Raw genomic sequence first — 1125050 nt, 5'->3', positions numbered from 1 at the left:
TTGAATTTGATCACGAAGCTAAATTTTATTTTTTTACTTTTACTTCAGTGCACTTAAATAATGTAACTGATTACTGATAATATGGTTTATACAATTATTAATATTGTACTATTGATAATGGACTTGGTGCATTAGAGTATCTAAACACAGTAATTTTTTTGTCGGGAGAAACTAAAAATGCGTCCTTCTGAAATGTTCGGTGCAGCCGAGAATCTTTTCTTTAGTGATCTTGAAGTTTTTTCGTAATCTTTTTTTTGGAATAGTGAAAGATTGTTATTGTTTGGAACTTTTGTCTCGCCCAGTCATAAAATTCCCGTCGATCACAGGATCAACCTCTTAACTGCGTGAAAAAGCAATTTTGGGGGGGTGTTTTTTGAGGTTAGGGACGAACGCTTGAGGTATCGGTAAAAAATACCGTCGGATTCTTGTTCAGCCGCTCAAAATACATGAAAATAGTCGTTGCTTAGAATTTTCTGAGCCCCTGTAATTTCTGACAGCTTGATAATTTCGTAAAGTAGTAATTTTTTAAGGTTAGGGAACGCGTAGCTCCGCCTGGGAACAAAATAAAAAAAACGCCCCTCACTAATTGAAAGTACATAAAAAATGCTAAAATATCCATATTTTTATAAATTTTTAGATCAAAAGGAATTTTGGGCAGAGCTTTGTTACGTTTGAGGTGGAACGTCCCATTATAATTTATATACAGTTATGTACATCTTCGTACACTTTTTTAGAGTTCAATTTTTAAGGCGTCGTTTTGGCAATATGTGCAAAATGTTTTGCTATCGACTCGGAGTTATAGAAAAGTATAATACGTGATTAACCTTTTTCTATAGTCTTGGTCACAGGTTTGTGGACAAAGCTGACAAAAGAGAAACATCGGATATTCCAAGCTACGTTTGTTTGCAAGCTGAAAGATTATCCGTTTTCAGTAATTTCAAACCGAGTTGCAATCGCGCTAATTGTTGGATTTTGTTAAATCTTCGTAAAAAAGTTTTACAATAACACAAGCGCTGATGTTTAATTGTATCCTACACAGTAAATTGGAGCTTCATTTAATATTACGTAATAAGGCTTAATGTTCAACATCTGACTCTAGAACTCAAACGAAATTTCGATGTGCAAATTTAACTTATACCACCGCATGACTTCAAACTTCTCTACCTAGCATACATCAACAAAATTTTCTCTGCAATGGCAAATAAACGCCAGTGGTCTGTAACTCCAGCGCGTAAATTCTCACTCATAATATCCAGCCACTGGTTGAACATTCGGGAACAGTCGAAAATTTTCGTTAATCCAGTGAGACTACTGTGTTATACCCGCAGACCAACTCCGACTTGACGTCGCGCCCCGAAAATCGCAGTAGATTAGATTAGATTAATTAATTTTATTTTGCGTACATTATGTTGTACGATTCAATATGTACAGCAGAGTAGTAAAAGTACAAAAATAATAAGTTTGAGGTATCTGTTTTAGTAGGTGTGTAGTGTGAAAGTATTCTGAAGTGAAGATGGGTTAAGCGAGAGTGAGCAAGTGTGTTAGTGTGCGTGACTGTGTACACGATGTTTATGTGTTTATGCGTTTTCGAGTTCGAAAAAGTAATCTTTAGCTAGCTTCTTGAATACTGCGATGGATGTAGTGTTACGGAGGTGTGATGGCAGGTTGTTCCATAGGTATGAGGCGCTGATATGAAACGAGTTTCTCAGCGTCTCCGTCGTGAAAGTAGGGATATTCAGAGGTGTCAATTCTCCCCTAACAGGCCGGAGTGCTACGCGAAAATCGAAGTAGGCGAGTACGTATGATGGTACGGCAGTGTTAAACATTTTTCGTAAGAAACAAGCAGTGAAATACTTCCTGCGTCCGGCAGTGGTAAGCCAGTGCAGCTCCCGCCTGTATGGGGAGATGTGCTCATATCTCCTTACACCATAGATGTACCGAATCTCCGTGTTCACGAGCCTCTGTACACCCAACCAGTAGATTCAAAGCTGACCTGGGCACCCCCAATGTTGATTTGAGGTGTTAGCTATTGAAGGTAGTGCATTTATGTAGTAGGGGAAGCCCAGGACAATTGCTTTGGTTTTGTTAACATTGAATTTTAGCCTGTTCTGTGCAGCCCAGCCCATTATCCTCTCGGCATTAGCACTCATCCTGTTTGATAAAGAATCGAGCTTCTCAAGGAGGCATTGACTGTAAATTTGCAAGTCATCCACATAGATGAGATGGGAAACATCGGAATCAAAGCAGAAACCGATGGTATTGATGTACAACGATAATTCTTAATAATTAAGCAACTATTTGTTAGAAAAAGGAGGAATATGCAGAGGAAAATTTCTATTTTTGGCTATATAACAGCGGAGGTAGAGTGATTTGAATATTTATTTGAGGGACAAGAGGGAAAGCATACCGATTTTCTGTACACGTGCGCGGCTGTAGGCAGATAACATCTCCCGATTTCCGCCCCGTCCGAAATTTTCTCAGCACTTTGGGTCGTAAAAGTTTGAGCGGTCGGGCCCTATCTGGATTTTTATAGCTTGCAGCTGGACCTGTTAACTTATAGTTTTAAGAAAAAATAGACTCAGTGGCAATTCGAGTGGCGCGTCTTCGAAGGAAAACGGCGACACTCGAGCTCCCACTTGATTTATTATCATGTTTACTAAGAAAAAGGTCTCTGGGAACGGAAAAGCCGAAAACCCAAAAACTTGTAGGTATACCGCGCAAAGATTATTTTGATGTGTGAAGATTACTTTTTTTTTGTAGGCAGACGGGACGTGTGTGCATATACAGGGTGACCCAATTTAAACGGGCACCGCTCATAACTCGTCAGGGACAGCCACAATCGAAAAAATGGTAGAGACCAAAGTTGTAGGATATCGAAGGGGCAACCCGATGGTGACCTTGGATTTGACCTTGAACGCGTTTTTCAAGGTCATTTGAAGGTCAACTTTGGATTTTTAAATAGGAACCCCATTCTTTTATTGCGGGAATGGAAAGAGCGGTAAATTTTACGTTCAGAATGGTATGTTCGGTTGCGGCACTGAAGGTCATCGCAAGGTCATGCAGCCAGAATGAAACCCCGCCTACGTAATTCCTCTAGCAACGCCAAATTAAAAAAATTGGTAGAGATTAAAGTTGTAGGATATCGAGGGGACAACCCGATGGTGACCTTGGATTTGACCTTGAACGCGTTTTCAAGGTCATTTGAAGGTCAACTTTGGATTTTTAAATAGGAACCCCATTCTTTTATTGCGGGAATGGAAAGAGCGGTAAATTTTACGTTCAGAATGGTATGTTCGGTTGCGGCACTGAAGGTCATCTCAATGTCCTGCAGCCAGAATGAAACCCAGCCTACGTAAATCCTCTAGCAACGCCAAATTAAAAAAAAGTGGTAGAGACCAAAGTTGTTGTATAGGGGGGGGGGGGGGGGGGGGGAGAGAATTGTGACCTCGAATTTGAGCCAGTCCTACAAGGTCATTTCAAGGTCAAATTATTTTTTTTCAAACAGCACCCACTTTTTCGACTCCGGATCCTGAAAGCGTGTAAAATGTTGCACTTTAAACGAAGTAGTAAATTTAAAATAGAAGAAAAGATTTTAATCATTTAGCGTACCATTTCCTGCGTTTTGTCATCATTATAAAACTTGATGTCCAGGACCCACGACGAGGACGTAGCAGGGTGGATTTTCAGGTCCCATTTTGATCCGGCCGATGAAGGCAAGACGTGAAGACACCGGCCGATTAAGGCAAGAATCATAGCCCGGCCGATGAAGGCAAGACGTGAAGACACCGGCAGATGAAGGCAAGACCATGAAAAAATCACTTTATAAATAGAGTTTAAGCTTTACCTAATTAAGTGTTCAAAAATCCCTCCATGATGTCTAATACATAGTTGAATTCTTCGCTCAAAGCTTCCAATAGTCGACAGAAGCACATGCCTTGGTATGCCTCTGCAAGTATTAATGATTTTTTGCATCATATTTTCTCTAGTAGTAGGGGCGTCCGCATACACGCTGTTTTTCAAAAAGCCCCATAAATAAAAATCTGGGCTCGTGAGATCTGGGGATCGTGGAGGCCACTCAACATGATCTTCACCACGTCCAATACCTATCCATCTATTACGGTATGTTTGATTTAAAAAATCTTGAACATCTAAACTTCTATGCGCAGGTGCACCATCATGTTGAAACAAATAATATGGCGCGAAATATGCCGTTGCTATGGAAACGTAGTTTCGCAAACGCTACGCAAAAGACGAGCCCCGTGAAAACCGCATTTTTCGCGTACGTCGTGTTAAAAAATATGGTTCGATACGTGTGCACGGAGTAAGCGAGAATCGCTTACTTCGCGCACTTGTATTGAAATATACTATTCACCGATTGTGGCTTTTTCGCAAGTGTCTATATGGTTTTACCAGAAGCAAACAGCTGATCCTATTTTCGCCTCGGCTCATACCTTCTGCTGCAGCTATTGAAGCTTGTTTCCATTAACCGCCGCAGTAGCTGAAGCTAATGGTCATGCCAACAGCAGCGGATTGTTATGTCCATCTTATGAGACTGGTATTTGCCGACTCTGCTGCACTGCTTAATTTTACAGGTGTATTTCAGTTAGCCCATATTTTTCTGATTAAAAATAAAATATCCTTGGTAGCTTCTTTTCACTCGCGCATAGAGCAATCACGACTTGCTTTCTGATATTTCCTCTTGGACTCTTCGGGATGGATCACGGATCGTGTGCTTTGCTCCCACTCTCGTGCGCGTTTACCCTCGCTTTCGTAATAACCCTCGATAAATTGGACGATTAAACTTTCAATTAACCCCTGACGCGTTCCGTCGATGCGCCAATCTCGTCAATTTCCTCTACCTCGGGGTACTATATGTATACAGCTAGATATAATGCAAGCGTGCGGGCTTATCCAGGTCAGGATATTATAGGTACTTTTAAACTGGTAATTTCAAAATTATGATTTGTTGCTGCGAAAGCCCTGTGCTTGAATTTTCACGGTTGGGGTCTATTGAGATATTGATACAATTTAGCCCGGCATTTTTTCCTTCGAGAAAACGCCGTTTCGCAAATGTTTTTGCAAAAAAAAACCCTCTGAGTTTAGTTGCCTAGCAACCTGATGGCCTTTAAATGGCGGCGCATTAGGTTGGGGATAATGACGCAAACTCTGTGGTTATAACATCTATGTTACGAGCGACAAATGACAGGTTTTTGGAGCCGCCGCATGTGGTGCGTTAGTAAGTTGTAAATCTCCATTTAATCAAGCACTCAACTCGAACAGCATGCGTGTGCTCGAGACGCTTCGGAAAACACACACACACACAATGGCTCCACGCAACCAAATGTTGCAGGTTGCACTCTCAGCTCCGAAATCGAAAAAGCGACGTCACAGAACAGATGATATTCAAATAACAAAAAACATATTTATTAATTCAAGGCTATTTTAAGATTTACAATTTGAAACGTTGAAAATTAAACAATAATACTATCCATTAAGTTTGATATTGCTCTCAGGCGTGCACTCTTATTCTTTTTCGTTATTTGACGCATATGCGTTTTCACTATCGCTTTCTGGCGTGTATGGGTACTCCTGGTTTTTACAAAGAAGGTAGCAAACTGATGACAATTTTTTTTTATTCCTTCTAAATTTTGATTTATTTTCTGCAATTTCAATCGTGTTTTCCTGTTCTAGTGCCTCTATTTCGACATCAAATAATAGCACATAAGTCAAACATCGAAGAACCTCTATATTTTCTTCAGCAGCGCTAACTGCTAATTTAGCACTACCAGTCACATCTTGGAATCAAGAAGATGTGTTTATATGTAGCATATGTAGAATATATAAAATATATAGAGCGATATATGTACAACGTTTAATTGGTTACATGGAGCCGTTGTAAGCACTTGATTAAATAGAGAACAACTTACTAACGCACCAAATGCGGTGGCTCCGAAAACCTGTCATCTGTTGCTCGCAACATAGATGTCACAACAACAGAGATTGCATTTTATTTGCAAACAAAATTCGCGACAAGTCGTTTTCTCGGAGGGGGGGGGGGGGGGAATGCCGGGCAAAATTGTATCAATACCTCAATAGACCACCAGTTCAAACTTGCTTGATGGAAATTTGAGTTTTAGAGCCGACTAGATCGCCTCATAAATTTCACGCTACTGATATTTTTGCGATCGGTGTTTATTGCATCCCCCTTGAATCTAAGCTTCATTGAAATTAATGCTTGTCGAATGCTTTTATATTTCCGCTAAGTATAGTTTATCGCGCGCAAAGTATCACGCTGTACCAAAACAAGAACGAATTAACTATAAAACTACTAAACAACTCATTTGCGTTGCTAATTAAAATAGTTCCAATAAATGTCATCATAAACTTCATCTCTTAACAAATACTGGAAAAAAGAGCCTGGCTATAAATGGGTATCTTATGACGAGCATTATGGATGTAATTTAGAATAGAACTGTCAGTTATATACTCACTTTAGGTAGGTATGTATAAGAAACGAGGACGAGCGGAAGAGAATTTATTTATGTCTTTATTATGGTTAGACTAAGTGCACCTTAATGGCTTTAAGCGACTGCATAACTATAGAGATACAATCGAGATAAGCGTGAAATTTTTATCGACAGATAGATCCTGCCGAAGATGTCTCTTTTTACGATGTAAGATATGATACGTAAGAAAGATCGCAGCCTCTGTTATTTTATTCTATTTTTTTTTGTTTCATGAAACACTCGTCTTTAGGCGTGGAATGCACGACAAATATAAATTTCTAACGAGCTCAAGAGGTAAAAAGAACAAAGTAATCCATCAAAACGAAAAACTGGCTGAGTGACGATAAACAATTTGAAAAAAAATTAGAAAGGGTAAAGATTCTGGATGTAGAATTTTTAAACTGAGATTTAGAAATAGAAAAATTTATAAAACGAAACCGTTGAATTGAAATATTGCAAAAGGGATATTTTTAGTAAATTTAAACAATTTTAATTTAAATTTGGAAATAAAAATTTAGTTTTTTAATATTATACCTCTCTAATATTTCAAGACTCAAACTTTTAACTATCATTATAAATCATTTCGTATTATTTTCTAATTACAATTTTTTTTCAAAATTTTTGTCTCCATTTGAACTGCCCTACTTCCGTTGGTAAAGAAAATTTCCTCGTAGAAATTGACTGCACACGATTCGCAGATACAGACTCAAAACAAACAGCCGAGAGGCGGATTTGCAAGTGCCGGATCTATGATCAAGATAATAAAATCAAATGCGAATTCTAGGCGCAAAGAGGCTATGCAATGGACCGTCGACTACTCCACCTCCTCTCCATCCTTCTCACTCTGTGGCGGCGTGACAAGCACGAGAAATCCACGTAAAGCTCACGCGTCTCCGTTTTTGACTTTCCAGCCAGCCTCCCGCAGACGTTAGGCCGAGAAATGCGTCGCTGTCGCCTGAAAATAAAGCCGGAATTTTAATAATTGTGAGAGCAATGTTTTACTATAACGACATGCAAAATGTGAATAACATTTATTTTGCCTGGATTTAAGTAGAAATGTTCGGATCTAGCCAGCCGTGTCTTACATAACCTGGAATAATGTCCTCCTAGCGGAAGTTTTATAATAGTAAAAATTTGAGTTCCGTCAAAACTTCTAGAAAGTACTTTTTGGTGTGTTAGAAGTTCAAATCGGGTGTTTTTAGAAAATGTCCGTATGGATGTGTGTATGTATATTGTAATATCTTTGGAACTACTCCGTTGATATCAATAACATATTTTTTATTTTCTCAACTATTTTTTTTTAGTCATTTTTTGATTATTGAAAAACACTATTTTGCGTTTTTTTAAATCATCTCATTGTTACAAACAATTCAGCTATAATGTATTTAAAAGCGAATAAAATTACATACTTTTCCTCGTTTGGTCCTCGGGATCGACCGCTTTGTTCGGCAGATAAAATAAAAAAGGTGATTTTTTATTTAAAATTCATATCTCTGAAACTAAACATCATAACCTCGCGAAAAAAATCATGTCGATGGGTCACGTGTTAAACTATATCCCATTAAAATTTCGAGTGATTTAAAAACTTATTTTTTCAGTAATAAATCGAAATCTGAAAAAAATGAGTTTTTTTTGTGCCTCGATTACGGTCGTAAAAAGTCCTTACTGCGCTTGAGATTTCGTAAAAAAGTAGATTTTTTATGTATTTTGGCTAACTTCATTGCACAGCTTTTAAACCCCTATGGTTCTTAAGATATCAAGGTTTAAATTTTTGTTTGAAAATGTTTTGATTCCTCATATCTCTAAAACAATGTAGTCAAATGCTTCAAAATTTGGTGATTCACCATAAAAAAAGCTGTCTGCTGCTAAAATTTTAAATGATTTTTTCGAGCGGTACTCAGATAAAGAGCTAAAATGTAAAACCCTTTATTCTGAAATCTTTTGCTTCCTCTTAGAGGGGTCTAAAGTCCCTCCCTTGAAAATTTTGCGAATTTTCTCCCACCCCACCCACCCGCTCATGTACGATAAACTTCTTTTATACCCCTCGTTCTGGTAAGTACCATAGTATTTTGTTAAGAAAATTGTTCCTTCAGCAAAATAATTAAAATTAATAATATCAATTGGTAAACTTTTTGATTTTTTTTTGAGTTCAGTCAGTTCATTATTGTAAAAAATAGATCAGATCCAATATTATAAAAAATAACATTTTTTAGCACACCCCAGCATAAAGTTAGTACTTTATCCCTGGCGAGTCAGGAGCCAAGAGCTACATGTATGTATATAGAAACGAAAGATTCAGAGGAATAACAAGAATCAACGACGAATTTAACATCGGCTACTATATCTATAGCTATGGAGAGCACTGAGCTTATTCCTCGTTGTTATAATATATGCGACAGCATATATTATAAGACGTAATATATAAGGCGATTGTCCTTGTGCGTCTCGACTTGGATTTTAGCATTTTTGCGTGTGTGGATTATTTATTTGAAAACAATAATAAAAGCATTAACATTACTGTATATTCAAACAATATTTAATTTATTGAAACTACGAATTTAGTTGAAGGAAGGTACGTGCCAATGAATTGGCAGCGGTTTTTTTTTTGTTTATTCAAAGGTATTGTGCCCCCTCGATATCATAGCATTTTTGAAAATCGATCATCAGAATCGACCTATCTCGCGTTTCTTTTCAAAGAAAGTGAAAAGAAACAGTATATCACGAATTCTTTCAAAGCCCGTTGAAAAAAATAACGCGTTGAATAAAAATGCCTCGGCGGATTCTGCAGTGTCAAGCTTCTTCTCTTTCTCTCTCGGTCGCGTTTCTTTTGAGACCGAAATCGCAGTTAATACCTGGGTTGACTGTCATTACGTGGTCGACTTTGTTATTATTGCGCCCCACCGCGATGTTGTTGACTTTGTTTTCGTAAAAGTTTGAAACGATCTTAATGCTGTCGTTCAATGCACTCGATTTGATTGTGATTTTATAAGGTCTCTACTGATTGCATAGCGGCGTGTTGTCCTATGTAAATTTCTATCCCATTTTACAGATCGCTTCGTTAGAAGGGATACAAAAATATCATTTGTATAATGATGTTGAAACTATACAGTCCTAGTTTAATCTATAATCACTGTATTATGAACTATGCAAGGAAATCTTAAAGCGCGTTGGGATACATTTCGCATTCGAATGAATCATCCAACTACTCGTAGATTGTAAATCACAGGTTTTATTTTCACACTTACTGTCCGCCTCCGTTTCCGAACTCTTTTTATTGCCAACGTGCACTCGCTCTGTTATATATATTTTTCTTTTAACTACTTTCATTTTCCACGGATGTCTTTTTTCTTTGGAGTCTGGCCCCGATCCTCACGTACAGCGGTAGCAGCAGGGAGAGAGAGAGAGAGAGAGAGAGAGAGAGAGAGAGAGAGAGAGAGAGAGAGAGAGAGAGAGAGAGAGACAGCTCTATTGTCGCTGATATTACTTTTTCAGAAGCAAGTTCTGCGAGAAAAGAGGAAAAAGAGGGCAAAGTTTCTGCCGCTGCAAACTCTTTTATGCATTCGAGCCTTCCTTTAGATGTAAACTGCATACAGATACGTCAAGCGGTAATCGCAATTAGAGATGCGAAACGAGTTATCACTTGTCAAAAATAATAACAACTTTGTCCCTTTCTATTCAAACCGATTCTTTTGTTATAAACACGCCCTCTTGATAGGGTCTAGAAGATGCACTTTCTGTGTATGTGATGGCTAGTTTGCGTCAGAATAATTCATATGACGATTTATTTCTTAAAAAATGACGTCTATTATTGATGTTTCAGATTATTATTAATATTTTTATTATATTTCTGTAGTTTTTGTGAATAATTATATCGTAATTTAATAATAAAATTATTAAAATAGTGGGAGAAAATAACCTGTTTTTTCCCGTAGGGGAGAAATTATCATTTTCCCTGCTCGAGTTCGAACTTATCATAACTCAGGCATGAAATGGGCCTCTTTTTACGCCAGAAAGTAGCGTAAAAAATCGTTCATTCCAAGTGTGTGTAAAATACGTCGAACTCGAGCCGGGAGAAATGACCATTTTTCCTGAGGGGAAAGATAAGCCATTTTTCCCCTAGAGAAAAAAACCGGTCATTTTTCCCAATTATATGCATATACGTGTTTTTTAAGTCTTTGCAAATTTTATAAATTCTTTAGAATTAAACTTTAAACACATAAAATAACTCTACTATGCACGACTTGAAATGCACGATTCTTTGCGTTACTTTCCGGCGTTAAAAGAGGACCTTTTATGCCCTTGTTGTAAAAATACGGTGTGTACCATTGGAAGAAAGGATATCATAGACTCGGATAAGTGATTTTAGCACACGTCTCGTGCTGAACACCTTGTCCTCGCTTGAAATAGCCTATTTTCTCCCCTTGATGCACAATGTACTATTATGAGAAAGCGTGTTTGTGCCCGAGCGAAGCGAGTGTTCCATTCCCGCATGCTCACTACTTTCCTGCACGCTCAGGTACTTTTCCGCACGCTTACTACTTTCCTGCATGCTCAGATACTTTTCCGCATGCCCTTTTCAGCGTGTAGAAAAGTGACACTTTGCGCACGCAAATGCATATGCAAACTTGAACTCTGTGCACTCAAGTAGGAAAACAAATACTAAAAATTCACATAGTCAAATATTCAGAACTTAATTTGATTATGTAATATTACATCTTCGAAATACTTGAAATTATATCTTCGAAATTTGTAACAGTATTTTACAAAATCCCACACTCACTCCGTAGAGAGATATCTAATGAACAGAACAAGCCTTGGTTTGGTACAATTCATTGATCCGTTTAGTCTGAATTCTGCGGTACTCAAAGAAAAATACAGGGTATTGAAACAAGCATTATTAGAATAATATTTAAAATAATACAAAAACGTGTTTTTATTATTTTTCTGAAATTTGCATCATAATTCTATATTAAATATATTACAATATGTTGTTCTACTACTTTTTTACATTTATTTGGAGTTCTAGCACTACACTTTAACTTTAGTAGATCATAACCTGTAAAACAAAAGTACGTGTAAATTGCAATATGTTTTACATATCATTATAAATACTTATATAAAAATGTCTTATAATATACCTGTATTTAATAATGTAACTGCAGTTCTGTAAAACTTTTTATAGGTTATACTATATTACTGTGTATACTGTATACGGTTTATACTGTAACGAAAAAAAAAATGTTTACATCTACAATACTAGATTATTTTGAATATAATTTAGATACATTCATACATACCAATTTGATTAGAAATAACATTTTAGTGTCCGCCACTGACATATGCACCATCATCAACAGTTGAAATGCGTAACAGTCTTCTCAATTTTCTTGCCTCTTTTGTATTACACTCTGCTTGTTTTTCAGCATCTTTGATACGTGCTTGATCTTTTGTTACTGCAGCGAATAAAGCATTTTTGCCAGGCTTGATATTCAACTCTGACATAAGATACAGTAATCCTTTCCAGCTACTTGAAAACATTATACAAGCTAAGAAGGCAGATATTTGTAGAGTCTGAAGTCCAACAAAGTCTGTTTTAGGAGCAATATTCCACAAAACATTATTAAAGGACTCATTAGCATTCTGCGTTTTTCCACCCAAACATTTTCTTAGAAGCTCTGGCTCCGACAATTTTTTAAATACAACCTTGATCTCGTTAAAAATTTCTTCTGGTAGTGTTCGTGGATGAACATACGCATCTTATTTACCTTCTGCTACTGCTTTTTGGTATTTACACCAAGAGTCGGATCCAGGAGGACAGTGCATGTGCTGAGGATTTTGATCAGTTGAGGCTTTGTGATAAAAAATTGCCCAAATTGCTCTAGTCATGTCTTCTATTGAATCCGGGTGTGCTCTAATAGCATTGCCATAGTAAGTTTGTAGTGTATCTATAATGTTATCGGTCAGTTTTCCTTTTCCTCCAAGTTTTTTGTTTTTCTTCAAGTTTCTGAGCTGCGTTCCAAAGCGTTTTTGAACATGACCACAATACTCTTTCTTACTTATTGTCACATGAGTTACATAAGGTTTAGAATTTATAATGTTTGAAAATGTTGACGAATCTCCATCTCCTAAGTACGATACATATTTTACATTATATTTTTCTATTGATCGACTAAAAATATTCACAATCGCTAAAGACTCCATTGACCCAGAAGAACCCCAGTGGTTTTTTGTACATGATGGTAGGTGTGCGCTGTACCAAATTTCCCATTTAGTACCTTCTGATCCATCAACATAATATCCTCTTCTAAAGAATTCAGATTTTATTTTGAAAATAAACTCGATTTCTGTATATTAGTCTAATTATAGAAATTTCTTACCTGGAATAAATACTTCATAAATACTATGAATCGATTGAGAAATAATATCAAATACTTTTCTTCTTTCTACCATTATATTTAGTTTACATTCGAATTTCTTGTCGTATACAACTGGATTTTCTTTTCTATAGTTACGATTATAGAAATTAATAACAGGTTTCAGGCACTTGAAGAAGCAAACACATCGCTGGAGGGGAATGACGAACCGAATAGCTTATGGGGGGACATCGAAAAAACGGTAAAAGAGGCCGCGAACAAAGTACTGGGTAAAAAGGAAAAGCCAAAGAGCAAACCATGGTTTGACGAAGAGTGCGAACTCTGGTTTGAAAGGCGTAAAAAGGCTAAATTAGATAGCTTACAAAATAGAAGCGATAGGACCGTAGAAGAGTATTCTAACGTAAGGAAACAGACGAGCGCGATCTACAGAAATAAGAAGCGGGAGTATCAAAAGAATCTTATTAGGAGAATAGAATCTAACAGTAAGGAAAATAACCCCCGCGAAATGTACAGAGGGATTAACGCCATCTGAAAGGGTTTTAGGAGTAGAGCGCAATTGATGAAGGACGAAAACGGGGACCTCGTAACAAATGACAACGAATTACTGTCGCTGTGGAAAAATTATTTCGATAAATTATTAAACGTGCACGAAAATAGCGAAGAATTAGGGGACGAAATTCACACTGCTGAACTCTACGTGGAGGAACCGAGCTACCAAGAAGTAGAGGCCGCGATTAAAAAACTAAAAAACAACAAAGCCGCGGGAAATGACTCTATAGCAGTTGAGTTACTTAAATATGGGGGCGTCGAGCTCACTTTCAAAATCTATAAACTAGTATGTGCCATCTGGAAAAATGAAACAATACTCGAAAATTGGAAGGAATCTATCATTATACCGATTTTTAAAAAGGACAGACTGCAATAACTATAGGCGTATCTCACTTTTAGTAACGTGCTACAAAGTTCTGTCAAACGTAATACAAACTAGACTCACTCCATTCGCGGAAGATATAGTAGGAGATTATCAGTGCGGATTTCGGCGCAACAGATCGACGAGCGATCAAATGTTTACCATAAGACAGTTGTTAGAGAAAAAGTGCGAATTTTGCGAAACCATACACCAACTATTTATAGATTTTAAAAAAGCGTACGACTCTATTAAGTGAAGCAAAATGTATCAAATTCTAGTACTTCTCGGTGTAGCGAAAAAACTCGTGAGATTAATTTAAATATGTCTGAACGGAAGCACGGGAAAGGTCCGAGTAGGCGGTAATGTATCAGAACCCTTCATGATACGCGATGGTTTAAAACAAGGGGATGGGCTCTCTATGGTGCTGTTCAAGTTAACGTTAGAGTATGCCGTTAGAAAAATGCAGGTTAGCCAGCTGGGCGCAACGCTTAATGGAATAACGCAGATACTAGGCTACGCAGATGATTTGGATATACTGGGGGATTGTAGGGAAACGGTAGCAAGAAACACGAAAATCCTCATAAAAGCGGTGGAGTATACAGGGTTAGAAGTGAGTGAATCAAAAACAAAGTACATGATTGTGGATAAGCTAGGCATCTGCAGAGGGGAGGAAGATCTCAGAGTTGGGAATTTTACTTTTGAAAAGGTTAGCGAATTCAGGTATCTGGGTACGACCATAAATGATAGAAACGAGATTAATGTCGAAATAAATAAGAGACTCCATTCGGGTAATGCTTGCTTCTACGCCGTGAGTAATTTACTTAAATCGAGGCTGTTGTCTAAAAACGTTAAAATAAGAATATATAGGACAATAATACCGCCGGTGGTTCTGTACGGGTGCGAAACGTGGGCTCTCACTAAGCATGCGGACAACCGTTTTAGGGTATTTGAAAATAAAGTCTTGCGAAAAATATACGGGCCGAAGAAAGATAAGGAAACCGGGGAATGGAGGAGACTACACAATGATGAGTTACACAATCTGTACGCGTCACCGAATATTAACAGAATAATAAAATCGCGCAGATTGGGATGGGCAGGGCACGTAGCGAGAATGGGAGACGACCGTACGGCAGCGCGTGTCATGAAGGGCAGGCCGATGGTAACACGACCTCTAGGTAGACCTAGACGTAGATGGGAGGACAACGTAAAAGCGGATCTAGTAGAAATAGGACGGTGTCGATCGGAGAGGTGCATCTTGGGTGGTTTCGAGTTCCAAATGCCACGTAAAAAAAAAAAAATAGTTACGATTATCTCATCAAGAATGTCTGCAATCGAATCATTTTCATCATCTTCTTGTTCTGACTGATTTTCTTCTTCACGTATAATGTCAGATTCTTTTAATAAACTTAAACTAGAAATTGCGTTGTCACTCATTTTTGTAATTGAAATAATCTTTTTATAAATACAAAATTTTAAAATATATCTGAATCAAAATCTACAAGCTGCTTATATTCTAACAATTCTTCGTTTCTCTTCGTCGCTTTCCATTATTTCTGTAAATACAAATCAAATTATGTGTATTTCTTATAAAAAATAATTTGTAATAATGTATAAAATGTTAATAAATCTTCATATATGTTAAGATTTTTGACATTCCTCATTTTTGAATGTCTTTCCATTGAATGTGTTTCTGATTGCAACTATCTCGTCTCGAACATTCATGCAACGGCCAGTTCCTAATTCTCGATTATGTATAAATTTATGAGCCATTTTTTCAAATAGATTTCAATACAAAACGAATAGATGCACGCTTTAACGAATCCGTGTACGAGAATCATCGCGTCTTTTTTGTTTTATGAAAATAGTAAATAGGTACTCTTTGTCAAGCCAGATCGTCTTTTATTTCAATAGATTGACGCGATCCAATTTCGAACTTTGTCAAATTTTGTTGTAATCACATATGCATTCAAGTATTTAAAAAGTTATAAAATGGAAGTTAGCAAAGTTAATGAATTGACTATTTCTATGGTGAAATCATATGAATGTTTGTATAACAAAAATCATGAAAAATCGAATGTAAACAAAGGCACAATTTTCAATAGTATTGCTGATAAAGTGAATGATAAGTTACACTTAGAGAACCCATGTACGTAGTAATAAAAAAAAATTTCATGATAACAAACCTTAATTCATTTTATTTAATGTTTAATGATTGTCAATATTCATTTGCATTATTTCATGGATTATATATAATAATAATAAAAGTTTTAAATAAATAAATTATGTATTGTCTTTTTCAGTAACAGAAGCAGACGTGAAATAACGCTGGGAAAATTTGAAAAAATCTTTTATAAGAGCCCACAAAGATAAAATAAACGGAAAAAAGATCACCTACTATTTATATCAACATTTGGATTTTTTAGAGTCTCATATTAATCGTATAAGTTCATCTAAAACAGATTCTTCACTTAAAAAAAAAGTTATCGATCAGCAAGTATGTGCGAACACATTCAATAGTCATGATTCTACAACCAATCCGTCTACAAGTTATACTCATAAACAACAAACTTCTTCAAACCAACAAAATGTAATGCTAGAAGTAGATAAAGTAGTAAAAAACAAAATAGAATATCATAGAAAACTAAAAACAGAAATATCCGATTGGATTCAAGAAAATATTAAAGCTACCACCAAGTTACTAATAGTTGATATTGAAGATGTATGCTACATTTTGCCAATTCAAGAAGCTTTACAAACAGTCGAAAATGACAAAATGTTAAAATGCGTTTATGGAATACTTAAAATTATTCAATCTTGCAGAAAAAATACCGAGTAAACCTATTTTTATTGTATTTAATTATTTCAATTGTGTAATGTAATTTAATCAAACAACATTCAATGGTGTAGCATGGTTCTTATAAATAAAGATTAATAATAAATAAAATATTGCATATGTGTTAGAAATTCTTTAATAGAGTACTAATTAAAATTTGTTTACATATTTTTATAGAAAATATAAGTATAAAAAATAAATATTTTGAGTAAATCTTGCAATCCGTTGAAAAGCTATATATATTTTTCCTGACATTCCACTGCACCTTCTGGAGAAGAAAAATACGTTTTGAAGCGATTTCTTATAATGGTTGGAGACGTGGCATTTCTTACTTCCTGAGTGTAATTATAATGTTCTTCAATAGACTATTCTTCTTCAATATTATTTTCACATAAAAGAAAATTATGTAGTCCTATGGCGGCACATACAATTTTTTCAGTAGTTCTTGTATCAAAATATATTGGTTTTTGAAAAATTGCCCACTTTTCTTCTAATATACCAAAACAGCATTTAATAATTAGTCATGCTCTCGATAACCTATAATTATAAATTTTTTCTTCCTTTGTTTCGAATTCCAAAAATTTCGTCTGCGACAAAAACAAAAGTTGTCTGAATGTTACTGTTTGGTAGCACTCTTGGAGGCGGTATGTTGGCTGTTTGATTTTGTAGTTTCATTGATAAATCTGTGGTTCCAAAGCTACTGGGATCACTAAAAGACCCTAGAAAAACATAAATGTGATTTGCAATAACTTTTAAATTTTACTCAATCAATTTGTAAAACATAACAAAGTTCTGTAAGCTGTAAGCTCATGCATTCATAAAATCTACACATTGTATTACTCTTACCATAGTCTCCAAAAGAGAACCAAGTAAATCTTTTGAGATGGTCACACGTTGCGATTAGCAATAAACTATGAAACTTCTTGTAGTTTTTGAATGCTGCTCCTGCGTGTGCTGGTTTTTCAGTTTCTACATGTTTACCATATAGTGCTCCGATACAATTAGGAAAATTCCATAATCTTTGGTATCCTTTAGCAATTTGTAACCACTGCTGTTTATTCGGAAATTGAACATATTTTTTTACTAATGCTACACTCAATATTTCGCATACTTCTGCAATTAATTGATATGCAGTGGATCTCCCCAAGCGGAAAAGCCATGCTTCATTATTGACACATCCACCATGAGCAAGGTAACTATAGCATAAACACAAAACTAGTATTATTGCTAAAATCTATTACAAATTAATATTTTAAAAGAATTTTTTCATACTTACTGTAATACTACAGCAAGACGAAAATCTGCAATCAGTGGCTTTCTTCGACTCAATTTCACTAATTTAGCACCTACCAAATGATACAATGTTATGAAATTGTCAAAAGACATTCTAACAAATCTGAATAACTTTTCGTAGTCATTCAATGCAAAATAAATAAATAACTGAGAAAATGCTCCATATTCATCCCCCATGAGAGGATGCAAATATGTTTTTGTCCAATATCTTCTTATACGTTTCTTTTCAATTTTCTTGAGTAACATTGACAATATTGTAGTACTATAAATCAAGCTCATTGATAATAAAAGTTTTCGACTTTTCATTTTGGATATTTTGGAGCACGTACATAACCAAGTATAAATGTTTACAATGAATACAATCACGAAATACGATATGTAAGATGTAGATAGCCGACCCTGATTCTGGAACGTTAGCACACAGAACAGAACAAGAACAAGAACAGAACATGGAACAGAACGTATTGTGGACAGGCTCCGGTAGCGCATTTTTTTCGACCTAACGCTCTGAAGTTAGCTCCTAAGCTTGAATTCGGAATAAGGCCGTTACCGGTCACAGTCGAAAAGGAACAGGGAACAGATATACAGCTTAGATAACAGCTCGCTGTTCCTCACTTATATAGATACACTAACCAATGTTATCTTCTTGTATATGTTCCTGTATCTCTATTTGTTCCCTGTTCTTATTTGCCTGTAACGGCCCCAACGGGCCTTATACATAGGTAAGTATAACTATAGATATGAGGAACAGCGAGCTGTTCCTTGTTCTGTATCTGTTCCCTGTTGTGGATATAGGTTGATTTATTTTACTTTTATATTACATACACACACACACACGCGCACATAAAAGAAGCTAATAAATAATAAATATAGTAGATATATGTATGTATGTGTGCGTTAGTGTGCAAAAAGTATTTGACTTGAAAAATTATTAATTTTGCTATACATTATTTATATAGGTTCTTTAAACAATTTTTTTTGTGCAAATCTGATTACAGATTCGTAATCAGCGCACTCGGAAACCTTATATTACATAAATTTTACGGCCCATTCATATGTTTTCAAAAAAGTGATTTAAGGTGGTTAGGTTCCCTTAAATCAATGGGGTCAGTTTATTTATGGCGATAATATGCGTCAGCATATTAATTTGTTTAAATAAAATTTAAAAGAATTAGTTGTACAGTATACGTAAGAAAGATACGTTCAAATTCACCGTCCTGATAAACCAAGTCTATTAATTATCCTTCCTGTTTTGGGCGCAAACAACAAGACCTAATTTATGCGCGTATTGTTCGGGATATTCTTAGTACTCGTTAATGAGTGTAAAACCCAGGTACCGTTTGACTGTCTCGCTGTCTAGACGGCCAGGAACACCCCTTAACCTTCCGAGAAATTATCCGTCTGTCACTTAAACGCATTGTGTAATATTTCTATTGCGGCATTTATATTGCATTATAATTGTATATTATTAGAAGACTTCATTAAAACGGCTTGACCTCCTGCTGGTTTATTTGTATAAGACGGCGTCAGGATATACCACTCAGGTAGTGCCATAAACATAGCTCTCTTGGGTCGGCATATACCTGATATCCCCACCATAACGTCAGCCGATCCTTGTCGCCTTCAAACCTTTCAGAAATGGAGATTTTTGGGTAGGGGTACAAATTTTCATAAATAAAGATTTAACATGAGAAAATTGAGAATTGATTTATAATAAAAGGAAAGAATTTTATATATCATAGAAAAAAGTACAAATACAATATAATTCACAAAAACTACATAAATATAATAAAAATATTAATAATAATATGAAACATTTATAATAGACGTTATTTTTTAAGAAATAAATCGTCATATGAATTATTCTGGTGCAAACTAACCATCACATATACAGAAAGTGCTTCTTCGGCCCTATCGAGAGGGCGTGTTCATAACAAAAGAATCGGTTCAAATAAAGAGGGACAAAGTTGTTGTTTTTTCTGACAAGTGATAACTCGTTTCGCACCTCTAATTGTGATTACCGCTGGACGTATCCGTGTGAATTTTATATCTAAAGGAAGGCTCGTATGCATAAAAGAGTTTGCAGCGGCAGAAACTTTGCCCTTTTTTTCTTCACACGCGGAATTTGCCTCTGGAAAAGAAATATCAGCGACAATAGCGCTGTCTCTCTTTCCCTGCTGCTACTGCTGTACGTGAGTATTGGGGCCAGATTTCAAAGTGGGCTTTTTTAGACCGAGTTCAGAGTTTGCAGTAAGAGTCGAGCATTTTTCCAGCAAATTCCTTTGCAGAAAAATGAGGAATTTGCGGGAAAAATAAAAAAAATTGCGAGTAAAAAAACTTTTGCTTCCTCCTGGAGGTAGCATATAGGTTGGTAAAAAGGGTGTCAGGTTAAAATTGGAGGGTGATGTCTCTTGAAGCTTAGTTTAACAACTATAGCTATGCGAGATAAAAAGAGAGAAAGAATTATAATTAATTAGGAATAATTTTATTTATCAAAGGAAAAGTACAAAAACTTTATAGAATTATTTATAAAATAATAGTACATTACACAACTAGGGGCGAAAGTTGGCTTTTGCAAGTGAGGGTGATGAGTACACGAGTGCTCAACCATCATCCGAGTCTGAAAAAGTTGCTTTTTATAATTAGGGCATCGATAACGCTCCTTTTAACCTGCCTGAAAGAGCAGAGTCGTCCAGTATCTCATAGTAGAATTTCGTTGTAAATCTGAATTTTGTTTGGTGTCACACGGACCGATGATATATGTGCAAATCCAGAAAAAAACCGGACACTTCAGGGGGTCTGAGTGAACAAATTTGAAATTTGAGAGCACACCTACCAGATCAACATATTTGGGTTCCTGAGGCCATTCAGAACACGAAAAACCTTGGGTTTCCAAGATTAAAAAATACCTATTTTTTGTCGGACAGTTTAAATTCTCTTATGGAAATTTAACACGGGGAAAATTATTGAAAACATGCCAGGATTCAACTTTACCCACTCAGTGTATGAAGGTGCAATCCAAAAATGTGTATTGCTAGGATCAAAGTATCAGAAGAGAGCTTTATTTTAAGGGCTGGTGAGTTAAAAATGATTGCCTGGGTAAAAAGTTGTCTAAGCTTGAAAATAGTAAAAAGTCACGAAGAGTAAGATGTTTTACGAAAATCAGTGATTTTTCTTTTATTTTTAAGATTCTTATAACTTCTGATTCGAGCAGCCAATTTTAAACATCCAGGGCTCTTTTCTTTTATTTTCGTTTAAAAAATTGGATTAACATTTCAATTTTACGAGCAGCTATATATATATGCTTATCAATTATGGCCGTTTTTTGGCCGTTTTCGTCGTCATATATATATATATATATATATATATATATATATATATATATATATATATAGCTGATCGTAAAATAAAAGTGTTAATCTAAATTCTTAAACCGAAAGCGGAAGAAATGAGCTACAATTTGAGCCTTAGATCGTCGAAATTGACCGCTCGGATGAAATGTTATAAAGATTTTAAGAATAAGAAAAATCGATAATTTCCGTAAAAAATCGAAAAATTGGTGATTTTTTCCATTTTTAAGCCCAGAGAACTTTTAACCTAGACAATCATTTTTAACGCACCAGCCCTCGAATTAATTCCTTTTTTTTAAACTTCGATTCTATTAAAACACATGTTTGGATTACGCCCCCAGACTAAAAGTGGCAATTTTCTGGTTTTCGTTAATTTTCCCCGTGTTAAATTCCCATAAGAGAATTTGAATTGCCCGACAAAAAAATAGGTATTTTTTAATCTTGGGAACTCAAGGTTTTGTCGGGTTCCATATGATCTGAAGAACGAAAAATATGGTCGGGTAGGTGTGCTCACAAATTTCAAATTTGTTCACTCAGACCCCCTGAAGTGTCCGGTTTTTTTCTGGCTCTGCATGTATAGATAAATGTACGAGATGTATCACGCACATACACACGCGGAAATGCAAATATCTGAGGCGAAAATGTTTTTCCCTAGGGGCGAGAATGAGTACTTCCGCCTCAGATATATGTAAATATGTATGTGTGGGTATGTTTGTACGTATATAAATACAAACAAAAATACTAAAAAGGCCTTTCGCCTCAGGCTTAAATAACACTACTTTTGCTCCACATTTTGTAAGCAAAAAGCGCGTTTTCGATGCACGTCTTATGAAAAGTATTTACAAACATTAAGGGGAAACTCCACTAATTATTACAACTATTTTAAACTATATATCAATTTTCATAAATCAGAAATGTAATTTATAATTATAAACAGATTTTGATTTGTATAAGGAATAAGAAATATTTTACTTTGGTAAAAGTGCCATTTTTATTGTTTGATGGCTTATTTCATCGAATAACCAGTTTTAACAAAAAATGTTCTCTGCGCATAGCCTAATTATGAAAACTTCTAAACTTATGGTTAATATTTATGTTTTAACCATACAAATAAAAGTTAGTATTTTTATAACTATAAAACTGTTGGTTGTAATATCTACTTATAAATATTATTAAAAGTTATTAAAAATTGATGTATTTACATAAAAAATTATTATCATAAAAGAAAATTTTGTTTGAAAATACTAACTTTTATTTGTATGGTTAAGACATAATTTTAACCATAGGTTTAGAAGTTTTCATAATTAGGCTATGCGCAGGAAACATTTATTGTCAAAATGGGTTATTTGATGAAATGAGCCATTAACAGTGAAAATATAGCACTTCTACCAAAGTAAAATATGTCTTTTTCTATAAACAAATCAGAATCTGTTTATGATTATAATTACATTACTGATTTATAAAAATTGATATAGTTTAAAATAGTTGCAATAATCAGTGGAGTTCATCCATCTTAGAAGTATTGAAAAAAAATTTTAATTTTTAAACTCACATAGAAATTATTTATTAACATTAAAAGTGACACAAAAGTTTTAATTAAACTTACATAAAATGCTTTCTCGATGCAGCTAGCCGATAATCCAGTCCAGGCTTGGTGCATAGACTGGGCGTTATCGGTTATTAGCCGTAGAACGCCCAGATCCATACATCTCGCGTACTTCTCTTGCTAGCTGATCGTTTGTGATCGGCTGCTTAGGTACCATGAAGGATGCTCTCACTTGCCTCGTGATGTCTTCTTGCTTCTGTACGGCTGGTTGGACTTCAGTAATTTTTTCTCCACTCCCTTGAATTTGCCGGGTTGCTGACCGATCTGGATGAACGTCCTGTTTTTTCACCTGGATCGTCGGAGGTTGACGCTGCTTATTTTTTTTATGTTTTTTTAAATTGGGGGCGTGGATCGGGAGGTAAGGAACGTCGTCCTCTGAATCCTCGCCAAAAAGTTCAGCGAACTTCTTCAAGATTCGCTCGTCCCTCATACGTCGTGCCAAAACTACGTCTGCGCCTGCCATTTTGACTATACAGTTGTGTGTCTTGGGCTGTGATTTCATCGATACTGACTGAAAATGTTTGTACCAAACCTTTTATATGGTTGGTGCAGCTGTGAGTAGGTTAGGGTAGTCTAATCAAGAAGGTTGGGGCCGGATGAAATTCGTTGAAAAGAGTGGGGGTGGGTAGACCTCATTAAGAGTATTAGGTGTGGGTCAGACAGTATAGAAGGCGGAGTATACAGATTTCCGAAATTGCTTTATGGAATAATGGTACCACAGCACTTAGAAAAATTGTTAATTTTCTCCATACTTAAATGAGTATGATTTTATTAAAATATAAGATTTATTTGGGACGAAGAATATTTATGCACAACATAGATATTGAGTTTTAATTTTTTTATTCATATTATACTCAAAACTATATATTTATTATATAATATAAATTATATTATATTACATAGAAAGAAATATTAAAGCTGCTACAAAAAATCTATATGTGTCAATACATATTTTACACATTCAAAGTATTAAGAAAATTCGAATTTACAAATCACCTAAAAAGTATTTACACACATTAAGAGGAATGAAAAATTTTAATTCGCGAATTTGAATAAAAGTGATATTATTAGAATATGAAATTTACATTTACAACAAATACACACACACAGCACTATAAATTTGCCGTTCTCCTAGGGCGTTCTTCAAGCAGCAGTTGATATAGGATTTGTTCTAAAATTGAGAAATAACCATAAAATTTCCATGAAATCGACCATGAGTCATTACTAAATTTTCCGATGTCAGAATCAGAAAATATATATGCACGTCAAATTTTATTACGATTGGCCGCGTACTCCCAGAATTATGACGTACATACACATACACACAGACACAGCACGGACATTATCTAAAAACGTATGATTCGAACTCCAAACACCTCCAAATACGTTTCTATGAAGTTCGAACAAAACTGAAAATTTTACTACTACAAAGCTGCCACTAGAAGGAAGCAAAAGTTTTGTTCTCCCGTAAATGGTTTTTTATTATTCCCGCAAATTCCTCATTTTTCTGCGTAAGGAATTCGCTGAAAAAATGCTCGACTCCTACTGCAAACTCTCAACTCGATCTAAAAAAGCTCACTTTACGCCTTCGGTACACAATGTACTCCTTTTTAACAATCTTACTTTTCTAATATTTTGTTTTAAGTTTAAAAATTTTACCTTTTATTATAAATAAATGCTAAATTTTCTCATGTTAAATCTTTATTTTTGTAAATTTGTACCCTTACCCAAAAATCTCCATTTCTGAAAGGATTGAGGGCGACAAGGATCGGCTGACTTTATGGTGGGGATATCAGGTATATGCCGACCCAAGAGAGCTATGTTTATGGTCCTACCTGAGTGGTATATCCTGACGCCGTCTTATACATATAAACCAGCAGGAGGTCAAGCCGTTTTAGTGAAGTCTTCTAATAACATACAATTATAATGCAATATAAATGCCGCAATAGAAATATTACACAATGCATTTAAGTGACAGACGGATAATTTCTCGGAAGGTTAAGGGGTGTTCCTGGCCGTCTAGACAGCGAGACAGTCAAACGGTACCTGGGTTTTACACCCATTAACGAGTACTAAGAATATTCCGAACAATACGCGCATAAATTAGGTCTTGTTGTTTGCGCCCAATAGAGACAGGATAATTAACAGACTTGGTTTATCAGCACGGTGAATTTGAACGTAACTTCCTTACGTATACTGTACGACTTGAGTGCGCAGAGTTCAAGTTTGCACACGCATTTGCGTGCGTAAAGTGTCACTTTCCCACACGCTGAAACGAGTATCCGAAAAAGTACCTGAGCGTGCAGGAAAGTAGTAAGCGTGTGGAAAAGTACCGGAGCGTGCGGGAATGGAACACTCGCTTCGCTCGGGAACAAATCCGCTTTTTCATAATAGTACATTGTGCATCAAGGGGAGAAAATAGGCTATTTCAAGCGAGGACAAGGTGTTCAGCACGAGTCGGACGAAGCACGAGAAGTGTGCTGAAAAGTTATTACCTAATAAATGGCCAGTTCTTAGGGTCATTTCTACCAGGGTTTGTAATAGTAAGATCTTAAATTTCGTCAAAACTTCTAGAAAATACTTTTTGGTATGTTAGAAGTTTAAATCAATTGTTTTTAGAAAATGTCCGTATGGATGTGTGTGTGTGTGTGTGTGTGTGGTGTGTATGTATACCGTAATATTTCTGGAACTACTCCGTCAATATCAATAAAATTTGACACGCATATCTATTTTTGGATTCTGCATTCGGCAAAAACAGTTAATTTTATGTTCTTAACTATTTTTATTTTTATGGTCTTTTTTTGATTTTTGAAAAACACTATTTTGTGTTTTTTTTTCAATCATACGATTGTTACAAACAATTCAGCTGTAATGCGTTTGAAAGAGAATAAAATTACCTACTCTTTCTCGTTTGGTCCTCGGGATCGACTGCTTTGTTCGGCAGATAAAATGAAAAAGGTGATTTTTTTTAAATCCATATCTCTGAAACTAAACATCATAACTTCGCGAAAAAAATCATGTCGATGGGTCATTTGTCAAACTATAAATTATTTAAATTTCAAGTGATTTGTAAACTTATTTTTTCAGTAATAAATCAAAAACTGAAAAAAAAGTTTTTTTTGTGCCTTGATTACGGACGTAAAAAAGCCTTATTACACTTGAGATTTTGGAAAAAAGTAGATATTTTATGTGTTTAGGCTAAGTTCATTGCGCAGCTTTTAATCCCCTATGGTTCTTAAGATATCAAGCTTTCATTTTTTTTTTTTGAAAATTTTTTGATTTCTTATATCTCTGAAACAATGTAGTCAAGTGCTTCAAAATTTTATTTGGCGATTCACCATAACAAAAGTTAAAATGTAAAAACTGATTTTTCTCAAAACTTTTTATTTATTGGACCTATAAATTGAGTTGGAGGAAACTACGTTCCAATGAATTGGCAGCGGTTTTTATTTAAATAGTTTTATCAATTTTCCAAAGTATGACTTCTAATTGCGGTTTGGAGCATTCCGTTTCTGTTTTTTTTTCATTTAAAAAAAAAACACTATTTCAAAAGCTTTTTCTTATACACGAATGAAAAAATCATCTCATTGGAAATGCTTACCTTTCTCAAACTTTTAATTCATGCATGAGCATTTTAATTCTCATTGACCTACACTTTTCTTAAGGGGATATGGGAGCTGAAAACACTGTTTTTCTGTTCCATATAACTTTTTGAATAAAGCTTGCAATGAAAAACCAAGACTAGAGCGCCATAGTGTTGAGTTTAGTGAATCATTCTACCGAAAAAAATACGAATCGGACTTTTGATTTTTGTAAAAGTTGTGAAATACGAGCAGGTATTTACGCGTGTTTATGCGATTACAGCGCCAACCTCAAACACCAATTTTACTTATTAACTTTTTTTAATTTGAAATTTCATCAATATAATGAACCGAGCGCCATAGGTTTGAGATAAGTGAATCATTCTACCGAAAGAAAATGGCAATACGGCTTTTAGTTTTTTTTTTTTTTTGGCATTTGAAATACTAAATACCCCATGGCGGATTCGCGAAGCTATAGCTCCCACCTCCCCCTTAATTGCAATCCAGCCCACTCTACATTTTTTTCAATGATACAGCAGCTGCTTGAAATTGTATTCGGGTCGGCAATCTCAAATATAATTTATTTTTCCTAGCTGCTTTCGAAAATTATGAACTAATATACGAAATACAAGTAGTTTAATTTATATCCGAAAAAAGTAGCGCACGATGTTATAGCCCGCTCAAATTGCATACATGTTACGGACTATACGACGCACCTGAATAAACTTGAGTGAGAAACATCTTCTAATATAAACGCATAGGCGAGCAATCGTTAAAAACGACCCTCTATATCGAAAGTTGTAAGCAATTTAAAATAGTATTTAAAATACAAAACGTCGAAAAAGCGAAAATCTGAGAAAAAAAGTGAAAATTCTGGCGATTCAGGCATGTTTCCCTATTTTTGACGATTTTCACTTATTTTAAATTGCTCGCCACTTTTGATAGGGTCGGTCGTTCTCAACGATTTTTTTAAATTCAAGATCTCGGGCTCGGACAGGTAATTAATACCCTGGGCGCAACAAAGGCTATTTTTTGGTAATTAGAAATTGGCCCGTAATTTTTTTTTTTTTTTTGGCATATAATTTGGAGGTGGCACCCATGTTTTTTACATATTGTATGTTCAAGCGCATGTAAAAACTTGGTCTGGTAAGTGTGCCCTCAAAATTGCAAGAGCTCGATTTTTCGACCGTGAGTGTCCGACTTCTCGTAGAATGCCTCATATGCACCTTGGATGTTTCACTTTAGCCAATTGGCGCCATAGCCCTATAACGGGCATACATCGAGCTCAGTCAACTCAAGCGAAAAAAGTCGACTAGACTACTTTAGTTGCGGTACATCATTGGCTGCCTGATAAATTCATACCGAAAAAAGAGATTACTCCGAACTTCGTTGACCCGCACAAATACGGTGAAACTAAATCAGCGTTATAATCGATGACGGCGCGACGGCGGCTGCACAGACCCCCAAGTGGCAATAGAGGTCCACAGGCATAATCTTCGTGCTGCTGTCAAATCTGAGAATTAATCACCACCAGAATTTCTAGATCTAGAGAATCATTAACAAGTCATGTCTATCCTCATTTCAAAAATTAAATTTCATCACAGTAGTGCTTGCACGACGAGGTATTTTAAAGAAAGTTCTCACTCGCTTCCGTGTTTTCTCCGCGACTTTTCATCATTCTATACTCTTTTCCATTCTTTGTTTTTCTCTGTGTTTATTCCTACTGGTTTCAGGCACCCGGGTTTATGTCACGTGTGCAGAGGCAAATACAAAAGCCATACCCGTGGGAGAATGTAGCTGCGATGAAATGCTACGTAAATACCGACTGAAAAAGTTTCGCAATGTTGGAATTAAATCGTTTGCAAGTTTTATTAATTGTTGAACTTCCTAATTGACAAACATGTAACAAAAAGTGTTAGAAAATATAAGCACAGAGAGAAAAGACCGTGGTACCCCGTGTAAAAAGAATTAATATGGCATGAGTATGGCGTAAGTATGACTCCAAAAAGTATTGCAAACGTATGCCGAATGTATGGAAAATGCCACTATGCCATACTAGTTTTTTTTTGTGTTAATTATACAGCCAGATCAATCGCCATACTAAATGCGAACTTATTTTTTTAGTGTTAATGGCTTAATCGCCATACTAAACGTCATACTATTTTTGTTCGCGTTAATTAAAAGCCAGATCCGTCGCTATACTAAACGCGATACTATTAATTGACAGATATTTTTTCTTTTCATAGTGTTACTTACATATTTTTGCTAGATGAAACGCTATTTTTAAGCGATTCGGCAAAAATGATAAATGAACTACTAAACATGAAAACATGATAATGTATAAGTATTCTATAACCATGAAACTATTTGATTTTATAAATATGCAACTACATTCTTCGTCTTTTTGCAACAGACTGGTGTTTTTTCGGATTTCAAAGAGTATTGCACGTTAATGTTAAAACTCGTGCGTATTCCTTCAATGATATTTTTTGCCATCGCCAGGAACTTTGTTGTTAACATAAACTGAAAAGAAGAAAATGTCAAATGAAGCAGATTATCAGCAATTAGTTATTAATAGGGAGTGTTTTTACAAGTATTCATTGTACCAAAAACAACTTCAAAAATGTATTTTGAAATACTTTTACTTCCTGCTTTTCCAGTTGGCGTCATTGTTTTTAATTATTTCTGCCTGATAATCAGTTTCATTACTTCCTCCGTACTTCCTCCGTAATTCTCGAGGCTTGGAAAAAAGTGAAATTATAAGGTTTTTATTTAATGATACGCGTTGTATTGGATGTATATACTCACTGATATAAAAGTTTTCGTACTACTTCGAGCCCCATTTAGCCGTCACTTTCTTCTTACCAAGCTTTACCTCGCGATCTTTCAAGATGCTCGTTGTTGGAGGATCCCCTGTGATCCACAGTACCAAATGGCATAACTCAGAACTCATGTTTATGTCAAGCACTGCAAATCTTTTATTTTTCACTAGTCGTTATGAGCAACACCGATCACAAATAAAAGGTTAATTTATCTGCAGCGTCAATGTTGCAATGAAAAAAGTGTGTTCGAAAATTTCGTAAGAAAAGAGTCAATTTTACGCGAAAAACAAAAAAACTTGAACGCAAATGTCAAAGCGTGTTCATCGAATGTTTTCGTAACCTATAACCATGTTTGCATTTACACATTCGCATTATACCGAATAAAAGAGTAAACAGTTTTTTAAAGTATAGAAAATAGGCACAGTACAGACTACAAAAAAATTTCGTTTAAATGACGAAAATTCTGATTCGTCAAGTGTAGAGAGCGAAAATGAGCGAAGTCGCGATTACAACTCCTCGCTAAATCAAAGGTCACGATCCAGCGCTGAGGATGAATTGTCTGAAAATAAAAACATGAGTTCTCCAGAGCATCGCCAGCCTACCAATTTTGAGCCCGCTTTTGAATTCGATTTGATGCACGAATCATCAGTATCTTTTATGTATTTATGTATGCGGAATACAAATTTATATGTACAAAGTGCAGTTCCAGTTGAAAATATTTAACAGATTTTGTTGGAAATAGTTATAGATCAATGTACGTATGTGATTAAACCCGTAAACAGTATTGAGAAGCAATGCAATAAATAAATACATTTAATAGTATGGCGTTGAGCGCTGATTAGTCTGTCTATTTAATTAACGCAAACAAAAATAGTATAGCGTTTAGTATGGCTATTGATCTGGCTCTATAATTAACACTAAAAAGAACTAGTATGGCATAGTGGCATTAGCCATACATTTGGCATACTTTTGATATACTTTTTGGAGCCATACTTATGCCATACTAATTTTTTTTACACGGAACAGTTACGTAACCTGTCATTGTAAAAGCGCGCTTTTGTTTCGATCCTCGAGACAGCCAATGTTCCCCCGACACTTTCCGCTTCAAAACGTTCGAGGATCGCGAGCAGAGTCTTCGATTTCAGGATTTATCCAAGTGTAAAATCGTGAAGCATTTACCCATCGATCATCGGAGAGAATAATAACAAATCTCTGACGAGCGATCCATTCCTCCACTTCGTATATAAAATTCTATGCTTTCTTTCAAAATTGACTGTACACAGTAAATTCAAGGAGTGGATATCTCCAGAGTTGTTGCGACGCTACACACATTCTTTGTCGAAAGCGTCGATGTCAAAAGGTGTCTGGCTTCCGTTCCCACATCAATAAAGAAACTCGATGGCAGCTTTGTGTGCCTGGGGGACTTGCCACACCTTCTGATCTACGAGTGAGCATGTGTAGAGCTTCCGAAGAAAATTGGCAGTCCTGTGCTGCGAAAAAGAAAGATCGAGAAATGATAACGTTGAGAATGGAGCTCTCTATATACGCCGCGAGCTGCTACTCATGTTTTCTCTCGAACAGTCGCTATTGTAAGCTGGTGACAGAAGAGCTCTCTCTCCTTTTTGCGAGTCTCTGGCTTCCACTCGTCTGTGTAACTATTTGTTATACGTTCTTGTAGATTTTCTCTGAATTATTTAAGCTATACGCGAAGGTATTTCAAATTTTAACAATTAAAACAATGCGTTGAAAATTAAAGGTTTAATAGAGTCGGTAATTAGCCGATAGTTCAATCCAGCAGTACACAGAGCCGCGCGAAGACGTTCAACGGTTTCACTCGCACGAGTATCGATTAAGCAAGAACTCGCCATTAGTATTCAGGGTCGTCTGCAGCAGCTCTCGCCTCAGCCGCTTTGCGAAATCAATGAGACTATTTAGGTCGTTTCGAGACGCCCTCCTGCTCTGTTTTCGCTTTGTCTCCGCGACTAATATTACCACCGAAGCACTTTATCCCGCCATAGAGCTGTGCGTCTCTTTGAGCTTTTATTGTATTGATCGACGGTCAATAAAGAAATTTGTTAATTGTTTCAATGTTTATAACCGTACATTAATATATCGAGACTATGGCGTGTGCTAATTAAGCGGGTCCCATATACATGCACTTGGAGCGGGAGTCAGTGCGGTATAACTAATTCGAGAAACGACCGCAGGAGAAGACGACCTCAAACTAGAATCGTAATATAGCGACTCAGGAAGTTCATAAGTATGCGCACTATTACTCCGGAGGTTGAATATTATTCACTGGCACGTACGAGTCGTATACTTATGAATACGTAGTGCTGCTCCGATGCACATTAGTCCGACGCAATAACTTCTTAGTGGAACTGTTTGATAGCATCAGCGATAAGATTACGCGGTAGACTTGAGTTTCCAATTATAATACCACCGAAATGGCATCAAATGAAATATTAAGGTATGCGCCGTTGCTTTTTCAAAAAAAAGGAAAAACATGGCGACGAAAAATCGAGCAGTCAAACAACGCAGCCGATAAATGTCGAGCACGACATCCCTGCTCACGGCTTATGAATTTCAGCACCGTTAACGGGACGCGAGCGACGCAGTTAAAACGAAAATCATTACCCGCTCGCGAAGATAACATTATACCTGTCGAAGCAAGTTATCGCGTTGTGTGTGAGACTGGCTGGTATTGACGAGAACGACTGCGTGCACGCGTTTACTGCTGCCGTAAACAGGGCTAAAGGGCCCGCTTTTAGTCGGAATCATAATAAAATATACGTGAACAAATGTTTTTACTTTTCTTTGTCATGGTATGCGCTGATTTTTACGATGATGCATGGCTGACCTTATACTACTTAGCGATATAGCTGTGTCTCGATGTGAAGAGTAAAATTTATTTAATATTAATGAAATATTGATGTATAATAGCGCAGAATAGTCCCGATCATTCCGAGCCGAGCGGATGTTCCGCAATCGTAGCTCAAATAGCAATAGCGCACGCTTGAACTGCCATAAAACAAGGCAGCTGTCGTGAGAGCGCCATAACACTCATACTGCTATGAGCCGCTAGGGTAGGTATACAGGAGGTCAGCGCTTGAACTACCCCTATTCGACGACATTAATTTATGCGCGATCGTAATTGGACCGTGTATGTCGTCGTCGAGTGAATCTCTCGACGAATTAGCGTTATCAACCTCGTCTGTTGTTGATCGTCTGAGCCGTGTATTATTACCCGGAAAATTTTCATGAAATTCGACCGAAAAAGCTCCACTGTGTGCTCGAGAGTAACAACGATTTTTCGTACCGAGCGCATACAGCAGCCGAACATTATGAGCGAGTGGAACACCAGAATCCTCGGCTGGCCTCCGTTAAATATTTGATTTCGTCTCTGTGTACCTTTTTCCATGGAAACGCGCTCGTGCGCTTTGCGTCTGGCTTTTGTATTTTCCCATCGCCCCTTTTTTTAGCTCGACGTTTTTTTCTCGCGCCCGGACGATTTTATTTTTTCAGCGTAATGCGTCGAGTACGGATTTGATGTTTGAGCTTTACACGAGAAAGAAGCCTTTTTTTTTGTTTTCCGTAGCACTACGAAAAAAGCGATTAAATATAAATAATGAACGACGGATAAAGTTCACCCTTTCAGGGAGCAGAGTGATTTTTCGACGGTGATGTAGATTTCAATTTCAAAGGCAGGAAAATAAGGACGACTACGACGACGGCGAAGAAAATAAGAAGAGAGAGAGAGAGAGAGAGAGAGAGAGAGAGAGAGAGAGAGAGACGGCAAATCCCGAGTAAATCGGGACGATTTTCGTGCTCCTTAGCTCGGAAGCAGCAAAACCTAGCCATGGTAAACACGGAGGCGAAATAGAAGCGCGCAGTCTCGAGAGGGTTTCGTCGACAATCGCCGACGATGACTGTGCGCGCACTTTAACGATCTCTCGGCTATATGCAGAGGGAGATGCTGCTCTTTCTCCTCCGCGGAGAATCCGAGCCTCCTACGGTAGACGTCTCTACGCGCGACGAGCGATTACAGTCATGAGAAGGAGATGGAGATGGAGGAGAGCCACTTGCTCGGCCAAAACTGTTGAGGTATTTCTTGAGAGACTCTTGTGAAGCTCGCTGCTGCTGCTACTGCCATTAGAGAGATTTAGTTTCGCGTGACTTTTGCCGAGGGTTATGTTATCGCGCTAGAAAGCTCGTATTGTGCTGAAACTTTAGGAAAGAAAATCGATGAATATGAACTTTGAATGGACAATTAGGTAATAAGCGGCCGAATAATTTTACACGCTGGAACTTTTCCATAAAATATTTCCGAACATATTCGACCATGTAGATTTAAACTATCCCCCTACGATCGTAAAATCACTCCTGGAAAGTAGACTTTATTCTTTGAATGGACAATTAGGTAATAAGCGGCCGAATAATTTTACACGCTGGAACTTTTCCATAAAATATTTCCGAACATATTCGACCATGTAGATTTAAACTATCCCCCTACGATCGTAACATCACTCCTGGAAAGTAGACTTTATTCACGTCTACATCCTTTGTCGAGCATGAGTTTTTATTCCAAACAGAGCTCTTGACTCTGTATTATACAGAGCGTGGCCTCATTAATGTATTCCGTGTATAACGAGCGCATTATCAATTAATGGAAATACCCGCAGCGAGCAGACACTTGGCTCCGTTTACAAGCTTAAGCTTGCTTTGCTTCTTTCGAGCGTATGAATATTTAGCAGGCCGCGTCTTAACTTGGTAAGGTGCTTTATACTTGCCGGGGCAGACAAGCAACGCTTAGTTGCATACATTCACACCAAAATTATGTCCTCTTGCGCATCAACCCAGATCCATGAATTAGACCGACAGTATTATACAGTTTTTTTTTATATAATCAACTCATTCTGACTAAAATTTCAATATTAGAGCTAATTTTTTGTCCTTATTTCGCTATTTTTTAGAGTTCGTAAATCTGAAAGCTTGTCTGCAGTTTCGGGATTCCAAAGAGGATGAACTCTACTATACTACTCTAACTATTTTGTAATCATAAATCCATAAAAAATACACAATTTCAACGAGTGCGTGGGTGCAAATGAATGAAAGCCAATACATGCAATTCAAAAATAAAATATCAAGAAAATCTCTCTTTTACGCGAGCTTTTGCAGCATCAGGTTCTGACCCGCTTCCGAGTAAATTATAACGGGGATATTCCCAACAGAGATTGTTCCTTTTTATCGATCCAAAAGTGGAAAGTCGCTCTTGGTTAATTTTGTCCCTCCTGTACGCGTATGCGGGATATAGGAATTCCCAATGCTCGAGCGAAAGAGCGGATTATTCAGTGGAAACGTCTGATCTCAGCGAGACTTTTACTACTGGGCGCACTGATATTCTCGAACGCCTCTGACACTCGCGCGCCGTTGCTCCACAATAATTTACGTCCTCTCCTCCCTTTGCTCCCGATCCTCGCCTGGGGAGGGACATGCTTTATCTTCTTTTTCTCGATCCTTTTTTCGATATCCTTGACGAACTCGGCAGGCATAACGAAGTTCTAGTTGCAGGTACGTCATTATACGTGGTTCCCCGAACGCCTCGACGCTGTCTTTTTTTTCGCTGCTCGCTCTGATGGAAATTCGATCCCGCGATGGCTGGTAAGTGGGGGAAACTTGATCAGTGAGAAGCGTATTGCAATTTTTCAAAAAAGCTTACTCTATATATGCGAGTATAGAAAGCGATTCCAATCGAACAAACTTTTCGAAGTTCGATTAAGGGCTCTGGAAACTCAAAAAAAAATTCGAAAGGGGAAAGAAAGATAATCGAAAGTTTTTTCGTCTGCCATCTGCTCGACGTGTTCCTTTAGAATTTTCTCATTTGTCTCAGTCTCCCATCCTACCTCTTGGTGGAACTCACGAGAACTTGGTTCTAGTTTCTAATTTTCTCTTTCTCTCCTGAAATTCCCTAGCTCCCTTCTTATGCGGAGAAAGTCCGCCGCACTAATTTATCCCTGAGTGATTCGCGGGGCAATTTATCCTTGAATTAGTGCGATGGCAACTTTACAACGAGTTGGCAACTAAAGCGATTTATGGTATGCAAGACCAAAAAAGAACCACGTTTGTCATCAGTTTTGCGGCTGAAGCATTTGCCTGTCGAACCCTTGAAATGAAATATTTTTAAAGGCACCAAAAGCTTCCATCTACTGAGCTATCGGTTACAATGGAACTTGAGTTTTCTCTCCTTGCTTTACAAGAAGTTTGATAGCTACGCTAGGGTACACATAGGTGTATCCCTTTACAAACAGGCAAAAGCATCTATCGGATTGCTTTGACTTCGAGAGTGCAACGACGTATCTTTTGTCCTCTTATTTTTTGCCGATGCGGTTGATGAAAAAAGTACAAAACGAAGCTGTGAATTATATATTATATAGTCGTTTACCATATTTCTTATATTACGTTTCAAGACATAAGAACTCCCTTAATGCCTGCACAACCATAAACACGCTTTTAAACTTTTATTTAAAAAACTAGCGTACTTAGTGAGTGAAAATGTGTTGTAAAAGCTATATACACATATCATGTACCTCTTACAACCGTGATAAAAATTATCTCCCAACTTTTTTTGGTGCAAGTAAGCAAATACGGAGTTTACCAATGCAGTGACAGAGAGCTACGTGAATATTAATAAATAAATTGCTCCGTATATAACGTCTATCTATAGACATATAGATGAATACACCATCAGAATGGCAAAATCGACAAAATACACACAGCCATCAGCCAGGTAAATATGTCAAATCAGGGTGTTTTGGAAATGAGGGTTCAGTAGATAGACAGCTCACTATGAATTAGAATGTAACTTATGCAAAAAAATATTTAGATGTTAATCTTATCGAGCGCTAAGCCGGATAACAATCAATTTTTGCTAGTAAATTAAAAATACGATGACTTAGACTGAAAAAAAAGATATGACATTAGGATCAGAACAAATCTATATCGTATAAAAATCATTGATTTTCCTTTTTTTTTGACAAGTAATAAATTAATAAATTCGACGTCTTATTTAATTTTACGTACTAATGTACATTATTACAAAAATATCAGATCAAAGATTTGAAAATAAATTATGCTAAAAATACACATGGTCAAATATTCGAAAGTTATTTTGACTTTGCAATATTACAACCACGTAAAAATTATATCTTAGGAATTTGTAACAGTCGTATTTATGTTTGCATTACATTTAACTATAGTTCTATCATACATAAAATAGATTGCTTTTTTTGAAAATTCGTGCATAGTTTTATCAAATTTCTGTATAATGAAAATAACGTCAATTAGATCAGTTGATCAATTAAAACAATTAGAAATTAGTATAAATTAGAAGGCCACAGCTGAGCAGCCAGCAGCAGCACAACATCAGCAGCGCCGCTAGCCAACAGCGGCAACAGTAGGAGCTACGGCGGAGCGGCAAGCATATAACTATATATATCTCGAAGCGAGTGGCGCGGCGAGCGCACATATGTGAATGTACAAGAGTAGGATTTAGATGTGATGACGCAGTAGCTATGCGGCGCGCGCATCACTGTCCGTGTGTATGAATGGATTTTGTAAATAGGTGTGTACGTAAGTGTGGATGTATGAATGTGATAGTTTTTTCGGCGGCTCGATCCCCGCTGTCAGGAGCCTTTATAAGGCCATGCGCAGCCTATGGCTAGTCATTAGCTCCAGCACAACTTAAGTGCCTAGTCTCTACTCAAGAGCAACTTATGTCTTGTGTAGATAAAAACGGTTTTACATTCATATCATACTCAAAACTAAATATTTGCTGCAATAAAAAATCTATTTTTGTCAATAAAAATTTTACACGTTAAAAGTGTATACAAATTTACATTAAACGCTTTCTTTTTGCAGCTAGCCGATAATCCAGTCTAGGCATTGGTGCATAGACTAGGCGTTTTAGGTTATTTGCCGTAGAACGCCCAGATCCATACATCTCGCGTACTTCTTTTGCCAGCTGATTGTTTGTGATTGGCTGCTTCGGGACAATGAACGGCTTCTGTCTTGGAGCTCTAACTTGCCTCGAGATGTCTTCTTGCATCTGCGTCGGTGGTTGTACTGTAAAGATGCTATTTCCGTTTCCTTGAACGTCCGGAGCTGCTGGCCGATGGTCTTCCTTTTTATCCCGGATCGTCTTCTTGGTGGTTGTTGATTCGCGCGATGGCTTTTTCTTCTTCTTAAATCTCTTCAAATTTGTCGCGTGTATCGGGAGGTACGGCACGTCGTCCTCCGAATCCTCGCCAAATAATTCAGCGAACTTTTTCAAGATTCGCTCGTCCCTCAATCGTCTTGCCAAAACTATGTCTGCGCCTGTTGTACTGGAGAGATTCCATTTCCGTTTCCTTGATCGTCCGGAGCTGCTGGCCGATGTGGGTGATAGTCTTCCTTTTTATCCTGGATCGTCAGAGGTTGACAGTGCAGAGATTCAGGCTCAAACAAACTTGTCAGCCGTTCCTTGCGCTGAATCTTGGAGGTTGTTGCTTCGTGCGATGGCTTTTCGCGTTGTCCGTCTGTGGTCCCCCGGCGCTGCTTCTTCTTCTTATATTTTTTCAAATTGGGCGCGTGTATCGGAAGGTATGGAACGTCGTCCTCCGAATCCTCGCTGAAGTAGTTGGCGAAAGAACGGGATAGTAAAGGGATGGTATAATCAAGTGATAAAACTCGACGATATACTTGTTTTGCTGGTTTATATTCTCACTCACTTGTAGGCCATCGAGATTTTCTCGTTTTTAGCCAAGAGGGGCCATTTAGTCACATTGAATTTTCTGAAAAATTGTAAGGCAATTGACCGCGAGGGAGACCGTTTTCGGGATTGTCATGTGATTGTACGTAATGCCAGTTTTTTATGTTGGTTATAGTTTGAATTTCTGCAACTTGATTGGCGACAAAGGCTTTTAAGAGATTAGGAGCAGTGTTGATCCAATTTAATGCTATGCTTGAATCAGACCAGAAATAGCAATTATCAAATTTGATATTTATTGCTTTCGTAACAAGCAAGGTATATATTGTGTATACTGGTATAAAGTGAGATAATTACCCTCCCCGCCTTTTGTTAGAATATAAATGCAGGCTCCGTAGCCTACTTTACTTGCGTCGGCAAAACCATCCCAACTCAAATTCACGTGATTAGTACGTGTCGATTGAAAGTGATTTTATCGATTGAATTTAATTGCGTGCAGAAATTTTGCTTCCTCCAGAGGAAGCTTTGTAATAGTAAAATTTTGAGTTTCGTCAAAACTTCTAGAAAATACTTTTTGGTGTGTTAGAAGTTCAAATCATATACCGTAATATTTTTGGAACTACTCGGTCAATATCAATAAAATTTGACATGCATATATATTTTTGGATTCTGGATTCGAGAAAAACAGTTATTTTTTATAAAAATATTTTTAGAGAAAATGGTTTTTCTATATTTGATGTTGTCCCTCGGTGGTGATCAAGAATATTGGTTTGTCTCTATCGGTCTTCCCGAGGCAGGTTGTGTGGTGAGAAAGGAGAGAAAGACATTTTCTCCTTTCTTCTCAACGTTTCGACGGACAATCCCGCCCTCATCAGGAGACTGACGTGAAAAAAATTTTTATCAAAAACTTGTTGTATAACAATATATGTATAGTGTGAAGAATAGAACTTACAATTATGGAGAAGATTGGTACAAAGTTTTGTCGAGAAGGCGCTTCCCCGCCGCGCGGCGGGGGGAACGTAGGTGAACAGTGTTTCTCTCTCAGCTGTTGGATTCTAATTCGCGCGAGTCGAGATTTTCGTCGTGTTTATATAGCGCGGTGCAGTGAGAAGATAGTCGAGCGGCCGTGTTGACAATTTCTTCCGCTATTGACGTCAGAGCCTGGCTTATGTTAGTTTTGTTTTCAGCTGGTGTATAAGGTGTGTGTATACTGTATTTAAATTTTTAGTGTCTTCCTTCTTATTAATACCGTTTTCTTGTAGGTGTATGTGTAGCATTTCGGAAACTAGTCTTTTATTTAAATTGATCTCTCTGTCTTTAATGTGGTAGTTTTCAAAATTGAAAGTGTGATTCAGATTGTTGACGTGATCGTGATTTTATTATTGTAATAAACATTAAGAGAATAATTGACTTAAAATGTGATTATGCTTTGCTGACTTTAAAGCCATTTTGTAAGGTCAAAAGTGCAAAAATGCAATATCAAATGTTATGTGAAGTCCATATTTATATCCTAACTTTAGCGTTACCCAGGAACAACGACGTGGACGTAATAGGATTGTGTTCCCTTTGGGGTGCTTGATTAGAGTGAGTCCCCTTGCCTCTCACTTTTCGGGGTGCTTGATTAGAGTGAGTCCCCTTGCCTCTCACTTTTCGGGGTGCTTGATTAGAGTGAGTCCCCTTGCCTCTCACTTTTCGGGGTGCTTAATTAGAGTGAGCCCCCCTGCCTCTCACTTTTGCTCAAAATTCAACGCAGGTGCTCAAAGACACCACCATTTTGTTGGATACACAATTCAATTCGCTGCTGAAAATGTTCTACTGTTCTGAGTAATACAGCTCTTGGGATGTTTTCACAAGCGGTTTGAATTCTGTGGATCATATCTTCCCTTGTTGTAGTTTCATGTTCATAAACAACATCTTTCAAATACCCCCACAAATAGAAATCGGGTGATGTCATATCTGGAGATCTCGGTGGCCATCGAACACCCAAATCTCCACGTCCAGTGCGTCCAATCCACCTGTCACGGTAATTTTGATTAAGATATTGTGCGCAGGAGCTCCATCTAATTGAATCCACATTCTTGCTCTTGTGTATAAATCTACTTCTTCAAGAAGTACTGGAAGACGTTCTCTCAGGAACTGTAAAAAATTATGGCCATTTACATTTTCATCGAAAAAGTATGGGCCTACAAGGTATCCGTTAACAATTCCACACCAAACATCAAGACTCCAACGATTTTGGTTATCTATCTGCCTGTACCAATGCAGATTAACATTCGACCAATAATGACAGTTGTGTCGGTTAAGCTCTCCATTGCTTTTGAATTTTGCTTCATCAGAAAACATTACGTATTGAAAAAAGTGACGATCATTAGCAATCATTTGTCGTGCCCATTGGCAAAACTGTAGCCTTAACCTCATATCAGCAGGTATGAGATCCTGAGTTAAAGTAATATGATATGGATGATAACGTTGACTTCTCAGTATTCTCCAAGCAGTAGCCATAGGTATACCACTTTGCCTTTGAATTTCACGGGTACTAACGTGGGGATTCAAATGAACCATTGCTAAAACGACCATTACACGAAGATCATCTTCGTTTTAATTACGACGTTCTCTAACCCGTGCTAGTTGCCCTTGTTGAGCTCTACGGTAAATCTCACGAATGGTTGTATGACTTGGATGTCTTCTATCGGGATATCGAATTCGATACAAGGCTGCAGCTTGTCGATAATTATGTCTAGATTCACCAAGAATCAATAAAATATCAACCCTTTCAGCGGCTGGATAATCAGCCACTGTTAAAAATTTATAACAAGTTCAATAAAAAATTTTGTTTTTACCAAACTGAACAAATTAGATAGCTTTCGATGAGTAATAAATTTTAATAGAAAAAATAAAGGTCAATGAATGAAAAAGAGAAAATGTTAAACAAACGATATTTCATTAGTTTGGCTAATCAATAACTATTCAATAACTAGTAAACTATTGAATACTAAGTGTAAGTAACAATGAGTAGAGGATAAATTCATATGAAAAGAGATCTCTTATCTGTGTCGAGTTTGGCGTTACCTTGATACTATCCGGACACTGTTTTTCCGTGCCGAACGGTATGATAATTACGCGGCTATCCAAGGCTCTCGTTTTTCAAAAATAACTGCAATCAAAACAACAGCTTGCCACATCTCGGCATTACACGAGCCCCGCTAATACCGAGGAAAATAATTGTGTCGTAGGCTCGTAATAGCCGCATTTTAAGTCGAGAGCACGTGACTAAGCAAGCCGCTTATGAAATCGAAACTTTACGAGAGCGATTTTATACGGCAGTACGCAAGAGGTCGGCTATGAAAAATCCTTTAAGTCGATTTAGGTTTATATTGCAGCAAAGAAAGACACTCTGCTGCTCGATTTAGCCTTATAACGCACTCTGCTGAGTGTATGCATAGTGGCGTAAATTTAAATCTTCATCCGTCTTTTGCCTAATATCAGATCAATATTTATAATTCAATATTTACGCACACATTTTCTCTCTGTGTTTACACGGGCTTGAGACCGTCTTGATACCTATTTTGTAGGTACAAGGCCACATTAAAAATGTGTTGCTATATTTTATGTCCCTGTATAGCAACAGTAACCTTATATTACGTTAATTTAGTTTTACTTACCTCGATTTCTACTGGAATCTGTCTCAACGAGGTTCGATCAGACTCCTATACTGATTCATAGAAATACGCGTTCTACTTGCCAGTAAAGATTTGGCTAGAGCTAACTTTGAATTGTCAATCAATCCCAAATTCTTACAAAACTCGATATGTTGAAAACTTGGCTCACCTTGATTGACATTGTCCTCAGCTCCAGGATTCTGCCAAACTTCTTCCTCTCGGACGTTGTTGTCGACGCGTCGTGTCCTTCTTCGCTGGCTCTCCTCTCTTGGTCTCATCTGTGGTTGGTTTCGCGGCTTCTTTATATTGCTGAGCCACCCGCGTAGAGTCGACTCACGAACATTGAGTCGACGCGATATAACGCAATTCCTCATTCCTCCAAGGCAATAGTTTCTGGCTAGTGCCTTGGTTTCCTCGGAGCGGTGCTGAATTACTCTCTTCTCCTTTTGTTGACAAGCCATTTTTACGTCTTAGAAACAAAAGTTAATGGAGCTGTCGAGGCGGTTGATGCTCGAATGTCGGTTTGACGGCTCAAGCACTTATTTTATACCAAAAATAAAGGGCGGGGCAGCGTGGTTTCTACAGTGATCAGGTATACCGTATAGGAGTGGGGAGAATGACGGCGGGGGGTAGTTACAAAGTTAGTGAAAGCTCGAGCCAGATGGCGCCAGTGCGCATACCAGGGTAATATTTCTAGAACTACTTCGTCAATATCAATAAAATTTGACATGCATATACATTTTTTTATGGACATTTTTTGATTTTTGAAAAACACTATTTTGCGTTTTTTTCAATCATCCCATTGTTACAAACAATTCAGCTATAATGCATTTGGTAAGTAACAATGAGTACAGGATAAATTCATATGAAAAGAGATCTCTTATTAGAAAAATTGTCTATTTCAACAATGAGTCGCGGGAAAATTCAACATGAAAAATCATCTTAACTGAATAGAATCCAAAAAAATGGTGGTGTCTTTGGGCACCTACATTCAAATCTGTACATAATAAAAGTGAGAGGCAAGGAGACTCACTCTAATCAAGTACCCCAAAGGGTACACAATCCTATTACGTCCACATCATTGTTCCTGGGCAACACTAAAGTTAGGATATAAATATGAACTCCACATAACATTTGATATTGCATTTTTGCACTTTTGACCTTACAAAATGGCTTTGAAGTCAGCAAAGCATAATCACATTTTAAGTCAATTATTCTCTTAATGTTTATTACAATAACAAAATGATAATTCTACGAAAAAATTGAAAGGAAAACAATCTTAGGCTGATACTTCTTATTTGACCTTGAATTGACCTTCTCAAGGTCACTAAGGCAAACTTGAAATGTCATTTCCGACGTAATTTTTTCCGCTGCTCCGTATTCCGAGGTCAAAAATAGGGGTCCCCGTTAAAAAAATACAATGACCTTCAAATGACCTTGAAAATCGAGTTCAAGGTCAAAGGTGTCGGTGTCATTAGATGGCCCCTTTTGATCCCTTCAACTTTTGTCAAGGTCATCTTTCGACATCAGTAAAATAAAACCAGACAAACAGCTGTTTAGCACATTTTTTGTTATTTGACCTTGAATTGACCTTCTCAAGGTCACCAAAGTAAACTTAAAATATCCTTTGCGATGTAATTTTTTCCGCTCTATCCGATTCCAAGGTCTAAAATAGAGGTTCCTATTTAAAAAATCACAATTACCCTCAAATGACCTTGAAAATTGAGTTCAAGGTCATAGGTGTTTGTGTCATTCGATGGCGCCCTTTACCCCCTTCAACTTTTGTTAAGGTCATTTTTCGTTAAAATTAGTTTTTCCATGGTTTTTTGTCGTGGTCGGATTAAAATGAAACATCCTGTATATAAATATAGGTATATGCATCATATATAGAACGAAATACTTTGTGGTACCGTATAAAAAAAGTCACCTAAGTTCCGCTTATAGGGACAAAAAACGCAGAGATCAATACATGCGCTACAAAAACTATGGTGTGCAACATCGGCTAAGCAGGCTTTTTGACCTCGTATGGATATTGCAGTACTCGTCTGCGGCTCGTAAACACAACCACTCGTCTCGACTCGTACTACAATCTCCACACTCGGTCTAAAAAAGCCTACTTCACGCTCTTGATAGACAATATACTATTTTTACCCGCATCCTGAAAAGAAAAAAATTAACATATATGCAACGCAGGCTTCTGGTCTTTCTTTTTTCTAGTCTCCCACGAATAATAGTTACCTTTTTCTGGTCTTCCAGAATTTTTTTAATGATTTTTCTGGTCTCAAAGAGAAATTTTCGTCATTATTTCTGGTCTTCCAGAAAAGTTCCTACTATGTTTCTGGTCCAAGAGATAAATTTATTTTTGTGGTCCCCAGAAAAGTTTTTAATTTTTTTTTCCGGTTCTACAGCATATGCATTACACTTTCTACAATCACAGGTAAAAACCAGCTTTTTCTAGGGAGGATTATGTTTGAGTGCGAGAAAAATATAAGCCTGGAAATGCTACTGGTTCCTAGAAGTTAATCGGTGTATCTGATAAAAAGTTTAAGGTACAACGTTAAAAAATAGTTAAATTATTATAACTTTTATTCCGAAAACTTTTGAATAGGGTAAGTAATCATTTACATGTAATATTTAGTCTTCTTCTTCTCCCTGTTGGAAAAGGACGATAGAAGTCGATTAGATCACGTATCGACTTGAATTATTGAACTCAATCGCAGTGTTGGCGACAGAAAGTGCAGAAATCGCACCCAACAGCTAATTTCAGAGGGCACTGAGTAGAAAGATACAGTGATAGAGTCTAGTTTGCGGGAGTTGATCATTGCTCTTCTTTTCTGTTAGGCATAAGCATTCGGATCGGTGAATTGACTTTGGTCATGACACGGGCCGCGGAACAAAGAACTTATTCCTCATTTAAAACCTAAAATAAAAAAAAGTGTATACCTAATGATCGCATTTTGGAGGCAAAAGTTGTAATGGCCGATAGCAACAGCGCATATACAGCAGCACGTGTTTTTAATACTGAAGGTTTGTTTATTTAATATAATATGTTTTTATAAATAAATGCAAATAATGTTATTAAAAATTAATTTATTTTATGCTTCAGGAATAAAAATTTGCACATAAACTTTGCAAATATTATGCTCAGAGACGCTTCTATTTGAATTAACTATCGTCCACGTTTTAATTCTGCAGGTTTGTTAAATTATTTAAATATTGTTAATCATATATCGTTGCTACGGGCTACGACCTGTAATTCGTATAAGCTACCCATACATACTAACTTAAAACTAAAAACTTTAAATAAATTAACTTATTAGTTATACTTATAGTACATACATACTTATAGTATCTTCATGCCCTCACATATGACTGCGGTGTTTTTGCTATAGCATTTATCTATTGTATTTAATATTTTCCCATGTAATGTACAATTTCATATTAGTAAAATGCAAGAACATTTGATTAGAATGTATAATACATTTACTTATCATTTTTCCAATATCAAAAGATCCTAAAAATAAAATAAATTTTGACACAATTGCATGAAATTCCAATTGTAAGAAACATTATTGACGCAATAAAATTTGCTGAATTTAAATCAAATTTCGATAAAATTAATATTGACGAACTTGATATATTTTTGTAAATCATCCTCTATTAATCCCATATTTAATGCTGTTTCTTTATGTTTTATATAATACATTTTCATGTGTTCTTAAATGATCAAAGGAAGTTGCTCCTTTAACTCTGTTTAGTATTAATTAAAAAAAAAAAATGTTCTTTCTGAATCTTGGGTGATACAATGTTTAACCTTCCAATTGTATAATTCTTTTGTACGCGTACTCTTCTTACCCATGATTTATTTTCCGATTAAAAGTGTAATATTTTGGAATGTTAACGTATTTAATATTTTTAGCAAATTCATCTTTTGAATTTAATTTGAACCATGCAGTCAAAGTAGTATCAACATTTTAATATATTGGATCTGATCTAGATTTTTAGTTTCTTTTTACACAACTTTTTAGACACCTTCGTAACTTTGAGATCATTACTAAGTTCTTTTATAGCTTCTTCTTTTGTTCCTTGGGGGTATCGTCGAGATGCGTTAGTTCGCATGCTCAACCATGTCCCAGACTTTTATAGCTTTATAGTAGTTGTTTTTCTCAATAACAGCTTTGCGTGCCTTTGGAAAATGTATACTTTTGTTCCTAGTATTACTAAATCAGCAAACAATTAATATAAATCAGCAAGATACTTATAATAATAAATCACACATTCATACGCAAATATTTATCAGAGTGATAGTGAATTATCTATTAAAAAGTTGTTTCTATTAATTATTTGTGTATGTACCTCCCCATGCAATATTACCATAGCTGATAATACTATGGAATAGCACATAAAATAATAGTTTTAGCATATCTATTTGATTTAAATTTTAATATTTTATGAAACATATATATTAAATAATTTTGTATAATATTAAACCTTATATCGGTATGATTGCTTCCCCGTCAAAAGCATAAAGCTGTGAAAAATAGCTATAAATATAGTTACACAAATTCAGCTATTATTATGTGGATGCCAGCTGTATTTATTTAGATTTTTTAGACGTAAATCTATGTAAAAATCCAATTCTTAAAATCAGCTAGATTTATTATAAAGAAACCGATTTTGACAGTTGGATTATTACATAGATGTACAGCTAAAAATCCAAATAAATACAGATGGAATCAGGTAATAATAACTGGATTACAATTGTATTTATAGCTGTTTTATACACGTTTTTTACGGTTTTGGTGTAGAGTTGCATTCATGTCGTTTTACGTATGCTATACTGCTACATAGTGTATAATATTGTGTGTTAATCGTATAATATATATGTACATATTAATTATCAGTTGCTAGTCAGTGACAGTATATTACAGGCTTATGTAGCTAATAATGAGATTACCTTTAATCCATGGAGCTATAACATTCATTTGTTATTGGATGTTGCTGCAAGAGACTTGTTACCTGATATGCTAAAATTCCCTGAAACCCCCTAATTTAAATATTGATTACGAGGTTCAGGTTGTGAGCACTGTAGTTTTTGGTGTCTAAGTGTAAATAATATTTATTAAGGATTATGCTGGAGGCAATAAATGAATGATTTAAGTAATTCGTGACAATTACTTTATTAAGGGGATACAACACCTTTAAACACTAAGAAAAAGAATTATAAGTAAAAATCAGAAAATTAAAGTACATCATTTTAAATTTGTTATCGTGCTAAAACCTTCATTATCCCTGCTGGCCCATTGTGGCACTAGGTGCAAAGATTTGTGAATTTTTTCAGTGTCTGTAAGATTCCAAGTGAACAAATGGTTCTTTTGGGCTCAAATTCAATGAGGATTCTTTGTACACCTGTAGTTTTAGTATGAAAGCAAGGATTTTGATCAGAACGCTTAGAAATGATTTGGCGATAAAAAAACTGAATTTTTAAATTTTTTTCCGCTTATTATGCCACTTTTTGTGTATAAAACATTTTCTAAGCATTTAAATCAAAATCCCTGTATTCATACCAAAACTACAGGTGTACAAAGTATCCTTCTTGAATTTAAGCCCAGAAGAATCATTCGTTCACTTGGAATCCTACGGACAGTAAGGTGTAATCAGTAAAAACCACATGTAGAGAAAATCAACATTAAAGTTTATGATTATTGTTGAAAGTATAAGTTAAATTAGTGCTTACCAAATCCTTTAGGACCAAGTTTTCTAATGAGGTTGAAGTTTGCACCGTTGCAACGCAACGAATTTCGTAAATTCGTAAGTCGTTCCAAATTTGATTGCTAAGGCCGATTATGCATGAGTAAACATATTTGCAACATAAATAAACTATTTTTAACCCTCAAACTACCCCTACATGGGGGTTGCGAATTTTGGATAGCTTTTGCGCAGTCATTGTCGCATCAATGCTTTCCAACAATGGCACTTTTCAAGTTTCAATTACGATACGTGTGACTTAAGTGGCCCATTATTTTACGGCATATATATATATAGCTCCCGAGCGTAGCGGCATATATATAGCGCCAGAGTATTCACGCCGTGCAATGGGCCACCTAAGTCTCGAGTATCGCAGAGAATGTTGTAGCACTGCCTACCTAAGCCCGCTGTCACGTCTATTCGTGTCATAAGCAGTCCTCTTTTGCACCGTAAAGTTAGCGCACGAGCATAGCGAGTACGATAAACACGGTGCAAAAATGGACTACTTAGGTCATGCTTATTATTTTCATAAGCAAATTAGTTGCTTGTTTGAATTGACTTTTGGACCACAACAAGTACCTTATGATAGAAATCCGGAAATGAAATAAAAATAGCTAGTTCATATGTTCGTTTGTATACTAACCTGTAAACTAAAAGATTATACATAATCAAGAATTACGGATTCGTACACAATTGTTTTCATTACATAAATTCTGAAAACTATAAATAAATGGACCAAACAAATTAAACTCGACTTTCTACTAAAGAATCATAAAATCCTACATATTTAGAACAATATTATTTAACCGAGCGACGTCAGGAGCGAGATGAATCATTCTAGTTTTTATTAAGTAATACAAAAATTATGAATACTATAAAAAAATGAAAAACTAAAAGACCTAAATTTCCTTCATAAAATCTTATATTTAGTCAATACATTTTTATTAACAAATAAAATAATCTTAAATTTTAGTTCCAATCATGGAGAATGATGCAGATGATTGTGTCGACGATCTAGAAAGTCTTTTTGAAGAAGTGGAAATAGGTACTCCACTATAAAATTTTATAAATATATATATAAATTTCGATAAATCGAAAGCGTAGACATATCAATGGCATACCTAGTGATAAAAGGTCAAAACTCAGAAAAAAACATCAGGTTGTATATAAAGATTGGACCGACAGTTTTGAGGAATCAGTAGATGAGTCGGTATACATTCCTACTACCTCTGGTTCAAGTGATGAAGATGATTCTGATGGATCAATCAAAAATAATAAGATCACTAGTTTAGTACCCCAACTTCCTAATTTTGATGATGATTCAGAAGTGGACGACACATTTTTTAACTACAAAGTTCATCCTAAAAAAAGGAAAGTATTACAGCTATTAAATACTGAAGAAAACGTAAATTCAGATAAAGAAGTATCAGGGTCAATGAGTAATGTTGGTTTCAGTAAAGCGTTGGTTGATTATGACTCATCACTAAGTGATGTATCAATGACAGAACCTTTCAAGGCAGCGCAAAACCATAAAATCACAGCCGTTTTAGAAGCAAAAGCTTCTACACCTGAAATCTTTAAGCTAGTAGAGAAAAAAAAAGTTAAATCCACGAAAACAACCAAAGCAGTCACTTCAAAAATACCGCAGTCAGTACAACGACATGATGAAAATATAGACCTAATCCAACAACATAAAGACATCCAATCATCGCCAAATAAATCACAGTCACCTACAAAACAACCAGCTGCTTTTTTGACTTGCCTGATTCTCGAAGGAGATCCTTCGAAAGTCAATTTTGCAAAAGATGTTTTTTTAATGCGTCGACACTTTTTGCAGATATTGCAAAGTCGAAGAGTAACTCCTTTTCCAATCGCGGCTACAAGACATAATTGAGTCATCGAAGTAGGATCCACTGCAACAATTTTTATTAAGTCTTGCTTGTTATCTAGTTCTAGTTCTAGTTAATTAATTAATTCTATAATATTTTAAACTCTTAGCATCTTGCGTTTTTTATCACATGTTTAGATTATTGTAAAACGCGATTTTCTTTTAATTTATATTGATAATGATTAAGTAGCATGATTATTTTTGAAATGTAATAGTATATTGTGTACCAAAGACGTAAAGTGGACTTGTTTAAATCAAGCGTAGAGTTTGCAGTACAAGTCGAGGCTAGCTAGCACGAGCCAAAGACGAGTATCGCAACAACCACACGAGGTTAAAAAGGCTACTTTTAAGAATTATAGAAATGTAAAATTCAATTTTGTTTGTATATAATAAATAACGCGAATAAATAAATTCCACACTTCTTAAAAAATCCTAGGGAAAAACTTTTTTACCCTATAAGGCGGGAAAAATGCTCTGAAAAATAAAGCTTAGGTAAAATATATTATTAATTTAGCTCATATATGAAATTGCATTTATCAAAATTTATTGGATTCTATCATACTTAATATAAGTAGTGATTAGTAACGTAACTTTGTTATCAACGTAACATTTTTTATTCAGAATTTTGGTATTTTTCATTTTGAAATCATCATATGTTTATTGACACTTTACATAATTTCCCATAACTCCTATAAAATTAGACTTATGAATAATAGATTTCCGTGGTTATATGGCTCTTGGCGATGATTCCACGTTTATTTTTATTCTATTATATAAAAAATTCTATTTTCAGAAAATTGATAGCTGTAAATTTTTCATTTACGAAGGCGTATTATTAAATTCAGAACAAAATGTACATTTTAGAAAAATCACAAATCTCAATATTGAATTTTAACCAATCAAAATCAAAATTATTGGAATTTTTTATACAATAAAATAAAAAGAAGTAAAACAAAAATCAACGCACCTGAAGCACATTATATTTCATTTATATAATGTGTTTCCGACAGTACCTCTTGGGTGGTGTGGAAAACTGTCATTTTTTGTGAAAAATAGCTATTCTGACACGTTTTGTAATTAAGACGTACACACATGAGTAGATAGGCTATAGGTATACCAAAACATAGGCATACTAAAACACCCCCTCTCCTCTCAGAGTGTTTTGGTATCCGATGGACGAGTGGGAATGGTTCTCCCTCTTTCCCCATACCAGAAAACTCCCTTTCCTCTCAAGAGTGGGATGGATCTCCCTCTCTCCCGCACACGAAAACACTTCCACTCTAAGTGATTTGCCAACCGATGAAAAAGTGTACTCCCTCTCTCAAATATGTTTTTGGAATGCCTATAGCGTTATCTAATTTTCTGTTTCACGGATTAGAAATCAATCCTTATTGACGCGTGTAAGGCATCCTCGAACCGATGCCAATTTCGGGATTAGCTTTTGAGGAAAATGTGGGCGTGTACCGTAGAAAAAGATAATCCTTTGAGGTGTTTGCTTTCTTACACACCTGTTTCACGGATTAGAAATCAATCCTTATTGACGCATGTAAGGCATCCTCGAACCGATGCCAATTTCGGGATTAGCTTTTGAGGAAAATGTGGTGTACCGGGTGCGCACACCGACATCCTTTGCTCAGGTGGTTGACAATGCAGCATGGTATACTGATCGATGCCCTTTAGTTTTAGAATAAGCGTTACACCTTTCATACGAATGCTGCGTATTGCTTTGGAGAAAAAATGTGGGCGTGTGCAGGTTGATGCGCACGCCAAGGACCCCGCTCAGGTGGTAGACAATGAAGCATTGTATAGTGATCAGTTAAACCTCTCATGCGAAAGCTTCATATTCCTTTTGAGAAAAATGCAGGCGTGTGCAGGTCGAATAAGAAATTAATCCTTATTGCTGTGTAAGGCATCCTCAGACCGTTGCCAATTTTTGGAATGAGCGATATGTTTCTCTTGAAAACGTGGGTGTGTGCAAGTTGGTGAAGTGATGAACCCTCAAAGCTGTTTTCCACGTTAGAGATAATTTTCGCACACACTTGAAACTGACGATTCTTGAAGAGATAATCTTACGCTCAATCTCTCTCTCTCCCTCCAAGAAAGCGTAGGTGTGCACTCGAATGATTGAGGGATGGTCAAATTTTGTTGAGAGGGAGGAGATTTTGAAAATTCCGGTGGGAAGTGTCTAAGGGAGGTTCTATGAGAAGAAAGTGGAAATTTTTCGGCAATTCGAAGGACTTTTGGCAATTGAAGTGGAAAGGGAAGCTTCGCTGTCCACCGTATTTAAGGACCCGGTGCATGCTTCGTCAGTCAATTCACTCCTCGTTTCCAAGTTCATTCGGCAAAATAGTGAAAAGTGTTCTCCCGACTTCGAGTATAACCCCTCAAGATACACCGGAGTCAGGATTTTTCTTGCAAGCTGACAAGAAAATGTCACCGAAGAAGCTAAATTCATCAATGCAGCCTTCTCGAAGCCGACGGAGTCTGCAGGTCGCCCAGGAGCGTATACGTTGGCTGGTCGCCAACGCACCAACTCTCCTAACAATGCTCGACTACGTCTCCTGGGCAATGGACGTGGTCGAAACACGTAAGTGAATTTTTTTTTTTATTGTACTATTCAAAAGTTTTTTTCTTTAAATTAATTTATTAAAATTTTTTTAATGTTGCAGTGCCACAACCACCAAATGCTGCTTTGCAGCAATTAGCACCGCGACGATCTCCGACGGCTGACCTGCCACGACGATCTCCGGCGGCTAACCTGCCACGACGATCCCCGGTGGCTGACCTGCCACAACGATCCCCGGTGGCTGACCAGCCTCGACGATCCTCGACGGCTGAGCAGCCGCAGAGATCTTCGACGGCTGAGCATCCTCGACGATCCTCGGCGGCTGACCCGGCGCAGCGATCTCCGACGGCTGACCCGCCACGGCGATCCCCAATGGCTGAGCAGCCTCAGAGATCTTCGACGGCTGAGCATCCTCGACGATCCTCGGCGGCTAATCCGGCGCAGCGATCCCCAATGGCTGAGCAGCCTCGGCGATCTTTGACGACTGAGCAGCCTCGGCAATCTCAAACAGCTGAGCAGCCTCGACAATCTTCGGTGACCCGAAGAAGACGGTCTCGGTCGAGCTCAAGTTCTAGCTCGAGTTCGAGCTCGAGTTCGAGCTCGAGTTCGAGCTCGAGTTCGAGCTCTAGTTCGAGCTCTAGTTCGAGCTCCAGCTCTAGTGGAACATCATCTAGTAGCGCATCATGTACATCTGTTAAAAGTATACGCGATCTCAAGCCGATTCCTAAGATCGCGTCCTCGAATATGAAGAGAAAAGTAAATGGTAAAAAATATTAAATTTATTCTTAAAATTATATAACTTTATTTAAAAAAATGCTAATCTGTTTTTTTATTGTTAAAGATCAAAAAGGCAACGAGCAGAAGAAGAAAAAGGCAGGAGAGAGAGACGTCACCAAAACCATGGAACATCTACAATGACTTCAGGTAAAAAAATGCTTTAACTATAAATTAGTTTTATTTTGTATACAATAAATTTATTTTTTGTTTGCTTTAATTTTTCAGAGGTTACGAGACCAGTACCGAGACGTGGTATTTTGCAATTAAAATGGACTGATAGTAAACAGCAGCAGCAACACCAGCAACAGCAGCAGCAACAGCAGCAGCAACAACAGCAGCAACAACAGCTGCAGCAACAGCAGCAGCAGCAACACCAGCAACAGCAGCAGCAGCAACAACAGCAACAGCCCAGCAGCAGCCACGGCAACAGCAGCAACAGCAGCAACAGCCGTCACAGCAACAACAGCAACCTCAGCAGCAAGAACAACGCAATTTACCGCGGATTATAGATGATGAGATAATAATAGGTCACATCAATGTAAACAAAATTTATAAAAAAAAATAAATTTAAAGAACTGTGGACACCTCATCGTTTATTAAAACTTTGAGTTTTCCCAAATTTATTTAGAAAAGTTAAAAATTGTAAAATATTTCAGAAAATTTAGATATGATTTTTAAATTGATATACTCTGCTCTTTGTCTTCCTTTTAGTAAATAAATAAATAAATTGACTATATGTTAAGATAAATTTCAATCCCTTTCCAACATTTTTTTTTTGTTTTAAAAGATATAAAAGAATCGTAAGAATTATAATTCTGCCAGAAAAGATCTCATCAGCAATCTTGAAAGATCAAGAACTTTTCAATAATCTTTCAAACACAGCAAATAAACTTAGTTTATTTATAACATATCAGGATGGAACTTCTTTTAAGTTCACCACATGCTAAAATAATGAAATACAAAGACTGATAATTATTAAATACTATTTATTTGTTAAAACTACAATTCACATGAATAAAAATACATTATTAAATATAATAACAATTGCTTTCTTATTTTTAGAACCTTGAATAATTTATACAATCTCATTTTTATCTATCCAACTATTGTGATCGCTACTGAATCCTAACCATTTAACATATACGCGTTTACCACTTTTCTTTAAAACTTTTTCTACTAAATAAATTTCCGGATACATAGTTTTATGAATTTCCGTTTCATAAAAGCCACCAGAGACGGGTTTATCATAATAATCTTTGAGGTGGTAAGTTACTGGATCTGTTTTTACAACTCGCGTTATTGTGAAAATTTCCGTAGACCAATTTGGTGTGTAACCTTTTTCAAAAACATTTTTTAACCTACTTATTCGTACTTTATCTCCTACTTTGAATTTCGGTTCTTTCACTGACGACTTTTCAGTAGGAAAACGTCTCTTGACCTCTCTCTCATTTGCCTGTGTAACATTTTCAGGCTCGATTCCTGTTGTCCGATGTTTTCTCGAATTGTATGCTTTGAGCAAGTTAGGTAGAATATCCAACCATTTATAGCTTCCTTGTTTGCTGAATTCTGTCCACATTGCATTTTTTAACGTTCTATTGAATCGTTCGCATATACTTGCATGAAGATTACTATGTGAAGAGTATAAGTGTATATTGTGCTTCTTCATAAGTTTTTGAAAAATTGAATTGTAAAATTCTTTTCCTTGGTCAGTTTGTAGATTCTTCGGTACTCGTCCTTCTTTCAGTATTGACTTCATAGCTGCAGTAACATCCTGGCCACTCTTCGACTTGACTGGCACGGCCCACGCGTACTTTGAAAATATGTCTATGACAGTGAGTAAGTAGCGGAAATCTTTGTTCTCGCTAGCGTAAGGAATCATTTCCACAAGATCACCTTGCCAAGTCTCATCTATTCCGCGTATATCATATTTTCTTCGCTTGTACCTGCGGCGTGCAGCTTTATGCAGCTCTTCAGCTACTTTTTGCTTTTCCATCTTCTTTGATTATAAAATTATTCAATTGACCAATAATATATTCAACGCTTGCGAAATTACGTTGAGAAATATCATTAAGATATTTTAATTTTTTGTCCACATCAGATTTAAGGCTTTCAACTTGCTCCCTATATTGGTCTATAAGTTCACCAATTCCAGTAATTTTAGAAGATATATAATTTACTTCCGTCTGCAGGATAACTTGCAGTGAATGCAAAGTGATTGCATCTTTTGGATTGCGTGGCTCTCCGAGATTACAGAGTCGCTTCTCCTCTAAGTCAAAATCGCCGTCTGATGTAAAATTAAAACCATTTCCTGGAGGCCCGCGACTCACTTGCTGCGAGCTCCCAAGTTTTCTTCCGAACACATCGAGACTCATGGTAGTACTGATGCAAAGAAGAAAGATGCGTATCAATATATATGCCCAGCTTCACGCAATTCTTCAATAATTGAATGAATTTCGTTGGTGTGATTGTTATTACCAGCAGATCGTTCGGCAATCAATAATCGAAGTCGTTCGACAAGCTCATTTGGATCGTCCCAGTAGACAAGATCTATGGAAGAATTTTTCTTAGCTATTTTATATTTAGGTACAAGTCCTCCTCCGCTGCTGTTGTTCTTTTTACGTGGAGTGCTGCGGAACATTGGAGCTAAAATATTCTTTTATTTATTACTTCTCGACATTCTTATAGATTCATCTTTGCTGAATTTTTTCCGATGAGCATTTGATGCTTCCAGAATCTTGCGATAATTTTCACGATCTGCTGAACTCAGAAGAAGATCATCCGGATATTTTTTAAATAGCAATTCCATTAGTCCATTCGTTTTAGGATAACTTTCATTTCTGACTTTGACATATTTATCATCAAACTCTATTTCTGAATCACCAATCATATACACTCCATCAACCTTTCGCACTCCGTATATATTGTCAATTGTTCTACGGCTTTTATCTAACAATGATAAAAAATCTTCAGCTGATTCATTTTTTCCACTCGTAGATTTAAATGTAGAATTGGTTATTGTGTTAAAAGCATCATCATCATCATCATCATCATCATCATCATCATCATCATCATAATCACAAACAGTATAATCCAATAAACTTGATTTATTATTATTATTATTTTGATCGTTGAGCAAACTTGATCGATCGATTCTTGTTCGTTTTTTCATTTTCTTACTGCTGTTTTTAACAAAAATGTGATTGGATGGTTGCTCACTAAGAACATTCTTCTCTTTCTTGAAGTCTGACATGCTGACGTGGCGATGTCTACAACTGAACTGCAAGTTTGAGACTCATAATTCCTTTTTTATTGCAAAACAGTCAAATCCTTTTCTGTATCTACCCTCATTCATCGGCCTATCTTTGTCAATGACGATGAATCCATATCTATCATTCTTCCAACATTCAGAACAAAGATTCCGAAATTCATTGAAAGTTAAATCAGTATTCACATGATCTTCATAGATATGTTTAAGATTTACATCATCTTGTCGATAAATTACTAACAAATTGACATTATCCCTAATGAGATGTTTTCCTATATGAGCATAAGATTGACATAGATAGAAACTATCTACACTCTTATGTCTTCCCATACAGAAGAATGCTCTGACGTTATCCTGCTTCTCACATGCCACATCATCAAAAATCATAATTGAATTTGATAGGGCTTCATCTGGAGATACTACAGATTCATGCTCACTAAACGGAAGATATGATACTCCTTCAATCGGATCCAAGACATTTTTGAGAAATTGATACTTTGGCTGATTCAAGGATTTAGAGTATACATATAAATTCTCAAATCTAAGACCATTGGGGTGTGTAATTAGAGCCAATAAACTATTTGTTTTTTCACAGTTTGATGGACCACAGAATACTGCTCGTATACTATCTGGTAGTAATTCCCCATGACGCTTCTTTCTATTCTCTTTTCCAAAATCAAAATTCGTGACAGGGAGTTTGACGTTTTGCTCGGTAAAATCCATGTTCACGCAACAAAGTCACGTTCAACATTGAGCTCTTGAAATATAAACGCTCGTTTTATACCATAAACGTCAGTTGTGAATCAACACTCGAAGAGAGATGATCATACACAAATCTCAGAAACAGCCGAAAGGCTATGGATTGCTTGATAAAGTTATCAATAACTTACCTGTTGAAATGCATCTTCCTGGATATCAATACTGCGGTCCCGGAACCAAATTAAAAAAGCGAATGAAAAGAGGAGATCCTGGTATTAATCCGCTTGATCAGGCATGTAAGAAACATGACATAGCTTACTCCGATAAAAACGGAGATCGTAAAGCTGCTGACAAGAAGCTTGCTGAGGAAGCTATGCAGCGTGTCAGAGCCAAGGATGCGAGTCTTGGTGAAAAAGCGTTTGCTTTTGCTGTTAACAGTGCTATGAAATTAAAAGGAAAAACTGGAATGGGACTGAAATTTAATAAGTTAGTGACTGTAGCTAAAAAATCAATGACAGCAAGTAAACATTCTCGCAAGGTTATTCAATCAGCGTTGAAGGGTGCACGTCAAGCTGTTAAAAGTGTAGGAGGAAAGAAAAAAGTTATCATTCCACGTGTTCTGCCGCTTCCAGCAAAAATTGGTGGAGTTCTTCCTTTTCTCATTCCATTGTTCGCAGGACTAAGTGCCACCGGTGCTCTAGCAGGAGGTGCTGCTGGAATAGCTAAAGCTGTTAATGATGCTAAAGCCGCGCAGAAAAATCATGAAGAAAGTAAGAGGCATAATAAGACCATGGAAGTTATTGCTTTAGGCAAAGGACTCCATCTTAAACCCTATAAAACTGGGATGGGATTATTTATGACACCTCATATTGGTTGTGGCAGCAATCAAGTGAATAGAAAAAAAAACTTCGATTTAACTTTGCCGAATCGTCCACTGACTGACTACGATCTAAAAAAATATGCTCATATGATGAAAATCTCAGATTTCCGAGGTGTTTTCATGAGAAATAATTTGCCTCCCAATGGTCCATGGTATAATGAATCTGCAGTGGTTAACTTGGATGACTATCAAAATAGAGGTACTCACTGGGTTTGTTATCGCAAGCAAGGTTCTGAAGTGCTTTATTTTGATAGTTTTGATGATCTCAAACCTCCCAAGGATCTCATGATGTATTTTAACGTGAAAGAAGTGAAATACAATTACAAAAGATATCAAAATTTTGACTCATTCATATGTGGCCATCTTTGTCTCTACTTCTTAGCTGGAAGACTATAAAAAGAGGTGCTCGCAGCCGAATGAATTCATTATCATCCGATCAGTCATGGAAGATAGTTTCACTCTAAGTCTAACGGGAAAATCTTCTGTTCTAGAAGCACAATATTTCCCTTCAATCGAACTACCAGAGCATACAAATTTTGTTTTGGGCTTAGTTAAACTTTTAACATTCAACTCTATTCCAAACGTTGACTCATCAAACAATAAAGTTCATTTGAATGGTGAATTTATTACTATTCCAACTGGCAGTTACGAGATTGATGCTCTTGATCAATTTTTACAAGCAGCTTTGAAAGCTAAAGGAATGAATTTTTCCTTGAAAGCTAACAACAATACTCTCAGAAGTGAAATTACTTGCAGTCATCCCTTAGATTTCAGACCACACGATTCAATAGGTCGTCTCCTTGGCTTCACTCCTCGTATTCTCAAAGTTAAAGATCTTCACAGCTCTGATTTACCTGTGAAAATATTGAAAATCAACGCACTGCGAGTAGAGTGCAACATCACTGCAGGTGCTTACATCAATGACAAAAGAGTTCACACAATCCAGGAGTTCTTTCCCCGCGTGCCTCCAGGATATAAAATCATAGAAGTTCCGTCTCATGTCATATATCTACCGCTCAGTGTCAAGTGCATAGATCATCTACAAATTCGAATCGTAGATCAGGATGGAAATTTGGTGAATTTTCGAGGAGAGGAAATCACTATTAGACTCCACATCAAATCTGTATAATGGGCATCGTTTACAATTCTGGATCATATATAAGTCAGTCATCATGGCAACCAGTCATCAGTCGACCGAAGAAACTCAAACCGTTAACACGCAAGAGCATTCAGTTTCTGAAAAGTCTAGGACTAAAAGTTCGTGGAAAAAATTCACGTGTATAATTTTTTGCTGCTTCCAGAAAAATGGACGAAATTCTAAGCATTCAATCAGGTGTCGTATTCGATGAGTCTATTGCTCATTACGAAGTACACGCACATCAGCCATACTCATCATTAAGCTTTGACAACAGCGATGAAATTCGTATTTCTATCCAACATCAAGATCTATGTCTCCTGCCATCACGTAGTTCTATCCATGTATGTGGAAAATTGAAACTCAAAACTGGTTCATCAGCTCCAGCTAAAACTACATTCGTGAACAATGGCATTTGTCATCTGTTTGATGAAATTCGTTATGAAATTAATGCTGTGGAGATAGATAAAAGTAAAAATGTTGGTTTGAGCAGTCTTATGAAAGGATGGACTTCATTTAATTCGAATCAGAATAATATGCTAGAAAATGCAGGCTGGCTTGGCAATGAAGAAAACGTCAAATCGTTTGTCGATGAAAAGGGAAACTTTGACGTTGCGATTCCGCTGAGTATGATCATGGGCTTTGCAGAAGACTATAAAAAAATTATAGTTAACATGAAGCAGGAGCTCATTCTTACAAGATCGAGAAGTGACTTGAACGCAATAATCCAGGAAGGTACTACGACATCTGGTGTAACTGCTTATGAAGATTGTGAAGTAAAAATATCGAAGATAGAATGGTTAATGCCATATGTCATTGCATCTGATAAACAAAAAATTCAGCTATTGAATTTCATTGGTAAAGATAATCCCATCACTATGTGTTTTCGTTCTTGGGAGATATTTGAATATCCTCTTCTCCCAAGCACGAATAAACACGTCTGGACAGTGAAAACATCAAATCAACTGGAGAAACCTCGTTTTGTAATTCTCGGACTACAAACAAAGAGAAAAGCTGTAAGAACTGCAAATGCGAGTAGATTTGATCATTGCGAGATAAGTAATGTGAAACTTTTCTTAAATTCACAATATTATCCATACAACAATATGAATCTCGACATATATAACAATCAGTATGCGATTCTCTATGATATGTATGCTAATTTTCAAAAATCATACTATGGAAGAGATCCACAGCCGATGCTGACAAAATCTATGTTCATCGAGAATGAACCGCTAATAGTTATTGACTGTTCACGACAAAACGAATCTCTCAAGAACGCTCCTGTTGATGTACGTCTAGAGTTTGAGGCTAAAAAGGATTTTCCCGCACACACTTCAGCCTACTGCATGATCTTACACGATCGTATGGTTCAGTACAATCCCATCAGTGGGGATGTCAAGAAACTCGTCTAGGTTGCACAAAAAAAAAATGGAGTATGCAGTAGACATGACTGGTTTCAAGCAAACCGGAGAAGATTATATTCTAAAGGAAATTGCAATCATTCCTCTCAACGATAATAGTGAGCCTATTGTTCTAATATTTAAAAATCCCTTCCCCTGGAAAAAACTCTCTGACAAAATACAAAGGGAAAACAACTGGCTTAAACATAATCATCATGGCATGAACTGGAAAACCGATGGACATGACTACTCTCAAATTGGAAACTTGCTTCGTGACGCTTTGCATGATGCATCAAAAATTTTTGTCATGGGTACAATAAAACAGAAATGGCTTCAACGATTCAAATTTCCACTGCTCGAATGTGCTCTTCACCGTGATGCGTCGGTTCATATAGCCCATTCCCCACCAAATAAGAGCATGGTTATTAAATTATTTGTCTGGAAAATTTAGTCAAGACGAAGTTGATTAAAATGTATTATGAAAAAAAAAAAAAAGATTAAATAAAATAATTTAAAAAAAAATTATAATTCTTACGATTCTTTTTTATCTTTTAAAACAAAAAAAAATGTTGAAAAGGGATTGAAATTTATCTTAACATATAGTCAATTTATTTATTTATTTACACTAAAAGGAAGACAAAGAGCAGAGTATATCAATTTAAAAATCATATCTAAATTTTCTGAAATATTTTACAATTTTTAACTTTTCTAAATAAATTTGGGAAAACTCAAAGTTTTAATAAACGATGAGGTGTCCACAGTTCTTTAAATTTATTTTTTTTTATAATTTTTGTAAATTTTGTTTACATTGATGTGACCTATTATTATCTCATCATCTATAATCCGCGGTAAATTGCGTTGTTGTTGCTGCTGAGGTTGCTGTTGTTGCTGTGACGGCTGTTGCTGCTGCTGTTGCTGTTGCCGTGGCTGCTGCTGTTGCTGCTGCTGTGGCTGCTGCTGTTGTTGCTGCTGGCGTTGCTGGTGTTGCTGTTGCTGTTGCTGCAGCGGTTGTTGCTGCCGTTGTTGCTGCTGCTGTTGCTGGTGTTGCTGCTGCTGTTTACTATCAGTCCTTTTCAATTGCAAAATACCACGTCTCGGTACTGGTCTCGTAACCTCTGAAAAATTAAAGCAAACAAAAAATAAATTTATTGTATACAAAATAAAACTAATTTATAGTTAAAGCATTTTTTACCTGAAGTCATTGTAGATGTTCCTGGTTTTGGTGACGTCTCTCTCTCTCCTGCCTTTTTCTTCTTCTGCTCGTTGCCTTTTTGATCTTTAACAATAAAAAAACAGATTAGCATTTTTTTAAATAAAGTTATATAATTTTAAGAATAAATTTAATATTTTTTACCATTTACTTTTCTCTTCATATTCGAGGACGCGATCTTAGGAATCGGCTTGAGATCGCGTATACTTTTAACAGATGTACATGATGCGCTACTAGATGATGTTCCGCTAGAGCTGGAGCTCGAACTAGAGCTCGAACTAGAGCTCGAACTCGAGCTCGAACTCGAGCTAGAACTTGAGCTCGACCGAGACCGTCTTCTTCGGGTCACCGAAGATTGTCGAGGCTGCTCAGCTGTTTGAGATTGCCGAGGCTGCTCAGCCGTCGAAGATCTCTGAGGCTGCTCAGCCATTGGGGATCGCCGTGGCGGGTCAGCCGTCGGAGATCGCTGCGCCGGGTCAGCCGCCGAGGATCGTCGAGGATGCTCAGCCGTCGAAGATCTCTGCGGCTGCTCAGCCGTCGAGGATCGTCGAGGCTGGTCAGCCACCGGGGATCGTTGTGGCAGGTCAGCCACCGGGGATCGTCGTGGCAGGTTAGCCGCCGGAGATCGTCGTGGCAGTTCAGCCGTCGGAGATCGTCGCGGTGCTAATTGCTGCAAAGCAGCATTTGGTGGTTGTGGCACTGCAACATTAAAAAAATTTTAATAAATTAATTTAAAAAAAAAACTTTTGAATAGTACAATAAAAAAAAAATTCACTTACGTGTTTCGACCACGTCCATTGCCCAGGAGACGTAGTCGAGCATTGTTAGGAGAGTTGGTGCGTTGGCGTCCAGCCAACGTATACGCTCCTGGGCGACCTGCAGACTCCTTCGGCTTCGAGAAGGCTGCATTGATGAATTTAGCTTCTTCGGTGACATTTTCTTGTCAGCTTGCAAGAAAAATCCTGACTCCGGTGTATCTTGAGGGGTTATACTCGAAGGCGGGAGAACACTTTTCACTATTTTGCCGAATGAACTTGGAAACGAGGAGTGAATTGACTGACGAAGCATGCACCGGGTCCTTAAATACGGTGGACAGCGAAGCTTCCCTTTCCACTTCAATTGCCAAAAGTCCTTCGAATTGCCGAAAAATTTCCACTTTCTTCTCATAGAACCTCCCTTAGACACTTCCCACCGGAATTTTCAAAATCTCCTCCCTCTCAACAAAATTTGACCATCCCTCAATCACTCGAGTGCACACCTACGCTTTCTTGGAGGGAGAGAGAGAGATTGAGCGTAAGATTATCTCTTCAAGAATCGTCAGTTTCAAGTGTGTGCGAAAATTATCTCTAACGTGGAAAACAGCTTTGAGGGTTCATCACTTCACCAACCTGCACACACCCACGTTTTCAAGAGAAACATATCGCTCATTCCAAAAATTGGCAACGGTCTGAGGATGCCTTACACAGCAATAAGGATTAATTTCTTATTCGACCTGCACACGCCTGCATTTTTCTCAAAAGGAATATGAAGCTTTCGCATGAGAGGTGTAACTGATCACTATACAATGCTTCATTGTCTACCACCTGAGCGGGGTCCTTGGCGTGCGCATCAACCTGACACGCCCACATTTTTTCTCCAAAGCAATACGCAGCATTCGTATGAAAGGTGTAACGCTTATTCTAAAACTAAAGGGCATCGATCAGTATACCATGCTGCATTGTCAACAACCTGAGCAAAGGATGTCGGTGTGCGCACCCGGTACACACCCATATTTTCCTCAAAAGCTAATCCCGAAATTGGCATCGGTTCGAGGATGCCTTACATGCGTCAATAAGGATTGATTTCTAATCCGTGAAACAGGTGTGTAAGAAAGCAAACACCTCAAAGGATTATCTTTTTCTACGGTACACGCCCACATTTTCCTCAAAAGCTAATCCCGAAATTGGCATCGGTTCGAGGATGCCTTACACGCGTCAATAAGGATTGATTTCTAATCCGTGAAACAGAAAATTAGAGAAATTCCAAAAACATATTTGAGAGAGGGAGTACACTTTTTCATTGGTTAGCAAATCACTTAGAGTGGAAGTGTTTTCGTGTGCGGGAGAGAGGGAGATCCATCCCTCTCTTGAGAGGAAAGGGAGTTTTCTGGTATGGGGAAAGAGGGAGAACCATTCCCACTCGTCCATCGGGTACCAAAACACTTTGAAAGGAGAGGGAGTGTTTTAGTATGCGGAAAAGAGGGAGAACCATTCCCACTCTTCCATCGGGTACCAAAACACTCTGAGAGGAGAGGGGGTGTTTTAGTATGCCTATGTTTTGGTATGCCTATAGCCTATCTACTCACATGAATTGTTCTGGCCAATTATTTTTGTATCTTGCTACCTATTTATACTATCGTCTATCACTGTTATTGAATTCTAAATTTTTTCACAATCTGTCTAGGAAACCCTTTTCACGTAAGTGAACAATCTTACACGGAAGTACTCAAAAGTCTCCATTATAATTTGTTCCTTTACACGTACAAAGGAAATTTTTTTATAAAATTTTTTGCGCATAAAAAAGCTTACGAGTTCAGCTTAAAATTACATAGCTTACCGAAAAAAAAGTTACTATGCATAAATATTACTTACATGTTAATTTCATGTGCGAAATTGTGGGATGAACATCATGAATACAAAGGATTTCCTCGTTATTTTTTTTTTTTGGGGGGGGGGATGGGGCGCTGTCGCGTTTTTTCTTACGACGGTACAAATTAGCGCAGGGACAGCTTCAGCGAAGGCATCGAAGTTTTCTCGAGTTTCTCTGATGCAATCGAACTATTGTGTAGGAGTGAGAAGACGGGTGTGTCTGTGTGTTTTCTGTGGTGTAGGCAGAGCAAGCTCTGCACAAGTTGCTCTTCGACACCGAATTCCCACAGGTACTATCGTTAAACAATACTTCCGTAGGGCACGTTAACTAGCCTATTTGTCAATTCCTTTGAAGTTTGACATTTTCATACGTCCTTCATCCACCAAGGTAATTAGGGGTTCGGGATTAAATGCGTCTTTTGAAGTGAATACTTTTATAAACTGTCGTGTACACATTTTACTGGGAAGTGAATCGGCGAGCGGCGGCCGTCACGACGGTGCGACAGACCGATCGTCACGAAAGCAGCGGCAGTTCTCTCCCCCCACTACGCACTCTTGACCGCGCATATTAGCATGCTTGCACAGCTTAGCTCTCCCTTGCTTATCAACCGTACTTATTTACACACGCTGCCAGTGGCCATCGGGTTTTCTCGGTTCTTCCCGTTGGATTTCGGATGCGCTAATATAGCGGTACCTTTTATGGTACTTCAATTTTTTTGCGTCAACTAGACGACGTGACTTTTTTAATATGCGCTAAACGTTTGCAGATAAACATTATTGACTTATTGCGGTTAACATTTTAACATTATCACTGTATGACACGCCCTGGCGTAAACCTCGATTTACCGCACGCTCGTCGTGCAAAAATGCACTCTCTAAATCTCGGATTACGCACGTTGTGTTATAAAATATCGTACGATACTATTATTCTTATTATATTTTCTTTATTAGCATTATATTTTACCTATCCTAAATATACTACTTGATCAATGATTACTTAACCTAAGATTTTTTAACTCTCTGTCAAAGTTGCGATTAAGTTGGAAAAATAAGAAAATGGCGTCGATTTACGCATCAAAAACTTATCAAAAAAGTCACAATTAAATTCATCCCTGTAGATTACTACTTTGCACTCAACGAAGACGCATTTGAATTTGTGTCAAAGACTAATGTATTTTCTCCAAAGCCTCTTTATAAGTTTCTATAAAAAGCAATTATAAGTTATTACAAATAAAATTTCATTAAAAAAAGTTATTATAAAAATGGTGTGACACATCGGCCACGCTTTTTTTCAAATTCCATACACTTACTGGGTACAATATCAATTTATTCAACATCTTTTTTGCGTCCTTTGTGAACAAATTTCACGAGTGCATAGTCATATAGATCAACAACATCCGAGTCTTTACTGTCACTTATCCTGTAACAATTAAGAGCATATTTATTAAATTAAAACATTCTCACATGCATCCACATAATATGCAGGTTATTTAAGGTTATTTTTTAAGTATACAAAATCAAAAAAATTAACCATAGTAGAAATACTACCTGAGTAGAAGCACTACTAGAACAAAATTTTTATGAAACTGTTCAACAAAATATCTTTGTTTGTATACTTAGAAAATCCTCACAGTGACTCGAGTGTATAGAACTTTTCCGAGAGAAACAAGCGCGCGAAAACAAACGAGAAATTTCAAACGCAGGTTAGGTTAGAGAAGGTTAGGCACAGGTGAATTTGAATTTTCAAACAGGATAAGAAGTTTATTGGCTTAGTATTTTGTATTTACATACCTTTTTAAATAAAAGTAGATTCCTAGTGAAGTAATGATACAACCACATTTTTTATAGATTCCGTTGTTGACAAATTGATGTGAAAATTTACAAATTTCTGAACAATTTTTTCCAACGGGATGTCTGTGGTAAATTTTGATAAGTCATTCACTGCCCATATATTCATCAATCACGAATTCACATATTTCAGCTACACTTCCATCTTTTAAAAGAATTGTACTGTTAGGAAAAGTTGTAGCCAGTATCATTCCGTTGAATTTCAATTTACAAATCACATCCTTCATCTTGATCATAATTTTTAGCTTCAAATCACATGATACTGCTTTTGTAAACTTTTTTTTTCCAACACCCGTCTACAATATTGGGTTGCAATGTGATCTCAGCATACGGCTTACAGATCCCAAATATGACTCGAAACAAAAAGCATTCAATTCATTAAAATTACAATTTTTATCTTTACCCCCCAAATCGGAGACGAATTGGGCACACCCCAGGTTTCAAACTCTAAATACGTATTCCGATATCATTCAAAACAGCCGTTTATAAGTAACGTACGGAAGCTGTATCTCCGAGGACGCGAAAAACGTTTATGGAGCAAGAGCAACATTACTTATATATTAGTTGGAATTCTCCGTGGGGAATACGTACCGCACTCTTTATTTATAATTTAGCGTCGAACTTTGCGTGTACGGTCCCGTCCAAATGGAATTCCCGTATGCCATTATCCACGCGCATCCGCATACTCTCGCTCGGAAATAGTGTAGAGTCGAGGCTTGAAGGCGTGTGATAAATTTCGTTGGAACCTCGTCGACCTCTCTATAACAACGTGTCTCGTATCGTGTGTTCGCACATAGCTTCACAGCGGAGCGAAAGCTTTTGATTCTGTTCTTATATATTGTGAGCACGTAATGCAGGAACTTATGCTCACTTTTAAACGAGTTGTATAATTATTTTCTCTAACGCCACTTTGTACACTTTTGAACGTTGCGTGTAGGATGTGTGTAGAGGAAAAGTTGAATTTCTGAGAATCCATTCGTCCATCTCTCAAAAATGTAAGGATTTTGATTAAACTTTTTCATATTTAGAAAAATAAAATTTAAGGGTAACATCTATATGGACAAATCTCGTTGATAAAACGAAGGCAAGATGAATATTTCATCATCGTCTCGAAGCGACAGTTGATGTAGGTCGACGAGATGAAAACAGGCTTTAAAAGTTCGTAGGTGTATTTAATTTTCAATATCTTATTTTTGAGTGCAGAAGTGCGAAATGTACTAGTCTTCGACGCAAAAGAGCTCAATGTCGAATAGGCTTCGATGCGAGAAATGCAAAAGTACTAGTTTTAGCACCGAGAAATGCAAAATCTGTAGTTAAAAGCAAAACGAACACATAACTCGTATTAGGCACATTAAAATGAACTAAAATTATGTATAATACACTCACAAGAAAACTTTCTAACATTTACCAACGTCTACAAATGCGATTTTCAGCAATTTTTCACGGGTTTACACAATATTTAAGTTTTTTCACGGTTTTCCGCCATTTACTCAGAGTTTTGAGGGTTTGCGGGCAAAATAAACACTGGATTCACATTCAGAGCGTCAATATACACTGAAATCATGTATAATACACTCATAAGAAAACTTTATAACATTCACCAACGTCTATTAATACGATTTTCAGCGATTGTTCACGGTTTTTCACGGTTTTTCGCTATTTACTGAAAATTTTGGAGGTGTACGAGCAAAACAGATACCGAATTCGGATTCAGCGCGTCAAAATACATAGGGACATATGGGTCTAGTCAAAAGTACTCCCCATTTTTTTTTCTTTGTGTGCCGGATTATCATCGCAAGCTGAAAGGACCCTTTAAGTATATAATAACTTCTGTACAGGTACAGCGCACGTATAAAAAAGACGTCGCAACATACCTATATATATCCTAACCCCTCGCTTGGTGGAGGGGCTCTGGGGCTGAAACGGGCGAGATTTCACATACCTATACAGTTTCCACTGTCGGCGGTGGTGGTGGCTCCTGTCTGGCCACGCGGTCGGCGCTTGCACTAGCGGCAGTATCCCCTCAAGCTTCGCGCCGAGAATATCGCTCTAGCGAGTTTCGAGCAGTTGCACGTGATTTTCGCGCCAAGTGTGTACACTCATATAGCGCATCGCATACATATATAGTACATAAAAGTGCATCTGACAGTGTGATGAGACGACTTGGGCCTAGCGACGGTCCGATCTTGATGAGTTGTGATTAGTGGTATTATTGCAGCTGTATTGGTGTAAAGACACAACATGACCAGAAATCTTGGGTATCCGCTTCCAGTGCTTTTTCTGCTGTCCTTTGCCCTCTTCGTTATTGGTGAGTTTTCGGAACGACTATTTTTACTCTTGAGTGTAAAGCATGTATTGTTGTCAGTAACCCTATAAAGGTAAAAGAAGAAAAGTATTCGGCAGCGTTTTGAGGTTAGATTAGCTGTTGAACAATTAGTAGCGTTGCGTTTTCACGCTGTCGAATTTTGATGAAAGCTCGTTTGTTTTCAAAATATTGCAAACTGATCTTTATTTTCGAGCTTCAAACGCAATGTTTTGTAAAGCCCCATTTATCATTTTTTCGAACGCGTATACTCGTTCTGCCGTCGGCTATTCCAATTCGCGTTTGATGACAATCGCACGTTGTATACCCAAAATTCCGTCCAAAAAAAATATTTTCATTGCCGGTGGTTTATTATTTTTGTAATTTAAACTGAAAACAGCAGGATTTTGTTCGAGTTTCCTTGTTTTTGTTTGGCGTTGCTGCTGTCGGCATAGGTATATAATATGTTATACATAACATCTACTCATGTTTTCACTTTTTCAAGCGATAGCATTATTATACATACTAGGTATTTCGAAAGAAAAATGTGACAGCTGCGAAAAACATTCGCGTTTGCTTTGAAAGTATATTTATTTACTTTTGACGTAATAATATATTTGCGTACTTATGAGCATATACCAAGAAATAAATAACCCGCGTTCCACACAAGAGCTCTGCAAAGGTTTAGTAATTCATAGTGGGAGAGAATAAAAGCTGATGAAAAAACAACAACAATAACAATCGATACTCAACCGGCAAACAGAATGAAATCACGTACGTGTATGCGGTGCTAGCATGCATCGTCCCCATTATTTATTGACAAACGCTATTCATAGGAGAAAAACGCGAGGAAATTACTTTCCTCCCACAGCTATATCCACTATCGCGCACGGGTAAACTCTTTTCTGCTTCCGCCGGCGGCGTATACTTATTCTTTTCCATTCAACTTTGGAGAGGGGGAGACTTTTCGCGCGCGTATAGAGACAGAGAAAGTAAGTAAGTGTCCGGTCTTGGTGTATATCCAAAAAGTCGGTCGGCCATAAATCTTCTGATGTGCGCAATTGAGAGAGGACACTAGTATCGGAGAGTTGGACGACACCGCGGAGCTGCGAGATGGATTTACCGGTTACAATCGGTCGGCTGCACTTGTCGAGATGTACTGCGCGCGATGACCTCTGCAGACGCATGCAGACAGGTGGGCTTCGCGCCCGACCGATCGATACTCTCCGTATATAACGTGTTGTGTACGAGAGGGAGAAAGCTATGCTGTTGAGAGATGATGCATAGGTATTGGTGCAAATCCACGGCTAACGGGAAATTACTTGGTATAGGTATACCTGGAAATTTAAAATTTGTTTTTAAGGTATACCTTGATATTAATACCTAATCGTAAAATCATGAACTAAGTTTGTTAGGTGGTGATTTTTTTTCTGAAGGAATCACTATATATTACTTAAAAGATGAGATTGCTGGTCGGCTTACATCACGACATCCGTGGAATGGAAAATGATTGTAAAAACCTTAAAGTTAAAAAAACTATCGGCGATTGTTTTTACCGTCGCAATTGAATGAGCCTTTGACCTTCCAAAAATATAAAATCCAGCATATTGAATAACCTTTACCTTCTTTTCAATTTGCACACTTTTCTCAGAATCATCTATTTTGAATAACTTCTTTCACAAACTAACATTTTTTTCCTCTACTATTACTATTTTCAGGTAGAATACCTCCAACCAAATTACGTACAAGTCCTGTTGGCCGTGGATTTGCACAAGTATATGTTTCGTAAAATATCAGCTGATCCTATATACTTGCGATTTTCCGTGTGTATATAAAGTTCTTAAAGACTCTGAGCTATCCTCTCCTCCTCGTCTCTCTTTCGCGTCAGTCGAGGTAAGAACTTTTTCGGAGGATATACGTTGGCTTGCACCCGTGGATGTTTGTACGTATTCTTATTTCCGCAGCTGATGCGATTTTTCATTTTGCAGTGTGAACTTTTTCCTGTATCCGGTTTTCTCCAATCTCCATATGCATATACCTTAGCTGACAGGTCACCTATTCAGTGAATTTATCCCAAAAATGAAACGTGTCCACGTTAATATCCATTCGGTTATGCATAACAACACGCGCCGCCGCAAACAGCCAACTGGTCGTCGTCATCATGCATATACATATTGACGTACACGCACAGAAATGTGTACACATGCTGTTGGTGAAGGGATGCGTAAGCATATGTGCGCACGAGTGGACGGCACAGAGGGACCTGCTGTTGCAGTACACATCGGACTGAGCTTGCGCGCATGCCTCGCGGATTCTCGCTGCTGCTCCTACTCTGGCGGGTCCACGAGATGCACTGCTGCATTCTCGCACGGCTGCGCTGGAGATTGCCTCATCACTCCCTTCGTTGCCACTGCTCGTGATAGCGGTATTTATGCGCCGAGGGTGGAGATTTATTTTTCCAGTCAAGAGGCAACGACCAGTGCGGGAAAAAAGAGGGAATGAGAATGTAATCGCGCTTTTCTGAGAAGAGGAGTATAATGTTTCAGGAATTATATTTATGATGGATATATTGGACGTAGGAACTCGTTGCTACGGAAGAAGAGGAATAAAGATTTATTTATATAGAGTGGTAGATCCGGGGTTATGACACCAGCTTGATGGCTGATTGCCACTCGATTTGCGAGCGATAATTGCCTATGCTGGCACATTCAGAATTGATTTTGATGAGGATGATATTTCATCGGTTTCTCTAGTTTATTTTTAATTGAAAGGTCTGCTGAATGAGCTGCTAAATCTGTGAGACAGGAAGTCCCTGATTTGAGTTTAATTAAATTCTGTTAGAAACTGTTTCTGGTTGATCGATTTCGTGTATTTGTCCTAAATGGACATTTGATATCCTTATAAAATATCCTTGATTTTATTTTTTAATGTAATCATTGTAAGAACCAAAACTGATTTAACGCTGCGTACAATATTTCGGAGTAAATGACGAAACTAACAGCTTCCTGCTGAAGCACTTTTGATAAGTGTGTCCCCAACGCACCTTGCCGTTCTTATTTGTACGACTACGTATGCAAAGCTTAGCAGTTTTTCGTTCAAAAAGTGCAACTCGTTGCTTTATTTTCCCCCTAGGCATTATTAAATCTGCGTAGAAGGTTGACTTTATTTTCAAATTCTTCTACTTTTTTAATAACAGGTATTCAAATTAAAATTTATTTAAAAAGAGTGAAAATATTTGTTTCTAATCATCGGAGATGCATATCAGCCAGTGCTAAGGATTTCTATCAAGAGCATGGAAACTAGATTTTTATTGCTTAAACGAAATTAAAATTTGAATGTGAGTTCCAATTTCAGTAAGATAACAAAAATATTTAATAAAATTCTTAGTATTAAGAGGCGCGCCGACGATATAAATTACTAATCATCAATTTAGCTCAGTGCATTGCTCAAACTTTTCAGCTCACGCTGAATTGCAGAAGTCTAATACGTCTGACAAACGTTTAAACTATTTTATCTAATTTTTTGTAATCGTATAAGGCTTCTGACATAAATGAGCTTTTTCAATAGTACTTATATTGGGTCATACAAATTTTCACTTTTTAGTGCGGTGTTAACTGATCTTCAAATTATCAACGAAAATGATGTTGTCAAGTCTTTGCAAGTACCTTACCTGCAACATGACTTATCCCGACGAGCGACAACCGCACCAGTTTTTTTCTTGAAAGCAATTGGTATTGGTGTCGCCCAGAAACAGTAAAGAGAAAGACTTTAGGACAGAAAAGTAGTCAGCTCCGCGATCGCTCGTTAGAGTAAAACTCAAAATGACATTACGTAACTGGGCCGAGTGCCAGTTCCGCGAGCTGCTCTTTCACCGACCGCCACTTATCCCCCTCAATTTTGCCCCTCGCCTCTTCGAAGTTTTTATTACGTCTCTCTTGTTCTCTTTCACTTCGTATCTCTCCCCCGTTGCATATATATTTCTTCATCTTTGCTACGGTCTTCTTTTCTGCTGTTTCTTTGTTTCTGCCCGACGTCGATTTATCCTGTCTGATTTATCGCCCGATCCTGACAATTTTTCCTCGGAATTTTCAAAACACCGCCGCAGCTACTATCATACGTCTTACATGTATTCAGCCACACAGTATTTTCCATCTTCGCTGTCTTTTTCATCCGCCAGTGTATACTTCGCGTTTCTCCGTGCAACTCTACCTACCTATGTATGCTGTTTCGTGAAATATTACTCTTCGTGCTTCGCTGCAGTTCTGTGTATCGCATCGGTCTGTCTTTTTAGATAAAATCTTGATTCGTGCAGACAAACCCTATATCTGATATTGATAGCAGTTAGTCGGTCAAGGAAAAAATCAGGAAACGTATAAATAATAGTTTAGGGCGGAATCCACTCTAAAAAAGTAAAATAAAAAGGAAAGTAAATCTTGATCAGGTGGTTACAGCATTCCTGAGTAAACAAATCTCTGATGAAAATATCTCAGCAGTACAAAATTGATGAAAAGATTGATGTTAGATGTTTCAAAAAATTTTCTTCGGTGCAATGTAATACAAAATTCTGCTTTTTTATTAAGAAAAGTGAAATTGATGTTCCTACTTAGTTACATCATAAGATGCTTTTTCGTATAATGAATATAAAGAGAATTTTATAACGACGCAATAAAAAGCAAATGCGCATAATAGCGTGACCTAATTATCATTCTTCATGGCGTACTCCAGCAGCAACTACGTCACTATGAATTGACCAAGCTCGTCTCAAGCTATAGTACGTATGAATAGCATTACGATCTTACTTAGACCTGCGCTTCGTGTGTTTAAACAAGACAAACAAAGATGAATGATCGGTATCCATTATTTTAGTTACATAATTTTTATCTTTAGAATATGACATTCTTGAGTCATCCTTTTTCATCGCACAGGCCGTAGTGAACAAACTGTATGTCTGAAAATTATGTGAATAAATATCAAGTTCTTTATATTGAGTATGAAAATATGTAATATATGCACGAACCTGATTTGTTACATTCATTGATGCATATTAACGAGTGCAAATTTGCATATGTTTCACCGTTCGATGCGCAAACTGGCACAAGATCCGGCACATCCGCACATCTTCGTGCTATGCAAGACTTTGCATCTGGAGAAGCCTCATCGGTGTTTACCACTGTGAATATGCTCGCCGACGCATACAAAGGGGTTATAGAGAAAAAAGACCCTTTTTATCAAGGGAATAATTTAAAAATTTTCTTTGAAAAAACGTTATGCAACGAAGTCTCACCAATTAATGCAAGGCCGATAAATAATAATTTGAGCATTCTGACTGTGCTGAGAGCTTTGGCTATACTGCGAGAGATAGACTCAATATTCCCTCGCGAAATACTCTTATCTCATTTTTAACTGCCGAATAATCCAAATATAGATGCACACACTATCCGCGTCGATAATTATGCCGATATAACTCTAAATTGCATCAAATCCATTACAATTTTTGCATCTTGGCCAGTGTGTAATCAGAAGAGAATCTCAGCTAAACTTAATCCAAGTTTTGCAGAGTCCAGACGCAACGGACCGGAAGGCAAACATCGTAGACCGATCGCTCGCTGTACGGCGCAGATGAGAAACGACGCTGGAGGGGCTTTCAAGTCGCCGGGTCGAATTGATAATGGAGAGAGATAGCGCGCGCACGGCACATAGTAAACATGCAGCCGAGCTGATTGGCACGTCCCTCTCACTCGCACGTTGCGATGTAGTGTGTATATGCGTCCTACTGGCTCTAGGCAATATTCGGCTTCCTAATCTAATAAATCTCAGAGCTTGCTCTGTGTCCCTCTGTCTCTACGCTGGTGCATCCTCTCCCTCAGCTCGTCCCCGATAACACCCAGCTATTTGCCCTGCGCATTTCGATCCGGAAGCTTAAGCCAGCCTCTATACAGTCTATTGGATTTCCTTTGAACAATCGAGCTTTGCATGCTCAAGGATGATGGACACACTGACGGAAATAAGACACAGGACCAGCAGGAGTACATGCAGTGTAATCCTCTATGTCTATACGTGTATGTGTCGTAACGTAGCAGCCCTCGTGAATCCTGCAGTCTAATCATGCGCTGTACTTCGAGCTTGCTCTCGGGTATCTCTTTCCTGATTAATCATCGACCTACTTCTTGGATCATTAGCCAATGGCGTACTGACGAGCATGTAAAACGACCGACGACAGATGTATGCGCATGTGGAGGGCTTTGGTTTCAATTATAGGAGAACACTATATCCACGCGTCTAATCACATTAACGGATTGTTCTAAAGGATTAACCTCGTTTGCTCAATTCTTTGGAGAACAGTTTATTATAATTATCAGTATAATTGCAGCATTTGAAATGGAGAATATTTTTGGTTTCGCAATAGAAAACCGATAGCCCTAAAATGACATGATATGAATTCAGCATAACCAGTAATATAATGTCGTAATTGAGTGTATAAATAGAGTATTTACAGAGTAATAATAATTTAGTCATAATTTATATTAAAGACAATTAACTGTAGTTGAGATGTTAAAGTTGCACCAGCAATCAAAATTCCTGATCGGATTACTCCCTCCCTCACTCCCCGTAACATCGAAATAGAAGCTATAACACGTTGATTGAGGTAGTCAACTACGTTGGACTGAAGTATTCGACGTTAGTAGCCGCGATGAACGAAGCACATCGAAGCCTGCATCGGCGTTTGGCATAATTGCAGCTAGCGAGTGGAGTTCATGTTGGCAATGTGCTTGAACGCCGGTCCTTTTCATCAGTTCGGAGCAAAGTCAAGCTGTATGCATAGGAAAGAGAGCCTTTATATCTTCCTCTTCCTGTTTGCTATGGTCTGGAACGATTCAAAGAGCTTTTACATCAATTCAAATTAGTCGGAATTTCTTTCACTGTGGCGTGCACTTTTTGGGCTCAAAAGCTGCGTGCGGCTTATATTCATTAAACTTGGATTGGAAAACGAATCTGTGATGCTCGAAGTCATTGATTAGAGAGCAAAAAAAAATCTGGATGAAATATATATTTATACAGTCACGAAAAAGGATTCAGGACATCTTTTTGCATTAGCAGATCTCCCCTCAGCGGCAGTCTGAAATCTGTTGGCTTTGCGACTGGTTGCAAGAAAATCCGATTTTAAGCGGTGCGGCAGACGTGAGCTGCAAAGAAATATGTATAACATAGGCTTTGTGTCATCGTATTCGCGGCTTTCGTTTGCAAATCTAAAAGTCAGTCGCCGCCACGCGTGCGAGAGAGTGTCTGCCCGGAACTTCCGACTTTGCTATAAAGACTGCGCCATGGGGAAATTACTTTGGCGAAATCATCTACTGGCTGAGTGTCTCCGACTTATTTTCTCTTTCATGAAGCTTCGCAGCTGGATTGAATATTGGAAAAGAAATACTTCCTGTGTGTCTGCGTATGTGAGCTGTAGTCGAGTGTGGCTAGACATGTAAAATATAAATTAGAGTCAGGTAGAAAGAGGAGAAAAGTGAAAAGAGCAAAAGTAAAGTCTGCAGTGATACGAAACCGTACGCAGCTATTTCATCAAGTGTCTCGAGTGTCTGGATTTTTTGAGTTCTCTCCAAACAGATAAATGTGTTGAATATCAAACGCTGCAGCTCCCTACACAGTTTTTTTTTTATGTTTGCAAGGGAGACTTATATTTTAATCACCATGAGTTATTAGATTCAGGTATTTGTGTGTTAAATTAATCCTGAGGATGGAAGAAGCATCGATTATTCACAAAGAATATTTTTGATAAGTTTTGTGATTTATCGGCTTACATATAAGTAGAATTTTCTTTTTGAGATGAGAATGTTATAAATTCCTGAAAAAAAAACATTGCTATTAGTATTACGTTCGAGTTTTTTATTCATAAGTTAACTTAATAATGTACACGTTACACACCGAAAATAGGTACATTTGAGACATCGGTACATTATAGGTACATAGAGTCGCGCGCGTAACAATAAAAACACGCGCGAATTCGGGGGCGAGAGATTAGATTAGATTAGATTAGATTTATTTGCTGTACAATGTGTTGTACAATACTTGTATATATCGATACATAATTTAAAGTTTAATTGGATTGAGGATATGTGTGTAGGTGTGCTTGAAGGTGTGTGTGTGTGTGTGTGTGTGTGTGTGTGTGTGTTTGTAGTTTTGTTTAATGATGGTGATGTATGAGACTGTATGAGAGGTAAGTGCTTGGTTTGCTATGAGGATGATTACGAATTACGAATTTTCAAGGCTAAAAAAGTATTTTTTAGCCTCGCTTTTGAAATGATTGATGGGTATGATGTCTCGTAATCGTGAGGGTAATGAATTCCAAACGTATGCGGCGATTATGTGAAATGAATTCCTCAGCGCCTCCGACGAGAAAGGAGGTATGTCTAGCGGTATCGCTTCACCCCTCACAGGACGGAGCGCGACGTGGAAGTCAAAGTAGGCAATTAAATAAGATGGTTTAGCATTGTTAAAGAGCTTTCGCAAGAAGCAGGCCGCAAAGTACTTCCTACGTCCGGCAGTGGTGAGCCATTGCAGCTCGCGCCTGTAAGGCGAGATGTGCTCGCCCCTCTTAAGACCATAGATGTAACGTATACCTGTGTTAACCAGTCTTAGTAGTTTAATGTCGAGTTCTTGTGTCAAGTTGCAGTAAACCAGTGAGCAGTAGTCTATGATCGGGAATAGTAGGGCCTGGACGAGGTGTTTACGCAGACCGAGGTTCGTGCTTTTCCTGAAAAAGTATAGCCTATACATAAGAGAGTGAGCACGCCTACACATTTGTGTTACGTGTTCTTTCCAGGTTAGTTTGGAGTCAAGCACGACCCCCAGGCTGCGCACAGAAGATTCAAAATCAACCCGGGCTCCCCCTATATTGATGTACGTGTTAGCCATTGTAGGTAGAGCATTGATATAGTAGGGCGAGCCCAGGACGATCGCCTTAGTTTTGAGGACATTGAGTTTTAGGTTGTTATGCCCAGCCCAGCACCTTATCCTCTCGGCATTAGCTCTCATTCTGTCGGAACAGGAGTCAAGATCCTCGAGGTGGCACTGGGTGTAGATCTGCAGGTCATCCGCATAGATCAGATGTGCAATATCCACGTCCAGGCAGAGGCTTATGTCATTGACGTACAGTGCAAAAAGTAGAGGGCCCAGTACGGATCCTTGTGGGACTCCCGTATTGAGCGGAAGGTAAGAGGATAGTTGATTGTCGTCACCAATGACGGCCTGCCGTCTGCCCGTGAGATAAGATGCAATCCATCGGATGACCTGCTTAGAAAAGCCGAAAGAGGTTAGCTTTCTAAGGAGCTTGGCGTGACACACAGTGTCAAACGCCTTGCTAAAATCAAAAAGAAGAAGAAGTGTGACCTTCTTTTTGTCTATTCCAAGCCTGACATCATCAGTCAGCTTTATTAAGCCGGACTGTGTGCTGTGACCGGTACGAAAACCTGTCTGTAGGTCATCAAGGAAGAGCCTAGTTTCCAGGTAATGAGAAAGCTGCCTATGTACCAGCCACTCCAGCGCCTTGGATAGAAAACATAAGAGTGAGATCGGACGATAGTCAGTAGTGGATTTTGGAGAACTGACTTTGTTGAGTGCACGTACCAGTGACCTTTTCCAGTCCGAGGGGAAGCATGACTCGCTCAAGGACAGGTTAAAGATACGACATAATATGGGCGCCAGTACTGGCATGGCCTTGGAGACAACAACCTGTGGGATGCCATCAGTTCCCCTGGCCTGAGAGGTGAAATGCTGAACTGCGGCCAACACGTCCGATTCCGTAATCTCACTGAAGCTGAAGTGGACAGGATATTCCAGACTATCAAGTGATTGCAGTTGTTCGTCGACAGAAGGGGCGAGTGGATCATTGGATATCCCGCTGAAGTATCTGTTAAGATCATCTGTTGAGAAGCGAGATGGAGTGGTTTCCTTGGAGGTGGTGATTCCAAGTTTCTCGAGTTCTCTCCAGATTTCTCCTACATCTGTTATGTTTGATAGTCGTGAGTGATAGTAGTTCAGTTTGGCTTCCTCGACCTGCTTATGTGCGTTATTTACTGCTTGTGTATAAAGAAGTTGATCTCGAGGATGACGTGTCCTGCGAAATATCATGTATAGTCTGTCCCGCTCAGTCACAAGGTCTCGAAGAGCCGAGGTGAACCACGGGTGTCGTGTGGGTCCTGGCGTTACAGTCCGTAATGGGGCGAGCTGATTGATGGCGTTTGTTAGGTTGGTGTTGAGAGTGTTGATGCATGCGTCAAGGGATGATGTGTCGATTGTAGACCAGTCACATGTGTTGAGGTAGTTGTTTAGTTTTTCAGCACTGATGCCTTTGTAATTTCTATAGGAGTATGTTCTAGGTGCTTGTCGTGGAATTTGCACGTCGAGTGTAGCCGTAATGAGGTCATGTCCGTTTATGAATGGTGAGTCAGTCTTCCAGTGTGAAATTAGGCAATCCTGTTCGTCGACCAGGCAGAGGTCGAGCCATGTGTCAGAGTTTTGCTTGTGGTGCGTAGCACCATAGGGCACCGGTTTGAGGGAGTTCTCTTCTATGAGGGCCTGATGAACTTGGCATCTTCTGAGGAGGAGAGTTGATCTGCGTTAAAATCTCCCATTATAACTTTCGTGGAGTAGTTGTGCATGTGACTATTCAGCTGTTCAATGAAATTGTTTCCTTGTAAGAAGGGCGCGTGTGGTGGCCGATACACAACCGCCACGAAAATAGGTGGGACTCCCTTCGCAGTGATCTCACAGAAGAGATACTCCGGGTAGCCTGGCTTTCCCGTCCAGATCCCGTCGGATGAAGATATTATTGTAGCAGTCAGCGTGTTGTGGATGTAGAGGGCCACTCCTCCACCGTTTCTGTTTCTGTCTCGTCTGTGTAGCGTATAGTTAGTCAGTGTGGGAATCGAGGTTACTTTATCATTGAGCCAGGTTTCTGTTACAGCTATTACGTGAAAAGTGGGACGAGCAGACAAAAAGAGTCTTATCATTTCAATGTGCCCCGTGAGAGAGTTCGCATTGAAGTGACAGACCCGCAGTCCTTCTGACAGAGTTACCTTGGAGTGTGAAGATTTCGCGATCGATGAAGTTGATGATGGTGGTTTGGGTGGAATGAGGTGTATGTATTTTAGTTGATGTTGTTGTTGTTGCTGTTGTTTGGTGGTGTCCGAGATAAAAAATTATCTAGGTGTTCCTCGGTTTCGATGACGACGGCGCGGTTGTCGTTGAGGCGGATGTAGAGCTTGCCATTCCTCACGTATGTACGACATCCTTCCCTCCTCTTGACCTCCATCCGCGCTCTGACCCTCAGCTTGTGCACCTCTGGGGGAAGGAGCGGATTGATGTTGATTAGCCACTGGTGGTCTGGAGCTGGGGCTCGCGCTTCCTCCAGTAGGTCTGCATCCAGCTCCGCTGTGTGGAGCTTGCGCTTTCTGGCCTTCGCAGCTATTATTGAGCAGGCGAGGGCATGTGACGCCAGAGTGACAGCAAGAGGTGGCATTCTGGCTGAGTTGTCAGCGGCTGTGTCCAGTCTTCCCATAACCCTCGCTCTTACTACGTCTCGTTGGAGAACTGTGGGGTCCAGCGCAGTGAGCACCGCATAAGCCAGCAGCCGCAATGAGGATTCCTCAGTGTATCGGAGCCCCGTAATCACAACGACATTGTCGTTGTTGGTGTGCTCCTGCTGCCTTTTGATGACGGATATTTCCCTGCGGAGGTGAGCCAGTTCGTTGTAGTTGCCGTCGTGAGGTGTGCCGTTACTGCTGTTGGTTGGCTGCGGGATAGCAAGATTCCTCGATGCCAGGTCTTCTAGCTTTGCCTGCAGCTCACTGATGTTTTTCTCAGCATCATTAATGCGAGAAGTAAGCTGCGGCAGGTCATCAAGGGCCTTGAGCCTCTGCTCTAGGGGAGCCAGCCTTTGCTCAATCTCGGTCATCCTCTTCGCCATCTCGTTTTGAGTCTTCAGGGATGCCTCCTGTTTCTTGCGGATGTCAGCTAGAGCCTCTAGGATATTTTTAAGGGAGCTCTCGATCGTCGATGGTGTTGTTTGACGAGCAGGAGATCCATTTCGAGATGGGGCGCGAGATTGTGGTGCAGAGCTGTAGGGCTTGGTCGTTGCCTGCTTAGATGTAGATTTAGGCCCTGCCAGCGATAGATTGAGCTGCGAGGAGTTAAGCCTTTTCTTGGCCTGCTCCCTCTCCACTTCCTCCATACAAATCGCGCCGTCGCAGGTCAGGACCGCCCTACCTCTGACCTTTGAAGATGTGAATGTAACACACTTGGAGTGGTAATGTGTGTTACATATATCACATTTCTTAGGGGCCTTGTTCTTAATGATGTTATTGCATTTTCCGCAGGTCTCGTATCCCGCATCGTCGTTTCCCGCATTCATTGTGCTCATCTCGTTGTTTCTCACCGTAGTTGGTGATCTGTCCTCTAGGTGGAGCAATGGTGAGAGAAGAGAGAGCGTTTACCGACCTTAAACTGAGTGGCGCCGCGATGGTGTTCAGTCTGCTCACTAGATGGCAACAGGTGGTCGAAACGTTGAGCGAAAGCCGTGCGGGAAAAGAGCCAAACCGTGCGAGGTGTTTTGAGGTTAGAAAATTACGGCAGATGTTCTCGGAAAAAGCAGGCAAGAGTAGAATGCAGCCTCCAGCAATTTATTAATTGGCCTGAAGGTTGCAATTAGTAGCGTGCAACACTCTATAAAAGAAGACGCCCGGAGGCAGCGTGCGGCAGTAAAAGAACGTGAAAACAGGAGATAGCAGGCAAAGCAGTTGTACTCACGTGATCGCAGCGCCAGAGAGAGAGAGAGAGAGAGAGAGAGAGAGAGAGAGAGAGAGAGAGAGAACGAGCGAGCGCGCGGGCTAGTCCTGCGAATCCTCTTTAAAAGTAATACCAGAAAATTGAAGTCGAAAATGAATTGGTTGATTATGATGAATCGAGAAATGTGATTGGTTAATGGCGGCGCTGTAGCTGGTATCTAAAAACTCTTCATGATAATGATTGTTTTAATGGCGCTAAATTTAAAAATTATAACCTTAAAATGTAGCGCGCGCAAGGCGCGATTAAATCCACCCAGTTGGTTAAAAAACAAATATCTGGTCTGAATATAGTCATGATTTTAAACTTCTAATTCTAAGAAAATAGAGCGCGCGAAGTGCGCATTGGATTTAGCTGTGTAAAATAAATTAATCAAGGTGCTTATAATGAATCCAAATAAAAATCCATTTATATTCTTTTCGTCCCTTATGCATAACACGTGAGCGGATGGAAAATGCGTCACTTGAGCGAATCAGAGAAAAGGAAAGCATTCCAGTCCATTAATTATTAATCCTGTAGAGAGGAAAGGGAAGTCTCGCACGATATCGCCGGAATTAGCCGCACGAGAATTAGGCACACGCGTAAGAAGATCCCCGAGCGTATGTGCGAAGCACGTGCTCAAGGGCTTGCTGACGTCTGACTTCCATTGTGCAAGTAGCTACTGGGGCAAACTGATATTACCGCACACGAAAATTGCGTGTATTTATTCGCTTGACGACAACGATTGTTAAGAGAACGAAAATAGCTAAGCGCGTTTTGGCTCTTATCATGTATGTGAGATCTTTTATATGTTTAATGGGTGGCTAGAGTGACAGTGGATAATTATTTCGCACGTCAGTAATATCGCGTGTCTTACATTCTTTGTTGCTATACGTGTAATTCATTGCTTGACTATATGTATTTTGATTTTTTGTTTCAAGTGAGTGTCAAGTAGTTAACGCTTTTCTATAGTAAGTCGTATACACCTCAGTCGCTCGTTAAGAATTTATTCGCTCTTCGTCGCCGCATTGCATTAAGAAAACTGAACAATGCACATTAAGCATAATAGCATATATCGCTCGCGAAAAAATATTCATACCTTGCATCAGACAGGGTGAAGCAAACCATTAATCTCGAAGGCATTTTTTCCCTCGGATATTCCCTCTTGAACCCGTTGCTACTCACACCGGCGACGGTATACGTCACCTATCGCACGGACGTTCGATTGTTTTTCGTGGCCGGTCGTGGCTCTCTCGGGTTATCGCTGCCGAGCTTATCGACCTAGATTTTCACGCGGCTGTTTTTTATTTTTCCTGCGAGCGTGTACGTACCCTCGTATATTTTCTTCCCCCCTCGACCTATGTGGGCAGTATAGGTATGTGTGCACTTATAAGCTTTCTCGGGTTGAGCAAACTCGTTCTGGTAATTAGCAATGAATTAAATAAATATTTATAGTAGATGAAAGCAGGCATTTTAAAAAAAGCGATTATCGGAAAAAATTTGTGCGGCTTATCATGTCTTTGACCTGTGCATTATAAACTTGACACACGTGTATTGAAATTTATTATTTATAGCGTCGACATTAATTTCTCGTGCAGCTCCTCGCAAGAAAGTTATTTGTTTGTTATTTTATTTAAAAATATATATTTAAAGGCTCGCACGCATTAATTCCAGTTAAAAATTAAGCTTGCACACCACTTCCGCGAAGAAAATCTGAGGCTCTCCTCGACTTCCGGGAATTTTCCGTGAATACATGCAAAAACATACAGCCATGTTCACTGGCGTAACGATTTCGCTATAGACGCACACGTGCGCGCGCTTGTGTCTCTTTTTATTCCGAACAGGGCAGTTATACGATAAAAAGCGAACTTCGGTATATTTCAGCGCTGCGCGTGTCAGTGATTTCACTGCGCTCTTTAGTCCGAAACTTTTCTGCTTATCTCGTGAAAGAATGAGGAAGAGCGAGAGAAAAAAGGACATCGCGCGCTCGCAGTTTATTCGAACGATCGGACGAAATAAAAGAGTCCCAAGCTGATTGCTCCATTATTTCCTCGAGATTCATGCGTATCGTCAAACCTGGCTAGCTGGCGCGCAGAAGACCGAGGATCAAGGAATGGCCTATTTTACTTTATATCGGCTATTATTCGTCATTTTATTTCCATTGGATCCAACACGGATCGCTACTTTCACACACAAGTTTCACAGAAATTGGTATTATGACTTTTTGTAAGTTTATTCCTCGTATGAATGGACAAAAAAGGTTACTTATTTTGAGTACAGGGATATATTGATGCGGGTTTATTATATTAGCCTTTGATGCATTTTCACGCTGTTACCGCGCAAATGTCTCTTGGTCAAGTGAACTGAATTCGTAATCCTGACTCATTATAAATATCTCAATAGATAAATTTACCACAGCCAGTCACGCTCATATAAGGGTTATCGAGTCACTTTTCACTAAAAATTCACATGGAATTCTCCTTCAAATATTGTTACAAGCAGAGACTTGAGGACTGAAAACAATAAATCTCCAGTGATTCTCTATTTTCGTATTTTCTCTATCTCTCCTCCCGACGTTCGCCGAATTAATTATCTCACTGTGAAGCAACGTCGCCCAGACTTTTCCACGCGCTAATGGCGCTAATGACACGAGAGGGTGTCCATAAGGGTATATGACGTCCTGTGTATGGCATAGAAACGGCCTCACGCAGAGTATGTAGAACGCGTAGCTTCAAAGGGACAAGAATCCATTAGCTTTTAGCGATGCAATAGGACTCGGCTCGGTAATCCTGCCCGATGTCCGATTTTCCGATGTGCAAACTCACACTACTACCCACTACTTCGACTATGATTTTAACGTCTCGTCCTAGAAAAAATAGCACGACTCAAAGTTTTTGCTTTTATTTTTTCATGGTTAAAGTTTTTTTTTAAGGAAAACAGCAAAACATTTAGTTGCTCTAATATTCGTAGAATGGGACGTTAAATCATCAACGAGAGTGGGGATAGGGTGGCTCTCTACATAGACGCGTGTTTTTACGAGTCGCCCTCGACGACGACGTCAACTACTACTACTACACCTGTGTCGCACTTTGCATTAGGTGATTGCCGATGAGCGCGTGGGTAAACAAGCTGGAATTGAGCGAGTGCTGTGCGTGGGCATCTGTGTGTGTGTGTATTCTGCGATCGCTCTCTGGAGTATTTTTGTAATGAGAGCATGTTTGCCGAGGGAGTTATGGTAGGGAATTAGTCGAGCGGTCGAATGATCAACGTCGGCACGGCCTGGATTAAAAATGAAGAACGATCTAATATCGATCCTCAGTAATGCCTATGGCCGGAGACAAATACACGTTCCACTGGGCTTTACATTTATTATCGAGTGATCCTCCTTTACGGCTCGAGCGTCTATATATATATATATATATATATATATATATATATATATATAGTCTCTTTACGTCGTTTCCGAATAGCTCTTCGGGATATCACACAGAGGACGTGATGGTTTTCGGCTCGGATCATTTACGCTTCGGTAGTACGCGCCGGACAAACTCGTCCGCCGGGAATATGACCGGACGGGACGCGGCAGAATTTGTTTTGATAGGAATAATGCGCGGGAGACGAGTTCGCTTCAAAAGTTCTATGTATATGGGAGGAAATCAAAGTCTGGGAAAAGTTTCACGTCTCGATGAATACGTTAATGCGCTTGTTTGATCTGCGTAGATGTAAATTTGTGCTGAGAAAATATTATGTTAGATCCGTCCGCTGTATTCTGCATGCATATTGGAATTGTTTGAACGACGTGTATACCTAGTTTCTCAGTCCGAGTGTAAATTCGTCATAACGATTGAAATCTGTCGATAATCTAAGAAGCAGACCCAAAAATGATTTTGGCCCCTTTGTCATCAGCTTTTATTCAACTTATAAGTAAATTTAAGATAGGAAGCGCGAAGGCTGAAGGAGAGTCTGGAAATGCGCCTTGGCCTGCTTAAAAGGGGTCTGCACGCGAAACCAAGTTAACTTTCCACTTCCAGACATCTCTAGAGATATATACAGAATGAAGACGGGCTCAGTGGCGCGCCAGGGAGTTGGCGCATATATAGCTGCGCCACAGTAGATAGAAACAGGGAGATAAGAAAAGCGCGACGCTGGAGAAAGTGAGAGAGGGAAAGGCGTATAAATAGCGAAGGAGTCCAAAGATAAGCAGAAGAACCTAGAAGAGAGAGGGTATATTTTCGGTTTCACCCGGGATCAAGCTGTCTCTCGTCGCGGCTTAGGAACTGGCGCGGCGTTTCGATTATCGATGAAAAATTTTTCTGCTCCGCGATCTTCCTATCTTATTTACGTCCTTTCCATTTTCTTATAAAGACGATTGGTTATAGCTAGTCATGACGCAAACTTCTCTACCGGGTCAATCGATTGGGGAATTTAATCCCGGTAATGGAGGATTTTTCATTTACGAAGCCGGATTTATGCGAGGGAGGACATGACTCGATTATTCACGTTAAGTCTTCGGCGCAAATCTGCCTTTTACAAATTGATAGTCTGACACCACCGTGAATGTCAATGGCATAGATTTATAGATTTATATGGATCGTCAGTTATTCTGGATTTGCTGCTCTCAGGGCAAGTTTATCGTGTTTTTTTTTTGTAAATTGAAAATGAAATAAAAGTGTTTTTAAGCGATTTGATTTTAAATTATCTACAAATGTACTCATTGAAAATACTTTGCAATCGCTAGATAATCACTGCTGAACTAATACTTCGATAACAAGCAATGGAGTCATTAAGTTTATTCCAAATAAGGCTCATTTCCAGGAAGTCTTAATTATTTATGTAAAAAATTGAAAGCTTCAGCTGAACTCGCTAAAAAAACGATACACGCTTGCTTGTTTATCCAGAAGCTTTTCCAAACCAAAATGTCAGCCATCGGCGAGGTATTTGCATAGTCGCATTGAAAGCGCTAACCGTGTCTGTTTTTATCACTTTCCCTTCGGTCGCTTTTATTGCAGGTGACGCCAGAGCTGACTTTTTTGCACCTATGCATTTTTCCGGACACTATTATTTCCCCTTTTGTGCGTTACGGGTATTCTTCTATTTCCGCCTTTCACGACACCGGCAATATTTCGTGTTATTTATGACGTGCCCCAGCATATTCTTCATTGGAACAAACCCTCGACAAAATTAAAACTAAAACAGATGAGTTTGGCGTCCAGTTTCGTCTGTTTCCCTTTGAATTATAATTCATAATTCACCACTTGGCCATAGCAATAGTTTTCATTCTCGTTCAAATAGTAAACCTTCGCTGAACTTGACAGAGCTTCGAATAGACGCCCAATGGAGTGATATAATACCAATATGAGATTTGAAGAGGAATATACATATAGCGTCGTTAAAAGTTCTTTCGCCGGATTCTTCTTTTAAAATGTATATAATATTCCATCATCTTGCACTTTCACCAGGCCATTATCTTCGCTCGGTCTGCTCCTCCCCGCTTGAAAACTCGATTTTCCGTTCAACTTTGCCAGCAACTAACTCGACGGCTCCTTGCCTCTCTTCCCTTTTATTTATAAATGCATCCGCGCTGGCCAGGTAAGCGCGTTATACGGACTTGCTTCTCCTTCTTCCCGAGAGTACGATTCGGGGAAGAAAAGTAGAAGGTGCAGAAGAAGGAGAAGGAGAAGAGGGAAAACGTGGGAGGTGTTTTTCTCTTTCCGCTTGCTCGAGTTTCTCTTTGACTTTCCTATTTTCCTTCCCTTCAATTTCGTGGTTTTCTCATTTCTATCATCCCTCTCTGCTGCTGTCTCTAGAATTCTTTAGCTTCTCGCTAGACCATTGTTTACCACTATAACAGCCTCTTATTATTCCGTTTCTTCTTTTTTTTTGCCTTGGCTTGCTGATGTATCCTGTACATTGGCTTGCGTACCAGTCTTATATTTTCTCCTGCCAAAAATCCAATCGAATTGGTGTACGAAACAGAAATAATAGAAAGAATTTAATCGCAAACCCGTCTATTGTCTTCTAAATGCCCAGTGACGGTCGATTTGGATTATCTACATCCCGAAGCCAAATCCTTCCCTAAAACCTACGGAGAGGCTTCTTTCACCACATTGTAAGGTGTAGCATTCAACCAGTGGCTGAGAAAGTGTAGCTTCTATCTTTGGTTTCTCCTTTGGATGAAAATATAAAGAAAAAACGCGCAATCATAAATTACGAAGCAACGGAGCCTCCGCAGTACGAGCCGATAAGTTGCTTGTATTGCTAGCGCGCACTGCCGCAATATGAGCTCGAATTGCTTTGTGGCGGAGAAATGATCGCGTCGGCCATTCTTCTGGGTACGCCGAGGGATACTGTTATTGGGCGATGCTACTGCAGCTCCGTGCGTCTCATTTTTATCCAGTAATTTGAGGCGATTTTTCATTTTTCCTGCTAAGCCCGTGCTGCAATTATTTTTTACCCTTCAAAAGTTAATCGTCCACAATGGATCGTTGTAATTGACGAATCCATCGAGAAGCAGCGCCGAGCTGAGTTATTTTTTCGGCTCATCTTCTTCCGAGTAGGTATACATCTCGGGCTTGTCTCTTCTTCCTGGCGCAAAATCGAGAATCGCGAGAAGCGTCGGGGCGATAAATCAGGACGGCCGAGGCAGTCTCTCATGTAAATAGACTTCTAAGCTACAGTCCTCGGACTAAAAGATCGCGGCTGGGAATATCTTTCTCCCTCTCGTCCTCGAGAATTATTTCGCTTCTTCGCGCGCGATTGTTGCTCTTTTTAACTCGGGCTTTTATAACTTCAACGAGCTTACTCTTTCTTTTACGTTCTTTTGAGATTCGTACTATGCCTTTTTACGTGAAATCTGTTATTGTAATTAACTCTTATATTTTTATGCGCTTTTTTTATAAGCTGAGAAATTAAAGTTTCAGGATATTCTTTCGGAAAAAATTAATTGCATGCATGCGTTCGTTACACCATGCATCGATGGTTTTAATTAAAAAATTTAATTATTTTCGACAACCCGATGCAGTAGCTATGGCCAACAACAAAGGCAAAAAATATTGTATTAAAAATTGATTGAAAAATCAACTTTGAAAATCAGTGTAGCAGAGAGTGTTTACCTGTCGAAATGAAACAGCGCAATTCAGGAAAATTTAATTTCGAAAATTCATGAAGCGATGGTATAAATAAAAGAGCCCGCTGTTGATAACGTAGAGCCTATATATACCTCGAGCCCAGACAAAAGTATACGCTAACATCAATGATGCCATAAGCTTGAGTAGCAGCGTCACCTGGTATTACGTTTTTGTAAAATCAATAATTATATAATCAAGTTTTATTGTTACCCTTAAACAAGCCGCCATCTACGCTAAAATTAGCTTCTTAGAAAGAGCACCTGTCGTCGGCTAGACAGTTATTAAATTCGCTACATTAAAGACTTATTGTCACCAGTGGCGCGATAATGATATTATACACTCTTTTAAAGCATTCATTCGGCGCCGAAATTTTGGTCGCTTTTTAATCAATTTATACTTTTATGGTTTGTACCATAACGTCGGCTTTCCCCGATGATCCAAAGTTCATAAGTTTTATATAAAAAAAAGGTTACGACAGGGTCGCCTCCACAACGTCAAGTTTAAATTTTCGTCGTAAAAGCTCCAAATTGCCGCCATCAGCTTCGTACACGATATTACTGCTGCTGATGTATCAATATTAGTTTAAGTTTATACGTCAGCGTACTGGCGGTGACAGCTTGTTTTTATCAGTTATATTAGTATAAGCGAGTGTTGAAAACGCCTTAGAATTTAAAGCAGCTGTTCTGTTCATCCTGCACGCTGTAGTTTTTCTATCGAAGGCATAAAAGTGCCTTCTCCATATGAGTAGTTAAAAAATATTTTATTCTTAAGTATACTTTAACCAAGGAAACAATTCTTTAAGCAAGAAATTAATTAAATTTCACATTAATACTATTTTCAATGAATTAAAATTATTAAAGTAATTACTTTGCAAAAATATTTTAAAAAAGCATGCAACACCATTTTTTGGCCCAGTTTATCACAATTTTCATTATCCCCCACTGCTTGCGAGTTCAAAAATTTTCAAACACATTTGGAATGCATGATTTTCTACCCCACTTTCAGACATAAAAACGCCCATTTCAGAATCTAATGAAGTTTTAAGTTCCATGACCAATAATAGCATAAAACCGCATAAAGCGTCTATCATAATTTATGCAATTTTTCTGACAATGAAGGGAGTTCGATTTGTATCTGCTCAAATCCTCCGACAGTCCGCAAAGAACGAATAATGCATATACAAACAGTATAGCATTCATTACACAAACCGAAGCGAACGCAGCGAAACAAATACAGACAGCGTATTTTTAAATTCTGCATGCAGCGCGCTGCAGCCAAAATCATCCAGTTAAAATGACTTTCTTTGTGAACGTATTTCTGCGCATAGGTGATCAATAATTTATGTGCAATACGCAGCCAACAAAGCTTTGAAGATATACAATTTTGTTATAAATACGGAAAACAGAGCAGAGGCAGCGTATCAAGAACGCGAGCTCTGAATACTAAATTGATGGGTATTATGCTGCTATTTCCAATTGTATTGCTTTTGCGGGACGAAAAAACGGCGAAATTTTATCGTAGCTGTAATTCAGGCAACTGGAATACAGGGGTATAGCTTACAAATACGTTTCGCTAATCTATACGACCGTCTAGAACACGCTACTCACGGGCACTAAACAAATGTCGTAACCTTTGACCGCGCTTGACTCGAAATTGCTCTGTTAATGCATTATTGCGAGGTATTCTTTGTTCTTAGCAAGTTTATTCTAAAGCTGTAAAAATATTTTTTTAGGACTGTCTTTATTCTCAAATTGTGAACCTGACTGATGAACAACCACTGCCAACACTCATTCATCTGAAATATACATCAAATAACCTGTCGAATGTACACTTCGAACGACTTACGAAAATTGTATATCCCAGTATAAAACCGTGATCCTATCCCCCTCACTGCATTTCATACATTAAGCTTATTTCGTTTTCTGCCTCGTAAATTACACGAGCATCGGGTCAGAGCATTCTAGTGTCGAATACGTGTAATCCGTCGTGGTACATAAACTCCGTCGCGGCATGTACTCGGATTCCGCTTTACGGTTAACCTGCAAATCTGCTCGTAACGAACATGTGAGATCGATTCCAGCCATGTCAGATGCTCACAGCTCACTGACTCGAGAAATTCAATTATACAATCAAGTTTCTTCTTACACGAGCTGTCGATCGAAATCTAATGAATCAATTCTGTAGATAATCTTACATTTAATCCGCACTAGGAACGTAATGTTTTCGCCAAAATCTTTGTCATCATCGGCAGCAGCCAGGGATAAGCGTAAGTAATATCTGCATCGCGTGAGGTGGCAAAACGAGCAATTATATAACAAGGCAGTAGCAGCAAAGCACGACTGCAGATACAGCGCAGGTACGCATAAGCCTCGCTCGCACTCGTAACTAACGGGAGCCACGAGATCGCACGCATAGCGCATATTTATCCGAAAATCGATGCGGGCATTGATTAGAGCTAAGCCTGGCGTGTTCGTGCCGCGTAATGGAAGCGCGATGATAATTGGTCATGCGTCATCGATAATACGTTTGCGAGCGTTCGTCCTTATTTTTATTCTGCTATTATTATACATTTACGTCGTGTGCGAATGCAACGCTGCAGCTAAGTTGTCTATCCTTTTAGACGTGCAGAAACATTTTATTCGCGTCGACTTTTAGCGGAGTATGGAGAGCTTTTTACATTAGCCTATGCTGTTGGTGGCACTTTTTGCCGCGCAAATTTTCAAAATATTTCCAACATAATTTTGTCTACCCGTTCCTCATCAGCCCTACGCTCAAAGTCTACAAATTGTCTCTTAGCCTCGAAATTCACCAAAGGGAAAGAGATGTTTGAGCTTTTTTCGAGTTTTCCAGAAACGAGAAACGTAAGAAGCGCTACAATTATTATCTCCGCAGTTTTGCAGCAAAAATTTAGAAAATAAATTTATTCACGTCCAAACTATAATAGCCACTTCATTTCCTGAAAAGCGGGACTGAAGTAGCTTTTTATTTCTTTATATATATATTTTTTTCGCGAATGCGTGGATAATATTATTTAGTGTGTCAAGGGCGCAAAGTCAGCTTTTATAGGCCGAGTGTGGAGTTTGCAGTACGAGTCGAAGACGAGTACTACAACCACACGAGGCCAAAAAGCCCACTTAGCCTTTGGTGCACATTATATTTATTGTAATGCATGAATCATACTGATTTCGGCATTTACACATACACACAGAGAAATAGACACAAATACAAACAAACACACACACACACACATCTAAGATTTTCCCTAATACCTCTTTCTCCGAGAGAAAAAAAACGCTCATACACATACATCAAGCGGCTCGTAAATCCCCTCGCCTTCGGCTCGGTCTTTCGCCTCGATTCGTACTGCAATCTTCACACTCGGTCTACAAAAGCCTACTTTACGTTTTTGGGTCACAGTATATTATTATTCCCACAAATGCAAGAGTGTACATTGTTTAAAAAGGGGTAAACGTAACATTTTTTGGAAGTAGCATAGTATAGTATAGGCGAAAATATGCCGCTTTCGCTCTGCTTATGAGTGGGCAAACGGTTGAATTTTCGGTCATGTGTGAAAGAAAGTGACTTAATTTCTGCATTGCTGGGAGAAAAATATACAAGGTAAAAAAACTAACTTAGTCGCGCTTTTTAGGGAATGAAGTGGTTTATATAGCTCAGTCGTAATTAAAGAAAATATTTTTCATGATACGTGCACGAAAAAGGCCACTTTCCATGCATGTAAAATGAATGGAAAATCAAGTTTTTCTTAGCAGCGGGAAAAAACTACTCCCTTGGGAGAAAATAGTACATTACACAACGGGGGGCGAAAGTTGCTTTTTTCAAGCGAGGATGATGATTGAGCACGAGTGGTAGTGGAGGACGCCACAGCATATATATACACACACACACACACCTTTGGCCCCCAGGCGAAAGTAATCGCAGCGGGCCGAAAGTACTTTCGTCCCGCTGCTCCAAAAGGCTTGAAAAACTCGATTTTCGCTCCACTTTTTCGTAGGCGAAAAGTCTTTTTCTCCCAAGGGAGTAGTTTTTCCTCACTCTGCAGCTTATCCGATGGATGTGTGTGTCTATATAAGTATTTTCAAAATTTTTAGTATTTTCAAAATTTTTGAAATTTTCGAAATTTTTGAAATTTTCGAAACTTTTGAAATTTTCGAAACTTTTGAAATTTTTGAAATTTTCAATATACTATTGTTTTACGTTGAAAAGTCCTTTTATAAGATATCCCATTCCTTTTATATGCATGATTAGAGGCCTATTCGTGCACTTATTATTATGCATAATATACTATAAATGACCATCTTATAGACGTAACAGGTAATTTTTGTTAGTAAATCAGAAATACGATGGCTTGGACTGATAAAAACAATTTAACATGCAAATGAACAATTTTTTTGACAAGTAATAAATTCATTACTTATACATGAAATATTAAGAACTTAATTTGACTACGCAATATTACATCCTCGAAATACTTGAAATTATATCTTCGAAATTTGTAACAGTCGTATTTATATTTGCATTACATTTAACTAGTATTCTATATCATGCATAAATAAGTTTGTACTTTTAAAAATTCGGGCATAGTTTTATCAGATTTCTATACAATCAAAATAACGTCAATTAAATCAATGGGGTCAGTTTATTTATGGCGATAATATTCGCAATCTTATTAATTTTTTTTTAATATAAAATTCGAAAAAATAAATCGCACAGTATAGGCGTACCTTAGAAAGTTACGTTCAAATTCACCTTGCTGATAAACCAAGTTTATTAATTATCCTCCCTGTTTTGGGCGGAAACAAAAAGACCTAATTTATGGGCGTATTGTTCGGGATATTCTTAGTATTCGTTAATGGGTATAAAACCCAGGTACCGTTTGACTGTCTCGCTGTCTAGACGGCCAGGAACACCCCTTAACCTTCCGAGAAATGATCCGTCTGCCACTCAAACGCATTGTGTAATATTTCTATTGCGGCATTTATATTGCATTATAATTCTATGTTATTAGAAGACTTTACTCAGGCGTCAGGATATATCACACAGCTATAGTGCCATAAACATAGCTCTCTTGGGTCGGTATATACCTGATATCCCCACCATAACGTCAGCCGATCCTTGTCGTCCTGAAACCTTTCAGAAATGGAGATTTTTGGGTAAGGGTACGAATTTTCAAAAATAAAGATTTAATATGAGAAAATTTAGCATTTATTTATAATAAAAAGTTAAATTTTTAAACTTAAAATAAAATATTAGAAAATTAAGATTGTTAAAAAGGAGTACATTGTGTACCGGAGGCGTAAAGTGGGCTTTTTTAGACCGTGTTGAGAGTTTGCAGTAAGTCGCCTCAGAGCGCAAGATAAGTACTGCAACCACGCAATGTCAAAAAATCCACTTAGCCCTGGTAAACACTATATTTTTTGTAACGCATGTACTTATTTCAGCGTATTTTGAAGCTCCAGAGATATACACTAAATACTTATAGTATATAAAAATATGTTAATTTTTCCAAATGTGAACAGAAAAATTTGTTTGTGCGTATTACAAGCGTGTTTTTAAAAATACTTATTTTTTACTTGTTTAGAGGTGAAAACTAGGCCCATTAAATTAATCGCATATGGAATATAAATAACGTATAAAATTCTTGAAAATAATCTTGCGCCGAGATTAAGCTTTCTTGAAGCCGCGGCTGAGATAGGACGTCCTCTCAGCGGTCGAAAAAGATTTGCTTTTTTTTCAATAATATGATTTATACAAAAAATGTAGCAATCATGTTACTAAAAGAGCATTACATTACCTACTTTTCCCGCAAAATTTTTAAGATTGACCGTTCTGTTTAATAGTTATGATAAAGAAGGTGATTTAAAAAACAAAAATTAATATTTTCAAAACTAAACTGTCAAACTTTTTAAAAAAATTTATGACAGTAAAAACGATAATATATATTTGCTGTAACAATTTGAAGCTATTTTGGTAACTAGTTTTTGAGCTAAAAATCGAAAACAAGAATGACTTTTCTATGTCGTACGATTACGGGAGTAAAAAGGCAATAATCAAGTTTAAATTTTAGATTTAGTTAGCATTATATAGCATTTTGATCCCTTTCTTTGAACTGTTTATGAAAATAGTTAGTTTCATAGATATTGAGGATCGAAATTATTTATCATAACATCTAATGGAACTGACATCCTGTTTACAAATATATAGGTTGATAAAAAGGGTGTCAGGTAAAAATGGGAAGGTGATGTCTCTTGAAGCTTAGTGTAACAACTATAACTATGCGCGTTAAAAAGAGAGAAAGAATTATAATTAATTAGGAATAATTTTATTTATCAAAGGAAAAAGTACAAAAACTTTATAGAATTATATATAAAAAAAATAGTACATTACACAACTAGGGGCAAAAGTTGGCTTTTGCAAGCGAGGATGATAACTGAGCACACAAGTGTGCTGTAACGCTCTTTTTAACCTGCCTGAAAAAGCAGAGTCGTCCAGTATCTCATAGTAGAATTTCGTTGTAAATCTGAATTATATTTGGTGTCACACGGATCGATGGTATATGTGCAAATCCAGAAAAAACGGACACTTCAGGGAGTCTTAGTGAACAAATTTAAAATTTGAGAGTACACCTACCTGACCAACTTTTTTGGGTTCCTAAGGCCATTCAGAACACGAAAAACATTGGGTTCCCAAGATTAAAAAATACCTATTTTTTGCCGGACAGTTTAAATTCTCTTACGGGAATTTAACACGGGGAAAATTATCGAAAAAAAGCCACGATTCAACTTTACCCACTCAGTGCATGAAGGTACAATCCAAAAATGTTTATTGCTAGGATCAAAGTATCAGAAGAGAGCTTTAACTTAAGGGCTGGTGAGTTAAAAATGGTTGCCTGGGTAAAAAGTTGTCTAGGCTTAAAAATAGTAAAAAGTCACGAAGAGTAAGATGTTTTACGAAAATCAGCGATTTTTCTCTTATTTTTAAGATTCTTATAACTTCTGATTCAAGCAACCAATTTTAATCATCCAGTGCTCAAATTAAAGCTTTTTTCTTTTATTTTCGTTTAAAAAATTTGGATTAACAGTTCAATTTTATGAGCAGCTATATATATGCTTATCAATTATGGCCGTTTTTTGGCAGTTTTCATCGTCATATATATATAGTGAGACGGCAGGCCCCGGCCGGGTATACAAGAGAGCAGCAATGGATAACTTGCCTGGCGTAGGCAAGTTACCGACCGAGGGGCACTAGTAGCTACATGTAAATAGTCTACCTACGCGCTGGTAGATGGCGTGCGCGCATGTAACACAGGAGAGAGGGAGCAACTCGGGTATATAAGAAGCACCGGAGCCAGCAGCGAGCATTCATGATCTGGCTCTCAACTGAGCAACGTGCGAATGGTAGTACTCGCTGCTTGCTCCGGTCTCCACCATACCCAGTAGTCCAAGAGCCCCAGGCTCTCGAAGAGTATGCGTGCAGTCCACTCCCTCTCCATGTAGACTGAGATCCAGCATCGCTTATAATTGTGAATACTAAATGATTAAATCAATAAATGAAAGACATTTAAAACATATAAACCCTTGTTTAGCATTACCCATTCCCATCCCCCCAGCAGTTGTGTCACCGGTATAGGATGGTAGTACCTCACACATCAGTCTAATAGCTGCGTGGTTTACCTAAGTGTGCGGGATATGCGTAGTGGGAATACCCTACTCATCTCCCTCTACACACGAGCAGTTCTCCTCTGGTAACTCGGCCATTACAGAGGATAGGGAGGTAATGTCCACTCAACAGATATTACCGGGTGGATCAAAGTCTGCTATCGCTCTTCGAATGTGCTTCTCCCCCGCTTTACTAACTTCGGTACGGAAGCCGGGTGACGACATCGGTGCACACACACTGTGTGGGCGTGCATCGATGCTCCGAAAACGAAAAAAAAGGCTTAAACTCATGTAACGGCCGACGTGCTAGTGCGACTGTGAACTGTGATGTGCGAAGAATAATTTTGGAAAGGATTAACAAAGATATACAATAATTATTTATACTTAATAAAATAATTATTTCATTTGTTGTATATTTAAATGAACGATTGAGAGTTCGAAATTTTTAATTGCTGTTTGAGTACTGTGTGTCATTTTCTAACCTCAATTCGTGATTTCTATAAATGATTCTGCAACTTAATTTTATCATAAAGGTATCATTTGTAATATAGTTGAATTTCGTTTTTTATCTAAATTAAATTTTTTATTATATTTTTTCAGCTTATTTTTTTCACACGTATACAAAAGGATTGAACATTTAAAATCTTTAAGTTAGCTCTATGGAATCCAGAGAAGAATGTATTAACTATTATTTTCAAAGAGGATATACATACAAAGAAATTGTTGGTTTGCTGAGAAATCATAATATAAACATAACAGTCCGTCACCTACAGAGAATCTTGAGGAATCTTGGATTAAGAAGAAAAGGTATCATCGGAAGTGACCTAGAAGAAGTTTGTAGTGCTATTATCAGTGAATTAGACAGTAGTGGATCAGATTTAGGTTACAAGACTTTGTGGCGACGGTTGAAGTTATTTTATAACCTTGTTGTGAAACGAGATACCATCTTAGATATTTTACGGATAGTAGATCCTGATGGTCTTGCTGAACGGCTAAGACATAGATTAAGGAGACGCAAATACAATGTACCTGGGCCAAACTTTATATGGCATATCGATGGGTATGATAAGCTAAAGCCTTTTGGGTTTGCTATCCATGGTGGGATCGACGGGTTCTCTAGAAAAATTTTATGGTTAGAAGTGGCTAGTTCTAATAACAATCCAGATATAATTTCTTATTACTATCTAAAAACTGTGCAAAAATTCGATTTGCTTCCAACTTTGGTAAGATCTGATAAGGGTACTGAAAATTGTATAGTTGAATCTCTTCAACAGGCTTTACGATATGATCATGAAGATTCTTTATCTGGAGCAGATAGTTTCATCAAAGGAAGAAGTACGTCCAATCAAAGAATAGAAGCTTACTGGTCTCAAATGAGACGGGAAGGTGTTAATTTTTGGATTAACTTCTTTAAAGATTTAAGAGATACTAATCTGTTGAATGATTCTGACGTAATTGAAATAGAATTTTTAAGATATTGTTTTGGGCCTTTACTTAAGTACGACTTAGAAGTTATCCGTAAAGAGTGGAACTCTCATAAAATACGAAGACAGAGATGTCAGGAGACTGTATCGGGTAAACCAAATTGTTTATTTTACAACCCAGAAAATTATGATGCTACAGACTATAAGAAAGAAGCTGATCAAGATCATATTAAAATATGTTTGGAACAATTTAGTATAGAACCTAAACTCTTTGATTCCTATGCTGTAGACTTAGTGCAACTTTTAAAACCTGGATGTAACCACACCAACTACCATAGAAGAGGCTTTAAATCTCTTCATAGAGCTGAAAGAGCTTAAAAGCAATTATGAAGACGTAGAAAATTAAACTTAAAAAAAATCATATGTCATTTGACTTTTCACTTTTTTATAAATAAGTATCCTTTTGAAAAAAAAATTAATAATCTAATTTATAACAGCCTTTTTTAAAACACTTAATTGTCTAGAAATACTTATTACTTTATTATTTTCCTTAACGCACTGTATACCATTTCAGAAATTTTTAGAAATTCATGGTTGCCAATTCAGCAGTAAGATAATTTCATGATAAATTAAAAACAAGATTTGTTCAACAGTTAATTCAACAGTTTTACCATTCAGATCGACAGATTCGGAATATCCTGGCTCAGGTACGCTGTAGATCCTCTTCGACGTATGCTACTCCAATGCTGGTTAAATACTCTTTAGGGTTTGCCAGATTTACTTAAATCTTTTTTTTTCCATCGTTTACGTGCATTTTTCAGAAACATAGTGGATAAGAATAGCAAATTAGCTGATCCTTGCTGCATGATTTTATCAAATATAACACGACCACAGATGTTTGCTGACAGAATCATTATTTTAGCAGAAAAAACAGGGATAGCATGGACTGCATTATTAAATTGATTTACAACCAATAATTATAATACTACAGGAGAAAAACTACATTATTTAGGACCAGTTATTAGTAATCTCAGTCAAACAAAGAAAATGCAAAAGTATGTATTCATTCTATTACAAGTCTCAGATTGATTTATCCAAGTATTTTTAAAGAAAACAAGTTGAGTTATTTTTTAGATATTTGTTGGACAAAGATCAATTTGTATTTCAACGATTACTCCCCTTTGTTGAGTATGAAGAGAGTAATGTAAGACGTGGTGGAATTGTTGGAACAATAAGGAATTGTTGTTTTGATGTTGAAAATCATGAATGGCTCATGAGTCCAGATGTTGACATTGTGACTTACTTATTGTTACCTCTTGCTGGACCAGAAGAATTTACAGATGAGGAAAATAATAAGTTACCTATAGATTTACAATATTTGCCAGAAACTAAAAAGAGGGAGCGAGATCCTGACATCAGGTACACATATTCCCTGCAATTTCATAAATGTAGCATTTTTCAAATGAGGTTTGATTTAATAATGGAAATGTGTGTTCCAGGATTATGTTGTTAGAAGCATTAGGCCAATTATGTACTACAAAGGTAGGACGAGAATCTCAGACACAATAATGCTTATGTTATCCTCAGGGAATTGCATAAATGGGATAAAGACAAAGCTTTTTTATTAGCTTGCGAAAACGTCGTTGACATTTTGATCAAGAAGAATTTTTCCATTACTAAACGTCAAACGTACATCAGTTTGCTAATCGTGATTAATAAACTTATTATTCCAATCATTTTTAGAACTGAAAAAGAAATAGGACTTAATAATTTAAAGGAAGTTGAAGTGCCAGAAGAATACAAGGAAAAGTTCCACAAAATGGACAAGGATTACCTAGAAGAAGAAAGCGATGAGGACAAAGAGGAGGAAAAGAAAAATGAAAATATAAAAGCTGTTGAACAGTAAATAAACCAACTTTGTACATATTTTACAATACTAGGTCAACAATTTTTTGAATAATTTGTGTAAATATACAACTGAATTTCTTTTTACTTCACAGTAAGACATTTGTAAAAGTTTTTTTTTATAGTTAAAATATAATAATGTTAATTATTATAAAGCCCTTGTAATGTAATAATTATTATTACCGCTAATTAATACATTATTACCAAAAAATTCTTGTTTTTTTGACGATTTGAGTAGTGAAGATATTTATTTCAACTCAAGCATTTGATCATATTTATTAGTAGCATGTGGTCACTATTCAATGATAATAACCTCTTTTATTTAAGTTTGATTTTTCAACTATTTTTGGTCGAATAAAACAGAATCAATTATTCATAAATCTTTATTTAATGAATAAATTAAAGTATTACATATTGCTATATGCAACGAACACAAAATTTTCATATATTATTACAAACTAAAAAATATTAATCATACAATGGTCTTTTATCGAACATAAAACAAAATTTTTCTTTTTTTTTAATCATCGGTCATATTAACTATTGGTACTTTTCTTAAAATCTTTATTAAGTATCTGTGAAATTAGAATTTAAATCTCGTGCAGTAACGTAATAGTACAAATAAACTTTTTCATACATTCTTATTATAAAAATGTTCAACTTTTTCATATATTCTTGTTATTAAGCTTAACTAAGCATTGGCGTCTATAAAACATTCAACTAAATTTTCCATTTTTTATAATTAATCATTGGTCTCTTTCTTGAAATCATTATTGAATTAGATAATTATAATGACTTTAACGCTAAGTTTGCGCATTTTTTTCTTATAAATATTTAGAATATTATTAAATAAATAAATATTTAGAATATTTTAGGTTCACAGCTCTCATTCTTAGAATACTTAGGAACTTGTCAAATATCTCATAAAATACTATAAACATCACAAAAATGTATGCAAATTTTTTCACATAAAAAAAAATTGAACTATGCAATAGTCCATGCGTCTTTTATCAAAAACTAAAATAAATTACTGTTTTTTTTACTTAAGGTGACTCTGGTCAAAGTTTACTTTCTTAAAAATATTTAAAACATAGTTAAATAACATTTGGAATATTTAAAAAAATACTATTAGCTCTCATTCTTAGAAAGCTTAATTAACTGAGCTAAGCTCAGCTTAACTTAGAAATTTGTACGGTATCTTATAAACTACTCAATCAATCACAAAAACGTGAACTCCAAAATGTAAACACGATAGTTAACAATTCATACGTATAAAATGTCACTAAAAGTCATTTAATTGCCATATGCGTGATTGCAAATTATTTCACAAGACCATCCAGCTCCATCGTTGGTTGTTAATTGAGCATCATCATACCTGTATAAAAATTTACCTTCCTTCATTGTTTTTCCGTTCTTTTCCAACAAAAAATTGGCTGTCAGTCATCATTGCAATATGGAATAATTCCAAGGCCATAGTTTTTTTCACAGAATCCATTGAGCACACTGTAATGATGTAAAATGGTATGCTTAGCTTGGAAGTACAAATCTACATCAGGGAACTCGTATGATTTTGTGCAGTCATCGTTTACTGAGATTTGCAATAAAACTTTGCCATCCATTGTTATACGGCTAATGAAAAATCCAAAATCTAAAGGATCAAATTCTTTCTTGTTTATGATTGTTCCTCTCATCTCGATTTTCAGATGACGATAACAATCTTTTTTGCTGAGTTCAATCACAGATGGCAATTTACTGTACTTCGAAACAGTAACTCTTTGATATAACACTTCTATTGAATTGGCTACTGCCTATTCGTCATCAGTCTCACTATCCTCATTCATTTCCAACATTTCATTAAACATTTCTTCTGACTTGTAGAATGATGACATTTCCTCATCTGGATCGTCTAGCCATGGCACTTTTTCATCTTCTGTCATTTTTAAGTTTGTCGCTTCAAAGTCCTTTAGATTTTCCAATTTTTCACTTTCCTGCACATCATCATTTTCTTTATTTTTATTATGCCCATCATCTGTTTTCTCATTTTTCTGTACATCAGCCCTTTGTTCATTTTCCTGTACATCATAGGTTTCTTTGTGTTTCTGAACATCTGTTCCTGTTGCTTTGTTTAAGATTGATAATAAATACAACTTTAGTCGGTACAACGATTTACCCTGACTTGCACAGTACTTCCAAAAGTCGCATGCGTTGCCATCTACATCCAAAAAATGTGGTAGTGGCGTACCATTAAATAATCCTAACTCCAGGCGACAATCTTTGAATAAATCTTGCGTAAAGCTAGTATTTTTCATAAACTCAGTTGTGGCCAAATCTAAAATATCGGTTGCAGTGTACGTGCTTCTATCATTTAGAATCAAGGTTCTCATCCCACCCATGGGAGCTTTTATTTGTATAAATATATCTCCTTCAGATTCTTTATGGATCCATCCAACTTTCAATTTTCTATCTTTTGATGGCACGAGCTGTAATTATATAAGTTTATAAAATTCTATATTTTTTTGTCTTGCATAAAGGTATCGAAGCTATGCAATTTAATAATTTTACCTTCGCTTTTTTAGGTGGTGGACAACTTGCTTTGTTCGATGCACAGGATTTATTTTCCTTCCCTTTCTCTTTACTCCCTTTCAACGCTTCCATTATTTGCATTACTCTTTGTTTCTTGAGCCCCTGTTCCTCGAGTTTTACCAGATGGCTTGTTCCAGAATTGCAAAAAGCAATGACATTATAATTATCAACTTCCTTGTCCAGTATGAATACGTCAGATACTATTGTTGAGGCATATTCTTGTTTATCCTTTTTGTATGTTAAGCCCTGGGCATTTGGAAAATATATCCGTAGTAACGGCAATGGTAAATCGCCTTCATTGTTTGTTTGAAGCTTGAGTGTTCTGCCTTCACAGGTGACGTTGACGTAACGCTTGTTACCAGACATTGTACCTAAATAATAAAAATTATACATAATTAACTAATCTATATTTTATATCAAATGCAATGATGTCCATGCTGTGTATTTTCCAACCTAACCTATTATTCACAATCCCTAAATAAAATTACCATCGGCTTTCATAACTAATTTAAATTTTAAGTATATTTTTATATTTTAATTGACATTCCTTACCGCTGTAGTGTTAACACGTTGAAGAGCCTCATTAAAAAGGAAGTATCCCGTAGGAGTCGAAGGAGTATCCGGTAGTTATAACGCACACACACAGTGTGTCCGACAGATGTCCGTACTGCATACTTTGGTATATGCACGCGCACACAGTGTGTGTGCGCCGATGTCGTCACCCGGCTTCCGTACTTCGGGTCTCGAATCCTTCACGTTCGCGTATTAACCCTTCGCGGACCGTTTCAATAGCTGATCAAAAAATAAAAATGTTGATATAAATTCTTAAACCGAAAGCGGAAGATAAGCTACAACTTGAGCCTTAGATCGTCGAAATTGACCGCTCGGATCAAATGTTATAAGGATTTTAAGAATAAGAAAAATCGCTGATTTCCGTAAAAAATCGAAAAATTGATGATTTTTTGCCATTTTTAAGCCTAAACAACTTTTTTAATACTTCGATTCTATTAAAACACATTTTTGGATTACGACCCTAGACAAAAAGTGGCAATTTTTTGGTTTTCGTTAATTTTCCCTGCGTTAAATTCCCATAAGAGAATTTGAACTGCCCGGCAAAAATAGGTATTTTTTAATCTTGGGAGCCAAGGTTTTTCGGGTTCCATATGATCTGAAGAACGAAAAATATGTGGTCGGGTAGGTGTGGCTCTCAAATTTCAAATTTGTTCACTCAGTGTCCGGTTTTTTCTGGATTTGTACGTATAGATATATGTACGAGATGTGTCACACACATGCACACACACATTTAAGTGTTTTTCCCTAGGAGCGAGAATGAGTACTTCCGCCTCAGATATATGTAAATATGTATGTGTGGGTATGTTTATACGTATATAAAAACAAACAAAAACACTAAAAAGGTCTTTCGCCTCAGGCTTAAATAACTCTACTTTTGCTCCACTTTTTTGTAGGCAAAAAGCGCGTTTTCAATGCACGTCTTATGAAAAGTATTTACAAACATTAAGGGGAAACTCCACTAATTATTACAACTATTTTAAACTATATATCAATTTTCATAAATCAGAAATGTAATTTATAATTATAAACAGATTTTGATTTGTATAAGGATTAAGAAATATTTTACTTTGGTAAAAATGCCATTTTTACTGTTTGATGGCTTATTCAATCGAATAACACGTTTTAACAAAAAATGTTCTCTGCGCATAGCCTAATTATGAAAACTTCTAAACTTATGGTAAAAATTTATGATTTAACCATACAAATAAAAGTTAATATTTGTATAACCATAAAACTGTTGATTGTAATATTTACTTATAAATATTATTAAAAGTCATTAAAAATTGATGTATATATATATAATTAATATCACCAAAGAAAAATTTGTTTGAAAATACTAACTTTATTTGTGTAGTCAAAATGTAACATCCAACGATGCTACAGCGCTTATTTAATATAAATTACACCTTTAGCCTGCACTTTCGTGCAATAGCTGGGTGCTTTGAATGCTTGTTTAAAAAGGATAGAAATGAAAGAAATCTTCTAGAAAATAACCCGGACGATTTAAGTTCTAGAAGAGTGAGAGAGGGATAAATGACCCGGTGTTATCGGTTCATTTACCCAAGCGATAGTTTTAGGCAGGGGTAGAAAAGGTTAGGATAGATAACTAATAATTACTTACTTTTATTTGCTGTTGACTGGACCTCGTTGAAAGATGTTGGGTTCGACAAATAAAAACACCGAACACACGCAAATTCTATTCGATTTGAGTTATATTTTAATAAAATTTATGCGACTTAGCGCAAATACAAACAAAAATTTATATATACGTGACTTAGCGCAAATCTAATGCTACGCGTACAAGCGCATGAATCTAACTATTCGCGTACTAGCACGAATCTAACCGTGCTGACTGAGAGCCGGGACCGAAGTGATCTTGAATACTGAAGTTCGGCAGCACGAAGGGCCTAGAATCCTCCCTCCTCGATGTTGTTGGGGTCTCGTTCCGCCTAGATGCCGAAAATTAGCGAGTGAGAGAAGCCGTTATATTTCAGCTTTCCCTCACTTACACCGATTTTCCGCATCTCTTCTCCTACGTATCGTAGGTCAGGCCCTTCGGTCCGCCTACGCCCTCTCCTCTACAACCGTGGTTCACGCAAATACCGTTGCTAACGCGCACGCCAATTTGTGTCGAATTTTCCAAGCATTCTGTTTATTGTAAATGAAGGTTAAATGAAATTTTGTGTGAAATAATCAATGTTAAAATGTTAGTGCTTGTAAAATTCTCTACAAACCGATACCAAATAACTATACTTAAACTTACAAGTAAAGGCTTTATGCGCATTATTCTTAAGAAAAATTATAAATAAATGAATTTATTATTGAATTTACTAATGAAAATTATACATTTTATCTGTCCGCAGCTTCAATATTTAATTTAACTACTTTATTATTCTTAGAGTTTAATAAATTTGCAATGCATCGTTATAACAATCGTAGCTTCACACCGACCGACGATTATAACTCTGCCAAATAATATAGCTTACTGTGACAATCGTAGCTTCACACCGACCGACTATTACAATAAAATATAAGACAGAAATAAACAAATAGACATTTGATCCATTCATAAATTATGCACAAGAAGCGAACTGTATAAATCGAAAAATATACAGTTTAGTGCCAAATAATAAATAAATAGATCGCGTTATCAGTTTGTTGTTTGAAAAATTATAATTATACTACAAGCTGCAAACAAACTATGCATTTATATATATATATATATATATATATATATATATATATATATATATATATATGTATATATATATATATATTTATGTAGAACTATCCCACCAAATCTGTTGCTAAAAGCGAACGTATGCAATTAAAAAAAAAATGCATAGTTTATACAATAGCCTGATGTAAAATAATTCTAAATAAATATTTCGAATTTTAACAAAATAAGTTTTCATACTTTGACAAAAAGCGGAAAATTCCGGGATCAGTACACAGCTGCAAGCGTGCGTACTTTCCGAAACTGTCCCTGCAATAAAAAAAAAGGTCCGAGCCTCGTAGGCTGTCTTAATTACGGTCGCTCTAGACGCTGCCGATAGCTTGAGCAAACGCAGCTGCTCGTCATAAAATTGCGCTCGGTCCGACGTGCCGAAAATTTTCTCCTGCCGACTAATGCGCAGAAAAACTTACTATCGCTATCCTAATGCATCCGCTGATGCCTCGCGTCGATGCGCGCAGCTCAAGAGATTTACGATAGGGATATCTGTCCCTCGCTTTCTCTCTTCAGGCCCGCATTTTCGAATCTATTTTGAAAATGCGTCACGTACGCATTTATTCATTTAAAAAATAAAATTTTAAGATTTTGAAAAAAAATTGGAAAAATCGCACGACGTGACAAAAACATACATTTCAACCATAGATTTAGAAGTTTTCATAATTAGGCTATGCGCAGGAAACATTTATTGTCAAAATGGGTTATTTGATGAAATGAGCCATTAAACAGTGAAAATAGCACTTCTACCAAAGTGAAATATGTCTTATTCTATAAACAAATCAGAATCTGTTTATGATTATAATTACATTAGTGATTTATAAAAATTGATATAGTTTAAAATAGTAATAATCAGTGGAGTTCATCCACCTTAAAAGTATTGAAAAAAATTTTAATTTTTAAACTCACATAGAAATTATTTATTAACATTAAAAGTGATACAAAAGTTTTAATTAAACTTACATAAAACACTTTCTCGATGCAGCTAGCCGATAATCCAGTCCAGGCATTGGTGCATAGACTGGACGTTTTCGGTGATTTGCCGTAGAACGCCCAGATCTATATATCTCGCGTACTTCTCTTGCTATCTGATCGTTTGTGATCGGCTGCTTAGGTACCATGAAGGAAGCTCTCACTTGCCTCGTGATGTCTTCTTGCTTCTGCACCGCTGGTTGGACTTGAGTAATTTTTTCTCCTCTCCCTTGAATTTGCGGGGCTGCTGGCCGATCTGCATGAACGTCCTGTTTTTTCACCTGGATCGTCGGAGGTTGACGCTGTTTCTTTTTATTATGTTTTTTTAAATTGGGGGCGTGGATCGGGTGGTAAGGAACGTCGTCCTCTGAATCCTCGCCAAAAAGTTCAGCGAACTTCTTCAAGATTTGCTCGTCCCTCATACGTCGTGCCAAAACTATGTCTGCGCCTGTCATTTTGACTATACGGTTGTGTGTCTTGGGCTGCGGTTTCATCGACACTGACTGAAAATGTTTGTACCAAACCTTTTATATGGCTGGTGCAGCTGTGAGTAGGTTAGGGTAGTCTAATCAAGAAGGTTGGGGCCGTATGAAATTCGTTGAAAAGAGTGGGGGTGGGTAGACCTCATTAAGAGTATTAGGTATGGGTCAGACAGTTTAGAAGGCGGAGTATAGAGATTTCGGAAATTGCTTTATGGAATAATGGTATAAATAAAAATGATATTATTAGAATATGAAATTTACATTTACAACAAATACACACACAACACTATATAAATTTTCCGTTCTCCTAAGGCGTTCTAAAACGTATGATTCGAACTCCAAACACCTCCAAATACGTTTCTATGAAGTTCGAACAAAACTGAAAATTTTACTACTACAAAGCTGCCACTAGAAGGAAGCAAAAGTTTTTTTCTCCCGTAAATTGTTTTTTATTATTCCCGCAAATTCCTCATTTTTCTGCGTAAGGAATTCGCTGGAAAAATGCTCGACTCCTACTGCAAACTCCCAACTCGGTCTAAAAAAGCCCACTTTACGCCTTCGGTACACAATGTACTCCTTTTAACAATCCTACTTTTCTGATATTTTATTTTAAGTTTAAAAATTTTACCTTTTATTATAAATCAATGCTAAATTTTTTTCATGTTAAATCTTTATTTTTGAAAATTCGTACCCTTACCCAAAAATCTCCATTTCTGAAAGGTTTCAGGACGACAAGGATCGGCTGACGTTATGGTGGGGATATCAGGTATATGCCAACCCAAGAGCGCTATGTTTATGGCACTACCTGAGTGATATATCCTCACGCCTTCTTACACAAATAAACCAGCAGGAGGTCAAGCCGTTTTAGTGAAGTCTTCTAATAACATAGAATTATAATGCAATATAAATGCCGCAATAGAAATATTACACAATGCGTTTGAGTGACAGACGGATCATTTCTCGGAAGGTTAAGGGGTGTTCCTGGCTGTCTAGACAGCGAGACAGTCAAACGGTACCTGGGGTTTACACTCATTAACGAGTACTAAGAATATTCCGAATAATACATCCATAAATTAGGACTTTTTGTTTGCGCCCAAAACAGGGAGGATAATTAATAGACTTGGTTTATCAGCACGGTGAATTTGAACGTAACTTTCTAACGTATACTGTGCGACTTATTTTTTCGAATTTTATATTAAAAAAAAATATACATATATATTAATAAGATTGCAAATATTATCTCCATAAATAAACTGACCCCATTGATTTAATTGACGTTATTTTGATTGTATAGAAATCTGATAAAACTATGCCTGAATTTTCAAAAGTACAAACTTATTTATGCATGATATACATATAATACTAGTTAAATGTAATGCAAATATAAATACGACTGTTACAAATTTAGAAGATATAATTTCAAGTATTTCGAAGATGTAATATTGCATAGTCAAATTTAGTTCTGAATATTTGACCATGTGTATTTTTAGCATGATTTGTTTTCCTACTTGCGTGCGCAGAGTTCAAGTTTGCACACGCATTTGCGTGAGCAAAGTGTCATTTTTCCACACGCTGAAAAGAGCATGCGGAAAAGTACCTGAGCGTGCAGGAAAGTAGTGAGCGTGCAGGAATGAAACACTCACTTCGCTCGGGCACAAACCCGTTTTTTCATAATAGTACATTGTGCATCAAGGGGAGAAAATAGGCTATTTCAAGCGAGGACAAGGTGTTCAGCACGAGTCGGACGAAGCACGAGACGTGTACTGAAATGAAAACACTTACCCGAGTCTGAGAAAGCCTTTCTATGGTACACACCTTATTTTTTACAACGGGAGCATGAAAGGACCTCTTTCAACGCCGATAAGTAACGCAGAGAATCGTGCATTTCAAGTCGTTCACAGTAGAGTTATTGTATGTTTTTTAAAATTTAATTCTAAAGAATTTATAAAATATGCAAAGACTTAAAAAACACGTATATACATATAGTTGGGAAAAATTACCCGTTTTTTTCTAGGGGAAAAATGGTCTGTTTTTCCCCTCAAGAAAAATGGTCATTTCTTCCCGCTCGAGTTCAAAGTATTTCACACACGCTTGAAATGGACGATTTTCTACGCTACTTTCTGGCGTAAAAAGAGGCCCATTTCATGCCTGAGTTATAAAAAGTTCGAACTCGAGCGGGGAAAATGATAATTTTTCCCCTAGGGGATAAAACCGGTCATTTTTCCCCTAGGGGATAAAACCGGTCATTTTTCCCGCTCTTTCAATAATTTTTTTATAATTGAATGACGATATAATTATTCACAAAAACTACAAAAATATAGTAAAAATATTAATAATAATCTGAAACATCAATAATAGACGTCATTTTTTTAAGGAATAAATCGTTATATGAATCGTTATATGAACCATCACATACCCAGATGCATCTTCTCGGCCCTATCGAGAGGGCGTGTTCATAACAAAAGAATCGGTTTAAATGAAAAGGGACAAAGTTATTGTTTTTTCTGACAAGTGATAACTCGTTTCGCATCTCTAATTGCGATTACCGCTGGACGAATATGTGTGCGGTTTACATCTAAAGGAAGGCTCGAATGCAGCGGCAGAAACTTTGCCTTCTTTTTCCTTTTCTTTGCGGAACTTGCCTCTGGAAAAGTAATATCAGCGACAATAGCGCTGTCTCTCTTTTCCTGCTGCTACTGCTGTACGTGAGTTTTGGGGCCAGACTCCAAAGAAGAAAGACATTTGTGGAAAACGAAAGTAGTTTAAAGAAAAAAAAAATAACAGAACGAGCGCACGTTAGCCATCAAAAGAGTACGGAAACGGAGTTGGACAGTAAGTGTGAAAATAAAATCCGTGATTCACAATTTACGAGTAGCTGGAAGATTTATTTGAATACGGAATGTATCCTAACGCGTTTTAAGATTTTTTTGCATAGTTTGTAATATAGTGATTATAGATCAAACTAGGACCGTATTAGGATGTTCGTCCTGCAAACTCGGCCCAGGTCGCGCCAGTACGCGTCTCAGCTATCTTGGCCGCCACGCACTAATAGAAGAACAGAATGCTGAGTGCCGCGAATTTAAATGTATAATGTGGAGAGCATGGAGGGGAGACGCCAATTAAACCAATATTTTTTTTTTTTGCAAAATTACTTCGAATTTCGCAAAACCCAAGGCACTTGTAGAATCCACAATTAAATTGCAAACGTTTTATGCCACTCTTATGCCAATATAAGGCTGTTTCTAGATTTTCGCTGGAGAGAATAAGTGAGGTAGCCTATTTATACGATATAAAAACTGTACATTGGCATAAGAGTAGCTCAAAACGTTTGCAATTTAATTGCGGATACTAAAAATGCCTTAGGTATTGCGAAATTTGCAATAATTATGCGAATAATCATATTGGTTTGAATGACGATCCCCCTCCACACTTTTAGCGCTAGGCACATCAGTACGCAGCAGACTACTACAGCTATGTTGTAGGTGCGGCGGCCATGACAGCTGAGACGCGTACTGGCGCCATCTGGCTCCAGCTTGCAGGGCAAACATTTTCATAGTTTCAACGCCATAATGCAATATATATATATATATATATATATATATATATATATATATATATATATATATATATATATATATATATATATATATATATATATATTCTAACGAAGCGCACTATAAAATTGGACAGAAATTTACATAGGAAAATACGCTGCTATGCAATCAGTACAGACCTTGTAAAATCACGATCAAATCAGAGTGCGTTGAACGACAACATTAAGATTGTTTCAAACTTTTACGAAAACAAAGTCAACAAAATAGCGGTGGGACGCAATAATAACAAAGTCGACCACGTAATAACAGTCAACCCAGGTATTAACTGCGATTACGGTCTCGAAAGAAAACTTTGCATAAGCCCCGTGCTCTGTGTGTACAGTGCTCGACTAAGAGAGAAAAAGGATAAGCTTGGCACTGCAAAATCCGCCGGAGCATTTTTATTCAACGCGTTCTTTTTTTTCAACGGTTTTAACGTGCTTGGGAAGAATTCGTGATCTACTGTTTCTTTCTATTGTCTTGGCAAAAGAAAACGTGAGATAGGTCGATTCTGATGATCGATTTTTAAACATGCTATGCTATCGAGGGGGCAGAACACCTTTGAACAAACAATAACAAATTTTTATCAAAAAGCTGTTAAATGATTATGAGAATAATCTTAATTTTCTCTACTATTAGTAGACATATTTACTTACATTTTTACTGGTGTAAAACCTCTTTACACCCCATGATCCATACTTATAGTAGGAGGTATTTATGAACCCGTAGTTCACTGACGTAATATTTTAAGAAAACGGATGGACCAAATGAGCTTAAACTCAAGGATGTTGTTTAAAAGTACATTGCTTATTGTATAGATTCTATATATAGGATTCAAAATTAAATATGCTGTGAGCTATGGGTTCGAAGTCACCCCCTACTATTAGTATGGATGATGGTTGTGTAAAGGGGCTCTACACCGGTAAAAATGACAGTAAATATGTCTACTAATAGTAGAAAAAATTTTGTTCATTCCCATTAATATTGAAAAATTTTTTACGAAAAACTTTAATTGTTTTGCCCCCTTCAATATCGCATCCTCTTTGAGACAAACGCGAATTAATCTTGACTTTATTCTGTTTGAAGCATTTTTACACCGCACAATAGCATGTTTCTGCGACAAAGTCCTAATAGCGGGAGAAGTTCGCTTGTCACGGAAAATTAAAAGCGCAATTCACAGAATTTAACGTAGCAAGGTTCTCGCGCTTTATCTTCTTCTGTTGTCGCGGCTTCGTCGAAGACGGGGCTTCATAAGTATTCTAATTACGCACTAAAAATGCATATTTAATTTACCGCGGCTCTTTGTAACTGTCTTTCGTGTAATTAATGAACTGCGAAGCGCGTCTTAAAAGAGAGATTAAACCCTAGCTCAATTTCCAGGGGATGGAAACTTTTGCCTCTATCAGCCGCGCGCCACAATTTTCTCTGCTTTGTTCTTGGAAAATTCAGCCGTATACTGCGGGCGTGTGTGGTTACCTTTTTTATCGTGCGCTGCACGTAAATATTTTCAAAAACGAGCTTTTATATAAATAAATAGCTAAATAAAATCGCAGAAATATTCAGAGGTGCACATACTTTTGGATATAAAATGTGAGACAATAAATAAAGTGGACTTGTTTAATGTATCGCATGTTTGCATTGCTGTTCATCAAATAGTTCGAAGCAAAACTTTATGATGGAAAAAGTCATTACAGAACATCGTCACGAAAGTGAAATGAAAAATACATCAAAAGCATCGCATTACGGTAAATCTCTTGTATGAACTTTGAAAAGCTCTTTTATGAAAGCACGCCTCCAGGGCATCGCATAAACGCGCGCAAAAAGAGCCCCATACGGCAGTATACATCGACAGCTGCAAAAGAACTGCGTGATCTGCTCTGTTTATACACGTCCTCGACCACACACTCGCCAAAGTTATGGCTTATCAGAGCAAGAACTTTTCGCTGGCTCTTGAATTTTAATAAATAATCTCCTTGCTTTGAGATCAACTGGTCCCCGATTATATGACTTTTACACAGAAATCGATTGCCAGAGGCTGCGAAAATCGTAGTTAGTTTGGTCATTCATCAAAAGTAAAGGGATGGGAAAAAGCTTATTTTCGTTACCCGCGAAAAAACGCCATATCGCAACAATCCAACCCTTATCCGATGTGCCCCCGAGTAAATAAATTTTCGATATAATCGAATGTATGCGCGTTTTTCTGCTATCTTGCGGTAAATATCGACAAGGCAGCACACACTGCATTGACGAATCGATTTTTTTCGCTTCCAGCTGGTCAGATTATGAACAATAAATAATCGTGGGTTATTCTTCTACCGCAGAAAACGTCACGCGCAGTATTCCGAAGCCGGTATGGTTTTTTGGGTGCAATAATGCGAGATTCATGGGGTCGCGATAATGGAAATATTTTTTATCATTTCCAGTCCAAGCTATTCTCTGTATGATAAGCCGTAGGAATTATTCATGCCGTAAATTTCGTAACGTTTATTTTTTAACGGTATATGCACGCTGTGTTTGAATTTCCGCATTTTTAAAATTCGCAATAAAGCTATATCGCGAATCCTTATCATTGACATTACGTATACAGTATCTGTTAAAAATAAAGTCACTGTACATTTTTCCAAGACTGCAAAAAGAAAGCAATAGCCGATTGATCACGCGTATATAAGAGGAAAAGCTTGAGTAGCCTGCGAATAGCGTCTATTACGCGATAACTCGGACTGCGCCGTGCATGAATTATGGCCATGGCTGCGAATCGAAAATCGATAGACGGCGAGCGAGCGCATCGTCCGCCTGCGGCTACAGCGAGCTCTCTTTTTTTACTGTCAATTCCACGGGCTCGGACGGCTCGGGCGCTCGCGCGATAAGATTGACAATGGACCGGTGCATAAAACGCGGACATAACGAGAGAGAAAAGTCGTTGCAGCTACGTCATCACCACGGTCTCTCGCGTTGCCCTGATGGGCTACTTTAGCTCGTTCGGAAATTACATGACTTTGATTAAGGGCTTGATTGAAAGATTAGCGGTATTGTATTATTTTCTACAATTTTTCTACGGTAATAAACAATTAACAGCGTGGAAAATGGAGTCTTATGTTCTTGCGCATAATTTAATTTTAAACACAGTTTAAACCGCAGTTTAAGCGCAGAAAGTTTGGATGCATGTTAGTCAACTTAATTAAGCCAAGGTGGAAAAACTCATCTGCATTAAACTAGTAGAACAATCGCTGTTCCGTCAGCCGCTTCCTTGCGCTACTCAATGAAGCTTCGGGACTATTAATTGCATCGAAACGTTAGAAATAAAAGTTTAATTTCACAGCTCTCCGAACTTCCCTTCGGCGTAATTATTTCGAAAAAGCTCCGTCCTCGATCGTCTATCGAAATTATAAGTGAAGAAAGTTCGGCTTTGTCCAATGTCATTTACATCTGGGAAAGAATCTTATACGTACCAAAGAAATCGTTTAGGAGTTTCATTTGCACTTAAATTGAAGATAATTGCTTTAGAAGAAACGTGATGTTCAGGAATTTCAAATGACTTTTCAAGATTTAAATTTGCATTATTTGGCAAAAAAAAAAAGAAATTGTTAAAGGTGTATAAAGATGAGGGAGAATGAAAGCTGCACACCTCAAAATTACAGCTTGTGGAATCAAGTAAATTATTATTATATGTATATATTTTTTTTTTATAAAATTGCCAAAAATTTTTATTTTTGCGTGCATAACCAATGTCTGAACATCGCACAATCGTTCTTCTAACTTACATCAATAGAATTATTCTGATTGAAAATGCATCTTGCAGCAAATGAAGCCACGCCTGAATAATAAAATAGAAACCGTTATTCAATTTCAGAGAATCTCTACGTTCCATCTCCATAAATCATATGAAAAATTCCGCTTTATTACAAGTCTCCACCCTCGCATCATCCATTCACTATATAAATGCCATTTCATTATGGAATCCGCTCCTGGAAGATGTATGAATAGCGAGTCACTCTGCATTTTTAAAACCATAAATCTCGCCTGCCGTCGTCGCGCCTTTCTTTCGTAATAAAGATTCGAGCTGTGTGACTCACCCTCCCTCTCTCTTTCTTGTGATAAAGTTACGCCTTGTGTTCTCATTACTCAAACGAAACTCCTAACCCAAAGCGCGCGCCGATTCCCAGCGCAAAAAAAAAAAGAATATTTTGTCACATGCTTGAAATTCCGCGCTCACCGGTATCAGAGCAGTGTGCCTGGCGCCGAGATTAAGCTGCGCGTCCGGATGGAACAAAAGAAAAGGGCATATAGCCAGACGAACGAGTGGCAGTGCCATTTACACCGTGGAACGGAGCGACTAATTTTTCCGGGCTTCGCGGCTGCCATGTTTCAGTGTAATGTCCGCCCGCGAAGCCATAACGCCCGTGATTATTCTACCTCTGCTCGGTCGAGCGAGCGCAGTAGCTTTTGCGGCTGCCGATGTGTGTACGATACCATCTGGCCGCCCTTAGCTCTTTTATGCATCCGCGTATCTCTCCCTCTCTCTGTTTTTGTCTCGCAGCTTCTTTTATGCGAGCGTCGATTTTTCCGCAGCCTCGTTTTACGACCGGTACTATACTCGCTGTTGCTTATTGTCTTCTTTTTTGCCTTTCGCGACAGTTTGAGCCTAGCGCGGGATTTTCTTTTTCGGGCTCACTTTGGAGTTATTATTATTTTTTGTTAAGCTCGTCGCGTTCTTTTATTTTTCTTGCATTATTTTTTACGAAGTGATTATCTTTCTAGATGAAATTTGCTTTCAGAATGTGTTTTTACAGACACATAAGCGCGACTGGATGAAACCACTTGCGCACGACCCGCTTTTGCGGTGATTTGGTGATTTACGTGCTGGGGAAACAAAAACGCCTGGTGAATTTCATCCGAATCCGCGTGTTCTTGCTTCTGATTTATAAGAGTCAAGCCTCGGAAAGCGAGGATTCTTCGGCATAGCCGAGGCGTAGACTTGTGAAGTGCCGCTGAAAAAATAGGCAAAAAGTTTCGGCGTTTGAACGGAAATAATATTTGTTTTTTACTAGCTTTGTCTTCTGCGCCTTTAATTGAAAATCGTAACTTTTCATTTTAACATGTTGAACTAATTTTGTTTTTTCCAAGAGTAAGCTTTGTTTAAACAAATTTATAATAACGACACATTGCGTGTAACATAAAATAAATCTTATTCATAGAATAAACTATTGTGCAAAGTAGCAGACCTATTTGCATATTTTTAAAGTTTTTGATCGAATGCGCTCATACAGATAATACAGTTCGTCCATACGCTTTATCAAGTTCTCGTTAATACGGTTATTTTCGCCGCTGCTTTTCAAATATTATATCAAGCAAATTGGTTATCAAGCACGCGTTCCGATGTTTATTCGTTCGTGCATTTGTTTTAGCAACAACGCACGGCTGCAAGTGCTCTTTCCGTTTCGATCGATCGTGCACGATGAAATTAATTGAAATCCCGCAGCGAGTCTCATTCTACGAGTAAATATTATTTTTAAATCTCGAATTCACGCATTTAAATTGGTTCAGGGAGATTTTATCTTTATATCGCTTGATGCACTGCTATATACCAGTCTGCATCCCGTACGGATTTTCGAGAGTGCTTCTGAAACAAAATTTATCAGAGGTAAAATTCTCGGGCATAAAAAGCCTGACGCGGCTGAGAAAAATTTGTGAATTTCTCAAGTGTCGAAAAGGAAATGCGGAGCATCAGCTGCATGCGCGAGATAAAGTGCGCGACTTTTGATTTCGACGAGGGAAAACGATCTTATGCATTATTTATCTTCCGAGCAGTTTGCTCCTTACGGGACGCGTTGAAACATGAACTTGGAATTGCATCGAGATATCTTATTTTCGCCATCGATTGGCACTTTCATTTCTGACTCGTTGAGAGAAAAATTCTTGTTTAATTTCAGTTGTTTATTTCAGCTGGAAATTTCCTGCGAGCTGTACGTTTTATCACGATACATCATTGTTACGTAAAAAAATAATAAAAAGTCTTTTACAAAAACTAATAGAAGGTAATTACCATACATAATATAGAAATGAATTAGAATGACTTATTGGACGCTTCTTGCTATGAATAGGCAAATATGAGCTTTTTATGCAAATAGCATATGATCGCGAATAAACCTCTTGCTTTCCACAGTATAGTCTTGTTGTTACATTTAAATATCAAAGAGGTTCTCTTTAAAATATCCCCAAAGAAAGTCAGATTAGTGAACAGACATCATTTTGAATAATTAAGAGAATTGAAGGTCTGCTCTGATTTCATTTTGTTGAACTAGAAATAAGATAAGGTAAATTTACTCGAGAGTTTCTACAACTGACGTTTGGACATCAATTTCCAATGTTATCAAATCATTTTCGAAAAATGGTACATCCGAATCCATTTGCGTTCACGACAGCGTCTGCTAATGTATGATACAAAAGGGGGTGAGACCTTTGGTAGAAGACGTTGAAACAGAGATCAAGCGTAAAGAGCGGCATTTCCGTAATTAAGCCAAATTTTATCAAACAAGCTGCATCACTATTTCCGTCTGCATAAGTAAGTAATATAGCGTATCAAAGCGCTTTGTCACTTACTGGAGTTAGATCGAAAGCCAAGCTATTAGAGAGCGACGCGTACAAGCGGCTCTATCGACACCTGGCGTCACTTGCTAGGGTATCATCCTGTCTCTCGTCGAGCGCATCATTGCTCGGTCGTGTGTGCAAAAGCTCAACGTCTAAAGTGTTTCGCACAGCAGCAACTTCTATAGGATTATCCGGATCGTCTTATAATCTCCTTAGCTTCTATCTGCTGCCTTGGCTCGCTTGTCTGTATTTTAACCGCTACTATATAGTCTTGAGATTTGACCTCTGAGGAATATGACGAGCGTTTAAAATTTTTATAGTAAATGTACATAGCGCAGTTGAGGTAGCTAAATAGTATATTCTTGCGCGTTAATACTAGTATTAGACAATTATGAGATGAAATCAATCTTCTCTGATGAGCTGTCGTACGTGCAAAGTTGAAAGTTTTGCGTATATGTGACACGTTGTCCCAGTCATTCTCCTTGTATAATGTAAAATACCTACCTCGCGAAATTTAAATGGCTTGACGGAGCCAGTATAACGTTAGCTCATTGTTTAGGCCGTTACAATTCAAAAGTATAGTCTATGTTATTGTCGAGGAGTTAGCCCCTCTCTTATCGTCGAAATATCGCGTGATTGCCACGTCGAGCTAGTCAGTTGCGCCTGCGAGTCTCTAGTGAACGGACGAACTAAAATCAAGCTTTTATTCGCGAGTCCGTACGGCAAAATGTAACTTGAATCGTAATTTTAAAGACCTACAGAGAACTCTCTAAATTGTGTGTGAATGTGGATTTTAACATTAAATATTATTTTTATTATCAAGAGAAATTACTGTTTTTATTTCTGAAACCTCCTCATCCCAAGATCGAGCCTTTTCGTATGTCGCGTTGCTTATAACTCTGCAAAAGCACGTACATTCATAAACCAAGCCGAAATAGCTTAATCGACTATTGTTAATAACTCAGGGCTAGTTGGTAATCTGTGCAAATTCTAATTTATGAGCCAAATTGTTTACATGAAATTCCAATAATTTCGCTTTTAGAGAACAAAGACCGGTGCGCTCGGAATATTTCGTCGCTCCGTACGAAGTCTAGCACAGATTAAATTTTCAGAAATGCGGCCAAGAATAGCACAACTCGCGACTCTATATTACTTAAAATGTGAGTATTTTACGTTTTTATTGGGTTATTTTGTTGGTTAAGTTCATGAAAATCTTGGACAAAGACAGACAAACCTCAAAGTGTTAAAAGGTTTCGGAAATTTTAGAAGATTTCTAACAAAAGTGAATAATTTAAAAAAATGTTTGTAAAAAATTATTGTATTTGTAAAAAAATGTTAAATTTAGTAAAAAGTTGTAAATTGTGAATATTTAAAAATGTTCATTAAAGACAGTTTCGCAAAAATCGGGAAATTTGTATAGAAATTCGTTGTTTAAAGTTTGAGTTATGCTAGTTTTCGCGGGAAATATTGAGTTGTGCTAGTCTAGTGTGCGTCAAATGAGTTGTGCTACTTATGACGGAAATTTGAACAGTGCTACTCTTCGTATGGAGCCACGATTTAGTCAAATGTCAGCTCCAGGTAAGCTTAACTATCCCCACCGAGTCATTAATATTCGGGTGTGTGCGCATTGCGTATAAATATGATTTTAGCATTTATATTATTCAGAATATTAAAATCCGAACGCATTCAGTTACACGAAAACCAGATCGAGCGGATATTGTTTCGAGAGATGAATCATTGATAGTCCAGGCTCACCAATCCGCGTTTAACGATGCAAATGAGCTTTAGGTGACCATGTTGATCTCTGAAATGATTTTGGTTATCGTCACATCGCTCAAATTTATTCTCGATAAATATATTTTTAAGCAATATTATTTACACGTTTAATAATTCACATTAGAACCCAGGATTACAAAGGCATTAAAATGACGCGTCTCATTAAAATTGCATATGTATAATAATTGAAATGCATACGTGCGAATTTCATGCATAAGTAAGTTATCATCAACTCCAGCAAGACTAGCGATGAAAAAATGCCGCCACTCGTTTTAATTTGCGCGCTGTCGTTGTGGCATTTTTACCCCCTTATCGTATTTAATTTGTTGCCGCCCTTGACAAAATCATCCAACTGGGCTGTCGCGTTATAAAAGCTTCAACGCATATTCTCCCTCGGGGCTGTTCGAGCAGACAAAATAATGTGACATGACGATTTAATATGGGAGCTGGTGGAGGAAAAACTTCGTGTGGGTGTATTTTATTTCAGGCATGACCTGATTTAAAAAGTCCAGCCGTGTTAGCGAATTTCCGAGCTCAGCTGCAGTTAGTACATTTCGAGAGTATGTAACGATATTACGTTTGTTAAACTAGCGTGTACCGTGCGTTATGATATTACCGCTAATTCCGCTACATCACACGTGTCCTCTCTCTGAATTTTTATCCTGAAAAAATCGTCACATCGAAACAAAACGATGCCAATATAGAAACATAGTCAGTATGTAGAGATATTTCTGAAACTATTACGACAATATCAATAAAATTTGATACACATTTATGGTAACGTATATTCTTTCTTTGTTTCACCGAATTATTTTTATCTCATGCTTATGAGTTCTTAATTTAAAAAAAAATTAAAGTTAAAAGAGGAACCAGAGGGATAAATAATTCTTCGCGCGCTTGTCGAAGCATCGTGGAAAAAAGTAAGCGAAGCTATAATCCCCGAGAGAGATATGGATCGACTGCTGCAGAGTCGCAAAAAATTTCGAAACTTGATTAGCCAAGAGGTGCCTGCTGCTGTAGATAAAGCTCTCCGCAAGAGTGCTAACTTTTTTACGCTCAAGCGCGCTGCATTAGAGTATCCTTTGAAAAAGTTGCGCAGAGGCAGCAGCTGCCGTAGGTGGAAAGTTCGCGTCTGGCGGACAATATGCAGTGTAATTTAATCATAGCGTATATGTGTGGCGCTGAAATTATCGTCGGTGAAACTTGCCATGGCAAAGTGCTCACTCGTGATGCGCCACCGGCCGGTCTTAATGACCCAGAGCCCGAGCGCCTGCTCTCGATAAATTACAGCCCCACACGACATTGCTCGTGTATGTCATGATTTTCTTGGCTGTCTATTTGCTTCATTCATTGATGCTTACAGCTGTCTCCTTAATATTAAAGTAATTTAAACACCCTGTCAGCGATAGCTCGAATGCATAAATGAGTTGATGCTGTGTTGATATTTGAATCAGTGATTTCTTCGATTACTTGCAGGCAGCTGAGTCGATGAGTATTTTGCATACATTTATAGCATCAGTTATTGAAATAACATTAATTAGTCTACCCTGGTAGAAAATTTACCCTATTTCTGGGCAGAATGTATGGCCAACGTGTGTTAAAATGAGGTTTATCTGAAATTACTGGAAATAATCTGAAACGAATTTCTGGTAGTACTTTAGTTTAAAAAAATTTTGACCAGAAATTCTGCTCAGACATAGGGTCAATTTTCTACCAGGGTAGTATAGATTATTATTATTATTTACAAACTAACTGAACTGCAGTGCATAACTGTTTTTTATGAATTATTATACCGTAGTTATTTTTAAAATGGTTTTTAAAACCTTTTGAATTTTAATAAATAAAACAGTATATCACCCCTAGTCCATTATAAATAATAAATATGTCGCAAAAGGACACTTTTACAGCCGCAATTAAACCGGGCCTCGGTGTCAACTTGATTCATTATTGCCAGAAGATTTACTAGATTTATTAAAATATTTTACATTGATGATCATTTAATTAAAAATACTCGGAACCCTTTTGACAGACGGTCGTTCAATTCAACCGCTTCATTCATGATCCACTGGCGGATTGTCAAAAAGAAAGCTGATGTTGTGCACAGTCATGGGTACACCAAGGGATCGTCAGGAAAGAGAAGGCAGCGAAATTAGCATCACCAACCGAGAGAGAGAGGGAGAAAGCTCGTTCGACACAAGTTTATACGAGCGAAGATTACGAGCGCGGCGACAATTCATTTCTGAAAGGGCGCGAGATAGAGGGCCGCGCTAACTTTCGTCTCGTCGACTTATACTACTTCAGCAATAGTAGTAGTAGCAGTAGCAGCGCAGCAAAGCGAGCTACAGTTTTACGAGCGTTCCCGCGCTCACTCCTCCAACATATCGGATACTTTTAATTGCTTTTAATTACTCTCGACTCAGTGAACACGAATGCGACTTCGCGCGGCTCTTATCGCTTCTGTTTGCCTCTGCTTCGCTGTACGACTACGTACATGCACATGCTGTAGAAAGAATGTCCAGGATATCGGATAACCATTTTCTCCTGTTCTCTTCTGCCGTTGCCTCTTTTTTCAACCTTGTGTGTACTCGTCTCTACGTCGTGTTTTATCTCGCTCGATTGCTTGCACTAATTGTACGAGCGAGAGCTATTGGCTTCATCTGCATTGGAGAAAGTAAACGTTCATTGGTACATCGTTCAAACGATTTTAGACAGTCCGATGACGATGAGCTGATAAAAAAGTCGCTCGATCGCATCGATTGCAGGACGTAATTGGCATGCCAACCGAGTACTCCACTTCTACGAAGCGTTGATTCTCGAGAGCAGGGCAATCAGCAAACGTCACAATGTGATCGATGACTGCCTTTCATTCAGGTCCACGTTTGATTAAAAAGAATTAACGTAAAATCGAACGAAACTATTGACTTATTATTCGTCATGCTGCTTCGTAATTCCTAATCATATTTAATTATCTTGAAAATGCGCCAAAGAAGGTACCCCTTATAAGTACTGATTAATTGTTACTATAGATAAACGCGACTTCTGTAATATTTGACCATAGAAACAACGCATATACCTTAATATTTATATAAATATAAATGTTATAGCAGCCACAACTTAAGTCTTGTTACTAGGATAGAACATTTGTTTCAGTATAGGTTTTTGACGAAAGGGTATGCGAGTATTATACATGAAGTAGACTTTGCGGGTTCGTATAGAGAGTAGTATAAGTTGTAGCGGACAGTTTAACTTTATAAGGTCGAATATGCAGTGGAGTTATGAGAGACGGATAGCAGAACGAGAGGAGGATCGTTCTGGAAGCCAAAGTTCTTCTATATGTGCGTGGGCTGCCGTTTCGTGGGAAAATTTGAATATCATTTTACGAAAAGTTTCCACGTACGAAATTGTTTGACCGTTTCATGTGGCTAGGGTTTACCTCGAGGATACATTGATTTTTTATTCATTATGTGGCTATTCAGGAATTCGCCTTCTGATACCTTATATAAAGTTGAAGATGGAAAATTCACTGGAATATAAAACCTTAATTGAACTTAAATAGAGTTTATTGTAATAAATATTTATTGCATAAATTATCTCGATTTATTCCGAGTTTCGCAATTTTTTTCCATTTCATCATTGTATGGTCTTCCAATTGTTCTGCTTCAAAAATAAAGACCTGCACAATTGCTAGCATTCAGAAAAGCGCCAGATGATCGTGTGATTGCATTAAAGGATACTGGGTCCATTTCGTTCGGATTGTCAAGCATAAGGAAATTAAAAAACGCCACGCTGTGTAAAGTATAAATATCCAATCCGCGAGCAGAGCATTGAGCATAAAAAAATCGTCCTAACAAAAGAAAAAAAAACGCGAGAAAAAGATCGACAGGAAAATACAAAAGCCAGACGCAAAGCGCGAAAGCGTTTTCATTAAAAAGGCACATAAAAGCGAAACCAAATATTCACCAAAGGCCACTCGCGTCAACTCGAGAGTTACACTCGACTGCTGCGAAAAAAATCGTTGCCGGTCTCAAGTGGGATAAGAAGTATTTTTTATTTTTAGTTAGCGTTTTTTGAAAGTAATCCGTAGGTGGAATACCCGGATCATAGATTGCGCAGATGTAACGCACGGCTCAAGCAATCAACGTCCAACGAGGCTGATTATGAGGCCATTTGTTAGGAGATTCACTCGACGCCGGCGTGTATGATCCAATTACGATCGCGCATAAATTAATGTCCCGGGATAGACGCAGTTATACTGCTGACCTCCTGTTTATACACACAAGCCGAACATGATAGCGAGGGTGTTGAGGTGCATTCACGACGGTCGTCTTGTTTTATGGTTGTTTGAGCGCGCTATTATACTGCTGATCTACAATTGTGGAAGCTCAGCTTTATACTGTAATGGAATGCACTGTCGTAATTTTCTGATTATTATTTTATTCATAGACAGAGCACTGACAATATGGTTTTTTTTTTAATTTTATATAAATTGAAATGTTTTTGAAAAACGTTTCCTTCCACCGTTTCATGAGTTTATCAAAGAATAAAAAAATTAGCTTGAAAATAATTTTCAAATAAATTTACAACACGTCAACATCTTAAGCAATTCTATATTTCAATGTTAATTTCAAACTAACATGATTACTAACTTTTTACGACCGTTAAGTAGTAAGATCACGTATCCAGACAGCCCAGCATTATCATAAAGCTAGGCATAGTAAAAACATTTGGCCCTTAAATGCAGAAAATCGAACTTTCCAGCATCGCTCCCAATCCAGCCGGCATCACCAACTACGCAATAACTCTTCGGCCAATAATGTTATCCAGGCGCACGAGCGTGATGATTTCCGCTCGCTTGCCTCCTGTTAACGGTGTTGAAATTCATGGGCCGCGAGCTATCGCATATTCATGATTTCGCGCGTGCGGGTCAAGCATGCTCGACGTTTTTCAGCTGCTCGAACTACCGCAGCCCTGCGTTGTTGTGCTCGACTGCTTAATTGTTTACTGGCGCGTTTTGTTTTTCATTTCTTTATTCGAGAAGCCAAGTACTCGAGCGAGTAATGGAATATCATATGGTTTTGATTGAAAGGACTATCACTATTACGATTTTGGTTTAAGGTTGTCCACGAAACAGTCCTCATATATTTATCTATAATAAAAAACTATTACAGATATAATCTCAAAGAGACGCAGAAGAAGAGCTACGGCAGGCAATATCAGTCGCGGGAACTAAGAGAAAATAGAGTAAGAGGGCGTCTTGAAACTACCTAATTAGTCTGATTGATTTCGCAAAGCGACCGAGGCAAGAGCTACTGCAGACGACTCTGAATACTAATAGCGAGTCCTCGCATAATCGATACCCTGCTGAGTGAAACCGCTAAGCCGATACCGCGAATGTCTTCACGCGTCTCTGTGTACCGCTGCTATACGTTTGGTTCAACTGAATTGAACGAGCTAATTACTGACTGTATTCAGCATATTAGAAGGCGATATTTTATTGATTTTTTTAACGCTGCTCTATATATTTCTATATTTCAATACTTCGTTTGCATCTCTATAGTTGTTGAAATAGCACGATACTTATAAACATTTTCTTGGAAGAAATTTTCTGAAAACTGCATACTTATTATTTTTGTGTGTAAAAAGTTTACTATCTCAAACAATTCAATTTCTGGAACACCTACAAGAACGCACAACAAAATCATGCAAAGAATAATAAAAAAGTAAAGAAAAGAAAGCCAAATGCACACGGAGAGTGAAGACAAAGATTTTCTGCCGCCAGTTGATAGAATAGCGACTGCTCGAGAAAACATCAGCAGAAGCTTGCGACGAGTACATAGAAAGCTCGGTTCTCGAGGTATCGTTATCATTTCTCGATCTCTCTTTTCTACAGCACAACACTGACAATTTTCTTCGGAAGCTCTACACACGCGCACGCTCGTAAATCATACGATGTGGCAGTAGCGTACAGGTCCCTGAGGCACAAAAAGCCGGCACCGAGTTCGTGTATTGCGGAGGAAGCAGAAGCCAGGCACCTTTTGATATCAACGCCTCTTTCGACAAAGTCTGTGTCACGTCAAAGGACTCTGCATGAAACATCAGCTCCTCGTAGATATGCAGACAATTTATAGGTATAGATGATTCGAAATTTTACTGTAGGGACATAAAATTGTTGAAATCAATGATTTTCAAAAATCAGGGGCAAGAAAAATTCGCTGTTTAAAAAATTTAAATTTAGAAATCACAGTAAGAAGTACACTTTGCGCGAAAAATAACACTTATTCATCAGTTCGGATCGTTTCTGAAGAATTAATAAATCGCGTGGACAATTTCATTCCGGCATTATAATATGTTTTCGCTCAATATTTACGTAGCATTTCATCGCAGCGACTTTTCCCAGCGGGTATGACTTTTGAATTCGCCTCGGCACATGCGTACACTCATAGACGCTTATAACCTGAGGGAATATAAACAAACGGGAAGACGACGAATGAAAAAAGAGTATAGAAAGATGAAAAGTCGCAAAGAAAACATACAAGAAAGCAAACTTTCCTTTGCTATACCTCATCGTCATATGGATCACTGTACCTATGCTAAAATTTAATTTTCTAAAGCTGAAGGGAAAGCGTGACTTGTTAACGATTCTCTCGCTCGAGTTTTTATCCCCGAAATTTCGTCGGCGATTAATTTTCAGTTTCGACAGCAGCATACCAGCCCCGACGATTGTGCCTGTTGACCTCTATTGCCACTTGGGTCTGCGCAGTAGTCGCGGTGATCGATTATAGCGCTGATTTAGTTTCGCCGTATTCGCCGAGCCGCGGAAAAACGAGACCTTGCGAAATGTCCTTTTTCAGTATAATATACTCACTTCGCTAACATTTTTTTATTAAACCACGTATACAAGTAATGAGAATTTATGATACAATAATATTTACAAATATTTCGATGAATTAATTTATTTAACTTAAAAATATGTACCAAAATAATTCTATAAATAACAAATGCACGATTTCCGTTTGCACATGTAGTTTGCTGTATAGTTTCTGGCACTGTGGCAATATAGTCGATCGAGTACATAATATAATAGCTGTTGTAATTGTAGCTACACAAATTTTCAATTGTTCCACTACATCGCTAAACTCTACACAATTGTGTAATAAATTGTTATACATTGTTGCAAAATTATAGGTAGTACGATATCGTAGAGTCCATCGGTGTAGTAAAATCACGCGCGTTAAATTTTTGCCCCAAAAATTTCAATTTATAATTCTTCCATTTTTCCGTGCGATATTTAATCGCTCTTCATTTGCTTTAATGGAATTATTATAACAACGTCAATAAGAAGATTTAGAATACTATGTTTATCGCTGTTGATTTAACAATTATGGTCGTTTGCAATTTGACATGCATAATGTGCGCCTAATCCAAACAATCGCATTATTATTTCAAAATATGCATGTCGCGTGTTAACGCATAAACGTGTGTTCGTTAAAATAAGACGCAGGGAAAGTATAAAATCTGTTAAACTGCTTTGCTTCACCCACAAAAATGTATTCTTGTGATTAGTCTTAAATACGGCTCAAGAAGAAATCAACTTGGTATCTAAAGATTCTGTAGTTGTATTTAGAATCGTCAAAAGTTTGATTTTAATGGAATCTTTTTGGTTATGGAAGAATCGTTTATTACCATGTGAATTTCTTTTTGAGCCATATATTTGAGGCGAAATCCGGTAATCACAAGAATACATTTTTGTGAGTGTTGACTTTTTTGAGCCTCGTGAATTTTTTTATCGTCTTCTATGTTTACTTACCAACCGTTTTACCTCATTCTAGGCTCCGCGAATATTTTCCAAGCTCAAACCCCAAAGCCGCATTTAAGTATTTATGAGAAAATAAGAATTGAAAGCCATCACTTTCAGACGAAATCGAGATCCCCCTCTGAAAATTTTACAGCGCAGTCGTAAAAACGCTAAACATTCCAGCCAGTATCCTACTATACACAACGCGAAAATCGTCAGGCCGTAAAGCTTTATGAATAAACATTAACGGGATCTCCGGAGAATGTATACCACTGCTTCGCAAAATATCAACGCCGTAAAGTTTCAATAATAAAAGAAAAGGCAGCAACGCTGCAAAATCACGGCGATCCTTCATAAATCGCAAATCCTTTCATCCCCCGCAAAGAGCAGCGTGGTACGGCATTCATTCGCGGAACGCAACACCAGCGCATAAACTCACGACTTCTGGGCCAACGGCGCCGATTGACCGGAGCGGGAAATCCCTGGGATACCTTAAAATTACGATGTGTGTGTATGGCGTCGATCATCTTTTTCTTTCGAGGTGAGTATAGAATTCCGAGTCCGGTGCGCTCGTAAAACTTCTCCCTCACTCTCCTTTTCAGCCCCTCTTCGTATTTCTTCTTCACGCTCGCGGATCTCTTTTTTATTTGGCCTCAGCCAACGAACGCGCTTTTCTATAGTTTCGCCTGCGATTTGTTTGCCCTCTTCTCTTCTTTTCCGCATTTTCTTTAGTTTCCCCTCCATTTCCTTTCTTTCTCAGCAGTCGTTCTCTTTTTGTCCACTTTCTGCCTCGTCGGCTTATTCAATTTTTCACCTCCTATTCTCATTCTCTATTTCGTACATCTCTTTTCATTGTTCCATTATTAATCGCACTCCATCGAGTCTAAATGAAAAATGTAAGACGATATATTTTTAGGCAGCCATCTCATTGATTACTCTACCGTATAATAAAAGAAAACGTCAGTTCTCCAAAATTAAACTTTCTTTTTGACACACGTGTATCTATATGTATAGAACAGTATTATAACAGTGGAAAATGAATGTATCGAAGGGAGCCAGGTTCTTTGTAGGTGAGGTCTCACCTACACCTCGAGGCTCCGTCTCATTCAGGGAGTTTGTTTTTCTTCCCACTTCTGCTATTACGTCAGCGTCACTTCTTTCACTTTCTTTTACTACTCCTCGCCGACTACTTCTTCCAGTTTTTCTCATCTGACCCGTGAGTATTGAGCCACTTCTCAACTCTGTTTGCGCAGCTGATGATGCCTTGACTGCTCACCCATTTCCGTTATCATACCAGAAGTTGTTTTTCCAGTATGTTTTTTTAAAACAATCTAGCGAAAATAATTTTCTTTTTAAATTCCTGACCCGAATGTAATTTCAAGCAGCAGCTTTATTCTTGGAAAAATATGAAGAGGGACTGGATTCCAATTAAAAAAAATCTAGGTCAAACAGGATTTGAATGCTCATACGTGAACTGAAAGTTTGAAAAAGTTTCCCATGGGATACGCTTTTCATTCGTGGGAAAAAGCTTTAGTAATCGTCGGAGAACGTTTTTCAAAATAAAAAAAAAAATAATAACGGAAAAGAAGTGCTATTGACTGCGTTAGAAAATTATATCTGCAACCTCGATAACATTATTTTGAAGAATGGATTATTTCACGTGGTGTCACGCACAGCTGACTGTATCCAGGCGCTTCTACTTAAATCCCGGAAAAATGCATATTATTCACATTATTCAGTCAAGTATAACCACATTTCTCTCAAGTATCCAAGATTTTCCAGTTCATGAATTTTTCAATGCAGAGCCTTAACTTTCTCGACCGTAAATTACAATTTCGAGACAGCACATCGGGCAATTATTGAAATCCCGGCTCTATTTTCAGCACCGTATACACATACCCACTCGTCGAGCGAATAAAACACCTCGTCGGAATGAAGCGGCAGCAGCGACGGAATTCCCGGCATAGCATCTGCGAGAAGCTAGCTGGAAAGTCAGTAACAGAGGAGTGTGGGCTATGCTCCTTCTATCCGCGGATTTCTCCTGCTCGTCACGGAGTGAGAGGGATGGGGAGGGAGGTGGAGCAGTCCTTTATGTAGTCTCTTCGCGCCTAGAATTCGCATTCGATTTTATTATCTCGATCATGGATGGGGCGCTTGCAAATCCTCCTTTTGGCTGTTTGTTTTCAGTCTATATCTGCGAATCGTGTGCAGTCGATTTCAACGAGGGAATTTCCGATACCAGAGGAAGTAGGTCAGTTCTTCGTTTAAATGGATTACTTTGTATCTTTATACCTCTCAAGCTAGTTAGGAATTTTATTTTGTCGTGTATTCTGCGCCTGAGGACGAGTATTTCAAGAAAAAGGGGGACGAGTAAATTTGCATAACCTTTCTTCAATTTACCCAACGCCAGAGACTGCGAGCTTTTTTTACGTATCGTATCTTACATCGTAAAAAGAGACATTCTACAGCCTGAGAACTGACTGTCGATAAATTTCACTTTTATCTGATAGTCTGTATCTCTGTAGCTCGTAGTAATACAGCCGTAAGACATAAATAAATACTCTTTCTCTCGCTCTCATTTCTTACACATCCATCCACACACAGTTCGAAGACCCGCGGATTCCAATTAGCAACGCGAATAAGTTGCTTTGTTGCTCGCACAGTTGGCACTGGTTAATTTGTACTTGTTTTGGTAACGCGATATACTTGGCGCGCGATAAACTAGTTCGCGGGAATATAAAGGACTAATTTAAGGAAGTTTCTGATTAAAGTCGGAGTAGAGTTTACAAGTAAGTTTTTAAATCAAGAAATTCAGCACCGAGAATTCCCACGAGTATGAAAAATTTCATAAAACTTCCCTCGCTCTTAGCTCACAATGGCTATACTCCTACGTGTCGTCAAACTAACGCTAATAAGCTGCAGCAGGAGATAACAGCGTAGCATCCAATGACACGCAACCGTGAGTTTGATGAGCGTTAATTTCAATGAAGCCTCGGCTAGAGGATCGTTAACGATGATCGCAAAAATATACGCAGCGTGAAATTCACGAGGGCGTCGAGTAGGCTCTAAAAATCAGACTTCAATCTAGCAGTTCGAACTGCTATTAAAATTGAAGCGCAGCGCTCTCAGAGCGAAGAATCATAATTTTGAAATCGCTGGTTTAAAGTACCTAATCACCCGGTCGGATAAGCTCGTGCACGCGCGTTATATGGCTCTATATACGTATACCTATTGTAGCCGCGGGGTGGGAAATTGACGAGATTGGCGCAACCCTGTAACGCGTCGGAGGTTAATTGAAAGTTTAATCATCCAATTTATCGAGGGTTATTACGGAAGCGTGAGAGTGGGAGCAAAGCACACAATCCGAGAGCTGCCCCGAAGAGCCCGATAAAGAGGAAATATCAGAAAGCCAGTCGCGATTGCTCTAAGTAAAAATTTTATTTTTAATCATAAAAAAACTGAGTGACCTCGATACATTTGTAAAATTTAGCAGTGCAGCAGCGTCGGAAAATACCAGCCCAATAAGACGGACATAACAATCCACTGCTGCTGGCGTGAGCATTACCGTTAGCTGCAGCAACTGCGCCGGTTCATGGGGAGAAGCTTCAATAGCTGCAGCAGAAGGTATACGCCGAGGCCAAGATAGGATCAGCTGTTTGCTTCCGGTCAAACAATATGGCTGCTTGCCAAACGACTACAATCGACTCGCTTCTTACGGATCCCGGAGTTTACAAGAGAAAGAAAGGGAGACTTTTTCCGCAGAGCTGCAATACCGCAGTTTTTCCTTCTGCTCGTACACTTCTTACTTCCAGCTTGAACTTGCGAATAGAGTCTCGGTATTCCCGGAGATTTGAAAACAATCTCGTTTCCAGTATTTCACGAGGAAACCACGAGGAGCAGCATCAGTCCTTGTCGTCGACAGTAACAGAAGACCCCCCGTGTAAGAAATGGAGTTGCCCGGGTTATCGAGCCATGTATGCATACACGGATCCCCGTAGTGATGGGGAAGCCACTGAAGCGGACGCTCGACTAGTCAGTCTTAAGCCCGAGCAGTGGATGTATAGTCGAGGAATCGACTTGGCATCTCTCTCACTCGAGGAATAGCCGACCACCATGCTGTGCTCCTCGGTGCTTGATAAATTTACCTTGCAGATGCGCTTGCGGATCGTGCTCAGTCACTTGAGGGAAAAAGGAGCTGCTGCTGCTGCTCCTGGTCGTATTAATTCAGAAACTGATTTCCGACACACTTTGAAATTCAAACATAGGTCAAGAATAATTTTCAGTGGAATTGCCACGTTTGCATCAGTTATTATGGAGCATAGAGTGTTTACTCTCTAATGAAGCGGAGAGAACGAGCGAAGTGAAACTACACGTGATTATAACGCTGAAATTTGGAATTTTTACGTCAGAATTACGTCTGAATTATTTAAAATTTCATTTAATTGACCTTCTCAAACATAGTAGCCGAGTAAAAATTAGAAAACAGGCTTATTTTTCATTGGCCTTCACGCAAACGTCACGACACGCTTTACCGAATTATGAGAACTACCTCTCGAGCTTACTTAATTCCATTCGACGTAATTATCACGGAAGGCGTCTCCCAGAGATTCCTCTTCGGCAAAAACGGCAAAGGACTTTTTCTCTTTTTAAATAGTTTATTAATTAAAAAGGACTTTTTTCTTCCGTTATTTGCCGCGAGAAAGGTTCGCAGTTTGTTCGCTTAATTGCTACTCTCACAATTAGTACACATCACTTATGTAATAAAGGACGAACATTTGTTTTAAAAGGTTCTCAAACGAGAAATACGTTGAATTATTTGCAAGTGTTGATGTTGTCGCGAAATGCTGTATACACCCATGTTACATATAGCTATGTAGAAGTGCATTTCCGGAAGTTTGCGTTACCGAATCGTGACGATTAAAAATAACGAGGACGATGGAGCGCGCGTACACCTCGACATCCTCTGAATTTTTCAGCCACTACATAATGGTGTTATATAATGGTTTTTACCTTTTCCTGATACGTACAATTAACGTCAAAATTCATTAGCGAGCACTTTTGACGCGCAAAATTTCGAAATCGATATAAATACTTGAGCCTCGGTGCAACGTTTAAAAAATTCCGCAGTGAGAGAGACAGCGCACGCGCGCGAGTCCGGAAAATAATCGTTGAGCTGGCGAAATGCGAGTTCCAACAACAAAATAAAACACCGAGAAATATAAACGTTCGCGAAAGCAGAGTAGAAAAAAATAGTGCGTAAAAATGGCTTTTCGCGCGTGTACAGTAATGAAAAGCGAAAAAAAAACGAAAAGAATTTTTGCGCGCTGACAACAGAGGGGACTTACGACTACGGGAATAGCCCAGAGTGTTGAAGCCAGAACATACGTTATGATTCATGCGCACAGCTCAGCGATATTTCACTTGGTTTTTTTCAATCTTCCAGACGGCCGCTATTCGTCAATCCGGTCAGCAGCGTATAATTTACGCGCTACTTTATTGGCGAACGCATGAAGTTTAGCGCTTTTATTGCCCGATTCGTCCCGATGAGGCGACGGGTTGAAAGCAAACGCTGCACGAGTCCACGAAAATTGCGAGGAAAAAATAATATTCGATGGTGATCTGTTACAACGGTGGAATTTTTCATCAGGGCAGGTTTTCCGGAAAAGAAAATTAAAAAAGGGAAAAATTTATCGCGTCGGGGGTGAAATTGCGAAAGGAAATTTAATCAAGCTAAGTACACAGGGTAGAGGCTGTTTAATTTTGCGCAATGGTCATCTTTCTGAAAAAGTTAATTATGAAAATTGTATCAATGTAAATATTTACGACGGATAAAACATCTGCTACGAACGATTTGAGCTAGTGTAATGTAGTCTTTGCCTAAGTTAGGTTAGGCTGCTGGCAGTTACGTTATCAGAAAACGATGGCAGACTAACCTATAACTTACATAAAGATCGTTGCACTTGCAAATTTTCAAATTGTTCGTCGCAGATGTTTTGTCCATCGAGTGTACTTCCGGCTGTTTTATGAAATTTATTCGAATGATAAATATGCATTTTGAAAAAGAAATAAACGTGACTTTTAATCTTTTTTTCTCAACTTTGTTGTTGGAGCTTAATTTCTATATGAAAACTTCTTAGTGCTAAAGTTAACCAAGTTTTAGTTCTTGCAGTAAATGAACTAACGTCTTAATTAAATAACTGCTGGTAGAAGAATTTCAAAGTGTTCCCACGATTTATAGACGACGAAGTAGTAGCTGATCAAAATACTCTCCATGGAGTAACATTATTATGGAATAAGTAGTCTCTGTTGAACTAGAGTGTGGATATAACTTTTCAGCAAGACTTCCATATTATTCTTTGTTATTCAGCGCATTCTGAACTTTCAAGCATCGTTTACTCACACGAAGTTTTCTCAAGCCTAGCCGCCTTCCGCACACTGTTGCTGCTGGGGAAATTCTTTAATGTGCATGAAAACGAACGCTGTTATCATAAACTGTGCGTAATGTGAGGTGTATAAACTTTGACCCCTTCGTTATGGTTAAAATGCTTACCGAACGTTCACCCTTACTTTGCTAATTCGAAACGTTAAAAATAAACTTCATTGCGTAGTAGTACGAAATTCGAATTTTTTAAGATTTTCAGACCACCTGCTTTAGCAGCTACCGATTCAAAATTAGAGTCAATCACATGGCAGCCAAACATTTGAAAAGGAGCTTACAAAGCAAAGATGTACGCTCAAGAAGTGCTCGATTAAAGGGAACTCACGAGTAACTCTACACAAAAGGAGCGCCTTTGTCGATTTCCATATTTGCGAGGGAGCTTAATGACTCGGCTGCCATTGTGTGTTGCCTAATTCATTCATGTACGAGAGACACTAACGCTATACGGCGATAGTGCCCTAGATGCAAGGATCGCCACTGGGGATGTTAATTATCGTCGAATCCTCGCGGGAAAACAAAGCTCCCTCGTCGCATGATGCTAATGCTAATCAGTTTCAAAATTGCAGCAACAATTACTTTTTGAAGCGAATTTAATATGTTGTATTGATGTAGACTTCGCAGCTAGCTTTGCCTATGAATAAACATGCGGTTGGCTAACGCACACTGATCCGCGTGCAAATGGGTAAATTTTTTATTTTTTACTGCACAACTACTTTTATTTATAACTGCACAATGCGTCATGCGTATATGATACGGTTTTTCAATTTACAATGCTATGACCTACATAATCCATCAACAGATATTTACATCAATCGTATAAATATTCGCGGGAATGAATCGACGTCGATGAATGATAAACGGTATAGCGAGTTCATTCTTTCAGTAAACGTATTAAAAAAATACGTTAACCTGCATCGCTGCGTTAAAGTGTACGTAACAAAATACACTCCCGGCAACAATACAAAATCAAAACACTCGTATTTACACGGGAAAATTCGAAAATGTTGTAATCTCTAACTGAATACAATAGCTTATTTAGTAACACATCAGCTGTGAGCTTTAAATTACGCAAGTCTGTAGTACCGGCATATAGGTATTCCCATTGGGACTCGCTTTACATATACTAGGGGAAAGAATTTCTTCTATGTGCTACGCTTAGTCTTATACGCTTTTTCAAGAGCTTGATTCTAAGCAGCAGGTACTTTATATAACTTTTAATTACGCACAGAACATCGCAACGACCCCTTTGTTCGAAGAAAATGCGCGCTTGCGTAATCCTCACAAAGTGACTGGAGCTACAGAATGGTTGTTTTATTTAATTGAGAAGCGCTCGTACCCAGAGGGTTATATAAAAACACGAGTAAGGATTATTTCCAAGAAAGTTTCCTTACTCGTGTCTTACTACTCTATTTCTATACAGCGCGATTAAAAATTCAAAATTAATCCTTGCTACGCAGAGGCGGGTGCTAAGAGAAACGAAATTTAAATCCCGCTCAATCAAAACTATGGAATCTCTGAAAAATGAAAAAAAAAAATAACCCAGCCGCTGCAGTATATATTTTACATAGTGCTTGTAACGGCTTCTGCACATCGTTTTTCCAATATTCCAAAGGGGTAGTGTACCATAAAAGAGGATAAAGAATTTCGAAGTAACACGTCCAGAATTCGAGATATCGTATTGCCTATTTTCGATATACAAATCGAATATGCCTTCGCACGGCGAAGCGGAGAACTGCTGCCGGAGGTGAAAGGGGAAACGAAGCCCGTGCATAGCGAGAGAGAAATAGATAGAGGGGCGCGGAAAAGGCACGTGAGAGTGATGTTCGGCTGTATAATATAAGAAATAAGGATAACGAAGAACACGTGAATCAGAAGTAGATATTAAATAAATCGAGTGTAGTATAATACATGAATAGGAAGAAGCGCTCTTGCATCTTTTTAGTGTTTATTTCACGCGTACGTAACATTCTCTGTGTCGCCGTTTATAGAGTAAATCTTCATATAGATTGTTAGAGAAACGCCACTGTACTCACCTATGCTTTTTGTATAACGAATTAATTTAGCTCGCAGTGTAGAGAGTAATTAATATGTTCGCTTGGTTATGCTACAAGCCCACACCAATTATTAATAATTACGTATTAGAGAGTTTGCGTCCAACACTCGTGAGAGAGGAAATTTCCCTGGCGTACTCAAATTCGAGTAAACAAAATAACACCAAAAAACTCGAAAGTACTGAAAGCTCGAAAAAAGACGGAGAAATCGGAATGTGTCTGCAAAGGGCGTAAAATGTTGTTCAATGAAAATAGCAGAGTCTGTACAGACGCTATGCAGAGGGGAAAAGGCAGCAGAAGACACATGTTGAAAACCAGTATTATGAATTATATAAAGAGCGTTAGTTATTGATATTTAGTCGGTTTGATAAAGTTGACTAACTGAAGCCTGTTGAATGTTTTTTGGCGTAACAGGATCTGCCTAATCATTCCAATGGGTTTTAAAATACAAGCAATCAAATAAACGCGTAAGTTTTGACGAACGCATCGATCTACATGAACGGATTTGAAGAAAGACAATTCCTGGCAGAAAATTAACGGTTGAAATTCGTTAAAAAGTCAGTTTTATCAAATTTTAATGTAAAAAAATTAATTAAAATATTGCTAATATTTTAATGATGCGTATCCATAATACCACATCAGTATTATTATTAAGTTAAAAATTGTTTTTCCCTTTTTTTGTCATTAAAACGTATATATGTCTTATTACGAATATTTAGATTTTTTACGATTGTAACGTATTTTTCTATAATTTTTGGATTGTAACAGTCATTTGACAAATTTCAAGAAAAAGTTTCGTTTTATCGTGAGTTAATGCGTCATATCTATGCATTTATAACGGTTAAAAGCTTATTTAGTTAAATCGTTAACCACAACTTAGCTAAGTGTCTTAAAACTTAGCTTATTAACAGTTAACATTTCTACCAGGGATCAGTGGTCGAGCTGTCGAGCTATGAATCGTGAATCTGTACAATAGTACAGTTAAATTTGCGGCTTGAAAAAGCGGAAGAAATAATGCAAAGAGGAAGAGATACGAAGGATAAAATCTTGGATTAAGGATTTGCTGTTATGCGCTATATTTATGAACTATGCCGTCAATACTCACATTCATACCGGTTCATTGCATTATAGATTAGAAACCCCCGCTGTGTTATTCAATCGCTACAGCGTTGAATGATTGGGAGTGAAGTAGGCGCAGGAGAGCGACAGGAATATAGTGTGGGTAAAGGTGTCGAAAATTATTCGAACACTTCTTTGTGTGAAAGGTGTTTATTCTGTCGTTGGTTGCGTGACAATGCTCTGGAGTTCAGCTTGAGTTGAACTGAACTTACTCGGCTCCAGCGTCGGCCGTCGACGATCTCGATCGTTCCGTCTCCTACATCGATCAACTAATCGGACTGGCATGGCCGGGGCGTGCGCGGTCCACCGGATATCGCGACGGTGGCGGGAGCGGCTGGCCCAAGCGGCCAGCCGCTTGCCGTTTTACGACGTCGAGCGATTTACCGAAGCTGGCGCCCTTCTGTGGGCCCCGGCCGCTCATGATTTTTTGATGCCGGGGAATCCCCGACACCGGCGAGCGTCAGCCGCCCGCATCGAGGTGCGGAGGGCTGCAATAAAACGTTCGAGCGCGGGCTTGGTGTGCAGGACTAATCTGTCATAATGCACTCGGACGGGCTGGAAAAAATCCGTGTTCTAATCCGGGCCGCGACGTTAGCGGCATGAACGCTGTAGTCGTCGCGTGTTTGTGTGTGTGGCCACCACATATGTATATATCCAGATCCAGCCGAACCGTTATTTTCGTCATACCCAACCCAAAACGAGCTAACAAAGCTACGTAAGCCAATCAGAGTTTTAAACAAATAGAAACTTAGTAACAACAGCCTATATACTAATGTTTATTATGATTCATTAATGGGCTGACATGTTTGCCTTCAATTAAGTTTGCAATAACAAACAACGTAGTACACACGCTATTGTTGAAACTGATGCACTTATCAGAAAACGTGCGTTACCCATCGATTACCAAGTATAATTCAAATCAAATTAAATCATCATTACTAAAATGGTATTTTTGATGATTTATTGTTATTTTTTTTCTTGCGTAAATAATATTTGTGAATTCTTCTTTCCTAATTATCAATCAAATATTATTGCGTCTACCGATACATTTTTTATAAATTTTAACTTCGCTGCTTTTATAATTAAAATGCTTTCATGCAGTTATAATATGTTTACAGCTTCGATTAAAAAATAAGTAAAATCCTGCATTTTATATTAATTACTAAAAATAAGCTTAAAATCGCTACCGATCAAACGTCCAGCATTTGTTGAAAGAAGCAACATAAGTAAATAAAACTCGGAGCCAATTCAGAGGCTATGCATTTTGTCGAATCGCCATCATTCCCAAATCGCCAAATGTCGAAGCTGCTGCTGGAACAAAAGAAGCGTGCGTCGATAACAGATTCGTGCCAAAAAAGTTCCCGTTGCGCTTTCATTAACGAAAGTCAAATAAAAAGAGAGACAGCTGATGGACTCGATCAAACACACAAAGCAATATAAAGCTGAATTTTTTCTTTGATGAATTTTTGTGTATTAATTGGATTAACTCATATTGGGAAAATCAATATATTCCATTGGCTATAGTAAAACGATATTATCGCATCCTAGTTTTAGTCGCAGTCAACGTTACTTCCTCCAACTTTCGATGTAAATGTCAGACATGCACTATACCGCAGCGCTAACACCTCAAAGCCGATTTACTCAGCGCCACGTGAATGCGATTAATAAATCAAAATGCATAATCTCGGAAAATCCGAATAAATTCGGAAATTTGTCTTGTCTCCGCTTTGAGGATTATAATGACTTTGGTTTACAAACACTACAGCGTAAATAATTCGATTTTACAACTTACAAAAAGAAAATTATAATTAACAGCTATTTTCTTTATAATTTATCCTACTACATGTTTTAATGGTTAATTATTCTATTAAAATAGAATTCTTCATAAATAGATTCCATCCAAAATGAAGCCTAAAAGCTCGAATTAATTAGAATGGTGATTAACTTAATTACGCAGGAAAGCGATGAAGTAAAAATGTCCGCAAACAGTAGCCTGCTTTCTTCTTCCTAAATAACCCAATCAATTGCGTCAAAGGCTTTAGAGAGGAGCCCCGACACAATAGCATTAATAATAACACGGCCTCCCCGTCATTGAGAATACGCAATTAATTTCTCATCATAGCTGCGCTTGCGCCCGCCGGAGGATAAAATTGGCTGCGGGGGTAGAAACGCGCCCGTGTAAATTGAATTGCGGACGAAATAGGTCGACGTGAAGCAGCGCAGAGCGAAGCGCTTCTAGCGTAGGAAGAAACGGAAGAAAATTTGGCGGGGCAGAAGCCGAGCGTAAGGGATTGGATCGCGGGAGTCCCATTCGAAAACAGCGTGTCCTCGTCGACGATTCGCGGAACTCGAGCAAAATCGAACACTCAATTTGTCCTCGACTACAGGCGTTTTAACGTCGTTAAAGCTGGAACCCAGCACCCTACGATGAATAGTCTAGATTCCTGGACTGCTGTGACAATCACTAACGAATATCCGAGCAGAAATACTCATTTCAATTGAATACGATGAAATGCCGCACGCTTTAAAGGATTTGCCAGGATCTAATAGTTATACACTTTGGAATTTACGTCTTTTTCATTGACTTCGAACGATGCGATTTCCGTTGATTCAATAAAAATTAGAAATTACTTTATTTTTGCTCTGTCTATGTTTGTTGTATTTCTGTTAACTGTTGTAAGCTAAGAAATTTATTGAGTCTGGACTGATGCATCTGAAAGCGTTACACAAAGATCTAAATATAACTACAATGCTGCCGATGGAGTCGGATCATGTAAGAGTATCATACATTTTTACAAAACATTTGACAATTCAGTTTTAGAAATAAGAAATTTCCTCACGATTTATATATCACAGGAAATTCTATTAAGAACATAATAAAATAACATAATTTAAGGTGGGTAGAATAGGTAGCAAGACTGAGAGACGACTGTATAAATAATACGATATCTCCGGTAGCACGTGCCATTATAAAAGCCAAACGTAATGTACATACAGGATGACATCTGTTATGAGTTGGCAAAGATTCAGATAAAAGGACAGCGTAAAAATAAATCAACTCAGAATAAGGCTGCGTGAAAGCTTATTGCGTATAATCGATGAACGCACAAGAATAAAACGTAAGTTTCACAGAATAACCGCAATCTCGCAAAACTTTTACGTGCAAACTCCTTCCTCAACCGAAGGGAAGTAAGAGAAAAATCTTGTACAGAAATCCGATAGAAAAACTTGCGGCGAGTAGAAGTACGCTTCCCAGAGATTTCGCAACGAGTGTAATTTCAATATTAGGTACATCACACAATCCACCTTTATTAAATCCAACGGGATCCTTATACTGTTCTATGTAGTTTGTTCGCGCTTCGCTCTCTCCGAAAGTTTGTAAATCTTAATGCGCGCCTGCAGCCGCATCGCATCGGGGAATTTCCGATCTGGATTCCACAGAGGACTAGCTCTCGCTATAAATTATGGATGTAATAATTTCACCGTGGATTCCTCGTACGGACTTTTGTAATCATAAATCCGTATATACGACGGTATAAAATATTTTCAGCGTATATACGACACGTCAGGCAATTTTAACGAAAATGCAGGGTAAAATATCGAAAGTAAACACGTACACATGTACACAAAATAGAATTTCTCTCTTATCTCTTTCCGAATAAGCTCCGAAAGCATCACGTTCTCGCGTGGGACTCTATTTCGGAGTAAATTATAACGAGGATATTTCCATCAGCGATGGCGCTTTTTAATCTGTCAATAGATGAAAAGTGGCTCTCAGTTTATTTTCTCTATGTACACGATACACCAAATCTCTGCGTTGGAAACATTCTCCGTACTGAAAAGGAAGTTGCACGTTGGTAAATGTAAGCCCATTCTGTGGAAATGTCTGATCCCAGCGAGGCTTTTACTACTTGGGGCTGACATACTCTCTCTATGTATATGAGGCATTCTAGGAGAAGTCAGATACTCCACGTCGAAAAATCGAGCTCTTGCAATTTTGAGGGCACAATACGGGTCAATTATAACTAAATGCCAAAAAATAGCCTTTATTACGCCCCACGTAATTTATTATCTGGCCGAGCGAACATTATTTTTTCCGGCATGGAGGGCTCGGTTCTAGTTTCTGGCTTTCTGTTTCTCACCTAAAATTCACTTGCTCTCTTAAAAAAGTCCGCCACAGTAATTTATCCCTAAGTGATTTGCCGACCAATTTATCCTTAAATTAGCGCAGTGGCAACTTTACAACGAGTTAGCAACTAAAGCGATTTGTGAAATGCAAGACTAAAAAGTAACTTCTACTCTCCCCTGGGCGACCTGCTATACTCGACGACACAAAACTTACCTTATACTTCGCACCAGCCTGCGCTGCAAGTTTCGACGCGCTTATATTACTTAGTACTTGAGCTTCAAACCACGTTTATTATCACAGTAGGTGAGCAATCTTTTGCGGCCACAGCCTTTGCATTGTCAAACCCTTGAAATAAACTGTATGTAAAAAACAGAAACTGTGCAATTTTCCACCCACTGAGCTATCGGTTACGTTGAAACTTGTATTTTCGCTCTCTGGTTTGCAAGGAACCTGATAGTTACGCTTGCGATTATAGGTATCCCTTTACAAACAAACGACAGCACCTATCGAATAGCTTTGATATCGATAGTGCAAAGACGGATCTTTTGTCTTCTCATCCTTCGCTAGCGGTATGAACGAGGAATAGAGACATACAAGTCGTTAATGAAGCTATAACATACTAGTGCATATAACTATGTGGGCAAGCTTTTCTCATGGAGAAGTCTGTCAAAATTGAATAAATGCTTATAATTTGAAATCGATGGTTTCATCCTTACTATTGTGTGCTTCAAACACTGACATAGCCAAGGGTATGATATTGGGTAGACATTGAAAGGCTAAGGTTAACACTCGAAAAAATTTCCAAGCAGCAAAATATATCGCATAAAAGTTATCGAACCATTCAAGTTTTACTTCTGATAAAAATAATTATTAACCTACATGTCTTGTTTTTGTTCCAGGTAAGCAACTTCGGATCAACCAATGCTGCGACCAAGTAACCGATTGCATTCGATTCCTTGTGAAAAAACATAACACTTCTAGGCCTAGTGAGTCGCCCGGAACGTACGAAAAAGGGTCCAACCCGATTACTTTATCCGGTAAACCCGCGATATTCGGAAAATCTTTCATAACTTTTCTCGCGATTCGATTCCTTACGAACACAACTTTCTAGACCTGATGTGTCTTCCAAAACATGCACAATAGAGTTCGGCCAGCCCAATTACAATACCGGTTACATAAATTCCCTTATAGGTAGTTATCAGTTATACTAGATGTTCAAATTGGCTTCAAAAAGCTATCGTCGGATTTTGTATGAAATTCGTAGTTCCACTGAGGAAAAAGATATAGCAGCAGCTCAATAATAAAGTTTTGAATCTTTAAACGCGCAGGTAGATTAGGATCGAAATTGCTTCTGGTCGTTCGACATTTTGACGACGTAATCAGCCGAGTTAGCGATGCCCTCGTAAACCTAAGGGGCAAAGGGGGGGGGGGGGGGGGGTTCGAAATGAGGCGACAACGGTGGCCGCACGTGTCTTGCGACACTCCAACTTTCCCGAACCGCAAGTTTGTTCACACAGTCTCTCTCAAGCCAAGCCGAGCGTACACTTTGTTTTCTTCGTACACACAACTTTTTCAAGTTACTCTCTCGCGAGTTATATGCCTCTTTTTACTCGCAACGAGTTTACTTTTCGACTCATTTTATTTTTAGACGCAATATGGCGCTATGAACTTTTTTATGCTACCGCAACTCCGATTTTTTATGCTGTGCTGTGACAGCACTTATATACGTTTCTAGAAGTTCAGTACAGGTATACCTACACTTAGCAATATTTTAACTTAGGTTTATAAGTTTCACCAGCTTCCGTCATCCGATACACACAACGATGGTTTAATTTTCTGAGCGACTTTGCAATATCATCGCAAATAAAGTACGGAAAATAGACTACGCACATTATTCTTCATTTATAGATCTAGTAGCTCTACGCCCATAGCACATATCGTCGCTCCCGTACGGAGACTAGCACAGTTCAAATTTTCAAACGGAAACTAGCACACTCACGATTTGCCGCGAAGAGTATTTTACGTTTTTATTGGATTATTGAGTTGGTTAAGTTCATGAAAACATTGGACAAAGACAGACAAACCTCAAAGTTTTAAAAAGTTTCGAAAATTTCTAAAAAAGTGAACAATTTAACAAAAAATTATTGTATTTGTGAAAACAATTTTAAATTCGGTAAAAAGTTGTAAATTGTGAATATTTAAAAATGTTCATTAGCGACATTTTCGCAAAAATGGGGAAATTTTTATAGAAATTCGTTTTGTAAAGTTTGAGTTGTAGTTTTGGCGGCAAATGTGCGAATTGCGCTAGTCTTCGCGGGAAATGTTGAGTTGTGCTAGTCTAGAGTGCATCAAATGAGTTATGCTACTTATGACGGGAAATTTGAACAGTGCTATTCTACGTAGATAGCGACGATATATAAACATTCAAAGCACGGGCGTAAAAGCGCCGGCAGAGAGTGTCGTAACCGAAGCCACAAATGATAGGCAGGGTCGATCGTAAAAATTCACAATCCACTATTACCCACGAGTGGCAGTCGCATCTCCGATACACAGGAGCTAAACGCAAATGAAATGCGACGTGCAGCCCCTAGTGGCGTTTAAAAAAAGATCGTAACACCGACGCGTCTCTCCAGTGGCGGGTCTCAACGTTACGTCAGGCATAACCCTTCGATTGCCGGGCGTTAAGGGCGAAGCGTATATTTTTCCTATTTTCGCTTCGAATGTGGTGTGGCATACGCGAGAGGATCAAAAAAATGGAAAACTTGAAAATTTTATTGATGGCTGCAACTTCGACAGTCGATGCATATGTAAAAAAGCTGCGATAAATTGTTTGGTCGAGCTTGATCATGGGTGATTTTTCTAGTTTTTTGGAGAAAGTGGAAGGTGGGTATATTTATAAGGCTCGTGCGAGGGTAAACTTTGACACAAACATTCTTATCTCTTTTCTTCCGTCAACACACATTGTAAGGACAATTTCAAGTCACATTTTTATTCATGGTGGCGCTGCAATTTGCTGCGTTTGTACTTGTGCTTTTTAAATTTCGTGTTACTTGCATTACTTTTTACGATTCGAAATTCGGTACACGTTTATTAACACTGAATCTTACCATTCAGGCCGATGCAATCATCAAATTTCTTATTCTCTCAAAAAGGGCATGTGCCTGTGCATATTGAGACAGCTTGAGAAAGTATAATGGAAGATGAAAGCGGTGAAGTATCGCGAAAGCCGGAGCAAACAAAGGCTGGTATTCTGTCTACTGGCATTATTGATCAGATCGAATGTTGAGACGTCTGATGTACTTATTTTAAAAATACATCAGGGCGATGACACGATACTCAGAATCGAAGAGTAGCAACTTATTTTTCAATAGATCCAGCATAACTGCGATATTTCTTCATTCGTTCCATCAAGAGCTGTTCCAATCAACATTAAATTTATCGCAAATCCTGAAGAAATAGCCCATACTCCAGCTGCCCGAACTTTCCACTCTCGGTTCAATGTAGCCCCTTATAACTGTATCCGCAGAGTCGCGAAATTTTTCGCGAGTTCAGGATAAAAGCAGAGCAATAGCGCGCAACATTACTTTCATATTAGTTGAAATTCCTTTCGAGAATATTTCTTTCGATCTTCGTTTATAATTTATCGACGAACTTTGTGGGATTGGGTCTCCAGCCGTCGAAGCGAGGAGACGTGTTAGACGACCAGTAGTGTTTACCTAAGTTCCCGAATAGTCCGATGCTACAACACAGCAATCAGATATTCTATTCTGCTTCGTGAACAGTGAAAGTACATCAAATAAGCAGTGCAGTCTCTCCCACCAGCTTGCAAGCTGCAATTGCAGCCTGCACAGCTCCTAGCCTCAACCATGGCTTCACAAATCCAAAATCTCAACTCTCAAAGCCATCAAACCACAAAGTTCTCTCAAAACCCAAGTACCAACCCACCTCAAAGTTCGAAAACATACGCTAACGCCATGTCTCTACCAAAAAAAGAACATGCTATAGTCATGGACTCCCTGGAAGGCCTTTCCATCGACGGCCTCGAAAACCTAATAGAAACCAGTTCAATTCTGTTTTTATCCAAAATATCGGGTAATCGTGTCTGTGCCTTTCTTTCAAACAAATCTCTAGTTGAAAAAACAACCAACAAAACCATCAAAGTCAAAGACTGTGCATTAACCATCAGGCCTCTTATGGAAAAAAACAAACGTGTAGTGATTTCTAATGTATGTCCAGTGATTCCACATGAAATTCTCTTACAAGCTCTAAAAGCCAAAGGAATAATACCAGCATCTCAAATGAGTTATATTCGTGCAGGCCTCAACAAACCTGGTAGATCTCATATTCTGTCTTTCCGTCGGCAAATTTACATAAAAGAGGAATCAGTCTCTCTCCTTCCAAAAATCCTCTAAATCAATTTCGAGGATACCACGTATTGGGTTTATCTAACTACCGATTCCACTAGCTGTTTCATATGCAAACAAACAGGCCACATAGCGAAGCTATGTCCGAAAAACAACGTAATCCCAAGTTCTACACCACCATCTCAGCCAGACGCGAGTGAAAAATCAGATAATTCCAGGAACTCAAATCATCAACACACCGACCATTATACCAGATCTTCAAGAAACTCCAACCCTCAGTTCCAACGAACTCAAGAGACCGGCTCCAGCCTCCACAATCTCCGAGTCATCTGTACATAGTTTTCCCACCCATCTCAACGAATCGACTCAGCACAGTCAAAATCGCGAATCTGCATCATCAACTCCAAATAAGGAAGAATTTAAACTTCCAACAAAACCCAGCAAAAAGAAACCCAGAAAAGAAGAAACCCTCCAAATATCAGCAACCAATACGTACGAGAATCAAGTTAACGACATTCTATCAAAGGTCAAGCCATTATTCGACGACAATTCCTTCGACCATCCCATAAATTACCAGCAATTCAAAGAATTCATTATAAGGCACCAAGGTCGCGTAGATTCCGTAGAAATATCCAAAGATTATACTACAGACATCGAAAATCTAATCATGACAACAAATCTAGTGTACGCACAAATTGAAAATCAATGAATTGTCAACAAACTCAAAACCACAATAAGCGGTGATTCAGGAACTGATTCCGAATTCTCGCAACACAACGAATAAAATTTACAATGGATAAATTCTATAACAAGGATTTCAAAATCATCTTTTGGAACGCTAGAAGCTTCGCCAAACGAAGAGAAGAACTCCAAAAACTCTCACCGACATCGACATACTGGTTTGTGTTGAATCCTGGCTACCCAACAAATTTCTTCAAGATGGCCAACTACACTTCAGCGGCTTCAAGACCTTCAGAAAAGACAGGCAAGACTCAAGAGGAGGCGGTATTCTGATTTTTATTCGCAATAATTTAGCATTTATCGAATTAAAAAATATAACGGAAAAAAGCGTCGAACTAGCGGGATTAAAAATTAACAATGTCAAACCACACCTCGAACTTATTGTTTGCTACCGACCCCCAGGTCTCACCTCATCCCAATCCATATGGGACGAAATTTTTAATAACGTCGATAAAACTAAATTTACCATATTCATGGGCGATTTCAATTCCCACCACGAAAGCTGGAACTGTAGAAAAAACGACTCTAACGGTGAGCGATTGCTTGAAAGTTTCAATAATTCTAACTTATTTCTGCATAATTCGAAAAGTCTAACCTATATTCATTCTCATAACCAAACAACCTCCAATTTAGATCTTATATTCTCCTCAATTAACCTATCGGATAAAATAAATGTTAAAGTTAACGACGACACCTGGGGATCGGACCACTATCCCATCTTCGTAGATGTAAGTTTAGAAAAAAGTATGTATCACAGGCGGTCATTTAATATAAAATCTATACGCACCAATTGGGAAAAAGTAAGCGAAAACTTAGATGAAAACTACGATAAATTTCTCTCTATAGACTATGATAACTTGACCGCTTGCGATAAATACCTATTTTTCACGGAAATAATTTCAAACGCCATCACTAGCAACACACCGAAAAAAAGAATAATGAAAAACAGTCTACATCGCAACCCGGCCTCCTGGTGGGACACCGAATGTGACAAGGTAAAAAGACTACGCAATTAACTTCAAAACTAGCAGAAAATATGTTTGGGACAAAAGCAAAATTTTAAAAAACAAATGGACTAAAATAGTACCTTCTCACAATTCGGAAAACCACCAGGACCAACAGAAAAAAGAAGAAGCCTTGAATAAAATCAGCCCTCCATGGAGCGCTAATAACCCTAACTATTCTCCCACCTGTAAAATTAACGTCTTTCTAAATTCAGGCTTCGACTTCACTGAATTCAACATTGCTCTGGATAGCAAAAACACGCGGTCAGCTCCAGGAATCGACGGAATCGACTACGAGTGCCTATTTAACTTACCGTTAAAATATAAACTCATTCTCCTCGATATATATAACGAAATGTTTACATCCAACAGCTATCCAGAGCAATGGAAAAAATCCTACGTACATTTTATTAAAAAATCGGATGGTAAAAATGTGCGTCCTATCTCCTTGACATCCTGTCTATGTAAACTATTCGAGACTATGCTAAAAAATAAATTACAGTGGTGGCTAGAACACAACAATTTATTACCGATAGAACAGACAGGGTTTAGAAAGGGCCGATCCACCACGGACAATCTTGTCAAGCTAACTTTGGACATAGAAACGGCTTTCAGCGAGGACAGAGATGTTATCGCCGCCTTCCTTGACGTTAAATCCGCCTTTAACGACGTAGACGTCAACATTCTTCTAGATCAATTAGCCTTTGTTGGTTGTCCAGAAAACGTCATTAACTTTATTAAATTTATAACTTTCCACAGAACAATTTTCACTGATATCACTGGCAACGAGCCAAGATTAGTACATAAGGGAGTCCCTCAAGGCGGGGTACTGAGCCCTTTACTATACGCCATCTACGTTTCCAACATCACAAACAATTTACCAAAAAGTGTAGCCACACTGCAATTTGCAGATGACATAGCCCTTCTTTGCAAACGATCCCCACTTAGCACCACTAAAAGACTCTTAGAAAAATCGATCAACTCGATTCATGATAACCTTCACAGCTTAGGCCTCGAACTTTCTGCCCCCAAAACAATACTCATCCATTTTAACAGACGAAATATTGAACCCGGAAAAACAGAAATAAAAATAAAGAATCAGTCAATAAAATCCAGTGCCACTGTTAAGTTTCTAGGAATCACATTCGACTATCGACTAAACTTCAAAGAACATACTAAAAATGTTAAAAACAAAGCTTCAAGAAGTTTAAACATTTTGAAATTTTTAAAAGGTACCTGGTGGGGTTCGGATCCCGGGACGTTAATACAGCTATACAAAAGTCTAGTCAGATCGGTTCTTGACTACGGTATATTTGTTTATTATCCCACGCAAAAAATAGACAGTAACAACCTCGAGAAAATCCAATACACTGCTATTAGACTTGCCTTAGGCTACCGAATTAGCGCTCCAACTAACGTTTTATTAGCCGAGGCCAATCTTTCCTCAATTAGCCAACGCGCCAAATTTTTATCTTCAAGCTACTTAAGCAAAGTATACTCAAACAAAAATCTATCCGTACACAAAGCAATCAAACAGTTTCAAGCAAAACGAGCCAAAGGAGTCAGAAAACACAAACTTCCTAACCGCATACTAATAGATTCCATAGACTTGGTAAATGACAAAGTTGACACAATCCACACAAACCAAAATTACGGACTCTACATAACAGACTACGAAATACTAATACACACACCTGACATCATTCTAGACATAGGTCCCAAACTTCAAAAAAGCAAAAACTCCAACCTCCTGCTAAATCAATTTCTTCTTAAAGAAAAAGGCCACACTATCTACACAGACGGAAGCAAAACCCCCAACTCACAGTCCTGGTAAACCCTGGTATCAAAGCAAAATCTTACCACGTGAGATCATCACCACGATAAACCGCATCAGATCTGGCCACTACAACCTAGGCGCATCCTTGTCTCGAATCAACGTCGTGCCAGACCCAAAATGTCAATGCGGCGACCCCCATCAAGACGCTAATCATGTATTCTGGCAGTGCCCACTTTACGATGAGTCAAGAACAAAATTCATAGAACAACTACTCAAAAGCAAACTTTGTGTGTACGGCCACATCCAAATGGAATCCATGAGCGACTGCATATTCCCACTCGGGAATAGTGTAGAATGCGCGATAAATTTCGTCGCTAACTCGACCTCTCTATGACGACTTGACCCGTGTCGTGTGTATTCACATAGCTTTGGGACACAGTAAGAGCCTTAAGCGCTTTTTCAATGTATAATGAACACGTGATGCAATAGCTCATGCTCGCTTTCAAATGTGACAAATGATTACGCATAATTGTGAACGATCATGTAAAGTACAAAGAATAAGCAAAAACTAGAGTTTATGAGAATCACATTGAAGAATATGCTCAAGTGACAAGAATTAAATTAAAAACTTATATATTAAAGGAGATAAAATACGTAACGTCTGCAAACTCTAAAAAAAGGAAGACGAGTTAAATATTTCATTCTCGTCTCGGGGACAACTATATAGGTCGATGAGATTGGAACTCATCTAAAAAATTCGTGAGTGTATTGAATATTGAACTTCTGATATTATTTTCAATTTACAAAGGAGAAAAGTGAGTCTTTTCGAAAATTTATGCTGCACCAGCATGAGGCATCTATATTCGAACAAACCTAGTTATCGTCTGGAATCATCGTTTTTTTCCGATTTGATTTTAATAATTCTGATCGCTGAAGCTTTTCTGGAAAGCTTGAGCTTTGTTTCTTATTTTTTATTTTTATTATTTACGTATAATCATTATTTAGTTATTTATTATTATTTTTAATATAAAGGATCTAGATTCTATGTTGATAAGTCAATTTTTCCTTTGCTGACATTTTTCGGTAGAATAAAAGCATCAGCAAAGGGCAAATATTAGCAACAGGTTAGGAGAGACGTAGGGAGAGCGTAAGCGGTTTGGTTATCAAATCAATAGCGAAGGGCCAAGCAAAGCAATATATAAATAGCACGTATGAAATTCTGCTGGCACCGATTATTGCCATGCTTTTTTCTGGTCTATCGAACAAGAAATTAAATTTTTGTTCGATAATTCTAACGCGATTGGTGTTTTATAAGTTCGGAACTGCAATATTGTTTTTTTTATTTTGTAATGCATGGGATAGAGCGATAATGACGCAGGGTAGAGAACAGTTATAATAATAATTTTCATTTTTCACTCCATCACTTAGCCATTTTTATAGATCCGCTTCAAACACACGTAATTTCCGTGTCAACAAAATATCAATTTTTAGAACCAACATTCAATTAATCATTTTTCAACAATCTGTCCGTTTAAACAGTAGAAGTTCAGCGATCTCTTTCCTTACCACAGCGCGCGCGTAAAAGCGACGTTGTTGCACACCTACACAATCTAACCTCTCTGGCTTGGTAGGGGGGTTGAAATTGGAGGGACAGCGCGTATACTTATATACATAGCTTTCACTGGTTGCAGTGCTGGTGGTGGTGGAGGTAGTATAGCTCCTGTCGTGCCACGCGGCCAACAGTATCAACTTGAGATTCGCGCCGGGAACATCGCTTGCGCGAGTTTTGACCAGTTGCACGTGCTTTTCACCAAGTGTACATAAGTAATATAATACAATGTATTGTATAAATACAAGTGCGTAGGTCAGTGTGATGAGACGTCTCGAGTCAATGAATTGTGAGTAGTGTTTCTGGAGCTACTGGTGGTGAGGACGCGACATGGCCAGGAGTCTCAGGTATCCTCTGCCGGTGTTTTTGCTGCTATCGTTCGCCCTCGTCGGAATTGGTAAGTTTTTGAACCGTTGAGTGACGAGTAGAGTAGATTAATTCAGCGATTTTAGGTTAGGTTGCCGATTGGTAGCATTGTTGCGTTTTCGCGTTATCCAATCTTAATTAGCGTGTACAAATTGTTTGTTTGCAAAACATCGCTGTGCGTTACATATCGGCGATGTTCTGAAAATCTGAATATTCATAGTTATTTATACAACATCACGCGTTATTCCAAAACCATGTCTGCCGGAGATTCCAATATGGACTTCATGAAAATTGCGCGGAATTTTACCAACGATTCTGTAAACAAGAAAATCAAAGGAAAATGAAAAACCACTGCACTGCCGGAGATTTATTGTTTCATTAATTCAAACTGAAGACAGTAGGATTTTGTTCGAATTTGTTTTTCTTTTCGCGTAGCTATACTATCGTCTGTGTTTGATAAGAAGCCAGTCACGTTTCGGCGTTCTCAAACAGGAGCATTTTCATAGGTATTACGTCAACAATTCTGACACGACATAACATTTCGTGATGAAAATGCAGGAGCTGCGAAAAATGTTCACGTTCGCTTAAACGCTGTGTTCATTTGCTTATTTTCATGAGCCAAGTCGCACTCTGTCATTTCAATTTGACTTTTTATAGATGAGTTTTATATTTGTAAGGGTTTCGTATTCTATATGTGGGACATTCCGTATATTATAACCGTAGAACTACTTAATACTCTCCGATAAGTTTCTCAAGAGACAGAGAGGAGAGTTATATACGGCCACGGCACTGCGTACATAGCCATCTGATTGAATCAAAACTTGTGCAATTCACGTTTGTAACTTTGACTTCAGGAAAATGGAATCGCGGAAGTATCACCCTAAGTCGACTTACGCTGATATATTCGCTCGGTTCCGCTGCTCTTTTCTGTTATGAAAATTTCCGAAGTACAGAGTCCGATAATTACATGGCTAGTACGGATTCTAGTATCTGTATAGGACTCTGAATACAGGCTTACGAATTCAAGGAAAAAAGGGCAATGAATAATGTCAACAATAACAATAAATACACTCAGCTGGTGGTGCACTGTATAAAATCGCATACGAAAGTCCCTCGCGGTGGCATCGTCCCCATTATTTATTGACAATCGCTATTTATAGAAAAAAACACGGAGAAATTACTTTGCTCCCATATAGCTATATTCACTATTGCTTTGGGCGAACTCTTTTCGCCCGCGGCATCTGCACGCTGAGATAGAGAAAGTAAGTGACCGGCGTATCCGAAAAGTTGGTTGGCCATAAATCTGTTGAGCGCAAAAATCGATTGGGAGAGGGCAGTAGCATCGGAGCGTCGGATGATACCGGGCTGCGAGATAGATTTACCGACTACAATCGGCCGCCACTTGTCCAGACGCATTTCACAGGTGGGCTGTGCTCTCGGCCGATCAATACTCTCTGAATAGAGTGATGCCGCCGTGATGATGTGCGCATACATGTGCCGCGAAATCTCAGTACTTTTATGTACCTGCGCGATCTTCCAACACTTTCGTATACGGTATGTGTGCTGACAGGCATGTAGTTTTGAAACTCTCGACTTCGCCGACGAATTTCGCGCATCGAGGAGTTATTCTCTCTCTATTCTGCGCCGTCTGGGCAAGAACTTTTTCAGAGCGAATACGCTGACTTGTATTCGTGGATGTTTGCGTGTAGTTTTACTCGCGCAGCTGATGCGATATTTTTCATTCTGCGGGAGACATCGCACTCCTCTGTGGGTATAAACTTTCTTCCTCGCTATCCTCTTTTTTTATCTCCTGGAGAGGAAAATCGTCTCCACCGAGAGAGTTTGCGGATCCAGTTTTACTGTCTGATTTAATTTACCGGCGATGCTGCATTTTTCGTATAATTAATATTATTACGAAGGATATAGGTAAACCAGCTAGAGTGAAAATTTGTTTTAAATAAACTCCGACGAGGAAAGGATTTAATTAAAGAGAATAAGAAACGTGCTATACTTGAAGCCCAAGCAATTACCTTAACATTTTAAATAATTAAATGTATCATCCAAAGATTAAAACTTCGTTAAAAGCATGCAATGGATCTCCCCGACGTCCGCGCTCTGTCGAACAATGATCAAGACTTCATATAGGTTTAAAGTAATGAGAGTTTCTCGAAACGGCATTAGAGTTAGCAGAAACAAAATGTTGAGGCTGTGGGTGACGACGAAAGAGAGAGGGAAAGAAATTAAGCGGATGCGTGTTTGCAGAGCCGTTTAGTTGGAGGGGAGGCTCTCCAAAGCTCAGCCGAGTCTCCCATTCAGCGCATTTAGCCGAGATTATGAAGTGACAGCCTAATGCAATTTAACCCGCCTCTCTCGTGCGCACACGTGCACTCTCCCCAACTAACAAGTGCTCAAATGTGGTGCTATATGAGGAAATCCATGAAAAATATGCCGTTATGGCGACCAAAAACTTGGGAACAAACATTAAAGACTATATCACTATTACAGGGCCGAAAAATACGGTGTTTTCACGAAATCTATTCAAATTCCACAAAAAGTAGTAAAGCTACTTCTAGCGAGGGTGATGTGCTAAGCACGAGTCAAAGCCAAGGGTGCCGAAGGCTTAAGTAACCGAGCGCTTTTATTACTAAATTTTTTTATCATCCGTCTACACAAATAAGATCAGTTAATCATCAGATTAATCATCAAACGCTAAATCTAGAAGAAACTATAAACTCGGTACCTTCAATCGTCTACCCGATTATGCACACATGCAGCCTCGCAAGTATCCCAACCGGTCCTCGTCATGCATATACATATTGAAGCACATGCACAGAAAATAGTGTTTACGCGTTGCTATCGCGGCAAAGGGATGCGTAAGCATATGGGCGTACGAGGAACCTCCTGCTACAGTACATCGCACGCCTCGCGAATTCCTAGTTGCCGCTGCTGTGCTGCTACTTCAGGTCCTCTATAGAAGCATTGCGTTCCCGCACGGCTGCACGAGAGATTGGCCCAGCAACCCCTTCGCTGCCAGTGCTCGTGATAGCGGCGTTTATGCGTTAAGGCGCGAGATGTATAGCTATACAGGCAAGGAGTAACGACCGTTGCGGGAAAAAGGAGGATAAAATAAAAAATACGCGCTGCTGCAGCGTATATATATCAGAGAGGAGGAGTAATGTCGCCGGATTGAAATTTATGGCGGTGAGATGGAGAAAATAGCGAGGATGTTATGCTCGCGTCGCTCTGAAAGAAGAATGATTGTGATTGATATATCGAAAGTGATTGATGATGTACCAGTCATGAGCAGATCCGGGGTTATGTCGCTGCTGGCATTTGCTTGATGGCTAAATGCCACTCGATTCACGAGAGATAATTGCTTATACTATGGCATACTTAAATTGATTTTGATCAGGAGGATACGAAATCAGCTCTTTATCGTTGCACTAATTTCTAATTGAAATTCCAGCTAAATATCTGCGACAGGAAGTATCTCCGATGCGAGTTTAATTAAATTTGTTCAGGGTCTGCTAATTCTCTGTTCTATCGATTCAGCATATTTATCGAAGATAAACCGTTTTGAATTATAGAGAAAAGGAAATTTAATTTAACATTTCGATACATCGCAAAATATAATTTACAGTAAATTTATTATTTGAGTCAAGCTACTGTTTCTTCTTCAGATTACTTTGCGAATTTCGAGGGTCCATTTCGATGTATTTGTTATCCATATCTATCGTACACGATTAACAGGCTGCAAAGATCAATTTTATGTTTAAATAGAACACTCCACAGACCCTCCAGTGGTGTAGATTACCGAGCATATCATGGGTAATTTGATACAGATAGAAGTGCCGCCAATACTCGACTCTACAGCAAGCATCGAGATAATGGATTTTCGTTTCGCATTTCGATCGCTAGATATATTCGATATAGCGTAAAGTATCTACTTACATTATGATTAATATCATTTCAATCCAAATCAATGATTTAAAATGGTTATTATATTCACACGTTTACATATACTTTACTTCATACACTACCAAAACTTAAATGCGCTTGTGCATATGCGATAAATGGTTCTCGCGCGTCAAGATGTCTCCTACAACGTTTCGTTAAAAATCGTTTCCATTGGCGTATATTGTTTGCACACGACGAGCGCACTATCGAATTCAATCAAACCGTGGGTATATTAAGTTATATAAACAGAAACGTTTTTATACAAATGGTTTTGATGTTTGGTATTCCAAACGCGTCGGCTGTGAATAAACGTAAGTTTCATTTCATGCAATCTATGGCGCTTTATATTTGACTTTTGTGATATACTAAAATAAACTCCACGGCGCACACATCGTTTGCAGGGCTAATTAATAACCGGAGGAAAGTTTTAGAAATTGTATTTCCTTGAGCTAGAGTATCCGCGTTTCCAGCTACTCCTGCGAGAGTCGCAGTATTTTTATCGTTGAGAGAACGTACTTGGTCATTGTTCAAGTTGAAAAATAATTATAATAACAAATCAGTTGCGTTAATTTTTATCGCATAAATCTGCGGGGGTGAATCGTTCACGGGGAAAGTGGTTAAAGTGCGCGACTTTTTGCGACTCTCGATTTTGAGGAACTTCAAGAAAGTGCCGAGGCTTGTCTCTCCCGCGGGTAAATTCCGAGGTTAATGGAAGGCAGAATTCACAGACTTTGAGCGTTGTCGATGCGAGACGACGACAACGACGGTGAGGGAGAAGTATGTTGGAAATATGTTGGAAATTTCGCGGCTAAGGCGAACTTTATGAGTAATCCAAAGTGCCGTGAATATGGTAGAGGCGAGGATCGCTTAATAAATTAAAAGCTGTTCATTAAGAAAGCTGACGTAAATAAAGCGTTTTTCTGCCTCGCGTCTAGACAACTGCGCTATTTGAAGCTTCCTTGCGTTTAAACTCTGCTTCTATTATGATCATAATGTGCATAAACGACAATTGTATTTGCATATTATATAGTAATATCGAAATGAATATTCAAAATTACGCATTGCGAACACGTTGAAGCTATTGGCTCTAATCAAGTTCGCGTCGATTTTCGGATGTATAAATACACACGTTATACACGTTCCACGAAGCGAATATTGCTTTTGATAAAAAAGTGAAATGCCTCATAACACGCCTATTTCTAACACGTTTTCACAAGCACTCCAAAATGAATCATTACAAAGCGTCCTCTGGAAGAGAATAGAAAAAGCTTCCTTTACCTTCGCTGTAAACTCTCTTTTATGGTTTTCGCTGGTATATAGAAGGAAAGAGTAGTACGCACGTAATTGTAAATTAACAGAGTAATCGCGAGTCAAGCGCGTTTAAGGTTACGAGGTTTGTTTAGTGCTTGAGAGTCGCGTGTAGCAGACAGTCGTAGATTTGCGAAACTGCGCTTGTGGTCTACTGCCTCTGCAACATCACAGTTTACAAAGCCGCTTTAAACGTTTAATCAATTCCACTTGTCTGAATTACGGCTGCGTTGAAATTTCGCTTATTTTTCGCCCCGAAAAATCAATACTGCTGCTGCTGTATTCCCGGTACGTTGCTTCTACTTTTGTTTTCTCACATTTATCATAAAACCATGCATCTTAATGTTTTGTTAGCTACATGTTCGTAAGCAGTAATATCGTATTGTGTACGAGGTCGATGGTGGCGACTTTGCGTCTTTACTGGGAAACTTTAAGTATAGACGTGGCGGCGGAGAAAATAAGCTCAGACAACTGACGTTCATAAAATTTTATGAACTTTAACTCGTTGCGGAAAGCCGACGTTTTACGATGCTAATTAGGAGTACATTGTCTTAAAGGAGACAGGTATTTCGGTGTCAATCGAATTTGTTCTCTGAATAGTGTATTAATATTATAATCTTTTCTCTGATAAGGTCTTTATCGTCGTCTTACACCGACGACGGCTTTCCATAAGAGAAAGAGCTAATTTTATCGCAGACGGCAGCTTTCTTTAAGCAACAACCGCCGCAAGCGCAACTGGGTTAACTATCGATTTTACAGAAAAAGCATACAAGATGCCGCCGCTGGGCTTATGTATCGTCGTCATTCACGTAAACATTTGTCGGGACTCGAGGTATAACACACACGCACACAAGACTACATCGGCGTTGGCTTGCTCTTTTCCGTCTCCGCGCCATGAATTTCTGATGAAGCTCTCTTGAATTACGCTGTTACATTTTGACATCAGGCAAGCGCTCATTACTGCCTTTTGAGATTAAAATTTTGTTAAAATTTTTACGTAAAGTTATATACCGTTGCATCTTCTACCTCGATGCCTATCTCTCTACCAGAATATCGAAAATAATTAAAATTGTATTTTTAATTAAAATAATCGCCTCACCGTGAAAGAGGGAAGTAATCATGTAATTTTGCTAAAAACAACTTTTCAGAATTGAATTCCTTAGCTTGTGCAGAGGCGATATTATCGTTCATAAAAAAGCACGAGAAAAGCTCGAGGTTAATTTTTAATTATAAGAAGAGATTATACGCGAAAAGGCATCGCACGGAGCTCAAAAGAGCGGAAGAGTAGGAGTAGCTTTATAAAAGCCCGAGTTAAATAGAGCGAGAATCGCGCGCGAAGAAGCGAAATAATTCTCGAGGACGAGAGGGAGAGAAAGATATTCCCAGCCGCGATCTTTTTGTCCGAGGACTGCAGGCTAGGAGTCTATTTACATGAGAGACTGCCTCGGTCGTCCTGATTTATCGCCTCAACGCTGCTCGCGATTCTCGATTTCGCGCCAGGAAGAAGAGGCAAGCCCGAGATATATACCTACTCGGAAGAAGGTAAGCCGAGAAAATAACTCAGCTCGATGCTACTTTTCGATGGTTTCGTCAATTACAACGATCCATCTGGACGGTTAACTTTTGAAGGGTAAAAAATAATCGCCGCACGGCCTTAGCGGGAAAAATGAAAAATCGCCTCAAGTTACCGGATAAAAATGAGACGCACGAAGCTTCAGCAGCGCCCAATAACAGTAATCCCTCGGCGTTCTTAGGAGAATGGCCGACACGATCATTTCTCCGCCACAAAGCAATTCGAGCTTATATTGCGGCAGCGCACTCGCAACTTATCGGCTGCCGTGGCTGTGGAGCCTTTGTTGTCTTGTTATAATTTACGATTTAGAGCTTTTTTATTAATCTCTACTCTTATTTTTCTTTCTATTTTCGTTCGATCTATACTGGTTAAATGTTACTCTTTTCCGCCGATTGTGACCTCACCGTGTGCCGTAGTTCTCATTATTTGCTATGAATATTGGCAACTGAACGATACTGCAGCGCACAAAACTCTGTGTTAATTTCCATAATGTGGCGAATTTCGGAAGCAGTGGAGACGAATTTATCCTCCAGGATCGTGGCAATATCGTTCAATTGCCAATAATTCGAGTCATCGAAAATCAAATCGATGAACATTTCAACTAATCAGCGTGGCTTCAACATCCCTTCGAGGAAGAAGACTCGAAATGTATAAATAATCTGCGCCAGTCATCACTCGATATTCTGAAACCTGATAGGTCTACGACTGGATTATTATTGAAGCGAGAATCAATCTTTTTGGTATTGATTTGTAACCGAGAATAGATATAAATTGATTTCTATTGGAATTTCAGTAGTACAACTCAATTTAAGAGTCGACCGAAGTAAATGAGATATTTCTCTCGATTTATCATCTCTTGTCAAAAGGCGCAAGAGAGCTCTATTTCAGAGCCAGAATCCAAAGCTAATTTCATTACTGTCTTCATTTATACTTACATATTTTTAAATTATTATATTTTGGAATCTCGAGCAATCAAGCTTGTTAGAAATGCTTACCTTGATGCAATTGCATCATAAGCCATGTAAAACAAAGAAAAAGCGAACTGCGCATAGTAAGGATAAAAAGCGGTCTAACAAGAAGATAAAGATTTCAAGGGAACGAAGAAAGGGATGAAAAGTAGAGGACACCGCAAAATTGAAGGAAAGGAAAAGGAGCAAGACAAAGAGCAAAACATTCGAGCAATCGGAGAAAGGGAAAGCTCCTCTCACTCTTTCTCTCTTCCTCTTCAGCTTCTACTTTTCTTTCTCGAATCGCACTCTCGTGAAGGAGGAAAAGGCTGGTATAACGTGCTTAGCTGACCAGCGCGGATGCATTTATAAATAAACGGGAAGAGGGATAGGTTGCCGGCAAAGGTTAAATGGAGAATCGAATTTTAAAGCGGATAGAAGCAGACTGAGCCAAGAAAATCGTCTAGTGAAACTGCATGATAATGAAATATTACAATAAGTCTAAAAAAAAGAATCCGCCTATGAAAGAGCTTTTAACGATGTTTTTAGCTCTCAACTTTGATTGATATGCTTTTTTTTTACGTGGCATTTGGAACTCGAAAGTTCATCGCTTCATCTACGCAAGCCTTCCACGCTGCCCTATCTTGTGTCAACCCCACCTAAGATGCACCTCTCCGATCGACACCCACCCGTCCTATTTCTACTAGATCCGCTTTTACGTTGTCCTCCCATCTACGTCTAGGTCTACCTAGAGGTCGCGTTACCATCGGCCTGCCCTTCATGACACAGGCTGCCGTACGGTCGTCTCCCATTCTTGCTACGTGTCCTACCCATCCCAATCTGCGCGATTTTATTATTCTGTTAATATTTGGTGACGCGTACAGATTGTGTAAATCATCATTGTGTAGTCTCCTCCATTCCCCGGTTTCCTCATCTTTCTTCGGCCCGTATATTTTTCGCAAGACTTTATTTTCAAATACCCTAAAACGGTTGTCCGCCTGCTTAGTGAGAGCCCACGTTTCGCACCCGTACAGAACCACCGGCAGTATTATTGTCCTGTATATTCTTATTTTAACGTTTTTAGACAACAGCCTCGACTTAAGTAAATTGCTCACGGCGTAGAAGCAAGCATTACCCGAATGGAGTCTCTTATCTTCCTCCCCTCTGCAGATGCCTAGTTTATTCACACTCATGTACTTTGTTTTTGATTCACTCACTTCTAACCCTGTATACTCCACCGCTTTTATGAGGATTTCCGCGTTTCTTGCTACCGTTTCCCTACAATCCCCCAGTATATCCAAATCATCTGCGTAGCCTAGTATCTGCGTTGTTTCATTAAGCGTTGCGCCCATCTGGCTAACATGCATTTTTCTAACGGCATACTCTAACGTTAAGTTTAACAGCACCGTAGAGAGTCCATCCCCTTGTTTTAAACCATCGCGTATCATGAAGGGTTCTGATACATTACCGCCTACTCGGACCTTTCCCGTGCTTCCGTTCAGACATATTTGAATTAATCTCACGAGTTTTTTCGGTACACCGAGAAGTACTAGAATTTGATACATTTTGCTTCGCTTAATAGAGTCATACGCTTTTTTAAAATCTATAAATAGTTGGTGTATGGTTTCGCAAAATTCCCACTTTCTCTCTAACAACTGTCTTATGGTAAATTTGATCGCTCGTCGATCTGTTGCGCCGAAATCCGCACTGATAATCTCCTACTATATCTTCCGCGAATGGAGTGAGTCTAGCTTGTATTACGTTTGACAGAACTTTATAGCACGTTGCTAAAAGTGAGATACCCCTATAGTTATTGCAGTCTGTCTTATCCCCCTTTTTAAAAATCGGTATAATGATAGATTCCTTCCAATTTTCGGATATTGTTTCATTTTTCCAGATGGCACATACTAGTTTATAGATTTTGAAAGTGAGCTCGACGCCCCCATATTTGAGTAACTCAGCTGGTATAGAGACATTTCCTGCGGCTTTGTTGTTTTTTAGTTTTTTAATCGCGGCCTTTACTTCTTGGCAGCTCGGTTCCTCCACGTGGGGTTCAGCAGTGTGAATTTCGTCCCCTAATTCTTCGCTATTTTCGTGCACGTTTAATAATTTATCGAAATAATTTTTCCACAGCGACAGTAATTCGTTGTCATTTGTTACGAGGTCCCCGTTTTCGTCCTTCATCAATTGCGCTCTACTCCTAAAACCCTTTCTGATGGCGTTAATCCCTCTGTACATTTCGCGGGGGTTATTTTCCTTACTGTTAGTTTGTATTCTCCTAATAAGATTCTTTTGATACTCCCGCTTCTTATTTCTGTAGATCGCGCTCGTCTGTTTCCTTACGTTAGAATACTCTTCTACAGTCCTATCGCTTCTATTTTGTAAGCTATCTAATTTAGCCTTTTTGCGCCTTTCAAACCAGAGTTCGCACTCTTCGTCAAACTATGGTTTGCTCTTTGGCTTTTTCTTTTTACCCAGTACTTTGTTCGCGGCCTCTTTTACCGTTTTTTCGATGTCCCCCCATAAGCTATTCGGTTCGTCATTCCCCTCCGGCGATGTGTTTGCTTCTTCAAGTGCCTGAAACCTGTTATTAATTTCTATCTGGTACCTAATTCGCTCTGTTCTATCTCGTAGTTTCTCAATATCGAAGCTTTCTACCTTGTTTGCTCGCTTACTATTTTGATTCGCTACTAGTCTAGCTCTTAATTTGGCTACTACTAGGAAGTGGTCCGAGTCGCTATCTGCCCCTCTGTAAGCCCTTACGTCAAGAACATTAGTATGACGTCTTTTTTCAATGAGGAAATGATCAATTTGGTTCTGTGTGGCCCCGTCCGGCGATGTCCACGTTGCCTTGTGTATGTTCTTGTGCTTAAAACACGTAGTTTTGATTATAAGATCTTTTGCCGCCGCGAAATTTATGACCCTAATACCGTTATCATTGCTGGCTTCGTGCAGGCTTTCCTTCCCTATAGTAGGCCTAAACATTTCCTCCCTACCTATTTTAGCATTGAAATCGCCTAATACTATTCTTGTGTCGTAAGACGCGAACTGGTCGATTACCTGCTCTAAAGTTTCGTAATAGAGATCCTTAGCTTCTTCTTCTTTGTCCTCCGTAGGACAGTGTACATTAATAAATACATATCTATACCATTCCCCTTCGATAATGATGTACGAGAGCCTATCATTGACGGATTTGAAACTTTTAACCGAATGTATGATGCTTTTGCTTACGAGAAATCCGGTGCCTAGAGATCCCCCACTCCCGGCCCCATACAGGTACGTGAAGTTACCCGATGCTAGTACTCCGCCATCTGGCCACCGCGATTCCTGTATTGCTACCAAATCTAGATTGTACCTATCAGCTTCCTTTACGAGTTCTTTAAACGCACCTGCTCTGTATAGACTGCGAACATTCCAAGTTCCGACCCTTAAGTCCCTTTTTGTTCGGATTTGATTTTGTTGAGCCATGATGTTATGTTAAACCCGCGCGCTTCGGATCCTGTTCCGATCGCAGGTGAGTCCACCGTTCTAGAGGTGATAACCCCCATACCTCTCTAGAACTCAGTATGAGAGCTTTCCGACTTTGACGAGTGTCAACTCGTCGTCAGACACACTACGGTTTCATTCTCGTATCCTAACGCCCCCCTGCAAGGCAGCGCGCCTTCGCTGGCATCGTTACCGCGTAAGACCAGGTGACGAATCATTCTACACATCCCCTTTCGGGGCAGTTGTCATCGCTCCCGCATCCTCCTCGGCAGCAGGATTTTTGCCCATTTTTGTAATGTGTGATGAAAGAGATAGATTGAGAGATAAGAGATAATGTGAAGTGTTTTTGTTGTTGTGGTGCTTGCGTAGTGTTTCTAGATAAATGCGTTCGACAGTGTGGGCTCATCACACCCACGCCTGTTCCTATCGGCTGTCCGCGGCTGCTTATTCAATTTATTCGCAGCTAACCTCTTTCTCAGGGGTTGTTCCTCTATCCGCAACCTAAGGACGCGCTGTGTAGTGATGATAGGCACCCACCCGTCCGATCTGGACGACAACGCCCAAGACCCGCTTAGGGTAGCGGCATTGTAACAGTTGATTGATATGCTTATGGTGATAAAATTTAACTCTCACAAACGTACACTGCAAATCTCCGTCAAATTAAACAGAAGTTTCATCGGTTGAGCAAGAAGAAAACCGAAACATGACTAAGTTAATTATAATAAGAGAGAGAAGGTCGCGAGATGAATTTCGCGGGGGATAATTGTTTAGCTATAGCTTTATTTAGATTTAGCCATAAATAATACAAAAATATCGCCGGTGCAGCTCAGAACGACAGAATAGAAAATATGCATGCGACTCACAAAAGGGGAAATAATAGTGGCGGAAAAAACCCCAGGGATCACCTGTAAAAAGGCGAAGAAGGGGAAGTAATAAAAACAGACACGGTCTGTATAGCTTTTAATGCATCGATGCAAATAGCTCGTCAACGGCTGATATTTTGGTTCGGAAAAGCTTCTAGATAAACAAAAACAGCATCGTTTTTCACTCCGCCACGTTACGAGGGATGAAAAAAAAATCGAAAAAGGCCTCGGCTGATATTAATCTCAACTGGCTTTGTCGGCTGAGTGGAAATCCAGAGAGTTTCGCGCGAACTTTGTCTCTGTTTGTTTCCGGCCCTGTGATCCCTACTCGTCACTTTATTTACAGTGTGACGAGAGCCTCATTGCTTTGTTTTTCTTTCTTCAATTTTAATTTTCAAAATAAATAAACACGTACTAGGGCAAACTTTGTAAAATCATTTCTAATTACTGTGCACAGAAACAAGTATAGTCGACTACAAATTCACTTGATCAGCCCTCGCGGTCGCGACCGACTTATCAATTTGCAAATAGCGGATTTGCGTTGAATAATCGAGTCCTGTTGGGTCGGCTCGCATAAATCGAGCTTCATGAATGAAAAATCCTCCATTACCGGAATTGAATTTCCCCAATAATCGATGTCGACCTGCTCGAAGCTGACTTCACGCCTAGCTATAACATATCGCCTACATAAGGAAATGAAAGTGGAAAACAGGGATGAAAAGAAAATAGGAAGATCGCGGAAGAGAGAAATTTTTCACCTATAATCGAAGCGCCAAGGCACCGGTCTCAAAGCCCCGACGAGGGACAGCTTGATCCCGGGCGAAATCGAAAATATACGCCTTAGTTCTTTCCCTTATCTTTGCGCTCCTCCGCTATTTATAAGTCTTTTTCTATCTCACTTTCTCTTACGTCGGCGCTACTCTCATCTCGATGTTTCTATCTGATGGCGTATAGCGACAAACTCGCGCGCTTGAACTCATCCGAACTTATACAGGTATACACCTCCGGAGACATCTGTAAGTGAAAAGTTAACTTGGTTTTAAGCTCCTTCGGCCTTTCTAAATCTTCTCTTAAGTCTACTGTTACCTGCTAAAGCTGAATAAAAATTGATAACGTGCGCAGGAAAACAACATAACACTTCATGCCCACAGTGTGCATAAGCCAGTTAATTTGGTTCTCGACGAATGTCACGCTAGATCAGCTTGACGATAATTTAAAAGGACTGACAGTAACAATTATGCCAATTTCTGTGTACAGAATTTTCACATTCCCGCAGACCATGAAAAAAAAAACACATTAGCGTATAATATTCAGCGAGACGTGTGGAACTTTTTCCAGATTATGATTTCCTTCCATATACATAGAAGTTTTGAAGCGAACTCGTCTCCCGCGCATTATACCTATCAAAACAAATTCTGCCGCGTCCCATCCGGTCATATTCCCTGCGGACGGGTTCGTCCGGCGCGTGTTACCGAAGCGTAAATGATCCGAGTCGAAAACCATCACGTTCCCTGTGTGATATCCCGAAGAGCGATTTGGAAACGGCGTAAAGGTGCTGCCCTCGATCTCGTATTCCGTGGTGGACGATATATACATATAGACGCTTGAATCGTAAAGGAGGATCATGCGATAATAAATGTAACTCACAGTGGAACGTGTATTTGTCTCCGGCCATAGTAAAGCGCCAAGCGTATGTATTCCTTCGCTCGGATAGATTCCCGCATTAGAGGATCGATATTAGATTGTTCTTTATTTTTAATCCAGGCCGTGCCGAAGTTGATCATTCGATCGCCCGACTCATTCCGTACCATATCTCCCTCGGCAAACATGCTCTCATTACAAAAATACTCCAGAGAGCGATCGCAGAATAACACCCAGACGCCCACACGCAGAGCTCGCTCAATTCCAGCTTGTTTATACCCACGCGCTCACCGGCAATCACCTAATGCAAAGTGCGACACAGGTGTAGTAGTAGTCGACGTCGTCGTCGAGGGTGACTCGTAAAAATACGCGTCTATGTAGAGAAAGACATCCGTACCTTCGCTCTCGTCGATGCGGTATAGAGTAGTACTGGAGCGAGTGAAAATTGTCATTGAAGGTATAGTAGTACGGAGGATATACACATCGGAAAATTAGGCATCCGACAGGATTACGGAGTCGAGTCCTATAGCATGGCTAAAAGCTAATGGATTCTTGTCCCCTTAAATGTACCCAGCATGGGGCTCTTTCTACGCCATAAACAAGATACCATGTCCTCCCGTGGACGCCCTCTCGTGTCATTAGCGCCATTAGTGCGTGGAAAAGCCTGGACGACGTCGCTCCGCAGTCAGCTAATTAATTCGGCGGACGACACGAGCCGAGAGTGAGAGAGAAAGTGCAGAAAGTTGAAACAGAGAATTAAAGCTGGATATTTATTGCTTTTATTTATGTTTTTAAATTTCTGCGCAAATTTTAATGCCAAATTCTATATGGATGCTCGATGAAATTAGGAACGCGATACGACAGACTGCGATGAATAATTAGATATTAGAGTTCATCAATTATTAGTGTCTGAATTATCAATTCGAACATTTAACGACTATAATTCAGTGAACACATCTTGACTTAAAAAAATACATCGTCATTGCAAAATCTGACGAAAATAAAGGGCTGAAACAGCCGATATAAAGAAGAATAGCCAATTCTTCGATCCTTCAGAGTCTGCACGCCACAGCCAGCTAGGTTTGATGCACACATGAGTCTCGACGGAATAATGGAGCAATCAGCTCGAGACTCTTTTATTTCAGTCGAACGTTCGAATAAACTGCTAGTGCGCGCGACGCGACCTGTGGCCTTTCCTACGTTTCCCTCTCGCTCTTCCTCAATTTTCCACGAGATAAGCAGAAAAGTTCCAGGCTAAAGAGGACAGTAAAATCACTGGCGCGCGCGACGCTGAAAAACAAAAGCTCCCTCCAGCTTTTTTCGCGCTTTTTTATCGGTCCTGCCGCGTTTGGTACAAAAAAATGAGACTCGTGTGTGTGCGAGATCGATACGCCAGAGACCCGTCTGTGTGCTTTCACGGGACGTCACACGGGAAGTTCTAAAAGTCGAGGAGTAGGCGTCGTACTTTTTTCCCCGTCTCTCTATGGTCTGTCTCGGTTGAGACGCTCTTCGGTGCGGAGAATTCAATTGGAGAGATTCTATTTTACGGCTTCGGCTCTCGCGCTCGACCGCACTCAAAGGTGATAAATATTGCAGCCGCGGGCTGTGACTGAAATTCGCGCGCTTGCGAACAGGAAGTCGGTATTTATTTTAGTACATGCGCCCTTTGATTTCTGTTCATTCCGCAGATGTATAAATAAAGGCTTTGCTGTTTGCAGCCAAAGAAGAAAATCCCTTTTTCGCGCTGCAGTTGCAGATTCTTTCTTCGTACACAGCCGAGTGAATAATTTTCAGATTACACGCGTGAATTCAGTTTTTTAATTTGAAATATTCCATTCGCCGAATTAAATTTTTCTCGTTGCTTTGCGTACTGTGTGTGTGCCTGGAATAATGAATTCGGGCTATGAAAAATGCAACGGCGGCTTGCGAGAAAGAGCGCATTCGGGAAAATTCGCGCGAAAAAGCAAATAGGAGACGCGCAAGATTTTCTCAGTTCCGCCGCGCAATAATTGGAAGATCTCGACTAGTTTTTAAAGCTGAAAAAGCACAAGCGGCAAACGTGTTTCAAGTGCGACGAGGAGTTGCACGAGCGACCGCAATTTGAAATCCAAATGAGTCGCTCGCTGCGGAATTCCAATTAGTTGCGCGCGAGCGCGCATTTCTGAAGATGTAACAAAAGAACAAGTTGTTTGCAAATCTGAAAAATATTTTCTAAGTACGATACTTCTCAGCCCGAGTAAATGTAAGTACAACAACTCTAGACACATGGCAATCGATGCGCAGGTGAATACACGGATCAATGGATAAGCTTCGTTGTAAGGCTATAGTCCGCTATAGCAGCAACTTTTAACGCTAATTACCATAGAGTGTTTATGCTTATCCAAAGAAAGCCTATAGATGTATACCTACCGCCCACACTTGGTCGAGAGAGAAAGAGAATATATACGATGGCTAGTGCTCGCTCGCGCCAAGAAAAAGAAAACAGCCGCGCGAAAAATTTAGGTCGATACGCTCGGCTGTGATAACCTGAGAGAGTTACGGCCGGCCAAGAAAAACAATTGACCATCCGCGTGAAAGGTGGAGACTTCATGTATTTATACCGTTGCCGGTGTAAGTGTAACAAGTTCGAGAAGGAATTCTGAATGAAATTTTTTTTAATGCAATGTTTCTCAGTGCAACGAGTCGCATGGATAAGCATATCTATATGTAGTGGGTATCGATTAAGGAAATACAATGTAGAGCTTTCATATCAGTGTACAGCGGAAATTTTTCTCATCGATCGAGTCCATTAATTTTTCAGTCTCTTAGACAATTACATCTGAAGGATACAGTAGCAATAGATATAACTTACGTATAAAAAAGCGCTGACCACTTGAAACGAAAATAAAAACAGTTGCCAATTCTTTGGCACGTAGCTTTCTCCAACAAAATTTATAGTTCCAATAGATGAAATATTGTACAAATATATAATATACAGACGTATATTAATGATTTTTAAAATACTTTCAATCTCAATTATTTTACTGCAAGAGCACCTGTCACCATATCAAATCATATAATTTTCTCAAAACACTCTGAACTTTAGTTAGCGAGTTATAAGGTTTTACAAAAATAGTAACTTTCAGTTATACAGGGTGTAGAGGACAAAGAATTTGAATCTTAATACCTTTCAAACTAATTGGTTTGATAAGCTGTAAAAAGAACTTAGGCGAGGTTAGCAAAATATCTTTTCTCAAAATTTCATCTTAATTAAAGTCTTTTTACTCCTGTAATCGTACGACATCGAAAACCCATTTTTTTTGGTTTTCGATTTTTAGCTCAAAAACTAGTCGCCAAATTGGTTTGAAATGTTTGCAGTAAATAGATGTTACCATTTTTTTATTATCATGAATTTTTTCAAAACGGTTATGCTTTTTTAAATACACTATTGTTGAATATATTGTATAAATCATATTATAAAAAAAAAAAAATATATTTTTGTAAATATCGAAAAATCACTATAATATGACCATAAAATGGTCACACTCATAAAAAAAATTTCTTGAATTCAAAATTACATAACGTATATGAATGTCAAATTTTATTACGATCAGTTACGTGGTTCCATAAAATCATAACGGTATAAGTACATACACACACACAGCCACCCGCACTGATATTTTCTAAAAAACACATGATTCAAACACCTCCAAATGCGTTTCTACGAAGTTTTAGCGAAACTGAAAATTTTACTATTACAAAGCTCCCTCTAGGAGGATGCAAAAATATACATAGTCAAGCAATAAATTCGCACGCTGCAATAAAGAAAGTCAGCGGAAATTTTTCTATCGCTGTCCAAACTCTCCGATAAGCGTGAAATACGCCCCGTTATTATACCTGCGTTTTCTTGATTTAATCTTGAGATTACTGACGCACAAATTATAATTACTCCCGACCACACAAGGCGCGTACGTCATTAAAAATATGAAAATAGAAAAGAACTCGTGCGTGATAAGATTCGAAACACGCGCAGCTATTTTCGTCACCTTATCAAACGCATCGCACTTGATGAAGTAAGCTACAGCAGGTACGTACGAATTTGCGCAGACTTCGCTTCTCTTCTCTCTTTCAACAATACGCTAATTTATATTTTGAATGTCTAACAATGCCCGACTTCGTCTACTGATGCGACTTCCCCCCGAACTTCGTCTCGTCTCCGCGAATCTTCATAAAAAAGAAAGTAGTCGGAGGCAAACAATCAGGCAATTTCGTCAAAGCAATTTCCTTCTGATGCTTCCTATAAATATATATATATGGCGAGGTTTCGCTTTCTCGCAAGCACAGTAGCAACTAACTTTCAGATTTATAGGGGGAAAGAGGGTAGGGGGGATAAAGTGATTAGTGAAAATATTCTTTGTTTAAAAGCTGCAATTATAAAGCTATAACTGTATCAGGAACGCGTAGGCTGCACACGTGCTATCCTTGCAGACAAAGCAAGGTCTACTAGAGCAATGGACACACATGTAGAGAGGATGACCGTATATAGCAGTCCTATGCAAGCCCTGTGTCTCATTTCTGTCAGTGGATCCTGAAGCTTGATTGTTCAAAGCAATCCATTAGACTATGGAGGATGGCCTAAGCCCCTTGCTCGTAATGTGCTAAGCAAATAGCCAGGTGTTGTCCGGGGCGCAATGGAGGCAAGGAAGTACCAGCATAGAGACGGAGTTATATACATCGAATTCTGATTTATTATATTAAGAAGCCCAATATAGCCAAGAGCCCAGGTAGCATGTACACACTACAGGAAAGTGTAACTTGAAAGCCCCTCCAGCGTTACCTCTCATCTGCGCTGTTTGCTTCCTAGTATGCAGTGGACTTCGATCAAATCTGAGACTTGCTTTAATTGGTAAGACATCGTTGAGTAAACATTTCTTAATAAATATTTTAAGGATTTGTTCTTGCTTTATATAGTCCCCTTGTGAACTTCGGTAGGGATATCCAAACATAGTCAACACGGATGAGTCTCTTCCAAACACAAGGTTTTGCATCTCACAAAGATGTGCAAATGTGCTGAGATCTTTTGCATCGATCGGTGGAACATATGCAAATTCGCATTCGTAAACATGCATGAATCAGCGAATTTAACAAATTTAGTACACGCGTAGTAATTCCGTTCGTGTAGTCAATAGAAACAACTGTATAAACTATTTTTTTTTTGCATTTTTAAACACACAGCTCGTTCATTATGGTTTGTGTCATTATAACTTTAAGGACCTAATATTCTGATGATAAATTACGCGTGACTGAACTTTTGTAAGGGAATGTGATGAACAAAACAAAGAGTAACGATCATCCATCTTTGTTTGTCTTGTCTAACACACGAAGCGCGAGCCTAGGTGAGATCGTAATGCTCTTCAAACGTAATATAGCTTGAGACTTGTTTGGCTAATTCCTGGTGACGTAGTAGCTGCTAGAGTATACGTCATGGAGAATCATAATTGGGTCACGTTATTACGAGCGTTTGCTTTCAACTGCATAATTATACTATTCTCTTAATTTTTACAGCATTCGTGTCAGCCATCATCAGCTCAGCTGATAACGCTTACGATATACATATATATATATATATATATCGTAAGTGTGAAATTTCACCAAGGCTAGCAACCAACGCTAGAACCCGTACAAGTGAAGCGCTGATCGCTTAAAATTTTCCTGCTGAATCGTAAACTCAAAAAGTTTTCACATAGTTTGTCTGCAGTTGTTGGCACTGCAAGAAGAAATGCGAAGCTAATGAATTCCTATCTGAGCAAAAGTAAAAAACTTTTGTATTGTTTGAAATTCAAAGTTAGAGCGAGAGAGACTAAGTTTTGGATTATCTTATCAACTTAGGCACCTTAACTTTGCTTCGCGAATTCTAAGTTCAGCTAACTGAACTAAGTAGCTCCAACAAATCAATTTAAGAGCTTTTTAATAATTGCACATTTGTCAGTTACACAACTACATTGTCAGAACTATGCTCGTATGATGAATCTACTCTGGTGAAGTCGGGGAGCACTCCGACTTTTTAAAAAGTATTCATTTACATTTATAACCATCCGCTAAAATATTTATATTGTCAAATAACAATGCTGTATATTGTGTGCAGAATTAGCTAAGAATATTGGTTGCCAATGGTAGAATCATGGGCTCTAATACGCATCGAAAGAAGAAGTTAATATCAGGAAATAAGAAGCCAGTCAAATTAGAAGTTATGCCCTCCGCAGCGTTTGAGAGAAGAGTTAAAACGAATCCATCAGTGCAGTTTCTTCAAGAAGACTCAAAAAGTGCTATAAACATTTATAGCGCTGCTACTTTTGCTTCCTCCTAGAGGAAGCTTTGTAATAGTAAAATTTTGAGTTTCGTCAAAACTTCTAGAAAATACTTTTTGGTGTGTTAGAAGTTCAAATCACGTGTTTTTAGAAAATGTCCGTATGTGTGTGTGTATGTATACCGTAATATTTCTGGAACTACTCGGTCAATATCAATAAAATTTGACATGCATGTATATTTTTGGATTCTGAATTCGGGAAAAACATTTATCTTTTATTTTTCTAACTATTTTTTTTATGGCCAATTTTTGATTTTTGAAAAACTCTATTTTGCGTTTTTTTCAATCACCCCATCGTTACAAACAATTCAGCTAATATGCATTTGAAAGAGAATAAAATTAACTACTTTTCCCCGTTTGGTCCTCGGGATCGACCGCTTTGTTCGGCAGATAAAATGAAAAAGGTGATTTTTTTTAAATTCATATCTCTGAAACTAAACATCATAACCTCACGAAAAATCATGTCGATGGGTCACGTGTCAAACTATATCCCATTAAAATTTCAAGTGATTTGACTACTTATTTTTTCAGTAAAAAATCGAAAACTGAAAAAAATGAGTTTTTTGTGTGCCTCGATTACGGAAGTAAAAGGCTTTATTACACTTGAGATTGTGGGAAAAAGTATATATATTATGTGTCTTGGCTAAGTTCATTGCGCAGCTTTCAAACCCCTATGGTTCTAAAGATATCAAAGTTTAAATTTTTTTTTGAAGATGTGCAAATGTGCTGAGATCTTTTGCATCGATCGGTGGAACATATGCAAATTCGCATTCGTAAACATGCATGAATCAGCGAATTTAACAAATTTAGTACACGCGTAGTAATTCCGTACCTATGGTTCTAAAGATATCAAGGTTTAAATTTTTTTTTTGAAAATTTTGTGATTCCTGATATCTCTAAAACAATGCAGTCAAATGCTTCAAAATTTTATTTGGTGATTAACCATAAAAAAAGCTATTTGCTGCTAAAATTTTAAACGATTTCGTCGAGCGGTTCTCAAGTAAAGAGCTAAAATGTAAAAACTGATTTTTCTTAAAACTTTTTCTTCCTCTTATAGGGGTGTCGTTGCACGTCGTTAAATGTCCCTATTAATTTATGTCAAAATGATATATATAATAGTACATGATTGCTGCCAAACCTTACGCAGATGGCTTGCTTAAACGCAGTAAAAATACTTTTTGGAAATATATTGAATTCAAATTATATTCCATTAACATATATTGTATGTTTATTAAAACAATACATTTAAAATTTTTGAATTATAATTTTAATCTTTTTCGACGCTTTCATCCGTTTCAGATCCACAAGATTTGGAACCTGATAATTTGATTGATTTGGTATTCGGAGTTCTGATATACGACACAATGTATGAATAATGCAAATGGTGAATCAACGTTCTAAAAGAAGTGGTGTAGAGTAAAAAAAATAAAGTCTCAAGACATTCACTTGTTTTTTTTTTATTAGAAAAATAATAAAATATACATTTCTCTTTTGTTTATAATTTTTGTTGAACATAATACACTAGTTTTGTTAGTGAAAGTTTATCAATATGATTATGTATAATTAAAGAGGAATGGGAATGAGTCGTTGAGTTTTTGAAATAAGAAACACATCAATTTCGCGGAAAAACTAATCATGAAACAATAACTGGCTTAGGCGTAAAAACCCTCACGGTTTCGAGAGAAAAGCCTGAGCAAGCTATTAAGATAAATTATGCTTTATTTGTTGAGTTGATATACATATTGTCACGGTGCGAAAAGTGTAAAAAATATATAAGGAGTGGATCAATGAAACGGCACGTTGCTACTTGTGGTTCAGTTTGTACCATTTGTGATCGAAAATTTACGTCTAAGAGATATTTGATGCAACATATTAATCACAAACATTGACATATTGTAAAATATTAATAATACAATTGAAATATAAATAAAACTTTTCTTTTGTAGTTGTCCTGTACTCAATTCCAACGTATTCAGATTCACAATATTTTGTATTATTTTTTAATTGCTCCTTCAGCAAAATAATCGAGATTGAAAATATTTAAAAAAGCATTAACATTGTATATTTAAATAATATTTTATCTATTGGAACTATAAATTTAGTTGGAGGAAGCTACGTGCCAATGAATTGGCACCGGTTTTTCATTTTCTTGAGTAAAGCTCCTGCGTGGAAACGTTCGTAAGCGTCGAAGAAGCCATCGATTTGCACGAGTATTTACTATACGCTGTGTGCGGAACTTGATACGCAGCGCTATCTAGTGGCATATCGGTGGCAAATTTATGAACTTTGGGACCCATGTACTACGTTGTCGCTTATGGACTTTGTAAGGGAAAATATTATTTATATATTATTAAGAACTTGAATTGTAATTAAACAATTATTCCCACACAGTACTTATTAAATTATTTTCTTTTTTTGTAAAATGGTATTTTTTCTCTGACAAATTAAAGAAGAGTCTATGTGAGGATTCTGATGTTGTTTTAAATGATCAGCTGATCGGTGTTTTTGAGGGAAATGAGAGAAAAATGATGTATATTATGAGTTATTATTTTCGATTTGTTTTCTTCCTCTTATTAATTTAAAATTTTGAAAAAATTTTAAACAATATAATTCAAATGTCTTGCTTAATAATCCATTTAAATCTATCCTTGTTTCTTGCTTAATACTTAAAAAGTCATGAAAATTTGAAAAACAGCTCTCGATCTTTTCTGCTGCTTTGTCTTTTTCTTTTTTGTCACTTTTAGCTTATCTGCTTGTTTCGATGTAAATAATTCTTACTTTGACAAATAATTGAGGGTTACGTTACTGCTACATCTATTGCTCATTCTACAGTATTTGCTAACTATTCAGAAATTCATGATCTGACTATTTATCATATAAAAATAACAATACACTGTTTCTCGCTAACGTGACGTCATTTTTTGAATGATGCAATGATTAATTTTATTATTTTTCGCTCCTTCGAGCGATAACTGTAATGAATGTATACAAAAAATGCAGCGGTAGAATACTTTGCCCTCGTTTTGATTCTTCTTCCGTAAAACTTGCCTCTGGAAAAGTAATATCAGCGTCAATAGCGCCGTATCTTCTTAGCTGCGCTGGCGCTGCTGTACATGAGTATCAGGGTAAAGCTCGAAAGAAAAAATACATCCTTGAAAATGAAAGTAGTTAAACGTAACAAAAACAGAAGAAGCGCGTGACGACTATAAAAAGGGTTCGGAAGCTAAGGAGTAAGGTTGAAAATAAAACCTGGGATTTATTCTTTGTCAGTAGCTAAAAAAGCTCTATTATGATTGTAATTACAAAATGTATAAAGTTTGTAATTTTATAAAGTCACAATTATTAAATCGGAGCGTAGTGTACGACAACTTTAAGATCGATAAATTCGAAAAAATGCCGATAGCACAGAACCATAACAAAGCCCACCACGTAATGACAGTCGGCCTGGGTATTAACCGGGATTGCCGTCGAAAGAAAACTTTACATAAGCTTGGCTCTCTGTTTGCCGAGCGTGCGACGGAACGAAAAAAAGAGAAGCTTGACACCACGGAATCTAATGAGGCATTTTTATTCAACGTGTCTTTTTTAGCAGTTTTCCAAAGCTTGAAAAGAATGCGAAACATATCAATTAACGCTGTTTTCTTTGAAGCTTTTTTACACCGTCTAACAACTTTTATTCGGAAACTGGGAAATGAAGCTGCAGCAAAGCTTTACTCGCGGGAGAAGCGTGTCGCGAAAATTAAAAGCGCAATTCGCAAAGTTTAATGGACTAACATTCGTTTCGCACTCGCGCTTTATCTTCGTTCGCCGTCGCGGCTTCGTCGAACATGGCACTTGGGAAGTATCCTAATTACGTACTAAAAATGCATTTAATTTACCTTAGCTCTTTGTAACTGTCTTTCGTGTAATTAATGAACTGCGAAGGGCGTCTTAAAAGAGAGATGAAACCTGAACCCATTTCCCAGGGGACGAAAACTTTTGCCTCCATCGGTCGCAAGCCACTACTTTTTTCCAATATTTAAAATTTCCACTCTGTTCTTTTTTATTGCACGGTGGGGGTGTGAAATTTTGAAAACAGGCCCAAAAGCAACGTATTTTTCGACCTCAAAAAGGAATATGTGCATTCATAGAAATGAATAAAGATACGATTATATATTCTGGATTGAATAGTACCGATTTTGCCGTTTAGCGCGAAACTTGGGTGCTTTTGAAAATGTTTATGAAAATCTGCGTCCGCAGGAATATTCAGAGAAAATAAAATCGAGAGATTACGGATAAGCCTTTCTGATTTTTGATATCGCATATGTGCATCGCCGAATGCATTCGCGTTCGATTAATCAGAGGTCGTTTGAACTTCTATATTATCTCTCGATGAAAAAAAAAATTGAAAACCCCATGAAAGTAAGATTGAAAACATTAAAAACGTCATTGCAGTAAATCTCTCATGACAAACGTTATAACCCTGCAACCGCGACATATACTTTCAAAAGCTTCTTTATACAAAAGCACACCTCCGAGGCATCGCTGCAGCGCGTTCGGCCATTCATAAACAGGTCACAAAAGAGCCCACACAATATCATCATACACACGGATAGCCACAAAAGAACTGCAGAGACTGAACTGTTTACGTCCTCGGTCACACGTTCGCTAAAATCATGGCCTATCCGAGTTAATACGTATCGCGCATCGACGCACTGCAACGCGGATATACAGCTTTTGCAATGAACAAAGAGAGGAAGAGAATGAATGCGTTCATTTGCGGCTAGCCAAATCGACCACGCATTATTAAAGCCACGCAACAGCGGCTGATTCGGCGCCGAAGCGGTTATCGACTCTGGATGAACGTAATGAAAGGTAACGCTGAAAAAAGGACAAGGTTCACAAAGAAGCTTCGAGATGATACGTGGAATTTGTTTGTCCATTCGTATATCCGACGCTGCTATGTAGTTGCGAAATCTGAAATTAGAAGGAATACATAGAATCATAATCATGTTTTTTTATATAGATTTAGATAAAATGTTTAAGAATCTCAAAAGCTTTGACTGCCATTACGGCCGCTCAGTCAAGAGTTGCTCCCAATCAATTACTACTTTGGCAGATAACATTTGCAAATAAAGCTAATACGTTCAGCGGAATTATTACTGCTGCAGTTACGCGAATTGTTGTAAATTCGCTCACTAACCAATTCTACCCTTTCAGCTCGCGGATGTACAGGGAAAAAATTGGTTGAACTATTAAAAGTGAAACAGGAAATTAAAAACCATGCATTTGCTTTAAAAAGACGAATTTATTAACAAGCTACCAAAAATGACATTTTCCACACCACCCAAAAGGTACTGTCGGAAACACATTGCATAATAGTTATACAATGCGCTTCAGGCGCGTTGATTTTTGTATTACTTTTTTATTTTATTGCATATAAAATACCAATACCAAAGTTAAAATTAAATGTTCGAATTGTTGATATTTTCAAAAATGGATTTCGTTCTAAATTCAACAATATTCCGTCATGAATGAAAAATTGACATCCATTAATTTTCTAAAAATAGAATTTTTTATACAATAATCTAAGAAAAAATGTGATTTTATCAGAGTTATGAAAAATTATATAGTGTCAATACAGATATAGTGATTTCGATTAAAAAATTACAAAAAATATGTGCCGCCGGAGGTATTTATCGCGCGCTGCGAACTTCTACCCCGTCCGGTCGCGACGGTTCTTAAAATTCCCCGTCGGGCTTTCGGATCGTCGAAACATTTTATATGGGACAGTAAAACCAACGCTCACAGGTACGTGGTCGGAAAGGATTAGCACTGGCCCTTCTAAGTACTTCATACCTGCGCCAGTCCCTTGCCTCCTCAGTCCTGACGTTGCGTCATTGCCGCGTCCAATTGTCTACACTATACTTCCTATTTCTAAGCATTTTCCCGATTATCTGAAGTCTAACCTTCGGTATCTTATCATATCCGCGACAACGCTCTTCTGGACACGTCGAAAAAGCCACCTGACTTTTGCAAAACCGAGGCGAAGTCAAGGATTTCGCTGCTTGAGGCAGGCGTAAAAAATAGAAAATATGCAAAAGTTGATGAAATCTTAAGGATTGAAACCGTTAATATTAAAATCACAATAATGTAGAACAAAAAAATATGACTTAAATTTTAATCATTCTACTTTTAACAATCGTGCATTTTCAATATTACTTCTTGTAGATGCGACGAAAAAAATTACTCATGAAACGAGGAAAGTAAAAAAATATGTGAACGCATAAATAAGATGCCTATTATTTTTAATAATCGGTGTATTTATTACTAGTAATTCCATAACCTGCAAATTCATAAAATGAGAAGTATAAACAGTTGAACTCACTATCAACTACTTATACATTCTTCTTTTCATTATCGTTTGCATGTGATATATATTATTTATGCCCACCCTGGTCATATACGCAATAATACAAGTTAAAAAGCGAAATAATGCAGTGTATCAGGCAGCATCATGGTCTGATTATAAGAAATGCAATTCAGCTCAATATCTTATTTCTATTACTTCAAGCCGCACAATAAATTTTATTTCTCAAGGTTATGGTGGTAGAGCCAGTGATACGTTTATCGTATAAGATTGTGGATATCTTGGAGCCCTTCGTCCTCACACAGAAGTTTTAGCAGACAAAGGTTTTAAGCAGATTAGTACGCTTATTCAAAGCAAAAATTGTAAACTTGTTTGCTACACAAGTGTGAAAGATGGTGAAAAGTGTAGTGAACAAGAGGTTCGACGAAGTAAACAGATATCCAGCTGTCGCATACATGTAGAGAGAGTAATAGAAAGAATCAGAGAATTTAGATTTCTTGATATTCACAGCTGCGTTGACAATAATTATTAAGATAAAATAGATGATATAGAACTGATAGTTTGTGCTTTGATTAACCTTCAAGATAGAGTCATCAAACAGTAATTAAAAAAACAGTGGCTTTCGTATACAGTTTGTATAGCTAAATAAAAGAATTTATTATTATTATAAAATGTTTGAATCATTTATTGCATAAAACCTCATCAATGTAAAAAATACATATTGACTTAAAAATAAGCATTATTAATAATCATTTTTCAACTATCAAGGTGAAAATATTGTGGTTCCAATATTCCTGCGCTAATTCCATTAAGGGCTCCAAAAAATCTAAATCCAGATCTTCTTCAATTACTTGTACGTTACCAGAATTTTCAAAATTTGGAAGAGCAATACAAAAATATGCTTTTTTCCTATTCGCAAACAACATCTGTAATTGTATTTGTCCTCTGAATTTACTTTTTATTTCTCCATCATAATAATTTTTAAAAGTAGATTATTTTTTAGGGCATTTCACTTCGACAATATGTGTAGAAGTTATATCAACTGGAGAAGCACCAAACACAGGAAACTTTTTACTTAAAAGTAGTCCATTTTTATTTATTTTGCATTGCAGTTTTTTTTTTAATTACTTTGATTACAATTGGCTCCAGTTCTCTTCCTCGTTGCATGTCAGCAGTGTCTGGAGTACGGCTACCCATGATTCTCTCCATCAAACTTCCTGTATTGGTCTTACATTTTGCAACTTTGTACAGTATAGATGCTGTTATCCTGCCATATCTCAGTTCATACCGGATCAAACTGTTTGACTGGAGTCGAGTTTCCTTTTCTGCTTCTCTAATACAGCTTTCTGTCATTTCACTCTCACAATGATTTAAAAATGATTGCACGCTTGAGTTATTTGTACAAAATGATTGACTTAAGGGATAATTCGAAAGGGCATAAATAGCAGAAGGGGGTTTATAATCTGATATAATCTGTCCAGTGCTACCATTTGCAATACCTTTTTGTAAAAATTTATTGAAAATGTCATGTAAATGAGTCTGTTTAGCAGTGTCTGGAGAAACTTTTTCGCACACTTCTTTACAATGTGTCATGCTCTTGATTGGTATTTCTTTAACTGTTGTTCCTATCTGCGATAAAGCTGATTTCTTCCAATACCTTTCCACTGATGTTGGTGATGGCTCTTCAGTTCTTCTATGAAGCCAAGCTACGATAGCTACAGCATGTTTGCACCCTCCAGCACTTGCAACATAGTTATGACAAATAGCTGATTGAATCAAATTTTGGTTTTCATCGATCACCACTGAAACAGCATAAGCCTTCTTATGGAATTTATGCTCTGGACATATAGTGGCACGAACAATGCACAAGTTATTCATGCGTTGAATCTGAATATTGCCAATAGCAGTATCTCCATAGTTAGCACGAGCTGATCTAGAATTCAATAACACTTCAATTTCTTGGTATTTATTTTGATATAAAAGTATTTATATGATGAACCATTCTCAATTCATAATCTTTACTGCTCTCATTTCAGAAATACGAAAAGTCTCGTTATTAACTATAAAATCCAAAAACATTTCCAAGTCAACTTGAGGTAAATTTTGTGATGTAGCTTTTTCAAAACCATTATCTACTTTTTTTGGAGGAATTGCTGATTTGAGTTGACATTGATCACTCAACTGTTATACACTATTTACAAACGAAATTATTAAATATATTAACATATTAAAGTTTCAACTGATTGACACTTGTTTACAAATAAGCTTTGATATCCCAATACACACGAACGCGCGTGTACATTTAAATATGCCGGTACGTTAGGTGAGGTCTTTATCCTTCGGGCCGTCATATTGGAGAGCTGCCGTTTTAAAACCTACTAAAATAATCAATTTTCAATTAATTATTTTATAGCCTACAGGTCCTAATTCAGCAAAAAGGAGATATAATATATTCTTATGCTGTTTTCTACTGTATTTAAGTATTTATATGTATATAGAAAAATCATGTCTGTTCCCTATTACACTTAATAAACATTATCGCAGTGGGTCCTATTTTGATGGCTCAATTACTTCATGTAGCAGCGATTGGAAAAGGAGTTACTCTTCGACTCTGCAATATCTACAAAAAGTGATGTCTCATCAATAAAACATCTTTCGCAAAATTGACTTTCGAAGGATCTCCTCCGAGAATCAAGCAAGTGAAAAGAGCTGCCGAGTAAACTCCACAGCTGTATCCGTCAGGCTGTTTAGTCACGATATCAACAAAGTCTTTTCCTCTTTGACGGGTTTTCCACCCGTGTAATTAGGAATCGTGTTATGTATGCGCACTGTTTGTCCATCATAGTACCCAAAGCGGCAATGCCTTGTGCATGTACCTCCAATAATAACAACAATGGATTTCGTTTTTGCAGGTTGAACGCAATGTGGATAGTACAAGTACATCACACTTTGCAGTTAAAATTTTTGATGATTTTTTTTTAACTACGCCAAGAAAAGCATCGACTAAATCGTCATTCAACCATGGATTCCGTGTTGTTATGATTGGCTGTATTGCGCTCAAGTCGTATTCGAATAATTTTCTATCAAAATATGCACTTATATTTGTGCACAATTATCGCGCTTTGTACTCGAGCATACAAAGACAATATCATCGTCATCGCTATTAGTGAGATTAACAACACTAACAGTATGACCGGCTCGAGTTTCTTTTACATTACTAATGCAAAGCCGTTTCGCTGATGGACTTACTTTACCATCAGATAATCGCCTTCGTCTTTTTGACGCATTTATATTATTGGATATAATATCCCACTCACCTGGCCGTTTAGTTGAACGCCTGAATATCATTTTGATAGCCGGCCTTGTCTTAGTGTCCGATGCCACTTGTTCAAAAACGCTGTCAACGCTGCCTTGCATAATTAAGGCCATTTTTCTATTATTAATATACTAATTTATATAATTATTTATCAATATATTAACTTATTTACTAATAATTAATATTTATAAACTGCACTAACTGTAGACTAGACTTACTTAAATAAGCACTTAATACGTTATAAATTATTGTGCGTAAAATATAGGTAAAGCTAATTTATTAATTATTAAATTAACTGATTGGTTAACAATTAATATTAATAAACTAATTCATTAAAAATCAGATAAGCACGAGAAACTTGTATGAAAGTCTCAAATACACTTATGTTAGATAAAAACTTAATTTTAATTTTGTTATAAATCGCGACTGATCGATATATGGATTGAGCAAAAACCTAAGGACACAAATTACTTTTTGAAACCCTTTGAGCTGCACTCTCCACTGGTTCACTCGAAAATAATTGCTAGTCGTAGATCGGTGGTGTTTAATATCACAGCGTTGGTGTCGATCTTTGACACTAGCGCTACCTGTTGATGCTATTCTCAAGTTCGTCAAGACTAGCGCCACCTACTTGATTCATTCTCAAGTTTATCGAGACTAGCGCCACCTACCGGCTTAATTTTCAAGTTCACCGAGATTATAGAATCATTGTAACTTATAATTAGTAAAAACGTACAATGTATTAGATTTTATCGTAAACTGTTCCTAGTTATAGTTAATTTATCAATTCGGTGATATTTTAAACTTTTGACTTCTTAAGTTTCTCATTACATGTTAAGATGATTGGTTGCGACATTTTCGTGACTCACAGCACAGAGGCGCTCGCTTTAGCGTCTGTGTTCTATAACCTATGACCAAAGTGGGCATAAATAATACATATCACATGCAAAAGAAATGAAAAGAAGAATGTATAAGCAGTTGATAGTGAGTTCAACTGTTTTTATTTCTCATTTTATGAATTTGCAGGTTATGGAATTCGACCATCAACTATACTAGTAATAAATACATCGATTATTAAAAATAATAGGCATCTTATTTATGCGTTCACATATTTTTTTACTTTTCTCGTTTCATGAGTGATTTTTTTCGTCGCATCTACAAGAAGTAATATTGAAAACGCACGATTGTTAAAAGTAGAATGATTAAAAGTTAAATCATATTTTTTTGTTCTACATTATTGTGATTTTAATATTAACGGTTTCAATCCTTAAGATTTCATCAACTTTTGCATATTTTCTATTTTTTACGCCTGTCTCAAGCAGCGAAATCCTTGACTTCGCCTCGGTTTTGCAAAAGTCAGGTGGCTTTTTCGACGTGTCCAGAAGAGCGTTGTCGCGGATATGATAAGATACCGAATGTTAGACTTCAGATAATCGGGAAAATGCTTAGAAATAGGAAGTATAGTGTAGACAATTGGACGCGGCAATGACGCAACGTCAGGACTAAGGAGGCAAGGGACTGGCGCAGGTATGAAGTACTTAGAAGGGCCAGTTCTAAGCCTTTCCGATCACGTACCTGTGAGCGTTTGTTTTACTGTCCCATATAAAATGTTTCGACGATCCGAAAGCCCGACGGGAAATTTCAAGAACCGTCGCGACCAACAAGAGTTTAAGCGTCAGGGTGGCGGAAGCGCGGACCAAACGCACTGACGAGGTTAGAAGCTCGCAGCGCGCGACATACGCCTCTGGCGTCCGCTTGCGGCCGCCAGTTGCCTAGGGCTTAGGTAACTGGAGGGAGCCGAGAGCGGCGTCGGACGTGTCTCGCGATTTCCCGCGGGCTTGAGTCATCATTACGGCACGGGTGCAAAATAGTCACCGTGGCCGCCACGTCATACAGCTAGGGGTAGCTACGCATCCTCTAGGCTGCCATCTGACCCCTAGAATGGAGTTACATTCCATAGGGGTGGATCAAAATAGTTGCTCGGGTAAGCTGCAACGGCTATACCAGGCTTGCTCGGTGGCCTGGTGACGCGAGACTTGATGGCAGGGAAAGCGAAGGGGTCCTGCCCCGAGTCTCGAGGGTGGGTGCAGTAGGGGGCGCTGTCACCGAAATACACCTAGACTATGCGGGGGTATCGTTGGGACCGGCACTTTTTGGTCAGCACTTGACTTAATATAGCTATAGTAAAATAGCTTTAGTCGCCAGTATTTGTCAATCACTTCAGTGAAATCATTTTTAGTTTGTAAAAAGAAAAAAAACTACACGCATACTATAACCTATTTGTTGTTTTTTTTTTTGTCATACGACATCCGGAACAAGCACGTTGACGCAGGCCAAGAAAGAGATCATGGCCGCGCGCGAGCTAACAGTCGACAATGCTTCTCTATTAATTAATATTAATTGTTGAGCGTACTTTCGGCCTGGGATAAATAAAAATAGTATACGAGACGCAGCCAGAATATTGGAAGCCCTGGCATTTCACGCATGTCTGGAAATATAGCTTTCTGGCCTTGTATCGTAATGTACTATTCCAGGATTTCCAGAAGCTGCATAATATAGTAATAAGATGATGCTAGGAATTTCCAATTATGTATCGGACCACAAGGTAGCGAAACAAAGCATTGAAATTCACGCGCGAACTTTAGGTCATTCATCAATGGTGAAGGGGTGAGACAAAGCTTATTTTTATGGTCTGGGGAAAAGCACCATATCGCAACAATCTCACTCTACCTGATACGCCCTCGAGTAAATGAATTTATGGTATAATCGAATGTGTATATCAGCAATGCTTATACGTTCTGCATTGGCGAATCGATAGTTGCGCGCATTGATAATCTTAAGATGTATGATGATTTTTTCATTTTTATTTCAAGTACATTATACATCAAACGACATAAGTTGCGTCGTTTAATTTTATAGCAATATGTGCTCTGTACTGCTTTAAAATTAGCCAAAGAGCTTCCGCGAATCGATGTTACGATGTCGGCAAAAAAAAGGACTTCGGCAAAACTCGCTACATTCTAAATATTGCCTCAGTGCATTCTCGAGTGTGTCTCTCGGAAAAGCCAATACCGTGAAAAGAAACGGGTAGCTGGATAAATCACACGCATAAGCGGGATAGTCCAGTATACAAACTATGCGAATACCGTAGATCAGTCGATAATTCATGAATTATTACCTCAACTGTGAATTTAAAACCGATAGACAGGGGACGAGCGCGTCGTTCGCCTCTGTAGCTATAGCTAGGCTCTCGTTTTTTATACCATCAATATTCCAGGGCTTGGGCGGCTCAAGCGCTAGCGCGATAAGATTGACAATGGACTGATGCATGAAACGCGAACATAACCGCAGAGATTCGCGGATAAAATCAGCAGCGTTGCCACATTGCCTTGTTTGCTGCTTTAGTTCGTCCGTCATGTGATAGCATAGAAATTAGAAGACTGCTAAGGCTCCATTGGTAAATTATCGGATGATTATTTTGGCGCGCTATTTATTCTTGATTTAGCGGATATCTGCCTTTTTATCCTATTTTACCAAGTTTGCTTGAAATTGCTGGCTAATGAGCGATTAACAGCGCGCAAAGGCGAATCTTTGAGGTTCTCGCGTAATTAAATTTTAAACATCAGGGCAAAGCTCAGGAAAGTTGGGATGCATGCGATTTAAGTTAATTAACTCGGGCAACGTAGAAAAGTTCATCTACATTAAACTAGTAGAACAATTGCACTTTAACCAGGCACTTCCTTAACGCTACTCAATTAACTCCGGGACTTTTAATTACATCGAAATGTCGAAAATAAAAGTGCGTAATCTCACAGCTCTCCAAAATTTACTCTCGTGTAACAGTTTTGAAAACGTTCCTGTCTCGAATGTTGTATGAGGAGCACAGGCAATTCAGCTTCGTTATATCTTTTAAGGATCTTATAGACGAACTTATATTGCATTTACATTGAAAATAAGTGCTATGAAAGATATGCGATTACATTCTAGTCTAGAATTTTAAATAAGTCTTTAAGATTCAAATTTTCATTTTGGTCTAAAAAAGAGGGAACGTGAAAAGTTGATCATAAGGAGTTCAGAATGAAGGCTGCTCAAGTAAAACCATTATGCAGATGAAGCGTGCTGTAGCGCTGCGTAATATTGTTGAATTATTTATTATTTATTCACGGAACTTTATTATGTTAATGACGGTCTGTTAATTTCGAAGCGACCGTGTAAAGTGGCTCAAGTTATGCAGTAATTGTTGTTGCGTCATCATCTACGCCAAAACTAATCGAACCAGTCTGAACTTTACAAAATTTTTTTTTCTTGACTAACCTTTCCAAGCGCAAAGTTTTCTGATAGGGAGTAAGATTATTTGTATTTTTAAGCGAAAGGCACCTGCATGTCGTCGGAGATTTTCTTTGGTACGGAATTTATAGATGTTTTACATAAAAAAAAGTTTAGCCGCGATTTACATCTTCAGGACCATCAAGTGACAGTTTCTTTTTACGCTTCTGCAAGTAAAGCAGTACTTGATCTTGTTTTACACGTTCAGGCGCGCGCACGCACACACACACACAAATACTACTGGGTAGAGGCACATACCGACATGCGCGCGACCCCGTTTCACGGCGATTTGGTGATTTACGTTGCAAGAGTATAAGGGGAAATGAAGCAACTGGAAAAACGGCGGGCGAATTTCATTCGAGGCCACGTGCACGCACCTCTGATTTATAAGACTCAAGCCTTGGAAAGGGAGGATTCATCGGACCAGTGGTCTTGAAGAGTTATATAGCGTTGCTTTGAGACTAAAAAAAATGTAGCCATTGAAAAATAAAAAACATTTCTTGTTTTTACTTCGTTTGACACCTGCCTTTATTTTATACTCGGAACCTTTGATCATAATATCTTTGTATTTGTATGTTAATTGATAATATTTATTCACAATTTTACCGAAAAGAGGAAACTTAGAATTTTTCCGCTCTTACAGATATTACAGTCCGTCCATACGCTTTATCAAATTCTTGTTACGGTCATTTCCGTCGCTGCATTTCAAATATTGTACGAGGGAAATTGGTTATCAAGCGCGCGTTCGATGTTGATTCGCTCGTGCATTTGTTTTAGTAATAACGCTGCGGCGAGAGCTCTTTCCTTTTCGACCGGTCGAGCATGATGGAATTAATTAAAACCTCGCACCAAGTCTTCTCAAACGAGCAAACATTATTTTCAATTCCCAAACTAACAGATTTCAATTGGTTCAGGAGTAGATTTTCTGGGATGCATTTGAAACGAAGTTAGAATAAACTTGGCAGCTGAGAAAAATTCACAAATTTCTTCAAGCATCCAAAAGGAAATTTATCGCATCAGTTTCATCCGCGAGAAATGTGTGTGACTTTGATTTTGACGAGAAAAGACAATATTATTTATTATTCCTCTTTCGCGCACTTTGCTCCCTCCGAGACACGTTCAAATATCAAGTTATTTTCATCATCACTTGTTACCGTCATATTTTTAGCGCGTTGAAAGAAAATTCTTCTTATTTATCTTAGTATTAAATTTAGATAGGAATAATATTATAATGATAAATACAAGGAAATTTGTCTAAATTTGACAATTATATTACATTTTTTAAACCGCAAAATAAAATCAGTTCTATTAATTTCAGACGTATCTACAAAACAGTCATTGATTGATTATGAAATTTTCATTAGTGCTAAGCTAACGGTTCTTATTTCGCCTATTATAATCGAAAAAATAATGAAAAAAAAACTTATTCGCAAAAACTTGAACCAGATATAGCTAATGCGTATAATTTAGAAGGAAATTAGAGCAACATACCCGGTTATGTCTGCTATTAGCGCGCCACGTATGACCATCGCGAGTTTTTGATGCAAATAACACGAGGCAGACTTCTTGTTGCTGCGTCTAAAGAACGAAGGGTCTGCCACGAGGATACTAAGACTACGTGGTAAGATTAAATTGATAATTGTACGAATAAATGCAATGCATAAGAGAAGATCCAGAAGGTTTTATTCAATTAATGCTATTTAGATCACTTTGAAGCTTCCGCAAATGAAAGTTGGAAACTGATTTCCTATGCTCTGTAATTATTTCCGATTAGCTGACGGAATTTCTCCATTTCTCCTATTATTTCCGTTAATTTTTTAATACTAAGTCTATTCACAGCTCAGATTAATGTCGTGCATACTTTCTTCTTAAATAAGAGTGTCAGGAACACTTTTGTATTAGAATAAAATGATGTTCCTGTTCAGTCATCATCCTTGTGTTAGTGTACTCCAATTTTCGGAAACGGTTGTAAAATGAATCCGATATTATTTGCGAGATATTCGACCAACTCGCACAAAATCTCTTTGTCAAAAGCACAGCGCTAAATGCATCCTATCCAGTAGCCAGTGCATTTGCTGAATTCTCGCTCATAAACCGGACGCAAAGTTTACCCATAATCATATTGGCAAATATAATGGGAATTTCCAGTGTGAACTATTGTTAATAATCTAGAGCTAGTTAGTAATTTACTGATTCATCCGCTAAATTGTTTGCTTTACTTGGGTTTATATAAACAATTTCGGTTTCAAAGAGTCTATATTACGGAATGGTGCACTGCTCGTTTGCACGATTGTTCGCAATGTAATATCAGTTCTAGATATTAGACTCGAGTCATTAGTATTCATGTATATCCATACGCGAATATATAACAATTCTAGTGATCGTATGTAAAATTTCTACGATTCTTTTATGTAAAATATTTAATCTCACAAAAGCCGAATCGAGTACACGTTCTTTCGAGAAATGAATCTACCCATACAAACTCACTAATTCATATTTTACAATGCAAACCAGTACTAGGTTACTATGGGAATTTGACCACCAAATCAATCACATATGCCTCCTTTATGAATATACCACTAAGCATATAATTTCACATATTTAATAATTCACACCGAATCCAACGAAGCACCACGTTTTAAATTAAATTGACAGCGGTGGCATCAAAAACGCATAATAAAATTCACGCGCGCGAATTCCACGCGTAACTGAATTAACATTAACACCAGTCGGATGAACAGCGTAAAAATGTCGCCACTCGTTTTAATTTGCGCGCTGCCGTCGCGGCATTTCCATTCCCTTATCGTTTTTAATTCGTCGCCACCAACGACAAAATCATCCAGCAAAGTTGTCGGCGCATTTTGTTGAGAGCTTGCGCGCATGTTCTCCCTCCGTGGCTGTCAGCACAGGCGAAATAATGCGACCCGACGATTTAATATAGGAGGCTAGCGGAGGAAAAGTTTCGCGTGGGCGTCATTTTAATTGAGAAAAGCCTGGCTGTGTTTGCAGATTTTCGAGCTAGCTGCAGGGGATTTCGAAAGCATGTGGGGATATTAGGTTCGTTAAACTGGCTTGTACCGTGCGTTATGAAATTGCCGCTAATTCCGCTTCGTCACATGTGTTCTCGCCTGGGGCGGAAATTGTTGACCAAACCTCGCGGCGAGCGAGTATATTGTGCCTGTTCCGACTTTGGACTATCGCATCTGGGAGAGAGAGGAAAAGCACCAGACGATCTCTCCGTACGAAGACGAAGTTTGGCGGGAAAACGTCCGTCCCAACGAACATTCGTACTACGTATAACTACCCGTGTTCTGCTGTGGCGTTCGTCAAACTTCTGTCGCTCCTCCTCTGAATTTTCCGCTCGATATTTGCTGTTCTGATTAGTTGTGTGCAGTTAGAGCATCTGCATTGTTAGCCCGAAGATATCGCCACCTGTACACAAAATACTGCCGCCTGATTTAGTGCTATGTGCTTTTTCATCGGATTATTTTAAAAATATTGAAGATAAAAATATAAATGAACTAGTGGAATATAAGATATTACTTAAGGGATGAATAATTTTCTATAATGCTCCGTACAAAGCACAACCGGGACAAAATAAGAGAATGCCTCAGTACCCAAAAACTCGTAAAAAAAGCTCGCAATACTTCGTTAGCTAAGAGACACTCGCTGCAGATGAAGCTCTCCATAAAAGTGCTAACTTTTTTACACGCTGACGCGCTGTATTAGAGGTCCCTTCGGAAAAGTTGCAGAAGCTGCAGCCTCTGTATGTAGAAAGTTCGCGTGAGGCGAGCAGTGTACAGTGTAATTTAATCATAGCACGTCGGTGAAATTATCGTCGGCGAAACTTACCTTGACAAAGTGCTCAACTCCTGACGTGCCACCGGCCGGTCTTAATGACCATGGGACCAAGTGCCTTCTCTCGATAAATTACATCTGCACACGAGCTTGCACTACTTCGCTCATGTATACGTCATTTTTCTCGACTGTCCACTTCTGTCATTCACTTTGATAACCTTGGCTATGCTTAGTACACAGGAATCAGTTAAAATCGTCTGAATAGCTTTCCCTATTGAAAAATCTCAGGTGAGATCTCACGTGAGATCTCATGACAAAATTTCATCTGACCATGTGCGTGAATTAACTAAGTTCCGCAGCTGAAAACATTCAAAGATTGGTCACAGACGATTGATTTTCACGTTTTATTCGTGTATAATCAGGCTACGCGATCACTTTGGGTCAGTTGTACGAGCTGCACGAAGTGTTGTACGCCGCTGGTGCCCCTTGCAGTTCCAGAACTCAGGGCAAGGTATTCGTTTATCAGTTTCCCAGCCGTAAGAATAGCCAGCTGCTAATCGAGGACATACTCGATGGCGAGCAATACGGCGAGTATTTCGACTCAGCGCTGACGGCTTACGACGTCAACAGCGACGGCAGGGATGACCTGATAATTGGTGATTCTCTTTGGTCCAGACTGCCGGACAAGGGTAGAGTCTACGCTTACGTGACCTGGGTAATGACGCGAGTTGTTTATATCTTTAGTAGTATTCAAGCAATCGAGTTGTGCAGCAACGTTTTTCACGCTTTCTCGCACTTGTGCTAAGCTGTACGTGTTGTGTCCATTTTTAGAATCTTATTGCGAAGTGTGATACATGATATAAAGGCAACATAAATATGCGAACCCATATTATACGCATACAATTAAATTAGTGCACAAACTACAGGTGCGAATGAATCAGTATAAAATTATGGCTAATTCATTGAGATATTGAGTCTGTATATTGCGCGCGTCACAGCGGTGCCTGGATTGCGAGTCAATAAGCGTGAGTCAAAAAAGTATCCATACCTATGCTGTTTCAGAAAACTTCTGCTTACACTATACAAGTTTACAGTTGCGTTATTGCGTAACTTAACCTTGGGCTTTTGAATGTATTGCTACTCACAGCATGAGAATCATAAAATTGAGTGCGAACGTACATTTGTCAAAAAGTCTTATCATATGTATGGTGTTTATCGAATTCTTCTCGTTACATCAATCACTGTGGTTTCATATATATCTGATACATATATTCATCTAGATATATAACGAATAATGTGCCAATATGCCACGGCGAACAAGGATTAAATATAATGTTTCTCCGCACTAAACAATTTCGAAAAACATTCCTGCCGTAAAAATATATTTTATAAACAAATGTTACAATTTATTATTTTGTAAATTAAAATAAAATACAGTTAAAAGGTTAAACATAATTGAAATTAGCGCCTTTATATACACACTCATGGCTGACGCATGCGTATCGCATCGATGCGGAGCTTACAGCGAACTAGCGACCGCCAGGTGGCCGACGGGAACCCCAAAGTAAAATAGCGTTCTGATAGTGTAATAAGCGAACGAAAACGATGAATTGGTAAGGGGTCAAACTCAGATGAATTCGACTAGCTGGTGGTGGAAGGAGGTAGGGCTCCTCCCTTTGGGGAGTCTCGCTTTCTCGGTCGCAGGACTGAACGAGGCCCTTTTTTCCTCCCAAGGGAGTAGTTTTTTCTCGCTGCTAAGAAAAACTTGATTTTCCATTTATTTTACATGTATGGAAGAAAGTGACCTTTTTCGTGCACGTATCATGAAAACATAATTCTTAAAAATTCATTGAAATCAGACACAATTTCAGTTATTAATAAAAATGTAGTTACATTAGAGGACTGTTGCAAGAACCTTTACAATAAACTTATTGTATGTAGAGATGTACCGGAAACTGCTATGATTACCAAAGATTCAATAATGGAGTGGAAAAAGGAGAGGAAATACAGAATTACAGGAAGCAGGTAACGTATTAACTATTTACTTGTTCAATTTGTCAAGTATGTATTAATAATAACATTTTTTTGTGCTTACAGATGTTATCACTTGTACATATATTCACTAGACAAAGATTGTAAGGAAAAAGCTCAAAAATATTTTTGACCTAGGGAGTTCAAAAATAAATATAGTGTACATGGAAATTCATATGAAGGTCCAGCCAGAGAGTGTTATATCAAACAAACAGGTTCCTATGTCCAAGAACGTGGTTTCATCGTATCAAGCAGCGAGCCCTGGCTAGGATATTCAGCGGATGGCATTGCGATCAAAAGTGGCAAAGTGACAAAGTTATTAGAAATTAAATGCCCGTATGAATTAGAAGATACCAAAGAAGAAACTTTATTATCAAAGTGTAATTTTCTATGCGTCCAAAATCATGTATTAAGTCTAAAAGTTAAACATCAATACTATGGCCAAGTCTAATTTGGCATGACATTGTTAAACCTACAAAAATGTGATTTTGTAGTATATTCGAGTACTTCTGGCACTATCAAGATTATAAATGTTGATTTTAATCAGAAATTTGCAATCCAATTATTAGTTAACCTTAAAGAAAAGTACTTTAAAAAATGTTGCATGAAATATGTTCCAGTCAAGGGTGCAGAACGTAAAATAAGTTTGTTGATACACGAGTCATATTTTCTAAGTATATAATCTTATTCTACAACTACAAAGATAAAAAGTGTAAAATATAAATTAATGTGAAGACATGTTGTGATAAATGATCTAGTGTTTGAATTAATATAAGTTTATGCATGTATTTATTTCTTGATAAAATAAAATTACATTACATTTCAAAATTTGTTGTCTGCTAGTATAGGGTTACCCAGATTAGCGAGTCCACAGCATAGTGTAAATATGTCATCCACATAGTTCAGGAAATACCAAGGAATTTTATTATTTAAAATCTGGAATAACTTTATTCGCTGGTTCATTCGTTCAATGTGTAGTCGTGCACTTGCAATATCTCTGTTCTCAATTGCTTCCTGTTTTGACAACTGTGTTTGGTTTCTCAAAAATGGAGGTCTAATGAGTTTGACCCTTTTCTGCATACATTCCTCGTCAATTAAAAAACCCTTATCAACCATTACAGCATCTCTAGTGCTTAGTATACCACCAGGAGATACTTTAGTCATAAATTTTACTGTCAAATCACCTTTGTAATATGAATAAAATTTGATGCGACACTTCAAACAGCTTGACTTCTGTATTTTAATTTCTGTACAGTCCAGATGTTGTGGAACGATAGTTATTGAAACACTTGGGCATGTTTCTCAGAATCTCTTCCTTGGAAACTCTCATTATAGTTGATTGTAAAATAGTTGCTAACTTTTTTACTGTGTCATAAAATGCATTCCTCACAGTCACTTCAGACACATTATTGTAAAATAGTGCAAGCACAGTGAATGAAACATCCAATTTCAATCTTGCAGTTGTCAGAACAATACATTCTAAAGTGGTCAATGATTGTTTTACATTTCGAGGGTAGATTTTATTCATTAATCTTACTAATTCGTGTAAGATTTTGAAACTGCGTATGCCACACATAGTCAGTTTTATGGTTATCTACAACATTTAATTTTCTTAGCCAGTTGCTGCGTTTATCCACTTGCTCATATAATTCGAATAAATTTTTTCGAGTCAATATCGTTCCTTTGCTGGGTAGTGCGGGAAAACTCAATGACAGATTTTTTTGCGTTTTGGAGTCACAATCCTTAGCACAGCAGACTCTTTTTGTTAATACTCGAACGAGAGTATTCTCGCGCAATTTGTGAGGAAGGATGAATAATTTGAACACAAATAGAAAAATAAAACTATATTCAAAATAAAAACATTGCGAAGCGCACTGCTCGGAGTTCAGCTCTCGACTGACTCCCCCGCAGCCGCCCTCCTAGACGATCGACGCTCGACACCACCGCTAGCCGCCGATCGTTTACAAAAACTGGGAATTCCCCAAAATTCCCCTCTCCACACTTATACATACAAAACTGTAAAACACAGCACTCATTGTCTAAGCTGTCCCCGCCGCCTACGTTAATCCGACCCGCCATAAACCCCAAGCCCAACATCCGCGCCGCACAGCTCGGCTCAACAGCGCGGGCCCACACTCGAACCGATGCTATGATTTCCAGATGCGCGTACTCGAGATTCGGATTCGAGCCTACGTACTTTTCCTACAAAGAAAAGCCATAACTCGAACCCGAAAACAGCGCGGCCTCACGTGCGCGGCACAATTCGTCCGTTGTCCTTCACACTTTCTGCAGCCGAAAAAATACACATAAATCGCGCGCTTGCTGTTCCCACATTTGTCCAGACCGAAGTCTGTGACGTAGGAAAAACTCCACGTATTGTCTCACAAGGAGAAAACCTACGCCGAGAACAGCAATTACAAAATATATTATAACTATACGCGAACACTATCAACCAAATATTACCCGCGACATCTAAAATGCTTCCTTCGTAAGTTAGCTGTCCCCGAAATACAAGCGAGCCGCTACTACAAGGCAGGCTACCCTTCCAGACGACGTATCTCCCTAGGGCAAACTGGCCACAGCGAAACCCTCCCAAGTTTTCGTCTGTTCCGGGCCTCACCAATTAATCAGCCGTAACCGGCTGGGGGTGAGGGAAGCGGCCCCGATCGATCCCATTTGATCGTCGTGCACGCAGCCTACGCTGCCGGTTTCCATAACCGTAGCGCTGAGATGCTCGCCTATAGAAGTTTGTATTTCAGCAAGCTTACGTCGGTAACACTTTTTTAGTCGGTTTTCTGTATTCAGTACAAAAATCTATTTTGCTCTGGATAATAGTCAACTCTAGAAGTTGGTTTAACGACTTCACATACAATTTACAATAATTGTTATTTAAATATTGGTTGAAAATATTGAACAACCATGAGACTTTGCTGATGCCATGTTTATTAATTCCCGAAGCTGCCGCTAGTATCGCATTGCAACTTTAAACTCCCAAAGAACTTCCAAACATTGTAACTTCTTCAATTTCGAATAATTTTTCAAAAATTGAAAATTTATACTAAAAGTAACAATGCATTATAAAACCGACATCCATAAACCTTATACATCATTATATCGCCAACGGATTCACTGCAAAAAAATATAATACTCCGTATACAGTAGAGAGCCGACGGATTCACTGCAAAAAAATACAATACTATAATACAGTATAGAGCCGATAAAAAAAGTCAAGAACATCCGATGTGCGGGTGGTCATTTATACCAAACGGCTTCTTGGCAGGATGTCAGGAAAAAAGGAGCGTTGCGAATAGATATACACCAAGAGATCGCACGGAAGCGCCAGAAAAAGCTTTGGGAATGAAATTGGCATCTCCGACTGAGAAAGGGAGAGCTCGTTTACACGAGTTTATACGAGCGAAGATTACGAGCCCGGCGACAATTCATTTCTGTGACGGCGCGAAAGACGAGGGGGGGGGGGCGCAGCAAATCCAGTTTCACCGACTTATACTACTTCGGCAGTAGTAGTAGCCTAACACAGCGAGCCGCTGCTTTACGAGCGTTCTCTCCCTCACTCCTCCGACATATCGGATACTTTTAATTGCTTTTAATTACTCGCGACCCAGTGAATCGCACCAGCGCCTCGTATACGAATGCGATTTCGCGCGACTCTTATCGCAATTCTCTTTGCCTCCGGTACCCTGCAGTGCGACTACGTGCACACACAGGGAGAATGCCCAGGATATCGGATAACCATTTGCTCCTGTTCTCTTCTGCCGTCGCCTCTTTTTTCTTTGACCCTGTGTGTAGGCGTTTTATCTCGCTCACTTGCTTGCACTAATTAAATAGAACACATCTCGCTCATTCGAGAGCTATTTACTGGTACGTTCGAACGACTTTTGGCCACATACGATGACAATTCAACGATATAAAAAAATCGGTTGATTGCCTTGATTGCAATTTGCATGACAGCTGCGAGTACTCTAATTCCGCGTGGAGTCAGTCTCGAGAGCAGTGCAATCAACCAGCGTCACAAAGCGTTCGATGAGTGTCGATCACTCGAACCATGAGGATTCGCTAGAGAGTTCGAGTCCTTGCTTGGTTGAGAAGATACGAGAAAATGTAATTTTAAATTAAACTTTTGGATCTTTGCCAACTCATTGGCTATACATAGCAAGAAATTAAAAGGACTTTGTCCTTTTGTCGGTGCAAGCTTCTACTTCTTTAATTTCTGCTGCTCAGCCTTCTGGGACCTGCATAAATCAGACTGATTTTATTTTTTGATAAAATGCTAATCGAGCGAACGTCCCGTCGAGTCAACACTCTTGGTGTTATCGACAATCGATACCTGCAATTTACGCTATTCATTTTTCAGGGGAATTTCTCTCCATAAAACGTTGTGAATTCGAAAATAAAGAAATTAGTTGTTTCTAGGATCTTCATTCGACTTACAACGACTTACGATGCTACGCTGATGCGTGTATTTTTTCGGTCCTAATACAACAAACTTAGGCAAATTAAGATGTGAGGAGTCTATGTGCAAAAGGGCATAATTCTGATGTGATTGTATACGATTAAACGTTGCTGGTGTCTGCGATCAAGTATAATGTGCCAATAAGTAAAAAACCAAACAGCTTTGCATCAAGCGGACAAAGAATCAACCGGGAAAAAGGCTGGAGATCGAGAACTGCTGTGGTCGTCATGGATTTGGAAAGAAAATTGTAAAGAGCTAGTGCCTTTACTCATAGATTCGAGCTTCAAAGCTTGCATATAACCTACTTTTTCTGTATAAGGAAGTTTGACGTAGAAGCTTGATCCAGATGACGCCAGTACGTGTCACGGCTGCAATGGCCACTGAACTAATAACACGGCAGAACGCTGTCAGAATGTGAATGTATCTAGTGCATAGTCCCATTAGCCAGATGGAAAGACAATGGAATTCGTTGTTGTCATAGATTTCATTCTTGAATCTCGTTATCTCTCGATGTAGATCATTTAGAGAGCAGAAAAAAACAATGTAATATAATGACTAACTTAAGCTCAAATTTTCAATTGAATTAGGCGCAAAAAGCTTTTTCCCTTTTAAAAAGAGTGCATTTTCTTCATTCGCGACGAGGAGAGTCCGTGATTCGTTGGCTTTTCTCTTAGTACACAGTACTAATGCTGTTAGAAGACGAAAGTTTCATTTCTGAGAGCTCGCGCTTATTTGCCGAAATGAATGCGGATTTACCTCGTATGCTGACAAAGCTTCTCGGAAAAATCGAATAATAGCACTTTAAAAGCTTTCCCGGGAGAAATCCGCTGAATTATTCGCGGGTTTTGATGTTGCCGCGAAACGTTAGAATACATTATAGATATAGAGAGACAGCGTCGATGCCCGAGTGGAACTATTTCGAGAGGCGCATTGCCCGGAATTAGCATTACCCAATCACGCTGATTAAAAATTAATGAAGAAGATCCGTGAAATTTCCCTCAGGACTTCGCTGAACGAAATTAAAACCACCGAGGCATGTGTATAGGTATACGTTGACATTGTTTTAATTTCGCAGCTGCTGTCTAATAGCGCATGTACTGTTTTCCGCTTATTCGTTCTCTCTCTGATACCCGTTATGTATGTACATGCACACTGGGTCAAATAGCCAGGTAAATGCCGACGTTTATGTGGAGATAATAAAATGAAAAAAATTTGCGTAATTTGGAAGCAGCAGATGCAGAGTTTATGTGTAACGAATATAAAATAGTGCGACACTTGTTGGAAAGTTATTTTATTTGTTTATTTGTACTTTATTCTGCGCAGTATAAATTGGTGAAATAAACGAGCTTTAACAAATGTAAACTATATTGCGATGAATACTTTTAACACATGAAATTTTGATATCGGAATAATCCGCATCGCAATTAAGCAAATTGAAGCCACAACGATAGAAAGCGCACAGCAGTACTGAGAGCCATTGCGCGTTAAAGTGGAAAACATAGGCATTCCATGAACTGTAAAATAAAATAAGGGAAAAATAAACGCTTGCTGAAATGGAATAGAAAATCTTGTATTCGAACGGCATGGCGAGTTTTTGCATGTACACTGATGAAAATGCGAAATAGAACGCTACGAGTATAAACTTATAGCGTTACAGGCAAAATTCAAGATATAAATCATACACGCAGAGCAGTGATATTTCCCCAATCCAAGTTCTCCATCTTTTAGACGGTCGCAATTTTTCAATCTGGTTGACAGCATATAATTTATGCGTTATACTTTATTAGTGCCGCGCATACGCACACGTACGTAAAGTTCAGAGCTTTTGTTGCCCTATTCTTTCCGATAACACGGCGGGTTGGAAGCAAACTCTCTGTGTTCATTGTGAGCTCAAAACAATGTCCAATGGAATTCTAACTGTTTTTTAGACGCTGGTGCAATTTTTCACTAGCAGCATCATGGGCAAAATTGTGAAAGGAAATTAATCAAGTTAAGTACAGGATCAGCATTTTAATGAAACACTGTGTTAGTGTTTGTATTTAAATTGTATTATAACGCCTATTTTGCAAATAAAATTTCATTAAAAAACTGCTAGCAGTTTAAAGTGGCGAGTCGATGGATCTTAAAAGTACTCTTAAATATCTCTTTCTCTCTCTCTCTTCGCGTAATAGTAATATATCAACATAATCAGTATCTAATGGCCTAGGTACGCAGACATAACTTTTTGGCGGAAGCACCTATATCCCTTGTTATCCGGCGCGTTCTGAACTTTCAAGCATCGCTTATTCACGCAAAGTTTCTTCAACCTTAGTTTCACCACTGCTGCTGAAGAACTTTTTCAAATTAACCGCATAAAACTATTATTCCTTTTATGTAGATGAAAAAGAATGATGTTATCTGTCTTGCGCACTGTATAATTTCATCTAGCGTCATCTCTAACTCCTTCATCGTCAATCCATTTTAATTCGACAGATAATGTGGTCAGCTGATTTGTTTAGTAATTAAAACCAATAGAAGATTAAAAGTTATAAAACGTGTTCCATATTGAAAGAAAATCACTTGAAAAAGTTTGGTCATCAGGGGCATCAAGAAATAAGTCGGTAATTCTATTCCATCCAAATTAAGAATATCGTATAGCAAACACCTGAAAAGTAGCTCACGAGGTAAAGTCGCTCGAATCCAGCAGTAGCAGCAAAAGCAGGATGTACAGCGCCGCGTGGGACGTGCTTGATTAAAGGAAAGGCACGAGCACTGGAGGAGCGTCTTTGTCGATTCCTACATGGAGACTTGATGGCAAAGGCTGCCATTGTGTTGCCTAATTCATTAATCACACGAGAGGTCTACTTGCATAGTCGCATACATACGAGGTACTCTATACTATACGTGTTCTGCAGTGCCCTCGTTGTAAGAATTGTAGCTGAAGGTGTTAATTATCGTTCAATTCTCACGGGTAAACAAAGTCGTTCCCTCGTTGAAGCTGACGCCGGTCAATAACTGTACTTCAACATCGATGGTTTTTTTTAAGTGAATCGATGTAGGTGTATTGTAACCTTCAATACACTTTATACCAGCTTCGAGGTTGAATAGAATCGCGGCCGACTAAATCTTTTGTTTTGCGATGCTATGATTGACACAATGCGTCATGTGTACACGTAGCCATTCAATTTACAACGCGATGACCTATACATGATCCGTTAACGGATATACATCGTATGAATATTTGCAGAAATGAAGCGACAGCGGTGAGTGATGAAACGCAAATTGTAAAATCGATTTGCTGTATTGTACGCGAAATATTTCCGAAACGTATCATTGTAACGATGGAACAAAAACCGTTAGCGCGGTTGCCACAAATATAGAATATGTCTCTGAGCTATTCTTAGATATACAATACACGCTACGTAGTTCTTGCAGATACAAATAAGTATCATCTTACAAATATTCCGAAAGGGGGGTACCATAAAATGGAATGAAGAATTTCGAAGTAGAATGAGAGGGCAGAGCCTGGCGGTGTGCTCCTTCCAGAATTCGAGATATCGTATTGCCTCTATCTTCGATATACAAATCGAATGCCTTTATACGGCGAAGCGAAGAACTGCTGCCGGGGGAGCCGCGGAAAAAGAATTCCGCGAGTAGGAAGAGAGAGATAAGTAGAGGATGATGATCAAAATATAGATAACGAAGTGCACGTGATGTAGAAGTAGATGAAATACAATTCATCAGAGAAATCTTGATATGGATCATTCCAGAATCGCTACTGTACTCTATAATATGCTTCTCGGCTTAAATTATCCGAAAAGTACGCGCGTGTACTTCCTACGTATTTGCGAATGCATGCATAACGAGTCCGATTAAGCTCGCAGTAGAGGATGATTAAAATAATATGCGCTCGGTTATGCAGGCTCACGCCAATTAATAACGACGCGGAGAATTTGTACGTGGCTCTCGCAAGAGTGGCAATTTCCCCGGAATACTCAAATTGGAATAAAAATAGCAGAGAAAAGCTCGAAGGTACTGTAAAGCTCGGGAAAAAAGACAGAGGAATCGGAATACGGAGGGGGCATAAAACGCCGTCCAATAAAAAGAGCGGAGCTATACGGACTTCAGGCGGAGAGGAAAAGGCTGCAATAGACTCAGGCCGGAAATCAATATTATGAATTATTTATGCCAGGAATTGCACCGCAGCCATGACACACACGCAACATTGATCGTGAGACACGTGTGTACTGCTCGCCTGTACTATAACATCTACTCGCCGATAATGACCCCATGTGGTGTGTGCCACGTATCTAGCCGCGCACTCGAATGCTCGTGCCGAGGCAAGAATTACCCGTCAATTAGCATTTTAAAGTGAGAGAGGGAGCTGTGTTTCCTCCCGCCGCGTCGCGGTGCGAACGTTAACCCCTCTATGGTGGGTATTAGCCCTCGCGGCGTACGTGGTTCTGCAGGGGGATGCGATTGCATTGTGCGATATTTCTCGGTGAGAAACTGGAATTGACGGGTCGGGTTGTTGGTGGGTGAAGTACCCGAGCGACGAGATTGTAAGTCGATGCAAACAGATGAATTTTGTTAATTATGTTTTTTCTTCTTTTATTTTTAAAAAATTATTAAATATTCTTATCGGAAGAAGCAATTATCTCTTAAATTTATAAATTGTCGCATACAGCAGAACCTACGACACACACAAGGACGATCAAAGGAGTCGATCTCCGATCGATAAACACTTATACAGAGCATCATCGGTCTTTCTCGATTTATTTATAAGTGCAATCTGGCCTCACCTTGCAGTCGAATTAATTATTAGTGCTAAATTTGTTGCTTCTTCCCAATGAAATTCCGTTATGAAAAATTAAAATTTGTTATCACTAAATAAAACATAACTTTCTCGAATTTTTATTTTGCGAATTCGACTCTTTTTCTATAATAAAAATACCTTGGCAAGTTAATGAAATTTGTATTTTAAAAGTAATAAAAGAAAATCAACGTTACGTAAATAAAAGACCAAGAATAATACAACTATCAATGTTTATTAAAAAATGCATATCAGTAAACAAAGCGCGCATAAAATGAATTTTGCGGATACATGTATTTTGTTGGCCACCTATCAAACGTCGAAGCTGCTGCTGCAGGAACAAAGGGAGCGCGGGTCAACAAAAGAGCCTCGTCGAAAAAGGGCCGCCCGCGCTTACCAAAAGCCAAATAAAGAGAAGATTGGTGTATAAACAAGCAAAGCCAGGATAGCGACAGTGCATGATATACCAAAAAAAGCCGGCTTACTAACCACCACCTAAGTACGAATAATAAATCAAAAAGCATAATCGCATCGTCACTCTTCCTAGTAAATCAATTTTAATCTCTCGAAAATAATTTAAAGCCAGAGATGATTCCATCTGAGAAAATCAGTTGATCCACGCTAAATGAAGCGTGTGCGGCCACGTAGATGTGCTATGCCGAAGGGCAACTGCAGAGGGAAAAAGTAGTCGGTGGTGAAAACGAGCAAGGGGGATTTTTCACCTCGATTCCGGCTAACGAGCTGCGGTGGCGAGAGCGCGTAGCTACGCGGACCAATCAAGCTCCGGCCAATGCCCGACGTGGTCGTGAGCGTAGGTGGTATACGTGTTATACAGTAGTCTTGTGCTCAGCTACGGTTTAGCATCGTAGCTCGGAATCACGGAAAGTACGCCCCTTCCTCGAGCTCGTTAAACAAGTCGGATGGGCCGACTGGATTCGACCTGGATTATGTTCGACGAGTGTCTGGACGGGCGCCGAGCGGCGAAAATCACGTCGATGCTGCAGCGCCGAAGAAACTCCTAATTATTTGTCGAGGGAAATTGATCTTGTGCGCACGCCTTGAAGATTGTGATGTCTAGTAAACTTTCGATAATTCTGGGAGGAGTGAATGCGAAGCAAGCAAACGTCGATACGTCTGGTTGTTTTAAAGTGACATTTTTAGTTTTGTAGGAACACATTAAAAGAAGCTTAGTTCTTTTTCATTTTATTTTATTATTTACTTTTAAACAATATTCAAGTATAAAATTAGCAATTGATATCACATATAGTGGCGCTTGTACTTGCCCAAAAATATCAAAATTGTCTGGAGGACTGTGGTGGGCTAGGAACGCGCTCGTCTAAATTGAATCACAAAAGAAACGGCTCGACGAGAAGCAATACCAAGCAGCTGCTGTAGGAAGAAGCGGAAGAAGATTCGGTGGCGGCAGCAACCAAGCGTAGAGATTGGACCGCGCAAGTTCTATATTTGAAAAGAGTGCGTGCTCTCGTCGACGGCTCGCGGCAGACGAGCAAAACCGAATACCGAAAAAAAAAACACTCAATTTGTCCTCGAATAAAGACGTTTCAGGGGGTTGTTAGAGCCAGCATCCGAGAACGATGACTAGAATATTATCCTAGACATTATGGCAATCACTGCCATAACGTCTAGGATTCTATTCTAGTAGAGATAGATTTGTGGAATGTTAAACAATAAATCTTTGCCTCGTCGAACCCTTAAAAAAGAATATTCCCAAAAAGTAGAAGCTTCTTCCGCAATCTTTTATCCACCGAGCTATCGGTTACAATGCAACTTGAGTTTTCTCTCTGTGTTTTGCAGGAAACCCGATAGCCACACTCGCGTGTATAGGTATCCCTTTACAAGCAGCCAAAAGCACCTATCGAATTGCTCTGATATGGAGAGCGCAGCAACGTATCGTTCCCGCTTATTTACCTTACTGCAGTCATGAAAGAGCTTTTTTATATATGTTAGTGAAAAATCGAATGAATTCCATACTTTATGTCCAAGAATCCATACTGCAAGCCTTATACGCTTCAAAAAGTTTTCAAAAGCCTACTTTGAAAATAAATGCAATATGTACGTCAAAAATAGAGAACACGGTAAGAATAGCTACAGCAATAGATAGGGGGTTGGTGTGTAGCAATCGAGTTAATTGCGCGGTTCTGTTAATGGCTCTGGACCGCCTTAAAATACTCCCCACAGGACTCTACTCTATAGCGACGACCTTTCCACCACTTTGATTCTCCATTTCACTCGTTGCCTTTCAATTCCCTACAGGTCTCAACTCGGGCGACTTTGCCCACATTGTGCCTTTGTTTCTCTCGCGCAGACTTGACTCCTTTAACCGCGAATCCCACTCGAAATTTCTTACAGTTTTCAGTTACTTAATGACCCACTTAACGAAGCTTTAAAACATTACTGTAGGATTTTGGATACACACTGGTAAAAAGGTGGCAACGTCTTCACGAGTAAGTTTCGAATCTTCAGTCGTGCAACGGTGTTAGGTTAGAAATTGCTGGTCATTCGACACTTTGACGACGTAATCGGCCGAGTTAATGACGGCCTCGTAAACATGGGGGTAGAAACTAAGCGGCGACGGTGTGGTCGTACGTGTCTCGCGACACCCAAACTTTCGCAAACCACAAGTTTGTACGCTCTTGTAAGTCGAGCGTACACTTTGTTTTCTTCGTATACTGAACTTTGTCAAGTTACTCTCCTGTGAGTTATAATTCCCTTTTTTGCTAGCGGCGAGTTTGCCTCTCGACTCGTTTTATTTTCAGACGTAATGTGTCGCGATAAAATTTTTTATACTGTTTAGGCAGCACTTGTATACTTTTGGGAGTTCAGTATCGCTGGGGCTATCAATATCTTTACAGTATGGAAGCAAATGAAAATCTGAAAACGCAGAGTGTGCATAATTGAGACCGCGAAATCTCTAATAGAGCCGAAAGTTTTTCCCAAGTCCATCTAGAGGTTGATGGACGGAGAAAAGTTTGAAGGTTCACCGACACACAGCCGGTGGTCGCGGCTTGGAACTTTGGGGCAAAGTGCGCGAAGAGCAACTTAAGCCGCTGGTGTAGCTTTAAGTTTCAAAATAGCAAAGTTGCAGTACCCACTGTCAACCGATGTACACCATGATGGTATGATTAATTTACTGACTGAGACTGTGCTTTCGCGTAACGTATATAACATTAAGGTAATCGCAAATAGAGTAATGAAAATATATACGACACCTCACTCCATATTTATAGATCCAATAGAGCTTTACGCGTACGCGTCGCGTACAAGCATTTCAGCTTGGGCGTAAAATTGCCGCGAGAAAGTGTCGTAAAAATTCGCGATCCGCTATTACCCGCGAGTGGAAGTCGCGTCTCTGATACACAGGAGTTGAACGCAAATGAAACGCGACGCGCAGCCCCCTAGTGGCGCTTTAAAAAACGTCATATAACACCGATGCGTCTCTCCAGTGGTGGCTCTTGATGTTACGTCAGGTATAAACATTAGATCGTCTGACGTTTAAGCGATGCGTATTTTTCCAGGTATACCATGATAGGCGAGAGAATCGAAGAAATAATAACAAATGGACTTGAATACCAAACATGGGAATGTTACCGATAGGTGCAAAATTTAAAGAAGATGCGATAAACTTTTGTAGATATGTCATGTGCATCCCTGAAGACTAGCACAACTCAAATTTATTGTTCTCATTTCTTCAGTATAAGTTCTTTTATCATAAGGATATCGACAAACAATTCAGTTGTGCTAGTCTTCAGTTTGTGCTTCACATCTTTAAAGTTGAGTAACAGGCAAAATATTTCGCGAGATCTGCAGATGAATAAAAAGAAAGAAGAAAATATAACGAGCTTAAACGATTTGCATTGTTCGAACTTCTTAAAATTACGCTCGCGACTTTTCAGACACAAGGGCTGCTTTGCATGACTTTTAAATCTTAAAAGCAAAGTTTTATAATTCTCCATCTAATGACAACGAATTTTAATCGATCAAAAATATACGGCCACTACACAATATTTCTCTACCCATTCTATCGCAATATCTACAATCTCTCCCGAGCTTTTTCGATCGAAATTAAATTTATTGCGAATCTCGGACAAATTGCGCACACTCTAGTTTTTCGAACTTTTCACTCGTTCCGATATCGTCCAAAGTAGCCCCTTATAACCCCAACGGACAGCCGTATCCCCGAAGACGAGAAAAATTTTCACGAGTCCAAGAGAAGATGAGCAAAAGCGAGCGCAACGTTACTTCAATATTAGTTGAGATTCTCTCCCTGAGGGTATGTCCTGCACTTTTCGTTTATAATTTATCGTCGAACTTTGTGTGTACGGTCCCGTTGAAATGGAATTTCCAAGCTATTATCCACAAGCGTCCGCATATTCCGCGCGGAAATAGTGCAGAGTCGAGGTTTGAAGGCGCCATAAATTTCTTCGGAAGCTCTATCTCTCTATAACGACTTGTCCCGTGTCGTGCATGTGCGCATAGCTTTAGGAGACGCGGCGAGAGATTTTAGCGCTTTCTCTATACATATTGTGCTTACGTAATGTATACAATCTTATGCTAATACTTTTAAACTAAATATTTAATTTTGTATGCCTTATAACGTTTAATTGAACGATTATCCCACAAAGAGTTATTAGAATTATTTTTTGTTTCTACTTTCATTTTCCTTTTTTCATTGAACTGCTGCTTCTGAAGCTGAAACTAAAGTTTTTTTTTATATCAATGGAAAGAAAATGTATATGCAATGTGAAAAAAGCGAGATAGATAATTCATTCTTGTCCCGGAGACGACCGATATGAGCTTGAATATAAGTCGATAAGATTGTACGTTATTGAGAAGTTTGACGAGGATTTTTATTTCAAATTTATAACTTCCACACAGACAACAAAAATAATTGATGTTATTATTGAATTCCCTAGTTAAAGAATTTTAATATACGAAGAAGAAAAGCGAGAATTTTTTGTAATTATTAATAATTTTTGTAGCTATATCCACTATTGCAAAATTATTCACTTTACTTATTTCTTATACGATTATTCTTGCATAATTCAGGGTTCCTAGATCATGCTCCTTTTTATTCGACTTTTACTACACCCGATTTCATCATCTATTTTTTTATAATTCAAGAGTTTTTGAGAGTAAAATAAAACGACGTACAAATACATTTTTTCTGCATTAAGCGGCGGCCAATCTCGGCATAGTATTCGAAAGAAATTTCTTTAGCTGATATTTTTTCGAGGGAGAAAAGCATTAGCAGAGGGCAAAGGTTCGCAACAGGTCAGGAGGGACAAAGCGTGATATGCGTAGGTGTTGCTCGACGCGGTTACGTTATCGAATTAATAGTATATAGGGAAGGGCTGACGCGAAGCAATCCACAAACGATACAAAATCTTTGCTGGCACGGAAAATAATAGGCGTTTGTTTTTGTTTTTCTTTTGATCAGTGTTTCGAGGTATTACCTTGTTTTTTGGTTACCATTCTGATAAAGTTCGTTTTTTGAGCAATAAAGGATGCGTTGTGGTTCACAAATATACTTGGAATTGATAATAAATGTTTCTTCTGTGTAGTAGCAATCCAATTACGCAAGGCAAACAAAAGTTATTCATATCCAGATTTATTTATAATCCTTTATAATCCAACGTCATTCGCCACATCTTCCAGCGATTTTCTCTTCCGAGAATATCCCCTGCAACGATGTGATAATTAATTCTTTTTAAAAGTCACGGCCTTTGTTATGAAACATACAATACACGTACGTGATTACGCGATGATGACGTAATACGGTAAATAGGCCTGGTCCATTTTTTAATTCATGAATTGTTGGATTACTTTAGTAAATATTATAAAATTATTGTCCGATTACAGAATTATTTTAGATCGTGTTACTATTTTTTCACCTCAAAAGTAGACGTAACAATCAAAAGCAGTTCGTAGCAATTTTTTTTTATGAATTCGTCTCCTAATTAGCAGAAGCCCAGTGGTCTCTCACCTCTCCGCAACCCGCAACTCGCGCGCGGGCGCGTAAAAGAGACGTTACAACGCACCTATTATAACCGACCCCCTCTTTCACTCGGTAGAGGGGCTGAAACCGGAGGGGTGGCAGGTACCTATATAGCTCGCTGGTGGTGGTGGTAGCGGCGGTGGCGGTGGCTCCTGTCGAGCCACGCGGCCGGCAGTATCACCTTGAGCTTCACGCCGGGAACATCGCTCTCACGAGTTTCGACCAATTGCACGTGCTTTTCGCCAAGTGTACAACATAAGCAAGGTATTCTATACCATCGGTGTGATGAGACGTTTCGTGCCTAGTGAGGGCTCGATGAATTGTGAGTAGCGGCATTTCCGCAGCTACTGGTGTGAGGACACGAGATGGCCAGGAGACAAGAGTATCCGCTGCAGGTGCTTCTGCTGCTTTCGTTTGCCGTCTTCGCGATCGGTGAGTTTTTGGAAGTGTTGATTGTCGAGTGTAGATATAGCTTCAGTGGTTTTAGGTCGGGTTTTCGATTGAATTAGAATTAGAGACGCATTGTTGCATTTTCACGCTATGAAATCTCAATTATGGCACTTGATGAAAATTGTGCGCGTAATTATATACGATGACTTGGTGTAAAACGAAAAAATTCGGAAAACGAGAAGGACTACTGCGTCGCCGAGGTTTATCATTTCAGTGATTCAGACTGAAAACAGGCAGGATTTCGTTCGAGTTTTTTAACTATGATTTTCGTTTCGCGTCGGCGACGCTGCTGTCAACGTCGGTCTTCAACAAACAGCTAGTCACGTTTCGGATTTCTCAAACGAGAGCATTTTTATAGATACTGCGTTAAAAATACAAAGGCAACGTAAAATTACGAAAAAAAAATACGGAAACTGCGAAACATTTGCACCTTCGCTTTATGAAGTATCTGTTTACTTTTTCGCGTGTCAACCTAACGATCTGTTATTTCAATTCGACTTTTGATCGTAGGGTATATCCAGAATATAGCCGTAAAATTATAATACTCTCCGATAGTTTTCTCAAGATATACAGAGAGGAGAGTTATACACGGTCATGGCGCTGCATACGTATAGTCATCTGATTGAATCAAAACTTGTGCAATTCACAGTTTGTAACTTTGACTTCGGGAAAATGGAATCGCGGAAGTAACATCCTAAGTCGACTTATGCTGATATATTTGCGCGATTTCACTGCCTTTTTTTCTGTTATAAAAATTCTAGTATCCGTATATGGCTCTGAATACAGCTTTACAAATTCATAAAGTAAAAAGTCGATGAAAAATGGCAACAATAACAATCGATACCCTCAGCTAGTGGTGCACTGTATGAAATCGTATGTATACGAAAGTCCCTCGCGGCGGCGGCATCGTCCCCATTATTTATTGGCAAGCGCTATTTATAGAAAAAAAAAACACGGAGAAATTACTTTTCTCCCGTAGCTATATCCACTATTGCACCGGGCGAACTCTTTTCGCCCGCGGCATCGTATTCTTTTCCATTTGAGACTTGGCGGACTTTTGCACCGCGCTGAGATAGAGAATGTAAGTGTCCGGCGTATCCGAAAAGTTTTCCGGCTATAAATCCGCTGAGCGCAAAAATCGATCGGGATAGGGCAGTAGCACCGAAGCGTCGGATGATACCGGGCTGCGAGATAGATTTACCGACTCCAATCGGCCGCCACTTGTCGAGACGCATTTCACTGCGTGCGATGGCCTCGGCAGAGGCTCAGACAGGTGGGCTGCGTTCTCGACCGATCAATACTCTCTGTATAGAGCTTTGTCGCCGCGATAATGTGCGTATACGTGTGCCGCGGAATCTCAGCTGATCTTATATCTCTGGGCCATGATTTTCTGATGCTCGCGTATGCGTGGGCGTATGGAGTTTCGAAACTCTCCACTACGCCGACGAGTTTTGCGCATCGAGGAGTTTTATTCCACCGCCACCCCCCTTCTCCTGCGCCGGGCAAAAACTTTCGAAGAGCAAATACGTCGACTTGTGCCCGTGAATGTTTGCGTGTACTTTTTCACCCGCAGCTGATGTGATTTTTCATTTTGTGGGGGACATCACGGTCTCTGTACGAGCATGAACTTTCTTCCTCGTCTCCCTTTTTTCCTCTCCTGGAAAGCAAATCATTTTCACCGAGAGAGTTTGCGGATTTGGTTTTATTATCTGCTTGGATTTTCCGGTGATGCTGCAATTTTCGTATAATGTTATTACGAAGTTATGGAGAGAAGCTGTTTTTTTGAGCAAAAATATTTGTCAACAAATTTCAAAGGAAGGATTTAATGCATTCGAGGCTGACCGAGATACATCCTCTGATTCCTCTAAACATAATGAATCTCGAAAAGCAAAGCTTTTTTTCCTGCAAAAAGTACATGTTTGCAAGCTCTAATTACGCTTACGATTTATAATCCTGTTAATGTTTTAAAAATTGCGCGCAAAAAAAGCTGTCGAATCTGCCTGACGATGATCAAGGTTAGGGAAATAAGATTTTCCGTAAAAGTCGACGTGAGAGTTAGCAGAAGTAAATTAGATATCAAATAGAGGTTGTGGCTAACGACAAAAGAGAGATGGAAAGAAATTAAGCGTATGCGTGTGCAGAAGGCTTCGTTACCTCCGCGAAGGGAGAGCTGCGTTTAGTCGGAGGGGAGGCCCTCCAGAGCTCAGCCAGCGAGTCACCCATTCAGCGCATTTAACCGAGATTATGAAGTGACAGTCTAATGCAATTTACTCGGCGCTCTCTCGCGCACTCGCATCCACTCTTGCGAACTAACAAGTACCCGCGTGTAATGGTATATCAGAAGATTCCAAAAAAAAACATTTTTTCAAAGCTCTCAAAAAAAAAAAAAATAATTAAGGGTTACATCGCTGGGAGCATTGTTTTCTTATTCAGGAATTAAAAAAAAATCGAACTCGCCCCATCGTTTTCTCGGCTTCTTAAGTGAATAAAATGAATAACGAGATCGAGAACAGTGTTTGAAAAATTTTGAGATGAGAAAAAAATGGTCCCAGTAATGCGGTCCTTGCTCTATCTTTTCTAAGCTATAGATATAACTGAATCCCTGGTAGATAATTGACCCCATTTCTGGGTAGAATTTTTGTCCAGGTGTGTTAAAATGTGGTTTATCTAAAATTAATGGAAATACTCTGAAACGAGTTTCTGATAGTACTTTATTTTAAAAAATTTTGATCATAACGAATTCTGCACAGAAATAGGGTCAATTTTCTACAAGGGATGTTTTTTTTAGAATCATCTAATTTATGCACACGCCTACACGAAAAAGCGCAACAGCTCGGATATCAAGTCAGTAGCTTATAACCACGTAGCACTGAATTCGAAAAAAAAAATTAAACGCCTACCTATACATCAAACACCTATATATTATGCATACATGCGCGCATCATCGCAAACGGTCCTAGTGGTCCTCGTCATACATACATACCTAAATATTAATGCATACACGCACAGAAATATCGACCCACGCCGTGTGTGAAAGTATGTGTTAGCATATGCGCTCACAAATTATAGACGGCTGCACAGAGAATTACTTGCTGCTGCTGCTGCAGTATACATCGCGAATTTCCCGCTGCTGTTGCTGCTACTGCGAGTCCTCTATGTAGAAGCGTTGCGTTCTCGCACGGTTGCGCGAGAGATTGGCCCAGCAACCCCTTCGCTGCCACTGCTCTCGTGATAGCAGCGTTTATGCATTAAGGCGCGGAATACATATAGCTATACAGGCAAGAGGCAACGACCGCTGCGGTAAAAGGAAGGGTTAAAAAATACGCGCCGCAGCAGCGAACGTATTCGAGAGGAGGAGTATAATGTCGCTGGATTGAAATTTATGGCGTAGAGAGGTGAAATAGCACGCCGCTCTCAAAGAAGAGCTATAGTGATTGATTTATGGGGTGATCGATGATGCATTAGCCTAGAGAGAGAGCGCGGATATCCAGGGTTATGTCACTGGCACGCCCGCTTGATGGCTGATTGCCACTCGATTCCCCAGCGATAACTGCCTGGGCTGGCACACTCGAATTGATTTTGATAATAAGACTGGTATTTTGTAGGCGCTCTCTCTCTCTCTCTCTCCCTCTCTCTATCATCGCGCGGATTTTTAATTAAGAGGCTCGATGAATTGCCGTGACAGCACAGTCTCTCTGATGCGAGTTTAATTAAATTTTCTCGAGGGCTGCTTCTGTTCGCTCGATTTTCCGTATTTATCTTCAACTTTTTTTAATAATATGTAGGCATGTACCAGAATGAAATAAGAAAACTATTCTTAATTTACTATTTCAATGCGTTGTCTTAATTAACAGAGAACATTTAACGCTTCGCACAATATTTCGCTGCAAATTACGAAAATATAATAGCTGCGCGCTAAAACACGTATTTTAATAAGTGTATCACCTACTCAAGCTTTACTGTCGTCATTTGCACAACGTACCATGCAAGTATAAAACCTCGTTGTTTTTCCTTCAAGAAAAACAACTTGATCACTTTATTTTTGCAGTTTCATATAAAAACCGCGTTTAAGGTACACGCTTTAATTTCAAATCTTCATACATTGTTAAAACACGGGTATCAAAATGAAAATTCTCTAGCTGTTAAACTGTGAAAATTACTTTTTTAAATATTGCAGATGCCTGTGAACCGGAGCCGACAGTTTCTGTAACGATCATCACAACTGGATTTTTATTGCTTAAAAGAAATTATAATTCGAGCGGGCGAGTTGTAACTTTAATGACATAAAAAGCAGTTCGAGAAAAGTTCACATCGCCAGGAGAAAACGCGCGAATACATTCGAACGGTTGAAATTTAAAACGCGAACGTTTTACGATACTTTTGCGAGCTTCATCAGCGAATCGAAATTATTAACGATTAATGCAGACAATTTGCTTTGGCGTATTACTGTAATGACTTCTCGTGCACTATGTTCATTAAGCTTCGGAAACGTTTCATAAGTGTTAAAATTATTATCAAATATGAATAATAGCACTATCTCAAAATTGTATAATACCAGCAAGAAGTGATAATTATGAAAAAATAATGATGCCAAATTTGTGTGACACGTCCGAATTCTTTCAATTCCTATTCGCATCAATAAACCTGACAATTTTTACGATATCGTCTGATGTACAAATTGTTGGCGGAAATACTGTACCCAACACAATGTCAATTACATTCGTCCTTCCCGCAACAGAACGTGTCCGACGCATAAAGCGGCGAGGAGCGACACCAGCACATAAGCGAGCTTTTCTGTATTAAAAGCAATCGGCTTTGATGTCGCGCAGCAGGAACAGTTGAAATAGAGAGAGAGAGAGAGAGAGAGAGAGAGAGAGAGAGAGAGCCGACCGAGAAAGTAGTCAGCGCTGCAGGCGCTCGTTAGACCAAAACTCAAAATGACATCACGTAACTGGGCCGAGTGCCAGTTCCGTGCGCCGCTCTTTCGCCCGCCACTTATATCCCCCTCGATTTCGTCCTCGCTCTTCTTCTCTCTCTCTCTCTCTCTCTCTCTCTCTCTCTCTCTCTCTCTCTCTCTCTCTCTCTCTCTCGCTCTCTTCGACGTTTTTATTACATCTTTCTTGCTCTCTTTTGATCTCGTATCTTTTTCCTTCTCCCGTATCGCATGTATATTTCCTCATCTCAGCTGCACTTTTCTTGGCTGTTCCTTTGTTTCGGCCCGAGGTCGATTCATCCTCTTTGATTTATCGTCTGATCCTGTCCATTTTTCCTCGCAATTTTCAAAACCCTACGCTGCTGCTGCTACTATTATGCGTCTCACACACACACACACACGTCTACAGCCACGCGGTGCTTTCCATCTTTGCGATCTTTTGCATCCGCCGCCAGTGTATACTTCGCCTGTGTACGCTGCCTCGTGAAATATTACTCTTCGTGCTTTGCTGCAGTTTGGTGCATCTCATCGGGCTGCCTTTTCGAATGAATTCCTAATTCGTGCGGAGGCCAGGGAAGCTTTGTTTCTGTTCTTCAAATTTTTAATTTATTTTGCGAATGTCGGATGATTCCCACGCACGCGGGGATGCATGAATTCGATGCATTTGTTATTAATCGATCGTACACAAAGAATAAGTTAACAAAGGCCAATTTTACTATGTGTAGTAACTCCACAGTGGTATGTAGATTGCCAAACATATCGTGGGGAATTTAATATCGATAAAGTGCTAACATTACTCGATAGTGTAGCAAACGTTGGGATAATGGGTTTTCATTTTGCGTTTCGAACTCTAGATTTAATAAAGTGAAGTATCTATAGTTACATCATGATTGGACGTATTATTTGAATTTCAATGATCGATTTGATAATTAGCTAGACGTTTAAAGCAAATATATAATTATTATATTTGTTTTAATTGCTAACGTCACTGAATTACACTTTTTCATATTATGCTTTACTTGATACGCGTATAAAACATTTACTAAACAGTTAATCAGTCGTAGATAAATCTAATTAGTAAGGATGTATGTACGAATGTAGCGGATAAAAAATACATAAAGTAAAGCACCTCGCATAATTTAATGTATCAACATAAAAAGTTCGAATTAACCTAATTAGCTTGAATTTTCAAGAACTTCACTCTTACAAATGCTTAACTTCACAAGCGCAGTTTTTAAAAATTTTCAAAACAAGTAGTAGAAATGCTGATGACTTGCGCTTGATATAGACTTGAATTGCGCATCGTAGCGTCTTGCGCAAACTTGGAAAAGTTTATCCCCGCTTAACAGCTTAGCTTCTACAGAAGTAAACACTCGCGCGAATTGATGGCTTCTTCGACAGTTAAGAACATTTTCATGCTGCAGTCTCACTCAAGAAAATTAAAATAGAAAGTAATAGCATAATAAATATTTGTCACCGTCTAAACGATACCACTGGCGCCGTTTTGATAACTCTTCTCTCAACCACTGCGGAGAGCTTAAGTACTTCGTCGACTAGCTTCTTATTTCTCGATAACAAATATTTTTCCGCAATCAAGTTTATTAAATCCTGCATTTTTGTCATTTATCAAATAAATTATTTTGTTTAGCTACCTACGCCATAAAACTGCATTATTCATTAACCATTCTTATTTGTAAGTGACTTATTTGAGAAAATCGCAAGCTAATATAAGATAATCTGAAAATTAGACTCTCTCTCTCTCTCACACCCTTTCTCTCACTTTGAATTTCTAACAATAAAAAAGTTTTTTACTTTGCTCAGATTGGAATTCATTAGCTTCGCGTTTCTCCTTGCAGTGCCGATGAATGCAAACAAACTATGTGAAAACTTTTCGGGTTTACGATTCAGCAAGAAACTTTTAAGCGATCAGCGCTTCATTTATACGTGTTCAAACGTTAGTGGCCAGCTTCGATGGAATTTCCATAACCATATATGGCATATTCCAAAGAAACGTTATCAGCTGAACTAATGATGACTGACACGATGAATCGAAAGTTTATGTTCCCGATTACATCGTGACAGGATTTCCCGTACAGTTACAACAAGGCGGTAGACAGCAAACAGACCGAATAGCATGACCTACTTACCATTATCCATGGCGTACTCCAGCAGTAACTATGTGAGTAATAATTAACCCAGCAGGTCTCAAGCTCTGTAACGTTTGAAGAGCATTGCGATCTCAGCTTTCGCTTCGTGCTTCAGTTCACGTCTCGGTTGAAATTTCTAAAAGAGAGTGAGAGAATCTAAGATGAATTCAATTCAAATCCGACTGCAGACTGGAGAACAAACGACGCAGTCCAGTCGTTCATAATTCAGCGCAGACGAGAAGTGACGTTAGAGAGGCTTTCAAGTCGCTGAGGTGAATTGATAATAGTGTGATAGCGCAGGCGAGCACAGTAAACATGCAGCTCAGCTGAGATTGGCAAGTCCCTCTCTCCTGTACGATGCGATACAGTGTGTCCGTGTACCCTAGCTTTTGGCTATATTCGGCATTCTGATCTAATAAATCAGAACTTAATCTGCCTTCCTACAGTTCTATGCTGGTGCTTCCTGCCTCTCTTCACGTCCCTGATAACGCCTAGCTGTTTGCCCTACACATTTCGAGGCAGACCTCGAGGCAGAGGCTTAGGTCATCCTCTACAATCTATCGGCTTTCCTTTGAACAATCGAGCTTTGCACACTCCAGAATGTAATAACGAAGTCAGACTTCATAGTAGTCTTAAACTAGATTCAGAGCAGAAATCATGCGCTGTAATCTCAGTCGACTTTCGTGTCTATTTTCTGATTATTGATCACCTTCATAATATACAAAACTCGATCTACTGTTTGAATTATTGACCAATAACCAGGTTTTCGGTTTCAATTAACGAAGAATACTATGCGTACGTCCAACCACGTTAGCGAATCATTTGAAGGGAGTAAAGTCGTTTTTCCAAAACTTTAGCAAATAGTTCACAATCATTGTGAACATAATGTACTTATCATTAGTAGTCCGGTTGTAGCTATAGATATGCACAATTACATTGGAATAGGGAGAGTATTTTTAAAGCTAAACGACGAAATAGGTTGCTCTGAAATTGACCCACATAGATCTATCAAAGCCATATTATTATCGTAAATCAATTTATAGATGCAGTAGCGCTAGATTAGTACGACAAATGGAATGTATAATTCAATCGTTCAATATGTTTATTTAAATTGCTGTTTCGCAAAACTCTCCAGAGTTGATTTGTAAACGTTACATTAGCTTTTACAAATCCGATTAATATCGAAACAGAAGCAATAACTCGTTGCTCTCTCTCTCTCTCTCTCTCTCTCATTCTCTTTCCGCGTGAGACTTATTTATTAGGGCGAACCACGTCGGACTAAAGTACACGATGTAGTATAAGTTGCGATGAACATAGCATCTTAAAGTATACGAAGCTTGCAACGGCAGAGTTCGACACGCTTGCAGCGAGTAAAGTGCACATTGGTGATGGGTTTAAGCGTCGGAGCTTTTCATTAGTTTCGAGCGAACATAAATCGTATGAAAAGAGAGCCTCTATACCCGCACCCTCGTACTGTTTGCGAAAGTCAATAACGATTCAAAGAGCTTTTGCATTAATTAAAAATCTCTGGACTTTTTTCGCATTGCAGTATGCACTTTTTTAATCCAAAGCTGATTAAAAGCAGATTATTAATTTTCAGCGATGAAACAGTCATTCGTAAATACCTCATTAGCAAACCAATATTATTTAAATATAGAATACCGATCATCCCTGTGATCTTGTCCTGTGATCCTCTAATTAACGAATTAATTGAATTTAGGAAAAAATAGCAATAGAATTTCATTTTAAAACAAGCGCTTTATATTCGTACCTAAAATTGCAAGTTTACTCTTGCAGAGATTGGAAGCGTAATTTTCTATTCACCCCAACGTCCGTTTCATCATATAGTAGCCGTACACGTATGTATAATAGTGACTTACATAGTCAGAAAAAGGGATGAGCTGGACACATTTTCACAACAGCGGCTTTCTGCATCAGCAGAGCTACTGCGGCTTCTTTCCGAGCCGCAAGAGAGTCCGGTCTGTCTCTCGGCTTTGCGACTCGTGTGTGAGAAAATCCAAATTTAAGCGACACGCGACAGACGTAAGCTGTAAAGGGATGACATGTATATGTATAGGCTTTCATTCGTGCGAATCTGAAAGTCAGTTACCACCGCGCGTGCGAGAAAGCGCCTGCCGGGGTCTTTCGACTTTGCCGTGTAGACAGCGCCACAGGGAAATTACTTTGGGAGAATTGCTTGGCTGCGTGCCTTCAACGACGTTTTTTTCATAAAGGTTCATGAGAACGTGATGGAATTCATCTGCTTGTTGTTGGATGGATGTTAAAAGAAGAGCTCAGCTAACTGAATTTGTTGGCTTTTTTTAAATTTATGCAAAGTTTTAGATCTTCACCCTTTGCTTTTAATGAGAATATGAGAGTTTCTCACCAGTTTTCCTATCTTGTCCTGCATACGAAATCTGAATTATTTGATCAAAAATAGAGTAGATCTAGCTGATATTAGATTAGATAGAACTATTTTGAGATAAGCTTAATATCTCCTATTTAAGTAACTGCACTCGTATAATACAATCGTTTCCTGTAAGCTATCTCATTTCCCTTTTTTACGTCTTAAAACCCGAATTTCATACTCTTTGTCAAATTGTGCTTTGTTCTTTGATATTTTTTTTCCATACGTTGTGTTAGCGACAGTAATTATTAAAATACGAATTCATTTACGTTCTATTTTATCCCTGATAATAACTCAGTCGAACAGGAAGTGCGTCACTGAAACAAATCAGAGAAAAGAAGAACATCCAATTACTAATCCCTCAGAGAGGAACCAACGTCCCACGCAAAATCGCCAGAATTAACCACACGAGAAAATAGACACACGTGCGAAAAGATCCCCAACATTAGGTGGGAAGCACCGGCTCAAGGCCTCGCTGACGTCTGAATCCCATTGTGCGAGTAGCTACTGAGATCGACCAATACACGCGACCTTTTTGGCGAATACTGCCTGTATTTTTATTTTTTGCTTAAGGGCAACGTTTGATAAGGGGACGAAAATAGCCACCCTTTTTTCAGATCTTATCACGCTCGAGTTCTTTTCTATTTTTAAAGACGCGTGACCTGGCGTGGTCGGGGGTAATTAATCGGTGTGTCAGTGATCGCTGATCTAAGAAACAGAGCGAGAATATAGGGGGACGTATTTCACGCTTATCGGAGGGTTTGGGCAGTGATAGAAACATCTGTATGTGATTCATTCCTTGACTACATGTTTTATTTTTTGTTTCAGGTGAGTGTCAACTGGTTAGAGAATTCTTACGCGTGCGTTATACCGACAAGTTTTTCGCTCATTAAAAATGTAAGTAAGTTTAGTTCTTGAAGAACCTGAAAAATTAATGTAGACTCAGTCGATGAGGCAAGTTTCCACTGTACACAGATGTAAAAGCTCTACATTGCATGAAAAAAAAAACTTATCCATTCTATACATCCAAGCGCTTTTGTTTCCCTAATCAATACACTGTACGCACATACTTATCCTCGCGACATTGCCGCATCGCAAGCGCGATACAGTGCATATCGCTCATCGTGAAATATTTATTCCTTGCATAAAGAAAGCGATACACCATCAAACTCAAAGGCATTTTTTCCCTCGAGATTCCTTCTTGAACCCGTTGCTGTTCGAACCTGCGACAGTACACGTATATGTATAGAGCCAACAAAGTGTTCACTTATCGAATGGGCGGTCGATATTTTTTCATGGCCGTTCGCGAATCTCTCGGGTCATCACCGTTGAGTGTATCGACCTATATTTTTAGCCTGTCTGTTTTGATTTTCTCGCGAGTGAGCACGTGCCACTGTATATTTTCTTTCTTTATATTTTCTCACACTCGATCGATACAAGCTTTCTCGGAATAAGAAAAAACTGGCTCGAAAGTAATTAGCATTGAAGGTTGCGAGTAACGGGCTATGACCTCGCTCGAATACGATTTAATGCGAGCAACGCACATTCCTTCCGTTTACACATGCGCATCGATTTCAATGGGTGTATAGGAGCTATTGTATTTACGCTTTAACTTATACCTATACAGAGTTTAGTATTTAGAAGGTGTTTTTATATTAAGAATAATAAGGTCAGATTATAATGAATTTTGTATAGGAAGGCACGCGAAACTAATTGGAATCCTGCAGCGAGTCATGCAGATTCCAGATTGCGGTGGCACGTACAACTGTTTATGCTTGAAACACGTTTCTGGCTTTTGCTTTTTCAGCGTTGAAATCTAGTCAAGATTTTCCACTTATTACGAAGCAGAACTTAGAAAATCTTTTGTTTTTTCACGCGAATTTTTCAGACGATGAATAGATAAATCTTCTCTATAGAGAAAAATTGAAAATTTCATTATTACAAAGATTCCTCAAGAAAAAAGCAAGACATAAACAAACCACTGATTCTCTATTTCCACTTTCACCGTCCTCAATCTCTCTCTTCCTCAGTCCGTCGTCCGCCAAATCAATTAGCCAACCCTGGAGCGTCGTCGTCCAGGCTTTTTCACGCGCTAATGGAGCTAATGACACGAGCGGGATGTGGTATCCTGCTGATGGCATAGAAAGTGCTGGTCGTCGCGGCGAGTGTATGGCATGCGCACCTTCAAAGGGACAAGAATCCATTAGCTTTTAATGTTGCCATAGGACTCGGGGCGGTGATCCTTTACTTGAAGTCCGATATCCCGATGTGTATACCTTACAACTACTTTGACGACGATTTCCACTCGGTGCGCAGGTGCCATGACTTGTTTATGCTATTGACGCGATGAGATGGCTATACATAGAAGCGAGTTTTTTTGAGTCGCCCACGGCGTTACCGATACTACTACACCTGTCGCACTTTGCATTAGGTGATTGACGGTGAGCGCGTGAGTAAATAAACCGGAATTATAAGCGAGTGCTGCGCGTGGGCGTCTGTATAGCTACTCTGCTGATCTGACTGGATGCGACTGACTTTGTTTTGATGGGTATATATAATACATTGAAGATAAGCAGTTTGAATTATCTTCTGTGTACTCTCGATGAAAGTTGATTCTGGTGTAACAGTTTTTTAAATGATCCAACAAGAGTACTCAAATTGAAGTAGTTAACCAAATGTGTGCAATCAGAATCAGTTTTTGTTGCGCGATAAAAGAGTTTAGCGTCCAGTTATAACATTTGCAACTTTTGTCTCTAAAAAACGATTGTATTCGCTTCGCTAATATTATATTTAGTCACAATAGGTACGTCCATAAGGGACTTAAGAAATGGTGTCGTTTTAACTCTTCACGGGATTCTTCTTTTCAAACATAATTCTTATTTGATTGTACAGTTTTACCGAGTCATTCTTTTAGCTCAGGCCATTCTCTGCCCCTTTTGAAAATTCAATTTTACGTTCAACTTTGCGGGAAACTATCTCGGCGGCTTCTGCAACTCTCTTGTCCTTTATTGATGAATGCATCCGGGCTCTCCTTAGAGCATAAACCTTTTCATCTTCTGTACAGATGCGATTTAAAGAATGAAACTAGAAGATGAAGAAGAATTAAGGGAAAAAAATGGTAGCTGCTTTCCCTTTCTCCGATTTCAAGTCGAGTGTTTCCTTTTCTTTTTCCTTCAATTTCACGGTCTTCTACTTTTCATTCCTTTCTGCTGTCTCTAGAAATTTGTAGCTTCTTGTTAGATCGTCTTTTATCGCTGCAACTCCTCACTAATAGTTTTTCCCTGAGCTTACTAATTTATTCTGCCCATCAATCCATGAGTCTTGCTTATTGGAGACAGTAATGAAATGAGGTTTGAAGTTTGACGCTGATATAAATCTTTTCTAATAAGTGAAGTTCTCTTGTTCCCGTCGACAAGAGATGATGGGTCGAGCAAAATTTTATCGGATTCTCTTCGGTCTTCCCTTAGATTGAGTTGTACTACTGAAATTCTAATATGATCCGATTTCTACTGTTTTAAATCGAATCCAAGATTTTCTAAAATAAACCATAAGAACTAACCGTTTGAAATAGGATTATTCGATGCAAACATTTTCATTTCCGTCCCAATAATAATTTTACTGCTGCTAATAATAATTTAATTAAAAGTTCCTTTCACTAAAAAGTATCATTCAACCAGGGGCCGAAAAAGTTTAGATCCTATATTTACGGTTTCTCTCTAAAGAAAAAATAGGTGTAAAAAGAAAAAAAAATTAAAAAGCGCGCGCAATCGTAAATTAGGAGGTATTGGAGACCCGGCACTAGTAGCAGCCGATAAGTTGCTTGTGTTGCTTGCGCACTTCCGTAATATGAGCTCGAATCGTTTTGTGGCAAAGAAATGGTCGCGTCGACCATTATTCCGGGTACACCGTGGGATTATACTGTTATTGGGCGCTGTTGCTGCAGTTGTGAGCGTCTCATTTTTATCAGGTAACACGAGGTGACTTTTCATTTCTTTTCTCTAAATCTGTGCTGCAATGATTCTTTACCCTTTAGAAGTCAATCGTCAACACAGATCGAATGAGATATTTTTTCGTCCAATCTTTTTCCGAGTATGTGTATATTTTGGTTGCCTCTTCTTTCTAGTGCGAAATCGAGAAACGCGAGAAGCGTCGGGGCGATAAATTAAGACAGCCGAGGCAGTCTCTCATGTAAATAGACTCCTAACCGGCAGTCCTCGGACAAAATAAAGATCGCTGTCGGAACATCTTTCTCCTTTACCCTCGAGAATTATTTCACTTACAGTCTTCTCGCCCTATTCAACTCGAATTTTCGTATCTTTAACGAGCTACTCCCATTTTTGTAATCCGCTTTTTTTAAAAAACGATGATATCGTCTGTTTTAATTAAAAAATCAATTAATTATTTTCGATTTTCAATACTCTTTCAGTGAGAGTTGTTGCAGCAGATTATAATCGATACGATACAGTGCAGTAGCTTTGATGAATGAGGAAAGAGAGAAATATCGAATCAAAAATCAATTTTAATTTTAAAAAGCAGCAACACATGCGGTTATCTGTCAAAATGTAATAGCGTGATTCAGCAGAGCCTCATCTGAAATTCATGGAATAGAGACGAAAAAGAGCACGTCGACGACGAAGTGGAGCCTGAGTGTGTGTGTGTGTGTGTGTACCTCGAGCTCCGACAAATGTTTACGTGAACGCCGACGATACATAAGCTTAGCGGCGCGGCGTCTTGTATGCTTTTTCTGTAAAATCAATAGTTAACCCAGTTTCGCTCGAGGCGGTTGTTGCTTAAAGAAAGCCGTCGTCTGCGCTAAAATTGGCTCTTCCTGTCTCTCTCTCTCTCTCTCTCTCTCTCTCTCTCTCTCTCTCTCTCTCTCTCTCTCTCTCTCTTCTGTTGTCGGCTTGGAAGCTATAAGCACGCGATAAATACTTATCATTATCAGAGGCGCGACGATATACACTCTTTAAGGAACGAATTCGATCGACGACGAAATGCCTGTCTCTTTTTAATCAATTTCCTTCTAATTAGCATCATAAAGCGTCGGCTCTAACCAGTACAGCAAAGTTCGTAAAGTTTTATGTACGAAAGCTTACGGCTGTAGATCTAATATCCGCTGCCGCCACGTCTACTTTGAATTTTCGCAATAAAAGCGCCAAATTACCGACATCAACCTCGGACACGATGCTATACTAATACAGCTCATGCATCGATATTGATTAAAGTTTAGATAATATCAACGTGCAGTTGGTGGAAGCATAACACACACGACGCAAAGTAAAAGAAGCGAATTAAATTCTCAGCTTAAGGAGTATCTCCGCATTTATATAGCCCATTGAGTGCATATGTATACCTCGATTCATGGCCAAATTAACTTGTACCACATTGGTCTGCACATATGTAGCCGCACCACGTCTCTCGGAACTAGGACAAGCTATTGCGCGGTGCTTTCTCGCTTGTATAGATCTACTGCTCATAGATCTAAGGACGAATCGGGATTGCATTTATGTGCGTCTCCTGAATTCTCAGTCGTTTATACAGCATCGCGGCAAAAATTAATATATATATTTAGGCATTTTTATTTATGTGTGTAGCGATTTAGCTACATAAGAGAGATGTGCCCAGTATGGATGTCTTTTTTAGTTTCCAGCTTCTGACAGTACGCAGCGTCACTTCAGGTAGGTCATTTGGTGTACATTAATGGTCTTTTATATACTTCGTCGTGACCAGTATCTCAGTTGGATGATGAAAACGCGCTTTTGCTCAGCTTAATCACTTTTCGGTCATTTTGTTTTTCGTCTTGTTTATGACACGGACATCATGTTAGCATTCTAGCGTCGAAAACGCGTAAGCCAGCGTAGTACATAAATTTCGTCGTGGCGTATACCCCAATACCGCTCAATGGTTAACCTGCACACGTGCCTGGAACGAACATGTGAAGTCGATTCCAACCGTTTGAAATTCTTGCGGTCCACTGGCTCGAGAAATTCAATTTCTTAATCAAGTTTATTTTTACACGAGCTTTCGCTATCACTATAAACCGCCGCTCGTAAATTGTAGCACCCTCCAGACTGATTATTTGTTTTGCATTATCTAAAATATAAATGTTAATTTTCTCATGTATAAGTTAGTATTTATCAAACTGGCCTAGCATAATATCCATGATACCAACATATTTTTTTTAATTTTTTTTTATTAAAAGTCGTGTCATTATCAACAGCAGCAACTTCGCCAGGATGATCGTAAAGACCATCAGTAGCATACAGCAATATCCGCATCACGGCAGGTAGCAAACGAGCTATTATAACAAGGCAGAGCACGACCGCAGACAGCACAGCTGCGCGTAATAAGCCTCGCTCGCGCTCCCAACTATTACGGAAGTATCACGTGACCGCGCACATATTTATTTGGAAATCGACGCAGGCATTGATTCGACCTGAGCTTCAACTTGTTCGCGACGCGTAATGAATACTTAAATAGGCCTCATTTGTATAGCCATCTCATTTGTCTTTATTTTCGTTTTGAAATTACTATATACGTAAGATTGTCGTGTACGTTATGATTTCAAAGAAAACGTGTAAACGCGGAGAAGCTAATTAGCCCTTTATATTTGCGTCAACTTTCCTGATAAAAAGCTTTTTAATTTATTAAGCGATACTCGCCTACGTCATTCACAGCGCTTCAAATTCACCACGGAGTTTGCTTTTGCAGCGAAATTTCCAGCATATTTCCAATGTACTTCTTCCTACCCGTCGTTGTCATCATCTCGCATCGACAACGCTCAAAGTCTGTGAATTCTTTCTTCCTTAGTCTTGGAGTTCACCCACGAAGAAGAGAAGCCTCAGTTCTCTTCTCAAGTTCCTCAAAAAAGATATATTTTTCTCAATACGGATAATCTTCACAAAAAATTCAGGAGCCGAAAGCTTCAAAACTTTTTCCCGGTTATCGGTTAGCCTTGCATACGAATTGTGCACCCCAGAGCTATGTATACATTTAAAGTCCGATATAAAGCCATCGATTGAAGGTAAAACTGATGCGTTTATTTGCAGCCAACGCGTTTTAGAAATCAATCCTCAATCCTTTTAGGCCAATTTCGGATCGGTCGGAAGAAAAACCATTTACATATATGCATGCATGTAACTTTATAGATCGATCGATTATAATTGAGTTTTTAAATGGTACGTTTGCCTAGTATGAAAAATTTACATCAATGAAAACAATTTTAAGCGAGACGTTATCAAAATTATTAAAAATTGCATCATTTTGATCACGTTGAAAGAACGTTTTAATGGCAGAAGAATCGAGTTGAATGAACAGGGAGGAAGTTTTTTTTCAACGAATGATAACTCGTTGTGCATCTCTAATTGCGATTACCGCTGGGCGTATCTGTGTGCAGTTTACATGGGAAGAGAGACTCGAATGTATAAAAGAGTTTGCAGCAGCAGAAATTTGATCGTTTTCCTCTTTTTTCGTGAAACTTGCCTCTGGAAAAGTAATATCAGTAACAAAAGCACCGTCTCTCCTTCGTTGCTGCCGCTGCTGTACGTGAGTATCCGGGGAAGACCCGAAAGAAGAAAAAAACATTCGTGGAAAATGAAAGTAGTTAATGAAAAAAAAATAACAGAATGAACGGACGGTGGCAATAAAAAATGGTTCGACGAAACCGAAGTGGAACGAAATAAGTTTAAAAAATAAAAGTCGAAATCCATGCATGACAAGGCATATAAATCAATCAAATGTATGATAGTGCTATAACAAAGCCCTGCACCACGTAATGACAGCCCACCTAAATTTTGACCACCTATTGCGGTCGAAAAAACTTTGCATAAGCCTAACGCTCTGTATGTACAATGTGCGACAGAGAGAAAAAAGAAGAAACTTGACACCACGGAATCCGACAAGGCATTATTATTTAAAGCAAACTTTTTTGTAGTTTCTAGTACCTAGACTAGGATAAAGCTAATTTTAATAATAATACAGTGTTTGAAAAACGCTGTACTCGGTGCGGAATAGCTTTTTGATAGGACAACTGATATTCAATTTTCCATAGTTAATGTGATTTGACTTACTAGTATCCATCTGTGCAAAAAAAAATTCAAAAGCGAGATAATTGAGCAAAATCTTAATTATAAAATAAGCCCGTAGCGCGTGATTCGCAGAGTTCAATAGAGTCGTGTTCGCCGCGCTCTTACACTTTATCTTCATTCTCCGTCACGGCAGCACTTCGAAAGTATCTTAATCACGTACCGAAAATGCATTTAATTTACCGCAGCTTTTTGTAATTGTCTATTGTGTAATTAATGAACGGCGAAGAGCATCTTAAAAGAAAGATTTTATATATATATATATATATATATATATATATATATATATATATATACATAGTGCCTGTGCTAATTTTTGAGGGAATAAAAACTTTTACCTCAAAGTCAGGGATCACTACTTTTTTTATTTTTGAAAATTTTTGTAATCCTGACCATATACATCTTCTTTGTCACACGCTGCGCATTTCAAAAAGCAAAGTTTCAGTCTAAAAGAAGAATATTTTTCGACCGTAAAGAGGAAGGTTGTGCATTTGTGCAAATAAATAAATGCACGAATACGTTTAAATATGCACGTGTTCTCGAAAATCAAATTCGGGATTAGGGATAAGCCGTCTTCGTGAAATATCACATGTGCACGTCGAATGAATTCACGAACGTTTCACCAGAGGTCGTTCATACTACAACCTCGATGAAAATAATAATTTAAAATTCACACGAGTTAAATTTGAAATACGTACTTACATCCTCGCAACCGCGACAAAATTTGAAAAGCTCCTGTATATAAAAGCATGCCTCTGAGGCATAACAGCGTAGTCGGCTATTCATAAACAAGTCACAAAAGAGCTCGAACGATACCATGCATCGACAGCCGCCAAAGAATTGTGGAGGTGGAACTGTTTACGTCCTCAGTCGCACACTCGCTAAAATTTGAACAAATTCGAGCTGAATACGTATAGCTAGCTGTGATTTTCAGATGAATAAAAAAGAAAAAAGCATGTAAAAGTTACGATCATAACATTGATGTTTTCGACAAATCATGAAGGCAGAAATTTTTTCAAATAATCTAATCATCTAAGAGTAAAATTCAAAATGTTGGGGATCAAACTTTTGTGTCTAAGATATTGATGAACTGGATAAAGTTTTCTGTAGCAGCTACTTTTTTATTTGTAGGCTATCACACGCCGAATGAGCTAAAGTGTCCGTTCCATGAAAACTGAACAGTGACATTGACATAGAAAGGATTGAAGCATGCAGATTCTATCCGTAAATCGCTGCGGGTTCCTCGGCGACTTCTCTCTGCCGTAACGTCCACGTTTTATGCACCAGTCCATTGTCAATCTTATCACGTGAGCCCCCGAGCCGTCCATACCCCGGGAAATTGACAGTAAAAAAACGAGAGCCAACTATAGCTGCAAACGATGCGCTCGCCCATGTCTATCGGTTTTCGATTCGCAGCCGAAGTTATAATTCATGCATGATATATTTTGAACTATCGGTTAATATACCGTATTCGTATGATATGCTATTAGGCTTTAACGCGCGATCCATCCAGCTACTCGTTCCTTTTCGATGTCAGCTTCTCCATAAGAGATTCAAAAATACTCCAACAAGGAAAATCCGCAACCTTGGGGTTAGGGATTTGGCTGAAACTTTAGGATCGATTTTTTTATTTATTTCGGGGTTTAGTCCTATTTTTCGAGGTGTGGCCATTATATATATTTAATAAGTGCCAATCGTCCGCCAAGCAGCCCCTTGAATAACCGTTTCTGTCGGAGTCACATTTTTTGAAGTTAAATTGAGCACATTAAAATAAATCTCTTGCAATAATAATTATTAAACCTTTTTCCGACCATCATAGTATTAATATGAAATTGTAACTCACAAATTAATTATGAAATAACAATTGTTTAATGAAATTGCATCATACAAATATACACTTTGTGTACATAAAATGTATTTCTCGTGAAATAAATTATATTTCACATCTTTTTCGATAGGTGGCGAAAGAGATAAAACCATTTCTCACATGTAAAATAGAACCTTGAAACCACTTATAAGAGTCAAAGGCCAAGTTATATCGATCTACCAAATCATAGTTCTGCACTGGTTTTGGTTCTTGCAAGTTGAATGCAATGCGGATAGTATAAATACATCACACTTTGCACTTCAAATTCGGGATGATTTTCTTGAACTACGCCAAGAAAAGCATCTAACGAATCGTCGTTCAACCATGCATTCCTTGCCGTTATTATTGACTGAATTGCGCTTAAGTCAAATTTGTATAATTTGCTGTCGAAATATGCTGTTATATTTGCAATATATTGATAGCAATTATCGCGCTTTGTACTCGAGCATACAAACACGATATCATCGTCATCGCTATTAATAAGATCCACACACTAATAGTACGAACGGCTTGAGTTTTTTCTATATTTCTAAAACAAAGCCGTTTCGCTGATGGACTATCAGACGATCGCCTTCGTCTTTTTGACACATTTATATTGTTCGATATGATATCCCACTCACCTGGTCGTTTAGTTGAACGCCTGAATATCATTTTAATGCCGGGCCTCTTCTTGTTGTCCGATGCAGCCCGTTTAATAACGCTGAGAACGCTGCCTTGCTAGACTGGAGTCATTGTTCTTATTAACCCATTAAAAACCAGGCAAAACCTGGCAGAGATATCGAGAAACGAACTGTGCCATCCTTTGCATAACCAAAAAAAAAAAAAATAACCGTGTTTTTTCTTTTGTCGATCACAATTGTTTATAACAAATTATTTAAACAAATAACCCAAAATGTTGTAATTTTGCAAAACTGAATGCGGATATCGATTTTACGGGCAAAAACACGACAAAAACTTATGTAACGTTTTTTTATCAGAGTTCAATTTGTTAGTGTAAAATAAGGATAAACAATCGTGCGCAAAGTAGTAAAAGTTTCAATAAGTTTCCAAGTTATGAACCCAATTATGGCTCATTGCTGTGATCTTCTTTGTGTTTTCTGCAAATAGGTTTGCAACATTTCGTACAGAACCATTCAGTTCTCGTCGAACACGTAGCTATCCCGCATTTTTTCATACTTCCTTGTTTCATGATGTGTTGTCAAGAATTTTCAGGCTTCCTCTTTTCCCTGGGAATACGTACTGATGATAGCTTCTGAATGTAATATTCACAAACTTCTTGAACAATATCTTTGGAACCTTTCTTTTCATCCGGATGGAGTTTATTGTAAATCACAGTAGCGTTCGGTAAAGATGCTTGAATAAGTCGCATAAAAAGACACCATGTCCATTTTTTACCTCTTATCGAAGGCATCAGAACATTACAGTGTTGATCGTGGAGATCGACACCCATGTGTTGATTGTACATGAAAGAAGAATGAGGGAAAAGAATGGAATTTTTCAACAAAAACGATTTGAACGCCTTATTGTGTAAAACTTTTGTTTACAATATTTCTCGTTTTCTGCAATATCCATAATTTGTTGTAAATTTAACATTTGTTGTACATACAATAAACAATCTTTTGTTTTGCACTCTTATGCAGTGTTTAAACATTAAATCCATACATGGCGCATTATGCATACAAAATAAAACTCGCCCGAACGTGAGAAAAAACGTCGAGCAAAAAAAAACTTCAACAGGGAAATACAAAGAGAGCCAGGCGCAAAGTGAGAGAGCGCGTTCCACTAAAAAAGGGTACATAGAAGCAAAATCAAATATTTAACGTAGAGGCTACTCGCATCAAATCGAAAGCTTCACCTGGCTGTTGCGCGAAAAATCGTCGCTACCCCCCTGAGCGCGGTGAAGCATTTTTTATTTTAATTCAAAATTTTGTGGGATTTCCAACCAAACTATAAATCCATGTCTGGAGCGGATGCCATCTGAAGAGGCTGATGATGGATTCGTCAGGAAATTCACTCGAATCCGATGTACGTAATCCAATAACGATCGAACATAAATTAATGTCGTAGAATAGAGACAGATATAGTACTGACCTCCTGCATTATGCACACAAGCCGAGCACGTTAGCATTAGCGTTAAGGAGCTTTGACGATGGTCGCCTTGTTTTATGATTGTTTGAATGCGATATTGCTGTTTGAGCTAGGATTACGGATATTGGACGGCCTCTAAATGATCGGAACCACTTTGTATTGTTATTTATTTATTTATTTATTAAGTAATTAAACGGGCTAGAAGCCCTTTACAGAGACTGCGTAATACGCAGGAGAAAATACAAAAGATTTAAGTAAATACAAAAATACGATAGAAGGTTACGGAACGCGAGCACTAGAAACTAAAAACGAAATTCTTTAATTCCGATTTAAAACCGGATAGAACAGTGACCTCGGTAACGCTACATGGAAGAACGTTCCAAAATCTTCGCAACCTGTTAACTGTTGAAAAGAATCCGAAATGTTATAGATACATGGATTCTAGTAATTTTCGATTAATATTTTATTAACTAGTTGAGCACTGACAATGCGTAAGCCTCACTTTTGTTTATATTCTACAATACTAGATTCTCTTTTTTTAACATTTCATGCGAAGAATATTTTATTCTGTTTTTTTAATTCGTTCACACGCTGCACCTTTAGGCATATGTTTTCATCAGTACCAAACATGTAGGTGCAATACCAGTCGTCAAATTCAGCCAATGCCACACACAAATAGCATTTCGACAGATAGTGTTATCGTTGCGCGCGGGTGATAATTTCCGGTTTAACAGCTTCGTTCGTGTCCTGGTAATGGTGCTGGAATTCACGGGACGCGAGCTAACGCATATTCATGATTTCGTGAAGGACTGAGCATACCTGACACTTTTCAGCTGCTTGAACACCGCAGCTTCTCTGTGTTAATTCAGTTTAGTTGTTAGGTTGTTTGCTGACTTGTTTTTCTTTTTTAGAAAAGCCATGAGTGCACGTAGGTTTAAAAAATATGGCGCGTTAATTTTTTAATTAAATGACATTTCGATGGTTACATTAAGAAATTAATGTACCGCCTTGATCTACAACGGAGCAAGTGCACGACTTGTACGTGCCTGCGAATAATATTCAACTAAGTAGTAATGATGCGCATGCTTATGAACATCCCGACTCGCTATTACATTTCTCTAGCTTGTGGCCGTTCTCTTGTATATTCTTTTCTGAAATAATAATTCGTATACATGTGTTACATAGTAAAATATGATATACCTTATAACAAATACCAGAATCAGTAATGTAGTTGAAGTTTGCAACGTTTTTACCAACGAAAATTAATACCAAAAGCTAGATACATTTCGAATGTTCGCGTCTGCGTGCTCGGCTCACAAGAGGATTGCACACTTTTTTACAACGGATTATTATTTCTAGCGTTATAATGAATAAATAAATAAAACCTTGTCTAGAGAGCACTAGAAAAGTTCAAAATCGCACTTTTCGGTCATTTTCGGCCTTTTTTGACTAAGTACCCGGCTCGCAAGGGGATTGCTTATTTTTTTACAACGCATTATTGGTATTGGCGTTACGTATGTAATCAATAGTTTCAAAAAAGAGCTGCGGTGACAATATCAGTGACAGAGACAAAGGAAAAGCAGAGCAGTAGAGCGTTACGTGACACTACCTAATTAGTCTCATTGATTTCGAAAAGCGTCCGAAGGCGAGAGCTGCTGCAAACGATTCTGAATACTAATAGCGAGTTGTCGCATAATCGATACCCGCGCGACTGAAACCGCTAAGCCGATACCGCGAATGTCTTCGCGCGACCCTACACTTCTACTGCATCTAGTTAGACTGGATTAAACAAGCTATCGGATAATTACTGATTCCGTCCAACCAATTTAATTTCATTCACTTTCCAGCGCGTGTTCTTTTATTGAATTACAACAACATATATACTAAGAGAGAAAACAAGTTTCTATAAATATATATGTTAACTATTAAACGTAGACACGTACAATTTGTGCTAATGCTACATATGGTAATAGTTAAGGTACGGTTCTAGTGTTTTCACTTTTTTTTCCCACTTTAGATCTAGTTTTGACCTCATTATGTATATAAAAGAATATGATTTTATGTAAATTTTCAGCCCAATTTATCTAATATTTAGTTGGATAATGCAGATGAAGCAGAATTTTTTATTATAATTTATCTATATTGCTAAGGTATCCTGCGCAACCCATTTGCATCTCATGATTCCAGAAAATTTGAGTGTAATCTTTAATCCGATGTGAAAGAATTATAGTGATTAGATTTTCAAATAAATTTTTTTATTTTTATAAATAAATATGTCATTTGAATGCATAAAATTAATAATAAAGTGAGTTAAATTACAATAAATTTTGATGTACCTGGATTTGCCATTAATATCATATGGGCTATAATAAAAATGTTATCACTATGATTTGCTGTTAAAATAACAAAGAATTCGCCGTAGTTTGCTGGAATCATGAAATGGAAATGCATTGCGCAGGATGCATTTTGAATATTTCAAAACTTAAAGCTGAGAAAATTATATATTAATGCTAAATTTTCTCATGTTAAATGTTCATTTTTCAAAGTTTGTACCCTCATCGAAAAATCTCTATTTCTTAAAGCTAGGCAAAATTTAGGACGGCAAGGATTGGCTGACGTTAGGGTGGGGATATCAGGTATATGCCGACCCAAGAGATAGCCATGTTTATGGCACTACCTGAGGGGTATATCCTGGCGCCTTCTTACGCAAATAAACTAGCAGGAGGTCTAATTACATAGGATAATGCAATATAAATGCCACTATACAAATATTACACAATACGTCTAAGTGACCGACGGGTAATTTCTCGGAAGATTAAGGGGTGGTCCTGGCCGTCTAGACGGCGAGACAGTCAAACGGCACCTGGATTTTACAATCATTAACAACTACTGAACAACACCCCCACTCTTTTCAACGAATTTAATCCTGCCCCAACCTTCTTGATTAGACTACCCTAACCTACTCACAGCTGCTCCAGCCACATAAAAGATTCGGTACAAACCTTTTCGGTCAGTGTTGATGAAACGATAGTCCAAGACACATTTGCATAGAGAAGATGGCAGGCGCAGACGTAGTCTTAGCACGGCGCTTGAGGGACGAGCGACTCTTGAGAAAATTCGCTGACTATTTTGGAGAGGATTCCGAGGATGATATTCAATACCTACCGATCCACGCACCCAATTTGAACAAAAAGAAGAAGAAGAAGCAGCAGCTGCCGAGGACTACGGACAGACAACGCGAGAAGTCTTCTAAGAAAGATATAACCTCGAAGATTCAGCTGAAGAAACGGCTGACAAGCTTGTTCGAACCTGGATCTTCGCACGGTCCAGCTCCGACGATCCAGGTTGAGAAACAGGAGCATCATCCACATCGGCCAGCAGCTCCAGAGCAAGTTAGAGCTACAAAAAAGCAGCCGTTCGTCGTACCCAAGCAGCCGATAACAAATTTGCAGCTTGTAAGAGAAATTCGCCAGATGTATGGATCTGGACGTTTCTCAGAAAAAAAACGCAAACGTCCAGTCTATGCACCGATGCCTAGACTGGATCATGGGCTAGCTGAAAAAAGGAAGCGGTTTATGTAAGTTGGTAAATTTTAATTTTTGTAAATATTTTTATGTAAGTTTATAAATTAATTTTTTTTTTAAGATTTTTGATGTTGATTTGATTTTTAATATTCAATTTTAAGTGTAATATGAATAAAAACCGCTGCAAATTCTTACGCACGTAACTTCCTTTAACATTATTTATTGCTGTAATATAAAAATTAATTTCACTTTATATATAATTCTATAAAGTTATTGTACTTTTGTGTTTGATAAATAAAATTATTTTTAATCAATTATAACTGTTTCTCTCTCTTTCTCTCGCCTAGCTATAACTGTTGTACTAAGCTCCAAAAGACATCACCCTTCCAAAATTACCTGGTACCCTTTTTACCAAAATATATATTCGTAAACAAGGTGCAAGATTTATTAGTTGTTATAATAAATAATTTTCGACCCTAATATCTCTGAAACTAACTGTTTTTATAAACAGCCTAAAGAGAGGGATCAAGATGCTATATAATGCCTTATTACTCTCATAATCGTATGACATAGAAAAACCCATTCTTTTTGATTTCGATTCATAGCTCAATAACTAGTTACCAACATCGCTTCAAATTTTTACAGCAAATAGATATTATCGCTTTTTACTGTCATCCTTTTTTCAAAACGTTTGTTGATTTAGTTTTGGAAATATTATTTTTTTTTTAAATTACCTGTTGTATCATAACAATGGAACGGAACGGTCATCATTCAAAACCTTGCGGGAAAAGTGCTGTTGGGGAAAAAATGTTCTTTTAAGAGACACTATTGCTAAATTTTTTGTATAAATTATATAAAAAATGCAAACATATTTTTTCTAAAATGAAGAAATAGGCATAAAATGGATTATAAAACCATACAAAATTACCTGAATTCAGAATCAGAGAATGTATATGGATGGCAACTTTAATCACGATTAGACTGACTTCTCTCCTCTAAACAAGTGAAAGTTAAATGTTTTTTAAAACTTATAAAAACACGTTCAAAATGTGTACAAAAAATACTTCCTTGCCTGCATTTTGAAAAATTAAACAAAAATTAATACATAGTTTTATACTTATGTGTTCGTGTGTGCGTGTCTGTGTGTGTGTATGTGCAAATCCACGACTAACAGTGCAGAACTTGGGTGTTGGAAGTTGCAAATTTCAAATTGAGGGCACGCCGGCCAGACCAACTTTTTTTAGTTCTTTGGGTCACCTGGAGTGAGAAAATTCCCACATGCATCGCCGATCGCTTGCCAAACTTTTTAAGAATCAATAGGTCAATTATGGTGATAATATGCGCCATCTAAACAAATTTTTCTTAAAATTTGAAATTCATAAAAATAAAACGTACAATATTCATAAGAAAGTTACTTTTAAATTCACACTAAGCTCTCCGTCGGACACCCTCACCTACAACAGAACCACTACATGGTCTATTTAATCAATATATCTTATAGATGTCATTGATCAAATTCACTCTAGTCGAATTTTTAGTGCTGATAAACCAAGTGTATTAATTTCTCTTCCCGTTTCGGGCGCAAACAAAGCGACCTAATTTATGTACGTATTGTCCGGATTATTCTCGGTACTTTTTAATGAAGTTTAAAACCCAGGGGCCGTTTGACTGTCTCGCCGTCTAGACAGCCAGAAACCGCTCTTAATCTGAGAAGAAATTACCGGTTGGTCATTCAGATTATTGTGTAATATTTGTATAGCGGCATTTTTAATGCATTATCCTATGTAATTAGAAGACTTCACAGAATCGGCCAGACCCCCTGCTGGTTTTCTTGTTTGACAAGGCGTTAGGATATTTCACTTAGGTAGTGCCATAAACATGGACCTCTAGGGTCGGCATATACCTGATATCCCCACCCTAACCTCAGCCGCCTTAAATCTTTCCAACCTTGCAACAATAGAAATTTTTGGGGGAAGATACAAACTTTGTAAAATAAGGATTTAAAATAAGAAAAGCATTGATTTACAATAGAGGAGAAAATTTTTAAATTCAAAATAAAATTTTAGGAAAGTAAGATTGTTAAGGTGCGGTTCTGGTGATTTCACTTTTTTTTCCCACTTTAGATCTAGTTTTGACCTCATTATGTATATAAAAGAATATGATTTTATGTAAATTTTCAGCCCAATTTATCTAATATTTAGTTGGATAATGCAGATGAAGCAGAATTTTTTATTATAATTTATCTATATTGCTAAGGTATCCTGCGCAACCCATTTGCATCTCATGATTCCAGAAAATTTGAGTGTAATCTTTAATCCGATGTGAAAGAATTATAGTGATTAGATTTTCAAATAAATTTTTTTATTTTTATAAATAAATATGTCATTTGAATGCATAAAATTAATAATAAAGTGAGTTAAATTACAATAAATTTTGATGTACCTGGATTTGCCATTAATATCATATGGGCTATAATTAAAATGTAATCACTATGATTTGCTGTTAAAATAACAAAGAATTCGCCGTAGTTTGCTGGAATCATGAAATGGAAATGCATTGCGCAGGATGCTTTTTGAATATTTCAAAACTTAAAGCTGAGAAAATGAGGTTTTCGTAAAAAAGTACTGTTATTCATAATATTTTATAAATAATCTATTTCACTGTACATAAATCTTTACAAAATGATTTCATAATCATCCGTACTTTGGTTAATGTTAACATTAATATCTTCTTATTTTATATTTACATAACCCCACTAAGCATCAGTCTGATCTCAGTAATCAGATAATAATAATCTCAAATCCTGTAATCCTGTAAAACTATATAAAATTATTAATTCTCTTGATTAATATTTATACTATTATCATAAAATTTATATAAAATTTAGAACTCACTTAGAAACATCCGGCACCATAAGTAACACCTTTTGATTGTACTTTTAATGACTCTTGTCGTTTACTGCCATATTTTTTTGAAATTCTTGCAGGTTTAGACTCTGGTTTATGTTTCTTGTCACTTGAGAGTTTCCTGTTTTTATCCTTCTGAGTCGTAATTTTTTCTGCGTGACTGTCATCTTACTGTTTGTAATTGATGCAAGTATCTCAGCACTTCTTTGACGAGCCAGGTTGTACTCAGAAACTGCATGAGTTACAGCAATTTCTACTTTAGTTTTTGATGAAGAATTATTTTTGGAGCACTTTCTCCACAGCAATGAATGTATAGCTTCGTTGGCATTTTGAGTAAGTCCTTGGGTGCACCGTGCTAATAATTCTTCATTTGACAATCTTTCATATATTGGTAGAATATTTTCTACAACAACCTGATTCAAAAACACTTGCATACTTGTATGACTATGCGGCTTTTTTTCTGCTACAGCACGTTTGTGAAAGCACCAAGACTGCTTTCCTTGAGGACACAGTGAATGATTGTGCTTTTTATCTGTGGAACTACAATGTTATAAAGTAGCCATAATTTGTTTTTGCATGTCCCGTACATTGTTTTATTGCGATCAATAGCATTCCTATAATATCCAGCAAGCGTGCCAATCACTTTGTTGATCAGCGCTCCAGCTGACTTTCCACCAAGTGTTATCCCCTTTGATTTAGCACTTTTTACTAATTCACTTAAAGCTGTAGACAAGCGTTTAGCCACATGATTGATGCACTCTTCTTTCGCTAATGGATCCGAATAAATATTAAGTGGGGATAAATGATTGAATGTCCTAGCGTCACCATCAGATAGCATTGCCATATATCTCATTTCACAATCACTCACAGATCTTCGCCATAGAATTTCAGCTATGGCTAACTCCGTGGAGATGGAAGAGCCATCATAATTTTTATTACAATTGCCTGCTGTTTTGTGTGATTTGTACCAAATATTAAAATCTGGAGATTCAGATCCTAAATCCTTTTCAGTAATCATGCACATGTGGCAATATTTACTAAGCACTTCATAGTCGACAACAAGACCAGTCATCACATCAATAACGCAACCAAATCTATAAAGAGAGGTGAACCCACTCTTATGCCAAGATGTATCGTACGAAGAAAGACTGTCAATCACTTTTTCAGATAATAAATCTGGATTCAAACTTTTATGAACTTGAACAATTTGTCTGCTCTTTTCAGCTGTATAGCTTGACTTTTCACTGTTTCCATGTGACGGTAAAAGGACGATGTGGATATGCAGTGCATATTTACAGAAGCACAAACATCCTGAAGAACAGCGATTCCTAATCCTACTTTTGTAAAAGACTGCACTACGATCTCATTGCTCACGAAAGAAGAGTTGTTCTTATTAGGATCTGTCCGTGAGCTTGAAAATATACCCACACATACTTCACCACAAATTTTGCAAATAAACAATAAGTTCACAGCAAAACCATTTCGTTGTCCTAATTCAAAATTCACTGAATTTGTTTTACAAAATTCACATGTCATCTTGTCAGCTATAACTTTAAAAACATTTATGTTAATAAACATGTTTTCTTCCTCATCACTTGAACTTTTTAACATATCAGTAAATGTCAATTTTCTTGTTGTTGCTGACTCTTGCAGTTTAGCTTGCATAGCATTTACTGTATTGTTAGAAACACTTCTAGTGCAAGGTTTTTCACTGAGAGAATTATGATTTGGAACACTAGTTTTTGTTGCATTTTTATTTTGATCAGTCTTGTTTACATTTGCTCGAGCTTTTATTAGGTTAGCTGCACTCATAGCACTTTTACGATTTTTTTTGGCTTCGGTTTACGCCACTTTCAATGGATAGCATCCTTTGTTGTAATTTATAAATTAATAAATTATAAATTATGCAACTACAACTTTAGCATATACATATATTTTGTTTACATGTATGGTATATAAGTATGTAACAAACATAGACTCGCACAGCAGATAAATTTGTACCGTATAAACGTTTGTGCCGCCATCTATCGCAGGGTTCACAGACTGGGCCGATTGGATAAAATGATACTTACGTTTTCGTTTTGCATTCAAACTACCTATTCGTCGTTTAAAAATCAATATTAAAATTAAATGTGTAGCAATTTATGCACTAGAATGCACACAATTAGAATTTTATTAAAAAATCGAAAAACGTATTATTTTTTTTAAACTTCTATAGCTTGCTTTTCATGTATATAAAATTTATCCCCATACAAGAAACTTGATATTAGATTCTACGCATTCTTTAGAACACTTTAAAGAAATAAAAATTTTTTCGATTTTTTGGTCGAAAAACACCAGAATCCCACCTTAAAATATCTATGATCATGCCAAGCCATACACACATTCTTGGGTTGATATTAAATAGTAAAATGAAAATAAGAGCATCTGTTTCAAAACTTTTATTCAATATAAATCTCTCCGACCTACAAGTAATTTTCGGGTGGCTGCTTTGTAAATTTTTATAGGTCTTTGTTACGTGACGACTTTCCCGATTCGCATTTGAAATAATAATTTCAAATGTAGGATCGAGAAAGTTCTACATGTATAAAGGTACAGCGAGACTCAAGGCCAGTGTTACTTTAGAGGGAAGGTTACTTTAGAGGGCCCGTTATTTTTTTTTATATAAAGGGAAAGAAGACACAAGCGAAGTTCATATAAGTATAACATACGTACCTCAATCTGGTCGACAAAGATTAAAAATCATTGACATTTCCCAGCCAAAATCGAACCAGAGCGTTGTCATTGCGCAGGTGGTCTGGTGCTGAAATTCGATTTTCACAGCAAAGGTGAGAGTTGACTGTTCAGGACCAGAAGTATATGTCCCATGCTATAAAATAAAACAAAAATCAAAATTGGTATAGAGGTTATTAGGAACAAATTGATTCATGAGTAAGGGTACGACTGACAACAAATTGGCAAAGTCACACTCATTGTTTGAGATTTATGAAAATGAGTAGGAAAAGAACTCGTGCGAGCCTCTCCTATATAAAAGTTATATACCTAATATTGAAAAGTTAATCAATCATAAGGAAACACACATAATAGTTAAACACTTTTCTGCAATTAGTTTCAATTTGAAAAGACACTTGATTTTAAAACACTCCAAAGGGGAAATACGAACAGATTGGCCCCATTAATCTTTATACAAAAATTTCTTTTTGAGAAAAACGCGTTAAAAGAAGAACATGTAGCTTTGTTGTCCAGTAAAGACCTGATTTCAAATTGTTCATTAGAAATACATATACATACATTTTTTATTTTCACATCACTTATGAGAGAGAAAGGAATTTTGAACGCGTCGAGGCTAATTTCACTTGCGAGGACTTAAAAATTCAAAATAAAAGCACGTATAATAAAAGAAAAAAACACTCATCTGGTCTATTTAACCTTGTAGCATTGTTGATCACTGCATAGAATCAAAGAAATCCTTGTGTTGACGTTGTTCGTGGAAGTCTCAACAGGTAATTTCACTTTGGCCCCGTGAACAAAATTTATTGCACAGTCTCCTCGACCCTACAAGGAGCAAATAAGTTGTAAATATATTGGAGAATCATTTTAATGCACAACCTTTCTCACAATTAGAAAGTAGAATTGAAATTGTACGCGAAAAGCAAGTTTGAAAAAGGAATTCTTATCATATGGTTCAGCAATCGCTTCAGAGAAGGGAAACTTCACACAAATAGACCTAATGAATTATTTTTAACGTGTGTTTTAACAAAGTAATCGCAACCAGACTTGCACAATTTTTTGAATGCTTTTTTATAAGGTAAAATAATTTAATAAGCTTGGTAATGGTCATTTAACCCAAGAGTTTGACATTCATTATACAAAAAAAATTTCATCCATGTCGTTTTTTCATTATCCTCATTAACATCAATGTGTATAGTTTGATCTTTTCTATATATGGTGCCTTAACTTTTGGAAATGCGAATACGTTTAATGATTTCGACTTCAAAGATGCTGTGATTTCGGTGTTCTTAATTGTCCCTGAAATTCGACCAAATTTAATAATATTTCAAAGCCTTCATTCTATATAATTTTAAAACTCGCTTCGCAACAATTATGGATAAGCCTGGATACAATAGTTCATCGGCATTGCTAATTAAAAAATCATCTTTTTTCGCAAAAGCAGAAAGACTTGGAGAACGAACAAGATCACTTTTGCTCTCCGTGTCCGAGCATTTGGGCGGAGAACACTATAATTGTAGTAAAGAGCAGCGTGTTTCGCCGTCAGAGCCGCATCATATCCCTTTTTTGTCTTCTTTCTTTTATTTTCCTAAATTTTTGCGTCGATCGTCGACAATTCGTTTTCCTCTGCGGCTGCCCTGTCTTGATACTCACTGCAAGCGGTTATCTGAAAATGATGAAATTAAAAAATAAAGTATCTACCCTGTTGATTTAGAGTTGTAATTAGCATAAAAACGCAGAGGTACGTAAACTGAATAGAAATAGCGGTAGAGTGAGGTTAATAGGTTATGCAAATATACTTGTAAATATGATTAAAAACTTATCTGATGTAATGACTATGCGCTCCATAGTTCCATACAAGCGGTACAGCAAACCCGACCACGATTTGTAAATGCATCTGTGGAGATGGCTTGCGAACATTTTCAAAGTCCGAATCACACTGAATTTGTATACCATCGCAACAATTCATATTTTCATATGATCGAAAAAACACTAACGCAACTTCCGAAATAACCGACAAGTTGATTAAATCTACTATTTTATATAACGTTACAAAAATCCTATACAGGACCATCAATTGGGACTACATCACCTACAAGAATAACAAAGTATGAAATCAGAAAGGACTATTCAGCCGCAGTTCGAATAAGTTGTCCTTTCTGCAGGTGTTTATCTAAAATACAAGTAATCTTGTTTCCTCTATCACTTTATGTGTAGTTAAAATATTTTAAACGGGAGTTTTAACAATTTCATTATTATCAAAAAAGGTACTTCATTAAATACACATTCAATTTTAACTCCATGAAATTAATATAAAACATCATCGTTATAGTTCTAAGAATTTTTGAGCAGTTTTTCATTTTATTTCTTGAGAAAGTAACATTCAAACTTTGATGCTTGACAAATTCGACAATAATAATCAGAAATAAAACTTTCTTTTAAACCAAAAATCGTCTTAAGACCTAAATTGTCACCCAAAATTCCTAACAATACAAGGTAAACTTTTTCGTTTATTCCGTTGATATTTATACTTTCTTCATTATCTTTCATCATCTTATTTCTTAAATTAGACAATCTGATCCTTGACCCGAGACCGATGAAGATTAAAATTGAGAATTTTCAGCCTACGTCATTTCTCAGTAAATAAGTAAGGATATAATGAAACTTACGATGTAGAATATTTCAAGAAATAAATAACTATTATGTAACACAGATAGGTCTGGCAAATTAAGTCCAAGAGGCCCTTCCGCTAGTAATTTTCTATGATGGAAAATCCCAACGGATGATCATGCAACAGTTTCTTGAGGTCACATCTTCCAACTCCTGGTGTGCGCGGCTGTCTTGCAATCCTTTTAATTCGAACTGATTTCTCTTGCAATACTTCTGCTGCTTCTGGAGCCGAAACTATGACTCTATATAACTGCTTCTATATAACTGCTAACTCTATATAACTGTTTCTAGTACTGGAGCTGCTACAGGGACTAGAGTTGGATTTTCAATGATTTTCTCAACTGCGATCTGAATAAATTACTTTAATGTCAATAAAATGATCTTTTATAAATGAAGTTTAAGATGGGATTCTGGTGTTTTTCGACCAAAAAATCGAAAAAATTTTTATTTCTTTAAAGTGTTCTAAAGAATTCGTAGAATCTAGTATCAAGTTCCTTTTATGGGGATAAATTTTATATACATGAAAAGCAAGATATAGAAGTTTTAAAAAAATAATACGTTTTTCGATTTTTTAATAAAATTCTAAATGTGTGCATTCTAGTGCATAAATTTCTACACATTTAATTTTAATATTGATTTTTAAACGACGAATAGGTAGTTTGAATGTAAGACGAAAACGTAAGTATCATTTTATCCAATCGGCCCAGTCTGTGAACCCTGCGATAGATAGCTATACGCGTAAAAATCGCCAATGTTTGTATAAACTTTATATAAAGTTCATGTTTAGCCAAACCTTATCTAAATGTAGCCAATGGGGCTATGCCAAACTTGCAATTTTACATTACGTGAATGTTTAGATAAACTTCAGCTTTATTTAGGGAGAAATGAAGGAAGAGCTAGACTTTTCATTTTTTTATCAATTACGTCGATAAAAGCATTAAGAGAAAAAGGCTGCGTACGGTTTTCACTTTCAAACCATAAGAAAAGTAACTTTTTTGTCATAACTTGAAACACGCAATGCATAATGTCGATCGCTGTCGATTCTACGTAATTATACATTATTTTATTTAAAGAAGAAGGTCTTTTTACACCTGATACATGACGATTTGATATTTGAGCAGTTTCAGCTAATAATTCAGTTTCATTTGTAGTTCGCAAGTCTAAATTTTCGGTATACGGAAAAGTTTGAACATTTTCAAAACGTTAAGTTTCAACTTTACAACGGGGACAACCAAATTTGCCATTAAATTGTTGAAAATTTAAAAATATTGCTTTTGCGCACAAATCGCACGTCCCTGCTGTAATTTGTGCTCGAACGCGTATATTTCTTAAGTTCGCCAAAGTAACGTTCACGCCTCTGAACAATTTTTTCAAATTTCCTCGGAAAGCATCTAAAAACACGTTTACCGATGGTTTATCTCGACCAAACCATAGCCCTGCTATAATCATATTTTCTTTCCTGATTCTTAATTTATAAGGTAGCTCATTAATCATGAGATATAATGGCCAAATGCTTATTTTTGAAGACCTAAATAACGGCACTCCATCAGAGTTCCAGATGAACGTAATATTATTACGGTTAGTTAAAAACTGTTCTGGTAGAGAATTATATACGGAACCGTCATATAAGTCTTCAAAATTAGCCTCATTTTTTTTGACGAGCACTGCGATCAATTAAACTTTCGTAAAATCTCGATCTTCTGTAAAGCGAGGTGATTTGAGATAGTATCGATACTTCAATAAAATATGTAATATTGTCGCGACTGTTACATCTATTACAAAATTGTACATTCAATTTAGACAAACATTCAGAGCAGTAATAATGCTTCTTAAGTGGCGCATTAATATCACTAAAAAATTTTTTCAACTTATACAATGTTTTGATAGAAGTACTCTGGTTACTCGAAAACGCAAAGCAACAGTAAAAATTGACAAAATACTTTCTGCGACCGATAGCGGAGCACCTGGATATACCGATTGATCAGCGGCATCCACAAATGCGTCATCTTCGCCGAGATCTTCGCTTTCTATGCTTGATTCGTCTTCTTCCGAGGGGTCTTCCGGCTCCTCTTCCGATGAACTTGCGTCGTCGTTAACCGCATCATCAGATGAAATGTCCTGATGTCTAGCTCCGACCGCGTATTCATCTATATAGACGCATTATTGTCAACATCGAAATGCTTCTTTTTATACTGAACCAAGCAAGAAATTATAATTTCTATGTATCACGGAAAAATTTTCGAGTGCGTGGCAGGGCCAAAAGTGAGAGCAGAGAACTACGCGAGTTTTTCTCGGCGCTACCCTCTTTTTTTTAAAGCGCTGCGCTCCCATGCGAGAGCTCCGCAGTCCGTCCGGCGAGGGAGCACGTTCAAGGTTATGGCATTTCCTCCGCGGACTGCGCGGGGCTCTCGCGCTGTAGTACAGCTCCCGAAAAGCCACTTTACGCCGTTTACAAAAATGTTCTAAGTCGCACGCATTTTCATTAAACGTAATTTTTGATAAACGTGTTGGACAATTGATAATTATAACCTTGCACTATTTTTATTTTGTAAATACCGTCGAGGTTATCATCGGAGTAAAGCTGCCCCTCAATGTCTGTAAAATTATGACAAACGAAAACCCGAAATACATTACTAGCTACAAAGATTAAATGCGATGAAAACAATTACTTCCTCGATCCGAAATCGTGTTGTTGACGCACGAGGTATGAGAATAAGAATTTCGGTCGCTGCTTGACTTGCTGCCCGAGGAAGATGAATCGATGTGACTGCTATCACTGCTTTCATTTTCAGAATCGCTGATGCTTCCTTCGCTAGAGCTGGCGGCACATGCAGCAAGAAAACGATAATTACTCGATCGAGAGTAATTATCGTAAACTTCGTCGATTTTTCGCTTCGGCATTTCAATAGTTCGGTACTATAGCCTATATTGTATTTCAATTATTTATTGTGGCTAATATCACGACACACCGCGACAGCTTGATTCACGTTACTTGAAAAGCGGCTTTCTTAGACAAGACAAGCAAAATGTTTGTGCTTATTTTGTGGGAGGATAGTAAAAAAAAGGACGTTGTAAGCCCAGAACACGTGAAAAAAGAGGAAGGGTAAAATTGTAGCGAAATGGGGAAGCGGCTGGTTTCCGGCGAAAATCGTGAAAAAAAGCGGTAAGTTTTATGGTATAAAATAACCTACCCAGAATCATAACGCATTACACTGCGAATCTACACAATGTTTGCTTGATTTAAGTTGCATTACTTTCTATTTGAATTTATTTTCATTTCTCAGAAGACAAAAATTGGCTGGAACCTTTGGAGGTTACCACAGAAGGTGAAATCGTAACTCCTGAAAAAAGAATATCAATTTCAAGCGACTTGATGGCAGAACGACGGAATCATCGTCTAATTATCAAAAAGAGGGAATCGCAGAGACAAGAAGTGATGGCGGATTACAATAAAGAACTGATGAAAAAAAGTTCTATATTCAACGATGATTCGGAAGCGGAAGAATCTGATCAGGCTAGCAAGTATAAGTAAGTTTTGAATATTTTATTATACATGTACTTATTATAAAGACGTATGTATATTATAATCGGTCAGTAGTGTGCAGTGCACTGGCACTTTCTTTCGCTATAGCACGATGCACGCGCGAACGGGTGGCAGATATTTCGCGGCCGCAAATAATTGTGATTGTGCCGTTTAAGTATTTCACAAAGCTCTATTCCCGCGTCCTCTCTCTCTCTCTCTCTCTCTCTCTCTCTCTCTCTCGCAAGCGAGCAAGCGACGCTTTTCAGAGGAACTGCAGCGGCGCAACTGGAAAGAATGGCAGAATTCCTATTTCAACAAACGTGTTTGAAGGTGTCGAACGTATGCTATCTTTTTATTCTTTTTTTTTCGAACTAAAGTTGGATAAATCTTAATTCACTATAGCATTTTATAAAATATTTTAGAATTCATAAATGACAACGTAGCAAAAAAGAAGTATCCAAATTAGGCATAAATTGTACAGAGAAACCATGACTGCTATATGCGCTACACTGAGTAAACCAAAACCCAAGGCAGAAGATATGAAAAAATTATCAACGTACAACGTGAAGAAGTCAACCCTGATGAAAAGAACAATAAAGAAGAAGCTACGGCATTGAAAGAACAAGATGATTTTGAACAAGACTTAGAAGAGCTATCAGATGGTGATTTTGAGAAAGAAAGTGATGAAATTAAGAAGAATGAGGAAACCAAGAACGATGAAAAAATTGAATATGATGAGAAATCTGAAGAAAAAAAGAAATAAAAACGCCCACTCAAAACTCATCCTCCGGAAACGCTTCAAACTAGAAATAGCACAAGAGTTATGCGAGAAAAGAATCCTAAAAGGCCAATCTCCAGTGTCGATTTGCCAAAGCAACTTTTTGAAAAAAAAAAAGCGCACCAAATAGTTATTTTGCAAAAAATTATCTTAAGTTCAACTAAACTTTGTCTGTAGTTGATATAAAGTTATAATAAATTCATTAAAAAATACTTGACATTTACGCAATTTTTCATAAACTTTCAAAATACTGTGGGCTAAGTTTAAACAAACTAGGGGTGAAGTTTGTCCAAACTTTTGAATGAAGTAAAAATCCAAATTTGACATAGTCCCATTGCTATATTTAGATGTTTTGGCTAAACATGAACTTTATATAAAGTTTATACGAACATTGGCGATTTTTTAGGCGACTGCGATAGATGGCGGCACAAACGTACGGTACAAATTTATCTGCTGTGCGAGTCTATGTTTGTTACATACTTATATACCATACATGTAAACAAAATATATGTATATGCTAAAGTTGTAGTTGCATAATTTATAATTTATTAATTTATAAATTACAACAAAGGATGCTATCCATTGAAAGTGGCGTAAACCGAAGCCAAAAAAAATCGTAAAAGTGCTATGAGTGCAGCTAACCTAATAAAAGCTCGAGCAAATGTAAACAAGATTGATCAAAATAAAAATGCAACAAAAACTAGTGTTCCAAATCATAATTCTCTCAGTGAAAAACCTTGCACTAGAAGTGTTTCTAACAATACAGTAAATGCTATGCAAGCTAAACTGCAAGAGTCAGCAACAACAAGAAAATTGACGTTTACTGATATGTTAAAAAGTTTAAGTGATGTTGTTGATGAGGAAGAAAACATGTTTATTAACATAAATGTTTTTAAAGTTATAGCTGACAAGATGACATGTGAATTTTGTAAAACAAATTCAGTGAATTTTGAATTAGGACAACGAAATGGTTTTGCTGTGAACTTATTGTTTATTTGCAAAATTTGTGGTGAAGTATGTGTGGGTATATCTTCAAGCTCACGGACAGATCCTAATAAGAACAACTCTTCTTTCGTGAGCAATGAGATCGTAGTGCAGTCTTTTACAAAAGTAGGATTAGGAATCGCTGCTCTTCAGGATGTTTGTGCTTCTGTAAATATGCATATCCACTTCGTCCTTTTACTGTCACATGGAAACAGTGAAAAGTCAAGCTATACAGCTGAAAAGAGAAGTTCTTTCAAAGAGCAGAAAAATTGTTCAAGTTCATAAAAGTTTGAATCCAGATTTATTATCTGAAAAAGTAATTGACAGTCTTTCTTCGTACGATAGATCTTGGCATAAGAGTGGGTTCACCTCTCTTTATAGATTTGGTTGCGTTATTGATGTGATGACTGGTCTTGTTGTCGACTATGAAGTGCTTAGTAAATATTGCCACATGTGCATGATTACTGAAAAGGACTTAGGATCTGAATCTCCAGATTTTGATATTTGGTACAAATCACACAAAACATCAGGCAATTGTAATAAAAATTATGATGGCTCTTCCATCTCCACGGAGTTAGCCATAGCTGAAATTCTATGGCGAAGATCTGTAAGTGATTGTGAAATGAGATATATGGCAATGCTATCTGATGGTGACGCTAAGACATTCAATCATTTATCCTCACTTAATATTTATTCGGATCCATTAGCGAAAGAAGAGTGCATCAATCATGTGGCTAAAAGCTTGTCTACAGCTTTAAGTGAAATAGTAAAACGTGCTAAAGCAAAGAGGATAACACTTGGTGGAAAGTCAGCTGGAGCGCTGACCAACAAAGTGATTGGCACGCTTGCTGGATATTATAGGAATGCTATTGTTCGCAATAAAAACAATGTACGGGACATGCAAAAACAAATTATGGCTACTTTATAACATTGTAGTTCCACATATAAAAAGCACAATCATTCACTGTGTCCTCAAGGAAAGCAGTCTTGGTGCTTTCACAAACGTGCTGTAGCAGAAAAAAAGCCGCATAGTCATACAAGTATGCAAGTGTTTTTGAATCAGGTTGTTGTAGAAAATATTCTACCAATATATGAAAGATTGTCAAATGAAGAATTATTAGCACGGTGCACCCAAGGACTTACTCAAAATGCCAACGAAGCTATACATTCATTGCTGTGGAGAAAGTGCTCCAAAAATAATTCTTCATCAAAAACTAAAGTAGAAATTGCTGTAACTCATGTAGTTTCTGAGTACAACCTGGCTCGTCAAAGAAGTGCTGAGATACTTGCATCAATTACAAACAGTAAGATGACAGTCACGCAGAAAAAATTACGACTCAGAAGGATAAAAAAAGGAAATTCTCAAGTGACAAGAAACATAAACCAGAGTCTAAACCTGCAAGAATTTCAAAAAAATATGGCAGTAAACGACAAGAGTCATTAAAAGTACAATCAAAAGGTGTTACTTATGGTGCTGGATGTTTCTAAGTGAGTTCTAAATTTTATATAAATTTTATGATAATAGTATAAATATTAATCAAGAGAATTAATAATTTTATATAGTTTTACAGGATTACAGGATTTGAGATTATTATTATCTGATTACTGAGATCAGACTGATGCTTAGTGGGGTTATGTAAATATAAAATAAGAAGATATTAATGTTAACATTAACCAAAGTACGGATGATTATGAAATCATTTTGTAAAGATTTATGTACAGTGAAATAGATTATTTATAAAATATTATGAATAACAGTACTTTTTTACGAAAACCTCATTTTCTCAGCTTTAAGTTTTGAAATATTCAAAAAGCATCCTGCGCAATGCATTTCCATTTCATGATTCCAGCAAATTTATTTGAAAATCTAATCACTATAATTCTTTCACATCGGATTAAAGATTACACTCAAATTTTCTGGAATCATGAGATGCAAATGGGTTGCGCAGGATACCTTAGCAATATAGATAAATTATAATAAAAAATTCTGCTTCATCTGCATTATCCAACTAAATATTAGATAAATTGGGCTGAAAATTTACATAAAATCATATTTTTTGATATACATAATGAGGTCAAAACTAGATCTAAAGTAGGAAAAAAAGTGAAAACATCAGAACCGCACCTTAACAATCTTACTTTCCTAAAATTTTATTTTGAATTAAAAAATTTTCTCCTCTATTGTAAATCAATGCTTTTCTTATTTTAAATCCTTATTTTACAAAGTTTGTATCTTCCCCCAAAAATTTCTATTGCTGCAAGGTTGAAAAGGTTTAAGGCGGCTGAGGTTAGGGTGGGGATATCAGGTATATGCCGACCCTAGAGATCCATGTTTATGGCACTACCTAAGTGAAATATCCTAACGCCTTGTCAAACAAGAAAACCAGCAGGGGGTCTGGCCGATTCTGCGAAGTCTTCTAATTACATAGGATAATGCATTAAAAATGCCGCTATACAAATATTATACAATAAATCTGAATGACCAACCGGTAATTTCTTCGCAGATTAAGAGCGGTTTCTGGCTGTCTAGACGGCGAGACAGTCAAACGGCCCCTGGGTTTTAAACTTCATTAAAAATTACCGAGAATAATCCGGACAATTCGTACATAAATTAGGTTGCTTTGTTTGCGCCCGAAACGGGAAGAGAAATTAATACACTTGGTTTATCAGCACTAAAAATTCAACTAGAGTGAATTTGATCAATGACATCTATAAGATATATTGATTAAATAGACCATGTAGTGGTTCTGTTGTAGGTGAGGGTGTCCGACGGAGAGCTTAGTGTGAATTTAAAAGTAACTTTCTTATGAATATTGTACGTTGTATTTTTATGAATTTCAAATTTTAAGAAAAATTTGTTTAGATGGCGCATATTATCACCATAATTGACCTATTGATTCTTAAAAAGTTTGGCAAGCGATCGGCGATGCATGCGGGAATTTTCTCACTCCAGGTGACCCAAAGAACTAAAAAAAGTTGGTCTGGTCGGCGTGCCCTCAATTTGAAATTTGCAACTTCCAACACCCAAGTTCTGCACTATTAGTATAATAAATAATTTTCGATCCTAATAACAACTAATAAATCTTGCACCTTGTTTACGAATATATATTTTGGTAAAAAGGGTGCCAGGTAATTTTGGAAGGGTGATGTCTTTTGGAGCTTAGTACAACAGTTATAGCTATGCGAGAGAAAGAGAGAGAAACAGTTATAATTGATTAAAAATAATTTTATTTATCAAACGCAAAAGTACAATAACTTTATAGAATTATATATAAAGTGAAATTAATTTTTATATTACAGCAATAAATAATGTTAAAGGAAGTTACGTGCGTAAGAATTTGCAGCGGTTTTTATTCATATTACACTTAAAATTGAATATTGACTAAAAAAAGAAATTTATTCTTGTTGATAAAAATTGTACACATTCAAGATATTAAGAAAATTCAAATTTACAAACTTACATAAAAATTATTTACAAACATCAAAAATCTTAAAAAAAAACATTAATTTATAAACTTACATAAAAATATTTACAAAAATTAAAATTTACCAACTTACATAAACCGCTTCCTTTTTTCAGCTAGCCCATGATCCAGTCTAGGCATCGGTGCATAGACTGGACGTTTGCGTTTTTTTTCTGAGAAACGTCCAGATCCATACATCTGGCGTATTTCTCTGACAAGCTGCAAATTTGTTATCGGCTGCTTGGGTACGACGAACGGCTGCTTTTTTGGAGCTCTAACTTGCTCTGGAGCTGCTGGCCGATGTGGATGATGCTCCTGTTTTTCAACCTGGATCGTCGGAGCTGGACCGTGCGAAGATCCAGGTTCGAACAAGCTTGTCAGCCGTTCCTTCAGCTGAATCTTCGAGGTTATATCTTTCTTAGAAGACTTCTCGCGTTGTCTGTCCGTAGTCCTCGGCAGCTGCTGCTTCTTCTTCTTCTTTTTGTTCAAATTGGGTGCGTGGGTCGGTAGGTATGGAATATCATCCTCGGAATCCTCTCCAAAATAGTCAGCGAATTTTCTCAAGAGTCGCTCGTCCCTCAAGCGCCGTGCTAAGACTACGTCTGCGCCTGCCATCTTCTCTATGCAAATGTGTCTTGGACTATCGTTTCATCAACACTGACCGAAAAGGTTTGTACCGAATCTTTTATGTGGCTGGAGCAGCTGTGAGTAGGTTAGGGTAGTCTAATTAAGAAGGTTGGGGCAGGATTAAATTCGTTGAAAAGAGTGGGGGTGTTGTTCAGTAGTTGTTAATGATTGTAAAATCCAGGTGCCGTTTGACTGTCTCGCCGTCTAGACGGCCAGGACCACCCCTTAATCTTCCGAGAAATTACCCGTCAGTCACTTAGACGTATTGTGTAATATTTGTATAGCGGCATTTATATTGCATTATCCTATGTAATTAGACCTCCTGCTAGTTTATTTGTGTAAGAAGGCGCCAGGATATACCCCTCAGGTAGTGCCATAAACATGGCTATCTCTTGGGTCAGCATATACCTGATATCCCCACCCTAACGTCAGCCAATCCTTGCCGCCCTAAATTTTGCCTAGCTTTAAGAAATAGAGATTTTTCGATGAGGGTACAAACTTTGAAAAATGAACATTTAACACGAGAAAATTTAGCATTAATATATAATTTAAAAAAAAAACTTTACTCCGTCTTCGATTCCGCCTGACCCTTACGAAAATTTCTTCATGAAATAATGGTAATACATGGTAATACAGCACTGGGAAAATTTGTTGATTTTCTCCTTCCTTAAATAAGTATGATATTATTGGAATATGAGATTTACATTTAGAAAACACACTGGCACACGCACGCTGGGGCCGGATTAAATTCGTTGAAAAGAGTGGGTGAACCGCTTAAGTGTGTTAGGTATAGGTCAGACGTAGTAGAAGGCGGAGTATAGAGTTTACGGAAGTTTCTTCATGGAATAACGATAGTACAGCACTTAGCAACATTTTTAATTTTCTCCTATTTACGTAGGGCGAATAATATTTATGCACAAAAGAGATATTTATTTTGAATTTTTTAAATTATATTTAAATTTATTTATTTTATTTATTTTGATTATATAAATATATACTTAAAACTATATATTTATTACACAATATAAATTATATTATATTACATAAGACTAAATATTAAAACTGATATAAAAAATCTATATGTGTCGATAAACATTTCACACATTGATAAAGTATATTGTGTACCAAGGCCAAATTATATAGTGTGGTGTGTGTGAGTGCGTCGGTGTGCCAGTGTGTTTTCTAAATGTAAATCTCATATTCCAATAATATCATACTTATTTAAGGAAGGAGAAAATCAACAAATTTTCCCAGTGCTGTATTACCATGTATTACCATTATTTCATGAAGAAATTTTCGTAAGGGTCAGGCGGAATCGAAGACGGAGTAAAGTTTTTTTTTTAAATTATATATTAATGCTAAATTTTCTCGTGTTAAATGTTCATTTTTCAAAGTTTGTACCCTCATCGAAAAATCTCTATTTCTTAAAGCTAGGCAAAATTTAGGGCGGCAAGGATTGGCTGACGTTAGGGTGGGGATATCAGGTATATGCTGACCCAAGAGATAGCCATGTTTATGGCACTACCTGAGGGGTATATCCTGGCGCCTTCTTACACAAATAAACTAGCAGGAGGTCTAATTACATAGGATAATGCAATATAAATGCCGCTATACAAATATTACACAATACGTCTAAGTGACTGACGGGTAATTTCTCGGAAGATTAAGGGGTGGTCCTGGCCGTCTAGACGGCGAGACAGTCAAACGGCACCTGGATTTTACAATCATTAACAACTACTGAACAACACCCCCACTCTTTTCAACGAATTTAATCCTGCCCCAACCTTCTTAATTAGACTACCCTAACCTACTCACAGCTGCTCCAGCCACATAAAAGATTCGGTACAAACCTTTTCGGTCAGTGTTGATGAAACGATAGTCCAAGACACATTTGCATAGAGAAGATGGCAGGCGCAGACGTAGTCTTAGCACGGCGCTTGAGGGACGAGCGACTCTTGAGAAAATTCGCTGACTATTTTGGAGAGGATTCCGAGGATGATATTCCATACCTACCGACCCACGCACCCAATTTGAACAAAAAGAAGAAGAAGAAGCAGCAGCTGCCGAGGACTACGGACAGACAACGCGAGAAGTCTTCTAAGAAAGATATAACCTCGAAGATTCAGCTGAAGGAACGGCTGACAAGCTTGTTCGAACCTGGATCTTCGCACGGTCCAGCTCCGACGATCCAGGTTGAAAAACAGGAGCATCATCCACATCGGCCAGCAGCTCCAGAGCAAGTTAGAGCTCCAAAAAAGCAGCCGTTCGTCGTACCCAAGCAGCCGATAACAAATTTGCAGCTTGTCAGAGAAATACGCCAGATGTATGGATCTGGACGTTTCTCAGAAAAAAAACGCAAACGTCCAGTCTATGCACCGATGCCTAGACTGGATCATGGGCTAGCTGAAAAAAGGAAGCGGTTTATGTAAGTTGGTAAATTTTAATTTTTGTAAATATTTTTATGTAAGTTTATAAATTAATGTTTTTTTTTAAGATTTTTGATGTTTGTAAATAATTTTTATGTAAGTTTGTAAATTTGAATTTTCTTAATATCTTGAATGTGTACAATTTTTATCAACAAGAATAAATTTCTTTTTTTAGTCAATATTCAATTTTAAGTGTAATATGAATAAAAACCGCTGCAAATTCTTACGCACGTAACTTCCTTTAACATTATTTATTGCTGTAATATAAAAATTAATTTCACTTTATATATAATTCTATAAAGTTATTGTACTTTTGCGTTTGATAAATAAAATTATTTTTAATCAATTATAACTGTTTCTCTCTCTTTCTCTCGCATAGCTATAACTGTTGTACTAAGCTCCAAAAGACATCACCCTTCCAAAATTACCTGGCACCCTTTTTACCAAAATATATATTCGTAAACAAGGTGCAAGATTTATTAGTTGTTATTAGGATCGAAAATTATTTATTATACTAATAGTGCAGAACTTGGGTGTTGGAAGTTGCAAATTTCAAATTGAGGGCACGCCGACCAGACCAACTTTTTTTAGTTCTTTGGGTCACCTGGAGTGAGAAAATTCCCGCATGCATCGCCGATCGCTTGCCAAACTTTTTAAGAATCAATAGGTCAATTATGGTGATAATATGCGCCATCTAAACAAATTTTTCTTAAAATTTGAAATTCATAAAAATACAACGTACAATATTCATAAGAAAGTTACTTTTAAATTCACACTAAGCTCTCCGTCGGACACCCTCACCTACAACAGAACCACTACATGGTCTATTTAATCAATATATCTTATAGATGTCATTGATCAAATTCACTCTAGTTGAATTTTTAGTGCTGATAAACCAAGTGTATTAATTTCTCTTCCCGTTTCGGGCGCAAACAAAGCAACCTAATTTATGTACGAATTGTCCGGATTATTCTCGGTAATTTTTAATGAAGTTTAAAACCCAGGGGCCGTTTGACTGTCTCGCCGTCTAGACAGCCAGAAACCGCTCTTAATCTGCGAAGAAATTACCGGTTGGTCATTCAGATTTATTGTATAATATTTGTATAGCGGCATTTTTAATGCATTATCCTATGTAATTAGAAGACTTCGCAGAATCGGCCAGACCCCCTGCTGGTTTTCTTGTTTGACAAGGCGTTAGGATATTTCACTTAGGTAGTGCCATAAACATGGATCTCTAGGGTCGGCATATACCTGATATCCCCACCCTAACCTCAGCCGCCTTAAACCTTTTCAACCTTGCAGCAATAGAAATTTTTGGGGGAAGATACAAACTTTGTAAAATAAGGATTTAAAATAAGAAAAGCATTGATTTACAATAGAGGAGAAAATTTTTTAATTCAAAATAAAATTTTAGGAAAGTAAGATTGTTAAGGTGCGGTTCTGATGTTTTCACTTTTTTTCCTACTTTAGATCTAGTTTTGACCTCATTATGTATATCAAAAAATATGATTTTATGTAAATTTTCAGCCCAATTTATCTAATATTTAGTTGGATAATGCAGATGAAGCAGAATTTTTTATTATAATTTATCTATATTGCTAAGGTATCCTGCGCAACCCATTTGCATCTCATGATTCCAGAAAATTTGAGTGTAATCTTTAATCCGATGTGAAAGAATTATAGAAAATTCCCGCATGCATCGCCGATCGCTTGCCAAACTTTTTTGCGGGGCATTTAAAATGCTCTTATGGGAATTTAACACGGGGAAAATTAACGAAAACCTGAATATTGCCGCTTTTTGTCTGGAGGCGCAAACTAAAAATGTTTTTTAATAGAATCAAAGTATTAAAAAAAAAAGAATTAATTTTAGGTCTGGTGGGTTAAAAATGGTTGCCTAGGTAAAAAGTTATTTATGCTTAAAAATGGCAAAAAATCACCAAATTTTCGATATTTTACGGAAATCAGCGACTTTCACTATTTTTAAAATTCTTACAACTTTTGACCTAGGCGACCATTTTTAACCCACCAGCCCTCAAATTAAAGCTCTTTTCTTATACCCGGATTCTAGTAGAACAGATTTTTGGATTACGCTTTCAGACACTGAGTGGTTGAAGTTTAATCTTGATTAGTTTTTTCTCAATGTTGAATCCCTATGAGAGAACTTCAACTGTGTCGCAAAAAAGTTTGTCAAGCGATCGGCGATGCACGCGGGAATTTGCTCACTTCAGGTGATCCAAAGAACCAAAAAAGGTGGTTTGGTAAGCGTGCCCTCAATTTGAAATTTGCAACTTCTAACACCCAAGTTGTGTACTGTCGGTCCTGGATTTGCACATATACACACATATGTTTTACATTGACACTTTTACACATTCTCTTGAATTTTAACCCCACACCCAGAATGGGGAACAATTCTTTAAATTGGTCAGTATAAGTTCCTTTTGAGAATATAAAACCTCAATTATTAGCAGTATGAAAAGGTGGACGGATTCTGGAGTTAAAGTGGACTTTTTTTAACTGCGCATGATTCACTCATTTTTATTAATATGTCATACTTACCTTGCGAAATCTCTCGACAATGCTCGAGGTTTCACAACTGCAGAAACTTTTCCATGACTTAGAAGGACTTTCTAAGCTTTTGCATACAATAAAAAAGACACTAAATTCATATTTGAAGTATTGAAATACAGACATTTCCTACAATATTTTGTTACACTGGTAACAGAAATATATAGTATACGTACAAACTGTTTTTGTTTCATAAAAGATATTTTTCACAACTCAGACATGAAATGAACCTCTTTTCACGATAGAAAGTAGCGTAGAAAATCGTTCATTCCAAGCGTGTGTGAAAAAGTTCGAACTCGAGCGGGGAAAAACGATCATCTTTCCCCTAGGGAAATAAAGGCAATTTTCCCCGCTATAAATACGTGTTTTTTAAGGTTTTGCAAATTTTATAAATTGTTTAAAATACACGCTTATGGATCATTATTTAGACATTATTGCACTTTCAATTTCGATCAAGAATCGAGATAAGAAAAGGCGCGAGTATTTGAATGCTATACGCAAAAATTTTTGTTATAACTAACAAGTGTATTGTGCACGACTTGAAATGTACAATTCCCTACGGTACTTTCTGGCGTTGAAAAAGGTCCTTTCATGCTCTCGTTGTAAAAAATACGTTGTGTACCATGGTCAGAAAAGCTATTTCAGACTCGGGTGAGGTGTTTTCAACACTTGTCTACGTCTCGTACTAAACACCTCACCCTCGCTTGAAATAGCTTATTTTCTCCCCCTGATGCACAATGTACTATTTACGATATACACAAATATATTTGCGATTGTTGCTACTAACGTGTAGTATACATGTTTACAAAAACTTTTTCTTTATCTCAGTGCATACAGCTCCGATATAAGTATTCCGATATCTTAAACAATTTTAGGAACACCTACACGAACGTATAACAAATACTTGCGCTGAGGAGGAAAAGATAACAAGAGGAAGCCAGGTACACACATAGATCGAAGAGAAGAAGACCTGCCGTTAGCTTACAGTACAGCTATTGCTCGAGAAAACATCGGCAGCAGCTTGCGGCGTCTATAGAAAACTTCGTTCTCAACGTAACGTTATCATTCCACGATCTTTCCCTTGTCCGCAGCAGCAGGTCTGCCAATTTTCTCCGGAAGCTCTACACACGCGCACTCGTAAATCAGACGAAGTGGCAGAGCGCAGGTCCCTAAGGCACACAAAGCCACCGCACCACCGACTTCGTTTATTGCTGTGGGAGCAGAAGCCAGACACCTTTTGACATCGACGCCCCTTGCGACAAAGACTGTGTGTAGCGTCAAAGGACTCCGGATGAGATATCGGCTTCTTGGATGTATATATACAGGGACCTTGAAGGGAGGGAGCGGACTTGATTAATTGATTGATACGAAGCCGAGGAAAGTAGCTCGTAAGAGATTTAAATTGATAGGACGATTAGGAGAGTTCGTTGACCACCTTCGCTCTATAATCGATAGGTGAAAGACGCATATCATATCATCATTTTCTAGCAAAAAGTAGCACAATTCAGATTTGCCGCGAAGACTAGCACAATTCAGATTCTTTTTGTAAGAAAAGAGTCGTTATTTTTTAATCAAAAACAAATATTATTAAGGAAAACCTAATAAAATGGCAAGATTAATTAAAATGCCGAAACATTTTTTTAAATTTCAACATTTTAAAGATTTTATAGGAAGTTTAAATTAATTAAAAAATTGTATTTCCTATAAAAATGTTGAAAAGGTTGAAATTTTAAAAAATGTTTCGGCATTTTAATTAATCTTGCCATTTTATTAGTTTTTCCTTAATAATATTTGTTTTTGATTAAAAAATAACGACTCTTTTCTTACAGAAAGAATCTGAATTGTGCTAGTCTTCGCGGCAAATCTGAATTGTGCTACTTTTCGCTGGAAAATTTAAACAGTGCTACTCTTTGTAGGGAGCGACGATTTACTCTGATGATCGAAGAGGGGATTCAAACAAGTATTCTTATAGAAAATGAAGCATAGATACAACACGGAAAAGAATTTCGTTATGTAACTTTATGTTTTTACTTTATGCTTGCTTATTTTCCGACCCAATCTCATAAGACAGTTAAAATCGCAGCGTTTGTCATACGCTTGTCAACTTGAGAGCTAGCATCAGGTCTGTAAACGATTAATTAAGCGTGGGCTTTATCAGTAGTTTATAAGACGATGGAACAACGAGTGTGCATTATTTATATAACTTATTTTTAAAGACGACATTAGTAATATCATAATACAAAGATACAGATTTACGTAGATAAATGGGCAAAATTCAAACATCAATGCATGCTAAAATTTAATTTTCGTTTTGCCCCGAGTTTTTACCCCGAAATTTCGTCGGTGATTAATTTTCGCTTTCGGCAGCAGCATACACCAGCAGCGACGATTGTGCCTGTGGACCTCCATTACCACTTGGGTCCGCACAGCCGCTGCCGCCCTGTGATCGATTATAGCGTTGATTTAGTTTCGCCGTACTTGTCGAGCGTTAAAACAAGACCCGGTGAAATGTCTTTTTTCCGCGTGTAGCTATACAACGCGCTGAACTAAAATTTCCAACTGGCGGAAACATGCTTCAGAAAAAAACACGCGGCTAAGGGATATCAGTTCCGTTGACGTTTTACCCCGAAAATTTTCAGTTGATTTTAGCAGAAAAATATCGACTAAAGTTGCGCTATTTTTCGCTGGTACCCTAAAACGCAAAAATTTTCTGGGTATAAATCTCATAAATAAACAACAATGAAACACCCCGGGGGTGAGTACCTCAGCTCTGCAGAATTCCAATGCCGCGAAGTTCCAATAATGAAAAAGGCAGTAACGCTGCAAAATCACGGATCCTTCATAAATCGAAAATATAATATAAATCTCATCCCCCGCTGAGAGCGGTGGTATGGCATTCATTCGCGGAACGCAACACGCGCGTATAAACTTATGACTTGTGGGCCAACGCTAGCGCCGCTTGACCGAAATGGGGAATCCCGGGAATACCTTGAAATTACAATTAGTATAGGTGTGCCTGTGTCCGTGCACGCGCGGCATCGATTTTCCTTTTTGTCACGAGCTATATGGCATTCCGAGTCCGGTGCGCTCGTAAAGCCACTAGCTCTCCTTTTTAGCCTGGCTCTTTCCATTTCTTCTTCACGCGCACGGGTCTCTTTTATTTGATCCCCGTCACCGGCACGTTTTTCTAGCCGCGCGTGGCTTGTTTGTCCTCTTCTATCCTCTCTTTCGCATTCCCCTCTTCGTTTTCTTTAGTTTGCTCTATTTCTTATCAGTCTTTGTTCATGGCTATTTCTATGCTTTATTTGCGCCGACCTTTGTTTTATTTATTGCTGCCTCTATTCCTTCCTCATTTGACGCCGGCTCTTCTTATTCTCCTTTTGTCGACTATCTGCCTCGTCGGCTTATTGGCTTTTTCACGTCCTATTCGCATTGTCTATTTAGCTCCATTTTCTTTTCTTCTTCCTGCATTTCCGTCTTTCGCTCTCTCTAGTTTTTTCGACGAGTCTTTCCTCATCAAACTTCCATTCATAACGTACTAGTTTCGAAATTCGAGTCACGTTATTTTCACTGCGAATGAATGCGATCTAAAGTCTTAATTAGATTTGTTCTGGGAGTGAATGTCAATAATTGATAAATTATTGAACTATTGAATGAGACATTTTACAGAAAATTTAATTGTATAGAATATTGATACGATTATGATACACCTATCACGAATCTCTCGGTTCATCGCAGTCCACTGGACCCCAATAGGAAGACTAATATGTAATAATTACTGTATATCCAGGCGGTCACCTTATCGATTCCTCTTCTATATAAGGATGAACAAGAAAATGTCAGTTCTTCGAAATTGAAGTTTCTTTTTTGCTGCACTCGCATTATCTATATAAGCAGCAGTATCAAAAGCAGTAATAAGCGGTATCGGAAGAGACCGGATTCTTTTTAGGGCAGGTCTCACCTATAGACCTCGAGGCTCCCTCTCATTCAGTGAGTTTGTTTTCTTTCCGCATCTGCTGTCATGTCAGTGTCACTTTTTTAGCTCCCTTTTGCTGCTCCTCGCCAGCTCCTTTCCACTTTTTCCTCCTGTTTTTCTCATTTGCCCCGCGAGTATTGCCCTACTTCTCGACTCTGCTCAGGCAGCTGACGATGTGCCCTCTTGACTGCTTGCCTATTTGCGTTTATATTAGAAGATGTTTCTCGCGCGAATTTATTCAGAGCTAAGCCGTACTGCACTGTTGCCATAGGTATGAAATTTCGAATACGCGTAAATATTCAGTAAATCGTACTCTATTTTTTTTTGGAAATTGATTAAACGTCATTGTAAACCTAGGATACATATGCATTTTTTAAGAGCATCCAGTTGATGTAATTTAGCTCGTGATTCACACTTTAAATTGCTGACCCGAATGTAATTCCAAGCGGAAGCTACATCCTTGAAAAAATATAGAAATGTACATGACTGGTTTCCAATTAAGAAAAATATTTCAGAAAGATAATGTAGGTCAAACAGAATGCAAATGCTCGTGCATGAATTAAACTGTGAAAAAGGTACGCACTTCCCATGAGATACACTTTTTATTCGTTGAAAAAAGCTTTAGAAATCTTCGAAGCATATTTTTCCATCTGAAATAAAAACAGGATTGGAGTGCTGCTGCTGACTGCGTTTAAAATATAATTTTAATCATCATGCATGTTAAAAAGCGCGGCCGACTATACTCAGACGTTTGTACTTAAATTTTGATAAAATTGGCATAATATCAAGCAATTATTAAAATCCCGGTTTCATTTTTAGCGTCTATAGTGTACACGCATACACCTCGTCGAAATGAGGTGGCGGTAACGATATTCCCGGCATAGCGTCTGTGGGAGGTTGGCTGGGAAGCCAGCAACGGAGGAGTGTAAGCTGTGCGCCTTCTCTCCCCGGATTTCTCGTGCTCGTCACGCCGCCAGGGAGTGAGAGAGATTGGAAGGAGGTGGAGCAGTCCTTTATATAGCCTCTTCGCGCCTAGAATTCGCATTCGATTTTATTACCTCGATCATGGATGGGGTACTTGCAAATCCTCCTTTCGGCTGTTTGTTTTCAGTCTATATCCACGAATCGCCTGCAGTAGATTTCCAAGAGGGAATTTCCTTTACCACCGGAAGTAGGTCAGTTCTTCGTTTGAATGTATTACTTTGTATCTTTTTATCTCCCGAGCTCGTTAGAAATTTCATTTCATCGTGTACTCCTCGCCCGAGGAGGAGTATTTTAAAAAAAGAAAAAGAACAAGTGTATGCATGACTCATTTCCAATTTACTCGACGCCAGAGGCTGTAAGCTTTTTGCGTATCGTATCTTGCATCGCAAAGAGAGACATTCTCCGTCCAGGTCTGTTTGTCGATGAATTTCTTCTTTATCGCGTTTATACTTCCTTATAGTTATATAGTGTCGTAATCCCATCAAGGTGAACGTAGTCCAATGCTCGTCAATTTATACTCGTCTATACCAGCTACAAGACTCTTTTTGCAGAGTTTGATTTAGAACGTAGTTAATAATAAATTTTGTTGGAACTATAATTACAACGCTCTCAATATACATATACACCCATTTCGAACGAATGCCCGTTTCAATTAGCAACACAAATGAGTTGCTTTGTCGCTCGCGCAGTTGATGGCGCTGGTTTTGTGCTTGTTTTGGTAACGCTATACTTGGCGCGAGGTAAACGAGTTCGCGGAAAGATAAAGGACTAATAAAGAACTTTCTGATTAAAGTTGGAGTAAAATTTACAAGTTTTAAAATCACGGAATTCTAATTTCAGCGCCGAGAATTTCTGCGAGCATGAAAAATTTCATTGAACTTAATTTGCTCTCTGATCACAATCTGTCTTCCAATGCTAATAGGAAGACGCAGCAAGTATACACTGACTCCGAGATAGACTCAGCTGTTTGCTTCCAGTTAAACAATATGGCTGCTTGCCAAAAGGCCACAATCGGCTCGCTCCTTATAGATTCCGGAGTTGACAAAGAAGAGACTTTGCTCAGACCTGCAAGACCGCAGTTTCATCTTCTACTCACTCACTCCTTACTTCTAGCTTGAGCTTGCGAACAGAGTCACGGTTTTCCCGGAGATTTGAAAACAATCTCGTTTCCAGCATTTCCCGAGAAAACCACTAGGTGCAGCATCAGTCCTAGTCGTCGGCAGTGACAGAGTAGCCGCTGCCACGAGCAGAAGACCCCCGTGTGAGGAATGAAGTTGCCCGGGATATCGACTGCAGTAAAGCCATGTATGCATACACGGATCGCCGTGGCGATGGGAAAGCCACCGAAGTGGATGCTCGACTCGTCAGTCTTGAGCCCGGACAATGCATGTATAGTCGAGAAATCGACTTGGCCTCTCTCTCTCTCTCGAGCAGTAGCCGACCACCATGCTGTACTCCCCGGTGCTTGATAAATTTACCTTGCAGATGCGCTTGCGGATGGGCTCAGTCACTCGAGAGAAAAAGGAGCTTTCGCCGCTTCTGATGTATTAATCGAAGAACTGATAATTCTTGAATTTCGTAATTTATAGTAACGTTACATGGTTAGTAATACTACGAGAATAGTTATCGCTGCTACAAAATTTCACGAATTTTCAATAGAATTTCAACGTTTGCATCAGTCGCACAGACAGAGCAGAGAGTATTTACTCTCTAATGAAGTGGAGAGAACGAGCCAAATGAAGCTGCACAACGAACCGCAAATCATCATAAAGCTGGAACATAATGGAATGTTAAAATGTACGCGGCAAAGGTATTCCTCTCTCGCGTCTGTTGTTGTTGAGCTAACTGCAGAATTTAAAATGGAATAATTTAAAACTTTATCGTGGCTTTGTACTTCGAAGAAAAGTGCTTTCCGAGAAAATCGAGCCGCGCGTGCAAGCTTTCCTCAGACATTGAAACTAATTCGTCTATTTAAGTTTTCTTGTTTTATGCAACACACGGAAACTTATCGTCCATCGATATAATACGCAAAAAAACCGCTAGAACACTACTTTTTTTCTCGAGATTCATATCCTGAAATTATATGCATTTCGAGAAGAAAGCTCCAATCCGTTCTCTCCTAGCCATGCTGATCAATATGTAAAGGACAAATCAACATAAAATAGTGTTAAAATAAGGTTACAAATATACTCTGTTTAAAAAACATTTTTACCGCCAGAAGATTCATTTCTATCGCACGCTTCAAGCACGAATTTCGCCGGTAGATATGAGGCGAAGATACTCGACGCTGCTTTATTATGATAAATGATGGGGCGCGGCGAAGAAAGCAATAACAAACCCAGTCGAGCTGAAAACACGACGAGTGGCTGTAGTAGACCAGAGATTTACGATTGCGTATCAGCGCGGATCCGACTAAAAGCACTTGTTATACGAAGACTTGGCTGAAAGTCTTGGCTTATACGTATACATGCAAGAAAGCATCATCGTGTAAACTTTTATGTATCTGTATTTTCGATCGCGTTGTAAACAGTCTACTAGTATTTACGAGCTCGCCTAAGAGTTCGAAGCGTCGTAAATTTTAATGAAGCGAAAGCATCCTTTTAAATCACGTTCTGAAAAACAAGTTGCTCTGACCCTGATAGAAAATTGACCCTATTCTTAGGCAGAATTTCTAGTCAAAACTTTTTAAAATAAAGTACTATTAGAAATGCGTTTTAGTCCAGTAATTTCAGATAAACCTTATTTTAACACGCGTTGACCAGAAATTCTGCCCAGACATAGGGTCAATTTTCTACAAGGGGAACGATTCCTCTAATATAAATAAATAAATATCGAAAAAGGCTCACCAGCAAAGAGGGAGTATACAGGAGCTTTATTAAGCGAATTGGAAGCACGAGCAAATTTGTCTGGCTGCGGTAGAAAACCGGGTTTCTTGGTTTTCTGATTGACATTGACGTATGACTTGTTTTTTCGAGCCGCTACTAATAGGTATCCCCGTGATTTCCGGGACAGAACGTCAAGCCCGGATTCGTCTGTTGGTATAACACCCAGATTTTCTATAGTGTTTTAATATATTTAACTCGTGCATGGACATTATAAGTAAGATATTTTAAATCACCTTTACATAATTCACTTTGAATGTGTAATACGCATACGTTAGTTTTTACGATTCAATAACTGCGTGCGATGTACGTCGCTTGTTTTATTATTGCTTTTGTTGTCAAAGGTTCAATACAAGCCGGCAAATAGCGCGATTACAACTTTGTTTGCAAATTAGGAATGGATAATCCACCGATTATCAAGTTTAAATAACCCGCCGAGCTTGCAAGCGAACGAAGCTTGCACAATTTCTAATATTTCCCTTTAGATGGCCTGCGCCTATAAACCGGTACTAATTAAAAAAATTAAGCATGCATTACCCTTTTCTCCAACTACGACCTTAGGGCGAAATTTTTTTCACGCGTTGCCAGAACCTCGTCTCACCTCGACGAGGAAATTCGTTGGAAAAGTATTCACGGAAAATATTTAGGTTGTCACATTTAGTACACGAACTTTATCAACGTCAAAGCATTAAAATCATTCTGAAACAATTTGTCAAAAATCTAAAGTGGCAAAGTATAATACACTGCATTTTTTCGGGAGGTGCATAGCGGCTTTTTTCATTAGAGTTTCAGCAAACCGCGCAATTCATGTATAGAGAGCCAAGCTTTGCATCAAGCGGAAGAAGAATCGGACGGTAGAACACGATGGAGAACAAGAGCTGCTGCAGCCGCCGAGGGGTTTTAAAAGTGAATTGAGAAGAGCTTCCTGCTTCAACGCAGAGATTCAAGCTTGAAAGCTTGCAAATATCCGACTTTTCTCTGTGTGTATTCCCGTATTCGGATTAATTAAATTTTTTTCTCGTAGCTTGTCCTCTGTCTGTATATGGGTCAGCTCTTTCGAGAGAAAAAAAGAATAATGCAATTAGAGGGCCTTTTCTAGCTAAAACTTGAATAAATTCGACGTAATTATCGGTTACAGTCTCGTGGAGCATTCTTTTGCCGAGAGGACGACAAGAGCTTTTCCGCTTGCAAAATGGCTTATCGATTAAAAAGAGCGTATTTTCTTCTGTTGCAGCAAAGAGCGTCCGCGGTTTGTTGGCTTCCCTCTTAGAGCACAGTAGCACTAACGCAGTAGGGATGAATAAAAGTTTCTTTTCTTTGAAACCACTCGCGCTTATTTCCCGGAATAAATGGTTATACCTATTATTTGCAGACAAATAGCTTCGCGGAAAAGTTGAATGATAACGACTTAAAAGCTTTCCCGTCGAGAAATCGACGAAATTATGCACACGGAGTTTTAATGTTGCCTTGAAATGCTGGATGTATTGTAGATGTGCAGATGCAGTGTCGATACACGAGCGAAACCATTTCGCGAGGCACATTATCCGGAATGTACCTTACCGAATCGCGCTGATTAAAAATTAATGAGGAAGATTCCCGCGAAATTTCCCTCAGGGCTTCGCTTAACGAAATGAAAACCACCGGTGTGCGCGTAAACGTCGACGTCGTTTTAATTTCGCAGCTGCTGTCAGTACAGTCGCATGTACAGTATTTCCGTTTTTTAGGCAATACCTGATACATGCCCTTTAAAATTAAAAATAATGAAAAATACAATATAAAATGAAGAATGAATGTATTGCCAACAGCAAGATGTTTCACGTTACAAATGTTTTGCATCGCTGATGTAAATTACAAGCTAATATAAATAACGTTCAGTTTTATTATTTACACCAAAAAATATGCATTAAAAAATGATAAAATTTTGAAAAACCTAAAACTATAAACGTTAAAATTAATTACAATGAGTGCTCTTAACGTATGAAATGTTGAAATCGAAAAAAATGTAGTCTCGCGCGGCAATTAAACAAATTAAAACCGCAGTGAGAGAGTGCGCGCGCCAGTCCAGAGAATAAACGCGCGTTAAGCTGCGAAATGCGCATTCTAACAAAAACAAAAAAAAACAAGGAGGAAAATAAACGCCTGCTAAAGTAGAGTAAAAAATGCGCGAATATAAACGGTTTTCTGCACGTGTGCACTTATGAAAAGCAAAATATCGAGAGAATTTCGCGCGCTGACAATAAAGAGACTTACTACTACTACTATGGCTGTAGCGTTAAAACTTATTATAGAGACTGTGTAATGTAACACCGCAAGATACGTAGTCTTACAGGAAAGTTCAATAGGGATGGTTCTAAAGTACACATTTACGTGGCTTATTATATAACTTAAAGCGTTGGTCCTTTGGGCTATATAAGTAACTCCGACAAGTTTAAATGATTAATGAAGAGGGTGTCGAGGAGTACTTAAGTACTCTCGTCTATTGTACAAAATTAATCCAAATGACACGGTTTCTTTACTTCTGCGCTTGCAGGAGTTCAGAAATGTGCCAGATTTTAAAGTGCTCCTCATTTACTACATTAAAATAATTTGTGAAATTTTATACGCTTTTTCGGATCTTCTACTTTCTATGCCGTCAAAGATGAAGTAGTGGTACGATAGCAGTCGCTTTACTTTCTCTCTTCCTCCCCGCCCCTCTCTCTCCCTCTCTCGTGATTGTAATATATTAGCATAAGAGTAGCCTCTTAATGACCCAGATATAACTTTTTGGCGGAACTACCTATATCCTTTGTTATCCAGTGCATTCTGAACTTTCAAGCATCGCTTACTCACACGAAGTTTGTTCAACCTCAGCTTTCCCGCTACTGCTGGGAGTGAAAAACTTTTCTAAATGAACCGTATGATAAACTATTCCTTTAATGTAGATAAAAACGAATGCTGTTATCTCCCTCATACACTCATTAGATATTTTAGCATCATCACTGACTCCTTCGATTAATCTTCATTTTCAGCTTGAACTAAATAACTTGCTTAAAAACGATCTTAAAAGGGCCAGAAAAACGATTGAAATTACTTTTTAGAGTATCTTAAATAAAAAGAAATCTTTCAATGTATTAAAAAGCTGAGATAACTATAAAAGTCAACATTTTTATCCCAGAACCTCACTTAAATTTTGTAATAAAAGTATTTAGTATAATTTAAATAATGATGCATCTAAGAGAAACTTTTGAACAGCATTTCATAAATAAGCGTCGCGTGAGAAATGCTCTATTAAAGGGGTACACGAGCAATTTCCCGCTATTTCGATTCTCGCATGCGAGGGAGCTTCATTGTTCAGCTGCCATTATGGTGTCTAATTTATTAATCGCAAAGACATCACGAGAGGTAAATTAATATTTAGCCACATATCTAGAAATGCGAATCATTGCACTGAAGTTTTACGGAGAAATAATTCCCCCACTGATGCTGCCAACGGTCAATTTTCAGATTATACAGCTTCGATAACGCTTTAAAGCGAGCCTATACTGCATTGCAGACTTGATAGCTATTTTTTACATTGAATTAACTCGCGACCGACGCAAACTAGCGTTGCGTGTAGGCGAATGAAGCTTTTGTTTTTCATCGCTGTATAACTGACAACGTGCAATGTGTGTACGCAGCTATTCAATTTATACAACACGATGACCTACATAATCCGTTCCGATCCATCAGTCGTATATGCATTCGTGGAAATGAATCGACGTCGGTAAGCGACGATGAAACGCATGTTGTAAAATCCAGTTATACGCTATTTATCATATACAATACAGATTCTCGAAGTTTATCATTGCATCGGCGTAATAAAAACTGTTGACATGCAGTTGCCACATCCACGCAACCCGTCTAAGTTTACGTGTCTTAAGGTTATGAGCTACTAGGATATTTCGAGGCAGCTCAGCAGTTGTTCTATATATAATATGTAGCTTGATATGACAGCAGCATGAGCCGACTCCCTGCCCAACAAAGTTTGGCTTATCGTAGTCCTTAATGCGTATGGCACGCGCTACTATTGGAATAATCAAAAAGCGACTCGCTCGTCATATCGTATTTAGACGGGAAACTTGAAATTTTTTTAACTTTTAATCCAGCATGATAACCGCTTGTTTAGCTAATTAAGCTCATCGACTGAAAGCGTTTAATTAAAGGCGTAACAAATGTTTACACACCGGACTGAAGTAGCGGCATAGGTATATAAAAATTCCACTGAGACTAGCCTCTCTCATCCAGCAGGCAAGAATTCCATCTTTGTACGGTGCTCATTTTTTTAAGCTCGCTTTGAAGCAGCAGGAACTTTATATAACTTTTAATTACGACATAGAGCGTCGCGACTACGTCTTTGTTTAAAATGAATACGTACTCGCGTAATTTTTCACAAAGTGGCTGCAGCTTCAAAGAGCCTGTTTTATTTAATGAAGACGCGTTCGTGCTCGGAGGGTAATAAAAACGCGAGCGTGATATCTCCGAGAAAGTCTGTTTTGATTCCTTGTCGCGTCTAATTCTAATTTTATACATCACTACGATAAAATATTTTATTCACGGCTTAACTATAATAGCCATTTTATTCCCTGAAAAGCGGGACTAAAGTAGCTTTTTATTTCCTCGTTTATTTTTTGTCCCTCATTTGCGGGAGTATAAATTTAAATATTAAAAATTTTTAATTTTTTGAAAAATTAAAAAAAAACTATAATTCTAGACTTTTGAACACTTCTGAAAATTTCATTTGCATTGACTGAAGTCCCACTTTTCAAAGGAATAAAGTGACTACACATTTAATTCGTGAATAAACTTCTGTATGCAACACGGGACTAAAGTCGATTATTCCCGCGGGTGGGTTTACTGCCCGAGCGAAGCGAGAATTAATAATCATCTACCTGAGTCCCTTGTTGCATAATGTACTATATTGTCAATGCGAAGGCGAGCGCAAACAGGTAGCCGCAATTGAAATCACGCTCTATGAAAGGAAGTGATTCTACTAACACTAGGAGCTCATAAAATAAAAAAGCCCATTATTAAAGCAGGTACCATACACAAACACAGTATTCGCAGTGGCTTCTGCAGATACAAAAGTATCGTCTTACCATTATTCCAATGGGGTGGGTATCATAAAAGGGGATGAAGAATTTCGAAGTAAAATGAGACGACGGAGACCGGCGGTATGCTCTTTCCATGATTTGAGATATCGTATTGCCTATCTTCGATATACGAATCGAAGAACTGCTGCCGAGAGGGAGACACGGAATATGAATTCTGCGCGTAGCATATCGAGAAAGGCACATGCAAATAATGTTGGTCATATTATAATGAACGAAATAAAGATAACGAATCAAACGCGAATAAGAAGTAGATGAAATTCAAATCGAGTAGTATACCAATACGGAAGAGCACATCAAGGCACATACTCTCGCGTCTTTCTGGTATTTATTGCACGCGTGCGTATAATATTTGCCGCTCCGACGTTCATCAAATAAATCTTCATTCATGGATCGTTGGAAAAACGCTATCCTCTATAACAGGCTCGGTTTGAATTCTCCAAAAAGTACGTGTGTGTACTTCCTACGCATTTGCGAATGCATGCATAACGAGTCCAATTAAGCTCGCAGCAGAGGGTGATTAATATAATGTTCACTTGGTTATGCAGGCACACGCCAATTAATAACGACGCTGAGAATTTGTACGTGACTGCAAAGGGCATAAAACGTCGTCCAATAAAAATGGCAGAGCTGTATAGACACCAGGCAGAAAGGGTTGCAGTAGACTCAGATCGGAAATCAGTATTATGAATCATGCATGCCAGGAATCGCACCGCAGCCGTGGCACACACGCAACATTGATCGTGAGACGTGTACTGCTCGCCCGCACTATAACATCTACTCTCCGATAACGACCCCGTGTAGTGTGTGCCACGTATCTAGCCGCGCACTCGAATGCTCGTGCCGAGGAAAGAATTACCGGCCAATTAGCATTTTACAGTAAAAGCGCTGTTTTTCCTCTCGCCGTGTCGTGGTGCGAAGGTTCACCCCTCTATCGTGGATATTAACCCTCGCGGCGTGTGTGGCTCTGAAGGGAGATACGATTGCATTGTGCGATATTTCTCAGCGAGAAATTGGAATTGACGCGTCGATTTGTTCGTGACTAAAGTACCCAAGCGACGAGATTGAGAGTCGGAAGCTATTGTATGATTGTACAAATAGATGAATCTCGCGAATTTACTTCTTTTCTTATTTTTGAAATAAATGATGAATAATTTTTATTACAAAAACCGTGTTACGCTTTTCTATTTTTAGAAATGAGTATTTGTTGACTGCCAATATTAAAATTCAATACTCAAAGAAATAATAATTTACTAAATACTAATAATGATTAGATAATATAATAAAAAAATAAAATTTAGCTGATAGAAATAAATGATCGAGAATGGTATATTGTGTACAAGGACGTAAAGTGTGTTCTTTGTAAACCGAGTGTGGAGTTTGCAGTACCAGTCGAAGGCGAGAAAGCACGAACCGAATTCGAGTGCGTCTTCGAGCCCAAGATGAGTACTGTAAACCACATGAGGTTATAAGGCCTGCTTAGCCCTTAGTGCACACCATAGTTTTTGTGACACATACATGGATTTTCACTTTTTTCATAGCTACAAAGCGGAAATAAATTGGCTGTTTTCCCCATGGCTACTACACAGCCATGAATAATTAAAAATAAAAGTATTATTGTTTATCATTTTCATTAATTAAAACAACAGTTAATATTTATTGTAATGCCAGAAAGTTGTAAAATTTACAAAATTTTCAATTTTTAAAAACCCTTACTAACTCAAAATTTGCAGTTTACAGCATAATTTCTTCAGCAGGCAAAAAATAGTATATTGTGTACCAAGGGCGTAAAGTGGACGTTTTTAGGCCAAGTGTGGAATTTGCAGTACGAGTCAAGGCGAGTTAGCCCAAGCCGAAGGCGAGGGCGTTTACGAGCTGCAAACGAATACTGCAACGAAACGAGACCAAAAAGCCCGCTTAGCCCTTGGTGCACACCATATTTTTTTGTAACGCATGTACTGATTTCCGCGTTTACACACATGAACACACACATATGTGCATAATCATACACACACCCACGTATACGTATATTTGATGTGAACCATTGTCCATTTTTTTTAATTATTTAAGCAGGCGTTTCCATATTCTTTTGACCGAATATCCGGAATTTGCAGGCAAAAAAAATGAAAAACGCCCGATAAAATGTTTTTTACCTGCCGGTAAAAAAAAACTGGTACTTTGAGCCCGCTTCATAGGTACGAAAAACGAGAAAATCGTAATTGTGTTACAAACAAAAATTCAATACCTCCAAAATCAAATTGTCCAGCGTTTTAAAAAAAATGTATGACGATAAAAAAAACAATGATGTCTATTTGCTGTAAAGATTATAAACCATTTTGATGACTAGTTTTCGAGATAGTAATCGAAAACTAAAAAATCGGTTTTCTATGTAGTATGATTACGGGAGCAAAAAGGCTTTAATTGAGTTGAAATTTTGGGAAAATATCAATCTTTTGAAAGCCTCTGATGGTTCTTTTTGTAGCTTATAAAACCGTTTAGATTAATAGATATTAGGATTCAAATTCTTTGTCTCTCGCCCTGTATACCCTGTATAACTGAATATCACTATTTTTGTTAAGGGGACCACACCACTTTAAATTAAAAAAAAAATTGAGATATTGAGATGGGAGTACCTAAAATTGTTTAAATAATCCACAAGCGGACGCCGGAGAAATCTGTCACGTGCTGCGAGCTTCTACTCTCGCCGGTGCGTTCGGCCCGCGCTTCCGTCACCCTGGCGCTTGAACTCTTCTTGCTTACACAAATCTTATTTATTAACCGCAATTTATGCTTACACTGTTACATCAATAAATTCATTCGTACATTTCCTCGTACAAGTATCATACTATGTATACATCGTACCTGAGAGAACAGCTGCGCCCGCCACGGCACACGTTTCCCCGACCGAGTTTTATATATAGTAATTAGTCGAGACATTTTATATTGGACAGTAAAACAAAGACGGATTTTGGAATTCCCCGTCGGGCTTTCGGATCGTCGAGACATTTTATATGGGACGGCAAACAAACGCTCACAGGTACATGGAAGGGGAGGTTTAGCGCTGGCCCTTCTAAGTACTTCATACCTGCGCCAGACCCCCGCCTCCTTATTCTTGCCGTTGCCTCATTACCCATTGTCTACACTCTATGTCCTATGTCTAAGTATTTTCCCGATTATCTGAAGTCTAACATTCGTTACCTTATCATATTCGCAACAGAAGTCATAATGCTGCGTAGCAGACGACTAACGATGCAATTAAAGGTACTGTATCAAAATATGTGCTAAATTATTCGTAAATATACAAAAATATAAATCCTATACAGTTAATAAAAAAATTATAACTGCGCGTCGCTCAGACGCAACAGAAAATATTCATACAGGGCAACTTTTTTTTCAATAAACCATACATTTTTGAACTAAGCTTGCCAGCTTCTTTATACGCAAAAAGTTTTCCAAAAAATGTTCTTCTGCACACGAAGAGGGGCAGATTATGGTAGAGACTTTTGCGTACTTTTGCGTAAAAATTGTCCGTGTACGAACGAAAAGAGTATCCTAGAGAAACTATAAAAGAATTAAAAAATCAATTACGATTCCAGACAATACTATAAATAATAGATAGCAATATTTAAATTTTTTGGCCAGAACGATCCATGTGTGTATTCCTTAATTATAAAACATCAAAAGTGCTATTTTTTAATGAAAAACGAGAAGACAGATTTCCACACCACCCAAGAGGTACTGTCGGAAACACATTATATAATAATTATACAATGCGCTTCAGGCGCGTTGATTTTTGTTTTTTTTTATTTTATTGTATAAAAAATACCAATTATTTTGATTCCAATAAGTTGAAATTAAATGTTAAATATACTATGTGTTCGTAAATGAAAAATTGATAGTTCAATTTTCTAAAATTAGTATTCTTTATACAATAAACTAAAAAAACGTGGAATCATCGCCTAGAGCCATATAACCACGAACGTCTATCATGTACTAGATGGAATTTTAGGAGAGTTATGAGAAGTTATGTAAAGTGTATAAATGATATTTTATGCATGCAACTATTATTTGTTTTGAATTCATATTTATAAATTACATTGTTGCAGTGGATCCTACTTCGATGACTCAATTATGTCCTGTAGCCGCGATTGGAAAAAGAGTTAATCTTCGACTTTGCAATATCTGCAAAAAATGTCGACGCATTAATGAAACATCTTTTGCAAGATTGACTTTCGAAGGATCTCCTCCAAGAATCAAGCAAGTCAAAAGAGCAGCAGAGTAAACTCCGCAGCTGTATCGATCAGGCTGTTTTGTGACGATATCAACGAAGTTGATATCGCTTTCCAAAATGCCTGGAAAGCGCTGCAAAATATAACGCTTTTCCTCTTTCACGGGTTTTTCACCCGTGTAATTAGGAATCGTGTCATATATGCGCACTGTATGTCCATCGTAGTACGCAAAGCGCCAATGGCTCGTGCACGTACCTCCAATAATCACGACACTGGTTTTACTTTTTACAGGTTGAACGCATCGTGGATAGTATAAATACATCACACTCTGCACCTCGAATTCGGAATGATTTTCTTGAACTACGCCAAGAAAAGCATCTAACAAATCGTCGTTCAACCATGAGTTTCGTTTCGAAATTATTGGCTGTAACGCGCTCAAGTCAACATTAACTAATTTGCTATCAAAATATGCAGTTTTATTTGCAATATCTTGATAGCAATTATCGCGCTTTGTACTCGAGCATACAAAGACAATATCATCGTCATCATCACTGTTTGTAAGATCCACAACACAACTAACGGCTCGAGATGCTTGAACATTTATACAGGGCCGTTTTACTAATACACCTACTTCTTGATCAGACGATCGCCTTCGTCTTTTTGACGCAATTTGGTTATTATTTATAATTTCCCACTCACCTGACTCAATGGAACGCCTAAATATCAGTTTAATAGACGGCCTCTTGTTGTTCAATGCCACCAGTTCAAGAGCGCTGTCAACACTGCCTTGCTGGACTGGTGTCATAATTTTATTATTAATAAACTAATTTATGTATTTAATAATTAATAAATAAACTATTTTATTAGTAAACGAATTGATAAACGTATTAATAACTACACTAACTTTAGACTCAAAATATTAATCTCACTTATGTTATCTACAACTTAATTTAAATTTTGTATTAGAATTACGACCGAGTGATTCGATAGATTAAGCAAAAATCTAAGGACACGAATTTACGTTTTAAACCTTTCGAACTGCTCTATCCACTGGTTCACTCGAAAATGATTGCTGTCGTAGATCGATGGTGTTCAATACCATAGCCTTGGTGTCGATCGTTGACACTAGCGCCACCTGTTGGTTCTATTCTCAGGTTTGTCAAGACTAGCGCCATCTACTGGTTTCATTTACAAGTTCACAACATAGTTACATCCGCGAGAGTTGTCTAGAATCGTAATTGATTTTTTAATTTTTTTATAGCCTCTCTAGGATACTCTTTTCGCGTACACGGACAATTTTTACGCAAAAGTACGCAAAATTTTCTACCATAATCTGTCCCTCTTCGTGTGCAGAAGAACATTTTTTGGAAAACTTTTTGCGTATAAAGAAGCTGGCAAGCTTAGTTAAAAAATGTATAGCTTATTGAAAAAAAAGTTGCCGTGTATGAATATTTTCTGTTGCGACTAAGCGACGCCCAGTTATAATTTTTTTATTAACTATATACGATTTATATTTTTGTATATTTACGAATAATTTAGCACATATTTTGATATAGTACCTTTAATTGCATCGTTAGTCGTCTGCTACGCAGGCATTATGACTTCTGTTGCGGATATGATAAGGTAACGAAGGTTAGACTTCAGATAATCGGGAAAATACTTAGACATAGGACGTAGAATGGGTAATGAGGCAACGGCAGGAATAAGGTCTGACGCAGGTATGAAGTACTTAGAAGGGCCAGCGTTAATCCTCCCCTTCCATGTACCTGTGAGCATTTGTTTGCCGTCCCATATGAAATGTCTCGACGATCCGAAAGCCCGACGGGGAATTCCAAAATCCGTCTTTGTTTTACTGTCCAATATAAAATGTCTCGACTCATTACTATATATAAAACTCGGTCGGGGAAACGTGTGCCGTGGCGGGCGCAGCTGTTCTCTCAGGTACGATGTATACATAGTATGATACTTGTACGAGGAAATGTACGAATGAATTTTTTGATGTAACAGTGTAAGGATAAATTGCGGTTAATAAATAAGATTTGTGTAAGCAAGAAGAGTTCAAGCGTAAATCATAAATTTTCCTAAAACATTCTGAAGTTTAGTTAGCGAGTTATAAGGTTTAACAAAAATGGTGATATCCAGTTATACAGGATATACAGGGTTAGAGACAAGACAAAGACAACAATCCTAATATCTTTTAAACTAAACGATTTTATATGCTACAAAAAGAACCTAGCCGAGGTTTTCAAAATATCAAATTACTGGCGGGCAAAAGATTTGAAAAACGCCCGCCTAAATATTTTAAAGAAAATGGTCAATAATCACATCAAATGTACGTCTACGTGGGTGTGTGTATGATTTTGTGTGTGTATATATATATGTGTGTGTGTGTATGTGTAAACGAGGGTATTAGTAAATGCGTTCCAAAAAATATGATGTGCACCAAGGATAAGTGAGCTTTTTCGTTTTGTTTGGTTGCAGTACTCGTCTGCGGCTTGAAAACGCCTAACAAAGCTAACTTCACGCCCTTGGTACACAATACACTATTTTCTGCCCTCTGCTTACTTTTTCTGCCTGCTGACGAAGTCCGGACTATTAATCTAATAGTATATTGTGTACCAAGGGCGTAAAGTGGGCTTTTTTAGGCTGAGTGAGGAGTTCGCACGAGTCAAGGCGAGTTAGCCCAAGCCGAAGGCGAAGCCCACTTAGCCCTTGGTGCACACCATATTCTTTTGTAATCAATAACATATATGTACATAATCATATACGCGCACACATATACGTATATTTGATGTGAACTACTGAATATTTTCTTTAAAAAATTTTAGCGAGCGTTTTTTTGCTCCCTTCCTAAGAAAGACTTCTAATAATAATTTTTGGAGTTTGTGTGAAAACGTGCAGGAAGTGTGTTTTCACGTATTTTTAGTCGAAAAAGTGTGTTTTTAGAAAATGTCTGTACGGATGTAGGTGTGTGTGTGTATTTGTTCGTATACGCCTGTATCTCAGCTTCTACTTAGTGGATTTCATCACACCAAGTCTCATTTTTTTTTGTTTTTTCTAGTATACAGTGTGAAAACAGTCCGTTTTTACATTTTACGGACGCGTTTTTTTCTACGGTGATTTTTTAGTTTTGAGATTTCAGTTTTTTCTAATAAACTTATTGGAAAAGTTAGTAAAAGTGAATTGTTTAATATGTACCTGAAAGAGAATAAAATTACCTATCTTTTTACATCCGACAATATACTATCATTTGTCGTTCTTTTGTTATACAACATGAAGCGCGATTTTTTGAAACCGTTTTAAATCGAAATGTAAATGTCGAACTTTTCTAAAAAAAAGCATGATAATTGAAAGTATTTAGGACTATACACCACTAAGTTCAAGTTATTAAAGCCTTTTTGCTCCCGTAATCGTACGACATGGAAAACCCATTTTTTTAAGATTTCGATCATGATCTCGAAAACTAGTCATCAAAATGGTTTAAAATTTTTACAGCAAGTAGACGTCATTGTTTTTGCTTTCTCCTAGAGGAAGCTTTGTAATAGTAAAATTTTCGACTTTCTCAAAAATAGGTAGAAATCCATTTTGAGGTTTGTACAGTTCGAAACACGTGTTTTTACAAAATGTCCGTATGGATGTGTGTGTGTGGGTGTGTATGTATAGCGCAATATTTTCGCAATATAATCTAGGCTATGAATATCTACAAAATTTGGCATGTTTATCCATTTTTGAATTGTGTTTTGGGACAAAGAAGTTATTTTTAATTTTACTAGCTAGTTTTTGTTTTATGGACGTTTATTGAATTTTGCAAAACTATTTTTGGCGTTTTTTGTTATCATTTTATTATTACACACGATTTAACCATAACGCATTTGAAAGAGAATTAAATTAACTCCCTTTTCTCGTTTGGCCCTCCAGATCGACCGCACCGTTCGGCAGCAAATGCAAAAAAAGGTGATTTTTTCAAAATAAGGCATATCTCCGAAACTAAATATGAGAACCTCGCAAAAAAATACGATGATGGGTTATGAGTTAAGCTATATATCACAGAAATTTCAATGTATTTGGCTACGTTGTTTTGCTTCCTCCTAGAGGAAGCTTTGTTATAGTAAAATTTTGAGTTTCGTTAAAACTTCTAGAGAACACTTTTTGGTGTATTAGAAGTTCAAATCAAGTGTTCATAGAAAATGTCCGTATGAATGTGTGCGGGTATGTGTATGTGTGTGAGTGTTAGTGTGTGTGTGTGGATGTGTGTATACCGTAATGTTTATGGAACTACTCCGCCAATATTAAAAAAATGTAACAAGCATATATATTTTTGGATTCTAAATTCGGAAAAACAGTTATTTTTTATTTTCTCAACTAATTCTTTTGTGTCCATTTTTTGATTTTTGAAAAACACTATTTTGTGTTTTCTCAATCATCCCATTGTTATAAACAATTGAGCTATAATGAATTTCGAAGAGAATAAAATTACCTACTTTTCCTTGTTTGGTCCTTGGAATCGACCGCTTTGTTCAACAGATAAAATAAAAAAAGTGATTTTTTTTAAATACATATTTCTGAAACTAAACAGCATAACCTCACAAAAAAATCATGTCGATGGGTTACGTGCCAAACTATATCCAATTAAAATTTCAAGTGATTTAACAACTTATTTTTTCAATAATAAATCGAAAATTAAAAAAAATTATTTTTTTGTGTGCTTTGATTTTGGACGTAAAAAGACCTTATTGCACTTGAGATTTTGGAAAAAAGTAGATATTTTATGTGTTTTCGCTAAGTTCATTGCGCAGCTTTCAAACCCCTATGGTTCATAAAATATCCAAGGTTTCAATTTTTTTTTAGAAAATTTTTCGATTCCGTATATCCCTAATACAATGTAGTCAAATGCTTTAAAATTTTATTTGGTGATTCACTATAAAAAAGCTATTTGCTGTTAAAATTTTAAACGATTTCGTTAAGCGGTTCTCAAGTAAAGAGCTAAAATGTAAAAAACGAATTTCTCAAAAATTGTTCTGCCTTTTATAGGGGTGTCGTTGCACATCGTTAAAGTCCCTCCCTATGAATTTATGTCATACTGCTATAATAGGCCAGACAATTACAAAATGCATGAAAACATCTTATATTAGAACAATATATTACATATAGAGACCATAAATTAATTTGGAGGAAGCTACGTGCCAATGAATCGGCAGCGGTTTTTTTATTTACAAATGCATATTGTTGAATTTGGAAATCATCTATTTTGAAAAAATAAATAATTCTAACATTCAATTTTAACTTATCAAAATCAAAATGATCGACATTTTTCATACAATAAAATATAAGTAAAACAAAAATCAACGCACCTGAAGCGGATTGTATAACTATTATATAATGTGTTTCCGACAGTACCTCTTGGGTGGTGTGAAAACTGGCTCCTCATTTCTCAGTGAAAAATAGCGATTCCGATACGTTCTGTAATTAAAACATATACGCAGGCATGAATTGTTTTTGTTAAATATTCTTGAATCCCTTTACTTATTCATAATATTGCCTAGAACCTTAATTCAATTTTTTAATGTTTTTTTTTAAGTTCGTCTAGGGAATCTCCTTTGAGTACGCGATCAATTTTACGCGCGAGTACACGGATGCCTCCACCATAATCAGCCCTTTTTTGCGTGCAAAGGGAACATTTTTTTTAAATATTAGTGCATTAAAAAACTAGCAAACTCTTCAAAATTAACGTACGCAAAGAGTTTTGCTCGAAAATTTGTAACTATTATAAGCAAATACTTTTAAAATTTGCTAACGCGAAAAATGTCTTATAGGTATAACATATCGTGAAACGCTGGCTTTAAAATAGGCGTAGGATTTTAGATTAAAATGATACAGAGTTCAGAAATGTTTTTAATGAAACCTAGCAGAAAACAACTATGTAGAAAAACATACATTTTTTTTAATTCACACAACTATTAAATAGTTTGTCATGAATTTAATTCTTCTCAAAATTCAATTAAAAATCGTATAAGTTACTATTAAAGCACACGCAATGCTATCAATTGATTTTGACCTGAAATCTGGACCCGTGTCTGAAGTTGACCTTTTTATGCTGCAACCGCTAGTTTTATATAATTTTAACATTATTATTTACGGAACACTTATCAGACGCTTACATAGCCTAATCTTAAATGCATGTATAATCTCATGCACTTTACAATTGGTTTGTAATATTTAGTGGTATTATATACTAACTACTATAGTCTTAATGCTTGCGAGCGAAAAAAGAGAACTTTGAGAAAGTTTCTAAAAACGCCATAATAATTTTTATTATCTAAGATAGTAAGAATTGAAAACATTTAATATTGCTCTCGTTTTATTAACTCAGATAGTAATTTCTACTACTCAAATTTTTTTCAGAGCGAAAAATTACATAACTCTTTTTAATATGGCGCATTTTTTAATACCAATCACAGTTGCTCATCGATATAAAGTGTAATAGAGCTAAAAGCTGGCGTCTTAAACCGTCTGAGCTAACGGTCTTCAAACATTACCATAATACAACAGTGAAAAAAGACCGTGCCAGGAATCATGTCGCTCGGTTAAAAAAAAAAGTATAGCTGCAGAAGTTCGACGATAAACACGCGGAGGATGCTTCGGAACTCGACGCGCCAAACACATCTTGCTTCGTGGTCTATACACGGCTATTTGCTGGCTACTCTTTATAACTCGGCTCACATCCCGGAGTAATATATACACCACTCTTACATCTTTATTAACCAATTCTATACTACGCGTGAAACCTGTCCTAAAAAAATTCAAACCTGGCGGAATGCTTTTTTCATTACACAGCAATACGCGTGCGCGTAGCATATTTGCAAACAAGGGACCTAAACACGGAGCGGAATAATCCAACCAGCATCCGCAGAGAGAGAGAGAGAGAGAGAGAGAGAGAGAGAGAGAGAGAGAGAGAGAGAGAAAGAGAATGGTTGCTGGTGCAACAATGCCTGCATATTTAAAGAGCGCGGGCGAGCGCGTCTAACGCAATAACAGAATTTGTCAACGGTGCCTACACGCCCGCACGCAAATTCACACGGGCACAAGCAGGCGAATATGATTCGATTAAATGGCCACAGTCCTGCTCCACCGTTTTGCGTAATCCGCCGCAACATCAACATTCCGAGTCTACATGTATGTGCACACGTAGAGTTTGTATACGCGCAACAGCAGCGAAAGACCACTACTGCTTCGTTAGGTTTTCAATTATCGACGCGGGCTATTCTACTCGCTTTGATAACTTTTGCCGTGCGCCTAGTTCAAAGTCGAACGGCGCGATAACGTCGATGACTTGACAAGGTGATATTGAATTTTGGCGGCATGAAAGAGAGAGAAATAATTAGTTGGCGCTATTACTGGCCTGTGTGACGAACTAATTAACGTTTGCTAAGTCATTTTCGTTAAAACCGGTAATTATGTCGTTCAAATATTTTGAGAGGACTTTTACAGGTAGTCGCGAGATTTGAATATAAAATTGGAAGTATAAAAAATCTTTGCAATTCAAGTTATCATGAGCTGATCATATTGTTCAACTTACGCTGTGATATAATATATAGATCGAAGCTTTTCACCGTTAACACACCTAGGGAAAAATAAAGAGTGGATAGTCTAGAAAATCGCTTTTACCGACTTTTGAACACGGGCTATCAATTAAACGCGTACTTTCGCTCTTTCGCAAACAAGCGGACCTAAATCGACGGATTTGAGTCGGAAGAGCAAGAGACGAGTGGGTAGGGCTTTGGACGATCGCTTCGCGAATCCGTTTTAATAGTGCAATTAATGTCGATTCCGATATCCCCGAAACAATTCAAGCACCTATATATGTATATAACGGTAGAGTTACCGAAGAGCTAGAGGAAGATAAAAGCTGAAGAGCAAAAAGAAAATACAGACAGAGAGATAAAGCTGAGAATGAGAGACAGAGCCGACGGATAAAATCCAGGATTAAGGATTTCCTGCAGTGCCAGTGCGCCTATATACATATAAACTATCCAGTCAATGCAGACATTCATACCAGCAGGGATTTGATCGATTTGTGGTTTAAAGCTTCACTTTTTGATTATCTCTTGTTCTTATTTGCTTAGAATTATTTATATCGACAGCTTCGTATCGGCATATGTCAGCTGACGTTGTATATTATTGAATAGTACTAGGAATGAAGGCGCGCTTCGCGCGCTCTTCATTCTATCTCTGTCTAATAACGCTGGTAGAAAATCTACCAAAAGTGTTGGGCGTCACACTAACGTCTACTAATATTTTATAAGCATGTAACATGTTACTAAACCCCTCAAAACTATTTTTTAATAAATATATTAATAATGCTCAATGTCGTCATCATTGGTTTGAATAGTGAATTTGAAGAAAAGTTCAGTATAAGAGTCAGTGGGTTTGTCTACCATTACAATGCCATTTGTTTGCATTATAAAAAAGCTGTACAACTAAAATTTTACACAGATACTTACTATGCTACCTAGAAAACATGTAACCTACATGATTATGATTTAACTGTTTTCATTCATATTTTCACATCGAGGTCTATATGAATTTTGCTTCCTCCTAGAGGAAGCTTTGTAATAGTAAAATTTTCGAGTCTCTCTAAAATAGGTTAGAAATACATTCTGAGGTTTGTACAGTTCAAATAACGTGTTTTTAAAAAATGTCCGTATGGATGTGTGTGTGTGTGAGTGTATGTATACCACAATATTTTCGAATCGATTGATTTTTGAAAAGCAATATTTCGCTTTTTTTCAATCATCCCATTAATACAAACAATTAAACTTTAATGCATTTGAAAAAGAATTAAATTACCTTCCTTTCCTCGTTTGACCCTCCAGATTGACCGCACCGTTCGGCAGCAAAAGCAAAAAAGGTGATTTTTTCAAAATAATTTCATTGTTCTCAAGATATTGAAAACTTCTTAATACAAAAATTCAGCAGTTAAAGGGAAAGTATATATTGAGACACATAGAAATACTTTATCGATTTTACAGACTATTTATATATCCTTTGTATTTATAAATTTTATAAAAGAAAATATGAATTTACATTACTGCAACTGGATGATGAATATTTACATGATAAATATTATCTTCATCTTCCTCAGACACTATTTTAATCCGATCCATAGTAATTGTAACTGTAAATAATTTTGATGAATAAATTTCATACTTTTTTGACATATGAGAACAATATGAGGATCATAATATAACACTGGCCGTTCACTGATTACTCCTTCCTATTTAAATCATATTTCTACAAGTTCTATACATATTTATACAATTCTTTCAGAGTAACAGATTTAAAGTTTAGTTTATGAATTATTGAATTGCTGTATTTCTTCTAATAATATAATGTATACATCTTTACTACAACCTTGGCCAATTACTTTTTGATACGTTTATATCATCTACTATAAACCACGCATTATTTAATTTTATCATATTTGTGTAATGCCCTGAATTGATGCATAAGCCATGGTGAAAAATAGCAATTGAAACTTCATAAATCTTGTTATCGATGTACAAATTTGAAGATATATTTTTTATTTTACATTCAGTCATTTTTTGTATTTGCATGCGGGAAAGAATTCCTCGTCTCGTGTAATATTAACCCTATTGCAAATTCTCATCTTTAATTTTGATCCGGAAGTTGCTGGATCCTCTTATTTAATGAAAAATGGGTTTTGTAATATTCGGAATCGCCTATAAAAAGCAGATTCCTCTCCCCCCCCCCCCCAAATAAATTCCAAAAACTAGGTTTTGAAACATTCGAAATCACACATGAGATTTTGCAAAAGGAAAACGTTACATGAAACGACGATTTATTCTTTCACTGACACCTAAACGTAAACAATTCATTGTGCCGCGCGCTAAAAGAATTCATTACCCCATGCTCAATAGCTTGCGGGAAAAAAATATCACATTGCACAAAAATTCGTGTGCACGAAGTTTGCAAAAGTTTTATAGAAAAGTGTACGATACGAGTGCATAAAGTAGATCGCTCCCGATCGAGTAAAGCAATAAGTAATATACTATTACGTAATTGAACATTTTTCTAAGAAGAATGCGAATATTTAAATCAATAAAGGATGAGGTGATTGTCCCATGTAATTATCATCCATTAGCAGAATAGGAGGAAGCTAAGTGCCAATGACTTGGCAGCGGTTTTTTTTTTTTTAATTTAGCGTATCAAATTTTGCTTGTAAACAGTTACACAGAAACTACCATCTCTAGCACATTGTATTTCTGGTTTACAGTGTCTTTTTACATGAAGAAAGTGATAAGTATTTTAACTTTTGACTTTTAACAGTTGTGAGAGATTTTGAGACCGATACCTGTTTCTCCATTTTTGCATTTTTTCTGATTCTAAAAACTAACGGGTCTAGAAAGCTCATATTTTGCATATAGATTTCTTTTGTGATTGTGGAAAGATATTTAAAGTTGAATCGACCTTAACTGAAATACTTTTGTGTTCGACTACAACACCCATGATAATTATTTAGTCGTAAAGCATGAGTTTGCATTCACATCAGTGTCAGAGTCGAAATCAGAAGTTTTTCAGTTAAGGTCCATTCAACTTTAAATATCTTTCCACAATCACAAAAGAAATCTATATGCAAAATATGAGCTTTCTAGACCCGTTAGTTTTTAGAATGAGAAAAAAAGCAAAAATGGAGAAACAGGTATCGGTCTCAAAATCTCTCACAACTGTTAAAAGTCAAAATTCTAATTAATGCCTTGACAAAAAAGCTAAAATACTTATCACTTTCTTCATGTAAAAATATGCTAGAAACCAGAAATACAATGTGTTAGAGATACTAGTTTCTGCGTAACTGGCTATAAGATAAATTTGACTTGCTCAATTAAACAATTCGCATGAGCCTGGATGTGAAAATATGAACGAAAACAGTTAAATCAGAATCATCCAGGTTACATATTTCTAGGTAACATAGGAAGTGGCAGTGTCATATTTTAGTTGTCTAGTAGACTTTTTACAATTCAAAGAGCATTGTAAAATGATAGACTTAAACTTACTGACTCGGTACTGAACTTTTCTTTAAATTCACCTCTCAAACCTGACCGAGGGCGACTTTGGGCACAGAGACACAGTATATCTTCAAACTCTTTATTCTTTTAATTGAACTTCTCACTGACATTTCAAAAAAAAAACTAAATAATATTCACACACTTTATTACTACTTCAAATAGGGTTAGAGTGCCACTTTTCAATACACATGTTGTAATACTACACACTCTTGGTAATGATTAATTTTTACTAAAATTTCTTGCTAGTTATATTACATATATTTTATCTGTTATGAAGGTTTCCACATTTCATTTTAAACACCTCAAACATTTCTCCCAGGGTTATGAGTTATGACTGTTTTGAGGGTTATGCATTTAAAGCGCGGTTCTGATAACGTTGCCTAGGCAACCAACCAGCAACCAATCAGAATCACATATTAAATGCTTCACAACAAAGGCCATCATTTTTTCAAGAGAGGATATGTTTATAAGACCCTATACACAGCATGACTACGAAGAGAATGATGAAGATAGGTGATAATTAGAAACCCCGTCGTGTTAACTGACCGTCATTGCAGGTATATGCGGGTAGATTCTAGCCACACACCCACCATCTGAGACCCATATCAGTTTATAATACAAATTTGTAGTAGCATAAACTTTTAATTATTATTATTATTATTTAGACTCTATACTAAATATAAATTTAAAACCATCCATATAAATTTTAAGAAAGTTGGGGCCTCTACAAGCGATCAAGAAATTAATATTTTGGCTCATGCGAAAAATCGCAATATCGTCATACTTATTAAGTAATAAATTTAGTGACAAACAAGCCTTGTTGGTGAAGAACAAAAAATTAGTCGAATCAGTTTTTGCAAATATCTTTCATTCTAGATCAAAATAAATATAATACAACCATTATTTATTGTAGATATACTGATACAGTTAACATTAAGTATTTTAAGAGCAATGTAAAAGTGGTTTCAATCAGATGAAAACCGTCGTACTGCAAATATTATCTTTTGCGCTGCTATGCGAATTTTCTCTTTTTAACTGACATTTGTTTTGATAATCCGTTAAAAATACTTTTACACTTACTTTTTCTCAAGTTCGCTGAGACTAGCGCCACCTATAGGTTTCTTTCTCAAGTTCACCGAGACCAGCGCAACCTACTTGGTTTCATGCTCAAGTACACTGAGACCAGCGCCACCTACTTGGTTCCGTTCTCAAATTTATCGAGATCATGACACATTTTAGCTTCTCTTCAATAGCTTACTAATGTTTGTTTACTGCGACCAGACTCACTTTTCTCCCTTGATTGCGTTCGATTGCGACATTAGAAACACACGCGTGCTATTATTAAGGCAAGTATAATGATATACATGTACGTTTATAAAAAAAAGGAAATTCCGAATATTTTTCTGTGAAAATTAAATCAGCATATCGTTGCATACTGACAATTTTTTTTACAAAGTTGATTCTGTTTTTACAATTAAAAAATACCTTTGCGCTGCTATGCAAATGTTTCCTTTTTAACTGCATTTGACTGAATCATCTGTTAAAAATACTTGACTCTTACTTTTTTTTAATCATCAATTTAAGAGCTGAATTGCGCAGCCGCCGTAAAATAAAAAAAATAATAAAGTCTCACAGTTTTAATTACTAAAAATTAGCTTATATTTATACAAATTATATTTTGTTTATAATAAGTTTAACTTAAATGATACATTTCTTTTGTGATTGCGGAAAGATACTTAAAAAAAAATCTATTTTGTTCTAAATTTAATAATATGCGTTCATAATTGGAAATTGATTCGTACTGGCATAAGACAAAAACTCGACAGCTCCCCCCCCCCCCCTCACGAAATAACAAAAAAATCTTTTGTATTCGTGATGTTTACCCTGCATTTTTTCCACATAAATTCAACATATTGAAAATGGCGAGTTGTTGAAAGTTTTTACTGACGATCTCTGCCGTAACAAGAATTAACGGGTTACAGCTATTTAAATGAAAGTTTTAAATGTAGAGAGCAGATAATTTTAAAGTTCTTAACTTAAAATGTCGTTTGTTCGTATCTAGAGATGAGAGAGGTGATCGTGAGTGGCAGGGTGGAGATGAAGAGAGATGTAGGGGCGTATCTTTGAAAATGCGTATTTATGCGTAGAACTATGCAGGTAAAAAGGAACGCAGGAAAGGTTTCCGACAATAAAGCGATTAAAGAGGGTCCGCGTAGTGTCATTAATAAAAGCTTACTTATATTCCGGTCTTATAGTAATAAATTCGTCACCCGCGTCTAATGCTTAATTACATTGCATGTCGATCTGAGATGCAGATATGTCTGTAGGTCGTTATGGTGGGGACTGCTGGGGAAAACTCAATACTTTATCAAAATATGCGCTTACTTATTCGTAAAATGTACAAAAATATTAATCGTATCCAATTAATAGAAAAATTATAACTGTAAGTCGCTGAAACGCAATAGAAAATATTTATACATAGCAACTTTTTCTTCAGTAAGCTATATATTTTTAAGCTAAGCTATTGCCAGCTTCTTCATACGCAATTTTTCAAAAATTTTTTTTTGCACGCGAAGAGAGGCAGATTATGATGGAGACTTACGCGTACTTCCGCGTGAAATTGTCCGTGTACGAAAAGCGTATCCTAGAGAGACTGTAAATAAATTAAAAAATCAATTACGGTTCCAGACAATACTATAAATAATAGGTAGCAATATTTAAATATTTGGCCAGAACGATCCATGTGTGTATTCCTTAATTATAAAACATCAAAAGTGCTATTTTTTAATGAAAAACGAGAAGACAGATTTCCACACCACCCAAGAGGTACTGTCGGAAACACATTATATAATAATTATACAATGCGCTTCAGGCGCGTTGATTTTTGTTTTTTTTTTATTTTATTGTATAAAAAATACCAATTATTTTGATTCCAATAAGTTGAAATTAAATGTTAAAATTATTAATTTAAAAAAAATGGATTTTGTTCTAAACTATATACTATGTGTTCGTAAATGAAACATTGATAGTTCAATTTTCTAAAATTAGTATTCTTTATACAATAAACTAAAAAAACGTGGAATCATCGCCTAGAGCCATATAACCACGAACGTCTATCATGTACTAGATGAAATTTTAGGAGAATTATGAGAAGTTATGTAAAGTGTATAAATGATATTTTATGCATGCAACTATTATTTGTTTTGAATTCATATTTATAAATTACATTGTTGCAGTGGATCCTACTTCGATGACTCAATTATGTCCTGTAGCCGCGATTGGAAAAAGAGTTAATCTTCGACTTTGCAATATCTGCAAAAAATGTCGACGCATTAATGAAACATCTTTTGCAAGTTTGACTTTCGAAGGATCTCCTCCGAGAATCAAGCAAAAGAGCAGCAGAGTAAACTCCGCAGCTGTATCGATCAGGCTGTTTTGTGACGATATCAACGAAGTTGATATCGCTTTCCAAAATGCCTGGAAAGCGCTGCAAAATATAACGCTTTTCCTCTTTCACGGGTTTTCCACCCGTGTAATTAGGAATCGTGTCATATATGCGCACTGTATGTCCATCGTAGTACGCAAAGCGCCAATGGCTCGTGCACGTACCTCCAATAATCACGACACTGGTTTTACTTTTTACAGGTTGAACGCATCGTGGATAGTATAAATACATCACACTCTGCACTTCGAATTCGGGATGATTTTCTTGAACTACGCCAAGAAAAGCATCTAACGAATCGTCGTTCAACCATGAGTTTCGTTTCGAAATTATTGGCTGTAACGCGCTCAAGTCAACATTAACTAATTTGCTATCAAAATATGCAGTTTTATTTGCAATATCTTGATAGCAATTATCGCGCTTTGTACTCGAGCATACAAAGACAATATCATCGTCATCATCACTGTTTGTAAGATCCACAACACAACTAACGGCTCGAGATGCTTGAACATTTATACAGGGCCGTTTTACTAATACACCTACTTCGTGATCAGACGATCGCCTTCGTCTTTTTGACGCAATTTCGTTATTATTTATAATTTCCCACTCACCTGACTCAATGGAACGCCTAAATATCAGTTTAATAGACGGCCTCTTGTTATTCAATGCCACCAGTTCAAGAGCGCTGTCAACACTGCCTTGCTGGACTGGTATCATAATTTTATTAGTAATAAACTGATTTATTAAATGAACTAGTATAATTAATTATTAATTAATAAATAAACTATTTTTTTAATAAACAAGTTAATAAACTTATTTATAACTACACTAACTTAAGAATTACTTAGATAAGAACTGAACACGGTATAAATTATCGAATGTAAAATATAGGTAAAACTTATTTGTTAATTTTAAATGTGTGTTTAAGTATAAAAATCTTAAACACACTTATGTTAGTAACTTAATTTTAATTTTATCTTATAAATCGCGACCGAGTGATTTATAGATTGAGCAAAAATCTAAGGACCCAAATCACTTTTTGAAACCCTTCGAACTGCACTCTTCACTTGTTCACTCTTCACTTGTTCACTCGAAAATGATTGCTAGTCGTAGATCGATGGTATTCAATACCATAGCGTTGATGTCGATCGTTGACACTAGCGCCACCTGTTGGTGCTATTCTCAAGTTTGTCGCGACGAGCGCCATCTACTGGTTATATTATCAAGTTTGCTGAGACCAGCCTACTGGTTTCATGCTCAAGTACACTGAGATCAGCGCCACCTACTTGGTTTCGTTTTCAAATTTATCGAGAGCATGACGCATTTTAGCTTCTCTTCAATAGCTTACTAATGTTTGTGTACTGCGACCAGACTTACTTTTCTCCCTTGATCGCATTCGATTGCGACGATAGAAACGCACGCGTAGGCGCGCTATTATTAAAGCAAGTATGATGATATACATGTACGTTTATAAAAAAAGGGAAGTCCCGAATATTTTTCTGTGAAAATTAAATCATAATATCGTTGCATACTGACAATTTTGTTTACAAAGTTGATTCTGTTTTTACAATTAAAAATTACCTTTGCGCTGCTATGCAAATGTTTCCTTTTTAACTGCATTTGACTGAATCATCTGTTAAAAATACTTGACTCTTATTTTTTCCAATTATCAATTTCAGAGCTAAATTGCGCAGCCACCGTAAATCAAAACATTAATATAGTCTCACAGTTTTAATTACTGAAAACTAGCTTAAAATAACGTTGCGCAATCGAAATGTTAATGATTAAGAAACTGTTATCAGTCGATAAGCCACCATCAAACGTCGAAGCTGCTACTGTAGCAGGAACAAAGGAATCGCGGGTCAACAGAAGAGCTGTGCCAAAAAAGGGCACACCGGGCTTTCATTAACAAAAGTCGAATAAAAAGAGGGCTTGGCGTAGAAACAAATGCAGCTGCAGACATGCTCATTCTTAAATTTTAAGGAAAATATCGATAAAACCATTGGCTATCATTCTATAATGTTATAGCATTATAGCTGTAGGTTTTATAATCAAAGTCACCGCCGTCTCTGAGTACGATCAATAAATCAAAATGCTTAATCGCATCATCACTCGTCCCGGCGGCAAATCAATTTGAATCCCTCGAAAATAATTAAAAGCTAGAGATAATCCCGTCGGTGAAAATCCGTCGATCCGCACCAAATGAAGCGTGTGCGGCCACGTAGATGTGCTACACCGAAGGGCAGTGGTAGAGCGAGCAACTGCAGAGGGAAAAAGTAGTCGGAGGTGAAAACGAGCGAGGGAGATTTTTCGCCTCGATTCCGGCTAACGAGCTGCGGTGGCGAGAACGCATAGCTACGCGGACCAATCAAACTCCGGCCAATGCCTGCCGTGGTGGTGAGTGTAGGTGGTACACGTGTTATACAGTACTTGCCCTCAGCTACGCTTTCGCACCGTAGCTCGGAATCACGGAAAGTACGCCCCTTCCTCGAGCTCGTTAAACAAGTCGGATGGGCCGACTGGATTCGACCTGGATTATGTTCGACGAGTGTCTGGACGGGCGCTGAGCGGCGAAAATCACGTCGATGCTACAGCGCCAAAGAAACTCTTAATTATTCGGCGAGGGAAATTCATCTTCTCTAGGATTTTAATGCCCAGTGAACTTTCTATCATTCGCGGAGAGAAGAGAAGATCGATATGTTAACGTGCTTGATTGCTTTATTTTGACAGAGGACACTTTGTTATATAATAGCAACATTTTTAGCATTAAAAAATTACGCACGACTGCTTTTTAAGTTCGATTCTAGTGTTTTTCAAAATATATACGAAACTTGCATTTTTTTACCGCAGACTGATTTTTTTTGGTTGTGCTTTTTATTTCATTGAATCTCAACCGAAGAGTTTTTCAGTATACAAACTAGATTTAGCGTAGGTACACCATTTAAGAATATATTATAAATAAATGCAGCAGTAAATTTTTCTGTTTAAATTAGTATAGTTTATTGCACACACATTTTACATTTAAGAATTAAAATTCATTTATATTCTAACAATTTGATCGCCAAGTTTCATCGCATTAACAGCGGCTTAATTATTTATTCGTGCGAATAGATCCTCGCCAAAATAAACTCTGAAAGCATTGCGAGGTTAATCAAATTGTCCATTGAGTCGACTAATTATATTCCATTAAAAGCGTCCAATGATGACTGATCCGTATAAAGCAATAAATTAACAACGTCCAGAAATAACATTATATTTTCCGAGGATGCAGAGCCCGTGCTTTCTTCTCCCAAAATAACTCAATCGAGCTCATCGAAGCGCGTCAAAGGTTCAGCGACGAGTCCCGGCACAATAACATCAATATAACAATGCGGCCTTCCCGTCGTCGTCAGTGCGGCAATTAATTTCTCATACAGCCGCGCTTGCGCCCGCCGGAGTATAAAATTGGCTGCAGGGGTAGGAACGCGTCCGTGTCAATTGAATAGCGAACGAAATGGCTCGACGTGAAGCAGTAGCGCTTCTGCTGTGGGAAAAAACGCAAGAAGATTCGGAGGTTGCAGCAGCCGAGCGTAAGAGATTGCATCGCGCTATTTGAAAAGAGCGCCGGGTTCTCGTCGACGATTCGCGTCTGCAGTCGAGCAAAATCGAACACTCAATTTGTCCTCGACTGTAGAGGCATTTTAACGTCGTTAAGTCGGCATCCGGTACCGGACGACAACTGTATTCTAGAGTCTTGGATTACTATGGCAATAACTATCGAATATCCGAGCAAAAATACCTATACTAGCTCTTTTTATGATTGAGCGAACTGGAATAAAAGAGAGGCCGAGTTTTCTCGAGACTTGAGACTCAAGTAATAACGGTATAGCATTAAATGTGGGCCTGAGACTGTCTAGTATAGGAGTAATAGTCTTGTCGGAAGTGTGAGAAAAGCACTGATATTAGACACAAGCTTCCTCACTTAATTAGAGAAGAATTTAGAATATTTTGTAGATTGAAAAATCTGTTAAGTTATTTTATTATTAGCTGCATCACAAAATTCACCTTTGTTAAATCCAGCACTACTGTATATTTTGTCTGCGTTTCGCTCCCTCCCAAAGTTTGAAAATCTTAACGCGCTCGCCTGCGGCCTCATCGAAGAATTTTTGATGCAGAGAACCAACTATTATCGCGGTAAATTATGGACGTAATAATTTAAACGCGGATTCCTCCCACAGACTTTTATAATCATAAATTCGTACACGCGGCGCTATAAAATACTTTCACTATACCTAAACGACGCATCAGAAAATTTCACCAAGATGAGCGCGGCGCGAATAATGAATGAAATTCAACGCGCACATATAGCTTTAAAAATAGACTTGCTCTCTTATCTCGAGGAAATCTCTCTCGAAATAAGCTTTTAAAGCGGCATGATCTCACGCGCAACTCTATTCCCGAGCAAATTATAACGTGGATATTCCCATCAGCGATTGTGCCTTTTAATCCGTATGAACAAAGGAAAAGTTTTCCTCGGTAAATTTTCTCCTCCGTATACTACGGCACACGGGATCTCTACGGTTGGTTAAAAATTCCCGATACTCGAGAAGGAGACCCACGAGCGAAAAAGCCGATTATTCCATGGAAAACGTCTGATCTCAGCGAGACTTTTACTACTCCTGGCTGATCCTTGAAAGCTTCTGACACTCGTAGCGTTGCCTCCATGATAATTTACGTCCTCTCGGCTACGGCTCCGATCCGACCCCCTGGGAGGGACAGCTCTCTCTCTCCTTTTGTCGACCCTCTTTTCGATATCCCTGACGAACTCGGCAGGTATAACGAAGTTCTGGTACACCCCGCTATTGTACCTCGTTTCTAGGATGTCATTATGCTTCGCTGGCTGATGGAAAATCGATCTTGTTACGGTTAGTAGGTGGTAAAACTTGATTGGAGAGTCTGCGTGTATCACAGTTCTTTTCGAAAATGCTTCCCCCATGTAGGAGTATAAAAAGCGTTTTCAATCAAGCCGACTTTTCGAAATCCGAATAAGGGTTCTCGTCGGAGAATAAGTAAAAATCGAATGGGAAAGAGAGAAAGGAAGTCGAGAGCTTTTTCGTATGCTATTCGGTTCCGTTGAGCCATCTGCTCGGAACCTCCCTCCCTCCCTCCTATCCATCGCCCGACTCCCCTTCATTTTCATTAGAATTTTCTCATTCTTGCTCGTGCCCCCCTCTCTCTCTCTCACTCACTCAATCTCCTCTTATCTCTCTCGCGGAACTCGCGAGAGCTCTCGCTTCTAGTTTCTGGCTTTCTCTCTCCCCTGAAATTCCCTAGCTCCCTTCTTATGCGGAGAAAGTCCGCCACGGTAATTTATCCCTAAGTGATTCGGTCGAGCAATTTATCCTTAAATTAGTGCGACGGCAACTTTACAACGAGTTGGCAACTAAAGCGATTTGTAGGATGTAAGACTAAAAAGGAGCTCCTACTCCCAGTCCCTGGGGGACCTATACTGCGCGACGACGACACACAAAACTTACCTTATAGTACACCTTGCAGCGGCCAGTGTCGCAAGTTTCGACGCGCCTATTACTTACGCTTCGAACCGCGTTTATTGTCACCTCGGGCGCGCAAACTTTGCGGCCGAAGCCTTTATTGCCGTTATTGAAGCTTGAAAATGGAGAGTTTTTCAAAACGCTACTTCAGGTTTTTCTCTCTCCATCTCTGCTTTTCGAGAAACACGATGTAGCTGCACTCGTTATGTGCAAACGTATGGCTAACCGGAAACAATACTTGATATCTGTATAGAAATCGAAAATTTTTTGCTGGCACGCCGATAACCGGACCATATTGCATCATAGGTATACGTTCGGTTATATGTGGATCGAATGCAGAACAATAAGGGAAAATTCCGAACATGGGAAATAGTTTTTTGCTGATTTTTCATTTTTGTAAAATCTTCGCTTTTAATTGCTTATCCTCTGTTAAAAAAATTTTCTTTCTCCTAGAAAAAACTTTGTAAAGTAAAATTCTCGAATTCATCAATAACCGATTAGAAATCGATTTTAAGGCATTGGAGTTCAAATCAAGTGATTTTACAAAGGTCCGTATGGATGTGTCTGTATGTGCTAAATGCTGAAAAAATTAAAAAATTTACCATAGCAACAACCGACTGCTACGAAAATTTCAAATGATCCATTGGTTTCTGAGTTCGGTAAATTCGCATATTATTCTCTACTCGGTACTTTTCTCAGTGTACCAACAATGTTTTTTTTTTCGTTTGCAAAGCGTTAGATCAAAATGCACGAATTTTTGAATCTTCAAATGTTTCTAGCATTTTTCTCAGGCTCCAAATGTCACTGAATTTTAACCATTTTTTTTTTTTTTTTCATCACTTTTTGAACTCACAATCTCATATAGTACACCCTTAATTTCTTTAAGTGGATCACTCCAATTGGAGCATTTCTAAAAATCGTTTCCCCAGAATCCATTACTACGAGTGTACATTGTACTGTAGCTCAACGGAATTAACTCCGCTGAATCGCGGATGCGTTCCAAGTGTGTTGTTACTTCTTGGAGTAGGCGGATTCATATAGTCGTTTCAGGAGATAAGAACCGCGTTTCTGCCTGTAAAGCCATAAAGCCTCCATTTAGCCTTTACTAACGAGTACTGTAGGATCTACGTGCGCAAGTCCCTTGTATAATGCTAACGCACTAGTGCGTAAGTATCTGCGGCTCACCTAACGAGCGAAAAATCCGCTTATAAAACTTATACTTATACATTAAAAATCTCTTGTTCTCGTATAACAACTATAATCCATCATTAATACGTGCCTTTTATTTCTGTTTCAGGTAAGCCATTTTCGACGTGGATATCGTTATTCAGTTCGTAAAAATACATTTCCCGCTTAATAAATTATTTCGCATGCAGAGCGTCTATCCGTATAGAGATCCAAAATTCAAATTAAAGCATCAACACACACAGAGAGCTGCAAAAACGGTATCAAAATGCCCGCACGGCTAGCCAGCTCAATAAGTCAAGTCAGTGTGTTCGGTTAAAAATATTGCTCCCCGGAGAGAAACTACTGCAGCGATGCTCCAGAACCGCCGCAGCGTCGCTTCAGCCGTTTAATCATCATATTTTAGATGTCGTGCATCAAAATTAACTTTAAACCCTGAAATAACGCCGAAACTTTTTCCGCCGACGAATTTTCATTAGCAAAGCCTCTAATTAAAACAAACAGCTCTGTACACCCACGCAACTGAAGGTTTAACAAATCCACCGTCTTCGACTCGATGCAGCTAGATCAGCGTCAAATAAACTAGTATATACTTACACCCACGCATAGCGTCGCCGCGGCGCGAGTGGAAAATAATTCCCAGGAGCGAAAGTAATTACAGCTGTGAGAGGCCGAATGCGAAATCGATAAACATATCCCGACTGTATAGCGTGTACAGCCATAGGATATAAGCTCGCACACGGCGAGAGAGATCGCCGATAAGCGGTAAAGGTGAATTACCCTCTCTCGCATGTATATTGCGAGCGTTAATATTTCACGTCGCTCGAGAGAGCTGCCGATAATTATTGAATATTAGATATTTTGCAAACTGTATAATGGATGTTCCGTTAGTTGTAAAGTGATGCTGCCGGGCTTCGATATCGTCGGTACATCAAGTATATTATGCGATATCGAATGTTGATAGTACACACGATATGCAACGGAACATAATTCGAGTGCATATTCGACGATCGGGTTACTCGCCGAAAGTTTAGCTGAAAAATCGACGGCTTCGTTCATAGCAGCATAGATACATACGCATGATCATGGATTATAGAGCAATTAGTAACTGAAATTAAAAACTGACGCGAAGAGCATCACCTCTCACTCACCGCATCAGACATGAGAACTGACGCTTCGTCGAATATAATTTTTCCGGATATCACACAACAGCCGCGCGTTACATATACGGACGCAAACATTATTTTCAAGCTGCCATCACGTATACCCACACAGAGTCGAGTCAGCGGCCGTATATCCGGAACGACGAGCATCGATATTGCTCATCGGCTCGACCAGTCCGCTGATCGACGCTCGGCTATCTTTCGACGTCTGCGCAGCCCTACGGGCACACATCCCCCGCATATATATACGTACGCGTCGCTGGTTTGACTTTCCAGCGCACGTTTGTACAGCTATATACGTTTTTCATCAAGAAATTGAAAAAAAATTCGCTCTTCGTAGCGAGCTTGGAATTTGATTATTCAGCGCGACAGGAATAACTCGCCGCCTTGTTCGCTCGATCAAACTCGATCAGCTGATTAAGAGCCGTTGAATATGCGAACTCATTTTTCAAAGCTGTATATATAGCCGAGATGATATATATATATATATATATATATATATATATATATATATATATATATATCGTTCTTTCTCTCAAACTTTTATACACTCGCACGTGAAATCAAATGGAGTCGAGTAATTCAACTTCCTTCAACTTCGCCTCTCTCATCAGACAAGCTTGTGTTTTGATTAATCCTGAAAGTGTACACAGCGATTTTTCTGATTCTCATTCCTTCCTACTCGAGTAAGTTCGCTTCGCGACAGACGCACTACGGCACAGCGTAATTCCGAAAACTCTGCCGCGCGCTCGCGCAGCCGTCATAATTAATTTCCCAGCATATACAGCCACGTCGCATTAAAATTCATGCATAACTCGTACAGTACACGTAGCCGAGCTGCTACACTATATACAAAGCGAAAACTCGGCGCGCTTTACATTCGAGAGACGCGTATACGAATTTCTCGGGGAAAAATATAATAACATTACCGCGAGCGCGCTCGCGAGGCGAAATTGAGGCTTTATCATCGGAGTCTAATTCGCAGCGAAGTCGGAGCGCTGAGGCTTTTCTTTATGTACGTGCGGGCGGCTGCGCCTGAGAGAAAAGGGGAGAAAGAAAGCCGAGTGAGGAAACTATGGTACTATGGAAGAAGCTGACGAGGCTATACATACACACGTGTGGGTTGGAATTAAATTGGGAATATACATAGTAGACCGGTAGAAATTGGCCGATTTAAAATGGTGAAAAAGCTAAGAACATGGTAGTTTTTTTTGTCAGTTCTTGTTACAAGATGTAACGCTTTTTATCCTACTTCGATTTGACAGTTCTTAGATTGAGCTGTTTTTGAAAAGTAACTGCCGAAGATAGTTGGGCAAATGACAACGTCTGCGCGGCTAGACAACGGCTAGAAACCTGCTAGTAATGATTTTCCAATTCTAACCTTAAATCGCCATTAACCACGTGCACCTGTGTCATGTTATTTGACTATCTTCGGAAGAAAATAGTTAAGAATATTCAATCTAAAAACTGCCGTAGAACTAGGATAAAAAGCGTTACATCTTGTAACAAAAACTGACAAAGAAAACTAGCAAGTTCTTAGATTGAATACCACAGAACTTTCAAATAACTTGGATTCCGTTGATCTACCAGATCGCGTTCTCGTTTTTATTCTCGTTTCTATTCGCTTGATCAGTCGACGAAACGTTTACGCTTTCACCGGTATATTTTATTCAACATCCTTTGTTGCGCTGAAATATGAAAATTCGATTAAACACACAGACACATACGCGCGTGTATAACGTTATTACTGTACTCCGCGGCCGGCGCGAATTCGCGTAATGAAGTTTCAATAATGCACATAACGCGTGGGTAAGCGCGGGAAATTCGAAAAAAAAACGCATACACATGCGGATTGTATACAGACCTACAACGACAGCGGGGAATAATAAGAATGATTCCATGGATACAGAGGGGCAAAAAGCTCGAGGTTCGAGAAGAGAGGATATAATAAAAGATTGTAATAAGAGATTGAAAACTCGCGGCGATTAGAACTCTGCACATCCTTTCTATTAAACTTTCTTTTTTTTCGTCATCCTCTTTGTGCCGTTATCCTCTTTTACCTCGTCCGCGGCGCTGACGCGTCACTTCTTTGTTTCATTTATATCCGTTCCTCGACTCTCGTTCGCGCGCGCGCGCGAAATCATTTCGTTATGCGAGCGCATCTGGTTTTAACGATCTCTCTCATACCTGCAATGACGCCAGTGAGGGCAAAACCGCGCAGCTGACCCAGATTTTTATAACGATTTTTACCTCGACGTATTTATTTAAATTTCACGCGATATATAGCTCGCAGCTTGAACACAACAGAGACAGGTCGCGTTACACACACGAGCTTTGTAATTTGGCTCGTGGGCCAAATTAAAGTTCATCATCCAGACTCATGCGAGTAAACTAATTGCCTTTTTTAATTAAACGCCTTAGCGTAGTACGTGGACTCTAATTTCGGAGCCTAAAATTCGCCCAAAGTCTCTCCCTACGTAGCATCTAATTCCTCTTACTCAGCGCCAGGATATAACTCCGCGCGTATATCATACGCAGCGAGTCGTCGGCGGCAAGAAATTCAAAGCGCATAGCGTGTCGGCTATACGTTTTTTTAGTCGTGGCAAAAGCCACAGCAGTAGCAGCAGCGGAGCAGCAGTCGAGAGAAGAGAGGAGAGTAGATACAGCGAGAGAAAACCGAGCTTGCGCGCGCGCACAGCTGGGCGGGTAATTCGAAATTATAGAATTACCGTAGCCCTGTGCCGTAACCGCATTTCCATTATGCAGCGCTAGCGGACACAGTGCGGCTGCTGCACGTGTTCTGGTATATACGTGTATACAGCGAGTTCGAAATGCAACGGGCTGTGTTGTGCGCTGTAGAGTCGCGCAACGAATAAGAGTAGACGGATTCGGACTCTAGGGCGATATTGGACTCTGGAGAGATAGAGATAGAGAGAGTCCGGATGGCTTCGTTCTCTCTCTCCGCGGACAATCGATGTAAACTTACTTCAAAGTGATTATGGTCGAGTTGTCGTCGCAAACTGCTAAGACCGACGACGCTTTATTGAACGATAATTGCGTGGAAACCTGCTGCCGCTGCACGCGATTTCTATGTATAGATATAACTTCTGTAGGAGAGAGTATAATATCGTCGCTTCTAACGAAAAGTAGTACATTTCATTTTTGTCTCGAAGACTAGTATATTTTAGATCTTTCCTACATGAAAATATCCAATTGTTTTGAAGAAAAACGAATAATTGATTTGGTTAAAACTAATAAAATTGCAATATTTTTAAAGTTGTCAAAAAAAATTTGTTCAAAATTTAATTAAAAAAAAAAACTATTAAAGCTCATAACAATATATTATATAACAATAACAACTCGATATATATAGTATATCTATATATATCAAATATGGCGGCGATAAAGTCGCATCCACCAGAGGGCGTATTGCAACTTTAAACTCCCAATAGGGTCAATTTTCTGCCAGGGTGACGTAATTAACAACTCATTTTCAGAATTCGCCATATTTAGTGGCCCCAAAAACAGACGAATTTAAAAAAATTGTCCTCGTACATATTTCTGCATCACGACCGCTGACGTACGTGCAATCGAGTTAATAATCCTCTGTGCACACGTCTTGTCTAATACCGATCAACTTATGAGTAATTCGCTAGACGTATATCCCTACTCTCCGAAGTTTGGTTAGTTTACGGCAAGTTTCCGCAATCCTGTAACTCGGGCCACACGGCGTAATTATGTATACTCAACGCAAACTCACCGAGATGGCTTTAAATAATGAAACTGTATATTATATTGTTACAGAATTATTTTCTCGCAATCGGTAAAAACAAATGATCGAAATCGAACCGGTATTATTAAATTAGACTATTATGTACACACGAGAGCCGTTGATTAACAGGCTCTCGCGGACGCGCGTATACTAATTATACAGGCAAAGGGATTTTCATTAAATTTGCAGAGCATCGCGACAATTAAAATTATACCTATATATCCAAAGGCCATTCCCTGAATGTCCCGCACGCGTCGCGCTTTAGTCAATTATTAACGAGAGCAGCTCGCTACGCGCGATCGGCTAAATTATTCCGTAATAGCCTGGAAATTCGTTGAAACAGCGCCTTAATTATACATCATCGCAGCAGTATAGCTATAATGCTAAAGCCGTCAGCGTAATTAAATAATCATCGCGGCGGATCTCGATCATGATAAAAGTTTTACGCGACGATATTCTTACCAATTTACGCATCAAAGTTCAATGTCAAACTGCTCGTCGGGGATTCCGCGCTAAAAATAAAGTCATAAGTCGATAACAAAGAGCCCAAGACTGTGTATAAAAGCCGAGAGATAAGAGGAAAAAAGGGAGCAAAATCAATCTCCGCTTGGTCGCGGGGGCTGGTAACCGATATACACACGCGAGGCCGGATGTGTGTATATGCGCATGTGAACAGGCTATAGGACGAGGAGTATAATAGTATATATAGGCGATCCGCCAGGGGACAGCTATGAATTTCAGTAGGCGGCCCTCTATATATATCCCGCGGCAAATGAAATTCAACAGCCAGCAGCGACGTCGACGACGACGTCGTATAGCCGAACAAGGCGAAAAACGGAGGTAAAACTGCCCTTGTACACTATGTGCTATAGGAGCCGCTTTTGTGTGAGCACACAATGTACCGTACAGCTTGGCTATATAGCGTGTACGCATCATTGGTGAAATTCGGTATTGTATGCAGATATCGTGCCTGTATGTGTGTGAAGCTGAGCCTTTGGTAAACGTTAATATATTGTGTTAATTATTAATTTCGCGAGCGAATATAATAATAGACCGTGGAATTAATCAATTAGGGTCGCCTATCCTGTACATGGGGAATTCTACGGGAAAAATACATTTTCTTGGTTTTAGAAACGGTGAAAAAAATTGTTGGGGCACGCTGCCGGAGACCGTTTATTTCTCAATTATACACATTTTTAGAACAATGCAAAACCACATTCCAACACTGAAAAAGTGCCTTGTGACACTCTCTTCTCGGCCCTTCAAATACGTCGAAAAATAGCCATTGTTCAACGACACGTACCTAAAATGCACGGAGGATATACAAACACAAAATGTATTACGATAGAATGAAAGAACGGGAAAAGAGCTTTAATTTGAAAAAAAATGCGTTGAAAATGCTTGATTTGGTCAAAAGTTACGCATGATTTAAAATATGGAAAAATCATGAAAATTTCAGGATTTTACGGATTCCAGAAATTCGCACCTTTTTTTCATGATTTTTCCATATTTTCAATTGCAGCTATAACTTTTGACCAAATTAAACATTTTCAAGACTTTTTTAAAAAATTAAAGCCTTTTTCCCGTTCTTTCATACTACCAAAGTACATTTTCTGTTTGCACCTTTGCTGTTGAACAATGGCTATTTTTCGATGAATTGGATTGGCCGATGAAACGGTGTAACAAGGCACTTTTTCAGTCTTGGAACGTTGTTTTAAACATGTACAAGTCGGTTTGGGCGCGTGCCCCAAGAGTTTTCGGCCGCTGTTTTTGAAGTCGAGAAAGTTTATTTTTCCCCTAGAATTCCCCATATAGGTATATGTATATCCTCGTATGCGCTATAGTTTCGGATGTTGACGTCATTTTCGGGAAAATCACTCGGCTATCAAAATCACTAATGACGAGCAATTAATCGCTTACGGGGAAAGTTGACCAGTATCTGCAGCACTCCCAGCATACCTTATTTCTAATAATAATATGTTTTACTAATTTTTACCTATACCTACCTATGAGATTTTGACATTTCACCAGAGATTTCGCATGCGAGTATCAGGGAGATACGAAAATAGCTATCCTAGAATTGTTAAGGAAAAAATCTTCATTTGTGTTAAATTAGCATGAAAAATATCTGGTAAGATCTTTACCGAAATTTCGCCCGAGATTCTGCTCTCTACGGATTACTGAAATTTCTATATAAAATTCAGTTTATTGTAATTAAAAATTACCTATTATTTAGATTACCATATAGTTAAACCTCGCCCCGACGTTAAAGTTCAAAAATCGATCTATCGAATCGTAGTTTTCATAACTTTTATTTTAAAAATTTTACAATTACGCTTCCGTCAATAAAAAATTATTCTCAAAATAGCTAAAAGTGTATACACAGTGCATATACTGGTCAACTATCCATTACACACATCAGAATTATATCACTGTAATTATAGCCCCACATATAGATACAGATAATAATATGTACCGAGCAAAAGGGTTAAGGGGCAAGGGTACTTGGTAACCGGAGCTTCAAACACGCATATCGGCATATAGCAGAGTATAATAGATACCTACACGCATATAACAATAATACATCGGAGACATCGAGGACACACACGGCACACACGCACGAGGATCATCTCGCTCTATTTGCGAAAGAGCTCTCGTATCCCCGGGATAATGGATTTCCCATAGTCATCGGCGTCTCCGCCGGATCAGTTGGATCCTCCTCTCAGTGTATACGCTTGTTTATTATGAGCGTTAATAGGAGACTCGCGCGCGAACACAGGGGAAACCCAGAACCCTCGTTCTATATACATATATAACAGTACACGCATCAGGTAATGCTGCGCGAGTTTCAAGCGGGAATCGGAGACGACAGACAGCGACTACAACTTTCGGCTGGCATTGGCATTGCTGAATAATCCAATAATTCGGCGCCGTTCTGTCTCGGGAGGACTTACAGGATTAAAAATGTAGCTTTGTAACCGTTTTATATGCATAATTTACGACAGGTTGGTTCGCTAGCTATGCGTTATGTGTGTATAGGTGTATAAATTCAAATTTTTATATTATTCGACTTTAACGGTTTCTGTATGCTTACTGATTCTTGAGAAATGAACACTATAATATTCTGTCGCCGATACATCGAGAACTAAGGCTATCGCTTCGCTGAACTATATAGGTAAGTAATAAGTACTTAGTACCTATAGGTATCTATACAGTATTGTTGTTGTGGATCAGAGTATAGTTCCTAGTTATAAGTATAAATGTCAGTGGCGCTGGCGCATGCTCGAAAAAGTCCCCAAGCGCGTCATCAGTGCACTGGCGAGCGTGAGAATTGAGATGCGTGATCGATGCGTCGTCGAGCTTTGCACAGTTATTCTTACAGTTTTGCAATGTTTTAAAACGTTCTAACACCAGCTGAATAAATCTTCCTCGCATTGTTCGTCAGATGCTTCGTTGACGACCTCGAGTATAACCCTCGCCTCCGATAGTGCCGTGCGGAAACACGCTAAAACACAAAGTACAGGTTATGTTTATTGTTTGCGACTGAATCAAAACACTGCTCGGCGCGCGTGCGACGGCAATGTCACTGAGAAGTGTCAAAGAATTTTCAAAACTAGGAATACGTCAGCAGAACAGACGCGTCAAGCAATTGTTGGCGTCTCAAGTGAACAGTGCACAAAGACGAACAACAGTCATGAACAAATCAAGAATAAGTGGCCCTTCGATCATCAGAATCGTACCTGCTAGAACCAAAAAAGTGGAGCTAAGCAAACGCGATGCCGATACCGTTGTGGTAGGTAGAGCAGCAAAGAGTATGAAATTGGAGGAGGCTCCATCGACCAGTGGTTCACAAGTACAAAGCTTGCCGCACAAAGAGGACCACAAGTACGAGGGTGAAGCGTTAGAACAGTACGAAGAATATGAAGTCCTCGATGAAAATATAGAGTACTTGGAAGACGTTGGAGTGGAGACACCGAAACAAGTACTCGTTCCTGTTAAACAGTCTACTGGTAATTTTCAATCGTAGTTTTCATTCTTAGTGCATTTGTATGTTATACGTGCTTTTCATTTTCAGAAAGCTGCTTCTCGACAATACCTGAAACAATTAACAAAGCTCACAGCCAGGAGTGTTGTTGTATGTCAAACTCTATTTTTAATAGTTGATAAAATATTGTAGTGTATTTTTTTAACAGCTCTATTTCTTTGGCAGGCACTTGCAGAGAAACTCTCAACATCATTATGAAGCAACAACAAGAAATTTTGAAATGTTTGAAGCAAAGCGATCCAAGTATATTGCCAGTGGATCGACTGTTAGACCTTTTGCCAACCATGCCTTTCGACGATGTCAATGACTTTTTGGACTTTGACGAATCACTGGCCAGCAATGAAAATGTACAGGACCAATTTGTAAGTGCTTTCATCATTGTTCTGTACGATTGATTTGTTACTCTGTAAACTCAGTTCTGCACAACTAACACACTTATTTTCCAGCTTATAAAAATAAGAAGACTACTCGTCAGCAATGAGCAGAAGTCAATCTCAAATATTATGTCCAGTATTTTAACAAACCAACTGTGTAGGAGTATATCTTGGACTGGAGTTAAAAATTCCATCACGTTTGGAACTAGCAACATGGTTGGTTTGATAGTTGGTAAGTTTTGTGTTATTTGTACAAATTTTGCAAACCATCTAAATTTTAGCATCCGAATGAACACTATTGCAATATTTTCTAGACCTGGTACAACATCACCATAATCTCGACATAGACGTCATCAAGTCGCGGATAGCTGAGTGGCTCCGCAGGTGCGGAGACAGAATAACGAATGAAATTCGAAAGAACAAAAAGAAATTAGAGCAAAATGCTAAGCCGCAAGTTTGAGAGGTTCACTCGCTGGAAAGTGTGTTAAAGTTTAGTTGTAAGAAATTCTATTTTCTCAAGATAAGTACACCGACGCTATTTAAAGATGTAAAGTAACTATAAGCAAATCCTTTTTTTATGGAAAGAACAGTCGTTTTTTATTAACGAGATTAATAAAAATCGTTAAAAATACACACCCACGCATACTTTCTGAAGCTCCTCTCGATCTGTAATGTAACGAAATCCGATTACCATGACTTCAAACGGAATGAAGTCCTCAGATTTTCAAAAAATGTATAACAGCCGTGCAATCCTTCGTGATAACTAAAAGCTCTCAAAAGCTCACTCTTTTGTATTTTACAGAAATATCGAGCGGCCATCAGGTACATAGCCAGAATATACACATCTTCGCTCTTTCCTCGGAAGATTTTTCGACAGCGAGGCCGAAGCACAAGCTTACCGTCCTCTCAACTTTGTCGCTGGGGCGAGCTTGATTCAATATTTGCCAGCGTCGAACGGCTCGAGTGTAGTCGCTTCTTCTTTGACTTGGTCCTCTACAACGAAAAGGTGGCCGGCGTCTTTGACACCGCCCCCGTCTCCTCTTCTTCTCTCATCATTCTCTCCTTGCGCTTTCTTATTCTCTCTTTTTTTCCTCCTCTACTTTTCTCCCCTTTGTCGGCGTCGTCTTTGCGCGTCCTATTTTTTTCGCGCTCCTCGTCTTTTCTGGGCCGCTGTCTTTTAATTTTCGAGCCTTTATGCAATTAGTTTGATTTCCCCCGGGGGTTAGCATGTATATACTTGTTTCATCCGGAATCAATTTATTTTTTAGCGACGACTTATTATTCGAACAGAACCTTTTAAATTGAATGAAAGCTCGTCGCCGCGTCCCCTCGACCGCTGCTTCTTGGAATCATTATTTCATTTCGCCCCGACATTTTATACCAAATATAAGCGAATTATCAGATAGAAATGTATACTCAAGTCAGAAAAGCACAAATAAATCTCTCCAGCTGTATTAGAAGAAACGAAAAAGGAAAAGAGCTCTCCTCGCTCGAGGCGAATAACTCACGATCAGACTACTGGCAATCAAGAAGCGTACGAGCATAGCGCGCATAATTTATCAAGCCCGAATAATAAACTTTCGTTCCGGCGCGCGCTAGCGTAAACTATCGTATAATATACAGCGGCCGTAGGCGAGATATTACATCGTAAATATGCTTTATTAAGAAACGGAGAAAACAACGGGTGTGTGCGCGCGCGCGAAAGCTGCGATAGTGAAAAAAGCTCTACGCTCAAGTCGCGGAAATAACGGGCTTCCGCACTTATTTCCGGCTCGGCGAGTATTGTTCCGGGAGCTAATGTACGTTTGAGCATCGTGCTGCAGTTTTTCGTTCAAAAGCTCGTTTCCGGAGCTTGCGCGCGCGTCAACCTCTTCGCCAACTCGCGTGCGGGCCAAGTTTTCCTCTCGGCCGGGAAGTCTCCTATACGGATTTTTAATAAAGAGTTTGTTCGCTTCGAGGATGAAATTCATCTCCGCGAAAACAGGGACGAAATTAAACGGGGAAAAAAGATTGAGAGAGAGAGATACACACGCGGGGAAGGGAAGACATCGCTCATATTAGACACGAGAGTGCGGCGTTGGGGATAGCGCGTTATTGCCGGCAACGTTTTATCAGATGGCGCGAAATGGGCTACTGCTGGGCGAGTGGGAGAGAGAACGGCGGCTGCGCGGAAATGAAGGCAATAACTCGCCAAGACTTTGTAGAGCTTCCGTTTGATGCGTTATATTCCAAGTTTATACAAACGCAGGGGGACGATTCGAGTATGGAATTGACACCTTGTTAAACGCGTTAACGAGTGTTATGCTTCTGCTTTCGCGGCTCTAATTGCTTTATCGATTTTATATTGTTAACTCATTAATACACGCTTCGCTGCAGCGAATTCCAAATGTATATAACGCATTAGTTAAGCGAGCGCGCGCACGTGCGGTTAATTTAACAATGAAAGCAGGAGAAAATTACGCAACTGATTGGGCTTCGAATCTAAAGCACGTGTCGAGCTTTTTTTTCATTCTCACGGGGACTATAAAAGGCCGAACTGGATGGAACGAGAGACCCATTACGTGATGCGATTTATTCAAGACGGTAATTGAGGAGCACGAGGCTCGTTATATACACTGCAGCCCGAGCTTCGATCGTCTCCCGACTCGCGGGAAAATTTAATCATCGCAACTTTTTAAAGGCGGGCAGAATTTAATTAAGCTGTTTCCTTAATTGCGTAATGCCGCGCTCGGCGCGCCTTCCGCTATATATAGCGTTTCACCTTTATATATCTATAGGAATGAAGGAAAAAGTTGGTTTTCACCCGCGAATATAATATCCTAGACGCGGATTAAATCTCGATTTGCATAGAATACACTCGGCTGTGCAGCCGTGGCTGCCGTCTCGTTTGTATATTTTAGAGGAATTAAAAACTGCGCTTTTGCGATGAGCTTTTCCGAATGAAAGTGTTCGACGCCCGGTGCGCTTCTCGCGTATTTATAAATATTCATGCGGCCTTGGAAATTGTTGTTATTGTCTCGAGCTATATAAATGAATATGCATGCCGAGTTTTCGCACTCGAAGTTTTCTTGTTATTGAATCAGGCCCTCCTGCAATAATGAAGTAATAACGGAATTATGTATTATACTCGATCAAAAACGTAAATTAACGACGATGACGAGCTTATGATGAATTTCGAATGAAAACATATGTACAGTTTGTAATCCCGTCGACGCAAACACACGACGATCATGTAAATCGCATTAAGCACAACACACACATAGGCGCTCGAAGCTCGCATTAGTTGTATATGCACCGAGGATGTATTCCCGCGTGATAAATCGCTTTCATTCGCGCCGACGAAACTTCGATATTGCGTAGGACGAGAAGTGAAGGACCGACTGCAATCATAGCGATATGGCTCTTGTTTTTTTTTTTATTTGCTTCGATTGGAAATGACGAATGAAAATTGCTATATCGTCGCATTGCTTTGTTCTCAAGTAGTTGCGTGGGTACCGAATTTTATTTTTCCGAACTGAAAGCTCTCGTATACGCACTCTCGAGCTATACTGAGAAAAATTTGACAGTAAAAATTACTACCTCGGATAATAATTTGGTAACAGACTCGGAAGCTAGTAATTTTTACTATCTTTTATAGTAAAATTCACTATAAGAGATATTAATTTTTACTATCTCAGATAGTAAAAATTGTTAAGGCTTTCAAAAAACTTCATTTTTTAATGTTTACTACCTAATATGGTAAAATGGTAAAGTGGGAAAAATTATAATATTCTCAGTCGGTAAGGTTTAAATTTAATTTTTTTTCTGCGGTAATCAGTATTTTAATTGACATTTTACGTTTATTTTATTATAATGAGTTTCTGTATCTATTGATTTTACTTTATTCTTTATTAATCGTCGTTAATTTTTATTAACTTTAGTTCGTACGTCGATTAATACATCGGCTAGATCTGAAATTTTGTACGTAATAGATCTCTTTAGGTAAATGGTCAGCGCACTCGACTCTCATGCCGGAGCTCCAGGTTCGATTCCCGTCGCCGCAAAAAAAAAATTTAATCCCTTTCTTTCTTCCAAACATCATAATTATAATCAATAAAAATAATATATAATAAAGTAATAACAGCGCGAAAAGTACCTAAGAGGTGTAAAATATAGAACTAAGCGAAATTGAAATTAAATTTTAAAAAATTACTATCTTTGGATAGTAAAATCTAATATTTTAAAAGTCTGTTGCCAATTTATTATGAAAAGCAGTAAAAATTACTATCCCAAATAGTAATTTCTACTATCAAATTTTTCTCAGTGTAGATTTAATATTTGCGGAGCTTTTTTTCTGTGAATTTCAATTTTTCAAGCCCGAGGCGCAAATGCCGATGATCCCGTTACAAACGAGCGCGCTTTTATGAATATTCGCACGCGGGGCAGCTTTAAGCCGTCGATTAGCAGTGCTCCGCCGCCGCAGGCAACCGTAAAAGGGAGCTTGGCTGATGAACCGAATATTCCGCGAGCGTATAATCGCACTTGCAAATTTTCCCACGCCTCGTTTAAAGAGTGCGTGTACGAGGAAATTTTTTTTGTCACTATTTTTTTTAAAATGGTGTAGCGTACTTTTCTCGTTCGATTTTTCTTGTTTGCTGTATGATCGTACCTTTAATAACACAAAACGTTTTTTAAACGTTTGAATTAAAACTTTTAAACGTTTAAACGTAAAGTTAAAAAAAGTTAGAAAAGCGTTTGAGAAACGTTCGAATCTCCGACACATTTCCATTTTTCCAAATAATAGAACCTTTAGATTACGTGTGAATTACTTTTTTTAAACGTGTTTAAAACGTTTATATACGATTTCTACATCAGGATAGTACTTCCAATTTTGGCAACCATTTTTAGCCTAAATCTTTTTTGAACGCGTTCAAAACAGAACGTTTGTGTTAATGCAGATAATGTTTAAAAAACTATTGTTACACGAGAAAATTGCTTTATTGACGGAATGAAATTTTTTGACTTTTCACTACTTTCAACTGTGGGCCATATTTTATCCAAGCGACATTAAATAGATACCGTTGAATAATATAGCTATACTTTTCGATTTAAAGAGATGTAGAGAAAATATCGATGCATAAAAAATCAGTCTTGAAAGAATTTACAGATTTAAACAAATTCCCTCATCGTCAGCGTATCCATATTTTTTCTTCTAATTTCGTATACACATCAGCACCCATTTATATACGGCTTTGTAAAATTCATGATAGGCGGGAACTAAAGCACGACCGCATCGGGGAAGCCCTTGAAACAAAGCGAAATTTCCGCAGTGCATATATATATATATATATATATATATATATATATATCCGTCGGCGGAAATTCGATCGGTCTGCAGGCGCAAAAAGGGGTCAATTCCGGGCTGGGGATAGAGAGTTTCCCATAACGCTCGACTCTCTACGGCTGCATCCGCGCAAATCGCCGGGCTGTTCTCTCTCCCGCCGCTGCTACTACCGCTGCGCGCCAGGTATAAAGCGACGAGGTTTATATTATGAAAGTTGCCCGCCTGTATAGTGTAACGCACCGGCTGCTGACCCGAGCGAGATACGTGATCGGTATATCAAGCCGGTATATTGAAGTTTGTTGTAGCTCGAGACACACACACACACGTAGGCAAACACGGCTGCGCCGCTGCAGCCGCTGTCTCTATTTCTCGCTCGGCGCGAGACGTGTGCTGCTGCTGTAGAGTATAGGCGCCTATATACAGGGGGCTTTCCCTTTTGTCGTTGTGGAGGATGAACACTGTGTCGACGTGTTATCCGTGGCTTTGTCGCTTTGTGTGGCGTATGTGTGTTCACGGCCGAGATAGCCGATCTTCTTTTGAAAAGTGCCAGTGTCGGCTCGCACGCTGACTCGTATCACTGAGGAAAGTGATAGAGAGGGATCGGGCTTGGGCAGGCATATCTTTTTAAGATGCATACGTTTTAAATGTATGTTCAAGATCTTATGTTACATTGTAGAACCAAAAAGGTGATTTTTTGCAATTTTGCCCCCAGCTTGAGTGATCGAAAATATTAAGTTTTTTCACGCTCGCTAGGTTAAAATATGCCCCTAATTAATTAAAAGACTTTATCAATTTTTTATTACTAATGTGTTTTATACTTATTCTTGATATTTTCATAATAATTATTCAGTCTCTATTGTAGGTTGAATAAAAGATAAACTTTAAAAGCCCTGGAGGAGATCCAGCTGTCTAAAAAAATCGTACACGAGCGACCTAGCTTGCAGTCATATAATATTGATTGTACATCACATACTTATTTTATAAAAGGAAACGAGCATATTATAGAAAATACAGCCTTAAAAATCACGATGTGTATCAATGCGCAAAGTATAGCTTTTTCAGAGTCGAGTGATGATATGACAACTCGTAGTGTGTTCGTCTCGGGCGCCCTTACCTGCGGCTACTCTGAACCATTATTCATGCTAGAAAGATCCAATTTTCTAAGTTGCATAATGCATTATTTTTTCCGACTTACGACGCTATGATAATGAAGCCACATTCATATTTTTATACCATCAATTTATCCCCGAGTGTGTTTCGGGGCAAAAAGAATGTTGGTTTTTGTAAACAAACATTTCTTGCATTAAAATAAATTATCAGTTGTCATATAAGAGCTAGTGCGAGTTAATTTATAACTACGAGTAATGTCGAGATGAGACTTCTGATATTAAGAGCTGTAAATACATATACAAAATCCCGGTTTCTTTCTTAACATCTAGTGTAAATATATATCTATAAAACTCACATGGTTCTCAAGCGCGTGCGCTTTTCAATTTCCGAAATGATTAGAAAAGTTGCATGATCTTCCACTGCAATTTTTACGAGAAATACAACATCGGCTTCGCTCAAATTTCAAAAAACACTAGGAATGAAGGCGCGCTTCGCGCGCTCTTATTCTACCTATGTCTCCTGGTAAAAAAAACACCATAAGTTTTGGGTACACTAATTTCTGCTAATATTTTTACCATATAACCTACCATATGTTACCATATTCTGTAATACTTTAAATATAAGTATATTAACAATGCCCAAAGTCGTTGTCGTTAAGGTCTGAGAAGTGAATTTGAAGAAAAGTTTAGTAAAAGAGTCTGTGAGTACAAGCCTATCATTACAACGCTATTCATTTGCATTGTAAAAAACCTAGACAATTGAAATTTTACACAGATACTTGATATGCTACCTATAAAAACATGCAATCCAGATGATTTTAATTTAACTGTTTTCATTCATATTTTCACATTGAGGCCCATGTGAATTTTTTAATTTGGCGGGTCACATTTTGCTTATAGGCAATTACGTAGTAAATACTATCTCTAGCACATTGTATTTCTGGTTTCCAGTGTATTTTTACATGAAGAAAGTGATAAATATGTTGCCTTTCTTGTCAAGACATTAATAAGAATTTTGACTCTTAACAGTCGTGAGAGATTTTGAGATCGATGCCTATTTTTCTATTTAGCATTTGCTCTCATTCGAAAACTAGCAGGTCTAGAGAGCTCATATTTTACATATAGATTTCTTTTGTGTCAATGAAACAATATACAAAGTTGAATTAACCTTAATTGAAATACTTTTGATTTCGATTCCGACACCGATTCACAATCAAAACAGAAATCTATATGCAAAAAATGAGCTCTCTAGAAATTAGTTTTCAAGTGAGAGCAAATGCAATGCAATGGAAAAAAGCCAAAATATTTGTCATTTTCTCCAGGTAACAATACACTGGAAACCAGAAATACAATGTGCTAGAGATAGTAGTTACTGCGTAACTGCCTATAAGCAAAATGTGAGCCACTAAATTAAAAAATTCACATTGGCGTTGGTGTGAAAATATGAATGAAAACAGTTCAATCAAAATCATCTTGATTACATATTTCTAGGTAACATAGTAAGTGACTGTGTCAAATTTTAGTTGTCTAGCCTTTTTAAAATTTAAAGGGCATTGTAGTGATAAACTCAAACTCACACCTGACTCTTCGGATACTGAACTTTTCTTTAAATTCACTTCTTAAACCTCACCGTGGGCAACTTTGGACACGGAGACACAATATATCTTTATACTTTTTATTCTTTTAATTGCGCTTCTCACTTATATTAAAAAAAAAACTAAATAACATACACACACATTATTACCTACTTCAAATAGGGATATTGCATATATTTTTTCTGAATCCGCTATTCAGATTTCATATTATTTAACCTCATTTCATTTTATTTTAAACACCCGAAAAATTTCTACCAGGGTTATGACTGTTATGAGGGTTATGAATTTAAAGCGCGCGGGTTCTCATCTGTTACCTAGGCAACCGACCATAGCAACCAATCAGAATCACGTATTAAAGGCTTCACAACCAGGTCCATCATTTTTTAAAGAGAGGAATATCGCTCGAATCATTAAACTGCAGCATTCTACTCAATATAGTAGACACGTGCTTCAGTTCCTTCTGTTTTGAAAACAGCTGCGTCGAATTTCGTGCCCAACTGTAAACCATAAAATTGAGTAAGCGGTCAGGTAGCTCTTATAGTTGAGAACTCTTCAACGACTTTCTTATTTCTCTCATAGCCTGCTATACCACCACAAGCGGCTCTATTAACACAGCAAAATACATAACTGTGCGAAGTGCGAATCTTGCATTTTTTCATGACTCAAAGTTCAGCCCTGCGCGAGGCCCGGCAGTTACTTTGAACTCGGAAGAATAGAAATCGTCGTCGAATATAATGCCCCGTTGTAGTCGTACAACACTGGTTCGTTCACCCTCGCGGGTTTACTCTCATAGATTTAACGTTTTCCAAAAATATAATTATTTCTTGCACATAACACTTTTTCATAACTTTTCGTGCATGATCATTTTTTAATAGTCTCTCACAAATTACATTTATTTATAATAGCTTCTTTTCATAACTTATTTATTACATGATTTCTTTCAAATAACATAATATGCTATTATATAATGTATATAACATTTTCGAAAAATTTTCCCATTAAAAAATATATAGCTATTAAAAAATGCTATTATTATTATTATTATTTTTTTTTTTTTTTGTTTAATTTAAAAATAATACAGGCTAAACATATTTACAGTCGGCGTCTCTATGCTCTCTCATGTCATGGCCGACGTATGCGCGTCGTATCGGTGCGGAGCTTACCGCTGGTGACCGCTAGGTGGCTGACGGAAATCCCAAAGTAAAATAGCGTTCTACAAGTATTATAAACGAACGAAAACGACGAATTGAACGTATTGCTTCTCGATCTAGTGGCTAAGATCAATAGAGCTTCTCTTATTTTTTACTTCTCCTTTTATCATTTCTTTTTGTAGGGCCTTGTTGCGTAAAAGTGTGTGTGTGTAAACGTACCTAATGTGGAGTATCACCAGGCTTCTCATGCTATAACTGCTTACAGGGCTCTGCCGCCTACTATGTATGAAATTAAGCTGCCCTCTATCTTAGTGGTCTTCATGTCTATTATCTTCTGCACTGGCATCAAGCAGAGTTTTTACCAGATTATGACTGACTCCTGTCATCATTTTTCCCTGGCCAGCGAGACGCTTAATCCATTCGTTGTCCCTACCTAGAATAGCCATACGAAGAGAAATCAAACCATAAAATCGCATCTTATTGTATTGGTCACTGTTGTGGATCAACGTGAAGCCCTTGCCTACGTCAACGTGAAACTTGTTGACTACGGTTAGCTGCAATGGTGTTTCGCCATATATGTTGGACGAGGCGCCGAAAAATGTCGATACATTGCAAAAAATACACCGCAACATATAGAATAGAAACGTTACGCATATTCATATTAAGGCCGCTTTGCCTGAGCAGCCATTATATTTTAGGTATGTTGGACTTAGTGATAACATAAATCATTAGCACTGTTGGACGAGGTGAATTGTTCTATTATGTAACTTAGTCTCGATAGTCAATGGGACAAGCTGACTTTATCAACACTAAAACATACAATCTTACTTCTGTAGTTGGAAACTTATTAGAGAAGATTTCTTTGTAAATCCTGATGGATGTGCTGAGCGAAGATGCACTTTCCAGACTGAGAGACTGCCTGACACGTCAGTCTATTGATATCATAGACTCTAGCTTCTCTGACCCAGACTAACTATTAACTAAACCTTTAATCACTCGAAATGATAGTAGTGCATCATGATAGTCAAATAACGATTGAATGGAGCAAATACGTACACTTTTCATTATACTAGAATAATTATATTCATAGCGATGGACAGGTTATTTTATTAGCCTTGTGCACAATCTAAGGAATCTATGCTGAAAAGATTCAATAAATTCAGTAAAGTAATTATGATAAGAACGCCATATTTGAAAACAATAAGTAAAGATAGGAATAACAAGAGTTTCATACAGAATTATTCTAGTTTCTACTTTAGTGAAATCTTTACAAAATCTTAATAGAAAATCAAGCATTTCGAGGCTTTGCTAACCGTATAATCAATGGGATATTCAACAGATAATTTCGAGTCAAGATAAACTACCAAGTCCTTTATTACATCAACCCTCTCAATACTAATATTATTGATTTTAATCCACTACTATTTCAGAAAACAAAGCTTTTCAGCTTTAAGGTTCTCCCCCTGTACCTAATTTATGATCAATTTTAAGCATTAGACAAGTCACAAGTTTAAACATGACAGTAACATGACAATAAAGCAAAACATCATTGCCTAGTAAAAGCGTAAGAGCAAATGATGATATTGTATATTATGATACCTATTTATCATTGTATTATATTTTCATTATTATTTCATATAGGAACGATAAATTAGATCGAAGGAAGACACGTGCCAATGAATTGGCAGCGTTTTTTATATACTCAACAAACTTTATTAATTTTTGTTTGTTTTTGCATCCTTCCTAAGGAAGCCTTGTAATAGTAATTTTTGGAGTCTGTATAAAAACACGTAGGAAGTGTATTTTGATGAATTTTTAGTCGAATAATAGTGATTTTGGAAAATGTCCGTATGGATGTGTGTGTGCGTTCGTGCCGCTATCGTGCCACTCGATTTTTGTGCTATTTTCCTAAAATTTTATTGAAAAATTTAAAGTCTATATGGTTTTACCCTTTCAAACCGAGCCGCATATCGTGTGTATAATCACCACAAAGCTGATTAGGTCCCAAGGATCATTCGTTCATACCGGGCAACTCTCCTCCACGCCGCAAGCTCGGAAAGCTTCGTATACCCAAATATCGCCACGAAGTAGCCGGATACACATCCACCTGTGCGCGCACAAATCCACGCGGCGCTCGAGATGCCCTGTATGGTCCATTGATTTGCGTTATTGTGCGCAGCTCGCACATATAGCCATAATGGAAGACTTATCGAAGCGGGCCGCGTGTCGGCTTCGTGCTTGCAATGCATCCACCCACTGTATCTAGTTCTTCGAAATTTCATACGCCCCAAAACTCGGCTTCCCAACTTATAAGCGCTGCAGTCGAAAATTCGCTTATTACGTAATAAAAGATTCTCTCAAAGCCGCCTTTTCGACTCTCCCCCTATTCCCAGCAAAAAATTGCGCCTCGTTACGCTTTACAAGCGCTAAAAAAGGAGGAGTAGATATAGGAGGCGCGCGCACGTGCGTAAATTCTCACGATCCACGGTTATATGCTCGGCCTCGCGGATATCATTATACGCCGGCGCTGCGGAAAATGGAAAATCGAGCAGCGCAGCTACATTTCTGCCTCGACGATTCTCCTTAACTCTCTCGTGCAAGAGGACGCATATACCGCACTGCCGAGCTGCGGCACACAAAGCTATATTGCCGCAGCGAATTTTGAGGATGTTTCGAATTTTCCCGCGACTTTTTGTACTTGTATACCTACGTATACGTTATACACGCGCGGCTTCTTCTTCTTCTGTTCGAGATTTGCCGTCGAAATATTTCGAGCGAGATGTGCCCGCCGCGCTATTTATTCGCAACGTGGAGGAAATAATACGTTCGATTTAATTTCACGGAATGATTCCTTATTGATATTTTGCACAAATATTCGCGGACAGCTGCAGCCGGCGAGTAAACGCGATCGATTATATTTTGCTTGTTTAAAATTACGCGGGCGATAAAGCTCGAATTTTCCGGGAAGCTTGTACTGTATTCTGTATAGGTATACGGGGTCAGTTCACACGCAAAATGTTCAGAGGTATTGATTTATCGCACGCCGCCCACCCGAATAACGAAATAAAAACAAGAACCTTTCGTCGCGCGGCATAACGAAGCTTTTGTTATTGTTATACTATAAAACTCTGATTATACGCGAAAGCTCATATTTGGAAAGCCTGAGAATTACATTCACAACAGCGTTGCTCTCGCTCTGTCGGAAGGGAAATTACGCAGCGCGAAGCTGCGCTGCAGCTATTTTAAATGTGATTTACATGAAAATTCGTTCCGCGAAAGCTCCCCCCCCCCCCCCGAAAACTAGCAGCTGCAGCTACAAAGTCGCAAAGTTACAGTCTAATCAATATCGCGTCAGGTCGAATTTGCAAACTGAGCAGTCGATTGAAAAAGTTGCCCCTCTAATCTACGAATCGTTTCGCTTCCGCGAAGAGCGCTATACACGTCGAGTCCCTCGAGAGCATAGTAGGGCGTCGGCGGCGCGTTAATTGGAAAGCGCGCTACCTCCGCACGGGTAATTTCCTGCTTATTGTCTCTGGGAAATTGAGGATATTTGACGCGAGTTTCAGGCCGTCGAGTCGACTACTTCCTCGGTTGTTTGACTCGGTTCGCGCCGTAACTTTGCCTGTATAACACAAGTTTACCCTCCGTGTATTCCATGGACGAGAGCGTGACGAATTCGTTATTATCGTTTCACAGCTATGCACGGAAAAGGTAAAAACTTTCGCTGAGCGTATCCGCGCGTTTCGATCGACAATCCAACTGTATAACACACTCCGGTGATTTGTCTCTGCGGAGAATGTTTCGATAGCGCAGTCTGGAACATCCCGCCGGCGAAATTTTATATCTCGCGTTTCTTCTCTCGTACACTTTCCTCCCCTCTTTTTTGCGCGTCCGCGCCGCCGTCGCGCGCACTTGGATTTCGTAACTCAATAATGTAGCGCACTCGACTGAGGAAGAAATTTTTTTTTCTTCTTACCCTGTACACAGACTCGGAAAAGCTCTTTGCGAGTTTGCGCGTAAATATTTAAGCGGTCGTCGCGCGCTGGTGTGGAATGGAAAAGTTGATATAACAATGCAGAATATAACGCGTTTGCCGCTCATTACGCGCGTAATTAACCGATATCGTCGAAATCCGAGAAATCGCTCGTTTCCGTAGTTTGTTATATTCCCATAAACGATCTCCCTCTCGAGCCGCGAATATATGCGCTATACGCGCATTAAACCGCAAACAGCGCGATGAATCCATTATAACGCGAAAATACCCGGCGTACATTTCGTCTACGTGAATCGTTGCACGAATGGTGCCTCGGATTAAATTTAGCAATTAGTGCGCGCTATACATATACATCATCCCGGTGGTTCATCGCTTCCTTTGTATAGATACAAAACTATAACGGATTCGCGTGTGTACCAGGAAACTCGCGAGCATACATTAACGATACAGCCGAAAAACAAGTAGGGCGAACTGCGTTTATGTTTATCAATCAAACAGGCAGTAGGTACACACAGCCACATACAAGCGCATATAAAGCGTCTAATCAAAATCCCAGCGAATTAATAGCCCAGTACCGGAGCTAGCGCGAGAGAAAGTAATCTCGTTATCAATTCAAAAGCCGAGAGCGACGCCTCATTACTACTCCGCTTCGTAAACGAACTGGCACCGGAGCTTTTAAGCTCTGAATTACGAGAGATTAATCGTAGCCTCCTTATTGCCGTCCTTTCACTCTATAACCTGACGTGTATGTATATCCTAATGTGACGCAACACGTGTAACGTACTTGAGTAATTATATTCGGATGGAAAGGAGTCTCTATACAGCGTGTAATTTACTTCGGGATAAGACGAATCGATAAACTGACCGACTCTGTTCCGCGGATTCGATTAACCATGGCCGAAATGAGTTTCGATTCGATTACCGATCGATCGCCGTCGTCGCTCTCATTCGATTGCCGTATACAGCTTCATCTCGTTTGCGGTCATTCGATTTGAGCTTCACTGGAAATGAAGCGCTGCGATTTAATTTTCCTAATGCACATACACGCGTCGGATAAAAATAAAGCTCGCGCGCACCTTTCGAGTTATCGCGCGAGGACGAGATAAATCCACGCGTGTGTGTCACATTAAAGTATCTCACGTACGTGCGTGCATGTTTATAGCGGAACTGCTTTTCTCGACGCGAATTTCCACTTCGCATTATTGCGCCCAGATACGCGCGCAAGCTCTCTCCTATGTGCTACTCCTGAAATATTAAAAACGGATGGCTCCTGTCGAGCTTGAAAAATTCACGCGCGAGAGGAACATTTTTGACGGATATAATAATAGAAGCGAATTAATGGTTAAAATATAGCGTAAAAAGCTACAGCTCATTTCCCGCGTATCTAGCGCTTTGCCGCAAAAAAGCCACAGTAGAGAGAGAAAGAGAAAAAGAGAGGATTAACGAAGATCGTTTCGCTTCCTGTTGCAGTGAGCAGCAAAACCGAGCCACAGCAGCAACAGAAGCCAGGAGCCGTAGTTTCGGTAAGTAGCACTCTAATCGTTACTCCGCGTGGAAAAATAGAGCCGAGTCCAGCGTACCGGGAGCTTTAATCGCGCTGCACTTTCGTTTTGATAATAAGCGCGCGCGGCTTGCTTTTGTGTTGCTTTATGAGTTCGGTCGCGGTGTGGAGCAGAGAGAGAGAGAGAGAGAGAGAGAGAGCTTTCTCTCTGACATTTTTATCTCCTCGCGGCACTAATTTTATGCTGAGCTTTAACAAAGCTCGCTCGCGGCGAACCGAGCTTTAATTCAAAATTAAAAGAGCGACGACGTTCGATCGAGTTCGGAGCAAAGCTGGAGAGGAGGAGGAGTGTAATTAACGACGCCGCCGATTAATCCGCAGGAACTTGGGACGCAATCGAACAGCACCAGCCTACGAGTCATCCCAAGTTCATCGTCATACTTGGCTAGTTCGGAGGACTCGCTGGAAGATGACGGCGGAGGAGACGATGATGAGGACGAGGCTGGAGGTGAGGAAGAGGAGGAGGAAGACGAGGAGGATGACGATGGCCCTGATGAAGAGGAAGGGGAGGACGAAGCGAGTCTTGAAAGTAGTCACGACGAGGACGACGACGAGTACGAGGACGAACTACGAGCTCTCGTGTCGACGAGCATGAAGCCGGAGGCGAAGACCGACAAGGAGGTGAGCAAACGTTTGCGTTGGCAATCGATATACCGCGCGCAGGGCTCTCTGATCTAGTTTTTGTTGGGGGAAATTGAATTTGCGTTTAATCAGACTCCGAGAATTACCGATAAATATTTTCCGTGATACGAGCGCCGTAAAAAATGTAATATCGCGTAAGGTATAACCGTAAGTCCTCGTTCATCGTGACGCTGTAACGATACGGCGTGTATAAAAGCCTTTTATAAACAACGCGCGACGCTACGCTCAAACACTTTGCTCGCTCGCTTATGTCGAACGAAAAGTTTTCTCCGGTGTAAATACCAATGACGCGATCGAAGAGTTATCACCGCAAATATGAAGGCTCGAAGTTTATTAACTCGAGAGGAAAATCACTTTAACTGTCGACGACGTTAACGACGCCCTTAACCCTCCGCGATATAGTAATAAAAGTATCGCCTCCCCGCGTTTTATTACAATCGACTCGAGAAGGAATCCTCTGGGCTCGCAGGTGAGCGAGCTTTTGGAGTACAAAAGAAGGAAGAAGGAGAGTCAGCAACACGCGGCGAAGGACAAGCGCGTCCCAACGGTGAAAAAGGAGCTGAGCTCGCAGAAGGAAATTCTGCTGGCCGACAATGAAACGCAGGTACAGTCGTCGTCGAGCCATCCGCAGAAAGCCGAGGTGGTACTCGTTGAACCGACGGCTAAGGAGTCCATGAAGAACGAGGTCAGTTTTCCTTTTATTTTCTTTTCAACCACGGAAATTTACAATCGGCCAGAGACGTTCGACGCATTTATATTTTCTGCGCGGCCGTAAATATTAGCGCATACATTTATAACCCTGAGCACGCGGTGCGGGGAATAAAAAGGCGACAGCCGCGTAAACGTCCTTCAATCCGCGCATTAAAGTTTTGCGAGGTGTATGCGGAGAATTATGTGAAAAAAATGTATAGGCGTGGAAGTTTACCGCTGAAAGACTTGAAAAGTTATGAGCTTTTCGGGATGTTGTTTTTTTTTCGTAGTATACTGTATTTAGAAGCTTATAGAAGACGTTTGAAAGCTTGAGGGATTTAACCATGTTAAAATAATGATTGTTTACATGTTTGCAAAGATTCAATGATACGTTCGATACATTCGATACGTTTGATAAATAAATTGTTTTTGAATTTTTAAAGACCTCATTTCATCAGAAACGCGCAGAACATCGGATATGTTCAAACCAAAGCTCGTATTCCTTCTACACAAAAGCATAGTTCCAAAATATACAAGTGTAATAATTTGAAAAAGTTCCAGTAAAATCTTTTACAGCTTCCATCTAAAATCAGAACACGGAATTCTCTATGAAATCAGTAATAATTTTAAGCCTTTAAAATTAAAAGTACCTTTTCTAAACTCTTCAAACTCTTATCAAACCGAAAATTGTTCCAAGAATCTCTCACACATGCTCTGGGTGAGGATAAAAATTTCAAAAAATAAAGATTTGAAAGAAGCAAGTTACGAATTTATTTATAACGAAAGAGTTTAGATCCCAAAATTATTTTGAAAGGTATAATTTTGAAAAACTAAATTTTGGAATTCCTAAAAATATCCCTTCCGCGATATTTCAACCGCAAATATCCCCTTTTACAATATTTCAATTTAACATTTTTGTTTTATAAATTTTTTCATTACAAAATCTCAGTTTATAAATTTAAAATTTCTAATCTTCACCCTTTCTAATTTTAATTTTCAAAATTTTTACCCTTACCCACATGCTCTCACGACTGCCGCATATCGACAAATCACGCTCGTAATTCATACACGACAGTTTTACCTTATTAAGAGTCGGAAATCGAACAGTTGCAGGAGACGCTACCGAGTTACGAGGAGCAGCGCGAGTACAGCGTAGTTGGGCCCAGCGAATTGCTCAGGAAGCAGATCAAGAGACAAACTGCATTGCTCAACGACCTCAAGGCTTACCTGATGGACGAGTACGTCACAGAGCGCGAAAAGCTCCAGGAGCTTGGGGTGAGTTATACACTGACTGGCTTCTTTCTTGGAAACTTTCCAAATAATTTACACCGCAAAAACTCACCATTATACGCATAACGCCGCGCGCGAATTCAAAAACGCTTAGCGCTCGGAATTTACGCCGACAAAATGAAATAATACCGCGAACAAGGGGGTGTGGGTCTTTGTCCGCGTTTTTACACGTTTCTTTCTTCCGCGCGTTCGTCGTCAAATTGAAAACGACGAATTTTCACACCGGCTTCTCTCCGCGCGCAGAGAATTTACGACTGTTTTCCGTAGCCCCCCTTAGCTCTGACCTCATTTTCCGGAAGTGGAGCTGCGCTGGCCCCTTCGCCGTAAACAAACACTCGCGGCAGCTGCGACGACAGGAAGCTCTCTCTCTCTCTCTCTCTCTCTCTCTCTCTCTCTCTCTCTCGCGTATAGTCTCTAGGAATCCCCGCGAAATCTTGTCTCCGGTGCTCGCATCTAATCGCTCTCGGTGCTGCTACTGCAGCGGTCGCGCGGTGACGGCAATTTCCCTTGGTACGTGCCTCAAGACGAATGGCCCGAGGACCGGACGTCCTGCCGGCAAGCAAATAATTCCGTCCTCCGGAAAATTAGGGCCACAAATATTCCCGGACACTTTTTGAATTTGCATTTTGTGAGAGAGTAGTTTCCGCGCCGAGTTTATACACACACACTGATCGCCCGTGTGTGTACGTGTATGGATAGGACGACGTGACGAGGATGCAGCCGAGGCTTTTTCAGTGATATATATATGGATGGGGAGTTTGCTTTTTGACTTCGTTTGCGAAATTGCATTTCGACGTGTAGGCGAGTTATGCGTGAGCATTTTCACGGGTATTTTCGCTTCGAAGTATGAAAGAAGAATGTATACCCCTATATTACAATTTCAAATGGGAAATTCTCCGATTCCCTTTTACCGCGTATATAGTTGGCGCCGTGTTTTCGTATGTACGTGGGACGTGGGTTTGTTGATTCCCGCATCGATCACTAAGTGATTCTTCTGGCCTATGATCCTTCGGCCATATAATGCCGGGATTTCAGGGAAAACCGAGCGGTAGCTCATGAATTTCAAATCAACGGTAGCTCTTCTCTGTTCGAAGCATTATTTTATCTATATACGATATCTTTGGGATACATTGAAGCCATCGAATTGTATAATGTAAAGTCAGCCTGCAGTATGGATATTTATGCATTTTTGGCTGCTTTCAATGAAAAGTTTTTCATTTATCAAATGGCAAAAGTTGTAAAACAAATAACTGATTCGACGATAAAGACACATAATATAATTTACTTTAATTGCCAAGGGTTCCACCCATGAAAATTTCATAATTGTTAACAAAATGAAGTAGGCAATAACAAAACTAAAATCGCTAAAAATAATGAAAATACCGTACTTATTTACCGTACTTTCGGCGCCAGAGAAATTCGAAAATTCCACCCCTTATGCTGCAATAAATTACTAAATACCGGACACTAATTAACTTTTCGCAAATATGTGTCACAACGCTTTTATTATTCACGATGAGCCAATTAATATTCACAGCCAAAATATAAACTACTAATTGTCCAAAACGTTGCATTCAACTCTCCAAACTGTGCGAAACAACGGTCCGAGCAACAAATATTAAATTCTAAATTATATGAATTTACATCGCTTCGATACAAAATTACGTCCCAACTAGCTAACTATCTACTGGCCGACGCTCTTCCCGGTATACCTATACCACTCGAAATACCTCACGCGCAGTGAATCCCTAAATATCCCAGTAGCGCGCTCCCTCTCATCAGTCGTTGCCATCCGAGCGCACATCGCCGCTGACGATTTAATATCCTTCTCTCTCTCTCTCTCTCTCTCTCTATCTCTCTCTCTCTCTCTCTCTCTCTCTCTCTCTCTCTCTCTCTCTCTTTCGGTCTCGTTCTCTTTCAGCCGAGCTAACTCGGATCGAAGCAGCAGCAGCTTTCAGAATCAAAGGAAGCCACGACTCCATTCCTCCTCGTCGTTCCCTTCCGCGTCCCTGCAATTTCCTTATACACGTGTATACCTTCGAATGCCAGCTAGGGGATAAAGGAAAAAGCGGCTTTATGCACGGCCCCGCAAGTCTGAGATGCGTGCGAGAAAGAGAGAGAGAGAGAGAGAGAGAAAGAGCTTTGATCGCGGTCGTTTTGTAGCCAGATGACGCCGATCAAACACACAGCCCACTCCGGATATCCTTTTGTCGATTCGAGACGCGCGACGCGCTTTTGCCTCGAGGGGAAACGACGCCGACGCTTCTCTCTATATAGCTTTTCACCGATGATTTCCGCAGAGCTCCTGAGAGAACAAGTTTGCCGAGCGCGACTTTCTCGGAGAAATTTCCGGAGATTCGCGCGGGGAGCTTTCAAAAGCTTCTGGGTTTCGAATTTGAAAATTGGAATTCGCGCGCCGAATATATCAGCGAGCTTTGGACTCGCGCGAGTGTGAATAATGGCTTTCTACTCGCGGAACTATATAAACGTGCGATTAACGCGATGATTCGACGATTCTTAATGAATTTCTTATCACAGGCCGAGGAGGGCTTACTGGCTGAGCGTCTATTGAAAGTGCTGGCGGAAAATTCCGGCTGGAGGCAGTTCTTGAGTGAGTACACGATCTGTCAACTGTCTTGAGAACGAGCAAATAATAATCCTATGCTCTTTGCAGCGAACGTCGAAGCCAACCTGAACCTCTCACGGCAGGCGTTAGAGACGCAGAAGCGACTGGTGCAGGTCGCCAACCCGTTCCTCCAGGAGTCGACGTCGACGTTGACGACGTCGATGCCGCTTTCGGCCGACGACCGGCCGACGCGCAAGCCTAAGAAAAAGAAAAAGAAGAAGAAGAAGCTGAGACACAGGAACAAGCCGTCGACCAGCGCGACCACGACGTCGATCACGGAGGCGACGTCGAGCCCACTACCACCGGCGGTGATGGCCACCACCGAGACGCCCTGGTCGAGCACTCAACCGTCCTCTGCCGTCAAGGCCAAATGGAGACTCGTAGCGGAGAGACTTTTCCAGCAGCCCTGGTCCCAGGATGATCTTCGGGAGGACGAGTCGAACGTTGCTAAGGTAAAATCATTACTTCAGGTTTACTAAGCATGTTTTTTGTATAAACGAAAAAGTTGTTTAAAATAGAAGATATATACTAAAAATGAATGTCTGTTTGCACAGGTGCGGTACTCGATGCCGTCGAAACCTCGAACGCTGAGTCCAGCCCGCCGACCACTGGATGACAAGGAGCGCGAGAGCTTGAAAGCTCTGAACTCGGAGCGACAAGCGCTTATGTTGAAGGCAGCCCGCGAGTACTCGCAGCCGCGATTCGTGCACTTCGGCAAGATAAACACGCATCAACAGACATCCTCGGGCGAGGATCTTGACGATGGCGCTGGTCAGTTGATTTTTCTTTGTTTACGATAAGGCAGACAGTTTGAAAAATTTGGATTAAACATTCTGTGAAGTATGCGTTAAATAATGCTTTATGAAACGGATATTAATATTGGAAAAAATTTGTGAGCTTGGAAGCTCGAAGAAAAGCAAAAAATAACTTGATAAATTTTATCTTAAATTCAAGCTTTGCTTCTAAATTTTTTATTTTGCGTCCAGTGGAAATTCTTTCCATCTAAATACATAGATGAAATTACTAGACTGAAATTCCTGTAAACAGGCAATTTTTTATTCACGATCTCGAAGAATGTTTTATATTAATAATGTCACAGACTCACACGTCTGCAACGCGAGCAGCGAGACGAGTCAGCGAGACGAGTCATGCGCTTCGGATGCATCGTAGACCTTAGCTCAGAGATTAGAGCACAGGTCTCTGGCTCTCGGGTCCGCGAGTTCGAGTCCCGTCGTCTACTTTTTCGCTTTCGACTCTGTCTCCTCTCCGTTTGTAACAATAACCAAAAACATTCCTCGCAGGTTACGATGCGAACGATCGAGCCTACCAGCGAACGCACTTCGGCCAGCTGGTCTCTCCGTCGTCCTCTCGTCTGGCCTACACTCGACTCCGTGAGCCGATGGTGCCCTATCCCGAGCAAGTGCCACCAGTTCCGCCGCAGTACGACGTGAATTTCGCACGAAACCAAGAGTACCTGCCGCCGGGACGAGACTTCGCCGCGAGCAAACCCTGGCAGGCTGGTAACCCGTTCCGTGGTGGAAGCAACGACGGTCCATCCAATAAGGGCCTTTGGAACTGGAGGCAGTTCTCCAGTGTGTCCAAGCCTTGGATGCCTTGGCACTCGGAACGGGACTACTTCGCGAGGCTCGAGCAGGTGGAGGAGGAGACTGCCAAGGCTTGGCAGCAGGCGCAGCAACGACAGCAGCAGCAGAGCTGGAACCGCCAGAATTTTAGGGTATGAGCCTATTTGAGAATCGAGTAAGATATAAGGTGAAGCTAACACTAAATCTTCGGCTCTTTTCAGGAAAACCTCCCGCCGTGGTTGGAGGAGAAAGAAGTCCAGCGGATGTTCCATGCACAAGACTCTTGGCCAAAGCCAGACAAGTCTCGAGACTATGGGATGCACCGCAAGGAGGACGCCTCGACGTGGGAGAGCAGCCGAAACAACAATGACAACAACAACAACGACTCCCAGCTGAAAAGCGTCGTGGACTCGAAGCACGAGGAGGAGTCGCCGAAACTGACGATGAAGACGTGGAACAGCCTGACCTCGGATCCTGCCACCTGGCCTTTCAAGCTTCCCGGTGCCAAGCCCTGGCCTAAGGACGAGAACGGAAAGTCCTACAACCCTAACGCGGAACTCGTGCGGAAACTCGGCCTCTATTCCAAGAACGGAAGGTTACGACCGGACAAGGACCCGCTGAAGGAGCTGAAGCAGCAGAAACTTCAGAAGAGCGACAAACAGGGCGAACCAGTCCAAGCGAACGACACGAGGCTCTGGTCCGGCAAAGTAGCCCCTGTCACCGGTTCCAAGTGGAACGAGCCGGACAAGCAGCAGCAGACGTGGTACAACGGCATGAAGATCCACGAGAACTTCGAGGACGATCACAATCCCCACTGGAACAGCGAGAAGCTCCCGGCGGACGCGTGGAACTTGGCGAAAGCCGCGGCGGCAAACTGGGGCAGCGGCTGGCCCAACAAGTGGAAGCAGTTCGCTTACCACAAGGTCACGGCTCAGCCCACCTCCAAGTCGGGCGTGACGCTCGACAAGCCCGGCAAGAACGCGTTCATCGCCGTGTCGGCGGTCTCGTCGCCCCGTTACAGCAACGAGTGGAGGAAGAACGACATCGAGGAGATTGGACAGGTCGGCCCTCTGTCGGCGTCGGTAGACCCGAACGATCCCACCAGCCAGATGAGGATGAACGTGTGGAAGAAGAGCAGCTCGTTCAACGACACGGCTGTCCTGGATAAAACCGCCAGGATAGACGTCCTGGAAAATCAGCTGGAAGATCTGAAGGAGGAGGAAGGGCCCGTGCTGGTAAGAGAATGTCAATCGTTGATGTTTGTAAAACTGTAACAATAAAATCGCAAAGCGTAAACCTGACGGCGACTAATTTATCAAGTCTGAAAAAGCGTGTGCGCAGCGCGATAAAGTTTTATAATTCATTCCACGCTCGGTGCGTGGAAGAAAACAAAAATTAGTAAAAACTCTACTTGGAGAAGACTGAAATAGGACCGAGCGCCGTGCAGAAAAACTCGCTCGAGAGCCTCTCTATATTTCCTGGCAGCGCAGGACTTTCCTCCAGGTTCCTGCACAGAGGAGTCAACGACGAATGGCTCTTTTCTCTCACTCCCTCGCTTTCTCTCACTTTCTTTGTATGTACTGCGCCCGCAGCGTACTGCGAACCAGCAGTCGCAAACTTTTCCGCGCCACCCGCTGATATTGTAAATAAAACTTTCCCGACGCGTCTCTTAATTCACCTCTATTGCCGCCTCGGCGACTTTCTTCCCGTGTGTTTTCCGTGTTTAATTTCGCGCTGCTGCTGCTGCTGCTGCGAAGCGAGCGAGGTCGAAGGTATAAAATTTCAAGTGTCAGCTTGCGGCTTTGGCCTTAATTGAATTTCATTGCACTCGACGCTTTTGGGCTTCTCCTGATATATTTGAAAAATTTTCGGAACTCGAAATAGATCGTATGTACTGTCACGATGTACATAGACATTTGACTTTCAAATGGAATATGAAATGGGGAACGTGCAGAGCCCTACTTTCGAATAAACAACCTGTTAACATTCATGACAATTTCTAAGCGGGTCATTGCGTCAGGCGGTCGGATCTCGCTTTGTTAAAAATTTAAATTTCCATTAGCTCCTGCAGTACACGGCCAGGCGCGCTGCAGACAATCTAGTATGCACACGCCGCGACGACGCTTTCGTTTTTGTTATCTCTGAATGAGCCGTTGTCTCATTCTCTAAGCGGTTTTTATTGAATAATTATCATAACGACGAATTTCTTTTGCAGTTGGAAGTTAACGTTAGCATTAAGAACTCTACCTTTCATCAAACGTCCACACCATCGTCCTCGACGTCGTCGACGTTGAGGGAAGTATCAGAAAGCAGCGAGAAGAAAACCAAGGATGCTCCTACTCCCAAGGAAAAGTAAATCATCGAGCTGAAGTATTGGGAGAAAAAGTCTTGATGGGATTGACTAAAAAATGTATAATTTTTTTCGCAAACGAACGATTACAAAAAACAGTGCATTCATATTGATGTTATTGGGACTTCAACATTTTCATTGTCTATAAACCTATCTCGTTTATTCGATTTTCACAATCTGGCTCAATGTTAATCGGTGCTATTCTGTCCCAATGTTATACTTCGATGTGGCTTGTCAATATAATTACAAAAGATGTTGAAATTCATGGTAATCGCGATTGAGAAAATCAACTTTCTGTTGGTGTCAACTATTTTCATTTGAGCGACAAAGCTGAAGAATCAACGCATTGTATATGTATTTTGTATAGTTATATAGGAGATAGATTATACGATAATGAACTGTTAGTTACGACGTCATGCTCTTGAAAAGTTTGTTTGTTATAAACGATACAGTCGAACCTTTTCATAAAGTACGCATTAAAGCCGCATAGATTTTGACAAAAACAAAAGACTTAAAAAATTAAAGGTGTTTGAAAAATTCTCAAAAAGAATTATACGCATAATTTGACTGACTTTTTATATCGAAAACGTAATATAATACAAATGCTCAAATTTTTGGCAATTTGAATACTGTTAGATAGTGAAATAAAAAAATTGTATGTACATCTTCCAAAGATTTATTTCGATGTTTACGACTTAATATTGTCAATATGTTCAGAAACGTGATAAAAAATTTTCGTTCATGAATTAAAAAATATAAAATACGTGGGTCGATTGTATCTTGCAAAAGTGGAATGTTTGAAAAGTCGTATATTTTTGCGTTTCGTATCGTGCACACCTATAAACTTTGATATTAAGGTCGGATGGGTAAAAATGTAAAATACATCAATGCCATGGACGTTAACTTTTTCAAAAAAATTCACTTGTAAAATTTATGTTCCGCTATACAGCCTAAGATAAAAATAAAAAAGTTATGGAGAAAACGTTATCGTTGTTGTGTATGAAAAAAAAGAAATTAAATTCAACGGCATGGAATACTTAAAAGTTACGCGGCACAAGCACGTAAAACTGAATATATATATATATATATATATATATATATATATATATATATATATATATATATATATATATATATATATATATATATATATGTCTGTGAATCACGTGTAATTGCTTACGTTTAGTTGTAAACTTTATTGCCACCATTTTAATTAGTGCAATTTATGTGAACTTACTCAAATGTTTCCCACCATTGCATTTGATTAATAAAAATTAAGATAAATGATAAAGAAGGAAAGCTTGCTGGGGATGGCATGAAAATCGCTCTCCGTGTATTGTACATATCGAAACTAAAGAAAAAAAATGAAAATAATAAATAAAAGTAAATAAAGAAATATGGTCACACAGCGTGGAACACTGCAGTTTTGTCACTCGAGCGAACAGATTTAACGAGAGCTAAAACCCCCAACCTCTGCGCACATGCCTGCCTCGGTCTGAATAAAAGATTTTCATCGTCCTATGTATACATGCATACGTACACGAACCATGTAAAAAGCGTACGTTCGAGCAGAGGCAAGCGCGCGAAACTTGCGTATCATATTCAAGAAGTGCATGGAAAATAAAGCAGCGGGAAAAAAGGAGAAGGAAGTAAATGTAATGTTACGTGCAAAACTCGAGTCTGGCGATGCGAGATTTGTCATATGCGTATGCATGAGCGCGCGCCTCGATCTCTGTGACGCATATGTTTAATTAGTGTAAAGTGCGCACAAGAAAGCCCTCGAAAATCCAGTTCAGTCCATAGCGTTCTAAGAAAGTACCTTTTTTTATAACAGTTTGCAAAAATATCATATGTTAACTCGCGTAACTGTATGCGAGTAATTTAAAAGATTTCTGGCGTTTACACATTTCTCGGCTTCGTATTATGTCAACGGTAGTGATAAATTTATGTAGTAACACATTTTCAAGGGCTTTCATTACCAATGTTTTAAGCGCAAAAAAAGTATCTGACATTACAAGTAATGAAGTTGGAGAATAATTTTATTATAAGGTATATTAACAGTATGATATATTTTACAAAAGTCAGAGATCTTTACGTAACGCGAGTTTCAATGTTGAACATATTTTTTGTAATAAGCAAGAAAACATAGATGATTGCTATATTTATTAAGTTGATAGTACAAATTATTACGTTAGATGGAAAACTTTATCGTCAAAATGGATCTGAATGTCACAATCTGTTTCATTATACTTATTGTCAGTTTTATATATATTTGTTTGTTATTACTATAGACTTTTTTTGATCGGTAAGAGAAATCGAATAAATATTTTATCGTTGTATATATTAAAAACAATAAATATTCAAAGTCTTAATATGCCCTAAATTTTGTCCACCTTCTCTTTTTCATGTCCTATATGCTGCTGAATTAATTCCATTATTATTCATTTCTGAAGAATTTCCCAAATAATTTAATTGTTGCGTTGTTTATGGAATACATTTAATTTAAGATTTATGTATAGAGTCGTAATGTACTGGGGGTAAAATGTTGGCCGGTAAAAACTTTTTTTCTGAACCTGAAATCATCAAAGCATAACTGTTGAGTATTGAAAAAAAATCATACCATACAATTACATTGGAATGTATACGGCTTTAGAACTTTATTTTTTTCATTTTTTTCTAAGTTCTGAACTATAAAATTTTTTGAAAATGCGAAACGTTGATGAATAATTTAAAATTTGAGTCATCCTTTTATCATTAGCATTGGCTAATATCGTATTTTACCTGGAAACGATTAAAAAAAATTTTTCATGTTACGTGCACGAAAAAGGCCACTTTCCATGCATGTAAAATGAATTGAAAATCGAGTTTTTCTTAGCAGCGGGAAAAAATTACTCCCTTGGGAGGAAATAGTATATTGTGCACCAAGGGCGTAAAGTGGGTTTTTTTAGGCCGAGTGTGGATTTTGCAGTACGAGTCAAGGCGAGGGCGTTTACGAGCCGCAGACGAGTACTGCAAAATCCACGAGGCCAAAAAGCCCACTTAGCCCTTGGTGTACACCATATTTTATGTAACGCGCGGACGTATTTTCGCGTTTTTTCGTAAGTGTTAAGGGGGACTGATGTGACTATTTTTTGACACGGAAACCGTGCTCTTGTCTTGTTCAAAAATTATATAAAATAAATAAATAATGCAAATTTATCAAAATCAACTTTTTTTTAAATAAAAAAAAATTTGCGGGCAATAAAGACTTTTTAGCGGGCAATAAAGGCCATTATTGCCCACAAACAGCGGGCAATAAAGACCATTATTGCTCGCTGTTTGAATATGCGGGCAATAAAGGTTTTTATTGCCCGCTAAAATAACTTTTTTGCCCGCCGGTCAAAAAAGAGTCACTTTAGTCCCTATTAATAGGTACGAAAAACGCGAAAATCGTTCGCGTGTTACATAAAAGTCTTTATGTAACAAAAATTATGTAAAAGTTGATTTTGATAAATTTGCATTATTTATTTATTTTATATAATGTTTGAACAAGACAAGAGCACGGTTGCCGTGTCAAAAAATAGTCACATCAGTCCCTCTTAACACGTACGAAAAAACGCGAAAATACGTCCGCGCGTTACATAAAATATGGTGTGCACCAAGGGCTAAGTGGGCTTTTTGGCCTCGTGGATTTTGCAGTACTCGTCTGCGGCTCGTACTGCAAAATCCACACTCGGCCTAAAAAAACCCACTTTACGCCCTTGGTACGCGCGCCATTTGCCAAAGAGAAATAAACAGACGGACTCCGGTTCTGCTTCATGAGAGGAATCGGAATTAAAGCAGTCAAAATTTTGTCGTAATATTACTGACCCGGTAGTAAACCAATCCGTCCTACGCCCAGCACAGTACATTTACAAGAGTATAAGTAAATTCAAAACGGTATATGCATAGTAATTTTACTATTTTGCGCGCTGCAATTTTATAACGGCGGTAGTATCTTCACACTGAACGCGAGAATCTGACTCCTGTAAAATTACTACGCTAAGAGTAGTAAACTAATCCGCCCCATGGTAGGTGGAGCAATTTTACTACAAGAAAAGTAATAGTATATTACGCTACAAGGGCAGGAAGGCTAGGATTCCTGCACTGCGCGATATAATGCCCTCGGCTTCGCCTTCATTCGCGCAGTTTAGGGCTTCTAGCCTTCCTGCCCATGTAGTGTATACTATTTTTCTTTATAGCCGGTCGAAAGTACGTTTATAATTATTAATAAGAACCTCAGCACACATTTATTTTTGCGCTTCGCGTTAGCGCCTCTATCGGCCAGTCAAGAAACTAACCTATGAGGTCTGCCCCCGACATTTGCAGCACGAGCGATCAGCGAAGCGAGTGCTGCTGGTCGGGGGGCAGACATCGAAAATATATGAAAAATAGATGAAATGAAAAATGCGCTTCTGCGTCGAAATTACGTAAAAGTTCCTCTTCATCTCCAGTATCATCAGATGAGCACGATTCAGTCATTTTTCAGCTGACTCTGTAGACTCTGTACCGCGAAGAAGATCCTCTCCGTCGGCGTGGAAACGTGGTCGAGAAGTTTCGACTGCCGGAGTTCGACGAGCACGTTCTGCAACTACACCATCAGACAATCCGACCATTGTACACAAGCGCACTCGTGACTCAGCTCAAAAATTTTTCATTCGCTCTCGTACATATATAGGGCGCGCGTATCCCACATCAGTGCACAAATTTCGAACTTTCTGCATTGAAATAGACGCGGGACGTACGTACTTTCGACTGAGGTATAAAGAAAATTTTAATTTTTGCCTAAACTGTACATATATGTTCTATATGTTGTACCTGACTCCCAAAAAAAATTTCAGCGCGATTCCTTCATTTGACTTCGGGTTCTAGCTGGTCAAACTTGAGGTTTCAAGAAATTGTTGCAATTTTTGCCTATTTTCAATGATTTGTAGCTTATAAGGGATACATTTTTAAATAAAACTATCCAAATACTTATTTTTGTGAAATTTTCTGAATTTTTCAATAAAAATACTTTAAAAGCCCTATATGTATGTTAAGGCTACCTTATTTGCATTTTAAACCTTAAAATATAAAAATCTGAATGTTTGATCCGGACTCCGACAACCTCAATACAGTAAAAAGATACCTTTTTATGGTAAAAAAGTAGCTGTAAAGTTTTAGAATGGGCCTGATCTTCTAGAAGTTATGTACTAGAAGTTATGTTAAAAACAAACATGATATAATGGCTAATAAGTGGTTTTACATACAAATTTGACACTTAATACCTAGTAAATTTCATGTCGACCGATACAAACACATGTTGATAAGTGGCCTATCCGCGCCTTTATCATAAAAAGTACGGTGTGCAACAAGGGGGGAGTTTCAATTTCCCCCCCTAGTTACAGAATATACTATTATTCACGACTGAACGACAGAACTATAATATCCACTTTATTCCCAATCTCATATTCTAATAATTTCATATGTTCTAAATGTAAACAAAAAGACCTAATTTATGCGCGTATTGTTATATGGGATATTTTCAGTAGTTGTTAATGAGTGTAAAATCCAGGTGCCGTTTTACTGTTTCGCCGCCTAGACGGTCAGGACCACCTCTTAATCTTCGATGAAATTACCCGTCGGTCACTCAGACGTATTGTGTGATTTTTGTATAGCGGCATTTATATTGCATTATCCTATGTAATTAAACCTCCTGCTGGTTTATTTGCATAAGTAGGCGTCAGGATATATCACTCAGGTAGTGCCATAAACATAGCTCTCTTGGGTCGGCATATACCTGATATCCCCACCATAACGTCAGCCGATCCTTGTCGCCCTCAAACCTTTCAGAAATGGAGATTTTTGGGTAGGGGTACAAATTTTCAAAAATAAAGATTTAACATGAGAAAATTCAGTATTAATTTATAATAAGAAGTAAATATATTCATTCATATTTAAATTATTAAAGTGCCGAGCGTATAAGAGCGCAAGACGAGTACTGCAACCAGAAAGGCTGCGTCTACAATGGACCGAATTCGGTAAACGAACGTATACGGTAGCGAATTTGCTTAGTGAATATTGAACACTGAAATAATTCCAAAATATTTTAAAGAAATATGTTACGGAAGCTTGCTTAAATATTCCAGAATTATTTCAAATACAAATCCCAGGAGACTGAGTGCCACAAAATAATTTAGAAACATTTCAGAAAAATAATTTAGAAACATTTCAGAAATATTTCAAGGAAATATTTCATGAGAGATTTGCAAGGCGGGGCTTTTTTGAAATGATATTTTTGCAGTAATATTTCTGAAATATTTCGTGAAAAATTTCAGAAATATTTCTAAATTCTTTCAAAAAATATTTCAATATAGGAATTCGAGGGACATAACATTATTTCAGAAATATTTCGTCGAAAGATTCCTGGAAGATTTCAAATATTTCGTTCCAATATTTCCGAAATATTTCGGAAATATTTCATGCTGTGTGGGTAGTGCCCTCCGAGCAGTGGCTCTCCTTCTCTCTACACGATCCGCGAAGCTTTGTTGGTTGAGAAACCGCACTATTAGAGTTACGCCTATGCTGTTACGTGCGCGAGGAATGGTGACAATTTCAAGAAGTGTGCGTAATTAATGCGGTCAAGAGTATTTTCCGCGAATGAAGCGCCGTGTAAAACTTTACCATTAAAGTCAAGAGTATCGTATATAAAATTTTTGCTTCGCTCGGACAGTAAACGCATCCACGTAAAAAATCTTTTCGCTCGGGCAGTAAACCCACCAGCGGGAAAAATCTGCTACTTTTGACCCTTGTTGCATAATGTACTATTTTCAAAGATCTATAACGACTTCATTTGACTTTTTTGTAGATTGCTTAGGAATCGAGTTAAAGCAAAAAATTTGGCGTTTTTTGGAGGTCACCGCATTCTGCGTATATATGCGAGATTAAGCTGAAAATATAACCACAAAGTTCGAGTGGTGAAGGGAGTTTGCATACACATTTTTTGCCCGATCGATTAAAATAATCTGATATAATCGTGTATTACTACAATTTTTATTAAACAATACACGCAAAAATGGAACAAATTGTGCCCGCAAAAAACGTACAGGATCGCGATGAAAAAATTAGTCTTTTAGTTTGTACGAGAGGAGACTCCTCCTAAATTTTTAGCCAAGTCGGTCGAAAATTGCGTGAGATATCGCATCTCACACATGTTTCGCTAACAGAACTATAAGGCACTTGCGTACCGCGGTCGTGTCTGATATAAGACATTATCTGTAGCTAGTACACGGTCCTAAAAGGAATAATATAATATGTTCATGCGTATTAGCTTCAATTGCTTTTCTTTAAGGAAAAATCATAAATGAAAATTATAGTTAGTACCGAGATTAACGTATAAAGTACCGATTACCAATCATTATTTTCAAATTTTGTTAATATTCAATTGGTTTGACAAATAGGCATGAAATATTAACAGTTTTCATAATTATTATTTGTTTGGTCAAGCAGATATTTTGTTCAAATAATGATCACATATTTAGCATGCAAATATATTAGAACCTACATACTGGGGGAAAGTATTGCCCTATGCTAATGTAGTTCAACTATATACTCGTTGCACGATTGCACAACAGTCAATATCGCAATTGTTGGGCTCGGCATTCGGAAATAAACGCGGGCTTTGAAACGCGGCGAAAGTTTTCATAGCCGTTGTGTTTTCTCCTCGAACTTAAATTTTCAAACGCACGCGTGTGTACGTATGTAAGCACACTGAGCGACTTTTGGAGCACCCCATACTCCTGAAGTGCATAGGGAACTCTGAACTGGTGTAGCACGGGCTACTCTTGCCGTCGGAGCATGGCATACTCCGATCGGAGTATGCCATGCTCCGAATCAGTGTCCCAGAAGCGCCACGAGTCGGTGTAACCCACGAACCTTACTTCAAGAGCATCTGTGATACTGTTGAAGCGTTCGATAAGCATGTCGATTCTCGGGCGGCTGATGCACGTGGAGAAATTTGTTGGAGTTTACTTTAAATAAAATCACGTTGAATAGATATAAAGAAAAATTAAATTTGAAATATTCTGCTTCTGAAATGTTATTTTTAACGCGATACTTAGGGGTAGTAATAGGTGATAAAATTCCTTGTGATGACCAACATTGGAAGATGTATATTTGTTTGAGAAAAATTGTTGATATTCTCATGTCTCCGAGAATTGCGAATACACATATAACTACGTTAAGGCAACTAATTGAATATTTGTGTTCAGCGACCCCAAAAACCCCCGAGTAACGAGTTTCGACTCACTGTGTTACGATTTCCCGTAAAACTCTCGTAGACGACGTTCATATTCTCTACCCTGGGCGTCAGGTACCTCAAAGGCCGTTGCCGTGGCTATATTTGTGTTCAGCTACCCCAAAAACCCCCGAGAAGCAAAACTGGACTCATTTCTATCAATATTTACCGAGTTGTCAATTTTTTATTTAGTGTCTCTTACAAATGCATTATTAAAATGCATATTGTTCTGCATACTGTTGCAATAATGCATTTTCAAAAAAGTAATTAATCACACTAGAGCACAAAATTTGTAGACGCTCTCACGAATCGAATGCAAAAGACCGCATTGAGATCCGTCTTACTACTCAAAAAATCGATAGTCCATTGCTTTATTTCTTCGACTACTTTGTTACAACATTCGAACATTGTTTAAAAAAGTAAGTAAAAAAATAAACTATATAATTATAGTAATACAATAAAACATGTAATGCTAATGATCACTATCATCCTAAAAAGTACGCGCTGTAGTGATGTACGCGCGCTTCCGCACTATCTTCCAAGTTTGCTCCGACAATCGGAGTACCCCATACTCCGATCACTCAGAGCATGCAGTGCTCGCGTTATACGAGTAGGGGAAGTTCCGTTTCGGGACACCGCATGCGCTGGACCCATGGCGCTTCGGGCGCTCCTACACAAGTGTATGAGACGCGCGGAAAGTCGCTCAGTGTATCAGCACCTTCTGCTGGTTGCCTTCGTGCAGGGGGCATGTGATGCGCAAGCTTCTGTTAATTTCAAATGAAATCAATTATAAATATTGACGTATGATTACATTTTAATATAATAGAATAGCAATATATAAATATAAGCATACTTAATCATTTTCGCCTCCACTTCGATGCTTGACAAAGTATTTGAGGAAGGATAATTCTCGAAGAATGTCTTTATTTAGTGGCGAAAGTTGATGTAGAGGCCTAGGATTTATTATTTGCGCCAGGGTCGCTTTGGCATATTTATTTCTTAGTTTGCCGAAGCACTTTTTAACGTACGGCCCTGCAACGTAGAGAGCAAAGGTGCCCCGATCGTCCTCTCGGTCGACGAAGCAGACGACGAAGCAGTATATATAACCTGCAAAATCTCTCTCGGTGACCTTGCCTGAGAAGCAAATCAACAGTACATACATAATGGATGCATTGTTATTAAATAATGCTATAAACTTGTGGTTCAATATAGCTACTATTGCAAGTGTTGTTCTTCAAGTTTGTTTAAAGAAATGCAATATTCGTAGGTGGTGGGTAAAACCATATTTGCGTCCTGACATTAGGAATAGATATGGAGCTTATAACTGTATTGTCAGATATTTTAAGGAGAATGATGAAGAAGAATTTGAGAAATTCGTTGGCATGTCACGTGAACAATTTGATGAAATTGTTGAACTTTTAAGACCGCACTTGATCAAAAGAAGTCAAAGACAATCGTTAGAGCCAGAACGTTTCTGATTGGCAAAAGTACCATGTATCGGATAATCATCCAAGTATGCACAGTAATATGCAATGTGCTACAAGAAAAATACATTTCTTTTCCATCAACTGATGATTTGACAGTTATTGCAAAAATGTATTGGAAGATATGGCACATGCCTAATTGCTTTGGTGCAATAGATGGAAAGCACATACGAGTAAAAGCTCCACCAAACTTGGGTTCATATTTTTTTAACTATAAGAAGCATTTCAGCATTGTAATAATGGGACTAACTGATGCCTTCTGTCGCTTTATTTGGGTTAATATAGGGGATTTTGGTAAGATAGATTTTAAACTTTAGTAATAAAAGTATTATGAAGTTTGACATTGCTTAATTATTATTCATTTCATATGTTCATCTAACGATGCTGGGATTTTTCAGCGCAGTGACCTAGGTCAAGCTTTGGATAATGAGGAAATAGAATTACCAGCACCGGCTTATTTACCTGGGACAAATGTGCTATGTCCGTATTTTATTATTGGTGATGGAGCGTTTCCATTAAAAAAGTATTTAATGAAACGATACACCAGAGTAAATGACCTTACGTACGAAGAAAACATCTTCAACTACCGTTTGTCAAGAGCTCGATTGACGGTTGAGAGAGCGTTTGGTATTCTAACAAAAAAATGGAAAATCTTTGAGTCACCGATAGATTGGAAACTGCCAAACTGTGCAACAGTCGTAATGACCTTAATTTGTCTCCATAACTATCTAATCACAGAAGAAATGAATAAAGACGAAGCCGAAAGAGAGTATATTTTTAATCCGTACAATATTCAAAATGAAGATAACATAGGAATATATTTAGGAAATAATGCACACGATGCAGGGAATATTAGAAACTCATTAAAAGATTTTTTTCTAAGTCCTTTTGGAAGTTTGCCATGGCAACATGACAAAGTAATATAAAGCTATTTGTATTTATTTTTCAACAATAAAGTTTATCTTTCAATATGTTACTATTTAAGTTATTGCTACCTCAGAGAAGCAGCTTTGATGAAGAAAGTACAAGTTATGTTTATATTGGAAATTCATTTGCATCATTGTCTACTGTCGTCTGCTGCATGCGTCTGCCGCATGCATATATATATATATATATATATATATATATATATATATATATATAGCGCAGTATTTCCTGCAGAATATAGGGAGAGGGGGCCGGGCAAATAATCCGATTCCGTGAAGATGTCAACAGAGTGAAACACACGCATCTGCAGTTAAGAAAGAGAGACAGTTCGCCGTAAATACTCTGTGTCGCGCGTTCTTTGCTGGCTGCTCGTTACTTTTAGTATTCTTTGTCGATGATTTTATCGTCTTTTTTGACTTATTTACAACTATAACAATGTACGGAGATCTTATTAATCTGGTAAGAGAAAGGCGATGTCTGTATGACAAAAGCCATTCTCAGTACAAAGAGAGGCAGAAAGTTTTTAAGGAAGTAGCTGAGCTACTAAATGAGCAGCACGGCCTGCAACTGACAGGTTTGTTTAAATAAGACTAAGGTATTATCAATATAATAAGTATAAGCAAAATACATTGTATTTAATATTATTTTTCAGTGACGAATGTGGGAAAATCTGGAAAAGGATTTCAAAACTGCCTACATTAACATAAAAAAAACTAAATCAGGTGCAGGCGCTGCCGAAAAGTGAACGTGCAAATTCCCTATTTTCAGGAATTATTATTCTTTGTTGGGTCAAGCAAGCATAGGCCCGCGTTATCTTCTTTTGTGGCTAAAAACACACAAATTGAGCTAGCTGAAAAAAGCATCTGGAACACAATCCCACAAGAATTTAGTGGAACGAAAAGGAAACGTCAGAGGAGGCAGCCAAAGGTCCCGACTGTAGATAATTTTGCGCGCGTCAAAGTTGCAGAATCCACTGAAATGAGAAAAGTAATCAACAATGCCCAACTGATGCTCGATAATGCAAGTGATGCAGTTTTAACAAAAATAAACAGTATTGTTCCATCACCTGCCGAAAAGAGCGATCCAAATTTTGATTTCGTATACAAAAAATTGTCAACGATTGCCGAGGACAGGATAGATGACGTTTTTCATAAAATACTTCTGAGCTTGGAGGAAGTCAGAAATTCTGCATGACTTAAAACACTTGTTTAATTTATAACATTTGTAATAACATTAAGCTTTTCATACGTTTTTTTATTGTTCTATTCATTATGTATAACAGTAGTATTGCGTTATAACGTGTTTGAAATTAAGAAATGCTGTTAAATGAATAAAAGAAATCGTTGCTTGTCATTATTTTTGTACAAGATAAATTAAAAATGTCTTGAATTTTAAATCGGTTTTGTACATTGATGTAATTTTGCGTAAACTTGTACAAACTGTTGAACAAAAGGAACATATATCTTATAATTTTGATAAAGAGAAATAAAAGGAGTCACTCACAATTTTTATTTAAAACAGTACATTGAACAAATTGTATCCAAAGAAGAATACTTTTAAATGTTTTGATTATGAGTTATTGTGTGCGATAGCAAAACTCAATCCATTGAGTTGCATTGAAAATTTGCTCCAACAATTATGGAAATCAGATGTCCGATTGAGAAGACATCTATTTCGCAAAATATTAAATAATGTCACACTCTTTTCTACGCAATTTATCATCTCATTATGTTTGTAAAAAAAATAGTTATTTGCATTCTTCTTTTATTATTCGTATCTTTAAAAAGTTAACGCAGTGTATAAAAAATGTAATTTTCAACCTACCTGTATTTTTATGAATAAAGTATACTTTACTACAATTATTTATTTTATACGATATTTTTTATTTATCTCTTGTCACCGAACTACATAACTTGCTGTTGCCTTCTACATAATTTTAAATGGCACTATACATACTTTACACATTCAAAGGTTCTACACAACGTTTTCGATAATATTTAGCCGTATGTAAAACTGTACTGTACACTTGAATATTCTACACCGAAATATTCTGCACATCGATAATTGTCTAAATAAAATATTGGGGCAGTCAAACTGTACACTGAATAAGTCTACACAGATTTTTGTAAGAAATCTGATGATTTTTAAAATTCTACACGTGGCAAATCGTACACTGTTAAATCCAACACGTGTATTTAATGGGATATCATATAAAATATAATCCCTACACAGTAAAACTATACACGGTAAAACCCTGCACGTGTATTTAATAAAACGTAAACCCTACACAGTAAAATTGTACACGGTAAAACTCTACACATATATACATGTATGATAAATATATGGGCATAATTCCACACGAAAAAATCCTACACATTGTTTGTCATTTATTGGACAAGTGCAAAGTCCTACACAAAAAACTCTGCACATTGTTTGTCTGTCATTAGACAAGTTTGGAATTCTACAAAAACAAATATATACACCTGGTCATTGGCTGTTAGATAAGTAATAATTTGTAACAAAGATCCGTGAGATGGGTGCTGTCTGTCTCAATGTTTTAACAGTCCCTCTGTTGTAGACTGACAAATGCATTTTACAGATAAACGTCTTTCTTTTTATATTATTAATTTGTACAATATTGACATTAAATTTTATTATTTCATTTTAGCTATAAAAATAATAAATTTAATATAATAAAATACAAATATTTTTAAAAAATAACAATATTTCTTATAAGTACATATTCTATTACCAAGAGCATTACCATAAAAAGTGTACTTCAAGTGGTAAGTGCTTCCATATTATTTAATATATCAGCACAATATAATTCATAATATTACAACATGTAACATAATCAAAAATCGATTTATTTTGTAACTATTGTATTTTCATACGGGCGATTGCGCCGTAATTTGGCCCATTACAAATACCATGGGCATGTTAAAAATTGAACGAGTAAAAATCTTTATGAGCGATTAAAACTTCGCTAATCGCTTTTAGTTTAAACTTAAGTGAATGTTGATTGGACAAGTGCAAAGTCCTACAAAAAAAACTTTGCACATTGTCAGTTATTAGAAAAGTGTAAAATTGTACACGAAAAAACTCTACACATGTTCGTTGTATTCAAATAAGCGTAGAACTGTACACAAAAAGAGCCCACACATTGTTCGTCGATTATTATAAGACAAGTGTAAAGTTCTACACGGAAAACCACGAATTGTTTACGTAATTTTGCACTACTGCATTTCGATATAGGCCCCGTGAGCTACAATTGTCACCATAACGACTTTTGCTTCCTCCTAGAGGGAGCTTTGTAATAGTAAAATTTTAAGTTTCTGCTGCTACAATTTTAAATGATTTCGTCAAGCGGTTCTCAAGTAAAGAGCAAAAATGTAAAAACCATTTTTCTTAAAACTTTTGCTTCTTCATAGAGGAGTGTCGTTGCACGTCGTTAAAGTCCCATGCGAATTTTTTCCCACTCACCCGTTCATGTACGATACATTTCTTTTATACCCCTCGTGCTGGTAAGTACTATAGTATTTCGTTAAGAAAATTACTCCTTCGGCAAAATAATTAAAATTAATAGTATCAATTGGTAAAATTTTTAATTCTTTTTTTTGGGGTTCAGTAAGTTCATTATTATAAAAAATAGATCAGATCCAATATTATGAAAAATAACATTTTTAACACACCCTAGCATAAAGTTAGTACTTTATCCCCGGCGAATCGGGAATAAAGAGCTACATGTATGTATATAGAAACGGAGAATTCAGATGAATAACAAGAATCAACGACAAATTTAACATCAGCTACTATATTTATAGCTATGGGAAGCACTGAGCTTATTCCCCGCTGTTATAATATATGCGACAGCAGAGCATACGATTGCCCTTGTGCGTCTCGACTTGGATTTTACCGTTTTTGCGTGTGTGGATTATTTATTTGAAAACAATAATAAAAGCATTAACATACTGTATATTCAAACAATATTTCATGTATTGGAACTACGAATTTAGTTGGAGGAAGCTACGTGCCAATGAATTGGCAGCGGTTTTATTATAGCTAAGATCTCGACTGCTGTCTTACACAACCTCATGTGCTCATTTTCCCGATATAAGACAAGGTTTTGAGACCTTCATTTTTCTTCCGAGAACATGTTGGAAAAATGCGACTATGACAACGATTTCACTGAGTCTGAGAACGACGAAAAGTACGAGGTCGTCCAGGACGATGAGTGAACACTTGAATATAGGAATGCAACGATTGACTAGATACTGAACATCGCTAAGTTGATCAACAACGAGAACAATAATGCGATCAAAGGCCACTCTGCATAAGCTTGTTTTTAAATTTTTCTGCTCTGACCAATCGAGATTGGCGATGTTGAATCTCTGTAGTAGCGACTACATGCGAAGTAGTTTTAAAAAATGTACCGCTAGAATAAAAATCTCCGAGCTCGAAAGAATCGGCACGTACAAGAGCTTTAGTTTATCACCGGAGCAATTAGATAATCACGGTAGAGACAGATTCGGACACCGTACAAACTCTACGCAAAAATAATCCTACACGCTACACAAAATAATTCTACACAGGAAACTCTACACAATCGTATAACCTATTGTTGTCAACAATGTATAACAATAGATTATACGATTGTGTAGAGTTCTGCGGTGTAGTAAAATTACCGAAAATGTGTGTAGGTAATTTCCGTGCAGTAAATATCTGTGTACAATTTTTCCGTGCAGTTATTTCCTGTGTAGAATTATTTTGTTTAGCGTGTAGGGTTATTTTTGTGTAGAGTTTGTACGGTGTCCAGCTTCGGTGCCCGACAGGCCAGTTTATGGACAGCGCCCAGCCGGCCAGCTCAGACTGAGGCCGGGAAAACCCCGGAACCGACAGACCGGGGCGTTTATGACTGGAGAATCCCCAGAGTCGACGATCCCTGCATACGCAAGTAGGCCTAGCGAGCATCAGCAGGCTGCGGCGCTCGACGTGTCCTGCAGCCGGAGGACTGTCCAGACCAGATCGGCAGTCTCGCATGAGCATCGATACGAGTAGCTACGCTCTCATGCATTATAGTAACCATTCAATGTCTCAGTGTATGAGTTTATCTTCTAATTAATAAATACAGATTTTTAGCCTAACTCGAGTTTAGTCTGTCGATCAATTTATTTCATAAATAAGTTCTATAGTCCTATTAGTTTAAAACAGACGACGACCCCATCGATTTCAAAGATGATTTTCACAGTCGTTCGACTCGCATCGGAGCCTTTCTTTACGGCAAGTATATATTCTTTCCGTTATGATTGTTTGAACCTCGACCTTAGTGAGTAGATAGGCTATAGGCATACCAAAACATAGGCATACTAAAACACCCCCTCTCCTCTCAGAGTGTTTTGGTACCCGATGGAAGAGGAGGGATCCCCTCTCTCTCTTCAAGATACTAAAACATCCCCCTCTCCTCTCAGAGTGTTTTAGTACCCGATGAGAGAGTGGGATAATTTTTCCTCTCTCCATTATGTTTTGGAATGCCTATAACTTTCTCTACTTTTTTTTCATTTTTTCTTTAATTTTTTTTTTACTTTACAGTTTATGCAGATAGAACAATTTCATAAGTTTGACGTTGTGCAATGCACAGGTCGTCTTATAGCTTGGATTATGATATGTGCATACTGTGACGCACTTAAAAGATGGTTTTGACGGATAGTCATATTGTTCAATGTTGTGAACTGGAAATTTGAATCGTTGAAGCCATTTCTGTTTTATTGTACCCATGACAAAAATTTTTGATGCATCATGCAAAGCGTCACGAAGCAAGTTTCCAATTTGAGAGTAGTCATGTCCATCGGTTTTCCAGTTCATGCCATGATGATTATGTTTAAGCCAGTTGTTTTCCCTTTGTATTTTGTCAGAGAGTTTTTTCCAGGGGAAGGGATTTTTAAATATTAGAACAATAGGCTCACTATTATCGTTGAGAGGAATGATTGCAATTTCCTTTAGAATATAATCTTCTCCGGTTTGCTTGAAACCAGTCATGTCTACTGCATACTCCATTTTTTTTTGTGCAACCTAGACGAGTTTCTTGACATCCCCACTGATGGGATTGTACTGAACGATACGATCGTGTAAGATCATGCAGTAGGCTGAAGTGTGTGCGGGAAAATCCTTTTTAGCCTCAAACTCTAGACGTACATCAACAGGAGCGTTCTTGAGAGATTCGTTTTGTCGTGAACAGTCAATAACTATTAGCGGTTCATTCTCGATGAACATAGATTTTGTCAGCATCGGCTGTGGATCTCTTCCATAGTATGATTTTTGAAAATTAGCATACATATCATAGAGAATCGCATACTGATTGTTATATATGTCGAGATTCATATTGTTGTATGGATAATATTGTGAATTTAAGAAAAGTTTCACATTACTTATCTCGCAATGATCAAATCTACTCGCATTTGCAGTTCTTACAGCTTTTCTCTTTGTTTGTAGTCCGAGAATTACAAAACGAGGTTTCTCCAGTTGATTTGATGTTTTCACTGTCCAGACGTGTTTATTCGTGCTTGGGAGAAGAGGATATTCAAATATCTCCCAAGAACGAAAACACATAGAGATGGGATTATCTTTACCAATGAAATTCAATAGCTGAATTTTTTGTTTATCAGATGCAATGACATATGGCATTAACCATTCTATCTTCGATATTTTTACTTCACAATCTTCATAAGCAGTTACACCAGATGTCGTAGTACCTTCCTGGATTATTGCGTTCAAGTCACTTCTCGATCTTGTAAGAATGAGCTCATGCTTCATGTTAACTATAATTTTTTTATAGTCTTCTGCAAAGCCCATGATCATACTCAGCGGAATCGCAACGTCAAAGTTTCCCTTTTCATCGACAAACGATTTGACGTTTTCTTCATTGCCAAGCCAGCCTGCATTTTCTAGCATATTATTCTGATTCGAATTAAATGAAGTCCATCCTTTCATAAGACTGCTCAAACCAACATTTTTACTTTTATCTATCTCCACAGTATTAATTTCATAACGAATTTCATCAAACAGATGACAAATGCCATTGTTCACGAATGTAGTTTTAGCTGGAGCTGATGAACCAGTTTTGAGTTTCAATTTTCCACATACATGGATAGAACTACGTGATGGCAGGAGACATAGATCTTGATGTTGGATAGAAATACGAATTTCATCGCTGTTGTCAAAGCTTAATGATGAGTATGGCTGATGTGCGTGTACTTCGTAATGAGCAATAGACTCATCGAATACGACACCTGATTGAATGCTTAGAATTTCGTCCATTTTTCTGGAAGCAGCAAAAAATTATACACGTGGATTTTTTCCACGAACTTTTAGTCCTAGACTTTTCAGAAACTGAATGCTCTTGCGTGTTAACGGTTTGAGTTTCTTCGGTCGACTGATGACTGGTTGCCATGATGACTGACTTATATATGATCCAGAATTGTAAACGATGCCCATTATACAGATTTGATGTGGAGTCTAATAGTGATTTCCTCTCCTCGAAAATTCACCAAATTTCCATCCTGATCGACGATTCGAATTTGTAGATGATCTATGCACTTGACGCTGAGCGGTAGATATATGACATGAGACGGAACTTCTATGATTTTATATCCTGGAGGCACGCGGGGAAAGAACTCCTGGATTGTGTGAACTCTTTTGTCATTGATGTAAGCACCTGCAGTGATGTTGCACTCTACTCGCAGTGCGTTGATTTTCAATATTTTCACAGGTAAATCAGAGCTGTGAAGATCTTTAACTTTGAGAATACGAGGAGTGAAGCCAAGGAGACGACCTATTGAATCGTGTGGTCTGAAATCTAAGGGATGACTGCAAGTAATTTCACTTCTGAGAGTATTGTTGTTAGCTTTCAAGGAAAAATTAATTCCTTTAGCTTTCAAAGCTGCTTGTAAAAATTGATCAAGAGCATCAATCTCGTAACTGCCAGTTGGAATAGTAATAAATTCACCATTCAAATGAACTTTATTGTTTGATGAGTCAACGTTTGGAATAGAGTTGAATGTTAAAAGTTCAACTAAGCCCAAAACAAAATTTTTATGCTCTGGTAGTTCGATTGAAGGGAAATATTGTGCTTCTAGAACAGAAGATTTTCCCGTTAGACTCAGAGTGAAACTATCTTCCATGACTGATCGGATGATAATGAATTCATTCGGCTGCGAGCACCTCTTTTTATAGTCTTCCAGCTAAGAAGTAGAGACAAAGATGGCCACATATGAATGAGTCAAAATTTTGATATCTTTTGTAATTGTATTTCACTTCTTTCACGTTAAAATACATCATGAGATCCTTGGGAGGTTTGAGATCACCAAAACTATCAAAATAAAGCACTTCAGAACCTTGCTTGCGATAACAAACCCAGTGAGTACCTCTATTTTGATAGTCATCCAAGTTAACCACTGCAGATTCATTATACCATGGACCATTGGGAGGCAAATTATTTCTCATGAAAACACCTCGGAAATCTGAGATTTTCATCATATGAGCATATTTTTTTAGATCGTAGTCAGTCAGTGGACGATTCGGCAAAGTTAAATCGAAGTTTTTTTTTCTATTCACTTGATTGCTGCCACAACCAATATGAGGTGTCATAAATAATCCCATCCCAGTTTTATAGGGCTTAAGATGGAGTCCTTTGCCTAAAGCAATAGCTTCCATGGTCTTATTATGCCTCTTACTTTCTTCATGATTTTTCTGCGCGGCTTTAGCATCATTAACAGCTTTAGCTATTCCAGCAGCACCTCCTGCTAGAGCGCCGGTGGCACTTAGTCCTGCGAACAATGGAATGAGAAAAGGAAGAACTCCACCAATTTTTGCTGGAAGCGGCAGAACACGTGGAATGATAACTTTTTTATTTCCTCCTACACTTTTAACAGCTTGACGTGCACCCTTCAACGCTGATTGAATAACCTTGCGAGAATGTTTACTTGCTGTCATTGATTTTTTAGCTACAGTCACTAACTTATTAAATTTCAGTCCCATTCCAGTTTTTCCTTTTAATTTCATAGCACTGTTAACAGCAAAAGCAAACGCTTTTTCACCAAGACTCGCATCCTTGGCTCTGACACGCTGCATAGCTTCCTCAGCAAGCTTCTTGTCAGCAGCTTTACGATCTCCGTTTTTATCGGAGTAAGCTATGTCATGTTTTTTACATGCCTGATCAAGCGGATTAATACCAGGATCTCCTCTTTTCATTCGCTTTTTTAATTTGGTTCCGGGACCGCAGTATTGATATCCAGGAAGATGCATTTCAACAGGTAAGTTATTGATAACTTTATCAAGCAATCCATAGCCTTTCGGCTGTTTCTGAGATTTGTGTATGATCATCTCTCTTCGAGTGTTGATTCACAACTGACGTTTATGGTATAAAACGAGCGTTTATATTTCAAGAGCTCAATGTTGAATGTGACTTTGTTGCGTGAACATGGATTTTACCGAGTAAAACGTCAAACTCCCTGTCACGAATTTTGATTTTGGAAAAGAGAAGAGAAAGAAGCGTCATGGGGAATTACTACCAGATAGTATACGAGCAGTATTCTGTGGTCCATCAAACTGTGGAAAAACAAATAGTTTATTGGCTCTAATTACACACCCCAATGGTCTTAGATTTGAGAATTTATATGTATACTCTAAATCCTTGAATCAGCCAAAGTATCAATTTCTCAAAAATGTCTTGGATCCGATTGAAGGAGTATCATATCTTCCGTTTAGTGAGCATGAATCTGTAGTATCTCCAGATGAAGCCCTACCAAATTCAATTATGATTTTTGATGATGTGGCATGTGAGAAGCAGGATAACGTCAGAGCATTCTTCTGTATGGGAAGACATAAGAGTGTAGATAGTTTCTATCTATGTCAATCTTATGCTCATATAGGAAAACATCTCATTAGGGATAATGTCAATTTGTTAGTAATTTATCGACAAGATGATGTAAATCTTAAACATATCTATGAAGATAATGTGAATACTGATTTAACTTTCAATGAATTTCGGAATCTTTGTTCTGAATGTTGGAAGAATGATAGATATGGATTCATCGTCATTGACAAAGATAGACCGATGAATGAGGGTAGATACAGAAAAGGATTTGACTGTTTTGCAATAAAAAAGGAATTATGAGTCTCAAACTTGCAGTTCAGTTGTAGACATCGCCACGTCAGCATATCAGACTTCAAGAAAGAGAAGAATGTTCTTAGTGAGCTCTTGCGAGCTCGTGAGGCTATTAAAAAAAATACACTTTATTAAAACAGGAGAAAGATGATTTTGAAAAAGTCATCGGCGATACTCTAAAACCAGTCGTCACACCACTTGAAAAACTTGTTGAGATGAAAAGTGAAAGTCCACTGCAGCAACCATCCAATCACATTTTTGTTAAAAACAGCAGTAAGGTATGAAAAAACGAACAAGAATCGATCGATCAAGTTTGCTCAACGATCAAAATAATAATAATAATAAATCAAGTTTATTGGATTATACTGTTTATGATTATGATGATGATGATGATGATGATGATGATGATGATGATGATGCTTTTAACACAATAACCAATTCTACATTTAAATCTACGAGTGGAAAAAATGAATCAGCTGAAGATTTTTTATCATTGTTAGATAAAAGCCGTAGAACAATTGACAATATATACGGAGTGCGAAAGGTTGATGGAGTGTATATGATTGGTGATTCAGAAATAGAGTTTGATGATAAATATGTCAAAGTCAGAAATGAAAGTTATCCTAAAACGAATGGACTAATGGAATTGCTATTTAAAAAATATCCGGATGATCTTCTTCTGAGTTCAGCAGATCGTGAAAATTATCGCAAGATTCTGGAAGCATCAAATGCTCATCGGAAAAAATTCAGCAAAGATGAATCTATAAGAATGTCGAGAAGTAATAAATATAAGAATATTTTAGCTCCAATGTTCCGCAGCACTCCACGTAAAAAGAACAACAGCAGCGGAGGAGGACTTGTACCTAAATATAAAATAGCTAAGAAAAATTCTTCCATAGATCTTGTCTACTGGGACAATCCAAATGAGCTTGTCGAACGACTTCGATTATTGATTGCCGAACGATCTGCTGGAAATAACAATCACACCAACGAAATTCATTCAATTATTGAAGAATTGCGTGAAGCTGGGCATATATATTGATACGCATCTTTCTTCTTTGCATCAGTACTACCATGAGTCTCGATGTGTTCGGAAGAAAACTTGGGAGCTCGCAGCAAGTGAGTCGCGGGCCTCCAGGAAATGGTTTCAATTTTACATCAGACGGCGATTTTGACTTAGAGGAGAAGCGACTCTGTAATCTCGGAGAGCCACGCAATCCAAAAGATGCAATCACTTTGCATTCACTGCAAGTTATCCTGCAGACGGAAGTAAATTATATATCTTCTAAAATTACTGGAATTGGTGAACTTATAGACCAATATAGGGAGCAAGTTGAAAGCCTTAAATCTGATGTGGACAAAAAATTAAAATATCTTAATGATATTTCTCAACGTAATTTCGCAAGCGTTGAATATATTATTGGTCAATTGAATAATTTTATAATCAAAGAAGATGGAAAAGCAAAAAGTAGCTGCATAAAGCTGCACGCCGCAGGTACAAGCGAAGAAAATATGATATACGCGGAATAGATGAGACTTGGCAAGGTGATCTTGTGGAAATGATTCCTTACGCTAGCGTGAACAAAGATTTCCGCTACTTACTCACTGTCATAGACATATTTTCAAAGTACGCGTGGGCCTTGCCAGTCAAGTCGAAGAGTGGCCAGGATGTTACTGCAGCTATGAAGTCAATACTGAAAGTAGGACGAGTACCGAAGAATCTACAAACTGACCAAGGAAAAGAATTTTACAATTCAATTTTTCAAAAACTTATGAAGAAGCACAATATACACTTATACTCTTCACATAGTAATCTTCATGCAAGTATATGCGAACGATTCAATAGAACGTTAAAAAATGCAATGTGGACAGAATTCAGCAAACAAGAAAGCTATAAATGGTTGGATATTCTACCTAACTTGCTCAAAGCTTACAATTCGAGAAAACATCTGACAACAGGAATCGAGCCTGAAAATGTTACACAGGCAAATGAGAGAGAGGTCAAGAGACGTTTTCCTACTGAAAAGTCGTCAGTGAAAGAACCGAAATTCAAAGTAGGAGATAAAGTACGAATAAGTAGGTTAAAAAATGTTTTTGAAAAAGGTTACACACCAAATTGGTCTACAGAAATTTTCACAATAACGCGAGTTGTAAAAACAGATTCAGTAACTTACCACCTCAAAGATTATTATGATAAACCCGTCTCTGGTGGCGTTTATGAAACGGAAATTCATAAAACTATGTATCCGGAAATTTATTTAGTAGAAAAAGTTTTAAAGAAAAGTGGTAAACGCGTATATGTTAAATGGTTAGGATTCAGTAGCGATCACAATAGTTGGATAGATAAAAATGAGATTGTATAAATTATTCAAGGTTCTAAAAAATAAGAAAGCAATTGTTATTATATTTAATAATGTATTTTTATTCATGTGAATTGTAGTTTTAACAAATAAATAGTATTTAATAATTATCAGTCTTTGTATTTCATTATTTTAGCATGTGGTGAACTTAAAAGAAGTTCCACCCTGATATGTTATAAATAAACTAAGTTTATTTGCTGTGTTTGAAAGATTATTGAAAAGTTCTTGATCTTTCAAGATTGCACTGGAGAACATAAAAAGTAATAAAAATTACTTTTGCTTGCACCATCAACTTTCTATTAGAAGAAAACCAGCATGTGCCGTCCATAATGCTCTTTCAATAAGAGCATGGTTATTAAATTATTTGTCTGGAAAATTTAGTCAAGACGAAGTTGATTAAAATGTATTATGAAAAAAAAAAATGATTAAATAAAATAATTTAAAAAAAAAATATAATTCTTACGATTCTTTTTTATCTTTTAAAACAAAAAAAAATGTTGAAAAGGGATTGAAATTTATCTTAACATATAGTCAATTTATTTATTTATTTACACTAAAAGGAAGAAAAAGAGCAGAGTATATCAATTTAAAAATCATATCTAAATTTTCTGAAATATTTTACAATTTTGAACTTTTCTAAATAAATTTGGGAAAACTCAAAGTTTTAATAAACGATGAGGTGTCCACAGTTCTTTAAATTTATTTTTTTTTTATAATTTTTGTAAATTTTGTTTACATTGATGTGACCTATTATTATCTCATCATCTATAATCCGCGGTAAATTGCGTTGTTGTTGCTACTGAGGTTGCTGTTGTTGCTGTTGTTGCTGTGACGGCTGTTGCTGCTGCTGTTGTTGCTGCTGCTGTTGCTGGTGTTGCTGCTGCTGTTTACTATCAGTCCTTTTCAATTGCAAAATACCACGTCTCGGTACTGGTCTCGTAACCTCTGAAAAATTAAAGCAAACAAAAAATAAATTTATTGTATACAAAATAAAACTAATTTATAGTTAAAGCATTTTTTACCTGAAGTCATTGTAGATGTTCCTGGTTTTGGTGACGTCTCTCTCTCTCTCCTGCCTTTTTCTTCTTCTGCTCGTTGCCTTTTTGATCTTTAACAATAAAAAAACAGATTAGCATTTTTTTAAATAAAGTTATATAATTTTAAGAATAAATTTAATATTTTTTACCATTTACTTTTCTCTTCATATTCGAGGACGCGATCTTAGGAATCGGCTTGAGATCGCGTATACTTTTAACAGATGTACATGATGCGCTACTAGATGATGTTCCGCTAGAGCTGGAGCTCGAACTAGAGCTCGAACTAGAGCTCGAACTCGAGCTCGAACTCGAGCTAGAACTTGAGCTCGACCGAGACCGTCTTCTTCGGGTCACCGAAGATTGTCGAGGCTGCTCAGCCGTCAAAGATCGCCGAGGCTGCTCAGCCATTGGGGATCGCCGTGGCGGGTAAGCCGTCGGAGATCGCTGCGCCGGGTCAGCCGCCGAGGATCGTCGAGGATGCTCAGCCGTCGAAGATCTCTGAGGCTGCTCAGCCATTGGGGATCGTCGTGGCGGGTCAGCCGTCGGAGATCGCTGCGCCGGGTCAGCCGCCGAGGATCGTCGAGGATGCTCAGCCACCGGGGATTGTTGTGGCAGGTCAGCCACCGGGGATCGTCGTGGCAGGTTAGCCGCCGGAGATCGTCGTGGCAGGTCAGCCGTCGGAGATCGTCGCGGTGCTAATTGCTGCAAAGCAGCATTTGGTGGTTGTGGCACTGCAACATTAAAAAAATTTTAATAAATTAATTTAAAGAAAAAAACTTTTGAATAGTACAATAAAAAAAAAAATTCACTTACGTGTTTCGACCACGTCCATTGCCCAGGAGACGTAGTCGAGCATTGTTAGGAGAGTTGGTGCGTTGGCGACCAGCCAACGTATACGCTCCTGGGCGACCTGCAGACTCCGTCGGCTTCGAGAAGGCTGCATTGATGAATTTAGCTTCTTCGGTGACATTTTCTTGTCAGCTTGCAAGAAAAATCCTGACTCCGGTGTATCTTGAGGGGTTATACTCGAAGGCGGGAGAACTTTTCACTATTTTGCCGAATGAACTTGGAAACGAGGAGTGAATTGACTGACGAAGAATGCACCGGGTCCTTAAATACGGTGGACAGCGAAGCTTCCCTTTCCACTTCAATTGCCAAAAGTCCTTCGAATTGCCGAAAAATTTCCACTTTCTTCTCATAGAACCTCCCTTAGACACTTCCCACCGGAATTTTCAAAATCTCCTCCCTCTCAACAAAATTTGACCATCCCTCAATCACTCGAGTGCACACCTACGTTTTCTTGGAGGGAGAGAGAGAGATTGAGCGTAAGATTATCTCTTCAAGAATCGTCAGTTTCAAGTGTGTGCGAAAATTATCTCTAACGTGGAAAACAGCTTTGAGGGTTCATCACTTCACCAACCTGCACACACCCACGTTTTCAAGAGAAACATATCGCTCATTCCAAAAATTGGCAACGGTCTGAGGATGCCTTACACAGCAATAAGGATTAATTTCTTATTCGACCTGCACACGCCTGCATTTTTCTCAAAAGGAATATGAAGCTTTCGCATGAGAGGTGTAACTGATCACTATACAATGCTTCATTGTCAACCACCTGAGCGGGGTCCTTGGCGTGCGCATCAACCTGCACACGCCCACATTTTTTCTCCAAAGCAATACGCAGCATTCGTATGAAAGGTGTAACGCTTATTCTAAAACTAAAGGGCATCGATCAGTATACCATGCTGCATTGTCAACCACCTGAGCAAAGGATGTCGGTGTGCGCACCCGGTACACACCCACATTTTCCTCAAAAGCTAATCCCGAAATTGGCATCGGTTCGAGGATGCCTTACATGCGTCAATAAGGATTGATTTCTAATCCGTGAAACAGGTGTGTAAGAAAGCAAACACCTCAAAGGATTATCTTTTTCTACGGTACACGCCCACATTTTCCTCAAAAGCTAATCCCGAAATTGGCATCGGTTCGAGGATGCCTTACATGCGTCAATAAGGATTGATTTCTAATCCGTGAAACAGAAAATTAGAGAACGCTATAGGCATTCCAAAAACATATTTGAGAGAGGGAGTACACTTTTTCATCGGTTAGCAAATCACTTAGAGTGGAAATGTTTTCGTGTGCGGGAGAGAGGGAGATCCATCCCACTCTTGAGAGGAAAGGGAGTTTTCTGGTATGGGGAAAGAGGGAGAATCATTCCCACTCGTCCATCGGGTACCAAAACACTTTGAAAGGAGAGGAGTGTTTTAGTATGCGGAAAATAGGGAGAACCATTCCCACTCTTCCATCGGGTACCAAAACACTTTGAAAGGAGAGGGAGTGTTTTAGTATGCGGAAAAGAGGGAGAACCATTCCCACTCTTCAATCGGGTACCAAAACACTTTGGGAGGAGAGGGGGGTGTTTTAGTATGCCTATGTTTTGGTATGCCTATAGCCTATCTACTTTAGTGGCTGGAACGCCTCTTTGACCATGGCCAACTCCTCTGAACTCAACCGGGCCCATATATCATAGGTACAACACAGTTTCATTAAATAAGTAGAGGTTTCAAGAAATTAGACGATTCAGAGTTTTAACAAAAAAGAAACAGTGAATAAAAAAATTTTTTTATTATAAAAATATTGGATTTATTCCGGATCGAGTGCGGCATATTGGGCAAATACGACCGTCTACTAGCTGCCTGAAGCACGCTCTACAAGCACAGGCATGGTGGCATAGTACCCACTGAACTTCGACTCTTGCATCCCCGCAAATCTTACAATTAATGAGTCGTTCAAGCGCGGTCACTTCCACGCGGAGGTTTTCGATGCTTTCCCTTAGTTGGCTGATTTCCTCCGCTGCTTGTCTCGCTGCTTCCGCTGCATGTGCCACTGCTTCCGCCGCTGCTTCCGCCACCTCATGAACAAGTTGAGCATTCTCTTGATGCTGCTCCCGCAGACTTCTCTCTGAAATTTGGTAAATGTGAAAAACTAATTCTTACATAACCTTACAAAAGAATAAGTATAAAAGTACATTAAGATTGTATTAAATACAAATTAATAATAGCTTTAAATAAAAGACAAATCATGTAAAAATATGTGAATTCTAATTTTTTAATTGTTAGTAAATTATAATATTAATTAAAACAAGAACTCCAACATGATGAAGATACTAGTTGCAGCAATCAAAAAGATATTAAATATTGTTTTTATTACCAGTTACTTATGTATGTTGCATAGAATTCATTAAAAACAGAATATCAACAAAATTAGTGAATAAACCGCATCTGAAAATTCATTCCTACATAGTACATTTATGTGTAAAACGGCACAATGACATTGTTGACGTAAAAAGTTTCAATGTCAACTATATACCATAACTTATAGCTACTGAAAGAATCATAGTATCGATTTTTCTTAGAAACTCAAACTTATACGTAACCAAATGCAACGATTACAAAGCCGACTAGATCAAAAAACATAATGCTGACTATAACGAGCATATCCTTACTTTTACTAATCTCAATGCGACGCCTCAAAAGCCTACTGCGTCGGCCATCGCGAAGCATACATTACAAAAAATATTCTTACCTCTAAACATCTCAACACAGGGCTTCCAAAGCCTACTGCATAAGCCAACGCGATAGTTGCTATCACGAATATATAACCATTTTTCACGTAGTTCGATGCAGCGCCTCTAAAGCCTACCGCATCAATGATTGAAACGCAAACAATTAAAAAAAAAAATTTGACTGTTGCTGTTCTCAACGCAGCGCCTCTGAAGCCGACTGCTTTAATGCTAAAGCTATCGCTTTTGGCAGACGATATCATCTCTTATCATCGGTATACGTATCGAGTGAAGTTGGTTTTAAGTTAGATATGTCACAGCTTTACATTAATCCGGTTGTTTAACATGCGGGCTATGGATTAAGCTAACCCACACGGCCCCCCATGGGGCGCGGGGCCGAGATACGTTCGGCCAACGGGATCAAAGAATGCACGTTAACATTCGATGACCTACCGATGCCTGGTGACATTAAGTGGGAAGTCAACCTGTCGCTCGGATGGACGGCGGGATGCATCCAATCCCTCATGACTCTGCAGGTCAATACCCGAGTTGTTCACTGCAACGCACACATCGAAAGTTAAACTTTCTGCCCAGCATGCGGGCTAACCACCGCCATCACGAGTCCTTTACCCTGTCGGGACAGGATTTCTATCCTGCGGCTCCCCGACCCCGTGGTACTGATTTTATCCTCCCCAGTAGAGAGTTCACAAAAGTTTCCACCGGAGTGTACTAAGCAAGCTACCACGTTCTAAACGTCCCACTCGTTCTGGCATTGGCCAACCATACATTACGCCGGAGCGTTCCCAGGGCTAGAGTCCCAAGCAGCTAGTTAGAGCCCGACTAGCTTACAAGGGCCTGGGTATACTAGTTTTGATCTTCGCCAACCGGATGGTCCTTCAATCACTCGACTAGTTACAGCTCGGAACATTACTGATCCTTCCCCCTTCCTCTCGTGGGGGGTATACCGAGGCTACCGAAATCTCAGGGTTCAACCAACTGCCCTGGCAGAAATGCCACCCTCCCGGGTCTCTTCCGTTCGGAAGATGTCACAGCTTTACAGCGAACGCCAATGAAATTGGGTTGACAGTTACCATTGGCAGCCAACTCCTAGAAATCGGGTCCACCAGCCAACTTCACAGCCAACGCCAATAGAATTGCGTCTACCGATAAAGTCTATGGACACATCGCTACAATCAGAAAATCATTGGACAACATATTTTTTCGCGACAAATACTATCGATTCTTGGCACACAATATCATCTCTTATCATTGGTATACGAACACGGTAGTTACTATCACCATATATATACCCATTTTATACGTATTTCGGAGCAGCGTTTCTGAAGCCTACTGCATAATAACTTGGCACATCCGCTGACATCAAACACCGAGTGTCGACTGAGGCGCGAGTTGAGGGTAAGGGCACGCCGGCGAAAAAGCGCGCGAGCTGCGATACTGAGAAAAAGCAGCGGTCGAACTGACGTTCGTCCTTTCAAAAGCGGAATCGACGTTGCCGTCTTGTCAGCGCCGACTAACCTGCCTGGGTCTGATTGGCGCTATCTCTCTCTTTCTCTCTCACTTGTTTGCGCACAACCACACATACATACACACGCATGCATTATATCATTCAAAGTTGGGGGAAATGTCAAAGGCACGAAATTATTAGCAGTGTTTCGTAATCCGCGTTAATCATTACTCGCCACCACATCCTGACAATGGCAATATTTACTTGATCGCGACACTATAGCTTAAACGCGCCGTTCAAAACCACTTAGCATACGCACATTATAAATTTCCAATCGCGGTAGTCATAAGTAGGCACTTACTCGGTTCATTGTTCGAATACGCGCGTCCCACGTGAAAAAACTCGGCTCTCTTGTAGGCACATTCGCGAATATCATGAAGCACGTGTCGACTGTAGCGTGAGCAGCGGGGAGGATCACGACGGCGACGAAGCGAGCATGCTGTATTATGTATAGGCGGCGGTCGGACTGATCCTCGCTATAGCAGAGAAGGGAACGACATTGCTGTCGAGTTCGCGCCGGCTAACCTGCTTGGGCCCGTCCTAGCGCCATCTCTCACCACGAATTTCTGCTCTACCGACTGCCAGTAAGTTATCGACGAAAATGAGTGAGAACGGCGAAAAGAGCGGGGAAGTGCCTTTTCGGCAATGCGGCAGCTGTAAACAGCCTATTCAGCACAAGGAGCTGAAAAGGTGTGCTTTTTGCAAGCTCCATTACCACGTCAAATGTCTGAACACCATCAACATCAAGACAGTCGTGGTAAACGATAGGCAGTTTATAGCCTGTCCTCCCTGTGCGGACGCCAAGGGTGCCAAAGCGGGACTCAGGTCAACATCAGCGGCGGGGGTGACTGCGACAACAGCGGCTAACAAGACCACCCCAAAACAACCGGGGACGAAGAAGACGAGATCGGCACCACCATCAGCCAACACTTCACGAAGTACATCACCAGCTCGCTCATCACCAACCATCGAAGCTGCATTGAAGGATATTCGTGAAGCTCTCGATGACATCCGCAATGCTCATGCGGAAGCCATCCAGACACAAAACATCGTGTCGGAGAGGATCTCGAGAATTGAGCAACGTCTTAGCCCGCTGGAGAAGCGCCTAAAGGCCCTCGATGAGCTGCCTGCACTCAAGACTCGCATACTTAATGCTGAGTCCACCATCACCGAGTTGCAGGCACAAGTCCAAGATCTCTCATCGAGGAGCCCAGCATTGCAGCAAGACAACAACAACAACAACAGCAACAACAGCAGCAGCGCTGCGGAAATTAGCAGCCTCCGCAGTGAGCTGGCTGAGGTCAAACGACGGCAGGAGCAGACCTCAAATAGTGTTGTTGTCATCACGGGCTTGCACTACACCCGTGAGACCTCGCTGCATCTTCTCGCGTTTGCAGTCATAAACGCACTTGACCCAACGGTCCTGCGGAGAGATGTTGCATCCGTCAGGGTCATGGGTAGGCTCGATGCACCCCGGAACACCGCCAGGAGTGATGGCAGATGGCCACCACTGGCCGTCACCCTCTCGTCGAGTGCACTAGCGCGAGCAATCGTCGTTGCCAAAGCTGGATAATTTTTTAGCTCGGATCCCGCTCGCCGTAAACATCACTCCACAATGAAGCTGCCACACATACATTTCATCCCATCACGTCCGCCATCAAGCTCATCCGCCGTGTCTTCATCGGGTTCTAAGGTATCTCTGTCTGAAGGTCTAAGGGTCTATCATTTTAATGCGAACTCTCTCACGGGTCACATTGAGATGATCAGGCTCTTTTTATCCACTCGCTCTTTATTCCACGTAATAGCTGTTACTGAGACCTGGCTAAGCGAGAAGGTGACATCCAGCCCTTCGCTGGATGATTACCTGCTCTACAGACGAGACAGAAACAGAAACGGTGGAGGTGTGGCCCTCTATATACACAAATCTCTGACGGTTAGTGTTATTTCATCATCCGACGGTGAATGGTCCGGCAAGCCAGGCAAGCCTGAATACCTCTTTTGTGAGATATCGGCCAAGGGAGTTTCTCCCATCTTCGTGGGGGTTGTGTATCGTCCACCTCATGCTCCTTTTTTCCAAGGCTCTAACTTTATTAACGAACTAACAACTCACATGCACAACTACTCCACGAAGGTTATAATGGGGGACTTTAACTCTGACCAACTATCCTCATCTGAAGATGCCAATTTCATCAGGGCCTTCATTGATGAGAACTCTCTTTCGTCCGTTCCCTATGGTGCCACGCACCATAAACAGGGTTCTGACACCTGGCTTGATCTGTGCCTAATCGACGAGCAGAATCGCCTGCAGTCATACTGGAAGACAGACGCACCTTTCATCAACGGACACGACCTTATCACGGCCACTCTCGACGTACAGATTCCACGCTACGTACCAAATACATACTCATACAGAAACTTTAAAGGAATCAGCGCTGAGAAGCTGAGAGACTTTCTTAGCGAATGTGACTGGTCATCTCTCACCACTTCATCACTTGACGACTGCATATCTTTACTTAACGCTAACCTCACTAACGCCATCAACCACCTCTATCCATTGCGGACTGTGACACAAGGACGACAACGTCACCCGTGGTACACTGCGGCTCTTCGTGGCCTTGTATCCGAGAGCAATAGACTTTACAGGCGTTTCAGGGACTCCAGGCTCGAATCAGATCGACGCGTTTACAGATTAGCTAGAGACTATGCTCATAAACAAGTCGAGGAGGCCAGGCTGAATTATTACTATTCACGCCTGTCCACCTTGACCGATATTGCTGAGATCTGGAAAGAGCTGGAGAAACTTGGAATTTCTGCCACCAAGGCCCCCTTACCATCTAGATTCACCACAGATGAACTCAACACGCATTTCAGCGCGATCTCAAATGATCCGCTGGCTCCTGCTGTTGAGGATTATCTTGTTACCCTGGAAAGTCTTGACGTCCCGGAACATTTCGAATTCAAACCTATAACGGAATCGGACGTGTTGGCTGCGGTGTCGCACTTTGACACTCAGGCCAGGGGGAGCGACGGCATCCCACAGGTTGTCATCTCAAAAGCTTTGCCGGTTCTTGCTCCCTCACTAAGTCATATTTTCAACCTGTCCCTTAGCGAACCCTGCTTCCCATCTGCCTGGAAAATGTCACTTGTGCGCGCACTCAACAAAGTCAGTTCACCAACAGCCCTGACTGATTACCGTCCGATTTCACTTATCTGCTTTCTTTCCAAGGCTCTGGAGTGGCTAGTGCACCAGGCAAGTCTCAGAATACCTTGAATCAAGGCTATTACTAGATAACCTTCAAACAGGCTTCCGCACTGGTCACAGCACTCAGTCTGGCCTAATTAAGCTAACTGATGACGCCAGAGCTGGGATAAACAAAAAGAAAGTAACACTACTCCTTCTCTTTGACTTTAGCAAGGCGTTTGACACTGTGTGTCACGTCAGGCTCCTGAGAAAGCTATCCACCTTTGGCTTCTGAAAGCAAGTCATCCGCTGGTTTGCCTCCTACCTCTCTGGTAGAGAGCAGGCCGTCGTTGGTGACAATAACGAACGTTCTTCTCCTCGGCGTCTCAACATCGGCGTCCCGCAGGGACTGTACGCCAAATAAATCTAATAAATCTCTCCTCTCTCTCTCTCTCTCTCTCTCTCTCTCTCTCTCTCTCTCTCTCTCTCTCTCTCTCTCTCTCTCTCACTCACTCTCTCTTGCTCGCGCATAAAAACCCATACATACCCCAGCATATTCATTATTTATCCATCAATCATCCAATAGTTAAATCTTGTAGTGAACTAGTCAACGTTTTCTTTTATATGCAAAATAAAACATTTATTCAGTTCGTACACAGAAGGACAATCCATTTGAGTAGATTGCGTTTAAAGTAGAATTTGAACTTAGTAAATAGCAAACTTAGCAGATAATAATAATTAACAACAGCAATCAGAAACGCACAAAAACTTGAACTTGATCTTGATCCGCATATACTGCATTAACTTTATGAAATGTGTTTATACTTAGCAGATTATAATTATTACAAGTCAAGAAATTCTGCATGACTTAAAACACTTGTTTAATTTATAACATTTGTAATAACATTAAGCTTTTCATACGTTTTTTTATTGTTCTATTCATTATGTATAACAGTAGTATTGCGTTATAACGTGTTTGAAATTAAGAAATGCTGTTAAATGAATAAAAGAAATCGTTGCTTGTCATTATTTTTGTACAAGATAAATTAAAAATGTTTTGAATTTTAAATCGGGTCGACATTATAGTGCGCACCTACTATATATAGATATATTAGATAAGTACATCAACGGACAAAACTGCGATCAACATGAAGGAGCTGGCATGTTCTATATATAGTATTGTACACAGCTGGCTGTAGGTACAGCTATATAGAGATCGTGTCTCCTTCCAAAATTGCGACCATTAAGAATTTCGTATTTGTTTGTTATAAAATATATATGTATACTATTGTCTACTGCGCAAAGAGTTGTAAGAAAGTATGCAATAATATCAAGTTTTTTCGTGAATAATTCAAAGAAGAAGCAACTTAACCTAAAAGTGAGTTTTCTATGTACTGAATCCACTGCAAAAAGGCATCATGAATTACGAAATAAAAAGAAGTATTCTTTATGATATCGATCAGTATTTATTAAATAGTGTAAAAGATTTCCCATATATTTACAACAACAAGCACGTTTACTATGGTAAAGCTGAAATGAGATCTGCTCTATTCAAACGATTAGCTGAAGAGCTTCAAAATGTTTTCCCTCATTGGACAGGTGTAACGTATGAGTATATTGTATCAACCATAAGAATTGAATTATAATTATTTTAATTGTAATTTGGAATTAAATTTTCAGATGAATCTGTGGAAAAGAAGTGGATTGATTTTCGCGAGACCTTCACAAGAGCTCATCGAGCTTACTTACACTCAGGTAATATGAGCAGCTTACAAAGAAGCATTTTTGAAAATGCTCAGTTCCTTGCAAACTTTACAACGCACAAAAGGATGGATCGCAAAGTAAAAGATAAAAAAGATGTCATTATTAAAAAAGAGCCGATTGATACATATGGAATATTATCCACTCAGAACAAGAACAAGTCTCAAGATGCAACAGCATTCAACACCGTCATTAAAAAAGAGATCATGAAAACATCAGAGAATGGCGATATTCATAATGAATCGATGATTGTGTTCGTTTACCGAATTCGGTCCATTGTAGACGCAGCCGAATGGCCAAAAAGCACATTTAGCCCTTGGTGCACACCATATTTTTTGTAACGCATGTACTGATTTCCTCGTTTACACTACACACACACATACATATGTACATAATTATATACACACACACACATATTCCTATGTAGTAGTCTTCGCAGCGAATCTGAACCGTACTAGTCTTCGTGGGGACCGACGAAATATACGTATATGTGTGTGTGTATGATTATGTACATATGTGTGCGTGCGTGTGGGTTAACGCGGAAATCAGTACATGCGTTACAAAAAATATGGTGTGCACCAAGGGCTAAGCGGGCTTTTTGGCCTCGTGTCGTTACAGTATTCGTCTGCGGATCGTAAACGCCCTCGCCTTCGGCTTGGGATAACTCGCCTTGACTCGTACTGCAAACTCCACACTTGGCCTAAAAAAGACCACTTTACGTCCTTGGTACAAAATATACTATTAAATTAATAGGAGGCAAAGGGGCGTGAAGTTAGCTTTTTTAGGCGTTTACGAGCCGCAGACGAGTACTGCAACCACATCAAGCCAAAAAACTCACTTATCCTTGGTGCACACCATGTTTTTTGGAACGCATGTACTAATTTTCGCGTTTACACACACGCATACACACATATATACAAAATCATACACACACCCACGTATACGTATATTTAATGTGAACTATTAACCATTTTTTTTTAATGTTTAGGCAGGTGTTTTTCATATTTTTTTGCCCGCAAATGCGGCATATGCCGGTAAAAAAAATGAAAAACGCCCACTAAAATGTTTTTTTGCCCGCCGGTAATTTAAAATTTCAGAAAAATATCGATCTTTTGAAGACCTCGGCTAGGTTCTTTTTGTAGCTTATAATAACCGTTTAGTTTAGAAGATATTAGGATATTCAAATTCTTTGTCTCTAACCCTGTATACCCTATATAACTGGATATCACTACTTATGTTAAACCTTATAACTCGCTAACGAAAGTTCTGAATGTTTTGAGAAAATTCATGATTTTATAAGGTTATGAGAATCCTATGGTAGTGAAAATATTGAAGTTTAAATTTTTTCATGAAAATTATATTTGATATTGTGACGGGTTCTCCTACAAGGTAGTTCACCGGCTGCAGTGGTGCTCAATTAGGGTTTTTATTAGAAAATTCCTTTTTTAAGATATTATACAGTGTTATCTAATGTCAAAACTTTACAATTCATAGTATCAAACATTAGAATAATGATATAAATTGTTTAAAGTACATAAACTCTCAAAGAAAATAAATATTCCGGTGAACTACCTTAATAAAATAATTAAAATTGATCTTATTTTAAAAATCAATAATATACTGTATATTTGAACAATATTTTATTTATTAGTACTATAAATTTTGTTGGAGAAAGCTACGCGCCGAAGAATTGACAGCGATTTTAGTTGTATCATTCGAATGGTAATATTTTCATGGCCATTTAAACTCTTAGTAATGTAAAGTAAAGTGATAAGTTATATTAATTGTAAATATTAATGTGAAAATTTGTTTCGGTTGTCTTGTGGGCAGAGAAACGACAAGTAGGTTGTAGGATGCGTGTAGTTTATTTTTCCTTTCCCAAACTAAAAAGCACTAAAGTGATTAAAGAATACTGGCGACTAAAGTCTCACCTAGTCACCAAGCAAGCTTCGAATGGATGTTGCTGTCCACCCAAGCAAGTATTTTGACTGACCGCCCTTGTGGAGCGTGACTCACTTTTGGGGCCAGATGGCAGCCTAGCGGATGCGTAGCTTCCTCTAGCTATATGGCGTGGCGGACACGTCCGACGCCACTCACGGTTCCCTCCAGCTACCTGGGCCCTACGCAACTGGCAGTCGCAAGCGGACGCCGAAGGAATCTGACGCGCGCTGCGAGCTTCTGCTCTCGCCGGTGCGTTCGGCCCGCGCTTCCGTCACCCTGACGCTTGAACTCTTCTCGCTTACAAAAAATGTTATTTATTAACCGCAATTTATGCTTACACTGTTACATGAATAAATTCATTCGTACATTTCCTCGTATAAGTCTCATACTATGCATAGATCGTACCTGAGAGAACAGCTGCGTCCGCCACGGTACACGTTTCCCCGACCGAGTTTTATAGATAGTAATTAGTCGAGACATTTCATATAGGACAGTAAAACAAAGACGGATTTTGGAATTCCCCGTCAGGCTTTCGGGTCGTCGAGACATTTTATATGGGACGGCAAACAAACGCTCACAGGAACATAGGCGGGGAGGATTAGCGCTGGCCCTTCTAAGCACTTCATACGTGCACCAGTCCCCCGTCTCCATATTCCTGCCGTTGCGTCATTACCCATTGTCTACACTCTATGTCCTATGTCTAAATATTTTCCCGATTATCTGAAGTCTAACCTTCGTTACCTTATCATATCCGCAACAGAAGTCATAATGCCTGCGCAGCAGACGACGTACGATACAATTAAAGGTACTAGACAATACTATGAATAATAAGTAGCAATATTCAAAATTCTTTGGCCAAAACGATTCATGTGTATGTTCTTTAATTATAAAACATATCAAAAATGCGATTTTTCACTGAAAAATGAGGAGACAGATTTCCACACCACCCAAGAGGTACTGTCGGAAACACATTATATAATAATTATACAATGCGCTTCAGGCGCGTTAATTTTTTTTTATATTATTGTATAAAAAATGAATTTTGTTCTAAATTATATACTATGTGTTAGTAAATAAAAAAAAATGATAGTTCAATTTTCTAAAATAAGTATTTTTTATACAATAATCTAAAAAGAACGTGGAATCATCGCCTACAGCCATATAACCACGAACGTCTATCATGTATGTACAAGATAAAATGTTAGAAGAGTTATAAAAAGTTACGTAAAGTGCCAATAAATAAGTATATGGTTATTTTTAATCAGAAAATACAAAAATTTGGAATAAACAATTGTGCTACAAACTCCACGCTATAGTTAAAAGAGCCCAATTTACGCCCTTAATACACAATATAGTTCTACGTTACTAAAATAATCATGCAATTTACTTACTCACTATTAATATTAATTATAAAAATTCATGTTTTATTATAATGTTAACATGTGATAAGAAACGCTAGATCCCAAAAGTTTAAAATACAATAAAATTAATCAATTAACTATAAATAGGACTAGTTTAGACTTAATAAGCATTATAAGCTTTTAGTAATGACAAGTTGCGATGATAAATTATAAATGATATTTTATGCATGCAACTATATTTTGTTTTGAATTTATATTTATAAATAACATTGTTGTGGATACTACTTAGATGACTCAATTTGTAGCCGCAGTTGGAAAAGGAGGTAATCTTCGACTTTGCAATATCTGCAAAAAATGTCGTCGCATCAATAAAACATCTTTCACAAGATTGACTTTCGAAGGATCTCCTCCGAGAATCAAGCAAGTCAAAAGAGCAGCCGAGTAAACTCCACAGCTGTATCTATCAGGCTGTTTTGTGACGATATCAACGAAGTTGATATCGCTTTCTAAAATGCCTGAAAACGCTGCAAAATATAACTCTTTTCCTTTTAGACGGGTTTTCCACCCATGTAATTGGGAATCGTGTCATATTTGCGCACTGTATGTCCATCGTAGTACCCAAAGCGCCAATGGCTCGTGCACGTACCTCCAATAATCACGACACTGGTTTTACTTTTTACAGGTTGAACGCATCGTGGATAGTATAAATACATCACACTCTGCACCTCGAATTCGGGATGGTTTTCTTGAACTACGCCAAAAAAAGCATCTAACGAATCGTCGTTCAACCATGAGTTTCGTTTCGAAATTATTGGCTGCAACGCGCTCAAGTCAACATTAAATAATTTGCTATCAAAATATGCAATTTTATTTGCAATATCTTGATAGCAATTACCGCGCTTTATACTCGAGCATACAAACACAATATCATTGTCATCATCACTATGAGTAAGATCCACCACAGAGTTACTAACAGTAAGAACACTGAAAAAAGACCGTGAAAGGATTCACGTCGCACGGTGAAACAAAAAATTTAGATGTAAAAGTTCAACGATAAACATGCGGAGGAAGCTTTGGGACTAGACGCACCAAACGGACACACAAACTCTAATAATTTATGTCGAGCCAACTGGCTTTGTGGTCTGTACACGGCTATTTGCTGGCTATTTTTTATAACTCGGCTCACATCCTGGAGTAATATATACACCACTTTTACATCTCCATTATCCATTCTATACTACGCGCGAAACCTGCCTTAAAGAGATTCAAACCTGGCCGAGTGTTTTTTTCGTTACACAGCAACACGCGTGCGTGTAGAATATTTACAAATAAGGAACCTAAACACGGCGCGCAATGATCCAACCAGCATCCGCACATAGAGAGAGAGAGAGAAAGAGAGAGAGAGAGAGAGAGAGAGAGAGAGAGAGAGAGAACGACTGCTGGTGCAACAATGCCTGCATATTTAAAGAGCGCGGGCGAGCGCGTCTAACGCAATAACAGAATCTGTCAGCGGTGCGTACACGCCCGCACGCAAATTCACTCGGGCACATGCAGCCGAATATCATTCGATTAAATGGCCACAGTCCTGCTCCACCGTTTTTCGTAATCCGCCTCAACATCAACATTCCGCGTCTACATATATGTGCACACGTAGAGTTTGTATACGCGTTAGCAGCGAAAGACCACTACTGCTTTGTATCAATTATTATTTCTTCAATTATCGACGCGGGCCATTCCACTCGCTTTGATAACTTTTGTCGCGACTCGCGCTCGCGCGCCTATAGTTCAAAGTCGAACGGCGCGATAACGTCAATGACTCGACAAGGCGATATTGAATTTTGGTGACATGAAAGAGAGAGAAATAATTAGTTGGAGATATTACTGGCCTGTGTGACGAGCTAATTAACGTTTGCTAAGTCATTTTCGTATCGGCACATGTCAATTGTCGTTGTATATTATTGAATAGTATACGTTTATACGACACTATGCACATGATGACTGCGAAGAGATCAATGAAAATAGGTGATGATTAGAAACCCCGTCGTGTTAACTGACCGTCATTGCGGGTATATGCGGGTAGATTCTAGCCACACACCCACCAGCTGAGACCCGTATCAGTTTATAATACAAATTTGTAGTAGCATAAACTTTTAATTTTTATTATTATTTAAGCTCTATACTAAATATAAATTCAAAAGCATCCATATGAATTTTGAGAAAGTTGGGGCCTCTACCAAGTGATCAAGAAATTAATATTTTGGCTCTTGCGAAAAATCACAATATCGTCATACTTATTAAGTAATAAATTTAGTGACAAACAAGCCTTGTTGATGAAGAACTAAAAAATTAGCCGAATCATTTTTCGTATGTATCTTTCATTCTAAATCAAAATAAATATAATACAACCGTTATTTATTGTAGATATACTGATAAACCCTGGTAGAATCGGTAACCCACTTAACGGCCAGGTCTTGTCATGGAATCTATAGGGCTAAGTGGGCTTTTTGGCCTCGTGGATTTTGCAGTACTCGTCTGCGGCTCGTAAACGCCCTCGCCTTCGGCTCGGGCTAACTCGCCTTGACTCGTACTGCAAAATCCACACTCGGCCTAAAAAAGCCCACTTTACGCCCTTGGTACACAATATACTCTTAGGTTACGGAAATAATCATGTAATTTACTTACTCACTGTTAATATTAATTCTAAAAATTCGTGTTTTACTATAATCTTAAGATGTAATAAGAAAATCAAGAATTTCATAGAATTCATAAATTAACTATAACTAGGAATATAGTCTATAATTAATAAACTTAACCAACATTATACCTTTTAAGTAATTATAAGTTGCAATGATTTCATGATCTCGATGAAATTAAGAATAAAACCAGTAGGTTGCGTTGGCCTCGGTGAACTTGAGAATATAACCCATAGATGGCGCTGGTTTCGGCAAACTTGAGAATAGAACCAACAGGTGGCGCTGGTGTCGACGATCTACCGTACCCCTATGGCATACGACCCGCTGATCTACGTCTAGCAATCAGTTTTGAGTGAATCAGTGGATAGTGCAGTTTGAAAAGTTTAAAGGCGTAATTCGTGTCCTTAGATTTTTGCTCAAACTATAAATCACTCGGTCGTAATTTATAATACAAAATTAAAATTAAGTTCGTATAGCACATAAGTGAATTTAAAATTTTTATCACTAGTTTCACGTGCTTATCTAAGAAAGTCTAAAGATAGTGCAGTTTATTAATAAGCTTATTAATTTATTTATTATTATTAATTATTTATAAATCAGTTTTATTTATGGATAAATTAATATATTCGTTTATTTATTATTATATTTTAAAAAAATGTTTCACCTGTATTTGCATTCTAGGAACATGGCGTCGGGCGGGGGAATACCGCCTGACAAGGTTCGTGAAAAATCGTTTAAATGTCATCCCTCAGCAAGAGTTGGAGTAGTAATTTGTTTAATATGTGAAAATGTGTACCATAGAAGTGACTTTAATAAATTAAACAACATAAGATATGTCAGTAATACATTGGTAATTTGTCCTGATCACGCGCACATAAATCTAACCTCAAAATATAATGAATCGGCATTAAATGAGGATGCCAGAATCATAGTAGCACATGTGAAAAGTCAATTGAAGGAAGAACTAAGGGAAGAAATTTTGAAAGAACTGGAAAACAAGGACGAGGAGGACGAACAAAATAGTCAGGATGATAGTTTGGAAGTGAGTAATTTGAGAAAAGAAAATAGTCTACTAAAACAAATAAATACAGAGATGAGCGATAAGAATGAAATATTGAAGGAATTTATTAAGCAACTACAAAAAGAAAACAACATTGTTAAGAAACCATATGCTCAAGTTTTATCAGGAGAAAAGCCAAAAAGCGAAAGAGTACCGAACATCATAATAAGGAAGAAAAACAATGAGGACAGAACAGATATAAGAACAAGTGTGAAACATTATTTAAATAAAGAGAAGTCAATTCAAACCAAAAAGGTATATTGCAAAAATGACAATGAGATGATAATCAGTTGTATGAACAACACAAGTGCTGCTGAAACCCTTAAATACATGAGTAAGAAATTATCTAATACATGTACGATTGAAAAAGAAGTAGTAAAAAAACCAAGATTGAAAATAGTGGGTGTGGATAATTATGAACAAATGGACTTAAAAGAATTAGAAAATGACATAAATACAAGAAACTTTAAAGGCTGTGAAACAAAATGTGTAGCTGTGCATAAATTTGTAAACAAAAGAAACAATCAAGAAAGCATAATAATTGAAGTAACCTCAGAACTATACAAGACTATAAAAGAGAACAATAACAGAATCTTTGTAGGATACCAGAACTGCAAAGTATATGACGACATTAATCTACAACCCTGTATAAACTGTGGGAGATTCGGACACAGCAGTAGGAAGTGCATAAATGACAAGGTATGTTTAAGATGTGCAGGCCCTCATAATACAATCAACTGTACAAAGCAGTCTGATTTATGCTGTATTAACTGTTGTTTTATTAATAACATCTACAAGACAAAGTATAATACAGCACACGTGGCAAATGATAGCCACCAATGTCAAGTGCTTATGAAAAAAATCAAAAGGCATATTGAATCAACGGATTACCCTGTGGACCCATTTATCCAGAGATATATCGGTAAAATAGATATCCCTGTACCGACTGATACTAGACCAAGAAGAACAAATTCCATGGACACGCTGCTATCAACTTCACCTCGTTCCAGCCTTCTCAATCTGCAGAGTCAGCGAGGAGGCAATCAAGGAATCAAGTAACATGGAGAATATCATTGACATAGTAGAAGATATACAGAGCGAGACGATACAACGAGAAACAACAATATTAGATCTAAACTCTCTAAATAAACACTTGAAAATGAATAAAGAAAATATACTGTATGTAAATATAAGAAGCTTAAATGCAAATTTTAACAAACTTCAAGTATTTATTGAGAGACTAAAGATAAAACCATGCATAATCGTATGCGCTGAATCATGGAACTTAGATTTTAAAGACTATTTTATGATAGAAGGATATAAAATGTATTATAACAGTAGCAAAATAAACAGATCTGACGGTGTGGTTGTATATATTGAAAACGATATAGAGGAAGACACGGAGATTATTGATATAGGCAAACTTAAAATACTCAATTCTTGTATAAAAATAAACAATGAGAACACAGTAGACATATCCGCAATATATCGATCTCATGACATACCAAAATCGGAATTTATTATGAACATAAAAGAACTAATAAAAAACAAAAAGAAGACTAAGAATCATTTAATAATAGGAGACTTTAATATTGACACACTGACACAAGAGAATTATAGTAATGAGTTTTTATGTAACTTACTAGACTCCGGGTACCACCCTGGATTTCAGGGTATAACTAGACCGTCAGATTCTAAAAATATTGGAACATGCATAGACAATGTATTTATAAAAACTAATACAATTTTAACCAGGACTTTCAAATTAATTTATGCGCTAACTGATCATTATCCACTATTTGTATCGATTAACAAGCAAAGAGCAAACAAGGTAGAAGAGAACAAAACAACAATAAATTACAAAAAACTAAGGAAAATAGCGAAGGATGTAAATTGGGAATTGATATTGACTATGCATGATCCAACTGAAGCTACCAATACACTTATTGAACACATAAAGATTAGCATAGATTTAGCTACGGAAAACAAAAAAATACGTAACATACGAAACAACACAAAACCTAGGAAAATATGGATTACTAAGGCCATAATAGAATCGTGCAATAAAAAAGAGTTATTGTATAAGACTTGGCAATTGGAACCAGGTAATAATAGGCTGAAGAAAGAGTATAAGGACTATACAAAAATTCTAAATAAAATTATCAATGAGGCAAAATTTAAATATGATAGTGAACAAGTAGGAAAAAATCTAAGAAATCCTAGACGTTTATGGGAAATAGTGAAAACTAAACTAGGGAAAACAAATAAGAAAGACGACACTATAAAACAAATTTTAAATAAAGATATGCAGAAGATCGATGAACCCATAGGCATAGCCAATGAGTTCAACTCTTATTTCTGCAATATTGGTAAAAAACTAAGTGATAAAATTAAACAACCAACTAGTGCTAAGGCACATCAACCAATAAAGTATCCAAAATCTATTTTCTTGACCCCAACTAATAACAGTGAGATAAGTAGAATCATAAAGAATATGGAATTGAAAAGCGGTGGAGTAGATAAGATAAATGTTAAAACAATAAAGCTGCTATCGGATTATATAATAAATCCATTAGTGCACATTATTAACTTATGTATTGAAAAGGGTATTTGGCCAGAAGCGTTAAAAAGTGCTGAGGTGATACCAATATATAAAGCGAAAAGTAAGAAACAAGTATCAAACTACAGACCTATCTCTTTAATCTCAAACTTAGCTAAGATATTGGAAAGAGTTATATATTGCAGAATTACTGAGTTTATAAACAAAAGTAAGATCATAGCGGAAAATCAGTATGGTTTTGTAAAAAATAAAGGCACAAAGGAAGCATTATATCATATAACAAACATTATTTATAATAAATTAGATAAAAGTAAGCCAATAGCTATAAGTTTTTTGGATCTCTCAAAAGCATTTGATACTGTAAATCACAAAATTTTGTTGGATAAACCTTATAATTATGGTATTAGGGGAATAGCATATAAATTAATTAAGAGTTACTTAACTAATAGGTGCCAAAGAGTTAAACTGAAAGATGTCGTAAGCAGTTATGAGGCTGTTGATACAGGGGTGCCACAAGGAACTATATTAGGACCACTATTTTTTATTTTATACGTCAATGATCTCTTGATAAATATGACAAAAGAAACAATCATATCCTATGCTGATGACACAGCTGTAATATCAACTGATGATAACTGGAGTAATGTTGAAATCAAGATGAACGACTACTTAAGTAACATATCGGTCTGGCTTGCACAAAATAAATTATCCTTAAACATTGACAAAACGGTATATATGACTTTTGGTAATTATATTGATAGTGTCCCAAGAAACTTTACATGTCAAATAGAGGGAAAGGTCTTGAAAAGGGTGGAACACTGTAAATACTTGGGTATAATCTTCGATTTCAACATGAAATGGAAACAACATATAGAATATTTAATAAATAAAACTAAATATTTAGTGTTTGTATTTTATAAGCTAAGAACATTCATGGAAACACATACATTATTAATGATATACTATGCATTCTTTCACAGTGTTATAAATTATGGAATAATAGCATGGGGGGGAGCGTATAATAACAACTTGAACATATTACAAAATTTACAAAGTAGATTGCTAAAAATAATAAGTAACAACAAATTCATGACTCATAACAAACCTCTAAACTTAAGACAATTGTTTGCGTTTGAATCCATAGTGTTCCACTATAATGATATGAAAAACAGGTTCTTGACATCGAATAGCGTAACAAGGAAAAAGTTGATACAGATACCACAAAGAACTAAAACTGTAAGCCAAAAAAACAGCTATATAAAGGCTGTTGGTGTATTCAATGATCTTCCAAACGAGCTAAAGACTTTAAACAAATATGAAACAGCGAAAAGTAAAATAAAGGAATGGATTAGGATGAATGAATGATATGCTAAAATACTAGGGATGAATATTTAGGTTCTATTTAAAAATTAAATTGTAAAAGGATCTCTTGTAATGGGAATAGTGTTATAATTAAGGAATTGTAATTAGTATTAAGTTTTAGTAGATAAGAGTGGCCAGTCCTGCCAACAGGTACCTGCGAGTACCTCTGCGGGATTTACTGGTGCATTGCGGAGTGTAAGTCACTACTGTAATTCACTAGTGTAAATTTTCTGGCTAAATAAATAAAAATAAAAAAAAAAAAAATATTTTACGCACGATAATTTATACCGCATTAAGCGCTTATCTAAGTAAGTCTAAAGTTAGTGTAGTTTATAATTTGTTTATTTATAAATTAGTTTAGTCGTGCATAAGTTTATACCGCATTTCGTGATAATTGTTAAGTAGTTAATAAACATAAAAAGTGTAATTTGTTTATAAAAAAAAATGTCTCCAGTTCAGCAAGATAGTGTTAACAGCGCTCTTGAACGGGTGGCATCGGACAACGAGAGGCCGTCTATCAAGATGGTACTCAGGCGTTCAATTAAGTCAGATGAGTGGAAATTATAAATAATAACGAAATTGCGTCAAAAAGACGAAGGCGATCGTCTGATCAAGAAGTAGGTCTATTAGTAAAACGGCCCTGTATAAATGTTCAAGCATCTCGAGCCGTTAGTTGTGTTGTGGATCTTACAAACAGTGATGATGACGATGATATTGTCTTTGTATGCTCGAGTACAAAGCGCAATAATTGTTATAAAGATACTGCAAATATAAGTACATATTTTGATAGCAAATTATTTAATGTTGACTTGAACGTGTTCCAGCCAATAATTTCGAAACAAAACTCATGGTTGAACGACGATTCGTTGGATGCTTTTCTTGGCGTAGTTCAAGAAAATCATCCCGAATTCGAGGTGCAGAGTGTGATGTATTTATACTATCCACGATGCGTTCAACCTGTAAAAAGTAAAACCAGTGTTGTGATTATGGGAGGTACGTGCACGAGCCATTGGCGCTTTGCGTACTACGATGGACATACAGTGCGCATATATGAAACGATTCCTAATTACGCGGGTGGAAAACCCGTCGAACAGGAAAAGCGTTATATTTTGCAGCGCTTTTCTGGCATTTTGGAAAGCGAAAACGTGTGCTGTGGCGGGTGTAGCTGTTCTCTCAGGTACGATGTAAACATATTAATTTTCGTTACGGTAGAGATCGTCGATAAAAACCTTCGACGACTTACCATTTTTAATATGTTGATTTTATGTGGAAAAATGTAGGGTGAACATCATGAATACAAAAGATTTTTCTGTCTTTTTGTGGGGGCTGTCGAGTTTTGTCTTATGACGGTACGTAAATGATGCCTTCAATTCCTTCGCGAGAAGTTGCAAGATCTCAACGAGCAGCGTCGCTATCAAAACGGTTCCACAGTTGGACAAAACCATCCAAATTCAGATGAGTGAGAAAGGGAATTGTGTCTAAATAATGTCATTTTTCAGGATTTTTTGTAGTCAGATAACGTCGATGGAGAGATGTACGCGGTTCCACAGAGCGACGGCACTGTACAACTGCGTATTGGAGAAAAAGTTGAGGGGCCGCAACGAGAGGACGAAAAATCCCAGTTGCCTTCCGTTGATAATGAAACGAGTCCTCATCCAACCTATAACGCAACGTTTGAGGGGTTCGACGTGATAAACTGCAAGATAGAATTATAATTAACGGCAGCGGTAAGTCATAATAATTATTTTTATACAAATACTACCTATCTCACTTTTGTAAATCACAAAATTTTGATTGAAAGGAGACTACCAACGACGCCAATATGTCATATGCACCGGCCAACAAACGGAGATTGGCTCACCGAATTAAGGAGATAACCTTAGCCTCTCACCGTCGTCCTTTAGCTGCGAGGAATCTGGACCCTGAGTTAGAAAAATCCACCTCGAGGTCAACTCCAAAATCGAGATCTACGCCGCTGGAGAAGCTGTAGACATGCTCATAGCGGATACATCTGCCAACGAGACTCTGCTGCCTAGGGCCTACTTCCCTGAAAAGCGGAGAACTAAAGGGTGCGCAAAGAATAAGAAGACGGTCCACAGGAACGTTCAACGTTTGGAAAGCAGCTCGGAAAATTTGGCTCCGGCACATGTAGGTCGCAAAAGAAAAAGGTCGCCTAAAGACGCTCCAGAAGCAATGGAACCCAAGGCCAAAACTTCAAAGCAACTGTTTCTTCAATGTCAGCATGGCAATAGCCTTTATAAGCTTGGTGTCGACAGATATAACCAAACACTTTCCGGGTAAGATTTATCAAGACACATCAAAATTTCTCTCAATCTTTCTTCCCATATGAGAACTTACCTTTATAAATTATATAGACTCCAGAGCGCTACTTCACTTGTGGGTATGAGACGCCACCTAGTGGTGTAATTTTATAATTTTTCTGTAAGAACATTTTGTAAACGTTCATTAGTATAATGAATCAAAATTTTTTAATCTTAAAAAAATTAAAGAAAAATTTAATTTTAAAAACTGAAAATCTTGAAAAATGTATAAATTTTTAAAATTTAGTTTGTATTAACAATGGGTGTGTAAGTCCCACTTATCAAGACGGCAAAGTGGCTACATATTCAAGTCGTGAATAAAGTTCTATATGCAACACGGGAATAATCTACTTTAGTATCTATATTGTTGCATAATGTGCTAAGTACATGCTCGACATTCAAATAATTGAAAATCTCCCGCTTCGCATCAGGATTCTGCGCGTTCGTAAAGACGTCAACCTTCAACCCATAATATATATAAGTATACGTATGCGGGCTGACGAGTGTCGACGCCTCGACTGTCGAGTGTCGATCACAATATTCACAATAATCACATCTATGATAAGTACTTACAATAACGTTTCAACGTTATTAAATTCAAGAAATGTTAGCGTTAAAATAAAAAGATTATTAAATACATGACTTAGAATCAATAACATACTTTAAAAAGGGAAAAAATTTCATTACTGGGACGTTCAAGGTGAAACGCTGCATTGGTATTGAGGTTAGAAATTATTAAAAATCTCGAACTTATTTTATCTAATTTTTGTCTAATGCGATACAATTTTTGTTTACTTGCAGCATATAAAAGAACAAATAAGTAATCATGGCTCATTATAAGGGAGCCGCCAGCGAAGCTGGTAGAGCAATGCAACTGATGAAAAAGCGAGAAATTGCTCAACAAGAAATTGAATTGAGAAAGAAAAAAATAGAGAATGATTTGAAGATACATAATATTGAGAACAAGTTTGCTACCCACTACAATGCAGTTGAACAACAACTTAAAACTTCGACCATTGGTTTGGTCACGCTTGATGAAATGAAAGCGAAACAAGAAAATATTGTTAAGGAACGAGAAAGAAAACTTGCCCAAAAAGCAAAAGAAAAGGAACAAGAGAAGGAAAGAGCATTAGCTGCTAAACAAGCGGAAAAATCCAAACAAAAAAACCAAATAAAAGCCTTATCTTTCAACTTGGATGAAGATGAAGAAGAAGAGGGAGGAGCTGTTTCTGATGAGGACTCGGATGCCAAGTCAGAAAAATCAAGTGTATCAAAAACAAGCGAACATTCCGAACCACTTGTTAAAAAGATTAAGAAAAATCCAGATGTCGATACAAGTTTTCTACCAGATAGAGAAAGAGAGGAAGAGGAGAATAGGCTACGAGAAGAATTAAGACAAGAGTGGGCCCGGAAACAGAATGCCCTTAAAGAAGAGGAGATCGAAATCACTTTCAGTTATTGGGATGGATCTGGGCACAGGCGTAGTGTAATCATGAAGAAAGGTAAGGATTTGATAATTTTCATTGTAAACCATTAATTGCATTTCCCTTTATACTGTTTAGCCGTAAACATGATCATGATTGTATTCATTGGCATTAGTTCGTACTGTTGGCAGGTAACTCCATTTATCAACTCCTACAACGATGTTTAGAAGTCTTGAGAAAAGAATTCAGTGAATTGAAAACTGTAATGGCAGATCAACTAATGTATGTCAAAGAGGACTTGATTCTTCCACATCATTACACGTTTTACGATTTTATTGTAACCAAGGTGAGCTAAAAGAGATATTACCTCGTTTACAAAATTCTTTTCAAAATGATCAAAAAGTATTTGAAAAACAATATATTTTACTTTGTAAAGGCAAGAGGAAAGAGTGGACCACTTTTTACATTTGATGTTCATGATGATGTTCGTATGATGTCTGATGCATCAGTTGAGACTGAAGAATCCCATGCAGGCAAAGTGTTGTTAAGGTTAGTCAATAACTTGTGAAAAAACCTTTTTCATTTAACAAAATTTTAACTAATTTGTATCATTACAGGTCGTGGTATGAGAGAAACAAACATATCTTCCCTGCTAGTCGCTGGGAACCGTACGATCCAACGAAAACTTACGACAAGTACACGATTTCCGATAAAAAGAAGAAAGACAAAATTTAATGTATAGTCTTTAGATTTAGCGTCCTAATTTTTATTGTAAGTAAAATGGTATGAAAAGTACTATTTAATCGTCGGTTACTTCGTGATTTTTATGCTCGTTAAAAAGTATAAACATGAAATTGTAAATTGTGAAAACTGCCTCGTATTTTTAAGCAAAATAGTTATACGTTTTACAAGTTATCGAGTAAGCTCAATAAAGCAATCGTGTAATTAAGATAATTTCGAAAAAAATTTCAATTGTTACTTGCACTCGATCTATAATCAATATTCGTTGTTACGCCTTCTGAAACAGTAGACTCATCTAATAATTTCACGAGATCTTCCGTAACGTCGGACAGGAGCTGTATTGATTCGGATCTGTCAGAAACTTCCGACCTTTCACTAGACCGATCTACGAGGCAATATTTCAATTACCAAAATAGTGTACGTTTTCCAAGAGAGACCTAGAAACTTTTTATCGTTTTACCTTTGAAATCCGACGATTCGATTTTGTGACCATACAACTCGATGAACCGTTTAGTATTCTCATCTAGCTTTTTAAATTTCGGTCCTCTTTTCTTAATTTCATTCAATCTCAAGCGGTTTTGCAATTGAACTTGTTTTGTCTTTCGTTTGACACACTAAATAGAAACGAGTTTAAGACGACAATTCACGAGTTTAAGTCTCTTCGATTTACCTCTATTTCGCTCTCCAGCTTATCAACCGCCGCATCCAAGAACATCACGTTATTTTTCAATTCATTTTGTAAGTTTTCTTCTTGTCTGCAACAGTTTTCGTTCTCTACTTTCTCTAAACAGTTCAACCTTTCGATAAAGTCGCGGAAGATGCTATCCATAGATTCGCAAATCTTCGGGTACTCTTGCAAAGCGAAAATCTCGTCCCCCAACTGAAGCTCGTCTACGTATCGAAAAGAATCGGAAATCATGACGATATACAGAGGAAACTTTTCAGAGGTGGAATAACGAATCGGTCGATGAAAAAAATAAGTATAATTTATTTAAATATTAAAATCTACGAATATATATATATATATAATCAGGAAAGTTGCTGATCTTTAGAAGCGGACAGGGCACCGGTACCTCGATTGGCCTTCCAGGATATCTCATCATCGGCGACGTACTCCTCCTCGGCGTCGGTGCAGGCAATGCTTCTCGGCGAGTGATGATGGCCCTTTGAAGTCGACTGATGCAGCGCATTGTCACTGTCCTCGGCGGACGTCGAACGAGAGTGCATGGCTCGTGGTAGTTTCTTATCAAGTTTAGCCTTCGATCGACGAGGCCGCGCTACTAATGACAGGGACGACTCCTTTGAGAGCTGGTCCATCAAGCGAGACTTGCATCGGAAATTTTCCTCGTCGCTGCTGCCCTCGGTGTAGAGCTCCTCGCCCGAGATCCACGTCTCCTCTTCTTCCTGCGGAATATGTTATTAGTTTCATTGTTCGAGTATTTATGAATTATTGAAATCCCGACTAGGAGTGTATACCGCGTTGTGCAATAAGATAACGATCGAGCAAGCGCTGAATATACTAATAATAGTATCTAAAAACTGTCCAACTGTTTGCAGAAATAAAAAGTAACGAACTCGAGGAAGAAAAGCCATACCTCTTTCTTCAGCTTGGTTATTTGCGGCGGCAGAATGTTGATCGCCGGTATGGATGGTGCGGCTTTCAAGACGGATTCCTTGGACATTATTCCGATGGGAATCGATCAACTCGCGAAACGTCAATATTTTATCTCAAAGCAAGAACAAGAAAAAAATAAAAGAAGAACGTTCAGCATCAGATATGCAGGCACAAGAGAAAACTCCGAGAGCACATAATAATTCAGTATCAAGGGCGCGACGTTCGAACGAGAATTCAAATGCAGATCGTTGCCGCGAGATAAAAGAACACACGGTATATGCAATAACTTTCGTCCGTATAATAAGAGATCGACTCGAGCGAGTGAATCAGAGCCGCGTGTTCGACGAGAAGAGTTATAGCAATGTGCCGACGGCGATGCGGAGGCTCTTCTTCACTTCTCCCCTATCGAGAATTATATTATAAAGGTGTACGCGCGGATTGAGTAATTCGGTACCGCACACGCGCCGCGCGCTCTGTAAACAATTGAAATTTGCCGCGATATTTTCTTGACATGCGACGGTGTATGCGATGTCTTCAGGTCGCCGCTGCTTATGTATTATTCATATCTGAAAATGACAGGCTTTTTCATAAATTCGATTTTTGTTTTGCTAATTATATGAAATTGTATTAATGAGTATGTTGTATAGGATTATATTGCGCCGATGAAAGAGGTTCGCTATTTTTTTGTAAAATTCCGAGAGTGAGAGCAGCGCAGTATGTGTGTTTGGAATTTGGAAGCCGATAAATAAGTTTGGTTTATTTATAGCCGCGCCGCGCACAAATCGTATAAAGTCTTTTAGTGGGTGTTCATGAATATACGTGTGCGCGCGAGGGGAAATGAAGAGTAAGTAACCAAAAATCGATGAATTAGATCGGGTGACACACAGACGAGCACGCGCGCGCACGGCTTTATTTATGTGTTCCCTCGTGAAAAACGAACGTGGAATATTTTCGAATTATTTTTGTTATATAACTGCTCAATTATACTTTGTATTATATACGTCTATGTCATTTAAATCGGAACGTACGCGGCTTTCTCTATTTCATTATTCCGGTCACGATCCGGAGCTTCGTGTGTAAATTTTTGAATCTATATATATATATATATATATACAGTTTCAAAAATTCAATTTGCGGTAAGCATACGATACTCTGCTAATATACAAACAATGCGCTATATCGATCATTACCAGGACTTCCGACCATAACGCGCAATTTTTATATAAAAATATCGCGTTACAATTTAATTATAAAACCTCGTTGGTGCGAGAGGCTTCAACCCAATATCGGATTTTCTGCGTTGACAGACAGGCGGAAAATTGGATTAGCCAAACAAACTATGCTTCTATTTTTGCGCGATTTAATTGTACCCGGAATATTGAATATACCTTCCATCGGTATCACTTGGAAGAGAAAATATTTACATTTTTACGCGTACGTTTGCTAATTGCATGCTTTTTAATATGATTTTCAAAAGTCCGATAATTGATGTATAATTGACACTTTAAACATTTTTGGCCTTAAATAGAAGGTTTTAAAATATTTTTAAACGCACGAGAACAATCAGGTTATAGTGGGTGCACTTTAATAAACGCATGCAACGCGTGCCCTTTACACCGTCACAGAGAAGTTAATCAATTTAAACTCGCCAATATGGAAGAGAAGCTGCGTACACTTTTTCACAAAACTACTGTGTTCTTAAAGTATGCAAGTATAAAGCAATGTTTTCGCGAGAGTTTTATAAATAAATCTTGAAGACAACAGTTGGCGCCAGAGAAAAAATAATCAGTGATTTACACAACGATGTTTACGCTCAACTTATACCGTAGAAAATGTTAAAAATTCGTTGGATGAAAAAAATTCAGTGCATCTGCCACAATTTAAATCTAAAAAATATGTACGCTATTCGCGGCGGTTTCTCTTTTTATTTTAACCAATGGTTCCATGTGATCGTCATTCAAAACACTTGAAATTACAATCATATGTTTACGTTTAATATCTTCCACAAACACACGTGTGCGATATAAATGTTTTATTTTTAATCTATTTATATTGTTTCTTCAATTCGCGAATAAAGTGAAATTTAAAAATTATTTCAAGAGTCGAACAAATTCTCGGTAAATAATAAAATCACCGCTTATAGCAAACATAAATCGAATACAAATGCAACAAGTGGTAAATTGCATCTCACGCACCTTCCAGTAGAATCGTTGGCGTTAAAAGCGAACTGGATCTGATTATACCGTCTTTTATAACTCGAAAAGAAAGAGAAAGAAAATATAAAGTACTGCACGTTTCAAAGAAGCAAACAAACAAGCGAAATCCGGCACAAGCGTCAGTCAGCACGAACGACCGACTGAAGCACGCAAAGCCATACGGATGCTGCGCGGTATATACTGCCGTGATGCTGCGTTTCCTCAAACTGTTGCCTGGATGATGCGTCCGGCGCGCATGCGACATCCCACTGGCGGCACTGCGCGGGCCGCCGCTCTTTTTATAAATAAACAGACATATAATGCCTCGCAAGGCCGCCGCTGCTGCCGTCGCCGATGATCTCCACGACGACGTGGCTCCAAACTAGATGAACTCGTTTCGCGAAATACGCCACGGCGGATCTGCTCACTGTCACTTTTTGTCGAGCGTCTGCCTCTCGTCATTATAACGGATATAGCGAACAAGATTGAAAATTCTCGAAGTTTTTGTTTTTTCTTGATTTTTATTAAAATAAATAATAATAAATAAATAGCAATTTAAAGTTTCATTATACATGTCACTTCAAAGATGTCATTAGAGAGGTGGGATCCATGTATGTGATATTCTCTGGAAAGTGATCCATCACGATGAATCTTGTTTCCTTTGTTTGGATTATATCATCTAGATAACCAAACCAGTAAATTACCAGTCCAGGGCCAAATCTGTTCCAATAGCTGAGAAATTGCTCTTTAATGTATATATTGTGAGTTTCTTTGTTGCCAAACTGAGCTTTTGATTCAATCCAGTTGACAACAAAACCATTTACAGCTATGGGAACCTCCAATTTGCAGTCTGGCGTTTTGTCGTAGCCTTTCAACCTTAGATGATCTTCATTGGAATATGGGATATTACGTTCCTTGAGGCACTCCTCTAGTTTCATTTCATACTCTATTCCAACGCAGCTGCAATTTAAAAACATTTTCAATATTAAAATTACAGATCCAACATTTTTTTTTGTATCAAAAATTGCAATACTTACTCGCTGATTGCATTTTTAATTGGACCATATTGATCATCATACAAAACACACATGTAGACCTCATAAGCTAGATTTCTGTCTTTAATCAAACTAGTGTCCTTCAGAAACTTATTCAAGCTTTTCGAATTAGCTGTAAGCAAAAGTGTGGATATAAATTATTTAATGATCACAAATTTTTGGATGAAAAAGAATACTTACGATTGTTTTTATCATGAATTTTTACATAATCTTCTAAGACTTTGCGAGCAAATAGCGCAGGGCAAATCTTAAATTGTGTTGCAAGCCTTAGAAGTATTCCAACTGGTTCATTTCTACCTACAGCCTCTAGGTAACTGAAAGTACAACATTTTAATTCACTTTCATATTTTACATTAATAAAAATATTGCTACGAATTTTAACTCACTTAGTGTAATAGTTGCGACCCTTTGCAAAAACTTCGGAATGAATAATCTTCATTTGGAGCTGTATTTCTTTATTTAGAATACTGTATAATGTGGATGGTTGAAAGCTGAAGAAAAACAAAATAGAATATTTAGTTAGCATTAAAAAACCTTTGAATCTGTGCTAAGAAAATCGTCGTTATTTATACGAAACAAATTTCTTCTTAGAAAATTAATGAGTAATAAAAGCAAATAATACTTTGAATATTTGGCGACCAACTTTCTGGCACAGTCCCTTGTCAGGCCTCGATGATTTCGGATGAATTTTACTATGTTCTCGTAGTCCTCGATCTTCATGATGCGTAAAATATGTCTGTGGATGGATGTAAACAAACACACAATTATAACCTCACTTTTCAAACTCCACTCTTAAAACTAAATATCGACTCAATATTGCACGATCGTATGCTCCAATAATGCACGCGATAAGAACTTTAAAATTATGCTAGTAAGGTATAAAAAAAAGCAAATAAAGTATTTTAAGATTTACAATTTCTGAGAAATATTCCAAACTCTGCAAGATTTGCAATCGGTGCATGACGCATGTCATAACCTACCTATAGCGTGCATGTAATATGTGCGTGTGTGTATATATATATATATATAGAGAGAGAGAGTATATAATCAGCTGATCGTTTTTGATGTCACAAAACAAACTGACGGTCCGGTACTCCGGTCACGTCAAATTTCAATAATGTTTTGAAAAGTTCATTAGTTCATTAAGTACTAGTTTATTATGATTTTACAACTTACATATTTTTTTGTTTATAACAGGTATGCAACTTGATCTATTATGGTTATAATATTAATTATAAAATTGAAAATCTTTTTTTTTTTATCTATATTTATGCCGTTATGGAGCTTCCCAAAGCCCAAGACCCGCAAAGCATTCGGTCCAACTTTGAAATAAGACTGAACGTGCGGAATATAGAGAAATGCATGAATGCATCCGCTTTGAACTTAAAGGCTACGTTGGGGGTAAAGGAAGTGGAGGGGAAATGTTACAAACGCATATTACAGGCGAGGGATTGAGGGTGCAATCAATTTTCAGGTATAGTTTCTTAGAAATGGGCCGGGATGTATCCGGTAAAATAGGCGGAGTAGGTATTTCTGTATATAGTTATTGAAGGTTCAAGAACTCAAGTATAAATTTTAACAGCATAAGTATAAGACATAGAAATGTTGTTGGAAAAGAAAAGAAAAGCATGTTGAGATGAAAAATTTGTTTATTTTCTCTGAATAAAAATTCAAGTTAATGCTAAATAAGGAAACAGAAGATCATGTGTTTAAAAAAATATAGTTCATCATAATTCAAATAATTTACAAGATTGATAACCTTTTATCCCTAAAATCAACGTCGTTTGTTATAAAAAAAAAAAAAAAATGATTGCTGGAAACAAAAATATCGTTGATTCTTGACACAACATACACACGCACATATGTATGTTTATAATTTAATATAAAACTCGCTGCAGTGTTTTTAAAAAAGTTGTACATGTTAAACTTGATACGAGTCACCGCGACATCATCATAGTCTCTACATTAATTACAATTCATCGTTTTTCATCTAAAAACGTAGAGTACTTTGTACACAGTTCGTAGGAACATCATTAAATATGTTTTTTTCTTTCCTATATTCACATTTGATTCACACACACACGCACACACACACACACGCGCGCGCGCAAGCACACATACATACACACACACACACACTGTTGAAAACGATTAAAATGAAAGGCAGAACGACATAGAGATCTGCACAGTAGTCGGATTTGTTCAAAAGTTATTTTATGAAAAATATCAAACAGCAATTTTCAGCTGATTTTTAAAAATTACTAATAAAATAATACATTTTTTAAGAAGAAAATTGATTTAAACACGAAAATATACTTTATATCACTTCATTCCTAAGTCTAAGTTAAATGAAACTAAACTTATGATCCTTATCACAAATAAAAATAGTCGTAATGTAAATAATAAATAATTACATTGAACATTATTCGTCATAAAATTAAGAGTCGCCGAGTAAACGAGAGCAAAAAAAATGAACTCAGCGACCACTGTGCGACAATAAGAGTTTGAACACAGAAAAAAATACGATTCATAATGCGCTCTATTACAGGCAATGTGAATACAGGATATCGTTCAGTCGGCCTGTGATACAGGCGAGCTCCTGTCGCGCTTGCTACCCTTGCCCTTGCCCTTAGACTTGGTCTCGCGCTTTCTACTAATCGATGAGGTGGAAGTGGTAGAGGCTGAGTCAGCTGGGCTCGAATGACTCGATCCTTCCCTATCCCACCTGGCCAACGTTTCTCTGAGGTTCTGGCTGTCTGTCTCTTCGAAAGTATCGATGTCGATGTGCATGCTGTTGCTGTCCTGACCATTACCGCTGCCGTTGTTTTGACCCAAAGAGGCCTCCAGGTTCGCGCGCATTTCTTTGCGTTGATCATCGCTATGCTGTGGGCAGCGCATGGACCTGGTGCAGAGTTTCTTCGTGTGCTCCGAGACGACGCCGCAGATTTGCTGAAGCAGGGCTTTCTTTTCGTCGAGCGACATGTTCTCATAATTGGACGGAGAGCTCTCGTTGCTCGTGTAGATGAGCTCGTTGAGGCTGTCGCTGCCATTCTTTTGTCCGGTAGAACCGACGCTTCCAGTGCTGCTGTTCTTCGGCTGTTTTAGCTTCTTGAGGCCATTGCGGTCCTTGCGCCGTTTGCGCTTGTCGTTGTTGACGCTCCAGTCGACGTCATCGTCGTCGTCGCTTATCACGCCACTGTAAGTCGTCAGATCCTTGGAGTTATTGGCGATACGTCGCGAGGCTATGCGCGAACTGTTTCTGCCCATGCCCATGCATTTCTCCAGGTGGGTCGCGAAGCGACTCGCCGCCACGCCCCGGTCGCAGTTTGGACAATTACATTCCTGGGACTTTTTGATCGGGTGTTGGCCAAACACATCTAAACCAGGAGAGTCTGGAAATCAACAATTTCATTTTAGAAACCTATTTTGAACAGTGATCATGGATAACTTAGGTGTACTTCTATTTTATAATAAATTAAGATTCTTTATTTTTATTTCTTCACTAAGCATCAGTCATTTAGTAGTGAAAAATAATCAAGAAAAAATGTATTTTACGCAAATAGAGCCTACTCCTTTAAATGAGTTTTTTTTGTTGATAATGCAAGAGAAGATGATTCATCCCAAAGAAAAAATGGAACTCTTGCCAATCAATACTGTAAGAGCCATCAATACTGTAAGAACACAAAATTGTTTGCTTCAAAAATATAAAGAGCTTATACTGATCAAACTACAATGTAAATGATGACTGTGAGATACAACAGGCAAACATTGATGTTGGATAAATAAACCTTTTAAAAATACTCATAATTAACATATATTTGTTAGATATACCATAGAGTTAAATAGAAAGCAAGCCTACTACATGAATCATTGGGCAAGAGATAAGCCGGAAAAAAGTACAACCCACAAGAAGTTTGTTAGACAGTAAAACATTCTTGAGCTGTTATGATAAAAAGCCACATCTTCAGAGTGTAAAATCAGGCTTGACTCCTTACCTACGATGGCATAGGACTCATCATCCGGAATGCCTTCCTCCACATCGGAGCTGCCAGTCTTGGTCATGCGATGCACGTCGAACACAAAACCCATGAGAACCTCGTCTAGCAAGTCCTCATAGATTTCCTTGGTGGCAGCCTCGACGTTCTCAGGCTTGCCCATGAACTCGAGGAAGCACCGGTTGAGCTCCTGTATCCTGTCGTCGGTTACAGACATCCTGCTGGCCTCTTTACAAACTGCCAACGGTGATGCTGTCAACGATGCTCCTGCTGCAACTCCGAGCAGTGCAGCGAAACGACGACGACGATCTGCTGCCGGCGGCGCCGCTGCTGCTGTAATTCTTGTGGCGCGTCCTCGGAAAGGGACATTCGCATGCCGTAAGGGGCTGCTTCGTCGGCTCTTTTGTTTCGCTGGCCCGCAGACTGGAGCCCGACCTCGGTGCCGGGATAAGCGGGTTAGCACTTTACCCGCCTTCCTCCGCACTTTCCTTATTCTAACCAACAAACGACAGGCACTATATCGCCAGGATATACTATTAGTCTATACTAAATACTACTCGGTCGCCGTCGCTGCACATCTGTTCTTCGAGCTGTGTGGGTGAGTTGTGTGTGCGATTCAATTCAGCAACCGCATCAGTCAGACTCAGAGTGTCTAGGTCTACCTACTGATGCGTGCTCTGTCTGTCTCGCTCTCGCTCAGTTCGAGATCCGAACTTCTCCCCCTCCCTCTTTGACTATCCCTCCTTCTCCTTCGTACAACGCGTTTTATTTACTTATACTTCGCTAAAACGCGTTTCAGACTAGAAAAGAGCAAGGCCTTGCCCTTTCCGGCTGCTGTCCGCGATATAATAATACACCCGGCTAATGTTAAACAAAGCCGTTTTCCCTAAAAGTTGGACGCACTGATGTTGATCCAAAATTCAAAGCTTTGAAAAATCTACTATCTCTTATGCATGACATTGGCCCTACAGCTATACAATTAAATTTGGGATAATTGCGATACAGGTATGCCGCCGTTACCTCTGTACAAGCTGACTACACACTGCACATATATATATTATATATAGGCGGCCATTAGGCGGCACACGAATGCGAAGAAAATTCCCGTACCCTGTCTGTCGTCGAAAATCTAATACTGTGTATAAAATATACACAATTCAGTTCTATAATATTCTGAATTGATAGGCAACACGTACACAAAAAATAATTGACCTCACTACATTACATCATGCTTAAAATAAATTCGAAGCATCAGACCGTTTTTTTATTTTTTGTATAGGTTTTACATTTAAAATCTTTGTGAGGCTTGATATAATATGAGATCTCATATAATACCTATTTTTACGCGGGAGACCAACAAATCACCAGTGCTCAAGAACAGTTTAACTTTACCGATCAAGCTTAAGGATTTGAAAAATCGCAAATCCAAATGCTGAACGGCTCATTAAACAAGAGTATGAATGATGAATCTGATTCTACAGAACTTTTATATGGAAAAACGGAGAAACTCACTGCGGAAAAGATTGTCGACGACGGTCCGTCATTTTTCAAAAAGGTAAAAATTAATTCGAAGATTATATAGTCATTGAATGTTTATTATTACTTTTAGCAAAGTAAAGGATGGATAAACTGCTTTAAAAGGACCAACCGCACATAGCCGTTATTAGAGGCGGAAAAGAAACCATCAGGCTGCGGTGTGGAAGATTATTCAAACGAAATTGATTTATCCGCAAGTTTCATAAATTCTAAAACTCCCGATCTGTCAATGAACAGTAATAGCGATGACCAAGAGCAGTCCAAGGAAATTTTGTCGATGGATTTACTCAAGAATGTCGATGACTTTTATACCTGGTGTGAACAACAAATGGACATCTCGACTCAAGATTTGCTAATTTTGAAAAAGTTGCGCGACAATGCAGAAAAAAAAATCGAAGCTTTAGACGATAACTGACTTCTTTTGTTAATAAATTTTGTTAACGTATTTTTTTTTTTCAATAAACTATTATTTTCATAAAAAATAAAAATTATTTTTACAATTTATTTATAATCCTGAATAGTTTTTTTCGAATAGTCAAATTGCGGCTTTTATTTAAATAATTTACGAAGTGAAGTGCGAACAGTATAAGGCAAAATTCGATTATAATCGAAAAGCTAGACCACGCCGGGCCTTCCGCTGCAACTTCAACCTCTTTCGAAGCTTGACAGGCAGCACGATGGTAAGGATTCATATTTTTGTGCTAAAAAATCCAAAAAATTCAATGTCATCGCGAACAATGGATGCATTTATTATGACGAAACGTAATTAAGATACCTTAACAATTATGGTTTGATAAATATTTTATGTCACTAATGCAAATATCGCAATTTTCGAGCCGATATGACTACTTGTCATATGTTAGGTTATGGTACCGCTAACCTGGTATCATACGTGTTTACACTAGCATATTATACCATACAGTATATAACATTATTAATAATTTCGATAGCAGAGTGTATTTGTTGATAAAGGGCATATTATACCGGTTTTTGTAAGCATCTAGTACTTCAAACAGTGAAACAATGGTCCTATGAGAAATTCTGTGTTGGATATTATTTGTGGTATTCTTTCGAAAGTTTAATAATTCATTATTATTTTTTCATTTACAGTCGCTCGTCATCCCAGAGAAGTTTCAACACATTCTTCGTGTCGTGGGCACGAACATTGATGGTAACAGGAAAGTCATGTTTGCCATGACTGCCATCAAGGGTGTGGGAAGGCGATATGCTAATATTGTCCTGAAGAAGGCCGACATCGACCTTGACAAGCGAGCTGGTGAATGTTCCGAAGAGGAGGTGAGTTTAAAACCATACTAAAAAAGCATTGCCATTAAATTACGATTCTTTTGCATGAACTAATATTTGCTGTATGATTCCACAGGTTGAAAAAATTGTCACAATTATGGCTAACCCCAGACAATACAAAATCCCTGACTGGTTCCTCAACAGGCAAAAGGACATTGTTGACGGAAAATACTCACAGGTAACTGATTCATTCTTAATTAAAAAATTTCTTTCATTAAAGTTTTATGCAAGGTAGCTATTTAATAATGCACAATAACACGGTTAGTCGTGGTTTTAAATACGCGATTTGACTGGTAGATTGTGCAATAGTGACTGCGTTTAATTAAACTTCTGAATACATATTATTCAAAGGTTAAATAATTTTTTAAAATGCAACATATTTCTATACAAAACTTTTCTTTTTGAATAATGGTTCGTTCTAAAATTGTTTAATAACTTCGTGTGTAGTTGTGTAAAGATAAATGTACTCAAAATTAATTTTTGGCATGTAAATGCATAAAAATGTAGTGAAATTCTTGTAACACGATAACTTACTGCACTTGTTTTTCAAACTTCATTATCAATTTTATTTGTTTTAATTTCTTGCAAATACTTGTTCAATGATGTTATATCTAATTACTATTCTATTTTTCAGCTTACGAGTTCCAACTTGGACTCAAAGCTTCGTGAGGATTTGGAACGCATGAAGAAGATTCGTGCACACAGAGGTCTCCGACACTACTGGGGCCTCAGGGTACGCGGTCAACACACCAAGACAACAGGACGACGTGGTCGCACTGTTGGTGTGTCCAAGAAGAAGTAATTTAATAATTATGTATTAAATAAAATAAAATTTTTTCAAATATTGAATGTTTGAATTTTTTTATTTATACTCTGCAAGCAACATTATTACTTTTCACAAATTCATATTACTAAATGTTTGGTCATTTAACTAACATTAGACTCTACAAATTTAAAAACATTAAGACTTATACATTTGTAAAATACAACAGGCAGTATCAATATATTGTTTGATCTCTCCATTGAATGCCATAAATATCTTAAATTTTATTACAATTGCATAGGTAATACTGTACAGTGTATTATAACGCGGAATGACTAAAATTGGAAACTTCAAAAATACTTGTATATCACATAGTGAAATTTGTAATTGATTACTTATAATTGATTTGGTTTCAAAGATTTTCTGCACAATGGCAAATACATAAGTTTCATTGCTTAATCAATCAACTTGCTAAATATTTAATTGCGGTGGAAGCATTTAATCACAATTTTATTGATATGAGAGGATTTCTAAAAAAACTTTGGGGACTCTTCCACGTTGATTGCCTCGAAAACCAAGTAGATAATCTTCATCTCCTGGAATTTCTCTTACTGATATGACCTACGAAATAATTTTTCTTTCAAAAAGGATTTAGATATGTCAAAAACACAAAGGACACTAAGGGAAAGGAAAACTTATAAATAAACAATAAAAATTATATACAGTGCAATAAATTTGACGTTTATTAGAATGCACAGAAAGGAATTAAAATATATTCACGTTATATACAAAAGGATATGCTTATATTCATATATATTCTTAAACTTGCATTAAAAAAATACTTTAGTAAAATAACATACAGGACGTAAATGACGAAAAATCAAAAACTACATAGATTACAATATACATACAATTTTTAAATATAACGTTCAAAATATCTCATGTGCATAAACTAAACTACATATATCATAAACTTTAGAATATTGCATTTAATAACTATCAACTAAATTATTCATGCGACAACATATTATATAGTTGTCTCTTTTGTAGAAATAAACAAGTTTAAATAGAGTGTGTTAATAAAAAATTATTGAATAAATAACTTTATAAAAGTGTATAATTATGTCCTAATAACTAAATACAATAAACTTTATTAACAATAGTGAGTGACACAAAATAAAAAATTACACGATTTAATGGTACAAAAAATCATGATCTGCTCATGCATTAACTACTATTCTAAATATTAAATTATTATTGCATCACTTTTGTTTTGCATAATTCATAAAAAAAACCTACAACTAAAAGCAAAAAAACAAACGCAACAAAAAGAAAAATTTTGAAAAATGCGCAGTAAAAAAAAGATGACAAACAGTATCAGAATATACAAAAAGTGAGGTTTTCATCCTTATAATATAATATACTTATAGACTAAAAATAAATGCTAAATGTATAATGCACTTATTCTTGCTGAAGGTTACAAATAATCATCCAACATGCTTCAACAAAACAGCTACACATTGGTGGCATGCTCTCTTCTCCTGGTCTGGCTCAAATAACAAATTTGTTTACCTCATTCTGTGACACACTAAGTTCTTCTTCATCCCTTGCTTCATAGTCACAGATTACTCTTGCTCTTTCTTGACCATTTTCCACAGGCTCAGTGGAGTTTATCGAGGTAGTCGGGTGGAATGAAGCCCCAGGTAAACTGGGAGGGAGAAATTTTTAATGGGGTAAACTTTAGGAAGTGTGATATATTTACAATTGTTTACGTGCTCTGACATTTTTAACTTATTTAGCTTTAATAAAGTTCTGGTTATATATGTCTATTTTGTTAGTATAAGTATACAACCTTAACTTTTTGAATTTTTAAGCATAAATTAAAGGTATGTAGTTTTTTTCTATGATAAATTACTTTTTACTTAAATATCACAATTTATGCCAAAGAATCGTAAAATCGCATATTTTATACAACAAATTATTTTAATTCAGCAATTAGAAAAATTTACCATATCTTGTCATTCACTTAGACAATTGTGTTTCATGCAGGATTTTTATAATGTATTCATAAATTATTTGATGAAAACACATATAAAATAAATTGCTAAAAAATACTAAAAATTAAAAAAATTGTACAAAATTTTTCAGTGAATTGTAGCAATAATTTAAAGCAGTATGCATAATGATAGGTGATTAACTTAAACATTTTACATGTAACAAAGTAACAGACACTTACAAACATATATTTAACAGAATTACATTTGTTCAATTTATTAAGAAACTCTTGAATTAGGACATGCATTTGTCTTGAGTGGGTAATTTAGGATTAAGGAGTAATTAATATATTTAACTGTTCCAATCAGAGAAAATAAATCATAATACATACATTTAGTTGAAAAGAAGAAGTGATGTGAAATTTTAAAGAAAGTTAAGACATTTGATTAATTGGAAATAATTTATTCCCATTATTGTTATTATATAATATTTTACAATCTTTCATGGGCTGTTGTACCTCTAAACCTTAGACTAGTGTCATAGTTTTACAAGGAACTTGGGACGCAAGGAACATCTGTATTTCTATTCTACGAATTGACTAGTATTACTCCACCATATTTAATCCAAACATCAAAAAATGATATGTGCATAATACCCAAAGTATATGAATTATAGCAGTCTACTTATATCTTTAATAACATAAAAAAAAGTTAGTATTTGTAATATAAGTATTTTACTATATAAATGTCTCTTTAATTATTAAACTTAACAAAAAATATAAATCAATCTAAATATAAAGTTCAATCTAGAAAAAATATCACCAACCAGTGTTTATCAATCTGATTTATGAACTATACCACACTGGGTATGAATAAATAATATAAAAGAACATAACAAAGTGGAGTGGAGATAGTAGAATTACAATAGGTATTTTAGGTAAGTAAGAGAGAGATAGACTAGATTTTAGAAACATCCGTGTCAAATGTAGCAGTGACATAGGCAGATCCAGCAAGAGGCTGATGGGTGGGCGAATTTTGGGATTGTGTGGGCGAGGGGGTTAGCTCGATCACTTCCTCACTGTTGACTCGCAGCAGAGGACTTGGCTGACGCGCCCTGCAACCCCAAGCATGCCAGCAAAGATAGAGTAAAGTATTAGAGAGATTTTATCAGTGAACTTAATTGCAGAGTTTTTAAGCTATCAATAAAATTCCAGCAAAGCTATTATATAAAAACTCTAGAAATTAAAGAGGCTGTAGTTAATATTTTCGTGTGGTCTGTTTTGTATTAAAAAATTAAATTTCTGCGTGAAAAAAATTTCTTCTGAAAAAATACTTTCTTATAACAATAATTGATCAAATAATTAATTTCGTTCCCTTTTATACATCAAGATGAGCAAACATATATGCTTATCATAATAATTTTTTTAAATAAAAAAAATAAACCTGTAGTTACTAATATGCATTGAAAATCGAAAAAGTTTAGAAAACAAGTTATTGTAATGTAACTGTTCATGCAACTTTTTGAAGAATTTTTATTCACACATTGATCATGCTCAATAGTAAATTGGTTAGCTATGAAGTCTTTAGCAACATATAGTTATACATTTAGTAAACTAATTCATTACTATTACTATTTCAAACATATTGTAAGTATTACATTTTAGAAACATTAATGCAAGCCTAGAAGGATTTTCACGAATGAGTAATGATTCAAGCATCATCTAAATACCCAACGGCGTGCAGTACGCCACTTACAACCAACACAAAACATTACTCACTCGGATCACTCGAGAGTAGGAAAGCTGTATTCAAAAATATTGCAAGTAAAGCAACAAGGTAGTGCAGGAAAATGTTATGATTTTAAAGTTAGTAATATTGTAGAAGAAAGCTAAAAAAAATTCTTACCCTGCTAATTCTCGTTGTAATTCTTGCATTGTTGCATGACACTGTGCATAATGACGAGTTTGAGCTTCAACAAATTCGTGTAAACAACGAAGATGGCCAGCTTGGGAACTTGAGACTCCTTCAAGTAGAAGCTTAGTTATTTCTGCCTGTCGATCAAATTCGGATTGGGCTACTCTCAGCTCCCGTTCTGCCTGAGTTTAGAAAAAAATGTTTTATTTTTCCATCAAAAATGTTTATTCAAGCGACTTTTTAAAAATCGTTTAAATTGCAGGTACGATTTCTAAGTCAACCACTACATGATAAATCCAGTATTCTGACATATTTTGCTACTTCTTTATTACTAAGTCAAATTGAAAACTAATTTAAATAAATTAAAGTCAGTATACTGTGTAACAAAAAAATTAATATAATTACAATAATCAAGATTTAACTCAAAATAAATGCTTCTGCAATATGTCAGTGTTGCCTACAAAGACTAATACAATTCAAAAACATATACTCAAGTTTAACAGGTCTTAGAAAAATCTATTTAACTCTTGGTCTTTTTTGAATAGTACGAGTCTTTGCAGGAGCCAATGATACATACTAATGTAAATATAAATTAAAAAGAAAGAAGTGTTGCATAAGTCAACTTATTATTAGGTGATAACATTTTTCAAATAAATTTTTCATGCTTAACAGTGTACATAAACAATACATTTCTGTAGGTCTTATAAAGATCAGCTATATTAGTACCTGATCAAGTAGTACTTCGGCAGAAATGCCGCTCTCCTATTTAATGCCGCAATATTTTTAAAGTTGAGAATTAAGACACTTAAAAAAAATTTTTATAAATTCTATTCATGAACAAAACTTACACTCTGCTGACCCAGCATACTTCTAGCCTTTCGTACACGCCTCTTGCATGAATCCAAATCCAGCCTTTAAAAAAATCAAATATTAGCTAAATTTTCACATTTTTTTTTATATGCACACTAAAATTCAAGGATACCTTTTGCTTTCCAAAATAGCCATTTCCTTACTTATTGTTTTCATTTCTCCATCTAAAAACTTTCTCAAAGGTTGTATATAACAGTTGGCTGCTGTACCAATGAAGTCCCTTTCAATTTGTCCCAATTTTTGCTGACAATGACCAACTTTGATCAAAGCACTACCTATATAAGCAATAAAAAATCATTATTTTAGCTCATAGAAGCATAATAGTATGAAAAGAAATTAACAAAGTCTTTTACCATAAGCAATTCCTGGTCCAAAATCATTGCCAGCCTCTATCATATCTATACCAACGTATTCTAAGTTACTGAGCCTATTAGGCTTCCTTTTATCAATTTTCTCATAGAAGAAATCTTCGATCCTATTACCTGGAAATTGAAGCATTTTTATGAAGTTAGAAAATACTTAACCTTTTCATTGAAACAAAGAGCAACAATGTAATCGATTGCAGAGGATTATGATGTTTGAATGATGACTACACAATAATAACATAATAACAAAGCATATCTATAGAGACACTGAGCGTTCTAGTGTACAGTCTATATACAGCGATATATTACCAGGATTAGGTGTCAGCATTGCCTCCATGTTCCTGAGTATTTTTTCTGTCCAGGTCTTTGTTGCATTTGCTCGCTCTGCCAAATGTTCGAAATGAGCATCGAGTTCTGTTTTCTCAGATGTTCCTAGAGTCTCCTCTGTGATCTATAATAATGCAATAATGAAAAAGCTTCATGTTGTCATACAAATTGATAAAATCGATTGTTTCTACTAAGGAGGTCAGTAGTATGAGAGAACGTAGCACGTAGGTAAATAAGAAGAAAAAATCCCTTCATATACAAAAGAAGACATAAAATGTCAGAGGAAGAATGACACACAGTGTTTGATTACACCCACACGCAGGCGAAAACAAAGTTCACGGACGGTCAAAAGTTATCACGGAAGTCGATTGGACTTTCATCTTACCTGCACAACTCGGCTAAGGGCTGCGCCAGCATCTTTTACAAATTTTTTAACGTTGAAATCCATTATGTGCTAATTCCAGTCGCAATTTTTGACGAACACCTACTTTTTACACACACCTTAGCGAGAAGTCCGTTCGCTCGCTAGTCTCGGTCTCCGCGAGTACAAGTCCGAGCTCGGAGAGCTCCCACTATCGATCACTGATTCGCTATCAAACCGCGCCGAGGCAGCACGCGATTTACCCGCGAAATTTAAACGCGTTCACTATATCTATACAGATGTATAACTATACTTACTCAGCTGGATTATGACTTTATCGCGCTCATATAATCTCATGCAGTTATAGTATATAATCATAGTCATTACAGTGTGTATAAATCATTAAAAATAATTCATGGGTGTAATAATTTGGCACAAAAAAATGTATCTTACAATACGACAAATATATATTTTCATACAAAAATAATCAAGTGGTATAAAAAGTAATTATGTCATATAAATAGAATGTTATACGAAATAGTTATGTAAAAAGGTATTCTCTGCTGTATACATATGGTTCAACTTATTTCAATATAAATTTGATGTAGATCATACAAAAATAGTTGTTTAGCATTGGATATCATCATTTGACTATTATTTATAAGATTTAAATACTACAATTGATCACCTAGTTCAAGTAATACATTTAAGTTAGTGACAATTTATTTTAATACTTAGTTTTCGTGTAGGAATAAATTTCTGAACTGTTTTTAATGTATCTTACTTGATCACAAAATTGCTTTTCATTTTATTTCTTGACTGAGGTAAAAATCACTATAAGATATAGATATCACCACCAAATTTTAACTTCTGTAAATATTCATGTGATTATGTAGTTCTTTGTTCTTGGTCTTTTTCTAAAAGATATATCATACAAACAAAAATATGTGGATATATACACATCCTCTTAACAAATTTATTATATGTAAAAAAATACTGTTACATCCTTATTTTAATCTACTTATATTTATTTGGGATGATAACAAAAAAACTACTCATATCTCTTAGATTATTGATGGATTTGTTTCATTAATAAACTTTCAACTTTTTTCTTGCACTGGCATGATTACTAGAAGAACTAATACTAGCTATTGACAAATTCTGTAAATCATTTATCAGTAAAGTTTCAAAAATATTTTCAGCTATTACTTCAGGTAATTTGAATTTCAAAAGACTATTCAACGCTGAGGCTGCACACTGCAACCAATATGCTCTAGCTCGAGCTGTGTCAAATTGTTCTTTTAATACATTGTAATACAATGGAAATTTTGATCTATAGTTTGTTAACTCAAATGTTTGGATTATGTCTTCATTGCGAGCACATGCTGCTAATGAATTTGATTTTTTGATCAACACATCATAAACTGATAAACAATCACCAATTTTTTCTTCTTTCATTTTTTCAATTTCATGCAAACAAGAAATTTGTAACTTTTCTGAAAAATCACTCTTGGATATTATTTTCAAATTGTCTATATGAACAAACTTATTTATTGAAGCTAAAAGTGCGATGTGTTTTACAAAAACTTCAATGACATCATTAATATCATAATCTTCATATAAATCACATTCGCACTCACTATAAATCTCATACTGATTTTGAAATGCAACGCTACAAACACATGTTTGATTGTAGATATAATATATAGGTAATCTTTTAAAGTCATCTATAGCATTAATATCAGCACCATAACTAATCAACAATTTTACTAGATTTTGCTGTTCTGTAGACTTGATTGCTGCAGCTAAGTGCAAAGCAGTCCGTCCATATCCATCTCTGGAATTGACATTAGCATGGTGTTCCAAAAGAGTAGAACAAATAGTTTTACTTTTTTTGTTAACAGCAATATGGAGAGGAGATGTAAATACTTGTTTTTTAAACTCCTTAAAATACGAATCATCAGTTTCTTCATTATCATTATCAGTAGCAGAAGTCTTATCTGAACTTGTAAGAGTAGTATTGACATTGGCACTTTTATTCAAAAGTATCTGAATTAATCCAAGATGTTTGTTCCATACTGCAAAATGCAATATTGTTGTACCAAACTCATCACTGACGTTAATATCAGCACCATACTTTAGAAGAATCTGAAGTAAAACGATATGACTTTCTTTTGCGGCATTTAAAAGTGAAGAAGTAATATTCAAAATGTTTGCACCTCTGCTTAACAAGAAATTGAGTATCTTTATATTATTGCATTCAATTGCATAGCCGATAGGTGTTTGCCCATGCAGATCTACAGCATTAACATTGCAGTTATAGTCTATAAGTAATTTAACCACATCATAGTTTTGACACTTAACAGCATAATGCAATAAACTGTTATTATCTTGGTTTTTTGATACATCCATTCCATGCTCTAAAAGATAGTGAACTATCCTGATATGGCCTTCAGCAATAGAATTGCAGAATAAATTCATATTGTCAATTTTTTCAGTTATTCTAAAACCATATTCCAACAATAAGTCTACAACCTTCACATAAAAATAATCTGGATTTGTAATTGCAAACAAAAATGCATCCTGATTTGAAGAGTTCTGAATGCATGGTTTGTACTGTAAAATTTCTTTAATAATCTCAATATCCTTATATTTTACAGCAATGCCCAAAGGGGTTTCATTATTGTTGTCCACTTCATCAACATTGGCACCCTGTACCAAAAGAATTCTTGTTATATCTACACTGAATTCAGCAGCAAAATGCAGTGGACTTTGGTGCATAAAATTTATGATGTTAACATCTGCCTCATATATAATTAACAGCTCAACAATATTCTCATCTCCCATTTCAACTGCAATATGCAGCGGGGTTTCCCCATCAACAGTTTGAATATTAATATCTGCACCCTTTAGTAGAAGCACTTCTATTAATTCAGGCCAATCATTTTCTACCGCCAAGTGTAAAACATTTTTGCCTTCTTTTGTTTTAGCTTTAAAATTAGCATTATACTCTGAAAGAAGTATCACATTTCGTTTGTTTTTATTTTCAACAGCAATATGAAGCGCTGTAATATCACTGTGTTTTATAGCAGCATCAACATCTGCATCATGATTGATAAGTAATTCCATTATATCGCCATCATCAACTTTTGAAGCTAGATGTAAAGGCATAAAATTTTGGTAATAAATAAAATCAATTAAGTTTTCATTTTGAAATCCATTAAGATTAGAAATTTGAACAGGGGCATGCACATCGGCTCCATTATCTAATAACATTCTAACAATTTTTTCATTTCTTTTGCATACTGCTATGTGTAAAGGTGTAAATCCCTTGAAATCATCTTTAACAGTGTAAGCGTTAACATCCACTTTGTGCTTAAGTAGTAATTCAACAATTTCTAAACATTCAATCTCTACTGCAATGTGCATTGGAGTAGTTAAACGAGAATCAGGTACATCCGCTATACTATCATCGTTTAACAACAATTCAGTTACATCAAAATTTCTTCTTTGGCAGCTTATATGTAATGGAGTTTCCCCTCTGTAATTCTTCACATTCAAACAAGCACCTTTTTCAATTAATGCTTTTGCTATGTCAGTTTGATTGTTATAAATTGCTAAATGGATGGGGGTATCAGATATGTCCTCTTCGTTTACTCTGTTGATCCTGCAGCCTTTTGATATAAACCATAATGCCATTTGGCTTCTGTGATATTTGATAGCTGTGCATAGTAGTGCATATCCCTCTGTCCATGTTTCATAGAAATTCAAGCCAGCTTTATTAACAATGTTCTGTACCAATTCTAAATTACCTCTTTGAATTGCAACAATTAAAGGATCCTTTTGTTGTTTTCCATTGCTAAACTTTGGCCTATTTTTCACCATCTTTCAGAAAGAAATAGAGCTAAAAACATAAAATACATAAAAATGATAAAGATTTACTTTATTAATTCGCATAAGTATGCATTTTCAAAAAGTATTATTCACTTTGAAAACTTGTATGTACACATAATATGCAATAATACCTTAATTTATATGCATTCGCCACGTGTTTCACGTATGCGTCTCGTGAAATAAAGGCCAGTACTGATTCATGATTTTCGTATACACCATTGCCGTCTTTACAACGTCAAGTCAGCAGTTTAGTCCGCTGCCCATAAGATCCATTGTTCTTCTTTTTCCATAAAACGTCTGCATATAAGTACTTGGTCGAATAACCCTATACTTAATAAGGGAAATAAAAAATTACCTGTATGTAGTCTATATGCTATCGAAATAAGCTTATTAATAATATTCTCGATTTATATCGTCATTCTGCAAGCAAGTTTATTAATTGCGTATTCGAAGATTTATAGTTTATATCGAGAGATTACTAAGTATTTTTTGAAGATAGGAAAAACTTACCAATGATAATATCACTTTCAAATTAAAAAATTTTGATTTTATCTATAGATAATAACCGCATGTGCTATATGTATACATCCATCCATAATAGTCGCACTTAGCAGCTTATAACCTATATATCGGCATATCATCAGGTATTCGACTATTTACGAAATGTGATACCTGAATCCTAACACAAGCTAGCCTATACCTACAACACAAACTGTAAACACAATCACACTGTGCCTGCGCATCTTAATGTGACTTTTTCCTAGTATCCCTTCTCACTTGTGAATTAATATATTGTTCCTAAATCTTTTTTTACCTATAAATATATAAGTATATACATTCAAAAATCGAAATCAAGTATAATCGCGTTATATTTGATTATAGGTCGATTGTTCTATTATAACGACAGAGCTTTAAATTTTAAGATTTGATTAAGGTATTTTAAAATCGTTGATTAACTATTTTTATGTATTTGAAATTGCATTTTGATTTTTATAAAAAATGAAAACATAATGAAAGGCCCATATAAGCTATAAATTTAATTTTATTAATGATGAATTACAATTTAAAAGTAAAAAAGTATACATATTATTACATCATATCATAGTAAAATTAACATTCAATAAAAAATTTGTACATCCAATACTTCATGAATAATTTAGAAGAAAAACTTTACACACAACGTGTATTCATTGAATTTATTATATTGAAATTAACTATTCTTGATCAAATTGGTAATAACGTGAAATATAATGCTTCTTGAATTTATAAGTAATAAATAAACACTATGATGAGTGTGAAGCTGCTTTCAATTTTTTGTTTTGTTCTTTTCAATTTGATTAAATGGACTCTTTGCATAATTCTTGCTTGACTGAAAATGTTATTGAAAAGCTCATTAGTTTATTGAAATTTTATTTGAATCAGATGTCATAAAATATGTCTTTCAATTGTACTTACTTTTTGAGGTGTGTTTGCATTGTTGGGACTGTTAGCATTGCCAGATGGATTTTTATTAGTACATCTTTGAGTAAAATGACCCTTTTCATTACATTTATCACAAGTGACTTTAAAGGCAGGACAAGCTCCAGGAGGATGAGATGTTCCACATCGCCAGCAAACATTTTTAGTTTTCTTATTAGTATCAGCTGATGTAGCATTAGAATCTTTAGGTTTTGCCTCTGACTTCTCAGCAGCTGCTTTTTTAGTGACTTCCTTCATTTTTTCAGTACTCAGTTCAAATTGCTTGTACAGCATAGTCAATTTTTGCAAATCTAATTCTTTTTCTTGAAAAAGTATTTTCCTAAGATGTTTATCTTTTATATCTAGAATCACCATATCTCTAACTAGGCTGTCAGTTAAATCGCCAAAGTTACATGTTTTGGCTTTCTCTTTTAAATCTGCAATATAAGCTTCAATTGGCTCATTATTCTTCTTTGATCTTGTGTAAAATTTAAAACGTTCTTCAGTTTCCCTCTTTGGTGGATCAAAGTATTCATCAAACTTATTTATCAAAATGTCAAAGTCCTTTTCCTCTTCGTCATCTAACTGCATCTCCTGCATTGCTGCCAAGCCTACTCTTCCTATTTGATTCATTAGGCAGAATGCCTTTTCCTCGTTTGTTTTCTTATCAAAACCAGCTGCTTTGAGAAAAATAATAAATTCTTGTTTCCACATTTTCCATGTTTTATCCATTGGTTTTGTATCAGACAAAGGTGCAGGTGCTCGAGCGAAACCCTCCATTTTTCCTTACTACTGATACAGGGACTGTAAAAAGTATAAAACATCATCCATTGTTAATACAAGCTTATTCTTCAGATTATCTCTGTATATTTGATTATTTATACTCTTAAAATCAAAATCACAACCAGTATAGTTTTTTTAGAGCATACAAAAGCATTCTAAAAAGAGATATAGTCCATATGAACGAAACAAAAAAATTAAGCTTTGTAATGGCAGCAGGTCTTCATTAAAAAACAGGTTTACACTTGCAACCATATGCACTTAATACTAATTTGTAAAATGTATGAACTTACTGTGTTGTATTTCATGTATTTACCTGAAGCACAATTATGATAGAAAACGCTATAAATCCAGGGTATAATAGAATAGGTACTGATAAGGTATTTATTATCGACAGATTACGAATTCGACTTATACGGCGACTATACGCTACCAAGCCTTATTGTCCTCTCCTCTGATGCGTCGAGAGGCGAGAGCAAAAATTACTTTGCGGACTGCGAATACCTATATACTGCGATGCGAACGCGATACCGATACCGTTTGCGCACTAACACATTCTTGAAGCACGGCACACTCTTTATATAGTTTTGAGATGCATCATGGCGACCGAGGATTCCCCCTTTAAGGCTGGTTTTCACATCCACTTGATGAACACGAAATGCATGGAAACTCCTTTGTTAAAATAATCTCTTAGAAGATGAATCACTCATAAAATACGTGACTAAATCAACGAAATGTGCTTGTTATTATTTCATTGGTTGATGGCGATTATAAAAATTATCACTTCGAATTCTTTAAAATAAATATTAATTCTGGAAAACTAACACTTAAATTTCCAGGAATGTGGTGATTTTCGCGCGTCTTTATGAGCCAATGAAAAACCATAAAGAGCTTTAAATATAATCAACTATTGACGGATGCCAACATTACGGATGCAATATACAAGAATTTCGGTTGTACCAAAGTTTTGAAATCAAAAAGAAAACGAGTGTGGTATATTTAAATATTATATTTGTAAACTTTTTTTTTCATTGAGTACAAAAAATTTTTCATAGTAAAATTAATAAAAATTTCACAAAGATGTATTTTGTTCTTGTGTAAATACAAAGTTTAAAAGCAAGAATTCAATTACAAAAATTGATCTTTACATTACTTAAGGAACTCAAGACTTATAGTTAGGGCGGAAATGTTTGAAGAGTACAAATCAGTATATAATTTCTAAATATTAATATAATGTCAATGTAGGTTTATTTTCTTACAAATTTTTTTTTTGAATTTTATATTCAATTGTAAACGTATCTAATCAGAAATTTGAAAATTGTTCTTGTTATGAACACCATTGATTTCTTATTTCTTATAAAAACTAAAGTTTTCTGGTCGTTATCTTAATACCTAACATTTTTGTCAACAATTTCTTGGAAGTAACCCCTAATATTTACACTCATTACAGTTTGCTCATCACTGTATATATGATATCAATTATTATAATGTGTTTGTTATCGATGAATACAATTAACAGTGCCTCTTAAAAAATAAACGATCCAGTCAAGAACTTTCGTAACGATAACATTAAACCATTTTCTTTAAAACTTTTGATTATTTTTAAATATCTGTAAAATAGCACACGACGTTTTTTGTTTACTAGCGCTTTATTTTTGTTTGACTACTCATCGTAGTAATCTCAATTTTTATTTGCTTTGTCGTTTATTGCGTAGCATGAAGTACAATTTTATTTCAACAATCAGTTAAATTAATTAATTTGCTAAAAACATATTGCTAATCAAATTGCTTAATATATTACCACTAATATTTCAGTATATATGGTTAAAATGTCTTTAAACCAAGCAAAAATAACCATAAAAATACTTTCATACATTTAGCTGTAAAACAATAGAAAAAAAATTGATAACAGCTAAAGCAACTTGTATGAAGTTTATGTGAGTGAAGCATATGCGCAATTCATTTATACAAATAGTACAAAATTGATTATAATTCTTGCACGTATTTCGACACTTTGTCCTAAATGAATCTTACTCAATGGATGCGACTGATATTATCTATGATAAGGATAATACTCATTGTAAAAATAACGGCAGAGCGCACGTCGCATTTTATTTTCTATGCCTACTATTCCTCCTTGATCGGCATTTGAACGAATAATGTCCGATTTTATTACAATTATGACACCTACTGTCGTTAGCGGGGCAATATTGCCGATTATTTATGTGACTGTGCCCGCAAAAATCACAAGAAAGAATTACTTCTGCTAAGCACTTCCATGCAAAATGGTTCATTTTCTTACATCTAGAACAAGCTTTTGCAAAAGCCGGACATTTCTTCTCTAAATGATTTGATCCACAGTTAGTACAGTCGATAATGAATTCTTTCGAGCAGCATCTAGCAAAGTGATTGAAATTTCCGCATTTCCAGCACTGTTGCCCTTTAGCTGGACACACTTTACCCGTGTGATTTTCATCGCATTGAAGACAACAGTTGTTGTTCTGAACATGTTCAAACGTATCTCTTTTCTTTACCTCCCATCTACTAAATATTTCTCTGTATTCTGCTGGTTTCTGACACTCTTCCCAGATGAACAATAATTCGTCCAAAGATAACGATTCGTAATCGCTAATGTTTGATAACGACGGTATAATTTCGTTAAACCGCGCAAAAATGTTTTCGGATTTTAGATCTTGCAGTAGTTTTTCCTTGACAACTTTGTCCGTGTTACTTTTGGCCGTTTTTTCAGCTATGTCCTGCAAACAAATTTTCGTCGTAAATTCGTGTGCGATGGGCTTTACTTATAATTTGAAAAAAAATATCAACTTCCAAAAGAATAGCTTACTTTCAAAGCAACGATGTACTCAGCGATGGATTCATTGTTATGCCTCCTTCTGCCTCCAAAAATGAAATAAACGTCGAATTTGAATAACAATGTGTTGACGTCGGTTTCGCTAGAAGAGTTGCAAAAGTAAAAATTCTTCGCTATTTCTTGACCGATACCGCCAATGTGCTCGTTCAGAAGACTGCCTTGCTTGTAGTTTGGAATGTATTTTTCGTTTACGAAAGTCATAAAGCAATCCCTCCAAGCCACCCATTCTTGCCTCGAGTGCGACGCTAAGGGCCATGGAACAGGCACGTGTTTATTCTTGCTTTTGGCGCAGCCTGCAAAATACAAAAGATATTTTAGTGCCGCGCAAAGAATACGTCGAAAAAAAAAAAATTTTTCCACGATAGGTGAAACAGTGAAGTGATGACGCATCCGCTTTCTGAACTTCAGTGCAGTATATACATTTTATATTTTTATATCGAGAGTATAAAAGAGAGTTAATAAAAAGTTCTTTTATAAACACGACATTTTAACAAAAAATAAACCGTGGATACAAAAAGATTCATATCGATTTATCGTATCTATTTATTACGTATATTTTTTAACGAGAAAGAAGTAAAATCACTTTAACCATTGCGGATATCAATCTGTCAGCTTGAGCGCTTTTTCTATATTAGGTAGAAAGTCCAAATTTGAGCCCGAACACAAAACTGTATCAAAAACCCACGTGCCACCAATACTTATAAGGATATAACGCAGAAAATTAAAAAAAAAATCAACTTTATCAATGCAACAATCGCATTAGGCTTCACCATACTCGCGTAGGTCTGCGAGCCCTGCTAAATATAAACAACCTTTAAAGCTGCATTTCGTTATTATCGATTTTACACTTGCGCGTAAGTACTATAAGAAAATTGCCTGCTACATTAGCCCTTGGAGAAATAAATCAACAAATATAATATCGTCATTACTGTACTGTCACACGTGCAATCAAAGTGTATCAAAGTGCAAATAGCCGCGCTATTAGACAGTCAGCACCTCCGTTCATGATTATATGCACCTCGCGTCGAAATAAAACGATTACTGACATACTTATATGTACGTCCAGTATTAGCAGATAAATCCACGCGATAATGTATCCAGACAGTAATAGCATTAATCTGTAATCAACGACCGTTTAGAAGGTGCGAAACTTCTGCCTAAAGTAAATCTGTAGTAATTAAATAATGGCCGTGTCCAAGCATGCAGTTTCCTATATAGATATACACAAGATAGGCCGTGCGCGCGTTCTCGGCATTGGCATATCCTCTGACGGATCGCGCGCACAGGTGTGGGCGGTCAGGGCTGTCTACTGCAGTGCGTTACTCAATACAGCTATATATCTCGATCATTGAACTTTATCGGAGAGAGAGAGAGAGAGCGATTTCGCCGACTGGATTCTCATATATGTGTTTTCTATACTAACACCGCACGGTGCGGCCCATCAGAATCCCGTACCTATAGGTGTATGGTGGGGGGGAAGCTCTGAGGGCATCATGTGACGAAAATATTTACGTCCGTCCATTCCCATGAAGGTCAAAATACTCCTTTCGTATGTGTTTATATACGGACAAACAAAAGCACAGAACTCACCCATATCTTCCTCGCTGATATATAATGCTTCGGTTGAGCGGTTTTCTTCGAGTCGAGCACGTGTGTCCGCGAATCCGTGCGAGGCTCCTACTTATAAGTTATAGTTTGTTACTATTTCTCTGCGCTCTGCTTGTGTAACCTGTAGCTCTCGTCGCGCAGCTGCAGTCGACTCCAGCAGATATGTGTCGGAGGTTGTTGTATATAGATAACTCTCGGAACGTCACTTAACTTTCGCTCCTCCGCTGCAGGAGGAACGACGACACTGGCTCAGCATTTTTCAATTCGTCCACGCTCACCTCGGCTCTGTCTTCTCACGCGACTGCCGCCACCGCCTCCGTCGAGTAGCGTTTTATCTTTCTATCTCTCTCTCTCTCTCTCTCTCTCTCTCTCTTGCTGGGGATCGAGACAAGTCGCGAAAGGCGAGTGTGCGAGAACTACAACTATACCATGGCCTGCAATGCACACGGGCTGGGGAATCGGAGGGAGGGGGAGAAGAAATTGGAGAACGTCCCCCCGCTCGCGCGACGTACTTCTGCTATAATATGTCAACAAAACAGAGACCCGCAGACTAAGCTTTGAGTATAAACTCCGCTCTAACATACGTATATATATATATATGTATACATATGCGTGTTTGCTTCTATATGTATAGATATACTAATTTTGAGTATATCAGTATATATAGCTATACCTATTCTGCTGATGTCGTAAAAAAGTGAAAGGAGTTCGGAGCTCTCGACCCCCTCCTACATAAGCTCCGCTTTTCAAATTTTCCCGCTGACATGGCACTCAAGCACGTCGTCGTGGGTGAGTTACGATTTTTCATTTTTGGCAAATCATTCTATAATGTATCTGCATACTCAGCCATCCAAGGAATTTTTTGCCAAACAATGCGAAATTGCAAATACTCCGGGGTTGAGGTTATGTTTATGAATTGCAGGCGGCGGAACCGGTTACATTGGCTCGTGCATTTGTACTGCGTTGCATAATTTAAATGTCAGGACGACTGTTATTTCGCGTATGCCAGGTCCAAAGCGGATTACTTGGGTAGATCAAGACGATTCCTACTCTGATTGATTTTTAATTTATTTTTTCTAGCTTTCATGCCTAATTTTCATTGTTGTTGTTTTTCTTTGAAGCAAGAGCTGGAAACCAATGGACTTCCAAAGGACACAACGGCCGTGATTAACGTTGCTGGACTGAATATTCTAGACTTTAAGCAGCGATGGAGCCCAGGATTTAAGCAAAATGTATTCAATAGCAGAGTCAAAACTACGCAGGAGCTAGCAAAAGCTGTGGCATGTTCCGATGCTAAAGCTTTTGTCACAATCTCTGGAGTGGCCTACTACCCACCTGATGGTAAAGACTACACAGAAAATGACAAGTGTGAAAAGTATGACTTTTTATCAGGTCAGTCAAACATTTAGCAATTTCTTTCTTTTTTTTTAGTTTTAAACACACTGATTAAATATTTCTTGCAGGATTGTGTCATGACTGGGAAGCTGCTGCACAACTGCCTAAAGATTCAGCCAGACAAGTTACTATACGATCAGGTGTTGTTTTAGGAAGAACAGGAGGTATGATTCAACAAACCTTTCTTCCATTTTTCTTTGGAGTTGGCGGACCACTGGGGAGTGGTACACAATATATGCCTTGGATTCACATCAAAGATCTTATTAATCTATTTATTCATGCCTTAAAAAACGAAAACGTCACAGGAGTTTACAATGGTGTAGCACCTGAGGTTGTTATATCTTCATCTGTTTTGTAACAAATTTCATGTCAAGTAAAATATATAGACATTTTATTCCAGCTGATAACAAATGCAGAGTTCACCAAAACGTTTGCATCATCTCTAAGTAGACCAGCATTCATACCCCTCCCAGCATTTGTACTGAAGGCTCTGTTAAATGAAGAACGTGCAAAGGTAAAATTTCCACGTTTACATAGGATTTTGCATTTAATAAAAATAATACTCAAAATTACAGATTATGTTGGAAGGTCAAAAAGTCCATCCTAAAAGAGTTCTGGAGTCAGGATTCAAATATGAATATCCTACTATAAAAGAAGCTTGTGATCAATTTGGAGTGTTATTTTATAAGGAAGAATACTGATTGTGTACATGTTGATTGTAGTTATACTGTAAATAAAAATTAATTGATAACTTTTAAGTTATAAGAAAAACAGTATTATGTTTGAAATAGTTTAAACTGCATTTTTTGTAACAAATAAATAACGACTTCATAAGAGAGTGATTATGTTATACCTTTCATCGTTGTTATTCATTTATACTTGTCTCAAAGGAGTGCAAAATGAAATGTTTTCTTAAAAAAAAAAAAAAACTATATATATTTATCTTTTATGTACAAAATTAATCTTTACACTATAAATAGTAATTTTTAAATCGACATAATCTTCAGAATTCCATTTTCATATCTAGAAAACAGTTATCACATTAAAATCATGTTTCCAATAATGTTATGTTAACCAACTAATTAAAAACTCACCACTCTTTTTGATTTTCTCTCCTTTTTGTGAATTCTCAAGACCTCTCAAAAATTCTTGAAATGCGTGGAAAGGTTTATTTAAACTAGTTTTCTTGTAATCTTTAATCCTTTTTACATTGTCAACTGATTCCCCCTGTTCAGTAATTTCTTTTGCATCAAATGCATTGACTTCATCAATGAGTGTCATAATGGTTGGTACATTGTGTGGATCAAATTGGTCAACCACTTTAGGATTTATTGGTATGCTAACTTTTCCAGTTTTGGGGTGAACACAGAAAGGAGATTTCAGCAAGTGATTCATTCCTTTTGTTACATTTATATCTAAACGCGGATATGCATATTGGATGATTATTTCTTCAATGAGGTGCGGCGTTCTACGCCATTTTTTCGATCCCTAAAATGTTGAGATAGATAAACATTAATAAATTGCAAGAAAGGAATATCAGCAAAGATTTTGATTAATACTGACTGATTGTGTTTGTTCTCTAAAATGATTCACAAAAGCTTCCCACTTCTTGACACTGGTTGAATGTTTATCAAAAATAGCTTTAACTTCATTACGCAAATCTTCTTCAGCAAGTATTCCTAAAAATTTCGTAATCCTTTCTTCTGTTCCCAACATATTTTGTTCTTCCATGCACATTTTTGTAAAATAAGGTTCAATAATACTGACTGCTCTCCTGTAAGTGTAACATTTGTAAATATAAAAATGCATATCAGGCACGAAAAAAAAAATCGGATAATGACACTTACTTGACAGAATAATGCATTTTTCTGTTTAGTTTAACTTTTTTCTTCGTAAATTCTCCTCCACTTATTAACTGTAAATAATGTGCTACAGCTTTCCTACCATTCTGTGTTAAAAAGCGAGCTTTCTTGTCACATACCCAACAATGTATACCTCTTCTACCAGAGAATACCCATAAAATGTGGTCAAAGCCAAAGTCATCTGTAATGGGTAACAATTATATTTCATTCTAATCCAATACAAATACTTTTGATATTCCTGATTTTATAGTTAAAATTACCTCTCAGAGCGACATCTAAAATTTTGACTGCTAAAACCATATACTTCCAACACTTATTGCAAACATCTGCACCAGAGCAGCAAGATCTCACTTCATCGTAATCAGTCATATCAATATCGATTACGACTTCTCTTTGTATTGGTTCGAATTTGATTTCTCTACCCTTATTCGATGGTCTAAAAAATTTGTTTATATTAGAATGTTCTTTCACATTTTATCAAAACATGATTTAATATTTACTTTGAAGATACTCACGCAACATTGTAGACTGCTCCGATATCAATCTTGTGAGGACAAAGCCTTTTTATTTCATTCTTCAAATCATCAATTTTGTTGAACGATTGAAAACGAATGTATATATCATCACGTAGAGTGAAAGAAAATTCTCTACGGGAAAATGTGCTTGCTGGAATAGTAAAATTATACGAAACGTTTTTTTTATGAAAACTGTACATCAATAATAAAAAACAATAATAATATAGCATACCTTCTCCATAACTTAGCCATCGGTAGTAATCAATGTAAGGAAACAAACGTGAATAATACAAAGGAAGTAAATCCGACAAATTCGATTCATCCATAGCTTGGAAGTCTGAGTCTTCTTAAAAATATTAGAATTTAAGAATATAAAAAATAACTTTGTAGGTATCACAGCAAAGTTTGTCAAAAGCGAGAACGCCGAGAACCACCGAGGGCAGAACCGGAATCCATGCGCGAGTAAACTGGCGGGAAAATTATGGTTATAGATGAAAAGCGGCCAATCGCAGAGCAGCGTTGAACAGACCTCTCGACTTCTGTCTCCATTTTACCGATTGACGGTTACACGCCGAGAATATACGCGAACATACTCGCCAATCTATATTCTATATCAATTTCCCCGTTGGGCCGTTGCCCAGAGCTGAGAGCGCGAGCGCCGGGCAGTCTTCATTCTTCAATAGCTGGGCGAGTGTCTGGGCGGTTCTCTCGCACAGACGTCCGAAAGTAACATGGCGAATATCAGTCGCACCTGCAGAAGCTCTTCGTCGTGACACTTCCACGTAGACTGATCTACGAGACTGTTTTTCTCATGCGTTACTTGCCGACTACCTAATACTCTTGCCAGACATCAGGAGCTAAGTATAGTAGATGCAGCATGAGTTTCTCCGTGAAGAAGACCGGCGGCAGAATGTGGCACGAGGCGCGGAAGCAGGAGAAGAAAATCCGCGGGATGCTCGTGGACTACCGCCGACGAGCCGAACGTCGCCGAGACTACTACGAGAAAATCGTGAGTTTTCTATACCTAGACTGATTATTATCAACGAATATAGACTTGGTGTAGAAGGACGGTCAGTATTGGCGCCGGGGTCCCATTTTGAAATACTCGTAGAGCCTATACTACAGCTGTCCCCCAAGACTGCATAGGAGAGACACACTATACCTGTCCCCCAAGTTTTCGTCCCTTCAATTTAACCCATGACCGTTCTTCTATACCGCAAGTTTATATTCGTTGTTATTATGCGTTTATACTAAATACTCCTTGATGCTCGCGCTCTGTCCGGCTGAGCGAGAGAGAGAGAGAGAGATGCAGCTATGTTTTGAGGAGTGGTCAGCGCTAAGCTAGCGTATAAACTATGAAAATTAAAATTCTTGACACTGGTTTGATAGATATGCTTGCTATTTATGGTCTGCCAAGCAATCTGTGACAAGCTTTCTGTAATGAGTAGAGCGTGGTTAGGCTACGTAGATGTGTTGAAACTATTTCGATTGTAATCATATACATATGGACATGACATTAAATATTATTTATTTTTTATTTTCACAGAAATCAGATCCTACGCAGTTTTTACAATTGCATGGGAGGCCATGTAAAATTCATTTAGATCCTGTAATCGCAGCAGCAGGTGATAGTCCTGCAAACATGTAAGTTTGAGTGATTCGTGATTGATAATAATAGCAAACTTATGATTGATAATTACTTTGAACTTATCTTTTTTTTGGAGGATGCCTTGGCAAGGAAATCAAGATAATTTAATTGATCGTTTCGATGTAAGAGCCCATCTCGATTGGATTCCAGAGGCTACCAATGCTACCGAAATTGATGTCCCATTAACAAGTGAAGATAGACACATCAATTATGAAAGATACCGGATAATTGTACAAAATGAATTTCTCACTGGTTAGTATGAATATTTACATTGCAATGAGATAAGAAAAATGTTTTCATTGCTGATATAAATTTTAATTATTTTATTTTACAGTTACAGAAGAGAAGTTTCTTCATCAAATTCACCTTGAAGAACAATTTGGTTCCTCTACAAAACCAGACTTAGTAAAGGATAAAAAGAAATCAAGCAATAACGCTGCAATCGGTTACAACTATGAAACTGAAGAACCAATTCCAGAAACACCTAAACCAACGGATCCTGCTGCTGTACCAGAAGAAAAAGAGGATGATGATAGTGATATTGATCTGGATATTTGTGTGGATGTGTCACAAATTGAACCTTCACAAGCACATGAAATGAACCAGGTGGCACAAAAGTATGGACTGTTGGGTGCAGATTACTTTAGTTTCTTGACACAAGATTTCGAAGAAGCTGAAACACTGCGCCAAGCAAGAAAACAAGAAGAAGAGAAGGCAATGTATTCGGTAAGTTTTTAATCGTGAATAGAAATAAAATCTCAAAAAAGATATAAAATTCAATTAATGAATTTTCTTCAGGGCCGAAGATCTCGAAGAGAAAGACGAGCATTCAGAGAGAAGAAAATGATCGGCCGCGTAATGAGCCCCCCTAGGTAAGAATATCTACATGTTGATAGTTTGTATTTTTTTTTTTTTTTTGAAAATGTTGCTGGTCCGTATGTCTAATATTTAATTTCTTCACAGCTATGCTGCTAGAGAAAGTCCAGAATACAATCCGTATAGAAAATCATCTTCCAAATCTCGTTCGCGTTCCGCATCTCCCGTGAACGCAGGTCAAATAACGTACATCACGAGCTTTGGTGGTGAAGAGGAGGCGGCTCAAAGTAGTTCTTCCCAAGTTCCAGTAACAAATCTGAAAAAAGTCAATTCTATAAGCTTGAAGAGAAAAAAGTCCGTTAGTCCGATTATTAGTGAAAAATCGACTAAAAAAATAGCAAGGTCTAGGTCTCGGAGTGCTTCACGTTCGAAAAGTAAATCGTACAAAAAACGTGAATGTAGAAGATCAAGCCCATCGTATTCAAGGTATAAACAATTGTATACAATTGTTTTAATTGAAAAGTTTACATTATCATCGGAAGGCATTGATGACAAGTTATTTCATTTAATGAAAAGTGTCTACTGATCAAAAAATAATTTTATGAAAGAAATTTAATTGCGAGGGTGAATTTTAAAACAAAAAATAATTATGGGCAAAATATTTGCAGGTCGAGAAGAGATCTATCTCGAGGCAGGAAGTACGGAAGATCCAGGTCACGCAGTCGATCCCGCTGGTCTCCCTCTTACTCCAGGTCAAGGTCACGCGGCCGAAGCAGGTCACGATCCTACACAAGAACTCGGTCACGTTCACGGTCGAGGTCGAGGTCAAGATCGCGACTGAGGACAAGGTCGCGAACACGATCGCGCAGCCGTTCTCGCTCAAAAAGATCGAGATCGCGTTCCTCGACAACGTCCTCCTCGAGTCGTAGGACTAAGAGCAGCAGTTACTCGAGGTCACGGTCAAGATCGAAGTCGAGAAACGATTCGAAGAAGCGCAGACGCTCCAAGTCTAAGTCCAAATCACGGTCCAAGTCGAGGGCAAAAACAAAGTCGAGGTCACGTTCTAGTTCAAGGTCAAGACCGAGGACCGTGAGAACTAGATCAAGGTCAAGGTCGAAGTCTCGATCTAGGTCTCGTATAAAGTCCAGAACAAGATCCAGAACGAGATCGAGATCTAGATCTAGATCTAGGAGCAGGAGTCGGAGTCGATCGAGATCTCGATCATCTAGCTCGAGAAGCAGGTCAAATTGTAATCGGTCGAAAAGTACAGAAAATAAACCTACCGCAGTACCAAGGTAATGATTAGAGAGTATTTTATAAAATTATGTGTAAGTTGTAATTTTCAAATGCTAATGACAATTCCCGTTTTAAGATATTACGGTCGTCGGGGAAAGTCTTCGAGTTTAGAAATAGAATTATCTGATAATGAGGACAAAAGTTTTCAACCCACACCAAAGACTTCTAATTCTAACATGTAATTCATTTATCATTTTGTTTTTCTTAATCATAAAAAGCAAGCATATTAAAATAAAATTTATAATTTTCAGGAACAAGCCAAAAGCAGGGTTAAGTACAAATTCTGGTGGCGGACACAAAGTCAGTAAGAATCGTAACGCTTTATTAGTCACTTAATGCACAATGCAAAAAAGACCATGTACTATTTTCCCCTTTTAACAATCTCATGAAAAAAGAAAGAACAGAAGAGCTGTTATTTTTACATTTCTACTCACGAAAAATCAGCATGCTTACTCCATTATTGTTATTGTAAATTCAGTCATACGTTCCTTAGATTGCTAAAGTTGATTGCTGGATTTTTAATTTCAAGCAAAAAATCGCTTGCCCACGTCATTTTCTGTTAGTGCACCTTTTTGTGCACGGCGATATATCTTTTTTTGAGCTTCAAATTCTTGTGAATACATATACAGTCAAAAAACGATTCTAAATCGTTGACATATACGAACATTTCTATAAGATTTTAATTTTTCAGCCTGTAAAGATTACACCCCAGGAGCGGCTTAAGAAAAAAATGCAGGCCCTGTTGAATAGGCAATGTGAGTTCCTGCTTAACTAGTGCAGCGTCGGCATTTTATCCATTTATAAGTACAATGTTTTTCATGCATTTTTATGATTTTATCTTGCAGACAAAGCTGATAAAAAAGCTGAACAGGCTCGAATTGAGAAAATGGAGCAGCAGAGGCAAGACAGAGAGGACGAGATCCGAGAAATGTCTCTCAAACTTCGTAGAAAGTAAGAATTCGGCACAATTTATTCCGAAATGAAAAATAATCAACTCGTTATATAATAAACTAAATAAATGTTTTAGACAACGAGAACGAAGGCACCGATACGATGGTCACAGCTCCGAATCTCGGTCTTCGGGGTCACGCTCCCCGAGTCCTGATCGAAACGCCCGAAGTTCCACACGCAGAGATAGACGAGATCGTGAGCACAGGAACCACGATCACGAGAATACTCGAGATAGGGAACGAACGCGCGATAAACGAGATGATAAAGAGAGAAGTAGCAGGCAAGATTCCCGGAGACGTCATCGCACTCCACCTCGTCATTCTAGCCCGCGGAACAATCGGTGAATACTTGCTTGAAATTCTTTTTCATGTTTAAAAGTAACTGCATGTTTTAATGATATTTTTGTTTGAATTTACAGTGGATTAGTTGATTATTAACTATAAATAAGAAAGTGTTCAAAAGGCAATCATACGGGCACTAATTTATACCCGGGTGCTGTGAATTTTTAAAAATTGTCAATATTGTTTTATGTTATATAAATTCGATGATTATAATCAATAAACAATTTTAACGTTATACGTGCGCATTATCCAACTTTTTTTCACCTATCATTTGTTTGAACCCTGAAAGTTCTTAATAACGTATGCATAATTGTACTCACTACTAACGCATAGAAGTCTCCTTCAAGTTACATCTAATCTGTTATTAAGACGGTATTTCGTTGCAACAATTTTTATACATTCACGAATATTCATTTTTTTTTGCGCATCGAAAGCGCTGTTGGATTTATTACTCTGATTACGAGTTTTGCCGAACTGGGATGTGCGGTGCGGCCCAAGATACGGAATAGTTCGGCTTGTTGTACTTATTTCGTGGCGCTAAAAGTAAGTATACTTATGGCTCGTCCGTTGACCATATGATCAACGGACGACAGTATAATAAGTAGTACGAAGCGTCAGTTTACAGCTTGAGCTGTAGGACGCTTTAAATTTTAGGATGTTTTAAATGAAATTCTTTCTTTTAAAATTTGAGTTTACTTAATTTGAAAAATACATTTTGTCATAATTTAGTCTACTGACAGTGCATGATGCCCGTGTCTACAATGTAATTTGTACGTACACCAGGATCTCTTGCATCTTATCTAATCTATCATTCAAACGGTATTTCATTGCACAACAGTACTTATACTTACATTATATTTACTTCGAAAGCAGCAGTGCAGCAAGATGTTCCCTGTAAAATTTGGGATTTTAACAAGTAAGATTTATAACAGAAAATAATATCTGTAATTAATAAAGTATAAAAATTTTGGAAAAAATTAAGAATTTTGTAATATTGAAATTTGTTATTATGTTTGACATAACTGACTATTTTTCTTATTTAATTTATTAAATCTGTTCTGTAGAAATTGAGGTTAGATTTTTTATTGTTGTGATTTTCATTTTAGTAAGCGATTCTTGCTCTGAAAACAAAAACGATGACAGGAGTGGCCCTTTATTGGAACGTCTGGTAACTGACAAGGAATCTGAAATTGGAAGAAAATTAAATGCTGAGATAGAATGCAGTGCGATTATTCCTGATGACGAGCTTTTTATTCAGGTAAACAATACATAATTCTATTATGAATTTTTGGTGTATCTTCATGAGTTTTTAGATTTAAAAATGATTTAGGAAACTTTAATTCGATGGTCAGATGATGTAGGAGTGAATGTTATTTTAACTACTGGAGGAACTGGTTTCTCCAGCCGTGATGTCACACCAGAAGCTACAAAAAAAGTCATTATCAAGGAAGCTCCAGGAATCACTCATGCTATGTTTACTGAAAGCCTTAAAGTTACACCAATGGCAAGTTTATCAAGGTACTTTCGCCAACACATTTTAATATGATACACATCTTTTTTTTTAAACATAAAATAAATTTAAATACATGAAAAACTTTTCAGGGCTGTCTCTGGTATTCGTGGCAAGACACTGATTATTAATTTTCCGGGTTCACCAAAAGCTGTAAAAGAATGTTTCAATGCTGTAGCCAATGTAATCCCTCATGCCGTTGACTTGATTCTAGATGTTAAGAAAAGTGTAAAGGAAGCACATCATGATATTCAACACAGTGAGGTATATCACAGCTGCCCTCACAAAAAATCTGCTGCTTCCCTAAGCTTAGACAACGTTGCTGGTCGACTGAGAGAATCACCTTTCCCGATGATATCAATAGAAGAGTCCCAGAAGCTTATGAAGAACAGCGTAGTGAAAGAAATGTCTACTGTCAAAGTAAATATCTGGGATGCCTTTGGAAGAGTCTTGGCAGAAACAGTTTTTTCTCCTTGTGACTTACCACCATTCAGAGCTTCCATCAAGGATGGATATGCAGTTATTGCAAAAGATGGAAAAGGAAAGCGTATGGTTTTGGGAGGTCTGGAAGCAGGTCATAAGGTAAATTTTCAGAACTCCTATACTTTCAGAGTTCAGGTTACTTTGAGAATTTATTCAATTGACTAAAAATATATATAATCTGTTACTTTTTGCAGCCAGGAAGTGTGAAGATTGTATCTGGCTCTTGTGTAAGAATTAATACTGGTGCAGCAGTTCCAGATGGTATGTTCGATATCTATGTGCAATTAATAATAACGATTAGTTATATTTCAGGATATTAGGTATTAATTCGAATTTCAGAAGCAACAGCAGTGGTGCAAGTTGAAGATACAAAACTGTTGGAAAAAGGAGCTGATGGCAAAGAAGAAAAGGTCATAGAGATTCTAACTGAGCCCAAAGATGGACAGGATATACGGTAAATTTTGTATTTCTTATTGAAAAATCATTAATGTAATTGAGGGTCAATTCAATGTTAAGTGGGAAACTTTCAGGCCAATCGGAAGCGACATAAAGAAGGGCAGTATCGTATTAAAAGCTGGCACGAAAATCGGAGCAGTGGAGTTGGGAATATTAGCTGCTTGCGGTTGTTCACAGATTCCCGTAACGTATCTCCCGAAAATTGGAGTTCTATCAACGGGAAACGAGCTTCAAGATGCCGGCGAAGCTCCTAAACCAGGTCACGTCTACGACAGTAACAAGATTACGTTAATTATGATGTTAAAAGAAAACGGTTACAGCGCAGTTGATTTGGGAGTTGCAACCGATCAGTAAGTTAACTTAGTTTTGTAATATAAGACTTCAACGTGTTATGAATGTCATGTTAATTATTTTGCACAAAATTTTAATTTTCAGAGAAAAAGTGATGATTGATGCAATTGAGAAGGCCGTAGAAGAGGTTGATCTTATTATCACAACAGGTTCTGTATCCATGGGTGACAGAGATATGTTAAAACCTATTCTGAAAGAAATCTTCAATGCAACCATTCATTTCGGTAAATCTAAATAATTTTAAATGTTGCAACTTTATGACTGTTCGACTGCGTTTCAATCATCATAAATGTCGTAGGTCGTGTAAATTTGAAACCCGGTAAACCCACGACATTCGCTACTTGCGTTCACAACGGAAAAACGAAGTACTTCTTGTGTCTTCCTGGAAATCCGGTTTCAGCGATGGTAACGGCGAATCTGTTCGTTTTCCCGCTTTTAAATCATCTGACAAAAAACAATGCTAAACCTGTGGTAGTCAAAGCAAAGGTACTTGAATTTTTCCAAGATATTGCCTAGCAAAAGCTTTTTTTTACCAATATTCAAGAGATTATTTTAGTTTATAAAAAACGAGTGATTATTTTAGGTGACCTCGAAATACGTTTTGGACCCACGTCCGGAATTCGCTCGAGTAATTCTTGAGTGGTCAGATGACGACGTCTATCCCAAGGCGTATAGCACGGGCAATCAAATCAGCAGCAAATTGCTCAGCTGCAAGAATGCAAACGCTCTACTGATGCTGCCGGGTAAGAGCGACAGTCAGGCGGTACTAGAGGAGGGAGCCGTCGTTCCAGCGATGCTGCTCGGATTTAATCAACACGTCGGCTAGTGCAATATGACTGACATTCGGTACTTATTTTCATGAATTGTAATGAGATATTTTTGTAAACAGTTTGTTAATGCGTCCTTTTTCTAAAGATTGTTTATACAATAAAATTATTTTACTATTCATTAGTTGTGTATGACCAATCTTGATATACACTTCTTACGTACTAAATGAGGTCTATAAGGCGCAGCATGGTGGACGGTGCGAACGGTACGAAAATAATAGTACATTGTGCAACAAGGGGAGAAAATAAGCTATGTCAAGCGTGAGTGAGGTGTTCAGTACGAGTCGGAGTCGAGGACGCCGAAAGCGCCCGAGATGTAGACAAGTGCTGAAAACACCTCACCCGAGTCTGACATAGCTTTTATTCCCGTGTCGCACACCGTGTTTTTTCCAACGAGGGCATGAAAGGGGATTTTTTATGCGTGAAAGTTGGGTAGGAGATCGTGCATTTCAAGACGTGCACAAAAAATGTGAGAAATTTGAAAAAGTTAAACAATTTGAGAAAATTTGAGAGATTTGAAAAACGGGTATTAGCAGAGGGGAGAAAAAAATTTCTCATACATACCAAATGAGTTTCATGATTTTTTTAGAAAGCTTATAAAAGTATAAAAAAACTTTTATATTTATATATATATATATATATATATATATATATATATATATATATATATATATATATATTCTCTTTGTGAAATCGAAAATGAAAATTTGTATTTTTGCCTAAACTGTACATATATGTTCTATTTGTTGTACATGACTCCCAACAAAATTTTCAGCGCCATTCCTTCATTTGGCTTCGAGTTCTAGCTGGTCAAAGTTGAGGTTTTAAGCAATTTTTGCATTTGTTGCCTATTTTTAATGATTTGTAGCTTATAAGGAATCCATTTTTAACTAAAACTATCCAGATACTTTTTTTTGTGAAATTTTCTGAATTTTTCAATAAAAATTCTTTTTTGTAACACATGCACGATTTTCGCGTTTTTTTGATCTAAAATTAGGGACAAAAGTAATCGTTTTCCGACCAGCGGGCGCAAAAGTACTTTTACGCCCGCTAATTTCGAATAACTTAAACGGCCCATTATTACACGGCGTGTAGATATAGTGCCCGAGCGTAGCGAGCTGCCCTAAGTCCGCTATTGGGAGTTTAAAGTTGCAATGCAATACTAGCGGCAGCTTCGGGAATTAGAAAACATGGCGTCGACAAAGTCTCTGTTTACATTGGTGGTATATGGGAGTTCAGTATTTTTAGTCAATTTTTAAATAACAATTATTGTAAATTATATGTGAACTCATTAAATCAACTTTCTAGAGTTGACTATTATCTAGGGCGCAATGTATTTTGTACTGAATACAGAAAACTTACTAAAAAAAAGAGTCTGCTGCACTAATTCGTTCTTCAAGGACTGTAATTCCAAAATGCAAAAACTCTGTTATTGAGTTTTTACTCAGTACTCAGCAAAGTATATTTACTACAAATTGACTAAAAAAATGTGTATATATATATATATATATATATATACGCACGCACAACATACCTCCATACGGACATTTTCTAAAAACACTATTTTTCGACTTAAATTACTTTAAAACACACTTCCAACATGTTTTTAGACAAACTCCAAAAATCACTATTACAAAGCTTCCTTAGGAACGAAGTAATAAATCAATATACTGTAGAAAATGCTTTAGCATTATCATATGACTTATTATAGTTTTTGTTTTGTAATTTAATTTATAAATATCGCTGCTGGAATCCTTTTTATTAGTTTCATCTTTAGATGATTGTTATAATTATATATTGGTAAACAAACTTCACCTTATTTTACCAAAGAATCATTCAATATTCATGTTATTTTTGCTTCCTCCTAGGGGAAACTTTGTAATAATAAAATTTTCAATTTCGCTAAAACTTCGTAGAAATGCATTTGGAGGTGTTTAGAGTTCGTTTCATGCGTTTTCAGAAAATGTCTGTGCGGATGGCTGTGTGCGAATATCGTTATGATTCTGGAACCACGCTACCGATCGTAATAAAATTTGACATGCATGTTTTATGATTCTGAATTCGGGAATTTTTTTTTTTTACGATTCCGATCATTTTATGGCCATATTGTAGCCATTTGTCGATTTTTGCTTTTATTTGATGATATGATTTATACAATATATTCAACAATAGTGTATTTAAAAGAGCATAAAATTGCTACTGTTTTCCGCAAGATTTTCCAGATTAACTCTATTTCGATTGTTATAATAAAAAAGGTGATTAAAAAAAAAATTACTATCGTATAAAACTAAATTGTTAAACGTTTTGAAAAAATGTATGACAATAAAAAAACAATGACATCTATTTGCTGTAAAAATTTTAAGCCATTGAATTAAACCCCGAAAACGAAAAAAATGGGTTTTCGATGTCGTATGATTACCGGAGTAAATTAGTACATTACGATACGTGTGGCTTAAATGGTTCTTTTTAAAAACTGAACTGTTCTTTGTAAAACTGAACTATTTAAGTCAAGAGTATCGTATAAAATTTTATAGCGCAGACTGCTAAAATCCGCAAGTCTCGCCTATTCGTGACGCCTATTCGTCACACTCGCTACGCTCGTGCGCTAACCCCACGGTGCAAATAAGGACTACTTTAGTCACAGATAGGCGTGACTTAACAGCGGATTTTAGCTACACTGTGCTATAAAGGCCATTTAAGTCACACTTGTCTGCGGCTCGTACTGAAAACTCCACACTCGGCCTGAAAATATTAAAAATTTCGAAATTTTTGCAGATTTAAAAAATTTTAAATTTTCAAATCTCTGAAAATTTCAAAAATCTTGAAAATTTCAAAATTCTTGAAAATTTTGAAAATTTTGAAAATGTTGAAAATGTTGAAAATGTTGAAAATGTTGAAAATTTTGAAAATTTTGAAAATACTTATATCGACACACACATCCATCGGGTAGGCTGCAGAGTGAGGTAGAAGCTACTAAGACTTTTTCTCCCAAGGGAGTAGTTTTTTCCCGCTGCTAAAAAGAACTCGATTTTCCATTCATTTTTCATGTATGGAAAGTGGCCTTTTTAGTGCACGCATCATGAAAACATTTATTACTCCTTGTCAGGTTTTCACCTAGAACGGCATACGAAATTCGTGTCGTCAGTACCGGGTTTCTTGCGAGCTCCGTTCGCCGGATACCAATATTGAAAAATGTTAGCCTATTTCTACTCAAAAACCCGGCCACGATTTTACCAGGGCGGAAGAATGGGTAAATGTGCCTTGTCTCTCCAACTTAACCGGACTCGAAATCATCTTCTGTGACTTTATTAAGAATAAAAATCCCTTTCTCATTAGTGTAAGCCATTACCAAAATGGTATATTACGAAATATACTATTGTTTAGGGTGTAGGATTATTTTTCTGTAGAGTTTGTGCGGTGTCTTCGTTGGGAGAATCTGAACTGTACTACTCTTCGCCGCGAAAATCTGAACTGTATTACTCTTCGCCGCGAGAATCTGAACTGTACTACTCTTCGCCGCTAAATCTGAACTGTACTACTCTTCGCCGCAAAGATCTGAACTGTACTGCTCTTCGCGGCGAATATGAACTGCACTATGTCTTCGTAGCAAATCTGAACCGTTCTACGAAATAGTCGCTCCGTACGAAGACTAGGACAGTTCAAAATTTCAAACGAAAACTAGCACAACTCACGATTTGCCGCAAAGAGTAGCACAGTTCAGAAATGTGGTCAAGAGTAGCACAATTCGCGACTTTATATTATTTAAAATGTGAGTATTTTACGTTTTTATTGGGTTACTTTGTTAGTTAAGTTCATTAAAACCTTGGACAAAGACAGACAAACCTCAAAGTTTAAAAAGATTTCGGAAATTTTAGAAGATTTCTAAAAAAAGTGAGTAATTTGAAAAAATGTTTGTAATAAATTATTGTTGCATATGTACTTATACGAGATGTATCGAATCTGATCAGCTTCTCGGCATTCTGCCTAAGATCGAAGTGTATATTAACTTATACAGATGCATCTAATCTTGGCTAAGAATATAGTGCATATGTACTAATACAAGTAGCATCTAATTTGATCAGCTTTTCGACTTTCCGGCTAAGATCCGAGTGCATATGTATTTATACGAGACATCGCATCCGATCAGCTTCTCGGCATTCTGGCTAAGATCGGAGTGTATATATGTATTTATACGAGATGCATCTCATTCGATCAGCTTCTCAGCTTTTTGGCTAAGATCGGAGTGTATATGTATTTATAAAAGACCATCTTATTCGATCAGTTTCTCAGTTTTTTGGCTAAGATCGGAGTTTATACAAACTTATACGCATGTATCTTATCTGATCAGCTTTTTAGTTTTCTGACTAAAATTGGAGTATATATTAACTTAAACAGATGCATCTAATCTTGGCTAAGATCGGAGTGCATATGTATGTATACGAGATGCATCTCATCTGATCAGTTTCTCGGCATTCTGGCTAAGATCGGAGTGTATATTAACTTAAACAGATGCATCTAATCTTGACTAAAATTGTAGTCCATATGTATTTATACAAGACCATCTCATCTGATCAGATTCTCGGCATTCTGGCTAAGATCGGAGTGCATATGTACTTATACGAGATGCATCTCATCTGATCAGAATCTCTTCATTCTGGCTAAGATCGGAGTGTATATGTACTTATAGGAGATGCATCTCATCTGATAAGCTTTTCTGCATTCTGGCTAAGATCGGATTGCATATGTATTTATACAAGACCACCTCATATGATCAGCTTCTCAGCTTTTTGGCTAAGATCGGAGTGGATATCTATATATACGAGATGCATCTCATCTGATCAGCGTCTCGGCATTCTGGCTAAGATCGGAGTGTATATGTACTTATACAAGACCACCTCATATGATCAGCTTCTCGGCATTCTGGCTAAGATCGGAGCGTATATGTATTTATACGAGATGCATCTCATCTGGTCAGCTTCTCGGCATTCTGGCTAAGATCGGAGTGTATATGTACTTATACGAGATGCATGTCATCTGATAAGCTTTTCTGCATTCTGGCTAAGATCGGATTGCATATGTATTTATACAAGACCACCTCATATGATCAGATTCTCGGCATTCTGGCTAAGATCGGAGTGCATATGTACTTATACGAGATGCATCTCATCTGATAAGCTTCTCTGCATTCTGGCTAAGATCGGAGTGTATATATGTATTTATACGAGATGCATCTCATTCGATCAGCTTCTCAGCTTTTTGGCTAAGATCGGAGTGTATATGTATTTATAAAAGACCATCTTATTCGATCAGTTTCTCAGTTTTTTGGCTAAGATCGGAGTTTATACAAACTTATACGCATGTATCTTATCTGATCAGCTTTTTAGTTTTCTGACTAAAATTGGAGTATATATTAACTTAAACAGATGCATCTAATCTTGGCTAAGATCGGAGTGCATATGTATGTATACGAGATGCATCTCATCTGATCAGTTTCTCGGCATTCTGGCTAAGATCGGAGTGTATATATGTATTTATACGAGATGCATCTCATTCGATCAGCTTCTCAGCTTTTTGGCTAAGATCGGAGTGTATATGTATTTATAAAAGACCATCTTATTCGATCAGTTTCTCAGTTTTTTGGCTAAGATCGGAGTTTATACAAACTTATACGCATGTATCTTATCTGATCAGCTTTTTAGTTTTCTGACTAAAATTGGAGTATATATTAACTTAAACAGATGCATCTAATCTTGGCTAAGATCGGAGTGCATATGTATGTATACGAGATGCATCTCATCTGATCAGTTTCTCGGCATTCTGGCTAAGATCGGAGTGTATATTAACTTAAACAGATGCATCTAATCTTGACTAAAATTGTAGTCCATATGTATTTATACAAGACCATCTCATCTGATCAGAATCTCTTCATTCTGGCTAAGATCGGAGTGTATATGTACTTATAGGAGATGCATCTCATCTCGTAAGCTTTTCTGCATTCTGGCTAAGATCGGATTGCATATGTATTTATACAAGACCACCTCATATGATCAGCTTCTCAGCTTTTTGGCTAAGATCGGAGTGGATATCTATATATACGAGATGCATCTCATCTGATCAGCGTCTCGGCATTCTGGCTAAGATCGGAGTGTATATGTACTTATACAAGACCACCTCATATGATCAGCTTCTCGGCATTCTGGCTAAGATCGGAGTGTATATGTACTTATAGGAGATGCATCTCATCTGATCAGTTTCTCGGCATTCTGGCTAAGATCGGAGTGTATATATGTATTTATACGAGATGCATCTCATTCGATCAGCTTCTCAGCTTTTTGGCTAAGATCGGAGTGTATATGTATTTATAAAAGACCATCTTATTCGATCAGTTTCTCAGTTTTTTGGCTAAGATCGGAGTTTATACAAACTTATACGCATGTATCTTATCTGATCAGCTTTTTAGTTTTCTGACTAAAATTGGAGTATATATTAACTTAAACAGATGCATCTAATCTTGGCTAAGATCGGAGTGCATATGTATGTATACGAGATGCATCTCATCTGATCAGTTTCTCGGCATTCTGGCTAAGATCGGAGTGTATATTAACTTAAACAGATGCATCTAATCTTGACTAAAATTGTAGTCCATATGTATTTATACAAGACCATCTCATCTGATCAGCTTCTCGGCATTCTGGCTAAGATCGGAGTGCATATGTACTTATACGAGATGCATCTCATCTGATCAGAATCTCTTCATTCTGGCTAAGATCGGAGTGTATATGTACTTATAGGAGATGCATCTCATCTCGTAAGCTTTTCTGCATTCTGGCTAAGATCGGATTGCATATGTATTTATACAAGACCACCTCATATGATCAGCTTCTCAGCTTTTTGGCTAAGATCGGAGTGGATATCTATATATACGAGATGCATCTCATCTGATCAGCGTCTCGGCATTCTGGCTAAGATCGGAGTGTATATGTACTTATACAAGACCACCTCATATGATCAGCTTCTCGGCATTCTGGCTAAGATCGGAGTGTATATGTACTTATACGAGATGCATGTCATCTGATAAGCTTTTCTGCATTCTGGCTAAGATCGGATTGCATATGTATTTATACAAGACCACCTCATATGATCAGATTCTCGGCATTCTGGCTAAGATCGGAGTGCATATGTATTTATACGAGATGCATCTCATCTGGTCAGCTTCTCGGCATTCTGGCTAAGATCGGAGTGTATATGTACTTATACGAGATGCATGTCATCTGATAAGCTTTTCTGCATTCTGGCTAAGATCGGATTGCATATGTATTTATACAAGACCACCTCATATGATCAGATTCTCGGCATTCTGGCTAAGATCGGAGTGCATATGTACTTATACGAGATGCATCTCATCTGATAAGCTTCTCTGCATTCTGGCTAAGATCGGAGTGTATATATGTATTTATACGAGATGCATCTCATTCGATCAGCTTCTCAGCTTTTTGGCTAAGATCGGAGTGTATATGTATTTATAAAAGACCATCTTATTCGATCAGTTTCTCAGTTTTTTGGCTAAGATCGGAGTTTATACAAACTTATACGCATGTATCTTATCTGATCAGCTTTTTAGTTTTCTGACTAAAATTGGAGTATATATTAACTTAAACAGATGCATCTAATCTTGGCTAAGATCGGAGTGCATATGTATGTATACGAGATGCATCTCATCTGATCAGTTTCTCGGCATTCTGGCTAAGATCGGAGTGTATATATGTATTTATACGAGATGCATCTCATTCGATCAGCTTCTCAGCTTTTTGGCTAAGATCGGAGTGTATATGTATTTATAAAAGACCATCTTATTCGATCAGTTTCTCAGTTTTTTGGCTAAGATCGGAGTTTATACAAACTTATACGCATGTATCTTATCTGATCAGCTTTTTAGTTTTCTGACTAAAATTGGAGTATATATTAACTTAAACAGATGCATCTAATCTTGGCTAAGATCGGAGTGCATATGTATGTATACGAGATGCATCTCATCTGATCAGTTTCTCGGCATTCTGGCTAAGATCGGAGTGTATATTAACTTAAACAGATGCATCTAATCTTGACTAAAATTGTAGTCCATATGTATTTATACAAGACCATCTCATCTGATCAGCTTCTCGGCATTCTGGCTAAGATCGGAGTGCATATGTACTTATACGAGATGCATCTCATCTGATCAGAATCTCTTCATTCTGGCTAAGATCGGAGTGTATATGTACTTATAGGAGATGCATCTCATCTCGTAAGCTTTTCTGCATTCTGGCTAAGATCGGATTGCATATGTATTTATACAAGACCACCTCATATGATCAGCTTCTCAGCTTTTTGGCTAAGATCGGAGTGGATATCTATATATACGAGATGCATCTCATCTGATCAGCGTCTCGGCATTCTGGCTAAGATCGGAGTGTATATGTACTTATACAAGATGCATCTCATCTGATCAGCTTCTCGACATTCTGGCTAAGATCAAAGCTTATATTAAATTATGCAGATGCATCTATTCTTAGCTAAGATCGGAGTGTATAGGTAATTATACGAGATGCATCTTATCTAATCAGCTTCTCAGCTTTTTGGCTAAGTTCGGAGTACATATGTATTTATACAAGACCATCTTATTCGATCAGTTTCTCAGCTTTTTGGCTAAGATCGGAGTGCATATTTATGTATACGAGATGCATCTCATCTGATCAGCTTCTCGGCATTCTGGCTAAGATCGGAGTATATGTGTACTTATACGAGATGCATCTCATTTGATCAGATTCTCGGCATTCTGGCTAAGATCGTAGGGTATATGTATTTATAAGTGACGACGAGACTCTATGCTGTACGCTCTGCGTGGGGCGCGGACGGTACTCCGGCAAGACGCGGGTTGAGTGTCTCAATACACATGTCAAAGAGGTGCACCCAGACCTAACTACCACCTTTAGGTGCTGGGGGTGCGGGTTCACGGCTTCCGGAGATAAGAAATATCCCCGGAAGATCGTGACCCAGCACTGCGCCACCTGCGTCCCCGAGGTTTTGTCCGCGCTTTCGGGCAGAATAGACGGAGAGAGCAGAGTTAACAACCGCCGTCGGTTGGGTATCGCCGCGAGAACCAAGGTCACTCCCGTGAGACGTACTCGTCGTAACGGGCTGGCCTCACCTCCAGTCGAGCAGAACATCAGCCAAAGCGTAGCTCCTCCGGAACCCGCAAGGGTGCCACAACCTCCGGAAATAGTTGCGCTGGGAGAGTCATCGGACGACGAAGTATTTCGATCCCCGCTGAACTCTCCCCCGAGAGGCTGGAGGGCTGCGACGCCCCAATAGGCGGCTTCCTCCTCTTCTCGAGCGGTGTCCGGTACTGTTACAACCCTGTCCAACACCACCAGGACAGGGAATGGCTCGGCATACTCCATCTTAGCCGAGCACCCGATATCTGCACCTCCGCCAACCAACACCACGGAGGCGAATGGTCGTGCCGACATACCCCGTTCTGGGCGAGCTCCGCCGCCCGGTCTACAAGCCGCCCGTAGAAGGGCTCCCACGACAGAACAACGTCGCATTGTGGGACTCCTCGAGGCGGCCACTGGTCGGGAGCAGTTTGAGGAGGCAACGACTCAAGCTATGCTATTCCTGGCCAGATTGACCGAGCAACGGCCAGGAACGCGGCAACGTCATCTAGCTCAGGGAGATGTCCAAGTGCAGGCGCCTGATCGAATTCACGAGGCCAAGAAACTCCAGCGTCTCTATCGAACATCCAAGAAGCGGGCATCCAGAAGATTTTGGCAGGTCCTTATATGAGGCCCATCCAGGGGCCCATGTGCTCGCCGTCCTCTATAACACCATCTGGCGCATTGAGGCGACGCCTGCCTTGTGGGGGGTGTCCAACATAACCCTTATATACAAGAAAGGCGACACCATGGACATCTCCAACTGGAGACCGATCTTCTTGGGAGATACGGTCCCCAAGCTATTTGCCGCGATCTTGGCCGATAGAATCAAAAAGTGGGCCATGGCCAACGGGCGCTACAGTGCCACCCAGAAGGGCTTCTTGGAGTTCCAGGGATGCTATGAACATAACTTTGTGCTCCAAGAGGCCATTCGGGAGGCAAAAGGCGGGAGAAAGGAGTTGGTGGTGGCTTGGCTGGACTTACCCAGTGCCTTTACATCCGTGCCCCACTCCTCTATCCTGCAGGCGCTCGAGGGACATGGCCTACCAAGCAAAGCGAGAAACATTATCTCCTCGCTCTACACAGGCATGACCACCCGCTTCCACACGGCGGAGGGACCCACCGACCCTATTCTCATCCAGTCGGGGGTCAGACATGGTTGCCCATTAAGCCCCGACGTGTTCAACGTTACCCTGGAAGTTGTCCTACGGGAAATACAACGGACGGGGGAGGGCTACACGATCGAGGGCAGGCGTATTTCCCATCTCGCCTACGCCGATGATGTCGCGATCCTGGCTGACTCCCCGGCTGGAATGAGGAGGCTGCTTTTTGCAGCAGAGCGGGGAGCTCGGGCGGTCGGCCTCACCTTCAACCCAGCGAAGTGCGCTACACTGCACGAAGAACCACCCAGAAGGGCTTCTTGGAGTTCCAGGGATGCTATGAACATAACTTTGTGCTCCAAGAGGCCAATTGGGAAGCAAAAGGCGGGAGAAAGGAGTTGGTGGTGGCTTGGCTGGACTTACCCAGTGCCTTTACATCCGTGCCCCACTCCTCTATCCTGCAGGCGCTCGAGGGACATGGCCTAACAAGTAAAGCGAGAAATATTATCTCCTCGCTCTACACAGGCATGACCACCCGCTTCCACACGGCAGAGGGACCCACCGATCCTATTCTCAGACGCTTGTCTTCCGTTAACGAACGATGGAAGCCACCAAGGAGGAAATTCTTGATGTTGAGACCTGTGACGAGGACGAGGAAATGCCGCCGCTACGCCTTTCGTCATCGAGCTTCGATTTTCCTTCCATAATTCCCATCATAAGTGTGAACAGGGACATAGAAGAGGAAGAGGTGAGTCCTCGCATATTGTTCTTTGCGCCGTGCCTCCTTTTTGAACATTACGACTTAAATCACATTTTTGCGTTTTCGATAAATTGCTTTAATGTTTTAGCATATAATTTGAGAGTGAGGATTTCCTTAATAAAAAATATAGGTTAAAAACTCATTTTCAATTAATACTTCTAAAACGAAAATTTTATAAATATGCATATGTTCTAGAGACTGGGTAAGCTGAACATAAGGCTACCAGATAAACCACTGCCCCAACACGAAATTGAAACTATGGCTGGAACAAGGATATTAAACGAAAAATAAATTCGTTTGTTTAACAAGATAATTCCTCTGAAAAAAGTAAAGTTTTCTAATAATCAGGATATTTGCTTGAGAAACAATTGGAGGGACTTTTCCGCAGTAAGTTGTTTGAATAACTATAAAAACCATGTTCTTTGTTTTAGATAAAATATTTATGCAATTATTTTCAGGCACACAATTGGAACCCCGAGAATATCTCCCCCTTTATCAGGATGAGGCATGAAAAAAACTATTTTCGAACGGCAGGCTATTGAAACGTGTTTTTCTAATACAACTCAGATAATTACAAAATCATACTCACAAATAATTATTGAGAGAAGATTCAGACTAATAAAAATTTATTGCGAAACATTTGAAATGTGCGAACACTCGAGCGAGTGACATTACGTTTCCACAAAGAAAAATAAAGCATAGTTCAGTAATGGGGCAGTATAACAATCTGTAGAATACCCAATCAATGTTTACAATTAAAACAATTTAAATGTGAATGAGACCCAGTTTAATAATTTAGTGAGTGTTCGCACATAACTTTGACCTACGTGTATACAAGCGAAACATTTTCTGAAAACATTTCAGAATATCGATGTTTCAAATTTAATACCATTTCTGTATTAAATAGAGAAGATTTTGTTTGAATTAATTGTGTGGGCCGTTCCTTGCGGTACTGCAATGCAAGGTCGACCCGCGGCGGAGTCGGAGCAAGCCCCAGACACTCCGCCATATTCCAAAAATCAGTTCGATATTCTGGCTCCTCAATGAGGAGCGTATCAGATATCAAGCTGATAAGAACAGATACTACACTTTGATCTTAGCCAATAGGCCGAGAAGCGATACCAATTCGTCGTTTTCGTTCGCTTATAACACTTTCAGAACGTTATTTCACTTTGGGGTTTCCGTCAGCCACCTAGCGGTCGCTAGCGGTAAGCTCTGCGTCGATGCGATACGCCATACGCGTGCGTTGGCCATGAGTGAGCAGAGAGGCGCCAATTTTAAATATGTTTAGCCATTCTCTGTATTATTTTATAATTAAATAAACAAAATAAATAGTAACATTTTTTAACAACTATATTTCTTAGTGAAAACATTTTTCAAAAATGTTACGTTTTCCATATGATAGTATATAATCTTATTCAAAGAAAATTACGTAATATTCAAGTCATTAACAAGCTATTACAAATAAAAGTCATGCACGTGTACGTATGTACAAATTAATTAGAGCAGAAACTGTATTGTATGAATAAATATTAATAAATAATCATCCGCGAAAAGTTATAAAAAAAGTGTTACGTGTGAGAAATTGTTATCTTGTCCCAATGTTGCATTGCGTATTGATGATTCATTATTTTACTAACATGATATTGTTATTCATAACTTGTTTAAACAACGTGGCTTCGTCATAATAACGTATATTATAGTCAACCGCACTGTTTGAGGCTGGCGCCGACATGAACATGACAGTGTTAGATCTACCTAATACGTCAACGATCCTCCAGTCGACGTTCATAGGAGAGGAAATCGAAGCCGGCAACATCTTGATCAAGCAGGTGTCCGCCATCGAGGCGAAGACGAACGAATTATTGTAACATGTGAGCATAAAGCGTAACTTGCTTTTATCGTTCTATTGCAATTTCTTTATCTTACCTCAACTATAAAGCGTTTAATTTTTGTGAATATTTCAAATTTGGTATTTTATTTTTTAGTAATAAAATAACATAAAGGGCTTAAATAAATGAATATATTGGATTTTTCAAAAATCAATAATGTTTTAGTGTGGCTGGAGGCAAAGGTACCCGAGATGGACACTATGAGTAACACCTCTACATTACGCCTGTGTACCAAGCGCAACGATAAGCGAATGTTTGTCAACATCAGTATAAGTATGAAATGCACTTCACTCGTATATAGATCGAGCAGCCCGCATGACAGTATCAGTTATAGAGTAGCAGACGACGCGCTGTATATAGCGCCTTCAGTCAGCCTCCAGCGTCGAGCTCAAGATGTCACGAACATCGCGCAGCTGCAGCTGTTGCAGATGCGCGCGGTTTCCTGCTCTGCCGACGGTCGCTCCCGTCAAAACAATGCCGCAGCGGCGGCAATCCGGGCCGGCAGCTGCACGCAGTAGATTTAAATGGCCCTTGCCGCGCGAGAAGCGAGTAGTCAGCGCACTGCAGAGTACAGTAGAGCCATCCTATAAGTATATATATATATATATATATATATATATATATATATATATATATATATATATATATATATAGCGAGAGAGTGCAGGGAGTTGTGCGCGAGCGCCACAAACCGACGGCGAGGCGCTGGTGGCCGCGTGCGCTCGGGAAAATGGCCGATGCTGGGCCGTCGGACGGAACAGTGAGCAGCAGCCGAGAGAAAAGGGCAGGGACGTGTCGCGGAGCTGCTCCCTGTGTGTACGCGAGCGAGAGAGCGGCGCCGCGGAGCTCTCCGCGCTAGTGCATTCCGAGCGGACGAGCAAGCCAGACGTGTGCGCGTATAGCGACGAGGAGAGCTGGTGCAGTTTCGTCGCGTTCGCGTTAACAATCGGCCAGCTATATATCCTACACAGCCGTCGGCGCGTCGCGCGTGCAAAGTGTGTTTCCGAAGTATAGCAGTATATATAGCTAGTGTCCGATCGACGGCCGCAGTGGAAAAAGAGAAGAGAACGCGAGAGAGAGATAGGTGCGCCGCCGCCGCCGCGACGTTCACGCACACACTCTCATATACACGCTCGCGTATGCGTTCATCTCTCTCTCGCGCTCTGCCGACGAAATCAAAAACAACGGGCCAGCAGCAGCAGCAGCAGCAGCGGAGCAGAAGAAAAGCAAACAAGTGCGGCAGCCCCGTCTCTCTCTCGCTCTCTATCTCTCTCTTGGTCTGTCAGTGGCAGTGCGTGCAGTTTCGGCCGACGGGAGAGAGAGAGAGAGAGCAGAGCAGCGCGCAGAGTGTTGAAAAAGCCAAGTGAGCGATAAGGAGAGCGCGAGTAGGCGAGCAGAACGAGGGAGAGAGACGGCGGGCATCAGAGAGAGAGAGAGAGAGAGAGAGAGAGCACCAGTGTGCGCGCTCTCGCTGCTCTGTATGTATATAGTGGAAGACTGGCAGTTACTACTAAGCCGTGCATGTGGATGTGTCGCGCGCGTATTCTACAGCCCGATGCAGTAGTGTCGTGCACACACCGGAGTGCGATATTACACCGCAGCTGCAGCAGCAGCAGCAGCAGCAGCAGACTTCATCCGAGGTAAACAGCAGCAGCCACAGCTCTCTTTCTCTCTGTCTCGCGCATTCCTCCTTTTTTCTTCTCTCTCTCTCTCTCTCTCTCTCTCGGATTTTTCGCTCGCCGTCGCGAGAGGTGAAGGGACTGTCTTGCGTGTGCTCTCCTCTCTCGCGCCGTATATACACTCGCGGAGAGGAGCCACGTCGACTTCCGAATAATTTCCCTTCCGCGCCTCCTCGGTTTTTCTAGGTTATAACGCTCTCTCTCTCTCCTCTCTCTCTCTCTCTCTCTCTCTCTCTCTCTCTCTCTCTCTCTCTGTCTTCCGAGTGGCGCCGCCGCAACCACGACGATTTCCTCGTGTGTGCCACTTGCGTGTGCGTGCGTACACAGTTTTTCCCCGGCGCGTATAGCTGCTCCGAGATATAGAGAGCACGTAAGCAGCGCAGCGGTACCCATATATATATATATATATATATATATATATATATACACGCACATATACGCGAAGGAAGGAAGGAAGCAACGGCGGCGCCGCGCCGAAGGAAATCGATCGGCGGCTCTCTCTCTCTCTCTCTCTCTCTCTCTGCTCGTAGTCGTAGAGTTTCCCCCTGCTACAGCAGCAGCAGCAGCAGCAGCCTACTCTCGGCCAAGGGAAACACACACAGGGCAAAGGGAGGAGGATCCGCCGCCGCTGCCGCCGCTATGAGCGTAAGCCACTCGGATGAGTCCTGCGAATTACGGGGATTCGCGCGCGTAGGCATTTTTCCACGAAAGGCCGTCTTGTCCCCGATTAGCGCTAAGGATCGTCGCTGTCGCGCTCTTGGAAAATATTTGGACAAAGAGAACGAGAGAGAGAGAGAGAGAGAGAGGGTGCGCAAACAACCCACCTCATCGAGAGAATGAATGTTTTAAAGCGGGCGGGTGCTTCCTCGCAAGCAAGCGCGCGCGAATAAAACTAACAAATTTCCCGCAAGCCACGTGCTCTTTCCGCACGCGCTTTTATTTTATATTCGCCTCTGCCGGCGCAGCACCGCCTACTCTCTCTCTCTCTCTCTCTCTCTCTCTGACACGGGGCGGGAGTAATATAATACCGGGAAAGCTTTTCGATCGGCCGATGCTTTTAGTATATGCGCGTATATACCTGCTGCTCTGATTCTCCCTAATTTGTTATGGATTACTCCGATCAATAATGCGGCCAACTATCCGCTCTCTCTCTCTCTATCTCTCTCAGTATCACAGTCCGCACACAATAACGATATTATATTATGCCATGCAGTATTAATGAAGCGCGCGCTCGGTTTACAACTATTCACCGCGACGGAACGACTGTAAATTGGCTATCATCGTTTCGTTGCATCGGAAAACATCCATCAATGAAGCCAGCCTCCATTGACGATCTCTCTCTCTCTTTCTCTCTCTCTCTCTCTCTCTCTCTCTGCGCGCGAAAAAGGGGTAATATAGCGAGCGCGGGGGAGAGCAAATATTTACTCGGCGCGAGAAATTAATTTAATGTTTCTCGCGGTCTTTGATTACTCTTGCGCCGGGGTGGTTCGCTTTCTCTCTCGACGACTTCGTCTAATCTAATCCGGCCACTTGTGGCGGCGGCGGCGATTTCTAAGCGCACAACGACGACGACGATCGAACGGGGCGGCGCCGAATTTTTTCGCTCCCTCGACTTCTCTTTCTCCCGAATTATTCATACTACGCGCGGCGAGCTTCGATCGGTTCGGGAATGAATACATCTCTGTGCATATAGCCGTTCGATTCACTCTCTCTCGGCTTTTTAACGCTTGTAAATACATAATTTACGCTCTCTTTTTCACACCTATACAGCGCGGTTCGCGCGGGTTATTTAAAATCTCCTCTGTTTTTCTAATCTCTCACAAAAATATATTTCCGTCGACGCTCTCTGACGTCGTCCGCGCCGGGGAAATAAAGTTTCGACACAGACGCGCCGCGCGCGCGCGGTAAGAAGGTCGAGCCACCGACTATATATTCAAGAGAGAGAGAGAGATTACGTCGTTTCTCAAAAAAAAACCTAGTCCCGCTAGACGCAAAATTAGCTTCGGCGGAATCAATCGGTTATTAAATCCACGCGAATAAGAACACTATGTAAAAGCAAAACGCATTTTGGAAAGTTTTTTCTCGCGGCCGTGCGTGTGCAGTCCTGAGAGAATTTTTCGCCGCGTGAAACGACTGCAGCGGAGAGAAAGCGCGAAGAAGAGAGCACAGCGGCCCGAAAGAAAGAGATACTTTTATTACACTCGAGTATTCGAGCGCGCGCGGTGTGAACAACTCGAAATTACAGTGAGGCTGCAGCAGCACAGCAGTCTTTTAGGTAATTGACGAGTTTAAAACAAAGAGAAGCTTTTATTATCCTTATACGTGTTTATAAAAATATATACACAAGAAATTTTAATTTAAGCGTTTACCTGCGCTCGCAGAGTACTTTATCACAGCAGCGCGCGCTGATGGAATTCTGAAAGAGCGCGCCTTTATCCTTTTATACGCGCGATGCAATCGGATTCTTTTCTTTTCTTTTTTTTTTCTAAACGAGCTGCCCGCCGGCTGCACTGATGCTTTAATGACTTATTTCTCTCCCAGCTCTTGGCGAATGTTAATCATTTATTAATTATGTCCCGCGCGAGCGGCGGCAAATACTTATTTCTTCCCTCTATTTTCATCCTCGACTCTTATTCCGTAACGCTTTATTATTCTTGCGAACTTGTTCGCGAGCGCTGTGATATACGCGCGGGAAATTCAGTTTTCGAATTAAACTTCGCAGCGCGCAGCGTTACATCGTCGTATGTGTGCGCGCGGAAAATCGCGGAGCAAATAAGTGGATCTCTCTCTCTCTCTCTCTCTCTCTCTCTCTCTCTCTCTCTCTCTCTCTCTCTCTCTCTCTCTCTCTCTCTCTCTCTCTCTCTCTCTCTCTCTCTCTCTGGTCGTCGTGCTTTTTAATAACGTATAACAAACGGGACAAGTTTCGAAAATTGAAGGAAACTTTTGACGACGTTAATTCTCCAACTTTCGCAGCAGCAGCAGCCCCCGTTAGAGTAATCCGGTAATTCGATTTTACCGCGCGCGCGCGAGACAGAGAGAGAGAGAGAGAGAGAGAGAGAGAGAGAGAGAGAGAGAGAGAGAGAGAGAGAGAGAGAGAGAGAGAGAGAGAGAGAGAGAGAGAGAGAGAGAGAGAGAGAGAGAGAGAGAGAGAGAGAGAGAGAGAAAGAAGCTTTTCCTCTGCGTAGCGGCTCTGCTATCGGAATAGAGAGAATTACAAAAGTCAACGACCGATTTTGGCGCGTCGACGAATCGGCCGTATACACTCACGCGCAGCTTTTCCTTCTTTGGCGCGCGCGCGGACACGTTCTCTATTCCGTGTGGGCAGTACGGCAGGGCTATACGACGGCAGCGACGCTCACCTGCGCTACTGCTGCTGCTGCCTCTTATTGATCTGTCGATTGACGCACGCCGATTTTTCGTCCTTCCCCCTTTTCCGCTCGACGGTGGTGGCACTGAGCTCTGGTGTAGTGTGTGTGTGTGTGTGTGTGTGTGTGTGTGTGTAGAACACGTTTTCACGTTTCGTGCACGCGCTGCGGCGGGAGCGGACTAAATCATTACGTAACTCGATTGTTGGTTATGCGCCGCTTTTGAGCCCTTAATTAGTCGCATTAATCGTTTCTCTGCGTAACTGGACTCGCTCTCTGTCTCTATTATACTGTGCGGGATATACATGGACGCTGTATATTATGTGTGTAGCATGAAATAGAACTATGGATGATTTTTTGCTATAATTTAATCGTGCGTCATAATATGAAACTGTAGTTAATGTGCATTTTACCAAGTACTCCGTTCAGAAATTGCTGCGAGAGCTAAAAAATTAAGTGTTTTGTTTACTCTTCGTCAAGAATGGTTTACGATACCTAATTTTATAATGATGGTACTGCCATAAACTTATTTTATATCTGACAGTAATCCACATTGATTATGTCGTATAATTATAATAGATTATTTTTATTGTGATAATGGTCGATGACATTGAAAACATTTGTATAAAAATTTTTTATTCTTATTTTACTCAATTAGAAACTGATAATTCGTGTTTTCATTGAGACAATCGACAATTATAATCCGAAACTTGAGTTCCATCTCTTAAGAAGTGCGTATATCAGGGAATCGAAAGTCTGGTAATTTTGCATGCTTTTGCGCACGACTTCCAGCGAGCTTTGAACCTTTTCATGCATTTATCGATTATCGATATCCAAACTCTTAGTACATGACGAAGCTGATGTCACAGTGCAGAATTTACTAATCGTAAACTAGAGTTAAGGTAGAGGCATGAAAATGGCATAAAACAGTTCAAACATACTGGCAAAATAAAATTTATAAATCGATTGACGAACAAAAGTCTCGAGCGAAGTTCGATCTTCACGCCACTGCGCTTTAGAGGGCAGAATAATCATAGGCAATACCTTATATTCATACCTTTTTTTTTGAAAATCGATTCTTCAACATATCGCCTCTTTTTAAAAAAACTTTATTGATTTTCTCCTAATGAAAACATGATTCATCGGCCTTCTTAGAGAGGCCGTTCGAAGGTTTATATTTTATCGCACAATCCCACATCAACCGCCATTGTTTTATCTTTGTCCGTTGTTCATAAAGTTTCACCTGCATCGCAAAATCACTCTCATCCATACACCTACCTGAAGAGCCTCCTCGAATAGAATCGAGTTTGTCTCCGCGCGAAAATTGATCCGCGCATAATTGATAGCACGCTTTTCGATATAACCGCGTCGATAACTCCCCGTGACTTATTAACGAGCTTCCGTCGTTTTCTCCTCGATATTCAAAATCCATATTTTAAAGCCAGACGACTAACCGTCGAAATTTTTAATTTCTGTTCGCAGCAGCAGACAGATGGCTCGGCGTCGCCGCTGAAGAAGCGGCCCAAGTCCAGCCGAATTCCACTGCCAGAGCCAATGCGAAAGATGGTGGTCAGGTAGTCAGAGAGAGTGAGCCGTTCGCACGCCAGTGCAGAACAAGAGCCGCGCGAGGTCGTCCTCGCTTGCAGGGATCTCGCGAAGATGTGAAAAGCCCAGGGGCGGGATGAAGCCGCAGAAGAAGGCAGTAACCAGCCGCAAGGCAAACACCAAAACACCGGTGCTTGCCAAGAAGCGTCGCGCTTCCCTCGAGAAGCCCGCCGCCGCAGCTGCCGCCGCCGCTGTCCTCGCCGCCGCCGCCACTGGACTCCTCGAGCAGTTCACCGGCAGCAGCAGCAGCAGCAGCAGCAGCAGCAAGAAGGACAAGCGACCCAAGTCCGAGGCCTCGAAGAAGCCGAAGAAGCAGCAGCAGCAGTTAGCTTCGCTCGACGACAAGCCGGCGGACAAGATGGTGGAGAAAAAGGGCGACGAGAAGGACGAGGTGGCGGCGAGCAAGGACGAGCTCCAGAAGGAGAGGATCGTCATCTCGGAGAGCAAGATCGACGAGCGGATCGCCATGCTGCCGGTGAAGAAGAGGCTGAAGGAGGAGCACCGGAAGCGCGAGGCCAAGCTCCTCAAGCTCGAGACGACGAAGGAGACGACGAACCCAAAAATCGCAACTGCCAAAGATAGCAAGGCTAAGCCCAGCTTAGCGCACGAGGCCCACGCGGCCCACGCGGCGGCGGCGGCGGCGGCGGCGGCGGACCAGCGCAAGAAGTCACCGGAGAAGGAGACGACGCGCAAGCCCTCGCCGGTCAGGACGAAGAAGGAGCCGAAGATCAAGCAGCCGCCGAAGAAGAGCAAGAAGAAGCACGCGCCAGCCAGTCTTCAGCCGGTCGTCAAGAAGCCGCTCGCCGAGAAGAAAACGAAGCTAGTCAATAAGCCCGTGCAGCAAGCGACGCAGCAGCAACAGCAGCAGCAGCAAGCTCCCGGTGGCGACGCCGCGGCTGCCCCCGTTGCAGCGCCACCGGCGAGCGAACCCGCGAACAAGCCGGAGACGAAGAAGCAGGCGGCGGCCAGGAAGAAGTCCGCCTCGCTGCTGGCCAAGGGCAAGAACATGATCGCGAAGAAGATCGAGGAGAAGGTGCCCAGGCCGCCGGCCAAGCTGGCCCAGAAGGCCGCAGCGAAGCAACAGGCCGGCAACCTCAAGAAGGAGGAGAAGCCGCCGGCGAAGAGCGCCGCGACGACGACGACCGACGGCAAGAGCCCCAGCTGCAAGAAGAAGACGTCGACGATGGCGACTTCGGAGCCCAGTTGCAAGGACGCCGTGTCGGCTCCTGACAAGATCCCCAACAGCGAGCTCGGCAAGCCCAAGGAAGAGCAGCAGCAGCAGCAGCTCGAACAGCCTGTACACGCGCCGGAGATAAAGAAGGAGATCAAGGAGGAGGAAGTGGTGCCTGCCAAGGAGGAGCCGCCGACGACGACGACGACGGCGAAGAAGCCAGCGGCGAAATCGAAAACTGCCAAAAAGCCGACGGCGACGAGCAGGAAGACGCCCGCGACGAAGAAGACGACGGCGACGGCCAGCGAGACCGACACGGAGAAGGGAGAGAGCACCTCCGACGAGTCCAAGCCCCTCAACCCCTTCCACGCGACCAGCAGGGAGGAGGAGGAGCTGATCAAGGTGAACCTGAAGGTCGAGGCGGTGAACGGCGACAGCGCGGACAGCGCGAGCAGCGAGTCCGACTCGAGCGACGAGGACTACGCTCGGCGAAGCCGCTCGCGCAGCCACAGGAAGAAGGAGCGCACGCCCTCGGAGGAGCGCGCCATGACCAACCGCATGAAGCTCTTCGGCTTCTGGAGCGGGCCCAAGCGGCACCGGGTCGCCTCGCTCAACGCCCTCGCCAAGGTGCACTGCCTCTACGAGAACGAGAACGGTGGCGTCTACCTCGGCGGCTTCTGCAAGCCCAAGCCCGAAAAGGACGCCGCCGCTGCCGCCGCCAAGCTGCGCAAGTGCAAGGAGGAGAAGGACGACAAGGAGGCCTCCGCGACGCCCAAATCGCCGCAGCAGCAGCAGCCCTCGACGCCGAAGAAGGAGAAGAAGCAGCCGGTCGCCAAGTCCAAGCAGTCGCCGGCCGCCTGCGAGGAGCAGACGCCTGCCAGCAAGAGGAAGCTGCGCAACGTGCCCGGACTCCGGGGCAAGCACTACGACGTCCTCGACGCGCTCACCTCCTCCGGCTCGTCCTCCTCCTCCGACGAGGACCTCGAGCTGCGCAAGGAGCGCGAGAAGGAGCGCAAGAAGCGCGAGAAGGACAAGGAGCGCCAGGAGAAGGCTCGCGAGAAGCGCATCGAGGCGGAGCACGAGCGCGAGCGCAACCACGCCGAGGGTATCGAGGAGACGCCGGTGGTCAGGAAGCCCAAGCAGAAGCGTCGGAAAAAGAACGCCGAGGTGATGGACCTGAAGGACATGGTCGTCTGCAAGCGCATGGCCAGCCTGAACGCCTCGGCCATCCTGGCGGCCTCGTACTCCGACGAGAAGAACCGACTGGGCACGAGCAGCGACTCGTCCTCGAGCAGCGAGTCCGACGTCGAGTTCATCAAGCGGCGCCGGCAGAGCGACTCCGAAGTCGACAAGAGGAAGCAGCGACAAGCCGGCTCGGACGCCGACGATCTCGTCAAGCCCTCGAAGAAGGTCGTCATCGTCAATCAGGACACCGACGTCACGATAACAGGTGGGTCTCGTCGAGCTGACTTCATCCAGCGCGTTACGAATTTCTGTGTGTACAAACGGCTCTCTGTTGCAGGTGTCTACGTCAATCAAACGCGGTCCACTCATCACGAGGGGTTCTGCAGCATCGCCGGAATGCAGTACCGAATCAGTTCCACCAGTCACACGCAAACTGCCGCAACGGCAGTTGCCACGGAGCTGCACGATCAGGTACAATTACCCCTTAATTTTCCGCGCAGAGCGCGCACGTAGCTTCGTACTTTACAATTACGCCGAGGATTTTTAACTCGGCGATAACGGAGACAAACGGAGCTTTTATCCGGCTCTCGCGAAAAAATGCGCGATACATAACACTGTCTTTTTTTCTCTGCCGCAGAAGGAGCAACCGTGCAAGTCTTACACACCTCTCGGGGCGCTTTCATCGATGCAGCCACCCGGCTCGCAAGGCAACCACTCGAACATGTCTCCTCGGCGGCACTCGGCTTTCTCAGCGCCACATCAGCATGGTAAGTCGGCTCTTTTTTTCTCTCTCTCTATCTCTCTCCCCTTTCTCTTTTTTCAGACGGAGCGAGGCTTTGTGCGCGTATTTTCGTTGTTCGCGCGCAGCCCTTTTTAATTGGAAAAAAAATCGGAAAATCAGCCGCTGCAACATTGTTTCACCAACAAACCTAGTTGGCCGACAAAAGCTTGTCTACGAAAATAATACATATACACATACAGAGAGAGAATCGCCGCAAGCCTGCCGTATGAATGGCAGAACGCAAATTGCTCAATAGAGCGTAATAACGTAATGCGCGCGTGTGTCACGACAATAAAAGTCACGTTGAAAGGGAGCTGCTGCTGCTGCAAAAGCGCGGGCTTTTCAAATCTAATGAAGAGACGCGCCGGGGACTGCAGTAGCAATCGGCGTTTCTCCAAGAACAAAAAGAGAGGCGAACACGCAGCGAGAAGAAAGAGTACAAAACGCCGGCTTCTTCTTTTTTTCCGCGATTTCAAAGCCCGCGGGGCCCGACTTCGGAGGCAAAGAGATGCTGCTGCGCGAATAACAAAACCGGACAGCGCGCACAAAGGGGAAAAACGAGCAGCAGCATCCAGATGAAGAGGAAAGCGCGTGCGAGACACTTTTCCGACTCTCGCGCAGCTTTGCTTTTTAATCCTTGCGACGTTTGAAGCTTCTGCATTTTCTCGCGCTCTGGTAAAACAGAAGTCGAGGGAGAAAATCGTCCTCCCGGTTATATTTACTCGTACGCTCGCGCGGCTGAAGCCCTGCTTTATCCGACTCTGACAGATTGCCAATCTGTCTCTCCTTTTTCAACTCCTTCAATTGCTCTCTCGTCTTTATTCGTCTCGCTCTCGCGACTGTCCGCTGCTTCTCATTTTTCCGTCTCTCCCCTCTTTCCATACGTATGCTCTCCGTCGTCTCTATCTCTCTCCGGCTTCTTATGTGCTATACGCTCTGGTTCGCCGTATTATATGCCAATGCGAGTGCGCTACGTGTGAGATCATTCGCGCAGTCGTGCATGTGCAGGAAGAGGATGTGCGTTCGGGGCTATTTCGTCGCGTCTGCGTTCGAGTTTGCGCGATAACTGAATTTTACTGTATTCGAGATAACGCTCCGCATCGAATGCTTTTCGCTTATATTTTACTGCCGTATACTATGCGCTTTGAAAAAAGCCTTATCGTTTGCGTGCGCGCTTCTTCCTTTACGGCCTTTTATTTTCTCCTTTATTTTCCGCTCGAATATCATTGTTGCATTGTGCGTTACACGGAACGATTCCTATAAACGTCGTCGTCGCGAAGCCTTGAAGTACGCACGTGGCTCTATGCAAATCTGCCCCGAAGCTGGAATTTCAGATTCGCTAATTTTCACACTTGCTGAAGTCCGGCCAATTTTTTTTCCGACCCCCCAGGAAAATCCGAAAAAACAGCAAACGAAAAGTATAACGAGAATTTTCGCTTGCTTTATCAACTCCGCATCAGGTGTGTATAGCAGAACGTGTATAAAGTATTCATCGACTCTCCCTCGCAGTAATTAACTCGGCAATATCGCGTTTTCTTCCCCAAAGTCTGTGCTTAATTCACTCTGACTATAGTCGCGGAGGACACACGCGATTATCGCCGTAATGGTGTGTGCCTATAATTCTATTATTCCACAAGAAGGGAAAAAAATTAGTCATCCGATCCGCGCGTGCGCTTATTAAGCCATCGGCGAACCGAGTGTCCCAGTGAGTAACAATCGCTTTGAAAATCGACCTGCACAAATCGCGCGACGCAGCTCTTTTCAATAACGAACCGATATCAAGCCGCGTATCGACGTTCTTTCATCAGTTCGTATTGAAAACGCCAGTCTCAAGCTCAAGTAGTTACAGCCCGTGACGATAAGACCGGCGGAGTGCGGGACGTCTGAAATTCGGCTTGCAAACGTTTGCATCCCGCACGATTATAGACGAATAATAATTCCGCGGCTCGTCGCTCGACGTATAAGCAATATATCCACAGAAGAGAGACAGACAGAGCCATCCGCAGCAGCTCTGTCTTTGTCCGTCCTGCGGTAATGCGCCGCACGCGCGCCTCAACCTCTCTCCCTCTCTCTCTCGCCGGCGGCGGCGAAGTTCTCTCCCCGTCCTTGTCGCTCTTTCTCTCTCTCTCTCTCTCTCGCTCGCTCGCTCGCTCGCTCGGAGTCGGCGCAGAGCGACGTGCGCGCAGTCAGCGGCTGCCTGCCCTCCAACTACGCAGTGAACGTTCGCCCGCCGCAGAGCCGCGTGTGAGAGAGCGCCGATATTGTATTTTCTCTAATACGCTGCGATATCAATCGCGCGCAAGAACGTACGTCGAATTTTCCCTTAAAGTGTATAATACTTGTACGAGTACAATTGCTGAGGAACGACGAGTGTCTCACGACGCCGGTGCACTTGTAACCTTGTGAGCGCGGGTCGAGCAGCAGGTCTCGGCTGTGCGTGTGTGCCCACGTAGCTGCTTTTCCGCACCGGCCTTTTCAAAAGTGCGCGCATGATACGCGATAATATCATACAGTGTGTGTAACATCGTGTCACAGTGCAGTCCTGTAATAGGTGAGAGAGAAGAGCCCCGTAAAACTAGCTACGTGTCCGAGAACACGATGCTCTTGTTTACCTATGCGCGAGAAAGAGCCCGTGTATAACCTCGAAATTGGAGCGCGCGCTCGGCAGCTCTCGTCGGGATATTCGAAAACGAGGGACACGGCTATATACATACACGCGATATATTAGCTATATACAAACTGTCGGGTATTAGGCGCACAGAGTCGGAGCCAAAAAATGAAAAGCTGGAACGCGCTCAACTATCGACCGGCCCTGCAAACGACGGTTCCGCGAGTTTCTCGAAGCTTCGACCCAGGGCTGCAGCAGCACCGGGAGATCTGCACTTGGCGCGCACCTGCGACGTGACTGTCGGCCGCGATTTAAACGAACGCGAACCCTTCTCTCTGAGTCATCCGAAAAACAATCGGGAATTGCATAATCGTGCGCAGTACGTCGATGTTGCGGTCGATTGGGAGCTGTTATTGCTGGCTATACTTTGAGCGAGTGTATATAGCATATAGCGTAACGAGTATCGTCGCGAACGTTCGGAGAAGAAGGAAAAAAACAACACACAGGCACCGGTTGATACACGCACAGTCTCTCCCCGTCCGAGGGGAACTTGCAGCCGGAAGACGGACCGGCGAGATCCTCTAATACGTTCTCACGTGTGCGTTTTTCGCAGACCGGTTCTTCTCCTCGTTTTCGGACGCTGTATTGTTGCTCTCGCGGATTCCCAAGCTCGACACTGTTGAATTTATAAACGAATATAGAGCTCTAATTAGGCCAAAGTCAGCTTTTTAATAAGTCGAGAGAGGAGAGGCACGTTTTTCAATTCCGCGTAAAAGCCCGGGTCACTATATGAAAAAAAAAAGCAAAGGACACGCGAAGTGTGTTATAGCCAAGTGCGCACGACGACAATGAAATTTTCAACGGCAGCAGCGCGCACATTTTTCGTGTTTCCGGCCATTGTCGTCGTTGTCGCGCGAAAAGAGAGACGCGGACAAAGATTATAAGATGTGACGCGGATGACCGAGCGCAGCAGCTACGACTCGGAGGAATTACGCATTTATACGTCGGGGGATGAAATATGCAGGGATAAAATAACCGAGTGAAATCGATACCTGCACACACCGGCTCTCGAACTTGTTAAATTTTTCATGCGCACAACGAAAAACGACATCACAATCGACAATACAACGTAATTAGGCTCTCCTTTCTCGGACACTTTTCTCACGCTCTCGGACTGCATCGGTGTATAATATCGATCTCTCTCGCGAGATCTCCGCGTTGCGCTGCGTTTAGGCACGAAAGGAAAGCCCACAATACACAACCTTCTGGCACGAGGCCCGTTCGTGAGACAGAGATGTACAACACGAGCTGCGGCGCGCGCGTGCACAATTTCGATCGTATGGATCATTGGCTCGAAGCGCGCGCAATAAAATCGACCGTTTTTTTTTTTTTCTCCCCTGGCTCTCGTGTACTCAAGGATCCTTTCGTTACAGGCCACGTTGGAAAAATGTAACTCCGATGCTGTGCCATTAATCGAAGCGAAGAGAGATAGTGCTGTTGTTTTTGTTGTTACACTGTGGTGCTCTAATGCACGAGAGCTGATTGTCGTTATGGCGATTATTAGCCGACTGTAGATACACACGCGTGATACTGTGTGTGTGTGTGTGTGCTTATAGAGAAGAAGGAGAGGAGTTTTTTCATGAACAAATAGGGACAGAGAAACCGCCAAAATTCCTTCCTGCGAAGTAAAAGAGTCCGCCATGCTGTTGGCAGGTTAGTACACGCGCACTATGAGACAATGCAGACACTTATGAATTATTATTTACATACTTGTGCTATTTTCTACGAGTTTTCGCGTGACTTCAACAATATAACATAACAGCGTAAGTCAATGAAATTCAGTTTACACCCAGTTTTTTTTTTCTCGCTACCGGGGATGCGTCGATAAACAGCGCGCTTTTCCAATTTGTTTTCCCGCAGCTGATCCGCTCTCGGGAATACAGGTTTTTAATATCTCCGACTTTTACACGCACACACATTGCCACCAGCGATAACGTTCGCCGCGTCGCTGGTGTTATTGCGGAGTAAATAACAGCCGTTCTCGCGGTGTCGTTTATCCGAATGTATAACGATTATTTTTTCTTTATAACAACTTTTTCCCGAGAGCCTCAATTATTCTCGAATAAAACGTAAAAACGACGTTCGTTAAATTAAAGTTTCAGCGGGGGCGATGAAAATTTAATCGTCCCCATGTAAGAGGTAAATTTCTCGTAATGCTCGCGGAGGTCCTTAATAAAGTGTCAAAGAGGGCGCTTCGTCATGGGTATTTTCGCGAGGTGATTTCATTGCCACGGCTTGTCTCTCGCACCTCGTGCGCTGCACACGCTGCTGATGGTGTGAAAATCACGTAGCGTGTCGCTCGCTGATGTGGGCAGAAAAACACTCGCCGTGGATAATACGCCCGCAAGAGGGACTTTGTATAGTTACAAGCTTAACGCGGATTCGTCAAGGTGGGGGAGTCAAATTTAAGGCTTAGCTTTAAAAAGCCTGTATACACGGGCGAAATGTATATAAGAAAAGGACCGGTGCGCAGATCGCATATATTTTTCTCTCAGCGGCAGCGACGCAATAACAACGTGTGGCTGTGCTCTCGCACTTTCATTACCAGTCCGGCATACGAATGCGCGCACGTGTGTGTGTGTGTGTGTGTGTGTATAGTACACACGCATACACAGCGGCCCCAAAGTGCGAAAGGGAGAAAGAGAGCGCGACGACTACGACGACGGTCTGACGGCTCATTTCGACAGGAAACAATTCGGTCAGGGACGCGCGCTGAGCTCGGGCAGGGATTCTCCCCCGTTATACGCAGCAGCCCAGAGAGAGTGTATTATCCTGCGTCGTTCAGGGGCACGTGCGAGCGCTTTTCCTTATCGGCCATCTATGCGAATTCGAGACTTATGCGTGGGTTGAAGTACGACGATTTTCGGTGTGTGTTCGGAATTGCGAAATGCTATGGAAGGAGAGAGAAATCATTGCCGCTGGCACATTGTATACTCGTGATGATGCTGTGTGCTGTAACTGAAATTCGATGAGAGTATGGGTAATGCTGGTGGAATTTTAGCTTAATTACTCGTGGGCGGTGTGTTGGCCACTTTGGGTGATTCGATAGGAAGTCTCCTTTGCCTCGGATTGTGTTTGTATTTGTATATGCTACAGTTGGTTGAGCAAGCTTGAAGAGCGTAGTTAAAATTTTAGCGGATATTTTACGCGCGATTCTTGAGTATCATTTAAAACAAATTGCATTGAATTCTAGTTGTTGAGCTTGGTAAATAATATTTCATTAATTAAAATCGATAAAACACATCTTCAAAGTCCGGCCACGGCCACATCAATCGCATTTGTAAAAGCTTACCAACATTCGACCGTAACTTTTATACAAAAGAGAGAAAACGCAGTAATAATCCTACAAATTGTTTTCAAAACCCCATTGTTTTCGGTTCCTTGTACACTGCATCCCTTTGGGGCGAAAAACGACTTTCAAAAACTCGTGGAATGCAGCTTTAAAATATTTTCAAGCAAGTTTAGCATCAGTTTAAAATATTCCGCCGCGCTATAGCTGCACTGCGAAGCTTTTCCAAAAGTTACAACGTCTTTTCTCTCGGCACAAAAGGTGCAAATAACTCAAATTTTCATTCGAAAATTAGCGTGAGACGCGGCGTATAACGAGCTGACGTAATAAACGTGAATCGTATTGCGATAATCAAGTCAGTTCAGTTAGCTCAAAACGGAACGATATTTCGCGCCACGTGTCTCACTACAGGCAAGGACCAATCCGTGTAATCTTCAAAATTTCAGCAGCTCGAATCTCTGGTGTAAATACGTGTGTTCTGGGCATAATCCTCTGCTTCTGTAAACATCTATATCTGCATATGATCGGTTATCTCCCGGAGCTTTTCGGCATCGACAAACCGAGTGTGCAAAGTTGTAGCACGTTTCTCTGGCCCGAAATCTGCAAATATGCGTGTTACATAATTAATTCCGTATCGAGATATGTTTCGTATTCAGAGCGCGCGTTATACAACCGAGCTTTAAACGCCGATTGTCTGGCGTCTCTCTGCATCAGCTGATCAATAATTAAACGACACCCATAAAACATGCATCAGCGGCGAGTAAACGCTCGAAAAGTTTTCGCGAATGACTCACCTATATATTCGGTTCTACAACGATAACAAAACGAATGCGCAATAAGGAACGAAAAAATAGCGTTAAAATCGCACACAGTCGAAAAACACAAGAAAAGCGCAAAAAACAGCGACAGCAGGGAAATACATCCAGCGAAGGCGCGCGTCGTACACAAAGTCTACGTGCGCACTTTCACGCGTAGCTCGCGGTTGACAACCCCTGGCCTCCCAGCCAACCTCTGCTCGACCGCTATATACGACGCGCGCGCGCGCGCGCGTTTCTCTCTCCAGCCGACACGACGAACGTTCGAGCTCACACGTACACACGCGAGCCGGAATGTATACAGGCGTAGTTGTGAGAAGTCGAGCAGAGAGCTACGTCATCGCCGCTTTACGCTGTACTGCTGCTGCTGCTGGCGACGCTATATACCTTATCGCCCTCAAGTGTAAACACGCCTTTCCGCTCGTTGTTCGCTTCTTCTTCTTCTTTCTCACTCCCGAGGGGGGTTATAATACTTTTCGAGATGGATGATTGTGGCTTGAGGACTTTGCGCGCGGGGAAATCCATCGGGGAATTTTGAGATTTTTTGGAAATTTTACGCTCTGCGAATACGCGACTAGATCTTTTTTCGTGTGTGTTGCGCCACGTGTGTACACGCTTTTGTTTTGCCCGATTTCGAGCACTTTGTATAGGAAATTCGAAAGCGCAGCGCCACCAGATAATGAAGATAATGAATGTACGCGAGGCTTGATGGATTGAAAGCCATCCAACTGTTATCTCGAGATTCGATATATGTTAAATTATACGCGCTCGAATATTGGCGGTCGATCTTCAAAGCAGTTTCGGCAAATTCACAGCTAGAGGCTTTCGATTATCATATTATCAAAGATACTCGCGCGACTAGACTCGGTATTTCTAATACAAGCTCGAGGAATCCATTGACACACCTATGCATATACATGGCGCTATGTGAAAAATTATCGCCGTATAATCATTAAAAGGATCGATGCGGCCTTCTCTGCTTTCGAAATTCATCTCTCCGCGGTTTATTATGAGCAGAAATATGCCGATGGTTTTCTCTCGATAATATGCACGCGTGCGTATGTGCAGTTACAAAACCAGCCTGGAATATTACTTATACGAATATAATATGTGGAATATCGAATTCGCTGAAACGTTCCTGTATTGCAAAAAGCTCTCGTGTGTGTTTTGAGTAACTCAGGCTGCCGGCGTGTAATCAGCTTTCGTTGGTTATTAATAGCGGCGTTTTTACATTTTCGCGCGTGTGCAGCTTCGGGACAAAACAAAATCGACGTTAAAACAGATATCCTGTTTAAAAGTTGTTTCGCGCGCTGTGAGCTTAGAAAAAGAGACTACAAGAATCGAAAACCCGATCGCGTTCGAGGAGAACTCAAATCTATCTCGCTAATAAGCCACATAGAATGTTCCCCAGAGAGAGAGAGAGAGAGAGAGAGAGAGAGAGAGAGAGAGAGAGAGAGCGTGAAAATTCGCGACAAAGTCAATAAACGAGCTTGCGATGCGCCAATTTGATTAGGAATCATGACAACGGCCTATACTCGCTCTCCGCACACATATTGGGGTTAAGCATCGCTATTTGAATTCCCTCTCTTGTGCGCTTCTATCTATCTCTCCTATATGGCTGCTGCAATTTACTGCATAGCGTCACGCACGGCGCGAATCGAGCATAATCGCAATGAGCTCGAAACAATTATTCGCCAAAGCAAACATCGCGGAAGCTGCAAAGAAAGGCTGTGTTAGGATTAGGATCGATCGATCGTTCGGTGATTATATGCGAGAGCTATAGCTGTGGGTGAGTCTATCTCACGTGTGCAGAATGACGCATTCGTGTCTCCCACGCCATTCCATACGTTTTTAACGTCACGAATATGATGTAATCGAATGCGTCGTTGATAGTACTCGACCATACCCTTACGTATCTTTACGATCGCTCGTGAATTAACCCTTCCCTCCCCCGCCGGAGTCCGAACAGTTTTATTTTCAACGAGCTTTCGTGAGCGCGCTTTTATATAAAGAGCTCGTATAAAAAGCCAAAGAGTCAATCCTCTCTCCCGCTGCACTGATCGATTTTCTCTCTCCGTGTAACGCGAGGAAGCTGCTACTACTCCTGCTGCCACTATATACAGGGTATTAACTTTCCGCAAAGCGTGATTTTCTCCCGTTATTATATAGTTTAGAGGGACGATTTAGCAACACCGGTAAATTATCATTTATTCCAGCAACGTCGGGCGAGGTTATACGGAGCGAGAGTAAGTGGGCGATTTTCCCCGAGCGCTTTTAACCTTTTTAGCAGCGTCGCGCGAGGGTCGGAAATTTTGCGGGGGTTTTATAATCCCGCTCCCGCAGCCGGCTGCAATTTTGCAACTTCTCTCTCTCTCTTTCTCTTTTTCAAAAGTTTAGCCTTTGTGTTTTGCCGCGAGCGATGGATTTCCTTCGTTTTTTTCTCGCGGATTAGCAGAGCTTGTAAACAGTTACAGATTGTTCGATTAAAAAAAGCTCTACTCTGTGTATACTCTCTCGATTCGTCGCCCGGATTGAAAAAGCAATTACTGCAGCGGCGCTCGCAGTGCGTTTGAAAAGCATCAGCGCAAGTGCGAAGCTTGCGATAAGAGCTTTAGGACACAGCCGCAGGGCTTTGTTCTCCTTCCGGCGAGAGGATAGAGCTGTCGAATGTATATACGATATGGAGGTGTGAATAAAGGAGCTTTAGCGGATCGAAAAGAGAGCAGGTGTCGAGAGAAAATTTCACTCGATTTGAATATTCGAATGAGATCGATTAGGATAGTTCATGGCGAACCAAAAACGTTAGCAGGGCATCGGCTGGGCCTAATCCGAGAAGGCGCAAACGGCATTGTCCACACGTAGTCTTCGGGGTCGATAGAGAGAAGTCATGTGGACAGGGACGAGCTGCGAGAGAGAGAGAGAGAGAGAGAGTGAGTCGGAGCTTAGCCGAATAAAGCAGCGTACCGGAAACACTGGAGCCGCGGATTCAAAAGCTCAAGCTTCCCCCGCAGACGTTTTTCTCCACTTTACCGAGACCTAGAAGCTCTTCTTCTGTGTACGTGTATGTGTATGTACTTCTACTATTTTCTCGTTTTCATCCTCGAGGATTTGATTTCTTCTTCTTCTTCTTCTTCTTCTTCTTAGAGATCGACTCAACGCAACTGGAACGCTTTGAATTGCAAATACCGTCGCTCGTTCTCACTTCCCAAATATGTCGGCTTCATTCAATTATTTATCGAGAGTCGATCGATTACACCGTGACGAGTTTAACCTGGTTATAGAGTGAGTCTGGCTGCGCAAACAGTCGTCGGCCACTTATCGCAGTAGTGATTAAACTTTCCGGCGCTTCTACAGTAAAAATTACAATATAAAACCGCAACGGCCGTGTATAACCGAACGAAGCTTCTATAGCTACACAGGAAGAAGACAATGAGCTCTCGCTCGCGGTGGAATACATTGACCTCTCTCTCGAAAATGGCAAACACATTTTTTTCCATCACCGAGAGAGGTATTCAGTTCCTCGACTCTTAAAAAAAGCCAAAGGATATCTCTCTGTCTAGTTACCCGTTACACTTACCTCCTTCTCTCTTCGAGCGTTTGGGACGTCGGCGATAGGATCGCGCTCTTTTTCTCTTGGGCAACAACTGGAGCGTCAGTCTTCCTCTCTTGCGGCTAGCGGGTAAGTTCATTACTGTACCTGGACTCTCTGGTGAGCGAGAGATTTTGAAGCCAGAGCTGCGCTTGATCCGAACGATATCATCTCGGGAGTCGACTGTTTGATAAGCGAAAATTGAATTCGTGTGGATATACCTTTTATACTTTTTTGCATCTCACACGGCAGAGTAAGACGCATTATATAGCTGTACTGCGCCTTCATTTGTAATACAAAGGGACGCGGAGGCCGAAGGGAAGATTCCGCTGTTCCGCTGCAGGATCGAGTGAGAGAGAGAGAGAGAGAGAGAGAGAGAGAGAGAGAGAGAGAGAGAGAGAGAGAGAGAGAGTTTTCAAACCTGAGGCTGCGCGAGTGCGTACGTGTAGAAGAAAGGGAAAGAGAGGAGAGGGCATATGGGGTTCGGTTCTGTTATTTAGCAGCTGTGGAGCGCGCGTCGGCGCGCACCTATACATATAGCACACCCAGGGGCAGATGCTACTTCGGCTCTCTCTCTCAGCTGGCCCCTGGGCCCGACAAGTAGAATCGGCTCTCGCTCTTTTAATTTCGCTCTCGATATTACCGCACTGAATATTGTCGAAAGTTTCGAAGCTTCTGTCAATAATACAGTGATCGCAGTGTATCAACTTTTTAGTCATATGCGCGGATATAGTCAATGGCGAGAAAAAAACGCGAGGAAAATGAAAAGTCAACAATAGCTCGGATTTACGTTGCCTCCCGTCGACGTCTTCTTTGCGTTTTTAAACTCCGCGTATAACACACACACGCGCGCGCGCGCTCGAAAGCAATGCTTTGTACACAAAAGGGGTTATACACAGGGAGGACGTTAAGAAAGGCAGGAGAAAGAGAGAGAGAGAGAGAGAAAACGTTAAACGCCCGGCTGCAGTCGCTCCGTGGAGATAGAGAGAGAGAGAGAGAGAGAGAGAGAGAGAGAGAGAGAGAGAGAGAGAGAGAGAGAGAGAGAGAGAAAGGAATAGTGTATATATAATACGACTCACTGCTGCACACATCCACAGCCAAGTGGTATAGGAATAACGAGAAGCACCTTATGTCCACCGCTGCGATAATGCGACTAACGTCTTTTACTCTCTATACACTGACCCGTAGGCTGCGAGAGCTAAGAGAAAATATTCCAAGCTTTCGTTAATTAAAACCATACGCTGCACTCGATGAGCTAACGCAGCTTGCGTGTGACTTACTTTACTTTAACGCCCTTAAAGCGCGAAGTGCATCGGGTCGAAATTAAACGCACGTTTGAAAAGGCGGGGCGGCGATGATTCAGAATCCAGAGTGTAGCGTTTTGTCTGCGTCCTGCGCATAAGCGGAGAATTTCCACTCCGCGGCCATCGCGCGTCGTCTCCTTTCAGCTCTTTACATAACACGCGTGCTCGGCTCCAACGTTTCGGTAAGCTTTGAATTAAAATCTTTCAACGCGAGCCTATTGCTTTTTATTTCGTAATCTTTCGAGGAGACGGGGTCGAGCTCTGCACTGATAAGATTAACGCCTCTTCGGTGGGCAGCAGCACAGTGGGAAATCGAAAAATATGTGTGTGTGTGTGGATACTTCTGGCCGCGTTTCCCCGTTTTTTTTTCTTCGAGTTGGATACACTGACGCCGGCGGGGAATCGGCTTTTATCTCTGAGCCCATTATAAAAGAGCAAAGCTGAAAAGCGGTATCTATCAGCGGAAAAGCGTATACGTTATTCGACGGCTGCGCTGCTGCTGCTTATCGGTCGCTTGCTTCCATCCGGTTTTCTCCTGCTACTGTCGCGGGGATGCGACTCTCGTCTCTGTGTGTGACTCTGTGTAACCCATAGGAGTTCTCTCTCATACACTGCGAGAGACAACTTCTTCTCTTCCTGTGCTCTTTTTTCTCTCTGTGAGCGGTTATAAGACGGGCGCTCGGATTTTTTCTCCGTTTGTTAACTCTTGCCCCTCCCCCCTGTGAAATGCGATTGCGGGCTTTGTGAAAAGCCGAGAAAGTTTTGCGGTGCGGTGCGGTGTGTATCGATTATTTGTTTGTTTTTATGCTCCGCTGAGTGCGCGTTTAAAGCCCGAACGCAAGCGGTCTCTCTCTAGAGAACAGCTAAAACGTATGTAGATATACACGCTTCACAGTCGATTGGCTTTTGCCATATGAGCTCGCAACAATGTACAATGTACGTTGCGCGGGTTACGTAAGCCGTGTAATATTGCTTTAAATAAGTATGGAGTATGAGGCAAAAAGCGAGGAAGGGGGAGAGGGAGAGCTTTGTAAATATCGGGATTATAAAGGCTGGTATGGTCGATGATGACTGTCGAGTTGTTTAACTGAGATTTTAGAATGAGCACTTGTAACGATGAGAAGAGAGGTTGTTAACGATTACCACGCTTGCAAATAGGTAGATGGCTAATTGAAAACAATTGGCCTAGAAAATTGTTCGATTGGTTATGTAGAATTTTAAAAGACTTTGTCTATAGGCTTATTACTATTAGATGTACTTTATTATTATTTCTTATAAAAGAATTCGTAGAAACTTTAAATTTGAAAAAAAGTCTGAAAATAATGGATGATTCCAACCCAAGTTATGAACGATTCAAAATAAAGTAAAAATTTATCGAAACACGTTGGGACTTCCATTTTTTGCAAAATTGAAGATGTTTCGAAGAAATCTCTGGTAAAAAATTAACCCTTTCTGAGCCGAATTCCTGGCCAACGCGGGTTGAAATAAGGTTATCTGAAATTACTAGAAATACTCTGAAACGAATTTCTATAATAGTACTTTATTTTTAAAAATTTAACAGAAATTTTTTACCACTTTTTTTTAAATTTTTGTTAATCGTAGGTTAATTGTTGGAAAGTCTTTTATTTACATATGTTACATACATGTCCTAAACTAGCCTAATATTCTTTTATCAATTTCTATTGCTACGTAGTTTTACTTAAAGCAAATTCATTATTTGAAACTTCTATATTTCAAAATTTTATCCTAATGAACAAGGAAAACTAGCGCAAAAACTAAATGTTCTTAGATCATTCATTCGCTGCAATAAATCGAAAGTCCAATAACCTCGCTAATATAACTGTACAGCAGTTTTCAATTTTTCAGTAGCGCGACTCATTACGATATTAAACTAAGCTCCATACATTCTTAGTGAGGTTTTAACTAATTATGCTAGATAAATTATATCAATCACGATCAGTAGTACTAAAACGCTTTTTACGGTAGCCGTTAATAATGTTTTCTCTCAATCACGTAAATGCTCTACGTTTTCCTTTAGATTTACATTTTAGACTACATTTAACCTTAAGAATAAAAATTAAAACACGCATATTTCACTCTCACGTCTCTATAGTGTATTCAAAAAATCACTCGCGCAACGATTCACATATAATTATTATCAATTAATTCCAATAAAGCTTACATTATAATCAATGCCAAATTACAATCCCGACGTCGGTACCGGAATACCAACAGCCACCGATCTAAATACTCACCTGTGTTCTAATTACGTCCGATCCGAAAAACTGCCAATTACCGTCAGTCCCTCTCTCTGTCTCTAAGCGCGCATATTACGTACCATCGCAGCCGATGGAAAGAACCGAGAGAGGAAACCAAGCGCCGCGTGACGGGTTAATAAAGGGCCTCTCTCTATACTCCTCTGCAGCATTATTACGAAGAGGAGACACACAAAAAAGGCTAGATATAGAGCGTTATAAGGCCCGATTCTCGCGAGCGCGCGGATTCTCGAAATTTCGTGGGCTGCAGCGGCAGCAGCAGGTGCTTTGCACACACACACTCTGTCCCTCCTTCTTCGCCGGCTGCTGACAATGCGCCCGTGGCGCTTTCCACTGCGTCTGCGTCTGTCTGTGCGCGCGCCTACAATGGCTGCGAGCTTGGCATTGTCTGCTGCTACTGCTGCAGGAAAGAAATCCGTTCGCTCTCTTTCTGTCTCTCTCTCTCTCTCTCTCTGTTATTGCGGAAGGAAAGATTTTAGACTAAATAAGGTCTCTAATATCAAGCGTGCGACAGTGTATTGCGAGGGAATATATTTTGAATCGCCGCTTACAGGAAATGTGGCAGAGTTTCGAAATTGGAGCACACTTTATTTAAGGGGCGGGAGGTCAAAACACTGTTTTTCAATGATAAAACTTTGTAAATAAACCTTTTTATGAAAAACCTCTGAAAAAGGCTCTGGACCGGCCTAGCGTTAAGTTTAATGAATCATTCTACCGAAAGTAAATGTCAATCTGAATTTTAGCTTTTCTTAGCTTTGGAATTACAAACTGCAAAAGGGGGCAGTCGATTCAAGAAAAGTGCTTTGTTTCACTGTATATCATCCGCCATTCAAGTTATACTAAAAGTAGCCATTGTTCAACAGAATGTACGCATCACATCTAGAGGCGCAAACGGAAAATGCAAATTTCTAGAATTAAATGCACAGGGTAAAAAGCAAAAAATCATGCGTATATTATCACCGCATAATTCGACGAGTCTTCACTTGCTGCTGTTTTCGAGGCTTCAGCTGAACGTACAGCCGAGTTTTTCAGAGCTGTCGTCATCGGGGCTCGATTTATCTAAACATCAGAGGCGATAAGCTTGCGGACGTCGCATAAGAGTCGCCAGGGCGATCAAGACAAAGAACAGCTGCAGTCGGTCTGCAGTCGTGACCGTCCAAGTCGTCGTCAGTCGCAGTTTTAAATATACTAGGAATGAAGGCGCGCTTCGCGTGCTCTTGATTCTATCTCTGTCTAATAACACTGGTAGAAAATCTACCATAAGTGTTGGGCGGCACACTAACGTCTGCTAATATTTTATAAGCATGTAACATGTTAATAAATCACTCAAAACTAATTTTTAATAAATATATTAATAATGCTCAATGTCGTCATCATTGGTTTGAATAGTGAATTTGAAGAGAAGGGGGTGGGGAAAGAAGAAGTGGGGTGGGGTATGCGGCATGAGCTCTCGGACGAGAAAAAGGTTCAATTCTCTACAGCGCACATTCGTCTCTATATTCCTCTCTTTAAAAAATGATAGCCTTTGTTGTGAAGCATTTAATACGTGATTCTGATTGGTTGCTGGTTGGTTGCCTAGGCAACGAGATAAGAACTGCGCTTTAAATTTATAACCCTCAAAACAGTCATAACTCATAACCCTGGTAGAAATGATTGAGGTGTTTAAAATGAAATGTGGAAACCTTCATAACAGATAAAATATATGTAATATAACTAGCAAGAAATTTCAATACACATGTTGTAATACTACACACTCTTGGTCATGATTAATTTTTATTAAAAAGTGGCACCCTAATAATCCTATTTGAATTAGTAATAAAGTGTGTGAATATTATTTAGTTTTTTTTTTAAATGTCAGTGATAAGTTCAATTAAAAGAATAAAGAGTTTGAAGATATACTGTGTCTCTGTGCCCAAAGTCATCGTCAGTGAGGTTTGAGAGGTGAATTTAAAGAAAAGTTTAGTATCCGAGTCAGTAAGTTTAAGTCTATCATTATACAATGCGCTTTGAATTGTAAAAAGGCTACTAGACATGTTACCTAGAAAAATGTAACCTAGATGATTCTGATTTAACTGTTTTCGTTCATATTTTTACATCCAGGCTCATGCGAATTTTTTAATTGAGCAGGTCAAATTTTAATTATAGCCAGTTACGCAGAAACTACTATCTCTAGCACATTGTATTTCTGGTTTCTAGCATATTTTTACATCGAGAAAGTGATAAATGTTTTGACTTTTTTTGTCAAGGTTTTAGGTAATTATAATTTTGACTTTTAACAGTTGTGAGAGATTTTGAGACCGATACCTGTTTCTCCATTTTTGCATTTTTTCTCATTCAAAAACTAACAGGTCTGGAGAGCTCATATTTTACATATATATTTTTTTTGTGATTGTAAAAAGATATTTAAAGTTGATTCGACCTTAACTGAAAAACTTATGATTTCGACTCCGACACTATTGTGAATGCAAGCCTTTTTACAATTCATTGTAATTCATTGTCATTACAAGAGCATTGTATAATGATAGACTTAAACTTACTGACTCGGTACTAAACTTTTCTTTATATTCACCTCTCAAAACTCACCGAGGACGACTTTGGGCACAGAGACACAGTATATCTTTAAACTCTTTATTCTTTTAATTGAACTTCTCACTGACATTTAAAAAAAAAACTAAATAATATTCACACACTTTATTACTACTTTAATTAGGGTTAGGGTGCCACTTTTCAATGGTAGTGATTAATTTTTACTAAAATTTCTTGCTAGTTATATTACATATATTTTATCTGTTATCAAGGTTTCCACATTTCATTTTAAACACCTCAAACATTTGTACCAGGGTTACGAGTTATGCCTGTTTTGAGGGTTATGAATTTAAAGCGCGGTTCTGATCTCGTTGCTTAGGCAACCAACCAGCAACCAATCAGAATCACGTATTAAATGCTTCACAACAAAGGCCATCATTTTTTAAGAGAGAATATTCGTATTCAATATTGAGATGACGATGTTATGAGATGTTTTTAAGAAAATATAATTCAGCTCACACGTATAGGCGTCTATTTTCCCGTACATTCGTTATAGGAATATTAATTTTCTTTATCTCACCCCCGTTTCAGTGATTGACTACACCCCGTTGACCAATGGCTACTCCTCGTTGAATTAAAACAAACCGAGAAATCGTATAACACTTTAAACAAAAGAGTCGGGCTATAGAAATCAAGCTTTCTGAAAACTCGCCTCTTTTCCACGTCACCCTTTCACCCTCACACCGATTTCAAAGAGATTTCCTCGTATCTCTAAAACGCGTAGGTACAGTGCAATACAACTGCGTGGTGGTGTTCTCACGCGCGAATGACGTCACCCCTCCACACCATCGTACACAGCCCCCTGAGCTAGTTCACTTGCGTTGTACACATCGTGGAGAGAGAAGAGAGGGAGAAGAAACCGGACGACTGAGAGAGGGGCGCACACCACGCAGGACTTCCCGTATGCGCCTTTTCTCTCCTTCGCGTATCCTGTCGCCATCGCGCATGCCTCCCTCCGCTCCTCTCTCCGCTACTGCTGTTTCATTCGGTTTATTACAGAGCCAGAACCGCGCGCGCGTGGGGGTTCGGTTACTCGAGGCGGCCGCGACACGTGGAGCTGCTCTGGTGCTGACCTTCGGCTCCTCTTCTATACCCCCTTTCTCAGCACTCGACTGAGAGAGAGAGAGAGAGAGAGAGAGAGAGAGAGAGAGAGAGAGAGAGAGAGAGAGAGAGAGAGAGAGAGAGATGACGTGGGAAAAGGGCTTCCGCGGATTCGTGCGATTTCGCCCGACCATTGTGCTTCAAAGGACTCTATTTTTAATTTTATATCATACACCAGTCTCGTAAATCCCTCGACTCTTTCGCGCGATATCGCTAATTAAAACCGGAGTCCGGGGAAAACGAAAAGGCTAGCGCTGAAAACTTTCATAGCCCTCATCATCCCTTCGGATCGATCTCTCGTTTTTCAAGTGCTTTCTTCTTGGCTCTTCGCGAGAGAGAAGAGAAAAGGGATAGTGCGGAGACACCCCATTCTGGGAAAAGCCCTACGCGCGCTCGACTCTCTCTCGTATCATTGTTTCTCGGAAATACCAATGAAACTCGATAGCAGGGTAACCCCAGCGAGAAAATTTCCACCGTGTGTATTATATTATACTTTACTGCCGTGTTGGGGAAAAGCCGATACATCGCTTTGAATTTCAATCGATCTTGTAGCCGTATAGATTAAGCTATTATGACTCGGTGTTTACCCGAAATTCACTTGTATTTCTCTTCTTTCTGTTCCAGGTGAGTAGCTTACGATACATAACACAGCGATCAATTTTCGCGGGGTCGAGTTGGTGAGTTCAAAAGTTAATTCTCCAATTTCGCTGACACACACACTTTCTCCTTTGTGAAAAGTGGCGAAGAAAAGCCACAATAACAAGCACACAAGGAGTACACAGCTCGGTCGTCTCACTGACGGTTTTGTGCGGCTGGGCAAAGTCAAACATCGTCTGCGGGCGTTTTAACATTAATTCAATAGCTCCCTTCCCCTTCTGCTTCTCTCTCTGTAACAGTTCTCTCTCGCCGGGCAGAGATCTGCAATTCAATGATCCATAATAGTTTCAAATGCTCGAGCACCGCTCTCTGCGGCGGTCTGTCCCAGAAAACGCGAAATAGATGCATACTGTTCGCCGCTGCTGAATTCTCTTTTTCCGTTCCTTTTCAAGCTGCTACTGCTACTTCAATTACTTGACAATTCTATTCATTTTTATTATCGCTCTTCGCTCTCTCTATTAAGCGAATTCGTTGAATACTCGTCAATTATAAATCGTATACGAATAATATTCGTCAAGAGCTGAGCGCAGGTCAAAGGGCGAAAATTCCAAGTGTATTTGTCGTGCGAAAACGCATTTTTCTTACTCACCGCCAGCAGTAGTGTACATCGCAGCTCATGAATTACTGTGCGTGGAGCACATGCAGATAACACGTGCGGCTCTGCTCTCATCGTCGACGAAAAAAAATGCGCTTTGAAGCATCAGGCGCTATTTTCCGCCAACCGCAGCCGTGATGTTGGAGGAAAGTGATACTACAGAGAATTTTATTTTTTTTAATATCCAAGCGTGTTTTTATCGTCGCTCTGACCCAAACTTTCTTGTAAGGTCAGCCGCGAGCTTGTTGATCATCGAGAAGCTTCGGGGGAACATCTGGATCGAGCGCAATTTTTAATCTCGATCGTAGTCGCGGTTTACTTTTCGAATCCGAGAAGCCGATGTGGTACAGAGCCGCGGCGCGTTAGTGGATTCCAAATAGTCGAAAAAGCCAGTGGAATCAATAAATTACGCGTCTTTCTCTCTCTTTCATTCTCCGTCTGCAGCAGCAGCCTTTCTCCGCTGAAGCTACAGCAACTGCAGCAGCGCCAGATTCGCCTCTCGCTCTATTTGCGTCTTCTTTCGTTATATCTGCGCGCTTCGCTTCCTAGCAATTTTTCCTCGCTCTGCTCTTTTTGCATATCAGCTTTCGCTCCTCTCTCTCTTCTCTTCCTCCTCCCCCCCCCCCTGATTCGATTTTCGCTTCGCTTCCGTTTGCTGCTGCTGCTGCACTCTCTGCACAACTTTCTTTTCGGTTTTCATCCCTGCCCTGTTCTCTCCCTCTCGTATCTGGTTTAATTTTTTATCCACTCGACTCTTGACTCTTGATGTACATTCATATTCATAGACTTCATATTTCTCTTCTCTGCGCGTCTCGTCCCGAGAAACAACGTCTAAATTGTGACGCGCGTGACTTGTCATTCGAATTATCGCAGCGGGTTGCGCAATAAAACGCAAAAGTTTAAATCGTATTACATCGAAAATTCGCGCATCTTTTATCCCGTCGATCGCGACGGGAATAAAGCGGATCAGTTACGATGGCCATCAGTCCGCAATTACGACTCATTTCCCTTTGCTGCTGCTGCTGCAGCGGCCCTGCATATCCACGTCGTTAAACCCGATCTTTCTTCGTCGAAGCATCGGGACCGAGAAGTCGAGCCAGTAGAGATCGAACAACGCGCGGCGCGCGTAAAAAGCCAGAGAGAGACGACGCGGGACGAGAGAAAAAAGGGAGGAAGAGCGGAAACCGAGCGCTATTATTTCCTCCAATCATTTCCGGCCACTCTTGTTGTCGCGCCGCCGCTGCTATACCGCGATACAATTCCGTCGTGCGGAGAGGATTTTCGAGGGGGAAAATTCGACTCTCAAACGCTCGGGCACTATTATTGCTTCCCTCGTCCACGCGAGAGAGCTGTATACCGATTTACAACGATGCAGAAAAGGAAAAGTCACTGCGCTGGAGAGGAAAGCTCGTATAAATGGATTACACGCGCGATTCGCTGCGCTTCTCTTACTTTTCGCTGCGGTTATGTACTAGCTGTATTAGGGGTCCCCATTAGTTATCGAACATGATTGGACTAATTATAGATTACTGGATTTCACGAGCGCACGCGAGAGAGCCGTGGTGTTATACTACGTATAGCGCTGGACTATAAATACGGCTATTTTACTTGGACAACACCACCGCGGCGTGAAGATCAAACTGACCCACTTGAAGGCGTTTACTATCCGATTCCCTAAAATCATTGTTTCTCGATTCTGCGTGTACGTATAAATAGCTCCGGGGGGCTTTGAGTCTCGACTTTGGAAACCGCAGAGTCTGCAGCTCTTATGCGTGTGTACACTTCGAATACGAGTCGATGACAATGTCGCAAGAGGTATATTATCGTCGATGGCAATTCTGCGGTATTAGATATTTTTTATGGAAACGACCATGCAAGATCGTGTAATATTCCTCTCGATATCGGCGCGAATTATCTCCTGGAATTGTATTACGTATTCTCTTGGCGACTCCCGCGGAAAATAAGCCAATAACGCCGGGACATGCAAATGAAGAATCTATGTTGTACGCGATTGTCATCGATGCAGCGCGGTAAAAATACATGCTCTCCATTGGGTTCTATTATGCGAAATGAGAAACAAGACATCAGCAGCAGAGAATATCGCGAACCGACGTCGCGCGGCTATAAGTTAATGAATACCGAAGGAGATTCATCAGCAGCTGCAGCAGCAGCGGCAGCTAGGCGCATAACGACGTCGTTCTCGATTAATTTCTACTTAGAGCTATATTCATCAGCAGAGCTGCTCGGCAGAGAGAACAGCTCGTGCGCAAGCGGCTATGGTTTTCGGAAGTGTCCATTATAGAGCGTTTGATTTATGTAACCGAGGCTCTCCGGGGACAGGCTTTGTATAGCCTCGAGACGTCGGTGGCGAGGTGTGTGTGTGTGTGTGTGTGAGAGAGAGAGAGAGAGAGAGAGAGAGAGAGAGAGAGAGAAAGAGAGAGAGAGAGTTCCTTGATCCATTACCTATTAGCCGGATGCACACACACACACACGTATACACGCGCGGATATTGCTGGCAATATTGCAGCGGCAGTGTTAGGAGCCAGCGATCTCGGGCTTTAATCTCCAGCCGACTGATCTGGTTAACGACTTGCCAGTCGAGAATTAGGCCAATGAATTCCATGTCCGATTTCCCGAGAGCTGTCTGCCCACCGCGATCATCCACGATTGATTTTTTTTCCTTTGTGTGTAGGTATTTACTACTACTGCGACGACTCTCGTGTATTCTGTCTCTTTCTCTCTCATTTTTAATCAAGCTCTCGGATCATCGGCCCCTGAAATTCCCACCCGACAGCGAGCGGCGTCATCAGCCCCGCTATTTTGGCAGCGCGTTGTACCTTCTCTTCATCACCATAAAGCGCGTGGCAGCCCTCGCTCTCAGCCCATTGTCTTCGCCCCCAGGAGAGAGAAACTGATGGCAAGCCGCAGCATGTGCAGTAGTGTGACACTTGCGCTGCGTAGAAGCGACGTAATCGTCGAGTCACTTATCGCGAAGTATGGAGTGTGACTCTCCTGCTTGCTCTTCTTCGGTGCGGTTAGATATTTAGACTGACGAGGAAGGTATTATATGCATCAGCGGTTTCCACTCTCTCGCGATCAGATTTGTATCGCATATTTGCATTGAAATGAGAATATAGCTGCTAGTCTCTGGTGTTGATGTTATTGTAACAGGCAATTCGGAGTTGCAGTGCTAGTCTGCAGACGCAGCAGCTGCTGAAGCACGCGTTTTGCTTTGGTAAACAGATCAAAACAACGCTGTGTATACGCATTTGGGCGCATTATGGGCCTCCGATGCAGTGTATGCGTGTACCTTGGCTTACATCAGCAGCCGGAAATCGCAATTAGATGTGTATGTGTATGATGCTTGGATCATCTGTTTGACTAATTGGCTTGGATTTGTACAAAGGCGTTGCGTTGGTCTACTATTTGGCTATTCATCTAAAATCGGTAGATTGTTGAGAGGCCGAAGATGTCATAGGTGTATTCAAAATATCTAGCAGCGATATGATGGTTTTTGGAAATTTTTCGTTTATTATTTGCTGTCATCAGTGACGGCCATAGATGAATAAACCAGGGCTTTGCCAGGAGATCTAAATTTACTTCTGATAAGTTCATTGTTTAATGTTGATCTTCAATATCTTCTCTTCTTAAGGCAAGTTGCATCTTACCTGCAGGGTTTAAGGGCCATAAGATGCCATATGTGTAATATTTTGCTCACCCTATTTTTTCATAAACAGTTATCCTTCAAATTTAAGAATTTACACGAATGAAACCTGAAACACACTTAAACACGCCGTCGTTTATAATTAATCGCTGCGCTTGACATACTTTTCCAATCCAGAAGATACAATTTCAGCTTTAAATTTTAATAGAGACCACAATAACATCATCCCGTGAACTTTGTCATCCTCGCGCGTGGGTGATCCGAGTTAAAACACCGTCGCCGAGTACTATGTTTTTCTGCGTGTACAATACTTAACGAAGAAAACGTTACTTTTTTCTAGCGCGCGAAACCGTTATACCAAGATATCTTTCGCTCTCCTTTATTATGTCCTGATTACCAAACCATCGCGAAAGCAGCGACTAGCTTGTTTAAGGGAGTTTTTTTAATTATTTGCGGAATAAACTTAATAATATAAATTACTTATGCAAGGACTTATGTCAAGGTGCAACAAATAATGATTTTTCATTCACATAAAGCGATTCTGTTTATCAAAATTACTAATAAAATGTTTTAAACAGAAGCTGATTTGACTCATTTTTTTGACGTTCAGTGTACTTTTTTGAACTTTTATTTGTTTGACACTACGCTCACAGACTCCAAATCATTATTTTCAAGCACTTAAAATATTCTTTAGTTGTTTAACTAAAGTTCTGCAAAATGTGCGGATTTTTGGGACTTTAAATGTGTATAACTCTTCTCTTAGTCTCTAAGTTCACCAAACTTTGACCATATCTTTTTTAAAGTAAAATCCACCTGTACACCAAATTTTTTCAATTTCCAAAAAAGATACGGTAATCATGTTGCAAACAAAGCAGTTTTGGCCTACTGGCCCTTCCCTTACTGCTTAAGGGGCGATCGGGGGAGCAGCCCAACGGTGCCGCCGCAACATCCAAGTGGCGCAGCGGTCAGGTGGCAAAATCCCAATTGAGCAACAAATACAACAGAACCGAGTTCTTAAGAAAAAAAATCGCTCTTTACCGCCCTTCTTTTTATCATAAAGTAATAGTAACTCGTGCAAAACATGGTATGAAGTGCATATTTTTGACGTAGTATTAGAATTACGATATGACCTACCTTAGGCGCGGTAACTGTATATACATTCAAGATAGCTGCTTGTTCGGCTGCTCTGTTGCTGTAACGTAATTCTAATACTACGTCGAAAATATGTAATTAATTTGATGTTTTGCACGAGTTACTATTACTTTAGGATAAAAGGAAGGTTGTTCAATTGGGCTGTTCCTCCGACAGCCCCTTAAACTCTGGACAGCAAAGATAGTTGGCGCATGAGCGCTTTCCTATTCACCACATCTAAATCTGCGAATCTCAGAGCATAAATAGCGGCCAAAACTGCCTTACTGCGGCATATACTGCTTGGGCTGCACATGCTATAACTGCCAAAGACCTCAAAAAAGTGTAAATTACACATATCATTCATACTAACGAGCTGAATCCGCAAAACAACTCAAATTCAATTTAACCCTTGGCAGTCAGCAGATTAAGCGACACCGAGAGAAAAATTCTCAGCTCAGCCCGCGAAAACCGCACGAAAACCTCGGCGCAACATGACGACGCTAGCAGCTCTTCTCTCCCGCCGCAGCAGCAACATCGAGAAAATCAAGGCAGCAGCGCGCCGTCGAGGAAGAAGTCTCTGCGGCGGCTGCACTGACGTAGTAGTTTCGCGCCCGCCACGTATACACACGGCCTACACACGCAGACCGAGAGCGAGCGAGCGAGCGAGCGAGAGAGAGAGAGAGAGAGAGAGAGAGAGAGAGAGAGAGAGAGAGAGAGAGAGAGAGAGAGAGAGAGAGAGAGAGAGAGAGAGAGAACGCGCTCGTGGCACTGCTGGCGGCGGCGGCCTTGCTATGTCGTCGCAGCACGCGCGATTCGCCCGAGCGGCGCCTTGTAACACACAGCGTCAGTCTCGAGAGTGTAGAACCTGAACTTTTTCTTCTGCTTTTTCTTCTGCGCAGTTCTGCAGTATATACGCGACGAAATTAGCCGATTAATTCAGCTACTTAGCTGAGTTTGTATATTCTTTCCTCGCAATTAGAGGATGTTTGCGAGTAATACACTCTTTTTTTATCCTGTTATCTGGAAGGGAAAAGCAGCGCTATACACTTGTTCATACATAACACCTCCGGTTAAGCACTTTATAGAGCTTGTATGCGATTGAGAAACTTGGAGGAGAGAGAGAGAGAGAGAGAGAGAGAGAGAGAGAGAGAGAGAGAGAGAGAGAGAGAGAGAGCCAAGAAACTAAAGTTACCTACCTGCGCTGCTGCTAAAAGTTACAACGCGCTCGCGCGCGCGTACGCGAGATTTATTCAGGGGAAAAAAGTGAGCGTCGACAGGTAGTAGTAGTGTACTCCAGATACAACGAATACTTTCCTCGATCTTTTAGCTGCGGGAATCTGGCGCTCGAAAAGTTGGGAAATATTTTTAAAAGTGCGTACATCGAATCTTACAGCTTGTAAAAGAGCCGCGATACGATGTTGTTGAGTAGCTCGCTGATATGTGCCCACCGAAAGTCTCTTCTGCACACGAGACACTGTAAATAATAAACGAGGATGAATCAGCTCATTAAATTATGGCTATCGAGCGGATTCGTCGAGCATAAAGCTCGAGAAATTATCGAATCCAGATATCTCAAAAATAAACCCCGAGAAAATTCAATTTATAAAAGCAGAAATCGTTTTCCACCGGCTAATTGCTTTCTCATCGTCCAAAGTTCTCGCTATGCTAATTGCGTTTCTTTCAATACAAACTTTCCTCCCTCCAACGCAAAATATCAGTTACATTTCTATCGGCTCGCGCTCGCTGCCTTGAAAAGGAAAGAAACAAGCGCAGAGTCCCTTCGTTAGACTTAAACACCTGCGAAACGATAATTGGAATCCTTAAGCCGGCCATTCAGCGACGCGGAAGATTTTTTCCGGCTCTCTCGGCTTTCTCTCGCGCACAGTATACACGGCTATCGAGTTATATATCTATGCCGACTCCTCGGCTCTCCGAGTTTTTCCTTCGAGAGGAAAGACGTGCGCAGACACACACATATACGTGACTCCATCGGATTTATCGTCTTTCCGTCGAGAGACGAGACCCTCGAACTGCTGCAGTTGGTCCGCAGGTGGCGAGGAAAGCTGCAGCCAACTTTTCTCATCGTGTGATATGCCCGTCGAGCTTTTTTTTATTCTTCGTTGCTGGCTATACCGGCAATTATCGCGCGGATCGAAATGCAAACAGTAAACGAACTCCTCAAGTCCAATTCGACGTGGAATGTGTGCGCACGTAAAAGCCGCGCGCCGGTACAGCGATTATTACAGTTACTTTTATCGCCGCGCAGCTGTTTACGATAACACCGCCGCGCTGGTGGTTTGTACGTACATCCTCGTTTTTCCTCGTCTCTCTACGCTCTGCGCAGCTCTCGCGATTTTCACTTCTTCTTCCTCGTAATTAAAGAGCCGCAGTTGTGGCTTCCGCGAAGGAAATTTACTCGGATTGTCTCGAGAGTTCGTTTTCACTTTTGTGTCCGAACTAAACTCCTTTTCTTTCATCCCCCCCGACGCTTTTTTTCTTCTCTCGGCGTGAGTTATGTGCTCCTAATGACTCCGAGATTTCCTGCTCTGCGGATGTTATTGCGCTTTTGTTTTGACTTGTTAGCTTCTACTTAGCCGAGCGATGATGGACACGAGTGGTTGGATTCGTTTACCCCTCTTGTCGTCACTTTTTTTCGCGCGTTGACGCGTACGGTCGAGAGAGCTTCGAATTGATATCGCTTCTGATTCGAGCGTTTTGTCTCTCATAGAGGGGCTGGTTTAATGATTTTCTAAGCCGTTTCAACTTGGACTCTAAAACGGAACGGAGAGCTGGATGCTCGGGAATCTGACGACGAGGCGTATAATCGAGTTTACTAGCAAATAAGAGGGCGCCGTTGAGGAACTTTTAGAGCGACAAAGTTTTACTTCAAAAGACACAAAAGATGACGTAGCTTTAGCGGACGCTTATTGAATAATCCATTAAAGCTCGTGCGCACATTACGTTCGTATACGAAAATATAACACTGTCTCTCTTTTTTGTCTGTTTCAGGTGAGTACACTACTTGCATATTCGCTCGACAGAGACAATCGACCCGTATGTGAGTACCCCCTGGCCTTTTTTTCTCGATGTATGTTCCGAGAGCGTTTTGTGTGAACCAAACGTTCAAAAGTTTACTCGTAAAAAGGAAGGCAATTAGTCAGTCACAGATGTGCTTATTAGATAAAACTGCGCGCGTAAGATTTAATAAATTAGTTTATGACTGCGTCGCGACTTCTGAAACAACCGCACCCTTTTAACAGTTTTCATCCTCATAGCGAGCCAAAAATCGTCATCGCGGCGCCAATTAGCATTTCACTTTTGGTCAGCGCTCTCGCGACGGCAATCCATTTCTGGCGTCTATTAATTTTTCCACGCGCGCTGTGTTCGCGATCATTAGTCGAACACAGCAGCAGCCCACCTGCGCGCGCCGAGCTTGGAGAGTATTATTTTTGTGCGTGTGTGTGTGTGTGTGATAGCATGCATGAAATTGACCTATTTATTCACCAGATATACACACACGTGAAGAGAGAGGGATGGCCACTGCAGAGAGGGAAAAAGCGCAATGAATTAGTTTTAAAATTTATGGTTTCGTCGAGCGCACTGCACGCGCGCTGCGCTGAAAATTGTATACGTACACACTTTATAAGGTGATGCTTTAAATTAACGCAATTATACGAGCGCGCCGCGTTTCGTATCAAAATTCAAATGGAGAGCGAGATAAATCGCGCTTGGGTGTTTTTTATGAAACCGCGAGTATTTTACACAAAATAATGTACAGTATTTCCGATGACGCGTGTGTATTGGAAACATCGATGACGAAAAAGTCACGTGCGATTAAAATGCATATGCCATTACTTTCCGATTACTCCGCGATGAGATTGGATTAGCCGTGCGTGTGTTTTTTTCTCGTTCCGAGGGCAACTAGGTCTCTCCAAACTCGCGTCACTCAAATACACCGATAGAATATACACGGGCCAATTCATTTGGCGCTCTATACGGCTGAATCTAATGCGCGTATAATTTAATCGATGGATTTCGATCGCGCGATAAACACGCACGATCATCAGTCATCGGAGTCTTTTTTTAGACTCTAGATTTGCTAACTGAAACAAAGACACCTTTCAATAGTGCTCGCGCGAAAAAAAAATTACGAGATCGGAGTATTGTGCGAGTTTGTTCATTGTAAGCTCCACATAAACTCCGATTCCTTCAGCCGCAAGCGCTGCTCCCTTATCGACTACGGACACAATTAATCTTTTGTACAAAACACTCTTGGCTCGGACACATCGGTTATGACGAGTAGTAACGGGCGCTCGATCCGCAAACGCACCAAAAACTCGCTCAGGTGCAGCGCTCTCGGATTAAAATTTTAATTCGCTCGAGGGTATCTGCGGGTCCCCCATCAGTTCAAGGTGCAGCGCAGTCGCTTTCTCGCGCGCGCGCAAAAAAAAGGAACCGACTACGCACACACACCTACTGACGGTCTTGATACGCAGTCACTTGACGTCAGAGAGCGGCCTCCCTCCCCCCACCACCTGAGACAACCTCGAGTCCAGCGCAGCTCTCGTCCTCGCGAAATCCCCACTCCGCTGTTGGCGGGGAGAGCCGAGGGAGTGGGAAGCATCAGCAGATTCGCCCGGGAAGTGTATAGCAGCTACTCGGCTTTCGCGCCGCCGTGTATAATATCGCACACAAGTGCAGGGAAGAGAGAAAGAGGGGGGTGCAGGTAGGGAGGGAACGAAGCTTCTGCTCTCGCGGCGGCAACGGCAGTCGGATTTCGAGCGCCGTTCGTGCTGGCACGCGCGCCGGCCGCCTGTCTTTCTCTCTCCCGCATGTGTGTGCGTGTGTGTCTAGTTTATGCATTAGATACCACGCTGTGTAATAAAGCTCGCGCCGTACGTATTATACACTCCTATACGCATCAAGCCTCTCTTCTCTCGTCGCTTATTAGCTCTGTTATACTCTCTTTTCTTTCTTCATCTCTCTCTTTCTGTCTACCTTTCATATAATACATAAAACACGTGCGCTCCGCTGTCGTTGTGCAATTTTTTTTTCGCATCTGCTAATGCTTCTCCTTCCTCTGCCACTGCATTTTTTCGCTTCCGCGTATTTATAGCGAGGCGAAATTTCGTGTCAACATCCAAGCGCGTGCGACTTGGATGCACACCAGTTTTCGCCGCCGTCGAATTTAGGACTTTACTTTTTCGCAGCGGCGTGTATTGTTGCTATTTTTTTTTTCTATTCTTAGAGCGCCGCAGAACCTTTTCTACTCTAACAGCGAGAAAGAAGCTCCGGTTATACGAGTGTGCTTTTGAATCAATTTTACGAATACACACGCACCGCTGATTTCGGAGCAGGTGTTGCGCTTTAAACTGTATGGAAATGCGCCGGCAAACTTCCCAGTCATCGTTAAACAGCTGAAAGAGAGAGAAGTGCTTGGTCACTTCTCGCGAACAGCTTGTGTGTACGTACGTGTTTTATAATCTGACAAAACCGAGAGGGAGAGATCGCCGATTTCGGAAATATAATTACACATCAAACGGCGCAGCGTAATTACTCCTCACTCCGACTCAGGCCGGTAAACAAAGAAAGTAGCGCGTGTGCGCACGCGGAAAAAAATCCTCGTCAGATTTCTTTTATCATCGCGTTAAGTCGGCCCTCTCGCGCTGCAATCAATCTACGTTATAACCGTTTCCAGGCAGTAGCGCTGCTGGCCTTCTTCGCGCCGTCTCTGACCTCCGAGGAGCTCCTTCGCTCCTTCTCTCCTGTCTTTTTGTTGTTGCCCCCTACTCCAGAAAGCCGGCCTATGTACACCCTTTTAAGTAGTCCCCTGCTACTCTCGCCGGCGATGCTGCTTCTTCGCTCTTTTTTCTCCCGGCTCGACGAGTCGCCTTTAATTTGCCCTATTTACTCGCTCGGCGGGATTCATTCTGCCGGCTGTCGATGGCTCGTCGTCGTCTCTTGAAATTTTTTCTCTCTCTGCTGCTACTGCTCCCTTTGACGACGTCCCTTCGAGGCTCTCTGAAAGACTCGCGCTCGGCTCTGCGCTTTTCCCTCGGGTGCGACTGTGCTTCTTGACTCTCTCTCCGCAAGTGTCGAAGCCGAGATGTTTGGAAACTCGATTTTCCGCGAAAGTGCCAGCCGATTGATTTGTGATTGCTGATTTAGGTGGCTGTTAAGCGTTCTGATAGGTGGGACGTGGTTTTGGTTGATAGAAAACAATAACGAATGTTTAATTAGTGTGTAATGAGGCGAAAGGCTCCTGTTTTCTTTATCCGGGAATTCCCACCGCCGGGGGAAGTTCCGGTGTCTGGATCGGCCGATATTTCCCGGCAAGGCGCTTTGTGTTCCTCAAACAAAGAGAAAAAAAAAGCATTAAATTTTGGTTCGTTTCAATCGAGAAACGATCGAGTACAGCATCGACGAGATATTATTTAACGAGCGATGTGTACCCATAAGTTATTAAATTGGATTAACGCAAGTTTAATCCTCTGGAATTATGCATCGTTGCTGCTGATTTATTGATGAGAGTATTGATGATCGTTTAACAGCCTGGAGAGATATTGTCGTGAATATGTTAAGAGATATTCGATCAATTAAATCCGATTGTGTAATAATTTATGAATACGTACGTGACTATATTTTTCTCTCTTTTTATTTTCTCTCTTTCCAAAAAAAGTAGCTTTTGATATAATTGTTCTGAAATTGTTTTTGCAAAAACCGTTTTAATTCGTCCGATGATTCCGTTTAAACTGCAAATTACAGAGTTACGACTGACTTTGTTTTACGCTGTTCTTTGTCGTAAATTACGCGGACCAGAAAACGTTTCTTCTTTTGAAGACATTACTTTTCCGGCTGCCACTGCGCTGCTGTTTTATTAAACATTAATGAAAAGTTTTATTTAAGCTCGCCGTGATGAGATTCAACATTCTAATAATCTCTCTCTGTGTTTTATATGCAGCCGACGATTATGTAGCTCGAATAAAAAATTCATTTTATTTTTAAATTGAAACTGGATTCATTTTCATAATACTCGCTTTTAAACAGGGTTTCTTTAATACCGTTTCTGGAAAACCTGCAAATTCGGGGATTTTTCTAAAACCCTACAATATTCTAAAAGGCTTGCTTTTCAATTTGGCAAAGAACAATCACATTCTAATTCTATATATGCAAGTACAACGAAAACCCTTACAGTTAATACATTTCTAAGTGTCTTGTCCTGAACTCAAGCGCACTTTTATCCGAGCTTTTTCTCTTGATGCATACGTAGAAAAATGTTATTTCACAAAACCGACCAATAAAAAGTTGGACTTGAAATTGATTCAAGCCATACTATAGAGGCCGGGAATCTACTCTACATTCAAATCGAATCTGTAGATTTTTTGTACATGTTGCGCGTGGGGGTGGATAGAGGATGAGAGGTCGAAAATCATTTTGATTCGTTTTCCTTCAACGCGGAGTTCTCGAACTTGCTACGCGCGCAGGCTTATGAAAGTTACATATTACACAGCAGAAACATTCTTATTATTAGTCCGTATCCTTATAGTCTCATTAGTATCGCATCAAGTCCAAGTATACAGCCGAAAAACTACAAAACAGTTTTGGACTGGCCCTTCTCCTCACAGCTTGAACTTTATTCCGGTTCTAACCTTAAAATAGCGACGCTAGGTGACGCATAGGCACTTTTCTATTCCCTTCATCAATGTTTTTGCGCGGAATGTATGTATAGGGTGTGCCACCCATGTCAAAACCGTCTCTTATTTGGCCTGCTGCTATGATCGCACATGCTGTAACTGCAACTGAATCTATATATCTACGTATATACATATATAGCTAATATCGTCAGATAACTAAGTAGTGTACTTTCAAAAAGTCGCTTCAAGTATGTTATAGAAAGATATGGGAACACCTATTGCCTAAGTCATATTTGCTTGGTATATGATATTGAAATCAATCGAAATCGTGCGTACGAACCTCGTGGGTGAAAAAGGTCGTAAATCTCGTGCAAGTGAGAGTTTTATACGCCGTAAATACAACAACCTTTATCAATCGGTTACGCTTCTCGCTATCTCTATCGCTTCACCCGCAGATTACAAGCTCTACACTATCCAGATCCGAATCGATATCCACATGCGAAATGGGCCACCCGTCAAAGACTTGTTTTTCACACTCACACAGCCCAGAGACAACAACAATGCAATATACATCAGGCAACTAGATACAGTACCCTGCCAGAGACGAAAAAATCAAGCAAATTCGCGACGACAAACAGGTTGGCTCGAATAAAAAATATTTTTGTTTTCCTCGCCTATACAATACAGAGCGCTCGATATATCTCTGCTGAAAATCGTCGCGTCGCTCTCTTGAATTCGTTATCTCTCGCGCAGAGAGAGTCGACTGGCTGCGGCTGACTGGCTGGCGAGCAAACACACGTGCACGTGTCCGCGCGCGCGCACACAGCTCGATGACGTAATCTTCCGTCTTTACGTGTATATCATCATATATATATACACCTATATAGAGACGAATGTGCGCTGTAGAGAATCGAACCTTTTTCTCGTCCGAGAGCTCATGTCGCATACCCCACCCCACTATATATACGTGTTCACGCTCGATCTGCTCTGCGTCGCGAAAAATACGCGGCAGATGCGCAGTTCGCGAGCGCGCGAGTAGGCGCGTGCGAGAGTGGCGCAATTAGAAGAGCGACCCTATTAAGCTCGATATCGGCCTTGGAAAATCGAGCTCTGCCTGCTGCTGCTCCCATCGCGGTAGTTTGCCTTTGTCGCTGTTTATCGTGTGTTGTACAGCCTGACTATGGCTTGTAAATCTCTCTAGGAAACGAGAGATTTACGACGCTCACACATCAGCTGATAAATCATTTTCGGAATGCTTTTTTCATCGATGCTTGAGCTTTAGTTGATGAAAAACTACTTTGTCACACGTCTCTAGCGATGAAGTCGGCGCGAAGTAAGACAGTACAAATCAAAACAAGCCACTGCATAAGTTTTGGTTAAGTTTCCTTGAACTCTTTATCATTTGTCACCCACACAGAGTATGCACAGCCGTAGCGAAACGCGTCTCTGGGGTTACAGAGGATGTTTAAGTATTGCTCTGGGGATAAAGCCTTGATTAGTTAGGCGAACTCGTAGCTCTCGGCGAACTAGTTGCACATCTCTCTCTCTCTCTCTCTCTCTCTCTCTCTCTCTCTCTCTCTCTCTCTCAGGCGCGTAAAAACACGTGTTTGTTAGCTTGAAAACTCAAACCTATCCGTTCAATCCTCGTAGCTGCAAATTCGGCCGGACAATAGTGTGCAAAGCTCCAGCTTATTCTAAAGGCGAGTAAGGATTCGAAGAAGCTCGAGATATGTCGGGGATCGAATTCGAAGGGCGGATGAGGAGGAGGAGAGCTGTGAGCGCAGCAGAGAGAGAGACAAAGGGTGGAAATCAAATGCGCGATTAGATTGAGACGTAACAGGTGGTCCCCCGACAGCGCACTCTCTCTCTCTCTCTCTCTCTCTCTCTCTCTCTCTCTCTCTCTCTCTCTCTCTCTCTCTCTCGATAAAGCTCCCGGGGATGATAAGCCAAGCGCGGAGAGAGAGAGAGAGAGAGAGAGAGAGAGAGTCGAGTATCCAATTTTCGCCGACTTCACGCCACCGAGCGAGACCCACACACACACCGAGTGTAAGTCGTCGATTCCTCCTTCCCCCAGTCTTCCCCTGTACCATCAGGGCTGTTGCGAACAGTCGCAAATGATGTTTGGACTTTCCAAACTGGCTTTCTGTACTAAGCAATCGTTTATTGTTTTCAACCGACTTCTGCTCCAACAATCTACACTGGAGATCGATTTCAAGCCGATAGAAAACGGCTAACGGGGTGCAGGCTAGAGAACTTTATCGCTTTTCTCGGAAAAATCCGATAAACAAAGCAGTCGGTTTCCTGCAGCTGCGAGCGTTCGGCGAATTCTCCAAGTGATTTATTTTTCCAGACATACACACACACACACACACATATACACACAGACTCGTATAAGAGCAGGAACAGCATAATAGCCTGGCATACGCCACGCGCGCGCGTCTTACACATGTTTCACGAGCGCCGAGTTCGATTTGCGTTTCTCGCTCGCGGCAGATATGACATCATCTTCCAATTATTTATACGTTTTCTCCTCGTGGAAATTTTAACGTCGACGCTTTTACATAGAGTACACGACGTCACGGTTTTAATTAACCGCGAGTGCGCGCGAGCTTTGACGAAAAATCAGATTTAAATATTCAGCGCTCACTCGATTAGCCGCTATATAAACACGGTAAATATTGAAGGGAATACTCTCCCTCGCATCAGTATTTTGTCCGGCGAATTTCACGTAACGCCGGAGCGGATGAGCGCGGAGCGACATCGCGAAAATTTTAATTCGCTTTTCAACAATTTATCGGCTCTCGTCCGCAGATAGACGGCTTTATCGCTCTCTCGATCGATCGAACGGCGAATTTTTTTCTGATATTAAAAATCCTCTTGTTTTGACAGACCGATGAGTGAGAGGTTTATATCGATTGGCTTTTTTTCTGGCTCTTCGTTTACGCGTGTACATACCTGATGATTTCGTATTGTTAACGCCTTATTCTTTCACGTCCGAATATGCTCGTTCTACCGTGCGATTTGATATAAAAGTCAAAAAGAGCGAGATAAACGGCATACTGCGCTGTTGGCTCGGAATGCTGCACGTGACCTCGAAACTTTTTGAGCTCGTAAATCAAATGCAAGCAATTCCCTGACTGTTGGAGTATATTCTAACGGCCCGCGCGGTAGCCCAATGAAAATCCATCCATTTGAATGTAATGAATTTTTTTACATTCGATTTTTCACAATATAACCGCGGCTTATTGCTTCAAAATTTACGTCCGACCGCATTTGGTCCAATTCCACTGCCAGAGACGAAACAATTCCAGAATCCGCATATTTTCAAAATTCTCCAAACGCCTCTCTAATACCTCAAAATTCAACGTAAAACAAAAGCTCACTCGAGGCATACCTAACGGGTAGGAAGGAAGGATATACGAACGTATAAACAGCAAAAGCGAGGCACACTGTGTCCGAAACTCTCGCGCAGTATATACGAAGCAAAGGTCGCATAAGCGCATCGCAACTCAGTGGGAGAGTCATCCCGGCTCTTTGCGGCCGCGCTTATCGCCGGAACTCTGCTGATTTGACGCTTTCACGCTTCTCTGCAGCGGTGTATAGCTTTGTGTACGGCTGCAGAGCTCTTGTATATTACGCGAATTTCAACGGACATCGTCGGCGGGTTCGGTTTCGGGATATGATATTACGAGATAATTTGGGCGTAGGTTGTTTTATTGCAAACGACTCTCTCTATATACAGGCGAAGAAATAAATTCACGTCCCGGAGCTCATCCATTCTCCGCACACCTACTGCACTCGCTCGTTTACATGTGCGCTGGATAGAGAGAGAGAGAGAGGGGGGGGGGGAGACGTAGAGGCGCACTTAGAAAGTCACATGCATATTGCAGGCGTACTTAGCCCCAGCGCCGTACGTCAATCCGATACCTAATACTCTATCCTCTGGTCGGGTTCGTAAATACTGCCGTAAAAAGAAGCAGCCACTGCCGCACGTGTCTTTTAGGGGAATTATTTCGCCGTTTGATATCGAGGAGAAGAAGAAGAATTTGAATGTGGGATTTATTGTACGTCTTCAGCTGCGGTGTGTGTTAAAGCGTCGATCGATATTTTTCACTCATCGCGATGAATAAGTCAGAGCTATACACACATCAGCAGCGCGATAAGATCCCGGAGAGAGCTTCTTTTAGGCGTGTATAACCTACATATCTCTCTCCACGCATATATCCCTAACTGTAAAGCCGATCTTCTCAATCACTGTCTCTCCCCCTCTTTCTCTCTCTCTCTCTCTCTCTCTCTCTCTCTCTCTCTCTCTCTCTCTCTCTCTCCGAAATTCAGCGAAATCATCCTCGAATAAAGAGCCTCCTCGGCTAAAATAATCGACTCTCTCAGGTGTGCATATATAGCCAGATCGAAAAGGGCGCAGATGCTGCAGCGCACGTGAGAACAAAATTGTATATAATACCCAGAGAGAGAGAGAGAGAGAGTCTCGTGCAACAGGAGCGAGTCGTGTATTTATGCGCCGGAGACAAAGGAGCGTTTTACACTCCGCGCTGCACTCGCTTATATATTTCGGCCCCGTGTCTCTACCTGTGATGCGGGTTGTAATAACCAAGGCTCTGTGTTATCGGGCAGCTGCGACGACGACACGTTTGCGCCGCGCGCCTTAATAAAACCTCATACGAGAGTCTAATCTCTGATGCGCTTTTTCTTCTCCGATTTTCCAGCTACTTCAACAGCAGCAGCTCCTTTTGTTGCAAGTAGTAGTAGCAGCACTTGCTTCGATTGGCCGACCTCTCGAGCTGCTGTTCTCTCTCTCTTGGAGCTGTAGTATTGTTCCGCGTACAGCTAGTCTTCTTATTCTTATTTCACGCTTCCTCCGGCGCACTCGAGCGTTGCGGCTGCTATTTCTCTCTATGCACACCTTCGCTGTGTATAGCTAGTGCTTATTATCGTGACGAAAATGCATCAACGGGGTCGATGACGATCAAAGCTAAACATTGAATATCACTGCGTCGGCTTTTTTTCTTGTACGCATCGATCGTGCGATGGTATTATTGGAATAATAATGTGGGGTATATAAGTTGGGAAAAAGGTTTTCTGGTAATAATTAAATCTGCACGAGTAAGTGGTTCTCTTGCCTGGCGGAGTACTTCAAAGTTTCGATGAGCGAAACTTTTGGCTTTATTTGCTTTAACTTCGCTAGGAGCTTTGGAAGGGCTTCGTGCGTTCTTGTTGTTATATTTTCTCATTCTTCACTTTTTAAGGTCGGAAATTTATGCATTTGTAGAGTAAAGCTAATAAGAGGGCCATAGTTGAAACCTTACAAAATAGGAAACTGAAAATGAATATGTTGTTTCAAAAATCCTTGGAGTAGAAAGTTTACTTGAAAGACTTGAATTGACTACTTAAACTTTCTAAAAGTAATATTAATTCTTACGGAAAATGAACCTAAAATTTTACTACGTTTTTAGCTTATACAGGCGCGATGGGCCAAACTAATCAGAGAAGGATCGGAATGATTCTGTTTTAGCATTAATTGATACACCGAATGCTCTTTAATTGAAAGTAACCAGCTACCGTTTGAACTTCCTTTTGAAGAAATTAATTCTTGGAATCCATTTTTCGAAGTTAGAAATTGATGCATAGAAGTAGAGATAGCATGCAAAAACGAATAGCCAATCAGAGGGCCTATAGAGTCGTTACAAAATGAATGACGCTATGCAATCCGCTAGGTATAGAATTAGGTTTGGTCATTCGAACTACCAATCAGAGAACAAACATAATAACATCCATCTCTTTTAGATTTTCAAAAACAAAACTACTTTCCTCACTATAAATTAAGAAAGCTTGACTGTTATTTCCTGCTCGCTCGCTTGCCTTCTCTTTTTCTCGCTCAACGTCTATACCTAGAAGAGAGGCCATATGCTTTTACACTCATCATCAGCATTAACATTTCAAATTGCACCTCTTTAAACCAGTGACAGAGTATGTACAGTCGAGAAGAAGCAATGCCAGTCGGGATATTTGCCAAAGCTGTCGGTAGCGAGGAGGACGACGAGGACAAGGAGGACGTTATCTGCGCTGGACGTTCTCAATCGAGCTAAAGTTCCTATGTTGCACAGAGAGCTGTTAAGGGCCCGAAACTTGCCCGCGGAACGCGAAAACAAAGCTACAGAAGCTTCTTTCATCATCTCTCGGAAATTGGAAAATATTCACGGTGTGTGTCTCTGTGTGTGATTCAAAGTCTGACTGCACACAAAGTTCCAAAGCCAGGTCGTGTTGCGTATATTGTGATAAATGATGATGTGATCAGTGAAACCAGTGTGTCTCGATACTGTACAAAGCATACAGTAATATCGTTGTGCCGACAAGTGAAGCGCCTTCAACAAGTTACCCCGCTGTACATAACCTATAATTCAAAGAAGATGATATAGTGTATTTATATATATTTGAAGAATAGAGTGCTCGTGTATAATATTTTTGTGAGAAAGAAAAAATGACGAAGAACCGGTGCAAGTTCTGCGAGATGCCGGGCGACGGCAAGCATCAGCTGTGCCAGCTGCAGAGTCTCCTGCAGAGTCAGCACGCTGGTATACTCGGCGGATTCTACCTCCAGCAGCTTAAGGACATGATGCTCGCCGCTTACTTGCTCAAAGGTACACATACACGCAGCAACGGCTGCAATCTCTCGTAATCCGGTTTCGCGCGCAAACCTTTTTCGCCTTTTATTCAGCAGGCAGCTCTCTCTCTCTCTCTCTCTCTCTCTCACTCTCTCTCTCTCTCTCTCTCTCTCTCTTACGTCGCACCGATTGCTGATATATGGAACTGCCTGCTCCTTTTTATTCGCGCGCGTGCGACAGGGATTTCGACGCTTTTATGAGCCCCCGAAGAAGTGTACAACTTTATAATATACAATCTAGCTTGATACGACCTTGTTAAAAGTGACAAGGATCTTGTTCTACTTAAATAAAAAAGAGCGTACATTTTTAGGTGACAACGATAAGTGAGACACTGTAGACTGAAGGGGCTGCACATATCAATCAATCTTGTCCAGTCGACGAGTCGTTAAGTCCCACTCGATCGAATCGAGAGCACACGCAGTTCATTAGGCTGCCTCGCCTCTCTCTCTCTCTCTCTCTCTCTCTCTCTCTCGCTCTCTCTCTCTCGGACATGCGGATACTCCGAGGCTCTTCTGCGCTGCAGATTTGGCGGATTAACGGGATTATTATTAGGGATTTGCTCGCGCGGAGGAGATGCTGCTGCTGCCGACGCGTCAAGTGCTATGGCTTTAAATCCGGCTTGTGGCGCGGCGGCTTTGTTGTTTATTTCCAAGCGTGTGGATCTTCTGTTCTATTACCGCTGTGATTCTTGATCCTTGTGTACATTGTTTAGGGGAGAATTCTTGTGATTTCGCAGTGATTCTTTTTCTTATCTTTGAAGGCTATACAAACTTTTACTACTTTTTTGTAATGTTTTATATTGAGTTTACATTACAAAATGAAGTCCTTAATCTTCTTTCGAATAGTTACAACATTTTCAAAAAACTTAAGGTAGTACTACCGGTAGGTAGCTAGTCAAAACAAAGTCCACTTATTTTTATTTATTAATTATTTGTGGGATATATTTAATAATAATAGAGATTGCATAAGTCAAGGTACAACGAATATCGATTTTATATTCACATTAAGCGATTCTATTTATCATAATTACGAATGAAAAGTTTCAAACAGAAGCTGTCTTCAAACCATTTTTTACAAGCACTTACATTATTCGTTAGTTGTTGAACTAACGTTCTGCAAAATCTGAATGAATTCTGAACCGACAGTTTAAATGTTTATAACTTTTGTCTCCTGCTCCAAAGCTTCACCAAACTTCAACTCAGTCTTTTTTATAGCAACATTTACATATTCGCCAAATTTTATCAATTTCTGAATCGACAATCTTTTACCGGTAGTATAGCTTTTTAAGGAAGCTATCCATGAAGTTAGTGTACAAATATTGAATGTTGGGAAAAGGGCATTAAAAAACTAGCAATACCATTCAACGCGTAAAATCGAATAACAGTCGAACCAACTATTTACGTAATAAAAATTTTTCCTGCACACTTCTTTGAAATCGATAACACTGCGTATGCAGATCCGTTCGTACACCTGCACATCGAATAAAAACGCAGAGTAGTAGCTCGCAAGCGAGTAAGGGCTGGCCTTTGAAAAATGACACGGTGGATAGTTTCCAAAGAATCGTCCGCGCAGTGTAAAAAATAGCTGTACGTAGCTCGTCACGAGGGACACTGCAGGAATCCGGTCTCGCGAATAACGCGTCCAGAACTGAGTTAAAAAAAGGGGGGAAAACAGCCAGCCTCCCTCTATATACACTGCGCACACGACAAATTCCGCGTAATTTCAGATCCATAATTACCGCGCTCTTTGTCAATTAGGCTCGCACGCGGTGACACTTAATAGTGATTTAGTGCCTCGGCACGTTGATTGGACTCGCTGCAGCTCTGGAGATATCGTCTATGCACTGCACTACCAGAGCTTTTATTCTTTCAAGGAAAGTAGCCTCCAGCTGCTGTGCTTTCCATTTCAAATGAATTCCATTCCATCTGTCTACATAAAGTGTCTCTCACTGCAGTTTTGCCAAAATCGAATGAAAAAGCAGCGTAAATACAACACAACTTCGTTAAATCGCCTAGAGTATCAAACATGCAAAAGCTGCGCAAACTAGCAACGGCGACGACAAACAACCAGATACGGCTCTCGATCGTGTGTGTTTGTGTGCGCAGAGGCGCAAAAAGAATAAAAATTCAAGCAAAACGATAAACAAGCTAGGTCGAGACTAGGAAGTAGCGGCGGCGGCAGCTGTTATTGCCACCGCTTCGGGATTGTTGAACCTCCTCTCATCTCTCTCTTCCTCGAGTTAGTCGCGCGCGCGCGATCATCGGATTGTTACGTAAGACAATTGTTTTTTCCGCGGCGTTTTCTCTCTCGCCTCTCCTCAAGGATCTTGACACTGAGCAAATATTATCGGGTATATACCTATTCGTGCGGAGCTCTGAAGGTGCGTTGACCTTCTCTAATTCGAGGTCGAGTTTTCTTTATTCTCGGCTGATCGAACGTGGGCCTCAGACAGCGACTATACTCTCCGAAGACAATTCTGGTCATCTGCGGTGTCCTCGGCAGCTTTGTCTCTTTAATTATACGTAACATCGGCTTTAGTGGGCTTCCTACCGAAAATCCATGCGTTTCTCTCGGTGACTCGATAATTCGACGCTTAAGTTTCGCGCTGTGGCTATCGATTCGGCTGCTGCAGATTTCGGTGTGGCTGCGGCGTTATTCTTGGCAATAGAGATTGGTTCTCTCTATCTCGCTCTCTGCGGCTGATTTCATTAGATTGACCCTTTTAGCCCTCGATGCAGCGAAATCGATACTAGTGAAATTCGACTATAAATAATTGATGTTATTGTTGCTGCAGGAAACGTTTAACGCTGACGTAACAGAGTAAAATCTGACGAGCCGAAAGAACTCGTCGATTACGCAGCAACAGATATAATTCACTATTTGAATAACAAAGCCGCCGAGCGCGAATGTTGTTACCCTTTTTAATTGTAAATAAAGGACGACTGCAGCCAATTATACGAGATGCGCACATTCATCGACTGCTACTCGATTTGAATACAAATTATAATCCAAACATAACGCTCGAAACGTTTACACAAACTGAATTAGATCCCAGTGATATAGCAAACCTCCACATCGCCTTCGAAAACTCATGAATCAGCATCAGCGGAATATAATTAGCCCCGAGCTCGAAAGCTATTTTCCTAAAGTGTCAAAAAGAGCGTCGCTTTAAAAACCATCACCGCATAGCGCGCGCTGTCCGCATGTAAATTATTCGACTCGCGCACACACACACACACACATACACACACATAGAGGCTCCGACATGCGAGCTAGAGAGCCGCGCAGTCAGCGAATTAAAATCGTTTCGGCGAGTCTCTTTTCTCGCCTGATGGGGCCTGCGCCCGATCACATGCGAATCACGGAACTCGACTCGACTCGCTCTCGCGAATATGAAACCAGCAGCGCGAATTAGCCTTTTAAATCGACAGCAGCACCCGCGGCACGTATTATACGTCTGTCTCTCTTTCTCTGCGCGGTGTGTATAGAGAACAGGTCGCGAGCGGCCCACTTATATCTCGGCTAGCGTAAATTTCGTTAAAGATCCCTGGTAGAAATGTCAACGGTTCAATGGCTTAGCAATGGCTTATTTAACCAACAACGCCAATGAACCGCTTAGAATACCGCTTACTGTAATAGAAGCTTATGCACAGCTCCTTGCAGTTAATTTGCTTAAATTCAGTTTACTAGCCACACGTATACAATTGTGAGGTTAAAACTTTTATTAATAAATATAAATTTACCTATATGATTGATTATAATTGAAAAAAAAGGTTAGGAAATGCAAAGGACATGTAACAATTTGTAGATAATATATTTAAGTTGTATCTAGATAGGTTAAGAGGTTAGGATAATCACCAGCTAAATGAATCAATTTAATTTTATTAATATTTCAATTTTTTACATATAATATAGTCTAAACTAAAAAAGAACCCATTCAAACATTCATTGTGGTTTTGAGTACATAAGATAAGAATTTTTGACCAAAATCTCAAATCAGTCAATTAAAGTAATAATACAATAAAGATTGCTTGAACTTATTAATCAGCTCTTGGCATTTTCAAAAAGAGTGCACATCAATAATCTTTATTGTGTTATTACTTTAATTGACTGATTTGAGATTTTGGTCAAAAATCACCGATGCCAAGAAAAATGTGAAATTCTTATCTTACTAGACTTGGCGCAGTGCGTTGCGCGCACTGTAGTAGACTATAATTTCATTAACTTATTAAATGGAATATAAATACTTGATTGATATTTTTAATATTTGTTTTCTATCACGGAAATATATCAAACTTTACAATATATGATTCATTTCGCGCTCATATAAATTTCAAAATTTCCGTGGTTTCGTCGCCAACTTCCTTTTAAAATTTTAAGGTAATGTCTCGAGAATAGAATAGTCTCGAGAGTAGAATGTCTCTAGAATATTATAAATACACAAATTATAATTTGATATGTATTATAGTATTATATTACATTTTTAATATTAGAATCAATTTTAGAAATCAAAAACAAATCAAAAAATATTTTAACGATACTTTTGACACATGCACACTACATGAGCCAATCATATTGACGCATTCTTGGCTTCACTTCATCCGGTCATGACTTTTTTATATAGGGATTTACTCAAAACCACAATGAATGTTTGAATAGGTTCTTTTTTAGTTTAGTCTTGTTGAACAAGGCATTTTGAACTATTTAGTTTGCTAATACAAAGAATTACTATTTATTTTATTTGATCAGACAGCATGACATTATGAAATAACAGTTCATGACTTGGTACGGTCAAGTGAAATGAAGTGCAGTGCATGCGTATCATACAAACCTTGTTCAGATAGTAGAATAGGACTATATTATATGTAAAAAATTGAAATATTAATAAAATTAAATTGATTCATTTAGGTGGTGATTATCCTAACCTCGTAACCTCAAATTAGCCTCCGGCAGACATCTTGGAAACTTAGCGGTTCCTAAGCCATATTTTTTGTTAAATTTTAGCTTGGCAACCGTTAAAACAGTTAGCTAAGTCTAAAGGTCTTAGCAAATTCGAACTATTAATTTTCTACCAGGGACCGGAGCTAGTGTATTTCTCTTTGTTAAATTGATTAACCGGAACCGTGAAAAGTGATGTTATCACTTATACGGTATTATTCATATCGATGTAGGCAGGCAGTCCTTGGATAACATTCGCCGAAGAGCTTTACACATAACACAAGCGTGTGCTCCTCGTCGTCGCGCCATAAGCTCGTCGCGCCTGTATACTTGCCGCTCGCTCGCTCGCGTCCGACAAAGTGCGTCGTTAGCGCGAGATGCGCTTAAACTGCACATTTGCAAACCGGCTCGCGCGCTTAATCTCGCCCCGCGTAGAGAGTAGATTCGACGCTGCGCTCGTTACTATAGATCCCTTTCCCCTTATCTCTCTTTTTCATCGTCTTATTCCCTACGACGACGGCCAGTTTAATTTCGACTTGTTTCGGGGGGCGCTTGATTGCTCCATTCGGAAACGAGCTTGCGGCCCTCTCTCTCCGCGGGTGAGATGTATTTATTGCCGACGTGCACACGCGCTTGTCGTTAAATCGCTGCGAGCTTACTTTGACGAAGATGTTTCTCTCTTTTTCCCTCGCAAATCGCCGAACAGCCGTACATATTGTACATTGCATACACGGCGGTGTATTCTGTTTGCGCGCGCAAGCTCAAATATAGATTTCGAGGTTTATGTACACGCTTCTCTCTCTCTCTCTCTCTCTCATCGTAAACAAGTTTGCGGCTGCCAAATCCGCCGCCGAGAGATTATACGCGTTTGATTTCCGTATGCAGAGCGTCGGAGTGAGTGTATTACCCGTTTCCACTCGATGTACTTCTTATTGCCGAGTTTCGGAAAATAAACGAGGAACTCTTATAAGGGGCTCGATTCGCTCGTAAGAGGAATGCACTGTGTCTCTTGGCAATAAATCAATCGTAATCACCAAAATAAGAGCTGAGCAAAAACACACACACAAGGGTCCGGCTCTCTCTCTCTCTCTCTCTCTCGTAAAGCGCGCCTCGTGCGCCGACGACGCAGGACGAAAAGAGCAAACACTCTACCATACGAAGGCGGAGGAGGAGAAGTTTCCTCGCTGGTAGGGAGAGCCGTGAAAAAAAGCAAAGAGAGAGAGAGAGAGAGAGAGAGAGAGATTTTTTTAGATTTAGATTTAATAATTTTTTATTTTTGTACATTATGTTGTACATATAAATACTTATAGTGATGTGTGACTAGGTTAACACAAAAGGTAATAGTTGTGTAAGTGTGTGTGTGTGTGAGAAAGTGAATGATGAAATGTGGTGAGATGAGGTGAAAGTGTGTGTATGAGATGATAAGTTTACATCATGTTTAAGTGTTTTCTAATTTAAAGAAGTGTGTTTTCGCCGCCTGTTTGAAATGTGAAATAGATGATATGTTGCGTAGATGAGATGGAAGGCTATTCCAGAGATAGGACGCGCTGATGAAAAATGAGTTCTTCAGCGCCTCCGTCTTGAAGGGCGGGATGTCCAGGGGGGTCACCTCCCCCCTCACAGGCCTGAGCGCGACGTGAAAATCGAAATAGGCTAACAAGTAAGATGGTATTGAAGTAGTAAAAAGTTTTTTGAGGAAGCATGCCATAAAGTATCTCCTACGTCCGGCGGTGGTAAGCCATTGCAACTCACGCCTATAAGGGGAGATGTAGAGTAGCCTGACGTGACACACAGTATCAAACGCCTTGCTAAAATCAAAAAGAAGTAGCAGCGTGACCTTTTTCCTGTCTATTCCAAGCCTGACATCGTCAGTTAGCTTAATCAAGCCAGACTGCGTGCTGTGGCCGGTGCGAAAACCAGTTTGGAAGTTGTCAAGGTAAAGCCTTGTTTCGAGATATTCAGAGATTTGTTTGTGCACCAGCCACTCCAGCGCCTTGGACAGGAAACAGAGAAGAGAGATCGGACGGTAGTCAGTTACAGCTGTTGGAGAATTGACTTTATTTAGAGCTCTTACTAGTGATGATTTCCAGGCAGAGGGAAAGCGTGCCTCGCTCAGAGACAAGTTGAAAGTTTGACAGAGTAAGGGGGCGAGTATTGGCAGTGCTTTATGAACTACAACCTGTGGGATGCCGTCACTTCCTCTGGCCTGGGTATTGAAGTGTGATACTGCAGCCGACACGTCCGATTCTGTGATTTCCCTGAAGATGAAGTGTTCAGGGAGGTCCAGACTCTCCAGGGTTCGCAGATACTCCTCAACAGATGGAGCTTGAGGGTCATTAGAGATGGAGCTAAAGTATTCGTTGAGAGTACCCGGAGAGAACTGAGCAGGTGTAGGTGTTTTAGAAGTAGTAATACCGAGATTTCCAAGCTCTCTCCAGATCCCTGCAACGTCGGTCAAGGAGGACAAGCGTGAATAGTAGTAATTCAACCTGGCCTCCTCAATCCGTTTATGGGCGTCGTCCCGTGCGATTCTATAAAAATATAGATCCCACAGTAAACGACTTCTGCGAAAACGTCTGTAGAGCCTGTTCCTTTCAGTTAAAAGGTCACGATGAGCCGCGGTAAACCACGGGTGACGCTTACGTCCAGGTGTCACAGTCTTTAATGGGGCGAGATGATTGATGGCGTTCGAGATGTTAGCGTTAAGGATGGTGATGCATTCGTCTAGTGATGACGTGGCGAAGGATGACCAGTCACATGTACTAAGGAAGTCCCTTAGCTTCTCAGCACAGATTCCTTTATAGTTTCTGTAAGTGTATGTAGTAGGTACGTGGCGTGGAATCTGTACGTCGAGAGTGGCCGTGATCCAGTCATGTCCGTTAATGAAAGGGGTGTCAGTCTTCCAGTATGATAGCAGGCGATCCTGCTCATCAATCAAACATAGGTCAAGCCAGGTGTCAGAGTCCTGTCTGTGATGAGTTGCACCGTATGGTACAGAAACAAGGGAGTTTTCATCAATGAAGGCTCGGATGAAATTTGCATCTTCTGATGAGGACAGTTGGTCAGCATTGAAATCACCCATGATGACCTTCGTGGAGTAGTTGTGTATATGCGTCGTTAGTTGTTCAATAAAGTTAGTTCCCTGGATAAAGGGTGAGTGAGGAGGGCGATACACAACTCCCACGAGGATGGGTGATATTCCCTTAGAAGAGACTTCACAGAACAGATACTCCGGCTTACCCGGCTTGCCCGACCATTCGCCGTCGGATGACGAAATGACGCTAGCAGTCAGTGAATGATGAATATAGAGGGCCACACCTCCACCGTTCCTGTTTCTGTCCCGTCTGTGTAGAGTGTAATCATCCAGTGAAGGGATGGATGATGATATTTTGTCACTCAGCCAGGTCTCAGTCACAGCTATTACGTGAAAGAGGGGACGAGTGGACAAGAATAGCCTGATCGTCTCAATGTGACCCGTTAGGGAGTTCGCATTGAAATGACAGACTCTTAGACCCTTGGACAGAGACGCTTTAGAGGCAGATATGAAAGAGTTAGATGATTTAGATGGTGGTCGTGGCGGGATGATTGGTGTGTGTCTTAGCGTGTGATGTCCGTGCTGGTTGTTGGCGACGTTCGGGCTAAAAAAGCCTCAAGATCCGCCTCAGTCGAAATAATAGTGGCCCGTTCGCTGTCCTCGCCAGTACGGATGTATATTCTGCCATCCCTCACGTAGGATCGGCAGCCTCTCCTCTTCTTCGCTTCAAGCCTGGTCTTGATGCAGAGCTTATGAACATCTGGAGGAAGCAGCTCATTAATGTTGACGAGTCCCTGGTGATCTGGGTAGAGAGCTTTCGCCTCCTCCAGTAATGAACTATCGAGTTCACTGGTGTGTAGCTTGCGCTTCCTGGCTTTGGCCACTATGATGGAGCGGGCCAGTGCACTGGAGGAGAGAGTGACAGCTAGTGGTGGAAGTCTGCTGTCTCCTTGCGCGTTGATGATGTTTGCGTCAAGTCTCCCCATGGTTCTGACAGTTGCAATATCCCGCCTCAGGACCGTGGGGTCCAGTGCAGACAGGACAGCGTAAGCCAGGAGATGTAGTGACGTCTCCTGGGTGTAAGCTAGGCCGGAGATTACCACCACATTATTTGCAGAGCGCTCCTGCCTCCTCTTAACCTCGGCCAGTTCACTGCGGAGGTTGTTGATCTCATCGGAGGCAGGAGCAGTGCTGATGTTGTGCTGCTCTGCTGGGCTCCTTGACGACAGTTCTTGGAGTTTTACCTGCAACTCAGAGATGGTGGACTCAGCATTGCCTAGCCGAGTCTTGAGCGCAGGCAAGTCGTCAAGGGCTTTGAGACGTTTCTCAAGCGGGCCAAGTCGCTTCTCGATCCGTGAGACCCGTTCAGACACGGTGTTTTGTGCCTGAAGGGCCTCGTTTTGGACCCGCTTGATTTCATCCAGTGCCGTGATGATGTCCTTGAGGGACGCCTCAATTGCTGCCTGTGTCCTCTCTGGCGACTGTGCTCTGGCGCTGGAAAGAGATGGAGGCGCAGACTTATTTTTCTTGGGCACACCTGTTAAAGGAGTGCCCTTGTTGGAAGAGTTTGCTGTTTCTGCCGCTGTCTTTGCCCTCGTCTGCGTGGTTTTGGGCGTGACGACGTCAAAACCCACCGCACAGGCAGCACAGGCGAGTGTGGCAACATTTCCCACCATTATGGACCGCAGAGCAACGCATATGGTGTGAAAATTATCGTTGCACAACTCGCATGTCTTCATTCTCCCCCTGGCCACCTTGTTACACTGAGCACATATAACAGGTGCTTCGGTACTTTTTTCACCAATTCCGCTCATTTTTGACGATGTTATGTCACTGCCAGATGGGGTGCAGATCGAGAGAGGTGATTGACCGACCTGTGTTTGATGGTAAATGATGTTGGTGGTGGTGCTCCGTCCGTACAACAGATGGCTCCACGTGGATCACTTCAAAGGAAAGAGAGGCGCCGTGCAGCGAGGAGAGAAGCCGTGCGTGTTTGCAGGTTATGTGCCAGCGACAGATGTTGAAGCAGGAGAAAAGCGATGTAGGAAAGTGCAGCCTCCGGTGAATAATATGTCACTACGAAGGTTGCAGAAATGCGCATGCAACAAACTACAAAAAAATAGGCCCGAAGGCAACGTGCGGCAGTAAGAGTTCAGAGAAAAGAGAGCAAAGCAGAGCAAGACTGTTAGTACTCACGTGAAGTTGGCAAGAGAGAGAGAGAGAGAGAGAGAGAGAGAGAGAGAGAGAGAGAGAGAAAGCTCTCTTTCGCTTGACCCCGATACGAAAACGAATCGAAGAAACGTCGCGTCGCGCTGGCATTATCGCGGCAACAAAGGTTGTTAGTCAGAGAGAACCGCGTGATCATCAGCTTATTACCCCGAGCCGCTGGTAAAACTCCCTAACGAGAGAGCCCTCATCTCTCTCTCTCTCTCTCTCACTCTCTCTCAGCACACGAGCCGTAAATACACCGTGTGCCGCATCGCGCTCGTAAAGCCAAGCTGCGGCGCACGATGACGAGGACGAAGACACACAGGGTAAAAAGGGTTGCGAGCGATTCAATTTCTTATTGAACTTTCACGTGTGTCTGCGGGACCGAAAGAATATTGGATATCGATCCTGAAATACACCGGCGCCGGCGGCGTAGCTCACCTCGTCCTCGCGAGCGGCCACAGCATATAACACGCCAGAGCCGCTGTACGTATGTGTATATACGTGCGGTTCACCTATGGCTGACCTGATTTCGCGAGCACGGCACACTACCGCCGCACGTGTATACATGCACCTCGTCCTTCGAAGCCAAGCGCGCATATATAGCGCGCCGCAGCAGCGGCTCATGAAGCGATTATGAGTCCGGAATTTGCGCAGGATGCGTCGTCGCGCTAAAGCTGCGGAGTAATGCCGCTGGATTTGTTGTGTAATAGAAGCATTTATACGAGGAAGCTCCGCTGATGCTGCTTCCTCCTATTATTCCATTAGACACTGGGCTGGATCGTTAATTGAAGTAATGATAAAGGTCAGGCAAACTCCTGAGATGGTCCTCGCTCGCAGTATGTAATTATTACTTCAAACACTGCTGGGAAATTCAAGCCTACAGCGGTAATGCCCAAACTTGGCGAAGTTCTTAGCGCCTCCTGCCGTCTTTTTCGCGCGAGGATTGATCATTATTCAAAAACACAAGAGCTACGCTGTGTGTACAGCTTCGAAAGGGGTCAAGGGCGCGAGCAAACTGTCGTCGTCGAGCTGCGGCTAATTGCTTGACACATTACAAAATCCATCCCGACGTAATTGAAGGCATAATTTCGACTGCTTCCGGGAGCATTTAGCTCATTTGTATTCCACGTATAGATCACTTGAAGATTAATAGTGTAGGGTACCCCTCGTTTCTCCCGTTGCGGGACGTAAATTTCATATTTGGGATCAAGCATGAACTATGGATCATTACCTTGAGAGTACGTTTAAAACGACACGTTTAAATTATTACTGTGAATGTTTTCATTCTCGACAATTATTATAAGGGTTTAAAAAATGCACTATGACACAAAAGGAATGATAAAAACTTTTGAGGTCATTGATTTAGATGATCTAGCAATAACTTTACAGTACTTGTACATGATTTTAACCCCAGTATTTAGTTAGACTTTTCGCAATTGAATGGCGCCCAACAATGGCTTTATGGAGTAAATGTTTGAGTGTCCAAAACTAGGTACACTTTTTTGTTTTGCCCAAGTATTGGGCACTTCATCTTACATATTAGTCTAGGCGCTACCAAAGACATTCGTAACAGAAAAGCATAACTAAAATATGTACTTTTTCTTACCGATTTTCCACCACAATCTAATGATATGCCTCAACTTTTTTTGGCCCATCCCCACTCGCGGCTCTGTTTAATTTTTTATCGATAAAGTTACCGTAACTTAGTAGTCCGAACTCCGAAAAGATTAAAAAGTTTATACAAAGCAGGGAATAAGGAGTCCTGAAAAAGTTAAATTGCAAAATTGTATAAATTAATTAATATTAATGGCTGAACTTTTGGCGCGTGTCAACTTTTGGAAAACTAGAAAAATATGCGAAAATCGTTGACGTTCTAAATTTTTATTTATAGTCGTACAAAGTTATGATACTTAGAGTAGCAGAAAACTTTTATTTGTATTTCAGGCGTTAGTCAATATCGCCTGATCGTCGCATATTTTTCTTACAGTCTAAGTACTTTTCTGGATTGTGTAAATGTTAATGTTGTAGGTTTGCGTTTAATTGTTTGAGTGTTAGAAATAGTAGGATATGGGATTTTTGTTTGAGGGATGATTATCATGGGTTTAGAAAGTATTCTGGTAGTGGATTGCTTGCTGGGTGGTGGAGGAAGAACTTGAGCAAGTTTTCGGTTTCGGCGACGAATGTAGCGGCGAACGCGTTGTCTTGAGGATGATGTTGATTTAGAAATGGTCAGCCATTTTCGGGAGACTTGAGCAGCATTGAACAGGGATTTGGTGTCCAGTTTGGATAAAATGATTTGGGATAGTTCAACGGGTAGTTCGCGAATGAAGTCGATGCCTTGGTGGTAAACGCCCATGGCGATCATCAGTTGTCTGAAGGAGTCCATGTTGAAAGCTTTCTCAAAATGCACAGCACTCTTCGAAAGCTAACTTTGGATTGATAAAGGATGAAAAATTGTGACCTTATATACCATGTGTAAGGTGGGAGGGGTGTCACGGGCGAGGGCAGGGTGTCGGATACCAGAAAGGGCTGTGACATACAATGTAAGGGTGTCACAACAGAAAGATGTCATACGAACTCCAAAGTATCCGATGAGCGAAGGGAATAAAATGATTATACCTACCATGTCCTGTTTGGAGTATGGTTAAAACATTTGAATCACTGTAACTCAAAGATCAAATTTTGTTGTTAGAAATTTCTATCCCGTGCATAGAGAATCCGCTTGTTTGCTGTAGCAGTCACGTCGCGCTGGTCACGTAGTATTTATGAAACCTCTACCCTCTCCACTTACCACTTGAGAACATATATTTATTATCTTCTTTTTCTTCACATTCCTAGGCTTTGGATAACCATAAAACGCATTTCTCCTTATTCCATTCTTATCCGCATGCACACGCGCGATAACACAAATAGCTGTACTACGAAAATTTATAGGTATTTCCATGGGTTTTCATTATTATCGTTAACAAAAACTCAATACGAAGCTTTACAGCTTCGAAAGTCCATACAAGCAACACTAATCAAAACTATCAATGAAACCCGCAAACTCTTCATCAAAACTCATTCTCCCAATTAACAAACCAAGAAAATTCGACGCAGCATTAGAAAATCCAAGCTCAGCTCGTTGTGCAACGCGTCCCTTCTTCCTCCTCACTCTTCGTCATTTTTTTACGACTGCTCTCCGGCCATTATGCTAATTTCTCAATTTCTCTCTCGTTGGCGACGCACACAAAGAGGACGAGGAACGACTGGTGTGCCCAACGAGATCGAGCTTTCATGATGTCATTCTTCCTTGCCGCGCGCGACGCGAGGAGGGACGTGACGCAAGTTACGTATCCGCGGGAAAATGCGACAAGCGCGTCGGGAAGGAAAAAAGAGAGAAACGCGACAAGCGGACGAAATTGAAAGAGGTTGAAATCGTGCGAAGCGTTGGGAAATATTTCCGAGATACGTCGAATGCTTTCGTTTTTTGACACACTGAACTGACCTATCGCTCTTGGAACACATCGAAAGCGATTGCTATTTTCCTCCGAAGAATTTAGTAATAGCCTTATACATGCATCAAAATGCTAATAAAATTCAATTTTTTGCTTGTTTCAGGTGAGTAACGATGCTCTTCCCGTTGACGCAGTATCGTAAGTAGACACTCGCGTCTCGAGGTTCTAATACTTGTGCAGCGCCAAAAAATTAATCATTGTGTTTAAAGTGCTCACTCCGTTTTCTCAAATACTTCCCGCTACACGAAAAAGAAAACTCTCGGCACAAAAAGAGTCCTCTTGCCGCGTCGGTGAAAATTACAAAGGAATTTTAATTCTCCCGGCTGGCTGGACTTTCGTAAAAGCCAATCGAGCAATTAACCCCTCGAGAGACGCAAAGAGGAAGGTTTATATCCGCGGAATAAACAGCATCGGAGTCGTCAATCGAGCTCTCAAATCCTCGAGCACACAATAACAAAGGCGACGGAGTACATAGAAACGCGCGAGAGAGTAAAGACATCGCGGGAATCTCTCTTTCTCGACTCTACGCTTTTAATTGGCCGGCGCTGCGGCAGATCTCCTCGTCGTCGCGGCTCTGTATACAGATATACACGTCCGCAGATAGATTACTGGGACGCCGGCGCGCGAGCGAAGGAAATTCGCAAGCAAGCGCGAAAGGTAATCTCTCACGTAGGCCCGCGCTGCTGCAGGCATTTCACCGGAGAAAGTAGCAAACCGGCACGAGTTGCGCTACGCGCTGGTGTATAGATATAGAGGCGACGACGTTAGAGACTTTCGAGGTCCGCGAAAATTTTCTTTCTATGGTCGAGGCTGAAAAATTTGTCGCTTTGAAAATTCGAACAAGCTTAGGACTGGTTATTCAATGCTTCGTTTTGTCGTCGATCATTTTAGAAAGTCGATATATGAGATTTTTTCTCGCGGATTATCGCGCTGCACTGATAAGCTAGGAGAAATATCCGAATTCAGAAAGCTTGCGCACTTGTCGCGAAAGTTTGCTCTATAAATGTTTGAGAAAATTCGAAACTCGTGCTTTATGTAACGCTCCTCGGTGGGAGGATAAAATCGAAATAATTTTCCCATCAAAACTCAGTCACACTTAGAGCCAGACAAATCTCCGGCGTCGAAGTTAATCGGTTTATTTTTAAGCACACCGTCAGCGCTTTCTCACCCTCAGTACATTGCATATCCTGCTCCTGTAGTCTCTCCGCTAAGTATAGTCAAAAAAAAAATTTCGGCGCCACAGCAATGGTACACAGCAGACGATCGAGTAGACGAACTAACTATCTAAAAATAGCGATTCTATTCCGAGAGTGGGAGAACCTATTGCAGCGGTATGTGCCGGAGTCGGAAGGTCAAGGCGCGCTAGAAACGACGGAAAATATCGCGGCTGTAATGTACGCAGTTCCGTAAGAGCTACGCCGCACGCTCGTGTGTGTATAGTATACACGGTATAAAGGGCGTGTGGAAATACCTCGCGAGCTTTCGCAACATTCCCGCGGTGTATGCGCGGCAATATTAAAGCGGATAACAAGAATCAGGGCTTATAATATAACCGAGCGAGATAGAGAGAGGGACGCGAAAAAGCCGATAAGCAGGCAGACGCCGCCGCCGCGATATAAAAGCTGCGAAATTACGCGCTCGCTTCAAGCTCTACATGTAGAGTGGATCGTATCGTTTTATTACACTTTTCATGTACGAGCTGCCACTGTACGTACTGCCGCGCGCGCCGCATTCCATTAATTCCAAAGCGGCCCGCGCGTGATTATACAAGTGTAGGGCAACACATATCACCGCGCGGCGGCGGCGGTGGCGGCCGCTTGCATAACGCTTAAATAATTACGCCTCGCTTTGAAGAAAAGTATCGGACTACTAGGCAAGCGAGCTGCTCAATTAGTGCCGCGCGCGCGATAGCTGTCTGCGAAATATACGGCCGTTTCCCTCCTAAATCTCTCTTCCTCCCTCTCTGCGTGGACACACACTAGACTGCATTTGCGCCGCGTGTTTACACTATTTTGCGGCCGGAAAGCTCTGTATAAGAGGTGGGATGAAAAAAAAGCTCTCGATTTGCATGCAAACTCGCGCGTCTTTAAATCGTCGCAAAGTGGATTGTGCCGCGCAAGCACAAAAGCTCCGAGAGTCGCGGTGAAAAGTTGGAGCAATTAATAGTTTTGAAAACGCTAATTCAGGCTTTTCTCTCGCGTGTGTGTGTGTGTCACAGCTTCGATTTTCGGGTAGCGGTAACCATACGCTCGGGCAAACTTTGCCGGGAACTCGAAGCTCGTTACTGTATGTTCCGGAAACTTGCGTTGAATTTCGCTGCTTCTGGGCAATTAAAAGCTGCGAGTATAAAAGTCGTGAAAAATCGCGGAAACAAATGCGCGCGACACAATAGTTTTCCAAGCAACTCGACGAGCACAATGCACAGAGAAGCAGGAACAACATATACGTATATAATACGGCCGTACACCCCGTGGATGCTTGGAACACTGGGTCGCCGGCTGATTCTCGAGCAAGAATATTACGGCTCGCGCGACCCGCTTTGAGGTTACGAGCGTGAGTAACCTTAATCGGTCGGACTGCTTGTACACCGCCGCCGTCGTCGCTGATGGAGAACTGTTCCGCGAAAAGCAACAATTCATCCCGTACTTGATCGTGTTATAAGCGCGTTTAACGCCGCTGCTGTAAAGCGTCGGCTGCATATGACTGATTGATATAGGGGAGATGTGCCCAGTAGGGATACCCTTAGCTATTTTGGGCATAACTTTTGAACGACGCGATGAATATTCGAATTCGAAATTTCTTCGTGTTCTCTAGTCCATTTTCTACAAGGAAATCGAAGGGTGCCAGTGAAAGTCGCCACTGAAAAAAGTTACGTAAAAAGTGCGATTTACGAGATCTCGAAAACATGCGCCCAGCATGGATAATTATAACCACTTCGGCTGTAGCTATTAACTTACCTTCGACAAAAGTAAAAAAATAACCCTCTATGATTAGGAATGGTCCCGATATTCCGTGCAATAGTTAATTCGCGACGTCAATATAAAAAGTGCAACTTTCAATCCACGTGAAATAACTTTTCACACTTTTTGAAAAACACTTTTGCCGTGATTGATTTATAAAATAACAGTACCGAAGTATGTTCATTAGACCACAAACATGTACAAAAAAACTGACCTAAAGTAACTCCATCTGTTACTGGGAGCTGGATACATGAAATTATCCATACTGGGCACATCTCCCCTATAGCCTTATTAGATGGCTGGGGGGGGGGAGCACCTTGCTCTTGGCTAATTAACGAAACTCTCTTACAGTCTTGAGTATAATCCACCGGAGGTATTGTCCCTCGCGCTCAATCGAACATTTCTCTTCGGAAGACCGACGACGATGTCAGCGCGGGCTCGAATTCGAATTTCCCGCGCAGTAAAAAGCGTCGATATGCAAACTCGCGGTCTATACCCTTTGCTTCAGCAATAATACAATAGCAGCAAGCCGACGAGCAGCAAATCGCAGAGTATGGACTCGTAAATGCCGCCGCAAAAGATACATTGACATCGGCGACGCTGCTGCTGCTGGCGGTGAAATATGCCGTTACTAGGCCGACCAGACGACGACGACGCGTGGCGCGAAGTGTCGAAACTCACGGACGATTTTATCGGCGAGTGTGCATGTGTGTGTGTTATACGCTCGTGGAATTTCAGCGAGAGTGTGTTACCCGCGATTGCCTGCGTTCGATAGGAACGTGTGTTTTTTGAAACGATTGTGTGTTATAGATTTTTTCGAAAAAAAATCGTTTGCTCTAACTATATGCGCAGCTACGAGAGATGCGAGTAGGTGATAAATCGTTTTCCCAGAAAAACACTCCGGGTCGTACACACTCGTAACTCGTCGTCGGCACATCCTTCGAGAGATGCTCACTGCTGCAACGCTCGCATGTTTGAGGAGAAAGTCGGCGCATCTTGTTTTCTGGTAGCTTTAGAAATTATACTATAATAAACGCGCGTTGCAACAGCGTCGTTTACACCGCGTTACCGAAAAATTCAACCTCAAAAAAGCGCAGCCGACAAGTGCGTTCACCTTCAGTTTTCGGGGGAGGGGGTTAAGCACACATAATACCTATATACTCGTGCGTGCGTGACGTCAGAGCAGCAGCTTGTCACGGACCAAGGGAGCGGCTGTGTGTAGTTCGCGGAGCGAGACCAGGAAGCCACTTTTTTTTCTCTCTCCTTAGTCTGTTTTCCGCAGTCGAAGGCTGCACAAGAGTGTGTGTCCTTATACCGTGTAGTTCGGTTGGATTACGGTCGCGAAATGACCGATGCGCGGGTGGAGGTAATTTTCGGAAATGGGAATTAATCGCTGTAATCGAGTGCAATTTACGAGGCAAACGCTCTGATTATACTGTTGTGTGCTTAACGTTGATAGATGTAATATCGTATGCAAGTATAATAGTCTTCTGTCATTATTATGTATGCTCGGATTAAAAATTCATTACACCGTAAATACACAATATCAATTAGTCGAGTCTCACGAAAGTGCAGTCGTTGCTTCTGAATACCGCGAATTCTCGATACACAGTAGTAGAAGACAAGAAAACTTTCTGTACACATTCATATATGTATATTATTAAACGTCCGCATGTTATATGCAAAGTTTTCGCTTGACGTCATCCGAAGCCTCATTACTCGCACGGAACCTCTACACATGCACACACGACAAAGTCCAAGATCGAAGAATCAACTAAAAACACGAGTCTAGCGTGTGCAGGTCGATTATGTTTCCGAATGAAGAATATACATCAACGTATTAGAGGGAACAAAAAGAAGCTCGCGTCGCCATATTTGTTTTCGCCCGACTCGATCGATCCTTGCTTTTCGGCGCTCCATTTGTCCGCCGCGTTCTTCATATTATTACGCCCAATTGCTCACTTCCATGAGGACGCGCGGCGCGCGGGATTTGTGAAAGGCATTTTTTTTTATTCCCACTCGGCACTTTTCTCTCTCTCTCTCTCTCTCTCTCTCTCTCTCTCTCTCTCTCTCTGCGCAAGCGTTCACTCGCCCGGGCCTCCTCTGGTAAGGCCGTAACGGGATTTCGCTGATTGTAACTCGGCTGTGTGCTCGAAGAAAGAAGGAGGGAGAATTGAGAGAAGGATTGAGAATTATAATGTGCGATTATTGCTTTAATGACTCCAGGCGCGCGCTGTGCGATAAAAGTTACGCGGGCTGTATAAACGAAAAATTCATTGCTGACGAGAGCGCGGCTTTTGGATTGAGAATCATATTCGCGCGATAAAACTTGTTTTTCGGTATAGCTATACACCTCGGCTTTTCATTACCCTTTCAAAACCTCTCCGGCTTTCCGCTGTCTGCTGCCGACGCATATTCATGGTAACGAAAATCTCTCGCTCCTCTAAAACTCTGACGTATATTAGAGGATATTGACGTCAGAGAGTACGTATCGCTCGACACGACTGCTTAAAAGTCGGCGATAAGTTTCTTTAAATTTTACTTGAAAAATGAAAGAAACTAGATGCACTTACGCGCGGTTTAAACGATGTATCGGGGGCTTTTTTACCTTGAATGTCGAAAGAATTATCGAAGTGGTGGCCAGTCTTGAGGAAATGATTTTACGATCGCGAAAGTATAGTCATTTTCTCGTTACTTACGACACGGCTCTGTGTTCTTTTTTCGTGTTCGCCAAAGCGAGAGAGAAGAACGATTTTCCATACTGTAATTTCGTGGTGGCATATTTACCCACTTGTAATGCGTCTACCTCATAAAAGTATCGCGTTACATTCACTTCGCATTTTACATAATGCATACACCCGTCAATTTAATTTAAGGGTCATTCTTATAATTTTTTTACTCGTTGTTTATTAGGCGATTAAATGCTAATTATTGTTCGGCTGGCAATTCGCCTAAAGGCATCTGTTTTGAAGGTGGTGTAGCAAAAAGAAGTTTTTTGTTTAGGAAGCACTTAAAACTTGGCAGTAGAATTAAATCCAATTAATAGTCATTGGTTGGCAAAGTAACGAACTTATATTCGCGTTGATAAATTTTTGACGGATTTCGGACGTGGACTGAGTTTAAATTGTGCTACTAGTCGAGTCGACTGCCGAGTTGGAAGAAAATATCATTTTCTATGCACTGTTTCCGACGTGTCTCGATCAATAGCTAAGGTCAAGGCCTTTCGTCGCTATTGATAGTTTTTGTAAAACGAGAAAGTTCGCGAATGCGCGTGTAAATCCTGTAAATTAATTCAACAATAACTTAACGTTCGAGAGAGTATGATACACAAGGAACCATTCGTCACTATAATTAATACAGAACAGCAGTCGATTAAATCCGATGAAAAACCATTTTGGGAACACAGCACGCGACAGAGGAAAAAAGAAATTGAATTTATAACAGTAAACAGAAGAGCTCGCGGCTGGAAATCTAGAAAATGCATTCGGCTTTATTTCGGTCACGCTCCATTCATCAGCCATAAATAAGAAGCTCAGCTGCGCGGATCCCTCGGGTATCTCGGCGAGCTAATGACTCGTCTGATCGCGGCTCCAAATCGAAATTGAAAATGAGGTTTCTCTCGCTTTACGCAATTTCACAGGCAAATGAAAATCAGCGATGCGCGCGCGAACCGCTTTTTGCCGCCTGTATAGCTATTAGTGCGTTGCTGAGAGACAGACAGAGAGAGAGAGAGAGAGAGAGAGAGAGAGAGAGAGAGAGAGAGAGAGAGAAAAGAAGGAACTTTGATGAACTGGAAGTCCGAGGCGAGCTCGGTTATAGGTATTCGTCGAAGGAGAAAGTCGAAATTTTTATTTAAAAAGCTACGCGCCGTCGAAGGAGACGCATTAGCCGAGACAATGGCGGCTGCGACGGTGTGTGTAAGTGCATCGAGGTCGACTCTCAAAAGTGGACATTTTCGTTTTTTCCTTTGTGGCGAGCAAATAAGAGATTGCTCGGAGCCCTTTGTGCGAGTTGGCTCGGTACTCGAGTGCTAGAGATGAATGATTTTCAAAGTGGAGTTTGTTCAATAAAATCCATATGAAACCGTACTGTTGATTATAATTGCGAACGATGAATTTTAGAAGGAATAGTTGTTTTGACTCGAATTAGTAAAACTTTTCACATTCTGTGTAAAATTACCTAAACGAAGATATTAATATCTTATGCTTCCAATAGGTTATTGAGTTTTTCTCAGAGAATGATATTTGATATTGCACTGAGAGAAAGATATCATTGCCGTAAACATGTACGCACGTTAGGAGCAATGATTGCTAATATATTCGTGTACATCTTACAAATATTCTATGGGAAACAAAAACAGTTTGTATGTATACTATAGATTTCTATAGTATACATACAAAATATTGCAGGAAATATCTGTATGTTAATAGTTAACATATGAATTTCATGGCTATCGTGCGTAGTGTTGCGTGTAGATGGCGTTTCTCTCGTACCGCCTAACCTCAAAATCCGTCATCCTCTTTCATACAAACAATATTCTTGAGGGTTTATTTATCATGAATAATCAATAAATCATTAATAATAGAACGAAAGCAACTGAATATACCTAAGGAAGCATGCAAAGTGCTTTTGGAATGATATAATGTCAAAATTCAAAATTTTGTCTTTCATCGGCCTTGGGTTTAAATACAAAATCTGATAGTTTTAGAGATAAAATAATAAGTGTGATAACTTTTGAACTAATAGTGATAAAGTAGTTGACATATACCATTTTGGAAATGCCAGAGGCCGCTGAATCAGTTGGAATCCCACTTATTATTTTATCTCTAAAACTATCAGATTTTGTATTCAGACCCAAAAGGCCGATAAAAGACAAAATTTTGACATTATATCACTGTAAAGTTACTCAGCATCAATAAAAATCATACAGGTGTGTTTTCTAATAATTTTTATCTGATTCATAAAGTCTATGAAAAATCGTAAAGGGCAGCCATATGTTAACTATTAACATACGTATTATTGGCTCAAATCAAACATGTCTATGTTAACAGTTAACAAATATGTTTGCTGCAATGTTTCTTTTCTCTCAGTGTGCAGTCTTTCAAATTTTATTAAAAAGCGCTCTTCAAAACGAAACCGATCGAGATCTCCCTTGGTTTTATAAAATACGTGCATACGTGAAAAATCAAAGTTTCATTCATTAACGTTTCCTCTTTCCCTTCGATTTTCATTACACTTATAATAATATTGATGCATTTTAATTCTGTACTGTCCAAATCTGTGTCGAACAGAGCCGAATCAAATAATGCACTTCACACAGGTAATTAAAATAAATTAAAAGCTCATCGAGAGATATAGATTTTGCGAATATACGTTACACAAAAAACGCGCGTTTAAAGCAACCGCCATATATTGTTACACGTTATCCGATACCATATCCTACACTGAGAGAAATTTATAGTAAATTTTACTATACTGGATAGGAAATTTTAATAAAAAGTTTGGTAATCCACTCACAGACTGACAGTCTAGTAATTTTTACTAAACTGTATAGTAAATTTTATAAAACTATAAATTTTACTATACTGAGTAGTAATTTTTACCCTGACTAAATTAAATATAAAAATGCACATAGTGGAAAAATTATTTTCAATTATTATATGGCTCTAAATTTTTATGGTTATGGACGGTTACTCTTCTAACGCACTTCATTCAGAGAACATTATCGATTCACTCGCCGCAGTTGATTTTTAGAGACATTAAACTAACCTAGATACATTTCCTACAAATAAACGCTTAATTATTATACATATTCGCAATTCGCAGTACATATGCTTATACGCTCGCAATTGTTACATCAGGGTTGCTAAACGGACTTACATACTAACTGAGCTAACTTCTTACCGCTTGCGGGTTTTATTTCCCGTGCACCCCCTAGCGGCAGCACACGAAACAGCCATGTTTGCTAAACGCGCATGCGCATAACGCGTCAATACGCATCAGTTCCGATTTTCAGATGAAAAGTACTATACGTTCTATTAAAAATTACTATACTGTCAGGTAAAAATTCATACATTGGCGATTTTCACTATAGTTTCTGTTAATTTTTCCTATTGAGTATGGTAAATTTTATATGGAAGTTTAGTAAAAATTGATATAAATCTAGTAAAAAGGTCAGTTTTGTCAGTCTGTGACGAGATTACCAAACTTTCCAGTAAATTGTCATGAACATATAGTAAAATTTACGCACTATTTCTCTCAGTGTACGTACCAGCAGCAGCAGCAGCAACATTTCGATTGTAAAGCTCATATTTTTAAATATAACTCCCGGCGTCTGAATGATTGATCGAACAGTGCGATAGGGCCTTCATAAAGTTGGACAAGAGTCGCACTCACTGCACTTTCAATATTATATTCATCGCGACATCTGGGATAGCGTCCACTTTTAGCCTGTTTATTCCAGCGATTATTTCGACCGACAACGATTTATTGCACCCTAATTCAGCTTTAATTAAAACTGTGTCTCGGCGATAAAAGCTCGCGCGCAGCTTATCTTCCGATATAACACACGTCGATGATTCGCGAAGAGGCTATGCGCGAAGATAAAAAATTCGAAGAACTTATATCTGCGTGCTCTCGAAGTCGAAGCGCACAAGTATAACTTCGGCCGATAGAGAGAATTAAATTAGCCGTCACAGCGTAAAATCGTATAATCGAATTCGTTAGAGGAAAGGTGTGTAACCGAGAGTTTGTGCCGTTGCAGGATACTATCAGCCGGCTGGTCCGCTGATACAGCATCCGCCGACGTTGCCGCCGGTGAAGGGGCCGCCGCCTGAACCGACGCCGACGCCCCCGCAAAACTCCGAGGGCTCGGACGACCTCGTCGCGACCTCCACCACCTCAGGCGGCACCAGCAGCACAGGTCAGTTTTTGTCTTATTTGATGAACGTTTTGGTAATAATAATATAAATACATGTACGTGATAAACGAGTTATTGTTGTATTTCGGATGTTTGCGCATAGGTGGAGGCTTCTATCGCGCTTACTGCCCGCAGTATTACGCGACGCCGCCACAGTACCAGGAGCTCTGCTACCCGCCCTCCTACTCGCACTCGCACCCACACCCGCCGCCTTATTACCACAAGTATGCGCCTCCCTATCGAAGGTAAGGATTAATTAATTATTACTTTATTGATTGTTTGATTGATTGAGATCGATAAGTCGTTTCTTCCTGTACGAAGACTATAGTGTGTTTTAAAAAGAGGCAAGTTACACACTGCTTCTAAACGATGTAAACTCATCTATTAGGCTCGATGCACGATTAAGCACACTGAGAAAAATTTGATAGTAGAAATTACTATTTGGGATAGTAATTTTTACTGCTTTTCAGAATAAATTGGTAACAGACTTTTAAGATATTAGATTTTACATCCAAAGATAGTAATTTTTGATGAAGTCTAATTTTTGAAAATTTAATTTCAATTTTGTTAGTTAGTTCTATATTTTACACCTCTTAGGTACTTCGCGCTGTTATTACTTTATTATTTTTATTGATTATTATTATGATGTTTGGAAGAAAGAAAGAGATTAAATGTTTTTTTGCGGCGACGGGAATCGAACCTGGAGCTCCGGCATGAGAGTCGAGTGCGCTAACCATTTACCTAAACAGATCTGTTACGTACAAAATTTGAGATCTAGCTGATGTATTAATTGACGTACGAACTAAAGTTAATAAAAATGAACGACGATTAATAAATAATAAAGTTAAATCAATAGACACAGAAACTCATTATAATAAAATAAACGTAAAATGTCAACTAAAATACTGATTACCGCAGAAAAAAAAATTAAATTCTAACCTCACCGACTGAGAATATTATATTTTTTCCCACATTTTATAGTGCATTTTACCATCTTAGGTAGTAAAAATTAAAAAATTAAGTTTTTTGAAAGCCGTAACAATCTTTACTATCTGAGATAGTAAAAATTAATATCTCTTGTAGTGAATTTTACTATAAAAGATAGTAAAAATTACTAGCTTTCGAGTCTGTTACCAAATTATCATCCGAGATAGTAATTTTTACTGTCATATTTTTCTCAGTGCATGTCCTCCTGCTTTTACTCCGGTGCTCTAGAAACGATAAATTAAAATATGCATTTTTTAATCGTGCTAGTTTTCGCTGAGAACGGCTACGTAGTACGAATAAAAACTCAAAATAAAGTATTTTCGTTCTAGTCCGACTCTTTCTATGTCTTTGGCCAGCGAAGATAGGTCGCGCACACGCGCTTTCCTATTTCCCTCATCTAAATCTGCGAGCCGTAGTGCATATATACAAAGGTTTACCATACCTATGCCAAAATGTCTTTTGCTGGACCTGTTTGAGCCGCTTATGCTACAACTGCCGGAGACTCTATGAACGTTGATCGACAGCTTTCACTAGTTGCGACTCTTTATTTGCCCTACACTAGAGGTGTGCGAGTCAAAAGTCGAGTTTTACATTTGGTTACATTATGTTGCAAATAATTAAACCAAAGACATGGTAATATATTATAAGCGTTTAGATTTGAAGTTAACGTACGGATTGAACAGATTCAATAGATTACAAAAGCAAAAAACTGTTGATAGGCTGAAAGATCAGTCCAAACAACCAATCGAGTTATTTTTTAGGCAAAAAACTCGAAAAAGTACTCGAAGCTTTGAGTAACATATCACTGTTATGAAACGAGGAAAAACCATAGTATTCGTTAGATATATGTAAAAACTCGACAATCGTAGTATTTAAGTAGATTTATAATATCCCAGATTGATTTTGCAATCAAAACAAAAAAAGTTCGAGTTTCACTCGCACACCGCTACCCTACACCATGAATAGAGAAACATTTCTATCTTAGTTCATAGCCTCTAATCAAATGATCTAAAATTATGATACAATAGCATGTTGATTAACCTCGACGTTTTTGGTTTCATCACAGGCAGTACTACGCGTATCAGGAGACAGGGGCAGGCGGTGGTCCAGGCGGCTCCGGCGCAGGTCCCGGGGTCGTCGAGTACCAGCCGCCTCCAGGCGAGTACCTGCCGCCGTATTACGCCGGGTATCCGCCGCCCCCGCCACCGCCTCCGCCGCCGCCAAATCCCGCATATATGCACTCTCAGGGACGACCTTTTGTAGACCGTGAGTATATTTAATTTATTCTGAATTTTCCCCGGTGAGAGTTTTAAAATTTTATACGGTTTGCTACGTTTGATAATTTTTTAAAATAATGTTAAAGCGTAAGAAAATGTAAATGTAACAAAATGTACCAAACGCCATTTCTTACATAATATATTGCGCTTACATTTTTCAATAGTCTCTTGCATAATGTTAATAAAATACAGCAAACTGTTGCATTCTCTTGCGTTTTTCATTTCCACCGCATCATCAGGGCTGTATAATAATTTCATCGCCATATCTCTCGATTCGCAGACGCCTTCCAAAGCTGTCCGTGCCCTATGCAGTCGTGTCCAAAAAACGCGGATACTGGGCCCCTTATTGGTAATGGTAAGGGAGCGCCAGTAGTATCGGGGCCCGGTCTGTCATTGCCACCCAGCGCCTTGGTGGGGCCGCCCTCGCCGGCGCGGGGTCTAGCCGGGCTAGCACCCCCGCACGGCGCCAACGCCTGGGACACGGATCGCGTCCAACTCAACCCGGTTCACCGCGGTAACGTTGCCGCAGCCAATCAACAGCAGCAGCAGCAGCAACAACCAAAACAGCAGCAGCAGCAGCAGCAGCAGCAAGCCTCGACGAGCGCAGCTGCAGCCGCCGCCGCCGTAGCCGCCACCGGTTCGGATAAAGACAAGTGCGAGGTGAAGCTCGAGAAGAGCGTGTCGCCGGCCGGCGACGAGGCCGCTTTGGACAAGCCGCCCTCGAACGCCTCGGCCTCTCCCTCGACACACCACCACCACCACCTGCACCACCACCACCATCACCACCACCACAGCCTCAAGCTCGAGAACAACAACGTCAAGTGCGAGTCGCGCAGCTGCCTCGCGATAGAGGACGGCAGCGCCGCCACCAGCTCCGCCGAGACAGCCCTCCAGCCGAAGGTCAAGTGCGAGATGCTCAAGTGCGAGCAGTGCGTCAAGGAGGCCGCCGCGGCCAGCAGCCAGCTCGCCATCTGCGAGATGGACAAGGACTCGGGCATCCTCGACGACGACGCGGGCAGCGGCAAACTCGAGACAGACACCGAGGTCAAGGAGGAGCTCAACGCACTGGTACGTAAGCTTTGCGCGCTCTTCTTCTCTCATTCTCATCATCATCATTGCTGGCGCAACTCATGCTCATCCCCGACCCTCTGCCCCATTCAGAACGTCTTCTTTTCTAACCAGGCCGACGCCGACTGGAAGAAGCCGGACTACGAGCCCACCGCGCCAGAGCCTCTCGTCGAAGAAGAGGAGACGGGGGAGGACGAAGAGGAGGTCGACGAGGACGAGGAGGAGAACGTTGACGAAGAGGAGAAGCCCACCTCCGAGCAGCAGCAGCAGCAACACAAGCGCCAGAAGCTTACCAAGAGGAAGCTGTCGCTCGACAGCCTCTCGGACATCGCCAAGCTGAAGAAGATCAACAAGCGGACCATGTCCGTCGGCTCGCCCAGGGAACTCGCAGCGACGCCTCCGGTGACCAACGGTCAAGCGGTGGAGACCGAGCCCGCGCAGAACGGCACGACCGACGAACCCACCTCGGATCCGCAGAGTTCGCCTTCCACTCCCACGCAGAAGAAGAAGCAGCCGACGAAGAATGAGCTGCAGAGTCAGAAGCGCAAGTCCGAGGCCACCGTCAACTCGGCCGAAACGCCGCCGAAGAAGTCGAAGAGCGGCAAGACGATAGCCAGCGAGACCTCGATCATGGAGACGATAGACAACGTCATCCAGCAGAGCGTGCAGATGACGGCGAAGCCCGCCAAGACGAAGAAGGCCAAGAACGGCAAGGTCGAGAAGAAGAACAAGAAGAACAGCGTGAACCTTCTGTCGACCATAAAGCGCGCCTCGAAAAAGCTCGACATCGTCAAGGCGGTCGTCAGCGAGAAGTTCGGCCTGATCAAGAACGAGATCAAGAACAGCCAGCAGAAGATCAACAGCAAGGTCGACGCTAAGCTCAAGTCCAAGGTGCAGAACGTCAAGACGAAAAACATCAAGGTCAAGGCCAAGATCCTCCAGGTCAAGACCAAGGTTCTCGAGGCGAAGAACAACAAGCTCGCGGAGGTTAAGAACAACAAGCTGATCGAGGCGGCGACGAAGAACAACAACAATAAGCTCGCCGAGCTGAAGAACAACAAGATCGTCGTGGCCAAGAACGAGAACAAGATCCTGGAGACCCTGGACAACGGCAAGATTCTCGAGGTCAAGAGCAACAAGTTCGTCGAGGCGAAGAACAACAAGAACAGGAGCCTGGGCTTGAAGGAGGCCAAAGAAAGTACGGTGGAAGCCAAGGACTCCAAGGATACAAAATCCAACGTCGTTCCAGTTTTCTCCGCGCCTGTCGCGCACTGCAAGGAGGCAAAGGCTGTTAAGCTGAACAATTGCGCGAAGAAGGGCAAGGCCGTGCACGACGCAACGGCCGAACCCAAGAAGTGCAAGAAGAAAGGCAAGGGAGCGAAGAAGTCCGTCTGCAGGAGGGACAGCTACTTCAAAATCGAGGAACACTTTAAAGAACCGCCGGGCAAGTGCCTGCCTCTGATCAGGAAACCGTTTCTCAAACCCAAGTGGAGCAACGGATGGAGCTGGGAGGGCGAGGCGTTCGAGGCCAAAGTTTACTTGACTGTTAGTTGAATAGCGAGCTTGAAACGATCAACGCTACGAGCGAATCTAACTCATCATTTTTTTTTTCTTTTAGAACGAGGAGTCAGCCATTCGCCGATGTTACGTCAGCATGAGGCACGAGAGCGGGGACGTTCTCCGACCGCTGGACTGCGTCTTGCTGAAGAGCGGACCAAGAAAGGCGGATTTGCCTTACGTGGCGAAAATCGCCGCGCTCTGGGAGAATCCGGACGATGGTAAGTTGCCTCTACAGTGATTTTTGTGAAAATCAATCGGTTAATCTATCGAATAAGGTCTCTCTCTCTCTCCCTCTCTCTCTCTCTCTCTCCCTCTCTCTCTCTCTCTCCCTCTCTCTCTCTCTCTCTCTCTCCCTCTCTCTCTCTCTCTCTCTCTCTCTCTCTCTCTCTCTCTCTCTCTCTCTCTCTCTGCGACAGATAGTAAAACGAGAGATATCGGCTGTTGAATTATTCAGCCATCGATAATTCATTCGACTAATAAATCCTGCTTTCCAATTAATTAGGTGAAATGATGTTCTCGCTACTGTGGTACTACAGACCGGAGCATACCGAACAGGGTCGTACTGAGTATGACACCGACGACGAGGTATTTGCCTCCCGGCATCGAGATGCCAATAGCGTGGCTACTATCGAGGACAAATGCTATATTCTCACCTTTAATGAATATTGCCGGTAAGCTAAACTCTGCTCGTATCGACCGAATGCGGAACATTGGAACGAGTATTAAACTTTTTTTTTTCATTTTCCAGCTATCGCAAGAATATTCGAAGGATCGAGGAGGGCCTGGACTACCCGGGCCTCATAGTACCTCCGGGCGATCAGCTCTACCCACGCGAAGCCCGACAGCCTCCTATCCCCGTGCCCCAGGACATGGTCCTCTTCTGCCGGAGGGTCTACGACTATCGCGGCAAAAAGCTGGTCAAGAATCCCGGATGACTCGACTAGCTCTAAGACGAAAAAACAAAAAAATACAGCAACACCGAAGAGCTGCTCAGGGGCGGGATCGAAGAAAGAAGGGAAGAAGAAAATAGTGTGTGTGTTTTTGTCTGCGAGCGACAAAAAATCAATTAAGCGAATAATTATTGTGTATGATATCTGTAACGATATATATCGAGCGTGACGTTAAACTAAAAAAAGGGGAGATCGAGCGCGCCCTCGGTGGATTTGACAATTTTATAGGTGAAAAATGAAAAAAAACGAGATGAAAATAATGATATTTTTTGCGAGATAGTCTTTACACGCTCCAAGAGAGAAAACTGGGGGATAGGATGTGGAGTAGGAGATGAAGGGTGAATATTTTTCAACTAGCGATTTAGAGTAGAATGTCACAACTCGCGACGAAGATTTAAAAAAATAAAGAAGCCAGGGGCATTGACCACTTTAGCGAAGAGAAATATCTTATTGTATACACGAGCAGGGATACTACGGGAGAAATCAACGTTTGCGACGTAAAAAATGCATTTTCCGACTCTCCAAAAGCACTTCAGTAGTGATTACTTTTTGATTTCGTTCGATTTTCTTTTATGCCTTTTTAATGCTCCATTTACCATTTTTTCGATTTAATTTTTCAAAGAAGAGAGAACCAAACGAAACAGAAACATTTTAACTTGGTTCGCAATTTTTTTACGGATTCTTTTTTCCATCATATTCTCCGTTTCAAATATTTTATTGCGAGAGTGTATTATGACGATTCAAACTATCAAGTATTCAACATACTTGTGCATTATATGCGTAGCTGTACTATAGCGTTTTATAATATAGTACACAAATGAAAGTTCAGAATATAAAATTATTTACTAATTAAATTAAAGATATAAATACTAAGTATTTAAAAGTCACTAGTAGAAGTATACGTTGCATTAGTTGTTTTTGATTGTTTTTTAGCAATGATCATGCTTCGGGTGAATATTCGATTTTTCGTTTCTTAAAATAACGTTCTAATGACGAGCATAGGTTTTGGTAATCTAAATATTTAACGAATGCACGTAAATTTGATTCTACAATAGTAGGGCGATTTGATACAAACTACTGACGCTTAAGTTTTTATTTTGCACGATTTACATCGTGTGGATGAGTTTTTAATTTATATACTATGAAGATGATTCTCTCTTCTGAAGGCCTCTGAAATCTCGAAATACCTACGTAGGCGAGTTCACAACGCGTAAACATTACGAATTATTGCGGTTGTAAATGTTTTGCTAAATAATGTTTAACAATGAATAAATTAATGCGTAGTATTGACGCGGCGAGCATGTAACATGGCGCTGTAAATCGATGTGATGAACTACAAGAAAGCGAGTTTTTTGTTTCATCTGCAGCACGAATAATTGTTATGATTATATTATAATATACTCGATGGCAAAACGCATAATTATTTGAAATATTAGAGAATATTTTAAATATGAAATGGCGATTATAACGAACTATTTCTATTATACGGTTATTATTCTACTTTGTACTAGTTATATTCCATTGAAATTCCAAGCGATAGAAAGGATGTCGTTGATTTTGAATATTTACAATAGCAAAAGCTGCGTGGCGGGTGTTTTGTTAGAAATCATATTATTTAAAATTAATATATTTCTTCTTATTATCATTATTATTAATATTATTCTATTGTATTATTTAATATCTAATATATTGGATCTACTCTGACTATTAAGTTATTATTTTCGAAGTGCGAAAGAGTGTGAGAAAGTGAAGTTAAAGAGGCGAGTGAAAACTTGAAATAAAGTAAAAGATGCTAAACAGATGAAAAACAATAAGAATATTACGTTTTGAGAACCCACGTGTATGTAACAAATCTTTTGAATAATTCCCCATAATCAAGACCAAGTAGTTTCTTAGCCAATTTCCTTTTTTTATACTAAAGAGAAAGAAAAATTCGTATACAAAGTTTTCTCCTTTTTTTCCGAACAAGCATACTATTATAAATATCGTGTGCGTGCAAAGTTTTCTATACTTCTCGATATTATGATACTAATTGAGTTCGTCTTCTCCGAGGAAGATGGATAAGAATTGATAGAATTCCGCATACTCGGTTTCTGCAATTGGTTAAGATGGGAACAGTGCACGCGTAGGAAGAAAAAAAAGAAGCATATCCTCCATTCGTCTTTTTTGCGTATGGTCCATGAGATTCTCACAATTCAAGGCGAACGGATTATATTGTATCCAGAATCGCGTTTTGTTTCTCGAAGTCTAAAGAGGAGGGCAGATACGTAAGGAAAGTTCGTTGGCATTAATCAAAAAAAAAAGTTAAAGATATTGAGAAGGAGAAAGAAAATGTTGTGCGAATTGGGTTTGAAATGTAGTGAGGAGAATTAAAGGTGCAGTTGCTGTAAACGATTTTACATTGTATTGATATTAATGATAAATTTTCATCGGGTATAACAGAATAAGAGTCCGACGGTTCTTCGCAGCGAGAAAATTGATATTTCTCGACGTGTTATAAACATAGGCTGCCGATGAATTGTTTCAAATTCATCAAATTATCTGACAAGAAAATAATCGTATGAATACGATCGACGAATTGGAACAATTACTTTGAATATGCCTTTTAGATAATGTGAAAATCAATAGATATCGGGAACTCTCAAACCCCAAAAAGCGCATAAATACGAGTAATCTTTATGTGTATTTGACGCTAGTATGTTATACAATTATATATTAATTATTATTTAACTCGTCTACTACTTTTGCAATGCTGAGAAAGATTTTTTTGCATTAGACAATTGTCAGATCAAGATAGACTTTATTTTTCTTGGGCATTTAAATGAGAAGTACATGAAAACGAGTGTACTAAAACTTTCTTCAAGCCTTGATCATAGTGGACTGACAATATGTTGTGTAGGCTCGTAATTCATTATTTTTACGCTATTCGATTATATACTATTCTCAGATAATTAATATATGATTTTCGAATAAATGTAAATACTATATGTGTGGTTGAATTAAAATAAAAAAAATTGTTTTATTAATTTGAGTTTTGTTTTATTTGTTGCAAGAAGCGTTGTCGAGAATGTCAACCTGTATAATTGTATTGCACGAAAAACTGGGTGTGTTTCTGGTTTTTGTCGAGAGAACCAGTCGTCAGTATAAGAGCATAAACAAAAGAAAAACTACTACAAACAATAGATACGAACTGTTTTCGATATTTTTGCCTGTGATGTGAAATGCGATGTGTAACCGTGCACTTATCCAAGCAACCTACGACATTTCGTCTTTTTGTATAAACGAATCAGTCGGCTTGAACATTTTTCAAAACGTCGCGTAATCTCATTGATCAATGAATCTTGTGAAAAAAAAACTCTGTAAAGTAGCATTTATAAACATGTAAAAAGAGGTCAAAGTATGAAAATCGTGCGATGAACCGTTGGACCTACGATAAAAAAAAATAAAAAAAAAACACAGCTGGCGAGCATACAAATACAATAAATTTAAAGGAAAAAAAGAGAAGATTCAGAATTATTTCTACACGAGAATTTATGATGTAAGGGTATATACAGAAAAAAATGATATACGAATACATATGAATATATTATATATATTTAGATAACTAGAGTAACGAAATATATAAATATTATATATTATATTGTATAATTATATATGGAAGGATATCGGAGGTGAGAGTTTTTTGGGGTATTCTCGACGTGTTTCCTTTTTCATCGCTTACTCTTCTTTTTTCAGAGTAATCAGGGCAAAGTTTTGAATCCGGAGCAATACAAGTGATAATTATTCCCTTTGATTGAGCAAAGACAACGGGATAGTCGAATAAGAATGGTTAACAAAATGCATACAAAAAAATATAAAGAAAAAGTGCCACAATCGTTCCTAGCAATCTTTGCCCGAATTCTCTCCGCAGATTGTATTGCGAAAGCCGTCGATCCTTTTTGTAAGTCACTTTCAGTTTCTATCATACTTCGGGATTCCGGATAAGAATTTTGCCGAATCAGAATGCCAGTCAATATTATGCACTGTAATCTACGGTAAACATATTGTTTATATTCTACGGTTCTCTTTAAAAATTTGTTTCGAATAACTAATATATGACAGACAATAAAGTATAATTGCTTGAAACACTGTTACACTTTATGAATTGAATTTTATAGACTAGTTTGCGCTTGCAATTGATCGGCTCGTATAGTTTTAAAGGCAATAATTAAAGTGAATCAACGACCCAGCATAAAATCGTATCCAGTAAAGATATTTAATGTAACGAATGAAATTCGAGCTATATAATAAAACGATACATTTTTCATCGCGATCTAACTTACATAAAGTAACGAGTATATAACCGGAAAACTATAGGTAAAGTATTATATTCAACCTTTTGAAAATCCAATCGAAAATGTAACGACGCATAATTGTAAATAGTAACTGTAACGTGTAAATACGCACAGGCTTGTTTCAAACATTGTTTTTTCGCCTCGATAAATTCTCATCCGGAATCCCGAAGTCGATCGTTGTTCTTTTCCAAAGCGAGAACCAGACAGACATGTAGAAAGTGTGTTTTGCGTGCGCGACTTCTACAAGCGAGCGTGAGAATGATTGGGATTGAGAGTATTATCGCTCTGTAATCAGTACCATTGATCATTCGCCCAAGTAATCTATGAAAACAAAAAAGCTTTCAACTCTAATTTCAAAATCACGCTCATATGCGCAATGTTTTTTACAAAGTAATTAACGTACACACACATTATGAACCAAAACAAAGTTTCGCTGCAGCACTGAGAGTGTTTGATGGTACTTTTTAAAGCGTCAACGCGGCGACGGCGTGGAATGACCCGAGGAGACAACTTTTTTCCGTGAAAAACTCTGTAATTGTTTCTTCTTTTTATCAGGAGCTTGTGTCTCTCTCGTACTGTAGTTCTTTATACATATGTGTGCGCTTCGTAGAGAAAAAAAAAATAACAGCAGAGTGCGCCGCTTTTTCCTCGAATTAGAGGGAAAAGGGCAAACGTATAGTTATATATTAACAAAGATAAAAAAGCTGCAAGCTGTCGTTATGTTCGTAAGAAAAATTGTATCTCGACAAACAAACAAAAAAAAAACACTATCTCTGGATATTCGTGATTCTAGGCTCTGCGGTGAGGTTGTTAGTATACATGCGTCGACTGATGCGGGGAAAAAAGGTGACAATTTACGGTCTTCTCTGTGGTGTGTACATTACGCGTTAAAAAAATAATAATAATTAATAACAGAGCGGAACAGGAGCGAGCGCAGTCACGACATGGGAAGATAAGACGCACGAGTCGAGTCGAGAGAAGAATAGTACGGAGAAAATGCAAAGTTGTATCATTGTAAAAAGAGCTGCGACGGAGGCCGAAATGTTCAATAAATTATTTGATCGAGCTCGGTGGAAAGCTGGCTTTGTTACTCTTTACACACGCACACTCCTACATCCCCATGTGTGACGTTTTATTCGCAGTTTCTCGAAATAGCCGCGCGTCGATGAGAGGCAGAATTTTAGTATTCGCACGATCGCAAAAGGAGCGTTTTCGCGAACACGGGCGAAATGCGCCGATTCTCGCGAGAGAGAGAGAGAGAGAGAGAGAGAGAGAGAGAGAGAGAGAGCCGGACACGGAACGCGTGTACACTTGTCTCTCTCTTTGTCGAAAATGCTAAACTCGAGAAATGCAAATGCTTCGCTTCGAATATTCTTCGTCCTGTCTCCGAGAAAATTGAACCACTTCGGATGACGTTCGCTCGTCGAGTCGTCGCCTTCTATACTCGTCCATTGAAAGCCGAGCATGTAAAACACGAGCGCGAAGGAGTCACGCGCACAATGCAGAAGAATTTCAACGGTCACTCCTCGGCGCTCTTTGAAAAAAAAACTTTCTCTAATCCCGAGCGCAAAGGAATAGGGGGGAGAGAGAGAGAGAGAAGAGTAAGAAGAAGAGTTAATCCGAAAGCCGGGGCCGGCATCACGGCGATCAACGTGCCGCGAGTCTCGGCGCGCAGATTAAATTAATTCGATTAATAGATGCAGCCTAGAATATTCGCTCAAAGGTCTTTGTGCCTTACGTGTGTGTATATAGCTCAATGGGGGCCGCCGAAACTATTTCTTCCGCGCGACCTCTTTACATCTCGCGGGATCGCAGCGCGTATATGAGTTTTCGAATATTCCGCTAATGGCTCTAATTTTAATTAATTTCGAAGTGTGTATATGGATAAGCGATTACAAGCGAGAGCGCCTTTGTCCTTCGGCGCGCGCGAACACTTCGGAGAGAGAAAAAAGAAGAAAGAAAGAGCCGCATGAATGAACGGAGCCGCGGAAGGTGTTTCTCTCTCGTCCCTTTTTTCAGCGCCGAGATCCGGATTAAGATAACGGCCTTTAATTTCTGATCTCTCTCGCGTTCGACTATATGGATAGCCTTTGTTTCGCGGGCTGAATGTGCGGGCCGAAAAAAGGGTCGGAATCTAGATCGCGCGCCGCTAATAGAAACGCAAAAGCCGTATACCTGCGCGCATATATTGATAGCTATATATACTCTAATAACTCGATTACGGAGCTGTAGTATATAGGCTCTGTTATTAAATTGAAATCCGACGAGAGGCATTTTTCGAGAGCGAGAGTAAACAAACGGTCGTAAATATATACAGCGATCAAGATCCGATGCTGCATCGCAGACCTGTCACTTGTTTTATCTCTTCGCGCTGATCTATCAGAAATCCTGGAAATAGTATGCAAATGAGCGTCGCCGTGCGATCTAGGCCGACGATACAGAAAAAGCATCTGGAATTATATTACACACACACACACACAGGCATATTTGCTGTGTATTACATTGTGTGCTCGAACAAAGACCGAAAATACATCGCGCTGCCGTTGCTACTGCATATTCGATCATTATACGCTACCCGCGTTATTGTTAATTTATCGAAACGGCTTTCTGTTTAGTTTGACAAACGCGGGACAATGCAATACGCTCTTTAGAAATTCATGCGCCCTCCGCACTCTTGCGTTATCCAAAATGACGCGCGCGCTAATGAATCGAAACGTTATTAAATTATTCGCGCAATTATAATTGAGAAAATCTAATAATTTTTCATCAAGCGCAGCTCATTAATCCAGGCGACGATAAAGTATTCCGAAAACTTTTACTCCATCAGCAAGATATTCTAATTCCAGCTATGCACTGCGGCGCCCCTTGAAAAAAAAAAAAACGCAGCAGAAGCGAAACAAAGTCGAGGAGGGTAAAAAGTTTATTAAAAGATTCCTGAATCAAAATCGAATATCCCGCCGCTTCGTTACTCGACTCTCTCGTCGGCGACATTCCGGCGTGAAATGAAAGCTGCCGGCGAGTAGCAGAAGGGGTTTGGAAATTGTTTAGCGCGAGGGTCGCTTCTCTCTGGTATACATCAGAGAGTCGAAAAGGGCATCCGAAGTTTAATATCGTCATCTTTCGAATAATAATGTAAAACGAGATCTTATTACTATTCGGTCCGATTATATTATCTCGAGCGAGCGAAAAACGAGAGCAGTGTATTCAGACACACACATATGCGGTGACCTTAACTGCATATACGCGGGCTCGTTAGGTCCCCGATTCTTCGCTAATTGGTTCGCGTTTGATTAACGCCAGCCGAGTAATTACGAACTTATCCCCTACGAACAGCCCTGTGCCTATACAATACACACACACACACGCTGCAGCTCTTTTAACTGCGCCGTGTAATGCACTGTACTCTCTGCACCGTTTGTCCGTGTTTACCCCTGGAAATATAACGTTGCGCTACATTTTTCCGAGATTAAATTAGCGGCTATTTTGCCTCGAGGTATTTTTTATGCAAACGAGCTTAATCGAGGGATGAATCGATATATATATATTCCAATAAAAATCTCTAAAAATAAGTGTACGCGCACATGGCCTCCGTATATCCATCCTCGCCAACTTTCTCGATCACCTCATAGAGACGCTCTTTTTTCTCGCGCCGGCGTCTCACGTTACATACCCCTTCCTTCTTCCTTGTTTCGGCAGATTGCCGACGCGCTGAAAAAGCTACTGGATCCACATCTTCCTGCTGCGTGATTTTCTTAATTTTTCAAGCAGCTCCAGCGATTTTTTATACGAAAAAAAAAGAGAGCGAAGGATATAGGATGATGAGGGAAGGGGGACCCCCGAGAGCGCGCGATTTATTCTCAGGTTTGCATTCCTCAGAGAGAGAGAGAGAGAGAGAGAGGAGCTCGTTTCGTGGAACACGCGTGCGATTTTTCGGCCCTTCGACTCGCTTATATAGGAACTAGGAAAGAACGAGCCGAGCGAGACGTTTATCGGCGCTGTGTGGATCTTTCTTTTTTTTTCGGGCACGTGCGTGACTGCAGCCGAGTGCTCTGAATAAATTGTATACCTCTACACACGGACACGTCGAAGAAGATCTCAGTAGTGCTGCCACTTATCGTTCGGTTGTTTAGCGCAAAAAAAGCTCGCGATATCAGAATTCGATTAGGATTCAATTTAAAAGCACTTCTCCGTCGATATGCAGATCGAGCTCGAGGAGCCTTTTGTTGTTTGACTCCCTGTTTCCCATGCGCACACCATACGCGCTTTGTAAGCCGAGAAAAAAAGCGCAAAAGTGTACACGATCGCCGGGCCGCGCAGAGAGAAACATACGGCCGTCTTCTCCTCTTACAATATCCTGCCTTCTTTCGCGCGTGTCGCTCAAGTTTTATACGCGGGCCGCAAGTGGGGCGTAAAAAAAATTCAGCGCTCGCTGCTCTTCATCGTCTTTCGTCGCTTGTATCCTCTTTCTTGATTCCTCGACGCTTTATCGACTTTGTATACACTTTTTTTTTGTGGCTAAACCGTTTCTTCGATCATACGCGTCCAAGTTATCTCGAATCGTCGATGTCGAGAGAGATATCGTTAAACTGACAATAGTCCCATCCGCTGAGAGAGAAGAGGCTGCGGTTAAAGCTCCGAAACGCGTTTCTCTCCCTCGCGCCATTCTCTCAGCGTCGACGGACACAGAGACCGCAGCTAAAGAGAATAAATATGCGTTGTTCTGTATCAAAGTTCGAATTATTTCAAGCGCGCGCCAAGCGATTATAGTTTTGAATTTCACGCGCGTCGAATTCACGCGAGTGTCGATGATAAATATCCGTTACACCACGTCGCGAGCGACGGTCGGATTAAAAGTTTTGTTTGCGTTGTATTTACACTCGGCCCTAGTGAAAAATCTCTAGCCGAAATAAAGTTTCAAAGCATTCGAAGCAATATTCGAAAAATCACACGAGAATCTGATGCGGGTTGCAATTTCAATAATCGAAAAACTGGCTAAAGCAACTCGAATCATTGTTTTTTGTAATGGATAATTGTTATTCGAGAAATTTTAGCAACCGATAGCGCAGAATCATACATGTGCGATTTTGGCCAGAGATCTCACCTGAGATTTTTCAGTATAGGGACGAGGAAAAACGCGAGTGATGATTAGAATGATTAGAATTAAGAGCTTTTAAGCCCTCGTTTCTCCCGACTACGCGTGTGCGAGGGGAGACGAAAAAGTCTGCTCTCGGCTATTTGTTGGACCTTTCGCGAGCTGGAAAATTCGCGCCGTGTATAGACTCGATTCCAAGAAGTTCGATCCGCCTCTGTTTTGACAAGTTTCTCCTCTCCGCCTCTCCTAATTTAATCCCCCAAAAATAATTATACCCCGCGTGTGCTTAGGCTCGATTACAAAGTCAAATATTGATTTTCGCAACATCACAGCACACGTTCCTATAGGAAAACGCGAAACAGGTTTCGAACGTATACGCACGAGGCTGCTGCAACAATAGTCGCGGAGAAGAAAACCGACGACGCGAGCGAGAGCCGAGAGCAGGTATAACAGCAGTGGAGGGGCGGCAGCAAACGTCGACTCGGAGGGGGGTGAGCTTGCGGATAGGGAGGGACGCCCGGCGCACACCTATACGGATGCGCCGCTTCTCCCGCCAGCAGCAGCAGCAGCAGCAGCCGCGGAGAGAGCTGAGAGACTTGAGAGACTCGACACGGCGAGTTCAGTCAGCGGCTAGCCGCCAACGCAGAGAGAGCGTCTCCCTACGACTCTCTTCTCCGATCCTCTATACTCTCGCTCTTTCACTCGTACCGTAGCCAACACACGCATCAGATCAGAGTGCGAATGTCGCGCGGTGACATGTGAGGCCCCCGGTGCTGTGCATCCCCGGACAGGTCGCGGCGAGTGCGTACGCGTTTTACACCGAACGGAGCCAGTGCGCGAGTGCGACGAGTTAGCGAATAGCGAATAGATCGACCGTAGCGAGAATCCCAGGATGAAGGGCGCGATCGCGCTGCTGCTGCTGCTGCCGTTGCTGTGCTCGCTGCTCAGCGAGTCCTCGGCCTCGGACTCGAGCAGCGAGATCTTCACCAAGATGTTCTCGGGCCAGCCGGACCCAGCCGATCCCTGCTACGACGAGGACCGGCCGCGGCGCTGCATCCCCGACTTCGTCAACGCAGCCTTCGAGCGACCGGTCGCAGCCTCCTCGACCTGCGGCATTAGCGGGCCGACGCGCTACTGCGACGGCCTCGACTCCTCCTCGTGCCACCTGTGCGACGACAGCGTGCCCCGGCGCCGGTTCCCGGCCTCCTACCTTACCGATCTCAACAACCCGACTAACGTGACCTGCTGGCGCAGCGAGCCCCTGGTCTCGCCGTCGAGCCTCTCGGCGCCGCCGGACAACGTCACCCTCACCCTCAGCCTCGGCAAGAAGTACGAGCTGACCTACGTGAGCCTCCAGTTCTGCCCCAAGGCCGCCAAGCCGGACTCGATCGCCATCTACAAGTCCATGGACTACGGGAAGACCTGGCAGCCCTTCCAGTTCTACTCGTCGCTCTGCCGCAAGGTCTACGGCCGGCCCAACCGGGCGACCATCACCAAGGCCAACGAGCAGGAGGCCCGCTGCACCGACAGCCACAGGTACACCGGCGGCGACGGCCTCGGGCCCGTCGGACGCATCGCCTTCAGCACCCTGGAGGGCCGACCCTCGGCGCCGGACTTTGACACCTCGCCGGTGCTCCAGGACTGGGTCACCGCGACCGACATCCGCGTCATCTTCAACCGGCTGCAGATGCCGCAGCAGGAGCCCGTCTCTCCGGTGCACGAGGAGGTGCTCAGCCTCGAGGAGATCGCGAAGCGCGAGCGCGACGAGGCCAAGCTCAAGGGCCAGAAGGGCATCAACAGCCTGTTCGGCGAGCCCGGACTGGGGGGCACTGCCCTGCCCTCGGTGCACCAGGTCCTCGCGCCCCAGGAGCTGCAGAGCAACGACGCCCTCGAGCTCCAGGAGATGAGCTTCGTCTCGGTGCCCTCGACCACCAGCAGCACTGGCAACGGTAGGGAGCAGCAGAGCAGCCTGGCACACCACTACGCCGTCTCGGACTTTGCCGTGGGCGGGCGCTGCAAGTGCAACGGACACGCGGCCAAGTGCAGCCCCGACAAGGACGGACAGCTCGCCTGCGAGTGCAGACACAACACCTTCGGACGCGACTGCGAAAAGTGCAAGCCCTTCTACTTCGACCGGCCCTGGGCCAGGGCCACCGCCAGGGACGCCAACGAGTGCAAAGGTAGGAGAATCCGAATGTGTTTTAGCGCCACGCTGAGAGAGCCCTTCTCGGCTCCTTTCGCACCTCTTTCTTGCTTAATTTATCATCGCCGCGACCCTGGCGAGGCCTCGATTTTTCTATACGGCTGATATTTATCGGCTACATGCAGGCGCGCTCCGCGCGTCCGCAATTGGGATGAATTTATCGATCGATCAATTAGCTTCTTACCGATGCTTTCGAAAGCGCGAGGATGTTAATATTCGGAAAGAAGAAATCTCTCGCGACGTATAAATAATTGATTTATGTCGCGCGATTTTACATAAAAAAATAACACGAACTTAAACAGCCGTAAGGCATCGCGATAACACCCGCGCGTTCGCGCGCTGGTCTATGAATAGCAGACGAAAGAAATTTCCCAACACACACTCGACGCCCGTCTGCTCAATCAAGCGTCGATCGGCGCTAAGAATAAAACTCAATTATCGCTTTCCTAGCGGCAAAAAAAAACAAAAAATCACGCTTTCCCCGCGGTCACGGCTCCTAATCCGTTAACAAGCGCTCAGCAGCGTCCATCAAATTCCGAATAGACACGTATACGTCGACCGGAGAGACAGAGAGAGAGAGAGAGAGAGAGAGAGAGAGAGAGAGAAAGAGATTTAAAAATGCAAATGCAGCCTATAATCCGTAGAGGCGGCTCCTAAATATTTTCACGATCGTTTCTTTATCCAGCCGCGCCGCGCGATGGGATACATAAATCCTAATTACGGCGATTATGCAATTAAGGAATGAGCCGCCGCTGCTCCTTCGGTGGCCGGCGTATGCGGGCGTCCCTCTTTTTCCCTCGTTAATGCGTATACGAAGGGGGGAGAGATAGGCGCGAAGACTGTGCCGGTGGCCGGACAATGTTTATTTCACGGCGATGTCTCGCGCTCCGGCTTCTGGAAACGTAGGTGTGACGGTCTGATGCTGGTATAATCTCTTTTGGATTATCGTGTTTTTTATGCGATATATTGTCATTTAATGGAAAGCCGATTATTTTTTTAGATTTTGTTATTTAAATTGAAATAAACGGGTCGGCTGTGTTTTTACAATCGCGGTGAGAAATATCTCAAGACACCCACACAAGGTTAATTCCGATCGACAATTTGTCACTTGGCGGATTAATTTTAGATTTCTCGAGAATCCAGCACATTTTTGTTTAGACTGCCTGCCGACGTGTATAACACTCGCGACGTGTACTCCGTGTGTGTATACGAGTGTCATCGGCGATGAGTCACCTTTTTTATAGCGCGTAATCCGTGATTCCTCGTATATTTATTTATATTTCGAGTTATATCGAAGAGACCTCCTTATCGCCTAACCGCGAAAAATATATTACTCACAGGTCAAATTCAAATCCCGCGCCGCCAAACAATATCTCCTCGAAGCATCATCACAGAGAGAGAGAGAGAGAGAGTATCGTTTAGACGCGCGCGACGGACAAAAGGGGCCGAAAATCCGGGCATACATAGCGACTTTATTAATGCTCGCCCCGAAAAGGGAGCGTATACGATTTCGCCGAGAGATGCAAACCCAATTTCCTCGCGGCTGGCGCAAAACAAGCGTTAACGAGCCGAAAGAGCCCCGGGAGAGAGACGGCGGTTTACGCAAAACTCGTCTCGCTGCGGCCGTTATATGCGCTCGTCTCTGCGGCGATGAAGCTTTTTGCGATTAGACGCGCTTATTATTCTTCGCTCTCTGTAGGTACACTTTCTCTCTACGACGAGACGAGATGAGAGACAAACTTAGACGTCGCGAATTAGAACTTGCGCGCTATGTAGCGGGCGATATTCGCTTCCCGCGTCAGAGAGAGAGAGAGAGAGAGAGAGAGAGAGAGAGAGAGAGAGCGTAATTTTCGGGATAATTAACGGAAATGTTATTGTTGCCGTAACAACGCGAAATGCCCGCGAGTGAAATCGCACATAATAGAGAGCAGCGGAGATGTTTCTCTGTGCAGTGTGTCTGCGTTAACATTTTCCATTGTATATTATATTTCGTTTGTAAAATCGTTAGCTTTTATTGTACGCGCGAGCCGCGCACAAAGAGAGCGATGATAACAGAGTTGAATTCGGAGAAACGCGTTTTCATTATTTTTTTTTTCACGATGATGAAAAAAAAATGATTAAAAATTCGTTAAAATACATGAGAGAGGGAAGAGAGGAGTGCGCTCAAAGTGGCCAATACGATTCTCTCGCGAATAATATTATACGAAATATGACATCAATCCCGTATCGATCAGCAGCCAGCGGGGCCGCCGCGCGTGCTGTGCCAGCGAGCGAGTATAATTTCGACGGGCGAATAAAGCGGGGGAGGGGGCGGCCCTCCTCTCGTTTGCATAATCAACAATCTCGTCGGCGATTCATTTGCATTGGCCTGTCAAGAGACAGCCGCGGCAAATTGAGAAGCCGAGAGTGAGAGTGCAGAGGCGTATAAGGACCGTTCAGAGCTTCGTGTCAACTAATTTCGTTTGGGATAGTGGGAAATTGATACGCGGATATGTATATTCGATTTTTTTTCTCGTCTACGGTGACAAAGCTGAGGCTATAATTGATATTCTACGTCGTCGTTGCATTACAGACGTAGCGGTAGATCGAAGCTTCTCTCGGAGGATAATAACGAGGTGTTGAGAGAGCGAACTTTTTCCATTAAAATAAAACGAGGCCGCGGAGGCGACGCTTTGATTATTCCCTTCCTGTACTCGAATTATGTTTTCGAGCCTGATGCGCAGTATCGATTCGATTATCGTTATTTCGCAGCTTTTCCCTCTCCTGACAATTTTCGGCAGTATGAATTGTGTCTCGCGCTCGCTCTGTCGGGTCCTTTGATGTTTCTTTTTTATTTTCATAAACGAAAAAATAACGTATTGAATTTGACAGCGAGAACACTTGGTTGCCGAGTAAACACATTATAATTCAAAATTACAAACTCCAGGACGCGTTAATTTCATTAAGGCGCTCGCGCGCGCGTCTTATGCATCGCCTAATTGAATCGCATCTCTCCGCTCATTACTGTCGTGGAGTAGGATGTAAGAAAATCGAATTTAATAATGCGCGCTGCAGCCGCCGCTAATCTCGTTAGCTCTTATCATTTCTCTCGGAGCAGTTTCTTCTCTCTCTCTCTCTCTCTCTCTCTCTCTCTCTCTCTCTCTCTCTCGATAAATATACCTGTACAGATCAAACTAATGGAAAGTTATATGCGCATGAATGATTGACGTGTCATCATAAAAGTGGAAAAAGTAATTTTGTACGAATTCATTAATAGCTCTCGATTCGCAAGAATGTCAGAAATGCGCCAACGCATAACAGTGTCACACGACACTCTCGCGACAATCCGCGAACCGCGCGTTTTACACGAGTGACAACTAATCAAAACTTTCGCGAAACAATGCACGCACGCACGCGAGCGCGCGCGATCCCCCCTCTCTCCCTCTCGAAAAGCACAAGAAGCCCCAAACAAACAAACAAGCGCTGCTGCTGCTGCTGCTCTGTGTGTAGAAGACGCAATTACACCCCGGCGCTGCAGGAAGAAATTCATTAGGCGCACATAACCGCGTATACGCGAGAGAGTCTGCTTAATCCCTCGATTACGTTCTCACTTTTCGAGCTCTCCCTCTCTCCCTCGCGCGTCGTCGTCGTCTTTCTCGAGTGTGCAGTCTTTTGGCGCAATCGCGAAACGAAAACCGCGAGGGGCTGCCCTTCCTCTTCTCTCTTTCTCTCCAATTAAGGCTACGGTCGCTATGGTGATGCGACATTCTCTCTTTCTCTCTGTGAGGGCCTCGATCGACGACGCGAAAAAGGGGATATATTATGCTTTTTCGAAAAGGAATAAGCTTCGCAGCGAGGGAAACGCAGACAGGATGCAGTGTGTGTTCGAGCACATCAGGTACGTTCCCAACTCGATTTCTTAGCCAACGGGGTTAAAACGCGCGCCAAAAGTATGCAGCAGCAGAGCTTTATTCTCAGGGCATTTAGCACGGCTAAAAGCTCGCTGCGAGGCTTTTAGTCCGAAACGCTTTTTTCGCGCGCGCGATTTTTCTCAAAATTTTCATAAGCGTAAGCGCGCGAGGAAATTGAATCGAGAGAAACTAATTGACCTCGAAGTAGCTCCGCGGCTTATTCGATCTTAGGCTCTGGCGGTGCGAGGGAGGAAATTCCGTCGCGATAACGGCGGGCCGGAGGGAAAGCTTATCGCCGTGTATAGCCTCTCTTTTCCCTCTAATCCCGCGAAAGCGCGCGTGCGAGAAATCCACATCTGCAGGAAAAGAGCGACTGTGCGCGCGCGGCTATATGAATTAAATTACGCTTTAATTTCGCGGCCGTTTTCCTCTCTCGCGCCCCCTCGTTCACTCTCTCTCTCTCTCTCTCTCTCTCTGCCGTGTACACACGCGTGGAATTCGCAGGGAGAATTTACATTTTAAATTGGATGTACTTACCGCGCGGAAAAACGCCGCGGCGATCTCTCTCGCGTGTGTATACGCGGCTGATGAGATAAATTTCCTCTCGATTCGCTAGTGTATGTGTATGTATAGGTATGTACACAGACGAAATTTTTCTCGTCGATTAATACGAGGTATGTGTGTATCTGCGCCGGTGAATCGAATTCCGGAGAACAGCTGTGGAGTGGAGTGTACAGGGAAAAATTCATCGTTCGAAAATCAGAAGCAACTTTAGTAGACGATCGAACGCGAGCGGATAGTTTTGGGAGGACTTGGACGTCTGTTCCTGCACGGCTCGTCGGAGCGAGTTCCGCTTGCCGCAGACAGTGGCAAGAGTCGTTTCTCTCTCTCCGGTATACTACTCCGACAAATTTTCCGGCAACTACGACGCTTTCGATCGGCTCCGCTCGACGTTCTGACTCGAACGTTTGTCGAGGAGAGTGTTGATTTAACGAGACGCTGTGTTTTCCGAGCTGGAAAAGGTCGTTACGCTAAGTGAAGGTTATTTTTTCTTCGACAATTTGTCGAGTCGAGATGCGGTTATCCATGCTTTTAAGCCAAAATATCGGAACGTACATCGATATAATTGTATTTTGAATCAAATGAATCGCTATTTGAGTCACGAAGTTTCAGTATTTTTTTCTCGGCACAAATAGAATTTGCTTTTGAATGACATGAATTTTGGGAAAAACGTATAACGAGCTGTAGAATCTCTGGCTTGTACGACTACGGCTACCGAAAGTGCGGCATCGTTAAATTTTTAACATGACAAAAATCGTTGCTTTGACCTGCAAATATAGAGCCAATGCTACCTTAAGGAGCTTGATTCTTATTCTGTCAGAGTGAGTGTTAACGAAGGAAGGATAATGTGCTGGTCCACACAAAACCATCTGAAACTTAACGTTGAGTATGCATTGCAAGTTATAGCGTGAGCAGCTTAAATTTTAGGCCCGACAAAGCAGCTTTGGCATCAGTGGCATACTGCTATAAGTACATTTCCCGTGCAGAACGAGACGAGGGAAACAAAAAAGTGCCTGTGCGCCACCTATCGTCGCTAGCCATAGACATAGAGCGGGACGGTTTTATGGAGAAAAAGGCAGCTCAATAATTTTTTGGTTTACCGCTACTATGACTGATTACCTGCATATATTACTTGTACACTGTGTCATCACATAGCACGAAAAAAAGTAATAACGAGCAGATTGTCAAATCCACCAAGAAGATCTTCCTCAAACCATCGTCTCCCTCTTCGCTCTCGCTGCCAAGCAGAGAAGGAGATTTAGAGGAGCGTTTTTAAGAAAAAGCTTTTCTTCCGATCGGTTATATATTACTTATATACGGCCCAGCTCTTCCAGACGGAAAATACCGGGAGATTTATAGCCACAGTAAGGGTAAAAATTTCTCCCGTGTAAGCGCGCCGATAAAGTACTTAAATTGTACGCGATCTTTTTATCACAACCTACACACTTCGTCCTGATTAGTAAAATTCCAACTCGATTAATTCTCAACTCCAAACTCTCGGCTCGGCGCAATCTCTCGCTGTATAGGTATACGCACTAACAAAAGTTCATTCAATAAATCCGAAGGATTAGCACTCTCTCGCGCAGTCGCGAAAACAAATCTCTCTCTCGCGCGTTATAATCGCCGCGCTAAGCTACTCTCGGCTCTCTGCGCTTAAATTCACTCATTTCTCTCCTCGCCGCGCACGTGCGAAAGAGGCCATTACCACTCGGGTATACACGCGGCAGTATAACGATTCTCCAAATTCCGTACGTTGTACATCCCGATGTTAATCCGCACCGATCGCGCAGTGAGAGAGAGAGAGAGAGAGAGAGAGAGAGAGAGAGAGAGCGAGAGGAAAAACGAGTTCTCTCTCGCACTCGAAGGCGAGAAAAATATTTACAATTCAGCGGCGGATTTCGAAACTTTCGCAGCAGCCCGCTGTGCGCGAGCGCGTTAAATCAGGACGAAGGCCGGCGCGCGCAAGAGAAGAGGCTCGAGATAAAGGAGAGTCGGCGGCGGCTGCGAAAAAGAATGCGAGAGCAGAAGGAGAAAGAGGGAAAAAAGGAGGACCGCGAGAGAGCGAGAGGTAGTTTAACGCTGCTGCTCCGCTCCCGCTCCGCAAAGGAGAGCGACTCGTGTCCGAGCAGCTTCGGTTACACTTGTAAAAGGGTGTCCCGTCTCTTCGTTTATTGCGGGCCGACTTTTTACACCGCTGCCGACGTCGATATGGGCTTCGAGGGACTCTGCTCTCTGCTGTATAAGCTTTTTAGCCGAGGAGGAGGAGGAGAAGCTGCTCTGTCGATTTTTCGGCTATTCCAACGTGGATGGAACTCGCCTATACACATACGAGGAAGCGATAAGCGCGAATTTACGGGCTCCCGAAAAAGAGCCAACAGTGTACTCGCGGAAGAATCGACGGGAGCTGATCTCCGATAAATTAGTTGAAAAGTCGCGGCGAACACACGAGAGACAGGTCTGCCGGTTAAGGCTGCGAAACGATCGACAGCCGCCGCGAGAGAGCGACTGCGGCTACCTTACACGGGGACTCGTCGTCGCTGATGTGCGATGCATCTCTCGATATCGGTGTCGGGAATCTCTCAGCTCTCCGTTTTCTAGCTTCTCTCTCGTTCGCGCGAAAATCGGTCCCTCTTGCGTGAATCCGAAAAATCACACTCGCCTACGCGTATAACGAAATCATCGCGGGCGTTAAACGTCTCGGAAACAGGTGTAATTGAAATATTTCAGGATCTCCGAGCGAGCGAGCGCGGAACTGGTACGCGCGCAAAAAAGAGCGACTATACTGCACCCAGGGATCCACCGCCGCTAATGCTAAGGCACGCGCGCGTGCTAGTATAGACCGACTCGTTCTCGGCGTCCAGTTTTCTCTATCTTCTCGCAGCGCTGCGTGCCAAAGTTTCTAGCGCGTTTTCTTTTAGCTGCTGAATTATTTAACCATCGAGTGTACGCTCTATGTTTTTTCTCTTATTCACGTAAACTCGATAAAGAAAAAAAAATGTCGATCTGTCGGAGCGAAGGAAAAATTCTAAAAGCGGCATCGCGGAGCAAAAAAGGAGTACGGCGCGTATTAGCGTCTGCGGCCGAGAAAGAGAGAGAGAGAGAGAGAGCGAGCGACGCGCGAGACACTCGTGCTGTTCTCGCGCAGACCGCGTGGCAACTTTGCTCTCCTCTTCTCTTCTTCGCCGAATTTATTTATAAGTGGCTGCAGCAGCAAAGAGCTGTGTTATGCCGACCTCCCGTCGATGCTCTACTAGACGCACGGTTTTATCTGCCCACTCGATTTATCTCTTTCTCTGCTCTCTCTACTCGCCTTATTTTCTTCTTCTTTCTCTCGTGCGGTGCTCGAGAGACGCTCTCGTACAGGAGGAAAAGCTCTTCTTGTGCGTGTAAAGCTCCTTTTGAAAATTCACCGCAATCGAGCTTTTTTGGCATACCTCAACCCTGCGATCTAATTATAATCTTCCCTCGATACTTTCTTCTCTCGCTTCGCACCGGCGCGTATTCGCTCGCATCCAGCGGCGGTTTTACGATTACGACGAGCCTTCTTGCACGGAGCGAAAGAGAGCTTTACGGCTCTTCCGCGAGCCGAGAGATTCTATTATGCGATCCGAGCAGGCTCGCTTGTTTTCAATCGCAAGAAAGAGAGAAAGAGAGGAGGGGGGGATAACAATAAAATTGCCTTTCTTTCCTACCCTTTACACGTGCTCGCGCGCTTTATATTCATCCTCTAGGCAAATAAACTGCGGTCTTTTACAGACCACGAGAGACGCGCGACAAGCTGCGTTTAATTCCGTGGTCGCGACTCTGAGAGGCACTTAATATTCGTATGGTTTTACGAGTGCATGTCCTTTGTGTGTACGTATTAGCGCCGATTTTTTGCCGACGATTAATCTCGACGTGTCGCGCGATTATCGAACACGAGGCTACAGTAATTACTCGCGCTTTTTATCAGGGCTCCGCGATCGCCTCGTACGCCGTGTAATTAACGCGCTGATGATCGTTATTTTTTTCCGTTGCACACACGTGCTAAATTACATATTCACCTATTTTTTACGCTCGAGTATAGAAGATAGCTACATAAACCGCGTCGCGTTGTTGTGAAAATTCCCGATAATCCAAATGGCGAAATAATTACACCAGTGTGTAGAGGCATCAATTACACGAAACACGGATAGATATACTCACGGCGCTAATACGCTGTGAAAAACCATACGGCATACTACGTGTACACAGCCAAGCGTCGAAACGGCTATTAAATAATCAAGAGTAGCTGGAGAGGAAACTATGTATAGGAAAAGGGCAGCAGACGGCTCGTTAATTTCGGATTCATTCGCGGAATCGCGCGGTGCCGCGTCCCCGTAAATTAGCCCGCGCGCAGCTCGCGTTCATGCACTCCCCTGTCGTAACTGCCCATCTCCCCGAGTCTCATTCAGTTCTAAATGCACTTCAAGCTCTTCTCTGCCCCGCGCGCGTCGAGAATAAAGTCCCTCTCTCGCGAGAGAGCTAGCGCGGAAAAAAAAACGAGGAAGGCCGGCCGACAGAGGAAATAGAAAACGCTAACTAACAGCACCGGCTTATTTATACTTCGATTCACACGGGCGTATTTAATTAAATTCCAGTACAGCAACAGAGCCGAACTCGTCGTTTCGTTAATTTCGGCGTAAGAATTCCCGAAGCGCGGCAACAACAGCGACGAAAATAAAAAAAAAGGACGAGTGTATGTATAAGCTCGTGAGAACAACGAGCGCGCGGAAGACAGAGGCGCAAAATCGTCGCGCGCTGGCATTAATGGCCGAGTGCGGCTGGCGCATTTAAACGAGAGCGACACACACGCGCGAGAGAAAGCCTGTTCTATATTCGTGGCGCGCATCTCTCGCGCGCGCGAAATGGAGACGTAGGGACAATTTTTCAGAGCGAGGGGGGGGGGGGGGATGATTAAAAAATGTTTTCGCTTCGAGCTGTATAATCCGTGCGCGAAGGGGAAAGCTCGCTATGAACCGCTGTTTTAGAATTTTTATATATGAAGTGGGTAGAGTTAGGGGAGTTAATTACGTAGTAGAGCTACTAAATTAATCGAAATCCGGGATTGAAAAAAAGTTTGCTTTTTCAAAACACGCCGACGACACGTCGCTCCCAATTTATCGTCGCTTCGAGATTATCATACTAACGAAGGATGATCCGAGAGAGCAAAGCTCAAGAGAGAGAAAGAGAGAGAGAAAGAGAGAGAGAGAGAGAGTCAAAACACAAACAGACGCAAAGTGTCGCTGCTGCGCGTCCCTTTCACGCTGCGATAGGGCGCGCCGCCGTATTTCATTCTTAAAAGAGAGGGAAGTGGCTTTAGGAGTCGAATTTCAGCCCTATTCATCCCGCGGGTAAATTTACAGACCAGCTCTAGCTCTGGCCAGCAGCAGCGGCAGTTTCGGCTCTCTCTCTCTCTCTCTAGTTCTATTTCGATGATTGAGGAACGAGAGTGAGAGAGAGAGAGAGAGAGAGAGAGAGAGAGAGAGAGAGAGAGGAGTCGCGGGCTCTCCTCAAAAGCGGTAATGTAATTACACGCGGGCGTATATCGGCTCGGAAAAACGGAGGGTATAAAAGCGAGAGAAATCCGCTCGCTCGGCGATAGCAGGAGCGTTTTCACCTCTCTCGAGCGATTTAAGTGCATATAGTGCAGAGTACAGTGTGTGCGTGTTCCGGAAGGTCGTCGGCGGCGGCAACAATTCGTTGGCCGAAAGAGCGACAAGCGAGAGAGAGAGAGAGAGAGAGAGAGAGAGAGAGAGAGAGAGAGGCCGCTTTTAGAGGCAGGAGCGTGCATTCCAGCCGAGTTCATCCAATAAATTCGGCGTTACAGCCCAAATAATGGGGCTGCGCCGTTGCTCCGCTCTCCCTTTGCCCGATAATCGCGCAAATTCCTCGCTGCTGCTGCGAGTGTAGCAACGATTTTCACGAAAATTTCGACTCTCCCTTGATCCTTTTGCTACTGCTGCTACTTCGCTTTTTCCGTTGTTCTCGGTTTGACGCTCGTCGCTCTGATATATCGATCGGAGGCTGCAACGGCGATGACATTAATTTTCCTTACGTGACGAGCGATTCTCGCGGGAGTAGTACACCTATATAGTGTGGTGCAGGGTACCGAATATGGGCTTGTATTTCCCACGTGTGGCTCTGCATTTTAATTTCCGCAGCTGGCACTTTTTCTGCGTGTGCAGTGTGCCGAAGTGGGGGAAGAAACTGCGTGCGTGTACAAGGAAAATAATAAAACTGAGAGCTGTATACATTTTTCCAAAGTTTACAGTCTCGCTGATCATTTTTTTCGGTTCGATTTCAAATACTCGAAAAGTTATCACTTTGTTCGATGGCGTGTATGGTTTTCTTTGTAATCTTTGTACGAGTGATCGCAAAAAAGGCGAGAAAATGATATTGTACAGCAAGGATTCTTTTCGCTCGCAGTTATAGCATGAGCGGCCGAAGCAGCAGGCCAAACAAGTCAGTCTTAGCATTGGTGGCACATAGCGCTATATCTAGACTTATGTCTAGATTCTTTATGAGAGAAATGGAAAAGTGCCCATGCGCCACCTATTGTCGCCTGACACAGGCACTGAGAGTTTAGGCGGTGACCAAAGCACCAGCCCATAACTCTTTCGCTTTGATAATTGACATCGCTCTAGAGTACGCGTGTACATTAAAATTGAGTTTTATTTAGACTCGCAGCAATGTTTTTATCTAATAAATCGCAGACACGACGCTGTAAAACGACCAACAGCCAATCGGATGACTATAAGAATGATTACCACATCTTTTGACGAGTATAAAAAACAAAATCAGAAAAAAAATGTCCGAAAAACGAAAATACTCCTGAGAGTCTCTCAAACGACGCTTATACTTACACGCGTATTACCTACATCACAGTTTCGAGAATCCAAAGGCGTGCCAGACCACTTAGACGCGCGAGCAGAGCAGCGTCGGCAGCGGCAGCCCATTAACCTCCTCTAATTATTTCTCTCGGCTGGTTCACGTTCGCGCGCGCGCGGATTTTCCTCCGGCAAAGCATCTCGCGACTGCGCTAGACGTCGTGTCTGCTCGATGCGCTCAGAAGAGCGAAGAAGAGGTGCAGCCCAGGCTATTGCCGCCTGTCGTTTCTCTCGCGCATCACGAGCTGCACTTCCTCTTCATCTCTCGTTTGCGGGCGTATTTCATGCCGCGCACGTATGGCGCACTCGCCAAGGGCCGTGTGCGTCTGTCCTTTTTCAAACACACCTCTTTATTTACTGCGACCATCGATGAATGTTTATCATCCTCTCTCGCGGCTTTTGCCTTTACTGCCTTGCTCGCGCTCTCTCACCGCCTTGACAATGCTTCGTTTCGTATATACTCGAAGGTGCAGTGTGTACGGACACGTATCGTTTCGTATACGAGGCTTGAATTTTTTACACGCATTCATATCGGGATCGATTGGAAAAAAGTGGGTATACTTCACGTTAATGGCTGGTACCCTTTAATGGTCAAGGATCGTCGGGTGACGAGGAGTCCGCATACTTGTATCCCGATTGCACAATGAAACCCGATCAAGCTTTTTTTGTTTTCGCTCATTACAATATCCCTCTACGCTGTTGCCTTATTTGTTTAAACAAACCTCTTCTTTTCCTCGTCGAATTCTAAGGTGGGATGCTTTTTAGCCCCATTGTCCCTTGCTGATTAAGCGCACAATCGTCGCGCGATCGTCTGCGGCGATATGATTGACTGCGAGAGGAGATGACGGTATACAACCCAGATCGCATCGGTAATTTCGAAATTGGCTCTCGTCGTTCGACGTAAAGCAAACAGCTCTCGTTCTATAAAAAAAAAAATCGCTGCGCGACAGCGGGAAGTTTACTTTGGATCGTCTCGAGTCGTCGGATTTTGAAAAAATAAATCAGCCTCGACTTACGCGCAGCTCGAGGAGGAGGAGGAGCAGCCCGTAAGGAAAGTAGATAGGGTGTCATGTCATATTGGATTTCGTGCGCAGCTCTCTGTGAAAACAGTAGCGCGCGAGACAGTTTACACCGACACTTGACCCCGATCTTTTTTTTCTTCGTTGGTCTACGACTCTTCCGTGAGAGAGATTTTCTGAGATGATGGAATTTACGAGTTTTACCGCGAGTTATCTCGCGGTGATTAAGAGATTTATGACGTGTGTTGGACGATCAGCTTGAAATTATGGATGAAAGATCGAGAGGTCGTGGATATAAATTGGATGATAACGGTAGTGCAGCGAGGAATTGCTACAATCAATTACGCGTCTACCTATATTCAGCCTCGACACCGAAAATATGTTATTTCAAACGCCTTCTTTTCCTACACGTTTGACGCAAGCATACAACAAAAACAGTGATCTAAACTCCTCTAAACGTCGAGCAATAAGCTCTCCGCCTGGTACATCTTGTTTATTTTCATAATTCGTCTATATCCTTGCGCCAACAAAGATAGCACAGCCTCTATATTGACTCACGGCGATGAGTACTTACATAAGCACTTCTTCTCGGTACCAAAAAGGTTACCAGGGTTTAGACACTCTCGTCGCTATGCGTGAAAATAATGTCTCCAAAAACAACACACACGCACATCGAGTTAGAGAACGCAAAGATTGGTGCAGTGTGCGCATGAATAATTTGTGTGATACACAATAGTCCCGTGGATATACTAGCATAAGTCGGCGGTGCTGTTTTCCCGCGACTGTACAGTTCCAGAGCACATCGGGCAGATTATTATACGACTCGCGCGCGCGCGCTCGAGATAAAAGTTCGCCTGGCGTGCGTGTATTTTCGTATACGCTTTATTAGCCCCGCGCTCTGCAGACTCGGCACGGTTTTGCTCTCTCTTTCTCTCGAACTTTCTAGCGCAAACTCGAGAGAGCTTTCCTTATGCACATCGCGCGTGCGGTTTATTTATTATTTTCAAGCCTATCTGGCCCGGTATGGATTTTTTTTTTCACTCCCCCTATACACGGCATATTTTCAACAAATATTTGATCCTTTCGGAAAAACTCTCGCTTGCACAGAGAGACCGATCCATCATCCTCTGTACAAAGCTCAGAGCTATTTGCTCGACTTCCCCTCTTCGCGTAGAGAGCCAACACGAAACACACGCGCTCGCGCGCGACACGATATTCAAGGGGCGACGCTGACTTTTTGTCCTCGTGTCCATACTACACTTGCCTCACGGCCTACAGTACACTCGAGGCAGGCGAGTTAACGAGGAGCCGATTCCGCACCTGAGAGAGAAGAAATAACGCTCGCTTTTCGGGGTGAGAGTAAAGATAAACAAGCCGCGCGTCGCCGAAAAACTTCAGATCTACTCCTTATTCTGAAGAGCGTCGCGTCGTGCGTGTTTATCTTCTCGGAAACGAGCGTTGCGGGGACCACACGCGAATATACACGTATACAGGCTTCCCCTTTCTTTGCTCCGATGCGCGTCCCTCTATACTCACTCTTCGAGAGTCTATTGTAGTGGTAATTGTACGCAGAGATAACATTAACGCCGATCGGCTCTCTCTCTCTCTCTCTATTGGGCTATCGCATTCCGGCTCGCGATGTATACCGGTATTCTGGAATTCTCACTGCTACGGCTACCGGTACCAGCGGACGAAATATCCGATTAGATGAATAATATTTTCGTCCAACGGAGAGAGAGAGAGAGAGAGTCGTAATAATAAGCCGTTTCCGGAGAGTCTCCAAGAGTCGCGGGCACAAAGAGAGAATCAAAGAGCGTCCGCAGCGTGTTCGCAGCGGCTTTGTGCGCGGAGCAACGGAGTGCGGCGTGGAGATGAGAGAGAAAGAGAGGAGAAGGAGAGCACACGTTAATGTCCGCGCGCCAGGGTCATCTCGAGTGGGCGTCGTCAAGACAAGGTGCGTGCGGGGGACCACCCGTGCATGTGTGCGCCTTATCGAAGCCTATCCCTCCCCTATTGTCTCTCTCCCTCTATCTGACTTTTCGCTACAAACACACGCGTTATACGATTGCAGCGATCAGATTCATCGAATTCTCTGCTTATCCGCAGATAGCGCGAATCGAATTACCGAATTTTATACTCTCACACGTTTCTCAACCGTTTAGACCCGACGCCAAAGCTGAAAAGCCGAGGAACGAAGCTATCTCTCTGGCACCTATATACACCGGTAAGAGAGAGAGAGAGAGAGAGAGCCTTGCGGAGAGAAAAAGAGCTGAAAGACACGCGCACACACACGCAGTTAGGTCCACACGAGAGAGCGCGGCGTTTGTTCGCTCAATGGAGCAGAGCCAGTCATTCAAGGGAGAGTAGGTATACACGCGTGCAGGTAAGGCTCTCCCCCTCCTGCTCCCGCGCCGCTATGTGGCTTGTAGCAGCGGCGGCGGCTCTTCTCGTTCAGCGAGTCGTCGAAGCCGAGGGCCCCGGTTATATAGTGTGTATATGTACGCGTACACGTCGCACACGCGCGTACACATACACACACACCTGGTGCATATGTAGTGCCTTATACACGAGCGAGCGAGCGCTTTTACACGACGACGCGCGTGTATACGAGCGGAGAGGGAGTTCACACACAAAAGTCCAGCCGAGCGACGCAAGCAGCTTGTGCGGCTGTGGAACGTTGATCGTTTGGGGCGAGAGCTTCTTCGATGATGGATTTTTTTTTTCCCTCGTTTATATGCGTGAATTTTCAGTTTGAGATTTATACGCATGCGAGACGTAGTAGGTTCATTTTAATTAAAAAAAGGCGCGTATTAATATCCATCAGTCATCGTTAATTCACCGCCGGCTTTCCCGCGGATAACAACAATCCCCGCGTTTTGTTTGTTAATTAAAGCTCACCCCGCTCGAGAACCGCAACAGTCGTTATCACACACATACGCACTGCATTTTATATCATCATACATTCGTTCGCAACCGCGTATTCACTGTAAAAGTGCACAGCCGCACATTAATTAATTAATTGATTAATTAATCACTCAACATGGAGGATTAAAAGCCGCGCGCGTATAATTGCAAACTCTCGATGAGAAAGCAACAACGTATATATCCAAGCGAGTATCATAAAACCATTCATACACGCATCATAGTAAATAAAAAAAAAAGAAACGCGCACAAGTACGCGATATAATACCCGCACACCGGATACTCGGTCGAGAAGTGCACTCGTAGAAAATATCTCTTTTTTCGCGTAAACGAGCGCGCTCTCGGTTAAAAAAAAAAGCTCGCGTGTGTGCTTTTGAAGGCTTTTTGTGTTTTTCGAATCGTCTGGCAGCGGCGAGCTTTCAAACTTTTAGCGCACGCAGCCCCGCTCGTCGGTCAAAGGGCCGTTTTATCACGGCCTGTCCGATCTCGATATAATCGAGTACAAATCGGTAAACACCGCGCATAGTCATTTTTTAAACTCGATAACAAACTACCGCCGCGTTTATAGACGCATAGAAAGCGAGCAGACTCGGCTGGGGAAAAGTTACAGCGCGCGCGTTCCTCTAAATAACGCCTTGAACTTCCTTTCGCGCGTTATTTTTTCCTGCGCACTTGTTCCAGTAACCCCCGCGGTGAGAGCAGTAGTTATATAATACGCTCGTGTTCCGGCGGCCACTTCCGGACTTTGTTTTCATTCCGATCCACGGGGGCTGCTGCAGTAATGCGAAAGTCTGCAGCGGCGCGACGTATTTACGACGCCGAGATAATGAGGAGACTCGCTCGCGCGTAGTGTAAACTTTTCTCTTTTTATCTCGTTATTCGCGCTTCAATTCTGTCCCACTTCGAAACGACATCTTATGGGGGAGAGAGATGGTTTTGTTGAAAAAAGTTTTGCGTGGATGTGTTGAAAATCAAATCTAGCTAAAACTAACTGATGTGGAGCGATCGATCACGGAGCTATCGGGGACAATATTTGCCGAGAGTTTTCGTATATATAAGCGCAGACTTGGTCTCAATATCGATAATGGACTGCGTGGTATATAGTGGCGAAGTCGTTGTCGTCGCATCGGTAAAACATCGGGTCGAGTATGTGTGTAAGGGATGGATGAATGGACTGTCGCGCATTTTGTCAGGGAGATGACTCGATTCGACGTTAAGGAGAAAAATGTGCCATATCGACATTAGTACAACACATTTTGGAAAGTGCCGGCATAAAACGATTAGAATTTTCAAAATTTGGAATTCCCAGGAGTGCGCCGCGAGAGAGTATTAAGACACAACGACGAGCGGAAGCGCTGTGCTGCTACAGGCAATTTATGGAGTGGCAAGAAAGAGGCGGAGGTGACAATAGCCTCCCGTGGCGAGTCCACTGCTGGTCAAATCTCTCTCTCTCTCTCAGTCATTCCACCCCTCTTTAGTCCCATCAGAGGAGGGGAGCAGCACCAGTCGTTTACGATTTGTCCTGACAGTCCCTCGGCTACTTCTTCCTTGCCACCAGTCGAATAATATTCGTACATAATGGACGCACAAAGCCGCGCTTCTCGTCCCCGGATATTTATAGGAGGGAGGGTGAAAGTTATTATTGCGCCCCTCCCGCAGGTATACACACAATGCGCATCAGCGCGGGAGCTGTTTGTTTTGCGATCGGCTGATTTTTCCGAACGATATTACGGAGGGACAGTACATAATATTGATATTCAAATTTCGCGGGTGTATATCCGTGTGTGATGGATCGCTTTTGGAGCATAATTCCCAGCGTACGGTGCAGCGTCGAGAGGAGAGGAGAGGATGTAGGTATAGAGGGTTCTTCTGTCGACTGCGGCCGCTGCTGACCGAGGACGAAAGGAACGCGTCGGCCCCATGAATGAACATTGTCCTCTCGAGCGAGTGAGCTGCTCATATACCGGCGCATATCCGCTCTTCCGTAGCATGTATGCCGCGTTATAGGTACGTCTTTAACTATGCGATCCTCCAGGAGCTTGAATTTTTCGTAAAGTGTATTATAAGCTCGAAATTTCGCCGAAAACTTTAGATTAACAAACTTGGAATAGCATCGAGTTTAAAGCTCGCCTGTCGTTAAAGAAAAGGAGGATATATAACGATGTTTTCCCCAAACGCAGCGCGAGACTTATTCAACAAGTTCGCCGCCGTCGCCGAGCGAGCGAAGTTTTCTTTCCGAGAAACGCTCTATATATATATATGCGCTATTAACAAAGCCCCGATGCAGCAGCTGGAAACACGCGGTATTTCGGACGGCCGCTTTGATTCATCACTTCCAGCCTACTACTCTCTCTTGCCGATTTATCGAAGAGCGATAATATTTGGACGATCGGCCGGAGATGCGAGCCAAGCAAATATAGCAACGGATCTCGGTATATTAGTGCAGCGAAGGAGATGATGTTTTGAAAAAAACCGCGTGTTTTTTTACCCGGGAATTTTAAATTTAGTCCGGTGTTGTCCTGCCCTTGAACGTGGCCTCGTCGCAATAATAATCGTGAAGAAAGCGTTATTATATCAGATGAGGAAGCGTGTCATCCACAGCCGAGATGCCGATACAAATTAAAGAGACCTTATTCCGATTAAACACACACGCACACACAGACACACACGGGTATACGCTTCGGGGATATAAAAACGAAACGAGAGAGCTCTCGCGACCGCCGCAGCCGAGCGTGAAAGCTGGAGGCGCGAAGAAGATTGCGCCGCGTTGTGTGTTATATCGAGGCGATGATCTACGAGATTCCGGTATCTCCGCCCGAGGGCTGTAATACTCGATTGCGAGAGAGACACGTGGAAATTCGGTGCAGGCTCTCTGGTGTGTAGCTTTTATTTTTTTTTCTCCTTCGTTTACGTATATACATTCGCTCGAAATATTTATGGCTCGTAATGAGGGTAATTCATGCGCCGGGATATGGGATTTTCTTTTTTTAAAACCGCAGCGACGACGACGACGGCGACGATGTTTTATTGATTCAGACGTCTGCGGAGTAGTGAAATCGCTGATGTTATTTCCTTTGCGTGATATTCGGGCTGTTTCCAAGCTACGCTATTTCTGGAAGCTTATAGTAACCAGCCGAGTCTCTTTATGTTATACGAAAATTTGTTCAATATAAAGCTTCTTTTTTTAAATAAACACTACAGTGTCCTTTTAAAAATCTCGACAACACCGTTGTTTGCTCTTCTGCACCTCATATCTCCCGCTTTAGAGAGAGAGCTTTTTCCTTTCTTCGTCCAACACACACATGCGTGGGTACATACCCGAAGGGAAATCAAAGTACCGGCAAACTTTGTTTCTCGCGCGCGCGTGGATCGGAAAATAAAACAGGGCTCCGCCGGCGCGAAGTATAATGTGATGTTGTGTGACGTGGAGGAGGCGGGCAAAGAGGAAACTTTGGACTATTTCGCGCTGAAAATTTTCTGGGCGGCTCTTTTTACACACGTTGATGTTGTTGTTCTTGAGGGTGAACGGTTTAAAGCACACCCACGTAACGAGAAACGATGTGGGAACGTTGCTGCAACGTTGCACTGGGAACCAAGAATGTTCCTCTAAAGCGAAAACAAACGTCGGAACGTCGAAAAGTCACAGTTCTTTGACAATTAAACGTTGCCAAAACGTTCTGAGGTAATAGAGTTACGGGAACGTTGCCGGAACATTGCCCTTACTCAACTTCTTAGCAACGTTTTCTAAAAGTATTAAAAGCAAGTTGGAAGCGTTCGTGCAACGAAAGTTTGAATCGAAATTTTGTTGACACTGATTGGAACGTTGATGGATCGTTTCAAAAACGTTTCTGTAACGTAAATTTAAAAAAATGTCAAGTATATTATCGAAACTTTATTCAAATCATAATATAAATAGACCGTTACATCTCCCACCCTATCACCCTAACTTCGATACATTTTTTTGTAGACTTTAGATAATTACTTCACTTGTGGATTTGGATACGCCATCTACATATTAATTGACGTACTAAAATGATCCGCTTATACGTTCATTTACTTTTAGAAACGTTCTTGCACAAAGCATTAACGTTACAATAGTCTCTTCCCGTAACGTTCCAGCAATGTCTCTATAACTCCTATAACTCTATTATCTCAAAACGTTTCGACAACGTTTTTTTCGCTTCAGTGCAACGATGCAGCAACGTTTCCACCACGTTTCCTGCTATATGGATAACGCAGACATCGATTCCCGATGCAGCTCCGGCCGTTAAACGTTTTAATAAGGCAGTGGCGCATCACGGAACGATGTTTTCCAACAGTATCGTACACGCACACATTCTTCTTTATCGCAGCGCTCCCACTCGTATTAAGCAAATGAAGCTGAATTACACGCGTACACCGGACGCGCGAAGTGTGTATAAGCGTGTATATATAACAGCGCCCGCACGTTTTCGCATTATCGAGGCCGCAAATTCGAGTCGTTTTTCCTCTTATCCTCTGGTCGCTGCTCGCGGCGCGAGTGTGCTGTAATTAAATTAACGGCGCCGGGACGCGGAATTTAATGTCTCTCGCGCGTGTGACGCGCAAACTCGTCGCTCGCTCGGGACACGACTTCTCTCTCTTTCTCTCATCTTTTTGATGCTTCGTTTTTTTTTTAAACTCGCGTTTCCTCGTTCTCTCGCGCTTCCTTTAGCGCCTCTGCGGTTGGGTTTTCTTTTTCTATAGTCTGCGTGTTGAGATTTTGATGTTGAAGGTATTGCTTGTGGTGGTGGCTGATGTGTGCGTGAATTATTGGGAGAGTCGTTGAGTGAAAAGTATGACGCGAGTGGAAAATGTGATATTTATTAAGTATTGAAATGCGAAGCTATTCGAATGCCGAGTCGAAAAATTTATACACGTTATACAGAGTGTGTTTTACGGCCTTTTGAATCGACGTGAAAGCCATGTGGTAACGTGAAACGAGCTGCGGCGTTTGTATACCGAAAAAACGTCGGTCTGCTAATTGAAGACCGAAAAAGACTGTGTGTACCGCTCAATTAATTCATTATTTTTTCGAAATAACAGGGCATGATTATAGTCGCACAAAATTAACTTTGACTCCAGATTACCTAGCCTGTGTAACAAATAATTAATTAAAAACGTTATTCTTCTGTTCCAGGTACGTTAATGTCCACATCCAACACCGAACGTCAGTGAGTGTTACACAAACAGCGTCTAATAATCATTTCCAAAAATTAGCCCATAGCAAAGCTGTTTACGCGTTCTATCCTCCAAAATCAATTTCCAGCGCGTAATTGAACGCTGCGGGTATGTACATAATTACACCTATAGCATAGAAAAAGCCCGATAAACTGGCTGCTGCATACCGCCCAAAGTTAAAAGCAGCGGCGCTTCAGAGAAAAATAGTACAGCCAGGGCAATCAAGATACGCTGATACTGGAAATTAACGCCGTTACCTCGGGCTTCCACGCACGCGGGATGTTAAGTAAATTAATTAACTTGTCGGCCATCCGAAAAAGAGCTACAGAGACGTAGCGTAGCGCTGCGCGCTCTCTCTCTCTCTCTCTCTCTCGTGAAAATAAAGGAACGAGAATGAAAAAAAGGGAGGCAGAAAGAATCGCCGAGAGCCAGAAAGAATCGCCGAGAGCCAGAAATAAACGAGCAAGAAAATGCAGCGTGTATAGCGGATAAGAGAAAGAGCAAAGCTCAATTAACGTGCGGCGGCGTCGGCGGCATATATCGGTGGCTGATGCTTTTTGAAGGCCAAGGAGCGCTTTCCCGAGGCCGGAACACGAATCGCGTAGAGAGAAGCGAGAGAGAGAGAGAGAGAGATGCCCGCCGGCGAGTTAAGGGTGAGTCTGATGCAGAGGAAGCACACACATCGAGACTCGGGTCCTGTGTGTGTAAGGTCGGAGGCATGTCAGCCGGGGGCAGCGTAGGTATATACGTTTGTCTGCTGGATATCTCTCCGCTCTCTTGTGTCGTCTATCCTTCGAACTCTTCGAGTCTATCTCGAGCATACCTATATAGTACGAGCTTTCGAGTGTATAGCGCACTTCTAGCCGGTTTATAATGGCTCCGTTTGTTCGAGCTGGAATCTTGGCTCTCGCGATGTAGAAAAATCTCCGAGTTTCTGTCCAGCGACGATAGGTGGCGCATTGGCGCTTTCTTATTTCCCTCATCCATATCCGCGAGTCCGGTGCACATATAGCGGTACGTCACCCCGTGTTAAACCTGTCTTTTGTTGGGTCCGCTAATCAGACCGCTCATGCTACAACTGCCTGAGTCTACTTTCCTCATTTAATGTAATAGCAGTTATTTATCTGTTAGAACTCCCAACGATCTCTGAAATAACGCTGCACCTGCGATCTAAAGCTATACTATTATATACACCAGTAAAAATCACTGGCGTCACACAATTATTCACAACCCATTTTTCATCTCTCACTTGTCTCTTTATTACCCCCGCGTGTATACGTCTCAATATCCTGTTCCCTCTTTCTCTTGGCCTCATCCCTCGACGTCACATACCCTCGCGCTCCCTTGCGCACGTTTCTACGGTTCTCTATCGCGTGTCAGCCGCACAGCGCTCGAGGCAATGCTAGATTAGCGCCAACGGCGCACAGTCGATGATTCTTATTGTTGCTCCCCTGGAACTCGTATAGCTGCACACACAGAAGCCGATCGCTAATCCTTTACAGAGCTCTGCAGCTCTGCTCCCTTTGTCGGACGCGGACGGAGAAATTTTTTGGAATCGCTCTATCGGCCCCATTGTGTCGATCCTGGACGTTCCGGCTGTCTGTGTGCAGTACGTGTGCCCCCCGAGTTTTGAGAGGCATTTTCACGCTAGGCTAGAGACTGTCTTGCATTATATACCGACGCGCGCGGGGGGAAGATTCCTCGACGGTTTTCTTCGCTGTACCTTTCGATTACGGGGATTTCGACGTCTGCAGGCGCGCAACGATCGGAGATGATGGATCGGTAACTAAGTCCGACGGAGGGGAATATGAAACTGTAATGTATTTTTTCTCTTCATTAAACGTTATTAATGCGCGTTCAATATAAAAGATTCAATTCAATATGATCCTAGCTACAAATTTTTCGATATAGTACATACTCTATGCATCGTAGAAACTGCGAGCATCGGATCACATACAATATATAAAACTAATCAATGTTTTAGACAGTTGCATAGCCGTCGACGGGGGGAATGACAAATCCAGATTATTCACGTCCATTGATCGGCTCTCAAAGCGCGGCCGACGACTATCCGAACTTTCACTTCCACTACTTCTCAAGTCTGAAGCTGTTAGTGTACAGCTTTGTCGGGGGGCGTTTACAAAGACTGATGTATAGAAGCTTTTTTACGCCTCGCACAGACGCGCGGCATAATAACTGTATCGAGTCTAATCCAGACGTTAGCGCTAATGGCGGCAGCTCCTCGCCGGAGAGACAATGAAGAGCATCAGTAGTGTAATATCGCCGATGAATCACGTCTCGCCGGGACGTTTTCCGGTCTTTAGATGCGCCAAGATTCGATAGACCTCGAAAAAAAGGTTCCGCAGAGGTGCGCCCTGTGCAGTGCGACTCTTCCTCACGATTTCTTCCGGCGACACGACGTCTGCGAGCTTCCGATTTCTTCTCTCGAGATTCGCTAGAGAGAGAGAGGGACACGTTTCGAGGAACGAGATGTGGAGAAAAAAAGAGGGACGGGGAGGAAAAAACGATGGAGGTGTCTAGACGAGATATTCTCGCGCCTAATGAAGGATAGAAAATTAATAGGAATTCTCGATCGATCGGTGTGACGGGGCTCGTCGTCGGGGCGGTGAATTTTTTACGTTTGGACTCGGTGATAACGCGGGTATCCTCAGGGCTATTTTTGCAGCGGAGACTGATAATAATAGCCCAGAGTGGATTTTTTTGTTTTTGAAGCGATTCATAACGTTTATGTGATTTGTTAACGTTGATTGAAATTCAATGCGACAATAATACATATAAGCGTTTGAACTTATCCTGTAGCAGTCATGTGGATGGATTCTCGATTTTATAACTTATACGCTTTTAGAACATTCTCTGCGTTTGCTACTTTTTATTTAACATTAAGAGACGACACAGATGTACATAATGACTTACTTTAGCTAGAAGGACACGATCATCAGACTAGACTTTGCTAGTTAAGTTTTCAACATAATCGACAACGACCTAGAAATAACATAAGAGTGTTAAAAATAATTTAAAAAATTATAGACTCGAGCTAAAAAATGTCTTTCTATTATTATATACTCTTTTTTTTTTGACAAATGATACATTTTGATACTAAGGCGTATACTAACAGAAACATGACTTTCTATCTAATCAAGCTCACAGTGCCCTCTAAAACGTAAATCTCTGGAAAAAACAAAATTTCCTCAATAACTCAACGAAACAGCACGAAATAAATCACATTTCATCCTACCACCGTATATTTCGTTATTCGCACGCCGCACGCGTACACCGAGGAAAAAGGGGACGACGACGACGACGACTAAGTCGCTGATTTTAAAACAGACTCGTCGCTTAATCGCATTTCATACGACGTACCTCACAAAAAGAGACACAGCCCGAGAGATAGAATAAAAAACGAAAATAATTGATGAGAAGGGATAAAAATACGTCAGGACGCGTTTCAGACCAGCAACAGCAGCAGCCGCATCGGAAGAAGAAGCAGCTTGCTCCACTGCGTACAGCTGCGCGAAAAAGGAACGAAGGCGGAGAGAGAGAGAGAGTAGGAGGCAAGATAAAAGACCGCGGAAAATCCAATCGAGTCTGGTTTATCCAGCATCCATCCGAGGGCTTTCCCTTGTCTTTCTCTTTCTCGCTGCTCGCTCGAGCCAGCTTTATCCCCGTCACTTTCGCGAGAGCTCGATCACTTCCGGTTCAGCCGCGCGCGCGGGAAGAATTTTCCGACTTACCGTAAGCAGCCGAGACGCCGCCGCGCTCTCTGATGCTGCTGCCCGCTTCGAGAGAGCTGCAAGCTGTGTTCCTTATTCTTTTTCGCGGATTATGTCGCCACTCTTTTTCTATACCGCGTCGAGCGTTGTTTCCCAAAATTGATTTTGTCGCGAAATAAATTTCAATATGTCATATGTTACATTTATTCCCTCGAACACAGTACAGCATCGAAATTAGAATTAGAATCGAGCGTCGTGCAGAGCAAAGGGCACACGCTCAATAGCTCTCGCGCGTATAGCCTAATGCCGCTTAACGGCTTACATTCCTCACTCTCTCTCTCTCTCTCTCTCTCTCTCTCTCTCTCTCTCTCTCTCTCTCTCTCTCTCTCTCATTTCTGAGCCACACGTAGCATATAACACAACAGCGCCAGCTCGTAAGGAAGCAATTCCACAGGGCGAGAACGTGCGATGCCATTCTCTCTCTCTTGGCGCTGGCTGTGGATTATGGTTAATAGGTTCGAGAAAGCGCGAAATGGATTCGGAGAGTATATATATATATATATATAGTGCGTATAAGGTGATTCTTTTTGCGCTCTTTCCGCTTTTTAATCCCTCTTGGGAGCGGCCAAGCGGACGGGAGAGAAAAGGAGAGGAAAAAGAGCGTGATTAAAGGACAACAGATTTTTACGTATAATACCTTGCCTCTGGCGAGGGGCTTTCCGTTTGGCGAAAAACTTGATTAAACATTCTAGCCGCACCGCTCTCTTTTATTCCCTCTTTTATACATTCCGCGGTCGATACTTCAAACGCTATATTTTCCTGAAAAATCGGCTACACACACACAACATAAAGCATCAGCTGTAGGAAATCTCGAAGAAAAATCCGGCGCGCAAGCTGCGCGCGTTCTTCATCGCAGGCTATACACGCAATAAGCCGCAATTTTCCGGGCGAGCGCGTACATACTACGTTGCAGCGTTTGCGAATATACGCAAGCGCGTGTGTATAGGGTGTAGGACGTCGAGGGGCGCATACGCGCGTGGGGAGATTAAGCCTGTTATTCCTGCAGGACAACACAATGAGCTGCTTCTGGGGATCGACGAGGGTTAGCGCCGCCGAACGACGGAGAAGTTCGGCTCTGCTGCATGACGTATAACGTTTATACAGAGATTAGCGAACTGCGATGTTTTTTCTCTTTGTGATTAGTCGAAAGCTCGTTACGTTCAATGTTTGACCGAATCGAGTCGACCGTGAGCTGAAGTTCGTCGTCGCTTATTTTTTTTTTCTCGTCAATCTGTGCGGTCTTGTCCCGCGCGTGTGTGTCTATCGATTACCGCCGGGATTGGCCGAGCCAAGCTGTATCTGCAAACACGAGAGTATAGACTTATACGCTACAGCGTAATTTAAAGAAAAAACGCTGTAAATTTTTAATAAGCGCAAGCACACAATACGTGTGTTCCGTCGATGCAAACAAGATGTTCCCCGTGGGCGTAACGATTTTTTCCTTTCGATCTTGCCCCGCTGCACGCGACGCGCTCGCTTTTCTTATTTTTTTTTTCTTCTTCTTCCGCCTCTCTCTATCCCTGTATGTAGAGAGTACCTACAGCAGAGTATATTGTGTCGATGTTGTTCGAATAATTTACTCGATTCGCATCGATCTGCGCTACTATACAGCCGTGCTCAACTACGCGTCTTCTATGCATAATAAAACAATGAGTACACAAAGCTAATACACACGTGGCGCGTGTCTCTGCGGACGAGCGAACGGCTCTGGCTACACATCCTCTTTTAATTTCTCAGACGTAATTCAGACGCTCTCGAGTGAATGGCTCGTCATCGTCGCGGCCATTCGACATATCGTCTCTAAGTCCCGTTTCGCCTCGCGGGGCACGCGTCGCTTCATTCACTCGCAAATGCGAGCCGCGAATTTATGGGAATTGCCTCTGCGCCTCGTATTGAGAGCTTTTTCCTTTCTCCCGTATAATCCCTTCCGGCTCTTGGCTTCTCTTTTTTACGATTTATCGAGTGACTTCGAAAGTTTTAATTTCTCGTCACTCGCATAGCATCGTAATCCATTAAGATTATTACGGCGTAAAGCATTTTGCAAATAACGTCGTGCCGCGTATAAACAAGTCAAAGTAAACAGCACACAGCCATAAAAAATTCAATTACGGAAACTCTGAAAACGGCCGCGCGTAAAAATACATACATGACTGACACGCGCATAATGAGTCTCTCCCCCTCTCGACACCTCTCTGTGTCTCTTTTACCCCGCAGTAGCGTCGAAAAGGCTGCACAGCGCAGAGAGCGACTCGTAAAAAATTCAGGCAGCCAACAGTCGTCCCGCGCAGCCGTTAATGGGCGCGACACGAGTATAATTTTCGAATGATTTTTCGACGCTAAAAGCTAATGCTCGCGCGGGCGGGGAGCTTTCCTCTCGCTCTATACACCGCGACGCGTCTTTTCTTGAATAAATGAAGCGGAATGAAAAGGCTTTCTTTCCTGCGCTGTACTATAGCTCTCAAAGGTTTAGCGTTAAAATCTTATTACGCGCGAGATTTACGCAAGCTTCGGCTTTGTTCTTTTTTTTTTGAGATAAATACAGTAAGCTCGAAAGAGTAATTTAAAACGATATTGTTATTCTTTCGATATGTAGTATATTCGAGAATATACTTGAAACAATGCTAATGCATTTCGCCGCTGCGAGTCGTGCAGCGAGTCCGTTTGAAAATTCAAATTAACGCTGCATACGCGCAGGCGCGTGATAAATTAAACGCTTTATGGACACGCGCGGTTTGTATAGCATTAAATTAGGAAAATATTCGTGTATAGATGTCAGGGCTGTTTGCTCTCTCGCTCGTGTGCCATCATCAGCGGCGTGAAATTTCTCGCCGCGATGTGTGTTGTGGCGGCCGAGAAAGCGAGTGAATGCTTAGCTTTATGGATACATGTTTACTTTGCAAATTCGCGCGCGGTGTCCGTTATACCTCTTTTATGTATATTATTCGATTTTATCAATTTTTTTTTTATTTCGAGCTCTTTCGCGTGATTCTCATCAATATTTATATATTTATTTCGCGAGTATTTGAAATGCAGTTTTTGCCTTGGAGCTGCGCGAGCGCTTATACTCTTTGTTTTCTACGTATACCCGCGAAACAATATTCTACGTATGCGCGGGAATCGAATAATTATTTTATACACGTTAAAGCGCGTCGATTCGCGAAAATGGAATATTGTCGGGAAAATTCGTCTGAAAAAACATTCATAGCGCGGGCGAGCGAGAGAGAAAAAAGTTGATGGAAATTTCCGGATTATTTGCTTATCGATTTTCTCTGCGCGTCCGCGCAGCTCTCTCTGAATAACTCAGCGAAACTTTTCCAAGTCCGCTAGAAATAGAAGTGTGCGTTCGTATTTGAATATTCGAATCTGAAAAATTTGAATTCGCCATTCAAAAACGTAGAGAAGAGAAGCAAAAGAATAATCAGCGCACGTACGTACGGCACAGAAGCCAAATAAATCCTCCGGACACGAGGATTAGCCGAGAGCGACGAAGTCTGACAGAGGAAGCGATCTTTCGCGGGCTAAGTCACGCGCGCCCGGCATTTCCTCCCGCGACGCCGCGAATTTCGGCGCAAGACCGGTTATTCTTGGCGACGGCGATGCACAGCGTCGATATGCAGCTCGTCTACTCCTTCTGTAAGCAATCGCGCGCGAGTGTACGGGAATAGCGAGGGATTATTTGGCGAAGTGGGCTGGACTTGATTGTCGGGGATTTATTGCCTACTGTATAAACATTTTCATTTCAAATAATCGAACGTGTACACGTATACAGTGGAGAGATGGATTTTTCCCGCTGATATAACGGTATTCGAAGCCCTTCATTACGGATTCAGGAATCCGAGAGAGGATCTATCGAAAAAGGCAATCGATGAAAGGGTGGAATCGTGAGCCGCGCAATAGACGCGTATGGTGGACGAGAGATGGATAAAGAGCGATAGAGAGACGACCGGTGAGATATTGTTCTCTGTGTACACTATTTATACACAGGGATTGGAAAAGGGAGAAGAGAAACGGCGATGAGACGAGATCGAAGGATAACGTCGCTTTACGACCGAAATTATGGACTGTGACAATTTCTGGGGACACTCGATACTCCGTTTGGCTCCTCCGTATAAAGGAGTGTCTGTATAAAAACGTCGCGGGAAACTCGAGAAAGTAGTTCCGACTCGTTTTGTGTATAGCTTCATTACGAAATGAAGTCCCGTCATCGGAGATGCACTTGACAATTAAATCTCATTTTTATACAAGAATAAACAATACACGCAACGCTTACAACAATTGATTGATAGCTGTCCGCTAATATGTAAAGCTTGTCGAGTCGTTACATTATACCTCGCGACACATTGTCATGCGCAGGTAGCTTCTTTTTACTCGAAAATCTCTCATTCCGAGGTAAACGAAAAAAAGCGAAGCCTCTCTCTCTCTTTCGACTTCATAAATAATTCAGCGCATTGTAGAGACGCAATAATTCGCCTCCTCGACAAGGCTCTGCCGTATTTCAATAATAAAGCGGCTCATTTTTCAGGACACATCCTACTACTACTATACTCCTCGAATTTTCCACGTTCGACCGGGTACATAACGCAACCCACAGCAACACGTGTCCGCTACGATTATTATTTCGAGCGTTTGCATCGAGCACACAGTGCAACAAGGCAACGGATACAAATCGTCGATGCTGCACGCACACACGCATCTGGCGCTATTTTCCCGGCACTTTCCGAGGGCCGCGCTGGAAAACGGGTCCCCACAGGCCCAGCAGCCTCCATAAATTCCCGGCTGCTGAATTTATCGTCGAAATCGCGAGAGAGAGAAAGTGAGCCAACGCGTCGACTGCACATGCGACCGCTGCGACTCTGTCGACGCGCGCGTCATAAACGCGCCGCTGTAAATAATGGCCTAATAAACCGCTAATTGTAGACGGCTGCAGCGCGTACCGCCTGTGTCCATACAGGCTATTTGTATCCATCGTTTCCCGCTTAAATCCGACTCCTGTCGATGCGTCTTGTTCGCTCTCTGGGATATTATACTCGCCCCCTAACACACGCGCACAGGCGCCTTTGGCTGCCTCCTCTATATACGCTGTATAACCGAGGCGTTGCGGTGATTGAAAGATCGAGGGTGATTCTGCGTGACGTGCTTTTCAAATGTGTGGAATATATGCATTTCGCGCTCCGGAATTTCCGATGCGTAACGGCAGCGCCTGACGGATTGTTTGATGATGACGACGCGCGTTTTTTAATTTTCGCACGCTTTTATGCTCCGCTTAACTGTGTAATAATATAATTCGTCGCTCATAACGAAAAGTAGTACATTTCAGATCTTTCCAACATGAAAATATCCAATTGTTTTGGTTGATACTAATAAAATTGCAATATTTTTAAAGTTGCCAAACAATTTTTGAAAAATTTTTCAATTAGTTTTAAAGAAAATAACGGCAAAAATTAAATGTACTAGTCTTCGTGGCAAATCTGAAACGTACTATTTTTCGTTACGAGAGACGACATAGCAGCGAGAATTGTGCGTCCTATATCGAGCGAAGAGATCTGCTGGTCCCAATCCTGCACACAGACCCCCGGCAATATAATCCCGAGAAATTACCCGGCGTCGGCCTAAACAGACCCGTAATAAAGCGCTAATTGCCCTCCGCTGCTGGTATACGCACTCTCCGCAGGGTATACCATCGCCGGGGAATCCCCGGCGTCTATACTCTCGGCGCACACATTTTTTTTCGCCGTCGCGCGACGACGAAGCTCCTAATGTCCCTCTCACGCGCACAGCAGGTATACACGTGTGTCGAGCCCTCGCAAGCTCTCCCGGCATTGTTTCCGGGGAAGTCGAGTGCGCGGCCGTACAAAGCTCCCGCTGAATGGGCGGCTGCAGCGAGAATTGGCTCGAGAGAGACTCGTGCCGTCGATATGTGCCAGCGATGGGCTTTTTACCCCCGCGTAAGGGGAGCGACGTGCCGGACACGGAGTTTTTTTTCTGCTCGGCGGAGGGAATATTTTAATCGATATGCGTTTGGAGGACCCTTCGCTATACTATACCTGAGAGAAAGAGAGCAGTCGAGGCGATTAAATTTTCAATCGACGCCTGTGTGTGTAGAACACGTGTTCGGCAGTAAAGACCGGGTAATTAACACGTCGTTCGGTGGAGCTTTACGGCGCGACGACGACACGCGTTGTATAATTTCAAAAAAAAATCCTCGTATAGTTACAATCGTACACGCGGTCTTAAAATTCTCCTTTAATTATACCGAGATTGCATCGCAGCGCGTTCGCAAATTGATTTCCCTTTTATTTTTCGATCCCAGCAGCTCCATTATAACTGTTTGCTCTGCGTGTGCATATACATCCATATGGTTGTTTACCAATACCGCGCGCATATAGTAAGGCACTCGACATAACGCAGGGAAGAATCAACGTTTACTCGCGTCGAAGCAATAAATTATAGGAAAATTAATAAAACGCGCCGCTCGATTTCGAAATCATGCTACTCCCCTCCACAGATGCGCCGAAACATCGAACGCGGATATGATTCGTAATGACACGAGAGGAGGCACAATGCCGTCACGTGCAGCGCGATATCCGCGAGTGATTTATTCGCCGATAACGAAGACGAAGCGCTTCTCGATTGACCGATATTAGGCTGTCGGGTAATACGCGCGCTTTGATCGATCACACATCTCCACACTCGATGCTAATGAACGGGATTCAAATGTGTAACTTTTTTACAGCCCCGAAACTCGATCGCCGCACGATTCCAGCGTATAAAACTCGTAGCATCGCGAAACTGCACTATCGAGTGCAATTTGCGCCGAATTCACGCCGAGAGAGAGAGAGAGAGAGAGAGAGAGAGACTCGGGATCCTCACGTACGCGCCGAGAAGAGAGGAAAACTCGGAGGTGGTGCCCCGGTCACGTATACGAGCCTCCGCGCAATCGCGCGCGCGCGCGGAGTCAATTGGAATCTCGGCGCTCCATCTTCCAGCACGTCTTCGCTGCTTTTTTATCATATAGCCGCTTTTGTACAATCGAGCTCCTATTCTTCCGGCTATGCAGCTGTTCTTCTCTGTATAAGCTTATATTTTGCGATGAATGATGAATTGTCGGGATATTGAAGCTTCTCGCAAGCGTAACGATTAAGTGGGGGGAAGGGAAAAAAATCCAGTTTTCATCTCGGAGAACCAAAGGAAGAGGATGGCTGAGAGGTAGAGAGGGAAAAAGCTGTGTGTACGCCGGTGAAATTTCCTGGATTTTCCCGACGCGCGCGCTTAAGTACACCCTCGGGACAAATCCGCACTCTCGACGGGGCGTTTTCTCTCTCTCTTTCTCTCTCTCTCTCTCTCTCTCTCTCTCTCTCTCTCTCTCTCTCTCTCTCTCCGATTCACCGGCAGCAGCAGCAGTCGTTACACTACCCCTTCACTAATTTTCTCTACGGTTCTGTATAGCTCTCGCTTTTGCTCTCTCTCTCTCTCTCTCCCTCTCTCTGCCGTCTTCGCGTTTCTTATGGAACCGAGCGGGAAAGTACGACGCCGCGACTGTAAAAAGGGGCCGAAAATCTCGATTTCTAAGAGGGTTACTTTTTCGCGCGCGAGAGGAGCGCTTTTATTGCCCGGAGAGGGATCGCCGCCGGCGATCGTATACAGGGTAATTTCGCCTACTGCGTACTCTTGCGGCTGGCGTAGAGCGAGCGTCAAGGTTATTGCTCGCCGCGGGGGCTGAAGGAGCGTAAATTCGCTTTGTATAATTCACCGATTACCCTCCCGGGGATATATTCGATATAGGCTTCTATTTCAATAAGTATGATGTGCTTGGCGCTATAAAAAATTTCAAGTTTATAAATCGCGAAACGGGAGGAGAAGCGGTTACACCTGCGCGGAAGGCTAGTCCGCCTACGCGAACCTTGAGAACCAGATCTCTCTGATGCTGCTGCTTTTACGGAGCGTCTTATTCCGAGGAATATTAAGCCCTTTTCGCGAATTTATCGCGCTGAGGGAAGATTCTAGCAGTATAATTGATAATTAAACGTAAGCAGTATTATATAAAACTACTTCTCTCCTCTGACGTAATATAAGTATATTACTAATTGAGCGCAGAAATGTTAACGAGCCGTAACGGATAGAGCGAACAAAACGAGTCTTTTTGTCGTTTGACGTGTTCGCTGTCAAATTAATTCGCGTTCGGTGCGGGACGACCAGAGAGAGAGAGAGAGAGAGAAAGAGAGAGAGAGAGAGAGAGAGAGAGAGAGAGAGAGAGAGAGAGAGAGAGAGAGACACCGATTCACAAATCGATCGACATTGTTCGCTTAATGAAGCCGATCAATAGCTCTCTGCTCTCAAGAGTATATCCTATATCCCGTGTCCTCCGGCCCTCTTTCATTACGCTCCGTTTCTCTTCACTACGACGACGACGCTCCTGAATTTTCGCGCTCACGCTTCGGCGCTGCTTTTCTCTTCGTAATCGGCATTGCTCCGAACAATTAGTGCCGCTGATTGTTCGATAAGCGTCGATCTCCTTACTCCGCAAGAAATCGGAAAGAAAACAAAAAGCGAAGCGAATATGACATCTATTATGTATATCGAAGAACACCCACGCGAGTCGATCGACTAATATTACAAGCGTCGGCGTCTCTGAAAGGTCAGCTCTCGTTTGATGTCTCCAGAGGGTATACGCAAGAATACCTCACATGTGGGCGGACGCGTTTAAGCTCTCTCTTTCTCGTAACGGAAAGCCGAGCGTCGCGCGCGCATCGATCATACAAGCGCGCGTCGTGCCAATTAACGACACGCGCACGCGCATATAGCGACAAACTAAGCCCTTCACTCGACGCTCATATGCGGGACTGCTCGCCGCATCTCTCTCGTGGCGGCTCTTCGCGGGAATAGTATTTCAAGGCTCTTTGACTAAACGCGACCTTACGTACCCTGTATACGCTCTTTTACTTTGGTGTGTGTGTGTGTGTGTATGTATGAAAGCGTTGAAGCTCAAAGAAAGATTTCGCGCTACGATTTCGAGGAAAACGCCGGCTTAACTCCAGAGCGATACACCGCGGAGTCGAGTCTCGAGCGTATTGGTTTTATTGTGCGCTACTGAGAACTGCTCTTTAGGGCCAGCTCGTATTTTCATCGTCGAAAATTTTCCGACTAATCAGGCTGTATGTGGGATTTCATGAGGGCTCGCGGCTCCTCGCTCGCGTACGGATACGATAATATAAAAATCTATTTTTGTTCGGCCCCCGATTTTCATGCGGGCACGAGGAGCATTTAACGAAGACGAAGGGCTATGCGAAAAGCAGAAATGATGATGTTGTATTTGAAGGTGAAGCTAAAGTCACGTGTTGTCGAAATAATGCACGTGCAAAATGCATATTGATCGATAAACTTTTTTCATAATTCGATGTATTACGAAACGTTTACTCGATTAATAACTTAGAATCCTTATCTCAATGTCAACTAATGACTAGACATTGTTGATAAATCCTTTGATCAAAAGAAAAATTCAATATCTTACAAGACGTTCACTAGGTATGTAACTTTAAAAGCTCAACTTCAAATATAATGACTAACTACGGTCATTACAAGGGCGTAATGTGGGCTTTTTTAGGCCGAGTGTGCCACAGACGAGTTACCAACCCGACGAGTAAACCAACCCGCCCAAGTGCATAATCGGCAACTTATCGCACTCGTACTATATACTATTTTCACAAGATCCTCATCGACACCTTGCTAAAAGACTGCTATGACTAGAATATTCTCTCTTCATAGCAATCCTCTGCAGGTGATGCAGTTTGCGTGCGCTTTGAGAAACATATTACGGCGCTCTGATAGTTCACATTTTGGCCAGTATAGAACCAGCCCCCCACATATCAATACAGGGACCATAGTTCCTTTCACCTAGTAAAAGCTCCGGTGGCCGATACCATAGTTACCACTCTATTTTTAAATCGATTTTGCTCACCGTTGCTGTTTTCTTTGAATAATCTTGATAATCCGAAGTCAGCGATCTTTAGAATGCCATTTTTTGTTATTATCACATTGGCCGGCTTTAAGTCTCGATGCATTATCTGTAATGAATACATTAAAATTTAGCTTTGCTTTTATTTGTTACTTAATAAAGTGCATATCAGTGTATTTAGAAAAAAGTGTATCACCTTGTGAATGTGCAAGTAATACAAGCCGTCGAACATCTGATGAATAAGTTTTTTGATTTCACCAATTTCAAATCGGATATGTCGTGCGCCCAGCGCAAGCTATCCAGGTCGTACTCACAAAATTCTAGTGCCATGTAAAAACATGGCCTTAAATTGTTAGGGGTATTTTTGCCCGACGTGGGAGGTGACCTGACCATTTCGACCACATTCACGATGTTCTCATACTTTGCGTATGTTAGTATCGTCAGCTCACGATATGCTGTCGCTGGAATCTGTAGAAATATATATTAGCTCAAATTTTCAATAGTTAATATGTATATATCTGTGTCATAACAATTTTCAGCTTACCCCTTCGATTTCGCTGCCCAGTGCTCCTTGGTCACCTTCGTATTTTCAATGGCTGCCATAGTTTTAATTAACTTTGCACTTCACAAGAAATTCCTAAACACGAGAACGACGTTCGAAGCTTATGCGGTAAGCGAAATAGGCACTAAACAGTAACTTGGAGCAACGCGTTGGGATCAATACTGATTGTGATTAGACACGTTCACTGGCATCAGTATTTATACCCTGACTTGCCGGTATACTGCGACGCTGAAAGTGTGAGTACAGAGGGTGAGTTAGTTGGTAGAAGTCCCATTTAACCTGTAGATAGTAACCAGCGCTATCCGCTTTGAGGCTACAGGAATATCCAAATCTTTTTTATGTTAGGCTTTAAATAGCTGTCTGCAAACAGAATGTAGGAGGAAGCAATATGTTTTGCGTTTTATTTGAAAAATAAAAGAAAAAATTACTAATCATCCGAAGGTTCCTTGGCCCACTTTTGCGATTATTTCATACTCGGTTAGAAGAGTACAATCCTCCAAGTTGTACTTTTTGTAAAACTTTGATGTCTGCTCCTTGGTCACCTTCGTATTTTCAATGGCTGCCATAGTTTTAATTAACTTTGCACTTCACAAGAAATTCCTAAACACGAGAACGGACGTTCGAAGCTTATGCGGTAAGCGAAATAGGCACTAAACAGTAACTTGGCGCAACGCGACTTGCCGGTTTACTGTGACGCTGAAAATGTGGATGCAGAGGGTGAGTTGGTGGAAAGGAATAATAGACACTTTATTCCCTGAAAAGCGGGACTGTAGTAGCTTTTTATTTCCTCATATATTTTATTCCCGTGAATGAGAGGATAAAGTAACAGTAATGTACATATTTTTTGGAACTTGCACCAGAGTAAATCTATTATTATTATTATTATTATTATTATTAATATGTACTGGGGTGCAAATATTTGAACTTGACAAAATTGAAAATATAAAGTTTTTTAACTAATTAACCCTCTGCATCCACATTTTCAGCGTCACAGTAAACCGGCAAGTCAGGGTATAAATACTGATGCCAGTGAACTTGTCTAATCACAATCAGTTTTGATCCCAACGCGTTGCGCCAAGTTACTGTTTAGTGCCTATTTCGCTTACCGCATAAGCTTTGAACGTCAGTTCTCGTGTTTAGGCATTTCTTGTGAAGTGCAAAGTTAATTAAAACTATGGCAGCCATTGAAAATACGAAGGTGAACAAGGAGCAGACATCAAAGTTTTACAAAAAGTACAACTTGGAGGATTGTACTCCCATAACCGAGTATGAAATAATCGCAAAAGTGGGCCAAGGAACCTTCGGGTAATTAGTAATTTTTTTAGGAGGAGCGCTGGTTCCGAATCTTTTGCTGGGCTCATCAGTAAGATGACGACATCTTATACGCAACATGGTAAACCGAAATGAGGATATATTTATGGATTTCACTGAGAAAAGTGACTAGAAGACAGTAGAAAAAAGGTTACTGTCCACCTAGTGGCATTAAGGTAGAACTACTATGTCGTAAGACGACGTATCGACTGTCCAGCTTTCGCTTTTAGCACGTCGTGTAAGTAAAACTGCACTATAGTTATTTCTGTTTCTAGGCATAGGCTATAATGTCAAATTCAGACTCACACATGCGCATAGCGTCTTCGAGCTTTGTGATAAAAAAAGCTGCATACGGTTTCACAAAGCACATGTAGCTATCTCCTTATAAAAGCTTTCAACGTTGAGGCAAAACGCGCAATAAAGCTATCGTAGAGCGCGAGATTAATAACACCGAAGAAGAAAAAGCATCTCAAGGCCCCTAAAGCACGGAATACCGAGAAAAATCAATGAGCTAACCGTAGAGCCGCTTCGCTGTGCATCGTCTTGAAAACTCGAAATCTATCGAACACATGCGCGCCAGCCGTGTTATTATACAAACCGCACCAGCAGCCGTAAATCGCTCCCGTGCGGCATATGAAAAGCTCCAGCCGACGATGTTCTCGCGAAGCTAAGCAGCTGCTAATTCGCGGCAGCCGCAGCGTAAACAAAGGAGCCGCGTACCGTGGATCACTCAATTAATCACGTAGCGCTGCGACGACGACGAAAGAACCACGTTGAGCGCAAATATCATAAATCCCTGACGCATTAGGCTATTAGCACTGTTTGCAGAAAGTGAAGCCAAGATCCTTGCGCTCTACCCCCTCTCTCTCACTCGCGAAATGATTTACAGGACGTTTACTCGCCGGCTTTGGCCCTCATTAAAATACCGCGCCGCCGCCGCGGTGGAGCTTTTTTCTTCGCGGGCTTATCTCTCTGCCCCCGATGTATTTCAATGTTAACGAATCATCGCTGCTGATGCGAGAGATGCTCTTCTTCTTGTTCGTTTTTGAAACTCCGAGCACTTGCCGCCGCGCGGCTCGTACTTTTATACCGTGGGAGCTTCGCCGGATAATTTACAAGCTGCATTAGTTGCCTCATTTATGCACCGGTTATTTGTTTCCGAGTGATAATTATTTTTTAACAAGATTTCATGTATTTATGCGGATCTCGTCGTTAACCAGCGACGGGAACACGCAGTTTGAAAAGATTGAATCGTACTCTTCCAAAGCGCTTGTCCGTCGATTGGTCCGTAAAATTTCCGCGATTTATGGCTCCGTTTTTTATTCATCCGAAACAATTCTGTCGTAATTTACGACTCTGTATACATGATAGCTATAGGCTTGAAATAAAACGCATTCCTCGATCTGATTTCTGCAAATAGCATCTCTCTTTCATGAATAATTAGGTCTTTAATGATTCGGAACTGCAGCTAGCTCGCTCGTAAAATTCGCTGATTTACATCAGAATCGAAACTGGTTTACGCGTATACGAGCTCGAATCATTTATCAAGTCGACTCGAGAGAGAGGGACGCGGAACATCTCGCGCGCACAATTGGCGCAAATAAGTATAATGCGCAGGATTAATCTGCTTCGTTATTCATATTCCGACGCCTTACGCGCACAACCGCATCGATATTCCTTTCAATTCCACTTTCATTTATTAAGTTACCCACGCGAGCGAAGTATTAATTCCGTGCTTGTTTTTCTCTCTCAAAAATTCACGCGTAATCGCTCCGATTTTCTCGGAACGTCGTTCTCCTCGCGTATTTACGATCGAAGTGTCCGGAATGAATCTCTTTTCTCCGAGACGAAGCTAAAAAACGAGGGAAAAAATGTTAAAGAGGGAGAGATTAAAGGACGTAGCGGCTCGTCGGAGGGTCAGGGCCGCGCGGATTCATAAATCATTCGGCGCGAGATCGACGCGCCAGCCAGAAGCGCGCGCTGCACGGGCCTATCTGGAAAATCTGGATTTTATATCTCATCGCCTACTCTGCTCTCGCGCCTGTGTCTATGTGCATCGGTGATTGTTCCTTTTTCTCCTCAGCGGCTCTCTGATTTATGTCTCGTTTGCTCGAATTATTGGCTGCCGAGGAGAGGTGCTTGACGCTCCTGTTCACGTGGTAATGCAGCTGTGGTGGTCGATTATTAATAGCTCTGAATATTGTTTTTGCGGTGCAGGGTTGTGAAGCTGGATTATTTGTCAGTGTATGACTAGGCTGTTAATAATTTTGCTGCTTTATGGCGATACGGGATTTATCAATCTTTTTGATAATTATTTTATAGACATTTGAAAAGTTTATTCGTCTCTTAAAATTCACGTGCAATATGATCATCAAGTGAAATGAGACACTTTAAATAACTAGTATTTTAAGTTTTTTACACACCTACTCTAAAATGTTATACGTATATATAAAATTTTAGAATATTCAATATTCAAATAATTCAATTCTCGCAGTCTGCAGCGTAAAAAAATGTTTAAATTTTCAATTACCGCGTTCGGAAAAAAGCTCCAGTCTCGCATCCTGTTATCTCATTTCCAACCAAGAATCTTCCACATACTCGGCATTTCCTTCGCGGTGTTTTTCGTTATACGTGTCCAATTTAAAATCTCCTTAATTTTCTTCCTCGCTTCGTTTTATCTCTCCGCGTCTCTCTCTCTCTCTCTCTCTCTCTCTCTCTCTCTCTCTCTCTCTCTCCTTCTCCCACAGGCATACCGCTACAGCTATATACGTATATAGGCATCAGACAAGCCTCTGCTTTCCAGAAATTACGTATAAGTCACCGAATCCAGCCAAGAAGAGCGAGAGTCCCTTCGGAAAAAGGAGAGCCAATTCCAGATTCCAAGCCATTTAACCGGGCGCTCGCAAGTCTCAGCCGGCGAGACTGTGTAATGCCATTTGACTTCTTTAGAGAGAGAGAGAGAGAGAGAGAGAGAGAGAGAGAGAGAGAGAGAGAGAGAGAGAGAGAGAGAGAGAGAGGATATAGGATCCTTACACGCCCACCTTTAAAATTTACCGCGGCTCTTCCGCAGATATACGCGCAGAAGCGCGACCGGGAACGATCTTGTTATTTTTGATCGCCCCAGACACCCGCGCGCCCAAGTGTCTTCAATCCCCAGCTCGATTTTCCCGCGAATGCAAATTTTCTCTGCATTGCAACGCGGAACAAAAAAAACTCTTCAAACGATCCCGCGTCGCCGTGTAAAAGTCCGGCTTTACATCGAAAAGCTCGAAAAGCAAAATAAATCAGGCTCCGACGAAAAAGAGAGCCCGTCAGCTTCTTTTTTCTCTGACGCGAGTCTATACATCTGGCCGACTCGCGCGCGCGCACCTCTGAATAACAAATCGCAATCCCTTTTTTCAAGCAGCGACGCTGTACACGCAGTAGTAGCCGACGACGACGACGACGACGTGATTTTAATTCCGACAATCCCTTAGCCTGTAACGAGATTTCACGCTTTCGGATTTCACGTACCTACTACCTCTCATATTTGCGTTCAGAACTAGTCTCTACTTCTATACGCGCGCAGGTGCGTCGCGGCTTTTGATGGATTGGACGGGGGACTGTGCTTGACTGATTAAATTTTCCATCGCGCGACTTTTCGGAAAAGCGACGAAATTGAACCTGCTGCTACGAATGTTCGCATCTGTGTGTATATACGCGCGTTATTGCGCTGTGTTTTGTTCTCGCGGTTTTATCGCCTCGTTTCGGCGTAATTACGCGCACGGCTGTTTCCGCTGTCGCCGCCGCGCGAATTATTGGCGCTTCGTTTGAATCTTTATGAGATCCTCTCGTTGCTTTTGAAAAAGCTTGTATTTCGAATAATTGGCGCCGTTATCGCGCATATTGGACGTATAGGTATACACGAGATAAAAAGTGCGATAAAATTACGCTCTCCGCAATCTCGGGCGTATAAAACACGAAAAGTCCATAAACGCGGAGGCATATTTATCAAATTATAAATAGAGATCGATGAGTCCGATACGTGGCCGCGTAAAAAAGGAGTTTATTATGTTATATTCGTTCGAAAGAGCAAATTTAAATGCGGATAAGCGATATCCGCTGTAACTAGCTCTCTCGCGCGGTGCACGTCACTTTTAATGTATAATAAAGCTGTGAGAGAGAATCGCTTCGTTTTAAATTAATTGAAATAACGGTGCTTAATGCGCGTCTCTTACAGCGGGTATACTGCTTAAAAATTAATCCGCGGGGAGATCTTTATTTTTGCGCGCGGAACGCGATTTTCACCGTCTTTAAGGAGAGAAAGAGAGCGGCTTGATTTTATCGCAAAGTTCGCTTTTTCTTATCTCGGTAATGAGATTATTTTCGTCGAAAAGTACAGTGTAATAAGGCTTTTTTATTGCAAAATCGTCGAAATTACGCAACGCCATCCAAACGATAGAGGGGGCTTTACGACTCGAGCTTTTGTGTACGTACAGAGCAGTGGAAAACAAGCTGTATCAAGACGCTAATTCGTCCGAGATTTCCCGTAATTAGCATCGCAGCAGCAGCGCTTGAGAGAGCGAAATCTCCCCCTTTTTCCCGCTCCATCTCTTTCACTCTCTCGTTATGCACTGCTCCTTGTGTGTCATGCTTCCGAGACGGCTCTCTCTCTCTCTCTCTCTCTCTCACTTCGTTTCAATTAAATATTCCGGAGGCGTAGCTCTCCTTCTCCTCGATAGTATGGATGTACGTACAGACTCTTTGAAATTAAAAGCGGTTCATTACGCCTCACGACGACGACGACGTCGGATTTTTCATTGAGAGCTGAATGTCGTGCTGTATACTCGCTCTTTTTCGCTGACTGAATTGACGTGCGCGGGTATTTTTGCGCGAGACGAGAGTATTAGCGTCTCGGGATTTAATTAATTCGCGATGCTGCGCGCCGGGTATTATACGCTTTGGACACCTGTCCGAAAGTGCTAAACGATCCTCTTCGCTCTTATTTCACGCTGTCTACGGTGTATTATATTCTCGTGCGAGGAGTGAATTGACGGTTCGATAAAAATATATGGTTGGTGTCGGAGTTGGGAAGGTATTTGGCCGCGTAAGATTTTGGTGAGAGCTATATTCGTATCTTGAATATGTCGAGTGCGGAGTGAATACTGCAATAATATTAACTTTTGAGTTTCTCGACACTGGAAAAATATAAGACCAATAGAAGTGCTTTTAAAAAGTATTAGAATGTATAAAAAGTCGAATAAGTTTTAGTTTTGCTAGGGTTATTATAGGCTAAGAAATTTGTTAATAATGATTTTTAGAATGAAAACATTCAATTTATGAAAATTATTTGAAATTTTTCTTCAACTTTTGAAGTCAAATACTTGAATCGTTTATGTTTGACAATTTACTTTTAAATCCACCTTATTTTTCATAAACAAAAATTGTTGATAATTTAAATGTTTTCGTAACATGCGAAAATTATTCCTTCCAGAACTCCGGCCGATTTAATCTTCCTCGAAATTTAAAAGCCTCGCTAAACGCAAAAGCCACTTTGACGAGTTTATATCGCTAATCTCGCACTTATTCATGGAAATAAAATCCCCGAGTCAAGGATATGTTTACCGCGCGCGAATACCCAATATGTGTGTCAACTTCATCGTCGCGCACATCCGAGATACAGCGATATCGGAAATTAATAGAGCCGTAAATTTATTCGCTCCTATAATTATAACTCGTAAACGCGATTTTGACACCTCCTCCTCCTCCTCTCTCAGCGAAACCCGTACACAGCAAAAAATATCAGCGTTTAACACGTCGCCTCCGAAAAAAAGGATAATTCTATTTATGCAAACGCCGCGTAAATCACCGGTCGCGACCTCTCTGGTGTCACACGAGAGCGAAAAAAAGCGCCGGCACATCGAGAAGCATAAGGTGAGTCTCTCTCTCTCTCTCTCACTCACTCTCTCGAGATGAAGAAAAAAAAGCGTAGAGGGACGGAGAGTTCGATTTTATCGGGGAAACAGTGTGCGGCGTGTCAGTATGCCGTACATGGCCGCGCGACGCCGTCGGAGGCCGTCAATTAAGTACCTGTCCGGCGGCGCGTCGCCTTTGAAATTCGACTCTCCCCGCGCGGTTGCGTGTGTGTGTCCGTGTGTATAGTTATATATACCTGCGCTTAGCGCGAGAGATCCTTAGTAGGTGGCTAGAGCCTATGGCTGCTGCCGTTGTGTATACGCGAAAGACAGGAGTAATGTCATTCAGAAGTCGTTTACTCGATAAGGATTTCTCGGGCGCGCGCGCTCTCTCGTGTTTGACATTTCGTTCCCTTCTGGAAGATTATGGTTTAGAGGTATCCTTAGACCTACTACTAGGTATTTTTTTTTTATCTGTGAGGGGACATCTCTGGACTACGGAGGACATCCCTCGGTAGTGGAGGAAATGCTAGGAATGACGAGGGAGTTATGCAATGTAAATTGGAAGGAATATTTCTGGTAGAAAATTGACCCTATTTCTAGGCAGAATTTCAGAACTGATATTACTGGAAATACTCTGAAACGAATTTCTGATGGTACTTTATTTAAAAAAGTTTTGACCAGAAATTCTGCCCAGAAATAGGGTCAATATTTCTACCAGAAAATAACGGATTTGAAAACATCTAGCTCGCGAACCTTAATACTTTGTGGATTACGGTTTGAAGAACGTTTTATATAAGTTTTTTTACGCAAAACCGTTTCGTGCCATCAGGTGTACACGCATGATTCTCCCCGACTGCAAACAAAAGTAAGCCAAGAAAAAGAAGCTTATTTCTTTCTCTCCACACTACCGTACACACTAGCCTACTCTCGCACGACAACTTTATCTACCCGCTTCATCCGTCGCAGAAGCCAGAGAAAACTCGGTCAACGAATACGTGTTATTCGGCTCGCTTTTTTCCCTACTCTATACCTCTTCTTGCGACTCTCGCTCGCGATGAAATTCAGATGCGAGATTGCGCCGGCGAGCAGGAGCCGCTTTTGTGTCCTTTTTCGGAAAAATTGCCTCTCGGTCTTTTCTGCATCGAAGCTGGCCAGTATTCATCAGCGCCTATCTCTCCCTGCAGATTCATGCGCTGCAGCAACAAAAAAAGTATCGGCAGCCATAAATTCTTACGCGATAAGCGCTACGTATACCCATACATCCGCTTCGCTTTTGTTTCATACACACACACACACACACACACAACATCCCCTGATGCTCGCGAATAACGAGTTGTTCCCGGCGCCGCGCACGTGTAGAGGGAAGACAAGATAGCGGAAGATGCTCGGATAATTCAGCCCGTGTCTGCCGATTAGAGTGTTATAGACTCGCGTGTGTGTTACACAGCGAGATTGTAACAGGTATAGAGGTATACTAATCGCTCGGCTGCTGAACGAGCGCTTTTATAATGTATGTTATATATCGAGGGCACATACGTGATATTCGGAAAATGACGGCACTCCTTTTGCTTCGTTTGCGCCGCGCACGCCGGCGAGAGATGGAAAATGCGGTTTGGCGCCTGTGCGTGCACCTGTATCTGTGTCTCGACTAAAGCGGATAATTTACTATGATTGCGAGGACTTTTTCTCCGCGGGATATTATAAATGTGGCCGAGGATTAAGCAAAAATATGGGCCGTCACGTGGGTGGCATACGGTAATCTGAGCAACACTTCGAGGTATAGCTTGACGAGATGGTATTCCAATAATGATATATCAAAGGATTGGCTGGTAATCACGAGTGTGTGGATTGCTCAATTTCGCGCTTGAAGTTTGTCGTAAATATGGAAGAATGTCGATTTAAAGGATCGTAGAGATACTGTGTATGTTCTCGTGTTGCAGTATTAGGCGTTAAAGCGAAATGAAAGTGTTTGCTATATTTAAAACCTGCAAAAGTGTTTCGAAACGCTTTTGATTTAACGTCTTCTCGCGGGAAGTATAAAAATGTCGTTGATTAGCATGCGAACAACGTCTTTAAAATTCAATACCTCGACCTGCTTCTCACAGACGCGCAACAGTACTGATAGAGCATTTACCAGATTCTGGCCAAAATTTGGTCGATTTTTCTCAAAATGATGTATTTTTAGAACTTTTGGCCAAAATCTGGTTAACTTTCATCACCAAATACTTTCCTTCGAAACAAGTCATACTGCACAAGGCACAGAGTAGCATCTCTTGAGCAGACTATTGCACACTGAACTTGACAAGGCACGGTCAAAGGGCTGTCTGTCGCAGTGGCGCGGAAGAGCACATCCGAAACCTGCAGCGTATAGCTCCAAGAAGACACGATGTACATATACATATATCTGAACATAAGTCGAGTAGGGCATTGTCTAGGGGTGGTTGTGGAGTTGCTGCAGCAGACGCGTACGCTCACACGCATAACTCGATAAATTAGCCGAGAGACTTGGGTGATCGAGTTAGGCCGGCGGCGCATAAGTGCCTCGGACTGCGCGCATACTTTTCGGAAGATGATGCGTGACGAGTAATTCGTTTAAGTCCGCGCAGAGTGCCGCTCGCTCGCTCTCGCGTGCAATCACGTACAAGGCCTGTCTCTTTTCCATCTACTCTCTGACCTCCTAACCTCTCAGGCTTCTGCTCTGCTGCTGCTGCTGCATCCACCCCTTTGATGACAATGGGCAATTACCCACGACGAGAGAGTGAGTGCACTGCACAGCCCGTGAAATAGATAGATGGATAGATAAATCCCGGGTCTCTAATGGACTACTACGCAGCCGACGACGACGACAATGCCAGAGCCCTCTCTGCTATTATGCAGACACAGGAGAGAGAGAGAGAGAGAGAGAGAGAGAGAGAGGAATGGAAAATTCTTCGGCGGGGTTGCTGCTATGCCTCTCTGTGGATTGAGTCGGTGATGGGCACGACGATTGCTGCTGTCTAACAGAACAGACATCATCGTCGCTGTCGTTGGAGAATATCGAGCTGTTGGCTGTCAGCGATTCAATACCGATCTCAAGACAACGGAATATTGCTGAGCTCATTTTTCACCTCACGATCGACCGACACCGCACACCGACGAAGATCTAATAGAAGGAAATTCTTTCGAGTGGACGTGTTTCTTAAAAAAAAAAGTTACAAAACACTGCGCGAAATTTCATTAAAGCGTTCGTCTGTAGGCGCTAAAGACTCACAGCTCGGCTCTCGGCGTGTACACGATTAATCAAAGCATCGCGAAACGAGCTGTGCTCTCGCTCTCCGTAAATACAAGCTGCAGAGAGAGAGAGAGAGAGAGAGAGAGAGAGAGAGAGAGCGAAGTAACTTTCGCATATTTCGCGAATCAATTAATTACGAAAAATTTGCACGTCGAGTGCAGAGGCGAGATCAGCGGCGGCAACAGCCAGTGTACAGCCATTAATAATCGCGAGCGAGCGCGCGCGAAGCTCGCCAATTTCGCGGCCTCAAAAATTACGCCAGAAGAAGAAGAAGAAGAAGCAGCAGAGAAGAGGCCCCGGGCGATTTTCGCCGGGCGCGCTGCGATCACCATAATTAGAGATTAATCGCATCGGCCTCGCGATGTTTATAATCGACGCGCAGCGGGATGATTTCCTCGGGGATCGTGCGTAGGAAACTACCGGTTTGTGCGAGGCTTTATTTGTTTTTCGATCTTCGAAGCCTTGTTCCCTCTCTCACTCTTGGTCTTCGGGTGTTTTATGTATGGGAGAAAGAGCGAGAGAGAGAGAGAGAGAGGAATCCATTAAACTTTTAATCGTTTAATTTATGTAATCGCGCCTTTTTACACGAGCGCCCTCGTAATTGCTTATTTATTCGGGAGACGAGTGGATGATCGACTTTCGGCTCTGTGCGCTCGCGAATTAACTTGTTCGAGCGGCGCGTCGAAAATCGAGAGCTCTTTTGACTTATGGAGGAATCATGCTAATTTCGTTATTGCGGACGATGATGGGAGGTGAAAAATCCTGAGAAAGTTGAAAAGTTCGGCTATTTCTTCGTACAGAAAAAAAAATACGAGTGTCGATCTCTCTCCGGGGGTACTATTAGGAGCCGCATCGCTGACGAGGGTGATTTTCCAGTCAAACAGCCTCGAATCGAGGTGAACGAGATGCTTCTCTCACTCGCGACGACGACTCGTATAACACAGAAAGAGAAAGAGACGTAGAGGAGAGAGAGGAAAAAGGAAGCGGAGGCAGCAGTTTTCCGCGTGTCGTCTTTTTGATCGTTCGAGACATGCTGAACCGAAGCTAGTGGAGCACTTCCAACGTCGCTGCTCGGCGCCGCCTGCACCAAGAGAGCGGAGCACGAAAAAGTCGAGAGACAAAGGGGCTGAATGCCTTTTCCTGCATTTTCTTTCAATTATAAGCCTCTCGGCCGAGAGTTACAGCACGATTCTGGTCGAGTACTGCTGCTGCCACTCGTTTTTATTCTCCGCTACTACTACTGTGAAGCTCGAGGGGAGTGAATCTCCTTTCCTCTCTTGAGTTCTTTCTCCTCGTTTTTTTCGCGCTCGGCGAAAACGATATATAGTATATGGAGAGGAGCCGCTGCGGAATAAGAGGGAAAATTACGCAACCTTGTTTCATTCGCCGATTGATACGCTGGTGAGAGAGAGAGAGAGAGAGAGAGAGAGAGAGAGAGAGAGAGAGAGTGAGAGAGAGAGAGAGAGAGAGAAGAGGGAGGGAAGACGCTCCATGCCGCTTAAGGAGTGTAATGAGCTTGAGATATTGCGCGCGAGACTTCTTTTGATTTTAATTGAAAGCCTGGTCTTGTTGCTCGAAATTGTATGTTTTCGTGTATTAACGGTCGCGGTAGTTCAATTTTTCGTTGTCTCTACTTCTGAAGATCTTAAAGCCACGTTCAGCAAGCAGTATAACAATAGAGACATGTCTGTATTGAATGTTCTAGTATTGGGCTCTAGTAGTCCTTCAAAGTTTTCCAAACACATAATCGTTCGTATGTTTACAAAAGAGTTTACTGAAGCGAGCAGTTGTCGTATTCGAGTGAAATGATCGACAACGCGGCACAAATGAGTATATTAAAAATTACAATACGCATCAGCAGCATGAGCGGCACAAGTAGCAGGCCCAAGAACGCAATTCTGATGGCAATAGGCGACACACCACTATATACACTCTAAACGTAGGTTTTGATTAGGGAAATACAAAAAAAAATTTTTGAAGCAGAAGGATTCCTATTGAATCAAAAGGAAGCCATTTGAATCAAACGGGACCCCTTTACTTCAAAATGATTTTAATTTTGGGTCCTAAATTAAGATTATTTCCTCTTGATCCGAGAGGACATTTTTTTGGGTGAACCCATATCCGTAGAACCAAGTCCAACAACATTCGTCCCCACACCCACCACACTCTGCGCAGTCGTTCAACGGAAACCATAATAATCTTAACACGCACACACACAAACGTGCAGCCTCAGTCGCACCCACACTCAACCGTTCGCGTTATTGTTTCAGTGTGCAATTGCAACCAGCACGCGAGGAAGTGCAGGTTCAACATGGACCTGTACAAGCTGTCGGGCCGCGTGAGCGGGGGCGTTTGCCTGCAGTGCAGGCACTTCACCGCCGGCAGGCACTGCCACTACTGCATGGAAGGATACTACAGGGATCCGACCCGGCCCATCACTCACCGCAAGGCATGCAAACGTGAGTACTCGCTTCTCTTCTCTGATGCTACCATCTCTGATTCTCCTTCCATCTCTCGCTTCTTCTCCTTCTGTGTATCCCCACACACGCTTGTACGTATACCTATGCAGCTCTGGCGGTGCGAAGCCTTTATTAAACTTGCCCCGGCGGCTCTCTCACCCCAGAGCAGCAGCGCCCTGGAACGTGCGCGTAATTGTTAAATATTAGTCATTATTTCCCCGCGCAACTGTTCTCGCTAATTCGAAAATGCTGCGGGTCCTCCTCCTCCTCGATGATTACAGCCTGGAATTTCAGCTTCCTCCTCCCGTATAACGCTGCTTTCTATACTTTATTTAGACTCTCTCTCTCTCTCTCTCTCTCTCTGCGGCGCACTCGATGTAATGCAGATTCAACGCGGAGGACGTATCAGCAGGCCATCACGATCCTCTCGACGCGCGAATGTATTAGAGAGAGACAGCTCCGCTGGGAGTCGTATCTGACAGACAGCTTCAACACACACACACACACGCGCACACACTGTATTATACGCGACATTGTGCAGCGTGCGCGAGGTTGGAATTGCGCGACCGCCAAAGGACGTAGGCGTTGCGGGGCTCACGTCTTAATTTCCATCTCGACTCGCGACGAACGCGGCGACTCATCACCGGGGGCTTTAAAGGAGCTGCGGGGGCGCTATACAGCGAGTTTCTCTCTCTGCATGCGCGACTGCCAGAGGGGAGAAGGTTTTTAGAGCCGAGAGTTTGCATTGTTTGCCTTTATGACTCCGCCGGGACACACACGCGCGCGCAGGTCTTCAAAGCGTCATTCTCCGCCGCGCGTTAACCCTCGCATTAAATTACTCTCGATCATATCGCATCGCGTATAGTAGCTCGGAGTTATTTCTATACGTTGGCAACTCTGTAACGCAGCAGTAGCAGTGTATAACCCAGTTTAACGAACGCGTTACTTGAAATTCAGCCCCAGTGGCTGATACAGTCATGCCTAATTCACGGCGGTGTCGTTGGATTGCCGTAATTTATGACGGACACGGGCGATTTGAATTCAAGTTCAGACCGAGGACGCGTACACTGCTACCGCGACTTATATTCTTCCAGTGAACTAGATTTTATATTCCCCGTCGTGTACGATACATCGATTTACAATTTGCGATTCGAAGCCGCTCTCGTATAAAGATCGCCGATAAGCGATATAGCGATGGGCGCGCGTAAAATCGAATTAAAACGAAGCGAGTGAGAGAGGCTCATTACGAGAGGAATCCGTTACGGCTCGCGCGGAGAGTCCAATAATAATCAGCGCGCGAAAGAGGAGCGAAAAAATAAAATCCGCGAGATCCTCGGCGTTATCGATCTATCGGCTGATGCTCTCCTGGGCACCTTATATACATGAGCTGCGCGCGCGCGAGAGAGAGAGAGAGAGAGAGAGAGAGAGTCCGGTATAATAATCGCGCGGATCTTCTCGTGCAAGCGCGGCTCTTCCATTTGCCGAGTGTGTGTGCTGCGCGAGCTTATCTTCGAGGAGCATCGCTCGACTGCGAGAATTTCGCCTTGGAAAACAATGCTGCGCGCGTGGACCGCCGCGCCTTGGCTCATAAATTTTTAACGCCTCGAACCTCATTCAGACGACAATTATACCGATAATAATCCTCGGGGGGAATTTCGAGAATGCATTGTTTGTTTTTTACCCTTTTGCAACGACGTTGTGTCGTTCGTGGTTCGTTATGTTGTGTCGTAAATTGGCGAGAACGACTGAATTTTCGACGGTGTGTTTTTGAGCAGTGTTTGAGTAGCAAAAGAGTTTCTTGGTACTTGAAAAGTAAACAATAGCACTTTCATATAAGTGAATTTCCTGTGATATTATAACTGTTTCAATAATAAAAGTAATTTTTCTAGTTTTGCGCTTATTTATTAAAACATCGTGTAACATAAATACAAATAACTTAAAAAGTTGTTGAGTACTGTCTCAAGTACTTGAGTAATTTTGAGTATCCAAAGTACTTCTAAAAAGTACTTAAGTATTTTTTAGTATTTAGAGCACTTGAAAAGGTACTCGGTGCCGCGAGTACTCGTGCTTAAATACTTGAAGTACTCGTACTTCAGTACTAACGTTGAATACTTAGACTACTGCTACTCTAATACTTAAAGTACTTGTACTCTAGTACTAACATTTAATAATTGAACTACTAGTACTAGTAGTACTACTAGTACTACTTTGAATACTTTAAGCACTCGTACTTTAGTACTAACTTTGTTGCTTTGTCGTACACTTAAAGTACAATTACATAAAAATGTATACTTAAGTATTGCCTCTTTTCAAGTCCTGCCCAACACTGTTTATGAGTAAGCGCCAGCAGCCTGTGTGGCTTTACAAGGAAATTCAAATCGGCGTTTGCAGATAGTAAGTACTCCAAAGTAGGAAAATTCTCCATTCTGCCACACGCGTGCACTTTGTACAGCCATGTATCGCTGTATGAAAGAAAAGAATTTCGTTTCACTGTTTATACATGTCCACAATAAACAAACGTCGACTAAAACAAACAGCTTTCTCGCTGCATATCGGTGAAAAGCCGCGAAGCACTATCGATAACAAAACCGATGCAGGCACATACCATACACCGCATATAGCTATAGTACACTCGCGGTACCGGCCGCGCGTATAGCTATAATATATATAGGCTCGAATTTCAAAGCTCGCGCAGAGGTGCCTGCGGCAGAGTCGCCAGAACATCATCCCCTCTATGCTGTTATATACGTGCGGTATAGTATGCTATATGTGTATACATATATAGCAGTGCAGCCTGTGACCGAATCCCATGGCAGTACACAGCGCAGCGGAGGTCAAAGCAAACACTTTGAATAACGCAGGAAACAGAGAGAGAGAGAGAGAGAGAGAGAGAGAGAGAGAGAGAGAGAGAGAGAGAGAGAGAGAGAGCACGAGTATGTGCGGCCGCGGAAAGGTGGCACGAATGAACGGCTGAATAATGGACTGTATATGATTTTTCATATACTGCGCATACGGATATACACCTCTGCATTGTGTTCCTCCGTTTTTTTTTCCACGCTCGAATAAGGGGACAGCGAGAAGCTTGTAATGTCGGTGTAATATATAGGCGCGCGTGCGCTGCGTAAACATCGGGGCAATATATATTAGGCGACTATACGCGCAACGGTATATGGGCCTATTTACGCTCGGGATTATTATCAAAAGTTAGCTCCCCCTTTAGAAGCTTCCTATCTTCAAAGTCTCCGAGGATTCGGCGAATTAATTATTACGAGCGAGAGAGAGAGCGGTAGCCACTGCTTAGATTTCTGTTTGGTACAAACGTTAATTGCGCGGATCATTCGCACAGGGGACGACAGACTTTTCTGGGATTTCAAGCGAGTTATATGAAGGTCGTGTCCCGTTGTATGTGCACAGCGCGATTCGCTTGTTTGACCCCCTCGAGCTTACGGGCGATTACGTATATATTTTGTTGTAGTAGCTATGTATTTTATGCGCATACCACATCCTATTTTTTTCATACGTTTTGCCTTAAAGTATATGTCATAAGTGTTAACAATAAGAGCGAATACACACGGTTTCCGATATAGCATCAGTGGCTCAAGCAGCAGGTCCAAAAGGACAATTTTGGCATGGGGGCACACTGCTATTCATGCATCCTGAGCGCAGAAAATGATATGGGGAATAGAAAAGTGCCTATGCGCCACCTAACGTCGCTGACTAGAGACGGAGAGGCTATGCGGTGGGAGAAGGGCCAGTCCAAAACGTCGCTTACACTGATCTCGATCATTTCTCGTGATTTTTCGCTTTTTTCATCAAACGCAGACAACAACTTTTGACACAAGCATCCATTTACAATAATTTTTCTTTAATTTGAAGCTCCTTTCCTGTATACTTTTTCTGGGAGGATTTCAACTATATTTTATCTTTAACGTGTTATTCAACTGTATACATTACCCGCTTGTATCTACTCTTCAACAATATTCAAATCAGTGAAATTATTTACGATTATGATTTTAAAAATGCAGACAACTTAGCACGGTTAACATTATTTTCTACTCCACTCCACGATACAATCGTAAAATAAATGAATGAAAACTTTTTGCACAAACGCGCCTACCACATTTCTCCTCTCCTTTGAAGCCAGACCTCGATAGCAACAAACGCAGTCGGCCCAATTACTCGGTAACCATTTCTTCGCTATAACTTCCAAAACCAGACGCGCGCACGCTCTCGCTCACTCTGAATCCTAGATAGATATTAGCACCGGCTGCTGCAGCAGAAGTAAAAATCGAACGCTACTCGCGCGCATATAAACCAGACGCACACGCGCTATACTCATTGCCATTCACGAGTTTATTCGCTCACGAAGCTACTATACGTGTATAGGCTCCGAGGCATATCGCGCGTATAAACGCATATATATATATATATACACGGCAGCCCATGCGCATATATAATTTGTTGCCGCTGCGCTGGCAGGCAACTGCGAGAATATTGCCTGGCTACAAAGCTTTCGCGCGTTTTAGCATATTCATTACGTTCCACTTAGCCGAGGCTTAAAGCTCCTGCGTGTAGTGTATGCGCCGAAGCCTATGTACTGGCTTCTCGGCGTCGAGTGAGTGATTTTTTTTCACGACGTCGACGCGGCAGTGTCTGGAAGCTGTCGTTTCAGAGTCAAGGTGTTGCGATGAGACTGATTGTAATTAAAGGATTCGATGTCGTACAGCGTTAATTGAATCTTAATCGCGGCGTCGGCAGATTTTGATCGGTGCGTTATTTTTTCGCGGAAACGCCGCTAATTACTCGGTTCGTTGCATAACCAGCTCGTAAAACTCGAAACGTTTCAATCTCGCGATAGGCGAAACAAAAAAAGCAGAGGGAGACTCGATTAATCTCCCTGTTTACGAGGATTTTTCGCCGAAAGTGGCTAATTAACTGAAATGTTTATAAATTTAAAAAGCTTAATTGAAAGCCCGAAATTTTTACGCCTCGCGCGATCGATCTATACCTGCTTTCGTGTACTCGAACGCTCGTGTCTTCGGCGTAAAAATCGCACTTTAATGCGGTGCAAAGAGGAGGGGGTCGAGCAATTAGCCTCGGACGAGCTCCGGAGCTCTTTAGCCTAATAATCAGGAGTATATAGAGGGGGGACTCGTTTTTCCAATTTCCTGCGCGCGTACATGCATCGAGAGGTTTAATGCCCCTCGAGGTATATATTGAGCAAAGCGAGCAAATAGAGCAAAGAGAGCCGGGAAGACGAGAGATAAAAGAGGCGGAGAGAGACGATCGTGAGATAACGCCTCTGGAGACCGGTGCGTTTCTATTTTCAGACTTGCTCTCGTTCTCTCCTCTTTTTTTGTTAATAAAATTTCGTAACCGTCGTGCTCGGTCGATTAAGGAAATTTGTATCTTATCACTGCATCTGAACACACACACACACACACACACACATATCCGCATCTGAACAAACGCGAACGAGCGTAAGATAGGGGCCAATAATAATCGGCGCATTTGGTATTCACGAGCAAGTATAGACTCCGCATCGCAGAGAGCGAAAGACAGACAGCCTCATGTCGGAGAAACTACAGCGATCACGAGTTTGCGCCGTCAGGATTCTATTAATCGGATTTCACCAATTACCACAGGTCGACTCCGCCGTCGATACACAGAAGTATATATCCGTACACACGAGAGAACAGCACTCGCTCCGCGAGCAAAAGCTTCAGAGCCAATTAGAAGCTGGCGTAAGGAGCTTAAAATCGCAAGCTCGGAAAAGCGGGATAAACAAAACCAGCGCAAAATCCGATTTCCCCGTATACAGCCTATACCTACGCGCGGTGACTCTATCGTTTTGATAATAACCAGAGATAGAGCGCAGGCTCTTCGTATACGCGTGACAAAAAGAACCAAAAGCTCTTCTCGTGTATCAAAGCGAGCCAAGAGTCGCAGCGTGTAGAGAGAGAGAGAGAGAGAGAGAGAGAGAGAGAGAGAGAGAGAGAGAGAGAGAGAGAGAGAGAGAATAAAAGACGGAGCGCGCGAGAGATGTCTTTGCGGACGGGGCGCGCGAAAGGCGTGAATAATGCAACGAATGCGATTGCATTCGTCGCGAGAGCTGCGGAGATAGACACTACGACGCGCAGTCTCTTGGACGTGCCACTGACCCGACCTATCGATTTAGACGGCAGCGGGCTTGGAGAACCTACAAGTCGATGTTATTCTATCTCGTTGTTTTTTTTTTTTGATGCTAGTGAAAGAGAGAGAGAGAGGGAATTAACATTGTTGCGTGTCTAGGAACGCTGCAGACACATCGTCGTATTATTACATCGAAAGCTCCGAGATTAGATCCAATGAAATCGAAACTTTGTACAAAGCTCTCGTCAACGTCCGCGCAAAAAATCTCGAGCTTGCGAAAGAGAAAAGCCAGAGTAGGCCGGGTCTCTCTTTGATTCCCGCGGCCATAAATATTTATACACCCCGCTCTACGAACGCGAGCATCGGGCAAACATGGAGATGAAAATTTCCAGCGTGCGGCGACCTTTACGGGCCGGCACTGCGAGTAGGATTTATAGAATCCATTTTTCCGTCGCGTCGAATAAACAAACGCGATAAGGCGCACACGGGCAACGTGTAATTGTGCGCATAATTTAGGGGCCAGTCGCGTATATAAGGAGAAAGAGAAAACCGGCACTTTAAGGAAAGCGATACGCTCGTTCGTCTCTCGACTTATACGTGTGCTGCTGCTGCTCTGCGAACCCTGTGTTTAACTTTGTTTCTGTGTGCTGCGCCTCCTTTTTCTCCCTCTGCTGTCGCTTCTTCTTGTTCTTCTCCTTCGTCTTCTTCCTCTGTAAACTTTATTTCGAACAGTCGTTAAAAAGCCTGAAGTGTACTTAGCGCCGAAAATTGAGCGATTTGAGGACCACTGTTATTAGACTCGGCTTGTTCCTTTTGTTCTCCGTCGCAGCGCGGCCGCCTCCCCGTCTCTCTCTCTCTCTCTCTCTCTCTCTCTCTCTCTCTCTCTCTCTCTCTCTCGATGCTTAAAAATTACGAGCCATTTCCGGCGTTTAATTAAAAGCGCACGGCCCTCTCTCTCTCTCTCTCTCTCTCTCTCTCTCTCTCTCATATTCTCCTTCTCCGCTCGAGCGTAATATTCGCAACAAGCGAAATGATGTGTATTACGTTATATTATACGTACTTGAAATTGAGAGAACGTAGAAATAATGATCTCTCGGTTGCTTGTAGTAGTAGTACGACGAAAGTGTCAAGTACACCAAAGAGCCGTGGCAGCTCCGCCGACTATCGCGTTTCAGCCTATTACACACCTTTTACGTATTTATTGTAAGGGGTCGAGCTTTACCCCTCGCGGATATTCGCGCAGACCACTGTATATACGTACACCCCGTGAGAGTGAGGGATGGTCCAGGGCATTCATCGACGGACACGTGCCCACTCAAGCCGGCTATTCAGCGCGTGCACTCGCCGTGAATAGGCGCCTTGTGTTTCGCGCTGGAGAGAGGATGGAGGTAAAAAAATCTGTTCCGAAATTTCGAGAAAGTTATATAGTCGCCCTGGAAAGGTGTTTACATTATTCGAGAGGGAGAGCCCAATTAAACGGTCCCGAAATATATTTTTCGAGAGAAGCGCCCGAGTTGAGGAACGACCGTGTACGAGCGAGCTGCAGCGTTGATGCAGCGATGACCTTCGAGGTTTCGGATTTCAATTAGGGAGATGATGTATGGGCTGGGAGACTGGCTGTCGACGGGACCGTAAACATCGTCGAGCGAGCGAGGAGAGCTGTGAGAAAAATTTCGGTGGAGTGTTGATATCAGTCATCGTGTGGGAGTGTATCGATGATTATTGTAAATCCTCGCTTTTGGAACAATATCGCGAGGGACGTGGCAGGATTTTTTTAACGTGGTGTTGTAGGTTGTATAAAGAGCCATAAGACTGATAGAGTCTTGTTTAAGCTCGAGAATAGAACAAAAATGGTAGCTTTGATTAGGTTCGTAAGTGAGAAGTACTGCATGTCCGGCTTAAGCAGCAATCTTAACAAGAAGCAGTTTTGGCATATGACTGACACACCGCGCTATATATACGCTTGGCTCCCAGATTCCGATGCGTGAAATAAGAAAGAGCCTATGCGCCACCTAGCGTCGCTAGTCAGAAGGATAAACTATTCGCATCTTGATTAGGACCTCGATAGCGACTAAATCCACTATTTCAACCCCCAAAAAACAATATACTCATCCAACGAGAAAGCACCTTGAAAGCTGCACAAACAAAACATCAACTCCCTTTTCCCGGCGTAAAAGTCCCGCGCCGAACCATAAATATTTTCGCGCGAGCTACCGAGCGCTGCGATGTTTTTGTATCGTCTTCGCGCGCGCGCCAGGCGCAAAATTTTACGCGCACGCATCGCGCCGATGGACGACGATATTATCCAGATGCTACTTCCAGACCGATTATTCACTTACTTCGCCTTTAAACTTTCGCACATACGACGGCCGTATTTTCCAAACAGAGTTACACATGTGCGTGTGCTGTGTGCGGCTATGTAAACGTTTCGTTTTAGTCGAAGGTATACGTTATGCACCGACTAACGACTTTTAAATTTAGAGCGGGAAATTTGAAATATTTTATTCAAATTCGACGCTTTGAACTTTCTGAAGTCGAATCCGCGCGAATGTAGTTCAGCGCTAGCTTGTAAACACACAATCGGCTGCAAAAGAGGCAAAGCGGATTTGTAAATAAACCAGTGCTATATGCGCTGCTTATAAATGCACAGGATCAGGTTCGATCGAGTGAGCGAAACAAATGGCGCTCTTTGAAGTGCGCGCCGTACACGCACATGGCTCTGTAATCCCTCGCGCGCGATCGCAATTGGATTTCCAGCGATTAAGGTGTGCAGTGTATATGCTCGATAAGCCTGTAGCCGCATATTCTTCATCACCGGTTCTCTGTATAATGTAGACGCGGGAATTTTAAACTCGCCCGTCGGTCCTTCGAGGCCAAGCTTAATTCGCTCATTCAAATTTCAAGCTGAGTTTCATTTCGAGATGAGTTTTCGCAGAGTCTCTCCACTTCTTCCGAACAACTATCAGACCGGAATATATACGTATATAACTCTCGGAGGAGAGAGAGCTAGAGTATAATCGAGTCCTTCTCTCCCCCTGACTTCGAAAAGCTCGCCTGCAACTGTTTGATGAAGTTCTCGCGCATAACAGCGTCTTTAGCGCTTTCGCATACATTACAAGTCGCGGCGATAAAAGCGTAATTTATCGGCCGCTCGGAAGCGCGCGGCGAATCAATTTAGCCTTATCAATTTCCAATATTTCAGAAATTAATAGTCCGTCCCCGACGAAGCCGCGTCGGTGATAAGGAGACGCGGGAAAAACTTGCACTGCCGCGCGAAGCACAAATTACAGCGCAAACGCGTGCCGGCCATAACTCAAGCTTCCGTTCCGCCGGCGCGGTTCTATATATTCAACAATATATTCCCGCACCGTGATATACACTCGTTGTCGCGCTTCATCGATCATCGAACTAATGAGAGAGAGAGAGAGAGAGAGAGAGAGAGAGAGAGAGAGAGAGAGAGAGAGAGAGAGAGAGAACTAGTGCCGTATTGAGACCTGCCCACGTTTCTGTTATTCCCGATATTCGCCGTTAATAGAGACGCTCTCGGCTAGGTTTCTCGCTTAATTAAATGCGCGAATCGAGCGATTAATACGTCGCGCGCTCTTTTTTATTCTTCGCGTCTCTAATGACTCTCCGCGGGTGTATACACTCCCACTATATAGAGGTGTAGGCAGTGGTAGCCTATCTCTATCGCTAATTGCCTCGTTTTTCACCGGTCTCTACATAGCCGCGAGCGCGTCGTTAAGCATCCGCGCGCGCGCGCGCACGAAACTCTTTCTTTTCCCTTCCGAGCCATTCCTCACGCGTCGCGACCGGCTGCGAGGACGGTTTCATTCCGCGAGAAACGCGCGGCGGCTCTGTATAACGGTCGATAGTTCGTATATGTATATAGCTATATACGTTTGGATAGAGATCGCGAGGATATTGTGTGTGCGGAGTTATGACTGATGCGGTGTTCCTATTGTAATAATGATCTCTTAAGGCTGCGTTTCGAGTAACCAAAGGAGCAGGCTAAACATTGCAGTTGTAGTATATTTATAGACTCGGTGTCCATATGGATGTTAAAATTCAGTCCTTGTTCCAATCATGATTTTTCAATTTTCACTTTTTGAGGTTAGGAATTCCAATGTAAGTAGAAATACAGCTAATCAGAGGACTTGTAGAATGCGATCACTACGATGAATACCTAAATATACCTAAAATACCTAATACGCCTAAAATGCCTAATATACCTAAAATACCTAAAATACCTGATACACCTAATATACCTAATTTTAAAAAAGTTTAACCAGGAATTCTGGCAAGAATCTGGTTAATTTCCTGTATAGATTTATTTCTTCAAAAATACGCTAGTGAATCAGTAATCTTCAATGTAATGTTGCGGGGTATTCGAATCGAACTTACATAGAACCATCTCTCGAATGTTCAAAACCGTTGTATTATATTTTACGAAGATTACACATCCGAAAAACCTCAAAAAAAGTTCAAACCCTACAGTCTAAAACAAAACGAAATCGAGGCAAAAGCGCCGCGCGCGCACGCACGTGTATATTTAAAGCCGAAAAGGAGACGCGCAAACAATGAAAGCTCTTAAGAGCGCGTTTAAAAGCAAGTGCATTTCCCGGCCCGCGTTTAATTTATCGCGCAGCCCGCGGCTTGCTGCATAGTCTCTCGTCGGCACGTGTGCGGTCCTGCCTCGCGTCTTGTTTTTCTCTCCTATTACTTCCTCTCTCTCTCTCTCTCTCTCTTTCTCTCGGACGCGACACAGACGGACCGCTAGCCCCAAAGCTCCTCTACTTTTACGACCCTCTCACCCTCGTTGTTTCGTTATATACTAAACGGTCGAGCTTTCGGCTCATATTATAGTATATTATAGAATCGAAAAATTTCAATAAAACAAAAGTAGAGCATCGCTCGCAACATCTCACCCGGAGATAAAGTATAAGGAACGAGGCGGGACCAATTACCGCGAAGAATCGCGCGCCGCGGGATCCCCGACTCCTTTTATATCCCCTTTATCCTCCTACGTGATTTCCCTCCCGCCTCGCGACGAGCTGAGAGAAAAGTAGCTCCGGAGAGAAATAAACGAGCGCAGCATCTCACCCGATTCCTCGGCAGACCGGCTTCTGTAAACAGCGCGATTCTCGCTTTTTTTTCCTCGAGCTTGCGAGCTTTTTTGACGGATTAATTTATACGTCGGACAACAAGCTCTGCTTTACAGTTTATACACTCGCGGATATAAGATAACGCGAGAACAGCGATCCTCCCTGAGAAGCTATTATCCGCACAAAGGACGACAGGGAGAACCGAGCGTTAAGACAATACGGCGGCGGCGGCGGCGGCTGAGAAAGAGAGAAGAATGAACGAAGAAGAAGAGGTATAGAGAAAAAAAAGTTGGCTTAATTAAATTCGCGCCTCGGCAGCTTTCTCAGCGATTGTGTGTATCACGGGTAGTTTCGAGCTTCTTAAAATGTTTTCCCATAGATTCTCTTCTTCGCGTATACGTTTATTTCTCCGCGAGTTTTCGCCGCGCTTGGAACTTCTCTCTCTGAAATCGAATTCGACGAGAGAAGTTACCGTGTAACGAAAGCGCGCACGTGCATCCGAGTAGGAAAAAGAAAGGAAGAATAGCGCTTCGCGCTTGATATATAGGAGACAGCCGAGGATAAATACTATACGCAGAGCTCTAAATGGCGATTGGAAAAACGCTAGCGCTGCTCGTACACGTATCTTCCATTATTGCGCGCGGAAAAGGCCGTTGCGGCTATTATATCCTCGAAATTATGAAGCTGACGCGTTGAGGCTTGTTGTATGGTACGTGTACACTGCAGCAGGATGCATAAACTCGCGGCGAGCTTGGCTCCATTATTGCCGAGCGTTGTATCATATCGGCTAGACAGCGAACACAGAGCAGCATCACCGTCGTCGGCCCTAGAACAATAAATACGGATTTCGCTGGGTATAGGTAGAGCGTCGAGTGGAGCCTGTTTACGCAAGTCAAGGATGCGCTGCTACAGGTGGTATACCGCTGGCAAACCTGTTTGCGTACAGGTACGCTTGAACTCTTATCGCGGACGGGTCATCCGCCCGAGAGGAATTATTATTCCCTTCTCGCTGTGTGTGTGTGTGTGTGTGTGTACGCCTGCGTATTAGGGTGGATATGGGTTCGATCAACGACGCGAAGCATCTATCCAATAATAGAATAGTATGTATAGGTAGAGGTTCGTTAGCACGTCGCGTGCCGCGAAGCAGATAGCGAAGGGCGAAAGTCAGCAGCAGCAAAAAAATTAATTACGAGCCAAAGGTAAGCGACAGAGAGACGGAGAAAATAGAGTTAAAAGAGAATGCAGGGAAAGAAAAAGCGCTGTTCGCGTTTTGTTGCGTATAGCTAGTAGTAGTGGCGAGGCAATCAAGCCTGTGTATACACGAAGGGAAACAATTTGCTGACGGAGCGTGTCGTCGTTCTCCCGGCACGCGACGACTTGCGGGGGTGGCTGTACGCGTGAATCCTATCTCTCTCTCTTATTCTCTGGGTGTGTATAGGTGCCCGCAGAAGCACGACGCAGAAGGAATGCGCGCGTTCGAGTTATGAATACGAATTTTCTTATCCTATATGTAGCTCGACACGCTGGAAGCAGAGGTTGAAGAAACTGGCGCCGAGAGAGACGGGGACAGATTGTTTTGTGGTACGAAAACAAAAAAAAAAAATTCGGAAAGGCGCGGATTTTTTCGGTGATTAATGATTGTTACCCGGTATTTATCTTCTCGGGCGTGTGCATCTGCGTTGCGCTGCATTTTTCTTCATTTGCGGGTGAATTGTGCATCGGATGGAATTATAAGGCGCTGATGCAGCTGGAGGTGATGTGGATTAATTGATTTTTGCGAGAAAGTATTTCTCTAACTGTGCGTTTGTTGTTTGTTTATTGGTTTGGATGTACGGACGAGGTCGAATTTTTGTTTTTGGTCGTTGGAAGAGATAAGTTTCTGGTCTGAATTGAGTTAGGGCTGGTGGAAAGTTGACGATTTCAGTGTTGTCATAATTTACATTCTTATAAAAAAATTTTCGTATGCGGTCACCTCCAAAAATCGCTAAAAACGGTTTTTTAGCTCTAAGTCGAATTCTAAGCATTCTACAAAAAAAAGTTGAATGGAAAAGTTATAGATCTTTGAAAAATACAACTTTTTCCCATTAACATCAAATCATGAAAATGCTTAGAACTCGAGTTTACCGACCAAAATCGATTTTGTACAGCTAAAAAACCAATTATTTGCCATAAAACATTACGGATTTACGTTTTACACGAAAATGTTAAATATAAAAGTTGCAAACATTTTCAAAATACAACTTTTTACCGTGGCAAACATTTTTTTTAACACTTTTTGACATACACAACCCTAAAAGCGATTTTTTGATACATAAATTCAATAATAACTTCGGTGCAACATGCCCCATCCAACCCAATTATTTTCAGCAATTTGCCTATATTATTAAAAGCTGAAAGTTATATTTTGGCATTTATCTCATATATATATATACAAAATTAAACCACTTTTTTAATTAAATTATAAAAAATGCATAATTTAGGAAATGCGTAATCGCCGCATACAATCTGTGTAACTTGGCATCATATAACGACGTACGCTATATTAATTAAATCTTTTAAGCTGAATCAGACAATTCACTTTTAAAATTCAAGTGTATATACTGAACTAGAAAAGCCTAAACTCCATAAAGAAAATTGCTTAGATTGAAGAAAAGCTCTAAGTAGCTTACTACATCCCTCTAACATATGCTAAATGAAGTGAAGCCAAGAATGCGTCAATATGATTGGCTCATGTAGTGCGCATGCGTCAAAAGTAGCGTTAGAATTTTTTGATTTCTAAAATTGATTCTAATATTAAAAATGTAATATAATACTATAATACATATCAAATTATAATTTGTGTATTTATAATATTCTAGACATTCTACTCTCGAAACATAACTTTAAAATTTTAAAAGGAAGTTGGCGACGAAACCGTGGCAACTTTGAAATTTATATGAGCGCGAAATGAATCATATATTGTAAAGTTTGATATATTTCCGTGATAGAAAACAAATATTAAAAATATCAATCAAGTATTTATATTCCATTTAATAAATTAATGAAATTATAGTCTACTGCGCCAAGTCTAGTACTGTATAAGCACCGACAGGCATTACGAAATTTTTTTATAACTATACTTTTACGCGAGCTTCAGCGGCCGTGCCTTATGCGCAAAACGCGAAGCGCGAGCGTTTTGCGTACGAAGCGATGCAAGCCAACGCGGCCGTAAGCCCGCGCGTGGCGCGCTAATTAAATAATAGTTCGATTTCTTTATCTAAAATAATTCTTTGTTATAAACTAGCTTGTCAGAAGTCCCAAATGAATTATATTTCTTGTGCCAAATATACACATTTTGACTAGCGACATACCAGATGAACCTCCTTAAGACAATTGTTCCATCCAAATTTCGATGATTTTCTCTATTGAAACAATCGAATTCGTTAGCCAACAGATTAACATTCCTACCTAGAGTAAACTCACTGCATCACCTCGCATGAACCTCATCAATAACGGACAATCAAACACAATCCAGAACATCGCTCATCGCTTTCCAACAACAACAAAAGCACAAAAATGACTTATCGACGTTTCCGTCAATCAGCTCTCCATCCTATATCTCTCCGAGAGCGAACCGTGTCTAGACTATAGATACTCGCGGCGGTGAGAGATAAACACAGAGGACGAAGCGAAAAGAGAAAGACGTCTCCACGTGGGAGGGGTGTAGGTACACTGCGCGTCTGAGGCGAGCGACGACGAGCCAGAGAGAGAGAGATAGAAAACGAGGCTACTACCTCGAGAGTTGACGGCGTGACGCGAATCCGCGAGCGGACGCCGGCGCGTGTTTCGAATCGAAGCAGCGGCTGTCTATATACCCCAAACCGTGTCCTTCTCGGCGTCGAGAGCAATTTTTTCTTTTTTTTTTTCATCTCAGATGCTTCAGCGACACATTTTCGCCAGGTGAATTCTCCGTATTCTATTACACATCGCATCTGCGGTATGCGATTGCCGCACACACAACTGTAAAACGCGCATCTATTCATCATCTTCATCTACAATCCCATTCTCTCGGCAAAATTCTAATCAATCTTTATTTCGTAAAAGTCCTCTTTCTCGCGCATACACACGCATTCCGCAGCGGACTTCAATTCATGCTCTGCAGCTGAATCTACAATTCCAGCTCTCTCGGCTTTTTCTCCTTCGCTCTTTCCCTTTGCGCAAAAGTTGTTGTCGAGGCCGAGAAATGCAGCCATTTGTCAAAAGCGTCAGCGCTACACGACGCGTCGATAACTCGTGTAGGTGCACCTCGATTATATCAACACACACACGCAGCGAAAATTGAAAATAATAATTCATAATTCGGCCAGTACCAGCTCTCGAAGCGTTGCAATATTCAGAGAGAGAGAGAGAGAGAGAGAGAGAGAGAGAGAGAGACGAGCTTTTCCCAGAGGCGTTTTCACCAGCGCCGACAGAGGGAGAGAAACACGCGGCGGGGCTGTCTGTGCTGCGAACGGAAAAAAAGAGCGACAGCGAGCAACAGCACGCGCAAAAGGAGGAGAGAAGGAAAGAAGAAAAAATCGAATCGTTGAAAGGCAGCAAGAGAGAGAGAGAGAGAGAGAGAGAGAGAGAGAGAGAGAGAGAGAGAGAGAGAGAGAGAAGTAAAGAGAAACGTCACGGGGTTAGAGAGATGCTGCTGCGGTGCGCTGAAAGATAGGCGGAGAGAAAGAAATATTCGGTATTGAAATACTTGCGTACACGGGCAAGTCCGTGTGTATATACGTTTCGAAAACCACACGTATACTGTTATGTGTTATGGGGAAAGCTATACGGAAATAATCGCAACCGTCGCGCGAAATACCGTAATTCTCCAAACTGCAGCCGCGACTGCGTTCTCCCCACAATCAGACCCGACGAGGCGAATTCCTCCATAGATGCATAATAATACGGACACAGTCGCTTCGTATACGTATACACGTACATGGACATAGAGAAAGGGAGAGAGTTATACATCAGCGCAACGACAAGCACGACGACGGCGGCGACGACGGCGGCGACGACGGCTCGGAAGGCGAATGTCATCGTGACACGATGCGCCGATTGGTTTATTCGATAAGCAATAATCGATAGCCATTACGCGCCGCGTCGAACTCGAGGGGGCCGCCGACGATCCACAGGCGCATACAGGACTGTCACGTGTGTGTACAAGACGCGTTGCGGGATTTTCAGAAAGAGACGAGCAGCAGGGCCGACAGGTCGGAAGCTCCCAATTGTCGGATATTACTTCCGTCCGAGGCGGTAAGGGCTTTTTCCCTCCTCGACTCGTCAGACTTTATCATATTTCGTCAATTTTTGGCGCCCAACGCGTTACGTGCACTGAATTCTCCTCTTTTTTTTCGAAAATCGTTCGAAAGCACGAATAAAATTTTTTCGATTAGTCTTATCGCCGTAGAACCTTTCTCTCCATAAAACTGATTTCCCACAGGAGGGAGGTAAACAACGGAGCGCGGAATTGAAAAATTTTACGTCCCGCCGCATGAAAACACATCGAATCCTCGCGACTTTTCGCGGTTGCTCCTTCTTTTTACTGTTATTATCATATATTCGTCGGCGTTTTACTCGGCAGCCGCGGAGAGACTCCCGAGCAATATATCCCGGGGATGTATAGGAGGGAAAAAGGAAATAAAAAATCACGACGCGGTTGATTCGAAGAAATTGAAAACCCGAGCGGTGAATTACTTTCCCGCAATTTATCGTTCTTTTTTTCCATTTCTGTAAGCGAATAAAACAGAGCTATCGATCCGGCTAATTAGAAGCGAAGACATCTCTCACAACAATAACGCGCAGTGTGTAAGAATGCAGAGCGTAAAGGGGGGAACTGTTCGGGCTTCGATGCGAGGATCAACTTTATCGCGCACAGGCGCGGCGCGGGGGGTTACAGCAGCTTCGATCCCCCGAGGGAAATCAGCCTGATAATCCGATTAATAAATTGGATCCCCCCTTCCCCCGGCGTTCCGGCCGGCCGTTGTTGCCGATTTAATTGGCATTTCCGTCGCGGTCGCGCGACTCGCTATACTATTTTCGGCAATTTTTCACCCGACACGCGCCATCGACGCTACGTTTTCTATTTGCGGAATCAATCGACCATACGACGCCGACACGCTCGCTCGGCTCTTCCGACAGATTTTTTTCCCCTCTTTTTTGGCTAAATACAGACTGGAATTATCAGTCCCGTTGTCGTTTTCAAAAATGATCGGTAAAAATCGACACGCGAGCGCGTGTGGCGAATTACGGTATCGCAGGCAATATTTTACATCAACTAAGGCACATACGAGGAGTGACTCTCGGCGGCGTGTCATCGTACGGGACTACGGCGAAGAGTCGATAATGCGCCGCTGCTGCGTGGGTGGACGAGTATAAGTATACAAGCGGCTTTTCAGCGACACGAGAGAGACAAGTGCAAGCGAGTCTCGTGTCGACACACGGATAAGGCCCAGAGAAATAACGAAGAAAAAAAATCGAAGAGACGCTTCATTATCTCAGCGCGTGAATAAAAATCGCCGCTCGTTTTCTGCTCTCGTCGTCGGCGTGAATTGAACGACGAGCGGAAAAGTGAAATAAAAGGCAATATCAATTTCCTCTCGGGCGACGCGCTTAACTCTCGCCCACGGGAAAATTGCCGGCGAGGTAAGGAGGTATTATGGAAAAAAAGGAGAGCCGACGGAAATGTATAAGAGGAGCGAAGAGAAGAAGCCTCTTAAAGGCTAATTTGACCTTCCCCCCGATAATCGGCTCAGACCGTCTTGGCGAATTCGCGTGTGTACGCACGCGAGAGCACGCGGGGCGCCGGCAGTTATGCGCTCGCAAATGATCCTAAGTCGAATTTATGACGGATCGGCGCGGTGATGGTCTCGACGACGAGCTCGATGCTTACGAGTATGTGCGGATTGGAAAACGTAACTCAGTATTTTTTTTTTTTTTTTTTATTGTGAAGCTTTATGACAGCAATAGAACTATACTTTGACTACAATTATCGACTTTTATCCGAAATTCCATCTGCCGCAGCGGCCGTAATGGACGAACTGGACGTCTGAAAAAATAGTCGATGTTTAGAAGAATAGTACAAAATAGTGATGGGCACAGTGTGTTAATTCTAACACGTACTCATATTTTTGCACTCGTTACTGCAGCGCATGTACTGCATACTTGGCCAAGTATGCCCATCCGATCCGCACACTTCAACTAGATCGATCTCGTTGAAGCATCTGCTCAGCATGCATGCTCTTTCTCCGGCTGTATCTCCGTAGACCGTTTGGGGTATAATCGAATAAACTAAGCAGACTGAATAAGAAAACGAATACGTATTTTAATTTTTGCTTCATACCATAAAGTGCTTGCAAAATTTTTAACAGTAGTTACAATTTTAATTGTTGTAACTTTACTTTTATTAAAATATGTCTGCAATAAAATGCAGAATAAGTGCCTGGTTTTTAATTTTCAAAGTAAACATAACTAGTACTCACAGAAGAAAACAATGTACATCGGCAACTTTGACATGTCGGCACGGAGCTTGTCACTTCAAAATACTACACACTCTTGACAAGATTCTCGCAGACTGACAACTTCAACACTGTACTGTCATATCTCCGACTAACCCGGTATTTATAGCGCTTCACGCTCAGCGATAACAGACCTTTATACACTGGGATTCCCGGTGTATAAATAACGATACAATAAACGCATTTTGCTTTCTCAGAAAGAGGTCATCGAGCATAGATAATCGGCTTTCGCACACTTTATTCACAATTTTCCATCTACAATAATCGATCCAACCGCATTGCGCACATCCCACAGAACCGTCCTCCGTAAATCAATTCCGCCGAAATTCAAATAACGCCAACTGCGGCGCAACACCTGGGTATATTTTATTTCGCGCGCGGCAGCTCCCCCGAGTCTAGATGCGGCTTGTCTGCCCCGGCGTTTTAGTATCTCTTATATACGTCGGCGGCGGCGGTGCGCACCTGAGAGTGAGCATAAAATTTTCCCCGCGACGAATTTACGAGCGGACGGCCGACGTCGTAGCCCTTTCGTGTAATACTCTCACTCTCTCTGGGCTCCTCAAAGGGCGCAGGTCGATATTACAATATCGTTCGCATTTTCGTTATTGCCTGGTCTCTTACTTGTACCTTTTTTTTCTCTTCAGCCCTGGATTAATGCCGTTTTATGCGTTTCGGCGCGCGCATGACGTTCTTCGCTTTAACGTCCGGCATAATTTAAGATTAGTATCTGCGGCTTACAAGCTCTCGCGACGAGTGAGTCGATTCGAGCGCTTTTCGTTACTCGTTTTTCATCGAAGCAGCTTCGATAATATCATGGCGGCTGAGCCTTTTTTCCGAGACTGCTCTACACTGCAATTGGCGTCTTTAGCGTAAAAATTTTATCGTCGCGCGCAGCTCTTTTCGGTTATTTTTCGGCCTTGTCGCCGCCGATTTTTTACAGCCGAGTTTGCTGTTATGCGTGTGTGTCGAAGTTTTTACGTGCTTGGCCGCGATTTCGAACAGGAAGAGGGCGAGTGTAAACATTGAAATATGTTATTCGTCCTGTCAATTAGCCTTTTATACCTCGGGATTTTCGGTTTCGCAGGCTGCAAAAGATTTAATTTTTATTTTCATTCGATATTATTGCGCGACATGCTGTTCGAAGAGAGACGCGGCCGAATTCACATCCGCAAATGGGCATATAATTATTATGCAATGAAATCGAAGAATGTCTACTTGAACGCGTAATTACATGAAGTAGTGGACAAATTGCGTAACAATCGAATAATTTAAGTATAAAGAAAAATATATAAACAATTCGCTTAGTTAGTTTACTTAGATTATTATTATTATTATTATTATTATTATTATTATTATTATTATTATTATTATTATTATTATTATTATTATTATTATTATTATTATTATTATTATTATTATTATTATTATTATTATTATTATTATTATTATTATTATTATTATAACATCATTTTTTTATAAATTTGTCAATTTACTTCTTACATTACTATCTAAAGCGTTACTTTCTATTTGGCAGCATATATTGCTATGTCACGAATTAGCATTATCTTTGATAATTTGTCAGGAACATTTTTATAATTCTTAAACTACAAGTCTAGTTTTCGGCGAACGTTTCGAGGAGCTAGAGTTTCGGGTTGTTCGATTGCGCGTTTTGATCCTTTTTTAACAGTGCTTGCTTGGCAAAACAGGTCTAGTTCGTCCTTGTCCATGGTTTGTTGCTGCTGTTGCTGCGGAGATGGTGAGAGTTTGATTTCTGACAATTGATTGCATATTTGGTCCAGACGCCTTTTAATTTTAATTTTTCTACGATTTTGCTTTGGTGATGGCGTTTTTATGTTCATATTATTCTGAAAATTGATTGCCATACTTGAAACTGGGCTAGTCGAAGTCGATGTAACGTTAGTTTTGGAACTCATTTTGTAGGTATTATTGGTAATGCTCCAACAAGAACCAAAATTTAACTCATTACAGTTGTGTCGAACATCCATAATTATACCCGTCATATGATGAGTGGGGTGTCATTTTTGACGGGTGGGGTAGTATTTAGACGGTTGGGGTGTCATGTTGACAGGTGGATTGTCATTGCGTCGGGTGGGGTACTATGTGTCAATATCAGGGTTCTCTTCCCAAAATGACGAAAATACCTCAAGAAGTAAAAAGTAAAGAACCGTGATGTCTCTTGAAGAATAGTATAACAATTATAGCTATGCCAGAGAGAGAAATTGGGAGAGAGAAGAATTATAATTGATTATGGATACGTAATTGATTAGAAATAATTTTATCCATCAAATGAAAAAGTACAAAGCCCTACAGAATTATGCATGAGGTAAAAACAATTTTAATATCATTATGTCGAAAGAATCCACGTGCCAAAAGCATTGACAGCGGTTTTAAATTACGACAGGCAGTCATCACACACAATACAATAATAATTACTCTCTGAGCCTAAGCCAGTGTGACTTGATGTTAGTTTAAGGACACAGCTAAACAAAGCACACGGCTGTACACTCGTAAACGGCGGAAAAAGGCGCGTAAAAGAGTCTCGCGCAATAACCACAACTTTCGCGTTCCGTAGACAATTTTCCGGCGCGGGGATTTTACAGCCCAACGCGTACACGCGTACGCGTAGAGAGAGAAAGGGCACTGCATGAGGCTACTAATGAAATTTAACGATAAAATGATTACCGGCGTAAATAATTGCTCCTTTATAATACCGTTGCAGCGCGGCTGTACGTAGAGAGTATAAACCCCTCGTCTTTAGAGTCGCGAGCGCCGTTATTCATTGCCGATTGTGCAATTACACGTGTGTTCGCGATGGCTATACAAATGATTCCGGTGCGATATGTACACACACGCTGGTATGTGCCGACTGGCTGCGCTTAGTAGTGTTCCTCTATCTTAGTGGGCGATCTCCTGCCCATTGATACCCAGAGCGGTGTCAAGTTTCTTTTTCTTTTTTTTTTAAATTATTTTTTCTTTTAGTCGCAGTCGTGCAGATTTCGACTCTGTGTAGTGTAGCCTACATTAATTTATTCCCTTGAATTTGCTTATAGTTGCGTTGCGTTTGATGTATGCAAAGTTTGATAAAAGTCGAAAAAGTTGAAGAAACTTGCTGATTACACATGCATAACAGTTGATTACTGCGAGCATACATTCCGAATTACATGTTAGATAGCTGCGGGAAAGGAACTGTATCATCTCTGATGTTACGAGGCAACATTATATTTCTACTGTAATTTTCTTTCGGGTCGATATTGGGGCGAATGTGGAATTTACCGAGTAGGGATATAGAGGCACAATAATGGCAACTGCTTTCAATGAAGCCCACTGAATCTAATTTACTCGCAGGGCTGCTACTTGTCGCATGTTTTGTGTTATTTTTAGGAAAATTTGAAATTTCAGATACTTTAGTCCTTCGCACTTTGGCACTGTCCGCTATAGATCGTATAGAAACAAAATGGTGAATATGATTTTCATATTTATGGGCATGTGGTGTAATAAAAAGCGGTACGAGTCTTGAGTACAAATAGAAAAATAACTATGAAGATTTTTGAAATTAAAAAAATGTCATGCTCGATTTGAGACCAAACCGAGTTTAAAATGTTATCAGTTCGAAAATCATACGCTCGTACACATTTACGAGAACGTCCGCTTCAAGAGCCCGATATCTCAGGATTTTCATATAAGATTCTTGCTAAATAAAGCCGCGATAAAATACTTAGTAAAAATTCAGAAATTATATCATTCTATGTTTTCAAGAATTACGCAAAAGCAAATCCTGATATGACATACGAAGTTTTTGAAAATCGGATCCGTATCCGGGAGAAATTTAATTTTCTCGCGATATCAGTAGGCTCAAGTAGGTATTTTCACATAATTTACCGATTGTGCAATCATGTAAAGGATGATAAGCAGATGAAAGGGTATATGTTTATCACTCGCATTTCCGTTCCTTATTGTTAGTTATTAACAATTTATTGCAAAAAAAGGCGATTTTTGTCTTTTTTTTTGGCTTATAACTTTAAAACTAAGGGAGCTCTCAGTATTCCTCAATGAGATGATTTGTAGAGAATAAAAATATCTAAAAAATGAGAGGTTGAACGCCTCAGTCGGATAATTAGATTCTGAGATAATTAGGAAAAACCGAAAATCCGATTATATATATATATATATATATATATATATATATATATATATATATATATGCCTCTCCTCCGGCGCTGCTCCGTCCCCCACCACGGTACAGCATACAGACCTGCCGGAAAAAACGCACCGCAAACTTTGAATCGCGATTTTGAGCAAACTAATAATCCGACAGCACCCAACTTTTGCACATATAAAGAACATTATAATCTCTACTTATTCCCAACATTTTAGCGCTCCAGTTTAAAAAATGACGGAGCTATGAATTTTCGAAAAACGCCTTATTTTTCGGTTTTGCCTAATTATCTAATTATCCGATTGAGGCGTTTGGACTTGTAAACATGATTGCACAATCGGTTTGCTGTAACAAATTATGTCACAATAAGACAGTTTCAAATCCCTACAGCCTGTCCTAAAGCACCACAAAATATCGTAGACTCGAGCAGTTATAGTATGTGCGGTCCAAGTAGCAGGCCTATAATAAGGAAGTAAGTGGGGCACTGCTGTATTTTAAGTGATGTTAACGCCGTATTTGATAGGGGAAGTGAAAAAGTGTGCATGCGCCACCTATCGTCGCTATCCAGAGACTAGAGACGATTAGGGCAGTTCAGTCGGCGGTGAAGAGGCTGGTCCAAAACTTTTTTGACTGATTTTACGTACATCAGTAGCATACAATTGCAGATCTTATTTCTTCGCATAAGGCTTAAAAAGAACAACATAATACGCAAATTTTAATTCGAGATTATAATCCTTTAAATATATACTTGCCTTTTTTAATCATCTCAAAATCCTGTACCGCAAAATAAATGCAGAAATAAAAAGTTCTCTGTAAATTATAATAAAAGTATTCAAAAAGTTGATAAAACTGCAAAAATGCTGATTTTTATTAAATTGAACACGGTACAATATGGATTATTACGCGTACACACAAACATAAGAAACCTCACTGCACTCAGAAAATTACAAAAATTCCCGAGTTCCCACCACTCTCAACGTCTCTACGCAAGAATCCAGCTATACTACACACGAACGTAACACACTTAACCACTATTTCCCCAACAATCGCGCAAGTGGAAAAATCCGCGTCGAGTCAGGCAAAAGCTCGCTCTATAACGTCATACATTCGAGCGTCGCCCAAGAGTCGCAAAAAGAAAAGCCGCAGAGAAAAAAACATACAGGCGCATATCATCGAATGAAAGCCGCGCACGCTTCCGTTTTTCCCGGTGGCGAGATCTTAAAAGAGCCACTACTAGACTCGACTCTTCCTCTCACATACGTATACACACATAGGTGCTTCAGTCATCTCTCTTTTTTTTCAGCTGCCGCTTTTTTCGTCGCTCTTTCGTGCGCTTCTTTCACGCAAGACGACGCGGCGCTGAAAAGGCCGCGCGAGCGCGCGCTAATTATACGCGATCTGCCGCACGTATAAGCTTTGAGAGAGCTGAACGCGCTTCCATATAGTCCAGCGCAAAAAGGGACGGACGAGTAAAAATTTCCTCGGCGCGCTACTCGAATGGGGCTTAATATTCCGCTCGAGCAAAATGCCCGTATTAAATCTCGAAATAATATTGCGCTCTGATGTCTGTGTGTATAAAGACCGGGAGGAGAAAGGCGCAGAGATATTCCGATCGAGATACGGATTCAATAATTGCTACACATAAGTTATACGGCTTTTTTCCTTCGCCCGCGAACGTGAAAGCATATTTTTCGCACTGTGTGTGCAAGAGAGAGAGAGAGAGAGAGAGAGAGATCTGCCGACTGTACAACGATAAAATCATAATTGCGTGCTGTACGCGTACAGTCCCGAAGCGAAAAATATATCGATCTCTCACACGCACTCGAGATCGGTTCCGCGTACGCATATAATACAATAATAATCATTGGGTGAATTTAAAATCAAATCGAATATGCAATTTCTGCGAATATATAAAAAATTCCTGCTACAGCAAGTGTATACAGCCGAGTAAATCCGCTCCAAAGCCTCGTCGCGGCGCTACAACTCGACGTTAAACATTTTTCTAGGGTTTCCTCTTCAGAATCTCGCGCGCAACTCTCTCTCTCTCTCTCTCATAAAACTTTGAAAGGCCGTACACTCGTCGTATTCTCTCGCGCCCTCTATACACTCGTCTACCGCGTGGAATTAGCGACGACGACTTTAAGCCCTCGGCCCGCGATAATTATAATTCATCGCGCGACGACGAGTGTCCCCCCGTTGTTTCGACTCGAGCCTTTGTGTGTGTGCGAAATAATTCATATACAGAGAGAGACGGCCGCGCGGTGGACCGCGATTCGATAAAAGAGTGTTGAAGCTCGAGGGATTTGACTTTCTTCTTGTTGTAGGATCAGATACAAATTGATTCGACGCGGGAAAATGCGTTTGACAAGTCGTCGGGATTTATTTCCCAAGTGTTGTGTTCGTCTTCCGTATCGACAGACGGACACGTGTGATTTACGAGGATCATCAGCGTAATTTGTTACTGTGAACTTTTTTTTGAAAAATAGCCAGAGTCCGTTGCACAATTTTGATTAACAGTTCACGCTTATAGTCCGTTCGTTGAAAGTAGAAAGCTGCGCGAGCTGTGCACCGAAAGCTGATATTTATGGATTCGAAGTTGCATGTGTATGTCGAAATGTATAAGCGCCTGAAGTTTCTGCCGTGTACAGTGTCAGTGTAACATAAGCGTGGAAGCGTCACAAAAGAAAGAAGAAGCTCAAGTCGCTGTTATTATTGAAAAGAAGGCATGTAAAAGCGGGACTTAACGGTGGCATGTGTCATGCGATAATAAGAGATAGGACGCGATGCCGAGTCGAGGCGACGGCCCGTGAGGGAAAAGTCGTCGCGGAGCCAGTAAAAAGAGTCCGTACACGCGTAGGTCGTCGCAGGGCAGATAAAGATAATCCACGAGCGAGCGAGTGGGATTTATTCGTTCGCGTGGGAGTTTCGCCGATTTCTTCGAAAAAGTTCCATCCGTACAAGAAAGTCCGATAAAAATTTACCTAATCCATTACGATGCTTTCCCACACTGTGTATTACGGGTATACACTCGAGGAAGACGAAATTCGTATACGAGTGTGTTCTTAGCGCGCGCTTCATCCTCTCTCTCTTACTCTCGAGATATTCCGTTACAGCATCAGCGCAACAATGACGGCTTCGAATTCGGGACGATCCGACACAAAGCCGTGAGTCGAGGATTTATCTTCTGCCCGGCAATTATCGCGCCTTTGATATTGATTCATGCCGTGGCGTAAGTCGGGCCCTCTTTTATTCAAATCCTTTTATTTATACACTCCGCCGGAATTTTCGGTTTCGGCCGTCTCCTGGCGAATGGGGAACCTCGTTCCTATCCGCTGCGAGTGTGAAAAATGCACTTGACCCCCATTACCGGCTCGGTAATACACGCTGAGGAAAGTGATTGATGAAAAAGCGAGTATTTGTCTGTACGAGGAAGTTATTAATTCTCAACTGACTGTACATTAGCCTGATTCCTCGATGAATTCGCGCAACGATTTTCGACACAGGCTACCACTCTGCAATAATATAATACACAAGGGGTATATCAAAGTGTCAATTAAACGCGATTCCCAAGCGCTTAAGACGTCATCCAGCCATCATCTCCGAAACGCTTCATATTACACACCCGTGAATTATACGATCGCGGATGAATCAGAGCCATAAATCTGACAATCGCTCATCGCGGAGAGAAACAATCAAAGCCGCAGAAATCCGTCGGGACCACTACACACACACACATGAGCAAACAAAACGTGAAGGCGCTCGCGGTTGCAGCGGAAAAAATAACATCAGCAGCAGCGAAAGAAAACATGATTTGCATATTTCGGAGAGAGATAAGCGCGCGGCGGACTTTCACCTTTTCGACGAGATCGTACTGATGCGATATTACGCGCGCGTGTGTGTGTGTAGAATCGGAGGGAGAAGAAAAAGGGTATTATGCGCGGAGTAGCAGTCTCTCACACCCACGGCTGCTTCTTCTGCGGCTATGTGCGTAACTGTAAACGCGAATGTACATACAATGCGCTGGAGAGAGAGAGATGGTATTATTACTGTATTTTTTGGAAGAAACGACTCTCCATTCATCCTCCGGAGCGTATCTCTCCGCGTTATGAGCTTTTATTTATTTAAAATACCGATTTCGCCTGTTTCAGCCTGCGAGTGCCACCCGATCGGAGCCTACGGCAGGACGTGCAACCAGAGCACGGGACAGTGTCCCTGCAAGGACGGCGTCACGGGGATAACCTGCAACCGGTGCGCGAGGGGCTATCAGCAGAGCCGATCTCACATCGCTCCTTGCATCAGTAAGTTATATATCGATTTTCCATCCTCATAGATCGGTACAACGCGAATTTGAATCGCGGCGCGTGTCTCTAACCGATCCCGATCGTAAAAATCGAAACGATCGTGTAAACGATCTCTCGCGATAATTATCCAATGGCGAAGGCTACTTAGCGCTAAGTGCCGATATAAGCACGTTTATCCGAAAACGTCGTCGTCGGCGGCGGCGACTGCTCGCTTTCTCTCCAGAGTCTGGGAGCCGTCTCTCGGATTATACCGAGAAGCGGAGGAGATAAATAAATTAAAAGCTTGCCCGCCTCCTTCGGACGGCGGCAGCCACACCTTTCGGGCTGAAAAATCGATGGGGTCCGACGAGACACGCACTCTGCAGTCGCCGCCTTCTCGCCAATTAGCGGAAATTTGCGCGGATCCCTCGCGAAAGTATCCTTAAATCAGCGTCATTTTTTCTTCCGCTCGTTTAGCTGACGCTGCAGCTTTTCGTTGTGTACTGATTGTTTTTCGCTTTTTGCTGCTCTCAGGAATTCCGAGAGTCGTGCAGACGCAGGGGATCGCTGGAGAGGACAGCGGTGAGCCTGACGAGGACGAAGACGAGGAGCGATACGAGACCCGAAATGGTGAGTTTTTGATTTGTTTGCCTTTTTTTATTGGGCAGCTGATTTGTAATATGGTCTTAAGTGGTGTGTTTGGTATGGGATTTGGTAGGAGATGGGACATTCGAGATTGGGCTGATTGCGGTATCGAAGACACGCGATGAGGGTTTGATAAAATTATCATCTTGACAATTATGTAATTATTTCGATAGCTATATATTTTTTAAATAATCACAATATACTTAATTTTATCGAAAAAGTCAATAAACGACGTTACAATAACGATAAACCAGGAATAGTTGCCCACTATTATGTAATTATTATTAACGATGGAGATTAACAATATCACGTTTCATCAGAATTTCATTTTGATTATTTGTTACAAACCAGTATTTTGTCAAATGAACCTCCCAGTCTCTTGTTTTATTATCTATAATATTTACTAAAAAATTATCAAACTATAATAAAAATTCGAAATCCGTTCCGCTACTATAAAAACTCTTCAGAAAATCACGTATTCGACTCCTTATCGCACTATCGACAGAAGAACCCCCAATGCATAACCATAAGAAGCCTCCGCATGCGGTCCGCCGCGCGCTGACGGACAAATTGCAAACGGAAATCCTCGTCGTGCGCAAGAGCTTCTCGGTACACACCGCGCAAAAAACTCTCTCTCTTTCTCGAGTTTGATAAACGCTCGCGAGCTGCGCAAGTAATTCAGCCCCACTAGCGTTAAAAAAGCATCAAACAAAAGAGGCTGAAAAAAGTAGGGGCACGTCTCGTCGTCGTCGCAGCTCTCTCTTTCTAAATTTGCGAATTCCGAGGGCGCGCCGTCAGGAAAATCCTGTCAAGTCGCCAGAGAAGAGAGAATCCAGGGGCATTTTAAGCGGCGCGATATTAATTTAACCAAAGAGACGGATGGGGTGCGCCGCCGCCGACTATACAACGACGTGTAGAGAGCGAAGGCGAAAACGAAACAGCCTCTACTCGGCTCTCCCCTAATGGCTTAATTAAAACTACCCTTGCTTTACGTACAGCTCGGCTTTCTCTCTCTCTCTCTCTCTCACGAGCGAACCTTATACGCAACGATACATGCGCGCGTATTAAGGGGGAGAGACTGGCTGATTGCACTGCACCTGGCTCCTGTACACGCGCTGCATAAGTGAAAATAATCGCGATAAGCGTGCGTTATAGAGGAGCGGGTGAAATCGTCGGTAGCGCGAGAGAAAGTCCGGCAGCGCAGAGGCGATTGATCGAACTTTTTGTTGCGCGCGCGCGGGAGGGTGATTATGCGCGCTCGAGTCCTCTCTCAGTGATTAATGTAATTCGGGCTTTCTCGTTGCCCAATCTTCCTGACGACGAGGAGATTAGAAAGCTAATTCAATTTTCCGCGTCTCGTTACAGCAGTGAAAAAATACGATCAAACAAAGCTCACTCGTACACGCGATAATTCAAACTTGCCGCGTAAAACTATCATCTCGTCTCGCTGGATGTAGAAGCTCGCGCCGCAGTGAAAACAAGCATCTCGCGCAGGCACGCACACCTCTCTCTCTCTCTGTCTCTCTCTCTCTCTCTCTCTCTCGCCGTACAAGACACCGCGAGCCAGCTCCACTCGGCTCCTGCTGGCCTGATACATCGGACCAAGCTGCTCTTGCGCACAGAGAACCGAAGCGCGAGGGAAAGGGAAGTCGCGCGCAGTGCGCGAGAGAGCGGCTCTCGCGCGCGCGATGTAGTATTATTGTTCGTCGAATTTCAAGCCGCTGCTGCTGCTGCTTTCTCACGCGTGCGACTTTCCACCTGTGTGTTATAGGAAATGGCGTTGGATTTATCAGTCGGGAGGTTTTTTATTGGAGTGATGCGGGGGCAATATGGATGAAAGGCGGTGTTCTTGAATTGGTGGAGGTATTTTAGAGTTTACGGCGAATGAAAAGTTGATGTGTTGGGCGATTTGAACTTGTACGAGATGTGCTTCTTCCTAGTTCTGGTCAAAATAAGCTATTATCAGAAATTCGGCTTCAGAGTATATTTCCCGTAATTTTTAGATAAAACAAAGTCAATTTTCTACCAGGGGGCTTTTACAACAAGAACAGTAGAACAACGTATACGATTGCGTTAACCGAACTATTCTATTAGCCAAAACTTCGCTCTACCGAAGTAACTTCGGTCAAGTTGGCGAGCTGACACAGAAGTGCGGGTCTTTGTCACCATCGCTTATGTGACACTGCTGCGAACTAGCTTCGAACTTGGCTTTCTAAATTTCCCCTCAACCGTGTGTTTCCCCAAGCGTACGGCTATATAGAGTATGCACGTCCGACCTGATCAAACCTAGCGCGATAATCCAGGAAAATAGACATCTAAAAACGCCAGTCAAAGGCTACCGCTCCAACAGCAGCAGCTCCTTCCGTTGCCACCTCCGCAGCTCGTGCATCTCGTTACGGCGCTGGAGGACAAGATACACACTCACGCGAACCTCTATACGCATACCTCGACTCGCTTATGAGCGCCTCGGACTATACACGCGTTTGTACAAGCAGGAAAAATCCTCTTATTAATTTCGTATGATACATTTTCCGCATCGCTGAAACTCATGCATAAAGTGTCAATCGTCCACATTTAAAACGTATACACACAGAGGCGGTCGCGTGAAAAGTCGAAGGTGCTCTGACTCGCGGCCGTGTGTACAATGCGCGCGTTATCTCGTGCATAGCCGCCTTAGGCACATTAAACTGCAGCACGCACACGTCTGGCCGCATTAATATGCATAGCGGACAAACTCATCCCGCCGCCACACACACCGCCTGCCTCGTCTCGCACGAGGACGTCTCTAGGCGTCACACACACACACACACACACACAGCACACATTACCGCGATATTTTCTCGTATCACGGTCGAAACAGTCGCCCCGCAGCTGCGCGGCGAGGAGAAACGAAGAAAAAGAAGAAGAAGAAGCTGAAAGAAAGAGAGAGATGGAAATTAAGGCGAGGGAAGATGCAGCGAGACAGATAATAAAGAGAGAAAGGGCACGCGGAGCGCGCAAAAAGAGCGTATATGCACACAGTAGAGAGCTGCCTGCGTGCGCAGTGCGCGAAAAAGGGAAGAAGCGCGGTGTGTGTATGCGCTGCAGCCGTGTCACGGATCGCATCTATATGTTAATGCGGCCGCGGCTGACTTTCGCGTATACCTATACACCCACGCTACCGCTGCTGCTGCTGCTGCTGCTGCTGCTTCACGCGCTGATAGCCCCGTTCAATGTGTTACTTAACTTCGCGCACGGCTGATTAATTGTCCCTTTTATACGCTCATTAATTTCGTTGTTTTTTTTTTACTTTTCGCTTAGCGTGTATACGTATAGAGACGATTTGCAGCCCCCCGCTGATGTGCTCATGTGTATGATATCGTGGCCGACAATCTCGAGCTGCTGATGCTCGGCAGTAGATGAGAACCGGCTGTGGTTGGACCTGATTGTTTGCGTTGGAATGTTCGAGGGGATCGAAGTGACGGCGATTATTGCGTTTGTTCATTAATATCTATTAATAATGCAAAGTGTTGGTATCTCGCCGGCCAAGAGGTATTATGCCCAGCTCGGGTGTGTCGACATTTTTGGCTTGACTAGTTGAGAAAATTTTTACTCAACGAAAAATCAGATAATTCTTGCCGATTTGAAGATTTCTACCCTTGTATAATGGGTAGATGCACGAAGGCATTTGCAATATATCCCTAATCGCAAAAACAGAAGCAGTTACAGTATGAGCGTCCCAAGCATAGCAGTCCATAAACAGACATAAATAGCTCAGCTTTATGTATACCCTCCTCGTGCTGAAAATCGCTATGCGCCACCTATCGGCACTGGCCAGAGGCTACAGCGACATCCAATTGAAAAGCCCGCAGTGATACCCACATTTTCGAGAGGAAGAAGCCAACGGACGGAACAAACAAGACTTCGTACCGTCAATATCCGGCAAAGTGGAGACTGCTCTCCGTTATACACTCACATATTATATTTGTCACCTTTCCGGCTCTCTGTTTGCGCGCCCGGCTCTCTCTTCCCCTATAGAGTCTGCACTTTATTATTACACGCGGCTCGAGAGTGTTTACAGTTTCGGGTACGCGATATTAGCTAAATTCTCAAGAGCTTCTCGCTGATAACACAGCGGCGCGATTTGGCACGTATTATAAAAGTAGGTTGTAAATTTTAATACGAGAGCTTATACTTTCCAAAAGTTGACGCTGCTCTTAAACCACCTCGATACTCATCTTTCCAATCTCCGAAACTCCTCTATTATAACACGACTCGTATTCAAATTCCAGCTCTTGGCTCATTGCTATCTCCCGCACAGTCGCAGTAACGGCGTTAGGCTATCTTTTTTGGCCAAAGCGGCACGAATGCAATTTTCATTCTACACACACTGAAATTTCAAAGAGGCACAGTTGCACCATACTAATACATCTCTGATACGCCTCTCACTTATACACGCGAAGCGCAGCTCCGTAAGATCGAGGCATCAGCAGCCGGTCATATAAGGATCCGACGCAATATTTCCTTTGAGGACGCGCACAATCACGAGGGAAGTTACTCTCTCTTCTCTCTGATGCTGCTGCATCGCAGCTATAGAGCATGTTGGCCGGTCCAACGGAATCTCTATACGCTACACACAACGTCGCCGGGACGTGCGCTTATACGCTCCGAAGCGGGAAATCGATTTGTTTTCTCCCCAGTCTGCACACACTTTTAAAGCCGCAGCACACGGCGATACTTTTCCTCATCGCGACGGGGTTATTGCGTTTTGCGATGCGAGACTGTGATTTATCCGGGGAATTGTTAAAATTCGAGTCGGAATTCTCTCTCTCTCTCTCTCTCTCTCTCTCTCTCTCTCTCTCTCTCTCTCTCTCTCTCTCAACAGGTGCGAATTCTCGAAGGAATTTCCGACTATTTGCAAATTACAATCGAAGCATATCCAGCTGGGTTAACCCTCTCGCATTTCTGGCGGTCGCGACGACCCTTCGGAATACGTTCGGTTCAACAGCGTAAATCGCGGTCCACAGTTTGATCTGTTCGGATGGAAAGTTTTTCGCTGATCGGAATTCCGTCTCTGTACTAATAATATCTACGCCCGAGTCATACGTACGCTGCGGAGAAGTTGCTGGTATAAACGAAGGAAATTGAAAAAAGGGTGAGCTAAATCCCCGCGAAATTGAATGGGATTTAGGCGTTATCCCGTGCGTACGCTCCCCTTTGTAAGTATACTTACACGGATCCTAATAAATTGCGCTTTACGCGTTTATTTATCCCGCTCGCGGAGAAGGGATGATTGTAAAGAACGGCGGAACTCTCGATAATATCTCTCGTAATTTCTCGGCGTTAATCGAAAGAGTTTCTTAAAGTTGGTATAAGGTACGCTTAAAAACTTCGGAGATCGCAGGAATTTACAACAATCGAAATCAAGAGCACATCGGAAGAAGAAGGCTGCATCGAAAGAACAACAATAAAGCGCAAACAAGCTAGAAGGGCACACTTCAACGTGAACGATCACACGGCCACGCCTTAGCCCCGCGCGTTCGGTTCCGCCTAGTGGTCCGTTAAAATCCCATTATTCACTCGCTCTCTTTCTCCGCACGCACACTTTTTCCGCGCTCCTGACCACCTACGCAAAAATTAAAAATACAATATACACTTATTACACGCAAGACCATTAGCTCTTACCGCAAAATTTTTCGAATATTTCGGATACAGCGTAAACTTGGAGGACGATCGGCTCAAAGCGGCGGCCGCGCACCGCTGGGAATCCTGCGGAGAGCCGCAGGACGAAGGAGATTGTGCTTCCCAGATCGGCCCAGGCCAATATTGCCGGCGCCAGACACAATGCTCGCAAATTAAACGGCGATTTAAGCAATTATACTGCGTCGCGAATCGGCTGCTGCTTATTAGTACCCCTTAGGAGAGAGAGAGAGAGGAGGCCGGGAAGAGGGACGAAGGCTTTGTCTTATTACTCGAGCGTGAAATCTATAATTCAAGCAAGGAGGCATCGAGCCATAACCCCTGGCGAGCCGCAAGCTCTCCCGCTGCTAGCAGGAAAAGCCTTCCTGCCTGCGTACTGCCTGTAATTTACGCGCCCGGCTAAAAGCTCTTCGCTCTCTCTGTGTGCTGCTTTACCGGAGCTTTCGGCTTTTTCAGCTCCTTTTGCCACAGACTCAGGGAGAGCTGCGGCGAATTAAACTCGAGGCTGTACTTAGCGCGAATCTGAAATTTTGACCTCTATATTGGTGTGCATTGAAGAAAAAAAGCTTCTTCTAGCCGACTTAGCGAAGTATCGTCGCAAGCTCGGCTATCAGTTTGCCAAGACGCGCGGAAACTAATATTCCAGCAGCCATATAACCCTCCAAGTAGTAAGTCGGATGTGTATAGGGTGCAGCTTCCCGAGCTCGGCTAATAGATTCTCCGGGCCAAAGTATATCTAAATAATTCAGCGAGCTTTTACTTTAGTCGTGCGCAAGCTCGACTTTAGGGTCGTAGGATTATATGGCGCATAAATTAAGCGAGCCAAAAGAGACGAGAGGCAGAAATTGATGAGATCAGAGTGTACGCGTATACCGTATCCCAGCTTGCGGTGAAAAAAAAGGTGCAAAGGGATGAGAGCCGACGCCTCATCGCTCACCTGCTAATATAACCGCGTGCAGAAAAATATTTCGGGGCTCGCGTGTAGTATGTACGTGCTCGTGTTTTCTCCCGCGCGCTCACAATCTGGTCCCGAGCGCTTCCCCTCTCGACGGTGTGCCGCTATCAAAGCACGCTCTTCTCTCACTGGGCTTATCCCGCGATTATAATAACAGCTGCGATTCGCCGATAAGTGCGATAATAACGCGCGCGAGCCAGCCACATGTTTGCCTATACGTCGAGAGTGCAGGGCTTGAGAGAGTGTGTGTGTGTAGGGCCTTGATAAATATACAGCCGCGTCGGCGGTGTGTATAACGAGTTGAAAAATATCGGTGATTTCGATCTGCCGAAACATTGTTTTCGTTTTATCGGGCGGTCATCGCGCTGATGTCCGTGGGTATGCTGGATGCTGTGAAGGGCTGCTTTTTTTTATTGGAGGCTCGGTAATGCAGGAGTGAATTAATTGCTGCCGATTCATTGGCGCGTGAGTGGACTTTTTTTTAGCAAAATATGGTTTGTTGTGGAAATAGGATGTTGTTCGAATACAGAGTTTGTTGATGCGCTTTGTATTTGAAAATGAGAAGTGCGACGATATTGTTAATTGTAGACTTGATTTTTAGATCTAAATGAATCGAAGCATGTACATTAGAAAATATTAGAAAGAGCAAAAACATATACACTGAGAAAAATTTGATAGTAAAAATTACTATCTCGGATGATAAAATGGTAACCAACCATGCTTCCGAAACAAAGTGTAATAATTATGGTATTAAAGAAAATTGTATTTTTCATGTAGTCAATAACGTTTCTGTCGATGTTATGCACAACATTTTCGAAGGTGTAGCACGTTATGACATTGCGCAAATTTTGAACACATTTATATACGACAAACAGTATTTCAGTTTACAAGAATTAAATGCTAGAATTCGCAGTTTTTATTATGGACCAAGGACAAATATCAATAAACCTCCTGGAATGTTAGAGAATCACTTAAAACATCAATGCATAATAGTTTCTTCATCTGAAATGTACTCTTTAATAATTTACTTGCCAATGATTATTGGATTTTGCATACCAAGGAATGATGAATATTGGAATATAATTATCTTGTTACGGCAAATAGTATGCATAGTTATGAGTAAATACTTACATCCGCAGAGTTATATTTTAGTTCAGACACTAATTACCGAATATTTATCAACGTTAATCGAATTATTTTCATCAGAAGGTCTAAAGCCCAAGCATCATTTCCTGGCGCATCTTCCTAGTTGCTTAAAAAAGTTTGGACCCTTGTCTAATATTTCATGTTTGAGATTCGAAAGTAAAAATCAAGAAGGAAAGAATATATCGCGAACTGCAAGCAGTCGTTTAAATGTGTGCAAGACTATTACAATTAGACACCAATTAGTACTTAATTATAGATTAATGTTGAGAGAAACTTATCCAGATTTTATTGCTAGTAATTATGTTATGTATATGTACGCACTTTAGAAGGAATATCCGAATTCGCCAATTTATTATCTTGTGATTTCAAGTCTGATAAAATATTCGTTGCAACAAGTATCACACTAATGGGAAAAATTCTTTTAAAAAATTCTATTGTTATTAGATTTATAATGAAGATGATGTTTTCTTTTATAAAATCTATCACGTTATTCTACACAATAATAGTTTCTCGATTATAGCAAAGAAAATTCTAGATTGTTATTTAGATGAGCATTTACGAAGTTATAAAATATTTGATGAAAATAATTTTGAATGGAGCGTTCTCAATTTAGAACCATTAGTTGTAACGTTTTGTACTACTTTAAGCGATGGATTTTCTTATGTTTGTAAAAGCTGGATGTAATTTTTCAGTAAAATAAAAAATAAAATAGTCAATTATTCGTCCTTGTTTATTGAAAACCACATTATACTTTTTTAATTATTAATATATATTGATATGCGCGAGATATTAAGCATACATTACGTCCGTATTTCCATTCGCCTCTTACCCTTAAGCCGTTAACATCGACTCCGACCGCTAGGTGGAGTCTGGTAAATCCGTTTCACGAGTGGCTAGAATTTTGGTTGGTTAATATATAAGAACGAAAAAATGTCCCCATCATAATAATCGTAATGCGAATATTGCTAAATATGTAGCGTTAAGTGCGATATGCGTGTAGTTGCGAAATCATATGAATAGGGTTAAGTGCTTAAGATATTAAAATATCTAAAATAAATATTATCTACTATAAGCCGAATAAGGTTAAGTGATTAAGAAATTAAAATATGTAAAATAAATATTATCTACTATAAACAAACCATAATCAATAAGCAGGTGAATGAGGGAAGCAGAAAAATGCGCATACGCCACCTAGCGTTTCTGAAACCAAACATTCGGAGCGCTCGAGTGGTGGGAGGAAGCTCAGTCCAAGGCTTTTGGTCTGCGACTACTGAGCTGGTGTAGAAATCTAAAATGAACAATCCCTCACGCATAAACTCAAGCATGTATTATATAAGAGCATATTCCGAGATATTCATTCGCAGCTTCTCTCGCGTTAGCAAACTCGTCCAACTCCTCGAGATTTCACTTTCAAATATGAAGCGAAGTGCGAGCCAATACTTGAGAGGGCTCTTTTCATGCATCCGTCCGGCGAACTTTTTTCTCCCGAATCAAGCAGATTGCGGGTTTTACATTATACACGTTCGGCCCGAGTAATACTCCTCGTGGCTCACTTCCGATTCTACTCTCACGACGAATCGAGCACATAGTTGCTTCTTCCTTGCCAAGAAACTCACCGCTCGGTGTACTTTATTACTTCTTTTTTCTCTAGCCCTACCTCGCGCATATAACTTACGCGAGGCTCTCGTGCACTGACTTACTTTACGGTCTTCGTTTCCTGTTTACTCATTTTTATGGCCGTTTTCCTAATTTCTCCGAATCTTCCTGCTTCCGCGTCTTATTCCGTGTAAACGTTCCTTACCTCTCCGACGTCCAAGACAAACGCTTCCGCTGCTCGCGATATTTTGAATGTACTGTATAGTAGACGGTGGCTAAATAGATTTTCCGTCGAATTGACCGTAGTGCTTCACAAGATCAAGACAAGACAATATTTAATAAAAATATTGTCTTGATCTTGTGACAATAAATTCTTGTCTTGTCTTGATCTTGTCTTGAAATATTGGTTTACCAATAATTTAATAAAAGTGACATTGTCCGTGACGTCATGCTCGTATCTGCTCTAGTTGTATTTATAAGCTGCAGATTTATAACATGTATTTTTGTTAAGCGTACATAAAATGAATTAGCGTAAAATAATTTCAACGTACAGTGTTTAATTTTATACGCCGTTGGAAAATAGTACATTGAGATACTATTATGAAAATGTGATTTTAGCTTTGTGCGAACGTTTACGCCCGAGCGACACGAGCTTGCGCACTCATAATGTTATACGTTACATAGGCGCATCGATATAAAACGTTTTTAAAAATTGCAAGATTATTGTAGTATTATAAACAAACAGAAATAATGCTATAGGCAAACCAATATATGATTGTTTTTTCTTTTCGTAGAGAAATACTACAGAAATCGATTGGAGCCGAACCACATCTCTTTGGTTGGCATACAAGAATCTTCCATTAAGTTTTTTTAATGATGACACAACGCAGAAATTTTTTGGAATGTTGAACTCTAATGTTAGTATGCCAAAAAATGCAACAAGAGAAATGGTTATAACAGAATTTTCGAAAATGCAATTAAATTTAAAGAAAATCTTGTTAAGTAATGATTCGAAATTTTCATTTGCGGTTGATGCTTGGTCAGCAAGAAATGGCAAATCGTTTTATGGGATAACCATACATTTTATTGACAAAAATTGGAAATATTATTCACTCGCATTGGACTTTGTACCGTCTAACGGAAAACATTCAGGTAAAGATATTGCTAATCTTTTTTATGAAACAGTCAAGTTTTACGGGATTGAAAAGAAAATTCAAGGCATAACGCTAGATAACGCATCAGCAAATACGACCTTCATTGAAGAGCTTGGCAAAATCATGGATCACGACGGTACAGCATTTGACATAAAGGGACAACACTTTAGATGTTTCGCGCATATTTTAAATTTAGGAGTACAAGACGTACTAAAACTTGTGAATGCTGACGTAAAAAGTGATTGCTTAGAGTCCTTCTATGCATCTAATGAAGACGGTATTGATTTAGACGAAGAACTATTTAGCAATAAAGAAGAGCGAACTTTTTCTAAAGTTATTACTAGAATTAGATTAATTTGCAAAAAAAAATTCGACTTTCAAATATTTTAAACATTTATCAAAATTATTGTCTGGGGAATCAAATGTTACTCTACCATCGGTCGTCGTTGCATTAAACTTACTTATAGATAAAATAGAATCTATTATTTTTGCCTTAGATGTAAAAGCAGACAGAAATGTCAAGGACGAAACTCTTTTATTGGCACTACAAGCCGGGAGAGATAAGATTTTAAAGCATTACAAAAAATGTAATTGGTTATATTGCGTATCATTAGTTTTAGATCCTAGACATAAGGTAGAAAGTTTTAATGCTAAGGATTGGGGTCGAAATTTAAAAGAAGAAAACATTAACGCATTTGAAAAACTATATAAAAGCAGTTATTATATTGAAAATCGCAAAGATACACTAAATACTAATACATCAACTCTCATTCGATCATCCGAAAATAATGAAAATGAAGATGATGATATCGATTTTACATCAGTTTATAAAAAAAATGACAACTCGAATAGCTATGACTAAAATGAAAAGTTAAACAGCTATTACCAAACAACGAGAGCATCAGCTGATGTCGATATATTGATCTGGTGGAGAGATCATGCTAGCCTTTATCCGTGTCTCTCAAAAATGGCGAGGGATTTATTAAGCTTGCTTGCAACTTCTATGCCAGTCGAGCGCCTTTTTTCTGAGGGCGCTCTTGTGATGACAAATAGAAGGGCATGTTTAAAAGAGGACGCAATGCAAGCTTTAATATGCCTGAACTCATGGATGAAATGTTCTCTTAAGAAAGAGATTTGCGAGATTGATTTTTAAGTTCTACAATTAAGTTCTAGTTTAAGATATTCTAAAGTTTATAGAAAATTAAGTTATTTATTTTGATATTGTAATAAGTAATTAAGATTATAATGAATAATAAGAAAAAGTTATAATACAATAAGTGTGTATAACAATACAAAGCTTGTATTGTTTACTTTTAATATTTTAATAATAATAAAAATAATACGCTTAATAGTGACTTGTCTTTTCTAAAATTCGCGTCTAATTTTTGAAACAAGAATTATTGACAAGATCAAGATTCTTGGTCCTATGAGTCTTGATATTGTCTCGAAAGTTTGAATGCATTATTGTCTTGAAAATCAAGACAAGACAAGACCAAGAATACTCTTGAGATCTTGTGAAGCACTAATTGACCGAGTCGATGCTAGTGAATTGGAAGGTTTTTTTCGAGCAATAAAGCAGCCAGACGCAACAATGACGCTTTTACGCGCGAAAGTTGGCGTGGCTTTGTAAGAGCCTTTCCCAAAAGCTCGTATGTACTCAAGAAGCGAAGTAAACTGTAAATCTGGCATAATAGCCTCGCGTCGCGCGACAAGTGACAAACTCTCTCGAACCAAGACCTATACATGTACATAATACACGATTACGAGCCTGGTTTCATCACTATAAAACCGCCGCACCGATCCAACCGAATTTTTTCCTTATACTACACCCGCACGTTGTTTTTCCCTGTATGAAAAATCGCCCCGAATCTCAGGCTTATATACCGCCTCGGGACGAAATACATAATGGAAACCGTGCGCGGGCGAAAGCGCAGCTTCATCATCGCGAGAGAGAGAGAGAGAGAGAGAGAGAGAGAGAGAGAGAGAGAGAGAGAAAGAGAGAGCAGCCCTATACATCCCCGAACGTCTCCATCCCGCGACTTAACTTTCCTCGGCGCGCTTTTTCTTCGAGCAGTCGAGTCGCGGCTTTCGCGTCCGAAAATTTTCCAAAGCAGCAGCAGCAGCTCGCGGAATGCACTCTCTCGTCGGCGTCTTTCTCCCCCATCGGTATATAGAGCGGCGGCGGCGACGGCCTCCCTTTTCTTACACGCGCGTGCTCGTATATATACTTTAGCTTGACTTCCCCCGCCGCGACGCCGGCTCCTTGGAGCTGCGCCAGCGAACTATTCCGGAAGTGCTGCCACCCTGCTCTCTCTCTCTCTCTCTCTCTCTCTCTCTCTCTCTCTCTCTCTCTCTCGTTTGGTGCTGTGCTGTGCTGTGCGGTGGATTCCGCGCGTGAAATATGCCGCTGCTGCTCTCTGCAACATTCTCCAATTATGTTGCGTAATGACGAAGAAATGCTCGCGCGCGACGTGCGCCCCTGATGTGCGGCTTTTTTTTCGTTGGGCTATGCGGCTGCTGTGTGCTGAGATTTCGTTTTGATTAAGCTTGCGGTGTGGAGAGGAGAGAGATGCCCTGATGGGAAATACGCCATAATATCTGGCCACGCAGTTAATTCGCAGTAACCAGGTAGTTAGGAACAGTTAACATGCTCAGGTAGTTTTGCCTGGATTCGGCCTAGAATACTTCACGTCTGCCGAGAGTTTCTGCGAAAAATATGCTGAAAATTCTGGCGAAGGTAAAGAGACGCTAATGTGAGATTAAAAGGCTATCATGATCACCAGTTCGATTTAACTAATACTTCAATTTATTATATTCGATACAGTCCTACTTCAATATCTGTGCAAAGTTTATATGATACGCATGCATTGCACTTGATTAAACTTGAACGAACCAAGTCCATCATTTACTTTTATTTCGTTGATAAAAGTACATTAAGAAACAAGAGACTAAAGCCGTAGATTATTCCCGTGGGTAGGTTTACTGATGATCGATTTTAGTCCCGTGTTGCATACAGAACTTTATTCATAACTTGACTGTGCAGACACTTTGGTGTTTTAAAAATTTTTAGAAAAAATGTACTTTGGCTCCGCTGAATTTTAATTTTGTTCCGCTGATTTCACATTCGCCCCGCTTATTTTACTTTCGCCCCACTAATTTTACTTGTAATCACACTATTTTTCGGTAAAAACATGCCGCTTTCGCTCTGTTTATCAGGGGGGCAAAAAGTGGGGTTTGCGGTCAGGTGTGAAATAAAGTAACTTAATTTCCGCATTGCCGGGAGAAAAATACATGACGGAATAAAAAGCTACTTTGGTCCCACTTTTTGGAGAATAAAAGGGCTTTTATAGTTCAGTAATAATTAAAGAAAATATTTAGATGACAATCCTACGGACGTAACAATTAATTTTCGCTAGAAAATTTGCTAACAAATTCGCTAGTAAAAATACGATGGCTTGGACTGATCAGAAAAGAGTTAACATGCAAATGATTAATTTTTCTGACATTCATTAATTAGATATCTTATTTGATTTTACGTACTAATGTACATTATTACAAAAATATCTGATCAAAGATTTGAAAACAAATTATGCTAAAAATACACATGTTCAAATATTCAAAAGTTTATTTGATTTTGAAATATTACATCCTCGAAATACGTAAGATTATATTTTCGAAATTTGTAACAGTCGTATTTATATTTGCATTACATATTAACTAGTATTCTATCATACATAAATAAGTTTGCACTTTTGAGAATTCGTGCATAGTTTTATCAGATTTCTATATAATGAGAAAATAACGTTAATTAAATCAATTGATCAATCGAATCAATAGGTCAATTAAAGCGATAATATGCGCCATGTAAAAAAAAATTTTTTTAATATGAAATTCGTAAAAATAAAACGTACAACATTAATAAGAAAGTTACGTTCAAATTCACACTAAGCTCTCCGTAGGGCCCCCTCACCTCCAATAGAACCACTACATGGTCTATTTAATCATTATATCTTATAGATGTCATTGATAAACTTCACTCTAGTCGAATTTTTAGTGCTGATAAACCAAGTGTATTAATTTCTCTTCCCGTTTCGGGCGCAAACAAAGCGGCCTAATTTATGCGCGAATTGTCCGGATTATTCTCGGTACTTTTTAATGAAGTTTAAAACCCAGGTGCCGTTTGACTGTCTCGCCATCTAGACAGCCAGAAACCGCTCTTAATCTGCGAAGAAATTACCGGTAGGTCATTGTCAGATTTATTGTGTAATATTTGTATAGCGGCATTTGTATTGCATTATCCTATGTAATTAGAAGACTTCACAGAAACGGCCAGACCCTCTGCTGGTTTTCTTGTTTGACAAGGCGTTAAGATATTTCACTCAGGTAGTGCCATAAACATGGCTATCTCTAGGGTCGGCATATACCTGATATCCCTACCCTAACGTCAGCCGCCCTAAACCTTTCAGCAATAGAAATTTTTAGGGGATGGTACAAACTTTGTAAAATAAGGATTTAAAAAGAGAAAAGCATTGATTTACAATAGAGGAGAAAATTTTTAAATTCAAAATAAAATTTTAGAAAAGTAAGATTGTTAAAAAGGAGTACATTGTGTACAAAGAGCGTAAAGGGCCGAGCGTCTTCGAGCGCAAAACGTGCAACCACACGATATCAAAAAGTCCACTTAACCCTGGTACACGCCATATTTTTTGTAACGCATGTACTTATTTCTGCGTTTTTAAAGCCTCAAACATATGTGTGTATATGTGCAAATCCAGGACCGACAGTACACAACTTGTGTGTTAGAAGTTGCAAATTTCAAATTGAAGGCACGCTTACCCACCTTTTTTTGGTTCTTTGGGTCACCTGAAGTGAGGAAATTCCCGCGTGCATCGCCGACCGCTTGCCAAACTTTTTTGCGGCGCAGTTGAAGTTCTCTCATAGGGATACAACATTGAGAAAAAACTAATCAAGATTAAACTTCACCCACTCAGTGTCTGAAAGCGTAATCCAAAAATCTGTTCCACTAGGATCGGGGTATCTGAAAAGAGCTTTAATTTGAGGACTAGTGGGTTAAAAATGGTCGCCTAGGTCAAAAGTTGTCTAGGCTTGAAAATAGTACAAAATCACGGAGAGTAAGATTTGTTACTAAAATCAGCGATTTTTCTCTCTTTTTTTAAATTGTTATAACTTTCGATCCGATCAGTCAATTTCAACCACCGGGGCTCAAATTGAAGTTCTTTTCTTTTACTTTTGTTTTAAAAATTTGGATTAACATTTCAATTTTACAATCAGCTACGTATATGCCTATCAATTATGGCCGATTTTTGACCATTTTCATCGTTATATATATATATATATATATATATATATATATAACGATGAAAATGGTATATATATATATATATATATATATATATATATATATAGCTGATCGTGTAAAACAAAAGTGTCAGTTCTAAATTTTCTAAACGAAAGCGGAAGAAGAGAGCTTCTATTTAAGCCCCAGATGGTCGAAATTAACCGCTCGGATCAAAAGTTGTCAGAATTTTAAAAATAGGAAAAATCGCTGATTTCCGTAAAAAATCGAAAATTTGGTGATTTTTTGCCATTTTTAAGCCTAGACAACTTTTTACCTAGGCAACCATTTTTAACCCACCAGCCCTCAAATTAATTTTTTTTTTTTAACACTTTGATTCTATTAAAACACATTTTTAGTTTGCGCCTCCAGACAAAAAGTGGCAATTTTCTGGTTTTCGTTAATTTTCCTCGTGATAAATTCCCATAAGAGAATTTCAACTGCCCCACAAAAAAGTTTGGCGAGCGATCGGCGATGCATACGGGAATTCTCTCACTCCAGGTGACCCAGTGAACTAAAAAAAGTTGGTCTGGTCGGCGTGCCCTCAATTTGAAATTTGCAACTTCCAACACCCAAGTTGTGTACTGTCTGTTTAATATAAAAACATGAATTAATTTTTCAAAATGCAGGCAAAGTAGTTTTTTGTACACATTTTGAACGTGTTTTTATAAGTTTTAAAAAATATTCAATTTTTACTTGTTTAGAGGAGAGAAGTCAGTCTAATCGTGATTAAATTTGCCATTCATATATATTCTGATTCTCAATTCAGGTAATTTTTTATGGTTTTATAATCCATTTTTTGGTAATTTTATTGCTATTTCTTCATTTTAGAATTGTTTGCAAAAATATGTTTGCATTTTTTATATAATTTATGCATTTTTTATATATTTTTTCCCCAACAGTACTTTTCCCGCAAGGTTTTCAAGGATGACCGTTCCGTTCCATTGTTATGATAAAAAAGGTAATTTAAAAAAAATGAATATTTCCAAAACTAAATCGTCAAACGTTTTGAAAAAAGGATGACAGTAAAAAGCGATAATATCTATTTGCTGTAAAAATTTGAAGCTATGTTGGTAACTAGTTTTTGAGCTATGAATCGAAATCAAAAAGAATGGGTTTTTCTATGTCGTACGATTATGAAAGTAATAAGGCATTATATAGCATCTTTATTCCTCTCTTTAGGCTGTTTATAAAACCGGTTAGTTTCAGAGATATTAGGGTCCAAAATTATTTATTATAACAACTAATAAATCTTGCACCCTGTTTACGAATATATATGTTGGTAAAAAGGGTGTCAGGTAATTTTGGAAGAGTGGTGTCTTTTGGAGGTTAGTACAACAATTATATCTATTTGAGAGAAAGAGTTATAATTGATTAAAAATAATTTTATTTATCAAACGTAAAAGTACAATAACTTTATAGAATTATATATAAAGTGAAATTAATTTTTATATTACAGCAATACATAATGTTACAAGAAGTTACGTGCGTAAGAATTTGCAGCGGTTTTTTATTCATTTTACACTTAAAATTAAATATTGACTAAAAAAAGAAATTTATTCTTGTTGATAAAAATTGTACACATTCAAAGTATTAAGAAAATCAAATTTACAAACTTACATACAAATTATTTACAAACATCGAAAATCTTAAAAAAAAATTTAATTTATAAACTTACATAAAAATATTTACAAAAATTATAAAAGTAATACAAAAATTAAAATTTATTACATAAACCGCTTCCTCTTTTCGGCTAGCCCATGATCCAGTCTAAGCATCGGTGCATAGACTGGACGTTTGCGGTTTTTTTCTGAAAAACGTCCAGATCCGTACATCTGGCGAATTTCTCTTACAAGCTGCAAATTTGTTATCGGCTGCTTGGGTACGACGAACGGCTGCTTTTTTGGAGCTCTAACTTGCTCCGGAGCTGCTGGCCTATGTGGATGATGCTCCTGTTTGTCCACTTGGATCGTCGGGGCTGGACGGTGCGAAGATCCAGGTTCGAACAAGCTTGTCAGACGTTCCTTCAGCTGAATCTTCGAAGTTGTATCTTTGTTAGAAGACTTCTCGCGTTGTCCGTCCGTAGTCCTCCGCAGCTGCTGCTTCTTCTTCTTCTTTTTCTTCAAATCGGGTGCGTGGATCGGTAGATATGGAATATCGTCCTCGGAATCCTCTCCAAAATAGTCAGCGAATTTTCTCAAGATTCGCTCGTCCCTCAAGCGCCGTGCTACGACTACGTCTGCGCCTGCCATCTTCTCTATGCAATTGTGTCTTGGACTGTCGTTTCGTCAACACTGACTTAAAGGTTTGTACCGAACCTTTTATATGGCTAGAGCTGCTGTGAGTAGGATAGGGTAGTCTAATCAAGAAGGTTGGGCAGGATTAAATTCGTTGAAAAGAGTGGGGGTGTTGTTCAGTAGTTGTTAATGATTGTAAAAACCAGGTGCCGTTTGACTGTCTCGCCGTCTAGACGGCCAGGACCACCTCTTAATCTTCGATGAAATTACCCGTCGGTCACTTAGACGTATTGTGTAATATTTGTATAGCGGCATTTATATTGTATTATCCTATGTAATTACACCTCCTGCTAGTTTATTTGCGTAAGAAGGCGTCAGGATATATCCCACAGGTAGTGCCATAAACATGGCTATCTCTTGGGTCGGCATATACCTGATATCCCCACCCTAACGTCAGCCAATCCTTGCCGCCCTACATTTTGCCTAGCTTTAAGAAATAGAGATTTTTCAATGAGGGTACAAACTTTGAAAAATGAACATTTAACATGAGAAAATTTAGCATTAATATATAATTTAAAAAAAAAAACTTTACTCCGTCTTCGATTCCGCCTGACCCTTACGAAAATTTCTTCATGAAATAATGGTAATACATGGTAATACAGCACTGGGAAAATTTGTTGATTTTCTCCTTCCTTAAATAAGTATGATATTATTGGAATATGAGATTTACATTTAGAAAACACACTGGCACACAGACGCACTCACACACAACACTATATAATTTGGCCTTGGTACACAATATACATTATCAATGTGTGAAATGTTTATCGACACATATCTCTGTTGTGCATAAATATTATTCGCCCTACGTAAATAGGAGAAAATTAACAATTTTGCTAAGTGCTGTACTATCGTTATTTCATGAAAAAACTTCCGTAAACTCTATACTCCGCCTTCTACTACGTCTGACCTATACCTAACACACTTAAGCGGTCCACCCACCCCCACTCTTTTCAACGAATTTAATCCGGCCCCAGCGTGCGTGTGCCAGTGTGTTTTCTAAATGTAAATCTCATATTCCAATAATATCATACTTATTTAAGGAAGGAGAAAATCAACAAATTTTCCCAGTGCTGTATTACCATGTATTACCATTATTTCATGAAGAAATTTTCGTAAGGGTCAGGCGGAATCGAAGACGGAGTAAAGTTTTTTTTTTTAAATTATATATTAATGCTAAATTTTCTCATGTTAAATGTTCATTTTTCAAAGTTTGTACCCTCATTGAAAAATCTCTATTTCTTAAAGCTAGGCAAAATGTAGGGCGGCAAGGATTGGCTGACGTTAGGGTGGGGATATCAGGTATATGCCGACCCAAGAGATAGCCATGTTTATGGCACTACCTGTGGGATATATCCTGACGCCTTCTTACGCAAATAAACTAGCAGGAGGTGTAATTACATAGGATAATACAATATAAATGCCGCTATACAAATATTACACAATACGTCTAAGTGACCGACGGGTAATTTCATCGAAGATTAAGAGGTGGTCCTGGCCGTCTAGACGGCGAGACAGTCAAACGGCACCTGGTTTTTACAATCATTAACAACTACTGAACAACACCCCCACTCTTTTCAACGAATTTAATCCTGCCCAACCTTCTTGATTAGACTACCCTATCCTACTCACAGCAGCTCTAGCCATATAAAAGGTTCGGTACAAACCTTTAAGTCAGTGTTGACGAAACGACAGTCCAAGACACAATTGCATAGAGAAGATGGCAGGCGCAGACGTAGTCGTAGCACGGCGCTTGAGGGACGAGCGAATCTTGAGAAAATTCGCTGACTATTTTGGAGAGGATTCCGAGGACGATATTCCATATCTACCGATCCACGCACCCGATTTGAAGAAAAAGAAGAAGAAGAAGCAGCAGCTGCGGAGGACTACGGACGGACAACGCGAGAAGTCTTCTAACAAAGATACAACTTCGAAGATTCAGCTGAAGGAACGTCTGACAAGCTTGTTCGAACCTGGATCTTCGCACCGTCCAGCCCCGACGATCCAAGTGGACAAACAGGAGCATCATCCACATAGGCCAGCAGCTCCGGAGCAAGTTAGAGCTCCAAAAAAGCAGCCGTTCGTCGTACCCAAGCAGCCGATAACAAATTTGCAGCTTGTAAGAGAAATTCGCCAGATGTACGGATCTGGACGTTTTTCAGAAAAAAACCGCAAACGTCCAGTCTATGCACCGATGCTTAGACTGGATCATGGGCTAGCCGAAAAGAGGAAGCGGTTTATGTAATAAATTTTAATTTTTGTATTACTTTTATAATTTTTGTAAATATTTTTATGTAAGTTTATAAATTAAATTTTTTTTTAAGATTTTCGATGTTTGTAAATAATTTGTATGTAAGTTTGTAAATTTGATTTTCTTAATACTTTGAATGTGTACAATTTTTATCAACAAGAATAAATTTCTTTTTTTAGTCAATATTTAATTTTAAGTGTAAAATGAATAAAAAACCGCTGCAAATTCTTACGCACGTAACTTCTTGTAACATTATGTATTGCTGTAATATAAAAATTAATTTCACTTTATATATAATTCTATAAAGTTATTGTACTTTTACGTTTGATAAATAAAATTATTTTTAATCAATTATAACTCTTTCTCTCAAATAGATATAATTGTTGTACTAACCTCCAAAAGACACCACTCTTCCAAAATTACCTGACACCCTTTTTACCAACATATATATTCGTAAACAGGGTGCAAGATTTATTAGTTGTTATAATAAATAATTTTGGACCCTAATATCTTTGAAACTAACCGGTTTTATAAACAGCCTAAAGAGAGGAATAAAGATGCTATATAATGCCTTATTACTTTCATAATCGTACGACATAGAAAAACCCATTCTTTTTGATTTCGATTCATAGCTCAAAAACTAGTTACCAACATAGCTTCAAATTTTTACAGCAAATAGATATTATCGCTTTTTACTGTCATCCTTTTTTCAAAACGTTTGACGATTTAGTTTTGGAAATATTCATTTTTTTTAAATTACCTTTTTTATCATAACAATGGAACGGAACGGTCATCCTTGAAAACCTTGTGGGAAAAGTGCTGTTGGGGAAAAAATGTTCTTCTCTCCTCTAAACAAGTAAAAATTGAATATTTTTTAAAACTTATAAAAGCACGTTTAAAATGTGTATAAAAAAAACTTCTTTGCCTGCATTTTGAAAAATTAAAACAAAAATTAATACATATTTTTATATTTATGTAGATATGTGTGTGTGTATGTGTGTATACATATATATATATATATATATATATATATATATATATATATATACACACACACATATGTTTGTGGCTTTAAAAACGCAAAAATAAGTACATGCGTTACCAAAAATATGGCGTGTACCAGGGTTAAGTGGACTTTTTGACTTCGTCTGGTTGCACGTCTTGTGCTCGAAGACGCTCGGCCCTTTACGCCCTTTGTACACAATGTACTCTTTATTAAGGGCACACAACACCTTTAAACTTCGAAAAAATCGATTTTTTATTGCTTAGTTTTACAGGAAATGTTCCGTAAAACACGCTCCTAAAACCCGTTTATTAAAAAAAAAATTTGTTGGAGCATCACCAATAAACACCTCCAAAATGAGTTCCAAAACTAACGTTGGATCGACTAGCCCAATTTCACCTTTGGCAACAAATTTACAGAATCAGATGAATATTAAAACACCGCACCGACAAAAAACCGCAGAATAATAAAAATAAAAAGGAGCCTAAACCTAATATGCAGTCAGATATCAGAAATCAACCCATCATCACCTCCACAGCAGCAGCAACATCAGCAGCAACAACAGCAGCAGTACATGGACCAGGAGGAATTAGACATATTTTGTCAAGCGAGTACTGTGAAAAAAAGGATCAAAACGAGCTATCGAACAACCCGAAACACTCGCTCCTAGAAACGTGCGCCGAAAACTAAATTTATAGTTTTAAAACTCATATTTTTTCTGACAAATTATTATAGTGACATATATGCTGACAAATTATAGAAGATATGGCTTTAGATAGTAATGTATAATGTACACTGACAAGTTAGTTATTAAAATAATAATGCTTTAATGATAGTAATATGAGTGAACAAATTAATAGATATCGTTTACAGTAACTTATTAATCAGTTTTCGACATTTCTAACAAAATTAAAATAAAAAATAATTAAAATTAGATATAGACAAGACCGAAGATTCCAAAATTAAAAATCATTTTGATTAACATTATTAGTCTTTCAAATATACATGGATTCCTGGAATTTCATTCCTTTGAATTATCTATTAGATTCAGTACAGCAACTTTTAAGCCAAACAGGCTTTTATCTGCCTATTCCGAAGCGATTGAAACGGTCACGACTCTTCTTGGTCTTGTGCACGTATAAGATTTAAGTTTTTTGAGAAGAGCAATGATCATTTACTGGTCTGCGTCTGAATTCTGACAGCAGATCACAAATAGAAATTTGATTGTATATAATAATATATTCTTATAATATGTGATAGGTCCAGGATAACGGGTAGTGGAAAGTTACAAATGATTTGAAATTATTCCAAGTTCTCGACTGATACGCGTTAGTTGACTCGACAAATTTATAAGTATTTTGAAATATCGAAATTTTACAAGTTTGAGAAATATTCATAAATATTCCAAGTCTTTTACCTGCTCAAGGCATGAGTTGCTCAAGAGCAGAGACTAGGCGCTTTAGTTGCGCTGGCGCTTAAGTTGCGCTTCGGCTAGTGAGCTCGGATAGCCCGTACGAGTCTTTATATAGGCTGCGGAGAGAGCGGGTATCGAGCCGCCGAAAAAACTCTCACATTCATACTTGCACACATACATTCACACCTATATACATTCATCATTCATACAAACATATTATAATGCGCGCGCCCGCTGCGCTCGCCGCTCTGTATATATAGACATACGCGCGTGTTGCGCACTCTCCCCGCTCTAACGCTGCTTCTGCTGCTGCCGCTGGCTGGCTCGTGGCGCTGCTGATATGAGCACAGCTTTGGCTCGGAGCGTTCAAATGAAGAGTGGGGGGGGGGGGCGCGATATACTCGCGTAAAATCTAAAATTGTATTTAACAAAATTAAGTTTTTAATATTTTTTATAATTTTTTGCGGAGCTTGTACGGGGTGTTACACGATAGAACCATGTAACCAATTCGATTGGCGTTACTCCCATCGCTTGAACTTTTTAGCTCTCTAGAACCCGTGAGTGAATATAGATGGTGCCTATGCATGATTTCATTTCCCTCATCACAATCCGCCCGCAGAGTCCATATTATGTGTAGGGTTGTGTGAACCACCAATGCATACTGTGTATTTTCAAACGGTCAGCCATGACACGTACAAAATTTCCTTAAAACTCAGCCCAGCTGCTTAATCGAATGTGGATTAAAAATGTAGGCTTTTCATCAAAAGCCAGCTCCATACATCTCACTTGCTCATTACGGCTGCATAATTCCGTACAGTAGAGTCAAAGCGCGTAAACAGTCAGTCACGGAGCCGTCGCGAGTCGAGCTTGCGCAATAAAACAATCAGGCAGCGAGGCATGAAAATTTAATTAGCCAAAGTATATACACGCCGCTGTATTATCCCAGCGAACTATTACATTGACACGCGAGATTAAGAGGGAGAGAGTAGAGCCGTGTAGCTGACGCGAGGCATACAGGCACCTCAGCAGCGGGGCAACATTATTTCTTGGCAATCCCGCGCGAGACATTGAAAAAAAACTACGTCTGCGCGTGCAAGAAACTCGGAAGAAAAATGCTGCCCTAATAGCCGCAGCTCTCACGAGCACGCGTATACGCGATATTATATATAGATGAAATCTCGTGCGGCAAAGTTAATTACGCGCCGCCTGGGCTAATTTAAATCAAGACTAATTGATCTCTGCTATCTCGTGCGCTTTGTACGTGTGTACATGTATATACACCGTCGACCGCATCTTCCGAAAATTTGCCTCTCGCTCTTTCGCACGCAATCCACCTCCGGCGCGCTTCGGTAGTAGCTTCGACTTTGGATTACCAAACTTTCCCTCGAAGTTATATTATAGCCAGCGTCGAGAGTAGAGAAGAGCGCGGCGGTATCTCTCGATTAAGATCGATCGATGCGGGCTAGACTACTAGCTTTAAACTCTTCGGTCATGTTCGAGGATTTTCTATGTTCGTTCGCGTAATAATACACTCGGAGCTGATTGATTTTAACGGCAAGGCTGGAAAGTATAATGTTAACTAGGTATACAATGTGCGGCTTTCTCTCTCTTGTGTGTATAATGTGGAGGGGCGATGCTCATATACTTGCTTACGCCAACTATACGAGTGCACTTTTACGTCCTTCTCTCTCTCTCTCTCTCTCTCTCTCTCTCTCTCTCTCTCTCTGAGCCCTCTTCCAGACTTTCATAATCTCGTAAAGTGCTGAAGCTTCGATCCGAGGCTTCGTGTAATCGAGAAGTCGCTTGTTAAGATCGTTCTAATTTTTTTCATCCGGCTATACGTAAGCTAATGCTTGTTTTCTAGGGAGTGTTGCACTTGTGCTCGTTTCGAGCATGTATCGGATTCTGATGTTAATTACTGTGACGGCCGAAGCCCCTTTACCTCGATAAGCTTTTTTGTATGTTCATATCCATAAAAAATGTTTAAATTAGCTTTGTTTTGTGCGAAAATATCTGTATTATTGTTTATAAAAATGAATTAAAGAAAATGTTATATGAGTTAAAGTTTATTGAACTTTATTGAATGTGGCAAATAATATTCGTCGAAAACGCGTAAATCCCGCAAAGAAAATGTAAAGCTGGCTTTTGGCGTATTTTCGATGAATAAGTGCACAAAGTTGGGATTCCGCGAAAAAGCGCTTCCGTTGAATCTTTAAAAAGAGAGTTTTTGCGCTCGAACGGAGCATATACTCTCGAACGTGAAAATAATGAATGGGAATCTGAAAGTCATAAATATGTTTTTCTCAAAATCAACGGGGCTGAATGTTTTATGTTCATGCGTCGATAGCCACAGTAGCTTTTTTATGATCAAATTGAGTTTATATGCATTTCCGACGAATTTCGCGCTTATTTCTATGTGTTCGTATAGTAACTTCTTTGAACGATTTGACAGTAACATTTCCATAAAGTTTTTCATATACATTGTTTATTTTTAAAAACATATTTATAAAAAATATTCTGTTCCAATTCGGCACAATCATCATTTCAAAAATTTAGCCTAAATGCCTACTAAATATCAAGATAATCTACAAAATCATCACAAGGCCAAAAATATTCTCGTCTCCCCCCACACTCCAACAAAATATACGACGAGCAAATGCACGCGAACATCTCACCGCGGTTTCCGGCAGCCCAAGTACGAGCGAACACATTATACACTCTAAACCGGCAAGAAAATCAAATCTCTCCCACGAGAGAACCGCGGGATTCTATTTTCCGTCCATTGTTTTGAAATTTTGTCGTTTTGTTGCTTCTCTTAAAAAAAGAGGCGTCGCGATGTCTATACACCACAGACACAACGACTGCACCCACGTGGCCATTAGGCGCGCGGTACTTAAGGCGCAGCTCGACGAAAGCTATATAACGTGGCTCTTCTCTAAAAAAAAAAAAAAAAATGTTTTATGCCCCCTTTTTTCGACCAATATAGCTCCTAATTAAGTCGGCTTTTACGATCGCCGCCGCCGCTCATCGTGAATATAAAGAAATTTCGATTTTGACAGATTCTCATTCGATGCTTTATGTATATTATATTCGTTTGGGCGATAAAAAATTTTACGAGAGCTGCTCTAAATTAACGTGTCGAAAACTCGGAAGACAAGGAGCAGTCTGCCCCTCGATGTTTCGGCCAACGCGCTGATTGTGAAGTATAGACGCATTCCTTTCATTTCGCTACTCTCGTAAATCGTCTCATTGACCGAAGCTCCGAATCCAGACCCGCAAACCAGTGACAATAAAAGGATGAGGGGGACACACCCTCGTGTACTCTTAATCTTGATTGTAAATTATCGTTCAACCGCACAATATCGCACACCCACTATTCTCATAAACATACACTGCAACAATCATATAATATATATATATATACTACGCACGTTCCCCTCATAATTAAGACGTCAGTTTATACTCGTTGCGGGGGCGTTCTTGAAGTGCCCCTGAAAAAATCCACACACACTCGCTCTTCGTAATTTTCGCCACAGCGAGAGAGCTGCGCGCAGGCAGCTCCGTGTTTTTCGCGAAACAAGCTCTCGCACTCAGCTGTATAATTATGATAACGAGACGCGGATTCGCGCCCGAGCTTGATTTATGCGCACGCGCGCGCCTGTGTATACGGATTTTTTTCGGCGCCGCGAGTGATATACTTAACTATGCTAATTTTCAGGGTATATTACTTCTGGATATACAGTGATCCCGTAAGTTTCAAGGCTCGACGATAACCGGTATCAATTGTTGTATGCGCGGGCAAGCCCGACGACACGGAATTTCAATTATCGGGCAATTAGCGCGGGATTTTTAAAACGGATGCGCGCTAATTATACACCGCATACGATTGGGTATATACATACCTAGCTGGCGGTTAATTTTGCAACGATGATTAGCGGTAATTATTGCTACTGTTTTATGCAGCCGCGCCGATTATGAAATTCGTTCTCTCTATGGAGAGGGAAAACGAGGGGAACATCAACGTTTATACGATGACGCTCGTGTGCAGCATCGGCTATATACCGCTGCACCTATGGAATTTATAATCACCCGGACGAGATTTGCGTTAATAAAATATCGGGTTGTCGTTGTATTCGTTTCTCCGAAAAATCTTGATTATTCGCGACGCTGTTGAATTTCGAATAAACGCGGCAAGAGCTTTCGTACATCAAAGCTCTCAGCGTCGAAGCTAGGGGCCATCAAAGTTCAGCGCAACACAGCTGATGCTGTAAAATATTAATTCTCCTCCTCCTTTCTCCTCTCTCCTATACACCGGAGCTTTTTATTATTACACACGCGCCGGCGGAGCTTTCCTATACTTTTAACGCGTTTTAAAACTGCGCAACGATAAAATAAAAAATAAAACAACGACGACACGTGCGCCGGCGCTTAAAAATCCGCTCATTTGTTAGAAATACGCGTCGCGGCTTTTACGATGAGCCGTAAAAAATCACGCATCTTCATTCGCGAAAAGAAAAAAGTCGCGCCGGCCGTACAAATATTTCAGCTATATGAGGGCCTCGAGAGGAGTTAATAAAAACTTGTTCCTTCGCGTGTCACTAAACTTCTGGCGAGAATCGTATTAATTTGGCCGGCTGGGAGGAGTAGTAGTAGATTAACAGCCCTTTCTCCGCGCGCTGCGCCATGGAGCCACTAACTTTGCCGGCTTTACGCCGGCTCGTGCGCGCAGGCCCGTTTGTCTTATTTATTTCTTCGGAAGGACGATAAATTTCCCGGCCAATAAAAGATGCTCCGTACTCTCCTATCCCAGCCGCGTTATTTTATTAGGTGGGCTATATTCGACATAGGTGATATCGCGCGCGAGGTGTCAGGTCCGATTGTGAATTAATCAATGATATATATAAAAACAGCGTAAAAAACGCGCACTCGAAAGCGCCAATAAAATACCGAGGCAGTAGTAGGTAGGCTGCAGCTCTCGCGAGAATCGAATCAAGGAACTCTCGTTTTTCACGCGCGGCGGACATCGATCATAAATTCCGGCCCACTGTGCGTCCAGCGGCACATACGTTCGCTCGACTGGAAAGGCAGCGTGCGACTCTTCTCTCTTTTTTCCCTTTTCAGCTGTGTAGATAGCATTGACGCTCGAAGATACGCTGCAGCTCTCGCGAATTGCGATGATAAAGAAGAAAAATTATTCAAACCTAGCGATTACCGTATGGAAAAACGACCGCGGCGAAGTTGGACTGGAGGAGAAAGCAAGAGAGAGAGAGAGAGAGAGAGAGAGAGAAAGAGAGAAATTAAAGAGGAAAAAATGAACAGAGAATATAAGAGACAGATTCCGGGCGCCGGAGATCTTGAAATCTCGAGAGGAGGTGTCCCTCGCTGGAAAAATAAAAGACTATCGCGGCCCGAGACACGTCGCCGCTTTCGAGACACGGGGTCAGAGAAATATGTGCCGGAGACAAGAGACGAGAGAATTCAGCGGAGATAGGAGAGAGAGAGAGAGAGAGAGAGAGAGGCTCGTCGCGATAAATCGCGAGAAAGGCTGCGAGGATAAGGAGCCCGGAGTGTGTGTATGTGTGTGTAGCAGCTCTGCGATTTGCATTTCGATCGTTATTTGTCCCGAGTTTAATCGAATGCAGAAAATTTTCATCATAATTTTATCGTTTTACGATCGCTCGATTGTTTCATCGACGCCCCGTGTGGCGAGAGAAAAACAGCCGAGTAGACACAGCGGAACGAAATAAAATAATGAGAGTAAAAGAGACTACTCGCGGAACGTTTAAATCTCTCTCTTTCTCCGGGGGCTAATTCCTCGAGAGCTATAGCTGCTCCGATATATAGCTATACTAGATAAAGAGAGAGAAGGGCTCGCTCTCGCAGTGAATCTCCAAGTTTACCAGACGAGAAGTAATAATAGCAGCGTCGAGTACTTCGATCCTTCCTCCTCTCCTTTTTTTAACACACACATACCTATATACCTTATATACACGCATGCGCAGTTGTGTTTGCCCTTCGCCGCAATTTTTGCCAATTGATTTGGCCCTTTTTTCCCGCAGCCTGTGTTTGCCCGGCTTCGAAAGTAATACCGGCCAGTAGAGAGATCCTTCGACTCTGTCTGCGTTCAAAGGTTTGTTGATTTTTCGCTGTTACACACAGAGAGAGAGAGAGAGAGAGAGAGAGAGAGAGAGAGAGAGAGAGAGAGAGAGAGAGAGCGGGTTATTTGAAGTAGAGCCGCACGCAGTACTCGAAATCGATAAATCACGACGGAGAGTATAGTCCGCGTGCGCGAATTCTAACGAATACTACGCTCTCTCTAACGCGTTTTCGCTTATAAACGTGAGTTCCCTCAGCGCGCCGCTGGCTAAACGAATTATGCCTAATTTGAATTTCGTTTGAAATTCAATCGATGATGCGCACGTGCTCCGCTTCTCTCATGCCCCTACGGCGCTGTGCAGCAATATAACTGGACGGTATGTATGCCGGATATGCGGTTGCCAGCGCGCCCGGCGGTCTCTCTGGATGTGCAAAAATAACGAAATATCGAAAATCCCTCCCCCGTGAATTCCCGCCGAGATGTGAGCTTTGTTTTCCGGCTCTGTGTGTGTGTGTAGGGGGGAGGGAAGCGTCGACGTATCGGATGCATTATAATGAGAGTGGAGCGGATGATGTATTGGATTTTTTTTTTTGATTTTACATTTATGCAGGGTATGGAGGGACGCGTTCGAGGATTGAAATGTATTCGATTGTTGGCTATGTATAGGGATAAAGTGTGCGCGATGAATTTGTTGGGGATTGAATTATAACGCGCGAGAGTCTAGTGCATGAATGTATCTGGTGTATAGTGGTGTATAGACGGAACGCTGTGTGCTCTCGATAATTATCGGATAACCGCGCTAATACGTTGATTAAAGCTGAAGCAAATGAGCTCTGTGCTCTACTGTAGCGAGAGATCAGAGCTTGATCTATCAAACTGTGAAATGTGCTTGGCAATAAGTGAGTTGTATATGGAGATGGGAGATCGAGCGATGATGAAAATTTAAATCACTTTATACTATGTATAAATCATTGGTCGGTTGGGACAATTGAAAGAATCGTCTGGGTAAATGCAGAACGTGCACTTTATTATACGATGCTGCAAAAAGTGAATCTCCAGTATTATATTTCTGGAAATATTTATTCATTCAATAACATAAATGAAAACTTTTGACGTGGATACGTTCCTTCCACACAGCTCACTTTAGTAGAAAAATCATCTCTATATTTAATGCTAAGCACAATGATTGTTTCACACAAAAAATTGAAAATAAAGTGAAATTTTTTCATCTCTTTGCGTGTGTGTTGCGCTAATATTATACGTACCATCAGGCTACCACATGCACTCCGCGTACAAACTATAAAATTCTCTTATGGACCTTCATTTTTTATGCAAAATAGGAAAGAAGCAAGTGTAATTTATTCTTGATAAAATTTTGACTCGTTTTGACCGTATTAGGAGACAAGTAAAAATCGACACGATATACTAGCGTCTGACATTTGCGTATACACGTATAAATTAAAAGAAATAGATATTTAAGCCACCGAAATTACCAGTTATAGTTTCACAATCCTAAACCCTGCAAAATTATAAGTATATCCGACTCAAATTACCCAAAATTACGTCAAACGCCCATCCCGGTATATATCACCCGACAAACTCTTTCTACGAATCCAAGATCGTCTATCACTCGCCGACTCGACCCGCGCGACAGATTATGACAAATCAGGGAAAAAGCTGAGACCATCCCTGCAGGCTCCGATGGGAATCTCAGCGAAAGAGAGAGAGAGAGAGAGAAACCGCAAAATTAGCATATCCGCGCGATGTCGTACAAGGCGATTACGCACACAGACAGGTTTTTATACTGTATACCTACTCTCCACACCGAGCATCGGTATCAGGCGTCAGCGCGTCGCAATCAAGAGCTCTCTCTCGATTGCGAAGCGCTGCCAAAGAAAGTCGTATGTATGCATGTGTCCCTAATCCGTTTAATTCGCAGCTAACGAGGAGGTCCTTTGTGCCGATTAACCCGAACCCGTGTCAACTCGTCTATATGGGCATCGGCCGCCGTCAAAACTACTCGGCCGTAAATTCCTACCTACTGAACCCAGCCAGATCACGGATTCGTGCTATATGCGCATGTATGTGTACCTATATACACATCGTTCAACGTCTCTGCGGCGCTTCGCTTAGCTCTCTCTCTCTCTCTCTCTCTCTCTCTCTCTCTCCGGGCCAAATCGTCAGAGATTACCAGACGAGATCCACCGCACGCGTCAACCGCATCGATCCTCGCCGCTGACGTATATAGTCTCTAATAACTCTGCTCGAGCTCGGATCTTATCCGTGTGCTCACGCTCCAGGTGATCTCGTCTCTTTTTTGGGTGAAATACTCCTCGAAGTGTTTAATTTCGTCACTAATCACCCATCTCTCTCTCTCTCTCTCTCTCTATCTCACTTGGGATGAGAATTGAAGGCTGATGGAACAAACGGAGATGAGCGCTGAAAGAGAAAGAACATAAAGTCATTTCTGAGCAATCTCCTCCGTAACAAGTCTGAGAGACGCTCTCGCCTATGCCTACAATGATAATAAAAACGCCTTCAAAGCAAAAAAAAAGCCGCCGTATTAACGACGAATTAAGAGCCAAGCTTTGACGCGAATCAACCGCACACACGTGGACGCGACAATAGAATCCTCGTTTGTACACACACACACACGCACGCACTATACTCGGGGGCGAAAAACCAGACGTCCTGTATACGGTGAAAACAGGCAGCTGCGGAGGGAAATTGAATGAGCCGCTCCGCGAAGATGCTTAACCTGGAATAATAGAGGAAGGAAGAGGAGCATGTAGATGTAGCTACAGCCCCGCGTGAGTAGATAACAGAGAGCGGAGAGGGAAGTTGCCAACCACTTAACCGCGCTGCTGCTGCTGCTGCTGATGGAACGAGTTTTCGCGTCAGTGCAGAGCGCGGGCCGATAATTATATGAATCGTCGCGGCGGTAATGTGTGTACTAGGGATGTGTGGCTTTTAATTGAAAGACTTGAAAATTTGCGAATTGGTGGAAATGGCCTGCAGCCGGTGCTGATGAGCGAGAATAATTTATACTATCGAGCTTTCTCGCAGAAGAGCAAAAACTGTGTCGTGCCATCTGCAGCTGTGACCGGTGCCGCTGTAGATTGCAAAAAATTGAAGCTACCGCGCAATTATTGATGAAATATTCATTCGGAGCGCGGAGGCTGATTTATGGCGCGCTTTAACGATTTCTATAGTTTGTTCAATCATTTCGAAATTGACAGGTCAGACTATATAAGATTTCATATTGCTTACGAAAACGGGACGTCATCAATAATTTGAAAATTTAATAAGTTCAAAGCTATTATAAGCGTTGAAATTCATCATCCTCAAAACGCCTACACATCCCTCCGAGTACATCCACTCAATCATCCACGACTTACACATTACCTGCTGACTTCGCACTTCCCTTATACTCGATATCTCAAGGAATCACTCAGCCGCGCCGCGTCAGTTTCGAAAACGCGCATATCGACTATAACTGCACAAAAATAAAAGAAAACACCCTCCACACTGTACACCCAACTACAGCGTACGCGTATACATCGACTCGCGAGTGATAAACTATAACGGATTGATAGCAGCCGGCCGTCCATTATCTCGAGAGACCGAGCGGTCAGTATTCGGCTCGCTCGAGCGACTCTCGCTGCTCTCTGGTCGCTCAATTAATTCTCTCCTATATGCGCTCGCCGATGCACACAGACACGCGGTTATAGTCGCTCTCGCGTCAGGCAGCTCTAACGGAGCGTATCGCTTGGCAGATGCAATTCGTCCCGATCTATGTGTGTCCTATGCACACAGCTTCCACGTGCGATTCGACGATCTCTCTGTACACTATAGTCGAAGAAATTTTACGAATCGGACCGAGGGGGGACTTTCTCTCTCAACACAATACCCTCGCTGGTGTATACAATAGATAAGCCTTTTGCTGTACATTGGGGGGAACGAATATTCGCGAGATTCGTACCTCCGATCTCGAATGTTCTTTATTATAGAAGACGAAAAAAAAACGATATCTCTAATGCGTCCCATTGTGTCTGTTGCAGAGCCGTGCGCCAAGTGTCGGGCGAGCACCAGGAGGCTGAGCATGAAGAAGTACTGCAAGCGAGATTACGGTGAGTCTTACTGTGATCGGCTTATTTGGAAGAGAATAAAATTCGTATAATAATGATGTCTTTGTCGCACAGCGCTGCAAGCCCGGGTGATCGACAGATACGACGGTCCAAACACGGCTGCGGGTAATCCGGACAACTCCTGGGTCAGGTTTACCCTCAAGATCGTGACGATCTTCAAGAAGAGCAAGGACTTGAGGATCTCCAGGGGAACGACTCCCCTCTACGTACACGCGAGCGACCTCGCCTGCAGGTGTCCCAAGATCAAACCTAATCAGTGAGTAACCTAATTGGATGCACCTATGTTTCTTTATTTATTTTGGTTACTTATGAACCGGTAGAAAAATTCGTGTATAAATGTAAAGTTTTCGATATATTCGCTAACTGTACGAAGATGCCCTAATGAAATTTAATATAGATAAAAAATAATTTCAAAAAGTCAACACTATAAAAATGTTTTCTCTACTGTGCGCAATAAATAACGCGAGTATCAACATTTTTAAGTATTTTGGCAGTAGATTGTTCAATATCGTGCTAAAGTGTCGGACTCGGTTCTAGTCTCTGGTTATCGACGCTAGGTGGCGCATGCACACTTTTCCATTTCCCTCATAACAATGTGCTTACTGAGTCTACTTACCCTGCTGAAAATCACGGATTGAAATGGATTCAATTTGATTGGAATTTATTCGACTTTAAACTTTTTTAATACAACCAATCGACTGCTTCATACATAGTTTACCTTTTTTCTACTCCAATGAACTCCTGAACATCGTCTACAAAAATACTGGGTCACTCGATCATCATCTTAGAGCAGAACTTACACCTACACGTACATGGTTATAAATTACAATTTCAATTAACACTTGTTTAAAAAAAGTCTCGTGGAATTAATAAGGACGTTATAAAGTTGTGATAGTATAGTCGGTAACATATCTGCTTTTCAATCTAAAGGTTTCCGGTTCGATCCCCACGATGGCTAGGTTTTTATCAGTTAATTAACATTAGCTGCAAAATGCGTTTAAGGCAAATTTGAAAATTAGCCAAAGTAACAAATTCGTAAAGTAATTGATATAAAAACTATTTAAACAATGAGATTCGACTCATAAAAGCATTGAATCGATTCCAAGTCTTTATCTTAATTTCTTTTTGAACGTTTCAGATCGATTCAATATATAAAATAATGATACTTATCTAATTAAATTGATTTTAATCATTTTCAATCGACTTAAATACCTTTAATTCTTTTGAATTGTAATAATAGGGATTAAGATATAGTCTCAGAATCGATTTATTTTTCTTTTATCGATTTTAATCCACCAATGCCAACACTGCCTTGTTGGGCCTGCTACTTGGGTCATTTCAAGTTTCACCCGTTAACTTGTTACAAAAAAAAAGCTAAATAAAAGTTAGCTAAAAACCAGGGAAAAATAGGAACAGTCATTTTCACCACTAAAAAACTTTATCACGCAAACTATGCGATGAAGTACATTGATACCATATATTCTTGAAAAATGTTGTCTGGCATTTTTCTATATTAGCAAAACTAGCTGATTTTTATCTGAAAACTCGTTTTACAAGGTCAAAATAAACTCTCTAATTCTCGTAAATAAAGAAACTAAGTTTACAATCAAATCTCTCGCTTCTCTTACAGCACTACGATATAAACTGTTGTTTGTTAAAAATTTCAGATCATACCTGATCCTGGGCACAGCGAGCGAGAGCGCGGCCAAGAAGGGCCTCACAGTCACGGAAAAGTCGATCGTGATCGAGTGGCGCGACGAGTACAGCCGCAGGATGCGTCGCTTCGAGCGAAGGGCGAGATCCTGCCACTGAACAGCTGCTACGATTACAAGCATCCCACATTGATACCCGATTACAACTCGTCTTTTACTTTTACTATAACAAGCGAAAAGAAAGAAGAAATTTAAGAAAAAAAAAGAAAGAAGACAACCTATTATTAATATAAAATATACCATTCGTCGTTTAACCTAAGATTCCTATATTTTTTTCAAAAAAGGCAAAAAAGAGAAAAGATTTTTTCTTTCCCGCAAAAAAAAAGGAGAAAAACGGACACACGAGCTCTATTTAGCATACGCGCGCGAGCACAATGATAAAAGAGGGCGCCTATGGAATGCATGAATGTTCCCTTTTTTTCTCTCTCTAACTCTTGTCCGAACGAGAGTCCGCGAGCGCGGTATATTATATACATAAAAAACATGTAGACTTTTGCATAAACGCAGGAATAGGAAGACGAAATGTGTAAGGGATAATAGTAGCTCTGGAATAAGGAACAAGTTGTGCACGACGACGACGATGAGTCTCGCTTTCACTGTATATTCCAGCTTCTCTTCTGTATTTTGCTTGATTATCTTCCCAAAAACACCGACTCACCGCGCGCGACTCTTATTCCTCTGGTCATTTGTATACTCACTTCTATTCCTATTCCGCATATATTTGTGTAAAGGCCTTATACGATGAAAGATTTTAAGACGAAGAATTGATAGGAGAAGAAAAAAATATAAGCTATCCATTAACTATTAATAATAGTAATGTAATTATATACATTATTATTTTATTGTATTGATTATATTATTATGCGTTGAAGTATAATTTATTTATAACGACGCGACGGCGACGAGAAGCGAAAAGCAAAGTATTCCAATCTAATTCATCGCGAGTATTCGAGTCTTACAATATGATTTAGCGCTATTTTCTACTACACAATTTTTATATATATATTTAAAACGATCTTTCTAAACTCGACCGTTGTATCTTTGCCTCTTTCTTTGCTCCCTCCCTTTTTTTCCTTCTTCCTCCTCGTAATACACGAGAAAAAGTATTCCCAAGATGGAACTTTTTTCTTATTCAAGCAAACTTTCTCGCAATGGCTATATTTATTTATTAAAATATTAATAATAATAATATAACGAACGTCGATGCTCGATCATCGATCGCGCGCTTGACTTTATATACATGTAAACAAGATATTCGACTATATGCGTCCGTTAATATGTAGATTTTCTTGTACATTTTTTATATAAGTACATAATTAATTGTCGATAACGATTAAGGATATATCACACGAAGATGAGAAAACAAGCTATTATGTCGTTCGCCTGAGAAAACCGCGAGTTCTTTGCGAAATTACACGAAAACACACACATAGAAACGAGCACATATCGATTTTTTCAATGCAAACGATGAGACTTTTCGAGTAACTGCCAAAATTGACATTTTTTACGCGTTATACAAGTATGGTTATTGTACACAATGTAATCGGAGTATATTTCTCAGGACGACGTGTGTATTTCGTTTTCACGCAATATATAATTACGAAAGAGAGAAAAAATAATAATAATTATTATATGCATTAAACTCGAATCGAAAGAGCAAAGAGGCTCGAAGTGCCAATTTCCACAAAAGGCCATAATAATATCCACGTACTTATAGGAGATATTAATCAAATTTATAAATCCGCTACACACTTGGATATTATAATATACCGTTGTATCACTGAAGGCAATAATACTTTTTCCCGTTTTTTTTTTAACCTTTGTAACGAGTCCCTATACTATAGTTGAAACAGTTAAAAGCCACAGTTATGTTTTGGTGGAGACACGACTTCGTATAGGCCAAGAAGAACGTTGAGTATATTAAAATATAATATGAATAGTCTTGTATGTACAGAACGTGTATTTTTTAGGAAAATAAAATCACCTTTAATATAAGTGAATAATCTTCTTGTATCGACTAAACCTTTAAGTTGGAATAATGTAATAAACTCTATTATTATTGTAATTTGCATTTGTTCCACCTTTGATCTGCGCATTCACAGAGTTATATAGTGCTATTTGTATTACTGTATGCGATTGCGAAGAAAAAATAATAAAAAAACATTTTTTTTACAAACGAAGCGTTTGTACAATCGTTTGATGAAATTAATTTGAACTATATTTCAAATTTGGTGATTCTTCGGACTTTTATGAATATAAATGTAACAAAGATACGTAATCATGACACGCAGTATTCACAACGAGTATACAGACACGCAGCAAAGCTATTACTAGTTGACACGCTTGAAAGAACAATTCAGCTTTGATTTGTCGATTTCGGTTAACAATACACAGTGCGTAATGAAAAAAGAAGAAATGAGACTTTTGAGGTCAAGTGTAATGGGCTGCGTAAGGTGACTTTATTCTTCTAAATCAGCGAGACGATCAGTCAGAGCGGAGAAAATAATAACGAAGGCAAATAAGAAGGAGATGGAAATTTTAGATACGAACTTGCCAATAAGCGCATCCTTGAATTAAACTTGTAGAGCGTGTATACGCGCGAGCGACGACTCGATGAATGTGCTATATTTATACCTCCGCGACTTTATGCTAGTTACGATAGGATATAATATAAACGATATCATTACAGTATATCAGTATGATTATTATTATTATTATGCGAAAAAGAAAAAAAAAATTAATCGATCGCTGCCGCATATTATATCGATATACGACTACGACTAGCTCTCGTTTTAAATTATTATCCTAAGTGTCACGTCGTGTATTGTGGTGTAATAAATGTGATTAGGTAGTTATCATGCGAAATAAATATGCAATGCGTCGCAAGTAAAACTTTGAAATCCAATGTCTTGTTTATTTGCCTCGATTGTTTTCTTCATCTATCCCCTACGAAATTCCACTCATAATCCAACTTATCCTAGATTAGCGACAGTGAAAAAAATGCAACATTTCATAATTTTGACAACAAAAAAAAAAAAATTTATAATAAACGCTCAAGTCGCCGAATTTTACCTGAATATTCATTCAAACGCTAGCGACAATTTTTTAGAAAAGTGTAAAGCACACGGATGAACCACGTGGCGCCATCTGTTGGTGTGCGATAGTGTATATCTCCTTTAAGTACAGTCGGTATAGCAGACGCAAAGGAATAAAAACAGGTATATCACACATAATATGCCTAACCCGTAAAGCGTAAACATCCAAAATGGCTTCTGCGTTAGAGAGCCTTGAAACTCAGCTCGAATTATTTATTGAAAATGTCCGGCAAATACGTATCATAGTTAGTGATTTTCAACCTCAGGGGCAAAACGTTTTGAATCAGAAAATGTAAGTATCAATCGAACTCGCGATTATTGCGTTGATTGCCCAGTCATCGCATTTCTCGTATACTGGTTGCGGATGGGGTTAGCTTATCTGTAACTCTTTTTGTTTGTTGTACTAATAAACATGATGATGATTAACATAAACCGTTTGAACTAAACTGTCTTCTTTACATTGTTCTTCAGACAAGGACTGGTAACTGGGCTTCAAGAGATCGACAAACTGAAAGCCCAAGTTCAAGACGTACACGTTCCTCTGGAAGTTTTTGAGTTAGTATATACCTGTTTTACATTGTTATCGCACGTCATTAAAAAGTATTTTCGAGATCGTTTAAAAGTAGGCACATTGTTTGTAAAAGTTAAGACAGAACGATGTTTTGAGGTTATGTATGATTAGCTGTTACAATTATTTCAAGCAACATTAATGATCGGCCAAGATTAATTTCAAGCAACATTAATATCAGCCAAGATTATTTTGAATTCTTAAATACACATTCTAAAATATTCATGTATTTTTTCAGCTATATCGACCAAGGTAGAAATCCACAACTGTATACCAAAGACTGCATCGATAAAGCACTAACCAAGAACGAACAGGTCAAGGGGAAAATAGATGCATACAGGAAATTCAAAGCAAATATGCTTGTTGAATTAAATCGAGTGTTCCCAAATGAACTAGCCAAGTATCGAGCAATTCGAGGCGATGAATAATGTAATATTTAGTTTGATTTTAGTTATTTTATATTTATCTAATATTTCCTATGTTAATTAATCACTGAACTGACAAGTTGTGGAACTGATGGGTTATTACATTTTTTTTTAATGAACAGTGTCATAAAGTTTATTAACATTCGTCAATCATTCTATCAGATTTCTATGCACTCATGTATATTTATACAAATTTTTCAGAAATAATAATTTCAACATTCATATTTACTTTACGAGTAGCCACAACTGGGTAGGATGTATCGGACTGGCCGGAAGGTACTTTTTACATTTTTTTACCTATTGATAAAAATAAAACTTGATATGTTAAAGTAAATGTATGTTTGTGCCAAAAGCAGTCCTACACATTCTGTCTACTGGTACATTTATTTCCATTATTTTAATGGAACTCAATTTATCCCTTATTTATAATGAAAACAAGTCAAAGTGTAATAACTAGATTTTAAATTTGTTGACTTAATTTTTTAACGATTCTCTATTTTAGTTAATAAATTTATTATTTTATTCTTAATGTAGATAATTTAATTCACACAAAAGGTACAACTCCAGTTTTTTCTAAAACCCATACTATATTAGAACTTAATTACATAGAAATTTATCCAAGATAATTGATCCCAAGGAATTTAGATAAGGTAATACATATTTTCAGCCTTTGCTGACTTGTACCTTTATTTTTGCACATTGTAAGATAATTACATTTCAGTTACACGTAATCTTGATGCTAGAGTAGAATTTTTTCAAGCTGCAGATGAACTTCTGAAAAATGACATTGATTAATAAAGATTAATGAAATATAAACTTGTTGTTGGACAGAGAAACATATGCGGTCTTATCATGAACGTATATTTTTGTATGCTTGACTGCTTAATTAGATAAACCTGTTGCACTACTGATTTGACAGTCATACAATTGAAGTATCTGCTATAAATTAAAAATGTTTCACAGTCAAGTACTGGTATTTGCCGTCTAACTTCATTCAACATTTCCTGTGACTAGCTCATTTATTACCTATACAATGCCTATGATACATATTTTTATTGATCTTTGAAAGTTTTATTAGCAATCGATGGCAGTTTGATTCTTGATTAATTCGAAAATATATGATGACAGATACACTGTTTGATCTTGAAAAAGTATTGATAAGGAACTCAAAAACAACATTTTTACATTTTTAGCTTTACACATAAGTGACTAATGCTGCAATTTTCAAGATTAGCCTGATGAAAAAAGTATAGAGTTTAGAAAAAATGATTTGATGTAGTGAAAAAAGACTAGATGGATGCTTCTAATAATATAATACACAAAAAATAAGTGATCTAGAAGAAAGGCAATTGTTAAAACCAATGACGCAATAAGTGAATCACAGTTTATACATGGATAATCTTAAAATCCACTAGCAATAAAAGAAAAAGGTTGAAACCCAAACTGAATTCTATTATATCGCATTATTTTCAAAATAAAAGATCCATTTTTAATCGCTCGAATACGCCCAGTAATTTTCAGATTGAAAAGCCAGAGATCATCGGCAGAATCGCGAGCAAAGACCGGCAAAACCAGCCGAAGACGAGTCTCCAGCATCGAAGGACTTTGAACTCGCTGGCGGATGCACAAGCGCATTTCGCACCAATACAGTGTGTATAACGGTGAGATAGAAGGAGAGAGAAAAATTTCGGGATTCCGATGCTAATGAGCAGCGTCGAGACCCCACCAGTAGCAGCAGCAATCGGGACCCGTTTCCCCCCGCCAAGGTGCACTGCGGCGACGGCGGCTCGGGCTCGCCGCGATGAAGGGGCGCACAATAAAATCGTTTTGCGGAAGGCGGCTCCGCAGTCCTCGTTGTCTCGCAGCCGCGATGATAGCTCTACTTGTGGTCACCCTACTGCTCAAGTTCTTCTCCGGCAATGCCGAGGAGACCCTCAGGTATATAGAACGCTTATCTCGTATTTGTATATTTACGCTCGCTGTACCTTTCTTTTTTTTATGCGTAAACAACTTATGCAGATAACGCAGTGTTGTAATCTTATTAATTATAAAATCGCTGTATATTTTCGCGCGGTTCGATGAACTCAGTTAGAATTTATGTATAGTATAGGTGTTCCCGAACGCTTGAAACCAGTTTGGAGCTTCCGATTTAAAATTAACTGTATACTTAGTTTGAGACCACGACTATAACGACGCGATATCCAACAAAGGAGAAAAAAATCCTTTTTCTACATCGGATGTATGCTAATTTTTGTAACGTCGGCCGTGAAAGCGCGACGCGTTTTTTGTAGCCCGATTGATTTTCAAACAGTTTTATCTCTCGCCAGACAAACCACATTTACAATAGATGGGATATCGCGTCATCGATTAGTCCCGATAATGCTGATGGAACCGCTTGGCATCGACTGAGAAAAAACAAAATTAACCGACGTGTTTTGCAGAAATATTTATCGATTGTTCTATTTTCATACGTTATAGTCTAGACTCATTTCTTGGAATATACCCATACAATGTTCAATACAGCGCACATACGTGCTGGTGAAAGCAGAGCAGGTTGACGATCTCTCAAAGTGGAGCATATAATATAGCGATGATGATTGGCACTAATCACACTGTTATCGTTGTGGGTTGAATGAGAAGACACTTTATCGTAAAGAGGTATTTATTTGTAATTAGTAAGTGACAGCGTCCGAACGGCTCGAGGTAAGGAGCGAGAGAGAGAGCGTCGGCGAGGAGACGTTAGGCGCATACGCCAGCCTACGACCAGAGGTCGCTCGCGTTCGCGATTCTTATAGTGTGAGAAACTCGCTTTAACACTTCCGCCGTTTATCACACTGATCAAGCAATTAGATATGAGTTGTCTACAAGACCTAAGTTTTCACGCATTTCAATAAACAAATTTTTAGGTAGAGCTTTTGTGAACACGTCTGCTCTCTGTTCTCTAGATGCTACATAAGTTACAGACAAATCTCCAGTTTCGCATCTTTCTTTTAAAAAATGATATCGGGTATCTATGTGTTTGGTTCTTCGATGGTTTTTAGAATCTTTCGTTAAACAAATAGCACTTTTGTTGTCGACATGTAACAAGATGCCAGTGACACATGTATACCCGAAATCGGACAGAAATCTTTTTAACCACAGTGCTTCTCTGGCTGCTGTGGCAGCTGCAACATACTCAGACTCGGTCGTGCTGAGGGTTACTAATTCTTGGCGTCTGGAAGTCCATGACACTGCGGCTCCAGCCATGAAAAATACATATCCCGAAGTGGACCTTCTAGTTTCCAAACACCCAGCATAATCGGAGTCTGAGTACCCTATCAGATTACATGGTTCTTTGTTTAATTTATACTCAAGTCCTAGGTACTTGGTACCTTTTAGATAGGCCAGGACACGCTTCAATGCCTGCCAATGACGACTATCGTAACCATTCTGAAATCTACTTAGGTAACAAACGATATAAGCAATATCGGGTCTAGTAGTCATTGCCAGGTACATCAACGAACCTATGGCCTCGCGATATGGTACGTTACTTTTGTTCGCGACATTTTTATCTGCCTTTTGCAAGTATAAACTGGTCTCTGAAGGTGTACATACAGGATTTGCATCGTTCATGTTGAATCTATCGATTACATGCTGTATATAGGCTTGCTGACATATGATTACGCTTTTCTCTTCCCTGTTCCTGTAAATTTCTAATCCTACAAAATAACATGAGTCGCCTACGGTTATTTCGAATTGTTTTCGCAGTTCAGATAAAATATTGTTTAAGACTACTTTTGATTTACAAATAACGAGCCCGTCGTCTACAAATAGAGCGAGATATACTTTGTGACCGTCACATTTGCCAATGAATATACATTTGTCAGCTTGACTTTCATAGAAGTTGAACGAACTCAGAAATTTCTTAAATTTAGTGTTCCAGCAACGCGGTGCCTGTTTAAGACCATACAGAGACCTACGCAGTTTACAGACTAAAACGTTTTTTACATTCATTCGCATCAACACTTGAGCGGCATTCGTCATTTCTTGCATTCATTCCACGAGTTTTCACACGCACCCCTTTTGGCACCTCCATATAGATGTCTTCCTCCAAATCGCCGTATAAGAACGCTGACTTGATGTCGAACGTTACAGTTTCCAAATCTTCAAGGGCGACATGAGCCAGCAGCATGCGCAGAGAATCATATCGCACCACTGGTGCATACGTCTCAGTGTAATCGAGTCCTTCTTTTTGCATAAATCCTCTTGCGCATAGACGTGCTTTGTAGAAAACATCTTGATTTCCGAGTCCAGGAGTTGATTTGAAGACCCATTTTGAGTCAATGGTTCTCATTCCGTGATGTCTAGGAACAAGCTCTCAGGTGTTGTTTTTCTCGTGTTGTCTCAGTTCGTATTCAATGGCCTTCCGCCATTTTTCGGCATCTGGTATTTCCAGTGCTTCGTCGTACGTCTCAGGAGGCCTGAAAACAGCGATATTTACCAAATACTTACTAGGAGGCTTAATTTTAGACCTGTCTCGTAGACGTGAGTGAATTGGAGCTTCGCCCTCTCCTGGTACATCAGCCTGATCATCTCCGATATTGTCGTGACCTCCAGCTGGTTCAGGGACTGGTTCGTCGGGTTCAGGGGTAGGTTGATCTCGAGCATTCTCGTGTTCTCCGTGAACTTCGTCTGGTACCTTAACGTCATCGCCTGGGAGAAACCAGTCTTCGTCCGACTCTTGATTTGTTGTCTCCTTAACGCGACCATCTTCATTGAAGATTACATGTCTCGATACATGCACTTTCTTGGTGATTGGATTGAACAGACGATAGTTGCTGGAGTTATCTTGATATCCCACCATGATCAGAGCTACCGCCTTGTCACTCAGTTTGTTGGTCAGCTGCTTCGGTACGTTCATGTAAGCAGCACAGCCAAACGTTCGTACGTGCTCCAAGTTGGGCTTTTTGTTTGTCCAAACTTCATATGCAGTTTTATTACCATGGGTAGCCTTGACCGTTGTTCTGTTTAATAGATAAACTGCGGTGTTGACCGCCTCTGCCCATAAGTAGTTCGGCAAGTCTCTGGCTTTCAACATCGTGCGAGCTGCCTCTATGATTGTTCGGTTTTCGCGCTCCGCTTGGCCGTTCTGCTCCGGCGTGTATGGTGCTGTGTTCACATGTGTTATTCCGTGTTGGCTCAGGTACTGCTTCAGCCTATCATTCACGTATTCACGACCATTATCGGTGCGTAAAAACTTCATACTGTTACCGCGAAGATTTCTAACAGTACTTTCGAATTCAATGAACTTTTCGGTGACGTCTGATTTATTTTTCAAGAAATAAATATACCGATAACCACTACTGTCGTCCTTGAATAAGACGTAGTATCTCGCGCCATTCACAGACTCTGTTGGCATGGGTCCGCATACGTCACTATGGAAGTATTCACCTGGCAGGCTCGCTCGTTCAATTTTTTTCTTGAAGGGCAATTTGTGCGATTTCCCGAGCTGACAAGGTTCACAAAAGAAACCTTCTTTTTCTACTATGCGTACACCTTGAACTGAGTCGCCGGACGTCAGATCTCTCATCGCTCGCACATTAAGATGTGCCAGGCGCTCATGCCAGACTTTCATACTCGTAGAGGTTATGTTTATCTCTTTCCTGTCGGGTTTGATCACTTGAAGGAACATACGATAGATGGCATTTGACTGTATCACTCCGACCGCGATAATCTCTTTGTGTTTTTTAACTCAACATATCTATTCTTGAATTCAAACTGGTAACCGAGCGATGTGCACCGACCAACCGAGAGCAAATTCCTTTTCAAGCCTGGTACGTGAAGTACGTTTTCGATTCGCGCTTCGATCCATTTGTCGTCAATTAGTCTGTTCACCGCTATCGTACCTTCGCCGGCTACACCGCACTCACCATCGTCACCTAGGACTATGCTGCTGCCATCTCTCCTTGATCGGTACTCGATGAACCAATCTTTTCGATGGGTCACGTGAGTTGATGCGCCGCTGTCGATTAACCAGACTTCTTCTGTGTTAGTCTCCAACAGTTTTCGCTCTTGCTCGCTACTAGGTTTCCAAGAAGAGACTTTTGCTTCGTCGAGCTCGTTCTTAGAACTGACGCGTCTCTCGGCCACAAAGGCTACATTCGCGGAAGCATTAGACGTCTGATTCGAATTCTGTTGTTTTTCTTTCTTCTCGGGACAGTTTCGAGCGAAGTGTCCCTTTTTGTGACACGAGAAGCATTTGTAGGTTTTCTTGTTACTTCTATCACCACCCTGCTTCGAATTTTTGACGCTTGCACCTCCTGACTCCTTAGTGCCTGTGCCTACTGACTCTCTTTTCTTTGAAAAAGCTGCTAGAGCTACAGCCTCCTCTTCTTCGTCGATGCGTAGAAGATTCTCCTCCTCAATCAGCCGTTCCAGTAGATGCTCGATGGTTTGTTTTTCGGTTGCGACACTACTCCAAGCTGTGCGTAAGTTGCGATATTTCATCGGCAGACTCGTGAGGATTTTCGACATTATTACAATGTTCGGAAGATTCTCACCTACGTCCAGCAGTTGCGCCGCCAAATTCTGAACTTTTGCCACATGCTGTGCGACACTATCGGATAAATCCATTTTGTATTCGTGAAAACGCTGCATCATTAACAGCTTGTGAGTGGCTGTTTTCTGCTCGTGGATGACACTCAACTTATCCCACATTTCTTTGGCTGTAACACACGACAGCAAGCAGTTCAGCTGTCCAGGCTCCAGTGCAGATGTTAACACGTACATGGCCTTGGCATTGTCTTTCACCCACTGTTTTGTTTCGTTTGTTGTCGCATCTGTCGATTTTGTTCGCGTACCCGTTACGATGCCCTCTAAGTCGTGAGCGATTAACACGGCGTTGATCTGGAATTTCCAGGCCGCAAAATTCTTCCCGTCGAATTTCGCCACGTGTCGTGTAGACAGTTCTCCGGCCATCTTCCTTTATCACACGTTAAATGTTCGTTCACTCGCGACACAAAGAAAATAATCACTTCTCACTCACGCGTAGATCTGGGCCCATAACCTGTTATCGTTGTGGGTTGAATGAGAAGACACTTTATCGTAAAGAGGTATTTATTTGTAGTTAGTAAGTGACAGCGTCCGAACGGCTCGAGGTAAGGAGCGAGAGAGAGAGCGTCGGCGAGGAGACGTCAGGCGCATACGCCAGCCTACGACCAGAGGTCGCTCGCGTTCGCGATTCTTATAGTGTGAGAAACTCGCTTTAACACACACTGCAACGCGATGTATATAATCCTCTCTTAAAAAAATGATGGACTTGGTTGTGAAGCCTTTAATACGTGATTCTGATTGGTTGCTATGGTCGGTTGCCTAGGTAACAGATGAGAACCCGCACGCTTTAAATTCATAACCCTCATAACAGTCATAACCCTGGTAGAAATTTTTCAGGTGTTTAAAATAAAATGAAATGAGGTTAAATAGTATGAAATCTGAATAGCGGATTCAGAAAAAAATATATGCAATATTACCAACAAGAAATCTTGATAAATTAATCATTACCAAAAGTGTAGTATTGAAACATGTGCATTGAAAAGTGTCACCCTAACCCTATTTGAAGTAGGTAATAATGTGTGTGTGTGTGTGTGTGTATGTTATTTAGTTTTTTTTAAATATAAGTGAGAAGTGCAATTAAAAGAATAAAAAGTATAAAGATATATTGTGTCTCCGTGCCCAAAGTCGCCCACGGTGAGGTTTAAGAAGTGAATTTAAAGAAAACTTCAGTATCCGAGTCAGTGAATTTGAGTTTATCACTACAATGCCCTTTAAATTTTAAAATATGTAATCTAGATAATTGAACTGTTTTCATTCATATTTTCACACCAACGGCAATGTGAATTTTTTAATTTAGCGGCTCACATTTTGCTTATAGACAGTCACGCAGTAACTACTATCTCTAGCACATTGTATTTCCGGTTTCCGTATTTTTACCTGGAGAAAATGATAAATATTTTGGCTTTTTTGTTAAGGCATTAATGAGAATATTTACTTTTAATAGTTGTGAGAGATTTTGAGATTTTTCCATTGCATTGCATTTGCTCTCATTTAAAAACTAATTTCTAGAGAGCTCATTTTTTGCATATATATTTCTGTTTTGGTTGTGAAAATATTTAAAGTTGAATTGACCTTAACTGAAATACTTTTGATTTCGACTTCAACACCCATGATAATTATTTAGTCGTATAAGTTATTCACATCAGTGTCGGAATCGAAATAAAAAGTATTTCAGTTAAGGTTAATTGAACTTTGTATATTGTTTCATTGACACAAAATAAATCTATATGTAAAATATGTGCTCTCTAGACCCGTTAGTTTTCGAATGAGAGCAAATGCAAAAATAGAGAAATAGGCATCGATCTCAAAATCTCTCACGACTGTTAAGAGTTAAAATTCTTATTAATGTCTTGACAAGAAAGGCAAAATATTTATCACTTTCTTCATGTAAAAATACACTGAAAACCAAAAATACAATGTGCTAGAGATAGTATTTACTGCGTAATTGCCTATAAGCAAAATGTGACCCGCCAAATTAAAAAATTCACATGTGCCTCAATGTGAAAATATGAATGAAAACAGTTAAATTAAAATCATCTGGATTACATGTTTTTATAGGTAGCATATCAAGTATCTGTTAGTAGTGAGAAAATTCGAATTTTTCGATCATTCAAGAAACAAAATCTGATTTCAGCTCTCCATGGCATTACTACTGCGATGGGGGTCTCTGCAAGAAGGCCGAAATCACGGAGAACGTCACGACTCCCCTGGCTCTGAGCGTCTGCCAGTTGTTCTGCGGTGAAGCTGGAGCCATCTGGCCCAAGCCGACGGGTCACATGTCCTTCGGTAACTTCGTCGCCAGACTCGACCCGGACGACATCGTCCTGAGTGGGATCGACCTGCGCAGCAACGTTGGACAGCTTCTGCAGGAGAACGTGGACCGACTGAAGGAAAACGTAAAGACTCTGCCCGGTTCTAAGGCCATCAAGAAGGGATACGGTTTGACTATCAACGTCGACGCGCAGTTCGACGTCACCTCGGCAAAACTTACTCTGGGCACGTCGGAGGCTTACACCATCGCGATTCACCAACAGGAGGATGGAGAGGTAGTGATTTTTCTTTTCGAATTGTTTGAGCGTGCGTTTATCACGCGAATAATCGTTCTCACTATTATCGCAGCTGATCGCGGACGTGAGCGGAAAAAACTACTTCGGAGTGCGCCATGCACTGGAAACCCTGTCGCAGCTGATCGTCTACGACGACTTGTACGGAGATGTGAAAATCGTTCGCGACGTTTACATCAAAGACGAGCCAGCCTTCCCCTACCGTGGAATCCTCCTCGACACCGCGCGAAACTTCATGGACAAAGCCTCGATTCTGCGGACCATCGAAGCCATGGCCATGTCCAAAATGAACACCTTCCACTGGCACATCACCGACTCGCACAGCTTTCCCTACGTCAGTCGTACCTGGCCGAAGTTCTCCAAGTACGGAGCTTACACGCCTGACAAGATTTACACCGAGCAGGATATCAAGGAAATCGTTAAATTCGGACTCGTCAGAGGCGTTCGAGTTTTGCCAGAGTTCGACGCGCCAGCCCACGTTGGCGAAGGATGGCAATGGGTGAGACATTTTCTTTTGATCCACACTATCGCAGTTTCTTATCGCAATTTTAACAATTGTTATCGCACTCGAGGTGGGACACGACACGACTGTCTGCTTCAAAGCCGAGCCGTGGCAGCGTTACTGCGTCGAGCCTCCGTGTGGACAACTGAACCCGACGAGTGAAAAGGTTTACGAGGTTCTCGAGGGTATCTTCACCGACATGATGCGCGATTTCGAGCCCGACTTCTTCCACATGGGTGGCGACGAAGTCAACATCAACTGCTGGAACTCGTCCGACATAATCAAGGACTGGATGACCAAAAAAGGCTGGGACTTGTCCGAGTCGAGCTTCTATCAGCTTTGGGACCATTTCCAGTCGAAGGCTTACGACAAGTTGACGAAAGCCAACAATGGAAAGGAACTTGATGCCGTACTGTGGACAAGCGGATTAACAAATGAGGAAAACCTTAAACACCTTGACCCCAAGAAGTACATTATCCAAATTTGGACCACCGGAGCCGACGCCACGATCGGCAGACTGATCAAGAACAATTTCAGAGTCATTTTCTCGAATTACGACGCTCTGTATCTCGACTGCGGGTAAGATTTTTATAACTGTCCTCTTATCTAGACACATGTTGGTTTTCAATCCACATTGATTAATTTCTGATTCGTTGCAGTTTCGGTGCTTGGGTTGGAGAGGGCAACAACTGGTGTGCCCCATACAAAGGATGGCAGAAAGTTTACGAAAATTCCCCCATGAAAATGCTGAAGGGTCAAGGATTCTCTGAACAGTACAAGCACTTAGTTTTAGGTAAGTTAACGAAATACTCCTCTTCACAGGACTTTGCACAGTATCTGATATCTAAAACTGATATCAACTATACACATTTTACACGTAGGTGGAGAAGCAGCTTTGTGGTCAGAACAGGTAGACAGTACATCCGTCGATTCTCGATTGTGGCCGCGTTCCGCTGCGATGGCCGAACGTTTGTGGTCTAACCCAACCTCATCGTGGATTCATGCCGAGCAGCGAATGTTGAGACATCGTGAGAGACTTGTACAGCGTGGAATTTTCGCCGACAGTTTGGAGCCTGAATGGTGTTTGCAAAATCAAGGCTCTTGTTACTTGTAAGCGTCCGTCGTTTAATAACTGTGATTGCCAATATATATATATATATATATATATATATATATATATATATATAAATTATAATTGGGATGATACAATTAATTTAAAAACTATAATCATTTTCAACGAAAAACAGTATGGCTGTGAATACGACAGATTGTATTTTTCTCATGTAAAACAAATTTTATACATATTATAATTATGGCGCAACAGATTTTTACCTTTGTACGACTTCTGAATACTCATACTGAACCTCCTTCGAACGTCTTTGTACCATTTTTAATTCTCACATGTTGAAGAAACAAAGTTTTCCAATAAAAATAATGTTAATGAATGCTGGTGTATGGATTTATTTCTAGGAAAAGCATATTATATTATTAAAAGCTTTTAAAATAATTCAACACGAAGTATCGTCTTTATATTGTTATAAACTTTTATTAATCTTGTTAACATATATAAATTCGATGTAAAACAATTGATTAGCACCAGCTAAATTGTATATAACGTACAATGTACAGTATTCAAATTGAAATGTTTTTTTTCGCATTTTAACAATGATATGGCAATGCGAAACACAAAATCATGATAACATTGTTATACATAATTATGTATTCTCATGCATCACTGAAACCTTAAAATCATATAATAATTCCGCAATTTTTCACGGAGTGTCAAAGTATTAAAGATTCGATGAACACTATGGACGTCAATGGAGATAACATTGTTATATAAAGTTTTGAAGGTATAAGATAGGATCTCCTTTGATTTAAAAAATCATTGAAATCGAGCTTCACATCGAGACTCTCGTTATGATACCATTTGTCGAGTAAAAATATCTCGTCATTAATTTCAAGTTACAAACTTTAAGATTTATAAAAAATGTTAAGCTCACATTATTTGCTACATTTCGTTACATATTGAAAACGTCTTACCAATACAAAAATTTATTTCGAAGTAATTTTATATTTACAGTAAACTTATTACTATTACAGTTGTATTGAAATCATACAACTTTGCGTTTCAATTATAAAACATTTAAAATTATTTTTGTCATATCGCAAACTTACTTATGATTAAAATTATTAGAAGCATTATTCTTAAACATGGCGAAACGTCAAAGTACAAAAACTATACTACTCCTAAATTAATTAAAATAATATTGCCGAACTGATAAAACAGATTTTCAATTATGTGGCCGAAAAACTTAGGCATAAATAATGTATGCATTTTATTCAAGTACCCTACATATTAGTTAATATCGCGATCATTTTTTTCCACCGAGTCAGTCTTACCATTAAAAGCTACTTGTTTGTGTATACATGTGTACTTAGATATAGCTAAGTCCAACGTAAACCTCATATATAAATTTTGCAAAATTAAGATCATTTCTCTGTCGTAATTGTTTACACATGCTACATACGTTTTTTTTTTTCATTTTTCATTAATAATTTCAAATCACACCTGTTGAAATGAGTTTTCTTTTCTAAAATAAGGTAACTAACGAAACATTTCACTGACTCATTAATCATTTTCGATCCATGGATAAGCGAGGCTTCCGAAAGATGTTACTGAATCTACGACTCCTTCGCGGAGTTTCCGTACCTGTACGCGTTCTATTACTACGTTTGACTTTTTTACCAGTCAATAAACTTTGACTCAAACTGTCGTTGAAAACTTCTTCCGAAGTGGAGCCAGTCTTGATCTCATCTTCGGAGAATGGTATAGGCGCGATCTGCAACTCACCAGGATAAGATGATTTTAGGTGAGGCTTGCACTTTGAATTTCGCATTTGCAGTATCGATAATCTGTTCAAGTCAGCTGAAGAAATGCTGTTTCTAGATCTCTGCATGTCGGCAAGGTACGTCGTATCGAATACTTCTCCTTCCTCGTCTTCGGTTTTGAAAGCGTTGCCCATTATCTGGAAACCTCTGACACTTTGCATTTTATGGACTGACGTATTTTCAATCGACTGCAAAGCGTTAACGGCTTTTTCTGGTTTCGCCATAGACTCGTCAAAATTTTCTTGATCGTACTTAAGAGACTTTGGATGCTGACTTTCAATAGTATCGCTTTTACTCTTCATTTTTTTCAATTCCTGAACAGCCTCTTCCTTTCTTTGTCTTTCTATGATTAATTTTTCCCCGACATCCCAGAGTTGCGTACTCAGATCACTTATGTGCTTTTTATACATTTTCAAATCTTCTGTGTGATTGAAGCACTGTTGTTCGAATTTAGACTGTAGAGCCTCAAGTTTACTCATCGCCAATATTTCTTGTTCTTTCTTCATCGCGCTAATTTGATTGTTGTACACAGATTTCATTTTTTCTTTCATTTTTTCAAGCTTCAACTCGTACTTTTCGTGAATATCTTTTACATAGTTTTGAAACTGTTTCGATTGACTTATGTCTTCTTCTTTAATAAGTTTCTTGTCTGCAGATTTTTGTTTTTCTTTGTCTTCTAAAACTATGGGTTCAGCAGAAGATTGAGCGCGTTTTTTCTCAATCAACCTTGTCAAATACTGATAATTATCTATTCTTCTTTTGATGTTAATAATTTTACTTGCAATGTAGGTTTGATGTTCTTTTTTTAATTTTTCACAGTTCTTCAAGTTAAAACATGATAATTGATTTGAAAACCAATCTTCCAGATTTTCATTATTAGCTGGTAAACAGTCATTGGTGTTGTTCAAAAGAGTCACAAACTGTACTGAATTAATAAGATTCAGAGATAAAGTCTCCAAATTTTTCCAATGTGCATTTTTTAGTTCTTTTTCAATAATAGCTTTCTTTTCTAATAATTCTTTGTACTCCGGTTGAGCTTTTGACTTATCAATAACATCTTCTGATGATTCCAAGACTAAATTCCAATTTTTGTCTAATAATAACAATACTTTGTATATTTTGAAAGTATGAAACGCCGATTCACGCAAGGAAACCCAAATTGATTGCAAATATTCCAGATTATTTTTATAAAACGATAAAAGTCTGTTACATTCCTCATCTGTTTGAGTATCTTTTGAGTATCTCTGTACATTAATCTCTGTTTGAGTATCTTTTGAGTATCTCTGTACATTCATCTCTGTTTGAGTATCTCTGTCGTTAGTTTCAACTAATTCTTTATAATCTAATACCTTGCTTAACACATGGTTTTCTTCAGCCATTACACCTGCTTCTGTTTGTATGAATCGGTTTAAAATTTGTACAAAGTCTGATAATTGACTGTTCCAATTTTCTTGACAAAGCATTTTACAAAATTTTACTATTATGCTATTATTATCTATAAAATTTATATTTTTGTTTTCTTTGTACACTTGTAATGTTTTAGATTTTTCCAAGTCTTCACTGTTTTCAGTCAGATTATTAGAATTATAAAATGTGTCCTTGTATGCAAATAAATCTTCGTTTGTATTTTTATGCAATGCAAACGATATGTTGTTCTTTAATGTTTTGATTCCTTTATACTTATCAGATTGATTCACTAATTCCATTACAAAAGTTGAGTTATTCCTATTACTCAAATTATCTTTAAGAATATCTGCAAATGATAGTTTTATTTCATTTTTAACGATCTTTTTGTAGCTCTCCAATTTTGCAACAACATACTGCTCTTCCATGTCATCCTGTGGTTCTAGCTGCTCAATATTGTCAATATCACTTACTGCTTTTTGAGCTTCTTTTTCTCTTAAATCACATTTTTCACATTTTAATTCCTTCTGCAATTCTACTGGCACAATATTGTGAATGTCTCTTACTATCTTTTGAGCTTCTTCTTTTTCCCTTAGATCACATTTCTCACATTTTGATGGCTCGACATGTTTTACTTCTGCTTTTAAAGTAAACAAAATATCATATTTCTTCTTCAGTTTTACATACTCTTCTATCAGAACTGTGCATACTGAATTTACATCTTTGAATGCGTTTTGCATCTCCACGAGATCTTTTTTTGTATCTTGCAACTGAATTTCAATTACAGAACTTAATGCTTCACTTTTGTTAAAAGATGTTTCACAAACCATTCTGTCATCAAATTCAAAACTTTGATTACTTAATTGCACCGATTTTTCTTTTATATAGTTTCGCAATTCTTCATATCTCATTTTTAATTCTGTTAATTCATCGTCTTTTTTCTCTATTTGAAACAACATGGATTCAATGATTTGGTCATTATTTGTATTCTTTTCTTCTACAGTACGACACTTTGCCTTACACAATTTCACTTCGCCAATCAGATCATTTTTTTCATCTTGCAGTTTGCAATTATCATTTTGTAGCTCAGCTACATATTTTTCCAAACTTTTCAATTCGTTTTTATAAGATAATTCAATCGACTTTACATCTCTTTGTTCCTGAGTAGAATCATAATTGTCAGGATCTACATTATTTGCTCTGAGCAATTTTAATTCAGATAAAGTATCTTGTAATTTATTTTGTAATTCATCTATCTGTTTCTTCTGGACTTTGATATCTTCGATAAGTTCAGATTTTTCATAACACAGAGTTTCAATGTCAGCTCGTAAATGTCTTATGTGTCTTGTTTGTTCGTACATTTTCTTTTCACTCTGTACTGATTTGACTACAGGAGAATTCAAAAACTCCTCCAAGATACGCTTTGATCTTGTTGACAAAGACTTGAAATCAGTTTTATCAGATAAAGAAAATGTTTTACAAAGCTCATCTGCAGTTACATTTTTTCCTAATGCATAAATAGTTTCTAGAATTGATTTTATCTTGATCTGCAAGTCATAGCTTAGATTCACGCATAAGGATTTATGAAAGACTGGCTCCAATGATAGTCTGGACAAAACGAGTAATCCAACACACAAATTATCTACTATATCGCTTGTACTATTACAGGCAAAGTTTGGATATTCCTCATTAAGAAACTCAAAAACCATATCTCTTTGACAATCACTGTACTCTTTACAACTCCATGATTTTAATTTGTTAATTAGATTCCAATAAATCCTTCCATCTTTCAACTCTTCGATGTTACGAACATAGTCATTCGAGTTTTCATGCAAACAATTGACCCATTGTATAACAAGAGCTTCCCAAGAATCCATGTTTGTTTTTTTTAATGAATTTCTTCTTAAACGTATAATCTTGATGTAAGTGTCATTAGCAACGTTTGTATTTTTGAGAAGCTGTAAATTTGCATAGTTATAATTAGACTCTCATTGATGCACTTTACTGTACACAAAATTAGCGAATACAGACAAAGTTATAGAACAAAATCAGTACCTGAGCATCGATAAACCGGGATTGTTTACATATAGAAAACTGACTCGGCGTAAGAAAACATAACCAATAATACTTGACACTTGTTGCACAAAAATGGCCGCGGCGTTGCTATAACAGACTCGGCGCAACGGCAAAATTCAAAAATTCGCTGTCCTGTGGAGGCGTAGCTGAGCACGAGGCGTTGAAACGCTCGAAGACATTGGTAATTTTAGCCTAGAAACAATTCGGATGGTCGTTATAAAGTTACCCTCAACAGGTTTTTATGAAAGCTAATTTAATATTACACGTAAATTGAGTATAAGCCAAATACCTGAAGATAAATCCATTGAATGAAAGTACTACTGCGAGCCAAAACAATCGACCTCTTCTTGATTACACGGCTTACACTTCGGATGGCTCGAAATCGCCGATATTGATACGGTTATTGATGATGAACGTTTATTTCACGCCAGGACCTGAAATTCATGTTGTTACACAAGCGTTTAGTCGATACTCGAGTATTTAGAAAGAGACTCTAAAAAATGCTTTCACTCAACAACTTCGCCTTTAGACATTTTACACGCACCTTTTTCTAGTTTTAAAAATAAAAAGCATCGTCACCTTGTTGATAAATCCATCAGATTCTCACTACAGCTTGGCTTCAGTTATTTTCTGATGTCGTATATGGGGCACTGGTTTTGCAGTTGTAAAAATTTCTGGCACAGTAAGCAATATTGCATCCTATAAGTATATACAATCCCGACACTCACATCGCACAAAACTATACAGATTCAATCAGTGCAAGTTATAGGCGATGAGTATTCGACATGTATCGAATTTTCACAATGGCGAAATGACAATCTGACGTCGTTTTCAAAACAATTAATAGTAAATCAGTACAAATAGTGATCTATAGACGCTAACGCGAGTAACGAATAACTCATTCAAGGATCGAAGCAAGAGTGAGATGGCAGCGTCACCTATTATATCGGATCCTATATATTTGAATTTTGAAAATCAGCTGATTCGCACAACAGACGCAAGATGGGGCTCGAGAATTTACCGCCTTTAGTTTGAAAGTGCTACAAAATATATACATTATACATATTTCATTTCACCAAACACGTCTTTTTTCGGATTCACATGAATTTTATAATTCACGTAAGAAATAATTTACTCAGACTAATTACTACTACTTAAAAATGAAAACGAGGACAAAAAATTTTTAAAAATCACCTGCTCAACCTTCATGCATAAAAAAATGCACTCTGACCCGTGCCTTCGCACGAAGAAGCTTATATTTTTCTTTGTCGCACAATTATGTATGTACTACTTTCCAGACTTGGATATGTAATTCTAGCACTTGTGCTCGTCTTCGCCGAAAAAAATGTTTGCCCCAAATATAAGTATAGTTATAGGTATACAATGTAAACTATTATCGCACTAGTCCAGTAAAATTAGCTTTGGAATCGACATGCGATAGAAATGGCTGCATTTTGGTTATTAGGTAAATCGAGGTCGAAAAAGACGATTCTGAAATCTGCAGCTTCCTAAGTCAACGGGTTCTATGCGAAAATAGTGTGCAAAAATTAATTTTGCTTATATCTCGAAAACGGCTTAACCAATTGTAAAATGACCTGCACCAGTCGAAAGAGCGTTCAATTTTGCATTGGAATCGATTTTTTACTCGATTTCGATGAGTGCAAAGTTCCGAGATAATAAATAAAAAAAGAAATTACCTTAATGTAGAAGGAGAGGGAGACGCGAAACGCACATGTCGTCTGCGCGTCTGGTACATGGCTTGTATCTGCGTTTAGATGGAGTCTGACAATCTATTTAGCAGATTTAAGAGACCGGGTGATTTTAATTGAAAATCGGAAGCCTACTAAATTCATTATTATTTATGTAGTGATGCACCTTAGGAAAAGTTTATGTATTATTTCAAAAAACAGCATTCAGTTTTAGACGAATATGTAAGTAAAATATTATGAATACAAGATATAGTGTCAATATGAATATCTCGCGACATCCGCCATTTTGAGGTTATGAAATTTGCAAGCATATTTTCGAAAAAATTATCATTCGCTGATGCGTTAACACGATTATTCATGTGAATATTATAATATCTATCCATAAAGTGGATCACAACATTTATAATGATGATTTTGCAGGTGGCAGATGGTTGCAGGTGAACTTAAAATTAAAAGCAACACACTTTTTCAAATTGTTGATGAAGTAAGTCGTTTGGAGAACGTCATTTTGATTGTCTGCCCCCATCACTCTGTCAAATCAGTTTAAAAATGCCGCGATTTTTAACAAGATGGCGGCGATCCTGAAGTGTACTGTTCGCAACGCCGCCTATATCGGCGAATCATTTTCTGCTAGTTTTCAGGATTTTGCTATAGCATCGCGTTAGACTCTCCTTCTCTACAGTCTTACTGGTCTCCCTGCTCAAATTAGTCGTTAGTTGCCAGCACGCCAGTGACCGCAGTAATGAGGACGAACGCGAAGAAGTGAGGACAGTTGTCACGAAGAACCTGTTGCTTTCCTACGAGATATCTTTTACACATAAATGCAGTCAGCTGCAGTCAGTATAGCTTACAGTGTTTCTTCGCGATTTTCAAGTGATTATAAAATTTACGATCAAAGGTGTCTAGAATGGCAAGTGAAGACCAAATCAGATATGCTCTTCACAAAGCGATAGAAGCTAGAGACGAGAAGCTCGTCCAGGATCTTGTAAAAATTGGCTGCAATGGTAGAGATTGTGAGGGCAGGACACCGTTGCACTTGGTGGCGACGAGGCCATTCGCCCACAAGTCGGGGCATTCCAAAAGTCGGCGCGAAAAATTCGTTCCAATGGATGAAGAGGAGGTTCAGTCCCGCGTGAGAATCGCGAATCTGTTAATCAACGCTGACGCCAACATCAACAGTAAAAGCCACAGCGTTACTGCTTTAACCTGCTGCTCGGTGGTGTTGAAAACTCCCTTGGAAGAAGCTGCTTTATGTCAAAACGACGCCATAGTCGAGCTTCTCCTGCAGTACGGCGCTGAGATCAATGCCAAAACACAAGGTAAAACCAGTTGCTGCACTGCCTTGCACTCGGCTTTGACTTACTATCAAGGAAACACCGGTCTCGTGAAAATGCTGATCGATTACGGCAGCGACGTCAACGCCGTCAACCATCGGGGCAATACACCGCTTCACTTGGCTGTCGAGCACCCAGAGTATTGTTCCGCTGAACTGATTGAATTATTCCTGAAACACGGCGCCGACATTAACGCCAAGTCGCGGCAAACTGGCGACACGGCCCTCCACTTGGTCGTGAATCGTTTTCGAACAAACACGTACCCCACGATCACCTCGCCGACATTTCATATTGGTAACGACTTTATAAACTACGAATCCCGAGACGTGCCAGATATGAAGCTCGTGAAAGTCTTATTGGAACACGGGAGCGACGTCAACGCTGTCAATCGTCAGGGCGATACACCCCTTCACTTGGCTGTGAAGCATCCGACTCAATTTTCCGACGAACTGATTAGATTGTTTCTAAAATACGGTGCCAACGTCAACCTCAAAGAACGGCATACCGGAAACACTCTCCTGCGCTGTGCTGTAACTCACTTTCAAGGCAACGTTAACATCCTGGAAATCCTGTTGGAACACGCTGACGTCAATGCCGTCAACACTGTGGGCGAAACGCCACTCCACTTGGCTGCTAAGAGCACAGCTCGATGTTCCGTCGATATGATTGAATTGCTCCTGAAATACGGCGCCGACGTCAACTTTAAAGCACGATACAGCGGAAACACCGCTCTGCACTTTGCTGTAAATAACTTTCAAGGAAAGTTCTACATCGTGAAAATACTTTTGGAGCATGGTGACGTTAATGCCGTCAACCGTGCGGGCGAAACGCCGCTTCATTTAGCCGCTAGGAACCCTAAATGTTCTATTGAGCTGATCGAATTATTGCTAAAACACGGGGCTGATGTGGATAAGAAACGCAAATCTACCAACGACAGCGCGTTTCAGTTGTACATCGACGCACATCTGCCGTCATCCGTCGATCCGACGTTGCTAAAGCTACTTTTATTGGGCAATGATCGAGAGGATCATAATCGCACGAGCCCGTTACACGATGCCTGTCTATTCCACCGAGTCGACTCGGTTCGTGAGTTGTTGCGGGCTGGTGCTGACCCCGTCGCCAAAGACAGTTTTGGCCATGTTCCTATGTTTTACGCTCTTGTTGCACGTCTGCCTACTAAGATGTACCATAAGTTTTTAACAGTGAGATTGCTGATGGATTACTGTATCGACCTCGATCAGAAATATGTTTTCCTTACTATCGGACATGACAAGTTTGGCTGGAAAAAAGGGGGTGACAGTAGCGATAAGTTCATCAATATATTCTACAATTACGCAATCCAGCGTATGGAACTGAGCAATGGCCTTGACGGGAGGATACTGAAAAAATTTGTTCTCCTTCCGTGTCAGAGAACATCACAAGACTATGGGTTTTGGTTTACGATGGGTAAATGGTATAAAGAATATCGTAGCAGGTTGGTTGCTGAATCACAGTACGTCATCGAGTTGCGGTTGATGAGAGATACGATGGTGGGAAAAAGCGAGATATCGTTTTTGGATTTGTTAGAGGGCATCAGTGAACAGAAGGTGCTCACAGCTTACGGGAGAAATTATAAGCAACTGGCCAAAGACTTTGAGGCTGGCAAGTCCAAGTTCTTACAGTACCAGGGTGTACTGGAGGCCAGTTTTTACAAGGGCTATAACGAGTGTATGAAGCTCATAAAAAATGGTGCCGGAGCATTGAGCATTGCTTTAGGTTTTGGTTATTCTGTCGAAGTATGCTTCCGAAAGTACCTTAGTTATTACAGCAAAGAAGAATTGGAGCGTTTAAATGAGTGATGGTGCTGTTTTCAATTGATCGAGTTAATGGCTGCTGAAAACATTTGAACCTGAAGCGGCACCTGAAATGACAAACTTTTCAACATGTCTGAGCGTTGGTCAGGATCTTTGAGCTATTCGATCATTATTATCGGAGGATCGTCAAGATAAAAATGTTTAGAGCATGTCAATTACGAGTAAATAATTTTAAAAAGAAATCCAAGAATTCAATTGGATTATTTGTTTTTACATTTATTTTAGTTGTTTCAATTGTTTTCTGTGAAATTATTTGGTTTCTAAATAATAGAAATAAGACTGTAAGCTAGAAATAAGAACTCCTAATAAGACTAGAGTAAAATGAACAAATGCATTGTTTTTATAGCCAAATATCAACGTTAAAGTTTGAGTATGTACGCAAACAAGCTATGTTGCAGAGATAAATTATTCTAAATGACAAGACTTATTTTGTTATAAAAATACAATATACATTTTTTTATGAATAAATGATTATTCAAAACTTCAAAAATGCACTTTATAATTATTAAGAATATCCATCAAATTTTACAAGATTTGACTTTAAATACTCAGCGGAATACGCATGTGCAGTATACCTATTTCATTTTTGCCGTGATATTTACAATATAGACTTATAGAAAAATTAATAAAAAATGCTGCAACAAGGTTTTGGCACCTCGTTTCAATCATAAAAATGATTTTCGCCAACTTAGCATTTAAGAGGTATTTTTGGCATATTTTTCGATTCTTCGAAATGATCGCATTGATTTTATATCAATAAAAGTCAATTGGTTCAAACTCGAACGTTGTCCCATCACTAGCTTTCGGTCACGTGGGCAAGTGCGACGTTGGCGTGAAAATGTCCTATATTGCCTTGGCTCAGTGGGTAAGGATTTACCCACCGAACGCAACGATGGTAATCGAGTCTGCGTGCGCGAATGATAAAGATTTTTTTTTTAAATGTTTTTATTTTAATCTAGACTAGAACCAAGTTTGCGGTTCTACTTATAATGCCAAATATGCGGGTTTCACTCAGCATCGCAGAACTGAAAATATTATAACGTAAATACTTGCTCGATTATACACCTTTATTACCTATTTTCGATGTCACTGGTTTTCATCTTTACCTTAGAATTATATAGATTTAACATTATAATATAATGGCACCGAAATAAAAATATGGGGATACCTATTTTACGAATGCTATTTTTAGCCGGGATTTAAATGGCCGTTCAAAACGTTTACAAAACAACAGCCGTGGACATTAACAACGTATTTCAGTGATTGCAAAATTTTTAACTTTTGTTAATTTGTTTTGGTTTACGCATAAATATCGCCCCTTCTGATAAAAATAAAAGAATGGTGCATTATTGCGTTGCACCTCCGACATTATTATTCAGTAAATATCACGCATACGATGTATAATGTTTATTAATGCTACGTTAATTAATTGGTTTGCGTTTTTCATGTATAAATACAAGCTCACACACGTATACGGTCATAATAATTATCATCTCAATTTTTGCATCACTCGAACGTGCACGTTGTTCTTTTCACATTTTTCATATAAAAATCCTCTCTCTGTTTGATAATCATAACAGGCGTTCTGCGAACAGTTATGTTATTCAAAAAAAAGAAAAAAAATAATAATAATGAACGCTCGAGTTGCGAGCTTTTTTTACGATTGATGGCGATAAAAGTTACAACGCTATATCCGAAGCACCGACAGATACGCGTATACACACAGCGATATATTCCGGTAATTAGCTTCATCGCACAGCGGGCACATAGCAGCTACACACGACTATTGCAACAACTAGTCTAGTATAAGCCAATGTGTGTATATAGGTATATACGTACTTTGCAAAAGTATCTCTCCCTCTCTGTCTTGTGCCACGCGTTTGGAGACACGTATATAACTGCGAGCGAGACTGCGCCATATAATACATGCAGAAGCTGGGAACGGTAGTCGGTAACGTACGCGCGACTCTTGGCACGTTTCCCAGTGTACGCGCGCGAGTTTGCACACTAACAAACTTTTTCAGCTGTTCACTGGCCCAAACTTGCAGAATTCGCCGATTGCCACAAAGACAGGCCTAGCTTACCGAGCTTTTGTCAATTTCGGTTGCCCCGATCTGAACACGGGAGGCAATTCGCCGGGAGTGTGTGATGGTATTTTTTGTGTATTTTTCTTAGTGTTCATACCTATTAATATAACTGGCGTTGGATGTTATTTTTCTGCTTTTTTTTAAACGACTTCGCCTGTATTCCGCGCACGAGTGTGTAATGCTATGGCGCGAATAAATTAACAAGGATTATGATATATTTAAACTACCATTTTTAGTTGTACCTGCCGAGCGAAAGAAATTTATATTCATTTTTTAAATGTGTTGCATTCGTCATCGTTGCCGCCCACGCAAGGCCTGGACACGATATTCGGACCCCTCATCGCACTCCTCTCGATATCCTCGATAAAAAGAATACCCGAATCAACACTTGGAATTCACCGGCCAATCTCCGAACACCATAGAACCAAAGTGTCACAACATGGCGTCATGCCCTTTTCGTTACAGGTACCCACACACACACACACACACATATATATATATATATATAGCCCAGGCGATTTTTAAATCCCCCGACGGCGCTCCTCTTTCTCTCTCCGAAAGCCTCAAATAGTCGCACTATGGATACAAAAAAACAAGAAAACCTGCAGCAGCAAAAAGACAAAGAGGAAGTATATAAGCAGAGAAGACGAGCGAGAGAGCGAGAATAAGAGAAGTAGGAAAGCAATCCTTGTATGCACGAGAACTAGCACTCCTTCGTCCCGGCTCCCCTCTCACCGCGCTTCTTTCTCTCTGCTGCCACTGCTGTCTCTCTCTCTCTCTCTCTCTCTCTCTCTCTCTCTCTCTCTCTCTCTCTCTCTGTCTCTCATTCCCTGTAGGTAAAAGCCGCGGCGCGTATAGCGGTTCCGAGCGCCGACGGAAACGACCGAGGAGCCGAAGCGGCGAGTATAGCGTGTACGGTGTACCCCTCTCGCGAAGCTCGCGTCGAGCCCCACCGCAGCCAGTCGTGCTCCGAACGCCGCATTGTGAGCATCTGGAAAAGCGAGACGCGAGCGTCGTCCCTTTTTCCCTCCGTCTCTCTCTCTCTCTCTCTCTCTCCTTTTCACTCACTCTCTTTCTGTCTGCAGTACACACGAGCAACGATATTATTAATCGCGTCCGTGCGTGTGTAGATGTGACGGTCTGATCTCTGGCGGCGACGAGAGGATGTGTGAAAATACAGTAAGATTGGCCGGGCGCTAAACGAAAGCCCCTAGAGAGCCATCGGCACGCTCCACACATGGATTATAACTTTGCTCCGCGACGACGGTACAACCGCGGGCCAGATATTTGTTGTGTGCAGTCGACATGATGAAAAGACGACGCAGTGTATGCTGAGGGAACACGCGTACCTACATTATAGGTATACACACACACACACGCACACACACACACACATGTTATTCCGCTGCTGCTCGCGAGTATAGTGCGAGGAAAAGGGACATTGCTGGATTAGAGAAATTTACTCGTGTATGCAGTATAGACGAATGTCCGAGCATCGAGCAGAGCTGCAGGCTCGGCGCAGGATTGTAAACAAAGGAAATCGTCGGTCCTTATCGGGAAAGCCCGCGCACGTGTAAAAAGTTTAGTTGCAGGGCGCTTCGATATGTCGCCTCGATCGATTCGCGCTTAAATTGACGTATCTCGGATCTAGTTTAGCGGAGACACGAAGAGAAGGCTTGAGTACGCTGATAATCGTTCGTTGCATATCTTTGCTTTGTCGAGCAGGAGAGTCGAGCGGAGGCTGCTTCGAATGTTTTTATTATTTTAAATGAGTAAGATACGTTGAAATTCGCGGATTATTCCAAGAAAACAGGGAAAACCTAACCTCCACTCCTCTCTCCGATGCGCGATGAAAGTGTACTTGTTGCACGCAATCCACAAGGCAAACATATGCCAATCTGCTTTGCATCGGCAATTTGATCGAGTGGCTGTATCGAAAAGCAGCAAAGGCAAGCTTCTCTCCGCGTCCCGCAATTAGAATCCGTCTATATAACACAGCTGGAATTGAATCAAGCGCCCCAGAAGTGTTCGGGATAACTCGAGATGGGAAGCAAGGAGGAAAGCAGGTCCTTAGAGGCCTCGACGTCGAGGAAGCTCCGCTACAAGGATAGCCTGCAGGATGATCAGCAAAGTCGCGGCTGCGGCAGTGCAATTAACTGGACAATGTGTGTGCTGTGCATGAGCAGTTTAGTTGTTTCCGGCTTGCTGGCCTACAGGGAACTACGGCTCGAGGAGCGTATCAGCGCCTTGGAAAATTTGTGCCAGCTGCCAGGCCAGTACCAGCAGCAGCAACAACAGAATCCCTCGGACGTGATCATCGAGAGGCTCAAGCGTGAGCTCCAACAGCAGATAGACGACGTTCAGAAGAAGCTGGCCCTAGCACCCGAGGGACCCACAGGCATATTCAGGCTCAAGAGGGATGTCGCCGACTGCAATTGTCCGCCAGGTTGGTTAACCTTTTAATTTATATATTTTTTTAAAGCTATCTACAATTCCTTTTTTGTCGAGTTTATATCGAGATTGAGACGGTTGTAAGGCTCTTTCTCTCTCACCACACGGCAGGTCTAGCACTCAGGAAAAAAGAGAAGGAGCGATAAATGGGAAAGCAACAGACGCCATAAATCTCGCGTTCCAAGTCGCTCTCGGCTTATTCTTCCGTGTGCGCGCCTTGTGTGCCGTATATGCACTTATCGCAATCGGGAGATTTCTCTCTCTCTCTCTCTCTCCCCTCTCCAGACTTTTTTTCCGTAAAAATTCTAGGGCTAAGAATAAAGGATTCAAGGCATGACCAGCCGCAGAGACACACACAAACACGCTGCACATTGTGTCCGAGGACGAGCGAAACATTAGTCTCTCTCTCTCTCTCTCTCTCTCTCTCTCTCAGACGCAAAGTTTCGTCATACCAACGCTCTGGCAAGTTCGCGGACCGCAGGACTGTAACGAATTGAATTTCGCATTTTCCAATTCGGCGTTGCCGTCGTCGTCGCGCGAACCGCAGAGAGTCAGTTTGAAAGTTCGGACGTGCTCTCTATGATTTGTGCATCGGCTAGCGCGCAACTTTCCTCGCCCTCGAAAGGGGGGTAACAGAGTCCTGGGATTTCGGCAAAGCTATACTGTGTACAGCTTGACTGGGAATCATGCGCGAAAAAGGGCCTAAAAATCAATCCGGATGTGGAAGAGGAATGAGCACACAGCTTGTGAAAAGAATATCGGAGGCGAACGGTTTCTCACGGAAATAAGATGTGTACTTATTTGAACGACAGAGGGAGGGAGGGAGGATATAGGAGCGTTGATTGAATTTAAATAAAGCTGCGCAATCATTTGATCTTCGAAATGAAATACCGGTCTATAGAGGCAGCAGCTGGGGTAGCTCTCTCTCTCTCTCTCTCTCTCTCTCTCTCTCTCTCTCTCTCTCTCTCTCTCTCTCTATTTGCGGAAAGGTGCGCTGCACAAAGAGAGACCCATCGTGCACGCACTTCTCTCTCTCTCTCTTTCGGTTTGCGTCGCGCACAATCGATCAAGTGTGTGCCCAGACGCTAGAGACTCTCTCTCTCGCTCGTGGCGCAGTATACACTCGTGATTCCGATTCGCGCGCTCGCGTCAAACCGATTGTTAAGTACGATAGAATTTGCATCTCTCCCTCTCGCCTCTCGAGAGGAATTGCTCTCGGGGTTCTGTAATACCGCAGAGTTTACCTCCAGCTTCCGCTCTTCCCGACGACGTCAAACAAATGTTTGACGCAAACGTCGTCGATTATTCGACCGAAAGCCGAAGCAGAGGCGTCCGCTGCTACATGAAATAAGGCGGAAAAGTTTCTCTCCTGTCGCCTCTCCAATATCCCGCCCCACCCTAATAACGCAACCCGATAGCAAGCAAAAAAGCTTAATATCCCCGGGAGAACTTTTCACACCAGCGCCGGCTTGAGGCAAACACGTACGCGCGCTCGCTCGCTATATGCGCTATAAAGCGTCGTTACAACTGGTCCAACCAACCTGATACACAACAGCGCTGGTGGCAGAGGCTTGTGTATTTGTAACAAACGAGAGTGAGTGAGAGAGAGAGAGAGCGAGTTCGAAACTTTTGAAACAAACTTGCACGCGCCAGCTGCTGGCAACGAGTCATTAGAAAACAGTAATTTAATAGTCGCAGATGAATAGCCCGGGCGGTTTACATGCCGTTACTCTCCCGTTTTGTATTCATATTCTCTCGACGTAGCCCACGCGCGAAATCGAGCGCGTCTTATTTGACGAAAATAAATAAAAAAATAAGAGAGGCACTCTCGACTCTCGAGCGCAGAGAGTGCAGCGCGCAAAAAATTATCGACGACAAAGCGCGCGCGCGAGCCCAACGCTATAAAAGCCCACGACTCGCGCATGGACTGTAGCAAAAAGCCGTATACCGGTGTATGCGAGAGAGGAGGAGCAGTCGCTATATTATACCGTGTGTACGTATCCAAGACACGTCCGCGGAGGCAGCAGGACCGAGCCTTCTCTCTCTCTGTCTCTCTCTCTCTCTCTCTCTCTTACTCTCGCGTGTATATTTATACGCCAATTAATATTCTAGCAATGGGGAGCGTTGGCGAGAATATATACAGTCGCTCTGGCGCTTCTCGAGTTTCAGGATTCTCTCTCTGTGTACATACGGGTATGTGTGTATCATACGTGCAGTATACTGTAATGCTATTCAAAAGCACTTTCATTTTTCGCGGCTGTATAAGGGCGTATAATAGAATTTTCAAAAACCAACCGCGATACCTTCTTCTTCCTCTGTCTCTCTCGTTTGTCATATAGCTACGGTGTGTGAATTTGAAAGATACACCAGGGAAAAAAGGGGGAACAGCGTCGCGTCGTAAAATCATAGTTAGAGTCGAAGCGCTGGGGCTTATAAGTTTCAGACGTATACAGCTATGCGCGCAGTAGTAACAGCGGTAGCAACGGTCCTTAAACAAAGCTGTAACTACTCCGGTATACACTCCTTTAACTTTTTCATTTTTTTTTATTTTTTTTTTCGTTTTTATTATACTTTCGTTGCCGGCAAACTAATTGTACTTGGAAATGCACGTTGCAATTAGAAGTTTAAGTGTGTACTTAACAACCGGAGAAATTCGCCGGCTCCGCGGGTTCTGTCTATACTCGAGGGATGGGAGGATTAATTGTTAATTTAACGAGGCCTTTATATACGTAATAAATAAACAAAAGCGCTAGAGATCCAGGCCAATAAAAAACGAAGATCCTACTAGCAAGAGAAGAGATGAGAAAAAAAAGAGCAAGCCGCAGCCTCTCCCTTCGTGTCTCGGAAATTCGTAAGTGTTTCATGCTCGTGCATCTCATTAACTAGCCCCGTTGTCACTTTAATTGTACGCGCGCTATGTACCCGGCAGCGGCCTATACGATCGCTGCTCCCGAAACATTTCAACGCCCGGGAGTCGTCGTCGCATAGCAGCTGAATGACGTCAGCCACATAATACGCGCTCGCGAGTCGCACACTATATAACACACAACGGGAGAGCTGCGTAATTACGAGATCGAATGAACGGGTGCGATGTAGATACACCGAAATTTCAACGAGTGTTTTCCTCGGAGAAAAGAAGCGTCGATGCGTCTATTATACATTCGGCGAATTCCTGTGTCCTTAATCGGAAGCGACGCATTATCATCGCGAGAGCGCGTGTGTACACGTAGGGACAACGACGACGGTTCAAGTGAGGCTGCTGACGCTTTGTCCGAGCGAGTATTAGTCTCGCTGTGAATGAAATCGCAGAGAGAGGCGCGCAACAAAAATTGTACATCCTCTATCGTCCGACGAGAGAGAGAGAGAGAGAGAGAGAGAGAGAGAGAGAGAGAGAGAGAGAGAGAGAGAGCCGCTCAAGAGTGACATTTCGAGGCAGCAGGAGAGGAGAGCCTGATACGGTGCGTAACAAGCGTTCATTATCGCTAGATTATCACACAAGGGAGCGACTCGACGTGACGGCCTAATGGACGTCTCTCTCTCTCGCTCGCGCAAATGCTCCTTCGTCGCGCGTCGTGTGTGTGTGCGTGTGTGCTTGTACCCATTGACAGCGTCTACGAACTAATGATGCTCCTCATTCAGCGCCAATCGCACACCGGTCAGCGTTTCTGTACCTCGAACTCTACTGCTGCAGCCTTCTCTCTCTTGCCATACTTATCTCATCAAAGACACGATCACACCGTGCACGCGTACTTCCTTTTTCCCCTCCTTCCTCTCTCTCTCTCCCTCTAACGACTTAACCATAGTCTTATTTACTCTCGGTGTTCTCTCTCGTGCGCAGCGCACCCCGATGCATAATATTTTTGTCTCTCTCTCTCTCTCTCTCTCTCTCTCTCTTATTCGATTCCTTTTTCCGCTCGCGCGTCTAGCCTCTCGTGATTTTTCGACAGCACAATGACCGCAGAGAGAGAGAGCGCAGCCGTATGGGATGATATATGTCTATTGTATTGAATGAATAATGAACTGTCGTTGTCTCTCCCATTGATGCGAGGAGAGCCTTACGCTGCGCGCGGCGCATTCTTTTCTCTCTTTCTTTTTTTACACACGCACACACACACATGCGCAGGCTACTATTCACGCGTGCATTATTACAGCCCCACTGAGAGAGAGAGAGAGAGAGAGAGAGAGAGAGAGAGATACCGGTTAGAAATATGAGAGAGACTTTTCTGTCCACCACTTAAAAATGCCGCAGCAGCGCTGGCTATATATAGTTTATTGATGTGGGAGCCTGCAGCTCTCTCTCGCGGGCGCGCGCGGGCCATATACACCCGATTCTTCCCGTGTGTGATAATTCAGCTCTGATTGGTATAAATAGCGACGGGAGCGTGGATATTTCTCGAATTTCCAAATCGTATATAGTAGCAGAGCTATATAGCTCTTTGTCTCTCTCTCTCTCTCTCTCTCTCTCTCTCTCTCTCTCTCTCTCTCTCTCTCTCACTCTCTCCCTTTTGACCTTATACCTCGAGAGCTGCGTGGGGGAGAGAAAAAGCGCGAGTCGCGAAAGAAAGTGACACGCGGTGGAAATGAAAAAGGAGAAAAAAAAGTTCAATTGGATAATAAGTACACGAGGAGAGAGTATAGAGCCGTGGGTGCGCTCATGACGCATATACTACTGCACATTGCCGCTCCTGTGCACCAGCGAGAGAGAGAGAGACGAGTGTCTCGAGTGTACCGCCGCCGCCGTCACCGCCGTTGGTAGGAGGAACAAGCGTAAAGGAGAGCCGAGCAATTAGCCCTTTGATGGGCGAGCCGAGTGAAAGCGGAAGCAGCGCTTACGGAACGTTCTTACGTAGCACTAGCCTCGCTTTGCGCCGGCACGGACGAACTCGCGAGAGCAAATGCGCCTGTTTTGCGCAGCTCTCACATAGCGACGCATAAAAGAGTCGCGCGCGCGCGCTCAGGCCTTTTGAATGAATGACCTCGCGCAGTCGCGGCGGCAGCGGCTTATTTGAACAAGCCGAGTGTAGGTGTACACTGGTACACTTTCCTCTCTTTCTCAGTGTTTACCATGTGCGTGTGCAGCCACTCGGAGAAGAGAGGAAGGAAGGGAGAGATCGAATCGGATAAAGATGTTCTTTCATGCAAATTTTCAACCCTCCGCGTGCATAAAAAGAAAGAGCGGCGACGAGGACACAAGAGGCAATTTCTCCCCCCACCCTCTCGGAGAGAATTATGCTCTCGAGTGGAGCTCGCACGCGCGCGACACGAGTCGAGAGTGAGAATTCATATAATTATTTCCATTATGGCGCATATAGTAGCCTCTCGCTGATACAGAGGTTATACGCTACTTCGAGAAATCAAGCCTGTTTACAATTCCGAGAAGCCGCCAAGATTGCGCCTATACACAACGAACGAACAGAGACAGAGAGAGAGAGAGAGAGAGAGAGAGAGAGAAACGCGGAGGATAAGAAGAGAACATCGGAGCGTTGTTCCGAATTTCTCACTGCTCTGTGTGTGTGTGTGTGTGTGTGTGTGTAGAGAGAGAGAGAGAGAGAGAGAGAGAGAGAGAGAGAGAGAGAGAGAGAGAGAACGAGTCCAGCAGCGGAGTAAATCTCGATGGGTGGCCCGCAATTTCCCTGGGGAGATACATGGCCGCTGCCGCCGCAGGGCGACACTGGCGAATATTGTGCGGCGCGCGGAACAAGCCCTCCATGGCACGCCATTGATTTTTTGAGCTCTCTCTCTCTCTCTCTCTCTCTCTCTCTCTCGCTCGCCCACTCGCTCTGTTTTATACTCACTCTTTCGCATGTGCGCGCGCTATACACTCGCAGAACTCGCAGATGACGTCGTGTGTGTCGGATGCTTGATTAGATTTTAATAGATTCCAGCAAAATATATCGGGCGCGAGTGCGTCTAACGTTCATTGGGATTTTATTGGCTTTGGATCGTTAATACGTGTACACGCAGCACGTCGATGGTATTTATAATTCTTCGCATAAAAGCCGCGGACTCGATGCATCGAGTATAAGTTCCAGGTACGCTCGCGGCGATGAACCATGTCGACGCGTTATTTCTTTCTTTCTATTTATCCGCGTGTACTTCGCTTAAAGCCGGAGCGTCGTCGTCGTGACAAGTATAAGAGCGGAACTAAGTATACTCTCGTCGATATATCGATTCTCTTTCGCGCTCTCATCACTCGACCGAGTTATGCTATACTTCGACCGTCATACTATCCAGGAGGGTTTATAGATATAGATGCACGCGCATTAGAGAGACGCACCCTCACGAAACTTTACAAGCCGCGTGCGCGGCCTCTTTGGGATTTATATAGCCAGCTATGCCGCAGCTCTCTCTCTCTCTCTCTCTCTCTCTCTCTCTCTCTCAAACATTTACCAACTGGTGTCCCATCCATTTCGTATGCAGTGGCTTATGTGCCGTAACTGTACTGGACTCGCGGCTCTCTCGAAAACGATTAAATGTATAAACTCGGGCGGAGAAACGGTACACGCAGTGTTTTCCTTTGAATTATTTCAACGCTGGAACGAACAATGTAATGCACTTTTGTCGTTTGGAGGAGTCGCACGGTTTTGATTGGCTGATTTATCGATGCGATACTAGACTTGATATTTCATCAGTCTCTGGTTGTGCCAGTCTGTGCGAATGGATTTTTAATACAAATTGCATATAATGCACTTTCGCTGCTTTATTCAACGAATTCTGAACTAAATATTCGATAGGTCCACAGTTGCTGCTTCAAACAAATGGCTTATCGACGTTTCGATTCATCTTCTACATACCGGCTCACAAGTAATAATTCACGTTTCGACAGATATCATTTAAAAAATACGGTTAATCTTCAATCCGATCCTTTTCGCGCGCTTACAATTCGAATAAGCGCGATAAAGAAGAAAAAGGGGGTGGAGTTAAGTGGAAAATAGTGGAAATGCCAACAAAAGAAATAAATTGCCCATAACAAATTGGATTCATTTGAGAAATTCCTCGTGTAAGGAAGAAGAGAGAACGTCGAGAATCCTCGCATTTCCTGATCGAATACGCTCGCTCGCACACCAAGCTGCCGCCGCCGTCGCTGCAGTTGGGGAACTTTACAACGAAATGCGTGCATACCGATGTTTCTACCGCATCTCCTCCCCGATAGTCACACACAAAATTAAACCGGCAATAGGTATATACGTATATATATATATATATATATATATATATATAGACCCTCGGGGACGGGGGCGCGTGAGCGTTCAAGCATAGTATGAGAGAGCCGACGACGAAACGACCGAACAGAGATTCTAGGAATGCAGCTCTTAAGCGACGACGTGCCTTCTTATACTTACCACCGCGAAAAGCTGCGAGAATGGCCGAGAGATGAAAGAAAATCTGGCTGAGCTATTTGGTCTCTTAATTAACAAAGCACTGAGTGACTTTTGATAAATTAATCTGCAGTCATCCCCCACGATTAGTGTGATAGGAAATGTTGGAGAATGTGCATCCATTGTGATATTTGAAATGCAAAGGATTGAACAAAAATTGTTCCAATACTATTGTTGATACCTTAGTTTTATTCACACTTTATGCTACGAATGTTGAAACAAAATCGGCGTCCACACTACATATAGCCCTGCTTCATAAAAGATAGTATATTGTTGTAAACCCAGCAGCCCCAGTGTTACTTTAACAAAAGAGCGCCAATGTTTGCTCTGCAACCTTTGTTGGAAATTTACTTTTGGAATTCGTGATCAATAAATGAATTGCTGATGAACAATGCCAACGATTTTGCTTTCTCCGATACAGGAGAGAGCTTTATCTGATTATAGTGAAATTTGTTTAGTTCGTATGAAATTAAAAAATAAAATAAATAGAGTTTGAAAGCGTTTGAAAATTTTAATCATGTATATTAAAAAAAAAAAATCCGAATTCATATTCAATTACAATTCATCAGTAATAATGTTTTTGATACTACCTGCGTCAATATCAATGCTAATTAATATCTCTATTTTTGTATTTTCCGTAGGCGGGTGGGTGAGGTGTCCTTTATTTAATTGATTGCTTCGTTTATTTATGGTGAATTTTCGGTGCACAAAGCATAAAAATACATGGTATACGCAGGAGTGAAAATATATAGCTATAACTTTTATTTTGTAATTCATTATAATATAAGCGTATAGTGTAGACAAATAGTAAAATAATATCTCTAAAAACTGAAATAACATAGTTTTTCTTATCGTCGTGTTCTTGATTTTATTTTTCCGACAAGGCACGGCTAAAGTCCTTCACGCATGAAAGTTGTCAGTAAATTCAATCTTGATTTTTAAAAGGAAACCTAACCTGAAAATGTGTTCTGAGCTTTATCCTCTGAGGTCCTTATTTTCTACATACTTATACCTACTTATTCGTGCAAATCTCAAAAAATACGTATAAACATCAGAGAAAGTAGTATGTTGTGCAACAAAAGTAGAAATAGGCTATTTCTATAGTTACCCAAGCTGTACAATTTAGTCAAACTACCACTGACAAGCTTGTAGATGAACTAGTTCTAAATCATTTTATTCAAGTTGATTCAATTCAAAGCCAAAATCGCACTCTCGCAGAGTTTCATTTTGCGAAGCACCCTACAAGAGGAAAACATTAATGCCTGTCCTTTATTTGTAAAGCATACGAGGTTCTCTCATATATCAAACGTACGGCAATTTTACGTAAATGCGTGTTGAACATTCGTTTGCTTAAAAATGAAATGATTCATGCGTGTGTTTTCAGCAAAGTGCCGTACTTCAAAGTACATCACGTATGTGTAAACTTTATTCCATAATCGTCCCCCTGCGTATTTCTCGTAATCTTCGTAGGAAACGCGCGGAAGCTTCCGCTCGTTGCTTATCTCGTGGTTATTTTCTTCTGTAAAGGAATTTACATTGCGTTACTCCGAGGAGATGAAGTTATTTGTCGCTGCCGGCCGCTCACGAGTATAATCGGGCATACGCAATGTCTAGCTAGGTCACGTCATATTCCGACAAGCAACTACAACTTCCTGAAATAGGAGAGAGCTTTTTCAAGCTTAAAGTAGTGTCATTACTGCGCGTATACCTAAACGTCGCATAATTGTGAAACTACTTTTCTTGCTGGTTTGCTCAATGCTATACAAAGCTTTCCATGATATAACGTTGAGGTATAAAAAACAAATAACGCGATACGGAATAAATTAAGTTTTGATTAATTCCGCGAATGCGAATGCTCTTATTAAAACTGCCCCTGTGCGGTGAAAAGGTAAATACTGATTATTATTATTATTTCAATTCGACGGTATTAATAAATTTCAATCATCCAACAGCGTATTTTTTCTCGTTCAGCTTTCTGTTGCCTTCATGAGATTGCAAGGCGATCCTGCAACTTTTAGCTCCTACATTCTATGCCGACTTTGCAGCCCTCGTAGTGCCCATGTGATTGAATTTAATGAGATTGACGACTTTGTCTTTGGCGTTGGAGCGTAATTAGGCTTACTTCGGCAGCAGTTTCCATAGTGAAGGAATCAAATGTAGTTTAAACTGTTGTACAGGTTAATCGCCGAAAGTAGGCCAAGTATATAGAGACGAGAATCATGATTAATTCAAAAAAAGACTTGTGGTACTAATTCACATGTCAGACTCTACAGTGTAACAAAAGAGAAACGAATTAAATTTCCGTCTATAATCATGGGACTTGTAACCGTATAAGAGAGCCAAGAGCAACACCACCAGCTGAAGCATCACAATTGCACGAAATAATGATTTCCGGCTCGCGCGTTTACGCTACCAGCTAGGGGGAGACGAAACACACAGCAACAGCAGCGACGTGTTCAGGATGAAACGCGGGGAAAAGTAGCCCGATCGCTTGGCTTGCTCGCTCTTCCATTAAGAGATTAAAGTGTTTAAGCTCGATTACTGCAGTGGCGGTAGCCGTAAAACGAGCTCGCACTTTTCTACCTTATGAAGAGCATGGATACTGCGCCTGTTACGGGACTGTATCGTGTACCAAAGCGTCAAAGTCGCCAGCTCGAGAGAGTTTAAATATATATCGGTAGCGTAACGATTTTGCTTTCTATCATCATTATCCTGCAGTTCTCTCTCAAAATTGCACGTTCTATCTTCTAAACCGTTGATATAATGATGGATACGTGCACCTAATTGCTTTTTGTACCGATTCTACATCAAGCCGATGTTAGAGATTTTGTTCTAGCAACGCTTGTTGCATACTTTGTATTAATACAGCTGACAAAGGTCGCATCTTTCTTGCTCATTTCTTAGTTGTTAATTCGCCTTTCATAATTTTGTGATAGTTAATTTTTTCCTTAGTTCCTGCGTGAAAAGATAGGAAATTGCTGAGGAAATTGCAGCATAGTGCTTCGTAGATTTTTACATCAAAAAGCTAAAGCTATTGTAATGATGGAAAGGGGAAAATTTAATAAAAGAGGCCTCTCTGTATTCGGGAAATTACATTTTGGATGCGTGACGTGTCAATTTAGTAAAGAGACTGGAGCAGTATATAGCAAAAGCGCTGGCACAGGTGCCACTCGTCTATTTCATTATTCACTTTTAGAAGCAAAAATGTAGGTTAATTACGTTTTCGACAGCGATGGTTCATCCTAGAGATGCGGATATTAAAGAATGCCTTTTTTATACCAGAGTCCATTTTTCCTTTGTTATAAATTGAATTATAAAATATGAGCTGGAATTGCACTTAAAATATAAAATTATTTCAAAAAAGATCTGGAACACGCAATATTAGAATTTTAATAAATAATTATAGATGGTATAATTGAATGAAATTCAGTGAAATAATAATAGTTTAATTATATGAGTTTGACGTTTTACAATTTTTACGCCTCGTACGAAGACTGTATCATATTTTAGAAAAAGTACATATTTAGATTTTGTCGTTTGAGAGCTTCAGAATGAAATAAATTTATTCACGAAGTCTCCATAAACTGTAAATATCATACATATAGAATTATATGAGTAAGAGCAAGGGAGCCTGTTGGTTAGTGATTGTAACACGCGCTGGTAAAATACATGCATAAATATTATGAATTTTGCGTAAGCCTGCCTCTGCAGCTGTCACGACGCATGCGCGTCACGCTCTCTATTCGTTTCTCATCCTGCGTCCACAAAATCTAAACTATAGTTTACTTAAAACAAATAATTCAACGATACAATGTATTTTAAATGTCAAATATCAATAGCTGTAATATATACGTATAAAAATAAGTAAAAAAAATAATATTAAAGAATTTTATATTTAAATATAGGTTAATTGCTACTTGATAGAAATATAAAACCCAAGGTACAGCGTCAAAGTCGAAAGTTATTGAGATAAAAGAACTCGGCAATCGCTATTTTTAAGCAATATGTGTATTCAGGCTACTCATATCTGGCGTGGAAACTGAATAATTTCTTTTCATGCTGCGTACTTTGAATTTACAAGGGTTTGAATAATTATCAATCAATTTGGCAGTTCCTCGTTAGTTACCGCTCACCCACACCTATGTATACCTCATGTTTGTTTGAACTAGCACGACAAGGGAGACTGGAAACAGAATCAGATTTATTCGTGATGACAAGAGGTGTATGCATTCGGGTATTGGTTGCAACAAAAGTCAACAAACCAACAGAGGGCAAAGCAGGTCTACACGAGAACCGATATAACGAATCATCGTTACGCTGGGCTGCTGGGCGTAAGAGCGATATTCCCCTTTTGGCTTATCTATCAATGAATTGCAATCAGTCGACCATATATATTTGGGATGTAAACAGTTCGTTAGTGATTTACTATATGGATTCATATAATCCTTTATGTCAAAATTGGTCACTCTGATTTTTTGTTCGTCATGTTAAAGGACTATAGAAAATACATGCATGATTGATTTATTTTTCATCTTTATTTCTTTTAACGGTAAAAAACCTTATCGCCAGGCAATATATCTCCATATCCCAAACTGCATGTGAATACAAAATATAATAAAGGTTAAATCAGAACAAAGGTCGATTTTAAACGAAAAAGTGAAAAATGTTTGGTCAAAAAGCTCTAAACATCAAGAACTAGAATATTACGGTCATGTACTATACGAATTGCGATAACAGACGTTCATGCTAATGAATAAATTATCTCACATTATTGAACTATAATTCTTGAAATGGTTAACACTGCTTAACTAATTAATTTTTTTGTTTTGTTTCAGGTACGTTACATCCAACAATAAACTCTTTCCGTACGTTAGTTTTGATGGTGAGTGAAATCACGAATACAGCATTTCTCTGAAGCATTTACAAAATTATACTATTGTATGTATTATTTTGTAATCAATATTGTTGATCGTCAGTGAATGTAAATCAGCCGATGATTAATCGACTTCAGATTGCGTGAAAAACCATCGTTAGTATGCAAATTTGGAAACGTTGAAGCTGATTGAAAACATATTTTCTTGTATAAACATGGCTGCTTTCTATAATGAGGGGTTTAATTGATCCTAGGGTATACTTTCGCTTATATGTTTTATTTAAAATCAAGGTATAATAATCATGGTATCCGTTTACTATAGGGAATACAGCTTCGCATCTCAGCTCTTAGCTTTCGCTTAAGTGACGGAAGGCTGCTATTATACCTCAGGTATTATTATATATTTCTTTGGAGCCATTATCTAAGATCTTTTTAATTTTGATGACATGAAAAGAAAATGCTTTTAAACTGAAACACAAAATTTAAAAGTACAAATCTTACTGTTATTACACTCGTATATATGAATCAAAGTATATACAACTAAAATAAGCGTATTTAATCATACACCACAATATAATTGAAGCCAACATAACAAGTGTCCAACTAACAATGCAGATTCTAAAGTTTGAGTAGACGTGGGCGTGGTCGTCTAATCAAGGATTAAATTCCTGCAGAATGGAATTCAGTACGCGGATATAGATCAAGCAGAGTCACAGCAGAAACTGTAGCAACACACATTGCACAAACACCAACTTCTGTACGCGTATAATGCTCTGCCGTCGCATCAGGTTACATTTGTCCGGGTCGCTTCCATTGTGCGTACGGACGGTAGTCTTGTCGCGTATAACGTAATATACGTCGTTGCTGCAGTAACCATAACCACTGGGATACGGTATTCTTTTCACTCGTTGTCGATATAAATCTTCGTTATATTCTTCCTTCAAGTTCAAACACACAATGGCTCTCTGGAAATAGACTGTTAATTAGAGCTTGAGAGATTCATTAAAAGTGACCGCTCGACCTATATCAAGAGCTGAAAATAACTAACCGAAAATATTGTGCAAGGGGTAGGATTTTTCTGCAAAATTCGCGTTTTGATTCGGCTTTTTCTGGAAATCGCGAGCTGGTACTTTTGCGCCCCCATAAAGACCGAGCCAACCCGGCGAGCTTTTCGCTCCATTATTTTCCTGCTGAGCTCGACTTTTACAAGTTCAAGAACGTTGTCTCATCGTATCAGGCTGCGAGTCTTGATGACCCGTCATAGTTCAGTTTAATGCGCCTGACGACTCGTCTTCCTTCTCTCGGCTCTGTTATGAACCTTTAAGGCAAGTTTATCGTTTCCCAGCACCTCAAGAGACAAGTAAAAGTCGCACTTTTCCGACTGGAATGCAACAACTTGCTCTTTTGTTCAATTAACATCCACTACAGGGTTGTAATCTGTCTGCGTAAAGTATAAACCGCTTCTTCTTTTTGTTTATATTCAGAGTGCAGAGGCAGTGCGATTAATCATCGGAAAAACAAAAACAGCGGCTTCATCGTTGATTACGCGTTTTACGTCGGTAGCATATATTAAAATTCATTAGCCGTTCGCGATAAATCACACGAGATTTCAGGCTCGTCGCGCATAGTCTTAAAGCTTTGAATAACGGCCTTGAGCCAAGATGACGGCTCGCTGGTGTATACCGCCGGGGACAGTATTAACACGAAGGGTTCCCTCTTGCAGCTTCGCCATCTAGTCTACGTCGCTCCTACATCGTCTTCTCTCTCGCTGCAGACTCGAAAAACATTTTCGCTTCGACTCCTTCTAACTCGGCGTGTCTCTCATCAAACGCCGGCGCATGAACTTCCCGTCCCTTTTTGCTGTTTATTCTTTTGTTTGCTCAGAGCATTCGCTAAGCAAGCGGAGAAGAAGAGGACGACTCAGTCTGCGTTGGTAATCAGCGGGGGACCGTTTGCTCAGTTTTGATTAAGTTCGCCGAAGAAAAATATATATTTATTCCCTCGAAAGTTAGTTTTCGAGAAGCTGTAAAAGTTATAAGGAAAACTCATAAGGACGGAAATCGCGTTAAACGCCGATAAAGGACGGCTTAGCGGCGATAAAAATGTGGAGAAGAAGTTGGCCTGAACAAGGATGGGGCGAACGACGAAATAAGTAGAGGATGAAGAAGAAGAAGAAGAAGAAGAGGAGGAGGAAGGGAAGAAAAAGGTGATTATACGTCTACCTACATAAAACCGACGCCTTATAAAGCCATTATAAGAGAATAATTCTCGACCCGTTATAAATATATATTCTGCTGGAAATACCAAGCCAACCCAGACACGCAGCGAAGCGAGAAAAGGAGTCCTTGGCCTTAAATTCACGCGCGTCCGTGACAATTCGAATAAAGAAGACGCTTGGTAGAGTGTGTAATTCGATTCCACCTGACGTTATCCAGCGGCATTGCAGCAGTCTTGGCTACGCTATCGCGAGTCCAGCTAAAGAAATTAGCCGAGTGAAATAAAGGAGGGTTCGGCAGCGCGCGCCGGCCGGCGAGCTTCTTATCGGTCCGCTTGCGAATACCCTCGCGCGCGGGCGCCAAATCCCCTTCGCGATATTAAAGAAGCCGAGCTTAAAGAAGCTTCCTTCGGATTTAATCTTGCCCCGCGACGTTATATACCCCTACCCTCGTGCCTCGTTACGGTCTGGAGAGAAAAAAGCGGATATAAATTCAGATCTCCACGAGAGGCGAAAGGATTGCGAAGACAATTTGTACGAATGTTGTTCGTCGTGTCGAGAGTGTATAAAGTTATGTAATCAATATGCTGGGATCTTCCTCTGTTCCTTATATCGTCATGAATATAAAAAGCGCCGTATTGAATATTCCGTTCGTGCCGAAATGGAGTGCAACTAATTGGAGCATTCAAAACAGCGTTCATGCCGACGTCCGCGTGGAACGTGACTCCGCAATATGAGAGTGTTTGCTGTATATATGGTTCTGGCGCTGCCTCGTGTTATCGGCAACCATAGTTTTGGCTATCCTATTTTTTTATTCTTTTACGTCGTTGCTTCTAACGAGGATTTTTTTAAAGGATCGTAAATGAAATAAGTCCATTATAAACTTTATGGTTCCATCCACGCGATACCTCGGGTTTATTGGGGTCTGAGCAAGTTTGCGATTAAAATTTCAAATTTTAATCTGTAAGTATATCCCAAGCATAAATTCAATAGTCAACGGAGCGATGCATGTACGAGCCTATTAGTATGTACAAGGGGCGCCGCAAATTCTACCATTGCGATTCTATTTTTTCCGATGAATATTTCATTACGAGCGCGCGACAGCGCCGATAATTGGTTTTGTTTCGATGCGCGCGCGTACGGGCTGAATCCAGTGATTAGCTAACGCTTTGACTGTCGGTCACGCTTTGTACAGCTGCTGGCAAAATCTATTTTACAGGACACTCGGATGCGAGTAATTTTTATGTAAAGTTTCTCCGATTGCTTGGCCAATTACGACGCGTGGGTGCAGGAATAAAGAAGAAAATTCTATATCCTTCGATGCTATTTCCAACAACAGATTGCGTCGTTGATGAGCGCAAAAAGCTGCGTCGTCTGAACTGCAATTTAGCGCCCGTCTAGCGACAAAAACATTGTGAATCAAGCCTTAATGGATGCACTAATGCGAATGTCCGCTCGAAGACGAAACGCCCGGCTCCCTTCTCTCTCTCTCTCTCTCTCTCTCTCTCTCGAGCGCGTATATCGACTTCTCCACTTCTGACAAGCTGCTACCATTCGTCCGAGCGAATTTACGATCGATAAGTTCCGCTTCTCCTGGCGGGTATACCAACGTACAGTGGGACGCACGCGCGCACACCGACATTTTTATAGGAGCGATAACAAGCAGGGCATAACAGCTGTGACAGTCGTTGATCGCCACAAGAACAGAAATTGACGTCTGATTTTCAGGAAAAAATATCAGTCGGAGGGATGAATTCGCATTTTTTTTTATGATTATTCCGTGAAATACGTTCTACGCTATGCATCCACTTGAAAGGTGTTACGACGTGACAATCGCTAGTTTGACGAGTTCCTGATATCATTTTCTGTATAAACAAGCTTCGGTGAAGAAAAGCTATTCCAGGTTCTATGACGAGGTGTTTCGAGTGTCTCAATCTCGGTCCTACCCCCTCAAGCCTCCAGTATAAAGAGGAAACCACATCACTTATTGACAAAAGAAAAGCAGAGGGGAGCCTTTCCAAGAAATCTCCGAACCACCATCATCCCCGCAAAAGCTTCCACACACATAAGCGCCACTAAACGAATACCACACGCCGGTTCATCCCACGTACAAAGAAATTTCGCGACGAAAAAGCCGCCTATCGCCCGTATTGCCGCCCATCTCTCTCTTAGCGTGTGTGTGTGTGTGTGTGTGCAGTGGGTGCGGGTGTGTCTGGGTGCGTTTTTCACGCCGTATAGAAAAGCCGAGGCAGACTTCCTCGCTCTTGAAGTTGCCCGGAGCTAGCGTTTCCGCGGCCGGATGATTGATGGCGCATTGGCTCGGCAGCGCATCGTACTTAAATTATTTGCCACGTTTGATAAATTGCCGGCTGCCCGTATTTTACTACACACGTTACATATTTCAACTTTTTCTCCCCTTCCCGCGAGCTTAAATCTCTTCTCTCTTTTTAACCCTCCGACCGCCGAGAGTGAATATTTGCTTAACGCGTTCTATTATTATCTTATTCGCGCTTTTTTACTCTATCGGAGGTCTATATAGTCAATCGTAGAATTCGTTTGATTAATACTTGTTTCGGCAATCCGACGGTGTATGAGTGAAGTGACAAAGCAGAATATGCGCAGTGTTGGCGAGGAGTAATTTTTACAATCCCTCGACGGCTCTCTCTCTCTGCAGTGCAGCAGGGCTGCTTTTATACCGAAAGCGCCGCAGGGGGTCTCTGTTTCCTCGTTGAAACAAGGCGAGGGATCGGCTTAGCTTTTCAAACAAAAAAAGGGCCAGCGCGCGGCGTTTACTACTGTCATTACATTTTGCGGCCAGTCGCAGCGAAAGAGAGAGAAGGGCAGGTATTATTTAAATTCCACGCGTGCGGCGACTGCTTTTCCATTGTGCAGTGCAGCGTATAACACACGCACTTGGAGGCTCGTCCCTCTCCCTTTGGTCTCTTATTGCAGACCCGTAAAAAATCATAAGAGTCGTCGGCTCGTTGCGCAACTTGTCACACGCGCGCCCAGCAAGCAGCCAGGACTAAGTGGATTGTGACACGCCACGTAGGTATGCGCACTTTTCCCTCGAGAGCTACGTGCACACTGCACATACGAGAGAGAGAGAGAGAGAGAGAGAGAGAGAGAGAGAGAGAGAGAGAGAGAGAGAGAGAGGAGAATGCTGCTGCTCCCACTGTCGTCGCTTCGAGAGGCACACACCGCACATATATACATCGTACTATATGCACACAGAGACGGGAGTGCAAACACACGGACTTGTAACTATAGCAGCGACAAGCGCACTTGTGCTCTGAGAAAACGGCGAGGGAAGAATTATCGCCGTATTTGCGGTAACCTTGGAGCGAAGAAGAGTATATCGGAGTCGTGGTAATTTTTATTAACGTTGCGAGAAGGGTGAATTTTGCACTTTTTGGTGAATCAATGTTCACCGAGTCACAGATAGACGGTGAAAAATATCGTACGAATGCGACAGTCAGATAAAATCGCGGGTATCAATATCTTGTTCTTGGAAAACGAATAAATTTATTTGGGTTTTCGAAACTCTCGTGTGTTTATTAAATTAAAAGTGCATTACTGAATTTATTTTAATGAATTTTGTGTAAGCCACAAATTTAATTAAAACAATCAAAGAACTCTCTGTTGATTTCAGGCAATTGTATATTCCATTAATTTAACAGATTGAAATTTCGATTCGACGGACTGATTTCATTAAATTGTTAGTCGCGACCTTTTTGTTCCAACAATAGCAAACGTTTTCATTTCCACTGTAACAAAAAGGTCTATATTTCGAATCCTTATTCGTACCACGCCATACAACCTCAAAATCATAATTTTAATATGATTAAATTTAATATTATTAAAAATTATTCGGATCTCTGGTAGAATTGTGAACTCGCTTATTTAATAACCAAATATATCGCTTACGATTCAACTGAAAATTCGTTTAATTGAATAGGTCCTTATGCATGACTACTTAGTTGGGAGAACTTTTTAGGTTGGGAATTCACTCTCGGCTCATGCAGTTATGTATTTTCCTTTGAAGGTTATTATAACATAAAGAAGCCTGGTAAACATAATTATCACTATTGTTTTAATATCGAATTCAACATTTAAGTTATAAGTTTGAACTAAAAGCGATTAGTTAAGTTTTGAGTTAGTAACAATTTTGACTCCTTAATTTTCTACCAGAGTCGTGGTATAAAATACTGTTCGATACTATGACGCATAGGGTGATTTTTACCTCATATGTCGCTCTCTCAGTTCGTGCGTAAACGTCCCACGAGGTAAATACCTCCCACACCTTCGGTAACAGAAATTCAATCATCAAACACGTTTCCACAATTTTTCATAATCAAACCGGAAAGTTCAGCATCCAAAAAACGAGATAACAAACTAGCATAATACACCGGAGAGGAAAAACATTCGCCTAAAAACTCAGCGTTTCGCGTAACATCAGCAGCGCTCTGATATGTACGTTACAAGATCATTATTCATTTTGAATCATAGCACATTTAATATTCGTAGAAGAGCGTCATTAAATAGGGCCAGCGGGCAGAATGCATTATGCCCCGAACTGCGGCAGCGGTTGCATTATATTATCAGAGCTGCGCGCACAAACAAACCAGGCACGCGCAAAATTGTGCGTTTACCTAATATTAATATTCATCAAGCCGCGTGTTATTTCAAGAAAATGTGTCGGAGCTCTCTCTCTCTCTCTCTCTCTCTCTCTCTCTGAGCGCAGAGCAGCGCCTGAAGCCAAAGGTTTCCGCATAATATCAACATTTCATTGACATACGCGCGCCGGGCTACAAGGGAAAAGTTCAACGATTTAATTACTTTCGCACACAGGAGCTCTCTCTCTCTCTCTCTCTCTCGATTCTAACTGCGCAAATATATCAAAACGCGCATATAATTAAACGGCTCGATTTCACTCTCTCGGTGTAATAACGCCGATAAGTTAGTACAAAAAGGCCGAGATAAAACTAGCCGGGCAAAGATTTTAAAAGCAATCACAATGGTGTGTAAAAAAAGCTCTGTAAGAGCTCTCCCGCGAAGAGAATTGAAGAAAGAGGCAGAGAAAGAGAGAAACATTGAGAGCGCGGCGGGGCAGTAGCAGGTTAGACGAAATAAAGGAGGAGATAAAGAGCGCATTACAAAGGGGCGCACGTGGGCGCCAATAAAAGTTCTATGGGAAGAAAATTGGAAAGGCACAAATGAAAGTAAGAATTAAATGCAATGGATACACACAGCGACTGTTTTATAATATATATATATACCTTTCATTGTATACCCGAGAGAGCCTTTACTCTAAGGACCGAAGGAAAGTTCGTCCGATGCAAAGGTTCTCTCCTCTCGCAATCACATTAGCGCAGTGTAACGTTGAACTTTTCTTATCTAGATTTCAAAGTCCAGCTTCGTCGACTATCGAGAACGTACATACGTACCTATGTATAAAAAAAGGAGCCGAGACAGTTGATTAAGCTAGAAATGCATGTCGCGGCCGAAAGATCGGATGTCCTTCTCTCTCGGTTTCTCTTTGCTGACGTTCTGGCAGCGCGTATCCCTCCCCCCCCCCCCATCCCCTCTCCACTGTCACCCTGTCGCAGGAATTACGTGATCGGAAAGCAAGCGCGCATATATACGCAGAGCTCGTGAAATGTACTAATACACGTGCTCGTTCTCCTTTCGCGCACACACACACACATCTATATGTATACACGTAGAGCCAAGGCGACGAACAGCGAGCATCCATCGCACTTCGTATTCCTCTCGGCCGTCGACTTACGACTAGACTACTGTAGAGGCTATGTGGGCTTCGCGCGAGCAGTCTGCATCCTCGGATGAATGCGAAACTCAAACTTCATAGCTATATGTGTATTTTATTCTCCGTACTCTTTCGCCCCGTTACTTTATTCCGCGCGCGCGCGCGCGCACCGCGACTACATTTGTACGGCGTTTATTTTCAACCGGAACCAGCCCCGATATTTCATCCGTTTCTAGTTCGTCCGGAGAGCGTATGCAAAAAATATCTGATACACGTCGTCCTCGGTCAGCTGCGTGTAAGCCCTGCGCGCGGAAAAATGCAATATATCCTCGCTGTTGCGTAAACCACGAAGGGAAATCGAGAGAGAGAGTAGTGGTGCGCGCGTGTAAGAGAGGGAAAAAAAGAAAGGACTCTCTCACCCACATAATTCCACTGCACTCGACAGGCGACAAGGGGTCGCCAGGGATTAGTCGAGCTAGCGGCCCGCCGGCTCTCTTTGGACGCGATGTGTATCTTCTGTATCTCTCACGAGGGGCATTTTCATGAAGAATACCTGTCCAGAAAATGTTTTGGGAGGGAAAAAAACGCTTAATTCCAGCGCAAAAAGTCCGTGTATAGTAAACTTGGCTTTGTTCCCCCTGCGCTTCGGCCGCTTGTAAGAATGCGTGGAAACACACAACGGCTTTTCTTTGCGGACAGCCGAGAAGAATTCAGGTAAAATTTTAGCCAAACACTATCTTTATACCAAAGTATTGTTGCCGTCAGCGCTGAGGGCTTTCTCTCTTCTTTTTTCGCTCTACGTCCTGCTTTATACGGCCGCACGAGCATATAGCCGGAATTAATTTTTTAGATTATGAAGCCGACGCAGCAGCACGTCCGCGTGGACTGTTTATTGTTTGGCCACGCGCATTAATCTACGCGCGCGAACGCTTTCACAGGAGGAATTCGCTTTACGTTTCGTATTTCACGCAGTTGCGTTGTACGCTCTCGCGATGGAAGAGAGGAGGCTGAGTCACATCGACGGCTACTGCGGCCATTAGTTTTCTTTTTCTTTCTCGCGGTGAAAAGTGCTGTTTTTATTCTTTTCTTGTTTTTCTCGAAACTTTAGGGAAGATGTATGTCGTTGTTGGGCGAAATGTTTATCAACGTTTGCGAACGACTGATATGAAAAAGTGCAGTGGGTGAGAGAAACTTGCTATACGTGCTGCTTCTTCTTCTTCTTCGTCGTCTTGGGTAGGACGGTACGATTCTTCGATAACCGAGAGGTGTTTCTGTATATGGCTGATTTATTTCTGTCTCTCGTAGATTTACGAGAGAGGAAGACATTTTAATGCTAAATTATATTAAGGTCGGCTATGCATACATCAGTTCTTAATTCCTTAAAGTCGCTATCCTTTTTCTTCTCACTTGATTCTATTTTGATTAATTATATTCTGCCATGTATTTTCTTGTCTTCCTTCTCAATTTTAGAATAAATGCGATGGAGTATTTTTTGAAAATGCTTGGCCGAGTTGATCATAAAGAGTATTCCTTTTCTCTCTCGGGAGTCTGCAGACAATTACGTTCCAGAATAGACAACGCAAAGGCACCACTGAACCTTTTAACTAACAAACTTCGTTTAAACGGTTAGCCCGCGATATCAAGTTTTAATTCTTCAATTCTGAAAAGTTTCCCCTTTTATTTTCCCTTGATTCTCTTATAGAGCAATATAGACTTAGCGCACAGGAATTATGTTCGGCGAATTTAATTATCTCTTACAGTAATCGAAATCTCGAGAGCGAGAATGAGAGAGCGTAATGAAAGAAAAAATCGCTGCCAATTCATTGGCACGTAGCTTCCTCCAACTAAATTTATAGTTACAATAGATAAAATATTATTTAAATATACAATGTTAATGGTTTTTTAAATATTTTCAATCTCGATTATTTTGCTGAAGGAGCAATTAAAAAATAATACAAAATATTGTGGATCTGAATAAGTTGGAATTGAGTACAGGGCAACTACAAAAGAAAAGTTTTATTTATATTTCAATTGTATTATTAATATTTTACAATATGTCAATGTTTGTGATTAATATGTTGCGTCAAATATCTCTTAGACGTAAATTTTCGATGATAAATGGTACAAACTGAACCACAAGTAGCAACGTGCCGTTTCATTGATCCACTCCTTATATATTTTTTACACTTTTCGCACCTCATCCTTTTAGAAGAGTGCACATCTTGCTCATGTTTATATAGATTACGCACTTGTTGACCACATGTTCTGCATGTTTGTTTCTCATTGTCATGAAACTTTATGTGACGACTCAAATTGCTTTTTTCCGCTCAATTTTCCGCGAAATTGATGTGTTTCTTATTTCAAAAACCCAACGACTCATTCCCATTCCTCTTTAATTATACATAATCATATTGATAAACTTTCAATAACAAAACTAGTGTATTATGCACCAACAAAGATTATAAACAAAAGAGAAATGTATATTTTATTATTTTTCTAATAAAAAAAAAACAAGTGAATGTCTTGAGACTTTATTTTTTTACTCTACACCACTTCTTTTAAAACGTTGATTCACCATTTGCATTATTCATACACAGTGTCGTATATCAGAACTCCGAATACCAAATCAATCGAATTATCAGGTTCCAAATCTTGTGGATCTGAAACGGATGAAATCGTCGAAAAAGTTTAAAATTATAATTCAAAAATTTTAAATATATTGTTTTAATAAACATACAATATATGTATGTTAATGAAATATAATTTGAATTCAATATATTTCCAAAAAGTATTTTTACTGCGTTTAAGCAAGCCATCTGCGCAAAGATTGGCAGTACTCATGTACTATATGTCATACTGATGTGTGTGTGTGTGTATATATATATATATATATATATATAATTTTAAGATAAATTAATAGGGAGGGACTTTAACGACGTGCAACGACACCTCTATAAGTGGAAGAAAAAGTTTTAAGAAAAATCAGTTTTTACATTTTAGCTCTTTATTTGAAACCTTGATATCTTAAGAACCATAGGGGTTTGAAAGCTGCGCAATAAATTTAGCCAAGACACATAAAATATCTACTTTTTCCCAAAATCTCAAGTGCAATAAAGCCGTAATCGAGGCACAAAAAAACTCATTTTTTCCAGTTTTCGATTTTTTTACTGAAAAAATAAGTAGTCAAATCACTTGAAATTTTAATGGGATATAGTTTGACACGTGACCCATCGACATGATTTTTTTCGTGAGGTTATGATGTTTAGTTTCAGAGATATGAATTTAAAAAAAAATCACCTTTTTCATTTTATCTGCCGAACAAAGCGGTCGATCCCGAGGACCAAACGGGGAAAAGTAGATAATTGTATTCTCTTTCAAATGCATATTAGCTGAATTGTTTGTAACGATGGGATGATTGAAAAAAACGCAAAATAGTGTTTTTCAAAAATCAAAAATTGGCCATAAAAAAATAGTTAGAAAAATAAAAAATAAACGTTTTCCCCGAATTCAGAATCCAAAAATATACATGCATGTCAAATTTTATTGATATTGACCGAGTAGTTCCAGAAATATTACGGTATTGTATACATACACACACGCACACACACAACCATACGGACATTTTCTAAAAACACGTGATTTGAACTTCTAACGCACCTAAAAGTATTTTCTAGAAGTTTGACAAAACTCAAAATTTTACTATTACAAAGCTTCCTCTAGGAGGAAGCAAAATAAGGTTTATTCTTGGCAATTCGTTCAACGAACTGCACAGACGCGGGGCTGGTGCTAATAAAGCGAGGTCGTTATGGACGACCATCAGCAGCCTGATACGCGCCAGGTGGGTAATAAAACCACATTATACCAAAACTTTTCTTGCGCTCGCGCGCGCTACGGTATTATTCTTAAGAAGCTTTCACGTTATTTATAGAAAGTAATGGAAAAAATTTCTCCAGTCTACTTTACCCCGTATATATACAGCTTTTTTGCGCGTATAATTTGTGCTTGAAGCAATGTAAATTTTAATTTGTTCGAGGATCGCCTTTCTTATGTATTACAAAATTCAAAAACCCTGGTAAAAAATTGAGGCTATATTGCCCAGAATTCTGGCGAATTTTCTGGTAGGGTTGGCAGAATTTGTGACAGAACCTTGCCAGCAAGCTTGGGCGTATTGCGACGGTTATTGGACAGAATTCTGGAGAAAATTCTGGCGGAGAGAGGAAATTTGAGGTTAGGAGTTTAAGATATAACCATGTACATATTGATTTGTTTAAAACTCGATAACTACATTCATTTATAATTTCTGCTAATAAATCAGATAGCATGACTTATTGAAATAAAAGTTGAAGTATCACATAATATGTGTAGATATTGAAGAGTAGGGCTGTATTAAATGAAATAAACTGATGGAATCGATGATTTATCAGCAGATATTATGAAATAGTTATTGCAAATCAATATGGGTGTGCTTATCCTAACCTCCTAACCTCCAATTATCTTTCTTCTACCTTTGCCAGAAGTATGCCAGAATTCGTCCCCCAGAAGTCTCTGGGCGCTAATTAGTTACACAGCCAGAAAATCTGGTGAATTTTCTACCAGGGAAATGAACCTTCCGAATCAATAATTTATAGAAAAGCTGCAACCACCAAGTTATACGATATGCTAACAATTCCACTGGCAAATTCGCCCTTTTCACCACATAGTCGAACCCACAGTAAATTTCCAGTCGGTCTCGGGTAACACACCGCTTGTTGCACATCATCCCCAAAACACAGCGTAATCCAATCCCTGCTACAACTATATTGTTACAGCCCACCTATACACAACGACACAGAAGTCAGAGAGACACAAGCCTCTTGAAGCCCTCGACGAAACGTCATCAGACGCGTCTAACTAACAGCGAGAAAAAGTCGCCATAGTTCTCCCAAATGTCGCTCGAGCAGCACGTACGAATTTCTAGAATCGCAGCGGATATATATAAAATCGCACAGTCGCAGATAAGAGAGCGCAGGATCGCGGAGAGCACGTAGGCAATTACCCCAAGTGGATGATTCGCACCCGCTCTCGCATCGCTGCATCACGCACTTTCCCCTTCGGACGCAAAGCCCGTGCTTTCCCAGTGTACACACCCTGCACACGCACACGTGTATAATACCTGCCTCTCGTGCACCGAATGCACACAGCCCCTCTCTCCGGTATAGGACGCGCAGAGCGTTGGAGCAGTATATTTCGCTATTTCTAGAAGATTATTGATTTACGTCTAACACGTGTGTGCGATACGCTGCTGCTGCTGCTGCGCGAGTCAAAAGCCTTCGTGTATAGGGACCGAAAGAAAGCAACGAAGAAGACGATCAAGTGGTGCTCGTGTGTAGAGTAGGGGGAGAAGACGAAGAGAGGCCGAAGAGGAAAATAAAGTTTTCTCCTGATGCCAGAGAGCGCGCGAGTGCTTTAATAAGGTTTCCAGCACGTACATAAAGAAGCGTGCGTAGGCTGAATCAATTACGCGCTCTCTCTCTCTCTCTCTCTCTCTCTCTCTCTCTCTCTCTCTCTCTCTCTCTCTCTCTCTCTCTCTCTCTCTCTCTCTCTCTCTCTATCTTCGCTGCTGCTGCTGTACGTTTTATGACCGAAGCCAGCTCGTCTCGCTCTTACGAGCTTTTGTATAATAGAACTTTAATTGCAAGCATTAATCGATGTCGTTATATGTATCGCCGGCCATTAAGCTTCTGCGAGAGGGTCGTATCTCTCGATTTTCCATCTATTTTATAAAATACGAAACAAAGAAGTTTGAAGCCGAAAATTGAGTCGTAAGGATCCCGCACTCCATATTCTGGAATCTCAATATACCGAAGCCTTATATACGAAAGGGGGAGCGCAGTGTGTTTGTACAGCCTTTGCGCTGTTTATAAACGTGGCTCGGTCGCGACTATATTTGCTTAATCGCTCGTGTGATGGATGCCGCCGACGACGCGGCGCAACCGGCTCTAGACAGCTTCGAGTCGACCCCTATTTATACGTACAGGGATGGAATCGAATTAAGGGTTCTTCTTTCTCACGCTGATTTCGCTTCTGTCAGCTGTATACGCGGGAGAGGAATCCCTTATCGAGTCTAACACCCTCCGGATCAAATGTTTCGAGAAAACGCTGAGTTCAAAAGTTAGCGGTGTGCACCATTAGAATAATGTGCGGCTTGTATACACATCCGCAGCCGATGCAGTAGCCAATTTCCATTGTATACTCTGCCGGCATATACTCAAAGTCTCAGATGCATTACGAGAAGCCGGAAACTTCGCGCCGCTACTGCGCCCCACTAGTTCACACTCTTGGGCGAGTTGAGAGAAAAAAGAAGGAGGCCGCTTCCAGACGCTCTGAAATTCCTGGGCTCACCAGAGAAGACCGGAGAAGGAGTTTCGAAGTCGCACATACAAGCAACTAGGTCAGTCCGAGCGTACAAAACTCTCTACATCACCCTACTCTCCCACACACACACACACACTGACACACTCTCGCGTATAGTAAGACTGTTCTCTCGCGCGCAGCAGCGATCATCAGTTTCAGTGGAGTTGGAAACGTTTATTATTTTCCCTTCCGTCGATTGCCAATGTGTCCGTCGAGGTGGTATTAGCTGTGAACTTCGTTAGTGAAGTTATGAGTTTCTGGAAAAAAGAAATATCCACGAGGAAGACGGGGAAGAGGATTGATTCAAGAGTTTCAAGGACTTTCCAACACTATACCAGCAACTCGTGTAATCAGTAACAATAGGCGCAGGTTTCCCCGCGGAAAGCAGCTAAACAGACGGAACTCGTCAAAACCGCGTACCTTTGGTCTCGCGATCCGAAACTCGTCTCCAACTTCATTGAAGAGGATAACGAAGCATTAAGGCCACGAGTATACGGCTTGGTGAATTATACGCGATTCAACGAGCGGTTCGGATCGGCTCTATGGAATCGGATTTTATCTAATCACGCGCATAATGCATCAGAAATGAAAAAGTCATTATCACTGCTTGATTAGAATGTCTGCATCTGTCGGAGACGTTCTCTCTCGAGTCTCGTGTAATTCTGCTTGCGGACGACGAGTATACAAGCAGCTTTTATCTCTCTCTCTTCCTCTTATTCTCTCCTCGTCTTTCTCTCTCTCCTTTCCTCTTATTCTCTCCTCGTCTTTCTCTCTCTCTCTCTCTCTCTCTCTCTCTCTCTCTCTCTCTCTCTCTCTCTCTCTCTCGGCCGATCCTCTAGCCCGCGGCTAGAGTATGGCGAAGCAGATGCTTCAGCCTCCATCCAGGCCATTACAGTAAAAACTTATCGCGTCCCATTGCTCGCTCGCTCTTTCTGTCGTTGACGGAGACGCAGACGCGGATGTAGACAGGGCTGATGGTACTTTTACGCAAGCAAGCCCACGCTTTTACGGAAGAACTATGCGTAATGATACCGTCCTTTTCCACATCATTTTCTTCAAACATTTTTCACAACTTAAAACTGTTTCGCTGTCTTCTTGTTCTGTACACGTTAATAGGGTATAACAAGATAGAATATCGATTTTATTGCTGATTGAGTTTGCATTGAGTGACGTCGTTGCTTTCTTAGTTGCGTCAAGAGGATCAGAGTAGGAATGATCGGGAGTTTTTAGCCAGTTCGTGTTCTAGTTTAAAAAGTTACTAGCCGGTTCCGAGGGATTCACTGTTCACTGGGTTTCCAGGATTATCGAGCGAAAAATAATCATTGACTTAGAATGAACGCTTAAAAGCGATCAAAAAAAGCTTATATTATCATTAATCATATAAGTACTACCCAAATAAGTACTTTGCGAATAATCTACTAAACACTGTATGTTTTTGCAATAAGTCAACAATATTATAAATGAAGTTCCTGAATAAATCTATACTCAGCTTCGAGCAGTTAAAGTATGAACGGCTGAAGCAATACTATACGTATAGGCCAAAAGCAAGGCAGTTTTAGCATTGGTGGCACACCACTATATCTAGATTCGACGCTCATATTGTTATGAAGGAAATGGATAAGAACTTATGCGCCACCTATTTTCACTCAACACAGATACGGGGAGTTGAGGCGGTAACGAAAGGGCCAGTCCAAAATTGCTTGTTAATGTGACTAGCGGTCCACCTGTACATGTATGTATACCTTCAAATTAAGTTTAATTTAGATTCGCAACAGTGTTTTTAAAAAGTAAAATGTTTGGTACATAAGTAAGCTTCATAGATTAAAATTTTAAAGTATCGAGATTCCCGTGACAGTATAACGAAATACATCCCGTAGTTATCATATTTTCTCAATATTCATTTTTCGAGGTTTGGAATTCAAACATATACATAGATTTTGCGTGGTAAAGCCAATCAGGAGAAACAGAACGATTACCATGTATTTTTTAGAGTAGGATAATACACCTCACGATCCTATTTGTGAAAATATGTCATGCTGTTCTGATAAAAATACTATTTTTGTCAAATCACTCTTTTTCAACCGATTTCGTTTTCCGAAAGGACATCCTGCGAGAAACTCTCGATTGCAAATCAATGGGAGGAAAAGTCACTCGTAAAAGCACAATCTCCATCTTCCCTCTAAAAAAAGAGAGAAAGAGAGCTAGGGAGAGATATTCTCAAACCCAAGCTAGGATCGATAAAGATCTCCTTGGTAGATGCATTTTCGCGGCCAACGCAAGTGGAACGCCACACTCGAATAGATGGATAGATAGATACAGGACCGTCGCCGACGTCGCTCCTGACTCGTCGTCCTCCTCCTCCTCCTTCTGATGTCATTCACGTGCCGCGATACGGTTATATCTCTATGCAGCTTTGAGGTTTGGGCGATAGTAGACTCGAACTTCAAAGACAAGCCGGATGCTCCTTTGCGACACGCGACGGCATCACGACAAACTTGTAAACTCGCTATTGGTCCTGTACTCTCTGGTCTTTGCGGCTATACCGAATATATGGCTGTGTCTATACAGTCGCGAGCATCATGGGCTCCCGCCGAGGAGAGCACGAAAAACCAAAGACAATCTGCGCGCTATACTCTTTGAGCAGATTCTATATCGAGATTCTAAAACTATTGGTCGATGCAAGTTTATATACGTCGATAGTCGTTGGCAATTCTAACTTAAATGTTTAAGGTGATGAACTTTTTAAGACTTAAATATGTAACAAATGGAGAAGCCAATATTATCAATGCTCAATTATTGATCTGAAAATCATAGGATTTTGATGAAAACATCGCTGATACAGCTATTATTCATTCCACGATAAATTATAGTAAGATGAAAAGTGATACGTGTGAAGAAATAATTGAGAGGTTCGATTAGCGGACTGGATCTGATTGGTAATTACTGTTATGCTCGATGCTATCCACAGCAACGGACCTCACATGTAGCCGAACGGACCACCGCCGGCTCCACATCAGCGTTTATATACACCTCATACCCACACACATAATACGCGTATCCCTATACCTACGTTATAGGTGATGCTTCCCGCCCAGGTAGTTTCCCGTAATTGAGATACTTATGCCTATAATCTCGATTTACTTTGCGCGTGTAAGTATATCTTGTATCCGCCGCAGCCGGACTGCCCACAAGACAATAAAATTTGTCTGTTTTTTACATAACGGAAATGCGTTTTTTTTTTAATTTTATAAATTTGAGGTCAATCGTAGGGATTTAAAAAATGATATCAAACATTTATTCAGTCTTCGACATTTATTCAGATTTCGACGTAAGCCTAAAGTATCGACACAGGCGTAAATAGACTTTTACGAATATATTAACTATGAAAAAGATAATAAATTCTAAAAGCACACAAGAAAACAATTTTTAAAAAAATAATACTAAGTTTTTACTTAACGAATATATTAACTATGAAAAAGATAATAAATTCTAAAAGCATACAAGAAAACAATTTTTAAAAAAATAATACTAAGTTTTTACTTAGTATTATTATCTTTTTCATAGTTAATATATTCGTAAAAGTCTATTTACGCCTGTGTCGATACTTTATGCTCACGTCGAAATCTATGGGAAAAGTAAAACGAAAAAAATAATATAATTGTAGGTTTCCGCCTGTGACCGATGTTTGCTTAGGCTCGTTTAATTTGCAGGGCTCATTTTCATGCAATATCGAATCATGCTGAATGGCTCTTCATGTGGTTGGAGCAACTCGTGTCGTGCAACCAGTTATGCATCAGGAGTATCTCATTAAATTTTATAGCTTGGGTGCATTTATTTTATGTACACATCAAACAAATGCAGGTTAAGCGCGCATTTTTTTAAATATATAGGTCTGATATAGATTATCACTCCAAGGCTTGACAAGGCTAAAACAAGATGAAATCTCCTAAGAGCTTTTGTCTTGAGTATTACTTTTTCCTCAACTATGTTATCAAGATTTATTAAAAGAATTCTGAAAAAGAATTAAATTTTAATCTGCAGTGTTTTAAACGCTGTAGAAAAAGTGGAAAATATTCATCGCTATAAATTAAATTAAAATAAGTTTTAATGCAGGTTGATAAGTAATTTATTAATTGCGAAGCTTTTTTACAACAAATATAGGAGCATTCAAATTTTCGTTTCACCAGTAATCTGTCCAAACTGACCGTTTGCTATAGAAGAGCTATGAGTAATTGTAGATTGCATGAAATTCGCTGGCAATTCGTGAAACACGCTAGTCTTTACCGAGAATTAATATGGTTTTTCATGCATTTTCAGCGAAACGCACAACAAAGTGAGAAATTCTATGAAATGAAGCTTGAGAAAATAATGAATGTGAATCCATTGAAAATCATAAATTGTTTTCTCGACACAGCTGACTGTTGCGGATCATGTTTAATTTAATATAGTGTAGAATATGTGTGTACGAAATTTACGCTATTTTTGATGCGAAGGATTTCATCAATTTCCCATGCATGAAACGCTAAAAAAGATAGCCTATATACATAAATAAAATTACTTTTCCAGCTAAAATACTTGAGTAGAGTTAAAAAATCTATTATTATACGAAACAGCGCCAAACTACAGAAATATATTTTTTAATAGATACCTATATTCGCAAAAAGGCGAACAAAGAGCTTGATCAATACCGGCAATCAATGTATCGCGCGAGAGTGTGCCGCACTCATTGTGAGCACTGCCGTATGGGTCATTCTAATTTCCCGCCTGTTATCAAAGTCAATCTAGTGATCGACAATTCGAAATGGGAGAGAAGAGAGAGAGAGAGAGAGAGCCGGAGAGAGGAAGAAAGAGGAAAAAAAGCAAGCGCAAGAGACAATGGAGCGATCGATGATGGTCTATTTGCTGATGGACTCCTATTAAACATCCGAGTGCACACACTGCACTTGGACTATATTTTTTGTAGGAGTTCATTTCTCGACACGGCTGCAGAGTTACCTTGACGATACCATTTTTATTAAATTCAGCCGCCGTTCTCTCTCTCTCTCTCTCTCTCTCTCCCTGAAAGTTTAACGAGGTCGATTCAACTACTACTCGACTCGGCTCTGAATATACATAGCAGTGTGATATACACCGCGTGTATATAGGCCGTTCATATCCCCGCTAAAAAAAGCTCGTATAACGGCCATGTCGCCAACGAGATACTCGCCAATTTGATCGAACCGAGATTTTGAGGTTAGGTTCGCCAGTATATCGCATACGCTTATTTGGGAAAAATCGAAATTCAGAAAGTTGCGCCGGTACAACCATATAAGAGTTTTCTAAGAACCCGCGTGGACACTTTGTATCAATCTTGTTGCGTGCGAATGCACATAAGTGCCGCAGCTATACGTATAGACATTCACCTCATTTTTCTCCCGCTCTCTCTCTCTCTCTCTCTCTCTCTCTCTCTCTCTCTCTCTCTCTCTCTCTCCTCATTGCTCTCGGTCAATCTGGCCGTTAATTAACGCAAAGTGAGCGCCTAATGAAACAGAATTAATTGATTGCTGTGCAAAAGTTGGCGTGCGAGTAAGCGCGCGAGTAACGACTGGCCGTTCCGATTCGATCGATTGACTTGGCACTTATCTCGGTTAATCTGATGACCACACGGGAGAGCGACAATAAAGAATGTGCGGCGAGTAAGAGAGGAGAGCGTCGCTTATCAGCGAGCGAAGCTTAGCTGGACTGAGCCCACCCGTGGACTAGCTGAGCTTTAGCATTTTTCTTGCCTCTAAGCTGATGCTGCCTCTAGCCTTTAGGACGCGCCGGATAAAGAACTCTAACTTATGTGCCACTGGAACTCGCCTCCCAATGAAATTACGACTTTTATGCGCTTAAAAATATACACCGAGAGTTAGAAGCGTTACGTAACGAGTTTGTTTTCGCTGCGAGTCGATGAAAATTTAAAATTTCTTTATCGGAGCGAAGGATCCGGTCAAAGAGAGATATAGGGAGAGAAGAAGTGGGGAAAGCTTAATCTGGCAAAATTGGGGACGAAACGATATGCTCGCGCGCAGGATCTCCCGGTGAATGGGATCAACGAAGGAGAATATTAAGATAAGCCGAGCCTCGCATCGAACTTACCGTTCGCGTCCCTTGGCTTTTTAACTCACCTTCCTACCGAGCAAGTAGAAAGCGAGAGATAGTGCGAGAGAGAGAGAGAGAGAGAGAGAGAGAGAGAGAGAGAGAGGCGCTTTCTCGGCGTATAAGAAGCAGAGGGAGAAATGGAGATAGAGTTCAGCGGCCTCTGCAACTGAGCGTACTTCATCTCCCTTCTTGAGGTGCTACTCTTGGGTTGCTGCTGCTTCTTCTTCTTCCTCTTCTCATTCTTGTCCTCCTGTTCTTTTCTTATTCTTCTTTTATTTGCACTCGAGTGGTCTTAAAGTCACTTAAGTTTATTCTTATTATGCTTATGTTTCTCTGCCGCAGCATTGCACACAAAACTTCCTTTTGTTTCTTCATTTATGCGTATGTATAGGGCGTTATATTCGCGATCGTTAATTTGTTCCACAAGACTCGATAGTTGACAACATATATATAACACGATACAAACCGCAGACACCGTGTATGAGCTTCCGAACGATTTAATTTCCGACAAGATCGAAATTTGAACGTAACGAAATTCATGCGGTATAAGTGCCGCGGCATAATAATAGCAACGTACACGGCGTCGCGACTCGAAAGCAACCGGTCTACCCGCAGCCTCACACACACTCACACACATGCATACGCGGGTGTGTCATTGATTTTCTTTGTGCAGTTTCGTGTCTTGCGGATCTGGGTTGCCGGCTTATCTTCGAAGCTTGACACGTCGCACTAATAACGAACGCAAACATCGCCAGTTTATCCTCCGGCTCGTGTATGCACTCGTTGAACAAATTTTAAATAACTTATCAGCATTGCAGCAGGCACGCGCGCATAATTATTCGCGATGTCGGACTAATTGGAAAATCACGCGTGGGTAACTCGATGACGCTTTAAAAGAGAGCCGAATTAAGAGGGAGCCTGTTTGAGCAAGATTGTGGATGATCTCTTAGTTCTCTCTTCTATCTACATCTCTCTTCCTTTCTCGCGTTTATACTCCTCGAGCTACTCAGATTTAACTTAGTTATCCGTCCTTTTTATACTCCTCATGCCTACTTCTATAGAACGTATCTCGTTATGACAGCCTACGGTTTCGTCTTAACGTTTCCCGTAATAAGATTCTAGCTCTGCAATAGATTTCCTCGGACGTTTGAAGGGAGGTTAAATCGTTGAAAAAATACACACAGGGTTGGACTGTCTATATTCTGACGACACCCCTTGTAGAAATGTGAACGGTATTTCAGCTGGATATCGCCTTATCAAACAATTCAGCTGGTTTACTGTTCACAACTTAGCTGAAATACCATGCACTTTAATAGGGGCTTGTACGTGGCGTTTCAGCTAAAATTAGCTAATATTTTGTTGGTAGTTAGAAGTTGGCATGCTTATCTAAATCTGTACATATATCCACTGTCAAACCTCACTGAAAACTATACTCACATGAATGTTCTATTACATGAAGTTATTATTCGAGTCAGTCGTTGGCACTTTCAAACATTATGGTGGCATATGTAGTTTATTATTATATAAGATCCATAATTGTTGATCAAGATCCCTCGCAGAAAAGTAGGCATATTATGGCAATAATTTTATCATCAACGCATGTTAAAATGACGTGTATCTAGCAATGCTGGAAATACTTTGAAACAAACTTTTAATATTACCTTATTTTGAAAAATTTTTTGTGCAAATATCGCCATAATATGCTGAATTTTCTACTTGTTTTATTACGTAGAATTATTAATGCAGGATCATGCGAGGTTAGGTTGCCACTCTTATGTGAGTATTAACTGCTGTAAAGTGGATTCTCAGCTGAGTTTCATCTTGGTTCCGGCTGAGAATTGGAAAAGGTACTTTGGCTGGGCCTTAACGTGATAGCAAATTTTTATCGGTAACTTTCTACCAGGGACTCGACGGGCATAAATTACCCAAATACAAATGAAGAGTGACTCAATATCGAAACGATCGAGCGGACATTCGTCCACGTTATTAAGAGCTAATTGAGCTTTATTTAAGCTAGTTAGCGATTTAGCACAGCAAAAGCCGCCGTCGCAGACACGACAAGGAACCAAGCTCCTTGACCTTTTCTTTAGCCGCTCCATCTACTCCGCCGATCTCGCTTCATAAATAATTCAGCAAGTTTGTCTCTTGACTCTATTCCATAGTGATAGCCTGTGCTGCTGATACATCTCAGGCTAACGAGTAATGATCCCATAACGAATACACATTGCCGCCTGGCAATGTTCTGGAAAGAGAGAGATATAGACTACTGCACCTATACGAGCTTGCATACCTTATGGACTTATGAGGTGTACGTAATATAAGTGATACAAACAGATGAGGGGCAATGATGTTTTACCACGGTATGGAGGTCCGTCGATCTTAACCGAGGCGTATCTCCTCCTGCGGTTTGCAATTGAATTTAGCTGTTGACTTATCTACGGTATATGTCTTCCTCTCCTGCGGACATGTAACTATTATCAGCGGTTTTATTGCTTGCTTTAATTACACCAATGGCTTTAGACGTACCTGATTGTGTGTTCTGTATTTTCTCAATTTTACTTTTTGAAGTTAAGTAAAATTTTGGTGTACGACGCGCTTGCAAAAATGAAAAAGTGGAAGTTATTCTATATTCATAAAAATATAAAATTTTCTTTTATTCACAAAGTTCACTTTTTGAGGTTAGAAATACTTGCATGATTGCACGCGTGAACGGACGGGAAAGTTTTATAGGTTATGTCGTACCTTGCAGTACTCGTAAAGACTAAAAGCGTGTAAAACTTTGGAAACTTTGAATGTAAATGTTACACCCTTATGATTCAGTTAACCATTGCTGCTTTACTTAGCATCATTCTTATAAAAAATAAAATACGAATTCAAAATTTACCATAGCTAATGCGCCCTTTTCGAACCGACCAATAAAACTTGAAATACTCAGATAGGATGAAGAAACTTTTGGGGAAACTAAAAGTCCGATTAACATTTTCCTTCTACAGAACGATTCATCAAATTCTATAACAAGCTTTATTAAATTCAAAAACTATGCTTTTAGCTCCAACATCCTCTAACAACAATATGCAACACAACTTTTTTTCCAAGAACAAGTCCAACAATTATCCAAACGCGAAACCCCGAGAAAACTGCTGCAAACGTGCCGCGCGAAACTGCATTATAAGAGCAAGTTGATCGTAAGTACACATAAGCCAGAGGATAGGATACGCGTGTACAGTTCTCGTGCGCGCGTAGCATAACATGATATATCTCATATATAATGTATGCGCGGCACGGTGGGTGGATGCAAGTTTCGCGCAGAGCAGAAGCGGTAGGCGAAAACTACCGCAGGTATATAGCTAGTACCGGCGGTAAAAATAAAATCAAAGGAGGCTGCTGCTGAAGGAGAGAGAAACGCGATAAGCTCGCAAACTCGCTGCCGCCGCAACTAGCGGTTGCCGAATCGGTTAGGAATTTATCAAGTCGAGCATAGCTAAGTTTCCGCGAAACTATAGTCTAGCAGCTCTCCATATCCGGGATAATTGCTGCGCTGATGGGCTTTTTCAAACTGTCTATGTATACACACCCATAATCGTTATATATTTTCTTTTCACTTATACTACATCGCTTCGGCGCATAAGCCGAAGCTTTTAATCGAATCCATCATTGTCCGCGCACACGGCTTATAAAATTACTGCGGCCTAATGAACAAGAGCTTTATACTCTCTCTCTCTCTCTCTCTCTCTCTCTCTCTCTCTCTCTCTCTCTCTCTCTCCCTCGTAATGGATTTATCGCTGCACAGGCTCGAGACTATAGGTGCTCGTCGCTTTCGTAATTGAGCAATTAATATCGGGCAGAGAGAGATCGGCCGCTCGATTCGTTCGATTCTTTCGACCCATAATACACGCAAGATTCGCGCACAGAGCGGTATCAATAGCACCTATTATACACGTTTCCGGCACAGACGCACACGAGGTATTCTCGTAGGGCGGGCTGATTCGGGGGAGGGAGGAATGCCGAATCGAGAGGAGAGAGAAATCGAGAGGCAGTTATAAGCCAGAGAGAGAGAGAGAGAGAGAGAGAGAGAGAGAGAGAGAAAGATAGTGCGCGCGGGAGGGAGAGTGCAATTTAGCGAGATATCCCTGTCTAGTCGGTAGCAGCGGCGGCGGTGCTCTATATAGGCAGGGCTGGCGGAGCATCGCGGAACATCGCCGGGACCGTCGAATGAGTTTAATAAAGCGCAATTTCCGGCGCAATCGCTGCCGCCGATGCCGAGAGCGGGATTCATGCACGAGAACATTGTGTAAGCAACAATGCGCGCTTGCCTCTCTCTCTCTCTCTCTCTCTCTCTCTCTCTTCGCCACCACCCCCTTCATCGCGTCATTTCCTCACTACAAAGAAACGGCTTCTCTCTCTCTCTTCCCCTCTTCTTCTCGTCTGCTTCCTTTCTCTCCCTCTTCTCTTTTCTCCTTTCCCCCTGACTCGATTCGTGTATTACTGTAGCTGCCAACGTCATTCAGCCTCTGCAACAGCCTAATCTAACCCCCCGTCTATCGATACTATCGCCACGTAACACACGACTGCTGCAGAAATCGCCAATCACTCGCGCGCCCGGCTCCTAATTGATATAGGTAACTCTTTTCTCCCCTGCTGTGTTGTGGGTCGCTTTGATTGCGCGAGAAATTTTTCTCCTTTTCTCTCTCTCTCTCTATCTCTCTCTCTCTCTCTCTCTCTCTCTCTCCCTCTCTCTCCTCGCGTTATATTACTTATCCGCGCGCGAAAGAGGAACTAAATGAGAAGAGACAATGCGCGCGAGCCAAAGTCGGATGGTATACAATCCGCGTTAGTGCGCGGAGAGAGAAAAGAAGGAAAAGAACAGCCGCTGCTCAATGAAAAGGCGGATAAAAGATGGCGCACTCCGAAGAATCCCATTGTTACACAGCCAGCCAGCGGTAACAGCATCTCTCGCCTTCTATTGTTTAAACTTTTAACTTCTCTTGCCGCGCGTCTTTCTTGCTGTGCTGCTGCTGGACCACGGGCTTCTTTTATTTTCTCCGCAACTTTTCTCTCCCGCGAATATATACGTGTCCCCTGCACACTTGTGCTATATAGTGGAGAGTTAAAGTTATATAAAATTAATTACTGATTTCTCAATCGCTGCAGGAGTTTTCTCACTCGATCGATTAATCTTTTTTGTTTTCTGTCTGATTGCAGGTAAGGATTTAAAGCCACACCGTAAAGCTAGTTATCGTAGAGGGTAATGTTACGTATATAGGTGAAATTCACCGAAAAACATGGCTAATTTCGAGCTACAGCATTGCGGTATGTGTTAGCATTTGTATATTGCGTTACAGGGCTCGCCGCCGCTCGGCTATTTGCTACGTATACACCATACCAGCAACGACGGCGGTGGCGGCCGGTTATTGCTCGGTAAGATTAATGCGCTCGATACGTGATCCAGATGCCGCCTCTCTACTGCTATACCTATCTTTATACCAAGCGTCCGTAGTGCGGAGCCGTTTTGATATTGATTTTTTCAGTAATCTCGACCTAATTGCTCCTCATAATTGGACTATGCTATATATACACCTGTGGAGTATAATATTCTATATACACGGAAACATAGAGGACGGATAACGGAATTAAGTAGCAGCTGCGCGAAGTTCCACCGACGACGACGACGGCATCAGCCGGCTATTAATGAAAAATCCAAAGTCAAATCCGCTCTCTGTCGCGCGAGCGAGCGCAAAGTTCCGACGGAAATGAAATCGTCGCTCCACTCGGAGCGGCAGCAGCTCTACAATAAAGACGCGAGCCAGCTCGTATATAGCCGGCCAACGAGATTAATGTTCTCCCTCTGCTCTCCTCTCCCCCTCCCCCCTCTCTCTCTCTCTCTCTCTCTCTCTCTCACGCGCCCGAAAAGAGAAGAAAAGGAATCGTCGCGCGCGAGGAATTTATCGTGCGCGAAGGCCATTATTCATTTTGCCAAATTCGCAACTAATCGCAGAAAGCAGTGCGAGAGAGGGAGAGAGACGCGAACGACATCATTTTTCCGCGTCGGAGTGTGCTCTCTGGTGGCGGCTGCATCAGTATACCGCGCTCGCTCTCTCGCTGTGTGTATATGTACTTCCGACGGCTCGATTAATATTGTGCCGGAAGGAATGGGACGAGCTTCCGCGCGACAAAAAGCCACTTGACGCAGTTATTAAGTCGAGAGGGAAGCGAGCTCTCTTGAGCTCTCTCGCATATACACACACACGCGCGCGCGCGCTCGCGCGCGCGATGCAGCCAACTATGTGTTTTTTTAGCTTTTGATGCTTTCTCGCGAGAGAAAGCTCTGTGAGGATGCGTTTTTTTTTTGTATCGGAGGTTTTTTTTTATGAAATTGTGTGCTTTGTTTATCACTGAAAAAGCCAATTTTTCCACGACTGCTGTTTCAATTTTATCCAAAAGAAATACAAAAATTATATGTATAACGGGATACAAGCTTTGCCAAGACTGCTTTGTTATAGTAGGCTGCTCGTATTATAACTGCTTGATTCTTCCAGATTTTTAATTTCATATAGCTATAAAAATTAATATAAAGCAACTACCAGCTTAATAAGTCGTTTTGTTAGTTGCACGATTGTGCCAAACCAAAGAATAGTCGCAAAACTAGTATTGGACTGGTCTTTTCCTCGCTGCCTGAACTCAAGTGCCCATCATGAGAATTTTTATATAAAAGCGTGTATTGATTGAAGAACCAAGACCAGAGCGCAATAGTGTTTCATACAAAGAATCATTTTACCGAAAGAAATTGTCAATTAGACTGGAGTTTTTCAATAAGTTTCGAAATACGATAAGATGTTTACGCGATCTTAACACGATCTCAGTGCTAATCTTAAAACTTCGTAGTACCAGTAAACTTTTTATTATTTTACTTTCTATTAATATAAACAGCACAGTGCCATTCTGTTTAGTTTAACGAATCATTCTACCGAAAGAAAACGTTAATTAGACTTTTAGTTTTTTTTGGCATTTGAAATACAAAATACCTCGTGGCTTATTTGGGAACCTTTACTTTCACCTCCCTTTAACAATAAACAATGTTTAGCTCTTCATTAGTCTCTGGCTAGCGACGATAGGTAGCGCATATAGGCATTTTCCCGTATTCCTCGTCACAATCTTGTCGTTTAATTAAATAATATTTTATACAATTATGCATGGATCCTAAATATAACCAAGTTTCCGTTGGGAGAATCTGCTCATCTCAGAAATTCACTCTATTAGAAGCTTGCTCTTTTTTCTATAATTGGAAAACTTGGAAAAAAAACTTCTTCTCCAAGTCCTTATGATATTGCCATGAAGGTCGACATTTAAAATATTTAGATATTCCACATTAACTGCTAGTAGATGAAAAAATGAGTGATAATCAATCAACTAGTTAGTTGACTTAACAATATTACCTTAGCAAGTGCAGCTTATCGATGATTACCTTAGGATTTATAGTGCCAGCTAGAGTGGCGATTGTCTTTCTTCATTTAGTTATGAAGCGACGAACTCAATCTTTCTGAAAGTGCTTATTTATAACAACCCTCTATAATGTAAAATAAATACTGAATTTTTACGTATCTCTAATGATAATACATTGTTACTAACGCGTTATTAACTAAATGGATTATAAGATGTTCTCAAACGTTTCCTGCTTCAATTCGATCATTTCTTTTTTGACATCTTCATCGCCGCTTTTTCTATCATTAAATTTGTAATGAATATTATGGTTATTGAGGTGACAATTACTATTTTGTCGTCGTTGTCGTTTGGTTCTCTACTTCCCAAACATTCTATTGGTATCAACATATTCCAACCACCATCGTTGTCTTCTTCTTCTTCACTACATTAAAGACGTTAAAAATATCGTCATCGTCCAAATGTTCACATTCCAAATTATCTACGGCACCATTGCTTATGTACTCCAACAATTTAATTTCATTGAAAGAAAGGAGTTCCTTAGCGTAATAGTATAGGTGTGGAGTGCAACGATCCTTTCGTGATCGGGTATGGTGAAGTCTTCATTGCATATTGTCAACTATGACTCGAAAGATGGAACGCGATAATTACCTATATTGATTATTGAAACAGTACAAGTTTTCAATTGTATTTTTCTTTAAAAATATTATTATTAAAATCAATTTACTTTAATAATAAATCGTGCTCTAGCGACATAATAACTGCAGCTACTTTAATTATCAATGTTAAGATGAATCGATACGGGCAATTTATTAATCCAGATATTGAGAACAAGATGGCTATTTATGTGTGATGATGAAACCAAAGATAAATTTTCCGTAAAAAATATGCAAATTAATTATAAGCCAGTGCACCCATTACAGTGTCTATTTCTTCGTTAGAATTTTTCGTGCTTAAAAAAGCTCATTTTTTAAACATGAAGTATCCTAATCGAGATTAAGTATACGGCTGCCCTAATTGTAAACAAACCAAGAAGGCAAGCTCCTTAAAAATGTGCACGTTCATAATATTAACGCACGCGAGGCTGCAAAAATGAAAAGTCTCGTAAAAGTTCAGCCCATTACACTATTCTTTAACTCGAGGAAGGTCTTCAATCTCCAAGTATATGCACAAAACCCTTGCGCCGCAAGTTCTCCGGATTATTTTCTATTGGATATTACACGTATTCGTTAAATATTGAAGATACGAACGCAGACTTCGAATTCAACACCGCCAAACTACCAAAAGAATTTCTCTCTGTTAAATATTTTCTCAACGGGGAGAAAAAAACTCCATCCCTGAAATTTCCATATCAACTGCACTGCGCTAGGGAAATTTTTCACACGAAATTTTCCTCTCCACCTACCTACACGTTATATACCCGCGCATAATACCCATCACTTGTTAACGCAGTGTTTCACGCTTGAAAGCTCGTGCATAATATAATACCTGCGCGAGCGCGCGCGATCGCAAATAGCCGCGCGCACTCTATTCTCGTCTCAAGTGCAAGGTTCGAGCATTGACGGGGCGAACGCTGGAGAGACAGTGTAGAGAGAGCTGCGAGCGTTTAGTCGTCGTCGTCGTCGTCGGTGACGAATAAAAATACAACATCAAGCCGCCGTCGTATACCGACACGCACAAAACAAAAACAAATAGATCTTTCTCTCTCGCTTCTGAGTCTGCGGGCGAAAATAAAAAACAAAGAGACGCGAACAAAGAGTATTAGTGTAGCTATATAAAAATGTGTGTTTACGTTACATATGGCTTCTCGTCGTCACTCGAAATAGTACGTGTAATACCACCACGCGTGTGTACACACACACTGAAATAACAAGTTAAGAAGGAAGAAAAATGCGTATTGTTCATAAGAAGTCACGAGAGATGAGTATGAGCAGGCGAGCGCGCGAGTATAAACACGCGAATAAGGAGCAGAAGGCAGGGGCCGGCGAGTATAGAGAGAGAAAAGTTGCGGAGCTTCAGCAGCAGCGCCACAGCTAGCGCAGTCTCGGATGTATATTTCAGGAGAGAAAATTTCAAATATGAAACCGCGAGACGCTGTGCAGATACCGGCCGTAAAATATGTAAACGTACGGCGACGTGCGCTTATACACACATGCAAGTTTCGCTCTTACTATTACTCGCTAAAACTGCCTATGCACCAGCGGCGGCTCTTTTTTATAGCGCAATTAATTTATATAAAGCCTGGCCTATACACAAAGCAGCAGCTAGTCTCATTCTCCTAAGGACGCGAGGAGGATTTACGCGACACGGCTGAGTTTAATTAGCGCAGCCAAGGATTTTCCACGAGCTATTTGTAATAATTAAGAAGTTGCAAGCACACGCACGCACGCACACACACACAGCGCTTTACGCAGTTAAGCGCAATCATAATCCTTCCAGCTCGTCAACTTTCGCTCCGTGTAAGCTGGAATAAAGCTTCGCAACGAAGCCCCGCGAATGTTCACGGACGGCAGCTGGGCTGTACTTGTAAAAAGCTCGCGAGCGCTTAACGAATCTAACTGCAGAGAACTTGAAATGTACTTCTCGCGTTCAATTGCTCGGAAATAGCCGACGCAGCGAATCCGATACATACGTATAATCGCGACGATTTATTTCAAAAAGGAGCTTCGCGACGCTATGCATTAGCGTAGACGCCGGTCGTGTCAAAGATCGAAATGCAATAAGCTAAGGCGCATAAAGCGAGCTCTTTGAGCAAGCGCCGCAAGCTGTGCATACGCTCGATTCGCTTTTGACGCCTGTCTCTCGCGCATGCACTAGACGAGAGAGAGAGAGAGAGAGAGAGAGAGAGAGAATCCCATTATTCTCTGCCGCATCGCGGCGCGCCGAGCTTTAATGAGCGTCGCGGCTTCGGAATTTCCTCTGGAAATTTCGCTTTTAAGGAACCTCGCGCGCGCGCGAGCGCAATAATAATCGACCTGCCGCTGCTGCTTCTGCGAGCTTTAATGGGCCGTCTCTCCGAAATTCCGCGTAATTGCAACGCAATCCGATTCCAATTACCAGGCGTTATCCGGCTTCTGCCGAGCGTCTTAACGACAATTTTTCATACGTATTATCGACGGAACAGTATTGTGTATGTGTACGTACACAGTATAAGCTCTTGTGTACCGGCGCTTGTCCTCCTCCTCTTCTCGTCGGCGAATCGTTAATTATCCTGCGGTGCGGCGCGCAGTACACCGGTGTAACCGCGAAGAGTCTTGTATAATTAGTACGACGCTCGCTCGCTTGCAAGCGGTTCGACGTTATATACACCCCCGCACCGCTATAGCTGTATACGTAATCCTCAAGGATTTATAAACAACGATCTCTCGCGCGCGACGCCGTGTGTAATGGAGCTTCGTGCTTGTGTACACAGAGCTTTCGCGCGTGTAAAAGCTCGTTTTTTCGCGGACATCGTTATCTGCACTCTTCTCGCCCCAGTAGTCGCGATCGGTGTGTATATCCTTCCGGCGGCCGATAAGCGTGAGAGTGTATATAATCTTGGTAGGAGATCGACGCAGTAACAACGAAAAAGCTCGTTTATCACTTTCCGCATGAGAGTAGTGATCCTCGTTTATTTTTATACTACTCGCGCGCGGTATATCCCGCGGGAAATCGACGAACCGCTTGATTCAATTCTTCTGCTGATTTAACTCGGCTGTATACATAAAAAGTGCGTGAGAGCTTCGAGGGAATAATTAGAGGAAAACGGTAGCGTCTCTCTCTCTCTCTCTCTCTCTCTCTCTCTCTCTCTCTCTCTCTGCCCCAGTTCGCTCGAAAGAGAAAGAAAAAAGGAGGCAAGCTTGGACAAAGCACGAAATGAACTTTTGCGCGATGTGTATTATTGTGCGGCGGGGCTGCTTTTGTGCGCAGCGCGAGGCACTTCACGCGTACGGCACACAGCTGGCGGCATTAGTAGAGCAGACGAAACAATGAGAGATTCCTCGCTCTTTTGCCGCCGCCGCCGCCGCCGCCGTATACATGAGGCGACGAAAGCTAGCTCATCATATATTTTTCAAGCGGCTCACGTTCACGCTACATCGAGCTTCTTCCCTCGCGGTACATATACTCTCCCTTTCGCCGGTCGAGTTTGTGCTGCGTACACACCGGGGAATCGCAGCTTGCCGAGATTATAAGCACCGTAGCCCTCCCCCTCTCTCTCTCTCTCTCTCTCACACACGCACACAAACACACACATACTCGTGCGCAGCTCTTGGCTAGAAAAGAGTTGAGAGTGAAAATTTTCCGATAAACAGCCGGGGCTACTTCGCTCTCTCGCGCATAATTAAATGAGACGGCTCTCCTGAAGCGCGCGAGCTCTCTCAAATGCGAGGTCCAATGGCAGCTGCAGATCTAGGTCTCGCGTATATGCCCACATACATACACACACACATATAAGCGAGAGAGAGAGAGAGAGAGGCAAAGCACTCGATGGCAAAGCATGAAATTTCGTATATCGCGTTTACCTTACGCAGCACAGCGGCAGCAGCAGCAGCAGCCTCTGTTCACTCCTCGCTACTCGCTCGAGCGCTCCCCTGTGTAAACGCATTACTAATGGAGGCAATTAAGCCCCGGCAGACATCAAAGAGTACAGGGGAGGGCCGAATCCCGTTTCGCAAGTTTGCCGCTTTAATATCTTGCCGAATATACACACGTATTGACACGTGTACACACACACGTCCCTGGGTGTCTATGTATGTATGTATGCAAGCGCGAGTAAATAGTCGTCGTCGTCGCGGCGCGTCGGGCAAACAGTCATTTACTTCTAATCACTTTTAATGGATTAACGGATATCGCACACGCGTTATTATATCATGCTTATATTACCTTCGGATATTACGTCGGCTCGATTCTTTTTCATTTATACGACGAGACATGTGTGTATACAGCAGCGTGAATCCATCAGAGCTTCCATTAGCACATCAGAAGAGCGCGAGATAGCGTTTACGCGAATAAAAAGTGCGGGAAAAGGAAGAAGAGCCCCGCCGACTCTAAAACGTTTCGTTGATGCTTGCTTACCTTCAAGCTTTCATCTTGATCGAATCGCATATTTGAATAGTCGCAAAAACGCCTCTGGGATGGTGCGCTTGCCTATGCAAATCGATTTCCCCCGGCCCGTATGCCTGATAAACTCAGCTCGCCGAGATAAATTGCTGCCGCGAAAGCAAAAGTTCGCCCCGGCTATATGCTGCTGCTGCTGCTCGTCCTCCTCCTTCCCCGAAATCTCCGTCAGTCTTCATCTGCGGAGTGTGTCGTGCATTATGTTGTTATCCGTCCTCCATTTTCCGATAACCGTCGCCTCGAACACGTTCGTCAGAGATTTGACGAAAACACCGGCGTTCTGAAAAAAGGATATTATTATTGTTATGATGTAAAAGTGGCGCTGAGTGGTTACACTACAGGCCTGATGAAAATAAAAGAGACCGAGAGGAGGAAGTGGTGGCGTGGGTGGCGGAGGGAAAAAAATTAAAGGTCGAAAGAAGAGGGAGCTGCTGTGTGTACCGAAGAGAGAGAGAGAGAGAGAGAGAGAGAGAGGGAGGAAAAAGGCCAGAAAATGAAAATGGAAGTTAATGAAGTTTGCGTTGGCTTTTAACGTTTTCAAGCCTCGTGCGCACCGACGAGAGCGAAAAATTCCCCCCGACGAGACCCTCCTTTTAATCACGGAGCTTTTTTTCTCTTTCTCTCTCTCTCTCTCGCTTCAATCTTTTGCATCTTTACTTTGCGCTTCTGCTGGCACACGACGCCGGAAGTGAGAGAGAGGCTACTAGCTGCGATTAAGGAGCGTTTATCATTATCGGATTTACTGACCCAGTAGCTCGACTGATAACGGAAGCGTTTAAGAAAACTTCTCTCTGTGTTTAATTATTCCACGGCTCTGTACAGGTACACGGCTCTCGCTTTTTATCGGGGGCTAATTGCTTCTTCAAACGATCGAGAGAACTTTGGATTGTTCGAGTTTGTACGAGAGCTTACTGCTATTTCGAATTAGTTTTATGCAAATTGTATGCAGTTTATTAAAAAAATGCTACTCCTTTCATCCCTTTCGGAGAGGAGAGTTTGTATATGGGGGTGGGATGTGAAAATGTTTTCATTAAAAATTTCAATTTAATTAAAAACAAGTACAGACGCACTGCTCTAATGAATTTTTAAATTTCCAACCTTCCAGGTCCTCCAGGCAGTCCAGGCCCGGCGGGAAAACGGGGCAAAAAGGGTAAAAAGGGTGATCCTGGCGATCCAGGTGCACCGGTAAGTTGTTACGTCGTTACGCATCTCTACGCGTTTGTTTGTAGTTTAACCAGTGCTGTCTTCGATTTAACAGTCAATCATTACAAAATTATCTAGACAAAGAAATCGAAGACAGGAATGTAAGGGAATATTTTAACTGCACAGTTCGATAATAATGTTTTTAGCATTTTAACAAAAGTAGAGTAGTTGATACAGTAATACATTATAACAGTTGAAGTAGTTAGCGTCTTTGCGCAGATTTGTGCTTTCGCCAAATGCACACACTCTTTAATACCGACTAATCGCAACAAAGTAACAAAGTTTTTTGCGCAGCAACAGCTTTACCCCAGACAGCATATCTTAACTCGTCGACGCGTAGTTCTCGCGTAGTTCCAATTAAATTGGACAATTGTAAGCTTTGCATTAGCAAAGCACAAATTTGCTGCTGACAAACAGCGTCAGATTAAATGCCAAGCGCAATCTTTTAGAGGAATAACATTTGTGTAAGCGTGTATGTGCGCAAAATTAATTTTTCGCGTGATTAAATTGTGGTGAAAAAAAAATACTGAATAAGCTTGAATATAGAGTGTACAGCGTGTAATATCAATTTTTCTATTTATATATAGATCATCCTGTATATTTTATTGAGAATGAGCTTATAGAATCTATTTATTGATTTAGTGCGCATATAGTACAGAAATAGTTACAACTAGTAAATTAAAAAAAAAACATATATCTACAGTACGAAATGCATGTTTATTATTTATTAATGTATTAGAATAAATAAAATAACGACACGATGCATGCGATAAAGTAGTAATCCTAACAATGTGTGTTTTAATATTGAATAACAATTATTCCAGGGTATAGCCGGTACACCAGGCATGAATGGTTTTCCGGTATATTATTTTTTGATTTTTTTCTTTTATTTCTGGCTTTCCTCCTATATAAACAATACCAAAGGTTTATTTTCTGCAAGAAATATAGCCTTCGTCTGTATTGTCTGTATTTTAAAACTTATTGCTTCCAAATAAAACGAGGTTTTTGTTTACGCAAAAAAAGAGAGAATTATTGGCAGTGCAAGGAAAAGAATAAGCATAGGTTATAAAAATGAGTATAAAAGTGTGATTCACAGCTGTCGATGGAATTTCAGGGTCGTAAGGGCGAGAGCGGTGATGTTGGACCAGCGGTAAGAATACAGCACATAATCCGTCGTAGGAACATTCATTGATACAGCTCGTCCGCGCAATATATAACTCTCGCGAGGCTGAAAATAAAGTACTACAAAGCCACGCGCGTATTTCCGGTAAATTTGCATACACCGTGTACACCGATCTAATAAATCACGAGGAATATAAATTTTTTTTATTTTGCCTATTCGAAACAAAAAAAAAAATCGCGTGCTATCTAGGCCACATCACAGCATTTCGCAAAGCACAGATGACACACTTGAGGCTCTCAGCGATGTACAATTGCCACGTTAATTTGTTACAGGGCCACAGCGGAGTGCGCGGCTATCCCGGCTTTCCGGTTTGTTAACTTGTATACGGCTCTCTCTATGTAATGGCCAAATTTCCGCCTAGCATATACTCTTATACATATACATTCTCATCGTCGAGTCACCGTTTGTTTCCATTATTTAAAATCGTTCCGAGATACCGTAGGCGTCGGTCCCTTGTAATTCCGTCGAAGCTAAAAAAGGAAAATTGATATCGCCCAATCGGCAACAAAAGCAATATCGGACACACTCGCGTATACGCATCCCCGGCGATACCGAAGCTATTAACGCAATATAAAATAACAAAGCGATCGAGGGCTCGGCCGCCGCGTTGTCGTTAATTCTCAATCAGCGGAACGAACACACAGAGTGAGGGCTCAAAGCTCTACACAGTTGGATCGAAGCGAGAAAAAGCGCGTATTAGCCTCGGGCTCGTCAAACTGCCTGTTCCTCTCTCTCTCTCTCTCTCTCTCTCTCTCTCTCTCTCTCTCTCTCTCTCTCTCTCTCTCTCTCTCTCTCTCTCTCTCTCTCTCTCTCTCTCTCTCTCTCTCTCTCTCTCTCTCTCTCTCTCTCTCTCTCTGTGTCCGCTAGACACAGCAGTGGTGTGGGTGGAGAGAGAGAGAGAGAGAGAAGAGTCGCGCGCTGGAGCTGCACCTAATACCTCCGCCCTCTCATCGCGCTGCGCGCGCGCGTACCTATAGCTCTCGCTGATCTGGAATCCTGATTAATACTCTAAAGCGGCGTGGGCCCGTCGGCGTATTAGCAGAGGATTACCGGCGGCGCCGAGCCACCCCACCATAATCGTAAATTTCAGCCGCGCTCGGGGCTGTCGCGACAGGTCCGATGTTGCGCTGCCGGCTAGCTAGCTAGCTCTCTCTCTCTCTCTCTCCAGACTAAATCCCGAATCCCGACGCGCTATCGCGCATACTTTGCCTCCAAAGCGCCTGTCCGCGAGCGCGCGAGAACTGATACCCCACGCCGTACTGGCATTCCATCTCTCAATTTTTTTTCAGAGCTTATTCGAACAATCGAATACAGCCGCGTTAGTTGTAGGTATCACGACCTTGCATTGTCAACTGATGTCAGCCATGTTCACAGTAACCAACGCAGCACTTTACATTTGATTTTTTCGTTGCCATTGATCGCTGTACACTGAGAGAAACTTGCAGTAAATTTTACTAAAAATATGGGAAATATTACGAGAAAGTTTGGTAATCTGTTCACGGACTGAAAATACCGAAAAAATTACAATACGTGTCTTATAAGGCAAATGGTAATTTTTACTAACCTAAGTGATAAAATTTCCTACACAGTATGGTAATTTTGAGGTGAATTTTTAAAACCAAGAGAATATTTTTAAAAGGGTCGGTAGTCCTCTTGCACTGTAGGTCCCGGTTTCATAACTAAATTTTCAGTTTGTGACTCGATTACTAAAAAGTTTGGTAAAAATTTACATCATATTTCTCTCAGTGTAGATTTCAGTACAGACTAATCTTTGTGTTTTATCGTAGTCGCGTTACTATAATGTAGTAGTAGTTTGTAATCTAGTCGTAGTTTTTGCAAGTACTCGTATTTGGAAGCATTTACAACGTTAAAAGCAGCTCATACAAATTGTTCAATTATCTCCTATTTAAACATTCTATACTTTTCATTTCTTTTCTGTCGCCATATAATATCCGCTCAGCTTAGCCACAGCTCGAGCCTGGCCAGGCCGATTTGACTATACTAAGCCTCTATTAACGTTTCAGGGACCCATCGGAATGGATGGACCCAAAGGTGACCCGGTGAGTAATACGAGAGCGCATCGCTCCGCTAATGGCTTCTTCTAAGTAGAGTAAATACAATTTCGAAATATCTGCCGCTGACACGATGTCCGAAGCTATACAAGCTCTCTGCTTTCGACGCGCGCGTTCCCGAAAGAGCCACGGAAGGCTAGATAAATATTGACGAAAAGATGCTGCGCGCCATAAGGATATGCGCGAGAGGAGAAGTTTTTTTTTCAAACGAAATATAAACGCGTTGATTTTTCAGCGTCAAAGAGCTAGATATATAGCCTGTTGTATTTATAGAGAGGGCGAGATTTTAATGAGAATTTCATTTCGTCACAGGGTCGGCCAGGAGACAAAGGACAAAAGGGTGAGCTCGGAAGTCCAGGATTCGACGTTTTCTCCGCAGTCAAGGTATCTATTACATTCGTGCTGAGTTCACGTTTACTACGCACATATATATAGCTATATATAAATCAAAAAGCTGCAGTCGTCGTTGTCCTTATACACCTCCCTCCGCGGGCGCAGTCCCTCTATTGTGCAGTTGCGTCTCTCGTCGCGACCGCGCTTTATATATATATATATATATATATATATATATATATATATATATATATATATATATATATATATATATATATATATATATATATATATATATATATATATATATATACTGGTATATAGCTATGCCCTCGCTCTTTGTCCGTATACATTACACGCGAACATCAAATCAGAGGGCAGTGTCCTTCAGTCCTGTGTGCGAGGAAATGTTTTTTAATCCCGTAGTTTTATGGAGGTCAAGTATTTGAAATGGGAGCACATCATTCTAGGTAAAACAGTTATGGTAATCATTCAATCCGTTCACTGCAATTGTAAAAAACTATTTTTTTCTTAAAAACACTTCGACAAAAATCAACTTAATAGACGAACTCGCTCGCAGTTATAGCATGGACGACCGAAGCAGTAGACGAGGCAGTTTAGCATTGGTGGCACATCACTGTATTATCTAGACTCTGGTGCGCATATTGTCATGAGGAAAACGGAAAAATGCCCATGCGCCACCTATCTTCACCTGTCAGAAACACGGAGAGTATAGGCGGTGACCCAAGGGCCAGTCCAAAACTGCTTTATTTTAGTAATTGATATCGCTCTAGCGGTCTGAAGTCGTTAGGTGTCAAGAAAATAGTTTCATATTATTTAATGGCGAAAAATCATAAAAATCTCGAGGATTTTCTAAGTCAAGTAATTATTGTCGATCTTTTTTAGCTATCTTTAATCGTAGACAACTTTCTATGCAAACGACTATTTTGAACGATATTTGTGTTTTCGAATTAAAGCTCTTTTCTCGTACTATGATTCGAGAAACATACCTTTTCCGTTTAAGGTATCTCTCTGACTTTTTTGAACATATTCACGCTACAAAATAACAAAAAAAAACCTAGAAAGGTGTGCTCCTACTCTGAAAATCTACTTCATTTCTAAATCCCAAAAACTGACGAATTTAAAAAAAAGCGTCCTCATCGCACCCATCTTGATTCCACCCCATACTATAAAGATTCGTTCTATACTCGTTCAAAATTACTGCCAACCTCGAGCGAACGCCGTTTCATTCGGCAAATCAAGATTTACCTCTGCAGCGAGTATATTACGTACTTTTCACAAATCCCGCAGCCGTATATACATACATATTATACGGGTATGCATAGGCCTGCGCCCTTATATACCTTCTTCTTCCCATACCTACTTCTTTCCGATACGCTATGAATAAAATTTCCATTACATTAATCCCACGCTCGCGAGCGCGAGCGCGCGCGCGGAAGGGGAGGAAGAAGCAGTGTGTTTTGTAGCAACTGTTGTCCGCCAACAGCCTATCAACAGCGATGTTACACAAATTTGAATAATTTGAAAGATGAGTATCAAGAGCCATCTCTTCCCCTACCGCGATTCCTTCTGAATATTTATACCGTATAACACAGACGTTATATTCGCGACCGCAGTAGCTCTCGGTGGATTCACGATACTATATTTGTATACACAAACTTGCAAGCGTAAAATTGATATATATATATATATATATATATATATATATATATATATATATATATATATATATATATATATATATATATATATATATATATATATATATATATATATATATATATATATATATATATATATATATATATATATATATATATATATAATGGAAATTTTCATTCGCCAATATAATTATCCGTGATTATCTCTATCCGATGCATCTACATTTCGCTGAGTACAACGCAGTGTACAGTGTGAAATATCAAATCAGAGCACGTGTGAAATATAGATGCAGCTTATACGCGTGCGGAAGGTAAAATGAGATTTGGTCGTTGTGTATTGCATATATAACTACCTGTTTATGATAAAGAGCGTGATAATATATATATATATATATATATATATATATATATATATATATATATATATATATATATATATATATATATATATATAGAGAGAGAGAGAGAGAGAGAGAGAGAGAGAGAGAGAGAGAGAGAGCGCAGATAGTCAAAAATCGTCATTATTACATGTACAATATTAAAAATGAAAAAAATCTTCCCGCCTACGGGTCAATGCACAGGGATTAGGGTTAAAGAGGTCGGTGACAACGCTACGCGGCGGGACACTGGGATATGCCGAAATCGTCGCGCTGAAGGTAACCGGCCTTCCCAAGGCTTTCATCGTTCGTTATTTAAACTTGTTTTTTTTTCTCTTACGTTTTTTATCATTAGTATTTTTGTTCTCTTATCAGTCTCTATACGTATTGTATACAGTAATAATAATGACATGTGGTATTTTACATATATATATATATATATTGTGTACACTTAGTTAATATATTGCGTCAATGCAATTTGTTTACCTTTTGTTTGTTTCATTTGGGTTCTATTTATCGTTGCGGCGCAGTGCTTTCGGTGTAGCATTGTATTTTTTCTCTCTACACACATTATTATATCTAGTGGTTTGTGGGTGTGCTGCGGTGACGTAAATCGAGTCGCGACTGACGAACATGCCCTTTGTTGCTTACATTTGTGCAAATTGAATATGCGCAACGGAATACTGCTTCGTCAGCCGTTCACTTCGAATTATAATAATATATAGTATTTGTTCGAGGCATGCGTTGTTCAGTAGTGGAAATAATTACATACTATATCTATAAGTTTTACTGTGCATGGTTTTTTAACTTTCGTAGAATTTTTAAACACGTAGGTATACGATGTTACAAACTGGCGCTGAAATTTCGAGAATTAAAGAGAGAAAGAAACGTCATATTCGCGCGTCATCGTTGATGTATGGTATATAATGCAGTTAATGATGATGAAAACGAAAATCAATCACCAAATCTCCCATCAATCGGATCCCCTCATTAATCTATACGTTGCGTCAAGTCACTTTTTTTTTTGTTATAATATTATTATTTCTATACTGTAGCGGTTTAGTTTTTACCTGTAGTTGGCCTACTTTCTAGGAACTTCAGGCGATGGGACATAATATCACCAACCAGCAGATCATAACTCTCAAAGTAAGTTTGCTTCTACCGTCAAGTCCCGCCAATTAATTTTCAATTCAGATTATATCCTCGCATTTGAGACATTTATGATCTATACATATATATTTGAAACAATTTTTACGGCCGTGAACATGATGTGCGAATCGCTGATTTATACGCAGAAGATAAGAGATTTTTAAATTTTTTTCGCAGTATACGTAGTCGAAATTAGATTTTTCAGTTTGAAATTTCATATTCCTGCATGAGTTTTTAATTTTAATCGGTATATTCATATGCGAGTATTAAATGAAAATGATAAAGTCCGCATGGTTAATTTTACATGGATTAGATAGATTTAATGAAGATAGCTGTGTGCAACAAAAGTATAATATATATAAAATATAGATGCATGATTGAGTTTTTAGAAATTTGTTACGTTATCGAGAGGGTGACATTTGTTTATTTATCTATCGAGGTAAAATGCCCAATACTTGGAGAGTTTTTGAACATGCTTTTATACAATAAAAACTAAACTTATAAATCGATTTACGTTTCGTCCAAACGAATGCAATTTCAGTTTCACTTGCTATAGTTAATATAAGAAACAATTCTCTTCGTCCAAGTACAGAGCATTTCACCTCATAATTCATTCGTACTGCTATGCCTAGTATAATTTTCCATTTAACAACATATGCATGAACGTAACGGGTAATACATTAATAATAAAAAAATCATAAACAAGGTATAAAGAAAATTCACTTTTTCAAAATCATTCGAGCAAACGTATAGTCGGGAGTATCTGTATTATCAAATGCAATGCTGACGAGCCGTGTGCCTGTACAGGGCGAGCAAGGCGAGCCAGGCCCACCAGGACCCCCAGGTCCTGCAGGAGTCGAAGGAGTTCCCGGTCACGATGGCAGCCAAGGCCCACCAGGAGCAATCGGACCCGCAGGCGAGAAGGGAGCTCCGGGCCCCGTGGGACCCATTGGGCCTCAAGGCCCACCCGGATCCGCCGGACTCAAGGTGACACACGCACACACACACTGTCTTTATACAGATAATCGCATCTCTCGCGTTATTTATTATCAGTCTCTTTGCCGTCGTGAGATATCGCCGTAAATACAATGTTATACTCAAACGCTCGATTGTCCAGGGCGTTCAAGGCGAGTACGGGGCGCCCGGCTTACCAGGACTCCCAGGAATACCAGTGAGAGCCCATTATATTTCAAATCGAGGACTATACTGGCTGTATTGTACAATCGCTTTTGAATTTTAACGCAGTAGATTATACACATACACACGGGCACACATAAGTTTGCGCAATTACGCTCTCGCGATTTGCCTCCGCCTCTCACACTGAGCTAATCCGACTCTGTCTTATTGCTCCGCGCAATTAACCTCTGCGCTCGCCGGCTGCAATATAATCTTTCGGTGTCATCGATTCCGGCTGCCTTTAGTTGGAAGTATAACATGGCCGGGCGCACACACACATACTCACACAGAGCGGAGCTGGAATACTGTACGCGCAGCGAATTAGCAATTCTTGCGGACTAATTAACATGAGGGCTGGCTGCGCACACGCGGGAATATGTATATAGGAATCGTGATGTGCCCGTCGCTCATTTTTTCGCGCTCTCTTATCTATGCTCGTTAGCCGCGGGGAGCCTCTGGTCTGTGTAGTTGAAACTTGGTGACGGGGCTCGTAACGTAGAGAGGAATTAGTTTTTGCCGACTCCGCAGCTGAATTTCGTTTCTCTCTGATTTCAGGGCGACAAGGGCGACAAGGGCGAGCGAGGACTGACGACGTCGATAGACGGCGAGCCCTTCGCCACCGGAGTCTTCGAGGGACCGCCAGGCCCGCCTGGTCCACCTGGTAATTTCATACAGATTATTATATAAATGCTTTTTCTATATACATGTAACTTGTGTGATATACAATGATAATGTGTACATACCACTACTTGGAGAGAGAAAAAAAAACGTCGCTGCACTTCTATCGCCATTAGCCACCCTCTCTCTATCTCTCTCTCCCTCTCTCTCTCTCTCTCTCTCTCTCTCTCTCTTTCTCCGCGCGGATCCTGATGGATCGCGCATCCGTGAGGGAAATAAAAGTGAGCCGCGCTTGATTTCGAAATGGACCGCGCGCTCTCATAAACGATTCTTTTCTCGTGCAGCCGCGAGGAAACCGACTCGCACTCGTAAACGACGCCGCGGCGCTTTAAAGCTGCGGGCCAGCTGTTATAACGGATGTTGCCTCTCTCTCTCTATATAATAAATTCTCAGGAGCTTTATGAGCGCGCGGAGCGGTTGTATCGCGCTCGATGAGAGAGAAAGAGAGAAAAAAAAGAGTAGAAAAGCTTGTAGACGAGGGGATAAATCGCGGGGGCGCGAGATAAGATTGATATAGAGAGGGATAGAGAGAGAGAAAGAGAGAGGACGTTTTTGTTGATGTGCGCTGATACGCAGGGCCCCAGGGCGACAGGGGCGACGTCGGCCCGGCTGGACCACCCGGTCCGCCTGGAGAGCGGGGCGCGCGCGGCAAGCAGGGAAAGAAGGTAAGCTTCACCTCTCTTCTACGTATAACACTCCCACTCTCTCTCTCTTCTTCGACACCCGACACGGCTGATACCCGACACCTTCGTTCCATTCCTAGCTCTTCGCCTGCCTCTCTCTCTCTCTCTCTCTCTCTCTCTTATACCCACTTCCGCAACTCTTTTCTCTTCTCTCTTATGTCCTTTATTTTTTGTTGATATGATGGGCTTGTGAATCCCTGTACACAAGGTAGATCGAGTGCATGCTGTGTATTTACGCGCAAACACCACGCATGTATGAAGCTTATGGGCATGAAGGCGAATGGCGCATGATGATCGACGGCCTCTGTATATATATTTGCTTTGACCGCAGTGGCGGATGAAAGTTAAAAATGCTGTGGATGCGCGGCAGCGAGAGAAAGAAGCTATAGTTTGTCCTGTACAAAGGAAGCGTTGTGTGTTTGCTTTCAATCGTGATTCCGGTCGCGGGGGAAAAAACACGCGCGCACAGGTGCGCCAATCGAAGCTTCTTTTTGTTCTCTCGCTCGTGCGCGAACAGCGGCAGTTTTAATTTCGTCCGATTAAAAATACCTTTTGGAAAATACAAACACACATACAGGATAAAACACTCCGACGCTTGTCTCGACTAGAGACGTACTCGCGCCGATATACCGCGCAATCGAAATGAAGATCACGTACGACTTGTGCAGCCCTCTCGTAAAACAGAGAAAGGAAAGCCATCGATACAGACGCCCAGTCTCGCGCGCGCGCGCACACACACACACACACACACTACACTCGACGCGAGATTCGACACGATCAGACATTCTATTCTCTCCAAGTGTGCTCTATCTGCGCCATACATCTTCTCTCTCTCTACACACATGCATACACACACGTGTCGCTTCTTTTTCCTTTTCTCTCGCCGGATTTCCACGACACTTAATCTTCATCTGTCTCGCGTTTGCTCGCGACGTTTGCATCGCTTTCCCCTCTTTCTCTGTGTCCGACTTTGTACTGCATCGGCGGAACGAAAGCGATTTTTTTTTTCTACATACACATGCACACTGAGCTCGCTCGAGAACGTGTATATACAGTGGCCTCTATATGCACGAGCTGAAAAACTGTCTTGGCTGTGTTTGTAATCAGCGAAATCATCTGATATGATCACGTAGAACGAATCGAAAGAATTCGAGTATACGAAAAATTATGAAAATCGTTGGTGGCAGCAAATAACACGTATACAACTCGCCGCGGTTATTATTCCACACATATAATATAAACAAAAGCATATACCGAGAGCCGAGAAGAATAATACTGCGGCTCCGAAAACTATGACACATGACTTTGCAAAGCCTCCGCATCAGCAGTGTGTACTGCGAGGGCAGAAACGTTGTGTGTGTGTTTTTTTTTAATTCTCTACTAATGCACATAATAGCTGTTGTACATATGGAAAGTGTTGGTAAATAGCATCTAACCGCGCAAATAACCAGCAAAAATACTACCACTACTACCACTGCTAGCACTACTACTACCCCTACTACTACCAACAGCACAACAACAACAACAACAACAACAACTGCAACGAAACTTGCCGAGCCTTACACACAGCTCAACTTTCTGCGAGAGAGTGTTATATAACTTGAGCGTAAGTATTGCGTGTGTGTGTGTGTGTGGGTGTGGGTGTGGGGCGAGCTGCTGAGAGAAAATTAACAGAGGAAAAAGGTTTCGCGCAGAGAGAAGAAATCTCGATAATTCGAGAGATCGAGGGGAAGAGAAAACGAAGGCGCGCATGCAAGCTCGCGAAAGAGACGAAGTAAAATTGGCCCTTGTCTCCGGAATAGGAGATATACACTAGAATACGTCGTGTATATAGCTGCGCGAGCGGAGATGCGATCATTAAAATCACGAGCGATCAATCACGGACGACAAAAGCAGATCTCAGCCGCAAAGTGGCCAAGGAGGAAGAGACTTTTTTCTCCTTTTTATTTTTTCTTCTCGTCCCCTGTGGCTCCCCTCGCGAGCTGCACCGGAGACCGGTCCCTTGTCTTACTCTTCTCGAGCCGCTTCGCTCTGCGCGGAACGTCCCACTATAGTATAGCATTTCTGTGCAAATATCTGGTAATTAAGTAATACATAGAGTAAACAGTAGTGTGTTCGAGGTGTTGTGTTGTGGTGCGTAGTGTAGAATAACGTAGAGAGACGCGCAGTAGCTTGTAACTAATTTGTGTTTATGTAGCAAATAACACCCACTTCCACTAGCATCGCACAGCCAAGCGAATATCTCCAATCTCCTCTTACGCGTTGCGCCTAAATCGGACGAAATCCACTAATCACTAATATGCGCCAACGCAACCGGCTTACCGAGGCTCACTACTACTGACGCTGCTGCCGCTGCTGCGCTGCTACCGAAAACTCTGGCGCGTAAGTATCTCTCATGATTATTTCATCACTACTATTATGGATTTCTGTTTTCTCAACACAAAGATCCAGTCGCTGACCAGCCGGACACATGTTTATATTTTTTGTTAATACACTTACATGTTTTGAATTTCATAGGTATTGCGCACTAGAGAGTTTATATATTTTTGCACGATTTTTGGTGTGTGTTGTTGTTACTATCAATATAATGTTTTTATAATCTATTTTAACACATGTAGCTGTGGGTTGGTTGTTGTCACGATTATATTATAACCCGTTTTGTAGAAGATAGACCACTTGTGTAAATATGCATCTCAATGTTGTAAAAAGTGTGTACAGAGACACGAGTTTAGCCCCAACATCCCCCTCTAAAGACACATCCAAAATTTCACCACATATCCAAAGTCCAAAGCTGGAAGCTGGAGTGTATATCTGACATCTGTATCAAAGAGAGAGACAGATCGTAAAATAAAAGAGAGAAAGAGAGAGAGTGAAGAGAGAGGTGAAAATTACCATGGGTTATAGGGTGATCGAGGCGCCACCACGACGACGAGTTTGCTGAGGGGCGCGAAGGGCGAGCCCGGCGAGCGGGGATTTCAAGGGCCCAGGGGCGAGCGAGGCCCACAAGGTACAAGACCATAAACACTCAGCGCCGTATATCCGCATTATAATAATATAATCTGCTAACTATCTGCTCCTCCTGCTGCTGATGCTGCGCTGCTGCTGCTGCTGCTGCTGTTGATGTTGTTAACGATGGTGGCTGGGCTATATCAACGGGAACTTCCTACTCTTCTCTGTAATCGGTTATAACGAGCTACTGCCGCTACGATGTGTATACTGCGCTGGCGGGGATATACTCGTGCGCGACGAATTTTTACATCGTTATTATTGTCATTTTTTTCCAGCTAACCCAATACCGATTGTATTATCGAGAGCTTTGCGGAATTAAATAACTTATATTGTGTATAACTTGGCTATAGGATATATAATTTATATGTACTTGCGGTGCGCAGGTTTTTCGTTTGAAGTGTGACGATGAGAAAATGTGATCGTTTGAATTGCAGGACCGAAGGGAGACGCCGGTCCCCCGGGTTCGCCAGGAGCGGATGGACTCAACGGCGAAGTTGGCATTCAGGGCCCACCTGGATTACCTGTGAGCGATTTTTTTTTTTTTTTTGTTAAACAACGTATACAGCCTTTAAATAATCGGTCGAATATCAGAAAAATCCATATTCGCAGAATAAAATATTTTATTGGAGATAAAATCTCATTAAAAATGATAGCTTGGATAACGATTAGCCTACTACTAAAAATAGCGAGAAATCGTTTATTGCTTGATAACATTTTTGATAGTATTTTTCGCAGATTGAAGTTGTTTCCCCACATACTGACTACATGCAATGTCTGTTTTTTGTTGTTTTTTTTCCGTGTTCCATTAGCCTCTTGTACGACATAGTAATAAAAAAAATCGAGATAAAATGTGCGCCTCTCATACCTGTGTAATTAACACTTTATTGTTATCCAGGGACTTTCCGGACCGAAAGGTGAAAAAGGTGATTACGGCGATATCGGCCCACCTGGACTCATGGGTCCTCCTGGTTTACCTGGTCCACCGGTGAGTCTATAACAAATACTCGCTAGACTGATCCGCTTTAGGAATCATCGATGTTAATCGTCGCTATGTGTGCTTACAGGGTTATCCTGGTCTCAAGGGCGACAAAGGAGATAAAGGAGAATCGGTATGTTGAAATACCTGCTTTCCGTATTGATGATTACGATCATAGATGGTGTGAATGAAAAATTTTAATCTGACCTTTCTTTTTCATGATTCGCTGGATCGAAACAAGCAGAAGTACAGAAAGGCGCTAAGGCGAAGACAGGTAAAGAATAGTGATATTTTTTCCTCACCTTGAATGATTTTCAAATGCGCAGAATTCAAACTAAATATCTCGCTTTAGGGTGACAGTACGTTCGAAGTTAACGCTGGCGAAATGAGCGGTTCATACGTGAGTACAAAAAGACTTCTTCTTTTGCCTGAAATCGCAAGCATTGCAGTACATTTCTCTAAGTTATTGTACCTTTACAGATAATGGGCCCTCCCGGACCGCCAGGGCCAGCTGGCACGCCAGGACTGCAAGGGCCACCTGGCATCAAAGGCGATCGGGGTCACGACGGTGCCAAGGGTGATCCCGTCAGTAGCTTCTTGCTCTTCATTTACCTGCAAACTTTTTTTTCGCGCCATCAAGTAGTTGATAAAAAAAAAGAAGAAAAGTCGCGAATCATTCGCCGCGAACGGTTGTTCTAAACTTATGCGTTACTCGCGTTGAGCAACTTTTTAGTCACGTTGGGTCGGTTCGTACTCGTCATTGATGGCGGATCAAGCCGACCATCGCAAGTTTTCTCATTAAAAATTCTTCGCTGGCTGAAAGTAGTAAAAAGTCACATCGGGCTGCTCGAAAGCGCGCGCTTGTTCAGCCTTGATCATTATAGTTCGACTTATTAATTTCACGGAAGCATAATTCTCAAAAGCTCTAATGTTTCAATGTAAATTATGTAACCACGTTCTTGAGTAGATTCGAATTTAATGTAAATCTCTAAAACGTTAATTTGACGTATTCGATTCGATAGAAATGATAATAGTAATATTTATATCTTTATTTCAGGGTGAAAAGGGCACTAAAGGAGATCCTGGTCCAATGGGACTGCCCGTATGTATTTTGTACTGCATCTTATTACAAATTAAGCTTTAGAGGCAATTTTATACAGTTTTTAGATCATAATAATCATTGAACCAAACATAACTGCCAATCTCTGTAATATAGAATCTATTCCTTCCGCCTTTGTTCTCAAATTCACTTTACCGATAAAACTGATGTATTGGTAATATTTTCCGCTTCTGTGTTCATACAGGGACCAATGGGCTTACGAGGAGAATCAGGAAGGCCAGGAGAAGGGAAACCAGGAGCCATGGTAAGATCGAGGAACTCTCGCTTATAGCAAGCACCATTACATGCCTCCACCGATTAATAGTTCCAGTTTTTCACGGTCGCGATTATTATGATAATCTCGTTCATTTACCGAAAGCTTTTCACAAAATACTCGTATTTATATATTCTTATCTCTTACGCCTGATATCTACTGCGATGATAAATTACTCGATCGCAAATATTTTACAACGTTTCTGCAAACCGTACGAAAAAAAAAATCCGTTCGAGTTACAATAAATCAATTAGCATTTTGTACATAAAAAGTCCAACTTTTGAATTGCGCGTCCAACCGAAATTTTCATTCGGTATAATAAACTCTTAAATTAGCAAAACATCGCATGTTTCTTAAATCAGTTGATGTTAGCAATAATTCCGTCAAATAAATGTAAATATAACAGTAAAACGAGCCAGATTTCTCGTGTAAAATAGGATTTTAAAATAACTGTAAATTATTTTACACGAACAATTTACGTGTATTATTGTAGAATAAGTTACCGTCAAAACGAATCGACTAACTTTACAATTATTATTTTAACAACTCAAGCTCTGAATTTGTATTTGAGCATCAAATACTAGAGTTTGAAAGCTTGTTTGTTTTTTTATCTCGGATTCAACAAGTTCAATATTAATTATGCTAGTACGGTTTATAATCAAACTCGAGATTGTAATCCCTCGGAAAGGCAATGAATCAAAACGTAGGTTGTTAATCGCGGTTTTTTAATCATTTTACAAGTAGCGTTTAAGTACGAATTATAATATATTTTTTAAACAAGTCAAGACTGTATGTAAATAAATAAACACATTTCCTTTGTAATACGACATTGATTTATGAAATAGTTATTCTAAATTGTAGTAAACAACATTTTTACTTTATTATCGTTAATCATCTTGGCTGTTTATTTTTACAAAGTAGAAAATAATAGTATTATGCAAAGTTATCAATAGTGATGTCCCAATGCCATATTATTAATCCACGTTGTGCACAAATTATTATATTCACGCTATAACAATTTATAACTATTCAGTCTAATGAAAGAACGCAATAATCAATTGACAAGACTGTCGTAATCAATCAGTAACTGATAAGTCAGTTGAAAATGTCAAAGAGAAATTCCGATCACCTATTTAACTGAACCATCATAATGATAACTCGTTTTTGTGATGAAAATATTTATTTTAAAACAAAAACGATCCTTGTATCAATCAAAGCGTTGTTGAAATTTCGCTTTCTGAAGAAAAAATAATTTTTTGTGCCTACAATCAAATATAAAATTGGCATTGCTGACTTACTATATTTATGATACAAAACAGAGTAGTTTAACGAAATTCCATTCTTTATTAATAATCGGCTTAAAAAACACAGGTTGGCGCGTGGTGATGATCCGACTAACGACTAACATGGGATAGGTACTACAAAGATAACCGACAATAACCTATCTAACGCAGACCGTCCGGGACTTTGCGGACAAGCGCAAAGAACCTGGCTTAAAATGCGTCTTGAGTCTATTCTCTAAGCACGCGTTTTATTAATAAGTCCACCCACACGTCTAAATAAAAGCGACTCCTCGAATGCGTCAGATATATTTTGTCACGAACTTCATAATCGTATAAATGTACAATTCGCGCCAATTTTCAATGGACCGTTGTAAAACTTGCAGGAATCGGCACGTCTGTAAAACCACATACCGCCAAATATAAACATTTAATTGGTGTATTAGACTGCAAGAAATCATGAAAGACAAATATTTTGCAATACTCATGTTTTTTAATAGTTGATTGTTAATTAATTTAGTACTGTAAAAAACCACAGAAAGATTAATTTACATCATTTGCCATCACCATATCATCTGATAATGTACAGCAAATTTTTATTTTTTTATTTCACGAGGTTAAACCATACTTTCTTAGACGTTTTAATGAACGAAGATAATTGTTGGTGATAAACATGATATATTACTTCATAACGTGCGTATGTTGAACAATAATGTTGCAAAACGGCCTTAAAATTTTACTCGTTCTTATTATAAAATAATTATTATTTTCAGCAATAATGAATTTTGATTTTACTTTGTGCGCAAAACCGGATTTGGCACACGCTACGTCAAAGCATCGTATGCTAAATCAAGATTTGCATTCGTCATGTAGAAAAATACGGTTCGAAACAGGGGCGAGATATGATTTCGGCATTACATGACCTTTTCACACTTCAAGGCTAAAGTTCTCATTCTCGTATACTTGTATCGAAATGTACTATTTTATTCTAATCGTGTTCTTTTGTTATTATATTTATTTTTAAAAAACTTACAAACGTAAAAGTATTTATTTTTGTTGACGACTAGAGTAGAGTTAGATTTTTATACAATCATGTGAACATTCATCGGGTTTATTAGAAACGTATGATCAAAGTGAATACTTGCTAATTATCATTTTCATTCAAAGTATGACATTCTAAATGACATGCCGATCTCTGCAATTAAGCGATTTCATGGAGACGTCAAAACCGATATTAGAAACAAATTACTCGTACGTTCTTTAACACAGTACTGTATAAGATTTTATGCAAAGAAACAACTAGTAGTGATCCTGTAAAATACTCGAACTTGAAAGTTGCGACGATTAGTTTAGCTCATTTCTTGCGTTTAATTTTTATAAACATATCATCTAAGTCAATTCAATTCCTATACAACAAATTCAATATATATTTCATCTGCATTTAAACGATCGTCGCAAAGTTTTAAGCTGGAGCATTACTGGTTTCAACGATCTAATTCGCGCATAAGAAAAAACTCATAGTGTTTTTATACGCTTGCCAAAGTCCATATATTTTCAAAATCCTCGAAAGAGCACCTTACAGATATGGTATTGATACACGAATGAAACATGCGACTTCTTGTCAGTTTTCACAATGTGTGACTTCTATGCATTGCAAAAAAATCTTGAAATAAATTACGGAATTGTAATTCATATTACAAAACGTCACCAGTACCGTGATTGTAAACGGTTTCTTGATCAGAAATATCATTTTATTTTCTGGAACTAAAAATTTGTCCGTTTTCTAACAACTATTTTGCTCTTTGATGATCTTTAAAAATGTAAGAATAAATAAACATTGAAAAAATCATTGTTTGCCTGGCCTTAGAAAGACATGTACTTGCAACAATTTTACTTTTAATGCTATTTAAAAATAGAATGTAGGTTTATCCGATAACGAATTGGTTGATAATAATCGTACAATCGATACGATAGTCTGTTATAGTCAACATTCCTGAATTTGTAGCTGTGGACATATACATGTGTCATTCAAAGTTCGAACGTAACTTGTGTAAAAATAGAATACTTTTAACTTGTAAGATTTTGAATTTGTATAGTTTAACTTTTTGTACAAAATAACACAAGTACAAATATAAGTTGTAAGTGTATAGTTTTGTATGTATATTGCAAAGCACTCGTTGACAATTTATTCTTCAAGTATGATAGAATACTTTCCAATGCATCTAAAAATATACATTCTTTTAAGTTTTTTTTTACTTTTTAATAATACTGCATTTTTACAATGCAACATTTTCCATACAAAAAACTGTTATAATGTGAATAAGACATTTTTTTGAGGTACTAAAATACTCTTTTCATTGTTTGAGTGATATCAATTTATAAATAATTATACAAACTCGAAACAGCAATCTCAGGAATGAGGACTACACCTTTTCCTATCTTGTACGCATTAAAAGAAATACACAAAAATTCATTACATATACCTTAAACTTCTTTTTAGGGAATAATTGTGAGGATATATTTATACAAAATTAACGAAAAATTGTTCGAAATATTCAGACCTTTCCTTGTCGGTGGATATTGGCTACATATTCATAGATTAAATAAAAAATAAAATGAAAACAGTAAACACATGATAAGCTTTTAATGTGCCTAACATCTACTAAAAATGTTTATATATATATATATATATATATATATTTCTGTGCAAATATTTCGTTAGTGCGTAGATATCCTCACCGACCGTGCAAGAAAGATCACAAAAAATGCATAATCCTCAGTAAATAAAGGCGTTGAAAGATTCTAACATATTCGGTTCATTAGTTTCGGAAATGATTTTTCCAATCTTATTTATGAATTTTTTTCTATTCTGTGTTTCATTTATACCGCATTTAATTGATATTATTCAATCACATATCAAATGCCATATATTAGTCGATTGTGCCAAAAGAACAAGATGTTAGCGAGTAAATATTCATTTGTAGAATAGTTGCACCGCATCAATCAACTAGTTCGTGGTCAAGTTTTACTTTAGAAGAATCAACGAAAATTTAATATCGATACATAAGGAATGCTTAGTGGAGCAATTTCGCTTCGTTTGCACGATGTACTTCAAATTCCTATGACATATCAGTTTTAGTACTGCGCTAGTTTAAAATATTTAAAGTATTAATTGAAGCTTGCATAAAGATTGTAAAACAGTGCCAAAATAGTATTGTCAAAATCTTTTGCACTAGCTTTGTCAACAATGTTTTTGCACTGTTAGAAGATTAAAATTTTAATTTTCTCCTGTATAGTAAATGATTCCCTGAACTCACAAGTAACGTATGATCGAAGAAATATTTTGCAAGTAGTTTGCGTAAAATTCTATATTGTTATTCGGGAATAAAATAAACTGATTGTTATAAACTAATTTCTCGAACTTCAAACAAGACTTGCAGTATTTACAAATTTGAAACTTGCCCGCTCGTTTTATTTTTAAGAATGAATACATTTTTCAAACTATTTGCAAAAGCTCAAATTTGTATAACAGCATATCTAATCGCGTGAATCGTTGTTAAAATTTTTATACCAATGATTTATATGACTTTGTTATGAAAATAAAATTATCGTAAACTTTATTTGTGTTCAGTAGCGTTTACAAAAATTGCCAAAAATGAACGCTATGCATGTTATACATTTTTTAACTAACGCTCGGCTCCAGCGTTCCACGTTCGCCATTGTATTATAAATATATTAATTTAATCGAAAAAATCCTTCAAAAAGAAATCATTTTGTATTTAAATAGCGTCTCATCGAAAAGCTCGATAATTTCTGAAAAGCGTACTACGCGTGCCAATAAAAAATGCGCAACAGGGACGAAAAGTGCATAAGAATCATCGCTGCACTGTCGGCACTGAAAGTACCAGCCGCATTAAGACTTTGCTTGTACATATACAAAAGAAGAAATGGAAGAATCGATATAATTAAAGAAAAAAAGTAAAGAAAGAACCTTGTATGCAACTGTAATTTTAACTGTAGGTTAAGTACTTAATCGACTAGGCTAGAAGTATTTGAATTTCGCATAAAAAGCAGAGAGTAAATGAAGCGAGGATAAATCGTTAGTATGGAAGCTAAGCATCATCGGGGTTTGAGAGTCCCGAGCTTGTAAAATACAGGACTTAAGCGCGATGTAATCAAACTATTTTATCGACGTAGCTTAGGCGTAGCCTTAAGGATTTAATGTTAATCTAAGAGAGAATCGCAAAACGAAGAATACAGAAAAAAAAAACATGAAAAAAAGCATAGCCACCTCGGGGCTGCAGATTATGATCCTCGAGAGCTTATAGATATACGATGAATACATGACGTATATATGTTTGTTAATTAAACAATATTTAAGTGATGGATAAAAAACGCAAACATTTTGGCGACTCTGATGCGAAGATATCCGACGACGTCCCTCGTTATGGAAAATGATCAGAAAAAATAAGAAATATGAAAAAAAAAGTCAAAGAAAATCAAGAGAGCGCTCTTATTAACTTTTGTTTCAAACTATGTCCTCATTAATAAACAGAATGTGCATGTGCCTGAGGCCTCATTGCTTTTCACGATAAACCCTTATCGATGCTTACCTTATTACGTATACATCTTTTAGTTTTACTGATTTGTATTCTCTCTATACCTGACCATATTAGTTTTTCAATCTTAATTTCTTTATTTTCTGGGTAGCTAAACCGCTTTGCATTATGTTATCCGAACCTGCAGCAACTATGAATCTGTTTTTCTCTGAAATTATTATACTTTTTCTCTCTTTACTTTGCTTTCTCAAATTCTTTATTTTCATTCAAAAAACGACTGTAATGATTACTTTCAAAGACGATAGCTTTGATAAAATAAAAAAAAAGTGTATAAGACGCAAAAAGACGAATCGAACGAAACACACGTGTTGATTTGCTGCGACCACACGTCAGGATATTAGAACGAGAGCCAACTGGTGGAAGCTTCCGTATGAACATATACAAGAGTTGTCTTTATTGTAGAGAGCATTTTATGACTATGCTGCTTCGCTAAAATTTCTCAGGTGAAGCTTTTCTTTTTCTTTATCGTAAACGGTAGTTTTTAACGCACTTGTGTGAGCAAAATATTGAAACTATATTGTATAAAACATTGTGTCTTGTGCGTTTTTTCAAAGTTCATTGCTTGCTTCACTCTACTACTGTTTCTCCTTTTTTCTCAATTCTGCCTTCTCCGTTTCATCTTGTGTCACACTTTCCGATGATTATTCTGACATTTGACAATATAAAATTGATGATAAAACCATAAGGCTTGTATAAAAACGTAAAAAAATGTGTTGGAATAATGTCGACTTTGGAAAAGATGAAATTCAAAAGTGTATCTCATATAACAACACATCACTTTGTCATCGGAATTATATACTTATATTATTCTTAGCAACGCACACATTCGCCGTTCATTGCATTTTGTAAGCGCATCTCTCACGTACAATTGTATAATAATCTCTCTATACATCTCTCTCTATCTCTAATCCATACATATATGCAGTATACATTTCTCCTAGTAGTCTTCGATACTCTTTTGACTCTATACTACATATAAATGCGATATATGTGTGTGCGAGTGTGTATATATATCGTAACAATCATTTATATAGCTTTATATAGCTCAGCTGCGAAAGTTATGCCTCACATATAGCCACATATTATTATATATCTATATATATATATATGTGTGTGTATATGTATACTAATAGTAAAAAAGACGACTTACGCGTCTTGTTAGAATCATGAGTGTGCGTGTGTGTAACGAATCTCTATCACTATCTTATTATCATCACATGAAAACTTTGCATTGTATCTATCAGTTGGTTGTGTGCATTTTTTAAATTAGCGATATATTATCACTTATACGAATCTTCGCGTTACCTAGACTCGTCTAATGCATTGAATTAGAGAGCCGAATTTCATTAGATTTCCTCTACCTTTCAGGGTCCCCCAGGATTAGATGGCATGAAGGTAAGCATTACATTGTACACGTAAATTCTCTCGGAGGCTGTGCAGATATCAATCGAAATTGTACATACTGCTCGTTTTAATTTTTTTCAGGGAGCTCAGGGCGAACCCGGCACGAAAGGCGAGCGCGGAGAAACCGGACTGCCTGTAAATATCAAACACTTTTACGATACACCGCAAAGCTGCACCAGTAGTGAAAATATTTGAATAGTCGAAAAAGCAAAAAGTGCGGCGAGAATACACACAGAGCCATGTAGTAACGTTGAAAATTTATGTATTTTCAGGGGACCGATGGCATTCCAGGAAACGAGGTATGACGTCTCTGTAAAACGCGGTGTTTTTATTTCGCTAGAGCGGTAACGCAAAAAAAGTATTGTAGATGAAAAAAAAAAATTGTTGTTAATCGTAAATCGTTACAGGGAGCACCAGGCCAGCCGGGACCGAAAGGCGATTCCGTAAGTATCTGTCTTGAGCTCAAACGAATCGAGTGAAAAATAAGTGAAAAAAAAAATATAATAATGAACGTATAAACTAGATTAAAAGAGAGAAAGGATTCAGTCTCGATCCCCACATATAACATTCGCATGAACGACGCAGCATTGCATACGAGCAAAAAATTCGCCCATAACGTTATATGCTGCCACCAGTATGGTCGACTAGTCGCAAAACGCGACCCTGTAATACGTTGTACAGAAACGAGATATATACATTTATAAAGTCGCGCGTAAAACTTGATAAAATAATAGTCCTGCATCGTCTTTCACGCATCAAAAGTGTCTGAACTCTCGCGGTGAAACTCGTATACTGCATTCCTTTTCGATGTCTATAATCGTCAGACACACACACACACACCCACACCGACGAAGACATATCTCTCACTTCTTCTATATGTTACAAACTCTCCACACGATCTTTTGCATTGACGAGGTTGATACTCCTATTATGCTTGGCCTTTTCTCTGCACGTTCTTCTCTCACGTTCTCTTGTTACTTCTTCATATAATATCTTGTGTAATTCGTGCGGAGAGAAAATGATTCCGCTTGCGTGTCCGCTAGACTCGAGACGAAGATTTTTTTCTTTTTTGCTAAAAATACATTTTTACAAGATGAGTATAGCGGAGAGTCTAGCGCGTATCGCGAAGCGAAAGAATGTTGACTGCGCCTACCGATTGGCAATCCTCCGACGTAGACGCGCAATGAAGGCTTGCACGCTTCCAGGGACCTCAGGGCAGACGCGGCAAGAGAGGTGAAAAAGGCGAGAAAGGCGACCAAGGAGTACCAGGACTGGATGCACCTTGTCCTCTGGGACCAGACGGTCTCCCGCTGCCAGGATGCGGCTGGAGGCCTCCTCCGGTAATCACAAAGATTCTCTTTTACGCCACCTTTAACAATAGAATAATAGCATGCTGATTAATATTTTATTAACAAAAAAATAATAATCGAGTAGTTGTACACTCACGCATTAATACTGGTCTCTAACATAACGATGTCTGTATGTGGTGGTGGTGGTGGCGGGCTTTTCAAACGCTGGTAACTACTAAAATCAGGAGGCCACGACACCCTCGTCTTCTTTCGAGGGCCCGGAACCAGCCGAGACGGACTACGACGAGCAGGACCAGGACCATGACCAAGAGCAGGAACAGGACGACGACGACGAGGAGTTCCCCGACGAAAACGGCAACATGGCTGAGCAATAAGATCGAGTTGACCAAATCTATAATCAACTCTCTATCTCTCGCACACACGAGCTCTATGATGCCTTACCTACCCTCCCCCCACCCCCCTTATTCTTCATCTATAGCTTAATTCCACATCACCTCATCGCCGTGTCACTTTGCATTAAAAATGAAAAAAAAACTCATGATTATTTAGAGTAATATTTAGAGAAAAAAAGCAAACACTAATACAACATATCTTAAGATTGGAACTCAACACCCGTGGTAAGCCCTCCTCAAGTTTCTCTATAATATTAATGTTCTTAGTTGGCTTTGTTTCTCAATTTTATGGTGCTTTAGTGCTGGTTTTCCTCACCTTAATCAATGTAGAAATGAATTAACACGAGGGTTGCATGCCTAAAACTTTTGCAATAAAGAAACTTTATGGAGAACAACACTAAGGTTGCTAGAACGAGGTTCAGCATAAGGTCTTACTCCAAATTGAAATTATCTCGTTTCAGCCAAAGAGTAACATCTTACGTAAATGGTTGGAAGAAGAGGAAGAAGAAGAACAATGAAATTCACAATGAAAGCTGTTCTGGTTCTGAGATGTATTCCAGAGGTCTACCAACGGCATTCTTATTGTCGAAAAAAAAAAACATGATGAGCATCCACATATTAACCAAAATTTCAAGCCTATTTAAAACTAAATTAACAAAGCTTGCCAGTATGTGTTGTAAATAAATGTACTTACAGTGTTCAATGCCAATAGTGTGTGTGTGTACATAAAGAAATATTGATGATACTATCAACAGGAATGCAACAATAAGAATAGATCCAATGCTTGTTCGTTGAATCGATAAATATATAAGGCCAAACGTTTGAGAGGTGGAGCCGACACGCAACAATGCCGACGTGGTTTCCAAGTGTAGCGTGTTCTAGCGCTAATTTCTTTGGTACCTCAAGGGGATAGTCAAAAGTGTTTATAGTTTATATTGCAAAAGTAAAATCAAAGTCTTAATGTCGCACACTTTTATAGTGAACTGCAAGACTTGTACTACAATAGGTGAATTTAACTTATTTGTATACAACTATACGTATATGCGAAAAATATGTGACAATAGTATTTGTAAAGTGAACTCTTCATTCTCTGATCCTTGAATAGACTAAATAACTTCATATGCTAGCTCAAGGATATAAAACAATAAAAGTATTAGATGTTATTTACACGGATAATTATTTATAATAGTGTAATGTGTAAAAAAAAATACCGTACTAGGTTCTTTATACAATTATTATATATACAAAGTTATTTTACTGTATTTTATGTAATAATAATGACTATGCGATACATATATGATACTTTAAAGACTCATAAAAGAATACTCAAAAATAAAAAATATTCATTGCCAATTTAGAGTAGATTTGAAATCGATATTAAAATTGTAAGATAATATGACAAATTTTCTATAACACATATCATACAATTTAATTATAACCAATTGGATAATTTTTATAAAAACTCTAGCCAACAAATGTGTACACATGTCAATAATAACCATTAAAATAAGTCTTTGTTTATACCACAAATAGTGCTAAGCTATTTTTATTTTTCACATTTTCCATAAAAGCGTTAAAAATAAAATGTTATTACAACACTGTACAATCATAAGACTGAATACGCTGTATGCAATCTTTCCCTTATAATACACTTCCTTTTGATAATTCCTTACCAATGCAAAGAGTAATCATCACTTGAATAGCTTGAATTTTTTAACATACTTTTGTACATTCTCCTTTGGATATGGTTTGATTACTAAACAAGTTGAAATATTTTCTGGCTGTTCTATCCATAACTTGTGACTAATATTATTTTGCTCTAATGTTTGGTGTAGAGTATTTAAGCTTTCTTCGTTTGGTGCCTAAAAATAATATTTTGATACATTACTTTTTTTACTAATATATTTCAAGATATATTCCTCTTTGAAGATGCAACATATCTCTATAACGCCATGAAAAAAGGCTGGTAAAAATTGTATTTACTTCGAGTACCACTTTGTGCATATTATCTAAATCTGACAGGTAAGTTTGTGTGTCAGGATCATCGTGAAATAGATGAGTAACTGCACTGCAAGCATGACAAGCTTGCGCTATGACAGCTCCCAAAGGCCACTCCAAAGTCTTTATGAGATCTCCTCGAACAACAACATACTGAACAATACCTGCCATTCTAAAATAACACTATAATATTATAAATTTAATAGATATTTTTTAATTTTAAGTCATTTATGCACAAGTCACTTACATTGCAAATGAAAATAAATGCTTATCGAGTTCAAAAGTTGTCTTTACGTTTCAAACTGGATGTATTATTACGAGACAGCATATATGTAAATAAACAACTCTATATTGTAGTGCGACAGGTTATGTCGAGCCGGCTTGCTCCATATGGGCGCTGTTACCTCTCGCGTGCTATGTTACTGTAGAATTTCTACGTTACCGATTGCAGGTCTCGCTATAATTGCTATAAGCAATACCTATAACAATTATAAACAATAATCACATGAAACATAACAATGGATTCGTTCTAGATTCTTTCACCTTCACTCAATAATCAAAATACAAGCCTTTGTCGTTAAATTGTTATAAGTAGTAGATAATAATAAAACAGAAATCAATTTGTAGAGCAACATATTTCAAAAATAGATTACTCATGTGGTAGATAGCAAAATAGAAAAACATAATGTACAATAAGATATACTTAGTAGATAATAGATCGTACGACAGTTTGAAAGTTTGAATTGCCCCCTCTCGCAATCTCCTCAAATATTCCCTCGTCATTCGCATCATCAGCTGCCTCTGGTGGCCGCAAAAGCTGCAAAAACCGCGATAAAGTAGGTATAGTCACGTACGCGATATATAGCACATACCGTTCACCAACACGTCGACACGCGAGTACGAACTATAGCGATAATCGCTATACGTACACGGCTCTGAGAAGGAGAACGTACTGAGGTACAGTGGTATTGAGGAGAGTATAGAGCCGGTTGCCGGTAGGCAGTTACTCTGCCTACTCATTCCAAGCACTGTCGGCTCCGAGAGAAGACAAGCTTTGTCCATTCCAACTTTTGCAGTCTCCACGTTTCCGTAAGTAGAGCAAAATTTTTCTTCGCTGATATACTCTAGCGACTCCTTGCTTCTTTCTGTCTTGCTGCGGTGCTGTTATTCGACGGTTGTGGATTGTTTATTGAGTAATTTTAACGTCGACTATTCGCGACTAGTGGTAGAGACACAGCCGCTTCTTTGTGCGGTTTCCTACATGGACGACATCGAGGAATATTGTAATCTCAAGTCAGAGCGGTTATTCGACAGTTGTTTGTTTGTTGACAATTATCATTCGAACATTAGCTCACATACGCGATTACAAGTAGCACAACGGCTTCTCTGTGCGGTTTCACATGTTGTCGACATCTCGAGAAATCATAGAATTTTTCCTGCCCTATACGCGTATCTAAATTGCTATGGCAAATTGCGCGTTATGTAACCTCCTTTTACTCCTCCGGCAGCAGGAGTCTCTAAGGATTCTAGACGGTTCTCCGAGAGCCAAGCTGTCGTGATCGCGGCGAAGGTCATGTAATGGTGTGATCCGCGTCCAATCCAACTATACCTATACATATATAAAGTACTTCAGAGTGTGCGCGTGCGTCATTTTTTGTCTCACACTTGCGCGATTCGATCGAACGTCGCTTATTGCTAGCGGAACTGTTGCGTTATTGTTTTGAATTTTTCATCACTTTGTATAACAGCGCTCATTAACATTAACACGTTTTCCGATTTCCTCCTCTAAACAGCGCTGACTTCTTTTTTTCCTTTCATATTGGCAAGCGCGACTTTAATCTGAATACTCGTTTTATATGTTATTTTACTTGATGCTCTGTATGTATAATAACGCATAATTATCTGTTGCAGATATTCAAATCAACATGCCAGTCCCAGCTATTCAGAAGCCAGCTCCGGAGTTCAAGGGAACCGCTGTTGTCAACGGTCAGTTTAAGGACATCAAGCTCTCCGACTACAAGGGCAAATATGTCGTTCTCTTCTTCTACCCTCTTGACTTGTAAGTAAAAGCTTGTGACATTTGATAGTTTACTTTCTCTTGCAAATTCTCTTCAAGATGTGTCAGAACATTCTGCCTTATCTCTGTTGAATAAATCTTTGCTGTAGATAAGGCAGGCAGCACGTAGACTGTTCTGTCTGGAGATTCATAATTCTGATAAGGATGTTTGAATTGTCACGTATTGCTGATATAGGATATCCGCATATTTATTGACTTAATATAATTTATGATTTCAGCACCTTTGTCTGCCCAACTGAGATTATCGCATTCTCAGACCGTGCTAAGGAATTCGAAGCCATCGGAGTGCAGTTGATCGCTGCATCCACTGATTCCCACTTCAGTCATCTTGCATGGATCAACACACCACGTAAGCAGGGAGGCTTGGGTGAAATGCAAATTCCCCTTCTTGCTGACAAGAGCGCTAAGATCGCACGCGACTATGGCGTTCTTGACGAAGACTCTGGTGTGCCTTTCCGTGGTCTCTTCATCATCGACAGAAAGCAGAACCTGCGACAGGTCACAATCAACGACCTGCCTGTAGGAAGGTATGTCTTGATTTTTTGTAACTCTGTTATCATGTTTGGTTTTTGTAAAGAAATTTTCTCATTGACTGTTTGTGTTTTTCAGGTCCGTCGACGAAACTTTGAGATTAGTACAAGCATTCCAGTTCACCGATGAGCACGGCGAGGTTTGTCCAGCTGGCTGGAAGCCTGGCAAGAAGACGATGAAGCCCGACCCTGTTGGAGCTAAAGACTACTTCAAGGACTCGTAAACCCGGGGTCGTAAAAGTTATTTATGCAGAAGGCTGAACTGCATTAAAATTATTGATTACTGCACTTGTGTCGTACTATAAAAAGAAAAGTATTTCTGAACAATTCCTGTAGATTAGGATCCGTTTTTTCCTTTTTGCCTTTAATCACTTTTAATAAACGAATCTCTTTTTTTATACGATTTGTTCTCAGTCGCTGGCACGAATATTCCCCTGATCCTATAGCTCTATAATATTACCATTTCAATGTTTAACGATATAACGAATAACTTAACACTCGTTTAATTACGCAAACAAGCAATTAAAATTCTATTTCGCGCTTAAGAATTCCAACGAAGCTCTCGGAAAACCTATAAGAGAAACATAGATGCAATAACGATTTCGATACAAAACTCTCGACACGAGTGGAGAACATTATTTTTAGCCGATTGTTTATTTCCGTTTTCCAGTATATAGATGCCCGTTCCATTGTGGTCGCGAGATGTATTATAAGCAGCCGACTAAAATAAACATCAGCGGCAGATGAATAAAAGACCGTAGGATATCGACCTACATTTTTTCCCCCTAAAAAGAGTCGTTAGCAGTGATTATACATAGTTTTAATCGGTGATATCTGCTACACAGGTGTAAAGCGCGCGCGTAAACACGGATGTAGCCGCTACTGGACGGCGATGATCGCAGAAGCTCTCGTTTGTAAATAAACAGAGTTAGGTATATAGGCAGCGGTATCCAAAAGCACGAGAAGAAGAATTTGACCGCCGGAGCAAGCTCCGTTTCCGCGTCGCGGGCTATTTTCGTCGTAGCGCGCGGCGGCAACAGTTCTCTCTCTCTCTCTCTCTCTCTCACTCGGAAGCAGCTTTTCAAGCTCCCGCACTTGTGCACACGCGGCCATCGTCGTTAGTGGCTACCAGGCGCTCGTCGCGAAATTCGAATCCTCGTACCGCTCGTTACAAAGCTCTTACGAGCGAAGCATAAGTATTAAGTAGCCGTAAAAAAAAAAAAAAATAAAAAATTTCGCGAGGTGTACAACAAAATCGTGTTCCGGTCTCGCGGCAAAATCCGAAAAGTCCCGTCGCCGTTCGGAAATATGTCGGCTGCTCTTCCTCTCGCGGCAGTCGGCCCCGCCGAAAATAGCAGCGCGAGTGCAGCAGCAGCAGCAGCGGGCGGAAATCGGCACGAGACGTAGTTCGGACACGGGAGTTGTTGAGCGCGTGTAAGAATACAACGATGGCCGCGTGATTTGGGCGCCGTTGATGGCCGAGAAGAGGAGCCCCAGTGCGGGCAAAGTGCACCATCGGTTGCAGGACGGGGCAACGGCGGCGGCAGTGCGCAAGAGGCGGCGTCGTTACGAGCCTGTCAGTAGGCTGCCGAGCCCACCTCCGGAGCCCGTAGCTTCAACCTGCATCAGCAGCTTTCAACAGCTGGACCGGCTGCATTCGCTCGTCGAGCAGATACTCGAGCTGCGCTCGAAGAATGCCAGGCTTTTCAGTAGAGTTCGGGAGCTCGAGCGGATCAAAGCTCAGCGGCGGCTCGAGAGGACTGGACTGGCCCTGCCCGCTGACGAGGGGGAGCTTGCGTTCGCTGAATCGCTGCTTGGCTCGCTGCTCGAGTCCACTCCCTGCGGCGCTGCTGCTCCCAGTAATAATAGTAGTAATGTTAGTAATAATAAGGCAAGTGAAATTTTATGTTATCAGAATTTATGCGGAAACTGTGCGTAAATGGCGCTTTTAGCTACTGGGGCGTAAAGTTGGATTTTACGCACGTGTGACGAAAAAGAAGTACTTTGCGTCCAAGATAAAAGCTCTGCTTTACACACCAAGTACGATACGTAAAGTTGTAAAATTATATCATCGACGCGCTTTGCAGAGGGGCTGCCGTCAGCGCAGCAGGTCGATCGGCACGGAGGCGCGGCCTCTTCTGCGAGCAGCAGCGTCGAGCAACAAGCGCTCCAGCTGTCACTTGCAGTACGAGTCGCGTCAAGCGGCCAAGCGGCACTCGATAGCCCAGGCGCCCTGCTCGCCCAAGGTCAGCAAGTGGACCAAGGTCAAAGCAGCCTTCCGATGGGAGCGAGCCGCCGCGGCCTTCCTCGAGCAGGACAGGTTCCTCAGGCCTCCTCCCGCCGTCAGCACGGAGAGCTCCGGCAGCGGCGGCCCACCTTCGCCCGGCTGCACCGTCAACCTGTCCTACTCCACCGCCTCGGCCTCGTCCTCGCCGTCGTCCTCGACCGACGAGCTCTACCCGAAGCTCCCGAGATCGAGCTTGAGGCCCAGTAACACGGAAGCCGCCGTCGCTCCGCGAGCAAACGTAAATTATGACACTCTTATTTACACGTTATGTTTCTGCGTTGAACGTCGCGTGCGCTTTATTGAATCCGGTGAATCGACAGTACATGTAAAAGAGCCGGCCTACTGACTGCGCAGGAAACGAGAGCAACAGCTGCCAAAACTCCCTGGGCCATGGTCAAGGATATGATCCAGTCGCGCCGAGAGAGGATCAACCGGGGCAGCATCCGCAGCGAGGACGGCTACTCGCTGTCGAGCAGTCTCGACTCGTCGGCGGACACGCTGCTCCAGGACGCGGAGAGGATCGCCCAGCAGCAGCATCTGCGACTGACCCCTACCCTGAGGATCACGGTGCCGTCGAGCGAGGAGCTGCGCAGCCTCCTCTCGTCGCCAGAGTCCGCGGCTTCGACGAGCAACGACAACAACAACTCGCCGTCGACGGACGACGCGACGCATCAGCCGAGGCAGCTTCACAGGCAGGACTCCAAGTGGAACAAGGTCAAGCGGGCCTTCCTCTCGGGCCCGGCTACCGCCACCGTCTCCGTCCCGGCCAGTCCCAGCAGCAGGATGTCTACCGCTTTCTTCGACGGTCAGTAGCAGAGTCTAGCTCCTCGATGCAGCTGTCCAAGTCTCGATCGAAGGAGGCGAGCTCGCTGACAAGGGGACTCGTGACCCTCTCCCGTTCCTTCGCGTTCTCGAGTCTGAACCGGTCACAGAGCTGCTCGACGTTGTCCACCTCGCTTTTCACGTGCTCCTCGCCAGTCTCCAGCAGGCGAGCCGCTGCGGCGCTGGCATCGCCGAGGCAGCTCAGAAGCGCTTGGCTCGAGACGCAGCCCCTGCAGGTGCGCACCATCTCCACGGCCGTGTCGGTGCGCTCGCGAATCCGACACTCCAGCTCTCCGAGGCGACACTCGACGCAACGCACGCCAGCCGCGTTTCCGCAGAGCCACACCTATATACAAACGTGCGATATACACTTCATTTCTAGTTATGATGAACCTGAACTTGTACAAACCTGCAGGTTCGCGGCGACCTTCTCGGCCAGGGCGTAGCTCTCGAGTCGTTTTCTGGCGCCGCAGACGAGGCTCATGCTGCTTATCTCGCGGATCTTCCGCTCGATTTCCAAGTCCAGTTGACGCAATTCGGGTGAAGGTTCATTGTCCACTGCGTTCATCGAATCCAACAGAGATTTGCACGAGTTTTTTGTCAGGATCTGGAGGTCGATCGCCTTCTTGCGCACCTGGGTCAGCTCTCGCTCGTAGGCGTCCGCCGCGTTCCTCTCGCTCCAACACTGCTACTTATAACCAATACGTTTTTTCCATATACATATTGACTCGCGGGACAGAGGTTATATACTCACAGGAACGATTTTGCAATCCTCGCTCTTCTCTCCGCTCTGCGCAACGTTGCATTGCGAACCAAGTAACCGCAGGCCTGTTTGACGATTCCGTCCCGTGATAAACTTCGAATTTCCGGGCGACACCAAGAATTTTAACGGCTGCATCGCCGATGCCAGCCTCTGCCGAAATAACCTCAAAACATGTTGATCGTGAAAAAAAATGAAGACTACTGAAGTACAGCACGGCAATGTAATTTCGTTACACCTACAGATGGCGAAACTGGCCGAAGCTTCTACAGCGCGAGCGTCGAGGACTTGGAGAAGAGCGTCGATGCCGCATCGACGGGGAACAGTCCAAACTACCACCAGATCCTCAACGACAAGCTCAGCGAGTGGGAGAAGGGAAGCAGCAAAAATGGCTCAGCGCGAACCGCCACGAGCTCGCCCAAGGACAAGGACTCGGCCAACGCTCTACTCATGGGCGAGGAACAGCTCACCCCCGAGTTCAAGAAGAAGCTGCAGGAGTGGAAGCGCATGAAGAAGACGTCGCCCGGGACAACTTCACCCGAACAGCAGCAGCTCTTCCGGAGACGCCTCACCGACTGGCAGATCTGGCGCACCGCCACGAAAACCGATGGGAAGACTGCTCCGACGGCGGATTCGCAGGATTCAGGTTCGTTACTCTGTGTAATTTATAACCTAAATTTGCAAAGTTACTCATATGCTGCACTCTGCGGATTTGCAGGAAAACCGCACCTGTCCGAGGAGTTCTTGAGGAAGATGGACGAGTGGAAGAAGATCAAGTCGGCAACGACGGCGGCGCGTTCGGACGAGGACCAAAGCGAGAGGCGATCCTCCAGCTGCACCACGGAGTCCCTTTCCCCGAATATTCCACGAAGAGGCTGCGTCGTCGACGACAAAGAGTTCACGCCGCTGGATAACATCATTTCTATGGTCGAGCGAGAGCAGAAGCTCATCGAGAAGCAGCGGGAGAAACTGCTCGACAAGAAGTCAGGGTACAGGTATGTGTCTGTTGTATCTATTGTAGTACTTTACTGTTTAACTGATCGAAATTTGCGTTCTCAGGCTCAACGAAATCAATCGCATTTGCGACTTAACGGCCGACAAACGGGAAGTGCTCGTTCACACGTCGACGGGCTTCTACAGATTCCAAGGCATTTCGCAAGAATTCACGCGGAAATTGTACGAGTGGGAAAAGAGTCAAGGTATCGCTCCTGAATACTCCACCTTTCAGTTGCTCAATCCAACGTTCAAAATCACCCCGGCGGACAGGAGCGACGAGTCGAATCGTAAGTGTATATTATGCAAATTAGCTGAATCACTCCAAGCTCGGAATCATAATGTTTGGCGCTGCCTTTAGGCGAAAAGGGTCCGCAAACTCTGAAACGTTCCAAGTCCATGAGCAGCGTCGTGGAGACCAGCCTACGAGATAACACCCCGATTCGACAGCCATCGAGTCTATCCTTGAACGACGCAACGAATTTAGAAAACGATGGTTTGTATCCGATCAACTTACCGTATGATTGATTGCCGATTACGCATAGGTCTTGTATACATTGATTCTATACTCTGCTTTCAAACAAACCCAGCTAAACTGCGCATAGACTCGAAGCAAACGATCGGCGAGGAGGAAATGTCCGAAGAGTTATTGGCTGCTTTGGACGATTCCGAGCCGGAAGCCGTGATCGTTGACATCGAGGATGTTATAGAAGAGACCGCGAGCCCTATGGCCAAGTTCCAACCACAACAGACTCCGGTTTATTGCGTCACCGCCAGCGAAACGACCAGCATTGCCATACCGCTTGGCACAGTGACTGCCAGTCGCGAGCCATCGCCTGTTATTCTTATACAGGCCGGAGAAGCGCATCACGTGAGAACGTGTTATATATATATATATATATATATATTGTTATTCGACCGTGTATTTATGATCACGTGTGAAATCGATTTTTTTCACTTTTAGAGAATCAGAAAGCACAGGATTTCGCAGATCCGGGACGTCCAAACGGAAAGTATCGAGAACAGCTTGCAGGAACATGTCAGCGTTACTCCGGTACCATCGCAAATACGCATCACTCAGGTCGATGAAGCGACGAACGACGAAAACAGAAAACGGTAACGACGATCAACTACAATTATTTACCGCGGTAATTTAAGGAATCCCCATTTCTGTACCCACTGTATGCGTGCACGTTCTTTCTGTTAGATTGTTCGAGCCGAGTGATATCAATATTTGCGAAACGATCATCGAGGAGGAAGCGCCAGCCTCGCATATAGGTATAAGAGCTTAATTTAAGATTTAAATTATAAATTCCAAAATAGAATCTTCTCGTTCTAGAAGAGGAGTCTAGTCACAGTGTGGATATGGAACCATCGGCCGGCACGAGTTTTGGCGAAAGGACAGCGCCGAAAGTGCAGGTAAGCTGTGTCTGATGAATATACCTATATCACAAAGCTCGAGGGTGTTACTACAGCTTTTGAATCTATGTTTTAGGAAGAATCATCCGCGACGCCCGGCTGCGGAGCTGCGTCAAAAATCGAGTTCCCTCGTCCTAGCGACATAACCGAAGGTTCGATCCATTTTTTTTTTCGTGCGGTTCGAACTATTTTTTATAAGCTGCCCGCTTTTACCTGTTGATTCTGCAGATAGCGTCGACGGAAACGAAGTAGTGATAACTGTCGGCAGCGAGATCCGCCGGCAGAGAAAGGTATTGAAAACTCGAAGACTGACGGATACCCAAGTAGGCTACAAATGGCAAGAATCGACCGGGATGGTAGAAGAAAGCTCGTCCAAGAAAGTAGAAGCCAACTCGGATGCTCTAACCGTCTCGCCCTTCCCGGAAACGCCAAGCGTAGAGAGAATCATCATCAACGAGAGTACGCTCAACAAAATCGTCGTGCCCACGGCATCAAACGAGCGGATCTCGCAAATCGCTAACTCTGACGAGTCCAGCAAATCGCCGAGCAATAAGACTGGAAAATCGTCGGACTCGCGAAGCGTCTTCGTCAAAACGAAGCGCATAATCTTCTCGCCGTTCAGTCGTCGCAGCAAGGACGTCGAGCAACTAACAGCCTCCTCGGAAAGTTCAGCAGCCGCAGCACCAGCAGAGATCCAGCAAAGTCGCTCGAGCGTCGACTGCAGACCTCCACTTCCACAGTCGCCAATTCTCTGCCGCAAGGAGTACCGACGTTCGTCGCCGAAGGAAACGGCTCCAAGCATTCGCATGATGATCCAGCGCTACAATCAGAAGCTGCAAGAGGACGCGGGCAGCCCCGCGAGCAGCGGGAGTGGCTCACCCATCTGGCGCTCGCCCAGCAGCGAACGTCGCGTCCGGACGCAGATGGAGCGCTACCAGGAGGAGGTGCGTCGGGCAATCTCGCCGCTCTCGGCTGCCGGAGTTTACAGGACAACGCCGCTGGAGAAGAGCGCGAGCGCTGGGCTGGTTCACCCTCAGACAACAGGGAGGAAGAGCAGCTTGCAAAACAAGAACCCCGAGATATTCAGCAACATCAAGCAGTCCTTGGTGCAGGAGTTCAAGACGCTACCGATCATGAGCAAGAGCGAAACCGCAGCGTCGGAAGCTGCATCTCCGGACGCAACGCCACTGCGTCTGAGAGCGCAGCGCATCAAGAAGGCCAAGGACGAGTTCCTGTCGCGCGGCCCGAGTTGCTATTCGCACGACCCTTCGATGCAAGAGCGTGGCTCGAACCTAGACCTCTCCGACAAGTCTGCCAGCGCGGGCATGATCAACGTCGACCCGAGCACCTTCGAGAGGCTCCGCCAGAGCAAGACGGCGGCCACCGCAGCCGAGTTCACGGGCACGCTCAGCAAGATCGCCAGCAAATTCCGCAGAGCCAAGCTGAAGAAACTGAAGGACAAGGACAAAGATAAAGACAAAGAAACTTCGAAGATGGGCACGGTCTCGATGCTGTGCCGGCAGAGTCTACTCGTAGACATCCTGCAGCCAGCGGACGAGATGTCCAAGAGTTGCCCGACCTCCCCTTCGCCCAGCCAGAGGGACGCCGCCGACGAGCATTCGCGATTCAAGCAGCATCGCGATAGCAACTAAGTCATCATCAGCAATCTTCTCATAGTTTAAAAAGCAGCACACTCGATCGCGATCTTATAAACTTTTTTCAGTCGCGTGCTGTGTTACATTAGAGAATGATCAAGCAATATTATTATCACTCCACTTTTTTACGAGTCGCGCCTCTCTTTCCGCTTCTTTTGTATAAACATTCAATTTCCTTATATTTTTTAACCATCACGTATTTTTATGTATTTATTTATTATGGCAATAATATATAATATATATCAATCAGAAAAGCGATTACCTTACTCAATTACTAAGTACAAAATAATGCTTGCCGTATTCAGGCTGATCGTAAGACGCTAAGAAACACGCTCGCAATCAGTTTTCTTGTCCAATCTACTAATTATCACTGAAAAGTGCGCCAAACAAATATTTTGCGATTTAAATGACGCGCGTAAGCCGGTGCATTTACACGCTGACTTTGTAATTTATGCCGCGTTTAACGGTCATTTCTACAATTTGTTTCTTTAATTAGCAGTTAGCGGACTGGTCAGATTGCGCGCGACTGTTATAACGCCGAGCTATATAGTGTACAGCTCTTGAAGACGTTGTGCTGTGAATCACTCGAGCACATGTGTATAAAGTTCGTGAGCGTCAGGGAGTTACGTTAATTATAATTAAAAATTCTTTTGAACGAGCTCTATATGCGCGCTGAATAATGTTGCGTGGAGTTGTCTGACGGGTCGAGGGAAATGTGGAATATGAAGTGGATTCTTACTTTTTCACGCGTGATTTGACGTTGGTTATTATATCGTCGCTCCCTACGAAGAGTAGCACATATTAAATTTAAGTATTAGTGTAGAAATATAGTATGACAAAATATTAACAAAATAATATCGTTAACTATTTTCAACAATTTTTTTTACTATTACCATATTAACCTGCTGAAATTTTCCATCGACAAAATTTTCTAAATATAATGTTTCTTATAGTAAGTGTTGATTTGCATATAATTGACAAAATATTAATAAAATAATATGGCTTATATGAATCTATAATGACAACATATTTTTTTCAACTATTTGTTTGGATTTTTTTATTTAATTGTAATATTTTGTCAAATTTCGCACAAGAGTAAGATATATAAATCTTTAGCAACTTTCGTAATAATTTTTTAAATAAAATATTGCAAATAATCATTAAATAATGGGGTTACTTGCAAAATTCTCGCGCACTAGGTTTTGACTAAAGCCAGAAAATCAGTGTTGAATGTTATTATTAATCCAAGATGGACAAAGATTAATGCTCCGATGTCTAATAAAAGGTTTTCAGCATTTTGGACATAGAAAAAGACTGATTTTTGGAAAAAAAAACTATGAGCAAAAATAAACCTTTTAATAAACCATTAGAAACATTAATCAAGCAATTCTGCGAATGACTGAATTACAATAAGCTTCTCTCGACAAGAGAGTTAATTATCAGTCAAAAGTGCGAACTTATGATAGTTTTCATATATCGGAATACAGCTTGACAGTACGATGCCCACCTGGCCGAGCAGTATATTATACATATATATATAGTAGTCCAGTCAGATTAGACTTTTACCCAATAAACAACAAGTTTTCTAAAAGCGCACTTAAAGATGACTTTCTCTGGGTAAACAGACGTCTTAAAGAAATTCTGACAGTAATCATTTAAGATGGCTTATAGGTTGCTGAATGTTCAACCGAAAGGTATCTTTATACATTCGCAAAGATATCTTTCAGAAATTATAAATGTAATCTTGAAGCCATCGTAAAGATCACTTTAAGAGCTTTGCGTCTCCATAAAGATACCTTTCGACTGGACACTCCGCAACCTATATAAGCCATCTTAAACGATTCTTTTCAGAATTTCTTGAAAGCATCCGTTTACCTAGACAAAGTTATCTTTAAGTACGCTTTTAGAATACTTGTTTGTTTCTTGGGTTATTTATTTAATTTACATACACTTTATAATAAATTACAGTTCCAAATGCCGAATCCTAAACGCAACGCGCCGCTAAACGCATACGCCTACATTCATGCAGACGTATTATTTTATAATATATAATTATAGCTTGTACCATCTTATATATACACACTACCATAGATTCTTACCGCTTGCGAGTGAGAAAAACCGGACACCACCTGACGGCAGCTCCACAATAGTCACTTTTTTTACCCGGAGATATCTTTCTGCACACTTTTTGTACACTTTCAGAAGAGATTTTGTATAAAAATTTTAGCTATATTAGCAGACAGCTTTTTGACAGCTTTTTATGAGACTCTTACAGTCATCTTGCTTAGGCGCTCTTTAAGCCATCATTTTTTAGAACAACTTTGACGACTCTTAGACAGGAAACATGGCGGAAAAAGACGTCAATTAGACAACTTTTAGAAAACTATGAATGTATTTCAAATTTTGTCATACACAACTTATCTAAAAGATATCTAATATAATCACTTTAAAGCAATCTTTAAGCGCTCTCATATAAGATATTTCTGAAACTTTTTTCTACAAAAAAGTCTTAAAGGAAATGTCAAAAAGGTGTCTGAAAGTGATCTTTAATGAATACTATTTTAGTTCATCAATACTTATCTCTGAAAAAGTCGTCAAGTCGACTACTTTAAGAAATTCTAAAAGAACTCTTAAAAAAGATAATTCATAAGACATCTAATAAGTTTGTTGACCCTTTTCTATGACCTAAAAGCTATCAATTTGAAGACTTTTAGAAAATCTTAAAGAGCTCTCAAGAAAGATAAGTATTCAGATGTCTAAAAGTCCGCCAGTGTTTATTGGGCTATTACCGCTCGAACAAATTGCAGAGCATGCAGTTATTCTTATTACGTCGACACAGTACTGGCCGATGGTAATGCCCACACTGCGCCGGCGCTGGTAAATTCGCAAGTAAGTACACAAATTTGCCGTATTGTGGCTGATCGTAAACTATAACCATGGTAAAGAAAACTCCAGCGTGCTCCACCCCGAGGATAGTTCTCTTGCACGATCGTCTGTCAATTCCTGATTCAAAAGTGTCTGTGAAACTCTAAAAAATATTTCACGTGTATTTTCAAAGCTACAGTACTTATTCATGGTGATTTATACGATAATATTCGAGTATGTGTATTATAGATTTGTGGCTTACTAAAAAAGCATAAATCCACTTTTCGCGTTTGCTCGAGGTAAGAATCAGGTTTGAATGTTCCAGCTCGTATATAAGATCGAAACAAACGAGATGGTGGGGCGCGATATGGTATACAGGTCTATTAACGCATTAAGTGCATAAACATTTGCTGCTTCATGGAAACTCGCAAAAGTATGAAATTATGTCGTCATGCTGGGAACTCTATAGACTTATCTACACTGCGCGAGTCTCACTCGCGAAACATGACGCATTGCAAGGCGATCGGCACGTACGCCATTCATACAAATTAGTCAAGCCGCCACAATAAGTTGTTCCTCTCACTTTCATGTAGCCGCTAACGAAACATTTTTTTTTCTTTTGTACTTTGACCCCCCTAAACCCAAGAGAATTTTATTTTAAATACAAATTTCTCGCGTTTTCCTCAGAATACCAGCATCAAGTGTACAAGAACCAAGTATCTCTTCTAAACTACGGAGATGGCTGATTCATCACATCAAAGATGGCACTGCAGTCCTATAAACCCCGACCTCGCGCTGCAGCAGACACTCGGCAAGATCATCCGCAAGCGCTGCTTCTCTGAAGCCGAGATCAGAGAGTTTCTTCGAACCCCCGGGTATACCGATCAGGTTCGAAATTCCATAATCAAAATGATTCCAGAAGTGGCGTTCTCTCTCCGCGTGAATTGTTCGGCAAAAGAGGTCAAAAAACTCTCACTTCTGTGGATCGCAGTCTTGGGTTATTACTACAAGTCAGCCGAAATGCTCGTTAGCTTGGGTGCCGATGTCAACGAGCTTAGCGGATTGCAAGAACCATTCGGGTTGGTCCTCTTCTATGGCGCAGGTATCAAGAATCTCGATAAGAACTCGACCATTCTCCACGTGCTTCTTCGGATGGAATCCTCCCCAGATAACAAGAGACTAATCCGTCTAGTAGTGGACCATGGTGCCGACTTGGAAGCTACGGACGAGCAGGGACGAACCGTTCTGCACATCGCGGCGATGAAAAGCCGAGTTCGCATGACCGAAATGTTGCTTGAAAAAGGAGCCAAAGTCAATATCGAAGACGATTGCGGCGTGACACCATTGCTCGAGGCAGCCAACAAGGACAATGTCAACAGACAGCTACCGTTGCTGATTAGTCACGGGGCTGATGTTTTTGCCAAAGACAGTCTAGATCACAACGTGTTGCACTTTTTGGCAGAGAACACTTTCGAGCAGACCGTTGACTTGGCCAGAGTCTTGATCGAGAAGGGTGTCTCGCTTGACGATAGAGACAATGAGATTCAGTCCCAACCGATACACCTGGCTGTCATTCAGGAAAATAAAAAATTGGTACGATAGTAAGATTGTACTCATACTGAATCGAACTAGAATTTCCACGAAAAACTCTTGTATATGCCAAGGTCGATTAAATTCTCTGGTGCCTTTCGTTTATTACAGGTAGAACTCTTTTTGGACCACGGCGCCGACGTTAATTCGCTAAGGAAAGATGGGGAATTTCCGCTATACCTCGCAGTTAGATGGATTTCCCAATCACTACTCAAACCTTTGCTCGAACGTGGTGCAAGCATTGATCAAAGAACAACTTTAGGTCGCACAGCATTACACGCCGCCTGCAGATATAAGAAGTATGCAAACCAGCTTCAAGAGGAGGCCATCGAGCTTCTCGTGAATGCCGGTGCGGATGTTCTTGTCGAGGACTGCGATGGAAATACACCACTCGCTCTCATCGAAGCCGATTGCGAAATGAAAAATCCAAGCGTCAGGCTGATTATCAAGGCGTTGGCGCTGAAAAAAGTTTGCCTGTCGCCTGTCGAATTGAAGGACGAAAGAATTATCAAGAAGTACTTAGTATGGTTATATTATAAAGACTGCATCAAAGAGATCGATCGAATGAAATTGACATGGTTCGTGAAGACCTGCACTTTATTCGAACTCCTGACAAGGAGCCACTGTCAGATTGCCGATCTCATGAGGAATCCCACCTTCGAGACCGAGTTCAGAAAGTGCGATGTGAGCGTATTTCCCAAGTACGCCGAAGACATCTGGCGAGCCTTCAGACGCGCGCAACATCATTATCACGCTACGCTGGAACAGGAAGATGTCATCAGTGAGGCTTTTTATAATATGCTGCCTGATTTGGTTGTGAGGAAGATCGTTCGTTACATGTTTAACAACTGTTGCCAGAATGTGTTATGAATAAAAATTTTCAAAATATTAAAATATCAATTGAGATTTGGTTCCAGTTTGTAGCTGCATTTCCAATCTAAATCAAGGATTTTCGTTTTTCAACCAATCAAATCGCTTTATTAACGGCTTCACAACATTCGGTCATCTTTTTTTAAAGAGAGGATCGATGACTTAAAAAAATTGCAGGACTACAGGACAAGAAGAAACAGGAATGTACCGACAACTAGGTCCTGTAATTTTTTTAGAGTCATAAAAAGCCCTCGTTTTTCCAGAAGTTGGGAGCGAATGGTTGCGTAATTTAACATTGCTAGTTTTTTTTTTACATGGCATTTGGAACTAGAAAGTTCATCGCCTCATCTACGCAAGCCTTCCACGCTGCCCTATCTTGTGTCAACCCCACCCAAGATGCACCTCTCCGATCGACACCCACCCGTCCTATTTCTACTAGATCCGCTTTTACGTTGTCCTCCCATCTACGTCTAGGTCTACCTAGAGGTCGCGTTACCATCGGCCTGCCCTTCATGACACACGCTGCCGTACAGTCGTCTTCCATTCTCGCTACGTGCCCTGCCCATCCCAATCTGCGCGATTTTATTATTCTGTTAATATTTGGTGACGCGTACAGATTGTGTAACTCATCATTGTGTAGTCTCCTCCATTCCCCGGTTTCCTCATCTTTCTTTGGCCCGTATATTTTTCGCAAGACTTTATTTTCAAATACCCTAAAACGGTTGTCCGCCTGCTTAGTGAGAGCCCACGTTTCGCACCCGTACAGAACCACCGGCAGTATTATTGTCCTGTATATTCTTATTTTAACGTTTTTAGACAACAGCCTCGACTTAAGTAAATTACTCACGGCGTAGAAGCAAGCATTACCCGAATGGAGTCTCTTATTTATTTCGACATTAATCTCGTTTCTATCATTTATGGTCGTACCCAGATACCTGAATTCGCTAACCTTTTCAAAAGTAAAATTCCCAACTCTGAGATCTTTCTCCCCTCTGCAGATGCCTAGCTTATCCACAATCATGTACTTTGTTTTTGATTCACTCACTTCTAACCCTGTATACTCCACCGCTTTTATGAGAATTTCCGCGTTTCTTGCTACCGTTTCCTTACAATCCCCCAGTATATCCAAATCATCTGCGTTGTTCCATTAAGCGTTGCGCCCAGCTGGCTAACCTGCATTTTTCTAACGGCATACTCTAACGTTAAATTGAACAGCACCGTAGAGAGCCCATCCCCTTGTTTTAAACCATCGCGTATCATGAAGGGTTCTGATACATTACCGCCTACTCGGACCTTTCCCGTGCTTCCGTTCAGACATATTTGAATTAATCTCACGAGTTTTTTCGGTAGACCGAGAAGTACTAGAATTTGATACATTTTGCTTCGCTTAATAGAGTCGTACGCTTTTTTAAAATCTATAAATAGTTGGTGTATGGTTTCGCAAAATTCCCACGTTTTCTCTAACAACTGTCTTATGGTAAACATTTGATCGCTCGTCGATCTGTTGCGGCGAAATCCGCACTGATAATCTCCTACTATATCTTCCGCGAATGGAGTGAGTCTAGCTTGTATTACGTTTGACAGAACTTTGTAGCACGTTGCTAAAAGTGAAATACCCCTATAGTTATTGCAGTCTGTCTTATCCCCCTTTTTAAAAATCGGTATAATGATAGATTCCTTCCAATTTTCGGGTATTGTTTCATTTTTCCAGATGGCACATGCTGATTTTCGACGATTTTCCATGATGAAACGCAGTTTCATCATGGAAAATCGTCGAAAGTCAGCGTACTTCTGTCCGCCGGTGCGGATGTTTTTGTCAAGGGCCGCGATGGAAACACCACTCGCTCTTATCGAAGCCGATTGCGAAATGGAAAATCCAAGCGTCAGGCTGATGATCAAGACTTTGGCAATGAAAAAAGTTTGCTTGTCGTCGATCGAATTGAAGGTCGAAAGGATCATCAAGCGCTATTGGGAGGTTAAAGTTGCAATGCGATACTAGCGGCAGCTTCGGGAATTAAGAAACATGGCGTCAACAAAGTCTCTGTTTATATTGGTGGTATATGGGAGTGCAGTATTTTCAGTCAATTTTTGAATAACAATTATTGTAAATTGTATGTGAACTCATTAAATCAACTTCTAAAGTTGACTATTATCTAGGGCAAAATGTGTTTTTGTACTGCCCTACTGAAAAAATCACGTGATAATCACATGAAGTTGTCGACAAAATAATCCCGTGATTATCGCGTGATATACTAAATTTTTTGTTACTAAAAAATGTTCAAGATTAAGTATTTTCGTTTAAATTAGTGCATTTATTTACGTACTGATATTAAAATTATGGATTAAAAAAGGTATAGGTAAGATAAAAAAAATATAATTTGGTTTTATACAAAAATATATATTTATACAATTTTGTAATTGCATATTATTTAGTATGAAATTACATTTGGAAAAGGAGTTATATACATGACATCTTTTGTTGTAATAAAAACACAAGGTTTTGAAATCTAATTCCTAGATATGCAAATTGGTTCGAATAAATGTGAAACCTCTGTTATTACACTAGCAAATCTGTTGGACTGCGTTTTAACGATTTTCCACACAGTTGATTCTACTTTGTTATAATTATTAAATAAAAAATGCAGTATTTTAATAAAAGTTCTATCAGATAGCTGAGCATAATAGTTACAAGAACGTTTATTTATTTTTTCTGATGTAGCAAATAAGCAACCATTTATTCCAATTTTCGAAAACATTAATGTACTTTTTGGTACATTAAAAAGTACGCACATATTTATTGATATGATTTTTCCACTCCCAAAATACGTAAGAGAAGATGTTTTTACAATTTTTCGAGTTAATGAGGAACTCATCTGTTGGCATAACTTTTGTACGAGTATAGAACAATGTACCTTTTTTCCAATGTTTGTACTGTTCGTTCAGTGCTTGTATACCTTATGATTTGTAAAACTACACCTTTCGCCGAATGTATAGCTGTTAACAACTTGTGATTAGCTGCTTCGAAAGGACGTGGAGTGTGCCCATAATGGTCCCCAATTATGAACGCTTTTGACAATGTGAAACAGCTGATGAACATTATAAGTCATTGCAGTCAATGAATAAATATCTTCAACTTCTGAAACGAATTTATACAGCATTTCGTTTGCCCGATTTAATTCAGAATATTTTATTTCCGTTGCCAAACATATCCACAGCGATTCAACTAACAAAGCCCAATGTTGTATAATTTTTGTATTCGTTAATACTGTATTTAAAACGGGTAGGCTGTAAAATAGAAGCCAATTCTCCCACTTGCTACGCTGTGACAATGGTCTTGATAATCTTCCAATCCCATACGGTGCTTTAATTGAAATTAATAGTTCATTCATATATTCTATGTCATTGACTGTTAAATATTTGAGTACGCTTTCTGTAAATTAAGCTGCTACACCAGCTAAAAAGCAGTGCATATAATCAGGAGTAAATCCTTCTATTAGATCAAAATTTCTTAAGTTTAAAATTTATAACTCCAAAAATACGAGTTTGCGCACGTACTGCTTCTCTTAGATGCCCTATCATTGATTCTTTACTTCTTTCTTCAGGAAAAGGAATGATAAATGGATATCTCATGGATCCACCATAATATTGACCTGGATGCACACACCAGTCACAGCCATATTTTCCATTGAAAAGTGTAGTGGCATTCATAGGTGCGCGAGCAACAGTATCAACACGTGCAATCAATGGAGACAATTTAATTTGACGATGTTGATTTTTATTTTAGTTGGTATACCTATTGTCGATAAATTATTCATACTTTCAACAAATGCATCCAGAAAAACTGTCACTTCAGGTTTGTTTTTATCAAACCATAAGCCAGTAACGATTGTACGTTTAAATCTATCTTGAATTGGAATTTCATTAGGCATTAAATATATGGGCCAGATAGATACCGTAGAAGATTCAAAAACTGGTGCATCGTCCATATTAAATATTGCAGTTACGTAAGCACGTCGACCAGTATCATTCAACTTATTTAAAAATTACTTATAACATTCTCCATCATAAATATCTTTTATTACGTTAGTTTCGTGAACTCTTTCAGGGACCACATAATTGTAATAATTTTCGTGGATTTCTATATAATCGCGTATGGCGTTTGATGGATTAATTATTGCAAAGTAACAGGGACTTGAAGGATTCGAAACGTCTATTGAAGTATCGCACTTTTGACATTTAACAAAACTATTCAAATCTTCAAACGTACCTATATATTGTAAACAAGTAGGACACACTGCGTGAAGAGTGACAGTATTTTCGTTGTTACATATTTGATCAAATCGGTACTTCGATTCTGGTACAATATTTTTACCACAAATGTTATTAATCATTATTAATAGGTTTAATATTCCTATAATTGATAATGTATTAGACACTGCATATTTTAAAGCCATCAACAGTAATTCTGCTGGAGAACGTGTAACAGTCAATTCAACAGATTCGAAAAATGAAGGTTCATTAATAAATGTATTAATACTGTCAGGATCTCTATCATTTTCTTCTAAAACTCTCAATAGTTCTTCATCACTTGAATATTCCAATTCATTATCAGTCCTATTGCAATTATCAGAAACCTGTAAAAATTAGGTTATTTATATTTTATAATTTTTAAAAGTACGCTTCAAAAGATCATTCTTGAAATACCACTTGCATGATAAAAATTTTTTTAGAAACTAAATTAACTGAATAAGACAGTTCATAAAGTAGTCAAAGAATAGTACATTAAGATACGAGTGCGCAAAGTAGGTGTAAGTAGGTATATATATAGGTAGCTATAAGTATGAGAAATAATTGATTGAAAGCACAAAAGTTAGATTTAACCTTATAAAATAAATCAAATCAGCTTTTGTATGGAAGTCTTTTTCAATAATTATGACGAATAGAATCATTTAATAATAATGCGTAATCAATATTTGGTGTACGTTAAATTATGCAGCTTCTTTAGCAAAGTAAATATCATGAATAGTCAAGAAATATAAAATGTATGCTTATTTTGACTAAGGACGTAGCGACGGTACAACCTGAATGCTAATAATGTTTCAAGAAATTTTTTCATATTTTTGTATTATAATGTAGCAACGGCTTTACCTGAATGCTGATAATATTTTAAGCAATTTTTTCACATTTTTTATTACATTATAACATCCAAATATGAATAAATTTATAACAGTCATGTCATTCATACACTATGAAGTATGAAACATATAACTTGTTATTAATAAAATTGCTTTTGTTAAATAATTATTCAGTTATCTCCTACCGCAATTTGTCGCAGAGGAGAAAGCGGACATCCTCCTGATAAGCGAACAGTACACGGATCGAGACACACCCGGCTGGGTGTCCAGCGATGCAAGGACCGCCGCAGTCTGGGTGCCCATGCGCGGAATCGCAGAATCAGGGACGGGGGATGACTACGTACGGGTAAGGGTGGGCCGCATCACTTACTTCAGCGTATATCTCTCACCGAACCTTACTGCGGCGGATTTCGCGATACGACTAGGGGTGCTAGAGGACGCAATAAGAGACGTATCCGGGGAACTCGTCATTGGGGGCGACTTCAACGCGAGGGCCACGGAATGGGGTATGACGACAACGAATTGCAGAGGCAGGGTCATCCTCGAGATGGCAGCTCGACTAAGCTTAGTGGTAGCAAACGAGGGAAACACCACTACCTATCGCAGACCAGGTTTTGGGGAATCTATACCGGACGTAACTTTCGCAAGCGAAACGACAATCCGCAAAATCAGGGATTGGCATGTCATGGAGGAATATACTGCAAGTGACCACCGGTATATACTTTTTGACATCCAGGACGACCACAGAAACAGGACCAGAGAAAGAAAAAAGCAGACGCCACGGTGGAATACCCGGCGCATGAACCGGGACAGACTTGCTGAAGAGATGCAAAGGGCGGAGCTCCCATCAATTGGGCTCCCTCAGCAACTGAGCGGACGCGAAAAAGCCGAAGCACTAATAGAACGTACAACACGTCTCATCACGGAGTTGTATGACGCAGCTATGCCAAGGGTGTCTTGCGGCCATATAAGACATCCGGTATACTGGTGGATGGAGGAAATTGCAAAACTCAGAAAAGATTGCTTTCACGCTAGGAGAGAGGCTCAAAAAGCTCTGAAAAGATAAAGGCCTGAAGCCCAGGACTTGTACGAGAGACACGACCGGGCACGAAAAAGGCTGAGGGACGCGATACAGGAAAGTAAGCGACGCTGTTGGGCAAAGATTGTCGACGAAGTGGAGAAAGATCCGTTTGGCGACGGATATGCAATCGTTACCCGAAAGATAGGCGAAATGAAACAAACGGAGCCCATGGAGGCAGAAGTGATAGAAAGGGTAATCGATGGGCTGTTTCCCACGCACCCCATCAGACCTCAGGCAGAAAGAACGAATGTGCCGATAGACGAGATACCCCCTCCGAGGGCGAGCTTATCGCGGCAAATTCATCCCTGAAAAGCGGCAGAGCACCAGGACTGGATGGTATTCCGGCAGAAATGCTGAAAGTCGTCGCAATCCAACGGCCGGAGCTGCTACTGGAAATGTACAATCTGTGCCTGATACAGGGTGTATTCAGCTCGAGATGGAAAAGAGCAAGATTAGTCCTTATCGAAAAACCGAAAAAAGAAGCGGACGCGGACACTTCTTATAGACCATTGCTAGACTAGCTTAAGACAGGCGACCCCCCGAAGGAATGCGAAAGCGGCTACCGGGGGGTTTTTCGCGGCCTTCTGAGAGCGGGAGTTTTAATGAGTATGCCTGGTGTTGTCCCACACCAGGAGAGCCTCACACACGGGGAGTCTCGCACGGCTCCTGTCATGGTGCATTGTGTATTCCTCCAACTCTCCGGATAAACAAAAAAAAAATGTAAATAATAGAAATGAACAACATGTCCATGCAGAGATCAGAAATAGGAATGCTACAAATAATGATGCAATTATCGCAAATGGAGAAAATGAAAATAACCATGATAGAAATAGGAACAGAGTAGGAGCAGTCAATGATAACGATAATATAATGAAGTTGAAGTGAATGGAGCAGATAAAAATGAACAGAATGGTAATTTATTTTATTTAAAAATTTTGATTATTAAGCTTAAAAAGTTTGAATAACAAGAATAACCCGCAATAAATTTCTTACATTCTGATATTATAATACTCTATTGTATATTATTTATAAATATTTTTTTTTAGATCCACAACGTTTGTACTCGAGGCCTAATGAATTTCTTTTAGAATGCATTAATTATTATGAGAGGCAAAGACGTTATACAGAATGTGATACTGCCCTAGTAGAAATGAAAATTGTGCCAAATTGCGCCTAACTGTGCCAAACTATGCCAGGTAATGCTAAACCTATGCCATTTCGGACGTTTGGCACGGTTTGGCACAGTTTGGCATAGTTCGGCACACTTTTGCATAGTGTGGCACATTGTGGCACAATGTGGCATAGTCACAAATTTTGAGAAAAAATAGTTTGTCTGTCGTTTTCTTCAGATTGGCATGGCTTTGCATGAATCTACACAGTCTAGCACAGATTAGCACAGTATGGCACAAATTGGCATAGCGCGACATAGTTTTACACAGTTTGGCATGATTAGGCATAATAATAGAGTTATTCAGAAAATATTTTTCCGACTTTTTGCAATAAATTGGCATATCCTGGCACGAATTGGCATATTTTAGCACAAGATGGCATAGTTCAGCATAGAGTGGCACAGTATAGCACAACTCATTTATAATAATAAAATTGATTATTTTTATGAATAGTTAAGACTATTGAAACAGTTAAAAGATGAGATAGGGTTACTAAAAATATAAAAATAACTAAAAGCCAGCTTTACAAAATAATTTTTTTTTTTTATTATTTCATGAAACATGAACTCGTGACATTGAGCTTTCGTTGAGTTTCAACAAAGATAGAATATCGCAATAATAATGCTAAGTAAAAAATACCTTATAAAATGTATTTTTCTTTACAGTAATAAACAAAGGTAACAATAATCATCTTAAATGTATGCAAACGTAATTACTTATTTTGTAATAATTATTTCGTACGTACATTATTTTTTGGAGTTTAAACATTTTAAATTAAACAAATATCATTTTGTATTGATCATTTTGTACGTACATAATTTTTAAAAATTTGTTCATTTTAAATTAAACTAATATCATTTTGGTTTGATTTTTGGTTGTATGAATTATGTTATATCAAATATAAAAAAATAAATATGTAATTGACTTCAATTACTTAACATTTTTTAAATCTTAAATGCATTCAATAAACAGTCAATGTAATAAAATAATATTACTACTAAAAATGCACATTTCTCTAAGCTGTAGTAATAATACTGTTGTAATCGCGCTTACTTATTTCCGCTTTTATTCTTGTTCAGTCTCATCATCATATTGTTCATTATTTTGACTATTTCTTACTTGCTTATTTTTATTCATCAATACAACTGATTTGATTACAATGCCCTTGTTCACAGTATTATTTGTATCTTCCATCTGGTTTATATGTAGCGGATCTATCAATGGTTTTGGAACCAATTGTTGAGTAGGTATATTATCGTTGTTATTCAAAGCATTAGTGATGGTCGACGATTGTGTTAAAGGAACATAATGTGATAAATAGGACGAGTGCTGGTCAAATTGTTGTCTACGAAGTTCTGAAATAGATGCTGTGATATTTTGGTTCTTTCTTGTTGGCTTATTATCTCTGGCTAATCTTTTTCTTGCAGCAGTTATAGAGTTGTGCTGATAGGTTGTGCATTTCTCCATTTCGTTGTCTATTTGTGCAGATGTTAAACCTTTAGCAACTAGAAATTTGTAGAATTCATCCTCCACAACACTTTTTTTAACAGGTGACAGGATTTTAAGATTATGATTACCTGATCTGGTATCAGAAGCACGTCTTTTTGCCAATTCTTCAGTCCCATATATTCCAGTGTTAATGAGTGTAAAAAAACTTTGGCATTTTCTATTTTTGTATGTATCTTTGTACGCAGTAGCATTGCATTTTACACGTTTCTTTAGTATAACAATATCTTTTTCAAGTTCTGTAATATTTTCTGCTTCAGCAGGATCTATCACGTAGGTAGGTGCATTCGAAATTTCAAAAACTTTATCATACACCGATTTTTGTAACTTGTCACTATCTGGAATTTTAATAGAAATATGTTAATACATATTAATTTGAAGTTAGCAGTATATGTGTGCTTCGTAATAGTATTTATAAATAAAAAATTAAAACAAAAAGCTTAATATTTTTTAAATACCTGATACTCTTTGTTTACTCAAATTTATTATTTGAGTCTGTTGTTCTTCGGGTTCACTTGTATGAATTATTGCCTTCAATTTTTGATTTTCAACAATAAGTTTTTCATACTTATTCTTAAAAAATTCAGCCTGCATTTTATATGCATTGTTAGCTGCATTTTGCGATGTTCCATTATCCGAGGCCAATGAAACCTAAAATATAATACAATATAGAAACGTATGCTATATTAATGCTAAACAATAATCAACATAAATTAATATCAATTATTACATTTGATAAATTTTCGAGTGCAGAACTCCTGTAACGTTAACGTATGTAAATTTTCAATTTCTGTACGGAAAAAACTACATGCATTACAACGTACATTTATTAAATCATCTTACTGATACTGTTAAAAATTGGGGGCCGCTGTACAATGCAAGTACTTTTCCGTTTGAAAATGAAAATAAATTATTACTGCGAATAAAGAAATGTAATTATCGTATTGCTACACAAATTGTCTATAAAATGTTAATATATCAACAATTGCCTTTTCTACAACAAAATCAATTAATTTCTGAAAGAGTCCAGTCATATTGTAATAAATTGGATAAAGCTAAACTAAAAAATATTTGTAAAGTTGAAGAATGTATTCTAATAGGACAAGGCAAAGTACACACATTAACAAAAACAGAATTACAATCTCTTCAGAAATTAGTTGACGTAACTGCTGTGACTGAATGTAAAATATTTAAAAAACTAATCTTTAATAGAAACCGTTATACAACTAATAAATATCTGCGTTGTCAGCGAACGAATAACTCTGTTTTTCAAACTACCGATGAGACATTTGGAATTATTTCAAAAATATGTAAAATTAAGTATAATAATAGGCAAAGTAGTAATTTTTTTTCATGAGCTAAAAATTGCAAGTAACTTTGTTGTTGATAATGTTGATATAAGACATTTGAAAGTTGTCAATGCCGAACAAAAAATCAATGTCAATGTTGTAGAATACTCGCAATTACACAGGCCATGTATATTATTAAAATTACGTAAGCAATTTATAATTATTACTATTGTGAAAGGTATTTTAGGGCGACATGCGAATTAATTTAACATCTGTATTATATTATGTATATATAATAACATTATTAGTATTATGTAATTTTTGTACAATAAAATGTATACCAAACTATTTGTAAATGCATGGTTGTTTTAATAATTATATTACAAAAAATAAAAAATATACACAAATGTGCTTAACCATGACATAGCATGCTAAGCTATGCCATTTTATGCCAAAAGTTGCCAGATTATGCTAAAACATGCCAAATTGTGCCATGTTATGCCACATTGTGTCAAATTGTGCCATTTTGTTTCAAACTATGCTAACTTTTCTGTAAAAATTTCTGAAAAGAATTTTTTTTTTGAAATTCATAATGTGTCAAGTTATGCCAAATCGTGCCATACTGTGCCGAACTGTGTCAATCTGCCCAACTATGCCAAACTGTGCAAAATGGCACAACTGTAGCATAGTGTAGCACAATTTGACACAATCTAGCACAGTGTGGCACTGTGTGGCACAGTTTGGCACGATTCACCACGATTTGGCACAACGAATTTTTTCCACAAGGGTGGAGAGGTTAGTTTTTTCCAACAATTTTATTAATTTTTTTTTTTCAAGTAAAAAACAAATTTTGTTGTATATTTGTATGCAGAAAGTTGTAATTTTTCTCTCTATTACCAATTATTAAAAAAGTATTTTTACTTTTAAAAGTTTCAAGAGGTTTTGATTACGATGCCTATTTTTCTAATTTGGTTGTTGCCCTTGTTCGGGAACTAATATTCATAAAGACCTGATCTTTTGCTTGCACATTTCTTTTATAATAATAGAACATAATATTTCAAGTTAAATTCATCTTAAGTGATGTACTTTTAATTTTCACTCGGAAAGCCATGTAAATATTATGGTTCATCACCCTGTTGAAAATAAATGCATATTTTTGCACGCATCTTTGGTATGTACTAAAGATACAAAAAATATGTATGCATATTTTTTGCACGCATCTTATTTGTACGTACTAAAGATACAAAAAATATGTATGCATATTTTTTGCACGCATCTTTTGTACGTACTAAAGATACAAAAAAGATGTATTTTTTTCAACAGTGCACTGAAATACTTTGAATAATCATACTTATATTTATTTATTTATTTATTTCACTATCAATCCTTAGATATATCTTGGTGAAAATATCAGCATAGACAAGACAGCGTGGGAATTTTTACAAGGAGAGTCACCATCCTATTTTATATGTACTCTTGCTAAGCACCTTTGGGGTGGCAGTAGACAGCTGGCTAATAGAGCATTTAGTCCCGTCAATGTGACCAATAATATTCCTAATAGGTCCCCTGTTAATCTTGTAGAGCACAATTTATTGCGACTTATGATAAGTAAGTATTTTATTGCATAATAATTTGATATTAACCTTAAAATTATATTAACCTTAAGAAATTTTTTCAGGTTTATACTATGATTATCTAAGGCGAAACAAAGATTTTACAATCAAGGAAAGAATGAAACACTTGTCCCAAATGATTGATCAAATTAGATACACTATACGGAATTTACGATCTGCAGAGAAGAAAAAAGCTATGGCACAAGATCTGGAAGCGCGTTTGAATTATAATGAAAAAAAAATGCGTTACAATTATAGAGGTCATCGAAATTAAAATTTTTATTTTCTTCGCAGACATTAAAATATTAAAGACTCTCTTCATAATTTCAGACTGCATAAATCTATGTTATTAGTGGTTAATTGTTTTTTGAAAATATAAATCATTGAAAATGATAGTAAGACTGAGCCTAAAAAGGGATATTAGTTTGGTTAAGAATAATCATTAAAATTTTGTGTTCGAATGTATTCCTCTTATAAAAGTTTCGTATATCAATATATAGCGTGTCAAACACTTGTTAATTATGTTATGGGTACAAAACACTAAAAATCTGAATAATTAATTTATTATAATTTATTGAGAAAAATAAGTAATTATAATTTTTTGAAAATTTATTTATATCAAAATAAGGTGATATTACTACCTACTTTACCATGATAAATCTATTATTGCAGCTACGTACCCGTAGTGATACTCCGTGTACTGTTTTTCACTGTCCGTAGGTTTCGAAGGGAACAAGTAGTTTGATTGAGCCAAAATTTTAGGAGGATGTTCTGTACACCAGTGAAAAATAGTACACGGAGTGTCACCATGAGGGTGTCCTTGCAGTAATAGATTAATCATGATTAGAGATAAGGCAATATTACCTTATTTTAGTGTAAATAAATTTTCAAAAAATTATACTAATTTATATAATAATTTTATTGTTCAGGTTTCAAAGTGTTTTGTCCCATTCAAACAAGTAAAAATTGTTTTTTACTTTTATTTTTCATTATTTATTTTTATAAATAAAACATGTACGAAAGGATGTTTTTTTGTACGATCCAAAAAAGTGATATTAGTGTAGTGTAGTTGGATTAGAAAATATAGCTCAATTTTTTCTGGAGGTTTTACGGATCACCACACATGTTAATCATGCCAGAATTTATAACGTTCTTGCCTTCTATCACGTTCCTTGACGACGGTGTAGCCTCCCTGGTAAAAATAACTTATTAAATCCGATTCAAAAGGTAATAGGTTGTAATTGGATTTCTTAATCGGAAATTATTCAATTAAAACCAATTTAATCGATTAAAATCTATTTAATCTGATTATAACTTTTAGTCGGTTTTAATCGGATTCAATCAGATGTATTTTTCAACAAATATAACATTTTATTTAAAAACACAACTGTTTAAATCCGATTAAGACCGACTACAACTTATAATCAGATTAAATAGATTTTAATCGATTAAATAGGTTTTAATTCGATAATTTCCGATTAAGAAATCCAATTAAACCCTATTATCTTTCGAATCCGATTTAATAAATTATTTTTACCAGGGCTCACTCTATTCACACGGAGTGTGCAAGGACACTGATAAGATTTTTTATCGTGTAAAAGTTTATATTCCTACATTTTTTAATGAAGCTCCATAAGAGCCCTGTGTATTTCGGAGACTTTCTGGCCGCCATCTTTGTTAACCTTCAAGCGCGCGAACCGAGCTCGCGAACCAAGTTTAAACTCCGAATCCGAAATTGTGGATTTGTTATCAGAACTGCATTGAAGAGGTAGAATCGATGAAATCGACTAGGTTCATCAAGAACTGCACGTTTCTCGAACTCATGATGAAAAGCCACTGTCGGATTGCCGAGCTCATGCGGAATCCGGAATTCGAGACTAAATTCATTCTGTTTGACTGTCCGGGGGTGTTTCCTGCCTATACCGAAGACTTACTCCGAGCTTCCAAACGTGCAGAATACCACTTCCGTTCGATGTTGAAGCATGAGGACATTATCAACAAGGCTCTTTATAGTGTGTTGCTTCATTCATTGCCAGTAGTGAGAAAGGTGCTTCATTACATATCTTACGACTGTTGCTAACATGGCATTTTTTCAATTTTATTTTATTATTTTTTCGTGCACAAAAATGTTAAAATATTATAATTCAGAATTATGTGCATCAGCAGCTAGTTTTATGTAAGAAAAGTGTTGCATAAATGTTCATGTATTTGTAAATGCAACTATTTTACATGTACATTTTTTCATATGATATTCGCTCTGGAAATCAGGTGAATGGCCACAGTGTGCCAATAAAGTCGTAAATTAATGATATCTACTATGTATAATAAAAATAAACATTTTTTCAAAGTATGGTTCATTTACCGATGCATTTATTAAAGTACATAGATTTCGATTTGCTGCACCTTGATTAGTACATTAGTAATGGTATGAATGAGGGGATTTGGTTTAAATTTCATAAGAAAAAGTTTTATAAGCATATTACTGATTTTTTTATCAATTTTTGATTAATTTTAACATAACTATCATGTAACTTTTTTTCTATGAAATTTAAACCAAATCCCCTCATTCATACCATAACTAATGTACTTTTAAACAATATCCTAGAGTTTGAGCTCATTTGGACCATTCGTTCCTTTGGAATCTTACGGTAAGTAAATTATGGTCTCCCTACTATACGTAGGTATTATAGCGAGGTATATAGAAGGTCTAAAACCATCAAAATAAAGGTAATTATGTCTAAGAATCCCTATATAAAAAAGCCATGACCGGATGAAGTGAAGCCAAGAATGCGTCAATATGATTGGCTCATGTAGTGCGCATGCGTCAAAAGTATCGTTAGAATTTTTTGATTTGTTTTTGATTTCTAAAATTGATTCTAATATTACAAATGTAATGTAATACTATAATACATATCAAATTATGTATTATAGTATTATATTTGTGTATTTATAATATTCTAGAGACATTCTACTCTCGAGACATAACCTTAAAATTTTAAAAGGAAGTTGGCGACAAAACCGCGGCAATTTTGAAATTTATATGAGCGCGAAATGAATCATATATTGTAAAGTTTGATATATTTCCGTGATAGAAAACAAATATTAAAAATATCAATCAAGTATTTATATTCCATTTAATAAGTTAATGAAATTATACGCACTGCGCCAAGTCTAGTAGTAATAAAAATTTGGTTCATTTATATAAGTATTTATAAATTTTTAATGATAATTTTTGATTTTAATTTCAAAGGTGGTGTGCCCCCTTAAGCGTATCATTAGGAATCCAAAATTTCAAAACCATATTACTCAACAAATATTGCAGTAAAAATCGTAACTTTTGTACTTTTGTGTAAGATTTATTTTTAACTTTATTTTAAAAAAGGTTTTAAAAATCATGTCTGTTCCCTATTGAAATGTATAATGTGGAGAGCATGGAGGGGAGTCGCCACTCAAACCAACATTATTTTTCGCACAATTATCGCAAATTTTGCCAAACCCAAGAAGTTTTAGAATCGGCAATTAAATTGCAAACGTTTTATGCTACTCTTATGCCATACACAGTTTTTATAGGCTACCTCGCTTATACTATACAGCGTGAATCTAGAAATAGCCGTATATTGGCATAAGAGTATCATAAAACGTTTGCAATTTAATTGCAAATTCTACAAATTATGCATTTGAATTCGCGGCAGTTTGCTTCTGCTCTTCTATTGGTGTGTATGGCGGCCATGACAGCCGAGACGCATAGGTACTGGCGCCACCAAGCGGGGAAAACATCCTTATGGGACGCTATTATAATATATGAAGGGTACGGAGGACAGCTCTATCAGGTAACTTAGTCCGTGGCGTGCATACCTACATGTTTCCTATATAGCGTTTGCAGTTTGCAGTTTGCAGTTTGCACTGATGCACTCTCGTGCGTCGTGTATATTTTTTCGAAGTGGTATATAATGAAATCGGAGAGAAAAAAATAAGTGTACATTTTTACAATTAAAAAATGTTTCTGAGAGAAGCCGAAAACACATCAGCTGTTGCGCACACTAGGTAAATTCAAACCTCAACTAACTAGTGCGTTCTAATATACTAGGCATTCTCATTGTTTACAGTTGTCAAATATTTCTTTTTATTGTGAATATTTCTTGTTTGCATTCGAATTTCGATTATGTTTAACTGAAATTTAACATTTCAACTCCGCCGCATAATATTATTCTTAACTATGTAGGCATTTGCTAAATTGCTTTACAATATCAATGATATTTTTAAGGTTATGTATGAGTGTTTCTGTTTTCTAAACATTTTTCATGCACTATTGCTGTTTGAAGTTTTTACGATTCTATTTTTTTTGTAAATATGACAAACGCAATTATTCACTGGATATATACTCGTTATTTAATAAATATTAATGATTTTAAAAATATCTGATTCCAGATAATACAAAATTTTAATGATGGAGTTGAACGGAATGGGTATGGGAATCGGAGTTGGAGTTGGTGTTGGTTCCTCACCTCCACCATCTTCATCCAGTACTGTAAATCCTAAGAAGAAGCGAAGGACAAACACCAACACGGCACAAGCTACGCAACGCACTCCAGCCATGCAGGACTTTGTACCTCCTCCATTGTCAGGATTTGGTGATACAGTTGTGGCTAGCAATCCTTTTGATGACACTCCACAACCAGGTTTGAATCCTGCTATGCACAATGGTCCACAGCAAATGCATCCTCATCACCCACACCATTTGGGAAACCCACAAATGCGTGGGATGAATCCATTGGCAACCGGTAACATGAATCCTATGATGCCACATATGAGTAACGTGAATGCCATGAATAACTCAACCATTGGCAATCATATGGGACACATGGGTAACTTACCTAATACAAATCATCCACCAATGAACAATATGAATCCAATGAATAACATGCGACCGAATATACCGCAGGGTTCTCTGGGCCCTATGAATAATCATATGAATATGAATCATATGATGAATTCTCAAATAAGTGGTCCAGCAATAAACAGTCCAATAAATGGAATGAATCATAATATGGGAAGTCCCATGGGAGGACCGATAGGTTCTCCTATAAACAGTATGAGTCCTAATCATATGACGAACAGTACTTTAAATGTCTCAGCAATGAATGCGACAAATACTGCTCTTTCGCACAATGCGCCTCAACCTCATCCAAATCATTTGAACAGTATACGTACTGGCTTAAATAGACCTCATAATATGCCTTTGACAACAATGAGCTCTACCGTACCAAACGCTATGATCGGTAACAATCAAATGAATAATTTAAACATGATAAGATCACAAATTACTAATATTCCAAATGTGAATATGAATCAACGCAATCCATTGGGACACATGGGTAATCCTATGAGTAATGTTTCCAATAACTTAAGTGGAAAATCTCCTAGTCATGGAATTAATATTGGCAATGCAATGCCTCAACATGGATTACAAGGACCTCCATCATTAGGACCAAAACCAATACCAGAGTCAACTGGTAAAGTATATCCACCGGATCAACCAATGGTATTCAACCACCAGAATCCAAATGCCCCACCAATCTCGCCATGTGGAGTTTGCCATAAAGAAGTCCATGCGAATGACCAAGCAATACTTTGTGAATCTGGATGTAATTTTTGGTTCCATAGAAGGTGTACAGGATTATCAGAAATTGCTTACGATTTGTTAATGCATGAAGTCTGTGCCGAATGGGCTTGCGATAGGTGTATGAATTCGAAAAATGTGTCGTTGGTCAAGTTTAAACCGTAAAATACTTCAGTTATGTGCTTATGTCATTATCAGTTTATATATATATATATTATATAAATAATTAGGTTATTTCAATTACATTTTTTATGATCATCGACGTATACTATAAAACTTGTTAATAATTTACAAAATCATTAAAATTTATTTAATAATAAAAAAAATTTAATACCTATTTTTTATTTAATGTTTAAACATTCTTATGCATTTCATTGGTTTTCATTGAATTTGTAATTTTGCAAATTCTACAGAGCTTTTAATATTTTTACTCTACAAGTGCCTAATGTTATGCAAATGCAAAACAATTATTTTATAACATGTGTGTGTTTATCATCTTTCAAAGAATTCGAAATAAATTTTTATCTCTGCTAACTTGCAGCTGGATGTTCTTTAACAATGCAAATCATGCCTATTAAAATAAGACAAGTAAATTTGTCAAGTTGTTTGCTTACTTTGCGGATAGAGTTTCCAAGTGGTCATTTAGTAAATAGATCTAAATAATTTTTTACATTCTATAAATAAATATGATAAATTCGAAGAACTTGCAGTCATATAAAGTATTATTAGAAAAGGAATCTCCTTAGTATTTTGGCATTCATTTAATCCTAATATCAAATTAAAAATATATAACAATGGTTCAAGGTTGATCAAAAGTGTATACATTATTTCTTAATTGAGTTTATTCATATATCACTTGAAAAATACATTCTAATATTCTCTTATTTATATGTGTAATAAATTTTTTCAATATAAAAAACAATATATGTTAGTTCTTAGATATATAAACGGCCACGCAGTTCGTATTTACATTGTAAAATTAAAACGTTTTAACGTTTCAGATCGTGCTATTAGTCTTTTAACTTTCATAATTTCAAGATATTGAAAATATTAGTCGTTGCTCATGGGCTTATGTATGATATTTTCTTAAAATGGCAAGCATGATTTTGTGTAAATTGTGCGTCAGATTATCGATTTGAAAATAATACTTAGTGTATACTTATTATAATTTACAAAAATCCATTGTACAATGCCAAACAATATGAAATTCTTCATTGTTTACATTTTGTCATGGTAATACTTACAAAAGTTTTTTATCAAAATTTGTACAAACGAACAAAAATATTTTTAAAAATGTGTCAAAATTATAGAACGCTAAAACTATAAGATTGATAGAAAAAGTTTAAAATCAAACTCCTAGATATTAAAATTATTGATTCATTTGATTCTAAGTATTAATTGTTCCTTTCTTATGTTATAAAGAGACATTTATCAATTAAGCACCATTGTGTTTATAAAGTATAATAATAATAGTTTGCCACGTTTTGATTATAATTAATCAAAGGCAATTTCAATTAAATAAGAACAAAATTACTGGAAATACATTTAAATTTAATTGTCATAATGTGATATTAAAGACTTGCTAAATTTTAATTCAATTATTTCACATAGTAAATGTTTGAATGTTCATTCATGATTAATATAATATCTCAGTAAAATATAAAGTTAATCGCGATTGTATAAAACGAAAAATGGAGTGTTATTCAATCAATTGGAATGGCTTGATATCTGTAATTTGGTCTTTCACGTCATGTGCTAGCAAGTTATGTTTATATGTAAACTATGTTGTAATTTGAGAGTTTATTAAGGCAATTAATTTATAGCATACTTTGAAGTTCCATAATTCAAAGTGACTTTCAGTACAAATGCTTAGCTTAGTAAACCACAACTACTCAGATTATTTTGAATAATTACGTCTGTAACAGCATCAAAAACAAATTGAATATTGTTTGTATCAGTGGCACACGTAAAATGGGAATACATTTGCTTCTGCTCTTTACGCTTATTGAGATTTTCAAATTTCATTTGAATATAGGAAGCGCATTCTTCATATGCGTTTGGTCCCGTGTATTCCGGAAAACAAATGGTCAGCGGACTTCTAGTAATTTTCTCCGCAAATATATCTTTCTTGTTTAAGAAGAGAATAATAGAAGTTTCAACGAACCATTTACTGTTACAAATGGAATCGAATAACTTCATTGAATCAATCATTCGCATCATTTCTTCATCTTCAGCAAGTACTAAATCATATTCACTCATAGCTACACAGAAAATTATAGCAGTCACATCCTCAAAACAATGGATCCATTTCTTCCTTTCTGAACGTTGGCCGCCAACATCAAACATCTTAAATTGCAATCCCTTAAATGAAAAGCGTGTCTCTACAATTCCAGTTGTTTTGATTCTTGTCTTCAAGACATCTTGTTGAGTCGGAATGTAATTTGGTAATGTTATACGGTCTAAGGCATTCAAATAATAAGCAGCAGAATCATTCAATTGATACTCTCGACTGCGTCCAAGGCAGGTTTGAACACCACCATCTTTCCACAAACTTTTCATCAAGTGTACTAATTCATCATTCAATTCTCCTTCCTCAGTAGATGATGCTATCGTAAAGAATTGTCTTGCAACATTGACTTTGCTAGGATCTTCAAAATCTATCTGGAGAGATCCCATTGCCCGAATTATTGTCATTAAACTTTGTATGGTATTGCTGTATACGACTGGTTTCAATTGTTCGCATTCTTCTTGGCTGTATCCAGTTTCATGGATTATTTTCATTTGTTTTACAATTGTAGATTTTCCAGATTCTCCAGCTCCAAGCAGCAGAAGTTTGACTTCATTTGCAATACGCTCACCATCTGCTCTAAGACCCTTATCGATTTTTTTGGATCTTTCAGCTGCTGCCTTTTCGCCATTAGTACTCGCTGCACAACCCATTTTTGTCAGTAAGTGGAGAATCTGAAATTTAAAGCCGATTCTAATAAAATTGTTTAATACATTTTATATTATTATATAAATGGTGATGTTGATCAGGAATGAAATTTAATTGGAAAATAAGGATCACGTAATATTGCAGTACAGATAAAAGTTGCAGATTGCAGACTCTAATAGCAATGATTAATGCTCTTTACTCTCTGCAATGAGTCACATTTACAAGGAAACTATATGGTTACAAATTTAGATAATATATCGCTTATTTTGGTAAATTTCAATTGTGAGATGAATCTCTGAGTTTGCAAAAGTCACGTTACAATCGTCAACGATAATACACGTAATAAATAAATGTTTAGTTGCTCTTATACTCAATAATTGGGGGTAAAAAAAGTGATAAATTTAAAAGATGTATCTTAAAGGAGAATAATTCAACACATTAGAAAACGTTAGAGAACAAAGGGCTGAGCTACTTTAAATGACTGTAATCAATTAGAAGAAATAAAAAACTTAAAAAATTGTAAAATTTCAATTACCTTCGATGTAGCAAGTAATCGACCAGTTGAGGTTAGGTCAAAATCGAGCGAAAAACTGTTTGCTCTGCTACTTATTACTAATAGTCTTTGAAGAAAGCAGATGATCGCAGTGTAAATAATCAATAAGTCTTCTGAATTTATAATGTATATGAACGAAAATAGGTAAAAAAGTCAAACGCGGCACACGCAGTATATAATATATAGAACAAAACCTGTGGTTGGTTTTTGTTAAATCACATTTTGCTCCGCAACTATCGCCATAAATAATAAGTAAGGGCGTAAAACAAAAATGAAAAACTGCAGCACTGGAAACTGAAAGACTACAACATTCTAAGTGGAATGATTTAGTACTAAAGCGGTATAGATATAAACAAATTCCCGTCTCTGACTTGATCAACTGCACGTCGGCGACGTCGCGGCGTTGCAGCCAGTTTGCGGAGTCGACGCCCCGTAAATCATCGGTAAACGTGGGATCTGTTGAATATTTGTGTATCGATCGAGGTATATTTTTAAATCGTGCACCGGATACCTTTAAACGAATAATACATCAATTCATTAAATTTTATGTTGCTTTCGTAAAATCAGGTACAATAAGGGTCAAATTACATTTTTAGTTTTTTAAAGTATTTTATTCATTTTATAAATTTGTTTCAAACGTATTAAAATGTTATTTCTTATTTATACTCACTAGCTTATAAATACACATCATAGTTTTATTTGTACACCAATTATTACTAATCATTATAAACCTAAGTAGCATCGTTAATTAATAACACTGTTTTAACAATCTTGTTCTACAGCGTAGTCACAAAATTAATAGATTGTCACAATACGAAGCTATTTATCTTTTTCAATCATGAAAATTACTTTAAAAAGCATACAGTTTTCATAATGCACTTGATGATATCAATGAAAAATTCACCATCGATCATTTATAATATTTTACAATGAAATTCATAGTTCGTAGCTTTACAATTTTTAAATAAATTAAGGCTTCCAAAGTTTTACAAGACCATCTTCACTGTAAGAACATAGCAAATTTTGATGAGGATGGTGTGCAAGTCCAATAACATCCTTTTCGTGGATCTGAAAATAAATTTTTCAATGGATTATCGAAATCTAAGCAAAGGCGGCAAATGCGCTTAAATTCACTTACGTTCAAAGTCCTCTCGAGTTTTCCAGACGTAGTCGAGAAACAGTAAAGCACAAAGTCTTCACCAACACAATAAATATACTCTCCTTTTGGAGAGACAACTGCACATACAAAGTCACCGCCTTCTCGTTTACCGCTCGAAAACGACCTGACTATTTGACCTTGCATATTCATAATTACAACTGTGTTGGAACGATTACAAACTACAAAGTGTTCTGGATTTTTTGGCAGCGAATGCACACTGTTCACTGTTAAATCAGCAGCACCCAATGACTTATATGTACCAGTACATTCGGTTGACTTTAAACTCCAGACTTTGACTGTTCCATCAGAAGATGCGCTAAAATGATACATAACATCGATCAAGTAAATGATCTTTGAAACAAACATTGCAATTACAAATGAATGCCATTTACCTGATAATACTGTGGGCATCAGAAGAAAATATGACTTCGTTAACATAAGAAGTGTGCCCTCTGAATTCTTTTAATGTTTTGCCAGACTTCAGTCCATGAATTCTAAAATTTAATAAAAAGACGATTTGAAATTAGCTTTCAATTAGCTTTCTAGAAACTAGTTACATCCTATAAACTATTGTATCATTTACCTAATTGTAGCATCGAAAGATGCTGACAGTACTTGACTGTTGTCTCTGCTGAATTGTAAGCAAGTAACACCCTTGCTGTGAGCTTTTTCGAATCTTCTTAAACACTGACCACTCTGTACTTTCCAAATTTTTATTTTACCATCTTGTGCCCCACCAGCCAACATTTCACTGTCCCTACTGAAAGCCATGGACAAGACAGCTTGTTCCATCATCATGAAGTTGTCTTGTGCTTGATACTTCAAATCCTTTCTTATTTTACCCGTTGTAAAATTCCATACTTCGATGAAACCATCAACTGATCCCGTAACAAGGTACTGACCATCCGGTGAAAATCTAGCACATTCAACATGAGACTTTGTTCCAAACTTTATCTGCTTGGATAACTGTGTGGGATATTTCTCATCTTCTTGATCACGAACTGCAGCTTTACCTCTGAACAAATCAATAGTTGTACCAGGTGGTAATAATCCCTGATGCTGTTGCCATTTTAAAGCTTGACCTAACAGCGCTAGTAATCTGCTAGATGGTACTACTGACACTTCTCCAGACAAGGAAGTTGCTATGTATGCTCTCCTTTTTTCTTTTGTACTTCCATCAGGATATGCCTCTCTAGGATCAAAGTATGATCGAGCCAGAAGATTCTCTGAAAGAAAGTAGCTTTATCAGTTAATATACCATAAGGTGATGAAGAAAATAAATTAATAAATTACCTAAATGAATGTATCTTTCAGGCTCTTGTTGCTTCATCATCACCATTGGTTCAGTTTGTCTTAATAAACTTCTGGCTGCTCCAAGCTCTCTCAATTCAATCAACTCCAAGACAACCTTTTCAGCAATAAAATTGAATTAGCATATAATTGAGCAAAATTTTCTATAGTCTATTAATTTGCTTACCTGCTCATACAGATCAATGAGCTTTTTATCCGGTAATTTAAGCGATTGTATAGCTTTCAAGACTGTGTCCCAGTGCCCATTGTTTATATCTGCTACAAAACCATCAACACTGTCGACTGTATTCAAGGAAACACCAGTTTCTTCCTAAAAATGATTTATTTCTTTTAATTCATGCTACTGTCTGGATCAATTATGAAAAATACTTAAACATGCTGTGTTACCTGAAGAGTTTGCAAAGTTTTTACAAGGTTGGACTCTTTTAAGTATTGCTGAATAAGTCGTATTACACTGCGAACAAATAAAATTATTTTACGACGATTATTCAATCAATACGCAGTACATACAATTTATATTTTAGACAAGTAACGTTGACAAAGTTGTATACAAACATGTAAACAAAATGCGAACTAACAAAATTCAAGAATGTAACTTCAATTTAGATCGAATAAAATAGTACTTACTCAGCTGATTCTATTTCAATAGACATTTTTGAGATAAAAAATTATTATTTAAACTTTCAACTACAAAGGAACGCAAATTTCGGAGTAGTTGCAGAGTAGCAAGCCGTATAGTTTTATAGGTTACGACTAATTTACTATAGTACTATACATAATATATAGGACTTTCGACTCAGAGTTCTCTAGAAGCGGCCATATTTACTTGGAATCGAACGACTTTTCCGAAATCCTGGACAGAATCAAGCAATGTGTGTTGAAAACTTGATCTTTTGATATATTTTTACCTTCAAGTTCACCATCTTCACTCATCCGCATATACACAGCCGGCAACGTATTTAAACTCTTGATAATAATGATATATACTTATCTACGATTGTTGTGAGGATTCCCCTTGTTTTTTTTTTAATTGTCAGACGTTCGAAATAAAAAATAGAAGGCGAATGAGGAATTATGCTAAACGCAATTTCATGGTGGAACAAAATTGTGTGGAAAAAATGGAAATACATACTGCTAGGAGTAACAGTTATCTACGTCCTCATACAAATCGGTAACATGAGTATTTTGGGATTTGTCAGCGATTCCACTAATACTGCTGACACAAAACACCGGCAGCACGCAGCTGTTAAAAAAGTAATTCATCTTAATCGCTACTCTGACCATTGTTCGATCACACCTTAATGCATCGTCTCTTCATTTTAGATTTTGTCAAAATGGGAAGCACCGCAACATTCAAAGCTCATGAAAGACCCAGAAGGACACTCTATATCATTGCGTGGCACTCATGATAAGGACATAATAAAATATTTTCCCAACTCGAAAGGAAAATTCGTTTGTTTTAGTACTAAGGAAGAATTGGACTATATCAAAGTCAACGATGACTACTGTGATTGCCCTTTAGATGGTAGCGACGAACCGGGTACAAGCGCTTGTAACAATGGAGTATTCTACTGCGAGAAGGTTTCCAAGAAATCCGCAGGTTTATATTTTTACTTAACCAAGATGCTTCATATTTTTCCTTTATACTTTCATACAGTAACACTTTTTTGGCCTTTTCAGTAAAAATACCCTCTTACAAAGTCAACGATGGTGTCTGCGATTGCTGTGATGGAAGTGACGAGTGGTTGGAGGTTCCTGTCCTTGACGCAAACAATGGTAATTTTAACAAAATCAAATTTATTTTCAATTGCGTTTATTTCAAATACATTGAACAGAAAAATTGTTCAGTTTCAGGGGATGGACCATTGAGCTACCGTATTACGCAATGTAACAATCTGTGTAAGGATGTACGGTAGTAATTTAAATGTCCAATAAGAGTGGCCAACGAATTTGGTGGCAGGATAAGACTGAAATTATCAAATCAGGGATCTTACCTTTTTATATAATTATATTGTTTATATGTATAATCATGACGCGAGAGATGAAGATAAACGCTCAGGAGCGAGCGTTTTCCAACGAGTCCAATAATTTTGTCCACCTAATATTAGAAGAAAAAGCGGTGCTTCGAGAGGTATCAATGATCTGTTATGCATTTAGAATAATTTATCGATAATTTATTTGTATCTCCATAAGTTTCTTTTTGGCGTTAGTTCTGCATAGTGACAAACAAATGAGAAAATGTTATGTTAAAAAGGATAATGTATAAAAATAAAACATTTGTACAACAATAATTCACAAACCTGTTTTACCGACGCTCCATTCGAATGGTCGGAAGCGGAAACGTTTCATCATAATCTAGATAGAGGGAATTAAAAGGCAGTGAGGCAAAGGGGGGAAGTTTTAAAACTATCGCGTTTATAATACATAAAAAAGTTGACCCATTTACAAGGTTTCGGGGATCGTTTGTTGGCGTATTATTTTCTCTCTTGGGTATATAATCGTGCGGATACGAGGATAAAAGGAAGAAGAGAAGACGAGGAGGATCTGGAGGAAGTGCGAGTGTATTTATACAAGGGAGAAAAGAGGAGGCGCTAAAAAGCGGCAAAGATCGCGCTACGCCGATAAGCACGTGTATATATATATATATATATATACCTGCGTATACGCGCATGTGTGAGAAAGAGCGTTTAAGCCGCTCATCGATTGGGTCGGGAGGTCAAAATTCGGTCTGCAAGCGCGCGCGCTGCTGCCCCGTCATTATAAATATTTGCCGAGAGAGCTGAGAGAGAGAGAGAGAGAGAGGACTTTGTTTTTATTGCTCGTAGGAGGACATTTTTTTTTTAATTCAGTTAGCGGAGGCAGCGACGTATGACGAATTTTCAAACCGATGGGAGTACACCTTTGTTCGTCGTTTTGTTGTTGTTGTTGTTTCGGTGTGAATTACGAGAAAAACGTTTGAATTTTAAAATCGTCGTTTTAAGCGAAAATTTATAAAAATTCCGGAGTCAAGCGCATCAGGTATATCGTTTTCAATCGGTTATAACTTTTCATGCATGACAATTTTAAATTCAAGATAAGTATCGTTAAAGTGGCCTTGAATAAGTTACTTTGAATTTCATTATCAAAAACAGCAAAAAAGAAGATATCGCGCGGATAGGCCTTCGGAAGCCCGCTCTCGGAAGGAATTGCGAGTGGCTTAGTCGCGATAGGACATCCGCTTGATTAATTTCGCTTCCTCGCGCGCGCGCGCGCGCATAAGCGGTCTTCTCATACCTCAAAATATACCTTATAGTAATATAATATTACTATATATCCTATCCTCGCGCTAAAAGCAGATCGGCAGCGCACAGGATCGTTTCCGGATTTCCGGAAAGAGGCGGCTCGTGCGCTAGTCCCAATTTCGCGGTTATAATTTGTTGATAATTGCTCCGCGGCGCACTTTTCGAATTCGATCGCAGAGGGGGAAAAGAGGGGAGAAGAACCCGACGGGCGCGCGCGCGCGCGCGCGCTGGCCAACTGGCCCCTCGGCGGCGCACGTGTGTGTTTACAAGAAGCGTGCGGCGCGTGCTTCCACTCCCCTCTCCTTTTCTTGCGATCCCTCCGCGCGCACACACACACACACATATATATATATGTATATAACACCGATACGTCGACGGAGAAAATTCGGCGCGCGAGACATACTTTTCCTCCCTTGTTTTTTTTTTTTATATACGGTAACGAGGAACTTCCGTTTTCGCGCCAAAAGCGCATACAGGGCCCGCACTCTCTTAAAAGCAGTAATTCCGATAGTCGATCAAAGTTGGGGCAAAAATAAAAGCGTACTCGCGGGCGTGTGTCTCGGCGCGGAAGAGATCCTCTATACGGATGCGGGAATTGCAGCGCGGAAAGGTGGTGTTTACGCGCCCCCGAAAATCCCGGCGGAGCAGCGAAATAACGCGATTATCGAATTAACCGCGCACCCGCACGCACGCGCGGATTTAAGTGGATAATCGCTGGCTATCTAGGTATATATATATATATATATATATATATATATGTACGTTTCCTTTCCCGGTGTATAGAGAGCCTCTCCGGGGAAAATCGAAGGCAAGTGTCGCATTAGTTCGTTTGCAAACGCTCGTCTCCGGCGACAGGACGATCCCATGCGCACATTTGTCCGTAGACAGCATGAAAGAGCCGCGACATAGTCGCAAACGGCGCTAGCAATTATTCGCGGCGCTCTCTACGCTGAAAGCTCTCGGCAGCGTTGATTTACGATCGCTATAGTAGCTGCAGACGCCCGCACGCAGAGAGACGCCGCTGACGGAAGGGGCTGTGCCGCGTACCTGCGCGCGAGCGGAAGCGTCTCGCTCTGGGTTGAGCGATTTTTAAATGCTACCTTATTCTTATCTCCGGCGCAGTTTCGTCACGGGCGACCAGCATGTTTCCAAACACTATGTGCCGCGACAGTTTTCGCCGACGACCCTTACACTCTCAACTCTTTCTCGGCAGTTATGCACTGGCATAGCTTGTAATTATACCCGGTGCACCGCTTCGCGGCGTCCGGTGATTTTTCACAGAGAGAGAGAGAGAGTGAGAGCGCCGGGGAAAAACAATGCGCCCAGCACTTTTGGCCCTTGTGGTATAAGTACGCACTCGATGAGAGCAAATATTTGCGGGTTAACAATGCCGCGATTGTTTTCTTTTCTCCTTAGCGCTGATGCTTGTATGTTGTACACAACGAGTAGCACAACTCAAACTTTAAACAACGAATTTCGATTTTTGCGAAACTGAACATTTTTAAATTTCAACGATTCACAACTTTTTACCCGAGTCAAAATTGTCTTCACAAATACAGTTGATTTTTAAAACTATTCACTTGTTTTAGAAACCTTCTAAAATTAACCAACCAATTAACCCAATAAAAACGTTAAATACTCACGTTTCAATTAATATAAAGTCGCGAGCTAGTTTACGTTTGAAAATTTGAACTGCGCTACTCTTCGTCTACGGAGCGACGATATAATATATAGCCCTCGTAAAGTCGCGAGTTTATTGGGAGCGAACCGAGTATAGTATCGCCCACTATAAAACGTTATACATAAAAGTAGTTCATAAATCCATGCCGATGTCGTTAGCTGGCGCCGCGAATTTTCGGAAAAACAAAGGGAATCCTCGGCGTCGGATCGCCCACGAAGTGGGAGGATGAGAAAAAAAAAACAAAAAAAAAAAACTCGATCCGCTGCAGCGGGGCGTGACTTTTCGCGCGGATATACAGCGTCGGCGCCTTTTCTCTCGCCTCGCATATTAGTTTATAGCCTCTCCTCCCTCTTGACGCTCTCGATTTTCACTCGGCGCGTGAATTAGTGCTGATGCTCTTCTGTTTATTGTTCTAACCGCTCGAGGCTTGTACAACGCGTGTTTTCCAGGGATAATCGGCCCAGCTGTGTTGTCTATTGGACAAGGCATACACACTCGTCCTGTTGTTATGTATTTTACAACTTAATTATAACGAGTTTTTTTTTTTTATCTATTCTCTCGTATATGTATATGTACAGCGTTGCACAGCAGATAAAGCTCGCTCGTAAACTCTTGGCACTGCGCGGGGATATTACGTTGGCTTACCGTTACGCGCGTGATTTACTGTTAAAAGTATTACGCGCGCTCGAGCCGAGCGAGTATACACTGTCTCCGTGAGAGGGGGAAAAAAATATCGGCTTATAATACTTCCGTCACTGTCATTATCGTCATTAGCGCGGATGATTGACGCAGCGTGTGCCTCAGAGCGCGGAAGGATTAATCCGAGTATAGGCGTCGATGCGTGTGTAACTACTCGGTAATTCTGTTCTAATGAGTTTTCCAAGAGCCGAAGCTGTGGTCTGTTGTTTTTCGACCGGTTCAATCTCATAATCTGCTTCGGAAGCTCGACCCGCAGCATTGTTGTTGTAGGAGCTGCAATTACGCGTCCTATGGCTACACGCGGCGCTAATAGCTCTCTCTCTCTCTCTCTCTCTTGTTATGCTGTATACGTGTAGTGCACTTGGCCCCCGAGACAACAATGCGTGCATGTGTGTATACACGTATAGCCGTGCGATCGGTCATTCTATTTGCCTTCACACCGTAAATTCACGGCTGACGATGCGCACAATGAGCCCTAGGCCGGACGAGCTAAGGATAAATCACATACCTGTATAGTGTGTAACAGTAGCGCGGGTCATTTCGCCCGTAGCGACAAGTGCAGCGGGCACAGCAAACGTTCTCTCTCAAAAGAGAGCTGCCGCGCCGAGTTCTTCACGTTCGATTGAGCACGAAGCTATTGTATATAATAAGGGCTGTACACACGCGGGCCTATATTCTCGAGGCTGATTTATAGCGCGGCATAATCCGACGACACCTTCCCGATCTCTCGCGCTTATTTATATGCGATCGCGTATATTTACGACGATTCTAATCCGCCGAGTTTATTATTGGCGAATTCGTTGCCTAAGTATGACAAATTTCGATTCGCTTTTTATTGCAGCCTCCTTTTAGAGTAAACAATGAGGCCGCGAATTATAATACACCGCGCGAAATGATCTCGTCGCTGCAAAGTATAGGGGCCTATATCCCGAGAGAGAGAGAAAGAGAGAATAATCGATAACATCTCAATCGCGCGGCTGTAATATTGAGCGAACAAGGGAAGGAGTGCAATTTTCTCACCGACTACACACAACACACATCCGCCCCCGCAGCCGCGCACGTATAACGGAACAAATTTTTTGAAAAAAAAAAAAAATTCGCTTCGTTACAAATAGCCGGTGCGTATCCAGGAAAAAGGTTCCGGCGAGCGTTTGAGTAATTGCACGGGATTTGTAGCTCATCTCGTTAGGAGTCGTAAAAAGCTGCGGGAAGAGCGAAATAAATGAGCCGCAGTTCTCTCTATATCCGAGAAGCGTATTTCGAGAGGAGGCTTTGTGCCGCTCTAAAATTTACTCGAGAAATTTCGATCGCTAGGCTCGATAAGCTTACAAATCCGACGAGTTCTCGGCCTGAACCTGACCTTCGGTCGCGGTGTTTTCACGCCAACTGTCGCGATACTTTTCGCTCGTGTGTATTTAGTTCCTTCCTAATTTTTTTTTTTTCTTTAATACAATAGCAGCGGTAGGAGTGCTACTCCGCGGGAGATTTCAACGAGTGGATAGCGGTGCGTTTGCCGCTTTCGCGCGCGATGTATAGCTTGTACAAAATAAGCCGGAATATGAGGTGACGAAAAAAAAGCTACAAGAGATACAAATTGTATACTTCTAGGTATAACGCCGTGCGCGAGCAATCTTCATGGGATTTTGGCTCCTCTTAATCTAATAAAGCAATTAAGTTAATACTTTAGCGGGAAGCCGGTTATTATGTACCCTTTAATTATACGGAGGTCCGTATGAGCGTCGTGTGTGTGTGTGTAGATTGGTTGCGAGAGAGAGAGAGAGAGAGAGAGAGAGAGAGGACGTGTGCGCGCGCGTATGTATTTGATTATCGAATTAAGCGGTTTTAAACCAACAACGGGGAGGAGCGACGTTTGCTTTTTTCCCCCTTTGAACCTTGAACGTTTGTACGAAGTTGATGTGCTCGAGAAGTGTATACGTTATGGATGTGCTTGTTAAAGATTTGCTATAATTTATATGGCGACTTTCTCAATTTTCGCTTTTCGTGAAGTGTCGCAATGAACTCGCATTTATGTAACCGAAATTAATATATGAACGACTGATTTAGTTGTATAATTATAGCTGTAGGTATAAAGTGCATATTTATGTAAAAGTATTCAGTGATATATTTTCTGTAAAATATAAATCTAAGAATTTAAAGGTTCAAGGTCCTTTTCATTATTTTTACAATTTAATCGTTGCTGTCTAATTAAATTATTAATTACCTAGTGACAAAAGTTACTTTCACACACATGAATTGCATGACGCCAATAATTACAATCTTACAGACAAAAATTTACAATTACACTACAAAAACTAAGCAGCATAATTCAATGTTCAATCTATAAAAGTCTGTTACGAATTTTTGAATTTTTTTTTTTTTACTTAAACACTGTTTAAAGCGCATAAAAAGTCGATTCGTACCTCTAATTTCGCTGCTATCCCATAAGAGCAGAGGGTTTCCTATATGATTTTTAACGTTTAATGTTTTAACGTTAATAATATCTCAATATCTCGGCAACGCATTAAACTTGCTCAACTCTAGACTCTTCCGGTATGAGATTTTCTTGAAATAAGCAAACTGAAGAAGAAACCAACGACTATAGATATTGCCAAGTCGCACGAGAAAATCGTGAAACTGAAAAAAGAAAAATATGCATGAATGTATAGCATCAAACCACATATTGGGAGTCCTTTGCGCCGATTGTTCCATTAGTTGAACGGCATAGTGTACGAGGTAAACGCAGTAAGATATTCTGCTCAGGGGTTGGAAAAACTTGCAAGATAAGACCGTCGATATAGGCCCTGTATTAATCAAAGTAAATTATAAATCTGAGTGTTTATACCAACTAATATTTGTTAATATAATGTAATATGCACACACCTGAATTATTGAGACTAGCGTAGATAATCCAAGAAACCCCAACTGCCCAAATCGGCCTTGATACAGCCAAGAAAAATGATTCCCAGATGACATTATACTCATAAGGTTCTACAAATGTTTGAGAACCAAACGCAAAGGCTCCGATTGCAGTCAACCAGCCGTTCCAAACGCTTAACTATACAAATAAAATATAAAATATATTGAGATACTTTTAGGTATAAGTAAATTTGTGATAAGAATCTAGCATATAATGGAAAATCTAATCTACCTTTCCGAGACGTCGATTACTATTCGTTAATTCGAATCCAAGAAAGATTCCAATAAGCCATGGCACTAGCTCGATTGTAAGGCATTTCGTAAATTTCCTTGAATACCTCCATGATCAGCTGAAAACTAAAAATTAAAATTTATACGTAAATAGCGTTCATATAGTTTTGTGAAGAAATTTCTTTTAAATAAATAATACTTACTTCTTGTTATGAATAAAAGAAAAGGGAGGATACTTGTTGATTCCAACAATTACCCCAGGAGTCACCAAAGTAACTAAGATAAGCGCAAATAAAATAGCCAAGCCCAGCTTTTTATAAAGAGGATATAAAATTATTGGCGATACAAGAAACAGCTGCATATCCACCGCCAAATACCACAAGTGTCCCAAACACAAGTAATACAAGTATCTCTTACCAAGTTGTCCTGCTCGACAAAGTTTTGTACGTACAATAAGTTCGTCCACCACTTTTTCCGACAACTTCCTGCAAATAAGCTGAACAGTGAATCCCTGCAGTGAGGCCCAGAAGTGATTTGCGGCACAAACAGAACCGTAAATATCATCAAAGCCGCTACGGCGGGTGTTGATGTAAAATCAGTAAAAGCACACTTTTATGTTTCATATTTGTGAAAGAACCATTTTGTAAAACTCATAAAGGATTGAGCTCACCTTAAATATCTGTGCAAATAATATTTAAGTATGTTGAAGCGATGTTTTTTGAGAAACCCACTCAGCGTGAAAACCGTATCGACCGTAAACGGTGCGATGAAAATATACGGCGATCTCCAAGATTTCATCCACTGAAATAAATAAAATAGTTTTAGTATAGTAGATTAGTACATTATAAAATCAAAAACCACAGATTTACGTTCACAGCCCATGGCGCCTTTTATCAATGAAAATTTTGCAAGAGTCGAGAGTACAGTGTGTCTGCGCTCGCCAGCATCGCGCAGAGGATCAGCAAACCGATGTAGAGCGCGACGATCGAGCTGAAAATCGGTTATTCCATATGAGAATTAACGACGATAACGTATAATACAAACAAAAGCTTATACGAATAGACGATGAACTCTCTATCCCAAATTTCTTTCTCACACGGAGGTACAGGTAGCCGAGGCAACGGTTATCCCGAGATCCTCGAATCCATTTTGACCATACCGATCATGCGGTTGAACAGGTTAACGATGTCGGGGCCGTTGCAAGTACTCGGCAGGCAGATCGAAAGGCTCGGGTTCAGGGGGTCAGTGACGTTGCTGCTGGGCGAGGCGATGCCCATGCACTCGTCGAACATGCCGAGATCGATGATGTTGCCTTCCGGGATGCCTGGGGGTATTTTCGAAGAGGCGTCCAGCACTGCGAAAAATCGAATTTTATATTGTGAATAATATCGGATAATTAGAGAAGATTCGCTCACTTTTCAGGGCCCATGTTTCCCGCCTGAGGATCGCCTGGACCAATATAGCGAGGTTATACGCTATTTCCCGCGGTCGCGATCATCCTGAGCAGCAGCAGCACGGGTAGCATCGCGTTTGTATAGCGATGTAGGGAAGAAGAACGAAGCTTACGATTCGGCACACGGCATCGACTGGTCTATGGGCTCATGAGCTCATTTGCGTATTTGCGAGCTGTCCTTACTTGTATTCCCACTCGTTGAGATGATGATGGGTGATGGTATATCAAGATGTGTACAGCATTGTGGCAGTGCATCTATATGGGGCGCAGTGGACGCCTAATTGTTAGAGGAACGAATTCTTGCAGCTTAGTAATGCTAAGAAAGTAAATAACATTGCAAGGCTTTGTTTAATCTAATACACGATATTTAATCATATTGTATGAAAACACTATAGTTTAATAATCTATGTGTATTGCATTTTTATTCAATGAATATTTATACCTTAAGATTGCAATAAATGTTAGTTTTTAAAATTCGAAAATAATTTTTTTAACGTCATATTGATTAAACCGGTGTTACAGGTATACAATGTTAAAATTATTAACGTTAACCAAATAAACGAAGTTCAGATTACAGGCGGAAGCTGCTTATATGACACCCGTCATCACTTGCGGCCGCGTTCTCTCGATCACGGCTCTCTAAACGCGCTCCTGGGGCCTGTCGATTCCTTGAAAACCTGTGCGGGCGATCTTTCATTAGCATCACAGATTTCTTTATCGTCGAGATCGACCCATACAATCAATTTGCAGACCGTTTTGTCGTAATTATAGCGATCCCTGTACGTAATACTTTGTATCCACAAGTATAATTAAAAAAAAAAAAAAATTCACTCGATCTCTCGTACCTTATGACGAAACAGCGTTTGCTTTTAATTTCGGTCTTTACACACGATCGAACCTTGATATTAGGCAGCTTGATTAAATCTCCCTTTGTTGTTGTAAGGCACGCGTGATCCGTATTTACTTATATATATGTACTATAAGTGATCGGGGAATATGCTACGAATATAGCGATTGAATAGTCTCCAACCAATGTTTTCCGGTAAAAAGAGGGAAAAAACCAGAACGAGCTCTCAAATGAACCGTCGAGCAATAAAAGAAAAAAAAAAAAAAAGAAGCATCTCCCCGCAGTAACGAGGGCCCGACGTTTTGACACGATACTTTAATCCTCTCCCACACACATACGCAACGCAATCTAAGCAGAATATCGTGAGCATCAGCACGCAGCGAACACTATACGTCGGCGTGTGATAAATCGCCGCAGTTAAAAGGAAGCCGAATCCGAGGCTGATGTTTGTGTGTAGGTGCGCCGTCTCTCTGTCTCTCTCTCTCTCTCTCTCTCTCTCTCTCTCGCAGAAAAGGGTCGCGCGCGGCGCTGCATTCTTCTGGAGGAACGTTAAAAATTCTCACGCGATACATTAGCCGTCGCCGCCACAGACTAGCCTCAACGCGAGAAAGAGAGATGGGCAGCGGCAGAGAAGTATCTGCTCCGCAGCAGCAGTCCTCTTTTGCGTACGTATTATAAGCCTGTTTTCTGTAATGACCTTTTAACGCTCTCCGCGCTCTTTCTCGGCCCGACGCGCAGCGCCTTAATTGTACTTTGCCGTGTGCTGTATTCTTTTGCGAGTAGTGTTGTCTTATTTTTTCTACCGTCGCTTGGAAATTCGGCTGTTATAATATATCTAAGAATCCAATGAAAAGCGAAGATTCTCTCAATTAAGGGAAATAACTTTGGAATTCTCTCTCGAATTTTTCCATATGCGGACAGGGCAGCTTTATGGCGTACAGCCTCTGTGGGGGGAGTGGAAACTGGGCGTTCTCGGGCTTATTTACGAAATAGACAGAACAGAGACGTCTCTTTCTCTTGTCTCCGGTGCGCGAGCCTTTCTCTTTTATGAATATATATATATATATATATATATATTTCCCTCTCGTATACCTCTCTCGGCGCTTCACATGTCAATTCCAGCATCATCCCCGCCCGCGCGCGACTCTCTTTTCTCTTCTCTGAGATCCATAGGTGGTCCGTAACCGCCGGCTATGGAATTTATCGTATTTTTCCAAATATTATACGTGCGCTTGTATATATCGAAAAAAAAAAAAACATTTATAAGATAATATAAGGGTGACCCGATCCCCGGGCAGCTGATGAGTTGCATCGTCGCGCGGAAATTATCGCGCGCGAGCTGGAACACTGCGTATCGGGTTGGGATATACGATGACGATGATGACTCGAGGCGCGCGCCGCTGCACGTGTCGCTGAGAGAGCTAAAGGTTTTTGATTTGCGAGCCGAGCGGTAATGAGCGTTACGCCCATAATATGGGTACACCCGTTGCTGCTGCCGCAATACGGAAGTCGAGGCGATTATTGCTTCCACGTTATATACTCCTTTATACTTTGTTGCAGAGCAAACAGCGCTTTGGCACGGCCTTGACGCGCTTTTGAAAAAGTTGAGGCACAATATATATATATATATATATAGTTAATTAGGTGCGCGGGCGGAGCGGAAGGAAGTCGTAAGAATAAGCATACGGACTTTGGTCCAGAAGAGAAAGAGAGACTGGAAGCCGTATACGCGAGTGTATTTAAGGCACCTGCGGCTACGGCTGCTGCACAGGTGCGCTCGATCGCTGCTCTGCAAGTGTGCTTATAATACATGTATATGCAAACTATATATTACGTATCGATCTATAATCGAACAAGGCCTTGAAACATAATATACGTGATAATTCTAGGCTCGCGAGGTGTTGAAAACGGGCCAGTTTAGCAGTATACTCTCGAAATTAAAGAGCGCCACCCCCGCTCGTTCTCCGAGGGCCGTTTACACAATGCAAACACAGTTTTGCCGGTGATAATGACGGGCGATTTTCTCGGAAGCGATGCGCGCATACAGGAGAGCGTGTAATAACGTAATTCAATAGGAGATCACGAGAGAGGCGCAAAAAAGTATAGTCGGATACAGTAGCCGAAAAGCCGCGTATAGCGTAAGCGTACGTATATAATACACGATAATGATTGCTCGCATCGCGTGCGCGCTGCCCTAATAGCCTCTACCTTGTGTTATATGCGGGTATAGCGCTCGGAAGAACACGTGGAAACTCTGTTGCTGTTGAATTTAATTTAGCCGCGCGCAGCCGAGAGAACGACTCGAGCTGCGCAGCGGCGCGAGCAACAGCTGTCATTTTAGAAGCCTGGCTCGTGCCCGGCACGCGCACACTTATCGTATACCTATATACACAGCGTATATATACACTCGTCTAGCTCTATATACGTATGTGTAGTAGAGGAGCCTAGACGAGAGAGCTCAGTCTTTATCTTCTTTTTTCATTGCGCTCGGGCTTCTTCTTCGCCTTCTCTATTATATATTATAGACTCTTTCTCTCTCTCTCTCTCGTGATTGATTACACTCATTCGATAATTGATGCCTTCGCGCGAGCGCGTATAACGTGCGGATTCGAAACAATCGTTTGAGTGACGCTCCTCGCTCACGGCTGTGAATTGAATCTTTTACTGCAGGTCTAGGAGGTTGTGTTATACGCGTTGAAGGCGTGCGCGAATTTGGGTTTTTGGATATTTGAAGGACCACCATGGGATCGATGCAGAGCGCATTTTTTTAAATTTTTCCCGCGGAGAGACGAGCCCAGGGATCATAGAGAGAGAGAGCGACGCGAGATACTCAGTATTGGGTTACCGGCGGACACCTCGCGTTGAGGGAAAGTAAGCAATTTTTGTTGAGATTGTCGAGAGTTGATTATTTTTTGGAAGGGTGCATTTTTACAATATGTAAAAAAAACGGTCAAGTTTTTCATTTTCCAGCGTTTAAACCAGAGCTTAAACGTAGCCACAGCGTATAACGCAAACATTCATTCTATTTTACTAAACTAATAAGTTTGGCACAGAAAAGTACGAAATTTTTGAGAAACAATTAAATTTATTTTCATAAAATCCAACCCTACAACAGTATGTATGCGAATCTTATAGTAAGTCGAAAAACAGGAGTTCTTTTACAGTTTCTTCGAAAACTATATTCTCTTATTAAAAATGGCCTTGCAACATACAATGTTATCTACTTCAGATCAGAATCTAATAGCGAGTTCGTAATTTGAATGTGGTCATTCGATCCCCCTTGGCGAGCTGCGAAAATCTCCATACGTCAATAGTAAAATTGCCCTCATTCATAGCACTGCCATTATACCCATAATAGAAAGACGGCTATACCGATCTCCCATATACTATATACAGTATACACACACACACACACAGTAATACCTATATCGGACGAAGCGATCGACGCTCGATGATCGTTCGAGTGCGCATAACTCGGCTCCACCAGCCCCACACGCACACACACGCAGTACACACACGTCGCAGCGAATTTGTCTCAAGCGCGGGAGGACGATATGATATTTCGGTAGGCCCGCCGATATACGAGCTTGAGATTGTGTTAAGATACGTATACACTATATAGAATCGCCGCTGCTGCTGGACCACCCGTGGGCAGCTGATCGATTTTTTTTCTCGTCCTCTTCTCTTTCGAAAAGCCCATTCCAGGTGTCCTCGGAATGTTAACACCTTGCCGAGCATATTATAATTCGCGCGATCGAGAGAGTTTCACTTTTGCACATCGTCGTCTTAAGCGACTCGCTCCTCGTAAATCATCGCAGTACCTATAGTAGGCCATTCGAAAGTGGCGCTTAGCCGATATTCCCGTGAGAGAGAAGTAAAATTCAAATCAGCCGCGCGATTCCGAACGACGCTTTTTCCCATAGCCGCAGCGTCTCGCGAAAGAGAGACCGGCGCTCTCCGGTCAGTTTTTCCCTACGCGAAGAAGACAAATTAGGGTACACGGTGTGCTTTCTCCGCGGAAGAGATTTTGCCACCAGTGTGTCCTCTAGCGCCACCGAAAATTTCTCTCCTCTTGCTCTATGGTCGATCGCTTATCTTCCTTTTGGCTGCGACCGCGTCTCTTTGTCCTCCGGCGCTAGAGCTCATTATCTGCGCTGAATATTCAGCTACTCTCCGGAGAAAGAAGAAAGTCGGGCTGGATAGGGGCGACAACTGCTGCTGCTTTTGCTAGAAGAAAAAAACTCTTTGAATTTGATAAATTTATACGGCTTTTTTTCGACTTTGCTCATACTTATATGTATAAGCTAAAAAGGGAGAAAGTGAGCGTTTAACTAGACAAGCATTAGGAGAAAGAAAGCTATCGTCCCCGAGGATCTCGGTTTTGGGGGTAGCTTATCTTGTACTTTCTTCGGAGAGCCGCTGTGCAGCAGCCGTGAAAAAGCTTGTAACCGACAAATGTTTGCTCCTATACTTGGCTCTTGTACAGGCTGAGGATCATAGGCTAAATCGGTTGCGATCACTGCGAGTCGACTGAAATCATATATGGCGCAAGAAAATCAACCCTATTAGCACAAAACGTTGTCCAAACTTTTACTTTACATCAAAATAACAAGTGCTCAAGTCTGCCTCACATTTCATTCAAATAGTAACTACTTATAAAGAATTGAAAGATATTACTTAAAAAATAACATCCAGATACTACTCCATAATTTGATTTTTATTTTAGCCTAAATCTTTTTCAAATGATTTCAATTACCTTTTCCAATAAATATTTGTCTAACGCTGTGCAAACGCTAATACACATTTTCATCTTTTCAAGCAATGAGCGGACTTAACCACGTATTCGCAACGTTCTTGTCAAGTAAACGTATTGACAACGTTTTGTACTGTCTCAGGGAATACATTTAAATTCAAAATCGCACAGGGAGAAAAGATCGATTACAAAAGAAAATCGAGGAGCAATCCACGAGATAATTGGAATATCACGTTACCTACTCGTCACTTCTCCACAATACCCGCACCAAATTGAGTTATTGGGTTATGAATTTACGCCGACTCATTATACCGGTAGAGAGAGAGAGAGAGAGAGAGAGAGAGAGAGAGAGAGAGAGAGAGAGAGTCGCTATACAACGCACTGATACTCTCCTGAATATGAAAATTCCCCAAGTTTCTCTCTCACTCTGGATGTCGCTCGCTCGCTCTCTCGCAGTGGACACACGCCACAGAGAGCGCAGAACCAGCTGATCTCGGATCTTCGGGGCTTTTCGACACCCTTATCTGCGGGCATCGAGACAAGTCCTCTCTCGCTGCTGCTCTCCTTTGTTTTTATGAACGACGGCGCTATACACATCGCGCCGTGCGATCCGAGCCGCTCCATCAGCGCGCGATGACACAGATAGCCATCGCGCTTTTTCTTCCGGGAACGAGGGAAAGTGAAAGAAAAGGAGAGAGAGAGAGAGAGAGAGAGAGAGAGAGAGAGAGAGAGAAGGAGATTCATATTTCGGGGGTTGGAGAACGCAGCTTTGCGGAAATATCGATTGCACTCTGGAGAGGATTGAGCCACTCGGTTGGCACTGATGTGGCTATGGGAGGGATGGTATGGGTATTGTGCGCCTATTGTTCGGTTTGATTATTCCGATGGAAACAACGAGCGTTGCCGGATTCTTGCGGACAATAGCGTTAAAACCGGCGAACTTGGCCGAAGAAAAAATTACCGCTACCAGCCTCGATGCTATCACCGTCGAGGTGTCAAGCGCCTCGGCGTAGCATAAGAAATTTACGACACAGTTGCGAGGCGCTATAGGTACAAGAAATACTCCAAGGTTTATCTTGTTATCTGCTAGCTCGCGGCTGGTGGGCTCCTTCGAGCGGCGTTGTTTTACAAACGCTGTTTTCTCAGCTCGTTTGGCGCCGGTCCTCTTGTACACGACGACCCGGAAGAGAAAGTGTCATCCGCAACACTCGGATCTTAATTGCTGTGACGCCCGCAACCACGGCGGCGGCGAGGTCCTCTCTTCTCTGACTCCCTCGCTGTAGTACACCGACTATACTAGTAGATGAGGAGATTTCGGCGCCAGTAAATCATCTCTCGCCTGGCGCTACCAGCAACACGCTGTGTCGCTCGTCGTCGGAGCCCTTTTTCCCTCGACGACGATTCTTCTTCTTCTTCTTCTTCTTTTTTTGCGAAAAGTTTGGCGATCTTCGAGGCTTTTTCGGCGGTACCGCCCACATCCGCCATTGTCGGCGGGAGCGGAAGAGAGCGGCGTCGTTCGAATAATTTTAATCCGAGAGAGAGAGACTTCTTGATCGGACGTCGTGGAGCTATACGTGCGCGGCGATGATTATAATAAAAAAGCGAGAAGAATAGATTAGGGGAAAGCGGAAGTGTGGAAGGGTCCATGTGAACCGAGTATAGAATACGAATGCAGCGTGAGATTTCCTCGGCCCTCGTGTATAATACGGATATTCATTAATCGAGCGCATCTTCTCCTCTTCTTCCCTTCCTCTTCGCATCCGAGAGAAAGTGATGCTGCTCATAACGCCGAGGCACACGAGAAAAAAAGTCGGAGCCGAGAAAAAGGGTGATAATTACGTTGCACCGATAGAAAAAAAATAAGCCCATACACATATGAGAAAAGAAAGCCGAATTATGACGCGAGTTCGGACGGGCCCGTCGTAACATCCTCTCTGGATGCGGGAAACGTGTGAAAAGCGCTCTTTCTCTCGGCGGATATCATCGGTCAATCAAAGCGTGCAGTAGGCGCGGTTTTATCGCCTTTCCTTTAGCTCAGCTCCGACTGCATTTCTCAAGCTGGAGAGTACGTAACTCAGCTCCGCGGTGTACATAAAAATAAATTCCGAAGGCAGCTAATCCCCGAGTGCTCGTCGGGCGGCGAATCGCCTGTTGCTCGGAAAGGGCGGTCCGAGACGACACCGCCCTTGTAGAAAGCCGATTCGCTCTCCCCCTTGTTGCGAGCGCGCGCATGCGTTGATAAGATTGAGAAGGTGTACAGGTACGCGTAGATAAACAAATAGGCGCGCGGACGATGACGACGGTGAAACGAGAGAAAACAAGTGTTGCGCGTTGGGGAGGAAAAGAGTGGCTCGGAGTAGGGGTGCTTCTCTCTCTCCTGGAGGAAGAGAACGACTGCGGCATATGGGTAGCATACGGCGAGCAGGAGAGTCCGCCGGTGTTGCACTTCTCTTTCTCTATCTGCTCCTCTCTATCTCTTTGTGCGTATGTCTGCTCTCCCTCTCTCCAAAAGTTGTCTCTCTCCCCTCGAAGGGTTTAATCCAATGCCGGCGAAGAAATCAGGTGCTACTCCCCTCGTCTTCTTCTGGCACGTGGCCACATGTTGGAGTGCCGATATACGACTTTTTTTCTTCACACTTTCTCCGGAGATCTATGCGGTGCTTATGAGCCGGATCTCTTATTACCCCGTATCGTTTTTTTCTCTTCGTCTTCTCGGCTCTTTCACTTTATCACGCACAATAATATAACGCACGCATCCTCGAACGGAAGCTGCAGCGGAGCCTTTTGTGTGTACCAGCGCGATGATACCTGGTCCTCTTTTTTTTTGCCTCCTGGTTTTTTGTCAACCCTCCTCGATTGATCGATTCGACGGAAGCTGCTGCAATAAAGCGCACGAGCATGAATTAATGACTCAATTGATCATCGAGGCTACATCTGCATGCATAATACAATAAAACCTTTACGGTTCCGGCGAGTCATCGCACACAAACACACGGACGAGTTCGGGAAGGGCTGCGCGGGCGTGAAGGAAGCCCGAGATGGAAGAGACTCGCCGCCCTCGTGTATATACACGACGACGAGCTATTAGACGTTAGCGGCGGCGACGTTCTCTATATAAGTATATATATGTGTGTGTGTTGTGGATACATTCGGGAGCGCTTTACGCTTGCCAACTGTCCCAGGTGTGCGCGAGACCGGAGCGAAGTAGGGGCTCCGGGTCGTGTGGCGGGCGCGAGTGGCGCGTGCGCGCTCATTTGCGGCCCTCATTTTTCCTCTCCTCTCGATTCCTTCTTCATGCCGCCGACGCTTTCTCTCTTCTCTAATACCACTCGTGTGCTCTCATATACCTATATACGTATCCCGTGTCCGATGCTCGCGCTTGCTTCCTCTGCGCTTCCTGATGCGTATAATGCCAAGTCGAGCGCGAAAGTCGACGCTCCTGATGATGTGTGCGCCATAGAGTATTCGCCAGAGTTCGATTGGAAAAATTTACGGCTCGCTTTTTTCACAGTTATAAGTTCTTCGTCCTTAACGAGCTGCAACAGCGCGCTTAGAATCTTCTCTGCGCGTCTCGATCTGCAAAGAGAAGAGAAAAAGAGAATAGAGTTTGTACTGTATGCGCGCAGTAGCGGCAAAGTATGACGCAGCGAATCGTTGTCCGCTGATGCGCCGTATATTGCCGTGTCGTCGCTCGCTCTCTCTCTCTCTCTCTCTCTCTCTCTACCGTTTTAGCTTCCTTTTCTCTTTATACCTGCGCCGCTTCGCGCTTACATATACTTCCATTCGTATTTATTCTCCATCAAACCGAGAGCGATTCTCGCGGTTATCTCGAATATGCATCGCAGCTTCCGAATACGTGATTCTTATAATCGTGAAGATATAATGAGCCAATTTAGCATACTTACGGACGCTTAAACCTTCGCTTCCGGGCACCTTTAGTTTCTGCGAATCTCTGCCGCTTCGCAAATAGGCGTGAAATTCGTGAGGCCCTTAAAACAAATGCTTCTTCCTGGAAATCCTGGACTCTCCTTCTTCTTTCTGATAATTTTGAAGAAAAAAAAATACATCCACTCTGGCCGCGGCGTCGTCTTTGACTCTCTGAATAAAATAGAAGAAAAGAAGATGAAGAAGCTGCTGGTGTATTATGCTTTGCCCGGGGGAGCCGTTGATCTCCGCGGGGGTGCCTGGTAGCGCTGCTCCTTTGAATCGTCGAAGCGGCTTTTCGTGCGCGCATTGTGTCAGGCTGCCAAATCGCAGCCTCGTACACAATACACTGTACATTATACCTGTTTGTTGTTTCTGCATATAATACAGAGAGAGAGAGAAAGAGAAAGAGACCGAATCCGCTATTACACGCCCCTAACGCAAAGAAATCGCTTTTCTCGCTTTCACGCGCTTTGCGCTTTTTTTTTGTCTTCGGATATACTTGTGTAATAATACTCTCGTTTGTCTATATGGCTACTTTTCGACGCTGTTTTGTACACGTACCTTCACATTTCTTTCATATTTCCAATGAGGATAGCGCACTCGCAAAGATCAAAGAAACTGCAGCGAAGAGTCGGGGAGAAAAACGCCTGATTCACGAAAGGGTGTAGAGCTTTCCGCCGGTAGCGTGAAAAATAAAATTCGACCCGAAAGAGGAGCCGACGAAAGGGGTTAATTGCTTGCGTTTCCTTCTTTCGCTGCATTCCGATGATCCTTTCCGAGCGAGTAATTAAAAAAGAAAGAAAGAAAAAAGCAAAAGCCGATGCGTTACGAGCACGGCGAGGTGGTGGGCTTGAGCCGAAAACTTTGCGAGTCATACCGCAACGCGCGCGCGCGCGCGGTTTCCTTTTCGTCTCGGAGGTGTGTATGATGTGCTTGTTGCGGAGGATTCTCGTAAATAAAAAAAATCATCATCGCTGCCTTTCTATACAGAAGAATTTTTCGTATATTCGTGTCGACACGATAAAACACACAATTCGGTATACATTTTTTTCAATCGATGTTTCTAGAAACATTAATATTTCGGATCGGTTTTATAAAAATAAAAAATAACGATGCATCGAGCTTTTGAAGCCTCCTTTTAAAAAAAATACGAACATGCTTGTAAACGAACAAAAAGTAAAAACATGGTTTAACATACAGAAATAGACTTGATATAAAAAATCAATACCTGCGTGATCTTTCTACGTTATGTATCCTTACGTTATAATCTTTTGAGTTTTACTAATTTTTAAGGTATACAACTTGTCTTTGTATAACTCGTTTGACGCTTTGAATCTAACACTAATTACGGCGAGTATAATCATATTGAAATACAAAATCCATGAATCGGACGAATCCGGTAAACAAACGCTCTTTAAATTGGTAAGTGTAATGTTGTACTTGCCAACTTTGCTGGGGATTATAACTGTTGTACGGAGCGCAATATCCGTACGGATTACTATTGTAGCGATTATTAGTTTGATACTCGCTCCGGTACCGACCTCTGTACCCATATGAGCTGTTATCGTAGTAGTCATTTCGGCGACCTCCGTATCGATCGTAATCATTCTGTCTTCCAGAGTAATAATTGTTGTAACGCTGATATGGCTGGACCCTGTGGTTCTGGTACGATCTGCTTTTTGTCCAAGTTCTCCTTACAGAGCTTTGTGAATTTTTGTCATTTTTAGATTTAGATACAGTATCATGCTTGCCTCTATTCTCTTTGTCATTAACAGCATTGAAATTTTTACTTTTGCTTGAAATAGTTGCCAAATCTTTCGTGTCATTTTTCTTATTTTTGTCAACTGTATTTAAATTGTTGCTCTTGCCTGAAGTAGATGCAGTGTTCTTGTCAGTCTTCTTGTCAGTGTTCTCATTGTTATTGATAGCATTCAGTTTGTGTATGGAATCGATAGCTGGGTTCTTTCTAATGTTCACTAGAGAAACATAAGGAACACTCTGAATATTAGACGTTGATTTCTGGCTAAGCGTAGGATCACGTGCTGCTGAGATATTCAAACAATTTACAGCAGAAACACTGAGAACGTTGATCTTTTTTTTAGGAGTTGACGTCATACTGGGTAGTGCTAAGGTACCTAAATCAAAATAAACAGCTTTCTAAGTACCATATTCGATACATGCTTACATGAAGTAAATCATGAAGCAAAATCTGTTTTACCTGGGCTAGCGACTGACTGTACAGGAAATTCATTCTCATACGTTTGCGTAGACTTGTCAACTTTCAAAATTGTTTCCTCTGTTTTAGTTATTATTTCAGTAGTAGTGATAGTTTCACTGACCACTTGCATCTCGTTATCTACTGATTCTGAAGATCAAAAAGTTCCCATCGTAAGTTTCTCATCAAACAAATGAAATTGACAAACAAACGATCATACCTTCATCGTCCTCGTCGAGGATAGCGTCCTCATCATCGAGATTGACACTCTCAACATCGCTTACACTCATATCCGAAACGAATATGACGGAAGAATCATCGCTGAGAGCTGCAGATTCGTTCTGAAAAATACACGTCACAGCACACAATAAAGTATTCGTTCGCAAGGCACATCATCCTCATACGTCGAGCTTACCTCGACGTCAACCTCCAAGATTTCTTTTTTCAGATCCATTTTTGACACTTAACCTGTACTCTACACGCACGAATGCGACGAAAAACTACTTCGACGACGCGAAATCCGGCGTCTAATAAAGCTCGGCTATAGGAGTGATATGTGGACGCGTCTTTGTCTCGCGCGAAAGAGTCGAGAGAGCTTGTCAACACAAAGCCGGCGAAATTTCCGCGAACCAATGGCGCCGCGCGCTCGCGTTCCTGACCGACTGCTCGAGTTTGCTATAGTTTTATCATGCTGTATATATAATTACGTCATCTGCATACAGGATGTTATTATTTTGTGACGACGCGCCGTTTTCTCGCGTGCAATCTATCAAGTGAACGTAATTTCTACTTTAAATTGTCCTTTTATTCGTTGTTAGACGAGATACAAAAGTTTTGTATATAAAAAGAAACGAACGTTGTTGCGCGCGAGAGAAACTCATGCCACCTTATGTGTTTGCACCATTAGCGGATGCTCTAGAGCTACCGTGACGGAAGACTCACAATTTTAAGCTGGCTAAAATATATTCGCACGTTCTTGATGCTACAGAAACGTGACCAGTGGCGATGGTTGCGGTGTCGGCCTGTTGCTCGTCTGCGATGCTTATGGGGACTTGTGGGACACTTTTCGTCGTGTAGCTTGTGCAGAGAGAAACTGTCAGATTTTAGTGTTCTAAAAGTGCGTATTTCGAGCGTTTCTTTTTTAGCGAAGTCCATTGTTGATATGGAGACCGCTAGATCCTCGACTGTAATAAAATAAATTACACCGATAAAATTTGCTTTACGCTACTGTTATTGGATTATACGAATTAATAGTGTACAGTGTATACCCGTGGTATCAAGTTCACTGCAGTTTTCCATTTTAAATGCGCTATGTTTTGCTTGCTGGCTGTCAACGTGAAATCGCTCAAATTGACTAAGAACCACGTCAAAGGTGCTATCTGCGAAAGACCAATAGAATAATGAGGCTAGTGTTATTAGCATTTTTTCTCGTTTTAAAAGAAAAATTGAGTAATTACAATTTTTCGACTCGTTGTCGCCTGCAGGGACGACGCTCTCATTGCTCTGAAATCGCACAAGTGCATAAGTATAACCCGTCTGTACTGCTTTAGGAATTAATCGTGGAATACCTGTAATGTCCTGCTACTCACTTTGCAATCAATCATATCGAATATCGACGTTAGACGCACATAAGATCCTAAACTAGCAATCGGAGCACACACTATAAAGAGATCCAAATACGCCTAGGTGCGTCGAGATACTGCCGTAAACGAACTCGCAGTAGGGACAGCGAGAGCCTGATAAATACGCATCGACGTTTCAAGCAAGGTTAAAGAGCATCGCTTTTTCTTGTTTACCTTAGGCACACGCATATATAGAGCCACATAGCAAACTAGTATACCATATAGGCGTGTTACGCAACGAAATAAGCTCTCTCGACTTTACTCTCTTTTTGCCACACGATAACCCGTCGTATAATTCGGATGAAGTAGCGCGCAACGGCAACGTCTTCACTCTCGAATCCTCTCTTCCCCCGCAGCGCATGAAGCATCGCAGAGGGGGAGTAAAAGAGAGTGCCGTGTCCCCCGAAATGAGACTCGTAAAGTCGTAAAAGCGAGAGAGAGAGGTCGCACACACGTGTGGTCGCCTGGCCGCCACCGGCGTAGTTCGCGCGCGCCTCTCGCAGAAAACAAGCGGCGGAACAAGCCCTCTCTCTCTCTCTCTCTCACTATACTGCGTAATACCTGCGCCGCCTTGTAATAAGATATATAATGAGACATTTAACTTGCTCTTTCGTTCGTCGCCGTGTCGATCCGAGTCGAACGATAATTGCCCGTCGGAAGTCTCGGTGGTTTTCGGCTCTCTTTCTTTATATAGGCGAAAGACGAAACCGAGTGTTGATGCTTTTCACGCGCGCCGCCTGGAAATGACTTTCACGTGCGCGAGTGTCGTCCTCTCGTCCCTTTACAAAGCGCCGACGCGCGGACCCACTCGACGCAGCATGGATTGAAAACAGACTAGCCTTTTATGAAGTATACGGAAAAGTTTACGCGTTATAAAAGAGAGGACTATATTATATAGGTTTGGATAAACTTCTTCGATTGAATTGCGCAATTACGGAACGAGGAGAGAGAGAGAGAGAGAGAGAGAGAGAGAGAGAGACATCTCGGCCTTGCCAATTACCAGATTCGACAGCGGCGGCACGTGCGGTCTCAAAGCCGAGAGAGGACACCTGCTTTGTAATGATACTCCGCTGTATAGAGACATTTCGAAGCGAAAACCAATAGATAAATTTCGGCTTTTCTCCCTGTAATTACACACGAAATAATATAAAATAACACAGAGTGCCCGTCGAAACTTTATATAAATCAGTAGCCGCGCGTATCTTCCATATAAAAGCCTCAGAGCTCGTCCGCGCGCATCGAATCCCTAATAACTTCCTAATAGTTTAGTAATGCGCGCAAATGATCGCGCTCTCCGCGCGAAAAGCCGGAATTAAACGACGACAAATCGCCGCTTGATAGCCGCCGGAGGGGGGAGGGGGGGGGGAGATCTCTCTCTGACATTGAAATTTCCCGCGCATTAAAATCGCGTTTTCCATCAGCTGCAGCGGCGTATATGAATCGATACGACAAAAGCGCTCTCGCGCGCGTCAATTAGGGCCAAGTGCGCTCGCGCGCGGCATTATTATTATAAGTATGCGAGAGAGAGCAGTCGCGGTATGTAACAAGTGCGCAGCCATATAGCGCATGCGCAATTATGCAATGATTTTAGCATCGTGTGTAGTGCATGAGGAGAAAATAAGAAACGGCTTTCGAAGAAACGTCGCGTGTGTGTATGCACTCGAGTAGGGTATAGAGAGCGTTTACCTTTATGAAAAGAGAGCTCGTCATTGCGCCGGTAGTCGGACGACGGAGACAAAGACGAAGAGGCAAATAGCAGCGAGAGAGCAGTAATACGCTGTACGTACGTACGTATATGCGCGAGCTGTCCTTTGGCTTAATGCGGGAGATTTATCTCTTTACCGTTACATCCCCCCCCCCCCCTTTGTTGCTACTGGACGCGGCGCTCGGGTCGTTGTCGCCGCTTCTTCGCGGAACTCGCTGTATATACTCTACTCTGTGTGTATCTTCTCCGGTGCATAATATTTAGGAATTATAGCCCACTGACCTACATGTAATACGTCAAACAATATAATCCCATACTCGGCGCTGACAGCTCTGCGAACGGCTCAATTTTGTCAAGCGCATGAATATTCAAAACAGAGAGAGAGAGGGCTGCAGCTTGTAAATTAATGATCGTCCCTGCGCTTTTCGTCTGCTTTAATTGGCCGAATCAGTGCCTGGACGTACGCGGACCTCCTCGGGCTCGTTCTCTATCCCTCTCTGCATACACTGTATGCATGTATAGGGGCGGGGGCTGCGCGTGTAGCTATACTCTCGACGCCCCGCTCGCCTCTGCGCCGGTGATGTATGATTTTTCCCTCGCTGCTTTTCATTAATATCCTCCGGACTCGCCGCCGCCGGTGGTGGGCCGCTACTGATTCATGGTTTTTTTCACTTTTCTCTTACTATGTATAACGCGGTGTATGCTGATTTCGATTCCTTTATTGTCCCGAATTTCGAGGATTTTTTAGCTAGGAGATAACCGAGAGCGTGTGAATTGGCCTCGTTCGCTTGTGTGTGTGTATTACACTGTATAGGCACAAGAGAGAGAGAGGGGGGGGGGGAGAGAGTCTGGAGGAAGATGAGGCAGTTCGCCCGTGCGTAATTGCCGGGTAGAGAAGCTATACACGACGGCGGCGGCGGCGGCGATTCCATTTTCGAACAAGGCCTAATAGATGAAAGCAATCAATTCTCAAATGCTAGCCTCCGCTGATGCGATATATATACCCGTGTGTGTGTGTAGTAGCTCGTATAGACAAGCGGTTGAGGAAAAGCTGTATATTGTGGATTATAGTCTGGCTTTATTCCTCCTTTTTTTCGGATTTCGGTATGCGAGATAGTATGCGTCTATAGGATTTTCAGGGGAGGTCGCTTCGGAAACGTTTGACGGCCCACCGACACACACGTGAAGATTTAATGCCCACGTGCATTTCAGAGAGCTGAGAGATGTGCTGCGCGCGTAGGCCTTTATTAAGAATTCAAACGCGCGCGTCGATTCGATCATCCTTGTTATTATTTTGACTTTCAGAAGTAGCTGCGTTGTGAATCGGTGTGTGTGTATAATTCGGCTGATATTTATTATGTACACTCGCGGGATGAAGAAATAAATTGTAATCGATGATGAACTTGTTCGAGTGGGATGCAGAGCGCGAGGGGAAAACAGCGCGTTCCCACGAAATCGGTTAGAGGGCGCATCGTTTTCGCGACTAGCCGAGTTAATACTCTGCGGTGGGAATTCATAGCGGGTGCGCTCGGGGAATCTCGCTCAACGAGACGTCTAAGTACTCGATGTGTACGACGGGGGTGCATGCGAACTATCACTTGAATGGGAAGCTTCGATTAAAATAGTTTTTGTAATAGCGTATAGTCTATTTGTAGTAGTCTATAAAAATTGAAAAAATTATCATATTTAATCGATCAGAGCTAGAACACGAGTTTCGCCGAGTATTGAGTATTGTGAGAGAAAATTAAATGCACATGCCAAATACACAATCCTTAAACGTCAAAAAACGCCAACTTTGTGCCAAAAATTCCTTTCTCCGAGTGCGCGTTCTTCTCCTAATTTCCGCCATCGGTAACTTTTCAAACGCCCCAACCGCTCGCTCTTGGATTTCCTCTCTCTCACACTCACACACACGTACTCGACTCGAAGGAGCACTCGACGAACCGATTCCACGCCAAGTAGTATACGCCAGTCCCTCGCACACGCACGGCAATCGAACGCGCGTACGAATTGATGCGGGTTTAATTCCCGAAAATTACACGTTTTGTGCGCCGCGACGTCGAGAGCTGATCCCCGCAGCAGCAGCAGCAGCAGCAGCGCGTCAAGAAGCCCCGAAAAGGGAAAGTGCAGAATATATCCTCCACTCGAAATCGGGGCAATCCAAGAGTCATCGTTTAATATTGCGCGCGTCGAATCTCTCTCTCTCTCTCTCTCTCTAACGATTTTCTATTGTCTATCGACGAAAAAGTTGGAATAAGCGCGATGTCGGCGCAAATTATCGCGTCCATCACGGCCGCTGGCACAGGACGAGAGATAGCGCGGAAGCGATAAGCGCCAGCTCGCTTTTAGGCGATTATACTCCTTTGAAGGAAAAAGGATCAATCCTACTCGGAAGAGAGAATTAGGGCTTACACAGTGCACTACTCAGTCTCTCTCTCTCTCTCTCTATAGTGCTGATGCGTTTTTCGGAACTCTCTCTCTCTCTCTCTCTCTCTCTCTCTCTCGCGCGCGCGAAATCCAAGTAGGGCCGCTGCAGCGCTCTCGCGGCGAGAAGAGGAATGAGAGGGATCGGGTTGCGGCGAGGGACCACACCGTAGCCGGGCCGGCAAATTTTGTCCTACCTGTTTTCGCTAATTGAGCGAGTAAAGATGTAACTGGACCTTGGATACGCGCCTCTCTGGTATGTCTACCCTTTTTCCCACTCGATTCGCTTACACGCATTTTACTTACATTATACATTGTATATTATGCTCGACTCTTCAATACACGCCGGCGATCGTTAAGGGCCATTATATGTATACGAGACAGTCTAAACAGACTCGAAAAAAGTCAAGACACGCGGCACGACACAGTTTGAATAGTGAAACGAGAGGCAGTTTTTCGAAAAAGCTGCTTCAAAAACTCGAACATTCAAAGCGCATCTGGCCGAAAGGATTCCGCGACCGCAAGAGGCTTGGAGTAACCGAATAGACCGAATCACGCAACAATGATCCTGCGCTAATGAGGCACCTTATACATAAAGGCCGCGCGGCGTAGTTTTCTCGTATTTTTTTACATCCCGCATTTTTTAACCCCGTCGATCGACATCATAAGCAGCGCGCGTCGCTCGTCACAATACGCACTGGTATGCGCCGTAGCGGTGCAGTCTATGACGAATAGTCGAGCTCCGCAGCGGTAGTCGACTTCTGAATAGCTCCTGCAGAATCATTAGAACGACGGAGGGAGCGAAATTACTGTAACTTTTTTTTGTTATAACAAACCCGCCGTAGGCACGCGTCATCGGAAAGCCTCGCGGGTGTATTTTCTACGCTTGGCCGGGAGGATAAACACGGGGGGGGAGAAATGCTTATTTTAGGCATAGAGATCAGCCTCGGATCGGTTTCGGCCGTGTTGAGATTTCAAATATTACTTATATGACTGGGCAGAATTAACTCGACGGCGATACATGCGCTGAAATTCAGTCGAAATGTACGCAGCGCGTAATAGCGCAAAGAAGACAGGTAGCAAGTGCAGTACCTATATACGAAGTACAGAGAGAGAGAGAGAGAGAGAGAGGCCGAGGCGCCGCTCCGGAGCCACCTGTTGCGCGACGATCCCGCGTCGTCGTCGGCCGCAACGGCCGCCGGTTTAAGTAGAGGTAGCAGCTAAAAGAGGCGCAGGTACGCGCCGTAAAGGAGCGCTTTGATGCGGCGCTGCGTGCATATGGAGGGGGTTGCTCTCGCTCGGCTCCCATTGGCCGGCAGCACGTGCTCCGCGAGGGGCTGCACGGGCTCTCGAGCCAATAAATCCAGCCGCGCGGTCGCTCCCGCTTCAGAGATCATCTCGACGCGCTCGAGTTCGCATACGCACACGGTCTTGGACACAGCAGTCACAACACGTTCAAGTTTCTCCCGCGAGTGCAGTGTTCGTATATATACATTTTAAACTCGGAACCAGTGCAGCCATGGAGATGGACATGTTCCGCTACAACTACAACTCGTTCATGCCGCAGCAGCAGCAGCAGCAGCAGCAGCAGCAGCAGGAAGAGCTGCCGACGTACCTGGACCTGCCGGTCGGCTACCCCAGCGCCTACTGCAAGGACAAGCTGAGCCTGCCGCCGATGAGCAGCCTCTCGGTCCTCCAGCCGATTCCACAGCACTGCACCGGCGCCTACGACAACAACAGCGACGGCTGGCACACTCCGAGCCCGGCGGCCTCCTTGCGATCGCTCAGTCCGACCAGCACGTCCCTCGCCTCCGAGCCCGACACCAACTGCCACCAGTACCACTCGTTCCAGCAGCAGCACTTTGCCGAGCAGTACTCCCATCAGCAGTACACTCCCGAGCCCCAGCAGCAGGTTATGACGAGCCAGCAGCAGGTTATGCCGAGCCAGCAGCCGCAGGAGCAAGCACCACGAGGTACGAGCCACGAGGAGGAGGAGGAGGAGGAGGAGGAGGGGGATAGCGAGGCCGAGAGCGAGCTCGACTCCTCGGGATCGTCCTCGACGCGCAGACGCGGGGGCAAGTGCGTCAACTCGACGATCGTGAGAAAGAGGCGACTCGCAGCCAACGCCAGGGAGCGCAGGCGCATGCAGAACCTCAACAAGGCCTTCGACAAGCTCCGCACCTACCTGCCGTCGCTCGGCAACGACAGGCAGCTCTCCAAGTACGAGACCCTGCAGATGGCCCAGTCGTACATCACCGCGCTCTACGACCTGCTCCAGTAGTGATTTTTATTTTTTAGAATTTTCTCGTTGTAAATATATATATATATATATCAGGTAGGCGGTTTCCCGGCGTTAGGGAGGAATCTGCGGATCAACGTTACACGCGTCTATTGTAAATAATAGTTTTGTAAATATTATTATTATTATTATTATTATTATTACTGTAGTGTCGATCGCCAGTCGCGTATAAGCATATCTCGTTGCCAAATAGAAGAAAAATTGTAAATATATTCAAGTTCTTTCCTCTTTTGTATCGCACGTACACGTATTAGTATTAGTATTTGTATTATACCGAGATACAATTCTACAAGAGACTGATAAAAAACAAAAACGTACACTTTGATATGGTTCTCTACGCATATCACGTATTATGTTATATTATATTATATTGCTGTTGAGATGAATAAAACGATACGAATGAATCTTTAACCATAAGCAATGCCCTCGTTCACTTGTTGTGTTACAATCGCTTCCCTACTCCAATGCCCACAATCACACCTCGTCAAAATATCAATATTACAGTATAAAACATAGTTTTTGCCTTAAAAAAAAAAAGAAACGCATATAACTGCGCGTTCCACAAAGCGGCAGGAACGAGCGCCGAGAGAAAAAGCGGCTCTCGCTCGTTAAGCTTTCGCCGTTTCATGTCGGCCGCGCGGCGCCGCTTAGCGGAAAATCCTCGATTTGCAAGGTCGATCCTTTTTCCCTCTGCCGCCGCCGCCGCCGCTGAATCACCAAGCTGTACTCCAAAAGGGGTTGACTCGTGACTTTCCAAATCGTCCTGCATTCTCTCTTAAAAGACAATTCGATCGACGAGGAGAAAGAGGAGGCGAGTATATTTATAACATATTCGGCGTCGTCATCGGCGGTGGTCTCTCTCTCTCTCTCTCTCTCGCGCGCGGGGACACCCGAAACCTTGGTGCCCGGTTTCATCGTCGCGCGCGCAATTTGAGAGCTCCTATCCTTGCCCCGCTTCCCTTTGGTGTATTATAAAATTTGTCGAAAAATGTTTCTCCTCTAATCGAGGCTGCAGCCCCGTAACACTCGTCGGATCGTAAAAAGCTCTCCACCGCATAAGTATAACGTTCGCGGCGCTATACGGTCCGCACTAATATGCAACGCTTTCGGTCATTTTACGCACGTTTTGCATACTCTCGCGCAGCGCGCGTGGAACGCGATGACTTATTACGCGGAAAGTTACGAGCGCAGAGCCGCGCAGGTATAATAGCGCTGAGAAGCAATTCTTTTCGGAAATCTCCGCGCGGGAAACTCCAGCAGTATGAGGAATTATGCTAATCGCTGGATAATTTTCATTTCGAGCGAGCGGCTATACGATGCGAAGAGCGCTGTTTATTCAGCGCTTGCGGATTTGCAAATATGAGAGAGAAAGAAACGGGTCCTATTGTGTCGGCAGGAGGAACGATGACAAAGGGTTATTTGTTGTTCGGAGAATGAGGGAAGCAAATTGCCGATCGACGCCAGAGGCGGGAAAGATCGCACGCACGCGCGTGTGTGTCTAGTCTCTATAGATGCGCTTGCTTGTATATTCGGTGGGCGTCGACTTTGACTCTGCAACAAAGGAAAGAGTTAAGGCCCCACTGCTGTTTTCCCTATACATTCGCCGAAACCTGGCACACGGATCCATTATAACGCGCCGGCTAAAGACGCGTCGCTTGTTCTTTCTCTATTCTACTCTCAAGTGGCGCTATATTATATTTTCCGCCGAACCGCCCCCTTCGCGCGTCCACCCTTGCATTGTGTCGATCGATTTCACTGATCCGCGTCGAAAAAAACAATTCTCATCTCGGCTGATTGATCTCAGCCTTTCTCTCGCCGATTATAGACGAGTCGCGCTAGTATAGATTGTATACTGGCATTAACCGTGCCCGAAAGAAGAAACGAGTGTATTAGAAGAGTAAAAAGAAGCCTCTATGAATGACCCAGCTCCTAAGCTTTGCAATTATCTCCTGCTGCTGCTGCTGTGCTGCGGACGATAAAGCTGCTGACCGGTAGCTGCGCGCGAGCGATGCCTTTAAAAGAGAGCCGCCGCGCTTCACTGTCACCGTCCTTCCTTCCGCTCGCTCTTGTATACAACGTTATATGCGCATCGGGCACACTTGCATGTTCTTCGAAGGCATGTTTCTTAAACGCTCGTCAACTTTTATGACCGAGAGAGAGAGAGAGCACAGCTATACATGGCGGCTTCTCCTGATTTATGCTGTTTCAGCGTATTGCTTATAGGAGAGCCTCTATGTGCGCGTATATATTGTTGATGGTTTCTATAGGGAGGTATAGTGCAGCTCGAGAAAGGCCTGTTTTTAATTGGTTGATTTTGGGGAATAAAGGGAGAAAAATCGCCCAGTCGGAACCGATGACAATTGGTACAAATAACAATTATTTATTACTATTAGCGATTAATGTCTGTAGAGGTGCAGAAAACGGTGCGTTACAAACGTACGCCTTTTTACCCAAGTAAATATTTGTCAAACAATTTGATACTAAAAATTTTAATTTCCTAAAAATAAACCTTCAGTTGCACCACCCCCTGTACTTATCTTTGTCAGCTCTTTGAAAAATTAATTTTACTCTGGTGCTCCAAAAAATAGGCCTTTGTAATGTCGTTCTAGTATTCGTAAGCGCCTACATTACTCTTAATTTCTCAATAATAAAAAAAAAAAATTAGTTATTTAAAAACCCAGCATAATGCTCCTGTCAAAACACCCCCACTCCTATACACAGTAGACTAGTAATCAACGTTACATACTCGGCGAATCAAGAGCATCAATCCGTTTAGCACATAACGAACGAGAACAATGACACACATCATATCAAACGTTTGCGATCGCGGGGGAGTATACCTACTACACAGAATCAATGCAACCAAAAAGGGGTCGACGCCTCAAGTGCTCTCTCTCTCTCTCTGCATATGCGTTTCAATCGGATTATAGACGCGTCGGTGGCGCAGCCGGTAATTGCACTCCTCTGGGATTTTACATACTTCTCTCTCTCTCTCTCTCCTGAGAGTATCCGCTCAAACAATCGCTCCGCAGCACAATAACAAACTACGAACTCTCTCACGACGACGGCTTTATTGTATCGAGCGCGATTCTCCCGCGTAATCGATTTCGATTAAACGCTTCGCTTTTTTCCTCTCCAGCCGCGAGGATCACAGCGTTTTCTCGCGCTGCCGAACAACAGGTATATTAAAACGCCGATGATCATCGCTCGTGTGTACACAATAGCGTAGCTGCCGTGAAATTGTGGAATTTGACTCGGCGGGCTATACATGCTTTTCAAAAGGATTGAAAACTCCCCAGAAACGCTTCTCTCTCTCTCTCTCTCTCCATTAATCTCGGATCGCGAGACGATGCAATATCAGCTGTTGTTATAGCATAAACGGTATAGTTACATACAGTGCCAAAGCGACCACCCATTAGTACAGAAGAGAAAATGACGAACGATCGAGAGCGGCTCTTCCTTCCGTCCTCGGCACAGCGCATTGTGCCCACCCTTTGTCTCGTTTCTTCACGCGTGCCGCCGCAGGAAAAAAAGGAGCTAATATCCGCGTTCTCGCAAGGGTAGGTATAGTAGGTAGCCGCTCGCGCGTGGACTTAAATAGCTGCGCGTACTTTACGACTCTGCCGAGAGCCGCGCGCGCCATTATTATAATCCTCGGCGGCTTTTCTGCCACTGCGCATGCAGCCAGGTCGACCCCACGCATCAGGATTTTTCCTCAGGCTTTTATGCTCCTAGATTTTTGTTTACCAACACACGCGGACACACTATGACGAGCCATTCGACTTTTGTCACGCGCGTCGTATACGTCCTTTTCTATTTCTATATAGGGCTTCGCATTGACATGTACTACATTTTATGCGAGCGCGATGCGCTTCATCTCTCCGCGCGTCTCTATAGTTACGTGAGAATTTATTTTTTTTCCATCTCCGTTTCGTTAGCATCAGAATGACGAGGATGTGGTATTGTCGAAGCAGGGGGTTTACGCCAATTAAACGCGCACGCGCGACAACTACTTTTTTCACATTTCTTTGACAATTAAGAATTTTCAAGCTACTGCAGTGAGAAGACGCGATTAATTATTATTCTTGGAGTATAAGAAATCATAAAATGCAGTAAGTGTAGCAACGGAGCACATAATATCTGCTACCCAGAGATCCGCTTTATAAACAATCGAACCTAAACATTTTTTTCACACAGAAGCGCGCGATAATAAAGTCTCGTAATCTTATCTCTATACAGGCCTAACAGCCTCGGCAAACGAGTCAATTTGCTATCTAATAAATCCCAGCTGCGGGATTCCGATCCCGCAGAATTCGGGAGCCGCGTACACTCGGAGCCTCGTAAATCTCCGGCGCAAACAATTCGTCCCTAGATCGGGAGAGATCCTGCGCATTCTCTCGCAGCAGGGAGAACCGCGCGCACAGCGGAAGGATACGTATATAGTACATAAAGAAAGATGCTAATAGGCGAAGGCGCTGCACGCAACTGTGAATAAGAATCTCTGAAATAGAGAGAAGAGCCGAGAGTACATATATATGTATACACTTTTGCACGCAGGCCTCGAGGCGCATGGGCTCGCATTATGATGGCACGCGCGATACTTTATGGATTGTTTAGCGCAAATTACGTCTCCCGAGCTAATTTACGCCCGGCTCGCTCCGCGGCGTAAATCTCGACGCTTTTAAGGCCGCAGCTCTCTCTCTCTCTCTCAGAGATGCGCTGCCACTCTGCGAAACTACACTGTACTATATATATATATATATATATATATATATATATATATATATATATATATATATATATATATATATATATAATATATATATATATATATATATATATATATATATATATATATATATATATATATATATATATATATATATATATATATATATATATATATATATATAATATATATATATATATATATATATATATATATAATATATACATATATATATATATATATATATATATATATATATATATATATATATATATATATATATATACACCGTCGTGGCCTACTAAAGATATGCGCAGCTCGTTTTAATCGGATCGTTCCGGTCGGCTCGTCGTAAAAAAATCGTTATGCTCGTTTCTTTCATTTTTTTTCGAAAAGAAAGAAGCCCGGCTTTTCTGAATTTCCATTTTAATTTCGCGGCCGAGTCGCCTTATATAGTCGAATCACCCCCCCGCAGTCGACGCGCCGCACGACTTTATTGTCCGGGCTCACCGCACGATTCTAGTACGCTCCCTCTCTCTCGTCAGCCCTTAATACGCAACGTGTGTGTTCTCGCCGACGCTCTGATCGACCTACATTTACCACGCACTGCGAGATTCCGCTGCGTTTTTGATGCATCCGAGTTTCTTTTTCCATTATTACCGGGTAGATATAATATGCCAGGCTGGCGACTACTTTCGCTGTGTAGGTGTATGTCTCTGTATCGATCTTCGATCATGCATTTGGAGTAACGAATTTTCTTATAAAAATACATCGATTCACAGTATCCATCGGTCTAGTCGTCTCAATGAACTCGTAACGTAACTTTTTGCATGTCTATAAGGTGAAGTTTCAGCGCTCCGTCGGCATGAATAGATGGAGCTAGCTACCAACGCGTTATTTTTCCCTTGAATCTTCGTTTCTTTTGTTTACAATTATTTTAATAACAATGGATTTTCTATACTTCGCAATAAACAACTTGACTATCTGGTTAAAACTAATTGTGCAAAATTATGAATTCCAGATGAAGAGTGATTACTTTGAATATTTACTAATTTCAAAAATTTTCAAAAATATTCGATCTTTGACAAAGTTTATTGAAAATAACAAGGCAACTCTTATCGAAATTGATCTCTTATTAACAAAACAAAGTAGCAACTTATGTTAATAAATATCCTTATCGTCTTTTTGTACAGGATAAATTCTGGAAAATCTTTTTATTTTTAAATCACTAGACTTGTTCGTGATACTTATCATTTTAACTCAAATTCGCGATACTTAAATAATCTAAAGCGAAAACGACCCAACTTATAAAAACGTATAAGAATCAAGTTTATAGAACAGTGTGGCTAAAATCCGCTGTTAAGTCACGCCTATCTGTGACTAAAGCAGTCCGTTTTTGCATCGTGTTTATCACACTCGCTACGCTCGTGCGCTAACCTCACGGTGCAAATAAGGACTACTTTAGTCACGAATAGGCGAGACTTGCGGATTTTAGCAGTCTGTCCTATACAATTTTATACGATACTTTTGACTTAAATGGTTTAGTTTAACACGGCGCTTAGCGCCCTCGCTGCGCTCGGGTGCTAACTGCGTCGTGTAAAAAAGAACCATTTAAGTCACACGTATCGCAATGTACTATTTAAAAGAATTAACTATAACGCATACACGTACTTTTTTACGACTTTGAATCTGATGCTTTTGTCGCTAAGACCATATCACTTCTGTCTAAAAGTGCATTCAGTTCAGCATCTGTATACACTGTGAAAAAAAAAGTTTTTATTTGTAAATGTTTTGAATTCTTAAAGTCTTTTTAGCGTTAATAACGTTACCTTCGTTTTTCGAATCGGAGATTCTCATACACTCGTTTTCTAAAAGTCTTTTCAATCTCGTTAGACCATCCTCTGTATTAACTAATTCATTTTTACTGGGCATCACCGTTTTTTCTAAAACTCTTTTCACATTCGCTCTGTTAATTATATACTGATCAACAGTACCTTTGGTACAAAATCTATATGCAACAACTGGTTTTATTTGTCCTATTCTATGGCATCGTGCCATAGCTTGAAGATCACATTGAGGATTCTACAAAAAAAGATTTTAGTTACTTGACATTTTCATAAAAAATGAAAATTTCAATTTAATTTGGCGGACATACCCAATCGCTATCGTATAGGATGACTGTGTCTGCTGCAGCTAAGTTTAAACCCACTGCTCCAGCTCTTGTGGAAAGTAAAAACAAAAATACATCCGGATCGTTTTGGAATGTTTCAATGTTCTTACTACGTTCGTCAAGCTTGATCCTTCCATCCAGCCTTACGTATTGAAAATCTCTCAAAGACAAATAATCTTCTATAACATCCAAAACCATTGTCATAGTAGAAAATAGCAGTACTTTGTTTCCGTTGGCATGCAATTTTTTTAACATGGCGTCTAGTACAAGCATTTTTCCAGAAATCTTAACTAGACTTTCATCTATTTTATGTACTCCAGCATCATTCAACGGATAATGGATAATGTACGGATGATTGACTACATGTCGGTACATCATTACTAAAAAGAAAAATACAAATTGATTAAAAATATTAACAATTAGAGACATTTAACATTCATAAAAAAGCTGTGAGAACATATGATCATATTCACCATCATTGCCAAACCTCAGTCTGATCAAATAATCAACATTCTGTTCAGTCACGTTTGTACATTCCTTCCACTTATTAAGATCTTCAGTTTTAACAACTTTGTTTCCCACCATTTGAGTTTTAACTTCTGTTTTTTTTTTATTCCGGTTAAAAAGTTGATCCAAACTGACAGATTGAGTACATTTTCGTTTTGGTCTCACGCGATTGATATCTGTAACTGGTTCTTCTGGTTTAACTTTCCAGAGAGCGGATACATCTCTGTTGATGATAGACGAATAAAGATCGTACTGAATTGCTGTTAATGGCGTGTATACGATGACTTCCTTCATAGGTGGCACATCGGGACATACATCTTCCTTTAAACGTCGCAACATAAAAGGTTCTAATATTTCTTTGAGAGCTGATAAAACGTGTCTTTCTTGTTCTTGTTTCAAAAATTTTTGTTTTCCTGCTTCGTGTTGCACATCACTTGCATCAAACCACACTTTAAATATATCCAAGCTATTAAATATATCTGGCAAGAGAAAGTGCAAAAGTGACCAAAGTTCACTCAAGTTGTTGTGTATAGGTGTTCCAGTTAGCACCAAACGGTTCACAGAATCCACTAATCTCAGTTTTCTGCAAAAGATGTAAATTGAATAATCATAATTACAATATAAGTACAATTAAATTATTCATTAAAACAAATTACTTGAACAGTTGACAGTTAAAGTTTTTTATTCTCTGCGCTTCATCAACTACAATGTATCTCCAATGAAATTCTTGCAAAAATCTTCCATCTTTGATTGGCGTTTCGTACGTCGTGAGCACGATTGGATGTGTAAGAAAAGAACCAACGCGAGTTCTTTGTCTGATTTTATTTCTAAGCGGCGCCCTTTCCTTTCCATTTCCATAATATACCACAACAGGAAGTTGTGGCGCAAAACGTTCGAATTCCAAAGTCCAATTTGTCAAAGTAGAAAGAGGAACTACTACCAAATATGGTCCAGCTATTTGATTCTCAATCAGATAGGCAAACAAAGCGATAACTTGAATAGTCTTTCCTAGACCCATTTCATCCGCTAAAATGCCATTCAACCCATTCTCCTGCAAAGATTTCATCCACTCGACCCCTTCTTTCTGATAATCTCGCAATTCTCCTTGAAACAATTTGGACTGTACAAAATTATCGATTGGATTGCTGTTTTCTTTATCCCCACTGGGTTCTTCCTTGCACTTGGATGCCAACTCTTCAGCTTCAGCCTTCTTTATATTTAGATTCAGTTTCTTTCTACCTCTTCTGGACTTCTGAAAATGTACAAACATAAATACAATTATCATTTGAATCGATAAAACAGAAATAATTAATTCATTAATTGTGCATACTAACAGCTTTATTTTTATCAGTATTCTCAGTTTGTTTCAGTGCCCTGCGAGTTCTTTTGTTGGGAACGGCTGATTCGGCTTCTTCTATACCCGTCCTCTTTGGGGCTTTAGTATCCTTATCTTTGTCCTTTGGCTCAAATTTTTTCATGATAAAGCTGGACAATACCTTGCTCTGCGATAGCAAGTGCATCAGACGCTTGTACTGCTTCTCCTTCATCTCTTGTTCATACTCTTCAGCTGCGGCTCTTCTCTTCGCCAGCTCTTCTTCATTCATTCTCCTCTTCCTCTCCAATTTCAATCGCTGCTCCTCAGCTATGCGAGCTGTATCTGCGAAGTCGATTCCCTCTCCTATCGTTCCCTCATTTTCTTTCTTCGCTTGATCTGCACAAAATTGCACATTTTTACGATCTCTTCCATGAAATCTCGCGCTTTCTTCGAATAGGTTCTATAATACATCTCTATCGTCAACGACAAAAGTACTTCGCGCAAATCGTAAATTCATGAAATCGTAGGACAAAGCAATAACGAGCATCAATACGGAGATTCGCCGCAAAATGAGAAAAACCGCTTCTCCGAGACATATCTCTCGCGCTCCTTTGTTTCCGCGAAGAAATTCAATACTTGGATAACTGCTCGCACATACCTTTGGAGACGATGCTTTCAAAACCCGAGTCCTCCGACGGGTCCATCACGTCGCGGCTGACCTTCTCCTCTGCTTTGGTCTCGTTTTTGACGTCCATCCTCTCCTGGAACATCATTGTATCACGAGGAGTTTGCAGATTTCAAAATGATACGGCGAACTCGAGGGAGATTCGCTCGGCTCTGCAGTATCTAACGGCAACTGAGATAGATACTGCTGCGCGGCGCGCAAGACGTCGCGAAGGGACGGACGGACAAGTTGCGACTTGCTTTCGAAAGAAACAATGCTTCCCGCGAAGGATTCCCGCCAATGTGTAACGGCGCATCAGCGCTCAAGAGCTCGGTTATGTAGACTTGTAGGTAAGATAGAGTTCGTTATGATCGACCTCGATCACAATTACGAGTAGAAAAAACAAAATATTTATGTATTCAGGAGCTGTAAAAGAGTTTTAGATATATAGTATAATCGTGTTCTCTTGTTCGTTTACCAGTAGAGTAAAAAAGTCAAAACGAATCTGCGAGCGACTAAAATCTCTATACTTTATTTGCAATGGAATTTAATTAATAACATTTTTTCAAAAGGGATATGCAATGTGTTTGAATTGATCTGCGATCATGATACACATTATTGATGTTTTTCTTCGTTTATTATTCATGATAATCAAACATAGGTGTCACTAGAGGTACCAGCTGGCAAACTGATCGAGAATTTTTCTCACCTTATAGTCGCGCTGCTCTGTCTTCTTTCTGGTTCTAGGTAGTGAGAACATCAAAATATAGTATAAAGGGAACGTCAGCTTCTGTAAATAGACTTTCAATGTCAGCGATGGTGTCTGAGCAGTAGCCGTATAGTCATCGATTCGGCCGCCCGTACGACCCGCGCCCCGAATTCAATCCCAATATAAGTATTTAAGTAAGAGCCAACAGCAAAAAGATGTCTTTCCAGCCTATTCTCAATCCCGTAAGTATTCGCAATTGTCATTTTTAATCGTTTCTATTTCACTATAGTTACTTTAAAACAGCGTTCGATCATCGCATTGCGCTCTTCTGCGCAAAAGACAATGCGTGTATATACCAATGATGTACTACGTGTCTGTTGACGTGGTTCGAATAATTATTCCGTTATAACGAAAATTTTGATTTCCCCTTTAAATATGATATACCTATCAACAATCTTTAAAAAATGTTTTCTTTGTGTAGGAACTGCCTTATGTTGGCGAGGTGGAAGGAGGTGTTACACCTGGAAAAATGTTGAAAATTCAAGGCAAAGTTCCAGAGGACTCGAGACGCTTTGCCATTAATTATCAGTTGGGTTCCAATTTGAATCCAAGAGATGACATTGCCATTCATGTTTCACCTCGTTTTACCGAAGGATTCATCACGAGAAATCACATTGAATCTATGAATTGGGGTCCGGAGGAAAATGATGGTCCAATGTGGATTCAGCCTGGCACACCCTTTGAAATCATTGTATTATGCGAGTATCACTGCTACAAAATTGCTGTTAATGGTAGACACTTTACGGAGTTTGCTCATAGGCTGCCTTACAATAAGATCACACACCTGGTTATCGATGGAGAAGTAGATATTTCGTCCATCTTTTACGAGACTATTCCTATTGGTCCTAGGCCTTCCGCACCAGTACCTGATGTACCTCCTGTTGATGTTGGACCTCCTCGTAAGTATTTCTCATTTACTTAAGTATGCAAATTATGCTTTTCTTTTAATAATCAATTATTATGTCACTGCAGCACCAGGTGGTCTTTACCCAACTCTCAATCCACAAGGTTTTCCACAAGAAAAGTATGGACCTCCACCAACTAATGATGACTTTAGAAATAATCCACCACGGGCATATGGATATCAACCAGGAGCTCAAAAGGCTGAAGAAGAAGATGCCTTTGGTGGCTGCTTGGACAAAGTTGGATTGGCAGTAGGAGGACTTGTTGCGGCAGGAGGAGTGGCAGCAGCCATGCACGCATACAATGTAAGCAGCAAATATGAGTATTTATTATTCTATGAAAACCTAATTTGTTTTTATTTAATTTACTATTGTTTAATTATCAGAAAAATAAAAAGAAGCAACAAGAGGCAGGTGGCGAAGTCAACCATGAAAAAAGCGAAGCTTCAGAAAATGAAAGTGGTTTTGGTGGGCTAGGAGCATTGGGAGCAGCTCTGGCAAGTAGCTTAGCATCTAATGCTTTCCAGGGAGATAGAAACGCACATGCACAACAAGGCTATCCACCTCAAGATTCAAGTAGTGGAATGTTGGGATCTATTTTGGGAGCTTTAGGTAAGCCATATTAATAAACAGATAGAGATTCTCAAAATTCCTCCTCAACAATTTGCTCATCTTATCAATGTAATGCTGTCATTCTGAAAGTTTAATTAAAAATGTTTCACTTCATTTAAGATATTTATTCAAACTTTATTAAACAAAATATTTTTTTATATCTAAATTACATACAACCATTTCATTTAACTATTATACTATCACAAGTCTAAGAATAGTAGCTTATTAAAGTAGAGAACTAGTAAATTGAAAATTGCTGAGTTAAGGAAACACTTTCATGACATCACTAGATGGAATCTGTAATTATTGTGAAGGTCAAAGTCTTAGTGAAGAAATCGTCACTATGACTCAATTTGAGCTTCATGTTCTATGTGTGATCATTATTACAGCTAGGAATCGTAATTTAAATTTGAATAATCTTTTATTTTTGTAATTAATTATAAATAAATTTAATTAATTTAGGTGGTGCGGGCGGTCCTCAGCCAAGCTATCAACAACAACCACAATCGGATCCGCTCGCGGGGCTAGGAGGGCTAGGCTCGATTCTTGGCGGAGTACTCGGAGGCGGTGGTGCGGGTCACCAACAGCAGCCTCAGTATCAACCAAGCGGCGGCTATGGAGGCTATCAACCTCAAGGTCCGCAAGGAAATGGTGGCGGCAGCAACGATTTACTTAGCGGTCTAGGCGGTGCGCTCTTTAAATCAGCTCTAGACGGTCTGTCCAAACATGTAAGTCTCAAGGTCCAGAAGTCAGTTAAAAAGAGTTTGGAGCGTAAGCTCACTCTAACACCGAGAAAAGCGTGATTTCAACCTTCTTCTTACGCTGGAATGGCTTGCAATAACTTTCTTCTCAATGCACTGCTTTTATCTATCTGTACTTAAACTTTTACTACTGGAACGTTATTTAATTGTATACACGCATATTTATTTATTTATGGACCTTTTCACTGACTGCGACTTGCATTTATTTTTATTTATTTATTTTTTTTTTAATGTGCAATAAAAGGTATGAGTTTTAATATATTTTCTTTTCCTTAACATAATACATACACTATTTCCTTACTTTATTTCATAGACACGATTTCCTTTTCTTTCATTCTCGTTTAAAGTTACACAGTGTTATCATAAGATTATTTGTTTCGCTTAAGGATAATAAGTAAAAAGGGAGGATTTGGCTCAGTCAAAGCCAAGTATTGAAAATAAACAGTCTACATTTTGCTCCAAAAATCAAAGGTATATAAACTTACAAATTACAATTTGAATACGTTTAATTGCTTGCAATAACTTAATAGCATTGTAACTAACCATTAAAAAAGGCATTGTTAAAATCTGCGGACTAAGTCGCAATAAAACTCGGAAAAATGTCTGTATAAGTAAATAAGAGTATGCATATCTAACAGAACCATACTTTCGTTTGAACGTTCGATGTATATATCTGGAGTCCAATCTTTGTTTACATTCAGAGCCAACGATTTGACGAATGATCGCGTATATAATAACAAGGGTTTTGAATACATACAATGGGCTTATGCGAGTTTTCCTAGCATTGCTTCTCGTCGACGCTCATGTAAAATCAATAAAGCTAATACACAATGAAGGAATCGCGTGACTGACTTACTGGCTCTTCATATTCAAGGACTGCCTTAATTACCTAAACACCGCGAGCTTTTGATGATAAAAAAATAAAAGCTTTTGCTTCTACGCTGATGATTTGGATTTATGTGTTTTATTTATTCGACATAAGAGCAGCGAATCAATGTAAACTGTCTATTCTCAATATGAAAAAGAAAAAGATAATTTTCTGCTGCAACTAACAAGAAGTCTGAACGGAGAAAATATAAGAAAACAATCGATCTGATTATCCCACAGTCGCACAAACCGCGGTATGACGACGACGACAACAGTGGTCACTACGCCACATCACCTCCAGCACCGCCTCCATCGAGCTACGGCAGCAGACACGGCTACGAAGACGCGCCGCCGTCGCACCCAGCCCCGCGGCCACCAAGTCCGCCGGCTCCGGGCGGCGGTAGGCTCACCGCTGCCGAAATTTCCAAGGGCCTTGGCCTCTCCGACGGCGAAGACTAAACTTTGCTTTATAGTTTTATTTTACCTATAAATACTACTACATTATGTTGTAACGAATCTCTCTCTCTCTCTCTCTCTCTCTAATCGCACTTAGGTATAATTACACAATTGGAAAGCATTCGAACCGTAGACCTATTTGATCGCAGCGAAAGAGTTTCCTTATTTTCCTTGAAAATTTCCAGTAAGATTTTTTTATCGCACAATAACATTAGCAAAAATAAGATAAGAATTCGCGCGCTCTGCATTTGCCTTGCTTTACTAAAAGCCGCTAATCGTTTGATAATTTTGAAAGCTATGCATTTAAAAAAAACCGAACTGAACGCTGCGTATATTTATAGGCAACGAATGTAGTCTTCTATAATTGTTCTATATGGGTAATCAAAAATCCGAGCGAAACTTCCGCTTTTTTCTCGCAAAAGACCTCAACGAAATAAAAACTTAGATCTGCTTTTTTATTGTAAAACGAAGCTACTATACAGCTTGTAAAAAGTACAATCTTAGGCCTTACATTCATCTCGTTTAAAGGTTGCAGTTGTTGTTTATACAGCAAAGAAATTGTTATATATAAATTACATTATGTACAAAGTCTTAATGACTCTAAAGAAGGCTTCCCTTCATTATGTTATATTCGAGTCTAAGTAGACACCATCACACTTAAATTATTTTATAAAGCGATGTATCTATATGTATATTTTTATGAGTATTTTACTGCAGAGCATATTGGCTTGGCTAATTCTATACAAATGATTTTATATAGAGCACAGAGATATTTGTATACTAATACCAGAGGTAATGTATTCATATACTTATATAGAAAACGTTGAATCTGTCAAAATAAATCTATTATCCTTAGAAAATGTTTTCAATTTTTCACTCATGTCAATTGCAATTTTTTTTAATGATTTTATTTTTATAATCAACAATAATTTAAAATTTACTCGCGAAATCGCGGCGATATATATCGAAGCGCGTACAGCGTAATATATATGTCATAATATGGTAACGTCATAGGTGCTAACTTCAGAGTTAGCATCATAACCTAACCAAATGTCGATCGTTGTCTGCGTTTTAGTTTTCTAATTCTTTGATTATTTATTTCTGGCTGGCTTTTTGGTTTATTATTCTTATTCTTGTAGATAAAACTTCCTATTGAAGTAACGGTAAGTTTGAGTAAAATATTCATCTAGTTGCAATCTTTATTTAATTCTTTTATTGACGAATACAATAAGGACTACAAACTTTTGGCGCCAACAATATTTATTTCTTGAAAAGTACACAAAAAACCATATTCAATTAAACCTTAGATATTTTGAAGACACTTATTATAATATATGTTTACTGCTTGTATTGTTTAAAGAGGTATTTTTATGTATTTTTTATTATTTTGATGCAATATAACACGATGATTGTAATTTGAGGTTAACCCGATACGCAACGTTACGGAAAATACTGCTTTTATGAGAAAAATCATGTTTTTTCAATATTTTTTCAGATGCCTAATAGTATGAAAGATGAATCTGAAGCAGAAGGTGATGAAATGTCACACGTTAGCAATGACAGTAATGCCACTTCTTCATCATCGGAAAGTAGTGAAGAACACAGTGATAGTGATGACTCCTCTGAAATGGATGAAGATGAGTGTGAGAAGCGAAGAGTTGAATGCTTACACAACCTTGATGATTTAGAAAAACAGTTTAATCACTTGAGGGAAAAGTATGTATAACTCAATAAAATGTTTATAGTCCTTTGAATAATTGATTTATTTAATTTTATTCAATCAATTTACAGGATATACGAAGAAAAAATGGCCCAAGTAGACAAAAATTTGATTGAAATAAGAGGAGAAACGTCAGAGGAATATTTAAAACATGTAGAGCGTTTAAGAGATACTATGAAAACTAAGGAACAAGTAGCTAAAGTTTTAAAAGATTTTCGTTTAAAAAATATTCAGCATTTATACTCATCTGAAGAGTTAGCAGCTGCTCAAAATTTAGCAAGCGAAAAAGGACTTTTATATGATGATATTCACAGTGATCTTCAAGAAAAGATACATAGACTGGAAGAAGATAGAAACAGTAGCGATATTCACACTGATTTGTGGCTCTACTCCAATGGTCGAAGAAGAAAAAGTCGATCTCAAAGAAAAAGAGCAGTATCTGTTACTGGACCATACATCGTTTACATGCTGAATGATGCAGAAATATTAGAAGATTGGGCCCTCATTAAAAAAAGTTTGACAACATTTAAAACTGAAATTATTTAAAAAGGTTAGTCACTTGCATGTTTTGAAGGTCTACAATTTAATATATGCAATATCAAGTCCTGTTATTTTAAACTATTATATCATATTAAAACCACATAATGAAAACAGTAGACCATACAAAATTGTACTTAAAATTGTAATAATTTTTATAAATTATACTTATTAAATTATGATTGATTTTGTCTTAGAAAAAAAAATACGTCGATTATAATTATAGAACGAGTTTTTTTGATAACTGTACATAAATGAAACATGTATAATACTGTAATATAAGATATGAATAAAATGATAATTTACTTTATATTTGTAAGGATAACAGACTGAGCTTCGTGATAATATAAGATTACTATTTAGAATTATAAAAATGCGCTCACACTAGGTCTTATTCTTTCATTCATTATCTTTGCAAATTAATAAAATAAATTATCAGAGTGAGAGCTATAATTTTTACATATTAGAAATACTTTAAAGATTGTAGTGTATCTTAAACATAAGGGTGTGACTGAAAATTCATTGATACTAAGTAAAGGAATGTTTCCATTCATACTTGTATAAAATGTGTAAAACTTAAAAAAAAATTGTATATATATAACAAGCTATCATATGACTCACAATTCAAATAAAAAAAAAATTAATAAGTTACAAATTTTGATATAAGTTTCTAATATAATTACTATTATTATTATTATCATAAAGAATATACAATCTTAAGTAAAGCGGCATTGTTAATATTAAAATTGATCGATTGTTTCATGAATAAGATTCAAATTTTTTATTCTGGAAAGTTTGTCTGAAGGTTGTCTAATATTTTATAGGTAGTAATATGTTTATAAAAATATAATTAATCCCTACACTCTGTAAATACCTAATATGTAAGATGTATTTTGTAGAAATTTCTATAAATTTGGAATAGTGTAATAAAAATCTACATCGATAATAATGAGATTGTTTATTTAATAAAATATAAATGCCATTGTACATACTTATGCATGCCATACTAGAGATGAATGATGCGGTCCATATCAAAATTCCTTGCTTTGATACGAATTAGCTGATTTATCATTCAGTCTCAACCAGGATGTGTTATATCTCTTTCGATACCATAATTCAATTCTTTATTTCAACTCGCTTCATTAGTATCTAAGTATGTACAAAATTTAAGGGTGCATAAACAACAAGTTTTTGTACATTTAGTACGCATATATTATTTTATCGTAATATATCATGATGAAACTTGAAACGCAATAGTATTCGGTGAAACGCATTTGATCTTGCGGTATTTTAAAATTTTTCAATGCCTTCACTTTGACGGTTTACCTACACAAAAATATCAAAGCATTATCTCGACATGTGTACACAATATATACTACTGGTTGAAAACAATGACTATACAATTACCTCGTCTGTTGATTTAAGAGCGTCCAAATCATCTTTTATTCTTCTGTTAAAGAACCCGAATTTCACGAGTAATGCAGTTAAAATTGTCGTAAGAACTATCCCTAATAATACTGATAAAACGATGATCCATAACGGCACAATGGCAGCTTCTTTGGCTTGACGCAGACGGAAAAATATCGTGGAAATCTGTTTGAAATTCGGCTTCTTATTGTCCGATTCCAACGTTATGTTTGGTTGCGTTATTTTTACGAATGCTTCGCTGACGAACAACAAAACGTCTTTACCTTTCATTTCCTCGACTGTAAAAACACGATTTTATCGAGTAGTTAGCAAACATCCTAATATATTTTTCATAAAACTAATAAGGTCGTCATACTTACTAGTGTTATTCGACAGTTCAAGATCCATCGACACGGTCACTTTGGCCACCGAGTTTTTTTTGACAAAGGGACCCAGTATGCAGAGGAACGTCTGACAGGCTACGTCTTGGTTGGTGCAATTGACGTAAAACGCTCGAGCCTCGGAAGTGACCGTTACAGAATTGTTTCCTTCGCCAAACAACGTTCTGTTCAACGGGAGTATCAGAACCGAATCCGACTCTTCTTTGCCAACATTTTTGCAACCCAACTTCCGCCCTTCCATGTATCCCTGCACGTGGCGAATTCTCGCGATTTCGCTATCGTTCCAATGCGTCGGCACATTTAGGGTGAGACGAGCCTCTTCGATTGGAGTAGCGCCGAACTTTTGAATTTCGTAAACGTGATCGAACGAATGCTTCGAATAGTTTTTTTCCGTTACATCTCGCTCGAACAGAGCGTACGAATCTTCGTAGGATTTTCTGAAAATAAAAATTCCGATAAATAATTGTAATTTCTACGCATACTCGTGCATTTATACCCAACGATCGCGACGTCGGCCTCCACGTCGTAACTGATGAGGAATGTTTGGATATTGTCGAAAAAGTGTTTGTCCTGGCTTTGACTGGTCAGCACCACTTGGATCTCTTGAGTTTCATCCTCGTAGACGATCGCGCTCATGTCCAGCTCAAGAAGGAGCGTATACTGCGTGAAATAATATAATCGATAACTAAAACAAACTACAATTATCTGCTTATATCGCAATGCAATTAGACCAGGCCAAAATACTTGCGTTGTCTCGAAGCGGATTGCCCACGTTGCAGATGAGCTCGAGCGTTCTATTTATTATCTGAGCCTGTTCATTGCACTCCGGCGGTATTCTGGCCAATCCTATGGGCTGCGGGACGTACACGTGCGCTTGGGCCCTGTACGCGGGTTCTCCGTTGTTTTCGATCGCGAGGCTCAGGTTGACGCTCGGTTTTGAGCCGATTACGAATCGTCCAGTCGGTAGGTCTGGACTCGTAACGTTGACTACTCGCAAATCCGCAACGCAGACGGCGTCTTCGCCACAGTCCAGGAGAAAGGCCAACTTCAGCTCGTCGACGGTCTTGGACAGCTGGGGACTGATTACTGGACAGTTCGGACAGGACGAATCCGTCAGGTTGACCTGAGCTTTCACCATTATTGGGTCGATGAAGTTTTGATGATTTTTCTGCAACGAGAGCCGTACATGAGCATTTACCAGGTTTACCGAGGGATTATCATTGTGTTGCAGGGACAGGATATAGGATTACTTTGAAATAGGCCTTGATCGAAGTGCACTTCTCTTGACCCCTGGTCAAGCTGCCGACAAGCCTGTAGGTGTCACCGAAAGCTACTTTCTCGTAGATGATGGCCCGGTGATGGAACTTGTCAACTTGTACGGTGAACGTGGCGTCTGCGCACGCAGAGAAAATACAAATGTAATGGAAGAGTTACAGAGTAAAATTTAAGTGTAATGTAACGGAGAATTTAAATCGATTACTGATGACATCGGGTGCGTTGTTGTTAAGTCCATCGTAGCTGGAGCAAAACTCGAGGGGAAGGTTCGTCTGGTTGGTCAAGAGGCTGTACTTGTTCTCAGAGACTCGAACCTCTAGGCTCATTACGAGGACAGGTCTGCTGGCAAGGAGGACGGCGTGTCCCGATAGGTAGGCACCGACGGCTAGGTTGCCCTGGAGGTCCCGGGCGATCGCCTGACCGAAACCCTGAAGTCTCGGACTAAGCTCGGCAGCGCGAATCCTCTGCGAGTATCGCTCGGCTATGCCCTCGGCGCGACCCTGGAAGATGTAGATGGCACCACGATGGTCGTCCTCGTAAGGCGCTGACACGGCCAGGTCGGCGTAACCGTCGTAATCCAGGTCGCCGAGACAGCTGAGCGCGCTGCCGAACCGAGCGCCTGACTCCTCGAGTTCTCCCGTGATCCGCTGCACCGAGAAACTCGTCCTGCCGTTGGCTCCCTGAAAAGTATTGTATAGCTATATCGTTTTAGTCGCTATTATTTAAGATAAAAATAGAAATTAAGCATACATCCATTTATGCTATAACTTAAAACAACTCATTTTACAATTTTTATTTCAAGGGACAAAAAAAGCATTGAAATTGAATCCTATATTGTATACGCGTAATACCGCAAATTCATTTTATGAAAATGACCGGATTGAAAATTAAATTAACTACTTTAATACCCAGGGAAAGTATGTTTTACAATTCGTGTATGAAAAAGGCCCTCTATAGCACAGTGTGGCTTAAATCCGCGTTTATTGCACCGTGTAAATAGCTAACGTCACGGTACCATAATGGACTGCTCAGATCAGGGATAGGCGTGACTTGGCGGATTTAAGCAGCTGTGCTATAAACTTGTACGCGATACTTGTGAACTAAGCAGCCCATTAGTGCACGGCGTTTTATCACCCTTGCTGCGCTCAGGTGCTAATACATGCCGTGCAGTAATCGGCTACTTAGGTCACACGTATCGTAATATACTATTTCCGTGCATGAAAAACGAATGGGAAATCGAGTTTTTCATAGCAGACGGTGAAAAGTGTTTCCTCCCTAGAGTGCAAAGTTTTTCCCCTCACTGCAGCGAGTTGAAGGTTTTTCCTCCTGCTGCTCGGATATAGTCAAAATTTTGTAAATTATAATGATAAAAATTTTTTAAAACTTCGAAAACCTTGTAAAATTTCTTTTATTGACACTTTTATTATCCTCAATTTTCCATTCGTTTTCGATAAACGAGAAAGAGATAATTCACACGTAGCTTCCTTCAACATCATATATTGCTTAATATCAGAATTGTTTTTACTTCATATATGATTATATCAAGTTTTTTTTTTTTTTTTTTGATGAATAAAATTATTTTGAATCAATCACACACACACACACACACACACACATACTCACACACACACACATATAATTAAATCTAGACGCTAGAGATATGGGAATTCTATGGGAAAAATGGAAAACTTTTTTTTTCTTATTGTACATGTTTAGAACCATGCAAAACCACGATCCAACATCGAAAAAGTGCCACGTGACACTGTTTTCTAGGCCCTTCAAATTCGTCAAAAAATAGCCATTGTTCAAGAGTATGTACCTAAAGAATAAGGGCACAAACAAAAAATGCATGACGAATTCGAAGGGTCACAAGGCACTTTTTCAATGTTGGAACGTGCTTTTGCGTGGTTCTAAACATGTACAAAAGAAATAAAAAGTTGTGGGGACGTGCCCCAGCATTTGTTTTTTTCGGTTTCTCCAATCAGAAAATGGCATCTTTCCCGTAAAATTCCCCATATAAGCGATGCAGTTTTCAATTATGCAAGGTTACAGGGTGAGAAACAAAATTTTGAAGCTTAATATCTTTAAAACTAACTGATATCATAAACAACCCGAAGAAAGGGATCAAGATGCTATATAATGCTAACTAAATCCAAAATTTGAACTTGATTAATGCCTTTTTACTCCAGTTACCACGTCACGTAGAAAAACGACTTTTTTCAGTTGTTGATGTTTTCCTCAGGATCTATTCCATGATATAACTTAAAAAATTTTAGTGGAATATAGTCGTAATAATTTAAAAATAATCATGATTTTTTTAGGATTCAAAATTTAGTTTTCGAGTTAAAACAATTTTAAGAAATTGCGCTTTATGGTGTATAATAAAAGACCGACAAACGATAATATAAATTTTCCGCAGTAAAAAGATGGATAATTTTATTCTCTTTCAGTTACCTACTAAGCAATTTACTTTTATTAACTTTTCCAATAACTTTATTAGATAAAACTGAAATATCAAAACTAAAAAATCACTATAAAAAAACGTGTACACAAAATGTAAAATCAGACTTTTTCCCACTATGTTCTAGTAAAAACAAAGAAAATGAGACATCGAGGGTTAAAATCCACTGAGTAGAAGCTGAGATACAGAATACTACATACGCACGCACACACATACGAACGCAGAGACACACACACACACACATACATCTGTACAGACATTTTTCATAAACAACATTTTTCGATTAATAATGCATCAAAACACACTTCCCACATGTTTTTACACAAACGCCAGAAATTACTATTACAAGGCTTTCTTAGGGAGGAAGCAAAACGAGAATCGAAGAGGCAAAAAATTAATTTTTTTCGCAAAATTAATTTTTAAACTTAATTATTTTACAAACAAGCAATTTTCTTAAAAAAATAATATGGTAATTAGAAAGATCTTATTAGTCTAGGCGCTGACCACTTTTCGTCGGACTTGAATGGCCCGTAGATCACCAAGGTTTTTTCTATGTATTTTTGCCTCCTGAACACGAATTTCGAGGGTGGACTGCCGAAAAATGGTCAGGTAATTTCTTATTAATAAATGAATTGTTAATATTTAACAAAATTATGTTATATCGCAAAAACTTTAACCCAAAAACAGTTTTTTAGATTCCTTATATGATTCTAAATCGAAAATGTTCTTATAACATTTTTTGAAAAAGGCTTTGTTTTCGAGTAAAAGAGTACTAAAATCCGGTCAAAATTGCGATTTTTTTTTCTCAATTTTATCAAACTTGATCAATTTTTTAATTAAAAAACAAAGCTTTTTTCAGAAAATCTCACGAGAACATTTTCGATTTAGAATCATGAAAAGAATCTAAAAAAATGTTTTCTTGGTTGAAATAACAATTTTGTTGAATATTAGCAATTAATTTGTTAATAACAAATTACCTGACCACTTTTGGGCATTCCACCCTCGAAATTCGTGTTCAGGAGGCAAAAATACATAGAAAATACCTTGGTGATCTACTGGCCATTCAAGTCCGACGAAAAGTGCTCAGCGCCTAGACTATATGAAAATCTTAGAAATTGTATACTCATACATAAACATGAACAGGAGATCGATAAAATATATACGGAATTCGTAAAACGTAAATAGGTTATTTAGCAAATTCAAAGTATAATTGGTCGCGGCGCGCTCCCGAAGGCACAGTATATAAAACTTATACTCGCCATCGGGGCGCTACCACGCCCCTTCATAGCTTGTAACGTTGAGGCTTTGCTATCACGAAATCGGGCAAAATGTGTCCCACCGAGCTTAGGGACCGACGCGCAAAGCTATACTACGTTAACAAAAGGATCGTCGGGTGACGACCAGGAACTCGCCTCGGCTGCTCAGCATCTCCGTCTTGACGGACCGCTGAGAGTGGCGGAGTCCTTCTTTACTTGGCTTATTCATGAATGGAAGCAAGGGTTCTAACATGCACAATAATGACACTCTAACAATTTATACTAAGAGATCCTTCGGGCTTTGCCCCTTGGCTCTTCTGACCAGCTTCTCGGCATTCTGGCTAAGATCGGAGTGTATATTATCTTGCACGAGATGCTTCCCATCTTATCAGCTTCTCGGCATTTTGGCTAAGATCGGAGTGCATATTAATTATTTAAGATGCATTTCATTGGATCAGCTTCTTGGGTTTCGGGCGAAGATCGAAGTGTCTATGAACTTCTACGGATGTACTCATCTGATCAACTTCCCGGCTTTCTTGATAAGATCAAGGTGTATATTAATTATACAAGATTTATCTCATTCTAACAATTTCTCTGCATTTTGGCTAAGATCGGAATGTATATTAATTATACGAGATGCACACTGTTAGAAATAGCTGGTTGAAAATTCAGACACATGTATTTGAAGTTTTTTCCAGTAACGTATCTGAAAAATTCAACTACACGTGACTGAATATTCATACATCATGTAACTGAAAATTCAGCAAAGTATTTGAATTTGGTGGATATGAAAAATGGATATTGGATATTCAGTAATGTTCCTGAATCCGATTGTAACAAAAAATTCACTCTAAACGTATCAGTTTCAAAATATATTTATAATTTATTTAGATAAAAATAATTATTAATTTTAAGGTAGTTCACCGGCTGCAGTGGTGCTCAATTAGGGTTTTTTTAATTCCTTTTCTAAGATATTATACAGCGTTATCTAATGTCAAAACCTTACAATTCATAGTATCAATTCATAACATTAGCATGATGATATAAATTGTTTAGGGTATAAAATACTCTTAAAAATTGTAAGACGGAGAAACACTGCGCACCTATATACATATACTGATAGCATGGGGTGAAAACTTTGAATTGTTGTATTTAAAAAAAGCCTCGTTTGCCCTATCCAACTTTTTCTCTATGATTTGTATTGCTATTTTACGCCATAAGCTAGTTTTTTAAAATTATTCTGAAAAAAATCGCTTCGCAATTCAACTAAACAAAATTTCAAGCTTCGATAACTCTAAAAATAGTGTCGCTTGGGGGGGGGGGGGGGGGGTAAAAAATACCACGCTGTAGAGGACACTTAATTTAATAGGTAAACAAAGTTTGAGCGATATCCTAAGAAAATAAATATTCCGGCGAACTACCTTAATCGGTGATTTTGCATACTGCACTTTTAAATTCTTGTATGTATGCATATGCAACGTTTTCTTCTGGTTGGAGCAAAACATTCTTTGGTCTCGTGGAGAATTGATTTGTAATATATAGTTCTGAAAAATACAAATTTCATTAATTTAGTACTTTAAATATTTGAATTTAAAGTCTCATTCCATATTTAATTAATATGATTATTTATTACTATATCTTTGATTGAATTATAAGTTTCTATAATTTCGTGTTGACAAGAACTGTTTAAAACAAAACTCGCTCCGCTCGTGCGCCAACCCGCCCAAGTGCATAATTGGCAACTTATCGCACTCGTTGCACAATAGTACATTATGATATGTGTGACTTAAGGGGTCCAGCCTGGGTTAAATCCTACAAAAAAAAAACAACAAAATATTCGTCCAATAAAAATTTTTTCTTTTCACGTAAATTAAAAAACAAAAAATATCTACTGATAATATTTACACTATACACTATTTCTACTGAGAAATATCATATATATAATATACAAAATCACTGACCAAAATTCATGACATTGTACTATATAAATAAGTGTTTTTAGTCACTTGCCACAGCTTTGTGAAAGATCTGGACCGTCTTCTTTACTCTATCCGGACTTAAAATGTACCTTTAACATGCCCCCTCAGACCTAATGACAGACATTTCTGAAAAATATTTATTAAATGTTTTTAGCAACAAGTACAGTGTGATAAATATTAATTAAATTTATTAGCTACGTATACAACGTATGCTTAAGATACGTGTGCGCTTTTAGAAGCATATTACGGCGCTCCGATGGGTTCAACGACGAGTACGATTTTCCACTGAACCTGGATATCAGTGGTTTCAAGTCGCGTGGCTCTTCCCCTGTCCAAAAGAAATTATGGTCGAGAGCCTGGTTTGCATCAATACGCGCTTTCGAGTCGAGAACCAGTAACTTATCTAATAAATCGCAGGCGTACCTATTCGTCACAAACGGTTTTAAGCAATCCATAAGCTGTAACAAAAAAATAAAAAATCAATTAAAGTTACAAAAATTACATTGTATGCTTTTTTTAGGAATGATAGACACAAGCAAGTAATGCATACTGTGCTGCAATATAAGTTATAACCATTGATATAGCAACATAATTTTACAATATTTTGGGATGATAATCTTGATGTTTATACAAAAACCCGTCTTACCCGTCGCCTGTGATTCTTGGGTCAACACCAACCCAAGCTTCAGAAGTTATTGAACCACAAAGGTAGCAGATTTGATGGAGCTGTCCTTGTTCCGAATTACCCTGTAGAATAGGGGTCCTGCGAAATTAAGCATCATTAATAAGTCTCAATCTTCAATGAAATATTCATTATAATATAAGATAAAACAAATGGTGATTTACCTCGTCCACATTTCGGCTACGAACCAGCCCCCCACATATCAATAGAGGGGCCATAGTTTCATTCACCACTCTATTTGTGTATCGGTTTTGCTCACCGTTGCTGTTTTCTTTAAAGGCTCTGGATAATCCGAAGTCAGCGATCTTCAGAACTCCTGTCTTTGTTATTAGAACATTGGCCGGCTTTAAGTCTCGATGCATTATCTGTAAGGAATACATTGAAATTTAGCTTTGCTTTTATTTGTTACTTAATAAAGTGCATATCAGTGTATTATGAAGAAAGTGTATTACCTTATTGATATGTAAATAATATAACCCATCGATCACCGAATAAATAAGTTTTTTAATTTCACCAATATGAAATCGGATGTGTCGTGCGCCCAGCAAGCTAGCCAAGTCATACTCACAAAACTCTAGGGCCATGTAAAAACATGGCCTTAAACTTTTAGGGGTGTTTTTTCCCGACATGGGAGGCGACCTGACCACCTTGACCAGACGCACAATGTTTTCATAATTTGTGTATTTTAGTATCGTCAGTTCACGATATGCTGTCACTGGAATATGTAGTATATCGTGTCATAACGATTTTCAACTTACCCCTTCGAACTCGCTGTTCAGCGGTATCCTTTTTAAGGCTACAGGAATATTTAAATCTTTTTTATGTCGGGCCTTAAATACCTCTCTGCAAACAGAATCGAAAAATTAATTACAATATCTGCGATGTACTCTTCGGAAAATAAAGTTTAAGATCTTAAAAGGCAAGTTCTACTTTTAAAATCAATTCATGTACAGGGGTGCGAATATTTGAATACATTGTGCACGACTGGAAATGCACGATAACCTACGCTACTTTCATGCATAAAAAAGGGCCCTTTCATGTCCTCGTTGAGAAATAGTACATAATGACACAGGGCCAGAAAGTTAAATTTCCAAGGGCTGTCTACTATTTTTCTTTATCCCCGGCCGAAAGTACGCTCAAAAATTAATGTTAATTAATAGAGTAGCACCATATTTCTTTTCATGGCTTGCGTCAGCGCGCCCTTCCGGTCACTTCGGATAAGGCGGCGGAAAAAAACTGCCCGACTTTCGCTGGTCGGGGCAGGCGTGAAAAAACAGAAAAAATACAAAAGCTAATGAAATCTTAAGGGATTCAAACCATTGATATTGAAATCACAAAAATAGTGCATTACGATACAAGTGTCGTATGAGGCACATTCTGGCACGGCGAGGTTAAGCGCCCGAGCATAGCGAGTACAAGTACTTTATTCCACTCTCGACTGAAATGGCTACTATTTGTCTCTGCAAATCGGAGACGACGTGTTTTTTTATATTTTTTATATACTTTCGACTCTTGTTGCATAATGTACTATTTCATAAGAAAAAGTGAAGCGAACGTCGAGTTTTTCAAGCCTGGGCGAAAGGTCTTTTTAGTGTTTTTGTGTGTATATATACATATAAACACACCCAAACACACATATACATATATCTTAAGGTGAAAGTGTTTTTTCCCTAGGGGATAAAGTGAGCACTTAGGCCTCCAAAATTTTCAAAACTTCTGGAGTTTTCAAAATTTTTAGAATTTTCAGACTTTTTAAAATTTTCAAAATTCTGCTTTTTTAGGCAGGCTAAAAAGAGCCCTATCGATGCACTGATTATAAAAAGCACAATACACAACAAGAGGAAAATTGGCTTTTACAGACTCGGATGATAGTTGAGCACTCGTGTCCGTCTCGGGTGCCCGCGGCACCTTTGACTCCCTCTTGTGCTTAATCATCATCCTCGCTTGCAAAAGCCAATTTTCGCCCCTAGTTGTGTAATGCAGTATTTGCGTTTAATTTAAAAAATAAAATAAAAAATCACTAATTATCCGAAGGTTCCTTGGCTCACTTTTTCGATTATTTCATAATCGGTTATGGGAGTACAATCCTCCAAATTGAAATTCTTGTAGAACTTTGATGCCTGCTCCTTGGTCACCTTCGTGTTTTCAATGGCTGCCATAGTTTTAATAATTTGGCACTTCACAAAAAATTTGTAAACACGAGAACCGACGTTCGGAGCTTATGCGGTAAGCGAAATAGGCAATAAACAGTAACTTGACACGACGCGTCGAGATCAAAACTGATTGTGCTTAGACAGGTTCACTAGCATCAGTATTTATACCCTGCCTTGTCGGTTCACTGCGACACTGAAAGTGCGGGTGCAAAAGGTGAGTTGGTGGGGAAAAGGCCCATTTAACCTGTAGAACCATCCCCTAATGCCACCCTTCCCCCTCTTTGCTATTTGTAAACGGATACTAGTTGAGGAAGCGCGTCGGTGGAAAATTTGCCGAGGAACCCAGAGTTATAACGTTATACGTTATACGTGAAAAGAAAAAAATTTATCAGACAAATATTTTTTTGTTTTTTTGCAGGATATAACCCAGGCTGGACCCCTTAAGTCACACGTATCGTAATGTACTATTGTGCAACGAGTGCTATAAGTTGCCAATTATGCACTTGGGCGGGTTGGCGCACGAGCGGAGCGAGTTTTGTTTTAAACAGATCTTGTCAACACGAAATTATAAAAGATTATAATTCAATGAAAGGTATAGTAATAAATAATCATATTAATTAAATATGGAATGAGACTTTCAACTCATATATTTAAAGTACTAAATTAATGAAATTTGTATTTTTCAGAACTATATATTACAAATCAATTCTGCACGAGACCAAAGAATGTTTTGCTCCAACCAGAAGAAAACGTTGCATATGCATACATACAAGAATTTAAAAGTGCAGTATGCAAAATCACCGATTAAGGTAGTTCGCCGGAATATTTATTTTCTTAGGATCCCTGGTAAAAATAACTTATTAAATCCGATTCGAAAGATAATAGGGTTTAATTGGATTTCTTAATCGGAAATTATTCAATTAAAACCAATTTAATCGATTAAACTCTATTTAATCTGATTATAACTTTTAGTCGGTTTTAATCGGATTTAAACAGTTGTGTTTTTAAATAAAATGTTATATTTGTTGAAAAATACAACTTATTGAATCCGATTAAAACCGACTAAAAGTTATAATCAGATTAAATAGATTTTAATCGATTAAATTGGTTTTAATTGAATAATTTCCGATTAAGAAATCCAATTAAACCCTATTATCTTTCGAATCGGATTTAATAAGTTATTTTTACCAGGGATATCGCTCAAACTTTGTTTACCTATTTAATTAAGTGTCCTCTACAGCGTGGTATTTTTTACCCCCCCCCTCCCCCCCCCCAAGCGACACTATTTTTAGAGTTATCGAAGCTTGAAATTTTGTATTTTAACATGGTAAGCCTATACCGAGTCTGAATTTTGAGGACGTTTAGTTGAATTGCGAAGCGAGTTTTTTTTTTTGTTGATTGATGTACCCTACAGCCGTAGCCAGATAACAGATCAACTTTCCTTCCGCTAAACAAACTTGGACAAAAGACGGACGACGAAATGGCGTATAATTGAATAACTAATATTGGCTATAAAAATTAAGTCAAAACTTGCTCAAATCAAATTTGCTCGATCAATTCGCTCAATTGAACAAAGTGTGCCGTGTAAATTCTCAAAATACTGTTGTCACGGTGTCAACATTGAAGTAGCGCTATAGGGCTTCAAAAAGATTTTTCGGAAAAATGAAAAGCTATTTATCACCAAATTAGACGTAGAACAAGACCTCTAAGATTAACAAAAACGAAAAATGTCGATTTTTTTTCCATCTGTTTGGGATAGGCCATATTGGAGATACGCAAAAAGTTATCATGCATTGCATTCAATTTCAGATAACATTGATGTTTCAATCATTAAGGACAAGAGTGCCGCTAACTTCACGAATTGTGCTGTCGGAAATTCTTCTTTCAATGACCAATCCATGGCTCGTCAATCAGCATTCTTGGAATCTGCAGAGACACCTGATAATTTTTCATTGCCATCTAACATCAACACCGGCGAAATCAATTGAAAATGTACAGTGCGTTAGAAAAGGTAGGTAATAGCTATTTTTGAAGCTATGCTTCAAGGCCTCGGGTGGGATTAAACTAGCATAACCTCGCCGAAAATCCACTTTTCCGGCAGCGGCCGCGGCTGGAAAGTTGTACTTTCGGCGGGGGCATGACGAAAATACATTTATCCATGAAGTTTCATTTCTGGCGCGTGACCGATGCCACGCTCTTTTTTCAACTTATATTAATTATTTTTCCAGATGACATGGATGTCAGTGATCCTTCCCGTGAACATGCACTTCACACTTTCAGCGAATGCACGACGTCTACGTCGCACGTCAAGAGTGAAAATCATAATGTCTCTCTCCCAGACAAGACACAAACACTGCTGTGGAAGATACCGGGTATTATTCATTTGTTTAATAATCAAACGCCATTTCTGTAGATAATACTTTTACGTTACTTTTTTCTGTTGCTTGGGTACAGTAACGGTTAGGATACGGAATCCTCGTGAACATGATGGCTGGCTGGAGCTTGGTCATAAGAAATCACCTGTGCGCACTAATCACAGATATTATTGTCTAAATTCAGAAATATCTCCGTACTTATTTCATAATGGCATTCGTTATATGAAAAAATCTGATAAGGCAGAGAACCGAACATATTACTGTGTAACTAAAGATTGTGGTAGGCGGTTGGTAATCTCCAGATTGGGATTTGTTTTAAAATTTTATGGTCATCGACCAGTGTTTCATGTGACATATCCAAAAAAATAGCGTGGCATCGGAAGTGAAACTTGAGCAAAAATGAACTACAAATTTATTGAAAAAAATATAAAATAGTTATTCAGTTACATTTACACGAATATAACACTGATAATATAACATAAGTATTTCACGTCATTCCCGAATAATAATAATAATCATTCGCGAATTAAATTTTATAAATGGAGGATGGAGGATGGAGGATGGAGGATCAGTGATTTTCGTGTAAATGTAACTGAACAACAATCTTATATTTTTTCAATAAATTTATAGTAATTCATCTTTGCTCAAGTTTCACTTCTGGCGCGTGACCGATGCCACACTCTTTTTTCTTGTAATTTACATTAATTCGATAATGTTTGTCGCAAGTATATTACATTTTTTGTTGATGATGGGGGCAGTTTTTTGCGAGAAAATTCTGGATAAACTGCACCAATGAGATTAGCATTTCTGTTACATGTGTTACATCCTGAGACGTAGTCAGTTTATTTGTTTCTTTTGTTAGTGAGTTTACGGTTTTGCAATTGATCGATTTAAGCGGAAATTAAGTAGGCTGGAAAATCAAGGCGCTTCACGGAGAGAAATCTCGGTGCGGAGCAGTGATTCAGCACATGCGGGAGAATCTCCAGGTCTGACCCGCATCTGCGACATATCTTGTCCATCCCTCGTTGCTACCGTTGGCAGCATTGAGAGGGAGAACGTCGAGACGGGCGCGATGGATAAAGCGCCAGTTGCAGAAGCGAGTGAAGCTGCCACTCCGGAGGAAGTGGTTGGATTGTCCACTCCTCCGAGTGACCTCAAAGACCTTGCCTTGATCTTTTTTTGGCAAGAAGATTCTCCGCATAGTGCCGATTCAAGCAGGGCCGCAGACTCGCGGTGACAAGATGTTTTGTCTGCGGCGAGACTCTTGATCCGGGGGCATGTGGATCCCCACAGGCCATGTTCGAATATTAGTTTAATATGCGAAGAGAGAGCGAGAAGGTTCGAGAAGCTTGTCACCTTAAGTTCAAATTCGACAGTTTTTGCTAGCCCGCACGGCACCAATGAGGTTGCCATGGCAATGCGCGCTCGCTCGCTCCTACTCTGTCTCCCTCCGCCTGTTTCGCGAGCGGTCTTCTGCCGCTTTCGCTGATTTGTGTTATTCAGTTTTCGTATTGCCGAAGCGCTGTGAGGACTCGCCTCACAGTGTCGACCGTTAAACAATATCGTTTGTTAACGCGTCGGTGCTCTAACACTCTTCTAATACTCTTCAATTTTCCATAGTCAATACATTTGTAATCACACTCTTTTCTTTTCAATAAACATCAATAGTTTGACGGTATACATAGTATACCTTTTCATCTCAAGTTTAAAGAGCGTGTTATTATTTTCACATTAATTGTTTTGATCTACAAGTCTCTATCAAAGTCGAGAGACTATAAATAGGCCATCAGGAGTACTTCTCCTTCCTGACACCAGTCCCAGCGCAGCCCGAGTTTGGTCTTAATTCTCAGGGCCGCGCTTCGAACCTTGGTCTAAAACGTCGACGGGCTCGTCGACCGGGGCAGATCAAGATCTCCGGAGAGGAAGCGGGCGATATCGATGTTAGACGCCCGTTTTTTAAGCCTCTCCGAAACGGTCCTCCTCAGGGTGGATCCCGCTATGGTGCTCACGGCGACATCGCTCGAGTACAGCATTTTATAGCTGTGAGCGACCGTGAGCAGATCATAGAGGTCCGCGAACGGGAGCAAACCCCCTCCCTCTTGCGAGGGAGGTAGAAATACGAGGTCCGCGCTCGCTCGCTGAGAAAGGCTTAGCCAAGATTTTGCAGCTTTTTTGATGATCTTGTCCGCCTCGGTCAAGAAGCCCTTGCCGATATGGGCGCCCTGCATGGTGAAATCAAGCCGGGACAGTAGGAAGGTTCCCACTGCATCCAGCTTCTGCCAGGGCGCCAGTAAGGACCGGTCGATGGAGCCGATATCAGCAAGGAGATCCCGCAAGGTGTTGATTGGGGTCTGCCTGACTTGGTAGCCTGTGGGGATGCCAAGATGTTCGTAGGCCTCCCCGGAAGCAAGGGCACGGACAGGTGTTCCTTGAATGGAGAACTCAGTCGGTCTAACTGCCTCCTCACCTCGTCCCGCTATGTGCAGTGTAGCGCACTTCGCTGGGTTGAAGGTGAGGCCGACCGCCCGAGCTCCTCGTTCTGCTGCAAAAAGCAGCCTCCTCATTCGAGCCGGGGAGTCAGCCAGGATCGCGACATCATCGGCGTAGGCGAGATGGGAAATACGCCTGCCCTCGATCGTGTAGCCCTCCCCCGTCCGTTGTATTTCCCGTAGGACAACTTCCAGGGTAAGGTTGAACACGTCGGGGCTTAATGGGCAAACTTGTCTGACCCCCGACTGGATGAGAATAGGGTCGGTGGGTCCCTCCGCCGTGTGGAAGCGTGTGGTCATGCCTGTGTAGAGCGAGGAGATAATATTTCTCGCTTTACTTGGTAGGCCATGTCCCTCGAGCGCCTGCAGAATAGATTAGATTAGATAGTTTTTATTTGCGTACATTATGTTGTACAATAATAAGATTCAGCATTATGAGGTGAAAGTAGAATACAGTTAAGCTGACTGATGATGTCAGGCTTGGGATAGACAGGAAGAAAGTCACTCTGCTACTTCTATTTGACTTCAGCAAGGCGTTTGATACAGTGTGTCACGTCAGGCTGCTCGGAAAGCTATCCTCTTTCGGCTTCTCCAAGCAGGTCATCCGCTGGCTTGCATCTTACCTTTCCGGAAGATAACAGGCCGTTATTGGTGACAACAACGAACTCTCAACATTCCTATCACTAAACACCGGTGTCCCACAGGGGTCAGTTTTGGGCCCCTTGTTGTTCGCGTTGTACATCAATGACATTGGCTTCTGCCTTGATTCAGATGTATCCCATCTAATTTACGCGGATGACTTGCAAATCTACTGCCAATGCCCCCTTGAGGAGCCCGACTCCTGTTCTGTCAGGATGAGTGCTAACGCCGAGAGGATAATGGGCTGGGCAGCACTAAATAGGCTTAGGCTGAATGTCAGTAAGACTAAGGCAATCGTCCTGGGTTCCCCCTACTGTATCAATGCTCTTCCCTCTACTGCCAACACCTATATAAATATAGGGGGAGCCCAGGTCGACTACGAATCATCTGCACGCATTTTGAATAATAGGTCAGGGAGCAAATAAAACAAGTCGGTTTACCATCAGAACAGTCACCATTTATTCATAAAAAAAGGAGCTTAGCGTGTGCGGCGTCTCTACTAGAGGGATAGGCCAAAACGGAGCGGAATCGTGTGTACTCTACGGAGTCCAGTTGGCGAGAGAGACGATAGCGTCTAACGGGCCTAGTCGACGCTATCGCGGAGTTTGCGCAGTGACACCTCTGCTTTACATGTATATACAGTCGAGAAAAGGCGCGCGATATTCGAATGGTATTAAGTAGATATTACGCTATTATGTATAAAACTCAATACTCCCCCTTAATGAGTAATATCTCATTCGCCCTTTTACATTTTTAACACGAACGGAATTACATTCCACGTTACTACATTTATTATTATGCACGTTACTACACATTATATACTATACGTTCGCATATTTCCATACACTCATTTCACAAAGTTTAAATTACATATGATGCAGACCAATTAGACCGCATAACTCTTCATGCCGACTTCGAGGCAAGGCTTTGGTTAAAATATCCGCCAATTGTACTAAAGTTGAAACATATTTTACATTTATGTCGCCATTCTCGTACCTCTCTCTTACATAATGGAATTGGATATCTATGTGCTTTGTCCTTTTATGATACACGGGATTTTTGATGAGCTGCATTGCGCTCTGATTGTCTATCTGCAGAACCGTCGGATTCGCACAGGGATATCCAATATCGGCCATTAATTGACGCAACCACATGGCTTTTTTACATGCTAAATTCGCAGCCAAATACTCTGCTTCCGTGCTACTTGAGGCTACCATGGATTGTCTCTGTGCACACCACGAGATAGGCCCTTTGCAAATTTTAAAAATATAACCAGACGTAGATCTTCTAGTCTGAGTCTCACCAGCAAAATCAGAATCGCAAAAACCCTCTAAATCAAAATTTTCTTTAACTCTCGCGTACGTGATGCCAAAATCTATCGTAGCCTTTACATATCTCAATACTCGCTTCGACGCTTTACAATGAACGATAGTGTATTTGTCGAGATACCGACTTAAAACATTAACCGCGTATGTGATGTCCGGACGACTCACTACCGACAAATACATCAACGAACCGACAATCTCCCTGTATGGACAATTTATATCACTCGCACAATGTTCCTTCATCAAGGACAGATCTAATCCTTTTTCTAAAGGGGTTGAAATGGGGTTGGCGTCCTCCATATTAAACCGTGCTAGATTGCGCCAACATTTAGTGCAAGCACTCCTGTTTCCCATCATCGACTACTGTTCACTGGCTTACTGTGACCTGACGCAAGAACTCGACCTGAAGCTTCAGAGGCTTGTCAACACGGGGATCCGTTATATCTACGGTGTAAGGAGGGACGAGCACATCTCCCCTTATAGGCGTGAGTTGCAATGGCTTACCACCTTCGTACGTAGGAAATACTTTATGGCATGTTTTCTTAGAAAAATCGTTAACACCTCAGTATCCCTCTTACTTATTAGCCTATTTTGATTTCCACGTCGCGCTCAGGCCTGTGAGGGATGAGGTGACCCCCCTGGACATCCCGCCCTTCAAGACGGAGACGCTGAAGAACTCATTTTTCATCAGCGCTTCCTACCTCTGGAACAGCCTTCCATCTCACCTACGTAACACCCTATAATTATACGAGATTGGAGAACTTCTGGAGAATTTGTAATTAGTGACGTTTGAGTTTATGTCAAGCATATTCGCGTTTAATTTATCCTCGATGAAATTGCCCTTAATCTGATGCGATTTCGATTCGTAACATGAATAATATCTAGCATAGGTAAATTATAGAGTCTGCAACTATTTTATCAACGAACTATCGAATATCACGTTCTTCGCGCTGCAAAGCAGGTACACCTGAGAGTCACATGTCCGTAACGGCGTTGCGAGAATGATAGAAATATCGCAGCGGTACAATTTGCGTAAGGCCGCAAAACTAATGACGTTTTCTGGGTATAACATGTAAAGGATTGAAATAAATGAACACAATAATTACAGTTTGAGATGCGAGACATTGTTGAAAACATATGTACAAGGGTTAGACATATCACCATTGGTATAATGCACTCAATGCGACACACATATTATTCAGAAAACACATCGAAGGGTTAGGGATTAATTAAAAGTTTGAAATACATCAAGGTTCGCGTGGTTGAGGCAAACAATAAGCCGTTGCAGCATGATGGAGCAAGTTCTATGTTTAAAAAAAAACTAAAATATATAAGTATACGGCTGTGGCAAACAATTCCATGCGTTGGGTGTTTTAAAAAAATAAAAAAATAAATCAGTTGTACTTGCAACCAGCGCAGTGTGCCCTCGCGGTATGATCCTTTACAATTCTCTTATTTCCTATATACCCTTTAGATTTCTCTTATGAGCAAACATTAAGTAACTAATCACAAAGATCATGGCCACACATATCGCGACCATAATAAACACCCTCAAGCATACCCATCCCCGTTCCCCCCTCTTCACCTCGTAAATGGGCAGGACGGTCTTGAGATCGTCGAAGGTACGGCAGTCCTGGAAGCTCTTTTTATTTCTAGGCTTACCAGGCATGCCCTCCACGATTAACTTCAGGGCTGTCTCCTCGGGGATACCAGCTTGATTGGCCATACGCCACATTCGGTACATATATCTCTGCAGCGGCTCGTTGTTATCGGGCCGTTCCTTCTTCAGCTTCTTCGTCATCTGCTGCTGGTCGATCATGAAGGAGAAGCTTTCCTCTAGGGCTACCTTCAGATCCGCCCAGGACTGCAGGTCGCCGCGAAGCTTCAGCCACTCGGCGGTGGATCCGGTTAGCGATTTCTTGGCCGCGTAGAAGATCTCGTGGTCGTTCCAGGCGCTGATTCTCGCCAGTTCTTCCAAGTTACTTATCCACGTGCTTACGGGCTTCAAGTTCTCTCCGGAGAAGCTGTAGAAGGATTGTAGGGTCCTGTCGATTTGGGCCACCCGCGCCGAGGTCAGGTACTTCTGCAGCGTCGTACCCAGGGACTCGTTTGAAGAATCGCTTTGAACCGCCGCCATCGAGCTGTTCATCTGCAGCATTTGCGCTTCGATGGCCTTTTGGCTACCGTCACCGCTTTTCTCGATCTGCGACATGGCGATTTTTCTTTTTACTCGCGGCTTTTAACTCTACACACACTTTGTGGCGCTGTTTTTTTGTGTGTTATGAGCAGACACGAGATTAGCACGAGATGATGCACTAAGATTCTTGAGAAGCCAGACCCTCTATAGAGAAATCTTAAGGAATGCTTATCTGAGAAAACGCGGAAAGTAGGAATAAATATTGAAACTTTACGTAATGTCAGATGCTCGCTCGTTGGAGGACGCTCCGAGAATGATGCTCGTATACACTATAGAGGGTCTGGCTTCTCAAGAATCTTAGTGCATCATCTCGTGCTAATCTCGTGTCTGCTCATAACACACAAAAAAACAGCGCCACAAAGTGTGTGTGTAGAGTTAAAAGCCGCGAGTAAAAAGAAAAATCGCCATGTCGCAGATCGAGAAAAGCGGTGACGGTAGCCAAAAGGCCATCGAAGCGCAAATGCTGCAGATGAACAGCTCGATGGCGGCGGTTCAAAGCGATTCTTCAAACGAGTCCCTGGGTACGACGCTGCAGAAGTACCTGACCTCGGCGCGGGTGGCCCAAATCGACAGGACCCTACAATCCTTCTACAGCTTCTCCGGAGAGAACTTGAAGCCCGTAAGCACGTGGATAAGTAACTTGGAAGAACTGGCGAGAATCAGCGCCTGGAACGACCACGAGATCTTCTACGCGGCCAAGAAATCGCTAACCGGATCCACCGCCGAGTGGCTGAAGCTTCGCGGCGACCTGCAGTCCTGGGCGGATCTGAAGGTAGCCCTGGAGGAAAGCTTCTCCTTCATGATCGACCAGCAGCAGATGACGAAGAAGCTGAAGAAGGAACGGCCCGATAACAACGAGCCGCTGCAGAGATATATGTACCGAATGTGTATGGCCAATCAAGCTGGTATCCCCGAGGAGACAGCCCTGAAGTTAATCGTGGAGGGCATGCCTGGTAAGCCTAGAAATAAAAAGAGCTTCCAGGACTGCCGTACCTTCGACGATCTCAAGACCGTCCTGCCCATTTACGAGGTGAAGAGGGGGGAACGGGGATGGGTATGCTTGAGGGTGTTTATTATGGTCGCGATATGTGTGGCCATGATCTTTGTGATTAGTTACTTAATGTTTGCTCATAAGAGAAATCTAAAGGGTATATAGGTAATAAGAGAATTGTAAAGGATCATACCGCGAGGGCACACTGCGCTGGTTGCAAGTACAACTGATTTATTTTTTTATTTTTTTAAAACACCCAACGCATGGAATTGTTTGCCACAGCCGTATACTTATATATTTTAGTTTTTTTTTAAACATAGAACTTGCTCCATCATGCTGCAACGGCTTATTGTTTGCCTCAACCACGCGAACCTTGATGTATTTCAAACTTTTAATTAATCCCTAACCCTTCGATGTGTTTTCTGAATAATATGTGTGTCGCATTGAGTGCATTATACCAATGGTGATATGTCTAACCCTTGTACATATGTTTTCAACAATGTCTCGCATCTCAAACTGTAATTATCGTGTTCATTTATTTCAATCCTTTACATGTTATACCCAGAAAACGTCATTAGTTTTGCGGCCTTACGCAAATTGTACCGCTGCGATATTTCTATCATTCTCGCAACGCCGTTACGGACATGTGACTCTCAGGTGTACCTGCTTTGCAGCGCGAAGAACGTGATATTCGATAGTTCGTTGATAAAATAGTTGCAGACTCTATAATTTACCTATGCTAGATATTATTCATGTTACGAATCGAAATCGCATCAGATTAAGGGCAATTTCATCGAGGATAAATTAAACGCGAATATGCTTGACATAAACTCAAACGTCACTAATTACAAATTCTCCAGAAGTTCTCCAATCTCGTATAATTAGGTGTAACATCATGACGAGGAGTTTTTAAGAAGTATTTCTATATATTTATACGAGGAAAGCTTTCATACATGCATCTTTGCAGAAGAAATCGATAAAGTTTTCCTTGAATAATAATATCCCTCTTCTCCTTCCATAACGAGCATAAAACGACATTTCTCCGAATAAACAACTCATCAAACTAAAGCCATTCCCAGCATAGCAAATAATTATACAATCCTCGCGATAAAGACCTTACACTCGATAATCAATGCAAGTCCATAAATAGCTCTCATCTCCTCAAATTGCTATACTTGAGGCCGTTGGGGCCAGGCGCGCTGTTCATTACTTGCGGCTGAGGGCTCGACCTGATTAAAAACGGGGGGGGGGGGGGGATACTCATCTTCTCCGTCTCTTGGGGCGGCCAGGTTGGCAAAGTGTTGGTGGACTACACTTGTGCCGATTTGACAGAACCTATTCGGGCCCGCCAATATCTCCTGAACCGCCTTCTTTCTGTTGGTATGGTAGAAGTATTGAAGTAGCCAATCAAAATGTAAACTGTGTGCCACAAAAAGTTTGCAGTAGATGTTATACGATGGTAACACGCTGGGAAAGTGATAAAACAGAAAGAAACTTGAAATTTACAAAACCAATGATATGGTCTTCTCCAACGTGTCAAAATGACTGCTATTTTTGTATGACTAATACCAAAGGTTTTAACACGGCTACTAAATCTAAAATTGTATACGCAGACGTTTCTTCGGTAGTGAAACCTGTGAGAATAGAAGTCAGGGATAAAACTGTTAGTATCGAACCCATGGATGTGGACCGCTCAGGCGAAGTAGAAGAAATGCAAGTTGATGAGTCCTGTGACGAAGAAGGTTCTGAGGTTGAAGAAGAATCTGACGAAGAATACCTGCCAGCTAGTACAAGAAAAGCTCCAGAAAACTTTAACCAAGAAGAGTTAAGTGATCTTATTCGAAATTTAGGATTACCTAAAGATGGAGGAGAATATCTAGCGTCAGTTCTTAAAACGAAAAATCTGTTAGCAAAAGGAACAACGGCCTCTTTTTATCGAGATAGAGAAAAAGAATTTAGGAATTTTTTTACGAACGATGAAGAGAATTCGTTGGTATATTGTATAGATGTTAAAGGTTTAGTCGATGCAATAAAACCGAATACGTATAAAGACGAGGAATGGAGACTTTTTATTGATTCGTCAAAAGGAAGTCTGAAAGCTGTTCTGCTTCATAACGGAAACAGGTTTGCATCCATTCCCATAGCTCACTCGACTAAGCTAAAAGAGACTTATGAAAATTTAGAAATTGTATTGGAAAAAATAAAGTACTTGGAACATCAATGGAAAATTTGTGGTGATCTTAAAATTGCAACCATGATCTTAGGACAACAATCAGGTTTTACTAAAAATCCCTGCTTCTTGTGTTTATGGGATAGTAGAGACAGGGTAAATCACTACGTTAAGAAAGTATGGCCAACTAGAACACATTTTGAACCAGGATCGAGGAACATTATACGTAGGCCATTGATTGACCCATCAAACTATCTGCTACCACCACTTCATATCAAACTTGGCCTCATGAAGCAGTTCGTCAAAGCTCTGGATAAAGATGGCGATTGTTTCATGGAATGTCAACATGATGGCAGATTTTTGCTGGACACTGAAGAGAGACATTAAAACAAATAACAAAAAGAGAAAAAGAAACCCATTGCATAGGTCATTTGAAGTAAAAAGAGTTCGTTACAAGAGAAAAAAGGAGTAAAGAAAGACATCGAGAGTTACTAAGCTAGTGGAAAAAAAGCAAAATAAGAAAAAAATATAAACGAAAGCAACTTTTCTCTGTACACAAGGAATATATTATGTGATTAAATAAGATTTTTTACAATTTTTCGGTATCTTTTTCCATTTTTGGAAAGTTTTGATATGACATTTTAATCGGAATTCAGCGACCCGAAAAACATAAAGATAGATAGGTCTGATTTCTCGCGTAGACAACTTTTTTTATTTTGTGTGCCGATGTTATTGTTTGTTAAAGTTTACTACACTATGATTTTAGCCAATAGGCGGAGAAGCGATACCAAATTGTTTTCTTCCGCATTTTGTTCGCTTATAACACTTTCAGAACGCAATTTCACTTTGGGGTTCTCGTCAGCCACCTAGCGGTCGCTAGCGGTAAGTTCCGCATCGATACTATACGCATGCGTCAGCCATAAGTGTGTACATAAAGGCGACAGTTTCAAATATGATTAACCTTTTTACTGTGTTTTATTTTAATTTACAAAACAATAAATTGTTACATTTGTTTATAAAATATATTTTTACGGCAGGAATGTTTTTCAAAATTGTTTAGTGCGGAGAATAGTACATTACGCAACTCGTGCGAGGGGAACACGATTTAGTTCGCTGAACTACCACGAGTGCGTAAGTCGTGTTTCCCTCGCACGAGTTGCGTATACTATTTTTCATAACAAGTGTCGCGGAGCTCGACATTATACTAAATTAGTATATTATACAAATTAAATTTATTTCATAATGCGAAATAGGCCACGCTCATGTGAAAGCTTATTCATACAAAAAGTTCGTTAAATCACACATTGTCGCTATATACGAGTGTAATTATACTAATCTAAAATATTTTTGCAAATTTAAAAATGAATTATTTTTAAATTTGCAAAAATATGATCAAAAGTTTTCACGGTAGTCTTCAACATTGAATAACGGTTCCATAGTATCGGAGGAGAAAGTGTCATTGCCAATTCTTTGAAATAAGCTAAAAATATTTCTTCAACGAACATTGTGCTCGAGAAGCACATCCCGTTCATGTAGGACCTTTTCGGCGCGTATAAGGTCTCTTTCTTCCAGCGTGGCGCACAGATCTGAACATAAATGTAGAGTTGCACGATTTCAGCGATTAAATAATAAATTAAAATAACAGAACGTTAAAAAAGGAAACGAATCTCGAATTGAATTTTTTCAAATAAACATAAATACACCGTCGCTATATATAACATACCGCGACTCTCGCTTCCGTCGACTCGTCCTCCCGCGGCACACGAAGGTCCATGCTGGCACCCAACCAGCTTCCATCCTTGACCTGACGTTCACCACTGACGTCTATGAGCCACTCGCTGCAGGAGCCGTTAGCCGGTGAGCAGCGGTACACGGCTCCGGGCTCGAAGACGCCGGGAAAAAAGCTCGAATTGGCTCTAGGTGCCCCGACGAGCAGCACCGAGTCTTCGCCGCCGGCGTAAAGCGCTACCGAATAGCCGAAGTAGCTTTCGCCTGCCGCCGCTTCGCTGCTGAATATCTTTGGATGCTTATCGTCGACGTTGTAACCCAGAGCCTGATGATGATGCAGATGCAACGTGGACAGCAGCGCTAATAGAAACAACATTGTCCGACAAATTTGGGCACGATATTACAGCGTGCGGCTATTTTAGAGAAATAAAAGCACACTAGTTCACTCGACTATACACTCGACCACAGCTCGGCCGCGAATTTAATCACTGATAGACACTTCCCTCTCAACACGTGCATGTGTACGTTAATTAAAGCTTCTCCGTCCGATCACGACTTTTATCGCGCGCGCTTATACTCGTTCTCGGACATGTTATATGCGTGTAGCGATGCTCGTTTTACTTTATTGAATTTAAAATAAGGCGCTGCATTTATGCGTTCATTTTGTTAATCATCTCAGTTGTGACTTTGAGAGTTTCTCGAAAAAAGTCTTGATCACTGCAGTGCGCTGACTGGCTGGTGTTTCCTCGATACTATTTCAACGACGTATACAAATAAAGCAGATTTATTCCTGTTTCAGGGCGAACTTAGTCATGTTATAATAAAAATCTCTAGAAAAAATAGTGGTGTCCGGATGTTGAAGCCATTGATGAAGTAATTTGATTGATAGTTGAGAAACAAATTGAGAGTGCAGTAGCAAAGACTTGGCGAATTTAGAATTGAGCTTGTCGATTGACACACGGTCCACTGACAAAAATAATTTTGGAGCAACAATATTCCTTATCATGTAAATAAATTCTGTTTGTTTCAACTAAAATCATTTACTTCAAAATTTTTACTTAAGAACTACTATTAATCTAGGGTCAAACAAACGTATTTGCTAAAACCCACATTAATAAAAGTATCCATGGACAAATTTGTTCCTTTTTTAATCGAAATTATGCAGTAAAACAGAGTAATACAATCAAAACCTGCATCTATGTAAATAAATCTAATGCAGTAACTCGGCTTTGAGGTTTTTATGCAACAAAATTTTAGGCATGCGCATAATAATTTTTACAGAAAAGGCTAGCGGTTACATCAATGGAATTTAAGATGACGGAGCGGCAAGTGTGCATTAAAATAATAATTTAAAAAAAACTTATTCTTAATTTTAATTTTTTCGTAATTTTATCTTATTTTTGGACAACTGCTTATCAACTGATTCAACCTTATACCTGCTGAACAAACATACTTGACATTCCTTTAACTGATTTACTACATTGATTAACGTACACGAATAATCATTTAGAAAAACATTTAAAAGTTACAAAAGCTTGAACATTATTTTTAATTATTTCACAATTTTAAAGGTAAAATTGGCTAATCTGAAAGATACAGACTTACGTTTATGAAGTCAAAACTTATAATTACCACAATTTTATGTTGTCAAAGATTTTCTATATCCGCATTATGCGCTGTTATAACTTTGAAAGAAATCGTCACTCCCCGCCAAGTCCATGGAACATCTTGAAGTATCGACATTGTTATATCCTAAGCTATTGAAACCTGTCGCCGGACAGTAACTCTACGGGTTATTTTGCTTTCATAAGCACGGACGAGGACAAAGCTTCGGAGCGCGAAGTTGAGCGCCGTCGGTGCTTGACTACCTTTGCGATCTGTTTAATAGAACGGCCTCCAGTAGCCGCCGGAAAATCTTTCGAAATTGCACTGTTTTCGTTACACGCATTGATTTTAGTTAAACTCTTTAACGTTGATTCCGTAAACTCCCGAGAAATTTGTGGTAAGGACGTTACTCTAATTGTAATATCGTTATCGCGAATATGGTGGGCTAATTAAGTCTCTAATTATGAGAGAGAAAGCCTGCTCTGCTTCCAACACGTCCTCTCAGTGGCTTTGGCTCAGCTTCCGAAGCGGATAGTTTCGATTGGAACAGGGCGTCGGGGGTAAGGAGCTTGAATTTAAAAGTGCACTCGCGATGTAAATTTTAATACAGTTTATTCAATTTGCCACAAAATTTAAATAACTCGCTCGCAACTATCAAAAACTTTTGAATTATTTATTGAAAACAAGGAACCACAATGTAAATGTTCTACGACTGCAAATTATTTAAATTTAAATGATAGATGTTTTCTGGATCGGATCTGAATTTTCCTAAGTCCCGTGTTGTAAAAATGATTCTAAGTCGCGATCTGCCGAAATAATTCTAAGTCCCGAACGGTCGAAAATATTCTAAGTTCCAAGATGTTATACCGGACCGGGCTCGGGCAGAGCTTTCGCTTGGCAACGATTTTTGAAGCAGACTGACGATGTGAGGACCTGTTGCTGGGCTCTTTTATGCCCTCGTAGGAGAGGCGATCTCCGATTTTCATCTCCTCGGCGGGGTGGGTGTTTGGCCAATTAGGAGGCCTAGATGCAGCTTCTTGCCTTATCTGGAGCTTTTTATGCATGTGACGTTGTAGAGAGGGCCAATCAGAAAACAAGAGTAAAAATCCTCTCCTCTAGTACATCGAGTCCCCTTGTGCTCTTCTCCTGTCAAACTCGCCTCTGATTTGCCTCCTTATCGGCAGGCTCATAGAAGCTTCCTCTGTGCATTTTGAGCCGACTTGCGCGGTGTCCTCTTTGGTGGCTCCTCGAGCTTCCAGCGCGCGTGACTTATGTGTCACTTGCCGATAGCGTTGCGCGTTCCGCGGCCTCTCTTCATTGCACGTGCATCGCTTTCGGGTATGCGCGGTCCATGATGTACAGTAGGCCTCTTGTTTTTTTCTCTCTACTTGCGTCTGCTGTGTTCCCGCCGTGGAGCCGAGATGTGTGCGTGCATAGCGGTGTTATGTGCTTCGCTTAGCTTTGTGCCTCCGCTGTAGAACTGCAATGTATGTGTGCGTATCGGTGTGTCTCGCTTGGCTTCTTGCCGTAGTGTTGTACTGTGTGTGTGTACATATCGGTGTTCTATTTTATCCTTATTGTTTTACGCGAATCTACTATTATTGATTTTCTTAATTGATTTTACTTCGAGTTTAACTATTTTTTCATGTTTACTTCGCCTTACATTGTCGTTCCTTATTCTTATTAATTCAATTAATTATTGATTTGTTGAATTTGCTATAACTTATTCTACACTACATTCTAGTAGGAAGGGTATCGATTGATTTCCTTTATAATATTTAATCTTACTTCTTTTTAATATAATAATAATGTGAAAGAAAGTGAGCATTTCACACCTTATTTCCCCTAGGATGAGCGTTCCGAGGTAAGCCTCTGAAGCTCACAATTAATTTTTTGTGAATTTCTTTTCTTAATCTTATTTCCCTATCTTGCGAGCGTTTACATTATTTCTTAATATCTCTATAACATGCTTTGTAGTTATGGAATTGTATTTTTTTCTTTATTAACATATTTTCTGATATTCTCTTTGCATAGATATTTTGATTGACATTTTACATCTGGCATCCTTAATTTTGGTAATTAGTATTTGTTTCTAAATGAGGTAATTATCATTTGTTTCGACAATACTCGTATAGATACTGATGTTACTTATTCTATCGCTTAATAGTAAAAAAAGTTGATATTACATTTGGTTTCGATTACAATGCTTAATTAATACTTTATATTTTCTTGATTTTATTCTGTTTTGGTTTTTCTAGATATAATTCTTAATAATTGTCATGCAATGCATATAATATGGCTATAATGTAAGCAACTTTAACTCTTTTTAATTTAAATTTAATAATAGTTTTGATTTTATATACTCCTTTATAATGGCCCCTGTACTTTATCGGGAATGTGCATTTAACAATGATATCGTTATTTTTAATAATATTAATAGTATTTCCTCTTCAAAAACTTCTTTTTTTTTGTAATTTTGTTTTCCTTCATGTTAGTACATAATTCTTTTGGTACCTCTATGTAGCCTCATTGATTATGTAATTCTTAATATTTAGTAATAGTTGTCAATTTAATTTATTAATTCTCTTCTATAACTAATGCATGCAAAGGATCATGTTCCCTTTTTCAATGTTACGTCTTTGGTCCTACTAGAAATTTAATATTCCTTTTGCAATCAAATATTTTGTTAATTAACTCGAACGTAACATGATAGAAAAAAGGATCCCGATCCCCTCTTAAAATATATCTTGTTCTTAATCTCTATTTACGTGCTTATTGTTTTGAAGTCTTGATCTGGAACGTTGCAGTGGTGCATGAGGTCGTCTCAAGAATACTCTCGTGGCTGCTTCTTGATGAATTAGTTCTTGTTGAATGTTCAGTATAGTCAATTTCTCTCGTTCGTTGTTCAGCTTCGGAATGTTAGGCACGGTTTGTACTTTTTATAATTATTTATTTTATTTTGTTTTGTTTTGTTTTATCTTCTTTTTATACCTAATTATACGATGGTGCTGCACGCGATGTCTAATTATTCTTATATTAATTGTTCAGTTCGTTTTATTCGTTCAAGTAGTGTAGCTGTAAATTTAGGCTTTTTGAATTTCGCGCCGCTGCTCGCTCTCCGTTGCGACGTTGAGAGCGCGCGCGCATGCGTCGAGTTGCGCGCCGCCGGCCCCGCTTGCGAGCGCGCGAAGGGCCCGCGCGCGTGGATTCCTGTTCGGACTGCCTAGCGCTTCGCACGTTTGGCTTCCTTACGCTTTTCGATTTTTTTTTGTCTTCTGACGGTGAGCCAGTGACTTGTTCTTCTCAGAGCTGTCACTGTTCACCTCGTTCTGCGCCGTGTTGGTAGTGTTTAGCGGAAAATTCGCGATCGCGTCGTTCGCGTGTGTGTATTTGTGCGAGTGTGTGAGTGTGCCTCGAGGCGATAGTCTTAAGGTTTGTTGGCGAAGGTGTCCACGTGTTGTACGTGACTCCTTCGGGGCGAGCGAACAGCGGCAACACCCCTTGTTGCCCTCGTGCCAAGCGTCTGGCTCCCCGAGACGTCGGGGCGCGCTTGGTGCACGGTTGCGGACCATCCTTTCGCTCCCCAGGCCCGGCTTCCAGACCTCCAGGCCAGGACGGAAGCAGCGGCGGACTACGACGAGGCCTGCTCAACGCCCTCTTCAGCGGCGGTTTTTGCGTTCGTCTTTGCGGTAAGAGAGCTCTCTCTGCGTGCGGAAAAGGTACCTCGCGTCTTTGCGTTTGCGTGCGTTCTTTCACTTGAGTTTTTTTCTCTTTTAGAGTCACTGTTCTCTTTCTTTTATTTGTATAGTTTCCCTTTCCTTATTTTCAATAAAGCTTACACTTGCTGAGGCTTTTCCCTCTAAAGCGTGAGGGTTTTTACGCCAAAGCAAGTGCTTTTTGTGTACCGCGAAATCGTGTGTGTTAATTAAAAAGAACCCTTCACTCACTCAACCCTTTCCTTTTGTTGGAACTCACTCTGAGTTCTTTCATTCATTCCAAGATTATTATTCATTAATAATATTATCATCTACTTTTAATCGTATTTCTATATATTCATTTATTTTATCTCTTCTTGCAGTAATTGTTCGGATAATATTTTCTCTAAATTTCTCTAAATATAATGGTCCTGTTTCGAATTAACTCAACTCTAAGTCGTCTAAGAATTGGATTCTTCAACGTAGGCGGAATCTAAAGAGATAAAACAGCTCCTCTTTTTTGTTCTTTGAGTTGTGTAAAATCTTGTATTAATGTTTTACGAGTGTTGAAATAGTTAACTACGTGATTCTTCTTAACTCAGTGATAATTGTTTTTGAGTGAAAGTTGAGCATATATTTGTATTTTCTCATTAATTTTTATATCAAATAAAATTTTTTTAATGATCCTTGTTAATTTTTTTGATTATTTAAAATGATCGTTGTTAATTCGTGGTGGAGAAGTAAAAGAAAAGAAAGAATAAATTTAAATGCACAATGAAATAACTAAAATTGGCTCTGCTTATTATTCAAAATAGTAGTATATAAATATATAACCCAACAAAGATTTTCCCGCATTTTTGAAAATTATTTAAATTTTTTTCTTTTTTTCCTGTGAGGTAGAATTTTTAAATTTTCTTGAATTACAGTAGTTATATCACAAGATTTTCGTCGTATAAACAAGATTTTTACTTAATACTGATTCTCGCTTGCCTATACCTATAATCGACATATAATCGCCATCAGGCCGCTAGCGTTCATGTCTAGTATTGCTATGAAGGTGCTACCGAGTTTCTTGGTACACTCTTACAGATCACAGTATATCTTGAGGCGAGTTTATCTTTTGATTATATTTTCTTCTTAAACTTAGTCTATCGATTAACGCCAATACTGTAATTATACATTATGTTAATTGGAATAGAAAAAAAATAGAATCGTACTTTTATACTTGAACTATATTTAACATATACCATCTAATTAATTTAGACTTAAGTCTTTTCTGGTTCAATATATGATATACGTACGCGATTCATATGCACTACCTTATACTTATTAGTTTTTAGTTGGATCTTAATATTACCATTACGAAGTATATCTACGACTAAATAGGGACCTTCGTACTGATCTTTTAGCTTATAAATTTTTCCTCCTTTAAGTAGTCAAATATAATCGCCAACCTTAAAATCTTGTGGATTTGCACTTCTGTCATAGTAGTATTTCGCGCGCCACTTGGCTGCTATTAGTTTTTCTCGCGCAATTTCTTGAATGTTATTCAACCTTGTTGTTAATTCGATAATATAATCGGCATACGTCGGAAGTCTGTCCTCTGTTTCAAGTGGGACGCTCGATGGTGAGCCAGCCTCCCGAAGACTAACTCGTATGGAGTGTGTTGTGTCGCTTCGTGTACGGACGTATTATACGAAAAAGCCGCCATCTCGAGCCACTGGTCCCATTGTTCGTCTTGCGAGATAAATTGTTTCAAATATTCGCTCAGTACATGGTGACTCTCTCTAGAGAGCCGTTTGATTGTGAATGGAAAGCCGTTGTCTTGAATTGCGTAATTCTGAATCTTTTTGCTACTGGTTTCATTAGACTGCTCAAGACATTTGTACCTTGATCAGTCAAAATCGCTATAGGGGCGCCAAAAGTGCAGATAAAGCGTTTTATCAGCGCGTCGGTGACCGATCGCGCCGTTGCGTCTTTAAGAGCGATCGCAAGAGAATATATAGTTAGACAACATTGTATTGTTAATATATTAATATCGCGTCCGTCTTCTGTTCGCGGAAACGGGCCAACTATGTCTAAAGCAACTTTTTCAAAGGGTTGAACAGGCGTATCCGTTATGACCATACGAGTTTTAGTCTTGACTCGAACCAATTTCTTTAATTGACAGAGTAAACACTTCCGAATATACATTTGTATGTCGATTTTCATATTTTCCAAATAAAAATTCTGCTTTACGCGCTTATAGGTTTTATTCACGCCCTTATGCTTTACGTATGCTTTTCATAGTTAATAGCAAATAAGAGGCCGTTATATTAAACAGATCGCGGAGGTAGTCAAGCACCGACGGCGCTCAGCTTCGCGCTCTGATGCTTTGTCCTCGTCCGTGCTTATGAAAGCAAAATAACCCGTAGAGTTACTTTCCGGTGACAGTTTTCAATAGCTTAGGACATAACATTATTATTTTTATTGGAAAAAAGTAAAATGTGCTTACTGCACTGGAAATTAGTGGACTCTTTATTGACCAATAGCTTTTTGATAATCTTAACGAAAAGTTCGATTGCCTTCTGTCCTTTTATCGCTTCTACAGACACTCCTAAATCTATATAATTTTGCTTCCTCCTAGAGGAGGAAGCTTTGTAATAGTAAAATTCTAAGTTTCGTCAAAACTTCTAGAAAATACTTTTTGGTGTGTTTAGAAGTTCAAATCACGTGTTTTTAGAAAATGTCCGTATGGATGTGTGTGTGTATGTATACCGTAATATTTCTGGAACTACTCCGTCAATATCATTAAAATTTGACATGCATGTATATTTTTGGATTCTGAATTCGGGAAAAACATTTATTTTTTATTTTTCTAACTATTTTTTTATGGCCAATTTTTGATTTTTGAAAATCACTATTTTGCGTTTTTTTTCAATCATCCCATCGTTACAAACAATTGAGCTAATATGCGTTTGAAAGAGAATAAAATGACCTACTTTTCCCCGTTTGATCCTCGGGATCGACCGCTTTGTTCGGCAGATAAAATGAAATAGGTGTTTTTTTTTAATTAATATCTCTTAAACTAAACATCATAACCTCACAAAAAAATCATGTTGATGGATCACGTGTCAACTATATCCCATTAAAATTTCAAGCTATTTGACTACTTATTTTTTCAGTAAAAAATCGAAAACTGGATAAAATGAGATTTTGGGAAAAAGTAGATATTTTATGTGTCTTGGCTAAGTTCATTGCGCGGCTTTCAAACCCCTATGGTTCTTAAGATATCACGGTTTCAATTTTTTTTGAAAATTTTTTGATTCCTTATATCTCTATAACAATGCAGTCAAATGCTTCAAAAATTTATTTGCTGATTCACCATAAAAATAGCTATTTGCTGCTAAAATTTTAAACGATATTTAAAGAGCTAAAATGTAAAAACTGATTTTTCTTAAAACTTTTTCTTCCTCTTATAGTGGTGTCGTTGCACGTCGTTAAAGTCCATCCCTATGAATTGTCCCTATGCAACAGTTTTGAGAGTAGAATTATACGGCACAATATATATTTGTTTCTTTATAGTAAAATTATACGTAAGTTTTTTTAGATTACAATCTTATTCTCTTAATACGATAACTTTATTTTTACAGAGTTATCCTTTCATCAATCTCTTCTTTTTCGCGATTTTGAGAGATTTTGTTCGGATTTTTCTGATTATTATATATCTTTTGCTATAAGAAAATTGCTCCTACAGCAAAATAATTAAGCTTTGAAATATTTAAAATAGCATTCACATACTGTATTTTAAAACAATATTTTATTTATTGGAACAATAAATTTCGTTGGAGGAAGCTACGTGCCAATGAATTGGCAGCGGTTTTTTGTTTCTTCCTCAATTGCTGGAATTATTTGAATTTTAATTAAAGATAATTCACGCTCTGTCAGCGGTACACTAGGTACACCTTCAAGAAATCTTGGTAACATTTTCAAAGATGTTGGTTTCATAAACTACTGCAACACAAACTACTGCACAAAAAATAATAATAATTAAAAAGTTAAGTAAGATTGTAGAACGCTGATATAAGACTTTAAGACATAGTGTAATCAAAAAGAGTATTCGAAGTCAAAATCGCACATACATCTTCATCCCAGATTTAAACTGACTTGGTTACACTGCTTAGATCAGTCAGCACATAATAGAGTTAAAAAGCTTGTGAAAAAAAATTATAGAGCCTAAAGCGACTGCGCCACCTCCATCACGTCCGAAACCAAAGCACAATTTTTTTGATTTTGGAGAGCCTACAGTTAATTCTGTGTTTTCTACGATTCGTCCTAGAAATGAAGACGAAACTGAATTATTTAAGTTTCTGGAAATGCCTACTAGTTCAAATTTACTAGAAGAGTTGGACAAATTTCCTAACGTGAAAAAAAGTTTATAAAGTTCAATACCGTTCAACAGGAATTCGTGAAAAACTCGATTACCTGCTCTTGTTTGTCTGGCACCGAACATTGACAGTAAAAGGACATGCGAATATAATGAATTTGGGGGAATAAAATGCTACTTTTGTCTCATTTTTTAGGAAATAAAGTAGCTATTTTAGTTTAGCCGTGAATAAACAAATTTTAAGACGTAGGTTTCTTTTGCGATTTTTAAAACCGCTTGTGTCGACACCGCGCGCTGTTACTGAGTGCAATTATCTCCGAGCAGTTCCTCCGATTACCGTACCCTAATGCCGATATTTGGTGCCAGACAAATAAGAGCAGGTATTCGAGATTTTGACGAATTCCTGTTAGATCGTAGCTTATGATTTATCATAATCGTCGTATATGCACACAGCTTAGCATTAGGGTACGGTAATCGGAGAAACTGCAGGGATATGTCAATGCCTGACGCGGTTCCGAGAAACTGCTGAAAGATAATTGCACTTTCGTCTCCGCCTCAGTCCCCGAAGAGGTAATAAAGTTACTTTATTCCAGCAAATGCGGGAGAAAATTGTTTGAATTTTAAAATTAATAATTTTTTAAACAAATATAAAAAATATTTTAATTTTTAATTTTAAAAACTTGACAATTTTGAAAATTCTTATTTGTATTGACGTAAGTCCCACTTTTAAAGGGAAAAAGGTACAAATTTCCTTGAATTCGAAAAATCCTGGAATTTTCATGATTTTTCCGCGATTTCAATTGCAGGTAACATTTGACCAAATCAGAATTTCGCAATTACACGCGTTTCGGATTATTAAGTTTTTATCTATATAACTTGTAACTTCAGGTTTAAAAACAATTCATAAACCGCATTTCATTTTTATTTTTATTTTTGCGCATATATTTATGCAAAATTAGTCTTTCCTGAATAACTCTGGGTTCCTAGGCAAATTTTCCACCGACGCGCTTCCTCAACTAGTATCCGTTTACAAATAGCAAAGAGGGGGAAGGGTGGCATTAGGGGATGGTTCTACAGGTTAAATGGGCCTTTTCCCTACCAACTCACCCTTTGCACCCGCACTTTCAGTGTCGCAGTGAACCGACAAGGCAGGATATAAATACTGATGCTAGTGAACCTGTCTAATCACAATCAGTTTTGATCTCGACGCGTCGTGTCAAGTTACTGTTTATTGCCTATTTCGCTTACCGCATAAGCTCCGAACGTCAGTTCTCGTGTTTACAAATTTTTTGTGAAGTGCCAAATTATTAAAACTGGCAGCCATTGAAAATACGAAGGTGACCAAGGAGCAGGTATCAAAGTTCTACAAGAAATTCAATTTGGAGGATTCAGGATTGTACTCCCATAACCGATTATGAAATAATCGAAAAAGTGGGCCAAGAAACCTTCGGGTAATTAGTGATTTTTTATTTTATTTTTTAAATTAAACGCAAATACTGCATTACACAACTAGGGGCGAAAATTGGATTTTGCAAGCGAGGATGATGATTAAGCACGAGAGGGAGTGAAAGGTGCCGCGGGCACCCGAGACGGACACGAGTGCTCAACAAGCCTGGCTAAAAAGCAGAATTTTAAAAATTTTACCTCGCCGTGCCAGAATGCTTTTGTATTTTTTCTGTTTGTTCACGCCTGCCCCGACCAGCGAAAGTCGGACAGTTTTTTTCCGCCGCCTTATCCGAAGTGACCGGAAGGGCGCGCTGACGCAAGCCATGAAAAGAAATATGGTGCTACTCTATTAATTAACATTAATTTTTGAGCGTACTTTCGGCCGGGGATAAAGAAAAATAGTAGACAGCGCTTGGAAATTTAACTTTCTGGCCCTGTGTCATTATGTACTATTTCTCAACGAGGGCATGAAAGGGCCCTTTTTTATGCATGAAAGTAGCGTAGGTTATCGTGCATTTCCAGTCGTGCACAATGTATTCAAATATTCGCACCCCTGTACATGAATTGATTTTAAAAGTAGAACTTGCCTTTTAAGATCTTAAATTTTATTTTCCGAAGAGTACATCGCAGATATTGTAATTAATTTTTCGATTCTGTTTGCAGAGAGATATTTAAGGCCCGACATAAAAAAGATTTAAATATTCCTGTAGCCTTAAAAAGGATACCGCTGAACAGCGAGTTCGAAGGGGTAAGTTGAAAATCGTTATGACACGATATACTACATATTAATCGTTGAAAATTTAAGCTAATTACTATATATTTTTACAGATTCCAGTGACAGCATATCGTGAACTGACGATACTAAAATACACAAATTATGAAAACATTGTGCGTCTGGTCAAGGTGGTCAGGTCACCTCCCATGTCGGGAAAAAACACCCCTAAAAGTTTAAGGCCATGTTTTTACATGGCCCTAGAGTTTTGTGAGTATGACTTGGCTAGCTTGCTGGGCGCACGACACATCCGATTTCATATTGGTGAAATTAAAAAACTTATTTATTCGGTGATCGATGGGTTATATTATTTACATATCACTAAGGTAATATACTTTCTTCATAATACACTGATATGCACTTTATTAAGTAACAAATAAAAGCAAAGCTAAATTTCAATGTATTCCTTACAGATAATGCATCGAGACTTAAAGCCGGCCAATGTTCTAATAACAAAGACAGGAGTTCTGAAGATCGCTGACTTCGGATTATCCAGAGCCTTTAAAGAAAACAGCAACGGTGAGCAAAACCGATACACAAATAGAGTGGTGAATGAAACTATGGCCCCTCTATTGATATGTGGGGGGCTGGTTCTATACTAGCCGAAATGTGGACGAGGTAAATCACCATTTGTTTTATCTTATATTATAATGAATATTTCATTGAAGATTGAGACTTATTAATGATGCTTAATTTCGCAGGACCCCTATTCTACAGGGTAATTCGGAACAAGGACAGCTCCATCAAATCTGCTACCTTTGTGGCTCAATAACTTCTGAAGCTTGGGTTGGTGTTGACCCAAGAATCACAGGCGACGGGTAAGACGGGTTTTTGTATAAACATCAAGATTATCATCCCAAAATATTGTAAAATTATGTTGCTATATCAATGGTTATAACTTATATTGCAGCACAGTATGCATTACTTGCTTGTGTCTATCATTCCTAAAAAAAGCATACAATGTAATTTTTGTAACTTTAATTGATTTTTTATAATTTTGTTACAGCTTATGGATTGCTTAAAACCGTTTGTGACGAATAGGTACGCCTGCGATTTATTAGATAAGTTACTGGTTCTCGACTCGAAAGCGCGTATTGATGCAAACCAGGCCCTCGACCATAATTTCTTTTGGACAGGGGAAGAGCCACGCGACTTGAAACCACTGATATCCATCAGTGGAAAATCGTACTCGTCGTTGAACCCATCGGAGCGCCGTAATATGCTTCTAAAAGCGCACACGTATCTTAAGCATACGTTGTATACGTAGCTAATAAATTTAATTAATATTTATCACACTGTACTTGTTGCTAAAAACATTTAATAAATATTGTTCAGAAATGTCTGTCATTAGGTCTGAGGGGGCATGTTAAAGGTACATTTTAAGTCCGGATAGAGTAAAGAAGACGGTCCAGATCTTTCACAAAGCCGTGGCAAGTGACTAAAAACACTTATTTATATAGTACAAAGTCATGAATTTTGGTCAGTGATTATATATATATATATATATATATATATATATATATATATATATATATATATATATATATATATATATATATGGGACGTTTCACGTCAACCGGACCATCAGTGCACCCAAAATTTGGGTTAACCTAACAAGACGTTTGAGATCTCAAAATGATCGTCTGGTCAAGGGCTTTTGAAAAAGTTCTGGCCTTTTCAAAAATCCAATGTGGCGCATAAAATATGGAGCCTGAAACCCACGTTTTCATAGCACATTCAACAAAAACAATAGTAAAAATGTTCTAATTTGTGAAATATCCCACCAAAAAATATGTACGACTCATGATAGGACATATTATTGACAATGCTGACGGAATTCCAAAATAAAAAATGGCGGAATCAAAGTGGTGGACATTATACCTCCACCAAACCCATTTTACCGCAACAAATGATTTTAGATCAATTTAACGTATCGATATGGGGGTTTGTGAGGTAAATGGTTATAAATGTATTATCGGAATCAGTATTTGTGCACATGAATCTTATATTTTTCTGGTCTATTAGATTTAGAATTATCTGTCTGCGGCTTTTGCACTTACATTTTTCTATTGTTCTGTGTATATGTATATGCCTGCGTGGATGAAAAAAATATATAATTTAGCTAAATGAATCAATCTTTAATGACATTTTGTGCACTCTTATCAATTCTGGCTCCTCGTTCGTGGAGTTTTTACTGGTGATAAATGGCTTTCGCCGATATCATAAATTACTCTGTTCCTAGGTTCATTGGCATTTGAGTAATGCATGACTTTCAACGTTTCATTATTTTCTGGGATAAATCCATGCACCATTTGTATGTTTGTGACAGGTGGACAGTTTTTAAATCTCTTTGTTAGGAATTGACGAGTTTGTTCGTGATCTTTTTTGATGTATAAGAAAAATTTTATATTGAATGATCGCCCATTAGCCCATGAATAAAGAGCTTTAACATCTAGAATTGCTTTATTTATTGCAGCTTGTAAGCTCGCTCTTGTAGCTTCTCTCTTTACTATCGCTCCAACTCCATCGCAACTACCTTTTCCGTGTACTGTTGCAAAACAGTGCCATTCAGCATCAACGACAAAATCTCTCTTATGACTCATTAAACTACTCATTTGATAACGATTTTTAAAATGCTGTTTAGCACCATCAGTAGCATATATTACCTTTTTTACTGTGGGACAAACCTTGCGAATTTCAGGTATAAGCTTTTGCTGCATTATGTATACTGCAGTGGCATCATGAGTAGTAGAGTCGGACACAGCTACTGTACTGAAATGCTTTAGCTTGCCTTCAGATTTATAATAAACAACAGCAGGAAAAATCGTACTTTGATCATTATTAAAATGAAATGCCTGTGCAGCATCTTGGGCTGTAAAAGCATAGTTCTCAGCAAAATCCAATTGAGCAAGAACCTCTTCATCTGAAAGATTATTTTTCTTCCCAGAAATAAACTTTGATTGTTCCTTAGCGATGAAGTGATGAGGTATCAACTTTTCTAGGCTAGAACATAAAGTTTCAATAAATTCTTGCGATGTTAGGCATTGTTTTATCAAAGTGTATCTATCGGTTGATTGCCACATGCTGAAGATGACTTGATCAATATTGTGCTCATCCATAATGTTCTCAACGTAATTAGAAAACTTTTGAATGTCTGGACAAAATTTGCATTCATTCAAATAACAACTTGGTTTGGGATCCTCACATAGAACGAAATTCAAACAATCTTTATAATTCTTCAGAGTATTGTTTGAGATTTTTTCTATATTTACTGCGTCAATCATCGCCTTGAAATTTTGGTGTGTGTACCAGAGTATCCTGCAAAGACACAACATTTTGGTCTCAGTTCCGCAAACTTGGTAAGCCCAATCGGATGTTCAGGAAACTGTTCTTTAAATTGATTGAAATGAAGGTTCTTAATATCAGTAAGTAATAATCATTTCTGCACTTTTATTTTTTCACCATATAAATAAATACTGACGGTATCTTTTTTATTTGGCATAATTCTGCTGTTAAGATCATTTTCGTAAAAATCTTCAACTTTCTGAGTAGTTTCTGCAGGTAATATTTTTCCACGTTTTGCAACACGAGAAGCCAAAACCATCTGATTCTCTTAACTGTTTTGCTTTACGAGCCATTCTGTGAGACACACCAAATTGGTTCATAATTTTACGTATTGCCCAGTGTTCGGGCAAAATAGTAAGAATACTGACACGTAATGGATCGTTCTCCGACAGGGATTGGAATTTGTTTTTAAGTCCAGTTAAAATATCTGTAAGATCATCTTGCATAGGTGCATCCGTATTTGAAACCGAAGGTGAGGCCGTCTCTGATTCAAAATCAACACTCATACTGACGTTTGGAGATGACAAATCATGTAGTTTGTAAAAGGATTTTCTACATGTATCACAAATCAGTGAAGATGTTGGATAATCAGGATAGACATCTTGAAATTCTTTGGAGATCTTCCTAAGAGATTTGCTGTGTCCTGTATTAATATCAAATGGATTAACGCATCTATCGATACGATATTTTTTCGCAGGAGAAGACATTATTGTAGGATATGAGAAAGCATATACTCTATGAGCTCACTTTCAAAATCTATAAACTAGTATGTGCCATCTGGAAAAATGAAACAATACCCGAAAATTGGAAGGAATCTATCATTATACCGATTTTTAAAAAGGGGGATAAGACAGACTGCAATAACTATAGGGGAATTTCACTTTTAGCAACGTGCTACAAAGTTCTGTCAAACGTAATACAAGCTAGACTCACTCCATTGGCGGAAGATATAGTAGGAGATTATCAGTGCGGATTTCGGCGCAACAGATCGACGAGCGATCAAATATTTACCATAAGACAGTTGTTAGAGAAAAAGTGGGAATTTGGCGAAACCACACACCAACTATTTATAGATTTTAAAAAAGCGTACGACTCTATTAAGCGAAGCAAAATGTATCAAATTCTAGTACTTCTCGGTGTACCGAAAAAACTCGTGAGATTAATTCAAATATGTCTGAACGGAAGCACGGGATAGGTCCGAGTAGGCGGTAATGTATCAGAACCCTTCATGATACGCGATGGTTTAAAACAAGGGAATGGGCTCTCTACGGTGCTGTTCAACTTAACGTTAGAGTATGCCGTTAGAAAAATGCAGGTTACCCAGCTGGGCGCAACGCTTAATGGAACAACGCAGATACTAGGCTACGCAGATGATTTGGATATACTGGGGGATTGTAGGGAAACGGTAGCAAGAAACGCGGAAATCCTCATAAAAGCGGTGGAGTATACAGGGTTAGAAGTGAGTGAATCAAAAACAAAGTACATGATTGTGGATAAGCTAGGTATCTGCAGAGGGGAGAAAGATCTCAGAGTTAGGAATTTTACTTTTGAAAAGGTTAGCGAATTCAGGTATCTGGGTACGACCATAAATGATAGAAACGAGATTAATGTCGAAATAAATAAGAGACTCCATTCGGGTAATGCTTGCTTCTACGCCGTGAGTAATTTACTTAAGTCGAGGCTGTTGTCTAAAAACGTTAAAATAAGAATATACAGGACAATAATACTGCCGGTGGTTCTGTACGGGTGCGAAACGTGGGCTCTCACTAAGCAGGCGGACAACCGTTTTAGGGTATTTGAAAATAAAGTCTTGCGAAAAATATACGGGCCGCAGAAAGATGAGGAAACCGGGGAATGAAGGAGAATACACAATGATGAGTTACACAATCTGTACGCGTCACCAAATATTAACAGAATAATAAAATCGCGCAGATTGGGATGGGCAGGGCACGTAGCGAGAATGGGAGACGACCGTACGGCAGCGCGTGTCATGAAGGGCAGGCCGATGGTAACGCGACCTCTAGGTAGACCTAGACGTAGATAGGAGGACAACGTAAAAGCGGATCTAGTAGAAATAGGACGGGTGGGTATCGATCGGAGAGGTGAATCTTGGGTGGGGTTGACACAAGATAGAGCAGCGTGGAAGGCTTGCGTAGATGAGGCGATGAACTTTCGAGTTTCAAATGCCATGTAAAAAAAAAATATATATATATATTACAAATCAATTCTCCACGAGACCAAAGAATGTTTTGCTCCAACCAGAAGAAAACGTTGCATATGCATACATACAAGAATTTAAAAGTTCAGTATGCAAAATCACCGATTAAGGTAGTTCACCGGAATATTTATTTTCTTAGGATATCGCTCAAACTTTATTTATCTATTAAATGAAGTGTCCTCTACAGCATGGTATTTTTTTACCCCCCAAGCGACACTATTTTTAGAGTTATTGAACCTTGAAATTTTGTATTTTAACATGGGAACCCTATACCGAGTCTGCATTTTGAGGACGTTTAGTTGAATTGCGAAGCGAGTTTTTTCAGAATAATTTTAAAAAACTAGCTTACAGCGTAAAATAGCAATACAAATCATGGAGAAAAAGTTGGATAGGGCAAACGAGGCTTTCTTTTAAGATACAACAATTTTCATGCCATGCTATCAGTATATCTATGTAGGTGCGCAGTGTTTCTCCCGCTTACAAGAAACAATTTACATTGCAGTCGGTGAACTACCTTAAAATTAATAATTATTTTTATTTAAATAAATTATAAGTATATTTTGAAATTGATACGTTTAGAGTGAATTTTTTGTTACCATCGAATTCAGGAACATTACTGAATATCCAATAATCATACAAATTTTAATTGATCGAGAGAGAAAACGAGTATCAGGAAGTTTACTAGTGGTTAGGAGTACTATATAAGTATTTGGTAAATATTTATGTTTTTTATTATAAAATATATTTCATCTATATACAATGCTCGTTTGATATTAGTAATGTAACATATTTGGTAATGGCAAGATGTACATATTTTGAAGAACTTTCATGAAAATACAAATCCTTTTAATATCCGTAGTATCTATAACGGTAGAATTCTCTTCCCTATTGATAAATCTGAGGTAAGATCTCACATGAGATATCACGTGAGATCTCACCTAACATCTCATGACAAAATCGAATTTGCCATGTGCGTGAATTAACTACGTTCCGCAGTTGTCAAAATTCAATGTTCGGTAGGATAACAATTATTTTTAGAACCGTGTTTTTTATGTGTTTCAGACGATTTTGAATCGTTCTACATATTTGCTAAATGTACATTTCGAAAGTTTGTATTCATAAAAAATTTACTTGTAATGAACTATATACATTTAATTTTTATACAAATATTTTACAAATTGTGTAGAAACGTGCTACTATAACCATTTATACTCAACTGCTTTGGTTCACACTTTCGCAGTGGTCTCTATGGCTGTGGCGCTGGCTCTCTCTTTCTCTCTCTCTCTCTCTCTCTCTCTCTCTCTCTCTCTCTCTCTCTCTCTCTCTCTCTCTCTCTCTCTCTCTCTCTCTCTGTCTGTCTCCCTCACCCTCCCTCCCAAATACTACTTCGAGCGATCGAGAGTCCAAGACACTGCACTTGTTCGTACCCGTAGTCCAAAAGTTCGTTGTGATATTTTCTACACTGCTAGCAACTTCTCAAGTGTTTTTTAAGTAAACTGCAAAGGAGTAAATAGTGAGAGCCCTATCTCCCAGTGTAAACCTGTTGCTGCAATCAGATAAGTCTTTCATTTTACATAATATTTTGTTAATTCTTCTGAGTGGCAAAAGAGCTTGTTGCTTTGTGTTTAAGCCAGCTCTATTTATTTCAGCTTATTGCAGATTGAAAAAGTTGTCGCGCGAGGAAGTTAAAGACGAAAACCAAGAGTTTAATTGTAGAACTTTATTTCGATACAGACTTGAAGACTTAAGGTTAAAGCTGATATAGATGTTGATCTCGTGACGGCTCAGAGCAATCTGAATTTTTCCTGCCGTTTCTACGGCAACTCTTTTTTTACCTTCTTTTCTTTCTTTATATATAGTCGTTAACAAAAGTGTGTCGCATTCTACCGCCAGTTTTGAAAGCGTGCATCAGCGTGATACATCGAATCACCTTTCTCGATATTTCAATATCTCAAGAGCTTCGCTAATCCCATATACAATCGTTCACGATTATGGCACGGCTCGTAGAACGCAAACAAACAACAAGTAACTTAGTAAAACTCGAACTATCGGGAACAGAGATACTATGCATCTAGAGGACGGTTTCGTACGTATTTGCTGGATTTGCTTGGGCAAGAGTTATCATAGTGAGTCTGATCATTTATTTAACTAACCTCAGAAAACTACACTAGTTTCTAATATTCATTGGCGAAGTGTTTCATTTGTTATATATTAATTCGCACCACTGTCACGTCGTGCGATTTTTCCAATTTTTTCAAAATCTTAAAATTTTATATTTTTTTTTAAATGCATAAATGCGTACGTGACGCATTTTCAAAATAGATCCGAAAATGCGGGCCTGAAGAGAGAAAGCGAGGGACAGATATCCCTATCGTAAATCTCTTGAGCTGCGCGCATCGACGCGAGGCATCAGCGGATGCATTAGAATAGCGATAGTAAAGTTTTTCTGCGCATTAGTCGGCAGGAGAAAATTTTCGGGGCGTCGGACCGAGCGCAATTTTATGACGAGCAGCTGCGTTTGCTCAAGCTATCGGCAGCGTCTAGAGCGACCGTAATTAAGACAGCCTACGAGGCTCGGACAATTTCTTTTTTATTGCAGGGACAGTTTCGGAAAGTACGCACGCTTGCAGCTGTGTACTGATCCCGGAATTTTCCGCTTTTTGTCAAAGTATGAAAACTTATTTTGTTAAAATTCGAAATATTTATTTAGAATTCTTTTACATCAGGCTATTGTATAAACTATGCATTTTTTTTTTTGAATTGCATACGTTCGCTTTTAGCAATAGATTTGGTGGGATAGTTCTATATAAGTATATATATCTATATATAAATGCATAGTTTGTTTGCAGCTTGTAGTATAATTATAATTTTTCAAACAACAAACTGATAACGCGATCTATTTATTTATTATTTGGCACTAAACTGTATATTTTTCGATTTATACAGTTCGCTTCTTGTGCATAATTTATGAATGGATCAAATGTCTATTTGTTTATTTCTGTCTTATATTTTATTGTAATAATCGGTCGGTGTGAAGCTACGATTGTTACAGTAAGGTATATTATTTGGCAGAGTTATAATAGTCGGTCGGTGTGAAGCTACGATTGTTATAACGATGCATTGTAAATTTATTAAATACTAAGAATAATAAAGTAGTTAAATTAAATATTGAGGCTGCGGACAGATAAAATGTATAATTTTCATTAGTAAATTCAATAATAAATTCATAATAATTTTTCTTAAGAATAATGCGCATAAAGGCTTTACTTTTAAGTTTAAGTATAATTATTTGGTATCGGTTTGTAGAGAATTTTACAAGCACTAACATTTTAACATTGATTATTTCACATAAAATTTCATTTAACCTTCATTTACAATAAACAGAATGCTTGGAAAATTCGACACAAATTGGCGTGCGCGTTAGCAACGGTATTCGCGTGAACCACGGTTGTAGAGGAGAGGGCGTAGGCGGACCGAAGGGCCTGACCTACGATACATAGGAGGAGGAGAGATGCGGAAAATCGGCGTAAGTGAGGGAAAGCTGAAATATAACGGCTTCTCTCACTCGCTAATTTTCGGCATCTAGGCGGAACGAGACCCCAACAACATCGAGGAGGGAGGATTCTAGGCCCTTCGTGCTGCTGAACTTCAGTTTCAAGATCACTCCGGTCCCGGCTCTCAGTCAGCACGGTTAGTTTCGCGTTTGTACGCGAAAAGATAGAATCACGCGCTCGTACGCGGTAGACAGAAAACGCGCTTGTACGCGATAGAATAGTTTTTTTTACGCGCTTAGTACGCGTAGTGTTAGTTTTTGCGCTAAGTCGCATATTTTCCATTTTTGTCTTATTAATATATAACCTAAAATCAAATAGAATTTGTAGTGTTTTTATTTTGTGACAAAACCTTCCTTCAACGAGGTCCAGGTGAACAGCAGAAAGAAAAAGTAAGTAAAATATTTATTAACTGTCCTAACTTCTCTAAAATCGTTCCTAAAACTATCGCTTGGATAAATGAACCGATAACACCGGGTCATTTATCCCTCTCTCACTCATCTAGAACTTAAATCCGAGTAAGTCCGGGTTATTTTCTAGAAGATTTCTTTTCATTTCTATTCTTTTTTTTTTTTTACAAGCATTCAAAGCACCCAGCTATTGCACGAAAGTGCAGGCTAAAGGTGTAATTTATATTAAATAAGCGCTGTAGCATCGTTGGATGTTACATGTTCTTTTTCTTGGCGCCCAACGTGGGGCAGTACACATAGCCTTTGAATGTTTGTTTAAGAGTAAGGAATTATCTGCATGTTAATTTATTTTAAAAGCGAAAAAAGTTAGACTGATAGGAAAATCTTTGTTTTTATTTATGGAAAATCGAGTCATTAAAAGAACTAGGAAAGGGAAAAAGAATAGACTGAGGCAGAAAAAGCTAGAGCTTATTGCCGCAGTATATATGCCAGCTCCTCCACCACCGATGTCAGAGGCTAGTATTCAAAGTGTTATAGTTCAAGTTAGCGAAATACCTTTGCCACCTTCTCCAAAAAAGGTGAAAAGAGTTAAGAATAAATTTTGTAAGAAATGTTTATTTGAATTAATAGATAATTGTAACGAATGTTTTATGTTAAATACGAAATTTAAGAAAAAATTAAAGTGATTATTATTCAATATCGAAGTATATTATTATTCATTTAAAAAAAAAAAATAAAAATTTTTCTTTTTGATTAAATAATATTTTGAATATACGGTCTTTTGAAATTTCGATATGGTTGAGAGTGATTTAGAATAGACAAATGTGTATGTATGTATACACTAAAAACGTCTCCTATTTTTTCCAATTGTTAGATAAATCAATTTCTAAATTTTCAAAGACGCTTTTCTTCTAATACAAGCATAGCCTAAGTAGCATCGGCTTGGAGATAGCGTCACTATCGAGTGGCTGCAGTCGAACTCGAAACGCTGCAGTGCTGCCATCTAATGCACTCGAAATTTACCGCGCAATTTGAATTTGAAATTTTGAAAAGATCTTGTCTTGTAGTAGAAGTTTATTTATTAAAAGAAAAGGGGGTTGATGAATTGAAATAATTAATAAAATACAGTATTTTAACGGACATTTTATATATAAACGTATAGTTTAAATTTTGATTTGAGTATAAATAAATAATCGAATTATTATTAACAATTTAACTTTAAATAATTAAATAAAAAGAATTTTAACAATAAATATTTAATGAACGACCTTTAAAAGGAAAATTTTAAATGAATATTAAGATTTTATTTTACGATTAAATTTGTTAATAATAAATAATAATTTGTTAATAAAAGTTTAAACATATTTTTTTTTAGACCTTTGATACCTATAAGTGAAAACTTAGGCAAGGGGGATATGAGAGTGTATTGAAATAATTTGTTTAAAAATTTTGTTTAATATTTCAAAAAAATACAATTTGTTGAATTAATAAATTATTGATATTTTTTATATTTTAAAATTCGTTTTGATTAAAAGCACCATTCAAATTTGGTGTGCATTATATAAAATTTTATAATATTTCAAATAAAACTTAGCTTATGAGCGGAAAAAGGGAAGAAGATAAACGTGTAACTAGAAGCTCCGCGAGTAAAGATCCTAAGTTAAAAGAGTACGTAGATAAATTTGAACAATTTAAAAATCAAGAACTAGAGTCGTCTGAGTCGGACACATCAGAGGCATTTGATTCGGCAACATCACACGATAATACATTAAATTCAGAAAGCTTAGATTTGACAGGAGATAAAATTATAGATTTGACAGGAGATAAAACTGTAGTTGAGGTAGGCAATCGAAATCAGGATTTGCGAAATAATAGTATAGACTTGTTAGACGAGGAACCAGAAATCGAAATGGCGGCAGCTACGGTACCTTTAAAAGATGCGCTTAAGATCGTGCCTGAATTCGATGGTAGTAATATACCGGTAAGTTATTTTATAGAAGGTTGCGAAGAAGCAAAAGAAATGGTAGAGGCAGCATCCGTGAAAAACTTAGTAAAACTTCTTAGAAGCAAAATAGTTGGAGAAGCGAGAAAAGCGATTTATGGGCAGAATTTTGAAACGGTAGATGCATTAGGCGATTTTTTAAAAAGTATATTTGGACAGACAAAATCGATTCATCAATTACAGGGTGAACTAGGTAATGAATATCAGAGAGAAAGTGAAAAGGTGATAACATTCGCGAATAGATTAAGAGAGATAGGTAAAAGAATCCTTGACGCAAAAAAATTATTAGACGGAGCAGTGTCCGCAGCTTTTAAGACCGAAGTTGAGACGAATGTTGTAGAATGTTTTAAAAGAGGTTTATTGCCCGAAATAGAAAGAAGATTAGAAGTAGCTGAAGGTTTAACTGATATAGTAAAAAATGCGATAACAGCCGAAAGAGCTTTTGAAGCGCAAAGATTATTAAGAAATGGATTTAATACGAAAATTAAAGATACGAGAAGGATTAGCTTTTGTAAAATTTGTAAAAAAGACGGGCATGAGACGGAACAATGTAATGTTAAAGGAAATTCGAGTTTTAATTGCTATTTGTGTAAAAATCCGGGTCATATTGCTAGGAATTGTCCAAATAATCAAAATCAAAGTAAAGAAAAATGTCAGTTATGTGAAAGAATAGGTCATAGTGCAAAAAAAATGCAGGAGTTTAGACCAGCGTAGTTTTGAAAAATGTCAAATTTGTGAACTGATAGGGCACACAGCCAAAACTTGTAAACGTCAAGTTCCAATCATGATTTGTCAAATATGTGATACACCAGGACATCCTGCGAATAAATGTAACCAACGAGAATCAAGTCAAAATGAATCCAAACAGCTACCTAAATGTCAGAAATGCAATTTTAGAGGTCACACAGCAGCGAATTGTAAGGTTAATACAAATAAATTCTGCAATCATTGTAAACGTTTAGGACACTCGGAAGAAGAGTGTAGGGTTAAAAAATATCAAACTAGCCATAATCAGGGAAACGGCAATGGTATCCTGAAGCAGAGCGCGAAACAGGAAGCCGAATCAAAAAAGCGCTCAGCGTTAGACCAAGACGAGAAGGAGTTTTTGAAAGAGTTAACAAAATAGAGTCAACAGTTGTTAGAAATTCTTTGATACCTTATGTTAGTATAAATTATAACGATAATAGCTTTGAACAATTTATTAAATTTATGATAGATTCTGGGGCACAAAGGAATATAATTAAAATCAGTCAGGTACCAGAGAATATTGAGATTTTTAACTCGAAAAATATTTTATTAAAAGGAATATCGGAAAGCACTATCAATTCATTAGGATTTGTTGAATTTAAAGTTTTTAATAAATTAACTCAGTTTTGCGTAGTAGACGATGATTTTCAAGCACCGTTTGAGGGCATATTAAGTAGTCAATTTCTTTTTGAAAATAAATGCATTGTAGATTTCGATTCAAATCATTTTTCTGTAAACGGTATTTTATTTAAATTTAAACAACTAGCGAAAGAAAGTGAAACTCGAGAAATAATTATTAATTTAGAAAATTCAAATATTATAAATAATTTACCGTATATAGATATTTATTCATCGGATATGGAAGTTTCGCAATTTTTAATAGACACGGGAGCTGAAGGAACTTTAATTAAAGAAAATATGCTTCCGGAAGAAAATTTAATCGATCGGAATGATATCATTTATTTAAGAGGTATTGATGGCAATATTTCTCCCACTATGGGATCAACCATTTTAGAAATTTTTGAAATAGACCATAAGGTTCATATTGTTAAAAATGATTTTCCAATTCCCGCTGAAGGAATTTTAGGAGTAGATTTTTTCGTTAAATCCAATAGTATAATAAATTTCGGTAAAAGGAGTTTAAATATTAGAGAAAAATATGCACCGTTAAAAAGGAGACATATTAAAAATGATGATGATCATCGCAAAGATGTGTCAGATAATGTAATTAAAGAAATAATTAGAGGTTTAGACATAGATTTAAGTGTAGATTCCGACTTAAACTCTGACTCAGATTTAAATTCAAATCCTGATCCTGATTCAGACATAATTTCAATTTCTAATTCAGAAACAGATATAAGCTCGAATTTGGGCAAAAGGCTAGATTTATTACTTAGAGACTCAGATTCAGATTCATTAAAAACCAAGTATGATCCTTATGATGGCTATAGAATAGAAGATTATTATATGAATGAACATTCTAATTTAGGAGAGTTACTTTACTTCGAAACGACTAACGAGAATTTATTAGACGAATTAGGAATAGAAGAACGTAGGAATACTATAGAAGTGAATTTAATTAATATATTAAACGAAAATATACCGGATCAAAAAGAAAATGAAGAAAAATTAAAAATTAGCAAGAATAATAAAGCAAGAATTAAGAATAGTAAACAAAATTATGCAAAGAGTAAAAAACCGATTGATAAAGTTAATAATAGAAAAGTAAAGAATAAAGATAAAATAAAGGGATTAAAATTGGTCGTAAACATAAAGAATATAGATGACAAGGAAGCTACAGAAGTTATAGATTTAGCACGAAAGCACATAAATATATTTTCAATTGTTTTAGAAGACGAACAAGAGTATAGTAATGAAGATTTAAGTGTAGATGACAGAATTACAAAAATTAAAAGTTTGATTAATACTAATGGATTAAATGCTAAGGAATATGAACAGTTAAATAGATTAATAACAAAACATGCGGATAGAGTGTATTTAGAAGGTGATATTTTAGAAGGAACGAATATACTTAAACATAAAATTAATACAATAGATGACTATCCAGTATGTACAAAACAATATAGATTACCGCATATATTAAAGGAAGAAATTGAAATTCAGATTAAAGATTTATTAAGAAGAGGAATAATTCGACCTTCAAAGTCACCTTATAATACAGCATTGTGGGTCGTACCAAAAAAACCAGGACCAGATGGAAAGCCAAGATGGCGAATAGTACTCGATTTTCGGCCATTAAATGAGAAAACTATTCCTGATGCGTATCCTATTCCAAATATTACCGATATTTTCGATCAATTACAAGGTGCGAAGTATTTTACAACCTTAGATTGCTTCTCAGGATTTCACCAAATCATGATGGATCCAGAAGATGCAGCAAAAACTGCATTTTCAAACCAGTTAGGACATTTCGAATTTGTTAGGATGCCGTTTGGCCTACGTAATGCTGCAGCAGAATATCAACGCCTCATGATGATAATTCTAGGAGATTTGATTGGAAAAGGAGTATATGTATATATAGATGATATAGTTATTTATGCAAAATCGTTAGAAGAACATGAGACTCTTTTTAATGAAGTTATGGAAAGATTACGCGAAGCAAACCTTAAATTACAACCAGATAAATGCGAAATTTTAAAACAAGAAGTGACTTATTTAGGACACAAAATTAACAAAGATGGACTTCAACCCGATCCAAAGAAAGTAGAGGCTGTTAAGCATTTCCCTACGCCTAAAGCAGTGAAAAATATACGTCAATTTTTAGGTTTAGCGGGATATTACAGAAGATTTATAAAAGATTTCGCTAAAATAGCAAAACCGTTGACCAAATTACTGCAAAAAGGAGAAAAATTCGAATGGAATGAGAAAGCACAGCAAGCGTTTGATAATCTAAAGGAACTTCTTTGCTCGGCACCACTGTTACAATTTCCTGATTTTACAAAGATTTTTAATATAACTTGCGACGCTTCAGGATATGCAGTTGGTAGTGTTTTATCCCAAGGAGAAATAGGCAAAGATAAACCAATAGCATATACATCCAGGGTATTGAGAGGTTCAGAATTAAATTATGAAGTTTATGAAAAAGAGGCTTTAGCTATGATACACGGTGTAACAACATTTAGACCTTATGTGTTAGGTAGAAAATTCAACATTATTACGGATCATAAGCCATTGCTTTGGTTTAAATCCGCAAATCTTAACACAAGAGTACAGAAATGGAGATTCAAACTAGGAGAGTACGATTATGAAATTATTTATAAACCTGGAAAATTAAATTCCAATGCAGATGCATTGTCAAGAAACCCTATATTGTCATTAGATACAAACGTCATTACGAGAGCACAAAAATTAAAAGAAAGTAAAGAAAATACGAACCAGATAATAAGCTAAAGCGTATGATTGTTTTTGCGTCATTATATTCCTTATAACAATCATTTTAGGCGAGGGGTGTCACGTCGTGCGATTTTTCCAATTTTTTCAAAATCTTAAAATTTTATATTTTTTTTTAAATGCATAAATGCGTACGTGACGCATTTTCAAAATAGATCCGAAAATGCGGGCCTGAAGAGAGAAAGCGAGGGACAGATATCCCTATCGTAAATCTCTTGAGCTGCGCGCATCGACGCGAGGCATCAGCGGATGCATTAGAATAGCGATAGTAAAGTTTTTCTGCGCATTAGTCGGCAGGAGAAAATTTTCGGGGCGTCGGACCGAGCGCAATTTTATGACGAGCAGCTGCGTTTGCTCAAGCTATCGGCAGCGTCTAGAGCGACCGTAATTAAGACAGCCTACGAGGCTCGGACAATTTCTTTTTTATTGCAGGGACAGTTTCGGAAAGTACGCACGCTTGCAGCTGTGTACTGATCCCGGAATTTTCCGCTTTTTGTCAAAGTATGAAAACTTATTTTGTTAAAATTCGAAATATTTATTTAGAATTCTTTTACATCAGGCTATTGTATAAACTATGCATTTTTTTTTTTGAATTGCATACGTTCGCTTTTAGCAATAGATTTGGTGGGATAGTTCTATATAAGTATATATATCTATATATAAATGCATAGTTTGTTTGCAGCTTGTAGTATAATTATAATTTTTCAAACAACAAACTGATAACGCGATCTATTTATTTATTATTTGGCACTAAACTGTATATTTTTCGATTTATACAGTTCGCTTCTTGTGCATAATTTATGAATGGATCAAATGTCTATTTGTTTATTTCTGTCTTATATTTTATTGTAATAATCGGTCGGTGTGAAGCTACGATTGTTACAGTAAGGTATATTATTTGGCAGAGTTATAATAGTCGGTCGGTGTGAAGCTACGATTGTTATAACGATGCATTGTAAATTTATTAAATACTAAGAATAATAAAGTAGTTAAATTAAATATTGAGGCTGCGGACAGATAAAATGTATAATTTTCATTAGTAAATTCAATAATAAATTCATAATAATTTTTCTTAAGAATAATGCGCATAAAGGCTTTACTTTTAAGTTTAAGTATAATTATTTGGTATCGGTTTGTAGAGAATTTTACAAGCACTAACATTTTAACATTGATTATTTCACATAAAATTTCATTTAACCTTCATTTACAATAAACAGAATGCTTGGAAAATTCGACACAAATTGGCGTGCGCGTTAGCAACGGTATTCGCGTGAACCACGGTTGTAGAGGAGAGGGCGTAGGCGGACCGAAGGGCCTGACCTACGATACATAGGAGGAGGAGAGATGCGGAAAATCGGCGTAAGTGAGGGAAAGCTGAAATATAACGGCTTCTCTCACTCGCTAATTTTCGGCATCTAGGCGGAACGAGACCCCAACAACATCGAGGAGGGAGGATTCTAGGCCCTTCGTGCTGCTGAACTTCAGTTTCAAGATCACTCCGGTCCCGGCTCTCAGTCAGCACGGTTAGTTTCGCGTTTGTACGCGAAAAGATAGAATCACGCGCTCGTACGCGGTAGACAGAAAACGCGCTTGTACGCGATAGAATAGTTTTTTTTACGCGCTTAGTACGCGTAGTGTTAGTTTTTGCGCTAAGTCGCATATTTTCCATTTTTGTCTTATTAATATATAACCTAAAATCAAATAGAATTTGTAGTGTTTTTATTTTGTGACAAAACCTTCCTTCAACGAGGTCCAGGTGAACAGCAGAAAGAAAAAGTAAGTAAAATATTTATTAACTGTCCTAACTTCTCTAAAATCGTTCCTAAAACTATCGCTTGGATAAATGAACCGATAACACCGGGTCATTTATCCCTCTCTCACTCATCTAGAACTTAAATCCGAGTAAGTCCGGGTTATTTTCTAGAAGATTTCTTTTCATTTCTATTCTTTTTTTTTTTTACAAGCATTCAAAGCACCCAGCTATTGCACGAAAGTGCAGGCTAAAGGTGTAATTTATATTAAATAAGCGCTGTAGCATCGTTGGATGTTACACCACAAATGCAAAATGTCATGTGATAATTGCCCTTATTTTACTATTCTTGAGTAAAGTTAAAAAATTTGTATACTGTTTCATTACACGTTAAGATTAGTGAATAATTTTGCGTTGATTCTCATTTGATATTAGTACAATAATTTCTTTGATTTTACTTCGATTACTCTGTGCACAACGTCCGTTACTCTATAAATTTATTTTGAGAATCAGAAATATTTTAAATTCAATAAAGCTTTAATTGGGAATTGACGTTAGAAATGTATGCTAAGCACAAAATAAATTATACTTATCTTCGATTACAAAGAACAGTCGATCTCTATGTGTCATTTATAATCAGTGACGTGATTCTATAAAAATATTCACATGTCAGTGTAAGATCTGTTCAGAGGTAATATACTGAATATTTCATATTATGGTTTAATATGCACTATAGTGAGGTATGCATTTAATTTTTAGACAAATGTTTTACAAATCGTGTAGAAACAGTCTACCATAACAGTTTTTACTCAACTGCTTTGGTTCGTACTTTCGCAGTGGACCCTATGGCTGTGGCAGATCGGATTCAGGAGGCCAAGAAACTCCAGCGTCTCTACCGAACATCCAAAAAGCGGGCTGCCCAGAAGATTTTGGCAGGTCCTAATATGGCCTGCGAAATCGACAAGAATACCATCACAGCCCACTTTGTGGAGCTGGCTGCCCGCAGAGACGGTGGAGAGGATTGGCCCGATGTCTTCGATCGGGAAGAGCCCACGGCGACGAGCGGCGAGGCCCTTTGTACCCCTATCACAAGGGAGGAAGTGTTTCGACGGCTCAAGGGGAGGAACAACACCTCACCTGGGCCGGACGGAATCACTTACAGGAACCTCGCCAAGGCCGATCCAGGGGCCCATGTACTCGCCGCCCTCTATAACGGCATCTGGCGCATTGAGGCGACGCCTGCCTTGTGGGGGGTGTCCAACACCACCCTTATATACAAGAAAGGCGACGCCATGGACATCTCCAACTGGAGACCGATCTCCTTGGGAGATACGGTCCCCAAGCTATTTGCCGCGATCCTGGCCGATAGAATAAAAAGGTGGGCCGTGGCAAACGGGCGCTACAGTGCCTCCCAGAAGGGCTTCTTGGAGTTCAAGGGATGCTATGAACATAACTTCGTGCTCCAGGAGGCCATTCGGGGGGCAAAAGGCGGGAGAAAGGAGTTGGTGGTGGCCTGGCTGGACTTTACATCCGTGCCAGTGCCTTTACATCCGTGCCCCACTCCTCTATCCTGCAGGCGCTCGAGGGACATGGCCTACCAAGCAAAGCGAGAAATATTATCTCCTCGCTCTACACAGGCATGACCACCCGCTTCCACACGGCGGAGGGACCTACCGACCCTATTCTCCTCCAGTCGGGGGTCAGACAGGCTTGCCCATTAAGCCCCGACGTGTTCAACCTTACCCTGGAAGTTGTCCTACGGGAAATACAACGGACGGGGGAGGGCTACACGATCGAGGGCAGGCGTATTTCCCATCTCGCCTACGCCGATGATGTCGCGATCCTGGCTGACTCCCTGGCTGGAATGAGGAGGCTGCTTTTTGCAGCAGAACGGGGAGCTCGGGCGGTCGGCCTCAGCTTCAACCCAGCGAAGTGCGCTACACTGCACATAGCGGGACGAGGTGAGGAGGCAGTTAGACCGACTGAGTTCTCCGTTCAAGGAACACCTGTCCGTGCCCTTGCTTCCGGGGAGGCCTACGAACATCTTGGCATCCCCACAGGCTACCAAGTCAGGCAGACCCCAATCAACACCTTGCGGGATCTCCTTGCTGACATCGGCTCCATCGACCGGTCCTTATTGGCGGCCTGGCAGAAGCTGGATGCAGTGGGAACCTTCCTACTGTCCCGGCTTGATTTCACCATGCAGGGCGCCCATATCGACAAGGGCTTCTTGACCGAGGCGGACAAGATCATCAAAAAAGCTGCAAAATCTTGGCTAAGCCTTTCTCAGCGAGCGAGCGCGGACCTCTATGATCTGCTCACGGTCGCTCACAGCTATAAAATGCTGTACTCGAGCGATGTCACCGTGAGCACCATAGCGGGATCCACACTGAGGAGGACCGTTTCGGAGAGGCTTAAAAAGCGGGCGTCTAACATCGATATCGCCCGCTTCCTCTCCGGAGATCTTGATCTGGACCAAGGTTCGGAGCGCGGCCCTGAGAATTAAGACCAAACTCGGGCTGCGCTGGGACTGGTGTCAGGAAGGAGAAGTACTCCTGATGGCCTGTGGGGATCCACATGCCCCCGGAACAAGAGTCTCGCCGCAGACAAAACATCTTGTCACCACGAGTCTGCGGCGCTGCCTGAATCGGCACTATGCGGAGAGTCTCCTTGCCAAAAAAGATCATGGCAAGGTCTTTGAGGTTACCCGGAGGAGATGACAATCCAACCACTTCCTCCGGAGTGGCAGCTTCACTCGCTTCTGCGACTGGCGCTTTATCCACCGCGCCCGTCTTGACGTTCTCCCCCTCAATGCTGCCAAACGGTGGCAACGAGGGATGGACAAGAGATGTCGCAGACGCGGGTCAGACCTGGAGACATTTACGTAGAACACGTAAGCGGCATCAGACAATACCGCGATCTCGAGCCGTGAATGTCTGCTTATAAGCTCCTAAATGTGTAGCGTCCAATACGTGTGGTTGTGTTTGTCTAAAATTATTATATTGCTGGTGTTTGTCCAATACTTATTTATTTATTTATTTATCTATTTATTTATTTATTTATTTACATTCTTAACCAGAGATCGACTGCTCTAAATAAGCATGGCTGATACCAGGCCAAGCGCCGTGTTTTCACCCCGTTGTAGTTATTACAACATTAAAACTCTAACTGAAACTAATAAGTTACTCGAGATTTAAGAGGCCGATGATCATTTAACTGACATCTAATTCACAAACATCTCTCAACGCCCTGTTCAGTTCGTTTTATTCGTTCAAGTAGTGTAGGTGTAAATTTAGGCTTTTTGAATTACGCGCCGCTGCTCGCTCTCCTTTGCGACGTTGAGAGCGCGCGCGCGTTCGTCGAGTTGCGCGCCGCCGGCCCCGCTTGCGAGCGCGCGAAGGGCCCGCGCGCGCGGATTCCTGTTCGGACTGCCTAGCGCTTCGCACATTTGGCTTCCTTACGCTTTTCGATTTTTTTTCTTCTGACAGTGAGCCAGTGACGTGTTCTTCTCAGAGCTATCACTGTTCACCTCGTTCTGCGCCGTGTTGGTAGTGTTTAGCGGAAAATTCGCGATCGCGTCGTTCGCGTGTGTGTATTTGTGCGAGTGTGCCTCGAGGCGATAGTCTTAAGGTTTGTTGGCGAAGGTGTCCACGTGTTGTACGTGACTCCTTCGGGGCGAGCGAACAGCGGCAACACCCGTTGTTGCCCTCGTGCCAAGCGTCTGGCTCCCCGAGACGTCGGGGCGCGCTTGGTGCACGGTTGCGGACCATCCTTTCGCTCCCCAAGCCCGGCTTTCAGACCTCCAGGACCAGGACGGAAGCAGCGGCGGACTACGACGAGGCCTGCTCAACGCCCTCTTCAGCGGCGGTTTTTGCGTTCGTCTTTGCGGTAAGAGAGCTCTCTCTGCGTGCGGAAAAGGTACCTCGCGCCTTTGCGTTTGCGTGCGTTCTTTCACTTGAGTTTTTTCTCTTTTAGAGTCACTGTTCTCTTTCTTTTATTTGTATAGTTTCCCTTTCCTTATTTTCAATAAAGCTTACACTTGCTGAGGCTTTTCCCTCTAAACCGTGAGGGTTTTTACGCCAAAGCAAGTGCTTTTTGTGTACCGCGAAATCGTGAGTGTTAATTAAAAAGAACCCTTCACTCACTCAACCCTTTCCTTTTTTTGGAACTCACTCTGAGTTCTTCCATTCGTTCTAAGATTAAGATTCAGCCCAATAATCTCATAGAACGTGTACAGAGTAAAGACAACTCAAACTCAATGAGGTCATATTATGGTGTTTTGATTTACTTGTTCTATCTGTCTATAAGAAGCTTTGCATATTGATTTTGAGATCATGGGGCATTTAGTTTCAGTTGTCTTGCCTGTGTATGAGGATTTAGAACTTGTACCATGACGCATTGTTTGTTTTAGGCAAAATTTCTGGCGAGTTATTTTAAAGTTCCCTAACTGAAAAACGACTAAGTTCTTTGTAAAGTGCAGATATTACGAAAATTAGGCGTCTTGTCTGTTTAAGGAGAAATGTCTGGCAAGAGTTTTTGAAGTTCCCTAACTAAAAAACAATGCTGCAAAAAAATAATGTAATTTTCGAACACCAAACGCACCATAATCACACATTCTATTTTGATGCGGTGGGCCACAAATAATTATTGAGAAAAGATTCAGACTTCTCTTTCAATAACAATTTATTGCGAAAAATTATTTTATTATTATATTAATATTTAAAATATATTTTATTATTATAAATTTATATTATTATTATAAAAAATTTATTCAACATTTGAAATGTGCGAACACTCACTAAATTATTAAACAGGGTCTCATTCGCAATGATGCGAGCGAGCGCGTAACATTGCGTTTCCTCAAATAGAAATAAAGCATAGTCCAGACCTGAAATGGGGTAGTATAACAAACTGTAGAATCAGTAATTACCCATTCGATGTTTACAATTAAAAACAATTTAAATGTGAATGAGACCCAGTTTTATAATTTAGTATGTGTTCGCACATAACTTTGACTAACGTGTATACCAGTGAAACATTTTCTGGAAACATTTCAGAATATTGTTGTTTCAAATTTAATACTGTTTTTGTATTAAATAGAGGAGATTTTGTTTGAATTAATTGTGTGGGCCGTTCCTTGCGGTACTGCAATGCAAGGTCGACCCGCGGCGGAGTCGGAGCAAGCCCCAGACACTCCGCCATATTCCAAAAATCAGTTCGATATTCTGGCTCCTCAATGAGGAGCGTATCAGATATCAAGCTGATAAGAACAGAGGAAATTAGGTATTTTTATGTTAAGTAACTTCCCCTAAAACGGGGTGTGAACACGGCGCTTGGCCTGCTTCAAGCCATGCTTATTTTAATATTGGTCGACCTCTGGTTGGACGGAATAAAACTGCTACGAGGGACGACACACACAACACATACATATGAATAAATTAAACAGCTCGACAGGACAAATAAATAAATAAATAAGGACGACACACATGGACATCGCCACACTGTGGGGCCTAGGTGTTATGGCCCCACTATTCCCGGTACTGCCGAATGCCCGACACATGTTCCACGTAGATGTCCCGGGACCAGCGAATTGTGTCACTAACCATGAGCCTCCTCATCAGTATCGCATAATAACGACTAATGCTGAGGAGGCTCAGGACCCGTTCATTTCGCGGGTCCCACGCGCCGAGGGCGCCCACTACAAAGGCCTCCACCGTTACGGTGTAACCGCTGTCCGTGAGTTGCCTGGCCAAAGGTGTATATTTGGCAATCTTGGCCTCACGAACGCCGTCGAACGCCTCGAGGCGGTTTTCGAACGGCACGGCTACATCGACGATGGTGACGCGGCGGTTGACATCGTCGCGAACGACAATGTCCGGTCTTAATGCCGCGTCGGGGCCGCGGACGCCCACAACGGTCTGGTTGACACTAATGGTCCCCGGACATCTCGAGGCTGCCTTCACCAACCTGTCCTGGATGTTGTTGTGCCTCTTTTGTCTCGCCGCCGAGTGCGGGCCGCAGTGACTCAGCACATGCGGGAGAGTCTCCAGGTCTGACCCGCATCTGCGACATCTCTTGTCCATCCCTCGTTGCCACCGTTTAGCAGCATTGAGGGGGAGAACGTCGAGACGGGCGCGGTGGATAAAGCGCCAGTCGCAGAAGCGAGTGAAGCTGCCACTCCGAAGGAAGTGGTTGGATTGTCCGCTCCTCCGGGTAACCTCAAAGACCTTGCCTTGATCTTTTTTGGCAAGGAGACTCTCCGCATAGTGCCGATTCAGGCAGCGCCGCAGACTCGTGGTGACAAGATGTTTTGTCTGCGGCGAGACTCTTGTTCCGGGGGCATGTGGACCCCCACAGGCCATCAGGAGTACTTCCCCCTCCTGACACCAGCTCCAGCGCAGCCCGAGTTTGGTCTTAATTCTCAGGGCCGCGCTCCGAACCTTGGTCCAGAATGTCGACGGGCTCGTCGACCGGGGCAGATCAAGATCTCCGGAGAGGAAGCGGGCGATATCGATGTTAGACGCCCGCTTTTTAAGCCTCTCCGAAACGGTCCTCCTCAGTGTGGATCCCGCTATGGTGCTCACGGTGACATCGCTCGAGTACAGCATTTTATAGCTGTGAGCGACCGTGAGCAGATCATAGAGGTCCGCGAGCGGGAGCAAACCCCCTCCCCCTTGCGAGGGAGGTAGAAACACGAGCTCCGCGCTCGCTCGCTGAGGAAGGCTTAGCCAAGATTTTGCAGCTTTTTTAATGATCTTGAACGACTAAGTTCTTTGTAAAGTGCAGATATTACGAAAATTAGGCGTCTTGTCTGTTTTAGGAGAAATGTCTGGCAAGAGTTTTTGAAGTTCGCTAACTGAAAAACAATGCTGCAAAAAAATAATGTAATTTTCGAACACCAAACGCACCATAATCACACATTCAATTTTGATGCGGTGGGCCACAAATAATTATTGAGAAAAGATTCAGACTTCTCTTTCAATAACAATTTATTGCGAAAAATTATTTTATTATTATATTAATATTTAAAATATATTTTATTATTATAAATTTATATTATTATTATAAAAAATTTATTCAACATTTGAAATGTGCGAACACTCACTAAATTATTAAACAGGGTCTCATTCGCAATGTTGCGAGCGAGCGAGTAACATTGCGTTTCCTCAAATAGAAATAAAGCATAGTCCAGACCTGAAATGGGGTAGTATAACAAACTGTAGAATCAGTAATTACCCATTCGATGTTTACAATTAAAAACAATTTAAATGTGAATGAGACCCAGTTTTATAATTTAGTATGTGTTCGCACATAACTTTGACTAACGTGTATACCAGTGAAACATTTTCTGGAAACATTTCAGAATATTGTTGTTTCAAATTTAATACTGTTTTTGTATTAAATAGAGGAGATTTTGTTTGAATTAATTGTGTGGGCCGTTCCTTGCGGTACTGCAATGCAAGGTCGACCCGCGGCGGAGTCGGAGCAAGCCCCAGACACTCCGCCATATTCCAAAAATCAGTTCGATATTCTGGCTCCTCAATGAGGAGCGTATCAGATATCAAGCTGATAAGAACAGAGGAAAAGTTGTATTTTTAGGTTAAGTAACTTCCCCTAAAACGGGGTTAGAACACGGCGCTTGGCCTGCTTCAAGCCATGCTTATTTTAATATTGGTCGACCTCTGGTTGGACGGAATAAAACTGCTACGAGGGACGACACACACAACACATACATATGAATAAATTAAACAGCTCGACAGGACAAATAAATAAATAAGTAAGGACGACACACATGGACATCGCCACACTGTGGGGCCTAGGTGTTATGGCCCCACTATTCCCGGTACTGTCGAATGCCCGACACATGTTCCACGTAGATGTCCCGGGACCAGCGAATTGTGTCACTAACCATGAGCCTCCTCATCAGTATCGCATAATAACGACTAATGCTGAGGAGGCTCAGGACCCGTTCATTTCGCGGGTCCCACGCGCCGAGGGCGCCCACTACAAAGGCCTCCACCGTTACGGTGTAACCGCTGTCCGTGAGTTGCCTGGCCAAAGGTGTATATTTGGCAATCTTGGCCTCACGAACGCCGTCGAACGCCTCGAGGCGGTTTTCGAACGGCACGGCTACATCGACGATGGTGACGCGGCGGTTGACATCGTCGCGAACGACAATGTCAGGTCTTAATGCCGCGTCGGGGCCGCGGACGCCCACAACGGTCTGGTTGACACTAATGGTCCCCGGACATCTCGAGGCTGCCTTCACCAACCTGTCCTGGATGTTGTTGTGCCTCTTTTGTCTCGCCGCCGAGTGCGGGCCGCAGTGACTCAGCACATGCGGGAGAGTCTCCAGGTCTGACCCGCATCTGCGACATCTCTTGTCCATCCCTCGTTGCCACCGTTTGGCAGCATTGAGGGGGAGAACGTCGAGACGGGCGCGGTGGATAAAGCGCCAGTCGCAGAAGCGAGTGAAGCTGCCACTCCGGAGGAAGTGGTTGGATTGTCCGCTCCTCCGGGTAACCTCAAAGACCTTACCTTGATCTTTTTTGGCAAGGAGACTCTCCGCATAGTGCCGATTCAGGCAGCGCCGCAGACTCGTGGTGACAAGATGTTTTGTCTGCGGCGAGACTCTTGTTCCGGGGGCATGTGGATCCCCACAGGCCATCAGGAGTACTTCCCCCTCCTGACACCAGCTCCAGCGCAGCCCGAGTTTGGTCTTAATTCTCAGGGCCGCGCTCCGAACCTTGGTCCAGAATGTCGACGGGCTCGTCGACCGGGGCAGATCAAGATCTCCGGAGAGGAAGCGGGCGATATCGATGTTAGACGCCCGCTTTTTAAGCCTCTCCGAAACGGTCCTCCTCAGTGTGGATCCCGCTATGGTGCTCACGGTGACATCGCTCGAGTACAGCATTTTATAGCTGTGTGCGACCGTGAGCAGATCATAGAGGTCCGCGAGCGGGAGCAAACCCCCTCCCCCTTGCGAGGGAGGTAGAAACACGAGCTCCGCGCTCGCTCGCTGAGGAAGGCTTAGCCAAGATTTTGCAGCTTTTTTAATGATCTTGTCCGCCTCGGTCAAGAAGCCTTTGTCGATATGGGCGCCCTGCATGATGAAATCAAGCCGGGGCAGTAGGAAAGATCCCACTGCATCCAGCTTCTGCCAGGGCGCCAGTAAGGACCGGTCGATGGAGCCGATGTCAGCAAGAAGATCCCGCAAGGTGTTGATTGGGGTCTGCCTGACTTGGTAGCCTGTGGGGATGCCAAGATGTTCGTAGGCCTCCCCGGAAGCAAGGGCACGGACAGGTGTCCCTTGAACGGAGAACTCAGTCGGTCTAACTGCCTCCTCCCCTCGTCCCGCTATGTGCAGTGTAGCGCACTTCGCTGGGTTGAAGGTGAGGCCGACCGCCCGAGCTCCCCGTTCTGCTGCAAAAAGCAGCCTCCTCATTCCAGCCGGGGAGTCAGCCAGGATCGCGACATCATCGGCGTAGGCGAGATGGGAAATACGCCTGCCCTCGATCGTGTAGCCCTCCCCCGTCCGTTGTATTTCCCGTAGGACAACTTCCAGGGTAAGGTTGAACACGTCGGGGCTTAATGGGCAACCCTGTCTGACCCCCGACTGGATGAGAATAGGGTCGGTGGGTCCCTCCGCCGTGTGGAAGCGGGTGGTCATGCCTGTGTAGAGCGAGGAGATAATGTTTCTCGCTTTGCTTGGTAGGCCATGTCCCTCGAGCGCCTGCAGGATAGAGGAGTGGGGCACGGATGTAAAGGCACTGGCTAAGTCCAGCCAGGCCACCACCAACTCCTTTCTCCCGCCTTTTGCCTCCCGAATGGCCTCCTGGAGCACGAAGTTATGTTCATAGCATCCCTCGAACTCCAAGAAGCCCTTCTGGGAGGCACTGTAGCGTCCGTTGGCCACCGCCCACCTTTTGATTCTATCGGCTAGGATCGCGGCAAATAGCTTAGGGACCGTATCTCCCAAGGAGATCGGTCTCCAGTTGGAGATGTCCATGGCGTCGCCTTTCTTGTATATCAGGGTGGTGTTGGACACCCCCCACAAGGCAGGCGTCGCCTCAATGCGCCAAATGCTGTTATAGAGGGCGGCGAGTACATGGGCCCCTGGATCGGCCTTGGCGAGGTCCCTGTAAGTGATTCCGTCCGGCCCAGGTGAGGTGTTGTTCCTCCCCTTGAGCCGTCGAAACACTTCCTCCCTTGTGATAGGGGTACAAAGGGCCTCGCCGCTCGCCGCCGTGGGCTCTTCCCGATCGAAGACATCGGGCCAATCCTCTCCACCGTCTCTGCGGGCAGCCAGCTCCACAAAGTGGGCTGTAATGGTATTCTTGTCGATTTGGCAGTTCATATTAGGACCTGCCAAAATCTTCTGTACTGCCCGCTTCTTGGATGTTCGGTAGAGACGCTGGAGTTTCTTGGCCTCCTGAATCCGATCAGGCGCCTGCGCTTGGACATCCTCCTGAGCTGGATGACGTTGCCGCGGTCCCGGCCGAATGGCGTTCCGGGGTTCAGGCCGCCGCCCGGTCAATCTGGCCAGGAATAGCATAGCTTGAGTCGTTGCCTCCTCAAGTTGCTCCCGTCCAGTGGTCGCCTCCAGGAGTCCCACAATGCGACGTTGTTCTGTCGTGGGAGTCCTTCTACGGGCGGCTTGTTGACCGGGCGGCGGAGTCCGCCCAGAACGGGGTATGTCGGCACGACCATTCGCCTCCGTGGTGTTGGTTGGCGGAGGTGTAGGTATCGGGTGCTCGGCTAGGATGGAGTTTGCCGAGCCATTCCCTGTCCTGGTGGTGTTGGACGGGGTTGCAGCAGTGATACCGGACACTGCCGGAGGAGAGGAGGAAGCCGCCTGTTGGGACGCCGCAGCCCTCCAGTCTCTTGGGAGAGAGTTCACCGGAGATCGAAATACTTCGTCATCCGCTGACTCTCCCAGCGCAACTATCTCCGGATGTTGTGGCACCCTTGCGGGTTCCGGAGGAGCCGCGCTTTGGCTGATGTTCTGCTCGACTGGAGGTGAGGCCAGACCGTTACGACGAGTACGTCTCACGGGACTGGCCTCGGTTGCCGCGGCAATACCCAACCGACGGCGGGTGTTGACTCTCCTCTCTCCGTCCACTCTGCCCGAGGGCGCGGACGAAACCTCGGGGACGCAGGTGGCGCAGTGCTGGGTCACGATCTTCCGGGGATATTTCTTATCCCCGGGAGCCGCGAACCCGCACCCCCAGCACTTAAAGGTGGTGGTTAGGTCTGGGTGCACCTCTTTGACATGTCTATTGAGACACTCAACCCGCGTCTTGCCGGAGTACCGTCCGCGTCCCACGCAGAGTGGACAGCAAAGTGTCTCGTCGTCACTTTGCGGGAGGAGTATCACGATGAAGTCCCCCTCCCGGATCGCTTTGGTGTGTGGTTGTTGCTCCATGAGTACATAAATTAACAGTAATACATTTAACTTCTCGGCCAGTTATCCCGGATCAGGTGCAGCAAAAAAAAAAAAAAACTCGAGGATGGTGGTGAGATATGACCTCCCCCGCGCGAGTCTCCCACCCGGCTATGCCGGCACGAAAACCCGTACGAAGGAATGGTACTACAGAGGAAAAGTTGTATTTTTAGGTTAAGTAACTTCCCCTAAAACGGGGTTAGAACACGGCGCTTGGCCTGCTTCAAGCCATGCTTATTTTAATATTGGTCGACCTCTGGTTGGACGGAATAAAACTGCTACGAGGGACGACACACACAACACATACATATGAATAAATTAAACAGCTCGACAGGACAAATAAATAAATAAGTAAGGACGACACACATGGACATCGCCACACTGTGGGGCCTAGGTGTTATGGCCCCACTATTCCCGGTACTGCCGAATGCCCGACACATGTTCCACGTAGATGTCCCGGGACCAGCGAATTGTGTCACTAACCATGAGCCTCCTCATCAGTATCGCATAATAACGACTAATGCTGAGGAGGCTCAGGACCCGTTCATTTCGCGGGTCCCACGCGCCGAGGGCGCCCACTACAAAGGCCTCCACCGTTACGGTGTAACCGCTGTCCGTGAGTTGCCTGGCCAAAGGTGTATATTTGGCAATCTTGGCCTCACGAACGCCGTCGAACGCCTCGAGGCGGTTTTCGAACGGCACGGCTACATCGACGATGGTGACGCGGCGGTTGACATCGTCGCGAACGACAATGTCCGGTCTTAATGCCGCGTCGGGGCCGCGGACGCCCACAACGGTCTGGTTGACACTAATGGTCCCCGGACATCTCGAGGCTGCCTTCACCAACCTGTCCTGGATGTTGTTGTGCCTCTTTTGTCTCGCCGCCGAGTGCGGGCCGCAGTGACTCAGCACATGCGGGAGAGTCTCCAGGTCTGACCCGCATCTGCGACATCTCTTGTCCATCCCTCGTTGCCACCGTTTGGCAGCATTGAGGGGGAGAACGTCGAGACGGGCGCGGTGGATAAAGCGCCAGTCGCAGAAGCGAGTGAAGCTGCCACTCCGGAGGAAGTGGTTGGATTGTCCGCTCCTCCGGGTAACCTCAAAGACCTTGCCTTGATCTTTTTTGGCAAGGAGACTCTCCGCATAGTGCCGATTCAGGCAGCGCCGCAGACTCGTGGTGACAAGATGTTTTGTCTGCGGCGAGACTCTTGTTCCGGGGGCATGTGGATCCCCACAGGCCATCAGGAGTACTTCCCCCCCCTGACACCAGCTCCAGCGCAGCCTGAGTTTGGTCTTAATTCTCAGGGCCGCGCTCCGAACCTTGGTCCAGAATGTCGACGGGCTCGTCGACCGGGGCAGATCAAGATCTCCGGAGAGGAAGCGGGCGATATCGATGTTAGACGCCCGCTTTTTAAGCCTCTCCGAAACGGTCCTCCTCAGTGTGGATCCCGCTATGGTGCTCACGGTGACATCGCTCGAGTACAGCATTTTATAGCTGTGAGCGACCGTGAGCAGATCATAGAGGTCCGCGAGCGGGAGCAAACCCCCTCCCCCTTGCGAGGGAGGTAGAAACACGAGCTCCGCGCTCGCTCGCTGAGGAAGGCTTAGCCAAGATTTTGCAGCTTTTTTAATGATCTTGTCCGCCTCGGTCAAGAAGCCTTTGTCGATATGGGCGCCCTGCATGATGAAATCAAGCCGGGGCAGTAGGAAAGTTCCCACTGCATCCAGCTTCTGCCAGGGCGCCAGTAAGGACCGGTCGATGGAGCCGATGTCAGCAAGAAGATCCCGCAAGGTGTTGATTGGGGTCTGCCTGACTTGGTAGCCTGTGGGGATGCCAAGATGTTCGTAGGCCTCCCCGGAAGCAAGGGCACGGACAGGTGTCCCTTGAACGGGGAACTCAGTCGGTCTAACTGCCTCCTCCCCTCGTCCCGCTATGTGCAGTGTAGCGCACTTCGCTGGGTTGAAGGTGAGGCCGACCGCCCGAGCTCCCCGTTCTGCTGCAAAAAGCAGCCTCCTCATTCCAGCCGGGGAGTCAGCCAGGATCGCGACATCATCGGCGTAGGCGAGATGGGAAATACGCCTGCCCTCGAACGTGTAGCCCTCCCCCGTCCGTTGTATTTCCCGTAGGACAACTTCCAGGGTAAGGTTGAACACGTCGGGGCTTAATGGGCAACCCTGTCTGACCCCCGACTGGATGAGAATAGGGTCGGTGGGTCCCTCCGCCGCGTGGAAGCGGGTGGTCATGCCTGTGTAGAGTGAGGAGATAATGTTTCTCGCTTTGCTTGGTAGGCCATGTCCCTCGAGCGCCTGCAGGATAGAGGAGTGGGGCACGGATGTAAAGGCACTGGCTAAGTCCAGCCAGGCCACCACCAACTCCTTTCTCCCGCCTTTTGCCTCCCGAATGGCCTCCTGGAGCACGAAGTTATGTTCATAGCATCCCTCGAACTCCAAGAAGCCCTTCTGGGAGGCACTGTAGCGCCCGTTGGCCACCGCCCACCTTTTGATTCTATCGGCTAGGATCGCGGCAAATAGCTTAGCTTCTCCCAAGGAGATCGGTCTCCAGTTGGAGATGTCCATGGCGTCGCCTTTCTTGTATATCAGGGTGGTGTTGGACACCCCCCACAAGGCAGGCGTCGCCTCAATGCGCCAAATGCTGTTATAGAGGGCGGCGAGTACATGGGCCCCTGGATCGGCCTTGGCGAGGTCCCTGTAAGTGATTCCGTCCGGCCCAGGTGAGGTGTTGTTCCTCCCCTTGAGCCGTCGAAACACTTCCTCCCTTGTGATAGGGGTACAAAGGGCCTCGCCGCTCGCCGCCGTGGGCTCTTCCCGATCGAAGACATCGGGCCAATCCTCTCCACCGTCTCTGCGGGCAGCCAGCTCCACAAAGTGGGCTGTGATGGTATTCTTGTCGATTTGGCAGTTCATATTAGGACCTGCCAAAATCTTCTGTACTGCCCGCTTCTTGGATGTTCGGTAGAGACGCTGGAGTTTCTTGGCCTCCTGAATCCGATCAGGCGCCTGCGCTTGGACATCCTCCTGAGCTGGATGACGTTGCCGCGGTCCCGGCCGAATGGCGTTCCGGGGTTCAGGCCGCCGCCCGGTCAATCTGGCCAGGAATAGCATAGCTTGAGTCGTTGCCTCCTCAAGTTGCTCCCGTCCAGTGGTCGCCTCCAGGAGTCCCACAATGCGACGTTGTTCTGTCGTGGGAGTCCTTCTACGGGCGGCTTGTTGACCGGGCGGCGGAGTCCGCCCAGAACGGGGTATGTCGGCACGACCATTCGCCTCCGTGGTGTTGGTTGGCGGAGGTGTAGGTATCGGGTGCTCGGCTAGGATGGAGTTTGCCGAGCCATTCCCTGTCCTGGTGGTGTTGGACGGGGTTGCAGCAGTGATACCGGACACTGCCGGAGGAGAGGAGGAAGCCGCCTGTTGGGACGCCGCAGCCCTCCAGTCTCTTGGGAGAGAGTTCACCGGAGATCGAAATACTTCGTCATCCGCTGACTCTCCCAGCGCAACTATCTCCGGATGTTGTGGCACCCTTGCGGGTTCCGGAGGAGCCGCGCTTTGGCTGATGTTCTGCTCGACTGGAGGTGAGGCCAGACCGTTACGACGAGTACGTCTCACGGGACTGGCCTCGGTTGCCGCGGCAATACCCAACCGACGGCGGGTGTTGACTCTCCTCTCTCCGTCCACTCTGCCCGAGGGCGCGGACGAAACCTCGGGGACGCAGGTGGCGCAGTGCTGGGTCACGATCTTCCGGGGATATTTCTTATCCCCGGGAGCCGCGAACCCGCACCCCCAGCACTTAAAGGTGGTGGTTAGGTCTGGGTGCACCTCTTTGACATGTCTATTGAGACACTCAACCCGCGTCTTGCCGGAGTACCGTCCGCGTCCCACGCAGAGTGGACAGCAAAGTGTCTCGTCGTCACTTTGCGGGAGGAGTATCACGATGAAGTCCCCCTCCCGGATCGCTTTGGTGTGTGGTTGTTGCTCCATGAGTACATAAATTAACAGTAATACATTTAACTTCTCGGCCAGTTATCCCGGATCAGGTGCAGCAAAAAAAAAGAAAAACTCGAGGATGGTGGTGAGATATGACCTCCCCCGCGCGAGTCTCCCACCCGGCTATGCCGGCACGAAAACCCGTACGAAGGAATGGTACTACACTTTGATCTTAGCCAATAGGCCGAGAAGCGATGTGTACATTAAACCGTTGCTCGCGACACAACATCTATGTGAGCAACGATAAACATTCTAGTTTGACAGTCTTCCGTAACTCTTTTCTCCTCTGGACTAATATCATTCTTAACCGATATGTGACAACGAAACCTTCTCCGTATAATTTTATGATTGCCACCGCCGTCACCTATGACGGAAAACGTTGTTTTCGCAGATCAAAATACAAGGTTCGCCAACGTTTTTGACTGTTCCTATCAAGCAGAAATGACTCCAGCTCAAAGGGAAAAGGAGCCATGGACCGGTCGAATGAAATTATTTACATCTCAAGATATTTTTGTCAAATTCATGAACATATGCAATGAATCGAAACAGAACAATAAATATGTACCTATATCAGATATCAAGCTGATAAGAACAGATGAATTCAGTTTTTTATGTTGGTAACTTCCCCTAAAACGGGGTATGAACACGGCGCTTGGCCTGCTACAAGTCAATAAGAAGCTTTGCATATTGATTTTGAGATCATGGGGCATTTAGTTTCAGTTGTCTTGTCTGTGTATGAGGATTTAGAACTTGTAGCATGACGCATTGTTTGTTTTAGGCGAAATTTCTGGCGAGTTATTTTAAAGTTCCCTAACTGAAAAACGACTAAGTTCTTTGTAAAGTGCAGATATTACGAAAATTAGGCGTCTTGTCTGTTTTAGGAGAAATGTCTGGCAAGAGTTTTTGAAGTTCCCTAACTGAAAAACAATGCTGCAAAAAAATAATGTAATTTTCGAACACCAAACGCACCATAATCACACATTCAATTTTGATGCGGTGGGCCACAAATAATTATTGAGAAAAGATTCAGACTTCTCTTTCAATAACAATTTATTGCGAAAAATTATTTTATTATTATATTAATATTTAAAATATATTTTATTATTATAAATTTATATTATTATTATAAAAAATTTATTCAACATTTGAAATGTGCGAACACTCACTAAATTATTAAACAGGGTCTCATTCGCAATGTTGCGAGCGAGCGAGTAACATTGCGTTTCCTCAAATAGAAATAAAGCATAGTCCAGACCTGAAATGGGGTAGTATAACAAACTGTAGAATCAGTAATTACCCATTCGATGTTTACAATTAAAAACAATTTAAATGTGAATGAGACCCAGTTTTATAATTTAGTATGTGTTCGCACATAACTTTGACTAACGTGTATACCAGTGAAACATTTTCTGGAAACATTTCAGAATATTGTTGTTTCAAATTTAATACTGTTTTTGTATTAAATAGAGGAGATTTTGTTTGAATTAATTGTGTGGGCCGTTCCTTGCGGTACTGCAATGCAAGGTCGACCCGCGGCGGAGTCGGAGCAAGCCCCAGACACTCCGCCATATTCCAAAAATCAGTTCGATATTCTGGCTCCTCAATGAGGAGCGTATCAGATATCAAGCTGATAAGAACAGAGGAAAAGTTGTATTTTTAGGTTAAGTAACTTCCCCTAAAACGGGGTTAGAACACGGCGCTTGGCCTGCTTCAAGCCATGCTTATTTTAATATTGGTCGACCTCTGGTTGGACGGAATAAAACTGCTACGAGGGACGACACACACAACACATACATATGAATAAATTAAACAGCTCGACAGGACAAATAAATAAATAAGTAAGGACGACACACATGGACATCGCCACACTGTGGGGCCTAGGTGTTATGGCCCCACTATTCCCGGTACTGCCGAATGCCCGACACATGTTCCACGTAGATGTCCCGGGACCAGCGAATTGTGTCACTAACCATGAGCCTCCTCATCAGTATCGCATAATAACGACTAATGCTGAGGAGGCTCAGGACCCGTTCATTTCGCGGGTCCCACGCGCCGAGGGCGCCCACTACAAAGGCCTCCACCGTTACGGTGTAACCGCTGTCCGTGAGTTGCCTGGCCAAAGGTGTATATTTGGCAATCTTGGCCTCACGAACGCCGTCGAACGCCTCGAGGCGGTTTTCGAACGGCACGGCTACATCGACGATGGTGACGCGGCGGTTGACATCGTCGCGAACGACAATGTCCGGTCTTAATGCCGCGTCGGGGCCGCGGACGCCCACAACGGTCTGGTTGACACTAATGGTCCCCGGACATCTCGAGGCTGCCTTCACCAACCTGTCCTGGATGTTGTTGTGCCTCTTTTGTCTCGCCGCCGAGTGCGGGCCGCAGTGACTCAGCACATGCGGGAGAGTCTCCAGGTCTGACCCGCATCTGCGACATCTCTTGTCCATCCCTCGTTGCCACCGTTTGGCAGCATTGAGGGGGAGAACGTCGAGACGGGCGCGGTGGATAAAGCGCCAGTCGCAGAAGCGAGTGAAGCTGCCACTCCGGAGGAAGTGGTTGGATTGTCCGCTCCTCCGGGTAACCTCAAAGACCTTGCCTTGATCTTTTTTGGCAAGGAGACTCTCCGCATAGTGCCGATTCAGGCAGCGCCGCAGACTCGTGGTGACAAGATGTTTTGTCTGCGGCGAGACCCTTGTTCCGGGGGCATGTGGATCCCCACAGGCCATCAGGAGTACTTCCCCCCCCTGACACCAGCTCCAGCGCAGCCTGAGTTTGGTCTTAATTCTCAGGGCCGCGCTCCGAACCTTGGTCCAGAATGTCGACGGGCTCGTCGACCGGGGCAGATCAAGATCTCCGGAGAGGAAGCGGGCGATATCGATGTTAGACGCCCGCTTTTTAAGCCTCTCCGAAACGGTCCTCCTCAGTGTGGATCCCGCTATGGTGCTCACGGTGACATCGCTCGAGTACAGCATTTTATAGCTGTGAGCGACCGTGAGCAGATCATAGAGGTCCGCGAGCGGGAGCAAACCCCCTCCCCCTTGCGAGGGAGGTAGAAACACGAGCTCCGCGCTCGCTCGCTGAGGAAGGCTTAGCCAAGATTTTGCAGCTTTTTTAATGATCTTGAACGACTAAGTTCTTTGTAAAGTGCAGATATTACGAAAATTAGGCGTCTTGTCTGTTTTAGGAGAAATGTCTGGCAAGAGTTTTTGAAGTTCCCTAACTGAAAAACAATGCTGCAAAAAAATAATGTAATTTTCGAACACCAAACGCACCATAATCACACATTCAATTTTGATGCGGTGGGCCACAAATAATTATTGAGAAAAGATTCAGACTTCTCTTTCAATAACAATTTATTGCGAAAAATTATTTTATTATTATATTAATATTTAAAATATATTTTATTATTATAAATTTATATTATTATTATAAAAAATTTATTCAACATTTGAAATGTGCGAACACTCACTAAATTATTAAACAGGGTCTCATTCGCAATGTTGCGAGCGAGCGAGTAACATTGCGTTTCCTCAAATAGAAATAAAGCATAGTCCAGACCTGAAATGGGGTAGTATAACAAACTGTAGAATCAGTAATTACCCATTCGATGTTTACAATTAAAAACAATTTAAATGTGAATGAGACCCAGTTTTATAATTTAGTATGTGTTCGCACATAACTTTGACTAACGTGTATACCAGTGAAACATTTTCTGGAAACATTTCAGAATATTGTTGTTTCAAATTTAATACTGTTTTTGTATTAAATAGAGGAGATTTTGTTTGAATTAATTGTGTGGGCCGTTCCTTGCGGTACTGCAATGCAAGGTCGACCCGCGGCGGAGTCGGAGCAAGCCCCAGACACTCCGCCATATTCCAAAAATCAGTTCGATATTCTGGCTCCTCAATGAGGAGCGTATCAGATATCAAGCTGATAAGAACAGAGGAAAAGTTGTATTTTTAGGTTAAGTAACTTCCCCTAAAACGGGGTTAGAACACGGCGCTTGGCCTGCTTCAAGCCATGCTTATTTTAATATTGGTCGACCTCTGGTTGGACGGAATAAAACTGCTACGAGGGACGACACACACAACACATACATATGAATAAATTAAACAGCTCGACAGGACAAATAAATAAATAAGTAAGGACGACACACATGGACATCGCCACACTGTGGGGCCTAGGTGTTATGGCCCCACTATTCCCGGTACTGCCGAATGCCCGACACATGTTCCACGTAGATGTCCCGGGACCAGCGAATTGTGTCACTAACCATGAGCCTCCTCATCAGTATCGCATAATAACGACTAATGCTGAGGAGGCTCAGGACCCGTTCATTTCGCGGGTCCCACGCGCCGAGGGCGCCCACTACAAAGGCCTCCACCGTTACGGTGTAACCGCTGTCCGTGAGTTGCCTGGCCAAAGGTGTATATTTGGCAATCTTGGCCTCACGAACGCCGTCGAACGCCTCGAGGCGGTTTTCGAACGGCACGGCTACATCGACGATGGTGACGCGGCGGTTGACATTGTCGCGAACGACAATGTCAGGTCTTAATGCCGCGTCGGGGCCGCGGACGCCCACAACGGTCTGGTTGACACTAATGGTCCCCGGACATCTCGAGGCTGCCTTCACCAACCTGTCCTGGATGTTGTTGTGCCTCTTTTGTCTCGCCGCCGAGTGCGGGCCGCAGTGACTCAGCACATGCGGGAGAGTCTCCAGGTCTGACCCGCATCTGCGACATCTCTTATCCATCCCTCGTTGCCACCGTTTGGCAGCATTGAGGGGGAGAACGTCGAGACGGGCGCGATGGATAAAGCGCCAGTCGCAGAAGCGAGTGAAGCTGCCACTCCGGAGGAAGTGGTTGGATTGTCCGCTCCTCCGGGTAACCTCAAAGACCTTGCCTTGATCTTTTTTGGCAAGGAGACTCTCCGCATAGTGCCGATTCAGGCAGCGCCGCAGACTCGTGGTGACAAGATGTTTTGTCTGCGGCGAGACCCTTGTTCCGGGGGCATGTGGATCCCCACAGGCCATCAGGAGTACTTCCCCCCCTGACACCAGCTCCAGCGCAGCCTGAGTTTGGTCTTAATTCTCAGGGCCGCGCTCCGAACCTTGGTCCAGAATGTCGACGGGCTCGTCGACCGGGGCAGATCAAGATCTCCGGAGAGGAAGCGGGCGATATCGATGTTAGACGCCCGCTTTTTAAGCCTCTCCGAAACGGTCCTCCTCAGTGTGGATCCCGCTATGGTGCTCACGGTGACATCGCTCGAGTACAGCATTTTATAGCTGTGAGCGACCGTGAGCAGATCATAGAGGTCCGCGAGCGGGAGCAAACCCCCTCCCCCTTGCGAGGGAGGTAGAAACACGAGCTCCGCGCTCGCTCGCTGAGGAAGGCTTAGCCAAGATTTTGCAGCTTTTTTAATGATCTTGAACGACTAAGTTCTTTGTAAAGTGCAGATATTACGAAAATTAGGCGTCTTGTCTGTTTTAGGAGAAATGTCTGGCAAGAGTTTTTGAAGTTCCCTAACTGAAAAACAATGCTGCAAAAAAATAATGTAATTTTCGAACACCAAACGCACCATAATCACACATTCAATTTTGATGCGGTGGGCCACAAATAATTATTGAGAAAAGATTCAGACTTCTCTTTCAATAACAATTTATTGCGAAAAATTATTTTATTATTATATTAATATTTAAAATATATTTTATTATTATAAATTTATATTATTATTATAAAAAATTTATTCAACATTTGAAATGTGCGAACACTCACTAAATTATTAAACAGGGTCTCATTCGCAATGTTGCGAGCGAGCGAGTAACATTGCGTTTCCTCAAATAGAAATAAAGCATAGTCCAGACCTGAAATGGGGTAGTATAACAAACTGTAGAATCAGTAATTACCCATTCGATGTTTACAATTAAAAACAATTTAAATGTGAATGAGACCCAGTTTTATAATTTAGTATGTGTTCGCACATAACTTTGACTAACGTGTATACCAGTGAAACATTTTCTGGAAACATTTCAGAATATTGTTGTTTCAAATTTAATACTGTTTTTGTATTAAATAGAGGAGATTTTGTTTGAATTAATTGTGTGGGCCGTTCCTTGCGGTACTGCAATGCAAGGTCGACCCGCGGCGGAGTCGGAGCAAGCCCCAGACACTCCGCCATATTCCAAAAATCAGTTCGATATTCTGGCTCCTCAATGAGGAGCGTATCAGATATCAAGCTGATAAGAACAGAGGAAAAGTTGTATTTTTAGGTTAAGTAACTTCCCCTAAAACGGGGTTAGAACACGGCGCTTGGCCTGCTTCAAGCCATGCTTATTTTAATATTGGTCGACCTCTGGTTGGACGGAATAAAACTGCTACGAGGGACGACACACACAACACATACATATGAATAAATTAAACAGCTCGACAGGACAAATAAATAAATAAGTAAGGACGACACACATGGACATCGCCACACTGTGGGGCCTAGGTGTTATGGCCCCACTATTCCCGGTACTGCCGAATGCCCGACACATGTTCCACGTAGATGTCCCGGGACCAGCGAATTGTGTCACTAACCATGAGCCTCCTCATCAGTATCGCATAATAACGACTAATGCTGAGGAGGCTCAGGACCCGTTCATTTCGCGGGTCCCACGCGCCGAGGGCGCCCACTACAAAGGCCTCCACCGTTACGGTGTAACCGCTGTCCGTGAGTTGCCTGGCCAAAGGTGTATATTTGGCAATCTTGGCCTCACGAACGCCGTCGAACGCCTCGAGGCGGTTTTCGAACGGCACGGCTACATCGACGATGGTGACGCGGCGGTTGACATTGTCGCGAACGACAATGTCAGGTCTTAATGCCGCGTCGGGGCCGCGGACGCCCACAACGGTCTGGTTGACACTAATGGTCCCCGGACATCTCGAGGCTGCCTTCACCAACCTGTCCTGGATGTTGTTGTGCCTCTTTTGTCTCGCCGCCGAGTGCGGGCCGCAGTGACTCAGCACATGCGGGAGAGTCTCCAGGTCTGACCCGCATCTGCGACATCTCTTATCCATCCCTCGTTGCCACCGTTTGGCAGCATTGAGGGGGAGAACGTCGAGACGGGCGCGATGGATAAAGCGCCAGTCGCAGAAGCGAGTGAAGCTGCCACTCCGGAGGAAGTGGTTGGATTGTCCGCTCCTCCGGGTAACCTCAAAGACCTTGCCTTGATCTTTTTTGGCAAGGAGACTCTCCGCATAGTGCCGATTCAGGCAGCGCCGCAGACTCGTGGTGACAAGATGTTTTGTCTGCGGCGAGACCCTTGTTCCGGGGGCATGTGGATCCCCACAGGCCATCAGGAGTACTTCCCCCCCCTGACACCAGCTCCAGCGCAGCCTGAGTTTGGTCTTAATTCTCAGGGCCGCGCTCCGAACCTTGGTCCAGAATGTCGACGGGCTCGTCGACCGGGGCAGATCAAGATCTCCGGAGAGGAAGCGGGCGATATCGATGTTAGACGCCCGCTTTTTAAGCCTCTCCGAAACGGTCCTCCTCAGTGTGGATCCCGCTATGGTGCTCACGGTGACATCGCTCGAGTACAGCATTTTATAGCTGTGAGCGACCGTGAGCAGATCATAGAGGTCCGCGAGCGGGAGCAAACCCCCTCCCCCTTGCGAGGGAGGTAGAAACACGAGCTCCGCGCTCGCTCGCTGAGGAAGGCTTAGCCAAGATTTTGCAGCTTTTTTAATGATCTTGAACGACTAAGTTCTTTGTAAAGTGCAGATATTACGAAAATTAGGCGTCTTGTCTGTTTTAGGAGAAATGTCTGGCAAGAGTTTTTGAAGTTCCCTAACTGAAAAACAATGCTGCAAAAAAATAATGTAATTTTCGAACACCAAACGCACCATAATCACACATTCAATTTTGATGCGGTGGGCCACAAATAATTATTGAGAAAAGATTCAGACTTCTCTTTCAATAACAATTTATTGCGAAAAATTATTTTATTATTATATTAATATTTAAAATATATTTTATTATTATAAATTTATATTATTATTATAAAAAATTTATTCAACATTTGAAATGTGCGAACACTCACTAAATTATTAAACAGGGTCTCATTCGCAATGTTGCGAGCGAGCGAGTAACATTGCGTTTCCTCAAATAGAAATAAAGCATAGTCCAGACCTGAAATGGGGTAGTATAACAAACTGTAGAATCAGTAATTACCCATTCGATGTTTACAATTAAAAACAATTTAAATGTGAATGAGACCCAGTTTTATAATTTAGTATGTGTTCGCACATAACTTTGACTAACGTGTATACCAGTGAAACATTTTCTGGAAACATTTCAGAATATTGTTGTTTCAAATTTAATACTGTTTTTGTATTAAATAGAGGAGATTTTGTTTGAATTAATTGTGTGGGCCGTTCCTTGCGGTACTGCAATGCAAGGTCGACCCGCGGCGGAGTCGGAGCAAGCCCCAGACACTCCGCCATATTCCAAAAATCAGTTCGATATTCTGGCTCCTCAATGAGGAGCGTATCAGATATCAAGCTGATAAGAACAGAGGAAAAGTTGTATTTTTAGGTTAAGTAACTTCCCCTAAAACGGGGTTAGAACACGGCGCTTGGCCTGCTTCAAGCCATGCTTATTTTAATATTGGTCGACCTCTGGTTGGACGGAATAAAACTGCTACGAGGGACGACACACACAACACATACATATGAATAAATTAAACAGCTCGACAGGACAAATAAATAAATAAGTAAGGACGACACACATGGACATCGCCACACTGTGGGGCCTAGGTGTTATGGCCCCACTATTCCCGGTACTGCCGAATGCCCGACACATGTTCCACGTAGATGTCCCGGGACCAGCGAATTGTGTCACTAACCATGAGCCTCCTCATCAGTATCGCATAATAACGACTAATGCTGAGGAGGCTCAGGACCCGTTCATTTCGCGGGTCCCACGCGCCGAGGGCGCCCACTACAAAGGCCTCCACCGTTACGGTGTAACCGCTGTCCGTGAGTTGCCTGGCCAAAGGTGTATATTTGGCAATCTTGGCCTCACGAACGCCGTCGAACGCCTCGAGGCGGTTTTCGAACGGCACGGCTACATCGACGATGGTGACGCGGCGGTTGACATCGTCGCGAACGACAATGTCCGGTCTTAATGCCGCGTCGGGGCCGCGGACGCCCACAACGGTCTGGTTGACACTAATGGTCCCCGGACATCTCGAGGCTGCCTTCACCAACCTGTCCTGGATGTTGTTGTGCCTCTTTTGTCTCGCCGCCGAGTGCGGGCCGCAGTGACTCAGCACATGCGGGAGAGTCTCCAGGTCTGACCCGCATCTGCGACATCTCTTGTCCATCCCTCGTTGCCACCGTTTGGCAGCATTGAGGGGGAGAACGTCGAGACGGGCGCGGTGGATAAAGCGCCAGTCGCAGAAGCGAGTGAAGCTGCCACTCCGGAGGAAGTGGTTGGATTGTCCGCTCCTCCGGGTAACCTCAAAGACCTTGCCTTGATCTTTTTTGGCAAGGAGACTCTCCGCATAGTGCCGATTCAGGCAGCGCCGCAGACTCGTGGTGACAAGATGTTTTGTCTGCGGCGAGACTCTTGTTCCGGGGGCATGTGGATCCCCACAGGCCATCAGGAGTACTTCCCCCCCCTGACACCAGCTCCAGCGCAGCCTGAGTTTGGTCTTAATTCTCAGGGCCGCGCTCCGAACCTTGGTCCAGAATGTCGACGGGCTCGTCGACCGGGGCAGATCAAGATCTCCGGAGAGGAAGCGGGCGATATCGATGTTAGACGCCCGCTTTTTAAGCCTCTCCGAAACGGTCCTCCTCAGTGTGGATCCCGCTATGGTGCTCACGGTGACATCGCTCGAGTACAGCATTTTATAGCTGTGAGCGACCGTGAGCAAACCCCCTCCCCCTTGCGAGGGAGGTAGAAACACGAGCTCCGCGCTCGCTCGCTGAGGAAGGCTTAGCCAAGATTTTGCAGCTTTTTTAATGATCTTGTCTGCCTCGGTCAAGAAGCCTTTGTCGATATGGGCGCCCTGCATGATGAAATCAAGCCGGGGCAGTAGGAAAGTTCCCACTGCATCCAGCTTCTGCCAGGGCGCCAGTAAGGACCGGTCGATGGAGCCGATGTCAGCAAGAAGATCCCGCAAGGTGTTGATTGGGGTCTGCCTGACTTGGTAGCCTGTGGGGATGCCAAGATGTTCGTAGGCCTCCTCGGAAGCAAGGGCACGGACAGGTGTCCCTTGAACGGAGAACTCAGTCGGTCTAACTGCCTCCTCCCCTCGTCCCGCTATGTGCAGTGTAGCGCACTTCGCTGGGTTGAAGGTGAGGCCGACCGCCCGAGCTCCCCGTTCTGCTGCAAAAAGCAGCCTCCTCATTCCAGCCGGGGAGTCAGCCAGGATCGCGACATCATCGGCGTAGGCGAGATGGGAAATACGCCTGCCCTCGATCGTGTAGCCCTCCCCCGTCCGTTGTATTTGAACGAGACTGAAATTTATAAGTTACTCGAGATTTAAGAGGCCGATGATCATTTAACTGACATCTAATTCACAAACATCTCTCAACGCCCAATAATCTCATAGAACGTGTACAGAGTAAAGACAACTCAATCTCAATGAGGTTATATTATGGTGTTTTGATTTACTTGTTCTATCTGTCAATAAGAAGCTTTGCATATTGATTTTGAGATCATGGGGCATTTAGTTTCAGTTGTCTTGTCTGTGTATGAGGATTTAGAACTTGTACCATGACGCATTGTTTGTTTTAGGCGAAATTTCTGGCGAGTTATTTTAAAGTTCCCTAACTGAAAAACGACTAAGTTCTTTGTAAAGTGCAGATATTACGAAAATTAGGCGTCTTGTCTGTTTTAGGAGAAATGTCTGGCAAGAGTTTTTGAAGTTCCCTAACTGAAAAACAATGCTGCAAAAAAATAATGTAATTTTCGAACACCAAACGCACCATAATCACACATTCAATTTTGATGCGGTGGGCCACAAATAATTATTGAGAAAAGATTCAGACTTCTCTTTCAATAACAATTTATTGCGAAAAATTATTTTATTATTATATTAATATTTAAAATATATTTTATTATTATAAATTTATATTATTATTATAAAAAATTTATTCAACATTTGAAATGTGCGAACACTCACTAAATTATTAAACAGGGTCTCATTCGCAATGTTGCGAGCGAGCGCGTAACATTGCGTTTCCTCAAATAGAAATAAAGCATAGTCCAGACCTGAAATGGGGTAGTATAACAAACTGTAGAATCAGTAATTACCCATTCGATGTTTACAATTAAAAACAATGTATTAATTAAATGTGAATGAGACCCAGTTTTATAATTTAGTATGTGTTCGCACATAACTTTGACTAACGTGTATACCAGTGAAACATTTTCTGGAAACATTTCAGAATATTGTTGTTTCAAATTTAATACTGTTTTTGTATTAAATAGAGGAGATTTTGTTTGAATTAATTGTGTGGGCCGTTCCTTGCGGTACTGCAATGCAAGGTCGACCCGCGGCGGAGTCGGAGCAAGCCCCAGACACTCCGCCATATTCCAAAAATCAGTTCGATATTCTGGCTCCTCAATGAGGAGCGTATCAGATATCAAGCTGATAAGAACAGAGGAAAAGTTGTATTTTTAGGTTAAGTAACTTCCCCTAAAACGGGGTTAGAACATGGCGCTTGGCCTGCTTCAAGCCATGCTTATTTTAATCTTGGTCGACCTCTGGTTGGACGGAATAAAACTGCTACGAGGGACGACACACACAACACATACATGTGAATAAATTAAACAGCTCGACAGGACAAATAAATAAATAAATAAGGACGACACACATGGACATCGCCACACTGTGGGGCCTAGGTGTTATGGCCCCACTATTCCCGGTACTGCCGAATGCCCGACACATGTTCCACGTAGATGTCCCGGGACCAGCGAATTGTGTCACTAACCATGAGCCTCCTCATCAGTATCGCATAATAACGACTAATGCTGAGGAGGCTCAGGACCCGTTCATTTCGCGGGTCCCACGCGCCGAGGGCGCCCACTACAAAGGCCTCCACCGTTACGGTGTAACCGCTGTCCGTGAGTTGCCTGGCCAAAGGTGTATATTTGGCAATCTTGGCCTCACGAACGCCGTCGAACGCCTCGAGGCGGTTTTCGAACGGCACGGCCACATCGACGATGGTGACGCGGCGGTTGACATCGTCGCGAACGACAATGTCAGGTCTTAATGCCGCGTCGGGGCCGCGGACGCCCACAACGGTCTGGTTGACACTAATGGTCCCCGGACATCTCGAGGCTGCCTTCACCAACCTGTCCTGGATGTTGTTGTGCCTCTTTTGTCTCGCCGCCGAGTGCGGGCCGCAGTGACTCAGCACATGCGGGAGAGTCTCCAGGTCTGACCCGCATCTGCGACATCTCTTGTCCATCCCTCGTTGCCACCGTTTAGCAGCATTGAGGGGGAGAACGTCGAGACGGGCGCGGTGGATAAAGCGCCAGTCGCAGAAGCGAGTGAAGCTGCCACTCCGGAGGAAGTGGTTGGATTGTCCGCTCCTCCGGGTAACCTCAAAGACCTTGCCTTGATCTTTTTTGGCAAGGAGACTCTCCGCATAGTGCCGATTCAGGCAGCGCCGCAGACTCGTGGTGACAAGATGTTTTGTCTGCGGCGAGACTCTTGTTCCGGGGGCACGTGGATCCCCACAGGCCATCAGGAGTACTTCCCCCTCCTGACACCAGCTCCAGCGCAGCCCGAGTTTGGTCTTAATTCTCAGGGCCGCGCTCCGAACCTTGGTCCAGAATGTCGACGGGCTCGTCGACCGGGGCAGATCAAGATCTCCGGAGAGGAAGCGGGCGATATCGATGTTAGACGCCCGCTTTTTAAGCCTCTCCGAAACGGTCCTCCTCAGTGTGGATCCCGCTATGGTGCTCACGGTGACATCGCTCGAGTACAGCATTTTATAGCTGTGAGCGACCGTGAGCATATCATAGAGGTCCGCGAGCGGGAGCAAACCCCCTCCCCCTTGCGAGGGAGGTAGAAACACGAGCTCCGCGCTCGCTCGCTGAGGAAGGCTTAGCCAAGATTTTGCAGCTTTTTTAATGATCTTGTCTGCCTCGGTCAAGAAGCCTTTGTCGATATGGGCGCCCTGCATGATGAAATCAAGCCGGGGCAGTAGGAAAGTTCCCACTGCATCCAGCTTCTGCCAGGGCGCCAGTAAGGACCGGTCGATGGAGCCGATGTCAGCAAGAAGATCCCGCAAGGTGTTGATTGGGGTCTGCCTGACTTGGTAGCCTGTGGGGATGCCAAGATGTTCGTAGGCCTCCTCGGAAGCAAGGGCACGGACAGGTGTCCCTTGAACGGAGAACTCAGTCGGTCTAACTGCCTCCTCCCCTCGTCCCGCTATGTGCAGTGTAGCGCACTTCGCTGGGTTGAAGGTGAGGCCGACCGCCCGAGCTCCCCGTTCTGCTGCAAAAAGCAGCCTCCTCATTCCAGCCGGGGAGTCAGCCAGGATCGCGACATCATCGGCGTAGGCGAGATGGGAAGTACGCCTGCCCTCGATCGTGTAGCCCTCCCCCGTCCGTTGTATTTCCCGTAGGACAACTTCCAGGGTAAGGTTGAACACGTCGGGGCTTAATGGGCAACCCTGTCTGACCCCCGACTGGATGAGAATAGGGTCGGTGGGTCCCTCCGCCGTGTGGAAGCGGGTGGTCATGCCTGTGTAGAGCGAGGAGATAATGTTTCTCGCTTTGCTTGGTAGGCCATGTCCCTCGAGCGCCTGCAGGATAGAGGAGTGGGGCACGGATGTAAAGGCACTGGCTAAGTCCAGCCAGGCCACCACCAACTCCTTTCTCCCGCCTTTTGCCTCCCGAATGGCCTCCTGGAGCACGAAGTTATGTTCATAGCATCCCTCGAACTCCAAGAAGCCCTTCTGGGAGGCACTGTAGCGTCCGTTGGCCACCGCCCACCTTTTGATTCTATCGGCTAGGATCGCGGCAAATAGCTTAGGGACCGTATCTCCCAAGGAGATCGGTCTCCAGTTGGAGATGTCCATGGCGTCGCCTTTCTTGTATATCAGGGTGGTGTTGGACACCCCCCACAAGGCAGGCGTCGCCTCAATGCGCCAAATGCTGTTATAGAGGGCGGCGAGTACATGGGCCCCTGGATCGGCCTTGGCGAGGTCCCTGTAGGTGATTCCGTCCGGCCCAGGTGAGGTGTTGTTCCTCCCCTTGAGCCGTCGAAACACTTCCTCCCTTGTGATAGGGGTACAAAGGGCCTCGCCGCTCGCCGCCGTGGGCTCTTCCCGATCGAAGACATCGGGCCAATCCTCTCCACCGTCTCTGCGGGCAGCCAGCTCCACAAAGTGGGCTGTGATGGTATTCTTGTCGATTTGGCAGTTCATATTAGGACCTGCCAAAATCTTCTGTACTGCCCGCTTCTTGGATGTTCGGTAGAGACGCTGGAGTTTCTTGGCCTCCTGAATCCGATCAGGCGCCTGCGCTTGGACATCCTCCTGAGCTGGATGACGTTGCCGCGGTCCCGGCCGAATGGCGTTCCGGGGTTCAGGCCGCCGCCCGGTCAATCTGGCCAGGAATAGCATAGCTTGAGTCGTTGCCTCCTCAAGTTGCTCCCGACCAGTGGCCGCCTCGAGGAGTCCCACAATGCGACGTTGTTCTGTCGTGGGAGCCCTTCTACGGGCGGCTTGTTGACCGGGCGGCGGAGTCCGCCCAGAACGGGGTATGTCGGCACGACCATTCGCCTCCGTGGTGTTGGTTGGCGGAGGTGTAGGTATCGGGTGCTCGGCTAGGATGGAGTTTGCCGAGCCATTCCCTGTCCTGGTGGTGTTGGACGGGGTTGCAGCAGTGATACCGGGTACTGCCGGAGGAGAGGAGGAAGCCGCCTGTTGGGGCGCCGCAGCCCTCCAGTCTCTTGGGGGGGAGTTCACCGGAGATCGAAATACTTCGTCATCCGCTGACTCTCCCAGCGCAACTATCTCCGGATGTTGTGGCACCCTTGCGGGTTCCGGAGGAGCCGCGCTTTGGCTGATGTCCTGCTCGACTGGAGGTGAGGCCAGGCCGTTACGACGAGTACGTCTCACGGGACTGGCCTCGGTTGCCGCGGCAATACCCAACCGACGGCGGGTGTTAACTCTCCTCTCTCCGTCCACTCTGCCTGAGGGCGCGGACGAAACCTCGGGGACGCAGGTGGCGCAGTGCTGGGTCACGATCTTCCGGGGATATTTCTTATCCCCGGGAGCCGCGAACCCGCACCCCCAGCACCTAAAGGTGGTGGTTAGGTCTGGGTGCACCTCTTTGACATGTCTATTGAGACACTCAACCCGCGTCTTGCCGGAGTACCGTCCGCGTCCCACGCAGAGTGGACAGCAAAGTGTCTCGTCGTCACTTTGCGGGAGGAGTATCACGATGAAGTCCCCCTCCCGGATCGCTTTGGTGTGTGGTTGTTGCTCCATGAGTACATTAACAGTAATACATTTAACTTCTCAGCCAGTTAGCCCGGATCAGGTGCAGCAAAAAGCTCGAAGATGGTGGTGAGATATGACCTCCCCCGCGCGAGTCTCCCACCCGGCTATGCCGGCACGAAAACCCGTACGAAGGAATGGTACTACACTTTGATCTTAGCCAATAGGCCGAGAAGCTGATAAGAACAGAGGAAAAGTTGTATTTTTAGGTTAAGTAACTTCCCCTAAAACGGGGTTAGAACATGGCGCTTGGCCTGCTTCAAGCCATGCTTATTTTAATCTTGGTCGACCTCTGGTTGGACGGAATAAAACTGCTACGAGGGACGACACACACAACACATACATGTGAATAAATTAAACAGCTCGACAGGACAAATAAATAAATAAATAAGGACGACACACATGGACATCGCCACACTGTGGGGCCTAGGTGTTATGGCCCCACTATTCCCGGTACTGCCGAATGCCCGACACATGTTCCACGTAGATGTCCCGGGACCAGCGAATTGTGTCACTAACCATGAGCCTCCTCATCAGTATCGCATAATAACGACTAATGCTGAGGAGGCTCAGGACCCGTTCATTTCGCGGGTCCCACGCGCCGAGGGCGCCCACTACAAAGGCCTCCACCGTTACGGTGTAACCGCTGTCCGTGAGTTGCCTGGCCAAAGGTGTATATTTGGCAATCTTGGCCTCACGAACGCCGTCGAACGCCTCGAGGCGGTTTTCGAACGGCACGGCCACATCGACGATGGTGACGCGGCGGTTGACATCGTCGCGAACGACAATGTCAGGTCTTAATGCCGCGTCGGGGCCGCGGACGCCCACAACGGTCTGGTTGACACTAATGGTCCCCGGACATCTCGAGGCTGCCTTCACCAACCTGTCCTGGATGTTGTTGTGCCTCTTTTGTCTCGCCGCCGAGTGCGGGCCGCAGTGACTCAGCACATGCGGGAGAGTCTCCAGGTCTGACCCGCATCTGCGACATCTCTTGTCCATCCCTCGTTGCCACCGTTTAGCAGCATTGAGGGGGAGAACGTCGAGACGGGCGCGGTGGATAAAGCGCCAGTCGCAGAAGCGAGTGAAGCTGCCACTCCGGAGGAAGTGGTTGGATTGTCCGCTCCTCCGGGTAACCTCAAAGACCTTGCCTTGATCTTTTTTGGCAAGGAGACTCTCCGCATAGTGCCGATTCAGGCAGCGCCGCAGACTCGTGGTGACAAGATGTTTTGTCTGCGGCGAGACTCTTGTTCCGGGGGCACGTGGATCCCCACAGGCCATCAGGAGTACTTCCCCCTCCTGACACCAGCTCCAGCGCAGCCCGAGTTTGGTCTTAATTCTCAGGGCCGCGCTCCGAACCTTGGTCCAGAATGTCGACGGGCTCGTCGACCGGGGCAGATCAAGATCTCCGGAGAGGAAGCGGGCGATATCGATGTTAGACGCCCGCTTTTTAAGCCTCTCCGAAACGGTCCTCCTCAGTGTGGATCCCGCTATGGTGCTCACGGTGACATCGCTCGAGTACAGCATTTTATAGCTGTGAGCGACCGTGAGCATATCATAGAGGTCCGCGAGCGGGAGCAAACCCCCTCCCCCTTGCGAGGGAGGTAGAAACACGAGCTCCGCGCTCGCTCGCTGAGGAAGGCTTAGCCAAGATTTTGCAGCTTTTTTAATGATCTTGTCTGCCTCGGTCAAGAAGCCTTTGTCGATATGGGCGCCCTGCATGATGAAATCAAGCCGGGGCAGTAGGAAAGTTCCCACTGCATCCAGCTTCTGCCAGGGCGCCAGTAAGGACCGGTCGATGGAGCCGATGTCAGCAAGAAGATCCCGCAAGGTGTTGATTGGGGTCTGCCTGACTTGGTAGCCTGTGGGGATGCCAAGATGTTCGTAGGCCTCCTCGGAAGCAAGGGCACGGACAGGTGTCCCTTGAACGGAGAACTCAGTCGGTCTAACTGCCTCCTCCCCTCGTCCCGCTATGTGCAGTGTAGCGCACTTCGCTGGGTTGAAGGTGAGGCCGACCGCCCGAGCTCCCCGTTCTGCTGCAAAAAGCAGCCTCCTCATTCCAGCCGGGGAGTCAGCCAGGATCGCGACATCATCGGCGTAGGCGAGATGGGAAGTACGCCTGCCCTCGATCGTGTAGCCCTCCCCCGTCCGTTGTATTTCCCGTAGGACAACTTCCAGGGTAAGGTTGAACACGTCGGGGCTTAATGGGCAACCCTGTCTGACCCCCGACTGGATGAGAATAGGGTCGGTGGGTCCCTCCGCCGTGTGGAAGCGGGTGGTCATGCCTGTGTAGAGCGAGGAGATAATGTTTCTCGCTTTGCTTGGTAGGCCATGTCCCTCGAGCGCCTGCAGGATAGAGGAGTGGGGCACGGATGTAAAGGCACTGGCTAAGTCCAGCCAGGCCACCACCAACTCCTTTCTCCCGCCTTTTGCCTCCCGAATGGCCTCCTGGAGCACGAAGTTATGTTCATAGCATCCCTCGAACTCCAAGAAGCCCTTCTGGGAGGCACTGTAGCGTCCGTTGGCCACCGCCCACCTTTTGATTCTATCGGCTAGGATCGCGGCAAATAGCTTAGGGACCGTATCTCCCAAGGAGATCGGTCTCCAGTTGGAGATGTCCATGGCGTCGCCTTTCTTGTATATCAGGGTGGTGTTGGACACCCCCCACAAGGCAGGCGTCGCCTCAATGCGCCAAATGCTGTTATAGAGGGCGGCGAGTACATGGGCCCCTGGATCGGCCTTGGCGAGGTCCCTGTAGGTGATTCCGTCCGGCCCAGGTGAGGTGTTGTTCCTCCCCTTGAGCCGTCGAAACACTTCCTCCCTTGTGATAGGGGTACAAAGGGCCTCGCCGCTCGCCGCCGTGGGCTCTTCCCGATCGAAGACATCGGGCCAATCCTCTCCACCGTCTCTGCGGGCAGCCAGCTCCACAAAGTGGGCTGTGATGGTATTCTTGTCGATTTGGCAGTTCATATTAGGACCTGCCAAAATCTTCTGTACTGCCCGCTTCTTGGATGTTCGGTAGAGACGCTGGAGTTTCTTGGCCTCCTGAATCCGATCAGGCGCCTGCGCTTGGACATCCTCCTGAGCTGGATGACGTTGCCGCGGTCCCGGCCGAATGGCGTTCCGGGGTTCAGGCCGCCGCCCGGTCAATCTGGCCAGGAATAGCATAGCTTGAGTCGTTGCCTCCTCAAGTTGCTCCCGACCAGTGGCCGCCTCGAGGAGTCCCACAATGCGACGTTGTTCTGTCGTGGGAGCCCTTCTACGGGCGGCTTGTTGACCGGGCGGCGGAGTCCGCCCAGAACGGGGTATGTCGGCACGACCATTCGCCTCCGTGGTGTTGGTTGGCGGAGGTGTAGGTATCGGGTGCTCGGCTAGGATGGAGTTTGCCGAGCCATTCCCTGTCCTGGTGGTGTTGGACGGGGTTGCAGCAGTGATACCGGGTACTGCCGGAGGAGAGGAGGAAGCCGCCTGTTGGGGCGCCGCAGCCCTCCAGTCTCTTGGGGGGGAGTTCACCGGAGATCGAAATACTTCGTCATCCGCTGACTCTCCCAGCGCAACTATCTCCGGATGTTGTGGCACCCTTGCGGGTTCCGGAGGAGCCGCGCTTTGGCTGATGTCCTGCTCGACTGGAGGTGAGGCCAGGCCGTTACGACGAGTACGTCTCACGGGACTGGCCTCGGTTGCCGCGGCAATACCCAACCGACGGCGGGTGTTAACTCTCCTCTCTCCGTCCACTCTGCCTGAGGGCGCGGACGAAACCTCGGGGACGCAGGTGGCGCAGTGCTGGGTCACGATCTTCCGGGGATATTTCTTATCCCCGGGAGCCGCGAACCCGCACCCCCAGCACCTAAAGGTGGTGGTTAGGTCTGGGTGCACCTCTTTGACATGTCTATTGAGACACTCAACCCGCGTCTTGCCGGAGTACCGTCCGCGTCCCACGCAGAGTGGACAGCAAAGTGTCTCGTCGTCACTTTGCGGGAGGAGTATCACGATGAAGTCCCCCTCCCGGATCGCTTTGGTGTGTGGTTGTTGCTCCATGAGTACATTAACAGTAATACATTTAACTTCTCAGCCAGTTAGCCCGGATCAGGTGCAGCAAAAAGCTCGAAGATGGTGGTGAGATATGACCTCCCCCGCGCGAGTCTCCCACCCGGCTATGCCGGCACGAAAACCCGTACGAAGGAATGGTACTACACTTTGATCTTAGCCAATAGGCCGAGAAGCTGATAAGAACAGATACTACACTTTGATCTTAGCCAATAGGCCGAGAAGCGATACCAATTCGTCGTTTTCGTTCGCTTATAACACTTTTAGAACGTTATTTTACTTTGGGGTTTCCGTCAGCCACCTAGCGGTCGCTAGCGGTAAGCTCCGCGTCGATGCGATACGCCATACGCATGCGTTGGCCATGAGTGTGTACATAAGGACGCCAGTTTCAAATATGTTTAACCTTTTTACTGTGTTTTATTTTAATTTACAAAATAATAAATTGTTACACTTGTTTATAAAATATATTTTTACGGCAGGAATGTTTTTCAAAATTGTTTAGTGCGGAGAAATATTATATTTAATCCTTTATTGCCATTGCATATTGGCATATTATTCGTTATATATCTAGATGAATATACTCATGCATCAGATAATTATGAAACAGCGGTAATTGATGTAACGAAAAGAATTCGATAAACATCATACATATGATAAGACTTTTTGACAAACGTACGTTCGCACTTAATTTTATGATTCCCATGCTGTGAGTAGCAATACATTCAAAAGCCCAAGGTAAAGTTACGCAATAATGCAACTGTAAACTCGTATAGTGTAAGCAAAAGTCTTCTGAAACAGCATAGGTATGGATACTTTTTTGACTCACAATATATGTCTCAATGAACTAGCCATAATTTTATACTCATTCATTCGCACCTGTAGTTCGTGCATTAACTTAATTGTATGCGTATAAAATTGTAAAAATGGACACAACCGTACAGCTTAGCACAAGTGCGTCGAGAAAGCGTAAAAAACGTTGCTGCACAACTCGTTTGCTTGAATACTACTAAAGATATTATAAACAACACGCATTATTACCTGGGTCACGTAAGCGTAGACTCTGCCCTCGTCCGACAGTCTGGACCAAAGAAGAGCACCAATTATCAGGTCGTCCCTGCCGTCGCTGTTGACGTCGCCAGCCGTCAGCGCAGAGCCGAAATACTCGCCGTATTGCTCGCCATCGAGTATGTCCTTTACCAGCAGCTGCCTATTCTCATGGCTGGGGAACTGATAAACGAATACCTTGCCCCGGGTTCTGGAACTGCGAGTCTTTTAGACCTCGTCATCGGCCACCCTGTACACCTAGACACCGCCCTCGAATTATTTCAACACCAAAAGCCACGGAGCGCACGACCTAGACCTCGTCATCGGCCACCCTGTACACCTGGACACCGCGTTCAAATGATTTTTACACCTAGACACCAAAAACCACGGAGCGAACTACCTAGAACTCGTCATCGGCCACCCTGTACACCTAGACACCGCCCTCGAATTATTTCAACACCAAAAGCCACGGAGCGAACTACCTAGAACTCGTCATCGGCCACCCTGTACACCTAGACACCGCCCTCGAATTATTTCAACACCAAAAGCCACGGAGCGAACTACCTAGACCTCGTCATCGGCCACCCTGTACACCTAGGTACCGCCCTCGAATTATTTCAACACCTAGACACCAAAAACCACGGTGCGAACTACCTAGACCTCGCCATCGGCCGCCCTGTACACCTAGATGCCGTCCTCGTATGATTTATTTATCTAAACACCAAAAATCACGGAGCGCACCACCTAGACGTCGTCATCAGCTACCCTATTTATCTAGACACCTTTCTTGAAAGATTTTTACACCAAAACACCGAATACTACGGAGCACACATTTATAATTCAAGCAGAGGAGCAGACAATGTAGGCTCAATAGCTTGTGCGGCCAACTTCACAGTCTAACCACTCGATCAAACTGCACGCAGCTAACTTAACGGTCTTACCACTTTTTGGGCTGAAGAAAAATTAAGCAAGTGATTTCAGCATTTTTGTTCACCTGCATACTTGTTTATTATGTTAAAGCTGGTTTATTGCTGATATTTTGGTTTAAAATCATAGTTTGGCATACTAGTATAAACATTTATCAAAATTAGCTGGTTACATGAATGATAAATAATTTATTTCCTTAATTGAAAATTCGAGAGACCAATATAGAAGTAAATAGTGTCACGGGCGCCGAGGCGTCGTCTGCTTCTCAAACTCGCCTTCGTGGCGCTCCCGCGCCACTTGATATACGAATCACAGTGAAAATGAAATTGCGACAAACATAATACAAAAAAGAATGAAATGCAATAAAAAATTAAAAAATATAAAAATACAAAACCAAAAAAAAGAAAAATCCCCTTTTTAGGACTTCTACCTTGTCGTGGTAAAGGGGCTTAAATCGTACTATGAAAGAAACGATAACTAAATGGAGTCAATTCTATATTACAGCTTATAACTATCAAAATATCATGATAAAATTCAGCCGTGTGATTGGATATGCCAAATTGATAAACTTATAAATCTTTTACTCTAACCAAAATACATTTAAACTAAATCTAGGTCTATCAGATAATTATTAATCTATGATAATCGAGTAAAGTAGATATTTAGGTTAGGCAGAAAAAATGTAATACCTAAGAAAAGAAAAAAAAAGATAAAAAATAATGAACTAAAGATACAAACAAGATTCAGATTAGAAATCGAGAAAACGAATACTCGAAAAATAATAAAAGAAAGAAAATGCAGATTGCGTGGAAAAATAAAGAAACCATGGGCTGAAAATAGAGATAGAGATATAACTAAAACTGTATTAAAGGGCTGAATGTAGAACGAGGTAGAAATAGACATAAGAAATATAGAAAATAGGAATATCGATAGAGGTGAAGTTGGAGATGGATAGAAGATACACAATCGATATACAGTACTTAGATATATAATTATAGTTAATCATCATAATATATTATGTTTGTTTGATGTATAACTTCTAGTAGAAGGTCAGACCCACTCTAAAACTTAATAGATATTTTTTTACTTTAAAAAGGCATCTCCATGAATTTTTTGGTCTAGATCCACGGGATCGAACCAGCAGAATTTCGGATTTAAAGGTTTAAATTGCAAATAAGGTAGCCTAAACATATATATATATATATATATATATATATATATATATATATATATATATATATATATATATATATATATATATATATATATTATATATATATATATATATATATATATATATATATATATATATATATATATATATATATATATATATATATATATATATATATTATATATATATATATATATATATATATATATATATATATATATATATATATATATATATATATATATATATATATATATATATATATATATATATATATATATATATATGTATATATATATATATATATATATATATATATATATATATATATATATATATATACATACACTAGTGGGGCTCCGCCCCCTGCTCGCTGCGCTCGCCAACCCCCCGATTCTTGTTTTAGTGTAAATTTAATTTTCAACGTAATTGTTAGAAGTAGCTTAATCAAGACAAAAAAAGAGGTTAAATTCATACCACTTGCATCGATATATATGTATCATTTTTCAAGTAGTAAGTAATTTGTTTTTAAATATAGTACATATTATTAAAATTTGATATAGTGATGATTAAAATATAAAAATTGTGATGCGGGCAACAACTTTTACAAATTACTTTTCGGTTAACGGAATATTGTCTACGAAGAAAAGCACCATATAGATCAAATTTACCGAAAAAATCTAACGTAGATATATGTTGATACGTACCGTCATTATTTACGTTAGTAGGAAATTGATAAATTAAAAACATTTATGATCTTATAAAGTTTTTACAATGCTGAATATAAACACGCGAAAGTGATAACAATACAAAAGCAAAAGACAATGCTTAGTATAAACACATCAAAGTGTCAACAATATAAAAGCAAAAGTCAATGCTTAGTATACGCACATCAAAGTGTTAACAATACAAAAGCAAAATAAAAACCTTATAAGAATTATTTACTTCAAACAAAATCAAACTTTAACAAAAAATATTACAAAAAAACGCTCCTGTCTATTTACCTCATGGGTGGTGTGGAAAAAATAGAAAAAAAAATTTATACCACTCTAACCTCAAAATGCAAACTTTAATTGCAATTTTCGGCTCTCGTGGTATAAAATATCGTATGATACTGTTGTGGGAGGTGTTTTTCTACCTTGCTCGATTTTCTCACTCGCAGTGCTCGTGCGAAAGCCTCGAGAAAGGTAGAAAAGCAGATCCCACAACAGTGTGATAATATACTATTAAGTTATCTCTCTATTGGTTTATCTCTACTCTTATATATAATTTAGATACTACTATGCTATGAGCTTGTAATGGGGGCTTGGAAGAGTTACTACGAAGAATGTGGAATTTTCCCGAGGCTGATACAACATCTTAATGCAGTACTATACCTGATATATTTTAACGGTGGTTTGTTTTTCTTTATAGTAGTAAATTATATTTAAGAAAAAGCTGCTAAAATGTGCTGGGGGGCTGCGGGGGGGCTGCGGGGGGGGCTTTTCAGATTATTCAAATCACATGAAAAATGGAAGAATTTTCCCTTATTTTGCGGGGGGGGGCTGCGGGGGGGCTGCGGGGGGGAGTATGTCCAAAACGTCTATATAATATAGGTAGATATATGACTTTAAGGATATTTTTATTGAAAAGGTGAGAAAATTTTACAAAAAAAAGTATTCTTATGTCTATAGTGAAAAATGCTTCCCTGAGCAGTTATCAATCATTCAAAATAGGCAAAAAACGCAGAAAATGCTTAGCACCTGCTTTTGACCCCCTATAACTCGAAGAGTATCGATGAAAAAAGTCTGAAAAAATTCATAAGACTATTTGGATATCTATAGAACATATTCTCAAACTTATGGCTATATTAATTTTTTAGTTCTCGATTTCACAGAGAACCATCCATTTATTCGTATAAATAATATATATATATATATATATATATATATATATATATATATATATATATATATATATATATGGGTATATATGAAGTTATATATACATATATACAACTTTACACGATTATGACAAATTCGAGAAAATGGTGAAATGAGGTGTCATTGGTCTATCGTTGCCTACAAATGCGGGAATGAAAATATCAAAATTATCGCAGTGACACCTGTTTTTAGGAGTATCAGGGAACCCTTTTCAAGTGGTTTTAGGGGGATACCTTGCGAAACCAGCAGATGAGCGAATTTTGTCCAATTTCCGACACTGTGCGGCGGAGGGTCCAATAGACCCGATCCAAATTCGGTCCGGGGTCAGACAGGGTTGCCCGTTAAGCCCCGACGTGTTTAACTTAACGCTCGAGCTTGTCCTTAGGGAGATGCTCAGCACGGGGGAAGGTCCATACGGTGGTCCAGGGACATTTACGTAGAACACGTAAGCGGCATCAGACAATATCGCGATCTCGAGCCGTGAATGTCTGCTTATAAGCTCCTAAATGTGTAGCGTCCAATACGTGTAGTTGTGTTTGTCTAAAATTATTATATTTCTGGTGTTTGTCCAATACTTATTTATTTATTTATTTATCTATTTATTTATTTATTTATTTACATTCTTAACCAGAGGTCGACTGCTCTAAATAAGCATGGCTGATAGCAGGCCAAGCGCCGTGTTTTCACCCCGTTGTAGTTATTACAACATTAAAACTCTAACTGAAATTAATAAGTTACTCGAGATTTAAGAGGCCGATGATCATTTAACTGACATCTAATTCACAAACATCTCTCAACGCCCAATAATCTCATAGAACGTGTACAGAGTAAAGACAACTCAATCTCAATGAGGTTATATTATGGTGTTTTGATTTACTTGTTCTATCTGTCAATAAGAAGCTTTGCATATTGATTTTGAGATCATGGGGCATTTAGTTTCAGTTGTCTTGTCTGTGTATGAGGATTTAGAACTTGTACCATGACGCATTGTTTGTTTTAGGCGAAATTTCTGGCGAGTTATTTTAAAGTTCCCTAACTGAAAAACGACTAAGTTCTTTGTAAAGTGCAGATATTACGAAAATTAGGCGTCTTGTCTGTTTTAGGAGAAATGTCTGGCAAGAGTTTTTGAAGTTCCCTAACTGAAAAACAATGCTGCAAAAAAATAATGTAATTTTCGAACACCAAACGCACCATAATCACACATTCAATTTTGATGCGGTGGGCCACAAATAATTATTGAGAAAAGATTCAGACTTCTCTTTCAATAACAATTTATTGCGAAAAATTATTTTATTATTATATTAATATTTAAAATATATTTTATTATTATAAATTTATATTATTATTATAAAAAATTTATTCAACATTTGAAATGTGCGAACACTCACTAAATTATTAAACAGGGTCTCATTCGCAATGTTGCGAGCGAGCGCGTAACATTGCGTTTCCTCAAATAGAAATAAAGCATAGTCCAGACCTGAAATGGGGTAGTATAACAAACTGTAGAATCAGTAATTACCCATTCGATGTTTACAATTAAAAACAATGTATTAATTAAATGTGAATGAGACCCAGTTTTATAATTTAGTATGTGTTCGCACATAACTTTGACTAACGTGTATACCAGTGAAACATTTTCTGGAAACATTTCAGAATATTGTTGTTTCAAATTTAATACTGTTTTTGTATTAAATAGAGGAGATTTTGTTTGAATTAATTGTGTGGGCCGTTCCTTGCGGTACTGCAATGCAAGGTCGACCCGCGGCGGAGTCGGAGCAAGCCCCAGACACTCCGCCATATTCCAAAAATCAGTTCGATATTCTGGCTCCTCAATGAGGAGCGTATCAGATATCAAGCTGATAAGAACAGATACTACACTTTGATCTTAGCCAATAGGCCGAGAAGCGATACCAATTCGTCGTTTTCGTTCGCTTATAACACTTTTAGAACGTTATTTTACTTTGGGGTTTCCGTCAGCCACCTAGCGGTCGCTAGCGGTAAGCTCCGCGTCGATGCGATACGCCATACGCATGCGTTGGCCATGAGTGTGTACATAAGGACGCCAGTTTCAAATATGTTTAACCTTTTTACTGTGTTTTATTTTAATTTACAAAATAATAAATTGTTACACTTGTTTATAAAATATATTTTTACGGCAGGAATGTTTTTCAAAATTGTTTAGTGCGGAGAAATATTATATTTAATCCTTTATTGCCATTGCATATTGGCATATTATTCGTTATATATCTAGATGAATATACTCATGCATCAGATAATTATGAAACAGCGGTAATTGATGTAACGAAAAGAATTCGATAAACATCATACATATGATAAGACTTTTTGACAAACGTACGTTCGCACTTAATTTTATGATTCCCATGCTGTGAGTAGCAATACATTCAAAAGCCCAAGGTAAAGTTACGCAATAATGCAACTGTAAACTCGTATAGTGTAAGCAAAAGTCTTCTGAAACAGCATAGGTATGGATACTTTTTTGACTCACAATATATGTCTCAATGAACTAGCCATAATTTTATACTCATTCATTCGCACCTGTAGTTCGTGCACTAACTTAATTGTATGCGTATAAAATTGTAAAAATGGACACAACCGTACAGCTTAGCACAAGTGCGTCGAGAAAGCGTAAAAAACGTTGCTGCACAACTGGTTTGCTTGAATACTACTAAAGATATTATAAACAACACGCATTATTACCTGGGTCACGTAAGCGTAGACTCTGCCCTCGTCCGACAGTCTGGACCAAAGAGGAGCACCAATTATCAGGTCGTCCCTGCCGTCGCTGTTGACGTCGCAAGCCGTCAGCGCAGAGCCGAAATACTCGCCGTATTGCTCGCCATCGAGTATGTCCTTTACCAGCAGCTGCCTATTCGCATGGCTGGGGAACTGATAAACGAATACCTTGCCCCGGGTTCTGGAACTGCGAGGGGCACCAGCGGCGTACAACACTTCGCCCGGCTCGTAGAACTGACCGGACGTGATCGCGTAGCCTGATTACATACGAATAATACGCAAAAATAAAAATCGTCTGCGACTCTTGATGTTAAAATTACCAAGTATACTCACCGAAGTAGTCGCTTCTCTCGAATCTGGCGTCGCCGAGAATTTTCGGAATCGTGGCTTCGAAATTGTCAGTGGCGCTGTCCCACAGCTTCTCGGTGAGCAGTAAGCTCGATCCTGACCAGATCGCGGCCCCAGGTGCACCGAGCGCGAATTGCAGCCGACTGTTGGTCGGCCAGTGCACGGAGAATCCAGCCTCGGCCATTCCGTGGTCGTAGTAGTTATTTCCGTCCATCATCGACACAGTCTGCGATGCCGTCTTCGAGAGCGGAAAGTATCGCCGACTGGTACCGCGTCTGGAGACTCCGCTCGAGAAGCACATCCCGTTCATGTAGGACCTTTTCGGCGCGTATAAGGTCTCTTTCTTCCAGCGTGGCGCACAGATCTGAACATAAATGTAGAGTTGCACGATTTCAGCGATTAAATAATAAATTAAAATAACAGAACGTTAAAAAAGGAAACGAATCTCGAATTGAATTTTTTCAAATAAACATAAATACACCGTCGCTATATATAACATACCGCGACTCTCGCTTCCGTCGACTCGTCCTCCCGCGGCACACGAAGGTCCATGCTGGCACCCAACCAGCTTCCATCCTTGACCTGACGTTCACCACTGACGTCTATGAGCCACTCGCTGCAGGAGCCGTTAGCCGGTGAGCAGCGGTACACGGCTCCGGGCTCGAAGACGCCGGGAAAAAAGCTCGAATTGGCTCTAGGTGCCCCGACGAGCAGCACCGAGTCTTCGCCGCCGGCGTAAAGCGCTACCGAATAGCCGAAGTAGCTTTCGCCTGCCGCCGCTTCGCTGCTGAATATCTTTGGATGCTTATCGTCGACGTTGTAACCCAGAGCCTGATGATGATGCAGATGCAACGTGGACAGCAGCGCTAATAGAAACAACATTGTCCGACAAATTTGAGCACGATATTACAGCGTGCGGCTATTTTAGAGAAATAAAAGCACACTAGTTCACTCGACTATACACTCGACCACAGCTCGGCCGCGAATTTAATCACTGATAGACACTTCCCTCTCAACACGTGCATGTGTACGTTAATTAAAGCTTCTCCGTCCGATCGCGACTTTTATCGCGCGCGCTTATAATGAGTTATGATTGTACACTAGTCGTTCAAGTTTGAGCGAAAGAATCGCAGAGCAACATCTCTCGCGACCGATGGACTTCGACTGACGACTTGGCATAAGGAGGTGTATTAACTATAACATTCTTGAGTCACAGGAAGGATGCGCGTGCGATATGTGCGGATAGTGTTTTTTTATGACGTCATACTCGTCGCGCGGTTCTGGCACTACGTTTTTGTACAAATACACTTGCTGCTCATTACTCATGCCGAAAGAGATTAAAGATTCGGTTTGAATTTTAGCTCGTTCTTGGACACGTTATCTGCGTGTAGCGATGCTCGTTTTACTTTATTGCATTTAAAATAAGGCGCTGCATTTATGCGTTCGTTTTGTTAATCATCTCAGTTGTGACTCAGAGTTTCTCGAAAAAAGTCTTGATCACTGCAGTGCGCTGACTGGCTGGTGTTTCCTCGATACTATTTCAACGACGTATATACAAATAAAGCAGATTTATACCTGTTGCAGGACGAACTTGGTCATGTTATAATAAAAATCTCTAGAAAAAATAGTGGTGTTGCAGGATGTTGAAGCCATTGATGAAGTAATTTGATTGATAGTTGAGAAACAAATTGAGAGTGCAGTAGCAAAGACTTGGCGAATTTAGAATTGAGCTTGACAAAAATAATTTTGGAGCAACAATATTCCTTATCATTTAAATAAATTCTGTTTGTTTCAACTAAAATCATTTACTTCAAAATTTTTACTTAAGAACTACTATTTATCTAGGGTCAAACAAACGTATTTGCAAAAAGCCACATTAATAAAAGTATCCATGGACAAATTTGTTCCTTTTTTAAAGTAAATCTAATACAGTAACTCAGCTTTGAGGTTTTTTCTGCAACAAAATTTTAGGCATGCGTATAACAATTTTTACAGAAAAGACTAGTGGCAAGGTTTCTAAAGTGAAAATAAAATTAACAATAATTCGGGTGTTACCTCAATGGAATTTAAGACGACGGAGCGGCAAGTGTGCATTAAAATAATAATTAAAAAAAAATTATTCTTAATTTTAATTTTTTCGTAATTTTATCTTATTTTTTGACAACTGCTGATCAACTGATTCAACCTTACCTGCTGAACATACATACTTAACATTCCTTTAACTGATTTACTACATTGATTAACGTACACGAATAATCATTTAGAAAAACATTTAAAAGTTACAAAAGCTTGAACATTATTTTTAATGATTTCATAATTTTAAAGGTAAAATTAGCTAATCTGAAAGATACAGACTTACGTTTATGAAGTCAAAACTTATAATTATCGCAATTTTATGTTGTCAAAGATTTTCTATATCCGCATAATGCGCTGTTATAACTTTGAAAAAAATCGTCACTCCCCGCGAAGCTAATGGAACATCTTGAAGTATCGCACATCTATTCAAGTTTTAAGTATGAAAAGTGCTTCCGCCACAAAGTTGGTATCAGAGATAAAAATGTATTAAAAAAAAAAATGTTTCTACTATAGAACAGGGATACAGAAGAGATATGATTCTCGCTTTACGTTATGTGCTTGTATATTTTTGTAGATTTTCATTCTATTGGATGTATAAATGGTAAAATCAAACGTAATGCCTCTAATTTAATCGATACATCAATCTTATGCTGTAAAGTATTTTCTTACTCAATTAATTATTGTATTTTCACAAAATAACATATAAGAACAATATTTATTGTACTTTATATTTTCCCATCACACATTAATTTATTAACAATACAAACTACTTTATTATAGCTAAATTAAATTGATATCTAATTGCATCGTCCATGTATAAATACACATATATATCTACACTGGAGCCATTTGCACTCCATACTGAATTTTTTCTCCAACTGTCTTTCTCATCATTATCATCATCAAAGGTTTGAAGTCGCAATCACTTATTACATTATAATATTAAAGGCCAAAAATTAAAATTAAAAATTAAATGTTTGTATGAAAGAGATCGTATAAACAAATTTAACAAATTCTGTGGCAAATAATGTTATAGATGATTAAACACAAACTTAAACTATGTATGTTAAGTTTTTTAAGGGAAGAGTACACTAAAATTCCAAACGTTTTCGTTTCGTAATATTTTTGTTCCGAATTTCATTTCTGTATTCCTCACACAAAATCTCTAAAAGATTTTCTTTTATTTTTATAGTTAGTTGTTTCTTTGCCAATAAGAATTAAACAAACGCAGCGTGACGTTTTAAATTTTAAAATTTCTCACTACTTGCCCAACTGATGGTGAACATTTCCATACCAGGCATCTAACTAGGTTATCCTGACAAAACAATAACAAAAGAGATTTAATCGGTTTATAGCGGATAAATTGTTCTAGCCTCTTTTTTAAAAATTTCAGCGTATCACTCTTCCAAATGAAATTAAAGTTAAGATTAAATTACGAATGGGCACTGAGTAGTACAAATAGTTCGACGCTCAACTCATATTTTGTGTTATATAAAAATATATGTATACAGCTCAGGAATCACAGATTCATTATGTACACGCAAAAGGATTTCTTAGGTTGTTTCTCTTCTGCTCCTTTAAAATTCAATCATCGGAAGAATCGCTGGAGCTCGGTGTGTGCGCCACAATACGTTTCCTGTAACTACGTCTTACTCTGTCAATTTTCTTCTCGATCGTCTCGCGACACTTTCTTTCTAACTCGCGCTCGGAACTTTCTCGCTGGGATAATTTCTCTGTTGTGGAAACATTATTTTTTTCGCTCGTTGAGACGCCCGAAGTAATACCACTGTCAGACGTGATAGAAGCCATGTGTTTTGAATTTTTCGTCGGAGTCTCAAGTTCTTTCTCTGCTGCCCCATTCTGTGCGTGAGTTAGCTCTCGTTTACCAAGAATCGTACTAGTTTCGGATTCATTGCTGACTTTTTGTCTTTTGCTCTTAACGCGAGTATCGCGACGCGTTTGTTTGGCCGAAGACGTCGCTGTCGCTTTACTCTTATTACGGGTGATCTTGCGCTTCGGTGTTTCCTTGGTGGTCGAACTATCAGAGTCAGTTTTCGCATACCGACCTCGCTTTCCCGCTGTACGGCTCTGAACTTTAACGGCTTTATCTTCGCAACTACTACTGCTGCTAGAGCGCGACTGACGCTGTCGAGTTTCAACAGTAGACGTGTAGCGTGAACGTCGCGAAGATACGACACCGCTGCTTGTGCTCGGTTGTGTTGCATCCAGTGGCTGCTGCAATAAAACGAAAAAACATTGATTAAACCTTAATGCAGTTGTAAAACGGTATGTTAAATATAACCATTATTACATAAGAATTTTTATTCTTGCTGTTTGATGTCGGTGGTTCTTCGAACTCCGAATCGCTGTTGTCCTTCGCGTTATTCAGTTTCCTGCGCGTCCTGTTCTTTCTCGCCGAGAGGCGTAAGCTATGTTTCCTCTTCACGCCTTGAGTAGGTCGCAGTGTGATTTTTATGGTCTTGTTTTTTTTGCGGGTTGAAGTTTTACTTTCTGGTTCACTAGCTGACGCATGTCCCTCAACTAGGTTTGCCGAAGTCGTGGCTGCTGCTGCCGTCGATGTATTTTCTTTTTTTGTGACCGTATTACCGTTTGTTATTTGAGTACCGGCTTCAAGAGCAGCAAGGCGCATAAGTTTGTCACGACAATTGGCGATAAGACGAGTTATATGATTTGGTGATTCGAGCGGACGTTCTGAAGCGTTGGACGTGCCATTTGTGTTAAGAGTAGAGCCAAGGAAGCAGCGAAGCATCAACTGATCATCTGACGCATTTGAGTCTGAGGAAAAAACAACCATTTCCATTATTTGTGAAATGTGATTTTTTTAACATTTTTATGATAGTTTTGAAACCGAAAAAGCTACCTTCAGGATCCGATTGATTATTATGATCCGAAGCATTATTATTTTCAGAATCACTTGGACTTTGTGGAGTAGGCATGTCCTCTAAGCTCCAACTTTCGATTTCTCTTTGTACAAGAGAATCGAAAAATGCCATCATTCTTTGGTCTTCGTCAGTCGATTGATGGCTATAGTCGTGTGTCATAAATTGAGCACTTCTTAAAACTAAACCAATGTATTCATCGTGTGTATATACCCTGCGCTGTTTTTCCTCTTTATCGTCATCTCTCTGGAAAATTTAAAAGTTCACGAACGTAAAATAATAAAATAAAGTGCATGTCGCGTGAAACAAAAACTTATCTTTGATAGCCTTACCTTTAATCCTCCTAAACATTTATCACCAAGCGGAAATGGCGACCATAATTTTATTATTTTTTCAACACCTGAAGAGGCGATAATGCAACTGGCACTATTGTAACGAACTTGATTAACAATGGATCTATGACCGCGCAAAATTATGTGTGCAGAGTCGACCCATTTAACAGAATCATCATCTGGAATTTTCCACATGTACAAGTTGAAATCATCAGAGCCTAAAATAAGAAATTTGTATTATATGATTGACAAACATTTTGTTGCACATTGTTTACTTTTTTCAATTCGATTACTTGCCTGATAGTATGTATTCATCATTGCTTCCAGCAAAACAGCACGACTTCATTGTGCAGCTATTGTAGTATCCAGGATGATCAAACTGACATAAATGTGTTGCAGAGTTCACAGCATACAGAACAGGAGGTAAACGCTTTCGAATGGCAAGTAATGTTGTACCTGCTTCATTGAACCTGACATTCATACAACTTTGCGCTGGTCCTTCAGATCCATAGCGTAAAACTGGTCTGAAAATTGAGTACAATTATAACAATAAAATATAATGAGAAAACTGATGAATTTTTAAAAAATCTTGAAATATTAATTACTTTAACGGTTTTCGCACATCCCACATACTAACTCCTTCTTTTGCATTAGCAGTGGCCAACATAACTGGATTGATTGGGTTGAACATCACGGAATGAAAAGGATTTTTATGTTGCGCCAGACAAAAGAAGGATTCTGGTGAGTTGGCGGAACCTCTGATATCATAAATCAATACACGTCCATCATCACAGGCGCTTGAAAATACGTTGTCGTTATGTGGATGCACTGATAAACCATAAACAGGCTTTTCATGGCGAAAGAAGTTTAGAACGTCAGTCCTGAAAGTACAAATGAGATAAGGGTTCTGAAAACAAAGTATACATAAGTGATTTAACTTACGTTTTCAAATCATGAACAATGACTTGATCATCATTTCCTGCAGAAAATATTTTTGATTTGCTACTGTTGTAGCCAAGGCAAAATATATTGCTCAAATGATGAGCTTTCATCATAATAGGCTTTCCGTGTTCCTGAATGGATCTTTCGACATCCCACAGCAAAACCCTCTTGTCATCTCCACCTGTCAAAGAGAAAAAATATCAAAGATTGATGAGCAATGTTAAGTTTTACAAATCTCATCGAAAAGAGAAACAAATTACCAGAAATGAGGAGATCGCCCTCTTTTGAGAACTCAATGGCATTGACGCATCCATAATGAGAGTAGAGGTCCTTTCTAAAAAGATTCTGAGCATTGGACAGTCTAGAGTCCAGAAGAGCTTTGCAATAATCAACCTTATCATCGATCTGCCTAGCTATCATATAGGAGATCGGATTGCAGGGATTTGAAAAAGCACTGGACTTGGACATGATTCCAGGGGCGAGAGCTTTGCTCTTGTCTTCGGGATGAACCTGATTCAGGCTAGACTTCCTCTTCTTCCTGCCGCAACGATGGCAAGTTCGCCAGCGATCTACCGTCGGAATCGTCGTCGCCTCTTTTTTACTGCTTCTATCTCCCATTTAATGCTCCGCCAAAGTGGCTCTCTCCCTCTCCTTCTTCTTTTGTCCGTGTGTACAATGTAGAACTACGTGATGACGGGCCAAACTGTCGGCTATGAGTAAGACGAAATTCCGAGTTCCCTAATATTAATACCCTTTTCAACGCACACGCGCACATATAGAAAAAATCTCTCGGCTTTACTTGGTCATCGGAGAAGATCTCGACAGTCCTATATCTACACCTGATTGCGCTGTCTTCTTCTATTTTTCCGCTTACACTGCAGTTAAATGTAGTGTAGCTGAGTGTGCGTCCTATCTTTGCTGCGCATTGGTATATTATTACGACACCCTCTTTCTCTCTCTCTCTCTTCCCCCCCTAAGCGCTAGAACTTTGTTTTTCTTTACTCTTATTGTTGTAGGCGTCGGCCTGGCGCGAGCGCAGGGCTCCGCTGACGCAGTCCTCTAGGTGCAGACGATCAGCTGATTGGAATGCCGAGAGAGAGAGAGAGAGAGAGATTTCGTATAGACGTCAGTCGCAAACTCCTGCTGGATGATGCTGCTTCCCTTATGTTCGAGTCCCGATGCTAAATCGATGCGATTTCTCCAGACGACTCCGAAATTTTTTCCGTACGAACTACTTGTCGCGCTCGGTCGCGCTTCCTCTTGTAACTCGTAGACTGCATGTGCACACGTGTTGCAGAGCCAGCTCTTTCTACTCTGGCTTCGATACTTGTGCAGTGCTGCAGTTGGGTCTCTCTCGCTCTATATATATATATGTGTGTGTATATATATCGCCTTCACTCTCGAATGTCTCTCTTGGGCTTCCTTTTTTCTATAACTACTTCTGGCTCATCGCATCTTGAGAATTCAAGATTTATATTGCCTTGATGAGTTGGAGTTGAAGGTGACTTTCTGTTTACTTACGCTGAGTGTTGGAAGCTGGGCATTTTTTTATTGTTTCGAGCATAAGAAGACGTCAGCTACACTGATTCAGAGACTCTCCCTGCCCCTGCAGACAGCTCTCCCTCTGTTGCCTGTTGTTATGACAAACGTCAGGTTGTGCTGGGGCTTTAACTGTTGGTATACTGCACTAGCGCACCTATGGTAGTAGGACATATAATAAGTATTTTCATCCTTTCTCTCTCCCTCCGGCTAATCGGCTATGGCCGCTACCGAGTTTCGGAGTTTTTTCCGTTTTAGAAACAAAAACACTCTGCGCGATCCAATACGATCGATAGTCACGTGTAATTTTTTATACCGAGCTGTAGAAAGTATTACAGACATAAAAAAGCGGAGGGATCACCACATACCATAATATTACCGTCTCGATAGGTCGAAAATTATCTGTCAGCATCACAGAGTGCCGATTTGAGTTTTCTGCATTTCGGCTTCTTTATACTATTAATAAGTATCCCTGATAGTAAAAGTATAGATACACAAGATCATTTTAAGCATTTTCCTAACCTGCAAATAAGCACCATTATAATTTTGATCTTCTTTCGGCTATTTAAAAATCCCGCGTTAACGCACTGTCGGTAACGTAGCTAACACAGTATATATATATATATATAAGGTAACCCGCCGGTATTCATATATTTTACCAGCGGCCGAGATATATATCTATATATTATTAGTTTTGGTAGACGCCAATTGTCGCGCATGCGTTTTATGGAAAAATACTCGCGATCTCTACTACTGGACCGTGGACATTGTACGCTCTGAGCAGCGTACTCAACGATTTCGAGGTTAATTCACGTTTTATTAATCGTTTATGTGTACCCCGGAGGAATAAACTTTTTACCTTACGACAAATATTGTTCAATAATTTATTGAACAATAAAAGCATCCAACCATGGGAGTACCAGCATTCTTCCGGTGGTTGAGCCGAAAATACCCTTCGGTCATTATCGAATGTATAGAAAACAAGGTTTGTCTACAAATGCTTCAACTCTTTACTATCATCTTACTCTTGTTACTTTTTGCAAATTTTCATAATCATCAACGCTTCGCGACTTTCAGCCGACTAGCGTCGATGGTACAACGATCCCAGTCGACACTTTAGAACCTAATCCAAATGGGGTCGAATTTGATAACTTGTATTTGGATATGAACGGCATAATACATCCTTGTACACATCCTGAGGACAAGTGAGTTATCATTGGATCATTGTTATTATGATTTTTTCATGCAGACATTGTAACTTGATTCTCATATTTTCAGACCTGCTCCAAAAGATGAAGATGAAATGATGGAAGCCATATTCGAGTGTATTGACAGACTGTTTCGTATTGTTAGACCAAGAAAGTTGTTATATATGGCTATTGATGGTGTTGTAAGTATAGATGCGTTGAAAATTCATCCGATTTTCTTAATATCCTATTTATCTTGATCATTTATTTGAATAGGCACCCAGAGCCAAAATGAATCAGCAAAGATCTCGGCGGTTCAGAGCATCGAAAGAAACGAGCGAAAAGTTGACAGAGATGGCTAGAATTCGATCAGAGTTGGCATTGAAAGGAGCATTTTTACCACCAGAAAAACCAAAAGAGGACCACTTTGATAGTAACTGCATCACTCCTGTAATTATAAATTCAATAATCATAAAAGTACAATATGTAGGGATTTAAACGTTTCTTATTTAACTTTGTTCTTTTATTTTCAAGGGTACACCATTTATGGCAAGACTGTCGGCGTGTTTACATTACTATATACACGATAGACTAAATAACGACCCGGGTTGGAAAAATATTAAAGTTATACTCAGTGACGCTAATGTTCCTGGAGAGGGTGAACACAAAATTATGGACTATATCAGAAAACAAAGAGGTTTGTGATATTAATTCCAGCAGTTTCGAAATGAATGCCTAACTGTCATTCAAACATTCTTGAATTTTTATGTTTTTCAGCTCAACCAGATCACGATCCGAATACACAGCATGTCCTGTGTGGAGCTGATGCGGATTTAATCATGTTAGGGTTAGCTACGCATGAACCAAACTTCACCATTATTCGAGAAGAATTTAAACCAAATAAGCCAAGGCCTTGTGATATCTGTGGTCAGTTAGGTCACGACATGCAAGATTGTCTTGGTGCTGAACCAAATAAAAAAGAAGAAGAGAAAATCTTTGGTTCAGAGTGTCAGTTCATTTTTGTTCGCTTGAATGTTCTTCGAGAATATTTGGAACGGGAATTACAGATGCCCAATTTACCTTTTAAATATGACTTTGAAAGAGCTATTGACGATTGGGTATTCATGTGTTTCTTTGTTGGTAACGACTTTTTACCTCATTTACCATCTTTAGAAATCAGGGAAAATGCAATTGATAGGCTTGTAACTTTGTACAAAAAGACTGTTTATAAAACTGGAGTAAGTCGTGACTAATGTTCCTACATATAAATACATTTTTATTTTATCATGAACTTATGGTTTGATTTTGATCTGTTACAGGGTTTTTTAACTAATAGTGGAGATGTAAATTTAGATCGGGTACAATTAATTTTAAATGATCTCGGTAATGTAGAAGACGAAATTTTTAAAAAACGTCAGCAAAATGAATTGGCATTTAAAGCACGTGAAAAGAATAAGAGAAGACGAAATGAAGCTATAAGTAATTATAAACCAAGCTGGACTCCCGTGGGCCAATTTGCGCCTAATGTGAGTATTAATATTTTTACAACAATAATTTTGCGTTCATAATCGTTAATGATTTGTAATGTTTAATAGCCTCTGGGCAAAGAAGTAAAGCCAGTACAAAATGCGCGATATGAGGCCTACCAAATGCGGGTGCAAGGAAGAAATTATAATACAAGTGCTGTTGAAAGAGCATTGCAAGGCACTAATGCTAGCCTTGCTTTAGAGAAGATGATAGTACCCGAGGTAATAAACCAAATATCACCACAAATTACATGCCTACTAGAAAATAGAACGAAATATTTAGACATTTTTGCATTTTAGGGCGAAAGTTCAGGAAGTAGAGGTCAGAAACGTAAGCACGAAGAAGTTGAAAAGGAAGAAGACGAACAAGCACATGATGAAGTAAGATTGTGGGAAGACGGTTTCAAAGATCGGTATTACGAATCTAAGTTTGATGTGCTGCCGGATAATTTAGCATTTAGGTTAGTAAAAATCTTCTCAATTTTTTTGTATTGCAATGAAATTCATAAATTTGTCTGAACTGCAGGAATAACGTAGCACTTCAATATGTTCGAGGATTGTGTTGGGTTTTACGTTATTATTATCAAGGCTGTGCTTCATGGAAGTGGTACTTTCCGTACCACTACGCTCCGTTCGCTAGTGATTTTATCAATATAGGTGGCCTTTCAACTGAGTTTGAAAGAGGAACTATTCCAGTAAGAATATCTTTTTCTCTATAAACGCAATTTTTCCCGAAAGTTCTAACTGATTTATATTATTATTTTCAGTTTCGACCACTAGAACAACTCATGGGTGTATTTCCAGCTGCTAGTTGTAAGCACGTTCCAGCTCCTTGGGCAACATTAATGAAAGATTCTGTAAGAAACAAATTAATTGGCAGATAATTTCTTTACTGCGCGTTTGTAGCAATGTCTAATCACAATTTCTTTCTCGTTGCAGACATCACCAATCATCGACTTTTATCCGGAAGACTTTAAAATCGATCTTAACGGAAAGAAATTTGCTTGGCAAGGTGTAGCCCTCCTTCCCTTCGTCGACGAAGAACGTTTGTTTAAGGCATTGGAGCCTTATTACGGCCAATTAACCGTGGCAGAGAGTAAGTGGAAACGCTGTCTTTACGTTTTAAGGTTTTAAGAGCGAATATTTAATAATTTTTTATTGTAGAGAAAAGAAACGTTCGCGGAGACGATAGACTTTACGTGGGACCTGACAACAGTGGTTTTACATTTTTGAAAGGCTTGTACGAAAACAAAATAGGCTATGACCAAGAAGTAGAAATTTGTATAGATGGTATGCGTGGAACAGTCTTGTTGGCCGAAGATTGCGTCGGAGAAGGCGCAACGCTGCCTTCGCCAATAAATACACTGCCTGTTAGAAACAATAGAATAATTTGGTGTGTATACGCATTTGAAGTTGTTTCATGGTTTATTTCGAGACTACGATAATAATGTCAGTTTACGATTTTCAGTGTGAGATTCCGAGATCCCAAGTACGGTTCCGATTTTATATTCCCCGCGAAACGACTTAAGGGAGCCGAGGAGCCACCTCGAGTTCTGAAGCCACAAGACTTTGAACAAATGAATCGCGGAGGTGGGGGCAACAATCAGTGGCGGCCACAAACCAGTTTCGCTCCTTCAAATAAAGTTGGATCACTTGGTGATGCAGGCCACAGGATGTTGGGGTAGGTACATTTGAATGGAAATATTTTTGTAAAAAGGATCGGCATACTAAGGCAACTTCATTACAGGCATCACATGAACAATCAAAACAATCGCCAACAAGGAATTTATGGCCACGTCCCACCGCCTGCTTCTTTGCAGCAGTCTTCTAGAGGTAAAATTTACTCACCACTATTGTTATGAATTTGTTCAAATCTCCGTGATTATCGATTTACCAAGTTACTAACATACTTTATGGTGATTCACCACAGGCGGCTACAACAGCGGATATTCGTCGGATCGTCAGAAGGATTCGAGAAGCCATTCGGGCAATCAATCGGGTCAGTCCCGAGGTGGTCCGTGGGCAAGTGGATATCAGTCGAATCATTACCAGGGACAGCAGTCTTATCAGAGTTATCAACAGGGTGGCTATGGACAACAACCGCCGCGCGTGATTCGTCCATATCAGAACGCCCAAAACGAGCAAGGCTCGAAATATAATCAACAAGTAAGCATTGCCCAGAGCTTTTTTCATTTTGACGATCAGTCGAGTTGGATTTGCAAAGTTTATGTTTTTTATTCCAGTCAAACAGACCATACGGAAATAACAGACGCGGCGGTAGAGGCGGTGGTTTCTGGAGCGGCCGATAATCGAATCGTCGATCATTTTGAAGAATCGAAGCATCGCACAGCCAACACTTATTGTACATGGTTTTCAACGAATGATTTCGACATGCATTGAAAATAATGCAACACAACGCTGCTTGTAAAATAATCTATCAATCGTTGTTAATTATAATTTTTTTACGCAACTATATGAAATCTTTAAAACGAAAAGTAACGAGGGAAAGAATTGTGTAATATTATTTAACAGAGATCTTATATCTAATTATACATTATGACGAGTGCGTTATATTAACTGTATACAAACAAAAGATGTAGTTGTATAGTCAATGAAATATATTTGTACGACCAGTAAAAAAATGTATAACGTCATCGCGCGATAGGTCGAGTTTGAGCGTTTGAGGTAGGATTTTGGTATGGCATATAGCATCCACACGCGCAGTATAAGCCGATGATGGCCAAAGTATTTCTTAAACGAATGAAACTAGCCGCCTGTATCGATTTCCATTAAGCCGATTTTTCATCCTCTCTCTCTCTCAATCTCTCAAACCCGTCGAGTTTTACTTTTCACACACATACTATATCTCGGTTCTTTGTTAACTTTCGGTTCGCGCGAGCAAGCGCTTTTCGGTACAAATTCAACTGTAAGCATATACGATTAAAAATTGACCTACTGTATTCTATAATACGGTGTATAGAAGTCAGAATAAAACGAGAATGTTGTCTCGTCGAGAAAAACGGAAAGTTGTGGTGTGTGCACGCTTGATTCGAACAAAAAAACCTGTGTCTCTCTCCTTGTTGTGTGTATGCGGTGTACATTGTATTCAACAGAGCCTGCAGCGCCGGCACAGAACGAGGAGGATAACGAAGGATGAAGAAAGCGAGCGAGAAGAGAGCCGCGCGCGTGTCGGCTTTTGACATTTTTATCGATGGGCGGCCACGATAGTCACGCATACACTCGGGGAGCGCGTGCGGTGCGTGCGTGCGCTCATTGTTTCGTCCCTCGTCTCTACAGTAATAATCACCCCACACGATTGTGTTTTCCTGTATACACATGACGAGTCTCGCAGATTCCAAGTCGCAATTCTCGTTTCCGATCTTCGACTCTCTCTCTCTCTCTCTCTCTCTCTCGCGGCAACGCAAACACGCGCGGAACGCGCAAAGAATGCGAGAAAGGTGGAGGGGGCGTATACGTATACTATACTGGCTCTAAAGGGTTCTCGAGGCACATGCCGAGCCCTGAATTACCGATACGTGACCTCTTGCCGTGCACGCGCGCAATAAGCCGCAAGTCTGTCTCTCTCTCTCTTTTTTTATCAAAAAGTATCGCGGCAGGCACTCGAAAGTTGAAATAGAGAGATATAGTCGAGTAAAATGAAGGGCCGCGCCGCCGTTGTAGATGTATGAAAAAGTTACGGGGACAGAGCGAACTGCAGAGATCTCGAGATTAGCCGCGGGGGTAGTTTGTCACGTAGCGCGTGACTCTGGTCGTTTTGTTGTTTGGCACGTTGTCGCGAAAGAGAGAGAGAGAGAGAGAGAGAGAGAGAGAGAGAGGAAACGAGCGACGTCTCTACCTACGTATACATGTATATATATCCAGAGCGTTCGTTCGGCAGTCGTTCTTTTCGCCCAATTATAAAACAAACGCAGTGCACTCCGTAATTATCCAATTAGCGGATGTTCCTTCCCTTCGCTGATGCAAGCTTCCGTGCAGCTCCCCTCGTTTTTTTCTTCACTTCCACGTATACACCTACACATACTCTCGCGCGAGCGTTGCTCAGTCAATGTTAAATTTCATTATAATATTACGCTAAATATCATCAGCGTTTTTTAAAAATGCTGCACCAGGGCGAGTGTATAACGAAGGACGCGAGGAGCAAAATCGAAGGAACCCGCGCTGGCGGGAAAATCAAGTCACGAGTGTCAGCATTAATTCGAGTGGCCATAGGGGCGCGGGGGTAGGTGATCTCGCCGGTGAATTTTTTATCATGTTAATCTCCTCGGCGACGCTGCTACTGGGCTTTTTCGCTCTTTTTCCTGCGCCGGTTAATCATCGCCAAGACGTGCATCGTACGCGTGTGTGTATGGACGTATGGAGATCGATGCGCGGCCAATTATATAACAAGCGAGAAGTGCAGGCAAAATCAGCATCGCAGAGATAGCGTGATGTAATGGGAGGGAGTGTGTAAAAACAGAGTAAGGGGTCAGCCGCGGTGTCGATGATTTATATTACCGCGCGGCCGTAAATGCCAGCCGCAGTTGGAGAGAAATACTCGGAAATTACCCGGGACGATTCATCATTTTTTTTTTCTCTTCTCGCCGCGTGTGTCTACATACATACATGCCTATATAAGCGACTACTGTCTTATATTTCCGGCAGACGAGAGTCGCGTAAGTACACACAGACGCGCACACGTCCATAAGTCCGAAAGTTTCCGCGCCTTTGATCGAGCGCGACGCATAGCCGAGAGAGAAAGAGAGAGAGAGAGAGAGACGTCCGCTCGACTGACTGGCATGACAGGAAGGCAATCAAACGCGTAGCCAACTGAGCAAACTCCGGCCGATATCTCCGCGAGAGCTTCGAGTCTCGTTAGACAAATTAAACCTTCGCAGCAGCAGCAAATTTTCTTTATGCTGCAGTGCCGCTGCGCTGTCGATATTTTTATATTCCTGATGTTCAAACGCAAAGCTGCATGATGCGGAGAGTAGCGCTGTTTGCTATTACACGCGACACGAGTATGCACTTAAATCACGTGTGTTTTACGGAGGCTACTATGTGGTATACAAATAATGAGCTACTTCGCGCGACAAGAACGCCGCGGCGATTTTTTATTACTTATACATTTTTCGTGATAATAAAAAAAAAAACATCGAAATTTTCCTTATAGTTCTATATACAATACGTTGTTCACGGGAAGAAGTAGACCGCTGGATCAGCAGCGTAGATGCACTTGGTGAAGAGCCAGGCGAGTTCGCAGGGATCACTGGCTGACGCTGAAATGAGACGTGTGTGCAATGTATAACGCGTGTCAGAAAGCGAGCGCATCGCAGTTAATAGCTTTGTATTGGATAGAATTTCAGGAATGCTATTGCGTTACTTACTTTCGGCGTGACATTTCCTCGCGTTGGTGACCATGCTCCCGGCTATGTCCGGCGAGGCCATGACATTGATCTGTTTGACCAGCATCTCGACGTCGATGTTGCCTTGCTTCGTGAACTGCAGCAGGTATAATACACACGGCGTTGAAATGACACGAACAACGCGCGGAAAGGAGTGCAATATGATTATTTTTTAGGGTCTAAGGGTAAATTTTGCGCACAGGACGTTAAGTGAAACTTTACGCCCTCGTTATACGCAAACTATATATATATGTATATACCATACCGTTTTCATGAGGCCCATGATGCACTTGGTGTAGCACATGGAGGTTGGATCTTCGACGAAATTGCCGACCCTTATTCCCTCGACGAGCGCTGCAACGAACGTGGAATGCAATTTTTCAAAGTGTGTTACAGTACATTAATTGGCAATTAAAAAAATTCGCTGACGCCTACACATATCGGCTCCGGTCTTTCCGACGCAGGTGTTTCGAAAGCCGTTGGCCATTTTTTCCATCTGCTCTCGGGATACTCCCTGCGCGCATACGAGTAAAGTGTATAAAAATTAAAAATAAATAAGTGCAATATATATATATATATAGTAAGTGTATACTCACGGCTCGCGCTCCATTGATGAGTAGGCAGGAGACGACGCACAGAGTCAGCAGAAGCAGTGCAAGGTTCTTCATGATGGCCGATTACATCCAATAACTCGCGGAAATGCGTCTTATATGCGACGAGTCAGAGCAACATTGTGCAAGGCTAGTTGAGTTTTGTTGACAAGTTTCAATTAAAAGAGCCGTAATTTGCGAATCTCCAGCATCTGCATAGCCAAGTATCAATTCCCAGATTGCCGGCAATCATCGGCGGCTCGTTTCGCGACGTAAGCGCGGCCGAATGTTATTAAATATTACGCAATACGTCGCGCACTGCAGAGAGAGAGAGAGAGAGAGAGAAAAGCAGCCAAGTTAATAAGAATAAAAGTCGCATTCATTGTGACATATTTGGAGCGAAAACGCGTCAGGTATATATACAGACGCGAGCAACCATACACATACATATATATATATATATACATATATAGCTATATATAGAGAGAGGAGGTGGAGGTGGAGGAGGAGAGGCAAAGTTCCGTTGGGCTCCCGCGCATACGCTCCTCGTTCGGCACTGGCTTATTCGAGTGGACTGCAAACACTCGAGATGGCCCCGCCAGCATCGCTCGCTCGCTCGCGCGCTACTGGCCTTCGGACTGTATACATATATATACACGCTCGCGACGTGTGTGCGTTGGGGGCTCCGTATACAGATATATACCCTCGCGCAGCTCATAAATAGTGTACGCGGCCTCTCGCGAATAATATACGGAAAATGCGGGTATAATGTGACAGGCCGCGTCGCGGAGAGCGAAAAGTGCAGGTCGACGTGTCCTTTGAAAGGCTGCAGCTCTTTCTTTTCCTCAATTAGGCTGTGCACGAGGGAGAGAGAGAGAGAGAGAGAGAGGGCGGAGTGGCATTAGCATCAGCGATGAAATTGCACGTGAGCGCATAGACTGCACGCCGCGCGCGAGTCTTCCGCGCTTCTGCTTCCTCGGCGTCTTTTGACGAGAGAGAAAAGTCTGAGAAAGCGCTTTCACACGCTCCATACCATACCTTCCATTAAAAGACCGCCCCGCGTTATAAGTATATATGGCTCTCTGATGCGCATATCCATTAGACTATGCCTTTAGCGCACTTAGCCTGTGTCTTTTTGTGTTCGCTACGTAATATCATGTACTTGCGCGTGTGTGTATAATGTCTATTGAGAGTTTTCGGGGCCCTCCATTGGTTCTTCTGTATTCCTCGTTCCGGGCGAGCTAATGTAACGCTGAAAGGGATTTCTTCTCGCCTTTGACCTCATACGATGAGTCTTCGGAGACGATGGGAAGAAAGTATATAAACTCATAATCGAATGAAAATCACGAGTCTGTTTGCAGGCTCGCACAGGTAGCGCCACGGCGGCTCTCTATTTTTAGATTCTCGAGAGATTTCTCTTTCTCTCTCTCTCTCCGTCGAGTAGGTAGAGCATCCCCGCTCGCAAGGTTAGGTTTGTCCTCTCTCTCTCTCTCTCGCGCGTGTGTGTGTCGTCGCTGCTGAAGCTTCCGACGCTAATGAGGCGCGGCGTAATTAGTGCAGAGCTGCCGCTGTCTCCTGCTGTGTAGGTAGGCACTACTGCGCAAAGGAAAAGAAGAAGAAGAAGAAGAGAGCGCTGCGCGGCGCACTCGACGCTCTCGCGCGCGGGGAGAGACTCCTGAGGAAAACAAGAAAGAGTGAGGGAGAGAGGACACTTCTTCTACTTACTTTTTTCCCTTTTTCTTCTCTCCGCGCGAGCCCTGCAGAGCCTCCCTTTGTACTCCTTTTACTTCTGCTGCTGACTTTCGTTTTTTTTCTCTCTCTCTCTCTACTCCGCGAGCACAGCGTTTTGATCAACGTATTGCGCGCAGGCAAGCGAGAAAAATGGACTGCAATCAAGTAAGTATAAGTAAGCATTCTCTCGATCTCTTCGCTCGGCTTGTGGGAAAGCGACGCGGCTTTTTAGGCTATGGCGCATATATGCGCGGTTATGTTATTTTATATAGATGTTCGCTGGGCTGCGGTTTCACGACTCATTTCAGCCCCGAGTGTGGGAGAATGCGATAATGGCTCTTTGCTTCTTTCAGTCAGCGCAGCGGCGGCGGCGGCGGCGACCACTCGAAAAGGGCCCCCATACACATGCGCTAGGTACCTATATGCGAGAGCGAAGGTACTCTATACAAGGCTTTCTGGATCATCCGTCGAATCGGATTTTCAATCTCCGGCTCTCGCTCCTTCCTTTGCACTCGCGCAGCAGAGCTTGAACGCGGCCTACGCACAGTAGCGCAGCATTATGTGCGTTTTTTTCTCCTCGTCGTCTTCTTCTATTATATGCGATGGATCTTTGCACCGATATATACCTGCACGTGTGCGTGTGGATACCTGAAGCGACGGACACAAACGAGTAAGTAATAAGATCCGCAAACATTCGGAGTTACTGACTCTGCTTGTAGTTATGTATATCGGATTACCTAATGCAGTCGGTGTATGTATTTTTCAGCAATTAGACCTATCGACTGATTGGAGTGTATACATCAAGGACTGCAGCTCGAGCGAAGGAATATAAGGCACCTACACAAGGGTTGCAGCACCGCACGGGACGAGAGAGAGAGCCGAGCTCAGAGAGCGTGAAGCATCCTCGACGGCGGCTCTAGGATACTCCTTGCTGGTATCCTCAGCTCTGACACAAGGACCATCAGGCTCTCTCTCTCTCTCTCTTCCACTTTCCGCGCGCTAGCTCTTCTCTCTTTATGCTAGCTTCTGCTATCTGCATCTCTTCCTCGCGCGCGAGCACTTATTCGCTCCCTCGTACATACGCACATCGTCGCAGCTCAAAGTCAAAGAGTCATTCTCTTTTTCGTGTACGCGCGATTCGGCTAATCAAATCATATCATCAAAGTATATACATGGGTATATACTTTGATTTATTTGCGATAAATGCAGCGCAGGATAGCCGTGGGGTATATATAGGTATACACGTACGAATAAGAAGAAGCGTGGGTGGGGAGCGAGGAGAGGTTCTTGAGCGCGCGCAGGAGGGTCCTACAGCGGCCGAGCATACTCCGCTCCTCCTCGTCTCACACTCGTTCCCTTTCCTCTCTCTCTCTCTCTCTCCTCTCTCCGTGGCGGCCGCGCGCACTTTTGCTATTACGCGCAATCAAACGAGAGAGAGCGAGTGAAAAGTTGCTCACTTTTCTATACACCTATTATGTACCTATACAGAGTGTTTTGTCTCGAAGAATCGCCGCCGCGGAGCATTGTTTTGCGCGAACAATGCGTAGTCACAGCGAGAGAGAGAGAGAGAGAGAGAGAGAGAGAGAGAGAGAGAGAGAGCGAAGGATTAGTTTAGGATATTTTCCGTCTCGCCGCATTCAGCAGTACAGCAGCCACACAATGCGCTCGCGATGCGCGATGACAAACCCCCTTATATCCTCTGCTATACTTCTTCTTCTTATTCTCGTATATAATCTGGACGGCTTTGTGGAGTATACGAATCGACGATTAGGGCAAATTACCCGCGCACCGCGGAAACGCTGCGCGAGTAAGGCTAGGTCGCCGCCGCAGCGTTGATTGGATCGGGCCATCAGATCGATACTCCTCCCGCGCTCTCTCTCTCCCTCCTCTCTCTCTCTCTCTTGCATCGCTAGACTGCGCAGCCGGGAGGTTTTCAATTTTTTTTTTAATTCATAGTGCGCCTATATAATAATCGTCGCGGACGCGCGTATCTAAGAGGGGAATTTCTCTATCTTTATCCGCTAGCGCGCGGAGGATCCTCTCTCTCTCTCTCTCTCTCTCTCTCTCTCTCTCTCTCTCTCTTCTCGAGTGGCTCGTCGTCGTGCGCAGCGTAGGGACTATACACGGCTATATACATACACTCTCCTCATTACTCTTGCTCTGCTGCGCGCTGTGACGCGCACTTTGACTCGCAGTCCGAGAGAGAGAGAGAGAGAGAGAGAGAGAGCTTGGCGCGGAGGTCTCCATGCCAACCCTCGCTCGATAAATTTATTGGTCGCTCTCGAGAGCCCTGCGCCGCGCTGCGCGACGATTCTCGGGAAATTCGGGGAATCCCCTTGTCAGCCGCCGGACAGCTCTGTCTATATACCTATACAACGGCTCAATCTCATTCGAATCTCCGCGCGAGTATATGTATCCAAAAAGCGTTCCTGTGTTTGCAGCCTGCGTTTAAACGCAGGCCGTTCGCTGCAGCGCACGCTCGCGTCTCGTCGTTAAATGCACTCGAAATCGCGCTGCAACGTAGTGCTTATACAGGACACACTGTACGCATCGAGCTTTTCCATCCTTGTAATTATATAATCGCGTGAAATTACCGCACACACAGCGTGTAAGAAATTTACCTTAATTAAGGGCGCGCGAGCTCGCGGGGAAATTGCGCTGGCAGCGGGCAATTTTATTCGAAATATAATCCGCGAGCTTGCGCGAAAGCTCTCATTATTATTATTATTATTATTATTATTTCAGGGAGGAGAGCGAGAAACTCGCGCGAGAGCGGCCTATAGCAACTAGGACGTCGAGACGACGTAAGCTGAGCTGCATCGCACGCTTTGCTGAACTGCACCCCTGCTGCTTTGCAGCGGAAAATCAAACCTGGGATGAAACCAAGCGCGAGAGACCAAGTGCGTTATACTTATGCCTCTGGAGAGCGCTGCGGAGAAAAAAGCCTGTCGAATTTAATTCACGATGCATATGCCTACTGTGCGCGACGACGACGGTAGCTCGAGAGCTCGCGCGCGAGACTCAAGAATGTCAAAGGTACACACGGAGAGAGAAAGACGCGGAAATATTTGGGAAGCCGAGGAGAGGAGAAGCGCGCGTAGGCAGTGTATTATAATATATCGCTTATTATAAATGTAAGAATCCCGCGCAGCTCGTCTTTTCGACTTGCGCAAACACTCGCTCACTTCACTGCATATGCTTTGGCATCCGTGTAAGCAAACATTCGAGCTCTCTCTCTCTCTCTCTCGCGCGCGCGCGCGCGTGAGCCAGTCAAAGGTATATACGTAAGTATGAGCTAAATAAACGTCCTTCAGCCTCGAAGCTATATACTCTTCCTCTTTTACATATACTTATGTGCTCGCGTCGCTGCCGCGCTTACAGTATCTGTGAATTTTTCAGATGCCTCGCGAGACTATTGGGAAGAAAGGCTGCATCGCTGATGTGTAATTCGTATATTTCGACAAAGCAAAGACAAGAGCTCCTGGCAATCTATATGTGTGTGTGTGTGTGTAGACTGAGTGAAAGAGAGAAAGAGAGAGAGAGGTATACCAGAGGGGGAGGGAGTTTGCCGCGCATTGGATTGGATCGGGCGCCGCGTCAGCAATACAAACACTCGAGAGCTGCTGCTGCCGCCGCTGCTGCTGCTGCTGCTGTGTGGCTCGATGTGGGTCGCCCTTTCCGAGAGAGAGAGAGAGTACAGCAGCGAACCAACTGTTTCCAACTGAAATTACGTTTCGCCCGCGCTCTCTCGCAATATATATACATATCCATCGGCTTCCCGTATTTTTTCCGTTCTCTCTCTGCTACTCTCTATCCCGAATTGATTTCGCGAACGAGCTTCGTCCATATACAGATACGCGCGCGCGCTAATACCGCAATAGCCTATTCTATACTTTTGTATTGATTTTCGCTGACTGACTCTTTTTTTTCCCGCGATTCTGTTGCAATTCCATTTTGAAATTTCCAGCTACTCTGCGCGTGTACGAGAGCGACTATACGCGCGCGAGCTCCAATTAAAAATAATTCGACGGGAAATCGCGCGTTCGAGGATTCGCGCTACTCGAAAAGCGATAAAAAAAACTAGATGGTTTTTCTCCGATCGAGCGCGGGCCAGCGTCGTGAAATAATGAATTCCTACTCTGTCGCTGTTTTCAAGTGCGTTGAGCTTTTGCAGTAATGTATTATATTTGCTTCGTTATTGGTTACAGGCAGTTGTGCGCGGAGCATCGGAAAAGAGCTGCGAATCGAATCGGGGTTACCTGCAGCAGTAGCATCGCATGCGGTACCGCTGCAGCGAGTTATTATTATCATAAACGCAACAATAACGAGGGATGATCCGGCGTGTAAACTGCTGCCGCTGCTGCTGCCGCTGCCGGTCGCTCGTGCTCCCCTTGGATTTATCCTGTGCGCGTCGAGGGGGAGCTGCGGTGTTATTGTTGCCTGTCGCTGCGACCAGAGAGCGAGAGAGCCAGACATCGTTGTGTTATATGTAAGGGAGAGAGTGAGATGCAGATATATCGACGACGAGCAAAAGCCCTCGATACATAATACAGAGCGAGAGAGAGAGAGAGAGAGAGAGAGAGAAGCGGCTGTTTATCGCCTTCAATTACGGGCTCGATTGAGTCGGCCGCATGCGATTAGTCCGCTCCATTGACGGCCCGCGATTCTGCTATACACGTATATTGTAAGCGCGACAAGACGCGAGATCCTTTGTATTGTTTCTCTCTCCTCTTCGCCGTCGTCTTGCAGTATAATACACTCATATTCTATCTTTTCTTTCCAGGTATATATAGGCTACATAGCCTTGTGGAATCGTTCTACTCTAGTATATAATACGAGCAAGAGAGAGAGAGAGAGAGAGAGAGAGATGCATATTTTCAGCCCCCGCACATATCACATAGGAACCGTCGGCGCACGTGCGACACACGCTCCCATTGAGCGAGAGAAATGACGAGTTAGTTCTCTCTCTCCTAATGCCAGGCTATATGCACGACACGTTTGATTTTGCTTGCTTGCTTGCGCCCGTCATCCCGAGGTTTGTTCTGCTTCCTCCTTAATTGACCGACGCCGACGAGCTCCCCTTTTCCTGCGACTTCTTATATTATGTTTGTATACGAGCCTTAATAACCCTCTATGAGCAGAGTACGATTCCTCGATGAAGAAAAAAAAAATCAAAAACGGAATATAGAACGCCGTTGAACCGCAAAAAAAAATCACAAGCGCACACGGGGTAGTAGAGAGGGGATGACAAAAAACCGCGCGCGCAGAAAAATGAGCTCGCTCTCTCTCTCTCTCGCGGTACTGCTGCAGTACCTATAGTCGCGACTCGCGCGCGCACATCTGGTAGCAGCGCGCCGGAGCGAGAGCGAGCATTGAACCAGCGAGTGCCACTCGAGAAAACAATAGCGAGCAGCGGCTCTTGTTCGCCTCTCTCTCTCTCTCTCTCTCTCCTCTCGCTCCTCTTTCTCTCTCTCTCTCTCTCCCTCGCTCTATCGTCACCCTCAAATCTTGATCCTATATTCGCGCGTACGTGCTGCTGCCGCTGCCGCTGCTTTTCCCCGACGAGCACGGCGAGCCTTTCGAAATCACGATGCGAAAGCAATTAATAAGCTGGCAAAGTCCATTTTAAGCCTCCTCCTTTATTCGACTCTCTCTCTCTCTCTCTCTCTCTCTCTCTCCCGCGATCCCTCGACTTTTCAACATTTATTTTACCGCGTGTCTGTGTGTGTGTGTGTATGTATAGGAAATTTTTGTTTATTTCAGCTGGGGCACGACCATGGCCACGGAGGTGGGCTCGTAGACAGTGGAGAAACGACGGAAACGACGGTTCGGGTCGCTTGGCTCGCTCCAGGGTTGGCGCTCGGCTTTGCCGAAGAGAACGAAGATCAGGTTCGTCAGGAAGTAGACCAGCGCCGAGATGTAGAAGACGGTTTGCCACTGGTTGGGATTGGTCTGCGGTTTTACGAAGAAAAAACGTTGTTATTCGAGTACATATGCGGTACAGTTATGCGTCGACGTTGTACTCACCGGATCTTCGATAATCGCTCCGCAGACCAGCGGAGCGAGAATGCCGAAAAAGGTGCCTGTGCAGTTCGTGATGGATATAAGGGTGCCGGCGAAGCTGGGGCTGAGATCGATGTGGTTGATTTGAAAGCCGCTGGTGATGCCCGCGTTGAAGCCTACGGCCAACACCAGTATCATCACGAGCGCCGCTTTGTTTTCGGTCTTCACGACGCACAGTACGACCATCATCAATGCAGGCACCCAGAGGCCTATGGTGTTGCTGACTTTTCGGATGCACTCGGCCGGGGCACCCCTTTTCAACGCGTAGTCCGAGAGCCAGCTTATGGGAAAGCCGAGGATCCACATGGCAAGATAAGGCAGCGCTGAGATTGTTCCACTCTGCAGTGTGTTAGTATACTGTCACTTAGAAAGTGTATAATATACAGGTAGATAAAGAAATATATATGAACCTTTTGGACGTTAAAATTGAGGATGGATCTCATGTAGGTCGGCATCTCGGTGATGAGCGTGTAGAAACCCCAGTTGCTGCCGGAGTGAACGATCATGAGCGACCAGACTGGCAACGAGGTCAGAATCGACCACCAGGGGACACGTGCTTTCTGAAGAGAAAAACAACATTAAGTCCGTGTAATATCAATGCCAGCTGGTCGAAATCTATTTTTACTATGCGTACACGTAGAGGTGGTTCTACGGATTCTGCAGAAGTCTTGTCCAGTTTTCCGAGGCTACCGTCGATGTAACGCATCTCGTTGGGACAGATGGTCGGATGCTCGGACGGCATGTCCGAGCCCATGTAGAAAAATAGCACTGCCCAGGCGATGCCGCAAACGCCGAAGATGTAGAAAGCGCTCGGCCAGCCGAATCGAGAGGCGCAGAGCGCACCTGTCAGCGGCATCGTTATTACCGTGCCGAATGTTCCGGCGTTCATGACGAATGAGCCTGTGAATAAAAAACGATATATTTGACGTTCGTCGAGAAATAAAAATTATTTAAATAAAAAGAGAGAACTGAAATGCAGTTAAAACTCGAAAAACGAAAAACGCAAGATGGAAATTTTTTCGACAAACGTCAAAAGGATCGCTTTTAGTTTACGGTGGTATCATAACGTCGCTTGGAAAAGTCAGATTGATTATACTTTGTAGCAGAATAGCAGCAATACAATATCGCACTTATCAATATTATGAAAGCCAAATTGCAGATTCCCAAGTGCAGTTGATAAGTAAATAAATGTAGAATAAGCTGTTTTCGAACGCAGTAAAATGTATACGTGCGTTTTAGATATTACTTATATGGGTTTTAGATATTATTTATTTAATTACAATTCTGCTGTTATTATATTATTACGTTATCAATGTAGAGTGCGCGTTATATCTCTGCGATTTTCCTGAAATCACTTATCACGTTGCACTTTATGTATCTTGAATTTTTAGCAACACTCATATCTGTTAAACTATATTAATAACATTATACGATAAAAACGAAATCTGTACCTAATCTCGCTCTTTCAGCAGGTGGTACCCACTTGGACATAAGCGTCTGAACACAAGGGAAGAGACATCCCTGCGTCAGGCCCGTCGCGACTCTGCAACAAACGACGGCTGTCCATCCGTAGCGAACAGCCAACACCGGTATCAACAAGTTCAACAAAGAGGACACTAGCACACCACAGGAGAGCAGCTTCTGAGCACTCCGCGTGTTGGCGATGTAGCCGCTTGGCAATTGCGTCACTATGTAGCCCCAGAAGAAAGAGCTCAAAATCATCGAATTGGTCTTCGAGTCCCAGTCGAATTCCTGATTCATCGAACATTTTCACTCGTTTCAGTGTTGTAAGTATACTTACTCGAAAATAAAATTGTTATCAAAGCTTACTCACTGGAAAGTTTGGGTTGGCCGAATTCGCATCGGTCATCGCGACGATCGTCACCGACATGCAGATTCTCACGGCGAAGGCTATCGAGATGCCCAAGAACATGAGGAAAATCTGCACGTGCCTCGTGCCCAGCTTCTTCGCGGCTGGGTCTCGCGAGAAATTGTTGTCCGGCAGCAGCGGACTGCTCTCGCCCGATGTCGACGACATGCCGAAAACTCGACTGACAGTAGTTTATTGCACTTTGTTTAGTTAAAGCCGGTCGCGCCTACTATCGCCGCGGTCCCGATAATCGGCCTTTCTTTAATCGCTTCTTCTCTCGTTTCTCGCGAATAATAATTGCACAAATATCCCTGGTAGAAATGTTAACGGTTAATAAGCTAAGTTTTAAGACACTTAGCTAAGTTGTGGTTAACGATTTAACTAAATAAGCGTTTAACCGTTATAAATCCATAGATATGACGCATTAACTCATGATAAAACGAAACTTTTGCTTGAAATTTGTCAAATGACTGTTACAATCCAAAAATAGTAGAAAAATACGTTACAGTCGTAAAAAATGCAAATATTCGCAATAAGGCATATATACGTTTTAATGCCAAAAAAAGGGAAAAACAATTTTTAACTTAATAATAATACTGATGTGGTATTATAGATACGCATCATTAAAATGTTAGCAATATTTTAATTTATTTTTTTACATTAAAATTTGATAAAACTGGCCAATTAAACTTAACTTTTTAACGAATTTCAACCGTTAATTTTCTACCAGGGATAAAGCGCAGTCAACCGGTCGAGTCGAGAATGTCTAGCAGCTTATCGCATCAACTGCGTTTGTCGCATCATTTCTAAATCAAAATAACATTAGCGTCTTTTTCTATTACAGGCACCTGTATTTCCGCTCAGTGTTTTTTGCATCAGGAAATAAAAATGCCGAAGCTCAATGACAGTCGTAAATCTGCGGCCCGAGATTAATTTTATTACATGCATCGTCGAGTGGCTATCTTATCAAGCGCTGCAGATATATGTAGAATTCGTAAATGCAGCGTTTCATTATATCGATAATTGGAACCAAAGTGCCCGCAATGAATCACGAGACGAAAGTTTTAAATAACAGCTCTTTTATTCGATGCAGTGTGTGTGTATAAATAGTACAAAAAATCGGTCTTACGATTAACGCTTAATAACTAGATTAAAATCCGCTGTGTACGCACGAGTTAAATACATTGCACAAAGAGCCTGAAGCAACTGGACTCGGGCTTCACCCAGACGCCGAAAGACTTGTCTTCGCGCATCGACAGCCACGTGTAGTTGTTCAACTGGAACATATAGAAGTCGTCGCGCGCGACGTACTGAGTGTCCGACGTCTGTTTCCCGTCCAAGAGTATACCCGAGGTGTAGCCGAGTTTAGTGCACATGTTCGTTACTTCTCTCTGCGTCTGAACCGGGCGCGGGAAGCATTCGGAGTGAAGTACGCCGAAGTCTCTCCGCATCACTTCGCCTTTTCCTTTCCTTCAATTACGAAGATAAAAATTATGGATTTAACATTGTTTGCCTGAAGGAAAATTATTGTTAAATATACTTACAGATCTTTCTTGTCGGACTTGATCGCCCAGCAGACATCCTCCGCTTCGTCTTCACCGAAGGGACAATCGCTCTCTCCGTCGCAAACGAAGTCCTGAGATATACAAGCTACAGTGCCGTTGACGAAACTCCTGAAAACGCGACGTTGAAAATTTATAATAATCGTATTACGTTACGTACTGTGCACAAAAAGCATCGTTTACTCAAGGAAATCCTGAAAGTGCATCGCAAGGCTATATACCACAAGCATATGCGAGCTTGAATAAACAAGCACTATTTGAATATGCTAAAACTCAAAGTGCACGTATCTTACATGGCTCTCGAGCACCTCGAGAGCGCGAGTGCGAACAAGTTGTTAAAAACGTCAGAGCAGCAAGTGTAAGAATGTGTATTGGCAAATAATGCAAAAATAAAATGCTCGCATCTCTCACCTGTGGCACTTGAAGCTGGAATCCTTGCAGAGGCAGTTCTGATAGTTTTCGTCGGATTTGTCGAGGCAGTGTCGTCTACCGTCGCAGACGCGTTTCGGCTCGGTCAGCTTCAGATACTCCCCGCAGTTGCAGACGCTCGGTTCGTCGCTTCCATCGGCGCAGTCGACCTTACCGTCGCAGAACATCTCCTTGGGCACGCACTTGCCGTTTCCGCAGCGGAGCTCGGATTTCGAGCATTCTGAAAATTGACGAGCGAAAATGAAGCGTGCGATGGACAATATTGTGGGGTGATGAGCTTACTGCATTCGAGAACGTCGCTCTCGCATCTCTCCTTCATTTTCTGGCAGTGCTCGGGGCTCTCGTCGGCGCCGTCCCTGCACTCCCGAACTCCGTCGCACACTTGCTCCCAGGGTATGCACTTCCCCATCGAACATCTGATTCCCTCGCATTTGGGCTCGTCGAACTGCTCTACTTTCTCGTCTACGATACAAAAACAGTTTGCGTGTAATAAGGACGTAAAGTTGCATTTGCTAAAAAATGCGCGCATTGGCTTCAATTTACCGATAGCTTGAGAGAGATGCGCGTGTATGTAGTCGATGCTGTTGAGGACCTGTTTGCTGCTGAAACCGCAGTTCTGATCCTTGTCTTGGAAAACGGCCGCCGGGTACCAACCCCCCTTGCTAAAGCACACGACGTTTCCACTCCAGTTGACGGTTTCGTTGGTCCTCTGTGTACAACACGTGATTGTAGTATCTTCATTCCTCTTATTTTTTTGTTACGAAATTTCAACTTACCGAACACGTGGACGCGTTGTCGCTCCTCTCGGTGTAGCAGCGATGGCATTTGGGACAGTTGTCGACGATCGGCTGCAGGAACTGCATCTTCCTTTCGTGACGGTCGTTAACTCCCAGAGCGACGCACGTGTCCTCCTTAGCGGCTGGGAAGATCCTGAAGAAAAGTGTATTCTCAAAACCGAAAAAAAAAGAATAATTCAATCATTGTAATAAAATTACCTCTTTTCCAGGTAGAGCGGCTGCACGTATCGCGTCATGTTTATGCCGTCCTTCAGTCGGAAGAGCGAAGCATCCGAGTTTTTCAGCGGCTTGATGTCGACGATCTGCGATGTTTGCTGGTACGGACTGTTAAATGGAAGATCCGGACTGGACACTCCCAATGTGGCGGTCGTGTAATTTTTGCGTAAGCTGTAACGCGGTAAGTTATTTTTAAACTATATGCGACGATTATTATTTTTAGTATTAACATGTTTAAAACTTACTCTATGCCGTTTCCGCACACGGAGCTACTGAGCAGCAGGTCGTTCTCCAGAAGCACAGCCGAGCAGTGGTATTTTCCGTCGACGAAAACCGAAGCTTCCCAAGGCCAGAGGTAATCTCTCTTGTTAGTTTTCGGATCAACCTTCAAGTGGACGTTGACTTTTCGATCGAGTATGGGTTTGCAGCGAAGGTGCAAACCGTAGCAGGTCTTGTCTTTGGCATCCCTCTGGGCGGGTGTCACTTGCGGTGGATATTCGTAGCTGATCGGATGATCTTTGGACGCTTGCCTCTCTTTGAGTCTATGCGTGTTCACCAGGATCTGCTCGGCGGAGTCGACGTTCCTGTGCAAGAGAGAAACGATATCGTTATTTTTTTGTAACGTAAGAAAGAGATTAAACAGCGACAATACCAACCTGAAACCGAAATACTCGCAGAACTTCTGACCGACAGCCATCCGTTTGGTGAAGTTTTGATATTCGGAATTGAAGCAGGAAGGCCGCCAAACTCCATTGTTGTAGGACGTCATTACTCCCTCCAGGTTCAAGTGGGGTCTTTTGTCCAAGTCAAAATTCACATGCTGGCCGTCGGTCAATGCGACTAAAATACGTATTCGAAAAATGCAGTTATTGGCGTTATTATTGTGACTAAGAGTGAGAAAATAAGGGACACTCACAGCAGTCAAGCTCGTCTTCGTTCAGCTTGCAGTCCATCGATTGGTCGCATCTCTTTTGCTTGGGTATGCAGCCTCCACTTCTGTGGCAATGGTACTGATCCTCGTTGCAGAAGTCTGGAATGCATAGAGATATAATTTTCGTCATCGCGTGCGCAAAGTTCAACTTTACGCCCTATACCATCGAAAAGTACTGTTTCATTACCGCATTCCTGCTCGTCGCTTCCGTCGAAGCAGTCGACGTGACCGTCGCAGATTGCGTTCGGCTGTTCGAATCTGAGATAGTCCTTGCAAGTGCAGTCTTCCTCATCCGACGTGTCCTCGCAGTCGTAGACGTTGTCGCAGCGCTTCTCGAGCGGTATCGTTTGGACGATTCTGCACATCAGGAAAATAGTCGAATACAATAGAATCACTTCAGAATGAAAATAAGTGATAAAATCAGACATACCTCTTGCAGCTGAATTGCGGAGCCAACACGGGTATAGTGATCGTGAAAGTGGTCGTCTCAGTGTCGACGACGGCATTGTCGGTGACCGGAGGTACCGGAGCCGGTGCGTTGGTCGGCAGAACAGCAAAGTTACCCGATGCGCCTTCGGCAGGTCGATCAGTCATCATGGGTATTTGCCAGCCTTCCGAGTCGTCCTGGCTTTTCTGCTTCGATTCGGGACGGAAACGCTCGTAGTAGCCTATCTCCGGACAGTCGATCTCGTCCTCGGCCCCCATGCAGTCCACCCTGCCGTCGCATCGCGCTTCGGCCGCTATGCACTTCTTGTAGGGCGGGTTGCACCAGAAACCCGCGCATTCTTGGGAGGGGAGGAACGAATTTCGTTAAAGTTTCACCGGTAATTATATATTTTTTATGGAATGTCTGTACTTACCCAGTGTCCAGTACTTCTCATCGGACTCGTCGTAGGTGCTCTTGGTCTGCAGCTCTTGCTTCAATTTTTCGGCCTCCTTGGACCTGGACATCGCGTTGTACTGGCGCTGAAATCCGGCTATGTTCATCGGCGAAAACTGAAACTGCTGCTGCTGCTGCTGCTGCTGTGGCTGCTGCTGATTTCCCGGGGGTGATCCAGGCGACGGTACATAGGTGCAGTACAACGGCATGTTGTTGTTTCCTCTCTGGTTCATCATGATCGGATTCATCATCGGATTCATCATGGGCTGCGTCATCTGCGACGAAAACTGCTGTGTCATAATTTGAGGAAAATTCGGCGTAAACGGCGGCGCTGGCTGTCCGTTCGGGAAGAAGTACTTGATCTGCTGGTTCATATTGGCTGCTGTGCAGATAGAAGAAAGAAAATCGAACAATAACAATCATCGAGGGTAAAGTGTCGCGTATACGGCACAATAGAGTTAAATTACCGTGCTGCGGCTGCTGCTGCTGCTGCTGTTGGCCGTAGGTGGTAGGCGCTGCCGGTGGCTGTTGCGGTACGGGGAAGAATGGGGAGCTTGGCTTGAACTGATAGGAATTCGAGGAGGATGGGGGCCCGTAAAAGCATACCGGGATGGAAGGCCAGCTACTCTGCGGCGTAAACTGAATCTGCTGGCTCGTCTGCGTTGTCTCCGCAGTCGGCACAATGATCGGCGACGCCTCGTCTACGTTACGCGTCACCTGAGACTCTTCGCGCGCTGACGCTGCTTGAGTTTCGTTATATATATATTTTTTTTTTTATGATATTAAAAATTACACAAACTATATCATAGTATAGGAAAACGTAAGCTTACCCTGACGCCTGTCGTCTTCGTCGCGCTCGACGATGGTGGTATTGTAAAGGATCTCGGTGATTTTGGCGCCGCTGGCGAGCTTGGAAGTGTTGGTGACGGATTCCAAGACCTGTTTGCTCACTGCTGGCATCGGCGTCTTCGGTATCCTCTCGGTGCGCTCGTTGCTCTCGTCCTCGTCGTGGGAGTAGACGTGGTTCTCGAAGAAGGGCAGGAGATCGCTTATGCGATCGTCGCTGTGTCTCCCGAAACTGTTGGGTAACAGGCCCTCGATGCCCTTGTCGTCGTTCTGGGGCTGGTGGTGGTTGATGGTGTTTCGACACTGCAGACACTCGAGTATCTTTTTGAACTTGGCGTCCTTGGAGTCGGTCTCCTTGAGGATGCCGTGCTGCACGAGGCTCTGGTGCAGCCTGTCGAGCTTCTGGTTCATGGCCTTGGTGATGCCTCGCACGCCTGATTGTGCAGAGTAATATATAGATGAGTAGCTCTTGGATTAATAAAATTGTGTTTTACAGGTGAACGTACCGCTCAAGACGATTCTGCACTCCTCCTGTCTGGCCCTGCAGTCGGGGAGGCTTTGCGATGCCTGACGCTTCAGACGTATCTTCCGGGGCCTGTCTTCGGAGTAGAGCAGTCTTTCGTCGGCGGCCACAGCCAAGACCGTGTCCTGTGTCTCCGGGCCCATACTGAGAGAAATTTGAGACATCAGAGGAACCTCGTCGCCGTCGATGCGAGTCTGGCCGAAGTATCCCTCTGGAAAACGCCAACCGAATGTATACAATACACGTCCGAAATAACCATTACGTGCAGCAAAGTTTTATACACACCTGACTGAAGAGTCACGTAAATCATCACGAGGACAAAGCAGGCGAGCAGCGAGATGGAAAACAGCAGCGCGACGAAACTGGTTTTGTAAGAGAAGAGCGAGCCGAAGCAGGAGCGCTTAGATTTGGCGCCGTCGAACTCGTGGGTCCTGGCTGTAAGTTCGACTTTTTCGATCATGATATTCCACGCGATATGAATATTTTATAAATCTATAGTTTATTGCTGTATTACCATAGGGAATGCTCAGCGCGCTGCGCTTCTGGCTAACTTTGAAATCCTGGAACACAAATGAGACGTGAAAATACATACAGTGCAAAACACGGATCACTCGCAAAAACGACTTACCATCTCGAGGGAAGCTATGCTGTGGCACACAGGAGCTCCTCGATGTTCGGCAGTGCGAGCCACTCTGAGAACTTTCGTGTAAAACTGAGGAGTCCGATATCGTAGCTGCGGGCGATATTATTGCAGCGCTAAGCAAAGAGGGCAAGACTTTCGTAACGAACATCATGTTTTTAGGCTAGTGACACTTGCAGCTGTTGCAGATTTTCTAAGGAATGCGTCGACGACGAACGACACGTTGTTTTTTCGCCGCTCGAAAGTAGGCTATTCACCACGATTGTGCGTGCGCAGCGATTCGCGTCATCAGCATTCGCGTGAATGAAATTATACGATGTCGCCACACTCTATTCTCCGATATCGATTATTTTATGTATGACGCTCTCTCGTGTGTCACAAAATACCACTGCGACGGGAGACGAATCTCGAGAGGAGCCCGCATGCTAGAGGCGAATTTAAAATCAAATTTTTCGCGAAAAGAAAGGGCTCGAGTCGATACTTCCGATAGCCCGCATGAATCGCGCGCGCCGGGCTTTGAATATGCCTCTAATGGCAGCGGCAGTGTATTGCAAAACAAAGACGAGTCTCTCTCACTCTCGGCTGCGTATATTAAGAAGAAAATAACGGTTTATATATATATATACAGGATAAAAGCTCGAATCGCGCATAGAAAGCGCGTAAGCGACGCCGAAGGAAGAAGGAAGTCTGGGCCGTGAGCGCGCGCGCGCACTTATCGCGCGCCCTTGAAGGTCCAGGTGCTCTCTCTCTCTCTCTCTCTCTCTCTGAATGTCGGGAGGAGGTAATTCTGATCGTAGTGCGCGCAGGCATTTATACATGTACACTGAAATGCGTGCGCCGCTGCGCTTTCAGAGAGTGTAGCGCCTTAATCGTCCGTTTCTCTGATGCTTGGGGGCTTTTTCTTTCTCGCGCGACGCGAAAGAGCTTCTTTTCACTCCGCTCTCTCGATCTTGGCACTTGGGTACATACTTGACGTGACCGTGTGTGTGTGAGCGCGACATGCGAAATATTAATTCGAAATCGCGACGGTGTACGTGTATTACAGTACAAAAAGGTGCGCGCGGGTAGTCTACATCCGGTGCTGTATATATATATATATAGAGAGAGAGAGAGAGAGAACTGTAGAGGAAAGATGAGGGTAGCGATCGCGAGCACTTGAGCACGCAGTAGCCGACTGCACGGAACAATGCTGCCTACTTTTTCCCTCTGACTCTCTGCAGTATACTCCACGTATATACTCTCTGCAGCACATAGGTCGCGCGCATATAACGAAACTTGTAAAAATCAGGCATCAAGACATGTTCCTCAGCGCCGAGAATCCCGTGGTGACGGAATCCTCGAAAGGCATGCTCGGCTATGCGCGAGCGATCGAGCGTATGAGTGCGCGCATATAAGTACGTAGAAAAAGAGGAAGTGTCGGGGGCCACTTGAAGCGCGCGCCGCCGCACACTGGGATCGGAGGTGCGGGGCCCCCCGGGCGGGTTCCCGCGCGGCGCACCCGCCTGTCCATAATCCGAGAGCGCGGAGCTCACGTCAAAGATCAGTGGTATTAGTTGACCCCCCGTGCGAATGGGACCCCCCGCGAGAGAGAGAGAGAGAGAGCAAGCTTCGGGCCACTTCTCGGCGGGCTTTTTACCTGTGTGCATGTCAGAGTGCGGCCAGTCTCTTGGAAAAATCCGCGAAAATCAAGTGCTCCAATGTGTGTGGGAACTCGCTGACTCCGTGCATGCGCATGCAGCGTTTCTTCGATTCGACGCTGGCTGCGTCATTATTACTATTGGTCCTTGTAGGCCCTCTCTCTCTCGAACAATGCGCGAGCGCATACATAACGCGCCAGTAGATACACGAGTACTTATATACTCGCGGCGACGTTTTCGAGTCGGTCAACCGCCGCCGGCGTGTAGGTACTTGATTCCGACGTCGTTATCCTGGAAATCAAAGCGATGCCTGCTCCTTTGTGATATATATATATATATATTGTAACGCGGCTCTCTTTCTCCGCAATTCATGTAGATGTACTCTACGTATAGTAAAATATTCTAAGTCGTGCGCACTACTTGGAGGAAAGTATTAATCTCGCATTTTTTCGCGCGGGTCTCCAATACGCTTATTTTCGCGCAAGAAAAGTGCTTAGCACGGAGAAAAAGTAGCTTCGCGCGTACACAGCGAGGGTAATACGTATATATATAGGTGTATAGCTGTATAAAGAAGGCTGGGCGTAGCGTCGTTCATGGGCGTATCCTTGGCGGCGATGGGCGGAGCCAAAAAGAGCGCGGGTATCCCTACTGCGAGCGAGTTCCGCGCGTCTCTCCTTGCGCGCATGTGTATATATATATATATATATATATATATATATATATATACACACGCCGCGATGCTATAATAGCTATTTTTTTCGAATCCTCAGCTGCAGCTATGTATATTGGAAAAGTCGAAGGCTGATGCATATAACCGATTGATCTGCGCGGCTACGGGCAATTATAAACGCGGTCTCTCCGAAACGCATGTGCGCAGTGCAGCTCTCTCTCTCTCTCTCTCTCTCTCTCAAGTGTAGCAATATCTCGGCCGGCCTGGTTAGTCCTGGCATCGGAATGCTTTGAACTTTGCCACCAGCAGGCTTTGTCCTGCGACGCGACGCTCACTCGAGTATTGCACGACGCGTTAAATTATTATTGAAGCGACGACGCGAGCTTTTATTAAAATTCCTGCGCAGCGGCTTCTTATAATTCTCGCGCTTTTGGCGTCGGCGGCGCTCGGCTTGTGTACACGTGAATTATTTGCGAAACGCGTCAAAAGAACGTCTCCGTGAATGCCGAAAATCTCTCTCTCGAGGAGGAGGAGGAGGAGGAGGAGGAGGGTGACACTTTTGGATCTCGTCGCTCCGGGGGCAAACGTCAACCCTTTTTCCACGCTCTTAATCATTGCTGCTCTTCGGGAGAGATACGGCACATTATTTTTCCCGAGATACTCTGTTCGAGACAAGTAGAGAAAGAGGGAGGAATCGATCGTCGGCGAAAAACAAATGAATATAGAAAGGAGAGAGCGACATTAGCATCTGCAAGCAGAACGAGAGATCTTCAAGTGTATACGACGACGTCTTAGCTGCTCCGAAACAACCCCATGACTCGAGCTTCTGCTATTCATGAGCAAGGGGTAGAGCTCCTTTTCTTATGTCTTGCCGCCCTCGCGCATGAATTTACAATCGACTTCCTTCTCTCTACCCGTGTATATACTATATACACACACACACAATACATTGCGCGATTTCTTCCCACGCACGCACGATCATAGAAATATTATCTCCACGACAAACACCAGAGTCCAGGCGCACGTGCTGCTGTCACCGCCGCTCGGCATGCGCGCATTATATATTGTGTATAGAAACGGAGTAGATTACACGCGCGCCAGTTAATAAATATGCTAATGCGCGGCCGGTTATACGGGGTGTCCGCGACGTCCGAAGATGGAAAATCTCTGCAGCTTGTATTATATACGCAGACACACACACACGGCGCAAAAAACGAGCCGCGCGCGCACGACGATCAATTTTTCAATTATAGAGACCGACGCGCATATAAGGAATATAAGAGCAGCGGACAATGCTATATATATATATATATATATACAAGCACACACACGTAGAAAGAAAGAGAGGGAGTATATACGTATAGAGCTCTGAAAGCAGAGCGAGAGCAAATAACTAAACGAGCGGCCGATTCGCAATGGTGCGCTGCCGGTAATCGAGTGGGGTGCCTGACAATGACAGGCCCTTATATATATACTCTCTCTCTCTCTCTCTCTCTCTCCTTGCTACTGGTCACTCTCACACTCTTATATACACTCGCTCCCCTATATACACACACACACATACAAACGTGCGTATAAGGTTCTTCGCGCGCGGGAGCCGAGTGAAAGAATGTTAAGCCAAAAATTATTGGATCTAGCCTCTGCGCGCAATTAAAAGCCGTCTACTCAAATCAGCGGAATAATCCCCCCGACGCCAAAGCCGTCTCGATGCACATATATCTATAGATTGGGGGCCTACGGGAGAGAGTAGCAATATCGCGCATTAACCTTTGCACGTGAGAGAGAGAGAAAGCCGTCGCGCGCGCGCTGGATATCGGCTTACCTTAATAAGCTGGCTCCCGTGTACACGAGGGCGTTTCCATGGCCGGCGACTAATGAAACGCTATGTATACTATGCGTCCAAAGCGCCGGCCCCCGATGCTTTGGCTCTTTTTGTTTTGTTTTTTTTTTTTTTTTTTTGAAGCTCTGGATAGTCTTGACTTTTCTAGGCTTTTATATAGAGGAGCGTTTAACAGGTGATGTTGTAAGTATAGTGTGGAAAATAAAAACAGATACATCTTTCGCATAATAATAAGTGTCGTCGCTTTATTAATATCTCTTTCGATTATTTACAAAACTTTGCAGATATATAATAATAATCTCTAATTCCTTGTGTGTAGGTTCTTTTGTTTGTTTGTTCTTTCATTTTATCTCGTCAATCTTCAACCACCTTTTACTCTCGTACGATCCGTCCGCAGACTATGTACTATATATTAGCTATATATATATATATATATATAGAAATCTCGAGCCGACTAAATACTTAAAACTTAGCCAGCCGTACGCACACGCACACGTTTTACACCTAAAATGCAGCTAAAATTTCCTCTCGCTCTCGCGCACACTGTCTCTAATTAGATTCGCCTATATATACTGAGCGCGCGGCGCATGTGGAATTGTTCGCAAACATATTTTCATCGTCACTGGAAACCTGATGCGCGGCTATGTACACACTCTTACTATTACGCTTCGCTTTCACGTGAAGCGTCAACTAATATTACATAATATTCCAAGACGATTCGCTTTTTTCCGAATGGACGAGAGACGAAAGGAGAATTAATCGCAGTTGTGTGCGAAATCATATTGTAATGGATCGACATTGATGATGCAAACTACTTTCGTCCACTGGAAAAATACTCGCACATGACAAACAATTATCCACTCACACAGCTCTGCACACACGGGTTATACACGCGCGTTGCTTTCTTGTTGTATATAATTTGAGGAAATAAACGTAAACGCTCGCTCTCGCATTCATTTTACAGTTCAGAATATGCGTTGGCGCGATCCGGCATAACGGACGGCACAAAACTCGATTCTCGCTGGACATTCTACATTTTTTATGTACATGCGCTACGGAGAGAGGCTGAAAGAGAGAGAGAGAGAGAGAGAGAGCGTTGTGTAATTTTTTTCCCAACTCTTTCTCTCTCGCCGCTCTCGTTCCTATTTTATATATATTATATCCATATTGTGTGTCGCGCTGCTGCTGCTGCAGCGTCGGTGCGGCGGCTATCCTCCGGCAATGTGACGCAAAATTGCGAGAGAAAGTCGAGTGGACGAGGCGCGTTTTACCTAAATTACTATGTGCACCCGCGCGAGGTATACGTGTACGATGTATATACGTATACCTGTATATATAACTCGGTGAAACGCGACGGTTCGACGCGCGCCTGCACACTGCGTGCAGCGCAGCAGGTACACATATATGTGCGTACGTGCTCGTATATATCCCTTTGTCCGCGTTATATTCGTTCGCTCTTTCCTCTCTTCGACCGGTTTATTTCAATTTCGCGTATCGAGCCGTTTTCATTCTGTTTCGGTTTAATTTTTTATTTTTTACTTTTTTCTCCCTCGTATTCGCGTCGTTCCCAGCGGATTCCGATCCGAAATCGCCAGTCGCGTTTTGCGACATTTAAGTACCGCTCGTCACGCGCAGATTATACATCGATGGGGGACAGATAGGGCTCTATTTTCTCTTTTTAAAAGTTTATTTTTGGCAATTTTTTTACAACCGATACTCCATTTGTATTATACTCGCTCTCTCGGCCACTGCCGCGTTTTGATTTTTCAAGAGGGATTTTTGCCATCGTCATCGCTTCCTATTCCTTCCTGCGTGTATTTTGTACCATGTATGCGATGCGCGCGCGCGGACATTTTCAGCGAGAAAAAACGTGCGAATCGGACAATTGCATTTCAGACGAGCGCTGTGTATATATAGATACTCACTGCGTGCCCCGGTTCTTGTACAGCGGTGATTTATACAAAAGTACGGAAAATATTGTAATCGTCGGGAATTAATGCGTGCGTGCGTGTGACAACGTTTATACCAGCTACGATTGGCCTCTACCGACAACAAACTAAGCATTACAATAGAATTACAATGTTTTTGTCCCTTTACAGTAACATATCTCAAGATGATAATTATATGAATTCGACTAAATTATTTTACACTTGTTATAAATAGCTTCGATAATTACTTAGATTTACAATTTTCAAAAATCAAACCGACCTTGCTCCGAACGAAATCGTGCCTCGCACGCGAGTCTCGATATAAAGATTTCGAATACACTAGCTTTTACAAAGCATTCGTTGTCGTCCAATATAACAATGCAACAAAAAATACTTCTTCGAAGTGAATAAAGGATATAAATGTAAATTAGCAACACTTGCGCGATTCTCTCTTCAATAATAACCACGCGGAGCAAAGTTTACAGAATGCGACGCTGTGATAGATGCAGTATACGATATAGCTAAAATTATTTTTAAGAGATCTTGAATCAATCAACGAACAAAGTCTCGACGAATCCGGTATACAAGACACGCGACAATCTTTGCGAGAAATTCAAAAATCGTTCTTTCGATGATTTATATGATAAAAAAAGGACGACTGTAATCTCACAATCTATACACACGCCCGCGACTCTTTCTCTCTCTCTCTCGAGCTGCCTTTTCCGCCGGCTGATGGCGTCTCTATCACAGTGGTCGTCGAATCCCCGCACGAATACACAGTAATAATAATAATAATAATAATAATAATAATAATAATAATAATAATAATAATAACCGGGCTGTGTGCGGGGGCACGTCGAGAGTTGCGAGTTGCAGCGTATACGCGGGTGTCTATTGCTTAGCGGGGTAACTCTGCGTCCCGTGCGGAACGAACCTCCCGGAATAGACTTCACGGACTGTCGTCGGCAAGGGGGTACCAGGAGTCCGCGGCGGCAGCGGCGAGGGCCCAGGGTCCGACCGCGGCTGCAGCGCTGGGCGCCGCGTGAGCGTAAGCCGCGGCAGCAGCGGCCACGGCCGCACCCGCCGCCGCGGACGGCGCGCACTACCAGGCCCTACCCTGGAGCGGCAGGTACGCGCCGCACTGGGGTTGCTGCTGCTGCTGCATGGCCGCCTGCTGGTTGGCCGCCGCCGCGGCGACTCGCGTGTACGAGCAGTGCTGCAGTCCCTGGCTTCCGCTCATCACGTGGTTCATCGAGTGGTGCGGCAGGGAACCGGCTCCGTGATGCCCGCCGCCTCCGCCGCCGCCGCCGCCGTGAGGATTGCCACCGCCTCCCATGTGTGGCGCCGGACTTGCCAGGGCTCCGGAGGGTCCACCAGCACCCCCTGCGCCCCGGCCACCCTCGTTGCCGCCTCCGCTGCCGCAAGGCTTGCCGTCCTTGACCAGCACCGGCACCGCTACTCGTCGTGGCGAACTCGCGCTCTGAAAGCAGAAGAACGAGAAATTTTTATTTATTCACCGATGCAGGCAGCTCCGGTATGCCAAACAGAAGCGCAGGTAGCGGCGAGCGAGCGAGCACTCAGCTGTATCAACATCAGCGCGCGGCTACACGGGATTCCTCTCGCTTTCAAAAATATATCGCGAATGCGCTTTCGAAAAACGGCTCGTATAACTTATCCGTGTATTGTAAGCGTGGGCGGGATAGAATTAATTCGCGGCCGAGTGCAGCACTCAACGCACACAGAGGAGTAGATTTAGCGCGTGCGATGATTTATGTGTAGCGGCGGCTAACCATACGCGATTACGCGCCTCGAGTGTTATAACGCGCGTGCGGCGATTTCCGGCGAAAATTAGGAAGTAGTCACGCGCACGCGACGACGATAATTCGCCCCGCGTTGTTACGCCGTATCAACGCTCTGTGTCCCGTCATTTTCGAGCGGATATGCGCATAATATAACAGCGCAGTGCAGCCGAGTAGGATTATTCCGCGAGAGTCAGCGAAAAAGTGCGCATCGATCCGCGAAAAGCTCGCTCGAGGAAGAGAAAATACGCACGTAGAGGCAGGCAGGTGTTGTATCCGACTGTACCGCGCAAGATGGCGCCGGTTCTCTCTCTCTCTCTCTCTCTCTCTCTCTCTCTCTCTGGCCCTCTCGAGAGGCCGTTTCCGTGCTCCCCTGCCAGCCAACCTCGCTGTATCCGCGGCGCGCACGTTCTTCCCTTCCTCCCTCGCTCTGTCGCCACCCTCGCAGCCCCCGATGCTCGAGAGAGATTTTTTACCGCGCTCGCGACGACGCCGCCTGGCGGAATAAAAGAGGCGTGTGCGCGGTGTACAAATATAATTTTGATTTATGTCGCAGTGTGTAATATGTTTTAATTAAACGTTACTTTTCAAAGAAACTCTCTATACTAGCCGCTCTTTGAAATGAGCGCTGAACATTTTCCCTCTCGTGAGCATCCGGGTCAGCGGATATCCCTCTCTCCCTTTGACGGATTTTCTCGCGCGACGTTTATCCGAAAAAAAAGAAAAATCGCGGCGACAAAAAGAAGAGAGTCCGGTACATACAATTTTAACGCGATTCCGACGACGTGTGTATAGAGCCTCTCTCTCTCTCTCTCTCTCTAATCAGAAACGCCGTCGGCGGCGGTAAGGGAGAGACGCAGCCGAGCGCAAAGAGAAATTCGCCAGGCGGACAAGTGGCGAGATAGAGAGAGAGAGAGAGAGAGAGAGAGAGAGAGAGAGAGAAGGGCGCGGGTGGCGCAATTACGCGGCGATAAGCCGAGAGCAGAGCAAACAGCGAGTGTTATATACGCGGTCAAATTCGAATCCATCATCAGCATCGTCGTCGTCGTGTGTAGATTTTTCAATCTACGTTATTACAGCTTATACATCGAAGTTTGTTCACGCCGCGAACTAACGAGTAAATTATATACACGTCGGGGCGGCTTCTCGCTCGACTGGCTGTATAGCCCCAATAAATAGGGGAGCACAATTCACTCTATACTATAGCGCGCGCTTGCGGAAAGAAAAATAGAGAGAGAGAGAGAGAGAGAGAGAGGGGGGGGGGGGGGGGGGGAAGGGCCACAGGCTATTGAGATTCGGCTAGAGATCGGAACGGACAGATTACTTTCAGCTCCATTAATGCTGTATGCCGTGTTTATACGAGCCGCCTGGCCGCGACAATGTCGGGCTCATTGTTACGCCATTAGCCGCGATCCCACCTCGCGATCGGCTATCGCGATACCTATACCCCCTAAACACACGGCCCGCGTCGCACCTCGAGCCGATAGATAGATCGACCGACGACGATCTTTATCGGGATCGTTCAGCCGCGCATCCTATACTTACGTATACACAAACACTGCGAACTATTCACTTTTTTTTTTCCTCGGATATACGCAGCATAGGAAGCTGTTTAATTCACGTTTATACGCGTATTATTATGCCGTTGCACATTTCCACTCGGCCGTGCGTGATCCCGCGTATACGTGCCGCGCAATAATGTATTCGACATCTGCGCAGTATGCGCGCTGTATCGCGACGATCGAATTTATGCGCGATTCGCACTTTTCTTCCCTGTATACTTACGCTCTTTTTTATCTCGCCGCGAGAGATCGCGAGACACGACACGTCTCGCAAATTTTTTTTTTTTTTTTTTTTTTTAAGCGTACCTGATTCTGGGCGTTCTGCTCGGCCATGGCTTTTTCCTTGGCTTGTCGTTTGCACTTGTAGCGGTGATTTTGAAACCAGATTTTCACCTGAAATCAGAGATGCGGGAAAGATTATTAATTATTGTTATACAGTAAGGGCTACAGCGTCTAAAGTTATGAAAGAAAACAGAGACAGTGTATAGAGCGCATGCGCTGGAGGGCATTGGTGTAAAACCGCTTTTACGGCAATTGAACAACGCGATTAGGGCTAGCCGCGTGAGAGAGAGAGAGCCGAAGGCTGAATCGGATCTGGCATCTGCTTATGACAGCGCGCGTTATAATCCGGTATATACCGCGCATCCCCGTTTAGAGCTCTGTGTATGTGTGTGATCGCTTGATGCGCCGGATTATTTCCACTTCACACTTCTCTCCGCACATAGTGTTTGCTCGCTCGCGCCTGGACAAAGGAACCTCGGCTGCGTGTATACAGCTCGAGGACATTAAGTTTTCGAAAAAAAAAAAAATCGATCTAGTGATAAAGATAAAGACGCGTACGTTCGTCTCTGTCCGTTGTTAGTATTTTGAAGTTGGCGCAACGAAAGCCCTTCAACCCCCTCTCTCGCATCAGTGCAAGAGGAAACTAGAGTCGAGAGAGCGACAGGTATATGTTGTAAGCTGTGGTCGAGTCGCGTATTACGCACTGATGATGCAGCGCGCTGACCTTTGCCGTTTTTCCGCACAGATCTTATCCAGCTGATATTCACGGTAGTTTTCGTTTCGATATACACACGCAGTTCGCTCTTGAAAAACACGACGCGGAATCAAGTGACCGCCGCGTTCTCGATTTGCGTTTTATCTGCCCCTCCCCCCCGCCCCCCACTCCTCTCTTGAAGCTTTCATACCCTCGAGAGTCTTATCTACTTTTGTGAACGACTCTCTCTTGCATCCTACTCGTTCGTTAACGCCTTTTTATTGCTCCTCGACCTTGCGCCACTTCAGCATCGGCTCTCACTGGGTCATCACGTGTGCGTGTTATATACGTATATATTTATAATCCGGTGCCCGATCGATCCCTCGAATTTTCACTCAAAATAACGAGTCGATCGTGGATTTCCGAAAGGTTCGACGTGTGTATGTGTGTATATTCGCGCGAAGGGGAGACAGAGAGAGAGAGAGAGGAGAGAAACTCGGCTCTGTTATTCCAAGAGAACCAGCAGCGACCGGCCGACACGCAGCCTCCGCAGCAATGTGCTGTGTAAACAGCTTTCCGCCAGTTGGACGAGATAGAATCGAGCTCACGAAGCCCGACCGAAGAGCTGAGAGACGGAGTAGAGAATTATAAAAAGCAGAGGCGTGACGCGGCACAAAAGCTCGGCTATACTACTACTACGTCTGTATATTGATTTTTTCTTTCTTAAATCCTGACGCCCAGGCTCTCGCTCTCTATTCACGTCCGCGAGTGACGGCCGCTCACGTTTTCGGCCGAGAGAGACATCTCTCTCTCTCTCTCTCTCACTCGCTTCGTGATGTCTATTAAAAACCCTCTTCCACTTGTTCTTCTTCTCTTTTGTTTCGCTGATAGTTTCATCAAAACTACCCACTCCCAAGCTTCGATTTCAAGTTTGCTCGGCTCAAACACGCATTTCGGCGAGGGTAAAAAAAATTCAAGGATCTTTCTCCGATTCTGCGCGCTCTTCGTCGCAAGAGAACTGAGAAAGTGTGTACGCGTGGTAGTGCAGGTAGCCGCGCGACCTCTAGTACGATGACTAAGGCAGATCTTTCTTTCTCTCTCTCTCTCTCTCTTACACTCGCGCGAGCTTGTTTATCTTGGCTAGTAAGCACGTAGGCATATGCATACACAGCGCGAAACGGAGCAGTTCGACCACCAAGCGCGCGGTTTACTCAACACGGGCAGCGGCGCATAATTTCCGATTATATACAGTGGGGGCAGCCCACGCAGCAGCAGCAGGTATATATACACACAGCTCGGGGCCTTATGGGAAAATGAGTTAACGAGACGTGAAATCCTTCGTTGCGATTGTTTGGACTCTTCAGTTTTTGCCCTTTTGACGTTTTAACGAGTCAGAGCCGCCCGCGCAAAGCCCCCGATTAACTCGGCCCTTCGTTCTCCGAGAGTATATATATATATATATATATATAGAGGCTGTTTGTGACTTGGCGCATTCGGAACGCGAACGCAAATAAATCATTAGAGATCGGAAAAAATGTATACACACTGGTGATGCGCCTTGTGACGTGTGTATAATGTACGCTATATAACGAGCGCTTTCCGGCACTGCGGCTTCTTCCTCTTCTATACACAGGAATTGGCTTCCGGCTGAGGCGCGAACTATCAAAGACCGATAAATTGTAGGGTGCGATATCCGTAGGCGTCGCTCGGGGGCACATGTCAGCCGCACTCACGCTCCATTATATAGATATAGATGAGAGAGAGAGAGAGAGAGGGAGAGAGATCCTATGAAACGCCGATAAATTCCGGATAATAGATCTCGGCGCGAGCGTGGAAGGGACACTTTGATGCGCGCACGTGCGCGCTCACGCCAAATGCACATCGTCGGCTCCGATTTTATATCTCTCTGGATAAAAATGATTTAAGCGCGTAAAGTGCAGTGCTATGCAGCCGCGTTAAGGAGGAAGAAAGAAAGAAAGAAAACAGTATATGTAGTGTTATATAGAGAGAGGGCATCGGGCGCAAGGAAAACAATTGATCGTCTCTGTGTCGGACAGCGCGCGTGTCAGTAAGTACGAAAACATAGAGGCTCCCCCCGGACGATTGATTGAGTTAAACGTAACCTCGTTATTCGCCACAGCGGAGCGCGTTTCACGCCCCCTGTACACTATTCTCTGCTACGGCCAATTTTACGAGCTATCGCACCTCGCCGCATTGTCGCCTTGTTTCGGCTCCTCTATATATTCTTATACGCAAGCGCAGGAGAATTTTATCATACATTAATTGGCGCGTGTTCCATATATGGCGCCGGAGGGATGCGCACATATTCCCTACTGTTGTTTCAAGCCCTCGATGGGCAAATGGCTTTCTGATTAGCCGCAAAACTAAAGCCCGGAATTATCAAGCGAGTGTACACTCGCCCCCCTTTTTCCGTATCAATGCAAACACGAGCGAAAGAGAATTAACTCGCGCAAATTGGGGACTCGAGTGCTCGGCAAACGTCGGGCTTATATACGCTTATATTTACTACTGCTTAATATCGACTTTATATGCGGGGGTGTTTGCATTGAGAACGAATTATAAATCGAATATACTGACGACGACGACGACGACGACGACGACACATAATATTATACAGAACAAGTCAGCGGTGCAGTAGGCGGATATAATGGACGGCGTGAAAAGGCGACTCGCTCGATGATCTTGTCGCTGTTTGCCCTGGCGACGCGAGCGATGTATGCACCCTACCCTCGTGCGCGCGCGCGCGCTGTCAAAGTGCACATACAAGCGCGAGCTCGCGCCTTTAAATGGGCTTGAAAAAGAGCCTCTCCCGGCACCTGCGCTCAGCATCAGTATCAGATTTCATATGCGCCTTGAGCTCTCGCGCGAGAAAGAGAGAAATGCAATTATCCGGCGTCGCCGGGTCAATGGCGCAGTCGCTCTTCATTCTCTTCATCCTCAGGAAGAATCGCGTGTGCTTGTAAGGCGAACTAGAAATATCCTCCTCATTTCTGCGCGAGCAATTGTCTCGCTCTCTGCGGAGATCGTTATATATACATATATATCATTCTCACATGTGCAGCTCGCGCGCGCAGGGCTAATGGACGTATTAAACGAGTCTTTTCTGTCTGCATCCTGTCGTTTACTTGCGTATCCGCCCCCCTCTGGGCGCTGTCTCCGTGTCTCGTTATACCTCTTGTTGTCTCCCTCTTTCCTTCCTCGAGCTGATGCGTGTGCTGCAGTACCTTTCGCGTTTCTTTTATTCTCGACGCAATTGCTCCCTCTTTTAATTGCGGAGTCGTATAAATTGATAACGTTATCGGCCAAATCGCAGAGGCTGTATACGCGCACATCAAGCACTTTGCCGCGACGACCCCATGGAAAAATAATACTCTGTGTGCACAGTCACCCTCGCGAGCGATTCTGACACGCACACAACACACACGCAGACACGTCCTCCTCTCTCTCTCTCCTCGACGCGTAACATAATACTCACTCATTTTTCATTCTCGCGCGCTTGCGCCGGAGCAAAGATTGAGGACTTGATGCTGTTTGCTCGGAATTTTCTCGGAAATTTAAGTAGCCTATTGGGGAACAAATAGCTGTCGCTCGCGCGCGAAGATAAATAAAGCTCAAGAGAGCTGCAAAAAGCCTCGTCGAAGTGCAACACCAGCGATATGCATAATACAGGGGTAATTTGCGCGAGCGCAAGTACAGCTTGATAACAGAGAAGAAAAAAAAGTGCGAGTAGCTCGAGCTGCGCAACAGAGTAGTACAGACGCGGCGGCGGCGGCGGCGGCGGCGGCGATATAACAAAAGACCAAGGAGCGGCCCGCGTAACAATGGGGGCTGCACTTGGAGCAACAATGCCATCAGTGTAAAATGGAGGGCCTCCGCCGTGGCGCGCGCGCATCTGCTATATAGTGCAAAGAGAGAGAGAGACTTTCGAGCTTCCGCGCGCTGCGAGGACATAGCGTGAAAACGATATGTACAGCTCGACTAATAATCGCAAGGCGCTGAAAAGTTGGCCTGATTGCAATCAAGCCTCGGCATTGAGAGCGCGCAGAGTTCCGTCGCGCGAGGGAGAATCTCTGATGGGCATTCTCGAATCGTATATACAAACCTGCGTGGGTGTGAGGTGTATGATGGAGGCGAGGTGTTCCCTCTCGGGCGCGCTGAGGTACTTTTGCTGCTTGAACCTCCTCTCGAGCTCGTAGACCTGCGCCTGCGTGAAGAGGACCCGTCGCTTCCGCCTCTGCGCCAGGGGGAACTGCATCGCGCTCACGCCCATGCTGACGCCGACGCCGACGCCCATACCCGAGGACTTGGCCATGTCGCCCATCGACTGGCCCACGGAGCAGCCGGCCATGTTCGTGCCCGCCGACGCTGCGGCTCCCATCAGCCTCGAGACTGGAACAGAATTTTTTGGCAAACCTCTTATATATACAGTTTGTATAACATATCGTAATTATATATGGGGAGGTCCTAATTATACACCGGGAGGTCCTGACGCGCGCGATCGACAATTTCATCTCGCCGTTTAAACTCTTTCTAATGCGATCCTTTATTCCTTCCGAGAAATTAAACCGAGAGACTCGCCTCATTGTACGGAGCTTTCTCGCAGCGTCATCGCGCGGAACCGAACCGGATTCTTCCGTCAGGCTGACGGCTCGATGATGATGATGATGATGCTGCCGCTGCTGCAGCATCGAGACGGTTATTACGAGACGGAGAGTGAGAGAGAGAAAGATCGCGTAAGCAGTGCCAATGAGCGTCAGCTCTCGTCGCTCGTTAGACAACACTCGAGAGCGAAGATGGCGGTCAAGGCCCACCCGCGGGAAGCTGCCGTGAGAACCTTCGAATCGCTCAACGCAGTGCGTCTTATTTGCTCGCGCAGAGAGAAAATCTGAGAAAGCGGCCAGTCATCGGAAACGCTGCGGCATCTCTGCCTTGTTAAGCGGTCGTTAAAATTGAGCCACACGCGCATCAGGGGTTTTTTCGACGTTTGAGCTCCGATGTGCAGTGGAAAAGCGTTGCGGCTAATTCTGATGCGTTATTTGATCGGACGAGTAGGAAGTCGCCTCTCTCGGCGATAAGTGCGATTCTCTGTTGACTTTGAAACGGGACGCGAAACCGAAACCCGTCGTATGTTCGCTTTGTCTCGTTTCCTCTGCGGCGGAATATAAACGGAGCTCGATATACGTGATCCGCCGGCCGATGTCAAGATTAGCGCGAATATCGTCCGGAAATTCGAGCCGCTACGGGCTTTTCCGGACGTAGCGCGGAGGTTTTGCAAGCTCTTTTATATTTCCTGAATTTATATAGGACTGCCGCTATACTCGCGTTGGGGCGCCTATTCAGGATTGTTCCGTTAGAGTTTCGGTAAACTTGAACACCTATTGGGATTTCAAGCGTTAGTATCGGAGCGAATCAATTGTGTCGATTATTTCTTTCACAAAAAGCAGAAAAGAATTTAGTTTTCCCAATTAAATTCATTGTCACTGAATCAATGACATTAAATCTGTTATATAAGAAGCTCCGGTTGGATAGAGTATTTATGATACAAGCATTAGCCACATTTTACTCATCAGAATCGTCGGTGTGCAAAGCCGATCTTGCCGCGCAAAGTACTTTCCACACCGTTTTTTTCAACGCGATTCGCGAAGTCACTCATTCGTCACCAAAACTATATGTTCATTACAACAGAGAACGAATTGCTCCGACCGCACAACACTTGAAATCCCAAGAACGATCGCAAGCTCGTCGCGGCTGGCCGTCGGCGTGACTAGAATAGTTGCGCTAGCAGAGAAGAGCGCCGCAAGAATGTCGAGAGACGCCGGGAATCCTCAACGAATTCCCGGAAAGCGACACTGCAAAAGTATACGTTACACGCATAAATGTACACACATTCGTATACCAAAGCATAATATACTCACTTGCGAATCTGGGGTCGTTGGGTGTCGGCGGCGCGGGCGCGTACCAGGGATGATGATGCGAGGATACGCCGTGGGAGCGCATGTGGTCGCCGCCGGCCCCGGGCCCGCCGCCCACGCCGGGGCCCGCGTGATGGTACGGCGAGAGCTCGGCCGCGCAGTACTGATACTGCGGTGTCAGCTGCATCGTCGCGTATGGGTTGCCCATGGCGCTCATGCCGGGCGTCGGGCCGCCAGAGCCGGGCACCCCTCCACCGGTCCCGTTGCCGCCGCCGCCACCGCCGCCGCCGCCGCCGCTCGCCGCGCCGCCGATCGTGGGCCCCGGCGTACTGACTCCCGGTGTCGAGCCGCCGTGCAGCGGCGGACTTCCGCTGCTCGCGCTCGAGCTGCCCGTGTTGCCGCCGCCGCCGCCGCCGCCGCCGCCACCGCTGACTCCCCGGGCCCCGCAGGCGTTGCCGGCGTTGCTGTACGGCGAGCCCTGGCCGTGGGGAACGACGCCCTGGGCGGCGAGCTCGAGCTTCCGGTAGGACTCCTCGATGGGCGAGAGGATGTCGGTGACGCTGAACGGCGTCGTGTGGGCTCCGCCAGCGCCACCCTGCACGTGTCCACCGCCGGCGTGCTGGTGCTGCTTCGGCGACAGGCTCATCGCCAGGTCGACGCCGTTGAGCTCCGGCAGCAGACCCGCCTGCTCCAGCTCGGTCTGCTGCTGCTGCTGCTGCTGCTGCTGCTGGTGCTGGTGGTAGCTGGCATTGCCGGCAGTGCTGTTGGCCTGACTACCGCCGCCGCCACCGCCGCTCATCTCGGCGAAGACCTCGACGCTCCTGCCGTCGAAGTAGCGCAGGTACGAACCGCAAAGAATTTTGGCGACGTCTTCCTTACAACCCTAGCGGCATATCCTCCTCCTCCTCCTCCTCCCGCGCGGCCTGTCCGAGAGAGCTAAAAACCGAAGGCTCTCGGCTATCACTCCGTCATGGTCTTCACTGCCGCAGCGCACAATAAACCCGTACAATATTACTCACGGCACTCGCGGCGAAATCGCGGCCAGGGCCGGCCGGCGGCCGAGCCCGGAATAACCGCGACGCAGTCCTGTGAGAGAGGCCGAGCGCGAAGCGGCTGCGTATATAACACTGTGGCACGACGCGGACTCGGAGCACTCGGAGATATGTGTCGTCGCGGGCCCGGCCGCGCGCGCGAGATCAAGTCTCTCGTCGCTCTCTCTCTCTCTCTCTCTCTCTCTCTCTCTCTCTCTCTCTCTCACTTTCTCTCTCTCTTCGGCTGGCTCGAGAGGACGGTAAGAGATATCCACGGTATATAGACTGCGTCGCTGGCTGCTGCTGCTGCAGCGGCAGCGGCACCGGCACAGAGAGCTGCTGCGGAGCCAAGGGTTGTTGTCTCTTCCGGCGGCGCTGGGACTCGCGCTCTCGTGTCGAGTCCCTCTCTGGCGCGCACTCTCGCGCTCTCTCTCTCTCTCTCTTTCGCTCCTTCTACTCGAACCCGGCCGCCGAGTAGTAGTGTAGTAGTAGTAGTAGTAGTAGTAGTATAGGACCAGCTGCGGTACGGCGGCGGCGCTCTCGTCGGCTCCAGGGCTCGCTCGCTCAGCTAGCTAGGCACAGGCTACGTAGAGGCTCGCTCGCTCGCTCACTGCTGCCGCTATGCTGTATGGATGAATGAATGGAGAGTACTGTTGGGGCTCTCCTGGAGAGGCCCTCTCACGGCCGCTTAGACCCACTCGAAAGAGAGAGAGAGAGAGAGAGAGAGAGAGAAAGAGAGAGAGAGAGCGACGCTCGGCTTCCCCCTCCCTCCCGAGAGCAACCCCACGAGAGCTGCACAGCATCAGCTGCGGCTCCTGCTCCTGCGCTGCCCCGGCGCGCGCGAGACGCCAGTCAACTCGAGTACCCACTACACTAGACGGAGAGAGAAAGAGAGACTCCGTCCCTTCTCCCATAGGTCGCCGGGACGAGCTGGGCGGAGGCTGACGTTCCCCGAGCCCGGCAACGGGCTTGGCCAATCGCTGCGGGTCTCGGCGTCGCCGCGGAGACCGGCCGCGAGGCTCCTGCCAGCGCCGGCGCGCCATCGCGTTGCGCCGCGGTAGGGGAAACTCCGGTTTCGGGTGGGGTGAACCTGGTGGCTGCTGCGATCTGCCGAGGGGAAGGAGGCTGTGATTGCGCGAGCTACGCAGGTAGCCCGAATGTACACCTCTATAGCTCGATCCTTTCTCTACTTGCGTCGCTCGCGCGCCTACATCGTCGCTGATGTGTTTTCAGTATATGCATATAGTTTTGCCAAGCCAAATCGCTGCGTTTCAGGTGTCGATCGACCTTTTTATTTTTGTCTCTGAATCCTTCGTTGAATTTCGATTTAATGGTCGAGAGCGAATCAGGCTCCGATAGGTTGAATTTTAAACTAGAGTTCATTGAGATATACTCAGAAAACGTTATTATCAATAACTTTTGGCGAATTGGAGATCTTATATTATGCGGTCTCACGCGTTCACCAACTTTGAATTTCGCACCGCCCGTTCAGACGAAGGTAAGCGACAAGTATTGATCGTCGGTAAGGTGGATTCCTCTCCTGCGCCAAAACACAATGACACCACGGTTACCGACCGAAGCCACTCGTACTTACCGTCCGAGTTTTTTTCACGTCGGCGCTCTCGTGTTGATTCGAGTTTTCAACATATATATATATATATATTTCAACCGCACTCTCTTTTTCTCCCTGCCGCACTTGCATCGTCTGCATAAATTCGCGGGAGAAAATGAGTTGCAACTTGCTGCGAGTTTACAGTTCGTTTGTCAAACCGTTGCGGCAATCTTTGTTGTCGACGAATCGTGAGTCCATTCATCTATTTGATGCTTGACTCGCTTAACTTTCCGTGCAATGTGCTTTGTTTTCTTCGAACATAACCTCAAAGTCAAAACAATTTATACGTATATTTCTGTTTCAATTCTCGTACTTTTTCAGGTATATGCAGCAATGTTACTGACACACATCAACAGGTTCTCAAGCTACAATCCCCTACCGCTTGTCAGATCCGTTTGACTTCGTTTTTTACAAAGTGTAAGATAAACATTGTCGGGTATGCATGATCACAGTGTATAAAAGATTGTTATAAATCTGTCTTTTTGATCTTTTAGATACCGCGGACTCCTTGTGGAAATCTGTGACCAGTGTCAGTAATGCAGGTAGACAAAGAGGTAGAGGAAGGGGAGCTAAGAAACTCATGAGGGATTTGAACAGGGGCCAATACATTGGTGTTGGAAAAATAAACATGCTATGGCCTGGGTTAACTGGACCGATTATGAGAGGATCGACTGTCATGAAACAGCAAAAGCTTCCAGAAGACACTCAGAGAGAAGCCAAGCTTATCAAAATACGAGATTCTATGCAGAACCGGAGATCTAGGAGGATTCATCCATTGGAAAGAGGATGGACCAGTGCAAAAATGGGTGGCAGAAGTATCGGCCCACCAGATCCTGTAAATGATGGTACGGTTCATTTGTCAATACCTTTTGAATACTTAAATTCATGTTTATGAGATAACAAGTCTTTTGATCTCTGAAATTTCTGCAGAGGTTTTTGTAGGCTTTGATTCAAAGGTAATAGAGCACAAGATGGTATCTCATATGACAGGAAACTTGGGACGGAAAAGATCCTACAGCTCATTTGTCATCACTGGTAACAAGAATGGATTGTGCGGTATTGCCTTGGGCAAGTCGGCTGAGGGAAGAACAGCTTTGCGTTTGGCCAGAAACAGAGCTGGATTCAAATTAATGCATGTTCCACTGTACAAAAATCACACGGGTAATCAGTCATATTTCCTTCAAGTCTTGTCATTCAAGTAATTCTTGAATTTTCTGCTTTCAGTGTTTCATGACTTTTTCACTCAGTTTGGATCAACTAAACTGTTTGTTACAAAGAAACCAGAAGGCTATGGCCTAGTTTGCCATAGAGCTATCAAATGTGCTTGCGAAGTTATTGGAATAAAGGATTTGCATGTCAAAGTAGAAGGTTCTATCCATTACCAGCACATCATCAAAGCTTTTCTGATTGGACTATTAAGACAGGTGAAATTAAAATCATGTTCAATTTACACTATAAATAAAATAATACTGCAATGATGTTTATGCAAATTATCGTTTACAGAAAACACATCAACAACTGGCAGAGGAAAAAAAACTACATCTGGTTGAAATGAGAAAAGAGAATTTGATGTACCCAGTAGTAGTGGCAAGTCCAAGCGTAGTCAGGAAACCAGAGGAAGTTAAATCCACAGAAGTATTGAATTTCAAACAATACGTTCTTGGTGGAAAGATCATTCTGAAGAAGAAAAAGTTTCCTCCTTTCTACGAAAACTATGATTCTTACAAACTGAAGAAAAGTAAAATGGAATATCTGAGAAATCAAGATCAGGTCAGGATTAGAATGTTGGCAGAGTACGGAGAATTTCGAAGTTTTTTGACGGACAAATATCCAGAAGCAAAACCACAACCTTTTACAAAGAAAGAGGATGATTAGCAAACTAACATTTTATAAATATAGCTATAAGTGTACAAAAATTGAATAAAATGCTTTTAACGCGTATTATACGACTTGTAGTTGTGGATATCGAATTCTTTCGCGAATCTAAAGTACAGCGCACCTATGATAAAAATTCGAATGGCCTTATCAGCAGAGCGCGTGCCAAAAGTGGTTCGGGGGGGGGGGGGGGGGATGTTAACCGATGCTCTATTGCTCTGACACTGAAAGAATATAAGAAAAATCTAATACATCTATAGTTTGTCTCCTTTTGTACTTCAAGTGGGCACGTGCACGGAAATAGCTAGAATTTGCATTATAATAGAAAGAGGATCGTAGATCATAATAGTAGTAACCGTGCAAACTAAAAAGTATATATCCGATAATAATTTTGCACTTTTGGTATTGGATGAGGACAGTGCAGCCGGACTGTCTGCGGGGTGCGCGCGCGCACGACTGTCATTGCGTAGTCTCGACTCTCGGGCGGTGTGCTATCTAACTGCTTGCTGGGGGCATCGATATGCGCGCTAGTAGAGGCTAGCCAGAGAGCACTAGAGGTAGAGCAGTCTCTGCCCGCGGTGGTGGTGTGTGCGAGTGTGTGACGTTCTCTCTATTTCAAAGATGGCGTATGCGCCATGTTTTTTGTGATGTTCTTGCGCTGCTGCTGAGCTGAGGGCAGCCAGGCTCTGCAGAGGGACTATAGGGAAAAGAGAGAAAAGAAGGGAAGGAAGAAGCTGTGCTGTGTATAGTGCGCGAGTGAGCGAGAGACGGGCGATACGGCGCAAGAGAGAGAGAGAGAGAGAGAGAGAGAGAGAGAGAGAGAAGGAGCCGTGTATAGTATACCTATATAGAGCGAGGAAAAGAAAGATAAGGAGAGAGACAGTCGCGGGGATAGTGTATATTCGCGCTTGGCCAACTTTTTGGGATTCCAGAGTGTGCAGAATCGCGCTCTGTGTGTGCTGACTGCTCGGAAGTGAGAGAGAGAGAGAGAGAGCTAAAGGAAGAGAGAGGGAGAGAGAGAGAGAGGGAGAGAGAGGAGACGACAGGACTGCGCGCGTCAAGACTCGAGAGGTTCGCGCGCCGCGCTCTTATACACGCAGAGGCAACCGAGAACGCGACAACAACGACGACGACGACGACGACGACGAGCTCGGCTACGGCCAGCAGCAGCACGATTCGCTTAAAATGGCCGATGACGATCCTTGGCTGCTCAAGGAACAAGGCTTCCTGAACGTCGGCACCGAGTGCAAGCAGATTATTTACCACCCGAACCTCAATGTCCTTCTCATCACCACTGCCAGCGCCCAAGTCCATGTCTTCGACGTCAACTGCGGCCTCGTCCTCCAGAGATGTACCCTCTCCGGTAACGTTTATGCAAACAGCTATCTCTTATTTCTACAATTTGCGTCGTCTCTTATAGAATTCCGCTCATCTCTCTCGCTGCCACCGCCAACTCCTGGATACCTCGGCTAGGCTGTTCTAACAGTTTTCCCTCTGCTCTTCTATCGCATCTTCCCGTTACGGGCTTTAATTATTTACTTCTCGCACGTTTTCTCGGTGTACTTAATATATGTCAGGGCTGAAAAGTCCACATTGCATATTGTGCTCCCATAATATCACTCTCGTGGCCGATAGCCTTTTCTCTTTGTTTTTACCCTCGAAATGCCCGCACGCGTATTTACGTATAAACGTTTCACTACCGTTTTTCAAACTTGCCGATCGCTTTTCGTTGCTTCGATTACATCGGTCTCTCGCGTATGTATAAAGCTTGTTTGTTTTTATTCTAAGTAGCAGTGTCCAGACTTGCAATTTCTTACTACTGTCATTGTGCTTACCTACCTGTGTTTCATTGCGTCTATTATACATCAAGATTTGCTATCAATCTCTTTTTTCTCCTCTTCTATTCTTGATACTTGCTCTGTGATATTCCATAGTTCATCCAGAGCTGGCTATTCTCACAAGTATATTGTTTTGTCTAGTTCGATTCAACTCTCAATGATGAAAGTTCATAAAATTGATTCATACAAAATATTGTAATTTGTGGCTGGCGACATTCATTCACGGCATTATATAGGCACTTTCTGTAAATAAGAGCACATTGAAAGAGAGTAGAAATATAAATTTATTCAAACCCTTGTAAACCGGTGGATGTATCTGAATGTTACTAGTTCATCAAAACTTTGATGAAATTTTTTTAGTCTAGGGCTTTAAATACGATAATTAAAAATAAGCTTTTCCCTAAATGTGCTAACCTTTGTGGGTAGCGTTACAGTTTGCATATATTCTAATTTCTCTAAGGATGGCTTGAAAAATTCCTTTCGCACACTTGAAACTGTGATATTTCTATTCCAGGCAAAACAGAGGGAAAACTGCAAGGTATTTATTTGGGTGAGGGAGTAGACAAAATATTGTACACAGATGGCAGAGGAATTGGAGTCCGCGGCGACTATAATGGAGTCCTGTTGCTGGACAGCATTCTGCAAATGCCTGTCTTCAGGAGCGGAGACACTATTAAATTAGAAATGTTACTCTCGGAAGCTATACTATTGCATCATTGTCTGCGATCTGTAGAACTTCCGGGAGTTAATCATGTACAAGAAGTGCTGCAGGAATTGTCTACCACTATTGCTTATGCCAAAACCAGTAGAAAAAAAGGAATTAAAGCTCAAAAAGTAAGTAAATTTTGCGTCAACAACAAATTGCAGACATCGAATTTTGTTTTAGAATAGCATTGCCAATTAATCTATATTCATACTACATTGGAATTTTTTTTTCAGTGGAACACAATATGCCTAGAGCTGCCGCATGGAGCATTGAAATTAGTATGTTCAAATTTGGTAGATTATCTGAAAAAACAAAATAAACATATACCTGCATTACCTATAGCATCTGCTATAAGTGAACGTTTAAATGGCCTACTCCCAGGCCTTGCTATGGAAAGTGGAACTGTCGACAAAGTTTTAATGTTCAGTGAAGCAGCTCGCAGAGACACTTTTTCCAAATGGCCACACATGAATTACAAGTTAGTTTTTCTTTAAATAAATTTCCTGATCCGTCTCAGCTGTAATCTTCCTATCATTACTAATAATGTGTTAATGTTTATCTAGGTGGGCATTGCCAGACCAAATGGCTCAAGCTGGCTTCTACCACCAGCCGAATTCAACGGGCGAAGACAGAGCAATGTGTTTTACCTGTAGTGTCTGCCTTGTTTGTTGGGAACCAACGGATGAACCTTGGTCAGAGCACGAGCGACACTCGCCGGCCTGTCCTTTCGTTAAGGGCGAGTACACGCAAAACGTGCCACTTTCAGTAACACTTGCCACGGCACCGGCCCAAGCTGCTGGCGAAACCGTCGATGTTATTGGTACGACGAACGTTACTGGTCTCTTGTCCACGGCATCCAACAACGGTTTTATCAATGTTTGGAACGTGCACAATCAGCTTAAGGTACGTTGCATTCGCTTAAATTCGACGTCATACCTTTAATTTCTGAAATTTTAAAAAAACATATTTTTCTTATTCTCCAGAGAGAAATATCTTTCTACATAAGTCCAAGTGAGAGCGAGATATACAGTAGAGACTCTGTGCAGTTCGTAGCGTCAAAAACCGCTCCTACAACATGCCCGTTTATACCAAATCTCGTCTCGGAATCGAATCCACTGGTTGACGCTTACAAACCCACTTCGAGCGCACTAGGCAGTACTAATAGCAAATTTCAACTAACAGCTTTGGCACTCGTTGACGGTCCAAAATCTACGAGCGAAAGCAAGAGCACCAACTCCAGCGCTGGCGCTACAATAATGACACAAGATACCAGCTCTGTAGGAGGAACCTCAATAAGGCCGTGCCTGGTTTGCGGTGTATCCGTAACATCGAGTACTGCGGGAGGCAGCATTGGTTCGGTCTCGGGTTCTTCTTCCGCTACCACAGCTCAGCATCAGCTGAGAAGCCTGGAGAACGTGTGGGCAACTTCTACGGATCTGGCTTCTTCTTCCTCGCTGGTGCGCGCTATGAACAGTGTCAACAGTGCTGCGAGTAGTAACAGTCTTGACATAATGAAAGTGGCAACAGCCGATGATACGTGTAGCCCTGCAAAGTCCCATTACCTCGTGCTATGTGACTTTCATCACAAGACTGCTCAACCACAGCCGGCGAAGAAGGATGGCTCCAAGGACACAAGTAAGAGTAAGAAACAGCTTTCGGGCACGGGAACGAGCGCGAGCTCTAATGGAGTAAGGCAAGAGAGTCTTTATCAGGAGATATTATTGAGCAATTTCCTGCTCGAAGAGATTAACGAGGATGTGGACTCTGAGATGGTTGGTAGCACGCACTTCGACAGTATCTACGCGGCCCCTCATACCGTCTTGGCCACTCCTACTGCCAACGGCATCTTCTACGGCGTACCCATGAATAGTTCCATTCCAACGTCTAGCTCCTTCGACGCCAACTCTAATCCCATCAGCCCCTATGTACCTGAACAGTTCGCGTCAACCTCCAAAATGACTCAACTTAGAAAGACTCTAGATACGATTAAGACAACCAAAGCGGAGCCTGTAGTTATACAGACGATTCGCATCGAAGCCGCGGATTCCCTGAGGATCAATAAGGTCTTAACAACCAAGGATGGCAAGCATTTATTTGTTACTTTGAGTCCTCAACCAAATACTAATGCAACCGAGACATTTTCAAATACCAATCAGATGGATGTAGACGACGAAAGTGAGTGATTTTTTTCTTTTCCAAAATGTATCGATGATCAATATAAAAAAAAATATATTCATGCAAGACTGATGATCTTTATATTTACTTTCAGCCACGCCGAAGAGCTTCATGTATTGGGACCACAATGATGTGCAGTCCAAGCCACTTATAAACGGCGAAACGCAGAACGAGGAGGAGTCAAGCGTAAATTCCATCCTTCTGGTATATGCATTGGACTTCTCAGATACGGTGGTAAAGCTCACAACGGAACCAGTCCTCAGGCGGGAGTTACCACCTGATCAAGCACCCAATGATTGCATATTATTGCCGACTCTTGAGAAGGGTAGGCTAGGATCGTCGAGTCTTTCTAGTGGTATGCAATATACAGCGAGTATGGCTTCTGACAGTCTGAGTGCACACGAACCACGTGGACAAGTGGCCTTAGTTTGTAGGGATGGTGTGGTCAGGCTATTAGACTTGAGCAATTTGAAAACTGTAACCGAAACTAAACTTGACGGAAAAAAATTCATTTCGGCAGCTTATTGTACCAGTAAGCAATTTTGTTATTTCCCCACAGGTATTATTATATTGATATTTTAATAAAACACTTGATTTATTGTTTTATTGCAGGATTAGAAAGGTTATGCGCTTGTACTAGTGACGGAGCACTACACTTCTTTAGCATGACAGCTGAAGACGATTCAACCGAGGAGAAAGATGTTGACGATTTGCAAATGATCACCGATACGAGTATAAGCGATGAAAGCGAATTGGCAACCCCAAGTACATCGACCTCACCTCCATTAAACCAGTGAGTAATTTAAATCAATCTGATTACAATGATAGCAAAATCTTCGAAATTTGGCCTGACTCACTATGATACTATTTTTAGGGAACACATTCTGGCATACAAACAACATTTGACATACTCGGATTTGCGAACATTATACGATTTAACGAGGTTTGATCGACGTTCTCCACCGTATAGTGCGACGGTTCCACCGTGCTGGAGTGAAATGATGCAGGCGCAACGTCAACGTCGATACCCGCAGCATCTCCATCAGTCTGAAGACCAGCATCATACGCGAACTTGGCGTTTGCAAAACGATGCGTAAGTAACTGGTTCTCGATAAATTCAAAAATAATCAAATCAATCTAACGTAGTCGTATAATTTTCATAGCACTACCTGGGATGAACACATTTTTGAACTCACATTGCCTCGGAGTGCTGCTGGTAACGTTGGCCACGTTGATGTTCGATTCAGCTTGCAGTTTCCGTGTCTAGAACTTCCAATGATACAAGTCACTCTTCTCAAGCAAAATATGACTGGAATTGGAAATAAATCTCTTCTAATACCAGTCGACGAAAAGATAGATTTTAAAATTGGTCGCGAACAAAAGGCTGACAATCCCATCATTACAGAAGAATATCAAAGGCATCACAATACGGAAATTCTATGCGGACCTGTCAATTTGCAGCGATGCATGGATTTATCAGATCATTCAGGTTGCGTTACGCTCACCAGTCCCAAATTATTCCGGACAAAAGCCAAAACGCTTTTAGTACATATTAAAGCGTTGATTGAACCGACTAAAGAAGGGGTTCGTATTTCGCAAACAATCTTTTTTTTGCCAATTTCATCATGTTTAATTACAAAATTTTTTATAGGCCTCGTCCAAATCGAGATCTAGTTTATTAGAATCAAAACCGCCAACTTCGAAAAAATTAAGGATAGACGAAGCTGGACCATTTCCGCCTGGAGTCACAGTAGAAAGATTTGCCGCAACCGCAACTAAGAAATTAGATTGTTATATAGGTAAGCATTCTATAAATAATTTCATTATAAGATTTTTTCATCATTCAAATTTGTTTAAAGGTTGCGATTGGATACATGAAGTTTCTATTACTGTAAGATCTGTACTTCCAACAAATATTCCAAATGAAAAGTTGCAACGGTGTGCAATGTTGGAATCGAAAACCTTCATTGACAACTTGCTGAGTGTAGCATGTTTGCAAACGTCAGATAAGTCAGTAACATTACTCTAATAGCATGATTTCGTCTTTATAATTCATTCACCTTTCCTAACGTACATTTAACGATTTAATAGGTCACCGGTTGTTCAATCATTAGCTTTGGATATTTTAATATGGGTCGCTGCAATAAGATTAACAAGATTACGTACTGGAATCGACAGTACTAAAACAAAAGCAATTCAGTTAGAAACTGTTCGTTGTGTACAAGAAAGATTACCTTGTTTATTACGAACTTGTTTATTCCATGCTGGTCGAAGTATAGCGCACAAATGCGTAAAGATCGTTGTACTATGTAGCGAGTATGTATAAAACTTGCTTACAAAATTTTATTTAATTATGTATCAAGTTTTTTCTATTGAATTAATGTTATTGAATTTTGAAGGGGCCTTCACAGTTTAGATGACTCGGCACCTCATGCTTTTGAAGAAACTGTATTGTCAGTTTTAGTTACATTGCTACCTAACATAGTGAGCGTACAGTGGGCTGGTTCACTACGATGGCTTGCTGTACTTGTAACGAGATTATTACCATTAGATAGAAATCATAGTGTAGCTCAACAATGTATCAATCTAATTCAAGAAATATCTGTGGAGATGTCAAAACGTGTGAATCCATATCATTTGTTACTTGCCACAAGGTATTTATAATTAGATCTCTTATAAATATTGCTACCCAATAGAGGTTTACTTGTTAAAAAAAAAACTTATATTTCATTTGATTTTAGATTTGGATTGTACAATTCTCCATTTGAAACTGAGCTGTTTGATATGGATCCTCCGGTATCTCCTAAGTCAAGCTCTGTACCTGTGACAAACACATATTCCTCTATTACAGCTGGTGAACAACCTGTAACGTCTGTAACATCTGCGACTTCGTCGTACACTCAAGATGCCATTGATTTACGAGATCTGCTTTCTCTTCCTTCACATTCAGCAGGCGATCTCATTGTACCAAGTAAACTGAAAGCACTGTGTGCTAATAACAGTATGAAAGGACTTTTAGAGGTAAGAATAAATTGTATTCTTAAATTTAAAATACTTGCATTCAGTTTGATATTCGAAAAAAATTTTGTTTGCAGGTTGAACCCTTGCACTTTACGTGTCACGCGGCTTCTGACGGTACAAAAATGGAAAAAATTGATCCGAGCGTCAATACTGTAACCATTGGAGGTGCGCTTTATGACTCTGCGGCGCCTACTGTGACGATTGCAACATCGTCTGATACTAAAGTAATTCACCATGCATATGTAAGTATTTGGCATAAGGCAAACTTAAAAATATTTGAAATTGTGACTTTGTTTACGTAATAAGCATGGTATTAATTACTTCCTGTATGCGTTTATTTTTTGTCTCAACGAATCAATATGAGAGCAAAATTTAGCATAGGCAAATCAATTTCGTGATAGGTAAAATAAATAATAAAATGTAAAGACTTGAAACTTGAGATGTGTTGGAGATAAATTGCCGTAGGTCTTATTAAATGTAAAGTACTATACTAGGCCTTGTTCAAATAAGTAAATTTAAGTAAGTTGCTTGAAACTGATGAAAGACAGTGTCTGAAATTAATCCAAGCCGACAATGTCAAAAGATTCTTTCGAAGAAGAATGCCTAAATCAACCCGATATAATCATCAAGTATCTTGACGAGAACTCATTGTAACATTGTAGAACTTCGAGGCAGGATCACTAGGAGCTGACGTTCAATTTAAGTTGATCGACCACAAATTAACTGATCTCCTTAGTCAGTGCACTAAAAATGCACCAAAGGCCAACTATGAAGCTCTGTCAAAGAAGTCCCAAGATTTTTACACGCCCGACGATCAATCCGATAGCGACGAGGCTAGCAATACGCAGTCTGCTACAACATCCTTCTGGACTCTATGTAACGATAAATCCCCGACGTTAACTTCTGTTCTGAAAGAAAAGTCCTCTTCGGTAACTAATGTCGGTACCTCGGCGAGCAAAGTTGAAGATACCGGTGCGAAAAAGGTAGACACGATAACGCACAGATGGAAGCAACTTTATCGCCTTACACTTTATTTCCGTTAATTGTAGGAAATTCTTTTTTTTCCATGTTTCGATTCTTTTATATGTACAGTGGTAATCTTATAGAATAGGCTTCAGAGGGATGTGGAATTTAATCATTACTTTGCTTTTGAATTCTTTCTCATATTTTCATTTTAGTACCTATAATTAAAAACACTACTGCATTCTTTTGAACATTACATTTTGGTCACTAATTAACTGAAATAACCTGGCAAATTATAATTTTAAGGCACTTAGCATATTCTATGCACCTTACATTTTCATAAAAATTTGCATTCACTTTAACAATAATTTATAAGTCAAAGAGCATAAAATATTTCTAAATGTGAATCAGAGTCAAGAAAAATGGATGATCCCAAATCAATAATATTCTTATTAAAAATTATTGAGATGTAAATAAAGCTTAGGGTGATTATAACACATTAATCAGTATGAAAACTCTTGAGTTGCTGATACATTATACTGAATTTTTTTCTTCTTAAACATCAGTATCTATTAAATTTGCTGATAATTCAAATGATTTATATTGACGGTGTATTTTTTGATTTCCATTCCTTTGAAGAAAGCAGATTGCTAAGTCAGGATCTTTCTTTATTGAGCTGTTTTCTTTTTTTTCATGCTTTCTTTTGCATATAATAGCGTTAATTTTCTTGTTGTTTTATCGTAGGTAGTTTAGGTTCAATTTAACATACTCAGCTTTAACAAGTTTTATTATTTCATGTCTTTAATGGCCATTTGTAATCCAGAACAATAATTAGTAGCTCTGTAATGCTTTTTAGTGTATAGTTATCCTCTACAATTTCTTTCTTGATATTATTTGTTTTTTTTTCTTTTTTACAGCAAATTACTTTTTTTTTCACTTGGATTTAATACATTATTATTTATGTTTACATGTTTATGCTGTTATAGTATACACTTCAACATATTTGTTCAAAACAATTTTTTAGAAGCATTTTCATTTTCAGCGCGATGACATAAGTTTTCCATGGGGAAGGTTACTTTGTTGTCCACCACAGCAGGCCTTGGTTGTTGAAAGGATGCATTCTGGAGCTCGAAGATTTGTAATTTTAGATTTTGGCGCTCCAGTTTTACTTACCGACTTGATAATACCTGCTTGCAGCGACTTGGTCTCTCTTTCTATTGATATCTGGACTAGAAGTGAAGAAACAGATGGAATTCGTCTTGTGGTTGCTGGTGATATTGGTAATAAGCCTTTAGTAGTCAGTGATTTGCAGCCTCCTCCAGTGTGCAGATTTTTGAAGGTAAAAGTACATTTTAATATAATTTATAAGATATAAAATATATGAATATACATGACATAATACTTTGTTATAGATTACAACCATTGGGCGCTATGGCATGTCCACAACTCGGTGCAAGATTCCTTTGGGAATGTTTTATGGACACATGGTTGTTTTACCAGGGGAAGATTATTCAGAATTGACTGCTTCAGAAACAAATATTAACAACATTTCTGATCCAGTTTTACAAAGTACTATAGAATCACAATGTACCATTTTGTCTGCACTTGCTGAAGATGTTCAGTGCAGGTTAGTTTGTTAACCAATAAACAATTTTAATACATTTTAATTTTTTTAACCATCCACTATTTTTCTTTTAGATTTACTTTAGCTACTGAGCGTCTAAAAGGTTATCTTGATCCTTTGCTGTGTACAGAAACACCAAATGTAATACACATGCAACATTATTTGAGTCATAGCAAAAACGCTAGTGATAGTAAGGATCAGCCGTCATCAAAGATTTTGTCTACTTATCAAGTAGGGCAAATTATATTTTCTTTTCATTCATAATGTTTTTTTAATCCAAGTTTATCTTCTAACATTATTTCGATTGTATTTTAAAGGAATGTATAATGTATCAACACCAACTGAACACAATACGTGGAGTTTGGCAAAGACTAGAGTCGTGGAGAAGCGTAGAAAGTGCTACTCAAAATACATTAGCTAGCGCTTCTTCTGACAAATTGCGTATTCTTGGAGAAACTCTTCTGGATATATTACTTTATACTGTTTATGAAATCGGTCCGATTCCTACCGTAAGTTCATGATTTTACTGCATATTTTTAATTCAAGGAATGTTTTTCAGATGATAACATGTTATTAAATTTTTAAAGGTGCCAACAACTTTATATGAAACATTCACACCGACTGTATGTGAACAATTATTCAACTCTATATGTGTTATGACCCCAGCACCACATTTACAGCTCTACGCTGTAGCACTTTTGGCTAGAATGGCTGGGCATCAACCATGGTGGGGAAATTTCCTTGCAAATACATTAATTAGTCTTTATTCTGCTTCATCCACCCACATTTTTCCTCAAGACAGGTTCGTTAAGTTAATCTTTTAAGAATACCTTTATTCATTGTCTACTGCCAGAAATAATTATTTATTCTTTTATTTTATAAACACATAATAATTTTTAGGGTATTTATTCTGCTAACATTCCTTGGACGCAAATCATTGATTGCCGCAGCTAATAAATCGTCAGTAGTAGATGCTATGGTTCGTACTTTAGGAAGGCTTTTAGCGCCTTTGTCCAGTGGTCAAACAGATAACTCGAGTAGACTGGACATAACCCTTATTGGCTGGGTTCTTCTTTTCTTATCTGTGTGCTTGGATACAACGGCTGTTCATCCTACCTCATCCGAAGACAACCACGACAAGAACAAAGAACAAGGTACCCGGGGTAAATTGTTTTGAATATATTATACTAATAATGCTTACAACAATTTTTGAATCTTGTTAAAATAGTTGGAGTATAGTTTTTGCTACATTACAAAGTAATTTTAAATATTTGGTTCAATAGGCTTTTCATCACGTTGGGAGTTTATTCAAGGTGAATTAGCCATGCAAAGGAAATTTGTGAGCTCCAGTAGATCTTCTGCTTCTAGAAGCTATCGTAAGAAACTACAGAAGAGATTAATGCATCATAAGCAACAATTGCAAGACTTGGAACAAGCGAAAAAATCTTTCCATACTTCTTCACAGGTATTTTCATAATTTTATCCCTTGAATTCTTGTTTTTTATTTTACAATCAAAGATAATAAAAATAATACAAATAAATATTTCAGACACATTCTATGCTTTCCACTCAGAGCGCTACTTTCTCGTCTAAGTTAGAACAAGCTCTAAAGTCTCAGGAACGTTTTTATAAGAAAACTTTAAAACAACACTCGGCTAAACACTTTAAAGACCTTTTTAGTATTCGAAGAAACGAATTACATTTGAATCGCAGTCCTCGATCACAACCCCAACCAAGCACTAGGTATATTTCTTTAGATAATTTACTAGTACAATATAATATATAATATAATAGAAAAATAAAAATAAAAATATATTTTTTTTAGTCAAGCGGATCCCCCTGACCCTGAAGGCGACTATTCAACAAATTTGTCACATCAACACGTTCTACCAGTGGCGCGTGGGCTTGTCGCTTTATTGCTAAACATTGCCTCAAATGTAGATATGTTTTTGTTAGCTTGTAAAGTAAGTGATATTTGATCTTTGCAATTGATTATTTACAAGTTTGAAACATTAAAATACGTGTTTTCTGATGTATCTAGGTTGTAGCTAGGTTAGTTGTATCTACACGACCTGCGATAAGTTTGGGTGAGCTTATGACCGAAGATCAACTTTTAAAATTGATCAGATTAGCTACGGGTTCATCTGATACCGCTTGGTCATCGCATGCTGTTTGTTGTCTATTACAAGATCTACTAGAAGGTATTTTGTTCATCATTCAATCTATTTAGTTCATTAGATTGTGAAATTTAATTTTAGCATATAAAACTAAAATTTTGTTATTTTTAGGAGAAAAATTATATCCACGAAACTCGGCGGCGAATGAACAAAGTGTTTCCGAAGAACCTTACGATCCATTGTCTTCAGAAGATGCAAGAGCTGCAGATGACGATTCAGCTGCTGCTGGTACAAGCACTTCTTCAAATACTTTCGGAAATGATGAAGGATTCGCCGACGGCGATGAAGATACACAGGACAGTATTAGCGTTGCTCCAACCAATGCATCTACGTCAAAAGCAAGTGGATTTAACCTTCCCTCTTTAATGGAATCAGATGATAGTGAATTCGAAGAATTTTTAGATAATATTCTTGAACGAGGTAAAACAATCTTGAAAAAGGGCAGTGCTGTGTCAAAATATCCAACGATAACAAGCTCAGGGTATGTAACTTTTAAGTTTTTCATGTTCTTTTCGAAGTTTTATCCGAAAGAGAAAGATTTTTTTCCGTTATCCTTAAAAGTTAACTAGTTTTATACTGATATTACTTTGTTTGTACAGAATTTCACAAGCAATTGATGCAAGATTAGAATACGGCGTGGAAACGGGTGTAGAAATATCTCTTCGTAGACTTTCTGCTCTAGGAACTTACAATTTACCTCTGGGTATAAATGCTACGATCAATGTAAGATATTTTGTTTGCTCGAATAGTATATATTTATTACGATTCGACCGAAATAACTATGAGTTTACGTTTATTTTATTATAGCCTACAACCGATTCTACTCGTCACTCACAACCTTCCACATCCAGGCAATCGAGTTATTCTGAACGTAATCAAGATTCTTGGAATTCTTCGGATCCACCACCTTCTAGTTTATTCATGTTAACCAGGTGTTTTGATAAAATTTTTAGTGAATTGTACATTCAGGTATTGAAATTTATTAAATTTTTTTGATATCCTTTTTGTGTTGAAAAGTGATTAATATTTTTACCAAATATTTTTATGAAACAGGGTAGTGGAACAAACTTGGAGTTGATTCTGCAACTGTGGTTAACATTAAACCTTGATGCCACGTCAGAATCAAACTCTTCCAATTTTGATGCCTCTTTAACTCCAGTAATACCGCTCAGTTCTACAGCAATCACTGGACTAATATCTGCGTTTTCATGGTAATATAACTGATATTGTTTATTTGAATAATGTAAAAAAAAGTATCAAAATAATTTAAATATTTTTAATTTTTTTATTTTAAATGAACAGGCACCCAGGCGTTTCTTTACGAGCTTGGTGTTATGTACTGCAATGTTTGACACTTGCTAGTAATCAGCCGTTGCAAGCGGAACAGGTCGAAGCCGCTAGTTGTAGTACTCCACTGGATGGATTATTAGGCGGCATGGCCGGATGCATTATAAAAGAACGTAACATGGGTGCTATGCTTCTTCGTCTTCTCTCTGGCAATGGTCTAAATGTCGATACTACTAACAAGCACTTTGGAATGGTAAGTTCATGCACTTTTACCGCTTGATGAAGTATTGTCAAGATTATTATCTAATATTGCGGCTTTCTCATAAGGCTGGTCCAACATTGTGTCAAGCTCTGCAAGATTTTCTTCTAAGACTAGAAATGCGATGTGATGCAGCTACGCCTGGAAGTGCATTAGGAAATTCTTTAAAGGAACTCTTGTTATGGGTTGTGTATCAATTAGTGCAACCCGGGGGTGCACTTGTCGCTCGGCGTGGCCCCTTGGATGCGCAATGCAAGCTTATCACTTCATTGCTTCAATTCAGTTTCACAAATACTGATTTGGGCACAGCAATGAGTATCTCAGAATGCGTTGGCGAGTTAGTATCTACTTATGTCAGAGGAGCCGGAGGTAAAAATAATTTAATATTATAATTATGGTCTTCTGAGATTTTGATTTTAAAATTTCATTATTTGATGATGATGTATTCAAGTCGGAGCTCAGTGTGGCGGAACAACTGATGCCACTAGTCAGTCTGGAGGTTTTGGTGGGCTTTATGCCTGCGTTCTTGGAAGCGATGCAAGGCAAGGACGACCTGCTTCCTGGGATGCCTTAGTGGTGGCACTTATCAAACTCGTAACCAAACTTGTGCAAACTCCTTTGCCAAATGTAAGTTAGATAATGTACATATTTTTAAAACTTAAATAATTTCATAATTCATGATAATAAGATATTGTATGAGGTAATTTTATTTATGTATAGGCACGAACCACGAGATCTGATAGTACAACAGAAATGGAACTTGGAGAGTCTTCACAAAGCTCGAATTCCAGTCTAAATGATAGTCAAGAGAAAATGAACACGTCTCAAACTGACGAAAGCAAAGTTGCAGAACAGCAAACTTCTTCGCGAACTCATTCGACATCCAAGCCTCGCGTGCCATGCGTTGCCGATACTGGTAAATTTGAGATATTTTAAACCTCAAATACACTGTCTGATTTGAATTATTACAAGTTTAAATAACATTATTTCAGTTCTGCAACACGAACCCACCATGATGCGACTCTTAGGATCGCTTGGACATAGCTCTGGTTCGTCATTAGCTATGCTTTTGGGCGAAACATCAAGTACAAATGCAACGACTGAACTGACTGCTCCTCCTTCCATTCCTGATGCTACTTTCCAGTTACTTTGTACACTGACTAAAAAAGCAAGCAATCCAGTTCTTGTCTTGAATCCAGTTTACCAATATCTCGCTTCGTGTAAGTTTATTATAATTTATTAGTATTTCTAAAAGTTTTCTAAATTTAATAATATATGCAACATGATCTTAACATTTTGATCTCGCTTGTGAACTCAGCGTGTAGACAGGGAATATCCGATCGCCACATGGACGTGATGCAACTCTCAGAACCACTTTTATGGTTCATTTTACGAGTACTTGACAACGAAGCTTCATTGTCCGTTTTTACGTCCATGGGTGGTGTAAAGGTTTTGTGTGAGAATCTTGTCAAGTCCAGCAAGAGCCGCAGTGGCAATGGGTCAAATTCCCCAGGTGTAATAGCTCTAGTGATGCAGCATCTGTCAAACTCAACAAGCTTAACACCTGTTGTATCGAGCAGCAGTAGTAAAAAATCGGCTAATGCGCTGGAATTTTTCGAAGATGGATTGCTGAATTTCGCACCTCTTGGAACTGTGTCTTGGCTTCATCCAACAGCACAACCAGCGGACGTGCTCATTCAAAGTGCAACGCCTCATAGGCGAGCCAGAACAGCTGCATGGTCTTACCACTTCTATCCTGATGAAGCCTGGGTGGATTTGACAATTACACTACCATGCGCGATTTTATTAAAAGAGGTCGAGTTACAACCACACTTGGCATCACTCTCAAGTAAGTTTCTAATCCTTCAGGTAATAGTATACAAGCTATTTTATGCCACGGAAAATTAAAAAATTGAAAAATTATTTTTAGCTTGTCCATCAGCTGTAGCTCTTGAGATTTCACGTGAAGGAAATACTGCTTTAAGTCCAATTTGCCCGCCAATGCCAACCGCTGGTCTAACATTCATTCGTTTGACACTGTCTCAGCCTGAAGTTGCAACTGCCGTTCTTGTAAGATTGTACAAACCTCGCGATTCGACAAATATCAGTCTCAGTCAAATTCGCTTACTTGGGACGACCGCATTCGGCGATCCTAAATCAAGCCATGATATTATTGATGAAGAGCAACTTACTAAAACCAGGTATTGTATATATACTTTATATGTAGAAAAAAGCTTATTTTTGTATCAATTAAATCTTCAATAATTTTTTTTTTATTCTAGTTTGGGCTGGCTGCGACTTGTTCACCAATGTTTGTCTGTTAGCACAGTAAATAGCAATTTAACTGCCCAAGTTTTGAATTCCGCAGCTTCAGTGGACGGTATAATTGAATCGTGTTGCAATTTGTTACTACTACCAGCTCCATCGCTCTTTACACCAAATTTAGAGAGAGTACTACTTCAGCTTGGTTTACACTCTTGCGAACTTGGTCTTCGCTTGATCAATCTTTTACTCAACAATAGAACTGCTCCTCTTTTACAAGGCTCTGTATTGAGTCAAGAAACAACCACAATTCAGATGGTGGTTGAGTTATTGGAGCAACTGTGTTCAGCTCAAGACTCTAACACAAAAACTCGTATGTCTGCTGTTCTAAATTGGCTGTACACCGTGGCAAAATCGTCTGCGTCAGACAATGAGAATAACAGTTCCTTTGGAATGACGAACCTAGCAACTCCTCCAGCTGTTTATATTCATTGCATCTCTACTATCATTTGGAAAGCGGCTAAACTCGAAAATCTTAATTACGATTTAAAAGAACTGGTCACCGAAGATTTATTTGAGTAAGTTTATTTGATTGATTACTAAATAATCTGTTTCAGCACAGTTAGAATATAAATTATTTGTTATTGTTTCAGTGCACTGTATCAGTGGACATTAATTTTGAAAACCCACTCGGCTCTTAAGCAAGCGATCGACGCTGTTCTATGCGCATTTTGCTGCGTGAAGCCAGAATTCTTCCAATTATTACTGCAAAGAGTTCAGATTCTAGTGCCAAACATGTCAAACGAACAGGCAGGTGCGTCGATTTCTGATGATCGTAAAGAAAGCGAGGGTCAGACCGACGATATAAAGAGTGTAGCTGATTTGAACGACTGGTATGCACATCTTGCTCAGTCACAGTTTAAGCGCCTATCGTTGACGGAAGGACAACTACTATCGATAGCTGCGGCAGCGCGCTCAACTCCTGGTATCTGCCAACTGCTCAATTCTGGATTAACAACTCTCTTAACTGCTTGTATAGTGGAGTTTGCAATTCTGGAAAAAGCAAAACAAACTCATGAACATCAAAGACAACAACAACAACATCAACACCACGAGGCGGATAAATTAGTAAAAAATATTCATTTAATTTAAAGTGTAAACATTTAATTAGCAGTTGCCATAAATATTAAAATTCTTCCTACAGACAACAGAAGAACCAAGTTCGCCTTCATCAGTCGACAAAGATGCAGCAAGCTGCTCTGGTATGACCGACAGTGATAAAGCAGGCGAAAGTACAACACAAGGGAACAAAATCGAAGGGCTCGATATGAATGAACCTGAAAGTATAGCAATCGTACTCGAATTTCTATCTTTGATATGTTCCGAAGGCAAAATGCGGGATTGGCTTGGCAAAGATGGTAGTGGATTTTGGTTACCGTTACTTACTTTATTAAGTGACAGACCAATTGAGAATCCATCAACATCTTCTTTACGGTAAGATATATTCAAACATTCACGTGAAAAAATGTTCAATAATACAATATTTCAATTTTTAGCTGTTCAAAAACGAGCATATCGTATGCGAAATTGGAGGCTGCCATGATTAAATTTTTGTCAAAATGCTGCTGGTGTCATCCAGCTAATCAAAAACTATTAGCTGAACTTTTAACTGAAGTGATAATACAACAAAAAACACCTGCCGGTAAAAATATAAAAATAAAAACCATTTATAACATTCTTAATAATTTATAAATAGTTAATTGACTGCCGTATTTTACTTTCAAGGTTCGCGAGGTTTACATGGAATTTCAGGATTCACGCGAAGGCTTATCCTTCAACTTTTGCTGGAGGGCGAAAAAATTTTGGTATCAGTCACATCTGAAGCACCTATGAAACTGTCAACCATTGGCAGCAGTAACTTACCAGTAATGCCACCACATCCAGCCTTTCCACTTGGTCATTATCATCATTTACTGTACATGTCTACTCAATCAACGGTTGCGGATATTTTGCAACAAGTTTCAGGTATGCATTTATATTAATTTAGTTGTTTTGAAAGTGTAGAACCCCTTTTCACCTAGTGCTTCGTTTTGAATTTGTTAATCTGATTGGTTTGAACTAAAATTGGAACTTTAGAATTTATTATCATAGCAAAAATTTTTAAACAATTAGCCCGTAGTTTTATTTCTTTTTAGAACAGCAACATTTAGAATACCTAGATCTGACTAAAAATCGTGAATGTTATCTATTTTAAAAAATAAGTATTGTTATCTGAAAAAATACTTTATAGCACAGTGTGGCTAAAATCCGCTGTTAAGTCACGCCTATCTGTGGCTAAAGTAGTCCTTTTTTGCACCGTGTTTATCACACTCGTTACGCTCGTGCGCTAACCTCACGGTGCAAATAAGCACTACTTTAGTCACGAATAGGCGAGACTTGTGGACTTTAGCAGTCTGTGCTATAAAATTTTATACGATACTCTTGACTTAAATTGTTCAGTTTTACACGGCGCTTAGCGCCCTCGCTACGCTCGGGTGCTAACTGCCTAACTAAAAAGAACCATTTAAGTCACACGTATCGTAATTTACTATTGTAGATCATCTCTCTCGTTTAAATCATAAATCGTGTACCTATATTATTTTAATTCGTATAAATATAATATTATGACAAGGGATCTACGTTTCAAATCAATATAGTTGTATTAAAAAAGGGGCGCGAATCGTTTATATCCTTATAACGATTAATTCGCTGATCCCTATGAAAAATGCAGGCACTTGGCTGCTTTTGCTGCTCCCCAATAATTATAAAGGAAACGAAGCAGGTACAAGCAGTCTGGCGCGTAACCGCGAGCTGTGGGAGTCCGGTATGAACATCGTCATGGACACTCTCAGCGTTGCAGCCGGTAATACCGCTAAGGACAAGCGAGCCAAAGAAGCTTCCAATAGGTCGCAAGCACGAGGTCCTATTATTCGAAAAACACGTCTTAACGCAGGTATAATATCATCACATTTTTATTTTTATTCATGTCATATATTCATACATCGTCTGATATTTTTACATTACTGCTAGTATTACTTCTGCTACTAATAATAATGTCGTTTGTGTCCTATTGTAGTTTTCAAAAATAACATTCTCTTCTAATAATAGTAGCGTATTTGGAATTTGTATTTTAACATTAAATCCTAGAAATATGGATTTTTTTATTGACTTTTGATTTTAACTATAGAACGGATTTTCATTTAATTTCAGATGGTTCTGTATTGACGACTAAAAGTTCTAGTAGCAATTCCCAAGGAAGTTCAAGTAGTATGGCTAACCAAAACTATTTGAGCCTTTCATCAAGACCTAACACTACACTACCGCCAGAATTGACTATAGCTCAATTACTTTCAATTGTTGAAGAAAGTGGAGTTTCGTTATCAGAACCATGTTTGTACCTAACACTACGGCAACGAAATAAAGATTCAAAAGGTATGGGGAATTTATTTAGTTTTTATTATTAATATTGATATTATTAATTCTTTATTATTTTATTTTTTGAAATGCACAATAAAAATTATAAAATCGTTTCAGAAGAGTCGTCAAAATCGAATAATCGGAATTTGTTGACCTTATGGACAAGCATCGATAGTACCTTAGAAGTTTTCAGTTCGAAAGGTGGATTAACTATACTTGCAAAGCATTTACCATTAGTTTATCCAGACTCTAGTCGACCGGCACTTCTCGTTGAAAAATCACCTACGCAAGAGCAATCTGATGCTGATTGGGTAAAAATTGAGCATAATGACAATGTCTATGAAGATCTTGAGGAGGGTACAAGTAACGGGCCACCAAGAGCTATTCCACCAACACCTCAGGTCTGTTTGCACTTGATTAGAATTAGTAGGCTTTGCTTTGTGTGAACATTTTTTTTTTGTTTATCCGGAGAGTTGGAGAAATGCTTAATGCACCATGACAGGAGCCGTGCGAGGCTCCCCGTGTGTGAGACTCTCCTGGCGCGGGACAACGCTAGGTATACTCACTAAAATTCCACCTCTCGTAGGGCCGCGACCCCCCCCCCCCCCGGTAACCGCTTTCGCATTCCTTCGGGGGGTTGCCTGTCTTAAGCTGTGCTAGCCGTCAACTAGTCTTATAAACAACCGTCGTTGTTTTTCGCGCGGAGAGCCGTCTCCACGTACGCCGTTATCTCGTCTGTCCACCCACGGGCCCACATCTTTGAGGTGCTATTCGATGCTAAACGAGCCTCGTAGATCCGCTTGCGTTCAATCGCGATTACCATCGATCCCTCGGCCGCGACCATCCGGTAGGAGCATGCTATTCTAAGGGCCCCCCTTCGCTGTACCGCCATAATCTTTTTCCGATACTTATTCATAGTCATAGTGTTGGCCCACACCTCTACTCCATATAACAGGATAGAGTTAGTGGTCGCCATGAGTAGCCGCCTAACTGTTGTCCTAGACCCACGGACGTTAGCCATGAGTCGACTATGTTGCGCTATTCTGGTCGTGACTTTTTTACAGACGCGATCTAGGTGCTCCCCGTAGTTCAAGTTCGTGTCTAGAGTTATTCCTAGATACTTGGCTGATGGTTTCGTTGTTATAATCTCGCTACCTACCTTCATGGGTATGATGGTCGGTATCCGCTTTCCTGTCAATAGGACAATTCCGGTCTTATCAAGTGCTAAAGTCAATCCGTGGTTCGCCATCCACCATAGCACTCTGCTCATGATCGCGTTTAACTTCGCTTGCGCGATGCCCACATTCCGTGCTGTTATAATCGCGGCCACGTCGTCGGCGTATCCAACGAGCATCACGTCCCCCGGCATTTCGAGTTTCAGAAGCCCATCGTACAAGATACCCCAGAAGTCTGACCCCAAGATCGAACCCTGCGCAACTCCTGCAGTTATAGGCCTTCTTCTGCGCGCTTCTGTCGTGTCATACTCGATAACCCGGTTCCTCAGACTCCTTGTACTGGTCTGACGGTCTTCGTTGATATTGAATAGAAAATACTGGTGGTCGCTAGCTGTATATTCTTCCGTGACGTGCCAGTCCCTTATGTTGCGGGTCGTCATTTCGATTACGAAGGTTACATCCGGTATTGATTCCCCAAAGCCTGTTCTACGGTAGGTAGTGGTATTACCCTCGTTCGCTACTATCAAGCTCAGCCTGGCTGCCATCTCGAGGATGACTCTGCCTCTTGGGTTCGTCGTCGGCATGCCCCATTCTGTGGCCCTCGCGTTGAAGTCGCCCCCGATCACGATTTCCCCGGGGGCCTCTCTAATAGCGTCCTCCAATACCCCTAGTTTCCTTGTAAAGTCGGCGGCAGTTAGGTTCGGTGACAGATATACGCTAAAGAATGTTATGCGACCCATCCTTCCCCTTACGTAGTCTTCTCCCGTACCCGTATTCGCCAACCCGCGCCCGGGCACCCAAATGGCTGCGGTTTTTTCGTCGTTTGACACCCACAAGGGTGGGTCTAGGTTCTTGTATTGTTCGCTGATCAATAGGACATCCATTTTCTGCTCCCTCACGTGTTGGGTTAGCAGATCATGTGCGAGCCTACTTCTGTGCAGGTTTCCTTGGAGTATCCTTGCCATTATCTTTGGAGCTTGCTTGCGTTAAGGGCACCACACTTCCAACAGCTAGTGCTCCTGTCAGGCCCTTTGCATTTGGCTTTCACGTGCCCGTAGCCAAGGCAACGGTAGCATCGCGTGACGCTTGCTCGCACCCGCACTCGGTAGTTTACCCAGCCGATGCGAATCTTTCCCTTTTTGAGCAGTGCGGCGGCCTTGGTCTGGTCCAATTCGACCACTGTGTGTTTAGCTCAAACAGATGGACTTTGGCATCTTCTTTGCCGCAGCCTGTTGCGGCTGTGATAGCACTGTTGACCTCTTCCTTCGTCGTAAATCCATCGATGTCTCAGATCTCTAGTATTGTCATGGAGATCTTGCCCTTAATTGTGCCTGCTTGTCCTATTGCCTCTTGGATGGCCTTTTGAAATTACTTCATTTCGTCATTGCTTTTGCCCACCCCGACCAGAACTCCGCCGTCTCTTGTTTTGCGAACAAACTTAAGCACCGTGTTTAGCTCTTCCGGCTTTACCTGAATCTTCATCAGAGACAAAATGTCAGCATAGGTCTTGCCACTCTCCGGCTTTATCAGAATGGCGTCCGTCCTTTGACGTGGAGCCTTCTCTTCTTTGGTTGGATCTGCTCCGGCTTTACCTTCTGTTTCTTTTTAGCCTTCCTGCCAGCAGTTATTTCCCATTGTGCCGTACCATGAGAAGTCTGGCCGTTCCCCTCGCTGTCCCTACTTGTCGAGGGAGCACTTACATCCTTCTTGTCTTTTTTTGCGGGGGTACCGCCTCCGTCAGATGATGCCCGTACCCTCTTCTTTGATTTTACCGTTTTTTGAGGCTTTGCATTGTCCTCACTAGATTGTTTGGGGGACTGCCTCTTCGCGACATCTTCCATCTGGTCAAGAAGCATGAAAGCTTCGATCATCATGGATCCTATTAAGGGTAAGCCTTCTTTGATCTTGATATTCACGCCCTTTTGCTTTTCCAGGGTTTTGGTCATTTCCCTAGCCGTTTCACGCACCTTCCGTAGCTTGTCTTGTAGGCTGGCGTGGGCTTGTAGCCAATCCCTTATGGTATGGCGCTCTTATCCTACCGCTGCGTTCTTGTCATACCGGTATGCTGCAGCACTCATGGCGCTGCCTATACTGGTACTTCTGCTTGATTTGTGGATTGGATATCCACCGTCTTGTGTTGTTGGCACTCTTAAGGTTTCAACTTCCAGGTTCTCCTGTGGGTTTTCCCCGAGTTCGTTTGTGGTTCCCATATTATAAGCATTTATCTTCATCCTGGCATGTGTCCGACCCCTGGATCCCCCCGTCTATGGGGGCAGCTGACATGGCCCCAACACATGACTGTAGGCGGTGCCAGACTGGGTACATCATGTCAGGATGTAACACGCGCTATCGCCTTAGCCCACCTCCACTCTCTCGAGCCTCCCACCCCGAACACAGGTGCTCGGCTCTCTGGAGAGTTTCCGGCGGATGTCACACAATAACACGTACTCGCTCGAGCCGGTTGACCAAAACTAGCTAGGTAACCGGCCTCTCGTCTAGCGGGAGCCAAAGATGGTTCCGGTTACTTCGGCACGCAACCGTAGGTCTTGAGGAGACCGTTAGATCGCCTCTCCATCCAGGATCTCCCTTTGGCAGCCCACGGGTTGCACCGCACGGCAAACGCGGCGGCTTGATTTGGTCCACGGAGCATATTTTATTTCTGCTCTACCCTCCGAGGTGTGTGCCTCGGCGAGCACTCCCCCATCCGCCAACCGGGGGACGCGCCACATACGGGGTGTCAGGCTTCAATATTATTAACATTATTATTATTATCATTATGATTATTATCAATATTATTATTATTATTATTATTATTATTATTATTATTATTATTATTATTATTATAATTAGGTGCCTCCACATTCTTTGGCTGCGTTTGGTTTATTTTTGCGACTTCCTGGCTATTCGGAGGTACTGCTTAGGGATCGTAAGCGAGCTCAATGCCTACTGCGTCTGGCTCTTGGCGTTACCGATGACGGTGAAGGCGGTGATGTACTTAGTTCACCGCTAGCAGTTTCATTACCAACTTTACCTTTTCAAGTACTCAAACAGCTTCTCGATGATACACCGCCAACGACAGATGATGGTCTTCTTTTGCGACGAACCTCAATTGAAGTTGGCGCCGTATTGCTGTTGCTTAATTGTTTGGCTATTTTTACACATCAAACTGGATATAATGAAGGTATTTTCAATATATAATATATTAACATTATTATATTACTATACAAGTGGCATATATAGTACATTATGCATCAAGAAATTAAAGAAAAAAATCTGTTGAAACAATCGACTGCTCTTGAGTTGTATATAGTTGATACTTTGTGAGAGAGTTGTATACTTTATTGACGACTTGATTGTAGCCAACTTGATAAGCAGGCATAGAAAATTGTGTTTTCGAAAAATAGGAAATATAGTAAATTAACGAAAAATAAAATGTGAAAAAAAATAGAAAGCCGACTTTTTCCTGCTTTTTAAATGGCTAATATTGTCAGTCGAAAATAAAAATATGGTTTATATGTTGGTCGTATTTAAAAATTACTCATTTATACATTTACATAGGTTCGGAACAACGTGCAGGTCAATCTGGAAGCCGAAGCGATGACAAATCTCATCTATATTGGGCCAAAGGCACTGGTTTTGGCACTGGTTCGACGCAGCAGTCTTGGAACGTCGAACAAGCTTTAATGCGACAGCGTTCTGAAGAAGAGCACGTAACCATTCTTCTGCAGGTGCTTGCAAGCTATATTGGGCCGGGCGATCAACCTCAGAAGGAACTACCAGCTGCTTTTACAGAGTTGCTGTCGCGATCTTGTTTGTTGCCTGCTCTGTCTTCATATCTACGCAACGACTCCGTCCTTGATATGGCACGCCACATACCACTCTACCGCGCTGTACTCCAGTTACTGCGTGCAATGGCTAATTCCAGTCAATTGGCGCCGTTGTTGTTACCGAGGAGTGGAAAATCTGGCGATCCCTCGATCGTTTCACTGCTCTCTAGTATGAGGTTGTGCGTTGACACGTACGTGCATAAGATAAACAGAACAAAGAACAGCAAGGGCAAGTCTAGTTCTAAGTATCCCGAAGACGGCGAACAAGATGAAGGTCTAGCTACCTTAATCCCCGACATCCAGGAAAGTGCAACGATTGTACAAAATGCAACTGCTAGGTTAGTGGAAGCTATCGAAGAGATTGCGGGGCCTAGTCCATCAGGTCCAGAAGTACCTTTGAAAACGATTGAACAACGTTATCTTGAAGTTATGAAAGCACTGCAGTTTGGTAAGTCCAAGCCAAGTTGTACTTATAAGCACGTTTATAAATTTCATAAGTTTGTTTCTATTGATCATTTTTATTTAATTTGAAGACACGTACGAGATGATAGTCGAAAATCCGGATGGTGGATTCAAGTTCGCTATTTCGTATCACTTCGAATCAAACATGCGCTCAGCAGGTGAACGCAACCACCCTACACGCGTTAAGCGTCTTGCTCAGGAGGCTGTTACTCTTTCGACCGCTTTGCCGCTATCGTACAGCAGTAGCGTATTTGTGCGGTGCGATACCGATCGGTTAGATGTAATGAAAGTCCTGATAACTGGACCGGCAGAAACACCTTATGCCAATGGCTGCTTTGAGTTCGATGTTTACTTTCCATCAGACTATCCTAATTATCCAATGATGATTAATCTTGAGACGACGGGCAGGCGTTCCGTGCGCTTCAATCCAAATTTATACAACGACGGTAAAGTATGCCTCAGTGTTTTGAACACATGGCACGGTAGACCAGAGGAAAAGTGGAACGCTCATACTAGCAGCTTTCTTCAGGTATATACTATGGCAGTGTCCAGTTCATTGATTTGTTTTCTTTTCATAATTTTACTTCTACTAATTTCTTTATTATTTCCTTCAATAGGTTTTAGTATCCATTCAGTCGTTAATCTTAGTATCCGAACCGTATTTCAACGAACCAGGCTTTGAACGTTCGCGTGGGACGTCTAGCGGTGCACAATCTAGTCAAGAGTATAACGCCAACGTTTGTCAAGCTACTGCAAAATGGGCGATGCTTGATCAGATTCGTAACCCTTGCCCATGTTTCAAAGAGGTAAAATTTTGGTTTGTCTTGAAGCGTAATCATTAAAGTAATGATATTTATTTAATATTTACATTAATCTAGGTAATACACACCCATTTCTGGCTCAAGAGACACGAAATAGTAGCACAAATAGAGGGTTGGATTAGAGACATGGAAATGCATGGAGCAGACCGACGATCAGCTAGGACTATATCATTGAGCGCTTTAGCATTAAGGGTAAATTATATTCTAATATACAAAATAATTTTTTTAATTAAGTTTTTAATTTTATTAAATGTAAATTGATATTTTTAATTGCAGAGGCATTACAAACAATTGAGGGAAGAACTGAACAAACTGCCAACGCCAGAGGGACTAGAGGATCTAGCAGAGCCTCTGCGCCCACCAAGTTCGCCTCTAGAAATGTCTGGAACTCCTGGCACCCCAAGTACGCCAATAACACACCCTACCAACTTTGTCAACGCTACACCGACGAGTAATAACGCCGCTGAAACCAGCAATCACGTGCATCATGATATTGATACAGACGTCGAGATGGAAAAAATGGTCTCGAAGGTCTGCGAATGAGCAGGATTCATTTCAAAGAAATTGTTGGACATTTTTAAAAGTCTATTGTTAGTGTTATTGTGAATAAATCGTTGTCGATAATTGTCGGCAATGCAAAAAAAGTCTGTCGAAAAGAAAAAAACTTCAGAAATATTGACTTGAAAAATACAAAGCAAAAGACAATGTTCATCTTAAAAGCGAAATAGCTGAGAACTCATTATTCTGGACGAGAATTTGATCGTTGAAGAGATTCCTCGTTGTGAACAAATGATACAGTAAAAGAAAAAAAAAATAATAACAGGAGCCGTTCATAGTGCGCGCATACCGAGGCTGCTATAATATATGTGCACTGCGTTCGTTCTACTACTGTGTGTAATTGAATAAAAGTAACGACCGTTACCTTTGCTATTCATTATAGATGTTCCTCGTTTGTAAAGCCGACAGAAACGATATCGGCATGCAATACGACTGCAGGATTTCAGGTTGATTGTCTCTTTTGTTGTTGTACAATTGAAATCCAAATTGGTCGCATTGTTTTTATTAATTTAGTTTTGGTATCACTCTATTTTTTTCCTTAAAATATTGGTCGAATAGACGAGAGTGATTTCAAACTTGATACTGTTTTAAATCGGCCTCTTTAGAGATAAAAGAGAGTTAATACATTTTATTAAAATTGTGCGTTTAATCATATTCCGAATTTTTCCCCAAGAATCTAAGGGATCTAGTTTTATTTTTCCTTTTATTTTGTATCTACGCGTATAAATGAATTGTTTATGTCGTTATTTATATATTTCCTCTCACTGCAAAACGTTGACTTTGATACTTGAAACTGAAAAAGAGAGTGTTTGATGTAGATAGCGTTATGTTTATATAAGAAGCGATAATGTGATCAGGAGGGATCGCGATGGCAAACCTTGCTGGTAATCGGTTAATGTAAATAATTTCCAATAAGTAATCTTGCACACACGTATACATGTTTGTAATTCTAAAAAAAAATGGAGTATTGAAAGAGTGCTCGACGGAGTGCATGTCTTGGAAATAAAAGAAAAATAAAAAAATTACCTATATAGATAACAACAAGAAAACCTATGCATAGAATCCCAATTCAAGTGCGACGAATGGTATGCGAGTCGCTTTTCTGATGACACGATGATTGTAAAGTGATGTATGGAAAAGAAAACATGTTAATAGTTATTTATAATAAATCATTATTACCACTCGCATTTATACACTTTTCATTTCTATGATCTTTTTAAAAACATTAATCTATGTAGGTAATTACATCAAGCGTGTCCGGTACACGTATTAACGTCTACATTGAATTTATAAAGAGAAATAATGGCAAGCTCTTGATGTTTGGCTCAATCTGCGATCATCATTCTATCTTATTTGCAAAATATTAAGGGACCACCGTACCTTTTGTATAGATATACTGATAATGTTAATTTACGCGATCGTTCGCTCCTAACTTCCGGAAAAACGAGGGTTTTTATGACTTTAAAAAAATTACAGGATGTAGTTGACGGTACAATCTTTGCGCGGAAGTGAGCTGGACATTCTTATGCGTCAACGGGATCCAGAAGAAAAACATACTAAAGTATGCTTTTTTTCGAGAGTCTAACCTCGGCCAAAAACTAAACAGTAAATGATCGATTTGATCTGATCCAAAATATTTGACATATCTGGAAAATATATTTTAAGCATTCTTTTCCTGTGATTCTGTTGATGAATGCTGCCTAGCTCACTTCCGCGCAAAGATTGTATCGACAACTAGGTCCTGTAATTTTTTGAGAGTTATAAAAGCCCTCGTTTTTCTAGAAATTGACACCAAATTAATGATCAAGGTTATGGCTTGAGTAAACAATGAAGTTTAAATGAGTAAGTCAGTATAGTTTAAGGGCCCTCGGGAGTATATAGATATTATATAACTATTTAGTACATAGTATGTGAGAAAAATAGCTGTACATTGCACCTCAACTTTTGAAAATTATTGATGTTAGTTTTTGTATATACGTTCAATTCTCACAATTACTGATTTGAATCGTGCGCGCTATTACAGTTGTGTACTTAGATAGAGTAGTTGTAGGTACCAGTACATAATATGTAATACTTAGTGAATAGATAGTATAAATAGAGACGCCAAAATTCTCCTCTCCCCTTTTCCGGCTGATGCCGACGTGATAACACATATCTCGACCTCTCTCACGTGTAATTTACAAAGTACATATAAATCGAATTATCAACGTTCACCGAAAGTTATATTATTTGTTCACCATTCCGCTTTCTAAGTTCATAAACCAAAATATCAATTATATATCTACAATATAAGGCGAAAATCAATGTTTGACGTTAGGAAAATTGAAAATCACTCACTTTTTACATTTATTCGACATATTTAATCGGGCCAGTTTATAAATTATGCAAGGTTGTTTTCGGAACAAATCTTTTATTTTTTAAAAATTTTTAATAAGCAAATAAATATTTACACGTCGAATAGCTAATTAATTATCCATATTGGTGCAACTTCTTGCATATAAGTATATCAACGTTTCACATTGATGCAGACAACTTTTTTAAACGACGGGTTTGACTTGTGCCAATTTTTTTTTCTTGTAAAAAATAAATAATGTCGATAAACATGTTATTACGGATTTGATTGTTGGCGTCAATTAAAAGTTACGCTCAAAACAGTTAATGGTATCCATATACTAGGTGCATCTTCCCTATATAAGATACTTGAGTAGTGGATAGCACTGTTTATCATTTATTACCGTATAATTTCGTGGTATTCTGTCCGCGGCTACGTTTGGCGGACGTTGGATTGTCCACTGTTACTTGCAGTCGTTAAAAGCAAGTAAGTTGTGCATTTTATTCATTCTTATAATTCTATTCTTACCTCGTGTGTGGACGCAGATGGTTTGTCCACGGTATCCTCTTACCTGCACGTCGTGACAGCGTAAATGATGAGAAATTTATTTATGCCAATTGAGGTTTAATTATTATTTATGATTATGATCTAATACACAAGGGTTTCAATTGTATTGATTGTTATATTTTTATTAGGCAGTTCACATACGTACAGAATACAGAGTTTCACTAATTTTAGGTGTTGAATTATTACTTTTCGCAAATACTATGTTTTACAGTTATTATCTTATCATGTTTACTCTAATTTCTTAGTTGCATTTGTATGTAATCTTAGCAACTTACAATTATTACTTTTAGTCTCCTTAGCGGTGTGACCAACCCGGCTGAAAATAATCATATGAGAGTCATATGAGAGTTATATGATATATCGCGAATTCTCATAAAAATAAATAATCGTACTACGTGCTCTATCGCTCTCTGATATTTATTAGATGTCTTTCTTTATACTGGTAATTTGTAAGATGCTTAAAGGATTTATTTTTACATAAATATTAGTAGTAGGGGCTAGACTGCTACTGCGCCAGGCAACTCCCGCGCCACTGAATACCGGCCGATGGTAACAGGGAGGGAGGGAGATGGGATTTTGTGTTAGTAGAAATAGGAATTATTAGTTCAATAATGATTCATATATAGATGTACATACATTTTCATTGATTTATAAAAAACCTTATTTATTGAATGAGTACACAATATATTGTATAAAAACTAAAAGACACACAAAAAAGTATTATAGTCTTATAAGTAAAACGCATCTAAAAACTAAATGCATTGATCGATACATTGTTAATATAATAGGAATATAAATTTTCTCCATACAAATTTAACTTAATAGTACACTGAATGCATAGTAACTTAAAGTTATATAGGAATATAAATTTTCTCAATACAAATTTAACTTAATAGTACACTAAATACATAGTATCTTAAAGTTATAAAAAGCAAATATAAGGGAAGCTAGCACTTGCACACACTCATCCATTGCGTTCGCAATAAGAAATATGAATTGCGTTGTTAATAAATATATGGTAAGATGTCTAAATTCTTAAAAAAATTATCCTATACAAATAACATGAAAACTCATAATTATTAATAAAAAATACATTTATAACTTATAAATAATCTAATTCATATTGCAAAATCCTTAATGCTAAATATGAATGTAATAGTCGAATTTTTTTTGCTTAAATAAACTCTATTAAATTATTACCAAGATGTTTTAAATCAGCTCTTCATCTCTTTCTCTAGTTTCTCAAGCACAGTTTCATCTTCCACCAGCATCTTGCTGACTCGTGTTGGTAGAATTATATTGAAGCTGTTCTCCAGCTCCGTAACCATTTTTATGCCGAATCTTGTCTTGATCTTCTTGATTCTTATTATTTACTATGCTTTGATTTCAAAAAATCGGACAGCTTCCTTGTAGGCAAGTATGCTGGCGATGTAGCCACTGCGTTGATTGATTCCATGCTGTAAATAAAAATAATGTAGTTAGCAGTTAGCTGAGTGGTGCCAGTCTTTGTTAGGAGCGTCGATATTATAATTAATATCCTTATGAGCATTTAAATTTAGAAAATGTATATATATATATATATATATATATATATATATATATATATAAATTTTCTAAATTTAAATGCTAATAAGGATATTAATTATAATATACTCACCAAAATAGAGGTTAGTATTGTACTGCTGTAAAATTTAACTCAGTATAGAGTAGACCACTACTTTAATATCCAAAGGAAAATGTAACTCACTACGGAGTAGAGCATTGCTTAAATATCTATGGAACTTGTACCCTCTCCGCTACAAAAGCTTTTCAAGCTAGATTCACACACGCATAATAGCAAAGCGTAATGTCGCCACTGATCCTTCTCTTGCAACCTCTCTATATTAAAGCGCAGTATACCCTCAGAAAAGATAGCGCACCACTGCAGCCTAGAGGAAAGCAGTGTTACCCTCACTCTCGCACTTTTACACGCGTTTCCTATGCCCCCACACGCATAATAGCGAAGCGCAATGTCGCAACTGACCCTCTGTTTCCCTCTATGCACTTATGACTTTTTACCTCCGATGTGCTCTACGAAGATATTCCCGCAGAGATAGCAGGAGATTCTTCGCAGTGGAGATTCCACTTCCCCGACACATTTCTATATATTTGCATTGTCCCCACTCTATACTAACAACGCGTTAAAATACTTTGATTTTTCGCATGCATGCGAAAATTACCCCCTCTCTCTAGTATTTTTAAAGTATTTAAGTTAGAGCACAAGGGTTAGAAAAGGGTTAGTCTGTCAAAGAATCATACGCGTTTATAGTGGAATTCTGTTAGTTGTTCTGAGAGCAAGGATTATTATAATGTACAGGTATAAATAATTTTAATTAAAATCAATTTACTTAAAATTCAACCAGGTGATATAAGTATTTTTTAAATGTAATGCTGCGATATTTTGTGTCACGTGTTTTCCGAATTCTTCGATCCATAGATAGATAAGGCTTAAGATAATTAGTTCAAACATAAGGGTCCAGCGCAAGGAATCTTTTGAGGTAGTCCTGCAGACGGATACCATTCAGACCGCGACTGTCAGTGCAGTAACATCGATATAGTGCTAAAAGTTTTATACAAGTGCTGCAAATTCTACACATCAATAACATTCTCTCTCTCTCTCTCTCTCTCTCTCTCTCTCTCTAATAATTTATTATTAATAATGTTATTTTATATATTATTAATTATTATATATTTGTTACAGAAAAACATGGACTTGCTATGGCAGTCTGCAAAAGACATTACCAATGACGCAATATACGAGGTAATGATCTCTCTATCTCAAATTGATGATTTATTATTAATAATGTTATTTTATCTGGTGTTAATCATTACTTATTTGTTACAGAGAAAATTTGACTCAATAGGGCAGTCTGCAGGAGGCATTACAAATAACGCAATGCATGAGGTAAAAATAATTAAAAAAAAATTATGTTAATATATATATTTTTTAATTAATAATTCTTTCATTTTTTTCAGGATAATCTTAGGTATTCTCCAGGATTAGATTACATTCTGCTGGATGCTGATTCTATGCGAGCAGCAGCAGAGCGTAGCGTAATTGAAGCCCATTTCTGCTCAGCGCCTACTAATATACAAGTAGATAGGCTATAGGCATACTGGAACACACGGGTTCTAGAACACCCCCTCCCTTCTCAAAGTGTTCCAGAATCCGAGGTGTGTATTTTAGATGGAGGGATTGTCGATCCCTCTCTTCCCTCCCCTAGCAACCGAGAATTCATCCCCCTCTCAAAGTATTTTAGATGGAGGGATTTTTCGATCCCTCCTTTCCCGCCCTTAGCGACCGACAATTCACCCCACTCTCAAAGTGAGCCAGTAACCTTAACACAGAGCCTTATGGACGGCCCTCGCTCTAGATCAGAAGAAAATCTATTGGCTGTTTTCTGAGGAGAGAGGGAAAGAACAGCCCTTCGTATTTTCTAAAGTAATAGAATCTAAGGAAAAAACAGGCTTGTCTCGTTCTCAGGGAAAGTGTGCACAATGTATTTCCTGTGCGCAAAAGAAAGCCTTCTCATACAGTAGGTGCATTTTTCAGCGCTCTTTAAGAATAAATACACTGCTGGCCCTTTTTTAGAAAAATGTTTTCACGAGTCAAAGCGATATTTGAATGCTATTTACCCTTGCGCGCAATAGTCCCACGCGCAACAGGCCCCCCGAGCGGGTGTAAAGAAGAAAAAGGATTTTTGTCTGCGCTCTGTTAGACTTAATTTACTGACCAAGAGAAAGAAGCGTAGGCTATGTGACCTTTGCGGACAAATGTATATACAATTATGCTACTGCTTGCCACCTCGTACGCAATACACCCTCGTTCAGCAGACCCCGAGCAGGTATATGAGAATGTTGCTTACTATTTGAGTCTATAATTTTAAGTAAGGAAAATTTATTTAGGGAACAGAAAAAAATCACTTGCAATTTCTTATTCTTATACGTCGATACTACCCTTCCAGTGACTGCAATCGAGGAAACCTCAAGTCAGACAATGAGAGTGATAAAGAATAAGGGTAATAGAGATAATAAGTTGCAGTACGGAAGCGGCGAGCCTCCCATTCTGGTCACTGTCGGGTCTTCTTCAGTCAAGAGAGTCAGAATGTCAAATACGCCCCGCCGTTCCAACCTCCGCTATAATAGCGAAGAAGAGACCGAATAGCATAGAGTCAGAGAACATGATGACTCACTTAAACTCAATAGAATGCACTACGAATACATTACACAGAAACGCGAGAAGACGAGAGACAACGAAATCGAGAGAGACTTTATCGAAACTAACGATAACCAAATTGAATAATCAACAACAAAACTATTAATAAGAGCGCGAATCCCCAAATCACAGCATCATAAACCAAACACTACAAGCTACAAGAAACGCACACACAAACATCTACAAGAGGCGCACTAACACACACACACACACACGCGGAAAGGCGTAACGCCCTGCACCAGCCACGAGCCAGAAGTCTTCCAAAGCCCGCCTAGCAAACGAAGAAGAGATGTGGCCTGATTACAGAAAACCAAACGGCCATATATACGCACTCAAATAAAAGCGACATGAGCTGCGAATATTCTTCAACGTAAAACAAGAATCAAGCAAGTAGCCACCAGCACTCTACAGCTGTGCAAACAAGCAGTCGCATACCTCAAAGCAGGGCACGACACGACTCGGAATGACAAATAACAACCAAAAGAGGAGAAGCCGGCTAGCAACAGGAACCTAATTTCCAAGAATAATAAGCATAAGAAATGCACAAGCGGGGAAATGGCATAGGAAGGGGATTAGACCCTATGTACGTGTGATAGCGAGCTCACGAAAATGACGACACAGAGGAACTAAGCCTTTTGATTGGACCTCTCCGCTAAAGAAGCCATCACACACCTCTGTCTCACCTACACACCTGCTTATCACAAAAGCGACTACATGATATAAAAGGGCCCAGCAATTCTACACTACACGTTAGTACGATCTTCGAGACGGTTCTACGTAAACTAAGATTCGCGTCCGACTTAGAATCATTTTAATAAAATTAATTTAGAAGTTCTCGAAATAAGGAACTTAAAAGAAATCGCGCTTAAATTGGAAATCAGCTCCCACAGATTGTCTTACACCGTATCCCGAATCAATCGTCTCTCGGAATCTAAAAGGTTTAAAGTTAATATTGTAAACCATCGATTTTACTTGTGATTGCGAAGCATCGAAGATTATAAAGAGCATAAATTTCGCGAAACAGGTTAATTAATCGAATAAACTGAATTATTACGGTACGAATCGTGAGTGAAGTTAATTTCAAACCTTTGTTCCGACATCCCTCTCGTCACATAATTCGATCGTATTTCCGGCACCTTCACCAAGGACGAGCAGACGCAGTGCATTCGAAGAAGCAGAAGCAAGGACTATAAAAGGTAGGTGTCGGCATAATACTCAATATAAGCTAGACAGATACACACACTCTCTCTCTCTCTCTCTCTCTCTCTCTCTCTCTTTCTCTCTCTCTGAACTTATACTGCGGATGAAATGCTAACGTCCTATTTACATCACTGAAAATCCGAATATACTAAACCCACATTCGTTCTCTCTTAAGTTATCAAAACCAACTATTGCACCGAGATTTATTAAGACACCACAACGTAGAGTCACGTCTTATTAGAGCGATTGTGTCAAATATTAAAAGAGAGAGAAAATAGTTTCCCGTTCAGGCATGCTTCGCCGTTCTCTGATTGCGAGAGCGCATAGGTTAAATAAGAAAATAATAAAAATTTAAATAAAATAAAACAACGACGCAGCTGTATGACAAAAAAAATTATATTTTCCGTAGAGCTTAAGAACAGGCGAGCGTCCGGACAGTGCAATTAGGCAGTCCGAAGAAATAGCCATTAAGAGCGCGCGTAGGTACAGCGATCGGGATCGGTATATACGGCGGGCAGCGGCCCTATCGTAGAATTTGTGCACAGCCGGAAAAAAACAAAGTATCTGGGGAAATTGCGAGCGACAATCTGGCGCCTCAGGTTTTAGAATCTTTGCGGCACAGAATGTGAAGCCGTGCAAAGCAAATTATAAATTTTAAAAGTAGAATATTTATAATATATAAAATAAAAATTTAGATTCATATAAAGTATGGACAGTTGAAAAGTATTAAGTTGCAACTGTGCATATTTTATTTATTTCAAAGATAAAGTAGAATTTGTATTCGTGGCGTAGAAAGAAATTTATACTCGCACAGGTTTTACGATATGTTTTTAGTTAAATAGATAGTTTATAATAAACTAGTTCGAAATAGCAGCTAGGTTATAATAATAATATCAAGTTTAAATAATAATAGAATATTATAATAAAATTTGAAATTTAAAAATATTAAGTTATAATAAATTTAAATTTATTGCAATAGTAAATTAAAATCATAGTTGATATTTATTATATTATATAAGCAAAAATGTAAAATCTACAAATTATTATAAAATAACAAATAGAAAAGTTGAAAATGGTACAGGGAGGGCCATCTCGCGGGAAATCGGCAAGGCTAGGAAAATAGCAAAGGTGGAGCGGAAAAAGATCTGAAGAGGCGGTAGCCAAGCGAAAAGCACCGATCCAATAGGTCTATGACCGATATAGAGGGCGCAGATGCGGACCCAAAGGGATGGGCCTATGGAAAAGATGCGACGCGGGGTCGAAGGGAAGAAAAGTTCTGTCTGTATGAGAGTCTCGTCGAGGAGTTCAGCTGAGGTGGCTGCTCCCAAGCAACATATAAGTATTAAAATTTTGTATTTCAAACCCTGCAGATAACAACGTGTCGGCACAGAGACGTCCCCGTGACGGCACGAGATGGCGGCATCCACGACAGCACGTGACGTCCAGCTGCCGCAGCACAGAGACGGCACGTGACGGCACGGCGAGACAGCACGACGTGCCGTCTCTGTGCCGTCTCTGTGCCAGCAGAAAACGCTACCGGCGGGGAGCGATTTTATCGCATATAAAAATAATGCCAAATAAAAATTAGTTAGAACGCATAACTAAGCATCTACATCATAAATAATTAATAAATTTTGTTATATAGTATAAAAAAAATTTTATGTAAGAAAAAAAAATCTGCCGGGTGTAGGGCTGGAACTCACGATCTTTGGATCAGAAGTCCGAAGCTCTAGCCTCTGAGCCACAACTCTTCTTACAATTTGATGCACAATTGCACCTAATAATCATCGCTAATAATTAGAATTATGTAATAAAATAATGTTTAAATGTAATTCGGTTTGGAGAGAATAAAAAAAGTAATAAATGTATGCTCTTTACTAATTAAAGTCCATAATTATTAATAATGCAACATTCTGAGCACGCGGCACGCGTGCTGTCGCTGTGCAGTCTCTGTGCCGTCGCGTACAGACGCCTAGGTCGAGACAGCAACTGGACGGCACAGTGACAGCACGACGTGCGGCACGTCAAGAGCATGCTCTGCAAAAAAACGCCCGCCAGATGTCCCCGCTTGATAGCACAGAGACGGCACACGGACAGCACGCCGTGCGGCACAACAAGTCTCGGTGGAGACAGCACGTGCTGTTATCTGGGAAAGCCGTGGTGGCTGTGTTCAGAATAAGAATTTGTCCAAGTTTTTTCTTTTTAAAATAAACAGAATATTGAAGAGCAATCAAATCAACAGAGTAAAGTTTCATTCATTTTAACCAAATTTTCAAATCCAAAAGGAAGGAAGGAGTTTACAATCCAGTAAACTCTGAATTCGCTGCAATCTACAAAAAGAAAAGTAAGTAAAAATCATATAAGTTAATTAATAAATATCAAAAGGTTTGGGAATTTGTAAAGTGAACAGGCTTTGAACGCTGCCGCTTATTTTACAAATATATTTTGGGAGAACTTGTCGAGTTGCCTGGAGGGTTGACTGGACTTCGCTTGTCGGAGGACTTTTGACCTACAGTTCAACGAGACCTGTTCATTAGTTTGGTAGTAAGAAAATGAAAATTCAGTTACCATCTATAGTTGTGCAGCAAATCACATTCGAAGGTCTAAAATGTATCGCTGGCTGCATTAACGCGCATGTTGAGCGACTTCGTGATCATACTTATAACATTAACATGTGTATCGCTCTGATAGAAGATTATATTCGTGATAATGTTCAACAACGCTGTCACGTCGTGCAAATTTTTCAATATTTAAAAAAATTTTTAAAACATAAATGCGTATGTGACGCTCGTCCAGAGCAAATTCGGAGATGCGGGCCTGAAGAGAGAAAGCGAGGGACAGGTAGCCCTATTGTAAACCTCTTGCGCGCATCGGCGAGAGGCATCAGCGGACGCACTACAATAGCAATAGTAAAGTTTTTCTGTGCATTATTCGGCACGAGAAAGTTTTCGGAGTGACGGACCAAGCGCAATTTTATGACGAGCAGCTGCGTTTGCCTAAGATATCGGCAGCGTCTTGAGCGACCGTAATTAAGTATGTCATTATATTAAAGTATGTCATTTTGCAGAGTTATAATAATCGGTCGGTGTGAAGCTACGGTTGTTATAACGATGCATTGCTAATTTATTAAATTTTAAAAATAAAAAAGGAGTTAGAATAAATATTGAGGCTGTAAACGAATGAAATGTATAAATTTTATTAGTAAATTCAAGAGTAAATTCATTTATTTATAATATTTTCTTAAACTAACGCGCAGAAGAGCTTTATTACTAAGTTTTAGATATAGTTGTTTGGTATCGATTTGTAGAAAATTTCACAAGCATTAAAATTATAATATTGAAATATTTATACAATACTCTGCTCAACTTTTATTAATGATAAATAAAATGCTTGGGAAATTTTATATAAATTGGCGTGCACATCGAAAGCGGCGTATAGGCGAACCACAGTCATAGAGGAGAGGAAGTGAGGGAAAGCTCAAATATAACGGCTTCTCTCACTCGCTAATTTTCGGCATCTAGGCGGAATGCGACCCCAACAACATCGGGAAGGGAGGACTCTAGGCCCTTCGTGCTGCGAAACATCATTCTAGTTCGACACTCCGGTCCCGGCTCTAAGTAAGCTCGGTAGTTTTAGATTTGCGCTTGTACGCGATAGTAGATCCACGCGCTTGTACGCGTAGTTTTAGATTTGCGCTAAGTACGCACGGTTGTATTTTAAATATAAAATATAAAGTAGATTTAATTGAATTTGTGAGTGTTCTGTTGTTATTTTTACCAAGAGCCTTCATCCCTTCACGTTAGTACCAAAGAAGCAGCCAGCGGCAAAAAGTAAGTAAGAATCTATTTTTACTATCCTAACTTTTCTATTCCTTTCTATAACTATCGCTTGGATAAATGAACCGAATAACACCGGGTCATTTATCCCTTTTCTCTAACTTTTAGAATTTAGATCCGATTAACCCCGGGTCATTTTCTAAAAGTTTTACTTTCATTTCATTCCTATTATTTTTTTAACAAGCATTCAAAGCACCCAGCTATTGCACGAAAGTGTAGGCTAAAGGTGTAGTAATTAAATAAGCCCGGTAGCATCTTTGGATGTTACACTACCAAACGAATTCAGTGAGCGTTACTTTGAGATTGTGTTTGAAGAAACCCGCCGATATAGCGCTATCATTGTAACGCTATTAGAAAAAATAGCAGGCTTATAAATGGAACACTAAATGCCTTCAGCAGAAAAATTCTATGGTTTGCGGTCATTATTGGGTGGTGTTTCTACATTACATGTGTAAATTCAATTCGTTAAACAGTTTTACTTTATTATTTACTGTTACGTGACAACTTTCTGAATCCACATTTGAAATAATAATTTCAAGTGTGGCTTTGAGAAAGTTCCACACGTATAAAGGTACAGCGAGACTCAAGGACACAAAAGTATCAAGTGGATAAGAATCTTGCTGATCCAAACAACTTTCCCGCCGACGGCTAGAGGCGCACGTGTGGAGCTACGTTGCCGTTTCGGCGCGCAACTAGTTGTAAGGCCTAAGGAGTGAAACAAGCGTCGACATTGTAACGCGGCTGAGGGGAAGTAAGCTGGCGGCGACGTGGGAGGTCCGCGGGAACCACTTCCGAGCGCCCTCAAGCCACGCTGCTCTCTCTCACTCCGTGATCGGGCGCAGAAGCCGGCGGACACTTCGATTTTTGATCAGATTTTATTCTGAAATTTAAATTCGTTTTAGTTAGATTTAATAGCGCTTATTTCCAAGATTCAATTTAAGAGATTCACTCACGTGTGTACAATTTCTTTGGAAGAAAATACATAATTCGTTGGTCCATAGCCTTTTGTTATTTTAAATTTTTCCAAACCACTCACTCCAAGTTTCCAAAAGAAGAAAAGAGGAAAATATAAGAAGGAAGAGTGAGCCATCTAGGAACGTCTTCAACTAATAAACGCAAGGTAAGCTTTTTAATTATTAATTTGGACTACCACGAAAAGGAAAGGAAAACGTTTGCAGGCAGGGACACGAATCCTGACCAGATTCCCTCTGGACATCTGTAGAGTCTGTTAGGTAGGCAAACTCGCATAAAAAGAAAGATAAAACAACAAGTTTCATCTGTAACAAAGAATATGATAAATATTTATAATAAAAATGTAATATGTAGCGATGAAGGAGTGGGATAGTTTCCCTCTCTCACGCGTACTAAAACATTCCCTCTCCTCTCAGAGTGTTTTAATACCTGATGAAAGAGAGGGAATAGTTCTTCCCACTCTCCCTTATGTTTTGGAATGTTTATAGCGTTCTCTTACGTGTTCTAGTACCCGAGATGAAAAGAGTGGGATATGTTTCCCTTTCTCATGTGTTTTAGTAACCAATGATAGAAAGAGTGGGATGGTTTCCCACCTCTTTCAATTCCCTTCCCTATACAAGTCTGAATTTGTAGATTTTTCACCGCCTACAAAGAAAAGCTATTGGCTACTTTTTTTTAGTGGAAGGGGCAGCCTTTTTTTCAGAGATACACACGATCTGATAGGGCTTTTTTTCTCGCTCGGATGGATGTGAAATCGAAAAGGGCCTGCAGCGAGCTCGGAGATGTACACGATCTAATAGGCCTTATGAACACCCTAATGGCTTGGACCTTGTTTTTTATGTACACAAGCCATTACGACGTCCGGCGTCTAGAAATTTTCTCAAAGGTATACGGGATGATAAAGAAAATGCGTTTGGCCGAACTGATAAGTAGATGGAGCGAAAAAAATTGTACACCTGCGCGCTTGAGTCTAAAAATGTGTACACAAGCCATTACGGAGTCTGCGCGCAGATATTCAATCACAAGCCTATAGGAAGGGTCTTAGAAATTTTCTCGGTCAAGAAAAGGTCGTGGATTAGTCGAAGAGTGTTTCTGCGCGTTTATAAAGATAAGCAGTGTACATTTTTTTTTTAGCGGGGGTGTGCACAAACTGTCGCGTTTTGAGAATTAGGGAGGAAAAATTTTCACCAATCAGAGGATTTTTCAAGAAGGTTGTGGAAAGAGGAACTCAACCAATCGGAGAACTTTTCCAGGAGAGTTGTAGAATTAGGGAGGAAAAATTTCACCAATCAGAGGATTTTTGTAGGAGAGTCATAGAAAGAGCAAGTTAAAATTTGGGTATAAATAGTCCCAGTGCTAACTGCAGTCAGTTCAGTCATCGATTTTTCAATTTCACAAGTTTGAAGAAAGATCAAGATGGCAACGAAGAAGTCGAGTTCCAGAAGAAGTAGTATTCGAGTCGCCCAGGAGCGCATACGTTGGCTGGTGTCCAGCACCGACTCTATTGACTATGCTGGAGTACGTCTCCCGGTTGATGGAGGTAATGGAAAGGTGTAAGTATAATTTTTTTTGTATATTAATGCGCAAAAAATTGTTCATTTCTGCTTTTAATTTGATTTTTTTCTCTGCGTTACAGTGCCGCCACTGCCGTCTAATGCTGATTTGCAAGTTATACAGCAAATCGCAAAGCTCTTCAGCGGAGAACGCTAAGGCGAGCTCACGGCAACCTGGCCGTTCGTCGACAGTTGACAATGTCAATCCTCGACGATCCCAGGCGGCTGAGGAGCATCGAAGATCCCCGGCGGCATCAGAACCTTCGCAGCTCTGACGATCCTCGGTTGCGGCAGAACCTTCGCAGCTCTGACGATCCTCGGCTGCGGCAGAACCTTCAGAAGAATATCACCAGAATTCCATTCGATTCCATGGTAACTTTTTTCTAGCCAGTGTATCATGCATTTTTCTTCCTCTGTTAGATCTTCCCGTGGCATTGGTGACTTAAAGAGATATACAGTTGGAAAAGCAGTTTTTTCAAGTTAAGAAAACTGATTTCCTTAAAAATAAAAGTATCCACGGCAATTCTTTGAAACCCTTGAATGTCCACAATATAAACGTTTTCTTCTGGACATTGCAGCATGTTATTTTTGAACATTGTTTAGTATTCACACGTTGTAGTCATCTTGTAGAGTTAGTTCAGTAAGAAGTAAGTATTTAAAATGAACAGATTTATTCTCACACGCTCAATATATAAGGAAAAACTCCGCCTATAAGCCCCATATAAGTTGTCCCTACTCCTGTAGGCCCTTTTCTTGATCATCCCTCTCTCCATTTGATTGAGAAATCGTAAGCGTTCGACTCCCACCTCTTTTTTTTCATCTGATCGGAAAAATCTATTGGTCAGTTTTTCTTTTTTTCTGGTGTGAGAAGAGAGGGAAAGGAGGAGCTATCCTGCTATATTATTCTAAGATAGAATGCGTGGTGGAAATTTACATGTATGCAACCCACTACTTTTTTTTAAGAAAGGTGTAGTCACGTTTCTCATGAAAGTGAAAAGATTGGGATTTATATGGGAAAAAGAAATAAAATTTCGAATCCTCGCAGTAAGGTGCATCATTTGCGTGAGAGAAGTGTATAGGTCAATAGAAGCTAATGCTGGTCAATATATCCTTACAAGATAATCAATAAGTTTAGAGGCACGCCTCATAGGTAACTACGAAGATGAGAATTTTCTCTCTTTTCATAGGAAACCAAAAATCTCACACATTTTTACAATCGAAACTATAGATTTCCGCAGACTAAAGTGTGCAGGTGAATGTGTATAGATTACAAAAGAAGTAGCCTCCCCATTGACTGCGCGCAGAAGATCCTTGCACCGGTATACATAGATCGATGACAATAGGAGGGCCACTGACTGCGCGCACCGGCCCCTTGGCAGGTATGGACCTTTTTTTTCTATTTGTCACCAATGAATACTTTTTGTCTTATTGGTCAAATGTGTGGAGGCGTATTTTTTTTAGGATATGGGAGGAAAAAATTTTACTGACTCGCCTAGGATTGGCTAAAAGCACTAAAAGCAAGGGATGTGTTTTTGAGAATTCAGGAGGAAAGTTTTCCTCCAATCATATGATTTTCACAAAAAGTTAAGGAAAGGGAGAGCCGTGCTTTTCTAAATAAATACCACGGGTGTTGCTGCAGAGCGTCAGTTCAAGAATCTTCTCCGATTTTTCTTAACCCAGTGAAAATTAGTAACAGACAGGATGGCTCTTCCAAGGCAAAGTGGTCTGCGTAATATGCGGGAGCGCATAAGGACGCTGATATCTAACGCACCAACTCTAATGATGATGTTGGACCACGCAGCATGGACGCTAGACGCCATAGACTCATGTAAGTTGATTTTTTTTTAATTAAATATTGAGGTATTGTATATAATTGTTGTATGATTCTTTTATTTTTTTTATGCAGTCTTATTTTTCGTGTCATATTTTTATAGTCTTATTTTATTCTTTTTTGCAGTGCCACCGATACCTCCAATGGCTGCGATGCAAAATTTGTATCCGACAGGCAGTCCTAACCATCCCGTTTCAAGTGCAAGTCCGAGAAGGGGCTCTCGCTCACGTTCGAGTTCAAGCTCGAGTTCCAGCTCGAGTTCAAGCTCATCGAGCTCGAGTTCAAACTCGAGTTCAAGTGTAAAGTCGAAGAAACGAGGATCGAGTAGCACGTTTTGGCCTGAAAAATCGTTGGTCCGTGCGAGTTTGCCTAAACTAGAGCAAATGAGCATCGGCAAGAGCAAGAGCAAGAGCAACAGCAACAGCAACAGTAACGACAGTGGCAGAAAAAGGAAAGCGAAGGATAAAGCAGAAGGTCAAATAAAAAAGCCTTGTGATGAGATGAAAAAATCAGAAAAGCCTTCAACGCATTCTAATACGGGTGAGTGATAAATATATTTTTAAATATAAATTTTACGTGTCAGTGGCCGGGAAGTGTCATTTCACATCCGCACAGCAGACGAAAAAAAATTATACTTGCCGACCGCTTAAGCACATGAAATAGTATACGTATGATTTTTTTAGTTTTGTAAAAAAAATTTATTGTTATTTCTTTTTGGTTACAGAAGTCAAGAAAGACGTTAGAGTTCCTCTTTCGATTTCCTCGCTGTTCAATGCAGGTAAATTATAAATAAATATTTTTTTAAATCATTTTTTTTTGTAATATTAAAATCATAAAATTAACTATGTTTATATTTATTTTGTTTCAGATGTAAAAGCGCCTCTTCATGATAATAAGGATCATGCCCATTCGTCAAAGCGAGGCTTGCTGAGGCTGGATCGCAGCAAGGGGAAGGAAAATGCACCTGCTCCACCGAAGGCAGCAGCAACGGCATCTCGAGGGAAAGTAGCACCGTCATCATTGCACAAAACAGAGGCAGGTCCATCCCAACCCAAAATCCCGCCACGCATAATAGAGGACATCACGTTCCTCGATTAGCAATTTATAATAATATAAAATTCTCAAGTGATGGACATCCGAGATCTTCAACATTTGAGATTAAACTGAAAATAGTGGAAAATTATTTAGTAAATACGTTTTTTTTTTAGTATTTAGTAAATAGTATTTATACTTTCAAAGTATAAATTAATAAAACATTAAGATATATTATAAATACTTACGCATTTGGTAAATAATTTTTTATCCACTGTGCTTTCTGCTCCCCCTTGATAAATAGCTTTTGAACACCTTGCGTACAGATTTCTAAAACATGCTTAAGTCGATGGTATCGATATCACCAGAATTCCATTCGATTCCATGGTAACTTTTTTCTAGCCAGTGTATCATGCATTTTTCTTCCTCTGTTAGATCTTCCCAAGGCATTGGTGACTTAAAGAGATATACAGTTGGAAAAGCAGTTTTTTTCAAGTTAAGAAAACTGATTTCCTTAAAACTAAAAGTATCCACGGCAATTCTTTGAAACCCTTGAATGTCCACAATATAAACGTTTTCTTCTGGACATTGCAGCATGTTATTTTTGAACATTGTTTAGTATTCACACGTTGTAGTCATCTTGTACAGTTAGTTCAGTAAGAAGTAAGTATTGTTACGTCATAGCCTAATTTTAAAAAACAAAAAAATATTAAATAAAATAAAGTGTGCGCAGCTGCGCGCATTTAAAAAAAAAATGTGTTTGTGTTTACCGTAGATAAGCGAGCGTCCGGACAGCGCAGTTAGACAGTCCGGGCCATTAAGAGCGAGCGTGGGCATAGCGATTGGGATCGGTGCGGCGGGCAGCGGCCCTACCACAAAATTTGTGCGCAGCTGGGAAAAACCCAGAAATGTCTGGAGAAATTTTGTTTACTATGCTTATGTTACGCCGTAGAACACGAAGCCGTGGATAAAATTTTTATTTTTGAAGTAGAATATTTATATTAAATAATGTAGAAGATTTAAATTCATGTAAATTATGGACAGCTGAAAATACTAAGCTACAGCTGTGCATATTTTATTTAGTTCAAGAGTAAGAGCACGTGTTCGCGGAGTAAAATTTAAAATAATACTCGTACAAATTTTATGATTAGTTTTTAGTTTAATAGTTACATAGATTTATTATGTTAGATAAAAAGTTGGCGACCACGGCGTAAAATGATTATTTATCCGTGCAGATTTTACGATTTGATTTCAATTAAAAAATGAATGTTATACAAAATTAGTTAAAAATAGCAGGCAGAATATTATAATGAATATATTATACAGGCAGAATATATTATTACAAAATATAAATTTTACAAACATATTATAAATAACGCGTAGAAAAATTGAAAACGGTACAGAGAGGGCCATCTAACGAAAAATCGGCAAGGCTAAGAGTAGTGTGGGAGGGACAAAGGGTGCGGAAGAGGACCGGAAGAGGCGGGAACCAAGCGGAAGGACGCGATGCTATAGGTCGATGACCGATATAGAGGGCGCTGACGCAGACCCAAAGGGATGGGCCTGTTGGAAAAATCGGGTAGGAAAGGGAAAAGGACGCGAGGGTGAAACGAGGAAAAGCGTGCGGAGGAAAGCTCAGTTAATGCAAGGAGACCAGTCGAGGTGGCTGCTCCTGTATTTCATATTAAGTTGTTCTACCTTTTAAGCCGTGGTGGCTAAAGCGTGATTTCTTTTTTTTGTAAAATAACTTTAAGTTTTCAAATAAATTTAGTATTTCAAATTAAATAAAGTGAAGTTTAAAAATTTAATTTTTCGAGTATATTTAAATAACTATAAATTCTACAAACTACACAAGAAGGAAGAAGTTTACTATCCAGTAAACTTTGATTTCACTTCAACAGCAAAAAAGTAAGTAAAATATTAATAAATGAAATTATAATTTACAAGGGTGGAAAATTGTATGTGAGTAGGTTTTTGAACGCTGCCGCTCATATACAAAATTTAGGGTGAACTTGTGTGATTGACTGGAGGGTTGACTGGACTTCGCATGTCGGAGGCCTTTTGACCTACAGTTCAATCAAACTTGTTCGTTTGTGAGGGTTGGGATATAAAGTTTAGTTGAAATACGCGTTAATCAGGATAAAATCAGTAATCAATATTTTATAGTGCGCCGAGCATCGGACGTAACAAATTTTGGGGGTTCAGCCGGAATCATAACGTTTCTAAATTTTATTTTGATAAAACGCGTTGAGTTTATTCGGTTTTATTCGGTTTTTAGTGTTGGTGATTTCTATATGGTCTTAAGTGAAATTTTTATAAAGGCAAAGTTTTTGAAAAATTTATTTGAAATTAAAATACGTGAATTTTAGTTTGAAGATTTTGTGAGAAAATTTTATGAAAAATAATAATAGTTTTTGAAATTTTATGTGAACAAAAATAAGAAAATTTGAAGTTGATTTGTTTGAATTGAGAAGAAAAAGTATGAAGGTTATATTGTCAGTTTAAAAGAAAGAAAAACGTGAATATTGAAAAATGAGGTTTAAATGAATTTTATAAGGGAAACTAGTGTTGAAAAATATAAATAAAGTGAAAGTTAGTTAAAGAATAACTAAGGAATAAAATAAAAGGAAATTTTGGAAATTTATATGGGAAATTATATGTGAATATTTGTAGAAGTAAACAAATACAAAGAAATTATAAAAGTTATAAATCGGAAAGAGTAACCGTGAAAAACTTAAGAAATATTGAAAAATTAATAAAAATTGTGTTAAATAAAGAAATTACATTGATGTTTTGAATATGAAACGTTGATAGGAATATGAAATTGAAGTAATTTTATTTGCAATTTAAGAGAAATTGCGCGAAATTTTATGATACAAAAAAAAAGCAGTTTTGAAAAAGTGATTATTGAAAAAGAGTGTTATTTATGATATAAAATTTGAAAAGGATATATTGGGTTAAAATTAAAGTGAAATTTGAATAATTGAATTATAAAGTTTTGAGTTTTGAAAAATTTGAATATTGAATAAAAAGGTTTTATGCAACAAATGTTAATAAATAATAAAATAAATAAATAAATTGAGAATAGATTTTCAAAAAGATTTAAAACGAGTAAAAACATTATATGTTTGTGAACAAAAATTTATATTTAATGTCAGTAAGGCAAAAGAAAATTTTAGATAAAAGTTAAAATCAGTTTATGAAAAATAGTAAGGTTTTATTATTGTTTTAATTTGTTTTAGTGGGCAATAAAAAGTCATCTAAGCAACGGAAAAGGTTAGCTAAGAAAAAGTTAGAAGAAAATTTAAATCAAGTAAGTCAATCGGACACATTCAAAAGAATCAAACAGTCAAAAAGTAAAAGGAGGAAAATTAAGATTCAGGAAAAGTTGATAGAAAAACATTATGTGGATAATTTATGTTTTATTAGGCAGTTAAAGAACAAATTAGCAATAGTGCGATATTTGGATGATATTAAATCTCCAATTAAAAAGGTAAAATCAAGAAGAATCGACAAGAGTAAATGTGATAAAGTTAGAAAAAATTTGTTTATTAAAGAAAATGATAGAGATTGCGATAAATGTATAAATTTAAAAATTCGTGATAAATGTTTAGAATGTTTTATAGGTAGAAATAATTTGCCACGAGCAGTTTTAGTTGAATTGAATTTGAGGAAAACCGTTATCTAAAAATATTAAAGGCAATTTGAAAATTAAACGTTTACATGAGTGATAAACGGGTCACACGGAACCCATCAAAAAACGATCCAGAGTTACAAAAAGAGATAGATAAATTCAGACAATTTAGACAAGTAGAAGACGAAGATCTTGGAAACGAATCAGAACTATCAGATACTTTTAATTCTGCGACATCACACAATAGCACTTTGAACACAGACATTTTTGACGAATCAGAAAATAACACGACCGGGGAAAAAACGGTAGTAGACCAAGTTACTTTAGACAATAGCACAAATTCAGTAGAAAACAAAGACAACATGTCGACAGCAGGGACTAACATTAGTTTAAAAGACGCGCTTAAAGTAGTGCCGGAGTTTAGCGGAGATTTGTCGGAATTATCCAATTTTTTAGAAGGATGCCAGGAGGCAAAGGATATGATTCCAACCATAGCGGAGGAAAATCTTACGAAAGTTCTGAGAGGTAAACTTATAGGCGAAGCTAGAAAAGCCATATTAGGAGAAAAGTTTAAAAAAGTAGATGAGTTAACTAATTATATTCGCGACATATATTTACCTGCTAAAACCGTGCATCAGTTACAGAGAGAGTTAGGTAGTTCGTATCAAAAGGAGAATGAGAGTGTTATAGTATTTGCTAATAGAATGAGAGATTTGGGAACAAGAATATTAGAAGCTAAGCGAGTCGCCACGAACGCGGAGATAACTGAGGAATTTAAAAAAGCGACAACGGACAACATAATTGAATGTTTTAAAAACGGATTAAAACCGGAAATAGAGAGAAAAATGATTGTGGCCGACACAGTATTAGACATTGTAAAAAATGCGATTACAGCGGAGAGACTTTTAAATGCACAAAATGCCTTGCGTGGAATAAATAAAAGCGAAAGTAGTAAATTAACTGAGAAGAAAAGTGTATATTTTTGTAAAATTTGTAGAAATAATGAACACGATACTCAAAATTGTAATAAAAAGAGTAATGATATTTGTAGTATTTGTAATCGCGTGGGACATCCGACTAGCAAGTGTAGATTCGGAAATAATAGTAATGAGGCGTGCCAATTATGCGGAGTTGCCGGACATCAGGCTAAGCAATGCACAGGGGGAAAATTAAATATCATATGTCAAATTTGCGGAATTAGGGGTCATGGCGCTAATACTTGTAGAACAATAAGAAATAGTGTCCAATGTCAGTTATGTGGAATTTCGGGGCATAAGGAAAATACGTGCAATAGGTTAAATAATCAGAGCAGTGTCCTAAATCAAGAACAAATGATAAATAGATCGAAATTACATTGCGACAAATGCAGTCGCAATGGACACACGGCAGCTAGGTGCTATGCAAAAACTGTAGCGTACGTTAGTAATGAGAATAATGGCAATCAATTTGTGTGTTTTTATTGTAAACAACCGGGACATTTTATTAGGGAATGCCCAGTAAAAAGGTCGGAAAACTCCAGGGTTCTTCAGAACACAGGCGCAATTCCGAAGAGCCAAAGCCAATAGCAGCGTCAGAGGGAGAATTCGCCAGATTTATCGGAGCTAGTACCAATGTAAATAAAAATGCAGGAATACCGTATATAGAATTAGGAGACAAAAATAAAACATTCAATATTAAATTTATGATAGATACAGGGGCTCAAAGTAATATTATTAAAATTAGCTCAGTTCCAAATACAGTAGAGGTTGATACAACAACAAATTTTAATTTAAAGGGAATTTCTGACAAACCAGTAGAGAGTTTAGGAGTAATTGAGATGAAAGTTATAGGTAGTAGTACTAGATTTTTTGTAGTTGATGACGATTTTCAGATACCGTATAATGGAATTTTAGGCTGTGAATTTTTATACAAAAATTATTGTAAAGTAAATTTTGATAGTAAAACTTTAGAAGTAAACGGAAATTCAATTAAATTCAAACAGGATAATGAAATAAATAAACTAAATAAATTCGTAAATTATGAAGTTTCAAATGCAGATATTAAATTACCTTTTATAGATGTGTTAAATTCTCCAACGCAAGAGATCACACAATTTTTACTAGATACAGGAGCAGAATGTAGTTTAATAAAAAAAACTTTAGTACCAGATTATTGTAAAATTGATAACGAAGATAAAATGTTTTTGAGAGGTATAGATGGCGAAATAATAAAAACTGAAGGATCAACTATAATAGATATTTTTGGAATTGAACATAGAATACAAGTCGTACCGGATGACATTCCTATACCAGCTGAGGGAGTAATAGGAGTCGATTATTTAAGTAAACATGACACAACTTTGAATTTTAAAACCAAAAGTTTAAGAGTACATGATAAATATTCACCATTTAAAGATAGAAAATTTATAAATTTAACAATAAATAATAAAATGCCAATTAACGAGGAAGATTTTGATTTAGAGTCAGAGGAAGAAAATGTTGTCGATTCAATGTACAATAATTATTCGGTTCATGACGAGAAAAATAAATATTATTCAAACGAATTTTCAAACATGGGACAAATTTATAGTTTTTGTGTTTCAAAGGAAGAAACTTTTAACGAACTTGAAATAAAACAAAACGCAGATATTTTAGAAAGTAGATTATGTAATATTTTTAATGCACTTAGAGAGGAGCACGGAATAGAGCCAGTGGAACAGCCAAGTATACATCCAGAAATTTTAGATGCTAGAGCAGATGAGGTAATGGGAATTTTAAGGTTAGATGGGCTTACAGAAGAAGAGGTAGAGCAGATAGACGCTTTGATTAGAAAACATGCTGATAGAATTCAATTACAAGGGGAAGATTTAGAAGCTACTAATGTTTTGACGCATAGAATTAATACTACCGATGATATACCAATTTACGTTAGACAATATAGGTTACCGCATTCATTAAAAGAAGAGATAGAGACACAGATTAAAGAGTTATTAAGAAAAAGGATTATTCAACATTCAAATTCAGCATATAATAGTTCAATTTGGGTAGTACCAAAAAAAACAGATTCGACAGGAAAAATACGACGGAGAATAGTTTTAGATTTTAGAGAATTAAATGAAAAGACAGTACCGGATAAATATCCTATTCCTAATATAGCTGATATTTTTGATCAAGTGGGAGGGGCGAAATATTTTACTATTTTAGATTGCGTATCAGGTTTTCATCAAATAATGTTAGATCCGAAAGATAGACATAAGACAGCTTTTTCAACACCTTTAGGACACTTTGAATATTTAAGAATGCCGTTTGGATTAAAGAACGCTGCGGCGGAGTATCAGAGATTAATGAATATAGTTTTAGGCGATTTAATTGGTAAAGGGGTTTTTGTATATATTGATGATATTGTAATTTACGCGAAAAATTTAGAAGAGCATAATAGGTTAGTTAATGAAGTAATGAATCGATTAAGAAAAGCTAATTTAAAACTACAGCCGGATAAGTGTGAATTTTTAAGACGAGAAGTAGTATATTTAGGACATAGGTTAAGTGAAGAAGGGATTCAACCTGATTTAGGTAAGATTGAAGCGGTTTCGAAGTTTCCACAGCCAATAGATGTTAAGGGAATTAGGCAATTTTTAGGTTTAGCTGGCTATTATAGAAGGTTTATCAAGGATTTTGCAAAGATAGCAAAACCTTTGACAAAACTGTTAGAAAAAGAAACAGAATTTGACTGGAATACAGAATGCGAGGAATCGTTTGTAAAACTTAAAGAGATATTGTGCAATGCGCCATTGTTGCAATATCCAGACTTCACAAAACCATTTTTAATAACGACTGATGCATCGGGATATGCTTTGGGAGGGATTTTATCTCAAGGGACTATTGGAAAGGACCGGCCCATAGCATATACCTCGAGAGTATTGAGAGGCGCGGAGTTACAATATGACGTGTACGAAAAAGAGGCACTCGCCATGATACATAGTGTTAAAACGTTTAGACCTTATGTATTTGGACGCCGATTTACAATAATCACAGATCACAAGCCTTTATTATGGTTCAAATCTGCTGATTTAAACACTCGGGTTCAAAAATGGCGATTTAAATTATCTGAGTACGACTACACGATCGAGTATAAATCAGGCAAGCAAAACTGTAACGCAGATGCTTTGTCTAGGAATCTCGTGGAGTTAAACGTTGTGACAAGAGCGAGGGCTAAAATAAATAAAGACTTAACTGAACAAGACAAAAATGAAGTAACAAAAATTCGAAAACCAAATGTTAAGAGATTAGTGAAAAGTAAAAACCGGAAAGTAACTAAAAAAATAAATCAAGAGCCACTTAAAGATCGGTACCTAAAGAGAAATAGAAATAAAATTAATTACGAAGAGAGTGAGGAGAGTGACGGTGATATTGAAGCTGAAGTAGAAAATTTACCTAAATTAAATAAAATAAAACCAAAACCTTTAAAACAAGCTAATGATAAAGATGAGGATAGTTTATCGTCGTCCTCAGACGAAGAAATTTTTAATGATAATAATGACAATTTAGACAACAAGGAAATTTTAAATAATAATAATGATGATATTTTAAATAATGATAATTCAGATGACGAAGTTGAAACAAAATCACAAGATGAAGTTCATAGTTCAAAAATTGTTTATAGTAAAGAATTGATTCAGTATAGAAAAAGTAATGTAGCCTATTTTATAGATAGTGCTGGAAAACCTTGTGGTTTTGGTGCGACAGAGTTGATTAAATTTAAAAAAATAGATCCAAATACAATATTAGAACTAAATGAAGTTAAAAGCAATAAAAGATCAAACCATAAATATTATTTTCCTATGTGCATTAAAAATGAAAAACCAGAGTCAATATCACAAATTAAAATAAACATCGAAACAGTGTTAATTGAATTAAAAGAAAATTTAGAAAAATTAAATCAGAAAGATTGTAGTTTTGCAAAAAGTAAAGAAATAGAAAAATTAGAGTGGAATGAGATTTTAAATTTAATTAGTAAAGTTTTTGAGGATTCTAATATTAAAATAATTATTTGTAAAGGAACTTTAAAGTATGTACCAGTAGAAAAAAGAGACTTGATATTTAACGAATTACATACATCAGCGATAGGAGGGCATAGAGGTGTTTCAAAAACTTATAAGCGAATTAAAGAAAATTATTATTGGGAAAATTTAAAGGAAGATATACAGAAAAGAATTCAAATGTGTTTAGATTGTCAGTTAAAAAAATTAGTTAGATTAAATACCAAACAACCAATGATAATTACAGATACGCCGGGAACAACTTTTGATAAAATAGCAATGGATATAGTAGGACCTTTACCGAAAACTAAAAACGGGAATGAGTATATTTTAACTTTACAAGATCAGCTCTCAAAATTTTGTATAGCAATACCTATAAAAGACACTTATGCAGCTACTATTGCGGATGTATTTGTAAAGAAAGTAATATTTATTTTTGGAGCACCGCGAGTAGTTTTAACTGATCAGGGAAGCAACTTTTTAAGTAAGCTAATGACAAGAGTGGCAAAACGATTTAAAATAAAGAAAGTTAGAACTACTGCTTTTCATCCACAATCGAACGGGTCATTAGAACGTTCACATCATGCGTTGAGCGAGTTTTTAAAGCAATATGCTGACGGTGATGATGATTGGGATGAATGGGTTGATGTAGCAACTTTAAACTATAATACCGGAATTCACGAAGGGACAAAACACACTCCATTTGAAGTAGTTTTTGGTCGACTAGCGAGGATGCCTTCTAGCGAGCCACTACGAGAAGGTGATGTGTGTCCAACATATAAAGGATATATCATAGATTTAGTAAGTAGGTTACATGAAATTAGAAAATTAGTTCACGATAATTTAGTAGATGCAAAAATAAAATCAAAAAAATATTATGATAATCATATTAACCCTAAGAATTTTAATGTAGGAGATTTCGTATTCTTAAAATCAGGACATAAGCCAAAAAAATTAAAAAATCACTATTCCGGACCATATAGAATCATGGAAGTTTTAAACAAAAATAACGTTCGTATAAAAACAGAAAAGGGAGACAAAATAGTTCACATCAATCGATTAAGAATTTCTAAAATTAAAATTTAGGCAAAAAGGAAAAAACCATTACTACACCGAGATAGTGATTAATAAATTTTGATTTTTTTTTTGATTACAGAATAATACCTAAATATGGCGAAATTAGTCTTATGGGGAATCTTAGTCTTGCCAGTAGTTTTAGGATTAGTAGGTTATGATTGCGGATCCCGATCGCTAAATATAACAACATTATCTTTACTAGATGTAGGGCCATGCGAAGCGCCACAAGATACGATTAATGTAACGCGCGAGTACGTACAGTTGCTGCAGATAAATGAGTATTCTGAAGCAACTGTAATACAATGTAAATTAGAAATTAAGAGAACGGTATATTATTGCGGGATGCATTCACACATTTCAATTGTTAATAACGGGCAAAGCGAGTATCTATATGATGTAAGTAGAAAAGCATGTCAAGAATTGCATAGATCAGGCACATTTATGTTCGCAAACGTTCATGTAATAGCAGGCGTAAAAGTCAATAGAACAGTCACACACAGTATGCAATTCGCAGGTTTTGTAAATAGTGAGGGAACGTGCAACGGAGGTGCGTATTCTGATCCTTACGGAACTTGGGAAAATGTAGTCGTTCAGGGAGTAATGCAAATTAGTTTAAAAGAATATTCAGCAAAAATTAATATCAATAATAACAAAATATTTTTAAAATCAGGGACAGTTTGTAATCTTTCGGAAGAGAGTTGCATTGATGTTGAAGGCGGATACACTTTTTGGAGCGCGATACCAAGAGATAATTGCAAATTCGATCGGTACGGAGTATTATATGAAGGTTTTGCGAATAAAATGATAGATTCAGAATACAATAAGGAACAAATTATATATTCACTTGCGACAAATGATATAACTTTTGCGTTAACTAGTAAAAGTAAAGAATATTTATGCGGTTATACTATTATCAGAACAGAACATCCAAAATTAGTAATTTTTGAAACAGTTAAAGGACAGACATTTGCGACTAAAAGTAAAATTTCAGTTTCAAACTTAGATATTTTTGCGTATGAAAATTCAAAATTTGTATTTGTAGAAAAACATATTAGACATCAAATTAAGCAATTATATAGAGACGTCGTTGTACAGCGGTGTAATATAGAGCGAAAGACTTTAAAGAATGCGTTGGCAGTAGCTACACAGGCACCTGATGAGTTTGCTTATCACTTGATGAAGGGTCCAGGATATATGGCGTTAGTAGCAGGAGAAGTAGTACACGTAATAAAATGCATACCAGTAGAAGTGAAAGTAAAGCACGGCGACAATTGTTATTCAGAATTAGAAGTCACAAAAGGAAATAGAACTATGTATCTCACACCGAGAACTCATATTTTAAAATTAAGAGGTACGCAGATTTCATGCAACCATCTTTTACCAGCATACTACTCAATAGAAGGAACCTGGTATAAAATACTGCCAAAACCAACAGATACAAAAGATCCAATTACCATTCAACCAAATTCAAAAAGTAGCTGGGAGTACAAAAGTCCAGAATCCTTAGCAACATCTGGCATTTACACAGAAAAAAGATTTAGACGAACTGAGAGAAAGAATCATGTTTCCAGTCGAAAAACCAGCCTTACTCAACGATATTGCTCGAGAGATGCGCGGACACATTGTGACAGATAAAGAAGGCACATTAATTAAGTTACTTAATGCAGATGCAGTAGAAAAGATAATTGCATCAACTTGGGACAGGATCTGGATGAAGTTCCTAACGTTCGGGACAGTAAGTGCAGGAGTGATTGGAATATTTTTAATATTTCATTTAATAAAAACAATAATTGACATCGGCATCCAAGGATATACATTGCATGCAATATACGGATGGTCCATACATCTGTTAGGTGCAGTTTGGGGATCAATAACTTACTTATTATTACATTTAAATAAAACCGATACGGATCAAAAGCAGGACGAAAACCAAGACATAGAATTGCAAGAACCATTGAATCAAGAGCCATCAACATCTCAACAAATAAATCAAGTAGACGACAAGAAGAGAAACGAGGGATTTTTCACAAGGTGTTAGTAAACTCATGGGAGTACTGTGGAGTTAAAAGGCCTGCGTAATAAATTACAACGCAATTCATATAATTTTATTCTTCAGTTATAGATTAAGTAAAAATTATATTTAAGATTTCTAATTAATATATCTCTATTTTTCATTACTCAGGAGAGTAATAATTACTATGGTCTTTCAGACCCTAGTAATAGTTTAAGGGTGGAGGTGTTACGTCATAGCCTAATTTTAAAAAACAAAAAAATATTAAATAAAATAAAGTGTGCGCAGCTGTGCGCATTTAAAAAAAAATGTGTTTGTGTTTACCGTAGATAAGCGAGCGTCCGGACAGCGCAGTTAGACAGTCCGGGCCATTAAGAGCGAGCGTGGGCATAGCGATTGGGATCGGTGCGGCGGGCAGCGGCCCTACCATAAAATTTGTGCGCAGCTGGGAAAAACCCAGAAATGTCTGGAGAAATTTTGTTTACTATGCTTATGTTACGCCGTAGAACACGAAGCCGTGGATAAAATTTTTATTTTTGAAGTAGAATATTTATTTTAAATAATGTAGAAGATTTAAATTCATGTAAAGTATGGACAGCTGAAAATACTAAGCTACAGCTGTGCATATTTTATTTAGTTCAAGAGTAAGAGCACGTGTTCGCGGAGTAAAATTTAAAATAATACTCGTACAAATTTTATGATTAGTTTTTAGTTTAATAGTTACATAGATTTATTATGTTAGATAAAAAGTTGGCGACCACGGCGTAAAATGATTATTTATCCGTGCAGATTTTACGATTTGATTTCAATTAAAAAATGAATGTTTATTCTCACACGCTCAATATATAAGGAAAACCTCCGCCTTATGTTTTTTACAATTGGTCGCTCAAAAAAAGTACAGGCCTGATTGGTCTAAAAATAGAAAATTCATCCCTTGCCAAGAAAATATCCCTTCTCCTCGTCATGACTTACTCCTCAGTTTTTCAATGTCGAAGATGACCACTTCTCATTGGAGCAAAGATAGAAAATCCATCCCTTCCCAAGAAAATATCCCTTCTCCTTGTCAAACTTCCTATTCATTGGTAGTTTCTAAAATTTTCCTCCTTTTCTTTCGTGGTCTCGTCTATATATAGCAAGAAATTTTACTGTGAGGAGCAGACTTCGCCTACAACAGTACACGAAACTAGTTCTTTATACAATTCTGTTTTGTGAGTGTTAAGTGAAAAAGTAAATATGGCTTCATTTCAACTTTTTGAACGCCTTGTTGAAGTAGTGCGTAATATACATGAAATGAGCAATAATGATATTCATTATTGGCTGGACATGTGCAATTCCACAATAAAGGAATTGAACGAAAAAATCGACAAAGCTAATCTTGGAAGAGGAGAAAAGCAGAAATATCAAACTTGTATGACACATCTTTCATGTGTGCAAGTTCAACTCCAACAACATCTTCAGCAAGGAGGTGGTCTACAATCGGAAGAAACTGAAGCTAGAGTTGAGTGGCGAGATGTAGAATCGGCTTTTCAAAATTGAATTAGAAAAGGTGTAATTGTAAACATAAAGCATGTAGACATTCTAAGTTTTTTTAACGATGCGCAAAAGCTCTTCAAGGTTAAAGTAGAAGATTGCTTGAAGGAATATAACGCTGTAAAAATAAATTCTGACTTTATCGCAGAATTTTCTATGCAAAAAAATGGTGAGGAAACGACAGACATTAAATATTTTACAAGTGAAAGTGTTACAGCATTCATGTCAACGAATTTGGAAGAATGGTTCAAGGATCATATCAAAGAACCTATTCTCACCAAGCTTGAAGAATTCTAGGTGAAAGATTCTGACTGGACCCTGACGAGTATTATCAGTTTGTGTAAAAGCACTGCAAGGGATGTGTTTTTGAGAATTCAGGAGGAAAGTTTTCCTCCAATCATATGATTTTCACAAAAAATTAAGGAAAGGGAGAGCCGTGCTTTTCTAAATAAATACCACGGGTGTTGCTGCAGAGCGTCAGTTCAAGAATCTTCTCCGATTTTTCTTAACCCAGTGAAAATTAGTAACAGACAGGATGGCTCTTCCAAGGCAAAGTGGTCTGCGTAATATGCGGGAGCGCATAAGGACGCTGATATCTAACGCACCAACTCTAATGATGATGTTGGACCACGCAGCATGGGCGCTAGACGCCATAGACTCATGTAAGTTGATTTTTTTTTTAATTAAATATTGAGGTATTGTATATAATTGTTATATGATTCTTTTATTTTTTTTATGCAGTCTTATTTTTCGTGTCATATTTTTATAGTCTTATTTTATTCTTTTTTGCAGTGCCACCGATACCTCCAATGGCTGCGATGCAAAATTTGTATCCGACAGGCAGTCCTAACCATCCCGTTTCAAGTGCAAGTCCGAGAAGGGGCTCTCGCTCACGTTCGAGTTCAAGCTCGAGTTCCAGCTCGAGTTCAAGCTCATCGAGCTCGAGTTCAAACTCGAGTTCAAGTGTAAAGTCGAAGAAACGAGGATCGAGTAGCACGTTTTGGCCTGAAAAATCGTTGGTCCGTGCGAGTTTGCCTAAACTAGAGCAAATGAGCATCGGCAAGAGCAAGAGCAACAGCAACAGCAACAGTAACGACAGTGGCAGAAAAAGGAAAGCGGAGGATAAAGCAGAAGGTCAAATAAAAAAGCCTTGTGATGAGATGAAAAAATCAGAAAAGCCTTCAACGCATTCTAATACGGGTGAGTGATAAATATATTTTTAAATATAATTTTACGTGTCAGTGGCCGGGAAGTGTCATTTCACATCCGCACAGCAGACGAAAAAAAAAATTATACTTGCCGACCGCTTAAGCACATGAAATAGTATACGCATGATTTTTTTAGTTTTGTAAAAAAAATTTATTGTTATTTCTTTTTGGTTACAGAAGTCAAGAAAGACGTTAGAGTTCCTCTTTCGGTTTCCTCGCTGTTCAATGCAGGTAAATTATAAATAAATATTTTTTTAAATCATTTTTTTTTGTAATATTAAAATCATAAAATTAACTATGTTTATATTTATTTTGTTTCAGATGTAAAAGCGCCTCTTCATGATAATAAGGATCAAGCCCATTCGTCAAAGCGAGGCTTGCTGAGGCTGGATCGCAGCAAGGGGAAGGAAAATGCACCTGCTCCACCGAAGGCAGCAGTAACGGCATCTCGAGGGAAAGTAGCACCGTCATCATTGCACAAAACAGAGGCAGGTCCATCCCAACCCAAAATCCCGCCACGCATAATAGAGGACATCACGTTCCTCGATTAGCAATTTATAATAATATAAAAATAATATTAGAATGTAATTAATAAATAAAAGCTTTTTATTTAATTAATGCAATAAAAAAAAATATATTACTTTCATGTTTTAAATTACTACTACTTATCTGATTCATCTTCGTTGTATCTCGTTACAAAGTAATCTAGTAACCAAGTCCATATATGCAATTAATAAATAAAAGTATCTATATTATTATCTCTAAAAAATTACTATTATTAAATTCAGCTTGGTAGAAAAAAATAAAACAAAATTATAGTTAACATGAAGCATGAGCTCATTCTTACAAGATCGAGAAGTGACTTGAACGCAATAATCCAGGAAGATGTTACGACATCTGGTGTAACTACTTATGAAGAATGTGAAGTAAAAATATCGAAGATAGAATGGTTAATGACATATGTTATTGCATCTGATAAACAAAAAATTCAGCTATTGAATTTCATTGGTAAAGATAATCCCATCTCTATGTGTTTTCGTTCTTGGGAGATATTTGAATATCCTCTTCTCCCAAGCACGAATAGACACGTCTGGACAGTGAAAACTTCAAATCAACTGTAGAAACCTCGTTTTGTAATTCTCGGACTACAAACAAAGAAAAAAGCTGTAAGAAATGCAAATGCGAGTAGATTTGATCATTGTGAGATAAGTAATGTGAAACTTTTCTTAAATTCACAATATTATCCATACAACAATATGAATCTCGACATATATAACAATCAGTATGCGATTCTCTATGATATGTATGCTAATTTTCAAAAATCATACTATGGAAGAGATCCACAGCCGATGCTGACAAAACCTATGTTCATCAAGAATAAACCACTCATAGTTATTGACTGTTCACGACAAAACGAATCTCTCAAGAGCGCTCCTGTCGATGTACGTCTAGAGTTCGAGGCTAAAAAAGATTTTCCTGCCAACACTTCAGCCTACTGCATGATCTTACACGATCGTATCGTTCAGTACAATTCCATCAGTGGGGATGTCAAGAAACTCGTCTAGGCTGCATAAAAAAAAATCGAGTATGCACTAGACATGACTGGATTCAAGCAAACCGAAGGAGATTATATTCTAAAGGAAGTTGCAATCATTCCTCTCAACGATAGTAGTGATCCTGTTGTTCTAATATTCAAAAATCCCTTCCCATGGAAAAAACTCTCTGACAAAATGCAAAGGGAAAACAACTGGCTTAAACATAATTATCATGGCATGAATTGGAAAACCGATGACATGACTACTCCCAAATTGGAAACTTGCTTCGGGACGCTTTACACGATGCAACAAAAATTTTTGTCATGGACGCATTAAAACAGAAATGGCTTCAACGATTCAAATTTCCCGTCTACAACATCCAACAGTATGGCTATCCATCAAAACCATCTTTCAAGTGTGTCACAGTATGCACAAACCATAATCCAATCTACAAGACTACCTGCGCACTTCACACAGTCAAACTTATAAAATTATTCTATCAGTCCTGCAAACATTTATAATGAAAAAAAAAATTAAATAAATAAAACAGAAAAACAGGGAAAAAAAAGAAAAAGTAGAAAACGCTATAGGCATACTAGATCACGTGAGATGGAGAGGGGGAATCTCACTTTCGGATTCTAGATCACTTTTGGAGGAGAGGGGGTGATCTAGAATCCGTGTGATCTGGTAAGCCTATAGCTTATCTACTATCCGCCAAGTTAATATGTGCATGTGTGCGTTTCAAGAACTAGGATTTTGAATTTTCACACAGATAAGTCGGATACGTGCTGAAGACTCTCGCATGAAAATTTAAGATATGGACAGTCAACAATGATCGCTCTCTCTCTCTCTCTCTCTCTCTCTCTCTCTCTCTCTCTCTCTCTCTCCAAGAAAGCGTAGGTGTGTACTCGAGTGATTGAGGGATGGCCAAATTTTGCTGAGAGGGAGGAGATTTTGAAAATTCCGGTGGGAAGTGTCTAAGGGAGGTTCTATGAGAAGAAAGTGGAAATTTTTCGCTAATCGAAGGACTTTTGGCAATTGAAGTGGAAAGAGAAGCTTCGCTGTCCACCATATTTAAGGACCTGGTGCATGCTTCGTCAGTCAGTTCACTCTTCGTTTTCAAGTTCATTCTTCAATTCAAAGTGTGAGAAGATGGAAGGAATCAACGACAACATGAAGGCAGCTTTTGAGAAGGTCAACGGCTACAGAACAATTGTCCATTTCTTTAATGTGGCGTGGCAGTTGATGTCCTGGACATCGAATGGAATTAATGATGATTCCATTTTGAGAAAGTGTAAGTGTTATTTTTTTACATTAGTTTAGATTTTATTTGTAACATTTTTTTTTTAAATTTAATTATTTTTGTTATATTCTTCAGCTCTACCAACCGAGTTAACTGCTGCGATGAAACAGCTGAATGAGGGTGCGGCCACCTCACCAGAGTCGCAACAACAGCAGCAACTTCCGTCGATTGGTGTGATGCAGCAGATGTTTAAAAGTATATCATCCTTATCAGAGATGCACCATCAGCAGCAGCTTCCACAGGAGCAAAACTCGCAGCAACAAGCAGCAGTCGCAGCAGAAGTCGCATCTGCAGCCAAAGCAGCAGTCGCAGCCAAGGCCGCAGCAGAAGCCAAAGCAGCAGAAGCCGCATCCGCAGCCAAAGCCGCAACCACAGCCGCAGCCACAGCACCAGCTAGGAAACCACTCAGGGACTCTCGCTCTCCGCCGGCAGCCAAAAGTGATCGCCCTTCTACGTCTGCGAAAACTGAACGTCCGTCCTCATCAAGCGATCGCAATCGCTCATCTTCGAGAAACGACCGCACTTCTGTAAGAAGCGATCGCTCTTATGTACCAAGCGATCACCACACAAGTACGACAAGCACGAGGGCTGATTGCCAAGTGTCGAATACATCTGTTAGCGCTGTTGAGCATTTACAGCCTCCTCTACGATCCGTAATAGCATCCAAGGGGATTAAGCTATCGCAATCTTCAAGGGCGAGAACAAGCTCGCGGTCAGGCTCAAGCTCGAGTTCAGGCTCAAGTTCGAGTTCAGGCTCAAGCTCGAGTTCAGGCTCAAGCTCGAGTTCTGGCTCGAGCACCAGCTCGGGATCCAGGTCGGGATCCGGCTCTGACAAAAGCGGAAGTTCAAGAAAGAGGAAATCTAATGGTTAGTTGTAAAAAAAAATTTTAATTTTATCAAAAAATAATATACATATTTTTTCTTTAATTGCAGATGAAGCAATCAATGGTATAGGTGGTAAAAGGATGACAATCACATCATCTCAAGAGAGCGAAAAATCAGGTAAGATAATTTTTTTTCATTCATTTCATTTCATTTTTTATGATAATATATACATTAATTTTTTTTTTGTTTTGTTGTTGCAGCAGAAAAGAAGGAACGGAGAAAACTTACGTTGTCTTTAAAAAAGACTGATCTACCACCACCATCTCCGCGACAGCAGCCATCACCACAGCCTCTCTATCATGCAGATCAGCCGATGCCACTTCAGCATCAAGCAGATCAACCGATGCAACTTCAGCATCAACAAGAACAGCAAATGCCACTACAGCAACGAGCACAACCGCGTATATTGCATGACGAAATGCTCAACGATCCGCTTATCGTGTTCGATAAGAAAGCAAATATGCGAAAAATCTGAATGATATTTTTCAATCAATTTTTGTAATAAATTTTTGATAAGATAATTGTAAAAAAATAAAAATAAATAAACATAATTTTCCACTAATATTTTGTGTTTCCTGCTTGTTTAAACATTATACCTTTTAGAAATGTATATTATAACGCATGCTTACTGTCGTTGATCGCGCGTTACAACCAGGGCCAGAAGGGTCCTGTTTATTATAATTGGAAACGTCGGACATGCAGAAGGCATGGCTCGGCCGACTCACGCGGGCACGGATTTACCTATGCCATCTGACACATTGTCACGTCTTGACAGCAGCGTGCGAGTAGGTGGCAACAACGTACGTTGCCGAATATATATATATATATATATAATAGTTTTTTAAACGATGCACAAAAGCTCTTTAATGATAAGGAAAAGAGCTGCTTAGATGAGTATAATGCAGTGAAAGTTAATTCTGACTTCATCGCCGAATTTTCTATGCAGAAAAGTGGAGAGGAAACAACGGACATTAAATATTTTACTAGTGAAAATGCGACGATATATTTGTCAACGAATTTAGAGGAATGGTTTAAAGACAATATCAAAGAGCCTATTCTTGCACAGTTAGAAGAATTTCAAAAGGACTCAGGCTGGACTCTTAAAAGTATCATAAGTTTGTGTATAAATATGAAAAAATATTCTCCAATTAAAGGGTCTTCTTACATTCCTCTTCCAAAGTATATAGAACGCAAAAAAGCGTGCGTCAATGTTCGAAATTATGACAATCAATGTTTCAAGTATGCTATACTTTCAGCAATATATCCTAGTGCCAGTAAGCCCATCGAGTTGCTCAATATCGTGTGTATGAAGTCAAGTTAAACTTTAGTGATATAGAATTTCCAGTAAAGCTTAAAAATATTGTAAAATTTGAAAAACTTAATGATATTTCAGTAAATGTATACATGCTGAAGCAATATGGTGCAAAATTCGAAGTATCACCTTGTCATGTTACATCTGAGAAGAAGGATCAACATGTAAATTTGCTCTTGATTCAAGATTTTTACATAAACGAATATGAAGAAAATAATCGTGATGATGATGGAAGCTTACCTAAATACCACTTAAAACTTACAGACTTGGAAGAATTATCTTTTCGAAGGGCAACGATATGTCATATATGTCGAAAACCAATCCATGGTGATGAACTTGCAGTACGAGATCATTGTCATCTTACGGGACGGTATGTTATCAATTTAATTACTTTGAAAAATTGAATTTACTAAATTTTTTAGCCTAATTTTTTTTCTTCAGTTTCAGAGGTGCAGCTCATAATTCATGTAATTTGAATTATAAGAATTCGAGATTTGTGCCAGTTATTTTTCATAACCTCAATTATGACACACACTTCATTTTGAATAAAATCGTAAGAGGTCGTAAGAGGTCGTAAATTCTTAACCCTTCCCGATCTCCTGAGTTAATCGGACCCTATAGGGGTAAGATTTCCCTTTCATTCTTCCTCTTAGAAATCAATAAAAGAAAAGCATTGAAAAGGACTCGTCCCAGCGTATAGCTAAAACAGAGACAGATTTTCTGCAGTGACAACTGAGATTAAACTCTCGGATGTTACAGAGAGACGTGACAAGGCCGTTAAGTATATGAAGCTTCTGGTAAGTTTTTTTACAAAAAATCTCTTAATATATTTCATTGGAAAATTGTTTTTAATATTAAGAAAATGGTTTTCCATAGCGGAGAAACTTTTTCAACTTAGACGCTCGACAAATGGAGCGTATGTGGCAAGTTCTTAGAGAGTGCCGAGATGACAGTAAGGTACTTTAAGGTACATTTTAATTTTATAAACATTTTATTATTATTATTTCTATATTTAAAACTTTATGACTATGTAGACGTTATCGTCTCTCCGTGATACTATTTATTTATTTGTTTTTATTAGTATGGTATGACCATTGTTTGTTTAATTATTTGGTAACAACAAAGTATATGATGTTCTATACATATTGTAAAAAATATTTTTATACATGTATATGTTTTATTTTCCTGTTTTTCTTAATAAAGGCTTGAAGAGGTCACCACCCGGGACGAAACGTCGCCAAATGTTTATACAGTATTAGTTTGTTTTTGTTTTTTCTGGGAAACTAGGGGTTATCCTCCCACGTTTACGTCCTATTACTATTATTTTATAATATGGAGAGGAGTTCCAATATCTATTTCTATATTTATTATTATTATTAACTTAATTTTTCATTTTACAGCGAAGACGGGCTGAAAGAGTATATAGGCCGAGGGGCCTAAAAATTCTCAAACCGTTTGAAATAAATTGCTGAGGATGCGGTAAGCTATTTTTATTATTATTATTTTATCTAATAATATTATTATTATTAATTTATGTAATAACAATCTTTTATTTTTTATGTTGCAGAAAGCCGTTAGAAGCTCCGGAGGAATGCTTCACAGACGGTTGATTGCGCTATATAAACAGTCAAACCTATACGAAGCAAAGAGAAAAGCGAGAGTGTCCAACCCTCTGAAAAGGATTCGTTCGTGTTCAGCGCGCGGCTAAGTTTTTCTAAAAAAGAGTAGCAATGAAAACTGTAATATACATTTGTTAAGTGACGAAGTGTCTGGATGAATATTCAGAATTATTATATAGAATCAAACAAAGCCAACGGAAAAATCCAGAAACTTCGACGCTTAACGAATACACGAAAATACCCAAAACCAAAACAATTTCTCCTCCTTCGGCTGACCATCGATTCATGCATTTTTCCTCTTCTGTCAGTTCTTCACATGCCATTGGAGGTTTGAATAGATATGCGGTCGGTAAAGTAGATTTCCTCAAATTAAGAAAACTGATTTCTTTAAAAATGAAAGTATCTTTTGGGGTTCTTTAGAATTTTTGAATATAGCAAATATATGCGTGTTTTTTTAAAAATTGCAAAATGACGTTTCTAAAAAAAATCGTAGTCACGTGCTCTTGCCATTTTCCAGCTTTGTAGGCGGTTAAGCGAGAAAGGGTTAGGTTAAGGTTCTAGTATTATAGTTTTATAATAAGAAATCCGCCTCACACTCTTTTAGGATTGGGTATTTAAAAATGTGTAGCTCTCATAGGATGCTTTGGAAGTAAACTCATACCTTCCCGAGAAAACCTTTCTCCTCTCCTAGCCATAAGACTTTGAGGGTAGACATTCTTTTAATAGAAAAAAACTTTTTTTATTCACTTTCCTAATAGAAAAATTTCCGGTATTAATATCCCCTCACTTTTCTTTGAGTTAATGAAAGCCGTTGAACGCAGGTCAAAAGATGAAGTTCGCACTATTGTGCAATCGAGCTACCTATTTGGTCTAGCTCAATGTCCCCGTTTATAGGCAAGGCATCGAATTATGCTAAATCGCATAATTAAAGATGCGCCCGGTGGAAGTAAAGAAACTCGAGGATCTCCTCGGCTTGCGTGGCGTGATCCCTGCCGCAGAAGAGGTAATCGCAGCCGTCATAATCGGCACTGCTTTCGTTGCACTGCTTGTCGACACACAATGCATTCAGTAATCTTTAGGTTCGAGTATGTCCATTGCTCGTCTTGGTTAAAATATGCATTAAGGTGACGAGCTGAATGCAAATACATACATATGATATGAATATGCACAGAATTAACATGATTTGTTGATTATTTAAATCCGGATATACAAGGCTACAATAAGTTTGTAAAAATGAAAGTAAAAGTTAATACGATAAAGGCAGATTTCTGGATTTACCGGTATAGCAGGATTTGTAGACATCATACTCAAGTTTCGGAACTGAATAAGTGTAAAACTTATTTTAATATTATAATAACAAACTTTAGAAAACTTTATTGAAAAACATGTTATTCAATAAAAAAAGCGAGAGCTAAAACTGGTATCTTTCTTGCCTATTATATGTCGTACAAAGATCATACGTTTCAAGCAATTAATAATCAAAGATAGGATTGAAAAGAAAAATCATTTCCTTGATAGCGAGCTATTGCTTTACAAAAGTGACTCGACACTTGTTTTATTCAAGGTCAATTCCGATACACGTATAGCATACGAGGTTAGTGATAAAATTGCCGTCAGTTCATTGTCGACCAGCGTGAAGAAATCTGTAAGAAGTAGAAGAAGAAGAAGAAGGCTAGCCTTGTTTTGTATTTGATTGTGCATTTAACTCTGCAATATAAACGTACAGTCGCAACAGTCTTTTGCTCGTGAACCAATAAACGATTACGAACGATGTCTTAATTATTGAACAGATAGACTAGTGACTTGGCGTAGATAAATTAAAGAAATAAGGAAAATGGAGCGATGGGCAGGAAAAGTGGCTGTTATAACTGGAGCATCGTCTGGAATTGGTTTGGTGACTGCCCAAGCCTTTGTTCGCAAAGGTTTGATAGTAGTTGGTCTCGCCCGGAGAAAAACGGCGATGGAGGTATAAATAGTTTTTTATCAGTGGTACTTTTATATTAAGGTGGTGTTCTACCAAATTTGTTGGCTTTTTGAACTTTTTCATTTAATTGTAATATTTTCTTAAATTTTGCACTCATATTTGATATAAAAAAAGAGGAAAATATCTAAATTCTGAGAAAATTTTGAATAAAATATTGCAAAAAGATATTAAATAATGAGGTTACTTGTAAAAATCTCTTGTGCACTAGGTTTCGAATAGAGCCAAAAATTAATAGTGAATGTTTTTATTAGTCTAAGACGAACAAAGTTTAATACTCCAACTTTTAAAAACACTTTTTGAGCATTTTTGACAAAGAAAAACTGATTATTGAGCAAAAAAACTATGAAACTTTTGGCTCAAACATGTCAAGAATGCTCAAAAGCTTTTTTTAAAAGTTGGAATATTCAGTTTGTTCATCTTAGATTAATAAAAATTCACTATTCATTTTTCGGCTTTATTCAAAACCTAGTGTATAAGACACTTTTGCAAGTACCCTCATTATTTAATTTTTTTTTGCAATATTTCATTAGAAAAAAATTATAAAAATTGCTCAAAATTTAGATATCTTCCCCCTTTTTTATATTAAATATGAGTGCAATATTTGAGAAAATATTACAGTTAAATCAAAAAGTTAAAATATTTAGTAGAACCCCACCTTAATGTAATTTCTGTTGATTTCCATTTAGAATGGCATGAAAGGCACCCAAGGACCAGGAAAGTTTCACGCAAAGGAATGTGATTTATCATCCGAAGAGAATATTGACAGTGTTTTCGAGTGGATAAAAAAAAATTTAGGAACCGTTCACATTTTGATAAACAATGCTGGAGTTATGAAAGAAAGCTCTATAGCTGGTATAACAAATTTGAACAATTTCTTTTTATAATGGCTTTTTGATATTACTAACTATATATTATGAATAACTATACATTACGGTCATTTTCTAAATGATTTTCTACTCAGATGCCAGTACTAAAGAAATGCAATTCATTATTAATGTCAACGTTGTGGGTGCCCTTATTTGCGCTAAACGAGCTATGCAACTGATGAAAGAGAACGGAGCGGAAGGTCACATCGTTAATATAAACAGGTTAATATGTATACATTAATTTCGTGGTTTTAAATAAGTAGCGTAAAATACTGTATTGTGTTTGTTCTTGTGAAAATAGCGTTGCAGGTCTGAATACAGCAAAGGTACCGGGCAGACACTTTAACGTTTATTCTCCGACGAAGTACGCTCTCAGATCATTGTCGGAAACTCTTGCTCATGAGCTAAACAATACTAAAATTCGTGTAAGCGTAAGTATTTTGTCAATTAAAAAAAAATCGATTTTATATTACTATAAATCATTGTGGGTATATGAAGGCTGATTGTCTTGCATAGAACATCAGCCCAGGAGTTGTGAAAACTGAAATTTTTGAAATGGCAAACGTGGATACAGCTTTTCTAGACGTGGTTCCAGTGTTAAAGCCAGAAGATATCGCTGATGCAGTAATGTATGCAGTTGGAGCGCCGCATCACGTTCGAATATGCGAAGTCACGATCAAACCAACGAATGATGCATTTAGTTAATTCAATGTAACAGGAACATGCGGATTTTAATATAAAATTGGGGTATAATAATAATCACTTTGAATGTCATTATCATAGATGTATCTAGTAATAGTTGGAGATTAACTTCTCATTTTTTATAAAATTGTGTTACGCTATCAAAAATTAATGTCGGCGTCGGACCATTAGAGTTTTTATTCGGTAAATATAGTTGTTGAGATAGATTGAGATACGTAGAGATTCAAACAAAGGATAAAGATTTTATATCAAAAGCTTCTAATCGGACTATTTTTGCTATTCTTTCCAACCACTAATAAATTTATAAGATACAAAGAGAAAAAGGAAATTCCCAACAAACACGTAAGCCACAGAGAAATAACGTCATTTATAAAGAAATCTTCATTTCCATTCAGTACTCTTATATATTCAAAAACATTCAAAGTCCCCAGGTATTGCACGAAAGTGTAGGCTAAAAGTGTTAATTTTTCATAAGTGCGGTTGCATCACTGGATGTGACAGCGTTTCTGATATACGTCGGATATGGCTAATATAGGCAAACAAATCAGGATCGAATATGGTGTTCAGAGATGTTCATGTGAGACTGGAAAACATTGGATAAGACCTGAACTAGGAAAGTGCAGGAATATATTACTAGAGACAATGAAAAGTCTTGATGACCGGATTTCCTTTCTCGTAAAGGAATGAAAGGGTAAGCTTGATCACTTTTCGCTTTTTAATGAGAGCGTCTGTACTGAGACGGATGTGTTAGCCACTCTTCTGGACAATTACTTCAAGTTAGGCAGGTTGAGATTGAGAGTCGACGAATTCATTTACAAAGAGAGACCTAACATTTATGTAATAATAATAATTAATTGGTTAACACAGCATTTACAATTGATATTCGCGCTTAAACAAAAAGGATTGAACCATACTACTGCCATACTAATTCACAACAAGAGTGCTGTGCTCGTCGTAAAATTATGTAGCGCAGACTAGATCTGTAAGTGACAGCTAAGACGCTTACGTTTCATTCTTTCCTCTATAACATCTTACTTACTATAGTCATGCTTCATTCACTGCAATCTCTTGAGCACTGCCGTCTCTATGCCCCCGATAAAAAACAGCAGAAAAGCAAACCAAAAAATATTTAATTTCAAAAATGACGTCAGTGCTGACGAGAGAACAGTGCCGCTTTTTTACATTAACAAATTTTCGAGACACAAAATTGTGTGGAGGACACCAAAAGAAAAAAATCGCTTCATAGCGTTACTAGCTTATATATATATATATATATATATATATATATATATATATATATATAAATACTAACAATTACTTTTTGTAGACCACCGACAGATTGATTTTTAAGTTTTCAGATTTAAAGGCTTCTTCTTCTTCGAGGATTCTTCTTGTTGCCGCAACGAGCTCCTGCATTTTCCTGAACATGGCCTACAGGTGAGGACCCAACTCCTTCTCTTTGTTGCCTTCCTGCTGCGTTTACATCTTACACTCCTCTGCTGAGGTTAGCCTCAACTGTTGGTTTGGTGGTGTTCGCTTGGACATCTGCCAGTGGCCTTATTGGCGGCCTGATAATAGGCCCTGGTGATGACCTGTTGTATTTCGATTCTACTTTCCATGATGTTATTTTCGGGTTTTGTTAGGCTTGTTGCCAAAGTGTTGCAAGCTTGGCCAGTGATGTCGCGAGAAGTTACTAGCAGAAGAGCTGGTGAATGGATGGGTTTCAAGGCCGATTGGCTCACCAAAGCTAGCTGAAATATGCTGGGAACAAATGACTTGGGACTTATAGGTAGCATTGGTACCTTTATTGCTTGTACGGAGCACCAAGGTCTCATATCTTTTAAAGATGGCTTTACTTCAGGTGTTTGGGTTGTGCGTCCGACTTTGCCCAGCTTCTGCTCTGTATGAGTTGTACTGTCTCTCTTGCACATCTTAGTGTGTCCGATAAATCGGCTTGGCACTCAGTTGCGAATATCGTTGGATTGGGCGTTGATGATGTCTGTTCAATTACAAATATGTAAAAATTCAAATAAATTGTTTCATTTTTCTTCAGATGACAGAACACAATGAATCATAGTAAGCTGGTTCGCTTCTTTTACTAGAAACATGGCCTCAGGTGAGGACCCAACTCCTTCTCTTTGTTGCCTTCCTGCTGCGTTTACATCTTACACTCCTCTGCTGAGGTTAGCCTCAACTGTTGGTTTGGTGGTGTTCGCTTGGACATCTGCCAGTGGCCTTATTGGCGGCCTGATAATAGGCCCTGGTGATGACCTGCTGTATTTCGATTCTACTTTCCATGATGTTATTTTCGGGTTTTGTTAGGCTTGTTGCCAAAGTGTTGCAAGCTTGGCCAGTGATGTCGCGAGAAGTTACTAGCAGAAGAGCTGGTGAATGGATGGGTTTCAAGGCCGATTGGCTCACCAAAGCTAGCTGAAATATGCTGGGAACAAATGACTTGGGACTCATAGGTAGCATTGGTACCTTTATTGCTTGTACGGAGCACCAAGGTCTCATATCTTTTAAAGATGGCTTTACTTCAGGTGTTTGGGTTGTGCGTCCGACTTTGCCCAGCTTCTGCTCTGTATGAGTTGTACTGTCTCTCTTGCACATCTTAGTGTGTCCGATAAATCGGCTTGGCACTCAGTTGCGAATATCGTTGGATTGGGCGTTGATGATGTCTGTTCAATTACAAATATGTAAAAATTCAAATAAATTGTTTCATTTTTCTTCAGATGACAGAACACAATGAATCATAGTAAGCTGGTTCGCTTCTTTTACTAGAAATATGCTGCTCTAGTTGCTAGCGTGCTCTGGTGTATAAGGTCACCTGCTCCGTGATGTGCTGACAGGCCATTAACCTCTTCGAGGGCTTTGATGCTTTTGCTTTTTAGTGTGCTCATATTTGCTGTTTGATTTACATCAAGTTTTTAACTTTATCAGCCCCGTCATCAAAATTTCATCAAAACTTAAGAGCGGCTACTGCAATGTATGTAGTTAGGCAGAAACTACATTGCCAAGTATTTTGTGATGAATAATAACTTGTCGATCGTCTATTGTATGTTTTTATGCCTAATTTCTTCATATTATAATACTTCGTATCTACAAATTTTTATTTTCATGTCCTTCACACAATTTCTTGTTTTTGATGTCGATATAATATAATTAATTACTTGTACATTATAATAATCGCTTTATATCGCAACACATTATTTCCATGAAAACTTGTTTTCCTTTGTTTTTATATATTATTTATATCATTTTATTTTCTAAACATGGTTTCATGAAAATATTCTGATTCTCTATTTAGCGTGATCATCTATTTAGCGTGAATAATGATCCATGCGAATTCTTGTTAATTTGTATTGCTCTATGATTATAAGTAAATTCGCGTAAATCTTTATTCATACTTGTACATGCTCTATACGAAAATTACAAGACTTGATATTGAATTTGTCATGCTTTAGCTTAGATTCTGTATTTACAAATGAATGTGTTGTTAGCATCGACTTTTATACGATTGTTCCTTATGATTATATATTTTTTTCTTTTGTGGCATTTTTTTTACATTACACTTTTATGGAATTCTTTTCTTTTTTTATGCGTTTCTTTAGTTATATGTGTATTTTTTACTGAATTCTATATTTATTGATTCTTTTTTTTTTATTTTTTCCACAGTATAAAGTCGATTTAGAAATTAACCTATTATACTCGTTGGTATGCTTTTTTAAATTATACCCTTATTTTTTGTTGTTTATTTTTGTACTTATTTTGTATTTTTAGTATATTTTTCTTCTATAAATTCAAAATATTATTTCGATCTACGTGCAATAAGTTGATTCTACACACTTGTATGAGTATGATGTAACACAAATCTCGAGATGCACGTTATGATCTTGATATTAGATTATTCTATACTTGTATGGAATCAACTTTTGTGCATTTCAGTAGAAATTTACTGTTTTCTTACTTACGCCAACTAACAAATACTCTATTCCGAGATTTTTATTGATCTTATATGGTAACATACATATACGCTTATACATAATGTTTACTTGATTTGCAAATTTGTTCAATACGCTTGTTTCACAGTTTTTTTAAGGTTTATGAATTATTCAAACATAATTAATCATTTGATATCGTTTACTAGTATTTCTTTCGTCATTTTTTCTTAAGTTATTTATAAGTGTAGAAGAGTGAGGATCTCGTTTCTGATTTTCCATCAATATCTTTACATGTATTAAACAAGTTGACGACTTGGTTTTTTTTTTAATAATAGCTTTAACCATTCAACTCAAATATTATACTACTGTACTTTGTTAACTCGGTCTATGTATATTGATGCTACATTAAAATAGGTAATAATTGATTGCTGATTTAACAAGTTAGCAAAAGTGTTAGAGCCTTGGAATCCGTCCGTACTTTAATCTCTATTGCCTCCTTCAAATATTTATCTAGCTTGTTAAGTGGTAAAAGCGGATGCTTGGAGATCTTTTTGTGGCATGAGTGTAGGAGTAGGAGTATGGCGAGCGATGAGAGGAAGTTAATAATTCGACTGAAATTCCGTGAAAAAAAAGGAGTGGTAGAAACATAAGAGCAACGAGCGAAAGTCCAGAAAATCCGGGGAAAATAGTTAATTCATTAACTGAAAATTATCAAATCGCCGAGCAAACAAGCGAATTAAAACCAAAAAGTGATATAAATTTATTGGAATTTCAAATTGAAATAGGGAAAAGGTTCGACGCCCTATTTGCATTTGCCGAAAACGAGTTCAAATTAAATAAATTGAAAATTAAAAATGAAAGTTATACTAAAAATTAATTATGTCGAGTAGTGATGAGAGCGAAAGAACCACAATAAATCGAGAAGCGAATATAACGAAAACTCGAGGAAACAGAAGACTTGATTTAGACAACAGCCTTTTAAACCCAGATTTACAAATAATAAATCAATATTCAGATTCGCAAAAGAGAAATGATCTCATAGATCCAACATTAGAAAGAATAGCAAATCGAAGTTATAAAAGATTAGAAAAGAGTTTATCAATAAAGTATCACGTATAGAAGCCCCTTTTTCTAAACCAAAAGCTAGAAAATCAATTCATGATAGAGTTCAGGGTTTGGACTAGAATTTATTGAGTACTTATAGAAAAAGTAAAGTCATGGACGACGAAGACGACGGTGTTATTAACATCTACACTCAACATTCTATAGCAGTACTCACCACAAAAGTAAGTGAATATTTTAATTTACGATTTGTCTCTGTATAACTTTTCTTTCTTTTTTTTACGTCCACCACTGAGTGGACTAGTAGAGTCCTCTTTTATTAAGTTGTAATAAACTGTTTATTTTGTTGTCAATAAAATCTAGACACTGCTATCTGTTCAACTAAGAAAAACAATTTCCCCGACAAAATTTCGAAACTCAACAAAGCTCATCCCTACCTATTTGCGGCAACGCAAGGATAGAAAGGAGCGACACCTTTCTAAGAATTCATTACCGAGGGAGTTTTTAGATTAAATCGTAGAGACTAGTTTGAAAAAAATAAATTCCGACGTAACAAATTTGGAGGCCTTGGTGGGATAGTTCATTGAGATAGTACGTAAAAGTACTGTCGCAGTGACATTCGCACCGCGTTCGAAAAAAAAGAATACATTCGGGAAAATAGATTGCACAAGGTTGAAATTCAAATAATTTAATCGATATTATATTTACAAATTTATCTACATAAATAAATTATTATATTTTTAATTAGTTGCATGGATTTGGTACTTCCCGTTCTATAAAAAAAAATCTACAGTGAAAATTTAGGAGAAAATAAGTTGAAAATTCACACGACTCTTGAAAATATTTATAGTAGGAGCAAAAGAATTTTTTTTTACATACGAATAAGACCCGAGTTGTTCCCAGTTTTCTTTTCGCAACAGAACACCGGGTAAGCTTTTTAATTCGATTGGTAACTACCAAAAATAAAAGAAAAAGTCTCGTTTGGGCACCGTCAGTGTCTTAGGAAGACGGAGTTTATACAAATAAATAAAAACAGTTAGATAATCAAAATTATCATAACAAAATTGGAGGTCCCACTGAGATCTGTCTGCCTCGATCAAACTTTAAATAAATTAAATATAATATTCAAGGGGTTGGATTTTGTGAATGCGTAGGCTTTGAACGCTGCTGCTCATTTCACAAAAATTTTTGGGAGAACTTGTGCAGTTGCCTGGAGGGTTGACTGGACAATGAAGTTGCATATCATTTGATCGCAAAATTTCAAGCACGCTTGCATGTAACAGTTCATTTGCATACTAATTCAGTGTGTTTTGGACTTTGAAAATTTTCACAATAGATCGTTGGGGATGGTTGCAACCGAAAAATCTTAGCCGATAAGGGTTGGTTTACTCATCTGGGTGAGAATATCAAGAGCCTGGTCAAACTAATCAGATACGTATTTCAGAATATATATTTCTCGTAGTTCATATATCAGAGTTTACGTCTTATAACCAAATCTTAACCTATGATTTCCCTTGACTACTTGACTATGTGTTGTCTCTGTGCATTGAATTTAAATTACTATAGTCCTTTCTAATTACTAAATCTGCGACTGAATTGAAAAAAAAAACAGATTCTTTGTGATGAATTTATTTTTCAGTGTTAAGTGACGAAGTTTCTGGATGAATATACAGAATTATTATATAGAATCAAACAAAGCCAACGGAAAAATCCAGAAACTTCGACGCTTAACGAATACACGAAGAAACCCAAAACCAAAACAATTTCTCCTCCTTCGGCTGAAGCGCGCGTGCATAGCCAACACTGCAGTTTAACCGTTGACTGTAGTACAGGCCCATAAGGCCTAATGAGTAAGACAGAGAGCGCGGCTAAGCTGAAGTGCGGAGGGAGGAGAAGTAACGACCCTGTGTGGGAGAAAGCTGTGACGCTTTCTTCAAGCTTCCCTCCCCCGACTTTTTCATTCCAGTGTGTACGCTCCTCAAAGAAGGACGCATTTGTTCATTTTGAGTACCGCATCGAGTTCAATTTAGAGTTTGATACTAGAGTTTTAGTCAAAGTTTCGATTAGAGTTTTGTAGTCAAAGTTGTACGTGGAGTATTGTGTATTAGAAGTTTTTCAACCTACTACATAAAGTCATAGAAAAGGAATTCAGTCCATTGAGTTTTAATTGATTTGACGTCTTATCTAATTGTTCTGAAGGAAGGAAGCCCAACTGATTTTTAGAGAAAGAGAGTCATTCTAATTTTGCAAATATTTTGACGTTGTTTCGGATCAAGTCAACAATTACCTTGGTCTACAAGAATCAAGTAAGTTGTTTCAATTAATATTTTCCGAATGTAATCGATTCTATAAAATCAGACAGTTCTGCTGCGATAGTCGGTTGTACTGATCTCCCCCGTATGGGAGAGTAAGCCAGCACCCGTGTTTCTTTTTTTGCAACATCACACTGTTAGTTTGGTAAACTCGCTATTACTCTAACATTCAGATAACAGTATACCGATGGGCTTAAAATCTGCCGAACGGAGCCACGGCGCAGTGCATGTCGTGACGCAGTATATGTGCACGATCAACGTTGTTGATGAATACGCGGAATGAATTTTATTTTGGAGGATGATACTTCCCCGTACCTATAGCTGTTTTGTACACAGGGACAATCGAATTACACCAATGAAACCTTGCTGTGATCGCCATCGACTAAGGACAAGAAATTCTCTCAGAAAAATGTAAAAGTTGCGCTTTACTAATGCTATTAATTATGAAAATGTAAAATAATGTACAAATTCGATTAATATTCTAAGTGTCTCAAATGCGTACGTATGTTGATCGGTTGTTCAATATATCAATGTACTGCCTGGATTTATTTATTATAAAAAAAAAAATATAATACCATCATTATGAGTCGTAAATAAAAATTGAGTTGTCTTATGTACTTTATTAAATGCTTGCCTTTGAAAAATAAGAAAATAAATTTTTTTACTGAGCTATTGGCGCAATGTTGGAAATGGCCCCCAGCAAAGTTTTCGCAATGTATTGGCAAACCTTTTGCCAACATGTTGCCAATATTTTGCCCATACCTTTCGGCGCAGTGTTTTTGCCAAACGGTCAAATTTTTGTGCGGGACGGAAAATTTTCTCGTCGAGTACGACGCTAAGGAAGACGAGCTTATAAAGTACATCGATGTATGCTCGTTATATCAGTAGATAGGCTATAGGCATACCAAAACATAGGCATACTAAAACACTCCCTCTCCTCTCAGAGTGTTTTAGTACCCGATGAGAGAGTGGGAGAGTATCCCAAGTCTACCCCCGTATGTATTTTTTTGAAAGCTTGCATGAGCAATTCAAAGTTTTCTCATCGCCTACAAATGCTATTAGCTGCTTGTGGGACTACCCCTAATTTTAAGTCCCAATTAGCTTTCCCAGAAAAACTAGGCAGTTTTCCTTCCAGAGATCCGCTTTTAGCGATTGACAAGTGGCGTAGAGACAATGGTCACAAAAATGCACTCCGACCGATAGGCCTGCAGAGAGCCCGAAGATGAACATGAGCTAATAGGACTAGAGAACGACAAACAATACTTATAGTGATTGACGAGTAACTTAGAGGGATGCACCAAGACCGATGGGTCTCATGATAGTCATTTTTGGCAGGAGATCCCTTATTTTGTTGCGCTACCTGCAGAGAGCGCGGAGATTAACACGTCGTACTGACTTTGACGAGTTTCCTAGAGAAATGCAGGAAATCCCTAAAAAAGATGCAGAGGCACCGATAAGTTTCATGAAGATACTCCTCCCTTATTTTTCCTTTCGCTAGCAGTGGACGAAAATGTGTGAGTGTCGCAGATACCTGCAGAGATGAACGTTGTAAAGGCTTTTAGCTTTTGACGAGTGACCGAAGAGGGCCGCAGGAATCTAGAAACTACACCCGCTGGCAAGACCTTTCTTTTTGTTTCGCTACCCACGGTGGAAATCAATTATTTTTTGGAAAAGGTCTGCAAAAGTGCCCATAGATTATCTCACGAAGGCAAGTGAACCATGCCATGGGATTCGCCGACGCGAAGCGTCTTGGCATGAATCCCGGCGGTCTAAGTGTTGCTGGTTGGGGGTCTGGCTTTTTACCTGAGCCAGGTGTATAAAAGCTGCTGTTGGAGGACAAGGAAAATCATTCGAATAAGTTCACCATACAGTGTGCGCATGTTCTGTAACTTAAAAATACGAGTGCAAGATTTATTAAACAAAGCCGATAATGACTTCATTGTTGAGCAAATCAAACGTAGAGGAGGAAAACAAGGAGATGAGAGAGAGAGAGAGATTAGATTAGATTAATTAATTTTTATTATTGTACATTATGTTGTACATATATCAATATAAAGAAGTAAAATAAAAAGTATAAGGTATTCAGTGTGTGAGTTTGGTGTAGGCGTGTGTGAGTTTGGTGATAGCACGAGTGACGAGTGTGAAATGAAATGGTATGAGGTGAGATGAGATGAAAGTGGAAGTGTGGATGTTTGTGTGATGTTTAAGTTTTTTCCATATTGAAAAAGTAATTTTTCGCTAGTATTTTAAAGTTAGATATGGATTGTGTGTTACGTATTTGAGATGGCAGGCTATTCCAGAGGTAAGAGGCGCTGATGAAAAATGAGTTCCTTAGTGTCTCCGTTTTGAAGGGCGGAATGTCCAGTGGAGTCACCTCACCCCTCACAGGCCTGAGCGCGACGTGGAAATCAAAATAGGCAACTAGATAAGATGGTGTAGAGGTGTTGAAAATTTTCCTTAGAAAACAGGCCATAAAATATTTCCTACGTCCGGCGGTGGTGAGCCATTGCAGCTCACGCCTGTAAGGGGAGATGTGCTCGTCCCTCCTTACACCATAGATGTAGCGGATCCCCGTATTGACAAGTCTCTGTAGTTTTAGGTCAAGTTCTTGTGATAAGTCACAGTAAACAAGTGAGCAGTAGTCAATGAGAGGGAAAAGGAGTGCCTGCACCAGATGTTTGCGCAGCCTGAGGCTGGTGCTCTTCCGAAAGAAATAGAGGCGATACATTAAAGAGTGAGCACGTTTACAAATTTGCGTAACGTGCTCTTTCCATGTGAGCTTGGAGTCTAGCACCAGCCCCAGATTACGCACAGATGATTCAAAATTGACCTGGGCTCCCCCTATATTTATATAGGTGTTAGCGGTATTAGGTAAAGCATTTATATAATAGCGGGAACCCAGGACAATAGCCTTGGTTTTAGTAACATTCAGTTTAAGCCTGTTCAAAGCAGCCCAGCTACTAATCCTCTCGGCGTTAGCACTCATCCTGACAGAGCAGGAGTCGAGCTCCTCGAGGTGGCATTGGCTGTAGATCTGCAGATCATCCGCATAGATGAGATGGGACATATCTGCATCAAGGCAATAGCCAATGTCATTGATGTACAACGAGAACAGCAGGGGTCCTAAGACAGACCCCTGTGGAACACCGGTGTTAAGTGGTAGAAATGCAGAGATTTCATTGTTGTCACCAATGACTGCTTGCTCTCTTCCCGATAGATATGATGCAAGCCAGCGGATAACCTGCTTAGAAAAGCCGAAAGAGGATAGCTTTCTGAGTAGCCTGACGTGACACACCGTATCAAACGCCTTGCTAAAGTCAAAAAGAAGTAGAAGGGTGACCTTCTTTCTGTCCATCCCAAGCCTGACATCGTCAGTCAGCTTAATTAAGCCGGACTGCGTGCTGTGGCCAGTGCGAAAACCAGTTTGGAAGTTGTCGAGGTAGAGTCTTGACTCTAGGTATTCAGATATCTGGTTGTGCACCAGCCACTCCAGCGCCTTGGATAGAAAACAAAGTAGAGAGATCGGACGATAGTCTGTTACAGCAGTTGGAGAGTTGATCTTATTTAATGCTCTTACGAGCGATGATTTCCAGGCCGAGGGAAAGCAAGCCTCGCTCAATGACAGGTTAAAAATTTGACAGAGTAGAGGAGCGAGTATTGGCAATGCTTTAGTAATTACAACCTGTGGGATGCCGTCACTCCCCCTGGCCTGGGTATTAAAGTGCGATACTGCAGCAGACACGTCCGACTCAGTGATTTCCCTAAAGATGAAGTGTTTAGGGAGGTCTAGACTCTCGAGGGTTCGCAGATATTCCTCAACTGATGGAGCTTGAGGATCATTTGAGATGGAACTAAAGTGATGGTTGAGAGCATCTGGAGAGAACCGAGAAGGTGGAGAAGATTTAGAGGTAGAAATACCGAGTTTTTGTAGTTCCCTCCATATCTCTGCAACGTCGGTCAGGGTTGATAGGCGTGAATAATAATAATCCAGCCTAGCTTCCTCAATCCGTTTGTGGGCGTCATCTCTGGCAACTCTATAAAAATATAGGTCCCAAAGTAGACGACTTCTGCGAAAACGCCTGTAGAGCCTATTCCTTTCAGTTAAAAGGTCACGAAGAGCCGCGGTGAACCACGGGTGACGTTTGCGTCCGGGAGTCACAGTTTTTAATGGGGCGAGAATGTTGATGGCGTTTGAGATGTTAGTGTTGAGAATAGTGATGCATTCGTCTAGTGATGGCGTGGCGAAGGATGACCAGTCACATGCGCTAAGGAAGTCCCTTAGCTTCTCAGCACAGATTCCTTTATAGTTTCTGTAGGTGTATGTGGTAGGTACGTAGCGTGGAATCTGTACGTCGAGTGTGGCCGTGATCAGGTCATGTCCGTTTATGAAAGGGGTGTCAGTCTTCCAATATGAGAGCAGTCTATCCTGCTCATCAATTAAACAGAGGTCTAGCCAGGTGTCGGAGTCCGGTCTGTGGTGAGTTGCACCAAATGGCACAGACATAAGGGAGTTCTCGTCGATAAACGCCTTGATGAAATTGGCGTCTTCAGACGAGGAAAGTTGGTCAGCGTTGAAATCACCCATGATGACCTTCGTGGAGTAGTTATGCATATGAAGTGTTAGTTGGTCAATAAAATTAGATCCCTGGATAAAGGGAGAATGAGGAGGGCGATACACAACCCCCACGAAGATGGGTGATATTCCCTTAGCCGTGACTTCACAGAACAGGTACTCCGGCTTACCTGGTTTGCCCGACCATTCACCATCAGATGACGAGATAATAGAAGCTGTTAATGAATGATGGATGTAGAGGGCCACACCTCCACCGTTCCTGTTTCTGTCCCGTCTGTAAAGAGTGTAGTCATCCAGTGAAGGGATGGATGATATCTTGTCACTTAACCAGGTTTCAGTCACAGCCATTACGTGAAAGGGGGCACAAGTGGACAAGAAGAATCTGATCATCTCAATGTGACCCGTGAGAGAGTTCGCATTAAAATGACAGACTCGTAGGCCTTCAGACAGAGACGCTTTGGAAATAGATGCGAGTGATTTAGATGTGGATGTGTTAGATGGAGGTTTTGGTGGGATGATGTGTAGCTGTTTTAGTGTGTTTGTGTGTTGTCCGTGTTGGCTGTAGTCGATGTTCGGGCTAAAAAAGCCTGTAGATTTTCTTCAGATGATATGATGGTGGCCCGTTCATTGTCTTCGCCAGAACGGATATAGATTCTCCCGTCTCTCACGTACGACCGGCAGCCTTTCCTCTTTTTAGCCTCCAGCCTGGCCCTGATGCACAGCTTGTGGATGTCTGGAGGAAGCAGCTCGTTGATGTTAACGAGTCCTTGGTGGTCTGGATATAGAGCTTTCGCTTCCTCCAGTAGTCCAGCATCGAGTTCGGTGGTGTGTAACTTGCGCTTCCTGGCCTTGGCCGCTATGATTGAGCGGGCCAGGGCACTGGATGATAATGTGACAGCAAGGGGTGGAGATCTGCTGTCACCTTGCGTATTGATGTTGTTTGCGTCTAGTCTTCCCATTGTCCTGACGGTTGCCACATCACGTCTTAGGACAGTGGGATCCAGTGCAGCCAGGACAGCGTGAGCCAGGAGCGGTAACGACGACTCCTTGGTGTAGGCCAGGCCAGAGATTACCACCACATTATTGGCAGAGCGCTCCTGCCTCCTTTTAACCTCAGCCAGCTCGCTGCGGAGGTTGATGATCTCCTCTGAGGCAGGGGCGATGCTGATGTTCTGAAGTCTTAAGTGCAGGAATGTCATCGAGGGCTTTGAGGCGGTTTTCTAAGGGGACTAGCCTCTTCTCTATTTGTGAGACCCTTTCAGACATGGTGTTTTGCGCCTGAAGGGCCTCACTCTGGATTTTTCTTATGTCATCCAGTGCTGTAAAGATGTCCTTAAGGGACGATGCAATGGTAGTAGCTTGTGGTCGTACAGGCGACTGGGCTCTGGAGCCCGCAAGGGAGGGGGGTGCCGATTTGTTCTTATTGTTCTTATTGTTGTGCACGGCGGTTGTAGGTGTGCCCTTGCCCGAGATGTTCGATGCTGCTGCTGCTGCCGTTTTCGCCCTCGTCTGCGTGGTTTTAGGAGTGACGATGACGTAGTCCTCCGCACAGACTGCACAGGCGAGCGTGGCGGCATCCCTCACCATTATGGATCGGAGGTTGATACACATTGAGTGAAAATGCTTTTCGCACAGCTCGCATATCTTCATCTTCCCCTTAGCCGATTTGTTGCATTGTGCACACGTAGGGAGCGATTCGGTACTCTTTCCACTATTCCCGCTCATTTTTAAAATTTTTGAGTCTCCGTCGATAACTTACTTCGATTGATGATGTTGCTGATGGTGTTCGATGAATCCAACAGGTGGCTCCACGTGGATCGCTTTGAGGAAGAAAAGACGCCGTGCAAAGAGGAGAGAAGCCAAGCGAGTTTGCAGGTTAGGTTCCAGCGAGAGATGTTTGTGCAGGAAATTAGCGTTGAAGAGAATTGCAGCCTCCAGTGATTATTATATCACGACGAAGGTTGCAAAAAGCGCATGCAACTAACTACAAAAACAAAAGGCCCGAAGGCAGCGTGCGGCAGTAAGAGTTCTAAGAAAGATGTGCAAACAAAAGCAGAACTGCTGTACTCACCAAGAGAGAGAGAGAGAGAGAGAGAGAGAGAGGGGAAAAATTATTCCCACTCTCTCATCGGGTACTAAAACACTCTGAGAGGAGAGGGGGTGTTTTAGTATGCCTATGTTTTGGTATGCCTATAGCCTATCTACTTATATCCTTACATTTGTAAGCGTGGAAGGTTGCCCGTGGGTTACCCAAAAATTTACGTGGGCAGCGAGTGTGAACTGTTGACAAACGGTATGCTTGACAATTTTACCGGTATAGAAGGTCTGGTTAAGTGTTCGAATTTACTACCACGCGATTTATTTTTACCTCTCTTATATGTAAAAATGAATGGCAAACTAATGTTTGCGCTGTGTCGCACTTTTTGTGAAGAATCACGGCAAGACAGCGAGTGCAATCACGAAAATCCAGGCGATCGCGAGTTCTCGGGTACGTGAGTCGCCGATGAACTTCGTAAAGCGATCAAGCTTGGTTATCGAGTTACAGCCATAGATGTTATATGACAGTAGAATATAACCGAACTTGAGCAATCTACGGGTGACGGGGGACTAATTAGCGAGTACATTGATACGTTCCTTCCTCTCAAGCAACAAGTCTCGGGCTTTCTAGGGTGGTGCGTAGATCAGACGGAAAAAGAGCGGTATATTCGCGAGTACCATGAAAAAGAGGGCATCCTGCTCGAGCGCGAAATGATTGGTAAAAATCCGGGGCTGCGAACGGTTGCTAAACTCTGTTTAAACTCCTTTTGGGGTAAATTTGGACAGAGACGCAATCTCAAGCAAACGGCGGTGGTTAAGAAGCGCGAAGATCTTCTCACGCTTCTCGTGACGAAGGATAAGGAGGCATTAAGCATCCTTATAGTCAGCGATGAATTATTATATGTAAACTGATCATTTATAAACGATGCTGTTGAACCCACAGCGTATACGAGTGTCGTTATAGCTGCGTATACAACTGCACAAGCGCGTCTTAAATTGTACAGTTATCTAGAAAAATTGGGTCGACGTATCTTTTACTGCGATACAGACTCGTGTATTTTTGTATCGCGCAAAAATTCAAACGAGGACGAGCCACTGTTATGCACTTTACTTGGAGAAATGACTGACGAACTCGGCGAGGGCGTCGTTTTACGCCTACCGCACACGCAATGAGAACACTGGTGCGGTGACGGAATGTTGCAAAGTAAAGGATATTTCGCTTAATTTTTCTAACTCTGTAAAAATTAATTATGATAGTATTAGGGGAATGATTGAGCAATATTTCGATGAGCGTGAAAGAGACGTGAATGACGACAAGACGAATAAATGCAGTAATATTAAGATAAGAAATTTAACGCTATAAGACAAATGCCAGACCATAGTGTAGTAACGCGCAATGAGACTAAGAGTTGTAGTATAGTATAACCAAATGTATGTTTCTTTAGGAGTCTCGTTACCTTATGGTTATAAGGAATAGAAATTTATGTAAGTGTGCGTGTGCGTGTAACGAATAAATTAATTTTAAGTATATCATAGAGTTGTAAGTTTTTGTAAATAATAAAAATAGCGCATATTTTTTTTGTTAGAGTGTAAGATTTTGTATCCTTGTTATAATGTAAGCAATATTATAATTTAAAAAATGTATTTTTTCCTAATTATTTTAAATAAAAACACATGTATTAATAAAAAATATTTTATAGCACTGGGTGGCATAAATCCGCATAGTCCATTATTGAACCGTGCTGATCGCCCTCGCTACGCTTCGGCGCTAACTGCACAGTGCAAAAATGGATTGTTTAGGCCACGGATAGGCGTGACAGTGGTTTTATGCTAGTCAATGCTATAAAATAGCATACGATACTCGTGGCATAAATGCGATACATACATAATGACATAAATCCGATACGGCACGGCGTGTATTAGCACTCGAGCGTAGCGAGGGAGCTAAACGCCGTGCCGTATCGGACTATTTATGCCATTTGTACCCTGGTAGAAATGAGTCTAAGAACAGGCTAGTAACTGGCCAGTTCTTAGGATTTAACCTAGTTACTACCTAATAAATGGCCAGTTCTTAGGGTCATATCTACCAGGGTAACGTAATATACTATTATCAACAAATAACCTTCTCCTGTAACTCCTTTTCTATTCCTTTATTAATTAGTTCTTGATTCATTGAAGTCCGCGTGGATATATATTGTACGCGCGCGCATGTATCCGCTGATTCGCTCGTGCCGTGAATATACGCGTAAACTAAGGCCCCGCGTATGAGCTTGTATGGCTGCGTCCACAATTGAGCGTATACGTTAGGGTTTACGTAGAACATAACGTTTTGGGCAGTACTGCCAATCCACTGTAGCAGACTGCAGTTGAAACGAAGGAACACACCTGCTCAAAATTGAACCTATAAAAATGTTTAAATTTGAATTGTATGGTAATAAATTGTAAAATTCTTTTTTCAAATAAAATTATAAAATTTTGTAAGAGAATGTATTATAATTAATTAGTTTCTGATTAAAAAAAAGCAAAATTTCAAGTTATTTTAAAATAAATTACGTATGATTCGTCTTTCAGTTTGAAGCTATTAATCGCTTACTTATACAATGAAGAACATAATCATACAATCATTGCCTATGCTATTTAACTAATTATAATAATAACATTTTCATTTGGAAATATGCGTTATTTTTTATTCTCCTTTCCTTTTTTGAGACAGAGGTAGACCATTTTTAAATCAGAAACTAATTTATTATAATACATTCTCTTACAAAATTTTATAATTTTATTTGAAAAAAGAATTTTACAATTTATTACCATACAATTCAAATTTAAACATTTTTATAGGTTAAATTTTGAGTAGGCGTGTTCCTTCGTTTCAACTGCAGTCTGCTACAGTGGATTGGCAGTACTGCCCAAAACGTTATGTTCAACGTAAACCCTAACGTATACGCTCAATTGTGGTCGCAGCCTAAGCGGCCCTTGCGCGCACTGTTGTATACGTTAATTTATAATAATAATAAAAAACGCTTCTTGGGAAAAGAACATTTTGGGCATTTCTACATAGCTCCGTGTCCGCGTACGTTCGCGCTCACGGATGGAGGGGAAAGTCAGTGCGGCCAACTTGCGAAGACAGGTTGTTTACATCACGAAGGTTAGGTACTAATCCCTGCAGCAGTCATTTGTAATTCGCAGGTTGGCCGCACTGACTTTCCTCTCTATCCGTGTGCGTGCGCGTACGCGGATACGGAACGAGTTTTGAGCATGAGTGGGAGTCGAGGACGCCTACGGCCTACGGCGCCCTCGACTCCCACTTGTGCTCAAAACATCACCCTCGCTAGAAAGAGCCAATTTCCCCCCCCCCCCCTAGTTGCACAATATATTTATTTTCATAATTGACAACTTGAAATGCCTGATCCCACTTTTATTCGCATACAAACAATCCTATTTCAGCTCTAATTAAAAAAGCACGGCATGAAACAAGGGGTTAAGTAGCTTTTTCAGACTTAGATAATTGTTCGAGCAGATATGACCGTTTCGTGCTCAAACGTCTTTTTTGATAGAAAAATTTATTTGTCTTACATATAAATCAAATTATTTCAGCAGAAAAGATTTATTCAATCATATGGAATTTAAGAAATAATCGTCTTTCACTCGCGTGTATTATAAACAACAAAGTTAAAATTAATGAAACAGAACATTTAAAAAAATATTGGTCAACAATTCCTTTGCTATATAACTTTGCACAATGGAAATAAGTTATATTTCCATGTATAAAAATTATATATAAAAATTAGTTATAAAAATGTAATATATTCATACCTTGATCGAAGAGAATATTGATTTCTTCCTTCATAACACCAGCCTTTCGCGAGTTGTGCTAGTTTTCGCAGGAAATACGTGAGTTGTGCTACTCTTGGCGGCATTTCTGAACTGTGCTACTCTTCGCGGCAAATCGTAAGTTGTCATAGTTTTTGTTTGAAAATTTGTACTGTGCTAGTCTTCGTACGCAGCGTCGATTAGATCCACACTTGTATGAACACGAAAACTTTCGGTGACAACTTGGAGTAAAATATAAACTTTTGTGAACTAGAGTTCATTTTCACTTACTGATTTTAGAAGCAGGAAATGTATTCTAAAGTATCGGTGTATACTATAACGCGGGTGACTAGAGATGTGCACGCCTTCGTGGCCCGAGAGGAACTGTCAGTCGGCAGACCGAAGCTTTCGTTGTTGGCTAGGGACTCCCCTCCCCCCTTTCAGTGCTCCATCTATCGGAAGCATCAGGCACTGACACATGTGAGTGCGCGTCATCTAGCAGCCAGCTGATCGAAAAGATCACAACGTTCTGCTATTTGTTCTGTGCGTTGCGCTCGGAATTGACCGCCATTAGTTTCGGCGTCCTAACGGGACCGCCAAGGAAAAACCTCGGTCCTGCCGGAGCACGCAGAGCCGTATAATCCGGGCCCAAGCAATAAAACCAAAGCTATTTATGACGGCGCATTCCGGAAAGCTGTTCTGCGTATTTGTGCTTGGTTTCTATCTGATGATAGGAAGTGTACGTAAGATGTATGTACTTGTGTTTTGGCAGAAAAACTACTAACCACGCTGCTTTCAAACTTCACTGCTGATAATTACGAGAAATTTAGGCGATTCAGCAGAAAGACAGAATTATTGTTAATGGATTGATATTAAATTAAATTCTATTTGAGTATAATTTTATAAGTATAAACTTTTTAAGTATAAGATTTTTGTGTATGCAGCACTTGGAAGACGCTGCACCGCCCGGGAGGAAAATCGTACTTTCGGTGAAGGTGTGGAGAAATAGTAGATTACAGGCCCGTAACCAACTACTATTCCCATTCTTATTTCCACCAACTAACATTCTTTATTTTCCCGGCCTAGGTACGTAATATACTATAAGTCCCGTGTTGCATATGAAACTTTATTCATGACTTAATTGTGTAGCCACTTTATTCTTTTGAAAAGTGGGACTTACGCCAATACAAATAAAATTTTCAAAAGTTTCTAAAATTAAATTTTATTTTTGAATTATTTTTTTTAATTTTTCCAAGAATTTAAACATTTTTAAAATAAAAAATATTTTCCGGATTTGCGTCAATAATAGTATATTGTGTACCTAGGCGTCAAGTGGACTTTTTTATACCGAGTGTAGAATTTGCAGTACGTGTGCGTTAACGAGCCGACGACGAGTACTGCAACCACGCGAGGTAAGAAAGTCCGCTTAGCCCTATAGGTGCACACCATATTTTTTGTAACGCTTGTATGATTTTTGCGTTTTCTGTGGCTGCAAGCGGCATTACGGTGACCTTTTTGAAAGTACTTCTCCCAGTATTATATACATACATACAAACATTATTGTCAGATATGCAAGTTAACAATGTAAACTTATATGTATAAAGCATAAAGTTACGTTTACAAAAGTGTGTATATTTACATGCATACTAGGGTGTGTCGAATTTTTGTACGCACTTTGGCGACTCGTAATAGAGCGGAAATTTTAGTAGTTATATCAAATAGAACGTCTGTTCAGCAGCTTCTGGCATTTCCAAAATGGTATATGTCAACTAGTTTATCACTATTAGTTCAAAAGTTATTGAAAAAATTCAGTAGTGTGTTAAGCATCATATCGTAATCATTCATTTTCCAGATTTAAATGATTCCAATAATTTTTGAACTAATAGTGATAAACTAGTTGACATATACCATTTTCGAAATACCAGAGGCTGCTGAATGAGTTGGACTCACACTTATTATTTTATCTCTAGAACTATCAAATCTGGTATTTAGACCCAAAAAGCCGATTAATAACAAAATTTTGAATTTTGACATTATATCATTCCAAAGGCACTTTGCATGCTTCCTTAGGTATATTTAGTTGCTTTCGTTCTATTATTAATGATTTATTGATTATTCATGATAAATAAACCCTCAAGAATATTTTTTGTATGAAAGAGAATGACGGATTTTGAGGTTAGGCGTACCGAGAGAAACGCCATATGCACGCAACACAACGCACGATAGCCATGAAATTCATATGCTAACTATTAACATACAGATATTCCTGCAATATTTTGTATGTATATTTATAGAAATCTATAGTATACATAGAATAATATATTCTATAGAATAGTATATCTATAGAATATATTAGCAATCATTGCTCCTAACGTGTATACATGTTTACGGCAATGATATCTTTCTATCAGTGTTCGGCGTGTAGCATCAGAGTTCTAGTTGTGGCTTATTATATATTTGTTATAATTTTGTTCAAAGGTGTATCAGTAATACACCTTTAAATAAAATTATAACAAACATAACAAGCCACAATTCCAAATAGTTACCATAAAATAGCCTTTATAGAACATGTGGCTAAAATCCGCTGTTAAGTCACGCCTATCTGAGACTAAAGTATACCTTTTTTGCACCGTGTTTATCACACTCACTACGCTCGTGCGCTAACCTCACGGTGCAAATAAGGATTACTTTAGTCGCGAATAGGCGAGACTTGCGGATTTTAGCAGTCTGTGCTATAAAATTTTATACGATACTCTTGACTTAAATTGTTCAGTTTTACACGGCGCAGTTAGCACCCGAGCGTAGCGAGTACGAACCATTTAAGTCACACGTATCGTAATGTACTATTATTGCGCTCCGGGTAATTTATTACCTGGCCAAGCGAGCATTATTTTTCCGACATTACTAAACTGCTCAGCCCGAGATCGTGAATTAAAAAAAAAAATTGCCGAAAATGACCGTCCCTATCGAAAGATACGAGGATTTTGAAATAGGGTAAAAGTCTGTTAAAATGCCTAATTTATAGACGATTTGAAATATGGTACAACGACTACAATCAATTAAAAATAGGGTAAAAATCGTCTAATATTCAAAAATCCGACGAAAAACCGAAAATTCATGTTCCAGCGGCATTTTTGCAGATTTTTACCCTATTTCAAAATCCTCGTATCTTTCGATAGGGACGGTCATTTTCGGCAATTTTTTTTTTAATTCTTGATCTCGGGCTGAGAAGTTCAGTAATGTCGGAAAAATAATGCTCGCTTGGCCAGGTAATAAATTACCCGGGGCGCAATAATAGTACATTGTACAACAAGGGGCGAATGTGCTTTTCCAGACTCGGATAATGTTTGAGCACGATTGGTAGTCGAGGGCGCCTACAGCAAAATCAAATTCTCAATGATTGTACGATAATTTTTTTCAATTTTTCAGACAAGCAAAAACTGTTATGCCAGCCTGTTTCTACATAATAAAATAAGCATCTACATCACAAATTAAACATCTTGCATGAATACACTGCATATAAGGCAATATAATGATAGATACTGCTTGCGACTGAACACTGAGTTGGGAGAATATCTTTCAAGATCATCACTTTTATACTTCATCGTTGATAATCTTGAACACACAAATATCACCTGATGTTTTTTCTAATATCCACACTTACGTAAAAACAAGCATGCCAGAATAGTATACATATATATTAGTGAGTTTTGAGTGTGATTATATGTAAATTTGTATGTATGAATATTCAAGGTTTGGTTACTGCTCTTAACACATTGCCTTGTATTTTCAAAATTTATTGTAAAATTATTTTCTTAAACGTGAATGATTTTAAAATTTACTACTTTAAAAGAAATTTGATTATTAAGTTCATGGATTTTAGGTTTATACCTATTGGTCGAGTCAATTTGTACTCAACATAATATGGGCATATTATGTTGACATATTATGCTAAGAAAATATGGCCAGTAGTTATTCACCGGCCATATCTTATCGCGTATTTTCTACGAGGGAATATCTGTACAAAGTTTAAATGATTTGCATGCACTAAACTTCATTTCACTTGACCGTAACAAGTCATCAATTATTATTTCATTATGTCATACTATCAAATTAAAAAAATTAATAAATATTGTGTACATTAGCATGATAATAGTGCAAAATGCCTTGTTCAACAAAACAAAACTAAAAATGAACATACTCGAACATTCATTGAGGCTTGTCGAGTACGTAAGATAAAAATTAAAAATTTTTCAGAGTATCTTTTTATTAAATTTTAGCTGGCCAACCGTTAAAACAGTTACCTAAGTCTAAAGGTCTTAGCAAATTTGAACCGTTAATTTTCTACCAGGGTTTGTATAATTTACATTATGTAATTTACGAAGAGTTTCATATTTTTTATGTGCAGTCAAAGCAACGTACTGAAATGGTTACTGAAGAATTGCTGAAAGAAAAACTGTGCCAATGTAGTGCTGACACTGTAGGAGAATTGCTGTTATTATTTCCGAACCTGTTTGCTACATGTTCATTGCCATGGATCGCATTATTTTCTATTTTTGAAATTATAAATTATGTTTTTAGCAGAAACATTTTTCCTAAAACTAAATATACTTTTAAATAGTTATAAAATATAAATTCAGATAGTTTTACATATCACATAACTTGCCACAATTGCAATAAATATTTAGGAAAAACAAAGAATCTTAGTTTTTCAATGGTATGTTCTTGTAAAACAAAAGTTAAATCTTCTGAAGTAGGTTCGTTTTTTGTTGAAATTGATGCAGAAATGCAATTACAAAAACTTTTGTCAAACCCTACAGTAGCAAAAATACTTACTGAAAGAACTAATCGACAAAAAATAAATCCCGATGGTTTAGAAGACATCTTTATTGGTGCGGCGTATAAAAGTTGTGATGTTGAACACTTATTGGGAAATTCTAACAATTTTTCATATACTTTCAATACTGATGGTTGTCAAGCTTCCAATATTTCAAAAATAACAGTTTGATTATTTAAGAAATAAATTCATGCCTCTTGTCGGACTATGGGTATCTAAGACAGAACCAGATATGAATATATTTTTGTCACCTTTTGTAGAGCAAGCGAATAAATTGTCTTCAAAAGGGCTAACGTGGGTGTTAAATGGCAGACATATTGTTAGTAAATTTTTTCCACTGGGTTGCTGCGTAGATTCTGTAGCAAGATGCGGGATGCTTAACATGAAAAAGTTTAATGGCCATTTTGGCTGCACCTAATGTGAACACCCGACAGAACGAATAGACAACGTTAAAAAATATCCATTGCAAAATGAAGTACCTGCTCTGCGCTCTGATGAATCGATTAAAAGTCAAATAATAAAAGCACATTTAAATAAATCAGGCGATGTTACAGGAGTTTGGGGAGTATCTGCTTTAATAAATTTGAAACACTTCAGTATTACTGAAGGTATGATCGTTGATTTTATGCACTCTTGCCTACTTGGTGTAACAGAATTATACCTCAATATACTATTTACAAATCCACAAAAAAAATATTATATAGGTTCACCATCGACAAGTTATATCATCAATAAGAGGCTTTTATCAATGAAACCACCTTCTTGTATTGCAAAAATTCCTAGACGTATTATGAAAAGAAATCAATGGACTGCGTCAGAATGGTTAAGTTGGCTGATTATTTATTCTTTAGTTTGTTTACGAGGAGTCTCAGGTAAAAAGTATTATGCTAATTGGCGTCTTTTTGTTAAATCAATGAATATATTATTGGAAGACTCCATTACAAGTGAAATGTTAGAAGAGGTGAGAGTCTTACTGATAAAATTTGTATTTGGTATAGAAAAACTTTACGGAAAAAATTATATGCACTATATGTACATTTATTATTGCATTTAACAAACACTGTGAAAAACTGGGGTCCTTTGTGGGCAGATAACACATTTCCGTTTGAAAATCAAAATAGATTAATCCTAAAAATGAAAAAATGTAATTATAGAATAGCACGACAAATTGTAAATAGATTGTTAACTTATCAAGAACTGCCTGCGTTAGAACAGAAAGATTTTATTTCAAACGAAGTACAAGAATTTAGTAAAAGTCTATATCATAAGTATCAATTTAAGGAATCAGAAAAAATAGATGAGTGTTGTTTACAAGGCTCCGGAAAAACTGCAATACTTGACAATTCGCAAATTCAATGTATCAAAAATATTCTTAATATTTCTGAAATAACTGAGTACACAAAATACTTTAAAATTATTTACAAAGGTTATCGTTTTTATTCATTTTCAAAATCTCGATGTATGAAAAGAAACAATTCTGTAATATTGACTAACAATGGTGTTTATGGTATTATCAAAAATATATATAAAGTAAGACATAACAATTGTTATGACATAGTTGTACATTATCATAAATTAACAGTAGAAGATAATTTCATTTTTAGTAATAGTGATGTCACAGTTGACCATATGCTTTGTTGTCAAAAACAAATAGGAGACGACGATAATGTAAATATTATAAGATGTTCTGAAATATTGCGTCCAAGTATAATACCATATAAAAGTGAGTTTTATGTTATTCGATTAGTTAAAGGTACCCTAGGTCAATATACAAATTAAATTATTTATTAGATTTTGTAATGTAAAGATTTGGAAATAAATAAATGATTTTGTAGAAAATAAATAAATAAATATATTCGTAAAAGAATTGATAATTTGACAAAAAGTAAGAAAATGTGAGAAAACGTAAAAGAATGCGAGAAAACGCAAGAAAATATAAGAAAATGTAACAAAATGTAAGAAAATGTAAGAAAACGTACAGAAATGCAAGAAATCGTAAATAAAAAATGTAATAAATCGTCACAAAATGAAAATAAAAGTAAGAATTCGTAATGAATCGCCATAAAAAGTAAGGAAATGTAAGAAAATGTACTAAAATGTACAAAAGGTCCGAGATCCAACAAAATTGTAAACTTTTTTATATTTTTTTATATTTTATTATGGCATCTTACATTTTATTACGTTTTCTTATATTTACTTACGTTTTAGGACATTTTAAAATTTCCACTACGGGACTTACACTTTTCTAAACTGTAATTCGAATTATTTATAAACGTGTAAACTTTGATATTTTACACCTTCTAGTGTTTAGAGTGTAGCTTCCGCCGAACGTACGTTTTCAAGTTTCAAAATAGAGACCGTGGAGGAAACCCGAACGCCTGAGACGCTCTAGATTTTGCTACAGACTTGGTTTTCGAATGACAATGCGATAATATAACATGAAGCGCTGTGGCAAAGCCCGATTGTCGCGCATAGTGCGCCGGCCGATCTCGATGATCGTCTCGATGCACAACACACGCACACACGATCGCACGTAGTGCATATTGTTATTTTGAGTGAATAAATGTTCTGAGGGCAGATGAAGCCCGAAGGTTCTCTTAGTATAAATTATTAGAGTGTCATTATTGTGCATGTGAAACCCCTTGCTTCCATTCATAAATAAGCCGAGCACAGAAGGACTCCGCCACTCTCCGCGGTCCGTCAAGACGGAGATGCTGAGCAGCCGATGCGAGTTTCTGGACGTTACCCAACGATCCTTTTGTTAACGTAGTAGCTTTGCGCGTCGGTCCCTAAGCTCGGTGTGACACATTTTGCCAGGCCGCAACGTTACAGCATAATAGGGAACAACTTAATTATTGCATGCGAACAAACGAAAAGAACAAAGATGTATGTAATTTATATATCTATTGTTTTTTTGTCTTACATTGTTTATTGGAAATTGTTTTAAAATTTGGTATGATGTATGTGAAATGCTCAGTTTCTGCACTCAGGAATAATGATGAATACGGAAGAGATGAAGAGAGAGAGAGAGAGAGAGAGAGAGAGAGAGAGAGAGAGAGAGAGGTCGTTTGTAATAATTAGGAAAATGCGAGAGAAGAGAGCCGATGATACGAGCGACTACAGAAAGCAACACACAAATAAAATGAAAAAGGCCGAGTTACTATAATCATTATACACATTGGGAAATATCAATAATTATGCAAATCTACAACTTCGTGAAAAGAAAACTTGTTATTATATAGATCGGATCAGTACAAAACTAAATATTCTGAAAATAAAACCACGCGAGAATCGAACGAAGCATCGAACGAGCAGATATTATAAGGGACCATGTCTGACGTATCCAGACGCTATTGCGCATACATTCACATACACACAGTATCAGGGGAAGGCGACAGTCAGCGAAAGAGAAGAGCGCGTGTAAGAGGCGTTTGCCTCCGCACTCCCAATATCGGGGGTGTGTGCATCCTCTTGCGCCTACTAGTAAATACACGCAAAGAGGATATAGATGAGAATACTTTCGGGTATAAAAGGCCCCAGACCAGAGTAGAGGCCGACGGTCAGCAAGCGGAAGCTCTGCCCGAGCAGAGTCCGATCCGCGTAACTGCGCTTTGGTTCACGAATTATAGCACACTGAGAAAAAAAAACGTTGAATTTACTCAAGATTCAAAGATAAGAATTTTCTAATAACTTTTGAACTGTAAATCAATAACTATTAATATGTACTCTTTTTGGAAATGTTAAGAGCTGATTAATAAGTTCAAGCAATCTAAATTGTGTTATTACTTTAATTGACTGGTTTGAGATTTTGGTCTAAAATCACCGATAACAAGCAAAATGTGAAATTCGTATCTAATGTACTCGAAGCTTCAATTAATGTTCGAATGGGTTCATTTTTACTTTAGTTTTGTTGAGCAAGGCATTTTGCACTATTATTATGTTAATATGTCTATTAATTTCTTCAATCCGATAGTATGTGATGCAGGAGTAGGTGCGAGTGGATTAGGTTATAATAATTGAGACACACTTGTATACTGTTAAAGAGAATATATTTATGTCCGATGCGTGTGCTAGGAGAATCGGAGTTAGACTAGTTTGATTGTAAGCAAAAGGAGAGAAGCCAAGCCAGCTATATACCGAAGCACAATACGTGTATACATAAACATAGGCGGGAATTTTAATTGCTATACAAATATATTACAACATCCTCCCTCAATTGAAATTCTCCGCTGTTTACAAAGAAAAATCAGAAAGACTTTTAACAAACAACAGTTCGAATAATTAACATAAAAAAGAAAGAATTACAAAAGTTTCAGCCCTACATCTTGATTAAACTTGACAAGCTTTGTACTTGAGACTGCTTTGGTGAGAGGATCAGCCACCATGTCCTCTGAGCTTGTAAACTTCACCTCCAAGACTCCTTTTTCAATATTGTCCTTTAGGAAATGATGTCGAACGTTCACGTGCTTGGTTCGTGAACTGAATTTTGCGTTTTTACATAAGTCGATTGATCCTTTGTTATCACAATAAACAATGAGCGGTCTATTGCGAATAATCTCAAGTTCCATTCCAAGGTTTCTTAGCCAGATTGCCTCCTGCCCCGCGACTGTGAGAGACATATACTCCGCTTCGGTGGATGATATGGCCACCGTCTGTTGTCGCTTGCTCAGCCAACTCACAGCTCCTCCCTGCATTGTGAAAACGTATCCGGATATGGATCTGGCGTCATGTGGGTCTGGTGCGTAACTCGCATCGCAGTAACCAGTGATATGGTTATCATAATCTCTTGTATATCGAAGACACATTGTTTTGGTTTTTTGAAGATATCTTAAGATTCTTTTTACTGCTTCCCAGTGTTTAAAATTAAAACAGTTATTGAAGCGACTAACTGTGCTTACAGCATATGCTAAATCGGGTCGAGTAGCTTGTGTTAGGTAAATAAGCGCTCCAACTGCGCTTTGATACGGTATTCGCTTCAATTTCTCAATATCTGTTTCACTGTTTGGTGGAGCCGGATTCAGATCTGCTGCTATTTCCATGGGAGTAGAAATATCCTTGCAATCTTCCATGTTGAAGCGTTTCAAAATGTCTTCGATGTAGTTCGGTTGACTTAATGATATAGTTCCTCTTTCTCGATCGCGAGCAATGTCTATACCCAGGCATCTTTTGACCGGTCCGAGATCCTTGATGGAGAAGGCCTTTTCCAGTGACTCCTTAAGCGACTGCATATAATCAATGCTGTTTGAAAAAATTAGTATGTCGTCAACAAAGACCGCCACAATTATCATTTTCATTTTATTATAATAAAAATATATGCAGGAGTCGAATTCTGATTGTTTTAAGTTCAAGGACCTGAGAATTCCATTAAGCTTTTGGTTCCAAGCGCGGCTTCCCTGTTTTAAGCCATATAGCGCCTTTTTCAATCTACATACCTTACTTTCCTGGTCTTGTGGGATAAAACCCTCTGGTTGTTGTAGGTAAATTACCTCCTTAAGCTCTCCATGCAAAAAAGCGGTGTCGACATCGAGATGAGTGATGAGTAAATCCACTCGTGCAGCGAAGGATAAAAGTAGACGCAGCGATGTAAATCTCACGACGGGCGAATACGTATCTTCGAAATCGTATCCTTTTAACTGGGAATATCCTTTCGCTACCAACCTTGCCTTATAGCGCGTTGACCCGTTGGGGTTGATCTTTTTCTTGTAGACCCATTTAGATCCTACAAGATTTGCGTTGGCTGGTAAATTGCAAAGGTCCCATGTACCGGCTTGGATTATGGAGTTGTATTCAGCCTCCATGGCTGTCCACCATTGATGTTTTTCTCCTCCATTTACGGCCTGATTGAAGTTTTGTGGTTCATTGGGATCGCTGGTGGCAGAAAAAAGCACGTAATCGTCTAGTCGCTTCGGTTTCTTCCTTGGTCGTTGAGATCTACGCTGCTTGTGACCGGTTTCTGTGTCGGTATCTGAGCTGGATTCGTTTCCATCAGACTGTGGTTCATTCGATGGTTGACTACAGGATGACTTTTGAGTTTGACCTTCAGAGGCGGTTATCTCGATTGAAAGGTCCTGATTATCCGGATCTGTAGGGAGGGGAGTATCTTCCTTTGTATTGTCTTCTTCAGACGCACCAACAGGTAAGTATACAATATCTGACTTTTTACTATTTACAGGTTCTTCTTGAAAAATTACGTCTCGAGCAGATATAACTTTCTGAGATTTAGGGTCCCAAAGTCTGTACCCTTTCTGCTTGGAGCAATAACCAATCATTATGCATTGCGTGGCTCTTGGTTCGAGCTTGTCTCGTTGTGGCTGAGGTATATACATAAAAGCCTTTGATCCGAAGACTCTTAGATTGGAGAGGTCGGTCTGCTGCCTGTCCAGAGATGCTCCGGCGTTAATCCGTTTAACGATCGTTTGGGTGAGCGATTACAGATATATGCGGCTGTGGCAACCGCTTCAGCCCAAAACTTTCTTGGCATCTCCGACTCCAGGAGCATACATCGGGCCTTGTCCAGTAGGATGCGATTAACGCGCTCTGCGCGCCCATTTTGCTGTGGGTTGTGCGGAATTGTCGTTTGATGGCAAATTCCTTTGGAGTCTAGTATAGCTTTGAGTCGATCGTTGACGTACTCTGTTTCATTGTCGGTTCGGAGTACTTTTATTTTCTTCTCGCATTGGTTTTCGACGTAGGCTATAAAATGAGCAAAAATATTTGGTACTTCATCTTTAGTTTTTAAGAAATAAATAAACATTTTTCTGGAATAGTCGTCTATAAACGATAGAAAATATTTTGCGTTACCAATCGAAGGTTCAGGGACATAACATAAATCGCTATGTACAAGCTGTAATTTTTTATCAGCCTTTTTTTCGTTGATCTTGAAGGGCTTCTTCGAGAGTTTACCCATGATGCATGTATCGCAAGACGATAGTTTGATATCACCCGTAAAGTTGATTCCTGTGGCAGCATGGTCTCGCAATTCTCGAAGATATGGCGCGTTCATGTGTCCTAATCTCCTGTGCCAAATGTCGATACTCGTTGTGCTCGAAGCTGTTTCTGTGTGCGTGGTTGTGTATAGTGCGACGCTGCTTCTGCCTTCGGTTAGCTTTACAATATAAATATTATTCTTATCTAATTCGGCTTTAAGTACGGTTTGACCTTTATTGTCTGTTACTAAGCAGAACGTATTCTTAAACGTGACTATATATCCATTTCGCGTTATATTACTTACTGACATTAAATTTGCACTTATCTCCGGTACGTATAGCACTCGCTGTAGCTTTATTTTGCTATTATAGTCTTTCTCGGCGCTATCGAGCATTACGTCTCCCTCTCCTTTCACAACTGCTCTAGTATTGTTAGCAGCAGTTATGTTTGCTGTGGAGCTTTTGTGAAGATACTCAATTATGTTCACATCGTTGCATATGTGTTTGGACGCACCGGAATCTAAAATCCATTTATTTTTGTAGTCCCTTTTATCGATAGACGCGAAGCTTAAAAATGCGCACACCACTTCGTCGTTGTCGTCGCAATTTTCGTTTTCTGGATAGTCATCAGTCTCTTCTGTGTTGACTATATTTGCGCTCGGCGCTCGTCGTCGCGGGGCGGTACAGTCGCGAGAAAAATGACCAAACTTGTTGCAATTATAACAACGCGGTTTTTGTCGCGAGTCCCCGTTTGAGCGTGGTGGGTTTATTGGTGTTGGATTGCGGTAGCGGTTCGACTGTGCGAGAAAACTTGAGGTTGCGGCGTCGTCTATCGTTTCGCTCTGTCCATGTTCTTGAATCAATTTTGTTTTCACTAAATCAGAGCTTAGCTTTATTCCGGAGCTCCCTAGTGCCATTATCATTGGTTTAAACGAGTCTGATAGTCCTGCTAATAGAAGCATAGCGACCCATTCGTCCGGTAGCTTCATTCCTATTGCACTTAGCTGATGCGCGGCGGTTATTATTTTATTTACATAACTTTCCATTGACGAACAATTTGCCAACTGCGTTGTTGCGACTTCTCGGAGCAATCCAACTTTTCTTTCAAGTCCGTTATCGTCGAATGCTGCTTGTAAATTTTTCCAAGCCGTTTGTGCGGTGGTTGCTTGAGTCACGTGGACGTAGATGATGGGGTCAATGGCCAGAATAATTTTTGCGCGGGCTTTTGCATTCTTTGTAGCGTTCGAATTTATCTCTTTATCCGGTAGGGCTTCTATTGTATCCCACAATTCTTCTAACTGTAAGTACGCCTGCATTGCGATCGACCACGAATGGTAATTTGCTCGGCCAGTGAGACGCTCTACTGGAATATACGAATTTGGATGTGTGCGGCTTGCCATCTTTCTTGCGGTTCTCTGTGCGGCAGTTTTTCTTTCTCGGAGTGTGATCAATTCTTTTTCTCAGTCGGTAATTTTCGGTCGTACCTCGTTTCCTGGGCCCATAACCTGATGCAGGAGTAGGTGCGAGTGGATTAGGTTATAATAATTGAGACACACTTGTATACTGTTAAAGAGAATATATTTATGTCCGATGCGTGTGCTAGGAGAATCGGAGCTAGACTAGTTTGATTGTAAGCAAAAGGAGAGAAGCCAAGCCAGCTATATACCGCAGCACAATACGTGTATACATAAACATAGGCGGGAATTTTAATTGCTATACAAATATATTACAACAGTATGACATGATTGAATAAAAATTGATGACTTGGTACGGTCAAGTGAAATGAAGCTCACTGCATGCATATCATATGAACTTTGAAACTTTGGATATTCATTGAAATATAAAATTGTCTAGGATTGTGGTAATTCCCAAACACTGCTGCTTCTTTATTCTAAACGATAATCTCTACTGAAGCGCGACAAGTAATTTTAACTTAAGCGATGCTCATGTCACCCGAAACTGACAGTTCAGTAGATTTTACTGAAGTCTGCAGTAGCATTGACTGAAGGGGCGTCCTCTGTAGTTTTACTTAAGTCGCTACAGTAAATTCAACGTTTTTTTTCTCTGTGTAGTCATATATTCGTCCGTACTTGAGAATCTTCGCATCGTTCCTCTGCCCGAACGGAGCCGGATCCATTTACCTGCGCCAACACAATAGGATGGGATCGGGAGAGTCAGGTAACTCAGATAGCGCCGCATTTAGTGTTATATTTACATAAGAGGGGCCAGAATTGTGGAAAAGGACAAGGTGGAAGGGTATGGAATATTGAAATCACTTTTCTCTCCAGTGGCATCATCTCGGGGAAACTGGAGCTCATTCCAGTCCAAAAAATCGCTTGGAGCAGTCGCCTCTCGGCTCTTTCATTTTGTGATCCTTGAAGGTTGAATTTGTAAAATTTTTCCTTTTTCTACCGAGAGTCATAGTTGTGAAAAACTCAAAATTTAATTAAAATCAGTGTCTGAAAGTTAATCGAAGGACCTATCCAACCACACAAATTCGCCAATATCATGGCGAGCGCGCAGCGCGAGTGTTAGCGATCGTGCCTTACACGCAAAACGCCAAGCGCGATGCAAGGCAGCAAGCAGGGCTGTGCCTAGAACCATTTCAACATGGCGTCGATGGGCAAAACAAACGTACCAACCTCCGAAAAATTTACTAGCAGCATGGCTCACTACTACACGCCCGGAGCAGTCGTGTCGGTGTGAGCGCTCGGCCGAGTGATGGCCAAGCATGCGCAGTAAATTCGGCCGAGCCAAGGCGCGGATAAAAATTTTTGAATTTTGCAGGTTATGTGCAGTATGGGTTGCAAAACATGCAGAAAGAATGACTTTCTGTTTGATAACTCAGCTGAATAGCCTGTTATTTTATTTAAAATCACAACTGTTAAAAGACTTCGATTAAACATCGAGTCTGGATAATGCACAAGATTTGACTCACGCAATTTTTAGTCGAAGACATTTTTAAAAACTCAATTTATATCAAAGTGATATATCGTATAAACTTTAAACTTGACATGCAAGTCATTTGCATGTACTTAAGCATATTTATAAAGTTTGAACACTTAAATTGGACCAGAAGATCCAGTTCGTCCATATTACAAGTGTAAACCATGCACCACTATTGAGATTTGTTGTATTTGGTTATAAAAAATTGAAAGACCGTACTCTTTTTGAATTGGAATTCTTTAATCTAGTTAACCCACGCACCGAAACTTCAAACACGAGAATATTGTTAAAAACGAGTTTCGCTTTGGCAAATCAAATGACTTGATGTCAAGTTTCAAGTTTGTACGATGCATCCTTTTTGAAAAAATTCAGTTTTTCTGAAAATCTTATGACTAAAAATAGCAAATCTCAATTTTGGTGCATGGTTTATACTTGAAATTTGATAGACAAGCCCTTGCAATGTGTTTCTAAAGTTTGATGCATCAGAGATGACTGGAAGATATTATTCTTCCCGCTGCTAAGAAAAACTCGATTTTCTATTTATTTTAAATGCATGAAAAGTATCGTTTTTCATTCAAATTAATAGGATAATATGCAACTAGGGAAATATTAAGCAGGGTTTCAAATCAATCTTTTTTAATTTTTTATGCATATTTATTGTTTGTATTAAAAATATTTACAAAGATGAAAAGTTACATAGAAATTCGAAAATTAAGTTAAACAAACATTTTTCAAACCACTGTACACGGAAAAAATTTGAGCCTGGGGGGGGGGGCACCGGCACTCGTGTGCAGAATCAGGAAAGCTGAATAATGCCGATACAGCGCCTACGCGTGCCATTAGGGCACACAATCATGCCGAATGAAAACGGTCTGAGCGAAGCCGATTCAGCACAGATGCGGTGCTGTTTTGGCACCAGTTCTTGCGCTACTTCGTTCGCAGCGCGCTCTCACCGAAGCATGCGCGGATATAGTGTCACTGAGGCATTGTTCCATTCGGTTCGGCGTGTAGCATCAGAGTTCTAGTTGCAGCTTATTATATATTTGTTGTAATTTTGTTCAAAGGTGTATCAGTGATACATCTTTAAAAATATTATAACAAATATAACAATAAGCCTCAATTCCACATAGTTACCAGAAAATAGCCTTTATTGCGCCCTGGGTAATTTATTACCTGGCCAAGCAAGCATTATTTTTCCGACATTACTGCACTGCTTAGCCCAAGATCTTGAATTAAGAAAAAAATTGCCGAAAATGACCGTCCCTATCCACTTGAAAAAGGGTACGACGACTACAAGCAATTAAAAATAGGGTGAAAATCGTCTAATATGCGAAAATCCGAAGAAAAACCGAAAAATCTCGTTTCAGCGGCATTTTTGCCGATTTTTACCCTATTTCAAAATCCACGTATCTTTCGATAGGGACAATCATTTTCATCAATTTTTTTTTAAATTCAAGATCTCGGGCTCAGCTGTAATGCCGGAAAAACAAATATATAATAAGCCACAACTAGAACTCTGATGCTACATGCCGAACCGAGTGGAAAAATGCCTCTGTGACACTATGCGCGCACATGCTTCAGAGAGAGAGCGCGCTGCGAACAAGGTAGCGCAAGAATTGGTGCCAAAACAGCACCGGGTCTGTGCTGCATCGGCTTCGCTCAGACCGTTCTCATTCTGCGCGATTATGTGCCTAGTCTAGGCGCTGAAAACTTTTCGTTTTTTATTAACAAATTAATTGTAAATATTCAACAAAATTATGTTATTTCCCAAAAACGTCAATCCAAAACCAGTTTTTAGATTCTTTACATAATTCTGAATCGAAAATGTTCTTATAAGATTTTCTAAAAGAGGCTTTGTATTCTAGTAACAGAGTACTAAAATCCGGTCAAAATCGCGATTTTTTTTCAATTTGATCAAACTTGATCAATTTTTACTCAAAAACAAAGCCTTTTTCAGAAAATCTTATAAGAACATTTTCGATTTAGAATCATATAAAGAATCTAAAAAAATGTTTCCTGGTTCGAAATAATATAATTTTATTAAATATTAACAATTAATTTGTTAATAAAAATTACCTGATCACTTTTGGGCATTTAACCCTCGAAATTCGTGTTCGGGAGGCAAAAATACATAGAAAGAACGTTGGTGATCTACTAGCCATTCAAGTCCGACGGTAAGTGCTCTGCGCCTAGACTAGCCCTAATGGCACGCGTATGCGCTGTATCGGCATTATTCAGCTTTTCTGATTCTGCACACAAGCGCCGGTGTCCCCCAGGTCCACTTTTTTTTTCGTGTAGCCGCGCAATTTAGGTATACATAAAACGTATAAAATTAGTACGTATCTACAATTTACAACCAGGCAAATCCTTCACAGAAACGAACTTTGCCAGATTCTCTATGGCGGCGTAAGTCAGATGGGCCGAGAAAATCTCGCATAGGTGACTTTCGACCGCGCAAATCCAGCGCAGCTTCTTCTCAGCCCTCTCGAACTTCGCTGAGATGTAGTCGTTGTAGCTATTGTACTGTTGGTCGACGTAGCGCGCCTGGAAGGAGGCCAGAAACTCCTCGTTCCTCATGAGCATGCCCAGTCTCTCATCGCTCGCCGCGAAGATGAAGAACAGCGTCACGTCGTTGTAGACCTTGAACTTCCTCATCCTCTGCAGCTCCCGCTTGCAGGCTATGTAGTGCTCCTGCATGTAGGACGTCCTGTCGATCAGCCGCTCGTCCTGCTCGTCGATCTGCCTGCCTTCGACCATCCTTAGCGCGGCCAGACGCCTGATCATCTGCCAGGTGGCCCCGGTCGCCTGCCGCTTTATCATTTGGAAGGGCGTACGGCCGACGTCGTCCTTCGCGAGCGGGTCTGCGCCGCGCAGGAGCAGAGTTTTGATTCCCTCCTCTCGGCCCTCGTTGCACGCGAGGTGCAGAGCCGTCTGGCCCGACGGCGTCGGCTGCTGCAGCTCGGCGCCCTTGGCGAGGAGCAGCTCCAACGCGTCCAGGCTGCAGCGCCCCGTCACTGCCAGGTGCAGCGGGCGGAGGCCGTCGCCGTTTCTCGCGTTCACGTCGGCTCCCCGCTCAATTAGCAGCTTCGCCTGACAAGGATAGAAAGTGAAAATTTAGCACGCACAATTGACAATAAAAAGTTGACGATCGAAAGGAAGAGTTGGGATCGACAAGAAACTTACCATTGCCGACTTGCCGGTCCGCAGCGTGCTGTGCAGCGGCGAGTTCTGGAAGATCCTGTCCCTGGCGTCGAGCGGGACACGCCTCTCCAGTAGCCACCTGGCGGTACTCACGCTCTCCGAGCGGGCATCCGCGGCGAAGTGCAGCATCGTCTTCCCGGTGTAGTGCAGCAGGGTCGTGTCGACCTCGGGCTGTGCCAGTAGCAGCTCCGTCAGCTCCTCATGGCCCGCGCCAATGACCGAGTGCAGATAGGTGCGCTGCATGTTGTCGGCATGCGCGAGCTCGTGTCGGGTGCCGCGGTTCAGCATCTCGAGCACCAGGTCGGCCGGACAGCCGCCGACGAGGGCGACGAACAGGGCCGTCCGGTCCTTGGCGTTCCTCGCCGAGAGATCGGCGCCGTGGTCCATGAGCAGCCGGGCCAGGGACGCGTCGAGCCGGTGCACCGCCACGTGCAAGAACGTCGTCTGCGCGTCGTAGTCGTAGTACTGCTGCGCCTCACCGTTTATCAGGCTGGTATCACACCGCTCGTTCACGTCGGCGCCCCAGCGAATCAGCAATTCGGCCGCTTGGTGGTCATGCCACTGGAGCATCGCTAACCACAGCGGTGAGGGCGTTTCTGTTCTCCGACTGAAAAGCGAAAAAAATTATTTTAATTTTAGTTTGCGAATGCTAACTTTTTGATTCGAAAGATTTGTCCGCCTTGAATAATTACCTTGGGTCCCGATTGACGCTCGCCTTGTGATGTAGCAGGATTTTCATCATCTCGATGTTGTTTTTGGCGATTGCGGTATGCAGCGGCGTCCTTCCGTCCTCCAGTGCCAGGTTTACATGCGACGGATACTTCGAAAGCAAAGCCTCCACTCCAGCCCAGTCGTTCGTCTCAACCGCCAAGTTGAGCATGTTGTATTTGTACTTCGGGTTGGAATACATGATTCACTTTTCTCCGATCCAAGTATAATTTTGAAACAAACTTGCGTTCCACTGCGCCAAACAGAGTCACTACGATAACTTACAAATCTGCCTTCAGTCGGACTATGTCTCTCGGAGCAGTGAACCTTTCCGGAGGGTGCTGATTTTTGAACTGAGAACAAATCTTTCGTGTCGAGTGTGTGCCGGCATGGAAAACGGAAAATGCGTAGGTAGAGGAGATGAGAAATTCGTATCATCCCCTCTCAGGGTAGAGGGCAGGTATGCGCTTCTACCGGGAAAACACCAATGACCCCCATGGAGGTGAGGCTAAGGCGGAGCAGGTATAAAGTGCGGCTTAACGGGAAACCGAAGATACATCCGGCTGCGTACGAAAGAGGGTCGTGAAATTTTATTATCTTTCTCGGACTGCCGGCGCGGGGTGTCTTATAATTTAAATTGGGGACTAAAACTTTGACCCGGCTTTAAATAACTGCGGATTACTAGCCTGAGAACTCTCCCCTAAATAGAAATTCTGGCCTAGACAGTAAAACTTTCCTTCTGCTCTAGTGTCTAGGTATACATATGGGGAATTTTACGGGAAAAATACACGTATTTTCTAATAGTACATGTTTAAAACAATGCAAAATCACGTTCCAACACTGAAAAAGTAATACTGTTCTCTCGGCCCCTCTTATTCGCTGAAAACTAGGCATTGTTCAAGGGTATGTGCTTAAGGGGCTGTCGGAGGAGCAGCCGAACGGTGCCAACGCAACGTCCAAGTGCCGCTGCGGTCAGGTGGCAAAATCCTAATTGAACAACAAATACAACAGAACTGCGTACTTGAGAAAAAAATTGCTCTTTACCGCCATTCCTTTTATCTTGAAGTAATAGTAACTTGTGTAAAACATGGTATTAAGTGCATATAAGTCCTCCGACAGCCCCTTAAGCTCTAAAGGTGCAAACAGAAAATGTATTACAGTAAGATGAAAGAACGGGAAAAGAGCTTTAATAAAAAAAAATGCTTTTTCAGAAAATCTTATAAGAACATTTTCGATTTAGAATCATATAACGAATCTAAAAAAATGTTTCCTGGTTCGAAATAATATAATTTTATTAAATATTAACAATTAATTTGTTAATAAAAAATTACCTGACGACTTTTGGGCATTTAACCCAAATGCTTGGTTTGGTCAGAAGTTACCTGCAATTAGGAATGTTTATATGCAAGCTCAGCCCAGGGGCATCTTAGTTCTAGCCATAATCCGTGTTCAATGTATATATATATGTAACTTCTGACCAAACCAAGCATTTTCAACGCATTTTTCGTTTCTAAGCCTTTTTTCTCGTACTTTTATTCTGCCGATATACATTTTCTGTTTGTGCCCTCATGCATTCATGCCGTTGATCAGTGGCTATTTATCGGTGAATTTTAGTGGCCCAAAAAACAGTGTCTTAAGGCACTTTTTCAGTGTTGAAACTTGGTTTTTCATTGTTTTAAACATATAGAATTATAAAATAAGTGTTACGAGCGTGTAGGTAACAATTTTTTCGCCGTTTTTTGAATTCAAGAAAGTTTATTTTTCCCGTAGAATTCCTTGTATACAAGCTAGTCGGAGGTTGGACCAGTTATATTAACCCATCATTCAACAGTTTACTTTTGCAATATTTATAACATTAAAATATTTATAAAAATTGGTCAAAATTTTGGATCAAAATAATGGGTTATTATAACGGGTCCAAACTCCGACCAGTTTGTATATGAGAAATTCTACGGGAAAAATAAACTTTCTTGACTTTAAAAACAGCGAAAAAAATTGTTGGGACACGCGCCGGAAACACTTGACATTCCTTGAAAAATAACCACTGTTCAACGGCATGAATGCATAAGGGCATAAACAATAAATGTATATCAACAGACTAAAAGTACGAGAAAACAGCTTTAATTAAAAAAATATGCGTTGATAAGTTGATTTGGTCAGAAGTTACATACAATTGAAAATATGAAACAATCACGAATAAATTCATGACTTTTTTTTTTTTTAATTGCAGGTAACTTTTGACCAAACCAAACATTTTAAACGCATTTTTTTTAAATTAAAGTTCTTTACCTGTTCTTTCATCTTACTCTGATACATTTTCTGTTTGCACCTTTGGAGCTTAAATATTTACAATATACACTATTTCTACCGAAAATATCGTATATATACTATGCAAAATCACTGACCAAAATTCTTGATATTTTACTATATAAATTAGTATATTACCTCGGTACGCTCGGGTGACAAAAAAGCGAGTGTGATGATCACCTACGCGCACGATCTTGTACTATTTTTTGACACGAGTGTGCGAATCTACGTTCTTAGCAGATGAGCGTGCGCGAAATTTAAAGTTTCGCACACGCTGTACGTGAAATACAAAATTTCGCTTACTCTGCGCGGGAAATCTGCATTTCGCACACTAGTGTGAAAATCAGGCTTTTCGCGCATGCTATGCAGCTAGGAGAATTTGAATTTCGCACACAGAGTGTCAAATAAGTGTTTTTAGTCACATGCCACGGCTTTGTGAAAGATCCGGACCGTCTTCTTTACTCTACGCGGGCTTAAAATGTACCTTAAACATGCCCCCTCAGACCTAATGAAAGATATTTAAAAAAAAAAATATCAATAAATGTTGTTAGCAACAAGTACAGCGTGAAAAATAATAATTAAATTCATTAGCTACGTATACAACGTATGGATAATAATATTTAATTTGTCGGGTCAAAAAAGTGAAAAAATAAGAAAATTACGTTATATCTTCGTATGTCGTGCTTGTATAACTCTAATTGACTGCTAATTGTGTAAACCGTTTGAAAATCGATCAAAATCCGTAAGCCTCTTTGAAATTAGTGTACGACACAAGGACTAATATCAATACGAAAGATTTAAGGTTATTTTCATTCCAACAAATGCTCAAGAAATGGGAGAAAAAGCGTTTCATCCCAAGTTATGACTAGGCTATTTCTCATAGCCATTTCATAATTTCCAGCCCATTTTAAATATTCGAATTTCTACCAGGGAAGCATTAATAGTTTTATTGATTTTGCGCTGTTATTGAACCATATAATTCGTGGTAGAAAAACACCATTTATTATGCCGTATAATTCTGATTTTGTGTGAATTTCTTATGTCATTTACATGAGTTAGTACTGATGAATAATTGATGGATATATTTTTTTGGTTTGATTAAAAAGTAGTTGTTAACAGTGCAATATTTTTCACATCAGCTTTAAATTACATAAAACAATCTTACAAAACAAAATTCAAAATTCAGTAGTACAAAAATTATAAAGAAGTTGTAAAGTATAAAGTTATAAAGAAATTATAAAGTGATAAGTCCCCACGAAGGTAAAATCCCTATACCCCTCTAGTATCGTACGATATTTCACGAAACAACGTGCATTAACCGAGATTTAGCCAGTGCATTTTTGCACGAGCGTGACTTAAATCGAAGTTTATGCCACAGCGTGTCATAAAATAACTATACGATACTTGTGAACTAAGTAGCCCATTAGTGCACGGCGTTTTATCACCTTCGCTGCGCTCGGGCGCTAATACACTATAATAGGCCAAAATAGATTTTTTTTTATAGCAATAAACCAGTATTCATCATAAAACTTTGCGGCTATACATTATACATAAAAACCTTGAATGTTAAAGTTGTAGATATTTCAAAAACACATCTTTTTACCATGAAAAACATTTTATCAAAACGCTTATACATAAACAACAACCCTAGAAATGATTTTTGGTACATATAATTGAATAACAATTTCGGTGTGGCACGCCCTATCTGGCTCAAAACCTTTAATTGATTGCCTGACGCTATCGAATATCGAGGCGAGCGCGCAGCGCGAGAGTTAGCGGCCGTGCCTTAGACTCAAAACGCAGATTTTTACATTTTAGCTTTTTACTAGAAAACTGCTCGACAAAATCGTTTAAAAATTTAGCAGCAGATAGCTTTTTCTATGGCGAATCACCAAACAAAATTTTGAAGCATTAACTACATTGTTCTAGAGATATAAGAAATCAAAAAATTAAAAAAAAAATTCAAACCTTGATATCTTACGAACTATAGGGGTTTGAAAGCTGTGCAATGAACTTAGCCAAAACACATAAAATATCTACCTTTCCCCAAAATCTCAAGTGCAATAAGCCCTTTTTACGTTCGTAATCGAGGCACAAAAGAAAACTCATTTTTTTCAGTTTTCGATTTATTACTAAAAAAATAAGTAGTCAAATCAATTGAAATATTAATGGAATATAGTTTGACACGTGACTCATCGACGTGATTTTTTTCGCAAGGTTATGCTGTTTAGTTTCAGAGATATTAATTAAAAAATTTTTTTCATTTTATCTGCCGAACAAAGCGAGGAAAAGTAGGTAATTTTATTCTCTTCCAAATGCATTATAGCTGAATTCTTTGTAACAATGGGATGATTGAAAAAAACGCAAAATAGTGTTTTTCAAAAATCAAAAAATGTCCATAAAAAAATGTATATGCAGGTCAAATTTTATTGATATTGACGAAGTAGTTCTAGAAATATTACCCTGGTATGCGCACTGGCGCCATCTGGCTCGAGCTTTCACTAACTTTGTAACTACCCCCTGCCGTCATTCTCCCCACTCCTATACGGTATACCTGATCACTGTAGAAACCACGCTGCCCCGCCCTTTATTTTTGGTATAAAATAAGTGCTTGAGCCGTCAAACCGACATTCGAGCATCAACCGCCTCGACAGCTCCATTAACTTTTGTTTCTAAGACGTAAAAATGGCTTGTCAACAAAAGGAGAAGAGAGTAATTCAGCACCGCTCCGAGGAAACCAAGGCCCTAGCCAGAAACTATTGCCTTGGAGGAATGAGGAATTGCGATATATCGCGTCGACTCAATGTTCGTGAGTCGACTCTACGCGGGTGGCTCAGCAATATAAAGAAGCCGCGAAACCAACCACAGATGAAACCAAGAGAGGAGAGCCAGCGAAGAAGGACACGACGCGTCGACAACAACGTCCGAGAGGAAGAAGTTCGGCAGAATCCTGGAGCTGAGGACAATGTCAATCAAGGTGAGCCAAGTTTTCAACATATCGAGTTTTGTAAGAATTTGGGATTGATTGACAATTCAAAGTTAGCTCTAGCTAAATCTTTACTGGCAAGTAGAACGCGTATTTCTATGAATCAGTATAGGAGTCTGATCGAACCTCGTTGAGACAGATTCCAGTAGAAATCGAGGTAAGTAAAACTAAATTAACGTAATATAAGGTTACTGTTGCTATACAGGGACATAAAATATAGCAACACATTTTTAATGTGGCCTTGTACCTACAAAATAGGTATAAAGACGGTCTCAAGCCCGTGTAAACACAGAGAGAAAATGTGTGCGTAAATATTGAATTGTAAATATTGATCTGATATTAGGCAAAAGACCGATGAAGATATAAATTTACGCCACTATGCATACACTCAGCAGAGTGCGTTATAAGACTAAATCGAGCAGCAGAGTGTCTTTCTTTGCTGCAATATAAACCTAAATCGACTTAAAGGATTTTTCATAGCCGACCTCTTGCGTACTGCCGTATAAAATCGCTCTCGTAAAGTTTCGATTTCATAAGCGGCTTGCTTAGTCACGTGCTCTCGACTTAAAATGCGGCTATTACGAGCCTACGACACAATTATTTTCCTCGGTATTAGCGAGGCTAGTGTAATGCCGAGATGTGGCAAGCTGTTGTTTTGATTGCAGTTATTTTTGAAATACGAGAGCCTTGGATAGCCGCGAAATTATCATACCGTTCGGCACGGAAAAACAGTGTCCGGATAGTATCGAGGTAACGCCAAACTCGACACAGAGCATTAGGCCGTATAACGCAGCAACAACTAAAGTCCTGAATCGTATCCTAAGCGAAGCGAAGCACACCGTACTTTCCGAACGGCTTTTATTTCGGGACGCGCTTTATGACTGGTCCCTTTTCTAATTGTGGGCTCCTGGATTTTCCTCGGCCCAGACCTTCCATACGGCCGGCCATTAGGGCGCCCCGCCCCGCCGGACAGCCACGCTTAGCGTCGCACACCTCGATCGCCGTGTATTGCTGGCTTTATTAAATATATTTTATAGCACAGTGTGGCTAAAATCCGCTGTTAAGTCACGAATAGGCGAGACTTGAGGACTTTAGCTTTATTAGAAAAAATAATTAATTTGAGGGCTGGTAGGTTAAAAATGACTGCCTAGGTCAAAAGTTGTACAGGCTTGAAAGTGGCAAAAAATCACCAATTTTTCGATTTTTCACGAAAATCAGCGATTTTTCTCATTTTTAAAATCTTTATAACTTTTCATCCAAGCAGTCAATTTCGATGATTTGGGGCTCAAATTGTAGCTCGTTTCTTCCGTTTTCGTTTCGAAAATTTAGACTGACACGTTCATTTTACGATCAGCTATATATATGGCGATGAAAACGGCCAAAAAACGTCCATAATTGATAGGCACATTCATAGTTGATCGTAAAATTAAAATGTTAATCCAGTTTTTTAAAACAAAAATAGAAGAAAAGAGCTTTAATTTTGAGCCCTGGATGATTAAAATTTTCCGCTCGGATCAAAAGTTATAAGAATTTTAGAATAAGAGAAAGATCTTTTCTCTCTTCGTGACTATTTACTATTTTCAAGCTTAGAGAACTTTTTGCCCAAGCAACCATTTTTAACTCACCAGCCCTCAAATTAAAGCTCTCTTCTGATCCTTTGATCCTAGTAAACACATTTTTGGATTGTACCTTCATACACTGAGTTAAGTGTATAAAGTTGAATCGTGGCTTGTTTTCGTTAATTTTCCCTAATGCTAAATTCCCATAAGAGAATTTCAAGTGCCCCGCTAAAAAGTTTGGCAAGCGATCGGCTATGCACGCGTGCATTTTCTCACTCCATTCGGCCGAAAGAACCAACAAAAGTTGGTTTGGTAGGTGTGCACTTAATTTTAAATGTTTAACTTCTAACACCCGAGTTGTTTCCACTCGCTCGTGGATTTGCTCATATGCGTTTAAATAAAAAAAGCGTCTTGTAATTCGCATTTCGCACACAGTGTGTCGAAAAAATTGTCATACGGCGCATTACGCAATATACCATAGCAACATATAAACATATTCATAAATAGGCAGTTATTTGCTGCAGCTGTAGGGCACAGCGAGCCGGGTTTTATAAGTAGCTATATAGAAGGTAGACTTTTGCAAATATATTCGGAGAATACTTTCGGGTATAAAAGGCCCCAGACCAGAGTAGAGGCCGACGGTCAGCAAGCGGAAGCTCTGCCCGAGCAGAGTCCGATCCGCGTAACTGCGCTTTGGTTCGCGAATTATAGCACACTGAGAAAAAAAAACGTTGAATTTACTCAAGATTCAAAGATAAGAATTTTCTAATAACTTTTGAACTGTAAATCAATAACTATTAATATGTACTCTTTTTGGAAATGTTAAGAGCTGATTAATAAGTTCAAGCAATCTTTATTGTGTTATTACTTTAATTGACTGGTTTGAGATTTTGGTCTAAAATCACCGATAACAAGCAAAATGTGAAATTCGTATCTAATGTACGCGAAGCTTCAATTAATGTTCGAATGGGTTCATTTTTACTTTAGTTTTGTTGAGCAAGGCATTTTGCACTATTATTATGTTAATATGTCTATTAATTTCTTCAATCAGATAGTATGACATGATTGAATAAAAATTGATGACTTGGTACGGTCAAGTGAAATGAAGCACACTGCATGCATATCATATGAACTTTGAAACTTTGGATATTAATTGAAATATAAAATTGTCTAGGATTGTGGTAATTCCCAAACACTGCTGCTTCTTTATTCTAAACGATAATCTCTACTGAAGCGCGACAAGTAATTTTAACTTAAGCGATGCTTATGTCACCCGAAACTGACAGTTCAGTAGATTTTACTGAAGTCTGCAGTAGCATTGACTGAAGGGGCGTCCTCTGTAGTTTTACCTAAGTCGCTACAGTAAATTCAACGTTTTTTTTCTCTGTGTAGTCATATATTCGTCCGTACTTGAGAATCTTCGCATCGTTCCTCTGCCCGAACGGAGCCGGATCCATTTACCTGCGCCAACACAATAGGATGGGATCGGGAGAGTCAGGTAACTCAGATAGCGCCGCATTTAGTGTTATATTTACATAAGAGGGGCCAGAATTTTGGAAAAGGACAAGGTGGAAGGGTATGGAATATTGAAATCACTTTTCTCTCCAGTGGCATCATCTCGGGGAAACTGGAGCTCATTCCAGTCCAAAAAATCGCTTGGAGCAGTCGCCTCTCGGCTCTTTCATTTTGTGATCCTTGAAGGTTGAATTTGTAAAGTTTTTCCTTTTTCTACCGAGAGTCATAGTTGTGAAAAACTCAAAATTTAATTAAAATCAGTGTCTGAAAGTTAATCGAAGGACCTATCCAACCACACAAATTCGCCAATATCGTGGCGAGTGTTAGCGGTCGTGCCTTACACGCAAAACACGAAGCGCGATGCAAGGCAGCAAGCAGGGCTGTGCCTAGAACCATTTCAACATGGCGTCGATGGGCAAAACCAACGTACCAACCTCCGAAAAATTCACTAGCAGCATAGCTCATTACTCCACGCCCAGCGCGGTCGTGTCGGTGTGAGCGCTCGGCCGAGTGATGGCCAAGCATGCGCAGTAAATTCGGTCGAGCTAAGGCGCGGATAAAAATTTTTGAATTTTGCAGGTTATGTGCAGTATGGGTTGCAAAACATGCAGAAAGAATGACTTTCTGTTTGATAACTGAGCTGAATAGCTTGTTATTTTATTTAAAATCACAACTGTTAAAAGACTTCGATTAAACATCGAGTCTGGATAATGCACAAGATTTGACTCACGCAATTTTTAGTCGAAGACATTTTTAAAAACTCAATTTATATAAAAGTGATGTATCGTATAAACTTTAAACTTGACATGCAAGTCATTTGCACGTAATTAAGCATATCTAAAATGTTTGAACACTTAAGTTGAACCAGAAGATCCAGTTCGTCCCAAGTAGACGCATTTGGCGCACGTTTTTTGAAAGCAACTGGATCTTCCAGTCATCGCTGATTCATCAAACTTTAGAAATATGTTGAAACACATTGCAAGGGCTTGTCTATCAAATTTCAAGTGTAAACCATGTACCAAAATTGAGATTTGCTATTTTTAGTCATAAGATTTTGAGAAAAACTGAATTTTTTCAAAAGGGATGCATCGTACAAACTTTAAACTTGACATGCAAGTCATTTGCATGTAATTAAGCATATTTATAAAGTTTGAACACTTAAATTGGACCAGAAGATCCAGTTCGTCCATATTACAAGTGTAAACCATGCACCACTATTGAAAAGATGAAAAGTTACATAGAAATTCGAAAATTAAGTTAAACAAACATTTTTCAAACCACTGTACACGGAAAAAAAGTGAGCCTGGGGGGACACCGGCACTCGTGTGCAGAATCAGGAAAGCTGAATAATGCCGATACAGCGCATACGCGTGCCATTAGGGCACACAATCATGCCGAATGAAAACGGTCTGAGCGAAGCCGATTCAGCACAGACCCGGTGCTGTTTTGGCACCAGTTCTTGCGCTACTTCGTTCGCAGCGCACTCTCTCCGAAGCATGCGCGGATATAGTGTCACAGAGGCATTGTTCCATTCGGTTCGGCGTGTAGCATCAGAGTTCTAGTTGTGGCTTATTATATATTTGTTGTAATTTTGTTCAAAGGTGTATCAGTGATGCACCTTTAAAAATATTATAACAAATATAACAATAAGCCTCAATTCCACATAGTTACCAGAAAACAGCCTTTATTGCGCCCTGGGTAATTTATTACCTGGCCAAGCAAGCATTATTTTTCCGACATTACTGAAAAATTGCCGAAAATGACCGTCCCTATCGATTTGAAAAAGGGTACGACGACTACAAGCAATTAAAAATAGGGTGAAAATCGTCTAATATGCGAAAATCCGACGAAAAACCGAAAAATCTCGTTTCAGCGGCATTTTTGCCGATTTTTACCCTATTTCAAAATCCACGTATCTTTCGATAGGGACAGTCATTTTCATCAATTTTTTTTAAATTCAAGATCTCGGGCTGAGCTGTTCAGTAATGCCGGAAAAACAAATATATAATAAGCCACAACTAGAACTCTGATGCTACATGCCGAACCGAGTGGAAAAATTAAAGTTTCGATTTCATAAGCAGCTTGCTTAGTCACGTGCTCTCGACTTAAAATGTGGCTATTACGAGCCTACGACACAATTATTTTCCTCGGTATTAGCGGGGCTCGTGTAATGCCGAGATGTGGCAAGCTGTTGTTTTGATTGCAGTTATTTTTGAAATACGAGAGCCTTGGATAGCCGCGAAATTATCATACCGTTCGGCACGGAAAAACAGTGTCCGGATAGTATCAAGGTAACTCGACACAGAGCATTAGGCCGTATAACGCAGCAACAACTAAAGTTCTGAATCGTATCCTAAGCGAAGCGAAGCACACCGTACTTTCCGAACGGCTTTTATTTCGGGACGCGCTTTATGACTGGTCCCTTTTCTAATTGTGGGCTCCTGGATTTTCCTCGGCCCAGACCTTCCATACGACCGGCCTTCCATCAAATATTTTTTCTACAGATAATCATGAATTCGATCAGTCGCCTTTATGTGATCATAGATCTCAGCTTATTAAATTAATTCTTAATCAATATTTTCAGATAAGATTGCATCATTATGCTGAATTGAAAAATGACAAGGAAATACGAATAAGAATGAGAAATAATAAGCTGACTCTATTTTATAATCAATAGAATGCGTACAGTAAATTATATAAGTGTTCATTTTCTTATTATGTCTTTAATTTATTTGTATATTTAAGGTTGTACATACTGTTTTTTATATAAGTCTCGTATACTATATGTATTTAACACGCTTATTTAATTGAATCCAATTGTTTTTCGCCGTTTCACTTTAAATCCAGCGAATTCCCGCGTCGCGACGAGCTCGACGCGCGTGAGCATGGCCGCGCATGCGCAATAACACGATTAGAGAGAGACAGCATACCTTCTATTGCATCTGTCTCTCTCTCATAGGGTGCCACTTTCGCTAACCTCCACCCGCAGTCTATTTCTATTATGTCTATGATTTTATCCTCATTCTATCCTTAACATATAGCCCGTTTTTGTAATTAAAATAATAAATATGTTTTATTATAAAAAGGATTTGTTTTATTATAAATAATTAATTAACTGAATCACTGTCAAATTCACTTTCACTAGAACTGTTGCAGTGGTCTGAATAATAAATATGATATGAAGCAATGTTTTCAATTGAAAAATCTTCTTCCATATATAATTTTTTCTCTTGATCTTCCGAAAATTGACTATAACTTTCTAGTTATGTTCACAACAGACGCTGCACACACTTGGCTACACCATGCGCTATACACATAGGCAGACGCGGGCGAGCGGCTGCTACACACGCGTGCATGCGCGTATACGGATTTCGCGTTCACGAGTTACTGCCAAGTTTTATTCGAATTTGCGGCGAACAATTCGTTTTCGTAACTGGCGATCTCTTAATTGACTGAGTAGTTCAACTAGTCAATTTTCTACCAGGGTTCCTATTTCAAGGCAGGATCAATTTCAGATATTTAACAAAAATTTTGCCGAAAATAAAAATTTTGAAAAATCAATTGTAAGTACCTTTAATCCCTATAAGATTATTTTATTGATGTAATTTCATTTATTTATTGATTTCAGAAAAAGTATTTTGAGACCTTGGCAGGAAAAGATGGAACCAAGCCGGCAAGGGGGATTTTGCGCAGGATAATTACTAATGAATTGACCTCAAAATACAGTTTTAAAGGCCAAGGTGAAAATGAAAACTGTAGCATAACGCCATTGTATGTATTACTTGAAGGTAATAATTAAAAGTTTAATAATTTGTACTTTGCAGTTATGGCGTTTACTTATATGTAATGTATATAATCATGTATATCGTATTATGTATGTTTCATTTAGATGTCGCCACAAAGAAGAGTGGTTCCAAACAAAGAGATGACGTAAGTACTGGTGTTGCCACGTGGCTAAAAAACGCTCCGTCACGGATGTAATTTGAACTTATTTATTTCTATACATGATATGATATCTGAAATCAGTTATACTAACTTATTATTAATTGTTATTTGTAGAAAGAAAGAAGAAGAGAAGAAGAAACAAGCAGAAAAAAGCAAGAAAAAGTCTCAAGAGATACGAAAAAAGGATTTTAGCACGATATCAGATTTTGAAGCTGATTCAAGCTACTGAATTACGATAACTATTTATGACTTTTATGAGCTACCACAACCGCGAAAAACCCTATCAGCGTAACAGGTGCGGCGTCATCTGCCCTGATCACGCAGCACTAAACTCGCATATTCATTCTCGGGACTGACGTTTTCTCAAAGTTGGAATGGATAAGTATTGGGAACTTAATTAACGCACTTACGGATTTCGGTGGACCGACGAGCGGCCACGTTATATATATATATATATATATATATATATATATATATATATATATATATTAATTAAGTTCCCAATACATATCCATTCCAGCTTTGAGAAAACGTCAGTCCCGAAAATCACGCAGCGAGTTTAGTGCTGCGTGATCAGGGCAGATGACGCCGCACCTGTATATATATATATATATATATATATATATATATATATATATATATATATAACGCTCAAAAAGTGAATGGCTGCGGGTTGAGTTTTATTAAATTCAGTTAAATTTGTTCAGTTGAATTTCTTATGATGGTATGATTACAATACCGATCGATAATGCGCATGTGCGCACGCGAACATTAAATTTACAGCGTATGAAACAGATCTAGGCAACTAAGTGCCTAATAAAAAAAAATGTATACAATGAAGATTTTTGTAACTAATATTATATCATTGATAACCCGATTTTAAATAAAACTATTTTTAAGCTTATATAAAAAACTTTGTCTCACATTATTACCTGATCCTCATCACTTTTCCTCCGTATTAACACACAATTTATTACATTTTAGAAGCACTCACGATATTATTTAAATATAAATGTATGATATAATTTAAAAAATTCATTATTTTACTTTTTTGAGGAGCTCACAGAGAAAATATAGTAGAACCCTGGTAGCAGCGTTCCCGAGAAAGTATCTGAAAGCTACCGAGATTTTTCAAATCTAGCAGGTTTCCAGAGTAGAATCTAGATGAAAACCCTGATAAATCAGACATGATTTCTGGATTATGATTTGATCATATAACCTTACTTTTCACACCAATCATCCTGTTCTGCATTGACATTGTTTGAAAGTATTCATAAATTGATGAATATATACACCCTATAAATTGATCTACAATGTTATGATTTTTAAGGTACACAATAATAGTGAAAACCTAACCTTACACATGCATGCAAAGTGTCATCGATGCACTCAAAGTCACCAATGATGAAGTTTGCACAGGTATTTCAATCTTATCAGTATGCGAGCCAGTTACTCTCAACCACCAAATCTCTCATAATCATGCTAAATCCATGATATTAAAGCTGGATGTTGGCTCTTTTGCATTAAGACTTGTTCAATTATTTAAAAACAGACTGCCACATCAGTTTTTACTTAACAGTCTTGGTTCGGCTTTTCACCCTGAACCCTATGGCTTCGGCGTTAAAAAATGCAGGTAGCTCTGTACATGAAAGTCGAATTCATATTAGCTAGAATGAATTCAACTTAATATACTGTTTCAACATGCCAATACAAATTAAGTTGCAAAATTTCAGCCTTCTAGGTATGATAGTTTTCAAGTGAGAGAAAAATCAAAATTTATTGATTTCGATTACTTTGATCACAATTTGATTTTGCTCTCACTTTGAAACGGTCACGACTCTTCTTGGTCTTGTGCGCATAGATTTTAATTTTTGATAATAGCGATGATTATTTACTGATCTGCCTCTGAATTTTGACAGCAGATCACAAACAAAGATTTGATTTTATATTGATGTATTTTTATAATATAAGAGAGGTCTGGGATACCAGGTAGTGGAAAGTCATTTCAATAATAATAGTATGTTATTTCTTTTCAATAAAAAAATATATTCAAACAATATTCTTTTTAGATAGAATATTGCATAAATTGCTAATATTCTTTATAACAGAAAATTTTGTATGTTCGCATTGATTATACATTATATTTGTAAGACAATACGCTTAACTTTTGCGTTATTGGCTTTAAATCGTGATTTTTCTATCAAGCGTTATCAGTTTTGACTCGACAAATTTATAAGTATTTGAGATACAGAAATTTTATAAGTTCGAGAAATATTCGAAAATATTTTACCTGCTCAAGGCGTAATTTGCTCAAGAGCAGGGACTAGACGCTTTAGTTGCGCTGGCGCTTAAGTTGCGCTTCGGCTAGTGAGTTAGTACGGGTTGTGCTTTTATAGGCCACGGAGAGAGTGGGGATCGAGCCGCCGGAAAAACTCTTGCATTCATAATTGCCACTCAATATATACAGATATACAAGTGCTCTCCCCGCTCTAACGCTGCTTCTGCTGCTGCCGCTCGCTGGCTCGTGGCGCTGCTGGTGTTATGCTGCTGTGAGCTCAGCTGTCCGGGAGCGTTTGAATGAAGAGCGGGGGAGCGCGAGATACTACGAAAATTAGTTTTAAATATAATTTATAATTTTTATGCGGAGCCTGTACGGGGTGTTACAACTTGAAAACTATCATATCTAGAGGGAAGAAATTTTACAACTTTTTTTGTATAGGCATGTTGAAACAGTATATTCAGTTGAATTTATTCTAGCTGATATAAATTCGACTTTCATGTACAGAGCTACCTGCATTTTTTGACGCCGAAGCCATAGGGTTCAGGGTGCAAAGCCGAACCAAGACTGTTATGTGAAAACTGATATGGCAGGCTGTTTCTAAATAATTAAACAAGTCTTAATGCAAAAGAACAGTCACCAGAAGATGCCTCGGCCGTGCGGGGCGATCGTCGAGACCGACACTCTTTCGCCAGCGTTATTTGTAACGTAGTTTTAGTGGTCAAATTTGTAAACTTGTAGACGGTTTTTTTGTCGCCAGGTTTGCAGATCCCTTCAGTGACGTCGTTTTGTGTATGGTAAATAAATTATACGCATTCTTTACCTACTTGTTGTTTCCTAGCCCTCGCAAGATCCGGAACAACGTGAAAATGGCTTGAGCCGTCAAACCGACATTCGAGCATCAACCGCCTCAACAGCTCTATTAACTTTTGTTTCTACGACGTAAAAATGGCTTGTCAACAAAAGCAGAAGCGATAATTTAAACAATATTCGTAAGAAACCAAGGCATTAGCCATAAACTATTGCCTCGAAGGAATGCGGAACGTGGATATAACGCGACGTCTGATGTTCCAGAGTCAACCCTACGCGGGTGGCTCTCGAAAATCAAGAAGCAGAGAAACCCATCACAAAAGAGAACAAGAGATGAAGCCAATACAAGTGAGGAGCCCAAACCAAAACGACGCCGTCCAACTCCGTCAAACTCCAACGTCCGAGAGGTCGAAGAAGTTCGACAGAATCCTGGAGCTGAGGAGGAAAGGCTCAATAACAACTATCAAGGTGAGCAAAATATTCAGTCTTTGGAACTTGAACAAAAATAAATCGGGTTCCTGAAAAATTTGGGCTTGCTACAATATTCTCAATTAGAACTGGCCAAAACTTTACTGGCGAATAGAACACGGCGTTCTAATACTAAGTATATGAGTCTGATCGAACCTCGATGAGACAGATTCCAGTAGAAATTCAGGTAAGTATAAGTAATTTAGCCTAATATAAGGTTACTGTTGCTATACGGCAACGTGAAAAATAGCAACACATTTTTAATGTGACCTTGTACCTACAAGATAGGTATCAAGACGGTCTCAAGCTCGTGTAAACTCATAAAAAAATGTGTTTCTCGTAAGACTGCCTAAAATTTTAATTACTCTATTTTCAGTGCTTAAATAATCAAATATCAATTGTGCGTTAAATAGATACTCGAGAACTTAGTGTTTACTTCCCTCAATATATTTCGTTCATTTAATGTCGAATTACAACGTATTGAATCTTGCAGTAAGCTTTATAGAAAATGTATCACCTGACGAAATCACGTTATAATCTTGACGCTGTCCATGTGGGACCGTGGGCCACCAACGTCTAAGGATTCACCAAGGTTTCTCTAAAGTATTTTAACCCCTCGAATCCGAATCTGTGAGGTGTTTTGCGCTAAAGTGGTGAAATAATTAGTTATAAATAATATTTATAAACTAATAAAAAATATTTGGATTTTTACGTAATATTTACATTTTTTTGCTAAATATGCATTATTTCTCGTAGAAAAATCATTAAATATACAAAATAACGCGATAGTTAAATTATAATTACAAAACTTCAATGCGCCCTTGCGGGCTGTTCGTTTTTGATTACACAATATATTTGTAAGACAATACTCTTAACTTTTGCGTTATTGGCTATAGATCGTGCTTTTTCTAAGTATACAAATGATTTGAAATTATTTTAAGTTCTCGACTGATACGCGTTAGTTGCGTTATCAGTTTTGACTCGACGAATTTATAAGTATTTGAGATACAGAAATTTTATAAGTTCGAGAAATATCGAAAATATTTTACCTGCTCAAGGCGTAATTTGCTCAAGAGCAGGGACTAGATGCTTTAGTTGCGCTGGCGCTTTAAGCTGCGCTTCGGCTAGTGAGCTAGTACGGGTTGTGCGGGTCCTTTTATAGGCCACGAAGAGAGCGGGAATCGAGCCGCCGGAAAAAACATCATATTCATACTTACACACACTCATTCAAACCTATATACAAATATCATTCACACACTTATAATATAATGCGCGCGCCGCGTCGCCGCTGCGTCCAACTCCTTCTCTCGCGCCACTGCGCTCGCAACTCAATATATACAGATATACAAGTGTGTTGCGCGCTCTCCCCGCTCTAACGCTGCTTCTGCTGCTGCCGCTCGCTGGCTCGTGGCGCTGCTGGTGTTATGCTGCTGTGAGCTCAGCTGTCCCGGAGCGTTTGAATGAAGGGTGGGTGAGCACGAGATACTCGCGTAAAATCTAGAATTTTGTTCCACGAAAATTCGTTTTAAATATAATTTATAATTTTTATGCGAAGCCTGTACGGGGTGTTACAGAAATAATCAATTAATGAATACAATTAATAAAACCTACCAAAGAAAAAACTATCCAGTTTCTAATGTTATAATTTTTGCTTCAAGTACAAGAAGTTTATCTGGACTTTTAGAAAAATTAAGAAACTCGGTATGGCGGAATCATGAAGCACATTATTTAATCGTTAATTGGTATTCGTAATACTTGAGTAAACAACTGGTCCGCTCATTTTTGGATGTGGCTTAGGCATTCAATATACTGAATGTCTTATACGTGTGCAGTTATTCGCTGAAACAGCTAGCGTTGTATACGTTTAACCCTTATGCCAACACGGCTCTGAAACCATGGATAAAAATACCTGCAAAATATTTCATGGTTTCTTCCTGGACTTTATATAAATGGCCATTGCAAGAACATCTCGAACGAAGTTCAAATTGTAAGTCTATATAGATTAATATGTTTTATAATTAAGGGCCGTGGAAGCAAACTATATATTATAGTGGTTGATCTGGTATTTATCTTGTATTTTCAAAGCATGATGTTGTTGCGTGGGATACTCGGGAATGTGTGCGTACGTGACTATATTAATTTTTGAGACTAAAAAATCCAAACAATTAACGTTATTGTTCCGACATTGTAGCACTTAAAGGGCCTGTAGTGCATTTTTATTTTATATATTGGATTCAAACGACAAAGTCACGAGTTATTTCACGTATTTGAATCAGAATTTGTTTCTTCTACCTGTTGTTTTATAAATATTCTAACAAAATTTCGATAATCCTCTGCTTAAAAGAGCCTTATAAGAAAAACATTGTAACTACGCTATACTGGTTTAAAGTTGTGTACATATCGACCCATGCAATGGCCAAAATTTGCGAACCGATATTTTTATTTGATAAAATAACAAATATGCATAGTTGTTTCATTTACAAAACGCTTTTGTTGGAGAAATCCAGTCATGCATGCATGCATGAACATTTTTTTCGCCGCTAACTAACTACATATATGTGCAAATCCAGAAAAAATCGGACACTTTTGGGGGTATGAGTGAACGAAATTGAAATTTGTGGGCACACCTCCCAGACCAACTTTTTTGGGTTCCTTAGGCCACCCAGAACCCGAGAAACCTTGAGCTCCCAAGATTAAAAAATACTTATTTTTTTGCCAGGCAGTTTAAATTCTCTTATGAGAATTTAACATGGGATAAATAAACGAAAATTAGCCACGGTTCACCTTCACCCACTCAGTGTCTGAAGGCGCAATCCAAAAATGTGTATTACTAGGATCGAAGTATTAGAAGAGAGCTTTAATTTGAGGGCTGGTGGGTTAAAAATGGTTGCCTAGATCGAAAGTTGTCTAGGCTTGAAAATGGCAGAAAATCATAAATTTTTCGATTTTTTACGAAAGTCAGCGATTTTTTCCATTTTTAAAATCCTTATAACTTGTCATCCGTGCAGTCAATTTTGACCATCCGGGGCGCTAATTGAAGCTCTTTTCTTCTAATTTCGCTTTCAAGAATCGGATTAAACATTTTAATGGTTTCATCAGCTATATATATATGACACCGAAAAAGATAAAAAACAGCTATAATTGATGGGCATATATATAACTGATCAAACAATTAAAAGGTTAACCTAAATTTTAAAAGCGAAAGTAGAAGAAAAGATCTTTAATTTAAGGGCTGAATGGTTAAAATTGGCAGGTTTGATCAAAAGTTAGAAGGTTAAGATAAGAGAATTTAAACTGCCCGGCAAAAAAATAAGTATTGGGAACCCAAGGTTTTTCGGGTTCTGGGTGACCTAAAGGACCCAAAAAAGTTGATCTGGGAGGTGTGCCCTCAAATTTCAATTTTGTTCACTCAGAACCCCAAAAGTGTCCGGTTTTTTCTGGATTTACACACACACACATATATATATATAAGTAAAATTTACTCTGCGTCGCTGAATAAGCAGCTCTTTATTTGGTATAATAATGCACGGGCTGAAAAGTATAAGTATATATGTGTATGTAATTATCGAAATAAATGCGATCAGAATGTTAAATATACATATAACGATGATTTCGTTGAGCATTGCATGAGTATTTATGTGTGCAGTATCAAGTGGCGCGGGAGCGCCACGAAGGCGAGTTTGAGAAGCAGACGACGCCGCGGCGCCCGTGACACTATTTACTTCTATATAAAGTGGCGCGGGAGCGCCACGAAGGCGAGTTTGAGAAGCAGACGACGCCGCGGCGCCCGTGACACTATTTACTTCTATAATGGTATCTCGAATTTTCAATTAAGGAAATAAATTATTTATCATTCATGTACCCAGCTAATTTTGATAAATGTTTATACTGGTATGCCAAACTATGATTTTAAACCAAAATATCAGCAATAAACCAGCTTTAACATAATAAACAAGTATGCAGGTGAACAAAAATGCTGAAATCACTTGCTTAATTTTTCTTCAGCCCAAAAAGTGGTAAGACCGTTAAGTTAGCTGCGTGCAGTTTGACCGAGTGGTTAGACTGTGAAGTTGGCCGCACAAGCTATTGAGCCTACATTGTCTGCTACTCTGCTTGAATTATAAATGTGTGCTCCGTAGTATTCGGTGTTTTGGTGTAAAAATCTTTCAAGGAAGGTGTCTAGATAAATAGGGTGGCTGATGACGACGTCTAGGTGGTGCGCTCCGTGGTTTTTGGTGTTTAGGTAAATAAATCATACGAGGACGGCGTCTAGGTGTACAGGGTGGCCGATAACGAGTTCTGGGTAGTTCGCGCCGTGGTTCTTTGGTGTCTAGGCGTAGAAATAATTCGAGGGTGGTGTATATCAGAACAATCAGTGATCTCATGTTAGTGATAAAAATGTTACAAAAAAGCTTTGATCTAAAGGTGCTAAATATGCTTATATTTTATTTCTACGACGTCGAATATGAAATACTCAAAAAAATTTACTAAAAAGGATTGAAATCTCTAAAAAAAATTAACTTTTAAAAAAGTAAAAAGTTAGGCAAGTTTGATATATTTCGCAACAAAATTACAGATTGAAAAGTACTAAGATCAATCAAACAAAGTCAAGTTTATTATATTTAATCGTGATGAAGCAAGGAACAACTCTCAAGATAATTACTACGTAACTTGCCATGCCCGTTTCATTGTACTTATGGTGTTTGTATGACGTTCTAATACATAAAACGAAATTTTAGTTGTTCACCAATAAACAAAATTTAACGGGCATGGCAAGTTACGTAGTAATTATCTTAAGAGTTGTTCCTTGCTTCATCACGATTAAATATAATAAACTTGACTTTGTTTGATTGATCTTAGTACTTTTCAATCTGTAATTTTGTTGCGAAATATATCAAACTTGCCTAACTTTTTACTTTTTTAAAAGTTAATTTTTTTTAGAGATTGAAATATACGTATTAGTAGAAGCATTTTCAAGACTTTATTAGATGCAAGTGATTGTGCCTTTGGTCCTTAGGTCGGGTAGGCTCTAGGCAACGTCTATTGAATGCAGCACAGTGGACATTATACATTATAATTTATAAATCTTGGATGTGTAGACATAATCCATTTTAATATAATAATATTTTGTATATTAATAGAATATCTTTATACGCTAGGAGATTTCTAAAGGTAATTTTTCTTTTATAATCCGTACAAGTGTGTGACCTTTTCTTCATATATATCTCGTTAAATCGCCTCTTTTTAGTCAACTGTCTTGACGTCGTTACACATTAAAAGCTAACGTCTCCCATCTCTTATAATATATAAAGTCGAAATTTGTTTATCCTTAAATCCTTTGATAGGTCGTTAAAATTTTCCTAAATATATCCAACGTTAAATATATCCAAATTTGTTTTCAGCATCGAGAGAATAAATGTTTATAACGGTTACAAAACAGTCATCTCGTCTCATCATTATCATGATCATCCTCCGTCGTCTCCTCTATAAATAATAAAAATATTTACCATGCCATTGAGATTGCGTAAATTTATTACAATGCACATATGATGCGTACATTTATATTTATATATAATTTATGGCTAAAAATAATTATAAATGTACACAATTGAAAAAGATTGTTAGCAATTATTTTCCATTAAATAAGTCCAATGTACATAATTATTATATTTCGTCGTTTATTCATTATTTTCATTTAATCATTTTTTTTTCATCAATCGTTTTTAAAAACACGATGCCTTGCCATTGCCTCAAACCAGAAACTCGCCTGTCGCGCAGACACGCATAGTAATATAATAATGTGATTAATTGCATAATAATAATAATAGCTTTCATTTTCTTCAATACAGCTTTAAAACAGAAAGGGAGAATTCTCGATTTTTATATGCGTTTGTGCTTTGCGGAATGGCAAGTCAGCATACATATATATAATCGTCTAACGTTCCCTTCATATCTTACCATTATTACCTTAATATTACCTTAATTGACTGATTTGAGATTTTGGTCAAAATCACAGATGCCAAGAAAAATGTGAAATTCTTATCTTATGTATTCAAAACCACAATGAATATTTGAATGGGTTCTTTTTTAGTTTAGTCTTGTTGAACAAGGCATTTCGAACTATATAGTTTGCTAATATAAACAATTTTTATTTATCTTATTGAATCGGACAGCATGACATTATGAAATAACAGTTTACTTGGTACGGTCAAGTGAAATGAATAGTGCAGTGCATGCGTATCATACAAACCTTGTTCAGATAGTAGAATAGGACTATATTATATGTAAAAAATTAAATTGATTCATTTAGCTGGTGATTATCCTAACCTCTTAACCTATCTAGATACAACTTAAATATATTATCTACAAATTGTTACATGTCCTTTGCATTTCCTAACCTTTTTTCAATTATAATCAATCATATAGGTCAATTTATATTTATTAATCAAAGCTTTAACCTGACAGTTGTATACGTATGGCTAGTAAACTGAATTTAAGCAAATTCTATTACAGTAAGCGGTTATTTAGCGGTTTTCTAAGCGGTTCATTGGCGTTATTGGTTAAATAAGCCATTGCTAAGCCATTGAACCGTTGATATTTCTACCAGGGATATAAAATAGATCAATCAATATGATATTAAGAATTGCTGGGGAAAGCATAATTGTATAATTATATTATAAATCTTCGCCTCATGATTTTGTTTAGCTTTAAACTTGTCCACCGAAAGCCGAAGCTCATAGAATCTTATAATCTTACAAATTAACAACGATTGCCCATCATCTGGTAAATGATGTTCGAGTATATAATTACATCGTTACAGTTGATTCGAATTGGCTGACACCACGCTACGCGCCACCTCCTCCTCTCCTCATATATATATATATATATATATATATATATATATATATATATATATATATATATATATATATATATATATATATATATATATAATACGCCGATATAATTTGATTTCGCTTTATAACATTCTCTATGCATTAAACAACTCTTTCTCCCATCATAGCTACCTAAATAGTTCGCCTCTGCATGTCACGCGCGTATGTAATAATTGTCCTCTTTGCAGCGTATATATTATGAGAGATGCATACAATAAACGTTCACATATGGACGGGCTGACATAGTGGAGGGGGAATGAGAGAGACTAGCGTTATATACTATGCAAAAAGCTAGTCGCGAACTGCATGCGGCTATATACGATCGTCGCATCTCCCGTCGCTCATCACGCGCACGAGAGCGAACACAATAAGGCTATATAGAGATAGTGAGCAGAGGGGGCAGGGGGAGTGCACGATAGAAGCAATGTAATATTATTCATCGTAATTGTTATCTTTGCTTAATTTATATATTCATATATAATAATTCATCGTGATTCATTGTTTATATCATATTATTCATCTCCTTTCCTCGATTTTTCCGAAAGTATAACAAACGCGACGACGATCCGTTTAATATAGGCCAGAAGCGCTCATCGTTATTGACGATGACGTACCTGTGGCTCAGCTGCGCGGTCGGCGCGGAAGTGCTTTTTTTCTCATTGTCATTATGTATAATATAGAGAACACACGAGGCTCGCGACATTCGTTTCAAAAAGTTCGCGCCCGTTTATTTTTTATTTTACGCCTATACTTTATATATATATATATTTATATAGTCTATGTATAAAGTGTTTCTCGCATCTTCGACTTATTGAGTTTCATCGGAGTAGTGGATTGTTCACTGTCTCTTTCGCTTCTCCGTCATGAATTGGTCGACGATCTTCTGCATCGACTCGCGCATTTCCTCGCTGTCCTCAGTCGCTCCAGGCACTGATGTCGTCATCGTTCGTGTGACTCTCGTGGTTATCCTGGCGGAGGAGCAGAAAAAAATTGATTAAAAAAAAGTTGCTATAATTGAGCAAAAAATCGGTTTGATCGCAAAAAGCATGAAATCACTGGATTTAATCCTGGTAGAAATGTTCATCAGTTTATTAGCAGTCACTGCCCAGTTCAGATTGAATTGGCCAGTGCGTTCAGCAGTGACTCGCCAGTCACTGTGCCTATTTCATCAAATTTTTGACACAGTCACTGGTCAAGGACTGGGGAATCAGACTTGAAAATAGAACTAATGATATTTGTGCGTTTCTTACTATTTTTAGCATTGCAAATTAATAAAAATGACTTAGAATCAAAAGAAATAATCAAAAATATTTTTTTTAACAATGTTTTAATGTAAACTGTTAGTATAAAAGGTATGTCTTAAAAGGGTCAACCTAACCCTACAGATGCATATACTCATATATGAAAGTATGTACAAGTATGCGGTACTGACTGACTTTGTGTTGTGTAAGTGCAAGTACTGTGTAAAAAGTGCCATCGATTTGCTCAAAGTTACTGATGATGAGGTTTCAACAGATATTTCAACCTTATCAGTATGCAAGCCAGTTTCTGTCGATGTCCAAGTACTATCATTATCATGCTAAATCCATGATATTAAGTTGGACTTTAAGTTGGATATCTGTTCTTTTGAGTAAAGACTTGTTAAATTATTTAATAACTGGCTGCCATGTCAGTTTTTACTTGACTGTCTTGGTTCGGCTTTCACCTTGAACCTTATGGCTTCGGCATCAAAAAATACAGGTGGGCTCATACATGAAAGTCGAATTCATATCAGCTAGAATGAATTCAACTTAATATACTGTTTCAACATGCCAATACAAATTAAGTTGCAAAATTTCAATGCTCTAGGTATGATAGTTTTCAAATAAGAGCAAAAATAAAACTGTGAAACAAGTAATCGAAACCAATATAAATTTGATCTTGCTCTCATTTGTAAACTATCATACCTAGAGGACTAAAAATTTGCATCTTAATTTGTATTGGTATGTTGAAACAATATATTTAGTTGAATTCATTCTAGCTGATATGAATTCGTCTTTCATGTATAGACCCACCTGTATATTTTGCCGCCAAAGCCATAGGGTTCAAGATCAAAAGCCGAACCAAGATGGTTAAGTAAAAACTGACATGGCAGTCAGTTTTTAAATAATTTAACAAGTCTTCTATCAAAAGAACAGACATCCAACTTTAATATCATGGATTTAGCATGATAATAACAGATTTGGACATTCACAGTAACGGGCTCGCATACTGATGAGATAAAAATATGTGTGCAATTCACTTTGCAGACCTCATCATCAGTGACTTTGGGCACATACATGGTACTTAATAGGCACATACATAATTTACACTTAATCAACAATGATTGAGTCAGTGTATACTACACAGAAAAAAAAACTCAGCCATTTTAACTGAAATCGTACCAGTAATCCGTCATTGGACGAAGACTCACTAAAATTACCGTAGAATTCAGTAGTTTTAAAGAATCAGTTCGGTCGTTTTTGCTGGTGTCCTGCGTAAGCGAACAATTTTACGAGTCGCGACTCGCCAAAACTACCAGTGGCACACCGTTGTTCTTACTAAACAGTCGTTACGGTGGCAGAATGGTTAAAACTACCGGACTTTACAGCAGAAATGACTGTGTTTTTTTTCGGTGTATATCATTTTTAACATTGACTGAGAATGTGAGAACTGTGTGTGGTGTTATCTGTTATTCTGCTGTATAGCATAGCAGACAACATATACTACCTGTATCAACGAAGATGGTCTATCTTCGTTGCTTCTGGTATGCCTGTGCCTGGCCTGAACCATACGCACATGCGCAAAAAAATTAAGAAAACTTCTGCTACTCGGGTTTCAGCCTAGAAATCATGCATATTACTCGATGGATTCTGGCATGATGTAAGGAGAGAAGGTGTGTTCTTGCGCATCCTCCCAAAACAGCCAATAGGGAACGCTTCCCAGCATCGGCCATATTGAATTTTTAACTAATAAGATTTTCGCGGGGTATAAAATTTAAAATAAAATATTCCATATAAAAATATCTTATACATATGTATAAGAATAATTATAATAGCTTGAGTACGGTCATAATGGAAGTCCCAGCTGACATCTACAAGCATATAAGAGAAAATAATAACAAAGTTTTTGTTGGATATCAGCAATGCAAAGCCTATGATTTGGTTAACGTTTGCCCGTGTTTCAAGTGCGGTAGATTTGGACACAGTGCCAGGAAATGCCAAAATGAGTTTCTGTGTTTGAAATGTTCCGGGAAGCATAATACGTGTAATTGTGATAAAGATTATGCTAAGTGCATTAACTGTCATTATAGTAACACAAAATACAAGTCAAAGTTAGACACAAAACATCATACTTATGACTCTAACTTGTGCAGCATCTTGAAAAAGAAAATTGACAGATATATTGACTCTATTGATTACCCGATAAAACCTACTCTACCTGAAACTGAATCGATCTATCACAGCATAGAATTGGCAAACAGGCGTAAAGTATCCACAGAGGCTAATAATGTCGTAGATAGTGAACAACAGGAAAATGACACTCCACCCAACAAAACAAAGCCAGAAACTGAACACAACAGAAGACCAATCACAAGACGTGATCCACAAATTCCACTGAACCATCTAAAACCGCAATCCTCTGCATTGTCACCAGCCAACAAGAGTGATAAAAACAAGATCAAGAAATATTTAAAAATGGATATTTTTGATTATTTGGATAGGTTTCAAAATGAATCGATGCAAAAAGAACGGACATGTGGTAATATTGAAAATTTTAACAAAGCTATAAACAATAAGAAGGACTTTATCATGCATGTAAACATTCGTAGTATGAATGCAAATTTTGATAAGCTGAAAATTTTAATAGAAAGTTTAGCTATCAAACCAGCGATTGTGATATGTTCAGAAGCTTTTGATCAAGTTAATTATAATTTCTATCAACTGAATGGTTCAGATTATGAATATAAAACTTATTATAACGAAAGTAGGATAAACAGGAATGATGGAGTCTTTGTTTTTATCAATAGCAATCTAGTCCAAAATACCAAAGTCATTGAAGCAGGGAGAATTAAAATAATAAATACTAGAATAACCTTAAATGATAAAAGCGGTCTTGAAATATCAGCCATGTATAGGTCACATGGGATACCGAAAACAGAATTTATACTAGATCTTAATAAGTACTTAATTTATAAAAAAAATGTAAAGAATCACTTAGTCATAGGTGATTTTAATATTGACCTGCTAGACTGTGATCATTATAGCCAAGATTTTCTATGTAACTTCCTTGATAAGGGATTTATTCAGGGTTTTGTTGGTATTACAAAGCCAGCTATCGGTAGAGCTAAAGGATCATGTATCGACAACATTTTCATTAAATCTCACAACATTAACACAGCCACATACAAGCTTAAGCATGATCTAACGGATCATTACCCGATTATCATAGCTGTAAATAAGCTAAAGACAGTAACTAAAGAACGGTATGTTTTCTTAAACTACAAAAAAATAATAAATAACGCTAATTCAAGAAACTGGGATGAAATTAGTTCGATACCTGATCCAAACTTGGCTGTAGAAAAATTGTTAAATGAAATCAAGCAATGCGTAGAATTGTCAAAAACAACAAAAAAGGCTAATAGACAAAATGGTAGAAAAAACTGGATTACCGGCGCAATAATAAGATCATGTGAAACCAAAGAATTTTTGTATAATTTGTGGCAACTAGATGTGCAGAATAAACAGCTTAAAATACAGTATAAAACCTACTCTAAAATCTTGGATAAGGTAATTACCGATGCCAAAATGAAATATGAATTGAATCTAGTGCAGAATAATTACAACAACCCAAAAAAACTATGGGAAATAATAAATACAAAAATCGGTAAAGTTAAAAAATCTAATGATGCCATAAATTATATAAAGGTTAATGATAGGAAAATTACCGACAAAGTCGAAATAGCTCAAAACATGAATACTTTCTTCTGCGAAATTGGGAGAAAATTAAGTGCAAATATCGTGAAACCTGTCAACGCAGAACTTAGGCTACCTGACATGAATCCTATGTCGATTTTCTTAAAGCCAACCAGTATGGCTGAAATAATAAGTATAATCAATACGCTAAAACTGAAAAATGGGGGATTTGATAAGATAAATGCCAAGACTTTAAAATTGCTATGTAATCATATAGCAGGTCCTCTGACCCATATTTTCAATAAGTGTATTGAAAAAGCGGTATGGCCTGATGCTCTAAAGAGTGCTGAAGTAGTGCCGATTTATAAATCAGGCGAAAAACATAAGATCACGAATTATCGACCTATCTCTCTTATATCTAATGTTGCAAAAATTCTTGAGCGAATTATGTATAATAGAATAAATGATTTTGTAGAAAAGAGTAATATAATTTCTAAGCAACAATTTGGTTTTATGAGAGGGATTGGTACGAAGGATGCTCTGAACTACCTAACCAATGTATTATATAATAATATCGATAAGAGTAAGCCTACGATAATAACCTTTCTTGACCTGGCGAAGGCTTTTGATACTGTTGACCACAGTATACTACTGGCCAAATTATATCGTATTGGAATCAGGGGTCAAGCGTTGGATCTCCTTTCCAGCTATCTAAATGATAGATATCAAGTAGTCAAAATAGACGGTAATGAAAGTGATAGAACTTTAGTTAACACAGGAGTCCCGCAAGGAACGATATTAGGACCGCTACTATTTATTCTGTATATTAATGATGTCTTAAAGGAGATTCCCCCCGAGTCCATAATTTCTTATGCAGATGATACTGCTATTATAGCTACAGGTAAAGACTGGATAGAAGCTCAAGTAAATATGAACAATTTCTTAAGTGTAATTGCCCAGTGGCTGGCAGTAAACAAGTTGTCCTTAAATGTAGGAAAAACAGTGTGCATGACTTATGGAAGTAATATTGGAAGCGTACCAGCTCAGATAAATGTTAAAATTCTTGATAAAAGTATAACTAGGGTGGAGAACTTTAAATATTTAGGAGTTGTCTTTGATAGTAATCTAAAGTGGGATAACCACATGCAATATATAGTTGGAAAAACTAAATACCTAGTCTATATTTTTTATAAAATCTCTAAATCAATGCCCATAGAGACTCTCAGAATGATTTACTACGCATTTTTTCATAGTATTATAACTTATGGCATCATTGCTTGGGGCGGTGCATATAGGAATAGCCGAGACCAAGTTCAAAAATTACAAAACAAAATTTTAAAAATCATCAATAAAAATAACTTTTTGTTACAAGACAATCCATTAAATATAGGTCAACTGTTTGCTTTCGAAGCTCTTAAACTACACTACTGTGATCTCAAAGAAAAATTCTTAGCATCAGATAGTGTTACTAGGAATAGAAGTATTATTATACCAAAAACAAATAAGAGAATCAGCAATAAGAACATATATGAAAGCAATTAATGTATATAATGAGCTTCCTAATCGACTAAAAGTATTAAATATAAATAAATACCCTCAAAGGAAAATCATAAAAGACTGGATACGATACAACTGTTAGAAAAATAATAAAAGAAAAAAATTGTTTCTGTATGCAATACACAAATTTGTTATTAGAAGCTATGCCAAATGTATATATCTTAGTTTTAAGTTTTAATTTTAAGTTTTGTTTATATCTTTCTTTTCCTTTGTAACCAGACTGCGAACAGGTAATTTTATTTACCTCTGCAGGTTTCCAGGTATGAAATACATATCTTGTAAATTTCTTCTGGTAATAATAAATAAATAAATAAATAAAAATAAATTATTAAATATATTTCAAACCGACTAATATATATAAAAAATAACTTATGGATAAAATTTTTGAGTTTTTACAGATCATGCTGCAATTCTACGACGAACGGAAAAACACGGATCTATGGATACTCACGGACTCACGGTTATCCACGGAAAATCACGGCCCACGGAAAATCACGGTCGCGCAGACAAACACGCAGGATCAGTAATTAAGGCTTTTTAAACTTTTACGGAATCCTACGGTCAAATTTGCTGCTATTATTTTGAACCCAACGTACGGATTAATACGGAATTATTGACGGACACTCACGTCAAAATAAGTCATACTTGGTCGCGTACGGAAAGTCACGGTCAAATTGTAACAAACGGGATGCTATATGCTCACGCACAGATCCTCACGGCATAGTTACGGGAGGTTATATATATATATATATATATATATAGAACCCGTGCCCTGTACAAGGAACAACCGAGCCGAGTAAACGTTGTCATTTGACCAACTATCTTGGGCATTACTTTTCAAAAACAGCTCGATCTAAGAACTGCCAAAGAACTAGGGATATAAAAGCGTTACATCTTGTAAAAAGAACTGACAGGGAAAACTACCAAGTTCTTAGCTTTTTCACTATTTTAAATCGGCCAATTTCTACCAGGGAAGGAATGCGTAGAATTTCACACCACACAATTTTACGGTGTGATATGATTCAAGTATTTTTTGTGCCTCGATTACGGACGTAAAAGGACTTCTTGCACTTCAGATTTTGGAAAAAAGTAGTTATTTTATGTGTTTTGGCTAAGTTTATTGCGTAGCTCTCAAACCCCCGTGTTCTTGAGATATCAAGGTTTCAATTTTTTTTCGAAAATTTTTTGATCCCTTATATCTATCAAACAATGTAGTTAAATGCTTCAAAATTTTATTTGGCGATTCACTATAAAAATGCTATATACTGCTAAAATTTTAAACTATTTTGTCGAGCGGTTCTCAAATAAAGAGCTAAAATGTAAAAATCGTTTTCTCAAAAATTGCGCGAGCAACCTATCTAATAATAGCCTGTTGTTTTATGATGGTTAGGTTGGTTAGGAACACATGTAAACATGCGTAAATTTCTATGAAAAAAAAAATGGACGGCAGTGTTGGTATTCTACAATAAAGAATCAGAGGGTTCTGCAAACTTTTGGACAATGACCCACCCAAAACTTATACATTAAATTATGTATCAAAAATTATGTGCCAATGAATTGGCAGAGGTTTTTTCAAACCTTTGCTTTCTCCAAACAATATTTTATTGATTGGACCTATAAATTTAGTCATAAATTGAACTAAACAAAAAGTTATTAATATTTTGAGCCAAAATTTGTATCACCCTTCTATAAAATTTAGGAGCTAGTGCCCAGAATCCGTCAAATTTTCTGCTCGATGGGCAGAATAAATCCTAGATTCTGCGCAGAAACTCTTTCCACGGGCGACTGTACTCGGCAGAATCTGATAAAAATTTCGGCAAAAGTATAGAGAAATGCTAATGAGAACTTTAAGAAAAGGTTATAGCATAATCATCAGCTAACAAATTAGTTTAATTTGATTGATTCTTTAATTTGTCATATTTTATCGCTCCCAACGAAGACTAGTACATTTCGTATTTTTGCGTCAAAAACTAGTACATTTGGAACGTTTGCGCGACAGACTAGTGAATTTGGCTTTTGGTAGTAGTACATTTGATTTTATCAATATCATATAATATTACAAAATCCATCAAAATTTTCAAATTTCAAAATAATCAAATTTTATGAAAGGATGGTACAAATTTTGGCTCATAATATTCATAACTTTTTGCAAAGTTTAATTTATTAAGTAGATAAAGACTTTCATTAAGAGCTGCACTACGATTATTTAAAAGCAAAATTAACAGAGTTATTTTAAATATAAAAAAAGGCTAAACTTGGCTTCCTCCTAAAAGAAGCTTTAGAATAGCAAAACTTTCAACTTAATGTATACAAATTAATGAAATTTAACTTACTTGGGCTCATTTTGTAGTTTTTTTTAAACCTATAAATTTTCATGTTGTTGTATATTTTCAGTAGCAACAATAGTTTAAAAGTTATATGCAAATAAAACGATTTTTCGCATATAAGTATAGAAAGTGTAATTTTATAATGATGAAAACGTGAGTTTTAGTCGTAGTTGAGACATCTTATAATACTTATATCTCACTTTTTTAATAAGTATATCATAATTAAGTATATATTTTTTAAACAGATCTATATCACAATTTTGTATAACGTATGCTCGGTTTAAAAATTGAACATTTATAAAAAGTGTGAATAAGTGTGAAATACTTGTATTAAAAGTGTAATTAATTTATTTTAAAAATGTTCTAAAAACGTATAAAATCATAATTTTCTGGAATAAAAGTAGAGTTACAATAGTATAAATACACTATTATATATTTTTTCTCAACTCTGCTGTTGATTATTCTCCGCTGAAGCGATTGGGTTGATTGAAAATCGAGATGTAAAAATTCTCAACTACATGGTGCACGACTCAGAATGCACGATTACCAACGCTATTTTCATGCATTAAAAAGGGGTCCTTTCATACTTCTTGGTCAAAAAAATACGATGTGGGAGATGGGGAGAAAAGATATTTGAAACTCAGGTGAGGTGTTTTCGTTCTGAAAACCTCACCCTAGCTTGAAATCGCTTATTTTCTCCCCTAGATAATTCATATGCATTACAAAAATGCTACACGAGTGTGCCATCATATAATAGAAAATTTAAAGATAACAAGATAAAAATATGACAAAACTATGACGAACCACCAAAATTTGCCTATATTTTGCTACATCTATTTCTGACTACGACAAAAACTTATGATTTTATCAGGCTTCTCTTGCACTCTTGTCAGATTTTTATCGCACACAATATTTCTACTAGGGTTTGTTATGAAATTCATAGGTATTATGGTTTTTTCATTTCTATATAAATATATCGACCCGACTAAAATAATCATATGACTTTCATATGATAATCATATAAAAATTATATGATGCTCGTATGATACTTTCGACCTAATACTTATATTAGAATTATATGATTGCCATGTGATATATCGCAAATTCTCATATAAGAAAGGGAACAAACATGATTTTTAAAATTTTTAAAAGACCAGCAAAAATCGGTGCTAGTCAGCACTCAAATTTCACTGATCAACGTAATTATAGACATGATAACAACTGTTTTCTCACACATCGCGAATATCAGTAAAAGTGGTGCCAGTCGGCACTCTTCTTCACTAATCGTCGCGATTGAGAGAACACGAAAACGTAAAAAAACGATAAAGCTATTTTATTGAAACTTAACAAAATACCGTGCTGCTCTTAGATAAATTATTATTTAGTACAATTGTTTTAGGTAATATTGAGTGCACAGTCATGAAATTCGAAAATCAGCAGAAAACGGTGCTAGTCAGCACTCAAATTTTACTGATCAACGTATTTATAGACGTGATAACTCATCCTTACATATCGCAAACATCAGTAAAAGAGGTGCCAGTCAGCACTTGCTTTCACGTATGGTCACGACAGTAACTACCATAATAATCATGGAAAACGATGTAGCTGTTTTTCTATTATTTTACAAAATTGTTTAATGTATTTGAATTAATCTTATTTTTGTACACTATATCTTATTTCATTTGATCAATAAATGTATGCATCAACAGTGTAATTTTTTTATTATTAAAAAAAATGCACAACGCAAAGAAAAAGGACTTTATCTCGTGGGCAAAATCTAACAATTCTATGATTCTGAATCAAGTTGTACTTCATTTGTTTCCGTTCTGGATAAATGTAAAAATAGTTTTTACAAAATGAAATAAAAAAATTCAACTATAAATTGCAAATAAATATTGGAACTATACCGAATATGTGTCTTCACTTATATTTACTAAGTTTACACTAACATTTCTTCAGTTAACTTCAGATATCCGAATCCGCCAATCTACAGATAATTTATACATATTTAATATATTATATTTTTGCTTGTTACGTTTAAACTATTTTCAATCTAAACTCATTTCAAATGTCGCTCGTATTACTAACAATCTTTTGCGTTTATTCGCACTCATGTTAAGTCAACAGTCATAAAATGTGAAGATTAGCAAAATATGGTGCTAGTCAGCACTCAAATTTTACTGATCAACGCTTTTGTAACTATTTCCTCACATATCGTTAATATCAGTCAAAGTGGTGCCAGTCGGCACTCTTCTTCACTAATGGTCGCGATTGTGAGAACGCAAACATGATAAAACCAACAATTAAGCTATTTTACTGAAATTCGACAAAAATACCGTGTTGATCAATTGTTATTTAGTACAATTGTTTTATGTAATCTCACAGTGTAGGAAAGTATTAAATTTGTAATTTTTTTAATCGGTGAATATTGCATCTACAGTCATGAAATTCGAAGACCAGCAAAAATCGGTGCTAGTTAGCACTCAAATTTCACTGATCAACGTACTTATAGAAATGATAACTCTTTTGCATCATAAACTTGATTTAAACATTAAAAAAATCTACTACACTTTTTTTTTAATTTTATTGAAAAAACAATATATGTAAATGTAAACTTAGTAAATATTGGACACGACAAGGACTTATTTAGCTCAAAATATATAGAAATTAATATTTGTCATAACTTATAACTTCTTTCTCTTGTATTTTGATCGCCGGATAATGACGCGTATCGCGTTGATTAAAATTAATTGTTTCAATTAGGCACATCTCAAAATAAAAATTAATAAATACTAGTTTCTCATATTCGCGAACAGTCACACAATTTTTGGTAAGCTGTAAGCCTTTGAAGGTTGTCGAAACATAGTATGTCCCTGTTACTTATATTATATACATTAAAAAGAAATATTTTCATTATCTGTTAATATAATAGAACTTTTCCTACACGTGCGCAAAGTTCGATTTAGCGAACGCCTTTGCATTGGCAATGTGCCATTTTTCACACGCATACAAGAGCGAGCGGGAAAGTTGCTGAGCGCGCGGGAATGTATAACAGTGTGTGCGCGCATACTCTTATACATTCACGCACGCTCAGCTACTTCTACACTGACTCTTTTCAGCGTATGCGATAGTGGAACATTACAGGCAAATGCGTACGCAAAATTTAACGCTGTGCCGCGTAAGAGGTAGAATAATTAATAATATACGATACACGTGCACTGCGTAGATGTACCCACACTCGCTCATTATGTTTACGCACTCGTATCGTAATGTAAGTCTAGAAAACTGCAAATGAGTATATTCCCGCACTTGCGCGCAAAATAGAATATTCCCTTGTTGTATTTTTCTTCAAGAGTAAATCTTTTAAAATTATGCAATCTTTACAACATTATAGTTTTCTTAGTTTGAGTTTAATATTTTAATTTATGGTTGATTGATTTATTTATTTTTAATTTTAATTTTGTTTGTCACCTTATCTGTTTTTTAAAATTTCTTTGTAGTTATCTTGATTTATAATTTTTTTTTCTCATTTTTAATCTTTCTAGTTTGCTTTTATTTTTTAAATTTCTTTGTAGTTTTGACAGTAGTTTTCTTGATTTATAATTTTTTTTTCCATTTTAAATCTTTATAATTTTTTTTCCATTTTAAACCTTTATAATTTTTTTTCATTTTTAAAATTTCTTTCGTTTTAATTTATTTATAGATTTTTAGCTTATTGTATTTTTAATTCCTTTTTTTAACGAAGGGAATTTTGCGGAGTTTGTTAGAAAAAATATTATATGCAATACGTGCGCGTACATGTCTTAACACTCCTCTTATTGTCAAAAGACGAGTGCGGAAAACATTTATGTGCACGCGTTGCATATATTTTTGCAACAAACTTGACTAGTGCGAAAATCATCTTTTTGTTCACTAATTGCATAATGTTCTATTTTAATATTCATAAATGCAGAAACATAATTATGAAGTGAATTATTCTTTTATCGAATAATGTTTACATATGAAATTTCGAAATAAAGTCATGTTTTATCAAATTAAAAATAACATAAAATAATTTATATAAGATGAGAATACCTTTTTGAAGATTTTCTATAAAAAAACTAACAAATATACGTATAAATTATAAAATTATAAATTATGAAATTATTTTAAAACCTCGGATATGCGGAACTTGATAAACTATATAATATTGAATCTAAATCGTTTTGTCGAGAACTACGATATTCTCGGTTCAAGATACCATTAATGGAGTCTCTAGACCGTCAAACCTCCAATGTCGGTTGTCTCGCATTGATTCGGAACAGAAAAAAATGTAACGCTCTTTTTTTACTAACAACAATGTAATTCAAATTTGTGTGCAGATCAAGAATTTTCACATCCCAGAGCTGCAGATCTTAAGGTTATTTCACTACAAGCATTTGAAGTGAAAAAATTCATACAGTTTACTGCATTTTTTGTCTCGTTTTCCAGTAGCTTCATTAAATATTGTCGTAATTAACATTTTGTTATTATAGGTTGTTCGTCATTACATTATTTACGTGAAAGTTAATAGGTGCTTGCGATACTTTGTTTACAATGTGGCTTTCAATTGTACTTGCGCAATTAGAGTACTTCAAGGCCATACTGTAAACAAACCATTGTAATTAGAGTAGCTATGATTGACTTTTTTCTAGGTAACTTTATAACGAACAACCTACATTGAAAAAATTCGACAACATTTCATGAAGCTACTCGAAAAAAAATGCAGTAAACAATATGACATTTTTCACTTAAAATGCTTGTAGTTAAACAATCTTAAGGAGATGGATACATTTTAAACTGTCAAAACGTGACAAATATATTTTTTATTCATCTTAAATTGTTTAAAAATAGAATTAAATAGTGCTATATATTGTATTCAGGAACACTGTGGAAAACAAAATAATTTTCGTATATGGTATATATGTTATAATATGCCTGCGAAGGCCAAAATTCATTATTCTCATTTTTTCATACACCACAGGCTTACTTTAGTTCTTGACATCCAGGAGCACTTCTACGTTTCTAGATTTTCTTAAAAAACATGCAGTTATGCAGTCAATGTGAAGATGTGATAATAAATGTTATTTAATAAAGTTGTCTAGAAATTAACATAATATCAATTTTTTAATGTTACATTCTAAACAACTTTTTTAAATAAAATTTAGTTTTAAATCTCCACATTGGCTTCACAACTTAATTTTAACTTCATAACATAACGTGTTTTTAAGCAGACCTACATATGTTTAATTGCTTTTTGATGCCCAGAACTAAAGTAAGCCTGCGATGAGTTCAAAGATAAGAATGATGAATTTCAGCCTTTGCAGACATGCTATAATTGTATATCTACCATATATATTTATACATGTATATTGTCTTCTACGCCGTACCTGAATATATAGCACCATTTAATTATTTCTTACAACAATTTAAAATGAATATAAACACAAACAATTTAACTTCATTTTTTTGACAATTTCAGGTCTGTTTATCTCTTTAAGATTTACAGCTCTGGGATTTCATTTACAGCTCTGTCAAATTAGTTTTCTACGCACAATTTTGCATTAGCAGCATTTCGCACCGTTGTTATTAAACAATAAATTTGCAAGTTCTACAATTATGGAATCTCTAAAAGTAGTATTTTTGCCTTTGCGTATCAATGCGAAAAAATCGACATTCGAGATTTGGAAGCCTGGAGACTCCAATGTTGGTATCATCCGCAATATACGAATAAAAATGTCTAGTGAAATATTGCGATTTTTCGTTCAAATTCATAAAAAAAAAAATAATAGGAATGGATATTTTTCAAATTTTTAAGGACTTTCACCGGAAAAAATAAGGATTTCGAAATTTATTTTTACATTTTGTCTTTCATATTCATATAAAAATTCACACGATTTTTCAGGATATTCGCGAGATTTCAGGAGAATTTTTGTAAATAATTAGATCGTGCGCTGCACGACTAGGTTATGCAACAATCTGGTAACCGTGACCCTATCCTCAAATTTCACAAGGAACAAAATGAACCACATTACGTTGCGATTGAACCAAAAATATACATTTGCATATTAGTTTCATGTTAGTGAAGTTTAATTGTTGATATCAGGGCTATTCAGCTGTCATTTCGTATTGAAAAAAATGTTCCTTACTTCATAAGCCTCTCCTCATTCAAATACAATTAATCCGGGTCCTTCATATATAAAAGACTAAATGTAAAAATTAATTTCAAAAATCCTTATTTTTTCCCGTGAAAGTCCTTAAGCAGCAGGATCGTAAGGAGATCCGAAAACTTTTAGAAAAACTGTTTTCAAACATAATGTATACCATTTTCATTAAAGCCTGCTTGCTTAAGGTTATACAATAATTTGATATTATTTAGGCATTAATGGGTCATTTTATTAACAACTAAAAAGTAATCATTAGCATTATAAATAGTGTTGACAAAAAACGTGAATTTAAAGACCAAGTAATAACTCGAGAAATTTTACTCACTGGAATTCTTGCCACCGCGGCGAGTCCTTCTCCGACGTACTCTGGGATTATGGACTAAAGGTGCGTGAGCATTCTCAGCGTTTGGTCCAGCAGGATTCTGCACGACTGCCTCACCGAGTTCTGCGATTGGTTCCTCACTGTCTGCTTCGATGATAGGTTCTTCGTTGTCTACTTCAATGGGTTCCTGGTTGTCTGCTTGGATGGGTTCCAGGTTGTCTGCTTGGATGTGTTCCTGGTTGTTTGCTCCGATGGCTTCTTGGTTGTCTGCTTGGATGGGTTCCTGGTTGCCTGCTGGGATGGGTTCCTGGTTGTTTTCTCCGATGGGCTCCTCAATGATTTGTTCGGCTGGTATATTTCGATTGAGTCGAGGTCTGCCTCGTCTGCGAGGTATGGGTTCGCCCACTATTTCTTCGTCGGGTACGTCCTGGTTTCGTCGAGGTCTGCCTCGTCTGCGTGGAGGTTCGTCCACTACGGCACCGCCGCGTGCGTTTTCGTTTCGTCGAGGTCTGCCTCTTCTACGTACTGCTGGTTGTTCTTCAGCAGCAGCAGCATCAGCAGCAGCATTATCATTTCGACGATGCCTGCCTCTTCTCCTCTGAACACGCTGTTCTGGCTGAACTGCTGCAGCATCGGCCCGACGACGTCGACGTCCAACTGCGACGATACGTTTATCTATGGGTTCTGGTAACTACTCTCTATCTCTGACTGCATGACAGTAAATCATTTGTAGCAGGTTGCTTACAATATAATTATACGAATATTCTAAACTTACTGGGATGCAATCTTCGTCGTCGACGCACCACCTGGACGTTCTCAAATTCTCGTCCTAAAATTTTAAATTTAATAATACATTTTATCTTATCTTTATATTATATGTATATCTATTTTTCATGTTCCTATTCACGAATGCTGTATGTGAATTTTGTGAGTCGAGAAAGCAATTGTTTTTCTAGAAGTTGGGAGAAAACGGGAGCGTATATTTAACGTTGTTAGTATCCAACCTAAAAAAAATGCATGGCGCCATTCTACAACATTTCTATTTAATCTGATTCAGTATTTGTTTTAGCGCGCAATCTATATTTACGTTTATATTTCTAACCTTCAAAAGTGAAATTTCTAAACTTTAAAAAATATTGTATGCTAACAAAAAGTAAAAATTAAAAAAAAACGAGAATAAATACTTTTTATCCTCACTTAAAAAAATGTTGGACTTGATTGTGAACCCTTTCATACGTTATTCTGATTGGTTGCTAAGTGATTCTGATTGATTGTTGGTTGGTTGCCTAGGTAACGAGAGCAGGACCGCGCACAGACTGCGCTTTGAATCCATAACACTGGTATAAATTTTTGACGATGATTATTTACCTAGAATTAGCGTATTTAAAATAAAATAAGGTTAAAGAACATGAAAAGTTGAATGGCACATTCAGAAAATATATGTGAAATATTACTAGCAAGAGACCTTGGGATATTAATCATTACCAAGAGTAGTTTTAAAATATGTGTATTAAAAAATGGAATGTAACCCTATGCACACACACACACACACACACACACACACACACACAAGTATAGAATAGAATACTATACTGAACTCTCATTGACATTCATCTCTTCAAACAGTGATCGCCGAATGTTGTGAAGCTAGTTAATGCCGTGTTTGGGCGTCTGGTTTAGGAATGTAGGAATGCGAATTAGAAATCCGGTTTACGCTAACATTTAAAATTCAATATTTGAGTTTCAATGATAAAGAGTTTAATACAAACAATAGTATTTAGTTTTGTATTGCTTTAAATTTGGATGGTTTGTATTAATTATATGCCATGAAATAAATAGCAATGAAAAATATTATTTAACCTTCAAACTTGAAGACCACATAACCTATTGTATAGAGTGATTTTTAGAAACAAGAATATACCTGACCAAATACATATGGGGAATTCAACCAAACTTTTCATTTAGGCAAAAAAATTCTAACTTTTTAAACTTGCGAGCACAGTTTTTTCTTTTGATAGACAGGTTCAGGTGACTACTAGTACTGATAATCCGTGGACGTAATTCATTTATAGTAAACGGCGGGAAAATTACATGATATATTAGATGACATGAATATACTGATATATACCACTTTAACTCGACTATTTACCTTCGTTGAGAGTAATGCAATGCAGCATCCACGTTTAAGATTGATTGGCTGAGCCGTTTTTGAAATATAATTGTAACGTATATTCATACATTTAAACTTCAACTTCAGTTAAGCCTTTAGAACTTTAAATATAAATATATTATGAACGCGAATATTTTTTTCCTTAGTAAAAAGAGTCCAGAAAACGATTACAACCACAATTTGGCCTATATACATGATACTGTACATGTGCTACACAAAAAAACTGTTTGTTTTTACACGAGTTACGTCTCAAAAATCAATCTTTCAAGTGCTCCCATATCAAGGATATTTACAGCACATGAATCTGACTTCGGCTCAATGTTCCTTTTGATATGAAACTATTATACTATGTAGTTAGATTAAGATTTAAAAAGACGGCGCGCATGTTTACTATTCAACTTTGTGACAATAAAAAAAACGCAAAAATGTACTTACACAGATACAGCGCAAGAAAACATTTTTTTTCCGAGAATCGCACACGAATTTCCTTTTAGATGAAGTTGTGTAATAATAAAAGCCTACTATTTAACGTGGAAAAAAATCGATATCTTTAATGGCGCCCGAGAAAACCTGTTAAGAATAGACAAGTTTACTCAACTTAGACACCAAATCTACAGATTTTAGTCTACTTATCTTCTGAGAATCATTTTAAGCTGGCACCTATGAGGTTGATTCTTCATAGACGTTTATTCGACATGAAATTGTAAATTTAAATAAAATTTTTATCCACTTACGTAGGAGTTTAAAAGTTCTGAGGAATTCCCCATATGTATATAGAGTGTGAAAATATTTGTTAAAGTTCGAGTGCTTTTTAGAATGGACGAAAGAAGCGCATCGTGCAATATTAAGCGCGCGAAGCGCGCTTGATTTTGCTAGTATACATATAACAAGTATGTCTTTACCAGGTCCAGCGACAGGATTCAGTTCGTTTCTCAGATATGCGATGTCATTTTTCTCAAAGTGTACATTATCTTCGTTGTCTTCTTGTTCATCTTCTTCGCCTTCTTCTTCTTCTTCTTCATCTTCTTCATGTTCTTCATTCGCTCTTCGTTGAGGCCGCCGAATCCGCTCATTGTATTCGTGTACTAAATAAAAGAAATCATTTAATCATTTTCTTGTATATCTAAATCATTTGTTCTTCTAAGGTATTACTAGAATGACTATCCCATTAATCGAAAGTAAGTTGTCATTTTTTGCAAAGCATGATGTGATTTAGTAAATAATCTTATGTTATAAAAATAATTTTTTTTTTTTGTTGCTAATATATGTTAATAAATACACCAAAAATGCTGCTTTTTCTGGCTTTTTTTAGATACTAACTAGTTCAGGTGGGTTACAAAAATAAAACAATGTATCGATCATTATTTTGAAGTTAAGAAAGTCCATTGTTTTTATGGAATAAATTAACATATGAGTTACAGAAATTTACTATAACTAGTCAATTCATTATAAGTAGCAAATCTCTGTAAGTACAGATATTGCCAATATTTCTACTAGGAAGTATTTTTGTTTGTTCTTAAAATTTTATATAATCTACATTACTATTAATAATTTTACCAACCTCTTGCAAAATGATAACACCTCAAACCAGCAATGTGCGTTAGATACTCTTCCACATCATAACTATGATAAATAACAATATTATTATAATTATTTCTCATTTCGTAGACGTATGGTATAAATTTTTAATTTTACCAAAAGAAACGATCTGTTGTTATTTATATTTACACGTGAAGACAGATACCAAAGCTCCTTTCGATATTCAGAGCAAAGATAGCATAATTCTATGTAATTATTTTTATTTATAATTTCTATATTTTTATATTTTTAAAAATCGTAATTTTCTAAATTCTTATGCTAATTTTTGGTTTTTATGCATAAAAAGGACTTTTTTACATTTACATAGAGATAAGTGATAATGTATGATCAAAAATATCAGTTACCGCCCCAATAGAAATTCATTTTCAGTTCGCTGTATAGCCAAGTCAGCTTCTACGAGACGCGCTGGTCGCTGAACTGTTACTATAAGACCTCGTTCAGCAATTTCATAATTCGCTGCTGTCTTATCCATTTGAGTCCCCATTCCGTCTACGAAATTTTTTTTTTTATATAATTAAAATTAATTTTAAATTGATGGACTCAAAATTGAACATGATAATTGTTTTGAGTTATGTGGTTCCCTGGTAAAAAACGTTTCCGATAATATCCCCGGAATCCACCGAGATTTTTTAACGTATTCTACTGAAGGTTTCTCGACAGAAACTCTATTAGTGGAATAAATTTTTGGATATAACTGTTTTTCAGATTAGAAGATTGGGATACGGGTTTTGCGAGTGAGCCAACAATTTGGTAATATTCCAACTAATACATAGTTTTTACAAGGAATACATATATAAATTTGAGTTTAAGATTAGCATACACATTGGTTTGCTGACAGCTTAAGGGGATGTCGGAGCGATAGCTTCGTAAATCCGCCGCTAGGTATTTAGTATTTCCAAGATTTTAGAAAAACTAAAAGTCCGATCGAAATTTCTTTTGGTAGAATGATTTATTAAACTTAATACTACGGCGCTACAGGCTTGGTTTTTCATTGCAATCTTTATTTCAGAAGTTAGTAGTAAAATTAGATTTTAAGGTTGGCGCTGCAATCGCGTGAACACGCGTAAACACCAGCTCGTATTGCCAAGATTTTTGAAAAACTAAAAGTCCGATAGATATTTCATTGGGTAGAATGATTTATTAAACCAAATCCTATAGCGATACAGAGCCAGTTTTCCATTGCAAGCTTTATTCAAAAAGTTATAGGGAACAGAAAATAGTACATTTCGATACTAGTGCGAAAGAGTTGATTCTGGCACGAGTGTGAGGGTTGTCGCCCGAGCGAAGCGAGGGTGACAATCACACGAGTGCAGAATCAACTTCGCAGGAGTATTTTACTGCAAATTTTCCAGTAAATATTAAACACAGAAATAATTCTGAATGAAATCAGAATTATTTTAAAGAAATATATTTTGGAAGCTTGCTTAAATATTCCAGAATTATTTCAAATACAAATTCCAGGAGACTACGGGCTAAGAAATAATTTTGAAATGTTGCTTAAATCTAGGAAAGAAATATTTTATGAAAGTTTTCTGGAATATTCCAGAATTGTTATACTGAAAATTTTCCGGTAAAGATTAAACACTGAAATAATTACGAAATAATTCAGAAATATTTTAAAGAAATTTTTATAGAAGTTTTCTGGAATATTCCGGAATTATTGTACTGAAAATTTTTAGGTGAATATTGAACACTGAAATAATTAGGAAATAATTCCGAAATATTTTAAAGAAATTTTATGGAAGTTTTCTGGTATGTTCCGGAATTATTTTACTGCAAATTTTCCAATAAATATTAAACACTGAAATAATTCAGAAATAAATCAGAAATATTTTAAAGAAATATGTTACGGAAGCTTGCTTAAATATTCCAGAATTATTTCAAATACAAATCCCAGGAGACTGCGTGCCACAAAATAATTTAGAAACATTTCAGAAATATTTCATGAGAGATTTGCAAGGCGGGGCATTTTATGAAATGATATTATTGGAGTAATATTTCTGAAATATTTCGTGAAAAATTTCAGAAATATTTCTGAATTCTTTCAAAAAATATTTCAATATAGGAATTCGAGGGACATAACATTATTTCAGAAATATTTCGTCGAAAGATTCCTGGAAGATTTCACATATTTCGTTCCGATATTTCCGAAATATTTCGGAAATATTTCATGCTGTGTGGGCTGTGTGTGTCGCTGTTCCTCCGTGTGTCTTGCTCTCTCGTCTGCTTGTTTCCATGCATTTGAACAAATTAAAAATCCACTAAATTGATGGAAAACTTATTAAATAATTATGTGCATAATAGAAGACTTAATGAGTTCTCTATTTTTCTTTTTGTGCGTGAAACTAAATGAATAAAAATAATTATAGGTTATAGAATATTATTAGGACTGCACTTCAACACTATTATACACAAAAAACACTTATAAACAATAAATATTTTTGTTGTAAATAATAAAAATAAAAATATAACAAATTTAAACTTTTTGTTTTATTTAATCTTTGAAAACTTTCGAAAATTCGCATAAAATTACATCTAATCAAAGATAATATCAATAACTTTTATAATTAAATTATTTCTTTTTGAAATATCATTACATTTTTGTCGTCTTTTGTGAATTAGTTCTGCTATGATTTTGTTTTCCTCATCGTTAACCTTTGGTTGATCATTTTTCTTGCTTTTTTCATGAGAACGGACTTTTGTAGGATATGTATCGGTGGGAGATGGTATCTAAAATAAAAATAGGACATTGATATACAATACATAATAAAATTAACTTGTACTTAATGAATTTATACTCAAATTAGGGCTATTCGAAGGTGATTCAGGTACATCACTGTTGTCCTTGTGTGCAGGACTTTTAGGGACGACAGTATCATCAGGAAAATTACCAATAGGAGAAAAAGCACGAGGAACAGTAGCAGCAGCGGAAGCAACAGTATCATCAGGAACAACAGTAGTAGCAGATGCAATATTAGTACCAGGAGACGTAGTAGTAGGCAGAGTCTAAAATAAATAATGTTGTCAAAGGAAATAAACGTTAAATTTATATTTACATGAAAACCTTGATTAAAACTTTAATCACTTTTACACCTTCAAATCTATGTATTTTGTTGAAAGTGGAGTTCATTATGTCACCTATATCCTTTCTGTTTTTATTGCTCTTAACATTAAACTGTCATTATTTATATAAAAAATGTTGATTGCATACCTGCTCTTCTACTATTTGTTCGACGTTAAAGTCATATTCCACATCCTCAAATCCATCAAATCCATCAAATTCATCTGAATTCATAGACCTTGACTCCAAATTTGATTTTGTATTCGCTACTGATGATTCTTGGCTTTTTACTACAGGTGGGCTAGCTGATACTTTCTGTTTTTGCGATCCAGTTCTAGAATCAGCCGACAATGATGATCGAGTATTTTTTTATTGATACATGCAATAAAATAAGAAATTACCTTTTCTTTTTTATAAATGGGATTAGGAATGCCATTGCATCGTACAGTGGCCACTTATAAGATGATACTCCTGATTCCCTTCTTTGTCGTTCCTTCGAGTAATATTGGCGTAATCTTAACCATCTTTTTTGGCACTCATCTGTAATATGTAAAATAAAAGTAAATAAATTCTAAGGAGATGTCAGAACTAAAAACTCAGTAAAGTAAAACATCGTTAATAAAGTTTGTATAATTAAACGAAGCCCTAGTATTAAGTTTCAGAAATCAGTCTACCAAAAGCACATTTTAATCAGACATCTAGTTCTTTCTAAGGGTTGTAAATGCAGAATAGAAAAGAAGATAGTGAGGAGCAAATTATTTTATAAATATTGCAAGAACTTACACTAACCTGTTTTACCAAGACTTGCACTTATTTTTTTCCATGCAGCAGAAACTTTCTCTGGCTTTTTTCTTTGATTGTTGTAGAGAAAAGTGAAAATTTCCACTTTTTTAATTAGTTTGTAATCAAAGTTTTCGTCATCCTCGAATTCTCTTGCGATAAACTCATGTTCAGCTGGCATACTTGGATTAAAATAAATATTGTGGTCCATTCTGTAATTATTATACAAATTTACAAAATAAAGTAAGAAATACAGCTATTGTGAAAATTTCCGATCAAAAATAAGTCTAATTTGTTAAAGTAGTAACTTTATTACTTGTTGATTCAGTAGTTATACGTACAGGCTATTCTTGTGCGTGCAATCTGCAATAGTATAGGGCAGTTTATGGGCAGTTCATCAGCTGATGCGACAGATTCAAACATAACCTTGACGGGCTACATAAACGCTACATATGCTATTGTTTGCATAGTGGATTTAAATAGTGTTTAAAATGCCTGTACTCGACGAAATCGATTTAAATTCATCGATAGAAATTATTGAGAAAGAATTGGACGATTTATTCATTGATTTAATAAAAGCTCGACCTTGTCTTTACAATAAAAAATTACCTGAACATCACGACAAAATTGTTATAGAAAATGCAATGGAAGAAATTGCATACATCATGTAAGATACAGGTAATTTATAAGAAATTGTATTTTAAAAATAATTATAAATAAGGATTTTATCATGTATTATAATCTCATTTATTGAATTTTTCTTTACCCAAAATAGTCGAGAATTGTGAAAAGAGGTGGAAACAGTTCCAATCTATGTACCTAAAGGAAAAGATGTTACAAGAAAAAGAAAATAGAAGTGGAGCTGGAGCTTCTCAAAGAAGAAAATGGCCCTATTATGATCAGATGAAATCTCTCTTTTCTTGTAACAGCTATAGAAAGTATGCAAATATTATTTTTCAAACATTATTAATACTTAAATTGTTCTATCATTATCTTGTAAAATTTTCTTGCAGTTCTTATACAAATGTCAACAATGAGTCTTCAAAGGATATTCAAAATAGATTCTTACCGGATTATCAAAGACGTAAAAAGCGAAAAACTGATGATATGGTAACATCGGCTTTCACTAGTGTACAAAGTCAGCTCAATAGTTTTATGCAAATCATAAACAAAGAGAATAGGCCTACCGTATCAGTAAAGAAAGATTACGAGATAGTTGATGGTCAAGATTATGATTGTTGTGCATTAGTGGGCAAACTTGTAGCAACAAAACTCAATGAAATGAGTCCTTCTTCTGCTAAAAAGAAAAGAAAGCAAATTGTGAAGTGCTTGATAGATGATGATCATAGCGAAGAATCATCCTAGTTTTTCTTTTTCTCTTCAGCTCTGCCTAGTCTGAGTAGACAATCAAAATAAAAAATAAGTACTCCACTAGTCTGATAGAATTTTGAGTTATAACAGTGTTAAAAAATGATCTACAAGTGTTCTGATAGTTCTAATGTGACTTAGTGATTGAAACGTATTACTTAGATTTAAGTATTATTTATATTATTATTTAATATTTGCATTTAAATTATTCATTTTAAGTATCTGTGATAGTCATTCATGTAATACCAAATGAAAAAATATTATAACTGTAATAGACTATAAATATAAAAGTTGTTTCTTAGAAATTATAAAAATAGTTTAAAGAAATAATGTATTTCTTTGGAATGTTAAATAAAGATTCGAATACAATTCTATTTTTATAATATGTGAGTGAGATTTTCAGTTGCGTGTTTAAGTATTTAAATGACTTTAAAGACTAATTTATAACAGGAAGATTCGTAATTACACCGTTAAGTGGCTTATAAGACTAATAATAAAAAGAGAAAATCTATCTTTTAAAGATCACTCTTTAAACGATAGTATATATTTGTAGTTCCAAATATATAATTTATAATACTAAATAGTTAACATAATATCTCAATACAATTTTGTATTTCCATCAAGTGTAATAAAAAGTTCTCAGTAATGTTTTTTTACTATACAAAAATTTATTTGTACGAACAATGTATCAGGTCCACGTATATTTTTGTATAACTATAAAGTGAATAAAAAGTCTATTATGACATTTCAAACAAAATAAGTTTATTTAATTAAATAAGTGTTAAAATGATTTTAAACAATATTTTTTGTATTATCTGTATATGTAATTCATAATTTTACAATAAGGGTATAGATAGAACTGGAGGTTTTCCAATTTCAACTGTTCCAGACATATGAGCCATAATATGTTTTTCCAAATTTCTTTTGTTAACGTATGTTTTTTTACAATAATTACATGTATAAATATTTTTAGGATGTTGCGTGTTTAAATGTTGTTTCAAAACATCTTTTCTCGCAAAAGTTTTGCTACAGATATGACATTTGAAGTCACATATATCAGTATGTGTCAATCTATGAGTTGAGTGCAGATGTTGATTTTGGGAAAACTTCTTATTACATTCACTACAACTGTAATTTTTTAAACCTGTATGGACACTTTGATGTACTTTTAATTGCCAACTTGTTTTGAAACTTTTGCCGCATACTAAGCATTTAAAAGCTTTCACATTATCATGAATCTTGATATGCACATTGAAATTTCCTTTCTGAGTAAAGCTTTTTTGACATATACTACATATATATATATATATGGTTTACTTTTTGAGTGTATTCTTGCATGTATTATTAAATAGAACAAATTTAAGATACTTCAATAAATTACTTAAAAAGATATGAGATCTCTAAAAAAAAAACTTTTAACCAAAGTAAAAATGTTAAGCGAGTTTGATGTATTGCATACTGTCATGTATGTTAATAAAATAAGGTAACACAATAATATAATTTTTTTTTACTACAAAATTACAGATTAAAAAACAACTAATATTTTTATTACGAAATGACAGATTAAAAAACAATTGAGATCAATCAAAGAAGGCAATTTTGCACAATGTAATTACAAAAAAATATATTGATAATTTACAAAGAACTCAAGATACTACGTAACTTGCCATGCTCGTTTCATATTATTCATGGTGTTGTGTGATTGTAAGCGTAATTTTCTGCATGTTTTATTTGTGTACAGAAACTTAAAAATTAGTTTTATATAATAATACATTTCCAATATAGATTACTTAATGTAATTGAAGAAAATAGTCTAAATAATATTCATCAAATTTTGCATATTCCAAAAGTCTTTGTAAGAAGTTAAAAATATTAATAAATTTGGCATAACGTTGTAACGTATAATAAAGCACTTCCGTACCATGGTCGTACCTAAAAAGAAAATTTTAGTTGTTTACCTACGAATAAAATGAAACGGGCATGGCAAGTTACGTAGTATCTTGAATTCTTTGTAAATTATCAATATATTACTTAAATTAAAATTAGTAATCATTTGCCTCAGCCCTTAATTATAAATAAAAAATAATATGGTTATAAACTTGACTTTATTTTATTGATCTCAGTTGTTTTTTAATTTGTAATTTCATTATGCAAAATTGCCTTCTTTGATTGATCTCAATTGTTTTTTAATCTGTCATTTCGTAATAAAAATATTAGTTGTTTTTTAATCTGTAATTTTGTAGTAAAAAAAAATTATATTATTGTGTTACCTTATTTTATTAACATACATGACAGTATGCAATACATCAAACTCGCCTAACATTTTTACTTTGGTTAAAAGTTTTTTTTTGGAGATTAGCGTAGTTACTTATAATAATTATTATCTGTCATGAGAATAATGATAGTGCGTAAGACATGACAGATTTAAACAATAAAGAGTTTTGTAATAATTTCTTGTGTAATTGTATTATTTTTTCATTCACAACATCCACTTACACAGTATTAATTACAAAATAATTATACTTTTTTATCAATAAATTTTAAGTATATCACGTGATTTTTTCAGTAGGGAAGCTTTGTTTACAAGTTGTTTACATTATGTTAATTTTGCTTGACAATTCATGTTTATTTTTTGTTTGATAACTCCAAATACATCTAAATACCTTATATCTTCTTAAAATTAAATATAAGTAAGTATCTGACTTCATTGTTATGTGTAATAAATTAATAAATTATTAACATAAACGATGTTTTTTAAAATTTGCGCCAATTAATTGCGTGCGAAAAAATCGAGACTCTAGTCAAATGGATCTTTTTTTAACGGAACGGCACTCTAACCTTACTTTTGGTTATAAATCATGCAAATTTCTCGAAATACTTCTGAAAACCAATTGAGATGAGTTGCATAAAGACCTCTTTATAAATATAAAACTGAGTAAAATTATATTTACCTAAATTGAAAATAAAATATATCACTGGTATTACTGCAATACTCTTTGCGGCTTTTTTTCAGCAACCATGGGAATAGCCACTTTGGAAAACGCAACGCAATGGAGAACGGAGCTCGCGCCATGCCGCCATTACAGATTTCAAATCTATTGCGGTTTTGTCGTTCCGTGAAATTTTTCGCAACGCATGGAATGGCACCCTTATACCTGTAGGCTATATACCAGTGGCCAGCTTTGACGCTGCAACGCCTTTCTCATTATGCAGTCATTTTGAACTGTTTGTCGGGGACGACCGCGTCGACATTGTGACGCTATGGGAATTCTAAGGATTCTCTTTGCGTAATTATACCTATACTTAGACAGGTAGACTTTTCAAGAAAGTTTTCATCTACGCATACTTGAAAGTTAATGCTGTTAGGGTACATGTAGATATATATAACGCTGTTTTCCCAAAATATATTTATTTAAACATATATGTATGGCTTACGATAATGAACAGGCCAATTTTTTCAAAACGACTAAAATAAGTGTAGATAAAACAATATGCAAGCCCCGCTGGTTTCGTTCTCGACTCAGTAGGGTATCAAGTTGAATGCAACAAATTTTATAAAATCTACAAATTGCGGAAACAGCCTATGAAGAATAATATTTCAAAACTTCAAAACTATTATGTGTAAATTAAAGTCGCTCGACGCAAGCTTGAACCCACGCTCACTGCATCATACGCAAACTTTGCACGCAAGCGTATACGCGCAGACAAGCTACTGTAATTTTCGTCGATTAAAATACGTAAAAAAATCGTGTAATATGTCGATCTTCCAAAAAAAACCTTTTACAAGGTAAATATGTAGGCAAGTATACTAATTTTCTCTATATTCTCCCACAGTTAATTTTCTAGAAAATTCGAGTCTATATTTTTTATGTACTGATTTATTTTTATTCCAATAATTATGGAATTTGACAATGAAATCTAATAATAAATACGCTTGTTTTAGTTTATAATTTCAGGTAACGAAATTAGTGAAATCTAATTTCTAATTTTACATTGTCAAGTATACTATTATTGTTTATGATGATGATAATTTCAAATTCCAGTTAAAGAAAGTTGTGAAATCTGTTAATACATTGTCAAGTATTTCCTTTTTGCTTTTGCTTAGAAAAATGAATGCTAACTTAAACTGATAATTATACCTTCAAGGTGATTTCGATTTCATAGATTGTTATTTTTATAAATACTTGACGGACCCCTCGTCTTGTAGTTTATCGGTGAAACAATCGACATATCAATTTGTATATGGTACTATAATATTAATAATATTTTTATCAACTGGTTGATATTACAACCACTTGTGCTTTTCAAGTTTTAAAATATTGAGTGTAATCTCAATGACTTTATTATTTTTTTTTAAGTCGTGAACTTAAATCAAAATTACCGACGATTTTAATCACCGGAAGTAAACCCTGTTCTCATAAAAATATTATTGAAAATTACAATTATTATATAATGATTGAGAAATTTTTTTATTTATACTCGATTTATAATTGACGAAATCATAGGCAACGAGAATGGTTAATGATGACGAAAACGTTTTTAAAGGCTTAGTTATATAATGTTTGTTCTATAATGTTTGTTCTATAATGTTTGTTCTTCCTTTGTTCAATAAAATTCAAGCTTGGAATTCTTGAATAAATAATAAATCATACTTTTAATTATGCCATGAATAGACTGTTGTTTCTCAAGAAAGCTTGACTTTAACATATAAACATACACCGTAAACTACAAGACGAGGGGTCCGTCAAGTATTTATAAAAATAACAATCTATGAAATCGAAATCACCTTGAAGGTATAATTATCAGTTTAAGTTAGAATTCATTTTTCTAAGCAAAAGCAAAAAGGAAATACTTGACAATGTATTAACAGATTTCACAACTTTCTTTAACTGGAATTTGAAATTATCATCATCATAAACAATAATAGTATACTTGACAATGTAAAATTAGAAATTAGATTTCACTAATTTCGTTACCTGAAATTATAAACTAAAACAAGCGTATTTATTATTAGATTTCATTGTCAAATTCCATAATTATTGGAATAAAAATAAATCAGTACATAAAAAATATAGACTCGAATTTTCTAGAAAATTAACTGTGGGAGGATATAGAGAAAATTAGTATACTTGCCTACATATTTACCTTGTAAAAGGTTTTTTTTGGAAGATTTCACAACTTTTGAAAAGTATGAAACATTATTTTCTAGAAAATTAATTATGGGAGTATATAGAGACAATTAGTATACTTGCCTACATTTTTACCTTGTAAAAGGTTTTTTTAGGAAGATTTCACAACTTTTGAAAAGTATGAAACATTATTTTCTAGAAAATCAACTGTGGGAGTATATAGAGACAATTAATATACTTGCCTACATTTTTGCCTTGTAAAAGGTTTTTTAGAAAAATTTCACAACTCTTGAAAAATATGAAACATTATAAATAAGTAATTAAGTAAAATTCGATATTTATGAAATCAATAATTCGTTAATTAAAAATTTAGTTTAAGGTGATATCGATAGTACTTATGTATGAAACAACGCTGAAACGAAAAAATTATCCAACAATCTACATCGTAAAGGGTTTTTCAAGAAAGATTTTCGAACTTTTATTTTTTAATTGCCAGTGATTTATTCTAAAAATAATAAGTAGGCATCTTTTGCTCCACGAGGGCATGGTCTTTGTTTAATATACATATCGTTTATTTCAAACCAATGATTATTTTGACGTACTACATTAGTGTAATGTCCTGTTTCAATAGATTTACCGTGATGAAAAATGCAATTGATTACTTTATATTTTTTTT

General features: G+C 40.1%; 65 protein-coding genes, 6 long non-coding RNA genes, 8 other non-coding genes and 4 pseudogenes across 161 annotated transcripts; 37 read left to right on the top strand and 46 right to left on the bottom strand.

Annotated features, from left to right (window-relative positions):
- Nucleotides 1-16741: 16741 nt before the first annotated feature.
- Nucleotides 16742-18544, bottom strand: LOC100678932. 4 transcript variants are annotated; one of them, XR_004344827.1, is made up of 5 exons: nucleotides 18065-18544; nucleotides 17900-17969; nucleotides 17470-17819; nucleotides 16956-17342; nucleotides 16744-16891 (listed from the first exon to the last, which is right to left on the bottom strand). XR_004344827.1 is itself a non-coding variant. In XM_003425674.5 (4 exons), the coding sequence occupies exons 1-4, from the start codon at nucleotides 18084-18086 to the stop codon at nucleotides 17167-17169; spliced, it is 618 nt and encodes a 205-aa protein (XP_003425722.2). In that variant the 5' UTR covers nucleotides 18087-18544; the 3' UTR covers nucleotides 16742-17166. The 4 variants fall into 4 exon arrangements, 2 of the variants coding, with proteins under 2 accessions (XP_003425722.2, XP_031786282.1); XM_003425674.5 differs by having other exon boundaries at nucleotides 16742-17342; XR_004227678.2 differs by having other exon boundaries at nucleotides 17900-18542.
- A 9892-nt stretch (nucleotides 18545-28436) lies between these two features.
- On the bottom strand, nucleotides 28437-30091 carry LOC103315637. Its single transcript, XR_511998.3, has 3 exons — nucleotides 29262-30091; nucleotides 29060-29193; nucleotides 28437-28976 (listed from the first exon to the last, which is right to left on the bottom strand). It is a non-coding gene; the product is annotated as an uncharacterized LOC103315637 (long non-coding RNA).
- Nucleotides 30092-51692: 21601 nt separating this feature from the next.
- LOC116417444 (putative protein TPRXL) lies at nucleotides 51693-52797 on the top strand. Its single transcript, XM_031930566.1, has 3 exons — nucleotides 51693-51900; nucleotides 51983-52642; nucleotides 52721-52797. Exons 1-3 carry the CDS (start codon nucleotides 51744-51746, stop codon nucleotides 52795-52797), a joined length of 894 nt encoding a protein of 297 aa, XP_031786426.1. The 5' UTR covers nucleotides 51693-51743.
- A 7861-nt stretch (nucleotides 52798-60658) lies between these two features.
- On the bottom strand, nucleotides 60659-62856 carry LOC116417443 (uncharacterized protein DDB_G0271670-like). Its single transcript, XM_031930565.1, has 5 exons — nucleotides 62028-62856; nucleotides 61393-61947; nucleotides 61231-61314; nucleotides 61013-61153; nucleotides 60659-60663 (listed from the first exon to the last, which is right to left on the bottom strand). Exons 1-5 carry the CDS (start codon nucleotides 62413-62415, stop codon nucleotides 60659-60661), a joined length of 1173 nt encoding a protein of 390 aa, XP_031786425.1. The 5' UTR covers nucleotides 62416-62856.
- Nucleotides 62857-72575: 9719 nt separating this feature from the next.
- On the bottom strand, nucleotides 72576-73652 carry LOC116417405. Its single transcript, XR_004227668.1, has 2 exons — nucleotides 73043-73652; nucleotides 72576-72973 (listed from the first exon to the last, which is right to left on the bottom strand). It is a non-coding gene; the product is annotated as an uncharacterized LOC116417405 (long non-coding RNA).
- A 21733-nt stretch (nucleotides 73653-95385) lies between these two features.
- On the top strand, nucleotides 95386-97787 carry LOC107981423. The gene is made up of 3 exons (XM_016987357.2): nucleotides 95386-96189; nucleotides 96257-97535; nucleotides 97655-97787. Exon 2 carries the CDS (start codon nucleotides 96316-96318, stop codon nucleotides 97456-97458), a length of 1143 nt encoding a protein of 380 aa, XP_016842846.1. The 5' UTR covers nucleotides 95386-96189; nucleotides 96257-96315; the 3' UTR covers nucleotides 97459-97535; nucleotides 97655-97787.
- On the top strand, nucleotides 97671-99140 carry LOC100114082 (protein HGH1 homolog). Its single transcript, XM_016987354.2, is given in 7 exon segments — nucleotides 97671-97688; nucleotides 97759-97794; nucleotides 97846-98135; nucleotides 98215-98499; nucleotides 98580-98633; nucleotides 98635-98739; nucleotides 98824-99140. Coding segments are annotated over 7 exon segments (951 nt in total). The 3' UTR covers nucleotides 98987-99140.
- A 351-nt stretch (nucleotides 99141-99491) lies between these two features.
- Nucleotides 99492-102295, bottom strand: LOC107981424. The gene is made up of 3 exons (XM_016987358.2): nucleotides 102121-102295; nucleotides 101548-101939; nucleotides 99492-101465 (listed from the first exon to the last, which is right to left on the bottom strand). The coding sequence occupies exons 2-3, from the start codon at nucleotides 101932-101934 to the stop codon at nucleotides 100794-100796; spliced, it is 1059 nt and encodes a 352-aa protein (XP_016842847.1). The 5' UTR covers nucleotides 101935-101939; nucleotides 102121-102295; the 3' UTR covers nucleotides 99492-100793.
- Nucleotides 102296-149403: 47108 nt separating this feature from the next.
- Nucleotides 149404-325752, top strand: LOC100678838. Of its 2 annotated transcripts, none has more exons than XM_016987356.3 (11): nucleotides 149404-149705; nucleotides 315503-315555; nucleotides 315915-316214; nucleotides 316705-316920; nucleotides 318033-318200; nucleotides 320754-320826; nucleotides 320890-321293; nucleotides 321396-321612; nucleotides 322143-322576; nucleotides 322646-323659; nucleotides 324640-325752. In XM_016987356.3, the coding sequence occupies exons 1-11, from the start codon at nucleotides 149639-149641 to the stop codon at nucleotides 324778-324780; spliced, it is 3087 nt and encodes a 1028-aa protein (XP_016842845.1). In that variant the 5' UTR covers nucleotides 149404-149638; the 3' UTR covers nucleotides 324781-325752. The 2 variants fall into 2 exon arrangements, with proteins under 2 accessions (XP_016842845.1, XP_016842844.1); XM_016987355.3 differs by lacking the exon at nucleotides 149404-149705 and adding an exon at nucleotides 205044-205326.
- LOC116417406 lies at nucleotides 189211-191655 on the top strand. Its single transcript, XR_004227669.1, has 2 exons — nucleotides 189211-189609; nucleotides 189682-191655. It is a non-coding gene; the product is annotated as an uncharacterized LOC116417406 (long non-coding RNA).
- Nucleotides 239500-241612, bottom strand: LOC116738577. Its single transcript, XM_032599588.1, has 2 exons — nucleotides 241370-241612; nucleotides 239500-240847 (listed from the first exon to the last, which is right to left on the bottom strand). Exons 1-2 carry the CDS (start codon nucleotides 241599-241601, stop codon nucleotides 240564-240566), a joined length of 516 nt encoding a protein of 171 aa, XP_032455479.1. The 5' UTR covers nucleotides 241602-241612; the 3' UTR covers nucleotides 239500-240563.
- On the top strand, nucleotides 299751-301493 carry LOC100114695. Its single transcript, XM_001599580.5, has 5 exons — nucleotides 299751-300451; nucleotides 300517-300576; nucleotides 300652-300848; nucleotides 300933-301092; nucleotides 301175-301493. Exons 1-5 carry the CDS (start codon nucleotides 300022-300024, stop codon nucleotides 301318-301320), a joined length of 993 nt encoding a protein of 330 aa, XP_001599630.1. The 5' UTR covers nucleotides 299751-300021; the 3' UTR covers nucleotides 301321-301493.
- An 8124-nt stretch (nucleotides 325753-333876) lies between the features above and the next one.
- LOC116417422 lies at nucleotides 333877-335522 on the top strand. Its single transcript, XR_004227684.1, has 2 exons — nucleotides 333877-334845; nucleotides 334950-335522. It is a non-coding gene; the product is annotated as an uncharacterized LOC116417422 (long non-coding RNA).
- Nucleotides 335523-348687: 13165 nt separating this feature from the next.
- Nucleotides 348688-351247, bottom strand: LOC116417436 (uncharacterized protein DKFZp434B061-like). The gene is made up of 4 exons (XM_031930549.1): nucleotides 349851-351247; nucleotides 349187-349768; nucleotides 349023-349108; nucleotides 348688-348945 (listed from the first exon to the last, which is right to left on the bottom strand). Exons 1-3 carry the CDS (start codon nucleotides 350005-350007, stop codon nucleotides 349029-349031), a joined length of 819 nt encoding a protein of 272 aa, XP_031786409.1. The 5' UTR covers nucleotides 350008-351247; the 3' UTR covers nucleotides 348688-348945; nucleotides 349023-349028.
- A 14494-nt stretch (nucleotides 351248-365741) lies between these two features.
- Nucleotides 365742-375693, top strand: LOC100116858 (protein FAM50 homolog). Of its 8 annotated transcripts, none has more exons than XM_032599580.1 (7): nucleotides 370509-371220; nucleotides 371324-371770; nucleotides 371845-373088; nucleotides 373166-373866; nucleotides 373980-374134; nucleotides 374225-374337; nucleotides 374406-374751. In XM_032599580.1, the coding sequence occupies exons 4-7, from the start codon at nucleotides 373191-373193 to the stop codon at nucleotides 374521-374523; spliced, it is 1062 nt and encodes a 353-aa protein (XP_032455471.1). In that variant the 5' UTR covers nucleotides 370509-371220; nucleotides 371324-371770; nucleotides 371845-373088; nucleotides 373166-373190; the 3' UTR covers nucleotides 374524-374751. The 8 variants fall into 8 exon arrangements, 4 of the variants coding, with proteins under 4 accessions (XP_032455471.1, XP_008213949.1, XP_032455472.1 ...); XM_008215727.4 differs by lacking the exon at nucleotides 370509-371220 and having other exon boundaries at nucleotides 371329-371770; nucleotides 371845-372340; nucleotides 372419-373088; XM_032599581.1 differs by lacking the exons at nucleotides 370509-371220; nucleotides 371324-371770; nucleotides 371845-373088 and adding an exon at nucleotides 375563-375693 and having other exon boundaries at nucleotides 373160-373866; nucleotides 374406-374559.
- LOC116738458 lies at nucleotides 374519-378707 on the bottom strand. The gene is made up of 6 exons (XM_003427900.5): nucleotides 378340-378707; nucleotides 376125-376710; nucleotides 375603-375933; nucleotides 375200-375420; nucleotides 374990-375143; nucleotides 374519-374914 (listed from the first exon to the last, which is right to left on the bottom strand). Exons 2-6 carry the CDS (start codon nucleotides 376209-376211, stop codon nucleotides 374757-374759), a joined length of 951 nt encoding a protein of 316 aa, XP_003427948.1. The 5' UTR covers nucleotides 376212-376710; nucleotides 378340-378707; the 3' UTR covers nucleotides 374519-374756.
- A 133-nt stretch (nucleotides 378708-378840) lies between these two features.
- On the bottom strand, nucleotides 378841-380903 carry LOC100680252 (protein C15orf41 homolog). Of its 3 annotated transcripts, none has more exons than XM_032599584.1 (6): nucleotides 380571-380903; nucleotides 380017-380130; nucleotides 379781-379885; nucleotides 379575-379708; nucleotides 379377-379506; nucleotides 378841-379299 (listed from the first exon to the last, which is right to left on the bottom strand). In XM_032599584.1, exons 2-6 carry the CDS (start codon nucleotides 380112-380114, stop codon nucleotides 378915-378917), a joined length of 852 nt encoding a protein of 283 aa, XP_032455475.1. In that variant the 5' UTR covers nucleotides 380115-380130; nucleotides 380571-380903; the 3' UTR covers nucleotides 378841-378914. The 3 variants fall into 3 exon arrangements, with proteins under 3 accessions (XP_032455475.1, XP_032455476.1, XP_032455474.1); XM_032599585.1 differs by lacking the exon at nucleotides 380571-380903 and adding an exon at nucleotides 380375-380399; XM_032599583.1 differs by lacking the exon at nucleotides 380571-380903 and adding an exon at nucleotides 380308-380387.
- A 122-nt stretch (nucleotides 380904-381025) lies between these two features.
- On the bottom strand, nucleotides 381026-384412 carry LOC100116970 (ataxin-7-like protein 3). The gene is made up of 2 exons (XM_001601279.6): nucleotides 383390-384412; nucleotides 381026-382786 (listed from the first exon to the last, which is right to left on the bottom strand). The coding sequence occupies exons 1-2, from the start codon at nucleotides 383604-383606 to the stop codon at nucleotides 381966-381968; spliced, it is 1038 nt and encodes a 345-aa protein (XP_001601329.1). The 5' UTR covers nucleotides 383607-384412; the 3' UTR covers nucleotides 381026-381965.
- A 1049-nt stretch (nucleotides 384413-385461) lies between these two features.
- LOC100117049 (40S ribosomal protein S18) lies at nucleotides 385462-387079 on the top strand. Of its 3 annotated transcripts, none has more exons than XM_031930744.1 (4): nucleotides 385462-385605; nucleotides 386036-386221; nucleotides 386307-386408; nucleotides 386865-387079. In XM_031930744.1, the coding sequence occupies exons 1-4, from the start codon at nucleotides 385603-385605 to the stop codon at nucleotides 387030-387032; spliced, it is 459 nt and encodes a 152-aa protein (XP_031786604.1). In that variant the 5' UTR covers nucleotides 385462-385602; the 3' UTR covers nucleotides 387033-387079. The 3 variants fall into 3 exon arrangements, with proteins under 3 accessions (XP_031786604.1, XP_032455477.1, XP_031786605.1); XM_032599586.1 differs by having other exon boundaries at nucleotides 385563-385687; XM_031930745.2 differs by lacking the exon at nucleotides 385462-385605 and adding an exon at nucleotides 385764-385951.
- On the bottom strand, nucleotides 387075-393046 carry LOC100117086 (endophilin-B1). 4 transcript variants are annotated; one of them, XM_031930739.2, is made up of 9 exons: nucleotides 392849-393044; nucleotides 392446-392587; nucleotides 392125-392253; nucleotides 391884-392046; nucleotides 391750-391813; nucleotides 391628-391663; nucleotides 390893-391083; nucleotides 388566-388701; nucleotides 387075-387614 (listed from the first exon to the last, which is right to left on the bottom strand). In XM_031930739.2, the coding sequence occupies exons 1-9, from the start codon at nucleotides 392909-392911 to the stop codon at nucleotides 387504-387506; spliced, it is 1035 nt and encodes a 344-aa protein (XP_031786599.1). In that variant the 5' UTR covers nucleotides 392912-393044; the 3' UTR covers nucleotides 387075-387503. The 4 variants fall into 4 exon arrangements, with proteins under 4 accessions (XP_031786599.1, XP_031786600.1, XP_031786601.1 ...); XM_031930740.2 differs by lacking the exon at nucleotides 391628-391663 and having other exon boundaries at nucleotides 392849-393046; XM_031930741.2 differs by lacking the exons at nucleotides 387075-387614; nucleotides 388566-388701 and adding an exon at nucleotides 389430-390101 and having other exon boundaries at nucleotides 392849-393035.
- Nucleotides 393047-393269: 223 nt separating this feature from the next.
- On the bottom strand, nucleotides 393270-397437 carry LOC100678237 (ankyrin-3). 2 transcript variants are annotated; one of them, XM_008215732.3, is made up of 3 exons: nucleotides 397229-397437; nucleotides 396850-397048; nucleotides 393270-396728 (listed from the first exon to the last, which is right to left on the bottom strand). In XM_008215732.3, exon 3 carries the CDS (start codon nucleotides 396707-396709, stop codon nucleotides 393914-393916), a length of 2796 nt encoding a protein of 931 aa, XP_008213954.1. In that variant the 5' UTR covers nucleotides 396710-396728; nucleotides 396850-397048; nucleotides 397229-397437; the 3' UTR covers nucleotides 393270-393913. The 2 variants fall into 2 exon arrangements, with proteins under 2 accessions (XP_008213954.1, XP_008213955.1); XM_008215733.3 differs by having other exon boundaries at nucleotides 396850-397043.
- Nucleotides 397438-397742: 305 nt separating this feature from the next.
- On the bottom strand, nucleotides 397743-399570 carry LOC100116612. Of its 2 annotated transcripts, none has more exons than XM_001600119.6 (3): nucleotides 399273-399570; nucleotides 398174-398980; nucleotides 397743-398087 (listed from the first exon to the last, which is right to left on the bottom strand). In XM_001600119.6, the coding sequence occupies exons 2-3, from the start codon at nucleotides 398954-398956 to the stop codon at nucleotides 398025-398027; spliced, it is 846 nt and encodes a 281-aa protein (XP_001600169.1). In that variant the 5' UTR covers nucleotides 398957-398980; nucleotides 399273-399570; the 3' UTR covers nucleotides 397743-398024. The 2 variants fall into 2 exon arrangements, with proteins under 2 accessions (XP_001600169.1, XP_003427950.1); XM_003427902.4 differs by having other exon boundaries at nucleotides 399250-399519.
- A 452-nt stretch (nucleotides 399571-400022) lies between these two features.
- LOC100680450 (zinc finger CCHC domain-containing protein 7) lies at nucleotides 400023-403952 on the bottom strand. 3 transcript variants are annotated; one of them, XM_031930553.1, is made up of 3 exons: nucleotides 403159-403192; nucleotides 401802-402121; nucleotides 400023-401712 (listed from the first exon to the last, which is right to left on the bottom strand). In XM_031930553.1, the coding sequence occupies exons 1-3, from the start codon at nucleotides 403175-403177 to the stop codon at nucleotides 401068-401070; spliced, it is 984 nt and encodes a 327-aa protein (XP_031786413.1). In that variant the 5' UTR covers nucleotides 403178-403192; the 3' UTR covers nucleotides 400023-401067. The 3 variants fall into 3 exon arrangements, with proteins under 3 accessions (XP_031786413.1, XP_031786412.1, XP_031786414.1); XM_031930552.1 differs by lacking the exon at nucleotides 403159-403192 and adding an exon at nucleotides 402879-403050; XM_031930554.2 differs by lacking the exon at nucleotides 403159-403192 and adding an exon at nucleotides 403419-403952 and having other exon boundaries at nucleotides 400172-401712.
- Nucleotides 403953-404056: 104 nt separating this feature from the next.
- LOC100117197 (epimerase family protein SDR39U1) lies at nucleotides 404057-405667 on the top strand. Its single transcript, XM_031930555.2, has 6 exons — nucleotides 404057-404225; nucleotides 404359-404465; nucleotides 404558-404828; nucleotides 404900-405162; nucleotides 405232-405345; nucleotides 405407-405667. The coding sequence occupies exons 1-6, from the start codon at nucleotides 404201-404203 to the stop codon at nucleotides 405530-405532; spliced, it is 906 nt and encodes a 301-aa protein (XP_031786415.1). The 5' UTR covers nucleotides 404057-404200; the 3' UTR covers nucleotides 405533-405667.
- An 81-nt stretch (nucleotides 405668-405748) lies between these two features.
- On the bottom strand, nucleotides 405749-407930 carry LOC100117238 (DNA primase small subunit). Its single transcript, XM_001601488.5, has 7 exons — nucleotides 407441-407930; nucleotides 407209-407359; nucleotides 406954-407129; nucleotides 406679-406874; nucleotides 406395-406605; nucleotides 405926-406319; nucleotides 405749-405854 (listed from the first exon to the last, which is right to left on the bottom strand). Exons 1-7 carry the CDS (start codon nucleotides 407532-407534, stop codon nucleotides 405835-405837), a joined length of 1242 nt encoding a protein of 413 aa, XP_001601538.2. The 5' UTR covers nucleotides 407535-407930; the 3' UTR covers nucleotides 405749-405834.
- On the top strand, nucleotides 407848-412495 carry Sfrs16 (splicing factor, arginine/serine-rich 16). 2 transcript variants are annotated; one of them, XR_004344816.1, is made up of 13 exons: nucleotides 407848-408217; nucleotides 408755-408852; nucleotides 408933-409108; nucleotides 409191-409582; nucleotides 409655-409728; nucleotides 409820-410158; nucleotides 410341-410967; nucleotides 411045-411146; nucleotides 411220-411272; nucleotides 411660-411723; nucleotides 411814-411919; nucleotides 411996-412259; nucleotides 412338-412495. XR_004344816.1 is itself a non-coding variant. In NM_001129365.2 (13 exons), exons 1-13 carry the CDS (start codon nucleotides 408086-408088, stop codon nucleotides 412354-412356), a joined length of 2442 nt encoding a protein of 813 aa, NP_001122837.2. In that variant the 5' UTR covers nucleotides 407867-408085; the 3' UTR covers nucleotides 412357-412493. The 2 variants fall into 2 exon arrangements, 1 of the variants encoding a protein (NP_001122837.2); NM_001129365.2 differs by having other exon boundaries at nucleotides 407867-408217; nucleotides 411220-411268; nucleotides 412338-412493.
- Nucleotides 412496-412620: 125 nt separating this feature from the next.
- On the top strand, nucleotides 412621-416008 carry Cin (molybdenum cofactor synthesis protein cinnamon). 3 transcript variants are annotated; one of them, XM_032598815.1, is made up of 11 exons: nucleotides 412621-412803; nucleotides 413134-413176; nucleotides 413367-413518; nucleotides 413591-413778; nucleotides 413863-414352; nucleotides 414448-414514; nucleotides 414593-414707; nucleotides 414784-415059; nucleotides 415145-415284; nucleotides 415359-415546; nucleotides 415644-416008. In XM_032598815.1, the coding sequence occupies exons 2-11, from the start codon at nucleotides 413146-413148 to the stop codon at nucleotides 415884-415886; spliced, it is 1890 nt and encodes a 629-aa protein (XP_032454706.1). In that variant the 5' UTR covers nucleotides 412621-412803; nucleotides 413134-413145; the 3' UTR covers nucleotides 415887-416008. The 3 variants fall into 3 exon arrangements, with proteins under 3 accessions (XP_032454706.1, XP_008213941.1, NP_001122752.1); XM_008215719.4 differs by having other exon boundaries at nucleotides 412783-413030; NM_001129280.2 differs by lacking the exon at nucleotides 412621-412803 and having other exon boundaries at nucleotides 413121-413176; nucleotides 415644-416007.
- An 11860-nt stretch (nucleotides 416009-427868) lies between these two features.
- Nucleotides 427869-428061, bottom strand: LOC116417485. Its single transcript, XR_004227740.1, has one exon. It is a non-coding gene; the product is annotated as a U2 spliceosomal RNA (small nuclear RNA).
- A 1491-nt stretch (nucleotides 428062-429552) lies between these two features.
- On the top strand, nucleotides 429553-511420 carry LOC100117456. Of its 3 annotated transcripts, none has more exons than XM_031930550.2 (12): nucleotides 429553-430473; nucleotides 435363-438103; nucleotides 438176-438309; nucleotides 438476-438605; nucleotides 500012-500170; nucleotides 500271-500412; nucleotides 502221-502420; nucleotides 502712-503499; nucleotides 503593-505044; nucleotides 505118-505277; nucleotides 505562-505730; nucleotides 505808-511420. In XM_031930550.2, the coding sequence occupies exons 2-12, from the start codon at nucleotides 435559-435561 to the stop codon at nucleotides 505992-505994; spliced, it is 6066 nt and encodes a 2021-aa protein (XP_031786410.1). In that variant the 5' UTR covers nucleotides 429553-430473; nucleotides 435363-435558; the 3' UTR covers nucleotides 505995-511420. The 3 variants fall into 3 exon arrangements, with proteins under 3 accessions (XP_031786410.1, XP_031786411.1, XP_008213958.1); XM_031930551.2 differs by having other exon boundaries at nucleotides 435360-438103; nucleotides 503614-505044; XM_008215736.4 differs by having other exon boundaries at nucleotides 435360-438103.
- Nucleotides 511421-515986: 4566 nt separating this feature from the next.
- On the top strand, nucleotides 515987-630962 carry LOC100117501 (netrin-B). The gene is made up of 7 exons (XM_001601672.6): nucleotides 515987-517615; nucleotides 565192-565380; nucleotides 592478-592627; nucleotides 593144-593239; nucleotides 626264-626332; nucleotides 626405-626606; nucleotides 628018-630962. The coding sequence occupies exons 1-7, from the start codon at nucleotides 516328-516330 to the stop codon at nucleotides 628160-628162; spliced, it is 2139 nt and encodes a 712-aa protein (XP_001601722.2). The 5' UTR covers nucleotides 515987-516327; the 3' UTR covers nucleotides 628163-630962.
- On the bottom strand, nucleotides 583561-584230 carry LOC100116651 (Kazal type serine protease inhibitor-like venom protein-like). Its single transcript, NM_001161704.1, has 3 exons — nucleotides 584117-584230; nucleotides 583758-583934; nucleotides 583561-583683 (listed from the first exon to the last, which is right to left on the bottom strand). The coding sequence occupies exons 1-3, from the start codon at nucleotides 584148-584150 to the stop codon at nucleotides 583634-583636; spliced, it is 261 nt and encodes an 86-aa protein (NP_001155176.1). The 5' UTR covers nucleotides 584151-584230; the 3' UTR covers nucleotides 583561-583633.
- Nucleotides 630963-631263: 301 nt separating the features above from the next.
- On the top strand, nucleotides 631264-632484 carry LOC100116685 (mediator of RNA polymerase II transcription subunit 10). Of its 2 annotated transcripts, XM_031930855.1 has the most exons (4): nucleotides 631289-631449; nucleotides 631629-631712; nucleotides 631964-632154; nucleotides 632352-632484. In XM_031930855.1, exons 1-3 carry the CDS (start codon nucleotides 631328-631330, stop codon nucleotides 632151-632153), a joined length of 396 nt encoding a protein of 131 aa, XP_031786715.1. In that variant the 5' UTR covers nucleotides 631289-631327; the 3' UTR covers nucleotide 632154; nucleotides 632352-632484. The 2 variants fall into 2 exon arrangements, with proteins under 2 accessions (XP_001600793.1, XP_031786715.1); XM_001600743.6 differs by having other exon boundaries at nucleotides 631264-631449; nucleotides 631964-632484.
- A 203-nt stretch (nucleotides 632485-632687) lies between these two features.
- On the top strand, nucleotides 632688-643252 carry LOC100117578 (chitooligosaccharidolytic beta-N-acetylglucosaminidase). 3 transcript variants are annotated; one of them, XM_008215740.3, is made up of 8 exons: nucleotides 632688-632800; nucleotides 633344-633580; nucleotides 633662-634088; nucleotides 640876-641287; nucleotides 641361-641804; nucleotides 641878-642386; nucleotides 642467-642600; nucleotides 642689-643252. In XM_008215740.3, the coding sequence occupies exons 3-8, from the start codon at nucleotides 633952-633954 to the stop codon at nucleotides 642919-642921; spliced, it is 1869 nt and encodes a 622-aa protein (XP_008213962.2). In that variant the 5' UTR covers nucleotides 632688-632800; nucleotides 633344-633580; nucleotides 633662-633951; the 3' UTR covers nucleotides 642922-643252. The 3 variants fall into 3 exon arrangements, with proteins under 3 accessions (XP_008213962.2, XP_008213963.2, XP_031786714.1); XM_008215741.3 differs by having other exon boundaries at nucleotides 633672-634088; nucleotides 642689-643242; XM_031930854.2 differs by lacking the exons at nucleotides 632688-632800; nucleotides 633344-633580; nucleotides 633662-634088 and adding an exon at nucleotides 639133-639241 and having other exon boundaries at nucleotides 642689-643242.
- Nucleotides 643253-643326: 74 nt separating this feature from the next.
- On the bottom strand, nucleotides 643327-649101 carry LOC100678330 (uncharacterized protein PFB0765w). Of its 2 annotated transcripts, none has more exons than XM_031930852.2 (4): nucleotides 648759-649101; nucleotides 648469-648613; nucleotides 648159-648371; nucleotides 643327-648061 (listed from the first exon to the last, which is right to left on the bottom strand). In XM_031930852.2, exon 4 carries the CDS (start codon nucleotides 647978-647980, stop codon nucleotides 644444-644446), a length of 3537 nt encoding a protein of 1178 aa, XP_031786712.1. In that variant the 5' UTR covers nucleotides 647981-648061; nucleotides 648159-648371; nucleotides 648469-648613; nucleotides 648759-649101; the 3' UTR covers nucleotides 643327-644443. The 2 variants fall into 2 exon arrangements, with proteins under 2 accessions (XP_031786712.1, XP_031786713.1); XM_031930853.1 differs by having other exon boundaries at nucleotides 648724-649092.
- A 1444-nt stretch (nucleotides 649102-650545) lies between these two features.
- On the top strand, nucleotides 650546-653565 carry LOC103317515 (putative ankyrin repeat protein RF_0381). The gene has a single exon (XM_008215743.4). It carries the CDS (start codon nucleotides 650796-650798, stop codon nucleotides 653058-653060), a length of 2265 nt encoding a protein of 754 aa, XP_008213965.1. The 5' UTR covers nucleotides 650546-650795; the 3' UTR covers nucleotides 653061-653565.
- A 1485-nt stretch (nucleotides 653566-655050) lies between these two features.
- Nucleotides 655051-729326, top strand: LOC100117702 (collagen alpha chain CG42342). 27 transcript variants are annotated; one of them, XM_031930643.2, is made up of 29 exons: nucleotides 655051-655226; nucleotides 655476-655627; nucleotides 657161-657608; nucleotides 704003-704082; nucleotides 705215-705250; nucleotides 705556-705591; nucleotides 707308-707343; nucleotides 707668-707739; nucleotides 709940-710026; nucleotides 710840-710893; nucleotides 711704-711883; nucleotides 712628-712733; nucleotides 713327-713415; nucleotides 716338-716440; nucleotides 716877-716965; nucleotides 717338-717427; nucleotides 717507-717551; nucleotides 717660-717692; nucleotides 717771-717818; nucleotides 717899-718003; nucleotides 718476-718520; nucleotides 718723-718782; nucleotides 726059-726085; nucleotides 726176-726229; nucleotides 726367-726393; nucleotides 726502-726537; nucleotides 727300-727434; nucleotides 727629-728021; nucleotides 728258-729326. In XM_031930643.2, exons 3-28 carry the CDS (start codon nucleotides 657206-657208, stop codon nucleotides 727776-727778), a joined length of 2226 nt encoding a protein of 741 aa, XP_031786503.1. In that variant the 5' UTR covers nucleotides 655051-655226; nucleotides 655476-655627; nucleotides 657161-657205; the 3' UTR covers nucleotides 727779-728021; nucleotides 728258-729326. The 27 variants fall into 27 exon arrangements, with proteins under 27 accessions (XP_031786503.1, XP_031786502.1, XP_031786501.1 ...); XM_031930642.2 differs by lacking the exons at nucleotides 655051-655226; nucleotides 655476-655627 and adding an exon at nucleotides 656110-656341 and having other exon boundaries at nucleotides 657177-657608; XM_031930641.2 differs by lacking the exons at nucleotides 655051-655226; nucleotides 655476-655627 and adding an exon at nucleotides 656110-656341.
- Nucleotides 729037-730892, bottom strand: LOC100116764 (putative peptidyl-tRNA hydrolase PTRHD1). 5 transcript variants are annotated; one of them, XM_016989159.3, is made up of 5 exons: nucleotides 730667-730892; nucleotides 730519-730611; nucleotides 730042-730273; nucleotides 729780-729966; nucleotides 729037-729658 (listed from the first exon to the last, which is right to left on the bottom strand). In XM_016989159.3, exons 4-5 carry the CDS (start codon nucleotides 729963-729965, stop codon nucleotides 729488-729490), a joined length of 357 nt encoding a protein of 118 aa, XP_016844648.1. In that variant the 5' UTR covers nucleotide 729966; nucleotides 730042-730273; nucleotides 730519-730611; nucleotides 730667-730892; the 3' UTR covers nucleotides 729037-729487. The 5 variants fall into 5 exon arrangements, 4 of the variants coding, with proteins under 4 accessions (XP_016844648.1, XP_032455468.1, XP_001601116.1 ...); XM_032599577.1 differs by having other exon boundaries at nucleotides 730498-730611; nucleotides 730667-730883; XR_004344907.1 differs by having other exon boundaries at nucleotides 729221-729658; nucleotides 729780-729977; nucleotides 730498-730611; nucleotides 730667-730837.
- Nucleotides 730552-732799, top strand: LOC100116729 (peroxiredoxin 1). Of its 3 annotated transcripts, none has more exons than XM_001600966.6 (4): nucleotides 730552-730883; nucleotides 731706-731853; nucleotides 732090-732398; nucleotides 732481-732799. In XM_001600966.6, the coding sequence occupies exons 2-4, from the start codon at nucleotides 731720-731722 to the stop codon at nucleotides 732623-732625; spliced, it is 588 nt and encodes a 195-aa protein (XP_001601016.1). In that variant the 5' UTR covers nucleotides 730552-730883; nucleotides 731706-731719; the 3' UTR covers nucleotides 732626-732799. The 3 variants fall into 3 exon arrangements, with proteins under 3 accessions (XP_001601016.1, XP_032455467.1, XP_008213988.1); XM_032599576.1 differs by lacking the exon at nucleotides 730552-730883 and adding an exon at nucleotides 730919-731087; XM_008215766.4 differs by lacking the exon at nucleotides 730552-730883 and adding an exon at nucleotides 731327-731616.
- Nucleotides 732800-732933: 134 nt separating this feature from the next.
- On the top strand, nucleotides 732934-740521 carry LOC100677910. Its single transcript, XM_008215767.3, has 13 exons — nucleotides 732934-734292; nucleotides 734489-734926; nucleotides 735043-735493; nucleotides 736515-736916; nucleotides 736989-737265; nucleotides 737330-737553; nucleotides 737625-737759; nucleotides 737854-738134; nucleotides 738228-738379; nucleotides 738471-738541; nucleotides 738603-738682; nucleotides 738759-738834; nucleotides 738911-740521. Exons 1-13 carry the CDS (start codon nucleotides 733876-733878, stop codon nucleotides 740332-740334), a joined length of 4428 nt encoding a protein of 1475 aa, XP_008213989.2. The 5' UTR covers nucleotides 732934-733875; the 3' UTR covers nucleotides 740335-740521.
- On the bottom strand, nucleotides 734946-736476 carry LOC103317516. 2 transcript variants are annotated; one of them, XM_008215769.3, is made up of 3 exons: nucleotides 736265-736476; nucleotides 735920-736195; nucleotides 734946-735856 (listed from the first exon to the last, which is right to left on the bottom strand). In XM_008215769.3, the coding sequence occupies exons 1-3, from the start codon at nucleotides 736406-736408 to the stop codon at nucleotides 735476-735478; spliced, it is 801 nt and encodes a 266-aa protein (XP_008213991.1). In that variant the 5' UTR covers nucleotides 736409-736476; the 3' UTR covers nucleotides 734946-735475. The 2 variants fall into 2 exon arrangements, with proteins under 2 accessions (XP_008213991.1, XP_008213990.1); XM_008215768.3 differs by having other exon boundaries at nucleotides 735920-736198; nucleotides 736265-736473.
- A 2763-nt stretch (nucleotides 740522-743284) lies between the features above and the next one.
- Nucleotides 743285-745692, top strand: LOC116417425 (poly [ADP-ribose] polymerase tankyrase-2-like). Of its 2 annotated transcripts, none has more exons than XM_031930501.1 (3): nucleotides 743285-743436; nucleotides 743890-744795; nucleotides 744904-745692. In XM_031930501.1, the coding sequence occupies exons 2-3, from the start codon at nucleotides 743941-743943 to the stop codon at nucleotides 745660-745662; spliced, it is 1614 nt and encodes a 537-aa protein (XP_031786361.1). In that variant the 5' UTR covers nucleotides 743285-743436; nucleotides 743890-743940; the 3' UTR covers nucleotides 745663-745692. The 2 variants fall into 2 exon arrangements, with proteins under 2 accessions (XP_031786361.1, XP_031786360.1); XM_031930500.1 differs by having other exon boundaries at nucleotides 743285-743501.
- A 5218-nt stretch (nucleotides 745693-750910) lies between these two features.
- LOC116417442 lies at nucleotides 750911-751863 on the top strand. The gene is made up of 2 exons (XM_031930564.1): nucleotides 750911-750915; nucleotides 750972-751863. The coding sequence occupies exons 1-2, from the start codon at nucleotides 750911-750913 to the stop codon at nucleotides 751861-751863; spliced, it is 897 nt and encodes a 298-aa protein (XP_031786424.1).
- A 9422-nt stretch (nucleotides 751864-761285) lies between these two features.
- LOC100677946 (protein pygopus) lies at nucleotides 761286-764357 on the top strand. The gene is made up of 2 exons (XM_003427905.5): nucleotides 761286-761499; nucleotides 761884-764357. Exon 2 carries the CDS (start codon nucleotides 761900-761902, stop codon nucleotides 763238-763240), a length of 1341 nt encoding a protein of 446 aa, XP_003427953.1. The 5' UTR covers nucleotides 761286-761499; nucleotides 761884-761899; the 3' UTR covers nucleotides 763241-764357.
- Nucleotides 763900-767005, bottom strand: LOC100116792 (guanine nucleotide-binding protein G(i) subunit alpha). The gene is made up of 2 exons (XM_001601195.6): nucleotides 766546-767005; nucleotides 763900-766036 (listed from the first exon to the last, which is right to left on the bottom strand). The coding sequence occupies exon 2, from the start codon at nucleotides 766013-766015 to the stop codon at nucleotides 764945-764947; it is 1071 nt and encodes a 356-aa protein (XP_001601245.1). The 5' UTR covers nucleotides 766016-766036; nucleotides 766546-767005; the 3' UTR covers nucleotides 763900-764944.
- A 147-nt stretch (nucleotides 767006-767152) lies between these two features.
- LOC100117971 (WD40 repeat-containing protein SMU1) lies at nucleotides 767153-769838 on the bottom strand. The gene is made up of 8 exons (XM_001601309.6): nucleotides 769661-769838; nucleotides 769421-769487; nucleotides 769200-769343; nucleotides 769016-769130; nucleotides 768306-768948; nucleotides 768115-768216; nucleotides 767702-768038; nucleotides 767153-767631 (listed from the first exon to the last, which is right to left on the bottom strand). The coding sequence occupies exons 1-8, from the start codon at nucleotides 769684-769686 to the stop codon at nucleotides 767533-767535; spliced, it is 1533 nt and encodes a 510-aa protein (XP_001601359.1). The 5' UTR covers nucleotides 769687-769838; the 3' UTR covers nucleotides 767153-767532.
- A 112-nt stretch (nucleotides 769839-769950) lies between these two features.
- LOC100118043 lies at nucleotides 769951-771324 on the top strand. The gene is made up of 4 exons (XM_016989161.3): nucleotides 769951-770287; nucleotides 770357-770633; nucleotides 770714-770809; nucleotides 770882-771324. Exons 1-4 carry the CDS (start codon nucleotides 770108-770110, stop codon nucleotides 770947-770949), a joined length of 621 nt encoding a protein of 206 aa, XP_016844650.1. The 5' UTR covers nucleotides 769951-770107; the 3' UTR covers nucleotides 770950-771324.
- An 18468-nt stretch (nucleotides 771325-789792) lies between these two features.
- On the bottom strand, nucleotides 789793-792782 carry LOC100118080 (GATA zinc finger domain-containing protein 4-like). Of its 4 annotated transcripts, none has more exons than XM_031930442.1 (7): nucleotides 792626-792782; nucleotides 792494-792539; nucleotides 792296-792415; nucleotides 791979-792220; nucleotides 791257-791377; nucleotides 791040-791186; nucleotides 789793-790956 (listed from the first exon to the last, which is right to left on the bottom strand). In XM_031930442.1, exons 1-7 carry the CDS (start codon nucleotides 792638-792640, stop codon nucleotides 790163-790165), a joined length of 1485 nt encoding a protein of 494 aa, XP_031786302.1. In that variant the 5' UTR covers nucleotides 792641-792782; the 3' UTR covers nucleotides 789793-790162. The 4 variants fall into 4 exon arrangements, with proteins under 4 accessions (XP_031786302.1, XP_032455461.1, XP_031786301.1 ...); XM_032599570.1 differs by having other exon boundaries at nucleotides 792305-792415; XM_031930441.2 differs by having other exon boundaries at nucleotides 792605-792750.
- Nucleotides 792783-797670: 4888 nt separating this feature from the next.
- LOC100118123 (basic helix-loop-helix transcription factor amos) lies at nucleotides 797671-799503 on the top strand. Its single transcript, XM_001602124.6, has one exon. The coding sequence runs from the start codon at nucleotides 798307-798309 to the stop codon at nucleotides 799066-799068; it is 762 nt and encodes a 253-aa protein (XP_001602174.1). The 5' UTR covers nucleotides 797671-798306; the 3' UTR covers nucleotides 799069-799503.
- A 5385-nt stretch (nucleotides 799504-804888) lies between these two features.
- On the bottom strand, nucleotides 804889-808838 carry LOC100118162 (lymphocyte-specific helicase-like). Its single transcript, XM_031930524.2, has 7 exons — nucleotides 808466-808838; nucleotides 807827-808203; nucleotides 807149-807744; nucleotides 806459-807075; nucleotides 805971-806365; nucleotides 805645-805897; nucleotides 804889-805573 (listed from the first exon to the last, which is right to left on the bottom strand). The coding sequence occupies exons 1-7, from the start codon at nucleotides 808578-808580 to the stop codon at nucleotides 805491-805493; spliced, it is 2436 nt and encodes an 811-aa protein (XP_031786384.1). The 5' UTR covers nucleotides 808581-808838; the 3' UTR covers nucleotides 804889-805490.
- Nucleotides 808839-808893: 55 nt separating this feature from the next.
- LOC100118196 (collagen alpha-1(I) chain) lies at nucleotides 808894-813693 on the top strand. Of its 2 annotated transcripts, none has more exons than XM_016989141.3 (7): nucleotides 808894-809144; nucleotides 809219-809422; nucleotides 809662-810139; nucleotides 810213-810448; nucleotides 810529-810754; nucleotides 811217-811482; nucleotides 812623-813693. In XM_016989141.3, exons 2-7 carry the CDS (start codon nucleotides 809396-809398, stop codon nucleotides 812839-812841), a joined length of 1452 nt encoding a protein of 483 aa, XP_016844630.1. In that variant the 5' UTR covers nucleotides 808894-809144; nucleotides 809219-809395; the 3' UTR covers nucleotides 812842-813693. The 2 variants fall into 2 exon arrangements, 1 of the variants encoding a protein (XP_016844630.1); XR_004344869.1 differs by adding an exon at nucleotides 811902-811986 and having other exon boundaries at nucleotides 808918-809422.
- A 149-nt stretch (nucleotides 813694-813842) lies between these two features.
- Nucleotides 813843-816041, top strand: LOC100118226 (breast cancer metastasis-suppressor 1-like protein). The gene is made up of 3 exons (XM_001602199.5): nucleotides 813843-814001; nucleotides 814334-814554; nucleotides 814630-816041. Exons 2-3 carry the CDS (start codon nucleotides 814334-814336, stop codon nucleotides 815102-815104), a joined length of 696 nt encoding a protein of 231 aa, XP_001602249.2. The 5' UTR covers nucleotides 813843-814001; the 3' UTR covers nucleotides 815105-816041.
- On the bottom strand, nucleotides 816039-914449 carry LOC103317518 (integrin alpha-9). The gene is made up of 10 exons (XM_031930519.2): nucleotides 913607-914449; nucleotides 913091-913469; nucleotides 912722-913014; nucleotides 818384-818858; nucleotides 818154-818296; nucleotides 817652-818071; nucleotides 817400-817563; nucleotides 816883-817340; nucleotides 816503-816801; nucleotides 816039-816421 (listed from the first exon to the last, which is right to left on the bottom strand). The coding sequence occupies exons 1-10, from the start codon at nucleotides 913985-913987 to the stop codon at nucleotides 816386-816388; spliced, it is 3048 nt and encodes a 1015-aa protein (XP_031786379.1). The 5' UTR covers nucleotides 913988-914449; the 3' UTR covers nucleotides 816039-816385.
- LOC116417433 lies at nucleotides 823972-825308 on the bottom strand (annotated as a pseudogene).
- Nucleotides 839555-841188, bottom strand: LOC107982032 (integrin alpha-PS3). Its single transcript, XM_031930528.1, has 2 exons — nucleotides 840619-841188; nucleotides 839555-840481 (listed from the first exon to the last, which is right to left on the bottom strand). The coding sequence occupies exons 1-2, from the start codon at nucleotides 840997-840999 to the stop codon at nucleotides 840251-840253; spliced, it is 612 nt and encodes a 203-aa protein (XP_031786388.1). The 5' UTR covers nucleotides 841000-841188; the 3' UTR covers nucleotides 839555-840250.
- LOC116417434 lies at nucleotides 851866-853932 on the top strand (annotated as a pseudogene).
- Nucleotides 875062-875228, bottom strand: LOC116417487 (annotated as a pseudogene).
- Nucleotides 877368-877567, bottom strand: LOC116417495. Its single transcript, XR_004227748.1, has one exon. It is a non-coding gene; the product is annotated as a U2 spliceosomal RNA (small nuclear RNA).
- LOC116417494 lies at nucleotides 886871-887070 on the bottom strand. Its single transcript, XR_004227747.1, has one exon. It is a non-coding gene; the product is annotated as a U2 spliceosomal RNA (small nuclear RNA).
- On the bottom strand, nucleotides 889177-889376 carry LOC116417493. The gene has a single exon (XR_004227746.1). It is a non-coding gene; the product is annotated as a U2 spliceosomal RNA (small nuclear RNA).
- Nucleotides 891482-891681, bottom strand: LOC116417492. The gene has a single exon (XR_004227745.1). It is a non-coding gene; the product is annotated as a U2 spliceosomal RNA (small nuclear RNA).
- Nucleotides 893788-893987, bottom strand: LOC116417491. Its single transcript, XR_004227744.1, has one exon. It is a non-coding gene; the product is annotated as a U2 spliceosomal RNA (small nuclear RNA).
- LOC116417490 lies at nucleotides 896885-897084 on the bottom strand. The gene has a single exon (XR_004227743.1). It is a non-coding gene; the product is annotated as a U2 spliceosomal RNA (small nuclear RNA).
- Nucleotides 904987-905165, bottom strand: LOC116417498 (annotated as a pseudogene).
- Nucleotides 911720-911912, bottom strand: LOC116417484. Its single transcript, XR_004227739.1, has one exon. It is a non-coding gene; the product is annotated as a U2 spliceosomal RNA (small nuclear RNA).
- A 1428-nt stretch (nucleotides 914450-915877) lies between the features above and the next one.
- On the bottom strand, nucleotides 915878-921465 carry LOC100117364 (DDB1- and CUL4-associated factor 5). Of its 3 annotated transcripts, none has more exons than XM_031930521.2 (9): nucleotides 921263-921465; nucleotides 919616-921051; nucleotides 919356-919536; nucleotides 919019-919294; nucleotides 918711-918937; nucleotides 918414-918631; nucleotides 918063-918327; nucleotides 917493-917977; nucleotides 915878-917416 (listed from the first exon to the last, which is right to left on the bottom strand). In XM_031930521.2, exons 2-9 carry the CDS (start codon nucleotides 919971-919973, stop codon nucleotides 916766-916768), a joined length of 2661 nt encoding a protein of 886 aa, XP_031786381.1. In that variant the 5' UTR covers nucleotides 919974-921051; nucleotides 921263-921465; the 3' UTR covers nucleotides 915878-916765. The 3 variants fall into 3 exon arrangements, with proteins under 3 accessions (XP_031786381.1, XP_031786383.1, XP_031786382.1); XM_031930522.2 differs by lacking the exon at nucleotides 921263-921465 and having other exon boundaries at nucleotides 915896-917416; nucleotides 919616-920065; nucleotides 920155-921040; XM_031930523.2 differs by lacking the exon at nucleotides 921263-921465 and having other exon boundaries at nucleotides 915878-917413; nucleotides 919616-920938.
- Nucleotides 921466-921601: 136 nt separating this feature from the next.
- Nucleotides 921602-926633, top strand: LOC100117393 (5'-3' exoribonuclease 2 homolog). The gene is made up of 17 exons (XM_031930520.2): nucleotides 921602-921879; nucleotides 921972-922099; nucleotides 922173-922284; nucleotides 922358-922531; nucleotides 922616-922778; nucleotides 922859-923319; nucleotides 923401-923607; nucleotides 923677-923829; nucleotides 923908-924068; nucleotides 924134-924302; nucleotides 924375-924464; nucleotides 924547-924703; nucleotides 924772-925000; nucleotides 925076-925288; nucleotides 925355-925440; nucleotides 925538-925773; nucleotides 925851-926633. The coding sequence occupies exons 1-17, from the start codon at nucleotides 921805-921807 to the stop codon at nucleotides 925914-925916; spliced, it is 2880 nt and encodes a 959-aa protein (XP_031786380.1). The 5' UTR covers nucleotides 921602-921804; the 3' UTR covers nucleotides 925917-926633.
- A 2044-nt stretch (nucleotides 926634-928677) lies between these two features.
- On the bottom strand, nucleotides 928678-931421 carry LOC100678243 (general odorant-binding protein 83a). Of its 2 annotated transcripts, none has more exons than XM_016987335.3 (6): nucleotides 931325-931421; nucleotides 929606-929811; nucleotides 929445-929523; nucleotides 929275-929363; nucleotides 928992-929106; nucleotides 928678-928883 (listed from the first exon to the last, which is right to left on the bottom strand). In XM_016987335.3, exons 2-6 carry the CDS (start codon nucleotides 929675-929677, stop codon nucleotides 928798-928800), a joined length of 441 nt encoding a protein of 146 aa, XP_016842824.1. In that variant the 5' UTR covers nucleotides 929678-929811; nucleotides 931325-931421; the 3' UTR covers nucleotides 928678-928797. The 2 variants fall into 2 exon arrangements, with proteins under 2 accessions (XP_016842824.1, XP_032455089.1); XM_032599198.1 differs by having other exon boundaries at nucleotides 929606-929917; nucleotides 931325-931385.
- A 4939-nt stretch (nucleotides 931422-936360) lies between these two features.
- Nucleotides 936361-937981, bottom strand: LOC116415716 (putative inorganic phosphate cotransporter). The gene is made up of 3 exons (XM_031930527.1): nucleotides 937804-937981; nucleotides 937358-937732; nucleotides 936361-937282 (listed from the first exon to the last, which is right to left on the bottom strand). Exons 1-3 carry the CDS (start codon nucleotides 937897-937899, stop codon nucleotides 937085-937087), a joined length of 669 nt encoding a protein of 222 aa, XP_031786387.1. The 5' UTR covers nucleotides 937900-937981; the 3' UTR covers nucleotides 936361-937084.
- LOC100117428 (putative inorganic phosphate cotransporter) lies at nucleotides 937923-939176 on the bottom strand. Its single transcript, XM_031930563.1, has 2 exons — nucleotides 938845-939176; nucleotides 937923-938293 (listed from the first exon to the last, which is right to left on the bottom strand). The coding sequence occupies exons 1-2, from the start codon at nucleotides 939152-939154 to the stop codon at nucleotides 937923-937925; spliced, it is 681 nt and encodes a 226-aa protein (XP_031786423.1). The 5' UTR covers nucleotides 939155-939176.
- Nucleotides 939177-940325: 1149 nt separating this feature from the next.
- Nucleotides 940326-946211, bottom strand: LOC100678276 (serine protease nudel-like). 4 transcript variants are annotated; one of them, XM_031930516.1, is made up of 19 exons: nucleotides 946076-946211; nucleotides 945962-946007; nucleotides 945733-945894; nucleotides 945431-945658; nucleotides 944909-945358; nucleotides 944546-944821; nucleotides 944059-944460; nucleotides 943629-943983; nucleotides 943386-943555; nucleotides 943184-943297; nucleotides 942924-943107; nucleotides 942513-942851; nucleotides 942250-942438; nucleotides 942031-942184; nucleotides 941798-941963; nucleotides 941537-941716; nucleotides 941237-941474; nucleotides 940808-940936; nucleotides 940326-940733 (listed from the first exon to the last, which is right to left on the bottom strand). In XM_031930516.1, the coding sequence occupies exons 1-19, from the start codon at nucleotides 946076-946078 to the stop codon at nucleotides 940439-940441; spliced, it is 4080 nt and encodes a 1359-aa protein (XP_031786376.1). In that variant the 5' UTR covers nucleotides 946079-946211; the 3' UTR covers nucleotides 940326-940438. The 4 variants fall into 4 exon arrangements, with proteins under 4 accessions (XP_031786376.1, XP_031786377.1, XP_016842822.2 ...); XM_031930517.1 differs by having other exon boundaries at nucleotides 944059-944457; XM_016987333.2 differs by having other exon boundaries at nucleotides 944546-944818.
- A 4241-nt stretch (nucleotides 946212-950452) lies between these two features.
- On the bottom strand, nucleotides 950453-964325 carry LOC100117472 (homeobox protein Nkx-2.4). The gene is made up of 4 exons (XM_031930525.1): nucleotides 962436-964325; nucleotides 960623-960909; nucleotides 955830-955916; nucleotides 950453-953642 (listed from the first exon to the last, which is right to left on the bottom strand). Exons 1-4 carry the CDS (start codon nucleotides 963229-963231, stop codon nucleotides 953265-953267), a joined length of 1548 nt encoding a protein of 515 aa, XP_031786385.1. The 5' UTR covers nucleotides 963232-964325; the 3' UTR covers nucleotides 950453-953264.
- Nucleotides 964326-965107: 782 nt separating this feature from the next.
- Nucleotides 965108-967024, top strand: LOC100117516 (28S ribosomal protein S5, mitochondrial). The gene is made up of 6 exons (XM_016987341.2): nucleotides 965108-965263; nucleotides 965397-965492; nucleotides 965570-965920; nucleotides 966006-966236; nucleotides 966300-966499; nucleotides 966579-967024. The coding sequence occupies exons 1-6, from the start codon at nucleotides 965191-965193 to the stop codon at nucleotides 966948-966950; spliced, it is 1323 nt and encodes a 440-aa protein (XP_016842830.1). The 5' UTR covers nucleotides 965108-965190; the 3' UTR covers nucleotides 966951-967024.
- A 204-nt stretch (nucleotides 967025-967228) lies between these two features.
- Nucleotides 967229-994748, top strand: LOC100117554 (survivin 1). Of its 7 annotated transcripts, none has more exons than XM_008205426.4 (51): nucleotides 967229-968313; nucleotides 969303-969622; nucleotides 969728-969972; nucleotides 970058-970397; nucleotides 970478-971669; nucleotides 971764-972201; nucleotides 972282-972462; nucleotides 972544-972762; nucleotides 972833-973253; nucleotides 973321-973468; nucleotides 973529-973679; nucleotides 973761-973985; nucleotides 974069-974323; nucleotides 974411-974690; nucleotides 974765-974932; nucleotides 975353-975673; nucleotides 976696-976992; nucleotides 977066-977280; nucleotides 977352-977508; nucleotides 977595-977786; nucleotides 977865-978079; nucleotides 978178-978440; nucleotides 978561-978742; nucleotides 978827-979020; nucleotides 979103-979241; nucleotides 979319-979478; nucleotides 979566-979935; nucleotides 980054-980177; nucleotides 980262-980423; nucleotides 980508-980665; nucleotides 980757-980994; nucleotides 981069-981369; nucleotides 981452-981627; nucleotides 981721-981916; nucleotides 981993-982220; nucleotides 982319-982849; nucleotides 982931-983201; nucleotides 983283-983840; nucleotides 983916-984390; nucleotides 984467-984756; nucleotides 984819-984964; nucleotides 985048-985287; nucleotides 986033-986254; nucleotides 986512-986733; nucleotides 986836-987119; nucleotides 990744-991074; nucleotides 991452-992168; nucleotides 992254-992711; nucleotides 992800-992988; nucleotides 993061-993195; nucleotides 993280-994748. In XM_008205426.4, exons 1-51 carry the CDS (start codon nucleotides 968136-968138, stop codon nucleotides 993544-993546), a joined length of 14385 nt encoding a protein of 4794 aa, XP_008203648.1. In that variant the 5' UTR covers nucleotides 967229-968135; the 3' UTR covers nucleotides 993547-994748. The 7 variants fall into 7 exon arrangements, with proteins under 7 accessions (XP_008203648.1, XP_008203649.1, XP_016842827.1 ...); XM_008205427.4 differs by having other exon boundaries at nucleotides 967748-968313; nucleotides 978178-978431; XM_016987338.3 differs by having other exon boundaries at nucleotides 967748-968313; nucleotides 986084-986254.
- A 4452-nt stretch (nucleotides 994749-999200) lies between these two features.
- Nucleotides 999201-1000764, top strand: LOC116417453. Its single transcript, XR_004227696.1, has 2 exons — nucleotides 999201-999260; nucleotides 999345-1000764. It is a non-coding gene; the product is annotated as an uncharacterized LOC116417453 (long non-coding RNA).
- A 7625-nt stretch (nucleotides 1000765-1008389) lies between these two features.
- Nucleotides 1008390-1011234, top strand: LOC103317259 (suppressor protein SRP40-like). The gene is made up of 4 exons (XM_008214642.4): nucleotides 1008390-1010104; nucleotides 1010234-1010647; nucleotides 1010832-1010885; nucleotides 1010976-1011234. The coding sequence occupies exons 1-4, from the start codon at nucleotides 1009978-1009980 to the stop codon at nucleotides 1011203-1011205; spliced, it is 825 nt and encodes a 274-aa protein (XP_008212864.3). The 5' UTR covers nucleotides 1008390-1009977; the 3' UTR covers nucleotides 1011206-1011234.
- LOC116417452 lies at nucleotides 1010667-1012905 on the bottom strand. Its single transcript, XR_004227695.2, has 3 exons — nucleotides 1011910-1012905; nucleotides 1011388-1011824; nucleotides 1010667-1011270 (listed from the first exon to the last, which is right to left on the bottom strand). It is a non-coding gene; the product is annotated as an uncharacterized LOC116417452 (long non-coding RNA).
- A 10841-nt stretch (nucleotides 1012906-1023746) lies between these two features.
- LOC103316785 (protein AF-9-like) lies at nucleotides 1023747-1026385 on the top strand. The gene is made up of 4 exons (XM_031930597.2): nucleotides 1023747-1025070; nucleotides 1025201-1025608; nucleotides 1025794-1025847; nucleotides 1025938-1026385. The coding sequence occupies exons 1-4, from the start codon at nucleotides 1024944-1024946 to the stop codon at nucleotides 1026165-1026167; spliced, it is 819 nt and encodes a 272-aa protein (XP_031786457.1). The 5' UTR covers nucleotides 1023747-1024943; the 3' UTR covers nucleotides 1026168-1026385.
- Nucleotides 1026386-1028224: 1839 nt separating this feature from the next.
- LOC107981451 (serine-rich adhesin for platelets-like) lies at nucleotides 1028225-1029896 on the top strand. Of its 2 annotated transcripts, none has more exons than XM_031930595.2 (4): nucleotides 1028225-1028445; nucleotides 1028530-1029321; nucleotides 1029388-1029456; nucleotides 1029540-1029896. In XM_031930595.2, exons 1-4 carry the CDS (start codon nucleotides 1028241-1028243, stop codon nucleotides 1029812-1029814), a joined length of 1341 nt encoding a protein of 446 aa, XP_031786455.1. In that variant the 5' UTR covers nucleotides 1028225-1028240; the 3' UTR covers nucleotides 1029815-1029896. The 2 variants fall into 2 exon arrangements, with proteins under 2 accessions (XP_031786455.1, XP_031786456.1); XM_031930596.2 differs by having other exon boundaries at nucleotides 1029543-1029843.
- Nucleotides 1029897-1030229: 333 nt separating this feature from the next.
- On the top strand, nucleotides 1030230-1031631 carry LOC116417451. The gene is made up of 2 exons (XM_031930598.2): nucleotides 1030230-1031021; nucleotides 1031093-1031631. The coding sequence occupies exons 1-2, from the start codon at nucleotides 1030744-1030746 to the stop codon at nucleotides 1031226-1031228; spliced, it is 414 nt and encodes a 137-aa protein (XP_031786458.1). The 5' UTR covers nucleotides 1030230-1030743; the 3' UTR covers nucleotides 1031229-1031631.
- A 1407-nt stretch (nucleotides 1031632-1033038) lies between these two features.
- LOC100117064 (farnesol dehydrogenase) lies at nucleotides 1033039-1036081 on the top strand. Its single transcript, XM_001599665.6, has 5 exons — nucleotides 1033039-1034236; nucleotides 1034941-1035106; nucleotides 1035216-1035342; nucleotides 1035422-1035551; nucleotides 1035637-1036081. The coding sequence occupies exons 1-5, from the start codon at nucleotides 1034105-1034107 to the stop codon at nucleotides 1035823-1035825; spliced, it is 744 nt and encodes a 247-aa protein (XP_001599715.1). The 5' UTR covers nucleotides 1033039-1034104; the 3' UTR covers nucleotides 1035826-1036081.
- A 34194-nt stretch (nucleotides 1036082-1070275) lies between these two features.
- Nucleotides 1070276-1072536, bottom strand: LOC103315632 (putative ankyrin repeat protein RF_0381). Its single transcript, XM_031930562.1, has 3 exons — nucleotides 1072163-1072536; nucleotides 1071453-1072077; nucleotides 1070276-1071359 (listed from the first exon to the last, which is right to left on the bottom strand). Exons 1-3 carry the CDS (start codon nucleotides 1072378-1072380, stop codon nucleotides 1070613-1070615), a joined length of 1590 nt encoding a protein of 529 aa, XP_031786422.1. The 5' UTR covers nucleotides 1072381-1072536; the 3' UTR covers nucleotides 1070276-1070612.
- Nucleotides 1072537-1095393: 22857 nt separating this feature from the next.
- On the bottom strand, nucleotides 1095394-1113510 carry LOC107981419. Its single transcript, XM_031930561.1, has 4 exons — nucleotides 1113439-1113510; nucleotides 1111043-1111096; nucleotides 1110271-1110958; nucleotides 1095394-1095910 (listed from the first exon to the last, which is right to left on the bottom strand). The coding sequence occupies exons 1-4, from the start codon at nucleotides 1113508-1113510 to the stop codon at nucleotides 1095906-1095908; spliced, it is 819 nt and encodes a 272-aa protein (XP_031786421.1). The 3' UTR covers nucleotides 1095394-1095905.
- Nucleotides 1113511-1116565: 3055 nt separating this feature from the next.
- Nucleotides 1116566-1118528, bottom strand: LOC107981832. The gene is made up of 4 exons (XM_031930484.1): nucleotides 1117887-1118528; nucleotides 1117499-1117637; nucleotides 1117248-1117431; nucleotides 1116566-1117042 (listed from the first exon to the last, which is right to left on the bottom strand). Exons 1-4 carry the CDS (start codon nucleotides 1118086-1118088, stop codon nucleotides 1116809-1116811), a joined length of 759 nt encoding a protein of 252 aa, XP_031786344.1. The 5' UTR covers nucleotides 1118089-1118528; the 3' UTR covers nucleotides 1116566-1116808.
- Between the last annotated feature and the right edge of the window lie 6522 nt (nucleotides 1118529-1125050).

Source organism: Nasonia vitripennis, chromosome 4 (genome assembly GCF_009193385.2).
Source record: "Nasonia vitripennis strain AsymCx chromosome 4, Nvit_psr_1.1, whole genome shotgun sequence".
NCBI classification, from domain to species: domain Eukaryota; kingdom Metazoa; phylum Arthropoda; class Insecta; order Hymenoptera; family Pteromalidae; genus Nasonia; species Nasonia vitripennis.
This window is presented reverse-complemented; position numbering and strand designations above follow the sequence as displayed.

Excerpts from the sequence above, each read along its gene's own strand:
- LOC100678932 (XM_031930422.1), bottom strand. The coding sequence starts at position 18,405 with ATGCGCTACCGGAGCCTGTCCACAATACGTTCTGTTCCATGTTCTGTT. Across the intron at positions 17,820-17,899 it reads CGTCTTGCTGTAGTATTACA|TTACCTTGCTCATGGTGGAT; the intron begins GTAAGTATGAAA and ends TTTATGCTATAG. Across the intron at positions 17,343-17,469 it reads GTTCTCTTTTGGAGACTATG|GGTCTTTTAGTGATCCCAGT; the intron begins GTAAGAGTAATA and ends ATGTTTTTCTAG.
- LOC116417444 (XM_031930566.1), top strand. The coding sequence starts at position 51,744 with ATGTCACCGAAGAAGCTAAATTCATCAATGCAGCCTTCTCGAAGCCGA. Across the intron at positions 51,901-51,982 it reads AATGGACGTGGTCGAAACAC|TGCCACAACCACCAAATGCT; the intron begins GTAAGTGAATTT and ends TTAATGTTGCAG. Across the intron at positions 52,643-52,720 it reads TATGAAGAGAAAAGTAAATG|ATCAAAAAGGCAACGAGCAG; the intron begins GTAAAAAATATT and ends TTATTGTTAAAG.
- LOC116417443 (XM_031930565.1), bottom strand. The coding sequence starts at position 62,415 with ATGAGAAGAAAGTGGAAATTTTTCGGCAATTCGAAGGACTTTTGGCAA. Across the intron at positions 61,948-62,027 it reads AATGGACGTGGTCGAAACAC|TGCCACAACCACCAAATGCT; the intron begins GTAAGTGAATTT and ends TTAATGTTGCAG. Across the intron at positions 61,315-61,392 it reads TATGAAGAGAAAAGTAAATG|ATCAAAAAGGCAACGAGCAG; the intron begins GTAAAAAATATT and ends TTATTGTTAAAG.
- LOC107981423 (XM_016987357.2), top strand. The coding sequence starts at position 96,316 with ATGGAATCCAGAGAAGAATGTATTAACTATTATTTTCAAAGAGGATAT.
- LOC107981424 (XM_016987358.2), bottom strand. The coding sequence starts at position 101,934 with ATGTCTGGTAACAAGCGTTACGTCAACGTCACCTGTGAAGGCAGAACA. Across the intron at positions 101,466-101,547 it reads CACCACCTAAAAAAGCGAAG|CTCGTGCCATCAAAAGATAG; the intron begins GTAAAATTATTA and ends ATATAATTACAG.
- LOC100678838 (XM_016987356.3), top strand. The coding sequence starts at position 149,639 with ATGGCCAGGAGTCTCAGGTATCCTCTGCCGGTGTTTTTGCTGCTATCG. Across the intron at positions 316,215-316,704 it reads AGGCGAAGACCGACAAGGAG|GTGAGCGAGCTTTTGGAGTA; the intron begins GTGAGCAAACGT and ends CTGGGCTCGCAG. Across the intron at positions 322,577-322,645 it reads GGAACCGCCAGAATTTTAGG|GAAAACCTCCCGCCGTGGTT; the intron begins GTATGAGCCTAT and ends GGCTCTTTTCAG.
- LOC116738577 (XM_032599588.1), bottom strand. The coding sequence starts at position 241,601 with ATGCCGAAGCGAAAAATCGACGAAGTTTACGATAATTACTCTCGATCG. Across the intron at positions 240,848-241,369 it reads CACGATTTCGGATCGAGGAA|ATGAATACGCGGTCGGAGCT; the intron begins GTAATTGTTTTC and ends GCGTCTATATAG.
- LOC100114695 (XM_001599580.5), top strand. The coding sequence starts at position 300,022 with ATGTCACTGAGAAGTGTCAAAGAATTTTCAAAACTAGGAATACGTCAG. Across the intron at positions 300,577-300,651 it reads TCACAGCCAGGAGTGTTGTT|GCACTTGCAGAGAAACTCTC; the intron begins GTATGTCAAACT and ends TTTCTTTGGCAG. Across the intron at positions 301,093-301,174 it reads CATGGTTGGTTTGATAGTTG|ACCTGGTACAACATCACCAT; the intron begins GTAAGTTTTGTG and ends AATATTTTCTAG.
- LOC116417436 (XM_031930549.1), bottom strand. The coding sequence starts at position 350,007 with ATGTCACCGAAGAAGCTAAATTCATCAATGCAGCCTTCTCGAAGCCGA. Across the intron at positions 349,769-349,850 it reads AATGGACGTGGTCGAAACAC|TGCCACAACCACCAAATGCT; the intron begins GTAAGTGAATTT and ends TTAATGTTGCAG. Across the intron at positions 349,109-349,186 it reads TATGAAGAGAAAAGTAAATG|ATCAAAAAGGCAACGAGCAG; the intron begins GTAAAAAATATT and ends TTATTGTTAAAG.
- LOC100116858 (XM_032599581.1), top strand. The coding sequence starts at position 373,191 with ATGGCTCATTATAAGGGAGCCGCCAGCGAAGCTGGTAGAGCAATGCAA. Across the intron at positions 373,867-373,979 it reads TAGTGTAATCATGAAGAAAG|GTAACTCCATTTATCAACTC; the intron begins GTAAGGATTTGA and ends TACTGTTGGCAG. Across the intron at positions 374,135-374,224 it reads ACGATTTTATTGTAACCAAG|GCAAGAGGAAAGAGTGGACC; the intron begins GTGAGCTAAAAG and ends TACTTTGTAAAG.
- LOC116738458 (XM_003427900.5), bottom strand. The coding sequence starts at position 376,211 with ATGTCCAAGGAATCCGTCTTGAAAGCCGCACCATCCATACCGGCGATC. Across the intron at positions 375,144-375,199 it reads AGCTGGAGAGCGAAATAGAG|TGTGTCAAACGAAAGACAAA; the intron begins GTAAATCGAAGA and ends GTTTCTATTTAG. Across the intron at positions 374,915-374,989 it reads CGAATCGTCGGATTTCAAAG|ATCGGTCTAGTGAAAGGTCG; the intron begins GTAAAACGATAA and ends ATTGCCTCGTAG.
- LOC100680252 (XM_032599584.1), bottom strand. The coding sequence starts at position 380,114 with ATGAAGATCGAGGACTACGAGAACATAGTAAAATTCATCCGAAATCAT. Across the intron at positions 379,886-380,016 it reads TTGGTCGCCAAATATTCAAA|CTTTCAACCATCCACATTAT; the intron begins GTATTATTTGCT and ends GTTTTTCTTCAG. Across the intron at positions 379,300-379,376 it reads ATTAAAAATGCAATCAGCGA|CTGCGTTGGAATAGAGTATG; the intron begins GTAAGTATTGCA and ends TTTAAATTGCAG.
- LOC100116970 (XM_001601279.6), bottom strand. The coding sequence starts at position 383,606 with ATGTCTGTAACCGACGACAGGATACAGGAGCTCAACCGGTGCTTCCTC. Across the intron at positions 382,787-383,389 it reads TGAGTCCTATGCCATCGTAG|ACTCTCCTGGTTTAGATGTG; the intron begins GTAAGGAGTCAA and ends GTTGATTTCCAG.
- LOC100117049 (XM_031930744.1), top strand. Across the intron at positions 386,222-386,306 it reads GTGAATGTTCCGAAGAGGAG|GTTGAAAAAATTGTCACAAT; the intron begins GTGAGTTTAAAA and ends ATGATTCCACAG. Across the intron at positions 386,409-386,864 it reads TTGACGGAAAATACTCACAG|CTTACGAGTTCCAACTTGGA; the intron begins GTAACTGATTCA and ends TCTATTTTTCAG.
- LOC100117086 (XM_031930739.2), bottom strand. The coding sequence starts at position 392,911 with ATGGATTTCAACGTTAAAAAATTTGTAAAAGATGCTGGCGCAGCCCTT. Across the intron at positions 392,047-392,124 it reads TGGACCAGGAATTGCTTATG|GTAGTGCTTTGATCAAAGTT; the intron begins GTAAAAGACTTT and ends TTGCTTATATAG. Across the intron at positions 387,615-388,565 it reads TTAGTGTGTCACAGAATGAG|GTCATATCAGTAAGAGAAAT; the intron begins GTAAACAAATTT and ends ATTATTTCGTAG.
- LOC100678237 (XM_008215732.3), bottom strand. The coding sequence starts at position 396,709 with ATGGTGAAAAATAGGCCAAAGTTTAGCAATGGAAAACAACAAAAGGAT.
- LOC100116612 (XM_001600119.6), bottom strand. The coding sequence starts at position 398,956 with ATGGAGGGTTTCGCTCGAGCACCTGCACCTTTGTCTGATACAAAACCA. Across the intron at positions 398,088-398,173 it reads ATGCAAACACACCTCAAAAA|TCAAGCAAGAATTATGCAAA; the intron begins GTAAGTACAATT and ends TAACATTTTCAG.
- LOC100680450 (XM_031930552.1), bottom strand. The coding sequence starts at position 402,942 with ATGCTATTACTGTCTGGATACATTATCGCGTGGATTTATCTGCTAATA. Across the intron at positions 402,122-402,878 it reads AATACTGGACGTACATATAA|GCTGCGCCAAAAGCAAGAAT; the intron begins GTATGTCAGTAA and ends TGTATTTTGCAG. Across the intron at positions 401,713-401,801 it reads AGTACATCGTTGCTTTGAAA|GACATAGCTGAAAAAACGGC; the intron begins GTAAGCTATTCT and ends ATTTGTTTGCAG.
- LOC100117197 (XM_031930555.2), top strand. The coding sequence starts at position 404,201 with ATGGCACTCAAGCACGTCGTCGTGG. Across the intron at positions 404,829-404,899 it reads AAAGTATGACTTTTTATCAG|GATTGTGTCATGACTGGGAA; the intron begins GTCAGTCAAACA and ends TATTTCTTGCAG. Across the intron at positions 405,163-405,231 it reads ACAATGGTGTAGCACCTGAG|CTGATAACAAATGCAGAGTT; the intron begins GTTGTTATATCT and ends ATTTTATTCCAG.
- LOC100117238 (XM_001601488.5), bottom strand. The coding sequence starts at position 407,534 with ATGGATGAATCGAATTTGTCGGATTTACTTCCTTTGTATTATTCACGT. Across the intron at positions 407,130-407,208 it reads GGAGCAGTCTACAATGTTGC|ACCATCGAATAAGGGTAGAG; the intron begins GTGAGTATCTTC and ends CAAATTTTTTAG. Across the intron at positions 406,875-406,953 it reads TTTAGATGTCGCTCTGAGAG|ATGACTTTGGCTTTGACCAC; the intron begins GTAATTTTAACT and ends TACCCATTACAG.
- Sfrs16 (NM_001129365.2), top strand. The coding sequence starts at position 408,086 with ATGAGTTTCTCCGTGAAGAAGACCGGCGGCAGAATGTGGCACGAGGCG. Across the intron at positions 409,109-409,190 it reads ACAAAATGAATTTCTCACTG|TTACAGAAGAGAAGTTTCTT; the intron begins GTTAGTATGAAT and ends TTTATTTTACAG. Across the intron at positions 411,269-411,659 it reads ATTCTGGTGGCGGACACAAA|CCTGTAAAGATTACACCCCA; the intron begins GTCAGTAAGAAT and ends TTAATTTTTCAG.
- Cin (XM_032598815.1), top strand. The coding sequence starts at position 413,146 with ATGTTCCCTGTAAAATTTGGGATTTTAACAA. Across the intron at positions 413,177-413,366 it reads AAAATTTGGGATTTTAACAA|TAAGCGATTCTTGCTCTGAA; the intron begins GTAAGATTTATA and ends TTTTCATTTTAG. Across the intron at positions 414,708-414,783 it reads AAAGATGGACAGGATATACG|GCCAATCGGAAGCGACATAA; the intron begins GTAAATTTTGTA and ends GGAAACTTTCAG.
- LOC100117456 (XM_031930550.2), top strand. The coding sequence starts at position 435,559 with ATGAAGCCGCAGAAGAAGGCAGTAACCAGCCGCAAGGCAAACACCAAA. Across the intron at positions 500,171-500,270 it reads AGGCGGCACCAGCAGCACAG|GTGGAGGCTTCTATCGCGCT; the intron begins GTCAGTTTTTGT and ends GTTTGCGCATAG. Across the intron at positions 503,500-503,592 it reads AGGAGGAGCTCAACGCACTG|AACGTCTTCTTTTCTAACCA; the intron begins GTACGTAAGCTT and ends TGCCCCATTCAG.
- LOC100117501 (XM_001601672.6), top strand. The coding sequence starts at position 516,328 with ATGAAGGGCGCGATCGCGCTGCTGCTGCTGCTGCCGTTGCTGTGCTCG. Across the intron at positions 565,381-592,477 it reads TCACCGCAAGGCATGCAAAC|CCTGCGAGTGCCACCCGATC; the intron begins GTGAGTACTCGC and ends CGCCTGTTTCAG. Across the intron at positions 592,628-593,143 it reads TCACATCGCTCCTTGCATCA|GAATTCCGAGAGTCGTGCAG; the intron begins GTAAGTTATATA and ends TGCTGCTCTCAG.
- LOC100116651 (NM_001161704.1), bottom strand. The coding sequence starts at position 584,150 with ATGTCAAAGTTGCCGATGTACATTGTTTTCTTCT. Across the intron at positions 583,935-584,116 it reads GATGTACATTGTTTTCTTCT|TCTGCTTAGTTTATTCGATT; the intron begins GTGAGTACTAGT and ends TTTCTTATTCAG. Across the intron at positions 583,684-583,757 it reads TAACGAGTGCAAAAATATGA|ACGTCCAGTTCGTCCATTAC; the intron begins GTACGTGTTAGA and ends CTATTTTTTCAG.
- LOC100116685 (XM_001600743.6), top strand. The coding sequence starts at position 631,328 with ATGGCTTCTGCGTTAGAGAGCCTTGAAACTCAGCTCGAATTATTTATT. Across the intron at positions 631,450-631,628 it reads AACGTTTTGAATCAGAAAAT|ACAAGGACTGGTAACTGGGC; the intron begins GTAAGTATCAAT and ends ATTGTTCTTCAG. Across the intron at positions 631,713-631,963 it reads GTTCCTCTGGAAGTTTTTGA|CTATATCGACCAAGGTAGAA; the intron begins GTTAGTATATAC and ends GTATTTTTTCAG.
- LOC100117578 (XM_008215740.3), top strand. The coding sequence starts at position 633,952 with ATGAAGGGGCGCACAATAAAATCGTTTTGCGGAAGGCGGCTCCGCAGT. Across the intron at positions 634,089-640,875 it reads AATGCCGAGGAGACCCTCAG|CTCTCCATGGCATTACTACT; the intron begins GTATATAGAACG and ends ATCTGATTTCAG. Across the intron at positions 642,601-642,688 it reads GTACAAGCACTTAGTTTTAG|GTGGAGAAGCAGCTTTGTGG; the intron begins GTAAGTTAACGA and ends TTTTACACGTAG.
- LOC100678330 (XM_031930852.2), bottom strand. The coding sequence starts at position 647,980 with ATGGATTCTTGGGAAGCTCTTGTTATACAATGGGTCAATTGTTTGCAT.
- LOC103317515 (XM_008215743.4), top strand. The coding sequence starts at position 650,796 with ATGGCAAGTGAAGACCAAATCAGATATGCTCTTCACAAAGCGATAGAA.
- LOC100117702 (XM_031930643.2), top strand. The coding sequence starts at position 657,206 with ATGGGAAGCAAGGAGGAAAGCAGGTCCTTAGAGGCCTCGACGTCGAGG. Across the intron at positions 712,734-713,326 it reads AGGCCCGCCTGGTCCACCTG|GGCCCCAGGGCGACAGGGGC; the intron begins GTAATTTCATAC and ends GCTGATACGCAG. Across the intron at positions 717,552-717,659 it reads AAGGAGATAAAGGAGAATCG|CAGAAGTACAGAAAGGCGCT; the intron begins GTATGTTGAAAT and ends GATCGAAACAAG.
- LOC100116764 (XM_016989159.3), bottom strand. The coding sequence starts at position 729,965 with ATGGCAGGTATTGTTCAGTATGTTGTTGTTCGAGGAGATCTCATAAAG. Across the intron at positions 729,659-729,779 it reads TGCACAAAGTGGTACTCGAA|GCACCAAACGAAGAAAGCTT; the intron begins GTAAATACAATT and ends TATTATTTTTAG.
- LOC100116729 (XM_001600966.6), top strand. The coding sequence starts at position 731,720 with ATGCCAGTCCCAGCTATTCAGAAGCCAGCTCCGGAGTTCAAGGGAACC. Across the intron at positions 731,854-732,089 it reads TTCTTCTACCCTCTTGACTT|CACCTTTGTCTGCCCAACTG; the intron begins GTAAGTAAAAGC and ends TTATGATTTCAG. Across the intron at positions 732,399-732,480 it reads AACGACCTGCCTGTAGGAAG|GTCCGTCGACGAAACTTTGA; the intron begins GTATGTCTTGAT and ends TGTGTTTTTCAG.
- LOC100677910 (XM_008215767.3), top strand. The coding sequence starts at position 733,876 with ATGGCCGAGAAGAGGAGCCCCAGTGCGGGCAAAGTGCACCATCGGTTG. Across the intron at positions 734,927-735,042 it reads CCGTCGCTCCGCGAGCAAAC|GAAACGAGAGCAACAGCTGC; the intron begins GTAAATTATGAC and ends CTGACTGCGCAG. Across the intron at positions 735,494-736,514 it reads GTCTACCGCTTTCTTCGACG|ATGGCGAAACTGGCCGAAGC; the intron begins GTCAGTAGCAGA and ends TTACACCTACAG.
- LOC103317516 (XM_008215768.3), bottom strand. The coding sequence starts at position 736,408 with ATGCAGCCGTTAAAATTCTTGGTGTCGCCCGGAAATTCGAAGTTTATC. Across the intron at positions 736,199-736,264 it reads AGGATTGCAAAATCGTTCCT|CAGTGTTGGAGCGAGAGGAA; the intron begins GTGAGTATATAA and ends GGTTATAAGTAG. Across the intron at positions 735,857-735,919 it reads AGGTCGCCGCGAACCTGCAG|GTGTGGCTCTGCGGAAACGC; the intron begins GTTTGTACAAGT and ends GTTTGTATATAG.
- LOC116417425 (XM_031930501.1), top strand. The coding sequence starts at position 743,941 with ATGGCTGATTCATCACATCAAAGATGGCACTGCAGTCCTATAAACCCC. Across the intron at positions 744,796-744,903 it reads TTCAGGAAAATAAAAAATTG|GTAGAACTCTTTTTGGACCA; the intron begins GTACGATAGTAA and ends CGTTTATTACAG.
- LOC100677946 (XM_003427905.5), top strand. The coding sequence starts at position 761,900 with ATGATGGAGTTGAACGGAATGGGTATGGGAATCGGAGTTGGAGTTGGT.
- LOC100116792 (XM_001601195.6), bottom strand. The coding sequence starts at position 766,015 with ATGGGTTGTGCAGCGAGTACTAATGGCGAAAAGGCAGCAGCTGAAAGA.
- LOC100117971 (XM_001601309.6), bottom strand. The coding sequence starts at position 769,686 with ATGTCTATTGAAATAGAATCAGCTGA. Across the intron at positions 769,488-769,660 it reads ATTGAAATAGAATCAGCTGA|TGTAATACGACTTATTCAGC; the intron begins GTAAGTACTATT and ends ATTTGTTCGCAG. Across the intron at positions 769,131-769,199 it reads TCATTGATCTGTATGAGCAG|GTTGTCTTGGAGTTGATTGA; the intron begins GTAAGCAAATTA and ends ATTGCTGAAAAG.
- LOC100118043 (XM_016989161.3), top strand. The coding sequence starts at position 770,108 with ATGCTAAACGCAATTTCATGGTGGAACAAAATTGTGTGGAAAAAATGG. Across the intron at positions 770,288-770,356 it reads AGCACGCAGCTGTTAAAAAA|ATTTTGTCAAAATGGGAAGC; the intron begins GTAATTCATCTT and ends TCTTCATTTTAG. Across the intron at positions 770,634-770,713 it reads GGTTTCCAAGAAATCCGCAG|TAAAAATACCCTCTTACAAA; the intron begins GTTTATATTTTT and ends TGGCCTTTTCAG.
- LOC100118080 (XM_031930441.2), bottom strand. The coding sequence starts at position 792,640 with ATGATTGATTGCAAAGTGAGTAGCAGGACATTACAG. Across the intron at positions 792,221-792,295 it reads TGATACCACGGGTATACACT|TCGAGGATCTAGCGGTCTCC; the intron begins GTACACTATTAA and ends ATTTTATTACAG. Across the intron at positions 791,378-791,978 it reads ATTTTAGCCAGCTTAAAATT|AACGAATCTGCAGCTCTCAG; the intron begins GTGAGTCTTCCG and ends TGTATTTTTCAG.
- LOC100118123 (XM_001602124.6), top strand. The coding sequence starts at position 798,307 with ATGGAGATGGACATGTTCCGCTACAACTACAACTCGTTCATGCCGCAG.
- LOC100118162 (XM_031930524.2), bottom strand. The coding sequence starts at position 808,580 with ATGATGTTCCAGGAGAGGATGGACGTCAAAAACGAGACCAAAGCAGAG. Across the intron at positions 808,204-808,465 it reads TGAAAGCATCGTCTCCAAAG|ATCAAGCGAAGAAAGAAAAT; the intron begins GTATGTGCGAGC and ends AATTTTGTGCAG. Across the intron at positions 807,076-807,148 it reads TTTAACTGTCAACTGTTCAA|AAAACTGAGATTAGTGGATT; the intron begins GTAATTTGTTTT and ends CATCTTTTGCAG.
- LOC100118196 (XM_016989141.3), top strand. The coding sequence starts at position 809,396 with ATGTCTTTCCAGCCTATTCTCAATCCC. Across the intron at positions 810,755-811,216 it reads ATCTATTTTGGGAGCTTTAG|GTGGTGCGGGCGGTCCTCAG; the intron begins GTAAGCCATATT and ends TAATTAATTTAG. Across the intron at positions 811,483-812,622 it reads TAGACGGTCTGTCCAAACAT|TCGCACAAACCGCGGTATGA; the intron begins GTAAGTCTCAAG and ends ATTATCCCACAG.
- LOC100118226 (XM_001602199.5), top strand. The coding sequence starts at position 814,334 with ATGCCTAATAGTATGAAAGATGAATCTGAAGCAGAAGGTGATGAAATG. Across the intron at positions 814,555-814,629 it reads TTTAATCACTTGAGGGAAAA|GATATACGAAGAAAAAATGG; the intron begins GTATGTATAACT and ends ATCAATTTACAG.
- LOC107982032 (XM_031930528.1), bottom strand. The coding sequence starts at position 840,999 with ATGTTGTTTCTATTAGCGCTGCTGTCCACGTTGCATCTGCATCATCAT. Across the intron at positions 840,482-840,618 it reads CGACGGAAGCGAGAGTCGCG|ATCTGTGCGCCACGCTGGAA; the intron begins GTATGTTATATA and ends ATTTATGTTCAG.
- LOC103317518 (XM_031930519.2), bottom strand. The coding sequence starts at position 913,987 with ATGTTGTTTCTATTAGCGCTGCTGTCCACGTTGCATCTGCATCATCAT. Across the intron at positions 913,015-913,090 it reads CGAGAGAAGCGACTACTTCG|GCTACGCGATCACGTCCGGT; the intron begins GTGAGTATACTT and ends GTATGTAATCAG. Across the intron at positions 817,341-817,399 it reads GCCGACGTCGCGATCGTTGG|AAAATCCTACGAAGATTCGT; the intron begins GTATAAATGCAC and ends TTTTATTTTCAG.
- LOC100117364 (XM_031930521.2), bottom strand. The coding sequence starts at position 919,973 with ATGGGAGATAGAAGCAGTAAAAAAGAGGCGACGACGATTCCGACGGTA. Across the intron at positions 919,295-919,355 it reads ATTGTTCATGATTTGAAAAC|GACTGACGTTCTAAACTTCT; the intron begins GTAAGTTAAATC and ends TTGTACTTTCAG. Across the intron at positions 918,632-918,710 it reads TGATGAATACATACTATCAG|GCTCTGATGATTTCAACTTG; the intron begins GCAAGTAATCGA and ends TTCTTATTTTAG.
- LOC100117393 (XM_031930520.2), top strand. The coding sequence starts at position 921,805 with ATGGGAGTACCAGCATTCTTCCGGTGGTTGAGCCGAAAATACCCTTCG. Across the intron at positions 922,779-922,858 it reads CTATATCAGAAAACAAAGAG|CTCAACCAGATCACGATCCG; the intron begins GTTTGTGATATT and ends TATGTTTTTCAG. Across the intron at positions 925,001-925,075 it reads AGAAACAATAGAATAATTTG|TGTGAGATTCCGAGATCCCA; the intron begins GTGTGTATACGC and ends TACGATTTTCAG.
- LOC100678243 (XM_016987335.3), bottom strand. The coding sequence starts at position 929,677 with ATGAAGAACCTTGCACTGCTTCTGCTGACTCTGTGCGTCGTCTCCTGC. Across the intron at positions 929,107-929,274 it reads TCATGGGCCTCATGAAAACG|TTCACGAAGCAAGGCAACAT; the intron begins GTATGGTATATA and ends TACCTGCTGCAG. Across the intron at positions 928,884-928,991 it reads GAGGAAATGTCACGCCGAAA|CGTCAGCCAGTGATCCCTGC; the intron begins GTAAGTAACGCA and ends GTCTCATTTCAG.
- LOC116415716 (XM_031930527.1), bottom strand. The coding sequence starts at position 937,899 with ATGATCGTTCACTCCGGCAGCAACTGGGGTTTCTACACGCTCATCACC. Across the intron at positions 937,733-937,803 it reads TCAATTTTAACGTCCAAAAG|AGTGGAACAATCTCAGCGCT; the intron begins GTTCATATATAT and ends AACACACTGCAG. Across the intron at positions 937,283-937,357 it reads GAGCGATTATCGAAGATCCG|ACCAATCCCAACCAGTGGCA; the intron begins GTGAGTACAACG and ends GTAAAACCGCAG.
- LOC100117428 (XM_031930563.1), bottom strand. The coding sequence starts at position 939,154 with ATGAATCAGGAATTCGACTGGGACTCGAAGACCAATTCGATGATTTTG. Across the intron at positions 938,294-938,844 it reads TGCTGAAAGAGCGAGATTAG|GCTCATTCGTCATGAACGCC; the intron begins GTACAGATTTCG and ends TTTTATTCACAG.
- LOC100678276 (XM_031930516.1), bottom strand. Across the intron at positions 941,475-941,536 it reads GAGCGACGTTCTCGAATGCA|AATGCTCGAAATCCGAGCTC; the intron begins GTAAGCTCATCA and ends GTCAATTTTCAG. Across the intron at positions 940,937-941,236 it reads TCCAGCTTCAAGTGCCACAG|GAGTTTCGTCAACGGCACTG; the intron begins GTGAGAGATGCG and ends TCGCGTTTTCAG.
- LOC100117472 (XM_031930525.1), bottom strand. The coding sequence starts at position 963,231 with ATGAGCGGCGGTGGCGGCGGCGGTAGTCAGGCCAACAGCACTGCCGGC. Across the intron at positions 960,910-962,435 it reads CAACGACCCCAGATTCGCAA|TCTCGAGGCTGATGGGAGCC; the intron begins GTGAGTATATTA and ends ATTCTGTTCCAG. Across the intron at positions 955,917-960,622 it reads TACACCTCACACCCACGCAG|GTGAAAATCTGGTTTCAAAA; the intron begins GTTTGTATATAC and ends CTCTGATTTCAG.
- LOC100117516 (XM_016987341.2), top strand. The coding sequence starts at position 965,191 with ATGAGTTGCAACTTGCTGCGAGTTTACAGTTCGTTTGTCAAACCGTTG. Across the intron at positions 965,493-965,569 it reads GACTTCGTTTTTTACAAAGT|ATACCGCGGACTCCTTGTGG; the intron begins GTAAGATAAACA and ends TTGATCTTTTAG. Across the intron at positions 966,237-966,299 it reads ACTGTACAAAAATCACACGG|TGTTTCATGACTTTTTCACT; the intron begins GTAATCAGTCAT and ends TTCTGCTTTCAG.
- LOC100117554 (XM_008205426.4), top strand. The coding sequence starts at position 968,136 with ATGGCCGATGACGATCCTTGGCTGCTCAAGGAACAAGGCTTCCTGAAC. Across the intron at positions 972,463-972,543 it reads ACCTCACCTCCATTAAACCA|GGAACACATTCTGGCATACA; the intron begins GTGAGTAATTTA and ends TACTATTTTTAG. Across the intron at positions 978,441-978,560 it reads CAAAGAACAAGGTACCCGGG|GCTTTTCATCACGTTGGGAG; the intron begins GTAAATTGTTTT and ends TTGGTTCAATAG.
- LOC103317259 (XM_008214642.4), top strand. The coding sequence starts at position 1,009,978 with ATGGCTCTTCCAAGGCAAAGTGGTCTGCGTAATATGCGGGAGCGCATA. Across the intron at positions 1,010,105-1,010,233 it reads GCTAGACGCCATAGACTCAT|TGCCACCGATACCTCCAATG; the intron begins GTAAGTTGATTT and ends TCTTTTTTGCAG. Across the intron at positions 1,010,648-1,010,831 it reads TTCAACGCATTCTAATACGG|AAGTCAAGAAAGACGTTAGA; the intron begins GTGAGTGATAAA and ends TTTTGGTTACAG.
- LOC103316785 (XM_031930597.2), top strand. The coding sequence starts at position 1,024,944 with ATGGCTCTTCCAAGGCAAAGTGGTCTGCGTAATATGCGGGAGCGCATA. Across the intron at positions 1,025,071-1,025,200 it reads GCTAGACGCCATAGACTCAT|TGCCACCGATACCTCCAATG; the intron begins GTAAGTTGATTT and ends TCTTTTTTGCAG. Across the intron at positions 1,025,848-1,025,937 it reads TTCCTCGCTGTTCAATGCAG|ATGTAAAAGCGCCTCTTCAT; the intron begins GTAAATTATAAA and ends ATTTTGTTTCAG.
- LOC107981451 (XM_031930595.2), top strand. The coding sequence starts at position 1,028,241 with ATGCTTCGTCAGTCAGTTCACTCTTCGTTTTCAAGTTCATTCTTCAAT. Across the intron at positions 1,028,446-1,028,529 it reads TGATTCCATTTTGAGAAAGT|CTCTACCAACCGAGTTAACT; the intron begins GTAAGTGTTATT and ends TATATTCTTCAG. Across the intron at positions 1,029,322-1,029,387 it reads AAGAAAGAGGAAATCTAATG|ATGAAGCAATCAATGGTATA; the intron begins GTTAGTTGTAAA and ends CTTTAATTGCAG.
- LOC116417451 (XM_031930598.2), top strand. The coding sequence starts at position 1,030,744 with ATGCTGAAGCAATATGGTGCAAAATTCGAAGTATCACCTTGTCATGTT. Across the intron at positions 1,031,022-1,031,092 it reads CATTGTCATCTTACGGGACG|TTTCAGAGGTGCAGCTCATA; the intron begins GTATGTTATCAA and ends TTTTTTCTTCAG.
- LOC100117064 (XM_001599665.6), top strand. The coding sequence starts at position 1,034,105 with ATGGAGCGATGGGCAGGAAAAGTGGCTGTTATAACTGGAGCATCGTCT. Across the intron at positions 1,035,107-1,035,215 it reads GAAAGAAAGCTCTATAGCTG|ATGCCAGTACTAAAGAAATG; the intron begins GTATAACAAATT and ends TTTTCTACTCAG. Across the intron at positions 1,035,343-1,035,421 it reads CACATCGTTAATATAAACAG|CGTTGCAGGTCTGAATACAG; the intron begins GTTAATATGTAT and ends TTGTGAAAATAG.
- LOC103315632 (XM_031930562.1), bottom strand. The coding sequence starts at position 1,072,380 with ATGTATTCCAACCCGAAGTACAAATACAACATGCTCAACTTGGCGGTT. Across the intron at positions 1,072,078-1,072,162 it reads AGCGTCAATCGGGACCCAAG|TCGGAGAACAGAAACGCCCT; the intron begins GTAATTATTCAA and ends TTCGCTTTTCAG. Across the intron at positions 1,071,360-1,071,452 it reads GGACCGGCAAGTCGGCAATG|GCGAAGCTGCTAATTGAGCG; the intron begins GTAAGTTTCTTG and ends TATCCTTGTCAG.
- LOC107981419 (XM_031930561.1), bottom strand. The coding sequence starts at position 1,113,510 with ATGAGCGGATTCGGCGGCCTCAACGAAGAGCGAATGAAGAACATGAAG. Across the intron at positions 1,111,097-1,113,438 it reads TGAAGAAGAAGAAGAAGAAG|GACGAGAATTTGAGAACGTC; the intron begins GCGAAGAAGATG and ends TTAAAATTTTAG. Across the intron at positions 1,110,959-1,111,042 it reads ACGACGAAGATTGCATCCCA|TTACCAGAACCCATAGATAA; the intron begins GTAAGTTTAGAA and ends GATAGAGAGTAG.
- LOC107981832 (XM_031930484.1), bottom strand. The coding sequence starts at position 1,118,088 with ATGGACCACAATATTTATTTTAATCCAAGTATGCCAGCTGAACATGAG. Across the intron at positions 1,117,432-1,117,498 it reads CCATTTATAAAAAAGAAAAG|AACTGGATCGCAAAAACAGA; the intron begins GTAATTTCTTAT and ends GGCTGATTCTAG. Across the intron at positions 1,117,043-1,117,247 it reads AACAAATAGTAGAAGAGCAG|ACTCTGCCTACTACTACGTC; the intron begins GTATGCAATCAA and ends TATTTATTTTAG.